The sequence below is a fragment of the Eulemur rufifrons genome, chromosome 7 (genome assembly GCF_041146395.1).
Source record: "Eulemur rufifrons isolate Redbay chromosome 7, OSU_ERuf_1, whole genome shotgun sequence".
NCBI classification, from domain to species: domain Eukaryota; kingdom Metazoa; phylum Chordata; class Mammalia; order Primates; family Lemuridae; genus Eulemur; species Eulemur rufifrons.
The window spans coordinates 42781956-43792455 of NC_090989.1; the positions used below are offsets into that span (position 1 = coordinate 42781956).

The window sequence follows — 1010500 nt, forward strand, 5'->3', positions numbered from 1 at the left end:
AGAGAGGTGGGAGAAAGGTTCCTGGGTGACGTAAGCCTATCAGCAGATCACAGTACTAGTGCAACCAAGGAGATCCTTATTGTGGTTTTTAGGAGAGAAAAAATCCCTTCCTCTTCTGATGAAGCCACTGGAATAGACATCTGTTACATGGACAATAGGATGGAGCCTGGAGTGTCTCTTGTTGATCCCAGGAAAAAAACTTGACTGAAAATGGAACCAAATCAAAGAGAAAAGAACCGAGAACTGGAGAGAGAGAAACTGAGCCCTGGTCATATCTCCTGAGTCTGAATGAAGCCTTACCTGAAGTCAGAGGTCTCTCTCAACTTTTAAGTAACCTGAGTCAAAAATCTGAGTCTTGTTTTCTGTACCTTGACACATAAAGCCCAGTAACTGATAAAATGAATATAAGTAAAGAAGCAACTTAGATTATTTCTTGAATAATTAAGTAAACTTTCGGTAGTCATTTTTAGATATTTAACATATCATGTAAGATCTTTACCTCTAGGATCTGTGTGGGAATTCCTGCATTTGCTATTTAGTGGTCGATACTGGGAAAATAAAGTGATATCAGTGTGCCTCAATTCCCCCATGTATATCATAAGAAGAACAGTACCTACTGCACAGGAAGGGGTTAAATGAGATATTAAGTATAAAGTACCAGTAGGGCCCAGCACATAGTATAATCGATAAATGTTAGCTCTTATTATTTTTATTATTTATAATTAATTAGAAAATTTTGATCTCCGATATATATTAGAATCTTTTAATTGCACATCTATACAACATGAGACTAAGATATTTCTTTTATCCATTCTGTAAAAAATGCTAAAATAGATGTTAATCCAAATATCCCAAAATCTTAACTACAAAAATTCAGTGAACCTCCAAAGAAATTTAATACAGTAAAGTTTTCCTGACCTTGACTGCTGTATCATCAATAATACAGTGATATGCTAGTAAGAATTGGAAGAAATGGTAAACTTTACATGGAAGTCTTAATACAAGGACAAAATGAACTTCTAAGTGTCCTCAGTTATGCTGTACATAGTATTGACTTATATATTAAGTCATGGCAGTTTAGGATATGTTTCAGTTTCAAACAACCCCAAAATTTCACTGGCTAAAATAACCAAAAGCTAGATTCTTGAATTTTTAACAAGTTTTTACTGGCCTAGAAGCACTCTAAGTGAACTGGATTCTATAAGATGACTCAAAAAATTAGTTTGTTTTGATTTCATAACTCCAGCATCCTGAGGCCAACACACTAGAGTGAGGAAAGAGAAAAATTGGAGAAGTGTCACTTCTGCTTTTTTTCTGTTGCCCATAACTAGGCACACAATCCTATCTAATAGTATAAGATACTTAGGCAATACTGCCTCCCATATGCCATGGAAAGAAAAGAGAACGGAATGATTTCAAGCATCAGTGACACCTATCATAAGTTAAAAAAGGCAAAGGAAATTGTTTATAATATCAAATGATAATGCAATGTTTTATACATTAAAATAGTCTTATAATTATTTCCTTAGCCACTTAAAATTATATATTAAGCATGACTGAAATAAATATAAATAAATAATACTGTATATGAAAATATCATAATTTGCCATGAAAGAGATGTGAACTTAACTATATAGACTATAAATAGTATTGCTTAGAAATTTGCTGAGGTTTTCCCCCTTAAAGCTTTTTGATTAAATTTTCCTTAATTGTTTTATAGTCTCACAATTCTATGTCTTACTTACAGAAATAGATTTCCTTCAAAATCGCCAAGCTTGATAAAATTTACTTAATTTTCTATTAGAAGATCTCTGCGAACGCATCAACACTACAGATTAAAACAATTAATTCTAAGACATAGTAAAGATGCTTGCTTTACAGCATAACTGAAAAATCTCAATAAGAAATATTAGACCAGGCTAGCAGAAGAAGCCCTTGACTCCTTGGCATATAAGTCTTTATGAGACAACTAGTAACTACTCTGACTGTTGATCTCAAATGTGCACTTGGCAACAAACACTACTGAATAGGTATTTCTTCTGACCACAGTTCAAATGTGTAGTTTGTCCGGGAGTAGTAGATTAGAAGACCAAAGACTCTTAGCTAGATATTTCCACTTCAATTTCATATCCATTGTTTATTCAGCATCTTTAAAAAATCATTCAAGTGCCAAAGTGATTTGGGGACTGAGTTACTAGAAAACTTCTTTAACTTCAATTTTAAGCAATATATTTAAAATTTACTTATGAATTTATATATTCAATAATAACGCACTAACATATGCTATTTCATAATAGTTACATCTATAGTGTTATTTCAATTCAAGAAATAATAATTACACTAGAATAATGTCTTTAATTTTCAACACCCAAAGAAAAAATATTCTTATTATCACAAGTTTCTGGAAGAGACAATTAGGACACGATTATTTTCCTTTTCATTTCTTGTTTAGAAAACACAATGAATACATGATCTAAACTTATCAGTAATCAAAGGTAAGACAGGGTCAGTGTTCAACCATAAAATAATCTCACTTCATCAGTTCATCATATAACGCCACAACTAGATTAACTACTTTGGGTTAAGAACTAATGCAAAAATGTGAACATAGACTCTATATAGTTATCGTTACTTTGACATGACAGGAAGGTATTTAATACAGTGTGTATATACATATATATGCACATATACATATATACACAAACACACATATGTGTATGTGTATGTGTATGTGTGTGTGTGTGTGTATTCTGTATTCTTATATTGAAATAAATACTTTAAATTTTCCAGAAAAATAGTGGCTGGAGTTTGACATGAATGAGTAATCTTCCTTCTCAATTTCCTCTGTTACATAAGATAACAGCCAGAGAAGGAAAGCTAATAAAACAGGAAGCCTTTTAGAAAAATGGTGACAAATAACAGAAAAATGAACATTTAAACAGTTTTTAATGAAAATATCAGTATAGGCAAATATGTGGAAGTAATAGAACTTTCATGTATTGCTGGTGAGAGTCTGGATTCTTTTAACTATTATGGAAAATTGTCAGCATCTCCTAAAGCCGAAAATGTGCCTATCCTTTGACGAGGTAGTTACATGCTCAAGTATACACCAAAAGAAATGCATACATATGTTCACCGAAAAACTGTCGTAGTATGTTCATAGCATTACTATAAATAATAGTTTCCAATGATAACTACCTAAATGCTTATTAGTAGAAAAAATGCATGAATAAATCTTGGTATATTCACACAATAGAATTCAGCATATCAATAAGAATAAACAAGCTATGACTATACATGACAATATTGATGCATCACATGAAATATTTAACTACAGAATTCAGACGAAAAAGTCACATATTCTAGTCATAGAAAATTCAAAAATGGCAAAACTAATCTATAGTTTTAGACTGCAGGACAGTGGCTCCCTTGGAGGTTACTGATTCACTGGAAAGGAACGTAAAAGCAGCTTCTGAGGTGATGGTACTGTTTCTTGATCAAGGTTTGAGTTATGCAAATTTATTTAGATTGTGAAAATTCAGTATCTATTTTTTCAAAAATTATTTTTTAAACTCCTTAGCATTTTCTCAGCTTTTTTCTCCTCTGTGCTGACTTACAAAACTATGTGTGATGCAAAGAGAACCTCCACTTATTCCAGATCATTCCTCTCAAATATGAATCCAAAAGGAAAGTAAACTTCTCATTCTATGAATGTTTTGTGCCTAAACAGACTGTACTCAGCTTGGTGACCATTCTTTGAGCCACCTGAATAGAATGTGCTGATGAGTATGTTTTCAGTCACATACTCTCACATGAAAGTTGGTATGGGGTCATTTTCTTTCAGATCACACAGATTAAAAAGTGGGGAAGAAAATTTTTGGTTTAAAAATAGCAAGCAAACAAAAAATACATGGTTTCTTACAAGAAATAGTGTAAATGGATGCTATGCACTGGAGGTCAAGATACGTCTCAAACAATATAGAGCAGATTTGGTTTGACCTTGAGAGCTAAATCCAACACCGTTATTCTGCACTTCTCTGATACGAGAGAACCAATGGAGAATTTTGAGGGTACTAAGGGAAAGTTTCCGTTTGCCTTGCTGTCATGACTGAGATGCTTAATAAACCTGGAGAACCATTAATGTATCTGTCTTGGTGGTCTGAGTGGCACCCAGTTCCTGTGGTGGCTCATTTCTATGTTAGCAGGGAATAATCTGGCTTGCGATGTCGTTGTGTTTCAAAGCATGAACAAGCAAAGAAAACTAACAGAACTCAAAAACCAAGGAGAGAACAGCCATTTCACAAGTAGTGAAACTGATGAAAATGTCAGATAAGCTAGATAAACAAAATAATATGCTATGCCAAGGACATCAAATATAAAACAATTTGTAGAACAAAAACAAGTAAAAAATTTCAACTTAAATTTTTCAATAGTTGAACTAATAAAAATAATTATCCTTGAAAGTTAAATTGGCCAGGAAGATCCACTGAAAGAAACAAAACAAGTAGAATCAACATAAATTGTGGCAATCACTACTGAAAAGATGAATTATTGAGAGCAGAGACAGAGGATTTTCATGTGTATAAAAGGAGATCTTGAAATAAAATAAAGGAAGTGATAGAGGAGAGGTAATATTTAAACAAATAGAGAAAATTTCTTTTATTTGAAGAAACTTGTGCGCCTGAAGATTGAAAAGATTCCCTGAGTCCCAGAAAGGATTAATAAAAAAGGTCATTTACTTAGATATATCCTGGTGAAATTTTTGAATTCCAACAGTAAATACAAAGTCTTATAAGCTTCTAAAAGAGGAAGTAACTTTCTAATGAAAGAGAATCGACTAATATCTGACTTATTTATAATATTAAAACTTAGATATTAATGAAATATTATCTACTGAGACAAGAGGAGATAGATTCAAATTACTATTCACCCATCAGAGAAAAGGGATGACATTTACAGATATATATGGGTTCAGAGAATATATCAGCCATGTGTTCTGAGGAAAATCATGAAAATAAAATAACCAAATGACAATTAAATCAGAAAATCAGACCTAAGATATTATAAAAGATGAGAATCATACTGGGAAAATAGTGGTAATGTCTCTTGCAATTTATATAATTGACTCTAAATGGATAATGTTATTATGATCAAAAAATTACAATAGTGCTTTAAAATAAGATTTCTTAAAATAAATGAGACAAACTGAAGGAAAACTTCAAAATAGATTTCAATAAAATCTAGGACCTTGAAGTTATTAGAAATAGAAAAGGAGTAAAAGCACATTTCATTTTTCTTCCTCAGTAGTAGAAATTCAATTTAATTCATAGCAACAATGCACCCAAACAAAACACATTTACTGCTCTGCCTTGCAGTTGAAAGAGCCCCGTGACCACATGCTAAGCAATAGATGTGTGTAGAGGTTCTGTGTGTGATTGCTGGAAGGCTACTGAAATGGCTGCTGACCAGACTCGGAGGTTTGCCTATTTTGCCTTCTCTCTTTCTCCTCAGTGATGCCTAGAACATCAATTTAATGGTTGGAAGTCTATGAGACAAAGCACTAAGATAAATGGAAAAAAAGAGAAGTTAAACCAAAAGTAAAAAGAAAAAATTAATAAAAGTAAATGCTGAAAATAATTAAATAGAACATAGGATAAGTAAAATATACAAATAATTTTCTTTTTAAAAACATCAGTATATTAAATAACACAAATGTAGAGTGATTAAAAGAGAAAAATAAATAAAAATACACATGCACACAAATGCAAACATACAGGTGTGTCTATGCCTATAGAAGGAAAATGAAGATATTGCCAAAAATATGTAATAGGAACTTATACAAATTTTGAGAGACTAATATCTATCATTCTTAAGAAAATAATAAAATAATAATATAAATGTAGGCCATATGGCTTATTTATAGGCAAAATACAAATTATCAAAACTGTCCAAGAAGTAGAAATCTTAAATATAAGATAGAAAATAATATATGAGTTATTAAAGGTTTAAAGGTAAAATCAATGTATTATTTTACAATTGAGTTTTATTGCAGTACTTTAGGTGATTTTTTAAAGGAAATATCTTATATATGTTTACAAAATAATGTTGAACTGTAAAGCATTCAAAATATGAAATATTACGTAACTATGAAATGAAATGATTTAGATTTTCACTGAAGTAGAATTTACATGATGTATTATTATGTGCAAAAAGCAGTTTATGGCATTATTTTAGGGAAGTAATTAATTTATTTCATTTGCTTCATAATATAAAATAATACTCTACTTAATAGAAATATTGGATTTTTATAGCATTGAATTCAGAAGATTGACAAGCGCTCCAGGGAAAAAAATAGAGGCATCAAGGAACCACACTTAAGAGGCTATTGGATCTGTTTTCTATTGCTGTAATGACAAAGTACTATAAAGTTATTGTCTTAAAATAACACAAATTTTTTGTTTGCAGCTCTGGAGATCACAAGTTTAAAATCAGAGCTATATTTCTTCTAGAGCTTTCCAGCTATTTCTTTGCCCTTTCCAGCTTCTAGGGGACCCCTGCATACCGTGGCTTGTAGCCCCCTTCCTTCATCTTGAAAGTGCATCACTTTAACCTCTGGTTCTGCCATCATACTTTGATCCTCCTGTCTCCCTCTTATAACCCTTGCGATTACATTGGGTTCACCCAAATAATCCAGAATAATCTTCACATCTCAAGATCCTTACCTTAGTCACAGTTGCAAAGTACCTCCTGCCATGTAAGCTCACACATTGAAATGATCCTGACATTAGGATGGAGACATCTTTGGAGGTCCACTGTTTAGCCTACCACAGTTATCAACCACCATGTTCCATTAATACTCTATTATCTATTGGCCTAAAATTATTAATAAATCTATTAATATTTTTCCTACTAAACTGTATATATGATTATTATATACTCAAGTTACAAATGAAGTCAGTATAGAAAGTTGGGGCAATGTTTTCAGCTCTCAGAGAAAAACAGCAATAATAAAAGATTTATCTAATAGTAACTTAAAAATTAACATACTTATACAATTTTTTAAAATGAGAAAAAAGTAATTCAACATATTTTCTGAATAATTGCGTATAATAAAAGAAAAAATTAGCAAAGTGTGGCAAGTGTAAATTAAATATAAAATCTCCATTCTTCATTGAAATTATGTATAACACTGAAAGCCACATTTAATCGTGTTGATTAAATGTCTCAGGATAATTTGATTGAATATATTATAGATCATATAACTTTAAATGTTCCTAAGACTTTTCATTTTAAAGAAAAGAAAAGATTTAATCTTTACTTAACACATCACATGAAATTTATAATTATAATCGTTTTTTAGAATTACATTAATGGCTGAACAAATAAATATTTTCATCATGAAATTTAAAATCATAAAGTGTGATAAAATCTTAGGTTAACTAAGAAATGTTTTAATCAAACAAAAGATAAATATTCTTGACAAGTACTTTGCTGTTGATTATTCTGCTATTGCTCTTTCCTGTAAATATAGTACCTAGAATTTCAGAGTTTTGTTATTGGAAAGAGATTGGCAGTTATTTAAGTAAATTACTTTACAAATTAGCAGAATGAAGCATAGAAGAATTCAGTGATTTATTCAAGGTCATACCACTAATTAATGTAAAAGAATATCTCTAATTATAATATAGAACTCATATAATACAGACTTTTAAAAATATATTATAAAAACCCATTGTAACACATTAGCATTACTATGTCTTTCAGGTGTTTGTTTATAGTGTTATTTTATTCTATGTTGTTTCTCCAAGAGATTTTGCCCTTATATAGTAGTTAATTTATATCATGAAAAATGCTAAAGTGACAACCTGATCTAACCATCTCTGATTTCAAAAACATCTGTTTACTTATATGCTAAGTAATATTAAATTTTACAATAGCCACTTTAATTTCATAGAAAATTAATTATACATGGCAAAATATTTAAACAATATATATATATATATCCCCCAAATGGTTCAAAGTGTAAGACATCAATGTTGTTAAAAATTGTGTTTGCTTTGAAAACACCTTGTATTTAGAAAACTATTATTCATGAGAAAACATGTATTTCTATATGAATCATATCACATATATTTTATGTATTAATTCTTTACACTTAACAAAATTCCTTATTTCATACATTAAGAAGTTGTTTCATTGATTTGTTATATATGTTTGCTATGGCAGAATAAAAATGCAAATTTTTCAAATAACAAATATGTTTTGAAGTAATTCAAAACCAACTGGAAGATAATTGCTATAAATAATTATGTCCTCATAATGGGTACCTTTAGCTTTATATTTATATTCTTGGAGAATGTCAAAATATATATGTGCTATATGTATAACTGAAAGATAGACTTGATGGTTAATTTTAAATAAAACAATGTAAAATTTATTATGATACTTTTGTGCAAACTTTAAAGCATTCGGGTCATTAAAAAAATTCAATCTTTCATAAAGATGTTATCTACCAAATTTGAATGGTTCCACATTTGTGTTATTTTATTGCCTGCACTGTTTGATATTGTCAAAAAAGCCTGAAACATTAAAGAGAGCTTTTAGAAGAAATCAATTACATATAAATGTACAATTATGATTAAATTTGTCAGTAAAATAACTAAATTAGTCTGTGTTATAAGGAGAGAACATAGTTTTTTCTTGGTCATATGATTCATAAGTTCTAGAAAATATATTCTTGAATTAATTTTTTTCTAATATTTATTTTTTCTATATATTTATTTCTATAAAATTTTCTATATATTCTAGAAAATATATTCTTGCATTAATTTTTCCCCTGAAATTTGAATCTTTGTTTTTCTTGAGCCTCCTCTTTTAAGCCTAGATGAGCATATCACTTTTCATAACAAAGAAGCTTCTACAAAATTTTAGAAACCAGGTATTACATAATTAATTATGTAATACCTTACTATTGAGTATTAAAATTGGAGTTATATATGCTGAAACCCTACCCATAAGATATAATAACCAATTAATAAAACCAATTTGTGAGGAAAAAGAAAAAGGAAGAGAAGAGGGGAGTGTTATGTTTGTGTCACCCAAAATTTAATTGAAGCCCTAATTCTCACAGTGATGGCATTTGGAAGTGGGGCCTTTCAGAGGTCATTAGGTTTATATGAGGTTGTGAGGGCGGAGCCTCTATGATAAGACTTGTGCTCTTATAAGAAGAGGAAGAAACCAGAGCGCCCATGCTCTCTCTCTGCCATATAGGACACAGTAATAAAGCAGCCGTCTACAAACCAGCTAAAGGTCCCTCACCAGACAACGAATCTACCAGCACCTTGATCTTAGATTTTCCAGTCTCCAGAACTGTGAGAAATAAATGTTTGTTGTTTAAGCCAACCAGTCTATGGTATTTTGTTATAGCAGTCCAAGCAGACTAAAACAGAACAGGAAAGGAGACTTGCGAAGGGAGGAGGAAGAAGAGAAATAGGAAGGAGGTCCTGGTGAAATTTACGGATAGATTGTAGGTTGAGGTAAGTTGATTAAGTGGTATTTATGCTTTTCAAGTAATGGTATCAGCATTGTGTCAAGAAAGCCAAATCAGTATCTATCAAATTATCTGTACATAATATAATGCTTTTTAGCAGATCATAATGATTATATAATTTTAAATATATTTTTTATTCATTTATAATTTAGTACAAACTGTTGACGACTCACATTCCTCAGATATAATGTGTAATAAGATGAATGAACAATTGATATAGCAACATATTGCTGTCAATGCGAAAATGCATACGTTGGAATATATTTGTCAAAAGTCTGTCCCTAAGATAAATTCTGATGTAATCGTAATTCTTATAAACACTCTTTTGATCTGAGGAGTGACTCTTTTCCTGCCTTCTAGCCCTCTCCTTGCCTCAGAAATTCCACTGTTAATCAATGACTACTGATTATTGTGCTCACAAAAGCTATAAGTATTTTTACCTCTAAAATGAGGTTAATAATGGTCACCATTTCATGGTGGGAAGTTTAAGGATTAAATATTAATAAGTCTTGTATATAAGACACTTAGCATGATATCTGACACTAAGTAAGGACTTCTTATGAGATAGATATTTTATATTTAATCTATTTCTCTATTCAATGCCTAAGAATAGATTTAGCTATCTGTGTATTTTCTAAGATTACTGGATATTTGAAATTTCATTAGTCAGTACAATGAAGTGAAAATTATAATCAATCAAAACAATGGACAAACATATGTAAACCTATAGATAGATGATTGATGGACATTGATATACAGTTGTGCTTTTTTCAAATGGACTATTCTGTGTCTTTTAAACATTAGACACGCCCTATCAAACACAGAAATAGCATAAGCAGCTCAGTCAGCATTTGTCAACAAAATATAACTCCTATAAATTTTTAATAAATTGTTTGCTTTATTGTCCTATTTCAACCTTTTAAGTGAACATTTTTTATTTCCCTGTAGTAAAATTTTATAATGAACTGAATATAAGACAGGCATGTACATATAGGAAATTCCTTTACACGTAACTTGTTGAGTTTAAGTATTAAAAAGGGATTCTTATGTTCAAATCCATTTTCTAAGGGAATCCTCTGAAATTCAAGTATATTTCTATAAGTCTGTTATGTTAACCTCTCATAAGAATACCCTCCAAAACTACAATGTTTGCATAATTTTAATCGTTGGCATCGAGTTTCTTCCAGAATGTAACATAAACTGACTTTAACTAGTTTTCTCAGATTCCAAACAATTCAATATATTGAAATTGTAACATCAATTTATCTTATAGTGTTCTAAATCCTAAAAGACAAACCCAATTTCCAAAAGTTTTTAATTTAGTGTCACTGTAAGTACTGGGGGAAAATCATATTATAGAAGTTTCATAGCTGGTCAATTTGTTTTAACAATATTTTTGTAAATTTTAGAATAGTTTTAGATTTACAGAAAAGTTGTAAAAGCAGTACAGAGAGTGCCCATATATATCTTATTCCAGATTTTCTCTATTATTAACATCTTGTATTTGTGTGGTACATTTACCACAATTAAGAAAACAACATTGATACATAATTATAAACTAAAGTCTATATATTATTTAGATGTCCTTAGATTTTACCTAATGTCTTTTTTCTACTCCAGGATCCCATGCAGGGTGCCACACTACATTTAGTTATCTTGTCTCTTCAGGCTGTCTTCTCTGTAACAATTTATATTTAATATTTTAAACAGATATTTCAACAGTCTTTTTAAAAATGTCACCCTTTACTCCTTCTGCTTGGACTATCAGACTTTATAGTAGTAGATATACTTTAATGTTCTTAGGAATACTGATGTATCCCACTGAATATTGATCTTGTCTTTGAAGATTAAATGTATTAAATCTCAAATTTATTCTGTACCAGAGTATTATTCACACAAACACTTGTGCCATTGAGAAGTAACTGATCTTCTTATCTTTTAATTCAGATTAGTTCAGATAGTATGTATGCAAATAATTTCTCTTGCAAATTTTACTGTCTATGCCAAAGAAATAATATAGAATCTATTTCTAGATTCTATAAATATAAATATAAATATAAATACAACATCTTGTTATAATACACTGGGACTTGTATTGGAATCCTAGTAAGAGTAAACATATAATGTCATCCTATTGAATCTGTTTCAGTTCCTAGTACTGAAAACTGAGGATTGAAAACATTTATTTTTATTAAAGACCATTCAAGAATTTGCTCTTCATTGAATTTATTCTACAGGGCAGATATCAGGAAGACAGCTTAAATTAGGATGAACTGCATAAAAATTTACCAAGAAAATATATTTGCGAACATTTGCATCAATAGAAACACAGAAATCTGTTAAAATTCATTTTATATATAACTTTCTAATAATAAAATTTCTAACAAAGAAGATCTCTAATAGCTGAAAGAGTTGAGGAAGTACTCAAAACTGTCTAAATTATACTTTTAATTGAGATGATATACTGAAAATTTTAGCCTAAAAGTTTGATAGAAAAATATAATCAGAGATTCCTATGAAACATGATTATACACAAGAAGGTCCAACATCTAGAGGGGAAAAACATAAACAATCAGAATACATCCACAGTAAAATCAAACTGTTAGACAGAGAGAATCGTTTGAGCAAAAATGTAACAATAATTCTTAAGGACTATCAAGTGAATGCACATGCTTAAAAATTCAAATTTTTTTTAAAAGATAGTTTTAATTGTTGAAATCATTCTAACTTTCTGTAACAGATATTCTCTGTTATTTTAAACACCATTTTATCATTACCTTAATTACAAACTACTATAGCTCTAATTCCAAAACCAAATTAAAATAATGTAGAAATAAAACTACTATTCTCATTGAGTATAGATAAAATATGCCAAGTAAAATATTAGCAAATTAAATACAGTAATTTATCAAAAGAATATTCTAAAATTCCCACATCATCATGGCCAGGTGTGGTGGCTCGCATCTGTAATCCCAGCACTTTCGAAGGCCAAGAGAGAAGGATTGCTCGAGGCTAGGAGTTCAAGAACAGCCTAGGCAATATAGGGAAACCCCACCACCACAATCTCTACAAAAATAAAAATAATTAGCTATGCATGGAGATGTGCATGCCTGTGGTCCTAGCTACTTGGGAGGCTGAAGCAGGAGGATCATTTGAGTCCAGGAGTATGAGAGTCTGCAGTGAACCATGATCAGGCCACCGCACTCTAACCTGGACAACAGAGTGAGATCCTGACTCAAAACAAACAAACAAAAAAATAAATAAAAGGAAAATAAGGAAGGTAAGAACAACAATAAAAATCCCCTCAGTCAGTTGCCATATTAGTAGCAGCCAACACCTTTGGAATATTTGTCTTTTATTTTTGTAATTTCTCAAATTGGATATCTTATCTCCATTTAGAAAGGAGAATTGATCTACCAGCCTTCCTTGCTGCCACCTGTAGGAGTCTGTGATTCATAAAAAAAGAGGTCACCACAGAAAGTGCATTTTTCTGGGGGAGAAGAGGAACAAGATCACACATTCTAGAATCTAAAGTATTTGAAGTCCTGGCAAAAAGTTCCTTTGTTCAGTGTCATCAGAACATCGTTCATTTTCTTCCATGTCTTTGCCTAGCTGAATTAGACTTGCACCTGTCACCAGAATGTTGATGAGATTTGTGCATTTTTTCGTTTGAAAAGCTCTGAACTCTACAGGAGATTACTGAATTGCTTATATACTACAGTAAATTTATTTTCTGCTTAAACTATTTTAAGTGGTTCTGCAAGGTAGAATCTTGATGGACACGAGCAGTTTATAACAGTAATTCAAGTATCTTAAAATTGCATGCAATTTATCAGTAGATGTATTTCATCAACAAATTAAGAGAGACAAAACATACAATTACATCAATAATGTCAAAATGACACCTGACTATACTGATAATATGTGCAATAGAAACATAAGCAAGATAGAAATAGACTTTTTTAACAAAAAGTTAATGATAATCCAGTCCAAGGATTATCTCTATTATTTAGATATAGATTATTATATATATATATAAACCCAGCAGTACACAGGGATATATGTGTAATGATACATACATATATATGTATATATATGTGTGTATATATGTATAAGCATTTTCATAGTAACAAAAATTGTAAACAAAATGAATGTGCCTCAATAAAAGAATGGCTAAATAAATGAAGACATACCTCAGACATTAACCATTATCAAGCCATTAAAAAGAACGATGATTCCAATTGATTTAAAATAATTCCATCATGTGTTACTGAGTCAAAATAGAAAGATTAAAGTGTGTAATGTAATCTTAGCTTTTAAAAAATCAAAACATGGCCAAAATATTTCATGTATATGTATATGATATATATAGATATAAACATATATGTATAATGCTACATAAGTCAAAAGAAGAAAAGAAAATAACAAAAAGTTGGTTCCCAGCATAGGTTAGAGCCTGGTCATGGCACAGGGATATGACGGGTGCAGATTGTGGCTGGAGTAAGTGGTAGATGTCAAGGGAGGTAAAGTTTTTAAAAAGGAAAAAAAAAAGAAGAAATAGAGGTACTGATGACTCAAAAACAAAAGAAAGATAACGAAACATAAAGTAGCATGCATGATATGATTCCTTTTATGTAATTTGCATGCATACAAATCTTAGATTGAAAGTACAAGATATAGTTTCTTCATAGCATAAACATCTGGGGTACATATAAGAAATTTCTTTAAAAGTAGAGATTATGTGCCTTTGGAGAATGGGACATGCTAAGGGAGCATGACCAGAGAATTGATATTTGTTTTTACCATTATTTTTATTGTTAGCCTTTAGTGTTATTTGATGTTTTAAACCAGATACATCTATTGCTTTCAGAAAATTAATTAATATAAAATAAAGTTTAAAAGGAAAATCAAATGATCATCATGTGGAACTCATGTTTTATTTTAATGCTCCTTCTCAATATACCTGGTAAAGTAAATATATCTGACTACATAAAAACATAACAGAAAAAGAAATTATCAAAAACATTAAGTTCATGATAGTAAAGCTATTTTAATTTTGGCCTTTTTACTGCATTTAAAAAATAAGCATGCACACACACACGCATACACAATTTTTTTTTTTTGTAGAAAATACATACATAAGCCTCACTGTTTTTGCACTTCAAAATATTTTCCAACCAAATTACACTTTTTGCATCATTTCTGTCTATTTTTAACAATTTATGCTTTATCATTCAGCTATCTCAAATGCCCTATCATTTTCTCCTTTAATGTTCCTAGCTCTCTCAAACACATAATTAATTACTTTTTTCTTTAAGCTCCCATAGAAAATTACTTACACCTACATTCAGAACTCAAAACAGCAGTTTGGTCTTTATTTCTTTGCCAAACACTTTCTCTTTGTCCCTGTGGTTTCACTCTCCAAACTTACTTTGATTTCTGTTCTGAAAGCTGACTTTCAATCCATGAGCTCCCCAATGGGGCATGCTGGCAGCACAGGAGAGAAAAGGAAGAGAAGTGAGGTGTTTATCTTCCTAGCTCCCTCCACTTGAAGTCATCTTAGGCTGGCTGTATTCCTTGACCAAATTCCACTACTGCTCTCCAGACAGTCCCCTCCACAAGACTCTACCCTTTCTGTAATAGCTTCCTCACTCTTTACTAGAGTCCTGGATTACTCACCCTCAAGTTTCCCTATTTTAGGCCCACTACTTTGTAATAAGTAGCTTTGTGAATTAAATATCAATTTATCGTAATTGGAGTGTGTCATCTCTTTCTTCTTGATCTACCAAGTGACATACTTATGTAGGAAATTGTCATTTTTTTGAATTATACAGACCAAGTCTGGTGCATCTCATCATCTTTGTATCTAGGGCAGAGTTCCTTCAATGTAGTATATGTTTAATAAATATGTAATCAATTGCATTGAATATCACCTTGATATTAAAGTGTTACGTGGAATGCCATGTATTAAATGTAATCTGAAGAGAATAATTGATTTTGTCTTCATTTAAGCAACTGTGAAAATATGTGAAGGGTTTATTTGACAATACAGTGACACCAAAAAAAAAAAAAGAATAAGCCAGAGCTACCTAAGACACTATAAGAAATCCTCTTTTTAGCAATATAATATAAACTCTTAAAGGATTATTTCTCAAAGCATTATTTTTCCAGTTGTTTGGAGGTATAATTGACAAATAAAAATTATATGTAATTAAGGTGTAAATGTGATGTTTTAGTATACATACACATTGTGAAATGATTACCACTAGCAAGATAATTAACACATCTATCACCTCATGTAGTTAAGTCTGTGTGTGTGTGTGTGTGTGTGTGTGTATGTGTGTGTGCAGCCAAAAAATTTAAAAACTATTCTGTTAGCAAACAGCAAGTACATATTATTTTTAACGATAGTCACCATACCATTCATAAGGTCTCTAGAACTTATTCACTTACCACTGAAAGTTTGTGTTCTTTGAATAACATCTCCCAATTTCCACCACCACCACCTCAACTCCTGGCAACTACCCTTCTACACTTTGTTTCTGTGAATTTTAGTTTTTTAGATTCTACAGATAAGTGAAATCATAACATATCTGTCCTTCTGTGTCTGGCTTATTTCACTTAGCATAATATCCTATGGATTCATTCATGTTGTCCCAAATGGCAGGATTTTCTTCTTTTTTAAGGGTAAATAGTATTCCATTGTGTATATATACCACATTTTCTTTATCCATTCTTTTTTTTTAAAATTTCAGAATATTACAGGGGTACATATGTTTTGGTTACATGAATTACTTTTATACAGTCCCACCAACAGTTTAAATCAAAGTTATAAGTGTGCCCATTACACATATAATGTGTATTGTACCCATTAGGTGTGAATTTACCCTTTCCTTCCTTCCGCCTTCCACCTGCCCAATCCCCGTTGAATGTTACTTCCATAAGTGCACGAAAGTATTGATCAGTTAGCTCAAATTTAATAGTAAGTACATGTGGTGTTTGTTTTTCCATTCTTGGGGTACTTCACTTAGAATAATGGTCTCCAGTTCCATCCAGGTTTTTACAAAAAGTATTAGTTCATCATTTTTCATGGATGAATAGTACTCCATGGTATATATATACACCACATTTATTAATCCACTCATATACTGATGGGTATGTGAGTTGATTCCATATCTTTGTAAGTGTGAATTTTGTTGCAATAAACATTTGAGTGCAAGTGTCTTTTTGATAAAAATGACATTTTTTCCTTTGGGTAAATATTCAATAGTGAGATTCATAGATGAAATTATAGGGCTACTTTTAATTCTTTGAGGTATCTCCATACTACTTTCTATAGAGGTTGTACTAGTTTGCAGTCCCACCAACAGTGCATAAGTGTTCCTTTCTCTCCACATCCATCTCTGTGTACCCATGCCAGCATCTATTGAGACTTTTTGATAAAAGTCATTCTCACTGGAGATAAGTGATATCTCATTGTGGTTTTGATTTGCATTTACCTGATGACTAGAGATATTGAGCATTTTTTCATGTTTGTTGGCCATTAGTCTATCTTCCTCTGAAAAGTTTCTGTTCATGTCCTTTGCCCACTTTTTGATAGGTTTGTTTGATTTTTTTCTTGCTGATTTGCTCAAGTTCTTTGTAGATTCTGGTTATCAGCCCTTTATTGAATGTATAGTATGCAAGTATTTTCTCCCATTCTGTAGGTTGTCTATTCGTTCTGTTGATTGTGTCATTGCCTATGCAAAAGCTTTTTAATTTAATCAGGTTCTATTTATTAGTTTTTGTGGTTGCTATGATTTGTTTTGGGTTCTTCTTTATAAATTCTTTATCTGGGCCAATATCTATAAGAGTTTTTCCTAGATTTTCTTCTAGAATTCTTATAGTTTCATGCCTTAGGTTTAAGTCTGTTATCCATTGTGAGTTAATTGTTGTGAACGGTGAGAGGTGCAGATCCTATTTCAGTCTTCTAAATGTGGCTGGCCAATTTTCCCAGCACCATTTATTGAATAGGGATTCTTTTCCCCAGTGTATGTTTTTGTCTGCTTTGTCAAAGATCATATGACAATATGAGGATGGTTATATATCTAGGTTCTCTGTTCTGATCCAGTGGTCTATATCTCTGTTCTTGTGCCAGTACAATGCTATTTGGTTACTATAGCCTTGTAGTTTAGTTTGGAGTCTGATGCCTCCCCATTTGTTCTTTTTGCTTAAGTTTTCTTTGGCTATACTGGTTTTTCTTTTTTTTCTGGTTCCATATGAGCATAAAATTATTTTTTCTAGATCTGCAGAAAATGACATTGATATTTTAATGGGAGTTATATTTAATCTGCAAATCACTTTAGGTAGTATAGAGAATTTAACAATGTTGATTCTGCCAATCTATGAGCATAACATGTTTTTCCATTTGTTTACATCCTCTGTAATTTCCTTCCTCAGTGTTTTTAGCTCTCCCTGTAGAAGTGTTTCACCTCCTTGGTTAATTCTATTCCTAGTTATTTTCTTTTCTTTGTTGCCATTGTGAATGGTATTCAATCTTCAATTTGATTCTCAGCTTGACTGTTGTTGGTATATAGGAATGCTACTGATTTGTATGCGTTGATTTTGTAACCTGAGACTTTGCTAAATTTATTTATTAATTCCAAGTGTCTCTTGTCATAATCTTTGGGGTTTTCTAGATATAAGATCATATCAGCAGCAAAGAGCAATAGTTGACCTCCACTTTCACCATTTGTATACACTTAATTTTATTCTCTTGCCTGATTGCTCTGGCTAGGACTTCCAGCACTATGTTGAGTAGAAATGATGACAATGGGCAAACTTGTCTGGCTCCAGTTCTAAGTGGGAATGCTCTCATTTTTTTTTTTCCCATTCAGTATGATGTTGGCTTTGGGTTTGTTGTATATGGCTTTTATAATTTTGAGGTATGCTCCATCTATGCTCATTTTATTAAGACTTCTTATCATAAAAGGGTGCTGAATTTTGGCAAATTCTTTTTCTGTTTCTATTGAGAGGATCATATGGTGTTTGCTTTTGCTTCTATTTATGTGGTCACTTACACTTGTAGATTTGTATATGTTGAACCATTCTTGCATCCCTGGGATAAAGCCCAACTGGTTATGGTGGATTATTATTATTATTACTTTCATGTGCAGCTGAAGTCAGTTTCCTATGATTTTATTGAAAGTTTTTGCATCTATATTCCTAAGGGATATTGCTCTATAGTTTTCTTTTTTTTTGTTGTGTCCTTTCCTGGCTTTGGTACCAAGATGATATTGGCTATGTAGACTAAGTTGGGGAGAATTCCTTCCTTTTCCATTCATCGATAGATACTTAGGATGATTCCATGCCTTACTTACTATGAATAATGATTCAGTAAACATGGGAGTACAGTTATCTCTTCAACATACTGATTTCATATCATTTGGATGGATACTCAGTGGTGGGATTGTTGAATCATACGGTACTTCTATTTTTAATTTTTGAGGTGCCACCATACTGTTTTCCATAATGGTTGTATTAGTTTACATTCCCACCAGCAATGTATAGGGGTTACTTTTTCTCCACATCCTTGCCAACGCTTGTTATTTTTCATTGTTTTGATAATAGCCATCCTAACAGGTGTGAGCTGATATCTCATTGTGGTTATAACTTGCATTTCTCTGATGACTAGTGATGTTGAGCATCTTTTCATGTATCTGTTGGACATTAGTCTTCTTTGGAAAATTTTTATTCATACCATTTGCCCAATATTTTTTTCAAGTTATTTTGTATTTTGCCATTGAGTTATATGAATTCCTAATACATTTTCATTATCTCCTTATGAGATAAATTATTCCCAAATATTTTCTCTCATTTCATAGGCTGCTTTTCATCTTGTTGATTATTTGCTTTATTGTGCAAAATCTTTTTAATTTCACGTAGTCCCACTTGTTTATTTTTGTTTTTGTTGTCTGTGCTTTTGGTGTCATATCCAAAATATCATTATTTTAATTGCTTAATACTAAGTAAAAAATATACTCCTTAATCAATTCAAAATATCAATTATTGTGAAATGAAGTCTATAAAATAAAATGAATCAATACAGAAAAATAGTTTTATTTTGCATACAATGTTGAAGTTCAAAATCAAGAAATCATGATCTGGTATTTTCACTTTAATAAATTGTCCTAGAATATTTCCTACTGATGCTTCTGAAAGACACTTCTGATAATACAAGTCCCTCTAGTGGCATCTGATGTGAACATTGTAATATAAATAAAAGATTATTTTTCTTGGTGCTTAGAAGACATATTAAACCATTTTAAAATTTATTAATAAAATTGACAAATAGCAATTATTCATTTGTTGTAATATTAGTTATTTCATCAGTTATTCATTTGTTGCAATATTGATTTTCTCTAATATGTAATGTATTTATTCTTTGTGTTAAATTTATTTTATGATTGGTAAATAAAAAGATTACATTTTCCAACTTGAAAGAGATCGTTTTATGGAGGGGGCAGGTATTTTTTGAGCACCTAATCTATGCTATGTGCTTTAACTGTTAATCCATAGAAAGTAATAAAACTCTTTAAGTCATACATCTAGTGACAGAGCAAAGGATTCATGTACAGATTTGTCTAAGCCACTTTTTACTCCACATTTCACTTAAAATAAAATAGTTTGAAAATGAGGAGAAAGACTGACATATAACCAGAAAAAATTGACAGCTAATTCTAAACCGACAAGTAGAAGGGCAATACTAAGTTGTAAAAAGGTAAATCGGTCAAAAAGAGGTTTCTAAATCTCTGGAATATTGATGTAATTAAACTGGCTCTCATTCACTCTCACATTTTCCTTTTTAACCAAATAACGTCTTACTGAAATGTAAATTAATAAGTAGCTTGTTTCATTTTTAAATGAAATTTTAGATTTGACCATTTAGCTTACTCTAATCATAATATTATTCACCCTCTGATTTTAGTTGAAATGATGGGAGGGATATCTCATAACCCATGTAAAGATTGAAAATAAAATATAGATAATGTTTTTAAAAGGACATTTCTTACCATAATTTTTTTAATTTTTTCTTTTATTTCAGCATATTACAGGCTACAAATGTTTAGGTTGCATATATTGCCCTTTTCCCACCAGAGTCAGAGCTTCAAGTGTGTCCATCTCCCAGATGATGTGCACTGCACCCATTAAGTGTGTATATACCCATCCCCTCTGCCCCCCTCCTATTTGCCCGACACCCGATGAATGTTATTACTATATGTGCACTTAAGTGTTGATCAGTTAATACCAATTTGATGGTGAGTACATGTGGTGCTTGTTTTTCCATTCTTGGGATACTTCACTTAGTAGAATGGGTTCCAGCTCTATCCAGGAAAATACAAAAGGTGCTAGATCACCATTGTTTTTTGTGGCTGAGTAGAACTCCATGGTGTATATATATGCATATATATATATATATATATATACCACATTTTATTAATCCACTCATGGATTGATGGGCACTTGGGTTGTTTCCACATCTTTGCAATTGTGAACTGTGCTGATATAAACATTCAAGTGCAGATGTCTTTTCTATACAATGTCTTTTGTTCTTTTGGGTAGATGCCCAGTAATGTGATTGCTGGATCAAATGGTAATTCTACTTGTATCCCTTTGAGGTATCTCCATATTGCTTTCCACAGATGTTGTACTAGTTTGCAGTCCCACGAACAGTGTATGAGTGCTCCTATCTCTCTGCATCCACACCAACTTTTATTGTTTTGGGAATTTTTGATAAAGACCATACTCACTGGACATAAGTGATCTATCTTTCTTTCTTCCTTTCTTCCTTCCTTCCTTTTTTTTTTTTCTTTTTTTTTTTTTTGACAGAGTCTCACTCTGTTGCTCAGGCTAGAGTGCCATGGTGTCAGCCTAGCTTACAGCAACCTCAGACTCCTGGGCTCAAGCAGTCCTCCTGTCTCAGCCTCCCCAGTAGCTGCGACTACAGGCATGTGCAACCACGCCCGACTAATTTTTTCTATACATATATTTTAGTTGTCCATATAATTTCTTTCTATTTTAGTAGAGACGAGGTCTCACTCTTGCTCAGACTGGTCTGGAACTCCTGAGCTCAAACAATCCATCCGCCTCGGCCTCCCAGAATGCTAGGATTACAGGCGTGAGCCACCTTGCCTGGGCCATAGGTGATATTTCATTGTGGTTTTGATTTGCATTTCCCTGATGTTTAGAGATATTGAGCATTTTTTTCATATATTTGTTAGCCATTATCCTATCTTCTTTTGAAAAATTTCTGTTCATGTCCTTTGCCCAATTTTTGATAGGATTGTTTGAGTTTTTCTTGTTGATTTTCCTGAGTTCTATATAGATTTTAGTTATCAGCCCTTTATCAGATGTGTAACATGTGAATATTTTCTCCAATTCTGTAGGCTGCCTGTTTGCTCTCATGATAGTTACCTTGGCTGTGCAGAAGCTTTTTAATTTGATCAGGTCCCATTTATTTATTTTCTGGGTTTTTCTTGGTATTAGTGGGGTCTTAGTAATAAATTCTTTACCTAGGCCAATGTCAAGGATAGGTTTTCTTCTAAGAATATTTATGTTCTCAGGTCTTGCATTTAAGTCTTTAAGCCATCTTTAGCTAATTAATTTACAAGATGAGAGTTAGGGATCCAGATTTATTCTTTTGCATGAGGCTATACAATTTTGTCATACCATATTTTGAATAGGGCATTCTTTCTGCAGCATATGCTTTTGTCTTTTTGTCAAAGATCAGTTGGTTGTAGGTTTTTGGCTTTATTTTTAGATTCTTTCTTCTATTCTATTGGTCTATAGGTCTACTTTTATACTAGTACCATGATGTTTTGGTTACTACTGCTTTGTAGTATAATTTGAAGGCAGGTAATGTAATGCTTCCAGATTGCATCTGTTTGCTTAGAATTGCCTTGGCTATTCAGGATTTTTTGTGGTTCCATATGAATTTTAGGGTGTTTTTCTAACTCTTTGGAAAATTATGTTGGTATTTTGATAGCAATTGCATTGAATCTGTAGATTACTTTGGGAAGTATAGACATTTTAACAGTATTGATTCTTCCAATCCATGAGCATGAAATGCTTTTCCATTTGCTGGTATCATCTACAATTTCTTTCATCAGTGCTTTGTAGTTGTCCTTGTATAGGTTGTATCTTGTTCTGGTTCTTAGGGGGAATATTTTCAACTTTACCCCATTAAGAATAATGCTGGTTTTGAGTTTTCATATATGGCTTTTATTATTTTGAGATATGTTCCTTTGTGCCTAGTTTAAGGGTTTTTATAATGAAAGGGTGCTAGATTTTATTTAATGCTTTTTCTGCATCTATTATATGGTTTTTGTATTTAATTCTGTTTATTTGGTGAATCACATTTACTGATTTGCATATGTTTGTTGAACTATCTCTGCATCCCTAGAATGAAACCCACTTTATCCTGGTGAATTACTTTTTTTATGAGCTGTTGGATTTGGATTGCTAATATTATATTCAGGATTTTTGTATCTATGTTCATGAAGTTTTCTTTTTTAGCTTTCTTTTTTTGTTGTGTCTTTTCTTGGCTTTGTTATCAGAATATTGGCTTTGTAGAATGAGTTAGGTAGGATTCCCTACCTCTTAATGGTATGGAACAGTTTTAGTAGGATGGGTGCCAGTTATTCATTGTAGGTCTAGTATAATCCAGCTTTGAGTCCATCTGGTCCTGGGCTTTTTTGTTGTTGTTAGGAGATGTTTTATTGCTGATTCTATCTCTCTACTCATTATTGTTCTGTTGAGAATTTCTATTTCTTTCTGATTCAAACTTGTAAGATTGTGTTTTTCCAAAATTTTATTCATTTTCTCCAGTTTTTCTAGTTTGTGTGCATAGAGGTGTTCATAGCAGTCTCTGATGATTTATATTTCTGCAGTATCAGGTATAATGCCTTCGTTTTAATTTCTGATTGAGCTTATTTGAATCTTCTCTCTTCTTGTTTTGGGGTAATCCACCTCATGGTTTATCAATTTTGTTTATCTTTCTTTAGAACCAATTTTTCTTTCATTAATTCTTTGTATTGTTTTTTTTGTTTGTTTGTTTCAATTTTATTTATTTCTGCTATGATCTTTGTTATTTCTTGTCTTCTGCTAAATTTGGGATTGGTTTGTTCTTGTTTTTCTAATTCCCTGAGGTGTGATGTTAGGTTTTTAATTTGTGATCTTTCTGTATTTTTGATGTATGCATTTAGTGCTATTAACTTCCTTGTTAGCACTTCTTTTTCTGTTATCTCAGAAATTTTGGTAGCTTTTGTCGCCATCGTCATTCAATTCAATTTTTTTTTATTTCCATCTTTATTTCCTTGGTGACCCAAAGATGGTTCAGTAGCAGGTTTTTAAATTTCCATGGAACTGTGTAATTTTCAAAGTTCCTCTTGGAATTGATTTCATTTTATACCACCGTGGTATGAGAATCCCTTAGAATGTGTCAGAAATATCAGAGGGGGAATGATAAGCTTCTAAAGGCAAATAGGGTCCTGAAAAAAGCCTCATTCTGTGCGTAACTCCCTGGACTTAGTAATACAGTTTACAGGATTGAAAATATCAAACCCCTACGGATGGTTTGAGTTACAAGAATGAAGGATACCTGTATCCAGGGCCACTGCTGCCATATGTCACTTTCCTGTTTATTAGAAAAGGTGCCTCTTCTGGGAGTATGAAGATTCATATCTTAGGGAAAACACAATGCCTTTCTGTAAAATGGAAAGTACCTTTTCCCCTGTAGCAGAGAGAAGGGCTTGGCAAGTAGACTGCCCTAGATATATTTCAGTCTCTGTCTACCCTCTTGGCTGGGCACCTTTCGGTAGTGTGAAAGCTACACAAAGCTATAAAGCTGTAGTCTCACTGGAGATCAAGACATACTGGAAGGACCTAGAAGCAACAGATATGTTTTCTTAGACATTTTCATAGAATTTTGCATGTCCCAGAGTGGACTGGAGTAACTGAATGAGTTCCGTGTACCCAGGAGTAACATGGACAAAGCTTAAAGTTTTATAATACAGAATTAGCTGAAACCAGAATGGGTAGACAGCTGAGAAAAACCCAAGATGAAGCATGTCTACTCAGAAGCTTGTGTGAATGGACAACACTGAAATCAGATGTCCCTAACACCAAAACAGAGTTTAAATATCTCTAACACCACCTCTAGCATCACCGACAATAATAAAATCTCTTTACAAACAGTGACATAACCCTGGAGAAGGGAATTCGGACATTTCTGAAATAACGAGATGATATTTCTGACAAAATAAAAACCTGAAATCAAAATTAAGAAATGTTATACTTTTGCACCTGAGTTTATAGAATAAAATGTGAATTTGCTAACTTAGGATAACAGATATCATAGCCACCTTTAATAACCAGGCCCTGAGAATTCTAGAGCCTCTTGGAGATGATTCTGCTTAATTTACATTTGTATTACCCAACAAAGGAAGATCTGAACTATGAAATACAGCTGAGCAAAATATTTGAGACTATTTTACATAGTTCTGCAAGGATAAATGAGATAGCACTAGTCTCAACTTGGACAAACATTGGGAAAAAATACTAAATAACTTAATAGATCTTAATTTAATCCTGAACATTTTGAACTTTATTGACAATTTAATCATTCAGATTTCACAATTTGCAGGATCATTCTGTTCAACTTTCACTTGATTACCCAGATAATCAAGTGAATGCTTACTTTTGTCTATGAAAGTTGAAGAACTAACATTGATAGGAATCACTTTCCTAACTCAGGTTTATTTATACACCTTCTCCCTAATGCAGCCCAGTTTGTTGTTGATCCTCACCTACCCTCATCCCAATCTTACCATTCATGAAACATCACCATCTGTGTGGTATCCAATTAACTCTTTTCAAGTGTACTATGAAGACTCTATACTTGCCTCCACTAGAGGAATAAAAATTCTAAAGTATTATCCTTATGAGTTAATCCTGCCTTACCTCAGCAATAATAAGAAATCATTGGGGACCACACAACCTAAAGATTCAAAAGGAAAATATTGCATTTCATGATTCTGTGGAGTTTATTTTTTTACTAAACTTATCAACACTTAAGTTCCTTTCCTGGAACACAGAATATTGATGAATGCAGAATAAAAAACCTGAGCTTTTACGCTTCTATTTATGCTTTTGCAAGCTCTGTCTATAATAACTGATGCTTTATATTATGAACTTATCTATATGTAAGATTTAATAATTTATTTATATGTAACCTTCAGCAATTAGGGCCAAGTATAAAAGTAGCTATACTAATTTCAGTTATTATTAAAAGCTATATTCAGAAATATTTGGCTTAAATAACAAAAGCATATCTTCCCAAGCATTAAGAAACTTGCTGACAAATCTTCCTGGTGACATATTCTATACCCATTATCTATAAGAGAGTTGTTTACCTCACTAATGAGCACAGAGAGCCAGCAGATGTCTAGAACCAATTTGGCAGATTCTAAACTTTATATCCATACTCCAAGAATCCATTAGCTGAAAATAATTTTTAGAAACTTAAATGTCATAATTCTGCCAATACTTGATCTATAGAAAATCTAGAATTGGAAGATCATATTGCTATACAATATTTCTTCCCAAGAAGCAGCTTAAAATTAATTAAGCACTATCTGAAATAGTCACATAGCATCGTTGATATCACAGTTAAAAATGTTTAAATTTTGCCAACATTCTTAAACTTGAAATATAAAATATTTCATCTGTATATCAGCTCTTTCAGTGACTAGGGATGGGAGAGGCAGAGAGGAAAGGTTGCACCTCATAGCTTTGTAGGTCTTCTTATGTCTTCTGCAGAAGCCATAGTTTCTCAAAGCTGTGGAAAATTGATGATGTCAACTGTTAATTTTCTACTTCTGATCCAAACTTATCCAAGCATTTGTTTAAGTGCTTAGGAAGCTTTTAAACTATATTCTGGGAAAAAAAAATTCTGCTTCAAGAAGTTTTTTGATCCAACCTGATAAAGAATAAAACAGGCCTCCATTTTAAAGAGAATACATTTCAAGTTTTTTTTTTTTTTATTTCAGCATATTACAGGGGTACAAATGTTTAGGTTACATATATTGCCTTTGCCCCACCTGAGTCAGAGCTTCAAGTGTGTCCAACCCCCAGACTGTGTGCATTGCACACATTAGGTGTGTCTATACCCACCCTCTCCTCCCCCTTCACCTGCCTGACACCTGATGAATGTTATTACTATATGTGCACTAAAGTGTTGATCATTTAATACTAGTTTAATGGTGAGTACATCTGGTGCTTGTTTTTCCATTCTTGGGATACTTCACTAAGCAGAATGGGCTCCAGCTGCATCCAGGATAATATAAGAGGTGCTAGATTACCATTGTTTTTTGTGGCTGAGTAGAACTCCATGGTATGTATACACCGCATAGTATTAATTCACTTATGTATCGATGGGCACTTGGTTTGTTTCCACATCTTTGCAATTGTGAATTGTGCTTCCATAAACATTCGAGTCCAGGTGTCTTTTTTATACAATGTCCTTTTTTCCTTTGGTTTCAAAATCCTAAATTGCCATGGAAAATATTAACTCTACCACTTAAGTATTTAATTTTGAATCATAGTCATAATCAAAAATATAAAATATGGTACTGCAATTACTAGTGTCAATTATTATGTTGGACCTAACAACTGGTAGTTCTCAGAAACTCACATGAAATATTCATTTCTGGGAAAATGCTCTTGAAGGGACAATTTTTTTCTTCTTTATATTGTGCTAAAATCTTTATACAAATATTAAATTAGGCCAACACAAAGTTGCTTACCTGATTGTATTGTCAGAATTATACAGACACATTTTTCCTAAATTATAATTTAACTATATGGCTTTGTTATCATTCATGTAATGATATTAGAAATACTCATTTGAAAAGTGATTCTGTACCTTTTTATTTTACAAAAAAAATAATTACCGAGAGCCTATTGAATGCCCCATACACTGTGTAGGGTCTAGGAATAAAAGATTAAATAAGACATGGTCAATTACTCCTAGAAGTTTCAGTTTATAAGACAAACGGACATATAAATTACAAAAATATGTAAACATACAAGTCAGTATGTTCATGATGGTGGAATGCCTGTGGTGCTAGGGGAATACAAAGAAGGTTCACTTTTAATACTGCAACTGAATACAGTTTTAATTATGTTACCTAATTATCTCTTACATGTACCTGGGAATCATGTTTATTTCACCTAGAAGTCAATGAATTGAAGTTTATTTCCGTAGAGAAGTTTTATGCTTTCCTTTATTGTATCATAAGAATTAGACAGCCTAAAGTTATTTTCCTTTTTATTCTGACTTAAGTTCATTGCAGTAAGTAACTCATACTAAGTGCTTGATACATTTTTATATCTTCTCCAAATTAGTTTCTGATGTTTACCTTGTAATTGCCTTGTTTTACACGTTTTTGAATTGTGTAATTTTAAAGCAGCAAGGGCTAGGAAGATAATCTCTTTTAATCCCCTAAAGTTTCAGAGGGATTAATTTAGGCCTCTAGATTGTAAGTGATCTGACCAAGATTACAAATCCAGTTTCTTACAGAATTTAGATGAGAAACTAGGTCATTTGAATCCCAATACTCTGATTTACTTCAGTCATCTTTCTAAAACATGAAATCAAAAGAGATGTTGACAAATTAGAAAAAGAGGAAAGGAGGAAGAGAAGAAAAGAAAGGGAAGGAGGAAATGAAAGTAGGAAATAAGGAAGGGTTTAAAATGCAGTTTTTCTACAATTTTGACGTAAAATTGTAAAGAATGCAATGGTAAAACCATCACATTAAAGGGAAAATATAATTCTTTTGGCAATTTTGGGGGGATAAATAAACATAGCCCAAAATGGAAATAAAATGTTTGAAATGCAAAAGAATATATATCTTTCTTCAGGGTCATTGGCAATAGGTATGTTTTAAGTTTAAACATGGACAACTTTATCAGTCCAAACACTTGAAAAATAATGAGAGTAAGTCTTGCCTTTTTTGTTATGTTTCCTAAAATAGATTGGTGTATTAAGACCCAAATGCTAACATAATAGCTTAAGCCTATACACTACCAGCCCTACTAATATCTAGCTCAGTATGGGTTCTTAATTCATGAGAAGAAACAATTTATTAATGAATATAATTTTAATTTCTTCCTAAAATATGTATAAACTAAAAAACATATGTTTGTGTGTTTATGTCTGTGATTTGTAAAGTTAGGAAAGCAGCAGAATGAACTTAAAATTGATGAGTGTTACAGTTGCTATGTATGTCTTATTTGTTTTAACAAAAAAGACTGTCTCAATTTTATATCAGTCAATGTTTGGAAGAAAAATCACGTTTTGGATAACAAACAATGCTCATTGAGAATTGTTCCAGTTTTCTAATGCTACATAACAAATTACCAAAAAAGTGGTGGTGGCTTTAAACAATGATTTATTATTATCTTTCAATTTGTTGAAATAACAGTTTCAATTTATTACCACCTATGATTTTATGGGAGGAGTGGGCTCCACTGGGCAATTTGTTCTCAGGGTACCTCATGCAGTTGGGGCTGGAATCTTCTAACAGATTAATTGACTGATCAACCTACATGATCAACCAATATGGCTCACTTACTTAGCTGGCAGGTGATGCTGTTAGTTTGGAGATTAGCTGGCAATGTCAACCAGCACACCTAAAATGCCCTCCCCTTGTAGCTTGGCCTTTGTATAGCATGATGGTCATGTTCCAAGACACAGAATCCTAAGCATTTCAGGAGGCTTAGGCAGAAACTAAAAGACTTCTTAGGCTTTGATGTCCTGGAATATCACTTCCACTGTGTTCTAATAGGTTAATCAAGTACCAAGGTGGTCTAGATTTAAGGGGGTGAGGAATTAAACTCAACTTTGCCATGTAAGGAAGAGCATGTGTATTCTAGAAGGAAGTGATTGACAATGGTCATCTTTGGATATAATAAAGATTCTACCATTATTCTTCTACCATTATTCTCACACAGATGAAAACTCATACCACAGCTGTATGGGTATGGGCTGAAGGGGAAACATCAAACCAAAACATCCCCAAATAAGTAATTTTAGATCTTTTCAAGTGTGTAAATAAAATTATGATTTACATGTACCTCCACTCACAAGTTTCTCTCTATAGAACCCAGTAGATACGAGCTTACCCTTTATATTTTGAAAATAAATTATTACATGCTGATTTTCTGTTGAAATCCTTGCCTCGCTGTCTCCTTCCTGGTTAAGTAATGCCTTATAGGATAATAGTAGCTTATTCTAGGTAGTAACTGGTTCACATGTATTCAAGATATAACTGTATGCTAGAGTTAATAGGAAATATAGGAAATATGGAATGAACCTTGGTAAGTCCCCAAGACACTGCAATTGAGGTTATTTGGCCTACACACTGCTGTTCAGAATTACAGATATGCAAGTCTTCTTTACTTTAAAGAAGCTTAATATTGTTTTTTTTTATACAATACCAATGAAAGAGACATCAATTAATCATTACGTTTTTTCTTTGTCATTATATTTTTATTAACTACCTTGTCAGTTTTACTATTGACCAGTTATTGTCAATGAAAACAAGATTGCCAAGATACTTAGTGAAGATAAAATTTTCATGCAATAATGCTATATTAAGCATATATTCCATATACAGATATTAAAAATAGATAAACATCTATTTTTGCATATATGATTTTGTCTATCATATTCTGCTAAGTTTATTGAAATGCTTTATCTTGTATAAAGCTAGAAATAACATGAAGAATAATTGTGTTGTTTTATCCATCATATTTCACACAGCTCCCAAGCAAGCAGTAATACCCTCAGTCATATTAGTACTTCCTTTGCCTAGCTATCTGGAAGATCTGTTGACCATATTAACAATTTTATCCTCCAAATATTGAGGCAAAATCACAATATCTTATGGTTGGAATTATTTTAGTCCAAGGGTCTTATCAGTTATTGTTAAGAACAGCATAAGTCTCTCTACAGGAAAACATTTTTTTAATAAGGTATCCTATTAAAATTTTCCTTCAGGAGTATTTTCAATATGCTTACTGTGTGATGCCTACAAATATTCTCACTAGTTCATGCTAATATCTTCTTTCTTGCTAGATATCAACAAATTTATCTACCCTTAAAATGAAAATTATCATTGCAATGGTAATTTGTTTATAGGACTGTTTAGTTAATATTCTATGTCATTATTTTGTTGATATAAAATTAGTAGAGTTTTTGTTATTTACTATTAAATTGAAAGCATTCCCACAAAGCCAAATGACCCTCTTCAGCAGTTAGAAAGTTTCATATTGCAAACCAGTGAATCCCCAGAAATTGATGACTTTTAGATTGCTTTAAATATGTTTCTAATATTTCTATTGTTGTCAAAGTTACCACTTGAGGAATACTGTTCCAGTTTTTCAATCAGGTAAAGTCAGACTTGTGTATCTGTAATTTTGAACGGCAGTGTGTAGGTCGAATAACCCCAACTAAAGTATCTCAGGGACTTATCAAAGTCCATTCCATATTTCCTATATCAACACTAGTATAAAGTGATATCTTGAATACATGCAAACCAGTTACCACCTAGAATAAGTTACTGTTATCCTATAAGGCATTACCTAATCTTGAAAGAGACAGTGAGGCAAGGATTTTCAACAGAAAATCACCAAGATGATAGCAGAAATCCCATTTTTGAAAATGAAATTATAATGACTTGAAACAAAAATCTTTGACAAACCTGGTGCTCAGTATTCAATAGCAGTCTAACTCTGGGTATTCCTTTGTCAGGGATTTGAGGTCAGCTGAGAATGCATGTTTTCTCTCCTTGCTAGTAGCAAAGAATAAAAGTGTGTAATTTAACAGCAGCATCAGAATCAGGCCATAAGCTGAATAGAAATATGGACATATTTCTGGAAGACTGATAGACTAGACCAGAGCAAAGTAAGCCACATATAACACTGGTGGGTTAAATATATGACTCGTGAGATGTCATCTAAACAAAAATTTGTTTTGATTTCCTCCTAAGCCCTTAAATTTTTTTCATTGAAGAAGGAAATAGTCCCCATAACTGGATATATTATTTGGCATATCCCATGAGTGTTCTCTTTTAGATCATAGACACACACTTAACCTAATAATCATAGACTCAATTTAGAATAAAAAATTCCCATCAAATGCTAATTAAACACTAACTAATTCAAAAATTTGAGTTTGTAAAAAATATCTTGCCTCCTCCAACTCTACTTCCACATTAAACCCTGAAAACCCTTAAAGAGCTACTTGGTCTTAGGTTCAGGCATGCAGTGGATCTCTAGTCTCTCTTCATCCTCAAGACTTTCCACTCTGGCTGTGGTATAGTCCATCAGGAGAGAAAGGAAATTTAGGAGATAAGAAAATTTTTACTTAGATTGGTGATTTCTCCCTTTCTGGTTCTGGCAAGGGTTTAATAATGAGCTTCTACTTTCTTATGAGCTGATATTGTCAATTTTCAGAGATTTTCACCTCTAGCAATATTTCTCATGCAGTTATTAATATTTCCTTTGAACTAAGAAGATGCATCTCTATTTCAAATGGATCTTTATAACTCATTCCACATTCCCTACAGAATGGTGTTTACTTCTGTTTTGTATCACTGGGGTTCCTTGGTCCATTGTTGTCCCTATGAGACTGAACTTGAGATGACTTGATGGAATATTCTCTCATGTTTTTCACTCATTACTTGTTCGACAAATTAAGGTTCAGGCACTTCTCATTGCAGCCTTTTCTATATTATTTTCACAGACTATTGGGTCATTAATTGAAATGTCCAATTTCATAAGTGTAGTTTATTATATCTCAAACAATAAGCACTACAGTTAATTACAGTATGTGCCTGAACTATCAACACAATTTTGCCATCGTAATGATAGCTGTTTTTGCCAGCAGCAATGAAGCCTGAAAGTGGTGAAGAAATTGTGAAAGGTGTTTTCAACAACTTATTGAGAATTGAATATTTTTCCTTGCAGAAAGTGGGGCAAAACTTGGAAGAAGTGGTAGTCAGTTGGTGCAAGTTCTGGTGAATACAGTGGATGACAGAAAGTTTCCAAGTCCAACTGCTGAAGTTTGAGCAGCATTGTCTGTGTGACATGGTAGAGCATTGTCTTGCACGAGGATTAGCCTGTCTATATTCACCAATCTTGGCTGCTTAATTGCAAGTATCCTCATCATTTCATCCAATTGGTTGCAGTAGACATCCACTATAATCAATTGACCAAGTTTCATGAAGCTGTAGTAGGTAATACCAGTGCTGTACCACCAAACAGACAGCATTGGCTTTTTTTGGTGAATATTTGGTTTTGGACTATGTTTCAGCATTTCATCTTTATCCAACCCTTGTGCAGAATGCTTGCAAATGTCAAAAAGAATCCATTTTTCATCACACATAACAATATGGTGTAGAAATGGTTCACCTTTATGTCGTGACAGCAAAGGAAGGCAAGCTTCCAGACAATTTCTCTTCTGACCCTAATTTAACTCATGCAGAACCCATTTATCCAGCTTCTTTACCTTGCTGATTTGTTTCAAATGGTCCAGTATCATTGGAATAGTAACGTCAAACCTTGCTGCTAATTCACACATAGGTTGAGATGGATTCGCTTCCACTACAGCTATCAGCTCATCATTATCCACTTTGGTCTCAGGGCACCCGTGTGGCTCATTTTCAAGATTAAAATCACCAGAATGGAACTTCTCAAACCATTGACGTACTGTGTGTTCATTAGCCACATCCTTCCCAAATGCTTCATTGATATTTTGAGCTGTCTGTGCTGCACTGGTTCCATGATAGAGCTCGTATTTGAAAGTAACACAAATTTTTGACTGATCCGTGGTTTCACAAAAATTGCTCTAAAAAATATGAAAGACAATTACAAGCCAAAATATGCATTTGCAAGACTGAGGATGTACCTTCACAATAAAAATAAAACAAGAAGTGTAAAAGTGAAATGTCAGAGATATCAACTGTCAAACTTAACACTTATCACTTAAGTGTTAATACTTAAGAAAATCCGACATTTTCAGGCATGATAGATTATATTTTCCATAGTAGCCATAAAAAGATCTTCCATCACGTAAACTCTTCTTACAATGTGATGTTCATATTTCTCCCATTGAGATGTGGGCCCTATATTCTCCAGGGAAACCCACATCGCATGGAGGACCTAGTGTGGAAGTACTGATTGATAGTCCCAGCTTAGGTTCCAGCCAGCATCAGCCTGAGGCATGGGAGTGAAGTCACCTTGAGTCATCCCCAGCCTTTCAGTCTTCAGAGCTGAAGCCCTTGATACTGTATAACAGAGACAAACCCTGTTGTTTTATGGTACTACGTTACAGGCAATTTAAAAAACACATGAATCAATAATGATAAATATAATTATTCAGAAAGCATTTGTTGTCAGCCAACAATCAGGTTAAATAGAAGGAGTATGAGCAAATGCTGAGGCTCTTACTACCTGTGTGATTTGGGGTAATTTATTCTCCAAACCTCAGATTTTCAGATGTTTGTCATTGCTACTGCCATTGTTCTATTGCAAGCCATCGATGAAATAATGTTGTCTAAAATGGCATGGCTTCACTCACTTTCATTTTTCATATCATAAAAAAATTCCTTTTTATTTTATTTTTTCTACAGGAAAATACAGATAAAACTGGATTATCAGATTAACTGTGTATTTGAAAGGAGTGATGGTGCACAAAGGAAATATTTAGAGGCAGGGGAAAAATAAATAGATCAGCTTAAATTATTTTGTATTTTTACCTTGAATCTACAATTCAGGGAATTATTCTCTTACTCCTGTCCTAGTAGCACATCAGGACTCTTTCTTTAAGAAAAGCATTGCCTTCCCCCATTGCTATATAATATTAAAATAGTATTAAAATGTCTTGCAAAACATAACAACAGCAGCACCTCATTTCAACACTTCAAAATTCTGCATTGATGCCATTATTTATATATGTTGATAATGTTGAATAATGTTCTGAAAATCATGAAACCTACAAAAATCCTATTTGGCTTATAACATTTGCATCATTGCCCTCACATAGCAATGCCTGTCTTTATTAGTTATTTTGGTATCCTTTTACCTAATTCTCTTAATAAGGACATCTATGTATAAACAAACCCGAAATCCTTTACAGTCAAGTAACTAGTGGAAAATTTGAAATGCGATATGCATTTGAATGCATGATATAGTTTAAACCACCTTACCGTATATATTTGGGAGGGGGTAGGTTAAGATGTCTGAAATAAATGTACTAAAACTATAATAATAATCATGCTAGAGTAGTATAAAAAGGTGTTATTTTTCTTTTCAACTTTTCACATATTCTATGATAATGTTATGTTACTGTTAAAATTTAAAAGGGTAACTTAAATAGAAAAATCTGCTCTAAATTTACAACAAAGAATACTGACATGTTAATTATTTATGTTTTTTTCATAATCATGTTATCATTTTCATAATGGCAAGAGGGTAAAATACTCATAGGTGTTTTATACTTGAGATTTTTCTATTTTTAAAGCTTCTCAGCCACATATAGTACATTTGTGAAGTAGTCTTTACATTCGCACACAGAAGGTTGGTATTCTCTCTGATGACATATACCCTTGCCTGCATTACAAAGAGAAGAGAGAGCACTCTTTAAAATGTATTATAAGAATCACTGTTTTGCCTCTTATTAGCATATAATCTGTATGCTTGGCTTAATCACTTATAAAATGGGTACAGTAAGAATACTTACCTCATAGGAGGACTGTGAATATTCAATGAGCTAGCATATACAATGCATGTAGAACAGTGTGAGATGCATGATAAGCACTTAATACATTTTAACCCTAGAATGTAATTTCTATGTGAATAAGTTGTAACACTCTTTGTCTGTTTTATTCATCACTTTATTCAGTGCCTTGAAAAGAGGCTCCATATGGAACACAAATATAATAGCTGAATAAGTATGAGCTAGTAGCTTTGGGAGACAGGTGCCATTTAAGAAAAAGATTTTTTAAAAGAGAGAAAGAATATTCTGTAAGAGTCACAAATGTGTAAATGTTGGGCAATGTGAAAACAGAATGGGGTCATTTGGGAACTTAGTCACACTGGGAAGGAGAGTCACTGAAAATATTCCATGATCTAAGCTTAATTTCATGGAATTAGGTAAAATTTATATAAATGAATACACAGATACACACAAACTATATACGTTCATACTTGTGTATATTTGGGTGAACATTAAGGGATACAGGCGAGACAGCATAGTGATGAAAAGCATAGCTTCTGGAGCCAGACTGCCTGGGCTCACAGCCATCCTTGCTTTACCACTTACTGGCTGGGTGACTGTGGGAAAGTTCTGTGCTTTGGCTTTCCAATCTACAAAATAAGGATAATAATAACAACTACTTCAGAGTGTTGTTTTGAGGATTTATTGAATTGATATTTATAATTATTGTCTGAGATTAATATTTGTACTTGGAACCGTGTAAATACTATGTAATTATTTGCTAAATAATATAAAAAATAACATTTCTTTTATATTTCAAGATTTATTTAGGAGATGAAAACAATTTTATTATGTTTAATTTTTTTTTACTTTGGTGTTTATGACAAATGAAAGCTATAGAAGGATACCATCAAATGACAAACTTAAGTACAAAATAAATGAAACAGTGGTAAACAGGTTGTCTGGCTTTCATGTATTTTTAATTTTTTTTAATTTTTATATTTTTAAAATCTATGGACATGGAAAAAGATTCCTAATAATATTTTTACATGTAAATCAAAACGTCAAAAAGGGGAAAAATGAAACAAAACAAAAACAAAGAGAAACACTAGCATCCAAATAGAAAAATTGTACTGCCTTTTTGACAAATCTCTGAGGAAGTGTATTAATTTTGGAACCTTCACTACTGTTATTAAGTCTCTTATGTCACTATAGTGTTGTGGGACACGGGACGGTGTAGCAGACATATTGATGGGGGCTCCTAGTATTTAAAATTGTAGCATGAAAAATTAGGCACATTAGACAAGTAATTCTATTTATAATTGAAATAATTCTTAAAGATATTATGAGTTTCTACTCATATAGTAGTATCAGAGTGACTACTTTTAATGACTTCTGAATAACTCAATGTAATATGCAACAGGCACATCAAATCAGGCTAGCTTTGAGGACAGTGTAAAGACATGTAGGAACAGAGTTAGTGTTCAAAGTGAGCTTCATTTTTGTTCATGATAAACAAGACTGTGCTAAGCATGACAGTGCTTGACAAAACTTCTATATTAAGAATGAGCTGTTTTTACAGAAGGTCACACTGTGTGCATCCTTGATGTTTACACAGTTTTCAAATCCCTTTGTTGTTTTTCCTCATTATCAATGTGGAGTTATTGAAAAGTGATGATGTGCTATCCAATGCAGTAGCCATTGCCAAATATGACTCTTTAAATTTATTAAAATGAACTAAGCCAGGTACAGTGGCTCATGCCTGTAATCTTAGCTACTTGGGAGGCTGAGGCAGGAGGATTGCTTGAGGCCAGGAGTTTGAGACCAGCCTGGGTAACACTGTGAGAACCCATGTCTGAAAACAATAAAAAAAAAAAAAAAATACCTGGGCATAGTGGCACCTGTCTGTAGTCCCAGTGCCCTAGGAGACTGAAGCAGGAGAATTGCTTGAGTCCAGGAATTTGAGGCTGCAATGAGCTATGGTTGTGCCACTGTACTCCAGCTTGGGCAAGAGAGCAAGATCCTGTCTCTAAAAATAAATGAATAAATAAATAAATAAATAAATAAACTATAAATTCAGCTCCTCAGTCCCACTAGGTACATTCAAACTCTCAAAAGCCACAAACAGCTAGTGGCCACTATATCAGACAGAACCTATATAGAATGTCTCTAACACTGCAGAAAGTTCTATTAGGTAGTGTTATAAGTAGCATTTATTTTAGATAACTAATATGAAACCTTAATTGTTTTGAAAATTGCACATATTTTCACATTTTCAATAAGAGCTTTCTTATTTTTTCCCATTGGATAAAAACATTCAAAAACTAAGCATAGTTATACTTCTATTCCATATGTATTTCAAATTATGATACAAAATAAGTCAGGAACAATTAAATGTAGAATAGTCTCTATAAATTAGTACCAATTTAAGCAACAATGTTTTCATTTTCCTGTTGTATTCAATAATATAGAAAATTTTATTTTTACCTATGAAAATAGCAAAGATATCACAAATTCCAAATATTATGAACTTCAGTATATTTCTAATACTATGGATCATGAATGGAATTTAACACTGAAATACAAAGAGAGTCTCACATGGGCTTTCTAGTGCAGTTTAGTTCCCCAAGTAGTCAAATGACCATTTTCATAGCAATTCAGCACAGATCAGCATATATGCAACATATATTCTTCAAATAGAATAACTTATAAAATTATGTTGATCCAAATATTAGCCATAGAAATACTTAATTATCTTTAACAAAAGAGGAGCAATTAACTACTTTTTTCATAGTTGAAATATGTAGTATTAAATTATTCTTTATGAAAAAATTAATAAAAATAACAAATTTGACCAAAAGTTTAAATATAATTATTAAAAACATCATTATTTAGTAAATACTTTTTGTAGATAGATGTAAAAGAGACATTATTTGCTCTTTGAAGACTTTTCAACGTCCTTGAAAAGATTGAAGAAAGATATATATATATATATATATATGTATATAAAGAAAAGAAGATGAAGAATCATATGCTATTAATACTTGTCAAATGATTGGAATAGGTGAGTTCCATAGAAATTTTAGTCATCTAATAATCATAAAATTATTTTAAAAATATTTATATTCCATGAAAACATTTGAATAGTCGTGGCAAAAGAAACACACTATAATTAAAATGATATAGAACTCCTTATATACAAGGAAAATATTGGGCATATTAAGTTTTTATTGGGTTGCCATAGCTCACATGGAATATAATAAAGTGTCTCTCAAGACTTGTGCTTTTATTTTTTTAAGTTTAATACAAGACAGAAATATAGACATTCAAAATACAAACATAGTACCTGATTGCAAACTAAACTATAATAAAATATTACAAAACATTTTTATAAGCAAACTTTACCCAGAAAGTCCAGCTTAAAAAATGCGTTAAGAAATCACTTCTTATCATCTGACACTTTTAATCTAGCCCAGTTTGATTGTAGTAAAAGAGCATGTTTTGTATTACTGATATCAAAATAACTAAAATGTTTAGCTGATAATTGTTATTCATATGGATAATATTTTAATGGATTAAACATTTAAGAATTTGACATACCCAAAATTCTTGTATAATATAACTCATCATTGCATTTTCCTGAAGCAGGGCATAAAGTGTTTTAATGCAGGCAAAATACAAGACAAAATACAAGGTATATTTTGACAATATTTCTATTTTGAATACTTGAATAAAAATTAATAATATTCATGTGATATTTGTTATGATGGGCATAATCAGACATATTTTAATACATAAAGATTTTTAAAGGTAATTTTGCTTCTATCAACAATTGTTGCCTGTTTAATATTTAGAATATGCTCTTTAATGATATTTATTATAATTCAATGAAAACGAAGTTGTTTTGACACAGCTGGTCATTCAGGGCATAAAAGGTAAACTAATATGTTATTAGTAAAATTGAAATAAATTTAAATATGTCATTTTAAAAATCCTCTACATAATTTAAATATAATTAATGCTACACAGACTATTAAGTCAATTTCAATAAAAATACAAGTTACTTGAATCTACTTGAATTATTTGGCCATTGTGCATAACCTTTAATATTGCTTGTAATGTTAGTAAAAGTTTATGTACTAGTCTTCAGAGGATGAATGAATCCATACTGAATATGTTCAACTCAAGCAAAAGCAGTTTCTCAAGTAATTGTAGAAATCCATGTCTTAGAGCTATGGTATGATTCCTATTCTCTCATGTAACTATAAGAATTTGGAACTCTATTACAGGATCACAAAGAATGATTTTTACTGGAATAATCTGCATATGTATGCCATGAAATATAATAAAAACTTCTGAACAGTACCTCAGAATCTTTGTGCTTTCCCTATAGGGGTCAGCACAAATGCATGTGAAAATCTTGGTAAATGACTACTGAATTAGAAAAGTATTAGAGAGAATGTTTTCATTGAAAGACACACACACAGAGATACATGATATAAATATGATAGGTATATGATACATATACACATATTTTTCTTTTACTATAACATACAACAAAATAAAATGTAGTTATCATAGGAGAATCAACCATACTACATATTATGCAACTTCAAGTTGCATTTTTCTTCTGTAAAGTTTTTAACACATTCACTGCCATGTGAATTGTATTTAATTTACACATAAGGCCCTGAGGCCTCATGAAGCATATGTAACTCACATGTCTCATCTTGGGAGCTGCAAGAACTATTTTTCAAGTTGCATATAACTCACGCACAGAAAACAATAAAAAATAACAAATGTTTGATAAATTAGAGAGGATTGTTTTGTTTTTGAGGTTTTTATTCTATTTTCATAATAAAACACTGTGGCCCCAAGGAAAAAAATTTGTTTCTAGTGTGGCAATGTGTTAAAATTTAATATGCTAACAACAAAGTAAATTACCTAGCACTTGTTTTGAATGTCCTCTTTCAGAAAAATATTAATTGCCTCCTAATATTAAAGTAGAAAGTTTGAAGCAACAATGTGTATGTTTTCTCTTAATTACATATTTTCTAAAAGCAAGGATCCTCAAATTAACTATATTAGATTTTGAAGATTTTTTTTTTTTTTACTTTAGCTGTTTGTATGCTAAAACATATTCAATACAATCTTTTAATTAATTTCTTTTTTAAAGTTGATGGCATGGCAATAATATTTATCGTCTGCAGTATGTCTTTACATTTTATACTAACAAAAAAGATTTGTGCATTTGGGCCTTTTCAAAGTACCAATCTAATCTTTTAAGACCTGATGCTCTGACATATTTGAGAATCAACATTCTTTTTATTTATGTTTCTTCTATCTTGACCTTAGAGAATGCAAATTGCTGCTGTAAATGGATTAATTTACTCTTCTACCAGAATAATATACTTAAAACTTTCTCAAGCCTTGAAACATGCTGAGTATTAAATATTATAATCCTCCTCTTTTTTTTTCTCAAAGGAATTAATTGCAGGCTAAGTCTCTCCTCTTTCCATCATTTTAAAAAGTAAATGGTATTTGTGAATACTGTTATTTCTACTATAAATAAAACCAGACTAGTTTTTGATGTCATACATCCTTTATTTAACAAAAAATTTAATCATTTCTTACCTGAATCCAGACCATATATATCATGAAAAACAATGATCTGAGAGATCAAAAGATTTGTGAACAATGTAGTTCTGAAAAATGAAACATGAATGGTTTTCTGAATATGGGTATGATTCAAACAGACAAGCACAGATAAATCTACATGAATATTGCATCTGGTTCATTGAGTAGCTTATAATTTTGAAACTGTCACATGTCAGCAAATATATCAACATGGCTAGAAAATAAAAAAGGAACTACATTTCTGTTAAGTGCAATTGCTTCTAGCTCACATAAGATAACCATGACTATATTTTAAATAAAACACTAGCTTTATAAAACAAGTTAGTTTTACTCATACAAAGTAGTTTACTGTTAACTATTCCCTGAGTGAAGAGAATTGAACACACAAAAGGAGCTAAATAAAATATTTTAGAAATAATTTGCATATATACATTTTATGTGTGTATATATACATATATTTAACACAGAAATGGTCAAATGGTTATGGTAATTCCTTTTAAAATCATGTTTTGAAATTAATAATAATGTAAAACTCATGGAATCTTGCTATAGTCAAAGGTCATGATAATTTCATTTTTTTAAGATGAGTTTTTACTTAAGAGGTCATTATCTCTTGGACATGCAATAGACAATATCTAAATATATCTAAATATGTGAAGAGTGTTTTAATACTGAGAAAAATTGTAATTATTTTTTCTTAAAAAAATCAGAATACAATTATGAATTATCTGACCAAGTTAGAAAAATATATTAGGATATTATGTCAAGCTTGACTATGGCTTATTTAAGCAAACAAAACTTGTGAATTATACGTGAATTTTACTTGGGCGGGGTAAAGATTCGGGTTAATCAAGCTGCTATTGTTACTTTGATGTAACACTTTATGTTTCATACATTGTGCCATGATTTGTAACTAAGTGTGAGTCCTAGAAACGGGCCTTAGCTTTTCTTTATTCCTTTTTTTCTTTTTTTTGCCTTCTTTTCTTCCTTCCTGCCTCTTTTCCATTAGAACCATTCTCTTTAGTCTAAATACAACTGAAGATTCTTGGTGTTCTATATTTATAATATATCCCCTAAAATGTAACATTCAAGCAAAACATCAGAACTTGATTTTAAACTTTAATTTTAAAATATTCTTATGCTACGGATTATTTTGAAATAACTTCCTTTTGGTGATGTTCCATTAAATAAATCTACTTGCAAGTCTAGCTAATTTAAAAAATAAAACTCTAGAAATATATTCACATAGTTTACATTTCTAAGAAAATTGTATCATACATTCCTTATTTACCTGTAAGTAATATAGTTTAGGCATTTATAAAGAATGCCTTCTTCAATAGAATTTTTCTTTCAGTGAGTTGTTAATGAAACCATAGAATTATTCGCTGTAAGTCAGTACATAAAAATGATAATTTAATTACAAAAAGGTCATAGAAATATATTTTGACAGTATATAAAAAGAAAGATATTATTTTGAATCTTTATATTTTACAACTGAGTTTTGTAAACTGTAAACTGAGTTTGCAAATGCTCATGGAGGCAGTCAATATTAGTGAGAGTGGTAAAATGAGTAGCAAAGTCAGATTTTGCTCTTTTAAGTACCGATATATAAACTCCACACAGTTATCTTTCTGTAAGTGGTTTTCAAATTGGCGTGGACACCTTTAAGAGAAGCAGTGTATGAATCTGTAATGAGTGTGAAAGTACAGTCACCAATCGGAAACCTCACATTCCCGAAATCACTTGCAGTTCACATTTTTCTCCACGCAGCAGAATTGTAAATGTGGGGCATCTCCTGCTCTCCTCTTTCCTTCCAATTGACTGTAAGGTATTAAGTAAACCCTTCAACTGTGGCACATGACACAAACATTGCAGCGCTGAAACGCATCGAATGGGAGGCTCCTTTCACTTTCAGAACTCTGTAAGCGTCAAACGCTGACTCTCTGCTGCTTCATCTATTGCTCTCCCAATCCCTGCCACGGTGCCATTCCCCTCCTGTGCCTCTGCCCACATGGAAAATATCGTCTACTCTCTCTCTCTCTCTCTCTCTCTCTCTCTTTTTTTTTTTTTTAAATACGGCGACTTTCTCTTCTCGGTCCACTTTTCTCCGTTGCCATCAACATTTCTTCAAAACATTCGGATGAGTTTTGAAGTGGGTTTTTCACCCTCATTCGACTGTGAGAGTCCAGGTCCCTTCAAGAAAGAAAATGATGTTGAGAATAATAACGAATATGGTATTACAGAAATCCCGACCCCAGCGATAAGGTTTCCTTGACGCGCCCTTAACAAACGCTTAAGTTTAGACCGAGAGCATCGCTCCTTCCTTTGGACTCCTGTCTGATGACCCATCTCCACCTGCTAGCAGTGGAGGAATTTTTGTTGTCGACTAACCCCCTCTAGCGCCGAACTGGCAGCATCCGAGCTTGGCTGCCAGGCCGAGGGAGCGCAGGGCTTCACCGAGCTCTGCAGCGCTCCGGGCTCTGTCCCTGCCCTCTGCACCCGCCGAGGCCGCGGGACGAGGTCGTGGGGACCGCGGACGCCGAGACCCCTTCACCTGGCCCCGGGGCGGGGGCCGTGGAGTCCCACCAAGTAGCCAGCACCGCGTCTTCCGACAGACCCGAGCGCTGGGAGGGAGTGGGTGCCGCGAGGGGGCGGCTCGCGCGGGGAGAGCCGTCCGCCCACAGCGAGCGCACTCGGCACTGCTTTGGATGTGGCCACGCGCCACTCGACCCTTCGACTGCTTGCAGCTCGCGGCCCGACGCCACCACGCCGCGGGCGCTCGGGGTCCACAGAATCCCAGCGCCACGGCTGTGACAATGCTCGTGACCTCCACCGCGAAGTCACCGCCACATGGCGACGCGAAGACCTCGGCGAACCCGGGTGCCGGGCACCCGCCGGTTTCTAGCCTGATATGACTCCCCTCTGCTGCTTGCTCCCTCCCTTCGCTTTCCTGAGACTCAAAGCAGCGGAGACGGCCACAAAGCTGAGGCGCTCGCCTTGGTGGGCAAGTTTGGGCGACCCGCGCTGTGGATCGGTCGGGCTGACCGCCGCCGCCAAGCTCTCCCCGGGACGGGAGCGCTGTGCCCAGCACTCACCCCCTGCAGCGGCGGATATGTGGATAAGTACGGGGGAGGCGGAGTCAGGAGCTGACCTCTCTTAAAACAGTCGGCGCTGGTACCGTGGCATGGGGGCTAAGCGCTTGGGGGACTAAGCGTGGCCTCAGAGATGCCGGGAAAGCGGCTGTCACCGCCGGGGCGCGGCTCAGACGCGGCCGAACTGGAGGTGTCCGCGGTGCGAGCCCCTGCCAACGCCACTCAGGCAAGGGGCTGAGGGCTCAGTCCGCGGCTCTCTCGGACCACTCGCAGCCCCACGGAGCCGCCTCATTTGCTCAGCTCTCCTCGAACCGGCCGGAGGAAAGTTCCCGTGACCCCCACGCCTCTCCACAGCTGCTGCGCCTTCCCTGATTTTGGCTCTGCAAGTGCCCACTTCAGTCCGGAGAGGCGCTCGGGCCGTCCGAACTATCCGCCCCACCTGGCCGTCCCTCCCCGCCCCCCGATCCCAGCCGTGAGGCGCTCTCCCCCGCCCCTTGGTCCCCTCCCCCAAACCACAGCCCGAGCTCGCTCCTGCGCGCGCGCTCTCTCGGGCCCAAGTGAATAGTCCTCGCGCGAGCGGGACACTGTGGTGGATGCAATTCCGCTCGCCTCCAGCCTCCAGGAGCTCCCCGGCACCGCAGGCAGCGTCTTCCTCCGAAGCAGCTGCACTTGCACCTGGGCAGCCTGGACCCTCGTGCCCTGCCCCCGGGACCTCACGCGGGGGGCGCCCCGGGACACCCCCTGCGGGCCGGGTGGAGGAGGAAGAGGAGGAGGAAGAAGACGTGGGCAAGGACCTCCACTCTATCCATAACACCTACCTGCACTGCTGCCACTTATCTTTAAGGAGGAGGAGAAGAGAGCCAGGGAGAGCCATGGGGGGCTGCGAAGTCCGGGAATTTCTTTTGCAATTTGGTTTCTTCTTGCCTCTGCTGACAGCTTGGCCAGGCGACTGCAGTCACGTCTCCAACAACCAAGGTAAGGGACGGGCCGGAGAAGCGGGAGGGGCAGGGAGGTGGAGGGTGCTTTGAGAACCAGAGGCACTGGTCGCCTCCTGCAGGGAACTTCCCCTTGGGGTCAGCTTCTCCCAGGCTTGCTACATGAGGGGGTAGAGGGTGTCCCCTCCCCAGAAAGCCTTGTCTACACCTCCCAGGGCTGGCCACCCCAGGAGCTACCATAGCCAAGATCCTTTTTGCTTCCAAATGTCTTTAAAGGATTGCGTGAGCATCAGCAGTACTTGGGTCTCACCGCTGGCGGCCGTGGGACCGCTCCCCGCTGCGCTGTCTCCACTGGAGGTTAGGCACTGTGGCACAGACTTAATGGAGACTTCTGGCTCTTGGCGGTCGCTCATACCAGGGTAACGTGTGGATTCTTCCACATGCCTTCTTGAAAGGCAGATTGCTCCCGGTGTACCCTGTGACCAATTATCAGCCTTTCGCCTCTAGTAGCTCTATGCCACCCTCGCCCAGCCTCAGCTCTTGTACTCCGTCTATCATCCAAGCCACTGGCTGTAGACTTGTTCTAAATTATTCCTAGACCAGATGCCCACAGATCTGCGTTGTGGTTTCTCTTTCTTGCAGGCAATGAGTAGATAAGCATTAAGGGTAAATTTCCAAGTTGTGAATATCATACTCAAAAAGTCAAGTCACTGACAGATTTCTTGGAGGACTTTGTTTCCGTGGATAAAGTGGTAGAGGGAAAGTGAATAGTGTGTGAAAGGTGCTGGACAGCACTTAGAGTATCTGAGCATTTTCTTTCCTTCTAGTCAAACAATTTTTATTAAACATATCTGATTGAATTTCTGCTATGAGTAAAGATCTACAAAAATATCACCTTCATATTCTAAATACACTTAGACTGAACATCGAACAACCATAAAAGTTTTCCAGCATGTACCTGGCTTGATGCTGATACTGGCACTGTGAGGACCACCAATATGTCACCTGTTATCGCACACTGTTTTAAAGACTTCAGATATAAAACAGTGTGGTCAATTACAGTTACCATTTAACATATAAGGAATATGTTCCAGGGTCTCAGAATAATTTGCAGCTATAAAAATGGAGGTCACATGGCTTGAAAGTGTGCACTTTTTGTGTGAGGGAGAAGGTTAAGAGAAGGCAAGTAAACAAGATAGCCTTTTTTTTGTCATAAACGTATGACCATTTTTTTAGAAATGTAAGTATTCAGAATCAATATTCAGTTCTCATGTATACAGTTGTTACTATTGGCATGTTTTCCTAATTATTGCTATTTTTTTTTTTTTTTTGCCTGACAGAGTGCAATCACAAATGGATAGGTGATTTTGGTAACCAGCTATAACCCTCATGACTTTGAAGATATGTCATCTAATAAGTGCTAGTTATAGTGCCACACTCTGTTGTGGTGGTGTATCCCTTCACACCACATCCCTCATTTGTTTTCAAGGACTATTAATATTAAATATCAAAGAAGTAGTTACTTTATCTCTTTGAAAATAGAAGATTGTTAAAAAATATGTAATTATTTACTTGACCTTTTTTATTTTAGAGAGAGAAAATAATTTTTAATAATTGGAAAGTCAGACATTTATACTGTACTTTATATTAGTACTTAGGTATACTAAAGAAGTTTACTAGAAGTTTACAACAGTTATTCAATAATTTTCCTAAAACAACATTTATTTAAGTACCTGTGATACATCAGTGACCACCCTAGGCCCTGGAGATAGTAACATACATAAAACACATATCTGAATCTCAGAATGACTATAGTACCATTCTACCAAAACTTGTCCTGTTAAAGTATGACCTTTCAGATAATCACATTAAATTTAAGTGCATAGTGTTCTTTAGTAACCTCTTGTGGTAATTTTATTTGCTTACCTAATGACTTCCTCATACTATTTAAAGAGGTTTTACTTAAAATATATGCCAACCATATGTAATTTGTTTTTATTAATTAGCTTAACTTAGTGAATAAGTATTACCTAGTTTTCCTATCAGTTAAATAGGAGCATTATAGATTGTCTACTAAAACTCTTATTTTGAATTTGTATTAATACATTAAAAATATAGGCTGTGCATAAAAATACACTTGGGTAGGATAGTAGGTAAAGGTTAAATTGGATAAAATTTGGCATAGTTCTTCAAAAGAAGATTATAGACAAAGTGTGATCAGACTTTTTCATCAGACACAAATGATTATTTATAAAATGCTTTTTACTGCCTAAAATCGTAGTGATCACAAATTTTTCCTGATAAAATTGAGATAACTTCCAAATACTGAAATCATCACACTAATGGATAATAAATGCCAACCTTCTAAATGTTACTCTAATGAACATTTTAGAGATTTTTTAAAATTTTTAGTTTCATAAATAGATTACATAAAAATAGCTTATCAGTTTTTAAACATGGGACATTATAGAATTACCATATGTATACAATATGGAAAAATTAATGTAAAATATAAATTTGATTTTCATACACATAAAATAAATATTGGTAATATTATTTATGTTTAGTTTAGAGAACTTTATTTTCCTAGTAATTTTTTCACTTTAAGGACTAATGGAATTAATGTTTTATTTTTGAAATGTTATTTTATAGAGGGTAAAATTCCATTTTTATATAACTTTCCTTCTTGATTAGGAACATTTACAAAGTAAAATTTTAATGTTATGTATCTATTTTTACCAAATTTTATAAAATACTTTATGTCTGAAAAGAATGGATTCACTCTCCTCACACCTCCCCCCAATCCAACTGCCTGTTTTCTGTATGTAGGCAAGGTAAAATGATGACAATGACAAAAAAGTGAAGTACTTCAGTATTTGAACATGCTACTAAGAGTAACTTGCATATAGAGAGAATCTCTTCTCTGATCTTTTAACTGGCTGTGAAGCTGTGCACTATAAAGGCAAAATAAATCAATTTGACTCTCTCTTCCTATTACACAAACCTCCTTGAATTGATCAGACAGTAAAGGTGCTTCCTAGATCACTTTATCTGATTAAGTAAGTGAAAACATGAATTGTGTTCAAGTCTTGCTCATATTCCATAAATTTGCCCTATATTGAAAACCACAGTATTAATTGGGTGTTGATAATTTTTATTTAAAACACTATTTTATCTCCTCATGATATATAACTTTTCATTTCTGTGCCATACACATAGATGAATATATTAATAAAACACCATCTTGCTTCATGTATAAGTTAACCATACAATGTATATTAATTACAGTGGCTAGTAGCCACCAGGGGTCCAATTATTCAAATATTACAGCAGATAGTACTTTATAGCCTAAATGAGTTGATGCATCTCTCAGGGTGTGGCTCATTTAAAAAAAAATAATGCGATAGCATACTCAACTAATTAAGGTAAAATACTGTATGGGTACACGAGTAGTCAACTTATTTTACTACCAATACTGTGTGAATCAATTTCCTACCCATGTAATTCACTGACATATAAAATACACAAGCAAAACAATAGTGTTGGTTTCACTGAATTTATTAATTTGAGTGAATTGACTGCAAAATCCACTGAATTGTAGGTAAATACAAGTAAACATATCTAAGCAGAAAAATAATTGCTTAACCAAATTCCTGGCCCCAAATTAGTTGAACTTCTGTGAGTATTGTTCAAAAACTGTAAGATTGAATATTATTCTCATATTTATAGAAATGGAAAAATTGGGATTTTTATAAGAATATCTAAGAATGAACTTTACTGAAAATATTAAAAATTCTGTTAAATTAGGAAAATTGGATTATTTACAGAGAATATTTCTGAAAGACTCTTCAATTAGATATAATTAGTTTTCAGGGATAAACTATTCATAGTTGTAAAAATGTAAGAGATTGTTATCACATGCCTTCTTATTAGACATAAGTATAAATACAACTTAGAATATAATTTTATTGTACATTTATAAGATGAAATAAGTCATTGTATAATTAGTCATAATGATTATCACCCAAAGTAGAAAGATAAAATATCATTTTTATGCAGATCCAGTAGTGACTATTTACATGTTGTTTGTTCTGGGTTTGGGATAAGACTATATCTAAAAACTTTTTCTTGCACAAAAATTATACAATGTTCATTAAGGATCTCTTATTCAATCCAGAAGTAACTTAGAAGAATATAGTAAAAGCTAATATAGTGTATGTGAATAAAACACTTTTATGTGAATTCTCTAAGAGGAAAAATATATATTCAATAGTACAAGAGAAATTAATCATTAAATTACATATTTTTACTTTTGTGTTACTTTTATATTACAAGTAAATGTTAGAAAAATATTGGAGTTGAAAGCCTTTCATTTTGTTTCTTCACTAATCATTCCTAGTGTAAACTACTTACGTACAAAAGGCATCATAGATTTCCTGTATTTTCCTCTACCAGACCTCTTTCTGTATCATACGATCTCAATGTCCACCGCCCCCCCCACAAACACAAATATTTCTGACTATATTCTCCATTTGTCCCAAATGGTTAAAGAATAGATCCTACTTTACACTGTACCTCAACCAAATGCAAACAGTAGTGGAAATGAAGATTTTGTACCCTTGACTCAACATTTTTTGGAGATTAATATATATAGTTAAGTGATTAAAATAGGTTGACTTTGTACATTGTCAATCATGTAATCAAACTAAACTCATACAGAAGGATTAAATTGCTTATACATTTACATCTTTCTATTCAACTTACAATTTCGTCATACTGGCATTATTTCTTTAAAAAAAGTGAAAATATATTACTTCTGCTCTTGCCTCATTTTATTGAGTATTGTTTTCTAGAATCTAAAATTTAGATGATGAATAAAAAAGATAAGGCAGGCATGTTCTATGCCCTCATGGAATTTGGGTATGGAAAAAAAACAATAAAGATTTTAGGAATTCTATGGAGGAAGGAAAAATGCTCTGAGAGAGAGAACAATAAGAGAGACATGCTGTTTTAGATGGGACAGTTGGAAAGGCTTGTCTGTGGAGAGGACATTTAAGCCTCATTCTCAGGGATAAAAAAGAGCTGATTTTACAGAGTGGGAGGAAGTGCATTATAGGCATTGGGAACTGCCTGAGCAATGGTCTTGAAGAGAAAGGAGCTTGGCACATTTGAAAAACTGAGTTCAGTGTGACTGGAACAGAACTTACTGAGCAAGGAGGTCAGTTGCAGAAAGGGAGATCTGAAAGATTGTCAGAAACCAGATTCTACAGAGTAGAAAATGATCAATGGTTAAGGAGCTCAGTTTTTATATTATTTCAGGTAAAACATGAAGCTATTGGGAGATTTTGACCAACTGAGTAAAATGAACCAATTTACATTTTAGGAGTACTATGGCTAGTGAGCAAAAAGCCAATTGAAAGATGGCAAGAGTAGAGTTTGTTGCAGTTGTCCAGGAGAAGGGTTATGGTGGCTTGTCCTAGAGTGGTGGCAGTGGAGATGGAGAGAAGATAGATTTGAAATATATTTTGGAGGTAGAATTAATGAAACCATCTTGTGCTTACAGAGAAATAAATGAAAAAACCCTAAATGAATTTTCTATTATTCCCCCTTAAAATGATCTTGATATATAAATACTGATAATTGACAAGGGAGCGGGGGATGGTGTATAGCAAAAATATATAACAAGGGGGAGAGGCCCATTTCCCACTTTATTCAGTTCAAACTGACTAGATTTAAAACAATCTTGATAGGACAATTTTGCTATTTCTAAGCATTGGACATAATGTAAACTCATATTGGATCAACAAATAAAGCTTGGTGCATTTCTGATATAACTTTCCATATTTAGTTATTTTTGTCATAGTGATGATGACACAAGTAGGTAGGAAAATCCTCACAAGGCCAGATACTCAGCCAAACAGAGCCTAGTTTTTATCTAGTGGAGAGCAATATTTGAGGGTTTGGCATATGTACCAGTTTTATTCATCTCTGTTAGGATCAAACTACTGTTATTGAAAATCAAAATTCTAAGTGAAACTGGATAAAAAATAGATATGTTTTCATATATTTGCCATTATGCTTCTCTTCTCTCTGTATTTTGTTTAAATGAACAAAAACAAACCTTCAGCAAGACCTAGAAAATGAAATTTTAGGAAATATGATATTCTTGAAGACAGAATAAATTATATTATTGAGGACACGGATAAGGGAAGAAACTTACTCTTTTCACTAAACAACAGTAAATTTCATGCAAATTAAAATTTTCTCTGACCAGTTAATTACCCATTATTTTAGTTGCTTTTTAATAATATATGAAAATAATTGTTAAATATAGATAAGCATAAAAATTTCTACCTTAAACAACACTCCTCTATTCTTAGTATACATTTACAAAATTCATATTCTGGAGACACTTCATTTAAACATTCCTAAATATGTTTAAATATATACTCAAATGTGGTAAATCTTACATTCTAAATCTTAGTGCTTTAGAATGTTCTGCAAAATACTATTTTTATAGTTATTCCCTTTCAATAAACAATATGACTTATGGGATATACAGTTTCAGTTTTCAATTGTAAATATTCTAAAACTATATGATTCATTTTTTAAACAGATAGCAATTAAAGGCCTGCTATATATGTTAGGCAGTGTACTTGCCATATATAAAGTTCAAGGAGAACTTTCCCTCCAAGAACATAAGATCCTGTGAAGAGTTTCCAGTCTGTTTCCAGATCTGGCAGGAAAATTTGTTTTTCTCAAAACTGAATTTATAATCAAGTAGAAAAGCTTTAAAAACATATTTGTTATATAATAATATATACCAATATTAATTAACCCTCATAATATAAACTATGTATCATTTATTTGGAAATAGTATCTCTTATTTAATTTTATCTCTATGTTAAGAAAATAAGTCACTCAGCAACCACGTATTAAATACCAGGCATTATACTAGGTATTGATGCTACATGAAGACTGTTATACAGGGTGTCTGCCCTCTAGGATCTCAGTTTGCTCTGTTGAAATTGCAAACTTTTAAGTAATTGATATTTACTTTTCATTTACTTACTTGATTTTTATAAGATAAAGAATTTTACGGTAAATGAGATTTCATGGGAGAAAGGAAAGGGAGTGAAGAATTGCTATCCATATTTTTATATGTTTTATTTGTAAATTGCTTCACAAGAATCTTCTAATGTTAATTTTATGGATCAGTAAATGTTCTATCTAATTACACAAAAGGAAATGCATAAATATGCATTTTACAAACATTCATGTGTACAAAAAAATAAATATTTTGCACAATTAATAGATTTCCACGGACTGACATGTGAGTTGAGCTTTTATTCAAAGTATATTAGACTGGACTATTTTGTTGTGTTTATTTTTGTAGGTTAATTATTAAAAACTACATTTCATGTTGAAGATGTTAAGTTTCCAATTTCAAATAGCAGCAACTGTATGTTTTAACTGAGCTTTGAGAAAATAATTGGGATGAAAATGTGAGTTTTCAAGTCCATGTCCTGAAAAATGTATTCAGCTGCTTTTCCAGGACACTGCTGAGTCCTCCAGATTTTGGCCTATTTGGTGACCTGTACTTGGTTGATATAATTGAAAACTCATTGCTCTTACTCCTGTTTTATTTCATAACTTCAGGTATAAAAGTCATACTTTCTGATCGTAGGAAATATGAGATGACATTGCCTTAGAAAATGGATGTCAAGGAGATAAAAATACATAATCTATTATTTTGCTCTTATAAGGTTAGGTGTATTTGTGGATATCTGGACCTAATATAAAGTGAGCACTATACATAAATGTTTGTATATATAATTTATTATGTGAATTTACTAATAACAGTAGAGTATGTGTTCTTTCATGTGACTGTACTATATCATGGTACTTGTATTTTGTGGTGCATGAGCATTGCAAAGGGAAACACATTCTTAGATAATACACAAAGTATAACGTCTAGAATAATAAAAAGCATTTGCTTTTAATATAAAAATACCCATGATTTAAAAAAATAAATAGAAATTTACCTACCTATGATAATTATAATTAGGTGTATTTTCAGCAAGTTAATAAAGAGAAATATTTTGTGTACTAGGAAATAAAAAGGCATTGTGTTAATGTGTATTCCACTTAAGAATTATCTAAGAATAGTTGAAATGATTGCCACCAAATTTGAGTTGAATTATGTCTTAATGGCACCTTAATTTTTACTTTTATAGAGAGACATATTGCTCTTTATATTGCTATGACTCTTTAATTTATTATTGCTAAATGTAACTGAAATTAAATGTGTAATTAGAAATTTAATTATATGGAGACAATAAATAAGTTATTCCAAGAATTTATATCTCACACAACTGAAATTGATTTTTAAATATAATGCAGTAGCTAAATATATATAAACATATCAAAGATTAAAGAAAAATAAAGGTAGAAAAAAAGCTGAATCATGGTATTATTTTTAAAATGAGCCTGCTAATTAAGGATGATTCCTGGTTATATATGTTCAACAACAGTCTATGTCCCTTGATCTCTGCAAGTATAGAAGTGTTCATTGATGACAAACAATCATAGCTAAAACTTTCTTTTAAACATTGAAAATTCTTTCCACCTTTCCTCTGGAGTTAAAGTATACTAAAATAATATTTATCTTGTGAATGCAAGTGAAAATAACTAGTAGTTGACGTTAAGTGTGATGAGAAATAGCTGAGTGAACAGATTCCATTGCACAAAATCATAAGATGTGTATCAATTTTTTAAATAAAATGAAATCTATGTATTGGTCTACTTGTTAGCAATCAGCATAAAGCCTCAACAACAACAACAACAACAACAACAACAACAAAACAAAGACTAGAATACCCAGGAAATTTTAGAATACTAAAACATTTAATAAAGAAATTTCACTGTCACCTTTTTATTTATTTATTTTTTTTTTCAATTTTTCTCAAGAACCTTTATTTATGTTGGTTTTTGTTGGTCTGTTTCCAAGGACCCTGAGTAAAATCTTTCTTTATTTTGTTATATTATTTCATTGTAACTCAAGGCAGCAACTTAAGATTTTGGCCAAAGTTATATTGTGGATGTGCATTTGGAAATAGTCATATTCACCTTTTTATTTTATATGATCAATTTAATGAGGGAATGGTCAGAAAGAGATCTTAATTTTTATCTAGAAGGAAACAGAAAACTTTAAAAGTGCATGCTGTTGGTATAACATCTTGCTTAACATGGTTTAAAAATAAGTACATATTAACATGTTCCAATTTTATTGTTACTTTTATGATGCTATATCACAGCAAAAAGGTACTTACAGTACAATACTTATTGTCTTATAGTCTTATAGTATAATAACTTCACTTTATAGATTAGAAAGATGTAGTTCACCCAAGTTATTAAAATAACAGTCTGCTAGTTTGTTTAATAAAAATTACACATGTGTGAATCTTTATACTATTCACTAGTTTATGGCCAGAAATCTATTTATGGATGCAATATTTTTTAGATTTTTCAAGAACCTTATTAACCAGAAATGTGGAATTAATATTTAAGAACATAAACTTTTGCACCCCCACAATATGCTGAAACAAAAAAATAAATAAAATGTAAAAAAAAAGAATCTATTTTAAAGCCTAGTATTCTAAAGTTTTAATAGGTTTATTAAAGCTAAGTTATATATTTTTTTTTCTAAAAATGCTACAAAGCCTTAAAATCAGATAAAATGTTTGACGTGTTTGCATTATAAGTTCCTCAAATACGTCTTCATTGCAATATATCTATAGTTACCTTTGGGAGTTTTGTTTGTTCAGTTTTACTTTATTCCTCAGGTATAAAATCTTCAGTTTTTAATCTCTATGCTTTGCTCATAAATATTTTTCTAGAATTCTCAAACTAGTTATACAATAAGTATATATTCATCCAAATTTTAAATTAAATATTTTGATACCTACTATTAATATGTTTCTTCACTGTGCTAGGCACAGAAAGTACAAAGACAAGCTACTGCCCCAAGTTCTGAGAGCTTAAGGTTTAGCTAATGAACCTCTTTTTATGTCACTAAATAATTAAAACAATAATGAGTAATATATATCAAAATATTATGTATTTATCTGCTCTGTAGATGAGTTTCCAATTATGAATTATTGTTTACAGAGATGAAAAGTACTGTTTTTCAGGATCTAGGAATTAATGTATGGAGATACTAAGAATATATACTCATTCAATATATTGTTCATAATCTTATGTTAGCTATGACTTTGTTTGACTCCTGGAAATGAAATAAGATCTGCCACACGCTGCCGAAGGACAATGTTATAAAATTGAGGAGGTGTGCCTGAAATTGCACTATAATATAGAAAATATAAAATGAAGGGAAATAATATAAATTTTACAAACAAATAAGCTTGATAACTTGAAAAGCTTGAGTTACACTTGGGAAATGAATTGAAATTTATCAGAATTTATAATCATGATTATATGAAAATAGTAAGAATTATGATCAGTGACTCCTAGAGACCAGCAACTTTGAATTAGTTTTTCTGCATTTAAAGATTAAAACTCATTCTGCATATAAAGATAAAAATAAATATCCAAGCAAATGATATTTTACATTAAGCATAGAACTTGTGTTATTACTTTGCTTTTTCAATAAAAATTTTATCTTACTCTTTAAAAATATTACATTTAATGATAGGATACCTTTAAAAACAATACAAATCTAAATTTTAATAGATTCTTTGTGGCTTTATCTGTTGATTGTTTTACCTTTAGATGAATATAAAATTGACAATACTTGTATGGTTTATATTATATGCTATTTAAAATGTTTCTTCAATGCCTGGGGTTACTTACCATCTCTTATGTTAAATTCTTGTTTTATTGTAATTTTTCCCTTTCCTAACTATATTAAATATTTGTTTTTAGCAGTGTTTCAGAACTTTGGAATTTCTGTTATTCTTTAATATTTATCTTTAGAAATTAGTTAAATTACTGTTTGGTAGAGCCTGTATTTTTGTATTTGAGAAGCACATAGAGGTAGAAATTGCTGCCAGAACTTGGTATTTTTAAACAGAGAAAAATCAATAGCAGATTACCCATGATTAGCTGTTGACATTTAGATTTGTACATTCAGAATGTCAAAAAGCAGTGAAAGCCATCAATGTAGTTTCTATATTATAATAATACTCCTATTTTAAATCCAGCATTTTATGACCCTCCCCCATATAAATAATATAGTTTGGGAAATAATTTCCAAAATAATTATAGATCTTGATAAAACTGGTATATTTTAAATAATTAGTTCAAAAAAATTATAAATCTGCTGACAAAGCTGATAGATAATTCGTCACTTTGCTTGCATCTTGTTTTGTTATGATGACACCTAAGTGCAGGCATTATTTCTAAATTATGAAAATACATATTTTCATAAGGTTATATTAATATATTTCCTCCTTTAATCATTATTCAATACCATGAATATGGGTATTTATTGCTATGTCATAAAAGTTATTTTAATTCTATGCCAGGGTATATACATCATAAGTCTTTAAAGTATTTTGTGATAGTAGATTATTTACTTAGGCTGTCAGAATCTGATGTAAACTAGACATTATGGAATTGGAGATATTTTCAGAGTTTTCATACCTTAATTCTAAAAGGTTATATTTTATATATACCCCACAACACACACACAACACTCACTGTGATATGGATCCCATTGTCCGAATGCACCACTAGCTGGGTTGGAGGTTCTGCTTTTCATATTGCACCAGAATCCAGGAGACTTGAATGGTACATGTAAAACTAAGAAAAAAACACTGATTTTATATTTAATATATTTGTCGATGATCTATTTATTGTCCAAGCCCAAGATTATACTGTTTAGTGTAGTTGCTCTCAACTTCTGATTTAAAATGTAAACTTGTATGCAAAGATAGGGAATATTTTATACGAGTTTGCTATTTTTCATTTATCTCTGTTAGCTGTTCTTAATTTGGAATGATCACAGTTTATGCTTTTGTTAGGTCTAAGTTCTTTATATGCTACTTATGTATGTCATGTTATTATCTAAGTTGTCTTTAAATTATGTTTATTATAGTTTCAAAACTAAGATGGGCTTCAGCCCTCAATTTTTTTCATTCATCACTATTTCCCTTTTGAGATTTGCTTCTGAAGATTCATGCACACTTTGATCAATAGGCAACTGTGAAATAAAATACTTGTTTTCCAATCACTGTATACGTACTTTGTATACTAGTGATAAACTCCATGATAAAAGGTCACTTATGGAATTTACTTTTCTTTTTTTTTTTTGAGACAGAGTTTCACTCTGTTGCCCAGGCTAGAGTGCCATGGCATCAGCCTAGCTCGCGGCAACCTCAAACTCCTGGGCTCAAGAGATCCTCCTGCCTCAGCCTCCCGAGTAGCTGGGACTACAGGCATGTGCCACCATGCCCAACTAATTTTTTCTATATATTTTTATTTGTACAGCTAATTTCTTTCTATTTTTAGTAGAGACGGGGGGTCTCACTCTTGCTCAGGGCTGGTCTCGAACTCCTGAGCTCACAGAATCCGCCCGCCTTGGCTTCCCAGAGTGCTAGGATTATAGGCGTGAGCCACCATGCCCAGCCTGGAATTTACTCTTAAGTGAGAATATTTGCCTTCCAATTTAAACTTAAATTAACCCAAATCCACTTATCTAATATCTGTATGCACAAGAATGGCTGCCACCTGTTTAGTTTTAGGTGGAAGAGAGGGGGAGAGAAAGGCTCCGGTCTAGGAGGGGCATTTATTACACTGAATGAGGCTGACCCCAAAGCAGGTGCATCTGGCTTTACTGCAGGTGTGAAATGATCATGAAGCCCCAAACACATAACAGAGATGTCTCCTTAGATGTCTTCTAATATTGTCCATATCTAAGAAATTTCTCCTTGAGTGGAAAAAGCTAGAAAGTAGTTGAAAGAGGGCTGACAATTTGAGTAAGAACTTAGGATGACTCTTCATGTGGAAAGGAAGGAAGTTTCCTTTACCATCTTGCATTCCTCAACACTTAATATTTTTGGAGTAGTTTACAATTTTATGGAGTGATGTGTATTTATCAGTTAATCTTCTGAGTTATTGAAAATATGGAGAGAACCTTTTCCCATCCTATTTAACTGTATTTTCTATATAAGTGGTGGATGTGGTGGCTTCAGGTTAATATATCATGCCTCAGAGGATGCCCTGATGGCAAACATTTCTTTTGAAGATATAAAGTGTTCTAGAAAGCAATTAAGCAGAATGTTGAAAAATGTTCATAACTTGAATCCATTAATTCCACTTTTATGAATTTAAATTCAAGAGAAATGACAAGGAAAAGACAGGCGAAGATTTATATACAAGGATTTTCATCTCAGCCTTATTTATAAAACTGAAGAATTGAAATCAAAGTAAATGCCTCAAAATAGGAAAATATTACCAAGATAACTTCCTTTATTAGAAAAAATTTCTTAAATGAGCGAATGTGCATCAACAGGGGTCCCAAATTCCTCCATATGAGAAGTGGATAAATTTGTTTTGCTACTAAGAGAGAACATGAGAGAGGTGACGGAGATCAAGGAAATATGGCTGGGAAGAGGAACAGTCTGATGGGGTTTCAGGGACTACTTTAGAGTGGCCATGAAGACAATTTAAAATGAGGATTATTGTTCTTACTGTTCCATTTGAGGTTGTTTTTGTGTACAGGATGTTAACTCCTCCCCTCCCCCCACCATTTTCACTTTGAAAATTTCATCAGTCTGTTATACTCTGGAAAAATAAGAACCTAAAAAATAGGAAAAAAATCTCTGAGGAAAAAAGATCGATTGATCATATCCCCCAGCCCCAAAGAAAAAGAAAAGAAAGAAAGGAAAAAATTTCTGAAGCTATCAGAGCTCAGCTAAGTGGGGTTCTACAAAAACTCTTTCCTCTTCTTGTACATAGACTGTTCAGAACAGCAGCTGGATCAGGAATTCTTTTCCCACCTCATCCTAAAATGAATTCCTAATTTTGTCAGAGGAAATAACATGGATCTACTAACATGACAGCATTCCCACAGAAAATTTACAGAGGGTAAAGAAATTTAAAAAAAAGAAAGAAAACTACCTATGTGTCTACTATGTATGCTAATTCTCTTATTAGGAAACCCAGATCAAATGTATCAAAGGTGGATTTTAGGGATAATAAAGAAAAGTAGTAACCTTAATAATATGGAATCCTGTTTCATATGCTTCAAGCACACTAGCTTCACCTTTATTTTTATGAATCCATAGATTGGCTTGTCCACCTGTCCTTTGCTCCTGGAAATGAGCCCTGAAATCAGAGATTTAACCATTTCCAGTCAAAGTGAAAATGGGAGCGTACTTTAGCAAAAGTGAAGAAGTTAGGCTTTGTCTGTCTCCATCTCCATTTTCCTGAATTATCCACACTGTCCTATTCCCCATCACCTCCATGGCTTCATCATACTGAGTTTCCTAAAACATTTTGCAGTGACTGTCACCAATCCTAGGCTGTCCTTGCTGCCTGATATGCAACCTAGAGCTGACTTTACATCCTTTCTGATTTTTAGTAAGCAGAGGATTTTGATCACATGCTCTCACTGACAAATGAGTTTCTGTTTTTGAACGTCTACACCTCCAGATCTAGAGAAATTGTAAAAAAAAAAAAAAAAGTGTGTGCATACACACACACACACACACACACACACATAGTGTATAGATAACTTATATAGTGACTTATACAAACTAGTTGGGCTCACTAGGGACAGGAAATAGATCCCTACATAATCCCATAAACAAAGCTCCAGACTCAGATTATATTTATTGGCTGTGTTTCAAAGGTTGGAAGCTGTTTCAGCCCAACTCTATAATGGTTGTTGAAGAGAGCACACTGTGGAAGGCAAAACAAGCACCTCACAATTTATCTTGGGCTGATAAGGGTCATCTTTTTATCAAGAATACTTTTGCTTAAAAGTTATAGAAGTTTTTTTTTTTTTTTTTAATTTGACAAGAGTGGAGGATGATCATTGGTTTTATATTTAGAAACTTATAAAGGGAAAAAAATAACCCCAGGTAGTACAGAGGGAAAGAAATACAACTAAATACAACCGTCTCATTTTGCAGATGAAGACACTGATGCATAGAGAGTAGGTTCTTGCTATAGGGGTCACATAAGCAGAAGCAAGTCAGGATTTGAACTCCAGGCAGTTTAGTTCCTGTCAAAAATCTGTGATCTAGCCACAATATGATGCTGCTTTCCAATAAAACTATATCAGAAATAGCTGCATTAGGAGCAGTGTGTGTTCTTCATAAGTACTCAGAAGAAAAGAGGTGTGGTTATTTGCTTGCCCTCCTGTTCTTGGGATTTACTGATAATTTTAAAACATTTTGGTATTCAACAATTAATGAGTGTTTCTTCTTTACGAATATAGCAACCAAAGGCAGTATAAGAGCTATTTTCTTTACCTCAAGTGAAGATAGATACAGCATTTGCTCCCTGTTGTCACTTTGTTCTTTTCAACATTCTGATTTGAAGATTGAAATCCTATATTAAATGTTTATGAGTATCTTGTACAAGAAATGGGAATATATTTGAAAGAAATATTGTATGTGAAATTTGAGTTCTTATATTTTGTTCACAATTTCAACAGTGGCTTACAATAGTTCTTATAAATTTTCAGGCACTTATACTCTGACCCAGTATTAAAATATTATCCGTCTATAAACACATGTGGGAACATGTACACGCTGAAACATTGCTATTCTGTAAACTTAAGTTCCTTTTTTCACTAGGGTGCAGTGGTTCACATAATTCTAAGTATTTCATTTTAGTGCTATAATGAAAAGAACTATATGTTTAAAATATGTGTACGTTTTTACTTTTTCTGCTATAATTCAGGTCATATTACATTAAGCATTCCAAATATAACTTCCTTGAGAGTGTAGTTATTAGAATATAAATTCTAATTTAGGTTCAAAACAAATGGATAGCATAAGGGCTTTCTGATTACAGAGGACATTTCTCTGAAAATCTCGAACATGTTTTACATTCATCAATCTTTCCTATTAATGCACATATAAAAATGTACCACTAATTGATGGAGAATTGACATACTAGACAAAAAAGAACACATGAAAAAATGCTCAACCTCTCTAATTATCAGGGAAATGCAAATCAAAACCACAATGAGATATCACCTAACTCCAGTGAGAATGGCTGTTTCAAAAAGTCTCAAAGCAACAGATGCTGGCAAGGGTGCGGAGAGAAAGATACACTCATATACTGTTCATGGGACTGCAAACTAGTGTAACCTGTATGGAAAGTAGTATGGAGATATCTCAAAGAATTAAAATTAGACTTAACATTTTATCAACCAATCCCACTACTAGGTATTTACCCAAAAGGAAAGAAGACATTTTATTAAAAAGACACTTGCACTCAAATGTGTATAGCAGCACAATTCACAATCTTAAAGATGTGGAAATGACCCAAATGCCTATCAATACATGAGTGGATTAATAAAATGTGGTATATGTATACCATGGAGCACTACTCGGCCATAAAAAAAAAAAAAATGGTGATCTAGTATCTGCTGTAACAACCTGGATGGAACTGGAGACCATTCTTCTTAGCTAAATATCACAAGAATGGGAAAACAAACACCATATGTACTCAATACTAAATTGGAACTAATGGATCAACACTTAAGTGTACAATACAGAAGTAAAATTCAAGTTAAGTAAGTGGGAGGGGGGAGGAAGGGATGGGTAAATTCACACCTAATGGGTACAATACATACTAACCGGGTGAAAGGCATACTTACAACTTTGACTCAAACTGTACAAAAGCAAATTATGTAACCAAAACATATGTACCCCCGTAAAATTCTGAAAGAGAAAAAGACCAAATGCTTTTCAACTGTGTATATTAATTTAATTCTACCACTTTATCTTTTTTATTCTTTCTCTGAGGTAAGTAAGTAGCATAAATTACTGTATTTATTTTACTAATGGAATTTATGTGGATGTTAAGTTACTTGGCAAAGCTGATAGGGCAAATTAGTAACCACAAAGGAAAAAAAAAAAAAAAAAACAGGTCTCAAGCCTGTTAGATCTGTGTGTTTTCTAAATGGGAACAAGAATTTCAAGCAACTCCTAGAATATTAAAATTCAAAGATACTAAATTTAAATATTATTTCTTTTTAATAATGTCTTGACAATATTTAAAAACACTGAACTTACATCCCTTATAAATAATGGTAATCTGTTTTAAAAGAATAGCACAATTATTTGGAAAAATATCTTAGGTGGGAGGGGTAAATGGAGGGATTATGGTCAAAGAATATACAGTGACAGTTATATAGGAGGAATAAGTTCAAGAGATCTGTTTTACAGTGTGGTGACTGTACTTAATGATGATATATTGGATTCTTGAAAAATGCAAAGAGAGTGGATGTTAAATGTTCTCACAACAAAAATGATATGAAAGATAATACATTTGTTAATTAGCTACAAATAAGCATTCCACAATTTATCTATACTTTACAAAATTGTGTTGTATGTGATAAATATATATAATTTTATCTGCCAATTTTTTAAGAAAAAAATTGCTTTTCCTGGATTATATATATTTCTTGCATATTTTTAAAATCAAAAGTTAATACTTATGACTTTAAGTAATATTGTCCTTTACTCTCATTTTATTTATATATATTATTTTCTGTGGCTATAAGACCATTTACTATGAGCTTTTGCTTCATTTATTGCCTGTTTACTAATTTGTCCTAATACGTTTAAACTGTGTGTTAAGCACTGGATAAGTCATCTTGATTAATGAGTAGTAATGAAAATTTAAGTACCTAACGAGAAGCCACACAGTTTGAGTCATCATCCCCTGACCCCTCCTTCATGTGGGCTACTTTTGATGTTCTTCCAATCTGGAGCTAGCAGAGCAACTATCAGTGCTTAGTGTCTATAAGAATTGCTGCAGAACTTGTCCAAAGGAAGGATTCCTGAGACCCACTCCAGTGAGTTGGATTTAGTGTGTCTGATGTAGTATATAGGATTGTTCATTTTTAATAAGCATCTCTACATGATTTAGATGTAGATGGTTTGAGAAACTTTGACCTGGACATCCCTATCTGAATCTATTGAAATTCTTTGCAAGCAACAGGAAATGAAGCTAGCTAACATAAGCAGAAAAGAAATTTATTGATAAGATATGGGATAACCCACAGAATCAAAGAGTGTCCTAAAGAATCAACTTTAGAAAAGGACAGCAACCAGGACAGTATCTGAGATTTAGGCATTAGGATTAACCATTAGCCTCACTGAACTGAATTGATTTAAGCCATTTGCTTCCTGTCATTGTATTATTCAGCTGAAAAATCTCAATGCTACAAGAGGAAATATGATTGTCCTCAATTTGGTCATAAGCTCCTGCATCATAGAAAGAGTAGGGTTTCTTGATTGACAGCCTTACCATGCCAAATGAATGCTACATGAAGCAAGTAATTCCTTTAAAATGCTGTCACTAAAACAAGTGAAATAGATAATGGATGGCTAAAACCCAGCATATATCTAATCACTAATCATGTAATATTAACATCCAAATATTAATAATTTCTTCTAGCACTTTGACCTTCTCTTAAAAACTCAACTAAGAAGTGAATATGACTTTGTCTATTAAGATTCTATAGAGTTTCCCAGTTTAGCCCAGAAGAGTTAGGTGTCATTTTGCTACTACCCTTAATAGAGTATTAACAATATAGGAGGCATATTGTAATAGAATCATGAAGCCAAACTCCTCACATATATTTGTTTTTCCCCAAGTACAATTCTGACATCCCTTGTCATGATAATACTCTTATTCTACATTATAGAAGATAAGGAAACATGTAGGTTACTTCAACTTCTAACCTTTCTTTTGCAAGAAATTTGACTTTTAGTAAATGGTTTATGCTATGTCCAAATTTCAGTTCATTCAAAATTTTGTACAGTATTCAGGTCATTACCATTTACCTGGTTAATAGGAGAAAATTTGTGCCACAAAATATTATTCCCAGTGTTGATCCAGCTTCCCTAGACAATTATTATGCTTTAAAAAATAAATTGATTCCTAAACTACAGAACAAAATTGATATACCTCAAAGCTTAATATTTTTAAAATAACAAGTAACTGACATTTTAAGGGACTTGGATTGTAAGAGTTCAAATATTTCATCTAAGGAATAATTAAAGGAAAGATTACTTCTCTTTAAGCTACTCCAGAAATAGCTGCCCACATGCAGTAGTGTACTCTTTGTTGGGTACCATTCTAATTAATTTAATGTATTCAATTATGTAATCCTTACAACAACCCTTTAAAGTGAATGTTATTATTATATTCATTTTATACATGAGGAAATTAGGAAACAAAATAAGTAACTTAAATGTTATTAGTTACAGTTTTATGGGTTGAATTATGTCTTCCTCAAATTCATATGTTGAAGTCTTAACTCCCAATAACTCAGATTGTGACCTTATTGCAAATAGTGTTTTGCAGACATACTTAGTTAAGATGAGGCCATAGTGTTTTAGGGCAGGCCTCTAATCCATATGACTAGTATGCTTATAAGAGGTGAAATTTGTACACAGACATGCACACAAAGGGAACAACCTATGACAATGAAGACAGGCATTGAGGTTATGCATCTACAAGCATGACAAACAACCAGCAAACCACCAGAAGCTAGGAAAGAGGCATGAAACAGATTCTTTCTCATAGCCTTCAGAAGAAATCAACTCTGCAAACACCTCAATCTTAGACTTCTAGCCTCTAGGACTATAAGAATATATTTCTGTTCTAAACCACCCAGTTATGATACTTTCTTATGGCAGCCCTAGCAAACCAACATACAGAGTTAGGATTTATATTTAGGCATTATGGCTCCATAGCTTGCATTCTTAAGAAACATACTATGTTGTCTGTCTAAAGGTAAGAGAATTTTGTAAATACATCATTTCTTAGGATGTGAAAGAGATCTAGCCTAATAAAGCTAAACCAAACTAAGAGATCTAATAACATGGAGCTTGAGACCTCTTTGCAAGTGTATTGTATGAGAAAGGAGTCTAAGGTATTGCTTTCCTTCAACACTGTCTGACTTAACAACAGCAACAAAAGAAAGAGAATAACTATGATTAAATATGGTTGAAAAAAATCATAATCTAAGAATTTATTATGATGCCATATACATTAATCTGAGATTATTTAAATGCCAAAAAAAGTGCCTCCCTTAATAAATTTCTGGAGGAAGATAGAAAATCTTAAGGAAGAGCTCTGTAGCCTTGTTTGGGTGATGACTGTTTACACACACCTCAGTTTACAGAGAACATAATATTTGAATACTAGTGCATTAAACAGGAAAAAAAGTGGAAGAAATATATGGTTCTCCTTACACAGAGACTATAATGGAGAATCTGCATGGCCTTCTCCCCATAGCTGGGAATAAAGGAAAAGTCATGTATAACTTGGATTTTTCTATTCAAAAATGAATGAAAGGCAAAAACAAGAAAGGACAGTTAGAATAAATAGGAAGTATTTAGAAGTTGTGTTGATACCACAGCTCTGAAATATTAGAAGCAATAATGAAAAGCTCAAGATGTCAAAGTTTTTCTGAATTGCCAAGGATAGACAGGTAAAACCCTAGAATCTCTGATTTTTCTTTTTCCTTCCCACTTTAAGAAGTGACTAAAAATGACTTAAGGGAAGTTTTCTGCTTGGATTCAATAAAGGAAGTAGTCATTCATAGAGCAGAGATAGCTTACTGTTAAAGTATGGTCATTCGGTGATTGATTTGTATCTCCTTGTATTTCTTCAATTTTTTACTACATTCAGAGTTGCATAATCAAATAGGCCTAGGGCTGAATCCCAGTCCTATGCCTTATTAAGAATGAATTTCTTAGATATGGCTTAGTATCTTGGCTTTGCTTTAATTGTCTATAAAATAGTGAAAGTGACACTATTCATTTTTGTTTTGGAGATTTATAGATAGGATATATGAAGGGGCATCTGGTCACACAACAACAATTACAACAATGTCATAGCTAAACCTTAATCAAGTTATTACTATATTTTAAGCAGTTTAGGCCATTATTTCATTCAGTTCCCACATCTGAACTAAGAAATAGGTCATGTTATTTCTATTCGGTAACAATTCATAAACTAAGGCACAGAGAGTTTGAGTAATTTGCTCAAGGTCACAGGCCAGTAAGTTACTTATAGATTTGGAAATACAACTTAGATCCCTACCTTTAAAATTTACTAACACGACCAACATTTATTAAATATGTTACTATAGTGGGAATAAAAATAGGAATAAACTTAGTCTTAGGCCTCCATGAATTTGCTGTCTAATAGGAAGGGACAGTCAAATGGGTAGAGGCAACTGTTGTAGCTGTGGTGATAAAAGTATGTAGAGGGTATCAAAAGCTTCAAAGCAAGGGGTGGTCATGTCTACTTTCAAATATCAAGAAAGACTTTGTATAATAAGTGATGCTTAGATGAGGGTTGAAACATGAGTTGCTATTCATCAGGTGACTAGTGGTTACAGATCATTCCAGACAAAAGAAGTATCATATATAAGGGCATGGAGAACACACATGATAATATTAGGGGGCAGTGACTGGTAAATAGTTGGGACTAGGTGGAGACTGTGAGGAGGAGGGCATCAGGAGATGAAGGAAGAGACATAGATGGGGTGAGGGTATGAAGTGCCTTGAATGCTATGCTAAGTGGTTTGTGCTTCATCCTGAGAAGCCAGAGGTTCTCAATTTTAGCTGACCATTGAAATCATTTTGGGGACTTTTGAAAAAATACGATATTTGTGTCCAACCCAGATATATCCTTGTAAACATGACTTGCAGTAAGTTTTGAACACCTTTCTTCTGACCCTTAAGACTCTGTTTAACATGCAGTAGGCCTCAGTAACTATTGGTTGATGGATTTTAGTAGTTAGATTTTTGTTAGCTGTTAGAGTCACCTCAGAATTATTTTTAGTTATTTCAGTCAATGATGTGAAAGGAAAATTCTTTTTATTATTGAAATGTTATATTTTGATGAGGATGTACTAGATTTTAAAAATATCACAGTGATATGCTGATATATTTATTAATGATTTAGTTAGTCAAAGGATGCATTATTTGATGAGCAGCACATTCATGAATTCCTCTAACATGCCCACTGTGTTAGCCTTCATATAAGGCACACTGATGATTGCCTTCTTCCATGATCTTGAAGCTGACAGTCTAGCTATTTCCCTATTTCAACTTCTGATATATTAATAGAATGACTGTATTACTTGTTTTTGTTTTTGTGATGATGCTACATACAGATTTAAGTCTTTCATTAATACTTCAAAGACAGAACAGAATGAAATTAATCTCAAAACATTATCTGGAATAATTTAACAAAGACTTAAAATTATGTGCTTCTAGGGTTAGTAAAACAAAAAAGAAAAAAAAAAGAAGACAAAGACAAACTGAAAGGTAGACTAATTGGCCTAGAGCACAAATTGTGTGCTGACCATATGTGGACCTCATGGCAAACTACTTTCATTTGTATATTATAACATTATCACTTTACCTCTATAGTCTCCAAATATATTTATATATTATTTGGGAGATGTGTTTTATTCTTTATAATACAGAAAAATAAAGTGGGAAAAAGTTTGTATTTTTATTAGAAAGTTTGTGAGTCACAGTTTTATATTCAATTTTAAAATTTTAACATAAAATATAATGAATAATATATGTTCACTTTCAAGTAGTAATTTTTTTTAACATTTGACTTTTTTATACTCTTAATATGAAATGATTGCAATGACTGATGTTTTGCTTTTCTAAAGTAATGCAATACTTTCTTTGTATTTTGTAAACATTTGTACCCCCATAATATGCTGAAATAAAAAAATTTAAAAATAAAAATAAAAATGGAATTTATTTATGCATTGATTGATTTGACTAATTTGGTGTACAAACTAGGAATTTAGAGATAGATGGAAAGCCAGAGATGATTAGCAAAACTCTGTAACTTTGATTTGAATGAAATGAGACCAAAAAATATTAAATTATCCATAGTCACATAATAGTTATTGGTAAAATGAATATTAGAATCTCTACAAGGCACTAAATTATATGATTTTACTTACATGAATGTTATACTTCCATATAAGATATAAAATGAATTTTCATTGACATCAATGAAATCAATTTATTTTGTCAATAACTGCTAAATGACCATGGACAAATAATTTAATAGTTTTTTTGTTTAATTTCCTTAACAAGTATGGTGGAATAAACCTTGTTATTTCTAAATGGAGATGCACAATGAACTTTGACAAGAAAAGTTATACAAAAAATATTGCCAAGAATTCTATGGTATTAAGGGGAAATAGGCATTGGTGATGATTATTTCTTACACTAGTTGTATAAAATCCATCTTATGTTCTATTTGATAAAGGTAAATTATATAGGAAGAGACTCTGAAATATACTCGAGACTATTTTTTTTTTAATTTGATTTGTGTAAATGTATGAGATACCAGTGTAGTAATTTTTTACATGGGCATATTGCATAGCGGTAAAGTCAGGCCTTTTAGGGTATCCATCACCCAAAGTACATACATTGCACATATTAAGTAATTTCTCTTCATCTACCCCACTTCCACTCCCTCACCCTGCTGAGTCTCCATTGTCTGTCATTCCACACTCTCTGTCCATGTGTACACATTATTTAGTTCCCACTTACAAATGAGAACACGTAGTATTTGTCTTTGCATCTCCGAGTTGTTTCACTGAAGGTAATGGCCTGCAATTCTATCCATGTTGCTGCAAAATACATGATTTCATTTTTTCATGGATGAATAGTATTATGTTGTATATATATAATACATTATCCAGCCATCCATAATGGACATTTAGGTTGATTCCATGTCTTTGCATTGTGAATTGTGCTGCAATAAACACACAAGTGCAGATATCCTTTTAGTATAAAGGTTTAATTTCCTTTGGGTAGATAGCCAGTGGTGGGATTGCTGTATCAAATGGTAGCTGTATTTTTAGTTTTTTGAGATATCTCCACACTATTTTCCATAGAGGTTGTACTAATTTACATTTCCACCAATAGTGTGTAAATGTTCCCTTTTCTTCACGTTCTTACCAACATCTGATTTTTGTCTTTTTATTAATAATAGTAGCCATTCTGACTGGTATAAGATGAAATCTCCTTGTGGGTTTTAATTTTCATTTCTCTGGTGATTTGTGACATTGAAGATTATTTCTTGTTTCTTGGCCATTTGTATGTCTTCATTTGAGAAATATCAATTGGTGTCCTTGGTCCATTTTTAATGGGATTATTTGGGGGTTTTTGTTGTTGTTAAATTGAGTTCCTTGTAAATTCTGGTATTAGTCTCCTGTTGCATGCATAATTTGCAAATATTTTCTCCCATTCTGAAGGTTATCTCTTCACTCTGTTGATTTTTTCTTTTGCTGTCCTAACATTTTTTGGTTTAATTAAGTCCCATTTGTCTATTTTTGTTTCTGTTACCTATGCTTTTGAAGGCTTAGTCATAAATTCTTTGCCTAGACCAATGTCTAGAAGAATTTTTCCTAGGTTTTCTTCTGTAATATTTACAGTTTCTGGTCTTACATTTAATTCTTTAACCCATCTTGAGTTGATTTTTTTTATAATATATGGTAAGAGATATAGGTCTGGTTTCATTCTTCTGCATATGGCAATCCAATTTTCCCAGCATCATTTATAAAAAAGAGTTTCATTTTCAATATAAGAAGAAACTCTGAAATATAGAGACTGTATTTTTTAAAAAATAACTTTGTGTTTACATGAACTATGCCACACTTCACAAGTAGCTTTTATCTCTATGAATTTTTTTCATAAATAATATGGTCTTATACTCTCTTCTCTCATTTCCTCTAATCATAAAATCACTTTTCTCAGCATCATACAGGAGCATGAGTAACTATCAGGCAAAATCATTTAGGCCATTAATATTTAACTGAAATTTTGCTAATTTATTGACGTCATTGGAAACATATGAAGACGCTTAAATAAATATTAATGATAGCTTTTTTCATAGATTGGCACCAAACAGACTAATTAGGTCGGACACTGGTCTTTTTGTGGCTCTGGGAAAATATTTTAAACTCTTTGAGTCACAGTTTTCTTCTTGGTAAAGTGCTGATAATCTTTGAATGTTCTCTTTTACATGGTGGTTGTAGCAATGGAATATTGTTTGTCAAAATGTTTTGAAAATTGTGAAGTGCTACACAATTATATTATTTCATTTACTGTTTTACAGCAATGTTGGAACATCTTTAAGCATTGCCGATCAAGTCACTTAATCATTCATTCCACATTTACTGAACAAACATTAATTGAATTCCAGAAACTGTGATTCATATTGGCATTAAACAGATGAGCCATCCTGTCTCCCTCTTGAATCACAAAGGAGAAAAAGAATAGGGAAAGGAAGGGCAGGTGAGCCAGTTGTAGTCAGGTGTCACTGTGATTATGGTTGTGCACACTTTAGCCCAGCTGCAGCCTTTGACAGTGTGCCTTAGTCTGTGCTGCCAAGATAAATAGTCTTGTCCTGGGTTATCAAAATGAAATAGAGGAATAAGGGGAAAGGAACTCTACTATTCTGAATGGATTACATACACTTAAAACTCTTTTCAACTCTGTGAAGTAGATACCATTATTGTGTCCCTTTTTATAAATGAGAAAAGTGAGGCACACAGAGATTAAGCAACTTACCCAAGACCACTCAGATAGTGAGACCAGAAAGAGAAGGCAGCAAGGCATGAAGGCATTTAAAGTGAGACATAAGATGGGGAGGCCAAGAGGAATTCATTGATACAAATGTCAGGATATGAAGGTGACTTTTCATATTGGCTATTGTACAGCAAATAGAAGTGTGCCCTGTATCTTCAAGTTATATTCTGGAAACAGATGGAAATGGCTTTTCTAATTAAAAATCTCATATTTCATGAGCACAGAGTAGAGAAATATATAAACTAGTTATAATTCAGTGTGGTAATTGCTCTGTAGTAGTAATATGTGCAGGATTTCCTGGAGGATGAGGAAATGTGATGAGACTTACTCTGTTTGGAAGAGTCAACAAAATCTTTCCACAAGAGATAATGCTTGTACAATCTTGAATAACATTGTTCATAATGAGGAAGAGTCAGCAACAAAGGGCTTTTCCAAAAGATGGAAAAGGCCATTCAAAGACGTAGAGTGAAAGAGCTTGGCATGTCTGTGAAAGTGCAACTAATTTAATAGAGTTATCATTTGGGGTGCCAGGACGGATTGGAGATAGGGGAGCATTTGTAAAATAAGGCCATCCTGAACTGTTTTTCAGGTCAGCATGTTTTAATATAAGAATATTTTACTTTTGGGCCCCTTTCACTATGATTCTTCAATACCTTTATATAATACCTGATTTAATCACTTTGGTTTAATATGACAATGATGGGTAAAGGCATTTTGATTATTACATTATTAAGAAGTATAATAAAATTAATTGAAAAGGAAATAAAAATACAAGGCAATATTTCATCTTTTTATTTGAGAATTAATATATACTTTCAGATTATTAAAAGTATAATAACCCTCATAATATCCAGAAATAAAAAAATAAAAAAGTATAATGATATTTCTATAATTCAAATGCATATTTTAATATGTCAATTAAAATGCATCTACTTAACATGGCATAAAAACCTCTTAATATTTTGATATTTGAAACGCATCAAATTTACATTGAAATTCCCAGTGGTTCATTTTTATAGTGTTCATCTAGTTCTAAATAGTGAAACAAGAAGTTACATTGAAGTTTCTAATACTCATCTGTGAATAACACATTTTGTGTGTTGAGACTGCCTCCCAAATAAATGAATAATTAGTTACATATGTACAGTCTTTACTATATTTTATCTTTTTAATGTAACTCTACATCAATATTTGTCATCCTTTCTCCTTTGATGAATGGTCATTTATGGGTAGATAGTTAATACAATCTCACTGAAAATGAACAATTTCCCCTAGCTAGAGGTTCTCTACTATGAGAGAGACTGGTTGGGTGTTCATTGTATCTCCACTGACAATTAGTTTGTACCCCTATGGTTTCCATTTTAAAGGGACATATTTTGAATATATTTATGTATTGACTTAAAAACTATCAATTGGAAATCCAAAATTAAAAGTTTGTATTTGTGCATTTAAAACTTAATGTCCTCTAGGGACTTAAGGATTTTAGAAGATTTTGGTTGGGAACTGTTGTTTTAATTGAGAAAGCCATTCATAGATTTTAAGAAATAAGTATATAGCAAAATAATATTTTAAAATGCTTTCCCTGGAAATGAGGAACACATTATGTAGGGTAGAGTCAGAAGTGTCAGTTAAACAATAGTTGCAATAGACTAGGCATGAGGAAAAAAAAATTTCTCAGAAACTTTGTAAGGTTTATTAAGATTTGGTAGATTGTTCCTAATTGTTGGGTAGGTCATTGATGTTGTGGGCACTTACTAGACATTTGTTTGCACAATAATAAAGCTATTGGCATGTTTTAGAGGGAGGAGGAGGAGGATTAAGTAATCCAATTTCTTTTAAAAAGTAAGCATTCTAGACCCATAATGAACAGTGGTTGGAGGGGGCAAGAGTTGATAATGGGATACCAGTTAGGACACTATTGTCATTGTTCAGGAAGAAATTACAATGTTTCAGACTAGATGAATGGGAATGTGTATTGAAAGAGTGGATGGATTTCAGAGAATCTTGCATAGGACGTTAAGTACTCCAGTTCAGAGGTCATGTGTGAAATTTAGCTCATAACTCATTGACTAGAGCTAATCATATGTCTGGGCCCCCAAACCAGGATACAAGAAGTACAGTCACACCACGTTCCTGGAAGTTGGATATCTGTATATATTTAGCTGGGAACAATAGTGATTTCCTCAGTCTGCCCTTCTGGTAACCAGTTACCCAAGTTATTCTTGTCAAAATACACATTTCACCTCTTGGAGGTGGGTAGAGATATCTATTATATCTCTACTCTTGGTCTATTCAGAATTATTCCTTTTTCTCTTCACTCTTGATTTCTATGAGGTCAAGGGAGACTTCACAAAGGTGCTATTGTTTTCATCTTTATTATGTCAGCAAGTGTGCCAGTGGTCCAAACCACTCTCACAGATAATTTAAAATACTTTTGTTATTCTGGACCTTGGGCTCATTGTTGTGAGCAAGAGTGATGGCAACAAAGTTTTAGAGATCTGAGTGGAAGTGATGGTAAAGGGAAGTCTAGGGGCATGGATTGCTTGCTGGCTGACTACTGCCTGTTTATGAGATAGTGGTGTGATTTATCTTCCTAACTCGGACTTGATCCAATCTTATGGGTGAAGGTGCAATACTTGAGTGGGCAGGAAGAATACAAAATCAAAGCAAAGAAGATACTGAAATCTGAATTTAGTAGAGCCATTAGAGACTATGGAGAGGAAAGACATGGAGATGTACTTCCCTTGGCCTCACTATGACAATCAAGTGAGTAGACTAAACTGAATTAAAAAAAAAAAAAATCAATTCATTTTTGTTTTGAAGTTGCAAGGAAACCTATCAGAGGTTTAAAAGTAAAAACAAAAATTATGGTAGTAATTAATATTTTTGTACAATATATCTGCCTCTCTAATTTCCAAATACGTGTTAGGATTGAATTTCCTAGCTGTCTTTGTGATCGGGTGAGGCCATGTGACTAGTCTATCCAATGAATTTAGATCAGAAGTAATGCATCTATTACATTAAGGGCCAGCGTGACACTTTCTAGAGAATCATTTTCCATCTTCCATGGCAACTAGCAATGATCAGGTTGGTGGTTCCTCATGTATCTTTGGTTTCTAAGTCACTACCTGTCATAGTGCAAATATAATTTGAGTGAGAAATCAAGATCCATTGTTTTAGCCTTATTGAACATTGGTCATTTTTTTCTACAACATACCTAGCCTATTTTGATGCATACTCAACAATAGTATATATTTGAAAATACTTCATCTTTCTAAAATGTTGGGTAAAAGTATTTCTAAAATGTTTGGTAAAAGTTAGTATCACAGTGCATTAATTTGCATATCTTTATGAGGAAGGTTTAGTATGAGATGCTGGCAGCACTGCCATGAGAACACTGAAGCTGCTGTTCTTGCCACTACTGTTGAAATTAATTCTGTCTGTGCTTCTTACCATCACTCACTCCAGATTAAAAGTCCTGGGCTAGAATGTCCTATTGAGTACTCTTATATCATGTGCCTGTGTTATAGCTGCCAAGAAGGCAGGAAAAGAAATATTTACCCTCCTTCAGATTCTCTGGTGAGAGGCAGGCTCCCATCTATCTTCAGATTTCTTCCCAAAAGGAAGATATGATTCAGCCAAGAGCACTACTCCAGGTCGGAGGTCGTAAGCATGAAAATGTCATCTCTGAAAATCTTAATCAAAGCTTGACTGAACCAAAGTGCTATCAGTCTCCTAAAAGAAAATGGAGAACCTCATCCCAGACTACAACATGAATTAATGAGGTTTACACTTACAAGAACAAAGAATGCGTCTGCTAAACTGGTGTTTAGCTGTCCTTCCCCTGAACTTTTAAATTATGTAATTGGCGTGGGAGGATAAGCATTAGAGTTGACAAGAGAAAAAAAAAAAAAAAGTGATACTGCTCTCCAAAAGATTTATCTGAGAGGTTAAGTTCCTGCAAAGTATCACTTCCCTCCACAACCTCTAATTGTTTCTTTAGCATTACATTTTAACTCTAATCTTACAAACAGGCTTATATTAAATTTAGATTAAAATACAGATACACCTAAAATTTCAACTTTATGCTAACATTCTCCCAGTAATTAATCCACTGCATATGGTGAGGGATGTTAAGACCTTTAAGGACTTGTTATACCATAACTGGTTTTACTTTGCCTCTTAGAAAATCTTTAATTTTATCAAGACCTATCTTCCTAATGTATCCACTTTCAATATAAGTGGAGAAAATCCCCCAGAAAATAAAATAAGGAGCATCACTTTGTCCAGATCTGACAGCTTAAATGTCTATTTATTTAACACCTTGTGTTGAGGATGTTCTGGTTTGTATATATGACTTTTTACTCTTGACATATATTTTTAAAATCGATGTCACCTTTTCTCCCAGCTGCAGTTTTCAACTCAGTGTCTTTAAAATTTGGTGCAGTCAGAAAATTTAAAGTGGTATTCTACTAGAATTCCAATTAATAAAAAAAAAAAAAAGACACAAATGCTTTCACTATAGCAGAATTCATACTTAGCTTCTACTAAGTATCTCTCTTTATGTGTAGGATTTCCTTTGTGCAAGTTGATAAATGTCATCTGTTGTTTTCAGCTTGTCAGAGTGAAGCTTTTAGTTTCCAGGGTTATTACTGCTCTTACATATTTGGGGTTTGTTTTTTGTTTTATTTTGTTTGTGTGTGTGTGTGTGTGTTCGTTTCTTTTTTTTTGTTTTGTTTTTTTTTTACCAGTATATGTTTTGTTTTGTTTTGGTGTCCTCACCATGTTTTCTTTTATTTTAATTTTTTTTATTTTTAATTATTATGGGTACCTCAGGCATTTAACATTTCTTTGTGTTAGGAACATCCCAATTGTACTCTTTTAGTTATTTTAAAATACCCTAACTTACTGTTGATTGTAGTCACACTCTTATACGATTAAATATTGTTCATTCTGTCTAACTATCTAACTATATTTTTGCACCCATTAATGAACCCTACTTTACCCCCTCTCCTCATCACCCTTCTAAGCCTCTGGTAACCATCATTCTACTCTTTTTTTTTTTTTTTTATATTTGTTAATGAAAATATAGTGTGGAGAGGTTGAATTGGACAGAATATTCTTGATCAAGCTGTTACCATTGCTTTATTAACCAGAGAGCATTTTTTTTTTTCCTCAGTCTTTCAAGAATAAGGATTCAGTGCTTGGTTTTCCATTTTGGACATTAATGTAAATAATTTGGGACTTGATAGCTGAGAGAGTGTGTAAATACATGAATATTTGTATGATATATGTTGTTTGAAACACGTTTGTTCAAATAACACTCAAATTATAGATTGGGAATTATTGTAGGGCTCTTTCTTAAAGAAAGTCAGATTTAGTTTAGGTTAGCTAGGAAGAGGATACTTGTCAATTCTGTGAGATAATTTTGTCATTGAAGTGGCAGTGAACAGGTACTGATAGTGATAATGAAGTTGGGTATTAGTGTGCAGAACTCATGAACTTCTTTTTCTTAGCAAGAAAAATTCGGCTGTAAGACTTCAGAATAAAGGGATAGTATGGGAGTGAGGAGCAAGGAATGTTGGTAAGTACGATTATTACTTGAATTGGCAGCAGCCAAAATAGGCTAACTTTAGAGCATGTGGATTATTGCTGTGAATATACCCTGGAATAGCGTTTGTTTATGTGACAACTTAAAAAAGTATATTTTAACAATAACAATAGTTAATAATAAGAAATTTTCTTTTTTAATTGCCTACTTCTCTAACTTGTACTTTTCAATATTGAAATAAAAAACAGTATTACTCTATGTACTTTATTTTAATGTTTATATTTGTATAAAATGTAAAAAATGTGTTGGTTTCATACAATTCTTTCCCACTAAATTCTTCTTTTTGTGCACCTAGGCCCATTTAAGTCCCACATGTAGATACAGTTCCCATCCAGGCTGGAGGATAGGAGTAGCTTTGACTTAAGGGAAACGTTTCTTGGGTCTTTTCTTTAAAACTGCCACTAACAGCCACAGTTCACCAGTGATTCTGGTGTTAGGTTAATCTTGCATATTTATTTATATCTTTATGCTTCTCTGCCTTTTTTTTAAAGACCAAATCCTAGAGATTTCCTTAAGCTTTGTGCCTGAGTATTTAACTTGTATCTATAATATAAACGTGAACCCCAATCACCTACCCTGTTGAAGTTATCGTTTACTTCAAGTTCCAGTGTTCGTGTTCTGCCCTGGAAGTGGCTAGTTAAACTTACCCTGACTGGCCCTGTGACTAGTTACAAAAATATATGTCATGCATTATTCCTTTGCCCTTCTATGTTAGTTCTATTTATAATGGATCTAACCTCTGGACATATGCTACTCTTTTACTAGTCATGCTCTAACATTCGCCGCTTTTATCTCCCAAAGATAAAGGTCTTGCCGTATGTAGTTTATGTTATGGAGATGTCAAATATGATGATATATTTAGGAGATTATACAAATTGAGTTTACCGAGATATATTCAAAATGTGTCTAGAAGAAGATGTGTATATTTGGAAAATAATTTTCTCTTAGAATGTTTAAAATTATTTTAAGTATATATTAATTCTGAGTAATCCAAAGTATCTTTAAATAAAGCATGAATTATTCCTATACTAAAAATCAAATTTGCTATCCTAGGTTTGTTCACTTTTTTAAGGTTAAATGTATGGAATATCTGAATTATGATTAGCTAGTTTAGAGTTGTGGAATGATTTTTATCAGAGAACAGTAAAATTCTGATAAATTTAACAATGTCAGGTCATCTGATGAGGTCTAAGTAAAAACAAATACTTTCTGTAATCAGTTATGGGATAACCTGATGATAACTCCAACATAACTTGACCTATGAAAGAGTAAGAAACACATTTAAGATATATACTTGGAGGGGAGAGAGAGTATGAGGGATCAACACAGGTAGTGAGTGATAAGGAGGGAATACCTGCTGAAATAAAAAATCAACCAAGGTGATCCTAGCAGGCATAATTACATTCTAAAGGAAGCTGATCCCCAATTCATACAGACTATGTGAGCCCAAATAATTAAGTGATATATAAACCATAAATTAATTTAGGACAAGTTTGAACATGTGTAAATAAAAGAAATAAGATATTCATTCCATGGATGTATTCATTCCATGAAGGTGTATTTATTTGTCATGGTAACTACTGTCTTCCCAGCACAGATGTTAGTACAAAGACAAAATAAATATTTTTGGATTTGTGAGTGGTATTTTTTTAAAGAGGAAAGAATGACTTTAAGAAAGTAGTTTTATTATCAAAGAAGATAATTAATTTCCAGATTTTAATGGATTTATCCTCTTTAGATAGTATAATTAAGTGGCAGCATGTAAAAAATGTAAGTTACATTTCTCCAAGTATAATAAGTCTGTAGGAATTCAAGGTAGAGGCTTAAAGGGGACATTAATTTGGTGAACAATTCTGTTAGGGTTAGTCTCACGCTGTGCCCAATTAACTTTTATTCAGCAGCGTGGCTCATGTGCTGTAAGGCAAAGACTTATGTCTGGCAAGAAATTCAAAAAAGTCCTCACATCTGTAACTTTGATGCTGCCTCTCTGCTGATGTCAGTCCAAATGTCTTGGTTGGTGATTATTCTCCATAAATTACTGAAGGGTTTTTGTCTTTTTATCTTACTTTGTTCTGCCCATCTTCCCGACAGTTGTCAATGAATTCTAATGATAGATTTCTAATCTTTACATGCAATGAAAACTAATACATTAATTATATCTTCATCTTATCAAGTACTCTTTGATTTGAGTTACTAGAAAAGAAGACCTAGCACATTTCTGTATATCCTTAATAAATCATAGGTGAAGGGCTTTGTTGTTGTTAAGGGTACGGGTCTACTGGATACATTGAATTCCGTAGCATCTATTCCCCCCCCGATTCAGAACTGGCTATAATTTATAGTTACAGATCCAGGATATATTGTGAAATCTAGCACTGGTTAGCTAATCATGTCATAGTAGTGAAGAATGTATTAGAACATCTGTTAATATTTAAAATGTGAGTGATGAAGGTATAAGATTCCCCGTAATATTTGAGAATAAAATTATAGAGATAAAAAGTTATAGATTTATAAATACTTGATAAATACAAAAAACACAAAGCTTACATCTGTTAAGCAGTGTTTTTCAAACTGTGTGTCATGAACTAATGGGTTAGTAAATAAATATAAAAATAAAACAAAAGAGAGTGGAAAATATAAAATTATACTAAAAGCAAGTGTTGTTTTGTCAATCTTTGCTTCATTTCTGTATATACTGGTCCCTAATGTAAACTATATTTTGATTCTACGTAGCCAACAAGGTTGAAAGTGAGTGACCCATAGCAATGAGTCTCAAAATGTAGTGCACCTAAGAATTTCCTGAGGGGCTTGTTTATGAATGAATGAATGAATGAATGAAAAGATAGGAAAGACACAGACTGCGTGTCTCCACCCTATGAGATTCTGACCCAATAAGACTGAGGGAAGACCCAGGTATGTGCTTTATTAACAGACATCTCAGATGACTGTAATACAAGTGGTCTTTATATCACATTTTGAAAATCAATACTCTTGTGAAAATACAGGAAAGAGACTGTGAACCTACAACTTCCTTCTCTGGAGGTAAAATAAATTATTTTCTATTCTAATTGTTATATTAAGCCAAACATATTTGGAAAAAGGAGATAAAATTAGATCAGTAAATAATTTCATACATTTAAATGTGGAAGTGATACACAATTGCTCCTTTAGTAGTTTAAGAAATTAATTAAGCTTAACCCATCCAGCTAGACTTCCCACTTGGTTCAACCAAAAAATAGACTTAGAATAAACTAAGCGAGGACTATTTATTGGGTGTTGTATACCAAGAAAGAAACTATAGAAGTAGCTCCAATCACCCATTACCCCATCCCATATCACTGATTGCCAGGTGGTTATTATTCCTTACTATAACTGTAGCTGGGAAGGAAAATAATCCTAATGATGGTTCTTAGACCATGCCCAGAATACTCCTGGGGCTCACATCTAGTTCTTTGACTTATAGATATGGAGGTGCCCCTGGGAGTATGTTGGGTTCTATGTCTCATCTGTATTGTAACAATTGTAACAGTCTTTCTTCCTTGATCCTGGTGCAGTGCTATTAGTGTGGACCCCAGCCTTGGCCATAAGAACATGCTGACTGGTATCTTTCAGAGGCCTTGTTTATTTCTCATTTTTCTCCCAAATCCAGTGAGTTAAGGTCTATTTATTTTTTTGCCTCAACTGTTTTATTGTGTATAAGAAAACACTGTTTGCTATTGCTTATAAGTCAAATATATAATCCTAACCAGGTTTCATTCATGAATAATAAATGATATCTAAATCTTAGTAAAATGTTAAAACATAGATTGATACATTAATGTTTTTTCTCTTCCAAAATGGTAAGATGACACAAAGAGAACTCTAAGAATCCTCTACAATCAAGCCACGTTTTAATATTTTTCATTGTCGTTATGCAAAATAGAGTAATACTTCTCTTAAGAAGAAAGAAGCATACTCTTACAGAATTGATTAGACATCCTATGCTTAAATAAAGATATATAAGTATAAATTATAATTCATGAGATGAGGAACATTTAAACAAAAGATTCGAGGATTATAATCTTTGAGAATTATACAAGAAGTTATTTTTGCTAAATAGGGAATAAATACGTGAAACAATAACATATTTTGGACACCTGGGAACTGTGAAATCTCATACAAAGCCAAAATTCAATTTCCCCCCAAAGGATATTCAATAAATTTATTGCCAGTCATTCACAATTTGATTTGGTCAGATAATCTAGGTAGGGGTGGGTAGTATAAAACAGGTCATGTTTATTCATTCATTACACATTATTAATTGCTTACTTGATAGTTATTGTACAAAAACCAATGTTAAGAAGATAGAAAATTTCACTGGGGCATGTGTTATAGTGCTCACAGTTTTCTTGGACAGTCCCTTGGACTACTATTAGCAGTAGGCAGAAAATGCATTCATTCCTTCCAGATGGGCTTGCTGTTAAAGAAGAATCACTTTTCTAAATAGTGTTATGTTTGTATGTGTATCGCTACACATTCATATTTATACATATATTTCATTAAATTCATGTTACAAGTCAGATTTTACTATTAGTTTTTATGTTTTTCCCCTAATAAAATTAAATTCATGTATTAAAATGCTAAAGAAGTGATAATGCTAGATTTAAGTTTTCAATCATTTTTAGTATTTCTACTTTAATAAATATTTGGTCATATCCAAAATTTATTTCTAATAAAACCTATGAAAATATGTTAAAGACTGTGAAAATTATTAGTTACCAAATCAATTGTTATAAAAATATTTGAACCTTCATACTTTAAAAGTTTTATTTGAAAATTTGATTGACATACTTTGCCATGCTATATAATACTAAATGATTTTTTAAAAATGTGTAAAAATTCCTTGAAATAGAGTAAATTTGCTATGTTTATATATATATATATATATTTTTTGCTTTTTATTCCAGCCATTCTTTCATTCTTTTTTTTTTCCTTTTTTTAATTTCTGCATATTATGGGGGTACAAAAGTTTAGGTTACGTATATTGCCCTTGCCCCCCCACCCCCCCAAGTTAGAGCTTCAAGCATGTCACTGATCATCACCTAAGAGCACATTTATGTTTATATTCTTAATGAATAATGATGTACTTCATGCCAGACTAGATTTCAGTCGTTGTGCTTATTCTTAGGTCTTCTGAATAGCTTTATGTTTATATTTCTTATAAAATATTGTAAGGTTAATAATCTAGTTTAAACACATATGAAAACATTAGGGTCTAGTCATTTTTGAGTGACATAGCTGTAAATTCTCCTTTTTGGTCTATATAACACACAGTAACTGCTTTTCCCAGAACAATTTGAAAAAAAATGGAAATTTCCTAGGGGGAAATATATGCTTATCAAAAGCCAAAGCTGTCTTCTTGAGAAGCCTTCAAAGCTGAAGTAAAGAAGACATGAAGTTTAACTTCCCAGCAGGCTTAATTCAGAAATTGCTTACCCAATACAAATGTCCAGAGCCTTCTGTCATAAGATTTGTTCATTACCTCAGACCAGTTGAGCAGATTTAGGTGTGAAATATTATAAAATTCAAAAGTAATAGCTTAAAAAGTGCCTGCTTAAATATTTTATTGTTCAATAGAAATGTGGATGACTCTGGGTAGGTATTTATTCATTTCACACTGTGGCAAATTAGGCAAAAAAAATGTGACTCCTTATAAAATCAACTTAATTTAAAATCAAATTTTGTGCTACTTTATTTCTAAAATTCTAAATAAATGCTTAGATAATTATTTTGTTGGTTTTATGTCAGGGAAAGATCCACATAAAATCATATAAACATTTAAGTCTTGCTGTGTTAATTTTTTATAGTTGCTTATTAGAATCCTTCAAATAGGAACCAAGAGAGTACAGGATCCCTCTAAAATCTCAAGTCTTAGAAATTACTTTCTCCCTTTCATTCTTCTAGCACTGTTAGCACTATAAGCTGCTGTATTTCCCTTACTTTTACATTTTCCTATTCTCTTGTCGTTTATGAGATCAAAGAGGTCTTAGGCAAAGTGATTGGGTAGTTGGGCTTTAAAGCAAGAACAGCTGCCTGGTGTTAAATTCAAACATTTGTGGCTCTTAGTAGCTGTACTTCCTGACCTGTTTGTTGTTGTTGTTGTTGTTTTCCAAATGGCTACATTTGACTTTTATTGCTGTATTTCTGTACTTGTTGTATTAGGGCCCAAAGGAGAAGGATTCATTTTCTCATAATATCTTATCTTATCTTTTCTTTTCTTTTCTTTTCCTTTTATATTTCAATAGATTTAGGGAGTACAAGTGGTTTTCTGTTACATGAATGAATTGAAGTAAGAACATGTGGTATTAGTTTTTTCATTCTTGAATTACCTTATTTAGGATAATGACCTCAGTTCCATCCAAGTTGCTACAAAAGACATTATTTCATTTTTAAATGGATAAGTAATATTCCATGGTATATGTGTGTGTGTACACACACACCACATTTTCTTTATCCACTCATCATTTTATGGACACTTAGATTGATTCCATATGTTTGCAATCATGAAATGTACTGTGGTAAACATATGAGTGCAGGAATCTTTCTGATACAATGACTTCTTTTCCTTTGGTTAGTGGTGGTATTGCTGGATCAAATGGTAAGTCTACTTTTAGTTCTTTGAGAAAACTTCATACTGTTTACCATAGAGGTTGTACAAATTTACATACCCACCAGTGTACAAGCATTCCCTTTTCACCACATCCATGCCAACATCTATTGTTTTTTGACTTTTTAATAATGACCACTCTGACAGGTGTAAGATGGTATCACATTGTGGTTTTAATTTGCATATCCCTGATGATTGGTGATGTTGAACACTTTTTCATGTTTAATTCAATATTAACTTTGAATATAAATGGCCTGAATGCTCCACTTGGAAGATGCAGACTGGCATAATTGATAAACAAACACAACCCAAATATCTCCCACCTTCCAGAGACCCATTTGACTCATAAAGATTCTTATAGACTCAAGTTACAGGGGTGGGAAAAAATATTCCATGTAAATGGAAACCAAAAGTGAGCAGTAGTAACTATTCTTATATCAGGTAAATAGACTTTAAATCAACAATAGTAAAAAAAACAAACAACAAAAAACAAACAAAAAAAACAGTCATTATATAATGATAAAGGGGTCAATCCAACATGAAGATATGGCAATCATAAATATATATGCACCTAACATTGCTGTCCCAAATTCATAAAATAAATACTACTAGACTTAGGAAAAGGGATAGACCACAATACAATAATAGTTGGGGACTGCAACACTCCACTGACAGCACTGGACATATCATCAAGACAGAATATTGCAAAGAAACACTGAACTTAAACTAGACTCTAGAACATATGGACCTAACAGACATTTACAGACCATTCTACCTCAAAACTGCAGAATATACATTCTTCTGATTAATACATTGGACATTTTCCAAGATACCCTATCCTAGGCCACAGAACAATTCCCCATAGATTTTAAAAAGTCAAAATCATATCAAGCGTATTTTCAGACCATAGCAGAATAAAACTAGAAATTAGTTTCAGGAAGAACTTTCAAAACTATACAAATTACGTAGAAATTAAATAGCCAGCTCCTGAATGATTTCTGAGTAAATTATGAAATCAAGATGAAAATTAAACTTCTTTCAAAATGAATGATAATAGTGACACAAATCATCCTGATATTTCTTTACCTCTTCAGGACTTTGGTTTCTTAACTTGTGTGTGTGAGGCGGGTATTAGTAGGACCCTTATTTATTTTGAAATAAATAATTAATGAGAATATAGAACATGCTTAGTGCGAAGTGCTTGACACACAGAAATCATTCAATAATTGTCAGCTAAAATTATTGTGTTACAATACAGTATTTTAAAACAAGACTTTTAAATGTAGCTGAAATTTGAAGGTCAAGAACAATATATAGGGACCAATACCTTCAAATCATAAAGTGAAGCTCATAATTAAAAGTTTGTAAATACATATTTTTCCAGCATTACAGATTTCTGGTTTCAACTATTTTTAAGTGACTGAATTTGGAGAGATTGGGAGGAATTGTGCTTTGGGTGGGAAAGGGCTGCTTTAGTGCAGAGGTTACTAATGGGGTGACTCAAAGGTTGATCTGTGTTCACTTCGATTTAGGGCACATGAGGATGCTGGGGAAGTCTGTGACTAGGTGGCCTGATACAGAAGAGCAGAGGCAGAAGCAGCACTATACCAGGAGGGAGCTCCATAATTAGTGTGTAGGAGTCAGAGGTGTACATTCCATCTCCTATATGGAATTAAGGAAGAAACTGTCCTGGAACCCTTTAGTAAGGATAGTGCCTCACATTCTCAAATGGCTTCCTGGTAGGTTTATGTGATCTAGGAGCTGAGGAGGAAGTTGAAAATAACCAATTGGAAGAGGCACATATGGCCTCTTCCATGTGTGGACCTTTCCATGTGGACCTTTCCATGTGGACCATGTGAGAGTCAGCTTTGATTAGCTCCAATCTCAGAAGACACCAAAGCCAGATCAAGACTGAACCTATCATGAAAAATTGTACCACTATCTATTTAATCACTCACCCCATTGACTTGAACTTGGTGAATCAGAAATGGCATCCAGTGAGTGGCAGATTATGAGGAGAATCTAAAGTCATACCCTTTCATACTGAAAGCTCACAGGCTATAAGCAAAAGCAAATTGATGGAGGAAAAAAGTACAGAGTTATATGAGTTTTGATTTTTTGTTATTTTCTTGAATTAAATATTCTAAATTTTTGTATTATAATAGGATATTATTATGACTAAAAAGTTGTGGTAAATTAATGCTACTGCCTGAGATGTCACTGGACTATGGGGTAAAACTAGCTTACAGAGAATTTTTGAAGAAAGGGACAGAAAAATAAAGTTAAATAAAAATATAATAAAATAAAATAAATGAATATATAAAACAAAATAATATGAAAATCCAACTCTTTCAATAAAAATAGCCACTTAATATAATCAAATATGCCCTTAATAGCTATGTGACATAGTTACAGTAGATATATACTATATCTTGCTGCCATCTAGAAGCATGAATGCTAGGTAAGAATATGGAATTGTTATGGCATAGTGGGAAAAGAAATATACATTAGTACAGAGGTAGGAATTTTAATCTGGTGCTAATAGTAGTGATCTTTATTAAGTCTCCTGATTTTTCTGGGCCCCCTATTCCTTAAATGTAATGTGAAGTTATTTTGTATATTTCTGAAAGTAACAGTACAGATCTGATTAAAAATGATAAAGATAATGATTAACAAATGTGAAGATAATATGAACATATATATGCTTAGTTTCCAATGAGAAGTAAAAATTGACTTAGATGCATTAAGTTTGTTTAGAGAAGAAACACTTCGCTATGGCCTTGGTCAGTTAGGAGAATTTTTTTTTTGCCAAGGCTACCATCATTTTTCACCTGGACTCTGATAATAGTCTTCTGATAGGTCATTGTGCTAGGTCTCAGAAAAAAGTTGATGAACAAGATGACTTAAGTCCCTAAACTTACAAAACTTAGTCTTCTCAGGGAGATAAATGAATAGAGAGTTACAATAAAGTCATGCCTTTTGGTGATGGAACATGCATTAGTTTAAGTAAGTCCATTAAACATTTCACTTCCTTACCATTAGGTGAAGGATATCAGAAGATGCTTCTAACAGGATCTGTCATGTAAACTAAGCCAGAAGGTGAGGAGGTAGTTTTGAAGTCGAGAGACTGCTAGCTTGTGGGAAAGCCCAAAGAGTTTGTGCTTTTGAGAACTTGAAATAAATTCAGTTAAGGGAAGGAGCACTGAGTTTGAGGGATGGAATGGTGAGAAACAAAAGGCTTGAACAATGAATGTCAAGATCCTACAGAGACCTAGCAGCATAATGTTGATCACTTGAGAGTTGTTCAGAATAGTTGTTGGATTTAGGTAATACTGGAGAAAATACCATCTTCAAGAGGAACGTAAGTAAAGAAAGTTTTAATGAATAAACACACACTTACAAATTATGTTTTGTTTTATAAATTGACCGGATGTTTTAGTTTAATCATTAATGGTGATATGGTAAGAGCATTTCATTGTAATGTGTAATATTCTGGAGTTGCTTTGGAGCAACTGGAGTATTAATTTTCCATGGAAAAAATGGAAATGCCAGTTCTTCTTAACATGAGTCCAGTACTCTTATACATCAAGACAGTGTTCACTGAAGTTTAATCTTCTGGATAGGATGAAGTCAAAATTGTCTCTTTAAGTACCTCAGATGCACAACTTTGGATCAGTTTACTAAATGTTATCAGTTCCTTTATTTTTCAGGATTTTACATAGTACGGTATATTACTTAGTTTTTGAATTATCTTGCTCACCACCCCCAAATTACTTCCTAATGCAAAATGATTTGCTGCCCATCAGCCTGTTGCCCTCTACTTTATACTTTGAGTGCCTAGTGCAATTCTTAGGTTTACAGAGTACTTTATAGATCTGGACAGAGGTGATGAGCAGGAGGCAGATAACTGCATCTATTGGTGTTTCTCGTATCAGTAGCTTCTTTATCTGGGATTGGAGCTATAGAGAGCACTATTCAATGAATAGGCTTTTCTTACGGTTGCTTTATGGAATTCCTTGGAGTCCCAAAACTATGTTAAGATAATGCCATGCATTTCTCTGTAAATATAATAAGATGACTGGATATCATTGCCCTTATAATTGAGGGTACACCAGGTAATTGGCATTGACTCCATGGTCAGAGTAATCTACGTCTTGATGATTTTTGTCATTTTGGATCTCTTATTCAGAAAAGAGAGGATTCTTTCTCCAGTAGTAATGTAAAATCTTGGTTCCATAGAGGCTTCCATACTTCCCTGTATTCATAATTTGCTCCTCTAAGGCACAAAGGCATATCATCAAAATTTATAACTATTTCCCCAGAGCAATAATAGTTGTGGAGATTTTTCAATATTTTGTTTTATTTTCTGATGTTTCAATATATCTAGTGTTTAATAAAAGAAACTTACTGGAAAGTTTGAATTTATGTGAAAACTCAACCAAATAGGACCCCTGTAAAAGGTATTATACTGGCTACTTCAAGATGAAAGTGTCACATCAGTAGGATTCCTATATTTAACTTCAAAGATATCGTAAGCACTTCTATAGCTCTTTTTAAATGCTTTTTAAATGTTGTTTGATGTTTTTTGTCCTTAGCCATCCTCCAACCTCAGTGCTCCTAATGCATTGGCTATTTTCTGTGTCAGGAACACTACCTGATTTGTTTTATTCTGAATAGATAGTTCCTCTTGTTCATAAGGTTTTTTTTATCTTATATTTGAAATAATATTGAATGTATTCTTTCAGATTAGTTTTATACATACACACACTTCCCTAATGAGTTCCTGTTGAAATTCATATTGCTTACGTTGTTGAAGCTCCTGAATAATTATGATTTCCTTTCAATAGTTATTTTTTCTTTCCTTTTTTTCTCCCCATGTGATCAGAATTTCAAGATCATTATCATTGCTTTGTTAGTGCTTTAACTCAGATCTAGTATTGTCCTTTGACACAATCTGATACAAAAGTACAAAGTTATTATTTATTGCTTTTAGAATACTGGATTTATAAAATCACAGGTCCTTTGCTATTCCCTCTCCAATGTACTCTTCTCAATATTTTGCAGCTACTGAAAGTATACTGTATTTTTTTGTGTGTGTGTGTATTTTCAGTTATTAATTTTTATCCACATTTTGAGCCATTTACTAACTGGAGACTGTATGTATCTAGTTATTCTAAATTCTTCACCTGTTCATTTTTATTTTGCTATTCAATTTCTATTCAATTATTTAATATTTTAAAGGACTTCATTTTTAAGAGCAGTTTTAGGTTTGCAGCAAAATTGAGATGTTATTATTCACTTTTAAAATAATCATGAAAAAGAGTTTAGGTGTTAAAATATACAGTTTTGGCCTTCAAGGAATTTAGAGTCTATGGGAGAATAGTTACACAAGAGATACATATATTGTGGTAAAATAAAGTAAGACTACTGTTAGTGAAATATATACAAATTTCAATGAGGCATAATAATAAGAGCATCTACATCTTTTGGAGATAAATTAGGGAAGTTTTCATAAGTCAATTTAGACTAAGCCATAAATGGTGACTAGGAGTCTGCTTGAGGGACCAATAGGGCAAGAGTATTGCAAGAAAAAAGGAATAGCATGAGTCAAAATGTGGAGAGGTGAGAGTATAAGTAAGTTTGAAGAGTGCCAGTATATCAGAGTAATGTAGGTTAGGGAAGGTGTGTTGCAGAAGAAGAAGAAGTTGGACAGGGAGCTGGGGCCAAGCCAGGAAATAGCCTGCATGCAATGGAGAGGAATTTGGGGTATACCTTGTAAGGCAACAGTTTCCAAACGATGTTCTCTTGAACACTTTGCCATAGAATGTTAGTAAAAATTCGATGCAAAGGAGGATTAGTGTCAAAAAAGTGAGGGGATCTTATGTGCATATATAGTAGTAACATTCATTGGGTGTCAGGCAGATGGGAGGGGGGAGGAGGGGCTAGGTATATGCACACATAATGGGTGTGATACACACTGTCTGGGGGATGGACATGCTTGAAGCTCTGACTCAGGTGGGGCAAAGGCAATATATAACCTAAACGTTTGTACCCCCATAATATGCTGAAATAAAAAAATAATTAAAAATTGAGGGGAATGCCAAGTTAAATTAATTAAATGATTTTTTATTTCATGTCTTCTCCAATTCTTTATAAATCACATCATAAATCTAAAAGGTATTTATAGCGTACTTCAACTCTATCTAATCATGACTTTTTTAGAGGTTTTCCATGAGTTTGAAATCTAAATTAAATTCATAGCACTTCTCAGAATATTAATATGTATTCATATATTTATTTTTTCACATGAGATTATAATCACCCTGAAGGCAGGGTCGATGTTTATTTTGATTCAAATTTATACTCAGAACCTGATAGAATGTTACATATATACATTTACATATAAATGAAGAAATAAGTGCACATTGTAGCAAATATTTTGGGAGCATATTGTAAGTGATAAGGAGGAATTTGAAGTAAGACTGAGGAATTTTGAACAGAGAATGTAGAAATCAAATTTTTATTTAGGTGGACCACTGAGGCTGCATTGAGTTTGACAAGAGACCCTAATACAGTTTAGAGATGGAGTGGGTAGAGGACAGAAAACCATAGATTTGAAGGTGATTTAGAAAGTTTGCTATATTCTTTCTCTATTGCTACTGTTACAAATTACCACTAATATTGCAGCTTCACCAACGCAAATTTATTCTTACTGTTTTGTTGGTTAGAAGTATGGTATGGGTCTCCCTAGGCTAAAATCAAGGTGTTAGTGGGGCTGTGCTCCATTCTTCTGGAGGCTCTAGGGGAGAACCCATTTCTTTACCCTTTCCAGGGTCTGGAGATTGTCTGTGTTCCTTGGCTCATAGCTGCATTCCTCTGTCTTCAAGCCAGCAGTGTTGAGTCTCTCTATGCCTTTCTTCTGGACTCACATCTTCCTCTGATTCTCTGGCTCTCTCCTCTACTTTTAAGGACCCTTGTTTTTACATGGGCAACATATAATTTAATCTCCCTATTTTAATGTCAGCTGATTGGCAACCGTAATTCCATCTGCAACTTTAATTTTCTTTTGCTATGTATAATAATTTAGCATATGCATAGGTTCCTGGGGTTAGGACACAGGCAACTTGGGTCGGGAAGCATTACTCTGACTACAACAACCAGTTTGCAAACTAATAGATTTATTGTGAATGGTGAGGGATGAGTCAAAGATGGGATGCAGGTTCATAATTTGTATACTTGGGTAAACACTAGGTGCCAGTTACTGAAATAGAGAAATCAGAAAGTGGTACTCATTTCATGGGAAAACGATGGGCTCTGATGTTAACATATTGAGGGACCTCTGAATAGTGTCTGAAGCATAACAGAGAGATATTTATGCTGGGGATACTGTTTTAGAGGTTGACAGCATTGAAATAATAGTGGAAATCCCAAAACTGATAAATTTTCTCTGAAAAGTAAGAAGACACAGAATATAAAGAACAGATTCCTAAAGAATTTGTAATTATGCATTATTCAAAATATGGCAGTTTTAGAGTATATGATAAAATATAAACCATTGAGGTAGAAGAAAACTATTAAGTTACTCGGGAGTTATTTTCATCAATAAATCAATGGTTTTAAATTTTTAAAACTCTTCTCGGTCAGTAAAAATAAGAACTGTAGCATATTTACATCTTTAAAGGGCAACTGAAGATAGAAGCAACCTGGCCACCTAATTGTGGACTTCATGCTTAAAAGTTTAAATTCTTCCAGAAGTCATAGAGTATGGTCAGCAAATGTCATTCTCTGTCCTTCTTTTAAAAGGCGAAAGATTTATATGATCTGAAGAGAAACCAGAGTATCTGTCCTTATTTTAAAACAAAATAAATCCATAGAATTAGGATTTTGCTCACATGTAAGAATCTTTTCTTGAAAAACAAAAAAAGCACGTACTACTTTGTAAATGAAGCAAGTCTACAGACAGAACCAATTTTCTTTGCAAAAAATCAAAATTAGGTCTTCCAAAATTTAGCCAATAAAAGATAGGCTATAACTATGGGAACTGTAACATGTTTCATACATAATGTTTGAAATGCCAAAGTTGTAGTTGGCAATACTTATATTTGAAAAACAGTTTCCTTAAGTAGAAAAATTTTGCAATGTTTCTTTAGCACTATTCAAAGTAGAGAGCTTTGAAATGGGTGGATAAAATCCTTTATTAAATAAAAATAGATCTAGAAGATTTTTTAAAAGTAAAACAAGGTCACACTTTTCCAGTAATTTAATACTCTCCAAAAAATCTTTGATCTATAATTTGGTCTTTTGAATGGTTTTACCTGAAGAGAAGCAGATTCCCTGGAGAGACAAATCATCAGTGAATAAATCATCCTTCTCATTTATAAATGAGTCTTCTGTATGCCTGATTAGCAAGAATCAGTCTCCCAAAATATGATCACACCTCCTTGGAAAGATTAAAATTAAGCTTCTCAGCCATAAAAGCTGAGGACAAAATTTGGATCCTGATGACTTCAACAGAAGAGTTCTAAACATTATACATTTCTTGCCCTAATCTCTGTCTTGGATAATCAATAAGTTAAGAAAATTGATCAATGTCTCATGAAAACCTACATCTGGCTACTTATGCTTAATTATACTTGGAAAACCCATGTTACATGAAATATTTTTCATTTGCCTAAATGTTAAAATGTCATTATAATTTCTTTTGCATTTACTTTATTGCACAATGTTCTGATGATAAACAATTTGACAGTAGTACTTAATGACTTGCCTCTTCCCTATGGAGTAATGATAATACTTTTTTTTTTATGCCTACCATAAAGCTTCCATCTGTCATTCTTTTCTCTATAATGAAGCCATGCTGCTTTTGGCATGGGTCACATTTGTAAATGTTTCATTTATGAACCATTTCTCCTCCTGACTTCTCTGTAGTACAGAAATATGCTGAAAAAGATCAGCTGTCTTACAGTTCATGTGCCTCTAAACTTGGCATCACATTTGCTCTGACATTTCCTCAGTAGTTTCCAGTAGGAAGTTGTCCTACATAATTCTCATGATTTTATTTATCAAATAATTGTGCTGAAAGCTGTTTAATGTGTAAATGATATGACAACTGGTTGTCTTAATATTTTATTTAAGTCTTCACATTTTTCCAGCCCATTTCTCTCATTATAGACTATCCTGTTCTACAGGCAGTACTACTTAACAAACTACAGCAATCCAATTTAGCTACTCAGAAGACAAAAACATTCTTTAGGTAGTTAAGGATGTTGAAATTAGGGTAAAAAATTAGAAAATTTCATTTTTATTTAAATTATTCTTTTGTAGCATCTCCCAAGAATGTGTATTATTGTAGGAATAGATAATGAATTTTCATGATCCAGTAACCATGTTTAATGTGCAATTGTCTGTGAAATCTGAGTGTTCATGTATAGAGTTTAGTTAGTTGCTTATAGAAGAGTCTTCAATAGTGTCAGTTCAGCTCTACCTTTTTTAGAGACTAAAGATACTAGAGAATGGATACTATTTCTGGAATCAGCTGGAAAAAGAGAATGGGGGACTATACAATAAAATGTCATTGTCCTCCGATCTCTCTGGAAGATTCCTTGATTGGGTCAGTTAACAAGAGAAACTAGATGAGCAGGGTGGCTCACACCTTTAATCCCAGCACTTTGGGAGGCCAAGGAAGAAGGATTGCTTGAGGCCAGGAGTTGGAGAACAGTCTGAGCAACAAAGTGAGACCCCATCTCTACAAAAAATAAAAAATATTAATAAATAAAATAATTACCTGGATGTGGTGGCATGCACCTGTAGTCCCAGGTACTCGGAAGGCTGAAGCAGAAGGATAACTTGAGTGTAGGAGTTTCACGCTGCATTGAGCTACGGTTGTGCTACTTCTAGCTTGGGTGACAGAGAAAGACCCTGTCTCTAAATAAACAAAACAAAACAAGAGAAACTTAGAGGTTGAAGAAGTGGCAATCATGACCCATGACACAACAAGCAAACTTTTGCCTGTTACTCTTACTTTTACATACTAAGTCATGCTACGCTAGTAGCATGGCTAACGAGATCACAGTCGATTGAGAGCCAGGTTAGGGTGGATTCTAAGCTTAGAGAATTACTTGGTTTAGGGCAGCACAACTTCCAACAATTGGAAGAATAAGAATTATGACTTGGCCAAGATTTCACAAGCAAACAATACTAAAGCAAATAATAGAACCCAGGAAGGAAATAGGAGAAGATATAATATAAACAGTAGGGAATTTCTTGGTACATGCTATAAGTTGGAGTTTTAGGAATTCCTATTCAATATATTTTTATTAAAAAAATTCTTTTGTGTTGTGACTTTTGGTGTGTCATGAAACAGTCCCAAGTCATTGTCACCTAAAAAGTGCTATAATCAACTAAATTTTAATTTGGATAAATAAATAGCACAGAAGGAAAAAATGGAAATGAGTACTCATAAATACATTTGTGTGCTATTTTAGTTAAATTGTTTTCTTCGTATGATGGATGCTTTCAGCCAAACATCAGATAACGGGGTAATTTGAACACTGTGCATAGTTCGAGATGAGGACAAATGCACAGGGTCTGGACTGAGAGTGGACAGCCTCAGGGCAGTCCATGCTGAAGTGGTTGGGGCTGAGATAGAAAGAAGATTCCAAAAGATACAGATGTGTGTCTTCTCACAACCCATTCTGTGCTCAAAACAAATGTTTATGGGTCTATTTTAATTTTATTTTTCCTAGAGACCACTTTTCCCCTTCATCACATCTCAGAGAGATCATATGTAAATAGTTCTTGACCTTCCTCATCACAAACTAAGCATAATGCCATTTATATACATTCCATCCCATACCTGACTTCCTACTTATTCTGTATTGTTTTTTCAATAGTTGGGTATGAATGCTTTCTCCCAAGACATGAGCTTCTTGTCCATGTTACCTTTCATTGACCCAATTCATTCATTCATTTATTCAATGGATACAGACAAACACACATACACACGCGTTTCTTTCCTTGTAAATCCCATACTCTGTTGGCAGAATTAATTTTTAAGTTAAAGTAATATTGTTAGTTGTGTATCTTGATTTTGGTGTAATTTTAATGGACAAAAGAATTCTGCCCTTTCAAAGTTGTTTAATATATTTTTGTTTCAAAATTATGAATTTTGAAATTAATTTTTTAATTAAATTAAAATTTAATACAAATTAAAAATTTTACCTGGTAATTTCTTATTTCTTTATCTTCTTTCCTTCCTTTCTTTTTTTCTTCCTTTTTCGAGACAGGGTCTCCCTTTCTTGCCTGGGCGATTGCCCTGGCCTCATCAGAGCTCCCTGTAACCTCAAACTCCCGTACTCACTCAATCCTCCTGCCTCAGCTTCCAGAGTAGCTGAGACTATAGGCATGTGCCAACATGCTCAGCTGATACTTTTCATTTTTTAATAGAGACGGGGTCTCACTATTGCCTAGCCTGTTCTCAAGCTCCTGGCCTCAAGCAGTCTTGGTCTCCCAAAGTGTAGGATTACAGGCGTGAACCATCATGCCTGGCCTAGTAATTTATTTCTCGTGGAAAAAGCTTGGATTAGAAAAATATTTACTTCTAATAATATTTAATTCATTTTTTAAAATCCCCCACTATATTTAAAACACTCTTTTTCTCTGGAAAAATTCAGCACACATTTCTTATACTTGGGATTATTTTGGAGAGTATTCTACAGGTAGAAAATGTTGGTTCCTGGAATGCATTTATACAGTCTAGTTTTTGGCACCTCTATAGAAAATGAGAAAAGTAGTCCAATTACTGACAGTTTTGATGGTGATTTTGATGATGTGATACTGGATGTCTGCCCTTTTAGAATAGTAATTTAATTCTGCACAGTCTACTAAATAACTGTAGTCTTTCATTGTCTGCACCTTCTAAATAAGGGCATTTTAATCTGTTCTGCTATTTATATTTTGAATAAACTATGGCATGTGGGTTGAAAAAATCCTCAGTGGAACTGATAACATGACAACTGGTACTCCTTGAAAGTAGACATCTTAGAAAGTCTTATGGACTTTCTGTATTCTACAGTGCCCAATGTAGAGTCTTAAATATAACAGAAATTCAATAAATGTTGAAATAACACAAAATGTATTACGCAAAATCAAGTAACATTTCTTCACTCCACATGCCCTAGTGAGTGATCTTAAATTATTTTCATTATGTCCATGCAAATGTAATGCAGAGTAAAAACACTGCCAGAAAACAAAAAAACAAATTCCTTCAATTTCCAAGAAAAAAAAAAAAGATTTATTTATATAAATTTTTTCTTTGAGTCAAGTAAAAGTTATTTTTTTTTCCTTTTTGATACAAGCCACTATTGTTTCTTTTTAAAGTAAGAGTTTCAGTAGTTTTCTTAGATCTGTCTTCCATTACATAGAAATGGTTTTGCATTGAGATGGTCAGTATACTGTCTTTCAAGTAAGTTGTCCTAATTCCTTTTACCAGGGCTATAAAACCAATGATTTAAGTGTATTTCAAACCTTAGGTTTCATAGTATTCTTCCAAAAAATTGGAAAGTTCAAAAGCTCATGAAAGACAAGTGGGAAATATAAGAAAGAATAGAATCAGAAAGGCAAAGAGTCTTTGATGCTATGTAAGCAATGGGGAGCATGTTCAATGGTTTGGGCTAAATGGGCATTTCTGTGTGAGAGATGAGAAACTCACAACATTGATTAGATATATCATAAACCTAGAAAATCTAAGACTATAGCCAAATAGTGTCTTCTACCTATTTAATCATTGCATCATTAAAATAAATGCAAATAATAGAGGTCCTAAATGAAACTACCTAATTTATATGTAGATCAAAGTGCTAAAGAGGTCCAAATAGAGGAATCATGTATTGCTATTAATTAGGTACACATGAAATCTCCTTTTCTTTTACTATTTTTAACCATGTAGATAACTGAACAATTTGATGGAAAAGCACATCTCCTGAGGGAACTCATTTATAAGTCTTAATGACCTTGCTCAGGAGCAAAGGAGTGAACCTGTAGTTTATTGACCTTGTGTTAGATAAAATCCACACCTGGGCTCTCCTTTGGTCTCTGTGGTAAGTGCTGGTAATGACAGGTTTTAGGAATGATTATAAGGCTGGAGCAAATAAAGCGCTTTCTAACAGGATGAAAATTTAGAGGTTCTTGGACAGAACAAAATAAGAAGTTGTGAAAGTCAATAAGAAAAGATTACTATTCATATTTTAAGCAACTATTAACTACTCATTTTTTGGATAAGTTTTTTAGTGGTGGTTCTTACACTGTAACTTGCTTTCTCAATAATAGCAAGCTCATTAACTTGATTTATCCTCAAAGTAAGTGAATTAGGTAAAATATTATATAGCTTTGATTATTTGCCCTTTTATTCTGTTTAAGGTAATAGTGAGGAAAAAGAACTTCTAATTTTTATAGCTTATTTTTGCATCAGAACTAAAATGGAGTCATCTGTTTTCTGGAAGGGATGGAGACAAATTTGAATATGTTTTCTGAAAAAATATATTTTCTAGTAGAGCAAAAAGCAGAAGGGTATAAATTCAAAAGTGCTAGACTTTATTTTATTCTGTTCCTCTTTGGAAGGTGTTACCTTAAAAAATAACCAGTATGCAGAGGGACAAACCAAGGGTAAACATTATAATCCTATGTTTATTTAAAGCAATCTATGTTAGATTCTTTGGGAATTAAATATTGATTCCAAGTCAATGTGAGAGTAGATAACCATAGTATACAGATCTTGAAGTAAAAAGCTTTGATTTTTACCAACCTAAAATAAGCAATTATGTCAAAACTGGATTAGTTAATTTGATAACCTAAATATAAGTTTAATGCATTTAAACAGTCTTACATTCAAATGGACTACTTATAAAATTGAACATATAAGGGTTCATGTTTGTTTATATGTATCTATAATTTGAAGTATTCTCTGATTGTATCTGGTTATGCTGTCAGAACTATTTCTTTTGTTTATTTACTTGTTTTTATTAAAGCGATGGGAGGTGGAAGGGTGTGTTACAATTAGTAGAATGTTGGACTACCATAAACCCCCACCACTGTTGTTACAGTGACTTAACTTAATTTTCCTTGCTGAGCCTTAAAGGCTCTAAATTGAATGATTCTACAAAGAATGCTTTGCTTTTTTTTCATGACGTTTTTTAGAAAAAGTTTCCAAACATGTATTTATGATTGTCTTAACTTTTATAAATATTGATAAATCTTTGTATTCAATTCACATACCATTAACTGAATTTTTACAGCAAAATTATCCTAAAAGAATAGCTAATTTCTTCGTAGGTTAATTTACCTCCTCCTTGTTTAATTTTTTTCAAAATGTTATATAAAAAAACTCATCTTTTTATTATTCAGTTTGAATAAAGATGATTTTATATTTTATTCTATAAATCAATATGCTAATTGTTTTAAAACTGATATCCCTTGGGTTTATTAAAAGTAATGTAGTTAAAAACTTGATGAATTATTTAAAGACGAGGAATTTAATATTGAGCTTTTTGATCTTATGTACTCATTACTTTCATATTTAATCCAATACTATCAAATTTGTCTCTGTTCTTTGATTTTTCTTTTAAAACACAATGAAATTTTCTTATAATTTCCCAAAGAATGAATAAAGCAAACATTGATAAAAGATATTTTCAGATAGAAATATAATGTGCTGAAAATATTTTCCTAAATGTTAACAGGGAAATTGTATGTAGTTTTACAACTATATTCTATGCATTATATTGCTTATGAAACAAAATACATATTTTCAAACTTTATTTTGATACTACCAGCCTACTATTTATTTTTAGTTTTATTCAATTTCTCATTTGTTATATAATTATATTCTAATTTGTATTTTTACATAAATAGTTGTTAATCTTGATATTTAAAATATTGCTGTAAAATTAAAATAAAAAATTATTGACTTTTTACTGAAATTTTGTCATATAATGTTTTTTTTTTTTTTTTTCCTTCTGGGTTTACAGTGTTTTTGCACTCCTGTAGAGAGACTAGATAACTTTTGTTTAAAGCCAGCAGGAGGAGCTCTCACCTTGCTGGGTTCAGTGTAATTAGTGTGCCTGAAAAACCTGAATTTGTGGGGGATTTGAATGTGAAAAACATGATAAAATTAAAACATGGACTACATGTAATGGTATTAAAAATATCAAAAAATATAAATTTTATTTTAATATCAAAGTATCATTCACCTATCTGAAATGCAAATTTTAATTTTTATTGTTTTTAAGCATTTTTTAGATATATGATTGCATTTTACTAAAAATAAAGGAATTAGGTAAATTTTCTTTCTGGAAGCTCCTAAGAAACAAACAAACAAAAATTTCCTAAGCATTTACACTGTTGTAGGTACATACATATTTTCCTTTTTTACTTGTTTTGAAGTGAATATATTAATACTTCACAGTTTACCATTATGTCAATACCGAGAACAAGGCAGCCCAATATGTTTTAGAAAGAATAATAATTATATAAAGTAATCAACTGGTCATAATTTCTATATCAAATTTATGAAAATTTAATTTCTGTTGATAGACTTCAATACATATTAGGGATTTTTGAACATTCTACTCCAATAAACCCCTTGATTTAAATATGATGATTTATAGGCAATACTGTTTAATTTTCTGTAGAAATCTTTGATGAGAAAATTAGAACCAAGCCTATGAATATTTAAAAATTGTCAAAGGAAATATTGATGTTTCTCTACATCTACAAAAATAAAAAAATGAAAGCAAATAATGAAGTTTTGTATTTAATCTTACAAAGGTAGGAATAAAAGCAATACTTTTTTAAAGGAGCGCATTTGAGAATAAGTCTCCTTGGTTGGAATACAAATCTATCACTTTGTGATCTCAAGGAAAATTGCCTAACCTCTCTGATCCTCAGTTTTACTCATCTCTAAATACAGTAATAAAAAAATGAAACATGGGGTTAATATCCAAAAAATATAAGGAACTCCGACAACTCAATAGCAGAAAACACTAATAACCCGCTTAAAAAATGGGCCAAAGAATTAAATAGACTTTTCTCCAAAGAAGACATACAAATGACCAACAAGTATATGAAAAAATACTCAATATCACTAATCATCAAGGAAATGCAAATCAAACCACAATGCGACCTAGCACACATCTGTTAGGATGGCTGTTGTCAAATTGATGAAAGAAAACAAGTATCAGCAAGGATTTGGAGAAAAGGGAACCATTATACATTGTTGCTGGAAATGTCAATTGGTATAGTCAGTACTGAAAACAGTATGGTGATTCCTCAAAAAATTACAAAACAGAATTACCATATGAATCAGAAATCCCACTTATATATCAAAAGAACTGAAATCAGGATCTCAAAGAGATATCGACTCTTCCATGTTCACTGCAGCATTATTTACAATAGCCAAGATTGGGAACAGCTTAAATGTTCATTGACAGTGAATGAATGAAGAAATTATGATATATACATACAATGCAGTTATTTTATTCAGCCTTTAAAAAGAAGAAAATTCTACCACATGCAACAACATAGATAGACCTAAAGGACATCATGCTAACTGAAATAAGCCAGTCTCAGAAGGAAATACTGCATGGATCCATTTATATGAAGTATCTATAATGGACTCATAGAAGCAGAGTAGAATGGTGGTTGTGAGGGGCTGCAGGAAAGAAGAAATGATGAGTAGTTGTTCAATGGGTATAAATTTTCCATCATACAAGATGAGTAGGTCTAGAGATCTGCTATGCAGCATAGTGCCTACAGTTAGCATATTTTGTGAACTTAAAAAAATTTAAGTGGGTGAATCTCATGTTACATGTTATTACTAGTACAGGAAAGTGGTGCCCAATGCTGGGATCTACTTCAAGTACAGTGGTCCTTGGCTTCAGGTGAGAAAGAATTCAAGAGCAAGCTGACAGTGTAAAGTGAAAGCAAGTTATATTTAGGGAATATAGACCTATTCCACAGAGTAGAGGCTAGTTCTCCCTGCTGAGGAGAGCAGGACCTCTGGTGGTGGTGGTGGTGTTTTTTTTTTTTTTTTTCTTTTAATTTTTTTATTTAAGCACTGGCTTAATCATAGGCTAAGCAGAGGAGGAATATTCATGTTATTTTTTAGAAAGGGGCAGTGATTTCCTAAAACTAAGATCCTTCCCCTTTCTTTATTTTATAAAGAACTGCCATGGTGTCCATGGGAGTTTCTTTTGGCATGCTAGTATATTATAACAAGTTGCAACGTCAAGCAGCAGCTAATTTCTTTGCCATCTTGGTTCCCGCTGGTCTTAACTTGTTCTGGTGATTTTGATCAGGCTGGTTAAGGGCTTTTGATTCTATGTTAAGCAGTGTCTGTGGTTCTCTATCTTACTGCCGCATACCTACAAAAATAGCCCCCCACAACAAAAATCAAACCAAACAATGACAACAAAAATAACAAGGGGCAGGAGGAAATTTTTCAGGTAGTGAATACATTTGTTATCTTGATTGTGGTGATATTTTCATGGGTGTCTGTGTATGTTCAACCTCATAAAATTACATGCATTAAATATGTGCAGCTGTGTATCAATTATACTTTAATAAAAATGTTAAAAAGAGAGAATAGGGTCATCAACAATTGAAAATGTTCACTGTACTCTATAGATAGCAGTAACATAAAAGGGAATTTAGATCCTTTTCTAAATGGAAGAAAATTATAGTTCTTTATGTTGTTGATCAGATCATTGAAGAATGGTGATTAAAAATTAAAGATCTATTTAAAATAGGGAAAATAAATCATTGTAGGACAATTTGGAGATGACTAGAAGAGAGTACATATAAAATCCTTATTACAGTGACTATGAATTAGTATCATTATTTTCCCAGTCTGCTAGGGAAATAATAAAGTATTTAAAAATATAAATGTGCTAGATGAGTATAATTAAATTTTGAGTACCCAAAAGTGTAGATACTGATATTATGTATATCTGAATTCTTTTGAATAATATATCCTACAAATAAAAATAACTTTTTTTGATACTAAGATAAGCTTTATGGTTTTCAATCTTTAATATATTCATCTTTTTCTCTAATACGTGAAATTATTTTTGTTACACTGAATGATACACCCAGATGTCACTGTGGGTGTATTGCAATTTTACTATATATTCTATTACTTCTGTTACTTCCTGTTTTATTAGAGTTGTATGTTAATATGGAGTAAATTAAACTATAAAAAAGACTTTTTAAAAGCTCTATCCCTGTATGTCTCCTTTCTTTTTTATTTATTTATTTATTTTTTTTGTGATTTTAGCAACTATGGGAAAGCCTTAGCTAAATATATTCATTAGGCATGGCAAATAGTATAGCCTAATTCAGTCATTCCTTCTTCATTTATTAACTGGAGTATTTCAATAAAAAGAATGTTCTTTCATTAACTATTTCACTATTCAGAAGTCATTCATATAGAAAAAGCAAAATAAATGTTTTATTTTCAGTTTATTTGCCAGTTTTAAAAACAATGCTTCTGCAAAATTCTATGTAATTAGCAATAGGCATATCTTATGATGAATGTATAGATTCAAGCATATTTCAATCCCTTCCAGTCATTAACCTTGTGTATATCAGATTATCCATGTTTTGCCAGTGGAAGCCTCTGCAAGTTGGTTCCCAGTTCTTTTAACATATCTCTAGTAAACATTATATCATTCCTATTTTCTGGTATAAGGTCTAGGAAACACCACCAATGGAGTCATCTTACTTATTATAAAAATAAAAATAAATGGAACCTGAATCTAATCAAGCCACTAGATATATCTAACAGTTTAAAGAAAATACAGGGAATGGAGGAGCATGTTTAATATCTCATTATCAGTTAGGAAAATCTAGAATGTAGTACAAAACAACTTATGTTTTCAGTAAATCTGTTTCAGATAGTGAAAAAAGATACCTGGTTAGTCATTAAGCAAAGTGTATACTAAAACAATGAGGTACTGTTGCACACCTGCCTAGAGTGCCTTTATTTATTTATTTATTTTTTTTTCAATTTGTATTTTTTTTTTTATTTCATCTTATTGTTATGGGGGATACAGAATTGCAGGTTACATACGTTGTCCATGTACCGCCTTTCCCCCCAAGTCAGAGCTCCAAGCGTGTCTGTTCCCCAGATAGTGCGCGTTGCACCCATCATGTAGGCATATATCCCTCCCTTCCCCAACCCCCTTCCCGAGTCAGCACCTTCAAGCATTACCATTCCCCAAACGGTGCGCAATGCACTCATTGTGTAGGCATACCCCCATCTCCTCCCCCACCCCCCACCTCAGTCTGATATCCGATTGGTGTCGTTCCCAGATGTGTATTTAGGTGATGTTCAGGGAAACCAATTTTCTAGTGAGTACATGTGATGCTTGTTTTTCCATTCTTGGGATACTTCACTTAATATAATGGGTTCCAACTCTCTCCAGGAGAACCATAGAGATGTCATATCTTCATTATTTCTTATAGCTGAGTAATACTCCATGGTATACATATACCACAGCTTACTAATACAAACACTGAGAAAAGAAAAAGCAGAACTTGCAAATAGATGGAAAAATATACCATGCTCGTGGATCGGAAGAATCAACATTGTTAAAATGTCTATACTACCCAAAGTGATCTACAGATTCAATGCAATCCCTATTAAATTGCCAACATCATTCTTCACAGACGTAGAGAAAATAATTATACACTTTGTATGGAACCAGAGAAGACCCTGTATAGCAAAAGCAATTTTAAGCAACAAAAACAAAATGGGAGGTATTAATTTGCCAGACCTCAAACTATACTACAAGGCCATGGTTCTTAAAACAGCCTGGTACTGGCACGAGTACAGGGACACAGACCAGTGGAACACAACAGAAAATCCAAATATAGAACCATCCTCATATAGTCACCTAATTTTTGACAAAGCAGGAAAGAATATACTATGGGGACAAGAATCCCTATTCAATAAATGGTGCTGGGAGAATTGGTTAGCCACTTGTAGAAGACTGAAACAGGACCCACAGCTTTCACCTTTCACAAAAATCAAATCACGGTGGATAACAGACTTAAACCTTAGGCGTGATACAATCAGAATTCTAGAAGAAAATGTGGGAAAGACTCTTACAGACATTGGCCTAGGCAAAGAATTTATGAAGAAGACCCCCAAGGCAATCACAGCAGCAACAAAAATAAATGAATGGGACATGATTAAATTAAAAAGCTTCTGCACAGCCAAAGAAACAGTCATGAGAATAAACAGACCACCTACAGAATGGGAAAAAATTTTTGCATACTACACATCAGATAAAGGACTGATAACAGAAATCTATTTAGAACTCAGGAAAATCAGCAAGAAAAAAGCAAGCAACCCTATCAAAAAGTGGGCAAATAACATGAATAGAAACTTCTCAAAAGAAGATATAAGAATGGCTAACAAACATATGAAAAAATGCTCAACATCCCTAATCATCAGAGAAATGCAAATCAAAACCACAATGAGATATCACTTAACCCCAGTGAGAATGGTCTTTATCAAAAAAACCCAAAACAACACATGTTGGTGTGGATGTGGAGAGACAGGAACACTCATACACTGCTGATGGGACTGCAAACTAGTGCAACCCCTGTGGAAAGCATTATGGAGGTATCTTAAACAGATTCAAGTAGACCTTCCATTCGATCCAGCAATCCCATTATTGGGCATATACCCAAAGGAAAAAAGATCATTCTATAACAAAGACATATGTACCCGAATGTTTATAGCAGCACAATTCACAATAGCAAAGATGTGGAAACAACCCAAATGCCCACCAATACATGATTGGATTAGAGTGCCTTTAAAAAACTGGACGGGCCGGGTGTGGTGGCTCACGCCTGTAATCCTAGCACTATGGGAGGCCGAGGTGGGCGGATCGCTTGAGCTCAGGAGTTCGAGACCAGCCTGAGCAAGAGCGAGACCCCATGTCTACTAAAAATACAAAGAAATTATATGGACAGCTAAAAAATATATATAGAAAAAAATTAGCCAGGCATGGTGGTGCATGCCTGTAGTCCCAACTACTTGGCAGGCTGAGACAGGAGGATCCTTTGAGCTCAGGAGTGTGAGGTTGCTGTGAGCTAGGCTGACGCCATGGCACTCACTCTAGCCTGGGTAACAAAGTGAGACTCTGTCTCAAAAAAAAAAAAAAAAAAAAAAAAAAAAACTGGACAATACTAAGTCCTGGTATGTGGAGAAGGGGAAAACCATACATTCTGCTATTGGGAATGTAAAATTTCACAACCATTTTGGAATTTATTTTGATAGTTTCTTAAAAAAAATAAACTTTTTCCATAAAACCCAGTAATCCTCATTCTAGCTATTTACCCTGGAGATAGAAAAGCATAGGTTCATATAAAATGTATACGTGAAAGTTTATAGTGGTTTTATATATAATATTCTTAACTGTAAATAGCCCACATGTACATCAACTAGGGAATTTCATACAGTGGAATACTTTTAAGTAATAAAAAGGAACTGACTGTTGAAACATGCATTAACATAGATGGATCTCAAATCCATTATGCTAAGTGAAATAAACCAGGCTAAAAAACGCTTACATGCTATTTGGTTTTATTCATTTAACATTCAGAACAAGACAAAACTATAGAGACAGGAATCAGATTAGTGGCTGCCAAAGGATGGAGTAGGAAAGGGATTTCCTATGAAGGTTCACAAGAAATTTTTTGGTGTGATGAAACTATTCTGTAGCTTGATTGTAGCCATGGTTACATGAATGTAGGGGCTATCATAATTTGTAGGAATGTACATTTAAAAGTGGTGAATGTTGTAAGTAAAACATACTTCAATAAGTCTAACTGAAAAAAAGTTAAGGAATATTTGGATTAAAAAAACACATAAAGAGGAATGCCAACTCACTGTGACGTACAGGATTTATTTAGGTCTTGGTTTACTGTTAAAATAAGTTGAGCCTAATAATGAATATTGCACACTGGATATTTGATGGCATTAGGAATTATTGTTTATATTAAGAAATTAATATATTTTAGTTATATTAAAAGAGTTTTTATTTTAGAAATACATGCCTAAGTTTCCACTGATGAAATGATTACTGGAATTTATCTCAAAGAAATCTTGCAGTGGGGGAGTAGGTAAAAAATTGTGGATGACACAAGATTGGCCATAAATTGGTAATTATTGAAGCTGACTGATGAGTACCTGAGGGTCCATTATACTATTTTCTCTAGTTTTAAAAATATTTTTGAGAATTTTCCACAATAATAATTAATTAAAAATTATAGCTTAGTTTTACAAATGTATGTTTAGTTGATAGATTTTAACAATACTAAAAGAATATTCTGCAGTAAGTAAAATTTATCTGAGAAATTTAAGGATAGTTTCATATTTAAAAACATAACAATAAAATTTTTCACCATGACTCAACTAAGAAAACCCATAGAATCCTTAGAATACACACTAAACAGCAGATGGCAAATAACATACTCATAACGACATTTTTTAAAGCTACAAATAAAAAAATCTACTTCCTTTACAAAGTGCAAAACCAAAACTAATGACGAGGGTACCAAAACATTGTTTCTGAGTGTGGTCCATGGACTACTGGCATCTGGGGAGGTAATTGTTAAAAGTGAAGAATTGCTGAATCATGACCACTATATATTTACTGGCTATAAACACTGCACAATATCTCCTCAGTTGATTTCCGTCTGTCTTCTGTCATCATTTCTATCATCTCACTTCCCCAAAATAACCCCTACTCCTAGTCCCCACCCCAGCGACTGAGAACTGATTTAGTTATATCTCAGTGATTTTATAAAAAGTATTCTAAAAGAAAAAAAGTATTTATGTCTCATCTCATGATTGAAGTCCTTCTTATCCTAGCCTAGCTCAGATTCCATCTGTGAAATTGTGAAATCTCAAATTGTGAGGTTCTTCCAGACCTGCCCTCCCGACTTTAGCCAACTTAATTGCTAGGGTGTTGTATAGTCTTCTATTTTGTAATTTAACAGAATATATTACTTGTTTACTTGTATGTCTTTTTGACTGGATTATGAATAACTTTTCTTCAGGGAAAAAGACAAATGGTTTATATTTTTGTCTTTGCATCCCTTATCAGTAAGTATACTACATAGAATTTATAATAATAATGTAGTCTGTGCTTTAAAGATAGTAGGTTTATTCAAAATTATTTTTGTTTTCATACTTTGCTGATTATATATAGGTCCAAATTATTGATAATAACACAAAAAGAAAATATACAAGCCTGCTTTAATATAGTTTTTTCTTTTTTTAATGTGGTGTTAAAAGACTACATGTGAGAGTTTAGGAAAAAAGCAAAGGTAGTTACTTCATCACTTTTAAAAATCTGCTATTGAAAATGACTTTGGTAATTATGTTATTCAATCATTTGTTTCATTTGGCATTGTTAAATACAAATCTATGTATTTAAAGATTACCTTGGGCCGGGCGCGGTGGCTCACGCCTGTAATCCTAGCACTCTGGGAGGCCGAGGTGGGCGGATCGTTTGAGCTCAGGAGTTCGAGACCAGCCTGAGCAAGAGCGAGACCCCACCTCTACTAAAAATAGAAAGAAATTATATGGACAGCTAAAAATATATATATATAAAAAAAAAAAAATTAGCCGGGCATGGTGGCGCATGCCTGTAGTCCCAGCTACTCGGGAGGCTGAGACAGGAGGATCGCTTGAGCTCAGGAGTTTGAGGTTGCTGTGAGCTAGGCTGACGCCACGGCACTCACTCTAGCCTGGGCAACAGAGTGAGACTCTGTCTCAAAAAAAAAAAAAAAAAAAAAAAAAAAAAGATTACCTTGTAACTACTCTATGGATTTTATCAATGCTTAGTATTATTATATGTTAATATTTAATATATAAATAATTTTAAAAGTAGATAATGAAACTACTTAAACGTAGTTCAGTATATAATAGTAAGAGTATTTGACAGTAATGATTTAAATAACTTTAATATATTTTTGCATTAGTTGAGAAATTCATGAAAGTTTTTTTATGTGTTTAATTTCAGTTGTGTTGCTTGATACAACAACTGTGCTGGGAGAGCTAGGATGGAAAACATATCCATTAAATGGGGTAAGTTTAAATATCTTTTTAATATTGTCTTTGTTAGGTTTTTAGGGTCTCATAATAATTTAGGAACACTGGATTTTTTAGTCTATTTATTATAAAGTTTGGTATATGAATTAAATCCTATAGAACAAATTAAAATACAATTAGAACTGGTAATCAGTGGGGGAATATGTAAGCATCCTGGCTTTCTTCTCAATTAGCAATTGTTTTTTAATGCTGTGTTTACACATAGTAACATTAGCATACCTCCCATATATTTTATTTTAGAAAGAAATTAATATGTGTAAGTTCATATATGTTGTGTATGTGAAACTTGATGGGCTCATTGAGTATTTGTGCACAAACATGATGTTAGAGTATCATAACATCAGTGGATTTTACAAATATTAATTTGGTTTTAATAGAAAATATGTTTTCTAAAGCATTATGTGTTTTTTGAACTTGGCAAAAAGATACATTGTGATTAAGTTTTTGTTAGCTGGAAGTAGTTGTATTTGGAGGCTTTTAAGGATGTGTAATTTACAAAATATAGTTTTTCAGGTACCAACATTTAACTATGATTGTACTTGACTTTTTATATGTTTGATATCTTTTATATCATTTTCACATTGCACTGTATTTCTACTTCTTGTTTTCTTATTAAGCTGAAATAACAAAGGTGGTTTGTGAAGAGTTTTACTTAGATTTTTGTCTGTTTAAACAAAATATTCAATAATAGAGGCAGTCAAATGTTTTCAAATACACTGAGTTAGCTTTTCTAAAGAAATTTTATTTTTCTAATTCCTAACATTCTTGATATTTTTACATTGCTTCTTTTATTATATCTTCAAATTTAAATCTGAAAGAATTTGATCCAAACATATTTTATTCTTTTAGAATCTGTCACATATTAGTGTTTGAATTTGACATTTTATATTAACAGTTATTCATTAAACATGTATTTTCTGACTAAAATATTCTATGAAGAATTAAAACATCCTTTCTTTGTGTAACAGGCTATTTATTTCTTTGGATGTTTTTGCTTTATACTCTGATCTTATTTTTCTGAAAGTTTCATTTTATTCTACTTGAGCTCTCATCAAACTGCTTCTGAGATATATATCTTAAACTAGAATTATACTTTTATTTCATTATCTTATTTCTGTTAAAATGAATAAACATCTGTATTTGTTGAGTATTTTATGTAAGTCATGTTTATCATGTTACTTTTAAGAAAGGAATGAAAATTTTTCTAGAATACATTTCCTACATATGTGTGTGTGTAATCTTGTAAATGATAAAATGTATACATCACATAAATAAGTTTTAAAGCAAACAGACAACTTAGATTTTTTTCAATTATAATGAAGGGAATAGATTGGTAATGATGGAGCTTCACTTAATGCTATTTATAGGCTAAAATAAGTAAGGGACTAGGCAGTAAGGATGAAGAATTTTGAAAAAAAGGCTACTAGAATGAAAATAATCTAGACATCAATATAGGTTAAATAATTTGTGATCTATGGGAACCGTTAATCAATTTATAAGTTTTAAATCAGCATTTATATTCATAGTTTACAACTGTAATTATATCTATGTGAAATTGTATAAAGTTTTTGAGTCATGCCAATTTGAATGACCATTTTAGCAATTACCTTTTTACAGACATTAATTCAGTCAGTTTTACAAATATGTCATGGGTAAAAAAATGTAGATTATGTGTAGTTGGGAATATATGATATAAAGTATATCTGGTATGTTTATAAATAATGTCTTTCCTAGGAATAACTCTTTCATTGAAAACTATCTTTTTCTAGCCAGACACAGTGGCAAGTGTCTGCAGTCCAGGCTACTTAAGAGGCTGAGGCAGGAGGATTGCTTGAGGCCAGGTGTTTTAGGCTGCATTGAGCTATGACCATGCCTATAAATTGCCACTGCACTCTAGCCTGGGCAGCACAGAGAGTCCCCTTCTCTAAGAAAAAAAAAAAAAAAAGTATTTCTATAAAGAATTGAACTAAGATATTTTTGAAATCCTATAAGTGCTACATAAAACATAACAAATTTAACCAATGATTCCATAATTTTTTTTTTTTTTTTTACTTAAAAATAGTCATTCCATCAGTGATGTCATGCTGATGTATGTAGTTACAGGATTAGGCAGTCACCGTGCGCCTGTGAACATACGCAAAAGAGGTCATTTGAGTAGGAAGTAAGCATCCTTTGTTAGTGGTTATGGAAAAAGAATGAATAAATGAGCAAATGACTTTTTTGGTTTATAGAAATTAAAACAGAATATATTAATTTTCTGAAACGTTTGTCAATTCATTTATGTCAACATTTAAAATATACTTTATTTTCTTTTAGGTACTGTCCTGAATTTAATTTAATAAACTTCTATTTTAAGCTCCTCTGTGCCAAGTACCCTGTTAGTGTGCTTAAGACAGATTTTTCTACCCTCAAGGAGTCTTGCAGGACAGAGATAATTTTACACAATCATTAGACCAAAGAGAGTGTTTTCAGGTAGTTTTGAGAAATGTTTTATGAAAGAATAATTTAAAAAAGATTAATTCTGGTCAGAGAAAATTGGGAGTAAGAAGTAACATATTAACTCTTTTTTTTAAAACTTGGATTGAAACACATATGGGCTAGAAAAAAATGTACAAGGTACCTTCTAGGTGAAGGGAATGGCTTGAGAAAAGACAAAAAAAAATATTAAATGTATGCATTAAGTTTTAGACATTTTGAGAATCATTTGAAGTGTTGGGATGCAGTGGAAATAATTATTTGGCTGAAGTGGAGGCATGCAGTGGGAAATAAGACTTTAATCATAGGCTAAGCCATATCGTGAAAGACTTATGATTTGACTAAGTTGATATAGATAGTGCTTATCTCAGCCCCAGTAAGTTGTTTTAAAAACTCATTTTAATGTATACATGATGGATCAGATCTTTGTTACGTAGCTGTACTGGACTTAGATATAGGTACTCTAGTATTCGTATCAAATATCTTTTCTACAGTGGAGTACCCTTTAATCAAAAATTAGGACAAAATTAAATGTTAGGAGAAAAAAGCACTATTGAATATTAGGTTGCATTTTACTTTGATAATCACAAATAGAGATTGGAAAACTTTGTCTTTCTCAGATGTCAAATATTGGTTTTGAATATCATATATATATTATTGTGTGTGCTGTGGCTTAGATGATCATTAGGGCTTGAGTAATGCAGTCTAATACAAGATATGTGACCATATCTATCAAACATAGTGAATTAGTATGAGGACATTTAGGATGAGGCCCATCCACATTCATGAGGGTGGGCATATCATCTTTACTCAGTCTGCTGATTCAAATGCATTTAATCTCCTCCAGATACATCCTTACAAACACATCCAGAAATAATGTTTTACCAGCTATCTGAGCATTCCTTAGTCCACTCATGTTGACACATAAAATTCATATTCACAGTTTGGAAAATAGGAATACATGTCATGAATGTCTAAATAAAAGTCATGTGTACCTAATAACTATATTTTATTAATAAAAGAGGCATAGATTACAATTAAGCTGTGTAGAAAGATACTTTATTCCCTAAATTAGAGCCCATGTTTTCCTAATATTGTTCCAAAGATGAAAAATCAAAGATTGGATCTATTATGATAGAGAATACCTACTAATGCATAATTCCTATTTTTATATTATTTTTATATTTCATGTAGTAAGAATTAGTTTATCATAAGACTTCAGTATTACATTTTGATTCATTTTATAATACATTTAAATTATCCAAAACTACCAAGTACGTGTTTGAGTTCTTTCTAAAAATATAAACCTTGGTGATAATTTTTGCACTAGGGAATGGACACAACTGAAGCTCAGACTCGGGGGGATGGGGAGGCATGGGCAATGTATATAGCCTGATCTTTTGTACCCCCTTAATGAGCTGAAAAACAAACAAACAAACAAAAAAAAAAGATGGATTTAGTTACTGTTTTCAAAATTGGCATCTATATTATTTTTCTTCTTAAAATCTTCACAACATAGTAGTAGTGTTCTAAATATCCAGCATGTTAATTTCAATTATGTTTTTTCATATTTCAATAAATATATTAGGTTTTGTGAATTAATCAATTAATGATCTAAATGGGTATTTCCTTAATATCAATGTTATAAGACATTTTATAGCTGTGAGATCTTAATCCCCCTTTGCCCAAAGGGAAGAGCATACTGGTAGTACCCATCTCATTAGATTATTGGAAAAATAAAATCATTTAATATATGTAAAGAACTTAAAAATGTCTGGTTCATAATAAACATTTTATAAATGTTATTATTGTTAAAAGTACTGCAGTAACCGTAAATATTTTAAAGTCATGAAAAATCTAAAAATGTCTATATAGACTTCTTTTTACAGAATCACATTTTTATCACGTATCAAATATTTTTTTCTTATGAACCAAAACCAAAATATTACATTTTGTACCTTTATCAAACAAATAAAATGAAAGTATAAATTGAGTGTTTTGTCATTTAAATACAAATATAATATAAGTATAAACTTATATATATAATCTTTCACTGCACACTGTCAATGTGAAAAATACTGTTCTGAGTAGTGGAGGTAGTGGCTGGGGGTATGTGGTCAATACAAAGATATATGAAGCCTTCTACAGTAGTTATGATCTTTGACTGTGAACAGTGAATTCAGCCTTGCTTGATACATATAGCATATGTTTTGATTACATATAACTAAGTTAGCCTCACAACCAAGAATTGCCAAAGCAAATATTGAGGGTAATAACAGATAAATGCATTGACCTTAGATGTGACTCAAGTGTGCAACAGCAGATGAAAAGCTTCTACATTAGAATTACTCAGAAGAATCTGGAGGCCAGTTTTCTCAGCTTAATGTGTTCCCTGACAGCACTTCTCTAGAAAAGAGTAAACCTGGTTACTAATGTAGAAGGGACAGATAAATGAGACAGAATACTTTAAAATACATAATATTTTAAAAGAGCGACCTGTAAATCAACAGCCTCCTACACAAAGACCCATGTGATAGCTGAGTCTATTTGAAGAAGATCATGTTAAGTACCCTAGCTTTCTCTTCTATTTATTTGCAGCTGAAGGAATACAGTCTGCTAACCCAGCCTTTGTTTCTTGAGACCACTCCTTTCAGCAGCTTGTCCCCATTAAAGCAACTGTCAGTAGAGGTGAGCTCATAATTACCTGGAGAACTCCTGTGGATCCTGTGGGCCAGCAGAAAGGAACACAGGGCAATCTAGGATAGAAGGCCTCCTGTGTTCACGGAGGGCGACTTTTGATGTTGCCTTCTCCTGCGCGCTCTCTTTCTTTATTTAGATCCAAGTTTCTGATGTATTTCATTTTCCTTCTCTCTGAAGAATTGCTTTTAACATTTCTTGTAAGGCAAGTCACCTGGCAACAAATTCCTTTAATTTTTGTTTGTCTGAGAAAGTCTTTATTTATCCTTTACTTTTGAAGGATAATTTCACAGGGTACAGAATTCTAGGTTGGTGGTTTCTCAACACTTTAAATATTTCTGTGTATTCTTTTTTGGCTTGCATGGTTTTCTGAGGAGAAGTTGGATGTAATTCTTATCTTGCTCCTCTGTAGGTAAGGTGATTTATCTCTCTGGCTTTCAAGATTTTTTCTTCATATTAGATTTTTTTTTTTTTTTTTTTTTTGCATGAGAACATTTTCAGAAGTTTGAATACAGTATGCCTAGGTGATGTTTTTGTGACATTTACCCTGCTTGGTGTTCTTTGAGATTCTAAGATCTGTGGTTTGGAGTCAGATGTTAATTTGGAGGAAATTCTCAGTCATTATTACTTTAAATATTGCTTCTGTTCTGATCTCATTTTTTCTTCTGATATTCCTGTTACACATATGCTATACCTTTTGTAATTTTCTCACAGTTCTCGGATATTCTTTTCTGGGTTTTTTTTTTTTTTGTTTTTTTTTTTTTGTCTTTTTTTCTCTTTGCCTTTTAGTTTTGGAAGTTTCTATTTTTATATCATAAAATTCAGAGATTCTTTCCTTACCTGTGTCTACTTTACTAATGGGCTCCTCAAAGGCAGTCTTCATTTATGTTACAGAGTTTTTCATCTGTAGTGTTTCTTAGAATTTCCATCTCTGCTTGTATTATCCATATGTTCCTACATGTGGTCTACTTTTTCTATTAAAGCCCTTAGCATTCTAGGCATAATTCATTTTTTTTTTAAATTTGTGTTCTGATAATTCCTACATCCCTGCCATATCTGACTCTGGTTTTGATGCTTGCTCAGTCTCTTCAAGTGTGTTTTTTGCCTTTTAGTATGTCCTGTAATTTCTTGTTGAAAGTGGACATGCTATATTGGGTAAAAGGGACTTCAGTAAATAGCTCTTTAGTCCTATAGTGGTAAGCTGTGGGGGAGGGAAAACTTTCTATTGTCCTATGATTAGGTCTCAGTCTTTTGGTGAACTTGTGACCCTGGACTGTGAACTTCACCAGTGCTTCTCAGCACTCACTGCTTAGGTGGGACAGGATGGTTAGAGGGGCTTGACTTTGGCATTTCTCCTCTCCACATAGAAGGCTAAAGATAGAGTTGGGTATTCTCTTCCCACGGGTCAGTTAGGCTCTGATAAAACCCCGACGATCGGGCTGTCATAAAATAGTTTCTCCTGATAGCAGGCCATGTTAAGAAAAACAGAGGACTTTGGATTATTTCACAGTGGCTCATTTTCCCTTCCCTCGGTCAGAAGCATGAGGAGATTTTCTCTGATACTCACTATGGAGACATAGTAGAGCTACTGGAGATAAAATTTCCAAAAGTGTGGAGACTCTCTCTGACTGCATTGCCTTGGAGTTTTTAACTCTGAGTTGTTCTTGGTGAGCCTCGGGAATTGTCAATTATAGTTTAGGCTTTCCTACCCTGAAAGGTTTCCACGGTTTTACTTCATGGGTTTCTGTTTCCTTAAGTTATGATTCTCCTTGTCCACAAGTCAGTCTCTCCAATTTTGCAGGCTGTGTTACTGTGTCCTCATTTCTCCAACTGGGAAGAGGTGTTGGTTTTTCAGTTTGTTCAGCTTTTTACTTGTTATAGTGAGGCTACTTCTAAACTCCTTACGTGCTGGACTGGGCAAAATATTATCTTTTCAACAGATACTACATATTAATTATATATATTACATATTATTACATATATTTTTACGGATACTATATAGTTAGATGAAGCATTTGCTCAAGTGGTTTCACAAATAATGATTTCACTTAATTTTCCCTAATTTCTTTTCCTTGCATGGAACTGTCTGAAAGTTTCACTGTCCTTATTTCAATCACTATTAGGAGCATTTGGCTTCATTTTCAAGCCCATTTAATCTAAAAAGTAAATCAAGCTTTTATGTGTTTGTTTGCATGACATTATTACTATTCTTCCTTACAAATCAATAAGGAAGACTTCAGTGCTTTCCTGTGGTGTGCACGTCGAGCAGTAGACCGTGGAACTCCCAGGAGCTCTTAGAAATTTAGTTCCACGTATCTTGACTTCACAGGAAGAACCATGTAAATTTCTGCCCCACATAGCCAAATTATTAATGTGTCATGGGTCTCCCATAAGAAGTGCACTTAAGCATTTTACATATTTTATTGTTTAATCTTAATAATATCTATGGGAAATAAATATTGTTAGCACCATATTTATAGATGAAAAAAATGAGCCAGAGAAAAGTTTGAGAACCTATGCAAGTTTGTGGTGACGTTAACTTAAGGAAGCGGTAGTAAAGCTAGGGTCAGCTCAATTACAAAGCCAGAACTGTTGGCCATTACAGTGTAGCTATAACCATGGATTAATTTTTGACATTGTAATTAATGCTGTGGAGAGTGTAAACCTATAAGGCTGATCAAGAGCATGCTTAATCTAGTTACAGAGTTGGTAGAAAGACATGGATTTTGTGTTAAAAGATAAATAGTTATTGAAAAGTACTCAAAATATTAATTCATCTTTGAGGACAGAAGGATATTCCAAAGCTAAGGATGGTTAATCATTCACAGATGTTTAGTTAGTGTCATAAGAATATATGGCCCATATTTAGATTGTTTTAATATTTTGTTTGCTTAGAAAGGAACTAAAGAAATATTCCTGTAATGTGTCTCTATTATATTTATTTCTTTGTACCTCATATATAATAATTTACTGTGTCTTTGTGCATGTATATTATTGACTATAGGATAATTTAGCATAAAATATGGACTAGTCCCAGTCCAAAAAATCATATAGAAATAGCTGTGTCAGAAATATTAGACTGCTTGTCATTCTCAAACTGTCTTCCAAGTATATTGTCCAAACAAGAAGCTTACTGTTAGTGTCACAATGCCTTCAACCATACCTTATTGTGACAAAGGTGGACATGTAATCTAAAGACACCCAATTCATTGGCTAACCAGCTACCTGTCACCTCTCTCATATGGATTTCCGTAACTGGCTAAATTCATCCGACTCCTCTTTTAGAAATTAAGGATTTCTAATTCAAGAGCCCAGGGGAAATAACGACCAGAAACTTCTGCCACAAAGATACATTGTAAGATACATGTAGAAGGGTTAGAGTAGAGGGGCTGTGATAAACCAAATTCATGTGCAAGTATAAGTTCTAGGAAAGCAGGAGAAACAGCAGTTAAAGGAAACCCATTCAGTAGTAAGAGGAGAACATAGCAGATGCAGAGAAAAAGCAACGAGAAAAGGAAAGAGTTGGGTAGTCAGCACCTCAGATGCTGGCAGGTGGTTGCTGAATCTCCAGATATAGTTCTTAGGTATTCTTAGAGTGAATTTCTTTTACTTAGGCTGCCAGATTGTACACACAGATTGTAAACATAACAACAACAATAATAATAACAAAGAGAAGGCAGTGAAACACTGATACTCTTTTGAAGCAGAAAAGAAAGCAGGAAAGGCCATGGAAGGTAAAATTTCACTGAGGAGAACACAGGAACATGAATCATCCAGAGCTGCTGGGTTTGGCTTTCTTTTATTAACTCATGCATTTGTAAATGACCTGGGTTTGGCTTTCTTTTATCAACTCATGCATTTGTAAATGACATCCCCTGCATGCAGGCAATGCAGAGAAACAGGTGAATGAATACACATAGTTTATTATAGTGTTCACAATTTTTAAAATATTTAATACCTTAGCACTTGTGTTGTGTGTCACTTCTCTGCTATCTCAGAATATTCCTTTCTGTATAGCAACCTCTGCAAAGAAAATACATTGCTGCCTAATTTTTCACTAGTTGAAGGAAGATGTATTGGATAATGATGAAATTAATTCTATGGTAAGGAAAAGAAGTAACAGAAAAACAGGTAACAATGACTTAGGAAATCAGATGTGAAGTGTTACTGATATCTGTGAATATGTAATTAGCTTTATATTTTCTGGGCAGCTGGAAAGTATGTATGGAATTCATTTTTCCAGTATGCCTACTGTTCTTTAATGAATAGTCTTGATGATGTCTTCTGGTAAACATTTTTTTTTTTTCAAAGGTACAGGCTTTAAGCCAGATTTCCTTCATGTATATAAATAATATTTTCTTTTTTCTGTTTATTTTTTACATAGTTACTTACAAAGCTTTAAATTCCAGTCTCCTACTTCCAAGAGAAGTTTCCAGTTTCTTTTAAAATGAATTCCCATATTGTAAAAAATAAATTAGGATTCTGGTTTTATCAGCAAGTTCTAATTGTCTTAATTAGAGTCATTACAAATATTTATAAACTGTCTAATTTATGAATAAAAAGTATACTCTAAATCCAAAGCAAGCATGTATGAATTCTAAATTCTCTTAGAAAACCCTAGGAGATTATTAGTAAGTTTCTTAACAACTAGTTGAAATGTTAGACTAGATATTTTTATAAATTTGATTGCTATTTTAAGTGATCAATTTATTCTTATGTTCCGCAACCGACTACCAAATCCTGTTGGTTTTACAACTCTGAAAGCTCCTTCAAATTAGTCTATCACCACTTGCATCTATTATTCTATCATCCAGTTTGACTTCTCATCATTTCCTCTCCAAATTGGCATGGTTGTGTCCCAAATTGTTCATCTGCTTTGGGACTTTCCTTAAGCCCTCCCCCAACCTTTCCAATCCACTCCTCATCCTGTTGCCAGAAGGGATCTTCTAATCATATCCATGTCCCTAACCTATTAATGACCCCCACCCATAATTTAACAAGCAGCTGCATCTCTGTCTTCATCTTCTGATATTCCCTGACCTTCAGTCACCTCTACCTTCCATTTTATTCAAAAGATATGTATTTGGTAGTTTTTTGATGTAGCTTGCTTGCTCTTGTATCTGGATATAGGACCTTGCTATTGTGTATCTGAATAGTTCTCTTTTATCTCTTTTTATTCCAACCCCCACCTTCTCTATCTAGCTTTCTCATATTGGTCTCTTAAGACTCAGAAGATTTTCTACCATTTCTAGAAGAATTGTACTGCTGACGGTTGAATTAGAAAACCCCTTTTCTGGGACAGCAGAAATTCAGTGTATATCATAGCATTATCTCACAATATTTAAATGCCTGTCTCTTACTCATTGTGAACTGTTGGAGTAATGGATTGTGTGTTTTATTGCTTTGTCAGTTAGACAGCGTAGTGATTGGCATAAGAGAGATGCTCAATAAAAGTTGATTGAATAGCTAAATAGATGTATAAGTAACAAATTATTTTAGATAAGATATTGGTTAAAGGCTATATTTGGCAACTCTAATTGGAGCTAGAATAATTTGGTATTAACTTTGGGTAGATTCAGCTGTGAAAAAATTACATGGTTGTGAAAATTGAATCGTGTTCTTATTCATCATTGGTCATGAGTACAGGTAGAAAGTTTAAAGTATGCTCTTATTTTTGTAGTTTAGACAATCCAATTCATTTTTTTATTATCAATTTTCTCAGTAAAATAGCAGTTTAAAGGTGGCAGGGAAAGATATTTTACCTACAGAGTAAAAAGACTATAAAAAATCTTAAAGCTATTTAAGCGACGCCTATCAAGACATAATAATACACTTCCAAAGAATTAATGACTGGTTTAGAACAGTTGATGATCTGAATCACATCTGGGAAATATTAACCCCAGATGGTTATTAATCCTGCACCTTGTTATTAAGATAAGAATAAAAAGTAGAACATATGGATTTTTAATGGATGATAGATGGACTGCAAATTCTAGAGAATTTATACTAACCAGTCAAGCTTTCAAAAAGCATAGGTCAGCTTTAAATGTTAAATAGATTTTTGTAATCTGTATTCCATGCAATTAGTATTTTGAACTAATGTACCATAGTAAGCAATATAGGTTCTGAAAATGGTTTGACTTTGTTTTATTTTAGCAGAACAAAACCTGTTGTGCTAACAAATATAATGCTTAACTTAGTCTGCATCTCCCCCATAATTAAGTAGCAATGTATACAAAAATATTTCAATGAAATTAAAGAAGTCTTTCAAATTAAAGAATGAAACTAGAATTTGTGTGCATATTTTCCTCACATGTCATGCATCCTGCAGACTATGTTTGGGAAGGAAAATTAAATTTGTGTTGTTGGTCTTGATAGCTCAATTTAATAATGTTATTAATATAAACAAATTATATCCTTACATTAAATGCAATGCTTTCTGGTACACCTTAGAATTTCTTTTATGGTTATCAGTGAAAATTGGCATATATTTCTTACAGTAAAGAATTATGGACAGCCAACATATTAGAGATAATTGTTATTCTTTCTATTGATAAATATTATACTAGTTGTTTGGATGACCATAAGTCCAGGTTTGCTTGGAACTTCCCTGGTTTATTTTTGTTGTCCTAAAATAATTATTGATTGTGCCATATTTATTTTGAAAAATGTCCTTATTTGGATAATAAATTATATTATCTCTCTGATATTAGTTTGGGTCATATCAACTGTTATTACAAATAAATCCCAAGTGTATAAAAATCTAAACACAAAATAAAACTATTCCCATTTTTGTAATAGATTAAAGTGAGTATTTCCACTTGGCAGGAGCTCCTCTTCCTCCTCTCAGTAGAGAGGGTAACTTTCCTTCTAAAAAGTTTAGAAATGCCACACAGTACTTCTATTCATACTTCGTTGGCTATAAACCATTCATATTGCTATACTTAAAGACAGGGGAGGCTAGGAAATGTGAGCTAGCCTGGAAAGGAGAGGAAATGGATTTTAGTTGAATTCATTAAATTACTAGATATTATCCACTATCCATTCTCTTTTTTCTTCTGTCATTAACAGAACTTTGATTTTGAGGCAGTGGTGTGACCAACTAAAAAATATCCCTATAGTTTATATCCTATTTTGTGGCCAGTTGTGACCAAAAGACTATGTGTGAACTGATGAGAGATAAATGAAGGTCATTTGTGGAATTTACAGGAAGGCTGCTTAAAACGAGCTCTCTCAACTGAAGAGTAAACCCTTTTACCTGATACATTGCTTTCTGGAATGCAAATATGGTATCTGGAGCTCCAGAAGCTATCTTGAACCTTAAGGTAAATTTGAGGATGAAATCACTTTAGGATAATATAGTTCCGTATTGTACAACCATTAAAATTATATTTATGCTATAAATTTCAATAATTTGAGAATGTTACCCTAAATGATGTTAAATGAGATAAAGAGCAAAAAATTTCTAATGTTTATTAAAAATATTTATGCTACAAACATGAAAGAAAATAAAGCCACTCATTAAGAGTTTTTTTTTTCCTATAGGTCATGAAAATATACATGATTTGTTTTTTGTTAATATGTTCTCTTTTTTCAAAGTTGTTTAAAGTATGTATATATTTCTTTTGTTATAAAAATAAACATTTACTAAATGCATATTTTGTTTATGTTCAAATATATATTTTATTAAATTGTAATTACTGTGTAAATTTAAAATGATGTAGGTGTGGCTCAGTGTGGATAAATATTTTCCCAATAATCAAAAATTAGAAGTGCTAACAGATAATGACTTCACAGCACCTTTGAAATTTACAGTTAATATATAACATTGACATATATTAGATACATGTAGAAAAACACCTTAAAAATCAATCACATGTTTAAATTAGAAAGAGGAAGAATAAGCAGAATCAATAGATAACTAAGAGATGTTATTTATAACTGATATAAGAAATCCCAAAGAAGGAAAGCCTGTTTCAATTCAAATGGTAGAAATTGTGATTTATAGAAAAAAAGAATTGTCCATGTTTATGAGTTCCTAATTTGTTCTTTCATTCATTTATCCATCCTGCCATCCATCCATCCAGTCCATCCCATCCATCCAGCAACTATTCGTCCAAAGCTGATATTCTTGATGTTAAGACTGAAATAAGTAGCAAAGGCATGCTACTTAAACCCAGTAGTGAGAGAAAGACATTAATCAAATAGGTAAGTGTAAAATAGCAAACATAAACATAAGTTTTGTAAAAGAGAGATGCCACTGGGGTTTAAAATAAGGTATTTAATCTAATCAAGAAAATAGAAAAAAAAACGGGGTTCTCTAAATGACTGTATAGAAGGGAGACAAAGGAAAACTAGGTACTAAGAAGAGAAAAGATGGAAAGAAAATATTTCTTAGGAAGTGGGAACAGAATTTGCAGGGAACATTACAAGAAATGTATGAAGGCTCATATAACTGTAAATAAGAGAGAGAGAGAAAGAGAGAAAGGGAGAGAGAAAGAGAGAGAAATGTTTCAAGCAAGAAGAGATAGAAGGTGAAAGAGAAAGTAGGCATATTAACAAGCAAAACCTTATTGAATTCAGGAATAATAGTGGTAAAGCTTCATCCCAGGGACTGGTAATTTAATAGACTAATTTCAATGCAGTTATAATGTGCATATGACAACTAGAAGCTATCATGAGCTAATGTCATTGAATATTATCACATATTCCCCACCTATGATATATCCATCTAGATATATAAGTTTATAACATTCCAATAATGTTTATTTTCTTACAAACTATTATTTATGTGATGGTTTCCAATGGCTTTTTAAGATTTAAAATCTCTAAGTACCCAATTGTAATCCTTTACCAGAGAGAAGGAATAAAATTTGAATGGTGAAAAACATATAAAGTGAATATTCACAAATATTGTCTACCTTTTTACTAGTTTATCCTCAGCATTTAACTTTAATTGGAAGCATAGAATAGTCAGTAAATGTTCGTTGAAGTGAAAAACTGAATATGCTGATTAATTATTTTGAATATTAGTATTACTGTAGAAAAATATATTTCAAAAAAGTTCACAGAGCACTTAAAATATTATTATCATTATGCTTAGCTTAATTGACATATTATCTATCAAGTTTAAGACTTTGTAGGATTATATTTTCATTTCACTGGAAATCTGAAAAACAGGTAAAAGCAGATAAAACTTCAGTGGAAAAATATGAATGTTGCTATATTTCTTTATTTCATTAAAGATCCATTTCCAACATTTTGCCTTGCTTATAAAAGTAATTCAAATAAAAATCAATGAAAATAATGCAGGATACAAGGTCAATATATAAATTCAATTTTACTTCTATATACTGCCAACAAACAAACAAAAATAAAACATTTTCAATAGCATCAAAAAAACCGAAATGCAAATACCACATGATCTCTTACTCATATGTGGAATCTAAAGCAATTGATCTTATGGAAGTAGAAAGTAAATTAGTGGTGACCAAAGTCTGGGCAGGGTAGAGGGCAGGGAATGATAAGGAGAGATTGTTTAATGGGTACAAAATTATAATTAGGAGGAAAAAGTTCCAATGTTTGATTGCATAGTAGGGTGACTATGTTAACAATATTGTATTATATATTTCAAAATAGCTACAAGTGAAGATTTTTAAATGTTCTCACCACAAAGAAATGATAAATGTGTGAGGTGATGGATATGTTAAATACCCTGATTTGTTTATTATGCAACATAACTACCTCATAAATATGTAAAATTATTATGTGTCAATCAAAAACAAAATAAAAGCACACAAATACTTTGAAATAAAGTATCAAAATCTAAGAAAAGATGTGCAAGAATTCCACATTGAAAACTATAAATAGTCTTTAAAGAAAATGAAGACATAAAAATGGAAAGATGTGCATGTTCACAGATTGGAAGAATCACTATTATATACAATACAAATTTTTCAAAATGCCCTATAGATTCAATGAATACTACCCAAAGAAATGTGTCAGCTAGTTTGTTTTGGCTTTTTGTCCTTTTTAAAAAATTGAACTGAAATTGATGTAACATAAATTAATCATTTTAAAACGAACAATTCAATGTCATTTAGTACATTTGCAATATTGCAGGAAAGGAAGGCAATGACTGCCTCCATCTAGTTCTAAAATGTTTTCATCACCCCAAAAGAAAACCCCATACCGATTAAGCAGTTGCTCCCCATTCTCCCTTTCTCCCTAACCTTTGGCAAAGCCTAATCTACTTTCTGCCTCTATGGATTCACTTATTGTGTATATTTGATATAAATGGAATTATACAATGTGTGACATTTTATGTCTGTTTTCTTTGGTTTAGCATGATGTTTTTTGAATTTCGTTTATGTTGTAGCAAGTATCAGTACTTTGTTCCTTTTTAGGGTTGAATACTATTCCATTGTATGTATTAATATATGCCACAGCTTGACTATCCATTCATCCATTAATGAACATTTGGGCTATTTGCACCTTTTGGTTACTGTTGATTGTGATGTTTATAAGCATACATGTAACTATATTTGTTTGAGTACCTGTTTTAATTGTTTTGGGTATATACTTAGGAGGGGAGTTGCTTGGTCCTATCCAAATTCTATATTCTACTTTTTGTGAAACCATAAAACTGTTTTCCATAGTGGCTGAGCCATTTTATATTTTCACCAGCAATGTACCAAGAGTTCTAACTCTTTCACATCCTCACCAATGCTTGTTATCTTCCATTTGGTTACTTGTTTTGTGTGTATGTACCAATTGGAAAGCCAATTCTAAAATTTTATACAATTTCGAAGACTAGACAAGGAAATTTGAAAGAATACCAATACTGAGACATTTATAGGACAAAATATCAAAACATATTATAATGCTATAGTAATTAACACAGTGTGATATTGGTGCAAAGATAGGCAAATTGACTAGTGGGAAAGACTAGAATATTTAAAAACAGGCCCACCATGTATTAGGTGACTTGATACACAAGAAGGTGAGAAAAATATTTTTTAATAGATGGTTCTGGAGTCAATAGGATATCCACATGGAAAAAAATATATATCTTGACCTTTTACACCATACACAGATATCAATGCCAAATGAATAGGAGTTCTAAATGTGAAAGATAAATTATAAAGCTTTTAAAAGAAATCTTCATGAATTTTGAATAGGCAGATATTTATTAACAGAACCCAAAAAAAGAAAAAAACATAAAAAAATAAATTGAACTATATTAACTATATTTACTATTAAACTATATTAGTATTGAAGACTTTTTATTGAAAGAAACTATTAAGAATGGTGAAAGACAGCTTACAGATTGGAAGAAGATATTTGCAATACAGTTGTCTGGAAAAGGATTTGTATTCAAAATGTAAAAAGAAATCCTACAAAATAACAAGAAGACAGATGATTAAAAAAATGGACAAAAAGATTTGACTGGGTATTAGAGAAAGGAAGACAGCCAATAGTCAATGGACATATGAAAGGGGCTTAATTCTTTACAATTTATCAAAAAATAAAATTTGATATATAGAAGGATTGATATATGATTTTAAAAAGTACAGCAGAATGTTAATTATAATATCTATGGGCTGGATTTGAGACTGTTCATTGTAAATTTAAACTACCAGTGAGTGTGAAAATTGGTATAATTACTTTGGAAAACTGGCAATATCTATTAAATTGTAACACACATATTCCTTGCCACCTTGCAATCCTTCCTCTAGATATATGCACAAGAGAATTGCATACGCATGTTTACAAAGAGACATAGATACATGTGCCAATCAACAGTAAAATAGGTAAATAGTGGTCTAGGCACAAAAAGGAATACTGTAAAGCAAAGAAATTGAAAAAAGTATGTCTTTATGCAGTATTATGCACTCTCACAAATATATTGTTGAACAAAAGAAACCGAAACCAAGGAGTGCATACTGTGTGATTCCATGCATGTAAAATTTAAACAGGCAAAGGCAGTCAGGATATTGGTGACTGGAGGGAGCCAGAAGTAGGGCTGCTAAGATGCTGGTCATATGCTGTTTTTGATGTGGATGACAACCACATGGGTGTATTCGATTTGAGAAAAATCCATTGATCTGTCTAATTAGCTATACACTTTGTTCTGTACCCGGGGAGAGACTCCCTTTTTTATTGTGTTCTGTGGTCTCTAATTCTGCTCTTGAGAAACTTTTTTCTTATCTATAACCACAACTGAAGTGGGCCTTAGAGGGAGAATTATTCTTTGAGATCCACAGGTTTCATAGCCTATTGACACAGTTTTGGAGGCCCACAGATTGCTTTAGAGTTGAGAAGACTTGCTCCTTGCAGATGTATCATTTATTTGGAAGTAAAATTTTCTTTAAAATCTTAGTAGGCTTTGGTAAGTTTCATGTTTGACTAAGAAACTATAGCCAATAACCTCATATAGACAGATGACACACGTAGTATGGGGAGTATGCACACACATACCCCTATGCTTTGGCCCGAAGGTGACACATCACTTCTTATTGTGCATTGACCATGTGCACATGACACTGACATAATTGGGGGTCAGATATGGAGGGAAATTCCTACAATAATTGGCAAGCATTATTGTCTGGGTAACAACTGCTCAAATCTCAGAATCTTCTTTTAATTTTAGAATTCATGTAGTTTTCTTGGTTGTTTTTTTATCTTCAAGAAAATTCATAAATATTATCCTTCCATGTATTCCATTGTCTTACTACTCCATGAGATAAATGTTGAAAACTTTCAATCTATTCCCTGTATTTATTAACAGGTTTTTGGTAATTTTTAATTGTTTCTTTCCTTGCAAGTAAATCAGGATAAATTACATAATATATTTTAATGTATATTCCAATTTATTTCTTTTTCCTTTTCTTTTTTCTTTTTTTTTTTGGGGGGGGGGGACAGAATCTCACTCTATTGCCCTGGGTAGAGTGCAGTGGAGTCATCAGCACTCACTGTAACCTCAAACTCCTGGGCTCAAGGGATCTTCTTTCCTCAGCCTCCCGAGTAGCTGGGACTACAGGTGCACACGCCTGGCTAAGTTTTCTATTTTTTTGTACAGATGGGGTCTCACTCTTGCTCAGGCTGGTCTTGAACTCCTGGCCTCACGCAATCCTTCCACCTCGGCCTCCCAGAGTGCAAGGATTACAGGCATGAGCCACCTCGCCCAGCCTATTCCAATTTATTAATCACTTTTTGTCCAGTCTAGTATTTAGCATGGCCTGATTTTATTTCAAGCAATGTGCATGTGCTATATAGTCTATAATTTTTACATATCACATTTATATATTTATGTGGCATGTGTGTGTGTATACGCACACGCACACACCATCACATGCCATATTACAGTGTTTCAGTTATGTTGGACCACATATGTGATGCTGGTCCCATAAAATTATAATGAAGCTGAAATTCCTATCACCTAGTGACTTTGTAACCATCATAATGTCATAGTGTCGTGCATTACTCACATGTTTGTGGTGGTATGAACAAATGTCATATAAAAAGTGTAGCAAATATAAATATACAGTGCATAATACTTGATAATGGTAATAAATGACTATATTGCTGGTTTATATATTTATTATACTATACTTTTAATCATTATTTTAGAGTGTACTCCTACTTATTTTTTAAAAAGTTTACTATCAAACAGTATGCCATGTTATGCCTGCAGTAGCCCCATGCCTTTCATGTTTATGGCACCTTTTGATTCCATTATTTTCTCTTATGTTGATTTAATTTTGTATGGTTTCGGTCATCATGGCCCCTAAGCATAAAATGTCCATGGCTAGTATTGTCAATCAGAGACCATATGGAATCATTGACCCAGAAACAAAATTAAAAGCAATTAAGGACTAGAAATGTGGAAAAGCAGTAATAGTTATGGGTCATCAGCCAGGCATGTCCCATTCCACCATAGCCCATGATCTTGGAGAATAAGAACAAAGTGGCAGAAGATAATAAAGGATCTGTTTCATTGAAGGCAATGAGACTAACAAAAATTTCAGGCCTATACTAGACACTAAAGAAACTTCTAATGACCTGGATTGAAGACTAGACACAGCAGTGTATCCCCCTCAACACCATGACAATCACGACCAAAGCAGAAAGTTTGTTTGTGATGTTGAAAGAAAAGGCTGGATCCTACTACAATGTTGAATTTATGGCTCTCTGGGTGGTTTAAATAATTCAAGAATCATTATTCATCTCATAATCTGAAAGTTAGTGGTGAGTCTGTGAGCACTGATGTGAAGGCAGCTGAAAAATTTTTGGAAGCTATAGATAAGCAGATTGTGGAAGAAAATTACTTGCCAGAGCAAACCTTCAATATGGATGAAACCTCCCTCTTCTGGAAACAGATTCCTGAAAGGATTTTCATCCATAATGAGGCCAAGTCAATGCCAGGTTTCAAGGCTTTTAAGGACAGAATAACAGCCTTGCTTGGGGCAGTCTTGCAGGCTACAAATTGAATTCATTTGTGACCTGGCACAGGGTCTTCAAGTATAATAAGCACACACTGCCAGTGTACTACAGGAGCAATAAGAAGTCATGGATGACTCAGCTCCTCTCCCAAGATGCCCTCCTGAATTGTCATGCCAGTGAAATGGAGAGGTACTGTTCGGAGAGTAAAATACCTTTTAAGATTTTCCTTATTGTTGATGGTGTTCCCACACATCCTCCTTTTATTGGTGGTGATCCTCATCCCAGTGTCAATGGGGTGTTTCTCCCTTCACATACCACCTCTTTGAGCCAACCCAATGGATCAAGGAGTGCTAACAGTTTTCAGGCTTATTACCTTAAAAGGAACTTTTCCCAGGCTATTGCTGCAACTGAGGAAGACACTGAGAAAACACTGATGCAATTCTGGAAGAATTACAACATCTATGACTGTGTCAGAAACCCTGCGTGGGCTTGAGGTGATGTCACCAAGGAGTGTATGGATGGCATCTGGAAGAAGACACTCAAGTGATTTGCCCATGATTTCAAAGGATCTTCCAAGGATGACGCAAAAATCAACAAGGCTGTGGTTTAGATGGCAAACAACTTTAACCTAGGTGTGGATGAGGATGCTATTGAGGAGCTCCTAGAGGTGGTTTCTGAGGAATTGACTAATAAGGAGTTATTGGAACTGGAACAAGAATGCATAGCTGAATAAGAGGCAAGAAGAAAAGAAACTAAAGGAGAAGAAAAGGAACTCCCAGTGAAATTCATATGGAGGAGTTTGGCAGGAGCTTTTGCAGACCTCAATAAGCTCCTTAAAAATTTAAAAACATGGACCCCAACACGATGCATTATCTGCTTACAAGCAAGTTTATAATTAAAAACAGAAACAAACCAAGTAAACCATAATGGACATATTTCTGAATACAGTGACACTTTCTCAAGAGAAGCCTCAGACAGGTCCTCAAGAAAGTATTCCAGAAGAAGACATTGTTATTTAGGAGATTACAACCCCATACATGTTTTTGTCCCTGAAGATCTTCCAGTAGCACAAGATCTGGAGTGAAAGACAGTGATATTGATGATCCTGACCCAGTGCGGGCCTTGTTTCTTAGTTTTTAACAAAAATTTTAAAAAGTAAAAATAGAAAAAGATTATATTAATAAAATAAAGATATGAAGAAAGAAAATATTTTTGTATCTATGCCATGTGTTTGTGTTTCAAGCTAAGTGTTATCACAAGAATCAAAAATTTAAAAAAATTAAAAAGTTTATAAAGTAAAAATGTTACAGTAAGTTAAGATTAATTTATTAAAGACAAAAAATTATTTTATAAATTTAGTGTAGCCTAAATGTACAGTATTTATAAAATCTACAGTAGTGTAATGTCCTAGGCCTTCACATTCACCCACAACTCACTCACTGACTTACTCAGAGCATCTTCCAGTCCTGCAAGCTCCATTCATGGTAAGTGCCCTCTATAGGTGTATCATTTCTTATCTTTTATACTGTATTTTGACTGTACCTTTTCTATGTTTAGATATGTTTAGATACAAAAATACTTACCATTGTGTTACAATTGCCTATGGGATTCAGTACAGTAACATGTTGTACAGTTTTGTAGCCTAGGAGCAATAGGCTATGCCATGTAGCCTAGGTGTGTAGTAGTCTAGACCGTCTAGGTTTGTGTGAGTACACTGTGATGTACACATAACAATGGAATCGCTTAACAATGTATTTCTCAGAATGTATCGCCATTGTTAAGCAATGCATGACTATATATGTAAATTTCTAATATGTCTGGTTGCTTCTTTTTGCTATCCTCTCCTTTTTGCTTCGTTTCTCTCGTCCCTCTCACCTTTATTTTTATTATTTTTATAAAGTAGGTTTTATATAATTAACAACTAAAATATACTTATTAATCTTTTCAGACTATCTTGGGAAATTATTTTTCATCCATGCTTACTTTATGTTTCATTTATTGATTTTATTTGCTCCCTTCTCTAACTTTAAACTTATTCAACATATTTTATTCCTTGTTACCAAACTAAATCTGCAGATTGCTCAGCACACATGTTTGTTTGCTTATTGTTAATTTCAAGTGTTGAGGCAGAATATGAAATGGTGTAAAAAATCTAACTAAAAGTAGTAAGCCTGGCCCCTGTCGTCAGTCTCACATGAATAATGTTTAGTTCTTTGCCTGCTGGAGGAGTTAAAGCTTCCAGCCACGAGCCTTGGTCTTGCTTTCAGACCAAGGTCTCAGTAGGCCTGTGACATCAAGTCTCCCCATTGCTTGCATTTGGGTTACTTTTCTTCTAAGGAATTCTTATTTTGTTTTTATCCTTGCTATGTTATTTTGATTTTTGAGTTTTACATTTTATCATTTTTCTGCTTTTTTTTTTTAATTTCAGAATATTATGGGAGTGTAAATGTTTTAGTTACATAAATTGCTTTTGTACTGTTTGAGTCAAAGTGTGTCTATGCCCCAGATAGTGTGCATTATACCTGTTAGGTGTGAATTTGCCTATCCCCTCCTTTCTCCTCCCACCTGCTTGATTTCCAGTGAATGTTATTTCCATATGTGCACATAAGTGTTGATCAATTAGCTCCAATTTAATGGTGAGTACATTTGATGTTTGTTTTAGGAAGGAATTATGACATCAGTTTTGGGAAATTAAGCATAACAAAAATTAAGACTCTTACCTGTTGAATAGAGGGTCTTTTGTATACCTGTTTATTTTTGTAAATTTTTCATTTAGCTCTTCAGTTTGAACAGTGCAATCTATTTCAATTTTTTAAAACCAGCCCATTTGTAAAAAAGCATTCAAGATTATACTTTTATAAAATTGTGTGAACAATATTGTACCCTTAGTCATTAAAAAACTACCAGAAAATTAAAATAGCTATTTTCTCAAATATCATTATTGTACTTTAGGAAAAAAATGATTATGAAAAGATGGTTCAGTTTTATTGTAATAAAAATAGTGTGATATTTAGAAATATATTTTATTGTCATTCTCTGCTAAGGTCTCTCCAAATGCCAATACACTGTCAATAAAGTTTTTGTACAAGCATCCACTGGTATTCACTGCCAATTACCTATCATATTTCGTGAGTTTTATACCAATCTTTAGGTAAACACACACACACACACACACACACACACACACACACAGTTTATCAAGGTTCTTGATGCCATGTAGTGATCTTGCTGTGTTTATTAGCAGACCAAATTTCTTCTTAGGGAAGCTATTACTCATTGTCTTACTCACTTTCAGGTAGATCTTGGTAAATGCTAGGACCTGACCACACTGGGTAAAGGCAGAAGGCAAGCTAACCTTTGCTTTTATCTCTTTGGGTTTACACTTAGGAAGCAGAGATGATATATTCAATCATTAATGTATCTTTGTGTATTATCATTCTTAGGCTAGCTCTTCTGTTCAGAGACTTACTCTGTTCAGTAATACAGTCTGCATCCAGTGTCCTCAATATATGCTCTTCTGTAATTTGTTCCTTCTGTATAATACTAAATGTGTCATTTGTCCCTGAGCAGATGTTAACAAATATAAACAGAAGCTCTAATGCAGCTATGTATATAGAGAAAACAGCAAAATAAAGGATGTAAGCTGCTAATTTAAAATTAAAGTAACAATTCAGTGACTTTATGTAAAATGTTTTCCAAATGGTTTCCAAAATTAATAAATATTTGTGAGTATGTTGATTGACAATGAGAATGATGTAACAGAAGTCTTCGCAGGATAGCTTGGCATCTCAGGATATATGAAATTGGTAATTTCTCCCTTTGCCTATGGAAAGTGTACTATGAGGGAATGAACTCATCCTCATCGGTGAACTAGCTAATGCTACCATTTAGTGCCAGACAGTTATCAAGGTGAAACATCTTATCCTTCAATGAATATTTTTTTAACTCTAAAGCCTTAAGATTTTAAAACCTAAAAATGAATAAAAAGGAAAATATTGATTTTGTAATGTTTTACATTACTTGGGTTTTATGAAATCAATGTTGCAGTTATCTATTTTAAAGTAAATATAGCTCAAGAAGGAAAACATCTATTGAAACTAGATGCATCTAATAGTGCATACTTTAACACTTAACTGGTACAATGTCTAGAAACAAGGAAATACAGCATTTATATATGTTATATGTTTTATCTTTTAGTATTCATTATCCAAACTATTTTAAAAATATTAAAGTAATAAACTCAGCCTACATAATTATTTTGAATATTTGCAGTGTGATGTAAATATTTTTATGTGGAACCATGCTAAGGATAATAAATAGTTTTATATTGAGGTGAGAAAGACATAGCTAATAGAAGAAATCTGTCTTAGCATAAACAATAGATGAGAATAGTTTTATGAGCTCAGCAATAATTTCCTGCTTTCATTTCCTTGTTCGAACTACCACTTATCTCATTTGGGATCAAAATTATCACTCAAAAATTTGAAAGATTCTTTTATTCCAAGTGTTTTCCCATTCACAAATTACTTAAATAAAATGTGCAGCCAATGAATCTGTATGTACACATGTAAGAAATGTAATCTGTAGATAATTTCAGTAACCCATTATGACTAATTAAAACTATAATCTAATCAGGAATTATATATTTCATATACACTATGTTATGTATTAGTTTCCCACAACTGCTGTGACAAATGACCACAAACTAGTTGGCTTAAAACAATAGGAATTTTGCTGCACAGTTTTGGAGGCCAGTCATCTGAAATAAGGTATTGGCAAAACCATGCCACCTCTGAAGGCTTAGGAAAGGATCCTCCCTTGTGCCTTCCAAGCATCTCGTATTTCTCCGTAATCCTTGGGATCCTTGGTGTATAGCTGCATCTCTTTGCCCCCGTCTTCACACATCCATCTCCCTTCTGTGTGTGTCTGTGTCTTCACACAGCCTTCTTATAAGGACACCAGTCATTGGAATCAGAGCTTACCCTACCTCATCGTGATATTAATATTAATAATTATATCTACTAAGAATTTATTTCAAAATAGGCCATATTTGCCAGTTGTAGGGAAACCTGAAATTTTGGGGAACACCATTCAACCTAGTATACATCGTTAATTTTCATAATGATATAAAATTTAGGCTCTTTTAAGGGAGAGCAATGTGACAACCAAATACATAGGCTGATTTAATATGAAGTCAGTACTTCAGTGTCCATCTCTTTGTTCAGTGTTAACACCTGACATTCTGAGTAAACTTATTCTCATCAAGGAGTACTTGGTATAAACAGGACATTGAATCCTGCTAGATTTATCAATCTACTGATCTTTTTGTAAGTAATTTAAATAATTGCATTTCTCACATGCCTCAACAAAGTAAAAAAGCAATGATGAGATATAACTTCTCTCAGTCCCAGTTAAAGTTTCACAGTCATTGAACTAACAAGGAGGAAGGTATTAATGCAGTGAGATGACTATGCATATTGCTGTTGTCTGTTTTGCAAAATCCCATAGAGGAGAAAAACTACATATGTAATTTGGAGGAAAATGTAAAAGCTACTGTCTGTTTAATTTAAAATTCACATGTAATGAATTAAATATTATTCTTGCATTCATGTCTTTTTTTTAATCCCAGTTGTTTGTATTACTGCAAATGAAATTAAATGATACTGAAAATCATCAGAATATTACTGAAAATATTCTGAAACCTGTGGGTATGGAGGGCTGATTGGAAAATGGGAAAGGATGCAGAAGGTGCTTCTGAGGCACGGAGACTGGCTATGACAGCAAGCGTGGAAAGAGATGTTGGACTTTGGAAATTCTTTATTATCTATGGAGTGTTACTGAATAAGAAACTTTACCTGGAGTGTTTTTGCCACAGAAATGGGTTCTGGCATGTGCCAATGCGATTAAGTACCCTATTCATCTCTGTCAGTCATGGCCCTTCGAAGACTGATTTCAAAGAATTGCTTGTTATGAAAGGGAGGACATGAGGAAACATTTGAAAGAACAAATGATTAATGGCATCATTACTGAGTCCTGTAGCTATTATGCAAAACCTACAGTGTTTGCATGAAAAAAATGGAAACAACTGGAATATCCATGGATTGCCTCATTCTGAAACTTTGACCCAAAATGCATTAACATAACAGGCCACAGGTTGAAGATAAACTTGATTTTCTGGCTAGAGAGAAAGTGGCGATCTATCAGATACAATGTACGCTACTGTGGTGATGGGCACACAAAAAGCCCTGACTTCAGAATTATACAGTTTATGCATGTGAAAAAAAAAAAAGAAACCTTGCACCCATTTATATTTTGAAATAAAAAATGAAATACTATCATATTAAAAATAGTGATCAGTATTCTAGTTATATATTTGGCTGGGAGTGGTAAGAACTAATATCATTTCTGTTGCCATAAATTATGAAATATGGAGGCAATATGTTAATAGAGATGGAAACTTATGAAGAATAAGACCTTCAGTAATACTAGATACTAGATTATTAAATATGAAGTGTCCAATTTCCTTAAGTACTAAGTTTGACAGTTAATATCTCTGACATTTCACTTTGATACTTCTTGTTTTATTTTTATTGTGAAGGTACACCCTCTGTTTTGCAAACTCAGGGGTTCAGCTTATGATTATCTTTCCAACTTTTTTAAAGAACAATTTTAGTGAAATCATGGATAAGTCAAAAATTCATGTTCTTTTCATATATGAGTTCTGTTATTGAACCAGTGCAGCGTAGAAAGCTCAAAATATCAACAAACTACAATGAAATATCACTTAACTCCATTGAGCCACTGAGCCACTGAGAATGGCTTTTAATCAAAAAGTCCCAAAACAACAAATGCTGGTGTGGATGTGAAGAGATAAAAGCACTCATACACTCTTGATGGGACTGCAAACTAGTACAACCTCTATGGAAAGGAGTATGGAGATACCTCAAAGAACTAAAAGTAGAACTAACATTTGATACAGTAATCCCACTACTGAGTATTTACCCAAGGGGGAAAAAAAAGACATTCTATAAAAAAGACATCTGCACTCGAATGTTTATAGCAGCACAATTCACAATTGCAAAGATGTGGAAACAACCCAAGTTCCCGTCAATACATGAGTGGATCAATAAAATATAGTATATGTATATCATGGAGTATTACTCAGCCATTAAAAAAATGGTGAACTAATATCTCTTGTATTAACCTGTGTGGAACTGGAGACCATTCTTTGAAGTGTCACAAGAATGGAAACACAAACACCACATGTACTCACCATTAAATTGGAGCTAATTGATCAACACTTATGTGCACATATGGAAATAACATTCACTGGAAATCAAGCAGGTGGGAGGAGATAGGAGGGGATGGGCAAATTCATATCTAATGAGTTTAATGCACACTGGGGGATGAACACACTTGTAACTTCGACTGAAACAGTACAAAAGCAATTTATGTCACCAAAACATTTGTACCCCCATGATTTTCTGAAATTAAAAAAAAAAAGATTAAAGTAACATACATAAATGAATAACCAACTGTTTGGGAAGGATGTGGCTAATGAATGCACAGTACACTGATGGTTTGAGAAGTTCTGTTCTCCTGATTTTATCTTGAAAATGAGTCATGTGGGCACCTTGAGACCAAGGTGGACAATGAGCTGAAAACTAGTGGAAGTGAATCCATCTCAACCTATACATAAATAAGCAGCAAGATTTGGTGTTACTATTCCAACAATGCTGGACCATTTGAAAACAATCAGCAAAGTAAAGAAGCTGGATATATGGCTTCCACATAAATTAAATGAACGTCAGAAGAAAAATCATCTTGCAACTTGCCTTTCATTGCTGTCATAAAGGTGAACCATTTCTACATCGTATTGTGATGTGTGATGAAAAATGGATTCTTTTTGACAATTTCAAGCATTTGACACAATGGTTGAATAAAGATGAAGTGCTGAAATACAGTGCAAAACAGAATATTCATCAATAAAATCTAATAGTGTCTATTTGGTGGTCCAGCGCTGGTATTATCCACTACAACTTCATGAAACCTAGTCAATTAATTACAGCAGATGTCTACTGCAACCAGTTGGATGAAATGATGAGAATGCTTATGATTAAGCAGCTGAGATTGGTTAATAGAGACAGACTAATCCTCTTGGAAGACAACGCTAAACCACATGTTGCACAAACAATGCTGCTCAAACTACAGCAGCTAGACTTGGAAACTCTCTATCATCTACCATATTTATCAGACCTTGCACCAACGGACTACCACTTCTTCCAGGCTTTGGACCACTTCTTGCAAGGAAAATATTCAATTCTCAAGCTCTGGAAAACGCCTTTCAGGATTTCATCGCCACGCGCTCTCCAGGCTTCTTTGCTGCTGGCATAAACAAGCTACTGTTAAGATGGCAAAACTGTATTGATAGTTTAGGCACTTACTTTGATTAATTGCATTGCTTCTTGTTTGAGATATAATAAACCACAGTTTTGATTTGAAATTGGACATTTCATATGTAATGACCTAAATAGTTTTTGTCAATTCATGGGACTCCCAGCAGCCAGGAGATTCTGATACTCTCTGCCATGAGTACCTTAAATTAATCCAAGGATAGACATGTGGCTAGCAGCAGGTCCACCCATTTGAGCATACTAATAAGGAAATAGAACATATATTGGCTGTCAAAAATAGGGAAAAATATAGGCAGATTTGTATATGTAGGCTCAGGAGGATAGCCATGATGTCTATGTGGCTAACTGAAAAAAATGTATTTTAGGACTGTGTGTATAATATGACCTTATTTTTCTAAAAACAATACTTATAAAAATTATTGGCACTATATTTGTATGCATAATATACATACAATCATAGAAAAGTATTTGGTGTCTTCTAATTGGTTATACTATGTTAATCTGATTACTTTGGGGATTCAGAATTGGATTGAGGGGACTCTGGGAAAGATGACATTTATTTTTTTAGTTTATAGATTTCAAAATGTAATAGAATTATGGATGATATTTACATTCATTCTTATGCTTTTATAATAAACAAGGAAAATGTTTCAACCTCTAAAAAGGGATATAATCATTAAAATCTTGGTTGTCATAACAGGCAGAATAAGAATAAAACCACATAACTTATACTCACAATGAAGGAACAAGTCTTCTGTGTTGCTGAATGGATGAAAATGATGTCTTGGTCCTTAGGTAAAAAATGAGAGAAGGGTGTGTTACAAAATTCTTATTGCCAAGGAAAACAAGGAAGATCCCAGTTTCATTTTCTTAGTGAGATCCTAAAAGTGTAGTTACGGTTTTTAAGACTTTTCAGGTCACCACTAATCTTTTTTTAACAAGTCATAGAAATGGTGGTATTAGAAACTATTTGTATATGATTGATGTGCATGAATGTATCTATTCTGCCAAATAGCTACTAAATATGTAGGATATGTAAAACTAAAAAAAAAAAGTTAAATATTGTCCTGGAAAATATTTTTTAATTATTGTACTTCCAAATAAAGTGTAGGGACTTAAAGATATCACTCTGGCTTACTACAGAAGGTGAGGATAATTATGCCAATGTCACAAAATTTACTGCTAATTTAATATGTCAGCATATTACAAATTAGGAAGATAGTACAAAGGTGTGACAAGGCCATGGAAAGTATTATACTAGGGTGGTAGAGACTGTTTAGCATTCTTTAACATCATTGCTGCCTTGTAAAGAGTGAGCATACTTGCTGTGGAGTAGATATTTGGCCAAAAGTTATTTTTAAAGCAGTCTACCAGTCTTAACTATCCAAGACAACAAAAACCTCCCTAGTTTATTCAAAGAGAGGGAATTTAAAACACGAAATTTATTCCAAAGTACTAGAAGGATGGAGGAATAAAAGGGGAAGTGAATATATTAATACATAAAGATTAGTTACTGTAGGAAACTACTATTACCGCTTGGGCTAGAGGGGCAAAAGGAAATTTATCACCCAGAGCCCCATGACGGAGTGCTGTCTCTGTTCCTTCGGCTGTTGAAACTACTGAGGCTCCATTTTTCAGCAAGACTGAAGCTGCTAGACTTATCTAGGCTATTGCTGGGAGTCCACGTCTCAGTTGCTGCTGCTGGAGCCAGAGCCAGTGAGCACTCTGCTGCCGAGGCTGCTGTGCTAGCCTTGCCTCTGCTGCCAGTGCCAGAAGCAGAAGAGGAGGGAAAAAATGTCTTTTCTCATTTCTCACCAGTGTCTCTTATTGACAGGATTTAACTGGAAGTCAGGTAGCTTTGGATTCTGCAAAATTCCAGCTACTAATTGTATTCATTTATTCAGCAAGCGTATATTGAGTATCTATGATGTGCCAAATATATATTTAAGCCTTGGGGACTCAAAAGTGAACAGAACAGAGAAAGCTTCTGCCTTCATGGTGCTCACATTTTAGCAGAGAGAGAAAGAAAATAATTACATGTATGAATTATTATAAAATAGTATGATGATAAGGACTAAGGATAAATAAATAAATAAGGTAGTGAGATAAGAGTGGCTGATAGTGAAATGGCACTGGAGTTGGGGGAGATCTCACTGACAAAGTAATGTTTGAGGAAAACTGTAAAGAAATTGGATGGTGAGCCACCGATCTGGATATCTGTGGAAGAGTGTTCTTGGGAGAGGTGTCACCTAGTGCAAAGCACTTCAAGCCGGATGATTTGCAAGCATGAGGAAAAAGACAAGAGTCAGCATGGCTGGAGCAGAGGGAGCGAGGGCAAGAGTGGTGTGGTTGAGGACAAAGAGGTGCCAGTCGCCTGCTCTGGGAACTAATTTGAATTTATGATGGATGATTTAGCTCACAGATAGTGTTGATAAGTATTTTTTTCTTGGAAAATCACTCTGAAAATGTGTAATTTTTATTATAAATAAAATGAAATATGGGGTAGTTGATGCCGATTTAAATATCAGAAGTATTGTTATTTTTATGGGACAATTGAATAGTTTTAATGCTTTCAAAATATCCATTAAGTTTTTCCCAAAAACTTAGCATCATAACTTCTGAGTATTTTAATAACCTTTCTTACAAGGAAATAGTTAAGAAGATGCTTTGTAATAAATATTTTATTGAGGTTCATTTTATTAAAGTTAATTTATTTTAGTATCAGATTGTCTTTCTTACATTAAATTTATGTAAATTAAAATAATTTCTAATGGCATATTATAATTTCTTGATGAGGAAAGAAATTTGAAGAGGTTTTTTTTTTTTTTTGGTGAAAGAGCTCTTTACAGTTTGATTTTTCAAAGATAAACAAATGATACAGTTTAGTTTTATCACCGAAGCACATAGTCTTAAAATATAATTTATAAAAAGTTATGTATACCATGGAATATTACTCAGCTATTAGAAATAATGGCGATATGGCATCTCTTTGGTTCTCCTGAAGAGAGTTGGAACCCATTCTATTAAGTGAAGTATCCCAAGAATGGAAAAATAAGCACCACATGTACTCACCAGCAAACTGGTTTCCCTGAGTGCACATTTGGGAATAACGCCAATTGGGTATCGGACAGAGGTGGGGGCTGGGGGGAAGGGATGGGTGTATACCTACTTGATGAGTACGATGCTCACGGCCTGGGGAATGGACATGCTTGAAGTTCTGACTGGGGGGGATGGGGTGAGGGGGAGGGGATGGGTGCATACCTACATGATGAGTGCGACGTGCACTGTCTAGGGAATGGACACACTTGAAGCTCAGACTCCGGGGGATGGGGAGGCCTGGGCAATATACATAACCTGAACTTTTGTACCCCCATAATGAGCTGAAAAAAAAAAAAAAGTGAAAAACTGCCCTGTGGCCATTTGGATACATATTTGTAGTACATACTTTTTAGAACAAATAGCTTTCAACTCACTTTGCATATACCAGTAAGTATATAACTTGAAGTAAATTCAGATTATAGCCAGATAAGAACAAGTTTCTCTAGCAAATTGGGAGATTTATGCCAAGTGTAAAATCAGAAGAATTGGTGTGTATGATGATACATATGCCATAGGAAACCAAATCTACACTGATCCCTCATCACAGGCATTGACTATTTGAGTCAAATGGAGCAAGTACTGTGGTTTATGAGTACATTAAAACTTAAGCATGCTTAAGATAAGTCATCTAAAGACATACATTAAAAATAGATTGAGGCCGGGCGCGGTGGCTCACGCCTGTAATCCTAGCACTCTGGGAGGCCGAGGTGGGCGGATCGTTTGAGCTCAGGAGTTCGAGACCAGCCTGAGCAAGAGCGAGACCCCATCTCTACTAAAAATAGAAAGAAATTATATGGACAGCTAAAAATATATATATAGAAAAAATTAGCCGGGCATGGTGGTGCATGCCTGTAGTCCCAGCTACTCGGGAGGCTGAGACAGGAGGATCGCTTGAGCTCAGGAGTTTGAGGTTGCTGTGAGCTAGGCTAATGCCACGGCACTCACTCTAGCCTGGGCAACAGAGTGAGACTCTGTCTCAAAAAAAAAAAATAAATAAAAAAAAAAATAGATTGAAATTTGAATTTTCAAAGAGAATTTCAATGTATTGCATTAGTAACAATTAACCTATTTGATTCAGATATTCTGTGGACCACTCTTTGAAAAACCCTGTTCAGAAGATATAGCAGATATTTGTAGATTGTCAGAATTCTAGCAGTGATGATACTTCTAAATTTGATGTACAGGATGGTGATATGCATGAAGCTTCTGGCACATAAGAAAATTAGCTAAAAACATATACAGCTATTATTTAACCATAATTATTAAAAATGAAATTTGAAAATGTTTTAAAATTAGCTTCCAAAGAAGTTAAAACTATGTTTTACTGGTCAAATTAAAATTATAAACAGACAACACTGACAAAGGACCTTGAATTAGTGTCCTTGTTCATGCTGATTGCCATTGTATATATTATAAAGCAAATACATTCCAGAAAACATACAACCAAAAATATTAGTCATGTATTCTTCCCAGGCATTAGAATCTTGCTAAGGGAATGCAAAAAGTACATGTGACATGTGCTTTAAGATGTTAATTGCTTAGTTATTTAAAATTTCAATGAAAAATGGCTTTAGAATTCAAAGCACATTCTTCAGTGAACATATTTATGATACTGCAAATAGAGTTTCACTAAATTATAGATGTTTTGTGTGTGACTTGGGTCTATGAAAAACTCCAAGTTCTTAAGATCTTTTCTCTTCTATGAAATATAGTCTTATGTCATAGCAATATTTTGTTTTAAAATTCTTCAAAAATTATTTTAAATAGAATATAAAATGTTCTTCCTTTGTTTTACTTTTTTTTGCTTATAATTTTAATGTTCAGAATTATTAGGCTGAGCATGCAGTTTCTCACTCCATGGCACTTGGGTTAGTCAGCATCCTGAATTCATCCAATTATGTGTAGAAATACAGGTTTAAAAAATCATGTGGGATATTATTATATCTTTCTGCAAAGGAAATAAATATAAAATTAAGTTAAAGATTATCAGGGTTATCTAAACAAAACTAAGTATTTAATAATATGGAGCACTGGATTCTAGAATGGTAAATGTACCTGCACTAAAATATCTCAGCTGTTTTGTCACTTGTAGAAAAATTTGTAACTTGTAGAAAAAGCTTGAAACTTGCAAAGACTAATAATTATTTTCATCAGGTTTTTATTAGTATCTTAGGGATTGACAAGAGTGATGATCTCCACAGATATTAGAGAAGAGAAATTGGTGTTAATTTACCATAGGTGAATATTTTAAATATTCTGACAGCTTATAGGCTGTCAGAGCTATGAATTTTATCATTAGATTACCTACACATTGCAGAATCTCATAATTTAAGATATTTAATTGGAATAACTTTGTAAGTACATATCTAAACAATGTAGGAATGTGTATGTGCACTGGCGCATGTGTACTCATCATATATAAGGATTTGTGTTTCCAAGCTCATAATTATGGAAACAACCTTTTCTCCAAAAATTATCTTACATCTTACTAAATCTGAATACAATAGGTCTACTGAGATCATATTGAGAAATCAGTGAAAACCTGAGTGAATTTACAAAAAAATATCATTTTTTTCTACTTTTCCTTTTTTGAAAAACTGAGTGATCCATATTCTATTATCAAGAAATTGATAAGCATATTGCAAGAGAGAGGTGGGAGACAAGATAAGTTCCATTCTCCCTACTCTCTCTCTGTCTCTCTCTTTGTTTTTACTTGTCTTTCTGCAGATCCTGCAGTCTCAGATTTCCACTCTGTTCTGAGACCAACACTGTATATGAAGTGGGTCAAGTGTCAGACATCTTTGGTAAGTTTTACCTAAGCCCAGGCTTTTGTCTTCCCTGGTTCTGTTTCTTTATTCTCAGAACCCTATTCCTCATACTCTAACATGTTCTAACACAATACATCAAGACCCTCTTGTCTCACTTATTTACCCATTGAGCATCTTGAACACTCTTTCAACAAGGGAACTCATTTTATTAAAGCTATTTCAACTCAGACATCCTGGCATGCCATATGCCTTTGCACCTTTGTCTTTGCACCTTTGTCCACAATTTCTAGCCACATAATTTGTTATTTGTCTTAATTATCTATGTTTCTCATTGTGGTCCATGAGACTACATAGCAGCAGCAGAATCCCACAGTGAGTGGCTTAGGACAAGCATGGAATAAGAGGCAAAGAGTTTTCAAGATCACTTTTTGTTCTAGAAAGTTAAGAGTAGAGTTTGGAAATGAAATGGAGAATTTTGGTCACAACTAGAGAGGAGAAACCAGAACATGCAGAGGAATGGAGGTATGAGAAAGGATACAAGGTTTTGCGAGCATAAGATTATTAGATGTAGCTTTGCAAAACACTGATTTCCACATAAATGGATCTCTGGAATTTGGGAGGGAGTGGTAAATAGTGAAGGAGAAGGGAATTGAGTATTAAGGAAATACTAATGGACAAAAGTAGGCCCCCTAAATTGACTTTTATAAAAGGTGACTTTTATCACTTGTCCCGCTCTCGTGATGAAATATATAGAAGAACATAATGAATGGATCTACAATTTTGTTTACAAAATCTTTCAATACTAGGTTGACTGATTTTTTTATTCTTTTCTGTTAATTTTTTTTCTTATTGGCATTTGGGAATGGCAGTATTCATCCATAAGATTTTAAACCAACTATACAATGCATGCACGTTTGTAATAAAAATAAGAGTATGTATCTGTGGTTTCACTTACTGAGTTTATTTATATTTTACCTCTTTCCAAAAGAATATGAGTCAACTGTTTATAACACTCTACTTTCTGTGTATATTTATTTATAACTTTGAAACTAAAGATGGAATAACTTGAAGATATTCCAATATTACATCTTATGAAGAAGCTCACAGTGCCTTTTATGTTGAAGTTGCTTAACATATAAATGAGTGAATGAAGCCAAAAGACATGATAAATCTAAATGAACTGATTAACTCAAAAGCTATATTATATGAATAACTGGAACATTTGGCCTGGCACCTGATCTTTTTTAATACACAACTCTTGTTGGAAATTATGAATGTTGGCTCCACTGCTGAATTTATGCTTGACCTTGAACAAGGTTCTGTGTGTCTCTGGGCACACATTTCTTCAATCATACAAGTGGGAGTTGGCCTAGATATAATCTAAGCTTCCATCTTTCCATTTGGTGGTGTGACTAGTCCATTTATGCTTAGATAATCCCATTAACTTGTTAATTACTGAGAGTACCCAGTCCCTCTGTGGATAACTATGAGTGCCAGTAAAATCTTTCTTATCTTGAGCTAAAAATATTTCTGAGTTTGCATTGTTTATAAGTGTGTTAGGTGTGCCCTTGGCATGTTCATGGAAATTATTGATGCAAGTACTATACAGGACCAAACAGGACCCTATGTTATTGTTATATACATTTAACAACAAAATAATCCACCTAATTGTTCAGGCAATAAACCTGAGAGTCAGCCTTGATCCCTTTCTACTATCAAAATATAGCTTTAATCTGACCACTTCCTAATATTTTAACCACTACTGTCTTAGCCCTGGCCTCGCAATAGCCTGATATTTGGTCTCTCTTCTTTCTAATTCTTGCCCTATAATCCTCACAGTAGCCAAGTGATCCTTTAAAATTAGATCATATCACTGTTTTGCTCAATATCTGCAATAGCTTTCCTTAACTGTTAGATCAAAATCCAAAGGAGGTACTATTGTCCTGGTAGTGACCAGGCCCAGTCTACCTCTGTAGCTTCATCATCTGTGACTCTCCTCTTCCCTCTGCTCCATACTGGCTTTCTTTCTATTCCTTGAACTTGCCTTTAAACTTGTTCTTTTCTCTGTCTGAGATGTTCCTTGCTAAAGTTTCCACATGATGTCTTTTCACATCTTTCAACCCTTCGCTTAAATGTCAGGTCCTCGGAAAAGGCTTTACCAAGCCTAAAATGATTTTCCCAATTCATCATTCTCTATCCCCTTATCCTCCATTCTTTTCTTGCTGGCACTAGTTAATTGTTGATTTTCCAATAACAATGTAAGCTCCATGAAGTCTATCTTGTTTAATATAATAGTCATCAACATTTTCCCCCTAAATCCAGCTTGAGTTTCATATAGAGTCTGTCTGAATGTAGAATTTCTGGCCCATAGTTAAGACCACAATAATTATTCCCAACTGAAAGAACATTGTTTTGCTCTTTTTAAAAATGTATTTATTTATTTAGAGATAGGGTCTTGTCCTGTCACACAGGCTGAAGTGCAGTGGCACAATCAGAGCTCACTGGAGCCTTGAACACCCTCAGTGTATCCTCCTGCTTTGGCCTCCTGAATAGCTAGGACTGCAGGCATACACCACTATGCCATTATTTTTCTCTTAAATAATATTTTTATTACATTTATGATATTTTGTGCCTCTGAATGCCTTATCAATTATTTTACTTTATATTTGCTTAAAATATGTTGGTAACATTTTGACTTTTATATGAAAATTAAGCTGGATTTAGTGCAAAATGTTGCTGGCTATTAAAATATTAGCTTTATAAACATTCAACACATATAGTTGGAAATTATTTAGCTACAGTTTTACAAGTTTTCTATTAAAATCTAATGAGTATGTATTATAAACATAAAAATTATCAGGAATGAGTTAGATATTTTATTGAAAACACATATTTTATGATCATAGGTCAGAAAGTCAATGCTATTTCTAGTCATTCAAATTATTATTTTGTATCAGAAACACTAATGCCCCAACTTAATATTTTTCAAGATAATCTCATTTTAATGGAATAATATTTTTTTAATGTAGAAGGCTTTAACTTCTTAAGAACATGTATTTAATAGAAAAGCATAGATATATATAGTAAAATATAAAAAGTGCAACCAACTTTAAAATAGCAGTTAGCTTTGAGCATGTCCATGGAATAGAGCAAGGGATGTGACCTTTAGTGATATTTGTAAAAATTTATTTTTTCAAAGTAAAAAATATGAAATTAATAAAATCAAAGTTTAACATTTGTTCAAACATGGTTTTGGGCAAACTCTTGTCTTTCCCATATTATTACTTATAACTTTTGATATCTTTTAAATATTTTTAATAAACACTGAAAAATTAAAAATAAAATTGATGATACTTTGTCATTTACTAGGCTATATATTATAACCTGGTAATGGCTGGCTCTATGTGTAATTTGAATAAGTTTGCTAATAATGCTAGAACATTTTATAAAAACTTTAAAAAGTATTTTAATCTACCTATTTTAATATATATATTTAAATGCTCTTTATACATTTTTTATATTATCTTTCTAAAATCATTTTTTCTGTTACCTTTTATTACCTTTTCTCTATTGAATATAGGATGCCTCATTTTAGATGCTTAAGAACTAGAAAACATAAAAAATCTGAAATGGAACGTAGCCATCTTAAATTCAATTTTGGATAAAGATGGAGCATAAATAAATGAAATATGCTTAAAAAGAAAAAAATATGATTCACCTCCCAAGGGTTTCTGTTTGTTTTAACTCTACCACTACTGTCAGATGCATCAATCTTCTCTCTCTTTTTTAAGGTCTTTATTTCTAACCCCATTCAGTCAGTCATTAAATATATATGATATAACCCTGGTTAGACCAAAGTATGATCTAAAATTTGGTTGCCCCAATAGAGAGTGCTGTCATGTTGAAGTGAATAAAATAGGATGAACATTTTGAGTATGTCAGGAAACATGTACCAATCAATAGTAAAACTAATAGGCATACCATCATGAAATTTATACCCTAGCAGGAGATATTGAAAAGTAAACAGAAATTTCCAATATTGCGAGATAAATGAAGTGATATGAAAAATACTGGAACTATGAAATAACAGAGGAGATACCTATCCCAACCACAGAATTTGAGAAGACTTTCTTTAGAGAAGCAGCATCTAATTGGAGATCTGAGGGAAGTGGATGATTTAGTTAGGCAAAAATTGAAAAGACAAAGGTTTTTGTAGACATATTCATGAGCCTTTAAGCAAGAGAGAAAGCACAGTGTCTTAAAGAAAGGAAACATTGTTTAATATGCTAGTAGCTTGATTTTTGACGGAAGGATAAGCAATGTAAGGTGCAATTAGAGAGGAGTTTTGAAAAGCCTTGCATATGCTCCAGTAAAGAATGTGGATTTTGTTCTTAGGGAGTGACATAATCTAATTCGTATTTAAGAAAGATCACTGTGGCTTCAGTCCCTGCTCCATCTTACCATGTATCGTTCACTTTAAAATTTTTATCAGGAGACAATTCTCTAACTTTCCAAACCTGCTCATATCTGCCTTATTTATGCTCATCTTGAAGTTTTTACTTTGCCTTCAGAATGCATGATATAATTATAATCAAACAATAAATTATGATAGTAGATGCTCAATATCTTATTCTTCCTCCTGCATCATAATATCCAAAATAGTAAGGTCAAACTGTCTGGTTTATTGCTATATCTTCAGTGTCTGTCTCAGTGACTTCTATATAGTAGCTGCTCAATAAGTATGTAATGAATAAATAATTTATAGGGATCTAAGTACCACAGATAAAACAGTTTTCAAAATGAACTAATAATTTAGCTAAAAATTTTCAAAAATCACTATCGATTTTAACCTCTTTCTCATTCTTTTCTCCCTGAATGCATTTAATAAATGTTTATTGAGGGCCTACCTGTGCCAAGTATTGTAATAGAAACTGAGGAAAATAAGTGATGTTGTGTGTGAATAATGAATGCAATGCGCACTGTCTGGGAATGGACACGCTTGAAGCTCTGACTTGGGGGGATGGGCAGTACATAGGCAATATATATAACCTGAACTTTTGTACCCCCATAATAAGCTGAAATAAAAAAAATGTTTAAAAATTAATGGCCATAGCTCAAGCAAGGTGTTTAATGGAGACATAATTAACAATATCAAATATGCAGCTAATTATATGTATTTCTTCCTCTTATTGAAACTGTTTTAAAAAAGTTTTCATTTTTTATGGATCCCCTCTACTATAGTTACATGTCAACTTTCAAACGATTTTTTTTTTTTTTTTTGAGACAGAATCTCTCTCTGTCACCCTGGATATTGTGCAGTGACATCATTGTAGCTCACTGCAACCTCAAACTCCTGACCTCAAGAGATCCTCCCACCTCAGCCTTCCAGACTGCTAGGATTACAGGCATGAGCCACCATGCCCGGGCTCAAATGATTTTTTATTCCAGGACAGAAAGAATTACATAAACAGGGTTTCTTTTAAAGTATAATGACAGAATTGCTATTTGTAATTTGTTAACAAAGATAAAGACTATCAGAAGATTAATGAATTGGACATAACTATCTTTTTTCTGTTCTTAAAGATCTACTTAATTTTCTTGATCAATGATAAGTAGGTTCTTCTCTATTTAGGAAATGTTACCTCATATAAAAATAATTTTTTTTAGGTAGAAAATGAATATGATTTTAGACAATGATTAGTAATTATTTGGTTTTTAAAAATGCCATTCCATTTATGAATAACACCAACAAGTGTACTTATAAAGTACCTACATTCAAATGGAAGTCTATTTAGAATTTTGGTTTTCAAGAAGACAAAATTAATTTTAGCTCTTAAAGTTATGCTTTGTGCTTAGTAGGGAACAGGAGCCCCAGAGAACCCGGCTTAGTTAAATTTCATGCAGTGTATTAACACACTACTTCATGATCTTTAGTGGAGCTAAGTGACAATGTGGTAGAGTTTAGAAGAGAAACTCCTATCAAAAGAAATAATGCATTAATCAGAAAGAAAAGAAAGTTGAGAGAATCTTCTTTTATTTATTTATTTTTTTGCCAGGGAAATGTGAAGATTTATCATAATCTAAAGTTATCTAGTTTGGTTTTTTCCACACTTTATTACTGAAACAGAAATTAAAAGCGTGTTAAAGAAAACGATCTATGTTCTTTTGTTAGATTAAGAGAAAATTGTGAGGTAAAAATAATCAAATTTCATTTTAGCAGAATTACATAAGCAGAATAGTTATTAAAATATGAAAACAGTGATAAAACCTTTAGATGGGTAAGGTAATTAACCTTTTTTGTCATTAGCATTTACATATTAAATACAAGCACCATGATTGAATCTACTAGTTTATTAAAAATTATGGGCACACCAAGGCATGGACTTCTTAAAAGCTAAAAGCAGTGTGACAAAAGGAGTTACATCATTTTTAAAGGAAAATAAGGGAAAAGGAAGTCAAAATAAATGGCAACTAACAGTTAAAATTTAAGACAAGGAGAATGTCACAAATAATCACATATTTATTTCTTCATTCTTGAAGTTGTGCATTTCTTTATTCGTGTGTATTAATTATTTGTATTTTAATTTTAATGACAGGTTTCATTTCTGTGTGTGGTACATGAAGTAATTTAGGCTATTTATGTAAAGAAAACCATTGTTTCCTAGTGGAAGTTATGAAATTACTGGCATCATGCAGAGGAATAATTTCAGATTGCTATTATTTGGTTTGAGTGGGAGCTGATGAGCAGAATAAATTCAAGAAATGTCTATTGTTTACCTGCTATTCTACCAACATTTTCAAATTTAATTCTCACAAAAATTCTATCATTTATTTTTATTCTCATTTTATAGATAAGGAAACTGAAGCTCATGAAGTATGATAAAATATCTTCCATAACACCAGTATCTCTCTTTTAGGGAGTCAGGATTTATATAAAAATATGTCTCATTCTGATACATCTTTTTCCCTCAGTATATATTGAGTGTTGTAGACCTCCCACATCAAGCTGATAATGATAGCAATTGCAAAATTAATAGTAATAATTTTAGTGATAACACATTTATTGTGTTCACTATGTTCCAAACATCATCCCCAGGACTTTATATACATTAATTATTTTTTAGTTTGAAAAAGACCCCTATGAAATATGCTCTTTTGTCCCACTTTTATGTCTGAGAAAAAAAAAATTTCTTAGAAATAGGATTAGCCACTATTCTATTGTGTCTGCATAGGTTTCTATGATTCTAGAGATGCAAAATGGTGAGATGTAGGTCTTTAATAAATTAAAATATTAAAGATACTTTCTATTTCAATGTGGTTTTAAATATGTCATCCTTTTAATAATTTATTATTTAAAATGCCATTAATCAAGTCCTAAATTAGTTATGAAGTATTCAAGTCCTAAAGAGAGAGAAGATGGAGAATAGACCTACCCACATTAAGGACGGGTAAAGAATCATATGGAAATATTTGAGCTTCCTAGTGCTGGGGACACCTAAAAGGAGTAATTAAATTTACTTTTTGATTTAGGATGTTGGGACAGAATCTTTGAAAAGCTATCAACATTGTAAACAGATGTCTAACTGTAGATAGAGAGAGATGGTGATTTTGATCTGTGTAAGGGAGAAAGAAATATTAATAATAGCTAACTGACAATTCTCATAATTGTAAATATAGGGAGTAATTGGAATCTTCTTTCAGGAGTAGTTGGCCTCTCCTTTTTTGGGAACTTCTTTACTACTTTATTACTTTACTACTTTTTTGTAGCATCTTTACTACATATTTTGTAACATCATTACTACATAGTGATATTGTTGGTATTAGTTGATAGGTTAGTAAAAGTCCTGATGTACTTACTTAACATTTGAGAAAAAAAATGCATGTAATAGTGGTCAAGGGACCCATAGTAAAAACAAGGTGTCACAAGGAAAAGGACAGAAGAGATAGGAACCCCAGTGTGGAGTGAGTAATGAATAGCTTGAAAGAGCTGTCCCCAGAGGGTAGGAAGTAAGTTGGCGGGAATAGCAAAGAATGCATAGAAAGTTGCTTATTTGACTAAATGACTTCTTATCACCTGAAGAAAATATTATATTTTAGGTATTTAGAACAGGGAGTCAGTGAACTCAGAATACTGGGCAATCAGGAAATACAAGAAGCCCACCCAAATGGCAAGACCCAATTTGAATAACTTGATACAATTTTCAAAATGAGAAATCAGTACATTTTATTCATTGATTTGTAGAGTCTAATGCCTAGTAATCTACAAAAGCGTAAGAGATTTAGTATTAGTGAATCACTACACTGCCTTCAATATATTTTAATTTTATAATCACAGCTAAAGAACTATCTTTCCTACAGATCTCCTTAAATTCTCGTACATAGTATCTTATAATGATTTTTTTTTTTGCTGTAGATACAATATTGTTTACATTGCAACCCAGTATACACATACATAAAAATTTATTTTTAAAAATATCATTAAAACAACACTTTTTCTTACTATTTCATATTTTACATTTTTCTAGTATATTTCCCCTCCCGGCACCCCACCTTGGCAGTCATGACCACTAAATGCAACTCAGTCATGGTTGAGATTTGCATTGCTTGGATATTGGAGCACAAAAAATTTATAATTTATATTAATAGATAATTATACTAAATTTACACATATGCTATAGGATAAAATAGATTTTGGAGAAAAATAGCAATTAATGGCATACTGTATAAAAATGCATTTTAAATTTACATATTAAATATTCACAGTCTGATGTTATTAAAACATTGAAAAGTATAATTTTACATCTTTGGTTTTAAGATTTAAAGAGTTGTGTTACAATAAATTAAGAGAAGTTGTACTATCATTGATAATTAATATAAAATGCATTGATTTATGGCTAAAATTTCTTCATATTGTAGAGTTTCTTGACCATTCAGTGACAGAAGGCAATGTGTAAGGCAGCAAGGACATAGGAGTAGGAAATGCATTAAAAATCATACACAGTGGTTCTATGCTTTGTCATCTTGCTTTTTAAGGCCTATTGAAATTGGGTTTCAAGAGTATTTAATTTAAAGTAATTTATAGTTGGCTTTAATGTTTTAGAGGAAATAAATATGCATTTCATGGTCTGAACATGGGCTTGACATGTGTATAAAACATAGAGGAAGGTATGCTGATTTCTAAAAAATCAGATGGTCAAAGGATGTGCAAGAAACTCTTTTCAAATGGATTTTGCTACAGAACATTTTGTACAGGCTCTCATAAAGAAGGTTAATGTTTGAATTTATAAAGCAAATGACCAGAAAATCTTATGCAATTTCAGTTCTAACCTACTAGGAAAAAATGTTTATAGCTATAAACCTTTTAAATTAATTACTATATCACTGAGACTATAATAATTTATGCACTGTATAGCACCGAAAGTAGAAAGTTCATTATTTTGAAACCTTAAAAATCATAACTATTTTATAGAGTTAAATGTAAGTTGCCTTGATTTTCTGAACTGGTGCTTTCAGAATTATTTGTCATTTTCAGAGATATTTTACCTCAGTGCATGCTACCAGTCTTTATTATAATTATATAATCACTTAGTAATATTTATTATTTGTTTTCCAAAAAAAAGTTCAGATTTTAAGTTGTATATTAGGGATAACCAAAAAATAATTGTACTGATTTGGAAGCATAACATATGACTTTTGATTCATTACTGTATTTCACATTCTTATGTACTTAGGTTACTGACTAATAAAACGATTTTTTGGGGGGGAGCGGGAGGTCTTTAAGTTATAACACTATATAATGAATTTGATGTGTTCCTGAATTAATTTTCAAAGTAAATCCAAATATATAAATGAGAAAGTATTACTTTTATAAAATATCTCTGTCACAATTTCTCAATATAAGGCAAATTTTGTAGTTAACATAAAGCCAAATTTAAGTTACTCCTTATTCACCCTACTGTGTTATTCATAAATAAAATATGGGCAACAATAGAATGTAGCCATTTTTAATACATTTATAATTGAAAAATAGTCCACTGTTTTCTAAATTGAAGGATATATTGTATTTTTTTACATTAGTATTAACAGTAAATAATTGTTTCACCCATTAGAATATTACTTTGCAAACAAGGGAAAATATGAAGTATCATAAACTTCAAAATTAAAGAATCTTTTCAGAAATGACAAAAGGACATAGATTCAAGTTTGAGACCAGGATTAAATTTATACATCTGTACATAAAATATAAAATAAAAAAGTTTTAGAAAGAATTCAATTAAAGTTTGTGGCAGGATAATAGATTCCATGGAAACTCATAGAAGTATATTAATATAATCTATGAAGGAATGTTGTCTCTTACTTTAAAATGACTCATTTAGTTACTTCATTTAATTTAGCTTTAGGGAAGTTTTTTCACATTTATGTCTATTTCAATAAGAGAAACCATCTTTATTCAGTCTACTGAGGCAGAGATTATAATTGACTATTAATTTTTAGGTATTGGATACTATTTAAAATTTCATAGATATAGAAATCTATGCTTTTAGCCAAAGTAGAAATTTGTGTCCATCTCTAATAATACTTTTCTTAATATTTCTTCATTTGACAGATCACTTTGCTGCAAGCTTTTTGCCCTAATAAGTACAGTTTGGATATTTTTTCATTATTTTCCATTCTGTTTGGTTCAATTATTATCCTACTTTATAGAAGAAGAAAAGGAGTGCATAAAAGTCACACTACATTTTTGAGAGTATATCTGAAATTTATGAAATTTTCCTTTGCTACGAGTTATTCAAATATCATTGAAAAATAATTTTTAAGTAGTATACAACCTAAAACCATAATGCCTCTAGGACACAGAAACAACAGAAAACATGACTTTGGTGTAGGCAAAGACTAAGAGACTAGTCAAAATACTTGCATTATGAATAAGGAAACGGGAGAAAGCAACAGAAGTCAATTTTATGTTTTCATCTAATCATAAGTGTTTGGTGGAAGAAAATATTAAAAACATTTAGTAAAACTGTTTTGTGATTATATGAATTTTCTTTGTTAATGACATCTCTTTCTAGAACACAGATGTTTGAATTTAAACTTTAAAATTAAATCAAATTAATTGATAGAAATTTGAATGATTGATGGACAGAGTACAAAGAATTTAAGGGTATAATTTTCATCTTCTATTAGAAAAATCCTATTTCATTACAGTACAATGAAGAAAATGAAAACATGCATTCATTTATTCAATTCACAATATATTTACTGAATGTCTATTTAGTACCAGATACCTACTCTTGGTCTTAAAAGCTAGTGTCAAACTTCTCTTGTTCAATTAACTTCCATTGACAAAAACAAACCAACCAGCTAATTTGTTTACATTTAGATAAATATCCTTGTATTGATATGTAGATCTTTCTTTTGCAATTCAATTACCTGTATTTTGGAAACTTTTGAGGACTTTCTATATGGTGGTGTTAATGATTGTGTGTGTGTTTGTGAGTGTGTCTGTAACACATTAGATTTTAGTATGTATATAAATTTTAGGGTATATGTGTGTATCTGTATATTTGTGTGTTTTGGGGGAGATGTTCTCCCTTTTATTTAAATAAAGAGCTCCATAAAATAGCTTGAACTTAAATAAAATTTCTTGTTCTTTGCCATGAAAATTTAAATAATTATAATTCACAGACATCATAGAAGAGAAATAATTTATTCCAGTTTTTTAATATAAGAATATATTTTAATGAGATATGGATATGATCTCAACATTTATTCCAGTTTTGAATTTTGAGACATTATTTGATATAGCCTTTAAGTGGAACAAAATTTTACTTAAACCATATATTATGGTTTACCAAAGGACAGTAATCTCAAGTCATCTTTGCCAAAATTCTTTAAGGACATTAACTCACTGTATAAGAAAAGAAAGTTGATTCTCATACAGATATCCAATATCACTGTTGTTTTTTAGATCAATTATGTTATATTTTAAGACTAAGGATTTTATGTATATAATTTGATCTAGAAAAACATTTATGTCATCACTGTAAAATGCATCCATGTGACAAAAGACTACTTGTACCCCCTAAATCTATTGAAATAGAAGGAAGGAAGGAAGGAAGGAAGGAAGGAAGGAAGAAGGAAGGGAGGGAGTGAGAGAAAACAAAAGAAACAGAAAAGAAAAGAAAAGATACCATTTAGCAAATATATATTACAAAAACTCACTGATAGCAGTGTTTGATGTGATTTTTAATATACCACATCCTTAAGCTGAAAATTTATAATTAAAGGGAATAATTAAACATTTATTCTCATATTCCAGTAGAAGCCCTATTTCTGGGTAACCAGATGATTCCAGTTGATGAGGGACAGATTTTTATTACAGAAAAATACATCCTACTAAATACAGAAGTAATGATAGAATTAGAAACCACCATTTTTCAAAATTTAATTGAATAATTAATACAGCAAAGATTGTCAAGGAATGGTAAAATCACCAGGTGAAATATTATAGGAAAAGTACTATTCAGGTTATAAAAATAGAGACATAACTAAATGTGAGATGAAGACCTTGATTGGACATGTAGGTAAATTTGAAATAGGCTACCTTTTTAGATAACATTAAAGAATGCATGTCAATTTTATTATATATGGAAATGGTATTATGGTTATATAGGAAATTATATTTTTCAAAGAGGCTGACTATATTTTGTAGAATTAATACATTATGATGTCTAAAATTTACTTTGAAAATACTACAAATGATGAAAATATAGCATGATATTTGTAAGTATTAAATCTAAATGCAATTCATTCACATTTATAGCTTTCTGTATCTTTTACATTTGGGGGGAAAATGTTTCAAAATAAAACATGTTTAACAAATATTATAGAATAGAATGAACTTCTGTTATCCAGCCTACCTTTTGCATTTAATTACTTTATCAAAAAAAACTTTTTTTAGTATTGAACATATACTCACATTACTTAAACCATGCAAATTAGAAATAAGGAAAAAGATGAATATTCAATAGAATTAATCTGCAGGATTTAGAAGGAATTAAATTGCCTCAGTATATATTTTCCCTACTGATATATTTAATTATTATATTTCCAAGTTTCAAAAGTTGCAGACCTTTTTTTACCCATCATTAATTTTTTTAGCTAAAGATGTTTACAAAAATGTTAGTTTTAAGTATTTTCATATTTTAGAATACAGACTTTACCACAGGCAAATATCTAAAGAACAAATAATGTAGTTTTTAGAATTGGTCTAACTCTACTTTGATTTCCAAAGTTATGCAAATGAAATTATTTATAACAGAATACTCTTGTAATTGTACGGTTTTATTAACACCTTGTAAGAAGTGAGAAAGTAGGAAAGATCTCCTATCAAGTTGCAAATTATTATGAAAGTACAAGACAGTATAAAACATTGAAAGCATCTTGGATCAGAAAAATTTAGTAATGAAATTTATAAGTTTATGACTATAAATGTCAAATTGATATTGGAAGAAAGTTTAATACATGAAACAACTAATTGTGAATTGAGGAATCAGAGAAGATAGAGAGTACGGATATATAATTTGTTTGGGGTATCATAAATAACACTGTAATGATTATCTTGCTATGTAACGGGAAGTGACCATACCATAGTTGTCATCATTTGTAAGAAATGGCTTTACTACTACAGTATTTTATGACAATTTTTTTTAACAATTTATGAAAAGGGCTCTAAAGCAATTTAAGGCAATGTAGTCACTGAATAGTACAGAATAAATAAGTTTAAGACTTGTTACAACAAAAATAATGCTATTTACCAATATTTTATTAATATCTGAAGGTTATGGCATTTTTATTTTTTACATATCACACCTCAAAATACATAAACATATATACACACACAAATACAACCTTGTCTGGCACTTTGGTTTTACTGAAACAGCTGAATTTATGCAAGTAATTTTTTTCAAGGAAAGAATTTTTACAAAATATGTTTGTAGTCAGCCACAAGAACTGCATAAAATAATTTAAAATATCTATTTTAATAAGCCTTAAAATTAAATTTTCTTTATATCCAAATAATCTACTGATTATAAAGCTCTCGGTACATATAACTACTAGAAGTAAGTTACTTGAGGGCTGAGATTTTTAGGTGCTTTGCTCACAAGGATACCAGGTGTACTAAAATTACGTGGCAAGTAATAAGCATGAAATTAATATACTTCTATTTAGCGCCATATAAGAATCTATTTCACCACAGCCAGTAATTTTTCTTTAATAGTGTGAAAACCTACAATAAGATTGTTTGAAATAATGCAAATATGGATATTACACATTTGGGGAGTAGTTTCCATTTTATGCAGCAATGCCCATTTTGTAAATTTGTCAATGATGCAACCCCACATTTTACTAAATTTGTTTTTTGAAACTCACCATATAGCATTAATATTGCTTTTATTATATTAGACAATTTAATAGGCTAAAAATGTTTTGATTTGCAATCTTTTACTTTCTAGTTGGAATTGACTACTGTATTTCTTTTTTGTAAATTGTCTGATCATGCCATTTACTAGTTCTCAGAACTTCTCCATCACCCTTACTTTTAAGATGTTTTCCATGTATGTTTTTGAACTTCAGTATTTTATATGATTTTAATCTTTAGCTAAGTATTTCATCCTGTTATAAAGATTCCATATCTTCATCCTACTCTGCCACACTAAGAAAAAAATAATGCAGTATCTACAAGTCATTTCAAAAGAGAAATGGCATATACCAGCAGTGATGCTTTGAAAGTATATTTATAAAATGTACAAAAAGAAAGGAAACTGAAGCCACAACATTAGCATTATTTGGCCAATTATAATATTTACACTTTTCTGTAAGTATTTTAAGGTTATTACATTTTTAATTTGATGCTTTATACTGAACTCAAATCCCTGATATTATCCAGTATTCCATACTCTTATTAATTAAGAACAAACCACTCTTCCAATAACTTTACCACTTTTGTAACCATTTATAAAATCATTCTTGTATTAGTTTTTAGTTTGGTTTCATAACAGGTCACATCTGTAATTAAAATCTCCCAAGTAACAATTTATAAAGAACCAATATTTTTGTTTTTGTTTTTTGTTTTCACCCTGATTTGAATTCACTGAGCTTCCTAAATATGTGCATTTCTCTCTGATGAAATTTAGAAAATTTTGGTCATGTTTTTAAACAATATTTATGCTCCTCTCTTTCTGGAATTCCAAATACATGTATGCAAGACATCTTCATTTTGGTCCTCAGTTCATTGATGTTCTTTTCTTTTTTTCTCAACATTTTTTTTTTCCTCTGTATATGTCAATGTGTATAATTTTTATTAACCTGTGTTTCAGATTCACTGATCCTTTTTTCTTCTTTGCCCAATATGTTTTCAATTTTAACTGACAGATTTTTTTATTTCAGATATTGAATTCTTCTGTTCCATAATTTGCTCTTGATTCCATTGTTTGTTTTGTTGTGTTTTGTAGTTTTTCATATCTCTCCTGATAAATCTCAATATCTTCATTCATTTTAGTCATCTTTGCTTATGGATCTCTTAAGAAATTTATCATTGCTTTTTTAAGTCCTCTCCATTACCACATCTAGTTTGTGTATTTGTTTCAATTAACAGATTATTTTTCTCTTTATAATGGGACACATTTTCCTGTTTCTTCACGTTTAGTTAATTTCTATTGTACACTGGACATTATGGATGATATGTAGAGAGACTCTGGATATGTCCATTTTCTTCTAAAAACTTTTGATTTGTCTTCTAGCAGGCCGTTAATTTGTTCACAGATCACCTTGATTTTTTGAAGCCTTGTGTTTAGGCTTTGTTAGGATGATTTCAGTCTATTTTGATTTTTACTGGGTTGTGGAGACAAATCCTTATTCAGGAGATAAGGCTTTTGTTCTGAAGACATAGGTGTTTTGTTATATCTATGGAAAACCAGAGAGTGTAAACTTTGCAAAAAGCCTGTTGGATTGGATGGGACTTAAAATGCAAACCCTCAGGTCCCTTAGGAATTGGGGTGCTAAAATCTCTACTAAGCTCCTTCAGACTTTCAGCTGTTTTCTTTGGGCTGCTTTTAGTATCACTCAGCACAAAGGCAGTTTAAGAGGTCAGGTAATGTTTAAGGATATGCAGCTTTTGGACTCACACTTCTGTGGCTCCCCCTCCACAACCCCACCCTTCACCCCAATTTGCAGGTGCTCTAGAAGCCAAAAAGTCCAACCTCTGATTCCTCAACAGAATCAATAAAACTGCAGCTTTCTGCTTGAGTCTTTTAACCTCCTCCTGCCACTACCCTCCCTCACATGAAGAGAAGACAGAGGCATGCCTTCCGGGGAGGGTGGGGGGGGTGTCTCAAATATGAAACTTGTCATTCAAGGGTGTCCCCTTTACGTTCTGCCTCCCTTAGGCCTCTTTCAAGTACTTTCATTCTCCCCTACATCCAGAATTTATTCTTATTAGCAGAAGTCTTAGCCCAATCTAAGCTATTCTACCCTTATCAGAAACTGAAAATATCCCAGTGTAGTTTTTTTCCACAGTCTTTTAAATTAACTAACATCTAATCATTTAACATCATTTAAAATCATAGAGCTGTGAAGTTTGTGTTTTAAGATTTATTTTCTGACTCTTTGAGACTGTTTTTGGGGTGCCCCCCTTCTCCCAAGTTGCCATCGTTACTTTCAGCTTCTACCAATATCATATGTAGATGTTTTTATTTATATATTTACTCTAATTTCTTCTTTTTTAGCCAGTTCTGAATACCTTGAATATCATGACATAAAACCAAATGAAATTTAATGTTAGAATAATTTTTTACTTTATTTTTAGGTTGGAAAAGCAGTTAGTTTGTCAGGAGTGAATTGGAGTTATCACTCTAGGGTGGAACGACTAGAGTAGGAAATTCCCAGGGTTGAAGGGGAATTGCTGCACTCTGTCAGCAGACTCCTAATGCGGACTAGAACAGGTGATGGATTTGTGTGTTTTCATTCCCAAGAGTTAAGGACTTAGCTTTTTTTCTACCTCCTGAAGCATCCCTTGCCAATGCCCTTATTAAGCCAAGAATAAATACAGAGAATTGGATGTGGAAATTTACTGAGAGGCTTGCAGTATTTGCAGTGGCAGCTGCTATGCACTGAATGATTGTGCCCTTCCAAATATATACCTTAAAGTCTAATTCCCACTGTGATGGTAATTGAAGGTGGGGCCTTTGGGAAATAATTAAATAATGAGAGTGGAGCCCTCATGATAGGATTAGTGCTGATATACAAAGAGAGGTTACTTCCTCTCTTTCTGCTCTTGGCCCTGTAAGGATTCTATGAGAAGATGGCCATCAGCAAAACAAGAATAGTACCCTCACCAGACACTGGATCTGCTAGCACCTTGGTCTTGGACTTCCCAGTCTTCAGAACTGTGAGAAGTAAATGTTTATTGTTTAAGCCACCCAGTCTGTGGTATTCTGTTAAGGTGGCCTGAAGTAAGATAGCAACTCAACAGAAAAATCTTCCTATTTTTCTACCATAATCCTCTCTCATTGTCACATATTACATATTTAACTATAGGCCACTCTTATCTAAAATGTACACTGGACAGAGGGAGAGAGAGACATATCCCATGACATACTTTACCAAAATTGGGGGCATATAGCCCATCATACCTGGTAGGTGTTTGTCTTAGTCCATTTGGGTTGCTATTGTTACCAAAACTTTGGCACTTGTCCTTGGCCGCATCAGAAGGAGAATAACTGGTTGGAGGAGAAGGAAAGAGAAGTTTATTAATTGTCAACAAATGAAAAGGATGGAGACTCATGTCTCAAATGCCATCATCCTAACAATAAGCAGAAATACAGAGCTTTTAAAGGGTGGGGTCTCAGCTTCAGGCAATTGCTATTCAACTACTGTTGATGATCCTGACTGTCCCATCTTCATCCCATCTTCCTGAAGACAATCATGTGACCTCCACCCAGGACTTCCCTCTGCCAGGTTGGGCTGAGTCATCCATCTCCTATAGCACACAGAGCAAAAGACATTACCCTATGCTTCCCAATCACTGGTCTGAGGCAGAGATGCAGGTTTTCATTCTCAAAAAGGAATGGAGGATGTTTTTAAAGAGACAGAAAATATTTTTGCCATTTTTTTCAGGCCATTCCCTCTGTTACACTATAACAAAGTACCATAGACTGGATGGCTTATAAACAGCAGACAATTATTTCTCACAGTTCTGGAGGCTGGAAGTCTGAGATCAGGGTGCCAACACAGTCGGTTCTGGACAGGGCACTCTTCTGTGTTGCAGACTGCCCATTTCTTGCTGTATCCTCACATGGGAGAAAGGGCAAAAGAAAGCTCTCTGAGGTCACTTCATAAGGGCACTGTCACATTGGGGATTAGGATTTCAACATGTTAATTTGTGTAATAGGGGAGAAACACACAAACATTCAGTCCTTTGTAGTATTCCTAAGTTAAAATGGTAAAGACTGAAATAATTTTGAATTATAAAAATAAACAATCCAACACAAATACATACACAATTTTTAAATTTGATTGTCATAGATTTTCCAAAATTTATTCCATCAGGGAATCCTCTTTGGTTACTGTAATTTTCTCATCTACCTGCCCTTTTGTTCTGTATGCCACTGTCAAATTCAGGTTGGTTTCAGTCCTTGCATGTGACCTTACCAGTGGTCTTTCATTGATCCTCTATTGCCTTCCACTCTCATTGGAAAATTTAAAATATTTTAATGTCAGTTAGTTGTGTTAATCCTCATTTGGGTCAACAGTATGGTATTCATGAGCTTGCTATCATTCTCTTGTTTCATTCATTTGTTCATATTAACACTTGAGGATCCAATATTCATAGAAAGTTCCACCTTTCTTCCTTAAAACTGCAGCTCATACTCTCTCACTTATATCCTGAATTAAATTTCCTTAAACAATTTGATATTTAAAATTTAAATATTTACTACTATCGGTTAGTACATATATGCATAAAGTATAATTATTTGACATAATCTTCTAAAGAGAAAATAATATGCTAATATGTCATTATTCTCCTGTTACAAAACCATAGTCTGTTCATACTGCTGTAAAAAAAAAAAAATACCATAGAGTGGATAGTTTATAAACAACAGAAACTTGTTTCTTACAGTTCTGGAGGCTGAGAAAGTCCATGATCAAGGTTCTGGCATATTCATTATCTAGTGAGAGCCTACTTCCTAGTTCATACATAGCCTTTTTGTTTGTTTGTTTGTTTTGTTTTTTGCTATGTCTTCACATGGTTGAAAGGGGAAGGAAGTTTCCAGAGTATCTTTTATAAGAGCACTAATTATATTCATTAGGGGTCCACTTTCATGACTCAGTCACCTCTCAAAGACCCCATCTGCAAATATCACATTGGAGACTGGTTTTAGACATGTGACATTTGGAGGGATATCGGGGGTTCATGACATCCCCGATAAAGATAGTGTCCCCTGGAAGAATGTGCTGCAAGAGATGAAAGAAACAGAAACACAGACACAGAAATAGTATTTAAAACAGCGGGGAAATCAGGGGACCACCAGCACTCTTTGTGCCAGGTGGCAATGTCTGAAACCCAGCATTTGCTTTTTATTCTCTTTGCCATGTTGCAAAATACAATGATCTCATGCGAAAAAATCATGGGATACAATGATCAAAGGTCTCAGGGATCCCCCCAAAATCACAAGGTGTCCTAGATAATTTCCTTCTGCTTTCTAGAAGGGAAAAACATATAATTCTTCAGTAGGTACAATACTTTTGATCAAGGTAAACTAACTAATTTTACCCCAAGCTCAAGCTATGTACATGGATATCAATCTTCTAACTTCAGTAGCTGTGACCATTTTGATCGAGGAACAAAGAAACTACATGCTTTCCATTGGGAGACTGGTTTTACATTAACTGAGGCATTGTGGTGAGAAAGAGAGAGAAGGAACTTGGCCCAGTGTTCTAACAATGGAAGCCTGAAGACCTTTCTCCCAGGCTGACATATGACAATCTACCTCTACAGCCATGAGAAGTTTTCATGTCAGGCTATTCCGAGGCTTTTCAGGCATGAGACCCCTTAGGCTCTGTGGTTGGAGCATGCTTTGCTGTATTCCCAGATCGCTGATATATGTCCCCCAACTAGGCAATTAACATCCGCCTTTATTTCAGGCTTTTGGTCAGGCAATTTCTTCTCCTCCTTTCCTCTCACAGCCTCAGACATAGCATCCGTAAGTCCCAGTGGTCTGAATCCCATGAGAGGGACACAGACATTCAGTCCATTGCAGCACCTGCAGCTTGTAGAACCTATATTTAATGACTGACTCATGGAAAATGAAATTTTCATTAATTTCACCTGTGGAATATGCTGGGCTTTTCTGTTCTATCTCCGAAAATGTTTTTCATGTACTGTACTTTTGTTCAACAGCAATTTTTTTTTTATGTTTTTCTTTGTTTTCTTCCACAATTTGCTTTTTTCAGTTTTTTGAATTTGGCTTGCTTGTGTAAAGTGACAACCTGTTGGCCAGAAATCTGTGAGAACCTATTTAAAAATCAAAATAATGTTACTGTTTTTCTGTGTTTTAACTTTGGTATCTTCAGTGTTTAATACTGAATCCTTTATGAACTCTCATTTTTGTAGATAAGTTGGAAAGCTTCCATGTACTTATGTTGCAATTGATCTTTAAGACATCCCAACTTCTATTTGTGGACTTTTTGTCACAGAGAGCTATCTCTGACCACACTTTCAATTGAACAGGTTTTCTGATCATTCAGTGTTAAATAATTTCCTTCAAATGCCTGCAGGATCATGTTGGTGAACACCTTCACCTTAGAAGTTTCTGTTGTTAAGTCATAAGTTTTTTTCTCCCACAATATTGTTTATGCTAAAATAAGCTGTTAATAGTTTCTCTTTTAAAATGTGAAATACATTTTCCTGTTTTAATGAGTTTTATTCACAGGGGAAAAATATGCTTATATTTAAGCCAGAAAGAAGGTTGTTTATGAATAGAATACTTCACTTTGACTGACTACATTATTTTGATTTTAACTCAAGTGTCCTGCGAGGCCAGTGTCAATTTCTATCAGATTTTTTTCTTGTTATTTTAATCTTCATTTCTGTTTTTAAAGTTTATTATTTATGATATTTTTTCTTATTCTGCCGTTATTGTTAAAGAAATAATTTAACACATTTGGTATTTCTAATTTTAGTTGTAAATTACCACTTCCATAAGTAATTTTTCAGAACTAATTTTTTCTGAATACCTTATTATTTTATTAACCATGACTTTGAAATAATGAGATATAGAGTTCTAGAATGATAAGACAAAATGTATCAAGTAGAAGTATATATTTTTACTGGTTCTCTGTTTTGTTAAACAAATTATTAAGTAGTTAAGTTTTACCCTGTGTAGTATAGCTATGTCATAGTCATATGATAAGTGGGTACAAGAATATTTTTACAAATATAAATTACTTTATATTGTTTATGTTACTTTACAATGTTTTCAAGTATTTGTGAAGTTTACTTAAAATTATAAATTAAGAAGGGGCAATTAGGAAGACTAATGAAACTGAAATATTAATAAATTAAATACCATAAAATAATCACATAACTCAAATGTCCTTTTTCTAAAGGACTATCAATTCTAAATATAAAAACATAGGTTAGAAAAAAAGTACTTTAAATATGATAGCTTTAAGGCCGGGTGTTGTGGCTCACGCCTATTATCCTAGCACTCTGAGATGACGAGGCGGGTGGATTGTTTGAGCTCAGGAGTTTGCGACCAGCCTGAGCAACAGCGAGACCTCGTCTCTACTAAAAAATAGAAATTATATGGACAACTAAAAATATATAGAAAAAATTAGCCAGGCATGGTGGCACATGCCTGTAGTAGTCCCAGCTACTCAGGAGGCTGAGGCAGTAGGATTGCTTGAGCCCAGGAGTTTGAGGTTGCTGTGAGCTAGGCTGATGCCACGGCACTCTAGCCAGGGTGACGGAGCAAGACTCTGCCTAAAAAAAAAAAAAAAAAGATAACTTTAAATATTTTCTTTGCTTCCAGCATTATAAAATTTAGTCTTCGTTATTTGTTTTTAATACACTAACAACATAAAGACATAGAGAAGTGATACTATTTACAATTTGTATTCACTTTCAATCATAATGTAAGGATCCAAATGGTATTGGTTGTCTAATGTTTACTCAACTCTTCTACAAGTTTAAATGATCTGTTAACACTAAGAGCATTTAGATTAATGGTTACTGTTTTAGCAACCTCTCTTCTTTAAATACTTATTACTATATTCGTTTTCACTAAGCCTGAAGAAAATACTCAGATTAACAAAATTTTATGTATTTTAGAAAGAATTTTTAAGTAAATTATCAATAATTTACCCAACAGATAGTCAATACTGGAGGAAAATCAAATAAAATATATATTTTATTTTGCAAAAATATATTTGATTTATTTGTAATTAATTATGAATAAACAAATTATTTGAACAAATTAAGAATGGTATATAGTTCCAGGATACAATATTATATTTTCATTCAAGATTAAAAACATTAATTCTTGATATTTGAATTTTGGTTAAACATTTACATATATATGTAACTATTATGTAAATATATGTATATATAACATATATATTCTATGTATTATAAATGGAAATAATTTTTATTAGGCAATTCATTTTATATATTCTAGATTGTACAAAAATATAATTTAAATATTTTTGAAAATATGACCTATAAAGATGGCATATCAAAATCCCCAGGTTGTCCTGAAGCATCATATCTCATTTTGCATAAAAGATAACATCCTAAATTGTTGACCTTTCCTTAGAAATTGTATATGGTGTATGTGTAGTTAGAACTACACATCTAAGGATGTTTCTGATCTAATTCACAAATGTGTATTTCCAGATATATCCTAATTTGATTTAATACAATATAATTATATTTAACTTGATGATATTATTAATTTGACATGAGAGGACTCATTAGTGAAAATGAATATTTAATGTCATACCATATAGCACCTACACTATGCAAAGTTGCTAAAACAGTATGCAAAAAACCTCCTAAGGAAAATTTGATATAGCTTTCCTATGCTTTTCCAGACCTATTTTCAACACTGCTAAAAGGGGGGAAAATTCAAGAAGGCACTGAAGAGACCACCTCACCAGACCCTGATGTTACTTCTCCTCTGGATGTACATGCTGCAGCTCCATAGGAGCCAGGTTGGAAAAGTTTCTAGGAAAACGACATATTCATTTGTAACATATATTTTTAAGTAGAAAGATTCTTTTTCTATGGCAATTTGTCTTTTTAGGCCCCAGAGTTAAGTACATTAAAAAGTCTACATTTTAGTCCACATTTTGAACTTAACATTTATTTCTTGTTTTTTAAAACTACCAATGACAAACATTTGGCTGTTCAGAAATATATTTGAAATGTAATGGTTTTAAAGCATGAAAATTAGCTAATTTAAAGAAGTCATATATCTGTTTTATATAAACAAAAAAGAATATTAACTGTTATGAATCCATTATGATTATGAAGTTAAATTATAAAAATTTATATCAAAATTTTAAAGCTCTTTTGTGTATACTATATAAATGGTAATAGGTAACTTCTATAATTCTTTTTCTCTATACCTCAATCTCAAAGAAATTTATAATATTGCTTTTGATTTTAAGTGAAAGTCTAACAGTAATAAGTATTCATATGTTCATTTCCTAACCCTGGGAGGACTCTGGAGATACAGACAAGGGGATTACCAAATTGACCTTGAAAGGGCATTTTTTTCTAAGACTAATCTCAAAACCTAAATTTCACAGTCACCCTATTGTGAAATAGAGTGACCACCAGAACTTATTAATATTAATCCTAACTGTAACTTTGTACCCATTAGCCTATCTCTCACTATCATCCCTGGTTCCCAGCCTCTGATATTCACTATTCTACTTTCTACTTCTATAAAATCAACTTCTTTAGATTCCACATATGAGTGAGATCATGAATATTTGTCTTTCTGTGCCTGGCTTATTTCACTAAACATAATGTCCTCCAGGTTCATCCATGTTGCTGCAAATAACAGGATTTCATTCTTTTTATGGCTGAATAATATTCCATTGTGTATATGTATCACATTTTCTTTATCCATTTATCTATTACCTATTGTATAGTATATTTCAAAATAGCTAGAAGAGAGGATTTTGAATGTTCTCAATGCAAAGAAATGATAAATGTATGAAGTGATGAATATGCTAAATACTCTAACTTGATTTTTACATGATGTATATGTGTATCAAAACATCACACTGTACCCTATAAATATGTACAGTTATGTGTCAAATAAAACAAAAGAAACAAAAGCACAAAATTAAAAAAAAACTAAATTTCAGATTTTGTATATTTTTGAAAATGTTCTAAATCTCTATTCAGAATATTGAAATGCATTGTGATGAAGAGGGGTAATAGCCATTCTATATAGAGGTTGCACATAATGATTACAAATATACATAATGTATTTTAAAACATAAACATAAACAGTTAAAACATAAACAGTTAAGACTTTTTAAAGATATAATTGCCTAGAAATAATCAGAATTTATAAACATGAAGAATTGAAAAATAATTTAAACTTTGATTAGGAACATAATTTGAAAACTAATAAATGAAGTTAATTTATAAATACAAGATCCAAGAAAAGCAATAGGTAGTACTTGAGGCATGCGAAATTCTACAATAATAGATACACAAAAAGTAAGAATTATCTTTGTGTGTATATAAGAACTAGTTATAAAATATATATCTATACCTCTAGTTAATGAAAGTGTGGTATTTCTAAACTTTAGGACATTTCTAATTGTTTATAATTCATTCAGTCATTTTTAACAGAAAAAATATAAAGTAGTCTATACTTGGTTTATAGCCTTTGTCACATTGTCATTCTATTACAATTATTGTTTCAAGCGGGTATTTTTATTGTTCTTTCCTTACCATTAAATTGTAAACTCCTTGAGAGAAGTGATCATACCTCAATACATGATTGACATTTCTGTCTCCATGATGCCTGATTAGTTGATTTTTAAATGTTAATTACTTACTAAAGTTTGTAAATAGAGCAAAATATACAAAGTTAGATAAAAATAAATACTTGGCCAAAAAGTGTGGTTTAACTTGTTTGAAAATAGGCCATTGTTTCATAACAATTTATGTTTATTAATTCAAAGGAATTTATGAGTCCATCTTCCTGGAAACTATGAAGCAACTTCAGAATATGTGGCTATTCTATTTTCTTAATGGCCTGAGACAATGCTGCCGTGGGCAGACCTAGAATAGCGGTCAAAATTGCATTTTAAATTTTTGATAACTTTTTATGTTGCATTGAAAAAAACGCTCAGTGACTACATGATAAGTGCAATGCGCACTGTCTGGGGAACGGTCATGCCTAGAGCTTTGACTTGGGGAGACAGGTGGTACATGGGCAACATATGTAACCTGAACTTTTGTATCCCCCATAATAAGCTGAAATAAAGGAAAAAAAAAAAAGAAAAAGAAAAGAAAAAACGCTCAGTGAGCCTGAACTGTCCAGTTATCAGAATTATTTAAACATAAAGTAAATAATAATGTAAGGTTCTTTGGTTTTTATAATGAATACATCTTTGACAAATTTAGCTGCTGTAGAGTATGGTATGGATTAGCAAAATTGAAAAGAAACAAGGCAGAAATATTTAAGGAAAATGAACCAATGAACAAAATTTTCTAATAGGTTGTAACAGAATGAAACCAACATCATTAACCTGTTAATCAGTAAATAGTTTGAATTAATGAATTAAACATATTTTTTTCATTTAAGAACTGGCCATAAATAGATCCACTTTATAGTTAGTGGCATGTGGAAATAAGCAATAGTACCCAAAGAACCTATAAATAAAGGTTTTCTTTTTTTCCTCCCAATGAATAAAGCAAATCTCCAGACAGGTTATAAAAAAGGATTATAGTTCCTTAGCAACAGTCTGAGGGATAAGAGATAATTTAGTTCAACCCTCTCTCATTTTGTCTCATAATAGAGGCTATATCTGTATCTATTTGTTTATTATGTATGTATATGCTTGTGTGTGTGTGTGTGTATATATATTTATATGCACACAGATAAATGTGGAAATATGTGCATAGATAAATACCCATATATATGTCTATACACACATAAGGGTTTTAAAAAATTATAAGTGAAAAGCTAGCAGACTATGTTATGCTGGGCAAGAAATTGTAAAAATTATCTATGAAATGAAATTAAAGGAGATAACAAAGGAAGCATATTTATCATTGAAATATAAGAAAGATAAAATCATGCAATGTATTATATATATTATCTGATATCAATAGTGTTATTCTAATACATCATCGATTGTATTATATCTATCAGCCTATAAATATGCTATATTTATCCCTTTCCAGACACCATACATTTCTCTGTAAAGTTTCTGGAAAAAGTATTTATATGTTGTCTCTATTACCTCTTTATGAAAGAGCTGTCTGTACTCACCATCTTCTCACAAAACCACTCCAATTAGACTTTTGTCTAATTGCTTCACTAAAACAACTCAACTCAAGATTACCTGTAACGCTCACACTGTCAAGTTAAGAAGTCAATTTTTAACCTTTCTCTTACTTGGTTTATCAACAGCCCTTATCAAACATTATAACTATCACTTTTTTGAAACAGTTGGATCACTTGGCTTCTATACATCACTTTATTTTATTTCACCTCTTATGTTTTCCATTTCCTAGGCTGCTTTCTCTTCAAGGGATCAGAACTTTGACTCATACTATTAAGTACTATTAATATATACGATTTATATGGTCTTACTCAGTTTCAAGGCTTTAAATGTTAATGAATCCTGAATTTCCAGCCTGACTTCTCTTCTGAATTCAGACTTGTACATCCAGAGCTATACCTATTCAGCTTGGATGTCTATCAGGCATCTTATCCAATATATAAAACTGAACCCCTTATCCACCCTCTTATAAATCATTCTATAGATTTTACTGTCCTGTAAAAGGGAAATTTCAGCATTCCAGTTACTATAGAGAATAAATTGGAGTTATATGTGAAGTTATATTTTTCTCAAATGGCATAATCAATGGAACAACAAATCTCTGTGACTTTACCTGAAAAATATATACAGAATTTGATTGCCTTTTACCACCATTATTGCAAGCACTATGGTCCATGATACCATCAACTTTTCCCTGGATTAATAAAATAGCCTCCTAAGTGGATTTTCTGATTCCATATTCACCACTGTGCCCAACAGTCCATTTTCCTGTATAGACCTGTGCTGTCCAATATGGCACCCCAGAGCTGATGGGTTCCCTGAAATGAAGTAGTCTTCACTCCTCCTGTATTGTCTCAGCTGCACAGCCAGGCAAATTTAATGATCAGCTAACTAGTATATGACCAAGGCTCTAATAAAGGTTATATAAGCCATATATTGGAGTTATGATAGGTTCTCAGCTTATTCAAATATGCAGCATATATTACTAACCCTAAAAAATATAATCATGGACCTGGGTTACTTTGGTAAGATCACTTAACAATTCCATATTTAGTTTCCTAATCTGTAAAATAACTAAAATATTACCTACTTTTATAGAGTTTTTCTGAGAGTTAAGAAAAACAATAAGTTTAAAACATTTAGTGTAGCATATTGTTGTAATTATAGATTTATATATGTAAATGAAGAACATATAAATCTATAATTATAAATAAAATTAGTAGATTAAAGTCAACAAATATATCTTAAAGGCTATAGAAAAGTAAAAGAGAACAAATATGTGACTTTCAAAATCATTATAGTTCTGGTACACAGGAAATATTATCAGATCCCAAAATATATGTGAAGAAGAGGAAGTATGGCAATACTATGTGAAATCAGCATGTTCTCAGTAAAATTCATCATGGATATTTTTTTTCCTTTTTTAAAATAGACTTTATCTTTTAGAACAGTTTTAGGTTCACAGCAATATGGAACAGAAGGTGCAGAGATTTCCCATATACCCTCCCACATGCACAGCCTCCCCGGTTTCAACATTCTGCATCAGAGTGGTACATTTGCTACAACTGATGAACCTACATTGACACATCATTATCACTTAGTCTGGTAGTTTACATTAGGGTCACTCTTGTTGTTGTACAGTCTATGGGTTTGGACAAATTGAAGATGCCACATGTCCACCATTATTCTATCATCCAGAATATTTTTATTGCAGTGAAAATTCTCTGTGCTCTTCCTATTCATCCCTTACCCCTGCTAATCCTTGGCAACCACAAATCTTTATACTGTACCATAGATTTCCCTTTTCCAGAATGCCATATAGTTAGAACCACAGTATGTGACGTTTTAAGATTGGCTTCTTTCACTTAGTTATGTGCCTCCATGTTTTGTTTTTTTTTTTTTTTTCTGGCATAATCACTCATTTCTTTTTAGCATTGAAAATATTCCATTGTCTGAATGTACCTGGGATTTTTTAATTGGAAACATGTACATGTTTTGAATATTTTCTCCAACCATTTTCAAATAAATATGAGGGTGACAAAAATTGTCTTTCTATTTACAGTCTGACAAAGTTTATCTTTGTATGACTCTTAAAATAGATATACTCATTGAAAAGTTGGACTGTTTTATGGATTATTTTCATATACACTTGGTTTTGTGTATCCTACAAGTCATCAAAGAGACTTTCTATTATTGCTAATCAACTACCACATAAAGTTCTTTGTGACTACTCAAAGTACATTATGTGACAGTTCATGTCTGATCTTGGTGTAATTTTGGCTATTTTAAAATATATTTCAAGATTTAAGGATCAGTTCATTGTTTTAGCTGTAAGAAGATACAATAACAAATCTTATTGATATTACTTTGTTTCTATGAAAGTTAAGAGAAAAATATTAGATATTCTTTTGTGTCAGTCTGTTTCAAGAAAAAAAGTCAAGTATTTAAAATCTAATTCCATTTTGATAAAAAATAAATGAACACTTATTTTATTGTGCTATAATATAAATTTATAATGGGAGGAAAGTCTTAACATTTGATTAGTGATACTGTCTTGGTCTTCAGAGATGCTTTCTTGTACCACAAATTCAAGAAATTTATAGCAGATAAATGAAAATCTGTCCAGGTTACTATTTATTGAGCTAAACTATTTATATACCTAATTGTTGAGGTTGTTTACTAATTAAGTATTGATGCACCAGAGAAATGGAGCAGTGTATAATAGATTTAGGGGGCCCAGAGAAAATGGCTTTCCTTAACTGAGGTTATCTTCAACCACCCTCCTCAACCATTTCCTCCTCTAATTGTGTGCATTCTAAGTTTTGAGTGAGTGAGACATTTGGAAGCCATGCCTTGGAGTCTTCTATGCTGTCGACTATCGCCATTTAGGGTATTTAGCTGTGGGCCCTATATCCTTTGTCATAATGCTAAATAAACTTAGTGTTACATGAATCCTATTGTCTGTTGCACTTGATTGTGGGGATACACCTACTGCTGCTGTTTTGTAGGTGTATCTCAGGTCCAAGATAAACGAGAATCTGGTAAAGTTACTGATTGATAAATAGAGGAAGAATTGTAGGTACTTTTTTACTTCTTTTGAATTTAATTCTAATACTGAATTTAACTGAAATTATTAAAACAAAAATGATGATACAAAACAAAAGTAGTTACTGGTAGTAAAAGGTATGCAGTGTATAGAAAGACAGTATAATGCAGCTGTTGAGAAGATGGGCTACGGATTCAAAACTCTACTCCATTATTTATTAGCTGTGTGATTTGGGGTACATAATCTAACCACTCTATGCCTCACTTTCTTTATTTGTAAAGTTAGGAGAATAATAATGACTTCATGGGATTTTTTGAGAATTAAAAGGTGCATATAATACAGTTATATAGTGTTATCTATTAGTACTTAAAATTGAACCTCTATAATTAATAGGGATTATAAGCAAAAATATAGTTTTAAAATAAGTAACAATTTCAAATGATTGAAAAATATTAAAGAGAAGGAAAGAGGTATGTGGGAAATTTATTTTATTCATGAAATATTTGACTAAATGCAAATAAAATTTTAAATCATATTTATGTTCTTTCTCTAACTGGTATTTAAATGTCATTGTTTTCACCTTTCTCCTCAACTTTTCTTCTGCTTAAACTTACTTACTCTGGGACATCTCATATACAGTTACTCTGATCTTAGAAGTGTAGATATTTATAAAATATTTCCTACAGTCCAGAACTTTATCTGAGGACCATCACCATCATGTTAATTGTCCCCACAAATTCAGCAGTTGTAGCATTAAACCCTTTTGTATCACTCATTTCCCTTAAGATTTCTTCTTTCCATGCAATGTCTTCTAACTAACAAAGTTCTACTCAAGGAGACTTCAGTTTTAAAACATTCAGTGACTTATTTCAAGTTACTGTGTTTAGCAGACATTAAAGGTTCCTGGAAACCTGGTGTGTGGCTACATTTCCAGCATCGTTTCCCTTCTTTCGCCCTTAGCCTAATGTTCTAACCACAATGCCCATCTTAACATCCTGTGGGGATAATTTCTCATGTGCTTCTCTATACCTATTAGAGATTCTCTCATTTTCTAGTTCTTGGTTTGGCCAAAACTACTCATGCCTTAGTTCAAATACTGATGCCATGGCTTCAGTACTGTGAAGCCTAGGACACCTTAGGCTGAGTTAGTCCCTGCTGACCCTGGGCCACCATAGCACCCCGTGCACAATACTGGTGTAACCTTCCTTGCCCTTGATGTGATGAGGTGTACTGACTCATGGCCCCATTCCTCATGAGGTTGCAACTCTGTGAAGTCAGGACTGTGACTTTTTCTCAGCTGTAATATATTAGTTTATGGAAAAATGACTATGGTAATTGGTTTTAAAATTGAAACAACTGAAAAATGGAAGTTGAAGAGAAACAAATCATCATTATTCATGGGATGTAATCTTCCAAAGATACTTTTACTCTTAGTAACTAATTATTTTTCAACTCCCAGGCCTCCTGATTCTATAAAATTATTTTTGGGCCGGGCGCGGTGGCTCACGCCTGTAATCCTAGCACTCTGGGAGGCCGAGGTGGGTGGATCGTTTGAGCTCAGGAGTTCGAGACCAGCCTGAGCAAGAGCGAGACCCCACCTCTACTAAAAATAGAAAGAAATTATATGGACAGCTAAAAATATATATAGAAAAAATTAGCCGGGCATGGTGGCGCATGCCTGTAGTCCCAGCTACTCGGGAGGCTGAGACAGGAGGATCGCTTGAGTTCAGGAGTTTGAGGTTGCTGTGAGCTAGGCTGATGCCACGGCACTCACTCTAGCCTGGGCAACAGAGTGAGACTCTGTCTCAAAAAAAAAAAAAAAATAAAATAAAATAAAATTATTTTTGGAGTATTACTGTTTCAGTGTATGTGTCCAAGTTCAATTTTATCAACTTTTCATTACCATATATACATATACATATATATATATATATATATATGTATTGCTATATACACATCATAGTTCCCATTCTCTGTATTCATGTGTTAATTTTCTACTAGTATCTAGTATGCCTAGCTAGATCTGCAATATTAAACATTGAAATATTTTCTACTGGAATTAGTGATTTAAGAAAGGTGGTAATAGCTAATTATAATTTTCTTCTAATTTAGCACAGCTTTTTCTTTTATTCTTTTAGTATTCCTTGTTTATGGAATATATTTTAGTGTTGACTTCTTTGCTTTTTATTTTTACTTAGTGTAGGACTGATATTCAGTATTGGTATTGGCATTATGATAGTGAAAAAAATTATTGTTCCTTGTTTCACTGTTTTAAATCCATTTGCAAGAAAAAATAATTGAGAAATTCTCTAGAAGAAGGCAAGTTTTCTTCAGCATGGTCAATAATGGCTGACAACAAGATACCAGTTCCATGACCTCTACTTTTTTTATCTAGCATTACTTTTTACCTATTACTTTATTTAATTCCTTGTTCTGACATACTATATCTCCTACTTGTGATATAAAGAAATCAAAATATATCTTTGTTAATTTTGTTTTACTTTTTGTATTTTAATGAAAATTAAGTTATTTGATAAATCTATAGCATTTACAAAGTACTAGTTATTAACTGCTCATTTATTAATGCCTCCTAGTAAAAAGGCACATAATTCATTTCTGGGAAGTTTCAAGTATTTAAGAGACAATCCTTGACATCAAGATACTTATCATACATATCCTATTTAGAATAAAATTCTATAAATCTTCGTTATAATCATCATCATTATAAGTCTTATTTACATTATATTTGATTTTATGATTTACCAAATATATTCACTTTGGAGATATAACATCCTCATAACAACCCCGTGAAGCTATATTATGTGTTTGATTGTAGTGATATAGAGCTAAAGGTCAGATATTAGTAAGTTTAAACAACTAATTTAAATTTATTCAAATGAGTATGTTAAAGCCAAGGATTAAATCAATTTTTGGTTGAAATTTCCAAGTCATATCATATACCATCTCCTTCATTTATAAAAACAGAAAACTGCAGACTATAAAGTATATTCATAAATGCAAAATGAGTATATTTCATATGTTTATAGCAATTGAGAGAAAGCTATCTCCATGACTTGGGGAAGTCATAAAAAGTAGGATGGTATCTAGGAAGGAAGAATGATAGGAGTCAAAGAGAAGAGTTGATTTACTGTTTCTCAGTAACCTAGGAAATGATGGTATACTTGGTTTGAGCTAAAAACAGGGATGGTGGGTAGGCCTAATCCTGACGGTACAGTCAAGGTTCTTGGAAAATGTAATCCTTTCTCAGCATCCAGGCTGGGTACACACTCCCTTGTTCTACGCTGTACCAGGGAGAGACTGTCATTATTAAGCATTCCTCACTACACCCATCCAGACAAGAAAGTGAGCTAGCTGTGGTCTGAAACTTCTGTTGAATTGCCTGATAGCACTGTGTGACACAGTGCCTAGCACAGAGTAGATATGTTTTTTTAAACTTAATTTCTGATATGGTTTGGATGTGGTTTTACCCCACCAAAACTCATGTTGAAATTTAATTGCCAATGTAATGGTATGTTGAGGTGATGTGGCCTTTGAGATGTGTTTTGTTCATGGAGGCTCCACCCTCACAAAGGAATTAATACAGTTCTCATTGGACTGAGTTAGTTCTCATGGGACTGAGTTAGTTAGTTCTTGTGAGAGGAAGTTGTTAGAAAGGGGTCCGTCCCTCTTCATTGCTCTTTCATGTGCACTTGCTTGACCTTCCTGCATGACTCAGTATGAAAGCTATCACCAGACTCCCAAGCCTCTGTAACTGTGAGCTAAATAAACTTTGGTACTTATAAATTACCCCGTCTCAGATATTCTGTTGTAGCAATAGAAAACAAACTATTATCCAGCGTCAAGAACAGTATTTGAATTCAGGATTTTATAGATTTTCCATAGCCTGTGTTTTTCCAGCATACTATGATTCTAAGTTAGGTTTCCCATGCTTCTTAGTATATCAATCAAATATTCTATTTTTTTAACAAATGAAAAATTGCATAAGGTAATTTAATTTAGTATTTATATTATTAAACATAAAGATTACAAGTTTACATTTCTAACTCTGAAATCACTGTTGGGATGTTATATTTGGAAATCCATTTAACATTTATATATATTATTGAAAATGACAAGTCAATTGCCAGAATTATATTTACTTCTAATTTTAAAATTGACATGCGTATTATCACCTCTACTTTTTCCACTGAGAGACTTTTAAAACTGCTTTAAAAATTACACAAATAATACATGCCAGCAATAAAATACTCAAATAATACCAAAGTCCATGAAGTAAAATGTGGAACTTTCTGGCTCTTTCCTTTCATAGAAGGAGAAACTTGGTATCTATGATCCCAGACCTTTTTTAAAGTAAAAATGGCCAATTCTACATATTTTTCTGCTGTTAAAATTTGGTATTTATCTTGCTATAGCTTTTTTAAAAATAAAAATGGACTAATCCCACACATTTTCTTACTATTTCTTTTATCTCACCTGACAATATATAATGGGCAGCCTTCAGAATATCACATTTGACATTCCCTCTTTCTCTTACACCTCATATTCAAACCGTTAGCAAATCCTGTTAGATCAACCTTAAAATATATCTCCAGTAATTACCTATACTGCTGTTCTTCTAATCTATGCTCTATCTCCTTTCACCTGTACTATTTAAGTAGCATCTTAGCTTGTATCCCTTCTTCACTTGCCTCAAGACAGAAACCAGAATGACCCACTTAAAATATAAGCCAGACCTTGTTATTCCTCATGACAAAACCCAACAGTGGCTTGAAATCTGATTAAAAGTCAAAGTCTTCTCAAAAGTCTGTCAGACCCTTAGTGATCTTACCTCCCCAACGATCTCTTTGAACTCATTTCTTACTGTTCCCAACCTTGCACACTGAGCTTTTGTCACACTGGCCTCTTGCTGTTCTCAGGTAAGCTGTTCTTGCTTCCAGCTTGTGTCCTTTGATCTCACTATTTCCTCTTTCTTTAATGCTCTCAATTCAGATTTTTTCTTGACTTCCCCCTCAGTAAGGTTTAAGATATCACCACATCAGAGAAGTGCTCCCTAATTGTCTCATATAAAAGAACACCTCCCTCATTCACTCACAGCTTCTTTACCTTACTTCACTATATTTTTTTCTATAGCACTTTCACCACTGATATTTCATAAGAATATTTTTTATTTATTTTCTTCCTAAATAAGCTATCACCAAATAAAAATTATGTGAAAGCAGAAATTTTTCTTATATTTTCCATGATATGCAACCTACATCTTAAACACTATCTGACACATAACCAATTCTGATATTTATTTATCAAATGAAATATTGATGATTGGACTGACTATTGAGCTGTTAACATCTATGCTATATTTTAAAATATGGATAAACCATAATTTACCAATTCACCTATTGTAGATACTCATTTGTTTCAAATTTTTTACTATTAGAAATACTACTCAGTGAATATTCTTGTGATGTGTTTCTGTAGAACATATTTTTAATAATAGAAATACTGTATCAAAGAGTATAAAAATTTTAAATTTTATATGTCCTAAAAAGGTGCCCTTCAGAAAGACAGACCATATATATCTTTACAGTACTGAGTGTTTTTATCCATGGGCATGTTGTATCTCTTACATTTATTCAGGTTTCCATGTATTTTAATATGAATTTTATTTGTATATGTGAATAGACTTGATATTCATTTATGCTGTTTATGGCTTTTAAATGTCTATACAAGGAATATATATGGTATTCAATAATGCATAGCTTCCAAGGAAGATGAAGGGAACAGTTTTTGGCATGTGAATAATTTCCACTAAACTTGTAGAAGTTAAGTTTGTTTCTCTTCAATACTTATACCACTACTCCTAGTGTTTCCTTAATTCAGTTTTGGTAAATTTAAACATTAATGGAAACAAGGAATATATACTCTTTAAAAAAATACTGGGTTTATGCATTTACAGAAGCAGCCCAGAATTAAAAATTAAGGGTCAGGGTTGGTACTTTTTATTGAATAATCTTTATTTTAACTTTCACAGATGGAATTCAATGTTTTAAAAGTATATATAATGAACAAAAACTCATTATCTATGTCAGTAAGTCTAATATTTTCCACTTTCTCACACATTATGCTAATGAGTTTTCAGATGAATGCATTTTAATTAAAAACAGTTGTCAGTTGAAAGAAATTACTCAAAAGTAGGAGCAAATACAAACTGTGGTTTGTGTGATATGAAAAATGCTTTGAAGAAATCAGCTGAGAAATCATTTGTTGGTAGCTCTGAGGGATAAAATGTTTAAAATGCATCCTTTCTTGTGGTTATGTGAATTTATATGCAGTATGAAATGGAGTAAACATGTGCCTTGCATTCCTGAGCAAATGCTTCAGCAGGTCAGTGTCAAAAGGTGGCTAAACTGGAGTGTTCCATAGTGTAAAATGAACATGAGAAGAAATTTTAGAGCATCATTCAATAAGTAAGAATCTCTTCAAAGTTATCTTCCTAAGCCTTCTGAAGAAGCAACAATCCATGCACATAGAGAGGCAGCTTAGAGATTGGTAATTAGAAGAAACTCCCTTCACATTCTCCTCTCTTCTGGAAGGTTATTGAGAAATCACTAGTAAGGGCCACATAGGTGATATTAACTAAAAACTATCCTGATGAGTGAATTAGAAAGGTTAAATGCACCCAGACACTATGACCATTGAACTGACTAAGCTACTGCTAACCCCGTGGAATTCAAATGGAAACAAATAACACACCCTAAAGCTGGAATACTACAGTCAAGTTTTCAAGGTTCTAGGAGGAAAACTGGTGGACTCAGTGGCATTTTCATTATTTCTAATTAAAGGTTATAACTTTGGAATAAAAATAAGATATGGGAAGTAAACAGCATATTACAGAGCTTAAAATTCCAGAAAGACTCCAGTCAAGCTAGAAGAGACACTTTACAAAGACCTGGATACATTTATTTGGCAGGAGAATTATCCCTTTGATCAGGAAGGCATTAAAATAAAATTTAATAAAAAGAGAGAAAAAGTTTTCCAGATACACAACCCTCAGTACAGGAGAGAAAAAAGATACAGAAAATCTGAATCACAATAATGAAAAATATAAAAATTGGATGAAGTAAAATACTTGTGGACTTAACTGTAAGTATATAGAACAGAGCAAGAATAATGTGCTGAATGATTTGGAAGCTTTTAAAAATAAATGAATGTTAATAAGGAGGCATTGAAGGGGATTTAGATAGCAGTAAGGCAATAGCATTGGTAGATCAAAACGTAAGATCCAGAAGGAAGAAAAATCTGAAGATGCAGAGTACTGGAAAAATAAAAAAAGAGAAAATAATAAGTGTTGACAATGTTGAATGGCTAAAGATACTACCATATTAGACAAAGAGGTTCTAAATTTGATTTTAAAAATCTGAACCAAATAAAGTTACAAAATGAGGCCTCTATCATCTGGAAACCTTTTTTATGTATGCAGAAATATACTTCACTTACTTTTCATAAAACTTTCCTATTTCACAATGTAGAGAATCTGTAACTGGGATTGTATCAGAGACTCAAAGAATCTTTTTTTTTTTTTTTTTTTTTTGTTGAGACAGAGTCTCACTTTGTTGCCCAGGCTAGAGTGAGTGCCGTGGCGTCAGCTTAGCTCACAGCAACCTCAGACTCCTCGGCTTAAGCGATCCTACTGCCTCAGCCTCCCGAGTAGCTGGGACTACAGGCATGCGCCACTATGCCCGGCTAATTTTTTCTATATAGATTTTTAGTTGTCCATATAATGTCTTTCTATTTTTAGTAGAGACGGGGTCTCGCTCAGGCTGGTCTCGAACTCCTGACCTTGAGCAATCCACCCGCCTCGGCCTCCCAGAGTGCTAGGATTACAGGCGTGAGCCACCGCGCCCGGCCTACTCAAAGAATCTTGTAACTGAAAAGTATAACAGAAGTTATTAAATTTCAGTCAGCTGTTTATTCCTGTCAACATAGCCCTGATTGGTGTTGAGAAAATAATGGTATCCTTGGTAGTAGATAACCAAGTCACCATGGAATTCTCAGTAATTAAGAAAAGAAGCGGGCAAGGAAAAGTAATAATTTAGTTCTGTTAATTATTTAACCTGAGCAGAGAGGTAACCTAATGACCCGAATGCATGAGAGCCCCCCATCAACAGAGCTATTAAACCACAAAATATAGAGAAAATGTAGTGAAGCTGTACCTCATAACGACTATCTCTAGAGTATCCCTGAAGTCTCAGCTGTGGGAATGCTCTATATTTTCCAATATGAGATTCTTTCTCCATGCTCTACTGTTATATTTCCTTTAAGATTTTGACTTTCAGTGCTGCCATTTGCTAGTTCTCTGGCTTTGGGGTGTACAACTCAATTTCTGTAACAGTCTCTTTTTTTTTTTATTTCAGCATATTACAGGGCTACAAATGTTTAGGTCACATATATTGCCTTGGCTCCACCTGAGTCAGAGCTTCAAGTATGTCCATCCCCCAGACGGTGTGCACCGTACCCATTAGGTGTTAATAAACCTATCCCCTCCCCCCCATCTGCCCGACACCTGATGAATGTTACTACTATATGTGTACTTAAGTGTTGATCAGTTAATACCAATTTGATGGTGCGTACATGTGGTGCTTGTTTTTCCATTCTTGTGATACTTCACTTAGAAGAATGGGCTCCAGCTCTACCCAGGGTAATACAAGAGGTGCTAGATAATAAATGTGACATATGTATAACATGGAGTTCTACTCAGCCACAAAAAACATAACAGCCTCTTTATATGTCAAAGTGTGGATAATAATATTACCTACTTCAAAGGATTTCTGTAAAGACTAAGTGTTATATTGCATATAAAATCTTTAGTGCAGTGGGTGTCTTCATTCAATAAATACTATTAATATTGCTGACAGTAATATTTATTAAATGATTTTCATTTTATTGCACTGGCTATTTGCATGACATTCTTAATGTTCATTTGAGGGAGAGATGGATAGTAGTGAACCATTACCATGAAGTACTCATTTGTTGGTTATTTCTATTACAGAAATTCAGTCTTCATATTCGTGAGACTTCCTCAATAATTATCTTATATTTTAAAGGTCACTTTTGTTCCACTGCGATTATTAAATCAATTATGAGGGTGCAAGAGTGGGATCGGTTGGGTAGCAATTAGAGTAATGCCAGTAAGAGGTGGTGATAGTTTGAACTAAGTTATTAGCAACACAGAGAAAAATTTACTTATGTTGGATATGTTCAGGAAGGTAAGTTAATATGATCGGTTGTTGAATATGTCAGATATGAAGGGAAAACATAAATGAAGGATGATTCCTCGACTTTTGCCTTGGCTATCTGTACATTCACCAAGATGAGTAAGACTGGCAGAGGAGCGGAAGGGTAGAGGGTAGAATCAAGAATACTATTTCAACTGTGTTTGGGGGATGCCTATTAGGAATATAAATACATACGTCAAAAAGGGTGCTGTTTTGAGTTTGGAGTTGAATGCAGGGGTCAGGGCTCTAGATGTATGTAAGTTACTGAGAGAATGTAGGCATAAAAAATGTTAAGAACAATTTATAGTTTTAGTTGCTCTCAGTAATCTATTCTTTCATAATCTAAATTTCCACTTAGCTCTCTTCATTTTTATAATCCCACTATATAACACATTTTCAGATTTATTTTCAGATGCCAACTAGTCCTCCCACTCATAACCCATTTCCCATCTCAAGTTTCTTAATTCACATTTCTAAAATGGAATATCTGATTGACTGATTAGTTATTTGTCTTTTTGTGGTCTAGTTGGCGAACTACTTATATATTCTGTATCCAACTTAATGGTTCCTGACCATTATGTTCGGGGCCTACCTCCCTTCACAGACATAGATGAATTTCTGCCAGGTTGGGAGCAATTATTTTCAATATATAATGCATATTAGATATTGTGCTATAAGTTTTGCCTGTGTTATCTCATTAAATGATTGGAATTATCTATGAAAATAAGTACTATTATTTTTATTTTATTGACTAAAAATTGGTTAAAATAAATCTTCCAGCTCACATAGTTTGTAAATTATGGAGTTAGGATTTGAAAACAAGCCTACATAGGTCCAAAGTCTAAATTTAAGAAGGATTATGAGGATTAAGCCCTGAGTTTCTTGTATCTGTGTTTACTTCCATAAGGACAAACTTCATGTGCTGTTAGGCAGAAAAAAGTCAATATACAACCACTTGAGAATAGGAGTGCATATCCTAACAGTATTTGAGTTGTGGAATTCATCCTCTCCTGGGACTAAGTTTACCTCTTCTTTTCCTAAGGTGCTATGGAATCAGTCATTTCTTCCTTTATACTTAAGATTGCTCAACTTTCAGCTGGACAATCTTAAATGATACAGACATGATGCACAAGAGGGAAAGGGATGAATATTATTATTTAACATATTTATTGATAAGATGTTATTAATAAAGATACAATTCATGTAGTATAAAATTCACCCTTTTAAAGTATACAATTCAATGAGTTTAGTATAGTCACAGAGTTGTGCAACCATCAACACAAAATTTAGAGCATTTACATCACCCCAAAGAAACTCTGCACCCATTAACAGTCACTCCTTTCTCCTACTCTGAGCCCTAGGCAAACACTAATTTACTTCCTGTTTTTATAGATTTGCCCATTCTTGGCATTTTTTATAAATGGAATCATACAATATATGTGGTCTTTTGTGGCTGGGTTTTTCCACCTAACATAATGTTTTCAAGATTCCTTCATGTTGCAGTGTGATTCCTTTTTATTCCTTTAGCATTCCTTTTTATTGCCAAACACTATTCAAGTTTATGGATATACCACATTTTATTTATTCATTCATTAGTTGATGGACATTTAGGTTTTTTTTTTTTCACTTTGGTCTAGTATGAATAATGCTGCTGTGAACTTTAATGTACAGATTTTTGTGTGAAAGTATGTCTTAAATTCTCTTGAGTATATGCCTAGGAATGGAGTGCTGGATCATTTGGTAGCTTCATGTTTAACATTTTGAAAAATTTCCAAACTATTTTTTATATGGCTATGCCACTTTACATTCTGGCTAGCAATGTGTGAGGGTTCCAATTACTCTGTTATTTTGTTTATAGGCATCGTAGGGGATGTGGAGTGGTTTCATATTTTGGTTTTGATTTGTGTTTCCCTAATGGCTGATAATATTGAGAGATTTTCATAAGCTTATTGGCCATTTATCTCTTTTCTGTGGAGAAATGTCTATTCAAATCCGTTGCCCATTTTTTAATTGGGTTATTTGTCTCTTTGTGGTCTAGTTGGCAGAATACTTATATATTCTGGATCCAATTCTCTTATCAATTATAGGATTTTCAAATAGTTTCTCCCATTCTCTGTGTTGTTATTTTCTTCATGATATCATTTGAAGCACAAAAGTTTTTATTTTGAAGTATAATTAATCTATTTTTTGTAGCTTGTTCTTTTTGATGTCATATCTAAGAAACCATTGACTAATCCAAAGTGACAAAGATTCACTCCTATATTTTCTTTTAAGATGTTTATAGTTTTAGTATTTACATTTGTCCATGAATCATTTTGCATTGATTTTTGTGTGTGGTGTAAGAAAATGGTCTCATTTCATTCTTTTGCCTGTGGATATCCAATTGTTCTGAATGTTTTTTCTCAGTAATAAATACTTATGAAACAGAAAAATAAACAATGCCAAAAACAAACAAAAACACTGCTGCTTGAGGAGATTAGGGAAGCTTATTTAATATGTAGAATTTGAGAGTTTCCTGAAGTATAAATAGAATTTGGATGAGTAGAGAGAAATATCAGGGCAAGAGAATTATAGGTATAGGTGGAAATGAGAAAGTAGCAAAAAAGTTAAAATAACTGTTTCATTTTGGCTATATACCTTGCAGAAAACCTGGAACCTGACCATAAACAGACCCTGAGAAAATGACACAAGTACAAGTAATATGTTTGGGAACTGCCTCAGAGTTCACCACCTACCAGGGTGGGTAACTCACAGGAATTGTGAAGCAATTCTCCAGAATCCTTTGGTGAAGGACTATTTTGAAGTGTGTGTTTATTCCTCTAGGGGACTTGGCATGCTCTTTAGTTGATGAGTAGTGTAGAAAGTGGTCTAATGATTTTTAATTTCAGAGCCAACAGCTTTTGATGTCATCTGTTCTTGAAATTCTCCCAGTTTGTAGGTCCCACAGCATCCTTATTCGCTTCCCGTCTATTTCATTTCTGGGAACATAATGATTTGTTAGCTAGCGTCATAGATCCCTATGCATTCAAACTCGTCTACGCATTTTGACACTTATGGCAATTATATCCACTTTCCCTCTTACAGGTTAAGTGTTGCCACATGGCCTCCACTATTCTAAAATCACATTATTCCTATTGAAACTAGGGAACCAGTTTCATAAGCAGACCCTAACCTCAACCTTCAAATATGCTCTACGAAGGACAACTGAGTTTTCAAGATGGGGTTGTTCTCATCAGCACATTTCTCTTTTGCTTTAGGGAAGAGTTTGTCTTTAGGGACATCACAAGAACATAGTTTGTGGATTCTCTAGTGTTATTTAATAAATCCATTCTAACAGACTCACCTCTTTGAATCTTTTGACCACTGCATCAGACTTTGTACAGGCATTTTTACCTCTTTTTCTAAATCATTATTTTCCCACTGTACTTGCAAGAAGATCCCAGTAGCATAACATGACTAATTCCAGCTGCCATTAAATTCTGAGCTCATAGTTGAACTCATATCAGTCAACTCCCTCTTATTAAGCCTTATATTTTTTTCCATTTTTTGTCCAATAGTCTCAAGATTCCTTCCCAAGCATGGTTTCACAGTTCTTGCCTGTAATATTAGCCAGACTCTGCAGTTCTTTTGTTAAAATAATCTCTTCCCTTCCAATGAAGGGAAAATACTTTTGTAGTTAGGTTACATTGAGAATTGACTGTAGTGGTTGGCCTATAAGTCTTAACAAGGGAGGGAAGGGAGAGCTTGAAGAGGACAGAATTCATCTTGTAAGACTCTGCCTGAAGTGAGGTCTCTAATATCCCCCAGGTAAAGGGAGGCTGCTGCCCTTTAGCAAGAGTAAGTGAGCCACCATTGCCGGTCCACAGGCTTTAGGGAAACCTGGGATTCAAGTTCTCAAATATATTCATCCATCTGTTTCCATTCTATAACTTAGAACCTTCCCTAGCCATCCTTACCTTAATGTAAGAGATAACAATGAGACTGTGAATTCATCCTTATCTGTAGTTTGGTTCCTTGCACAGTCAGGTTTTGATCTTGGTTTGCATACCCATTTGCCTTTTGGCTGCAGGAGACTAGGAGCTCTAGAAATACTATTATAAATACCTAGTGCTTCACATCATGCCCTGAGTTGGAGGTAGGCTGAATTGAGTGTCGTTTTTCTGCCTTTAGTGCATTGATGACACTTAATAGTAACTACTCTCCTTATAATTACCTTTGCTAATAAAGAGCAACTCTCTCCAATCATAGATAACATAAACATAAACCAGTACAACCTTTCTACCTGTATGGTATCCTAGTTTGCCACATGTAACAATGTTAGCAATTGAGGCACTCCAGAATGCCAAGGGTTATCACTATTTCACTTACCACCAGCAGTGGAGTTCTTGTTGCCATTTAGCCGGTGAGTAATATAGGCATTGGGGTACTTGCTTCCTAGAATCATTTTCATACCACGTGTCTTTCATTACAGTCCCCCCATAAACTGATGCTGAGATAAGAATTTGGGTGCAGGTAGTTTATTTGGGAGATGCAGGGAGCATGGGTTGGGGAGGGGAAGTGATACATAAACAGGATGGCAGCAGTAAAGGGTGGTCTAGTAAGCTACTTAATACCATAGATAAGTGAAACTTAATCCTACCAGGATATTTGGGGAACTGGTATAAAATGCATGTCTCATACACTAAATTTCATGAGGTTATTTGTTGAGGGCTTTACCTCTAGGGGTATTAATTCCTCATTAATTCCTCAGCACATCTGGTATGTACACAGAGAAGCCTTCTGTACTTTTGAAGAATTTTTTAAAAAGTAGCCTTCACATAAAGAGTTTATGTTAGAGCATCCTGAAAGTTTGAAGGAAAGGGGCAAAGCCCCAGAGAAGTGAATTTAAAGTTAATTGATGTTACACCATGGAGAGTATTCAGTGCCATTCAAGGAAGTGTGTAGACCTGATTTTCTCTAAAGCAAGAATTTAGCATGATAAGAATTATGCTTTAGCTCTTGGCCGGGCGCGGTGGCTCACGCCTGTAATCCTAGCACTCTGGGAGGCCGAGGTGGGCGGATCGTTTGAGCTCAGGAGTTCGAGACCAGCCTGAGCAAGAGCGAGACCCCATCTCTACTAAAAATAGAAAGAAATTATATGGACAGCTAAAAATATATATAGAAAAAATTAGCCAGGCATGGTGGTGCATGCCTGTAGTCCCAACTACTCGGGAGGCTGAGACAGGAGGATCCCTTGAGCCCAGGAGTTTGAGGTTGCTGTGAGCTAGGCTGACGCCACGGCACTCACTCTAGCCTGGGCAACAAAGTGAGACTCTGTCTCAAAAAAAAAAAAAAAAAAAAAAAAAAGAATTATGCTTTAGGAAAGTTACAGTGAAGTAGTATATAGAATAGATTGAAGAATAGAGACTGAATTAGGGAATATAATGGAGAGGGATAATAATGGTGACCTTCATTCTATTTCCAGTTCTGCTCCCAGTCCTAAATACTAAAACAACTTTTGGAATGTTTCACTAGGTAACATTCTGAGTCCACTCCAGCAATAGAATTTCAGATAAAGAAAGAGATTCCATCCTCAGAAGAATTAGTAACTTAAAATGCAGGTGAATATTCTCAAGGTTACTTCTCTCCGTTAGACTGTAAAGAGTCACAGAAAATTTTCATCCTCCCCTTTAAAGTTAAATATGTTGTTTTAGGTGAAACAAATTAGCCTCATTCAGGCAGAAACAGCCTTATGCGGAGAGAGGCAACATTGTCCTTGATGGCATTTTCTAATTTACTGTACTTGTTCATTCACCTCTGTGTGCCCTTTGAATCCTATTTAGTAATTCATCATTCTCCATAGTGGTTTGCCAAAGACAAATGTATAGAAAATTAGATGAGTAAGAGAAAAACAAATGAAAAAGGAGGAAGCACTGAGAAGCACTTTTCTGAATAATCTGAATAAACAGAAGAGTTTTCATATATTGAGCACCAATCTAGTAATAGCTGCATTAATTAGTGATTTCCATATAAAACACCAATAGGAAAATTTAAATCAGGCTAACTCAGGTCTCCATCTCCCCATGCACAAACTTTAATGCTCTCCAAATTCTTGGCCACAACCAATTCTTTCAGTGACTTGTACTCAAAAACCCTCTTCTTTCCAACTTTCTCATGTGGAGGACTTTGTTACTGGGTCAACTGTGAGTAGGCTTTCTTTTTCATTTAACATTTTGGAGGAATTCTCTACCAATATTGATATTTTGTTGCAACAAAATCCAGTGAAAAGACTTCTGTTGGGTGTGGTAGTTTGCCACACATGCTTCAGTCTTTCTTTTTCTACAGTGGAGACAACTTGAGTTCCTTTCCAAAAAAGTCACCATCTATCGTGAACAGAGTTCTTTCTGTTGTCTACTGCTCCTTAAACAAAAGTAAACAGATATGCCAAAACACAAAGTAGTGGGAAAAATACTATGGTTTAAGCTGTAATCTCTGCTACATATATAAAGTGTATAACATCTATGTTAATCAGTATTTATAAAACACTAGCTTTGGGTAAAATAATAGCATCATATCCCCAAGAGATTGCAAAGCTACTCCCCAATTTGCCCAGATTACAAAGAAGCTCACTCTTTTCAGATCCCCAAACCTCTACGATGGTTTATTCACGTATAGGAAGCAAGATCCAGTTAGTCTTACCACTTTCTGGAAAAGAGGTGGCCCCTGATGCTGGAAAACCCAATCATGGCTGCCTCTTAACGTTGATTGCTTAGTTCAATGCCACGTTATCATGCGTGGGATATGCAAGTCTTTTCTTGGCTTTATTAATTTAAGACTATTTTCTACTCACATTCCTCTTCTTTTCCCATAAACAATTTTTTTATTAATTAGCACATGTTCTTAGTCAATGTGAATTGTTTTGTAAATATGTTATTTTTACTTCTATAAATGAATTTACAATAGTTCTCATTTTTATCCTTGCTATTTTTTTTTTTTATCATCCTTGCATTTTAAAATCTGTTTTTGTTGCTAGGAGTGCATTTACTCTTTTAGCACTAAGTAATGCACATGTTTTGCTGTTTGGTTCTACTACATTTTATATTATTTTTTAAAAAGTATTTTAATTATTCTGGGTACCTAATAATTATATATATTTACAGGGTACATGTGATGTTTTGATACAAGCATACAATGTGGAGTAATCAAATAAGGGTAATTGGGGTATCCATCACCTCAAGTGTTTATCATTTCTTTGTGTTAGGAACATTCCAATTACATTTTTTAGTTATTTTAAAGTATACTCTAACTTTTTGTTGATTATAATCACTGTTGTGAAATCAAATATTGTTCATTCTATCTATTTTTGGACCCATTAATCATCTTCACTTATTCCCCCCCCCCACTATCCTTCTCTGATAACCACCATTCTACTCTCTGTCTCTAGATCATTTGTTTTAATATTTAGCTCCCACATATGAATGAGAACATGCAAGTTTTGTCTTTCTGTGCTTGGCTTATTTCACTTAATGCAATGTGGCCCAGCTCTATTCATGTTGTTCCAAATGATAGAATTTTATTTTTAAGGCTATATAACATCCCATTGTGTATATGTACCATAATTTCTTTATCCATTCATCGATTGATGGATGCTTGGGTTGATTCCAAATCATGGCTATTGTGAATAGTGCTGCAACAAACATAGGACTGCAGATATCTTTTTGAGATACTGAATTCCCTTCTTTTGGATATATGAGGGTTGTCCACAAAATATCTAGCCATGTAACCACACTCATTATATTAACAATGGCTGGATACTTTCCGGATAGCCCTCATATACTTAGCAATGGGATTGGTGGATCATATGGTAGTTCTATTTTTGCTTTACTGAAGAACCTTCATACTTTCTCCCCCATGGTGGTTGCGCTAATTTACATTCCTTCCAACAGAGTGGAGGTTTCCCCTTTCTCCACATCCTCACCAGCATTCATTATTGCCTTTTTGATAAAAGCCATTTTAACAGGGATGAGGTGATATCTCATTGTTTTTATTTGCATTTTGCTTATGACTAATGATGTTGAGCATTTTTTTCATATATCTGTTGGCCATTTGTATGTCTTCTTTTGAGAAATGTCTATTCAGATCATTTGCTCATTTTTTAAATCAGATTATTTGATTTTTTTCCAATTATGTTATTGGAGCTTCTTATATATTCTAGTAATAAATCCCTTGTCAGATGGGTAGTTTACAAATATTTTCTTCCATTCTGTGGGTTGTCTCTATACTTTGATGGTTGTTTCCTTTGCTGTGTAGAAATTTTTTAGCTTAATGTGATCCCATTTGTCCAATTATGTTTTGGTTGACTGTGTTTTGGGGGTGTTACTCAAGAAGTCCTTGCCCAAAGTCCTGAAGTGTTTTCCCAGTGTTTTATTTCAGTAGTCTCATAGTCTCAGGTCTTAGACTTAATTCTTCAATCCATTTTGATTTTATTTTTGTAGATACCAAAAGATAAGGGTCTAGTTTAATTCCTCTGCGTATAGATATCCAGTGTTCTTGGGACCATTTATTGAAAAGACTGTCCTTTCTCCACTGTATGTTCTTGGCAACTGTTTCAAAGACAAGTTCACTATAGATGTCTAGATTCATTTCTGTGTTCTCTAGTCTTTTCCATTGGCCTATGTATCTGTTTTTATGTCAGCACCATACTGTTTTGGTTACTGCAGATCTGTAGTATAATTTGAAATCTGGAAATGTGATTCCTCCAGTTTTGTTCTTTTGCTCAGCATGGCTCTGGCTATTCTGGGTCTTTTGTGGTTCCATATTAAGTTTAAGATTATTTTTTCTATTTCTGTGAAGGATGTCTTTGGTATTTTGGTGGGGATTGCATTGAATCTGTAGGTTGCTTTGGGAAGTATAGACATTTTAACAATATTGATTCTTCCAATCCATGAGCATGGAATATATTTTTTGGTATCCTCTTCAAATTCTTCATCAATATTTTATAGTTTTTATTATAGAGATCTATTATTTCTTTGGTTAAGTTTATTCAAAACTATTCTATTCTATTTGTAGCTATTGTAAATGGGATTACTTTCTTGGTTTCTTTTTCATTTTGTTTACTCTTGGCATATAGAAAAGTTACTGGTTTTGTATGTTGATCTTGTATCCTGCATCTTCACTGAATTTATTTATTAGTTCTGTTAGTGATTTTCTTTGGAGTCTTTAGATTTCTCTAGATATAAGATTATATTGTCTGCAAACAAGTATAATTTGACTTCCTCCTTTTCAATTTGGATGCCCTTTATTTTTTTTGTCTTATTTGATTGCTCTACCTGGAACTTCCAGTAGGATGTTGAATACCAGTGGTGATAGTGGGCATCTTTGTCTTGTTCCACATCTTAGAAGAAAGACTTTCAATTTTTCTCCATTCAGTATGATACTAGCTGTGGGTCTGTCATATATGGCTTTTATCTTGTTGAGATGAGTTCCTTCTATACCTTTTCTTGGAGACTTTTTATCATGAAAGGATTTTGAATTTTATTGAATGCTTTTTCAGCATCAATTGATGCTGATGGATTTGTCCTTCATTCTGTTGGTATGATGTATCAAACTGATTGATTTACATATATTAAATCATCCTTGCATCCCTGGGATGAATTCCACTTGATTATGTTGAATAATCTTTTTAATGTATTGTTGAATTCAGTTTGCTAGTATTTTGTTGAGGGTGTTTGCATCTATGTTTATCACAGATATTGGCCTATATTTTTCTTGGTGGTGGTTGTGTCTTTGTCTGGTATTGGATTCAGGGTATTATAGGCCTCATAGGATGAGTTTGGGAGTATCACTTCCTATTTGATTTTTTTGAGTCATTTAAGTCGGATTGGTGTTAATTTTCTTTGAATTCTTGGTAGAATATAGCAATAAAGCAATTGGGTCCTGGTCTTGTCTTTGATAGGAGACTTTTTATTTCTGCTTTTATCTTGTTACTTCTTATTGGTTTATTCAGGTTTTGGATTTCTTCCTGGTTCAATTTTGGTAAGTTGTGTGCGTCTAGGAATTTATTCATTTCTTCTAGGTTTTCCAATTTATTGGCATATAGTTGCTCATAATGGCCTCTAATGATCTTTTGAATTTCTACTGTATCAGTTGTAATGTCTCCTTTTTAGTCTCTAGTTTTATTTCTTTGCATCTTCTCACTTTTTTTTTTTTTTCAGTCTGGCTAAAGGTAGGTCAATTTTGTTTGCCTTTTCAAAGAAACAACTTTTCTTTTCATTGATCTTTTAGGTCTTTGGTTTCAATTTCATTTATTTGTGCTTTAGTCTTCATTATTTTCTGCTAGTAATTTTGAGGTTTGGTTTGCTCTTGTTTTGTAGTTCTTTGAGATGCATTGTTCAGTTGTTTATTTGAAGCTTTTCTACTTTTTTAAATCTAGGCACTTACTGCTGTAAACTTTCTTCTTATTACTACTTTTGCTATATCTCATAGGTTTTGATATGTTGTGTTTTCCTTTTGTTTTGAGAAATTTTTTAATTTCCTTCTTAATCTATTCATTAACCTACTGATCATTCAGGAGCATATTGCTCAATTTCAATGTGTTTGTATAATTTCCAATATTCCTCTTGCTATAGATTACTAGTTTTATTCTATTGTGATCAGAGAAAATACTTGATATGATTACAAATTGTTTGAGTTTGTTAAGGCTTTTTTTGTGATCTACCATAAGGACTATCCTTGAGAATGATCCATGAACTGAGTAGAAGAATGTGTATTCTGCAGCTATTGAATGAAACATTCTGTAAATATTTCTTATGACCATTTGGTCTATAGTGCAGATTAAGTCCAATGGTTTTTTGTTGGTCTTCTGTCTGGATGTCCATCTAATGCTGAAAGTGGAGTGTTGAGGTCTCCAACAATTAGAGTATTGGAATCGATCTTTCTCTTTAGCACTGGTAATATTTGCTTTATACATTTGAGTGTTACAATGTTGGATACATATGTTTTTAGAATTGTTATATCCTCTTGCTGAATTGACCCCTTTGCCATTATATAATGATCTTTTTTTGTCCCCTTTTTACAGTTTTTGTCTCACAATCTATTTTCTCTGATAGAAGGATAGGTACTCCTGATCTTGTTTGGTTTCCATTTGCATGGAATATTGTTTTCCATCCCTGTATTTTCAATATATGTGTCTTTATAGGTGAAGTTAGTTTCTTATAGATAAGATATAGTTGGGTCTTGCATTTTTATTCATTCAGTTACTCTATGTCTTTGGAGAGTTCAGTCTCTTGCCATCGAATGTTATTATTAAAAGATAAGGACTTACTACTGCCATACTGTTATTTGATTTCTGTTTTTATTTTGTGATCCTTCCTTCCTGACATCTTTTGTGTAAAAGTGATTTTCTCAGGTAGAATGTTTCAATTTTTGCTTTTTATTTTTTGTGAACCTGTTGTAGGTTTTCTGACTTCAGGTTATCATGAGGTTTGCAAAAAATATTTTATAACCAATTATTTTGGCCATATGAGAACTCTGCTTACAAATGAACAAAGAGAAGTTTAGCAGAAATTCTACACTTTAACTGCATCGTCCCTCCCCATTTTCAACTTTTTGTTGTTTACATCTATATTTTTTATACTGTTTATCTCTCAAAAATTGTTGTCATTATTTTTGATAGGTGTGTCTTTTAGTTTTCCTACTCAATATATAAATGGTTTATATGCTGTGATTACAGCAATAGAGTATTCTGTATTTGTGTTCTACCATTCCCAGCAAGTTGTGTACCTTCAGATGATTTCTTATTGTTCATTAACATCCTTTTCTTGCATACTGAAGAACTCCTTTTAGTATTTCTTATAGGACAGGTCTGGTTTTGATGAAATCCCTCAGCTTTTGTTTGTCTGGTAAGGTTTTTGTTTTTCCTACATGTTTGAAGGACATTTTTGCAAGATATAACATTCCAGACTTAAGGTCCTTTTTCTACAGCTCTTTTAATATGTCATGCCACTTTGTCCTGGCCTGTAAAGTTTCCACTGAGGAGTCTGCTGCCAGACATATTGGAGCTATTTTGGAGTTATTCGACATATTGGAGTTATTTTTTTTTCTTGCTTCCCCTATCACTTTTTCTTTATCTGTGAATGTTGGGAGCTTGATTATTATATGCCTTGAGGTAGTTTTGTTTGGGTTAAATTTGTTTGGTGTCTGTGACTTTCTTGTTGCTGAATATTGATATGTCTCTCTAGGTTTGGAAAGTTCTCTGTTATTATTTTTTTTGATAAAACTTCTGCCCCAATGTCTCTCTCTACCTCCTCCTTAAGACCAATACATCTTAGATTTTTGTGTTTGAGGCTGTTTTCTAGATCTTGTAGGCATGCTTCATTCTTTTTTGTTCTTTTTACTCTTTTTCCTTCCAACCATGTATTTTCAAATAGCCTATATTCAGGCTTACTAATTCTGTCTTTAGCTTGATCATTTCTGCTGTTGAGAGACTCTGATACATTTCTCAGTTTGTCAGTTGAACTCTTCAGCTCTAGAATTTATGTTTTATTTTATTTTGTTATGTCAATCTCTTTGTTAAATTTCTCTGATGGGCTTCTGAATTCCTTCTCTGTGTTATCTTGAAGTTCATTGAGCTTATTCAGTACAGCTCTTTTGAATTGTTTATCTGAAAGGTCACATATCTCCATCACTTAGGATTGATCACTAGTACCTTATTTAGTTCATTTGATGAGGTCATGTTTTCCTGGATCTTCTTGATGCATATGGATGTTCGTCAATGGCTAGACATTGAAGAGCTAGGTATTTATTTTAATCTTGCAGTCTGGGTTTGTTTGAACCAGTCCTCTTTGAGTAGGCTTTCAGATATGCAAAGAAAATTGATTGTCGTGATCTAAATTTTTGGTCACTACAGTCATATCAGTACTGGGGGTGTTCAAAACCCAGTAATGCCATAACTCTTCCAGAATCCTGTTGGTACTGCCTTGGTGGACTTGGGTAAAATATGGTAGAATTCCTTGGATTATCAGGCAAAGTCTCTCACTTGCGTCCTTCACTTTCTGTGCTGGGCCGTAGGAGTTGACGTGGGCACTCCCTTGTGGCCACCACAGATGGGACTACAGCACGTCACACCTGAAGCCAGCTTAGTCTCACCCAAAGCCCATGGAGACTATTGCCTGGCTACCTCTGATGTTTATTCAAAGTGCAGGGGCTCTTTAATCAGCAGATGGTGAATTCTGCCAGGCCTGGGCCTTTCCCTTCAGGGCAGCAGGTTGCTTTCTGGCCCAGGGTGGGTCTAGAAATGCCATCAAGAAGCTAAGGCCTGAAATCAGGTGCTTCAAGAGTCTGCCTGGTACTTTATTCTCTCTGGCTCTACCTACCCAAGTTGCAAAACAAAGTTCTCTGAACTCTTCCCTTTCCTTTCTCTAAGTGGAAGCAGATTCTACGTGAGCTGTACTATCTGTAGTTGGGGGAGGGCTGACACAGACACCAGCTTGGCTGTCACCGTTGGTGTCTCATTGGCTCATGTGCACTCCAAGTCCACTGGCTCTGTGCCAGCACAACTGCAGGAATTGCCCAACGACTGTAGCCTTTGTGGCCTGACTGCATTATGAGTTTATTCCAGGTTCCAGGCTACATTTTATCTGCTGATGGTGGGGCTAGCTGGAACTTGGGTTTGGGGGCAGAGGATTTTCCCTCTGGCCAAGTTGGTCTAAATGATCCCTCCGTGGGTACTGGCAGAATTCTGCCTTGTCCTATGGTCCTCTGTGATAGGGTGGCCCTGTGTTCCAATGCAAAGTCCCACAATAACTTCACTCTTCCTCCCCTGGGCACACAGATTACCTCTCTCTACTGGGAGCTCTGCCAGTGCACTGTTGGGGGATAGTGGGGGGTGGCACAGGTAATGATAGATTTTCTTTTTGCCCTCTTCAGTGCCCCTTTCCTGGATATAATGTTAAAACCAGATACTGTTATTACTCACCTGATTTTTGGTTCTTCTGTAGGTGCGTCCTTGCATGGTGTTGAATTTGGTGTTCGTGTGGAGTGATGATTCCTGGAGATTTTTTTTTTGCCTATCTTGCTCTGCTCCGCCTCTCCACTATGTTTTATTTATCCCTAATGATACCTCCAATTTTTAGTTACCACAAAATATGCTGTGTTCACTGTACCAATATATTTTCAGTTATTCTAAATATTTCTTCTAATATTGCCAAATATTTTTCTGGAGTATATGTATGTGCAGGGGTGTATATGCATACTTATGTGCCAGCAGATTGTCCTCTGTAATAGCTGCAAGAGTGTACTCTCTCATCAACACTATATGAAGTTTCTTATTAACTACATACCTGAAAATACTTGAAAAGAGAGCTTTTCCATTTTTGCTCATCTAATGTGTTTAAAATGTTATTCCAATGTTGTTTCAGTTTCCTTAAGTTTTAATTAGTTTGTGAATCTTTTCATATACTTGTTTTGTCTTCTTCTGAAAAATGTTTTTGTAGCCTTTGGGCATTTTTTAAAAATTGAGGTAGGTATGCTTTTATTATTGATGTGCAAAATTTTTTTATGTGGTCTAGATATTTTTCCCCTATCCATTTGCAGTATTAACACTGCAAATGACATATCCCAATTTGCCAACTATCAATTTTGTCTATAGTGTCCTTTGCTGAGTAGAAATCCTTAGTTTTGTATTATCAAATTTACCAATTTTTTATTTATATTTTTAATTCAGATTTTTATATAAGAAGTTTTATCAAGCCCCAGATCATAGGTATTTTTTGTACCATATATTAACTTTATAGTTTCACCTTTCACATTTAGATCACTGTCCTTTGGGAATCAACCCAAAGGACAGTTTTATTTTGTTTTTTTCATATAGTGAACTAGTTTTCTACTGAACATCTCAATCAATTGAAATATGATTTTGTATATACCCTTTATATGATATTTACTTCTTATACAAACATGGTCTTTGAGCTCTGTGTTGTGTTTCATGATTCACTTCCCTATTATTGTGGTAATACACATTTTACTATGGAATTACAGTATATTATAATGTCAGTAGGGTAATTCATCATTCTAGGATCTTTTTTTTTTTTTTAATGACTTAGGTATTCTTGAAATGGTATCCTTTTCTATAAATGTCAGGATAAGTTCACTGAATTTCTTTAAAATATTGAACTGGTATTTTGATTAGAATTGAAAGTATAGATAAATGTGAGGGAAATTGATATTCTTATAGTATTAAAGTACCCTGTCAGTGACACAGATTACAGTAATCCATTCAAGAGCATCAGATGTTCTTCCGTGTATTTGCACGTCTTGGGAGACCCTTACAGGGAACCAGCTGGCAAAGCAGAAACATGGAAATGTGGGTTCATAGGGCTCAGTCCTGGCACCACAAAGCAGAGTACAGAAAAATGCCTCTGAAGTTGAGACAATGACTTAAAGATAGCTAAATGAGAATTAACTATTCCTTAAGTGTTTGGTTGAATTCATTTAAGTTCCTCTGGCTCAAGATTCGGGGTGTTTACCTATCCGTTCCCAAGTTAGCTTTAGCCACATTTTTATTGTTGTTGCTACTACTTTTTATAGAGGAGAGATTTGTTAACTTCTTTGTAGCATGTGAGATTGTTAGTAACATTCATTGAGTGTAGGGCAGGTGGGAGGGGGAGGAGGGGATTGGTATACTCACACCTAATGGGTGCAGTGTGCACCGCCTGGAGGATGGACACACTTGAAGCTCTGACTCAGGCGGGGCAAAGGCAATGTATTGTAACCTAAGCATTGGATGCTGAAATAAAAAAATTAAAAATTAAAAAACAAGAATTATATGGATTTCCTATAATTAATTCGGGAGACTCTAGTTTTCTGTGTGTGGAATCTGTATTTTTTATGAATTTCATACTTACACATGGAATATCCATTCTTTTCCTTATATAAGCATAAAAATTATGGAAAATTTATAAATCATGGAGAAGAAGGAAAATTCACTGATATCCCTTCTTTGAATATAATCACTGTTGTTTCAGGTTTCAAAGAGATCTTTCTCAGCCTGGTGTGCTTCTATACTTTGTGAATACACACACAAACATATGTTATATAACATTTAGGTTACATAAAACATAATAATAGAATACACAATTTTAGGTAATATATAACAATGTATTACATTATATATAAGGAATTATTTTTTCAAAATTGAGGTTATAGTTTACCTACTGTCTCATAAGTCAATTTTTTCAATTAATAGCATATGATGAATACTTTTCTAAGCCATTGAATGTCTTCTTCGAAATGAATTTTACTGACTAAATGGCATTCAGTAATTTTACTATGCCATAACTATTTTTCTAACTTTTTATCTCATAATAAAATTCTGGATGAAGAATTAGTACATCAATGTCTTAAATACCTTCTTAGAATTCTTGAATTGCCAAACTTTTCATGAATGCTGCCAGTTATCATGTACCAAACTGTTCTAGGAATTCCTTTTACTCCTAACTATTTTGGATTATTTTCTTTATGTGTTATCATTATTAGCAACATTCAATTGAGTAACAGATGTGTTTGTGTGTGTGTGTGTGTGTGTGTTTTAATTATTGGAAGATCATTTGTTTGTCAAGCATTTTGATGGGTTTTTGTGTTCAAGTTTAGAAACAGGAGACAAAGTGATGCTGAATAATCTGAATAGTAAAGATAAATTTGATGTTCTTAAAGAAAGCCTGGAAGGAGAGTGGATTCACAGCTAACGTGGGTTGCAGTTGGAATTTGTTAATTACAAAATATTTTACAAATGGATATTTAACAGTTATTGTTTGATAACTGACATGTACGTGTTGTTGCCTGTTATGAGCTATTATTTACCTTCTATTTATGTGTTGTTTACTATCTTTCTTCTCCCTTTATGACTCATTATTGTGTAATTTGTTCTATACTATGCAGTATTCTACCTTCTAAGGTGTATATATTTATTTTTTTCTATTAACTTATAAACTTGCATTTAGCTTAAATTATTGTTCTAAATATTAACTATTTTAAGTATATATTAGATCCTTTAGTATATGTTAGAGATAATACTGACTTTGAATGTAATCTTCTTGACTGTAGAAACCATATGTTTTTAATTATTTGTAGCATTTAGCTTAATTCCATGTCCTTTTAACTTTTAAATACTCAGGAAATGTGCATTGCTTTGCTTATTGGATTTAGCTGCAAACTTTAAATTGGATTTAAATTGTAAAGTTTCACAGAGAAAACTGTAATATCAGCAAATACACACACATACATATTTTCTATGCATTTTGAGAATGCCTTCATGTAAAAGGTATTTAATACTCATTGATAAACCCTCAGGTTTTTATATCTCTTAAGAATATTGGATTATCAGGAGATATGATAATTAACGTACATTCATTTTTGTCTGTTGCAGAGAACCTATGTACAAAATTACCTAAGTGCATTGGTTCCATATAATGTATTTCAAACCTGAAAGATTTATGTTCCCAACATGACCTTAACACTCTGTGTGATGCATCATAAGGTTCTTTATTACTATGCTTGCAGCAATTCTAGTTTATTATTCTATGGAATATGATGTGCAATATTTGGGGATAGTTTATTTCCTTAAAGTTTGCTAAGTGAATGGTTATTAAGCATTGTTATTTAGTTAGCTTCAAATATTTTTTTTTCCTTTTTATTCCCTAAGAAAAGATAAATGAAACTTTTTCTAAAGGTTATTTGAAATAACAGCATAAGTTTATTGTACTGTGTTTACCTTATTGCACAGTAATAATTGTGTCAGATTCTATGTAAATGCATACAGTGCTTTTAAACAGTTTTATCAAAACAATATAGTACATCTAAATTACACTCCAGGTAATTAATAATTTGTGAGATTAAGAATAGTGTGTAGGTGTAACCTAGTAGTTTAAAACTTCCATTCTAACTTCTACTAATTTGATATTCTAACATAATTTTTTAACAATTGGAAATCAGTACCGCAGAGTTATTTTAAGAGAATAGTGCTTATGGTATTACAATTTTCCTGTTACATATACACTTACCTGCTGTGTTCAAGAATCATTAAATACAAATATGTCACACAAAATTAATTATTGTAGAATAGTATAATTTATTTTAGTCAGACTTTCATATATGGCACATATAATTTCTGTCTTTAAGTCAATTAATGCAGACAGATCTCACTTTGAAACCATGAGGTGGCTGATGATCATAGATACAGTTTCATCTGTAGGATTCTGATGTCAAGAAAGCTTTGACCTACCAGGAACGATTCCCATGGAACTGAAGTCCTAAATAAAGTTATAATTTTAATTGAATTATGAAAGTCTATTTTGAAAACTCAGGTAAAAATATATATTATTATAAAGTGTTAAGGCAATATTAATGGTTCAGAATATAACCTAGTAAGATATGTACCGAATTATAGTCCTACCCTGAAAGATTCTCTGTAAATTTATTTTACACATTGCATGTCTATAGTAAGAAATCACTTTTCCATATTTCTTCAGGAAGATTGTGCTCCTGCCCACACCAACACTCCACCCAACCTTTTCTTGTCATAGCCATCAATAACTTCTTTGTTAACAAATCTAGTATACATTGAGCTGCCTTTATTTTACTGAACCTTTCATCAGCATTAAATATGCTTAAATATTTTCTTCTTCATTAATCATTTTCTTCTATAACGTATACAGAACATCATACTCTCGGCAGTTTCATTTCTCAATGTGTATTAGCATGTACAGTTTGAGTATTCTTTTATTCCATACTTGATGTTTAAAAGAATTACCAATTTATATAGTTTACTATACTTAAATATTATACCTTTCAGTTAAAATAGAATGTTAATCAGAGTCAAGGCTATAGATGTTAATAATTACAGCAAAGGTAGATGATCTGAAGGGATCTGTACATCGTCCTTTTTTTATTAAAGTCCTTCTGTATTCAGTGCCTTCTAAGCAGACTGAATATTATATCACCTGCTCAATTCACTCTCTTTCCTGATACAGACACATATTCTTAATATCACTTTCCTCTCCTGATCCTTCCCCATCTTGAAAACACACACACACACACACACACACACACACAGGCACACACACAGTACCTCTTATTTCTAAACCTGAGTTCTCAGCCTAACTTAAAATCTTGTGCACTAACATAATGCTCAGTGAGTCATCTGATGTTTTCAGGCTTTAGCTATCATCTGATATATCTATGTTCATCTAAGTCATTTTGATATCTCTAAAATAAGGTGACTAGGAGATTGCTGTAAGTTTATGTATTTTCAATAATGTGTGATATTTAGAATCCTGACCTAAGCAGTAGTAGGTCTTCCATTAGTGGAAGCATTCAGAATTGTTTTAGTGAGAATTTAAGCCTTTTATTATTCATTTGTATATTCAATAAATATTAAGAACCTACTGTGATTCTAGTATTGTATCCCCCTGGTATGGGAGATACAGTGATGAACAAGGAATGTCCTTGCCTCATAGAGCTTGCATTCTACCTAAATTTATTTAGGTAGCCTTCATATGGGCCAACATAACTTTTCAGACAATTTTAGTGTTGATTCTTCTGTTTTCTTTGTAAACTCAGGTGAGTCAGTTCCTTCCTTTAAATCAGTTTCCTCATCCCTAAAACTAGGATAAGATGCTTCATTCTCTCTACCATACAAGAATCAAATTATATGTGATTTGTGAGATTTTCTATGCTTCCTATATTGGGCATGTCCTACAGAACCTAGTATAGTATTCAGGGATTGTTGAACATAGAACAGGATAAATAAGATGAATATTGGCCATCTCTTTATTGTAGAAATCCTATAAATATGCAAAGATAATAATTTGCAACATCTTACTCATTGGTTAAGTAAAAATCTCAACTTTTTATAATATCAGTTAAGGCCATTGGATGTACAAAAGATGGACTCCAAGAATTTTTAAGCTTCATGAATATATGACAGTGTTTTAATGGGATAATCATTGCTTATTATTGGAAATTATCCATATTGCTATATTTTGGTCCTGTTAATAGAACAAATCTACCAAAGTAAAAATTTAATTGTAAAATTTACTTAGTCTCAGCAGTCATCTTCGAGATATACCCTTGAATTCTTACCTTTTTTATTAAATATCTTTGTAGTGCTAATAAAAAAGTTATACATTTGCCCAAAGTGAAATAGAAATGTATCTGCACATGATGCATTTCGCTTCTTGTTTTATGCTCCAAAACTAGTTATTTAAATGCAGAGCCTTCACTTTTCTGCTGCAAAAACAGACTTATGTTATTAACTACATGCCTAGCAGCAGAATTCAGGGCACTAATTTCCTAAGTTTATGTCATTATATTGACTCAAAGTGAATATTTAAGTGGTTCTGGGGAAAATACCTTATTAGAATAAGAAGGCCCCTTTTACATTGATACAAAATGTTAGATGTGTATGTTTTAAAAATTAAGCCACTAAAGAATTGCATAATGAGATGCCTGTGTACTATTCAACAACTTTAGTTTATTTCATTTATGCAAGATAAGATGAAGAGTGTTTGGAACAAATCAGATATGTGCCATTTTTCCAAATGAAGCTTCCCTTCATTCTTAACCATTCTACTTTCTCATTCTTAGAATAAAGTTGATTTTCTTCCCTTTCCTGGATCCCTTTCCCATTTAAATTTAGTTTATCTGGGGGAATAATTTGTTATAGTATCTGACTAAGGAATTACAGATTTATCATGATTCTATCGTTTCTTTGTTTTATTTTAACCTATCTTTAAATTGCCTTTTGGGAAAAGGCATGAACAATAATATGCTATCTCATTACTGTATTAACGAAACATCTACCAATATATTGTTAGCATTTGGTCTTTTGGATTCTATATTTTTAAAATGGTCATTTGTTGTATTCTATTTCCTTTGCATATTCCCCCTTTATGTATTTATCATAACCACATTTTGAAGAAAAATATTTTCCCCAAATATTTCTTCCCCTTTTAGCTTATAATTGGATTTGCTACAAATGGAGGCTGAAATAAATTTAGGATGATAATTTTAATATTATAGTACAGTGTATTTCAGCATGTGATTTTAAAAAAATCAACAGATAAAGGGGAAGAGAGGAAAGAGATTCTATATACATATAAATAAGTACTTATTTATTTTAGAAGCACAGGTAAAATTAAAGACCAAAATACTTTCATTCAGCTGTTGATTTCTTCAGTGTTATTAGAATGCTTCTTTTTTAATTATCTGCTATCAGCATAATATTTAACATTGGGTTTTACTGAATTTTCTTCTCCTTTTTTTTTTTTTTTTAATATAATCAGACCCACCCTGTAGCTGTTTAGGGTCCTAAGGTATCCAGAGTGTGATATTTCCCCTTCCCTTTCTCTCTGAAGATACAGAGGGGAGCATGTTAGTCTGAGGATAATTGTTCTTTTCTTTTGCTACGTCCTTTGGGTAAGTTATCAGGACTTATCACTGTCTTTGAAAATACAATTAGCTTTTCAGCGGTCTATTCTATGTTGAGAAACAAACTGCTTTTATTTTAAAATTTCGGAGTTTATTTTTGAAATAAAACTTTATATTCTTGTTGAATTTTGAAGATTTTCAGAGGGAGGAAGGTATAAATTTGATAAATTTTCCTTAGAACATTTGATATATGTGTCAATTTACCAGCATATTATCTGAATATTCTTTGCCTAGAAAGGCTATTTGATTGCATTATTTGGTTGTCTAAGAAAAGAAAGCAATCTGATTCTTCAATGACTGCTAGCTGTTTAAGAATTAATTTCCTTATTCTAACTTTCTATGCCCAAAAGGAATTCAGCTTTTTGGCCTAGTTTATTTAGCTTGATATGGAAACAAACATTCTTGTGTGGATGAAGATGAGTTTTTAGAAAACCTTTAGGCATAAATTGATTAAGTACTACTCATAGCTCTTTATACTTCCTATCACTTCTAACAAATATTCACATTAAATGGGACTGTCCAAAAGGTCTTCAATAGAGAAATATTCTTAAGTGCTATAAAGCTGTATGCACATATTTTTGGTAACTTTAGCCTTGCATCATGTATATCCAGTGGGTAAAATTCCTTACTTCTATTAAAAACAGATATACATATAACTTATTCTTCAGTTGTGAAATAGTTAGATACACAAAAACCTGGTAAGCGTTGACATTACAGAGTAAAAATAATCGGACTTGTCATTATTTGTGTTCTAAGGTTGATCGATTCAGTCAGCTTCTTGCTTTTACTTAATAGGCACTGAACTGAAATATCTCAATTCTTTCCTCTCATGTTTTTTTGTTATTTTAATTTATGACTTAAAATACCAATATATAAAACAATTCACCAATATATAATGTAGAAAACAGCTCAGTAAAGCAAAAATTGAACCCTACATGCTTCTGCAGAATAGAATATCTTGCAAACTATATCTGTTCTTATGTCCTGGATAAGTAGAACAGAGAGTTTCTTTTGTCTTATGGTCATTTTTTTTTTTTTCCTTTTGGATCGAAGAGTGGCTGTGTGTGGTAGTTTTGCCACTGAGAGTCTCTTGTTAAATGAAAACTTTCAGCTAAGCAAGAATTAGTTATCCTTCAAAGGGTAGTCAAGAGGAATGTCTCATGACCCATATGGCTATTTATTCTGAGGCGTACATGTTATATGATATGATAAAGTCAGTGTGGCCACAGGAAAAAAAATGAGAATGAGGCTTGGAAAGAAATTTATAATACTTGCAAAGTCCTAGAGAAGGAGATCAGTACATGCCATGCAGGGTCACAGGAGAAGCAGCAGGTTTTGGTCAGGTAGCAGAAGACAGGAGTGAGGAGAAAGTTTAGTCCAGAGCCCTTTTTGAGGTTTCTGCAGGAAAGGTAAGGCAAGGAGAGCAAACACTTTAGGATTGGGTAATTTGAATAATTCCTGTGGGATTTAGGCTTCTAAGTGCCTGATACGTGGCCTAGGATGATTTAGGGCAGGAAAAATAATGTGAATGACTTGGTGTGTGAGAGACAGATAAAGGAGGTGGCTGCAGCTATAGACTTGGGAGTGGTTGGCTTTCATACAAAAGATATGTGCCAGGCTCGGCCCTTTGCTGTCTAAGATTTGTATAGCCCTGGGAGGGGCAGTCTCCCACACTGCCCCTATTTTCTCAGAAAGATTTTTAAAGATCTCCAAACATCATAGAATACAGAAAATAAAGATAGGAGATCTGGTTCTAGTTATGGTCCATGCAGCGCTGGGCAGTTACTTTAATTTGTAGGCATTGAATTCCTTATTGATATCATGAAAATGAAAATATCTGTCTTGGTTTAGTGGACTGATGAGAACAAAATAAGTTAATATTTGTGAGAAAGCTTTGAGAAATGTAAATTCAGTATACAAATAGTTGCATCAGGGATCATTACATCCCAGGAAACCTTGTAGCATGTGAAAGAAAGAATCCCTTGGAGTACAACTGATTCACACTTCACTAAAACTTCTTAGTGAGCAGGACACTGCATTGCAAAACTTTTCCATCTATCACTTTGTAATACATCTGTCTACTCCTTGATCCCAAAAAGCGGTTCACAAAATGACTATAAGACAGAAGCAGTTCTCTGTTCTACTGATATAAGTCATAAAAACAGAAATAATTTTCAAGATGTTCTCTGCAAAAACATGTATGATTTGCTTTACTTTATTGAGCTCTTTTCTACATTATGTATTGGTGAATTAGTATGTATTGGTATTTTATTTTAAGCCCTACATAAAAAAAATATTTTTTAAAAAAGCAAACCATGATATTGAGGAGTTGGAATATTTTGGGTTCAGTACCTATTATGTAAAAGCAAACAGCTGACAAAAGTGACCAATATAATAGCAGAATTAATGACAGTTTTGATAATATCTTACCCTGTAATTTCTACGTTTACCAGGTTTATGTACCTCTAAATATTTCACAGCTGGAGAGCAAGTTATATGTTTATTTTAAGTAGAAATAGGAACTTCAAGTGTGACAGAGGTAAAGTTGCTTAAAATTGTATGCATATAGCTGAGTGTTTTTTTCTGGGGGGCGGTGGACAGGGTGGGGACAGAGTTTCTCTGTTGCCTGAGCTAGAGTATAGTGGTGTGCTCATAGCTCACTGAAACCTCAAACTCCTGGGCTCAGGGGATGCTCATGGCTCAGCCTCCTGAGTAGCTAGGCCTACCTGTGCCACCATGGCCAAATAATTTTTAAAGTGTTTGTAGAGATAAAGTCTCATTATGTTGCCCAGGCTGGTCTCAAATCCTTGCCTCAAGCCATCGTCCCACCTCAGCCTCCCAAAGTGTTAGGGTTACAGGCGTGAGCCACTGCGCCTGGCTCTAGCTTATTTCTTATACATTAATTTCTATTCACTTTTCTTCTTCTACCTCATTGAATCTTACAGTTCTATAAAGTTCAAGTCAAGTGCCTCGTTCTTGACTGAGCCTTCCAAACCACTCCAATTATGAGTGTTATTGTCCTTTGATCACTTACTATATGTGTTATATACTGTTTAATTGTTACTTACACTCAAACCTGTACTATCAATTATGTTTATCATAATTTAGTAACTTAAGAGTATTAATGTAAGTGCAATGAGACAAAACTCTATATTCTTTTCCTTCATTTTCTTTATGGAACTTAACACATAATATAAATTTGCTAAATATTATTGTTTGCTTTTTAACACATGATGTATAATTGACAAATTATGAGGTAAAAAGTTGTTTGAAGTAAATGTTCACATTAACCACCTAATAGAAAGTTTTAAACTCTCTTTGATATTAAAGAATATTTAAAGTATCTTACATTCAAAGTGAAATTATTTTTAATCATTACCATCTTTAGATTAAGGAAGGGAAGACCTAGCTCTTTGCCTGGAGCTTTAGATGGTCTTGCCCATATACTCTTCTGGCCACACTTCTCTTCATAAAACTATGAACTTGAGAGATGAGAAAATATGTCACTTAGAATTTATGCTTTCTTTCTATATTATAACATAGACATTCAAGACCCCCCATATTCCTTGCTCAAATGGTTTCAAGTCTACCTTCAGGAGCATCGTGGCTTCTTATTGGATCCATCCCCAATGGGTCTATTGTGCTCTGATGTGCTGAGCCTATGTTGAATGGAAGACCAAAGTTGGCAGCTTTTTGTAACAAGGGAAAGATACAGTTTATACATGAGGGCTGAGATGCTCATACACGTACATATGTGAAACTCCTCATAGTATGAAATAGAGGTAGAGTCAGGGAAGGTAATAGAATTGGGATTGAGTAAGGCTAGGGGCTGGCTCTCTATGAACCACCAAATGCTGCCGTGGAATACTAAGGAGTCCAAGTATTTTAAAAATGAACCTGGCCTTTCAGAACGTTATAAAAGTATCTTTACAAAGTAGGCAAATAAAATATATTTAAGGTTTGATCTCATTTGAAGAATGATTTATCATTTTAAAATATTTAGGCAAATAGTATGGGAGCCCCCATGCTCACATTCTTGCCTTGGGCCTATAGATGTTTAGTGTCCCTATTTATTTTAATACTTGAAAATTATAACTAAAGGTTGTATATACATAAAGACAAATATAACTACTGGTGACCCTTGTACAATGCGAGAGTTGGGGGAGCAACCCCTTTTGTAGTTGAAAATCCACGTATAACTTTTGACTACCCACAAATGTAACTATTAATACTAATAGCCTACAGTTAACCACTAGCCTTACTGATAACAGTCACTTAATACCTATTTTGTATGTTGTATGTATTACATAGTATTCTTGTAAAACAATATGCTAGAGAAAAGAAAATGTGATTAAGAATACAATAAGGAAGAGAAAATATATTTATTTATTAAGTGGAAGTGGATTACCATAAAGGTCCTCACCATAATTGCCTTCATGTTGAGAAAGCTGAGGAGGAGCAGGGAGAGGAGGAGTTGGTCTTGCTATCTCAGGGATAGCAGAGGTAGAAGAAAATCTGCATGTAAGCGGATCTGCACAATTCAAACTTGTGTTGTTCAAAGGTAAACTATGTATATAAATGCAATATTTCTAAAAGAAACATTATGTCTAAAATGTATTATAATTTCTATATCTACTGGTTATATTTTATAGTAAATTTCATGGCCTTTTAAATCAATTATATTCTTGAATTTATATTCTTATTTTAAGCATTTAGATTCAATTTTACATACCTAATATAAATGAATTTCTATATTCCTTGATAAGATGAAATTTACCAGTTGATCTGTTCTGACTGGGTACCTGAGTCTAATTTTGATGTCCCTTTTTTTAAAAGAAGAGAGAAGAACAAACACTATTGTTCATCAAACGTCACAAATTTGACATAGAAAATGATTCATTATTTTAAGTATCCTTATGCATTGTCTTTGAGAAGAATCACATTTCACATTATGTGTGTGTATTTAGGTATTTCCTTATTTCTTGGTTTAGCTCGGTCCTGTCAGTGAATATATATTACATTTTTTTTTTTACTCCTGACCTTTCTCTACACCTAAACATCCCCAACCCAAAATATTTTTAAATAAAGAAAGGTATAATTTCATAAATGATTTTTTCCAAACAAGATGCAATTTTTCACATTTTAGTTAAATTAATCTCATATTTTAGAAGAAAATGTTTGATGAGCACAGCAAATACTTTAATTGACATACAGAGATATAGTTTGAAGATATTAAAATGTAATTACTCTAATTTATTGGGAATATAGTTCTATAGTCCCATATGGTATAGGAGGGGATGTAATATAGACAATAATAATTACATATTTGCATTACCTGAAAAACAAAATCAAGTCTGATTTGAAATTTATCCAGCATTAGAATAATCAGTAGATGAGTACTTTCAAGGCTCTCCCGTAAGTAAAATGCTTAGGATTTTACATATTGACTTTAACAGTTCCAAGATTTTATTATATTTCTTATTATTTAATATTGTCCTTGTTCACAGTTATATTCAGAATGATTAGTTGGCAGTCTAAATGAGCTATGAGAGCTCTGGTTTGCCTTTAAATTTAAATTTGAGAGTAATGTGAGACCCATTATGCATTAGGATGAAAGATATTTAGATGGGCAATTTCATATATGTTTCCATGAAATTACTGAATTGCCCCTGTTAAACGATGAGTGTATTTTGTAAAATTATATCCACAGTTCAAAAGAATTCATTGTTCTTTTTATGGGAAATGGTTTCTGAATTTCAGGCAAGCAACTTACAAATAAAATTTTTAGTTAGAAATTGTGGTTAAGTTTGTTTCATGGATAATATAAATTATTTGTAGAAATTTACATTAGATAATTAAAAGTCCTTAGTGGCATAATAGTCCTGTATAGTGAAGAAAGTAGTCATTCTGTTAGAAGCTATACTAATTGAAATTCAACCAGCTTTGATTAAGTAACTCTCTACAGCCAATTAAAATGAGAAAGTGCAAGCAGAATGTGTTAAATAATCTTATTATAAATCATTGAAGTACGATATCAAGAAATAGAATACTTATTCACTATAGCAAACCATTTATCATTTCCAGTATACTCTAATAGAAATGATAAACTATGATAACTAATATATTTTCCCCAAATGGCTATAAGATTACTAGAATGTTTTTTTCATTTACTGAAAATTCTCAGATATAACTATACAAATTAAATATAATTAAAACCTAAATTTACAATATAGAATTATGCAATAATAAATATATAAATACTGATGATACCAACTAATTTCAATGCACTCAAATATTTATTAAATTTCTAAAAAAAGGATAAAGTCTTTCTGTGAAATTAAGTGGCAAAATGCTTTGTATATAAACATGCAGAGGTGAAGATAATCCAATAATGTAGCTCAGAGGAAATGCCAACATGCTTAAAATGCTGATAAATACTTTTTTCTTGAGCCCTCTCTGACCCTCTGTCCTTATTACCTAGTGTGCTTCAAATGCCCATTCACACTGTTCCTAACATATACCTGTGCACTCCTGCCTCAGGTATTGTACTTACTGTGTCCTCTTTGCAAGGTTCACTCTCTCATCTCTAAAACATTGCTTAAAGGTCACCATCTCAGTCAGGCCTTTTTAGCCACACTATTTAAAATTGTAACCCTCCTCTCCATCTACCTGGCTTATTTTCCCCATTATACTTTCTACCATATTATTCAGTTTAATCATTTATACTTATATTGTCTCTCCTCACATACGGCAGGGAGTTTTTGTTCAGCTAGTTAACTGCTGTATTCTCAGTATTCAGAATAGTGCCTGGTAAATATTTCCTGAATAATTCTAAAGCCTTCCTATGTCTATTTCCCATCAAAATAGCCATATAAATATTTAATTGAATATTGGTAAACATACTCAATTTCTGGCAAATTATACATGAGGAAAGATGGGAAAACCGAAGTGCATTTGTCATGGGTCTAGTTCTTTTATTCAAATAATGGATGCTATTTAATGTTATATATGGTGTGCCAGGAACTATTTTAAATGCTTTACATATATTTAACTTATTTATGCCTTACAGCAACCCTGTACTATTAACTTCCTTTTACAATTGAGAAAACTGGAGATTAAAAAAAAAAAAATTCCCTTGGTCATGCAGTTAGTATGGAGGAAAGAAAGACGGGCCAGCTGATTCCAGAACCCACTCTTAACCAAAGGCTCCTGGTTAAAGCGTTCCTGCATTGTTGCTTTGAAGAGCTTCATTTGTATCATTTTTAATCAATTTTCTTTCACTAAAAGAAAAAATTGGAAAGTAATCGTTTCTATTTAACCACTGTGGTTTTATAATTTAATTACTTTTTTTTTTTTTTTTTTTTTTTCCCTTCTTGCAGTGGGATGCCATCACGGAAATGGATGAACACAATAGGCCCATTCATACATACCAGGTATGTAATGTAATGGAACCAAACCAAAACAACTGGCTTCGGACAAACTGGATCTCCCGTGATGCAGCTCAGAAAATTTATGTGGAAATGAAGTTCACACTGAGGGACTGTAACAGCATCCCATGGGTCTTGGGGACTTGCAAAGAAACGTTTAATCTGTATTATATGGAATCAGATGAATCCCATGGAATTAAATTCAAGCCAAGCCAATATACAAAGATCGACACAATTGCTGCTGATGAGAGTTTTACCCAGATGGATTTGGGTGATCGCATCCTCAAACTCAACACTGAAATCCGTGAGGTGGGACCTATAGAAAGAAAAGGATTTTACCTGGCTTTTCAAGACATTGGGGCATGCATTGCCCTGGTTTCAGTCAGAGTTTTCTACAAAAAGTGCCCCTTCACTGTTCGGAACTTGGCCATGTTTCCTGATACCATCCCAAGGGTTGATTCTTCCTCTCTGGTTGAAGTACGGGGCTCTTGTGTGAAGAGTGCGGAAGAGCGTGACACTCCTAAACTGTATTGTGGAGCCGATGGAGATTGGCTGGTCCCTCTTGGAAGGTGCATCTGCAGTACAGGATATGAAGAAGTTGAAGGTTCTTGCCATGGTAAGAAATTAACATTTAATAGTCTATCTTTTATTTAAATGATGATTTTTAGAAAGTGAATATGTTATACATTTATTTTAAAATAATAAATATTTGAATGCTATTCCTGACAATTATGCAAAAAATGGATTCATATTAACTATAAGAAAATTGCTGATTTTTTTCCTCTTAGGAAAGGTATATGAAATTGTACCATATTGCTTTCAGTAAAGTAGTTAAATAATATGAATTTCTGTATTCACCTAATTTTTATAAAGGAAAGCAACATAAATGGCAGCAAAAAAAAAAAAAGCACTGGGGATTCAAAATGGGGATTTGTATGATCTTTATGCTTTGGTTGTTTGTAGAAACTATGACATTTAAAGACAATTTAAAAATAATTCTTTCTTTCATATTGAATTGCAATAATTGAATAGTTCTTAAATGAAATTCAGAGCAAGACCTGTCTCAAAAACAATAACTGGAATTATATTTACATAAATGAGGAATTCATATATGTTTTATTTCAAAAAACTATAGGCTAGTTTATATGAGTGTTAAATGTTTCATGGTTGAATATCGACCTTACCAATTTATCCTTTGCCATTACTATCTTTTGCTAATATTCAGTGCAATTTCCCACCCTATAACATGTTAGCTTTTTATACTAATAGCAGTATTTATAGAAGATCTAATTATCAGTAAATATTAACATGATACAGTGTTAGTTAACAACTCTACCTTTCACATTGTTGTAATAATGAAATACCCATAATTTTCAAGAGGGCACATTTTTCTCTTTTTATTTGATTAATTTGGTGAGGACTTATTAATCTAATAAATATGTACACTTAAATATTTTATATAACCCTGATTAATAGCATCTATTAAATTATATTTCCATTAAGGATCCATAATCAAAATGTAAATGTAGAAATACAGTTATTTCTTGGTAAATAGTATCATACTAGAGATATTTCCCTCTAAATGATAACTTATTTGTAAGGTTTTTTCAATAGCACTATATTGAATATATTGACTTCTTTATCAATGTTGTATTCACATTCATTAAAAAGTATCATAATAAAAGGAACTGAATAAGAATTTCTCAAAAGAAGACATACAAATGGCCAACAGGTATATGAAAAAATGCTCTACGTCATTAGTCATCAGAGAAATGCAAATCAAAACTATAATGAAATATCATCTCAACCCAGTTAAAATGGATTTTATCAGATAGGCAATAATGAAAGCTAGACAGGATGTGGAGAAAGAGGAGCATTTAGTGCAACCACTATAGAGAACAGTATGGAAGTTGCTCAAAAAACTAAAAATAGAACTACCATATGACCAAGCAATCTTATTGCTAGGTATGTATCCAAAGGAAGGGAATTCAGTATATTGAAAAGATATCTGTACTCCCATACTTATTGCAGCACTATTCGCAATAGCCAAGGTTTCAATCACCACAAGTGTCCATGAACAGATGAATGGATAAATAAATTGTGGTGCATATCATAATTGACTCTCATATAGCTATAAAAAAGAAAAATCCTGCTACTGGCAACAACATGGATGGAACTGGAAAACATTTCATTAAGTGAAATAAGCCAAGCACAGAAAGACAAAACTTGCATATTCTCTTTCATACATGGGAGCTAAATATTAAAAATCATTAATCTCCTGGAGACGGAGAGTAGAATGATGGTTACCATAGGATGGGAAGGGAAGTGGGGAGGGGGGATAAAGTGGGAATGGTTAATGGATGCAAAAATATAGTTAGATAGAATGAGTAACATTGGATAGAACAACAAAGTGATTATAATCAACAATTATTTAGAATATACTTTAAATAACTAAAAGAATGGAATTGGAACTTCTTAACACAAAGAAATGATAAATGCCTGAGATGATGAATACCCCAATTACCCTGATTTGATTAATTCACATTATATGCCTGTTTTAAAACATCACATGTATCATATAAAGATATACAATTATTATATATCCATAATAATTAAAGATTTAAAATGAAATAAAATAAAATAAAGGATCAGAATATATAAATAAGAAAAAAATACTTGTATGCATATAAGAGTCATGGGTAATATACGTGAATTTTTAAAGGCTTTATCTATTTGTAAAGCACTTGGGTTCTTGACCCTTCAAAAGTTCACTAGAGCCTCCAGTGATGATTATGTTTGGTAAATGAAGAATATTAATATTTTCATGAGAAGTCTATCATATATATTTTATAAAGTATGAATTAGCTTTCCTCTAATATTTCATTACTAAAGCAGATTCATTCAAATTTATCAATATAGATTGAATCTAAAATTTTTATTCACCTACAAAGATATATAATGGAGCAAAAATAAATTATAAATGATCCTGGAGAATCTAAAAAGACATTACATTGAAAAATAAACTGAAGAAAAATTCATACTTATGAATAATTATTCAGTGAAGTTGGAAAGACAGTAAGAGCTGAGGATAAAATATATTACGCATAGTAAACATGTAGTTTTAGCAAGTTTTAAATTAGGTAGAAGATAGCTATTGGTAAAAATAATAAAAGGTTTAAACATATTTAAAGAATAATTTAATAATCTAAGGATTTATGTGTTTAGCTGTTTTTAAATGTTTGTATTTTTTTATGGCATTGAACACAGGCTTAAAGTGACCAGCCATGATGGCCAGATGTTTTTTTTTAACTTAATATATTTACTGTGTGGCATTTTATTCTTATTTCTATGTGTTAGAATTTCTTCAATTGTTTGGCAAAGAAACTTTTGGGCAAATAATAAACAGCATCAGTTTATCTAGAGCTTCTGATAGTTTTTATGGCTTGCTATCTTTGTTATTTTTTATTGCAGAAACTCGAGGGAGTAGGCACAGTATAAATGTTCATCATTTTGTAACAGATGGCAGAAATTGGAAGTATTAAATTTGAATTTTGTAGCTATGACTTACTAACGTTTAAATCAGTTTTCTTATCCATAAAGTAGTGGTTATAATCAACTAAAGATAAAATACATGTAAAAACGATTAAAAACAAACATATTTGCCTGATTCTAATTGAATACAATAAATTGCTATTTACAAGCAGAAGGTAAGTCAGAGTGGATGTGGAGACCTCATTTTAAAAGATAAGTATCGTACTCTCCCACCGGTCTCCATTTTAGAGTATTTACATGTGTGTTTTTGATGCTTCATATTGCCCCTTTATAAATCCTCTGACAATAATTTTATCATTGCTTCTATTGACATCTTGTCCTATTTCCTAACCTCAGCAAATTCTGCCTTCTGTTTTTATGTCTTTTGAGGAATCCTTGTATTTTTAATATCTCTTGCTCTTTTCATATTTTATCTAGCTTCTTGGCACCCCTTTCTTCTAACTTTACATGTGATGGAATTTCATTCATCCTTTAAGGTCTAACACAAATGTCATATATCTGAGTCTTCACAAAGTTAAGCCTTCTCTCCTCTGTGCTACAATTTGTGCTAATTATGTACGTGTCTGTTTCACCAGGGCTGTTAGATAAAACAGGTGTATTTAAAAATCACATCTGTAATAAAGGATAAGAAATGTATTGATGAGTAATCACAAGACACTGAATAGTTAAAGGTACAACCTATTAGTACTTCTGTGAAATGCTCTGTTTCTTCTCATTTCTGTGAAATCAGAAAGTTTCCTCCTGGAAGGGTTGCAATATTTTAGATCTGAAAGACCCTAGAAAATACTTCCATCATTTAATGAATCAGGACACTATATTACCAAGAACAAAATGTAATTCCCTGGGGCCACACAATAGTAACTAATATCAGATTGAGAACTCAAGCCCAGATATTTCTCAATCTGGCCTTTTTGTGTTTCCCTCCCTCCTAGCTTCTATTCTCCCTTTCCTCACTCCATCCCTTTCTTCTCTCTCTCTCTCTCTCTCTCTTGCGTTTCCTCATTCCAGGCATCCCTGCCCTTTGATGCTTTAACTCTTCTTGCCTGCCAAACCTAAAGCACAGGTGCCCTAAATTACTCATTATTAATTAGGCTGTTTTTGCCCTGTGTTTATTTTGGGAAATCTGTTTATGGGCACTAATAGAAGATTTACACATCCTTTCTGAAATTCAGGCTGTGGAGGATGATGGAAAAATATATAGATTTATCTGTAACTTTGGTTTTAAAGATGAGACACAGGAACAATTACAGTGAGGCTTAAAGGATTTTCATAGTTTGCTTGAATGAGTTTGAAAATTCTTGGTCTGCTATGCAACCAAGACTCAATAAGCTGATTTAAAATAGAATTAATCCGTATCTATTTGTGCTATCCATATCTAATGAATGATGTATATTTACTTTCATTTAAATAATGTATTATTTATCATAACAGCTATACTACCAAATGTTTGAATTTGTTATTCTTTTCTGCATAATATTGTTATGGTATACCAAGATCCAAATTCTTGTTGCACAAAAGAGAGAACCACACTTTTATTCTTGTGATATCAATCAGGCTAGAATGAAGAGAAACATTATATTAAGCGTGTATGCTAAAAATCTAAAAGCAAACAAATAAGATTACTATATTATACATAATAAGTGATACTTTAGTCTTGTCTCAAATCTCTCAAATCTCAACTTATTTTACATAACTATTTTAGTTTTATTTCATACGTTCGTAATTAAAGCTGTCATATTGGGCATGTTAATGTTACAAATTTAATTTTTTAATTGTTTTAATTCTACCTAATGTCAGTTTTCCTAAAGGTTAAAATTTAAAAATAATGTTGATTTGTAAAGTACCAATTTACATCAAATAGTCTTTGACTTTATATATCTAAAACTGTTTTAACACTATGGAAGAAATAATTAACATGCAAAATTGAATGCAATTTTTGTTCAGTCGTGTGAGTTCTGAAGTGACATGAATCCCTAATAAGCTCCTCTTGAACATTAATTTAGGATGAATCTCATTAAGGTAGTGGTACTTGTACTTGGAGATATAAGTTTGAGTTTAGAATTTTATACCTGCCGAGAATACATCATACTGCAAGGATGCCCTCTTTAAGCCTATAAATATCACATGATATAATTTAACAAATTAATATCTGCCTATGAAAATTAAAGTTCTTACAGATTGAGAATTTTTTAAAACCTATCTTCTTTCTAGAGATATAGTTTTATTTATTTATTTTTTTTTTTTCTCTAGTACTGTATTAAAATTCAGGAGAAAAGGATAATGGCAATTCTCGGACCATTGCATTATTGTTCACATAGGTGAATGGGATATACAGGGCCTTTAGTGACATTGCTATTGATTTGATCTCCTGAAGAGTGTTGTTATTAAGGCTTCATGGCACAGTTCTCTGCTACAGTTCAGATACATTTATGTTCTGTGTTTATGATCTTCTGTCTAATCATGTTATCAGAGATGACTGTGGAAGCAGAGAGCATAAAGAAATTTGAGATACCAGGATTTTCTGGCATTAAATAAGGGGGTCTGAGGCTATGATGAAAAGCTGAAAGGTAAGATTGGGATCAGAAAAAAAGGGCAGACTTACTGGCCCGGGTAGTATTTTCACTTTCTAAAGGTTCTCACACACTAAATATAAACTCTTACAATATAACCTTCAATTCCAAACAAAGATGCTTTTTCATGAAGCAATTCCAGACTTTCTTCTGTCTTTAGAAGAATAAGAAATCAAGAAGCATGAAGGAGTCTAAAAATAGAAGATATTATTTCCAAAAATAAACAGCAAAGTCGAATAGTTACAAGCATATCTTAGGCATATTGTCAGTTTGATTTTAGACTACTGCAATGCAGTGAATATTCCAATAAAGCAAGTAACACAATTTTTTTTTGGTTTCCAAGTACATATAAAGGTATGTTTATACTATATTATAGTCTGTCAGTGTGCAATTGCATTATTTCTAAAAGTAATGTTCATAGCTTAATTAAAATACTTTATTACAAAAAGAATGCTAACAATCATCTGAAAGTCATAATATTTTTGCTGTGGAGAGTCTTGCCTTGATGTTGATGGCTATTGACAGATCAGGGTGGTGGTTGCTGAAGACTGAGGTGGATGTGACAATTTCCTAAAATAAGACAGTTGTGAAGTTTGCTGTGTCAATTGATTTTTCCATTCAGGAAAGATTTCTCTGTAGCATGCAATGTTCTTTGCTAACATTTACCCACATAGAACTTCCAAATTGGAGTCAATCCTCTCAAACTCTGCCATTGCTTTATCAATTATGTTGATGAAATATTCTAAATGTTTTGTTGTCATTTCAACAATGTTCATAGCATCTGTACCAGGTGTAGATTTCATCTCAAGAAGCCACTTTTTTGTTCATTCATAGGAAGTGACTCTTTATACATTCAGGTTAGCATAAGATTGCGGAAGTTCAGTCACATCTTCAGGCTACACTTCTAATTCTAGTTCTCTTGCTGTTTCCACCACATCTGTAGTTACTTCCTTCACTGAAGTCTTGAATCACACAAAGATATCCACCAGGGCTGGAATCATCTTCTTCCTAACTTTTGTTAATGTTGATATTTTGACCTTTTCCCATGAATCATGAATGTTATTTATGGCATCATGTACAGTGAATTCTTTCCAGAAGGTTTTCAATTTACTTTGCCTAGATCCATCGGAAGAATCACTATCTATGGCAGCCTTACAAAATATATTTCTTAAATAATGACAGTTTAAAGTCAAAATGACTCCTTGATCCATGAACTGCAGAACTGATATTGTGTTAGTAGGCATAAAAACATCTTTAATCTCATTATACATCTTCATCAGAGCTCTTGAGTGACACGGTGCATTGTCAATGAGTAGTATTATTTTAAAAGGCATCTTTTTTTCTTAGCAGTTTTTCTCAATAGTGGACTTAAAATATTCAGTAAACCATGTTGGAAACAGATGTACTGTCATCCAGGCTTTGTTCTATTTATAGATCACATTCTAGATCAGATTCTATTTATATTAGATTCAATATAATTCTTAAGTGCTTTAGGCTTTCTGAAATAGTAAATAAGCATTTGCTTCAATTTAAGTCACTAGCTGCATTAGCCCTTAAAAGACAGTGAACCTGTCTTTGAAACTTTGAAGCCAGGCATCGACTTATCTTCTCTAGTTATAAAAGTCCTAGGTGGAATCTTCTTCCAATATAATGCTGTTTTATATACAATGAAAATCTGTTGTGTAGTATAGCCACCTTCCTCAACTATCTTAACTATAATTTCTGGATAACTTGCTGCAGCTTCTACATTAGTATTTGCTGTTTCACCTTGTACTTTCATGTTATGGAGATGGCTTTTTCCTTAAACCTTATGAACCAACCTCTGCTAGCTTCAAACTTTTCCTCTGTAGCTTCCTCACCTCTCTCAGCCTTCATAGAATTGAAGAGAGTTAGGCCCATGCTTTGGATTAGGCTTAGGTTTAAGAGATATTGTGGCTGATTTGATCTTCTGTCCAGACCACTAAAACTTTCTTCATACCAGCAATAAGGATTTTTTTGCTTTCTTATTCACTCGTTCACTGGAATAGCCTTTTTAATTTTCTCCAAGAACTTTTCCTTTGCATTCACAGTTTGGCTATTTGGCACAAGAAGCTTAGCTTTTTGCCTATCCCAGTTTTCATCTCTAAGTTTAATCGTTTCTAGCTTTTGATTTACGGTGAGAGATGTGAATCTCTTCTGTTGACTTGAGCATTTAGAGGCCACTGTAGGCTTATTAATTGGCCTGATTTCAATGTTGTTGTGTCTCAGGGAATAGGAAGACCCAAGGAGAGGGAGACAGCAGGGAGAATGGCCAGTGAGTGAAGTAGTCTGAACACAAACAACACTTACCAAATAAATAAGTTTGCCAAGTTATTTGGGTGTGGTTAGTGGTGGCCCAAAAAATTACAATAGTAACATCAAAGATCACTGATCACAGATCATCATAATATATGTAATAATAATAAAAAAAAGTATAAAATATTGCTAGAATTGCCAACATTACCAAAATGTAATACAGAGACATAAAATGAGCATATGCTATTGGAAAAATGATACCGATAGACTTGTTCAATGCAGGGTTGCCACAGAGCTTCCATTTGTAAAAAAAATGCAGTATCTGCAAAGTGCAATTAAAACAGAGTACAATAAAACAAGTTATGACTACATTTTAGTTTGTTCTTTGTCACATTTTTAAAAATAGGTTAAAATATAAACTGACTTGCCATTGTAATTTTTAATAAATTATTTAACATATTTAATATCAATTTTAGTCTCTATTTCATTTTCTGTTGGATTGAAAGCTATAAATAATATTCGTATAGGGGCTTTAACACATATACTTCTACAAGGGGGTAAATTTATTCAGTACTCCTGTTTTCTTTCCAAACATGATACATCATGCCACCCACTGAAATTGCCATTTTTCTTGTGAATATTGCCTACAGTTTTAGTTCTGTCTTTTAAATAAACAAAATCAATAGGTTTATAAAGGCAATATTTAGATACACCAAGACATATTAACAGTTTTTATAGTTGGCATTTTTTTCTATCATTATCTCCTTTTTGTTGGGTTCCAATATTCTTTTTGCTGAAGTATGTCCCTTGGTGGTTCTTTTGGTAAGTTTCTATGAATGGTTAACCTTTTTATTTAATGGATGCCTAAAATATCTTTAGTTTGCCATCCTTCTGAATGATTATTTGATTATAGAATACTAGGTGACTATTATTTTTCCTCAACATTCTGAAAATATCATTTCCATGTCTATGAGAATCTATTACTGTGAATGACCTACTGAGAGTCTAAGTGTTATTTGGGTGATTATGTATAGGTCCCATATTTTTGGTTTTCACTTACATTATGTCATATGGTGAGAAAAGATTTCTGCTTTTTATTCTGTTTTTTTTAACCAGACAGAGGATATTATTTTCTTTTATTCCATATTTCTAGAATTTTATTAGATGTTTTTTGGAGACTTATAATGTATCCTATGTTTGAAATGATTTTTTGAATACTTCACCCTCAGCACTAATTTTCAGGTTTGAATTTTCACTTTGACTCTGCCTAGTTAAGAGTTTTTATCTCACCTACTTAGTCTTACCTAGTATTTTTATCTTACCTAGTTTTAGTTATTAATTTTTTCATTCTTTTTATTGTTTCATTTCTGCCTACTTTGTCTCATAATCTCTTTTTCTCTTTTATGGATGTTATTTTATTCTTTATAGATTTTAAAAGTCCTGTTCAAATTGACTTGGTTCTAAATTAATTGCCTGATTTTTTTACTGCATCGGCAATGTTTCTAACCTTATGTGTCTATCATGTACTTTTGAAGTGTAACTGGTAGGCTAAGTTTTGTGGGAATTTAATATTTTGTTGTTTGTTTTCTGGTTTTTTTTTTTTGTTGTTGTTGTTGTTGTCATTGTCTGTTTGTTTAATTTAGAGATTTTGTAGTTACACCAACCCAGTTCCCTCAGGCCTTAAATAGAGAAAAACTTAAGGAGCCTGATAAATTTCCCAAAGAATTCATATTAGTATTTCTCATTGACAGGTAGTTCCATTTTATACAGTGATTCAGGGATCTAGACTTCTCATATATAGTAAAGCAGTCATCTCTTAGAGCATTGCAGTTGTCTGTGTCCAGCTCAGAAATTGGAGGAGGCCCATGTTCTGCTTAATAATCTCACAGTTAATATTTGTAGAGATTCATATTACTTCCTATCACATACTAATAGTGACAATAGTTATATAGCCACGCCTAGCTGCAAATAGGGGTAGGATGCTGTTAAATGTTTTTCCTGGCTCAGTAGTTACTTTCTAGCAACAGTTCTCTACCATGGAAGAGGAAACTCATTTTTTTTCTAGATATTTATTCTTCTTGCAACAATCTGCAATAAATTCACAAAATGTACACTTCATCCTCTATATGTCTGATAACGCATGGTTTTCTCCATCAGGCTCAGATATGTCATGTTGTCATCTGGTGACCCACAAATTAAATGGCAAGCCATCAACTCCTAACACAAAATATACAATGGTAGAAATGAATAGAATTATCCCATTAAAAAAAGGGTAAAAATTGAAAACACACCGCTGTGATGCTCCATAGCAGTAGTAGAACCTTTTTGGGGAGGCATTGTGAAGATCCCCAACACATAGAGACACTGATCAAGTGGTGTTCTTTTATCTGTTGTTCTAAATGCCCCCTGGCTCCATCATATGTGAGCTTCTTTTATCATCCATGACCATTTCTCATGTAGTTATTGGTAGCTGGCAAGCTTTCATAGCCTGTTTCATGCTCATCCATTTAGAGGATTCAAGGATTATTTTGTAACTACAGGCTCTTCTAAGTAAGACTTGTGATTTGTTGGCAGTGAGGTTTCCTAAAAATCATAGTAGTTTTTTTTTGTTTATTTGTCAATACTACATGCCACAAACTACATACAAAGTTCACTCCCAAAGTTCTTTCTTTGACATAGTTTTCAAGGTATATTTTATTTATTTTTTTATTTCAAAGTATTACAAGAGTACAAATATTTCTGGTTACATGAATCACTTTTGTAATGAGTCATGGTTATGTGTGCCCATTACTCAGATAATATTCATTGTACCCATTAAGTAGTTTATCGCCAATCCCCTCCTCTCCACCCTGCTTGATTTCTGTTGAGTTTTACCTTCCTCTATGCACATATGTGCTCATCAGTCAGTTCCAATTTAATAGTCAGTACATGTGGTGTTTATTTTTCCATTCTTTCGGTAACCCAGTTAGGATAATGGTCTCCAGTTCCATCCTTACTGTTGTGAAAGACATTAAGTCATCCTTCTTCATGGCTGAGTAGTACCCCATGGTATACATATACCACATTTTGTTAACAAATTGATGGGTGCTTGAGTTGATTCCACATCTTTGAAATTGTGAATTGTGCTGCAATAAACATTCAAGTGTAGGTGTCTTTTTGATAAAATGACTTCTTTTCCTTCAGGTAAATACCCAGTAGTGGGATTGGTAGATCAAATTGTAGGTCTACTTTTAGTTCTTTGAGGAATCTCCATACTGTTTTCCATAGATGTTGGACTAATTTGCAGTGCCACCAATAATATAGAAGCATTCCTTTCTGCATCCATCCCAGTATCTATTATTTTTTCACTTTTTAATTAGAGCCGTTCTAACTGAGGTAAAGTGATATCTCATTTTGGTTTTGATTTACATTTCCCTGATGATTAGTGATGTTGAGCATTTTTTCATATATCTATTGGCCATTTGTCTGTCTTCTTTTGAAAGCTTATATTCATTTCTTTTGTTCACTTTTTGATGGGATTGGTTTTTTTTCTTGCTGATTTGCTAGAGTTCTTTGTAGATTCTGGTTATTAGCTCTTTATTGGAGGTATTTCATGTGAATATTTTCTCCCATTCTGTTAGGTTGTCTATTTGCTCTGTTGATTATTTTCTTAGCTGTGCAGAAGCTTTTTAAAATAGGCAAGTCCCTTTTATTTATTTTTGTTGTTGCTTTAATTGCTTTTGGAGTCTTCCTCATAAGGCCGTTGCCTTGGCTGATATCTAGAAATTTTTTCCAACATTTTCTTCAAGTATTCTTATGGTTTAATGCTGTACATTTAAGTCTTTTATCCCAGGGAGGCAAGGATGGTTTAACATACGTAAATTGATAAATGTTTTTCACCATACAAATAGAAACAAAAACAAAGATCATATGATCATCTCAATATATGCAGAAAAATCATTCCACACAATTCAGCACCCTTTCATGATAAAAACACTCAAAACACTAGGCATAGAAGGAACATATCTCAAAATTATAAAAGCCATAGATGACAAACCCACAGCCAACAACATTCTAAATGGGGAAAAGCTGAAAGCACTCCCACTAAGAACTGGAAGAAGATAAGCATGCCCATTGTCACCACTTCTATTCAACATAGTGCTGGAAGTCCTAGCCAGAGCAATCAGGCAAGAGAAAGAAATTAAGGGTATTCAAATCAGGAAAGAGGAGGTCAAACTATGGTTTCTGCTCATGATATAATCTTAAACCTAGAAAACCCCAAAGATTCCACCAAGAGACTCCTGGAATTGATATATAAATTCAGCAAAGTCTCAGGGTACAAAATGAATGTACACAAATGAGTAGCCTTCCTATATACCAATAATAGTCAAGCTGAGAATCAAATCAAAAGCTCAATATCATTTATAATAGCTACAAAGAAATAAAATGCCTAGGAATATACTTAACCAAGGAGATGAAAGATCTCTACAAAGAGAACTATGAAACACTGAGGAAAGAAATCTCAGATGATACAAACAAATGGAAAAATATATCTTGCTCATGGATTGGTAGAATCAATATTGTTAAAATGTCAATACTAACTAAAGTGATTTACAGATTCAATGAAATCTGCATCAAAATACCAACATCATATTTCACAGATCTAGAAAAAAATAAGTCTACAATTCATTTGGAACTAGAGGACAGCACAAATAGCCAAAGGAATCTTAAGCAAAAGAACAAATCTAGAGGCATCACATTAGCAGACTTTATACTACAAGGCTATAGTAACAAAAACAGTATGGTATGCCAAAAAGAAAAAGAAAAATAGATACACAGACCAATGGAACAGAACAGAACACTCAGATATGAAACCATCCACATACAGCCAACTGATCTTTTACAAAACAGACAAAAAATATACACTGGGGAAAAGAATCCCTATTCAGTAAATGGTTCTGGGAGAACTGGATAGCAATATGCAGAGGAGTGAAATAGGATCCATATCTCTCGCCACACAAAAATTAGTTGAAGTGTGTTTTATTTATTAATTTATCTACTTTGTATCTCTCTCTTAATTTAATGGCAGTTAAGCGGAGGTCATCTTAAACAATAAGGTTGGGTAGACCTTAGATGGGATGAGTCTGTTTATTTAACTAGGATGTCTTAATCTATATTTTGGTGCTTAAGATGTTTTTTCCTAGTTTTGTCTCTGTCTGACAGGAAATTAATCATCTTTTCTTATCCTTAAAGGACTTTTCTCATCCTGCAAGATTCCACACTTTCTTATTCCTTTTCCTTTCAGCTTTCAACCTACCTAATTGTTGCCTGAGCTCATCTGTTTCTGAAATAATTTGCTAAATGTATCAAGTAGTAGTCAACACGAGTCATACCTCTTGCTCTGCCTTCCAACTTATCGCAGATCAAAGTTTTACCAAGAGTATCAGTATTGTATAATATACATTTCCATCTGTCCAAAGCTTCCTATTATAGTTTACATGTCACTTGCCCTATGACTCCTTAGCTAATTCCACTTATTTTAGTTTTTTCTTATGGGTATGTCCCAATTGAAGGGTATATATGCCCATATGTATACATGTGTACATATGTATGTATTTATGGTTGTACCCTTTAATTGAACGTATAATACATGTATATGTTTATGTTTGAGTTAGAGTATTATTTAAAAGTTAAAGTAACAAAGAAAATTTCAAATTCCACAGCCTTAAAATATAAAAGTACATTTTTCATTCACATTGCCATCCAAGGTATTGCTGGTTGTTGATGGCTTTCCTTCACACACCAAATAATAGAACTATGCATTTTCCATTTGTAACTTTATTATTACTATGGATTTGTCATACTCTGTAGCCAATGAGTGAAAGAAGAAAGAACATGTAAAGTACAAACTGCCTCTAAAATGTCTTGGCATAGAAGTGATATGTAAGTTTTACCCACAGTTTCCATACTTGTAAAAATTATGTAATCAATAAAGGTATTTAGTGTAAGCTTTAATATTAAGCTATGTTAAGTACAGATAATCAGGATTTTTCTTTTTTCATCAACTAATAGTAAGCTAAGAGATATATAAACGTTCTATAAAACCAGATGTAGAGTGCGATGCACACTGTCTAGGGGATGGACACACTTGAAGCTCTGACTTGGGGCGGGGGGGTGGGGTAAGGGCACTATAAGTAACCTAAACTTTTGTACCCCCATAATATGCTGAAATAAAAAAATTAAAAAAAATAATTTTTAAGATTACTATATAAAAAAAGATGTAAACTGAACTAAGTATACCAAATGAAACATTAAAAGTTATTTTTTATGAATTAAAACTTTATTCTCTATAGTAATAAATAGAGTTTACTTATTTTTAAGAAGATGTGATTATTTCCATATAGAATCTACAAATAACAACAGGGAACATTTGTGGTAGACCTTCCACTGTGATATTGTGTAGCACATTGAATGTATAATGGCAAAGAAAGGGATCCCTCTTTTCATTTTATAAAACATATTGTATGATAGTAAAATATTATATATAATAAATGTGGACATAATACATATTAAAGTTATATCCCAAGTATTGTAACAACTATAAGTAGTAAAACTATGATATATCTTAAATGTAGGGACTAACTTCATGTTTTAAGTTCTTTCACTGTATATCCAAAGCTAGCATCACTACAGAGGTGTGATTGACTGTGTATCCTCCATATGAACAAAAATTTAATAATTTGTAATTTTAGAATATTCACATATCTAAGCTCCAAGGAAGTATATTTAAAAGGATAAAATTTAATTTTCTAGAAATATGCTGTCAAAATAAAAACCAAAGGAAAAACTAGATATAGAATAAAAGTTGGATGGGACAAGATTGAAGAATTGGACATCTGATATACATACACTTAAAATGTTTATTTTGTTTTAAAAAATCTTGTTATCCCTTGTGATAAAAGCATTCTTGATTAAATAAAATCATAGTAACATAGTAACTATGATTTCTTGGGGAGTGGAAATAAATTCAGATGTACATTATGGTGATATTTGGGGACATTCATAATATTTTTGAGTTGTCTGAAACACTGACTTCTTATAAAATTTAAGAAATTACTGTTGTTTTCAGTTATACATGCTGCCATTTTAGGAAGTAATTATTTTTAACTTGATTTTTTTCCCTATTAGTATATAATAGTATGCAATAGAAAATGTTAGTTATAAATAGTTCCCCATCATGATTCTGTATAAAAAATAAATTCTAATTACTAGTTACTATTTTCAATCCGAGCTTACTATAAACTGTTTGTTCTTAAAATACATCTCAATAAATAAAGAATATAGTATTACTGGAATGGTAGTCTCAGTTTTACAGGGAACTATGGAATAGTGATAAATTTAAAGGGATGGAGATTTCCAGTTGCCAGTACTCTGTACAAGAACTATCACCATATAAAGAAGCACACAGTACCAGCAATTGATGGAAACTGTGGGACCATAAAAACAAACTCTGCTTTATCTTCAACAGCAGACAAAAAAAAGCATGATTTATTTCCATTACTTGACAGTATCAAAAGTGACTGCTATAAAAAGGCATGAAAACCTCTTGAAAGATGCAAACACTGTCTTGTTGGACAGAGATAAACAACCATTGTCTTGGATAGAATTCCTTAAATAGGATCACAGTATTTTTGGTCTTTTTTCTTAAAATAACTAATATCCTAATTTCTTTGTTTTATATCTATTGTTGTTTTACAGTTAACTAGTATTCAGCATAGGGTATTTTTTACCCTACCACAGTTAAAGAGCCTATATTCTTTATCTCTAGGTTGACTAATTATTTTTAATAAATTTAAATGTAAAAACACCTCAAAGAACTAAAAGTAGAACTAACATTTGATCCAGCAATCCCACTACTGGGTATCTACCCAAAGGAAAAAAATTCATTCTTTAAAAAAGACATCTGAACTTGAGTGTTTATAGCAGCACAATTCACAACTGCAAAGATGTGGAAGCAACCCAAATGCCCATCGACACATGAGTGGATTAATAAATTGTGGTATATGTGTATTATGTACTACTCAGCCGTAAAAAAAAATGATGAACTACTATTGTATTATTCTGGATAGAGCTGGAACCTATTCTTCTAAGTGACATATAACAAGAATGGAAAAACAAACACCACATGTACTCACCATTAAATTGGTACCAGTTGATCAACAACTAATGTGTACGTATGGGAAGAATATTCACTGGGTGCCAGGCAGGTGGGAGGGGGGAAGAGGGGATGGGTAAATCCATACCTAACAGATGTGGTGCACACTGTCTGGGGGATGGGCACACTTGTCGGGGAGTGGAAAGGCAATTTATATAACCAAAGCGTTTGTACCCCCATAATACTCTGAAATAAATAATACTTTTTTAAAAAATTGTATTAATTTGTAAACCTTTGAAAAGGCAAAGATTCTCTATTAATTTAGTAATTGAGTTATGACCAAGAGCATGCTCTTCTTAAATCTAATTGTATATGTGTGTATTTACATGTAATTACAGATTGCTAATGTGAACTAATTTACCATGCATGTGAAATACTAATGTAATTTTCAAAATTACCCTATCAAATAAATAGCATACATTACTTAAGTAAATATTTTTATTCATGATGGTTTTTAAATTTTTTCAGATGTTCTCTTTCTTCTATTGAGATGGCCATAAAATTTTCATATTTACCTATTGAAGAGATATGTTATTATGTTTTCTTAGATGATCCATCATTAGTTTAATAAAATAATTTGGTTTTGATGAATTATTACTTTAATGTTGAATTATATGTGTTTTCTTAACTTTGTTAAAATTGAGATGAGGTTATTCTATCTAATGAAATTAATTATAAATTTGTTTTAAGTGATATAAAGAATTACTAGATATATATATTGTGTTCTTGGATAAGATGTTTAAATATTTGGAAGATATAAATGTTAATTTAGAATTGTAAACAAATCACACTCAAACTTCTTATTGTTTTTACCACTTTGAACTCAGCAAAAATAATTCTAAATTATATACAAAATAAGATCTGGAATGAAATGTAGAAGACTATTTAAAAAGAACAATATAATTAAAATAGTCATAGCAGATAATAAAATGTATTCAAGGGAAAATATTTAAAATGTATAGTATTAACTTCTAAGGAGAAATATTTATCAATGGTACCAAGTAAAAATATTAAAAATAGACTAAATTGCATAAACTGTGATAAAATAGAAATCAGTGATTAATGGGTAGAAAGGTAGATTATTTAATTCACTCGTTCTCATTTTAATGGGATTGAGATTGGTAACAGGAAGCAATTATGATTTTGATGAGGGCCAGAACTGTCTGTCACCTCTTACTGAGTCCCAGAGAAATCACCTTCAAAATGAAGGCAGCTCTCTTTGTAATGTGGGAAATAGGCATCTATTGTACCTCATCGCAGAGATCTATTTGGGACCAAAGGAAGTCCACAGAGAATTTCTTGTTGCAGAAAAATGAAGCCTTAGACAAAGTTATAACAAAAGATGCTGACTTGTACCATACAAATGAGGATTTTAATGGAAGTTTACAACTATTATGTAGCAGTAATTTTTGAAGAATAAAAGCAAAGGTGAAAGAAATATTACTAAAGTATTATAGTATTAAATTTACTGTGCCACAATTTGTTTTTATTTTTTTGTTTCTTTCCTTAAGAAGGCATCATCTAGGTGTTAAATATGGGTTCTGGTCAACCAAATAAAAATCCTAGATTATTTATAATATCATGTAATAATTTATAGCAGGAATTGGCAGACCACAGCCTGCTTGCCAAACCCAGCTGTTTTTATAAATAAAGATTTTGGAATACAGCCGTGTTTATTCATTTTCATATTGTCTGTGGCTGCTTTCAAGCTACAACAACAGAGCTGAGTAGTCGTGTCAGAGACCATATGGCCACAAAGCCGAAAGTATTTACTATCCTGACCTTTGCAGATAATGTTTGCAGAACTCCCTGATCTACAGGCAAATTAATGTGTATATGAGAAATATAAAGTTGTCAAACTTGCTATTTTTAGCCAGTTAGTGTGTAGCATTTTCACAATTACACATAGAATAAAACCTTTACTGGAAATATTTTCCTCAAAAGTTAGCCATCTTTTTATTCAGTCATTTATTCAAAGCATCTGTGCTAAGGAATATAATTTTGAAAGCATCCAATTAAGGATTTCATATTGATCTATCTTGGGAACCAGAATTAGGTTTTTCTTAAAAGGCAGAAATATCTGAGAGAAAAGATTATATTAGTAAAAAACGTAGAGGTGTGTAAGTTTACTTTGTGTGCATTTTCCTTAGGGATTGTTATTAATACTTCGGTGCTGGCTATTGATTTGGGAGACCACCTTTCTGGAGGACTCTCTTTGGTACTAGCTAATTCTCATTCTGCAACATCTATCCCAACACTGAAAATGTATTTGTTAAAAAATTGGTGAGTTAAATATATACAATTTTTTTTGTCAAATATTCCCCAGTAAACAGCATTGATGCACGATATAAAATAGGGTTCGTCATGGTAACTATTCTTTTACATGTTATGATTTATCAATAAATCACTTGAAATTAAAAAAAATTGATGAGTTAAACAGTTTATGTTTGTGTATATATGTGTGCGTAAAAGAATGCACAGAACCAAATATATAAAATTCAGATTATTATTTACTTAGAAATTACAAGAAAACATACTTTATGTGACTAAATAAATTCAATTCTCAGTGAGTTCCCATTTTTTTCTCCCTACGTTTTGATTAGGTTGAACTTTCAGCAATGCCAGATACGTGTTTATTAAGATCTGATGTAGGCTTAACAAACATTTATTGCATATCTATCACATCCTGGGAAACTATGAATTGCTGATAATTACTACTGTCCATGTCAAACAATACACAAGACCTTGCCACACAATACTATTTAAGTAATTGTGCTGTTGCTTTCATGAAGGGACATACAGCCACATGGAAGTCACAATTTTTTTTTATTTCAGCATATTATGGGGGTACAAAAATGTAGGTTATGTATATTGCCCTTGCCCCCCCCACCTCCCCGAGTCAGAACTTCAAGTGTGTCCATTCCCCAGATAGTGCGCATCACGCTCACCATGTAGGTATACACCCATCCCCTCCCCCGCCCCACATCTGCCCCACACCTGATTAGTGTTATTCCCAAATGTGTACTTAGGTGATGATCAGGGAAACCAATTTGATGGTAAGTACATGTGGTGCTTATTTTTCCATTCTTGGGATACTGCACCCAAATGTTTATAGCAGCACAATTCACAATTGCAAAGATGTGGAAACAACCCAAGTGCCCATCAATTCATGAGTGGATTAGTAAAATGTGGTATATGTATACCATGGAGTATTACTCAGCTATAAGAAATAATGGTGATATAGAATCTCTTGTGTTCTCCTGGATAGAGTTGGAAGTCATAATTTTTTATATTTTGTTTGTAATGTTATAAAATATGTTTAAAATGGGCATTCTTTGAAATTCTCCCCACATTGTTGATAATCTTGAACAAGAATCCTTTTACAAATGTATTTCTAAAATTAGTAACATATTGTACCTGCTTAAGGTGTAATTATCTTTGTTTTCAACAAAATGATAATTTCATTTAAATTATAATGCGTGTTATGTGTCATGCTCTATGTATGCATAAGAGTTTTGTTTTGGTTATTTGTTTTGTTTTTGGTATGGATCCTCAGTAGTGCCCCATTACAAATTCATTAATAGTGTGTTTTGTCATTTACTTTTCTTTATGCTTCTTTCTCTCTGCTTTCTCCCACCCACCCTGCCCAATCTCACTTATTTTTTTTCCCTTAAAGAAATCATTTTAAGCTGTATGGTTAATATTTTATTATAATGCTTATTTATATTTGTAGTTTTTTTTATGTTGTGTACTTGATTAAACTTTCCTGTAAATTGTGATATTTTCCTGTTCTTATACCTGTTGCATTTTAAGATAGGTACATAAGTAAGTAGGTAGATGGATAGATATTCAAGCTATTCATTCTAATTTATCACAACTAATGATGTGAAAAACATCATTTGATATTTAATCTTAATAATTTTCAATATTTCACTATGAGCATTATTATATTCCTCCTAAGGAGTGTATGTCTACCTAATGTTGTTAACCATTTGAATAGAGTCTTGCTCTTCAAACAGAAGAGCTCCTTCCTTCCTTCCTCCTTCCTTCCCTGTTCCCTCCTACCTTCCTTCCTTTTCCTCCTTTTTCTATATATTCTTGAATAAATATGAAAAAATGTGACTGGAGGAAGTGGAGAAAATAATAGTTTAATACTTCTCTTCTTCCATTAAAGTTACTTTTTTGATGTATGCCTGGCATTTTTAAAAAGGGACTGTGATCTTTGAAACATAGATGTTAGTGATACATACATAAATTTATACCTGTACGTTAAATTGAAAACATACCATGTAATAATTCTATACCTACTAATGAAACATTGAGGAGTCCAGCATTGTAGTTGGAATGTCTCTTTAAATGAATATTATTTCAAAGGGATGAAGATCAAAGTATTTATGAATTTGCAAAGGATATAGCAATGTTTTTTGAGATTATTTTCCAGAATGTTATAACAATACATGTTTATTTATTTACTGTCTGGTGTCCAAGGAGTAGTAGTATTTCTTGAAAAAATACTTAATTTTGCTGTGACAGCTTGACTGTTTTACCAGATGGTCAGCATATCAAAGTTTGTCTTTTATATATTCATAAGCAAGATGAAAGTGTTAATTTTAATTAAAATGATGCCATCAGTAGATCTAATGAACACTCCAGGGAAAAGTAAATTAAACTGAAGATTATTGACAAAAGTTTTATGATTGGAGAAGAAAATAATTACCAAATCATTGGCTTCTGTTGGTCAACATTTTACTCCCATTTCATAAAAAATTATGATTTAAAATTAGAAATAAAGATATATGTTGAAAAAAGAAAGTAAACTTCTATGTCAAGGATATAGAAGAAAAGTTACTAGTTGATGAAACCTTACTCTTTAAGAAAGGAAAGGAAAATATTTATTACACTGGAAAAATCAGTGCAAGGTTAACAACTTAAAATTATTTTTTCCAGCTCTATCATCACTAAACAGGCCCTACAAACAGCTGTGAAATTTTCCCCCAGAAACACTACATACATTTGTATTCTTTTCCAAAAAGATCCAGGAGGGCTTGGGTTATAGCTAATTCCATTTCTTACTACAGGAAAGTTATCAAGATCTGTCTGGACCACGTTGTCAATGCCAAAATGAAGCTATATGCTTTTAGCATAAAAGAGGAAGTGTTTGGAGGGCAAAAAATAAATAAAAGCCACTAAATTGTTCCCATCTCCAATTTTAATGTTAAAAAGAATACATATGTATGCTTAATTAAAATAAGATGTGTTTGTGAAAGGTATGAACTCATAACCAAAAAGGGTAAGTTAAAATATAGTAGTGCGGATTGGAAGGGGCTCAGGAGAGGAGTGGATGCTCTTGAGCAGGATGGCTCTGGAGAGTGTGACCCTGCATCCAGGAGGTGGAGCTCACCATCTGAATGAATATGTCTAAAGTGGCTCCCTATTTCAGTCTTCTACAAGTGGCTAACCAATTCTCCCAGCACCATTTATTGAATAGGGATTCTTGTCCCCATAGTATATTCTTTCCTGCTTTGTCAAAAATTAGGTTGACTATATGAGGACGGTTCTATATTTGGATTTTCTGTTGTGTTCCACTGGTCTGTGTCCCTGAACTTGTGCCAATACCAGGCTGTTTTAAGAATCACGGCCTTGTAGTATAGTTTGAGGTCTGGCAAATTAATACCTCCCATTTTGTTTTTGTTGCTTAAAATTGCTTTTGCTATACGGGGTCTTCTCTGGTTCCATACAAAGTGTATAATTATTTTCTCTACGTCTGTGAAGAATGATGTTGGTAATTTAATAGGGATTGCATTGAATCTGTAGATCACTTTGGGTAGTATAGACATTTTAACAATGTTGATTCTTCCAATCCACAAGCATGGTATATTTTTCCATCTATTTGCAAGTTCTGCTATTTCTTTTCTCAGTGTTTCATAGTTTTCCTTATAGAGGTCCTTTACCTCTTTAGTTAGGTATATACCTAGATATTTTATTTTCTTTGTTGCTATTTTGAAGGGTATTGAGTCTTTAATTTGGTTTTCCAATTGACTGTTATTGGCATATATAAATGCCTCTGATTTGTGTATATTAATCTTGTAGCCTAAGACTTTGCTATATTCATTAATCAAGTCCAGGAGTCTCATGGTTGAATCCTGGGGGTTTTCCAGATATAGCATCATATCATCAGCAAAAAGTGAGAGTTTGATCTCTTCCTTCCCTATTTGGACTCCCTTGATTTTGCTGTCTTGCCTGATAGCTCTCGCAAGGACTTCCAATACTATGTTGAAAAGTAATGGGGACAGTGGGCAGCCCTGTCTGGTTCCAGTTCTAAGTGGGAGTGCTTTCAATTTTTCCCCATTCAGAATGATGTTGGCTGTGGGTTTGTCATATATGGCTCATACCATTTTGAGGTAGGTTCCATCAATGCCTATTTTGTTAAGTGTTTAGAAGGCTGAAACAGGACCCACAGCTTTCACCTCTCACAAAAATCAAATCATGGTGGATAACAGACTTAAACCTTAGGCGTGATACAATCAGAATTCTAGAAGAAAATGCAGGAAAGACTCTTACAGACATTGGCCTAGCCAAAGAATTTATGAAGAAGACCCCCAAGGCAATCACAGCAGCAACAAAAATTAATGAATGGGACATGATTAGATTAAAAAGCTTCTGCACAGCCAAAGAAACAGTCACGAGAATAAACAGACCACCTACAGAATGGGAAAAAATTTTTGCATACTACACATCAGATAAAGGACTGATAACAAGAATCTATTTAGAACTCAGGAAAATCAGCAAGAAAAAATCAAACAACCCTATCAAAAAGTGGGCAAATGACATGAATAGAAACTTCTCGAAAGAAGATATAAGAATGGCTAACAAACATATGAAAAAATGCTCTACATCCCTAATCATCAGAGAAATGCAAATCAAAACCACAATGAGATATCACTTAACCCCAGTGAGAATGGCCTTTATCAAAAAAACCCAAAACAACACATGTTGGCGTGGTTGTGGAGAGACAGGAACACTCATACACTGCTGGTGGGACTGCAAACTAGTGCAACCCCTGTGGAAAGCATTATGGAGGTATCTTAAACAGATTCAAGTAGACCTGCCATTCGATCCAGCAATCCCATTATTGGGCATATACCCAAAGGAAAAAAGGTCATTCTGTAACAAAGACACATGTACCCGAATGTTTATAGCAGCACAATTCACAATAGCAAAGATGTGGAAACAACCCAAATGCCCATCAATACATGATTGGATTAGTAAGCTGTGGTATATGTATACCATGGAATATTACTCAGCTATAAGGAATAATGAAGATACGACATCTCTATGGTTCTCCTGGAGAGAGTTGGAACCCATTACATTAAGTGAAGTATCCCAAGAATGGAAAATCAAGCATCACATGTACTCACCAGAAAATTGGTTTCCCTGATCATCACCTAAATACACATCTGGGAAGGACACCAATCGGATATCAGACTGAGGTGGGGGGTGGGGGAGGGGATGGGGGTATGCCTACACAATGAGTGCATTGCGCACCGTTTGGAGAATGGTAACCCTTGAAGGTGCTGACTCGGGAAGGGGGAGGTGGGGAAGGGAGGGATATATACCTACATGATGGGTGCAACGCGCACTATCTGGGAACAGACACGCCTGGAGCTCTGACTTGGGGGGAAAGGCGGTACATGGGCAACGTATGTAACCTGCAATTCTGTATCCCCCATAACAATAAGATGAAATAAAAAAATAAATAAATAAATAAAGTGGCTCCCATGTCCCTGAGAGCATTACTGAGCTCACTTGGCTCACAGAAAAGGGTGTTTTTTTTTTTCAGCTCATTATGGGGGTACAAAAGTTCAGGTTGTATATATTTCCCATGCCCCCCTGTCCCCCCGAGTCTGAGCTTCAAGCGTGAAGTTCTGACTGGGGCAGATGGGGGTGGGGGGAAGGGGATGGGTGCATACCTACATGATGAGTGCGATGCGCACTGTCTAGGGAATAGACATGCTTGAAGGGTGATTTTTTTTTTTTTAATTACAAAGAGAAAAACTTTACTTATAGGTGAAGCTCTCTGGGAAGTAAAATTTTTTAATTAAGGGAAAACATTTAAGAATATTCAACACTTCTACATTTCATTTCAGAATGGCTTCAATTATTGTCTTTCCTTGGGATACTTGCATTATTTGGCTAACTTGCAGTTTGTTCATTCTTCCATTTTTCATTTTTCCCAGAGAAAAAGCAGCAGTTTGATTAATCTTGAAGTACAAAAGGAAAATCACAAAGTGGTAAATGAAATAAACATTGGAGATGTGTGTCTTAACTAGAACAGCTTATTGTAGTTGTTGGCATTCTACGATGTTTCCTGCCTGTGATGAATCACATAATAAACAAATGAATTGACAGGAGGTAATAAGGGTCCACTCATACTGAAGAAGACAGTATGGCAGTACTCAATTAGAATTAAATTCAAGTGTGTGTTGTAAAATCTTAGATCATTTTCCCATTTTTTGCATATAGAAAATTTTTGAAATGATGGTCTTAATTATTGCTGGTGAATAATTATTTCTACCATGTTTTATTCTTACTACACTACTGTTTGTATTTGATACTATGTATATTCAAATAGTCAATTATATAGAAATTAAATAGTACATGCATCTCATTATGGCTTTAAACAATTTATATACCTTCCAACAACAAAATTAACATTTCTGATTTTAATTGAAAAAAATCTGTGTTTTTGGCAGTAATTTCAAAGATTTTTCTCTGAATATCAGTATTTTCAACAGAATCTATACATTCTTCTCCATTCTCTGTTAAAAATATTATTTTTCAGATCTCTTTTGTTTTGATAACTTGAAATAATTTTTCCTCTTTGGCTATCCATAATCCATTCTTTATATTAGATCATTAAACATGAAATGTCCAATTTCAAATCAAAATTGTAGTTTTTTATATGTCAAGCAAAAAACAGTGCAGTTAATCAAAGTATGTGCCTAAATTATTGACACAGTTTTGACATCTTAATGGTAGCTTGTTTATGCCAGCAGTAAAGAAGCCTGTTGAGCCAGTGGTGATGAAATTGCAAAAGGCATTTTCCAAGTCCAGCTGCTGTAGTTTTATCAGTGTTGTTTGTGCAACATGTGGTCCAGCGCTTTCTTGCAAGAGGACTGGCCTGTCTCTATTGACCAAATTCAGTGGCTCAATCACAAGCATCCTCATCATTTCATCCAAATGGTTGCAGTAGACATCCACTGAATCAACTAACCAGGTTTCATGAAGCTGTAGTGGATATTACCAGCGCTGGACCACCACACAGACAGCATTAGTTCTTTTTGATGAATATTCTGTTTGGGACTGTGTTTCAGCACTTCATCTTTATCCAACCATTGTGCTGAACACTTGCAATTTTCAGAAATAATACATTTTTCATCGCATGTAATGATATGATTTAGAAATGGTTCACCTTTATGTTGTAACAGCAATGAAAATCAAGCTTTGAGACAATTTCTCTTCTGACACTCATTTAATTCATATGAAACACAGCTTCTTTACTTTGCCCATTTGTTTCAAATGGTCCAATATTGTTGGAATAGTAATGTCAAACCTTGCTACTAATTCGCACATAGGTTGAGATGCATTTGCGTCCACTATAGCTTTCAGCTCATCATTATCTACCTTGGTCTCAGGTTGCCCACGTGGCTTATTTTAAAGATTAAAGTCCCCAGAACAGAACCTCTCAAACCACTGACGTACTGTGTGTTCATTAGCCAAACACTTCATTGATATTTCAAGCGGTCTGCACTGCATTTGTTCCACAATGGAACTCATATTTGAAAATAACATGAATTTTTAACTTATCCATGGTTTCACAAAAATTGCTCTAAAAAAAATGTGAAAGATAATCACAAGCTAAACTATGCGTTTTCAAGACTGAGGGTGTACCTTCACAATAAAAGTAAAACAAGAAATGTCAAAGTGAAATGTCAGAGGTATCAACTGTCAAACCTAGTACTTAAGGAAATTGGACATTTCATACTCAATAACCTAACAGATGAATAAGAAAAATATATTGCCTTCAAGAATTTCCTCACAAAGATAAACTTTTTACTTTATAGAGGTCATTGCCTAATTAATGTGAATGCCCTGATTTCAGGAAAAAAGTAAAGTAGATATTAAAAGTTCTAACAAGGAATGATTATTTCCATTCTAAAATTTATGTATTTTGGGCCGGGTGTGGTGGCTCACGCCTGTAATCAATCCTAGCACTCTGGGAGGCTGAGGCAGGTGGATCGTTTGAGCTCAGGAGTTTGAGACCAGCCTGAGCAAGAGCGAGACCTCATCTCTACTAAAAATAGAAAGAAATTATATGGACAGCTAAAAATATATATAGAAAAAATTAGCCAGGCATGGTGGTGCATGCCTGTAGTCCCAACTACTCGGGAGGCTGAGACAGGAGGATCCCTTGAGCTCAGGAGTTTGAGGTTGCTGTGAGCTAGGCTGACGCCAGGGCACTCATTCTAGCCTGGGCAACAAAGCCAGACTCTGTCTCAAAAAAAAAAAAAGAGTGAGACCCCGTCTCTACTAAAAATAGAAAGAAATTATATGGACAGCTAAAATACATATAGAAAAATTAGCCGGGCATGGTGGCACATGCCTGTAGTTCCAGCTACATGGGAGGCTGAGGCAGAAGAATCGCTTGAGCCCAGGAGTTTGAGGTTGCTGTGAGCTGGGCTGACGCCACGGCACTCTAGCCCCAGCAAAAGAGTGAGACTCTGTCTCAAAAACAAAAAAAAACAAAAACAAATAAAATTTATGTATTTTGAAATAAAATGTGCAAAATTTGATTAAAAATAGAGACAAATCTAATGTCTTATTTATTAACAGCTCTATTAAGTATAATGACATAAAATAAATTGTAATGTATGCAATTTGATAAGTTTTGACAGATGTCTAAGCTGTGAACCCATCATTACAATGAAGATAATGAGTATATCTATCATCCCCAAATATTTTTTCATGCTCTCTTGTAATTCTTCTCTCTTGCCTCTCCCTGCAGCCAATCACTATGTCTCTATGCATTTGTCTATTCACATTGATTAACATTTTCTGGAATTTTATACTATGGTCATTTTACAGTATGCATTCTTTTGTCTGGATTGTTTAATTCAGCATAATAATTTTGACAGTTACCCATATACTTGAATGTATCAATAGGTCATTACTTTTTATTGCTAGGTAGTAGAACATTGTTTGATATACCACTAGTCATTTATCCATTTGTTTGTTGATAGGCATTTTGATTTTTACAAAGAAAGTTGCTAAAAACATTTGTGCACAACTCTTCAACTGGACATTTGCTTTTATTTCTCTCAGGTAAATTTCTGGGAATGAAATATCTGGGTCATGTGATGGATGTGTACTTATTTTTTTTAAGGCCAACTATTTTCCAAAAGAGTTATTCTATTGTATATTCCCACCAACAATGTATGAAAATTTCATTGTTTCCACATCATAGCCAACACTTCAGGTGATCAGTGTTTTTAATTTTAGATATTCTACAGGTGTGTAGTGGTATCTCTTTGTGGTTTTAATTTTAATTCCCCCAGTGATTAACGACATTGAACATCTTTTCATGTGCTTATTTGTCATATTTGATAAAGTTTGTTTTTAAATCTTTTGCCCATTTCTCTTGGGTTGTTTACATATCTTTGAGTTTGTATGTTCTTTATACATTCTCAAAACAAGTCCTTTATCAAATATACGATTTGAACCTATTTTCCCTCATTCTGTGTCATGTCTTTTCCTTCTCTTGACAACATCTTTCAAAGAACAGAAGTTCGTAATTTTGATGAAGGCTATTTTATTCTTTTTTCCTTTGTTGCTCTTTTTTCTGGAGGTGGTGGGTTTTTGCTGCTGTTTTTGTCATTGTTATTGTTTACCTAATTCAAAAATCACAAAGTTTTTCTTCTATATTTTATTCTAGAAATTTTATAATTTTAGGTATTATATTTAGGTCTAGGATTCCAGCATGTATTTTTTCATGTACTGGTAGGTTTGGTTATTAATTTATTTTGTTGTTGTTGTTCATTATGAATATCCAGTTGTTACAGCACTATTAGTTAATAAGGCTTTCTTTTCTCCACTATCTTTGCACATTTGTAAGAAATAAATTGAGCATATATGTATGAGTATCTTTAGACTCTATTCCATTGATCTATTTTTATATCCAAACACCAGTATCTTGTTCATTATTTCTTCAATTATATTTTTGTATTCCCATATCTTTTGGGGCCTCCATTTACATGCAATTTTGACTGCTTAAAGTTGGTCCACAGTTAATTAATGCTCTAATAAGTTTTTTCCTGGTATTGAAACAAGACCTTTCTAATCCTTTGGAGTGGTTCTTTTCTTAGCCTTGGGTAATTTTCTCACACGTGTGTACTAATCATCACTTGACCAAGTACTTAAGGGGGCATTCTGCAGATCTTTCAAAGTTTTGTCTTTTTTCATGACTCTCCTCGTAAGTAATCTGTCTCCTACAGCCTTGTGCTTTCTTAGCTTCCCCAGACTCCCAGCTGTGTTTCCTCAACTCAGGAAGACTGTCAGTCTCCACCTGGTTTCCCTCTCCTTGTGTTGCACCCTGGATACTTCCTCTAGGCACAGCTTGGAGCAATAATAAGGCTGACATTATTTTATTTTTTACTCTCAGGGTTCATATATTTTGTCCTTTTATAATTGCTTCAGCAGGGAGTATAAATTTATTCTGTTATACACTGTTGTCAAAAGAAGTCCTGATAGATTTAATTTCTACAGATTTTTTAATATACTAGAGAGCATTATATACACATGATGTATATGTGTATATAATATATGTGTATGTAGATATGTACGTACTTATTATATTTTTGTTTTTCCTTAAAAATATGTGTCTATCATGATCAGTTATACACTTGTTTTAATCTATGTAATTAGAGATGAGTGAATACATTTGTGATATCAAAATACAGGATGTGATATTTGAATAAAGGTGGGATCATTTGAATTATTGGCCCCAGTTCTTTTTCCCTCTTTCTATTCATGCTCTTTCCCTTATAACTTTGCAGTTCTTTTCAATAAAGGGTGAGTGTTTTTCCAGACTCTTTGACTTTTGCCTCAGCTATATGATTTGTTTGGACCAGTGCAATGAGAGTCTAAGTTACAGTGTGCCAGTTCTGAGCCTATGCTTTAAGTGGCCTAGCTGGCTTTTATTTGTTCTCTTGAACCTTTGTCAACACAATGAGAAGGCCCTCCCTAGTATTTGCTAAAACAGACTGAGTCCTACACTGAAAAGAGGAGCCAAGCCTAGCAAGATCCACATGCTGAAGCAGTAGCCCTGCTATGTCCATGTTAGATCAGATGAACTCAGCAAACCCTCAGAATAAATGCTAGGAGATTATATATATATATATATATATATATATATGATATATATGTGTATATATATAATATATATGTGTGTGTGTATATATATATATATATAGAGAGAGAGAGAGAGATTGATAGATATGGCTGGATCCACTGACGGTAATAAGATATGAATAATGCATGCAGGCAGTTCACAGATCAGGTCATTATATTAAAATAACAGGACAACATGTCATATACCCCTGGCCAAGCTAGAAAAATCATTTCTAGGGCAGTACGGTTTACAAAAAAAAAAAAAAAAGAAAAATTACTAAAATGGGCCTGCAGATGACCTAAGTCTCTTGGAGCATAGATAAATGGTCAAGAAAATGCAGACAGGGAGATACATCTATAACAATCGATGCTAACAAGGATAGAAAGTTAAGAATTATATTATTATGATCAGAAATAGGATTATCATGTGAGAAATGCTATTTTCCAGGCTCATGGAGCACAAGCTCTGAGCATTGCCCAGCAGAGATTTCACAGAAGAGATTCACATTGATCTAGTACAGTAACTTCTCCTAGCCCTGTGGATAAAGAGCTACATTCTGAAGGAGATCTGGTAAAAGTATTAAAACCGAACTTTAGGGTTTATTTTTTTAATTGTCTTTATATAATTTGAATATAATCCCCATAAGAGTCTATGCTTATTGTTGACAAAGGCTTTCTTGATTTTAATGAATCACAATTTATGAAAACCTTCAGCATAGATATCTAAAGCTTGCAGTCTCTATGTCACTACTAGAATGAAGAGATTTGCTGCCAGAGTGAGTGAACAGGTAACTGACACTTCTTTCTCTTCAGTTCATCTGCAAGTTCTATAGACCCTACCTTCAAAACGTACAGCAAATCTATTCCCTTCTCGTGACCACTGTTACCCTCAAAGATCAAACTTGGACTCAATAGCCTAACAGTTTCACGTTTGAACTCCAATGATCCATTCTCCAAAGAGCAGCTAATCTTGTCTTTTATCTTCCTTTGGCTTCATGTTATCTTTAAAATAGTATCCAAACTCATGGTTCTGGCTTATTAGCACTCCTCTCCTTCTACAGTCTAGCTCTTGCCTGTCTCTACACCTTCATCTCCATCTGCCTCACTGCCTGTGATTGTACACACTCTTAAATCACTCAGTGTTTACAACTCTCTAAGCTTCTTCCTTCCTTAGCGCCTTTGCATTTGTTGGTTCCTCTGGCTTAATTGTCACCCCTTCTATATGAGTCTGCTAGGGCTGCTACAGAATGATTGACTTCAACAACAGAAATTTATTTTCTCATGGCCCTGCAGGCTGGAAGTCAAAGATCAGAGTGACAGTGGGGTTTGTTTCTGGTGAGGACTCTCTTCCTTGCTTGCAGTGGGCCACCTTCTCATGGTGTCCTCACATGGTGTTTCCTGTGGGGTCTGGCACTCATGGTATCTCTTTTTCTTCTTGTAAGGTCAGCAGTCTTATTGGATTAGAGCCCCACCCTTATGACCTTATTTAATCTTAATCGTTTTAAAAACCCTGTCTCCAAATACAGTCACATTGCGGGGTAGAGTTTGAACATTTGCATTTTGGGGACACAATTCAGTTTATAACACCTTGCCTTCTCCCCTGCCACTCAGGTCATCATATGGCTGATGTCTTTGCATCATTTAGTTCTTATTTCCAATATAATTTCTTCAGAGAATTCTTCCTCAACTATTGTTTATTCCCATTGTAACATAACTCTACAGGACCTAGGGCGTATCTAACTGTGTTCACACAACACTGAAATCACCATACCCAGAATTGTGCTTGGCACATACAATAAAGCATTGAAAAAACATTTGTTGAATGAATCCATTCTTTCAATACACTGGCTTATGGGCATAACTATTCTGAATGTGCCACATATAGTAACAATAAGTTTCATGTACTATTTCTCAAAGGTAGACACCTGAGCTTTATGATCCATGATGTTTCCGGAAAAAGAACACAATAATGATACACTAAGTATATCACTGAAAAGAGCAACTGGTTTCTTGAGGAGTCACAACATGCAATTATTTAAATTGTTGATCATACTTTTTCCAGTAATTGCCCCCAGCTATGTTATAATGAAACATCTCCCCTTATTTTCTCAATAGGTGGCATTTTCCTTGACTCTTGCTTGGACAAATGCCATAACTTTTCAGCTACTTGGGTTATTAGTTTATTCCATTACTTATTCATTTTAAAACATCAATCTCAAGTTCCACTAAAAGTTTTTTTCTGCTTTTACCATCTGTGATGACAGCTCTTGTAACTTTGAGAGCACTGGGTGGTGGATGGCTTCCAGACACCTCTTCTCTCTCCAATGCCTAGATGCCAACACTGTTATATGACAAGAGTGGGCAAATGTCTTCTCATCTGACTCCATGAGATTGTCATCTTTTTTTTGTTGGTTGTTGCTACTTCTCAGGCTGATACTGACTCCAAATATCCTGTGTGTGGCTGGCCTCTCAATGCTTGTACTTCCAGGAGGTATTTTTGTGCTTCCCTTTTGAAAACTATGTAATAAGTGTCCCATTGCCTGGATCACTGAAGAGGCAGGCAAAGATTCAGCTACACTTTCATCTCTTTATTCTTCATTAAAACCTAACAAAGTCTGCTGCTAAGGTACCTTTTCCTTGTGGTTACCTGCTTGAGTATGTATTAGCGGGTCTGCTTAAACCCAGCAGCCTTCTTTACAGCCATCTCAGCCAAGGGTAGTCCATAGCCTTGCTTCATCAAACAATAAATACAAGGCTGGGTTACTCACTAGAGTTCCTTTGCTCAACACCTTTTCCTCTTCATTGCTCATTGTTTTCATGCCTGGACAGCAGTAAAATATCTGTGGATCCAATGGCTCATTAACTTTTTAGAAGAAAAAATAGATATGATTTAATAAGTTGGAGAAGAATTTTAGCTAACCCCAAATTCATGAGGGATTCTTTTGACAAAACCTCACTTCACATTACCCCAAAGGCCATTCTCTCTCATTGCTAAATTTGCTATGTTGGCTGGGGGCATTAAAACATTCCTTAAGTTAGCTGCCCCCAACTGTGAAACTTTGTGAATTAAAAGTATAAGTTCCTAGAAATTATTAAATTCAACCTCAGCTTTTGTTGAAATTTCTAGGTTATGGGAAGATTCCCATTCAACATTCGGTTAAGGTAGAATTTTATAACATAACTACATTACAGTACATATTTTGCCTAAAATGGGGTTTTTATATAAAAGGACATTTTACTTCTTTTTCTTTTCTGTTTTTATTTTACTAATAGTCAAGTTATTCATTCATACTCTCAAGTGTTGTGAGATTAAATTGTCAAGCATTTCACACTTTTCACAACTGCTTAAATTTATAATTGTTTTGAATATTTTTAAAATGTTTTAATTTACACTTCAATTTTGTTTTGCCTTTACATCTATTTTTTTCAAGTTAGAATTTCTTTCCCATGAGAGATTCTGCCTAACCAGAACCATATTTGGATTTCAAGCACTTTATTCTAACTTATTTTCATCTTTATCATTTGCCCTCTAAAACTTGTTTTCATGTTCTGATTTTACTACTATATATACTTAGTGAAAGGTTAGCTATAAGCAAACAAGACTAAAAATTATTGTCATGGAAAATACATTTTCAACTTTATATTATATAACCCTTGGAAGTAAAACTTAGTGTTTTTTTTTAATATTTGACAATGTTTCTTTTAAAATTATTTTGTTTATATTCATTTAGATAAAAATCCTCCAGTAGGGAAATAAGTAATTTTCTCTGCCGAAGAGTTATAAAATTCAATCATGCATAAAGGCAAATATCACCCTGAGTAAAGGATCATCTGTAAGATTAGCAGAATGAATCTATTGCAACATTTACACTTCATACCCTGAAATTGATTTTTATGCATTTTAATGGAGGCAATATTTTGCATGTGAGTACATTACATAGGAAAGTAAAATGTCAAAGCTTAGCCCTCTCAGCATGCACAATCTCTGTCTTTGTCTGTCTGTCTTTGTCTCTGCCTCTTCCTTTTCCTTAGAGGAATTCTTATGAGACGATCTAGTGGTCAGTTCATTTCTTATAAACAACAATTTATATATTAAAGTCCTAATACAAATAAATATACCTTATGTTCCCATCTGCTATTCTCATTCCATTGAAATCTAGCATAGGAAGAAAGCCATAGATTGAAGATCAGCCTAATTTTTCAAATACATACTGTTTTTCTTTCAAATGACAAAATAAACAAATATTTCCCATATGTTTAAATTCTTACTCATTTGAATCCACTAGTGCCAAAATAAAGTATTGATCCCAAGTCATGGGAAGGGGTGGTAACATATAATTAGTAAGCCTTCATTGTAGTTTGATGTGATTTCATATAAAGAACATTGTCCTTTTTTGACTGTCAACTGTAAGCATTATGAATAAATCAATTTTTAAGCTTTAGAATTAGCACACATCTCCTGACATATTTTATATCTAATTGATCTGAAAGAAATTCTAAAAATAGTTAAACATTTTAGATTCTCAAACATGAAGAGTTTAAACAAAGCACAGACACAGGGATATTTGTTTCTTGCTTTTTTCTTTGGGAAGCTAAAACATAGAATCTAAAACAGAAGAAAATATGGTCCACATTTTAAAAATCAAGAAATCAAGAAATCAAGAATTATGTTTACTTAATTCATTTAACTTACATTTTCTATGATCCAGGTGTTTCATTCTAAGATACTGCATTGAATAAGACACAGTCTACCCACATAGAGGTAGCATTTGCAAAGCTGCTCCCTTATTGCTTCCTGGGCATTTTTTTCTTCTCATATTAGTGTTAGATTATTTTAAGTAACTCTTCATTCTTATTTATTTTATTTGAAAAATTATCTAAAAACTAAACAAAAACAAAATGCTATTTAGTAACAAGCTTTCTGTTTTCAGTAATCACTACAAAATGGAAATAGTTTTTATATGACAATAAACTCATGTAAAGAGTTAATTATGATCTTATTGACAATGCTGCCTCTATAGGTGTAATTTTAAGAGTGGGTAATGTAGTTTAGTGATGAGGTACACAGACTCTGGAGCCAGATTGGCTGAGTTCAAAGCTCAGTTCTGCCACTCACAGAGGAAACTGTTCAACAATTGCAGTACAGGGGAGATAGCAGTACCTATGCCATGAGGTTTTTGTGAGGATTAAATGAGATGATATACATAGAGGATTTAACATAGCACCTTTGACCTTATAAGCACTCATCTTTATTAAGCAATGTTTAGAAAAAACATTTTGAATAAGAAATACTTTAAGATTCCACTAGGGACGAGAGAGAGAGAGAGAGACAAAGAGAGAGAGATTGAGTAAATTGGGATTAATGGAAAAGTTTATAAAATGAAAAAGGCCTTTACAATAGTTTGAAACTGGCTAGAAAAACTTTATTTCCATTTCTTACAAGAGAATGTGTTGATACTTCCTGAAGACTGCTGGTCCCAGTTGAATTTAGCTAATTTTAGTCTGCTAAGAATTGGCATGAATAAACATTAACAGGTTAATGAATCCTCTGTCTCAAAATAAGTGAATCCAGTTGCTTGTTCAATGTACCAAAACCCAACCTTCTACGAATGGTCTCAGTTCCACTTAGAACTGTGAGGAAATAATTTCTGTCTCAGAGGTATACTGCCTTTAGAGAAAGTCTATTTTTATTAACATCCTTCTGTGGCCATAACTACTATTATGTGGTTGCAGTAAAATATCTTGCTGATGACACATTTCTGTTTTTAATAGTTCTTAAGGATGATGTGCAATCTGGATACAAATTTCTTATCCTCCAAACTCACTCCTAATTCCCATATCCTGAGCCCCAATGTGCAATTATGTATCAGAATTCCCTTTAGAACTTTCAATGGCCAATTTTCTTGTGTGTTACTATCATTTTAAACATGCTTAGCATCACTTAAGGATCTTGATATTTTATTTTGTTATTCCAAAAGTAGAAAATATAAGAATATGGGAGGGAAAAAATACAATAAAAGAATATGGAGGGCAGGATTAACAATGCTTGATTGGTCCGTGGAAAAGAGATTGAAGGAACTGGTTTAGTTCATACAGAGAGAAGAAAAATGAAAACTGATTTAGTAACTAGCTACATAGAGGAAAGAAATAAATTACAGCTTTTATCTGCTGGGTGAATTCGTAAAACTTATTTAACCACTTTAAATAACAGTGTCCTTATTTTCAAGATGAACATAATACTTTTGCCTTATGACTGTTGGGAGGATTAAATGAGACAATAATAGATTAAATATTGAGTATAGTGACTGGTAATGATAAAAGTGTCTTCCTTCCTTTTGTCCTTTTTAATGGGTAGTGTGATCACTATGTATATCAAAATAGGAAATTACAGTGTGATTACTTAAAACATTCAGGAAGATTATCTGTGTTACAGTCATTAGCTGTGGAATATCCTCTCTCTTGTCTCTCTCTCTCTCTCTCTCTCTATAAGAAAAGAAACACTAAGTTGATTTTTTTCTGAAACAATAACAATGTTCTTCACAATTAAGTGTTATTTGTAAAAGAGATTAAAAAGTCATGATGATTTTTCAGTTTATTAAAAAATTATGTGCTGTTTATAGATGTTATGTGATTTTAAGTTCCTGAGAAGATGCTGTAACTAATAACAGTATAAATTAAACATGATTTCTCTTATAAGTTAACACAACTGATTAATAAGATTTATATTTTTATGAATCATAAATATAAACTTTTTGTCATTTTATAATTTTAATTTTTGAACTGATTAATTCTTTTTCTTTAAGTATGAGCATGTATCTAAGTTTTTTTTTCTTTTAATTATTGGATATAATAGATTCAAGCATTCAAAAATAAGAAATAAATGAAATATTGCAATTTTAAAAGTAAAACCAAAACAAAAGTTAGAACATTGATTTGGTTCTAATATATTACTTGACATTATACTTCTTGCAAAGTAACAACAAATCTCTAATATACATGGAATATCCTACTTCACTTTTTGACTGAATATAGAGAGAAAAATTAGTAAATATTTATCTTGCTAAAATATTCTTATCCAGATATAAATGTGATAGAATATAAATGTGAGCAAAATATCTAAATTCCATTTTTATTCCCACTTCTAATTTAAGATTTAGTTACTATAAGTAAAAATATTTATTATATAATAATTGCAAACCTTTTATAATTATTAACATATATTACATATGATTGTAAAATTTTAATACCCATGTGTTGTTTTAAATAATGATAATAAGCGCACCACATGTACTCACCAGCAAATTGGTTTCCCTGATCATCACCTAAGTGCACATTTGGGACTAACACCAATTGGGTATTGGACTGAGGTGGGAGATGGAGGGAGGGGATGGGTGTATACCTACATTATGAGTGCAATGCTGCGCATTGTCTGGGAAATGGACACGCTTGAAGCTCAGACTTGGGGGGATGAGGGGGCATGGGCAATATATATAACCTGAACTTTTGTACCCCCATAATAAGCTGAAATTAAAAAAAAAAAGAAAAAAAGATTTTTTTTAATTGCAAGAAATACTGATAGTAATTATCAAAAGTCATTATGCTGAATGAAAGAAGCTAGAAAAGAATATATACTGAAGCACAAAAAATACATACTGAATGACATATAAATTTTCCAAAAATGTAACTTATTCTATTCCGACAGAAAGCAGACTGATCATTAACTGGAGCAGGATGTGTGTGGAGGGATGAATTGCAAAAGGGCAAAGAAACTTATAGGGATGATGGTAATATTTTGTAACTCTGTTGTGGTGGTTTCATCAAAATTCATCAAATTTTACAGTCATCTAATTGACTGCAGTTTACTTTCATAAATCATATCTCATTAAAGTTTACTTAAAGAATAAAACAAAAACAATAGTTTCACCTCATTAGTTTTGAAGTAAATAAATATAAGAGAATATGTAGGCACTATTTTTATTAACCAATGGATTAAAAAATAAAAACTAAAACAAACCAAATATCAATAATAATGGTATCATTTAAATCTAGTATGATGATGGTGGCGGTATCAATTTGTCAGGCTTTTGGATCAGCAATTTGGTAGTGCATTTCAAGGGTTATCAAAATATCCCTATGCTTTGACATAACAATTTTACTACCATGAAATTGTCAATGGAATAATCTAGAAGAATAAGTGATAAACAGAAAGACTTCTTTTTCAGAGTGAGTTGTTTACTAGTATTGAATGTTAGTCCAAATATTTAGCTGTGTAATAAATATTTCTTTCTGTGCCTCAAATCAATCTACATCTATTCTTGGAGTACCCTTCTGCTGAGAAGGTAGGAATTTAACATGAGTCATTATTAGACAATTGTGTCAAGCTACCAGAACCTAACTCAATACTTATAAATCAGGGAAACCACTCAAATCATCTACCATTGGTCCGTACTGGATAACACCAGAACCTGTACCATTTTGAGGTCTGCTGATCTCTGAGCAAGTCCATCCTTGTAGAGGATGAGGCACCCTGTACCTAGAAGCTAGCCTATTTGGTGCTCCAAGTAGCCATTCCTTTGATGTCTTGCTAGTATCCGGAGTTAGAGCCATGGAGCAGGGTTTCTATCCCCACAACTTCTGTAACCCCTGCCAGTCTTCTAACATTTTTTCCTCCCTCTCCTTGCCTACTAAAGCTTTCATAACCACCCTTCCCATTCCAGAACATCTAGCACAATCTTTTCAATTAGTTTAGCTACTCTTAGAACTTGGGTGTGGAGATGTGTGTGGTGCCTAATTATTACCTCATAAATTACCCTGATAAATTTATTTTAGTGAGGAATTATAAGTTCAAGGAATGAATTAGAAAAGTATCCACTGGACAAAATATTATGGCTAAGCTAAAATTTAAAGAATAGAAGCAGAATACAAAATTATCTTAACTATAAATATAATGACATAAGACTTATGTACATTATTGGTTATGATGAGAGAAGTTATGGGAGTTTTTCCATCTTTCTTTTTAAACCTTGCAGTTGCTGTTGTGTATATGTGTGTCTGTGATTTATTAAGAAAAGGACATGTGCAATATTAACATAATAAAGTATGATGTGACCAATTCAAATCCAAAGAGTTAGAGAATACTGATTGACTGTAGTTATGAGATAATGTTTATTATAAAAGTTATTTAAAGTAGGGTGGACTGGGAAACTTTGAATAAAAGTTAAGAGATTCTTAGGAATATAGCAGTATCTCAACCAGGAATATGGAAAATACTGAGCAAGGAGTTGTATGAGGAGGCTGCTGGACATGCTGTACTCTCAGAAAGTTTGCCATGAGGTGGCTTAGGGGATAAAAATTTAACCTTTCCTATGTGCACTAATTTATTGAAGTTGCATTTTTAATCACAGTGATTGTAGTTAAAATGTTCTAAGTGTGCACTGATGTTAATAAGATCATTCTAATTTAAAAAAAAAACTTAGGCCGGGCGCGGTGGCTCACGCCTGTAATCCTAGCACTCTGGGAGGCCGAGGTGGGCGGATCGTTTGAGCTCAGGAGTTCGAGACCAGCCTGAGCAAGAGCGAGACCCCATCTCTACTAAAAATAGAAAGAAATTATATGGACAGCTAAAAATATATATATAGAAAAAATTAGCCGGGCATGGTGGTGCATGCCTGTAGTCCCAGCTACTCGGGAGGCTGAGACAGGAGGATCGCTTGAGCTCAGGAGTTTGAGGTTGCTGTGAGCTAGGCTAACGCCACGGCACTCACTCTAGCCTGGGCAACAGAGTGAGACTCTGTCTCAAAAAAAAAAAAAAAAAAAAAAAATTAAAAAAAAAACTTAAAGATAATAATGTAGACAAAATTTAACCTAGGAAAATTTTCAACATTAGTGGTGTAGGTGAGAAGGTGGTCAGTCACCACAATAAGCTATAAAGTAACACTCTGAATTCATTACCACATATATATATCATAGATCCTTTAAGAAAATTCTAGAAGAGATTTTCAAAACAAATTTTTTAAAGATCACTGGTAAGAAAACAAACAAATAAAAACATTCTGGTTTTAACCATAAAAAGTGGTAATCTTATGATGGTGCTTAGCTGAACAAGACTATCAGAATGCTGGACATACTCTGTAGAAAATTGCACATATGCTTAACCTAATAACTAGAAAAGATGGTGAGTAATGTCACCTCATATAAAAACAAAACATCTTCTTAAAATGAAAGACAAATAAAAAACTTAATGTTCATTATGGAAATGGCATTGGGGTTTAATAAGACCGTGTATTTATAAAGAACCCCAAGTTAAACCTGCATAGTTCTAAGAATGTAAAAGAACAATACTATTATGCCTAGTCATCCACAAAATTATAATATATATTTTGTTAAGTAATTAAATTTTGATATTAAAAAAGATACATCTGTTGTGGTTTTATAAAACAAATAACATTTTCTAAGAATTATTCTTAACAACAACAACAAAAGCTACTCCCATTTTGGATTTCAAAAGGTTTACTTTAGTTGCCTATGTAATTTATTTTTTAAAACTTATTGCTGACCATGATATGCCCCTCTATGTGACATAATATTAATAAGATGATATTTGAAATCTACAGGCTAATTCCTCTACATTGGCACTTTAGGAACAAAGCGTTTTTTGACAAGTTTTAATTTGAGAATTCTTTTCTTGACATAATCAAATTGCTCTGATTAAAATGAAAATATAACTTTTAAATTATAATTTCATGTTTCTATGAAATAAATCATATGATCATAATGATGAGTTTTGTATTTCCTGACTTCTAAGGAGTTTTTATGTGAACAGATCTAAGCAAACTAAACTCTATTTCTGTTCTTTGGGCAGAGTTTTATAGTATTTATAATTATCAGTGCCATGTCTGAACATTATCACGACCTCAATATTTTCATTTCTTATAGCTTAATATATAAAAGTATTTTTGTCCTTGAAAGCAACATTTAATATAATGTGAGCAGTTCATCTAATTTTCTAAAAAGAAGTTCAGTTTCTATTAGACTCTCTTTCTATTTCTGTATCAGCAAATGTGTTATTTTAAAGGCATTATCCCTTGCTTGAAGTCACCTCCAGCAATAAATTGTTTTTTAAACGTTTAGAATTCAGTTGTGTCTGAGCAAATGGTTTTTGGCTTTTCCTTTACCTGATTGCTTAACATCGTTCAGGTTGACCTATTATTTTTAGTACATTGCCTATACCAGTTGCTTTCAAAGTAGCACAAGCAGTCTGCTAAAATGAATATGTACACACATACACAGTACAGATTTTAGGTTCCAAATTGAATTGTTTATTGAACTACAATATATAAAACAGTTAGATGGAGAGGTCCTCTTGTACTTCCTTTTGAACTTCTCTGGGACCTCAGAGCAACTCATGTTCCTCAAATCACAGTTTGAAACAGTCCTTGACCATTGTACAGTTTGAGGCATAAAATTTGTTTTGAAAGAAATAAAATTATAGCCATATTGTTACATGCAGTATTCTCAGAATATATTAATAATTTCAGATTTCTAGGAGCAATTTAAAAGTAGATGTAAACTCTACTTTCTTTTTAGTACCCTTTTTTTTTAAATTTTAAAATATTAAGAGAATACAAATGTTTTTGTTCCGTGGATACCTTTTATAATGCTTAAGTCAGGGCTTTTGGTGTGCTTATCACCGAATAGTGTTCATTGTATTGGATACGGGGAAGGGGAGATAGGTAAAAACACCCTGTTTCTTATTTTGCTCTGAATTAAGATTTAGAGTTTCTATAAGAATCCAGTTAGATATAACTGAAATCCTGTTAGAAGCAAGTGCAATAATTCTTTTATAGGATAATTATTATAGGTCAAAAACACCTCAGTTTTCCCCAAAAGAAGTAAATACATGAGCACTCCAGCAATTTCTACTGTTATCCTGGCTTATCCCCCTCAGATCACATTTTCCCTGTCTTTTTTCTTGTGTTATGGCAAGCAGCTTACCTTTTCAGGAGTTCAGCTTCCTTACCAGAATGCTTTCTCTTTTGTGTAGAATGCACTGATGAGAAGCAAGCTCTGGTGATGTATAACTTTTGTAGGTACTGGGACTTTTCACATAGTGCTCTTGTATCATCCTTTATTTCTTAGTATCTCCACAAATGTGTTTTGAAACACTGATATGCCCCTTCTAGTATTGTAAATACTACTTGTTCCTTTTGTGTTTGGTATTTGATCTCATGTATCTAAAAATCTTATAATAACAGTTCTCAAGATTCCATTTAAAAAAGGGAATACATTTAAAGGAATGGATCATGCCTTAATAAAAAAAAATCTTCTCTATTTATGGTTCTCTTTTGGGAATTTAAACCTTCAAATTATAGGATTTATATGACATATTCCATTTAAAAAATTTTTTTCTTTATATTTTCAACTTTTTATCTGTAAAGATTGATGTTTCTTCATTTGTTGTCAGAGATCTCCACTTTTAGAATTATATTGGCTTAATAATTTATTTCGTTACATTAGTCACTTGATAATGTATCTGAATTATTCCTTGTTATAACAAAATATATGATAATACTTTGATTTAGTCCTTCTTGTATTTCATTAAGTAGGGTGCATGTTTAAAGTAAAATTTATATGTATAAGGTAGTAAAGAGTTAAAAATAAGTGGCAGCTGGTTGCTACCTTTTGATCCTGACATTTTGTTGCAGCTAGGGGACACTTTGAAGTAAGAGCTATTAGGTAGTAAGTCCTTGCAATATAATTGGACACTGAGCAAATTGAAGTCTCAAAGTCAGCTCTTGTAACCTTTATGCTACTAAGTTCAATAAAAATGTAGAAGACAATGAAGAAGAAAGATGACTCAGAAAAGAGAAGGAGAACTGACCAATTCAAAACATAATCTATCAACCTGTTGTTTGGAACATAGTATTAACTACAGTGTTAAGGATTAGTAGTTAAAATAAATGAGAACCACACCTGCTAATTATAATAATGATAATAATTATAATGCCACTTATTACAAATGTATAAATTTATCAGCACTTAAGTCTTGATGTCCATTTGGAATTCTTAACTGTTATTGCCTTTATTTTAAATAATTTTGAGATATTATCCATTTGGGTCTTCAGTCTCAAATATGGAAAGATACATTAAAATATATTCATCATAAAAGACTGATTATTATACAGTGGGAATTCTGATAAGTGTTTTGAATTAATATCCTAAATATAGATCATACTTCCTAACATAAAACAACTTCATTATGTCTGAGATTTTATATAAAAATAGGTTTTACAGAAACAAACAAAAGATAATAGATCTTTATTAAGGTGTGCAAAACATTTTCAATTTATCATGGCCTTTGCTCTCAAGGATAGAAAAGCTTATTATGAATTCTTCATGTTATGGGAACTTGAATTCCTTGGAGTGTTTTCTATATTATTATTTCAACTCTCTTTTACTGATCAAACCCAAATTGATTTTAACATAACTGTAATGATCCAAGTATTCATATTCTCCTTGGAGATGATTCCTGAAACAAAATAATTTAATTCTTTGGCTATGTCAAATCCTTCAGAGTTAATTCATTTTATAATTAGTAACATCAAAGAAGTGATGTAGTTTTAACCATTTGCTCTTCCTGCTTACTTTTATTTTATGTGTGCCCATGGATTAAACATTTTATATATCAATGGTAAATATATTGTTAACTTATGTTTAGAATTTAATGCTAATACTTTTAAAGGGAATGTAACATCAAAGGACCGTTTGCTCTAGAATTATAATAACCTTTACCCTTACGCAGGTAAGTTTTCACTTTTCCTTCCTCTTTTAATTACTTCTTGTTTCTATTTTTACTTGTTTGTAAAAACTTGAGATGTATTATCATATTGTTGTTAGTGTTTTTTTTTTTTTTTTCTTTTCTTTCCTATGTCCTAAGAATCCTAGGCAAAAGCATTCTAATCAATGATCCCACCACTACTGGGCTGACTTTCTCACTGTTCCTGTGCATACCTGCAGTATTACCTGCACACCTTTTTTAGAGCATGTATCCCATGTTTTTATATAGAATTGCCATTTGACCATTAACTCCTTGAAATCAGATACCTTGCCTGGTGTTTGCCAATCCTTGTCTCTCAGATTTAATGCCTTGGGTTTCCAAATGGAACTGAGAATTTTAAGTTTTGGGGCATTATTCCTGGAATCCAAGACTACTGTTTTGTAATAGTGTACGTGTAATGGCTTAATGTGAATTGTCATTTAGGAGAATTTTTCCCTGTTATAACTCAGATACAAACCTCCTAGGAAAGGGTGACCTTTCTAAGACTACTTGCTCCCAAACCCACATATTTACATCTGACTCTATTTCAGTACTGATGTTTGCCTTTCTATTCACTGAATGAGTTGGTACTTTATACTCAGAGAGACAAACTTTAAAAGCTTTGGGCCTATAGATAAGTTATAGTCATCCAGGGCATAATATCAAAGGTCTAAATCCCTTTCTTGAGTTAGTGTATCTTTTATCCCACTCTCCCTGAATTCTTGAAATTTTGCACCACCTCACTCCTGCCATTGAAGAGGACCATGCCTGGTTGCTAATGTTCATTAGACGTTTCCAAATCTCAGAACTCTCTATAGAGCTGGAATATCAATGTTAGGTGCTTGCCTCCCTGTAGATCTATCCTTGGTTCCAATTATTAGAGAACTCCCTGCTTTCAAGCAGGCGAGGTTACTCAGCAGGAAGGGCTGTGGACTTTTTGAATCTCAGACCAGGCTATGAGCAGAAAAGCATAGACTTAGCTACATCCTAATCAATGCAATAAGATCAGACATACTGCCCATGTACAAACAGATCAAACTAAAATCTTGACAACTCCCTTACCACTCACATTCTTTGCAGCAGGCAGTCTAGCGCTTGGTGTGATGACTTAGCCTAGCAATGTAGCTCCCTGCCAGCTTGATCTCAGCAGGTGAGCCCTTGGAGCAGAAGGTAACTAGCAGAAAGGTAGCTGTAATAGCAGAGTGGCAAAGTGAAGCAACTCTCTTATTGCAACCACTGACTCATGTAAGTACTGCTCTGATCTTGTATTTCATCTTTTTTTTTGTTTAATGCTAACCTTTTCTTCCCCCCAGGAAAGGCAGTCTGGACTTTTATTCTTTGTTTTTGAAATTCCTAAATATGTGGAATTGACCCAATGGTCTTACCTTCTGTAATTCATGAATCAGTGATAAGATAGCTTAGATCTCAGTCCCAATGTAGAACCCGAGAGAGGATGTAATATCTCAGCACTAGCTCTACAGACAGGCCAACTCTACCTTAGCAGGGATGTCCAGTCAACTGTGTATACCTAAACCAAACCTTCCTGTTCTTTGGAACTTTGTTAAGCCATATGTCCCATAAGACTACCTTAATCCTCTCAGCAGGAATGTAATAGACATTTATAAAACATAAGTGAGGCACTCTATGTATCAGGAACCATAGAAGACCTTTCCAAGAATAGGGACATTTTCCATGTTGATATTCTTCAGCAAATACTTAGATCACTAACTGATCTTGGAACAAACTGCAGAAGCTATTATGTGATGCTCCTTTTCAAAACGTGCTCCACAGCTGATCACTTCACTTCCACTCTCCCACAGTGGGTGAGCTGATTACTCTTTAGTTAAGAGTCTTTTGCTTGTCTGACTCCTCAATGACCATCGATTTTTCTAATATCAGTCAAGATAAGAAGCATCTAATATTTAGCAGGTATAAAAATCAAAATCTTTAGTATAAGGTCTATAGAGATATCTTGGCATATAGGAAAGATAGATCTGTTTAGCACACTGGGATCAACATGCCTGTGTTTGTTGCTAAAGGTGATTGACCCAAAGGGCTGCCCCAGGCCCTGCCCAAAAGCTCTGATGGCTAAAGGGATCAGTATCCATACTGGTTGGGAATTTCAGGTTTATATGTAACACTAAGTTCCTTCAGTGCATTCATGGTTCTTCACAGGCTATTTTCCTACATCATCTCTCCGTTATTGTCCTATGCACCCTACGCTTCAACCATGTATATTCTCCATGTAGTCAGTATAGTTTTATGCTCCGTACATTTGCTAATGTTGCTCTCCACACCTGCAATACCTACCTGATCAGCCTCTGTACATCGCAAAGTCCTTTTTATCCTTTACAATTCACCAAATATTCATAACCTATCTTTGCAGATTTAGTCACTCCTTCTATATTTCTTTAGCATTTTGTTAATACCACAATTTAAAAATGTTTCATGTTGAATGTAATTATGTATTCATTAATCAAACACTCTAAGCAAGAATGTGAAATTAATTTTTGATTAATCGACAGGTATATGCCAAGTATGGTGCTTTTACATACATGATTGCATTTATCCCTTTAAGTTGTGTAAGGTAGGAAGTCTCAAAACGATTTTTGCATAAGAAAACTGATAGAATCATCCTACAACTTTCCTAAGGTGAAACATGTATTTCTATCAACCTCTCAGAGTTTACCAGCCATCTCCTTCTCATTAGTCCCATTCTTAAGCTTAGCATGACGATGCCTGTTAGAATGTTTAACAAATAAAAGAAGGAAAGAACAAAAGAATGAAAGGTGATAGGGAGGAAGGAAGAAATAAATGAAAGAATGAAGAAAAAAGAAAGAAAAGGATCGATCAGCCAAATAAACTACATGCTAGGAAAAAAAAATCTCTGGATTTATATGTGGTATACAAACTTAAGCAGATTTTGACTGTCAGATAATTGTTATACTATACCTTAGAATTTAGAGATACAATAAATGAAATAAAAAAGTGGGGAAAACTACAAAAATTTTAGTTGCCCCAACTTTTTTAAAAATTTAAGTATATGTGTTAAAGTAAACACCAAGAAATTTGATTTTTGGTGTTTTTTTTTTCCAGTATATTACAGGGGTACCAATGTTTAGGTTATGGATATTCCCTTTACTCCACCCAAGTTAGAGCTTCAATTATGTCCATGCCCCAGATGGTGTGCACCACACCCATTAGGTGTATATATACCCATCCTCTGCTCCCCCTTAGTCGGCCTTTAGAAAGTCTTAAGGAAACTTTTTTTCATATAAATTTATAGAAGAAACCTTTATTGTGAAGGATTATATCCATTTGAATAAATAAAAATTTAAATATGTAGTTATTGGTATATTTTCATATCTAATATTCTATGAATCACTTATTCTGTGGTTAAATATAGATGCAAACATTTTAACAAACTATGCCATTTTTAAGACTTCAAGTGATATCTACAGTGATATCTAAAACATTATGTAGTGAAAATAAAATTCATTAATATACAGTTTAAAAAAATAGGCTCCCTTTCCCAAATGTACCACTTAAAAAAAAAAAGATATATGATACTGGTATTTTGTACCATGGTAGAGTTCAATCAAGATTATTTCTCTGACAGATGACTACATGCAAAGCTAATTGAAATATGATTAAGAAGGGTTGGAATGTCACAAAATGATAAATTACCATAAACAGCAGAAAGCAAAAATCATATAGTCAACATTTATCTGACATAGTCTTTTTATGAGGGGTACAAAGCACTAAACTGCTTTATCCATTTCATTTTTCTTTGACTTTTTTGATTTTTCTTCTTCTCAATAAAAAGAAAGCTAGACAAATGCTCAAAAGAAATTATCATAAGTAACACAAAAATAGATATATGTAGTGTGAAATTCTAAAACTTCTAATTACATTGTTTTCTGATTAAAGGAATACATAAGCTATATAGAAATTTTATAAAATAAAGAATAGCAAAAATAATATTACCCATAGCCCTATTACACAAAAACAACATGCTTTGTCTATACAATTTTGTAACAGTTGTAATTTTTAAATGAGCACGTGTTTGTCAGAAATCCATATGTCTGACCACTCCCCTTCTTAAAATGGTGGGTACAGATATAAATATGCGGATACTTGTGATGGTGGGAGTATTTGGACATTCTCTTGATAGATTTCATTTTCACAATACAAGAAGAAGCATAATAAACAGCTGACAGTTTCAGGAGGTGGAGATTTTGGAGTTCTGAAAATGACTATCAAACAAATATCTAGGATTCTGGAAATGAATGTTCTAGGAAAGTATAGTATGATTTTTAGGAAACAAAATCTCTTAAGACAGAGGACATTTCTTATGCAAATTCCTCTACTGATTAGAAAATAAGAGCGACTCTCCCTAACTTATAACCTTAATACCAAATCTACACAAGGGGAGTATAAAAAAAAAGAAATCAAACCATTTTCACATTTGAATGAAGACATCATAATCCTAAAGAAAATAGAAGCCTGAGTATGACAGTATGTAAAAAGTAATGCAGCATGACCTGGTTGGTTTTATCCCAGGGATTGAAGGATATTTTGACATAAGATCTTTTAATGTAATTCAACACCTTATGGGATTAAAGGAGAAATATGATCATCTCAATAGATGAAGGAAAATCCTTTGATAAATTCTAACACCTATTCATGATAAAGACTGTTGGCAAAGTAGAAATAGAATAGAAAGGATATATTCCAAAAACATACTTTATGGTAAAAATTTAGATGAATTGAGGGGTGTGACAAGAGGCTCACTAATAGTACTGCCTTGTTCAACGTTTTGGTCACGGCCCTCATTCTACAGGGTGTCCCAAGTCACCATATATAGGGAAAATGGGAAATTATAATTTTCTCCTGTAAAGATAGAAAAAATTTAAGGATGAAAAGGAAATGAAATTTTTATTATTTAGAGATATAATTATCTGTATGGAAAATTCAAGATAATAATTGAGCAATAAACTATACAAATCAATAAGCTCAGCAGTTCACCGAAAATAATCAATTTACAAAAGCCAGTAGTATTTCTATCTACCATCCAAAAACAATCAGAAATTATAATTGAAAAGATGTTCCCATTTATAATATCATCTAAAAGTATAAGGGTCGTAGGGGGAAAAAAATCAAACAAGTCCTGCAAAAATATTAGAAAATAATTACACCTTTATTAAAGGTCAAAAAATAAAACCTAAGTAAATTGCCATTTGTATAGATTAGAAGATTCAATACTCAAAATATGTAAGTGCATAACATTAATGTTTATAAAATGATTTACAATTTGTCTAAATGAGTAGCTCACTTCAAAATTTTTATTTATAGTGTGTTTTGCTTGTTCTTGTTTAGGAAATCCACATGTACCCCATCATCATAGATATTCTATTCTTTTAAATGTTTTTACATATTTTATTTTTATATTAGGTTTTTTCCTACTTGCATTTGATTTTATTTATGTTATAATGATAGGGTGCATATGGATTTCTTAAATAAGAACCATCAAGACAAAATATAAAGAGAAATATTGAACACAATGATTAATATCTAAAGTTTTGAAAGATATAAGAAACTAGAAAAAAAAAAGGTGAAAATACTATCCACAATCTGATTTAAGGGATTTGAAACCCATATCATGTGCCTGAAATCTTGAGAGAGGAAAACTTTGTACAGATTGTTTACAAAAAATTAAATCTGCAGTGCAATATGCTTGAAATCTAACTAATATTTTTTAAATGGTAGGATGGGTTATAAAATTCAGTTGGAAAGAAAGAAGCAGTGACCATTGGGAGCATAAGTTCACTAAAAAAAATATCAAAGTAACTTAATTTTCCTTCTGAAGTAAATTACTGGAAAAATGCTGTAGTTGATGTCAATTTCAGCAAGACATTTGACAAACATTCACAATGGAATTATTGACAAGTGAAGTTTCAAAATTGTTCAATAATGGATCAATGAAGTTGATAAATATATACAACATATTTTTATTAAAATCAAGAAGACTTCAAATATGGAGCATATAAATAATTCCATAAAACAACATACTGACTGCCTAATATGAAGATTTATTTTGACATTTTAGGTAAAGTGCTTGTAAAGTAATAGGAAAACTATGACAAGCAAATCTAATTATTCTATCACTGAATCTGTTGAGTAAATTATTTTTGGCTGGGAGACTAATTCACTAAGGATGTAATAATTGAGTAGTGGCTTTATGGAAGGCAGGGTAGGGTTTAATAAGCAAGGACTAGAGTGAGAACTGTTTCAATACACTGCATATGAGTTAAGACATCAAAGTGAGAAATTGGGAAACATTCACAAATGGCTTGAATGTGACTCCTAGGTTTCAAATTAAAAATATTTTGAATGTCATGTTATGGAGTTTGGGCTTTATTTGTTAAACAATGCCATCAAACATCATTGTACATGAAAATTATTCTCACAGCAGGATGTAGGATGTATTTGATCAGTGAGAGATCTCATGAAAAAGACAATAATTCCAGCAAAATGTAATATCATTCTGACCTGTGACACTAGTGATGGATGGAATTGATGTGAGAAAAACTATAGGGGTCAAGTCACTAGGACTCTGATATTTGTATACAGGGAAATCATTTATTTGACAGATATTCATTGACTGGAAAATGATAGAGATGGAACAGTGAATAAAACTGCAAAACCCCCTGCTTTTGAAGAGCTTATTTATAGTGGGGAGGAGAGACAGGTAATTAACAAAAATCACAAGTACAACATATAATAAATTAGAAAATAGAAGATACAGAAAGACATGAAACAGTGAAGAGGGAATAAAAAATATGAGTGGAGGGGAGCGTGCAACTTTATATAATGTGATCAAAAAAGGGCTTACTCTGAAGGTGATATTTGAAGACATGAAGGAGGTGAGGGAGTCAGCCCTGGGGTATCTTGGAAATGGTTATTCCTGGTAGAAGGAATGGCGAAAACAAAAGCCCTGAGGCAGAAGAATTGGAAGAATATGGGATTTGAGTGAGTGAGAGATGAAGTCAGAGAAGTGCTGGAGAGTCACTTCCCAGATAAGACTAGTGTAAGGGTTTTGACTTTTCTTCCTAGGAGATGAGACATTGGACAGCTTTGAAGAGAGAGGTGTCATGATCTGACTTGCAAGTTAACAAAATCACTCTGGCTACTACTGTGTTAAAAATAGATTAAAGGAAGCAAAGTGGAAGCAAGGAGACTGGTTAGGAGTTTACTAGAATAAACAGTTGGGAACAGTGAAACATTATCCTGGCAATTTAAATTGGAGTGAGTATGACTGTTAATTTGTTGAATCCCTGAGATAAATTAGGAAGAATAACAGACTTGCAGTAAAAATTACAATGATGATGTTGGGTCATGTTGAATTTTAGGTGCAAATATAGTTTTCAAGTGTATTTAGTAATTTGGATTTATGTCATCTCCACCCAGAGCATATTGGCCATATGCAAATTACTTGGAAAATGTGTGCCATAGTCCATTTTTGTATTGCGATAAAAGATTAGCTGAGACTGGGCAATTCATAAAGAAAAAAGTTTATTTCTCCCAGGATACTGGTGGCTGGAAATTTTAAGACAGGACATCTGGTGAGGGCCACATGCTGCTTCCACTCATGGCAGAAGGTGAAGGGGAATGAGCACATGCAGAGATCACAGGGTGAGGGAGGAAGCAAGAGAGAGTGAGGGGGAGGTGACAGATTGTTTTAAACAACCAGCTCTTATGGGAACTAATTGAATGAGAACTCATCCACCCCTGGGAAAAGGTATTAATCTATTAATGAGAGATCCATCCCTATGACCCAGACACCTCCCATTAGGCCCTGTCTCCAACACTGGAGATCAAATTTCATCCTGAGGTTTAAAAGGGACAAAGATCCAAATCCTAGCTATTTGCTTAGTGAAAAAACATTGAAATTTCAAAGAAATTGAAAGAGTGTCAGGAGTAAGAAAAAAAAAAACAACTGTCTTTAAATCTTCCTGGTCCAAATGAGACCAGGAAGAGAGACTATGGATACAAAAGCAAATATTGTACCCAAGGAAGCTTGACTAGGGAGAAGATTTGGAGCAAAAAGTGAGAAGCAGACGTGCTGAAAGTAATTCATCTACCAATTAACAGACAGACTCCATGGCTTTTTATAGACTCTTGGGTGATGTGACTCTTGGGCTGGGATATGTGTCAGAAGGTTAAAAGGCACAACCAGTGGTAAGCCTAGAAGTATGAAAGTATGACTATGAAAGCTACAATTTCAGTTGGGAAGGATATGCTTCCCTAAAGTGGATTGTATTGCTTTGAGAAGCATTAAAAATTACTAGTTACCTAAAATGGAGTTCAGGTCATCAGAAATAAATTTTTAAGTAGAGTTTCAAGCAGGGATAAGGAAATACATAGAATTAATTATCTCTATATTATTCTCCAATTCCAAAATATATGCCTGTGAGACTGCTACTCCTTAAATTGAGCACAAGGATGGCTTGGGATAGCCACTGCCTTTTATGATTCTCTCTTTACTTATTTGTTTATCTTAAGTTCTCATTGACTTACACAGGAAATCTAAAAGATTACTGCTCATTTGTTGAGTATTTCCCATTTGGAAAATTTTTACCACAAAAGCATCAATGTTCTATACTTCAACCTGATCTTTTAGGAATAAAGTAGACATGAAAATGTGACTCTCAGCATAACCTTGGAATTCACTCAATAAATTAATTACTAATATAGAACTTGAGTTTACTTGGCCCTGTTATGAAGAATCCTTTTGAATGAGGCTTCTATTGATTGAAAATATGAATGTTGTCAGAAAGAATGAGCTTATCCAGGAAACATGTCCGATGATAATATTTCAGACAGGCTTGTCAGGATCCTCAGAGAATTGTGAAAATTGAGAATGGGAATACCTACTGGAGGCAATCTGTGAGAGAATTAATAAGCTATGTATCACTCATTTGTTTATCACTAAGTAGCCTTAATAGTTTTATTTCTGTTGACAAAATATCTTAAAAACAACCACTGGGACATGTGGAGTTTGGAAAGTGTCACTAGAGAACTGCTTTTTTTTTTTTTTTTTCCTCCAAGAAATTGAACAAAGAAATGTTATTAAATCTCCTCTGTAAAAAGCTATAGTATGTATATTTATGTGTGGCCTGGGGTTTTTGGTGCTTAAGACCTGGCCCTACCTTCCAGGAAATTGCTATCTTGTAGTGATGGTAAAAATGTACAGAATATTTGCAGCGCAAGGCTTTAAATGCTATGTGTCATATGAGTGATGTACAATGTTATGCAAAGTCTTATATATATGTCACCTATGTCAGAATAACCTGGAATACTTTTATTAAAAATATCCCTTGACCTTATTCAATCCAGAGCCATAGAACCAAAAAACTCTCTGAGTGGAATTTAGGAATCTGTATTTTTAAAATTCATTTGATATTAGATATGACACCTCAAAGATATGTAATAAGTACTACAGTAGTTCTCAGAAGACAGATCACTTCCAGTTAATTCATCGTTCTCAGTCTTATCTTCACACTAGAATTAGTTGGAAAGCTTTACTGATTTTTAGGTCTCACTCTTAGAGATTGTGATATAATTGTTTCAGATTGCAGCCTGGGCATTGAGATTATTCACAGCCAACATAGTAGAGGGTATTTTCCAAATGTTATAGTCTGTTTATATGACCATATATGGTATCATACATCTAACACTCCATCCACTAGCCATATTGTGAACTATTTACAGACTCCAAAATGATGATGATGATTATGATAATTAAAATAATAGTAATATTCAATGTTTATTTTGTTATTATATGCCAAGTATAAATTTGTTTATCCTCATGAAAACCCTATGAGATAAATGCTATTATTTTTCCATTTTACAGATGAGGAACAGAGTTAAAGTAACTTGATTAAGTACACATTATTATATGACAAAATTTGGATTTGAACCCAAGCAGTCTGGCTCTAGAATATACCCTTCTACACTATGTCACATTCATATATGCTATATATCCCCCATCCCTCCCTCATGTCATCGAATGGTGTCATATATGTTTACAATGCCTTAAAATGCCTTCCTATAACCTCTGGCATAGTAATTTTTTACCCATTTTCAGTTCACAGTTCAAATATCACCTCCCTACAGGAAGTTTTCCCTACCTCCCTACTCTAAGAAGTGATGCTTCTGTTACAGTAGCTGTTAATGACTTTTAATTTTTTTCTTTGTCCACATTGGTGTCTGAGGTCCTTGAAGGCTGAGACTGTGTTATTTATATTTTTGTAGCTACCTTCATAATGTCTGGAACATAGTAGCCACTCAATATTTGTTGACTAAGTGAATAATTAAATGGAGGAATGCATCACTGAATGTAAGGGAAAGCAAAGATGTGTTTGGTCTTTTAAATAAATTAAGTTAATTGAATTTGTTGATTAAGAGGTAAAGCCAAAAATGTGTCAGGAGCCGTTACAAAGCTGCTTCAATTCCTGAGTGGTATTTAGATTTTATTTGAAGAATAGCAGGGGATTATAGAGGATTTTAAATAAGGAAATCACATAATACATTCTGTTTCCACCAATTGGACTTAGTAAACCTAGGGACGCTACCTAGGAAATCTTATAAGCAAGTCTTAACATCCCAAACCATCCTGTCTACAAAGCCATCTCTAACCAGGGCGGTTGACCTTCATCTAACCAAGGACTCGCTGTGAACTGTGGTGGAGCATGGAAATAAAGAAAATGTGAGGGATGAAGGAGTGGTGCTAGGCTTCCTTCCAAGAAGTGAGGTAGATGGGAAATGAGTTGCAAGTGCAGCAGCCAAGAACATAGGGGACATGCTGTAAGGGAAATAAGAGTAATTCAGAATAGAAGCCAGGAAAACTGCCTCTGCAGTGCATGGTAAGGAGGAGGTCCTGCAGCATTAAAGGAACCAGAATTCCTGGTAACAATAAAAACAGTGTTTTCTGAAGATGAACCTTCTAGCAGTGTACAAGATTGTATAGAACAAGTGTTGACAAACTGGAGAGCTAAGAAAGATTTATACATGCTTAAAAGGTTGAGAAAGATATTTCATGATATGTGAAAATTATACAAAGTTCAAATTTAAGTGATAATACATATGATTTTATTGGAACACATTCATGCTTATTCATTTAAGAATTGCTTATGGCTCTTTTGATTGTGCTTCAATGGCAGAGATGAGAATTACAGCAGGGACACATATGCCCTGCAAAGCTTGAAGTATTATCTGGCCCTTTACAGAAGTTTGACAAAACTGGAAAAGTTCAAGGCATAGGGATTAATTAGTAGCCTTACAGAGGGTATTACAATAGCCTCAGAATGAAGTGATAAAGATATTTTATCATGGAGCCTTTTTAAATTGAATCTGTGATAGTTAAGGTCATTTCAGGGAATAAATGGCCAGGAGTATAGAGAACAAGGAAGGGTGAAGTGTTAGAGTAAGGGTAGAGGTTCTGTACAGAGTGGACATGTGGATAGGTCTAGTCTCGGGAAGGACTAGTAAGCCAAATTTGAGCAGGACCCTGGGATCAAAAGTGGTGAATGGGAATATGTGCTGGAATTAAGGTGGAGCAGTGGGTTAGCCAGAGTTGGCAAGACTTAAAGGAGAGGATAGAAATTAGTTTCTCGAACCCATTAGGCACTTAATAAATAATTACTAAATTGACTAGACTAGAACTGACAGAGGAATCAAGCAATGTAGAAATCGGGATTGACTATAAAGAAGGTACCAAGAACCCAGAATGGTGACGCATAAGTGGACACATCCCAAGCAGCTTGGGTTCAGGGAGTAGCCCCAGTGAGTCTTACCATGAGCCACTATTTCTTATAAAAGTTGGATTTATAAGATACTCAGTGCACTTTCACATGTATTATTTGATTTAGACTTCTTTCACTAATTTGATAATGTAGGTTAGGAAGACATTATTCCTTTCATTTTACATTTATCAGAATGGGGGATCATGAATATCTATTCAGAGGCAAAGTTACCATGTAGCCAACAAAGCTTAAGACTCAGGTTCCTTTTCATGGGTCCTTTTCAAGGAGCCTATATCTTTATCTTAAAGTGAGCCCCAAATTATTTAATCTCAGAACCTCAATCTTCCATTGTGTTTCACCTAACCTAGATGTGAGTTAGAACTTCAAATTCTATGTCCCTTCTATTATTATACCACTGTCCACTGTCTGTCCTTTGTATCTTTCATCATTAGGTGGTAACCAATTCCTGTGGTGCTTATCCTACAAATGAGATGACAAAATTCTAAGCAACCAGCAGATGGAAAAAGCATGTAGATGGGGAAAAATCAGCAGTTTGTGACAATTATTTAACAAACAAAAACAGATTAGGAAACCTGAATCCCTAAAAAGAGACACTGAAAGACTTACAAATTTAATACTTCCTTAGAATGATCTGTTACATGAATGGCTAAAACTAGATTTCCACGTTCCCTTTGGTATTCACAACACATGATCATTATGAGGCTACTGAAAATAAATATTGGTCATTAGAGAAAAGAATATGGAGTTGTAACTTGCAAAGAAGGGGCATTCTTATTCTTATTTTACTTTCATTTATGTTTCCTTTTAAAACACTTGAATAAATACATCCTTATGGAATGTTATAAAATATGATAAATGGTCATTAAACTTAAGTAACTGCTTAAATGAGGAGAGAAATAAATGTTCACTTTGTAAGTAGTTATATCATTACACAAAAAAATGAGAGTAAAATGTTTGCATTTTATTTTAAAAAACATCTTGAATGTAACAATAATCAACAGTGGAGAAATATTTCTTCTAATTATTACTACAGAAAAGTTTTCTCAGAAAAATAAAATCCTTTTCTAATTTTTATCTGATACTTATTACTTTATTTAGCCTATTTTACATGACAGTTATATATTTGTGTATGTATTTAACATTTCTAGATTTCACTGTAACTAAGTAGTTCTTGTGGATAATTTTTCTTTTATTTATAAGTCTTTCCAAAGATAATGGTACCTTTACTTCTTCCCACTGCTCTCTCCACCATTTTTCACTTTGGTTACTTTAAAAAAAAATTCTCCCTTTGGGAAATAATGAGGATGATTTTGCATAGCTATCTTTTTAAAAAATTGAGTCTAAATTGCATAGACTTACTTGATTCAAAGTACTTGAGTAGGAACTAAACCAACACATTTAATTTGTTTTCCTCCTACGAAATATTGCAGACTAACACTTAAAAAGTACTAAATCAGAAATATATTCTAGGGCAACCTGAATCAGAATAACCTATGTTGCTTATTAAATATGAAAGTTCCTGTACCCTAGCCAAAACCTATTGAACCTGAACCTCTGAATATGTAGACCAGGAATATGTATTTTTATTAAACTTCCCAAACTGATTTTATGCACATTAAAGTTTGAGGAAAAAAAGCTTATATATAACCTACTTCATATAAGTCCTAGGAGTGTTGCAAATGTATTATGATATAGTTGTGAAGAATAAAAGAATATCTTTCATCCAAAAAGGGTACTTGGGAAATCTTAGCTTAAAAACCTCTATTAATTAAGATTCATGAGTAGAAATGGTTTGTTTATAGAAGGACTTTTGCCTGGGTCGTTAATTTTTAGAAAGGTTTATGATCTTTCAGGAATTAGATTCATCTGGAAATACACAAGGGTTTGCTGACTGACACTAAAATGAACAGCTGAGTGCTTGACTGTAGTAAGAGACATTAAGAAAACAGAATGGTTGTTAGATAAAATGTAATGTTGGGGAAAAACTGTCCTCCAGGCATCTATTTTCTTATAATATACTTGAAAATGATTTTTCTAAGAAAAAATCATATGCGCAGAATATGATAATATTAAATAGCATTCTCATATTTTTCCTTTAGCACACTTTTGATTTCTTTATTTTTAAATAAAAATAATATATTTTCTGAGGATGACAATAATGAAAAGTTTAATGCCTAAAAAATATACTAGAGGGCAAGAATAGGGCACTGTAGAAAACTCGGTTTTGCGTTTTTAACTTAGGAAGGTTTTGATCTGATATAAAATATGATTTTTTTTATTTCAGAATATTACGTGGGTACAAACATTTTAGTTACATGTACCGCTTGAGTCAAAGTTATAAGTGTACCCATCACACAGATAATGTGCATTGTACCGGTTAGGTATTATTTCACCCATCCTTTCCCCTCCCCTCCCATCTTCTTGATTTCCACTGAGTTTTACTTATGTTTATGCACATGAATGCTGATCTGTTAGTTCAAATTTAAAAAGGAGTACATGAGGTGTTTGTTTTTCCTTTCTTGTGATACTTCACATAGGATAATGATCTCTAGTCTTTCCAGATTGTTGCAAAAGATATTAATTCATTTTTATGGCTAAGTAGTACTCCACAGTATACATGTACCATATTTTATTAATACACTGATGAATTGATGGGCACTTGCGTTGATTCCACATCTTTGCGATTATGAATTGTGCTGCAATAAACATTTGAGTGCAGATCTCTTTTTGATAAAATGATTTTTTTTTCCTTTGTATAAATACCCAGTGTGGGACTGCTGGATCAAATGATAGGTATACTTTTATTTCTTTGAGGAATCTCCAAACTATTTTCCAGAGGGGTTATGCTAGTTTGCATTCTCACCAACGGTGTATAAGTGTTCCTTTCTCTCTGCATCCACATCAGCATCTATTGTTTTGGGACTTCTTGATGAAAACCATTCTGACTGGGGTAAGGTGTCATCTCATTGTGGTTTTGATTTGCATTTCCCCAACAATTAGTGATCTTGAGTGTTTTTTGTATGTTTATTGGCCATTAGTCTATCTTCTTTGGAAAAGCTTCTGTTCATGTCTTTTGCCCACAATTTAATGGGGTTGTTTGAATTTTTTCTTGCTGATTTGCTTGAGTTCTTTGTAGATTCTAGTTATTAGCCCTTTATTGGATACATAGCATGAAAATATTTTCTCCCATTCTGTAGGGTGTCTGTTTGCTCTGTTGATTGTTTCCTTGGCTGTGCTTAATTGTGTTTAATTTAATCAAGTCCCATTTATTAATTTTGATTGTTGCTGTGATTGGCTTTGAGGTCTTCTTCATAAATTCTTTGTGTAGGCCAATATCTAGAAGAGTTTTTCCAACATTTTCTTCTAGAATTCTTATGGTTTCATGTCTTAGGTTTAAGTCTGTTATGCATCTTGAATTAATTTGTGTGAGTGGTGAGAGATACAAATCCTGTTTCAATCTTCTCAGGTGGCTATCCAATTTTCCCAGCACTATTTATTGAATATGGATTCTTTTCCCTAGTATATATTGTTTTCTGTTTTGTCAAAGATCAGATGGAGATATATGGATAATTTTATATTTGGGTTTTCTGTTCTGTTCCATTGGTCTATTTTTGTGCCAGTACCATTCTGTTTTGGTTACTATAGCCTTGTAGTTTAGCTTAAAATCTGGTAAAGTGATGCTTCCAGATTTGTTCTTTTTGTTTAAGATTGCTTTGGCTATTTGGGCTTTTTTCTGGTTCCAAATGAAGCATAGAATTATTTTTTCTAGATCTGTGAAAAATGACATGGATATTTTGATGGAGCTTGCATTGAATCTGGAAATCAGTTTGGGCAGTATGCACATTTTAACAATGTTGAATCTACTAATCCATGAGCATGTTATGTTTTTCCATTTGTTTATGTCATCTGCAGTTTACTTCCTCTCTGATTCATAGTTCATTTTGTAGAGATCTTTTACGTCCTTCGTTCAGTATCTTCCTAGGTATTTCATTTTCTTTGTAGCTATTGTGAAAGCTATTGAGTCTTTGGTTTGGTTCTCAGCTTGACTGTTGTTGGTGTATAGAAATGCTATTAAAATATTCCATAGCATCAAGAAGGAAAAGGAATCCTCCCAATTCTTTCTATGAAACCAGTATCACCTGGATACCAATGTCAGAAAAGGACATAACAATAACAACAAAACTATAGACGAATATCCTTGATGAATATAGATGGAAAAATTCTCAGTAAAATTCTAGGAAACCTAATTCAACAGCACATCAATAAAATAATCCATCATGACCAAGTGGGCTTTATTCTGGAGACACAAAGATGGCCACATACATAAATCTGTAAATGTCATTCAACACATAAACAGAAGCAAAAACAAAGATCATATGATCATCTCAATAGATGCAGAAAGAGTATTTGACAAAATTCAGCTCTTATTTGTGATAAAAACTCTTAACAAAATAGGCATAGATGGAATATATCTCAAGATTATAAAAATCATATAGGACAAACTCACAGCCAACATCATGCTGAATGGAGAAAAGTTGAAAGCATTCCCACTCAGAACTGGAGCTAGACAAGGATGCCCACTGCTACCACTTATATTCAGCATAGTGCTGGAAGTTCTAGCCAGAGCAAGCAGGCAAGAGAAGAAAATTAAGAGTATCCAAATGGGGAAAGAGGTGGTCAAACTATCATTCTTTGCTGGTGATATGATCTTAAATCTAGAAAACACCAAAGATTCTTCCAGGAGACTCCTGAAATTGATAAATTCAGCACAGTCTCAGGTTACAAAATCAACAAAATATATTTTAATTTGCAAATTTATTTAATTTCCTGTGCAACTTAAAACATATTCTATGCTCACATATTCTATACTTATGATTTGCCTAGTACTATTAACACTTTCTTCTGCAAAAGACATTTAATAGTACTGTAATGCTAATACCATCCTTTTAGTGCCTTTATTGTTTAGAGAAAATCAAGATCAATCCTTCATACAGAATATTAGGAAATGGTATTCATCTCATGATGACTGACAGTTTCACTGGAATAGACAATGCAGTATCCTAAACCTACCTTAAGATTATTTTGACTACTATATAAGTGTGTCTTAAATAGTCACAATTTACACCTCTTATGATATTATACTTATTAATAATGTCCTCTTCCCTCTCATGTGTCCTGGTTTAGATAACAAATTATATGTTCACCATAAATTTGACATTCGTATGTATTAATGCTTGTAAGTAGAAGGCCCGTTTAAGCATTTGCACAAACTTCTTTTATCACCATTCTGTGATCGGTAGCAGAATCACTGTCACAAAAGATGAGAGGAACAGGTCTTGCACTTTGACTTCCTCCCTCAGTTTGGAGATGTTTGTGCTCTCAAGTCTCATTACTTCTTGTTAACTCTTGGTCTCTTTTCTAGCACCCAGAAGTGGAAACTATCTAAATAGATCTGTTCTTCTGGAGTCTTGGTAATAGAAGTATTTCTTGCATCTGGACTCAGCCATCACAAAACCCTGTATCAATAGTGTGGATGAATGTAAAATGGTGAGAGTATTTTAGCATCATGGTTGATATCTTAGCCTTTGGAGTTAATCAGGCCTAAGTTTGCAACCCAGCATCCTCATTTGACCTTCCAGTTTTCCATAAAATGGGAATTTTAAAAGTTTTTTCTTCTTTTTCTCATAGTTCTATTGTGAAGTATGATTTAGGTAAAATATTTATTACAGTGTGTTACACCTATCACCTCTCCTTTTGACTGCTACTACCATGACCAGAACTGCTGCTACCAATACTCTTACTACTGCTAGATAAATGATACATACACGTCTAATAGGAAAATTTGAAGAAATATTCTAAAGGGTAAAAGGGATATATGTGATTCTTATTCCTATCTTTTTCCTTGTTCAAAGATAGATTCAGAAAGCTGTATAATCCATTCTTGCATTCGATCAACAAATACATACTGGTATGGGCTAGAAACAATACAAAGCAAAACAATAGTGGCCTACGTATAATTTTACTTTAAATTAGATGCCAAGGATATTTCATCACAAGTAACTTTAACTATCCTGCCACCTACTTTCCCCATATACATCAATATTTAAAATCAATAACTTGGACACCTAAACCTATCCCATGCTGCCTAATAGAGAAGCTATTATTAGGAAAAGTTCCTTATATCATTTATATATTTCTGGGCTCTTCCAGATTTGCTCATGCAGCTGCATACAGCAAGCAGGTTGCCTGGGGACTGGGCCCAGCTGAGGAGGCTGGGATAACTGGGTCTCCTCTCCATGTGATCTTTCTTCCTCAAGGAGGCTTTACATGGTTGATGGTAACATTTTAAAAGAGCAAGCCCCACTTGAAAAGACATTCAAGACTCTGTTCGGGTCACATTTGATTATGTCACAGTAATTAAAGCAAAACACATTACCAACCCCAGCGTCATTGTGTGAGGGGAATACACAGGGTAAAAGTATGAAGAGAGATGATTTATTGAGAGTCATTGGTAGAGGCACTTACCACAACTATTATAGTCACAGTAATTTTTTTTTTTATTTTATAGAAGGGATATACTCCTAATATGCATACAAGAGTAGGATACTTTGACCACTGTCTATAGCTGAGCTAGATATTAATTCTCTCTTCTGCTTCAGGCATGAAAGAACTTCCTGTCTCTATTTCTTAGAATGGAGGAGAGAATTGAACACTCTTATAATGAAGCCTTAATTTAGAACCTGATCCTTTATCATTGGTAAGCACTAAAGTTTCTGTCTCTGTACAAGATGAATTATCTAGTTTTACTCTGTTCTTGAGCTTATTATGTGTTGCACTCTCATTTTTTCCCAAACAATGATATTGACTTTTCTATGGATTTCCTATTTTAATTTAAACAATATTTTTACCATATTTTAGTTGTGAAACATGAACATAATTTATAGTATTCAAATGCATTACAGAGAAAATAGGCGAGTAATTTAAGTCTTTCTAAAATTGAATAATCTGCATTTGTCCTTAAAAACATTACCACACATGTCTACATATACAAAGGTATACATGTTTTTATTTTTTTTTGAATGTAGGCCTATGATATCACTTTATTTTTTTTATTTTTTTATTTTTTGACTTTTTTTTTTCTTTTTATTTTTTTATTTTTATTTTTTTTTAATTTAATTTTACAGAATCAAAGAGTCTAACAGTATATCTTGTTAGATACAGTATGTCCTCATAATGTATACATTATTTCTTGTACAATGATATGAAATAATATGGGAAATATTCATGATAAATTATTAAGTGAACAGTGCAAGTTAAAAACATTAGTTTCATATTTTTTTCCCCACCCCCCCCTTTCCCGAGTCAGCACCTTCAAGTGTTACCACTCCCCAAACGGTGCGCAATGCACTCATTGTGTAGGCATACCCCCATCCCCTCCCCCACCCCCCACCTCAGTCTGATGTCCAATTGGTGTCGTTTCCAGATTTGTATTTAGGTGATGATCAAGGAAACCAATTTTCTGGTGAGTACATGTGATGCTTGTTTTTCCATTCTTGGGATACTTCACTTAATATAATGGGTTCCAACTCTCTCCAGGAGAACCATAGAGATGTCGTATCTTCATAATTCCTTATAGCTGAGTAGTATTCCATGGTATACATATACCACAGTTTACTAATCCAATCATGTATTGATGGGCATTTGGGTTGTATACATGTTTATATATGGTATATATGGAGATATATACACACACACATATATATAAAACTCAAATGTGCTTTTTTATGTGGCTCTAGTATAATCTGATTAAGAGTAGAAAATTTTTGCCAAGTCCTTTTATTATTTTCAATATAGGTATTCAAATAATCAAGAAATAAGCTTTAATCATTAGCTTAACTTCTCTTATATAAATTGCCTAACAAATCACAGTTAACTTCTTCTTCATCATTTTTAGCCTTCAACTGGACTTTCAAAATTTATTTAAAGATCTGTGAATCAATGCTACTGATTTGAAGAATGATCTAATAGAGGAAGCTTGATCAAGTCTCCTTAGTGATTTATCTTATGTCAGTAAGATTGTTTTATATTTTGTTATAAAAAATGATTTATCAAAAACACAAAAGGCTCAGAATAAGGCTGGAGGGAAAATGTCTTTCTGATCTCAACTGAAAGCTAACCTCAAGAACCTGGGTTTTTCATTTCATAACTAGGGCAGTTGAGGGGGGATTATCTCTGCCTAGGCAGTGGAGTCTTTAGATCAAATGCTAAGAAAAAGAGATAAGGCAAATGATAAGCCTTAAGTAAAATATACAAAAGCAACGCAAATGGAGAATAGGAAAACTATTGTTTTTTATGGCTGTAGGATCAAAGAGAGAGAGACCCCAGAAGAAAGGAAGGCAAATACGCACCTCTCCATATCTGATTATCAGAGTTATTGAACCAGATATCTGAGAATCAAATTTTTCCTCTCAAATAATTTTCTTTATAATAATAGCCTATGAAAAATAAAACCAGCCGTCTCAAAAGAAAACACATTTCTTTCTCTTGCATTCTAAATGCTTTGGTTGGAAAGTAAACTTAATACCCCTTGGGGCAATCCTGTCTCTTGAGGGAAGATAATCATTTTAAGATTTGTTAAGTGTAGCACACACTCCAACTCCTGCAAGATGTTTGACTAGTATAGGGTTTTATGTTTTATTTTAGTGTGTAATTATTTCAGCTATATTCTCACGCAAATTATTTCAGCTATATTCTCATCAAGAGTATTGTTATATGGAGACACAGGAAAATCTCACTTTTTTCCTATTCATTTCTGAGAACTATGAAACCAATTAGATCATCATAAATCAGCTCATATTTTTGCTCAATTTTATTGTTGAAAGTTCTATTCCTAATCAAGAATTTAGAACCAGATTCATTATACATGTAATTAAAAATAATTTACAAAAGAATTAGATTTCAATAAATATTAATAATTATTGAAATTCATTTCTCAAGTAACATGAAATAGACAAATGTATTGAGTATATTCATAGTAAAGGAAGAGCTTATATTTATTGAATACTTCGTCTGTTTAAAACATTAACTCTGATACTTTCATGTATCACTTAATCCTCTCTTTGATGCTATCCTCTTATTATAGATAAGAAAACAGAAGTTAAATAACCAATATGGTATAGATAGTAACATTTGTATTAATGATATTAAATACCTTATTATATTCTGTGGCTATAATTTAAGGAACCTAAAGTATTAGAGAATATATAGAGAGAACATAAAGTAATTGCATCATTTCATCAAATGAGCATATATATTATAATAAAAACTTATCTGTACTCAATTGTGCTCTCTCTCTAGAATTTTTTAAAAAAAAGCTATTTCATGTCTGATTTGGATGACCCAGATACCTGAAAAAAAGTCCAATACATTTCCTCTTTCATTCACAGATTTTCTTTTAACAAACAAAGAATTACACATTCAAAATGATTAGTTAATTAATACCCTGCATTATTAAAGAAAGTCAGATTAACACCCAGCCCGAGAATCTGGCTAATAAACCCAAGAATAGAAATCCTGAAGTAGAGAAACAGATAATGGTGGATTGGGTCGATTAGAGATTTCAACACAGTGAAGCCTTACAGAATCTTGGCAATAGACATTAAGAAACTAGATTAAGAAGAAATAGCTAAAGGTTTTTTTATAGGACCCAAACATCAACAAATGAGGTGACAGGAATCGGATGTGGTATGTAGATTCCATGACAGGTAGAGGTGGAACTGGCCGTGGACCAGAATTGGATGTGGAAAAAGAAGTTTCCTTTGCATCTCAGGACTAAGGTTAGAATGTAGTTATAACAGAGATGCATAGTGGAAAAATAGGCCACATTAAACTGGTGAGCTAGGTGAAGGTATCACTGTTACGGTAAATGTCCATATCCAAATGTACAAAAAACTGAGGTATATATTATACTCTGGGCCCAGACTTGTCTTCCTCTGGTTCTTTATCTTAAAGGTACCTTGATTAGCTTAAGTAGTTGGAAGTAAGGTGAAGCTCTGTATTTCTTGAATGCTGATAGTATTGGAAATCATGCCCAGAAAACAATGTATGTTTGATTTAAGATGGATGTTTAATTTAACACTACCACTATATGTTTATAGTAAGGGGGGATGGGGAAAGAAACCCAGGAGAAAGCATAGGGAGATGAGAAGGTAAAAACAAAACAAAACAAAACAAAAAGCAAAAAACTGGGCTTTGGATACGCCATCTCTGGAAGTCACTTAAACAATACTGCCCTTGAGGGAGACAAGATTAAGCAGGGGATAGGAAAGAAAAGAGTGATCATTCACTCATTCAGTCATTCTTGTATTTGACAACCATTTCAGTGCATACTATAATATGTACTATGTACTGTTCGGGGTGCTGCAAATATAGACATGAAAAGGTACGCTATCTACCCTTCAGAGGCTCCCAATTAGTTGGGGAAGTAGATAAGCAAAAGTGAAAATTATATGTAGGTATAGTAAGAAACATGACAGAAATAATCATAGGACGAATGGGAGAAGAAAGGAAGTTCAGCCTTTTAGTCTTTGGGTAGTGGAAAGGAGAAAGGAGGTGAAGATTTCTAGTGAATTTATGGCTTGGTTGTGTCCTGAAGTCTGAACACGAATTGCACACATGTGTAATGGAAGATGGGTATGCTAGGAAGACAGAGTGACACATACAACAGCCTATGGTTGTAATGTAGCCTAGTATGTTTAGGAATTGAAAGTATCATATTGATGATGTATCAGTCAGAATCTAACAAGAAGGCAGAAACCACATAACGAATTGGCGAAGAAAAGTTTAAGATAAAAAATTATTGACTACAACAGGATTTGAATGAGGCAAGATTGGCTAGTAAGAAGTAAAGAGAACTATAAAGCATAAAGGAATAGCAGCTGCTGTGGGCTGAGATAGAGCTCCTAGAAGATCCCCCCCTACAAACTTCCTGCACCCCCAGGGCTGAGATCCAGACATTGCTGAAGAGGGCACAGCTGTGATCACTGTGTGGCAGCGTCTCTGCGGTGCTGAGCCAATGGAACTTGCTGTAAATTAGCCCTCTGGAACTTGCCAGAAATTGGGCCACTCATATGCCAAGGAAAACTCTTCACAGACAGATGTCTCCCCAAAGGCTACAAAATTTCCTGGAAGAGTATGGGGAAAGATGGTCACTGCAATATAGGAACAAGGTGCTGGAAAAGCTCTGTATGTTACAAGAATCAATGCTAGAATAGCCACCTGTGCTGCAGGAACCAGATGCTGGACAAGGAACTCGCCAGCACTGTGGGAACCAAATACTGGAGCAGGTACTAGCCAAGCTGCATACTTTGCAGCCCATGAGCGCCATACCCGAAGGAACCCTTCCTCCTCCGATGTCTTTCCAGCGCCCTCTTCTGACAAGGCTTAAATAACATCAGCTGGTATTGAATGGCCCACCTCTGTTTTCGCAGAACAAGTAATGAAGAATGAATTCGGAGTTGAGGGACAATAAATTGATAACTAGCACAATGGTTTACAGAGTGCTGGGAGGTATTACAAATAGCATACGGGAGAGAAACCAAGATCAGATGGTTATGGACACATGGGAAGGGAAAGTGGAAAAATTGTCTTCCATGGAATTTAGGAGCCCAGGCCCGCAGAGCAGGAGGTAAGTGGCAGGCCAGTGAGCTTTATCTGTATTTACAAGCGCTGTGCTCCACATTGCTCTTTATCACCGCCTTAGCTGCACCCCCACCCCCACCCCTACCCCCGTCCATGGAAAAATTGAAAAATTGTCTTCCATGAAACCAGTTCCTGATGCCAAAAAGGTTGGAGACCGCTGCATAATGTATGAAAAGAACCTTGGCTCTGGATCCAGCACCTTATAAACATAGGTATCTAAACCAGGCATGGTGGCTGACACCTGTGATCCCAGCTACAGGGGAGGCTCAGACAGGAGGATCACTTGAGGCCAGGAGTGCGAGACCAGACTGGGCAATGTAGGGAAAACCCATCTCCACAATAATAGTTATAGTAATAATAATAATAGTAATAAATTAGCTGCATGGTGGCAAACCTGTAGTGCCAGCCAGTCAGGAGGCTCAGGTGACAGGGTCACTTTAGCCCAGAAGAGGCTTCAATGAGGCATGATGGTACCTTGCCTGAGTGTCAGAGCGAGATCTTGTCTCTAAAAAAAAAATAGGGGCTAACCTTGTGCATATATTCTGAGACTGTAGAGAAAAATCCAAGGAAGAAAACTTGTAGAATAAACTCTTCATAAAGTTAACTCTGTTTTTCTTTAACTGTCAATTCATATGTAATCCTCAAATTCTTAGAACCATGTGTGGCAATATGAATATCAGATTTCTTATGATTTAAGCTAAATAGTCCAAATAAAATGAGCAACAATTAAAAGTGTTCCCCTGTAAAATTTTCAGAGAAGCTCACTCTAACCCAATAGTCCTAGAAATATTACTTTCTTACAAAATGCTCTCAAAAGCCAACTTCCTTTTCTTCCTAATATTTATCTCAATTTGTAATTACATATTAATGCACAGTGCTTGATTATGCCCATATCCCCCACTAAAATGCAAGCTTCAAGAGAACAGAGACTATTTTTGGTCTCTGTTATTTTCTGAATACCTCTCCAAGCCTGGCACGTAGTAGAATGTCAATAATAAATGTTTCTTGAAGGAATAGCTGAACAAGTTATTTTAGATTTTCTAAGATGATCATGATAGCCCAGAAAAAAATTGTCTATTCTTATTAGTGCCATTCAGGAGTAATGACATTTTCATTAATCTTATTTAAGTCACAAGTGCTTCTGCTACCAACAAGTAATGCTGGTCAACGGTTTTTCTATTTACATTTTAAAATTACATATGAGACTCCCCGTCTCCTTTTTCTCAGAATTGCTGTAATCTTAGCCTCTGGAGGAAGCTCTGTCACAGCACAGATCCCTTTATCCAGCATTTGTTTCACCATGATTGCTGCTTCAGGATTCTTCCTGCACTGACTGTCCTCGTCCCAGAAAGCAAATAAGTGAGCAGAAGAAAAAGCTTGATTAAATTCTCAATTTTTTTCATGGTTGTTTACTACTCTAACCTATTCAAAATGTATATACTCACAATTTAGGTGAAGTATATTTGGGTTTTGAAAAATTTGCTGCCAATAGAAAGTATGTATCTGGTATGAAAATTAATACCCTGTGCTGTGACTGTCAAAATTCTTTGAACTAATGGGCCTTTACAGGGAGTGCATTATTCACAATAGTTTAAAATATGCAAACAATGCACAAGGAGATTCATAAAGCTATAAAATTATTCTAAGCTAGAACAAAATTTCCCTGATCTTTAAAGGGATTTAGCCATTAATTTTTAAATGGTGAACATAGTTGACATTTCAAATTGAATTGTTACTGAAGTAATCACATTGAATCTCTTGGTTAAATTTTCAAAGTACAGCCCATGAAATATGCATGTTACCAAATCAAGGAAAAGAGACTTTCTTTAGAATACATGAATTTTATTTAGATAAAAAATCAGATGCCTTCTATTTAAAAATATAATCATCTCTTAATAGGAAGATGCACTTACTCTGCTAAGAAAATTCAAGTGTGTGGAACTCAGGAGGTTTATGCAATGTTTATTCTATAATTCAACTTATTGTGTATCTATTGTTTGTGAGGAAGGTAATTTAAAAACTTTTAAGACTTGATTTCCGACATCAAAGGAAACTCTAACACTGGAAAAATATACTATTTCAAGGCAGTGTTATATATCACAAATGTTTCCTATAGTCAAATTTTCTAAAGTGTGGTGTGGGTTTCTCACATTAAATGTGTTTATTTGCTACATGAGCCAATATTTTATAATATTAATTCATTTTTAATTTTATATGACTGCCTTCTAATTTATTCAGAGAATATGATACCCTTTATATTTTACAAACTATAAATCGTAGTTTGTAAAAGTAACTTGATTTTTTAAAGCATCACATGTAAATAATAATACATACGGGACACAGATATTTATAATTATAAAATAATTGTCTAATGACTAATGATTGAGAAACAACTCTAACAACTGCTTTTAATCCAAGTACTAGTGCTGCCTTTTGATATTAATGTTACCTTTATGTCAGAAATTTCAGAAGCTCATTGTAGTTAGTTGTCCAATAAATATTTGTTGAATGGATGAATAAATGAATGGATAATATGTATTCTTAGATACATTATAGTTCTAATAAATAAAATCAAAGAGGGGATACACCTACTGCATTTATTTTTCTAGTTAATTCTTTGTAATTTGTTTCTAATTAAGAGTGTTTCTTCAACTACCATAGGCCCCATGGAGTATTTGACAATGCCTGTTTTTCCAGGAACTTCTACACATATTCTACCATAGGATCTCCTCTACAGAACCTACACAGAAGATGATATAACATTCGTAAAGCAATCCCCAAAGTGAAAATTTTTATGACGAAAACTAGATATAGGGATTGCTCAACATATGAATTGAATGTACTTTTTGTATATTTGAGTTTCAAAAAGTCACTTATACTGTTGACTTCAGTTGTAAAATAGGCCATATGTCCTGGGGTTTCTAGGTTTTAGGAACTTTAGGGAAGAGAAAGTCTTCATAAACTATTTCCAGGCACGTCCTACAGAACACATACTAGTGTTCTCTAAATGGAATGAGTTTCTGTTGAGAAGACCCAAGAGAAGGAGAGGTTTATCTTATCAAAAAAGATGCCTGTGGCTACTACCTTTTCCTACATTTTGTAGCAATCTGCCTCATTGAGGTCTTAGCATAGTAAATATCCAGTCAGCTATTTAGGGATTATAGAGATTTCAGGGTATAGATTAGTTAAAAGCATGTGTTTTTATTTTGTGTTTTACTGAAGCTAATTCAAAAGTCAAGTTTTTACATGTCTGAGTTCTAAATGTTTTCCCAAGTATATACAAATGAGAGCAATAGCAGACAGGACTTACCCAGGTAAGTTGAAAAAGAAAAGAATCATCATGATAATGTAGTTGTTCTGAAAAAGCAGACAGAATATAGGGACAGACACCTACTTTAACAAATTTAATAAGTCAAGAGGGAAATTTGCTTTTATTTCTTGTACTAAAATCTCTCATGATGGTGTTTTAGGTAATAAGGTTCTCCAGACTGAAGATTTTTTTTCTCTTTATGGTATATCTTTCATTTTGGAATCCTTTTCCTTTTTTCCTCAGTTATTTTCAGTAAATAATGGTAAATTTCAAAAGCATGTATTATTGAGTTTATGTTATCTGCCAGTGTCTGTTTGGCTTAGGCAACAATCTAAATAGGATACTTTACTTCGTAAATTTACGTTATGTAATCTCCTGAATATTAAATTTGTTAAATATTTATTATGTTTACCATGCACTAGATAATACTGTGTTGCATCAGGAATACAAAGACGAATAAGACACAATCTATGGTATACGGAGCTTTATATTCAAGATGCAAAAAGTAGTATCTCCCACATTTTAATTGTGAAGTGAGAGATATAAAGGTTGTATTATAATTGAAAAATGAAAGCTGGACATTGGGAGCTGATGCTGAAAAGAGAAGTCTTTAGTCAAAATATAAAGTTTGAAGTGAGTAGAAACTAGGTAATTGTTGAAGGAATGATTCATACTGAAATTCTCCAGGAAAAATATGTATGTATACAGAAGAAAAGCAATAGTGGGAGAGAAAAGGGAGCCTAAAAGAGAATGTAAGGGAACCTAAGCCAAGCGGCATAAGCAAATCAAGAGATGATCGCATGTAGTAGCATTACATACAAGAGCAGAAATTTCCAAGAAGCAGAGAAGTAAAGTAGAATGAAGACTAAAAATAAGACATTGACAATTTAGAACAGTTAAATTAATCATGAAATAACCATTTCTATAACAAGAAGAATGGGTTGTAGGAAAGAAAAAGGCTTATTACTGAAATGTGTCAGGAAGAGAGAGATAAGTGGCACTAGCTCAATAAAGAGTTGGGAATAAATGATGTTTTGGATTATTGTTTGTTAAATGGTGGAAAAAGAGTACTCAAGTATTTTTATGAGAGGATGGGAAAAAGAAAAGAAATTGAAAACACTGAAAGAAAAAGATAGAACAAGGAACAAGAAAAGGTTGGGACAGAATCCAGAATGTAAGTATAGGTGTTCAGTGTGAAAGGAAATTTGAGCACCTCTTTCTCTGAGATAGAAAGAGGCTTTGAAAGCATGATCTCATGGATAACTTTGGAGGTAAAGAGAAGGTAAGAGAGTCCTGTGACATGGCAGAGAGTAGGGCTATGATAATAAAGGCTTATATAATATGAAGCTAAAGATTTGAAATACAGCTGTAAGAACAGAAAAGTCAGCAAGCTAGAGATGAGTAACGCCTTTACCAGAAGCACTTAGAAGACAAGTATATACATTCTCACTATTAATAGTTTGCATTAAAAAGAAATACTCCTTGCCTAAAAGTAAAAAAGTCCGAGTTTTCAGGAGCACACACACACGCACACACACGTATATGTATTGCATTAGATCTAATGTTTGTATTCTCCCCTGACCCCTGCAATTGATGTGTTGAAATCTAATCTCCAGTGTGATGGGGTTAGGAAGTGGGGACTTGGGAGGTAATTAGGTCATGAGGGTGGAAAACTCAGGATGAGATTAGTGCCCTTATGAAAGGATGAGAGCTCTCTCACCCTCTTTTCAGCATGTGTGGACATAAAGAAGAAATCCACACAGTCTGTAACCTGGAAAAGGACCCTCACCAGAACCTGACCATACTGACACCCTGATCTCAGACTTTCAGCCTCCAGAAATGTGAGAACTAAATCTCTGTTGTTTATAAGCCACCCAGGCTATGGTAATTTGTTAGAGCAGCCCAAACTGACAAAGACACGCACACAGACACACATTCACACACGCACATTTACAGTTGACCCTTGACTAATGCTGAGGTTAGGGGCACTGACCCCTGTACAGTTGAAAATCCACATATACCTTTTCACTCCACCAAAATGTAACTACTAATAGCCCACCAGAAACCTTACTGATAACGTAAGCGGTCAATTACCACGAATGTTGTATGTAGTATGTATTATATACTGTATTCTTACAGTAAAGTAAGCTAGAGAAAAGAAGTGTTATTAAGAATTTCATAAGAGAAGTATTTACTAGACTTTAAGTGGAAATACGTCACCATAAAGGTCTTCATCCTCCGTGTCTTCACACTGAGTTGGCTGAGGAGGAGGAGGGAGAAGAGAGGTTGTTCTTGTTGTCTCCGGGGTGGCAGGGGTGGAAGAAAATCTGCATATAAGTGTACTTGCATAGTTCAAACTCCTGTTGTTCAAGTATCAACTGTATTCTTTACTGAAACTCAAAGGCAGGTGGCTCCAAGCAATTAATTCCATTGGTCATGAAGAGTCAGAAAAAGTGAGAAACCTTTTAAAGTTAGGAGAAATTTTCATCTAGAAATTTTACCACCTTACTTTGGAAAGGAGTTCTAACTCCTCATTAGGAAATAATTCCATTCAAAGATTTCTCTTTTCAGCATCTATTTGGCAGTCTAATGATGTGGCATATAAAGCTCTAAACACAATAAAGTGTTTGTGGCAAAATAAACATATATTTTGAATTAAATACAATATCAAAAGCATGTTTTTAAAAATATACTTTTTCTTGGTGATTCCTAGAATGAGTTTGAACATATAAAGCAGTTACTAACAGTACTTTATTGTTATTAAATATTATAATTCAATATGTAACTAAACAAAAGGAAGATGAAAAAAAGAAGGTGCATACTAAAAATACATTATCTGTGTGTAATAGGAACAATGAGTTTTTAAGGAGTGAGGCCAGCTCTTGCTTCTCTAACATCCTTTTACTTTTTCATGCTGTGTGGTCTTGCTTTTCCTGGAATACTCTGCCATAGATGAAGCATGATTGACTCTGTTGTCATTCTTATCTCAGATCACATGTCAGGAAAACCTTCCTTGAGTCTTTGATCTAAAAGCTTTTCTCCCACCTGACTACTCAGTTATTCTATAGTATCTCTTGGTTTTCTTCAGAGCTTTTATCATTAACCAAGATTACCTTTGTCATCTATTTTTGTTTTATTTGTTGTCCATTACTGTTTATGTCTCTAACATATAATTCTACAAGGGTAGGTACTGAGTACCTCAAACATAGCACTGAATTCTTGCCTTGAGTCCTGAGGAAAAAAAAATAAATAAAAAAAAAAAGGTATCAAACATAGCACTAAATAAATATTTCTTGATTAGTGAATGAGCAAAATAAAACAACATATATATTCTGTATTTTATAGTTAGCAATTTACTTGGCTAAATGCATTAAAACATTTAGCATTTTCCTAATACAGGGAATTGGGAGGCCATAAGGTCTACTAACAGCACTTGTATTCTCTGAACCGGAGGACCTTAACAGTGACATCTTGTTAGACTGGTTTGTCCACATCAGCTGCAAGGCATATTACAAGCACTGTAGTTCTAATAATAAATTATTGAGGCTTATGAATAATTTTTAAACAAAATATTGTAGAACCAACATTATCTCTGTAATGTCACTTATGTATTCCTGTGTGGGAGAAGAAGAGGCATTATACATAATCAGAACAGTGTCACTGACTGTTTCTCAAGGAATATTAATACAGGAATGATTTGGAATTATGTAGTGTTTCTACCATACATTTTTTTCATTTTGCAAATAACTTGTATACATCCATGGGAATGTTTTGTGCATGCTAGGAGTTTCTAGCATGTGTGCTAGATACGTGTGCAATGTGGAAAATAGTTTGAGTGCTATTGTTCAAAGTTACCTTTGTTTGTAGAAAAACAGATGTTCTGGGTAGGCTGAATAACCTAAGTTATAGTTTTGTTGAGGGGAGAGAAGATGATCAATGTGTCTTTGTGTCCACAGTGCCTTGTCAGTGCCTGATATAATGAATATGATCTCAAAATTGTCTGTCAAATAATCAAATTAATTAATGAAGCAAATAAATGGTATAATTTAACTGGCATAACAAAGCCCTCTGTAATATTTGCCATGAATTGATATAATTAACTTTGGTATTCTAGACTTTTGCAGGGTGATTATGGTGGTTATTTTCCCCAAAACACCCCATCAACAATTTAGGCATCTCCCACCATAAAAATAGGACTAAATATAGGACTAAATCTTCTATTTGTCAGTAATTCTCAAAAGGTGGGGAGAATTTCCTGAGCCATTGCTGTGGTTTTTAACAACGTAGGCCATTCTTTCAAAACTTCACATATCTACCACTACTCCAGCTTGCTACATTTTGCACCTCCTACCATTCTTTACTCCTACAATAAAAATAATTGAAATAAATTGTGTTATTTATAGGAGTGTGTTTTTTACCTCCAGTATTTAGAGACTTATGGATTCAATTGTGTCCCCTATAAAAATGTGGAAGTCCTAATCCCTAGTACCTATGAACATGAACCTTTATTTGGAAATAGGTATCTTTGCAGATAATCAAGTTAAGATGAGGTCATTAATGTAGGCCCTAATCCAATACAATTGGTGTCCTTATAAAAAAGGGAAATTTGGGCACATACATAGACACACATAGAGGGTAGACAATATGAAGACACAGGAAGAACACCAACTATAACCCAAGGAACTAGGAGGGAGGAATGGAACAGATTCTTCCTCAAAGCCCTCACAGAAGGAATCAACCCTGTGAACACCTTGATTTTGGACTTCTAGTTTCCAGAACTGTAAGTCCATAAATTTCTGTTGTATAAACAACCTAGCTGTGGTGTTTTTTATGGTAGACCTAGGAAACTAACACAGGGGCAGAAACTAGTAGAGAATCATAGGTAATAAGTAATTAGAACAATTTAAACATGTTCAGTTGGTTAATAAGGCTTTAAATACAAAGGGTAACTTCATTAATGATTACAGTAATTTGCAAATCACTTATTTTTATATAAATCACTATAGAAAATGTTGAAAAGGATTCCAGGAAGCAGAATTTGCCCATTATCAGTGGTAACTTTTCATCTGAATATCAACTGTTATCAAGCCCTTCTTAATCTAACCTTAGATTTTCTCATTGGGATGGTAGTCAGCATTTAAATTAACTATGAATTTTGTCTAAGCTTCAGGAGCCTACTGAGGGATGTGTTTTGCTCAGAGCATGTGGGCCTTCCACTCCAGGCCTCAGATTAACTTTGACATCAAAAGTTCTATAACTGCTTGCTTGCTTGTGGTATAGCAAAGTGCCCTCTTATATTAATCTTGTCTTCTGTTATCCTTTCTATGACTAGAGATAGCTTTCTCATTTACCTATGGGACTCCACACCACATGTGACTTAGATTTGCAGTCAAAATGAGAACCTATAGATGTCTGATATGTACATCTGGTATATGAGATTGCTTTTTTTTTTCATTTAATCAAGCAGAGCAGGGAATCCTTGGCATCCAAATTGTATATCTTTCATCAAGTTATTCCTTCACCCTACTCATTGTTTCTTTTGATAAATGACATATGAAATGAAAAGGATTTCCTTATTAAGCAATGTTATAACCTCTCCCCTAATTTTCCATAATCTGAATACATACATTCTAAGGCAAAGGAGCCAAGAGAGACAGTATCCTCTTCTTACTCTTGAAAGGAAACTTCAGAGATTTTGTCACATAATGAATTTTGTTTAATTACATTTACAGAGATGATCTTATTGTGTTAGAAATATGTTACTTAGACTGCATGGGGAGAGCCAAGTCTAATAATGTTTGTTAATATCATGGCAATCAGTTAAACTCTTTAAAAGTGAATTTTAAAAAATATCAGTAAAAGATCCTGAAAGAAATTTTAAAAAGCTTCTGCACAGCTAAGGAAACAATCAACAAAGCAAATGGACAATGTACAGAATGGGAAAAACATTCATAAGGTACACATCCGATAAAGGGCTAATAACCAGAATTTACAAAAAACTCAAGCAAATCAGCAAGAAAAAGACAAACGACCCTATTAAAAACTGGGCAAAAGACATGAGCAGATGCTTCTAAAAAGAAGAAAGACAGATGGCCAAGAAACATATAAAAAAAAAAAAGTTCAACATCATTAATCATCAGGGAAATGCAAATCAAACCACCATGAACTATCACCTTATCCCAGTAAGAATGGTCTTTATTAAAAAGTCTAAAAACAAGACATGCTGGTGTGCTTGTAGAGAGAAAGGAACGCCTATACAGTGTTGGTAGGGCTGCAAACTAGTACAATCTCTACAGAAAAAAGTATAGAGATTCCTCAAGGAACTAAAAGTAGACCTAGCATTTGGTCCAGCAATTCAACTATGGGGTATTTACCCAAAGAAAAGGAAGTCATTTTATCAAAAAGACACCTGCACTTGAATGTTTATTGTAGCACAATTCACAATTGCAAAGATGTGGAATCAACCCAAGTGTCCATCAATACATGAGTGGATTAATAAAATGTGATATATGTATACCATGGAGTACTACTCAGTCATAAAAAAGTGAATTAATACTTTTTGCAACAATCTGGATGGAACTGGAGACCATTCTCCTAAGTGAAGTATCACAAGAATGGAAAAACAAACACCACATGTACTCACTATTAAATTGGAACTAACCAATGAGCACACAAGTGCACAGAGAGAAGTGAAACTCAGTGGAAAGCAACCAGGGGAAGGTGGGGAGAAAGGAGGCGAATACACCAACCTAATGGGTACTATGAACACTATTTGGGTTATGGGCACACCTATAGCCATGACTCAAGCATTACAAAAATGATCCATGTAACCTAAATCATTTGTACCCACTTAATATTTTGAGATAAAAAATAATTTTAAAACAAATGAAAATGGAAGCAAGACATACAAAAACTCGTGGGAGTCAGCAAAAGCAGTGCTAAGAGAGATATAGCATTAAATAACTATGTAAAAAAAGTAGAAAAATAACAATTTAACAACCTAACCTCAAGAAACTAGGAAAACGAAGAACAAACCGAACCCAAAGTTTAGCAGAAGAAAAGAAATAGCAAAGATCAGAGCAGAACTAAATGAAATGACGTCAAAAAAAAAAAATGCAAAAGATCAACAAAATGAGGGAAAAAGTTGGTTTTTCAAAAAGATAAATAAAATTGATAAACTAACCAGCTAAATTTATAGACAAGTACTGCATGCACATGGACATAGAGTGTGGAATGATAGACAATGGGGACTTGGAAGGTTCAGGAAGTTTGCAGGGGGGTGGATGATGAGAAATTACTTACTGGGTACAATATATATTATTCCAGTAATGGATACCCAAAAAGCCCTGACTTACCTCTATGCAATCTATCTGGGTAAAAAAATTACATTTGTACTTCATAATTTTATACAAATAACGTAAGTAAATAAATAAGCAAAAGGTAAATGTAGATGCTTTCTTAAAATAAGAAATAAAAATGTTTCGTTAGGTCCAGTGAAACTTCCAAGTACTGTTTAATAAATGGAAAAGGAACAGCTTTATGTATTCTCATACATGTCTCCATAATGAACTAGAGCAGGGGAGGCGAACCTACGGCCTTAGGGCTACATGTTGATCTTCTAGGTCCTTAAGTGCATCTTTTTGACTGAATCCAAATTGCACAGAACAAATCATTTTATTTTTATTAATATATTTCATTCATCTTTTGTATTTTTTATTTTTAAAATAAACATATTTAAAATACCAAAGAATAAAATGAGTTTCAATGAAATGATCTTCCCATACTGACTAGCAAACTTAGAACATGAGTCAGCCATAAGGACTAAATTGACAGCTGATACACTCATGATTTAGTTCTAACTTCCTCCACCTCATTGGCACCACTACTGCACAAGGCTGGTTGATGAGAGTTTATGGGAGACAAGTATGCCAGTTTGTTACCAGCTTTTGAAAATGGTGCACTGTGTTTCTGTTTAAAGTGGAATTTGTGAGTAGCTGCACAGCTTGACAGCATTTTTTAGTTCTGTCTGCTTAACAGCCCATCTTGTCAAAGAAGACCAAGAGAATGCTAAAGGAAGAAAACATTTTTTTAATGAGGGTTGGGAATTGCAATATTATCTTATTTCTGCTAAAGAGTAGATTATTTGCCTGCTTTGTGATCCGGCAATATCAACATTAAAGAAATTCAATGCTCATCAGCATTATAACACTCATTAGGACCACAAATATTTTAAATTAGAGGGAGAGGTGTAAAAGGTTATATTGCAGAAATGAAAAGATGAAAAGCAGAAGCAAAGATGATTCTTTCAAGCAGCAATAAGACCTGGAAATAATGCCACTAAAGCAACTTATAAAGTAGCTTATATACTCAGGAAAAAAGGGAAGCCATTCAGTGATGTAGAAATTGTGAAAGAATGTATTGTCAAAGTTGTAGGATGCTTAGACCCTGAAAATAATGTTTCAAACTATTAACAAAAAGAACTGTCTCTTTCAAGGAGAACCATAACTGTTTGGCAGCATGAATTAGCCTTCAACTTAGCAGAACAACTTCATGCAATACTTCAAAAGGAAAATAGTATTCAATCGTGTGAGGTGAATAAACACGACTGACTCAGTGCAGGGACACTTTGCAATAGGTTATAAGTATTTTTAACTATATTCGTGCAAATGCAACACAACGTCCTCACTTTCCTAATACTAAGGTTGAATGATAAGATATTCAGTGTGGATTTGCCATGTCATTCTAACGTGTGTTTGCTGTCACAGGGATAGGTGTTTGCCAAAATTTTGTCTCTGTGAGAACAGATAGTTAAACTTTATGAAGAACAGTATCAGCAATGTGAATTATTGAAAGAAGATTTCTGTAGGAATGCAGCATTTCTGTGTGATATCATGTCAAATCAAAATGACTTGAATATTTCTTTGCAAGGTAAAACTAAATCTATATGTGATATGTGGCAAAAAAATCTAAGCATTTCTATAAAAGCTATCTTTTTCAAAATACTTCTTCCAAAGGAAATTTCAGATGAACATTTTCCCCAGTTAGAAAAGGTCATTGATGAGCATGATAATATATGTTAATCATTTGAAGAATAACACAGCTATTATAGACCTATTAATTGGAGAATACAATGAAAGGTTCACTAATTTTGAGAATCATGACATCACACTCAAATTAGTATTTCAGCCTCACCTAGTTGACATCAAGAAAGCACCTAAAGAACTACAGATGGAATTGATTGAGCTGTCAGTAGAGGACATTTTAAAGTCATTGTTTGATGCCAATAAAGATCCAATTGAAATATCGAAAATTGTAGTAGAATACCCACACCTTTGGCAACATGCCTGAAAAATGTTCCTGCTTTTCAACCACTTATTGCAGTGAATCTACATTCTCCTACCTAACCCTTAAGGTCACAAATGACTGATACCCATCTAGAGGATCAACTGAAACTGTGGACCTCCACGTTGCCACCAAATGTTGAAATGCTTCCCAATAAAAAGTAAACACAGCAGTCATTAAAAGGTTACTTAACTTTAAAATTAAATAGTTTTCATTTTTAAAATTAAGTACATAATAGTTAGATATTTACAAAATAATGTACATTTTTAAGTATATCTATTTGAAGTTTCTTGAATGTGGCTTTATACGATTAGAGCTAAATTCACATGGCCTTCCCACATGAAAAACTTCCCCACCCAAAACGAAAGAGTAAAACTGACACCTTTGAGAATGTTCTCAATGTGCCACATTATCAAAACTTATTATATGATGTAGAATAGTGGCTGCTTTTCTGTGGTTGTAGGAAAAAAAACGGAACTTTTTTCTCCATTTTCTGCTATTTATTTCACCAGTAATTAGGAGTACCTGCGGCTTTACACAAAACTCTGGAATATTATTAGTTAGTAGAGAGAGGGGAGATGAAAGCAATTCTGAGAGGCTAAAATTATACAGAATAGAATAGATTAGAGTGAAGGAGAATTTTAACAGATGGAGTATGACATATAAGATGTTCCACATCTATATTGTTTTTGCCTATTTGAATTTTTTACTCATTTAAAAAAGATAATATTCATATTGATAAGTATGCTAGGAAAACTGGGTAATTAAATGTCACATGTTCTAATGCTTTTTCCAGTTTTTATTTTAACTTTGATTTTTTGTGCTCACAATTTTACTCCTGCAATCATTTGATTTATTAAGGGTCTTCTAAAGGCAGTAATGATGTTCTCAGCTTCTAGAAAAATCTGTGACACTCTAACTTACATTTTCCTAAAGTAAATACTAAAATTTTTTCAGCATAATATTTATCATTATAAAAAACATACTTTACATTACACCATGCATAGTGAATAGTAAATGATATTTCTCCTTTTTTTTACTTTTATTATTATATAATCAGTAAATTAATTACAGGGATATGTCATTTTATCATGCTCACTTTGTTGTGCTTTGAAGATAACTGTGTTTTTTACAAATTGAAGATTTGTGGCAACCCTGCTACAAGCAAGTGGATTGGCTCCATTGTTTTCAAAAGTGTGTGCTCACTTCATTTAATTCTCATAGTATTTCAAGCTTTTTTGTTATTATTATATCTGTTATGGTGATCTGTGATCAGTGGCTTTCGATATTACTATTCTAATTGTTTTGCGCACCATGAGCTGCACCAGACAGTGACCTTAATCAGTAAATATGTGTGTTCTGATTGCTCCACCTCCTGGCTGGTTGCCCATCGCTCTCCGTGGGCCTCCCTATTCCCTGAGACACAGCAATACAGAAATTAGGCCAAAATAGTAACATTAACAGGGGTTTGGAACAAGTTGATTTCAACCCTCAAGGAGGACTTTGAGGCGTTCAAGACTTCAGTGGAGGAAGTAACTGCAGATATGGTCAAAATAGCAAAATGACTAGAATTAGAAGTGGAGTCTGAAGATGTGACTAAATTACTACAATGTCAAACTTGAATGGGTGAGGGGAGTTGCTTCTTATAGGTCAGCAAGAAAGTAGTTTCTTGAGATGGAATCTACTCCTGATGTAAATGATGGGAACGTTGTTGAAATGACAACAAAAGATTTAGAATATTACATCAACTTAGTTAATAAAGCATTGGCATGATTTCAGAGAATTGACTCTAATTTTTGAATAAGTTCTATTTGGGTAAAATAGTATCAAATAAAATCTCATGTAAGAGTAATCTGTTTTGAAAGGAAGAGTCAATGGATGTGGCAACCTTCACTGTTGTTTTACTTTAGGAAATTGCCACAGCCACCCCAAACTTCAGCACCCTCCACCCTGATTCATCAGCAGTTATTAACATCAAGGCAAGACTCTCCACCTTTTTTCACAGTACAGTATTTTTAAATTAAGGCATATACATGGTATTTTTTGACAAATGCTGTTGCACACTTAATAGATTACAGTGTAGTGGAAACATAGCATTCATGTGCACTGGGAAACCAAAAAAAAAAAAAATGTTGTGACTCACTTTATTGCAATATTAACTTTTTGCAGTAGTTTGGCACTGAACTAACAATATCTCTGTGGTGTGCCTGTAATGTACCAGTATTTATTATATGTCACATTTTAAAGGATAATACAGTGTTCCAATGAATATCTATTTTTACATTGCAATTAATGAAATAATGTTACATTCCCAGACCTGGTTGGAAAATGGGTAGCAAAATTCTATGGTACTGGAAATGATATATTTTAAATCAAGCTGCTTCAGCTCAGTTTGGGTGTGCAGGGGATGGAGTTAATGGCAGGATACAGAAGTTATTGCATATATTGATGTTTTGTTTGTAATGAAGCTATTTTCCAAACAAAATTCATCTCAGAAATAAGTAGTTTTCCTCATCTAAAGCAGAGAACTCTCCAAAACTGCTTATATTACACAATTAGCATTTTCTGTAACTATTTTTGCAAGAGGCATTTGGAAAAGAGTATTCAAAGAGCATGTATAATGAACCTAAACTCAGGAGTGCATAAAAATGTGCAATAGTAAAAGAATAGAAATTACTGGACATAAAGAAATAGAGTTGATGACTTCACAAATTGAACTACAAAAATACAGCTCACACTGAGAAATGAATGTTCTCCTACACTGTCAATTTAAGAATATTTAGTGCTTATACATAAAGCATGGATGTTTATGACACATATGATATTTTACTTCTGTGTTGTTATCTGTTTGAAATTTTGCTCATTTAAAAATAACATTGCATTCATATTGATATGAATGTTAAGAGAACTGAATAATTAGACTTCACTTGTTCCATTTTTTTGGAATATATAGGCTTAATTAGAGCCTTGGTGACAAAGCACATAGATATATGCTTATTTACTTTCATAGTTATAGTATAACTATATTTCAAAGCATATAAGGTGTGAAACAGAAAATATATAGGTTTGAAACAGACTTAAAAATAATGACCTACTGTTTTATAAAAACTAAAAATACTTTGGTGCAGTTTTGTGCCTACGGTTCACATTAAAGGTGGAGATATTTTGCTGTAGTTTAGTTTTGCTTTTCTCAATAAAATGCCACTACCATGTATAGAAAGAAAGATTTCTGTCAAATTGGCACTAAAAAGAAGATAAAAGAAGCAAAATGCAGAATATTCTTTTCTAATCAGGAGTTTAAAGACATATTAATGCAGAATGAATAGATCTATTGAAATTAGGCACAAACTGATGAAAAATTTAAAATATATTCCAAAATTCATTGGAAAAATTAAAAATAAATTATAATTTAACAGATTAAGGCCTAAAGATTTTAACATGTAATGGATTTATATAAATTAAAATTATTATAAAATATAATTATAAATTATTATAAAATATAAATATAAAAATATAAATATAAATTAAAAATATAATTATAAATTATTATAAAATAACACTACCCTCCCAATAAAAGATTAAACAAAGGACAAAAACAAGGAGTTCAAAGAAACATAAAGAAAATACAAACAGCTAATATGTATAATAAAAATGTTCAAAATCATTATAATCAAATAAAAGAGAATACTCAATAGGATAGCTTTATCTGCCTATTAAACTAAAATATATTTTACAAATTATTATACATTCTTTTCTGGCTAGGATAGATTGAAACTGACACATATATACTCTTCCAGTGTGAGTATATATTGAAACAGAAATAACCATTTCAGGACAGAATTTGCCAGTTTAGTAAGAGAACTTCAATTTCCATACAATTTAACCATATGATTGTACTTCTATTCTGTGAATATATGCAATCGTAAAAATATAATTTATGTTTACTATATTATTTAAAAAGAAAAAAGCAAAAATCTAGTCTAAAATATGAGATTGTTTATAAACATTGTACTTAATATAATTATCATAACAATAATTATATTTTCATGCATCCATTAAATAATAATTTTATAACAGAAAATGCAGATAACATTTTGATAGAAGAAAATTTAGGGAAAAAAATTTATGTATCAACTTAAAATGATTTAAAAATATGCACCAAAATTCTGAAAGAAAATTTATCAAAATATTAAGTGCTTATTTTTGTGTTTTGGAAAGTTGTAATTATTTTGCAGTTACAAAAGGGCATATTTTTATTTAAATATCTTTGTCTTCCTTTGTTTCTTTAATTTATTTTTATTTATTTATTTATTTTTTTTTTGAGACAGAGTCTCACTCTGTTGCCCAGGCTAGAATGCTGTGGCATCAGCCTAGCTCACAGCAACCTCAAACTCCTGGGCTTAAGCAATCTTACTGCCTCAGCCTCCCGAGTAGCTGGGACTACAGGAATGTGCCACCATGCCCGGCTAATTTTTTCTGTATATATTTTTAGTTGGCCAGATAATTTCTTTCTATTTTTGGTAGAGATGGGGTCTCACTCTTGCTCAGGCTGTTCTCGAACTCCTGACCTCGAGCGATCCACCCGCCTCAGCCTCCCAGAGTGTTAGGATTACAGGTGTGAGCCACCGTGCCTGGCCTGTTTCTTTAATTTTTAATTGACAAAAATTGCATATATTTATCATATACATCACGATGTTTTCAAATATCTATACATTGTGGAATGGAATAATCGAGCTAATTAACCTATGTATTACCTCATGTTTATCATTTTTTATAAGAAAACTTAAAATCTCTCAGCAATTATGATTTATTTCACATTTTATATAGTCTACTTCCAATTTTAAAAATGAGCATATATTACTTTTAATACTAGAAAAATACAAAACTATTACTAAAACTATGAATCTGATATGAGATTCACACATGAAAGAAGCAGAATATGCTATATAGCCTATATTATTTATTTCATTTGATTTTTATATTATGGTTAATCATATAGTTTTTAAAATAAATATCTAATACTAAGATGAAAATACTCCTTAAATGTAAATCATTTATCACTTAGAAAATTGTTTAGAATATCAGTTTTTCAGCTATGCTTAAATTTTCCTCTGGTTTTATTTATCCATGTCTCATTGTTCATAGGGTATTACCCATGCATAGTCCCTTTAAACCTTTCATTTAGAAAACTTGTATTCAATTTCAGGGCAATGAATTTGTTGCCTTTCATAGTCAGCGTTATACAATGTATCCATGTGACAAAAACATTTGTACTCCCTTAATATTTTGAAATAAAAATTCTACCATTTATGCTATTATTTTTCATTTTTTTCTTTTTGAGACAAGGTCTCACTCTGTCACCCAGGCTGGAGTGCAGTGGTACAACCATAGCTCACTGTAACTTCGAACTCCTGGGCTCAAGCAGTTGTCCCACCTCTGCCTCCTGAATAGCTGGGACTACAAGGATATACTACCACACCTGCCTAATGTAAAAAAAAAAAAATTTTTCGGTGATGGGGATCTCACTATGTTGCCCAGGCTGGTCTCAAACTCCTGGCCTCATGTAATCCTCCCACCTCAGTCTTCCAAAGTGCTGGGATTATGGGCATGAGCCTCTGTGCCCAACCAACTTTGTTCACAATTTGCCAGTCATGCACAAGAATAGGTGATTATGCATGTGACACCTATAATATAAAAATACCCATGAACATTTACTCTCATCTCTGGCCTGTGGCACAATTACTACTGCATGTTTGTTTATTTTTCTTTTATTATTCAAAACTGCTACTAACTACTATTAAATGCATTCAGCGTTGACCAACTTTTTTCATAATTTTTGAAGTGTGATAAATGTTAAAGTGTACAGACTCCTATAACAGTATATTGAGAACAGTCTGGCAAAATTTAATAGCTTTCAATACTTTGCATAGCCTCACTTTTCTCATGTTACAAATATTTGAATTATAAAATGCTTTGGCTTTATAGTATATAATAAAATATCTTTAAATCCCTAGGTTTATCTGTTCTAAATTAATATTTCATCTATAACTCAGATCTGCCAAGAGAGTAAATCACTTAACCCCATAAATTAATTTGCCATAATATTTAACAATTATCTTGCATTTAATCTCCTCCAAGTTATTTCAACAAGTATTTTTTATTAAGATAGATGCTGCCTCAGTTCATTTTCCCTACCATTGCCATTTATTTTTTTGAAACGTGTTTCTACTTCCATTTATCTGTTTCTGCCTGGTCATTCCTAATTTATATCTTCATCCTGAATATTTTACAATACCATTCCTTAGTGTGACAATGATCTCATGGCTGATTTCAGTATCCCCTTTTTTCCTTAGAATGAAGACTACTTACTTTTAATAATTGAAGATTATTGACCAGTTATTAGTATTGAGTCTCTTTGGAATTTGCTTCCTGAGCAGTTCTTTTACATATCATATGCTATTTGTACTCATTATTTACACTACTTCTGCAAAACTTCTGATATATAGTATCCAAGATTTATTCTGAGCTCCTTACCTTTCTAGTTCTACCTACCTCTTTCTCTATAGTCTTTTTATCAAACTACATTTATGTTCATGATTTCCAGGTCTTCATTATATTTCTACTCTTGTTTATTCTACCCAAATCTATACTTCTTTTATTCAATATAACTACAAATTAATTTTAGCACCACTTTTAATATTTCTTCAAATATAAATTTCCAGCATTTCACTTTGAGAAATTTATTAAACAAATATACACAAATTTTCAAACATATATACATGAAGATAATCACTGAATAATCATTTGTAATAATTAAATAATGAACAAAATCTAAATATTCAATAATGGAAAAATAGATAAATTAGGTTATTGTATGTATACACATCAAATTCTGTTCAGCCAATAAAAAGAATAAGGTAAATTTGAGATAGAAAGCTGTCCATGACATAAAGCAAAATGAAAAAAAGAGTAACATAACAAACAGTGTAACACATAAGAAACTATTTTTTTTTTTTTTTGAGACAGAGTCTCGCTTTGTTGCCCGGGCTAGAGTGAGTGCCGTGGCGTCAGCGTAGCTCACAGCAACCTCAAACTCCTGGACTTTAAGCGATCCTACTGCCTCAGCCTCCCGAGTAGCTGGGACTACAGGCAAGCGCCACCATGCCCGGCTAATTTTTTGTATACATATATATATTTTAGTTGTCCATATAATTTCTTTCTATTTTTAGTAGAGACGGGGTCTCACTCTTGCTCAGGCTGGTCTCGAACTCCTGACCTTGAGCGATCCACCCGCCTCGGCCTCCCAGAGTGCTAGGATTACAGGCGTGAGCCACCGCGCCCGTCCTAAGAAACTATTTTTATTTAAAATAGAAATCCTGTTCCATTGAACTATGTGTCTACTTTTATACCAATACCATGCTGTTTTAGTTGACATAGCCTTGTAGTATAATTCGAAGTCAGGTAAAGTGATGTCTCTGGATTTGTTCTTTTTAATTAAGATTCCTGTGGCTAGTTAGGCTTTTTAAAAATTTACTCCATATGAAATTTAGGATTTTTTTTTCTAATTCTGTGAAAAATGCCATTGGTATCTTGATGGGAATTGCATTGAATCTGTAGATCACTTTAGGCAGTATGGACATTGTTAACAGTATTAATTCTTCCAATCCATGAGCCTGGGATGTCTTTCCATTTGTTTGTGTCATCTATGACTTCTTTCATCAGTGTTTTATACTTTTCCTTGTAGAGATCTTTCACCTCTTGAGTTAAATATATCTCTAGATACTTTATTTTTCTTTTGCAACTATTTTAAATGCTATTGAGTTTTTGATTTGGTTCTCAGCTTGGCAGTTATTAGTGTATAGAAATGCTACTGATCTGTGTATGTTGATTTTACAACCTAACACTTTACTGAATTCATTTGTCAATTCTAGGAGTCTTTCAGAGGAATTTTTAGGGTTTTCTGGACATTAGATCATATCATCAGCAAACCAGGATAGTTTGACCCCCTCTTTTCCAATTTGGATGCCTTTTCTTTTTTCTTTCTTTTATCAGATTGCTCTGGCTAGGACTTAAGTACTATTAATATTTTGAAAGGAAATAGTGAAAGTAGGCATCTTTGTCTTGTTCCAGTTCTTAGGGGGAATGCTTTCAACTTTTCCCCATTCAGTATGTTGTTGACTGTGGGTTTGTCATATATGGGTTTTATTATTTTGAGGTATGTTCTTTCTATGCCTAGTTTGTTATGGGTTTTTACCATGAAGGGATGCTGGATTTTATTTATTTATTTATTTTTTTGCATCAGTTGAAATGATTGTATGCTTTTTGTTTTTAATATGTTTATGTGGTGAATCACATTTATTGATTTGTGTATGTTGAACCATCCTTGCAGCCCTAGGATGAAACTCACTTGATCCTAGTGAATTAATTTTTGGATGTGCTCTTGGATTCAGTTTGCTAGTATTTTGTTGAGGATTTTTGCATTTATGTTCATGAGGAATATTGGTCTATACTTTTGTTGTTTTGTTGTTGTTGCTGAATCCTTTTCTGGCTTTGATATTAGGGTGACTCTGGCTTCATAGAATGAGTTAGGAAATAGGCCCTCCTTCTTGATATTATAGAGCAATTTCAGTAGGATAGGTATCAGTTCTTGGTATGTAATTTTTGTTTTATTATTTTTGTGTAATGACTTTTTTTTTTCCTTTAGGTAGGTGCCCTAGAAGAGGGATTGCTGGATCGAATAATAGATCTATATCAAAAGACACATACAGTTGCATGTTTATTGCAGCACTATTCACAATAGCAAAGATATGGAATCAACCTAAGTGTCCATAAACAAATGAGTAAATAAAGAAAATTCAGTGTATATATATGTGTATATGCATGTGTGCTTGTGTGTGTGTGTGCATATGTGAGTGTGTATGTATGACATGGACTAATAGCCATAAGAAATGAAATAATGTCTTTTGTAGCAACTTGGGCAGAACAGGAGGCCATTATTCCAAGTGAAATATCTCAGAAATGGGAAAAATCTGCATGTACTCACTTGTAAGTGAGAGCTAAATGATGGATATACATGATTATACAAAGTGGCACAATGGACATCAGAAACTAAGAAGGGGGGAGATTGGGATGGGAATGAGGAATCAAAAATTACCTACAGTGTTACTATTTGAGTGATGAGTATACTAAAAGCCCTGACTTCATCACTACACAATTCACCCATGTAACAAAAAAAAAACCACCTGTACTTCCTCAATCTATTGAAATAAAAATATAGAAATTCTATGTATATGTTATATATTTGTGGGTAGGTATAAATGCATATAAGATTGCATGGCAGATGCATGTCAAACTATTAAAATTTTTCTTCAAGGGTTTAGATAGGAGCAGTACTTTTTATTTCTTACAGGTGTGTGTGTGAGTGTGTGTGCACATGTGTGTATGTGTATGTGTGTGTGTGTATACATCGAGAGAGAGAGAGGAGACCCCTTTTATACTGAGAACAAATCTACAGTATCCCTAAGGAAACAGTTTTATACTACTTTTCATACATTGCAAAATTTCACAGCATGAGAATGCTATTTATCATGTACAAGTCATCAATTACTAAATTTGTTTTTATTTACAACAAAAGTGTCAGAGCCAAATATTCTTGACTTTGTCCAATCTATCATATAGTCCTTATACAACATTCAGACACAAGCATACACACATGTACACACACATACACACACACATCTACTACCCTAGAGTAACACACACTCCTCCCTCTAACTTTTCTTTAGTATAATACTAGAAATGCTATTCTATGGAGAGTTCTCTACCTTTTGCATCCTACTCGAAGTCTGCTTCTCACTGGGTCAAATGCAACAGAGACAGAACTTTAAATTTATTCAGACAATATCCAGTATTGTGTGCATTTACCATTCCTGCTGTCTGGCATTCCTCTCAATATCTGTTTGCCAGTCATTTTCTTTTTCTAAATCCAACTCATTCCGCATCCAATCAAAAAAGCTTCCCAACTAATCCCACTTAGTTCCAATTATGTGATTTGTGTTTCATTGCCCTTGTTCATACATATTTAAGAGTGTTCTTTTTATATGTATTTAATAATTTTTCCAAGTTCTCTTGTCCTTTTTTTAATTGTGAATTCTTTCAGTCTCATTTAAAGACACATTTTCTTAATGTATCAATATAATTGCTATATTTATAGACAATATTATAGAATTTTTAAAAAAATCTTTGTTAATTCATAAATACTCTAGAGAATGGATTTTGTATAGTAGTTGCCAATAACCCTATAGTATTTGGTATGATTTTGTATGCTCAGTGGTAGCAGTGATCACAGGATAAATGTGATTCTCACATCATTATTGGATACAATAAATGCAGAAATAGCATATATCCTACTTCTTTGGTTCTCATTATTTTAAAACTTTAGTTATCTAAACATTCCAACAACTATTTATGAGTCTAAAGGTAATATTTTTATAAACTCTTAGAATTCATGGTTTGACTAATTAAAAAGAAATACTTTTAGCACTGGCAAGCTCTATGTATAGTTCCAGTTTATTATGAAAATATTTTAAGATCACAAACATGATTACTTCAAAATATTCTACTTTGAAATGACTTCCAATAACGATTTGTACCTGGCTCCTGTACGTAACTTAATATGAGCAAGTAAATTAAGATTTTATAAAGAATGTTTTTGTTTTTATTTTTTTTACTGGAAGGTAATTTACACAAGTTATATATATGTCTTAATATGAAAGCTTAATTCCATCTTTAAATATCATTTCATGCATCCAGTCATAGGAAATATATGTTCTCTTCTTGCCAACTCTACCTATTTCTTTTAGAAAATCATGGTTTGAATAATGAGGTTGAAGAACTTTGACAAAATTAGTTATAAAATTTATATCAAACTTAAAGTAATGCTGCTATAAACAAAGTGACAGGAGATGGCCAACATGTTCATGTGCAGTGATTCTCTTATGCGATGGCTGGATGTGACCTTAAGCAAGTTACTTTGGGGGTCCTGAAGAATAAAGTGCTCTGTGATAAATGCTTTATATGAGTTAAACACCACAGTAGCTTGTTTACAACCTATTATAGTACATTTCACAGATTTACATTTTATTTATTGACCTTAAGAATTTTACCCAAAATAATTTCCTATAAATACTCAGAAGAAATAGAGTAATAGTATGAGTTAAATGTTACTGTATAATTGGATTTGTTGTGCCTGTTTCATTTACACTTTACTATTTATTTTAGTCCTCAGAAACAAAATTGAGCTATGATGTGATTTTTACTTCTCAATATTTTTCATCTCTTTTGCAGTTAGCTAACTGGAGTATATTTTTTCAATCTCTATAAAGTAAATTGAGAAGTCCTCTCTTTGAAATTGATGTGATAAAGTGGACAATTCACATTTGGGAGCTATTTATTTATGTGATGTCACAAATTAATATTATTTTAACTTCCTCTAAGAATTATTGGATTAATACAACATCATTATGTAAAAGTAATCTTAAAGTCTTGAACTATAATATTGTCTTCTTCATGTGAAATTTAAATATTTTCAGTCACAAAGGCCTCATCTTCAGTATTTACATTCAATTATAGTTTAGATCTGTACTGAGCAAATATTCAAGTCATAGTTTACCTGCATTGTACATATTAAAAAATAATTTTGAAATTCATTGATTTTAAAATATTTGGAATTTTAAAGCAACACAAATATTAATTATCTTATATATAGTATATCAAGTTTTTAATACGTCGTAATTTCAAAATTATCATTGTCCCACTATCTACAGTGATTCACTTAGAAAACAGAAAAGGTGTTAAGTTACACGGTTTACCAGGAAACACAAATATAAATATACACACATACACTTAGACATACCTATATGCATACATGTTAACAGTTATTTTTTACCATTCATTGGTTATACTTTAACATTTTGAGCACCCTAAATGTTTAAAAATATACTTAAATAACAATCATTGATTTAATTTTTACCAGAGGGAAAAATAAAAAATATTCTGTACATGGGGAATTTATTATTCTTATGAATAAATTTTAATGAAGTATTAATTTACATATCTAAAGAATATGCTAGTCTATAATTTATAACTTTTTGAAAAGTTTCAATTTTTGCTCATCATTGAATTATATATTATTAAAACTAAGTTGAGTAATTAAATAGCATGCAATTATTATTATAGGAATAGAATTCATTGCTTTAGGATCCCTGAAAACATGTTGAATACAGTCAGATAAAAACACACTTACATTTTGTTTTCCTGGGGATGTATCACAAGGCAGCCTTGCCTTCAGTCTAGACACTACTTCTGTCAGACAGCAGTTACACTGCTTTTGTTTAAGAAGGACTAACCTTTGGGAAGAAAAAGATCTTGATGGCCTAGAAGATCAAGGACTGTACTGGCCCTAGGTGAGCTGGGTTCCTAGAAATTAAGGCCAGTTGGGGGGGAGCTTCTGTGCATAGTCTCCTCTGTTCTATCGTACTGCAACAGCCCTGGAGGACCTTGACGGGAATGTTGTGTCCTGACTGCTGATGGGGGTATATGTCTGAAGACTGAACCTCAAGTTCAGTAGCTTAGAAAGAGCAGCAAAAGTCCCACTGGCTAAATTTAGCACGAGAGAGTGGGCATGGTGATCAAACCAAAGAGACTTGGATGATGAGAATCTTAGTTGAAAGGAAAGCTGATCTCTTTTCCCAAGATTTCTGTACTGTGTAGAAGCCAGAGGCACTTTTTGCTCTTAACAAAAAGGAAAGGGTCCCCTAAGTAGGCAGGTGGGTGTTCAGAACCATATTTAATTGACTTAGAAAATGGAAAATGAAGAGGTGCAAGTTATTTTTCACCTGAGTAATGTGGAGCACATTTATATCCACTGCAGGGGTCTGTATATTAAAGTGGAATGTGTTAACTGCTTCCTCAGTTAGAGCTTCTCAAATGACAGTAGTGAGTAATTACTTTCCTCTGTCCATTCTTCAGACAGAAGAGAAGTTTTAACTGGCAAGATATCAGGGACTCTTATAATGAAGTTTCCTTATTTAACGTAATCATTATTGGCACAGCTCTCGTTTATTGAATGTTGATCACTACAAAGCAATTTAAAAATATCTGTGGTTTTATCTCCCATTAAAACATATTTCAGGCCGGGCACGGTGGCTCACGCCTGTAATCCCAGCACTCTGGAAGGCTGAGGCAGGAAGATCGCTTGAGCTCAGGAGTTAGAGACCAGCCTAAGCAAGAGCAAGATACCATCTCTACTAAAAATAGAAAAAATTATCTGGGCAATTAAATATAGGAAAAAAAAATAGCCAGATATGGTGGTGTGTGCCTGTAGTCCCAGCTATTCAGGAGGCTGAGGCAGGAGGATTTCTTGAGCCTGGGAGTTTGAGGTTGCTGTGAGCTAGGCTGACGCCCGGGCAACAAAACAAGACTTTGTCTCAAAAAAAAAAATTCCAATTGAGGAATATGTTCACTTCCTAAGGTCACAGAATTTGTAAGTAGAAGTCCAAGGATTTGGATTTAAATCTTATATGACTCAGAAGTCCATACTGGAATTTCAGTCACTATAAGTTGATGGCCAATTGATCTCATCAGCTGTTTTGGCAAGTACTGAGCAAGGATTATCCATGTGAGATCAGTCCGTGTTCCTGAGACTCATTCTTTGTCTATTCTTAAATACCTAGAGCTGCTCTGTCCCCCAAGTCTGTCAGTTCTCTGGAGAAGCATGCTGGAATTCCAGCTGTACAGCCGGCATGTGTTTCATGCTTCGTTTCTCTCAGTCTTGTTTCTGACCTGTGCAGACACAGATTTCCTGAAACATAATTTGACGTTTCCATCTCCTCTGCCTCTACGTTACTTCCAGCATCTTTGGTTTTTCCTGCTCTTCTAGGTTATTCTCCACTTTAGATCTCGATGCCTGTTTGGGAGGGGCTGGCTTTCCCCTCTCCATTTGTGCTTTGATTATCACCTTCTACCATTTCCTCCCCATGTCTGGGTCCCTGAACTCCCCCAAATGGTATACATTAGCTCACTCCACCAGTGCTTGGTCTGTTTTACTGCCCAACGTTCCCTATGGAGAGGGTCCTAGCTAAAAGCAACGTGTAGGTATGACACTTCAGGCACTAAGGAAGTTTGAGGAAAGGGTTGCTGGTGTTTAGCACAGCATCTTTCCAAGGGCAACATTTCGTATGTTTTATAACCTATAAGGCACAAACCTTAGATACTGGCCTTAGGACAGGAGTGAGTCTTACCCACCTTCTCTATACCAAGGTTATTTGCCAGGTCTTGGAGAATAGAGGATAAAGAAAACCCAGGATAGAGACCAGTGTGACAGAGTGGTCACCCAGAAAGTTTGGATACTGGATATTTACCAATTGATAGAGAAGTATTTCATATTTTAACAATCTGTGAGCCTGTACAAGGGAGAACTGATTAAATACAAGGTCCAATTCTTATGTCTAAAAAACAAACAAAAAATTAAGAAATTATTATGAAAAAATAGTTTAAAATATCAAAACTGTTGATAAGATGCTAAATATTACATAAACTTTTCACATTTCACATTTATAAGCATTGATAAATATCATTTAATTTGTAATAATTAAAAAGGTTCCTGAATCAACTGTCTATGGTCTTATTTTTCTTTGATCCTATTTATCCTGTGATGTTTCTTATGATGGAATGTCAACAATCTAAAACTCATACAACATAGCTTTCTCCCTCATGTTCCCTCCACAATATGGAGAATTCCAGATTCTCAGAAGTATGCCATTTTCCATTTCCAGACATTGTTTTCAAATGGAGCTGTCTAAACAAATTGATATCAAAATGATCTAGACCTGCTCTTCTCTGGATCTGAGTATCAGTAGCTTCAAACCCTGTAATGGGCAAATAATAATAAAGTCTTATGTCACCATTCACATGGCTCCACAGCTGGACCAGCTTCCATCCTAGAAATCCCTAGAAGTAGAAAAGTGACTTCTCCAGAGTGTTGGGCAAACCTATCAAACAATAGCAATTCATAAGTTTTATGACCTATGTAGCTTCAAAAACATGGAAAACTGATGCGATGCTGGCTTAATTGAACACACACAGGGAGATTATTTTCTGCACTTCCTGAGTAAGGAACAGAGCAATGAAAGTTATACTGAAATTTTGTCTATGTATTTAATTGCTGAGTAGTACACTGCAATTGATAGTGTAAGTACTAATTATTTTTAATGTAATTATATTTAATTATTGTAATTGCTATTCATATCTTGTGTCCTAATAGAGAGACATCAAGAGCCCTTTTCACAAAATTATTATATTCTCTTAATGCTAGAAAATAGAATAGGGAATTTACCTTAATTTAGTTGTAACAAGCTATTTGCTACTTCATGTATTTCAAAATTGAGTAAGTTACTTATTCTTTTATCTTTTTGGTTAGTTTTTTTTGACAAGGATATATTATAAAAATGCTGTGAAACCCTTTGAAAGTAAAAAAAAAAATGGTATGGATTCCTTGTATGTGAATTATGGCTTTGTATCTTTTATACATTTACTTGTAGATCACATGATAAATTCATATCTTTTTTTCTCCTGTTGGTCATTATAGTATAAAGAATAGGATAGTTAGACATTGTGATTTTTTATTTTGCTCTCAATTTTATAATGTGTGGCAATATATTCAGCACAATAATTGTGTAAATTACAGTATATATAAGATTTGAAAATTAAAGAAATGGAAGGAAAAAGGCAGTCTACAATAGCTAAAAAAAACAAATTCTGATTTATTGCCTCCTATGACCTGAGTTTAATATGTTTACATTTCACAAGGGAAATACCTATTTACCATGTTATCTTTTGTGTGGTACATATAAAGCTGAAATATTATGTTTCTGCTTGGGTAATGGAGTCATTACCTCAGTTTTAAACATTGTGTACCTGAAATTGGGAATCATAATGGACTCATTGGCTAAACAAAATTACCACAAATAAAAACAATTTCTAGAAACTTAGAGACTCTAGATTTACTTTTCAAAATGCATTTTAGATAGTATGGGGAATAAAACTCAGGGAAATTAGAAAGCTCATAATTTTAGAACCAAGAAAAATATAAAAATATATGTTGCAGAGAGTAAGAGTTAGATGTTGTAACACCTGCCTGTACCCACTAATAATTATAATATCCAACATATACAGTGTATTTAGCAGGTGCAACCATTTGCCAAATTTTTATGTGTATTGTTATGTTTAATTTTCAAAAAGCCTTGTGATTAAGATAGTACTCTTCTCCCCATTTTACTGGGTCAGCTGCCACAAACTAACACTGTTTCAAGAAAATTGGGTTATGTGATCTCCCATCCTGATCAATTTTCAGTTAAATGTTTTACAAAACAGGTTTTCCTTTGATATTTCCTACAAAATGTGGAAAATTTTATAGTCTCAGAAGTCTTTGCCACTTTCCTCTCTGTACATTAGTGCCAAAGAGAGTTCCTAAAACTAATTGAAAGAAATGATATTAAGAACTATTGTACTATAGATCAGAGTATCAATAACCAAAAAGCCAAACATTTGTGGAAGTTTATATACACTAGATCACTGTTTTTAGGAAGAGCACACTCAGGGCAAATGTTGTGCTAAGTATCTGAGCAAATTAGACTATATGGCATAACCATTTATGTATATATTTGTATGTATATATTTGTATATACATATATTTATATGTATATATTTATAAATACAAATATTTGTATATATACATGTTTACATACATATTTGTGTTTGTTGCATAGGAAGTTCGTATAGAGGTTTTAAAGCATAGACTCTGTATGTAACAGAAAAAGTTGAATGCAGAGGCCATCATTTAATAGCTTCATGGCCTTGGGAAATATATTCAGTCTCTCTAACCTTCAGTTTTCCATTCTGTAAAATTAGGCTAATGTCTATGTTAAAGGATTGTTGTGGAGCTTAAAGGAGAAGAATGGCCACATTCTACTTTGTGTGGACCCACTATATACTCCTTGAATGTTAACTATTTATTATTTTATGAATATTTCAGTTGTATAGGCTGTATATTTTTGTTCAGTCTAGTTGTGTTTCATTCTGGCTTGTGGTACTTTAAGAAAAAGAATTGTGAACCTGTAAAAACTAGAAATGTCCAGTCTCCATGTCTATATCTTTTGAGCTGGTGGTGTGGTATGTGCCCTGAACGTCTGCTTCTTAGTGGGGAATGGGAGGGTGGGAGAAGGCCCACTTGATTCTCATGGTTGAGAACCACAGTGATAGGAAATTTGGTGTTCCCGAATATTCTCAATTAATTTATTTTGAATTATAATTTATTTTTGGTTAACAAAGTTTTTTTTTTTTTTTTAATTTAACATATATCGTCATCACCACATGTAACTAAATAAACAAAAGATAGAACTTTTTTCCAGGAAAAGCATAGCTTTGATTTTACAAATCCTTACCACTTTTATTCTTTCTTTAACAGTTTTTGTGTAAACCCATATCTTATTCTTTGCCTATCATTGTGCTAATCAATGGGGTTATCATAGTGAATGTTGGAGTGAGAGTAATGACAGGAGAGATTATCAACAAAATATTAATAATCAAATAGAGATCATAATTTTAGCTCCATCAATATATAGATTTACACTCCCTAACCTCCACATTCTTGGATTCTATAGATTGTCTCGGAGGACTATGGTTTAGGCCTGAGTAAAAATGAGGTGTTTGAGTCTTTTCTTGAATACAGATTATGAAGTCTATTTATGTCACTGGAAGACAACAATATATGTACAAAGTTGGCTTACTCAACTCAGTATATCTATTGTTCTTATAAGTATCATCATCATCATCATCGTCATCATTTGATGAGTTACTATTAATAACATTTTCTTCTTAGGATACATAAAAAGCTGGTTACTAATGTTACTGGTGCTCTATTCAACTCGAAATGTGACTCCTTGATGGAAGAAGCTAAATTATGATATTGAGCAGCTCTACTGAGACCTGTTAGGTACATATGGAGAACATATAAGGGCCAACATGAGTCTTAAAATAAGACAAACTTAGGATTTTTTTTTCCTTTTATAACAGAACAATGTGTTAGTTATTGAGTTTATTTTCTGTTTCACCACTTATTGGTTATATGTTAGAGTTAGATGATGGAAAAAAATCTCAAATATATTTCAGGTTTAATGAATAGAAATGCAAAGCAGCTATCCTCTAGAAAAGAATTCAGGGGCTTAGGTCCCTGCCATGTCTAGCTCCAGCCTTCTGTATGGCCTCAAATTCTTCCTCATCCAGTTGGTAGATAAAGTAAGAGAACATGGAGAAGGCCCATTAGCTTATTAAACATTTTGGCCTGGAAGAGATACAATCACCACTATTTATTGGTGAGAACTAGTCACCAAACCTACCTGTATAAAAACAAGGGCTGAAAAATATGTAATTGGAATATTCACAGTTGATTTTTAAAATTTTAATATATTTTTGGTCAACCAGGTTTTTTTAATTAACATATCACTATTAACACATGTAACTAAACAAAGGATAGAACTTTTTCCCTGGAAAAGTGTAGCTTTGATTTTACAAATCTTTAGTATCTTTACTCTTTCTTTAATTTAATAATGTGTATTAGCCTCTTATGGTCTTATTCTGTGCCTGTGCAGCTGCTTCCCTACTGCAACTTTACATGTGAAAAACAGTACAAATTTTTGGTGGATATCTAGCCATCATGCCAAGCTAACTGATTTGAAAAATTAATTTCTATAATTCTGATTTATGATTGAAAAAGGGAATAATACCCTTGAAATATAAGTAATGAAGATTAACTGAGATAATGTACCAAATATTTGACATAGGGTCTAGCACAATATGAATTCTCCATATATGGTCCGTGTTACTGTCATCATGTGCTCTGTGCTCCATATAGCTGAAATGATCACTTTCTCCTCTTTTTCTTTATAGTGATGTAACATTTCTATTGCATTCATCCTGAATGCTGATTAAATCTTATCATTTCATAAATTGCAAGTATTTGTTTATGCCCTTATTTTATGAGCATTCTTTTTTACAGCAGTAGTGATACCAAATGCTTCTTTTCTTGTATCTAGGGCCTCTGTCAGGGAAAAGCAGCCTACTTTTCTGAGATTGAAAATGGTTCTTTTGGTCAGTTACTATACAGCTTCAGACACAAGACACATAGAACAAAGGGGTTCCCTCTGAGAATGCCTAAGTCACAGCCAGATCACCCTCCAGGTTGCTGACTCTTGCAGCATTAGAAAACGTGTCTGTGTCCAACATGATATAAGGAGTCCACTACGTGAGATGTAGAATCAAACTGATTTGGTCTTTCAATACATCTTCTTTTATTCTGTGTTCTATAATATATACTTACTGTTAATGTGTGTTATATTGATTAAGTTATATTTAGTTTCATATTTGTAAACTACATAGCAGTTTTTGTTTATATATGGAAATTCTGAAATGCTAAGAAAATCATCAAATAGTTTCTGTTGTTATAACCCTGGCAATAAATATTTCCAAAACGTTAGAGAAAAAAGAGTGATTTGAACAGAATTGAATATTCTGATCACAATGCCAAGAGTAAACAGTAACTTTTAATCACTTTTCATTCTCATTATAGCTCCTGTCATAACAACTATTTTCTCAGTTTTTAAACGGAAGAACAAGCAAGCAACAATTTAACGTCAGTTGTCATTGTTTCTTAAAGATTGCGTTGTCACATTAGTTTAACTTCAAATCAAAGTTTAGAAATATTAGTGTTAGGCAGCTATTTGTCTCAAGTTATTAACATTTCTCAGTTATTAAAATCTGGTTATTTCTTCGAGGTTTCAGTGATTGAAATATAAGCAAGAAACACAGGAAAATGTCAAGTGTATCTCATTCTGATTAGTATTGCAATTGTAAAGTTCTTGTAGTCTTGCTACATAAACTATTATCTTAGCTTTCATGTTTTAAAAGGCTTCAGCATTTTTATTGGGAAAATATTCAGGGAAACAATATTGTGGGAGATAGTAAACAAAAAGAGGAAAAGTAAGGTGTTGAAATTTTAAGAATAAAGGAATTTAGCCCCTAGAAATAAATGTGATGTAATGAAAAGGGTAGAGGACTTTGGGTAAGAAAACCCGATTTCTAGGTCTGACTCCTCCTATCAGGTGTGTGAGATCTTGAATAAGATAATCTATAATCTGGAAGTCTTGGTTATCTTATCTTTAAAATGGGGAATGATCTCCATCCTCTATGATTAGTATAAGATATACAAATTAAATAAGAGAAAAAGGCTGTCATTAAAACCAAGAAATACCTAGAAAAGTAGCACTCTTTGTCTTTTTTAAAATTTTTATTTTGGAATATTACAGGAGTACAAACATTTTGATTACATGTTATGCTTTTGTGCTGTTTTAGTCAAGGTTATAAGTGTGCCCATCACCAAGGTAGGTGCATCGTACCTGTTATGTGTAAATTTACCAGTGCCCTCCCTCCCTCCTCCTACCTACTTGATTTCTGTTGAGTTTTAACTACCATATATGTACATGGGTGTTGATCAATTAGTTCCTATTTAATAGTGAGTATATTTGGGGTTTGTTTTCCAATTCTTGCAATACTATGCATAGAAGAATCATTTCTAGTTCCATCCAGGTTGTTACAAAAGGTATTAGTGCACCTTTTTAATGGCTGTGTAGTACTCCATAGTATACATATACTACGTTTTATTAATCCACTCATATATTGATGGGTACTTGGGTTGATTCCACATCTTTGTGACTGTGAATTATGCCACAGTAAACATTCAAGTGCACGTGTCTTTTTGATAAAATGACTTTTTACTTCTATAGAAAGCAAGATGTTGCTTATAGTTATATTCCTCTCCTCTTCCTTTCAAAATTATGTGGTACAGGCTGATAATGTTTACCATTATTGGACCTCCCCTTATTTCAATGACATCCCTCATTTTTAGCTGACCTTATGGCTACTTAAAATAATGACAATATTTCCTGTCCTCCTTTTCAGCTATATGTGGCCATGTGACTAAGTTCTGGACAATAGTATGTGAAGGAAAGTGATGTATGTGACTTCTGGGTTATATCCTCAGAGCAGTGGTTCTCAAACTTAAGTATACATTGTCATCATCTGAGGAGCTTATTAAAAAACAAATCACTGGGTCCTATCTCAGAATTTCAGATTTAGTAAATCTAAAAAGAAGCTTGAGAATTTGCATTTCTAACAAAATGGTGATGCTGCTGGTCCAGGGACCACGCTTTGAGAACCTCTGCCTCTTGTGCTTTTCTTCCACCCTAACACTCTGAATAGGAATGTGATGGCTCATGATGCATCTGGAACCATGAACTCGAGGGTCCAAAACTAGGGATGGTAGACAAGACACAGAGGACTGAGGATCTAATGTGAAATTCATTGTATAGCAATTAAGACATTTTGAGATGGTGGCCATGGGTTTTGATTCAATAATGCTGTTATTTCTAACTTTGGTTTAACAAAGTGATTTTATATGTATTTGTAAAATGTATATGTGTGTGTGGTATGTGTGTATCTCTCTCTCTCTCTCTCTCTCTCTCTCTATATATATATATATATGTCCTGTAGTTGAGCACTGAATTTTTCATAGAAAAGCTATATTTAGAGTAGTTTAAAAGTCTTATCATATAAGTATATATTTTAAATCTACGAACATTTCATAGCAGTACATAAACATGTTCAAGGGTAATGATTAATAATGAGATTTACTGACCTCATAAGTATTGAGAGTGCTTGGCCTTCAACCTCATGCCTTATGATTTTTCTAAACCAGTGAATATAACTCAGAAGGAAAATATAACCTGTCATGGATTATGCCGACCTGGGCATTTAAATTCTCTGTGAGACATGCAAGAATAAAGTCAGTATATTCAGGTCCTATTTTTTACTGAAAGCTAAAATCATTGCTAAATTCTGCCCTCTTTTACATTATTCTTACATTTTCTTAAGCTTTGGATAATCAGGAGTGGTTTTAGTAATAAAAATGTCAATTTTAATCAAACATTGAGAACTAAAGTTTAGTACTTAATATAATATAAGGGATATAGGATAAACTTTTGTTTTTGTATTCCAATGTAGATCTATATTGTGAAAAACCCACAAGTCAAATAATTTGTATCACCTGTTAACAACTTTCTAAGTTATAAGTAACTCATGGTTAAATATCCATATCTCCTAATGTTGCCTCCATTGGATTTTCCTGAAAATATGTAAGGTCATCAATAATTATTTAAATAAAGATGCCAATTCCGATAGAAAAATCAAATTTTGTGTCATTTCACTAATGTTTCTCATTGAAACAGTGTTCTTACACTCTGATATTATGAGAAGGAGAAAATACAGTTTAAGAAGCTAAAAGTTTTTTTAAATGTAAGTATTGGATATTTAAAGTTATATATGTATTTTATAAAGAATATTAGATGATTTATTGAAATAACATAAAATAAATCATTAATAAAAGAGAAATGAAGTATGTAAAAGGAAAAATGCAAAGAAATATTTTTTTTAATACTCTAAAAAATAATTTAAATAACTGAGCCCTCAATATTGACATCTATACTAAATTTGTTTCCTGCCAGTCAATGCAAGCAGATAGCTCAGATATATCTAGTTACATAATATATTGTTACATTTTTTGGAAGGAAGGAGATATTCTAACTCATAAAAAATTGAATTAAAAGCATTGATTTTACAAAACAGGAAAAATGTATTGTGAATGTTAAAATGTTAGTTGTAGCTAAATAACCATCTTAATGAAAATAAATCATATTGTTTCTTCTTTTTACAATGAAATCATCGTGTAACACTTTTAATATAAAGCTTTATATATTAGTTATTTGATTAAAATTCATATCTTCACTGCCAGATTAGAAGACCCTAAGTACTGAAATGTACCCCATATCTTATGTAATATGTCATATCTCAGACCTGTCTATAATAGACAAAATAAACTTTTTTAGCAATTGATGAATCAACAAAATTTAATGCTAAGAAATGCTTCCTGGTATTTTAATGACACAGCAGATAAATCAGAAGAATGTACGTAGCTAATACATCCAAAAAGAGAATTCAAACTAGGCAGCGGTTATTAAATCACATTTGTGGATGAGAATAATAATGTGAATGTGAATAATACCATTAACAATGCCACATTTCTGCTCCTGTCAAATTAAAATTTTCAAAAAACAGGATAAAATAAATCTTAAGCTTAGAAATTTGAATTGAGAAAACCAAAGTTATGAGATAAGGGACATTAACACCACTCACAAAGTACTCACAATATCCCAGGTACCCTTCTTGTGCTTGGTATATTGAAACTAAGATAGTTCTCACAACTTTTTAAGGTGGTGTCGTTAATGCCCTCGTTTTGTGAATAAGAACAATGCAGCACAGGGAGACCAAGGTTCCATAGCTAGCAATTGCTGGACCTAGGGATTGGACCAAGTCTGATTCCAAGGTACATGCTCTAATCAGGCCATTATCCCAGACCTGTGAAACATCTAAATGATTCACTTTGTTTTTTATATCTGATTAGTTTGATTTTCTTGAATATTTTTCATTTCTAGGACTGTTGGAAATAATAAACTTAAATTGCTGATTTAACTTTTGATTTGTAGGATTACATAACTGTCCCTGCTTTATTTTACATAACCTTTCTTATTTTTTAGATCTGGATAGTCAACACAATTTATGGAAGAAGCGCAATTTATGCAAAATATAGAACAATAAATTAAAACGGAGGGGGTCTGAGTAGATTTTTAATGTGAATTACTCATTTTCATGTGGCTTAGATTTATAATATGTTTGGGTTTATTATGTGAAATATCTTTGCCTAAGTTATGATGAAAAAGTGGTTGGACCTCTAAGACTGTTTCTAATACCCTAGTGACAAAAAAGTCAGTAGTAAATGGAGTAAGATAATACTTTGTTGTAAATTTACCAACAAAAGGGAGTATCTGGCACAACTTGCAGTCTACACCATAGTTTATAACAGTACAAACCCACTATGTCTATCAGGAAAAAAGAGATATAATTGCTATGTTGTTTCTGTCCACCATTGATGAATGTGTTTGCTGCTGTTTGATGATTCCTAACAAATTGGTGGCTTCTACTGTCAGCATTGCTATCAGAGTGCAGTTCCATTATAGTTTCATTAACATAATGATAAAATTAACATTAAGAAAACACTTTCCATAAGAATTTATGAGATTATGTGCAATTAAGCATGTAACAAAATATGGACAGAAAAGTCACAGAATGCTGTGTAATAATAAAAATATTTTAAAAATATATTTGTAGAAGTAGTCAGTGACCTGAGACTTTAGACTGTTGATTACTGGCTTGTTGATATGTTAATGTGAAGTAATTATTCCAGTGAATTGAAGCTGAAAGTCAGCATGTATATTCATTAATTTACTTTAAGCTTCCTTATTGTTAATCACAGATGGGGTATATATTTTCAGCACACTGATCCACAATTTTCCCATCATGCTTTGCCAACCATAAAATCTATACATTTTTGCCTGTCAACTTTCTAATTTCTAATTAGGAAGTGCTTTTTTGACCATTTAAAATCCTAAATACTTGATTGTCTTTAAAATTAAGAACTAATTTTTTTTGTTAGAAATCTGCTTAATATTGCATATAATTTGTGTTTTGATATTCACAAATATTTTCACTATTTCTTTCTATAAACATGTTCATTTGTTAAAAGATTAGATATTTCCTAATAAGTATCTCTTAGTAATTGATAGCATGTTGTAGCCAGAATAATACTATATGTTCATCAAACCCTCCCTTTTTTTCTTCTTAATGATGCCTTAATGAAATTCTCCAGCTTATCTTGTAGCTGGGTGGGATTATGTGACTCAGTTCTGGCCACTGTAATGTCGATTAAAACAGTATATGCCACTTCCAGGCCTGGCCCATTAAAAGGCCTTCCATATTACCTGTCAAACTTTCTCCCATCATTCTTCTCACACCCTGATGATGAAAATCCAGTGGAGGACTCCAAAGCCCCTATAATACGGAGGAGCATGAGGTGGAAGTAGCTTTGATCCTTGAATGAGCATATGGAACAGAGTCCCACTGCTGACTGCACTGGATTATGAAGTGAGTGAGAAATACACTTGTAGCGTATTTAACCAATGAGATTTTGGGGGTCTTTGTTATAGCCATTGGTCTACCTTGACTAATATATCTGAGATTAGCAAGAGATTGGAAGTTGGAAAAAATTAAGAACAAAGGAGTGTCCCCACAGTGTATGTGCGTATTTTTGTAGGTGGCAAGTTAAAAGTGACCATATGTTGCCATAGTTGCCATGAGGACACTATTATATTGGCGAAAGCATCTATACTATGAATAGCGTAAGAACCAGCAAATCAAAGTTAATAAATAGAAGCTGTTTTTTCATTTGAAAATTTAATCTCATGCCTCCAATCATAATAGCATAAAGGATGGAAACAGTCATCTATAGATCAAAGCACACAATAAATGAAGATGATATGTAATAGCACAATGGAGCTTAACACTTTCTACACAGTTTTGATAAACATGAGTAAAAAAAAAGATCTTTTTTTATGGGATACTATAAGTTTGTTTTTTATTATCATCTAGACAAATTAACACAGAGAGATGATAACAACAATCATTTTTTGAGTGCTTCCCAGATGCAAGGTATTCTGGAATCCTTTTATATACGTTATCCTATGTGATGCTTACAAACTGATTTTAGAGATGTTAAACAAAGTTAGAGAGGCTAGTTAACTTGCCCAGATCACATAGCTCTTAAGTAATAAGGCTGAGATTCACTCCAAGGCCCTATTCCAAAGGCAGCACATAGTTCATTGTGCTATGGCAGAGAGTGGAGCTATAAGTAGTAACCAGGAAGGACAACTGAAATAACCAAAGGCACAGCCTCCAAATATTTTATCTTTATTTCAAAAAATTGAAATGAATTTTCAATTACTCTGAACGTCCTCAAAGTTATGTGCCAAGTATTACTTATTGTTTTCCATTATTAATTTTTTAGGCTGAAATGTCCATATATTTTAGACATCATTATTATAATTATTTCTCCACATTCTGTCCTAATACTCTCTTCCCCCTAAATACTGTTTTGAAGAAAATTGTGAGATTTTAAAATAGTCTGAAATGGAAATGAGATAAATGGTTAAAACATCATCTCTATTGTAGACTAACATAAAGGTCATCATTAAATATAGTCTATAATATTTGTTTGATAATGAAGTTTAATGTCTGTGAATGTAAAACCATTTTATAGTATACTATGATTCAAATTTTCAACTAATTGGGGGTACATTTTCTCTGATTTTTAATTCCTTACTGCGGTGGGTAAATTATCATACCTATATTTTTGATCAATTCAAGCTTCGACAGTCAATTTTGAAAATAAAAATTATTTAAATATAGGCACAGAGAAAATGAATACAATACCCAGAAATTAATGAATTAATTAGAACATATTAGAACCTATTCTAACCATTTTATTTTACAAAGGAAGATTCAGAGACATTGAGTGGCTTTTTTAAAATGTCACCGTGAATGAACATAGAGTCAAATGCAAAATCTGGTTCTCGTGTCACTGTGATACATCGCGCTTTCTCTCCAATTTGTTGTTTGTGGGTATATGTGGTCCCTGATTACCTTTTGAGTGACTTTATTTGATTTCCAGATAAGTTACAAAAGATATTTGATTGGATGTATTATATTGTTGTTAGTGTGTGAACCCAAAGTGAGCCTTTAAATGACCATTTGGAGTTCCTATTTATCTCTGATTCATTTAAGCACATTTTTATATCCAGCCTCCTTCCCAGAGGTCAATGTCAGAAACACCCCTGAGCATTGAGAAACTACTTCTCAAAGGTGCAGCTTTACTTTTAGGTTTCTATTTAGTAAAATCTAAGTAAGTATTTAATTGTTTTCAAATTGTGTATTATCAAACTTTTAAATTCTTCTCAATAATGTTCCTTGATATTTATAGAATAAATTTATGGTTTCATAAACAGATGAAAGTGGTTAGCAAAAATTTATCTTCCTGAGTTTATGATAAAAGATTGATTAAATATCTTACTCTCATCTTAATTTTATTTTTGTTGGAATGTAGCTCTTCAGTCAGATCTGCATTCAGCTACAGCTCTGCCGGTTGCTGTCTTGAGTATTCTTTGACATAAAATTAGCTACCCTAAATCTCAGTTTTTTTCCTGATTGATGAGGCAATATTATCTCCCGATTAGAACTCTCCACCTCTCTGTTTGGCCTATCAACTTGCTTGATCAATAAAATATGCCAGAAGTGATAACCGGGACTTCTATAGCTAGGTCAGTGGAAGCCCTGCCCCTTTTACCTGGTCATCTGGGGACTCTGGACTCTCTCTGAGGACACTAAGCCACCATATAAGAAGCCTCATACCCTGTGAGCTTCATGCTGGAAGGCCACATGTAAGTAATTCTGTTACTAGTCCCAGATGAGCCCTTTCTTCCAGCCATCTGCACCAAGACACCAGACATGTGAGTAAAGCAATCTAGGGTTCGCTAGCCACCCTATCCATATCAGACAAATACCAAAGAGTGACCTCAGTCAATGTTCTATGGACCAAAGCTTAGCTTAGCTGAATCCTAACCAAATTCCTAACCCGTGGAACTGTGAGATATGATAAAATGATTGTTATATGTAGCCACTGAGTCTGGGAGGGGACGACTTATTTAATAACATTCAGGTTAAAAAAAAAATTCTAGGGCCCACTATATTGTAGATTTAATAGAGAGCTATAGAAAGGATACAGACATCCAATTATGTATATGTATGATTACTATAAACTTATATCTACATGGCTATTTAGTGCCACGTACCTGTGAGCCCAAATCCTTTATCTTTTACTCATGACATTAAGAATAAAAAGATAAATAGTGTATTATCCATTTTGTTTTTCTTTTCAGAAACATTAATATGGCTCCCCAAAACCAGCATTTAATTTAAACGTAGATTTAAAAAACAAATAAATCTTTGCCTCAAATAGATGTGGAGATGTTTTCAGACATTAATGGAAATATTAATTTGTTTAGTCCTCATAATTGTTATTGTTGTCATGATGCTAAATGGCTCAGTACAGTGACGAGCTACTAAGCTGCCTCAGTTTATCCAATATTACTGAGAAACTACGCCAGATTGAGCAAACTCAAAGTAATTCAGCCTTTTTTTCTGTTCCTTCCAAGTAATCTGAATTTCTCCTAATCCCAATTCCAGGTTCATTTGCACATCCTTAAGAGAATATTGCAAATTTTATTGTAATATCTCCAAAAACAATAGTGAGCAAACCTTGTATATGGCCAATAAACTTCATTGGCCATATTTTTTCTCTTTCTTTTTTTTTTTTGAGACAGAGTCTCACTCTGTTGCCCAGGCTAGAGTGAGTGCCGTGGCATCAGCCTAGCTCACAGCAACCTCAAACTCCTGGGCTTAAGTGATCCTACTGCCTCAGCCTCCCGAGTAGCTGGGACTACAGGCATGCGCCACCATGCCCGGCTAATTTTTTGTATATATATATTTTAGTTGTCCATATAATTTCTTTCTATTTTTAGTAGAGACGGGGTCTCACTCTTGCTCAGGCTGGTCTTGAACTCCTGACCTCGAGCGATCCACCCGCCTCGGCCTCCCAGAGTGCTAGGATTACAGGCGTGAGCCACCGCGCCCGGCCTCTTTCTTATCTTTAAGGTCAAATCTGCTTGCTTCCTTCGTACCCCATAGCCTATACAAAAAACACAAAGGACAGCTAACATAATGTGTGTTCCATGTTTTCTTAAAAGTTAATGAACAGTATTAAACTATAAAGTATTTCATTTTGATATCCGAAAACCTATTTGACCGCCACTGTGAATGTATTTATTCAGTTAGCACCAAAACTGCCTTTAATTATGCAGCTCTTATTTGCCATTTTTAATATTTTTGGAATTATTTTGATTTTATTTTTAGCTCAATTGTGTCAGCTGATGATTGGTTTTAAGGACACCAATATTAAGTAAAGCTTTCTAGGCTATTGTGTTAAGAGTTGATGCTCAGAAGAGAGAATTCCACCATTCCCATTAGAAAATGTTTTATGGGGAAGTGATTTTTATCTTGGACACCTTCAAAGGTTTCTCAAGGGGGAAAAAGAAATGCAATTTATAAATTTTGTGATATTTCATTGTCAGAGTAATTTTAATAAATGAGTTTAAGAGATTTACTGATGTCAGTAACTTAAACTTGGATCAAGACTTTGCCCAGTTTAGGTCATGGAAAACCTTTATGAATACAAATAAGAATGAACTCATACTCCCTGCCTTTTGATATAACAACCTATTGGAGTTACCAAATGCCTGAACATTCCTACAGAAGCCCAAGTCACCAGAAATTATGGGTTTTCAATGGACCGTAAAAACTAAAGATCTTGGGGTTCTGAGAGATTCTTCATGGAAAATGACAAGCTTTTTTCAATGTTAAATTTTTTCAGTAACAGACTTAACCAAGGAAAGGCAAGTCTCTAGGTATGAGCATCTCATTCATACCTCAGCTTCCATTTGGATAGCTGCCTTGGAAAGAATTAGTTGGAGTGTTTGCCTGGTTCTGTTTGCAGCTCTCTCAGATCATGTAGTTAGGAACTCTCTCTGTCCCTCCTGCTGCCTCCTTTCATAGTCAACATTTTATTTTCCTTCCTTTAACCTACCTGGGTTCCTGACATAAGGCATCTTTTCTTATGAGTCCATGCCTTGCACTAGTGTCCTACTGGTGGCAGCTATATCTTATGTGACCATTGCTACAGCCAGAGGCTAGCCTGGATTCTTGTACCACTTTCTACCCCCAATCTGTATGCCAGGCTCCTCTCAGCATTTGGGATGGAAAACATTTAATACTGAAATTGACTAAACATTTTCTTATTTTGCTGTATAATTTTGTCAGCTGTAAAATATAAGTGCTACCTCCACAAATGCTTCCCCTAAGTAAAATATCCAGGTATCTGCACGTTTGCCTGTTCTGTATCTCCTTTGCAATCTGTCAGTAGATTCATTTTGCCAAAACAAGACATTACTTTGCTATTCAAAAGGTTTTTCTTTCTCTCTCTCTCTCTATCTCACACACACACACACACACACACACACACAGACACACACACTCATGAGATTAGCTATGAAAAGGGCAGCATTAACTAAAGTAAGGAAAAGGTGAAGTTTTCAGGAAATAGAGATCATGTGATAGCCACTTAAAGTTTCATTCACACCTCACAAGTTACACCAGGGAAATTCTAGGCAGAATACATAAGAAAATAAAAATCATATCACAAAACAACTAAAAGAAATCAAGGAAAAACTTTATTTTTCAATAAGTTCATATTGTAAAAGGTTTACTGACAAAATAATACCTAGAAGATATAAAACAAAAGATAAACTTGACGACATGAGAAATTTTAAAAAATTAAAAGTAAAACCATTATAAGCAAAGGTAATAAGAAATCTGGGAAAATACAAAACAACATATGTTGGCGTGGATGTGGAGAGACAGGAACACTCATACACTGCTGGCGGGACTGCAAACTAGTGCAACCCCTGTGGAAAGCATTATGGAGGTATCTTAAACAGATTCAAGTAGACCTGCCATTCGATCCAGCAATCCCATTATTGGGCATATACCCAAAGGAAAAAAGGTCATTCTGTAACAAAGACACATGTACCCGAATGTTTATAGCAGCATAATTCACAATAGCAAAGATGTGGAAACAACCCAAATGCCCATCAATACATGATTGGATTAGTAAGCTGTGGTATATGTATACCATGGAATATTACTCAGCTATAAGAAATAATGAAGATACGACATCTCTATGGTTCTCCTGGAGAGAGTTGGAACCCATTATATTAAGTGAAGTATCCCAAGAATGGAAAAACAAGCATCACATGTACTCACCAGAAAATTGGTTTCCCTGATCATCACCTAAATACACATCTGGGAAGGACACCAATCGGATATCAGACTTAGGTGGGAGGTGGGGGAGGGGATGGGTGTATGCCTACACAATGAGTGCATTGTGCACCCTTTGGGGAATGGTAACACTTGAAGGTGCTGACTCAGGAAGGGGGGGTGGGGAAGGGAGGGATATATACCTACATGATGGGTGCAACGCGCACTATCTGGGGAACAGACACGTCTGGAGCTCTGACTTGGGGGGAAAGGCAGTACATGGGCAACGTATGTAACCTGCAATTCTGTATCCCCCATAACAATAAGATGAAATAAAAAAAAAAAAAAGAAATCTGGGAAAATATATGAAGTACATTCCATAAGCAAAAGACCTATTTCCCAAATACACAGTTCATATCACAATAAAAAACCATCAGAACTGAATAGAAAAATAAGATGAAACTATGAACAGATAACTCATGAGACATGAAACACAATTGACTATTAAAGACAGAAAGTAATACTCAAAAAATATTTATTATCAAATAAATATATAAAAAGTCTATATTCAAATATTAAAAGGTCTTGCCTATTTTATTTATTTTATTTTTTTTAATTTCAGCATATTACAGAGGTAAAAATGTTTCGGTTACATATATTGCCTTTGCCTCACCCTATTCAGAGCTTCAAGCATGTCCAACCCCCAAACAGTGTGCACTGCACCCATTAGGTGTGAATATACCCACCTCCTCCTCTCTCCCACCTGCCCGACACCTAGTGAATGTTACTACTATATGTGCACATAAGTATTGATCAGTTAATACCAATTTTGTGGTGAGTACATGTGGTGCTTGTTTTTCTATTCTTGTGATACTTCACTCGGTAGAATGGGCTCCAGCTCTATCCAGGAAAATACAAGAGGTATTAGATCACCATTGTATTGTGTGGCTGATTAGAACTCCATGGTATACATATACCACATGGGCATCTACCCAAAAGAAAAAAAGGCATTCTATAAAAAAGACATCTGCACTTGAATGTTTATAGCAGCACAATTCACAATTGCAAAAATGTCTTGCCCATTATTTTGACAGAAAGCAAAGTGTTAACATACTGAGTTTTCAAGAATGTGGAGAAACTGGTACATTCCCACATTATTAGTGGAGGTATAAAGTTTTATAATTTTAGTAAGAGCTATTCAGAAATATATTTTGAAATAAGGAATATTTATATATACAATTCTACTCTCAGATGTTATTCTTTTTTTTTTTTTTTTTTTTTGAGACAGAGTCTCGCTCTGTTGCCCGGGCTAGAGTGAGTGCCATGGCGTCAGCCTAGCTCACAGCAACCTCAAACTCCTGGGCTTAAGCGATCCTCCTGCCTCAGCCTCCCGAGTAGCTAGGACTACAGGCATACACCACCATGCCCAGATAAATTTTTCTATATATATTTTTAGTTGTCCATATAATTTCTTTCTATTTTTAGTAGAGACGTGGTCTCGCTCTTGCTCAGGCTGGTCTCGAACTCCTGAGCTCCAGCAATCCGCCTGCCTCAGCCTCCCAGAGTGCTAGGATTACAGGCGTGAGCCATCGTGCCCGGCCTCAGATGTTATTCTTTATATTTACTCACACAGCTGTGAAATAATGCATATATAAGGTTATAAATTACAGCACTGCTTATACCAACCAAATATTGTAAAATAAAACTATATTTCTATCAAATTAGTGCATCCATAGAACAAATAAAGCATAAATAAAAAAGAAAGATTATGTACATGATGTGGAACAATCTTTAAGATATATATAAAAATGCTGTAAGCATACTAATGTATAGACTATTCTACAATTTCTAAAGAAAAAGAATGAAAAGCATCTATAAGTATATGCTTTTATAACCATAAAGAATCTCCACAAGGACTTGTCAACATCATTTGGCCCTTGGAAGAGCAGCATAAATGAGAGGGGGGAATTTCAATATAGATTCTTTCTTTCCTTTTGAATTTTGAATCATATGAATTTATTTCTTGTTTCAAAAACAACTTAAGAAATAATTTCATTCTCAAAATATTAAATGTACAGTTACTGTAAGATGCAGCATTTCCTCTCCTAGGTATCTCCACAAGAGAAATTAAAAATATATCCATGCACAAATTTATATATAAATGTTTATAGCAGCATTATCTATAATAGCCAAAAACAACTGAAATGCTCACTGACTGTTGCATGGATTTAAAAAAATGTAGCATGTCCACACAACGGCATATGATTCAGCAATGAAAGGTAATGAAGGACTGAGATTAATAAAAATGCGGTTGAGCCTCAAAAATAAAATCTGCTAAGTGACAGGAGCCTGTCATAAAAGACTACATATTATATGATCCCATTTATATGGAATTTAGGGCTAGGGGGAGAAGAAAAAGGGGAATGATTGCTAATGGATACAAAGTTTCTTTTGGGGATAATGATAATGTTCTAAAATTAGATTATGGAGATGGTTCCACAACCCTCTAAATATACTGAAAACTATGGGTCATTGAATTGCACAATCAAGTGAACTTTATGGTATGTGAATTATATCTCAAAGCTGTTCAAAATGAGTAAATGTAAAACTTCAATATTGTTTACAGGATAAAGACATTTGTTCATTCAAAAACTGTTTTAGGACAGAGTCTGTGCCAAGCACCGTGTTAGTGACTTAGGATAAACAATAACTGAGACATCACATCTGTCCTAGAAGGGATAACTGCCAAAAGAGGGAGAAAAGCAGGTGCACACATAATATAAAGGTACATTAAAAGTTCCATAACAAAAGAACATACACAATACTTGGAAGCACAGAATAAGTAAAACTTCCTGGAAACGCTGGAGAAGGCTTTATAAAAGGAGGTAACATTTGAACTTTCCTGAAAGTATTAGAATTTTTCCAGGTATCAAGCAAATGGTGAGGGAATTTAATGTAAGATCATGAAGGCTTGAAAGTCTAAAAACATAATGGCCTCTTGGAATTTCAGTGTAAATAGAGGCCTGGGGAGAGTGATGGCAGTAGGGCCTCTGTGGTAGATGGGAGCCAGGTTGTGAAGGGCCTGAGCACTTTGTTGAGATGGAAAAGCTTCATTTGGTGTGAAATAGGGTATTATGGGAATCACCTGGTTTTTTGTTTTGTTTTGTTTTTTAAGCAATTTCTTTCAGGCAGTGTGAAGAAGAAATTAGAAAGAAGTGAGATTAAAAGGTATGGGGACCATAGAAGAAGCTATTCTATTATGATCTGAGGAAACAACAGGATCTGATCAAGATAATGCAAAAGGGATGCAGCAGTTAGATTTGGATGACATTTCAACAGTAGAAAAAGACTTGATAATTCACCAAAAGTGTGTAGAGGGAAAAGAATGGCAATTCAAGTGTCTGGATCAAAGCGTTCCAGTTTGAAGAGGTGATAATGGTGGGGTTACCGAAGAAAATGAGTATAGAAAATTCACCGTCCTTTTTTTTGGTTGGATTTTTTTTTTTTTTTAATTTTTAATTTTTTTATTTCAGCATATTACGGGGGTACAAATGTTTCTAATTATCAGGGAAATGCCAATCAAAACCACAATGAGATATCACTTATCTCCAGTGAGAATGGCCTTTATCAAAATGTCTCAAAATAATAAACGTTGGCGTGGATGCAGAGAGATAGGAACACTCCTACACTGCTGGTGGGACTGCAATTCACCATTCTTGTATCTTCACGATACCAGATGTTTTGACCATTCTAGGTACTCCAAGTTTTAATAAATGGATGACTGAATAAAGGCATTACCATACTAAATAAAGGCTCCTACCATACTACTTTGCAGGTTTCTGTGTATATAATATTATAATTTTATGTAAGTGAATGTTGATAATTAAATGGCTTTTTCATTGAGTAGTATTTTATATTCGGGGAAATCTGCCTGAATATCCAAGAAGTAAAGAGTAATGAGAAGAGCTGCTTTCACAGTTTCTTCTGGTCTCAATCTAGTTTTCTACTCAGGGTCTCTGCTTCTATTCCTACTCTCTTCCATAACCAAGTCATCCTGGATGTCAGTGTCCGTTTATACATCTGTTATGCACTTCTTTTCACATCTTTCTTCAAGACCATGTGTTGTTTTCCTATCGTTTACTGAATTGAAACTTCTCCACTTTTATTCATAAGCTGGCTCGTTTTTCTCTTTCCATTTCCCATAAGGATAGCTGTTTGTAACTGACTGACCCTCGTGCCTATTGCATATACAAACTGTTCCAACCCTTGTTTGTGCGTTTGGGGCCATGTTACTATTCTGGAATGCACATCTCTAATCTTATTCAGAGTCCATTTCATGTTTATGTCTTCCACTAGGAGATGGATTAGGAAGGCTGAATTTCTAAGAGACTAAATATAGCACATACCACATGATTTATCATTTAGTGAATACTATCTTTTGTTGTTACTTATTGTTTTTCTCTATTTTATTTCCTCAAATAGATTGTAAGTTCTTTTAGCCTAAGGCTATTTCCAGTTGCTAGTAGGTCATCACTTTTAAAGTGAAATTATGTGTTGTATATTTTAAACATTTTATTTTAAAGCTTATATTCTTGGGTTTTCAAATAAAACTACATGATACTTTTCTAAGTGCCAGAACTGTTATTGTACATAAGAGACCTAAGTTTCGCCTCATTCAAAACATAGCAGGATACCTTTTCTTGTCTCGGAAACCTTTATAATTCTAGCTGGTACTTCCCATATCATGCAGTGCAAACGTAGGTAAATTGCATGGTAGGTAAAAGCTGCCATGGTGTTACCCACCACAGGAAGTAGTAGAAAGGGAGTGTTAGTGGAAAGTTAGTGGAGAGCTCAGTAGGAAAAGGAACACATGAAAACAATATGCTGGTTATTATCAATAGTTAAAATCAACTGGATGGCAAGTGTTCCCATTTAAAATCAATCAATGGATGCCAAAATAGCTTAGTCAGCATGAACCATTGATATTTGCAGATTTTATTCATTCCAACTCTGGTATAGAATTGGGCAGGGAATGATACTGAATAGGCTTCAGGAAATGGCACAACCTTTATCTCATTTATAGACCTTATATCCCTGTTGCTTTGAAATATATCACACTACCAGGAGAAAAGATAGTAAATAGCAAAAGAACACAATTTTTAACTCAAAATACACGTGCAATTCCTCATTATATGACATTATAGAGTCATGAGATCCAAGAGTTGAGGGGAGTGTATTTCAATGACCTGCTCACTCCATTATAATTCTGGCAGAAGTTACTGCTTAAGAGGATACGGGCAGAGAATTCATCAACCTATAAGGTAGCCTATCCCATTTTTAATGGCTTTTTTCCTAGGGAACAAAATAAACTTTAACAAGCTAGAAAATTTCTGGTGCTTCCATCAGCCTCTTTGGGACTTTGACCTCATCTCCAAATACTCCCAGTCATTCTTGTAAATCTTCAGAAATTAACATGAATATGTTCTGAGGACTCTTTTTTGCAGCTACAATGTTACAGTCAACATTCTCCTTTCTTGCTCTGGCGTCCCATATTGGCATCCAAAGCTATGGTGGACATCAAATGTAGGAGCATTTGATGGCACTTACAACACTCCAGAGACTGAGTAGAGGGCAACCAGAGTGACAGATGACAGGAAACACTCATAACCACCTCTTTGTTCTATTTGCAACATTTCTTTGTAATTGTTGATTTATTGCAAGGCTTTTCACAGTAAGGTATAAGATGCTTGAGAGCAAAAATCATGATTTATTTTATTTGGATTGCAAATATTTGTTGAAAGAATGAGCAAATTTAAGCATCCATCCACAGCCAAAATTTCCAATATTGACTTTTATTTGGATGAGATCTTTTCTTGGAGAAAGCTGTCTCATCAAACATATAAGTGGACATCTTACAGTCTAGCTTTTTATGGACATGTGCAACTCAAGTTTAGGGTGAAGACTATTTAGGCATAAGGTGGAATACATTAGATTTATAAGTTAGTTTTGGTATGAAATGAAACTATCTCCCATGGGCCTACTTCAGCCTAGTGAAACTAAACAAAATAAAACTCCTCCCCTTGCAGGGAAAGGAGAGTGGTGTTAGGGCTTCAAACATACAGCTTCATGAACACTTTCAAGTTAAATTTTAAAGAGACTTGGAAAAATAGCTGTCAATAACTCCATTACTTGGAGAAAAAAAGTAAAGATGCTAAGAGCTGCTACTTTTTTAGCTTTTATAAAGTACAGAGTTGTTTTCATGCTGGGAGCAGGAAGCTAGGAGCAAAATCTCGGGAAGCAGAGATCTTGGAGAGGGAGATGTCAAGAAGATGTGAAGCATTCATTTATGCATTAGCTGCAGAATATTTATTGACTAAGGGCAAGGCACCATGACAGATGCTGACAGCAGTAAACTGGATGGACAAATGCTCCTGACCCTAAGAAGATGTGGTCTAATAGAGGACAGGCAAAAAGTTACAATTACTCAAATTATCAATGATAATTGTGATAAGTACAGAAGTTATCATATGCTAACCTAACAATTTCAACCCAAATAATCATTAGGACTGGAGGGGCTGGGGTATAGGAGAGGTATCATGTCAAGAAACATTTTAGATCAATAGAAAATGGAATTCTAGGAGATATTAAGGAACACTGAAATGTTCTTTCCTACATTTCTTACCACTTGAGACTAAATTAACTTTTTTTAATCTTCAGCTGTATGGTTAAGATACTTTGCATATTCATTTCATTTTAACACCATTCTGTGAAAAAGATGAAATTATTATCATTCACAGGGATAAAGTGATTAAAATATTTGTAGGTGAGCGTGGATGATGGGCACAAGTAACTTAAATATGGTAATAGTAGTACCTCCCTGATATTCATTTACCATTTACACAACACTTTTAGGAGAAATTTCAGACACCAGCCCATAGTCATACAGCTAAATGGCAGTCAGGAATCAGACTCAACTCTGCATTGTTTTGTGGTTTCTTTGTGTTGGGTTTCTATGTTCTCTTATATTTCATTGAGCTTCCTTATAATCCGTATTTGGCATCCTTCATCTGTCATTTTAATCTTTTCATTTTGGTTGATATCCATTGGTAAGGAGTTACTGTTTTCTTTTGGGTGTGTCTTTTCACTCTGATATTTCATGTTTCCAGAGTTCCTTCACTGATTCCTTCTCATCTGAACTCTCAGTTGAGACCTGGAGGTGCTAGGTCCAGCTTATGGGCCTGTCTCTGGGTCTCCGAAGATCGATCCCTGAGCATGCCAGGGAGAAGAGTGCTGGTCCTGAGTTGCCTATGGGGTGTTCAGCAGGTTTAATGTACCTCGAAGGTTACCCCTGACCTGCAGTCTTTACCTCTTCCCAGCAGTGTGTAGTGAGTTAAGTCCCCCAGCTTACTCTTGGTGATGGTGGGTAGTACTTGTGAGTGTGAATCAGCCACACCCTGTTTGCTTGAGTTGTAAGATGCTACGAGGAGCCATGTCGCTGTTCTCCCTGCCATTGGTTGATGGTTGTGTGATAAAGCCGGCTGCAGAGATGTTCTTTTGTGTCCGTGGTAGACTCTGGTCACCCAAGTGGAGTGCAATTCTGTTGTGTCTGCTTCACTTTCCTTTTAAAAATTATTTTTTTGTTGTTGAGTCACATTGTCCTAGATTTCAATTATTATCATTGTTGTTGTAATTTGGAAACTCAGAAATGTTAGATCACTAATGTAAACCCTTTGTCTTAAAGAGGAAATTGGAATTCAGAGAGATAATATGACTTGTTCAGAATCTTACTGAGATTAGAACCAAGTTGTCAAAATTTGGAAGAAGTACTATAGATTATATGATTATTACATATATTCAAGCAAATGATTTGTATCCTAGTGAAAAGGCAATTTTTTTTCTGGAAATTTTATTATTAGAGGCCCTTAGGAAAAGGTTTGGAGAGATCTTTACGTATGAAAATGATACCACCTAGTGAGCATCTGCAATACTTAATGAAAACTCCCCCAAACTCAGGGATTAAAGCCTCTGATTTATTCACCTAAAGTTTTTCATCATGTATAAACTTATAGGTTATTTTCAGTAGCAAAAATGATTCATTTACAAATGTGGAATTTTATGTGAAAAAATAGGTTTTATTTATGGATTTCTTTTTTGCATATTATAAAATATATCTGTTGAATTGAGTTTTTAAGATCTATTATTATAATGTTCATTTGTTGTGAGTGAATTTTTTTAAATTGTATTTGACATTGTACCTAGTTAAGTACTTGTTTTCAGCTTTTAGCATAATAAGCAATATGTGCTATCATAGCTTCAATTTTCCTGCCAAGCAGAGAGTGACAGCTGTGTGGCAATATGTAATACATATTTTCATCTACAGATAAATTGGAAGGAAGGAAAAACAGCTTCTGGGTGGGCAGGTCACCATCATTTAAATGAATCGTTAAAATTATATTTTTCCCTAGAAACAAAAATGTAATTGCTTTTCTGATTAGATGCACACTGGAAGGCTTTATTTATATTATTGTAACATATTTTCTCTCAACTTACAACTTTCCAAAGATTCTTTGGATTTTTTTTTTTTTCATTTTTCTTACTCTTCTCCATTCAAGCAATGTGCACTTATTTCTTAGTAGAGCTTCGTGAAGGACTTTGTTCAGTACATAGCATTGTCCAAGAGACCTTGATCTTCCGCATTCATCTTACTGGCAATGAGGGAATCGAAGCTCTACATAGACTGCCACTTAAGGAAGGTTCTCATGCTCATCTTGATAGAGGAGAGATTACCGCTCCAGGCTTGGTATTTAAATGTGCTATAGTTTTACTCAATTTCAAAGGGAAATAAATATCATTTATCTATTACTTTTTTCATTTTATAATTTTATATTTTACTGCTAATTGTAATACATTTGCCCATCTCCAAGATGGCATAAGAGTGCCTTAAATATATTTCCAAATTATGTTTCAGTGTTGCTGCATAAAGCTTAAAACTCTCTCACCAATATTTTATCTAGAAATATATGGCTTATAAAGATGTGGTATTCATATGATGATTTGCATGAATAGCAAACAAAGAGGAAATTTTAATCTCTAGCTTTTCCTGCTTTCAATTTGCTTGCATGTAAGTGATAATTTGGTATTTTATGTGCTGGCATGTCTTTATTCTGAAACTTCCAAAAGGTTATCATGGGTAATAATATGCGAAAGCTGTCACTTACTAAAACAGCACAACTATTCATGAGTTCTTTGATACTCTGAGTAAATTTAATTCCACTTTGGACTTCAATGATGTCATTTACAATTAAAAGACTATTAGAGAAATAATTTTATTATCTCTGGGTGATCATTACTACAGTATTTAGGCCTATCAAACTAATCACATATTTAAGGGCATTAGAGAGGGGGGAAAAAAAGCTAAGTACTTACTATATTTTCAGAGTTTATTTAGGATTTGAGAATTTTATTGGTTCAGAGTTGATAATAGTTTCTGTTGTCCCCTAAGACAACAAGTTAACTTTCTACATGAAGTTTAATTAGCATAGTCTAACTTTCTGGCTGCAGCAATATACTACGAGTGCTTTCGTTCTATGCTAATATGATGATTTAATAAACATTTTGGACCATCTTTTCCCCAAGTAATATTTCATAGGTCTTTGTTTAGAGGATTCAGATATGGATCTGTATCTCTTTTGTATGTGCTTCTTAATGTATGCCCCTTTAAGATTTTTTCTTCCTTTTGAAGTTTGCACCAAACAATACCACTAATACCGCTAATACCACTGTCTCCCCCAAATCATTACCCTTACCAGTAGCTGATAGAACAGTCTCTAAATTTTCTTAATAACCCAGCATGGGAATCCTTGTTTTCCTCTCTATCAAGTTATATTTGTGAACCCTAAGAATGCAACACCCAGGTGGTTTTTTCTAGCTTACTGCTGTCCATTCTTAAGCTACTTTTATTTATTGGTTACCACAACAGCTATCAATTGGAGTCTCCACTGCCTCTGTTTCCCTCAGGTTCAGCCATGTCCTATAGATAATAATTGTCCATAATGGTCATATTTCTAAGTTATTGCCTTCTGAAAATTACCTGTATGACCATTGTTTTGATTTGAGTTACCCTGTCTTAGGTCAGATTCCCTGGGAAATAGACCCTGAAGCACACTTTGCATTCAAGCCACTTACAGGGGAGTCCTCTGGTGAACAGCATCTATGAGGGAGTGAGGACCATGCACCTGGGCAGAGAAGTCAAATTGAGATGCAGGTGCAAAAAAGGCTTCACCCAACCCCACAGATTGCTGTGAAGCTAAAATGGCCATTCAAACACATCTCTCATTGAATCAGTGGGATCCACTTGGTCCCCCTCATCGACAAGTTATGGATGTGAGCTACAGGCTCCACTGGTGGAAGAGCCACCTCTCTGGTCAAGAGCCAGTCTAGGGAGAAATACCGAACTGTGCTTCAGTATCATCCAATACTTATACAGCTGAGGCAACGAAGGCCTCTGCCTCCGAAGGGGGAGCTGTGTGGCGTACCAAAGAATCCACAAAACCATGTCCTCCTTGCTTTTTTTTTTTCCTTTTTCCACCTGAAAGTAATATTTTTTTCTCTCTCTCTTTCTCTCACTCTCTGTATTTCTTTGTCTTCCCTCCTCACAGAGGATATATTCATTGTATTTGTTACTGTCATGCACACAGAAAGTTAACTCTTTTTAAAAATGCCTAGTAGAAAGAATGTCCTATAGACTTTTCCTCATAATTCAGCTATAAAGAAAAGAAAAACAAAAACAGTATTTTATGCATAGATAGAGCCATGAGAGATATAATTTGGAATTTAATCACTATTTCATCTACCGATTATTTCTGAACATTGTCTGCACTGGGATATTGCAGAAATATTACCATCTTTGCTTGGGTTATCTTGGGACAGATGGCCAGCTCCTGATCACCATGAGGAGGTGATTACCACCTCTCTCATAGCATCTGCTGCTATTATGCTATTCATTCAGAATATGAAAGTAAAAATTAGATGTAGCAAAAGTAGAAGCAAAAGAGGAACTTCTTGATGAGCAAGGCCTCTTCATCTCCATGCCTCATCAGACCCTTTTAGGAGAGCTTGCAACATCAAATACTTCTAATAATGACTAAACTTCATTTATACAAAAATAAATCTGAAAATTTTAATGCAAATCTTCTAGTAACAACAAATGATGATTTTATAATTTGGAACAGACAATTTCTTATATGTAAAGATTTTTAACTTCACTAGCAAATATGACTGAATTCACTATAGTTTTGTTAGAGTTCATTAACTTATAGAATTAGAGGTACTTGATTAATGTCTCTTTCCATTGTTACACTGCCACAAAATCATATCACATAGAAGAACATCTGCTTAGCTCATCATCAGTGCTCTTATATCATTTCACAACTTCAGAATTTTATTTTGATTGCCTACATTTGCTATAAATTTATTTCCAATTAATTGTCTCTTCCTTCAGTAAATATAAATAAATAATAATCATTAGGATGCTATAGTTTCCCCTCTAGGATATATATAACATTCTTACTTAGAACTCCATAGCTTATCATAATTTCCTTCATTGATTAAGGTCATATTAAAAGAAAAAATGTCTTTCTTATCTGTGAGTTCATTCATTCATTCAGAAACATTTTGGAGCTGCTGTTGTGTACATGAGGGATACAAAGATTAATAAGTTGCATTTTTTTCTCTCAAAATTCTCACAAGTATATGGCAGATATATATAAGCTAGTCTAATACAATTGGAAAATGTTCTCTGGAACTGTGAGCAGTGCTGTTGGGAACAGTGAAAACAGAACTAATTACTACTTTTATTATTTCAAAATATTACGGGGGGTACAAATGTTTTTGGTTAATGTATCAATTTTATTATGCTTGAGTCCAGATTATAAGTGTGCCCATCATCCATATAGTGTTCATTGTACCTGTTAGGTAGGTTTTTGCCCATCCCCTCCTCACCATATCCCTTCCCCCTGTTTGATTTCCACTAAGTTTTACTTCCCTCTGTGCACATGGGTTCTAACCCATGTGCCCATCAATTCATGAGTGGATTATCAGACAAATTCTTAACAGAGGATTTAATGAAGGAGTCATATTTGAGCTTATGAGCCTGATTTCTGATCATCACTGTGAGCATGCATGAAAAAGACTTCCAATATAGCTGGAAAATAGGGTATATGGTGGGTAGCAGAACTTGATAAGGACAAAAATTAAATTCAGACATCAGAGGGCCTTAAAATAATTTTTCCCTATATTTAATGGATAGATATTTAAGAATTTTTGTTTGTTTTGTTTTTGTTTTTGAGAAAGACAGTGACTTAAACCTCTTTATTTCAGAAAGGAAGTTTTGGTCATATTACAGAGAACAGATTATCATCAGGAGACTAAACAGGAGGCAATATAAATAATCAAAGGATGAAAGTGTTAAACTAAGAATGAAGGCAAGAGAAACTATGAGAGATAATTACGACGAGGTAAATGGAAAAAATATAGGAGAGGAGAAGTGGGGAATTATTGGAGTCAATGGTGATGAAGTAACTAATATAAACTATGCAGGAGAAGGAACTGAGAATGACTGGAAACATTAATGCACTTTAAAAATGTTGTCACCTTCAACATGACTTTGACACAACTAGATATGTTTGTTCTATATAAAGTTGGAAATTTGCAGCTGTAACTCAGCATTATAAGTATCAAGGCTTCAGCTGCAGTCATTGAATTTGATGAAAATGCCCAGAGAGGTAGGGAAGAAGAGAATAGAGAGAAGAGTTGAAGATTCATTGTATCATGTTTTTCCTGGGTGCGTGTCCCTTTAAGTATCTATAGTCATTGCCTACCTTCATTTAACATTATGCTCAAAGTAATTTTTTTTTCCATATTGTTAAAGAATGAAAGGCCTTCTGGGATGTTGGAGTTAAGTATATTTGGGGGGGCACAAATAACATATTTGATAAGTTATTGAAACATTCCGATGTCTTGCAAAAGGTACTTTTGAACAGAATCACCATTCTATTGTCTGACTGCCTAAAAGCAAATCATAGTACTTATGGTCTAGTTTCAAAGATGATAATTATATAAAGAGTTTTTGAGTTTGGGCCAAAAGGCAAACACAAGATGAATCAGCATTAGAACTTTTCTTCTTAATTTCCTTTAATACTTAAGAAGGATTTTTCTACAGCGAGAGCATATAGTGACAAAGGAAGAAAAAATCTAGGAGGCAGATTGTTTGCATGTATCCACTTTAAAACGATGACTAATATTAAATATTGTATTTTCAATTAGAAAATCATGCTCTTATTTTACTCCCTAACGCTTTATTGAGGTATAATTCACAAATTTTAAAAAATGTATATTTGTGTAATATATGTTTTGATATATATATACACATTATTAAATGATTACCACAATCAAGATAATTAACATATCTGTCACCTCACATAGTTATATTTGTGTGAGTGTGGCACAGATAAGATCTCTCTTAGCAATTTTCAAGAATACAATACAGTGTTATCAGTTATGGTCACCATGCTGTACAGTAGATCTCCACAACTTATTCATGCTAACTGAAACTTTGTACCCTTTGTCTAACATCCCCCCATTCTCCCTCTGGCCTCATGCCACTGGCAATCACCATTCTACTCTCTGCTTCTATTAATTTTACTTTTTTATATTTCATATATAAGTGAGATCATGCAGATTTTGTCTTTCTGTGCCTGGCTTATTTTACTTAGCATAATGTTCTCCAAGTTCATTCATGTTGTTGCAAATGACAGGATTCCCTTCTTTTTTTTTTTTCAGGCTGAATGGTCCTCCATTGTGTATATTTGTTACGTTTTCTTCATATGTTCATCAGCTGATGAACACTTAGGTTGATTCCATATCTTGACTATTGTGAATAGTGCTACAATGAATGTGGGACTGTAGATACTTCTTCAAAATACTGATTTCATTTCCTTTGGATATATTTAGAAATGGGATTATTAGATCATATGGTAGCTTTATTTTAATTTTTTGAGGAATCTTTGTACTGTTTTCCATAATAGCTATACAAATGTACATTCCTTCCAACAGTGTACAAGAATTCCCTTTTCTCCACATCCTTGCCAACATTTATCTTTTGCCTTTTTGTTAATAGTCATCCTAACAAGTGTGAAGTGATATCACTGTGATTTTAATTGTGTTTTCCTGATGATTAGAGATATTGAGATTAGGATCCAGTTTCATTCTTCTACATGTGGACATCCAGTTTTCCCAGTACCATTTATTAAAAACACTGTCTTTTCTCCATTTTGTGTTTTTGGCTCCTCTGCAAAGATCAATTGACCATAAATGAATGGATTTATTTCTGGCCTCTCTGTTCTGTTCCATTGGTCTATAGGTAGGTTTTTATGCCAATACCATGCTGCTTTGATTACTTTAGCTTCAAATCAATGTTGTGAGCATGAGTATGTTTGTTTGCAACTGACTATACATCTAAATCTCACAAGATTCCTTACACTAGAAATTAATATGGCCATAGAAAGAAACCAAGTATTAGAGGTATGGTGCAGCATAATTAGTCTTAAAAAGTAAATCAAAATGTATTCCTTACATATGGTAGTTACTTTGTATAAAAAGAACTCTGTATTATTTATTATTATACTCAGCTCCTTTAGTGTTTGACATAGGATAGGAGTACAATGCATATCTATTTAAAAATTTCCATTGATAGGAGAATTACATTTTTTAAACTTCATTTTGATCTTCAAATACTATATCAAGTAATTAGGCTACTAAGAGCTCAAATTCATTAATTTGAATAAAATCATCAAATGACTATGCCAAATTAAGAATTAATTTTAATTTACTGTGACCAGAGCAATTTTATACACAAAGGATTATTTCAAAGTCTTCTGGTTCTTTGGAACCTATTTCAGAGTACCTGTCAACTTCTAATTCAGAATGCTGGACACTCAGTGTGTATATTCCTAAGAAATGCACTGAAACATCGCTTGCCTTCTCTCATACTTATGCTCTCTGGTTCAGTTCTGAAACACTTTCAATTATAAATATTCTAGAATAAGAATTTCTTTTAGTTGAAAAATACCCTAAAAGCTACCTGGTCCAATCAACTACCTAATGTGTACAGTACATTTGGCAAATGTTCATTTAACCTATGCTTAAACCTTCCAGACACTGTTAATTCCCTGTCTTTTGAAGTATCCTACTATAAAGATTTTATCTAACATAAATCTTCTTTTGTCTAGTCTTAACACATTAGTTCCTTTCTTTGGAAAGTGGTTTCCAGTTTCCTCACCATATATTCATTTCAATTTGAGTACCTGCTAGGATCCTTCTGTTTTACACTTAAAACACATATGTTTTAGAATCATACAAATGTGGCTTAAAATCCTGTTGCCAGGCAATAGGACCCATGATTTTGGGAAAATTGCTTAACTTCCCTAACATTCAATTTGCTCATCTGTAAAATAGTCCTAGCAACAAATATAGAGGTTGTTGTGAAAATTAAATTAAAATGTGTCTAAATTATTCCATAGAATACCCTAGTAGTTTAATACATTTTCATTTCCTTATTTGACTTCCCATGTTTACTAGCAGATCAATACTATCTCTCCTCAGTTACTCTAGATGTTACTAAGTATTACAATGCTCGTTGGCAATCTCACTGTGCTATTTATTCACAAGGCCTTAGCAAGAAAAAATTAAGTCATTTTTATACTAGAAATCCCAGTCTTCATATCAATACTATACATTCATTTGGCCCCAGTTTGTTAAGCCATCCTTTGGAAATTTATTCATTCACCCAAATTTGTCTTCTGTCCAATTTGATAATCACTCCCTCGGAATCTGTGATAAAACACTGAAAGTAGGAGGGAAACAGACCCAGGCCAGGATATTATGAAACTATGCACTAACCCATTACCATGCACCTCTCATTCATATGCCCACATCCAGTCTATCTTACTTTACTAGGATCTAAAAGACATTTCTGTAGCTACATGTTGCCTACAAAGATATTACGAGGGAAAACTGAACAAATGCCATGATAAAATACATAGAGTGATTCTACCTGGTGATGCCTCTGGGTGCAGGTCAGTCAGGGTCATCAACTAGTGAGACAGGTGGCAGTGACATCATGAAGACCAGGAGCAATAAAAAAAAGCTGACCCCAGACCAAAGTTTTAATGAAGTATCAAAAGTCAAAGCCAGAGAAATTTAGAGCACTGACTAAAAGAGCAGAGCTAAAATTCAAGGACACATCTAGTAGCTGCCAAAAAAAAAAAAAAAAAAAAAATGGAATGGAAGAAGATTGAGAGAGGAAAACAGGAGAATTCTGAATGATCATTATAAATGGAGAGAAATGGAAGTATTTTTGCTTTGCCTCTGAAAATGGAGTTAGCTGAACTTATGAAAAGGTCAGAAAGGAACTTATGTACAGTTACCTATTTTTTAATTTTTTATCTTACTTTTAAGGGGGGCAGGGGAGTGTCTAATATGTCAAATGGTTTATGGTAAACCCATGTTGGATGCTTGTGGTTTTTTTTTTTTTTTTCCCCCTTCTCCTGCAGAAACTGTTAAACATTCATTTATAGTATGTAATTTCATTCAGGATCGATTTGAAATCAGTTTAAAAAATTGACTCCTTTCTCCCCTTTTGAATGCTGAGACTCATTTCCTCACTTCCATGTTGCGACCTTGTTCCCAATCCCATTATTTCTTAAAAATAATTGATAAAACCACATGCAATTCTTGTAACACTAGGATGTGTCAGAAAACTTGAACTAAAGTAGAACAGTTAGATGTCTTCTCATGATCCGTTTCCCATTTGGAGTTCAAATTCCTTTTTTTGTCTATGTATCTGATATCTCTCTTTGAATCAGAATTTTTTCTTTCTACTACTGATGGGAAAAATATGAATTTAGGTGCTTAACTTTGTTTGCATTTCATAAAAATTAAGGCTTTGATGAAGTAATATCCTATTTTTAGTTATAAATTGCATGATTTAAAAGTAAAACATAACATGGTTCTATTTTTTTCCTAAAAACAGTAATTCTTCTTAGAAACTGGATACAGGTAAGTTTTATAAAAGTCAATATGCAAATGTTACATGTTTTTACAAAAAAGTTTATACAACTTTGTGTAGATTCTTGTACTGAACAATAACCTACATTTCCATGATTAAGGAAGTATAGAATCTTAAAAATTAAAAACTTTCCTGGTAATTTAGAAAGACTAGTTGATAATGAATGGACTCAAATCTGCTAACATGAGAAATAGGTTTAAACATGAAATGTCTTGGTTAAAAAAAAAAAAAAAACATGGTTCCTTAAAAAAGTTTTATTAATTGCCATGTATATGTTTTAAAAAATGCCTGGGTTTCACTGGAATTTTGTCTCATAGCTTATTTTTAAGATGATCAAAAAATTTCAAAATGTGTTTAAATAACATTATTTTCTAGATCATAACACCTTGACCTTGTTTTTTGGTGGGATGTGTGAATACAATGATTAATTGTTTTTCCCCCTACAAACCAAGCAAATAGAACTTTTAGTACTCACACTATATTAAAAAGTAAGTATAAACATATCATATTAGGTTGGCCCAAAATAATGTTATAGTGTAAATAAAAGTAAACACTGATTTCTAAATAACATTTAATATGTGAAAGATAGAATTAATCTAATATTGAGATGATAAATACCTCTTAATCTTTATTACTTTGAAATTGTATAATTGACAAAACAGGTTCAGAAATGTTATATCCTACCAGGACTGCACAGCTCTTGGGAGGGAAGGGAGTTAAACCAAAGTCCATATTCTTTTCAGTATAATAACCTGCTTCAAATAGAAGATACATTGCTTTCCCTCTTCCCATTGTCTCCTAAAGTGCAAAGCCTGGTGCTATCACCCAACCTCACAATATTCTAAGGAAGCAGTTTCCAGTTATTTGGAAATGTTAATCCCTCAGAGAATCTGATTAAAAACCATGTGTCCTTGCTCCAGAAAAATATAGAAATGCACATTCATGAGCTGGATTTAAGTGTTGGCCAGCTGGGCAGTCTGAGGTGCTAGTCTAAGAGTAGCACTAAAATACCACTAGAATATTTGAGACAAGGAAGACTGTCTGACAGGAATTTTTCATAGTGATACTCTTGTATGTAGCTGGATGTTTTATTTTGATAAGATTCTTGGGGAGAGAGAGGTGAACTCAAAGATTAGGACCACCTCTAACTCACATGACACTCTAAGGCACATCCTTGCTTCCGGGTGGACCCTGTTGGGCAGCATCAGAATGCAAATACAAATGGGTCTTACAGCCCAGTTATCCCCTTGGCTGTGTGCCTTTGTTACCATATCACAGAGATAGTGCTCAAAGGCACAAGATGTAAGGAGATGTAACTGCTTTCCCAAGAGGTTGGATTCAGTTAACAGCAAGGTTATTGCAAGGATCATGGTAGTGTAGGGCTACAATCCAGGACAGAAGATAAAGGATGAGTGTTACTGCTAGTGCCCCATTTCTTTACTTTCCCTAAAGAAAAGTGAACTACTCCAGCTCTAAAACAAATGCTGAACAGATATATTGAGCATATATTGAAGAATACCAAATCACCGACCTACTCTACTTTTCAAACTGTCTGCGATGCTTAGGTGTTTTGATCTGCCTCTGCATACAGATTAAACATTTTCTATACATTTTCAGGGATTTTATAACCACTTGATGGTTATAGATGTTACCACATATTTTTTCATTAATTATTCAATGAAAATATAGTATGCTATAAACGAAAACTATTTCCAGATACAACCTTAATAACAAGTACAGTAGAATAATTTGCATATTTGATAATATTAGATTTAGGTTATAATCTAAAATTTACTATAATATCATGAAGTTATAATATGTCTTTAAAAAAATAAAGAATAGAAACTTCACTTTAGTACTTTTTCATTTGAACTATTCTGAACTGCTTCTCTTATGTCACCAAGTGTTGTGCTTAATGGAGAAATCAGCTTGAATTTTGTGCCTATATACTTTAACAATATCATCTCACTGACACATAGTCTAAAACAAAACGCCTATGGTTTTCAATTGAATTTACACATATTTTTTAGAAATCAGAGTGTTTTAATGTATTTTAGAATCACCTGCTGTTATACATCATGTTGATTTGGTAAGCATGGAAATCAATTGATTTTATGTGTTCCAATTTTCCACTGAGTGGTTAATCCTTTTATAAACCAAAATGTATTTTAGTGGGAAGAAAGAAAACACTACAAGTATCTTTAGGCTGATAAAATTCTCCTGGCATTAGAGAAATTGGGTAATTCATTATGAGCTTGTACACATTTCATTGCTGAACACCTACAAATGATAAAAAACTGAAAGATTTTAAGAGAGTGTATCATCCAGATAATGTGTTTTTGGCACCAAGAGCCTTAAAAGCCACTTATGAACAGTGTTAATTGTATGAAATTCTTTATATACAAGCCCGTGAAAGTGAAAAATCCATAATCTAACTGTATGGTTAAAATATAAATATATATATGTATAAAATATGATATATTGATAAAGCAAATCCTGCTATTTTATGAAAAATAAAATGGATGATGTTACTTGATGTTGTAGAGTTTGAAAAAATACGTATAACACTACCTTGTTTATATTTTTATATAAAAAGCATTGTCATTATGTATATGCAGATTGCTTCCCAGAATATTCTTGTTTTGTCTGATTTAGAAATAGCTATAAGCTATGCTACTTTTACTTGTTATCAAAAGGGATACTAATATATGCAATTTTCATTTAGTCATTTATCCAACAGTAAATGCCAATCACCAATTAGGTACAAATCCACAAATCCACAAATCCAACTATTTGTGATAGTTTTAAAATGTAAGATAATAGCACGTAGCGATACCATTAGTTGTGCTAATACTTGAGTTGCATTCAAACACTCCTCTCTTTAAAAATTAAGTAATGCATTATAAAAATGTACATGTGCTTCTATATGTTTCCACAGTTAATTATTTGTGTATATGATAGCCTAGCTTTTCATCTTTTTTCTTTCTTTGTATACTAGTACTCCAAGTAAGGAGTTCAGTCAGCCGTAAGCAGCATTTTAGTTTTGGCTGTGTAATACTTGGGATTTATCGCCATCAGCACTTTCCCTTCTCTTAAACTTAGCAACACATGAGATATTGGCCAAGCAAATAAAATACTACTTTGGAACATAGAAATTAGGGACATAGAAACCCATGGTAAGGTAGTCGTGAATCATGAAAATGTTAAACCATGTAGAGATGAGGCTGGAATAGCTGTTTTCAGACATGTGCATAATGGTTAAGTCAACAGAGTAGTCTTCAGAGAGAATCAAAAGGATAGATTGAACATATACAGAGTACGGACCAATAGACCATTTGTGGTATAGAAGAATGGTGTACAGAGTACAAAACCAATTGCTAAATTTGGGGGAAATTTTGCACTTGGGTTTACTCTAAGTGGTAGTTTGAAATCGGCCATAGTGGTACATTTACACCATAGAACTCGGCAAACACTCCACACCAGGCCTCCCCTGTCCCTGAGAGCTGGTTGTCATCCATTTAGCAGCACACACTGCCAGAGAAAAAGAAGGTGGGAGAAAGAGATGAAGAAAGAGAGATCTCCTGAGTAGTTCTTAGATCTTTGACAGTGTCCCCGTTTCCAGCTATAAATTCTTAAGAACCAGCAATGCTTTATTTCTATGGAATGCTTTCATAGCCTTCTAATTAACCAACCACATTTAAGTTATACTCAATTTTCTTAGTTCTCACCAAAAAATTCACTAATTGCTGTAATTCTAATCAATATAATTGGAAGATAAGGAAACTGAGGGTGGAAATTTATTCTATTCATGCGAAATGTCTTATATGCACATGTGCAGGTCTCTCTGTTTTTTTATTGATTCCTGTAGTTTAGATTCAGTCCCAACTAACACTGAATGCCAACCATATTGACACCATGGGGAGACCCTTTTTCCATATGCATTTTGATGTTAATCTGATCATCACCAAGAGGAAATTTAGAGAGAGAGGAATACAGACAATAAATGCAGTGTCTTAAAAGATATGTGAGTGTTATATTAAGGATTCTGTGTTTTTAAGGACAGAGCTGTGGACAGTTTCAGTCATCACAGGCAGAAGGAGAAGCTGGCTTTGGCTTTGATTGATTAGAGAATCATCCTGTTTAAAAAAAAAAAGAGAGAGAGAGAGAAAGAGAAAAGAAAGAAAATGTTAACCTGGATTATCTTTCTGGATCTTTCCTAGTCTTGTTTTTCACACTATTTCCTCTAATATCTTTTAGAGTAAGGTTAATAAATATCTTGTCACAAATTACCTAAAATAGACTGGCTGTTGTACGTTATTTTGAAGGAAGGCAACCACTCTTCTTATACTTGTACCATCTCTACCCCAGCTGAGCTTCTGCATACAGATAAAATGTAAAATTCAGTGATTCTGAGACAATCCCACTGATCTTGGCAAGATGTATGCAGAAATGTGTGCTTAACTCTAGGAGTTACTAAAACTCAGTAGCTGCTGGAGGGCTTGCTTCAAACTGTCTTTAGTAGCCTCAGAAATTTGAAGGTTAGGTATCAAATGCCAGCAAGGGGTAAGAGCACTTCCAGATCTATCTTTTGACTTGCTGGAAGCATCCTTACTTAAATACAGTAACTGACCTACTTTTTAAAGGGTTTGTAAATCTTAATTGGGAGTAGCTTGACCCCCCCAAGTGCCAAAGGAAGGATTTTACCTCATTAGAAGTCCAGCAGTGTTACTCAGAGAAATGCAGTATATCATAAAGGAGTCTTGCAAATGGACATGGCTTTGGCTTATCAGATTGAAAGACAAAAGAAACCAATGCCCTGCTTGTTTTGTGTTTATTTAGAAAATGCCACCAGAAGAGACCATTATTTTCCTCTATGAACTAAGAGTCTAATGATATTTTAGGGCAAGCATTAACCTTTAGCTGAGAAAGTATTTATATTGGATATATATTGAAACATGCTTCTATTGATGGCTTCAGGCATATACAGAATATAGATGGATTTTTATAGATAAAGCTCACCCAATTCAATGAGTCTATTTTTCTTTTCAGTTACACTAACATGAAGTTGAAATACTGTACTACTATATAAATAAGTAGAAATATTTCTAGAAAATTTAAGATCACATCTGTTATCACTGTATATATTTGTGCGTCTTCATTGGGTCTTCATTGAGAGGAAATGTGGAGCTGTATGATTTGTATTCTGGCTTGTGAGTAAGAATTTAAAGCAGGTTACTTTTTGGTATCTTAATTTTTCTAAATTTAGAATAGGTCCTAGATTATTCTCTCTTCTCAAAAGAAATAGAAAAATGACTGTAAAATTATCATAATCATGTGGATAAATATATAAATGATTAAAGTGAAATAAATATTTTTAGGCAATAGTACTTAAATATGTGTTTGAGTTTTAATTATAGACTGTTGACCAAATAGCTCAGAAGATAGTCTCTCTCTCTCTTTCTCTCTCTCCTCGCTTCACTGAATTTCAAACCCAGTTATAAATGCTTTCAAATTGTTTTAGAGTATTTATTTCAGTGGCAATAATGACATAATTAAATGTCATTGATGTGGTTCATCTTTGTAGAAGACTGAGAAATGGCTTCAATCAGAGGCACACATCCCAGTGTGCTTTGGTTTAGTGAATAGATTACAAAATGAGACTTATCCATGATCAAATGGCAAGAGGCTAGCATCCTAAGGCTGCGATTACAAGACAAAAGCCTATCTTCATGCAGATGTGGGATTCTCTATTACTTTAGAAGACAGCTTTTTTAGCCTTCATAGTATTTCTGGGCTCTTAAACATTTCAAAAGGCACTACAGTTTCTTTCCTTGACCCAGGCTTGAGACTTATTGATTTAGAACTGGTGGCCACAAAAACAGATTATTACTCCCACTTGATTCTAATGGCCATGGAATTGTAGTCCTCTTGTCTCAGAATCCACAACACAGCACTGACGGCTTGGAGCACAGCCCAGGAAAGCTAACTCCAGGTGTGAGGCTTCAGCCCGCATTCCCAGAGTGCAGAAGAAAACAGTAATTTTCCCACTCTGAACAGCTGTTTTAGTCTGAAAAGCAAAATAAAATATAAATTTATCCAAGATTACTTTACTTTTGGCATTAGGACAAATGACAATACACCACCACAAGACTACCTCCAAATAATTACATAAAGTGGCATAGTAAGAAATTATTACTGTATCACTACTAAACAGCTTCCTCCTAGGAATTTAGATATGCCACACCAAAAAATGACAAATTACTTCCCCATTATACTCAACTGCAACTAGGTTCTTATGGATGTTAGTTACATTTTTTCTGCTTTATACTAAGAAGCAATGGAAATCCAAAGCCTTCACCTTTGTCAAAACATATATTTGATGTAATACAGGATATCTAAATTAAATCCATCAGAACCAAAACTACCTTATATATTCAGTTCTGCTGATGTTTAAGTGATCAATATTAATTTAGTGAAAATCACTTCAGTAAGAACATAAAGAAGAGGATGGGCCAAAAGGAGGAACAGTAGAAGCAACAAAACACTTAGATCTAATTGAGAAACAAAAAAATAAAACCAAAAGAAAAGAACTGCAGAGGTGGAGAAATATTTTTTCTTCACCATCCTAGGTTCATGGCTAAGGCCCCTAAAACAAACAAACAAAATAAAACATTAACAAGAGAAAGGTATATAACTGTATTTCATAAGTTTTACACAGAAGTCTTCTTAAGGAAATGAAGCCCCCCCTCCAAAAAAAAAAAACAAAAAACAGTTAAACTTGTGTATTTTTATGCTAAGTTTGCTGACGGGTAAATAGACATGGAGAAATATAACTGGACAAAGGGGGAATGATATTATGGTAATAAACTGGGGGAACTTAGCAAGGCCTATTTGTGTTGTGTCCTTGTGTCTTTAGACATAAGGATGTTCCTTTCCTCTAGGTATAGGGAAGGCACCTTTCAATTGAAGGTCTTATGATCTGTTTCAGGGGGTGATCACGAAATCCTAAGTTTTGTGACCTACTTCATGGATAAAGGGCTGGGAGAAGATAAAAGTGACCTTTCTGCTTCTGCTGTTTTCTTAAATTCATTTAGCTTAAAATTGTCCATTTGCCAAGATGCCATATTTGAAGGTAGCACATCCTGAATCCCATCAGGATCATTCTGTAATGATCTTGGTGAAACGGTTATAAAATTCTACAAATCGATCTGCCTCTATGCTAATATGTTGGGTAATAATGCTTGATAGCTAACTTGTTGGGTGTGCAAACTTTCTAAACTCCAGACACTGAAAAAAATGTACATTTTTAGATATTTTTACATTTTCCTTTCTTCTACTACCTGAGTTTTTACACCCTCATTGGAATCACCCGGCTATAATCATTCAGAAATAATTTCCTTTATGTGTAAAAGTACAGTGGTAAAATCTGTGTTAATTAAGTGCTGTACTCTTTAAAAACAAAATTTTTCTGACACTTGTTAAAAAGGTAAGGCGGACTTTATCAGGATTATGGTAACAGGTGTAGGGATACTGCAATGGGGTTTTGCAGTAGGGGAGAGAGACGGCTTGGCTCTAAATATAACAAAGAAATGTAGGAATTTATAGCCAAGGAGCAGGGTTGGGGGCTGGTAGATGGAAAATTACCAGTCAGGTAGGATAATCCCTGCTAAACTGACCTAATAGGATTCATGCTATGAATCCTAGGTCAGGGTGATCAGATATTTCCTGAGAGACAAAAAGAAATAAATGATTTGTCAGATATTGAGACTGATCAGATATCAAAGGTGGGGGATTCTGGCTAAATTGATTTAGTAGAATTTTTGCTAAAACCGGGCTCTTGAGAACATGCTCAAAGATGGGGCTCTGGGTGGACTCAGAGGAGCCTACCTAGAGTTATATCAAGGAGATAGTCCTTGTCAGGACAAACCAAAATGGAGTTTCTGGGTCTCTCATGATCCAAATAAATATTATCTGTCCATATGAATTTTGTTCATTAAATTATTTCTCTATTTCTTTGGTGGTGATGATGGAAGTACATGGAAACTATCACTCATTTCCTAACCAACCTTTGTTATTTTCTGTCTTGGGTTATGCATATGTCTGCAGTATTCTGTGTACCCTTCCTACATCTTAACATCTCGGGTTTATTCTATTTTTCTTCATTTGTTCTCTAGTTACCATCTGTCAAATTGGATTTCACAGTTCTTGTACATATGGGTAGTTAAATCCAATTTGCTGTTATTGTAAATTGGTTTGGTCATAATTCAGACATAACCCTATTTTTATAGAATAATTTTAACTTCTTGTGTTATTAACGTCTATGTTCTATTTCATTATACAAGTATTTCCAATTGACTCACATTTAATGACTATCTTTAGTGCTATTTTTTGTCAACTTTCTGTACCAGTTAAAACATACCTATTACGTTAAACAGACTTTATAGCCTGAATTACAAAATTTTTATTCATATATATCCTAATTTATATGTTTCCTAGCCTATTGATATATCTTTCCAGTTTGACAAATTCTTTAGCCATTCTCATGCCAATATGCACATTAACTCATCTGACATTAGGGGAAAATGAAGGAATGTTGACGTGAATAATGCTGACTATGTAAAACTTCTACTAAAACTATGTCTAGTCTAGGCTACGTGTACTTTCCTAGATCTATTAAAAGTGAAAAGTATTTTATTTATTTTCCCTTGATTTCCCCTTGTTATAGCCAAACTATGTTTTTTTCCCTTGTGATAAGAGCTAAATTTGTTTCTGGGAGGATATGTTAAAGTAAAAGTTACTGTAGTTATAATTATTATAACCATCCATACATCACTTAATTTAAACAAAATGATCTTTAATCATTCAATAGTTAATTCTTCTATCATTCCATGGGGAAAAGTCAATAGTGCAGTTGATTTACACATATAAAACCCTCACACTACAATGTAGATTAAAATTGCCATAGCAAAGAAGAAAAAACTAGTATTTAGAAAAGGAGTGTTATGTAAATTAATTCCCAAATGTGTGCTTTGCTTAATTTTTAGATATGTATGGTATAAAATACACAAAAGTCTCTATTATATGAATGTATATAGTGGTATGTATGGAGACTTTAGAAATATAAATGAAAGTACTAATATATACCTAGGTTCATATAGAAATGAATTATTTGCTAGGTTGTAGATGATAGAAGATAAAAAGCAGACAGAAAGATAACATAAGCTTGTTGATATCCTCAAAGGACTGTAAAAAATAGAAATAGATCAAGGTATCCTTAGAATATTTCTTATTCATAATAATTATTAAATTGAACTATAGCGATGCAAATGTAAAATAATTGTAATATTAAGTTTTTCCTGCCAAATTCCTTAGAAAATAATGATCAAATAAAGATGAACTATTGGAACAATCTCAATTTTTATTATAATTATTTCTTGCATAATATTTGTCACAGAAATGTAATCACTTAATTTCTCCAAGAGATGACAATTTTGTGCACATGACCTTATTTACAAAAGGAAAGCTACAATTACCCAACTATAGTTGGGCATGGTGGTGCATACCTGCAGTCCCAGCTACTTGAGAGGCTGAGTCAGGAGGATTGCTTGAGCCCAGGAGTTTGAGGCTATAGTGATCTATGATCTCATCACTGAATTCCAGCCTGGGCAATAGAGTGAGACCCCATCTCTTAAACAAACAACAAACAAATAAATTAAAATGATTCAACCAAATGCCTTATGTATTATCTAGGAAACCTGCCAGGATATTTACAGAAAATAGGTAAAATCAGAAAAGTTCCCACTTAGGGCATCTGGAGTAATTAATATTCTGTTATTGCTAATAATAATAAGCAAGAAAGATTCTGCCTCGATCAAAGTGTGTGGCTGTCTGCTTGTACATTGGTGTACAAACCATGTGTTAGCAAATCATCCAGAGCTGGCAAACAACCTCTGGTCTTTTCAATCATAATCCAAGTCACCTTCCATGTTTAAAAAAACCTGGTATATCTTCTACCAAGGATTAAAGAAAAAAAAGATTAGACAAATTTAAAATGTATAAAACCTGTAAGTTATAATAATACTAGAATAATGTGATATTACCCACGTGTGAAACATCTGTGAATACCATTGTGCTAGTCAAAGAAGTTCGCCCTCAAATTAGTTTGATAATAATGAAAACAAATATATATGTATGTATTAAAATTAGTTATAGAGTTCAGAACCTTTGTTTTACAGAGCATTCCTCCATTTTGAAATCAAGGCATATATTTATTATTTCATAAAGCAAGTATTTAATGAGCATTTGACAGATATCAGGGCCTGTTTTAGGGTCTTGAAGTACATATACAATGCTTCCCAAGAGAGGTACTCAAGATTGATTAAAGTGCTCCATGTCAAGTGCTGTCTTTAAAGTTCTTTTCATATTGTGATTATTTGATTTGGGGGAATCTCAAGTTAGGGGAAGTGAAAAAAGTATTAAATCATTATTTTTTTTTCTTAACATCTTACTCTACCCCTGTATTAAGTAATTCTGTTGGTAAGGTAGATGGTTCCTTATGTGATATTTAAAAAGTTATTGACATTATCTTCTTGCTTAAAACTATTTTTCACAACCTTATTTCCCTGCCTGAAATGACATAATGAAAAAATATCCTCTAAAATCACCACACCTTGCAGCGCTTAACACATTAAGCTATTATCAGTTTTATTCCACAATCCCTAAAATGTCAGTTTATCAAATTACTTTAACCAAGTGAGAATACAAATCTGAGCAAAGGGACAACTATAGAGTATTGAACATGTCCTGGAGAGTGTGGGTCTGAGTGGAACACTACAGAGAAGCAGATAAGTGGACACCCGAAGTAGATTTACAAGCATTATCAAAGTATACTTTCACGTAGGGATAAACTTGCTACTAAATTCAATAAATATATATTAATAAGATAGAGAAAATTTTATTTTCCCTTGAGGATATTATACTCTAGCCACTCAAGGTTAATAGTTTTCTCTCCTGTTACAGCATTACGGGATTATAAAATGTCTCATATACAATTTTAAAATAGAATGTTAGGTGAATTGATAAATAGTGATAGAATGGGGAATAGAGGATAACCAGCATTCTTAAAGGCTTCCAGTGATTGGCAAAGGTTGAGATTTCTCTGAAAAGACAGTGTACATGGGTGGTAGATGCATGACAACCTGTGGGAGTAAGTAGCCAGATGCATGTGACTGAAATAAAGAAGTGGATAAAGTAGGAAAGTGATTTATTTTGGGCCTGGAATACTAGATTAAGCCATGTATATTTTATGTAGTCAGTGTTTGACAAACAAAGTTGCTCAAAGCCTAAGCAGCAAGTTTCTTTCAGATATGTAAAGCATTTAAAAAGCATTTGAAAGAATAAATTGATATAAAGGAGTTTTGACTAGATTTTTCAAATGTAATTTGTGCACATATGGTTTGTCTTATATTTTACTAGAAAAATAATTATCAGATTCTTCATTAAATATTTATTAGAAAAAAGACAGTTGACAAAAACATATATTATACCATGGAATATTACTCAGCTATTAGAAATAATGGTGATATGGCATCCCTTTGGTTCTCCTGGAGAGAGCTGGAACCCATTCTATTAAGTGAAGTATCCCAAGAATGGAAAAATAAGCAACACATGTACTCACCAGCAAACTGGTTTCCCTGAGTGCACATTTGGGAATAACACCAATTGGGTATCGGACAGAGGTGGGAGCTGGGGGGAAGGGATGGGTGTATACCTACTTGATGAGTGTGATGCGCACTGCCTGGGGAATGGACACGCTTGAAGTTCTGACTGGGGGGATGGGGGTGGGGGGAGGGGATGGGTTCATACCTACATGATGAATGCGATGTGCACTGTCTAGAGAATGGACACAATTGAAGCTCAGACTTGCGGGGATGGGGAGGCATGGGCAATATATATAGCCTGAACTTTTGTACCCCCATAATGAGCTGAAAAAAAATAAAATAAAATAATAAATAAATAAATAAAATAAATAAACAAACATATATTATAGAATGGCTCTGAAGACTAAAAGGGCTTACTTTCAAGTGTTTGGAGATGAAGTTACAATTATGAAATATCCCTATGTCTAATGCTAATATGCAAACATAAAATCACAATGTGTTTTGTAAAATATGTCTGAATATACAGAATAGGAAATCGTAAATTACCTTTCTGATGTTTTGATGTTTTCTATTCATGGAATAGCACAATGGTGTTCCCTTTTGGAACTTGCATTACAATTTTAATGTTAATAATTAATATTTTAACAGTACAAAAGTGATGAGACTATTGTATGAACACCTATACCGCTTAAGAGATCAAAGAAGCCAAAAATGTCTTCTTCAATAATGAGTTTAATTTGTTCCCAAGAGACAATTCTAAATTTTATCCTTTAAAGCATATCAACATAACTCAAGCTGATTGATTGCATAGTAGATTAATGCTACAAGAGTATGATATATAAAATTCTATTAGCAGCTCAGAGAGTGATTTTAGAAAAGTAACATTATATTTAAACTAAGAAAAATTGGTTTTGCCTTCGTTTTCATGAACTTAAAAAGAACCTACCTAAATATAACATGCAGAAAATGACTACAAAGTCAGATATCAGTTAAAAACAAATGAAGAGTAATTTGATGTAAGGTTTATAATTCACATGCACTAAATTTAGTATCCAAATGATATTCTTCCACTTGATAAATATATGAAAACAGTGACTCTTTCAATACTCTTTCTGAAACTATGTATTTAGACTTTCTTTGATATTTTTACAGATAGAAGTGTTTCTGAAATTTTAATAAGACAGATTAGTGGTTCTTAGCTCTAGATAAATGTTAAATCATATAGGGAGCCTTTATAAAGTACTGATATCTATGCTCCACACTCAAGAGATTGTACAGTAACTGATTTCATGAGTGTTTTTGGCACTGAAATATGTGCAAATCTGCCCATGTGATTCTTGAATGCAGTTAGAGTTGAGAACAATTAAGATAAATCATGTATCACCTTTCTCATATTTTGAGATATGAGAAAGTATTTTCAAAATGTTAATATTGGATGTTATTTCAAAGCCTTTAACCAAGTAAAATAATCTATTATGCTTATGTTTTATGATTAAAAACTAAAGAATTACTAAATCTTGTTAGAAGAAATCATTGTATTATAAGAAAAATGTATATTTATTATGAAAAAATTTAAATGTCAAATTAATTGATTTTGCATATATTTGGTTTAAAAAATCAAGAAGTAGAATAAAACCAGAATAAATGAAGATAGAAATTTCAAATACTAGCACTGAATAAATTATTATGAATTTAGAAATGTATATCCTGAAGAGTTTTCAGGATAACTGAGCACATGAATCAAACATTTGTATTTATATTTTATAAAATGCCAATTTAAAATGTTTAACCAGACATTTAAGAAAAAAAAAATGTTGACTGACATTGTGTTTACTGACTTTCTCAAGTTCTTATTTTATAGGATTGTATTTGAGATAAAAACAAATATGTCAGTCTTTATGGCTTTTAACTATCTTACTGAACTACAAATGACTAATTCATTTTAATATCATATGGACTAAGTTTAGTTGGTCCCAAAATATATTTTTGAGCTGTATCCAAAAAAGAATAGAAATAAGAAAAAAAATGTTGATTTTGTTTTTATACTTCATAAGAAATTAGGCGTAAAATAAGTTTTTTTTTTTTTAATTTCTTTTCCTAAAGTCATAGAGAGTGCAAAGAGATGAAAGGGAGGAAAGATTTTCTCTCTATCCTCCTAGGTTCAAAAACTGGCTTTATGAAATAAACTGAAGGCAGGCAGATTAACAGGAGAAAAGGCGTACAAATTTATTAATTGTTACTGTGTGCACAGGGGCATCACAGGAAAAAAGTGAATACCAAAAAGTGGTAAGATTTGAGAACTTACATCAATCTTAATAGGGGAAGTGGAGGGGAACACGGACCACTTAGAAAAGAGTGGCTTTTTAGGAAAGAGTGATTTTTAGGAAAAATGAATGAGCTCTTAGAAGAGCAGATGGGAGATATGATAGTTTGTGACAAAGTTTGTCTGGGTGTGGTATGGACTTCTCGTCTCTTCTCCTGTGCTAACAGTCAATCTTTTCCAGTTAATGAAACTCTTAGGCCAGGGAGGGAATTTATGACAACTGAGTTCCTTTCTAAGCATCTGTCTCTAGGAAGATAAGGAAATTCAGAAAAAGCCTCTCCCTGCATTTGCTGTTTTTCAAGTGCCTTCAGCTCAAAATAATCAATATACCAAAGTGGCCTATTAGGGTGGCATATTTTGGTTTCCTGCAGAGGTGATACACAGATGGCACATAAAAACTTGGAAATGCACACATTTAAGTTGTTTGGCTATATACCCAACAACTAGGTGGATAAGAATATACATGGTGGCACAAAGCTTACTTTTAAAGTTAGAATACCAGCGTTCAAGACTTGACTTTTTCAGCTATAAGATGCATGAACTTGAGAAAAATCACTTCATCTCTGCAAGCCTGTAAATTTCCGATCCAGTTAAACTTTCTAATCCTAGAGCCCCCAGATTTACTGACTGAGTCCAAGTACTCAGCCTCTGTTGTTTCTCTTTGAACTATCTTCATCTGAAAAACTGAAAAACTATTTCCACTTCAAAAAATTTTATTGACCCACAAATAAGATGTTGTTTTGAAAGTAGAAACTAACTAGCAAAAATATGTTGGAGAAAGTACCCCCAAACTTCAATTTTTACTATTCATTCTTAAAATAATCAGTAAACATTTTAAGAGTCTGTTAGAGTCATGTCTCTTAAACTTTAAAGGTTATTCAGTTCACTCTGGAGTTGTGTTAAAAATGAGTTCTAAATAGATTCTAGTTAAAAATGATTTTTTTAAAGGGTGGGAATAGGCATTGCATTGTAAATACATGTGCTATAGTAAGCTATGTGAGTACTCAGGGAAGTAATGAAAACAAAAGGTTTTTTTTTTTTTTTTTTGAGGAGGACTACATAATTGTTTGAGATAATTATGCTTAGCTACAAGGATCAGTAAAAGGGTGATGCCAGTCCAAGGCTGAGCAGGCAGTTGTTGGGCAAATATCCTGGCACAAGTATTTTTTTGCGTATGTAAGGTTGTAATGGCCTTTGTGCAAGGTTGTGGATTTTTCAGTCTTTTGTCATAGTTCTGTTCTTGTTATCAGACATTTGTGCATGAGAACTCTCCCTTCATGCCCTACTCTGGCTTGTTTGACAGGGTTTTTAACAAAAGTGACTCCATTTTGATTGTGACAACTTCCACAGAACTTCCTATTTTTGTCAGCAGGGTTGGTATAAGTGTTCTCATTTTTGCTTTTATTTAAACTTCTCTGATCAACAAAGAGTTCAAATATCTTCTCCTTTTTGGAATTGTTTTTTCTCATATTTTCTATTAATATACTTTCCACATTTAAAAATTATTTACATGTAAACACTTTAAAATCATGTGAACAAATAAGGCTTATAACAAACAGAAACCAGTTCCTATGCACTCCATGTCATTTTTTACCATACTCCTCAGAGGCAATTAGCTTCTCTTTTTTAGCTATTTTTTTTTCATTTTTTTATCTGCACATATCTAAAGGAAATGCACACACTGCAATCTCAACTTTAGACATTATATATTATGGTAGATTAATATTTTTAGCTAACTTCCTTTCCCCTCCTCAAATGTTGCTGAATCTTTATTTAATATTTCAGTTGATATAACACAGTAAATATTGTTCTCTGCTGGGCCATATAACATACAAGAAAATATTTTTTTTTCTTCCACAATTATTTTATTCTAGAACTAATAATCCTTCCGTGGTTTGGGTTTTTTTTTTTTTTTTAGCGTGCTTAATTTTCTTTACAACATAATAAGTTTCCTCGTATGTCCTATAAAATTTTTCATGTGGCAAATCACCTCATATTTTATTTCCTTCTTTTTCCGCCTTGCAAACTTTTTTTCTGTGGATCTCATCTTATTTTTGGTTCTGTATTTGTTTTATTGTCTGCTACACAGTTTTTTGTCCTAAGATTGCGAGAGCTGTCAGGCAAGAGAGCAGAATCAAGGGAGTCCAAATAGGGAAAGAAGAGATCAAACTCTCATTTTTTGCTCATGATATGATGTTATATCTGGAAAACCCCCAGGATTCAACCATGAGACTCCTGGAATTGATTAACGAATATAGCAAAGTCTCAGGCTACAAAATCAATATACACAAATCAGAGGCATTTATATATGCCAATAACAGTCAATCAGAGAACCAAATTATAGACTCACTACCCTTCAAAATAGCAACAAAGAAAATAAAATATCTAGGAATATATCTAACTAAAGAGGTAAAGGACCTCTATAAGGAAAACTATGAAACACTGAGAAAAGAAATAGCAGAACTTGCAAATAGGTGGAAAAATATACCATGCTCGTGGATTGGAAGAATCAACATTGTTAAAATGTCTATACTACCCAAAGTGATCTACAGATTCAATGCAATCCCTATTAAACTACCAACATCATTCTTCACAGACGTAGAGAAAATAATTATACACTTTGTATGGAATCAGAGAAGACCCCGTATAGCAAAAGCAATTTTAAGCAATAAAAACAAAATGGGAGGTATTAATTTGCCAGACTTTCTTTTGCTCATTTTTGAATTTCCTTTGCCTGTTCTTCTGCTGAATCCCCTGTTTCCAGACCTCTTATTGTCATTTTCCTCTATTAATGCTTTTCTATTCATGGACTGTATCTTCTCAGAGCTGCTTGAGCTCTTGAAAAAAAGGGTGTGGAACATACATGTTTAGAGTCTGTGCATATCTGTAAATGTCTGTCTATATGTAGAATTCTGTACTGAATATGGAGTAAAAAAATCCCTTTATCCTTATATTAAGTTTACTTTTTCCTTAAATTTTATTTTACATTGAAAATATATTAACTTTACACAGTAAATAAAATTAAACAACATTGACAGATGCACAGTGAAATATAACTCTCTCTTCCACTCTAAATTTTTAACATGAGGGAACTTTAATTTTTCTCCATGTTTTTTCCCAACTTTATGTCACAATCAATACTTTCTATATATTGTGTACTTTCAGATTTGATTTTCTCCTTGATCCAAATGGACTTTATTTTTCTGCTTTTTAAGCAAAAATGTTTTTTTTTAAATATCGAAAATGTTTCTTTAGACTTCCTGGTTGCCTATTTTCCTTGATATAGGTTTTTCTTATCTATTTTTATTTCTCCTGATTTTCATAGTTTTAAACTTAAAATAGCTTATTTAGCTTTAGGAAATGACAACAGTAAAGAAAATATTATAATGCACTGTACTAGCATTCTATTTCATGGTTACATTACCACTTATTTATATTTTTACAATTTTTAATCAATTGCCATTGGAAGAACTTGGCGATTCCTAGTCTTGGAACTCTTCTGCAAAAGTCTTTCATTTCGTGTCAAACCACATTTATTGAAAGATTCTTTTTTTTTTCTTTCTTTCTTTTTTTCTTTTTTTTTATTTCAGCTTATTATGGGGATACAAAAGTTCAGGTTACATACGTTGCCCATGTACCGCCTATCCCCCCGGAGTCAGAGCTCCGAGCGTGCCCATTCCCCAGACAGTGCGCATTGCACTCATCATGTAGGTATACACCCATCCCCTCCTCCCAGCCCGCCTCCCGAAGTTAGCACCTTCAAGCGTGACCATTCCCCAGATGGTGCGCAAAGCACTCATCATGTAGGCATACACCCATCCCTTCCCCCCACCCCCCACCTCAGTCTGATATCCAATTGGTATCATTCCCAAATGTGCATTTAGGACACTGCTGGTAGGATTCATTTTTAAATGTGAAGATTGTTTGTTATTAGCTGAAATAAATCCAGAAGAGTGATTTTGTATTTTTACAAAGCAATGTTTTGGGTACAAACTCTAGTTTAAAAGAGAATAGCAAAATGCATTATATAAAGAGTTGAGCACTTTCCAACAATTTCAGGAAAGTGTTGGTTATACAATTTTAGTTAAAAACATAATCTAGCATTCATTTTTCTACATGAATTTATGTTTCTTAAAGATTTTTCAATTGGGTCATTCTCATATATTAGTAAATTCATCCTAAAATGATAGTGACATACTGCCATATTTTTATTTGAAACTAAATATTTAGTATATTCTTTGATTGCTCCTTTCAAATTATGCAATATAGACATCCGGTGGGAAATTATTTTAGAATAATGTGCTTATTTTAACTGGCCTCTCCGAAGCTTTGGCACTGTTGATCTTTCTCTTCTTTTTAAATCTCTGTCCTTGAATATTGAAATCTGCATCTTGGCTTCTTTGGTTTTACTCTCTCCTTGCTTGCCATTCTTTCTTAGTATACTTTGCTCTGTAATCTACCTCCACCCATTAACTAAATGTGGATGTTTTCTGAGCGTTCCAACAACAGCCTTTTTTCTCATTCTCTATACTGCTGGAGGGTATCATCTACTTTTATTATTTCCAATACCATCTATATGATAATGTTTCCCAAATTGTATCCCCAGCCATTTCTCTCTTTAATTCTATTTCCAATAATCATCAACCTATTTGGCATCTCTATGTTATTTCCTCAAACTCAGGCATCTCAAACCCAAATTGTTCCAAACTGAAAGATTTCCATTCTTCTCACCGTCACTCCTTGCATCTGTATTCCCTATCTTAGGCAACTCACACCACTAGCCACCCTATGAACTAAGCAGAAATTCAAAGGTGATACCTCCTCTCTTCTTATTTTCTTATTTTCCACATTCAATTTTATGCATGCCTGTAGATTCTTCCTATCTTTAAAAACTCTTCTCTATCCTTATTTCATAATCTTATTATTTTGGATTGATTATACTATCAGTTTTCTAATTATTCCCTGCTTTTAATTCCTTTCACTTCCAGTTCAGTCTGCACACCACTGCCAGAATACTCTTCCTAGAAAATTCAGAGAAGTTTAATAAAGGAATGAAAAGAAAAAAAAAAAATTGCAATGTGCAGAGTGATATAAGTTTCTGTTTTAATTTAAAAAATCAATAAATTAAAAATGCAAATCTTGTTTGTCATGCTCTTACTTAGAATCAATAGGGGAAAGTAATCCTCTCTTAACTTCCCATCTTCATTTCATTAAAATCCAAAAGACATTGGCAAAGTATGCCGGCATCATCTGCTTCAACCACACAAAAACATTTGCTTCCTTTGCCTAAACCCTTTGCCTAAACCCTTTGCCTCACCTCTTCCCCTGGTGAAACATAACTCATTCTACAAAATTTACCTTGGATGTTACCACTTCTGCCTGAGCAGATATGGTTTACATAGCTTTCTTGACAGAGAAAAATGCAGGTACTATTTATAAAGGAAACAACGTATATTTAAGCACATCCAACTTTTTACAGTCATGAATATCTGCCTTTATAGGTCTTAATATCTACGCTTGTCTAGATGTTAACCTCCCACACAGTCCCCCACGCTCTCTGTGATAATTTTAGGTTTACTTGACTTTTTCCCTTTCTTGACTATGTCTTTCCTGAGGAAACTCCATCTTTTATTTCTATATTCCCTCTACAGAGCACAATGCCAGTCACAAAGTGACATTACTTACTGATTTAATGAATGAATTTCATCCTGATTACATTTCTTGTTATAAAGCTGTTTAGCTAGTAAAGAAAATTTTATCAAGTCTTTTTGGAAGTACAATTTCCTTCATTTTCCTTCCTTCAGTAAAGAAATATGATGTTTTGTTTATTTACTTGAGTGATTAGCTATGCAACAATTATACATAGGCAAAACTGGAGAAATACTGATCAAATTGATAGAATTAAAATCAACTGTGGGCTGGGATAGCGGCTCATGCTTATAATCCCAGGACTTTAGGAGATGGAGGCTAGAGGATTGTTCGAGTCCACAAGTTTGAGACCATCCTGCGCCACATAGCGAGAATTTCTCTGTATAAAAAAATTAAAAATTTAGCCTCTCATGGTGGCGTGTGCCTGTAGTCCCAGCTACTCAGGAGGCTCAGGCAGGAGGATCACTTGAGTCTAAGAATTCAAAAGTTATAGTGAGTTATGATCACATCACTACACTATAGTCCGGGCAACAGAGTAAGATCCTAGCTCAAAAACAAACAGACAGAAAAAAAAAAAAACAAGCAATTGTGCAAGCCCACACTGGGGAACATATTTTACAGCATTCTGCAGGATATCTGGCTGATATTCCCCAAGACTGTCAAGGCCATAAAAATCAGGGAAAAATTGAAACACTGTCACAGACTAGGGGTGACATGACAATTAAATGCATCATGGTACCCTGGGTTCAATACTGGAAAAGGATCTGGAAAACTGGTAAAATCCAAATAAAGTTTGAAATTTAGTTAGTGGTAATGTGATAATGCTCATTTCTTAGTTTGTACTGTGGCAAAGTAAGACGTTAACAATATGGGATACTGGGTGAGGGGTATCTAAGAACTCTTTACTATTTTTGTAACCTTTATGGATATCTAAAATTATTCCAAAGTAAAAAGATTATTTATAAAAATGAAATTATTACTTAATAAATGATTTCATTGTTAATACAGCACAACATAGAGATTTTTTTAAAGTGTTTGTACTCAGAGACACTTTCAATAAAAGCATATTTCAAATTTTAAAAATGCACATTTTTTGAAAAATTTGATGGAAAGTCAGAATAATTGCTAAAAATGCAAATTTCCTTTTAGTATATGCTACTTGCTATAATATTGATTTTAAATCGATATAATCTGAATGCTTTCATGATCACACAGTACTGTGTTAAGGATCTATTCTATGTCAAAATTTGAAGAGGGTATTTTTTAAATGATTTTGCCAAAAATTTACATAAAACAGACCTTAAAATTAGCAGAAATTTACACCAACTTTTGTCTCTGGACAAAAATATTATGGACCATTTTCAATTTTTATATTTTAAAAATCCCTCATAGCAAAATATGTTTTAGCAATTGATCTTTTTTATCTATTACAAAAATGAAACATTCCATTTTCTGATATCAGGGGACATATTTGAGGAGTGGGCAAGCATACATTTGTTTTTCCCTTTTATTAATACTTGGCTGGAGGGCAAATGTCAATGTAGCCACTTTCATTTTTTACCCCTCTTGCTGAAAGCTCCTGTAGGGAAATTCTGCACATGGGTTTCTTTGATGATTCTTTTCAATTTTATCTCCTGCTGTGACTTTGACAGTCAGACTGGCAGTAGGAAACAAATAAAAGAAGGCAGCTTAAAGAAATGTTATAGCTTCATGCTGTGAATTTAGAAGATGACGGGGATTTTTTGGCTTGCTTCCTCTGGCCCATGACTAAAAGAACTGTCACCAGGTTACAGTGCTAAGGGGAAGTAATGAGAACATATTTTCACATGCAGATACCTAGAGGACTTTGATGCACATGGCCCGCCCAAGTCAGTCTGAAACTAAAAATTGCTGTGACTGGATCCAAAACCACATGGCTAAGAAAGAAGTTTGGCAATCTTCTGTGTACAGTTTCACACAGTCGGCATATAATAAGCATTTATTAATAATAATGACGTTGCCTTTCACATCATTGCAGCAAGAATCTATCATCTGTCAGTTTGTCTGTTTCCACTGTAGCTAATGTATTCTTAAAAAGAAAAGATGAAATCAATATGGTAGATTTGACCTTGTCATCTTTTTGTAGAAAGGTTTCTCCAACTCTTTGTTAGGCAGCAAGGGATAAGATTTCCACTAATAAGTATCCTTGGGGCTATGCAGTAAGTCATATTATTTCTAATTGGGAACCTCAAAAACTGTCTGTGAAAAAACTTCAAAATGTGAAATCCTGTAAGTTTATAGCAAATTTTAAGAAATATGTTACAGTAAAATCACTTAGAATAGGCAAGAGGAACAATCATTAGCCTCTGATGGTTATAAAAATGATCAAATTTGTTATCATTTTAAGTATCAATTTATATTTAAGTAAGATATGCTCAATTTTTAAAGACTTCTGTAATAATGATATGTATTTTAAGATTAATATGCTTCTTTCAACTAATGCTTAGTCAAGTTTATTAATTTTTAAAAATAAGAGTTTAAAATGTATTTGGAAAACAGATTTTAGAATTTCATCAAATTACATAGCCACACATTCTTATATATTTAAATATATATTATAAAAAATAAAATGGAATGTTGTACTTTACATATTATGATATGCAAATCAAAATTTTGAAATTATAAAAATGTAAAATATATTCCACAAAAAGATGAAATATCTCCTGAATATATACATACATATATATATATATATATATATATTTAGATTTAGGACCTGTGCAAGTTAAAGGGAAAACAGTCTACACAAGACCATGCTTACTTCTGAAACTACTTGCAAGTTAGAGATTCCTAAAACCACTTTCAAGTTCACAGGTTCACTAGAAGGATTCACAGAACTCTCTGAAAGCTGTTGTACTCATGATCACAGTTTATTACAGCTAATGGATACAGATTAAAATCAGAAAAGAGAAGAAACGTCTAGGGGAGTGTTATGAACTGAATGCTTGTGTCCCCCAAATAATCGTAAGTTGAAATCCTAACCCTCAATGTTATTTGGATGATATTAGGATGTGTAGCCTTTGGGAGATAATTAGGTCATAAGGGTGGACCCCTCATAAATGGAATTAGAGCCCTTATAAAATAGACCCCAGAGAGCTCTCTTGCTTCCTTTCCACCATGTGAGCGTACAATCTGGAGACCAGGAAGAGTGCCTTCACCAGACACCAAATATGCTGGCACCTCGATACTGGACTTCCCAGCATCCAGATTTGTAAGAAATAAATGTTTTTTAAACCACCCAATCTGTGGTATTCTGTTACAGCAGCCTGAGCTTACTAAGACAAGTAGAGTCCAATAGGGTTCTAAACGTGGAGCTTACACTTGTCTTCTCCCCATGGAGTCAAGACAGCATTTCTTTCCCAGCACTGAACATTTGGCAGTACACACAGAGTATTGCCAGCCAAGAAAACTCACTGAAGTTTCAATGTCTAGAGTTTCTACTGGGCTCCGTCACACAGGCAAGATTGATTTCTCATGTGACTGATTTCAGTCTCGAACACTTCCAGATGTATTGTTGACCCAAAGCCCACCCTGAATCACTTTGTTGATGTGGCTTAGAGCCCTCATCCTAAATCACATTCTAACTATCTGGCTGACCTAAGGCCACCAAATGAAGAGACTCCTAATCAGGCATGTATTACAAGGTTTAGAGATTACCTCCCAGAAGCCAAGGGCGAAGGCCAGATCTTATTTTGGGTATGGTTAAATTCTTTACTATACAGTGCCTAATGAATGTGTGGCCAAGTTTCTTCTTTCTTAATTTTATAAAAGGTCAGTTATTTTTCAAATTATCTATAAAGTAGGGAGAAGAGCTATTAATATATTCACAGCTAAGAATAAAACACGTCTGATATTTTAGTTTATCCATAGAATGAATTCATCATTTTTCTTACTGCATGTTTTTAATTATAGTTTATAGAGTTTATATATATGTATATTTTATACATATATAATATATATATGTGTAAAGGAGACTTTGTGAGAATGATAGAAACTCTTCTTAGATTTTAAGTTCTAGAACTTTAACTTACTGACTTCTGTGAATTTAACTCCTGTCTTTGAGAAAAATCCAGAAGTGTTAAATTCTGACTTATAATTGTCAACATGTGCCTCCTAGGTTATGATAAACTTTGATATAGATGCAATAACATAATTATTCTTTCTATGGCTTTGAGAAAAGGTAATATAACAAAAAACAGTCTCCTGCTCTAGTTAAAATTTTGATCTGTAAACTAAAAGCACAAAAATATAACATGAACGCAGTGATTATTTGAATGGAATTTTCACTCCCACCTCCTAATTCAGGGCCTCACTATTGGAAAACAATTCTGTACTGGTGTCTTGTATTGCCTCACATCTTATAAACTACTTTTTGGAGGGCTGTCTTTTCCAAGATGTTTGTATATCTAACAGCCTTGGACAAAAGACATAGTGTCTTCTCCTGGAGCAAAGGGTAGATGTGTTTACTATTCAGTAAAATAAAGTTAATATCTTACTCTGGGGCAAAGTTTAGGCAACTTTACCACCTATTATAAAAGATTCTGGTTCCACAAGTTCAGGGTTCCTCTCCTGTAATGCAGCCCACTAAAGCATGTTTGTCACTTCTCTTTGTGGAAATTAGAACTTGGGGAACCAGCACAGGTGCTGATACTTTGGTTGCCTCTAGAGCTGCAAGTAATAAAGTCTTTTGTCTCTAATTCTGGGGTTGGGGGTCTTGTGTCTTCTGAAAGCATCCATCAGACTACAATATGCTAATATTCAAGCTTGAAACTAGGATAAAGCTCAGCCCCTTCACAGTTCTTAATGCTCATCTCATCTTCCCTCAGTCATTGAAAATATTTCCTTTCAGTCACTCCTCTAAATTCCAACCTCCTCTTTAATTCATCATAATATGCTACTCTCTGGTTATTCTTTCTAATGTCCACCTCTAACCCAAATCTCACAGTTACCCATTTTTTTACTGATGAATGTTTAAACTTTAACTCACTAATTCACTCACTTTTCAGATTTTTAAAAGTATTCGCTACCTACTTTTTAGGCACTTGAGATGAACAATGGAGAAGCCAGTCATAGAACGAGCCCCAGTAAGCTTAAGGACAATTGAAGTGCTTTAAGCAGGAACTCCCCAGTATTGGCTTTAAGTACCTTCCTTGTCTTATTTTACACTATTCCCCTAAGAACTTGTGCTCCAGAAACTTGGATTGAGTCTCCACATAGGCTCAATGATTTTCCACCTATGCCTTTGCTTATTGCTATTCCTAAAATACTGTGTTTTGGGATCTCCACTTATTAAAAACCAGCTTATTCTTTATAGCCCTATTTTAATCATAAATTTTTTTATAAATTTTTACCATTTAACATCACTTTGAAGTGATCTTTTAATTTGTCTCCTTTCATATGACACTTATATTATAATCATAAAATACATTTATCTTATATCAGATGATGGTTACTTAGGAAATATAAAATATCCTGCATATCTTTTATGTCTTACAGTGAAAACAGTAAATACAGATGTGAGAAGTGCCAAAGCCTCACAAGCCAATCCAAAGTTTTTCTTTAACTGTCATTATCTGCTAACCCAATGCAACTGATAGATTATCTTTCTTCCTTCAGACCTGACCATTTGAGCATCAGCACACACAATCCACATAAGGTTGCTGGTCTGAGTTTAACACTGTCTGGTCCTTAGTGGCCCCATTTTAATAACTAGGTAAACATTGTAATTATATTTTGTGCCTTACTGAGAAGCTTCAGAGATCCTGATAAATAGAAAGTAACATGAAACCTAAGTCTAGACAATCAGATTATCATTTCCTGATAATTTTATGCTCAAAATGAAATACATATTTTATTTCCACTTTGATTAATATAATAAATATAACTGGTACAATTATTAAAATTACTATAATTTATGTTGATAATAACCTATAATTTATATTATATCAATCAGTGCTAAGTTTGCATGATACAGTGACTAATACTTTATATTATATAATCATATTTAGTATTTTATTAATAAATTACATTTATTGAGTGTCCATTCTATGTCAAGCATTGTGTTAAATGTTTTATATACTCACAGTAACTCCAAGGGGTAGTACTATTATTATTTCCATGTGTAATGTGGGAAGAGAAATTAGAGTCCAGAGATGTTAACTAACTTTCCTGGGGACATAAATAACCTTGAAGATTAATGACTGTAATGATTGACAAACAGGATGTCAAGAATTGGGATTTATTTTGAGATTATGCTCCTTTACAAAGGATGTATTTTACAAAGTATAATCCCTGACAAGAGAAGCAGAGAAGATTTATACTAACAAGTTGTTTAGGGTTGATTCTCCCAAGGATTTTAGAATCAGGGAATGAAAATAATAGTAGAGTTTACATTAGCAGGTAGAGATAAAATTTATTACTATAACGGCTCTGTCCCTTTAGCATTTTATAATAAAAATTATTTATGTGAAAAAGTTGATTGCAGTAAAACCATTTCCCCAAATTATAAACTAATAGTATTCTTGAAAAATGATATATATCAAATATTTTATATGAGTAATTGTGAATACCTGAACAGAGAGGAAAAAATATTACAGAACTAACACTGAAATATATAGATGAGCAAAACTAAAATATTATCATCTATGGTTTTGATTAAAGAAAGATTACATACGTTAAATAGTATGTAAAATTAGACTTTTCATGTTGCTCTGACCAATGATTTAACATTTACTTAATATTTGTTATCTTTTGCTTCAGTTTGGATGCACAACTAAAGGATTCTTAAAGCTAACAGTGGGGATAGCTTTAATGATTACTTCTTTTCTGCATATATAATGACTGCAGACATGCCCATTTCTGTCCCTCTGAAATAAGAGGGCAATAGGAAGGAAGGCCAACTCAAAACCTTTTTCTCCTCAGGTGAGACAAAGACAGGGCAATTCTAGGACTGAGATTTAAAACCATTTTTGGGCAGCATTTTCTCTAACACTTCCTATCAATTCCCTTCTGTTGTAACATCATCTGCTTTGTATTTCATGATGCTGCCAAGATGCTTTGATGGTGACTTTAGAGACTGTACTAGTAAAATGAGTCTTTATTACCTAATGGTCATTCTAAGAATCTAAATAGGCAAGGGTATCAAAGAGGCTCCTCTGTTATATACCTTGTAAAACTTTAAACTAATGAACTCTAGCATAAAAAATGAAAGATTGAGTTTAATTAATATATTGTATAGCTATAACCCTGATGATTTGATAGCTCTTTTAAATATCTGCTGTGTACACTCTTCTCCATAAAAAATGCTTATAATTTCTGATAAGATCAGAATCAACATGTAGCTTTTATGTATCATAGTTTTTCTTCAAAGTGCTTGGCAGCCATTAAATAACTGATTGGAAATATAATTCTGGACAATCAAATTATGATTACATAAATAGTTTAACCAAAAACTAAACTAAACCATTCCTTCCATTTCACTCAATGTGATGAAATTACTCCTTGTCATCATCATTCAACCTTGTATTTTGAAAATGGTTATTAATATAAAAGAAAAGTGGTGTCTTTGAGAAGTTTTCTGAACATAACATCAATCCCTTTTTAAAAGATTGTAAAATACATGTTTTACATAAGTAACCTAGATAGGACCAAACTTTCAAACATAATTGGTATTTGATTAATGTTTGTTGAATACAAATCTCAGTAATAGAATTCAAAGGGGTAATAAGCATAGTTACCTAAATCATTCTTTTCTTTAAAGCTACTGGGAAGAATTTATATCTAATAAAATGCTAGTGGTGTTTATTTATACCTAACCTTTGACTAATTGTGCCATGTAGAATTTTATTACATTATATGAACTCTTTCAACTATGAGAACAACTCTGGTCCTGGAAGTCGTACTGCATATGATCAAACTTAACTCTCTACTTCTGGCCACATCAGAAATTCCAGTATGGTCAGTTATAATGAACAATGATGGTCCCTAGAAATGTTTGCAAACTTAACCTAGTGAATTTTAATATGGTGTCTCAGAGAGTTATACTATTGCTTTTTCTTCTAATAGAACTCACAAAATTAATTTAAACACAATAAAAAATTATATAAACCCTTGACTTAAGTTCATTCACCTCAGTTATCATAGATGTAAAAATCCAAAAATGTAATTGGAGTATTTTAGTGTGAAAAAATTTAAAGTATAAAGCCTCTATTCTCCTACAAAACCTTTGCTTATTTGTTTTCAGAAAAAACAACATGTATTTTGAGCAGGGGATTTTTTTTTTCATTTTGATATCCATTATTTCATTAAAATGATCAAGCTGTCATTAAAATTTAATATGCCAATATATCATAAAAATTATTCAAGCTTTAATGGAAACTATCAGGACACTGATACATCTAAATTATCACAAATTGGGAAGATAGGTTTAGACTTTTTCCCTAAACAATAATGAATGAATTTTTATTTTTATTTTCTTCCTCTGTGTCTATTTCTGTGCAACCTTTAAAATTTCTTTTCTTATCTTTAATTGGCAAATAACTATATATATTTTGGGGTACAATGTGATATCTTGATATAGATACAATATGGAATGATTTAATCAAGCTAATTAACATATTCACCACCTCTCATACTTATTTGTTTTATGATCCAAATATTACAAATCTACTTTCTCAGCACTTTTGACATATACATTATATTATTAACTGTAGTCACCATGCTGTACAAGGGATCTTAAAAATGTATTCCCCTATCTAACTGAAACTTTATATCCTTTGTCCAACATCTCTCCCTTCACCCCCACCTTTAAAATTTCTCATTGCTTGTATAGTAAACCTACACTTATAGTGACATATTGACTACTATTATGCATCTGTTTAATCAAACTTTATGAACATTTAACCTCATTCTATTTCTTTGAAAAGGCTGGCTACACCTTCAAGGACAATGCCTACTGGGCACCCTCAAGACTGTCAGTTCAAAAGACAATACTGAAATCACACTGGTTAAAATATCAGCTATCTGAATTAGTTCAGGCAATTGAACTGAAATATATGTTCACATTGTTAGACCACATACATCTGAGTACATAAATTAGATGGTTATACAAAGAAATCAACCTAGCTCTCTATATAATCTAAATGAAATAAAGAATATATTGTATCTCACTGTTCTATATGTTTTCTAGGGACTTTCAACACTTTGGAGCTTTTATATTATGGTTATTTTATAATAGCTAAAAGAAAATTATAAGATTAAATTTTTATTATCTTAAAAGTAGACTATGTAGACATTAAGTAAAGATCCTCCTAAAATGCCAGGAAAGATAGTATTGAGGAAAGAAAAGAAAATTGCAACTTCTAATGTTAATTTTGCATTTAAAATAATAAATTAGGTTCTCTTTTTTGTTATAGTGGATGAACTTTAAATCAAAACCTAAAAAGACCTCGATTCTATTCCTCTGCGGCAGCTGTACAGAATCTTCCAAATGTCATTCAATTTATTTGATACCCATTTTGCTCATCAAAAAATGGGCACAAGGATTAGGGTGCCATTATTCTGTAAACCTCATACTGTAATACAAATGTGAAGGTATTTTATTAGCTCTGTAAAAAAACAGGAGGATGATCTTCCAAAATTAAAATAATACTGCTCAGAGTCAAGGGGGTGTTCATGTTAAGAATGGATTGATTAAACAATCTTTTAATCAAATGTGAGTTTGATCCAGAATCTGACCAGAATGCTGGAAGAAAAGGGGACCAGATGGGTAAATAGCCACATATGAAATGGATTCCATAATGAAGAATAATTCTTAGAATTTTAGATACAAGTGAAAATTCTTAACAACATTTTCCCCCCATGTAATTTAATGAAACTAATGTTAAGCAGATTAGTATGAACATTATATATTATCTGTAATAATTTACCTTGACTAACAGAGCTATTGATCCCAATTTAAAACAACCCTGATTAATGTGAGGTTAAAGTGTTAGAGTATCAGAGATATAATGAAATAAAATGTTAATAAAATTTATTAGCAAATGTATGTCATAGCTGAAACTACATTTATGTACTTATGGCGTAAGCAAATTTGCTTCCATGTAGTTTTTAGTTACTCTGGCATTAACATAAATGCTGTATGTTTGATATTTTAAGTTAGGTGATAGAGAAAAGGTCATCCACACTTCTTACAATTTAAGAACATTGCTTGTTTTACTCTTACCTCTTTTTAATGTCAGTTTAATACTTTTCTGTTTGAGGAAGGGACTAAGTAGGGCCATTTCAATGTAGGTATCTCAGTGTTTAAAAATTCAGCCCTATTCTCATGCACTTTTGAAATGTAGTTTTTTTGATTAAAGGTGAAGAACTTGTATTAAATGAAAAAATAGTAATTGAATTAAAGACAAAACTAGCTATGCATGTAATATTTAGCATGTCAACTTCTGGGGTTATAACCATCCTTGCTTAAGAAGTACAATTTCATATTGAGGGAATGTAGAGCTTATCTTTAAAGTATAAAAGGTAATATCTCTATTGTACTGGATTTGAATGCCTCAGCATCCATGATGTAATGTTACAATTTGTAGAGAAAGTATTAAGTTTTAGAGTGTTCATTAAGTCCTTTAATCTTAGTGTAACTTTATGTTGTCACAAACACATCACCATGAAGATTAGGAATTTTGTTTTATTGTCACCATGAACATTAGTCTTTGTAAAATAAAATACGTTCTTACTAAAGTTTCCAAATGTAAGAAAATTTTAAATTCTATTGCTTGCAGATATTATCTATTTTAAGCATTATGGGTAGAGAATGTATTTCCAGAGGTTATTTCTGTGATTATTGTTTGTGTTTTTTTCCCTTTGGTATAATTTCCCAAAAGAGTCAATGTACACCTCAAATAACTTTACTATTGAACAGTACACATAAATATCAGGCTATGTATTTTAACTCCTCAGTTTCCTAAATTCACATTTAATATATCTTCTGTAGAGAGAGTGAATATAAGGAATTGGCTCATGTGATTATGGAGGCTGGGAAGTTTGAGAATCTGCAGTGAGCAAGCTGAAGACCCAACATAACTGATAGTATAAATTCCAGTCTGAAAGCTGGCAGTCTTGAGACCCAAGAAGAGCTGAAGTTTTGGTCTGAGTCTAAAGGCAGACAAAGGCCAATGTCCCAGCTCAATCAGTAAGGTAGGAGGAATTCCCTCTTACTTAGCCTTTTTGTTCTATCCAAGTCTTTAATTGACTGGATAAGCTCCACCCAGATTAAAGAAAGGGATCTGCTTTACTCAGTCTACTGAGTGTTAATCTCACTTCAGGTGTTAATCTCATCCAGAGACACCCTCACAAACACCTCCAGACTAGTGTTTGGCCAAATGTCCGGGCATTCCATGGCTCAGTCAAGTTGACACGGAAAATTAACCATCACAAATCTACTCCTTGTCAACTTGGTGCCCATTTGCATCTCCTTAAACCATACATAATCTCCAAATAAAGACAATAACATGGTCATAATTCCTCCTAACCTGATACAACTATCCTGTGTGCAACAAAATGTACTAACATTTTAGAAGAGGAGATAAAGTCCTGGAGTGATGTTTACTCTTCTCCTTGATATCTTGTAGCTTACATACTATGAAATAAAGTAAATATATCTTATGTTACATGATAAGGGAGTACAAGAGGGAAGAAACCAAAAATATTTGTTTTATCTATCTATTAATATTTAAACACGCACACACAAATTAAAAAAAAATGAGGGAATTCTCATGACAAGTACAGTTCTCATTTCTGTAACTAATCACATGGCCATAACTGTTATTTATAAATAACTTCTTTTACCTATTCTGCATTCCTTTTGCGTCATCAAGCACCTCATCTGGTCATAGCTATTTTCCATAGTGGAGTGAATCAATTTTTCATTCCTGAAGGGCTTCAGTCATCTTTAGTCCTACCTGGATTCTGTTGATGTTATTTTTCAATGATTTCTTAGTAACAGGGCATGGTAATACTAAGAGACACCCTAGGGGATCTCCTCTATTCCAAACATACCCTTCCTTACCTCCACTGTGCGGTGGTAGTGCAATTTTCCTTCGGTAGTCAGGATCAATTGCCCCAGGACAGTATTTTCCTTCTTTGCCTATTGACTCAAAGGCATTAGGAGCACAAAGAGGTCAGGTGGCAGTCTTAACTTCCAGTTCAATGGGATCATTATTGAACATAGCAGTGGAGTATTCCTGCCCTTGAACCTCAAGGCAAGTAGAACATAAGTATAAGGTTGCAGGAACAGGAAGCAAAAATTTCCCTAGCAGGTCACCGGTAAATTATCATGCTACATCCATTTCCACTGCTTGATTCCTAGGCCCATGAATTCTGGCTACTAGAGAAACAGTACTATATATTGAATGCTGATTCAAAACATATAGAGACTTCTGGAAAACCTTACTCAGCCCTGCAAGGTATTGTGACCTAGCTGGCACTGTAACTGAGTCTTCAAAATACCATTCCCCTGCTCTACCAAGCTGGCTGCTTCTGAATATTGGGGAACATGATAAGACCAATGAATTTCAGGAGTATGCAGCCATTGCAACACTTCCTTTGCTATAAGTTGAGTTCCTTGGATAGAAGCAATGTTGTGTGGAATACTATGATGGTGGATGAGCATTCTGTTAATCCACATATGGTAGTTTTGGCAGAAGCTTTGCCTGTTGGGAAGGCCAATTTGTATCCAGAGCAAGTCTCTCTTTCTGTAAGAACAAAATGCTGCCCCTTTCTTAAAGGAAGTGATCCAATGTAATCAACCTGCCACCGAGTAGCTGGCTTATCATCCTGGAAAGTGGCACCATATCAGGGATTCAATGTTGACCTCAGTTGCTGGCAGATTGAAAACTCAGAGGTGACCATAGGCAGCTATGCTTTGGTAAATAGAATTCCGTGTTGCTGAGCCCATGTATAACCACCATCTCTGCCATCATGGCCACTTTGATCATGAGCCCAGTGGGTGATGACAGGGGTGGTTGGGAATAGAGGCTGGCTGGTATCTACAGAGCAGGTCATTCTATCCACTTGATTATTAAAATCCTCCTCTGCTTAGGTCATAGTTTGATGTGCATTCACCCGGGACACATTTTTTACCCACTCAGAAAGGCCTCTTCCCCAAATTTCCTTGTCACCAGTTTTCCAATCATGTTTCTTCCAAGTCTCTAACCTTTCACCCATCACTGGCCATAGCCCATGAGTTAGTATAGACTTGCAAATTTGGCCTTTTTCCTTCCAAGTGAACATCTGGGCTCACTGTTCAGAGCTCTGACCACTGAGAGAATTTTTCTTCACCACTGTCTCTGAGGGATGTCTCAGAAAGGAGCTATAGTTTTACAGCTGACCACTTTTGGGTGGTGCCTCAATATCATACAGAACCATCTATAAATCAGGCCCTAGGCTTTTCTCCCTCTTTCAACTAAATATGGGGAATTTCTCTCCCCATGAAGCCTTAGGTACAGACTAGGATAGAGAAGACCATGTAGCAGGCATGGATATTGTGCATATTTTGGGCCACTTCTTTATAGAAGCTACTTCCACCTTCAGGGCCTGCCTGGGCCCCATAACATATATGCCAGATGAAATCAAACTGCTTTTGGTGGGCGTTATTGATAGTGATTTTTGAAAAAGCATTTGCCAGATCAATAGCTACATATCACACACAAACAAAATGAAGCCACATTGGTACAGCAGCTACAATTGGAATCACCACCTGGTTAAGCTTATGATAATCTACTGTCATCCTCTAGGATCCATTCTTTCTTCTGCTCATGCCAAATAGGCAAGTTAATTGCACATGTGATGGAAATCACCACCTCTGCATACTTCAAAGCCTTGATGATGGCACTAATTGCTGCAATCCCTTCAGGAATGCACTATTGCTTTTGGTTTACTGTTTTCTTAGGTAGAGCTAGTTCTAGTGGCTTCCACTTGGCTTTTCCCATAATAGATCTCATGCAACAGGCCAGAGAACTAATGTGGGAATCTACCATGGACTTAGTATATGTGTCCCAATTATGCATTTGTGAACTGGGGAAATAACCAAAGAGTGGGATCATGGACATTATGAGCCAACTGTGAGACAAACCTGAGCCAAAACTCTATGATTTCCATAAGCCCCTACTCTTACTGATAGCACACAATGGCATTTGGGGTCTTTTGGAATTAATGTCAGTTCAAACCCAGTCTCCATTAGTCCCTGAAAAATCTGATTATTTCTTTTTCCCCAGTGCACTGTTACCATGGTTAAAGGCTCTAGGTTCCTTTTGAGAAGGCTGGGAAAATGATTCAGTATAAATTTTGGCACTGTTCCAGGGTCCATCCTCAACGATACCTAGACTCCTCTCATTCAAGGGGTTCTGATTTTGTAAACTGGCTCAAGTCTGGGAATTGATTGAGAGAGCATGACTCCCTGTTTTTATGATTCAGGTTAGACTTTTGATCCCTTGACCTAGAACTTTTCTGCCTATGTAGATCAATAAAGAATTTATGAGGCTCTTTATCTATTTTACTTCTAGGGACACCCTGATAACCTAACCAATGCCATAGTTCTGCCTAATTCAGACTATTTTGACTGCTGCTTCAACTCTGTTGTGCATTATACCACCTTCCTTTGGTGTATGACTACTGTTACTCAGCCTCTACCACCTGGGGGTCAATTACTACCATTTCAGTTTCCCAATTCAGTAGTCACAGTTCCCACTGTAAGGTCTGGCCTACAGGAAAGAGCAATCACGGAGGTTTTCAAGGATGCTGGGACTCCTCTTCAAAATTTAGTTCTCAAAGTCATCATGAAAGGTATGTTTTGGGACCCTCCTAGAGTGGGTCCTACTTAAATGATATTAAGACCTATTTCTATGACAGATCTACTCTAAAATTTTAATATCCTTATATTTTTTAATCCCTTTCTGTATGTTAAACAAAGTCAGGTCTGGCTTCTCTAACTCACTCATCTTTTAATCTATGCTTCAGCCAACTAAGCAAACAGAAGATCTTCTAACTCACCAAGCTACAACATGAAATGTAGAATCTCTGCTTGTTGAGCTCATATCAATAAGTTCAGCCTGACCCAACTTTTTATTCCTTCCACCATTATACCATACTTTCAATATCCATTCCCACATGTATTTCCAGGATTTTTGTCTGTATAAATTTCAAAAACTTAAGTAGTTCTTTTAGAATATAGCACACCTCCTTATGGATCATAATTTGTACCGTACTTTTAGGGGCCTGCTGGGACTTGAGTCTAGTTGTAGGTCTGGAACTGAAGAGGGGTGGTGTGTGTGGGTCCTGAGGATACTCAGCATCGCCTTGCAAGGCAGCTGCCTCAGAGGAAACCCTTACAGTTTTCTCAGGCAATACAAGGCTGATCTCTTCAGATAGGGATGGGAAGGCTACTCCAGTGGAGCGGAGGCCTCTTCCACTGGCAAAAGAGACTCATCAGAATTTAGGAACTCATGTCCCTGGCTGCATCAGGTTCTTCCCACATTCCCAATTTACACAATCCCATTCCTTCCCAATCAATGACCTTACTTTAACAGTAGACACCATGCAAAGCTGGGAGTTCACTTGAGTTGTAAATCAGCCAGTTGCAGGATGAGATCTTGCATTGGATTTTAGCAATTTCAATTCTGTGGCTACTGGATATAAGAATATCCTTGAGGGTACACTCAGAATTCTTTAAGTAATTTATGCAGGTTCTTGAGCTGGGAATTCCAATCCCTGAACTTTTCTTTCTCCACTGTGTCCAGTGGCAATAGGAATAACCAGCCAATCTCATTACATGTGTTAGTTTGACAAAAAATATCCAAAAATATATGCATCACTCAAATTCTTGCTTCTTCTAAATGACTGATTAGGAGTATCTAGTGGTGATGTTTTCCATGTCTCTGTTGCCAGATCATGCCATGGACTCTCTGTGCTCCCTGTACTATTGGAATAGTGTCATTGGCATTGTTAAGTCTAATCAGATCATTTTTCTGTGCCTGCATGTACCTACAGAAGGCTATTTTGGACATAAATTCAGGCATTAAAAGGTTCAAATAAATGGTAACTCTTATGTATCTCATTTTATTTCTTATGTGTTTTATGTAGACTGTTAGATTTCTGAAAGTTTAAACTGCTTTTTTTATGTCACTTTTTTTCTTTTCCTGTGCTACTAGTATTATTGTTTCCTTTATAATTACAAAAACAAGTACAGGCTTGGTTTAAATACTATTTGAAATTGACAATTGGAAATACTGAGTATTTGATGTTATTCAAAGATATATTATGTTCAGATGGCATATATGGTTCCCTGCAGGCAAATGGTATTTTGGGAAACAGTCTTTTCTTCATGGTTAAGTAATAAAGTCTTCCCTTACTTTCTCTCCTTTCACAAATTCATTGTTGGATTTTATCAGTTCTGCTTTCATGACACCATTCACATCTCTTTACTCCTACTACCACCATCCTATTGGAGGGCCTGATTCACTCTTTCAGGAACTGTGTCTAATGGACCTTTTTTCTTCAGTCACTTCTGTCTCCAACACATTCTGGGGCCAGTTTAATCCTGTAAGAATAGAATGCTTATTAACAATCTTTATTTCTCACCATGACCAACTAAGTTGAATGTGAATTTCACAGCTTAGTATATAAGACCCTCCAAACCATGATCTCAGCCCACCATCTCAGGCATGTTTGTTCCTACTGTCCTGCATATGCAGACGTAGAGCAAAAGTGGCCATTTTATTGTTAATTGAATTGCGTCTCTCTTTTTGTGTTTGCATCCCTTTGCTTGTGCTGTTATCCCTGGCTGCACCTCTTTTACTCCTTTCCTGTAATCTTTTCCTTAAAGTTATTAATACCATCTATGCACCAAGATCTCCTCAAATCTCTCCTGACGCCCCAACAAAGTACAACCTTCCTCTTCTCTTAAATTTCACCAGAGTTTGACTAAATTCCACTGCAGGGATTTATAGTTTATTGCAATATTCTCAATGTCAAATAATACCTATTTCTGATGGTGATAAATTATTACCAACAGTATATCTTCTGCAGTATATACATATTGGCTTACACTTACAAGGTATATAATAAGCATTTCTTTAATTAATTGATAAAAGTATTCAGTGAGTTGAAGATTGCATTAAGATTGTGGGGCAGTGGCAATCAGAGCAAATATATCTACAATGTCTGGCTCTAAGGAGGAATAGAGAATGTCTGAGTCTGGTAATGAGCAGAAAAGAGTCAGGGCATAATAAGCAGAGATGAGTCTGGACTGAAGTGAGAAAGACTAGGGGTGATTGTTATTGCCTGGGATCATTATGCCTCTGCTAGTTAAGTTTTCTGCAGAAGGGAATGAATATTTTACTAGTACCAATGAGCACCATTGTGCAGGAAAAATTATCTAGAAATTAAAAGGTAAAGAGCTTCATATTGGAAATTGAAATGGTATTATCTTTTGGTAATTAATGATTTCTTTGAAATTGTATTTTTAAGTATTCAATACAAATTCCAATGAGTCTTCTCTATACAAAGAAGGTTCGCAATGCAGTTAGACAAATACAGAATTTTTGTTTCAACTTAAAAGACAAGTACATGACTAGATTTCTGTGTACATATGAAAATATGAGGAATTATCTCATATTTTCGTATGGAATAGGCTTGCCTCCTAAGGGACTTCTATATTTTTTTTTAATATTGAATTTGGGTGATTGTTTTATTGTGAAAGTAATTACCCTCCCAAAGGGAGTTTTAAATTTAATGGAACAGACATTTGATAATACCATCTGTTGTTATTATGTGCAAATATATAAGTGCTGTTATGAAGGACATTACATATGGTTCTTAGTCCTGCATATGTACATACTCTAAACAATTAGTTTTCCATAAAAAAACTTTATAGTTTTAAAAAATACCTGATAATAATTAGCAAAACATCCACGCCTTCACCCTTTATAGCCAGGATAGAAAAGCTGAAAGCATGTCCTTTTTTTTAAGTAAAATGACAAACATGTTGATATTGGTTTCTATCATAGGGGGTGAGGGGATGCTGCCTGTGATCATATTAATATATATGCTGAGTAAATGCTTTATCAAGGTTGAAAAGTGAAATTAGAATGGAAATTAAAACTGTTCTCTCATGATTAAAAGGTCCATATTTATTCAGATTTAGCAGATATTTTAGAGTCATTGTTTTTAATGAATTTTTGGAATGTAGAATTAGAATGCAGTGCCACGGCTGCCATGCACAGTTGTTCAGTGTGTGGACTGCATAACTCCAAAAGTCCCACCTTCCTCAGGAAGGGTCAGGTAATTCTGCAGTAGCAAATGACCCCCAAATCAGAGCAGATTATCATAACAACATTTTGTCTCTTTCTCATGTTGTATGAACACTGCTATGATCCTCTACTGCATGTCACCTTCATGCCAGGTCCTAGGTTGAAGAAATATCTTCTGTTAAGAATTTCTAGTCAGAATGAAAGAAGAAAAAGGAAACAGTGAAACATACTCAGGTTCCTAAAGCTTCCACCAAAAATAACAGAAAATTCCATTTATATTAATATTTATTGGATAAAGTAATTCAAATGACCACACTTCACTGAGGTATGGATATGTAATCTTCCCACAAGATGGGATTTTGGCAAATAATAATACAATCTACCAGAGACACCATTCATATGCAGTAAGATATAAATGACACCATCCACGTATGAAAAATGCTGTTGTCTTGGGTAATATCTTTTCAGTTTATTTATATTAAAGCAATACAATATATTCTGTGTTTGATTGAATTAAAAGAAAGAAAGATTCAGACAGTGGAAAGAGATAGTTTTGATAAGAAATCAAAAGCATAGATCCCTTATTTTAATACTTCTGAGGATCATTTGTCTTTTCATATACCACCATCCTAAAAGTAAAATACAAAGTGAAAGAAATACACAGATGGTGGCCAATCAACTTCCCTCTACCTCAGAATTTCTATTTGGTGCTAGCCTCCTTATAATGAAGTTTCAGTGTTTTCTGTTTCGCTTAGATTCTGAATTTTTATGTTTGGAGTCTCCATAAATATTTATTTTATTTTAGTTTTTTTTTTCTCTACTATATGTTGAAGTGTGGATATTCAGATTTTTAAACTTTTATTTAAAATAATCCTTATACAAATTAACTAGAGAATTGACTTAGACATGTCATTAATTTTGAAATTCAAAACTCTGGGCATTAATAACAAAGTTAACCAGCTGCTAATGCTCTGTGCTTTAAGATATAAGGTGTCATAAATGATTACTTCTGTTGTTTTTAATATTATCAGAGTTTAAAGAATAATATTCAATGAGATTCCCTGCATGAACAGCCTAATTTATCCAAGTCATATTAGTATATAATCTATATAAAATCAATAGTATTTATTAATGATTAATTCTAATGGACAATAAGTTTAGACAATTATATTTTGAGGCCCTAAGCTCCTTAAAGGAAATAGATAGCTCACCATTTTTATTATTACTTCCATAGTATCAATTTTAATGCTATGAAATTTTAATTACTTATTTTAATACTACATAAATTAAGATTCTAGACTTTCTCTTCTTGATTTCATAATTAGCAATATTTAAATAATATTTGGAGGTTTTAATATAATTCAATTTTGTATGGCTTTAGTAAAGAGAATCCACTTTAGATTTTTTCTTACAGTAAATAAATTCTATTCCTTTCATCTTTTTCACATGATGGCATACATCCTAAAAATAATTAATTGTATTTATAGTTTTGCTAACATAATTAGAAATATCATTTGTTATAAAGTCATTATAAAATAATCATTACATTCTTTTTACTGTGATTCAAAATACCATGTTTGTAAATTCTGAAAGCCACTTTTTAATTCTCACCAAAGATTCTAATTCTGCTGTTCTTTATTCCATATCACTTAATGCTCTTTCTTTTCTAATGTATGTAGAGTGGCATTTTATATTGGTGTAGGCTTATACCATAGCAACATTTATGTGCCAAATTTCAGACTGTCTTATCATCTTTCAAAATGTCCAACACAGTCACTTTCTTCTTCAGCATTGAAATAAGTTGTTGTTTCTTCATTTGAGCTCCAGATAAAGTTGTCTTCTTGTGTTTAGTGGCAAATACACCACTAGTTAAGTGTTTAGCTCGGTAAAATGCACACATCTTCAAGCATTCAAATTACATTCAGTGTGGAATCACATGTGCTGAGGCTAGATGTATCAGACATGTGGTAGTATGGTTAAGACATAGGATACAATAGCAGATTCTCTTCTATTTCCTGCCAATATAGAATACTCACATTTTATTCAGTACTATGGCTATCTGAATTACCTTTAGTGTTTAAATCATTCAACTCTTCTCTTTCCTCTCCCCTTACTGCTCTCTCTCCTTTTTCCACTTCCTTTCCCCATCTAGTTGAAATGTTATTAGTATCTTGTATGTATAATGTGGTTCCAATTTATGCTTCTTCAGAAGCTTATTAAAACCTCTACTTTATGTACTCATTCCCTGACACATGGTTCCATTTCATTTGCAGATGTAAAGAATCAAACTATGTAAGTTCATGGATAGATATTTGTACACTACCGCTTCATAAAATGCAGCCCTTAATACATTAATTCTCTTCTTATCTTCCCCCTTTGTCTCATTTACCTTATCTTGGTGTTTCCCTTGAATAAATGAATTCACTTTCCCCTACTAAAAATAAAATTTGTAAAGATTGTAACCCTATATGTATTTGTGATACCTAATGAAGATTTCATATGCCATTCGGAATGTGGGTGTGAACCAGGAGGCTATAAAAGAACCAAAGTAGAACAAGACACTTAGTGATGGGAAGAATAAGTCAGGAGCTCTAAATGGAAGCAGATTAAGGAGGGAGACTGAGATTTTATTATTTATAGATGAAAGCCATGAGCAAGTAAAAATTGTTTTTAATGTAACTTCATTTTTGCACATAATTGAATCAAGAGTCCATGTTATATAGGCTGAAATGCAACTGTTCTGAAGTTTCTTTTAATACATCAGGTGCAATCTGCAGGAATGAGTCCTTGATGAGGGTATAATGATGGATAAAGTTGATAACTTAAAAGGCTTATTATGAAAAGAGAATAGGACAAATTGGACCAGGTCTGACAGCAGGTGAGAGAAACAAACTCCAAGGAGTTACACATATGCACTCTGCATATTGCTGGTTGAGAGGCCTGAAAGCCCCCCTTTTTCTTCTTTCCTGAGAATACAGATGCTCTTTGACTTACAATGGTGCTACATCTCAACTGAAAATATCATAAATCAAAAGTGCATTTTTGTATACTGAATGTATATATATCATCATAGTCAAAACATTGTAAGTAGAATCATCATAAATAATGAAACTTCTGTAATGCAAAAAAAGAGTCACAAACTCACTTTTAAGTGTAGAAACTAACCAGGAAAAAAATTTTCTTAGTTAGAAAAAAGAGAGATAACTAAAACAAAAGTGGTTAGTACCTGCTACAGATTCATGACTGATGAGTGGCATTGATTTCAATGGTATGGAAACAAAAAATGTTGAACATTGTTTGTTGAATGAATGAGTAAAAGACATTAAGTACAGACATTTATTCTAAAAGCATAGAAAGAGATTACTATAGAATGAAAGGTGAGAGAAGATAATGCTTAATTTCTTTTTTTCAGTCAGGGAAGACATAAATAGGAAGATGTAGGAGAGTAATATCAGTGGGGCGACGCTAGGTGAGAGAAAGATGGTCAGGAATCCAGTAACAAATATTTATAAGAAACAAGAAATAATGAACATAGAAATAATAGGAATGGAGATGATGACAAACATGTAAGATTCATTACAAAGATAGAACCAATGATTCTTAGAAATGGTCTGATATGGTGTCTGGGTGAGTTTGGTGCCATACTTGGCTCCAAAATCCAACTGTGAGTTATTGGGAGAATGGTAATGCTATTACCAGAATTACAGCAAACTAGAGTATGAACAGATTTAGCTAGACAGGGAGTAGTTAATGAGGAGAGAGAAATTGATTCATTCAATTCAAGACATAATGAGTTTAAATACATATCAAGTAAGATGTCCAAAAGGTAATTTGAAATTAAGCTATGTAATTTGTAAGAGACTAAAACCAGGAAAATCACCAAGAGCCAAACTAGAGTAGAGAGAATATAAGGACATCAAGAAACCTTGAGAAACTATAGATTACAATTATGGAGGGATTACTGAAGAAGAACAAAAAGACTACACTATCATACAAGTCAAAATGGAAATATCAAGAAGGAAGTGCTTCAACAGTGCTGCCATGAGGTTCAAGAAATATGATATATGCAGGAGTTGTAACTACATCTTAGCTATTTTATATCTCTTGTGGAGATATAGCTATTTCTAAAACCTCTCACTGGTACTTATAGAGGAAAAATGAAATGCTGAGACACAACTTTAAGCAAATGAAAACCAGTCATACAGTTAGACACAATGCCAAATTGGTTTTCTTTGGACTGCATTAGTTCATTTTTAAGTGTTGCTTCTGATCCATGAATATGTATCTGAAGGTTTGTGTGCATCTGCTTTGATCATAACATTTTAAAAGTGTCATATCCCAAAATAAAGGAAATGCTCTAAAACTTAGAGACGTACATACTGTTATATTCTATGAGTATCTCAACTGGCTTGCTTTGAATAATACCATCATGAATCTACTTTTCTATTGCGCAAATGACCAGTTACATAGCACAACCAAACTGTTGTAGTTTCAAGGAATCAAGAATATTTACATTTTTATTGAGCAAACAGAATACTATTCATGGCTTTGACCTTGGGTTACTGATGATCTGAAAGCTGATTCATGGTGAACAACAACAAAATTATTTCATTAACTTATAGATTTCTATAAGATGTGATTTTATGCTTTAGTTTGACTTGCTATCTTTTGTCATTTTCTATTATCTCACATGCCATATGTGAGATAAATATATTAAACATGTTTCAAGATGTCTTCGAGGTTTTGGCTGGATCTAGGCTTAAATTTGGACAAGTTTAAATAACCTAATGGTAAGAAATGTAAATGTAAAATGTCATAAAGTACTTTTGAAATGTATTAAAATTTAAATGTCAGAAATGGCATGCTGGCATATTTTGGAAATATGATTTACATTACATTTTTAAAAATATTATTTTAAAACCTTTAAATAAATATAAGCTAAAGAACTGGTGGAAATACCTGCTCATATAAAAAATTTCCCAAAGTCAGACAAATGTGGAAAAATATCAAAAATTTTATGCATTATGTATGTCATAAGTCCATCATGGTCAGTAAATAATGAGGCCTGGACTGTAGTGAACAAAAGATTGGATTTGTAACCAGACCATTCAGATTTTAGTTCTAAAATCCACCCAGAAGGTAGCAGAGTTGTAAGATATGTGGAAAACTACACTGAGTAACTATTGTATGGGGAAACAGAACATTGACTAGAGTCTCAATTCTGCAAGTATTCCCAGCAAGTTTCCTTTTGTGCTTACATTTGTGAAATAATCAGTCTACTTCTCTTTCAGATAAGTATAATCTATAATTCATACAGGAGTTAAAAATAAAGATTCATTAATTTAAATGTGTAGATTTGTAATTATTAACTATCCTGCCAAAGTCACATATGACACATTTAAGTGCAAACATGTAATGTGTAGATATTTTCTAAGTCTTTCCTTATTTATTTATCTACTCCTTTATTGATTTCCTTATTCACTGACACTCCCTAGTATGCAAAGTAAATCATGCAAGTGCCATGAACAATAATTAATGTTTTGGTTTGAAGAGTTTGTTCTAGACGGTATCAGATAGCAGAAGTTTGTGTGTGTGTGTGTGTGTGTGTGTGTGTGTGTGTGTGTGGATAGATAGATAGATAGATAGATATAATTTTAAACCAGGATAAGTTAAATTCCATAAATTTGAAGTTATCTAAAATAGCCTACTTATAATCGTTAGAATATTTGGCAAATTGATTTTGACACTGAGCTCAGCAGGGCACTCACACTGGTTAATGACCTTTTTTAAAAAGGCAAATGCAAAAAGCTAGGTTTATAGCCCGGACACCAGTTCTGTTTAAGGCAACATGAAGCTTTTTCTAGAGTGTCACCTCTTTTTGCATGGCTCCAATGCACAATGGATACCCCAGTGGTCATCACTGTGCCTTTTAACCTTGACCTCTGACATTACATTCATACATAAGCAGACAGTTGGCACAGCTGTAAATAAGTAAGATCCTATCTCCTTTAAATTGAAACTTGTAATGAAGTCGTGTAACTGCCAAAGTTTGTGGAAGACGAATCATGCTGGTGGCTACACCCCAGAGAAAAGGTGTGGTGTACTATACATGTCCCCAGGAGTTGTCCTGGTGCCTGCCCTTCTGGAAGATGTTTAGTATATCTCAGTGGTTTTCAAAAAAACTACACCCCACATTTACATTTTGTCAGTTTGGCTTCTTTCCTACATCTAAAATGACATTAATATATTTTTCTAATTTATTTTCATAAAATAATTTTAAAATTCCTGAAACAAATAATTTTCCCACTAAAATTTCCTCAGAATATTGACTTTTCCCCCAAATTTATTATTATGATTATATTACTTTATGTAATTATTATATTCATCAAAATAAATGTTATTATTAATAAATAATATTATACTTATAGACTTACTTATCTAAAGGGGAACAATATTGAAAAGTTTAAGAAATACAAAGAACTGTCAATTTTATAATGATGGTCTTTACAGATTGGTTCTTACCAACTGGCTCTTCAGAAGCCATAAATTTTTAATTGTTAGTATATCATAGTTTCGCTTCTGGGACATAAGCAGTATTTTGCCTTTATGGAGGATTAATGAAGGTGACAGAACTGATCTTAGTCTTGTGGGAATCATTGAGAAATCTGTCCAGTTTCAACTATCCCTAATGATTTTGTGCAGAAGAAAGTGGCTCCGAGAAGTCTACTTCAGAAGCAAGTAGACTTAGCAAGACACCCTTAAGAGCATTGATGTTTTCTTTACTGATATTTCAAAAACATGTCTTCCCACATAGTTTAATAAGAGACAAGACAGTAGACTTAATTTATTCCATTTTAAATAAGAAAACTGGAAATATGTGAATGGTAAACATAAGGCCATAGCCTGTGTTTTACTGAAAAGTTGGTGGATGCCTGGGACTTTAAAGCCAGAAGAAATAAAGACAAAAATTTATAATAAAAATTTTTAAACATGGACAATTTCTCTTTTGTTTTCTATGGAAGAAGAAAACGCTGTTTTTTTCTTCATTTGGGTTTTATATTGTTTTCAAGGTTATTTGAAAATGCTTTCCATTTTTAAATAAAAATGGTAGTATTCATCTTACTTGTTTAGCTTAATTCATTTAATAACATTTTACAGTTAAAATTCACAAAGGTCTTTCACATATGTATCTCTTGAATTTTTATGTGGCCTAAGTAGTAAATATGTTATGGCCATTTTCAGAGGAGAAGGTATAATCACACAAAGTCAATGTAATTTTCCCAATGTCATCACACTGTCTGTCTCAAGTCTAAATTAAAAATTAAGTACAATTCCATTCATTGGAAAAATGTTATCACTGGAAATGAAATAAATACACATTAAAGCAATGATATACAATTTCAAATTACAAATTATTAAGTAATGTGAAAATGTTAATACTCAGGAATAATAAGTGGCAGGAAAATATTTCGTTTCATAAAAAGCTATTAGACCTTTCTGCTAGCAATTTAGCAATATGTAAAATAAATTAATTGCTTATTAGTACTCAACAGTCCCATTAGGAATTTATACTAAGAAAATCATCCTAATGAGCATTAGCTATTTTCCAACAAAATAATTCATCTTTTTGTTAAAAATCATAAAAAAATGGAGGAGATTGGCTAATTAAATTACTATATATCATATTTTTTATTTTTTTATTTTTTTTTGAGACGGGGTCTCACTGTGCTCAGGCTGGTGTCAAATACCTAAGCTACAGCTATCCTCCCGTCTCGGCCTCCCAGGAAGCTAGGACTATAGGCGTGAGCCACCACGCCTGGCCTGTCATATATTTTAAATACTATAAAACCATTAAAATGATTATATAGAAATTTACTTAAGACATAGAAATATATTTATATTTTATTAAATAAAAATGATTTATAGTAGAATATACATATATACATGTATGTTCACAAAAGTATTATATATATACAGAAAAATAAAATATATACTATAATGTTAGTAGATGTTATATTAGTCTGATTAAGGATAATTTTTGCCTATCTTTACTATCTACATTTTTTGCAGTGAACATGAAACTCACTTGTTATTACAGCCATAAAATTTATTTTAATCTTTTCACTTATGTATTAAATGTAGATTTTTTTATTTACTATTTTCATTTGATTGCTGTGAAGAGTGATGAGTTTATGACCATAGAGCTTTTCTGAATACCTAGAACTGGAGTAAATGTCTTAGTAATTAATATGACTTTATTGATGATTAGAGAGCATTGTAATAGATTGGACAAAAATGAAATTTCACTAAATTATGCTATTATACAGCTGTACTTTTGGCCTGACTATATTTTGTGACTTAGAATAGTGTCATAACTCTAAATTAAAGCCTCTTAGCTAGACATTTTCAGACTTATTTATATTCTTTACTAATTCATCTAAAAACAGGTTATTTTAGATAGGGTTTTACTTTGTCAATATCTTTTGTCTTCTTTAATTAAATTAAAAGTAATGGCCTCACCTTATAATCTTAAAGATGTTAGTCATTATTGACAGTGTTGATTTTGTGTGTGTGTGCTGTGTGGGTGCACACATAGACAGACATATGTACTTTCCTGGCCATAACTTCAGGTAAAATCTTGTCACGTCAGCATTGTAAATTTGTTCAGACTCCAAACCTTCCTTTTTCATTAAATTAACCAATCGATGTCTAAGGCGATCAATGGATTCTGCAGCAGCTGACATGCCTTCAGTAGCTGTTCAGTAACAGGAGTTCCTCAGTTCTATGTTACAGTTTAAATTGAATCAGTTGGTCTCACAATAATATAATGGCACATTATTTAACTGGAAACTTAAAAATCATCATTTAAACAGCTAATATATATATATATAGTTTTATAGATAGAATTATAAAAAATATATACCTGAAATAATTTTGTATATAATTATTTTGGAATAGAATTATGTTTTTGCCATGGTATTTTTCAAAGTACCAAAGCAACTAATACAATGTAGTATGTTTCAGAAGTAAAGTATTTTCTTTGATTCTTAAATCCTGCATTCTGGCTGTAACTCCCCTATCTGTTTCCATGGCTCATGGTTTCATCCTCTGGGAGATTCTTCCTTCCCCAAGATTCTCCTTAGCCATATCTGAAAGTGTGTGTTTGAAAATATGCCTTTCTCAAGAGCTCAAGCAGCCCTCTTAGCCTGCTTCCTAGCTATGGAGTTTGGAGTCCAAAGGTTATTTTTAAGTTTTTAATTCATCTATTTTAGACTGGTACCTTTCATAGCAGTACAGCTCACAACAAGAACTTAGTTGTCTTTTTATTTGTTAAACTCTAATCTGTTCCATGTACTGGTATCTAAACTCATTACTGGAGTTGAGCTATGTCTCTCTCAACTGCCAAAATCTTGACCTTATAAGGCTTCTTGCAAGAACCATGCCTTTAGTCTTTTCCCTGAGCATTTTGTCCAATGAAACAGATTTATTGGGTGCCAAATTAATCAATCCAGAGGTTTTAACAAAGTTTGTGGTAGCCCACACCTGGGCAGCCTTTGCTACTCAAAACATTTCTCAGATGGATGGAGATGAAAAACGGGTGGCTTTCTCCACCCTACAAGCTATATATCTGGGGATCACTATATGCACTTTTATCCCTCTTTGCAAAACAGCCACTTTTTGTGAGCTTGTGACTTTTTGAAACTTTGTCAAATACAACCAATAGCATTCAAAACATATTAGTATCTTTCTGTGTTCCAATGTTTTCACCTAAAACTACAAGCTACTCTGGTGTATTACCAATTTATTGAATTTTTCATTACTGGCCACAATATGAGTTGCCATCTTTCCAGCCCTAAGACTATTACCTTGCCGGGCCTAGGAGACAATACCACATATTTAGTGTTTTTTCTTATGGCAACACCATATTTTCATAACCAATTTCTTTAATGTCTTTTGTCTTAACTAGGTTAAAATCTCAGTGGTAGCTTATAACAACCAAATATGATTTCTTGTTTACATTATGGTAGTTGTGGGCTGAGCCCTATGGCTCTTCTACATTTTGTAAATACAAGATGAAGGATCAGTTCTTTTCTGGGACATGTTGTTCTGAGGCAAAGGAAAAAGAAAAATGATGATATGATGTGATGGCTCTTGAAGAATCTACTTAGAAATGCTGTGCATAATTTCTGTCCCCATTACATTGGTAAGATGCAGGATCAAACCTAATGTCAATGGGTAGGTAGGGATGGGGAGAGGCAATACGCTTATAGTTTGGGCAGTAAATGATTATAAATAATTATGCAATCTTTCACACTCTTCCTAAATATAAAGGGAATGCAAATTAAAACAAGAGATTTCATTTGACACATATCTGATTGACAAATATCCAAAATATGCCAAATATGTTTGAAGATGTGAGAAAAGAAGAACTTTCATTCACTGTTGTTGAAAAATCACTTTAGGATAACATTTGGTAACATCTAGTAAAGTTGTGTATAGTTTATGATCCAGAAATTCCGTATTTTTCCAGGAAAATTTTCCCACATGTATACCTCATGGCATGTACAATGGGGTTCATCACAGCATTAATTTACAAGCAAATAGTTTTCAGCAGCTTAAATGAACAGCAATACAGAAATGGATAAATTATGATATTTTCATATAATGGAATGTTAAATGTCAGTTGCAATGAATAAGCTATATCAACATATATCAGCATGTATAACTCAAAATTATTGTGGAAAACAATTTCAAAAATATATGTAAAGTATACATTAAATTTTAAAATACACAGAAGCATACTATATTATTTATTATATGCTTTTATATAGCGAAATTTGTAAGAACATGGACAAGAAAGAAACAAAGCAACCCAGGAAAAAGAGGCAGCAAAATAAAGAAGAGGAAATGGAGTAGAGAGGAAAGCTTAAATAACATCCTTAATATTTTATTTGCTATAGAAAGAAATAAATATGGCAAACTCTTATCATGGAGAAATGTTTCCATTTATTACATCTGGTGTGTCACACTTGTCATATATTTGAAATATTTCTTAAATAAAAACTAAATAATGAGAACAATTTATATCAAATATGATAAATTTATACTGTGAGTTTAATCTATATTATGAAAATGAAAAACATGTCAAATGTATGTTAAGTAAAAAAAAGTTGGAGAAAACATATGTAAGGAGTTATATTAATAGTTGAAAGAATTCAATATAAAACTATATATTTCCATATGTTATAAACATATGTTGATAATTGCATAGGAAAAAAGATCTGGAAGAACAGATAGTTAACAGTGGCTGCTGAAGATGAGCAGATTGAGATTAAGAAAAGAAGCGAGTGACATTTCCTTTAGTTAAATTATCTGAATTTTTAAAACATGATTTATTATATATTATTATATACTTTTATAGATTATATTAATTACTTTTATAATAAAAATGACAAGAATTGATTATTGACAGCCCAGTAATGGTAGCAGTTATCTGCCACTATGAGCTTATTACATTTTATTTTGCTGAGGGTGATGCTGGAAACTGTTCTACAAGGTTTCTATAAAGTCTGGAAATGTGAATATAATATCATCAAGAACAACTTGTCTCTGTAAAAAAATCAATGATATCTATATTTGCATACTTTATTAAAACTTTATGGTATGAGATGTGTCAAGATCACCAATATCAAAAATGCTCTTTAAATACATATTTAAAATTGTTTAAGGAATATATGCTGGAAAACATGATCATTCTTGGAGAACACAGAAGCATGCAGGTCCTAGAAAAGTTAGGTCAGGTAAAGGTTGTCTGAAATAATATTAGTTATATTATTAATATAATTAATATAATATAATAGAATTAATAATATTAATATTGTTGCTTATGGAAGACAGTGAACAGCAAGATTAAAAACATGCCATTTCTACTGTCAATTTTTTAGTCATTTTCTCCAAACAAAATTATAATGCTTTTTAATGTTTTGGGCATTTCCATGTCATGATTTAGGCTTGAAATGGGTCAAGTGAAGTAGAGTAGAATTCTATTAGAATAGAACAGAATGTAGCCTCAAAAATTTTCTGTGTCTCCTCCCACTTTTCACCACGTAGTCCTTTAATTGTAGACTTTCTGGGCTTCCACTTTGGAGATTGGACGTTATTAGCTTTCTTTTTTTTTTTTTTTTTTTTTAATTTCATCTTATTGTTATGGGGGATACAGAATTGCAGGTTACATACGTTGCCCATGTACCTCCTTTCTCCCCAAGTCAGAGCTCCAGGCGTGTCTGTTCCCCAGATAGTGCGCGTTGCACCCATCATGTAGGTATATATCCCTCCCTTCCCCACCCCCCCCTTCCCGAGTCAGCACCTTCAAGCGTTACCATTCCCCAAAGGGTGCGCAATGCACTCATTGGTAGGCATACACCCTTCCCCTCCCCCACCCCCCATTAGCTTTTGATCCAAGGGAAGCCTAGAACTATTCTAGGGGCACTTTTCTCCATTTCAAATTTTGGGTCATTGTGTGGCCTCTACTTCATTCAGAAACTGTAGCTTTTACCAAATAAACCATTTCCACTTTTATAATACAAAAAATAACCTACATATTTATATATTTTTTTAAAGGCCTAGAGATTATCCCAAAACTTCATGTGCTATCCTAAGAGTTCAGGGTTTCATGCGCTAGCAGAGGTCCCTTCACTGTTGGTGACAGTGTATATGAGGTGGATGGGGATCTGAGTATCCCTGAATGGCAATACCAGAATCCTTCCTAACCTGACCAAGCACCAGCTATAAGCCAGGGACACCTGGGAGAGGCAGTGGGCAGGGTCGACAGAGACTGCCCCTGAGAGTTTGGGAAATCTATATATCTGCAGGAGCTAAGCGAGGACATATTACACTTCTGAGAGGAACAGTATACAACAACAAACCTACACTTGTAGTAATCCTATCACGTCCCATATCACTGTTACCAGTTCAGAACTCCCCGGCCTGACTTCCAATTGCCAGCACATTTACCTGCCTGTATCTTTATGTTTTGCATGAAGACTGTCTTTCAGCTGGATTCTAGTTTGTAGACAATTAAGTCCCTCAAGAGCAGCCGTAAATGAACGACTGATGAAAAATTGGCGTAAAAACACCCCGACTACCTTACCCCTCACGTGGAGATAATTGTGAGGTGCAAACTGCTTTTGCTCTCATAGCTTCCCCAGCTGTTGTAAACTCCAGTCACCCATACTGGTCACTGGTGTCACAACATCCCCTTTATGTGCTGCCTTCATTTTCTCATCTCATTTTCCCTCACACCCCGTCAGGCCCCTTTACTCTCCAGATAAACATCTTACACTGTCTTCTTGTTTGAGTCAATATCTGGAGGAACTCAAGATTACATAGTTGCCTATTTTTATAATTTTATTTATTATTTATTAATTGACAAATAAGGATTATATATATTTGTGATGTATAGCATATTTTGATATATATACATTGTGGAATGGCTGAATAAAGCTAATTAACATCCAGTATCTCACTTATTTTTTTGTTATGGGAACACCTAAAATCTACTCACTTAGCAATTTTAAAGTATATAATATATTGCTATTAACTTTTTGTGTCCTTAGACATTTCCGATACCCCTCCCCACCAGCCTCTGTTAACCATTTTACTTGTTGCCTTCTTTATTCTAAGTCAGCTTCTTAAAATAGTTTGTAAAGGATTTAAACTGCATTCCGAAGTGAGGCAAGGGCATTCTTCAGTTAAAAGGCACCTTTAAGGTATCCTAGCATCTGGCAACATTGCTGGAGCTGTAAGGACTCCTGCAAAGAAAGGTTTATGACTGAATCCCCGTGGTGCTGTCATTTATATCACACATACCTTTGATTCTGGATTCAGGTAAGCTCCTAGTTCTCACATGCTTGCTATTCTAACTTCCTGCTTCTGAATTTCCAGCCCAATATCTACAAAAGCCTCTCTCCCTGGCTCTGCTTGTGTTGAGTCTGCACAGGATATGGCGTAAATAGCACTCTTATTGCTCAGCAACTTGTACAAGGACCTCTGGGGATAAAGTGTGACAAGTGAGCTCTTTGCTTTTGGCCCCTTTAATCCATGAGATTGTCATCTGGCCAAGGGAAGTTTACATGGTAATAAAAACCAAAGTTAGTAGAATGAAGATTCTCTTACCGTTTCTTTCCTTTGCCTAATTGTGTTCTTAAAAAAAACAAAGCCTTTATCGCTAACACATCCGATAAAGGACTGATAACTAGAATCTATTTAGAACTCAGGAAAATCAGCAAGAAAAAATCAAACAACCCTATCAAAAAGTGGGCAAAGGACATGAACAGAAATTTTTCAAAAAAAGACAGAAGAATGGCCAACAAACATATGAAAAAACGCTCAACATCCCTAATCATCAGGGAAATGTAAATCAAAACCACAATGAGATATCACTTAACTCCAGTGAGAATGGCCCTTATCAAAAGGAGAGAGACAGGAACACTCATACACTGCTGGTGGGACTGCAAACTAGTGCAACCTCTGTGGAAAGCAATATGGAGATACCTTAAACAGATACAAGTAGACCTACCATTTGATCCAGCAATCGCATTATCGGGCATGTACCCCAAAAAACAAAAGACATTCTATAACAAAGATATCTGCACCCGAATGTTTATAGCAGCACAATTCACAATTGCGAGGATGTGGAAACAACCCAAGTACCCATCAATACATGAGTGTATTAATAAAATGTGGTATAGGTATACCATGGAGTACTACTCAGCTATAAGAAACAATGGTGATATAGTACCTCTTGTATTTTCCTGGAAAGAGTTGGAACCCATTCTACTAAGTGAAGTCTCCCAAGAATGGAAAAATAAGCACCACATGTACTCACCATCACATTGGTTTCACTGATCATCACCTAAAAGCACATTTAGGAATAACATTGATCAGGTATTGGGCAGATGTGGGTGGGGGAGGGGATGGGTGTATACATACATAATGAGTGTGATGCACGCTGTCTAGGGGATGGGGGGGCAAGGGCAATATATGTAACCTAAACTTTTGTACCCCCACAATATGCTGAAATAAGAATTTAAAAAAAAAAAGAAAAAAAAAACAATAATTTATTATATTTCAGAATAGCTAGAAGTTTTCAAAAGTTCCCAACATAAAGCAATGATAAATGTTTCAGGTGAATCATGTCCCAGTTACCCAGATTTGATCATTATATGTTATATGCTTGTATCAAAATATAACATGTACTCCATGAATATGTACAATTATGTATCAATAAAACATTAAAAAAACAAAGCCATTTACAATGAAAAGTCATTAAAGCAAAGACTCAACATTGAATGTGATACTCTTTAAATAAGAGTGAAATCAAAATTGAGGAAACAAATTCATTGTCACTGACTTGAAAGTTGGTATTTTTATATACATAATTGTCTTCTACTTGAATGGTGACTGATTCAGAAGAGCCTGGCATCTATTCAGCTTGCTGTTGTGGCTTGATGTCTCCTTAGTTGCCCAAGTAAGTATAGGGATCTTGTTTCCCGAATGAGTTTGGTTAATTGCAGCTGACCAGTGTGCACTGGCCAAGCAGTACACCCAGATCCCTGAGGGCACTGGTGTTATTCACACAGGCATATATGAAATAAGGAAAAAGTCAGAGATAGAAAGTTCTAGTTCCTCTCCAGGTTTAGCCAGTAGCAATATCTTGTCTGAAGAGAATAATATACTAAGTAGTATACTATTAGTAGTATACTAATTTAATACGAATGTTATTAAATTGGTGATGAACCACAGCTAGAATTCATGGATGCTTTTTCATAGAATGGGGCATGGGGAAAGGGAATTAGTCTAGGCAATTTCCTGGGTATTATTTTTCTTAATTTCATTCATAAATGTAGGATTGGCCTTACAAGAAACATGCATATAATGTAGTGATACTTCTTATCCTTGGCTGTATATTAGAATAACCCAGGCAGCCTTGGAAAACTACTCCCTGTCTCTTCCAGAGATTCTGGTTTAATTGCATGGGAAATAACCAGGGCATCCGTAGTTTCCAAAGTTCCTAGTGATTCTAATCTGTCCCTGAGGATTAGAACCATACATTTCCTGATGGATAGAGCATTATAATTAAAACAGTAGAATACAAGTTCTAGTCCTGGCTTTGCCATCTTGGGCAGTATTAACCTCTGTGGAAATATATTATTTCTTCAATGAAACACAGTTATTGTTGCAACCAAGCTCTCAAATTATTTCTTCTCCAAGAACCTGGAATTCTAATTATCTCCTTCCAGAAAGAAATTAATGTCAAATTTTAGACATTAATATATGGTTTAAAATGTGAGAAATATAAATATTAATCTGATATTGTCTCTGACCTCTAAGAATTCATTAGCTAGTGTGAGAGGCTGAGAAAGACCACGAATTAACTTTATTTTTTTTTATTTCAAGATATTATGAGGATACAAACGAATTAACTTTAATACAGAGTTTCTTTGATACAAGTAAATCATGGAAAACAATGGCAGCCACCACTTGCCTTTTAAAAAGAAAAATTTTAACCTTATGAAGAAACTATGACTTGAGCTCGACCTCAAATAGGGGTGTTCTAGGTTAAAGAGCAGCATTTGCAAAAGTTCTGGAAAGTGCAGAGCATATTTGGGGAACAAGTAGTTTAGGTTGGCCACATTGATTGATACAAGAGATGAGAAGTTATGAAGGCTTCCAGGACCAGATTGTGAAGGGTCTTAAACACTAAGTGCTGATTCAGGTATAAAAGGAATATTAAAAGTTTGACAGTGATTTCAAAGTGCCTTGCATTTCACATTTTGAGAAATATTTGCCAGTTTCCCTCCAGGCTGCTTCCTGGGACAGTGATACAGGAAGGCTATAATTGGAAAAACCAGGAATCAAACTCAAGTCTGAACATAGAATCCATGAAGTCTTTCTTAACCATCACAACATACTGCCTCAGGTCTTTCATGTGTATTGTAATGAGAAAAATCCTTTCTACCTTATAAATTTTCTGTGATTAATTGTATGAGATTGTGCATGTATGATGTTTCACTGCATGCTCAATCCATATTAAGTTCTCAGTAAATTATATATTTCTGTCCTATTGTGCTCTCAATCTGGCAGCCTGTGTGCCTGTGTTCCCTCCAGCAATGCAAGCATGCAGACTCAGCAATTCTACCTGCACTGCTTAGTTAAACCCTGATTGACAGTCTCCATTACCTAGATTCTTAGTATAATTTCTCATTCTTCTCATTCAATTTAATTCAGTAGTTACTGAAAGCTCACTAGTGCTCAGCAGACCATGTAGAAGGCCCTGTGTTAGGTATAAGAGAATGCAAAGATGAATATGGCATACTCTTTGCATTCCAGAAGCCTGCAATCCAATAGTGGAAATAGTTGTATTCATAAATATCTAATATGAGGCAGTGTGGACATAGCTTTGACTGCCTGCTGGAGGCAGAGAAAGGGCAGAGGTGAAAATCTGATAGTTCTTTGCAGTTTAGTTTTTAATTAGGCCTAAGCATAGTGGCTGGTTTAAGTTATAAACATTTGCCAAAAAGTCTAAGGTACTTTGATTCAGAAATTACACATGAATTATAATCAAACTGCATCTTAGAAAATAGAGGAAAACATGTCTAATTGCTCAGTTTGTAAATTTTATCTGTCTTTCAATAACCACACAAAACAAAAACTGATTTATCAGTTGGACAATTATACTGCATTTTAACATGAGTATGTACAACATATTGAACTATATTTTATGGAATTCAGTAAATGAAAGTTTTATTACTTCCAATAAATCATCAAACAGTAACCCTTGCCAGTTTCTCTAAAGTTTCTTAACTCAGATCATTGCAGTTTTTACTTACTAAACACATCTATAAAAATGAAAATTTGTCTTGAGTATTCTTTTCATTAAGCATTATTTCTGTTTATTTCCTCAATTTGAAATAATTTGTTAAAGATTTTGGTTCTTTTTCATAGTATGGTCAAAATAGGAAAATTGAAAGTTACCAGAAGCCTAAAATTTTTAAAAAGTTTTTGCTAAAATTCTTGAATTCTTAATTGGCATACTTTTATCCTCTGTACAATTATGCAAGTCCCTGACTTACACTAGCTTATCTCCTAGAGAAAAATGAAACATATAACCATTATTTATTTATTATAGAATAATGAACATGTCTACAAAATATTATTATTGATTATGAAACACCCAGAAGCCAAATATTAAGTTCTTTTTAGTCATTTAATAGCTTTTATTTTCAAGTTAAAGGAACAGAATTATACTATGTTTACGTAACACCAAGATATTATAGTCAAACTGCTTGCATCTTTCATCACACTGCACTACCTCAGTGTTCTCATCTGTAAGGTAATAATATATACTGAGTAAAGCTAAATCTGGCTTCCATCCTTAATTAAGAAAGTGCTGTTATATGCAGCAAGATATATAACAAATGCCTTGCATTTCCCAATGCCCAGTGAAGACATAAATTCCTCACTGCCTGAATATTAATACTGGCACACAGGCACATAAGGACCAGAATCTTCATCACCAACTCATAATTTTTGATTGCTCATCGTTGGGAAGGTACTTTAACTAGGCACTCTAATGGGTACATACATAAGCAAACATGCTGATGATGTTGCTTTTACATCTGAGGATTCCATATGAGCAAAAGAAGCCTTAAGGAGATGACAAAGTAATGGAGAGGACAGCATTATATGAACTAAGGAAAATTACTGAACGTCAACAGACATAACTGAGTATTGGCCCTCAGATAGAAATCTCTATATATACTCTTCATACGAGAAACTTTTTTATGATACACAGAAAATAGGCTCTCTTTCTGTGAACAAAGATCATATTTACAACAGAACTGAGAGGGAACGGCTGAAATTGTTTGATAGCACTGAAAGAAATTCAAGGTCCAAGCTCTGGTAAAAATATCCTGAGGGTATTTTGAAGAAAGAATATTAAGATTACTAGACATCTACCCAAAGGAACAAAAGACATTCTATAAAAAAGACATCTGCACTAGAATGTTTGTAACAGCACAATTCACAATTTCAAAGATGTGGAAACAACCCAAGCCATCAATACATAAGTGGATTAATATAATGTGTTATATGTATACCATGGAGCTCTACTCAGCCACAGAAAAACAATGGTGATCTAGCACCTCTTGTATTCTCCTGGATGGAGCTGGAACCCATTCTACTAAGTGAAGTATCACAGGAATGGAAAAACAAGCATCACATGTACTCACCATCAAATTGGTATTAATTGATCAACACTTACGTGCACATATAGTAGTAACATTCATTGGGTGTCCGGCAGGTGGGAGAGGGGAGGAGGGGATGGGTATATTCACAACTAGTGGGTGCGGTGCGCACCATCTGGGGGGTGGACACACTTGAAGCTCTGACTCGGCTGGCACAAAGACAATATATGTAACTTAACCTAAACATTTGTACCCCTGCAATTAAAAAAAATGTAAAAAAAAAAAATTACAAACAACCACTCACACACACAAAAAAAAAAGACATATGACTTCTCTAGTAAATAGTGATGAAAATTTACTAATTATTGAGCTAGAAGATTATTGAACTTATGTTGACCATAAGAGTGATATTCACTCATTCAACAAATACTTATTGATCAAACTCCTATTGCAAAATACTGTTCTAGGTACTAGGGATAAGTCATAAACAAGAAAGATATTTCCTGCTTTCAAAAATAGCAATAAATGTAAACTAAATGAACAAAATCAAATTGTAGTAATATGCAGAAAATAAGAACATGTGATGTGATAGAGAGAGAGTGACTGGCCCATTATATTAAGTGAAGTATCCCAAGAATGGAAAACAAGCATCACATGTACTCACCAGAAAATTGGTTTCCCTGATCATCACCTAAATACACATCTGGGAAGGACACCAATCGGATATCAGACTGAGGTGGGGGGTGGGGGAGGGGATGGGTGTATGCCTACCAATGAGTGCATTGCGCACCCTTTGGGGAATGATAACACTTGAAGGTGCTGACTCGGGAAGGGGGGGTGGGGAGGGGAGGGATATATACCTACATGATGGGTGAAACGCTCACTGTCTGGGGAACAGACACGCCTGGAGCTTTGACTTGGGGGGACAGGCGGTACATGGGCAACGTATGCAACCTGAAATTCTTTTTTTTTTTTTTTTTTTTTTTTGTTGAGACAGAGTCTCGCTTTGTTGCCCAGGCTAGAGTGAGTGCTGTGGCGTCAGCTTAGCTCACAGCAACCTCAGACTCCTCGGCTTAAGCGATCCTACTGCCTCAGCCTCCCGAGTAGCTGGGACTACAGGCATGCGCCACTATGCCCAGCTAATTTTTTCTATATAGATTTTTTTTTAGTTGTCCATATAGTGTCTTTCTATTTTTAGTAGAGACGGGGTCTCCCTCTTGCTCAGGCTGGTCTCGAACTCCTGACCTTGAGCGATCCACCCGCCTCGGCCTCCCAGAGTGCTAGGATTACAGGCGTGAGCCACCGCGCCCGGCCTACAACCTGAAATTCTGTATCCCCCATAATAATAAGATGAAATAAAAAAAAAAAAAGAAAGGAAAAAAATAAAATAAAATAAAAATAAAATCAGTGCTAAGGCACAAATACGTTTGGGATAATCCAGAAGGAAAAAAACTGCCAGTCACTGGCACATGATGGGTGTGAAGGAAAAGAGTTGGAGAGGTAGGCAGAGGCTAGATTGTACAGAACTGCCCATAGGCCATGTAAGGAATTTGGGTTTTATTCTAAATATAATGCTAGCAATTAGAGACTTAAGCAGTAAAGGTGCTTTACTCTAGAGTCTTTGCCCCTAAATGCTCATGTATATATTTAATAGTTCGTTCTGACTGTAGTATTAGAACTCTGTGTTAAGGTGGTGGAGACAAAGGTAGAAAGAGTAATTGGAATAATTCAAGCAAGAAATGATGGTAAGGTAGAGTTGGGTATTAGCAGTAGAGATACTGTCAACGGGAAAGATTTAACGTCTATTTTGGAGTTAGAGCCACAGGAACTCATGTGGGTATTTGCCTGCTGGAGACAGTAGACCACATAAGACTTTTGCTGTTAATATAGATTATCTGTAAGGGTGGAGGAGTTGCCAGAAAACAAAATATTATACCCAGTTTTGAACAAAATCATAGTGTCTCTGTGGCAAAAATACTTTGGGTAGTTGTGATTATGATATTTCAAGGAGAAGAAAGGACATCAGAGAAAGATCCAGAAAAAGATAATAAACTGCTTAAGGACTAGAGATTTGTGAAATGATTGTGGTGGGGGAGGGGTGGAAAGCAAGGTCCAGGGAGTCAGGAGACTTGAGTTCTAAATCCAGCTCAGCTACTTATCCAAGGTGTAATTTTGAGGAATGAACTTCATTTTTCTAAAATTCTGTGTCCTCATTTGTAAAACAGGAGTGATATGGAAGAAGATTATATCTATAGTCACTAATAGATTAAAATTTTCATAACTCCTATTTTTTGCCTTGGAGAAATTATGGCTGAGAAATACATTATAAAATATTATAGAATTATGTTTTCTAACTGACTTTTTTATTGAACACAGAATATTTTAAACTTAGAAAAGCCTACAATTTTGAAAAGAGTAAATTTTATCCATTTCAAAGGCAATGCTCTTTTATTTAAGGAATAGTAACATTATGAAATATTTGCCTTGGGTATTGATGTACTTATCCATTCTCCAATTAGCAATTGATTTCCTATGCTCCAAAAATATAAAGATCTTTACATGGTTAGATAAAATTATGTAAAAGTGAATCATTACGTGGCCCTTACCACATACTGTAAGTGCTTTAGAAGTGTTAGTAAATTCTCAGGATGCACCTACAAGATAAGTGCTATTTTACACCCATTTCACAAATGAGAAAATGAGACACAGAGAAATTAAATAACTAGCTTGCCTAAGTTCACAGAGTTAATAAGTGGATGGGCCAATATTTGAATCCAGGGTATCTGGCTCTACAGTCTCTGCCCCTAAATGCTGTGTTATATCTGAGATTGATAAAAGACAAACTTTATGAGAATTTAGTATAGAGAAGCACTTCCTAGATTTCCATGATAAATTATTCTTCATGATCATGAGGAAAAGAACAGACACTCAAGTCCATAGAAAGGAATTATGGAAAATAAAAAAAAATTATAGCTCAATGACTTTTTATGCATTCAGCAGAGTTGATTGAATAAACAGCATACAATACAGATTTGCTGACTGAATCCACACTAGACTAGGTTTTAAGGGGATACACTTAAACAGGCATTTTGTCTACTAATCTTTAAGATCAGTTGATTAAAGTGGTTTAAAAGATATGATCTTCCTAAAGTATAAAGGGAGAAGGGGCAAAATGTTTGTTGGATATGTTTTAGAACTATCTACCAGGTTTATATTTTTTCTTAAAATTACACATAAAAATTGGGCATTATGAGTTTGTGACTGTTGTAAATCTTGGACTTCAGTTCACCAATTAGCTGACCACAAAATTATATTTACTTGTTTCAAAAAAGCACCTTTATTCTGTTGAGTTGGAAAGGCTTCTTTCTTCTGGATTCCCTTTATTGAACAAAGCAAGCCTAGCCCATTGTTTTTGTTTTCCTTTTGTTTGATTTTCTATGAGGGAATATAAAAGTTAAAAATATTGAGTATGAATTTCTTAATGAAATCAGACATCACAAAACTTAAAACATAAATTTGTTGAATCCTAAATTGCCTTTTCTGGATTACATAAGATAGAATATGTTTATTGAATATAGCATTATACTATACATTTTAAATTCTATTTGTTGGAAACAGCAATTCGTTTATGACATACAATTGACCCTTAAACAACACAGATTTGAACAGTGCAGTTCCACTTATTTTTCCCAACCAAACTAAGAATGAAAATCCAGTATTCACAGGATGGAAACCCCATGTATATGGAGGGTTGATTTTTGTATTCATAGGTTCTTCGGGGTTGCCTCCAGATTTTCATGTATGCAGGGGTCCTGGAATGAGTCCCCCACATATATGGGGGGGACTGTACATGATTGGAATATTTGGTGAGCCATTACAGCTATTTTCCTAGCTATTTTGGGTACAGGAGAGTTTCTTTCTTGGCATTGTGGGATGTTTTGGACTTATTGACCTTAGGGAGTTGCATATAGTGAGCTAGACACCATGCTAAATGCATTACATAAATTATATTATGCACCACCGCAACAGGTATATACTATTCTCATATCCATTTTACAGAAGAGTCAATTCAGACTTTCAGGGGTTAATTAACTTACCTAAGGCAATATGTTTCAACCAACAGGACTTCATTTAAGATTTCTATATCAAAAGCCCCAATCTTATCCCAAAAAAACATGGTTAACATCTTTAAGAATATATTTATATATAAATATATTTAATAGTTAAGTCTAAACTTCACTTAAAATTTGTCTTGTGCTTTTCTCTCAGTCTCATGAAACACTATTTTAAAAACCCTTTTCTTTACAATGCCAGTTTTTTCTGGTCTCACCTCCATCACTCTTGCTTAATTGATATGTTTCTTGTCTGGATCAATGCCTTGGTCTCCTGCTTGGTCTCCTTGTTTCTTGTCTCACATCTCTTTAGCAAATTTCGTACACTATCAGCAGAGTTCACTTGAAATAAACCTTTTCTCCCTAGTTTAAAAGCTTCTGTCTTCTTTAGAATAAATATGAAATTCTTTAGACTGTCTTAAAAGACTCTTGCTAAAGAATACCCCCATTAACTACTTTATATTGTCCTTTTTTCCACTAGCCACCCTTCATTTTATACAACTTTATTTCCTCTTTGTATATAGAATTTGTGATACTTATTTTCATTTCCACATCCTTTTTACTCATTCTTCGGATTCTAACTTTCTGTAGAAAAGTTCCCATTAAAGTACCCCATCTTGAGGCAAAAAAGCTGATTTGAGCTACTCCACCCGATATTAATGTGTTTTTGTTGAAACTCCAAGCGTTTATCATCTATACCACTTAGGAGTTATGTAATATCATTGTATCTAATGTTATCTGATAAGCTGAGATTTTTACTCCTTATTTCTTCAGAGGCTAGGTCTTAAAGAAACTGTACCCCCTACTTCTCTATTATATGCTGAATGAGTAATAACTACAATTCATTATGGGTTTACCAAAGTTATTCCACTTGAGAATAATCAAAGATGATTGTACTTGAAAATGTAGTATTAGCTAAACAGTTCTTGCAAAAGGACTGTTATTTTTATATTAATGCTTCAGTTTGTAAAGGTGCAAGAAATGAAAATTATATATGCATTCAAATTAAAATATGTAATCAAACATGAGAGCTGAATATATTCATCAATATGGCAGTTTGAGACAAAAGTTCTAAAATTGCAGGCTTCAACATAAAAGTGTGCATTACAATTTACAAATAACTTTCAAAATAGTCAGAATTTGAATATGATATTTCTTTGATAATGGATATAGTAAAATGTTATGTTAATTCCACATGTCTTTTTCAAGTGTTCTTATCTCCTTGAAGCTGTATCAGAATGTAATTTAGCAATATTGATTGAATATAAAAACTTTGGTTTTATAAGCCAAAGAATACAAAGACCACTTATTTAGTTATTCATTTAGCAAATATTTATTAAACACCCAATATGTGCTAAGCATTGTCTTAGAGGATGAATAAACACCTAATATGTACTAAGGACTATTTTAGAAGATGAAATTTTAGTACAAAAATAGTTGCTTTTCACAAGTGCTCATATTCTGGTGTTGAGATGGTCAAAAAATCCAACCACTGTGAAACAATCAAATACCTGTGTAATGGAGGGATGTGAAATATGCAGTTAGAACAGAGGAGAGACAAAAAAAATTATGTATGCTGATAATGCAATTGCTTTGGTCCAATAACTTATTTTACTTTAGTGACTAGAGTATGTCTCAACTTAAGGAAATATGATATAAAAATATATGAAATAGATCAACTAGAGAGTTTGGAGTTGCATAAAAGATCCTGCTAAGAATTCCTCTACTATGTTTAAAAAATATTTATATATGCATGGACATATGTAAAAAAGATTTACACAAAATTTGTATGTATACAGCTTCTGATTAATAGGATGGATTTATAGCTCTGTAATAGAAAAACTGTCATTATGGTTTCAGGTTTTCCAATAGAAACACTTATTATAATTTCATGAAATGCTATAACTGGTTTTACAGAAGAACTCATGCTTGCTATGATAATTGGATTATTCAAGCACCAGCTTACAGATGATCTGCCTAAGTACAAAATAGTCATTGGGAAATTCAAGCTTGGACCAATAGCATTACTATATGGAATGGCTCTATATGTGTGCAACTAGATATGAGCCAAATCAAGAAACCAAATGCTGATCAGACACATCACATCTGTAAAACCTGCATGTCCTAGTTTCTGCTGATTACACAGCCGTATAGATTTGTTGCGAGCAATGCATTGAAAGTTCTGAATCCTGAGTGTCTGCTGTTGCTGCATACAGCATTTCACCCTTGGATGTGGCCTTGTGATCCATGAGACTCTGTCATAGTCAAACCATGCTGAATCAATATAGATACTCGTACTGGATGGAAGATGCTGTTCCAGTTTACTTGGATTCAATATTTATGCAACATTCCAATGAAATGTACAGCAAGATTTTGGTAAACTATTTTAAAATGTTAATAGAAAGGTGGTAAATGAAATACTATTATTTAGGTACACCCATTAGTTGGTATTCAACATAAAAACCCTAATTGCAATAATGAACACACAATAAAACTGAAAACATCATTATGAAATTCAAGCACTAGAGTTTTACTGTCAAATAGAGGGCTATTTATGGAAGAAATACATTGGAATCACCCATTAACTTTTAAACAATGATACAAGTAATCATTTTGAGCTTGTATGATAAATATGAGCATATATTATCTGAATACATACTCCTGGAGAAGATGGATTAGATAAAAAAAATTTTGAAATTTTAAGTCATATTGTATCATATTATTTTTTATAATTTTTAAGAAAAACAGTGAGTATTTTGAACATCTGCTTTGCTAGGTTTTATTCTATAATATTCTCACATAATTTTGCCTAATAAATATATTGATTAAATATGTATAAAAGCAATCATACACTTATATTTGGGCCCCTGCTCTGTCTGCAGTATTGTTCTAGTACAATGGTCTATACTGTAATATTAAGTAATTTACAGTGGAATTGAGAAAACATGTCTTTATATGAAATAAGAAATAACAGGTATCAAAATGTGGGATGCGTATGATAATTGCAATGGCAGAATGGTAGGTTACAGAAAAAGACATAGATGTAGTAAGTATTGCCATGAATTTCTTCATATGTTAATCATACACAAACATACACACACCCCTATATATGTATATACATGTCTATATGCATGTTTTTGTATATGCATATATTTTTATATAATGACAACATACAGTACCAAAGTTTGGGCTTAAGAATCAGAGACTGACTTGCTTATATATCATCTCTGTAAACTTGAGGAACTATTATAGCCTTCATTTCCTCATCTGTGAAATGAGGATATTAATGCCCACATCACTGGGTTTTTGTAAGACTTAAATATAATAAATATGTAAAACACCAATTTGTAATTAACAATAAATTGTGATTATTATAATGATGACCAACATGCTTGATAACTTTCCATAAAAACATATGCTTTCCTTGCTCAGTAAAAATTTTATAGTTATAATTTAATAATTTTTACATTGGTTTCTATACTATCCAGCTACAGAAATGCCACAAATACATGACAGTGGGATATTCACAATTGTCAGATTGTAGAACAGATTGTAAATTCATTGCTAAGCCAGCAGAAGATATGGTTGTCAAAGTTTCCTAAGAGGCAGAGTATATGATACTTTAAGCAGTGATGAATGAGTTTGGTCAAAATGTTCAAATAATGTGTACAATCCATTTAATGATAATTGTATTCTTCTATTCTCAGTTGAAAGATAAAATAAGTCTTACTTTTTTCATAAAACAATTTTATGAAATATAAGTTGTGGAATACAGTTTTATAATTTTAATGGTCTGAATAAAACTATATTAGTTTTGCCTGTTACAAAAAAAGAACATAATTAAGAGAATATAATACCATTAGATAAAACCATATCGTCAATTAAATACCACCAAAGAGTGTTTTTATTATAACAGTTATTTATAATCCAAATACTATCATCAATTTTTCTTTAAAACTGTTGTTCACTCCATCACTGCCCTATATTGCAAAATGAGCATAGTGATCCAAATATAAAGGGTAACTAATATATTTTGAGAAGTCAGAGTATAGATTAGAACAGACCCAAGCCTTAACTTTTGGCTCTTACCTATGACCTTGAGCAAATGTTCCAGTTACCCAGTATTACACAAGAAACCAGGCTGCAATTTAGTGACTTAAAACAACACCAATCATTTATTTTGCTCATAAGTCTGTAATTTGAGCAAGGCTGGCAAGGACAGCTCAGCTCTTCCCCATGCAGCATCAGCTGAGGTGGCCGGACTGGGAGCTGGAGAATTCACATTCCAGATAGCTCCCTCCCCTGTCTGGCCAATTGGTGCTGGTTGTCAACTGGGAGCTCCTCCAGAGCTGTGAGCCAAGCGCCTAAGTTCTTCTCCACATGGTCCTCTCCATGGCTGCTTGGCCTTGCTCCTGGCACAGTGGGTAGTTTCTAAAAGTAACCATCTTAAAGAAGCAGACAGAATCTCTATCACCTTTTATGACCTAGCCTTGGAAGTCACCTCAACTATAGTCACAAGCATACTGGGTTCGAAAGGAGGGAACATAGACCTAACGTTTTTGTGGAAACAGTGTCTATGAGATATTGTCAGAATAACATATGGTTTGGAAGATACTGGTGGGGCCATTTTTTGGAAAACACAATCTGCCACAGCACGCTACTTAATATCACTTAGCTTCAGTTCCCTCATCTAAATAATAAAATGCTAGACACCCTTTTGATTAGTTGACACATGTTACATTTATTAAACCCTCACAACAGCCCCTGAATTAGGTGCTACCTTTTATTCCCATTGTCTCCATCATTCCTGGTTTGCAGATGGCTGTCTTCTCCTTGGATCCTCACATGTAAAAGAGCAGAGAGGAGAGCTGAGTCTGTTCAATCTCTTACAGGCCCTAATCCCATTCATGAAGGCTCCATCCTCATGGCCTAATCACCCCCTAAAGTCCCTACCTTCAAATACCATCACACTGGGGATTTAGGCTTCAACAATCAAATTTTGGGGCAACACATACACTCAGTCTATAGCACAGATTTACAGATGAGAAACTGATGCACAGAAAAATAAGTTAGCTGACAAGTTGTATGCAAAGTGCTTAGCAAAACACCTAGTTCATTCTGAATGCTCAATAATTATAAACGGCTTTACTGGAGCTATTATTTCTAATACACCTTAGAGTGAAACACTGGGTGTTTTCTCTTTGAATGTATTTTTCTTTATTCATAAAAGTAAATTCATTTTGGTTTTTGTAGTATGCAAGGAAGGGATAATGAAAGAAAAGTTAGAAACTTTCATAATTGGATATTTAGAAAAAAATAGTGAAATAGGAATACAAATCTCTGCTTTGAGGATAAAAAGCTAAACAGTACCTCATTTCATGGTATTTAGGAATAAGGTGATAAATATATTTACCAAGTACAGTTTTTATTAATAAAAGTAGTGCTAAATATGAAGAAAGTAGTATTAATGTATGCTTAAGTATGGTTACCAAAATAAACCTGGGAAGATAAAATTAAATAAAAATCACATTAGGGCCAGGCATGGTAGCTCACACCTGTAATCCTAGCACTCTGAGAGGCCAAGGCGGGAGGATCACTTGAGCTCAGGAATTTGAGCCAGCCTGAGCAAGAGTGAGGACCCTGTCTCTACAAAAAAAGAAAAAAAAAATCACATGAGAAGAATGTTGGAACACTTAAAGAGTGATCTGTATTTATAGAAACAATATGGTTAGCATTTTATTGTGCCAGTATTATTACCATATTATATTCAAAATGATAATTAAAAAATAAAAATTGGGCCTAATCCTAAAAACTCTTGAAATAAACCTTGGTCTCCATACCTTATCTTAACTTGCAGAATAGAAATCTATACCTTATTCTCACACTAGAAACAGCTTTAGAATTTTAACGTTGCTTGTCACCAGCCTCAGACTATGAAAGTGTTTATGATTTTATTTTCCAAATAATGTCCCATTATTGACATTTGTCCATCTCTTGAATGAATGTACTTTCTTCAGATTATCTTTAAAATACAAATTATGAATCTATAAATGAGAAAAGATGGTGAAAGATAAAACTAATTTAATACATTCACTATATGCTTATTAATGGCAACTTACCTGGGTTTGCCAGTGTGTGTGTGTGTGTGTGTGTGTGTGTATAGTGTGTATGTATATATATGAGAGGTCTTCCAAAAGTTTATGGAAAATGCATATTATGAAAAAAAACTATACATGTATTTCAAAATTGCTTTGCACCTAAATAAATTTGTACTAACTTGTTAACATGTCAGGACAGGATCTAGTTTGTGACACTAAGAAAGATATCAGTTGGAAAAGAGCCTTTATTGGGGCAATATGAATTTCTAAAATTGAAGCAAGAACAAACATCAAATTTATGGGAAATCTTGGGTGGAAAAATGGTGGAATCATTGGAGCTTTATGAAAAGTTTATAGGGACAGTACTCCAAAGAAATTAGCAGTTTACATTAGCTTTCTTTCTGTAAGTCCTAAGAACAATACCATCTGCTTATGATTGACAGTGTTTTGAGAAAGTTAGCCAAAAGTTTAGCAGAAAACTATCCAACAAAACTTCACCAAAATCTCTCTTTACCACAACAATTCTCCTGCTCATTCTTCTCATCAAAGAAGGGCAATTTTGTGGGAAATCATTAGGTATCCACCTTACAGTTCTGACACGGCTCCTTCTGACATCTTTTTGTTTCCTAAACTTTAAAAAAATAATCTATAAAGAGTGCCCATTTTTCTTTAGTTAATAATGTAAAAAAGACTGCATCGATACAGTTAAATTCCTAGAACCCTCTGTTTTTAGGAATGGATTAAATAGGTGAAATTATCACTTACAAAACTGTCTTGAATTTAAAGAAGCTTATGTTAAGAAACAAAGTTTATATTTTTTATTTTTATCTTTTAATTCTGTTTTTCCACAAACCTTTTGAAGTGTATCTGTGTGTGTGTGTGTATCCCTGTTTTTTATTAGTAGGTTCTTCTGAAGAAACAAAATCTCTCTCCTGTGTGCTTATTTACTGGTAAGGTATAGGGTTATTTTTCTTATCTTTTTTATTTTTAAATTCCTTAATCTTCTCTGCCTTCTCTAATTACATGACAACAAAATTTACTGCACAACAGAATCTAGGAGAACAATGCCTTTGCCAATTTCTTAAATTTCTTTTATGAATTCTATTATCTTGAGAAATAATGCAGATCACATATTTTACTGATAAGTCATTCAGGTTTATCTAAACTTACAGACTATTGAACACCAATGAGGGAGAAACAGTCAATTATATTAATATCAGTTCCTATCACACAAGATGAAATTTAATATTTCATCAAATGGTGAGAACTGCACAGCATGATATGCCGACTAGGATTTCTCATGATTCTTTGTCTTCCAGTTCTCTGATAATAAGAAAAAGCCTAAAAAACATGGCTAGCAATATATAGCCTAACCAATGTTTAAAATAAAGTGTGTATAGAACAGGGTATTCATTTGTTGATTTTTGTTTTAGCAGAGATATACTTTGTGTGTGTGTGTGTGTGTCTGTGTCTGTGTGACTTAAAGTACTCTTCCACTGTATTTCAGTCAATACTTCAATATGCTGATTTCAGTTTTCCGGGGATGATGAAATTTCAAACATCTATAAGAAAAATTATAACATATATACTTCATTAGTATGAGCAATATTTCCATCACTATACTCATATGGAGTGTGCCTTTAATACTTTTCTCTTTAATGTTTTTCTGTAAAAATTTACTTTGACTTTTATATGTATGATATCTGTCACTGTTATTTTAAACAATCACTTATGTTTCCTCAAATTATAAACATATTTTTGAAATATAAAACTGTATGTTTTAATTTAGATCATTTACCATATAATTTTGTGAGAATATTTATGTGTTATATTTTATAGATCTACCATTTCTAAATCACATTGTCTATATTCTTCTAGCATTCTTACTACTTTTATCAGTGGGTACTTGGCAACAGAAAATCTAGAAATAATTTCACTAGTCTTTCATGAATAAGAATTTGTTTGTAATTCAATGATTTCCAACTGATTATATGTGCTCTACTTTTATGATCAGAAATTTAGGAAGGTGTGAGCTTTGTGTTAAACAGTTGATTAAACATGTAAGTTTATCTTCAATTCCCTATGAACACTTCACTAATAAGAGTAAGGGTATATAAAGATGGAAAACAATTATTTTCTTGACTATATATACATATTTTAAGTTGGAATTGTTGACTATGTTATCATATATTGTCTTGTAGTTATGATACATTATACTGTGTGAAGATTAAACATAGTAATTAAATACTTTTTAAAGTATACTTTTAAAGAATATTTTAATTATGAAAATGTCAGGTGGGTTAATTATACATTATTTATATACTCTGAATTTCCACAGTTTTAGAAAAATATTTTGATGGTTAAGTCTTTGACTTGATTAACCATGTAGTATTAATTTACCAGCAAATTTGAGAAGAGACTTTATATTCATGTACCACCACTTCCTATTGATATTGATATTAAATAACCAACTTCTTAATAGTAATTTTACCTTACAGAATTGATAAATTTTCTTCTCATGAATTACTAAATCATTTATAAAAATATTTTAGGATCAAACATAAACTATAAAAAATACATTTATAGAATGCACAAAAGAAAATTTAGCCACTAAGAAAGGTATTTAAGACACCAGCACCAAACTGGGATTTCCTCCTTCAGTACTCAGAAGGACTGAGAGAGAAGTAGAATGTAAATGCATTTTGAACACTATGATTCAATTATTTAATGTCTCCCCAGAACTACACAAAATCATCTCCCTTATTGCCAATTATAGACATCCCCACACTTAGGAAAGCACTGATACTTTGTGTGTGCACGCGTGTGTGTGCATATATATGCTTGAGGTATGCCTTTAAAAATTAATGACATCAGTTAAAATATAAAGTCATAGTTGTGTTACTAACTCTGAATTACTAATTTCATTTATTAATGTTGATATATATTGACTTCTCTGTGTATGTGTGACACTGAACTCTGAGATCAAAAGTGTGCATAAATTAAAATATATTGTACATGTAAAAATAAAAGAACTATAGCAATAATAACCTAAAAAATTGTTTTTCCCCTTTTTTTACAGCTTGCAGACCAGGATTCTATAAAGCATTTGCTGGGAACACAAAGTGTTCTAAATGCCCTCCACACAGTTTAACTTACATGGAAGCAACTTCTGTCTGTCAGTGTGAAAAGGGTTACTTCCGAGCCGAAAAAGACCCACCTTCCATGGCATGTACCAGTAAGTCTGTACATTTTAGATTTGGAAACTCAATGCCCAACCCTTTGGTCTCTTTGTTCTAAATTTTAAAAATAAGTAAATGTACAAAATCCTGTATCATCAATACCATTTGCCTTTGATAACAGTCAAGGGAAAACCTTCTCCCTCTTGTCAGCATAGTTTCTTTTCAACTGCTTGTAAAGAATATGTTTACTCTTCAAAATTCATATTGATTCATGATATACAAATAGCAGCAATGGTTTGAGGCCCTACATATTCCCTGTAACTATAATCTGTCCTTAGGAAGTTAAAGCAGCTTAAAGATACATGAGAAATTATGAACAAAACTTCTGTTCTTTGCTGCAACCCTTGACCACTTTAAGGTACATCAATTTAGGACTATAAAGTTAATGTGCAAGGGAGATTCCAGAGGAAACTGGAAAAAAAAAAAAAGTCATTGTGTTATTGTTATGCAGAAAAGTTTGAGTTTCCTTGACATTTATTTTTAAAGGAAAGGTATTTTTGAGTTTTTCCACATTTCCCTTCTTGCTATCTCTCTGATTTTTTATTTGGAAGCAATAGAATATTAAATCTAAATGTGAAGGTCATTTTAATGCATCACTGAGAATTTTAAATTATTTGTATTCTTCTATTATTAAAATATTATAAAATATCTGTACATTTAAAAAACAAAAGTGAATATATTAATACATTGCTAAGCTATGCAAAAGTAAAATGTCACCTTGTTAGATATAGAAGTAAGATAATCATAGTGAAAATTTGCATTTCTTGGCAATGAATTGGTACCAAAATGTTGCTTCTTTCATGTAATTCCATAGAAACAAAAATAAATTGAGAATTATGTAATGTCACATATTCCTTAGAAACAATGATGGAGATGTCCCATTTTTTTTTAACTTACCTGATGTAGTTCATAGATTTTTCTACATTTCTACAGACTTTATTATAAAATATTTTTATAGAACACATTTAATAAAAATAAAACACATTCATTAGTAGATGTAATTTTTGCTTTCAGATTGTAAATGCTAAGTGACTACATTCTTCAGAAAATTACAGTCTGGGAAATTACTACTTGAGCTTTGGTTTTTTGTTTTGTTTTGTTTTGTTTTTACCGAGAACATATAAATAGGAAAAGGAAAATTGTAAGTTCTCATTTGACTGTGGAAATAGTTTTAACAGAAAAACTTTGTTATTACTATACATATATAATACTTCTGGTATTATTACTGTTTATTATTTTATTATATTGTGGACAAAATACAAGGCAGATGGTAGTATTTCAAATGGTTGCAGTCCTACCAGGCAAGTGTCTCTCAAAACCTACATAGAAACTGAATGGAGCTTCTTAAGTGAATGATAGAGGAGAATCTCCTCTTTTTATTTTCTTAAGAGGCCATAAATAGGCAATTGATAAATTGAAGTAATAAATTGGTTCCCATAAATATAACCCTTTAGTGAAGTAGTACAGTGGGTAGTTGGGATGGCTTAGAGTTCTTTGGAGTTAGAAACAAGTTAAGGACATAAATATGGGATGCAACACGATCTATAAGCATGGTAATCTAGTCAGTCATTGTTGAATCAGATATGTATATTTTTCAATTTATCATTTTATGTTACTTGAATTTGCTTTCCTTTTTATTTCCTTTTTTAATGGGTGACATTATAAATTACAATTTTAAAATGCTGGCCTATTTTGGCTATACTAAGTAGAAGCAGAGAAAGATTTAATTCTGTTATGTTTGGGGAGAGCTTTAGACAGGAAAGAACATGCCATTGTTGCTGTAGGGTAGGAAAAAAAATATTTCTCTCTACCCTTCACAGTTTTTAGTTGGGATAGTCTCCTGTAACTAAAACAGATTAACAAGAGAAATGAAAACAAGTTTATTAACATGTATGTCTCACATATATGTGGGAGATATGCAGGGAATGACTAAATCTCAAAGTGGTGGCTTTGAGTTCCGGCTTAAACACGGCCTTCAACTGAAACAAGAAGGAAGGATGTTGAGGGCAATAATGGGAGGGGACCAGGACAGTACATTTAACAAGGACAAGTTTTGTTAGGCAAATTTAAGTCAATGCCTTCTTCATGGGTAAGAGTTTCCAGTGATTTAGTCATTTTTCTCTTCTTGAGAAGAGAGGGAGAAACACTTAAAATGGAGATTTTTTTTTCCTGCAGATGTAAGTTTTCCTTAGAAAAGGGCAACTTCTACTCTGTTTTCAAAGCTTCTCCTGTGCTTGCAGTTTCTCAAAATAATCAGCTCAAAATAATCCTGATGCCAAAGGGGCATATTTTGAACTAGCATATTCTGGTCTCCTAGAGTCATATTTTGGAGTGGCATATTCTGATCTCCAACAGTTTATTTTGGGGTGGCATATTTTGGTCTCCTACATTGTCATCAGGGATCATGACAATGATTTTCTTTTTCTTTCTCTTTGAGAACCCCCAAAGAAAAGTGAAATGTGGCGTTTTAGTCAGGTTTCCCTAGTCCAGCCACAGGAAGCTCCTCTTTCAAGCCTTCTCTCTGCTACTTCCTAAGGGATTATTTGCCTTGTTTCAAACAAGACTCAGCATGGTGCACTAGGAAGTGCACCATTTTTTAGAACCAGATTATCTGAGAGAGAATCTTGGTGTCATAGGGACAAAGGGAAATCTCCTCTTCCACCTTTTCTGTAGGTTACTGAAATGAACCGACAATAGACAGATTAATAGGAGAAAAAGGCATACAAACTTGTTAATCTGCATAAGCATGGGAACCATATAAAATATGAGACTCAAAGAAGGCCCATATGGTTGAGGCTTATCTACCCTCTTCATAGAAGAAAGGGAAATGAGGGGTGGGAGTTAGGCAATTGTGAGGGATAATAAATTATTTGGGGGGAAATGAATGAGCCCAAATAGCAATGGCCTGGGACAAAGTTTCTCTGGGCTCTGAGGAAGATGGCAGGAAGGTGAAGGGTAGAACATCACTATAAAAAATAATTGTCATCTTAGGCAGATAAAGTCTCCCAGGTAATCCCTTGGAACTGCCCATAGAAGCATAGATGAAAAGTCAGTCTGGGCATGATGATGGCTTTATTTGCTTCTCCAGTGGTTAATCTTTCCTGATTATTTGTTGTGTTGATGTCACAAAAAGGAAGAAGCTCAGGCAAAATAAATTTAAGTAGAGAGTTTATTTGGGCCAAGATTGAGGATTGCAACTCAGGAGCATAGATTCAAGTTGCCCTGAATATACACTGCAATGAACAGCAGTTTCAAGTGCATATTTAAATGCAAAAAGACAGGGCAAGGAGTGGTCTAACACAAAGTTGTTTGTCAGGAATTCTCACTGGTTTAAAGAAATAACATTGACTAGTGATTGGCTATATATTGTTAAGCTATAGGGAGTGGGTTATAGTTTCTGGTTTGGCATTATTAGGTTACTTTCTACCTATTTGTGGCAATAGGAAGCTGTTTCAAGAGATTAATACATAGCTAAAAGGGGGAGAGGAGTAGGACATGACTGCTGTCTCATTTTTTTTTAATTTAATTTTTTGTTTTAAATTATGTTGCTATCTCATTTTATTCCTCAGATGAACGTTCTTATCTTTCCCCTTTTCCCACTTTTGATCAAAGATCTTTCTTCTTGAAAGCATTGATAATCAAAATTTGAGTGTCAAGATGTCCCTCATCACCAAGAAGGTTCATTCCCCAATAGTCCTGTCAAAGTCATTGATCTGTGGCTCCTGTTGCTTGTTTAATCATACCTAATCTTCGGAGTATCAAGAATTTAGTTTTCTCAGAAGAAGTAAATCAATGAGAGTTACATAGTGGAAATACAATGCACGCAAGTTTTATAACTAAAAAGAAAATTTGTATGCCAGAAAGAAAGAAAGTAAGAAAGAAAAAAAATCCTGTCCAGAGGGACTCACATGTCTGTCTCCTGCCCAGTCCTTTCTCCTGAACTCCACCTACTGGCTGTAGTCTCCACTGGGACCTTGGGAGTTTCACAGATACTCTACAATTATTGTTTACTTCACAGGGAAAACACATGGCTGTATATGAATTCCCTTACCTTCCTACTACAAAATCTGTAAACCTGTCTATATCTATGTAACCATTTTCCTTCCTACAAAATGACAGAAGGCTGTCCCTTTCCAACCAAAGCCTATCCCTCCACGTTTTTTGGAATCTGTTTTCCCTAAACAATTATTTCATTTCTCTATTAGTTTAGTCCCATGTAATTAATTCTTGTTCTACTTGATGTTGGGTTAGCAATCTTCATGAATACATCAGGTTGTTTTTTTTTTTTTTTTTTTAAATTAGAACCCTGGAAGTTTTATGTTTCTATTCAAATGGCATCATCATCACAGTTATCAGAAACCTATATTCAAGACTACTTTTAAAGTCCTTTCCATAAATTTCCTTAAAGAAGCAGCAAATTTTAGACATAACTGACTATAAACCTTTTTTTGAGAAGAATCAAAGTAAAACAGTAATTGTGTATAGATTACAAAATTTTAGAATAGCCATGGTTAAAGACACAATTATCTAGGAAATTTAGTTATTTCTGTGACATATAACGATTTAACATAATAACCATACTTATGACTGATAACATATACTAAGACATATCAGAATTTTAGGAATCTCATATAATTTTGGAACACATATTAATAACACATTTACACAAATATAACCCAAAGAAAGTTAAACACCATTTCATATTTTACAATGCTTCATGTATGATTTTAACATACCAAATAAACCTAATATATCTCTCTTGGACTTCCAGGGATCCTAATATCCAAGTAGTTACTTTGGAGTCAAAAAGACTGAACTTAGAGTTGGAAATTTTGATTTTGGAAAATTTGTCAAATATCAAAGGTTTAAAACACTTGCTCAAAACAGCATCACAGGTCACTGTAAAACAATAATGATTAATTTCACCAAAGTGATAATTCAAATATTTTAAAAAACAAAAACCTTTACTCTTTGATAGAGACTCAGTTTCTCAAACCATCGTAAGACCTAATAAAGAAACCATTAGGCAAACAAAATATCTATCTCCTCTCTCCTCTCTTTATTTTTGATTGTTATTTTTTGCAGTTTACTCAGAAGCTAAACAAAAATCTTTTATTATCTAATATTAACACTACATGAAAATCTTCAAAAGCGAAAACCAAATTCTACCTTTGCATGAGTGTATTTTTAATGCTGATGCTAATTTTAATAAAATCTTACAAACAAATCCATTCACTCTTAATCAGTTTTGAGTACAGGTAAGATTTCCATAAACATTTTATAACTTTTTACTATTCTTTTTCTATTTCCTTTCGTTTTCTTTCACCAACTTTCTATATCCGTTCAGTTTTATCTATCATTGTTTTTATTCCTTCAGTTTAAAACAATCATTAAAACCTCTAAACTAGGCAAAATTACTTTCCTTTTAACAAAAACTACATTCCCATGTCCTTGTGTAGCCTTTCTTATCAAATACACATCCTACTTTCCTTAGACACTGTTACAGCCCAACCAGGTTCAGTGCCCACTGCTCAAGAAGAAGCCAGGCAGCGTTTACAGCAAAGCGTTTTATATTGCAGGCACCATGCAAGCAGATGGGAGGTATTTCTCAAATCCATCTCCCCAAAAATTTGGGGAGAGAGGGTTTTTAAACATAGTTTGGCAGGCAAAATTCTAGGCAATGGGGTCTGCTAGTTGGCTGTGTTCATGACAGAACCACAGAGGGGTAGAAATTGCCTTCTTTGCTGAGTGAGTAGGTTCTTGGGTGGAGGTGGCAATACCAGTTGAGTCAGTTCCTTGCTCTGGGCCACTGGTCTGCGTAGGTCAGCTGTTCCACCGGAACGTAGGGCTTTGGAAATAACTCAAAAACTAGCCTGCCTTTCACAAAGGTGATGTTATCTATGGGGAAAGTTAAGAATCTTTATGACCATCAGCTATGTGACTCCTGAGTAGCAATTATAGGAAAGTAAACTGGGGGACAGCAGCTGATTATTATCATTATTTGTAGCAATGCCTGTGCCTTTGCAAAGTTGAGGCCCTTACCACAGCTTTTGCCCTGCACCCCTTTATTAATTTGTAAAGGACAGTTTTAACACTTTGCATATAGAATTGTTTCTTTCATTTCTAGTAGTTTTAATTGCATACATTAATTACAATAACTATTACTAACCCTTATCTTTAGTGAAAAACCTAGAAAGTAAGCAATTTTAATTATGTGCCACAGGCAGTGTCCACGACAAAGGACAGAGCTGTGAAGACAATGCCTGGAGAATCTAATCTCTCCCAGCATGGCCAAGAGACACAGCTGGGCTAGGGAGGATAGGATCCAAGTGTTGTCCCTATGCATTACCATGGTCACCTGTCTAGACTTCGGAATGTAAAGGCTTAAAACTAAAAAAAAGAGCTCGTAGTAAGATGTGCGTAAGGCTTTGGAGGAGCACAGCAGTCAGCACTTACAGCTTTAACTCACAGACAAATTAAGCAAGTTTAAAAAAAGTACTGCAGAAGCAACAGTTTTATGACCTTAAAACATCTAGCAGAGAAAGTATGAACCTTCCTTACCAATGGACCCATGCAAAAATGTCTACATTAAATTTTGAAGATGTTTATATTTTATTTTAGCAATAATTTTTAAACTATCTTTATTTAGCAAAGATGACTAAAGTCACATGAACTTGAAAAGCATTTAGACTTAATTTATGAGTACTCATTTATTTATAACTCAATATTATACTCTCGTAGATAGTGTACAGACAGATATACATGTACACATAAAGATACAGACAGATAGACTTTATAGTTTTAATTTTAGCCATAAGACCAGTAAAACTCACCAGTTTAAAAGTATAGCTGTATTCAAACTATGACTTTGTAAATGGAACAAATGAAAGGTTATTTCTCCCACATGGCCCAATCCTTCACTGAGTTTTAGAGAAAGAAGGGTAACAATTTATATCTCCAAGTTCAGACAGAGAAAATTTAAGCTTTTTCAAGAAGGAGTTTGGGGGTGTCAGAAAAAGACTGAAAATGGATGTCTAGGTTACACAAAATTGTAGGAATTTACCATAGAATTGTGTAAGAAGACCAATTCTATTAGATGTTAATTTCATCTGTTTTCCTAGTGGACCACAGAACAGGGGCAACAAAGCATTTGCAGTTTTTAGGGATTAATAACTTAAATATGTAGAAGTCAGGTGCAGTTGGAAGGCAGAGCATTTAGACCTTTACAGATCCAAGGATTCCACTTTTACATTGAATCCTGGGTCTCCAAAAAGAGGAAAAATGTGTGCAATGTTTTCACAGTGCACTTCACTGCAAAGACATTTTTCTAAATGTTTCAACCACACATTTATTTCAGTACACAAAGAAATGAGTAGCCCCCTGTAGTGGTAACCATTTTCTGTAAACAACTGCCCTTAGCCACCTCCAAAACTGCAGCTCTCACCAGTCAACACACATACCGAGGTCAAGTTCTCTCTCACTGTACAAAGTAATCTTTGGTACCCCAAAAACCAAAGAGAGTAGAGTTTTAGACCTGCAAGGAATCTGTCCATTATTTTTTAGACTATGTAGGAAGACAGAGGACCCCCAAAAAGGATCAGTAGTGCCTTTTTCTATGTTTCTTAAGGTGTCTGAGTCATTAGATGTCCTCCCATAGATCCTCTTATGTGGTACGAAAGACAGCAAAGAGGAAGAACGGAGAGAAGTAAATGGGAGAACAATTCGTAAGAAAGAAAGCAGACAGAGGGACCAAGCAATTTCACTTAGATTAAGTAGCTTTTAGTTTAGTCTCTGTTTTCCAACTGGACAGCTCTGGTTTATATCAGCTTTTATATAAGCTATATATAGCTTGAATGTCTCCTTTTAATTAAACTGACTTCTGACTATAGAGCTCTTTAAAAAAAAAATCCTTTTAAATCTCTTATTATTGTATTTTAACTGGGATGGACAGCTGACATGTCTGGCTTTTGAATCTTTTTTTTAACCAAAGATACCCTCTTAAGTGACAAAGCAATATTCTAAAAAGTCAAAAGTCATGCAAATATCAAACCAAAAGGAACTGGTTGCCTGACCAGGAAAGGCACTGAATCCTAACCAACAGACCATGGGTAGATTGCTTTTATTTCTTTGGGTTTTTGTTTTTCTTGCGGCGGGGGGCGGGGTGGGGGTGGGGCGCGGCGGAATCCAAAGCAAGCAGTTTGAGCATTTAAAGGATTTTAACTTATTTCAGATGCCATCTCAGCTGTAATGCTGCTTAGCTAATTTCCTGGATGTTAGTATTTCTACATCAGTGTCAGTCATTAGTCCTGGTTTAGAAAAAAATTTGTTGGATCTGCACATCTATAATCTCAGTAGTTTTATTTTTATTCATTTTCCCATTTTTAGACTATTAGTCTTTAATTGCCTGTTTTATTGCTCTAATCAATTTGTCAGCTAAGCAACAAAGGTGTATTTTGGAAACCCATCTTGTTCATTGTGTGGTCTTTTTAATCGAGCAAAGAATGGTTTGAGAATCAAGCAGCCCCCAGAAACAGAAGGAATTCATAGTAACTCTGGGACAGCCACAATAGGAATTTCAGGGAGGGAGTCCAAGACCTGGAGAATTTCCCCAGGTGGTGGGGATGATATCTTTTGTTTATCTCCTGAATGAAAGCGATTTTCTCAGAATTTCTTTTAGAAGCTTTTTAGGTGCCATTGGGAATAAATCTCCTATTTAGTTTGTTTGGTTCTAAAACCAACTTTTTAAATTGTGCATGCAAATAAATTATTTTAGATATTTCAAAAGATCCCCATTTTCTTTTGGTCTTTATTGCTTATGACCATCCTGGGTTAGGCGGATCCACTTTCCTAGATAACTATAGGAAGGTGCCCCATACGTTGGGCAGATGGGAGGGGGGAGGAGAGGATGGGTATATACATACATAATGAGTAAGATGCGCGCCATTCGGTGGGATGGACTCGCTTGAAGCTCTGACTAGGGGAGGGGGGCGGCAAGGGCAATACATGTAACCTCAACATTTGTACTCCCACAATATGCTGAAAGAAAGAAAGAAAGAAAGAAAGAAAGAAAGAAAGAAAGAAAGAAAGAAAGAAAGAAGGTGCCCCATAAGTGTTGTACATAATATCAACTGGTATTTAACTAATAAGAGTTGGTCAGAAATGAAATATCAAGCCTAAATTTCAAAAATAGGAGAGCAGCTGCAGTACAATTAACGCATGCTACGTAAAACAAGACCACCGGTACCTAATTACCTAATTGCTAATTTTTTAACCTCCCCTGTGGGGAGGGGCAGAGAAACTTTGACCTGAACCACCACCCTGAGACAGAGGCGGAAAAAAGACTCTGAAGAGCTCTTTACCTGAATCTCCTGTCCAAAGGCAGGGAGACCTGAGACAGGATGTTTGTGCAGGTGCTCAGCATGGCTTTCAGAGAGAAACGTGGGGTAGTCACAGGGAATCACCCTGAATCTTAAGGACTACACCAGGTATGTCGACCTAAAAGGAAGGGGCTGTGACAAAATTAATGTAATTAGGTTGTTTGTTCGGGCCAAGCTTGAGGATTGCACCTCAGGGACATAGATTCAACTTGCCCTCAATGTACACTCCAATTAGCAGCAGTTACAAGTAGATTTTTAAAGGCAAAACAAAAAACAAACAAAAATACTGGGAGTGGCCAGATAAAAAGTTGTTTGTCAGAAATTCTTGCTGATTTATAGAAGTAACATTGATTAGCGATCGGCTATACCTTGTTAAACTATAGGGTGTGGGTTTTAGTCTCTGATGCGGCATTATTAGGTTACTTTATACCTACTTGTGACAATAGCAAGCAGTTTCAAGAAATGAATACATAGCTCAAAGGCGGGGGTGGGGGGACGGGCTGCGGATAGGACATGATTGCTGTCTCATTTTAATGTCTCTCTGGGCCTAATAATTTGAAAGGGCTCATATTTCTCAGATGAAAATTCCTTTCTTTCCTCAGTTGAGATTCCTAAGGAAGGAAGACAATTGCATTTCTTCTGGAGGAATTTTCCTTAAATAAATGAGGGAACTGCAGAGAAAGCCCTACTGGTGCCTGGGGAAAGAAAGGAGTCAGGGCAGGGGAAGGTCAGAGGGAGATTTAGATTCTGAGTCTTATTTCTGAAGCCTTTCAATTTCCTTTAATTCAAAACACTCAGCGTGCCAAAAAACTATACTTGGGGGTATCATTTTCTGAGTCCCAACAGTCCTTACTGGGTATGTAATGTTGGGCTAATTATTTAACCTTTCTTAACCTCAGTTGCACCATCTTTATTGATAATAGTAATACATATCTCATACTGTTACCACACTGATCAAATAAGTTAATATTTTTAAATTGCTAAAAATAATAGCACCTATGTAGGTGCTACATAAATGTTTGTTATTATAAAGAAATTTGTTCTCTTATAATTCATTTGAGAGTTTCTATTAAGTTAAAATTCAGACTATTACATATTGTATGTTGATATTATTATACTAAGCTCCCACATTCTATCATTTGTATTCCTACAGAAAGAAAAGAAAAATGTACTGATTTTTTAAGACCTTTTTACAAAAGATATTAAGTCCTGTGCTTCTTAGCCTATCTGATACCAGTGAAGTTTTCTGAATTATACTGACTAGTACTGAGTGACCATAGCAGATATTATAATACATGCACCTTAAGTAAGCAACGACCATAAACTCCCAAGCATCATGGCTTCTAAAACTTAAAAGATTAGATTCTTGGGAAGAAAATCAGGAAAATGACAAGTTAGGAGGTTGTTGAACAATTAGACTCAAGAGGATATAGAACTTTTGAGGCCAAGACTCCAATAAGCAGTCAACTTTTCCTGTTTTTCATTAACTAAAAGCAATAGCAAAATTTTAATAGATATAAATTCCCTTAACTCCTAGATCCTGTATTTCTATGAATTTACTATTCTTTATTCTCTTTATTCTAATAGTGTATTATTTAAGTGTTGGGATTTGGATTAGGTAAACACTCATTCTTACCACTGGGTGTTTTTGTCAGTTTTAGCACTCAAAACAATGCTTTTAGAGAAACTTCTAGGGATTTAAAAAGAAGCTTTTTTTTGTATCAGGGTAAAGAAACAAAGTAAATAGGATTTTGAGTGTATGATAAAACCATTTTGAATATGTGCTAAAAATATGAAAAACTAAAATTTTGGAATTGGCTAACCAAAACATATGGCCAATAAGTGGCCTCATAGGGAAAGATTCCATAGATAGGTATAGTATGTGATCATATAAATGATTTCATTTTAAGGACCCTAAGAAGCCCTGTTTCTTAGTGCCCTCCTCAACACACTTAAATTTTTTTGGAGTAATTTCATCATTAAGAGTTTTCTAATTCCTTTGTGTTTGTAGAGATGAATGTCTTTTAATTTTATAACCCTAAGACACACATGATTTATTGACAAATATTTTTAGGTGTTTCAAATAGCTACAGTCTTAAAAAAAAATGATGTCTCATATTCAAAGCTATTCCCTCTGATTGTAGGGAATGATCTGATCCTTTGATCTTCTGCTGAGCCTGGTGATTATTTCCTCTTTTGACTTTTTTTTTTTCCAGCTTATTATGGGGGTACAAAAGTTCAGGTTACATACATTGCCCATGTACCGCCTATCCACCTCCCCCAAGTCAGAGCTCTAAACGCGATTCTACTAACTCCTTCCTTAGAATATATAATGTATTAATATATTCATACATTTATCATAAATGTTCTCGGTCCAATTTTTCTCTCCTCTAAAACAAATACTTTGGAAAAACAGTCTTTAACGGCTGTGGCTACTTTTCCATTTTAAATTGCTTTTTACTCTATTGTGTTCAGATGTTCCTGTTCACTCTACTGCAGCTAGATTTTTTTCAAGTAAACTGTATAAGAAAAATTCACCAGTGATCGTCACTGCCATTTTGTGTTAGAAACATTTTTGTCCTGTCATCCATGACATTTATCTCTGTTGATCACTTTTTATTGAAATCTAAATTAAAATAATCTTTATTTTAATCTTAGACATCGTAGTCTCTCCTTCACCTTCATAATTTCATGACCACTTTTTAAAAAAATCTCTATTGATGGTTTCTCTTTTTTTGATCACCTGTTAAATGTTAACTTTCCTCATGTTCCTTTCTTTGCATTCATGTCTTTTCATATGTTCTCATTCTCTCCCATAGTTTCAAATATCACCTTTAGACAGATGATACCTATATTTTTATCTATGTCCCAGTCTTCTCTCTTGAGGTCCAAAGTCTTCTAACCAACTGATCATGGGATCTGACAAACTGTGGAAACCTACCTGCATGTTTGATTTTATTTTATATCTTTCTGTCCTTGATTACTAAATTCCTAGACTTCAAAGATGATCAGCTTGTTCTCATGATCAGTGCCAGCAGTTTCCTCTACTTGAAATGCCCTCCCTTTTAGGTCGTCCTTTTCAGGTTTTCTTTTTTTAATGCAGCATCAAATATCAGTTCTTAAAACAGGCATTTCCTGACCACCTATTCAAAAATAGGATCCCTCCAAGCAACTCTTTCTTATGCCATTGTGTTTTATTTTTTATGGATTATATCACTCTTTAAAAATACCTGATTTATCAGTACAATTCTTTGTTATTGTCATTCTACCCACATTAGACCACAAGGGCCATGAGATCATGGATTCTTTTTCTAAACTGCATCCTCATCACTCATAGTGGCACCTGGCATATAGTAGACACCAAATATTTGATGAATTAATGAACTAATAATTCCAAGCTCAGCCTGCAAAAGCCAATTTTACTGCTTTCTATCTCAGCCTGCTCATCCACCCTAGTTTTTGTTTCCTTACTCTGACAAATACTTATCTACCTACGCATCAAAGCCAGAAAGGTTATAATCATAACCCCTGCCCCAGTCCCAGCATGTCCTCTCAGCTCTACTTTTTGGAATTTCTTCCATCCATTTTTTCATGTCAATTCCTGGCCTTATCCTTTTAGTTAAGGCTATCAGCTCCCCTATGGGTTAATTTAATAATCTCCTGGCAAGTCTGGTTCCTTTAATCTTCTATCCCTCCCAAATGCCTTTGAAACTATCAAATATTATTTCTAAAAAAAACAAAAATAAAAAAATCTTTGATCATATTCTCACTTCTGCTTATAGCCTTTCAAATCTCAATTCTTCTTTGCCAAAACTGTAAGTCAATCTAAGGACATCCAAGGTCCGAGTTGGCCTGTCTCTCCCTCACCAAATTTAACCATATCAGGATCTCTCAAAAAGTCCTAATACAGAGTTATACCAGCAACATAGTTGCAGGTTAGGGCCTTTTTTTTTTTTTTTTTTTTTTATTCATTGTGTCCCTTTCTATGAACTGCAAAATATATAAAATAAATTAGGAATAAGAAATTTAAAATGAAATGCTGAATGTTTTCTCTAATATCTTAATCTATTTCGTAACCTCTTAACTTTATTTCTCAGGTGACTCATTAATGTAGGTTCCTATATTTTAAAGAATGAGCTGTGGAGAACTCTCCTCCATAGTATCAGGTCTTGATCCATTAGAGAAGCCTCTGGGAACAGTTCAGAGCACAAGAGACTCTGTGGCCTGCCAAAAAGTCTGTTATCAAAATAACTAAGGCTTTTCCAGAACAAAAGGGAAAAATACTGAGGTTGGAGCAACAAAGTAGGCAAATAAGAATTACTAAAAAAGTACTTGTCAAGCAGAGAAGACAGAGTGTGAGCGAATGGAGAAGAATGAAGTAAGAGTCTAATATGTGGATGAGGTCAGAAAAAATAAAATGCCATGGTCTTAGCAGTTTTATGTTGATGTTTCTCATGCATTTAAATCAATGGGAGCATTGTTTGCTAAAGCTACTGAACAGGTGCTAGAAGATTAACACGTTTAACAAGCATTTATGTTACCTACACAGAAAAGTTCACACATAAAATGTAAATCATATATATGGGTAATTCCAATGCATATCCTTAAGGATTTTTTGTTTTGATCATCTAAATATGCAATCAAATATCTTGTTTCTAATAACACTTTCTTGCAAATTTATTCTTAATACAGGGCAAATATCATGTCTTTGTATTTGATATACAGTGACAGTGATTGGGAAGAAAGTGTAAAACTTGAATTTACTTTTGCTCTAAGGCTAACATTGTAAAGCGTCGCTTCTTTATTGCTGGAATAATTGGCCACTTGAGAAAATCACTATTCTCTCTTATTCTGAGTAGACTAAATCGTGATTGAAGTGCAGCAGGAGAGGTATTCTTTCCTTTATTCAGCTGTTCTAGCCAGGTCTCCGCTCCTGGGTGTGTACAGGATGCTCACAATCCAAATGCCACTGTTGTGCGTGTTATCGCTTCTTTTTTTCCCCATCTTTTTATTTTTTTCCTCTCTCTTTCTTAAATGTAGAATGTAGAAAACCATTCTGGCTCCTTGGTTTTCCATCTCACAATTGAAATTCAAAAGGACAACTGATTGGTTAGATGACTCATTTTTGGCACAATGTAGCATCTACAATTTTGCAAAGGCTAGAAAGAAAGAAGTTGCAGAAATGGATTTTTTTCTTTACCCTCAGCAGGCTGTGTTATATATTAGACTTGTTATTGAAAATAACTGTAAATATTCACTCAGTATATACCAATGCTCTATTTTTGAAATTAAAATGACCCTTACATACTGAACAGACATCTGTATGTGATGAATCCCAGTTTCCCCAATATAGATTACTGATATATCACTTCAGTTTCGTGGAGTTTCCTAAACACAAATACTTTAATTTTTATTTCAGCAGAGGTTCTTTTACTGAAAAACATGGGAGAGGTTTCTCTATAGGAAGAAATATTAAGTGGTCACTTTGCTAATGTTGGAGAATGGTTACCACCTCTTGCCTGTGTGAATCTATTCCGGGCCTCTACAGTTGGAACTCAAAGAGATCGCCCCACTCAGTATCATCTACCTGTACACAACAGACCATTTACCAAGAAAGCATCCATAATTATTCCTACAATGTTATTCATTTTGAGGAAAGTTTATTAATTTGCTTGAATCTACTCATTCATTGTTTTGTTTTTCCCTCTTGAATTATGACAGTGCTTACCCTCTTCATATTTTTCATATCCATTTCAAAGGGGTGTTTGTTTAAAAGTAATTGATTCAAACAGAAAATGCTATATGCAGATGAGCATGATTATTTTTTCATGGTATGAGGAAAACTGGATAGTGTTTAACTCAAATATCTAAGACCAGCTGGTCATTATTTATATTTTAGGGTACGTTGTTATCATGCATGTGGTTTTACCTGGTTGCTCTTTTTCTGCACAGGTGTAACACATTTCTATAATCCTTATAGTTATACTGTGGGTTTATATTGAGAGCTTTTTCCCCCTGCATTGATAAAGATAGTTGATAACTATTGTTGTGGAACTTTCCCAAGCTAAAATTATGCTCATGTTCTATAACATAGAATTTGGAGATACAAATTTTTTTTTCAACTTTTTAACTATCTGTGGAACTGTATTTTGAGAAACTTTATTTCCTCCTAGTGGATAGAGAGATGGTAGCTGCCCATTCTGCTATGGTTCTTTATTAATTAATCACAGTTTATATAGTATAAGTATTCCTTTCCACTTCAAATGATTTTCATGTCATATGGGTAACGACAGGCTCTTACAAAGGTTATAACTTTGAACCTTCTGCTTTCCAATATATAGTTAAAAATTTGTACTATGTGAAATATAATTCTTAGAGAATTCCACAAAAGCCTGCATTCTGTTCAATTCTTAATTAAAACACGTGTTGCCTTTGGATCAAGCTAGACAAGCATAGAATTGTGCACATGAACACAAATACTTCAGTGTAATATGTACATTATTTGTTAAGCATTGGTCAGCTCTTCTATAAAATGGGGTTATAAATAACTACCCTACAGGGTGATTGTGAAGATTGAATGAAATAAATTATGTGAAATACTACGTACACTCCTTAGAGTTAGCTGTATCTTTTAAATACATGCCTACGAGGTATAAAATTGTGATCAATTCTGCCAGAAAATAGCATGAAATTGTAGCAAATTGGAACTTGAAGGATGGGTAGGAATTTTCCACAGAGTGAAAAGAGTTTAATTAGGAACAGCATTTGGCAAGGCATTGAGATGCAGCAAAAGGGAGCAAAAAGAGGCTGGCTGGGGGTGGTGGCTCATGCCTGTAATCCTAGCACTCTGGGAAGCTGAGGTGGAAGGATTGTTTGAGACCAGCCTGAGCAAGAGTGAGACCCATCTCTACACAAAAAAAGAAAAATTAGCCTGGCATGGTGGTATGTACTACTAGGGAGGCTGAGGCAGGAGAATCGCTTGAGCAAAGGAGTTTGAAGTTGCAGCAAGCTATGATGCCATTGCACTCTAGCCCAAGCAACAGAGCGGGACTCTGTCTCTCAAAAAAAAAAAAAAAAAAGCAAAAGGCTAAAGGATGGACCAGGCCCTAGTTATGAAGTCACTTCTAGACAAAGCTGAGAAGTTTAGGTTTTATTCTGGAAATGAATGCTATTTTGCCCATTATATTTCTTTTTTTTAAATGTTTTCTGTAACTATGAATTTTAGGAATAAAAGAAAATCTAAAAAAAAGTAAATCCTGATTCACGGTACTATGAAAACATTAATAACAAATTTTAATTTTAGACATCAATTTAGTTACTGAAAGTGGATGCAAGAATATTAAAGATAATGAGAAGCAATCCATTTTGCTATGTGGAATGCATAGGATTTGAAGTGTACATGCTGCTGAATTTTGACCAGCATTTACTTTTAACACTTAAGTTTCCATTGCTCTTCTGGACAAAAATTATTTAATTCCTCTAAGATAGCATTATTTAAAGGATTATTGCCTTTTGTAAGAAGGCAGTAATCACTGATTTGTATGTTTAAAGGTGTGTATTTGACAATACTTTGAAAGCAAAGAACTATGCAAAATACAGCTGACCCTTGAACAACACAGGAGTTGGGGGAACCCACCCCCCAGGTGTAATTGAAAATATACATATATAAATAACTACTAATAGCTTACTGTTGACCAGAAGCCTTATCGATCACATAAACAGTTGATTAACACATATTTCACATAATATTCTTACAATTAAGTCAGCTAGAGAAAAGAAAATGTTATTAAGAAAATCATAAAGATGAGAAAATATGTTTACTATTCATTAAGTGGAAATGGATTGTTTTTAAGATGTTCATCCTCCTCATCTTTATGTTGAGCACACTGAAGAAGAGGAGGAAGAGGAGTGGTTGGTGTTGCTCTTTTGAGGGTGACAGAGGCACAGGAAGTGGAAGGGGGTGAGAGGGAAGGCAGGAGAGGCAGGCACAACAGGTGTAACTTTCACTGAAGAATTTCCTGGTTGAGTGGACCCACTCAGTTCAAACTTGCATTGTTCACGGTCAACTGTATTTTTTAAATATTTATTTAACAGGCTTTATAAGCTGAATACAAGGTAATAGAACTTTTAAAAATCTAAACATAAAAAGACTAGGTGTTATTCTATCACTAATGAACTTCATGACCTTAAGTTAATTATGGTACTTTCCTGAACCTAATGTTTTACTGAATAGTTTGATATGTTCTCTTTCTGTGTTGAGGTTGGGGCCCCAGTTTTGTGATTGTCAACCATTTCCAAATAGAAAATATTTAATGTACAAAACTTACAGCCAGAGCAAGAAGTGGTTTAAAGAAATAGAATACAAAATTCTGTTTACAAAAGCCTTATTAAATACATTTTAAAAGATTATATAAGAAGGACATTATATTGACAATATGGATATAGATAAAAGTTGAAATTAATATTGAAGATGCCAAGGATGAAATGAATTTTAGAGTTTTAAATTATTTCTATATGTAGATCAGACAACTTATATTTTTAGTATAATATTAATGCCTAGTGATGTACTTTATCATTTACACTTATGTATTTATCTTTCTATAGTAAATTCTAAAATCTTGTCTGCAAAGCATTTACCTAAACATCTCTACATGGTTCAGTGCGTTCTTCTAAATGTTCTCTTTGACACAGATTAACATAGAACAATTTTTCTTTCATTTGTGAACTCATAGATATGAATGAATTTGCTTTGCATTAGGACACTGTACTACTATATTCCTGGTAGTCATTAAGTTAGTCCTTTATGTTACTTTGTGCCCATGTGTACCCATCTATTAGTTCTCACTTATTAGTAACTTAAGAATTGATAAAATATAGCTTAATAGGAAATAGTCTTTCATGATTTGATATCTTCAGACATTTAGATTAAATTTTCATTGTTCTTAAGGCTAAAAAATACATCTGCAAAACACAGCTATACAGTTAATAGCTGAATAGTCAGTCACTCTTCAGTCAATATGAAAAATTCCTGCTTATGAGTTAAGATACTTCTGTAATATAATAAAACAAATCTACACCAATTGATGCAGTAACTGAAGTGTGTATGTCCCTTTAGCTCGCTCTACTTATGTGTCAGCCTTTATTTAAGGGTGCTCCACTGAACACTAGTATTCCTCCAGATGCTTCTTGTAAAATAAAATCCTGTGAACAAAGTTTTGGGAAATGTTGGATTCAACAAAGTGAAGCAAATAGTGTACTTTTGTTTCAACATCAGTCTGCCAGAAGAGTCTTATTTGAGCGCTAAACCAATTTTTGTGCAACATCAAATGAGGCTAGAGATATTGCACAGGACATATTTTGAGAAAAACTGTTATGTTTAAAAATAATTTAGGTAAAATCTTAAAATGAATTAAAACAAAAATCATAGCATACTTGACCTCTGTTACTCTGAGGGGAAGATTGGGGCCTGCAGGGCCAGACGCTTTTCTGGAAAGAGAAGAGAGCATTGCACAAGTTTTTCATAAGTTTCACTGGTAGAACACTATCCCTTTATTTTTTAAATGTATAAAGGGTAAATCCAAATGGAAGCCAAAAAAATGTTTTCTAATGGAAACACTAGTAAAAAATGTAAAAAAACTAGTAGAAACAAAATTGTAGTTTTAATGTAAGTTTTATTATATTATGGACTTGAAAAACAACTGGTTGCAAATCAGAATAATTGCCCTTTTCTTATGACGTCAGTTTGGAGGATGAGCAGTAGTGGAGATTGCTGTTCTTCTATGTGAATTACTTGTTTCCTTTAAAGAAAAAAAAAATAAACATAAGGAAATCCCTAACAGTTTTCAATACAGATGTCTCCAAAAGTGTTATTGCTGCCAAGTTATTTTTTCATTGTGTCACATAATCTTTGTATAATTTATAAATGATAACAAAGCAATCAGGCCACATTCATAAAAGCCCAGTGACACATAATTTAGTTGAATCTGAGGATTAGAATTAATTGTCTCTCTTTGTTCCAAGTTCTAAATCTTAGTAAATGATTCACTGCATGTCATTACAGCTTAATATTTGCATGAAATCACAGTTTAGCTGGCATAATTTAACAGCAATTAAAAAGCTATTTAATCGTCATGCAAATTGGTATGAGGACCCTTGAGTAAGAAAGGTGTCGGCCTTTTTGTTTTTTGTTTTTTTTTTTTTAAGTATCTCCAGGCAGATAGTTATATACTTGTAGACACCCATAACACATAATTGATAACATTCTTCCTAGTCATGGAAATAAAAGTGAATAATAATTCATGTTTTCCATTATAAATAAAAGACCAACAATATGAATATGTCATTCTGCAGGAAGACATTATTATGATAATAATAATTAATCTTTACCTCTCAGGCATATGTATACGTTGGAGGCAAAAAGCTACATTTTTCCCTGGGCTCTAGTTTATAATCTCCTCCATATTTTTCTTTCTGGAGGCAGATACTTCTTTAAACCCTCTGGAACATGAAATGGCATAAAGCAAGGTACCCAGCAACCTTTCAGAAAAATTACACATGGCATTTCTAGGTCTAGCTTTGGGTGCTACTCGTATAAGTAGTTGAGGTTCTTACCCTGCAGGTTGCTGACATCAGGATCTGGCAAAAAGATGAAAGAAAATAACACTTCCTGAATCTCAAACCCAATATAGTCATGTAGATTTATGACTAATATTATGCCACTCCAGCACGGTATAACAGATTTCACTGCTGTGTCCCTCGTGCTCATTCAGACCGTTCACCCCAATGCAGCCAGACTGCTCTTTTTAAAACACATCACATCCATAAATAAAATCTGTCAGTTTCTTCCTGTTGTACATAGAAAAATATCCAGATGCATTCCAATGAGCCCACCAGTACTGCATTATCCAGCCTCTTCCTGTTCCTTAAAGCTCACTTCCTGCATTCTCCTTCTGCAGTCTGGCCACAGTGATTTTCTGATAGTTCCATGACTATGTCAAGATCTTTCCTGAGTAAAGAACTACACAGTTTCTACCCGTGATATTCTTCCCACACCTCTGCACATTCTCCTCTCCACCCCATGAGGCCTTCTCATAATGTTATCTAAAAAAGAATAGTCCCAGTAGTTCTTATTTTAGCTCTTGTCCTTTAATTTTTATAATTGTACTTATTATAATTTGAATTTTACTCATCTTTTTACAATATGTTTACCCATTCAGTAAAATGTAAATAACAAGAAAGCAAGAATAATGTCTACCTTGTTTACCACTGTAAACCCAAGACCTAACCACAGTATCTGCCACATAAGTAGTCACCAAACAAAATATTTATTTAATGAATGGATGATTATAGCTTGAAATCCAAAAGGAGCCTATATCAAAACTTTAATTTCTTTCTAGGAGAGCATGCTGAAAAGAAATTCCTTCCCACTCTCTAAGCAAATTTCCTTGGTAACAGAAATTTAGAGAATTGGTTTAAATTTCTTAAAATGAAGCCTTCTAAAATATGGCAGGAGTGTTGTTTCACCAGTCATGTATATAATGAATTATGTTTCAAAGTATCTATCATAAGAATAGTTTCTCAAAGAATATGAATTCTGTGGTATTTCACATATAGCACTTAGCCCAGTGCCTGGCACCTAGTAGACCTTCAGATAACGTTTGCTCAATGAAGTTTATGGAACTGAGAGTAAAAGGACTCAGATAAATGTAAAGGATTATTGACATACTTTTAAGAAAAGGCTGGATTAATTAAAGGCTATTAAGTACTCTATGCAGTATGATCTGTTATGGAAAAATAGAAAGAAGATACTCACCCACTCCTTGGCACTGACTTGGTTTATGCAGTCTTGATGACAAATAAGAAGATTGTGTGAATCTCTTTTAGGGACACAGTTACTTTTAAGCACACAGTTATGTTTAGTAGGTTTTTTGTTGCCTCCAATTTCCATTTATTTTCTCCTTTTTCCAAATAGTCTGCCTACCCTAAATTTAGGGTCATTTATTCTCAACCTTTGGGGAAAAGATCCTTAGTGATTTTCAACAGTAATGAATAGGGATGTTATCTATACATCAATATAGTATTAAGACTGAAACAATGAACACAACGTGTTTTTTATAAGTATGTTGCTATTTTTTTTTTAAATTTTGAGGATGATGATCTAATTAACAGGATGTAATCAAAGCCATGACATAACTTAAGATAATTTTTGTTAAGTATTTTTCAGTCAACACATTTAAAAAGCATAATTACCATATATTTTGGAGATGTGCTTATTTTTGATATTAAATATTAGAATTCATATACCAAAAAGTTAGAATATTATTAATAGATCATCCACACCCTTAAAGACTCCTTCCTTACTAGACTTAATCAGATATTTTTAACTATATGTTTTTTATAGTTCCCATTAGGAAAAAAGATCAAACCAATATAAAAGAACAATAAGTATTTATTGATGAAGTTTTCGAATTAGTGTAATTCATTGTCCTATACATGTACATTTGTTTTTTAATTGTTTTTTCTCTAGGGCCACCTTCAGCTCCTAGGAATGTGGTTTTTAACATCAATGAAACAGCCCTTATTTTGGAATGGAGCCCACCAAGTGACACAGGAGGGAGAAAAGATCTCACATACAGTGTAATCTGTAAGAAATGTGGCTTAGACACCAGCCAGTGTGAGGACTGTGGTGGAGGACTCCGCTTCATCCCAAGACATACTGGCCTGATCAATAATTCTGTGATAGTGCTTGACTTTGTGTCTCACGTGAATTACACCTTTGAAATAGAAGCCATGAATGGAGTTTCTGAGTTGAGTTTTTCTCCCAAGCCGTTCACAGCTATCACAGTGACCACGGATCAAGATGGTAAGTTTCACTGCTATTCTCTCAACATAGCCTCATAATTCCTTTTGATGCATAATATTCCCAATGGGCCTATATTCACAAGTGCAATGCAATTGTATGCCATACACTAAAGAGGTAATTTTCTGGTGGTAGTTCTTGTTCTTTCTCTAGATGCAGAAAGATATTTTTGATATTACTTCTTAGCAGTATGGTTAATAAGATGAAATGCTTCCTTCTAACATGTATTTGTTTTTGATATAATCATATACTAATGTATCTTAATAAGTAAATCCATATTACTTACAAATGGAAATCAGAAACCAATAACATTTTGCCTAATGAATTGAATTTCAATTGTCCCACTTATGCTGCCATCCCTTTTCCATGTCAAATAAAGCCAACAATAAGAATTTATTTCAATTATAATTCATGTCTATCTTGTAAAAGCATTCTAGCCACCATATTTAACCATGATCCACTCTAAAAAGAAATAGTCAGACAAATCTAGGAATGTGTTCAAATGCTATTGTCTATGTGCAGTTTGTGAAAAGTAGTTAAACTATCTATAAAAATCTGATGATTTCATTTAAATGTTCTCTTTATAACACTAAAGATTTTTACTACAATATAGTCAGGCACGAACATGCCTATGATTTTTACAAGTATATCCTCTCTTTAATTCCACCATAATATAATTATACTGCAGAACATGAAATGGGAAAAGCTTCAGAGATGTAAAAAACTCCTTTGAGAGGCATTCATAAATTATATGGGTACACAAGTGATTGCCTTATAGCAGAAAGTATTGTAAATGAACATTTATATATGAGGCAAATTTATAAAGATAAAACTATTCTTATATACTGCATTAGTTTTCTAGGGCAGCCATAACAAATACAACAGACACTTATTTTCTCATAGTTGTGCCAGCTAGATATCCAAGATAAAATTGTTGATAGGGTTAATTTAATTCTGAGACCTGTCTCCTTGGCTTGTAGATGTCCATCTTATCCCATGTCTTTACATGGTCTTTCCCTTTGTGTCTCATCCCCTCTTCTTACAAGGATGCTAATCATATGGCATTAAGGACCCATTCATATGACCTCATTTTACCTTAATTACTCTTTAAAGACCTATCTAAATGCAGTCACATTCTGAAGTACTGGGGGTTATGACTTTAATATATAAATTTGCAGGAACACAATTCAGCCCATAATATACCCTACGGCAGCATATGGTGACATTTAAAATACAATATGTTGAATGTGCTGGAATACTAGGCAGCAATAAAAAGGAACAAATTGTTGAAACACACAACTTGAGTGAATCTCAAAGGCACTATGCTGAGTGAAAAAAATCAATCTCAAAAGGTTGCATACAATATAATTCCACTCATATAACATTCTTGATTTAACATAATTTTAGATATGGAGAAAAGATTAGTGGTCACCAGTGGTAAGGGATTAGGGAGAGGACAATTTGGCTATGAAGGGGTAAAAGGAGAAACCCTTGTGGTGGTGTTCAGCATATATTTTATTGTGGTGGTATTTATAGGAAGCTATGTGATAAATCGGATAGAGCTTTGTGTGTGTGCGCACACATACACATATATATACAAACACTGTGGATTTGACCAATGTCAGTTTCCTGGTTTTCTTGTTGAACTATAGTTATACAAATATTTAACATTGGAGGAGTCTGGGTAAAGGATGTACAGAACCTCCTTGTATATTTTCTTTTGAAAATTTCCATAAACCTATAATTATTTCAAAATGCAAAGTTAAAAAACATTATTAAACCTATGAAATGTGCAGGAAGAAAACTTTAATATTCTACAATATATATGAAATGGATGTGAATATTTTATTCAAAATATTATACATAAATTTACTTTGCTAGTAATCTTCAGAAATGCTTCTAATAAATAAAGAAAAGGCACATAGTATTATACAATTACAGTCTTTGTATTTACTATGTAATTTTCCCCTTCACTCAGAAAATAGCTCCACACCATAGAATTTGCTTTATGGTTGTTTAAAATGGAATTCCTATTTCCTCTTTTTTCTTTTCCTATTTCCTGTAGTAGCAACAAAATTTTGTCAAATGTGTCTTCAACATAAAGCAGATTAGGGACTCTGTTCCTCTCTGCTTCAGCAGATTATTTCTAAGGTTTTCATTGCTACCACCTGATCAAAAATACAACCCAGTACAACTATTCTTAACTATAGGACAAAAATAACTTAATTTGGGGAAAAATATATCACCTTAAATAAAATATATATAAATATGTTTACATAATTTCATATAGCAGTCTTTCATTCTACAATTATAAAGACAGTACATTTAGTCTGTCTACTTATCAGAAAGACAGAATATAAGTTGTTTTTACTTTTAAAATGAGGTAATATATTAAAATCATTTTGCTATATGGGGAATAAAAAGCATATTACATGTAAAAGAAGATATAGTATCCATATATTGATACTATACATTTTGGAAGGATAGTATCAGTAAGAAATCCTCTCCAATAAATTTAACTTTGTTGAATATTAAGAAATTATTTAGTTTGACTATGTTTTAGATATAAATAGTTACAAAGAATCAAATTATATTTATTTGGCAGTACATAAAGGTCCTAAACTATTATGACATATACTTAATAAAATCTTATGATCAGCCTTATATATAAGCAACTACTTTCATGCCATAATTTTGAGAGATACCAAAATGGCCCTCTCTCCTTGTGCATGAAATTCTAAAGTTAGAGAATCACATTTGTGAAAATGCAATTATTCCGGGCAAGGGTAACATTATAAATAATTCAATCTGTGGATGTATCCGTTATTCTTTCCATATCTGAAAGAGTCAGAATCTGGTGTTGAATTGAAAAGGAATTTATAGAAACTGGATATTCCAGAACCAGATTTCAAGTAACACCATTTTGTGCCAGCCTTAAATAAGATAATTTTATTGCTGCAAATAGAGGAAGGGATTTCCCATCACTCCAACTGAAGTATCTTTGGGAATTCTTTTTCAAGTGACTTAGGGGGAATATTTCAAAGTTACCTGATAACACACCTTCATTGGACTAAGTGATCACATTAAAATGCTTTGCCTTCTTATCTATAGGTTATACATCATTGTTTTTATACTAAAAGAGAAAAGTGATGTATTACTTATAAACTTTAAATTTATTCAACATATATTTTAGTGTACACGTTGAGTACCATAGTGAGTGAGCCCTCATGAACCTTAAAGTCCAATGGGGAGGCAGAAAATAAACAACTAACTTCACAAATATGTAATTGGTATTGTTGTAAGACCTTCCAAGGAGAAGCTTAGGGTACTCTGACAACCTGTATTCTCCAAATCTAGAGGATAAAGGGATTTCTTCCTGAGGAAGCAGCATTTAAATTTTATTCTAAGGGATAAGTAGAATGTGATTTGGCAAAATGAGGCTGGGAGAAAGGAAAGAATTTTGAGCAGAAGGAACCAAGCAAAGGTTGAGCAATTGAGGGATTAGAGGCTGATGATATATAAGACGGTATATGGCAGAAGTACAGCAGGATTTGGGAAAGAATCTGAAACGTTCATCTAAATTTTGGAAAAATGAGGGGTGTCTGCAAATAGCTGAAACAAGTTGGGGGAATCAGCCACTTGTCAGAAGATTCTGGTGCCTTACCAGAAACACAAATAGGGAAAAGAAAGCCAGCAGAATAATAACATTGCTCATGAGTTCATAGTTATGAGTGTGGAAAAATTATTAGAGACCAAAAATATAAATGTATTAATTATGTTTTTACTACTCTATATATGTGTAGTGTGGAACATGAAGATTAGAGAAGTTTTGCATTGGTTTAGCTTTTCTTTCATGTAGTTGACTATATATGTTTTTTTCACATATTTAAAAAATATTAGCTGGGCACGGTGGCTTACCTCTGTAATCTTAGCACTCTGGAAGGCCAAGGCGGGAGCATAGCTTGAGCTCAGGAGTTGGAGATCAGCCTGAGCAAGAGTGAGACCCTGTCTCTGCCGGGAGTGGTGGCACTTGCCTGTAGTCCCAGCTACTCAGGATGCTGAGGCAGGAGGATCACTTGAGCCCAGGAATTGGTGGTTGCTGTAAGCTAGGCTGATGCCATGGCATTCACCCGGGTAACAGAGTGAGACTCTGTCTCAAAAACAAAGCAAAACAAACAAAAAAGATGTTAAGGAAACCACATTAAACAACCCTGCCTTAATTGTTTGCTCCCTGTTTACAAATAACAAATGTAAAAAAATTTTTCCAAATCACTTAGAACCACTTAGATGTAGTTAGGGAGAAACATTCCTTGATTATTCTGATTCTGGTTGATAAATAAGATTATAGAGTTAAGACTATGACTCTCATAATTAGGAATCTTTGCAATAAATCTTAATTAACTGACTTCTATAATTCCTAAGAGCTATATTTGCAACCTTCTGTTTTCATAGTTAATTTAAATGCTCTTCAAAGGTGTTTAATTTAGAGAGCAAACAAGAAAGCAACACCTAGAAAATATTTGATTTTAATCTTTAGTGTATTATAGGAAAACTAAGGTGCGTAGTTCAGTAAAAAGTAATTATTTAGGTCTTAGACAGTAAAGGAAAATGTTAATCATGGATAGTCAACCTGAAACAAATTGTGTTTGTAGATATCCTGACATGCGTAAAAACCTTTAGGGACCATGTTCAAAGTGAAAGACATGCTAAATTACAAACCAATTCTGCTGATATTTGCTAAAGGGTCTATAAAGCAATTGTCAGAAGTGAGCTGTCCGATTCATTGACTTCTTAAAATATAGATTTAACACCCCAATCTCTGCCCTTCAGTGACTATTCTGTATAGCTCTGCCTTAGGCTCACATTTTGATTGCAGATTTAATATATTTGCTCTGGCAGCAATAATTAATTAAACCAACATTGAAAATATATTTAAATCAACAAAAGTCACTATATATCTCTAAACTTGAGATGTCTATTTGATTTACATTCATGGCATTGTGGAAATACAGTCTATTTCAAATGCCAACTTTTTGCATGCTGCTGGAGTAGGTAATTATTGTCTGTAAACATTTGTCTTTATATCTTCATTTTAATGTATTTTATCTCTGGGTATCTCTTACAGTCCTCACTGTGTTTCCAATTTTTTTTTTTTTATTTCAGAATATTACAGGGGTACAAATGATTTGGTTATATGGATTGTTTTTACACTGCTTGAGTCAAAGTTATAAGTTTGCCCATCATGCAGACAATATACATTATGCCATTAGGTATGATTTCACACATTCCCTCCTCCCCACTCCTACCTGCTTGATTTCTTGATTTCAGGAGTTTTACTTCCATCTGTACACATGAGTGTTGGTTGGTTAGTTCCAATTCAATAGTGAGTACATGTGATGTTTGTTTTTCCATTCTTCCGATACTCAGGAGAATGGTCTCCAGTTCCATCCAGATTGTCACAAAAGGTATTAATTCATTTTTTATGGATGAGTAGTACTCCAAATCTCTGCACATAAACTCAAAAACATTGAGGAAATGGACAAATTCCTGGAAACACACAACCTCCTGAGGCTCAATCTGGAAGCAATAGAACTCCTGAACCAGACCAATAATGAGCAATGAAATTGAAGCAGCAATGAAAAATCTTCCAACAAAAAAATGTCCCAGACCAGATGGTTTCACAGCTGAATTTTATCAGACCTACAAAGAAGAATTGGCATTCATACTGCAGAAATTATTTCATAACATCAAGAAGGAAGGAATCCTCCCCGACTCGTTCTATGAAGCCAGTATCACCTTGGTACCAAAACCAGACAAGGACACACCAAAAAAAGAAAACTATAGACCAATATCCATTATGAATATAGGTGTAAAAATTCTCAATAAAATTCTAGCAAACCAAATCCAACAGCACATCAAAAAAAAAAAACAATAATAATAATGATAATCCACCACAACCAAGTGGGCTTCATTCCAGGGATGCAAGGATGGTTCAATATATGTAAATCCATAAATGTGATTCACCACATAAACACAAATGTTGACAGCAAATATTTCTTCTAAAACTTGGGTAACTCTATTCAAAGTTTAAAAAATCAGTATAAAAGTTTTAAATGCTTACTAAAAATATACCAAATACAAGCCAGGGGCATAATATTTTGTTTTGTTTTTAGAAACAGGCAACAACTATGTTTTAAATAAGAGAGATGCTATACTATTTGTATTTTTCATATTTCTTACACATAAGCAAATTGCATAGTCAAGAGGTACAGATATATTAAAGTATAAAATTTTCCTTTCTCCCCTCAATAGCACATTGAATGTTTTATTTATGGAAGATAATTGAGATGTCAATCCGGTAATCATTACTTTAAGGTCTAGCCAAATATTAAATTATAGAGTCTGGATGATTGTAAACTTTTTTTTTTATTTCTAAGAAACATCAAATTACTTCCAAGTCTAGTGTCTTTTGTGGTATGCATCTTTTGAGTAATTGAATGATATAGAAAAAGGGCCTTGGACCTTAGAAATTAGTTCCCCAAGAGTTGGTCAATGTCTCGGCTCCCAGTCAGTAGGTATAAAATTGAACAACTGTTCCCAGAAGGTTATGTATAATACTACCATGTTACTATCTCAGTGGACCATAATCATATATTTTTTAATAATTTGCCTTCCCAACAACGTATGTAAGCTTCTTGAGGGCAAACATGATGTGTTATGTGATTAAGAATATCCTCAACTTATGTTACCTGTAACAATAAATGACTGTTGACTGCACTAATAGAAACTGGAGATGATAGGAATCAACCTTTCATTCACTCATTTAATTCATTCAAAAATATTTATTATTTACCAGGAACTATTCTATATGTTAAAGATATAGCAATAAAAGAGATAAACCATCAACTAATTAACAGTGGCCTGCTTTCATAGACATTATATTTTAGTGCCAAGGAGTGATATGTCCATGAAGAAGAACTAAGTAGAATGAATAGGGATTTGAGAGCAAATGAAAGAGGAATTTTTATGCAAGGAAACCAAAACACCTTTCTCAATATACATGACACTTGAGGAGATCGTGAATTGAAGAGAAAATCCTATGACTATATAAAAAAAGACTATTTCAGGCATAAAAAGGGCAAAGCTTTAAATTCAAGAAGGAATATGTCAGGAAAGTAACAAGAAATTATTATTACATATGTATTCTTTAACATATACTAAATTTCATGGTCAGTAAATCTTCTGGTGCTATACCTACAGAATATTCAACAAAAGGTTTTAGTCAACAGTAAACCATCCTTTAATAGAAATCTTGTTTTTTTCCTCCATGATCATACATTGCTAGAGAAATGTGTTTAATCCTAAACCTGATTTTAAGCAATTGGCTTTTATAGTGATCAGCTGTTTACTCGGAGGCATGCTCATCTGCACATTTTGCAGGAAAGATGACTTTGTATTTTCTTAAGTATAAAATAATAAGACCTTGTTGCTGTTTTGATGCCTCTACTACTACATTAACAATTTTAATGCAATTTGTACAAATTGAAAAAAATATTAGTAGAGGTTATTTATATAATACTTTAAATCCTGTAAAAATAAAGCAGGTTAGCAGATTTCCTACTGAATTGAAGATAAGTGTGTATAGTCATACTCCATATAATCTATAAATATCCTCTAATATAAGGCTCTACCTTATGGTTAGACAAATGCCTCAAAAACTAGCCTATTTTTGATACAGTTCTTTATTTTGAAAATGGAGCCAATTTTGCCTACAACATAAATTGATTTGAATAACTGATTTCATCTGTGGTTACTATTAAAGAATGGGTTTTTATTATTTTTTAATTGTTTTCTAAAAGCCTCTTTGCAGTAAATATATACAAGGATTGAAAACACATTAATGTGTAAGAATAAAACAAGTTTTTTCAAGGTTGACAGATTATTCTGATCATTAAGAATGTAATATTCATACTTAAAAATACTTCAGTTATAAAGATTGAAAAACTAATTTCTGACCTTTTAATCAGACTAAAATGCCATATAACATCTTTATATTAAGTAATGTTTTTTCTTTGATATATTCCTCAACACTCTTCTATTTGGTTTGGATTCTAAAACAGTCAATTTCACCTGCATAATTTGTGATGTCCAGTAAAAAATAAAAATGCAGGACCCTATGTTCAAAAAGCAGAAAAGAAGGGACATAAAATGTGCTAAAATATAGTGCTCCTTCCTCCAGTGATTTCTTTCTCTCAACTTGTCATGGTGCTTTTTATTTGCCATTTAATGTTCTAAGTAAAGAAAAAGTAAAATTTCAAATTATTAGCATAAACTCTACCATTTATCTTTATATTGCTCTACACCAGTTTTAAATGCTTTGTATTTATAACAATGAAATCATAAAAAGTATACAATTTTTTTTCTGTAGTTGCCTTCACCCCAACTTCCTCCTTCCAAGGGTGTCTCAAGGAAGCCAGACTCAGAAAGGCTGGAAAGAAAAAGACAGGATCTCCTCCCCTCAGACGCTGAGTCTGCCCAAGTAGCACTCCCTCTGCACTGGGGATACTTGAGCAGGACAATGAAGACTCTACCAAGTTCCTGGGGAGACAGACAGGCAGAAACACACATACACCCCTAGATGCTCAAAACTGTCCCAGGTTCCCAGGGAGACAGACACACGTATACACACACCCCAAGATGTTCCAGTGTCAGGAGACCCATCCTAGCTCCTTCCCATGATGTGCAGATCTCCCACTGGGGATAGGAGGCAACCCAGAAATGTGGTCCTCCCTCCAGTGAGGTCAATACATTCACCCAACCCAAGTGGATTGTGGCAGCAATCATGAGGTAGGGGTTGAGACTGGAAGTCTGCATGGCTGAGAGGGGGGGAATGTGCCAGGGAGAACCTGTCCTGTGGGTATAGTGAGGTGATGGCAGCTAGACCTTGACTAGAGCCTAGGCTTCCAGCACCCAGCATGTGCTGCACTGTCCCCTTAGTCTTCACTTACAAAACATGAGTGCAAAGATAAAAATTAAGAATCTGAAGATGCCATTAGTGAGCATTAAACCCTAAGCGGGTTGAGGGAGCTGTGCAATACACAAATCACACACTCATGAAGCCAGCCCTGAAAACATTTTTCAAACTAATAATGTCGTTGGTTTTCTAATTTACCTCTATAATTCGACAAACCAATGTAGTCAGTGACTGTGACACACCAAGTACTGTGCTATATGTCATGTAGTGATAAGAAAGGTACATGTTTGAGTGTTTGAAAGCCAGTGCCTGCTGTGGCGCAGCTAACAGTCTTTCATTCTCTACGATATGGAAGTGAGAGCTTCCCTAAGTTAAAAAAAAAAAAAAAAACAGAAAGAAAAAAAAACTAAATTAAATATATCTGATTCAATATACATTTTAAGAACGGAGTGCCTGAAATGTTACTTAGTACACAAGCCCTTAAAATATGTATAAAGTTATAAATGATTAAATAGTGATATGACAGGCAGTGAATGTTGACATTTCACTTATCTATTTTTATGAAAGAAAGTCGAGTTGTTTGACCACACATTTATTCTGTTAGGCAGCAAGAAAAGCTTTTAGTAATGAAAAATTAAAAACAAAAAATTGAAAGATAGTTCCATTATTTGCCTAATGCTATTCTAATTATTTTAACATACTAATAGACCTGAGGGTAGATTTCAGTCATTGATACCTTTGTGCTCTGCTATATATTGTTATTTTTTGTCACTTTTCAAGATGTGTCCTAAATAGAAAAGTATTTTCTTCAAAATAATTATGATATAACTCATTTAAATTATTTGTATTCATCATTTTAAACTATGGTTCAGCTTACATGTTTGTTAATCATTCATTAAAGCAAGTAAATAATATTCTAAGGATGATAAATATATCTATAATATGTAAATATAAATGTGCTTGCTGTTCTCTTTCATTTGGTCTTTATAAAACTTATTTTAATCTTCTGCTCAATTACTAAATCTCTAAAATGTGCATTACTTTTTACTTTATAATGCTCATGTGAATGAATACCCCCCTAATTTTAACTTCGTATTTCGAGACTTCTTTATATAAATAGTGGATGATTGGCTATTGTCTATGAGTTTAGATTGCATTTGGACCTGTTTCTTTAGTAGTTATGCCCTATTTCAGAATTTGGTATTTTTAAGTTTTTTATTTGTCATAAACATGTTGATCAGTTATAGATAGGAATTACACATTCAGATTCCTAGAAATTGGGAGGAGGTTTCTCATTCTATTTTTATGAGATTAAATATTTAATGTGCTGAGCAGTTGTGAATATTTAAAATGTTCAACTGCTGTCTTTACCTTTTCTACAATATGTGAGATACTCGTATTAAGAGGTGAACAACTGAATGCTGTTTGAAATGCAACTTAATTATGTATTTAAATTTAAACTATAACTGATGTGCCGAATTATTTCTTGAAATACATTATTTTCTAACATCTGAATTTTATTTACCTAATTGTTGCCAATGCTCATATTAGCTTTACACTTATCAGGTGATAATTTTTATATGCTTGAAAGAACCTTAAGAGAATGCAGAGTTCAGCTACCAGTCATCAGGCAGGATGCACATAAACATTCTAAAACATGTTATTTTTATCCTATTTCAGAGATCTATAAGAAAGATTATCTAATCCTCTTGTATCTTTTAACTGACTCTTTTAGGTTGGCCTTCTGTATATTTCACCTAAAATCTTCCAATTGCCAGTAGAAATGTTTGCCTACCATCTGGGAGATGGACATGCTTGAAGCTCTGACTCAGGTGGGGCAAAGGCAACATATGCAATCTAAACATTTGTGCCCTCGCAATATGCTGAAATAAAAAAAATTAAAAATTAAAAAAGAAAAAATTTGTACTTCAGGAGATGGAAGGTCACCATTCTTTGCATCATCTCACTTTGTAGACAGCAAGACCATCAATAGAACATTCCAGTTAGATCATGCCTACTTATTTGCAGTTCGCAAGTTTATCATCCTCATCCCAGCTTCTTCCACTCATCTCCAATTCTGTATTTCTAGTAGACTGGAGAAGTGTTATGTATGAATAGTCACAAATGTTAAAAGGGCCACAGAGTAGTGAAACTATATCAAACAAAGAATTTTTCAGGAGTACACCTTGGATGCATTTTTTTGCAAGATACTCTGAGAGACTCTTAGTTATTCCCCCAAATGAGTGATATGGAAATGTTAGGCTTGAAAGGAAAAGACTCTCTAAAAGAAGAATGAGATTTAAAAAATTAGAGTGCTGTTTTCAAAATTTGAGTGCTTCCACAGGTCATTCTGGCAACAGTCATGGTGCCTCCAGGGCATTCCAGGCAAGGAGAAAAAGAAACCCACTATCTTAAATAGTGCGCAGGTCCTGGTGATGAACAAACAGTGAGTTTCAATTCTCTCTTATAGCTCAAACCCTTAACATTTGCAGCTCAGATCCTTGAAACAGGGAAGTATTTATTTAAAAATTTATTATTTTAGAATCCATAAAATTTAATCTTGAGATATTACAGGGTGCTATAAATTCTTTTTTATAACTAAGCTGGTTCTAATGCAGACATGCTAAAAACATATAACACATTTTTAAATACTCAGTAGTTTGAATGTAGCATAAATTAAAGGGATTAATTATTTGCTTATGTCAAATTTTGACAAAATACAGTGAGAATAAAGTCTTATTGGTTTATGTTAAAATCTCATTAAACATTATTGCCTTAATACTGATTTAATGAAATTATAAATATTGGTTATTGGTAAATGTCATGCCATATAATTTATCAATACTTTAAAAGTAAATATTAGATATAGTCAACTTATGAAAAAATAATTTCTTTGCTAGAAATAAAATGTTAAAAATGTTAATATTATATAATTTTTGTTATCCATTTTCTAAATAAAAGAAGAATCCACAGTGATGGATGAAATGCAAAAAGTAACTAAATTATGTAGGTTTTCTGAGAGACCTGATACGTCTTGACATACCCTCTTGCTTCATTTATGAAGAATTGGATAAAGTTTTAATTACTCATCAAGGCAGAGATCCTCTTGTACTAAACTGGAATTGAATTTCATTCTCTAAACTTTTCATATGCATGTCCCAAATTATTTTATTTCTTATTTATTTATTTTATGCATATTACAGTGGAACAAATGTTTAGGTTACATATATTACCTTTGCCTCACCGGAAGCAGCTTCAAGCATGTCCATTCCCCAGACGGTGCACACCACACTCATTAGGTGTGAATATACCCATCCTCTTCTCCCCTCTTTCATCTGCCTGACACTTGATGAATGTTACTACTATTTGTGCACTTCAGTGTTGATCAGTTAATACCAATTTCATGGTGAATACATGTGGTGCTTCTTTTACCATTCTTGTGATACTTCACTTAGTAGAATGGGTTCCAGCTCTATCCAGGAAGATACAAGAGGTGCTAGATCACCATTGTTTTTTTGTGGCTGAGTAGAACTCCATGGTATATATGTACCACATTTTATTAATCTACTCATGGATTGATGGGCACTTGGGTAGTTGCAATTGTGAATTGTGAAAGATGTGAAACATCTTTGCAATTGTGAATTGTGCTGCTATAAACATTCTAGTGCAGATGTCTTTTTTATAGAATGTCTTTTGTTCCTTTGGGTAGATGCCCAGTAATGGGATTGCTGGGTCAAATGATAGTTCTACTTGTATCTCTTTGAGGTATCCATATTACTTTTTATAGAGGTTGTACTAATTTGCAGTCCTACCAGCTTTGTATGAGTGTTCCTATCTCTCTGCATCCACACCAACATTTATTGTTTTGGGACTTTCTGATAAAGGCCATTCTTATTGGAGATACTTTATATCTCATTGTCATTTTAATTTGCATTTCCCTGATGATTAGAGATGTTGAGCATTTTTTCATATCTTTGAAGGTCATTAGTCTGTCTTTTTTTGAAAAGTTTCAGTTCATGTCCTTTGCCCACTTTTTGATAGGGTTGTTTGATTTTTTCTTGCTGATTTTCCTGAGTTCTATATAGATTCTAGTTATCAGCCCTTTATTGGATGTGTAGTATGCAAACATTTTCTCCCATTCTGTTGGTTGTCTGTTTGCTCTCGTGATAGTTTCCTTGGCTGTGTAGAAGTTTTTTTTTAATTTTATTAGGTCCCATTTATTTATTTTTGTTGTTGCTGTGATTGCCTTTGGGGTCGTCTTCATAAATTCTTTGCTGAGGCCAATGTCTATAGGAGTTTTTCCAACATTTTCTTCTTGAATTCTTATAATTTCATGCCTTAAATTTAAGTCTGTTATCCACCATGAGTTGATTTTTGTGAGAGGTGCAGATCCTGTTTTGGTCTTCTACATGTAGCTATCCAGTTTTCCCAGCACCATTTATTGAATAAGGATTCTTTTCCCCCGTGTATGTTTTTGTCTGCTTTGTCAAAGATTAGATGAGTATATGAGGATGGTTTTATATCTAGGTTCTCAGTTCTGTTCCATTGGTCTATGTCTCTGTTTCTGTTCCAGTACCATGCTGTTTTAGTTACTGTAGCCTTGTAGTATAGCTTGAAGTCTGATAAATTAATGCCTCCCAATTTGTTCTTTTTGCATAAGATTGCTTTTGCTATATGGAGTCTTCTCTGATTCCATCTCTATTAATTTGAATGTCATTCTGTATTTTCCATTTTTTTTTTCTTTTCCCTCTGGTGGCTCATGGTCCCCCACTCCCCACTCTAGTGGAAAGAATGAATTCATACACCTGCCTTTGTGTGAGTTTTAAACAATTAAGGCTTGTCAAGGTGTCAGAAGCACCATAGGCACAGTGTGAGAAGAGTTATACTGTATTTTACATAAATTCGGCCAACAGGGACTTGATTTCAGGAAAACTGTAGTATCATTTTAGAGTCAAAAAGTGCTAAAATCTTTGTTGCCTGTTTGTTAAACAACTAAGAAGAATAAATATGTTTGGGATTTAAAACAACCAAATACTCAGAATCTTCACTGTCTAAACTTAACCCAGATATGCCAAACAGATGGTATTGCTGTACTGGATTTGGCATAAGAAGTCCTTTTTTGGCCAGGTGTGGTGGGTCATGCCTGTAATCCTAGCACTCTGGGAGGTTGAGGCGGGAGGATTGCCTGAGCTCAGGAGTTCGAGACCAGACTGAGCAAGAGCGAGACCCTGTCTCTACAAAAAAAAAAAAAAAAAAAAAATAGAAAAAATTAGCCAGGCAACTAAAAGTGGAAAACAAAAAAAAATTGGCTGAGCATGGTAGTACATGCCTGTAGTTTCAGCTACTCAAGAGGCTGAGGCAGGAGGAGCACAGGAATTTGAGGTTAGTGTGAGGTGGACTGACACCACAGCACTCTACCCAGGGTGACAGTGAAGACTCTTCAAATTTTCATTTTTCAATAACATTGCTTTTCTCATTATTTCATGTTCTCTATATAAAAGTTTTCTTTTTCATAATACTTTCCAAACTTTCAGTGTGTTGTGTTTGTATATTGAAAATGTCAACTGTTGGTGGGATAATGAAAGTGTTATAGAAATACAAAATATAGTGTTGCTTCATTTGGATATGGTTGTTTTTAACATGTTTTCTCATCCAAGAATGTCCCCTTAAAACACGAGAAGTATATTTAGTCAAAATCAACTAATGAATAATTAGCTCATATTTCAGGAATTAGTTTTTCCAAGGATAGCATAAAAATAGTTTGTGATCAAAGGAACAGAAGAGATAGCCTTGAAAGAAGTTCTAAATACTCAAAGAGATTTGATATGGGATAAAGACTATATCTCTAACCACAGGGAATAGTATTCATCATTGAATATAAAATTTGTTGAGGGAAAATTATTATTTAAAATGTTTGAAGTTAGATTGCTAACTAAAAAAAATACCCTAAAACAAATTCCAAAGGATTAAACAGATAAATGGTAAAAATAAAATCTTAAGAAAAGATAAATATAGGTGAATATATAAATAACGAACAGAGAAATACAAAAAATTACAAAGCATAAGACAGATGGGGTTAATAGATATTTCATACAACAAAGGCCAGTATAAGCAAAATCAAAATAAATGGTAAGCAGGGAAAAATATTTGTAATTAATAGACCATGGTAAAAAAGTGGCAAAAGACAAAGGCAATCAATTCTCTGAAGAAATTGCAATTGCCTAATATGTGTTTAAAAAAAAAAAAAAAACTTTTGCCGCGAATCAAAGGAAATGAAAATTAAACAGTAATGTTGGTAATATTCTTGTAATTGAATTAGACATGTTGATATTTTTTTGGTAGATGGTAATGCTTATGTCTGCTTGGTGTATGATTTAGTCAAAGTTCTCATACCACTACAGGAGTAACTGCAAAATTACATGGCAGTGTGTATCCAGCACCTTAAAATTATTATACCCTTGAAACCCACTACTGTTAATATATGTCATCAATATATAGGAAAAATAATACAGGTAGAAAAACTATCTCTGTGCATAAACATGCATTATTTATAATAGGGAAAGGTATAAATATCCTAAATGGCAACAATAAATAAAAAGTAAAAGACACTAAATCTGTAAGATGGAATAACAAGATTAATGAATGAGAATAATTTTTACACTGTTGTGTTAAGTATAGCAGGGTTACCATCACCCCAGTTATACACCATCACCCCAGTTATGTGACAATTGATGTGTGTGTATATATATATATAGTTATGAGAAAATGAATAGCAAAATTGTGAAATATTGGCAGTGTTTTCCTTTGTGTGGTGTGTCTATGATTATTTCTCTAAAGTGATTTGCAGAGTCCTTCATGATCTGACCCTGCTTATCCTTCTATAGCTCTTTATATTTACCCTATCATAGTATTTACTATACTGTGCAAATCAATTACATGCCAATCTTAACTATTGAATTGTAAATAAATATTTATATCCCCATATCCTACCATAGCTCCTGTCACATAAAATCTATGCACTAAATATTTATTAGCTATAAATTAGTGAATTCGATGTGTGGGTATATATGCATATACTACCACACCCATCCCCCACCCCCCCACACACAGAATTTCTACAACACTTAAAGTGGAATCTTTTAAAGTTTTAATGCCATGATAGTTTTACCCCTTGGTTGTAAAGTGCTCACTAAGAACATTAACAAGAAGCATTCTGTTTTTAGATTTATCATCCTGAAACAGATCTACAGAAGGCATTGTGTTCTGTTGTGTAAACCTAAGCATGAATGCCCTGAAAATATACAGGAGGGACTATTGTCTTTTTGGTTTCATGGATCTCTAGGGCCCCAAATTTCACATCCTGTGTATATAGTTTAGTCTGCTATTTACGATCTGCATACTCATGGATTTATAACTCATAATGCCACTATTTTTTCTGTTGGAATACCCAGTAGTTTATTCATTTATAAAGCCAGGAAACAGCTGGTCAGAAACTGATCAACTTTGAGTTCTAGTCCCCAAACTGCTACTATCCAGTTGTGTGAATTCAGTCAAGTCATTTAATCTCTCTGGACTTTAGATGCTTTACCTACAAAATTAGTGTATTGTATTAGATAATATGATGAGCATTCTAGTAGTCAATAACTGTGTATAATATTTTCATATTTAAAATCAGCCTTCTACATAATTCGAAACACTTGATCTAATAAAAATAGTACAGTTTATATGTAAATATGCAAAATTTTTTCTACACCTCCAATAAAAGAATACCACTCCTAAAATCTTATTTTAACTTTTCATGCATATAGCTCCTGCCAGAGGCCTTACACTGTAATATTTTGAGGTATTCTTGAAAGTTTGCCGTGGTGACTTCAAGTTGTACAATTGTTTATAGAAAGTGAAGTGTCTTAGTAATATTTCCTCCCATGTTCAAGTCCATATCCTTTGACTGTCAGTGAGAAGAAATAAATATCCTTATGGTTTTTGAAACATAAAAAATGTATTACATTAAAAACTTGACTGTGTAAATAGAAACAATTGTAATTCTTTAGGCATAACAATAGAATGTCTTCTTTCTTTTTTGTTTTTCACACTCCACTCTCACTTTCAACCTTACCAATTTTTGTTCTCATTTGCTTTTATCATAAATTTATTTCCCAAGATTATGCCTAAGTAACTTTCTTCACAGTCACTTGTGTGTGTTCTTTATTCCATCATTTAATTCCATGATGCAATACTTTCTAAATATAACTTGGTTTTCAATAGTAGACTGTAATCTTTATGAGGGCTGGATTTTCTCAGTGTATTTTATTATTTGGTTCATTCTATCCCTGAATCCTTGAACAGTATTACATAAAAAGGAGATGCTCAGTAAATATTTAATTAACAAATGATTGAACAAACATGTATTAAGCCATAATGCATGAATAATCCATACCATCACATATACAGGTAAGAAACGAAAAGATAGTATGGTCTACTCAAAAACCTTACTTACTCTAATTAGGAAGCCAAGATTAGCAGACCAAAAAATGCTAGGAAAGAAGGAAAGGAAGTATATTTTAAGATATGTATTAACTTATAAAATAGAGATTATAAACGCTTTAGGTAAAAGGAGAAAAACTTACTGGAGCTGGAATACTTTCTGGAGGATCTTTACCCTAAGGGAAGAATAGCATTTGGATTGGCCTCATAAAGAGTGTAAGGTAACCCTTGGGATTATGAAGCCATGCAGGAGAAATAAATTTTCACAATTTGTTTCTGTCAGGATTGTAGAAAGCCAAATTCTTCATGTCTGCTTCTGAACAAGCCTTCACTGAGTTAAGATTTACATCACAGTCAGTCTTTGATAAGAAAGTTATAGGATCGTGCTCATTCAATTTAAAAGACAATTTTGCATGCAGAATTATAGACTAGGTCTTAGTAGTCTGCTTCCTCAAATATGAGCAATGCTGGATAAAGAGTTTGGAATTATCAAAGATGAGATTTGCCAGAGGGAGAAGCTTACTTTGGGGCGTTCTTTTAAGGAAGGCTTAGCAAAAAATAGTTTCCACCTGGGAGCAAATTTACATGGCACTGTTACAAGATGCACAGTTTTGATAGTGATTTATAAACAGCCATTAGAGTGGAATACTGGTTGTCTTCCCACAGCAATATCTCTGTGCACTAAGCAATTTTTGGTCAAGCCCCTAGGATTTAACTGCAGGGCATCTGGTTTTAAAACTGTTTTTTCATCGATCTGAGCTGTTGAGTTCTTAACTGTAGCTTATTTTCACTTTGATTTTGAAATCCATAAATGCCAGTCACAGCGTTTAGGAAGTAAAATCATTGGCACAGGAATTTAAATGAAGAGTGATAAATCAAGGCTGCCAGTGGCTACTGCCTCAGCCAGATGCAGACACCACAACCGCAGTTTTTAATAGCCTTGCATGCCTAATTTCAAATTAAGTGTGGCAAATTAAGCAGGAAGTTAATTACTATCTTGAAACAAATAGTCTGATGTTGATTGGAAAGGGCATCATAAAGCTGTGTTTTACCTTACCAGGATACCCAGAGGAAATATTAGAAAATAGAGATGTACAAGTAACGATTAGTTCAGACAAAAGAAGGGGGGCACATTTATTATTCATCTGGTTGGATGAGTCCAGGTATATGCAAATGGACTTCATCTAAGAATAGCTTTGTTAGTCTAAAAACCAAGGAAGTGTGTTGACAGACGCAGCAGAATCTTGGTATCTACACAACAGATGAAGGAGGAGGAGGCTCAGATACACACATCTCTACCACTGCTGACCAGATACTAGACTGCGGGCCAACTCTTCTCATGACAGACGCGCTAAAATGGCTAATTGCACTTTAAGTTAATGTGACCTTAAAAACCTAGAGAAGACATAAATCACATAACTCTTAACTAATCTCTCATTTATTTTTCTATACCTACACTCCATGGCCCCTATTGTCTGTAGACATTTATTGGATAACAGCTTCTTCTTTAAGTGACTTCCTACTTGAACTAATGATTTTTAATGGTGTTGAAAAAGGAAGTATTTCAAGAAAGAACTTGTTCTTTGGATTTCAAATGAATCTTAAGAAATATGTAGTTCAACCTTCATTTAATGGGATAAAGTTACAAAGCGTGTAATGTGTCAGACACTGTTCCAAGTTGTTTATATTAAATCATAAAACCAACTCAATGAGATGTTACTATCGACATTTTCCAGATGAGGAAACTGAGATAAAGAGAGACTAAGTAAAATATCAGTATCACCCAGTTAAGATATGGACAAGCTAGAATTTGGTCATTCCAGGCAGTCTGGGTCCAAAGGAGTGAGCTCTTAACCATTAGGACAACCTTTTGAGACCTGGGCCTAGTGAGAGCAGCCATTCTAAGCCACAAAACCCTCATTATGAATACTTTGTCGTAAGTTATTCATCCCAGTCTTGTTGCTTTTTTACCTATTGTAAACCAGAAACATACTTTCATCAAAAAAATAAAGATTAAACAAAAAGATTAAAATAGCTTTTAGCAGACTCTGTAAAAAATATGGTTGGCCACCACAGCAAGTTTATTGACCACAGGTGGCTTCTGAGCTGTCATTGGAGGGCATGAGCTTTGCAGCCTCTCACCACAATGTCTTGCCTAAACTGGAAGTGGCTGTAAATCAAAGGAAGATGTTGAAACTCTAAATTATCCTTGTCTCCTTATAATAAAAAAAAAAAATATGTATTCTTAGTTCTTTCATTTTATTTGATCTTGGTCCTAAAACAAGTATTTTTGCTATTTATTAATCCTCATATGTTTATAATATGACCCATTTTATAAATTTTAGGGAAAAAGCAATAATATTAAAAGTTATATTTAATAAAATAAGACTTCAAATTTAGAATACATATATTCCCTGGTAAACCTCTAAACATACATATATTGTGTCAATTACAAAAGAAATGTATTTGATATAGTCCTGCCCACTCTGTCCAGCCATGCTTGGGGTTTTTGCTGTTGCCCAAAGACTCCAGACACATTCCTACAGCATGGCCTCTGTTTGTTTTTCTGTTACCTCCTCAGGTCTTTGTTCAAATAGTACTAGGTCAAAGAAACATTACCTGGCCATTTATTTAAAATTATAATTTTTCATATCTATCACTCCTAACTCGTTCATATCATTATTTCCCCACTTACTCAAATGTTTATTTTTTGCCTCCCACCTGCCTTAATAAGAGCTCCATGTGTGCAAGGACTTCTGTTATGTTTATTTGCTATATTCCCAGGGCCTACAACAGAACCTGGCTCATGCTAGGCATACCTAGTAGTACAACAAGTAGGTACTTGCTGAGTGTATGAATGGATGAATAGTTGAATAAGTAAATATTCTTTATGACTCATAGTTGCATGAAAATAATTTATTAATTTCTAATTAGGTGGTGTAAATATATCTATAATTTAGAATTGATATAAAATTCTATAGTAAAACTAGCTATAAATGTCAAACATTCCTTTTGATCTTTTAATCCTAGTCAATTATTAAAATATAATAGTATGTATAATTGGCATTTTGTTTAAAAGGTGAAGTTAACTGTTAAGCAAAATCAATTGGTATTTATAAATGACCATACTTCCATATCTACACCATAAACTGGTTTATAGATGTGTTGCCAGGGAACACAAAAATATTTTAAAGAAGTGTTTAAATGTATTGTTACAGCCAATCTACGTAATTTTCACTTTCTAACCAGAAATAAATCAAATTCATTGTTGTACTCTCAGGGCCTAATATAGTGACTGGCACCTAGGAGGCATTCATAAATATTTGTTGAATAAAGGAATACATGATTAAATAAAGGAATGTACCCTTAAGTTAAATTTTTGTGATTTTTAAATAAAATGTCTTCTAATTAAAGAGGAGATATAGATACAGACACACACACACACACACGCACTACCCGAAGCAAATAAGGTTTGCAAATAAATGCACTCACAGTACAGCTACTTTACTTATAATAACTTAAAATTATATAAAGATAAAAAGCATTTTATACTTAGAAAATAATTTCAATAAGAAATTTAATAGTTTAAGTGTATTCATATATCTGTAAAAGATATAGGAATATTTTTTTAAGTCACAGGATTTTATATCAAAGCTATTTTCTAAGTTATACTATCTTTTGCTATAATTGTAACAGACCAAGTAAACGAAGAAAAATCACAAGGTAAGACGTGAGATGTTAGGAGAGTGTAATGTGATGGATAGAAAGGGACTAAAGATCTGCAGCTCCTTGTTCTCATTCTGATTCTGTCCACAAATTTGAGTGAAATTAGAACATCATTGTAGTTTTCTGTACCAAAGGTATTTCATGACATAAACAGGACAGTTCCAGTATTTATTTCAAATTCTAAAAAGTGAAGATTTTATGAAGATGCCAGATCTCTTTTTGTGTCCCCCTAGAACCTAACTCTTTACTGTAATGAGCCAGGTAGTAAATATTTTCAGCTGTGCAGGCCATGTAGTCTCTGTCAGACTACTCGACTCTTTTCTTATAGCATGAAAGTAGCCCTAGAGACAATATATAAATGAGTGAGCATGACTGTGTTCCAATAAAACCTTATTTACAAAAGCAGGCATTGGCTGGATTTGGCCCGTGGGCTGTAGTTTACGAACCCCTCCACTCTAGATGCTAGAACCTTATATCTTAGGTAAAGTAAAGGGATGTTTTGATTAATATGCCCGTAACTTAAAATCTGAAGAAAGGAAGAGGAAAGATTCTCCAAAGACCTCCGATGGTTTTCTTATTTAGAAACAGATATTTTGAAATAGACAGCTGGTAATATTTTTAAAAAATATTAAAGGGACATGAAGGACATTTAAGGTTTTTAGCATTCATAAAATACCATGAGACATTGTTCTTCTTAAGTAACTAATGTGATAATGGACGTATGATCAATTTTTATGTAAATGAATACACATAATTAAAATATTGTGACTTAAATTTTAATATGACCTAAACAAAATCCTCTCAACTATCGGGGGAAAGGTCTTTACTTTATCATATTTGATCAGTTACCCTTATCTCAGACTCCATTCGAAGATGAGCAATACAAAACTGAATTAAATTTAATGCATACAAGTAAAATGCTAACATTTCCAGTTAACAGGAATTATTTTCAAATGATCATTACTTACAGAGGTTCCCATGTTTAAAAAAAATAAAGCTAGGCTTTTGTGGAAATTTTACTAACACTAACAAGTACAACTTATTTCAGTTCTGTACCTTTCAGTTTATTTGATTGTTACTTTAAAAAATTTGTAAATACAAAATAAAAGCTGTTGGCAAAAGCCTGGGTACACTGGTAAAATATTAGAGAACAGTAATATTATATCGATTTGAACCATTGAGATATAAAATACTGAACCAACCTTATCCATATAACATTTTTCTGAACCCTGTCTTGGTAAACTGGATAAGCCCTTGGGAAACTAGTTAAGGATGAGCTAAAAATGTGGTACAAATATACCAAAAACAGTAAAAATTAAGAATTTGATATTTTGCTTTTATTTTGTAAAAGATGGGCCTGTGAATGAGTATTTCTCCAGAGAATTCCATGACATGATAAAGTCATTTATGTGTAAGGTCAGTTTATACTCTACTCTCAATTAGAAATAAATAGGAATAAAGAAGTGATGTCATGAAATAGAATCAGAGATGGAACTATTGAGATCTGTAGTATTTTATAACCACAGCGTTTTATTTTAATGTTAAAATATGAGTTTGATCTACTTTTTAAGTGAAAATTAGTTGACTACATTTTTATTTGCATGTTCAAATTGTGAATATGGTTTTCTATACTTGTGAATATTTTATTGATTTGAAAGAGTAATTGAATAACAAACTATTTCACAAACCAATTTAAACAAATGTAATATATTTTTTCTCTTATTTCTCTTACTATTTTTTTTTTCTATTGGGCTCCATATTGGTAGGAAATCTCTTAACGTTTTATTTGAACACAGATGCATTGGTCCTCTTTGGTCAGAGATAGTCTTACACCCACTAGAGAACTATAATCCAATTTACGATCTGCTTTCATAATGCTTGTCAGAGCCCAGCCCCTATTAGAAGAGTTTAAGATCAATAGAAAGGAAGGCAGGAAATAAAATAAAAATATTATTCACCACATCTTTCCTGAGAGTACCATATGTGTCATTTAATAGACCTTCAAATAAATGTTGGTTGACAATGAGTGATTACGTAAATGAGAAAAAACTTATGTTTGTATTTACTCTCTCTTTCCATTTTATGTTTTAAATTTGAAGTTTACGTACTTTGGCCTCAGACATTTTGTTTTCATTTTCCTCTCCTAACCCAAATGAAAGAAAAAGTCTAAAAATCATGAAATATATGGACACAGTGGGGTAGGATTAAATTTAGGGAATTCTAGGCCCAAGAAAGATTTATGTAACTATTCTCCCTTTACTGATTTAACTAGAACAAATATTCCATTCTTCTCTTTGTTTTATGAGCAATAGAGAGATTTCTATGGAATTATGTCTAAAAATGCTAAGAATAAAGATAAGTACCTTTTTACCAGTTAGCAATGCTGAAAGTAACAGAAAATCTAATTAAGAGTTCCTTAAATAAAAAAGATTTATTTTTCTCATATAGCAAGAATAGACGTAGGATCTTGCCAGAGAGGGTTGAACAATTCAGAGATAATTCAGGGATTCAGAATCTTTCTGTATTTCTGCTTCATCATACAAAGTGTTGGCTCCCTTTCACCTGATTGCAAAGATGCCAGCTGCACCTCCAGACAACAGAGAAAAGGATGTTTTCCAGGCCAAGAAAATGATGTACAGAAAAATGGCAATAATATCCCCTCTGTCCCTTTTCATTGGGGGAAACTCTTATCAAATAATAACCAGAAAACGTCTGCTTAGATTCTATTGGTCAAAATTTGGCCCCATAGCTATCCCTAGCCTCAAGGCAGGCTGGAAAATCAAGTTTGGGGCATTTCAATCCCTATAGGATAAAAGGTCAACAGAGAACATGTGAAAATGGAAATTTAATAAGCTAACTTATATTGTCTGTCACGATAATCTTTAACAAGTTTGTTAATCAAACTATTTAATAGAAAGATTCTGAGAAAATTTAACAATATGAATTTTTAAATGAGTAATAAAACAGTATGTAGAACATAATTCTATTTCTGGGGTTAGAGAAGGCAGCGAGGAGGCTAAATAGCAAAAGTTTAGGAGAGGTCATTTTTGGGATGTGGAATGATAGTTGTTTTTTTTTATTTCTAAAATATTTTATAAGATTGTATTTCATTAAAAGAATAAAGAATGGATTTTCTAGAAAAAGCTAAAAATGTTAGGTTTTTTTTAGTATTTTAATGTTTATTAAGTAAATAGTTCTATGTCACAAAATGCTGGAGATTTATTAAGCAATACTCCATAATCAGAACAATGTACCACCAAATAGTATAAATAAGAATAGGGTAAGGTGGCCTACTTCAAAGATAATACTCTAGTTGGGAGATATTTATATTTTTTATTTGTAACACAGTTGATTTAAATCCTAACTGAGGAAATCATATATTATTGGGCCTAGTGGTAAGAAAACTTTTTCAAATTTTCAAAGATAAGGAATGAGCAATTTGAATTTGCTTTGTTTTTAGATAGAAAGTCCAGGAATTTACATCTCCATCACACTAGGCAATCATTTTTATTCTACTTTAGCCTTGTAACTGTTCCTGTCATTCCCTCTACATAATCGCGTTTTAAAGTAAGCTCCATGGGATGAAAAGCTCACTATATATGTATATATATATATCTCTCTCCATATTGATTAAATGCTTAAAAGTTCACATGAAACATTAAATAATTTTAGAAAAACCTGACAGCAGTTTTTATCTTATGTAGAGGTGCTAAAATTTTAGTAATCCATATAGCAATAGAAAAATTTCAAAAGCAAAGATTAGATATTACACACACAAAAAGTGATTTTTATATACCTAAAATAAGATTTAAAGGGCAAAATTTTTTGCAACAAGCATGAGAATGGGTATATTTTTCTATAAATATAAATCAGTCTATAAATCTAAATCATGAAAAGCACTAAAATCACAATCATTAATGGATCAAAACATTAAACATCTTTAAAAAGAAGAAATAAAAGTTACTTATACATTATTAAAACAATTGCTTTCATTTTTAAGCAAAGAAATGCAAAAAAATTTTTTCTATGAAATTCACTAGTGATTCAAAAATGCATAATATTTGATACTGGTAAAGTTATTGCAAGATAAAACTCTCATAGACTGTGGATAGGAATTTCAATATGTCTAAACTTTTTGAAATGAATATTAACATTTATTAGGACACTAAAATATTTATACTCTTTGACTCAGTAATTTTACTTCTGACCCAAAAATTACAAAAATGTTGAAACATAAATTAAAAACATAAATGTAATAAAATGCTTTAATAAGTTATGAACACTGATATAAATTATATTTCTATTAAAAATTTTTAAAGAATGGTGCAATTCTCATAATACAATGATCATTTTTTTTAAAAACTACACAACTCTGCATAAGCTCTATGTTTAGAGGAAGACATATTCATAGAAAGAATAATGTGAATATATTTGAAACGGTGTGGAATTCATATGCAGGAAGAGAAAGATTTCTCACACAGTGATTAGGATATACAGAAGTAAAGTGTGTTTATTTCTCTGAGAAAGAAAGTAAGAGAAAGAGAGAAGGAGGCAGTGGCAACAGAATACAAAGGAAGCAGTGAAAATGCCGGGACATTGAGGGAAAGTTGCTTGATGCTATTGAAGAGTAAAAATGGCATATTTTTCTCTGTTTCAGCAGACTGATAACAGAAGGGGCAGCAAAGCAGTTGCAGGTGCTCGCTCTTTCTTTCTTTCTTTCTTTCTTTCTTTCTTTTTTTTTTTACCCCCCTCTGTGAGGCTGGGTTATCTCAGTCGCTGAAATCTGTTTTTTTTTTGGCAGGAACTGAGGCAGAGAGGTGGAGCAAGAAGCTCCATTGAGGGCTCTTCAAGGCTGAGAAACATCTCTTAGAGATAACAAGTTAGGCCACAGGTGTTTTAACTAATACAATCAGGTTAGTTGTAAGTTTTTTCTTCAAAGGGACAATTATGTGCTGTGAGTTTATTTCTCTGTTTATTCTTCCTCTGTTAAACAGGTTATTATTGAGGCCACCTTTCAATATTGATCATAATATTAATGATAGTTTCTCTTGTATTGTACTATCGAGTGATTTTTATTTATATTTTCTCTATTTTTTTTCTAAAAAGTAGTTATTTTTATAATTAAGAAAATAAAATTGAACATTTGAGTTTCTAACAAGTTGCTTGTGTTGTGGGAGGACATTTCTTGAAGCAGCTAGGGCCAGTTCTGTCCAAATAAATGGTTGTAAAGAAATTACAACTCAGAACAGCATTCCTTTCCCTACCCAAAGATCTACGGACCCTGAGAAAGTCGCCACTTCCCACCCCCAATCAGTTTTCAGATTTCAGTTACACATAAATCAGTTGTCAGAAAATATTTACAAGCTACATATTGCAGAGGATTGTTGATTATTTCAAGCATTTTTTGTTTCTTCGTCTGTTCTCTCACTGTCATCTTCATTTTTCCCCTTGCTCTTTAAGTTGTTTACTTTTATCCTCCCCTTTTTCACACTTGTCTGTTACTCCAAGAATCCATTTCTTGATCTCCCCCCTAGCTCTAAGTATCTGCCCCCATCTCTCACAATTTCTGTGCAATGTTTTTCAAACTTTAATATGCATATGAATGACCTGGACATCTTGTTAAAATGCGCATTGTGATTGCCTACACCAGGTGTAGGGCCAGAGCATCTTCATTTCTAACAAAATCCCAGGTGTTGCTGATGCTACTACACTTTGAGTAGCAAAGCTCCACAGCAATGTTTGTCAACCACAGCTGCACATTAGAACTACCTGGGTAGCTTTAAAAATTAGCACAGATGCCTGGGTTTCTACCCCAGAGAGTCTGATGTAACACAACTGGAATATGTCTGAGCATCAGGATTTTCTTAAATTTCCTGTAACATTGCACCATGGCCTATGCTTATTTGCATACACAGCATTCTCTTCCACCAAAGTCCAAGTTTGTTAAGGGTAGAAACAATATATTTTGTATCATTGTATCCTTCACAATCCTGTTGGATGAATGAAACAAAGTATACAACAAAGAAATGGTAGATCTTTATTCATGTAGTTGAAATAATGTAAGAAATTAAACAATGGGTGTTAATAAATTTAGCTAACAAGTGATGATAATGTAATTTTGAATTTTCCTTTTAGTAATTGTCTTTCATAAATTAAAATACTCAGCTACTAAAGCTTGTAGATCTTTAAATTCATTACTAATTTCACAATCTAGTATTACATGTACATAGAATATGCTTTATAAATCTTCCATATCTTGAGTTTTGGTTGCCTAGGCATTGTCAATAGAAGTGCAATTTTCAGAAAAGTTTAAAAATAATGATCACATTTAAAAGCATCAGTATTTAGGTTGATATCACAGAGAAAGCAAAAAATACTGCCAAAAATAATTTTTAATATAATGCAAATGTTTTGCAAAAATCTTTATTTCTACTGACTCCCCTACAAATGCTAACACACTGTTTTGACTTTTCAAGTTTTAGAATGCATAAAAGGAACCAAGAATATGTTGGTAAAGTATCTCTTTTAGGGTACTACTTTCATCATTTTTTCCCTATGGGTTAAGAAGTCTTTTTATATTTCATAGACCTCTTTCTGTGCTTAACGCATGTTAGCAGTCTTGTCAAAAATTAATGATATATGTAATCTTGGCTCACTATAAGGTATATTATTGCATTTGTAATTTTTCATGCTAGAAGAGAATATGCTTCTTCTTACTAAGCAGGTCAGATTTGCCTTAGACAACATAATTCTCTAAACAACTCCATTCTGCCTTTTTGACAGATAAGTATTCAAAGCTTCATAGCACAACTGAATTAGGCCATCTTACCGCAGCCAAAACAAATCAGAAATGCATCAAGACTGACCACTTTTATTCAGTTTACCTAACCATTTAAACTCAGTAGCAGGGTTGCCCAGTTTAGAGCATCTTCTTGGTATTTTCCAATATAGTAACTATAAAAGATGTCTCCAGTGCAAACTCAAAATATTTTTTATTCTTTTTTAACTTCTTCACTCTTAGACACGATATGCAATCTTATGAACATGTACAGTAAATATCATTCCACAACAGATAGCCTGTAGGTCAATCTCTGATTCCCAGAGTAAAAAAGTAGTCTATGGCTAATGGTTTGATTTGCCCAAACTCTACGGGTATCTAATTAAAGGAACCATTGATGATTCAAAAGAACTATTATATATAGCCTTTCCAGAACATAGCTCATATTTGGGGATCCAGGTACTCATTAACTTCCTCACCTGTAACAATTAGAGGGTAATGGCTGGATAATGAGTGATCAAGGGACTGAATTGACCAATATAATTTGTATCCAAACTAAGACATTTCTGAAATGAAAGTGGAAGCTATAATTATGCCTGTACGCCAGGCATTAACCTGGATTGTCCAGATATAAATAGTTTCATGAAAAAAAAAAAAATAGTTTCATGTACTGGTGAAATGGATGAGCTTATGGATTGACACATTTATGAATATGCAACCATACTCACCAAATCTTTGAGTCTTCTCCTTACTTTACTGAAATAAATAAATTTTACTAAATAGTCAATACTGCCCCTTTTGTGTGCCTCTGTCTTTAACTTCTTTTAAAGATTTTTAAAGTTAAAAAGTCCTCCAGAGTTTGTCTTATAATTTTGACAGTTTTTAAATTTTTATACAATTTAAATTAAGCCAATTAATTAATTCATATATATTTTCAGTTTTTCCTAAGTAGCAGAAATCAATATCCAATTTATTTTTTTATTGTACACAAGGTGTACAACATTATATATGTGGTAAATGATTACTAAAGTTTAAACAAATTTCTATATCCCCTTCCATAGTTGCCATGTGTGTGTGAAAAGTACCTTCAATCTACTCTTTCAGGAAATTTTCACTATATGATTGTAGTCCACATGCTGTACATTAGATATTCAGACATATTCATCCCACCTAACTACAAAGTTCTACCCTTTGACCTAATTCTCCTCGTTTCCTCCCTCTCTCCACTCTTAGTAACCATTATTTTATTCTGTTTATATTTATTTGACTTTTTTAAAAATAAGATTCCATGTATAAAATCACACAGCACTTTCCCTTAGGTGTCTGCTTTATTTCATTTAGCATAATGTCCTCCAGATGCATCCATGTCCCAAATGGCAGCGTTGTCTTCTTTTTTAAGGCTACAATATATTCCAGTGTACATGTGTGTTTGGAGAGAGAGAGAGAGAGAGAGAGAGATAGTCATGCAGGGATATATTCTGAGAAATGCCGTGTTAGGCAATGTCGCGCCGCAGTTGCCAGCAAGTACGACACGACCAGTTGGAGTTCTTCCAGCAGTAGTTTAATGAGGCATCTACAACAGTTACATGGCGAGAGACCTCGAACAGGAAATGCAAGCTGCTTTTATAGCCCCGGATAGGTGTGTCCCACAAGCGTGTCCCACAGGGATAGGTGGAGGGCCTGACTACGCATGTCCTGGGCGGGTACACTAGGAGGCCTAGACCGCTCCCCACAGCTCCCCCTTTTGTTTTTGCCTCATGGTGAACGGAAGCCCCAGTCCAGATCTAGGGTCACAGTTCACCAAGGGGCGTATGGTCACCACTCTTCAGTGCAATGAGCGAGAGCTCATGAAGGTGCAAGGGCTGACCACAAAACAGGGGTCGCGCGCCCTTCCCGGTGCAATGGGGACAAGCCCTCGGGGTGCAAGGGCCACGCCATGCTGTCAAGGGGAAAAGCGGTAGTTGCCGTCCGTATGTAACATGCTTATCCACACTCCAGGAGGAGAGCCCTCATGAAGGGCAGCAAAGGCTTGAGCCATGACCACTCGATCCCTTTGTTGCTGCCAACGGACACGCATGAGCATCCAGAACACGAGGCCAAAAGCAAGACATCCCAGCAGGCCCAGGGATCCAAGACCTGTCCATTCCCGAACCCCGTGTAGAAGCGACAAAAAGGTGGGGAGGAGGCCATCAGTAAGCATAGGATCTAACCGGGTAGAATTAATATGGGTGATTTCTAGTTGTAACTGAGTGGCTGGCTTGGAGAAATTGGCAGACCGAGAGCCCTGTAACAGCCGAGAAAGCTCTTTAGAGAGATTGGCCGCCTGGGAAAGGTTAGAATATGGGATCGAAGTAATACACAATCCCGGCAGTCGTCGCTCGCAACCAAGCTGGGCGAGCTGTACCAAACTGTCCACCTGTTCTTGAACCAAGTCCACACGTTGATTTAGGAGCATAATCCCTCCCGCCAGGTGTGAGTTGATAGAGCTTTGTGTGTCCAAGGCAGTTGCTACCGTTGCTGACAGGTTATTTAGGACCTGTGCCGTTTGTACGGCGCCCGCCGCCGTGATCGAAGCGGCGGTAAGGGCCGCAGCGGAGGCCGCTGCAATAGCAAAGACAAGAGCTGTCACGCCAAAGTCCCTACGATGTCGAAAGAGAACCAACGAATCCGGTGCGTCAACCAGCCAGGGGACGTACCGGGGCATGCGTGCAACCACGGCCATCCTGTGTTCTGAGGCATTCCAGCAACGTGTATACGTGCAGTTTACGGTTGAGCAGTTAAGGGTGGCCGTATGGTTTTCCAGGCGGGCCACAATCCAGATGAATGGAGGCCAGAGACAAACAGGCGTGGGACCGAAGGTCACGTTGGAAAACTGAGCGCCTGACGCAGCGGTCTCAAATGTTCACAGTTTTGTGTAACGCAGGCCACATCCCTGTCACAAAAGTCCCATTAGCAAAGGTCCCGTTGCGGGGACGCAGCCGGTCCACCCAAGCACCCGTCTGGTTGGCAAGAAGTATACAGGACAGGTTGCCGTTAGTCGGGATAATGGTAGTAAAGCACAAGGACCCAGCAAGGATATAGGATTCATTGCCGGGAACCGCTCCAGACTCGTTGGACCACGGGAGGTAGGGAAGTCCTAGGGAAGCATTGGTAATAAAGAACCAGGGGAATATCTGCGAATCATGAGACACCGGCAGGGGTCTCGGGAATACAGGCAGGATGGCCCAACGACGTTTCGCCCTGGACAGCACTCCCAGGGCGAGGAGGGTCATGGTCAGGGAAAGCAGAATCCGCCACAACAGCATCGTCGTCAGGAGCCGGCGAGGAAGCAGCAGGATGACTGAGGCGTCGCGTGAGGCGTGTCGGAACCCAGATAGGGTCCTGGGCGTCCTGTGGAAAAACACAAACAGCTCCCCTGGATCTGCTGAGAATCAGATCCGGTCCTTTCCATTGATTACAAAGCACATCTTTCCACATCACCCGCTCGGAAAGGGGGGGGGGCCAGGATCCACATGGCGATCTGCCGCCGAGCGACCACGGTCATCCAGCAGCAAAAAATTTAAAGTATATAGAGTAAGAGATAGGGCAGATTTGGGAGACCTACCACCGCCCAAAGCCCCAGCCTCCCCCTTTTGTTTTTGTAAGTAGACTTTGATTGTGCCATGGGCGCGTTCTACAATGCCCTGGGCCTGGGGGTTATAGGGCAAGCCAGTGCGATGGGTAACGCCGAGACGGCGGCAAAATTGTTGAAAGGCCCGGGAAGTATAGGCCGGGCCGTTATCAGTCTTAAGGACCTCAGGCTTGCCCCAGGCAGCCCATGCTTCTAGACAGTGCGTGACGACATGACAGGCGCGCTCTCCAGCTAAAGGAGTGGCGTGGATAACCCCAGAACAGGTGTCTACGGACACATGAACATAAGACAACTTACCAAACATGGGAATGTGAGTGACGTCCATCTGCCACACCTGGAGAGGCCGAAGGCCCCGCGGGTTGACGCCCACGGAAGGTTGTGAGCGGAAAGGTGCACAGTCCGCACACTGGAGGACCACTTCCCGCGCAGAGGCGCGGGGGAGACCAAATTTAAGGCGTAAAGTACAAGCTGGGACATGGTACAACGAATGGAAGTTGCGGGCACTTTCCAAAGGAGAAGCAAGCCAACATAATTTCGTGGCCCGATCCGCCAGGGCATTGCCGGCAGCCATAGGTCCAGGCAAGAGCGAGTGGGCCCGAATATGAGTGATAAAGAACCTCGCACTGCGCGAGTGGATGGCTGACCGGACAGCACAGAATAAAGAGAATACCGTGCTCCGTGGGTTCAAGGCGTGAGACACCTCCAACAACCGAACAGCCTGAACGACATAGACAGAATCAGAGACAATGTTGAGTGGTCCTGGGAAAGTATGGAGGACCAACTCAACGATGGCACATTCCACATGCTGAGGGGAAGAGTAAGGAAAAGAAGCGGTGAAGGCCTGGCCATTGACAACATAACTACCCGTACTATTAGAGGACCCATCAGTATAAACTGTAGTAGCATTGGGAAGAGGGTCAGAAGACGTGACACGGGGGAAGATAATCTGATGTCGCAGAGCAAACTGAAGAAGAGGGTGCTTGGGGAAATGATTGTCTATAACACCAGAAAAAGAGCATCGAAGGACTGCCCAACTGTCTACCGAGGCACAGAGAATCTGTACTTGAGCTCTAGTATAGGGGCAATGGAGAACAGAAGGATGGGCCCCAAAATGAGTTAAGGAGAGTTTAAGCGCAGACAACGCGAGATCAGCAACCGCGGTAGGATAGTGCTCAATGGCCCGTCGCGGAGAGGTATGCGCGTGAATCCAGAGCAGAGGGCCCTCCTGCCAAAGAACTGCAGTAGGTGTCTCCAAAGAGGGCAAAAGGCAAAGAGAAAAAGGCTGATCAGGCTGACTTTTCTCCGAACCCGGTCGGACATGAAAGATGTACCTCCCCCGCCATCAACTGGTGGGGGAGGGGCGGAGGCATACGGAGGCGGGCGATAACGCTCCGCCTCATACGCCGCCGCCGCCTCCTCCTCCTCCAAGTCCGCCTTATCGGCCGGAGAAAGCTCCGCCTCCCTCTCGCGAGACGAGGAAGAAGAGCGGGACAAAGAAGAGGAAGAAGAAGAAGAAGAAGAAGACAGACGGAGGGCGGCCATTTTACAAGCCACGTCCTCCCTAGATAACGGGCCGGGCAACAGGCGTCCCCGTCGCCTTCCTGAGCGCCCTCCCTTGCGGGCGGCTCCCCGCTTTTCTTCCGACCGGGTTCTCGAACGCCCCGGCCGGTCCGGACCACCCTTATCCCTTTCTGACATACTATCTTGATAGTCACTCAGAGCCTGCTGCCCCTGCTGCACTTGAATACTACAAGGAGAGTCCTCTAGGCAGGTGCGCACCAATGCCCAAATAGGAAGGACGCACTCTCGAAGGAGCCCAGTAGCATGGGCACAGCGAAGGTCCTTCTCTAATTTATCCCAGCTCGGAATGGTGAAAGAGCCCGAGTGGAGAAACCATGGTGCCACACGATCTACTTCCTGCATAAAATGCCGTAAGACACGCTCGGGGATTTTCAACTCTCGTGCAGCCAAAAGCTCCTGTAGAGCACGGAGCAGCTGGGCGCTCGGGGAATTTCCCATAGTGAAGCACGATCAAAGGTGGGGGTCCAACTCTACCTCTACTATTGCGGTTCTGAACTCACCTCTAATGAGGTCGTCTCCGCCTGGTGCGAGAGTTCCCGGGTTTCGGCACCACTTGTCGCGCCGCAGTTGCCAGCAAGTACGACACGACCAGTTGGAGTTCTTCCAGCAGTAGTTTAATGAGGCACCTACAACAGTTACATGGCGAGAGACCTCGAACAGGAAATGCAAGCTGCTTTTATAGCCCCGGATAGGTGTGTCCCACAAGCGTGTCCCACAGGGATAGGTGGAGGGCCTGACTATGCATGTCCTGGGCGGATACACTAGGAGGCCTAGACCGCTCCCCACAAGGCAATGTTGTCATTTTGTGAACATTGTACCATATACTTAAACCTATAGGATATACCTTTACTACATACCCAGGCTATGTGGTGTAGCCTTTTGTTCCCAGGCTACAAAGATGAACAGCATGTTACCATACTCAATACTGTAGACAGTTGTAACACAATGGCAAGTACTGTATATCTAACTATATCTAAACATAGAAAAGGTACACTAGAAACACAGTATTAAAGATAAAACAGTCCACCTATATAGAGCACTTACTATGAATGTAGCTTGCAGGACTGAAGTTGCTCTGGGTGAGCCCGTGAGTGAGTGGTGAGTGAATGTGAAGAACTAGAATATTACTGTATACTATTTGAGACTGTAGTAACTCTTTTACTTAATCCATACTAAATTTATTTTTTTACAAAAAGTAATTACAGTCTGATACCCAATTGGTGTTATTCCCAAATGTGCACTTAGGTGATGATCAGGGAAACCAATTTGCTGGTGAGTACATGTGGTGCTTATTTTTCCAGTCTTGGGATACTTCACTTAATAAAATGGGTTCCAACTCTCTCCAGGAGAACAAAAGAGATTCTATATCACCCTTACTTCTTACAGCTGAGTAATATTCCATGGTATACATGAGGTGGGGGGTGGGGAGAGGGGATGGGTGTATACCTACATGATGAGTGCTTTGCGCACCATCTGGGGAATGGACACGCTTGAATGTTCTGACTCGGGGGGATGGGGGTGGGGGAAGGGGATGGGGGCATACCTACATGATGAGCGCGATGCGCAATGTCTGGGAAATGTTCTGACTCGGGGGGATGGGTGGGACATGGGCAATATATATAACCTGAACTTTTGTACCCCCATAATAAGCTGAAATAAATAATAATAATAAGTTATTACACTATGACAGCTATGATGTCACTAGATGAAAGGAATTCTTGAGCTCCATGATAATGTTATGGGACCACTGCTGCGCATGAGGTACATCTTTGACCAAAACATCATTATGCAGCACATAACTATACTACAATTTCTATCTATGTATTGATGGATACTTAGGTTGTTTCCATATCCTGGCTATTAATGGTCACTTCTTAAAGGATGATCGTTATGTATGCCTTTCATTTCCTCTCTTATTTTGATTTCTTAAGTCTTTTTAAAGCAAATACAGAGAAAATTAAAATCAGAGTTTAGATCTAATGGCTGATAGTTTCATTTAGCCTATTAAATATTATGAGTTTATTTGTATGAAAAAAATAACACTACTTTGAATTTAGGAGGAGTAATTTTCTGCTGCAAAAATAGACATAAAAGTGTGTCCAAGACAAATGCTGATCTTTTAATTGATAATAAATTTTATATAGGCAATTGTTTTATTTCTAAAAAAAGGATTCCTGAAAATGTTTTTTTAAAGTTTATAAGTTGAACTTGGCCTTATAAATTACAAGCCCTTTTATTTCCATAATGGCATGGTATATTCTGTTGGTGACCCTGCTTGCTGCACCAAACTGTCAAGCCGAACAAGGTCATCAGTTCCCAAGAGAACTCAAGCTATATGGAGGATGGCAGAGATTATCACTATGCCAACCACCACCAACAGAAGTCCATACAATTCTGCCCCATGCGTCTTGATATCACAGTCACTGAGAAAAACACAACACAGTCAAGCACTGGATGAAGCTATACTTTACTCATACAGAAGAGAGTGACAGGGCAAGAACAGCTCCAATAGTGGGTATAGATTCCCCATAGCCAGTGGGTTCCTCTAGGCAGCTGATGCAGGGCTACTGGCCTGTATGCACCCCCCTGTGGCAGCCAAAGGACCTTGACTTCTCTTCCTCCCCTTAAAGAGGATGAAATATTTAAAGTTGAGGGTGTTCCTGAGAGAGAGTCATTGACAGAGATGCTTAAGCAGAGCAAAGAAACATAAGTATGAAATAGGGAAAGATGTTTCCACAGAAGGCAATAAGCCTAGCCCAAGTTGTATGGGCTCTTTATCTCTTGGTAAAGAGTGTTCCAGGCCCAACACCCATTCTTATAGAGATGCAAAGAGGTAAAAGACTACACAAATGAGACAGCTTTCCCCAACAGTTATAATCTATACTACATTTACATAACCTCTCACTGGATCTTTTTTTAGGCAAATTAAAATGTTTCTTAAATTGTCAGGTTACAAAATGAAAACATAACAAATCACTAAGAAAAGAGCCAGAACATCCATTGCTGGTTTTGCTTTACCTCCAATATGGTCTAGAGATATTTGTTTGGAAAGAAAAATATGTTATTTTTTAATATATTGACATTTTACTATATGAGCACTTATTAATAGTGTTCTTATTCTGAATGTTAGAAAAAGAAATAAATAACAACTATCCTACCCACACACACCTTAACCACCTAACAAAAGTGTACTATTTTATAAAAAGAAATGTCACTCTAACAAGTGTGACTAACTTGTGGCTGTATTAAAAATTTAAAAATAAGTCATTGTAAGCATCTTTTGAGTGCTGTCAAATTGCTCAAGTGCAGAAAATAGGGAACCTATAGAACAAGCAGTTCAGAACAGGGAAGTGCAAATTAAAATAAGGCAAAGTGAAATTAAGCAAAGTGAAAATGCACTTTACAAGAAGGTCCAAATCTAGTTACACAATATATAATAAGCAGGAAGCCAAGCAGAGAATCAAAGATAACTGGTTATGATCAAGGTGGATTCAAGGGTGGAAGAAGATAGAAAAGATTAAATTTTTAATGTTGATTTTTACTGAAGACATGAGTGACATTTTCACTTCCAAATTTTCTTTAGAAGAAAGGTCAAATGTTAGATCAAACACTATCTAATTCATAGATGTTTTTAATCCTATTTAAGAGTAGAAGTCACTACAAACAACTATATGCTCCAAAGCATTTTGAAATAATTTAAGGATGAAATTATAAAAAAGTTGGTCTACCTATGAGAAAATAGCTTAACTGGACTTCCTTATCTATAAAATAAGGGCTGGTAATATTATCTTCCTTGCAGGATTGTTGTAAAGATTAAATGCAGTTACGTAAATTTCTTACAGTAGTTTCTGGCATGTTGTAAGTGCTCAAATAACATTATTGTTGTTGATGTTTAGCAAAGCAAGAAAATCTTGAGTTATCTGTGTGTATATACATACACACACACATATATATGTATACACATAGGATAAGCAAGCAAACAAATGTTGAAACACAGTAAACATAAGACCGATAACCACATTCTAGCCTTTACTCTGCCATCTAGATAACCTTTCCCAAGGCACTTCATTTTTCTGAGCTTTTTTTGCTTGTCATTTATGAAATCAAGAGATTGAACAAGATTTTTTTCTCTGGTCTCTTCTACCACACCTATGATTTTTAGGACCTCATGCATCAATAATCTGAACATTTTTATAGAGTTAAGGACAATCATATATAAATGTTCCTAAACTATTTTATTTATATTTTCCTTATGTACATCTTTATAATGTTCTGAATTCTGTACATTGTGCAAACATGAGGGCAAGTTCCAAGACAAAAAAATAAAACTAAAAACTCTCAAAGGTAGAGTGTTGAGTTAGATCTCTATCAATTTTTGATGTGTAACCACGAGCATTTTAAACATATTCCACAAGACAAGCAATTTGACTTTCTCATTTCAAACAATAAACCTGACAGGTGAGACAGTTCATTTTTGGCAATTGCTCCTTTGAATAATAGAGACATTTTGTCTTTTATCAATACTTCAGTTACTTGGGAAATTCTATACTATTTCAAAATTAAGTAAACCCCTTTATCATGGTCGTTTGTAAAGAGGGCGAGAGGTTAGGTGTTACCAGATGACACTAGAGAGAAGTTATAAAAAAGGAGAAGAAGAATTTTGTTTATAGTTTATAAAGATACAGTATAAATTGCAATCATGAATTCAAAATGAGTCTGTATTTGTGTGTGTTGTAAGATCACTTCTTTATTAGAATTATCCACATAAATGCAGTGAACTTATAACTTCTCTGGGGAAAAAGGAAGCACATATGCCAAAGAGAAGGATGGATCTTATTTTAATTTGTATTTTAATTTGCATTCATTTTATTTTTATTTTAATTTGCATTTCTCCTTCTATGAGTAAATTTAGACATTTTCCCCTACTGCTAAGGGAGAGCAAACTGTAAATCTCCTAATCAAGGCTGTCTCTTCCCCCAGTGAGTCTCTCACTGCACTTCCAATCATTTTTACTCCAAACTATAGAAAATTACAAAGAATACCCAAAAAGAAGCCTGAAGTGATTAAATTTATGAAGCACATGAAATAAATTGAGGTTGTAATAATAACAGTATTATCATTATCATCATCATTACTATGTGTTATATTTATTCAGCGCTTTCTATGGACAAGGTTCCTATGCTAAGGGGTTACACATATTAACACACATAATTCTCACAACACGCCTGGGTGTAGTAACAGTTGTTTTCCTTATTTCATAAGTGAATAAATTGAACTACAAGGGAGTTTTTAATCATTCAAGGTTTATACATTTAAATTAGGTTTGAAATTTTTGCAATCATTGTATATTATTTTCAATAAAAAAATAAATTATTAATAATAAATCTGAAAAACTTGGAAAATTTCACCAAACTTTTTTATAATGTGGCACATATAATAACTGCTCAGTTTGTGGCTAAGATTTTCAAGACAGTATGTGATTCTATATTCCTTCCCATATTCTGTGACTGTCAAGGAATGTTTATGTATGTAGCAGTTCAATAATTGAACACATTCCCCATTAAAATTACATTTCTTACAATATTTACAGTATCCATGTAGGCTTGCTTTCTTATCAATCCTTTTACAATAGGTTATATTAAAAGACTGACAGTGTCAGCAAATACTCAGCAAGTCAGTCATTATATAAACAAATGATACTACTGAAAGATTAATACTTTAATAACAAATAAACTAAGATATACTGCCACAATCAAATGCTTTGTTAAATATTTTCTTCATTATTCTCTATTGACTCTACATTAGTCTCTATTATTGAGTTGGAATATGAATTTTCAAACTAACGGCCAACAACATTAACAAAAAAATAGCATACAGGTAGGTGATTCTACATTATGTTAAAAAAAAAAAATGACACATTCAGTCTGGGTGTGGTAGCTTCTGTCTGCAAACTCAGTGCTTTGGGAAGCTTAGGTGGTAGGATTGCTTGAGTCCAGGAGTTCTAGACCAGTCTGGGAAAGATAGCAAGACCCTGTTTTTACAAAAAAAAATGTTAAAAATAGCCAGGCATGGTGGTGCACACCTGTAGTCCCAGCCACCCAGGAGGCTGAGACAGGAGGATCTCGTGAGCCTAAGAGCTTGTTGTTGCAGTGAGTGTTGATGGCCACTACACTCTAGACTGGGCAACAGAGTAAGACCTTGTCTCCAAAAAGAAAACAAAAATGACAAGTTAAAATGAATTTTGAAAATATTTTAGTCCTGTTTTGTAGTCTGATATTTGAAATATAAAATGTTATCTTGTGTATATTAATAGGGCTAAATATCTCCTAAATTATGACAAATATTCAGTAATATAATTACATCAATTTATATTTTAAATTTTCTTTTTTTTGGAATTTTGTTGTGTGATATACTTACAAAGAAAATGATAGAATCTAGTTTTCTAAAATAGACTATAGAAATAGTGATAATGTTAAACATGGTTAAGCAATCTATACTTTATATATTAAAAATAATAAAATTACTATTAAGAAATGACAAGTGGATACATTATTCATGATAATTAAAATGTTACAGAGAGCAAGTTTTTAAAATGGCAGAGCAGCATCATGTCTCAATCCAAATAGTCAACTAGAGACACAAACTAAAGCAAATTTACCTGTCTCTAATTTAGAAATATAATAAATTCCATGATCTCATAATCCTATTTTTCTAATCTTGAAAATACAAGTTCTTTCATTTTTGTTTCTTTTCATTTTTTATCCATTGCTTAACTCAATTAATAGCATTTAATAAACAGTACATGTTTGAATAAATAAATCTCTATATCAAAATGTATATCCTTACAATTTTTAAAGAAACTTAAATGTTTACTCTTTGTAACATTATACACCTACTTTGAGGAAAAGTAGAGTCAATACTTCTTTCCAAAACATGTATTTAATCTTTATGGTTTTACTATTTTTTAAAATCTGTGCTTTGCTCTTTACTTTTGAATCAAAAGTCACTGGAAGTTTCATTTTAAAGTTAGTATCTTTTTTTCCCTTTTTTGCAAAGAGAGACAGGCTTGTTAGTTTAAGAACAGTAATCTCTCATTTCTCTTCTAATCTTTCATCTTATTCTTAGAACATCTTCTCTCTTTAAATATTTACATTTACTTTTCTTTCTTGACCCATGAGTCCTGTTTTGTGTCTCCATTCCCATTTCTTTTGTTTATAAATTTTAATTGTATGCTCTAGTTACTACCACTATTCCTCTGTTGAATCAGCTTTTATAAAAACAATATCTCCAAATGTGTGAGTGCTGATTTCATACACTAAGGGGACACTCATTTCTGAAGTGTTAGTTCAGCATTATGGCATAGAAGTGCTGAATAACATGATGTGAAAAATAGTGGACTATCCCAGATTTCACCCTATTGCTGTAATAGTGATTCATTGCAGTTGCTATTAAGTTGGGAGAAAAAGATCTCTAAGGGCATTTGGTTCTCTTCTCAATGAATAAAAATATATTAAATCTTTAATTTGTATACTAGTGCAATAGTATACCTTATAGTGTACTATTGTAGTATAAATTTAGTTTTATCTATGGTGAATAGTAAATTATTAAAAATGGAACACTTTAGTTCTAGAAAGAGCTATACATTAATTTTATAATATCTTTTAAAATTTTCTTGATTTATGTGCTTAGCATTTTAATGGTATTAGGACTAGCAGTTTTGGGGAATTTTTGATTGTGTATATGTCAAAAACTTGTCCAACCTATGGGATAGTGACGTCTGAGAAGCCACTGCTGGTAGTCATATATCTGGCCATATAGATAAAATCTAAAACACAGCCACTCTTCATCATTTAAATACAAACTTAAGAGCCATTGATGATTGTTAAATATTCCTATTTTATTAAACATCATTTAATTATACAAAAGCATGAATATAATTAATGTGTAAGATTTATTGGGTATACAAGATATTTTGTGTGACGTTTGTGAATTTTTGTCATTATTAATAGTTAATATAAATGTAAATCTTTAAATGCTCATTATGTACCTATGAAACAGCTAACTCATTGATAAGACCAGGTAAAATAGAAAATCAGATACAGTTAGATTTTAATCATCATACTTAAGTATAATATTTCCAAAACATTAAATCAAATACTTAAAAATAGCCTTTAAGAAGAACCTAAGATTTATAATAATGTAACATGAAGTCATGAGATAGATTGCAACCTTAATTCATAAATGAAATAATATAATAAACTATCAAAATTAAGAAAATCATCAGGAAAAATCTGCAGGAGTGTGAGATAAGCTTCTCCAAATAAAAATACAAAAATTTTTCTTACAGGGTAACAAATAACTCATGTAAGTAACCCTGTGTCATTCGTCTTCCAAAATATAACCACTATACAGTATGTCATTTATGTTATGTTCCAAAACATACCCATGATGAAAATTGAAAAAATACTTAAAAAATCCATCTTTTCTACATAATGTTTGTGGTCATTTTCTAATCAGCAATAGTATTAACAACTGTTTTTTTTTTTCTTTCTACTAAAGTTGGCTTTTGTTTTACTTTTTTATGATTTTTGATAGATTTTCATTTTTTATTAAATAACATAATATTTGTACATATTTATGGGGTACATTTAATATTTTTTACATGCGTAGAATGTGCAATGATGAAGTCAGGGTGTTTAGGGTATCCATCACTTCAATTATCTATCATTCTAATGCTGAAAACATTTCAAATCCTCTCTTCTAGCTATTTTGAGATATACAATAAACTGTTGTTTATTATAGTCACCCTACACTGCTATTGAATATTAGAACTTACTTCTTCTATGTAATTGATTGTTTATATCCATTAACCAAACTCTATCTCCTCTTCCATACACACACCCTTTCCAGCCTCTACTATTATGCTACTCTCTACTTCCATAAAATCAACCTTTTTAGTTCCCATAGATGAGTGATAACATGCAATATTTGTCTTACAACTTATTTTATTTAACATAATGACCTCCAATTTCATCAATGTTACTGCAAATGAGGGATTTCATCCTTTTTATGCCCTAATAGTATTCCATAATGCATACTTACCACATTTTCTCGTATGTTAGATTTATTTTTAGTTTTTTGGAGGGAAATTTCCATATTGTTTTCAATAATAGCTGTACTAATTTATATTCCCACCAAAAGTGTTTTTATTCTCTCTTCTCTGAATCGTCCTCAGCATTTGTTAGCTTTGATCTTTTTATTGATAGCCATTCTAACTCAGGCAAGATAATATTTAATATCACATTGAACTTTTGATTTGCATTTCCCTGAAGAATAAAGATATTGAGTCTTTTTTTCATATATCTGTTGGCCATTTGTGTGTCTTCTTTTGAGAAAAGTCTGTCCCTATCCGTTGATACTTTTTAATAGGATTATGTTTTTTGCTGTTGAGTTGTTTAAACTCTTTATATATTGTGGATATTAGTCTCTTGTTAGATGAATAGTTTGCAAGTATTCAACCATTCAACTGGTTGTCTCTTTGTTCTGTTGATTGTTTCCTTTGCTGTGCAGAAGCTTTTTAGTTTAATATAGTCCTATTTGTCTATTATTGCTTTTATTGCCTGTGCTATTGGAGTCTTAACCATAAAATCTTTACCTAGACTAATGTTCTGAATTGCACCCCTTATGTTGTTGTCTTCCAATAGTTCTATAGTTTTGGGTCTTATGTATGTCTTTAATAAATCTTGAGTTGATTGGTGAGAGAGAGAGGAGGCTAGTTTCATTCTGCATGTGGATATCCAGTTTTCCCAGCACCATTTATTGAACAGGGATTCTTTCCAACATATGTTCTTGGCATATTAGTTGAAAATCAGTTGGCTGTAAATATGTGGATTTATTTCTGGCTTCTATATTGTGTTCCATTGGTCTATGTGTGTTCTGTTGTTTTTTACACCAATACCATCAGTTTTGGTTACTACAACCCTGTAATATCTTGTGAAGTCAGGTAGTGTGATGCCTCCAGCTTTGTTCTTTTTCCTCAGGACTGCTTTGGCTATTCAGGCTTTTTTTGGTTCCATACAAATTTTACAATTGTTTTATCTATTTCTGTGAAAATTATCATTGGTATTTTGATAGGGTTGAATTGAATCTATAGATTGCTTTGGGTTATGTGATCATTATAACAGTATTAATTCTTCCAATCTATAAACATGAGATGTGTTTTCATTTTTGTCCTCTTCAATTTTTTCATCAGTGTTTTTTAGTTTTATTTATAGAGGTCTTTTACCTCTTTGGTTAAATTTTTTTTAATATTTTATTTTCTTTTTGTATCTAGTGCAAATGGTATTGCTTTCTTAATTTCTTTTTCTACTAGTTCTTTATTGGTGTGTAGACATACTAATAATTTTGTATCCTGAAAATTTACCAAATTTGTTTCTCAGATATAAGAGTTTTTTGGTGGAGTCTTTAGGTTTTTCTAGATTTAAAATTATATCATATGCAAAGAGGGAAATTTTGACTTCCTCTTTTCCAAATTGGATGTATTTTATTTTTTCCTCTGGCCTTATTGCTCTAGTTATGATTTCTAGTACTATGTTGAATAGAAGTAGTGAAAATGGGCACCTTGTCTTCTTTTAGTTCCTAGATGAAAGGTTTTCAGCTCTTCCCCATTCAGTGTGATGTTAGCTGTGGGTATGTCATATGTGGCCTTTATTATGTTGAGATATGTTTTTTCTATATCTAGTTTGTTGAGAGGTTATTAAGTATGAAATGTCCAATTTCCTTAAGTACTAAGTATGACAGTTGCTATCTCTGACATTTCACTTGGACACTTCTTGTTTTATTTTTATTGTGAAGCTATATCTTCAGTTTTTCAAATGCACAGTTACACTTGTGATGATTTTTCAAAAACATTTTTAGAGCAATTTTTGTAAAACCATGTATAAGTCAAAAATTTGTGTTATTTTCGAATATGAGTTCCATCATAGAACTAATGTAGCACAGTACATCGATAGTTTGAAAAGTTCCATTCTGGCGATTTTAATCTTGGAAATTAGCCACATGGTTGACCTGAGACCAAAGTGGATAATAATGAGCTGAAAGCTATAGTGGAAACAAATCCATCTCACCCTATGCATGAATTAGCAGCAAGGTTTGACATTACTATTCCAACAATATTGGACCATTTGAAACAAATCAGCAAGGTGAAGAAGCTGGATAGATGAGTTCTGTATGAATTAAATGAATGTCAGAAGAGAAGTCGTCTTGAAGCTTGACTTTCATTGCTGTTACAACATAAAGGTGAACCATTTCCACACGGTACTGTGACACGTGATGAAAAATGGATTCTTTTTGACAATCACAAGCGTTCAGAACAATGGTTGGATAAAGATGTAGTGTTGAAACACAGTCTAAAACTGAATATTCATCAAGAAAAGCTAATGGTGTCTGGTCATCTAGTGCTGGTATTATCCACTACAGCTTCGTGAAACCTGGTTAATTGATCACAGTGGATGTCTACTGCAACCAATTGGATGAAATAATGAGGATGCTTGTGATTAAGCAGAGGAGACTGGTCAACAGAGATAGGCCAATCCCCTTGCAAGACAACGCCCAACCACATGTCACACAAACAATGCTTCTCAAACTATAGAAGCTGGATTAGGAAACTCTCTGTCATCCACCATATTGAGCAGCCCTTGCACCAACTGACTACCACTTCTTCTAGGAGTTGTACCACCTCTTGCAAGGAAAAATACTCAATTTTCAGCAAGTTGTGGAAAACACCTTTTGCAATTTCATTGTCACTTGCTCTCCAGGCTTCTTTGCTGTTGGCATAAACAAACTACCATTAAGATGGCAAAACTGTGTTGATAGTTCAGGTGCATACTTTGACTAATTGCACAGCTTCTTGTTTTGAGATATAATGAACTACACTTCTGATTCAAAATGGGGCATTTCATATTTAATGACCTATTATTTATCATGAAAGATGTTGAATTTTATCAAATGCTTTTTTCTGCTTCTATTGAAATGATGGCATCGTTTCTGTCCTTCATTCTGTTGATATGATGTAACACATTTATTGATTTGTGTATGGTGAACCATGCTTGCACCACTAAGATAAATCCTACTTGATCACAGTGTATTATTTTTTGATGCACTGGTGGATTCAGATCGCTAGTGTTTTTTTGAGGATTTTACTGCATTCATCAGGGATATCAGCCTGATGTTTTTGTTGGTGGTAATAGCAGTGTCGTCTGGTTTTGGTATCAGGGTAATGCTGGCCTCTTAGAATAAAGTAGAAATCATTGCTTTCTCTTTGGATTTTTGGAGTAGTTTGAGGAGAATTGGTGTTAGTTATTTTTGTACGTTTGAAAGAATTTGACAGTGAAGCCTGCTAGTCCTGAGCTCTTCTTTGTTGGGATAGTTTTTATTATTGATATAATCTTGTTACTCATTACTGCTGTGTTTAGTTTTCTATTTCTTCCTGATTTAATATTGATAGCTTGTTTGTGTCCAGAAATTTATCCATTTCCTGCAGTTTTTCTAGTTTGTTAGTGTATACTTGTTCATAATGGCTGTTGGTAATCTTTTTTATTTCTGTGGTTTCAGCTGTACTGTCTCCTTGTATATTTCTGATTTTGTTTATTAGGCTCTGCTTTCTTTTCTATTAATACTTGTTTAATCTAACTAGCAGTTTTTCAATTTTGTTTTTCTTTTCATAAAACCAATTGTTTTTTGATCCTTTGTTTTGCTTGTTTAGTCTTATTTTGTTTAGTTTTGCTCTGATATTTATTATTTATGCTACTAATTTTGGATTTGGTTTGTTCTTGCTTTTCTAGTGCATTGTTTAATTGTATATTTGAAATATTTCTACTTTTTTGATGTAGGCATTTATTGCTATAAAATTGCCTCTTAGCTTTGTGTATCTCTCTGCTGTATCCCATAGGTTTGGTAATTGTAGTTCCATTTCCATTTATTTCAAGAAATTTATTTAATTCTTAATTTCTTCATTAACTCAACAGCGTGTTGTTTAATTTTCATCTATTTGTATAGGTTTCAAGTTTTCTTTTATTATTTCATTGTGGTTTAGTTTTATTTCATTGTGGTCTAAAAAGAAACTTAATATGATTTTGATTTTTTAAAATTTGTTGAGGCTTTTTTTGTTGCCTGACATATTTTCTATCCTGGAGAATGATCCATGTGATTATGAGAAGAATGTGTATTCTATAGCCATTGGATGAAATATTCTGTATATATTCATTAGGTCCACTTGATCATTGTTGTGTTGTTGTTAATTTTCATTCCAGGTGATCTCTCTAATGCTGACAGTGAGATGTTGAAATCCTGAATTATTATTGTAGTGGAGTCTCTCCTTTTAGATCTAATATTTGTTTTATGTATCCACATGCTCCAATGTTGAGTGCGTATATTTAGAATTGTTATATCCTTTTACTGAATTTATTTCTTTATAATTATATAAAGATCTTTGTCTCTTTATGCTCTTTTTGACTTGGATTCTGTTGTATCTGATATGACTATTATGATCACTTGGTTTCTGTTTGCATAGAATTTCTTTCTTCATTCCTCTACTTTCAATCTATATGTGTCTTTACAAGTTAAGTGAATTTCTTGTAGGAAGCATATAGTTGGGTCACTTTCTTTATACCAATTCAGCCAATCTATATTTTTAAGTGGAAGATTTAATCCATTGACATTCAGTCTATTCCTGTTATTTTGTTAATTGCTTTATCATTGTTTTGTATATCCTTTGTTCCTTTCTTTCTCTATCAATGTTTAACATTACATTTTTGTAGTTTTCTTTCATAGTAACATTTGAGTCCTTTCTCATCCTCATTTCTGTGTTTGTTCTACCAATGAGTTTTATACTTATATGTGCTTTTATGATGGTAGCTATCATATTTTCCTTCCTTGTGTGGGACTCCCTTAAGTATTTCTTGTAGGATCAGGTTGGTGTTGATGAATTTTCTCAGATTTTGCTTATCTGAAAAGACTTTATTTCTCCTTCATGTATGAAGGATAACTTTGCTGGGTATAGCATTCTTGGTCGCCATTTTTTTCTTTCAGTGTTTTAAATATGTTAATATCATATCATCTCTTGCCCTGTAAGGTTTCTGCTGAGAAATCTTTTATAAGTCTGATGAGGATTCCTTTATATATGATTAGATGCTTTTCTCTTGTTCTTTTTAGAAATCTCTTTTTGTGTTCAACATTTGACAGTTTGACTATAATGTGTGATGGAGAATACCTTTTTGGGTTATATTTATTTGGCAGCCTCTGAGCTTCCTGTATCTAACTTCCTGTATCTAGACTCCTACTAGATATGCGAATTTTAAGCTATTATTTTGTTAAATAGATTTTTCTGTTACTGTAATCTTTTCTTTACCTTCTAAAACACCCAAAATTCAGATATTTTGCAGCTTTACAATATCCCATATGTTGTTACATTAGGCTCTGTTCATTCTTTTTTGTTTTTATTTATTAATTTATTGCCTGATAGGACTTTTTCAAAAAACCTGTATTCAAGTTCTAAAATTCATTCTTCTGCTTGATCTAGTCTATTGCTGCTGAAGCTCTCAAATGTATATCTAGTTTCATTCATTGAATTCTTCACTTCCAGGATTTCATTATTTTTAATGATTTCTATCTCTTTAATAAATTTGTCATTCATATGCTGAATTTTTTGTATCATTTATCTGTGTTGTTTATATCTCACTGAGCTTATCTAATATTATTTTGAATTCTTTTTCTGTCATTTTATAAATTTTTTATTGGAATATATTGGTGGAGAATTACTGTGTTCCTTTGGAGGTGTCATATTTCCTTGCTTTTCTATGTTTCTTGTTTCCTTATGTTGATATCTGCACATCTGGTATAACAGTCACTTCTTTCAGTTTTTTGCATTGACTTTCCTACGGAAAGACTTTTTATCAAAGATGTATCTGTGGTGTTACTTGTGTAGGGACTTTAGCTTTGATTCTGGCTGTGTGCTATGGTGTACTCGCTGTATTATTTCTTAAAATATAAACAACATCAGTGATGTTTATGATTTCTTCAGTGGCTTAGATTGCAGTTTTTAGTGGAGGCTGTGGTTAAATTTTGCTTTGGATGGGGACATCAGGTGGGCCAGTCCTCTGGCCTCAGTGGTGCCAGCAGTGGCCCAAGTGTGCCTGTCCTTGAGCTCCTGAGCCTTGTATGTGGGCACCAGTATTAGCAGGTCCAAGTTGGCCACTTCTTGGGCCTCTAGGAAGCTTGCTTCAGTGCTGGCAATGGCATTGGTGGGCTAGGCAAGCTGATGGGTCCTTGGGCCTCTGAGCAGTATGCCGGGCATCAGTGATGGCAGTAGGTGTAACATAACAACCTTCAGGCTCCCAAGTAGCTTGTGCTAATGTTAATGGTGTTCTGCAGTGGGCTAGGCAGGATAGGGTACAGATCCCCAGGTGGCACATGTGGGTGGGTGCCAGCTCTGCTGGTAGTGGCAAGCTGGGTGGGCCCATACTCAGGCCCTGAGGAGGAGTACATGGATGCCAGCAGTATTAGACGGAGGGAGGGGGGATCCCCAAGCCCCAAGCCCCTAGGCAGTGTACTCAGGCATTTGGGTAGGGCAATGCCAGACCAGGTAGGCCTGTCCTCAGGTCCCCTATGGTACACATGGTCACAAGTTGTGGAGGGCACAGCAGGGTGATTTCCAGGCCCCCAGCAGAGTTCTTGGATGATAGGGACAGCTGCAGCAGTGGGGAAAGCTAGTCCTCAGGGCACATAAAATTCTGTGGCCTTGATGCTAGGCATAGAGGATTGGCTTTCAGTGACAGCAGCAATAGCCAGGCAGGTTTCAGGCTCTAGGGAGCACATGCTTTAGCTCCCTTTGTCCTGGGGGCAGCCTCTCTGGTGTGATGTCCCACCCATTCTCTGGGGTGCAGGACATTATCTGTGCTAGAGTGCTGGGGATCTTGACACTATGCTGGGTCCACCCAGAGTCATACTGGTGCAGCCTCTGGGTAGACACAAGGGGATGTCACTAGGGTTCCAGAGATGTGAGAATGTAAGCGCTGTTGAGCCCCAGGGCAAGATGCAGTCTGATAGGGGCTGAGCTCTCAAAAGTTCTAAGCTTCAGCTGCTTGGAACTCAAGGGGAGGGAGTGTGGGACCCAGTGTGAGTTCCCTCTCTGGAGCAATGCCATCATGTGGTCTCTAGGCAGCTTTCTTTGCTAGTCTCAGAGCCTGTGAGGATAGAAGGCTCTCCCATGGCTAGAGTTTCAGGAGTCCACGGTAGGAATTTAGACTGCTGAGAACTCTCACTTACTATGCACACACTGGGGTGTCCTTCTAGGCTCCCAGCCAATCTTGACTGAGCCAGCTGCCTTGATTCCCTCTCCTTTTGTGCCTAGTGTTTCTTGTCGCTTCTCTGTTAAATTCCATTGTTCTCTCTTAGGTGCTCTATTTCAAGTGTGATTATCTACTTGCTATTTTGATTGTTCTTTGTGTAGGAAGCAAGTGAAGCCTTTTCTCCTGATTTTCACTTTGATGTCAATTTTTAAGTGAATATTTTCTATAGCTCTAAATTTAAATAATAGAAATGCTATTTTAATTATTGTAATTGTATAAAATAAATGGAGTTGATAGGCCTTTACAACAGTCCACATGATACTATTTAATGTGAAGGTAACTAGAGAATGTAGCCAACAGCAAAGTCCATGTGTTAAGATGGATTAAACACTGTACACAGCATAAATATATCTTGCCGTGAAAACAGCATGTTGAAGTCTTTATATTTCTTACATCCTTTTTGACACCTTAATAAATGATGAATTATTTTAAAGAAGTTGTAAACACAATTATATTTTATTCCTTTTCTTAATCCCTTGACAGATTTTGTATAAAAAATAATGCCAAATTCACTTTATCCAAGGGTTTATTGTTTTAGCAAAGCATTATATTTCCATTCCTGTCATCGTCTCCTGGATTTGTCCTAGTAAAGGGAATTTCAAACCTAGATATGGGCTTTGATCAAGTTTTGTGGCTGATTTTCATAAGAAATGATAGGGTTAAGACTTTTACAAATTAACTGTAGTGTGACTATGATTGTACTTTTTCCTGAGCACACACAAGTATTAGATAACAGTTATCACTATGCCAAAGGAATCACAGCATTTTGTTTCATTTTTAGATGACTGTCTCTAGGATATGGGGAGAACTTAGTAAATAATTAATTACTGTGCAAGACTACTACCTCACTTGACAATTTCTCTTAAAAATGAACTATTGGTTCTCTCCTTAAATAGTTTTCTCAACCTTAGCACATATCTAAACTATCTATAATGTGATAGAATTCATGATTTAATCTTACTTACCAAATATATAAAACAGAAGCAAATTTTCTGTTAATCATAGAAAAAATAAAGATTATTTACTTATTTATTCAGTTTATTGTTTAGTAATAAATGTAACCATTATTCACAATAATGTACACATTTCTTTTGAAATACTTTTGGATTGATTTGCTTCTAAGCAATTACAATCTTCATCAAATCTCTGTAAATACAAATGTAACCACTGAAATGTTTTTTTCCTGAATGTCAGGAAAGAAAATAACCATTTGTCTACTCCTAATAAATATATAGAATCTGATTAAGAATTTGAAATTCTAACTTTAACACAGTCTTCCTTTTTAGCTTTGAAAAATCACTGCATTTTTGTACTACTTTTTCTGATCTTGAAGTGATTATGTTTATTTCTTTGAAATGCATTTTTTAAGTGTTGCCAGTTGATCCTATAAAATTTTTCTCAATGCTTACAAAATAGAATGTTTCTTTGAACAAAAATTCTATGGAATCTGGCTTTCTTCTTCTTCAGATAGGAATTTGTGATATAGTCTACTAAACTTCAATTTCTCTTAAAATCCTCATAACTCCCTTTAGATAGTTTTCATTATTGGTCAGGATGTGTGTGTGTGTGTTGCATTGTGTTTTAGACTTCATAGTTTTCCTATTCAAGGAATATGTAGCCATATTCAAGCATATCTTTTAATTATTTATAAGCTATTCATTTAAAAACTCAGGTAAGAATAAAAAAACTGACTTAGACTGGAGACAGATACTCCAAGGATTGACAGGCATCACTTTGCCTAAAACCAGCACAAAGGATATTATATATGAGAAACTTTGTTTTCTTTTAAGTTGGAAAGATCTTTTCATATTACAAGCTTCCCAGAAGGCCTGAAGCAGCCATTTGAGAAGAGTAGATGAGCATTTAGCTTATGTTTATTTATTTTTATCTAAAAGGAAGTTTTAATAGCACTGAGTGTCCATCAACATTAGAGCCATTATAAAAAGTGATGTAGAATTTATTTGTATGATTTGATAATTTGCTACAAACTGTGTGTATGATTTTATATCCTTTCCAGTTAAAAAGGAAATTTATTTCAGGGAATTTTCTTCTCTTCTTAATAAACTGGTGTATCATATATAGATTCCTTGAAACCCAGAATATAAATTATCATTTAACTTTTCTAAGGTTGTGCCTACACTAGAAAAGAAAGCTTTTATTCAACATATTTCATAAGAAACACGTGGCCTTTAGGGAATAGCATGGTCGAACTGAACCTAGTCAATAATAGATTGCATACCCTTGCTTAATTTATTAGCCACCTGTTTCATTCTTACAGCATAATAGAATAATTAGGATTCCATCACCATATGTGAAATATTTTGTACTCTGAATGTTCATAGGAATATTTCAAATCAGATAAAACCTCAAGAGTTGAAATTAGGGATTAACAAACCTTCAAGTAAGTTTTAAGATTAGATATAAATTCCACTTTTGATATTTTCCTTTATTATTCTGTTTACCATAATAACTTTTTATTACAAAAATCCAAAATAGATAAAGGAAAACCATGCTAAGATTTGGTTGGTTTAACCTTGGATTGATTTAACAACAATATAAAAACAGTTACCTACTTGAAGCAGTCAGGTGTGGTGGCTCACACTTGTAATCCTCACACTCTGGGAGGCTGAAGCAGGAGGATTGTTTGAGCTCAGGAGTTCGAGACCAGCCTGAGCAAGAGTGAGACCCATTTCTATTAAAAATAGAAAAATTAGCAGGACGTAGCATGGTGTGTGCCTATAATCTCAGCTACTTGGGAGACTAAGGCAGGAGGATGGCTTGAGCCCAAGAGTTTGAGGTTGCAGTGAGCTATGATGACTCCACTGCACTCTAGCTGGGACAACAGAGCAAGACTCTGTCTCAAAAAAAAAAAAAAAAAAAAAAAAACAAAATACCTGAAGCTTCACTTTATCTGCTTCAATTAAAAACCACTTAAATCCAATGATAATTGTAACTTGAATTAAGACAAAACATCTCTCAATATCCAGATTAAAGGACAGTGTCTTTGATAGACATTACTCCTGACTTTTGTGTAAGACAGTGCTCACATCCCACCCCAATCACTTAAACAAAGCACACTCATAATCCACATATTAATAACTGCTTTCATTTCCCCTCCACAAAACATGAACACACTTTCACATACATACATAGTAGGCAGTGGATCAATCTTGGTAAATTATGGACATGTTTGTGATGATATGTCACAGAAGTGGGATGTGTGTCTAGAGCTTTTGATACCTCGTTTTGCAGTTCTGGATACCAGGATACCTCTAAGTCTCATCTCTGAGTCAGAACTCTTCAATGAGGTTAGGTGCACCCTGGAGTGAATTTGGATTAGCCTGGCCTACCAAAGGGACAGGGTTCAGAGCAAGAATGCCACTATACTGAAAACTGGTTTAGAATCGAGAGCTGCATGCCAGCAGGCTTGAAGCATGACCTCGTACTTTCAAGCCATGACAAAAGGAAATTTTAAAAAAGGAAAAAAAGATAGTAGTTTCATCTCTGTAAATTTACCCTGGCATTTTGGATTTGCCTCATGAGATTCTCAGTAAGATTGCATCCTGTTAGAAGCCTGAAATGATATGCTATCTCTCATCAAGCCCCACTGAAAACACAGTGCTTCTTACAGCAGGTGACCTCCAGCCACCCTGAATCGATGTCTACGAGTTAAACTATCTGTCCAGCATTTGAGATCCTAGTTTCCAGCTTCTGTTGGTCCAAATAGTAATCCTGGGAATAGCTTTCAGTCCTGGCAATGACGACTTATATGTCTTCTCCCATTACTTTGAGATTATAAGATCTTGGCAGGGTATTTAAAAAAAGAAAATGAGAAATGCTGCATAGGAAGCACATTTTAACTTTATTTTCTATTTTCTCTATTTATCCCACAATCCAGAATGTTCTTCCCTGCTATTTGTCAAATACCAACTTGTCTTCTAGAATTTAGGGGAAGGATCACCATACATTCAGCATGCTGACAAACTAGATTTAATTATTGCCTCTTGATTCTTGATTGTTTAATATTAATTTATTTAACAACACATACCCATCACTATGCGTTAGACAATATTCAAATTGATTTGCAAATATAGACTCATTTATCACAAAAATACTGTGAAATACTTATTTTTCCCGTATTAGTGAGAAGGAAACCAAGGCAGAAAAAGAATAAATAGCTTGTCTATCATGCTTAAACAGCTTGTAAGTGTTGAAACCAAGTTTCAAACCCAGGCAGTCAGGCTCCAGAGACTATGCTGTTAGCCATTTTAATCAGTTGTCATATCATGCTGTACTTTGACAGTTTGTTCACATCTTTCTCCCTGCTAATTATGACATGATCAACAAATATTAATTAAATAAGTAAAAGCTCTTACATGAATTTCTTTGTTTAGCTTACCGAATAGTTTGTTTTAAAACAGTGGCCAAAAAAATGCTACATTTTGATTAATGGTTAATTTATAATTATGCTATGAATCTGATACTTTTCCTGTAATATTTATAGATTACTCACCCATGTATTGAGTGACTGAGCAACCTGGTAACTTGTTTTAAATCATATTTGAAGCCATATCACCTAGCAGAAAAATGGCAGAGGAATCATAACAAATGCTTGTGGTAGAAATGAATATCTAGTAACTTGCATATGTACAGTACTCTTTTACTACCAACTTTAATTTCCATTTGCCAGTTAATGATTTTTATAAGAGAATTGTTGACTAAATTTCTTGCTTTCAAGTTCATATTGAAATTTGATGCAGTTTTTCAACTCACATGCATCAAGCTTCTGCCAAGTTAAAGTCATATTTCCTTTCTTTCTAGCATTTTAGAATAAAGGCTATTGATAATTTGGGGCTATTTTTATCAAACACATGTACAATTTAATGATCCTCTTTGCAAAAAGATAATTTAGTATGATGTTTTTTCTTTTATTTGTAAATTTATTTTGTTTCTGCAAAACCATTCTTAAAGCAGTAAGAATCAACAGCTCTTGTCATAATAAAATTTTAAAAAATAAAGCGTAACACTTGTTCCTAAACCACTGTATATTATTTTTTCCACAGAAATTTCCCTAAGCCCTGATACCTTTACATAGAGACTTTCTTAAGCAATGATATTTTTAACCACAGGCAATTCTTTTTAGTTACTGTCAAAAGTGACAGCTACCTTTAAGTGGTATATATTGTCTTTGCATAGGAAAGCATCATATCTAGTGACTTATGACATTAATTATAGGTACCAACATTTTAAAAATAAAGTGTCAGAAATGGAATCACAATGCTTGCCTCTTCAATATTTCTGGTTAGTAGACAGTTTGATCTTTGCCAGGAAAATTAAAGACTCAGTCAGCAAGTTCTTTGCCTTTTTTTATTTCTCAGAGAATATGTTACCTTTTCCATTTAAGAGAAAAAGGTAATTCCCAATATGTGATGTTTTAAAATTTTCTATACTCAATGGAAATGTGGCTCATTTTGACATAAAATATACTATGGACTCAGAAAAAGTAAGCATTCACCTAATAAGCTTTTTACTAGCTATATACCCAATTTTTATAGTTGGCTTTTCTAGGAAATAATTACATAAGGCAAAAAGTTATGATTTTATGTGATAAAAATAATGACTTCCATATAACTTAATGTTGAAGTAAATGGAATCTTCACTCAAGTAATGAAACCAAGAGCCGGAAAGAGAAGAAATATTTAATTATTAATTAAATTACCTATAGAACACTAAAGAAAACTCTTTTCTGATTTTAAAAGATAATAGGTAACTTTAAGGAAGTAGAATTACTTCATAATGAAACGCTTATAAAATATTAATATAATTCAAAAGATTCTGGTATTGGAAAGCTAAATATTATAAATATAATTTATTGTGAATTAATTTACAGTTTTAATGTAATCCTAATCCAGATCCAAAGGGAATATTATTTTAAATATAAAAAAAATTGTGAAATCTCTCTGGAATAATATAAGGGCAAAAAGGGCTAAAAAAGTTTTGAAAAGGCAATGGTCTAAAAACTCACTATTTCAGATACCAAGAAATATAATAAAATAGGGAAATTCAAACAAGGTGTTAAATAGTATATTAATCAAAGCTTTCCAGAAAGACAGAACCAACAGAAGATATGGGGATAGGGTGGGGGGAAATAAAAGGGGATTTATTAGGGAAATTGGTTCACATAATTATGAAGGCTGAGAAGTCCCATGACAGGCTGTCTGCAAGCTAAAGAGACCCTGGAATGCTGGTGGCATGGCTCAGTCCAAATCTGAAAGCCTCAGAACCAGAGAAGTTGATGGTGTAAAGCTCAGTCTGAGGCTGAAGACGTGAGAACCAGTGGGAGTGCTGATGTAAGTCCTAATGTCCAAAGGCTAGAGGTCCTGGAGTTCTGATGTCCAAGGGAAGGAGAAGAGCATCCTAGCTCCAGAAGAGAGAGAGAACCAGACCCTTAATCTGTGGGATGGTACCTGCTCACACTGAAGGCAGATCTTCCTCACTCAGCCCGCTGACTCATTGGCCAATCTTCTCAGGAAATACCCTCATAGACATACCCAGAAATAATAGTTCAATAGTTCTCTACATATTCTTTAATCCAGTCAAGTTGATACCTAAAATTATCTATCACAAATCCACCCCTTGTCAACTTGGCATCCATATGTATCTCTTTAAATCATACTTAACCTCCAAATAAAGACTAATAGCAACATAATAGTTCTGCCTAACATGATACAGCCATCCTGCATACAAATGAACACGCACTAATCCCTTCCCCAGGAGAAGCAGATAAAGTCCTTGGGTGATGTTTACTCTTATCATAATATTCCATAATTAAATAGTATGATATAAAATCAACAATACTTAAATACTGATATAAAGTTAATAAATCTTATGTTACATAATAAAGTAAGGAAAGAGATGAAGACACAGATATTTGCTTAACATATGTGTATATATAATATATACACAAACATATTCTTAAAATAGAGAGGAAAGACTCGTGAAAATTCCAGCCTCATTTCTGTAACTGGTCATGTGGTTGTTGTTGGTATTTATAACTACCCTCTTCTACCACTCATTTTGTATTTCCTTTGCCTTCAGCAAGCACCTCAGCTGGTCACAGTTCTTTAACTGGTGGAATGAACCAAACTTTTATTCCCGAAGGGTCTGGGCCCTACATAGTCTTGCCTGGATTGGATTTTTATAGTCTCTCATTGGCCTTAATCACAGGGCATGGTAACACTAAGAGATGCTCTGTGGGATCTCCTGCATTTCAGAGATATTCTTTCTTACCTTCATTGTGGAGTAATAGTCCAGTTTCCCCATGGCTGGATCAATCACTCCAGCCAACAGAGTTTTTTAGTCTGTTGACTCAGAGGCATAAGGAGCCTGAAGTGGAAGTCTTAATTTCCATTTGAGTGGAATCATTGAAGATGGAATCATTCTTCCTTCGGAACTAAGACCTCTAGGCCTGCAGCACATAAAGTCAAGGGAACAGGAAGCAAATATTTTACTACTAGGTCAGTAGGGGTAATGGTGAGTAGTGTCACTCACATTTCTACCGCTTGATTCCTGGAACTGAGAATCCTGGCTACTGGAGAAACAGAACCATATATTGGATGCTGATTCAGAGCAAATGGCCTTCAGTAGAACCTTGCCTCAGCCCTTCAAAATATTGTCACCTAGGAGACACTGTAACTGTGATTTCAAAAGGCCATTTCACAGTTTTATCAAGCCAGCTACTTAAGGATGATAGGAGACATGGTAAAACTAGTGAATTCCATGAGCATGACCCCATTGCCACACTTCTTTGGCTATGAAATGAGTTCCTTTTTCAGAAGCAACACTGCGTAGAATACCATGATGGCAGATAAGGCATTCTTTCACTTCATGGATGTTATTAATAATTTTGGCAGAAACATTAAGTTCAGAGAAGGCAAATCCATATTTAGAGTAAGTGTTTAATCCAGTAAGAACAAAATGCTGCCCCTTCCATGATGGAAGCAGTCCAATGTAAGCTGACACTAGGTTGCTGGGTAATCACCCCAGGTAATAGTGTTGGTCTCTGCCACTGGCAGATTAAGCATTCAGTGGTGGCTGTAGCCAGGTTGGCCTTGGTGAGTGGGAGACCAGGTTGCTGAGCCCATTCATAACCTCTATCCTGCCACCATGGCCATTTTATTCATGAGCCCATTAGGCAATGACAGGAGTGGCTGGGGAAGGAGCCTGACTGGTTTCCACAGGACAAGGCATGCTATCCATTTAATTATTAAAATCCTCCTCTGCTGAGGTCACCCTTTGGTGTGTATTCACGTGGGACACAAATATCTTCACATCCATTGTCAACTAAGAGAAGTATCCACATACCTCCTCCCAGATTTCTTTTTCACCAATTTTCCAATCTTGTTCCATCCATGTTATATCTGGCCAAACCATTGGCTACAGCCTATGATTCACTACATAATTGCAAGTCTGGCCATTTCTCCTTCCAAGCAAAGTGCATAATCAGGTGCACTGCCCAAAACTCTGCCCATTGAGAAGATTTTTCTTCACCATTGTCCTTAAGGGATGTCCTGGAAAAGGGCTAAAGTTCTGCAGCTATCCACTTTCAAGTAGTGCCTGTATATCATGAAGAAACATTTGCAAACCAGGCTCTACTGTTCCTCTATAAACTAATCATAGGTTACTCCCCATGAGGCAGTAGGTGTAGGCTGAGAGACAGAAGACAGTGTAGACAGAATAGGAACCATGGGCATTTGGGCCACTTTTTCATGCAACTTTCTTATGCCTTCAGGACCTGCTTGGGCCCAACCAGTTATATAGCACTTCTATTTGATGATGGAGTGCTACAGTGCATGCCCACCTTTATGGCTTTGTGGGTCAGATAACACCCAGTTAACAATAGGCAGCTCAGGTTGCATGGTAATTTGGTGGCCCATGTGCCAGGTTAAGAGCCATCTCTTAAAAGGAGAGTAATTATTTGTGGATAATGACAGGGATTTGTTCCAAAATCCTAAGGGCCTCTGCAGCAGTTCATTTATAGGGGCCTGCCAAAAGCTCCAAACAGCATCTCTATCTTCCACTGACATCTCAAGTATCATTGGAGCTGCTGGATTGTATGGCCTAAGTATAATAGCATAGCAGCTTGCACAGCAGCCTGGACCCACTGCAGGGCCTTTTTCTATCGTGGGCCCCCTCAAAATTAGCAGCTTTTTGGATCACTCGGTAGATGGGCCAGAATAATGCACCAAAATGGGAAACATGTCGCCTCCAAAATCACCCAAAGTGACTGTTGCCTGCTACCTCTGATGTTTATTCAAAACCCAAAGGCTCTTTAGTCAGCAGGTGGTGAATCGTGCCAAGACTGGGTCCTTCCCTACAGAGCAGCATGTTTTCTTCTGCCCCAGGGTGGTTCCAGAAATGCCATCCAGGAACTAAGGCCTAGAATCAAGCACTTTAGGAGTCTGGTTTGTACTTTATTTTACTGTGATTGAGCTGATACCAAAGTTGCAAAACAAAGTCCCCTGAGCAATTTCCTTTCCTTGCCCCAAGTGGAACAAGACTCCCTGAACCACATTTCCTGTAGTCAAGAGAGGGGTGACTGGTTTGGCTGCCTCCACCGCCGGTATTTCACTGGGTCACATGCACCCCAAGTCCACTGACGCTGAGCTAGCACAGCTGCAGAAATTGCCCAACAACTGCAGCCTTTGTAGCCTGAGTGCCTTATGAATTTATTCCAAGCCCTCGGCTGTTTTTGTCAGCAGGTGATACAGCCAGCCAGAACTTGGATTTCAGGTCTGAGGATTTCCCTCTGGCCTGGGCTGATGTAAATGCTCCCTCTGTTGGCACCAGCAGAATTCTACCCTGTGCCATGTTCCCTGTGCCAGGGCAGCACTGAGTTTCAATGTAAAGCCCCACAATAGATCCCTTAACTCTCCCTCCCCCGGGCATACAGATTCTTTCTCCACTGGATGTGTTGGCTTGGCACTGCTGGGAAATTGGGGAGAGGTGGCAGAGGCGATGCAAGATTGTATTTTCTGCCCTTTTCATTACCTCTTTCCTTGATATAAGGTTAAAACCAGGTAGTATGATCGCTCACCTGAATTTTGGTTCTTTTGAAGATGCTTGCTTGTGTGGATAGTTGTTGAAGTTGTTGTTCATGGGGAGGAACCATTGCTGGGTTTCTATTCGGCCATCTTGCTCCACCCCATCTCAGCTAACCAGTGTGATGTCTTGTGAAAGGCAAAGGTGATCAAGATTCCTGTGAACTAAATTGACATAGGGCTGCAGAACTGATATGCTTCTGAGGTAGGGCAGTGAAGGTGTACTGGTGGCCTTGACAGCTTAGAGCAAACTCTTCTGGAAGGCTTTATGGACAGGTGTGGAGAAAAGGCATTTGCCAGATCAATAGCTACATATTAGGTACCAGTACATGTGTTAATTTGCTCAAGCAATGAAATCACATCTAGTACTGCAGCTGAAATTGAGGTCACCACTTGGATAAGCTTATGATTATTCACTATCACTCTCCAGGATCCATCTATCTTATGCACAGGCCAAATAGGTGAGTTGAATGGAAATGTGGTAGGAATCACCACCCCTGCATCTTTCAAGTTCTTGATGGTGGCACTAATTTCTGCATTTCCTCCAGGGTTGTGATATTGTTTCTGATATACTATTTTCCTAGCTGGAGACAGTTCTAGTTGCTTTCACTTGATCTTTCCCATCGTAGTAGCCTTTACTCCACAGGATAGGGAACCAGTGTGGAGATTCTTCCAGCTGCTAAGTATGTCTACTCCAATTATGCTTTCTGGAACTGGGGAAATGACTAGAAGAAGGTTCAGGGACCCACTGGACCCACTGTGAGTTAGACATGGGCTAACACTTCATTAACCATCTGACTTCCATGAGCCCTTACTCTCACTGGACAGCCATAGTGATGTATGAGATATCCTGGAATCAATGTCAGCTCAGATGTCCAGTAGTCCCCAAAAGTTTGATTATTTCTTTATTCTCCATGCACACTCTGGTAAAAGGCTGTAGGTTCCTTTAGGAAAGGATGGGATAAAAAGTAACAGTATAAATTTTCAGTAGTGTATCAGGATCCTTCCTGAAGAGGACCCAGCCTCCCCTTTAATAAACTGACTCAAGTCTAAGAATTGGTTAAGGGGGCATGGTTCTCTGTTTCTATGACTCAAGTTAGACTTTTGTGCACTTGACCTGAAAGTTTTCTGCTTATGCAGATCAAGTAAGAATTCAATAAGCTTCCTATTTATTTCATTTCTAGAAACACCATGACTAGCCAGTGCCATAGATCTGCAAGAGGCAGACTATTCTGATCATTGCTCTCCCTCTTATCCATTATGGTAACTACACCCACCTTGCCTTTGATAATTGAGTGCTGCCACTGGGCCCCTGCTACCCTGGGATCCAACTGTTTCCATTGCATGTAAGTTTTCTGATTAACTACAGTTCCCGCTGTAAGGTTCAATCTACAAACAGGAGTAATCACAGAATTCTTCAGGGATGCTGGGGCTCCCATCACAAATCTGTTTCTCAAAGTATTGGTGAAAGGTATGTCTTCTAGACCCTCCAAGTGTGGATGAGTGGGTTTTAAGTGACAAGTCCACTTTAACATTCCAATTGCCCTAAGCCTTTGAATCTTTTTCTTCATGTTAAACTAAGGAAGTCAGGCATCTCCATTCATGGTGGGCCATTGTTAACAACTTATTAACAATTCTGAGATAATCATGTAAGATTTTTACCTCATAATTTTGCATAAACAAAATGCAACTAGATTACTGTTGGTTAATTTCATGTGTCAATTTGACTAGTCTATGATGCTCAGTTGTTTGGTCAAACACCAGTCTAGATATTGCTGTGAAAGTAGTTTTGTTTGAGATTTTTTTTTTGGAGGGGTAGTATTTTTTGGATGTGATAAACATTTAAATAAGTAGCCTTTAAGTGAAGTAGATTTCCATCCATAATATGGGTAGGCCTCTTGCAACCAGTTGAAAGTCTTAGGAGCAAAGACTAAAGTTTCCCAAGGTTAAGGACTGCAGCTTAGAAAGCCTGCCTGAGTTTCCAGCCTGATGCCCTTGGGAAATTGCACTCTAGAGTGCAACATCGACTCTTTCCTGTATTTCCAGCCTGTGTCCTACAGATTTTTGGACTTGCCAGCCCCACGATCATGTGAATTGATTCCTTAAAATGTGTCTCTCTGTCTTCTCCGTCTCCCCCTTGTTCTCCTCCTCTTTCCCCCCTCCCTTTCCCACTTCCTCTCCCTCTCCTCTTCTTCCTCTCCTCTCTCTTTCTCTCTCTCCCCCTCCCCCCCAGCAGAGATAATCTCCTATTAGTTCTATTTCTCTGGAGAACCCTAATATAATTACATTTATATGTATATATGTATGTCAAGTTATAGAAAATAGATTAAATACTTATTAAACTTCTTGAGTAGGTAAACTTTCTATGATTCCATAAAACAGAAATAGATAGAGGTAACCATATAAAAATTTAAAACTTCCATGAATAAAATATTAAATTAAAATAAAATAATTATTTGGGCAATATATAGATTCTGATAACTTTATCATATAAGAACTCAAATATTTAAATCAGACAATTTCTAAATAAAACCAGTTTGAAAATGGAAAAAAGTATATTAACAGGTTATTTAATAGAAATGTGTAAAAAAGCAAGGAAATACCCCTAGAAATAATCATACATGCAAATAAAAATGACTACAAGTATACCTAGCATCTAGCAAATTGGAAAACATAGATATACAAAGTTTTATACATATATACATATATTTATATCTTTATATGTTCATATAGATATGTGTGTCTAATGCTGGTAAATGTCAGTCAAAATATGCACTGTCATACATACTTTGTGAAAGTAAAAATTGGTATAAACCCTGTTATTTGGTAATATTCATTGAAAGCTATAAAATGTTCAAGTTTTTGAACAACCATACCTATTAGCTTATCTTTAAAAAATAATTGCTCAAAGTGCCTCCAACACCATTACTAATAACAGAGTACAAAAAGAATATTTTTATTGATTCCAGGTCACTCCTACAGTTTTAGTGAGATGAAATAGAGATGAAATTTTGTAATTACCTGGTTACCTGGACAGGCTCTCCCCAGTTAGTTGTAACTTTGTGGCATCTTCATTTATAGAAATTTATAACAACTTTTCAGAAAAACTAAGATTCTTAAACAACAGTATAATTTTGAAGTGGAATGATTCTTGCTCAGCCAAACTCATGCAACTCTAAAGAAATAAGGATGTCAATGTGCTCATTATATACATGTATTAACTATTAATTTATTACAGAATTAATGTACTACTATCACTGACTATTAACTTATTAGTGACTATTATTAATTTACACTAAAAGAGATCATACTCAGTACATGGGAAGATGCCTTGGCATTCACTGAATCAGAGTTCAGCAATTGTTGCTGCCATCAACCCACAAACCTATGTATACACTCAAAAATTAAACATGAAAAGTAAACTGTTTCTCTTGCAGCCACCTTGTTTGTGCCTGTCTTCTCCAGAAGTGTGAAGGACATTGACAAATCTGTACCTATTGAATAACTGTCTTTTGTGAACTTCTGTTCTGACCTATGTTGTTCTTCACTCAAAAATCAAAAATTTAAGGAAAAAAATTCTATTTGTCTCCATAGATGGTGAAAAGACATTTGGTGAAATTTACAATCTATTCAGAATTAGGATTTTTAATATACCATAAACAATGAGAAAATTCAGTAAAGCGACTGGGTACAAAACTAATATATAGAAATTAATAGCGTTTACATTTACAAACAACAATCAGGTGATATAATAAGGGAGAAGAGCCCATTTACAATAGCAAAAGCATATGGTAGATAGATAAGTATAAATTACCAATGAATAAATTTAAAAAAGATTATGAAATATCTATATTAAGAACAATTTTAAATCCCCCTTAAGAACACAGAAGAAAACTTGAACAAATGGAGAGATGTACACGCTTTTTCAATGAATATTCAGTGTCAGAAAGTTATCTATTCTCTCCATGGTAATGTAAAAAATTGCCACAATGCTAATAAAATTACCATTAGGTAATTATATTCTATCAAAGTTTCTATGGAAAAAATGAGAATTTCCAGGAACAAAATCTTTAAAAGAAAAGTAATAAGGAAAGGCTATCCATATTTGATGTTAAAACATATCTTTAAGTCTTATTAATTGTAGGAACACAAAGAAATATAAAAATCACAAGAATAATAAATCAAAAATAAGACTAATATATCTGAGATTTTAGTGTATGCTGAAGGCGGCCTTTCAAATTGATGGGTAAAAGATGGATAATTTCCTATATCATGGTAACTGCGGAACCACCTGAAAAAAATAATAAATTTGGATCCATGTGTCACATCTTTTCTCAGAAAAAATTACTAATTGGTGAAAGTTTAAAAATTTAATAAAATAAAATTATAAAATTACTAGAAGTAATCAAGAAATAAATATTTTAAACCTTACACCGAGGAGTGCCTTTTCTTACTGTGACACAAAATTAAAACCCACGAAAGGAAAGATTAATAAATTTCAAAAATTTTTGCATGGCAAAAACCAATACAAGCAAAGTTTAAAGGCAAAGATAAATGCAAATATATGTGACATAGATATAAGGAAACATATAGATATATAGTGATATATATGAGTCTCATAAAGCAGCTAAAATTCCTTTAAAATCTTAAAAGATTTTAAGAATCAATAAGGCAAATAAACAGACATTCATGCATTGCTGATGTCAGTGTGAATTGATACAACTTTATAGACGGAGGACATTTGACTCTCTCTTTCTTTACACACCCCCACACCCCCATCCATATACCTTTGACTTAGCAGTTCCACTTTCAGGAATTTATTTAAGATATACTCACAGATGTTTGAAATATAAGATTCCAAGATTATTCAAACAGCATTGTTTATAATAACAAAGATCGGAAACAATCTGCAAGCCTATGAATGTCTGAATAAATTATGACACAGATAGACAATAGGGTACTATATGAGTGTAAATAAAAATGAGGAGGCTCTTGATACTGAATTGGAAAGATATCCGTGATATATTATTTAATGAAAAATTATGAAACAATATTTAGAGTATCCGATACTACTGTGTATATGTACAAAGACTGATAAGGAGATTCGTAGTATTTCTCATATTTGTGTGTGTGTATGTGTGTAGGAAGAACACATACAAAGAGACACTCAGACACATTTACACAAAATGAGAACATTGTCTGAAGAAAGGAAACGATGTCACCAGCTTCTGCCAAGGCCCATCCATATCCCATTGGTGTGCATTTGTTTGTTTGTTTTAAAGTCTCTGCTATCTGTTTAAATTGCCTGGGAATTCTCCACCTGAGGGTTTTTTTCCTGCAGGCCTACCCTTAAGGTAAGCTAAAAGTGCTAGGGCACTCACACTCTGGGAGTGGACCTCAGCAAGGAGAAACGGAAGTTAGAATATAATCATCTCCAGCTACCTCTTCAGAGGGAAGAAATTTGTTCTACCCCTTCTCCTGGGGACTCCAGTAACCTCACCAGTGTAGTGCTCTCTAACACACCGTGTGCTCTCTCATCTTTCCATGTCCTTTCCCTGTGCCTGTAAGGATCCCTCCCAGTAAACCACACACACCAGAGTCCTTCTCTAGGTGTGTACTTCTCAGGAAACCCAACTTACAGTGCTGGGTGACTGGGAAACAGGCAAGAGGAAAGGTTTTCACAGTATGCTCTCATTTTCTTTTCATGTTGAATGTACTACTGCTGTAAAATATACTTAAGATATTGGATGCTAGGAATTGAAGAAACTACTTTTGACTGGAATTTGAGTATCTCCCCAAGCATGGCTATCAATTATGTAAAACATTTTTTGAAGTAAGTTATTTCCACAAATGACTCATTTCACATTTTTCACATTCTAATTGTACAGGAGGCTATCCTCAAGTTTTGAGGTCAATTTTGCTGTTACCTCATGCAGTGACTTAATTTCCCTCACTATGTTTTGTAAATAAAATCTTGACGACAGTTGCCAGATATGTCACATCAAAATGAGCTTTGAAATATGAAATATGAAATATGAATTGGTTCTAAGGGCAGAGTCCATCTAATTAACTCTTTCCCAGTACACTCCTTTGTATTTTATTTTAGAAAAAGCTGTTTATATCCAAGTATTTGATGACCTCTGGCTTCAGCACACCTTTTCACTATCAGTTTGGCTGCTGTTTTCCTCAGCCTTGCCCACTCTTTCTAGAGATGAGACCAGTTTAAACCGCAGGGTGTTCACAAGGTCTTAGCTCTTGAAATTCTATACAGTAGAGCTGGAGTCAGATGCCCTGGATTCAAATTCTAACCTCACCTTCAATAAGTGGCCTGTAAAATGAGTGTGCACACACTTGTAAGCTGAATGTGCCCAGAGGGTTGTTATAATGATTGATTATGATGAAGACAATGCTGATAAGAATGTGTTATTGGGCTATTTTTATCATAGGTGCTGTACATGTCAGATCCCCATCAGAATATAATGCATAAATTTACCCATGCTTAGCTGTCACACCAGCTCTGACAGAACTGAGATACATGTTTTAGTTGTTATTTTGGGATGCCAGGAAATTCTACTTTTTTCTTTACCTTTCCCTTCTTTTTATTTTTTCTTTAAAGGTGATATCTACTCTTAGGGTCAGATTTATGGTACTTTTCTGTCACAAAAGGTGAATCTCCATCTCTTCAAGGAATTCTTTTTTTCATGTGAAAATATATCCTCTGTGTCTTTCACGTAAAAGAAAAATACATCACATTCTTGCTATTAAAGAGCATGCTTGGATTTTATATCTGTAAAATTCTAATTATTCTAATCTATATTTCAACCTATCTCTCTCCACCAAGCTCCAAACCCAAATATTCAACTGCACGGGTTAATCTATATTTATTACGGACAACATAAACTCAGTGTATCCAAAATATGACTCACTGTAGTGTCCTCTCTTTTCTTCTCTTACACCATTTTTTCTCTTTTGATATCTCTTTTCTTGGGTTGCTTTCATTACTATTAATATATACAAAACCAGAAACCTGGGATCCACCTTTAATTGTTTATATTCATTCTTGCTACCAACAACCATTCGTCTCTAGCTCTTGATAGTTTTACAAATTATATATTTAAAAATCTGTCCCTGCCTTCTCCCTTTCTAATGCCACTCATTTCTTTAATTCAAGCCATGATAATTTATCATCTGTATGATTATGGTAATCAACTGTAATCCCTTGTCCATTCTTATTTTCTTCAAACTCATCCCTCCCCAAACTGCCTCAGAGAAATTATAACCTGTAACTATGTTCTTTATAATCTCTCAGTAGAAACCTACCACCTATAAAAGAAATACTTGGTATAGCAAGCAAGGTTCTCTAAAACCTCACCTTTATACCTCTGTAGTCAAATCCTACTTACTGTTCTTCCCTCTCTTCTACTTTGCAAACTAGTAATATTGAGTAAATTTGTAGTCACTTCAAACACTATGCTGTTACTATTTCACGTATCTGTTTTCTTTGTGCAGAATCCCTTTTGCCATCTTATCCCTCTGTTAACTCCTAAATCATCTTTCAAAATCCAACTCAAGCTTGACTTCTGTGGTATCTTCATTGATCTACACAGAAAAATAAAATGACCTACACAGAAAAATGAAATGAACACTCCCTCTCTGTAGTCTGCTGTATTATATGTACAGAATTTATTTCACTGTTTTGTAATAGTTAGTTTGAATGTCTAACTCACCTACTACAATTTTAATAATTTTAGATAGCTATTATTCATCATTTAGGTGCAAAAATCTAGCCTAGATCATGGCACATCATATGCATACAATGGATGATTCTTAATCTAAACTGAACTGAACACAGTAGTTTGACTATTTCAGTCCCATGAGACCAGAGAGAACTTTCAGAGAAAGAGAAATTTGTGATTTATTTCAAGGTATGTCAGTTTAAGTCAGTGTGCAAAAGTGTATCTCTCACTTATCCTCTTGAAGCTTTGATTTTGTTATTTGGTATGGGGGAATTAAAAACAAAACCACTGCATAATGACTCTTAATGGAATAATAAAAATAAACTCTGTAAAATAATTTAAAGAGGCTTATTCTGTAGCAAAATGAGCGACTATGGCCCAGTGAACACAGTCTCAAGAGGTCCTGAGAAAAATGTGCCCAAGGTAGCTGGGTTATAGTTTGATTTTATACATTTTAGGAAGATAGGAATTGCAGGTAAAATCATAAATCAATACATGGAAAGTATTCATTGATTTGGTCTGAAAAAGCAGGACATCTTGAAGCTGGAGCTTGCAGGTTATAGATGGATTCAGAGATTCTTTGATGTATAATACTTGGTTAAAGAAATAAAGATTTGTCTAAAGGCTTGGAATCAGTATAAAGGTTGACTTGAATTAAGATAAGGGAGTCTGCTGTTTGTCATGTGATGTCACACCAGAGTCAGGTTGGAAAGTAAGCCTCATTATGCTGGGTTAATTTAAAAACCGTTTAATGAGATTTAATAGTTCATAAGGTTTGACTTAACTTTTACCTTTCGTGGTCTTAGGTTCTCTTTGAAATTTAGTATCTTATTACCACAAAGAGTCTGTTTTGTCACTCTTACGATTTCTATTTTAACATTAATGCTGGGTGTTTAAACTCCAAAAGTGGGGGACGATAAGGAGGGGTGTCCAACCTCCATTCCCTTGATGGCTGGGAACTCAGTTTTAAGGTTCTTCTTGGGTTCCCTTAGATAAGAAAGGGTCTGCTCAGTTGGCAGGGGGCTTAGAATTTTATTTTTAGTTTATAAAACAAAGCCAATATGTCCCTGAATAGTTGATATGTAGATTTGATCTTTAGTATATTTTATTTTTTTGTATACTTTTTATAAGTTCAGTTCAGAAATTATGAAGGAAATGAGGTGTAAAATTTGAGTTGATATATAAAATTTATTGTAAAACCATTTTAACATTATAACATAAACACAGAGTCTGACTATTTTTTGTCATATAGACACATAATAACATTTAAAGTTTTTATTTTTACCCAACACTATTATAAGTTATTGGAAAGAACACTGGGCAATTTGCTGTTTACTTGTCCATAAGAACTTTGGCAAGGCACTTTTAGTTTCCCAATCTGTATGATTGGTGAATATTATACAAGAATTTTTTAAAGATTCAAATTTATTAAGAGACATTAAAATAATTTGATAACTCCAAACTAAATACAAAATATGTCATAGTAAGTATTGTGTTTATATATAAATGAGAAAGCACAAAACTCTAATATTAAGATTTTTCTTTTGGTTTTTTTTAAGAGACCAGGTCTCACTCTGTCACCCAGGCTGGAATGCAGTGGTGTGATTATATTAATAGCTCACTGTAACCTCAAATTCCTGGGTTTAAGTGATCCTCCTGCCTCAGTCTCCTGAGTAGCTAGAACTACAGGTGTGCACCACGACACCCGGTTAATTTTTTATTTTTTTTTTTACTATTTGTATAGACAGGGTTTCGCTATTGTTGCCCAGGCTGGTCGTGAACTCCTGGTCTCAAGGGATTCTCCCACCTCAGCCTCCCAGAGTGCTTGGGTTACAGCTGTGAGCCACCATGCCCAAGCTAAAATTACTTTTTATACTTAAAAAATACAGTTTATAACAGAAATTGAATATGTAAGTCATCTTTATACTGAAAATAGGTTCTGAATTAATTTAAGAATTGCTAGTTTATTGTTAACATATTGAAGAACTTCCTATGTCTTTAATTGTCTTTTTTTTATTTCTTTACTCCCAGAGCTACTTCACTAATTAGAAGATACATTTTATTATAATTTCAATAATACTCTGTGTAATACTCAGGAAAAGGTATAATCAGCAAACACATTTTGATGGAATGAGACCCTGGGGGAAATGTCTAATAAAATTTATGATGAGCAAACAAAATGCTTCTAGTAACCACCTTTGTAATTTAAAAACAATAAAAAAATAAAAAGATGAGCATTTTTATTAAAAGTCATTGATTTAACTGTTTATGGTAACCACCGTAAGTCGTTGAACTATCAAATATCTTCACAATACACTTTTGAAAACCATTATTTATTGTGAAGATTCATTAATAAATCTTGAGAAAATAGATTGATTATGTAACTTTTTGGTCACAAGACTTCAGTGGATCTTTCTTGCAGGATAAAGCCAAACTCCTGAACTACACTCCCCCTCCCCCCTTTCAGAACTCTCTCCCTCCTTAACCTTTTAGATACTATATTGGTTAGAAGTGTTAGTGTTGCAAATGTGTTTACTCAATAAAAGGAATACTTTCTCACAGGAGGTTTGCGAGCAGGCAATGTGTTGTGAAGCCAGTTAAGAAATGCGTATCAACTTGAAAAAAAAAAAAAAGCTCTCTCAATCTGGAAAAGGTAAGCCACAACAGACCACTAAGAACCACTAAAAAGTTTGAGAAAGAGGCTGAGATGAAAATGAACTTTGTGAAATATACCTTAAGTCTTGAATAACCTGCAAGCTCGATGAAAACATGGTCAATTTCTTCCTGTGGGAATTTGGGAATAGCATGCACAATTTGATAATCATTATTGTCCTCCAAATTGGTTCTCAATTATAAATAGGATTGCAGGCGCAAAAGAGTCTGATCACACTTGTGTGTTACTGCTAGTGTTGGTAGTAAATTTGAAGTTAGTGTCTCAAGGGAGAGGAATAGCATTGGCATACCCTTCCAGTTTACACATCCTAAATCCTTAATGATGCTAATCTTCAGCAGATGAAGTTTTGATGAATTCTTTTCCAACTAGATTATAACTTAATGTTTTGACCTCCAAAGTGTCTATGAAATGTTTTGAATATAGGAATCATTCCATCAATATTTATTAACTATTTGTTTCTCCTTGAAAGAGCTTAAGTAGTGACTCTGTTAATCTCTCTCTAAGATCCATGTGTATGGCCAAATGACCATTACAAAAATCTATGTTTTATAGATTGAGCTGTTTCAGGATTAGATATCAGTATGTGCTCAACTATCCTTTTCCCCCTGGGGGCAGCTTGGTCAACCTGATGAGTAATACAGAAGGAAAGAGAAGTGGTATTGGGGACCATGAAACTAGCTGCCCTCCCACCTCTGGTGAGTTGGATTCCTTTGCAAGCCTGAATGCTGAAGTCTAAAAACTTGAAAAATATTTTCTCAAGTTCTCTTCTCTGTGATGAAACATGGAAATATTAACAGCATATGGTCTCTATTTCTTGAAGACAGGAATTCTAGCAACCATAAAACCTTTCTCTGGGATAAAGGGGTTAAAAGCGAATGAATCTAATCAAAATTTCATATGTATCTTTGATGTACTGTAATTATTCTGTTATATTCTGTCTCCAAGGTTGCCTGTGTTCCTCAAACTCTGATGATTGTGTCTGGTTGCCTTTATCTTTCTGAAGACTTGATCATATACATAATACAACCCCGTGTACTATGAATCTTGTGGATGATTCCTTCACCAAAAAAAAAAGAAAGAAAAAGAAATTCATACTTGTTCTGGATCAATGCTTTGTATTTTTGTGTACAGATACCAAGTTGCTCCAGCACCATTCACAAAAAGACCTTCCTTTCCCTTTTTGAGTTGCATTTGTAAATTCAATGAAATTTAAAACTGCAAATGACTAGATTATATTTGGAATCTATTCAGCTCCATTGATTTATTTATGAAATCTTCATTTCATACATTATATTTTTACTTCTAACATTTCATTTTAGTCTCTCTCTGTTTCTCTCTTTGTGTTTCCATCTATGTTCCCATTTTCTTTCAAATTTTTAAACATGTTTATCGCAGCTCTTTCTACGATTTTCCCTAAAAACTTTAATGTCTAGAGCATTTATAGTTTGTTTCTGTTGAGTTTTTTTCTCTTGATTATGGGACACATTGTCCTACTTTCCATATCTTGCCCTTTTTAATCACATGTCAAACATTGTGTTTCACATTTATGATGCTCGAGTGGACTATTCTTTTTTTCCTGTTTGGCAGTTAGTGTGTGGGACTAACTCGTTTATCTTTTTAGTAATTAAACTGAATAGGTCATAAGTTTTGAAGTGGGATCTAGCTTTTTCTCAACAGGATTTTGACATTTAAACACTCCAAAACTAGGAAAACTCCCTCTTTGTTCTCTAGTTCTGTTCTTGGTTTCTTATATTGCCACTTACTCAGCAAAAAGTTCCATAGGAGGAATTGACAAGTAAGAAAGAAGTTCTAACTTGGTTTATAAGGTTTTCCCTATCTTCTGATGTTTGGCACACACAGGGAAAAAAAGGCTCTCCCTAATTCTTATCTGCCACGTCAGCTCATATGTGGCTGTTAAAAATTGCCTGTTTTCTCCATTGTCTAAATGAAGTTTCTCTCTTCATGGGAGGATTATATTTCTCTGCTGACCATGCAAATAAGACAAGTGCCTAGAGATGAAAATGGTCTCTTGTTTCTACTCACCTCATGAGGACTTGTCTTGTTTTGGAATTTAGTTTATTTTGGACTTCTTTGTGCCCTATGTAACTTCAGTGACCTTATATACAAATATTAAAAATATGATTTTTGTTGTTTATATTGTGTTTTCTCATTGTTACAGTGAAAGTGCTGGTCTTTTATGACTTTGTGTATGTTACTAGAAGTGGAAGATCTATAATGTGCTTTCAAAACATGATTTAATGTGGTTCAGAGTAGCATTGCTTCTCCTTTTATTTTCAAAATGTCTTGTACTTTACATGAATGCTCCTTATTGTTTTCCAAGCCATTGTCTACATTGTGATTTCAAGTTCTTCTATTTTAATACCTATAATTACCAATTCCAGGTTTCTAGTTGAATGCAATGCCTTGCTAATCATTCTATTCTGCTGCTGATTGGTGTGGCTTATTTTCAGAATTTTCTACATATAAATTAAAATAAATGAACAACAAAAATGTTATGCACACATAGTTTCAAAAACTTCTCTCCCTTTATACTTTTAATATTCATCTTTATAATATTCCTGTAGCCTGTATGGTAGACAATGGAAACTCATGACAATGTATATTTTTGTATGATATCATTCCTTTTGACATCCTGTAATTTTGTTTCCTCTAATACTCAGTCACTTAAATGCAAAGAAACAATAAAATTATAGTGACTGACCTTATTCTATAGTATCATTTTTACATTAAAAAATTTTTATTTATTTACTTTTAATTGACAAATAATAACTGTGTATAGGTATGGGGTTAAATGTAATGTTTATACATTAGAGAAAGATTCAGTCTAGCTAATTAACATTTCTGTCACCTCACCAGCAGATCATTTTTGGTGGAGAGAATATTAAAAATCTATTCCTTTAGCAATTTTGAAATATACAGTGCATTATTACTAATTGTGGTCACCATGCAACATAATAGATCACTAAAACTATTTCTTCAGTCTAAATGAAACTTTCTACTCTTTGATCAACATCTATCCTTTCTCCATCCTTCCCCCTCCCCTCTCTTCCAGCCTCTGGTAATCACCTTTCTACTCTCTGTTTCTATGAGATCAACATTTTTTAGATTTCACATATAAGGGAAATCATACATTATTTGTCTTTCTCTGTCTGGCTTATCTCACTTAGCATAATGTCCTCTAGTTCCAATTCTTTTCTTTTGTAAGGCTGTATTCCACTGTTTATATATATCACATTTCTTTAATCATTCCTCTGTTGATGGACACTTAGGTTTCCATATCTTGGGTACTGTGAATAATGATGAAATGAACATGTGAGTGCAGATATCTCTTTGTCATACTGATTTCATTTCCTTTGGATATATATCCAGAGTGGGATTGCTGGATTATATAATTATAATTAGAATAGATATTATATATTCTATTTTTAGGTTTTTGAGGACACTCCATAGTATTTTCCAAAATGGCTATACTAATTTACATTCCTACCAACAGTGTACAAGTGTTCCCTTTTCTCCACATCCTCATCAACATTTGTTATCTTTTGTCTTTTTTATAAAAGCCATTCTAACAGGTATGAAGCAATATCTCATTGTGGTCTTAATTTTCATTTCTCTGGTGATTAGAGACATTGAACATTTTTTCGTGTATCTGTTGGCCATTTATGTCTTCTTTTGAGAATTGTCTGTTCAGATCATTTGCCCAATTTTTAATTGTGAGTAATTTTTTTTCTTACCATTGAGTTGTTTAATTCCCTATATATTTTGGCTTTAGATATGGTTTACAAATATTTTCTTCCAATCAATGAGTTGTCTCTTCAATCTATTCATTGTTTTCTTTGCTGTGCAGAAGCTTTTTAGCTTGATGAAATTCATTTGTCTATTTTTGCTTTTGTTGCTTGTGCTTTTGGAATCCTATCAAATCATTTCCCAGACCAATGACATGGAGCTATCCCCCTATGTTTTCTTCTAGTAGCTTTGGATTGAGGTCTTATATTTAAGACTTTTTTTCTGTTCTGATTTTTATACAAGGTGTGAAATAAAGGTCCAATTTAATTCTTCTGTATGCAGATACTCAGTTTGCCAACATCATTTATTGAAGAGACTGCCCTTTCCCCATTGTGTGTTTTTGGCACCTCTGTTAAAAATTAGTTGACCATAAATTTGACATTTATTTTTGGACTTTGTATCCTTTCCTATTGGTTGATGCTTAATTTTTATGCCAGTACCAGGCTGTTTTGATTACAATAACTTTATAATATATTTTGAAATGAGAGAGTACAATGCCTCCAGCTTGATTATTTTTGCTTAAGATTGCTTGGCTATTCAAGTTCTTTTCTGGTTCCATATGAATTTTAAGATTCTATTTTTATCTAATCAGTAGCGTTGCATAAAAGGTAAGGAATATTAGAATTCAGCAATTGAAAACAACTGTTAGTGGATCTTGACTCACTAGAAACTATGCTAAAGATAACAGCTAATGGCTTATGTTTTTTCAGCTGTGGGTCTTTAATTCATACTGAATTGTACTTCTTAGTTCAGTATCCAAAAGATGAATAGTTAATACCACTGATATGCACTGAAAATCTTCATACTGAATCACAAGCTCAAATATGAAACAGGTAATCATAACTTATTTTGTATACTAGAATAAATTCTAAAGTGCTTGTTAAAAGTTGAAGGGAAAAAAGAAATTAAGTAGAAGGAATAAATGAAGTAGACATTAGGTAGGTAAAAGTTGCAAAGAAGATAGAAGTTAAGTCGAAGATGGTCAAAATTATATGAAGAAAGGTTGATGGAAAAAGTTTAGAACCCTAATCCAAACTTATTGGAACATAATAGCAACCAATATCACACACACAAAGTCTTAAAATCACTATCAGCACTGCATCTTTTCTAGGCAAAGCCATGTCATTGGATGCACAGAGCAAAATAGATACAAAGCATCCTACAATGACTAAAAGCACCACTTCAAAATTTATAGTGTGTGCAACTTCTTGTTACACACCTACCATGGTAGAAATAGATAAACCATTGTGGATCAAGCTGGTTGCATTCTTCCTAGGAAGAAAAAGTTCTCTCTGCAGTAGATTGCAAATATAAGGATTAACTGTAATTCCAATAGTCTTTTACCAGTGTTGTGAATGAAATCCTATAGATTCAGATTTTTATTAAACAATATATGTTGCCATCTAAGAAACTGACACCAACATATAGCAAACCACTATATCCTTTACACTTCATTTTTTGTAGGTCATTGAAATAAGGGTCACATAAAATAAAGTTTATGTAAACCAGATAAGGAACAGAAAAGAATATACAACTGTATGCCTGATGAATTTAATTGCTTGGCATATAGTCATGTCATAATCACATAAAATACAACTACATACTTAAATTTCTTGCCCCTAAAAAATGGGATACTTTTAAATATCTTCACTAGTCTCAGGAAAAGAAGTATGAACTGTCAGTGTGATTCCCTGTCATAAATTTGTCTGTGAAGAGAAAGGATGATAGACAAAGGGAAGAATTAGAATCAATGTTAAACATAGGGGATATGTTACTTAGAGATCATATACTGAACTTTCACTTGCACATAGCATTTCTTAAAAGTGGCTTTCCCTGGGGGATGAGGGGAACATTAGTGAAAATTTATTATTTGTATAAAGTCATATGCACAAAGTGATTTAAAGTATACAAAAGTGTTAGTAGATATTACATCATTTAATCCTTTAACAACCCTATGAAATGTTTGTTATTCCCATTTTACAGAAAACAAAGTTTTACACACCAGAAAGTGCCAGAGCCAGTATTTAATTCAGGTCTTCTTATTTTACATACTATGTTCTTTCCACCATCATTTCCATCTTTCTGTAAGGCTGTGTACAATTTCAAAACAAACTATAATTGTAATGCTATTTCATGAAGTTGTATTTCATTAAACTCAAACCAATTAGAACTGAGTCTACTTAAAAATGCTTACGGAATTCCTTTGCTTAAATATATAGCTAATAGGTTGTATATAATTAATGATTCTCAAATATCATTTAGAATCCTTAGATTATTGAGTCATATTAAATTATTTAAAATAATATAATATTACAGTGATTAAGTTCTGTCAAATGCATTTCCCTCCAGATATGGGAAAATATTAAGCTGTCTTCCTGGCTAGCTATTTCACTTAGACCAAAACAGACAGATCAAAAATTACACAATAATTGGGTCAAAATCATTATAGGTTTGCTGAATTAAAAAAATAATATTGGCAACTGACAACTTTCATTTCCAACATTAAAGTCGTAAGATGAAAACACCCTTTGATCAGATATAATCTTATGCACTGCATTGCGCCCCACTCCTCATCCCCAGCAAACACCAAACAAGAAGAAATAAATAATAAATAGTGTTCCAGCCACAAGGGAAAAACCTTACAAGTAAGACATCTTTTTAGGGATTGCTGCATTTTCTAAAGTGTTGTATGTTATTTATTCTGATGATCCCCTTGAGAGTATATTGTTACAATCCATATCCTGCCACTAGAAAACATATTTATGATTCAGATATCAATATACATAGATTTTGGAATGATGTAGTAAATTTATGTTATTTATCTTTAGATTCAGATTTATTTTCCTACATTAGAACTATTCACATTTTTTTAGTTTAAATACCAACTCTACTATGAAATCAACTTTACTTCTAATTTTGTTTCACAAGTAGTATATTGAGAATTGGAGAAAGATAAGAGAAATGGGAACTTTACAAATGGTTTGGGAGGTTGTCAGCAAGCTTTAATTAAATTAAAAATGTTTATAATCTAAACAGATTCTTACTGGCTTCCAAAAGACAAGAACAGCACAGGTGTTGTTATTTAGCTGGGTGATCCTGGAAAATTGGGGTAAACTTCTCCTCACTCAATTGTTTCATCTATAAAATGAAAGAGATTAGTAGAGAAACTCTAAAAAGACTATATTCACCTACATACTAACTCTTTGACTCATTAATATACTTCTAGTTCTATGTAATACCAATTTATAATACTTAACACATATGTATGTTGTAAGCTTGAATAGTGATTATTGTTGCCCTCTCGGGACAGACAAAAGAAATTGTGATGAGGAAAAGACCACTGTTTGACTGTCATTCCTGTTATGGTTTTCTGTAGGAAGGATTTATCTTCCCAAATAAGATCAACAAAATACCTGATGTCAATGGTTAGAACTAAAGGAGATGACCAGTTTTGTAGCACTCTCCCCTACTCAGTTCTTCTAAAAGTTCAAGTACAAAAAATACTTCATAACTATGAGCCAATTCTCTTTTGCCCTCATGTGTAACCCAACCACAGAGATACGTTAATAAATTTCAAAAGGATGTATTTACTCTTAATTCCATAGCAAATTCTATTTTAATACTCTGTTTAATTTTCATGGTAATCATGATAACAGAGTAACAAAATATCTCCTGGAAGTTATCTTATAATTTTATTATTTGTTTCCCATTTACTTTTCTGAGATACACCCCTCAGATTGAACTAATACTAGATTATTTACAGAGTCATAACTTTGGGCTCCTTTTGTCACTCATTATTATAGATGGAGAGTTTTTTAAATAATTTGTGCTCCCATGAAACTAAACTGTATAGTGATCCTAGCTATTCCTAATGCACAGTCTGACATTCATCTAAAACATTCTTCAGGACAAATAGAAATAGGCGGTGGTTGTAGGAGATGAAATAATTAGTCATAGAAATTGCTGGGTCTGCAATGGTTTCTCGAGCTGCATGGTGCTGGGAATTACCAGTGCACAAGGAGGAGAGTACAAGGCCACACAGAATCTGAAGGAGCGACACACATAGAAGCAGGAGAACTATTGGTTATAATGAGAATTAAGTGAAAAGAGAACCAGGGAGATTATGTTTGGTTTGCCAGTGGAGACTTAAATTGAAGATTTGTAGAAAGTTGTTCTGAAAATTACCCCTTTTTGCATGAAAGGACCCAAGAGCCAGAGTACTGGGTTTCAGTATATGGATACATAATTGAGAGTTTAGAATCATCGTAGCTGAGATCTATTTGAGGGAAATACATACATCTATAGGGGGATCATAAGTTTCAACTGAAACAAAATAATGTCATCATGGAGCATTATAATGTTAAAGTCCAGAATAGTTTTAAAACTCAAAATGTAAAGATGACAACTATGGGAGGACACGGATACTGAATTGTAAGGATCCTAAAAACCATTTTTTTAATTCAGCCTATTACGGGGTACAAATGTTTAGGTTACATATATTGCCTTTGCCCCACCTGAGTCAGAGCTTCAAGCGTGTCCATCCCCTAGAGAGTGCGCACCACACCCATTAGGTGTGCATATATTCATCCCCTTCTCCCCCCTCCCATCTGCCCAACACCTGATGAATGTTACTACTATATGTGCACTTAAGTGTTGATCAATTAAAACCAGTTTGTTGGTAAGTACATGTGGTGCTTATTTTTCCATTCTTGGGATATTTCACTTAGTAGAATGAGTTCGAGCTCTATCCAGGAAAATACAAGAGGGGATATATCACCATTATTTCTTATAGCTGAATAGTACTACATGGCATATATATATATATATATACACACACACACACATATATGCCACATTTTATTAATCCATTCATGTATTGATGGACACTAAAAATCTAACCATAAGGTATTATTATTCCATTTCATTGATGAAGACATTTAGGCTTAGACCATTCAAAGGACTTACTTATAATCAGTTATCAGTTCAGAGGCAAAGATCCAACTATATAACTGAGATCTCCTAATTTTAATTCACTTAAAAATAAGATATTTTCTTAATGTCTCAGTTCTAGTTGGAACTTATACTCTGGTACCAATCCTTCCAACCTTGTGTTTCTTTTCACACTTGGTATTTTTGAACAAATAGATTTAATCATTGTCATCACTTCCTGACTATAGTCTGGCTTCTTCTAGGCAACTGAACCTCTTCTTGTTAAGGTCTTCTGTTACTATTATTTTGCTAGTGTAGTAGACATTTTTCAATTCCTATCTTATTTCACCATACTGCATGAAACAACAAACCAACCTGGTAAAATATATGGATAGCAAAGTCTGGATTTGTCACATCCTCCTCAACTCCTTGGGCGCACTTAGTGTTTCTTAATTAGATTGATGGGCAAGGACATGAGCTGTCAGTAGTATTAATATTATATAAATATTATAATCAACAGATGATTTGAAAGTTATCCAACAAAATTTAACTGTAGTCATTTGATAAAATATCACAGTTTTGGTAACTTGAGTGGTTTCTTTCAAGTGAACAAAATATTGAGATTCCTTCTATTTATTAAGCTGTTTATGTAAGTTACATTAAAAAATGAGCAATTTTCCAATAATAGAGTTTGTTTCTCTAGAATAAGATGTAGAAAAGGGAAGTGACTTGAGGAAGTTATATAATTTCAAACTTGACAAAACTAACTGATTCAAGGTTGGTGTTAATCTGTTCTTTTATAGTTAATATTCTGAAAGAACTTCTCTTACAATACCACTTGTACTTTTATTATTAGAGACAGTTCCTTATGTAGAATTTATCCACCCTTTTACTTCAGTTTAAAACCATTCGTCTAGCTGTGTCCTCTGTGAGAAAGAAGAATTGATCTTAATTCTTTCTTCACAATAAAACTTAAGTTAAAAAGCAATTTTAAATTTAAATAACATATTTTATATTATAAAATTTATAAATAACTTCTAATTTTTATTATTTAGTCACTTCAGTATTCTAGACCTTTTCAGCATTTTCCTTACTTTCAAATGTGGAATCAAAAAATTGTATATATGACTTCACTATTTAAAAAACAGAAACAAGTTTTATTTTGCATATAAAGACTACATTCTTTTCTTAATACTATTTCAATGTTCTGAGTCTAAAGAAAAAAAGTACATTTTAATATGTGAAATTAATGAGACAATTAAAACTTTTAAATAGAAAATACAAAGTATGACTCCACTAGTTATATCATGACTTTAAGGGGTAGCTTTGGAATTCAGATAAGCAACTAATTAATTGAAAATGCCTAATGACTATGGGACATCAACCCTTTTTCACAAAATCTCATTTTTAAAGCTCTCTCTAAAATCAAGAATAAAAGATCTGCTTAGTTCTCACCTCACCCTCTTTCCTTATTTATTTCTTCTCAATTTTCAACATTTTGCTTCAACCTTAACATGGGTCTGTAGTCTTAACCACACGCCCTCAGTATTTATTACTCTCAGTAAATAAAAGGTTATCTTGTGTAAGCCAGAGAACACAAAAATAGTTAGTATAACACAATATATTTCATAAGTAAACTAGTTTTCCAGACTAACTAAGACTGGGATATTTTTAAAGATGTCAATCTTCCATGATTTTCTTGCTATGCTATGAACAGATGCAGTTTAAGTAGTAAAAAAGTTATACTTGTATTTGTCTTTCCTTACTTTGTGGTAAAGCTTTAAGTTATTTTTATAAAATAAAAGGCTAATCATGAATAAATGCAATGTGGAGTCTGAAATATACTAAACTACCAATCTTCTGGCAAATCAATTCTGTATGCTCTGGAGTGGAGTAAAGGTTTGAATCTTTTCCTTAAGAGAGGCAATGAGCAAAATAATAGTTGTAGAGAAACATCGCCTCCTTCTCTCTTTTCACAGAAACATAAAAGGGCTCCTCATCCAAATCTTATGTTCCTTTTCAACTGCATAGGCCTTCAAAGACATATGTTTGTAGGAGGTTTGGAAGAGGATCCAGCACAATCTGTGATTCTGCTGAGGTACAGCAGAAAACTGGGAGAGAGAGACAGAGAGAGAGAGAGAGAGAGAGATGACACTCCTTTGGACCAAAGGGATGCTTCTCTTTTTCTGAGCTTAAAAACCTGACATATTTTTGACCTTGAAGAGGCAGCTTATTTACCACATCATCCTGTGTTCTGGGGGGGTGGGGGGGGAGTATGAATTTAATTACATCCTTGTCAAGAGGTAATTCCATTTCAAAAATTAATTTTCAGTGCTTTAGAGCTATTGCACATTAAAAAATATTGTCACACAGAAAACATGGGTAACCTGTCACAAACATTATGAAACTATTGACCTTACATAGCTTCATCTGCACAACTATTGATTTTTTTCTGCCTTTATTTTGACATTTCATATGATTTCATCTAAGATTCATCACTGTGGACATGTCTGGTTTAAGGGTATGCTTTTATTGTTTGGGGAGAGCAATCTTAAAAATAGTTTACTACTTATCTATTAGAGGCAGTAGGCTGGATTCATCAATGCTGAAATGATTCGGCTTAGAGTTATCATGCTTATTTTCCCAGAGGTTTCCAGATTGCTCTTTTTTCCCCCAGAAGTAAATTGGGTTGTCACTTTGGGTTTTAGATGTCAATGATTCCTTACCTGGGCTATAAAACACTAACCCCATGCATAATTTTAATTTAAGAACTTTCTGAGCTATGAGTGATGTAATTAACTTGGCAGTTTCCGTTAGTTGAGAAGGTGATGGGGATGCTACCAGTTACTCAGGACATAGTCAGAAATCAATATTTTAATGCAATTTCATCATTTAAATGTTGTGTCTTGTCCAAATTTTCAAACTAGAGTCTTCTGTACCCCCACTGCAATGGGGTACAAATGGAGTTTTAAAGACCCCAAATAGGGTCTGTGACCAAAATATCATCTGAAAATATGTCTCTCTTTGCTTAATGTTTTAAAATGACATTTGCAGTGTGTTAAAAAAATAAACCTAGGACTTCACAATTGAACAGTGAATAATTTATGTGTGAATAGATTGACTTTTATTAGTGTAAAAATTGGAAGGAGAATCAGTAAATTATTTGTGTTACTGTAGACAAGTTCCAAACCAGCCAACAGCATATAAAAATCATATTTCTAGGCAGGATGGGCTACATAATTTTCAAAGCTCAGTGCAAAATGAAAATGTGAAGTCCTATGTTCAAAAATTATTCAAAAAGTCAAGATGACAGCGAACATGAAGGAGAAGGCCCTTCTAAGCATGAGGCCCTGTGTGACTACACAGGTTGGATGTCCATGAAGCTGGCCCTGTTTGCAGGTGCTATGAAAACCTAACTTTCTAATTTCACTTGCTAATGAGAAAGAATTGAGCCTTTTTCACTACTGTTTCTTCTTTCTAAAAAAGTAACTTCAAACTGAGATAATCCATACACAGGTTAACCAAAATACCACATAGGTAACTAAAATTTTAAAAAATTAAATGCTAAACTCTGCAAAATATCATTTACCTTGACTATTTGTTTTTTAAGCCTCTGAATTAGGAAATATTTTAAATTTTATATTACAAGCTAAAGTAAAAATGAAAAGCAGTGAATTCCACTTAATCATTCTTATGCTAACATTTCCTGTTTATGGAAGGCAAACCCAGAAGCTTCAAGTCTCTCTCCATCTGTCAGCAGATTTGCAGAGAAAAGTACTGTTAATGAAAATGGCAGTACACACAAGGTGACCTTTAGAAGTTACCCACTATTCTCAAAATGACACTGCTTTCCATGGCAAATAAGGAACTATGATCTGGGTTTCATGTTCTCCAGCACTAGCTATCAAAGCAACGATAATTGATTTAAAAGGAAAGAAAGCATTATAATATGATTTATATCTCATTTATTAATGAAACATTTTTCTATTGGCTGGAAAAAATGTTCCTAGAAGAGATGCCATGCTATAAAATATATTCAGAGATTTATTCCGTATGATTCTTGAATTGTAAATATTTGCAATGATTTAAAACCAAGTCACTATACTTAAAGGCATTTACATTTTTAGTGACATGAATCTGTTTCCTTAAATTGAATGGAAAAACTAAGATTGTTTTTTAAAGTCTTTAATGTTTTAATTATGGTATTTGATTCAGTGAAGAACAATCCCCCTAATGAGAGCTGGCCTGAATAATGACATTGCCTAGTGTATTATTTAATCATATTTTTCCTTCAGTTCTGGCATTTGCTACTTTCACTTACACATTCAAAGCAGATGCTCTTATGCTAGCATGTGTATTAATGTTAATTGAAGTAATTCAGGTGGATGACAAAGAAAATTAGACCCCTTAGCGTATCATCTTCCCTTGTAGTTTAAAAAAAACTTTTCAAGAACTGTGTATATAAATTTGAACAAAATACTCTACTCCACATGCCACTATAAATTTTCTAAGCATTTGATCCTGCTACTGAGAATGTCTCTGGCAGGGTATATATTTCATAAAAAGAGTTCAAATAATGAACTCTTTTTTTAGAGGAAATTCTGTAAAAATTCTGAAATGTAATTGTGACTGTTAAATTATAGAAATATTTTAATAAGTTCATTAATTTTATTCCAAATAATTTTATTCTTACAAAAGAGGGTAATACAAGATAGGAAAAATGAGTATGCATATGAGAAGAATATATATGCATATATACGTGGACAAAACTTATTAACAAACCAATATGAGTTAAGTTTGGAATAAAGCAGATATACTTGAGAATGAGGGATAGAAGAATATTGGGGGAAAATAATCTCATTAGTTAATGTGTCAAATGGTCATGTTTAAATAAATCAGTATCAAGCTCTGTTTCTAAGTCATGGAACTTTAAAAAGAAAAACATACTCTGCCCATGAAACCTGTGAAATATTTAAAATTTTTTGTACTCTATGGAAGACAAACATCCAGAAATGTCTTCCAAAGCATGCATTTAATTCTGTATTCAAATGTCCACTTTAAAAATAACTTCAAGAGGTCTGATAAGATTGTAAAATATAAATGGTTGCTATTAACTTTAAGCAGAATAAAACTGGAAAGAAAATAAAATCTTTCAGTGGTACCAGAGGGAGGAAAAAAAAACAGTTTGAAAGCACAGGAGAAATTATAGATAGTAATATTTTAGTGGAAATATAAAAAACTGAAATAGAACTGAGGAACAGTATAGCAACTGAAAATTACTACTAAAGCAGATTAAATAAGATACTGATGGAAATGTAAATCTGAATTTGACTCTAATTTACTTAATCTATGAACTGAAGCAATATCTTTTTTTAATGTTTTTTATTTCAAAATGTTAAGGGGGTACAAATGTTTTTGATTACATGGATTGCTTTTATAATGTTTGCATCATAGCTATAAGTGTGCCCATCACCGAAATAGGGTTCATTGTGCCCCTTAGGTAGGCTTTTGTCCATCCCATCCTCCTCCTCTCACCTACTTGATTTCCACTGAGTTTTTCTTTTGTGCACATGTGCTCACTAGTTAGTTCCAATTTAATAGCGAGTACATGTGGTGTTTGTTTTTCCATTCTTTAGTTACTTCAGTTAGGATAGTGGTGTCCAGTTCTATCCAGATTGTTGCAAAAGGCATTAAATCATTGTTTTATTGGCGAGTAATGCTCCTGCAATATACATATACCACATTTTTTTTTTGTTTCAGCTTATTATGGGGGTACAAAAGTTCAGGTTACATATGTTGCCCATGTACCGCCTGTCCCCCCGAGTCAGAGCTCCAAGCGTACCCATTCCCCAGACAGTGCGCAACGCACTCATCATGTAGGCATACACCCATCCCCTCCCCCCACCCCCCACCTCAGTCTGATATCCAATTGGTATCATTCCCAAATGTGAATTTAGGTGATGATCAGGGAAACCAATTTTCTGGTGAGTACATGTGATGCTTGTTTTTCCATTCTTGGGATACTTCACTTAATAAAATGGGTTCCAACTCTTTCCAGGAGAACCAAAGAGATGTCGTATCACTATTATTTCTTATAGCTGAGTAACACTCCATGGTATACATATACCATAATTTACTAATCCAATCATGAATTCATGGGCATTTGGGTTGTTTCTGCATCTTTGCAATTGTGAATTGTGCTGCTATAAACATTCTGGTACAGGTGTCTTTGTCATAGAATGACTTTTGTTCCTTTGGGTAGATGCCCAATAATGGGATTGTTGGATCGAATGGTAGGTCTATTTGAATCTGTTTAAGATATCTCCATAATGCTTTCTACAGGGGTTGCACTAGTTTGCAGTCCCACCAGCAGTGTATGAGTGTTCCTGTCTCTCCGTATCCATGCCAACATGTGTTGTTTCATATACCACATTTTGTTAATCCACTCATGAATTGATGGGCACTTAGGTTGATTCCACATCTTTGCAACTGTAAATTGTGTTGCAATAAACATTTAACTGTAGTTGTCTTTTTGATAAAATGACTTATTTTCCTTTGGGTAAATACTCAGTAGTGGGATTGCTTGATCCAATGGTAGTTTGACTTTTAGTTCTTTGAGGCATCTCCATACTGTTTTCTATAGTGGTTGTACTAATTTGCAGTCCCACCGATAGTGTGTAATCATTCCTTTCTCTTTTCACCCAAGCCAGCATCTATTGTTTTGGGACTTTTTAATAAAAGCTATTCTGACAAGAGTAAGGTGATATCTCATTGTGGTTTTAATTTATATTTAAATGACTAGTGATGTTGAGCATCTTTTCTATGTTTATTGGCCCTTTGTCTATCTTCTTTTGAAAATCTTCTGTTCATGTCCTTACCCACTTTTTGATGGGGTTGTTTGGTTTTTCTTGCTGATTTGTTGAGTTCTTTGTAGACTCTGTTTTTAGCTCTTTATTGGCTATACAGCGTGTGAATATTTTCTCCCATTCTGTAGGCTGTCTCTTTGCTCTGTTGATTATGTCCTTAGCTATGCAGAAGCTTTCTAATTTAATCAAGTCTCATTTATTTATTTTTGTCATTGCTGTGATTGCCATTGGAGTCTTAGTCATAAATTCTTTGCCTGGGCTGATATCTAGAAGAGTTTTGTCTACATTCTCTTTAGAATTCTTATGGTTTCATGCCTTACTTTTATTGTTTTTTTATCTTTTTTTTTATTTCAGCTTATTGGGGGGGTACAAAAGTTCGGGTTACATACGTTGCCCATGTACCGCCTATCCTCCCAAGTCAGAGCTCCAGGCGTGTCCATTCCCCAGACAGTGCGCAACGCACTCATCATGTAGGCATATACCCATCCCCTCCCCCCACCTCCCACCTCAGTCTGATATCCGATTGGTATCATTCCCAGATGTGAATTTAGGTGATGATCAGGGAAACCAATTTTCTGGTGAGTACATGTGATGCTTGTTTTTTCATTCTTGGGATACTTCACTTAATATAATGGGTTCCAACTCTCTCCAGGAGAACCATAGAGATGTCGTATCACTGTTATTTCTTATAGCTGAGTAATACCCCATGGTATACATATACCATAATTTACTAATCCAATCATGAATTGATGGGCATTTGGGTTTTTTCCACATCTTTGTGATTGTGAATTGTGCTGCTATAAACATTCTGGTACAGGTGTCTTTGTCATAGAATGACTTATGTTCTTTTGGGTAGATGCCCAATAATGGAATTGCTGGATCGAATGGTAGGTCTATTTGAATCTGTTTAAGGTATCTCCATAATGCTTTCCACAGGGGTTGCACTAGTTTGCAGTCCCACCAGCAGTGTATGAGTGTTCCTGTCTCTCCACATCCACGTCAACATGTGTTGTTTTGGGACTTTTTAATAAAGGCCATTCTCACTGGGATTAAGTGATATCTCATTGTGGTTTTGATTTGCATTTCTCTGATGATTAGGGATGGTGAGCATTTTTTCATATGTTTGTTAGCCATTCTTATATTTTCTTTTGAAAAAATTCTATTCATGTCATTTGCCCACTTCTTGATAGGGTTGTTAGATTTTTTTCTTGCTGATTTTCCTGAGTTCTAAATAGATTCTTGTTATCAGTCCTTTATCTGATGTGTAGTATGTGAAATTTTTTTTCCCATTCTGTAGGTTGTCTGTTTATTCTCGTGACTGTTTCTTTGGCTGTGCAGAAGCTTTTTAATTTAATCAGGTCTCATTCATTCATTTTTGTTGATGCTGTGGTTGCCTTAGGGGTCTTCTTCATAAATTTTTTGCCTAGGCCAATGTCTGTAAGAGTCTTTCCTACATTTTCTTCTAGAATTCTAATCGTTTCACACCTAAAGTTTAAGTCTGTTATCCACCGTGATTTGATTTTTGTGAGAGGTGAAAGCTGTGGGTCCTGTTTCAGTCTTCTACATGTGGCTATCCAATAAAAACCATATGATCCTCTCAATAGATTCAGAAAAAACATTTGACAAAATTCAACGCCCTTTTATGATAAGAATGCTTAACAAAATAGGCATAGATGGAACCTACCTAAAAATGATACAAGCCATATATGACAAAACCACAGCCAACATCATACTGAATGGGGAAAAATTGAAAGCATTCCCACTTAGAACTGGAACCAGACAAGGCTGCCCACTGTCCCCATTACTTTTCAACATAGTATTGGAAGTCCTTGCGAGAGCTATCAGGCAAGAGAGCAGAATCAAGGGAGTCCAAATAGGGAAAGAAGAGATCAAACTCTCACTCTTTGCTGATGATATGATGTTATATCTGGAAAACCCCAAGGATTCAACCAAGAGACTCCTGGAATTGATTAACGAATACAGCAAAGTCTTAGGTTACAAAATCAATATACACAAGTCAGAGGTATTCATATATGCCAATAACATTCAATCGGAGAACCATATTAAAGACTCAATACCCTTCAAAATAGCAACAAAGAAAATAAAATATCTAGGAATATATTTAACTAAGGAGGTAAAGGACCTCTATAGGGAAAACTATGAAACACTGAGAAAGGAAATAGCAGAACTTGTAAATAGGTGGAAACCATACCATGCTCGTGGATCGGAAGAATCAACATTGTTAAAATGTCTATACTTCGCAAAGTAATCTACAGATTCAATGCAATCCCTATTAAATTACCAACATCATTTTTCACAGATATAGAGAAAATAATTATACACTTTGTATGGAATCAGAGAAGACCCCGTATAGCAAAAGCAATTTTAAGCAACAAAAACAAAATGGGAGGTATAAATTTGCCAGACTTCAAACTATACTACAAGGCTGTGGTTCTTAAAACAGCCTGGTACTGGCACAAGTGCAGGGACACAGACCAGTGGAACAGAACAGAAAATCCAAATATAAAATCATCCTAATGTAGACACCTAATCTTTGACAAAGCAGACAAAAACATACTCTGGGGACAAGAATCCCTATACAATAAATCATGCCTTACTTTTAATTATTTTATCCATCTTGAGTTGACTTTTGTGAGTGATAAGAGATATGTATCCTGTTTCATTCTGCATGTGACTATCCAGTTTTCCCAACACCATTTATTGAATAGGGCTTCCTTTCCCCAGTGAATATTGTCTGCTTTGCCGAAGGCTGGTTTGCTGTATGTAATATTCTCTTTAGATTAAAAAAGGAAAATGCAGGTTCAGTTGATGGACCAACTCTTCATAGCAAGCTGAAAGCTTAAGGAGTTCCAAAGAATTTTTAATCCAGTTCCACTGCATACTTCCAAACTATTTTTTTTCCACTATGTCCCCTCATAGATCCTTCCCTTTTCCTTTTATTGTGGGTGCTCATGTAAGTTGCAATCTTCACAGATATTAACTTTAAAGATATTCTGAATGAAAAACTCAAACGCCATCTCCAATTCCAAGACTTTCCTGAAGCTTCCAGAGCAAAGAGATCTTCCTTTCTCTGAATATCTGTGGTCAATTTTCACCCTTCAGAGATATATTTTTCTTTCTTCTAACTTGTTTCTTTATGTATATCTTTTTTCTTTGCTACATGAGTCCACGTTGTCTAAAGGGAAAATATATGATGAATTTATACTAATGTGTAAATTTTTTATGCATACACAATCAGTAAACATTTAATAGATAAATTAAATATAAATGAATTAGTTTAACATTCCAGCATTTTCTAATGTGAGCTACCCCATTCTAAATGGTATTCATCATGGTTAAGCACACTACTCTAGAGTCAGGCTGTCTGGTTCTAATCCCAGACTTTTATGCTCACTGTTATGTGATCTCAAGCAGAGACCTCACTTAATATCTATGCCTCAATTTCTTCATCTGTAAAATGGGCATTAATAATATAGGGAATAATGTAGGCTAAGTCATTCTACTAGGTTTCTAGGGCTGCTATAACAAAGTACCATCAACTGGGTGGCTTAAACAACAGAAATTTATTTTTCTTCAGTTCCAGAGGTTGGAAGTCCAAGATTGAGGTGTGGGAGGGTTCGGTTTCCTTTGAGGCTCTGCCTTGGCTTGCAGATGGCTGCATTTTCCTGTGTCCCCTACATGGTCTCTCTTCAGTGTGTGCACATCAGTGGTGTTTCTCTGTGTATAGAAATTTCCTCTCCTTATAAGGTAATATAAGTGATCAAGCAAGGAGAAAAAAGACTTAATAAGGAAAATAATCTGACCAGGATGTGAAAATCACCCCATCTGCAAAGATTTAACTGCCCACAGCCCATTCTTGAGGAAAATTAAATTAAGGATACTCCCTTAGAAACCACTTAGAACTTAAGGAGCTTAAACTTTCACAACTTGAGGCAGAAATGTGTGCTCTTTACAGAAGTTTCAGCTTTTTAGTCTTCAGTCAAGCAAACAGTATTGGTAGAAATTGGAAGTACATATGAAACAGTGAAAACTTTTCCCACAGCAAAGGAGAAAATAATTTTAAACAAAATGTTGAACTGCTAGAATAGTGGAAGAAAGCACTGGAAATCAGATGCAATTTCTAAGAAATATGATTTGCCCCATTGCAGATCCTCTGAAATGAAATGTGAGAAATGTCTTAATTTGCATTAAAACTGCCTTAACCTATCCACTGATGCTCCTTAGCACAATGTTGTATGGCAAAGCTTTATGAATTCAAAAAGGAGCTTCTGTCAATGATTTCCCTGCTATAGAATAGCTTCGTAGTAGCAAGTGTAGAGTTCAGTCTTCCAAATACTGCAAACAAATCTCTTGCCAATGAAGCTATCAGTCTTTGTTTTATGAGGAAGGTTGAGACTGGAAAACTTGTCACGTTTAAATTCAGCTAGATTTTGAATGTGCTAGGAAAGTTTATTTGTAAAAGTAATAAGCAATAAATTATATTATAAAATATAAAAACAATTTATAATCCAACTAACCATCCTCTATTTTATATATTTACTAACTGTATGCTTGTATGTTAAGTTTTCTTAAGTGCAATTCTTATTTTTAATTGATATTTTTATGGAAATGATTGTAGATTCACATGAAATAATAATATAAAAATACAGAGAGATCCCTTGTATACTTTGTCCACTTTTCCACTCAATGGTAACATTTTGCAGAATTATAGTATAATATCACAACCAGGATATTGGCATTGATATGTCCAATACCAATTTTATTCAGCCTTCCCCACTTTTACTTGTCCTCATTTGTGTGTGTTTGTGTGTGTATGTGTGTGTGTGTGTTAAGCTCTATAAAATTTTATCCTGTGTATGTTTGTGTATAAAAGTACTGAACAGTACCAACACTATAAGGGTCCCTTTTGTTATCCTTTTATAATCACATTCACCTCTATACGTCCCCTTTCTTCTTTCCCCAAACACTGGAAAATATTAATCTCTTTTCCATTTCTAAAATTTTATAGTGTTAAATGTATTATGTAAATAGAATCATACAGTATATAACATTTTGGGATGTGCTTTTTTCACCATTTTGGCATGAATTTCCTGGAGATTCATCCAAGTTGTATCAGTACTACATTCTTTTTTATTGCTGAGTAGTATTACATGGTATACAAGTACCCTGTTTGTTAAACCGTTTATCTGTTGAAGAATATCTTGGCCAATTCCATTTTTTAGATATTAAAAATGGTTATGTACATTTATGTACAGGTTTTTGCATGCACATAAGTTTTCATTTCTCTGGGATAAAGGCCAAGAGAAGACCTGCTGGCCCTATGGAAATTACATGTCTAGGTATACAAAAGCTGTCAAACTGATTTCCAGAGTATCTGTACAATTTTACATTCCACAAGCAAAATATGAATGATTCAATTTTGCTGCATCCTTGTGAACATTTGGTACCATGACTCATTTTTATTTTGGCTATCATATTTGGTACGTAGCTATATATATTTGTGTTTTTAATTTTCATTCTCCTGATGGCCATTGATGTTGGACATAATTTCATGAACCAATTTGCCATCCATGTGTCTATTCGGTAAAATCTCTTTTCATAATTTTCTAATTGATTATTTGTTTATTATACTGTTGAATTTTGAGAGTTCTTTGTGTATTCTAAATGCTACTCCTTTGTTAGATATATGGTTTGCAGATATTTTTTGCAAGTTTGTAACTTCTCTGTTCATCCTCACTACATAGGCTTTCACAGAGGAAAAGTTTTAATTTTGTTGACATCTGAATTATCAATTTTGCCTTTTGATATAGTGTCTTGGTCTCAAGTCTAAGAATTCATTGCTGAAACCTAGATCCTAAAGTTTTGCTCATGCTTTTTTCTAAACCTTTTGCAGTTTTATATACTGCATTTAAGTAAATTTATATGTTCATTAAGTCTGTAATTCATTTTGAGTTGATATTAGTTTACACTGAGGTTCGTTTTTTTGACTATGGATACCGACTTGTTTCAGCATTATTTGTCAAAAAGGCTACATACTCCATTCAATTGCGTTTGAACTTTTGTCAAAAATCACTTGGGCACATTTGTGTGCATCTATTTCTGGATTAGCCATTCTGTTTCATTGATTTATATGTCTATACTTCCTTCAATACCATACTATCCTGATTATTTTACATGCCTTAATATCAGATAGGTCATTCCCTCTGCTTTATTCTCTTTTGTGAAGATTGTTTTGGCTATTTTAGGGTCTGTGCTATTCTGTGTGAATTTTAAAGTGAATTTGTTTATGTCTGTAAAACACCTTGCTGGGATTTCAAAAGGAATTGCACTCATCCTATAAGTCAAGTTAGGGAAAATTGACATCTTTACCATGTTGAGTCTTCTTGCCAAAGAACAGAGTGTATCTCTCCATATATTTAGGTATTCTTTGATTTCTGTTATCAACTCTTTATAATTTTCAGCACACAGATCCTGTACGTGTATTGTTGAGTATATATGTATGTATTTGATTTTATTTTTAACAATTATAAATGATATTGAGTTTCTAATTTTGGCTTCCACATGTCTATTCTTAGTATATAAATATTCAATTAATTTTTATGCGTTGATCTTGTATCCTGCAAGCTTGATGAACTCAGTTATTTTTTATAAGAGTTCTTTTTGGTTTCTGTGTTTTGTATATTCCTTGAAGGTTTTTATGCAGATAATCATGCCATCTGCAACCATAAGAATTTTATTTCTTCCTTTCCACTATGTATGTCTTTAACTGCTTATTGCAGTGATTAGAACTTCCAGTACTATATGGAGTAAGAATGGTAGAGTAGACATCCTTGCTTTGTTCCTGATCAAGTTGAGTTGATTTTCCTTTATTCCTAAATTAGTGAGTATTTTCTCATGAGTGGGCATTGGACTTTGTCAAATGGTCTTTCTGTGTCAATTGATATAATCATTATTTTTATTCTTTAGCTTGTCATTATAGTGGATTACATTGATTTCTGAATGCTGAACCAATTTTACATACATGCGATAAATCCCAATTGGTCATGGTGTGTAATTTTTTATGCATTGATGAATTGATTTTTTAATATTTGGTTAAAGATGTTTGCATTTAAGTTTATAAGAAATATTAGTCTTATTGATTTTTTTTGATGTATACTTTCTTTTTTTTTTTTTTTTATTATATATCCCTCCCTTCCCCACCACCCCCTTCCCGAGTCAGCACCTTCAAGTGTTACCACTCCCCAAACGGTGCGCAATGCACTCATTGTGTAGTACTTGGATGGGAGTCTTATTGATTTTTTAAAACTCCACTGGAATAGTTTTTGTATTAGGGTAGGTAATACCAAAAAATTAGTTGAGAAGTGTTCTCTCTTGTTAAAGAAGACATTTTCTGGAAGAGGTTGGGTAAACTTGTTCCTAGTTCTTTATTTTTTGAATTTTTAAACATTTTTTATATTATTGTTTTATTTCAAAGTGGTACAGGTTCCAAATAATTTTGGTTACATGGATTGCTTTTATAATGCTTGAGTCATGGTTATGACAGTACCCCTCTCCCAGATACAGTTCATTATACCCATTAGGTAGGTTTTTGCCCAACAGTTCATCCCCCCTCACCCTGGGTTGATTTCTATGGAGGTTTACTTACCTCTATGCCTATGTGTGCTCATTGGTTAGCGACAATTTAGTATTGAGTACATGTGGTTTTTGTTCTTCCATTCTTCAGATACTTTACCTGGCATAATGGTCTCCAGCCCCATCCAAACTGATGCAAAAGGCATTAAGTCATCATTCTTTATGGCTGAGTAGTATTCCATGGTATACATATACCACATTTTTTTAATCTACTCATGAATGGATGGGCATTTGGGTTCATTCCACATCTTTGCAATTGTGAATTGTGCTGCAATAGACATTTGAGTGCAGGTGTCTTTTTGATAAAATGACTTTTTTTTCTTTGGGTAAATACTCAGTAGTGGGATTGCTAGATCGAATGATAGGTTGACTTTTATTTCTTTGAAGAATCTCCATACTGTTTTCCATAGAGGTTGTACTAATTTGCAGTCCCACCAATAGTGTCGAAGCATTCCTTCTTCACTGCATCTGTGCCAAGCATCTATTGTTTTTGGACTTTTTAATAAAAGGCATTCTGACTGGGATATGGCTTTAAATTGCATTTCCCTGATGATGAGTGATACTGAATATTTTTTCATAATTATTGGCCATTTGTCTGTCTTCTTTTGAAAAGCTTCTGTTCATGTCTTTTGTTCACTTTTTAATGGGATTGGTTGATTTGTTTCTTGCTGATTTGCTTGAGTTCTTTGTAGATTCTGGTTATTAGTCCTTTATTGAGTGTATACTTTGGGAATATTTTCTCCTGTAGATTGTCTCTTTGATCTGTTCATTATTTCCTTAGCTGTGCAGAAGCTTTCTAATTAAATCAAGCTCCATTTATTTTTGTTGTTGCTCTGATTACCATTGGGGTCTTCTTCATAAATTCTTTGCCTAGACCAATATCTGAAGAATTTTCCAACATCTTCTAGAATTCTTATGGTTTCATGTCTTACATTTAAGTCCTTTATCCATCTTGAATTTAATTTTTATAATGGTGAGAGATATGGAACCTGTTTTATTCTTCTGCATGTGGTTATCCAGTTTTCCTAGAACATTTATTGAATAGGCTTCTTTTCCCCGGTGTATGTTTTTGTCCACTTTGTCAAAGATCGTTTGGTGATATGTGGATGGTTTTATGTCTGGGTTTTCTGTTCTGTTCCATTGGCCTATGTCTCTATTTTTGTGCCAATACAATGCTGAGTTAGATACTATAGACTTGTAGTGTGATTTGATGTCTGGTAATATAATGTCTCCAGATTTTTTTCCTTTTGCTTAAGATTGCTTTCATTATTCAGGCTCTTTTCTGGTTCCACACAAAGAATAGAATTATCTTTTTCTAAATTTGTGAAATATGAATTTGGTATTTTGATGAGAATTGCATGGAATCTGTAAATTACTCTGGGTAGTATGGATATTTTCACACCATTGATTCTAATGATCCATGAGCATGATGTGTTTTTCTACTTGTTTGTATCATGTGCAATTTCTTTCCTCAGTGTTTCATAGTTCTCTTTGTAGAGATCATTCACCTCCTTGTTTAAGTATATTCATATGTATTTTATTTTCTTTGTAGCAATTGTGAATGGTAATGAGTCTTTGATTTGACTCTCAGCTTGACTATTATTGGTGTATAGAAATGCTGCTGATATATGTTATTGATTTTGTGACCTGAGACTTTGCTAAAATTATTTATCAATTCCAGGAGTCTCTTGGTAGAATCTTGAGGTTTTCTAGGTATAAGATCTTATTGCCTATAAAAAGTGATAGTTTTAACTCCTATTTCCCTATTTGGATACACTTAATTTCTTTTTCTAGACATAATTCTCTAGCTAGGACTTCCAGGACTGTGTTGAATAGAACTGGTGACAGTGGGCATCCTTGTCTCATTCCAATTCTTAGTGGGAATGTTTTCAACATTTCTTCATTCAGTATGATGGTAGCTGTGGGTTTGTATTATATGGCTTTTATAATGTTTAGATATGTTCTTTCTATGCCTGGTTTATTGAGAGTTTTTATCATGAAAGGGTGTTGAATTTTGTCAAATGATTTCTCTGCGTCTTTTGAGATGATCATATGATCTTTGTTTTTGCATCTGTTTATGTGGGGAATCACATTCATTGATTTACGTATGTTAAACCATTCTTGCATCCCTGGGATGAAGCCCACTTGGTCATGGTGGCTTATCTTTTTAATAATCAGTTAAATTTGATTTGCTCATATTTTATTGAGGATTTTTATATCTATATTTAAAATAGATACTGGTCTGTAGTTTTCTGTTTTTGTTTTTCCCTTTCCTGGCATTGGTGTCAAGGAAATGGTCTTCATGGACTGTATTGGAGAGGATTCCCTCTTTCTCTATGTTATGGAATAATTTCTGTAGAATAGATACCAACTCTTCTTTGTATGTCTGGTAATATTTAGCTGTGAATCCATTTGGTCCAGGGATTTCTTTGCTTGGGAGGATTTTTATTGCTGCTTCAATATTATTGCTCATTATTGGTCTGTTGAGGATTTCTCTTTATTCCTGACTGGGTCTTGGGAGGTTGTGTGTTTCCAGAAATTCATCCATTTCCTCCACTTTTTGACGTTGTGTGTATAGAGATTTTCATAGTATTCACAGGGGATATTTTGTGTTTTGGTGGTATCAATTATACTGTCTCTTTTTTCATTGCTCATTGAGCATATTTGATGCCTTTTTCTTCCATTTTATTTTTCTTTTATTTTTCTTCTATTTATAGTTAATCTAGCAAGAGGTCTATCAACTTTGTTTATCTTTTCAAAGAACCAACTTTTTGTTTCATTGATCTTCTGTATAATTTTCTTGATTTTGATTTAATTTAGTTCTGCTCTGACCTCAGCTGTTTCTTTTCTCCTGCTGGCTTTGGCCTTGATTTGCTCTTCCTTTTCTAGTTTCTTGAGAATGTGTCATTGGATTGTTAATTTGTAATCTTCTGTCTTTTTGTTATAGGATTTTAAGGCTATTAATTTTCCCCTTAGGACTGCTTTTGCTGTATCCCATAGATTTTGATAGATTGTGTCCTCCTTTTCATTAAGTTTGAGGAATCTTTTAATTTCCTTCTTAATTTCATCATTAAATCAGTAATCGTTCAAGAATAGGTTGTTTAATTTCCATGAATTTTTGTAGAATTGAGTGTTTCTCTTGAAGTTAATTTCTAGCTTTATTCTCCTCTGGTCTGAGAAGATACATGGGACGATTTTAATTTTTAATTTGTTGAGCCATGTTTTGTGGCCTAAAATATGATCAATCTTGGAGAATGTTCTACATACTGATGAGTAAAATGTTTATTTGGTAGTTTTTTGATAAAATGTCCTGTAAATGTCTGTTAGGCCCAATTGTTCCATTCTCCCTTTAAGTCCAGTGTTTATTTAATTATTTTCTGCTTGAATGTACTGTCCAATTCTGGCAGTGATATGTTCAAGTCCCTGGCAATCATAATGTTGCTGTTTATCTCTCTACTTAGGTCTAGTAGGGTTTGCTTTATGAATCTGGGTGCTCATGTATTAGGTGCATCAGCATTTAGGATTATTATGTCTTCTTGTTGAATTGCTCCCTTTATCATTATATAATAATCATCTTTGTATTTCATTATTCTTATTGATTTAAAGTCAATTTTATCTGATATTTGAATGGCTATATCTGCTTTCTTTTGGTTTCTATTTGCATGGATTTTTTTTTCCCCATCCTTTGATTGAGTCTGTAAGGGTCTTTGTGGGTTATATATGTTTCCTGGAGACAGCAGATACTTGACTCATACTTTTTTAGCCAGCCAGCCAGCCTATGTCTCTTGAGTGAGGAATTCAAACCATTTACATTGATTGACAGAATTTATATGTGAGATGCTATTATATTTATCCTGTTTGTTATACCTTATTTCTTTGTTTTTACCTCTTGTATTATTGTTTTACTTGAGCTCTGAGCGTTAGCTTTTGGGTAGTTTTACACTGGAATATGACCATTGTTTTGTCCATGTGTAATGCAATTCTGTATTATACCTAGTTCTTTAAATATTTAGTGCAATTCCCCAGTGAAACCATTTGGACCTAGACATTTCCTTTTACAGAGCTTTTTAATTATGAATTCAACCTCTTCAACAGTTAAATGGCTATTAAGATGGCTACTTCATCTTGGTTAAGATTCGGTAATTTGTGGTTTTTGAAGAATTGATCCATTTCTTCTAAGTTGTTGAATTTATGCTTTTATCACTTAGATGATTTCTCTATTGTTTTTCTATTTTCTATTGTTTTTCTCTTATTGATTTCTAATTTGATTCCATTATGGTTAGAGAATGAATTCTATATGATGTAAATTCTTTTAAATTTATTGAGGTTTGTTTTATGGCCATTGATATAGTCAATCTTTGCATTAATATATGATCTGTGGGAGTGTATTAGTCAATTAAAGCTTCTATAACAAAATATCATACACTGAGTGGCTTAAATAACAGACATTTATTTCTCAGACTTCTGGAGGCTAAGAATTTTATGATCAAGATGCCAGCATACTTAGCCCTTGATGAGTGACCAAAGGTATTGCATGTATAGCAAATCACTAACTTTTCTCTGTAACCTCAAGTGGCAGAGAGAAAAGTAGAGAGTGAGAAGATAAAAAGAGAAAGAAATCTCTCTGTGGTCTCTCTTCTAATAAGACCACTAATCACATCATGAGGACCTGACACTCATGATCTAATTACCCCATCTAAAATACTATCACATGGGGGGATAGGGTTTCAGTATATGAATTTTAAGGAGGCAAAATTCAGCTCTAAGCATTTCACACCTAGCCCTCCAAAATTCGTGTGCTTCTTATGTTCAAAATACAAACATTCCATCCCAACAGCCCCAAAAGTCTTAAGTCATTCTGGCATCAATTTTAAAGTCTAAGTCCAAAGTCTCATCTAAATATCATCTAAATCACAGATGGGTGACACTAAAGGTAAAATTCATCCTGAGGTAAAATTCCTCTCCAACTATAAACCTTTAACATCAGACATTTTATGTGTTTCCAAAATACTATAGTGAGTTAGGCATAGGATAGAAATTCCCATTACAAAAGGAAGAAATAGGAAAGAAGGAAGTGGTATGGGTCCCAAGGATGTCTAAGACCTAGCACAGAAAATTCCATTAGGCCTTAAGGATCTAGGTTAGTACTTTCTAATTTGATGCTCTGCTGTCGGTAATCTCTGAGATGGCAACAGCTCTGTCATGGCTTAGTGGAGCAGCCCTGTCCCTTTGGCTCAATGGGCCTGATCCACACCCTAGATCTCTGCATGGGTAACAGTCCTACCTTTTGAAAACTGAGGTGGAAGCAACCCTTCTCCCACTCCCCACAGGTCTGTGCACTTTGGGGGCCTATGTTGTAAGTGCCAGATCTGATGATCTCAGAATTGCTTTTGTAATCCTTCTTCCCTTTTCTTGAAAGATAGTGCATATTGGTTTGAAGCCAAATAACTCCATGGTCCATCTTGTAGAACCCAAGAAGTCTGACAGCCTGCCTTCATTCTATCTCATTTTCCCTATCTCTTTCAGCCCAAACTGGCTGTATCATTGTTGGTATAATGGCATCTCTATTCTAGGCTGCTGTTGAAATGGCTGATTGAGTTCATGAGTTGCATCCATGAGCTTTTTATGGAGTGGATACTAAACACACTCTTTCTGTTCTTTTTAGAACAAGTTTTCTCATTATTTTGCAATATGGATAGATAAAAATTTTCCAAATCTTTAAATTATGGTACCATTTTTGCTAGCATTTTGTCTTCATTTATCCATCTCCCATTGCATTTTACTATAAGCAGGGAAGAGGAACCAAGACACATCTTCAACAATGTGATTAGAAATCTTTGCTGAATACATAATTTCATCCCTTCTAAATTTTACCTTCCACAAAACAGTACAGTATGAACAATTCAGCCAAGCTCTTTGCTACTTTATAAGAAGGATTGTCTTTCCTGTAGTTTCCAATGTTGTGTTCCTCATTTCTATCTGAAATGTCACCAGAATGGCCTTTATCATCCATATTTCTACTGTGTTGCCACAAAAATTCAGGTGTTGCTAATGTCACGGTATTAAGAGGCAGAGCCCTTAAGAAATGATTAGGCCTTGAGGGCTCTTCCTCATGAATGGGATTAAGGTCCTTATTAAAGAGGCTTCCTACAATGTTTAGCTAGCTTTCTTTCCTGCTCTTCTGTCATGTGAGGATGCTTCAAGAAGGTCCTTACCAGACACTAAAAATGCTGGCACCTTGATCTTGGACTTCTCAGCATTCAGAACTGTGAGAAAATAAGTTTCTGTTCTTTATAAATTACTCAGTCTCAGGTATTTTGTTGCAGCAGTACTAATGGAATAATACAGAAATTGGTACCTGGGGAGTGGGATGTTGCTATAACAAATACCTAAAAATGTAAAAGCATCTTTGCAACTGGATGATGGATAGAGGCTAGAACAGTTCTAAAGTGAATGCTGGAAAAAGCTTGTATTGCTGTGAAGAGAGGATTAAGTTAGATTATGGCAAGGGATCGGAAAAAAAGAAGAGCTGTAGAGTAAACCTTATTGTTCTTAGAGATTACTTAAGTGTTCATGGTAGCAAAGACTATTCTGATGAAGTCTTAGACAGAAATGAAGAATATATTTTTGGAAACTGGAGTAAAGGCTATCATTATTACAAAGTGGCAAAGAAGTTGCCTGAATTATCTCCATGTTTGTGTCCTAAGACTTTGTGAAAGGCAGAATTTAAGAGAGATAAAATAGGATATTTGGAGAAGAAATCTGTAAGCATCAAAGTGTTCAGGGTTTACATGGCTTCCCTTAATTGCTTATAGTAAAAGACAAGAAGAGGTGCAGGATCACCGTTGTTTTTTGTGGCTGAGTGGAACTCCATGGTATACATAAGCCACATTTTATTAATCCACTCATGTATTGATGGGCACCTGGATTATCCTGAATAGAGCTGGAGCCCATTCTACTAAGTATCACAAGAATGGAAAAACAAGCACCACATGTAGTCACCATCAAATTGGTGTGAACTGATGAACACTTGGGTGCACATGTAGTGATAACATTCATCAGGTGTTGGGTAGATGGTAAGGGGAAGGATAAGGGGTATATACACACCTAATGGGTGCAGTGCTCACTGTCTGGGGGGTGGACACATTTGAAGCTCTGCCTTGGGTGGGACAAAGGCAATATATGTAACCTAAACATTTGTACCCCATAATATGCTTAAATAAAAAGAAATTTAAAAAAAGAAAAGAAGAGAAAAATTTGAAGATATAATTTATAATTAAAAGGAAAGCAGAATGTAAAGATTTGGAAAATTCTCAGCCTGTCCATGTAAAGAATAAAAGATTGTATTTATAGAGAAATCCGAGGATGTGGCCAACCATTAGTATGGACTAGTACAGATAGAAGACTACCAGGTGCTGTTCATCAAGACAATGGTAGATGGTTCCCAAACCATCAGAGATCTTCAAGGCTGTCATGCCCTTCATAGGCCTAGAGTACCAAGGTCTTGAGGTAGAACCTTTTCAGGGAGGATCTCAGGGTACCCAGGGACCTCAGGGCACACTGCCCAGGGCCACCTCAAGTATTTGCTTCCTGAATTCTAATGCAGATCTGCCCCTCATATCCAAGACCTGTAGATCTACAAGCATGCAATGCCAAACTGGCAGAACTGTAGGCACCTAACTCCAACCCATGAGAGCTGAAGGGTGGACTACACTTAGCAAAGCCATGGGAATGGTGTCCTTTGGAGCCTTGGAGACTCAACCTGCATGCCTGCATATCTAGAAGGCATGACATGGATTCAAAAAGATTATTCTCTGGCTTTAAAATATAATGTATTTTGCCTTGTTGGCTTTTGGAATTACTTGGGACCTATTATGTCTTTCTTTTTTCCTAATTCTCCCTTTTGAAATAAAAATGTTTGTCCTGTGCTTGTCCCACTATTGTATTTTGGAAGAACATAAATTGTTTGATTTCGCAGGCTCATCACTGGGGAAAATTTGCCTCAGGATGAATCATACCTTGATTCTGATTCATGTGATGTTTAGATGAGACTTTGGACATAGACTTTAAAGCTGATGCTGGAACAAGTTAAGACTTTGGGTGCTGTTGAGATGGAATTAATATATTTTAGTTGTGAGAAATATGTGACTTTTCAGGGGCCAGAGGCAAAAATGCTATGGTTTGGATGTATCCCCTCCAAAATTCAGGTGTTGCCAAGGTGATGGTATTAAGAGCCTGGGCCTTTAAGAGGTGATTAAGCCATGAGGTCATCTCCCTCATGAATGAGATTAAAGTCCTTATAAAATAGGCTTCATTCAGTGTTTGGCTAGCTTGCTCTCCTACTCTTCTGCCATGTGAGGACATAGCATCCATCCCTCTTGCCTTTCTGCTTTCTGCCATGTGAGGATGCTGCAAGAAGGCCCTTACCACACATCAAATCCTGTCACCTTGATCTTGGACTTCTCAGCCCCCAGAACTATGAGAAATAAATTTCTGTTCTTTACAAATGACCAAGTCTCAGTTATTTCGCTATAGCAGCACAAATGAACTAAGACTTTTACCAATAATTTATTCATGGGTATTAATATAGTCTCTAAGAAGATAGGAGTTTTCTCTAAAGCTCTCCCCTTTTCTTTCTGAGCCCTCATCAGAATTATCTGTCCCTTCATGGCATTATTTTTTTCTAGCATGTACCTAAAAATTCTTCCAGCCTCTACCCACCATCCACTTCCAAAGCTGCTTTGATATATTTAGTTATTTGTTAACAGCAACACTCACTTTCTAGTACCAATTACTGTCTTAGTCAGCTCAGACTGCTATATCAAAATACCATAGACTGGGGGGCTCAAGTGATAAACATTTATTTCTCACAGTTCTGGAGGCTGGGAAGTCCAAGATTAAGGTGCTGGTGGATTCCAGTTTTGGTGAGGGTCCTCTTCCTAGTTTTTAGATAGCTGCTTTTTTCCTCCATTCTCATGTTCTAGAGAGAAACAGAGGGAATAAAAAAAAAAAAAGGCATTCTGATGTCTTCTTACAAAGGCACTAATTATATCATGAGTCATCCTCATGACCTCATCTAAAGTAGGTACTTCCCAAAGGCTCCATCTCCAAATATCATCACACTAGCTACAACAAATTTTAGAGGGATACAATTCTGTCCATAGCAGGGTGCTTGAATAAAGAGTATTCTGCTGTCATTGGGTAGCATGGTCTCTATATGTCTCCGAGTTTGTTTTAATTATTGATTTCTATGAAACAAAGTAGCAAAGGCAATAAAGAAATGCATCTCAGGTTTTATCCATGTTGGATTTTAGTCCTATATTTAACATAGGACTTATAAATACATCCATACATATATATATGATTCTAACAGCTAATGTATTCCCTCTATGGGGGGATTTGTGATTTTTTCTGTCTAGTCTTTCTGAAATGCTTACAAAAGTTTTATTTTCATAAAACTAAAGAGCAAGAGAGAGATTCAAGTATCATAATTCTATTGCATTTTTACAAATCTTGTTGAAGAGAGCTGAATATCTCAAAGATCTCTTACCACATGACCTACATGGAATAATATCATATTATAGGCAGAAAAACTAATGCACAAAAGATAATCATGTTCCTCATTGTCACACATTCAAAAGGGAAGGTTCACATATTTATCTAAGGTCTAAAAAATAGGTTGGTGCTTTTTCTAGCTAGGATGCAACTATATCAAACAATTATTATAATAGAAAACCAGACTATGTGATGAATAAAAGTAGTAAAAAAAGACATTTAACAAAATTTATCATTACACAATGTTCTCTCCAAATCTCATGTAATACTTTAAAAATGCTAGAATATCTTAACATTTAAAAAAAACTTTTGTAAAACACAGTGAGAGAGACCCATACCATGCATGAGTTTCGAATCATAGATTGATTTTACTGGCATCACAGAGGACGAAATGAGTAAATTATAATGCTTTACTTTTACCAGCAGGTGATATACCTGATTTCTGACTTATTATAAAGCAAATTGGCAACTTCTTCAAAGTCACTGCTCATTTCAGAGGAAGATTTTTCAAATAGTAAATTACATGTTTAAAGACCTAAGTGACCTTAACAATTCTTTTCATTAGTCCCAGACACTCATTATTTTGAGGAGTGCAAAACTTTAATTGGCCTGACCCATTTACTAAGTCATTCTATGCCACTTCTTGATCATTCTCAACTTTTCCCTTGCTCCCCATTTCACTGGGCTAAAGAATGAAAAGAAATAAAGTGAATTATACTTTTACCAGGTCAGGGTTTATCCAGGATATATTTTCAAGAAGCACAACACACAAGATATATGACAAAAAAGATTTATTGCCACAAACATTTCATTGGCATTCATTCAACATTTATGCTATAAACTTTTTTAAGGTATGCTGGAAAAGGGTAAAACTAACTCTCAGGAATGCCACCTATCTACTAATCTCGAACTATAATTACAAAAATGAGTCTCTCAGGTTGGAAAGCTCTATCATCTAATAGCATGAGAACCACAATGTTCAGAAAGATGAGTTTTATTAAAATTAAATTGAAGGGTTTAGTTGATAAACTTAATATGAATATCATTGTAATCATATGTATAACATGAGAATTTATGAAGTCATTCTTAGTCCTTTTAAGAGTACCTGATTTCTGATGTGTAAATGTATTCCGTTTGGGATAGCTTAACCATCTAAGAACTATGGGGACTTGATAATGAACTGGATAAGGTAGCAGAGGAGAATTAGAATAAGAAAAGGGATCAAAAATGACTTACAGATATTTGACTTAAGCCACTCAATGAGTGGATGGTATAAGCATTTACTAAGCTAGGGAATACTGACACAGGAACTGTTTTACTTGGCTATGTTAAATTTGAGGTAACTTTCAGATTTCTAAGTGAATATATCAAATAGGCATTTATAATTATGAGTTTTGAGCTCAAAGGAAAGACCAGAACTAGGGAAATATAAGGAAATATCATAAAATAGTTGTTTTTCTCACAATCACACGAGTAAAACCTTTTAGTCTTTGAAAGTATATCCTCTAGGATCCTCTACCCACATCTCTGCCATATGGTATAATACAGTTTTATATGTCTACCTAAGACTAGATCTTACGCCAGTCACAACCAAACTTGGGTCGTCATAGTCACAGTGTCTGATCACAGTGGGTTGCTATGAAAGTTGGATGAAGCCATGCAGTATATTTCCTCTGTCACAGGCCTGATTAATGCACATTGTGACAAAAATGAACCCCTTGGCATCTGTAGGGTCCCTAAAACACATCCTTACCCCAACCTGTCTCTGAGCATCTAGCCACATCACATGACTACATATTTGTTGATTTTGTATTATGCATCCTTAGAAGTCTTGCTTGGACTTTAAACATGTTCAGCTATGGTCTTGGTCTGAAAACACTTCTATTTCAGCTCAAATGAATCATCCTCTAAATCTCAGAAACAAATATGCTGCCAGCCCCATAATAGCTGACTCCAAGTATCACCACAGTCTACAAATTCCAGAAGATTTGCAAACACACATTATATCAAATACTTGAAATTTTGTTCAGTTTGCAAATTTATCATATCACTTAGGAAACTGTGGTTTGAAGTCAGAGTGTTAGTCACATTATTCAGCCCATGAGGTCTACTATAGTTATTATTCTTTTGGTTGGAAGTGATAGAAATGCAAAAACTGGTGGGGAAGACTTAATGAAAGGGCACTGCGTGAGACATTTCACATAATCAAAAGGCTTGAAAGGCTTGCTACAGTAACCAAGTTATCTCCAAGCACCTCAGGGACTGGAACCAGGAACTCAGCTACCACCATGATTTTCTCTCAGATTCTGTCTCTCTCATCTTCCCCACCCATTCTCTGCTACTACAAAGGCTCTTTCCAATATATGGAAATATGGCTATGTACTGATCAAGTATTAAATCACCTCTGCTTGATTATCTCAGAGAAGGGAGAGGGATGACCTATCACCATCTCCAGTGATTGATTGATCTGTGATTGTCCTGGCTTGGGTAACCTATCCAGTCCTAGACAAATCACTTAGTCAAGAGAATGGAAATGAGAAGTCCTACCAGAATCACAAGGAGTGTGGGGGAAGCTAGAGTGTGCTATTGTATGAAAAATGAGAACAGGTGTGCTGGACAGATATAAACAACAGATACACATCTATGGTTCTAGTATGCTTCATGGCTGAATCTGTACAAGGTCTAGCACTTAGATCATGAAAAATTGTATATGCCTGGTGTTCACTCTGATCCCTCAGGATTCTATCTTTTCATTACTCCTTCCTATTTTTCTCTTCCTATTTTCATTCTGGAGAGAAGAAAATTAATAGTATCTGAGCTTCCCCTCTATCATGTAATGTTTTACGATGGCGATAGATTGAATCATTTTACAACATGGGCTTTGGAGTCAGACTAATCCAGATTTATATCCTGACTTTTCCACTTACCACCTTGATGACCTCAGGTAAGTTACCTGGGTCTTTGTAAAACAGGATGCCAATCTCTACTTTAGGATAATTACTAGGATTAAAAGATATAAGAAGGGCTTTTCATAGGATTTAGGACAAAATCAAACCTGTATTGCTATAAGCCTAGGCCACAGAATAGTAGAATAAACAACACATACTGCAGAGGCAAATATCAGTTTACAGCGGCTCCTGGGCACCCCACAGCTCATGACTCTGCCTGGCCAGAAGCAGCCCACATCCTGAAATGAGTGACAAGGACGGTGATGACACAGAAGGGCATACAGCAGAATGGAGCTCTGGTAACTTAGATCCCATTGAGCTTTTTAAGAACCAAACCTCCTTCCTGCCAAGGAAAGTCACAAGCTGGGCCAGAGCCAGCTGGCTTGTCACAGGGTTTGGGATCTGTGTGAAATAATGATAACCCAAATATTTTTTTCCAAATGAAATTTTAAAATAGATAAATTTATCAGATGGATATTTATGGTCTATTAAGGACAAGTGCTACAAAAGATAAGGCTCTTATTCCAAACAATGTAGCATGAAGGATTTAGGCTAAACATTGAGAGTTTTCCAACAGTAAATATTCTTATTCAGGCATTTCCTGACCAAAGACCTTTGTATAAATAGAAGTCTCTGTGGTTTTTGTACTCTCACACCCACCATGGTTGAAATAATCACTGCCACCATCACTGGAGCTCCCTCAGTCAGGAGTTAAGCAGGTAGGAATCCAACTGAGAGGTGGCAGGCTGGGCAGGTGGGGAGACAGAAGTTTGACTTATGCCAGAGTGGAGTAAAATCATCAAGGACCCAGATTCTAATTCTCCAGCTAATATTCTCAGCCTGTTGGCTTTTACCCCCAGTCTTTTTCCTTCGTGAACTCAAGATAACCACAGAAGCTACAGTCGTCACATTTTCACCAGCCATGTCCAGAGCCTAGGAGGAGAAGGTGGGTGTTTCCCTCACCTACTAGTCTTCTTGGGTTACCATAACAAAACACCACAGCCTGGGCAGCTTAAACAGCAGATGTTTAGTTTCTCATGGTTCTAAAGGCTAGACGTTCACACTCAAGGTGCCAGAAATTCAGTTTCTGGTGACCCTTCTCTTCTTCATGTGTAGACAACCACCTTCTTGCTGTGTTGTCACGTGGCCTTTCCTCTATCATCCTGGAGAGAGAGCAAGTCCAGATGTCTCTTCTTTTTCTTATAAAGACACCTGCCCTATTGGATTAGGGCCTCACTCTTATGACCTCATTAACCTTCATTACCTCCTCATGGGCCCTATCTCCAAATACAGTCACATTGGGGGTTAGGGTTTCTGTACGTGAGTTAGCACGGGGAACACAATTCAGCCCCTACCACCTTATTCATATCCCTTTTAAAGTGTAAGAAAAATCTTTATCAGAAGCCCCACCCAAATTCTCCTCCATGAAGCCATTCACAGCAAGGGAAATAAAATTACAATGGCTGTTTTTTGTTGTTGGAGATAGAGTGGGCCCAGGCTCCCCCTTAAGCACATGAACATCCAAAGTGTGAATGAAAGCTGCCTTTGTTAGCAAGGAAGGAGGAGAAAATGCCTGTGGTAACCGACAGCATTAGCCACAGTGGCTCTCATAAAAAACAACTTGGAACTTTAAGACATTCTGTGCATTTAAAAGTAAAGTGAGAGAAGAGACAAAGAAAAAAGAACTGAGTCGACAGCAGAAGACCCTTGTCATGCCATAGTGTTGTGCTTGTTCTTTCAGAAAAAAATATTAATATTTTCTCCTTCACTATCTGATTTTAACATATATTATGTTTAATATCTATTAAACATTAAATTATATATAATGTTTTGTAGTTTTATCTTTATATATAATTTAATGCTTTTACATGTAATCAAAAGCTTTGACTTGCTTTAATGATACAATAATTAAAGATTGATTTTTAAAAGAGGTATATTGTCTTTCTCAGAGTCTCTTCCTGTGTTCCATGCCTTCATGTATTTATATTAACACAACAAAAGCCATTTCTCTGCATATATTACTGAGAAAGAACTTCACTGACAGAGATGTGCATTTGAGAAGAGGATGAGACAATAGACAATTGTGAACAATATGACATTATAGGACAAAAAATGTAGACATACATAAAATTAGATCTGACTACATCAAAGATTTTAATATTCCAAGGTTTCTGGACTTGGAGAAAGGAATAGTAGAATATAGAGAGAAATAGAGAAAGGTAAATGTGATGCTTTCAAAAATTTGCCTAAAATCATTATTCGGCAAAGAACACAAGTATTTTTTCTTCCTTATACTTTCTTTTTTTTTTTTTTTTTTTTTTTATTCATGATAAATTATTAAGTGAACAGTGCAAGTTAAAAACAATAGTTTCATATTTTTCCCCACCCCCCCTTCCCCGAGTCAGCACCTTCAAGTGTTACCACTCCCCAAACAATGCGCAATGCACTCATTGTGTAGGCATACCCCCATCCCCTCCCCCACCCCCCACCTCAGTCTGATGTCCAATTGGTGTCGTTCCCAGATTTGTATTTAGGTGATGATCAGGGAAACCAATTTTCTGGTGAGTACATGTGATGCTTGTTTTTCCATTCTTGGGATACTTCACTTAATATAATGGGTTCCAACTCTCTCCAGGAGAACCATAGAGATGTCGTATCTTCATCATTCCTTATAGCTGAGTAATATTCCATGGTATACATATACCACAGCTTACTAATCCAATCATGTATTGATAGGCATTTGGGTTGTTTCCACATCTTTGCTATTGTGAATTGTGCTGCTATAAACATTCGGGTACATGTGTCTTTGTTACAGAATGACCTTTTTTCCTTTGGGTATATGCCCAGTAATGGGATTGCTGGGTCAAATGGCAGGTCTACTTGAATCTGTTTAAGATACCTCCATAATGCTTTCCACAGGGGTTGCACTAGTTTGCAGTCCCACCAGCAGTGTATTAGTGTTCCTGTCTCTCCGCACCCACGCCAACATGTGTTGTTTTGGGTTTTTTTGATAAAGGCCATTCTCACTGGGGTTAAGTGATATCTCATTGTGGTTTTGATTTGCATTTCCCTGATGATTAGAGATGTTGAACACTTTTTCATATGTTTGTTAGCCATTTTTATATCTTCTTTGGAAAAATTTCTATTCATGTCCTTTGCCCACTTTTTGATAGGGTTGCTTGATTTTTTCTTGCTGATTTTCCTGAGTTCTAAATAGATTCTTGTTATCAGTCCTTTATCTGATGTGTAGTATGCAAAAATTTTTTCCCATTCTGTAGGTGGTCTGTTTATTCTCGTGACGGTTTCTTTGGCTGTGCAGAAGCTTTTTAATTTAATCAGGTCCCATTCATTTATTTTTGTTGCTGCTGTGATTGCCTTGGGGGTCTTCTTCATAAATTCTTTGCCTAGGCCAATCTCTGTAAGAGTCTTTCCTACATTTTCTTCTAGAATTCTGATTGTATCACGCCTAAGGTTTAAGTCTGTTATCCACCGTGATTTGATTTTTGTGAGAGGTGAAAGCTGTGGGTCCTGTTTCAGTCTTCTACAAGTGGCTAACCAATTCTCCCAGCACCATTTGTTGAATAGGGATTCTGGTCCCCAGGGTATATTCTTTCCCGCTTTGTCAAAAATTAGGTGACTATATGAGGATGGTTCTATATTTGGATTTTCTGTTGTGTTCCACTGGTCTGTGTCCCTGCACTTGTGCCAATACCAGGCTGTTTTAAGAACCACGGCCTTGTAGTATTGTTTGAGGTCTGGCAAATTAATACCTGCCATTTTTTTTTTGTTGCTTAAAATTGCTTTTGCTATACGGGGTCTTCTTTGATTCCATACAAAGTGTATAATTATTTTCTCTATGTCTGTAAAGAATGATGTTGGTAATTTAATAGGGATTGCATTGAATCTGTAGATCACTTTGGGTAGTATAGACATTTTAACAATGTTGATTCTTCCGATCCACGAGCATGGTATATTTTTCCATCTGTTTGCAAGTTCTGCTATTTCTTTTCTCAGTGTTTCATAGTTTTCCTTATAGAGGTCCTTTACCTCTTTAGTTAGATATATACCTAGATATTTTATTTTCTTTGTTGCTATTTTGAAGGGTATTGAGTCTTTAATTTGGTTTTCCGATTGACTGTTATTGGCATATATAAATGCCTCTGATTTGTGTATATTAATTTTGTAGCCTGAGACTTTGCTGTATTCGTTAATCAATTCCAGGAGTCTCTTGGTTGAATCCTTGGGATTTTCCAGATATAACATCATATCCTCAGCAAAAAGTGAGAGTTTGATCTCTTCCTTCCCTATTTGGACTCCCTTGATTCTGCTCTCTTGCCTGATAGCTCTCGCAAGGACTTCCAATACTATGTTGAAAAGTAATGGAGACAATGGGCAGCCCTGTCTGGTTCCAGTTCTAAGTGGGAGTGCTTTCAGTTTTTCCCCATTCAGTATGATGTTGGCTGTGGGTTTGTCATATATGGCTTGTATCATTTTTAGGTAGGTTCCATCAATGCCTATTTTGTTAAGCATTTTTATCATAAAAGGGTGTTGAATTTTGTCAAATGCTTTTTCTGCATCTAATGAGAGTATCATATGATTTTTGTTTTTGCTTCTATTTATGTGGTGAATTACATTTATAGATTTACGTATGTTGAACCACCCCTGCATCTCGGGGATGAAGCCCACTTGGTCGTGGTGGATTACTTTTTTGATAAGTACTTGGATTCTATTTGCTAGTATTTTATTGAAAATTTTTGCATCTATATTCATGAGGGAAATTGGTCTGTAGTTCTCTATTTTTGTTGTGTCCTTTCCAGGTTTTGGTATTAATGTTATATTGGCTTGGTAGAACGTGTTGGGGAGAACTCCATCCTTCTCAATATTGGAGAATAGTTTATGTAGGATGGGCACCAGTTCTTCTTTGTATGTATGGTAAAATTCAGGTGTGAACCCATCTGGACCAGGGCTTTTCTTTTTGGGAAGGTTTTTTATTGCTGTTTCGATTTCAGTTCTTGATATTGGTCTGTTCAGGTACTCTATTTCTTCCTGGTTGAGCCTGGGAAGACTATGTGTTTCTAAAAATTTGTCCATTTCCTCCACGTTCTCCAGTTTGTGTGCATAAAGATTTTTGTAGAATTCATAGATGATATCTTGTATCTCTGTAGCATCGGTTGTGATTTCTCCTTTCATGTTCCTAATGGAGGTTATTAGAGATTTTACTTTTGTGCTCTTGGTTAGTCTAGCCAGAGGTGTGTCTATTTTGTTTATCTTTTCAAAGAACCAACTTTTTGTTTTATTAATTTCCCTTATAGTTTCTTTGTTGTCCTTTTCATTTAGTTCTGATTTGATCTTAGTAATTTCTCGCCTTCTGCTGGGTTTGGGATCGTTCTATTCTTCTTTCTCCAGCTCTTTGAGTCTATTCGTTAGGTTGTCTATTTGCATGTTTTCTGCCTTTTTGATATAGGCATTTATGGATATGAATTTTCCTCTCAGGACTGCTTTAGCTGCATCCCATAGATTTTGATAAGTTGTATCTCCATTGTCATTTAATTCAAAGAAATTTTTGATTTCCATCTTGATTTCTTCTTTTATAGAATAATTATTCAGGAGAAGGTTATTTAGCTTCCATGACTTTGAGTAAGAGTGAGGATTTCTGTTTGTGTTCATTGTTACTTTTATTCCACTGTGATCTGAGAAGATGCATGGTATAATTTCTATTTTTTTGAATTTTTGAAGACATGATTTATGTTCTAGGACATGGTCAATCTTAGAGAATGTCTCGTGAGCTGATGAGAAGAATGTATATTCTGTGGACTTTGGGTAGAATGTCCTATAGATGTCAGCCATGCCCATTTGTTCTAGCATTCTATTTAGGTCCATTATGTCTTTGTTTATTTTCTGTTTAGAGGATCTGTCCTGTACTGTCAGTGGGGTGTTAAAGTCTCCAGCTATTACAGTATTGTTATCTATCATTTGGTTGAGATCTAGTAGGGTTTGCTTTATGAAGCTAGGTGCACCTAGGTTGGGTGCATATATATTGAGTATAGTCATGGCTTCTTGTTGAATTGTGCCCTTGACCAGTATGTAGTAGCCATCTTTGTCTTTTATTATTTTTGTTGGTTTGAAAGCTAAGTTATTGGAAATTAAGATTGCCACACCAGCTTTCTTTTCATTACCGTTTGCTTGAAATACCGATTTCCAGCCTTTTACTTTCAGTCTAAATGCATCTTTGCTCGTTAGGTGGGTTTCTTGAAGACAGCAGATACTTGGCTTGTGTTTTTTTATCCATTGGGACAGTCTATGTCTCTTGAGCGGGGAATTCAAGCCATTCACATTTATTGAGAAAACTGATAAGTGAGACGGTTTTTTGTTCAGCTTGTTGGGTAGAATTTCATTGCGATGTTTTCTCTCCTGAGCCATTGTGGTATCTGGAATTTCATCTTTAGCTCTTGAGTAGTTTTACATTCGTGGATCTTTCTTGTGCTGATCCATGTGTAACTCTCTTTTGAGTACTTCTTGTAGGGCTGGTCTTGTCTTGGTGAATTCCCTCAACCTTTGTTTATCTGAGAATGTCTTGATTTCTCCTTCGTATAGAAAACTTAGCTTAGCTGGGTACAAGATTCTAGGCTGGGCATTATTCTGTTTCAGAAGCGTGAAAATGGGGCCCCAACCTCTTCTTGCTTGTAAGGTTTCAGCTGAGAAATCTGGCGTAATTCTGATGGGTTTTCCTTTGTAAGTTACCTGTTTCTTTCTCCTTACAGCTCGGAGAAGGGACTCTTTAGTGGATATTTTGGTCAGCCTGATGACTACATGGCGTGGTGTTTTCCTATTTGCTATGAATCTCCCAGGGGTCCTTTGAGCTTCTTGAATCTGTATGTCTAGAGTATTGGCAAGGCCTGGAAAATTTTCCTCGATTATGTCTTCAAATAGCTTGTCCAACCCTTGCTTATTATCTTCTTCACCCTCAGGAATGCCAATAACTCTCAAGTTAGGTTTCTTCACATAATCCCACATTTCTTGAAGACTCAGATCATTTCTCTTACTTTTTCGATCTATCTCTGTGACTGACTTATTTAGTTGGAAGGAGTTATCTTCAATTTCTGAGATTCTTTCCTCTGTTTGATCTACCCTGCTCTTGAGACTTTCCACAGTGTTTTGTAGCTCTCTGAGTGAATTCTTCACTTCTAGGAGTTCAGTTTGGTTTTTCTTCAATATTTCAATTTCTTTAATGAATTTTTCCTCCAAATCCTGTATTTTTTTGTGTGTTTTCCTTGTGTTGTTTATCCATTGATTCTTGTATATTATTCAGCTTGTTTATAATCCATAATTGGAATTCTTCCTGTGACATGTTGGTGTTTTGAGTCTGGTTTGTGTCAAATGGTTGGGAGCTGGTATTTCTCTTTGGGGATGAGCTTTCCATTTGATTCTTTGTGCTCTCCGTGTTTTTTCGCTGGGCCCTTCCCATCTAGATTTATCGTTGGATCTTTACTTATAGATTTAGTCTGGTTAACAGGACTCTTTGTGCTCTATTCTTAGGCTGTGAAACAGTCTAGGTATGTTGCTTCTTTTGGCAAGAGGGGGAGACTGTTGTGTATTGTTTAGAGATTTTTCTGTTTCCGTCGGGGGACTGCTTCCGATGGGTCCAATCCTAGAGGATTGGAGTGATCCAAGACCGCTTTGGTGAGTTAGGACACTGTGTTGTGGTCTTTCAGAAGGCAGGCAGGGTCCACACTAATAGTAGACCGAAATTCTCTTTGTTTGTTTGTTTCCCTTTGGTTCTTTCTCTATAGGGGAGGTTTCTGACTCTATCTGCAGGCAAGATACTAGCTATGGGGAGAGGATGGTGACCTCGCTTGCTCAGCGCCTCAGTTGCTGTAGCTCCCACGGGCAAAAGTCTATCTTGGTCCAATGACCCCAGGGATCAGGTTCCACACTCTCGCTTCTGGATAAGTATTCAGTGTTTACACTTCCGCGGGGATCCTATATAAGGTCCGTGGACCAGGGGAGAGGGCCGTCCAGGGAGCCTTTTGGTACCCTATTGCTCCGCAGTGACTTGGCTGTGGGCCCTAGAATGGCGATTGCGTGCCCGCAGATCTCCGGCCCTGGGGGTGACTGCTCAGGATCCAGTATGTACCAGAGCCAGGGACCTGGCCCGTTCCGAAGCTCACCGTGGGTCCCCAGTTAGAAGGAGAAAAGAGAGGAGAAAGAGAAGGAAAAAAAAAAAGAAAAGAAAAAAGAAAAGGAAAGAAAGAAAAGAAAGAGGAGAAAACAAAAGAGAAAGGAAAAAAAAAGAAGAAAAAGAAAGAAAGAAAAAGAGAAAAAAAGAAAAAAAAAAAAAAAGAAAAACGCAAAAAACCAAACCAAAAAACACCAAAAACGTCAACAAAAATGAACAAAAACAAACTACATAGCACCTCACCACACCGCAAGGCAGAAAGATACACAAATCTGAAGTATATAATTCAGCGACTCAATGTTTTTTTGTTTGTTTGTTTGTTTTACGCCTTAGCACAGCTCCGCCCCTTCACTTCCGCTCGGCTGGGACCGGAGCGGCCATTAGATGTTTTTGTTTTTACGCCTTAGCACAGCTCCGCCCCTTCACGCCCGCCCTGCTGGGTCCCGGGCGGTTTCGCAGTGGATTTCAAGATGGCGTCTGCGCGCCCGCACAGCTCCGAGGGTGGTGGGGGTCCAACCTCCGCCCTCAAAAAGGCGCGGCAGCCAGAGGCCCAGAGGGCAAAGGTGCCCGCCGGCGCTGTCCGGCTCGTGAGCTGCCGGAAAAAAAAAGAAAAAGAAAAGAAAAGGAAAAAAAAAAAAAACAAACACAAACAAACAAAACCCAGAAGAAATTTACCAAGAATAAAATATACAGTTCGGCGAGCCTATTCTTCTTGTTCGTGGGCTTTTTTTTTTTTTTTTTTTGCCTTAGCGCAGCTCTGCCACTTCACCCCGAGCACGGCCCCGGCATATCCCGCACTCCTGGCGTTGGTTCAGAGACCAGCGGAGGGCGCCGGGCAGAGAGAGCCGCTCGGCACTTTATGGCTCCCGAGCGGTTTCGCCCTCGCTTTCAAGATGGCGCCTGCAGAGCTCCGGGGCTGGAGGAGACCGGCTCCCCGGTAGGCAGAGACCACCACTGCCCAGGGGCTGGCCAGCAAGGACGCGCACTGGGGGTCACCGGCTGGAGAACCGCCGAAAAAAGCAGCACGGGCAGAAAGAGCCGCTGGGCACTTTTTGGCTCCCGAGCCGTTTCGCCCTCGCTTTCAAGATGGCGCCTGCCGAGCTCCGGGGCTGGAGGGGACCGGCTCCCCGGCAGGCAGAGACCGCCACTGCCCAGGGGCTGGCCAGCAAGGACACGCACCGGGGGTGACCGGCTGGAGAACTGCCGAAAAAGGCAGCACGGGGTACGACGCTATTTGCTGTCCGGGAGTCTTTTGTGTTTTTCCGCCCTGGTGCAAATCCGTCCCTCCTCACCAAGCGCTGTCTCAGCTGAGATCCCCCAGGTTCTAAGGTAATTTCGCAAAAAAGCCTCCTGTCTGCAATGCTCCACGTATCCCTCAGTGATTCTGCGCTGGCCTGGGTCAGGGCTCTATTCAATTGGGAGCGGAGGGCAAGCCGCTTTCCCGAGAGGCTGCACCCACCCCGGCTGGGGGCGGGTGTATCCGACCCGCGCTCCGCTGGCTAGTGTCTGTCCCGCGTTCCTAATATTCGTTCACCTCAGACCTCACTCGCTCTGTTTGTCCCACGCTGATTCTCTGTGGATTCACACCGCTGTTCCTGTGTGGGAGCGGTCCTCTAGCGTTGTGGCAGGTCCGGATCGATGCCTTCCTTCCCGGGAGCGCATATTCAGGCCGTCACCACCACTCCGCCATCTTTGATCTCCCCCCTCTTCCTTATACTTTCTAATTCACATAGCTCTGTGTTCACAGAATCAGAACTCAGAGCAAATGTGACTTACATGTGCTTTTATTTTTAAATAAATTTTATCTCTGATCACAATTTTTAAATAAAATATTGAGGTATAATTTACATACAGCAAAATTCACCCTTTTTAACTGTACAGTTTGGTAAGTTTTGAGAAATGTATGGAGCTGTGTAACCATCACCATAATCAAGATGCAGAACAGTGCCACAACTCGAACAAGTTTCTTCATGCCCTTTTGCAGGCAACCGCATACCTCTAAACACAATCCTGGAATCAGTGATTTCATTTCTGCCTATGTAGTTGTACCTTTTCCAGGTCATACAAATTGAATCATAAAGTGTGTAGCCTCTTTGATCTGACTACAATACCTTTGAGATTTGCTATGGACTGAATGTCTGTGTCCCCACAAAGTTCATATGTTAAGCCCTAACTCTCAATTTGATGGTATTTGGAGATGGGGCCTTTGGAAGGTAATTAGGTGATGAAGTGGAGCCTGCATGAATGGGATAAGTGCCCTTATAATAAGAGAGGTACAAGAGGGCTTGCTTCCTCTCTCTTTTTCTGCTCTATCCCACGTGAAAATACAATGAGAAGACAACTGTCTGCAAACCAGAAGGAGGGCTCTAATTAGTCCCCAGATCTGTGGGCACTGTAATCTCAGACTTCCAACCTCCAGAATTGTGAGAAAGAAATATTTGTTATTTATGCCATCTAGTCTATGGTATTTTTTTATAGTAGCCTGAGATGATTAAGACAGTAATTGGTATGAAGAAGTAGATTTCTGCCATAACAAATGCCTAAAAATATGGAGCAGCTTTGGAAGTGGGTGATGGGTAGAGGCTGGAAGAGTTTTGAGTTACATGCTAGCAAAAGCCAATATTCCTATGAAGGGAATTTTTAAAGCAATTCTGGTGAGGGCTCAGGAAAAAAATGAAACAAGCTACAGAGAAAGCTTCTGTCTTCTTAGAGAATACAGATAAAAATCATGTACAGAATGTTGATTGAAATGTTGTTGGAAAAGGCCATTTTGATGAGATCTCAGACAGAAATAATCAATATGTTATTTAAAATTTGGTGAAAGGCAATCCGTGTTATAAAGTGTCAAAGAACTTGGGTGAGTTGTGTTTGTGTTCTAGTGTTCTGTGGAAGGTAGAACTTGTGAAGGATGAAATTAGATATTTAGTTGAGGGGACATCTAATTAAAGTGTCAAAGGAGCACCTTGGTTTCTCCTGATTGCGTATAATAAAATCCAAGAAGGAAGAAAAGAATTCAAGATGGAATTGTTAGGCAAAAAGAAACTTAGATTTAAAGATTTGGAAGATTCTCAGCATGTCCATATGACAAAAAATGAGAAAGTATCTTTGGAGGAGAACACTAAGGGTATGGGGGACCAACCTTTGGTAAGGAGATAAGTGTGGGAGTGAACTGTAGACCTAATCAGCCATCCTACAAGAATCTAGGGGTACAGATGAGATTATGATATAAACAATGCTAGATGGGACTAAAAGAAACAGAAAATGGGATGGAATAAAGAAAGATTGTGAATGTATGCTATCTTTCAAGGAAAGGAAAGAAGGACTCCAAAGGTGATTCAGAGATCATCAGGGCCACCACCTAGGTACCAAGAGGGGAGACATCCTCCATCAGAAGCCATGAGGTTGGCGCCACCCAGTAGAGACCTGGGCCCAGCAGAGTTATAGCCTGGACAAGACCACCACAAAATTGCCCTACTGAGCAAACGGAATGACATTGGCATGCCACTCCAGTGGGCCCAGAAGGCAGAGAAGTGAGCCAAAGAGGATTATTCTAGAGCTTTAAGATTTCTTGGGGTTTGATTTGCTAGGTTTTGGACTTGCTTGGAGCCCATTATCATTTCCTTCTCTCTTATTTTTCCTTTATGGAATGGCAATGTCTATGCTATGTCTGTTCCACTATTATATTTCAGAATCACACTACCTGTTTTGTTTCACAGGCTCACAGCTGGAAGGGAATTTTATGTCAGGATGAATTGTACCTTGAGTCTTACCCATGTGTGATTTAGATGATACTGAGATGAGACTTTGGACTTTAGACTTTAGAACTGATTCTGGAATGAGTTAAGACTTGTGACACTGTTGGGATGGAATGTTTGTATTTTATATGTGAGAAATGCATGAATTATGGAGGGGCTAGGGTTGGAGTGCTATGGACTGAAGAGTGTCCCACCAAAATTTTGAGGCCAGTGTTATAGTTTTGAGAGGTGGGACCTTTCATAGGTAATTAGATTAGGAAAATGGAGCTCTCATAATGGCTTTAGTGACCTTATAAGAAAAGACAATGGAGAGCTTGCTTCCCCTCCCTCCCTCCATATCTCTCTCTCTCTCTCTCTCTCTCTCTTTCTCTCCTCTCTACCATGTGAGTATACAAAGAGAAGACAGCCATATGCGAACCAGGAAGAGTGTCCTTAATGGACACCAGATCTACCAATGCCTTGATCTCTGACTTCTAGCCTCCAGAACTATGAGAAATAAAGGGAAGGGAGAGAGGGAGGAAGAAAGGAAGGATGGAAGGAAAAAGGATTGGATTTTTGTATTAATATTACAGCCAAATGGTAAGTTTGGAGTAAATGTTAGAAGCCTGAGCAAGAATGTAAATTGTGCATTTTTTACTCCATGGAAGTCAAATAGAAGAGCGGGGGAAAGTAAGCAGGGAAGCCCAATGAGAAAAAAAAAAAAAATAGTTGGAACCAACATGTGTGCTATTAGTAAAATATTTCACATGTACATAAAATCAAGAATATGTCAAAATAAAGTGAGGCAAGTAAAGGTATGTACTGAATGTAATTGGCATAAATTTTGACACTGTGGCACTTAGAATACTGCTTAGAATATGTTTTTTTTTTTTTATTTCATCTTATTATTACGGGGGATACAGAATTTCAGGTTACATACGTTGCCCATGTACCGCCTGTCCCCCCAAGTCAAAGCTCCAGGCGTGTCCGTTCCCCAGACAGTGCGTGTTGCACCCATCATGTAGGTATATATTTGGAGGTCAAAACAAACTGTTTAAAAACTGACATCATGGGTCAAGGAATCATCATAAAGAAATTAAGATGCAGGCCAGGAGTAGGGAGAAGCAAGAGTGGCTCCATGCTGACATGAGGTACTTTTGTAAGAATCTTTTATTCATGAGTTATATCTTCTCTTGTGCCTTCATAAAATGCCTGACACATAAAAGGACTCCATGAATGAATGAATGAGAGTCTGATGACAATTTGAGTCTTCTAGTTGGGTTCAAGTAGACTGAGGGGATTCTACACCATTCATCAATAGTGTATTGATGTTAAATATGCTGAAGTATGGATAGTTGATATTGACTAGATAATATTTCAATGTGTCTGTGAATATATCAAGTTAATAATTTTTAAAAGTAAATATTGGACATCTATTTTGTGATTAGCACTATATCCTAAATTCTAAATATATGTGTACATTTTATATATAAAACACATTTTTGTATATGTAATATATATATTATATACAAAAACACATGGTGTAGCCTTTACCCACAAAGTATTTATAATTTAATTGAGATAAAAGTATAAGCATTATCACATCTGATGAATCCAGGATATAGCTGCTTTGAATCTTGAGTAACTGAAAGAAAAATGAAAGTAATGCCTCTCAAATTATCAATAGATTTTATTGATGTCCCAGTACCCACTGGCATTATGATGGCAGGTCATAATCTTTCTCAAGACTATCTTGAATAAATTGTCACAAAGATTGTATTGATTAAATCCTGCTCCTTAATGTAATAATCTTCTATCAGTTCTACCCCTCCTTTCATTATCAAAATCTATATTGCATTGTGGATAACTAGCAAGACTTTTGATATTTTTTCTTTTTTTTTTTTTTTTTCAGAGAATGGGGTCTCCTAACTTGTTCTTTTACTTTGCATATTCAGTTCATCAACCAATCAATAGTAATCTCCTTAAAGTTTCTGTGTTGTTCTTTTCAAAGTCTGCAACCATATGTTAAAAATTCTCGGATACACAGTTTTTATATAGCAGGCTGGGAAAGATAAAGTCTCTTTCAACAGAGTCATTATCATTGAAGAAGACAATTAAATACAGAAAGTTGTATTCTAAAACATTTAGCCAAGAAACCAAAGGAAAAAGGAAGCTAATTACACAAAATTGCTGAAGAAGAATGTATTCACACAATAATTCTGAGAAAGGTAATGCAGTATTTGAAACTGACTACAGTGTACCAACAGACATGAATTTCAAGCTATTTCTTCTAATTTCTCATCTGAGAAAAAAAAATGTTTGGACGGGGAAAGTGTTGTGGTTAAATCAGTCGAGAGAATAAATACTAGATCAGTAATTCTTAGAAGCTATTAGTCATTACCTTTGACCACCTGCAGTGGTTTATCAACTTCCTTACTGAAATTTTATGAGCTTTTCTGAAGTATTTTTTTCAGTTGAAAAGATTCTTTTCATAAACTTTAGCAATTTCAAAAACGAATTTCTATGGCAAGTACTTTTTTTACATTTAAGAATTAAGTTAAAACTTGACTCTTTTTAAGGGCCATAGATCAAAACAAGATACCTTTTATTAAAGAAGCATAAAGTCACAAATATTCCACAGTTAATTTACTCTACATAGCTTTATGTGATTTTTCTAAAATTTTACAGCACCAGCAAAACTGCTGTCCTTTATTTAACATACTGATAGATATTCAAATCTAATTTTTTGACAATCCTATTTTTGTGTTTGCATAGGAAATAAAATTATTTTAGATTCATGCTTTTTATGCTAATATTAAAGGGTAAATGGTATGAAAATTATAACAGGGAATAACATAACGTGATTTTTTATGAAGAATATAATGCCATAAGCCAAATATGTTTCTAAGATTCTACATGTATCCTTAAAAATGTAAATCTCATAATACAGATGACTCTGATATTGTATTGCCAATTTAATTGATAATGATATCCATATACTGACTCTTGGATGACTCCTTAATTTTATAAATGATTTTTTCTTGTCTAATTTAAGAGTTTAAGACAAAGTTAATGTGCTAACATACTAAAACTTGCCAGAAATAAATCAGATCTTTATAGATTTAATCTTACTTTCTACCAAGTTATTTATAAACAGGGCTGATTCCACATATAAAATGAAGTAGACTTTTTTATTATGGAGTAACTTTTTCAGGTCACTTGAGAATTGTTACTATACTTGAAAAGGTAATTTATCATTATCATATTCAAAAAGAATTTATTAAGCAACTAATTGTGTGTAATTTGGCTAAGTGAGCACAAAGTTACCAAATGAAATTTACTAAGTTGCATAAATACAGGAAACTAAAAAAGTTAGATAAAATATTAAGTACATTAATGTTAGTAATGATTTTCACCATGAATTGATCAAAGATATATCCACTAAGTTTGTCATAAGGTAGGTCATAGAGCAGGAGAGTCTGGGAGCACACGTAGTTGGTATGGGACTCAGATGAGTAATCATAGGTGTTTTTTCTTCCATGGTAAAGGGAGTCATATTTATGGAAGTGATGGAGTAGACTTGGCAGTCCTTTTCAGGTTTAGTTAGAATGCTAATATAATTTTACCAAGTGGACAATTATCAGAAATAATTAAAATACCTTAACAAATTAATTCAGCATTTTAGTTGTTTTTCGTGGTTCTTTCCTCACAATGGTCCTTTTATACCACCTATGAAAATAGTTTATATATTCTAATTTTTATTTAGTACTTATCAGAACATTAAAGCATGTTTCCCATCACTGCTTCATGTATCCTTAAAATTTATCTTGGTATAAATTTCCATGTATTATTAAAATCCCTCTTCAATTTATTTTATATCAAAATTCCATTTTACTCTTATAAAGGTTTTTAATAAAAGTGAGAAACGTTGCCTTTAGACTTATGTTTGATCAGGATTTTAGTTTTGAAAAGCATTCAAATTCCATTATATGAAAGGAAAAAAAAAATCAAAGTTCAGGCTTTTGGTTAGAACTAACTTCAAGTATGTGAGTAATGCTTTGACAATTATAATCACCAGGTACACTTATGTTTCTCTTCAGGTTAATCAACAACCCCCATGCATGCCATTGCCAGCAACAATATTTATTGAGGCATACACATAGAGCATTTTGCAACACAATAGCAAGTCAAAGTGATATATAATATCTTCCACTAGGTATTTAAAGTTTTATATATGCATTTCCTATGTGGTTTCAGAGTTGTACAAAAATAAAGGAAGGAGTCATAGAGAGAAAGCATACAAATTGTGGCAGACATAATTACTTGCTGACCACAAGCATCCTTTTAGGTCTTACCATCATAAACCTAATTTTATTCAGGCAGCAATGTGCCAAGCCCCAAAGAAAAGTATCATTTTTGCCCAAATTAAATCTTTCCATGAGACTTTAGAAGCAGTAAAGTCTTCATTGAGCAAGACTTTCTGAACATAGCATCATATTTACTATTCTTGGCCCCCACAACTCAAATTGAACACTATATCCCAAGCATTATGACAATTAAAAAAAAATGTTCCTAAAAATTTCTGAATATCTTTTAAGGAGCAGTACCACTCTTAGATAAGAAACAATAGTCTAAATTAATAACAGTAATCCTGTCCTCCTTTGCCAGTTTTTGGTCCAAGAGGAGCCATATGACCTAGTTGTCATAATTGATGTGCCAGGGTAATTCTTTTAAGTTGCTTCTGGAAAATATTTTAGTTCTAGAAGAAAATACATAAGCATTTGAGTAAGAACCTTGTCATGCCTTTTTTCAGCCTTCCAGCTTTGGATATGTTGAGAAAGGATGGGATATCTGAAATGTTAGCCCTGGTCTTATAACTCTGAAGTAAAAAGTTTGACGATAAAAAGCCTTCGCAGTGAGAATGAGGGAGTAGGATAAAATTCCCTAGGCCCCAGAAGACATTGTTGAACTGTTGAAACATGCTAGAAAGATATGTAAAGGTATTTATTGTTTAAGGTTTAAATTAACAAGGTAATTAGTTACTGCAGACTAACACCATATGGAAAAATTTAAAAGACCCATCCAATGCATTTGTTGTGCTGAATATTTTCTTACAGCCTTCACTTTAGGTCATTTGATAGATAGAGTGGCCCTACGATGCCTATTGTGGTAAGGCCACAATAAAAGAGTAAATTAAAATGATTTTAATGTTTCATGAAAATAATACTTTTGTATACACCAGGTTTACCTTAAAGGACACTCTAGAGGACACCTCAGCACATATCTAGTACAGTCCTCGTCATTTGTTTCATTTTTTGTATAACAGCTTCTTCATATGGTACAGCATTAGCCTAAACACTTCCATGATATAGAGCTTAACAACTTCCAAGGCATCCCATTTTGTTTTTGGACAGCTTTCATCAGTAGAAAATGTGCCTCATATCCATTCCAAATCAGGCTCCCTGTCGTTTCTCCTGCGTTGTTTCTGTGTCTGAAGTCCTAATGGAAAAAAAAAAAAATCTAATCTCTCTTATCTTGTTAACAGGTTCTAATTAGGCAAGGTTAACAATAGGAAGACAAAGATAACCTGTGGGATGAAAGTGAAATATGAAATGTCAAGGAATTCCAACCTGGCAAAAATAGTCCTTGCTAAAGGACCTTGTACATTTCTTGCTAAACCTATTTGGTCTTCAACTCGCCATCATTCTTTGCCCTTTTGGTATAATTAAACCTGCTATCCTCAAGCTCTAAAAATGAACAACATACCACATATGTTCATAGCTATTTTACTAGGGACCAAAAAAGTGGCAGACGTCCATCCTTCTGTTCATGCCAAAGTGCAATTTGTCGATTGAAAGATGTTAGTTGATACAGTGGGAATGGGCTGGAAAAACTCATTTGGCATGCCAACAGAGCTCTTATACAATGATTTCAAATTTTAAAAATAGTCTGTGGCCAACTTTCAACTCAGAGGTGACTTGGATTAGGCTATTCAATTCTATAAAACAGTGACTAAACACGTCATCAAACCCTAAATCCTAGCAATGTGCATTTAGTTTTCAACTAAAAAGGATTCTATTGTTTTTGTTATGCTTTCTTTTGTTTTTTACAGGAGAAAATTATTAGCAATTCCAGAGGGATGTATTTTAACTCTTGTTGCTTTGGGGAAGAAAGATTGAGTCCTTAAGTTTTATCATATTCAATTTTTTGAAAGATACACAGTAAGGGAAATTATTAATAAAAACAAATTTATACAAATCATTTCTTCCCTTCCTGAAATGACTCATAGTTTTCAATGACCACCAGAGACAACCTACTCTGATGAATTTAAAATTAAAACTAGAAGTAGATCTTTAACTTGAAGTAATAAAAGTAGCTATTTTAGAATTAGAAAATAACTCTTAATCTCTAGAAGAAAATTATATATGACACAAGTTGACTTAATTTTCCTGAAAAGAATGTTAAGCTATAAACGATAGAAGAAAACTTTTTCTTTGTTCATAATATCTGGAAATCAGGGTTTTGGTGAGGGGAAGATGGGAGTAAGTATTAACCATTACCAATATAGTGTAATTGTATGTCTATTATTAGTTTATCAGTACAATTAAAGACAGATCATCACATGAAAGAAATATTTAGTAATAAACATGACCTCCATTATTACTGGAACTATGTATATAGCATGGATCATAAAAACAAGATTGACAATAAGAAACCACATAAACCAGTACAAAAGTCTATAATTTTATTCTAGACTTAATGAAGACAATGATCAGGATGGAGTGGATAGACTTAATAGTAGATTGGAAATGACAGAAGAGTCAGTGAACTTGAAAATAGATCAATAGGCATTATTCCAATATGAAGAACAAAGAGAAGAAAATATAATTTTAAAAATGATTGGTGCTTCAGGACCCACGGGACAATATCACAAGTATATTGAAGTCTCAGGAGATCAGAGAGAGGATGAAACAGAAAATGAGTGAAGAAATAAAGTTAAAGAAACTTCCCCAAATTTGGTGAAAAATGTAAATGTATAGATTCAAGATGGCCCACAAACCCCAAGAATAATAAATACAAAGAAAGCCAATGTCTAAATTTAAATACATACATACATATATACATACTTACATGGAAAGTCTTGAAAGCAGCCAGACAAAATAATTGATATGTTGGACCGTGAAACAAATTCAAAGGGGATTAAATTACTGTGGCAGATACTCTCTGACTAAAATGGAATTAAGTTAGAAAGCAATAGCAATGCAATATACTAAAACCAATCTGTGGAAATTAGACAACATACTTTACAAAAAAGAAATAGCAAAAGAATTGTAAACTACTTGGAAATTAATAATACTTAAAAAACAATAAACAAAAATTTGTGAGATATAACCAAAGCATTGTTTAGAGGGAAATGTGGAGTTTTAAATGCTTATGTTATAAAATAAGAAATGTCTAAATCATAACTTAAACTTCAACTAGAGAAAAGAAAATCAAAGTAGACAAAAAGAAGGAACAATAAAGATAAGAGTGGAAGTCAATTAAGTAGAAAACATACAATACAGAAAATTAACATAGCCAAAGCTGGTTCTTTGAGAAGGTCAACAAGTTTATACACACCTAATGAAGATAGCAAGAGAGCAAAAGTGAGAAAGAGAGAACACAAGTTACCAATATCGTGAATGAAAGCAGTATTATCATTGTGGATCTTAATTGTTATATAACAATAAGAAAATTATGAGCAACTTTATGCCAACAAAATTCAACAACATTGATTAAACAGAGTAATATGTGAGAACTTAAGTAGTAACAAGGGACTGAATATGCAATATCAAAGAATGAGGGCAAAGCAGGTTTTTGAATGACCAGGTGCAGAAAACACAGAAAATAGGAGGAAAAAAATTTCACCAGCTAAAATTAGAGCATAATACAAACTGAAATGTTATTAGATATTTTCTGCTTGTAGGCAGATTAATTTTTAATTCTTGCTGCTAGAAGCTACAAGTATAAACAGAAAAGGTGGAGCTGTCTTGAATGAAACCCTCTTGGAAAGTAGAAAGTTCCTGTCACTCACAAATAGATGACTGTCCGTTAGTTAAATAGAAATCTTGATTATAGGATCCTAATCTGATTTAAGAGAAACTCCATTGAGTGAAAAATGAAAATGAAAAACTACCAGAAACAAAACTTTCTCAAAATACCAGATAATAAAAGAATATTTTATTTGCTATTAAAAAGCTACCTAAATCATATTCCATTACCTATAATGACCTATTTCTGACTATAAGAGTTGTTACTTCATATAATTTTCTTATTGGTCCCCCCCAAAAAAAAACATAGCAATGTTTGAATATGAAATGATGATACTGTTAATAGTGATATGTACAATTGTATTTGTGTTAGATGGTTTGAGATGCTTTTTCAGGCCACAATAGTCCATTTTCAATGTACTAAAACTAGTTTCATAAAATTTTCCATCTCAACTTGTCTTACATTAGAGTTGTATTTCAATTTTTGCGATTTTTAAATTTTTTTTTAATTCCAGCATATTATGAGGGTACAAATGTTTAGGTTATGTATAGTGCCTTTGAGATTTTAAGTGGGAAAATTTCTTAAGTGAAAAAAATTCTAAAATTTAAGAGCTTTACAATGATCAACTTTAGACACATAGTGTTAAAGAATAATACAGGAAATATTTATTTTCTCAATGTTTTATTGTAAAATATTCATAACATAAAATTTACCATCTTAACCATATTTAAGTGTACAGTTCAATGGTGGTAAATGCATTTATAATGTTGTACAACCATTACCACCATTCATTTCCTTAAGTCTACTTAACTTGTAAAACTGAAATTCTATACCCATTAAGCAATAACTCCTCATTGCCTCCTACTCCAGCCCTCTGGCAGCCACTCTTCTACTTTCTGTCTCAATTCTGACAACTCTAAGAACCTCACTGAAGTGATCATTCAGTATTTGTCTTTTTGTCACTGGCTTATTTCACTTAGAATAATGTCCTTGAGGTTTATCTGTGTTGTAGCAGATGCCACAATGACCTTCCTTTTCCATTATCTTAGTCCATTTTTGCTGTGATAACAAAATACCACAGAGTAATTTATAAATAATAGAAATTTATTTCTTACAGTTCTGGAGACTGGAAAGTTCAATATAACATACAAAATATGTGTTAATCACTGTTTACTGTATTCTTACAGTAAACTAGAAAAAGAAAATGTTATTAAGAAAATCATAAGGAAGATAAAATATATTTAGTATTCATGAAGGAGAACTGGATCATCATAAAATTCTTTACCCTCATCAACTTCTCATTGACTAGGTTGAAGAGGAGGAGGAAAAGGAGGGATTGATCTTGTTGTCTCAGGGTTGGCAGAGGCAGAAGAGGAGGAGGAGGTAGAAAAAGAGACAGGAGAGTCAGGTACACTGTGTAACTTTTATTTTTAAAAATCTGCATATTAGTAGACCTGAGCAGTTCAAACCCATGTCGTTCAAGGGTCAACTGTATTTCTGTCCTTTTCTATTTTTTTTTTCTATTTACCTTATAACTTTTTGTCCCTCAGTTCCTACATAACTGTCTTTTTCTGTGTTTATTTTATTTTTTGTAGTGAAATCGTTCAACTCTTTTCTCATTTCCTTGTTTGTATATTCTATAGCTGTTTTCATTGTGGTTATCATGGGGATTACCTCTAACATCCTAAAGTTATAACATTTTCATTTGAATTTATACCAGCCTAACTTCAATAACATAAAAATCTCTGCTCCAATACAGATCTATCTCCACCCCCTTTTAGTTATTGTCACAAAATTATGTCTTCATACACTGTATGCCCCAAAACATACAGTAGTCATTCTTTTAAATGTATTAGCTTTTTAAAGTATATAAAACAAAGTATGGAGTTACAAACCAAAGTTATGAGAATACCAGCTTTTAGAGTAATGATTGTTTTCTTTAGTGTACTGGTTTCTTAAATCATGTAGAAAACAAAACATGAACTTACAAACTATTGTACAATAATATTAGCTTTTAGAATTGGACATGTATTTACCTTTATTGAATTTTCTTTTTAATATGACTTCTAGTTACTGTGTAATCTCCATTCATTTTACCCTGCAGGACTCATTTGAGCATTTCTTGCAGAGCAAGTGTTAGTAGTAATGAACTTCCTCAAGTTTCTTTATCTGGGAATATCTTAATTTCTCCTTCACTTTGAAGGACAGTTTTATTATATAAGGAATTTTTGGATGACAGTTTTTTTTTTTCTTTTTGGACTTTGAATATTACTGTCTCATTGCCTTCTAACCTCCAAAGTTTCTGATGAGAAATCTGTTGATGATCTTATTGAGGATAACTTTAATGTGTGTCTCTTTGAGTTTATCTTGTCTGGAGCATGTTGAGCTTCTTGGATGATTATATTTGTGTCTTCCATTAAATTTGGAGGATTGTCAGCCTTTATTTCTTCAAATAATCTCACTTCCCCTTTCTCTGTCTCTTCTTCTTCTGAGATTTCCACAGTCCATATATTGGTCAGCTTGACGGTGTCTCACAATTCCCTAGGCTCTGTTCACTTTTCTTCAACCTTTTTTCTGTTCCTCAGACTTGACAATTTCCATTCTCCTATCCTCAAGTTTACAGATTCTTTCTTCATTCTCAAATCTGCTCTTGAATCCCTATAGCCAGTTCTTTAATTCAGTTGTTGTACTTTTCAGCTACACATTTATTTTTGGTTTCTCTTTAGGTTTTCCTGTCTCTTTATTGATATTTCCAATTTGTTCATAAATTGTTTTCCTAACTTTCTCTAATCTTTCTTTAGTTCTTTTAGTGTCTTTAGATAGCTGTTGTAAAGTCTTTAACAGATGTGCCATCAGATCTTTTTCAGGGAGCATTTTTGCTGATTTTTTTTCTTTTGAATGGATCATATTTTACTATTTCTTTGCATGCCTTGTGATTTTGTTGTTGAAAATCGGATATTTGAATCTAATTATTGTGTTAACTCTGGAAATAAGATTCTCCCCCTTCACCATGGTTTGTTGTTTTTGTTATTATTTTTTGGTTTTGGTTTTTTGAGTGCTGTAGGCTTGATCAGCCTGGAGTGTAAACTTGAGGCTTTCTCAAGTCTCTTCTGAACCTATGCATTTGTCTCAGTATGTGTGATCACTTTCTAATTTCCCTTTATATAAAGTAGCTTTTGAATGTCTTAGTCCTTAAATGTCAGGCTCTCAAAAGGAGAAAAGGAGAAACTTGAAGAGGAAAAAATGGTACCAAACCCCCTTAAATCTCCTTGAAGTCATTTCAGCCAGTGGGGGCCTGTTTGTCTGAACCTCTATGATCCAAAGCAGCAATTAGCAATCAGAGCCCAGATCCCTGATATTTGGAGTACACAGTCTTTTTTGCCCAGCCTGGCTCCCACAAGCTGTGTGCAAGGCTGCTCTAGAAACAAGCGCACAGCTGCCTGCTGCAGGGCCAGGGGTGGGGAATGGTTAGCTGCTACTGTGCTAAGATCTGAAATTGACTGAAATTAACTGCAATTTATCATCCAAACCTCCCCCTGAATGTTGCAAGCCTTCAATAGACTCCAGAGTTCCAAAATAGTTACATCAGCCAGATTTTGCCAGTGTTAAGTATTGCCTAGATGGGGAGACAGATTTCTGGTGCTCTCTACTTCACCACCTTTCCAGAATCCTCTGTATATTGATTTTTGGTATCTTTTTACAGATTTAATGAAAACAGAGTTTTAATATGAATTTTAAAATTTCTTCAAATATTGTCAATGAACTTGGTCACACATTTTGTAGCATTTCATTACTTTTCATATTTTGTGTGGTCAGAATAGTTTTCTACTTTTTTTTTCTGTTTTGAATGAGGTCATAAGAAAGGATGAGGTCATATGTCTTTGTTTTTCACATTGTGAATTTAATAAGAGTATGACCATATGAATTTTGCTCTATTTGCATTATTTAACTTAAACTGCATTTGGTTAATAGAATTTGAGAAAATAAAATATATTTAAAAGATAATGTATGTAACTCTGAATGAAATCAAAGGAATCATCTATTTAGGACATAATGTCAGTATATTTTTTGGTATAAAGAGAAAAGTAATTAAGTAAGCAAACAAAAACATGTATTTTTCTTGTCAATCTTTGCTATCTCCCCTTATCCATTCCCTAATTACTCAGCTAGTGTCCATGCTAAAGTGCTTCTACACATGCTTATGTTGGCCCTATTAGCTCACTGAGGCTCACTGCGCAATGTGTCTCTGTAGGAGACATTATTCATCTCTCTTCCATCAATAAGATGTGCCCTTTTGAGTTGTTTTCCCAGTACTGTAATTGTGATGCACCTTACTGAATTTTCCATCCAATGGGGAGTAGGGATTACTTTGTTTTTATGCATCTAGTGGGAGTCTCATTCTTTTCTGTGTAAACAGCACAAAAATTTCATAGGTGTGTATCATTTGTGGCACAAACTGTGCAACCTGCCTCATTAATATGTACACCTAAAGTTGCTGTAACTATCAGTAAGAAACTATGTTAATAAATAGCTTTGCTTTTTTTCACCTGCTAGGCTCTAATAGCATCCCCAAAGTAATCTTGGTCTAACAGCTTGAGTCTTTTGAAAAAAACGATCAAGTGATCAATTCTTTTTAACACTAAGGGGTAAACTTCAGTGCTGTGCAGGATGCCAGGTGCAGGAACAGTTGCCATGAATAGCAACAGAAATTTAATATAAATCATGCAATTTAGCTTATGTCTTAAGCTGTTTTCTGTTGCTTATAACAAAATACCTGAAACTCGGTAATTTACAAATAAAATAATTTATTTCTTACAGTTAAGGAGGCTAAGTCCCAGGTCAAGAGGCCACATTTTGTGAGGGCTTTCTTGCTGGTGGGGACTCTGCAAACTCTCAAGGCAGTGCAGAGCATCACACAGTGAGGGGACTGAGCATGCTAGCTCAGGTGTCTCTTTCTCTTCTTATAGTCGTCCCACCCCATGATAATCCATTAATCCATTAATTCATCAATCCATGAATGTGTTAATCCATTCATGAGAGCAATCACCTCTTAAAGGACCCACCTCTCAATACTGCCACATTGGGAATTAAATTTAAACATGAGTTTGGGAGGGGACAAATGTCCAAACCATAGCAGCTTGGGTGCATACTAAAAGACTTTTCTTTTTTTTTTTTTTTGTCATTACATCATATCTGAAAGAAATGAGGCAGTGAACCTAAAGCAAATCAGGAAGTTGAACTAAAAATATGTTTTTTTTCATTCAGAAAATATTTCTTAAACATCTCAGATGTGCTAAGCTATGCTAGGCACTGAAGATAAAGCAATAAATAAGGTTGACAAGGTCATTACCATCATGGAATGGTCATTTTGGTAAAGGAGAGAAACAACTGCTGACATAACTAATCATTTAAGTACAAATTGATAAGAAATAAGATACAGTGGAGTATTTCAATATGCAACAAGAGCAAATAACTTGAAGATTTAGATATGTTTCTCATTTTCACAGAAATTAATGGGTCTGAATAACTTTCCATTGGGTTTGATAGAGATTAATGTATATCATTTTGTTATTTAGCATTGCCAATTGATGTATCTATGAGCATGCCCACATGCATTTATAAAAGAATTCTTTTAAGTCATATATCTATAATAAAATCACAATACATTATAACTCAAAAGTCTTTGTTATTAGACATAAAACGCTTTGCATGCAATATTTAGAATTAAATTTCAGAAAATGAGAAATTAAGGTTTTCATAATATCTATCATTTCACATTTATTACTTTTTAATGCACTTTAGGCCAAATAGTAATTTAAGAATATAATTTGTATATAATGTTTATGGGCGAAAAAGATTTCATTTTTATGATTTCAGATTTTTTTCTTTAATTTTGGAACCTTAATATAATGTGTTAATCTTATTTAGGTATGCTTTGCTTTATGCTACTTTCTGGAAAGTACAGCAACAAGAACCCTGTGGCTTAATTGAATCTATAGTCAAGTAGTCACACATTAATTAACTTGAAGGGAATTCTATTGAAATATGCAAACTACCAAGTAAAGGTGTCAGTTTCATTTTTTATTTTAATCAGATGGTCTAATCTGTTATGGTGCTTGTGGTCCTAGTTAGTAAAGTAGAGGGATGTGTGAAAGTTCATTAAGATTGATTTAATACTTCTGAAAAAAGAACAAAGCCTATGTTTGAAATAGAAGTAATTTAGTTATTTATTTATAGAATTAAAGGAGAATTCACTGTGGTTATACTTTGTAGATTTTTCTTTGTGTGTGAGTGTAATTTATTTAGTATAGGAGGTAATTTGGAGGTGTTAATCTTTAAGGTTAAAACTCAGCAGACAACAATTCTTAAACATCAGATGCAAGATGATTTAATAGAAGATATCAAACGTGATAAATATGCCACATTGCCCCTCATTATATATCAGGAAAATCTCAGGTGCTACAAAGACAAAAGTAAATTATTTCTACAGGTTATCCAAGCTTTTTTTTTTTTTTTTTTTTTTTTGCTAAAATCATAACTAAGGTTTTAGCATGAAATTGAAGTGTTAGTTTATAGGATAGCCATTGGCCTGGGAATGAGGATACCAGGATTATACATCTCACAAATTCCCTCCAGTGTATCTATCTCATTATAAAATAATGGATAGGTTAATAATTAACCTCAAGTCTATTTTAGCATGAAATTTTATAATCTACAGCAGCATACTAACTTGTTTTTTCATTTCTGATTTTTATACATTTTACTGTTTAAAAACTACATTAGCTATGGAAAACACTATGGGGGTCCTTCAAAAAATTAAAAGCAGAATTACCATATGATCCAGTAACTCCACTTCTAGATAAATACTCAGAAGAACTGAAAGCAAGGACTTGAACACGTTTGTACACCAATGTGCATAGCAGCGTTATTCACAAGTAGTCAAAAGGAGGAAGCAACCCAAGTTTTCATCAATGAACGAATGATTGGGTAAACAAAGTGTGGTATATGCATACAAGGAAATATTATTCAGCCTTATAAAGGAAGGGAGTTCTGACAAATGCTACAACATGACTGAACTTTTGAGGACATTATGCTAAGTAAAATAAGCCAGTCACGAAAGGATAAATAATGTATGATTCTACTTATATGAGGTACGTAGAGTAGTAAAATTTATAAAGATAGAAAGTAGAATAGTATTAATAGTTGCCAGAGGCTGGGAGAGGAGAAAACGAATTTTTGTTTAATGGATACAAAATTTTAGTTTTGGAAGATGAAAAAAGTTTGGGAGACGGATGACAGTGATGGTTGCACAGCAATATGAATGAACTTAATGCCACTGAAGTAAGAGTATGCTTTAAAATTGGTTAAAATGGTAAATTTATTTCATGTATATTTTACCATGGTAATAAAAGAGTCCTGAATTAGAAACTTTTGAGAAAAATTGTGAGAACACAGAGAAAGCCAGAATGGAGTCTAATACCCAGTAATTATTCTTTGAGGGCATTGTACTCTGATAGACCCTGTAGGTGTAATCGAAACCGATTTGTTTAAGTTTTAGTTTTTTTCTTTTACAGTTGAAATAAACAAGAATTTCGTCCATACTCTGCTATTATAAGTATTTCAGGAGACATCAAAAAAGGCAGGGTGAACTTGAGGTATAGGTAAGAAAAGGGCAGAGGACTATTTTTTATATGATAAGGTTTCTTAGAATTGTGTCACAACTAGCAAATTTTCAAGGAAATAATCTAACCATAATGATTAAAATCACGTTGTAACAGAATATGTAAAAGATTTATAATATGAAAACATAATTTATTTCCATGCAACTCTGAAGCCTTGAATTTAAATGAATATTTTTTTATCATTAATAACAATTTAATTTTACAGAATCAAAGAGTCTAACAGTATATCTTGTTAGATACAGTATGTCCTCATAATGTATACATTATTTCTTGTACAATGATATGAAATAATATGGGAAATATTCATGATAAATTATTAAGTGAACAATGCAAGTTAAAAACAACAGTTTCATATTTTTTTCCCCACCCCCCCTTTCCCGAGTCAGCACCTTCAAGTGTTACCACTCCCCAAACGGTGCGCAATGCACTCATTGTGTAGGCATACCCCCATCCCCTCCCCCACCCCCCACCTCAGTCTGATGTCCAATTGGTGTCGTTTTAAATGAATATTAACACAGAAACTATAAGTATTAGCCCTTAGCAGAATCAAAAGGCACTGATTCCTTAAAATAAAGTTCCTTTTAAATAATGTATAATTTATTTTGAAATTTGTTTGGAAAATATATACAACTGTTATGTACTGATAATAATTAAAAATTTAAAATTAAAAAATTGTAAATGGGCCTGATCGTTTTGGAAATCACTTCAAACAATTAATGAAGTGTAACTTAAGATTTAAATTTGGCATGTCCATCCTAAACTATTTTTAGCAACTTGTCCATTGCAAGAAAATACCCTCTATCAGATTGATGTAGGCTTTAAACAGGAGAGTTTAGATGTTTAGGTTTCAAAATACTTCATTGAATACAAAGACATAGGGAGAATTAACATGCTAACAAAAAAACATTATTAATTATTTGGTAACTGGAGAGACTTTACTAAAGCTTTGATATACAGAATGCATTCATGGAAAATTAAAGCTGTAGATTACTTATTTGATAATGATTCAAAAAGAAATGACTTAAATTTTATGTTAAAAATCATAATCACAATCATATTTAGAACTGCTACAATACAATATTGAGTTTACTTAGAGACATTTTAAAGACATTCCTTTACATGGAATAAAGATATCCCAAAGCAATTGAAGGCTCAGCAGTAGATGAGTTTCAGGCTCTATAATGTTCTATTTTATTTCTTCTAAACACTACCCTATTGACATCATTAGCAAAATATTTAAAATACTATGATGGAAAAAAAACATGATGACATATTAATAGATTATATTTCCTACTCCTCTATTTGCAGTAGTGAACACAAGGTCCATCATATAGTCCTATAGTTTTTATATAAAGAATCCATGGCTGAATTTAAATAAAAAATAACTTTCGATTTTCGTACTTCAGTGAGAGGTTTTGTTTTGTTTTTCAATAATTATGTCTTATAAGATAAAAAAGAATCTTACCCTTCATGTGGAGTAAGATTCATTCACTCGATAGAGATAAACTCTTAATTGCTACAATATGGATTTTAAATTTACTGTTACACCATCAAAATTTCTCCTTCACCATAGTTATGGAAACATACTCAAAATTAATCAGACTATCTGTACATTGTCTGAAAAAATTGAGTATGGCATTATTTTGGCTTATATTGAAAGACCACATTGACTGAAGGCCATTCTAACTATTTGTGATTCATTGATCCTCTGCATTTCCATCTAAATCTAGGTATTCCCATTTTCCTGGTCTTTTTAGTGTTCTGGGCAGTTTTCTTGTAAAAATGATAAGTTAGGTGGACCACTTTTATTAGTTAATTAATTCAACGTATATTTATTCAGCACCTACTATGCATCAGGCAGCATCCATGGTGTTGACATCAAGCCACTGAGTAAATCCAGTAGGCAACAGTTTAAAATTCTCCAGTTATGGAACATTTGAAGAGGTGAAGCTGTCTTTTAAAATTAAGAATTAGATTGGATCATTTAGATAACTAATGAAGATGCACTGTGGTCATATGCCCACATGTGGAAATGCTATATCTGAGTGGGTTTATTGTTAATAGAGTAATTAACATTAGACTGGAATTATAGCTAACCACCATGGTATACACCATTAGTTTTTTGTGACTACCCTATGAAAAGAAAGGAAATACTGAATGAGGATATGCAATAATCAGAGGTGATAGCAAAGCCAACAAAAAGTGTTCGGAAAAACATAACAAAACAATAGACCATGATTATTCAATTATGTAAAATATGAAAGCACTAGATTGTAAGGCAGAAAACGTGGGTATATGCTACCTCTTACCACTGTTTGAAAACGACAAGGCCTTAAATCCCTCAAATTCATTGAATTTCACTTCTGTCCCTGTGAAAGGAAAATAAGAAGAGCTGGCATTTACTGAGCACTTCCCATATGCCAGGAACTATTCTCAGTGCTTAAATGTATTGATTCATTGAATTACCACAACACCATAGGAGATATTCCCATCCCCTTCTTACAGATGAAGAAATGGTAGTAAATAAATTAGGAAATTATCCAAAGCTACATAGCTGATAAGTGGAGACTCTGAGATTTGAACCCAGTAAATCTTACTCCAGAACCCATGTTCTTAACTTGTAAGTGCTTTTGTGAGCATACATATGAGATAATAGAAATGAAAGAGCTTTGTACTCTATTATGTTACGCATACTAAAATAGAGTAATATAGTATTATCATTAATGTGTGAATGATTAACACTACTCTCCCTGTTTTATTGCGTACTCATTTTTAAAGTAAATAGAGAATAAGTTGACTCCCCAGATCAGATGCTCCAACCCAGCCCACTACGTGACTGTACTGTATTGAGCTGTGAGGATAGCGAGGTCCCAGTACCTCTTTCCCGGCTCCCTTCCTGGATGGTGGTTTCTGGCTGGCTGTGTCCCTGGGGGGCAGGTCACTGCTCTTTTCCAGGCAGCTTCCCTCTTTGACTCTTCTTTTTGTTTTCTGGTGAACTGTTCATTGCATTACTTTAGGCCCAAAGGTGGTAACAGTTGTTTTGGGGGTTTGTTTTTGTATTGTTTTTTGTATTATTTCTTTTTGTTTCTATCACACTTATCCCTGTGGTTCCCCTATGACTTGTCCACACCTTTGTAAGCAGTCCCTTTTATAAACCCTTCCTAAATTATTCCAATTTGCATATACTGTTTATTTCCTATTGGTAACCTAATTAGTATGGTATACTTGCTCTTAGGAAGCATTTTGGGAGGTTTCAAGTAACATTGTCAGGATAATACAACTAATGAGAGCATCTATGCTGAAAAGAATAATAATTAAATATTCCAGTGAAGTTTGCCTCCACTTTAGACATAATATCTTAAAAAATCAATACATTAAAATACAGAAGGCCACAAATAAAAAGTAATATAGTGTGCATAAACACAGCCTGACTATATTTTTCTAATTTTCTACTTTCTTATGTAACATACTTTCACACTTCTTAAATAATTCATATATACTTTCACAAGCTCAAGGTTCTGACTTCAAAGCTCAAAATTTACATGTTTTTTGTTTGACAACATTACCATATGTTGGTAAACACTGAACCCATCTGGAATATTTCAAGCCTTTCCCTAATAATATTATAAAGAATCAAATGCCAGAAACTACCTGTTTTTCTGAGACAAATACCAGTTAATCTCAGTATGAAAACATTTTAATTTCTATGGTCTTCATTATATTTTATTATTTGAAAAATGAAAATAGACTAGTATATACACTGACATTAAAATGAGAAACTATATCATTTTTATTTCTACTAAAATATAGTGCATGAATAATTTTGAAACATATTTTGTTCTTTATAAATATACATCATTAATATAGCAAAAGAAGTCAGCAATACTTCATGTATAAATTTACTGAATTTGAAAATATAAATGCCTATGCAAAGATAAATAGCACTTTTGTTTTCATGAGCCATATTGCGTAACTAATGGTTTCCTTTTTTATCTTGTAAACCATACATACTAGTCAAAGCTAATGAAATATATTTATTGGGTTTATATTTGCTACGTTTTTATTTATTGAAGAATTCAGCCTGTTTCAGTGGTGATATGTCTTCAGAATGAATGAATTAATAAAATGAAATATAAAAGCCTTTTCAAAATTACAACTTCATCTACCAGTTAACCTCTTTAAAAATCTCTAGAGAGGCATACAATAAAGCATTCATTCATGCATTCTTTCTACTTATATGCATTAGGTGCTTATTATATGCTAGGCACAATCCCAGTTGCTTGTGATAATGGTCAACGTTATACTCAAGTGGGAGGAAAACACGATAAACAAGTAACTAAATGAATAAATATTTACTCATTGTGATTATAGGAGAAATAACCTGGTTGCTATGACAGATCAGTTAGCCTATTTTAGACATAGAGATCACAGAAAGTCTCTTTAAAGAGTTGATATTTAAGCCCATATCTGAAGGTTAAGAAAAAAAAAAACAGCCAAAACAAGAAAAAGCATAGGCAATAGCCTTGAGCTGGGAAAAGAGTTTTCCATATCTCAACAGAGGACAGTTGTATCCAGATTATAGTGAATGATGAAGCCAAGTGTCATAATATAATGATGGAATTTGGGGCTCATAGGAGCCGGAGTATTCAGGTAATAAATGTGGATTATATTTTAAGTTCATTGTGGAAGACACTGAAAGTTTTTAAACAGGAGATGACATTAACTCAATTCCCTCTTTAAAAAAATGAGGCTGGCAGTTTTGTGAAGGGGTCAAGTGTGAAAGGAAAAAACACAGTTAGAAAAGTGCCTGGGACTGGTGTGGTGGCAATGGAGATGAAGAAAAGTAGATGGAGTCGGATATATTCTGAAAGTAGACCTGACAGGATTTGCTGACAATGGTTTGGATATGTAGGATTAAAGAAAATGGAGGAATCGTGCTTGACTCCCAAGTTTTCAGCTTTAGCAACTGGGTAAATGTTGATTCCAGTTACTGGCATGGACAAGACTATGGAAGCATCAGCTTCTTGCCTTAATTATGGTATGGTTCTCATCTTGGCTTCCATTCCTTGCTCCTTTGACTTCCTTCTGTTATGTGATCCATGAGTTTTACTGATTGATACAGTAAAACATTTCATGACTGTATTGTAATTTATCTGGCTTTTTAATAACATTTATATACTGATAATTGATGTGTTCTTCCTATATTTTATAAGTTGCGAACAATATCTAGACCTACAGTTCCAATTGTTTTATCAAATTTTGGAGTATATTACTTTTATTTTCAGGTTGCTACTATATAACAACAATATACCAGGTGGAAAAAAGTAGAATTTTTCAATCTTTTATACTTTCCATGAAACTGGTAGCTTTGAGAAAGCAGGGATTATATAACATTTTAGTCCCCATAGTGCCTAATAGAATAAGAAACAAGTTTTTATGGATTTGGAATTTAAAGCAAAGCATTAGTGTGATCCTTTTACTACCCACCCCCTCAACCCCGGCCATTCCTTCACCTTTCGCCCTGTTTTTAGCCATATGGCATTTGGAGTTGGTATGATAGCAAACTCAACCCAAATTGAGGTTTGGCCTTATAATTTGCTACTTGTGATAACTGGTGCATTAACAGAGGCTTTAGTGGTTCCATTTATGAAGATGATTTGATTCTGCCAAGGAAAATACAATTTTCCTGAAAATCAGCACAAGAAGAAATATTAATAATTATTTCTACAGTCATTCATTAATCCATCTAGCACATAAGAATGCTGGCTATATGCCAACCATAGAAATACAAATACAAATAAAATTTCTGACCCCAAACAACTCATAGTGTAATACAGAAAAATTATAGGCCCAACCTATCTCTCTGCTATTTTTTTCCTGCCACTCTTATAAACAGAACTACATTATGAATGCATCCAGCAAGTTAGCTGTACTTTATAATTTATACACCATGTAAGGTCAAAGTATATACAGAAGTGAATTTCAGGGTTCTTGTTACACAATATTTGTTAAATGCTAACTAATAGCACAGTATTAGATAAAATACTATCGAATCTAAAGGACAGGAGGAAAACATATAGTGGCTATTCTATATTAAAGGCTTTTATATTATTGACTTTAACATGTCACACAGCATGATTAAAGAACATTTCTAGCACTTTCTCTGTACTAAACATTGTGTTATGTGAATTATAAATGTTACTTGATTTATATATTTGAAGCAGTATTATATTGCTACATTTACAATCACCATTTTTCAGAGGATAATCTGAAGTTCAAAGAGTTTGAATAAGATCAAGAGTTTGCGCAAGATCATGAGCTAATGAGAGTTGGAGGTGGGATGTAGGGCAAGCAAGTCTAGCTCCAGTCCATTATTAGTCTTTTGATTTATTTCCTCCCTTGGGTACTGGAGAATTCTAATTCCTTTTATTAAATATTTCTGTGATCATACTAAGGAGTGGGGAATGAAGAGCCTGGTTCTGTCTGTAGCTTAATTTTGCCATAGTTAAATATGTTTAATCCATGCAAAAATTATATTTATTTATTCATCCCACATTCATTTGAGGGATCCATAGGTCCTAAAGCCTTTTCATTATAAATACCAAACCCCTCAGAGCATTTTAGCTAATATTAATATGTTTTATGTTATAGGCATAGTAAGTGCAAGCTTTATGTTAATTTCTAAATCCATGTCTTAAAAGTAAGCATATAGAACAAGATGGAGGGAAAGCAAACTCTCATATATTCTGGAGGAACATGTCAATTAGTACAATCACTTTGGAGATCAAGTTTGTATAATAATGTGTACATCCTTCCTGTAATCCGGCAGTTCTATTTTCAGATTCATACTTTAAACAAATCCTCACATATGCCCAGTGAGATGTTGTCAGATACTCAATGCAGCACTGGTTCTAATAGCAATAATTCGAAATGAACCTACATGTTTAAAGGGTTAAGTAAATAATTTTTTGGTACAATCATACAATAAAATATTTTATATAGCTATTAAAATGAATGAACCAGATGTGCATGCATTAACATAAGATGAATTTGGAAATTTATAAAATGTAACACTGAACTAAAGACATAATATACATAATATAATTCATTTTCAGTAACATTTAAAAATCCTACAAACAATCCTATGCTACATAACATATAATACAATATGTATTATATGTTATATATCATATATAGCATATATTATGCATTGTTCCATTGATATAAACACTGATTGTAAACATATGCAAACATTAATAAAAAGATACATACCAACTCCTGATAAATGGTTACTTCATGGTAAAATAAAAGCAAGAGAATTTGATTAAGGATGTTGCAAAAAGTACCCTTTTATCTGGAAAGGTTTTTTTTAGCTACACAAAATCAGATGCAAACTACATCTTTCAAATGTTCCCACTTGTTAAAAGTAGGTGGTGATATATGGATGTCCATTACATTGTTGCACTTTTTTGTTTACTGTATGAAATTTCATAACAAATAGAAGGCTTTTACTTGAATTTTCTTCTTTGAAACATTTTATGATTTATATTATAAAACAGATTTGCCTCTATTTCTGTTAGTAATTTCTGTTTATGAAATGCAATTTTGGAGTGAAAAGTATATTCACAATTCCTACTTAAAATTTGTCTTTTAGGTGAAGTGAATATAATAAAATTAGGTACATTTTGGATAAGATTTAGTTTTTCATTTCTATCATCTTTGTAATTTTAAAAATGTATCGTGTCTATGATCTCCCATTTCTGAAATTTAGCCTTATAATGGCAGCTTAGGCATAAAATATCACTCTCAGCAACAGTCTGTGGGAATAAACTGGTGACATTCCTCTTTTCTGATGAGTCAAGTGGTTGAAAATGTATAAGTTCCCAGTCACTATGATCACATAGATTCCTTTGCTAATAAGGAATGTAAGTCATTTTAAAAGAAAAGGTAATATTAGGGTATTATTCCACAGGTCATTTACTTTTGAAGTCAGAAAATTGATATAAGAATGGCTTGTTATTTGAATTCATCAGCCATAAAGTCAGTAACTATTCAGCCTTTTAGGAAGTAGTATCAGTAATAAGAAATACTGCTTTTGCAATATTACAATGTGATTTGAAAGAGAGAGGTGATCATTTTTAAAGAAAATATCATTTGATTCTGAACTTGTCTTTTATTGCTATCTTGCTTTATATCACTAAGACTTCATATATTGTAGTAAGTTTAAAAAGCCATGAGCTATCTCATTCTATTCTTTTGTGCAACACAAACTTTTTCTCATCTTCAAAAAATTCCTTTAGTTTGATATGTAAAATTGTTGAAAATAATTTATATCAAGTATTTGCTGGATATATAATTCTTAAAACAAAAGAAAATTCTTGGTTTCACTGTTAGATCCATGACTTTTGTTTTTTACTAGAGGCAAAAGTTTTCAAAGCTTTTTCAGAGACCAAAATATATATTCCAATTTTATTTTCCTTTACTTAAGAAAGTAATAGCTATTTGAACTCCTGCTTTTCTCAATACTTCCTATATTCTAGGATCATTATATATTTTAAATATTAAAAAGAAATAAAGTACTAAAGCATAAGGCAATGTTCCAAATCTCATATACCTCTCCAGTCTTATTTCTAAATTAATTCCCTCTTTCAGCTTCCGGTATCCACAAGTACTATCCTAATTCTCCTAGTTACTCAGACTCAGAACCTTTACCCTTCTTCTATCTTTAACACATTCACCCTTTTACCTACTAATCATGAATCAGTTACCAAATTAACCATCCTGGTTGGTATCTGTTATTACCTCTCTTTCCTAGGCCCCCACGGCCTAAAGCCTGGATTACTGCAGTAGTCTTCTAGATATTCTCCATGGTGCCATTTTCTCCTCATCTTGGCAAGCCAACTTACACATTACTACTTTTCTTGAAATTTTCACTACTGGATTTAAATATTTACCTTGTTCTTTAAAGACATATGCAACCTCTGGTTGGCTTTCAAGACTGCATGGTCTTGATCAACAGTTCTTATTCACTTAATGCTTTTATAAGACAAATATTTATTGAAAACCTACCATGCATTAGGCCTATTCAGGTACTGGTACACAACATTGAACATGACAAATGTGGTTATTATTGTATGACCTTCTTTACTCTCTAGTTTTCCTATTTCTCCACAAAGTAAAGATTCTCATTTTCAAATACAAAACTTGCCAACTCATGAAGTTTAGAAAACATAGACTATACTTTCTGTGTATACTTGGTCATCCTGTTACATAGGGCTCTACTTTTCTCCTTGCATAATAAAAGGAAGTGTATTTTTTTTTATTTCAGTTTATTATGGGGGTACAAAAGTTCAGGTTATATATCTTGTCCATGCCCCCCCATCCCCCTGAGTCTGAGCTTCAAGCATGTCTATTCCCCAGACAGTGCACATTGCACTCATCATGAAGGTATACATATATCCCCTCCCCCACCCCATCCCCCCAAGTCAGAACTTCAAGCGTGTCCATTCCACAGACAGTGTGCATCGCACTCATCATGTAGGTATACACCCATCCCCTCCCCCCACTCCCCACCTCTGTCCGATACCCAATTGGTGTTATTCCCAAATGTGCACTTAGGTGATGATCCGGGAAACCAATTTGCTGGTGAGTACATGTGTTGCTTATTTTTTCATTCTTGGGATACTTCAGTTAATAGAATGGGTTCCAACTCTATCCAGGAGAACCAAAGAGATGCCATATCACCGTTATTTCTTATAGCTGAGTAATACTCCATGGTATACATATACCACAGTTTAATAATCCATTCACGAATTGGTGGGCATTTGGGTTGTTTCCACAGCTTTGCAATTGTGAATTGTGCTGCTATAAACATTCGGGTGCAGATGTCTTTTTTATAGAATGACTTTTATTCTTCTGGGTAGATGCTCAATATTGGGATTGCTGGATAGAATGGTAGGCCTACTTGTATCTGTTTAAGGTATCTCCATATTGCTTTCCACAAGGGTTGCACTAGTTTACAGTCCCACCAGCAGTGTATAAGTGTTCCTGTATCTCTGCATCCACACCAACATGTATTGTTTTGGGACTTTTTGATAAAGGCCATTCTCACTGGAGTTGAGTGATATCTCATTGTGGTTCTGATTTGCATTTCCCTGATGATTAGAGATGTTGAACATTTTTTCATATGTTTGTTAGCCATTCTTATATCTTCTTTTGAAAACTTTCTATTCATGTCTTTTGCCCACTTTTTGATAGGGTTGTTCGATTTTTTCTTACTGATTTTCCTGAGTTCTAAATAGATTCTTGTTGTCAGTCCTTTATCTGATGTGTAGTATGCGAAAATTTTCTCCCATTTTATAGGTTGTCTGTTTACTCTAGTGACTGTTTCTTTGGCTGTGCAGAAGCTTTTTAATTTGATCAGGTCCCATTTATTTATTTTTGTTGTTGTTGTGATTGACTTAGGGGTCTTCATAAATTCTTTGCCTAGGCCAATGTCTGTAAGAGTCTTTCCTACATTTTCTTCTAGAATTCTAATAGTTTCCAACCTAAGGTTTAAGTCTGTTATCCACCGTAATTTGATTTTTGTGAGAGGTGAAAGCTGTGGGTCCTGTTTTAGTCTTCTACATGTGGCTATCCAGTTTTCCCAGCACCATTTATTAAATAAGGAATCTTTTCCCCAGAGTATGTTTTTGTCTGCCTTGTCAAAGATTAGATGGCTATATGAGGATGGTTTTAGATTTGGATTTTCTGTTCTGTTCCACTGGTCTGTATCCCTACACTTGTGCCAATACCAAGCAGTTTTAAGAACCACAGCCTTGTAGTATAGTTTGAAGTCTGGCAAATTAATACCTCCAATTTTGTATTTATTACTTAAAATTGCTTTTGCTATACGAGGTCTTCTCTGATTCCATACAAAGTGTAAAATTATTTTCTCTATATCTGTGAAAAATGATGTTGGCAATTTAATAGGGATTGCATTGAATCTGTAGATCACTTTGGGAAGTATAGACATTTGAACAATGTTGATTCTTCCGATCCACGAGCATGGTATGGTTTTCCACCTATTTACATGCTCTGTGATTCCCTTCCTCAGTGTTCTGTAGTTCTCCCTATAGAGATCCTTTACCTCTTTAGTTAAATATATTCCTAGGTATTTTATTTTGTTTGTTGCTATTTTGAAGGGTATTGAGTCCTTAATTTGGTTCTCCGTTTGGCTGTTATTGGCATATATGAATGCCTCTGATTTGTGTGTATTCATTTTATAACCTGAGATTTTACTGAATTCATTGATCAATTCCAGGAGTTTCTTGGTTGAATCCTTGGGATCTTCCAGATATAACATCATATCATCAGCAAAGAGTGAGAGTTTGATCTCTTCTTTCCCTATTTGGACTCCCTTGATTCTGCTCTCTTGCCTGATAGCTCTCGCAAGGTCTTCCAATACTGTGTTGAAAAGTAATAGGGATGGTGGGCAGCCTTGTCTGGTTCCAGTTCTAAGTGGGAATGCTTTCAATTTTTCCCCATTCAGAATGATGTTGGCTGTGGTTTTGTCATATATGGCTTGTATCATTTTTCGGTAGGTCCCGTCTATGCCAATTTTTTAAGCATTCTTATCATAAAAGGGTGTTGAATTTTGTCAAATGCTTTTTCTGCATCTATTGAGAGTATCATATGGTCTTTATTTTTGCTTCTATTTCTATTTATGTGGTGAATTACATTTATAGATTTGCATATGTTAAACCATCCCTGCATCTCTGGGATGAAGCCCACTTGGTCGTGATGGATTATTTTTTTGATAAGCACTTGGATTCGATTTGCTAGGATTTTATTGAGAATTTTTGCATCTATATTCATAAGAGATATTGGTCTGTAGTTTTCTTTTTTTTTTTTTTTTTTGTTGCATCCCTTCCTGGTTTTGGAATCAATGTTATGTTGGCTTGGTAAAACGTGTTGGGGAGAATTCCATCCTTCTCGATATTGGAGAATAGTTTATGTAGGATGGGCACCAGTTCTTCTTTGTAGGTGTGGTAAAATTCAGGTGTGAACCCATCTGGACCAGGGCTTTTCTTATTGGGAAGGTTTTTTATTGCTGTTTCAATTTCAGATCTAGATATTGGTCTATTCAGGAATTCTATTTCTTCCTGGTTGAGCCTGAGAAGGCTATGCGTTTCTAAAAATTTGTCCATTTCCTCCACATATTCCAGTTTGTGTGCATAAAGATTTTTGTAGAATTCATAGATGATATCATGTATCTCTGTGGCATCAGTCGTGATTTCTCCTTTCATGTTCCTGATGGAGGTTATTAGAGATTTTTCTTTTCTGCTCTTGGTTAGTCTAGCCAGAGGTGTGTCTATTTTGTTTATCTTTTCAAAGAACCAACTTTTTGTTTTATTAATCTCCCTGATGGTTTTTTTTTTTGTTGTCCTTTTCATTTAGTTCTGATTTCACCTTAATAATTTCTTGCCTTCAGCTGGGTTTGGGGTCAGTCTGTTCTTCTTTCTCCAGCTCTTTGAGTCTATTCATTGGGTTGTCTATTTGTAAGTTTTCTGTCTTTTTGATATAGGCATTTATGGAAATGAATTTTCCTCTCAGGACTGCTTTAGCTTTGTCCCACAGATTTTGATAAGTTGTGTCTCCTTTGTCATTTAATTCAAAGAATCTTTGATTTCTTCATTTATGAAATAATCATTCAGGAGAAGGTTGTTTAACTTCCATGACTTTGAGTAGGAATGAGAATTTCTGTTAGGGTTAATTTCTACCTTTATTCCGCTGTGATCTGAGAAGATGCATGGTATAATTTCTATTTTTTTAAATTTTTTAAGACGTGCTTTATGTCCTAGGGTATGGTCAATCTTAGAGAATGTCCCGTGAGCTGATGAGAAGAATGTATATTCAGTGGATTTTGGGTAGAATGTCCTGTAGATGTCAGCATTCTATTTAAGTCCATTATTTCTTTGTTTATTTTCTGTTTGGAGGATCTGTCCTGTACTGTCAGTGGGGTATTAAAGTCTCCAACTATTACAGTATTATCTATCATTTGGTTCAGATCAAGTAGGGTTTGCTTTATGAATCTGGGTGCACCTAAGTTGGGTGCATATATATTAAGTACAGTTATGTCTTCTTGTTGAACTGTGCCTTTCACTAGTATATAGTAACCATCTTTGTCTTTTATTACTTTTGTTGGTTTAAAAACTAAGTTATTGGAAATTAAAACTGCCACACCAGCTTTCTTTTGGCTACCATTTGCTTGAAATATTGATTTCCACCCTTTTATTTTCAGTCTAAATGCATCTTTTGCAGGTTAGGTGAGTTTCCTGAAGACAGCAGATACTTGGTTTGTGTTTTTTTAATCCATTGGGCCAGTCTATGTCTCTTGAGTGGGGAATTCAAGCCATTCACATTTATTGAGAGAACTGATAAGTGGGACAGATTTCTGTTCATCTTGTTGGGTAGAACTTCATTGCTATGTTTTCTCTCTTGAGCCATTGTGGTAACTGGGATTTGATCTTTAGCTCTTGAGTAGTTTTACATTTGTGGATCTTTCTTGTGCTGGACTGTGTGTAACTCTCTTTTGAGTACTTCTTGGAGGGCTGGTCTTGTCTTGGTGAATTCCCTCAGTCCTTGTTTATCTGAGAATGTCTTAATTTCTCCTTCGTATAGAAAACTTAGCTTAGCTGGGTACAAGATTCTAGGCTGGGTATTATTCTGTTTCAGAAGAGTGAGAATGGGACCCCAATCTCTTCTTGCTTGTAAGGTTTCAGTTGAGAAGTCTGGCATAATTCTAACGGGCTTTCCTTTGTATGTTACTTGTTTCTTTCTCCTTACAGCTCGAAGAATGGTCTCTTTAGCGGATAGTTTGGTCAGTCTGATGACTACGTGGTGTGGTGTTCTCCTATTTGCTATGAATTTCCCAGGGGTCCTTTGAGCTTCTTGAACCTGTATATCTAGAGTTTTGGCAAGGCCTGAGAAATTTTCCTCAATTATGTCTTCAAATAGCTTATCCAACCCTTGCTTATTGTCTGCTTCACTCTCAGGATTGCCAGTAACTCTCACGTTAGGCTTCTTCACATAATCCCACATTTCTTGTAGACTCTGATCTTTTCTCTTATTTCTTTGCTCTATCTCTGTGACTGACTTATTTAATTGGAAGGAGTTATCTTCGATCTCTGAGATTCTTTCTTCTGTTTGATCTACCCTGCTTTTGAGACTTTCCACTGTGTTTTGTAGCTCCCTGAATAAATTCTTCATTTCCAGGAGTTCAGTTTGGTTTTTCTTCAATGTTTTGATTTCTTTAGTGAATTTTTCTTCCAAATCCTGGATTTTTTTTTTTGTGGTTTCTTTGTGTTGGTTATCCATTTTTTTCTTGTATATTATTCAGCTTGCTTGTAATCCATAATTGAAATTCTTCCTGTGACATGTTGCTATTTTGAATCTGGTTTGTGTCAATTGGTAGAGAGCTGGTATTCCTTTTGGGGGGCAAGATTTCTGTTTGATTCTTTATACTCCCCGTGTTCTTTCACTGAGCCCTTCCCATCTGGATCAATCGTTAGATCTCTCCTTACAGCTTTAGTCTGAATAGCAGTATGCCTTATACTCTGTTATTTGGCTGTGAAGTAATCTAGGTTTGTTGCTTCCTTTGTCACTAGTAGGAGCCTGTTGTGTATTGTTTAGAGTTTTTCTACCTCAGTTGGGGGGGCTGCTCCTGATGGGTCCAGCCCCAGAGGATTGATTTGACCTAAGACCAGATTGACAAGTCACTGTGTTGTGGACTTTTAGTTAGCAGCCAGGATTCACACTAGTTGCAGGCAAAAAGTCTCTCTCTCTCTCTTTTGTTTTTATTTTGTCTCTTCCTCTAGAGAGGTGGTTTCTGCCTCTTTCCGCAGGAAAGACAGTGGCTAGGGGGAAAGGGCTGTTCCCTCGCTCACCCAGTGCCCCAGCTGCTGCAGCTCCCATGGGCAAAGGTCTGCCCTACCCCTGTGTCTCCAAGGTCCAGGTTCCACACTCATGACTGGGGAAGCAGTCAGTGTTCACACAAGGGCAGGGGTCCTAGAGAGGGTCCATGGACTAGGGAAGGCAGCCGTCCAGGGAGCCACCGAGCACCCTATGGCTCCGCAGTGGCCAGGATGTGGACCCCAAGATGGTGACTGCCCACCCGCAGATTACTGGCGCTGGGGGTGAATGTTCAGGGTCAGGTAGGCACCAGAGCCGGGGGCCTGGCAAGCCCCCTCCCGGCGCAGAACTCCTGAAGTACAAGCTGTTTCCCGTTAATATCTCCTGTCCACAGAGTTCATACAAAGCCAGAGCTCTTAGTGTGGGTCCATGGACTAGGGGAGGGAGCCGCCTGGCACCCTACAGATCCACAGCGCCTAGGCTGTGGACCCCAAGATGGCGACTGCCCGCCCACAGATTGCCAGTCTCCTCTCCTCTCCACAGAGCCCCACGTCTCCCGCGGCGATTCTGCACCAAAGTCAGGACGGTCCCTAATTGAGTGGGTGTGGAGGTCAGTGGGGAAACAAGCCGCTTTCCTGTGGGGCTGAACCCACCTCACTTGCTAGTGAGGCGGATATAGCCATCCCGCACTCCGCTCTCTGTTGTCCCTCCTGCACTCTCCAGATTTTTGTGATCTTATTTCCCGTTCACCTCAGTCTTTTCTTGCTCTCTGTGTCCCACACTGATTCTCTGCGGATTCACACCGCCGTTCTTGCGGGGGAGCAATCCTCTAGCGTTGTGGCAGGCCGAGATCCATGCCTTCCTCTCCAGGGACACAAATCCAGGAGGTCACCTCCACTCCACCATCACAGGATCTCCAGGAAGGGTATTTTTTAAAATATAGCTGAGGTAATCATTAAACTATTCTCTCCCACTTCTGTTGTGTCTGATGTAAGATTAGCCTCTTCCACATCAGCGAGAAAATACCAGTGAGAAGAATTTAGTGAATTCCATAATTATTAGTATGTTAAACTATAAAACTAAATTGCAGCTTTACCACGTTTTCTTTCCATTAACTCCTGGGTCAGGGTGAGATGGGGGAAGGGATTGAGGTGGCAAAAGCTATCGAGCATAATTTATTCTGTTATACTGTTTAAAGCGACATTTTCTTCTTGTTTTTATTTCTTTATACCACAGGCAAATTAATCATTTTTTCTAACTTTAAAGAAGAAAATTAAGGACATATTTATGAAAAAATATGGTAAGCACATCTTATAGATATATATATATCTTAACTTAATTTCCTGAGAAAATTTTAGTATCATGTTAATAAATAAAACTGTTTTAAATATTTGAACCTTTACTATAGATATAAAATTAATGCTTGAAATATTAATAATTGAATACTACTCAGCAGCTAAAAGGAATAAATAACTAATACATGCACCAATATGGAGGAATCCCAATTTAGTATGCTGAAAGAAAAGAAAAAAACCCATATAAAAAAAGGAATATGTACTGCACGATTCATTTATATAAAATTCTAAAAAATACAAACTAACCTATAATAAAAGAAAACATTTCCGGTGACAGTGGTGAAGGAGAAAAAGATTGCAAATGGGATAAGAGTAATCTTTTTCAGGGAATAAAAATGTCCTGTATCTTGTTTATAGTGATGGTTTCACAGGTGATGAAAACATGTATCAAAACTCATCAAATTGTACAATTTAAATATATACAGTTTATCATATATAAGTTTTACTTCAGTAAGGTAAAAGGAAAAATATTAAATTTTAATAATTTACCCTAATAGTAATGGAAAGAGATTCTAAGATAAATGTGATTCAGATTTTTCCCTCCAAGGTACTAATTTTATTAAAACTAAAGTATAGAATTATTTTGAAAAGACAAATAGAACTATATTTGGAAGTATTCAAAATGAAATAAGCAGGCTTCTGATTGGAAGATCATCTGGCTAATAGAACTTGTTGACTGTGTGCTCTAATTTCCCATTAAAATATCTATAAAGCAGATATAAAAACAAAATAAGGAAAGAAAACACACAGGAATGAAGTAATTTAGGGCTAACAGTATGTTGGCAGAAACTGAAACATTCTCTAAATCTCTAAAGCAGAAAAAACAAGATCGAATAATCTTATTAGTTTATTTGTCTGAAAGTAAAGAGAGCTTTTAGGCTTTCCCACTGTCTTATTTTGATTCAGAATTGCAAGGTCTAAAGCAGAATGCTGGATAGTCATTTTTGCACTTATGGATGTTGCTTTATTGAGACAGAAAAACTTCTACCCACGTCATTACTTTCTGCATTCATCAAGGGATTTACAGTCTACAGAAAATCAGGAAGTAAAGAGAATAATCCCAAGAAATGATGAATTATGCTGGAGGTGATGTAGGGTAGACAAGAACATAAGTAATAGTATTTCATGATTCTATGATACAGAGTCCATATTTTCAGACTGCCAAATACTCAGACCATGGGAATAGGAGAATATTTAGTAGAACTACACCTGATAAAAACTGTTGAGAACCTGAAAATCCAGGCACATCCACCTGTATCATAGCTCTGGATCTAAGTAAATCAAAGTAGGATCCACAGGGGAAAAAAGTGAAACAAATATGATCCTCCTGCATTGTATGTTGCCAAAGCTTGGAGAGAATTCATTCATTCAAAAGATAGTTAACAAAAACAAAAGCCATCATGTGACCAATTAAAAATACTTCAGATCTAGGGAGAAGGATGTAATATAGATGATTATCAAGCAGTTCAGACCTATGAAAATCTTTTTTCCTATAGAAACTGGAAATGAATATTAGAAAAATATTTAAGATTTTCAAAAGGTTGTGCTTTGATCTCAGAGGGACAAAAGCATAAAGTGAAAAAAAACTGGATATAAAATGAGAGGTAGATGATCTAATTAGAGACAGCAGAAAAACAATGCTTGATCAAAGATAATAAAAGTTGGCATGAGAGGAAATAACATGCAGAAATGAAAAATCAAACTAATAATGTGACAGACAAATTCACCAAGTTCATCCAGAATTAAAGCAGTGAGACATAATTTCATGTGAGAATGGAGAACAATTCTAGTACATTGGTGCTCCTTAGGAAGAATCTAGGAGTAGAGAAGAAGCTGTAATTGAAAACCAACCTAAACTCATCATCCTGAACTTTAATATCTGATCTGTCTGAAGAATTAAAAGATCTTCTGCATTCATATTTGCCTAGATATGATCTGAAAGCATGTTTTCTTTAGTACATATATATTCAACACAAGGATTTAAAAATATATCTTGTAGGTTTTGTGATAAAAAAGTTATTAAAGAAAAGATAGTCAGATTTATACTCAACTAGAATAAACTCTAGAAGGTGCTGACTGTATTTAGAGTTCTTTAACTTCTAGAAATCACTGACTACATTAAGAAAGGCATAAAATACACACATTTACCTGTGTGCATAAAATTGTGCACATAAAATGAGATTCATCGTTTGCCTAAAGCAAACCCACGAATCTACTTAGGCTTCAAGTACACCAGGTATTGAGGGGGTAAATGGTGTGATACAAGACTTTCATGCCCAAACAAGTTGCATTTCTTGTGTGAAGAAAATGGAAACAGTCTGAGATATGCAATGAATACCCATTTACTCTTAAAAAAAAAAAAATGCTTTCTGACACATTTCAGGTATGAGGTAAATCAAATTTAAAAACTCAAATAGGCTAATCATAGAATATTTTAAATGTATAACTCATCTAAGAAAATAATTTCAATTGATTTATGTAGCAAAATAGTTATCTTAACAATATTGTAACAGTGAAAAAAACTTTAATTTCCTTTTTGGATATGTTAATCTGTCTGAAATAGCCAATCATTAAAACATCTGCTTTATAACTTATCACAATTTCAAAGGTTACCACATATAATGTATTAGTTTTATTTTAGCATAGTTTTATTTTATTCATGATTGTAAAGGCAACTTTCTATTCACATCGATGCTTTTTCTCTTCAATCTAGTAAATTGTCCTTTCATGACTATGACATTTTCTTCCTGACCTTTATTATTAATTTTAGACTATATTGGATTTAACATGGTATAGGACTTCCATTAATTTTCAAAATGTTTCAATCTTGTAATACAAATATTTTAGTTGACTTATATTTACCAAATAAAAACAAAAAAGTAAATTTTAATAGCAATATACTTGAGAACATTTGAGCTAAAAGAAATATGTAAGATAAAAATTTTTTAAAATACATTCTTACATAAAGTTTCTGAAAATATTAATTAGCATAATAAAGAGAATAATAACCTGTTTATTTATTATTGATGCCTATTATTTCCCAAGCATTGAGCTAGTCACTTTATACAGATTCTATCACTAAATTTCCCTTAATAACCTTATTAGGTAGACATCATAAGTATTCTCAGTTTATAGAAGAGAAAATGAGGTATAGAAAAAGTAGGTGAATTGCCAAGAGTTAAGCTGCTGAGCCAGAATTCAAAGTCAAGAAAATCTAATTCCAGATTAGATTTTTTGAAATCCTATATTATATATGCTATTAAGTATGAGATGTCACACTTATGGAAAAATCAATTTATCCTGCTTTCACTTTATTCCTCTGTCTTCTCCACAAGAACCATCAGGTAAATACTCAAAATAATTTTTTGATTTTCAGCAAGTGAGAACACTAGCAGGTTTAGAGGTTTTGCTGATGTATATATCATATGCAAATGCAACATTTTGTGAAGACTTAGAAATGTTAGAAAAATTCTGGAATATCAAATAAACATGCCTAATTAAATTAAAGAAACTTTAGTAGGTTATGAGCTGTGGTTATTTTTTGGTTGACCACCTTATGATCCCTTCATCATACAGGGCCCAGGAGACTGCTTAGCACTTAACCTAAATATTGGAAGCATTTAATGGAGAAATCATTCTGTTCTCATTCAGATAAAGAGAATTAAGTTATTCATTGTTTTATCTTTATTTTTCATATATCCTCTCAGATTTATATTAGAACCAAGATAATATTTATTTAAAAATTAAAGAATGCAGAATTTGATTTTATATACTATAAATGCCTATAATGTTAACTATTTAGAAATGTATGTTTTAGATGAACTATTGTATGGATACTGAGCATGTTTTAAATGAAAGTCTGATACATATACAATATTAGCAAAAGTTTTAAATTACAGTAACTGATTTTGACATCCCCAATAAATGCCAAGAAACATAGCTTTTACAGCAGGTTCATGGAAATGTTCAGATAAAATATTTATGTAATCTCTGCTAAAAAGAAAAGCCTCTTATGGTCTTGTTTGACAGAGGATGACCTTTGCTTCAATAAGTTCCCATCTTTGCTGTATCTTAGTGTTTATATACCCTGCTTAGATGAATAAAACATAGCATTTTGTTCTTTGTGTTTGTGAGTATATGTGATAATTAATTGAAAGGAAGACTTTGAAGTTTTAAAATAAAGTAAATGGGTTAAAAAAAAGGCATTAAGGAATCTTTGAAGATCAATTTCCCAGCAGGATATTTGTCAAAGCAATTAGGATCCACCCTGACTTGGGCATACCCAGTAGTGCTCAATTGATGTGCTCTTTCAAATAACTAAAGCATTTTTAACTTTAGTGATCTGCACTAGTCAGACAGTCAGCTACCTCATGGTTCATACAGAAATGGATCAACAATTGTTATATAAAAAAAAAATACTATGAGAATAATATAAGTAAAATATAATCAGTTTTTAATATCATAAAATCAAAACAAACAGGGAAACATGAATTGGATGATTTTCAACCAAATGTATAATATAAACACAATCTAGTTTCAATTTTACTACATGTGCTTTTACCTTTAGTCCTTGTATTCCTTGAGAAGAGACATAATACTGATTTATATACATAATACTGATGTATATTCAGAAAATAGTAATAATTAAGATAAACAGGAAGTCATCTACTCATGTCCTGAGGATCTAAAAGTGTGCTAGGATGACCATCAATTCAACCACACCCTTTTAGCAAATAAGTATCATCTAGTCTGAAGGAAAGGGCCACATTAATTTTTCAGGTCCTAGGATATCATCAGTGCATTTAATCAGTAATTTACTAAACAGGTAGGGGTTTATTCTGTAGTATTGAAAGATTAATGAGGACCTCAATATGTTGATAAAGAGAATGCATTGTAGACTCATTAATATTTTTATAATGGCATATTTAAAGTCATATGAAATTTGATTTTAATAGGGACACTGACATTGTATGTCCTTGAACAAGGAACAATTGTACCCCTGTTGTGGGAATTATGTCTGTCTTCTGCCAAAACTCTCTGACATATATTGATACTTCTAGAAACATTGGAAGAAAGGCATTGACCATATTTGATTAACAAGTATCTACGAAATTATAACAAGTAAAATGCTAAATTCACATTGTTGACACTGTTCATTGAAAACACATGCACTGAAAATTAGATTCTAGCATATTGGCATGATTTGTTGCCTAGTATTTTCAATTAATCAAGTACCAATGGATGGCATGAAATTTTTATGTATGTTCAGTAATGTGCAATTAACATGATCTGGAGAATTCCAAGAAAGTATATTAGTGTGAATAAAGGTTTAAATTTCCTGGACTTATCTTCTAGGTTAGTATTCCCCAAAGTATTTCTATAGAGTATTAGTCCTATGATATGCTTTTTAAAAAGTGGTCCCTTGGTCAATTAAGTAAAGGGAATGTGCACTCTATATTACTGTACTCACCACGGACAAAGTGGAGTAGCACATTAGAAGCTCTGATAATTTCCTCAATAAGAAAACATTTGGCTTTTTTTCAATCTAGGTTTCCAAAATGTATTTAACTGTAGAATCCTTTACTTATGCAGTGTTTATTAAAATTCTAAACATATAATTTTCTGGAAAATGATTCCCAAGGTAGCAAATGCATTTACCAGAGATACTCAAGTTTGAAAAATATCTTTTGGGAAATATGTGGCAAAACTTTCTCATACATGGAGAAATGTGGCTTTTTAGTGTATGGAACATGTAAGTTTTTCCTGGATTTGTAATGTTGACCATTCCAAAATCGTCTATAAGATTAAATGACCATTTAAAGTGTTTATTCAATGTTGTCTTTTGTCTACAACAATAATAATGGCTGACTTTTTTGAGTGCTTGCAGTGTGTCAGTCTTAATTTTAAGTGCTTTAAATGAAGTGACACACTTTTAAAATGAAATAATATATTTATTCCTCACAGACTGAATGGTAGAGATTATTATTTCCATTTCTTAGAAGAAGAGATTGAGGAAACAGAGAGGTTACATAAATTAATCACAGTTACATGCCTAGTTAGTAGCAGAGCTGGGATTCAAACCCAAGTAGCCTGGTTCCAAGGCTCACATGCTTAAACACAGCACTGTGCTGCCATTTATCAGGAAAGCCTGCGCTCTCTCCCGATACCCTGCCCATCCCTACTCATCTGTAGCTTTAACCTCTCAGTGGTTACTAGCATATCTGGATGAGGAGGAGATCTAGTCTTGCTGCAAAAGTTTAAAAGGCTTTACAGTCCTTCTGACACATGTCCACAACATATCAGTAGTCGATACTAACTCTTGAGTTGGACACAACAGAATAAACTTTTCAAAAGTTAAACTAAGATTTTTTTCCCAAAGTAGTATTCCAACGTTCTGAAAGTTTATGAATATGGTAGCAGTAATAGTTTTCCATTTTATATAACATGAAATAAAAGAAACAAGTCATACTATTTCCCTTCATTTGAATATTCACAATGACTTTGCTTAACCCAAAATTTTTAGTCCTTATTTGAAGATAAAATATCTTCTTCATGGCAAATCTATCAACATCTTCAAGAACAATGTTGAAACCACTCTAAGTCTGACAAATACTGTACTGTGATATGAGCAGCAATATGCTGATAAGTGTTTAAAAACTGGCTCTCTAGAGCAAAAATAAATACATATCTTTTTTAAAAGGCCTGATTTGCAATGTTTATCAATTTGTAGTATAAATAACTTCATCATGGCTGATTTCAAGCTACCAAACTTAACACAGAGTAAAGACGGGCACATTAGTTTCTGGCAAGCTGATGAGAACTGGCTTTAACTCATCATGTGTTTCTCAGTGTTCTCAAAATCTAGTAATACTTATATAAGCATAAAAATCAACACCTCTTTATGTGGAGCCATTTTATATAAGAAGTAAAAAGAGATTTTTTTTAGGAATTATATTCAAGGGTTTTATCTGAGTGTCTTTACTCTATGTGGATATTTGATATAAGCATTGAAAAGTCACATTTGATCCAAGTCACTTCCAACATAGTATGAAGCCACAGACCTTTTTTGAAAATTCCAACATTAGATGCATATCAAAATTACCTATATCCTAATAATTCTAGCTATAACTATTTAAACATACTTTTATCATAAAGACATTATAAGAGAGTCTATAATAAAAGGATATAGTATGAAGGTAGGGAAAAACCACACAGAAACTAATCACATGAAAAGAAAATAGGTGAGAAATTTAGACCCAGGTTTATTTCAAAGATCCACTATCTATATATCTCTGCTCCCTAAATTGTTGTCCTATGGAGTTCTCTCTAATCTCTCCAAATATCTCTTTATCTGGATGTAACTTATACATTACCTAAAATGGTACATTGACACGTGCAACCATTTCAGTCAGTCTCTCTCATGAAAACTTCAGAGCCAACAAAACCATGTACAATTATGCTACTAGCAATGCAGCCATGCCCACTGAAGTGGAACTGTTGGGAAGGAAAAACTTTCCCTCTCAACTATTAGTCCAGTGATTTGGGGTCTGCAAATGAAACTGACAACGCACAAATTAGCATTAAGAAAAGATAGATTTTTATTCACATATGTGAGCAGGAGTTCACAGAAAAATATGACTCAGAAGTGGTTAGAATTTGTGGCTTATATAATGTCTTCACAAGGGAAAGGGAGGAGAGAACTACCCTTATGAGAAAACAAATGATTTTTAAGAAAGATAAATGGGTCATTAGGAGAATAGTTGGGAGATGTGAGAGTTTTTGACAATGCCAGTTCCAATGATTTCTTACCCTCGTACTGACTACTTCTGTCTAGTGATAAGAGTTAGTCTCCCATGGCTGCTGAATTCCTGGGGAGAGGATTTATGATAGTTGAATTCTTTGGAGAGGCTCTGCTTTTAGGCAAATAAGGGAAATTTGGGGGGCAAAAAAAAAAAAACTCTTCACAGAGGTATATTTCAGAGCCCTTCAAACCTCAGCTGGGGAAATTGTGGTATATATACACAATGGAATATTATATAGCCACAAAAAGAATGACATCCTGCCATGTGCAATAGCATGTATAGAACTTGAGAACATTATGTTAAGTGAAATAAGTGAAACACAGAAAGACAAATATCACATGTTCTCACTCGTGTGGGGCTAAATATTAAAAACAATTGATCTCATGGAGACAGAGAGTAGAATGATGGTTACTAGAGGTTGGGAAGGGTATCAGGGAGAGGGGAATAAAGTGGGGCTGGTTAATGGGTACAAAACTGTAGTTACATAGTTAGATAAAATAAAGAATGTTTGATAGGACAGCAAAGTGACAATAATCAACAATAAAGTTAGGGTATACTTTAAAATAACTGAAAGAGTATAATTGGAATGTTTCTAACACAAAGAAATGATAAATGCCTGAGGTGATGGATATCCCAGTTACTCTGATTTGATTAATTCACATCATATGCCTGTATCAAAACATTACATGAACTCTATAGAAATATACCATTATTATGTGCCCAAAATAATTAAAAAAAGAAAAACTGAACTGGACAATGACGTACATAATGTGTAGAGGGCAGTACAGAAACCTAAAATGCAGGGAGATAGGGACTGAATGAGGAAACTTATCTGAACAAATATACTCAGGTTTTTCTAAAGCACAGCTTTAGGCCAAAACATCATTGTAGGTATCTGGGAAACAAAATGTCCAGCAAACAGAGGTCTTTTCTTAGTCAATACATGAGAACAATTATGAGCCTGATAGGCCACTTGTCTTTAAGCAAGGGTTTGGCTTCCTAAGAAGCAGATAAAGGCAACTATAAGGCTACAAATACAAATAAAAGAGAAATTTATACAAATTAGTGTATAAATAGGAAAAAAAGTGGCCATTGATTGAAATTGATCTCTTAATTCAAAGCAGAAGATCCTAAGAATTACAGTAATTCTAAAATTATTAAGGATAGCAGTACATACCTGCGGAATGATGCTCAAAATACATAAAAACTTGATGGCGTCAGCATTAGCCAGATGGAAGAGTGCCACCTGCACACTGTTGACATGGCCATGGCATTGTGAGCCAATTAAATGTCAGTATCGTACACATCAGATATTTCTGTTTCCTTGTTTTCCAACCACTTCTCTTACACCTGATCTAATGTAATCTGAATACTCAGATTTTTATGTGGCTGAATTCCAAATTTTTTAATTAATATTACGTTTTATGTATTTTTCATATATACAGTACAAATAATTTATTATGTGAATTCTGAGAAAACAAATATTTCTTGGTCACATAAACAAACCTTGCAAATGTGTAGAATAAAAAGCTTAAAATTGATTTTTATGCATGTTTTGCCCTAGACATATAATTTAGAAAAAAAAATAAGATTATATAGCACGGTAGGTTGCATTTTAAATTAAGTATAAAATTTTGGCAAAAAATTAGAATGTGATTCATTATGAATAATAATAATTAGAACATATTTAACTTTTTAAATTCTTTGGAATCCTATGAACTTCTGCAATAAATATGGAGCCATGCCATTGTTAACAAAGGAATCACAAAAATCAGGGGTAAAAATGTGACGTATGCCCTGAATGCCTTCGAAACTACTGTGAGAACATGAAGTAGAAATTATGAGCTAGCAGCCAATATGAGAAAACACAAGTTTCTTCTCTGCATGTATTCAATGATTTGTAAACAACAATTACTAACTAGAGAAAATGAGAAGAAAACACAGGGCTCAGCCAGGTGTTACTTTACCTCAGTGATTTACTCTGCTATTTGATCAGTGATGAGAACAAAATCACCCATACCCTCAGGAAGCCATGCATGTTTCAAGGCAGCTGTGGGAGCACCTGGCTACTCGTCCCACACAAAGACTACCTCTGTCAAGAGAGAATCAAGATCTATTCCTCTGAGCTTGAACCAGGAACAACGACAATGAATCTGCTGTTGAATTTCATTATTTCTTTAATGAGAGAACAAAAGCAGTTTCACATTCCAATTTCTGGTAAATTGGCAGGAATACCAGTATCTTCCTGAATCAATGTGACAGGATCATTCAACATTCCTTTGAGTGGCCAGCAGTATAAGCACTTTCTCACTTTCTGTACCTTCTAGAATATACATATGTACACACATTATATATATATGTACACATACACGCATAGACATATACATATATATGCACATATGCACAAATATACATACTGTACTGTGAAAATAGCTTTCACTCCCAAAAGCAATAGAGATAAAAATAATTTGCAGGTTTTAAAATAATTTACATCTAGGTTATACAGAAAATGTTATATAGAATCTTAGGGTAAGTTGCTATACCCTATAAAATCTATGGAATCCAGCAGAAGTTTACCAATTGTTAATAAAATTTTACTGATAAATTGGTATTAAACTGTGGCTTGTAAAAGTGCTATTACAGTTTATGGGATGGAGGACGTGTGAGGATGATAAGAATGGGTTTAGAATTAGTGGAAAGGGAGCATTTTCAACTAATAATCAAATAAATTAGAATATTTTTGCCTTTGTTTTTCAATCCAAATACTTTTTGAAATGAAACTGTTAAGTATTGAAAATTCAAGAAATCCAAGATGGATTTTAATATTATACAATTGAATCACAGCATAATACATTTCAAAATTTTAACAGCAGTTTATATTCAAAACTCTCATCACTTTGAAATAACCTTTCCTTATTTTCTGGCATTACTACTACTATTATATATTATTATTATTTCCTTACATTAGTTCTAATTTTATAAAATGGTGGTCATATCATGGAGTATATAAATTAATTGGACAGTACTCACATCGTGTCCTAGAGGGTTTACAGAACAAAACCGCAGAAGCCAGGGCAATTGTCTGACATGCCCTGAAACAAATTTTAAACACTTTGAATAAAAGACAAATTCAAATGAAAGCTACCTAATGTGTTTTGTGGCACTATACTAGGTTCTAGGGAAGGTTCAGAGCTTTAAATGTACCACAATTGCTCGAGTACTATTTGATTTGTAAGTGCTACATTTAAAAGTTTGGAGTCTGCTCTTTACATGTTATGTGACTGTGGGTAATTTTTTTTCCAGTTTGATTTTGTTTCCTAATTAAAATGAGAGTAACTGTACCTACAAAGCTACAATGTACATTAGGTGACTTATATGCGAAAGAGCACAGGAAGTTAAAAAGTTCAGTACAATCTATTTGTGTGCATTCTGTAAGGAAGAAGAGTGAGAGCTTCAGATAAAGGCAGTCAATTGCTAGATGTCATGAGGAATAGACAGTGATGTTCTAGGAATTCAGACATAAAAATCCATTCCATCTGAAGTGATCAAAGAATTCTTAAGCTAGTCTTGTGTTTATCTTAAGGAAAAATGTAATTGCTGCTATTTTATTTCCTATTATGAATAAAAGTCTTTAAACTCTCTTGTAAATCGCCCAAGGTTATCCATGGGTTGTTTCACAGCCCCAAAATATGATTGAAATTTTGTTGTCTGTTTATGCACCTTAGGGGTACAACAAAAAAAGGAATTGTTTTCCATTCTTGAGATGTCCAGTAAGCAAATCCATAACACAAGTCTAATTTTCATAAAGCTTCTTGATTTTAAATACTTTTGAAGCCAGTGGCCTTTCAGCTAGCTTTCACTGCAATTTTGTGTCATCATGTAAATTGAAGAATAAGCCACATGTATTTCTTTATGGTTATAGCTTATAAATATATTCATGCTTAGGCTTAATTTTTTGAAAAGTATTTACATTTTGAATTATATTTTGGAAACAATATTCAGAATATAACGTGAGCTAAGGCTAGGTTTAGTTAGGCTCTTTGCAATAAAATCATATTCCTTTTAAAGTACTTTCAAAAATCATGGATAATTGTTACTATAATGTAAAAATCAGAACTTACTGGGAAATTTCAAGATTTTTTTTCTTTTTTGCTCTTATATCTAGTTTTACTAGGCTAACATGTGAAATCTTTATTAGCAGTGTGGAGCTAATCCATTCACACTTGTACATTAAAAAAAACCCCACATGTATGATTTGGAAGTATTTGCTATTTACAAAAAAAAAATGGAATCATGACATACATGTTATTTTGTAGCTTTTTTTTGTCACCTCATTTATCACACTTATTTGCCCATGCCTCTGTGTGTGTGTGTATGTATCATTTTTTAAATGTATGGATTTCTTTACACTTCTAAATTTTAAAAAAAAGTAATAAAATTTATATGTAAAATGTTATCCACTCATTATACCAGAATATTTTAAAGATTTATCTTTCTGCAAGCTTCATCACTTAGCTGCTTCCTTTCCACAATATTAGTTAAGATTTTATTCATTTACGTATTAATAGACTTCCTGATCATTTGAATAGAATTTTTCCCTTTTTGGTAGTGTTTAAATTAGCTCATACCTAAAACATGATGCAAACTTTTTTTTTTTTTTTTTTTGAGACAGAGTCTCGCTCTGTTGCCCGGGCTAGAGTGAGTTCTGTGGCGTCAGCCTAGCTCACACCAACCTCAAACTCCTGGGCTTAAGCGATCCTCCTGCCTCAGCCTCCCAAGTAGCTAGGACTACAGGCATGCGCCACCATGCCCGGCTAATTTTTTCTATATATATTTTTAGTTGTCCATATAATTTCTTTCTATTTTTAGCAGAGACGGGGTCTCACTCTTGCTCAGGCTGGTCTCGAACTCCTGACCTTGAGCAATCCACCCGCCTCGGCCTCCCAGAGTGCTCGGATTACAGGCGTGAGCCACCATGCCCGGCCGATGCAACCTTTTTGTTGAACAATCAACTGAGGTCCAGAAGTTTCAAACCATGTTCAAATATAACAGATATTTATAAATTCAAAATCTACATAATTTTGATATATAATTTACATGATTAAGCAGTTCAAATGATAGTACTTTGACCTAGAAGAATTACTAGACAAGAATGTTCTTGATTTTAATATAATGGAATATTATAAATAAGGAATTTATTTATAGTTAAGGTCAAATTCTTGAATTTTCTATGACCAAGCCAACTTTCTAAGATTTGGGGAAATAGCCTATGTTAAATTCCTAGAAAATACTGGTACAACATATATTCCTTTTACTAAAACATAACAAGTAAGGTCAGAAGGATCTTAGATTGGTCTAATTTGAGGATATATTTTTTTCTCATATTTCAAAGAAATTGCATTTTATAGCATCTGTCATGCTTTTCAGAACAGCTTTCAAATGCCTCTGGAATTAAATAGTCAATAGATGGGTACAGTGTAAATTACTGAAAACAACAGCCTAAAGACAAACTTAACAGTGAGCATATTAAATCAGCTAGTCATAAGAACAATAAAAGAGAAGTTTAAAAGGCACAGATTATGCTTTAAAGAACTTTAAAGATAACTCATCAGGTTTTAGTATGATTAAGTGCTGACATTGCTGTGCCATTTTTGACTCATCATTAATACAATGTTTTTTCACTGTGGCCTCCCCAGGCAGTGAGAGTTTTCACATATTTTCACTAGTGTTTTTTCAAGCTCTTATCCAGCATCATATTGGCATGGCAGGAAGTAGGAAGAGTGAGCAAGCATTATGTTACTAGATATTAACATATCCGTGGCAAAGACTCTTAAGATTTAAAGATAAAGGCTTTTTAAAACAATCAGACCACTATTAACTCTGAAGAAAAATGGACAAAAAAAATTAATCTTATATTACCTATAATTGAAGGTGATATAATTAGAGAGAGGAAAATATCTCCCTTTCCTGATAAGGTAGAGAGAAGAGAAACCTGACAGATTATAGATTAAATAAAGAAAATCTGTAGGTCCAGAGTACCCAATAGTATTTTCTAAGGAAACAGATTGAATACTTTTTAAAAAGTAATCAAATATAAAATGAGTTAGGTTGTTAAATAGATATCTTTTTATCACTGATTTAGAAACCTATTAAGACTTACCCACTTTCCCTAATTGAACCACAAACATCCAAAATTAAGGTCTTAAAGATTTATCAATTTAACCATTTTAAATTTCCTATTGCTACTGTAACAAATTACCACAATTTAGTGTCTCAAAACAGCATATATTTATTATTTTACAGTTCTGTCAGAAATCAGATATCAGAAATCCAAAATGAGTCATACAAGGCTAAAATCAAGACGTAGGAGGTCCCGTTCCTGCCGTGGAGAATCCATCGGTTCCTTCTTCTAGCTTCTACAGGCTACCAGCCTTGGGTGATGGTCCTTTATTTTGTAGACAAATCTTCTGCTTCTCTCCCTCTAAATTTTATTTTGTTTGAATTGACACTTAATAATTTTACATGGTTAGGGGGTTCAGTATGATATTTTGATACATGTAGTCATTGTCTAATGATCAAATCAAGGTACTCAGCACATCCCGTTACCTCAAACATTTTTCATTTCTGTGTGGTTAGAACATTCAAAATCCTCTCTTCTAGCTAATTTGAAATATACAATACATTAGTTTTAAATAAGTCATCCTACTGTGCAGCGAAACACCAGAAGTTGTATGTCCTATCTAACTGTGACTGTATCAATGAGTGCATTTGCAAACCTCACCCCATCCTCCCTTTACCCTGCTTTGTCCAGCCTCTGGTAACCACTATCTGTTCTCTACTTTTGAGAGATCAGCTTTTTTAGATTTCACATATGAGTGAGATCATGTGGTATTTGTCCTTCTGTGCTTGACCTATATCATTTAACATAATGTTGTCTTGGTTTATCCATGTTGTCACAAATGACAGGATTATGGGGTTTTTTTGTTTGTTTGTTTGTTTTCTTTTGGCTGACTAGTATGCTGTTGTGTATATAGATCACATTATCCATTTATCTGTGATGAACACTTAGGTTGATTCCATATCTTGGCTATTGTGAATAGTGCTACAATAAACGTGGAGGTGCAGGTATCTCTAAGACAGATTGATTTCATTGCCTTTGGATATATACCCAGTATTGGGACTGTTAGAAATAAATCCAAGAATTTACAGCCAACTGATTTTCTCCAGATGCACCAACAACACACATTGAGGGAAGGACAGTCTCTTCAATAAATTGTTCTGGGAAAACTGGATCATGCCGAAGAATGAAACTAGATTCCTGTCTCTCACCACTTACAAAAATCAACTCAAAATGGATTAAAGACTCAAATGTAAGACCTGAAACTATGAAACTACCAGAAGAAACATAAAGAAAATGCTACATGACATTGGTCTAGGCAAGGATTTTTTTGGATAAGAACAAAAAAGCACAGGCAACAAAACAAAACTAAACAAGTGGGATTATATGAAACTAAAAAGCTTCTGCACATCAAAGGAAACAATCAACAGAGTGAAGGGACAACTTGCAGAATGGGAAAAAATATTCATAAACAATACATGCAACAGGGATTAATATACAGACTCAGGAACTCAACTCAATGGCAAAAAAACAAATAATCCAATTTAAAAGTGATCAAAAGTTTTAAATAGACAAGTCTCAAAAGAGAACATATAAGTGGACAACTGATATATGAAAAAATGCTCAACATCATTAATCATCAAGGAAATGCAAATCAAAACCATAATAAGATATCATCTCACCTTAGAATGGCTAATATCAAAAAGACAAAAAATAGCAAATACTGATGGAGGATGTGGAAAAGGAGGAACAATTATACACTATTGGCGAGAATATAAATTAGTACAACCATTATGGAACACAGTATGGAGAGTCCTCAAAAAGTTAAAAATAAAATTGCCGTATATGTCTCTTATCAAAACACTTGCGATTACACTGGGCACGCTTGGATAATCCAGGCTCATTGTCCATCTCAAAGTCCTTAACTTAATCAAAACTTCAAAGTTCCTTTGCCATAAAAGAACATTTACAGATTTGGGGAATTAAAATGTGATATTTCTGTATAATTATTCAGGTTACCACAACTGTCACATGGTTTAACATACTAAAATATTATTTCAGATTTAGAAAAAAGAAAGAAACAAGAAAGTACATAAAGTATCAACTCTGCTGCATATAAGTCTCGTGGGTATTTAAAACTCGTAACTAGGGTTCAGCCAAATGTGGAAAGTAGATAACAATAAATATTACCATTAAACTCTGATTACAAGGAAAAACACATAAAAATAAAAGCACATGATGCAGATATTCTTAGGCTATATTATGATATCTAAAGCACAAAATTTCCAAAACAAGATATAGGTCAGAAATATTTAAAACTATGCTCTTGGATTTCAAAAAAATATTAACATGATAAGCATGTATTACATCTATAAAATTGCACAAGTAAAATTATGGTATTTGTTATATTGTCTCTTTCCTGGGCATACATAGGAAGAAACACTATTATGTGTTCTTACTTTGCAATTATACCCGTTGGTTCATTGGCAAAAAGAAAGGGAAAAAAGGTCATATGGTCTTAAAATTTTGGTCTTATTTGTACTTTCTAATCTATATTTTTGTATTATAGTATTGTTCTTTATTTACATCTCATTTCTCTTAAACCACACACACACACACACACACACACACACACACAAAACATAAACACGTGCCTTTCCTGAAAGAAGCACAGAGAAGAAAAGAAAAGAGTAAAGAAAGATGGCAAAAAGCACAAAAACAATAAATGAAGAAAAAAGAAAGGAAGGAAGAGGGATAGGATGAAGAAAGAAAGAAGAGAAAAAAAAGAGAGAGAAGAAAGAGGATGAGAGATGAAGGAAGGCAGAAGAGTTTATTTCATTTATGCTAAAGGTCAGAACTAGGATCTACATGGAAATTATAAAATGTCAATGATTCCATGTGTGTGTGAACTTTTTCACAACTACAGATTTTCAAAAAGGAACGGATAGTCTTGTGAATTAGTGTATTCAATATAACTGCTGAAGCAAGCAGTAAATAATCAACTATCAGGGATATGTTGAAGGATTTTCTACACTGCTGAAAAAGTGTATTAAATGGTTTGTAAGCTCTATCCTAATATCAAGATTTTATTACGTAGCATCCACTATTAAGATTTTCATTGTCACAAACACGTGTGTAGCAGTGTCTCTCTCCCTCTCTCATTCTCACAGAAGCATGCATACATACATATACCACAAGCATGTATACATGTACACATCCCAATAAACATTAATATGCCTAGTATGCTCCTCAGATGAGTAAAATTACCAATATTTAGTACAGCTTTAGAAAAATACACAATCTCATAACCCATATAATAAATCTTGATTAAAGTTTTAAAGACATATATCTAATAATTCATAGTGTGAATTTGAATAGTATTAAAAATAAAAACATGTTCAAAAGCAACAAGGATATTTATGACATCATTCCTTCTAGTTCTGAGCCTAGATTTTAATTTTGTACATATTAAAACACTAAATTGGAGTCAATTTTGAGAGGCAGGGCAGCAAAAACATTAATTTTCCAACTCTTTCTTTACACTTTGAGTTAAAATTGAAATTCACCTTCCCAACCCCTCATTAAATGATTGATCAACACCTCTGCACTTTAGCTTCCTCACCTTTAAAATGGAGACAATCTCCATTCTATAGATTTGTGAAGTTGGAATAAGATAATATATTTAATAAAAATTAAACCTTAATTGGGAACAAAATAGTTAAGTACAATAATTTACAATTTCTTCTGGTATCTCCACATTGGCATAAGAAAATGTAATTGTGAATAAGATCTCTTTTGCTAACTAATTCCCCTATATATTTTTTTCAAATTTTTGTTATACAGTGATTCAGAAAATGTAGCAATCAGAAATGTTTGTATTTAAAACCATATTCAAGAATGTAGTAATCTAGTCAACAATCATTTTTTGAAGGTCAAAGCTAAGATTTTGAAGGCTTAAGAAAGGATATGTATCAGAAATACAATTATACTGAAAACTCTACTGAATACATAATTCTTACTTAGGAAAATGCAGCCCAAGTCTTCAAGGTGTTCCATCAGTCTCTGATTTTATAAACTCCATAAGATATTATTTCCCTGCTTATTTCTTTCCTTCCCTGACTTTTTAACATCAGAAATACAAAATCAATAGTTGCCCTTCTGTCCTAATATCGTTTTTCTCATGTGGGAAATAAATGTATATGCTATATTTTCTACTTTATATTCATTGGTACTACAGTGTTATAACAATAGGTCAGGTTCAGATAAACAAACTTGGGTTATTAAGAAAACAAATTCATAAACGTATTCAAAACAAATTCTTAAATTTTCATATATTGAAGCCTCATTTTAAAATGAAATTTTATATACTTTTGACTTCTGTGAAAACAGAAAATACAACATTTGGGGGTATATATGGATGTAAAAACCTTTGATTTATTAACTATCTAAAAAGTGTGCCTAATGTATATTTATTCAGTTCTTTTCAAAAGCAATATGCTAATATTTACTATGGCTTATAAAATCCAAATTATATAAAGCAATTTTCTCAATAAAAAATTTAACAAAACCAAAAATTGTACATGAAATGTGACAACTCTAATTGAATAATATTGGAAACTTCAACTTCTAACATTAGAAGAATGACCTGATAAAATATCAGCATATTTGGATATTTTAAATTAATAATTACATAGACTATATCAAAATATAGAATGGTTTTAGAATGTATTGGTCAAAATAAATGGAATTATTTGAAATTGTGTATATTTTACAACTATGTCAAATATAGATTTTAAAATATGAAAGGAGTGTGCAAAAGTGAAGAGGCTTTAGGGTGTAGCATAGTTATTGGACCCTGAAGTCCGTGTTTAAGTGAAAAATCTAGGTAGAGAAGAGATTTTTTTTTATTTCTGTTTTATAGAACTATAGTATAGGACTCATAAAATTTAGGTGATGTACCTGTACAATTAATTGACCACTAGAGAATTAGAAATAGAAAAATAGTACCTATATTTTTATCAGTAGTCATTCTATTATGTTGTTGCTTTAATTGAATTTCTTATAAATTTTGCAAGGATTATATTGCTGACCTGAGTGCTCAATAATTATGAGGCAAAATGTACTACACCGGTAATATTACTTTATGACATTGTACATTAAACTGAAAATTAACCATAAGATTGTATACATGAAAAGGACATTTTCAAAAATTATAATGGATTGATATGCTTAAATCAACTTCTAATTTGTGTGACTCACTTTAAATTTATAATTTATCCACAAAGCACCATTTAATACATTATTACACTATAATTCAAAAACATTAACACAGTTTCCAACATGGATATATTTATTAATGTTAGTTTATTAATAGTATGGTTCAGTTGAAATAGTGAATTATCTGAGTACTTTTTCTTTTTAGCATTAATTGTTAAAATTTAATTTATGAAGTTGATTTGGTTAAAACTTTATGTAATTATATTTAAATATCCTTCATTTGTTATGGCAAACATAGTACATATGGCTGCTATATAAGAATATATTCCACAAACTGATATTTTATTTTGAATCACTAAATTATATGCTGCTGTTACCCAAGCATAGTTTCTCTGTCTAATGTAATAGTGAGCATGAATTCATTCAAAACACACTCTCTTCCACCCATGTTATTCCCTGTCAACATGAAAGCGAGGTATTTTTACCTAAAGCTTATTGGTTCTTTATTTATATACTTATTATTTTAATTGACACATAATACTTGTACGTATTATGGAGTACAGTGTGATATTTTAATGCATGTATGTACTGTGTGTTAATCAACTCAGGGTAAATACCATATCCATCACCTCAAATATTTATCATTTTTTTTGTGTGTTGAAAACATTCAAAATCCTCTCTTCTACCTATTTGAAAATATAAAATAGATTATTGTTGAATACACATAACAATAGTTACCCTACATGCTATAGAACACTAGAACTTATTTTTCCTATCCAGGTATAATTTTGTATCCACTAACCAACCTCTCCCAATGCCCCCTTCCCTTCCCCCTCTGGCAACCACTATTCTACTTTCTACTTCTATGAGTTCAACTTTCTTAGCTTCCATGCATGAGTGAGAACATACAATATTTATCTTTTTGTGCCTGGCTTATTTCACTTAACATAATATCCTCGAGGCTTATCAGTGTTACAACAAATGACAGAATTTCATTCTTTTTTAAGACTATTGTGAATAGTGTTGCAATAAACATGGAAGTGCACATATTTGATACAATTATTTCCTTTCCTCTGGATATGTATCCAGTAGTGGTATTACTCGTTCATATGGTAGTTCTATTTTTAGATTTTTGAGGAACCTCCATACTGTTTTTCATAACATCTGTACTAATTTACATTCTTCCCAAAAGTTTCTCTGCATTCTCACAAGCCTTTGTTATTTTTTGTCTCCTTGATAATAGCCACTCTAACTGGGGTGAGATGACATATCATTGTGGCTTTGATTTTCATTTTCCTGATAATTAGTGAGGTTGAGCATTTTTTCATATACCTGTTGGCTGTTGTATGTGTTCTTTTCAGAAATGTCTAGTCAGATCCTTTGTACATTTGTAACTGATTTTTTTATTGTTGAATGAGTTTTTAATATATATTAGATATCAATTCCTTGTTAGATGAATACTTTGTAAATATTTTCTACCATTCTTCAGGATGTCTCTTTACTCTGTTGATTTTTTCCTTTGCTGTGCAGAAGCCTTTAGTTTGATATCATCCCATTTGTCTAGTTTTGCTTTGCTTTTGTTGCCTATGCTTTTGAGGTCTTATCCATAAAATCTTTGCACAGACCAATGTCCTGAAGCATTTCCCCAATATTTTCTTTTAGTAGTTTCATAGTTTTGTGTTCTACATTTAAATTTTTAACCCATTTTGAGTTGATTTTCATATTCAGTGAGAGATAGGGGTCTAACCTCATTCTTCTGCACATGGATATCCAGTTTTCCCTGCACCATTTTTTTTGAAGAGATTGTCCTTTCCCCAATGTATATTTTTAGCAATTTGTAGATGTGAATTGGCTGTAATTTGGTGGATTTATTACTGAGTTCTGTATTCTGTTCCATTGGTCTATATCTCATATACCATGTTGTTTTGTTACTATAGCTTTGGGCCATGTGTTGAAGTCAGGTAGTGTGATGCCTCCAGCTTTGTTCTTTTTGCTCAGGACTGCTTTCACTATTTGGTGTCTTCTATGTTTTCATTTGAATTTTTGGATTGTTTTCTTCCCCTTTCTGGGAAGAATGTCATTGTAATTTTGAGAGGGATTGTGTTAAATATATAGATTCCTTTGGATAGTATGGTCATTTTAACAATATTGTTTCAACCCATGAACATGAGATGTCTTTCCATTTACTTGTGTCCTCTTCAATTATTAATACTTCAGAAGTTGTTTTATAGTTTTCCTTACAGAGCTCTTTCACCCCTTTGTTTAACTTTATTCCTATGTATTTTATTTATTTTTATGGCTATTATAAATGGGATTGATTGCCTGATTTCTTTTTTATATAGTTTGTTTATGGTATATAGGAATGCTACTGATTTTTATATGTTGAAGTTTTGTCTTATATCTTACTCAATTTGTTTATCATTTCCAAGAATTTTTTTTTTTTTTTTTTTTTTTTGTAGTCCTAGGGTTTGTCTATATATAAGGCCATGTCATATGCACACAGGGCCAATTTGACTTCCTACTTTACAATTTGGATGCATTTTATTTCATTCTGTTGCCTAATTGCTCTGGCTAGGACTTCTAGTTATATGCTGAATAAAGCAGTCCCCCTAAGAACTGAAACTAGACAAGGGTGCCCACTGTCATCATTTCAATTCAACATAGTACTAGAAGTCCTAACTAGAGCAATCAAACAAGAGAAAGAAAGAAAGAGTATCCAAATGGGAAAGAGGAGGTCAAACTATCATTTTTTTGCTGACAATATGATCCTGTATCTAGAAAATTACAAAGATTACATCAAGAGACTCCAGGAATTGATAAATAAATTCAGGAAAGTCTCAGGTTATAAAATCAATGTACACAAATCAGTAGCATTTCTATATACCAATAACAGTCAAGCTGAGAGTCATATCGAAGACTCAGTACCATCTACAATAGCTACAAAGAAAATAAAATACCTAGGACTACATTTAACCAGGAGGTGAAAGATCTCTACAAGGAGAACTACAAAAGGGAATGAATTTGCAGATAACACAAACAAATGGAAAATCATATCATCCTTGTGGATCAGTAAAATCAACATTGTTAAAATGTCCATACTGCCCAAAGTGATTTACGGATTCAATGTAATCCCCACCAAAATATCAATGTCATATTTCACAGATCTAGAAAAAAATAATTCTATGCTTCATTTGGAACCATAAAAGATCCTAAATAGCCAAAGCAATCTTAACAAAAGAACAAATCTGGAGGCATCCCATTACCAGACTTCAAACTATACTACAAGGCTGTAGTAACCCAATAGCATGGTATTAGTACAAAAATAGAGACATAGACTGATGGAATGGAACAGAGAAACAAGATGTAAAATCATCTACCTACAACCAACTTATCTTTGACAAAGCAGATAACAGTATCCACTGGGGAAAACAAGCCCCATTCAATAAATAGTGCTGGGAAAATTGGATAGGCACATGCAGAAAGGACATGCAGAAGAATGAAACAGAACCCCTATCTCTCACCACTTACAAAAAATAATTTAAGATGGATAAAAGACTTAAATGTGTAAGGCATGAAGCCATAAAAATTCTAGAAGAAATGTAAGAAAAATTCTTCTAGATAATGGCCTAGACAAAGAATTTATGACTAAGACCCTAAAGGCAATTACAGCAACAACAAAAACAAATAAATGGGACTTCATTAAAATAAAAAGCATCAACACAACTATGGCAATAATCAACACAGCAAATAATCTACATAACGGAAGAAAACATTTGCAAAGTATACATCCAAGAAAGGGCTAATATGCAGAATCTACTAAGAATTCAAACAAATCAGCAAGAAAAACCAAACCACCTATTAAAAAGTGGGCAAAAGACATGAACAGAAGCTTTTCAAAAGAAAGTAAACAAATGGTCAACAAACATGAGAAAATGGTCAGTGTTACTAATCATCAGAGAAATGTGAATTAATACCAGAATGAGATACCACCTTGCCACTGGTAGAATAGCTTGAACCCTTATACATTGTTGGTGGGACTGCCAATTAGTGCAATCACTATGGAAAATAGTGTGGAGAATCCTCAAAGAACTAAAAGTAAACCTACCATTCCATCCAGCAATCCCATTACTGGGTATCTACCCAAAGGAAAAGAAGTCACTCTATCAATAAGACACTTGCACTTGATTGTTTATTGCAGCACAATTCATGGTTGCAAGGATGTGGAATCAACCCTGGTGCCTGACAGTTCATGAGTGAATTAACAAAACATGGTGTATATAGTGTATATATATCCAATACCCTCCCATCCCCTAAGAGTAACTGTTGTAATTATTTTTTATTCTTAGGTTTATCCTTACATTGTTATTATCCATTTCTCTTCAGTTTACTTTTTTCACTTAAAAACATACCCTTAAGTAATTTCATTGTAGTATTTATAGATAGCCATAAGTCCTACACAACTTCGTAATTCTCCAGTGGATGTAGCATAGTCTTTCAACCAATCCCTTATTGATGGACATTTAGATTGTTATAATCTTTACAATAAAGGTCAGTGAATAGTCTTATAAATACATCACTTTGAGTTTGTGCAGTGGGTCTCTGGAAGAGATTCCAAAAGGCAAAGTATAAATGAATACATAATTTGCCTTAAATTGTTGGTTTCTATTCATAAGAGTTGTACCATTTTGCATGTTCACCAACAATGTATTAAAGTGTTTTTTGTTGTTGTTGCTGTTGTTTTGAGACAGAGTCTCACTCTACAGCTCTGGCTAGAGTGCAGTGGCATCATTGTAGCTCATTGCAACCTCAAACTCCTGGACTCAAGTGATCCTCCTGCCTCAGCCTCCCAAGTAGTTGGAACTACAGGCACATGCCACCACTCCCAGCTAATGTTTATATTTTTTGTAGAGATGGGGAGTTGCTCTTGCTCAGGCTGGCCCGAAGCATTTTTTATTCCCACAGCCTACCCAACAGAGTAGATTGCCAAATTTTGGGCTTTTTTTGCCAATCTGGTAGATGAGAAATGGTATCTCAGTATAGTTTAATTTGGATTTCTTTTTTATCTGTGAGTTTTAACTTCTATTTCAAACACTATTGTTTTTAAAAATTAGAATACTTGAAAACTATTTTATGAAAGGTACAAAGAAAATCTCTGAGGTATACATTTTAGTTAAATATGGGAAGTTTAACACAAGGTTTATCAGGATTGTGTTAAAATAATGTTATATAGGAAAATAAGATAGACATGATTCTGAAAATAACTTCAACATTTAAATATTTCAATTTTATTAAAATGTCACAGAAACCGTGCAGAAGAAGTAATCCTCATATTGATAAGCATTAATTTATTGTAATTACAAAGTTCTTGATATAAACTTTTATAAAGTACAAAGATGTCTTGAGAAAGAAAGGATTATAAATTATCTTGTAATTTCAGAATGTGGCCATTTTTTTTCTGTAGGAAATTAAGAATTGATAAAATACAGGAGCCAAGTATATTGTACTTCATATCATAGTTTATGACCAAAGCCAGTTTGAAGAAAACTGTCTTCCTCTAATAAGACCAAAGATGATGAGTTCTGGTCTTTACTCTTGGAATATTTGAGTATTTCCTATTTTCCCTAATAGTGTTTCTAAATATTTTAATACCTTATTTGGATTTAATTGCACAGATCCTAGGGCTATCTTAATCTGACATCAACAATTTGTGTCCTCTTCAACAAAAATAATGTTTCCTTGGAAGAGAAAATATTAAAGGATTCTGAAAAATGATTCCTGCCAATTAATTCTTAGTTATTTTCTTTCCTTTCAGCACCGTCCCTGATAGGTATGGTAAGGAAGGACTGGGCATCCCAAAATAGCATTGCCCTATCATGGCAAGCACCTGCTTTTTCCAATGGAGCCATTCTGGACTACGAGATCAAGTACTATGAGAAAGTAGGTCTTACTTGGTGCTTCCTAAAAAACTACATATATTCATATATATGTATATATTGAGCATGTTGTTATACTATGTTATTTTATTTTAAAACCTGTTCTTCTTTGGCCTAATCTCACAGCTACTGTTCTTTGAAACCTCTCCAAATTACTATTGTGTTTATAATTTCTTAATTAATTTATCTTGTTTTATGTCAGATTAAACTAGAAGATGCAAGATGTTCATCTGTGTCATGATCCACTCTAGGGGGTTTTATAATACAATAAGAAGTAATAATTCCTTTAACTTATAGTTGGTTGCCAAGGCATTGTTTCTAAAATTCAGTTGGGAAGAAATTTTGATATTGAATTATTATAACCTAAAGCAAGTTTGATTAGCCCATATCCTTTGCCAATGAGTTTAAAGTTACAGTACACTATAATTTGAAAAGTATGATTTAAAGGATAAATGGATTTAAGGGATAGCTTATGAATTAAACATTTTCTTTAATAATATATTCAGGTCAGCTATTTTATAAGAATCTAACAAGAAAAATTAAGTTGATACAGCAACTGTTAACCCTCATTTCTGTTTTTATCTTTTAAAATTGTTCTCAATTATTATATTTCCTTAAATTATATACTTTCTTACATTTATCGTATTATGTTCTTTCTTTATGCTTTTTACCCCCATTCCTCACCATTATGATATATTCTTGGCAACAATATCACAGTAGACCATATAGTCAATTCTGATATCCTACTTCTAGAATATTGACAAAAGGGAGCAACAAATTTAAAAAATTAAATGTAAAAATCGTATGTAATTTCCAGTGGTATACTACAATAAGAAAGAACATCTTGGAATTCTGTAACTTAATTTTACTAGAAACAAAGGATAATCATATGCCCCTGTAATCTTAGCACTTTGGGAGGCTGAGGCAGGAGGATCACTTGAGTCCAGGAGTTTTAGGTTGCAGTGAGCTATGATGACACCACTGCACTCTACCCAGGGAAACAGAGTGAGACTCTGTCTCAAAAATAAAAACAAACAGGGAACATTATAAAGAAATTTAGGTTTCCTCTGAAGAAATATAAGGCAAGAGGAGAAACAGAACCCTAATGTCTTAGTTTATTTTGTGCTGCTAAATAGAACACCATACACTGGATTGTTTTTAATAAACAGAAAACTATTGCTTCGTGGTCCTGGAGGTTGGGAAGTCCAAGATAGAAGTACCAGCATTTAATGAGGAATGTCTAGATTTGTCATCCCATGGCTGAAGGGGAAAGAAAGAGTGAGAGAGAGGCACAAGGGGGCCAAACTCATCCTTTTATAACAAACCCACTCTTATAATAACAAAACCACTTCCATGATAAAAGTATCAATCCATTCATGAGGACAATGTCCTCATGGACTAATTACATTTTAAAGGTTCCACCTGTTAATACTATTGCAGTGTCAATTAAATTTCAACATGAGCTTAAGAGGGTACAAACATTCAAACTATAACACCTGCCTTTCTTTATTCTACCGCTTCTCAGTAAATATAGGTTTGATAAAGGGAAAAGCAACTTAGTAGCATAGCTGTATCCATTTGGGGCACTGTAGTAATTTTAGCATTGTGTAGTCAATGAAAACTGTCATTATCATTAACTGACATGGATAAATCCATGGCCTAAGAAAGGAGAAATTTACTGAGTATAAATTGGATTACAGATTCTGCAAATTAGCCTGGCTAGTATGTGCTCAGAAATCCATTGAGCTGGTCTTTCAAATGTTACAACCTGTAGCATGCTGTCAAAAAAATTATATGTTTTCAGTCTACTAGTTTAAATAGATATCTGGCACACAAAATTTACAATTATTTAAAAAGCAATGCACACAAATATGCAAGCAACTTTTCAGAATCAAAATATTTCTATGTGTCTTATAAAGGTTATATTTAACATAAAGAAAAATTACTATCTCTTTTTATAGTCATTTATACCTTGAATGTTTCATGTTGAAAATAATTTGCAATATTTTCAAGTAAGGACAAATCATACAGATTCAATAAAGAGGGAACTGTGGTCATCCAATCAAATTTGTAGAAATCAATAAGATCTAAATAATAGTAATTAACATAATATTCATGTTTATTCTTAGATGTGCAACATTTGGCATTAATATATAAATTCTATTCTAACGATGGAATAGATAATGTTATGAAGGAGTTTATTTTGTAAGAAAATGGCAATAATCCAGTGGTAATGGACTAAACAGGGAGGTGGAAGCCAAGGATTTCTAATTCATGTTCTGACTCTGACTCTCATTATGCTTGTGGCCAAGAAAAAGTTAATTAATCTCCCTATGTCTTAGACTTCATATTTATAAAGTGAAAATAAAGATATCAACTCTCTTGGTTGCAAAGATTAATTATAAATAGACCTAAAGATGAAAAGCACTAAATCAGTATTAAAAATCATTTAAGCAAGCATTGGGGAAATATTTGGCAAATAATCCAACACAGAATCAGAAAATAATAGCATGGGAATTACGTATAAACTAAATAATTATCCTTTCACACATAGATACACAATGTATAGGCAATCAAAGATGTTAGAATATCAAAACCTTTCAGAGAGAACATAAAATGATTGACAACATTAAAATTTGTTCCTACTATGTCTTCAAATTCTAGGTATATATTTTACATATCTATAGCTATGAAATGGTTTCTCATTCCAAGCAAAAAAAAATTATAATAACTTATAACTAGGGCAACTTTCAATGAAGCTCAGTTAAAAGTGCTAATTTCTTTATTTATTAGAGATCTAAATATTATTCAGTAAGAAAAGAAAGATACAAAGAATTATATATACATGTGATCCCATTTTGAGGAGACAAATACTCCCTCCTGTGTGTTGTAGGGGAGAAGGCATAATTTCTTTTCTTTCTGTTTTTAAATTCTTAGTTGAGACACACAACTGAAACAAAAGTCAGATTAACAACAACAAAAAGTAGTTCACTGATGTGTGCCATGCCCATCACAAGGGAGGGGCCTCAGTTGAAAAGTATTTCTCTCTCAAGGCAGAAGCATAGGGGCCTTACTTAAAAAGTATTTTATTGTATAGGGCATCCTTTCCCCAGTGTATGTTTTTGTCTTCTTGTCAAAAATCAGCTGGTTGTAGCTATACAGTTTTATTGTTGGGTTCTCTATTCTTTTCATTGGTCTATGTTTCTACTAGAAAAAAAAAAGTATTTTAACAAAGAGCTATAAATCCTATATAGTGACAAGGCAAAGAAGAGAGTTTCTTCAGACTTCCAAAGGTGGGAAAACGTGGGAAAGTAAATTTATAAGAATGGTGAATTCTGCCCCTATATTGTCTGGTGCCCACTGATGTCCCTAAGCTCTGTTTCTGGGCTGATAAGCTGCTATTATAAAGGAGCCCATCTTTAGGTGGGAAAGGCAGAGAATAAGGGTAGAGTATGCCCTTGCATTTTAACCATTTTTTTTTTTAGCTCAATAACCTCCCATAATTTAGAGAGAAATATTTTGGTTTCCTTCAGTGTATATTTTTGTATGATTATGTAAGCTTAGAGAAATACAGAACAGAATAGGATGCACACCAGGCTGTTTCAAGTGTTGCCTGTGTGGGAGGGTGGAGGCAGAGATGCTTGGGCAGAGGCAGGGAAGAGAGAGGGAGGTAGCAAATGCAGATAAATATTCATATGGCTGGATGGGTCCTAAATAGCATTAGTATTTGTCTGCCCAAAAAGCAGACCCCGAGACAAGTATGTTTTGTACAAGTGATTAAGTAAGAAAGCTCCTAGGACAACTGGTAAGAGAATGGGATCAGCAAGACTGTGAAGGAAGGTGCCAGTCAAAGTTGGTGTGACCAAGGGAAGCTCTGGATTCTAACTTATATCTCAGAGTTCATTTTATGGAGACAAAGAAGCTGGACTTCCCTACTTGGCTACAGGTATTACTGGAAGTGCATGTATGTCATGCAGAAAAAAATCTTAGGCACTTCTGGTTCTCTGTACATAGCCCTAGCAGCCCAAGTTTAGGTCTCTTAAAGAAAGTCAGTCATGGGTACAGCTGTAAAAACAAAACACACAGAAGCTGGAGGATGGGAACAGGAACAGGTAAAAGTATTAATAATTCGAGCTAATCTGCTGAAGCATCAACTATTAACTAAGATAGCTAAATGATTGAAAAACTACTGGAGAATTAATCTTTGGCTCATGGTAATATTCATATTCTCTTCAGTCTTTAATATCAGTGCCATGGCATTTAAACCTTGCATTTCCTTTTAATCAAAGTTACTGTGTATTGCTATACTCATAATTAATCCACAAAGATCAATATTTACACAATTCTCTGAGGAATTTATGCTGTTTTTCTGAGGTTCTCATTGTTTTAAGTGCATTATTCTGTAAATCAGGAAAAAAGTTAAGCTGCTCGGAATGTGAGGTGTCTATATGTATCTGAGGTTAAACAACATGCTATTGTTACCAGTGACCTTTTCTCAGAGAATGTGATACATTGGGAAAAAATCACTGGTCTGAGTTTTGAAAGATTTGAGTTTGACTCAGACCTTAGTTTTCTTAGTTCTGTTTTCTCATCTGTAAAATAAGGATCTGGAAAGGTTATCTCTTACAGTCCTACCTACTTTCAAATGGTAATATGTTTGTTTTTATACTGTTATGTAGATATATTATTCCATTATTATTCATCCATCACACAACTGTAGTTTTTCCTTTAAGCCTAGTAAAATTAAATACACACACATTTTAAAGAATACTTCACCACAGCCATCAGTATTCTTCATATCATAATTATATATAAAAAATTAAGACCCTGTTATTGTTATTTATGGAGGACGGATGTCTCTGAGTCTGCTGTGTGTGCATAACAGTGGTATTTAGGAAAGGAGACATATTGCTCTGCTGGTTATAATTAGTAAAATATTCCCTATTCAGTTAATTATACTCCCCAATTTTTAGTTACTTTTATTTTTTCATACTCAAATGGCCTTTCATTTTCCTTTACCTCAAATGAATACAGTTCAAATATGAAAAGACACTTTAATAAGGACAGTCACATATAAATTATTTTTAAAAAGTTCTATTTTATTATTTAATTAACCAACAATTTTTTTTTCTCCATAAACAGAGCCTACTACTCTTAGAACCAGGGAACTAAGACGTCATCTGCTCCCAACTTCCCAGTCTTCACTCCCAAAGTGATACCAACCCTCTTGCACACACAAGATACCAAATATCCCATTGAACAGCAAACCTACCGTTCGTCTCATGTATTTTTTTTTTTTTTTTGCTGCTATAATAGAATACCTGAGGCGGGGTAATATATAAAGAACAGCAATGTATTTCTCATGGTTCTGGAGGCTGGGAAGATGCAAGGTGCCAGCAGGTTTGGTGTATGGTGAGGGCCCCATCTCTGCTTCCAGCGTGGTGCCTTGAACCCTGCATTCTCCACAGTGGGAAATGCTGTTCCTCAGGGGCATAATGGGGGGAGGGTATGGAGTGGGCAAGAGGGGGCTGAACTCGCCCTTTTGTAACAGCACCAATCCCACCCATGAGGGTATATCCTTCACGACTTCATCACCTCTTAAGGGCCCCACCTCTTACTACTGTTATCATGTTAATAGCAATTAATTTCAACATGAGTTTTGGAGGGGAAAAATATTCAAACCATAGCTCCCTTCCCTTATCTCTATTCACTTTCTCCTTTCCCTTTTTTGTTCACATTCTTAACTTTTCTTCTCTTCCCCTCTTTCACCCTGTCTTCCCTCCTCTTCCTTCTTTTCCTGTTCTTCTTTCTCTTGCTTCTTTATTCTCTTATTATTTTGTTAGTCTGGCTGGGCTATTACAATAAAAAACCATAAATTATGTGGCTTCTAAACACAGAAATTTATTTCTCATAAGTTCTGGAAACTGGGAAGTCAAAGATCAAGGTCCTGCAGATTCAGTGTCTGGCGAGGGCGGTTCCCTGGCGCAGAGGCAGCTGTCCTCCCACTGTGTGTTCACGTGGCTGAAAGGCCAGGGAGCTCCCCGCTCATGGCCTGATCACCTCCCAAAGACTCCACCTCCTGATACCATCACCTGGGACGTTGTTACTATATTTTAACATATGAATTTTGGGAGGACATGAAGACTCGGACTGTAGCGATTATTTTTATCAAAATTATTCTTGATTAGGGTTATTTATGTTTGTATAGGACTCTCCACTGGTTTGAGTCCCTGAAAAAAGGAGATTATTTCAAACCTCAATCTGTACCTAACATAGCTATTTCCTTTCAATCACATACTAGCTGAATTAGTAAAATTCTCTTTATTCAGAACTCATTCTCAGGAAATTGAGAAGTCATCTAGCTAGTGTAAAAATACCTGTAACAACTTAAAAAAAAAAAAAAAAAAGCAATGCTTGAGGACTTTCTATTTCTACCTGTTTGTAAGAAAGACTCATACACAGATGTCCACCAGCAGAGAGAACATTCTGTTAATAACTAGAATGTAAGCTCATGAGGGCAGATTTCCTTTGTTCACTTTTATATTCCAGTGCTCACAAAGGCACATAGCTAATAATTCATAGACACAAATTGTTGACCAATTATATGCCGGGTTATCTTTTAAATGTTTTGCATGGACTAAGCAATTTAATCCTAATAAGAACCCTTTGAGGAAAATACTATGACTCTTCCCATTTTACAGATGAGGAAACTAAGGCACACATAGACTAAGTAAGTCTACCAAAATCACACAGCCAGTGCGTGGTTACCTTGTAACACAGTGGATTTCTCAGAAGTCGGTGCTTTCTGCTGATGCTGATTTTCTAGGTTCCCTGAGGCCAAACACTCCATTACTCTCTGATGCCATTTTGCATCTGTAAAATGGCAGGAATAAAACATACCTATCTCACCAGGGTGCTGTATAGCTCCACTAATTATCAACTGGTAGCTCATTTTGCAAACATGAATCCCCCATAACAGTTCATTATTCTTATACCCAGTATTTAAAGACACGGCGACTCGTAAAATCTTTTCCTCAAAGTGCTCTAGTTAATTTTTATCACAGTCAGCACTTTTTAGATGGTTTTTAAGAAAAGTCATCATGAGAAAGGAAACATTTCTTATATCCAGATGGTCAATAATTATTTATATAAAATACTGAATTAATAAAACTTGCCAATGTTTCACCTAGTTCACAGATTATAGAAAAAAGCTATCTGTGAGCTTTAATTAAAATATATAATTTCATGCCACTGACAACAGTGTACTATTAAAAATGTGAAGAGATTTGTGAAAAGCTTTTCATTATGGGAAATATTTTTATTACTCAGGGATGATTTAAAGTAGCATCTTTTGAGAGAAAGCTAGTCTTTGTGTCTTTTCTGAAAGTCACATACTCTTCAATATCATGTTTTACGTGACATATCTCTTTCTTCCTCCTTTCCTCTCTCATTCTACTTCCTCAAGACAGTTTTTCCACAGTTAATAATTCAATAATTATCCCTCATTTTTCTATATATAATCAGTAAATATGATTTTTTGTGCAAAAATATATGAAGCAATTATTGTAGCAATAATCAACATAAGAAAAAAATCCTTCCTTCTTACACAACATACATTCCTCATTTTCTTTTGTTGTATTTCCTTCACTTAGGTGTTTGTTCAAGGGAGGAAAAGAATTTTCTCTTTACTTCTGGGAATGCTATTCTTACCTACATCCATAATTTAGGTACAGAAACATATCTCCTTTGTTCTCTGCATCCTCCTTCCCCTATGACCATCTAACTGGTATGTTTTTGTAAATCTTAATGCAAACTTGCATATAAACCTACATGTGATTGTTATACAAGGAACTAAGAAACATGTGATTGAGGAAAGTGCACATGGATAGCCTGAATCATGTGGGGCTCTTACTGAAAATGGATTATGATACAGTTGATTGGGCTGAGCTGATGAATTGTGGGGATGGGGTAAGATGAGATTTTGCATTTCTAACAAAGGTCCAAGGTCCATGCTTTGAGTTGTGAGTCTCTAGAGGCCCTGCTTCTCTTTCACCTCATTTAATCAAGTGTGGATAAAGGGAAAAATAATCACAACCCTCTAAACATACACATGCACTTATATTACTGTATCTTTATAATTGGCTATGACTTCTGTAGATGTTGCATGATTTGCACACTATCTAAACCAAAAATATTAACTTGAAGCAAAATGCAGTAAATAAAGGACCAAGTCAGTGTCAGATAGAATTCAGTGTTTCTAATGAAATCAGCAAATTCCTGAGCTGGTAAAGAAAGTTTTTGTGTTTGTCTTTTTTTTCTCCCCCCCATAATTCCTTTTTGTTGTAATGTCCACCACAGAGAAATTGGATATGAGAATTTTGTACTAATTAAAACAACATTACCTAAAAGAAAATGGACATCAAGGGAATTTACTGATAAAAACACTCATTATAAAGATTTCATACCTAATTTCCATGTTGTTCAGCAAACATCACACTCTGTGGCAGCCTGTCTGGTTTAGTGAGCCCAGAGATTCCCTCAGTGCCTGGAGCAGAGATTCTCCTAGTAGCAAGCCTGGGACTGGTGCCAGTACTGCATCAACAGCAGCATCTGTATGTTATGAACACATCAAATGGAAAGAAATTAAAAATATATTTACACTATGACACAGAGTCTGCACATATCTACTAACTACCTTTAAAGTGTCTCATGTTTTATAAATTTATACTATCTTTGGTTTGGTGTGAAGAATGGATTTGTTCAAAATTATAGAAGCTGTATTTAGTATGTTAAAGATTTGGTATATCCAAGAAAGGTGGGAGGGAGTTGGTAAAACTAAGTGCTCTGAATGAACTTCATTCAGACTTTTGAATATATTGTAAGGGAAAAGAAATATCTGTTCCATTCTAGTCTCATGGCTAGGTCCCTATAAAGAAACAAGATTAGCAAGAGAAAAGCATATGGGTTTATTTAATATAAGTTTTGCATGACATGGAAGCCTTCAGATATGAAAACCCAGATAAACAGGGAAACCTATATATTTTTATGATTAGGTTTGATGAAGAGTGAACAGTCCTGCAGAAAAGTATGATTAGACAAAGGAGTTATGATCTAATGGTAATAAACTGGAGGAACTTAGTAAGACCCTTTTGTTCAGATTCTTTTCTGTGTCTTTGGAGATAAAGATGTTCCTTTCCTCTGTGTCTTTGGAGATAAAGATGAGGGTCTTTTGACCTGCTTCAGCTGAAAGAGTGAAAGTCAAAGAGTGATCTTCCTGCTCTTCTCTTTTCTCAAATTCCAAGGTGCCATATTTTGGGGTAGCGTGTCCTGAATCCTATCAGTATCTAATGTTATAGACTGAAGTAAAGGTTATAAACATAGTGAGTATCAAAAGTTTATGTTCTGGTTTCCAAGAACAATAGAACAATAACCTCTCCACTACTGTTCAGAGGGCTTGGGATTCTTTTGGTGGTATGTAGTCACCAGCATCGGGGTCCTAGCTCTCTTCTTGTGTACAGCTAGGCTGGGCTGCACATTAATCACACTTCTGCTAACTTTCCCTCTTTCAGTCGGCTCTAAATTCCACATTTTAATCCAATTTTACATCCTACAGTTATAATCAGTTGCTTCCATATTCCTATTAATATATTTCTTAAATTGCTTCCTCATCCCTTCCCTGAATTCCATGTCTTTATCACTTTTTTGATGAGGTTAGAATAAATAAGTTGTTTTCCCATTCTGAAATTCCATGATTGAATAAGCTTATTATTTTATCGTGTCTTGCTTTGCTTGTGAGGTGATAGGAAATAACCAAGTAAGACCAATGAAGGAATGAAAGATTTGATGTTTTCAATGAAAATGTGAAATATAAAATGTACGTTTTTTAAATTACAGAGAAGTACATACAAGACATAATGAAAGAGCAATTGTTTCCTTAATCTGGAAATCTACATATTTTGCCACCAAGTTTTGCATTTCTAAAAAAAGAAAAAATACAAAGCTATTTAAAAATGATTAATTACTCACATAAAAAACTTTCACCTCCTCTTAAAGAATCCTTATTATTTAAAAGGAAGAAAATAATGCAATGTGGCATACAGGTTGGGAGTATAGAGGTTATTACCTACAATGATAGATTATCAGATCACAGTGCCCTTTTAAGTAAGCAGGGGGTGGTGGGAGACAAATACTAGGAACTATTCAAAGTAAAGTATTTTGACTAATGCCCACCAAGAATCAGAGTAGCCTTGGAATATACAAAATTAGTATTTTTCTGTTATTTTCTTTCAGAAAATTCCTTCAGGGATGTAACAAGGACACAAATTCAAACTTCCTCCAAATTTCTGATCTAGCTTGGTGAAAATCAAACAAATGAAAATCCCATAAACAGAAACCATTTTTTTAAAATGTAACATTGCCTTGAATTCCAATTACAGTCAGCCTTCAAAGAATCAGTGGAAAATGTAAATACAATGTTGCTACTTTTGAGCAGCTAACTTTCTATCCTAATATTTTAAAAGACCAAACACTGCTATATAATACCCGAAGATAAATCTTCAGATTTTCTACTACAAATTTTAAGATAAGAGCTGCCAGCTAGGTCATGTTATCTAACCTTTAGCAAGTTTTCCCTTGCTTACTGGCTTTACCAAAGTGTTGACTGAGTCATATTCCCTGGAAATAAGTGCAAGATTTGCTCATTGCAAATGCAGTAAAAAATACAACGATATTTTTATCTATTCCTTAAATAATTTTCTTTTGGGGCTACAAGTGCAAACATAATTACCAATTCATAAATGTGTATTTTCTTTTCTGATATAAAATTGCTACTCTCTTTAATCTGGCATTAATAAGAAAATCTATAATTTGAACAAAGATACATTTATTTCTTCTGAGGATTTTGAAACCTATAATTGTATGAAAAATTGTGAAGTTTATTTTCAGAGATTTCCTAAAGAAGATGAGGTGACTTTTTACGGAGTTGTATTGTTTGGCTTCATTTTTCTTCAGGGATTTATTAGAAAATCCTAATACAGGAAATATAGACCATATAGAAAGGGTAAGGCAGAGTAACAAGTTTTCTTGATAGCCTATCAGATTTTTAATTGGGTTTCTCCCTAGATATATTCCACTCAAATAAGTGCTTCTGTGAAAGGTATGTGTGTGTGTGTGTGTGTATGTGTGTGTGTAAACTGTGCATTTTAAGTACAAAATTTATAGCTTTCAAAATATTAAAATATCATAAATAAAATGCAATCTTTTAATAAAAATTCCCCTAAGAAACATGTGAGCTACTCTGTGCCTCTTGTATCTAACTTGATTTGCAGATTTTTACTGCCAGAGAGGAAGTCTAACATCCAAGATTTGTAGTGTACTCAGAATTAGGAAACATGCCCTGTTAGACTGAGGAAACCTTTATTTACTGCAAGGCCAAGATCTGATTTTGTTGAATAACTTAGAAATCAAATAAAAAATGAGTTGGAAGCTAAAATGTTTCCACCTTTATCATTCTTGAAACTACTTTTCTGGTCTTGAACAGAACAAAAGGTAGCGAACAAAATCTTGGTGTTAATACCTTAATTAGATTATGAAAAAAACAGATAATAGTAATATTTACTGATTGTACTTCACCTATATTAACTCATTTAAGACAAGTTAATTACCTGCTAGCTAACTGAGAAACACCTATCTACTTAATGATTACCAGTTAAATTTTAACTAGCAAATTAATAAACTAACAAAAATAGATTTGGATATTGATAGAACCTTAAAAATGACTAGACTATTGATTATCTCATTTTCTTATGTTTCTAATTTAATTTTCGGTGGCTCTTTAACAAATTCACATCAATATTTATGAAATAAAGTATCTGACACATAAGAACAAAAATGTACTACAAAATTATAAACCAGTTGAAATAAAACAACTGGATAGTTCTGTTATCAACTTTGTCTATAACTAGTTGCAGACTTTACACAAGCCCTTAAACTTCTCTTTGCTTCAATTTCTGCCAACAAACTCCTTTTCAACTCTTTGAGAATCAAAGGAAGTAATTATCTATCTAGTCATAGTGGATTTTGACAGACCTAGGCTTGGGTTCAGAATCTAGGCTTTAACACACTAATTGGTTGTGTGACCATAGGCAAGTAGTCATATTTTCCTAAGCCTAAATTTCCTCATCTGTTAGAAGAGAAATGATCATAACTACATAAGCTATTATGATGAAAAAATTAAATGAGACTTTTGAATGTAAGTCATTTCACTTAACTTCCTGGAGAAAGTAAGCATTGAATGCATGTAATCTGCTAAAATCGGTATTAGTATCAATATCAGTACCATTTGGGGTTTTTATCATGGTTCCAGTCCTCATACAGAAGGTCCTTTAAATTTTGTCACTGAAATAAAATACCATCTTACCAAAGCTGCACCGAATTATTGCTGTTCTATAGATGATATAGTAATATGTTAAATAGATGTAAAGACAATAATATGTAAACTGCAGAGCAGAACCAGTTTCTACATTTAAAATTACCATCCGTATCACTATTAACCAATTGATTGATAATATTATTTTAACTAAAGTTTTAGTATAAGCACGTGATAACATTTTATTTTAGAAATCATGTAATTTATTTCTCAAAATATAAATTTACATCTTTTATAAACTGTAAAACATTTGATACTTAAGAAACAGAAAAATATTCTTACAAAATTAGATATATTAATAAATGTACAAAGTATGGCTGTAAACATGGAAAAAATAGTTTCTTTATTGTATTTTCCAAGGATGTATTAGATATATTGATTATAACACAAAATATATTTTGCTTTGATTCAGAATTCTTACTCTTCTAGTTAAGATAAGTGTGTCACACATGAGAACAGTTCATGAAGTGTGATCTTCTCCTTATCTCGGCAGATTTTATTATTTCCTTATTCTCTAGTCAGTATAAATTCATATCTGCCTTCATGGTTTTCTTTTCTTCTTCCTCTTTCTTCATACTCCTTAATGGCCAAAGGAGATTATGCAGAGGAGATATGACAGGCAAACATTGTCTTTCTCTCATTTACCATCTTTTCAATAGTGTCTTTGCTCTCTAAATGTGAATCATTCATGAAAATAGAGATATATAGATAAATAGTCAATATGTGATAATTAAAGATTTCATTTATAAAAGAGATTCCTAAACTGAGAGTCTTCTTAGAATTATAGAATTTAACAATAGAAATGGTCACTAGAGCTAATTTAATATAACTCTCTGATTACACATATGTATTACACATATATATCTCATATATTATATATAATATATATTTATATATAAATATATGTTAGATCCAGAATAATTGTGGCTTATGTGATACTGGTCAAGACCATAGTTCAGGTGTCCTGGATGCAAAGCTTTTGCTCTTTTAATGTTCTATATTGTCTCTTGTTAGAAAGCACCACCAGTTGGGAGATGTGATTCACAGGCTACTCTTACAGGAAAAGATACTGAATGAACTTCATTTTCAGATCAACTGTATTAATTTTTTATTGCTGTATAACAAATTACCCCAAAACTTAGCAGCTTAAAACAATTAATATGTATCATCTCACTAGGTTTCTGAGGATCAAAAATCCACGAGTAGCTTAGCCAGGTAGTTTTGACTCAAGGTCGCACGTGGGGCTGCAGTCAACCTGCTGTGGGATGCAGTCAGCTGAAGGTCCAACTGAGGCCAGGGAATCGTTTTTTTAAGCTCACTGGCTTGACTATTGGTAAGAAGCTTCATTGATTTGTCATGTGAGCCTGATCACATCTGAAAGAAAGTGCACATTCAAGAGCAAAGTTATTGTGTCTTTTATGATCTAATCCTAGAAGTTACCATCACTTGTGTCATATTCTATTGGTCACACAGACCAACCCTGGGATAATATGAAAGGGGACTGACTGCATACAGGTGTGAATACCAAAAGGTGGGGATTATCAGAGTCAATCTTGAGGCTGACCACCACATCGAGCTGCTGGCAGAATCTGTGGTGATTCAGTTTGCCTTCAACAGAAAATTATCTGGGATGAAATGCTGTGTATCTGTTCTGAAATGTCCATGTTTTAAGAAATACTCTAGACAGTTCATGAATATGGCCATTTCATTTTTTAGAATTTCCCTGGAAGATTAGACTATGCTATCCAAAATTTAATATATTAACTTTAACTTCATATGGATAACAAATCTCTATTTTTCCCCAAATCACTGAGTCATATCATTTAAATAGCCAATATAGGATCTTTCTGTATGAAATAAAGGTAAAATAAACAACCTATCTAAATTTGCAAGTTAGTAACCCTATGCTAATTATAAAGGTTAAATATAGGAAAACTTGTACTTTTGGCCTCACATTCAGCTCTAAGGATTTATGTTGCTTTGACTCTTGTAAGACTTTAATAATTTTTGATAGTTAAAGTAGACCAGATCCATGAGAGCAAAATTTCCCAGTTTCACACAAGGATAAAACCACGTTTGTAAACAACAAAAGTCTTCTTTCCCTATGTAATTATTCATAAATATCAAAGATATATAGAAAAGTTGCTAATATTGTACAGATAATGAAAAACTCAATATTTAAAAGAGATTCCTAAATCATTCCTATATGAACCAATATAGTACCTTCTTAGGTAATTAAAAAATAAAATATTTTAAGTCTCCTGTGTGTAAAAAATATATATATTTAATTTTTTTCTGAATCAATATTATAGTATCAAAAACAATAAGTGCTGTGTCACACAGTTGTATAAGGAGTCATGGGAAGATAAATAGATCAACTCAATCAACTCATAGTATGGAAAAATTAGCCAAAAAAGTAGCATGAATGTGTGTGTGTGTGTGTGAGAGAGAGAGAGAGAGAGAAAGAGAGAGAGAGATTGATTTAAATCCTCAATATACATCCTAGCCCAACTTTTTTATATAATGGTAGAATTAATGTTCGGTTTTGAAATAGAAAATTAAATCAAGAAAGGCCATGTCCCAGGAAATTTCTATATGGATTTGTATTATCTAATATATTCAAATAAATACCTTAATAAAGGCATGGCTAATGCTGAGGCATTTCCCTGCCTCAGCCAATTCTCTGAACTCTGGGATATTGGTCTCATCTTTTCTAATTGCCAATCAGTACATCTCCTTAAAAAGAAATTTCTTTTAGAAAATGCCTTTTCTAATTTAGATAGATACTTAACATCTTCAAGAAATGCATCAGACCTTCAAAATTTAGGAAAAAGAAAATAATTACTACAAAAGTGCTCTGGGAGTTAAACTATTACAGCAAAACTCTTTCAGCTTATTCCCGCATAGTAAGCGATGTGTAGTAAGCTGCTTCATTTCCTGGCTCTGCTATTATTATCCTCATTCCTCAAGGGTAGATTTAAGTGTCTTAGATTCTCAAATGAGGGAGAAAAAACCTAAGTCTGTATTCTGCTTCAAACAAGTAGAAATAATTATGAGCCTTCTTTGACCAGATATAATTTTTGCCTTGGAGGGTAAAGCAAAGCCCCTTGCAACAGCCATTATTAATGACACTGATATAATTACTATTTGAAAAGAGGAAATCTGCCCAGAAAAATCAATTATAAACCACCAAATGTTCCTTGGACTTTTCAGAGAGGTTCTATGCCGATTGTCCCTCATGACCTCTCCATTAAGAGACTGGTTGGCTATACTCCTAATGGTTGCCTTCAATTATTTAGAGGGGATTTCTGAGCTTTTGTATTTCATATTAAAATGGCCTGGAGAGCATTTCCTGATTGTCTTTCTTGCAGAAGAGAAGGGTCACTCTGGGGAAAACAGACTAATCTAGGTGGCTTTGCTCTAAAAAGGTAACTCAGAGTCCTCTTCCATTAGTGCCATTTGTCATGCAAACATTCTCATAAAATGAAGCAAACAGTTGTGATGACATTGGTTTCAGTGAAAAATTACAGAAAAAATAATAGTTAAAAAGTCATGAGAAGTAGTTTTCTGTAATCTAAGGCAAGCTTGGCTTGGGCATCTGCATTTATCAACTCCTTTGTTTTTAACTTATCACATTCTATCTACTTAACATTATTCTTCTCTTAAGATTTGTCAATGAGTGTCCTATTATAATCATCTAATATTCATTAGTCTCCAGATGTGAGTGGTGTTTTATAATTCTGTCTTATCTATTCCTTTGACACCTTGAAGCTGGTAAAATTTTCTAAATGAAGATATAGCTGAAGGCAAAATTTGAAATGAAGCAAAATTTTATCAAATGTTAGAAAATGTCCCAGGCAAGATACTTGTTGAGTGAGTTTATAAATTGGTGCAAGGGCCAAAACAAACTTAAACTGGTCCTGTGTAATAGTTACCAACTTGACTATATATATCCTTTGATTTAAATATTCTACCAGTTTTTGACAGTCTATAGACAGGAAGGATTTTTCTTGCTTTTATCAAAAGAACTTGTTAGGGAATTTGTCTTTGAACTGAATTGAAATCTAGGACTTGCAGGAAATTCATTTAAGGAATTTATTTGAAGCAGACCACAAAATGGACATTTCAAATCACATTCATGTACCATGTCTGATTTCTATCTCTTTGATAAAGTAAATGATCAGAAAAAAAGCATCAGTAACATACCATCTAAGCTCCTTGAAAAAAATTACCCCTATGAACTGAAATTCAAGAATATGCCTATATTCTGTGTTCAAAAACATTGGTTGAAGTTACTGTTTGCTGATTTATTCAATAGTCTTTTAAGAAGCACTTCAATTTTCCTACTTGAGTTTTGCTTGTGGAAAATTTAATTTTCAAATTTTGGAGTTACAGTTTGTTGTCCAAAAAAAAAAAAAAAGTTTCTTAATTTCACCTAATTGCCAGAAATTTCTGAACCATTTTTTTTTTGCCAGAAAGTATTCTAGTTTATAGAATACAGAAATCTAAAATATCCACTTCTTTCTTATTACAAATAACACTTCATCTTGTATTAACATTTTGTTTTAATATAGAAATAATAAAGAAGAAAGACAGGAAAGGGAAGAGTGAAGAAACTAAAATGTGTTAAATAGCCACATGTGCCAGTTCGTAAGCTACACATTTTTGCTACCTGTCCGACAGCAGATCCAGAATTATTTTCGTCACACCATGAGGTCCTCTGATAATTAAATCCAAGGTTCTTTTGCAATCTAAAGTTATATTAGAATTTAGAGTTAAGGCCTGGCACAGTGGCTCACACCTGTAATCCTAGCACTCTGGGAGGCCGAGGAGGGAGGATTGCTGGAGGTCACGAGTTGGAGACCAGCCTGAGCAAAAGCAAGACCCGTCTCTACTAAAAATATAAAGAAGTTAGCCAAACAACTAAAAATAGAAAAAATTAGCCGGGCATGGTGATGCATGCTTGTAGTCCCAGCTACTCGGGAGGCTGAGGCAGAAGGATCGCTTAAACCCTGGAGTTTGAGGTTGCTGTGAGCTAGGCTAAAGCCACAGCACTCTAGCCTGGGCAACAGAGCAAGCGAGACTCTGTCTCCAAAAAAAAAAAAGAAAGAAAGAAAGAAAAAACAATTTAGAGTTCAATGAATTGCTATAATAAAATTTTGTGGATAAAACTTTAAATAATTAAAGGGATGAAACATTTTCATTTTTGGCTTAGGTACAAACCCATGATGGAGAGGTATTTAATATTAACAACTATGGCAAAATAAGAGGATAGAAGATTCCAGGCAAAGGGAATACAAGTGTGAAAACCCAAGACAAGGAACCTGGCAAGCTGAGGGAAAGAGAAAGTATACTGTGGCTTGAGTATAGTAAGGAAAGAAGAAATAAGGCTGAAACAGAAGGCAGAGAAAAGCCAAGTATACCATTTTTTTCCTTCACAAATTCAACAAATATTTATTATACATCTTCATGTGTACTGTTTTAGCACTACAGATTCATGTTAAGGATGATATAAACATTTTAAATAGGACTTTATTAAATTTGCTTAAATATTCTTAAGATATAATTAACATTGAAAATTTCTTGCCTTTCATGATTAAAGAATATATGTCTTTCATTGGTGCCATTTTAGCTTTCAATTATTTCTACCCAATCTATCACTCAGAAAACTAATCAATATTATACCTCCCACGTACTTATTTCCCTTTTTCAAATGCTTACATCAAGAAAGGCATTTATAAATTCTTTCTTTAAAATCTTCACAATCATAAACTAGTATATTTGATTCATAAATTTTATTTCCAAAAATATTTAGTTTGGAATGACTCCAAAACAAAATATGACATTATTTCAAATGTTAAAACATTCCAGGGAATGTACATCCGTAATCAAATATATATCTTAAAACAATTATAGTCTGCATATGTTTTTCATATAATTTTCTTCTATTTTAAACATATATGACATTTGCTAAGTAAAGAATATTTTGCCGGGACAAAAGAGAATTGCAAGTTACTAAAGACCTTTATCTGGGTTGTGAGTTCTCCTGGGTTCATATCTAATATATCTCTGTAGCCTTAGCAACTAGCATTTTGCCTAACACAATGTAATCATTCAATAAAAATTGAGAAATAGTGATTCCACAAACAAATTATTTGTTACTCCTGAACTTCCACTTTCTTTTCCCTATGTGTTTTCTTAATTGACAAAAAAGGTACTGTGTCACATAGTCTTGTTAGAAAGCGACTTATTTCCTTCTATTATAGAATAATGCCAGACTAGATATTTCAAAAGACTCTTCATTTGCAAAATAACTAGATATGGATAAGATATACTCTTGGCCGGGCGCGGTGGCTCACGCCTGTAATCCTAGCACTCTGGGAGGCCGAGGTGGGCGGATCGTTTGAGCTCAGGAGTTCGAGACCAGCCTGAGCAAGAGCGAGACCCCATCTCTACTAAAAATAGAAAGAAATTATATGGACAGCTAAAAATATATATATAGAAAAAATTAGCCGGGCATGGTGGTGCATGCCTGTAGTCCCAGCTACTCGGGAGGCTGAGACAGGAGGATCGCTTGAGCTCAGGAGTTTGAGGTTGCTGTGAGCTAGGCTGACGCCACGGCACTCACTCTAGCCTGGGCAACAGAGTGAGACTCTGTCTCAAAAAAAAATAAATAAATAAAAAAAAAAAAAAAAAAAAAAAAAAAAGATATACTTTTGATGAAAATTTTGTTCTCATAAAAGTTAAGGGAGAATTTCAAAGATTTATCATTCCTGATCAAAAATATGTATATATCTGAGCTTGGAGAAGAAACACAGCTGCTAGTCTGGTGTGATGGGCTTCTTTAAGAGCAGATGTCTCAGTGCCCTGAGAGCACTGCTGTCAGGATCAGCATGGTTGGTCACCTGCTGGGAAGGGGAACTGATCCTGGGACTCCTGTGCTGAGCCAAGATGCTCAAGAAGAGCTAAAGTGGCACCATTTTTGCAGTATCCCTGGCTTCTCACAGACATAGAAGTAAATCCTCTCTAGAGGAAAGCTTTCAAAAGCTAGGACTCAAAGATACAGCAGATTATGAGCAGGCAATAATAGCACAATGAAAGACCACCAAGAATAGGGAAAAAAAAAAATCATGAGTAAATCAGCAGAAACACTCAGCAACAGCTTTAGAATCCCAAGGACTGCATACATTAAAGAATCATACATAGAACAACTATGTTTGGAAAGCTTAAGAAATAACAAATCCAATCATTGAAAGAAAGAAACAAAAATAGGAAAATTAGGAAGAAATAGAACTTCTAAAAAGAAAAATATAACAACTTTAAGAAAAAAACCATTAAATAAACAGTAATACATTCTATATGTATATATATTAAAATTTATCAGTTATGTACTAATAAAATCATACTGGTAATCACTACTAAAAAGAGACATTTAGTAAACTTGAAGATGTATTTGAAAATATCACCCAGAATTCAGCACAAGGAGACAAGCAAAAGGAAAATGTGAAGGAGATAACTTCCTTGACATAATTAAAATCAAGAAAATATTCTTCTTAGGAAATATTATACTAATTCTCCTAAAAACAGGAACTACATAAAAATTGACCATTATAATTGTTTCTACTAATATTAGGAGATCTAGCCATTTCAATAAGAGTAAGATAACATACAAACATATGTAAAAGGAAAACTCAGATTATACCAGAGTATATGACTCTATACATAGAAATTCTCCCCAAATCTACATGTACATTTAAATAATAAGATTATAGCAAAGTGGCCAACTATAAAAATTTAGTTGCATTCCTACACACCAGCAGCAACAGAAAACACAATTTTCAAATACATTACATTTATAATAGCAACTTAATCTGTAATGTATTTGAGAATAAATCTAAATTATTTTTTAATACATGCAAAACAATTTATAAAACTTTATAGAAAGAAATTAAAACACTCATAGAGTCCACATTCATATATAAAAAGAGATTATCATAGAAAAGTCAGCATTCCCCCCAAATGACATATAGACTTAATGCAATTCTAATAAAAATTCCAGTGGATCTTTCTGTAGACATTGACAAACTGATTCTAAAATTGTTAGGGAGAAGCAAAAAAGGGGTCACGAATAACCAAGATACTTTTGATAAAAATAAGTCGAGGTTACATGCCCTGACAAATATAAAGAATTATCCTAAGTATATCATTAAAGCTGAGTGATATTGCTGCAGCATGGGACAACTTGACTAATGTATCATAGCAGAAAGCCCAGAAGCAGACTCACACATAAACAGACCCGAAACATAAGACACAAGTAGTATTGCAGATCATTAGGAGATGTATGCCCTATTCACTGCATGGTGCAGGGTAATCTATACTGGAAGAAAAAAAGAAAAAGAAACTGGATCCCTACTTCATATCATTTATCAAAATTAAGACCAAGTGTTCTAAGGGCATAAATGTAATGGTGATGGGAAGAAGTTCAAAATTTTTAGAAGGTAAATATGGAATAATCTCTTCTCACATTGTAAGGAAAAGATTTCATAAATGAAATGCAAGTTCTTATTTTAAAAGAAAAATTGGTAATTTTAATTAAATTCATTTTAAGAACCTTTTTTCAAAAGATCTATTAAGATTATAAAAAGACAAGACAGAAACTGGGAGAAGATATTTACCATGTATACAACTAACAAAGGATTAATATTCAAAATACATAAATCCTATAAAACAATACAAAAAAGAACAAATCAATAGAAAACCTGTATCAGACCTATATATCAACCTATAAAAGAAAAGATGCTCAACTTCATTAGTAATAAGGAAATTGCCAATTAAAACCACAATGAGAAAATTTTATACACACTAGATTGGCAAGAATGAGAAATCTGACATTTATAAAAATTGAGGTGCTGTGAAGCAGTTGGAACTCTTACATTGATATACTGGGTGAAAATTGCTAAATGATTGTGGAAAATAATTTTATAAATTTATACATTTTCATATCCAGTGACTCAGCAATTTTGTTATATATATATATATATATGTGTGTGTGTATATATGCCCCCCAAATCTTGCATGTGTGATCAAGACAGTGTCCTAAAATGTTCAAGGAAGCATTGTTCAAATAGAAAAAAATCCAAATTTTCATTATCAGGAAAATGAGTAAATTATAATATAGTAAAATATGAGTAGTGCTATTAATGAAATGAACAATAGATAATACCCCAAAAATGATAAATCTTAGAAACATAATGTAATTCCAGAAGACTATATACAGTATAACAATATTTGTAGAAAGCTCAAATACACACAAAACTAAACAATGTATTATTTATGCACCCCATACAGATGTGATGACTCTTATTTTTTAAGCAAGGATATGATAAACACAAAATTCAGGCTAGCAAATACCTTTGTGAAAGAAGTAGGGGATTGAGTATGGAAGGAACACAGAAAAAAATCCACATTAATGGTACCATTAACCATTACAATATTAATGTACAATATTGTTCATGCTATCTTAGAATATATATTAACTTAATATATTTTAAACTAATATTTCCCAAAATATATACTGTAGTGCTAGTTTCAGTAAATGTTTTACCACCATAGGGTTGCATGGTCAAATCAATTTAGAAAATGTAACATATATTTTCATCTCTGGAATTTCACAAATCACATGGGCATATTAAATGCTCAGAGAAAACCTGTAGCCAAGGAACTTATATAACTTTATTTAACCTAGTGCTTTTCAAATGTATTTGATCTCAGTGACAGCCATGAAAGTACTGTCCCTTTAAGAGAGAATATGTTGCAAGGAGAGTCTCCACCTAGAAGCCCTATTTCCCCTGAGACCCAGGTACTTAGAACCAGGCCTGTCTTGCTGAATACAGAACTCTTCTAAGGGGCAGTCTCCTCCTGGAGATCCTGAATACCTGGTCAAGACTTTCTCCCAGGGGGACTACCTTCTGAGGCATTTTCTACCCAAGCCTGCTTCCTCACCTCTCTTTTCACTGGCCTCAGACCTGCATTGTGGTCTGAGAGCACTTCTTGTCTCCTCTTTATCCCTCACCTCTTTGACTTGCACAGGTGTTTCCCACCTTAAATATCTTCTTTCAACATTGTTTTGGAGTGTGATCCTCAGAAGATCTAAACTTACACAACTAGGAAGCTTTTTTTTTCTTGGCTATAACGACACATATTCCTTGAAAATAATGTTTCATGCCAACTCTTTGGGAAATGTTTTAAGCCAAAGTTTGTTGCTGGCAAGTGAGGAGATTATAAAAACATAAGTGTGTGTTTTAGCTCATTCATACTTTTATAATAGGAAAATATCATTTTAAAATTATGCATGAATCTTTTTTTCCTCTGAATCTTTTGTTCTTTATTTTCAGAATAATGGTTATGGAAAATTAATCCTCAGTGCCAAAGTAAATCACTCTAGTATTTTTTTTACTAAATAACATTGCCATTCTGATGTGTGGTTTGTTAATTTCACTGAAGTATGAATTTGAAACAAGGGCTCTAAGGGAGAAAAAAATGTAAAAGTAAATATGTTTTGTTTTATTTTTATTAATTTTTAAATATATATTGTTTTATATCTAAATCAAATTAAAAGAATTAATTACAGCATTCTTATTCAAACTGATGGAAAAATTGACAAAGTACATATATCTCATTGGGCATTACAAAATATTCTATGCCTCACAAATAACCTATAACCAGAAACATTTTTGACACCCTCATTCTTTGTAAATTTAAAAGAACATTTTAAATGATTTTAAGAAGTGGGTGACTATGGAAGAAAATATTAATACTTCCAACAAAATAATAAGACCAAAGTCTTTCTAACTTGGAATCAAATACCTACAGGTGACTTCATGGGAGTCCAATCACAAATACTTTTTCCAAGATGAGCAATTAAAATGTCACGTAATATATCTTAGGAAATCATTTATCCTTCATTCATTGAAATAGGCTTAATAAACTTTTAGATGGCAGACCCCTGTGCTAGATATTATAGATTTTGTTGGAATAAGCCTCAAGTCCTGCAAATTGCAAAAAATCTAAATTAGATTCATTTTCAAGCACTTATCATGACTAGAACATATTTAGCTTCAAGATTATAATTTTTATTAACCATAGTTAGATAATTCTTTTGGATGAGCATCTTCAAATCAAGAAGACAAAATTCATTATTTTAATTAGATGAAATTTAAATGAACCACTCATCATGAAGCATTCATACTGGATACTTTTTAGAATATATTTGTCTTAATGCTTCCAAAATGTCCTTTCTCAGTACTCTTGTAAGAGAGGCTGAGTTAACAACCTATTATTATGTACTCCTTACTGAGCTGTTAATAGCTTTACAATCTTTCAAAGAGTACACCTGCTGCTCATAAAAACATTTATGTTGCTACAGAATTTGGCTGTGTTTTAATATCATGTATTTGCAGTGACCTTGTAGAATCCATACTGATCAAATATTTCTAGGGGAAAAAACAAGAATAAAAAACTTCTGTCCAATTACTTGAATATATCAATGAAAAATTAGAAAATAATTTATTATAAGAGTTCTAATATTTGAAAAGTTGTTTCTCTCTCTTTAGCTTTCTTGATAATTTTTTACACTATTTGGGTTTGTTTACATTTTTATCCTTGAAATTTTGTTCTCTCAGTTTATATGTGTTGAAAAAGACAGGGTTATATTCATATATATATATATATACTTTAATTAGAAACTGAGGACTGAAATTCTATTAGAAATATCAACATTTCTATAGAATGAAAAAAGTAAAAAATGAAATTAATTTAGATCTTTTTCAAACTTTTAATAATAGAAAATTATAAGTTTATAATGAGAAAAATGTAAAATTTTAGCTGAGGAAGTATTCTGAAGTTCTTCATGGTTGAATGTAATATAAATTAATTGTTTTTGGCTAAATTTCAGTTGGCAAAGGCAAATTGCTCCCAAAACCTGTGTTTGATCCTTCCATTTCACACAAGGACATTTAAACAAGGTAATCAGTACCATCATTATTTCCATATGTCCCTTGATTCTTGTTATTTCATGGATGAACACAGCAAGTGGATGGATGAAATCTTTCTGTCCTATCTAATTTAGTTGTGCCTAAATGTGTATAGCTATTATAACTTCTGGTATCCACAACTCCTTGGTAATTTTCCTCCTATTTAGTGAATTATCCATCATAACCTTCTTATTTTAGTGTATCTAACAACTTTATACTTTGAAAAGACCACCATATGGTGCTTCTGAAGACTTAGTTCAATTTTGGGTTAGCACATGAGGTTTTTTACTGCTGTCCAACTTCAGTATGGCAGATAGATAGAGGTACCTGCCAGATATGTAGTCCCCCTTAGCTTCTGAAACAGACAATATTCAAGGATTATTCCAAATCACTATGCTTTACTCTTAAATCTCAGAATGGTGCCGTTGTACAAATGAGGGCTACATTAACAACTAGTCAACTGGTCATTTGCACAGGTACAAGTAACTGACTTGAGATCCAAGTAACTGGCTCTAAAGGAGAGTCTGCCATCTGAAGATATCTTGAGACATTGGTGTTACTCCCACATGTAGATCTCAACTGCCCACTTAATCGCTAATGGTCCCAGACCCCTGGGTATTTGGCTGATTTATCCTACTAATTTTCTTGACATGGAATTAAAAGAAGAAAGTTTCTGTGGTTCTTGAAGATTAATTTACCAAGTAACCAACACAATTCCCTCAACTAACTCAAAATACAGTTCACTATTAAAATAGTATGCCTCCAAGTGACAAATGTTTCCACCAACAACATGGGCACCTATTTAATTACATAACAGCAACAATGAAAATCATTCTATCTCACATTTGAGGACAATGCTCAAACTTAATATCACTTCATATGCATTATTATTTGATCCATCACAATATTGTGAGGTAAATGGAACCAAGGTTTCATGATCATTTTTGGACTAAGTATGCTATGCTATGGCTCAGTAATAAGAGGACATGCTGAAGTTCACCTGTCTTTTGAGTCATAGAAAGACAGCCCTGTTTTTCCAAATTCCAATCTAGTGTTTTAAATAGTAAAGTAACAATTTGTCAATAAATATAAGATTCTATAGAAAACAATACCAGAATTAGAAATCTCAGTTTAAAGCATTGAGAGTTCATAGTCTTTCATCTATAGCATAAGATGTCCTCTAAATTCAGTATGAAGGAAAAACATAATTTCATTGTTGTGTTGGAAGAAATCACAGTCTTGTTCTTCCTAATGAGCCTTTTGCCTTCTCCGTTAAAAAAAAGTGATATATGTGTGTTTGAAGCTCACTTGTGGTACTTGAGGACTGAAAATTCCATGAAATAGTAGCAAAATATAATCTATTTAAATCTTAAATTCATGTGTTAGACTAGGTACTTTCGATTTCAGAGGTTCTTATACTATGATTTGGATTGTGGTTTATTTCTGTACATACAGTCTGTATTAATTATTTTCTTTACATCTCTGTTTCTCAATATGTTTATAAAACAGTGAATATAAAACATATATAATATGTAAATTTCTTAGTAATACTTAGCTCTATTGCAATATTTCATGTTGGAAGCTATATAAATAAATAGCAGGATAGAATAGCTAGACTTCCTGTGTTCAGATCCAGGCTCTCCCACTAACTGATTGAATGACCTTGGGCAACTTACCTGAGGTGCTACAGTGGCACCTCATTCTCCTCATTGAAAATACCTACTTCGTAGAGCAACTTTGAGGATTTTCTGAGTTTTGAGAGTGCTTAATGCCTACAACATAGTATACGGTAAGAGAGTGTTAACATTTAAAAAATTAACCACATTATGTTCTGTTTATACTTTCAGCTGATTTGTTTTGAATAATTTAATCTGTCATTTCAGGCTAAAAGGTCATAATCCTTCTAAAGAACCAGATAATTGAGATATTTAAGTTGATTAAGTTTTGTGTGTTAAGACAAAATAGCATCAGCCAATGTAGTAACAAAAAAATAGGATCAGTGAATTCCATATTAGAATTGGGGCCTAGAAATCTTGATTCATGTTTACTTGGTCCAGTTATCTATTACTGCATAACAAACTACCCCAAAATGTAGCTTAAAAATTATAATTTATAAATACTATATGTTATGAATCTATGAGTCAGGTATATAAACAGGACACAGCAGGAGCAGCTCATCTCTGCTCCACATCTAGGACTTCAGCTGGGATGATAAAATACTGCCCGGGAGCTGGAACACCTGCAGATTGACTAGACATCCTTTGTCACTCTCTCTCTCCTCCCTCCCTCCCTCCCTCTGTCCTCCTTCCCTTCCCTTGTCCCTTGTCCTCTCTCTCTAAGGCTCTTCCTCCACTTAACTCTCTTGGGCTGCCACATAGCTTAGCAGTCTCAGACTAGTCATACTTCTTACAGTGCAATATAGAGTTCCAAGACAAAAGTGGAAACTGCCAGTTTTCTTTGAGACTGGGCCAGGAACTGACAACGCATCATTTTTGCCCTGCTTTATTGGTCAGATCAGTCACAGACTAGCCTGGATTCAATGAAAGGAACACAGACACAACATTTCAATGAGAAGAGTGTAACAGAATTTGTAACCGTCTTTATTTTGCTATACTACTTGATTTTAGGCCTTCATAACATTATATTATTTGCTTTGCTTCCCATTTGTACTAATTTAAAAATAAACATTTCTCAGCACTGGATCAAAGAAAATGTATTAAGTTTGAATATGATATTCTAAACTTTCAAAGTATATTTAAAGAATGGTATTTGGACATATCGGGGAGTTAAAAATAGTTAATTCATAAAAGTAAATCAAAAGGAAAAAGAAAAAAAAAATGGTGAAAAGAAAAGAAAACTTCCACAAAGGAGTTTTTTTTTTTTCAGTTCTTTGAATCTGAATCTGGACTGCACATTGGGTTGTGACAATGTATTTATAACAGATAGGATATAATTATGCAGATCGAATTATCCAAACTTGAAAATAGGAGATTCCTGCATGTCTAAGGAAAAAGCATTCATTACTAGCACCCCCAACCCTCAAATATATACTACATGAAATATATTATAATATGGGCAACATTTGTGACCTCTGCAGAATAGAGACCTCTTCACTGTAGCAGTATTTTTCCCTAAATTAACTTAGTGCTTCATTATAGGTAATTTTCTTTCCAATTTGATTTCAAAGCCAGTTTATGTGTATAAGTAAATAAATATGTTCACCATTTCATAATAATCCAGATTAAAATAATATTTCTGAAAAATGGCCTTACCTTGAATTCCTCCACTTGCATTTAAAACTATCTGCAGTAATTTACATGTTTAAATATTTCTGTGATTTTAAACACCCACACTGGAACTAGGAACACCTTTTGTCTTGGAGATGTGTCCTGCAGGAAGCTGTCAATTACTGCAATGTATGTATTAGTATTATATTACTTATATTCTCTCAGTGATATTAGGTTCCCAGTTATAGTATCTTGATATACCTATATTTTACTTTATTTTATTAAAAATCTTGATGTACTTCTTGATTCACATTTGATATCCTGTGAGGAAAATTCAAAATCAATCAATGAGTTAGATTACTGTCTGAAAATACTGGGTTATTTAGAGTACAGTAGGAAACTTTTCAAGTCAAGACAGTATTACTTATAAAGAAGGTTTAAAATCTCTCATTTGGGGAGGAGAGACTGTTTCTTGAAACAAATTTTGCTTTGTAGCTTTGTAGATCAGTTTTAATAGATATCTTAGTTTTAGTTTTGAACAAAACAAATGTATCTGTCATCAGATCACAATTAAGACTCATCAAACAAATGTAAAAATATTAAGAGTTTCACCATGGTGACAAAATATATTTAAGTGGCAAAGATAAAAATGAAAAATCTTCAAAAACTGTTTCCTTCCCTATTCTAAATGAGAGTAACGAATTCTCATGCATGCATATTTAAGTGAATTTCTGCTTCCTGTTCAGTGCAAGAAGCAGCCTTTTTAACACTATGTTTTGAAGCTGATTTGGATGAATATAAAACTTTACCTATATTCATAAACAGTGCTGTTTTTCAGTGGAGACATTTCTATAAAATATTTTCTCATATTCTACTGATATTCTCACTCTAGTGAAATTCTACCCATCTTATCTTCCTTATTTACTTTAATCCTGTTAGAAAATCTAGCAACCAAGGGACAGTTTAGGAGGCCAATACAACTGCATTTACTCTCTGGTAACTTTATTTTCAAAGATTTTTCTCTGCTGTCTTTCATTTATCTTAGCTATCCTATAATCTAGTTAGCACTATGGTAAAAATATTTAACTACTCTATATTTTTAAATACTTTTTATTTTGTATAATTAACGTATATATGATGTTATAGGATACATATAGATAGTAAAAAGGTTATTATAGCAAAGCAAATTAAAATATCCATCATCTAAATTTTTTTATTTAAAAAATATATTACCAATACCGTCATTGTTTTTTAATCCACATCCTGCAATTAGATATAATTAATCAAAGGACTGTACACGTTATCTTTCTAGTCTATGCCACTTCATTCTGCCATATCATGATGATTTAATCTTGAAAATGTTCAGTTTGACATTTGGAATGCCATTTATATTTGAGGAAATCAACATATGTGTATTAGTGTTTACAAAGATACTTAGTACAGTTTTTTTCCTCCAGTAGCATTTGTTGCTAACATATGTTAATTTTTTTATAATAAAGTTGTTTTTATCTAACATTTATGTGGATATTTTACTACTCGGCCCAAACTACCGTATCAGTAGGAATTTATAAAATCTTCTAAAAATTCTTAGTTTAAACTAATCCTCAAATATTATGATGATGAATATGATTTTTCTTTTCCAGTTTCCCCCCTTAAGATAAAATCATTTTATCTATCATCAATACTATAATAAATATTAGGTCTTTAAATGTTTTATTCTCTATGTTTCCTATGTTTTCTACCTGTATATTAATATTTTTATCACCAAATTTACACATGATTTTAAAATTCTAGTAAATTAACTAAAACTTTAAGAATACATGACAAATTTAAACTTGTAGTTTGACTATGATATACTTTTAAGACATATCATTAAAGAATTTTGGAATGAAAGCACTTTCTTCAGGTACCAGTATCAAACTTTAAACATTTAATTTTTACTTGAACACCATTATAAATATTTATAGAGTGGTAGACAACAGGAGAAAATCTATATCCCATCTATATGAAGGTAGGTACAGGAAGACAGATGGGAAAGCTAAAACTGAATAAATATTAAGAATATGTATTGAAAGATATTTCAACACATCCCTTAGTTTTTTTTAAGCGTACAATTTTGTCAAATATTTTTAGCAAGTATAATCTTGGATGTTCTCCACAATGTTCCTAAGAACACAGCACACTATATTGACATAATATTATTGCATTTTGATTATGGAAGTACTATAAGCATGCAAAAACAATTTTTCTCATCTCTTATTTGAATTGTCATTGATTTATGCAAACAAATTTTAAGTTGCTGTAATAATATTTAAGAATTTAAGAGCTAAACTTATGGAGCAATTCATTAAATTTTTATTCAATAATTTGGATAATATATAATGAGACCCTTCAGTATGTGTTAATATGTATTTATGTAATCAATATATATTATATATCATATTTTTTTTTTTTTTTGAGACAAAGTCTCACTCTGTCGCCTGGGCTAGAGTGCAGGGGGCCATCATAGCTCACTGCAACTTCCAACTCCTGGGCTCAAGCGATCCTCCTGCCCCAGCCTCCCGAGTAGCTGAGATAATATATATTTGTATTCCTACAGTATTAAGCAGTCAGAATACAAAGGTTAACAGGCAGCAAACACATACAAAATTTTTAAAAAGGCTTCTCACAGCATCTGCAGGATTACCGTAAGGCACAAACCTATCATTGCCCTGGATTAAATGCACCACCTATTGATAATTGCTCCTAAAAGAAAGAAAAAATGCTATTTTACACATCTGCTGAAGCCTGTGAAAAGGTTTTACACATTATTTTGCTTTATCCATACAACAAGCCTGACTCTTTGATATAGGTGTAACTTCCCAATTTTCGTAGATGAACTGACTACAAGTAGGACTCTATTAGTCTCATTCTAGCATCAGTATTTTCTGAAGGTCACACTATAATAATTAGGCCATGTCCCCTAACAGTAAATTTAACCACTATTTCAAGCAGTTAATTATCTTCATATCAATTATCTGTTTTGTGAAAATCAGTTATGAATGTTTAATTCCAGATCAATATTCCTCTATCATCAGGTATACCTCTGTGCCATCTTCTACTATTACTCAACATTTAATGTTCAGGAATGCATTTAATTTTCATTTTATGTGAAACAAGGTACAAATTGGAAGGAATATATGAAAAAAAGTCATGAATGCATTTCAAAGTGATTTGGGGTTATCTCCTATTTTGGATTACTGGGGATAATCAAGAGTTGATTGTAGTAAATTATAGTCATGGAATACTAAATGATTCTTTTCCAGAGTGCAGTCAGAAAGTAATTGTGTACTTTGAATAACTACCTCTACATATTTTTTACATATGTATATTTTGTAATTTTGTCATAGCAGTGGCTAATTTTTACCCTAAGGAAAACATTTCAGAGCATTCTACCCTCTAACTTAGACCACTCAACCTTTGATCTTCTTAATCCTTTCTCTCCTCAAATTAGGAACTTTTTCTTCTACATTTTAATGAATGTGAGAAAAGAAAGCAACTCTCTTTGTTGCCAGCAACAGAACTTAATTGTGACTTCTACTGAAGGATATCAAAATGCAGAATCTAAGAGCAGGGTGGAACATGCAAGCCTCAGAAAGGCAGGAACCTGGAAAGCTGAGGTTTCTCAATTTCAATGTAGTTTTTCTCTTTGTATCTCCTCATCATTCTAGCTTGCTCTTGTTTCTGGAGCAGTTGGCCAGCCCCATCTCCTGGTACTGGTGGGGTGTATTTAGATCTGGTCAGAGGAGATTCAGTGTGAGGTAGAAGCTATTCCAACGTGTGCCCCTATGTTGGAGCTGCAGGTTTAGTAGTCCAGTTCCCAGTGATATGTGACCAGAGCTGCACCAGATGCACCCTATATTAACTGGTTAGTATTATTGCTTTGCAGGTATCAATCAATAGACATTTACCAAACACTGACTATGCATCCAACACTCCTTTGTTTCATTTTGTTCTGTTTTGTTTTGTTATCTGAGGAGAATATAGACCACATTTTTTAATAAAATTTCAGTCTTCTTGAGGTTATATACTGACATACATTAAAATAAGTGGAGGAAGGGACCAGATGTTATAAAAGTAAGTCTTAATGAGGGTTAGAATCAAAGAACGTAGAAATTATTTTTTTTAAGATGTCTAGATTTTCTTACTGCACATGCCTTTATAATATTAAAGTACCATTCTTATACATCTTTGAACAATTTTAATCTGTCTAAAACATAAGGCAAATTTGATAAATATGCAGTCATACCTGAAGGTTATAAAATATCTCACAGGCACTGACTAATGGAGAATTTTCTAGGGTGTGATTTCCTCAACGAAGATAGCATATTGCTCCTAAAATTCCAAAAGTTCTCCCATTATTTTCAGATACTTACAAAGCATTTACATGTATTGACCATACATTAGAACAAAAAATTCAATAAATTCCCCATAGCAGAAAACATTCTTTGCAAATGATGTAAAAAAATCAAACAACTTTAAGAAAATAAATTCCCACATCCTACCCCAAAATTCATTTGAAAAATTTAAATATTATTCATTTGAAAAAATTAAGTATTATTAATATATAATATAGTAAAGCATAATAGACTTAAATTATAATATAATATATTAAAGCATAATAGACTTAAATTATAAACTATTTAAAAATTAAAGACATTAAGATACACATATATCCAAAACTTTGGAATATGACCAATGCAGTAAAACAAAGTCGATGGAATGAACAAGTGAAAAATAAAAAATTAATGAAATAGAATCAAGTATATTTGATTTAAAAAAATTAAAAAGCCAATGTTTTTAAAAGACTGAACAAATAAACAAGTTTGGCTAGGACTAAGATGAGAAAAATGTATTTTTATGGAAGATATGTTTAGTAATAGGGCAAGACTAGATGTAAATTTATATCAATAAATATAAAACAAATTTAAGTTTTTTTCTGATAATTACTAAAAATAGGAAGGTCTGAATGTAGGATAAAAAATAATTTTAAAAGCTATTCAAATATTTACCACCAGAATGTTCCATTTCAATTAAGTTTTCAAGGAACAGGTAATTCCCATGTTGTATCAATTATAGCAGAACATTAAAAAAAGGAAAGTTTCATAATATATTCTCTAAATATAGTATAACCAAATTATATAACCAAATATTTAAAATAGAAAAGAAGGAAAAAAACTATAGACCAAAATCACCTATAAATATGTTTTAAAATTCTAGCTGAAATATTATCAAATTTGAATCCAAAATTATCATAAAAATTATAATATATTATGAATAAGTGTTAACAGGTAGGATTTATCTTAGAAATGCAAGAATAGTTCTTGATAAGTATGTGTTTCATTAAGGTAAAAAACATAATTGATTTGGAAGCAGATAGATTGTTTTATAATATCCAGAATCTGTTTCACATTTTAAAAACAAAATACAAACAAAACTACAGTGTAAGAGAAAAAATTCTCAGCTGGACATCTACCAAAAACCTAATTTAGACATAACTGTACTTAACAATAGCAGAATTAGAAGCTGTTCCATTAAAGAAAAAAAAAAATAATAAACTCCCTGCTTTTACCCTGCTTTTACTGCTATTCTGCAATATTCTACTAACAATCTTAGTATTGTAATAAGACAAGAAAAATGAGTAAGAGATTCTCTTTTTAATTCCTACAGTAAATTGTCATTGATGTAGCCATATAGGTCTTGCACACTTTCTTGTCATATACTTAGGTGTTATAAGATTTCTGTTGTTATAAGACAAGGAATATTTAAAATATAACTTTAATTGGTCATTGCTAATGTATAGGAAAACTCCTGATAGTTGTATGTTGGCTACCTAACTGATTTCTCTGGATTAGTTCTATTTTTTTCAATTCTCTTAGAAGTTCTAAGTAAACATTCCTAATTATTAATAGCAGAGAGAAAAACAATAATTTATTACAGTTCAATCTTTAGGAGAGAAATTTTTTATATATAAAAAAAATCTTGTTTTTAAATTTCAGTAAGATAATTAAATTATGCTTTAGAGAGAACCTTTTCTGTATACTTTATGGTTTGGCTAGGGTAGAATAAGATTCTCCTTCTCTAAAGAGTTCTGAAAAAGGAGTAGGTTAACACTTAGAATTAATCAAGGCAACTGATACAAGAATGAAAAAGGATGATTTTTTAGGACTATAAGCTCTTTTATGATTATGTCTACTTTACATAAGTGCTAAAATTTCAGTTCCTGGGCTTACACAACTCATTCTTGTATTCTATTTTGTAAATCTTGAAACTGGAGTGCACTCAGACTTGAGAACTCTCCAGGGATTGATTCATTCTCATTAAATCCAAAAAGAGACCGAAAAGCTACCCAGAATGTTCACGTCTTAGTTTTAGGGAAGCCTGCCCTTTCCAGGAACAAGTATATTTATGTCTGCTTCTACACTTGAAAATCTACAATAGTAATCAGAAGATTGCAACATCAAAGCAGAGATATGAAAACTCGTAATGAATCTTTCAGCCGTGGTATGATGAGTAGCTTCCCCCAAAGACTCATTCTTGTACTGACCAGTAAAATAAAGTCAAGCATATTCCAGTATTTCTGCCTTTTGGAACGTAATTATAAAACACTGACCAAGTCTAGCATACAAGCTTTCCTTTTCCTAGAGTTGTATGAAATATCTTCCTTTCATTCAAGTAAAATACTTTCAGATTTGCCAATACCATAGTTTAGGCAATAAGATTCTTTTGGTAATCTTTCCAATTTCGTTTCTAGGCCATGCAATTCTTGATTTGTCTAGGAAAAATATCCTCCTTCAGATAATGAATCATGTTCTAAATGTGATTTCAGTTTATTTTTGAAAGGATTGTTGTGGAGACATCTCCACAGTTTGATGAATGTGTGAGTGTGACAAAGGCAAGATGAGGAAGATGGATATAGAAATGGAGAGAGAGAAGAGATAAAAAATGACTTAGATGACTCCTAGGAAAACCATTAATATCCATTTTTAATATTATTTTGTTTTCTCAAACAATCTATAGCTTCAGTCTCCAAGCCAGCAGAACAAAAGTCTTACTATTGCCTTAACTGGGACATTGCTAAAAAGAAAAAAAATACAATGGTTTTGATAGTAGAGTGCTCAATATTAATAGCACTTTAATTTATTCCTGATAGTTTTAACTTGATATGACTTGAAGTGAATCAGATACCTCCATACATCAAAAAGTCTAAAAGAATTTCCTAGACTTTATTAACAAATTCTGTTCCCATGCCTGAACAAGAATACTATATATTTCATGTAAATTGGGTAAGTTATAAGCCTCCTATATTACCTATAATCTGTCAATATGTCATTATATCAAAATAAAATAAAAAACAAAGGCAGCATGCATGAATGTGTTAACCTTAAAATAATTTTATCTTGGAAATACCTAGTTAATACATTTTGATGTTCAGAAATGTTTCTGCCAATTGAGGAACTATTTATATAAAGTATTCTAATTGTCAATCAATAATTCATTACTACATGGCTCATAGTCTATGTTAAATTTAAAGTTAATTATAGTGGCTAGATAGCCAGGGACATAAAGTGTGGACAAAATTACTTTGGCCCAAAGTCCAATCTATAGGCATATTGGCTCTAGATATATTTGCTTAAATAGGGTATAGTGAAAAAAGCATAACTTGAGTGGAAGTCACTGACCAGCTGTCTCACTCGTTTTGGTAATTTACTTATTCCTTCTGGACCAGTTTCACCATAAATGGGAATAAAAATATTATCAGTTCTTCACAAGATTATTATGAGGATTACTTAAAGAATGTGTGTGAAAACACCTTGCAAATTATAAAGCATGACGTTAATCATGGTTGTTATGATGTTATATCCTCAAATCAACATGTCTGTTGAAGAAAAGTTTACAACATAATTTTTGTCATATATAAATTCAATTAATTTAAAATTTAAAAATGAAATGAAGAGGTGACATCTTTTAGAAATCCCATTGGACCCAAAGACTTTAAGAGAAAGGAAACCATCTAAAAGATGACCACCACTATGCTAGGCTATTTAATTCACTCCCATTAGTGGGAATGGTAAATCCAAGAGAGGGCAGTGAGAAATGTGAGAATCATTCACAGCAGAAGAGGAGAGACCTGCATTTCTGACATAAAAATAATTATAGAAATTTAATTTCTAGGTAGAACTTTGTTGATTATGTAAGATGTAACTACTAGAGTGCCCTAGAACCTTACACATAGAGAGAATTCAATGAATGTCTGTGGAATGAATGAATTTTCCATAGGAGTAAATCAAAACCGTGACGATAACTTACCAAGGTATATATTAGAAACAGAGTTAGACTCAAGCCCAAGACAGGAGAATTCCAACCCAGAATTCCCTCCACCTGCCCTCCATTGATATACGGCCTGTCACTTCTGATTGTGGGACTGATCATCTGAACCTGTTTCTTTTCACTAAGTTATAGTTTTCAGATCAAATGCTAAAGGGGCCAGACTCTAGCAAGAATGGCCCTTCTAGTTACCGTGAAAAGTTGACACCTATAGAAATAAAGCTAAATTCAGTATTTCAGGTAATTGAAAGATTCAGTGTAAGAATAAGATTGGATTCCAGAAAAGCCTTGATTCTCAGTAACTGGGAAGGAGCAGTGACTGAGTGTAAACAACAGGATCTTCCCATGGGAAAAGAACCATGAGAAAAGGTCAATCTCTCCAGAGTAGAATACACGCACACCTGTTTGACAATGCCCTATGTTCACCATTTGGTTCTGAACTATTTTTTAATGTGGGTATAAATATATAAAACAGAAATTGCATATATATTTTTATTTTAGAAATGACATACATTACCAATATATTAAAGTTCATTGTTACTATATGTTTTTACTACAATTGGTGCTATTTTCTGTACTCATCTAAGGAGAGGTAGTGGAATAAGCTGTTTCACTTCCAGCCAGAAAGCATTAGTGCACAGGACAGCCAGTGCTGTCAGCCAAACAGCATCCACTGTACTCTCCACAGTTCAGTGTGCTTGGCAACCAATGGGGTTACACCTTCGGAGGTTCACTTTATGCCATTTATTTACTGCCTAACAACATGTCTTAATCCATGAAAATGTACAAGTAATAATCCTGGATCTGCAACAAAAAATTTAAAAAATTTTTTTTTTTGGAAATTAGTAAGTACTTAACACTGGTTGATAATATATCACACACCCTATTCAAACATGTTCAGAATTCAGCCTGCCAGGACAAATAAAAAATCTAGATGGGTCGGTGGCAAAGCATGGTCTCTACCTGGTGATAGCTACTTTGAATTGGAGTTGATGTGTCAACAGAAAGGTGATTTGCCAAAGTTCCAGGACAATAGTAGCCTATGTTTATCACGAATAAAAGCTAAATTGGTTTCCCAAGAGCTTAGAAACACCAGGAGGAGAGAGAGATGCTATGTACTGTGAGAGGAACTCTCCTAACTGCTTCTTTCCGAGCCTTCTTCCTCATCATGCTAGTGTCAAGACAAAAGACAAGATAGCATCTGTCACCCTGGTGGTGAGTGATTCAGGATAAAGAACCATTTAAGCACCCTTCCTAGGGCTTGAGAATTTTTATCTCAGGGATGTAGCTACAGATACACTTTTATACATAACAACAAAAATGCTAAAAGCTGCCTGCAAAAGGCATCCTTTACTCTCTGTAAACTTTAGTGAGTAGGTAATTACTATTTAGCTATGTTTTGGTGAAGCAAGCAACAGACATAATGTATAATTACTATGGGACCATTCTAAGAGTAAGCTTTTGAATTGTATCTTCTCTCTTTGGGGATAATGGGATAAGACTAAATTCCTTTTTTTTTTTTTTTCCTCATTGCTGTAAAATTTTTCTCTCAGTCATCATTTCATATTTTGAAACATCACTCAAAATGCACCATAACTCCTAAGTTGCAAAAATTCTGTGAAAATTGGAATAGCCTCCTCTTGTACATGAAAATGAAAACTCCAAATGCTCTGCAAATTTCTACCAGAAACAGTATCGCTTTTCTATAGTCTACAAACTTTTTTTTCTCCACATCATAGGTTTTAACCTTCTTAATTATAAAGGCCTTGGTATAAGCAAGCTCCTGCTTTTAACCCCTAGCAGACAATTATAGCCATCAATGATTTATAAACTTTATTTCCTTAGATTTTATGCTAGGTGGATAAATATTTAGTTACTTTCAAATCTCAAAATCACCTAGAGATAAATATAAACTGCATTTATTCTGGTTTGTCTTTATAATTTAAAATGTTGCTGTTAACTCATTTTGTTCTTTGTACTTTATATTTAATAAAGATTTATTATTTGGGGTATAATGGCAAATTTATTCAGCTAGACACAGAATAACCATATAGCATATAAGGTTCTGATAAATGAGACCATAAAGTTTAAAAATAATCTATAAGATAAAAACTTTTTTTTTTTTTTTGCAAAAGTAGCTTAAGGGAAATAATTTTCATAGTTGTAAATATTAAAGTGTCAGCAGCAAATAAATTAAATTTGGCACATTCTTCATATGTGTATATTTTTATAACTTGGTTTGTTAGTCTGGAAGTTCTCCTAAACAAAAACAAAATCTTGATGGGAATATTATAGTTAGAATTTAAGCATCAAATGGGTGATTCAATTAGTGACCTTGAAAGTCACTTCTATTCCTGAGAGTCTCCATCTTTAGATTTATGATGAGAATAACGGAAATTAACTTGAGGACTTGTTGACCTAGCGTGACCTGTGAATTTTTTTCACACAAATATAATTTTTTTCAAATACTCTATTAAAATACCTTTGTAAAAGTATAGGGTAATAATTCCATACAAAAACAGAATTAAGTTGGTTTTTTTTTTTTTTTTTTTTTTGAGACAGAGTCTCACTTTGTTGTCCAGGCTAGAGTGAGTGCCGTGGCGTCAGCCTAGCTCACAGCAACCTCAAACTCCTGGGCTCAAGCGATCCTCCTGCCTCAGCCTCCCGAGTAGCTGGGACTACAGGCATGCGCCACTATGCCCGGCTAATTTTTCTATATATATATTTTTAGTTGTCCATATAATTTCTTTCTATTTTTAGTAGAGACGGGGTCTCGCTCTTGCTCAGGCTGGTCTCGAACTCCTGACCTTGAGCGATCCACCCGCCTCGGCCTCCCAGAGTGCTAGGATTACAGGCGTGAGCCACCGCGCCCGGCCCAGAATTAAGTTTAATTTGACCCCACCACCAGCATATTGTGGACAATGTCTTACATGGACAGGTATTAATAAAATGAACTATTCTGTTCTGAGGTAATGGGCAAAAGCTCCTGACTGATTAGATCATTCAGAATACCCTGGCAAGTTCATTTCTCACTAGTAAAGTGAGGTAGTTGGCAGTTGACTCAGGAGACTGAGAACCAAGCCTCCAGCCCTGCCTCTGATTCCTCAGGTGTGGTTAAGTCTTTCATACCTATGTCCTCAGTGCTCCGTCATGGGCAGATTATTTTTAAATCCACCTCACAATCACTGTGTAACTAGTACATGTTTAAAAATAAGCTATAGTAGCTGGGGGGGAGGGGAAGGGAGGGGGAGTCAATTTTCCCTCAAGGGGAAAATTTCATCATTTTATTTCTTAAAGTTGACTCACATTCAGTTTTTACTACTTGCGAATCACTGAGTTATAGAACAAAGCAATTGATTTGGGGATAAAAGATTTCAAACTTTAAAAACAATTAATTTATTTTTCCTTTCACCCACAGGTCTACCCACGGATAGCGCCGGCATTTTGGCACTACCTGCGGGTAGAAGTGAGTAGCGGGTACTTGAATTCTCCCACCTTTGCACTTTGCACTCTGCTGGTGTGGTCTGACCTGACGTGCCCATTTTGCTCAAGATGCAGATACCATTCTGTGTAAACGTGTTCTCACGCCACCACCATCTCTTAGACTTGGATCAGAGATCTAAATCACCAAAAATACAAGTGCAGTTTACATAAGATTAATCATCTTTCTTGATAAATTTCCAAATCAGGACCATATCATATGCATCATAATGACAAACGATTAAATGCTAAATTATGGAAACCATGCTTCTACCTCTTTGCAGTCAATACTTTCGATATTCAGAGCATAATTTCTCAGTTTAATTTTGGAATGTCTCTAGGAAACGGTAGAGTGACTCTGCTTCATTTCCTTTCTCCTTTTCTTCTGTCCGCCAGGAGCATGAGCAGCTCACCTATTCCTCTACGAGGTCCAAGGCCCCCAGTGTCATCATCACAGGTCTCAAGCCAGCCACCAAGTACATATTTCATATCCGAGTGAGGACTGCAACAGGATACAGTGGCTACAGTCAGAAATTTGAATTTGAAACAGGAGATGAAAGTAAGTTTCACACAAGGATATAAAGTAAGCTGTTAAGTTAATGCCATTCCAATTTGACCTGCTGTTTTAAAACCAGGTGTCCCATTCTTAAAATGGGATTCTGATCATATAAATACTCATACAGTCATTTCAGTTAATGTTTTGGTGCTATCATTAAATACTTTCATGAAATGCCTTGCAGATCACAATTGTAATGTGGCCCAAATATATCCCTTTATGCAGAATCCATCGCTGTCTCTATTACACAGAGGCTCAATAGATGGTGTTAACCTACTTGTTTGCCAGTCCTGGCATTGTGATACTAATGAAAACTTTGGAAGAGAATAAAGCCATGAATGAACGATTTTAGCAGTCAGTTCAAAGTTATGCAGCTTTGGCTTTTCATCTCAGATCAATAAAAACAGTGGTCAGGAGACAAACTACACTGAAATGCACATTATAAGTTAAATATAGATGCATAGGCTTAATCAGAAACCCACATTAATTCCATAGCCTCAACATGCTGAAAACCAAAATGGGAGATAAATAGAATCAGGTGTTCTAATGTTATGCAACAAAGGCTTTGAAATCTTTTACTAATTCTAAACCCAGTTCTACCACTGAATTCTTTTTGGCTTTCAGAAATCCATGTTACTGGTATTTTTGTAAAGATAATAGAGGTTGCTTTTTCTGTACACCTTTATGAAAAAATATCCAAATACATCATTATAAAAATCTCTTTCCATCATTGCTGAAATACTATGTTAATATAATAATTCAAGAGTAGCAAATTTATTACAGTAATTCCTTAGAGATGACGTAATAATGGACTAGTAACGTGGGAGACTCTATGTTGAGCAGTTTACACACATGAGCTCATTTAATTCTGACAAGATTATGCCTCTTTTTAGAAACTTAAGTAGCTTTACCAAAATCTGGTAACTAGTGAGTAAAGGTACAAGATTAGAACCCTGGAACCATCTGACAGTGGCAGCAGAAGATGGTGAACTCTATGTTCTGAATTACTGATTTATTAAGTCCGTGAACGTGGCTTGGATCAGACCCTTGAAGAGACAAAATGTCTGAGAAGAATCTGCAAAATATGTTTGTTTAACCTGGAGTTTGAGTACATAGAATGGCTCCTGAGTCAATTTATAGCCTAAAGGGAAATCATTCAAAGGATCATTTTTTAAAAAATCTGGTTAGCTTTAAATTACATTTTCCAAGCATGCTGTTTATACCCAAAAGAGAACTTCAGTGAATAATGCCAAAGTAGGATATGGGTAGGTTGACTATAAATTTAGGAATATTATGATATGCATCTCAGTTGAAGGCATCAGTCTTTTTCTCTTTATACCCCCCTGGTTCATGTTTAAATTTTTAGAGCTTTTGTTTCTCAAGTGCTACTTGAAATATCATAACGTCAATTTCATTATTAAGTTCTCTTTTGTATATTCTGTTTAATTAACTAATTTTATAGTACATTCATGTAGATGGGGTGTGGGTTGGGGAGGAGTGATTAGACACTCTCTCATTTGATGGTCTGGTTCAAATTTTTTAAAGTAAGCAAAATGAAAATAGTTCATAATCCAATTCTCTTTAGCCATATTTTACTTTGCTCAACTTCTAGTTTGCTAACAACCAACAAGATAATAATATAAGATATGAAATAATTCCTTTTCAAAATCATAATGTTCTTAACTGATCCCTGGTGCTGTACAAGCATAGTGACATCTGAAGAATAATCGTGATGACACCTCTTGCACTTCCAGACTAGTGCTTGTTTTATTTTTTCCCCCCAGCATCAGAATATGCTAGTGGAAACTGGCTAACAATTGTAAAGATTACTAATTAAGACTGCTCTCACTATAAAATGAGTCTATTTGAACTACAGTGACTAGTTTCTTCTCTCCCTAAGTTTATAGATCAACCTTATTACATATGTATATATGGAGATAAAAAAAATAGATAGATAGAATTGATAAATATGTAGATAAATGTATATTCACTCATATATAGTTACAAAATACTTTCCTTTTGTATTGTAGTGCTCAAATTCCATGTGTCCTCTAATTTCTTGCTGGACTAAGTGTACAGGTAAATCATATGCCCACTAGCAGCATTTATTGAGTGCCTATTGTGTACTGGCCTTTCTATTAGGTACTGTCCTTGATTGCCCTTCCCTTTTTAGAATAGATTTAACAAAATTACAATAAACTACACAATGAGTAGTTGAGAAAGTAAAAATATAAAAATAATCCATGTGGATTTTCATAAAAGATAGCTGGGAGATAAGTGTTAGAAGCTAATGAGAACCTTCTCAAAAATAAAATAAAATTTATATTACACCTCAAAGTGTTAACTCTACACACATATCCACACACACGTAACCAAGTATAGTTTTTGTTTTGTTTTCTTTTTTGCTCATATGGCTGAAACGCAAATTTTAACTACATCAAATTTGTTATTATTTCTGTGCTTATTTTCTGGACTTTTCAATGGAGAAAAAGATGAGATTAAAAAACAGTATGCATCATTAATAATATTATCCATACCTTATAAACTGCTTGAAAAAAATGTTTTTGATACATTTTCAACAATAATCAGTTAAAATTACACTTATATTTTTTTAAAAAGTAATAAAATAAAGATAAGGAAATCAAACATTCATTTGCATTTAAAACACCACCAAAACTTATCTAATATTCAAATGCATTTTAGAATAACAAAAAATAGTTTTATATGTTCATTTTTAAAACCAAAATAAAATATATTCTGCTAGATTGTAGGCAGCTTGCACCTTTGCTTAAATACTGGAAAATAGTTCCTGAACTGTCAAAAGAGAGCAGAATCCATTGCTTAAAGCCAATTTTTGAAAGAAAATTAGAATTTTACATATAATAATTAACAATTTACCTCTTCTTTTGCCTTAGTAATTAGCTAAATGACCCAGGAAAATTAATACATTGCCAATATATATAAGCAATGCACTCCTTTTCCCTGAAAAGATTAATTATAGCTAAAATTTTAACAACATGTAAATTTAAGCTTTCACCTGTTGGCTACATAAATCAGTTTTGTAGCACAAAAGCCACATCTGTCAGGATTTCTAAATGTATTATTTATCAGAAGTAGTAGTAATTGTCTAAATTTATATTACATACAATAATCATACAAAAATTGTCATGAATATTAACAAACCAAACTATAAATTATTAAATTATAGTGGGTATTTCAAAACAAAATCTTATGTCTTACACATCTATACAAAGAGTGGTATGTAGAAACAAATTAATGAATTTAATCAATTATTTTCAAACCATCCATAAGATATAGCTATTTTAGCATGGTTTGATATTTAAGTAATGTGATTCATTTTAACAATTTACAGGTGGGAAATGATCCTGAAAATTAAGGTGCAAGATTGCCTCTCTAGTTCCTTCTTCCCTAATGAATTCTTTATGTCCCCATTTGACTTATTTTTTTATTCTCCACTTTGTACACTTAAAAATCCTAAATTGGTGGGCATTTTTATAGAATAAAATATTAATTTCTCAACAAATATTGAAGCCTCCATCTAAATCTAATAAAAATTGACATTGTTTCTATCAATTTCCCTCAAGTTAACATATACTATAAGAAAATGAGATTATGTGAATGCTTCATACACAAAATGATCTGTATCCTCATCATATCTAAGGTGGTTCTGTGAATTCCAACTGGAATATTCAGAAAATGATCACATTACAAATGGTGGTTCTATCTCACATGCTACTCTGCCTGATGTGTTCTTGATCAGTTCAGCAAGAAATCATTACTCTTTCCTACAACTTTCTAAATATTTTATTGTTCAAGGGCTGAATGTTTTACAAAGTTATAAACTCTTTGAGCTCAAGAACTATAGCCTATATATCTTTGTGTCTTATAAAATGTCTTGCACATAGTTATATTCAAACAAAGAAAATACAATATTCAAAAAGCTAACATATGAAAGAATAGTATATTGCCCACTAATACAAAAAGAAAGGATCAAATAATTTTATTTGCCACAGATAAGTGATATTGCTTGCTTTATTTTGGATAACAAGCTGTAAGTGGCTTGAGTTATGTAGAAACATAATATATGCAATTTTAATTGCAAATTAACTGCTAATTCTAAAATCGGGGGGCATTTTAAGGTAAAGCAAAATGATGTATGGGTTAACACATTTTAATCCTTAAACTCCTTTTTTAAAAACCTCTATTATGTTTGATCTAGTCCATTGGTTGAAACACAATCTGTACTACTTCAATTACTTAGGATGAAATTAGCTACATCATTATTAACACCAGGCAGAAATTTTGGAATGATTATTAATGGTGGCACGTGAAGCAGAAAGAGGACCAGCTGACCCTGCTAGGGTAATAAAAAAGTTAATTAATCAAGCAGGAGGCAGATTTCATATTTATGAGTCTACCCAGAAGAGGACAAATTCCAGTATATAAGACTTTAATTTAAAATAATCTCCAATCAATAGCACACTTTCATTGTTGGCAGCCATAGCTATCTAAATGCAAACATCAGTGGGAAAGAAGAATTTTCTAGTAGTTAGGTTGTCTGAATATAAAGTAGCCTGTCCTATGACGTAAAGAAGGCCCGTCATAATAAGAATTTGTGCTAAAGGTAGCTGGGTACTTGTTCAGCATGCCAGAAAGGAAATCCTGCTTTGTTTAGGAGGTTGAGATAAATGTTTAATGTAATTTCCAACACTGAGATTTTATAACAACATAATATTTGTTAAGTTCTAATTATGTTCCAAAACTATTCTGTTCCTCCTGGCTACTAAAACATGTATAGCCTTTGAAGTATCGTGCCCATTTTGCAGATTAGGAAACCAAAGCACAAAGAAGTATGGTAATTTACCAGTACTTTTCCACAAGTAGTATGTGTTAGAATGGAGGATATTATGGCATTAGGCCCTTTACATACTAATATTCAGAACCAAGACTGAATTTCCTTTCTACTCATTCAGTATTTTCACTTTTCTTGTTCACCTTTGTCATTACTTCTAATTTTCTACATGATTATTTTTTATTCTTCACTGTTCCTTAATTATATTTCTCCTTAGAATAATGTGTTTTGAATATAGACAGATTTTTCAGAAGACTATACTTATTTATGAATCACCATGGATCAAGTTCAGAGAGCTATGCACTGTTTTAATGCAGATTTCTGTATGAATGCACACATAATAGATCACATATAACACTCCAAAGGGGCAAAATAATGCAGTTATTATCATTTACTTAAATTAACAAGATCTTGATGAATAATAACTACTTGCACAGGAAATGGAAATTTTCCTTTAAGAGGGACAGCATTGACAAAAAGATACTTTGTTTCAATTTTGCCTAGATCAAATAAGGATTTTAAATGATGGGAACCAGGCTTATGTACCATGAGACAGATTGAAGGCCTTAATATGAAAAATATTAAAGATCATAACTTTGCTAAATGGGCTAGAAAGAAAATCATTAACTATTAACAGGTGCTTAAAAGTTGTAAAATGTGCACATTAAAATGCAATGTTAAAATTTGGCCGGTATCTAAAAGAGAAGTAACAAACAGCAGTGAATCTATTTCTTAATACAGAAGGTAGGTTTATTTTAAGCCAATAACATATGGCAACATATATAAAAATATTATTTCTCTGTTATAGAAACCATCATTCCTTGACTGGAAGTTTTTTGGGGATCAGGGATCATTTATTTTCCTCTCCTTTTTTTTTCCTCCTGTGAGAGAGAGAGAGAGAGAGAGAGAGAATGTGTACACAGTGTAGATTTACTTTCTTAGCAAATTTCAAGTAGAAAATACAGTATTATTAACTATAGTCACCATGATGTACATTAGATTCTGAGAACTTATGCATCTTATAACTGAAGGCTTGTACTTTTTGACCAATATTTCCACATTTCTTTTTCATTTTTATACCTCTTATGTTGCTTTGCATGCACCTGACAAATAGAAAGCATTCAATGAATATCAAATGAATTAATATTATAAGTAAATACTCAATGAACATACATCTGTTATAGCAAACAAATTACATGTATTTTATTATTCTACCCATATATTTTCAGTGCCTTTTATTTGTTTAGCTTGTACATGTATTAATAGCAGGCAGTATGCTGAATGCTGGGGATACAAAGAAAATAATATATGGTCTCTGTCTTCAGGAAGCTCACCACTAAACCACACTAGAAACTTACTACTAGAATTCATTATTTATGCCATTCTCGAAGTCTGATTTTAATTTGTCTTGATTCGAGATGGTTTTTTTTCTATCATCCATCATATAAATTGCCTGAATTTTTCTGTCAAGCTTTTTGACTTTACAACCTTGAATTCTTCAAGAAAGCAAAAATGTTCCTTACACATTTCAAATTACTCTAATTTTAGTGAAAAATATATTCCCTATGTAATACTTAAAGATTTAGAGCCATTCTTTAGACTATACAAATCAGCTTTATCGACTTGTATTTTGAAGTGTTTTTTTTAATGTCATATTTTAATTGTTAGAGATGCATCAGGGGCAAAGTGAAAAAAAAATAATTTCTTATTATAGCCATACAAACGGCTATCCAGAACAGCTGGCATGATTCTTAAGTGTGGTTGACCCTTCACTCTCATCTCTCGCATGATCATGTACTAAGCTCAAAAAGGGAATAGGAGTATTGTGTTGTTCAGTAGGTACTTACAGAATGGTGTTTTAAAGCATTAGGGGAGTTCTAGCTAGCCATAGGGTGCCATAGCAATGATACATAAATGTTCTTATTAATGCAAAGAAAGGGTAGAAACACATGATGCTGGATGGAGTTATCCTTTGGGAAGTCACATACTGGAAGGATGACCCAGCACAGGGCTTTGGTTCTTTTTATAATTTGATTTCCCACTTAAATTCTATCCATGTGATAATTCATCATTTTTCAGAGCTGAAAAAATCTGAGAATTGAATGGAAGGGTTCTCAAAATGTCCAAGTCAGGTTAAAAATATTTTATATAAAATATATAAATATTAAATATTTTATGCCTATGTCAAAACATGAAGACATAGTTTGAAAAGTCTAAATTTGCACAGTGCTACTGTGCAATAAAAATTATTTTAAATAATCTTACATAGTATTTTTTAAATTTGTATTAACCCCATGCAAGACATCTGTTTTTGCTTTACCTCACCATGAAGTCACAATACTGAATGGACAGGTGTTTATAAAAATTAACCCAGCCAGCTTTACGAAGTCCTGTGTGAAGAATTAAGCAGCAGCTTAAGTGTTCACGTTACACTTTACTTTTTCAGGGGAAATAGTAGTTCAGTGAATTTAAATTGAATAACGAGAATTCTTGGCAAAATCACAGGATTTTTAAGATTTAAAAGATTTAGCTGTATGTGCACAAACCCAAACATGAAATGTACAAGCATATTACTGTACTATAAAGATAGGCAAAGTAGCAGAGTATGGCAACCTTTCTTCCAGATATAAAATAGTTGATTCACAATAAACTGAATTTCATATTCTCTTATGCTTTTGGAAAGCTGAGCATTCATTTAAAGATGCTCTTGCACTATTGTTTTTTGTTAAATTAGTATCTTATATTTGCTAGATACATAACCAGAAACCAGACTAAATAATTTTGTCAACAATTTCAGCAAGTTTGTCAATAATAAACATTGTAATATTTCTTACTGCAATTAGCACATATATGTGTACATACATATGTATATATATACAGACACATAATACATATATTCTGCATTCATACACACTTCCTATTCCCATTTTGAGGTAAAAGAATGAAATTAGCAATATTTTAGATACTTTTTGCATAAGTTATCCTTAGAAGTAAAAATAATTTATTTTAAAATTTAATATAGTTTGTTTCTAAATTTAATTTAATGAAAGAGAAAGTATAGGGCACTTAAGAGAAGCAGTAAAAGCTAAAGCAACAGAAGAAATTTAAATTGTTTAACTTAATCATTCATCCCTTCACTTTATCAAAACATACTCATGGATGGGCCAGATACAGAAATAGGCACTGGGTATTCAAAGATGAAAAGGGCAACTAGTTTCCTGCTTTCACAAAATCCTGTGAGAGGTTCAGAAAATTAAACAAGATTCCAATATACGGTACTGTGTGGGCACAAGGAGATAAATACAAACAAACTTGTGTCAAGAAAAGTTTCTGAAAAGAATAAATGTCTTCAAGGAGACTTTAAGTAAAACTTGGCTATGAAAGTGGCTGGGGGTAAGGTGAGGGTGGAGGGCAGGGTGAGAGGATTGGGGAGCTTTTGTTCTCTCCTGGACAGAGAGAATAGTTTGTGTGCAGGAGTAGAGATCAAAGAAAGCACAGAGCTTTCTAGTAAGTGGAAGAATGTCAATATGGCTAGAAGTGTGGTTTTCAAAGTGGGGGCCCTGTGCCACTAGAAATGCAGATTTTCAGAACTCACAGTAGACCTACTAAATCAGAAACTCTGGAGATGGGACCCAGCATTCTGTTGTGACAAGCCCTGTGGCTGATTCTGCCACCTGCTCTAGTTAGAGAATTACATCATCAGAGAGTACAAGATTGGACTAAACACTAGTGGGGGTGATGACCTTGGTACAAGAAATACTAGACATGAGGCTAGTGAGGACCATGCGAGGCCACCCTTATCTTGCTACTGAAGGTAAAATTTCCTGGGTTTTTATTTTCCTTCCAGCTCTCTGTAGTTTTGGAGACAAGCAAGCCAGTCAGAGCAAGCTTCCCACAACCGACTTGCCTAGAACCATTGCGAACACATCTAATTATTTCCTCACTTTCTTTTTATCCACACTAAAAATAAAACCTTCCAAATATCTTTTTCATTGACACTTCTATAGCTGTCATAACTTCCAGATTCCCTAGAGACTGTTTTAGCCTTAAGAATTCACCTACCAAAGATGCTGGAACATTGGGAATTATCAATTTAAATTCTAAAGCTGGCTTGCTCTCTGCCAGCGTGAAAGCCCACATATCTCTCCTTGACAGTTCATATTTGGTCTTGGACTTTCAAGATACAGTGAATTACGACCTGTTCACCGGAGCCTCCTGGGAAAACTGGAGTTAAGCCATTCCATGTCAAACTTCAAAGAAAATTGGTCAGTTGCAGAAATCCTGGAAATTAAGTTACCTGGAAAATTTCATGAATTTCATAGCATAGAGGTAAAGGATGTATGTTAGCGAAGCAAAGTTAGACATCAAGACTAATATGCCACACAAAGGTGCCACTGGCTTCTCTCAGGCTAGGTTATATGGTTGTATGTTCTAACTGATGAAGGCAAAATGCTACATTCAGTTAGGCAACACAGGACTTGGTCTCTTGGCTCATGAGGATTCTCTTTAGACTTTAATTGCTCATCAATAAAATAAAGGGAATGTGTTAGGTTATCTTCGCTTTCTCCTAATGAAGTAATTAAGGAGTTGGGCCAGACCAGCCTGGATCCAAATTCTGCCACTCCCCAGGTATTAGGGCCTAAGGAAGGTAATGTAGTCAATTTAAGCTTTGGCTTCCTCATGGGAAAACTAGAGATCTGTGTATTTACTTATACAGTCATTCATTCAACAAATATTTGTGAGAACCTACTCTGTACTAAGTGCCGTTCTACATGCTTGGAATATAGCAGAAATAGACAAAAATCCCTGCTTTCCTGGAGCTTAGGTTCTAGAGAGAGAAGAAAAATAATAAACAATAAACAAAATATTTAGTAATAGTATATCAAGTGGTACAGAGCTGTGGTATGTTGCCTAGATCCCGACTTCAGGACCCAGCTAGTGGGAGTTCTGCCTGCTAAAGGCTCATGGCTGAAGTCTCATAGCTGCTGACCTTGCCCCTGGCCAAAGGAAGCCTCATGCCCTAGGGTCATGTCCTTCTCCATGGGCAGTCAGAATCCAAGACTGGTGAAGATAAGGTATAAAGGCTTTGCTTCAATTCTGGACAAATCTGAAAGGCTATCCCAGCTGCAAAACTCCCTGAGGTCTGCTGAGGTCTTTGCAGCTTCCACCTGACAGCTCAGCGGCTGCATCCTGCCTTCCGCACTCCCCCACGTGTTCATGCTGAGCTCACTCCCAGTAAACTTGCTGCACACAAAGCTCCACTGCAGAATCTGTGCCCCAGTAGAACCACCTAAGACAGATGATGAGATGTCCTCTGGAGAAGAGTAAAGCTGAGAAGGAGGATAGGGAGTGTCTGCCTCCTACTGTGAGAAAAGTACTCAGTGCAGTATCTGACACACAGAATCATGGAGAGCCTTACCTGGCTTGGGCTTAAAGAAAAGGAAGCGGAAAGAAGAAGGAAAAGTTTTATGATAGCAACCGATTCATGGATTTCAATCTGGCAGGTATTTGATAGGTAAATAAACAGTTAAAGTATATTACCAAAGAAGAATTTTGTATAAAAGCTCAAGTTTTATACTTACTTAAACTTGGATTTAAATCTTGACTCTAATACTTCCTAAATATCTGACTTTGAGCCAGTCAGTTATCCACTTTGTTCCTCCGTTTCCACATATGGTAAATGGGGGTGACAATACCACCTACTTTCTAGTGTCCTTATGAGTATGCAGTGATTCAATGCTTGCAGAGTACTTAGCAGAGTAGCCAGAACTCATGTGGTCAGAGCGGAATAGATACTGATTACTAATGCTGATATCATTGCTGTTAATTCCCAACCTTAAAATTCTAATCTATCAACTTCAAAACAGTATTTAAAAAAAAAAAAATACCATCCCTTATCTTCTTGCATATAGACAGCCTACAATAACAATCAAGTAATTTGTTTTATTCTTCTCTTTGACATTTTATTTTTCATATGCATTAACTTATCCCTAAGTCTGGTTGGCTAGTCTTGGGGTTACATTTTGCTTAATTTACATAGGTGACACAAAAGGGTAAGTGGAATTCCCCAAGATGCATTGACCTTCCAGGGCTTAAGCACTTGAAAATTTCAGCCAAGGAAACTCCACATTTGAACTTCTAAGATGCCAGAACTTCTTAGCCAGCACAGTGGACAAGTTAGGAAGCTTCCGTCAGGCCTATTCTGGTCAAATCACCTTGTGGACTCAGAACCACTTTCTCTCCTATTTCTATAGTAATCAAATTATTTAAAAGTTGGGCTACTTGTCTTTTAAATACTTAAAACATTAAATGTCTCAGTGCAAACAGACAACACAGGATAGTGATTAGAAGCTCAGACTTTGGAACTAGACTATCTCTGTATGTTCTGGTTCTGTCATTTCTAATTACTTGACCATGTGTGAGTTAATGAACCTCTCTGTGCCTCAGTTTCTCTACCTGTGAGATGGAGATGATAATGCCATCTAATATGATTGTTGTAAAAGACTAAATAGGTTAACACATATCAAGTGTTTAGAACTGTGGATCACATATAAGCTTTCAAAGTGTTTGTTACTACAATATTCGTAATTACTACCCTTCTTCTGAGGGAAACTCCTTTACTGAGTCCAGTGTGATTTTTTGGACCACCCTGTGCTGTGAAACAGAGGCCACCCATCTCCAAAAAAAAAAAAAGAAAAGAAAGGAAAGGAAAGGAAACGAAACGAAACGAATGTAATTCTGGCAAAAGATCTCCCTTGGGGCACCCTCTTTGAAATCCTCTTCAGTTTTCAAGTAGCAACGAAAAGACTTATGGACCCATAGCTACCTACCCCACTATAAATTTTTAAAAATTAAATAAGTAGCCATCTAACTGATTTCCTTCCCCAGAAATAAGCAATCCAAAGAAAAGCTAACTTAGTCGTTTATTGAAAACTGTATTTTGGCTCAGAATAAGCATTATTTATGCTATTACTTTTTTATTTCAAAATATTAAGGAGGCACAGATCTTTTTTTTTTGATACATGGCTTGAATCAGGGCTATAAATGTGCCCATCACCTGAATCATGTTCATTATGTCCTTTAGGTGGGTTTTTGCCCTTCCTCTCCTTCCCCCTTCCCCCTGCTTGATTGCCAATGACTTTTACTTTCCTCTGTGTACTTGTTTGTCCAGCAGTTAGTTCCAATTTATTAGAGAGTGCATATGGCGTTTGTTTTTCCATTCTTGAGATACTTCACTTAGGATAATGGTCTCCAGTTCCTTCCAAATTGCCACAAAAGGCATTAATTCGCCCTTTTTTATGGCTGAGTAGTACTCCTTGTTATACATATACCACATTTTGTTAATCTACTCATGAATTGATGGATACTTGGGTTGAGTCCTCATTTATGCAGTTGTGAATTGTGCTGCAATAAACATTTGAGTGCAGATGTGTTTTTGATAAAATGGTTTCTTTTCCTTTGGGTTCATACTTAGTAGTGGGATTTTTGGATCAAATGGTAGGTCTACGTTTCAGCTCTTTGAGAAATCTCCATACTGTTTTCCATAGAGGTAATACTAACTTGCAGTCCTACAAATTGTTCCTTTCTCTCTGCATCCATGCCAGCATCTATTGTTTTTGGACTTTTTAATAAAAGTCATTCTAACAGGAGTGAGGTAATATCTCATTGTAGTTTAATTTGCATTTTCCTGATGATTCGTGTTGTTGAGCATTTTTCATATGTGTTGGACATTTGTCTATCTGCTTTTGAAAAATTCATGTCTTTTACACATCCGATAAAGGGCTAATAACTAGAAGCTATTACTTTTTGAATATAAGCACAAAATATCTTGTTTGCATCAAATTATTGGATAAATGCAGTTTTGAGAATATTTGAACTTTTATAAAATCACATTTTTATCATGCATAATGACTGAAAAAAAGGCTATTCCAAATTAATCCAAGTTGTCTGGCAGACAGAGCACCAAGTGGGAACATATCAAAAAGACTTGGGGCTTTCTAATTATCTGTAGCACATTCTTCTTTTTTCTGTCATGTTCTGTACTGTAGCTCAGAATGCCTTTTGAGTCCTTCTATATCATTGACAGCTAATTCCTGTTTAAAAGAATACTCCCAAACATATATAACTAATGTAAGTCATTAATGTCACTCAATAGGGATAAGAGAGAATTACAAGGATAGTCAAATTTTATGTTCTAGGGGTAAAAAAGCTTAATGTTTTAAGCAGCAAGTAGCATGACTTTCCTCATATATATGATAACATCTAAATTGCCCTGAATTTTTATAAGGATATATTCTCTGAAAGCTTGATGAACTAAACAAAGAAATGTTGATTTTTATTTGCATTTCCCTTTTTTCTAAGAACATTTGAGGCAATTTAAAATACATAAACAAAATGTTTAATAAATTAGAACTAGAAATTAAAAATTGGGTCTATAAAAACAAAAAGGAACAAAGTCTCATTTTGATAATTATTACTAGAGATGCACATGTGTGCACCTTCTCTGCCTCTGAAATTTCCGGTAGCAACCAGAGAATAGAAAAGTTATCACACATTCAATACTGTAGGAAAGATATACAGAGGGTGTTGAGGATAATGGCCTCAAGCAGAGTTTCTTCCACAAATGTGGAAGTTGTTTGTTTATTTTCATATGATATTTTCTGACCACAACCTTTGATAAAACCAAGGTAATGTTTCACTGATTGATGGTGATTTTTCCATGGTGAGAGTAAAGGGAAAGAGAAAGTAAGGTTACTTAATTCATTACAAACACACAGATTTTAAAAGAGAAACTATACCTAGGAAGTGAATGAAAACAATCACCCTTCAAATTACTTTTCTAGATATTTTGTCTCTTAGGAACTTGAAACTAGAATACTTTAATAGAACCATTTGATTGCAGGCATCACATACCCCACAAGCTAGGTTAAGCAAAGAGGGATACAAGAGTGTTCCTGATCAGGCTTCAGAAAAGATTTAAACAAGAAACTGGAAAACTCTCAAAGACAAAGACAGCCAGTCTTGATCAACATAGCCACTCATCTCTGTTTTGCTCTCTAAAGATTAGTTTTATCTGCATCTATGTCCCTTTAGGAAAAGATGTCTCTGGCTTATAAATCACATTTCTCTTAGTTTCAACCATGCACAAAAGCTCTCAAACTGACTGTGAACCCTAATCCCAGATTCTGGAAGGTGAAATGAGGTACGTACAGTTTGGGTCAGGTCTCCATCCCCAATATGACTCATATGACTGGCTACCAGAGCAAGAGAGAATAATCTTCCAAGGCCCTACATTGTAGAGTGGAGGCAATTTTCAAAGACAAGGCTGAACAGATACCCCTGAGGATGTTTACTAAGAATTTTGACATTAGTCTTTAATGAGGGTTTAGAATGTGAATTTCCTACTTTCATATCAATAGATGATACAAATGGCATAAAAATAAGGAGAAGAAATATAGAAATCTTTCTGCTACAAAAATCGAGAAGCCCAACCGGTATTTTTGCCAAGGTAAAAATAAAACCTCTCTACATTTGCACTGAAATGGGCTGCAGCAAAGCACAGATTGTCCTTAGGAAGCAGATTTGAATCTGCTGCCATCACTAGACAAACTCTAGATTGAGAGCCCAGAGTCCCACACCACAGGATACCATGAAAAAAGATGATTCTGGCCTGGACATTTTTCAAAGCAGGTGTTCCAAGTCATCAAAAAGAAACCTGAGGAGTAATGCTTCCATGGAAAAAGTTATATTGAACTGCATAGCTCTGCAGCATGCTTTCCTGGATAAGCTATGGAAAAAATATGCTTGTACAAAATGGAAATAGCTTGTCTCGTTGTGTAGAGTTTTGATCAATTGCCTTTTGTCTGCCAAAGAAAATGATTTTCGTTTTGATAAAGTTAACGCTGCTCAATTCATTCTGGCAGCAGAAGGATAGAAGAATTATTTGTATCCTGAAATCAATTCTAGTTGTTAGAAATTAAACCCATATCATCAGCATCTCGGAATAGGCTTATCTTTCTATCCATCATGATGGCAAATACCCATTTTGTCTAAAATCAGTACTGTCTTGTGAAGATATTAGTTTAAAAGTGAACAAATAAAACACAATACTGTTTTACGTTACATGACAAGGTGAACAGGTATGTCAGGAAATTTCTCCCCTTAAGTTCAGTTTTAGAGGGGTATTTACTCCCACATTTGCTGATCATGATACTGAACCTCATTTTTGTGTTAACTCGATTTCCCATGCAATGAAATCAAAATTTAGTGGGAGATCAATATGCATAGGCAAAAAATCTTATATTCTTGAAAATAATAGTAGTAAGTTGAAGGAATATGCTATTCCTAAAACCTCACACATGTGGCTTATGGAGAAGCATGACCTAAATAATTGAGAAGATCAGAGAAAATTGGTGGAGCCACAGTTTTGTGGGACCATAGGATTGGATCTTTTTTTAAATAGAATAGGTTCCCTTTGAATTTCTGCAGAATTGATTCTGATGATTGGTTAGAGGTTGTTTGAGGTAAGTAGTTTTGTGTTTTTAAGAACAGGCTTCAAACAACTAGTACAACCTTTACGGAGAGTAGTCTGGAGATACAGCAAAGAACTAAAAGTAGAACTACCATTTGCTCCAGCAATCCCACTACTGGGTATCTACCCAAAGGAAAAAAAGACATTCTATAAAAAAGACACTTGTACTCAAATGTTTATTGCAGCACAATTCATAATCTCAAAGATATGGAATCAACCCAAGGGCCTATCAATACACAAGTGGATTAATAAAATGTGGTATATGTATACCATGGAGTACTACTCAGCCATAAAAAAAAAAAATGGCAAGCCTTTTGTAACAACCTGGATGGAACTGGAGACCATTATCCTAAGGGAAGTATCACAAGAATGGAAAAGCAAACACCACATGTACTAACTATTAAATTGAAACTAATCGATCAACACTAATGTGCACATATGTTGATAAAACTCAACGGAAATCAGGCAAGTGGGAGGGGGTGGAGGGGATGGGTAAATTCATACCTAATGGGTCCAATGCACACTATATGGGTGATGGGCACACTTATAACTTTGACTCAAACTGTACAAAAGTAATTCATGTAACCAAAACATTTGTACCCCCATAAGATTCTTGGAAAAAAAAAAAAAGAATATAGACCCTCCCACTGGTGGGAGAGTGGAGGGGGCAAATGAGGGCGGAGAGGGCTGGAGCGCCCAGTGAGCCTGCTAAATGGGGCTGGTTATAAAGTGTCTTAGTGCATAAGAGATTATGAATAAAAAGTAATAGATGTGACTTGGATATGAAAACAATAGGCACATCTCATGACGTAGAAAGGGAAGCCATTCTTTTATTCTTTGAAGTGTGCCTTGTTAGGACTAACAATGCATGCCATCCATGTCAAGGTAAAAAACAAAACAAAACAAAAACCAATGATCCGGAAGCTTTCCTTAGAACTGACTCATTTTAAAGGGATGATCAACTGAGTTTTGGTGCAAAGCAGTAGCAGGTCCCTGTTAGATGCCTATGCCCTAAATTACTTAAGGGGATATACTTGGGTCCATAAAGCTAAGAGAAATTGGTCCCCTGGCATCGATGGTTACATGCGCTTGCATAAACACTTCTACTGAAGCCAAATAAGGGATAACTGTAGCTTCAAATCTGTATTATTAACAACTGTGAAAATTAAGTGAAAGCTTTCCGCAGGAATTTATTTAGCTCCAGTATTTTGGTGGTATTGAATTTATAATTAGATAAGTTTAAATTGGACAGATTCTCCCACATTGTGATTTCGACACATTGTCATGCTAAACTTGCCAGAAATGTCTGCTCATTTGTTTTTATTCTTTTTCTTTGTTTGTTGTTACATTCATGCAATTTTTATTAAATCAATGCATGGGATCCATTAAATATAGGACAGACAGGACTGATTTCCCTCCTTGAAGCTGTCAGTCTATTTAAGAAAAAGAAATCAGAATCTCTCCTGGGATAACATTTGATATTCATTGTATAGCAAAAGGTTACTTTAGAAATGTGAAAACAATCCCACTCTATTTCACCTTACCCTTCCAATCCTATCCATCCAGTTATGGGCCAGACTCAGAAAGATGTGTTTAGCATCAAAATAAAAAGAAAATTGTAAAGTTAGAAAACGTCCAGCTCAAGCAGTATAATAAACAATGAAAACTAGTATCTAGTTTGTAAATATAAACACCTGTTTACCCACCCTCCTCCATATTAGAATATATATGCAATCAAATTATTTTCTCTTGGCTTATTGTATTAAATAAGACTCTCAAATTCAAATGACAAAAGCCCAACTGACTAAATGAAGAGTGAGACTTTATTACCTCATGCAAAGGAAAAGCCAAGGGAGTGGTGTGAGATTCAGGCCAAATGCAGGCTCTCCAACAATGTCACCAGTAATTTTTCGGTCTAAGTTCTGTTTTCTTGTCTGTTGGATTTATCTCTAGGCAGTCTTCTTCTATATTTGTAAGAGTTTATATCTCCAGTAAAAATTGCAACTTTGAGTAAATTTACATCTGTATCCACTCTATTCCCGAACCTGAGTATTAATAATAACGTGAGAAAAACACAAGCATGCTAACTGGTGTCAGTGTAAATTTTCATAATCTATTTCTTGCCTATCTCTCCAACTTCCTCTTCTGCATTTTGGTCTATGTCTCAGACGTCTTGAAGTGCATATAAACAATTCCTGAAGATGTGCTATTTTGCATCTCCATACTATTTGTAATATTTCTTCAAACTAGAATGTCCCAATATCTACTCACCAGCTTGGTGACTTGCCAGTTTCTTCTAATCATTTCATATTTAGCTTAAGAAACATTCTCCTTGATAAGCCTTCGTTTACTTCTTCCTGTCAAAGTTACCACTCTCCCATCTTCTCTTATGACCCTCAAAATACCTGCATTTTAGCAACAGTGTTTCTAAATTACAATTAAGATTTACACATCTATCTCCCTCACTAAAGAGAGACTTCAATGAGTACAAGAAACCATGCTTTAGCTTTCTTCATCTCCCCAAGCTCTATTTCACAGTTTCACACATTATTAATATTGGATATTTTGTTGTTATTGAATGAATAATGAGTCAGTGAAAGAGAATTTCCTCAAGAAAGTTTCTAGAGCTTCTTCTAAATAAACTAATGTGTGCTTTTTAATCAAGATTACATTCTTTAGTTATTTTTATGAAAAATAAGTTCTAAATAAATCTTTGAGTTTATAAGCCGTATGAAATTTGTCATTCCTAATGGCTATGCATTTAATTACAAAGCTCTTTACCTCAAACCACAATAACTGTTATTTTAAGAGGCCATAACCTCAGTGCATAGATATGCTTACCAAGATGCAAATTCCCACTATTAATATTATGGTACACAGTGAATAGTATTTGAAATTGAACATCACTGTATCCAGGTCAGTGATCCAGGGAATTTGTGAAATTTGTAAGGAAATCCTATCCTACATCAGACCTAAAATAATTAAAAACCTGTATGTATGAAGATACAAGTATTTGAATTGCAAAATAGGTTCTCAAAGACCTATCTCAACTGCCAGTAAGAGTAGGAAAAATAGACAATTATAAATTAAATCTTTGACATTTAGAATGTTGACAATAGTTCCAGGTGTTTAGATGCCTCAATTGCTTTTTTCATTCTTTGAAATTTGTCACATGAAGCTTATCTGTGGCAAGGCATATTAACCATTCATTAACGAGCACAAGAATCTCTTATAAAAAAAAAAAAGACAAAGTGTTTCATCATGTTGCACTACCTGCCTCTGCTTCTGCCTCTCCATCAAGTTGTACCAGACTCACATTTTCCAATTATCCCCATGTCATTTGGCATTTTTATCTGACAAGTAAATTGAGGTCATCAAGAAGAGTGAATCTGGAAATCTTTGGTGTCTCGATGTAGCCACAGTTTGATGTACTGAATTGCATTGTTTCTGGAGAAGTGGCAGAGCAGTAGAAGAATCACTTTCTGAAAAAAGTATACTCCCTGCTAAGGGTCTCTGCTTCAACAGAAATGATTCATAAGATCTCTTTACATTAAGCTCTCTTTTATTTCTAATCTCAGAAGTATTTTTCCTCTTGGTAGATGGCAACATACATTAAATGAGTGTAAAAGAAAGACATTAAGATGATACCATTTTGATACCTCTTCCTTTAAATATTTAGTTTATTCAAAGCCTAGGCAGGAATATTTAGGGGGTGAAATTTACTCATTATTTTCTATTAATTTATCTCTGAACATACTAAATTCCAAAATTCAATGTATTACATAAGGGAAAATTTCTGAAACTAAAACATGACATGTTGAAGCATTAATATTGCCACACAAATTAAATTTAAAAAGTATTTTTTAGCCAGGAACATTTTATCCTTATATCTAGAATGTGTTCTTTATCACTTCTTCATGAACACTGGACATTTATTAATACTTTTGCTGTGTCAGGCATTATTCTAATCCCTCGTAATATAGAAAATTGAAAGATATTATTCTGCCCTGCCCTCAGGAAGCTTATAGTGTAGTTGAGATGTGCCAAAAAACTTTCAGAAAATGAATCAATTTTGATAGTTAAACTTTTCAACCAGGGGTTTGTTCTTAAAAGTATTATTATTTTTATAACATTTAAATACTTCGGATCAAATATGTTTCTAATCATGCATCTACAAACTCATGGTCTTTTAAATAAAATATCTTAGACTTATCTCAGTATTTTTAAATTGACCTTGGTGATCACATGAATATGTTGAATTATAACATAGTATTTGGTGCTCCTTGAATTTTGTAGGGCTGATAGATCCTAAACTCCTGCCTCCTGACAAGTGCACATTTTGGAATCTTATGTCAGATTTTCAGTTTCCCCATCTCTTCTGTCAGTCCAACCAGCAGTGTGCATTTCTATTCAACTCTCTCTCTTTAGGTAGCCTGCCACCACCACCTGATTTCCAATCTATTGCTACTGTACTGTTGTGTGAACTTGGAAATCAATAAATATGTCCTAAGTAAAAGTGTGAGGCCTCAAAGCTCTTTTATGGAGTAAACTATGCATTCTTAAACTCAGCCTGTGAGCATCAGTAAGCTGTCTCTTCAGAGCATCTTTTCTTTTTCTTTTTTCTTTTTTTCTTTTTTTTTTTTTTGCCTTGCTTGCTGCTGCTCAAGTGCATTCCACATAATTAAGGCTGCCATCTAGCTGATTTCAAATAAATGTGATAAGATGTGTACCTGAACTAAGAAAATAGCAGTGGGAATTGGAGAGAATGAGGGAGAATCTTAGAAATACTTAAAAGGTAGAAATGACAGGATTGATCACCTGGAAGGCAAAGGAAAGAATTGTGTAAGGGCTGAGTCCCAGGTTTCATGCCTGGACAGCTCTCAGAATGGTGTAACCACTGGAAAGGGATGATTTTACCCTTTAGGCAATGGGTAAGATTCTGAATATTTTAAAATAGTATTTTGAAGAATAAATATCTGACCCCATAATGCGGGAGGCTTGGGAAGAGACACTGTGGAAATGCAACCTAATAAAGTCTAGTCCTGTGGGGCTGAAGTCTGACAGTAGGCTGTGCAAGTGGGAATTAAGACATGCTAAAAAGTTTGACTCTGGATTTGGAGTTGTAAGGAAAGGCAAAATCAAGTATGACCCCATGCTCTCAAGTTCATGTGGCTAAAATAATAACTACCATCTCCAAAGTCACAAGATTATGTTCATTTAGGAGAAACATTTTCTCCGTTTTCATTTGTGTTTCATACTCATGCCTACAAGAGCATGCAGTGTTGAGAGTATACAAATTAATCTCCATTATGTATTGCTAGGTCTTCATAAAGTTTTCTATGTATGACTGAAGAGGAGAATTTTCCTGTATTTGTTGTCAGTATACCTTAAAATTAATTTACTGAGTGTTGTAAGTCCATTACTTTGTTGAGATTTGTGCTGCACTTAAAAAAAATCATTTTAGTGAAATGATGACGACAATTTATTTCACTGGGCAGCATTTTTGAGAAATGCTTTATTCAAAAATCATGTAACCGCTGTCTTCAATAACATTAAAAAGATATTCATAACACAAAAGAGTTAACTTTAAAAAGCTATTCCACAGAAAATGACACAGAATACAAATAACAGATTTACTTTGAAATGTAAATATAAACTAGAATAATCTTGATTACAGGGAGACAAAATTATATGCCTCCATAGAAGAAAATTCTTTGGTTAAAAATAGCAAAATTGCTTTTCTCTCACACTTTCTTAAAGACATGAAATCTATTTCTTAAGTATTTGGATTCCAAGAAGTTCATTTTTTTCTCTTTAGATAGAAACGACTAAAGCAAACATCACTTAATAATGTTATCCCAACTTAGGCCAAGCACTGGCGAGGTGCTTAGTCCTTGCTCAGTAACAATTTCAAAATTCTTTTTAGGTAATTGCTTCTTCTTAAGGAAGTGTACTTCTTTTCAAAGCATAGAATGAAATATTTCATTTTACTATACTTATCTTTTTCTAAGAATACAACTTCATTCCATTAAGCAAAGGAACAGCTAGTCACAAATAAATTTCATTTCTTACCATTGATTTCATATGGTTCTTTTTAAGAAAGAGTTTGCTCTTAATGGATGCTACTTACATAAATAAACTATGGGTATATTTTCTACTACAAAGTAATGAGTAATAAGCTTCTCCTAAAGATTAAAAAATGAATAGGATAGTACTACAGCTAAGTTTTCATAATAGAAAAATTTGTATTAATAGTTATACTGAATTGTTATGGCTCATGTTTGGTAGATAATTTCATGGTTTGCTTATTTGTTTGTGTAAGTGTCCATTTAAATGAATTCAATTAGTGAGGCCTCTAACCAGGAAACATCTCTTTCTCTTCGTCCTCCTTCTTCTTCCAATACATTATATTTTCCAAACTTCCTGAGCGCTGACTCACTGCCAGGGCCTGCTTATTCTCCTCCAACACCTTACAGTCTCCCTCATGTTACAATAATTATTCTTATAATTTTTTGTTCAGTGTCTGTCTACCCTACGGAACTATAAATCCATCAGCATAGTAACCGTGTCTGTTTTGTTCATCATTGTATCCCGTGTCTACCTCAAGTGCCTGGCACATAATAGTTGTTCAATAAATACTTGTTGAATGAACTAACAAATTCTTAATCTTAGATTTATATTTCTGAGCTTAACTTCTCAACCTGGTAAAGTTCTAGAAGTCTGAATTTTCTAGTAGCGCCTACCTTCCAGGAAAGTGTTGTCTTCAGAATAATTGGATTCTTCTGATTAAATAAGTATCATGATTAAATTAGTGTTAGTATTCTCTTCACATATATTGTATAGCGACACTCAGGGTAAATCTTCCTCACATATCAAAGGGAGGGTGGTAATGGGTATTATTCCTCACCTTTCTTTATGAGAATCATCCAATGCAGATGATTGTTCAGTCCATTCATTCAAAGGAATATTTATTTAGCTATTACCCACTATATCAAGCCCCGTGAGTTGGATACTGTATAATTTCCTTGAACTGTTGTCAAAAATTGCCACAAACTAGGTGGCTTAAGACAACAGATCACAGTTCTGGAGACCAAAAGCATGCTCCCTCCAAAGGCTCTAGGGAAGACTCCTTCCTTGCCTCTTCCAGCGTCTGGTGTCTCCTTGTGGCTGTATAACTCTAGTCTCTGCATCTCTCTTCACATGACTTTCTCCTCTTTGTCTTCTCCTCTTCTGTCTCTTATAAGGACATTGGTCATTGGATTTGGGACCACCTTGTCAATCCAGGATGATTAAGATCCTTAATTGCTCCTGCAACTTTTTTTTTGTTTGTTTTTTTGTTTTGAGGTTCTGGAGAGGAAATATCACCATTTAACCTACTACAGATGCCATGATGAATAAAGTTCCTGCCCTCATGGAACTTGCAGTCCAATAGAAAAGACAGATTACAAAAAAGTAATTTCAGTAAAATATGATAGTTTTATTGGTAGAAGTAGTTTAAAGGTATATGGGAACATCTGTCTGGGAACCCAACCAAATAAAAGCTTCCCAAATGATGTGATGTTCACAAAGGAGGAGTAATTAGGAATTGGCCAGAGATTAAGAGTTTGGCTCATTCAGAGAAATGGAGGACATTGAGTATAGTTAGAGAAGGATGAGATGAATCTGAAGGCCTATAGTACAGACCCTTGTTAACAAAGTTAAGGGCTTCAGAGTTTGTTCTGAGAGGAAGTCACAGCTCAGTGATGAACCAACACTGATATGATAAAAGGCAGAAATTATTGCTATCAGGACCAAGAGCTGCAGTACAGGTCCTGAGTGTTCTTACTTTCATATGGCACACCTTGTTCTTTCCAATATTAGATTGTAGCCTTAATGGTTAACACAGTGTCATGGTAAAATTACTCTAAAATATTGTGACAAGAATATTTAATTCAAGATTCTCCTTTTACAGTTATGAAATCAAAGTCAAGCAGAGTTATGATCATTCTAGGATAACTGAAAGAGCTGAGTTTAGTTGATTCTCCTGTTGGTAAGAAATGGTGGTTTAAAATACTCGTGATAGCATGAGCTTGGAGATAGGTAAATCAGATTTGGATTGCCACTTCCTTTGTACAAGATGCATAACCTTAGGAAAGTAATATCATCACTTAAACTAGGAATAATAATAGTACCTACCTGTCAAGACCATTGTGAAGATAAATTTGATAATGAATTTGAAGCTCTAAGCATAGTTTACTATAAAATAAATGATGACTGTTGATGAAGATGATATTGATGATGATTTGTAATCATTTCAGCCTCATCATTATCTATAGCATTTTATTTCCAGTATAATAGTGTGTTTCACTAAAACCTCTTATTTTCAAATGATATATATTTTATTCTCCACAGAAGAGTGTTTAGGATTCCTAGAATAAAGGTTTAAGAAACAATTACACAGGAATATGCATTTTTCAAAGTATCACAAGTTAATATTCAGTTATCCGATTAACATTTTAGTTAAAGTTCACAAATATGTAATCAAATATGTAAATGTGCAAAAGGGGACATATTAGTAAAACTTAGTTTACTCAGTAATTATTTATTTTTTTCTTTTTATTTTATTTTATTTTATTTTATTTTTTTTTGAGACAGAGTCTCACTTTGTTGCCCAGGCTGGAGTGAGTGTCGTGGCGTCAGCCTAGCTCACAGCAACCTCAAACTCCTGAGCTCAAGGGATCCTCCTGTCTCAGCCTCCCGAGTAGCTGGGACTACAGGCATGCACCACCATGCCTGGCTAATTTTTTCTGTATATATTTTTAGCTGTCCATATAATTTCTTTCTATTTTTAGTAGAGATGGGGTCTCACTCTTGCTCAGGCTGGTCTCGAACTCCTGAGTTCAAACGATCCGCCCACCTCGGCCTCCCAGAGTGCTAGGATTACAGGCGTGAGCCATCGCGCCTGGCCTACTCAGTAATTATTTAAGTCAAGCAACACTTTTTCAAACAACACTTTTCTATAACAAAGTAATCTGATTTTCAAAAGACACCCAATTACATAATCTTCTCCTGCATCTGCACTTTGAATACATAGTTTCAAATACATTACTCGGTGCCTAACTACTGTGAAAATATATGCTCCAGATTCAAAACTCTTGAACTACATTATATATTTCACAAATGGAAGAGTCTCACTAAGTAAATAATGTTTTTTTTTAAATGCCATCTTTTTTATCTTCAAAAAGTTACTGTTGTTTCCTAGAACTTCTATTTCTTGAAATTTGTTATTTAATAATTTTCAATGAGAAAATGTAACATTTTAGAGCACAACATTAATTCCCATGATGTCAGTGCTATTTTGAAGATTAGGAAATTCAGTGAAGACCTAATAAAAAAGCTTTAATACATTATTTATTGGATAAGATGCAACTGTTTAACTTGTCTCTACACAGATTATGAGCTAAAACTTAACATTGTAGTAGATTGTCTGAAAATCTTATGATTAAATCACAGTGGCTAAAACCTAATTCTAAGGTTTTATAAATTTCTTTTACTGAAAACTGAACATTAAGTGACTGTTGTTTTTATTTATATTTACATTTCTTTAAAAGTCTCTTAAATGCTATAACTGGTTTCTTACTGACATGACAATAGCATTTAAGGTTCAGACATTCTCTAGTAGATTTGTCATTTTTATGAGAATGTGTTACTCTTGGTATAAATTTGCTCACAATATACTACATACTTAATTTCCAGAAAAAGATCTACTTCTATGGAAGCCTTAAAGTACGCGAGTTTAATAGGTTATTGTGGTAGAGAATTATGCAGTTTGCTTTTCAATTATATACTTTGATTCAATTTGCTTTCTATAACTGATGAGATTAGTCATGAGAGTAGTCAACATTAAAACAAGTTTTATTCAAGTTAAGGAATATTAAGGGCCTGATTGATTTAATATTTTACAATAATGATAATTAACTGAATGATTACTGTGAGTTATAGTATAGGAAGGAAAATGAAAAAAGTCTAGAAGCCTGAATTCTGGTCATAGTTCTATGTGAGTTTAGGCAAGTTCTTTAATTTCTCTGTGCTTCAGTTTTATTACCTCTATTATTAAGCAATTGCCCATCCCACCCAATAAAAATTATATCTGATTAAAGCTTTAGTAATACAGAAAATTGTAAGTGCTAATGAATTAATTGAACTAATATATTTTAAAAGATTGCTGGGAGATCAGTAAAACATGCAGCCCATCTGGATTTCAGGTACAGTTTTGTCCATGAAGAAGTAATGTGTTGTTACCATGTATTATCTGATCTTTTCTTCAAAAAAGAAAGCTTTAAAATATAATTTTTCCAATTACTACTAAGCAAATACTATGTATATCCTGTGCTGTAGTAGAGGTAGGAATGTATAACATGAATGTTTGAATTAAGCTCTGTGAAATATAAGGAAGGAAGTTTATTCTTAAAAGAAATTATACAGTAGTCTCTCCACTTTGTGTAAACAGATATCAAAACAGTCGATAAAGCCTGGTCAATTGGCAAAAGTGTTTAAGAAGAAATAAAATTAGCCATCATATGAAACAAAATCCTTTAGGTTGTTTGCTGTTTTCGCTTTGCAACACATACTCAATCTTAAAATGCAGGGTGCTAAGAATCCATCTACCTTATTGATATTGTTATAAGGAATAGGAAAGGTTTATGTTGTGGGTTATGACCTCAATATTCCTCATTTGTTAAGCTTATTTAATTTGGGTTTGAATCTTATATGTCAAATACTGAAATAAAGGCCAAAAACATTGGCTTGTTTGGTATCTATTACTATATTTTCAAGTATCTATTATATTAAGTTGTAAAATAATTTTGATAGTGCAATGTCACCCAGGGAAATTTTAATATTGTATCTGTGTTTCAGCTTCTGACATGGCCGCAGAACAAGGGCAGATTCTTGTGATAGCCACCGCAGCCGTCGGGGGATTCACTCTCCTTGTCATCCTCACTCTGTTCTTCTTAATCACTGGGAGGTAACTCAACCATAGCAGATCATTTCCAAGATTTGTGAATAGCCACTCCTATACACTGTGTATTCAAATGCGTTTAAATGTAACAAAGCACACCTGAGATAGAGAGGGATCCTGGCAGATTCTGCTCCGACAGCAAAATTTATATGGCAACATAACCACCATCACTAGTTCTCTGTATCAACAGGTCTCTGAATATGGAATCATCTCAAACTTTGATAAAAGCAGTCTGAAAGCCGTGAATGATAAATTTGTACTCAGTGAGTTACCTCAGACTTTTTCCTTTACTGTAGTCAAATTATACCATGAAAGAAATTTTTCATGGAAAAAATAATTCTATATAGTAACACAATAATTTATATAAAAAATCTTTATAAACCTAGAGTTATGGAAATGTGATATTTTATCAATTTAATATTGAAACTATCTATATTAGAATTATATTGTTTTTATAAATTCAGTACTTCTCCACTTCAGAGTAATATGGATGAATATTTAAAGTAATGATAAATTTACCACACCAAAAGACCTAGATTTGAATCCTGACTAGCTGGTCTAACCATGTTGCCATCTTAGCTTTCTATTTTTATACACAGATTTGGTATGACCATATATTAAAACCATTTATTGATTTTTAATATATGGATGATTACTATAAGCTGGGTACTGACAATACAGAGATGCAAATGAAGATAAAATATATGAAATTATTTAAAAGAATTAGTTTTATTTCTTAATCCTTGATCTTTGGCCAAGACTTTTGTCAGTTATCACAAATATCTTCAGATCATTCCTACAAAGAGAAAAAATATTCCTTCTAGATATGAATAGGGGCACAAAAGAATACCTCAGAGTTTTCTTGATAATATAAAACAAATGTTTAATGCAAAATATTGGTGCTGTGATTTACACCTGCAGTAAGAATTCCATCCAAAAAATACAGATTTATGTTGACTACAGCTAAAATCAACCTACCAGGAACAGAAAACCCTGATAATCTGATAAAAAGCAGAAATAATAAATAGCTAACTTCAGGGGCAGTAGCTGGATAAACTAAAAGCACCCTTTGTTTTATGTGTTTTAAAACTCTGCTTAGAGACCAATATTTTATTAAAATTCATTTTAAAATCATAGGGTATTTGTATACATGAAAAATTATACAATTTTGACAGCAGACTAAAAGTTATGGATTAATAAGTTGACAAGTTGGTAGCACGTATCAAGTGTGGGTGCCTGATAAAGTACAACTGGCTGTCTGTTAAGAGTGTATCAAATTTAGTTATAACAAACTTACTTCTTTTTTTTTTTGTTAAAAAATATTTAAACTTTATTTATTTTTTCTTTTCTAAATGAATTTTTAAAAATTTATAACATTACCCAACTCTTAAGGCTGTTGTAAAGATTAGCTGCCTTATTATGTGTGCAATGTTGAAAATAGTGCTTGACACATATTAACTGTTAGCAGTCATTAGCTCTGTTATCATTATGGAAATTCCACCGTTCCCTTTGTTCTCTAGTTGTCAGACCATAATAGCTACCATTTAATGGATGCCTACTGTATGCCATGCATTTTACCCCAAATTAATATTTCACTTAAAACTCCCATTAACTCGGAAGTAGCTACTATTGATCTTAATTTATAGATGGGAAACTTAATGTTTACAAATTCAATAATTCACCCAATTTTATCTCTAGTAAACCCACAGCTAAAATTCAGACTACACTTTTCCTACTAAACCATACAACCCCATGGGCAGAGATCACTATGGAAAACTGGGATTGAACTGCTTATTTCTCTAGCTCTTTTTCCTGAAGGATTGGTTCTTTCAGTACAGTTTTTTCTCTCCTTTGGAACAGAAGATGACACTGAGCTAGAGACCTACTATAACTTGTGGGGAATGGGAAGCATATACAGAGTCAATTCAAGACACGTTTCTAATATTTTCTCCCTTTCTCCAGCTGGTCTATAGAGAAGACAAGTTTGCAGCCCTTGGCAAACGGAGAAAAAGTATTTGAGTATTATATTTTCCAAAGCCAATGGTTTTCAGAAGAATCTCTATTTATAGGTGTAGCATGCCACATTTACAAAACATTATTAATAAACTCAATTCATTCCAAAGTATTAAGAAATCAGGAGAGAACTGGACAAGTGTGATTCATAAGGAACAGAGATGAATGAACTACGATGAAGAGGCATCTTTGCTTGCAGGGCCTAAACTCACCTCCTTGACCAATGTGCCCTTCCTCAGTTCCCCCCATATCTTTCTCAAAGCAATCCAAGTGTGATAAAAGTCGGTTTTTAACAATAATCAGCTGTCTTATTGAAGGGGCAGCTGTGTTTGTTTCCATTGCTTTAGCATTTAAATATTTATATGTATGTATATAAACACACACATACATGATTCCTTTTTTTTTTTTTAATTTCATCTTATTATGGGGGATACAGAATTTCAGGTTACATACGTTGCCCATGTACCGCCTGTCCCCCCAAGTCAAAGCTCCAGGCGTGTCCGTTCCCCAGATAGTGCGCGTTGCACCCATCATGTAGGTATATATCCCTCCCCTCCCCACCCCCCCTTCCCGAGACAGCACCTTCAAGCGTGACCATTCCCCAAAGGGTGCGCAATGCACTCATTGTGTAGGCATACCCCCATCCCCTCCCCCCACCCCCCACCTCAGTCTGATATCCGATTGGTATCGTTCCCAGACGTGTATTTAGGTGATGTTCAGGGAAACCAATTTTCTGGTGAGTACATGTGATGCTTGTTTTTCCATTCTTGGGATACATCACTTAATATAATGGGTTCCAACTCTCTCCAGGAGAACCATAGAGATGTCGTATCTTCATTATTTCTTATAGCTGAGTAATATTCCATGGTAAACATATACCACAGCTTACTAATCCAATCATATATTGATGGGCATTTGGGTTGTTTCCACATCTTTGCAATTGTGAATTGTGCTGCTATAAACATTTGGGTACAGGTGTCTTTGTCATAGAATGACTTATATTCCTTTGGGTAGATGCCCAATAATGGGATTGCTGGATCGAATGGTAGGTCTACTTGAATCTGTTTAAGGTATCTCCATAATGCTTTCCACAGGGGTTGCACTAGTTTACAGTCCCACCAGCAGTGTATGAGTGTTCCTGTCTCTCCACATCCACGCCCACATGTGTTGTTTAGGGATTTTTTGATAAAGGCCATTCTCACTGGAGTTAAGTAATATCTCATTGTGGTTTTGATTTGCATTTCCCTGATGATTAGGGATGTTGAGCATTTTTTCATATGTTTGTTAGCCATTCTTATATCCTCTTTTGAGAAATTTTATTCCTGTCATTTGCCCACTTTTTGATAGGGTTGTTTGATTTTTTCTTGCTGATTTTCCTGAGTTTTAAATAGATTCTTGTTATCAGTCCTTTATCTGATGTGTAGTATGCAAAAATTTTTTCCCATTCTGTAGGTGGTCTGTTTATTCTCGTGACTGTTTCTTTGGCTGTGCAGAAACTTTTTAATGTAATCAGGTCCCATTCATTTATTTTTGTTGCTGCTGTGATTGCCTTAGGGGTCTTCCTCATAAATTCTTTGCCTAGGCCAATGTCTGTAAGAGTCTTTCCTACATTTTCTTCTAGAATTCTGATTGTATCACGCCTAAGGTTTAAGTCTGTTATCCACCGTGATTTGATTTTTGTGAGAGGTGAAAGCTGTGGGTCCTGTTTCAGTCTTCTACATGTGGCTAACCAATTTTTCCAGCACCATTTATTGAATAGGGATTCTTGTCCCCAGAGTATTTTCTTGCCTGCTTTGTCAAAAATTAGGTGTCTATATAAGGATGGTTTTATATTTGGATTTTCTGTTGTGTTCCACTGGTCTGTGTCCCTGCACTTGTGCCAGTACCAGGCTGTTTTAAGAACCACAGCCTTGTAGTATAGTTTGAAGTCTGGCAAACAAACTTACTTCTACAGAGCTTATCAAGAAACAAAGAAATATGAATATTCTAACATTGTTGAGTTAACATGGTGACTTCTTTATGAAATTAAATGTAAAGGGGTCACTTTACCCCTAAATTAATTTACCCCTTAAAATTTTCGTCTATAACAGGCATAGTAATGCTCTTCAAATTAATAAATGGCTAAGGGTCTCTTATTTCGGGAGGGTGATTAGCTGATAGAGTAATGCTAGCTACCATGCTAAGAAAACAAAGAAAAGACCTGAAAGAATGCAAGAAATAATGATAATTCTATACTAATAAAAGTACTAGCTTGGAAACACCATGTTGCCACCGCCAGATACTGCTGCCCGGCATTCTTCTATGACTTTCTCCCTTTACCCCTAGAGCTAGCCTCTGACTGCTCTTTTCATCATCACAGCTTTGATACAACCCATTTTTTATAGTTAGATAGAAACATTTTTTATAGTTGGATAGAAAAAAAATTGAAGTCTCCAAACCAATTAACCATTAGGCTGAAGACAAAATGTTCAAGACTGTAGTCTACAAATACCAAACATGGCCTACAGAAACCTTAATCACTAGCAAGGGTGAACTGGTTCTATTAATAAAAACAGACAAACAAAAACCCTACATCCTGGTGGTTCTAAGTTTGCTTGCTGAAAAAAGGGCAAAATTCTAATCCTATCTATGACTCCTTTGCAAGAAGAAGGATTAGATGGGGGAAGAAGGAAGGAAGGGAGGGATAGGAGAAGGGACAGGAGAGAGGAAAAGAAGAGGGAGAACAAAGAGAGGAGAGAAAAAAGAGAGACAAAAAACGAGAGAGAAAGAGAAAAAAAACTTTTAGTGAGGGTTAATGGTGTATGTCTGAAAAAGAAAGAAAAAAAAATAAAAGCATTTGGTTGCATGTAAAGTCACAATGACAATTTGGTTAGCTTAAAAAAAATGAAAATTGCCAATACTCTGTGCATTGTTACATTTTTAGCAAATCATATTAGGAAAATAAGTAAAAGAATAAACCCCACTGTATATTAATTGATCTCTGTAACATAAATGCTGCCTGTGCATTGTGAATTTGGAGGCTCTTATATTTTGATAATACTCTAGTTATCATGGAGTTACACACAATTTAAAGACAATGGGCTTTGGAACCCAGAAAGATTATTCAATTGATAAATACAATGGGGTCCTATAAGGAGATCTTAACTCCAAAGACACAAATTATATCATGTTAACTAGACTGTTAAAATTTAGATATGGCAGATGGGGGGAGGGGATGGGTGTATGTCTACATGATGAGTGCGTTGCGCACCGTCTGGGGAATGGGCACGCTTGGAGCTCTGACTCGGGGGGATAGGCGGTACATGCGCAACGTATATAACCTGAACTTTTGTTAAGCTGAAATAAAAAAATAAAAAAATAAAAAAAATTTAGATATAATGGTTAATTTTGATTCAGAAAGTTTTTTGTTTTTCATTTTGAGAGTTCCTTTAAAGACGTTTGGAATACTCTTTTAAATGTGATTTTATTTAACAGCAGTCTCATGTGTATCCCCAATTTTCAAAGAAAACAAACAAAAAAAATCTCTGCTCATCATGGAAGTTGATTTTGATTTTAAATGACATTTTATTTAATAGTGCCTCAATATATTACAAAATTGAACAAAGTTTCATTGATATGTATCTTGTAGAACATAGGCAAAGGCCTTATTTTCTCATAGAGTATTTCAGTAAACAGTGATTCTAATAACATATATGTGTAGAAAAGCATTTCATTAAGATATCAGAAAATGTTGTCTTAACATGTAAATATGAAAAACTGAAAAGGAAACATTTCAATCTTTGCAGTCTAAGTGTGGCCTAATAAACTTGAGAGATGACCCCAAAGATCTTTAATTGGGATAATAGAAAGAGCAGAGCAGAAAATACCACTTAACAAGGGATTTAATGATAAACAAAAAAAACTGTACTAAATTATTTTCAGCCTTCAATTTCCATTTTAGCAATTTATATGACATCAGAAACTGCTTTAACATTCTATGTACTGGAGAGAACAATTTCAATTACATGAGATAAAAAAAAAAATTTGAATTACCTCTTAAACACTTTGGTAGGGAAACTGTAAGACATTTCTGAATAAATACTCAACTTGCCATGGAATGTGACACCAAATTCATGTTGAAAGATTAGATTGTGTACCACAAATGTATTTTGTTTAACTATAGGAAATTAGAAATTTGATGAACCATCAAATCATATAATGAGGAATTTATTTGTGTTGAAGAACTCAAGGGATCAAGGTTGTCCAGAGAAGGAACAGAATAGGCCTCTATAAAATTTAAATATTAAAAAAGAAAAGTGCTAAACCATCATGCTGTTTAGCACTGAAAATGGAAAACATCTAAATTTCTCAGATTCTGACTCAAACGTTTTTTTTTTATTTTGACTTTTAATGCTTTTTACCAACTCTAGCTCTTAGAAGTCATATAAGAAAGGAAGTGATGGGTATAGCTGATTGTAAAATATTTTCTAAAATTTCTATCTTTTGGGTCAATCTACTTGACAGTATTTTATGCTTATCTGGGGCTAATTTTGAGGTGCAGCCTTCTATGGAGTATTTTCACATGCTAAAGAGATATTCTTTTTTTTTTCCTTTAAGAAAGAGAATTTTATTATTCTGAGTAAGATATTCTTAAAAGTAATGTTTATGACAAGAACTTTGTTCGTAGATGATATTTATTTTAATTGATTTAGGTTCTTATCCAACATAATTCTCAAAACAAGTTTCTGTTTACCTTTTCCAAAAGATGTCAATGGTACATAAAGGCCAAAATGAAGTCCGAAGAGAAGAGAAGAAACCAGTTACAGAATGGGCATCGTAAGTAGTGCAGTGACTCCCTTTTATTATTTTATATTGTTCCAGCACTTCAAGAGTTCATTTTAAGCTTTATCTATTGAGTTGAGAAAGAAAGAAAAAATCTCTTTCAACCTTTCAAGCATTGAGGCCTTTCATCTGGTTTCTAGGTTTATTGGTGGAAATTGCACCTGCTTCTCTGTAAATGATATTTCCTTTTTCCTAATACTCAACACACCAGACTAAATTTGCTAAAAATATGAATGATTATGTCTAGTTATTTACCACTAACAATGGTTCCAGAACATGAGTTTGTTTTATTTAGTGGAGCATTAGATATAGACATATTCAGGAATCTTTATTCCTTTTTGTAGGGACTGTCATTCAAACATAAATCAATTTAAAATTCATTAACACTAAAAAAGAATATCAGCTCTTTAACTCTTAGAATATGTATGAAATCCTTGGACTGACTACAAGGTTATATTCATTGGAGGGATCTCTTCCTAAGCAACCTATTCTTGCCACTACAGTTTGTTTGATAATTGGCATCCTGTCCTCCCCAACACCCACCTCCACCTTCACCTCCAAACTGCAAACTGCAAACTGCTCTGTCAAGACAGTTTTTCTGTCTTGAAACACTGCATTAACAAGAAAGGGATGTTCTCTAATTAGAGATCTAATAGAGATAATATGTAAAAGGTATAAGGGACTTTTCAATCTATATTCACTCTCTAAGAAAGGGAAAGGATTTAAGTGTGGAAATTATAAATGAGTAGGATGATTTAGGGCTATTTCTAAGGCTCATATGGTTTCTCAAAAAGTGGCCTAAGGATCTTCTGCATTAGAACGTTCCACCCTTACTCCCCAAGGTTCTGACTGAGAATGTCCAGAGTAGGACCAAGATTTAAGCAATTTTAGTAAGCTCTCATATCTTGTACAATAATTTTGAGACTGGCACAGCTGAGAGAGCCGATAGTTGGCAACACTGTAAACAGATTGCAGGAAGCTAGATCCAGACACCTGGGCCAATGACTTATGCTGGGCAACCTTAAGATTCACAGCAGGGCATTTAGTACTGAGATGCAGAGGGAAAGGGTGCTCCTGAGGTATTTATTATCTGTTTTCCAAATAGCAGTTTAGCATAAACTAAACCAGATGGGCACAGCAAGAAGCAATGAAAATAACCCAAGACAGCTAAAGAGGTAGAAGAAAAATAAACTGATGTTTAAGAAGACAGGAATACATTAAATAAGTAACCAGATATTCAAAATTGGAATTGTTTGGTTGATTTTCTCCCCGTGGTGCACATATTATGTTTACAAGAAAAAAGTGATATTAACTAATCCATTTTTTCTAAAGAAATACGTACCACCTAAAATAATTGAATGGCTTAATTATTAAAACCATTTATGAGTTAATACATTATGCTTGTTATCTGTGCCTAAAGTAATGTTATCAGCATGACCACAGATCTGATTAGATAACTACTAATCATCTAGTAATAGCTATTAGATTTGAGTTTCTAGGACTCAATCAAAAATCACAAATCCTGCTAAGTTATAAATATATCATATGGAATATAAAATTGAGGTACAGACTATATGTTCTACTTTCTCCCAACCTAAACTGTGTGAAGTCAAGGGAAGTATAGCATTTCAAAATCAGTGTCAGGTCTAGGTGTGCCTAGAAATAAGCTTTTCTGGGGCTATTTTGAGAAATTCTAATTTACTCATGGGTACATATGCAGCACTAAGAATATAGTAGATAAAATGTATAAATGAAGGCAATGGCATAGAAGAACTAATGAATCAAATTAGTGTTGATAATGGGCATTTCATCACTCCTCTAAACTTAATTATCTTTCATTTGTTTGCTTTTGAGATTTTCTTGCAAAAGCATGTTCCTAAGGAGATCCAAACAACAGTTAACTCTTAGTATTATTAACATATGGCTTTCAAAATCTAAAAAGCAATAAAATTAAATATCATTTACTCTGCCACAAATTTCACATTGGCCTTTTAATCTCTACTGATTCGTATTTAGTAAAGGCTTCTTGTATGTTTATTACCCATAAAAACATACCTAAAGTATTTAGAAAGATGTAGAAGAAATGATCTCTTGTCTTCCAAAGCCTGGAAATCTATGATGGAAAACAGAAATCAATCAGCCTGGCGAGGTGGCTTGCACCTGTAGTCCCAGCTACTGAGGAGGCTGAGGCAGGAGGATTCCTTGAACCCAGAAGTTTGAGGCCAGCCTGGGCAACATAGTGAGACCCTCGTCTCTCAATAAAAAAATCATAAAGAGATAAATGAACAAAACAGAGGGATACTCACAGGCAGAGGCAATCTGTGACATCTTCAGATACTCACAAATTCACAAATGAACACACAAGTACACATTCATGTTTTCTAGCCATTCCTACTCATCATTGTAACTGTATTCTATTAGCACTTCATCCCCACCAAGGAAAGAGCAGCAGCTGCAGAACCAGTGACCATATTTGGGCCTTTGATTTCCATCATTCTCACCAGGAAAAACAAGCCATTTGTTTTTTTCAGGACTATGTGCAGTTGGGCCATGGAAGCAACTACAAGAACACAGAAAACGGCCATTATCTCAAGTGGTTCTTCTTGTCACTGTCGAGGGTTTCTGGAAAAGGGAGAGACCACAGGAATGCGGCATGAATTCAGGGAACCTAGTGCCTTAGAATACAGAGGGTCCAGGAAGGATTCTATGGGGCTTGCTTGCTTTGCATGGAAGCTTATGTCTCATTTTCCTCATATCCTGAACCAGATCAGATGTGAAATGTATTGGTCTTTTAGTGGATGAGTGAGCTGGTTAAACTTTTTACAGAAATATTAAAAAAAAAAAATGTGTTTTCTGGAACCTGTCAGCTCACTCTCTCTATGAAACCATCAGGTCATGTTCCATTAAAAGCAAGTGAAATTATTTATTTTATTTTAATTTTTTAGAGACAGGGTCTTATTCCGTGGCCCAGGCTGGAGTGCAATGGCATGATCATAGCTCACTGCAACCTCGAACTCCTGGGCTTAAGTGATCCTCTTGCCTCAGCCTCCCAAGTAGTTAAAACTACAGGCATATACCACCATGAGTCTCACTGTGTTGCCCAGGCTGGTCTCAAACACCTGGCCTCAAGTGATCCTCCTTCCTCAGCCTCTCAGAGTACTGAAATTACAGGCATGAGGCACTGTGCCTGGCCAGAAACAAAATTTTGATCGCATGTAGTCAAAGTTTTAATGGGGACAGAGGGTGGGACAGGAAGAAAAGAAAGAATTTAAGGAATTAATAAGACTGATCAGTATGTCACTTTCCACTTTAAATATTCACAAGATATATGACTACTAACATACTCTTAAACTAAATCAATTATGCTTTTTTGTTGCAGTACGCTTCCCAGGAATTAAAACTTACATTGATCCAGATACATACGAAGACCCATCCCTAGCAGTCCATGAATTTGCCAAGGAGATTGATCCCTCAAGAATTCGCATTGAGAGAGTCATTGGGGCAGGTAAATGTAAAATCTACAATTTTGAACATACGATTCCTTAGTGGCTTTGTAACTGGTTTATCAGCACACTATTTTAAATCTAAGCAGTTTTAGTCATTGAAAAATTTTAAGAAATGAAAAGTAAAATTATCTTATATTTGTCATGTTATTTTTTATAAAGCGTATAAGTGCATGCATTGTTTACAATGGGAAAATTCGCAAAAGCTAAACATTCTATCGTCTTTTCTTCATAATGGAGATAAATTACTATGAAACTAGAGAGCTTCGGGAATTTATTTTGAAAATGAAGTTTCAGGAATTTGTCATAAGGTTATTATAGATTTACTCAAGCCCCAAAATCTGTAGACATATACTATAATTAGTATTCATAATGATGACCTTGAGGCTCTGCAAGACCCAGACAACTTCTGAGAATCACTAGAAATAAAATTTGGTTCAACATAGTTTTATGTCATTTTAATGCAAATTAATAATTCTCCCTGTGTAGAATTTTTTAGTGCTCAGAATACTATTATTCAACTATTCTGAATAAATAGAAATTTGTAAATCAGCCCACAAGAATTTATGCTGACCACTACTTAGGACAGAGCCTAAGCTGATGTTAAAAAGACACTCCAGAATACAGATTTATTCCTCTTTCAAATGCTTGACCCAAGGTGAATAGTCAATGGTGGCAGAGGAACTCTCAGTCAGGAGGTCTCACAAGGATCTGAGTTCTTTATACTCTTTGCTCTGCCTTCCCCTAGCATGTCATCCTCCTCTAGATGATCAAAGCTGGGTCACCAGCACGTCTGCCTTCCCTGCCTATGAGAAGGAAAAAGAAAGAGTTCAGTCTTTTTGGCTTTATCTTTAAGACAATAACCTGGAAATTCCCAGCACATCTGTTTACATGTCAATGGTCCAAATAAAATCACATGGACACGTGTAAATGCAAGAGAGTTTGGAAATATAATTGCTGACAGGGCAGCCATGTATGTAGCTAAAAAGATTTGAGGAGGGTGTTTTCCTAAAATAGAGAAGAGAGAGTAGATCCTGAAGGGGAATGTAGGTTTTAGACAGTGAATATCTGTGTAATCCTTTCCAGAGAGCAGAAGAGACCCAAGCATGGCCATTCCAGCCAGGTGTCATATTTTTACAAAGACCAAAAGAAAACAGCTGATGAAGTTTTGTCTCTTTTATAACTCTTTTTCCCCAGAACAGGCTACATAATTTTCAGGATCTAGTATAAATTGAAAATGCAGAGTCCCTTATTGAAAAAAAATTGTTAAGAATAGAGTGACAGTAGAGAACTAAACCACCTGCAGGACCCCTCTAAACTCTAAGCTCTAAGTGACCTCACAAGTCTCATGTCCTTGAAGCTAACTCTGTTTCCCAGGTACTAGAACTAGAACTACCTCAAGAATCCCAGAGACATTGGTAAAGAGTTCTTCCTGATTCCACTCCGTCCCCTATGCACAATGGATCCTCTCATCTCTTGCATGACCAAGTCTCCCTCTGAAAGCTCACGCACAGTCCTTGCACTGTCAGCCAAAGAGGCTGCCTTATCAGAAAGATTAAGGACCTGGAATGAAAGCAGATTCTCTATCCCCTACTGGCGACAAAGATCATATCAACAGGCATAATTGAAAAGAGTGACTGCATTATATTCATTTAGTTTTAGAATTTGTTTTCTTAAGTCAACAGAGGAATACAAAAGAAAGGAGGTCAAATAATTTCCATAGCACACCATATTTGGCTTTCTTCTGACCCCCCCGAGAAAAAATCTGTTTATACTCTATTGTCCCATACTCACATAAATACAGTAGAAGCATTTTCTGTTGTAGCACTTTGTGCATAAATTAAAATGCCATTGTCTGAAATCATAATGTTGAGAGAGAAAATCAAGTATCTGAAGTATGAACTATATAAATAAACTTTTTAAGTTTTGGGATGTTTGTAACCAAAATGTATTTTTTTCTCTAAAAAAAGTATAATGCATACCTCAAAAGCAAAAAATAAGTACAAAGAGACTATTTTAATATCATTTTCCACCTGCTATTTCTGAACTCTAATGAAAGTTATAATGGAATTTCTCTCATTTGACAAAGACAGAATATATGAACCATATAGTCAGTCCTATTCATTGGTGTCTCTTTTTTAATCTTTATTCACTTTTGACTATTTCAACTTTCAGACAATATGCTAAGAGTCATTTTACTATCCATCTCCACAAAAATCATGAAAATAAAAGTGCTTTGTGAGACAAAGCTGTTGTAACATAACTTTCCTCTCTGTGCCCCGGCCAGTACAGCTCTATTGATTAACTCCTTTAGGTCATCGTCTTAGTCTGTTTTATGCTACTGTAGTAGAATACCACACACTGGGTGATTTATAATAACCATAAAATTATTTGACTCAAGGTTCTGGAGGCTGGAAGTCCAAGATGGAGGGCATCTGGCGAGGGCCTTCTTGTTGCTGTCATAACATGGTAGAGGGCATCACATGAAGAAAGGGGGCCAAGCTCCCCCTTTTATAACAAACTCCCTGCATTAATCTTTCATGAGAGCAGATCTCTAATTACCTCTTAAAGGTCCCACCTCTCAGCACTGTTGTGTTAAAGATTTAACTCCCAACACATGAACTTTGGGAGTTCAAACCATAGCAGCCATGTTTCTAAAATTGTATTTGTATGTGGAACAAATTGGTGGTGAATATATAGATGTTTCCCACAGCAGCAGTATGGAAAAAGCATCACTGAATCGAATAGAAGAAAAATCATTAGTTAAGTAACTTTATGACATACTTGCGCAACTATTTACTTGCTCAACTTTTAACCATAAATACTTTCCTTAGGTTGTCATGTAGCCTTTATTTTTTGTTCCCCATGTATTGATTCTTCCTTCTCAAATTCCATTTCCTCATCATCTGTGTGCATTAGATAGTCCTCTTAAAAATGTCAATTACATGACTTAAATGCTGGAGAGAGGGAAAGTAGGGTAGGGAAAATGAGAGAGGTCAGATCTCAGGTCATAACAATAGCCAAGTGAGAGATATTCAGGCAGGACTCAGGCATTGGCAGTAGGAATAGCAAAAAAAAAAAAAAAATACATAAATTCACAATTCATTGCTGAGTAAAAATCTACAAGACCACCATACATGCAAAGAAACAGTTAAGAATGCTTTCCAGGTTTCTATTTGGGAGACCACAATATATAATCATTAAATATTTCTTAAGTGAGTTATTAAAAAAGAATGTAAAAACAGTCACATTAATATTTTCAGAAGGAAAAGAGCATGATATTATACCTGACCCAGGACATTTATTTGCACATTCACCGAACAGTGTTTATTAGATGGCTAATATTTACTTATGAAAGGTAATGTGCTACTTAGTTTTTCACATTAAGTCACTGTGCTCATCAGAGATACATGTATTCAGCCTGCCTTCCACGATCTTTGTCCTGAGATTTTCAATTTTTTAACCATCCAAATACTATGTGACTAAACCTTAAACTTTTAATTTATCTGTATATGTATTCTTAACATTTCCTATCTTTTCCCATAAATTTCACTGTTTTTTATGAGTTTTTTAGGGCTTTTTTTTTGTATATCACTATTCTGTTTAATAGTGGCAGCTTATCTTTGTTCATCAATACAGGCCTGAATTTCCATGAAAATGCACATTTCCATTTAAATGAAGTGAGCAGCTCTGTTGCATAGGAGACTATCAAGATAATCTATCTGCTTGGACTTCTTTGCATCATAAAATGAAATACTGTGGGAAAAAAACTTTAAAACAGAAATTCCTAGACTACAAGTGCCAAGTCAGATTAGGGTAGAATCATTATTTTATTCATACCTTGCAAGATAATGAGAAAGCCGGTAAACTAAATTTTAATCATGGTCTGGAAAAGGTCATCAAAAGGCTATCCCTTTTTCAGGGCAGTACTGAACCTAAACCACTGGAAGAAAAACTTACTTAGCAGAGTATCTATAATTATGAAACATTATTTTATTGAAAAAAATCACAATTGTGTCTCTAAGCCCATGGGACACCCTTCTTACATTTGACCTTCCCTCTTCCCTAGTCTCAGTGGAAATACATAATATCTTCCTGTCATTCATATTCTATCCCTTTATCTATACAAAACTCATTATTGCATCCACTATCAGCCTTCTTTTCTGTGGGCTTAGTGTCACCATATTCTTTCTCTTCCTAGTATAGTCCAGGAAGTTAACTGTTGGTTTCCCAGCAATCATCTACAGGTAAAAGAAGAAAGTCAAAAGGATGACAAAACATATATAAAAAGTGATTGTCAGCACAATGATTTATTTGTTTTGGTTAAGATTTTCCTTTTGTTATTGCCATCATTTGAGGTCACATTTGCCTTTGCCGAAGTACGAGGCATGATGTTTAGTTCATGTGCCTCTCCGATTCCCCTGTCTCTCCCAACCTGACCAGCCTCTTCTTTCACTCTAGAATCTATTATTTTTTATTTATCTTAAAGAAGCTTTCTTATCCCTTTATTATTTTTGTTCCTTTTTACAGTTGTACTATACATTCTTGTAACATAATAATGAGAAATGTAGGAAGAATTCTAGATGTGGTTTCACAATTCTCTTTTTATAGAAAGAAACTTGTATTTATGGCCCATTTCCTCTCTATTTAGATGAGATGACCTTCTCAGATGTAGGTTTTGTTCTTGTCCATCAATTTAAAATATTTATGGTAGAGGTCAGATTAATCATCTTTTGTATTCTTGAAAACTCTTTTGCATAACCAATAGACTAAAAATAAGATGAGCAACAGATTCTGGCAAGGCCTCTGTGCCTTTTACTTTATAAATCAAATGATATAGTCAAAAGATCAACTTTACCCTTTCTCCATGCACATTATGATATGAATAGAAAAGACACAGACTGAACCAAGACAGACCCAGGTTTGAGTTATAGCTTTGCTGCTAACTACTCTGTGAACTTTAGCAACTTGATAATCTTTCAGAAATTTGGTTTTCTCATCTATAAAATGAATTCATTAAAAATATAAATTTTACAGGATTAAAGGAAGGATCAGAGGTGACACATATTTAGAACCTGTCATACAGTAGACTCTCAATGAAAGTAAAAAGTGACAATTGGATTGGAAATGAATGCATTTTTTATATTCAATTTTGATTGCTGAGATGAATGACACTCATTAATCAACTCTCAAAATACTTTGTGACTAAAATATCTAGCAATGAAGAATTCAACAGTCAATGCCTTAGGTAACTGGCATAATATATATGATTTTGAGAGTTAGTTGAAAATTAGTAATTAAAATGAAATGTCATTCCTGCTGATACATTGAGTTATACCCATATCAATAAATTCTTTTCTTTTTAATTAAAGAAACTCAAAATTCATTCTTTCCTATATCATGTAAGATTATATTTATTATATGTATGTTTATTTTGCTATAAATTTAACAATCCATAAGAATAAATAAGTTTAGCAAAGGAAAATTTATTTCAATGTCTTTTTTTCACTTTTTAAAAAATTCAGTTTTAATTTTTAATTAAATAATGATTATATATATTTATGGGGTACAATATGAGTTTATATATATACATTGTATTATAGAATGATTAAATCAAGGTAATGGACATATCCATCACTTCACATACTTACCATTTCTTTGTGGTGAGCAGGTTTAAAATCCACTCTTTGGGCAATTTTGAAATATATAATACATTATTGTTAACAACAGTCACTATGCTGTGCAGTTGGTCACTAAATTTATTCCTCCTGTCTAACTGAGACTTTGTACCCTTTGACCAGCATCTCTCCCCTTTCTTCTTCCACCTTATCCTGCCAGCCTCTGGGAACCACCATTCTACTCCACTCTTATAAGCTCGACTATTTTAGATTCCACATAAAAGTGACATTATCCATTCATTTATTTTTGTGGGTTTATTCCATTTCTTTTTTTAAATTTTATTATTTTTAATAATTATAGGCATATGGTAGTTATATATATTTATAGGGTACATATGTTTTTTATTAATACAGGCATACAATCTGTATTAATCAAATGAAGGTATCCATCACCTTGAGCATTTATCATTTCTTTGTGTTAGGAGCATTCCAATTCCACTTTTGGTTATTTAAAAATATATGCTAATTTACTGTTGATTATAGTCACTCTGTTGTGCTATCAAATATTGTTATTTCTGTCTAACTATAATTTTGTATCCATTAATTATCCCCACTTTATTCCCCTTGCCCCTCCCCTCTACCCTTCCCAGGCTCTATTAACCATTATTCTACTACTGTCTGTCTCCATGAGAACAATTATCCTTCATGCTGTTGATACAATGTATCGTATTGATTGATTTGCATATACTGAACCATCTTTGGGTCCCTGGAATGAATCCCACTTGATCATGATGAATAATCTTTTTAATGTGTTGTTGAATACAGTTTGGTAGTATTTTGATGAGGATTTTTGCATCTGTGTTCATGAGAGATATTGGTGTGTAGTTTTCTTTTTTTGATATGTCTTTATCTGGTTTGGCATCAGGATGATACAGGCCTTGTAGAATGAGTTTGGGAGTATTCCTTCTTCCTTGATTTTTTGGAATAGTTTAAATAGGTTTGGTATTAGTTCTTTGAATGCTTGGTAGAATTCAGCAGTGAAGCTACATCCTGGGCCTTTCTTTGATGGAAGACTTCTTATTACTGGTTTTATCTCATTACTTGTTATTGGTTTATTTAGGTTTTGGATTTTCTTCCTCATTCAACCTTAGAAGGTTGTATGTGTCTAGGAATTTATCCATTTCTTCTAGGTTTTCCAATTTATTGGCATATGGCTGCTCATAGTATTCTCTAATGGTCCTTTGAATTTCTTCAGTATCAGTTATAATGTTTCCTTTTTCAACTTTAATTTTATTCATTTGGATCTTCTTTTTTTCTTAGTCTGGTTCTTTTCAAAAAACCAACTTTTTGTTCCATTCATGTTTTATATCTTTCTTGTTTCAATTTCATTTATTTCTATTCTCATCTTTATTATTTCTTCTACTAATCTGAGGTTTGGTTTGCTTTTATTTTTGTAGTTAAGATTCATCGTCAGGTTGTTTATTTGAAGTTCCTCTACGTTTTAGATGTAAGTACTTATTGCTATAAACTTTCCTCTTCTTAGTGCTTTTACCGTATCCCATAGGTTTTATTATGTTGTGTTTTCATTTTCATTTGTTTCCAGAATTTTTTTTATTTCCTTCTTAATCTCTTCATTGACCCACTGGTCATTCAGGAGCATATTGTTTAATGTTCATGTGTTGGTAGAGTTTCCAGTGTTTCTCATGTTATCAATTTCTAGTTTTTATTCCATTGTGGTCATAGAAAATACTTGGTATGATTTTAATTTTTTTAAGACATGTTTTGTGGCCTAACATATAGTCTATTATTGAGAATGATCCATGAGCTGAGGAGAAGACTGTGTATTCTACAGCTGTTGGGTGAAACATTCTGTCACTATCTCTTAGGTCCATGTGGTCTATACTGTGGATTAAGTCCAATGTCTTTTTGTTGATTTTCTGTATGGATTATTGTCCAATGCTGAAAATTGGGGTATTGAGTTCTCCAGTGAATATTGTATTGGAGTCTATCTCTCTTTGTAGTTCCAATATTTACTTTATATGTCTGGGTGCTCTAGTGTGGGGTGCATATATATCTAGAATTGTTATGTCCTCTTGCTGAATTGACCCCTTTTCATTATGTAACAAACTTCTTTGTCTCTTTTCACCGTTTTTTTTTTCCTTGAATTCTGTTTTATCTGAAACAAAGATACCCCTGCCCTTTTTTTTGTTTGTTTCCATTTGCATGGAATATCTTTTTCCATCTCTTTATTTTCAGTCTATGTATGTTTCAGTCTATCTGTGCCTTTATAGGTGAAGTGGGTTTCTTGGAGACAAGATACAGTTGGATCCTTTTTTTTTTTTTTTTTTTTTTGGGTTTGTTTGTTAATACAGACAGCCCTATATGTCTTTTAATTGAGAGTTTAGTCCATTTACATTCAATGTTGTTTTTGATAGGTTAGGACTTACTACTGCCATGTTGTTACTTAATTTCTGGTTGTTTGTGGTCCTCTTTTTCTTTCTTCCTTTTTTCCTGTCTTCCTTTGTATAAAAATGATTTTCGCTAGTAGTGTATTTTAATTTATTGCTTCTTATTTTTTGTGTATCTGTTTCAGGTTTTTTGATTTTAGGTTACCATGAGGCTTGCAAAAAACATTTGTTAACCAATTATTTTAAACACATGACAACTTAACTCTTCCTACAAACAAGCAAGCAAAGAGAAATCTAATAGAGATTCTATGCTTTAACTCCATCCCTCCCACACACACTTTTTGATTGTTGTTGTTTCAATTTATACCTGTTTATACTATCTCTTTCTCAAAAAGTATTGTAATTATTACTTTTGATAGATTTGACTGTAAGTCTTCCTGCTCAAGATGGGAATGGTTTATACATCACAATTACAGGAATAGGTTATTCTGTATTTGTGTACTTACTGGTACCAGTGAATTTTATACCTTCATTTGATTTCTTATTGTTCATTAACTTCCTTTTCTTTCATATTAAAGAATTACTTTTAGCATTTCTTATAGGACAGGGCTGGTATTGACAAAATCTCTCAGCTTTTGTTTGTCTGGGGAAGTCTTTATTTCTTCTTCATGTCTGAAGGATATTTTGCAGGATATAATATTCTGGGATTAAAGTTCTTTTCCTTAAGCACTTTGAATATGTCATGCCATTCTCTCTTACTCTGCAAGGTTTCCACTGAGAAGTCTGTTGCCAGATGTATTGGTGTCTGTTTATATGTTTTTGTTTTTGTTTTTTTTCCATGCTTTCTTTAGGACCTTTTCTTTATCTGTGACCTTTGGGAGCTTGATTATCAACTGCTTTGTATAGTCTTGTTTGAGTTAAATTTGCTTGATGATCTAGGACCTTCTTGTACCTGAATATTGATCTCTTTCTCTAGGTTTGGAAAGTTCTCTGTTATTATTTCCTTAAACAAACTTTATACCCCAATCTCTCCCTCCTCCTCCTTTTTTATGCCAGTAACTCTTAGATTTACCCTTTTAAGGCTATATTCTAGATCTTGTATGTTTGCTTCATTCTTTTTTGTTCTTTTTTTTCTTCTGATTGTGTATTTTCAAAATAGCTTATCTTCAAGCTCACTCATTCTTTCTTCTTTTTGGTCAATTCTGTTCTTGAGAGACTCCGATGCATTTTTCAATTTGTCAGTTAAATTTTCAGCTCTAGAATTTCTGTTTGATTTTTTTTTATTGCTTCAATCTCTTTGTTAAATTTTTCTGAGAGCCTTCTGAATTCTTTCGCTGTGTTGGCTTGAAATTCATAGAGCTTCTTCAGAACAGCTATTTTCAATTCTTTGTCTTAAAGGTCGTATATCACCATTGCTCTAGGATTGGTCAGAACTTATTTAGTTCTTTTTGTAAGGTCATATTTTCCTGGATGTTCTTGATGCTTGTGAATGTTTGTTGATGTCTGGCTATTTTTTAAAGAGTTAGGTATTTATTCTAATCTTTATAGTCTGGGCTTGTTTGAACTTGTCCTTCTTGAGAAGGCTTACTATATATCAAAAGGAATTGAGTTTTGTTATCTAAGTCTTTGTCCACAGCAGTCCTATCAGTACTGGGCTGCCCCAAACCCAGTAATGCTATGACTTTTGCAGACTCCTGGTGGTACCACCTTGGTGGACTTGGGTAAAATATGGGAGAATTTCCTGAATTTCCAGACTAAGTCTCTCATTGTCTTCCCTCACTCTCTGTGCTGGGCTGCTAGAGTTGGGGGAGGAGTGATGTGGGCTCTCCCTCAAGGCCACTGCAGCTGGGACTCTGCCAGGTCACACCTAAAGCCAGCCCAGTCTCACCCAAAGTCCATGGTCACTGCTGCCTGGCTACCTCTGATATTAATTCAAGGTCCAAGGGATATTTAGTCAGCAGGTGGTGAGTTCTGCCAGGTCTAGGTCCTTCCCATCAGGGCAGCGGGTTTCCTTCTGGCCCATAGTTGGTCAAGAGATGCTGTCCAGGAACTAAGGCCTGAAATCAGGGGCTTCATCAGTCTGCTTGGTACTTCATTTTACTGTGGCTCAGCACCCAAGTTGCAAAACAAAGTCCTCTGAAGTCATCCTTTTCCATTCCTTAGGTAACAGAAGACTGTCCCTGTGCTCCACTGCTTGGAGTTGGGAGAGGGGTGATATACACTGGCTTTCCCACTGCCACTCATGTCTCACTAGGCCATGTGCATCCCAAGTCCATTGGCTCCAAGCCAGCACAGGCATAGAAATTGCCCAATGCCTGCAGTCTTTGTGGCCTGACTGTCTTATGAATTTATTCCAAACCCCAGGCTGTTTTTTTGTCAGCTGATGGTAGACCTACCTGGAACTCATGTTTCTACCACTGGAGCAGAGGATTTCCCTTAGCTGGGTTGGTCTAAATGCTTCCTCCATGGGTGCTGGTGGAATTCGGCCGTGTGCTGTGTTCTCCTGTGCCAGGGCAGCCCTGAGTTCTGATGCAAAGACCCATAATCATTTCACTTTCACTCCCTTAGGCACACAGATTCCTTCTCCACTAGGCATGCTGGTGTGACACTGCTGAGGGATTGGGGAGGGGTGGCATAGGCGATGCTAGGCTTTCTTTTCTGTCCTCTTCAGTGCCTTTTTCCTTGGTATAATGTTAAAACCAGGTACTGTGATTACTCCCCTAATTTTTGGTTCTCAGGAAGGTAGGTGCTCGCTTGCATGGATAACTATTGAATTTGGTGTTCACAGGGAGGGAGAATTGCTAGAGGTTTCTATTCAGCCTTCTTGCTCTGCTCCCTCTCTATTTCAGTTTCTTAATGGAAAACTATTCTAAAGTAGTCTGTCAATTTATTCCTGGTACATCTAAGAAATTAGCAGATTTACTATCAAGAACAGGACTATATATCAATTTAATAGACTTTAATTTTCATTAATTTTATGAATGATTACTTATATTTCAACACTTTATATCTTATTTGGTAGCAATTTATTACACATTTGCCATCCTACATATGATTCCCCAATGTTGCAAGTTAATTCATCATAGTAATAATTTGATCAATATGTGTTTAATAAATAAGTAAATGGGTAAATATAATAAATGAATGGCTAAAAGGATACTGAATTATTGAATTATTCTAAGTAATTATTTTAAATGACTGTCTATCTGGTTATCAACAAAAATCCTAATGAAGTGTGGGTTAAAGTAGGACGCAAAATAATATAACATTAAATGTATAATATACACAAAATAAAAAATAAGACAGAAGAACAAATTTATAGAGGACATTTGTGAATTATAGTTGTTGCATGACTTTCTATTAATAAATTTAACTGACATATTATACCAAAATCATAAGATTTATTATATGCCTTTGTATTTACATAGCAAAATACAGAATTATAATGAAAATATTACATTGACATTTTATTTTGATTTGAGTTTATATAATAGGGGATGAAATTTTGAAGAATTTTTTATACCTTACAAAGAAGTTATTAATTTTTCAAACTTGTTCTTTGTTTGTTTTTTTCCTTCTAATGTGTGTATTGCTAAAATATTTGGTGAAATGAAGGAAACTTGACCTCTGTTTTCAAAAGAGTACTTCAAGGATATAGATATATCTTATTATGTAGAAAGAAAAGAGAATGATATTCTCTTAAGGTTGAGAACCATTAAAGGAAGAAGATCTACACATCAACAGCAACAATTGTTACCCCTTATATTACTATAGTATATTAAATATCTCTCACTGCATAGCAAATTACCCTAATACTTAAAACAAGAACATTTACTATCTCACAGTGTCAGTGAGTCAGGATTCAGGCGTGGCTTAGCTCCTGCAGGCTTGTTCATAAGGTTGCAATCAAGATGTCAGCTGGGACTGTGGTCTCACCTAAGGCTCAGCTGAGCAAGGATCCACTTCCAAACTCATTCATATGGCTGCTGTCAAAATACAGTACTTTGAGGACTATTGGGCAGAATCCCTTAATTCCTCGCTGGCTGTTGGCTGGAGAACACTTTCAGATTCTTGCCGTATGGGCTTCTCCAACATGGCAGCTTGCTTCATCAAAGCCAACCAGAGAGTCTGCTAGCAAAACAGAAGTCACGATGTTTTGTAACTTAACCATGGAAGTGACATCACATCACCTTTGCTATATTCTAGTGGCTATAAGTGTGATACTAGGCCCAGCCCACACGAAAGGGAGGGGATCACACAAGGACATGAATGCCAGGGTGCAGGGGTTATTACAGGCCATCTTAGAAGTCTGCCTACCACATATAATATTGATTTGTCATGTTTCAGACTCTCAGATGGTCCTACTTAACCAGCATCCACAGAGGTCCTGTGATATGTCCTGTGATTTGTCCCCTCCAGTCTGATTTGCATCATGGGTTTTAAATACCATCGGATCCTCAAGTAGTTTATTCTGGCAGCGCTCTTATGAGACACATAGTGGAAGCAGGCTGGTAGCTGGAGCCAGATACAGTCAGGGGGTCAGATGACCAACTGACCAGATGGGTCTCTGTTGGGAGACCATTGTTAGATTTTGGGAGATCCCTCTCCCTTTCTTATAACTATATTGAGTCCAGGTCACTTACCAGCTATTTCTTTCATAAAAGGAGTTTAAGTTATTCTAAGAATATAAGGGTAAGCTTTTTTTAATGTTTATGAGAGTTGTATCTGTGCTGAGGTGGCCATGTCTCTAGGGTAACCAGAGTTTTTAGGTCTCATTGTCATAGACACCCAGTAATCCCCAGACCTACTGCATCATGCTTCCAAATGACACATAGCGTTGGCCCGGCAAGGTGATTGAGTGGGTAAACCTTATGACTATCATTAAGCTTATACTCATAACATGTCTCTTATAGTATACTACATGCTTCTAAACCTGAAGATCATTTGGAGTTTTAAGCTTAATATGAATATATTAAAGATGGCAGGCTCTTATTCAGAACACAATTTGGAGAATAAGTTTAGATACAAATTAAATACAGTCCTGAATATATCTCTTACAAAAAAGAGAAAGGTTGTTTATGCTTTAAGATTATTTCATTATGCCATACACTCAATAAGGCTGCCTGAAGGACCATGTGCATCCTACATTGGTGAACAGTAAAATGTGAATTAAAGCCATAAATTTGATTGTAGGATTTGCTTATGTCATCCTATAGTTCGTCTGGCACAAGGTAATTAGCTGATTGTTTCCATAGCTATACTTGTGTTCTCAATCTAATTGTCTATGTATTTAACTAATGACTTTTGTCTTTATAGCCTGTTTAAGTTATCTATTGCTATGTAACAAATCATCCCCAAATTGAATGGCTTCAAATCACAAGTGTTTAATTTACCCATAATTCTGTGGGTCAACAGTTTGTGCCAGATTCAGCCGGGGCTGGGGGCATTTTCTGCTAATCTTGCCTGGGGTCATTCCAGTAACTGCCATCATCAGGTGGCATGACTAGAGAGTGCTGGATGTCAGGTGGTTGGTCTAGAGGGTCTCAGCATAGATAACTCTACTTCATATGACCTCTCCTCCACCAAAAGAGTAGACACGGCAGTCTCAAGGCAGTGTTCCAAGCAGATTAGAGCAAGAGTAAAGAGGCCTTGGCTCTGAAGTCCCACATCACAATTCTGACCTATTAAGCTGGTCAAAGCAAGTCACAAAGCTAGCCCAGATTTAAAGAAGTGGACAAATAGATTTTACTTCTTGATGAGAAGAACAGCAAAGTCACATTGCTAAGGTGCATACATATAGGTCAGGGAGGAATTTGTGGCCATTTTTTACAATCTACCACATAGCTGATATATTTTTTTAAAAGTGAATCATTTTTCAAACCTAATATAGAGAACACATTATGAATTTGTTTGCTATTTTATCTCTAAGACCATTTTACTCTGTACTTGTAACAAATGATATTAGTGTTTTCCTTATTTAGCAACTACTAGGTAATAAGCCTTTTGTTAGGTACTAAGGCTGACAAAATTGAGCAATAAGGCAGCTTAGGCTCAAAAGGAAAACTAAGAAAATTGTAATGTATAAAGCAGAAAGGAGATAGAAATGACAAGATAGAAGAAGGATCATAAGTGAACAAAATATACATATAAATTACTATTAATATTCAAAGAATCTAGAGATCACTGCAGACTAGGAGATCAGATTGTGTTAGGGAGATTGCATTAGCCATTCAAACTTTCTCTTGAAGGTAAGGAATGTGAAGATGCAGAAAAGGCAATTTAGAAAGGGGAAGAACATTAGAAGTGGTAGAATAAGAGGTATGGAGATTGCAAAGAGGAATATTGGACATTTTCAAGATATTTTAAAGTTTGATGACATTGACTCTTTATTGTATCTAATTTTTCTTCAAAACCTAGGCTTCTCCTTTTCTTGATGCAAATGTAACTCTAGTTCTGCTTCATGGCTATTAGTGACTTATGAGGTTTAAAGTAATTAAAGAAAAGAGGAAAGATAGTTTGCTTTTATTGAGCAAATGAAAAGAAAAAGGAAAAATATGGATCTGCATGCATGTGTGCACCCATATGTATATGCATATGTATTAGTATGTATGTATATACATAAACATGTATGTGTACATGTATGTATGTGTATGTTAGTCAGCTCAGGCAGCCATAACAAAATACCATGGATTAGGTGGTTAAACAACACAAATTTATTTTTTCACAGTTCTGGAGACTGCGGTCTGAGATGCGGGTGCCAGCATAGTCAGGTTTTGATTGAGGGCTTTCTCCTACTCACAGACGGCCACCTTCTCACTGTGTCCTCACATGCCAGAGAGAGAGAGAAAGAGAGAGAGAGATCTTCCTCTTCTTATAAGGCCACAGACTTATCAGATTCGAGACCCACCCTAATAACCTCAGTTAACTTTAATTGCCTCCTAAAAACTACATCTACAGATAAAGTTGCATTGGGAGTTAGGGCTTCCGCATATGAATTTTGATGGATCATAATTCAATCCATTTGGGAGAAGAGAAAGTGAGATGGTATCTGATGTGAAATTTATTCACTGTTATCTGCGTACCTTCATTGGCAAACTTTGAATGAAAATTGGAAATTCATAAAGGGAATCCCTGCTAGGTTTGTCTTACTGGGAGGGATCTGGACTTAGAGCTGAGTTTAGGCCAAGAGCTAAATAAGGATCTCATGGTTACCAGTGTGTCCAGAGTGTGGTAGAGCCACAGGGGAAGAGAGAGAGCAACAGGTCCCTCGGAGTAGAATCTATAAAGATGGTACATTTTCAGTTACTTTTCATGTAATGTACTGATGTGATTGCTGTTAACACTACAATGAAGATATAAATTTAGTATCAAAGCGAAGATCAAGCTGTCCAATGTGCAATTGAAGCCTCCATTCTGGATCAGGTTATCTTTTTAGAAGGTGCATCCAACAGTTGTTAGAACCTTTACTTAAAATCAGTATTTGACATTTTATCACAACCTTTATTAACATCAGTGCATATTGTATGTCAGTCACTCCCTGATTACAATGGAGAAGTGCATTAATCTTATCAGGAAACAATATTTATATCATAGATAGAAAGGATTTCTTTCCAAAGGTTTTTATCCCCGTCTCTGTAACCAGTTAATCCATCTATGATTAGAAATCTTACAACTTTTCCTCACAATGAATAGCACTTCCTGACCTAAGTTTTGTCTTTTCATGATCTTGTCCGTAGAATTTAGAGTTCGTTTTATATTTGTCCTTCAAACTTCTTGTCCACTCAGGGTAGTGGACAAGTGGAAAGTTCAGTCTAAATTATGAGAAGAGGCACTAGCCAATTTACCTCTCTGAGCTTTACTTTTCCTATCTGTGAAATAGAAATAAAATGTCTTTTCTCCTTCATGATTATTGTGAGAAGCAAATGAGATAACGTATATTCTGACTGACCATCCAGTCTTTAACAGAACACCACCAGTGAAAGTGTTCACTCCCTCACCAGACCACCCATTCCCTTGGGAACAGTTCCAATAAATCAAGGATATTTGGGAATAAATTGTGCTTTCTTATATAATCTTCTAGTACTACCCACTGGTTACTTGTTCTGCAGAATTGGACTTATACAAAGTAAACCTAGCCTTTCTTCCACCCTACACCACGACCCTTCAAATATTGAAGACAGCATGTGAACCTCATAAATCTTTTTTCCAGCCTAAATTGTCTACATCTTTCAACCACTTCCATCTGACATGATTTCAGGGTACTTCATCATTCTGGTCACCTTCCTGTGAAGAACTAGAGTTTTTCTCTAAGTCTTTTCAGAATTATCCCAATATTCCAAACATTTTCTAATCAACAAAAAAAAACACAGGGGTAGCACCTTTCCTGCTGTGCCTCAATTTATGCAGCCTGAGTTTGCATTTGCTTTTTTTTTTTTTCATTTTCTTTTTTATTTTTTGTTTGTTTTTCAGCTCATTATGGGGGTACAAAAGATCAGGCTATATACATTGCCCATGCCTCCCCATCCCCCCGAGTCTGAGCTTCAAGTGTGTCCATTCCCTAGACAGTGCACATCACACTCATCATGTAGGTGTGCATCCATCCCCTCCCCCCACCCCATCCCCCCCAGTCAGAACTTCAAGCGTGTCCATTCCCCAGGATGTGCACATCGCACTCATCAAGTAGGTATACACACCCATTCCTTTCCCCCCAGCCCCGACCTCTGTCTGATACCCAATTGGTGTTATTCCCAAATGTGCACTTAGGTGATGATCAGGGAAACCAGTTTGCTGGTGAGTACATGTGGTGCTTATTTTTCCATTCTTGGGATACTTCACTTAATAGAATGAGTTCCAGCTCTCTCCAGGAGAACCCGAGAGATGCCATATCACCATTATTTCTAATAGCTGAGTAATATTCCATGGTATACATATACCACATTTTGCTAATCCATTCATGAATCGATGGGCATTTGGGTTGTTTCCACATCTTTGCGATTGTGAATTGTGCTGCTATAAACATTCGGGTGCAGGTGTCTTTTTTATAGAATGACTTTTGTTCTTCTGGCTAGATGCCCAATAATGGGATTACTGGATCGAATGGTAGGTCTACTTGAGTCTGTTTAAGGTATCTCCATATTGCTTTCCACAGGGGCTGCACTAGTTTACAGTCCCACCAGCAGTGTATGAGTGTACCTATCTCTCCACACCCACGCCAACGTGTATAGTTTTGGGACTTTTTGATAAAGGCCATCCTCACTGGAGTTAAGTGATATCTCATTGTGGTTTTGATTTGCATTTCCCTGATGTTAGAGACGTTGAGCACTTTTTCATATGTTTGTTAGCCATTTTTATATCTTCTTTTGAAAAATTTCTATTCATGTCCTTTGCCCACTTTTTGATAGGGTTGTTCCATGTTTTCTTACTGATTTTCCTGAGTTCTAAATAGATTCTTGTTATCAGTCCTTTATCTGATGTGTAGTATGCGAAAATTTTTTCCCATTCTGTAGGTTGTCTGTTTATTCTTGTGACTGTTTCTTTGGCTGTGCAGAAGCTTTTTAATTTGATCGGGTCCCATTTATTTATTTTTGTTGTTGCTGTGATTGCCTTAGGGGTCTTCTTCATAAATTCTTTGCCTAGGCCGATGTCTGTAAGAGTCTTTCCTACGTTTTCTTCTAGAATTCTAATAGTTTCTGACCTAAGGTTTAAATCTGTTAACCACCATGATTTGATTTTTGTGAGAGGTGAGAGCTGTGTGTCCTGTTTTAATCTTCTACATCTGGATATCAGTTTTCCCAGCACCATTTATTAAATAAGAAATCTTTTCCCCAGAGTATGTTTTTGTCTGCTTTGTCAAAGATTAGATGGCTATATGAGGATGGTTTTAGATTTGGATTTTCTGTTCTGTTCCACTGGTCTGTGTCTCTGCACTTGTGCCAGTACCAGGCTGTTTTAAGAACCACAGCCTTGTAGTATAGTTTGAAGTCTGGCAAATTAATACCTCCCATTTTGTTTTTGTTGTTTAAGATTGCTTTTGCTAAATGGGGTCTTCTCTGGTTCCATACAAAGCGTAAAATTATTTTTTCTATGTCTGTGAAAAAAGATGTTGGTAATTTAATAGGGATTGCATTGAATCTATAGATAACTTTGGGCAATATAGACAGTTTAACAATGTTGATTCTACCGATTCATGAGCATGGTAAGGTTTTCCACCTATTTACATGTTCTGCGATTTCCTTCCTCAGTGTTTCATAGTTCTCCCTACAGAGGTCCTTTACCTCCTTAGTTAAATATATTCCTAGGTATTTTATTTTCTTTGTTGCTATTTTGAAGGGTATTGAGTCCTTAATTTCGTTCTCCATTTGACTATTATTGGCATATATGAATGCCTCTGATTTGTGTGTATTGATTTTGTATCCTGAGACTTTACTGAATTCATTGATCAATTCCAGGAGTTTCTTGGTTGAAACCTTGGGGTTTTCTAGATATAACATCATATCATCAGCAAAGAGTGATCTTAGGACATAAAGCATGTCTTAAAAAATTTAAAAATATAGAAATTATACCATGCATCTTCTCAGATCACAGTGGAATAAAAGTAACAATGAACCCTAACAGAAATCCTCATTTCTACTCAAAGTCATGGAAACTAAATAACCTTCTCCTGAACAATCATTTTATAAATGAAAAAATCAAGTTGGAAATCAAAAGATTCTTTGAATTAAACGACAAAGGAGATACATCTTATCAAAATCTGTGGGACACAGCTAAAGCAGTCCTGAGAGGAAAATTTATTTTCATAAATGCCTATACCAAAAAGACAGAAAACTTACAAATAGACAATCTAATGAATAGACTCAAAGAGCTGGAGAAGGAAGAACAGACCGACCCTAAACCCAGCAGAAGGAGAGAAATTATTAAGATTAAATCAGAACTAAATGAAAAGGACAACAATAAAACCATAAGGGAGATTAATAAAACAAAAATTTGGTTCTTTGAAAAAATAAACAAAATTGACACACCTCTGGCTAGACTAACCAAGAGCAGAAAAGCAAAATCTCTTATAACCTCCATCAGGAACACGAAAGGAGAAATCACGACTGATGCCACAGAGATAAATGATATCATCTATGAATTCTACAAAAATCTTTATGCACACAAATTAGAAAACCTGGAGGAAATGGACAAATTCTTAGAAACACACAGCCTTCCCAGGCTCATCCAGGAAGAAATAGAATTCCTAAATAGACCGATATCTAGATCTGAAATCGAAACAGCAATAAAAAACCTTCCCAAAAAGAAAAGCCCTGGACCAGATGGGTTCACACCTGAATTCTACCATACCTGCAAAGAAGAACTGGTGCCCATCCTACATAAACTATTCTCCAATATAGAGAAGGATGGGATTCTCCCCAACACTTTTTACCAAGCCAACATAATCCTGATACCAAAACCAGGAAAGGATGCAACTAAAACAGAGAACTATAGACCAATTTCTCTTATGAATATAGATGCAAAAATTCTCAATAAAATTCTAGCAAATCAAATCCAAGTGCTTATCAAAAAAATAATCCATCACGACCAAGTCGGCTTTATCCCAGAGATGCAGAGATGGTTTAACATACACAAATCTATAAATGTAATTCACCACATAAATAGAAGCAAAAATAAAGATCATATGATCCTCTCAATAGATGCAGAAAAAGCATTTGACAAAATTCAACACCTTTTTATGATAAGAACACTTAACAAAATAGGCATAGACGGGGCCTATCTAAAAATGATACAAGCCATATACGACAAACCCACAGCCAACATCATACTGAATGGGGAAAAACTGAAAGCACTCCCACTTCGAACTGGAACCAGACAAGGCTGCCCACTGTCCCCATTACTTTTCAACATAGTATTGGAAGTCCTTGCAAGAGCTATCAGGCAAGAGAGCAGAATCAAGGGAGTCCAAATAGGGACAGAAGAGATGCATTTGCTTTTTGAACAGCTGCCACACTGTTGGGAGAGGAAGCACTTACTACCAGCTTAACCCCAGTGATCTTGTTCAGAGGAGTTGCTGTTAAGCCAGGCCTTTTCCTATACTTGGCCAATTGACATTATTACATTGAGTGCAATACTACATTTGTATAAGTGAATTAATAAAATGTGGTGTATGTATACCATGGAGCTCTACTCAGCCACGAAAAACAATGATGTATTATCCTGGATAGAGCTGGAACCCATTCTACTAAGTGAAGTATCCCAAGAATGGAAAAACAATCACCATATGTACCCACCATCAAATTGGTATGAACTTATGTGCACATTTAGTAGTAACATTCATCAGGTGTGGGGCAGGTGGGAGCGGGGAGGAGAGGATGAGTATACACACACCTAATGGGGTAAGACACACACTGTCTGGGGAATAGACGTGCTTGAAGCTCTGACTTGGCTGGGGCAAAGGCAATATATGTAACCTGAACATTTTTACCCTCATAATATGCCAAAATAAATAAATAAACAAACAAACTTTAAAAAAAATAAAATGTTCATAGATTGGAAAAAAAATGACATTTGTATATGCTTACACTGTATATCCGTGTAAATCATATATATTCTCTATATAAACCTATTATATATTTTTCATATTCCCACTCATAAATATTTCTGTTACATTTCCTTGTGTTTCTATAAGTAAAATTTCCTAACCTATTCATGTTCTTTTCCATCTTAATTAGATCAGCCAGTACAATTATTGTCCTTCCCGGTAACATCCATGATTTGTTCTGCCTTGCAAGTTAGCTGTGTCCTCATCATAACAACTCAGAACTCTCTGTGCTGCAATTATTTAGTTAGTCTAATTTTCTTGTTCATTGGGATAATTGTGTTTGCATTGTTGGAATTCTATATTTTATAGATGCCTATCCTGCACTCTTTATAGAATCTCTGATCATAAGTTATACCCAAACCATGCACAATTTTTTAACTGTCACTGCAAAGTTTAACACCTACAATTACGCCCAGTGCTTTCTTCCTAGGCTGTTATGTATCTTAAAATGAAAACGGTCAGTTTTTCCCCAAGTTCCCATTCCTTACAGTTCATCAGCCTTTATTCAAAGCTAAGTCCAAGTAACAGCTCTGTTGACTTTTTGAAAGATGGGAAAAGGAAGAAAGGTATGAATTTATGATCTTTTGTATCTTCTCATTTATTTCTTTACTGGTAGAGCAAATAAATTCACAGGATAGGAAAGTGTGTTCTGAAAGGATTGTTTGAGACTTGAAGCACATGGACTTTCTGTGTGTTCTAATGCAGTTCCTTATTTAGATGGAAACCTCTGATATTCTGTTTCTGCCAAAATGTTTCCCTAAGGCTCCCTCCTTGCTTCAACCTATCAAAAAAGATATTCTTTCTTTGATATTAATAGGAGGCAAGAGTTATTAAATGTTCACATGCTTAGGTGAGATTTACATGTTATCATCTCTTCTAGTCTTTGCAACCCTACAAATCACAAACTCCCATATGTCCATTTTCTAGATAAGGATACTAAGACTTAGATTAAATTATTTCATCAAAATGAATGAGCTTATAAATAGTAAAGCCAGTTTTAACCGCACAGTAGTCTTATTTCAGAGCTCATGCTCTTTTAACTACAACTTCATTACAAGTAACCTTTTACATTTGGGAATCTATACTTCCTTTGTAAGAATATCTTCTCCTGGAACTTTTAAAGTTGCTACTTTATAAACTGTCCTTTATTACACAGTCTCTACCTATCTTGAGTGAATTCATCTGTGTTCCTTGCTTTCATTCCAGCCATCTATCAATCTGTCTGCAGTCACTTCCCAACTCCATGACGTAAACCTGTGTTCCAGTTGCTGATCGGAATCTCTGTGATTTGTAGGGGGAAAGGGAATTACCACTACCTAACTCTAAGTGCACTGATGCACTGAAAAACCAAGTGCCTCAGCAGGAGCAGTGTTAATGTGGATATTGATTATTGTCATGAAATCATTCTTTAGCGTAAGAATACAAATTTCCCTTATTTGAAGCATGATTCACATGCTTTCAGGTGGCATGTCAATCCATCAGCAAACCCTGCCAGTTCTGCCTTCAGAATATGTCCTAGAATCCAACCACCTTTGACCACTTCACAAGTACTACCCTGGCCAACCCACCAGCATCTTTCCTGGCCTCACTCCTTCGACTGCTCTGTGGCACGTTCACCTCACATGGACCTCTGGAATTGGAAGATTCATTTGAAATGTAAACTAGATTGTGTCCCTCTCTGCTCTATACTGCCAATAATGTTTCATTCCATTTGGAAGAAAAGCCTGATCTCCTCCTCAGTTACCTCTTGTATGCTGCCTCCCACAGCCTCCCCTTCACTCACTGCTCTGGCAACAGTGGTGTCCTTGCTCTTCCTCAATGTACTGTGTGCACTCCTGTCTCGAGACCTCTGCACTTGGTACCCATGTAACTGGGAAGCTCTTAGCCCCAGTAATACCATGGCTCCTTCCTCACTCCCTCACTTCCTCCAACCTCTGTGATAATGTGAATTTATCAGAGAGGACTTTCAAGTCCTTCATAAAGTAGTAACCCTCTTTCCAAATGCCTCTTCTCCCTTACCTGCTTTTACTCCATAGCAGTTATTAGCAACTGACATATCTGTGTGTTTTGTTTTTTCTACTGTCAGTCTTCTGTCTCTTTTTTGCTACTATATCCTCAGCCCTTTAAATAGTACTTGGCATGTGGTAGGGACTATATAAATGTTAATGAATGGATACAGAATTTACAATGTATAAGTATTTATTTATCTGTTACATGACTTGATTCTCAAAAGGGTTATATCCTGGTGTAGGGTTGAGGTGAGGGGGACAAGATTCCGCTTATATATTCTGAGGGTTGTGTATTGTGATGAAGGTTTGATATGGGTGCATTAGCTTCTCAGAGAAAAGGCGTACAAATTAAATTTGATTTTAGAATTAGATAGATTGCAATTAAAATGATCACTCTAATGTCAGTGTGGAGGAAAGATTTAGATAAGCAGTGCTTGATAGCAGAGAAACCAGTAAGAATGTACGGATTCATGAGAGCAAGGCACACAGAACCAGTCTCAGGTTTTTGACTAGAAAGATGGAAGTAAAGAACATAGGAATATCTGGGAGAGGATTTAACATGTTGAGATCATATGGAAGAATCAAATGGCTCTCAAGACAAGAATGAAAACCTGGGCTATTTTCTTATTGTTTGATGAAAATCACTATGCTCTTGATATATTAAGTAACACTTCTTTGCCCCATTATCTATAATTCCTATGAAGACAAGAAGTGAACTTAGACATTAGAAGAGATCAGTAGTAATGTAGAGCCCTGCCTTGTGGAAGGCAAATCCATAAGTCACAATGCCCCATTTGTAAATGTGCATGACAGGGAGAGCAAAAGTGAAATCTGCCCAAGAGCAGGCAGGGATGTCTTGCTTGCTGGAGTTATAAGTAAAGTCCAGAAGGCTTTGCTCAGCTCACTGCTGGATAGTGGGCCCCGTTATTTCAGAAGCCATTATAATGACTAAGGAGAGAAAAATGAAGAGGTAGGAAAGAGAGTTAAATTTCATTTTTTAAAAAGTAAATTTGAAAAAACAATAAATGTGGGTGTTATATTTGATGTATGAACCTGTTAGGGTTCACTTGTTGGTTGATGGAACAAATGTCTATAGTATTGGAGAACAGTGGCACCTTTTCCCTTTACTCTATGAAGTTTAACAGCATCTACAAAAGAAGTAGTCAAAAGGATTGAAGGTTGACAGATGTTCATTACAATTACAGAGATGTTTTAGTCCATTTTTTAAAAAAAAAGAACTTTAAGTTTTAAATCAAAATGATTTGCACATATCTAAAAAAAAATAGAGAAAAATAGAGGGGCTTGTAATGAAAAGTACAAGGATACCACTCCTTCCCTTAACTTTCCATCCAACCTCAATTCTTGTGTATCTGTGGCAAGGATTTTTAACTGATTCTGTTTTTTAATTCTGACGATTATTTCCATATCTATTTAACCTTAGACATTATTTATTGACTTCCTATTATCACAGGTAGACATTTAGCATCCTGATAACATTCACATCTCACCTCCACTCAATATAGCTGTTACCTTTGTAACTGATGATACATTTATTACTTGAATATAATATTTGTCTCTATATCTTGTTGCCACAAATATAAGCACTATTTTTATACTTATGGTAGTTTCTTACCTATAGTCAAAATGCAAAATGTACAAACAGCTTATTTTCAAATTGTTATACCATCATGTGTTGCTTAATAGCAGGGATGTGCTCTGAGATGTGTATTGTTAGGTGATTTCATTGTTGTGTGAACATCATAGAGTGTACTTAAACCTAGAGGTTATAGCCTATTACACACCTAAGCTAGATGGTATTTGCTTCTAGGCTACAAACCTGTACAGCATATTACTGTACTGAATACTGTAGGCAATTGTAGTACAATGGTAAGTATCTGTATATCTAAAAGTAGAAAAGATACAATAAAAACATACTACAGAAAATAAGAAATGATACACCTTATGATGAATGGAGTTTGCAGGACAGGAAGTTGTGCTGGCTCAGTCTGTGAGTGAGTGGCAAGTGAATGTGAAGGCCTAAGACATTACTGTACACTACTGTAGACTTTATAGTACACTCAGGCTACACTAAATTTATTTTAAAAATAATTTTCTTTCTTCAGCAATAAATTAACCTGAGTTTACTGTAACTTTTTACTTTATAAACGTTTTAATTATTTTTAACTATTTGAGTGTTTTGTAATAACACTTAGCTTAAAATACAAACACATTGTACAGCTGTACAAAAATATTTTCTTTCTTATATCCTTATTCTACAAGCTTTCTCTGTTTTTAAATTTGTAAACTTTTTTTTTTTTTTTTTTTTTTACTTTTTAAACATTTTCGGTAAAAACTAAGAAACAAACATACACAATAGCTTAGGCCTACACAGGGTTAAGATCATCAGTATCACTGTCCATCACCTCCACACCTTCTCCAACTTCTCCCTCCTTCTCCCAGAGGCAATAACATGCATAGAGCTGCCATCTTCTCTGATAACTATGCCTTCTTCTGGAATACCTCCTGAACCACCTGCCTGGGGCTATTTTACTGTTAACCTTTTTTTTTTTATTATTTCAGCTTATGATGGGGGTACAAAAGTTCAGGTTACATATGTTGCCCATGTACCGCCTATCCCCCCAAATCAGAGCTCCAGGCATGTCCATTCCCCAGACAGTGCGCATTGCACTCATCATGTAGGTATACACCCATCCCCTCCTCCCACCCTCCACCTCAGTCTGATATACGATTTGTATCATTCCCAAATGTGCATTTAGGTGATGATCAGGGAAACCAATTTTCTGGTGAGTATATGTGATGCTTGTTTTTCCATTCTTGGGATACTTCACTTAATAGAATGGGTTCCAACTCTCTCTAGGAGAACCAAAGAGATGTCATATCACTGTTATTTCTAATAGCTGAGTAATACTCCATGGTATACATATACCACAATTTACTAATCCAATCATGAATTGATGGCCATTTGGGTTGTTTCCACATCTTTGCAATTGTGAATTGTGCTGCTATAAACATTTGGGTACAGGTGTCTTTGTCGTAGAATGACTTATGTTCCTTTGGGTAGATGCCCAATAATGGGATTGCTGGATCGAATGGTAGGTCTATTTGAATCTGTTTAAGGTATCTCCATAATGCTTTCCACAGGGGTTGCACTAGTTTGCAGTCCTACCAGCAGTGTATGAGTGTTCCTGTCTCTCCACATCCACGCCAACATGTGTTGTTTTGGGACTTTTTGATAAAGGCCATTCTCTCTGGGGTTAAGTGATATCTCATTGTGGTTTTGATTTGCATTTCCCTGATGATTAGGAATGTTGTATGGAATCAGAGAAGACCCCGCATAGCAAAAGCAATTTAAGCAATAAAAACAAAATGGGAGGTATTAATTTGCCAGACTTCAAACTATACTACAAGGCTGTGGTTCTTAAAACTGCCTGGTATTGGCACAAGTGCAAGGACACAGATCAGTGGAACAGAACAGAAGATCCAAATATAAAACCATCCTTATATAGCCATCTAATCTTTGACAAAGCAGACAAAAACATACTCTGGGGACAAGAATCCCTATTCAATAAATGATGCTGGGAAAATTGGATAGCCACATGTAGAAGACTGAAACAGGACCCACAGCTTTCACCTCTCGCAAAAATCAAATCACGGTGAATAACAGACTTAAACCTTAGGTGTGAAACGATTGATTAGAATTCTAGAAGAAAATGTAGGAAAGACTCTTACAGACATTGGCCTAGGCAAAGAATTTATGAAGAAGACCCCTAAGGCAACCACAGCAACAACAAAAATAAATGAATGGGACCTGATCAAATTAAAAAGCTTCTGCACAGCCAAAGAAACAGTCATGAGAATAAACAGACCACCTACAGAATGGGAAAAGATTTTAGCATACTACACATCATATAAAAGACTGATAACAAGAATCTATTTAAAACTCAGGAAAATCAGCAAGAAAAAATCAAACAACCCTATCAAGAAGTGGGCAAATGACATGAATAGAAATTTTTCAAAAGAAGATATAAGAATGGCTAACAAACATATGAAAAAAAATATTTTTTAAATAACTAGAAGTACACTCCAAAATGAGGATAAAAAGTAGAGCATAATAAATATATAGACCAATAAATAGTCATTTATTAAGATTATTCAGTATTATGTACCATACATAATTGTATGTGCTATACTTTCATACGACTGACACAGTAGGTTTGTTTACAACAGCATCACCACAGACACGTGAGTAATGCATTATACTATGACTGCAATGTTACAAAGGCTACACTGTCACTAGGTAATAGGAATTTTTCAGCTCCATTATCTTGTGGGAACACTATTGTATATGGGGTCTGCTGTTGACCGAAATATTGTTATGCAACATGTGACTGTACTCATGTTTGTAAAATCTTTTGGCCCATTCTGCTAAGATTTCTAATATGGACGCCTGTGGTAGTCAGATACCATTTTTTGCTCAGCTGGAAAAATAAAGGAAGATTTAGACTTTCTGAACCTGACTGCTGAATTTTATGTAGGTCCTTTTTAATGATGTTATTTTAACCTGAGTAGGTTTGCTCTTCTGATGTCCTATTGGTAATGCTGCTGGAAATTTATGGCTGAACTTCTCTGGAGCAGGCAAATTATGGCATAGACCAAACTGGCTGTTTTATGGGAACACTGCCATACACATTTATTTACTTATTGTCTATGGCTGCTCTTGTGCTATGACTGCAGAATTGAGTACTTGTATCAGACAGAATTGTCCACAAGTCTAAATTATCTACTATCAGGCCCTTCACAGAAAAAGTTTGCCAAGCCCTACTCCAGACTGCTCTAGACTAGAGCATCATTCAGTGTATCCAGACTCTGCTAGTAATTGCACTCCTAAAGCCTCTCTCCTTCTGCTTACATTCAGACTAATGCATGGGTCTCATCGTTTCTCCTTGTCACTTAACTAAGTTGGAACCATTGTTTTCTGTATACAATAATAGTCTTCTCTCTTAATTTACCATCTTCATTTTGCCAGTTCTCAATTGGCTTCCTAAATAAAAGTGGAAAGTTTGCAGAGGAATTATGTCTTCTGGATTCTTTTATATGTGAAAATTTCTTTTCAATAAATACAATAAATAATTAGTCTGGGAATAGAACTTCACGTTAAAAATATTTGTTCCTCTGAATTTTAAAGGTACTGCTCTACTGTTTAGGTGTCAGTACTGCTGCTGACAAGTTCTGTGCCAGGAAGATCCTACCTTGTAATGATATATTAATGCGTTGTGCATATAGAGGCTTTTTCAATCTGGAGATGTTAGTTCTTTGAAAATCTTTAATATTATTTCTTGGCTAATTTCCTTGCCTGTGTCTTTTTATTCTCTCTGGAATTTCTGTCAGTCATGTATAGAACCCCTGGATTGAGCTTTTGCTTTCCTAAGAATTAAGCTCATATATTTTGTGTTTGGGTTTGTTCATTGCTGGTGCAAATTTGTTCTATTTTCTAGCAGACTTCCTCAACTATATTTATAAATATTTCAAGACATGACTTGAGTTCATTTTTTTCTGCTATCATTTTAATTTTCAGGTATCTCTCTAATTTTATGAATATTTCTTTCTTGTTTTCAGCATCCGGATTTTTCTTTTCCTTCACTTTTTTTAAATTTCAGAATATTAGAGGAGTATAAATCTTTTGGTTACATGGATTGCTTTTGTACTGCTTGAGTCAAAGTTGTAAGTGTGCCCATCACCCAGATAATGTACATTGTACCTGTTAGGTATGACTTCACCGATCCCTTCTCCCCCCCACCCACCTGCATGATTTCCATTGAATTTTACTTCCATCTGTGCATCTGAGTGCTGATCACTTAGTTCCAATTTAATAGAGAGTACATGTGGGGTTTGTTTTTCCATTTTTGCCATATTTCACTTAGGATGATGGTCTCCAGTTCCACCCAGCTTGTTGCAAAAGGTATTAATTCATTTTTTATGGCTGAGTAGTACCATGGTGTATATATACCATATTTTATTAACCCACTCATGAATTGATGGGCACTTAGATTGATGCCACATCTTTGCAATTGTGAATTTTGCTGCAATAAACATTCGAGCACAAGTGTCTTTTTTATAAAATGACTTTTTTCCTTTGGGTAAATACCCAGTGTGGGATTGTTTGATCAAATGGTAGGACCACTTTTATTTCTTTGAGGAATCTTCATAATGTTTTCCACAGAGATTGCACTAGTTTGCATTCCCACCACCAGTGTATAAGTGTTCCTTCCTCTCTGCATCCACACCAGCATCTATTTTAGGACTTTTTGATAAAAGCCATTCTCAGTGGGGTTAGGTGATATCACATTGTGGTTCTGATTAGCATTTTTCTGATGATTAATGATGTTGAGTATTTTTTCATATGTTTATACGGCATTAGTCTATCTTCTTTGAAAAGTTTTTGTTCATGTCTTTTGCCCACTTTTTTAAATCATTTTATTTCATTTTAGTTTTTTATTTCAGGATATTATGAGGGTACAAGCATTTTGGTTACATTTTATATCTTTGCCTCACCCAAGTGAAGATTAGAAGTATGCCCTTCCCCTCTACAATGCCCACCGCATCCATTAGTTGTGAGTTTACCCCGCCCCAACCCCCTAATCCCTGGAGAAAATTTTTACTGTTTGAGCACCATAGTGTTGATCAGTTAGTGCCAATTTGATGGCGAGTACATGTGGAGCCTATTCTTCTGATCTTGTGATACCTCACTTCAGATAATAGGCTCAAGCTCTATCCAGGAAAATAGAAGAGGTGCTAGATCACTGTCATTTCTTATAATTGAGTAATATTCCATTGTATACATATACCGAATTTTAATAATCCACTCATGAATTGATGGGCACTTGGGTTGTTTCCACATCCTTGTAATAGTGAATTGTGCTGCCATGAACATTTGGGTGCAGATGTCTTTATTATAAAATGTCTTTTGCTCTTTTGGGTAGATGCCTAATAGTGCTATTGTTGGATCGAATGGTATTTCTATTTTTAGCCGTTTGAGGTATCTCCAAATTCTTTTCCACAGAGGTTGCACTAATTTCAGTCCCACCAGCAGTGTAAGAGTGTTCCCATCTCTCCACATCCTCGCCAGCATTTGTTGTTTTGGGATTTTTTGATAGAGGCCAATCTCACTGAGGTTAGGTGATATCTCATTGAGGTTTTGATTTGCATATCTCTAATGATTAGAGATGTTGAGCATTTTTTAATATATTTGCTGGCCATTATTCTGTCTTCTTTTGAAAAGTTTCTGTTCATTTCCTTTGCCCATTTATTGATGGGGTTGTTTGATTTTTTCTTATTGATTTTTTTAAGTTCTAGATAGATTCTCGGATATGTAGAGAGCACATATTTTCTCCCATTCTGTAGGCTGTCTATTCACTCTAATGATAGTTTCCTTGGCTGTGCAAAAGCTTTTTAATTTTATCAGATCCCATTTATTTAATTTTGTTGCTGCTGTAATTATTATTTCAACTCTTTTGCCCACTTTTTAATGGAGTTGATTTTTTTCTTGCTTATTTGCTTGAGTCCTTTGTAGATTCTGGTTATTAGCCCTTTATGGGATGTATGGCACGTGAATATTTTCTCCCATTTTGTAGGTTGTCTATTTACTGTGTTTTCTGGATTCTTTTATATGTGAAAATGTCTTTTTAATAAATACAATAAATAGTTTGGGCATAGAAGTTCATTTCCTCAGCTGTGCAGAAGCTTTTTAATTTAATCAAGTCCCATTTATTTATTTTTATTGTTGCTGTGATTGCCCTTGGGGTCTTCTTCATAAATTCTTTGCCTAGGCTGATATCTGGAAGAGATTTTCAAAATTTTCTTCTAAAATTCTTATGGTTTCATGTCTTAGATTTAAGTCTGTTATTTATCTTGAATTAATTTTTGTGAGTGGTGAGAGATATGGATCCTGTTTCAATCTTCTACATGTGGCTATACAATAGGCATAGAGGAAACATACTTCAAAATATATAACAAACCCACACCCAACATCACACTGAATGGGGAAAAGTTGAAAGTATTCCCACTCAGAACTGGAACAAGACAAGGATGCCCACTGTCACCACTTCTATTCAACATAGTGCTAGAAGTCCTAACCAGAGCAATCAGGCAAGAGAAGGAAATTAAGGGTATCCAAATGGGGAAAGAGGAGGTCAAACTATTACTCTTTGCTGATGATATGATCTTATGCCTTGAAAACCCCAAAGATTCCACCAGAAGGCTCTTGGAATTGATAAATAAATTCAGCAAGGTCTCAGGCTACAAAATCAATGTACAGAAATCAGTAGCATCCCTATACGCCAACAACAGTCAAACTGAGAATCAAATCAAATTCTCAATACCTTTCATGAAAGCTACAAAGAAAATACTTAGGAATATATTTAACCAAGGAGGTGAAAGGTCTCTACGGAGAACTATGAATCACTGAGGAAGGAATTTGCAGAGGCTGTAAAGAAATGGAAAAACATATCATGTTCATGGATCGGCAGAATCAACATTGTTAAAATGTCCATACTACCCAAAGCGATTTACAGATTCAATGCAGTCCATATCAAAATACCAATGCCATTTTTCGTGGATCTAGAAAAAATAATTCTATGCTTCGTTTGGAACCAGAAAAGAGCCCGGATAACCAACCATAAGCAAAAGGAGCAAATCTGGAGGTATCACTTTACCAGATTTAAGCTACACTACAAGTATACAGTAACCAAAATAGCATGGTACTAGCATAAAAATAGAAACATAAACCAATGAAACAAAAAAGAGAACCCAGATATAAAACCATCCACATATTGCCATCTGATCTCTGACAAAGTGTACAGCAATATACACTGGGGAAAAGAATCTCTATTTAATAAATGGTGCTGGGAAAATATTTCTTTTTTGTTTTCTGGAGATGAGGTGTCATTCTGTTGCCCATGTTGGAGTGCAATGGCATAATCATGGCTCACTGTAGCCTCCAACTCCTGAGTTCAAGTGATCCTCTCATCTCAGCCTCCCTAGTAGCTGGGACTACAGGTGCTAACCATTATGCCCCAGCTCTGCTGATTTTTTTTTTTTTTTACTTTTTAAGGGACAGGTTATCACTATGTTTCCCAGGGTAGTCACAAACTCCTAACCTCAGATCTTTATTGATACATGAAATACCTTGTAACACACCATTGCTGTTTCTGATAATTTCCTCCCTTGATTATTGTTAGATTGTTTAATTATTCTTGCCTGTCTTTTTAGTATTGAAGACCCTTCTCACATATCTGGCAATCCTTGGCTTTCTGTTCATATTTATACATGAGGCTCTGATTGGAAGGTCTGTGTGAGAATCCGGGCATGTCTACTGTGGGCCTCGCTTTGGGTGGTAAGGGAACTGTTTTATTAGAGATCTCCAATGCCAGTATGTGTTTTTTCTTTTGCATGGCCATATTCATTTGTTTTTTTTTTCTAAAAATAGACTCTTTTGACATTCTGTGGAAATTAGTGGTCAACTCTTCCTTGTAAAACTTTCAAACCACACCCTTGCCCTGTCTGGGGCCCATGTTTCTCTCCTGCCCTTTGCCATAAAAGGTTCATCTAAACCAGGAGTCTGTCTATGTTTCCTCCATGTGAATTGCTCTCTTGTCAACAAAATCAACCTCTTGTGTTCCTTTTTATGCCCTGCTACACCCATCAATGCTCCGCTGTCATTTTAATTACTACAAAAGTTTGCTGGACTCTCATTCAGTAGAGTCCTGTCTCTTGTCCTCTTTGTCCTTGAGGGTTTATACTTAGTGTTTTCCTTTTCTATTGTTAGAGGGGCCTCAGAGAAGGAAAGGAGATAAAAACATTTGCTTTGCCATCTTAACCAGAAACCAGGCTGGCTATGTTTTCATTGGTCTACAAAATGAGATAAACACTGGAGAGCCCTCAAAAATAAGTATACTCTTCTAATATATACTGATTTCTTCACTTTTCCCTTCTTTTTTAGCCTTAAGCCCATTCCATGTCATTTTCTTTTACAACATGAAACAAGATTACTATAATGTATTTTCTGAGATAAACTTTAAATATTTAACATTAAAAATAGATTAGTACTCCATGTTATTCAAAATACTTTGTTTAAAGAACATGTTATGCTTACTTTTGATTAAATTAAACATAAAAGCAAATGATGGATAGAGAAATAGACTGATCTGTTTTTATCTAAAGAACAGTTGTGGATTTTTTACTGAGTCTTGTTCTTTCCAAATCAAAAAGAAACATAACATCCATGACACGTGACAGGCAGCTTTCATTTATTCCACTAGCATGAACATGAACACCATCAGATTTTCCTTTATTTGTGATTTTCTGTGCAGTGAAATCCAAAGCAATTGCCCAGCCTTCCATTATTTACAAAAGAAAAAAAGAAAAAGAAACATCAACAAGAACAAATATTTAGTATCTTTCTCTGCTCTCCTTGCAGCCCTATATGCCTGCCACAAAAAGCTTTTAAAAGTTTCTGAAAAATCTATAGTTTATTAATGTCAATTTCAAAGACATATATTTATTTATATTATTACAAATGCATTTCCCTTTACGTCTGTCTTCCATTGACCTACCTTTTAAATTCTATACTTTTTCCTTTAACTCTTGAATGACAGAATACAATGTATTTAAGCTTAAAAAGTACTTGAAATTTTGTAATAATTTTACAAATGTCATTCATTTCTTGAGCTATGACTCTACTAAACAGGACTAGGTGTTATTTTTGTGTTTTACCGGATACTCTTGCAGAGCTCAAGTAGAATAGCAGACTTGATGCCGTTATATTCCCTTTCAGACATGATAAGTGGTGCTGTCTAATTTTTGGTGGCTGCTGCTATCCATGTCTTTGAGGATGCAGAAAATATATTGACTTTGAAGTTGTAAGTACCATCCCAAAAGTATGAATTTTTAAAAATCTAAGGATCTGCTTCAGAAGTATGTTCCTAGAATGCCAGACTGATGAAATTATAATTTTCTAGTTCCATATTTCATGTACTATTTCATATCCTTGAAAACTGTAGTATTATCATACTGATAAGAGCAGTAATTCACCTCAACCATGAGAGTGGTAGTAGACATCATGAAAAAGAGTGTGTTTGTCTCCTATTGAGGTTCCAAAATGATGGATATCTTCTGGACATCCTTGAATTAATTAATTCTATTACTATAAGTGGCTCATGTAAACAAACTGGAAGATTTTAGTATTTTGAATAATTAATTCACTGAGTTTTTATATAAAAAACATGCTCCAAAGTTCAAAACCACTTTAAAAAATATCTGGTACTAAACAGTTGGAATGCTCTTATGCCTGGAAGCTAACATCTAATGGCAAAATTTTAGTATGTGGTGATGAATTGGAGAACTATCTGGGAGAAAGATCTCATTTTCATGTTCAAACATTAAGATGAGTTGCTACTTTTGTCACCATTGTCTTATATTAGAGTTTTAAAGTTTGATGGCATTAATGACTGTCCAAATTCTCATATTATGTTAGATTAAGAATAAACTTTAAAATATCTCTTTTAGAAAATACTTGTTAGAAAATTCAAAAACTTTCATTACTTTCATTATTTATATTAGTATTTATAGATATTGTAAAATCTTCCTTATTTATTACTTTTTTCCCCACAATTATTGGAAGACTTTAATTTGATATGTACGTGAAAATTTCAGCTCTCCAGAATGTTGGGAAATGGAGTTAATCTTTTAACCAAGTTTTTTCAATATTTTACCCAATTTTTTTCTAAAATCCATTATTCACCTGTCATGAACTATTAAAACATTAGAAGATTAATTTTTCCTAACATATCAACTAAAAAATTATAATATAAAAAGTTAGAATGAAGAGACAATCTTATTTATAGGCCAAATAACTGAAATACAATCTCATTTTGGTATATATCCTTCTAATCTATTCCCTAAGCATAAGGTTTATATTTTCTTTTCCTAAAGTGTTAATCACACTGTATAATATTTTTATGTATATATGTAAGGATCTTTTATATTCACTTACTGATATAGCATATATAGCTTTCATATTATTACATACAACTTATTTTAACAAATTCCTTTTAAAAAAAATGAAATTAGTCCCAATTTTTTCTAGTATTTTTATAAGCCTGCTTTTATTATTGAATGGCATATGAATCATAATAGAGCAACATTTTTGTAATTTAAAATTTGTTAAAATTTCAATTATAGTAATTGAACAAATAAGCACTTACATTATTCTTGTAGAAACAAAGCCAAAAGAAGTGATGAAATAATTTTTTTTAATGATATAGGCAACCTAACAAAAATGGCCAGCACATGTTTCATTAATCCTAAGATACATTTTTTTATTCATTTCTCATTCATTTTAACATCACTGAATTTGGAATTCTTCTTATAATTGACAGGATTTATAGTTTAACTGGCAGCATTTCCTTCCTAGATGTATACGTAATATAATAATAGTTGCAACCTAGGACTTGGTAAAAAAAAAATATTTTTAATAAAATAATGAAACATAAACTTTTTAAAAATGTATGATAAATGTCTTATGAGAGACAAACTGAATGAAATTTTACCTAAAATAATAAGGTTTATATTAGTGAAAATATAGTTTTAACATGCAAAAAAACTTTTTCATGTTTATTATTCTATTAGAACATCTGCCTGTTATGATACCTGAAGAATAAATAAAATCACATTAAAATGTCTATAATTCTGAATCATGGTTTAATTTTCAAAGGTGTAGTGGTTTTGAATATTTTCTTTAGTTTAAGATAAAATGATCTAATAATACAGTTTTATTTATAAGTGTCTAGTATATTAAAGCTATGCAAAGTTTTTATTGCTGTTAAAGCCTTATATAGTATCATTTTTAATAGTAATGCAGAATTACTCATTGGCTTTTTTAATCAAAATAATTATCTGTGTATTTTTGGAAAGATGCTTTTTCTTCCATTTTTAAAAGCATAATTTTGACCACTGCAGTTGATAATCCACTAGCTTCTTAGTCATGGTTGTCTAAACACAAGCCCTCCACTGCGAATACTGATCATTTTTACTGCCTGACTGAATTCCAAAATGTCTTATTTGTGCTAATGCAGAAATTCCCACATACTGGGGTAAATGGTATTCTCTCATGGTTGCCTTCTCAAGTAACTCTTGAAAATGTTTAGTGCATACTTTCATATAGAGAGTTAAATACTGATTCAGGTTTCTATCTTAGGACATCTTTCCAATCAAGCATTCAGTAACATTAGTTACCCACAGTGTTCACTACGATAGACACTAGATAATTAAAAACAAGACAAAATTCCTGTCCTCAAAAATTTCACAGTGTATGCTGGTAGGAATATAAATTAGTACAGCTATTAAGAACAATGGTATGCAGATTCCTCAAAAAATTAAAAATAGAACTAGCATATGACCCAACAATCCCACTACTGGGTATATATTCCAAGGAAATGAAATCAATATGTTGAAAAGATATCTGCACTTCCGTATTTATTGCAGCAGCACTATACACAAGAGCTGAAATATGGAATCAACTGAAGTGTCCATCAAGGATGAATGGCTAAAGAAAATGTGGTATACCTATACAATCGAATACTATTTGGCCATAAAAAAAAAAATCCTGTCATTTGCAACAACATAAATGAACTAGAGGACATTATGCTAAGTGAACCAAGACAAGCACAGGACAAATGACTCATGATCTCACTCCTATGTGGAACAGTTGATACCATAGCAGAAGAGAGTAGAATGGTGGTTACCAGAGGCTGAGGAGCAACAGGGTCTGGGGAGAGATGGTCAATGAGTACAAAGTTACAGTTAGACAGGAAGAATAAGTTCTGGTTCTCTATTGCACAGTAGGGTGGCTATTGTATATTTCAAAATAGCTAGAAGAAAGGATTTTGAATGTTCTCACCACAACTATATGACAAGTGTTTGAAAAAGTAGATATGCTAATTACCATGATTTGATCATTACACAATGTGTATGTGTGTGTTTATATGCGTATATATATATATCTCAAAACATCACACTGTACCCCATAAATATATACAATTATGTTTCAATTAAAAGCAAAATAAAACAAAAAATTTTCACTTTCTACTGAGAGATATAAATGAAAAGAAAATTACAATTAATGAGAGAAATGCTATTAAGAGAAGAATGCAAAAGGGAACATTAGAGAGTATTGAGAAATTGTGCTTAAAAGAAGGGTATTGTTTAGCTTAAAATGGAAACTAATATTTGAGAATTTACTCTATGCTAAGCCCTGTGCTAAGTACCATTCATGATTACCACAAATGAGTGGCTTTTAAAAAAACATGATGTATTATTTCACATTTTTGTATATTTTTTTATTTCAGTGTATTACTGGGGTACAAATGTTTAGGTCACATATATTGCCTGTGCCCCACCCAAGTCGGAGCTTTAAGTGTGTCCATCCCCCAGACGATGTGCACTGCACCCATTAGGTGTGAACATACCCATACCCTCCTCCCCACCCACCTGCGCGACACCTAGTGAAAGTTACTGCCATATGTGCATATACGTGTTGATCAATTAATATCAATTTGATTGTGAGTACATGTGCTGCTTGTTTTTCCATTCTTGTGATAGTTCACTTAGTAGAATGGGCTCCAGCTCTGTCCATGATAATACAAGAGGTACTAGATCACCGTTATTTTTTGTGGCTCAATAGTACTCCGTGGGGTACATATACTGCATTTTATTAATCCACTCATGAATTGATGGGCACTTGGGTTGATTCCACATCTTTGCAGTTGTGACTTGTGCTGCTATAAACATTGTAGTGCAGATGTCTTTTTTATAGAATGTCTTTTTTTCCTTTTGGTTTATGCCCAGTAATAGCATTGCTGGATCCAATGGTTGTTATAGTTTTAGCTCTTTGAGATATCTCCATATTACTTTCCATAGAGGTTGTACTGGTTTGCAGTCCCACCAGCACTGTATGAATGTTCCTATCTCTCCCCATCCATGCCAACATGTGTTATTTTGGTACTTCTTGATAAAAGCCATTCTCACTGGAGTTAAGTGATATCTCATTATGGTTTTGATTTGCATTTCCCTGATGATTAGAGATGTTGAGCATTTTTTCCTATGTTTGTTGGCCATTCTTCTGTTTTCTTTTGAAAAGTTGCTGTTTGTGTTCTTTGCCCACTTTTTAATGGGTTTGTTTGATTTTTTTCTTGTTGATTTTCTTAAGTTCTATATAGATTCTAGTTATCAACTCTTTTTTTTTTTTTTATAATACTTTTTATTTTTTTTTTTTATTTTTTTTTTTATTTAATTTTACAGAATCAAAGAGTCTAACAGTATATCTTGTTAGATACAGTATGTCCTCATAATGTATACATTATTTCTTGTACAATGATATGAAATAATATGGGAAATATTCATGATAAATTATTAAGTGAACAGTGCAAGTTAAAAACAATAGTTTAATATTTTTTTCCCCACCCCACCTTTCCCGAGTCAGCACCTTCAAGTGTTACCACTCCCCAAACGGTGCACAATGCACTCATTGTGTAGGCATACCCCCATCCCCTCCCCCACCCCCCACCTCAGTCTGATGTCCGATTGGTGTCGTTTCCAGATTTGTATTTAGGTGATGATCAAGGAAACCAATTTTCTGGTGAGTACATGTGATGCTTGTTTTTCCATTCTTGGGATACTTCACTTAATATAATGGGTTCCAACTCTCTCCAGGAGAACCATAGAGATGTCGTATCTTCATCATTCCTTATAGCTGAGTAGTATTCCATGGTATACATATACCACAGTTTACTAATCCAATCATGTATTGATGGGCATTTGGGTTGTTTCCACATCTTTGCTATTGTGAATTGTGCTGCTATAAACATTTGGGTACACGTGCCTTTGTTACAGAATGACCTTTTTTCCTTTGGGTATATGCCCAGTAATGGGATTGCTGGGTCAAATGGCAGGTCTACTTGAATCTGTTTAAGATACCTCCATAATGCTTTCCACAGAGGTTGCACTAGTTTGCAGTCCCACCAGCAGTGTATTAGTGTTCCTGTCTCTCCACACCCACGCCAACATGTGTTGTTTTGGGTTTTTTTGATAAAGGCCATTCTCACTGGGGTTAAGTGATATCTCATTGTGGTTTTGATTTGCATTTCCCTGATGATTAGAGATGTTGAACACTTTTTCATATGTTTGTTAGCCATTTTTATATCTTCTTTTGAAAAATTTCTATTCATGTCCTTTGCCCACTTTTTGATAGGGTTGCTTGATTTTTTCTTGCTGATTTTCCTGAGTTCTAAATAGATTCTTGTTATCAGTCCTTTATCTGATGTGTAGTATGCAAAAATTTTTTCCCATTCTGTAGGTGGTCTGTTTATTCTCTGGACTGTTTCTTTGGCTGTGCAGAAGCTTTTTAATTTAATCATGTCCCATTCATTTATTTTTGTTGCTGCTGTGATTGCCTTGGGGGTCTTCTTCATAAATTCTTTGCCTAGGCCAATGTCTGTAAGAGTCTTTCCTACATTTTCTTCTAGAATTCTGATTGTATCACGCCTAAGGTTGAAGTCTGTTATCCACCGTGATTTGATTTTTGTGAGAGGTGAAAGCTGTGGGTCCTGTTTCAGTCTTCTACAAGTGGCTAACCAATTCTCCCAGCACCATTTGTTGAACAGGGATTCTTGTCCCCAGAGTATATTCTTTCCCGCTTTGTCGAAAATTAGGTGACTATATGAGGATGGTTCTATATATGGATTTTCTGTTGTGTTCCACTGGTCTGTGTCCCTGCACTTGTGCCAATACCAGGCTGTTTTAAGAACCACGGCCTTGTAGTATAGTTTGAGGTCTGGCAAATTAATACCTCCCATTTTGTTTTTGTTGCTTAAAATTGCTTTTGCTATACGGGGTCTTCTTTGATTCCATACAAAGTGTATAATTATTTTCTCTATGTCTGTAAAGAATGATGTTGGTAATTTAATAGGGATTGCATTGAATCTGTAGATCACTTTGGGTAGTATAGACATTTTAACAATGTTGATTCTTCCGATCCACGAGCATGGTATATTTTTCCATCTATTTGCAAGTTCTGCTATTTCTTTTCTCAGTGTTTCATAGTTTTCCTTATAGAGGTCCTTTACCTCTTTAGTTAGATATATACCTAGATATTTTATTTTCTTTGTTGCTATTTTGAAGGGTATTGAGTCTTTAATTTGGTTTTCCGATTGACTGTTATTGGCATATATAAATGCCTCTGATTTGTGTATATTAATTTTGTAGCCTGAGACTTTGCTGTATTCGTTAATCAATTCCAGGAGTCTCTTGGTTGAATCCTGGGGGTTTTCCAGATATAACATCATATCATCAGCAAAAAGTGAGAGTTTGATCTCTTCCTTTCCTATTTGGACTCCCTTGATTCTGCTCTCTTGCCTGATAGCTCTCGCAAGGACTTCCAATACTATGTTGAAAAGTAATGGAGACAATGGGCAGCCCTGTCTGGTTCCAGTTCTAAGTGGGAGTGCTTTCAGTTTTTCCCCATTCAGTATGATGTTGGCTGTGGGTTTGTCATATATGGCTTGTATCATTTTTAGGTAGGTTCCATCAATGCCTATTTTGTTAAGCGTTTTTATCATAAAAGGGTGTTGAATTTTGTCAAATGCTTTTTCTGCATCTAATGAGAGTATCATATGGTTTTTGTTTTTGCTTCTATTTATGTGGTGAATTACATTTATAGATTTACGTATGTTGAACCACCCCTGCATCTCGGGGATGAAGCCCACTTGGTCGTGGTGGATTACTTTTTTGATAAGTACTTGGATTCGATTTGCTAGTATTTTATTGAAAATTTTTGCATCTATATTCATGAGGGAAATTGGTCTGTAGTTCTCTATTTTTGTTGTGTCCTTTCCAGGTTTTGGTATTAATGTTATATTGGCTTGGTAGAACGTGTTAGGGAGAACTCCATCCTTCTCAATATTGGAGAATAGTTTATGTAGGATGGGCACCAGTTCTTCTTTGTATGTATGGTAAAATTCAGGTGTGAACCCATCTGGACCAGGGCTTTTCTTTTTGGGAAGGTTTTTTATTGCTGTTTCGATTTCAGTTCTTGATATTGGTCTGTTCAGGTACTCTATTTCTTCCTGGTTGAGCCTGGGAAGACTATGTGTTTCTAAAAATTTGTCCATTTCCTCCACGTTCTCCAGTTTGTGTGCATAAAGATTTTTGTAGAATTCATAGATGATATCTTGTATCTCTGTAGCATCGGTTGTGATTTCTCCTTTCATGTTCCTAATGGAGGTTATTAGAGATTTTACTTTTGTGCTCTTGGTTAGTCTAGCCAGAGGTGTGTCTATTTTGTTTATCTTTTCAAAGAACCAACTTTTTGTTTTATTAATTTCCCTTATAGTTTCTTTGTTGTCCTTTTCATTTAGTTCTGATTTGATCTTAGTAATTTCTCGCCTTCTGCTGGGTTTGGGATCGTTCTGTTCTTCTTTCTCCAGTTCTTTGAGTCTATTCGTTAGGTTGTCTATTTGCATGTTTTCTGTCTTTTTGATATAGGCATTTGTGGATATGAATTTTCCTCTCAGGACTGCTTTAGCTGCATCCCATAGATTTTGATAAGTTGTATCTCCATTGTCATTTAATTCAAAGAAATTTTTGATTTCCATCTTGATTTCTTCTTTTATAGAATAATTATTCAGGAGAAGGTTATTTAGCTTCCATGACTTTGAGTAAGAGTGAGGGTTTCTGTTTGTGATCATTGTTACTTTTATTCCGCTGTGATCTGAGACGATGCATGGTATAATTTCTATTTTTTTGAATTTTTGAAGACATGATTTATGTCCTAGGACATGGTCAATCTTAGAGAATGTCCCGTGAGCTGATGAGAAGAATGTATATTCTGTGGACTTTGGGTAGAATGTCCTATAGATGTCAGCCATGCCCATTTGTTCTAGCATTCTATTGAGGTCCATTATGTCTTTGTTTATTTTCTGTTTAGAGGATCTGTCCTGTACTGTCAGTGGGGTGTTAAAGTCTCCAGCTATTACAGTATTGTTATCTATCATTTGGTTGAGATCTAGTAGGGTTTGCTTTATGAATCTAGGTGCACCTAGGTTGGGTGCATATATATTGAGTATAGTCATGGCTTCTTGATGAATTGTGCCTTTAATCAGTATGTAGTAGCCATCTTTGTCTTTTATTATTTTTGTTGGTTTGAAAGCTAAGTTATTGGAAATTAAGATTGCCACACCAGCTTTCTTTTGGTTACCATTTGCTTGAAATATCGATTTCCATCCTTTTATTTTCAGTCTAAATGCATCTTTGCAGGTTAGGTGAGTTTCTTGAAGACAGCAGATACTTGGATTGTATTTTTTTATCCATTGGGCCAGTCTATGTCTCTTGAGCGGGGAGTTCAAGCCATTCACATTTATTGAGAAAACTGATAGGTGAGACAGTTTTTTGTTCAGCTTGTTGGGTAGAGCTTCATTGTGATGTTTTCTTTCCTGGGCCATTGTGGTATCTGGAATTTCATCTTTAGCTCTTGAGTAGTTTTACATTCGTGGATCTTTCTTGTGCTGATCCGTGTATAATTCTCTTTTGAGTACTTCTTGGAGGGCTGGTCTTGTCTTGGTGAATTCCCTCAACCTTTGTTTATCTGAGAATGTCTTGATTTCTCCTTCGTATAGAAAACTTAGCTTAGCTGGGTACAAGATTCTAGGCTGGGCATTATTCTGTTTCAGAAGCGTGAAAATGGGGCCCCAACCTCTTCTTGCTTGTAAGGTTTCAGCTGAGAAATCTGGCGTAATTCTGATGTGTTTTCCTTTGTAAGTTACTTGTTTCTTTCTCCTTACAGCTCGGAGAAGGGACTCTTTAGTGGATATTTTGGTCAGCCTGATGACTACGTGGCGTGGTGTTTTCCTATTTGCTATGAATCTCCCAGGGGTCCTTTGAGCTTCTTGAATCTGTATGTCTAGAGTATTGGCAAGGCCTGGAAAATTTTCCTCGATTATGTCTTCAAATAGCTTGTCCAACCCTTGCTTGTTATCTTCTTCACCCTCAGGAATGCCAATAACTCTCAAGTTAGGTTTCTTCACATAATCCCATATTTCTTGAAGACTCAGATCATTTCTCTTACTTTTTCGATCTATCTCTGTGACTGACTTATTTAGTTGGAAGGAGTTATCTTCAATTTCTGAGATTCTTTCCTCTGTTTGATCTACCCTGCTCTTGAGACCTTCCACAGTGTTTTGTAGCTCTCTGAGTGAATTCTTCACTTCTAGGAGTTCAGTTTGGTTTTTCTTCAATATTTCAATTTCTTTAGTGAATTTTTCCTCCAAATCCTGTATTTTTTTTGTGTTTTCCTTGTGTTGTTTATCCATTGATTTTTGTATATTATTCAGCTTGTTTATAATCCATAATTGGAATTCTTCCTGTGACATGTTGGTGTTTTGAGTCTGGTTTGTGTCAAATGGTTGGGAGCTGGTATTTCTCTTTGGGGATGAGCTTTCCATTTGATTCTTTTTGCTCTCCGTGTTTTTTCGCTGGGCCCTTCCCATCTAGATTTGTCGTTGGATCTTTACGTATAGGTTTAGTCTGGTTAACAGGACTCTTTGTGCTCTATTCTTAGGCTGTGAAACAGTCTAGGTATGTTGCTTCTTTTGGCAAGAGGGGGAGACTGTTGTGTATTGTTCAGAGATTTTTCTGTTTCCGTTGGGGGACTGCTTCCGATGGGTCCAATCCTAGAGGATTGGAGTGATCCAGGACCGCTTTGGTGAGTTAGGACACTGTGTTGTGGTCTTTCAGAAGGCAGGCAGGGTCCACACTAATAGTAGACCGAAATTCTCTTTGTTTGTTTGTTTGTTTGTTTCCCTTTGGTTCTTCCTCTATAGGGGAGTTTTCTGATTCTATCTGTCGGCAAGATACTAGCTATGGGGAGAGGACGGTGACTTTGCTTGCTCAGCGCCCCAGTTACTGTAGCTCCCACGGGCAAAAGTCTGTCTTGGCCCAATGTCCCCAGGGATCAGGTTCCACACTCTCGCTTCTGGAGAAGTATTCAGTGTTTACACTTGGGCAGGGATCCTATATAAGGTCCGTGGACCAGGGGAGAGGGCCGTCCAGGGAGCCTCTTGGTACCCTATTGCTCCGCAGTGACTTGGCTGTGGGCCCTAGAGTGGCAATTGCGTGCCCGCAGATCTCCGGCCCTGGGGCTGACTACTCAGGATCCGGTATGTACCAGAGCCAGGGACCTGGCCCGTTCCGAAGCTCACCGTGGGTCCCCAGTTAGAAGGCGAAAAGAGAGGAGAAAGAGAAGAGAAAGAAAAAAAAGAAAAAAGAAAAGGAAAGAAAGAAAAGAAAGAGGAGAAAACGAAAGAGAAAAGAAAAAAAAAGAAGAAAAAGGAAGAAAGAAAAAGAAAAAAAAAAAAAAAGAAAGAAAGAAAAGAAACGCAAAAAGCCAAACCAAAAAACACCAAAAACACCAACAAAAATGAAGAAAAACAAACTACATAGCACTTCACCACACCGCAAGGCAGAAAGATACACAAATCTGAAGTATATAATTCAGCGACTCAATGTTTTTTTGTTTGTTTGTTTGTTTTACGCCTTAGCACAGCTCTGCCCCTTCACTTCCGCTCGGCTGGGTCCGGAGCGGCCATTAGATGTTTTTGTTTTTACGCCTTAGCACAGCTCCGCCCCTTCACGCCCGCCCGGCTGGGTCCCGGGCGGTTTCGCAGTGGATTTCAAGATGACGTCTGCGCGCCCGCACAGCTCCGAGGGTGGTGGGGATCCAACCTCCGCGCTCAAAAAGGCGCGGCAGCCAGAGGCCCAGAGGGCAAAGGTGCCCGCCGAGGCTGTCCGCCGCCGGAAAAAAAAAAGAAAAAGAAAAGAAAAGGAAAGAAAAAAAAGAAAAAACTCAAAAAAAAAACAAAAACAAACACAAACACAAACAAACAAAACCCAGAAGAAATTTACCAAGAATAAAATATACAGTTCGGCGAGCCTATTCTTCTTGTTCGTGTTTGTTTGTTTGTTTTTTTTTTTTTTTTTTTGCCTTAGCGCAGCTCTGCCCCTTCACCCCGAGCGCGGCCCCGGCATATCCCGTACTCCTAGCGTTGGTTCAGAGACCAGCGGAGGGCGCCGGGCAGAGAGAGCCGCTCGGTACTTTATGGCTCCCGAGCGGTTTCGCCCTCGCTTTCAAGATGGCGCCTGCAGAGCTCCGGGGCTGGAGGAGACCGGCTCCTCGGCAGGCAGAGACCACCACTGCCCGGGGGCTGGCGAGCAAGAACGCGCACCAGGGGGTCACCGGCTGGAGAACCGCCGAAAAAGGCAGCACGGGCAGAAAGAGCCGCTGGGCACTTTTTGGCTCCCCAGCGGTTTTGCCTTCGCTTTCAAGATGGCGCCTGCCTAGCTCCGGGGCCGGAGGGGGCCGGCTCCCCGGCAGGCGGAGACCGCCACTGCCCAGGGGCTGGCGAGCAAGGACACGCACCGGGGGGTCACCGGCTGGAGAACCGCCGAAAAAGGCAGCACGGGCAGAAAGAGCCGCTGGGCACTTTTTGGCTCCCCAGCGGTTTTGCCTTCGCTTTCAAGATGGCGCCTGCCTAGCTCCGGGGCCGGAGGGGGCCGGCTCCCCGGCAGGCGGAGACCGCCACTGCCCAGGGGCTGGCCAGCAAGGACACGCACCGGGGGTGACCGGCTGGAGAACTGCCGAAAAAGGCAGCACGGGGTACAACGCTATTTGCTGTCCGGGAGTCTTTTGTGTTTTTCTGTCCTGGGGCAGATCCGTCCCTCCTCGCCAAGCGCTGTCTCAGCTGAGATCCCCCAGGTTCTAAGGTAATTTCTCAAAAAAAGCCTCCTGTCTCCAATGCGCCACGTATCCCTCAGTGATTCTGCGCTGGCCTGGGTCAGGGCTCTGTTCAATTGGGAGCGGAGGGCTAGCCGCTTTCCCGAGAGGCTGCACCCACCCCGGCTGGGGGCGGGTGTATCCGACCCGCGCTCCGCTGGCTAGTGTCTGTCCCGCGTTCCCAATTTTCGTTCACCTCAGACCTCACTCGCTCTGTTTGTCCCACGCTGATTCTCCGTGGATTCACACCGCTGTTCCTGTGTGGGAGCGGTCTTCTAGCGTTGTGGCAGGTCCGGATCGATGCCTTCCTTCCCAGGAGCGCAGATTCAGGCCGTCACCACCACTCCGCCATCTTTGATCTCTCTATCCATATAATACTTTTAAACATTTTTTACAAACTAATGAATATAATGAGATTAGCTGTTTGCTCCTGATGTCACTGAGTCAGCACAATGAGGAAGATGACTCTGCTCTAGTTATCAACTCTTTATCAGATGTGTAGCATGTGAATATTTTCTCCCATTCTGTAGGTTGTCTATTTGCTCTCATGATACATTTTTTGAAGTCAGAAGTCCAAAATCAGTTTCACTGACTAAAGTCAGGGTTTTGGAGGACTGATATCTTTTTTTTTTTTCTTTTCTTTTTTTTAATTTCAGTTTATTATGGGGGTACAAAAGTTCAGGTTATATATATTGCCCATGTACCACCCATCCCCCCGAGTCAGAGCTTCAAGCGTGTCCATTCCCCAGACAGTGTGCATTGCACTCATCATGTAGTTATATCCCCATCCCCTCCCCCCACTCCCCATCCACCCGAGTCAGAACATTCAAGCGTGACCATTCCCAAGATGGTGCGCTACGCACTCATCATGTAGGTATACACCCATGACGAGGACTGATATTGTTTGAGGGATTTAGGAAAGAATCTATTTCCTTCCCTTTTCCAGCCTCTAAAGATGACCTGCATTCCTTGGCTTATTGTCCCTTCATCTTCAAAGTCAACAATATGCATCTTCAAATCTCTTACTGACTCTTACCTCTGTTTCCATCATCCCATCTCCTCCTCTGACTGTCTTTCTTGTCTCCCTCTTATAAGTACCCTGGAGATTACACTGAGCCTACCTGGATAATCCAGGATAATCTCCACATCTCAAGATCATTAACTTAATGCATCTTTAAAGTCCTTTTAGCTAAATATGGTAACATATTCATAAATTTTGTGGATTAGAATGTGGACATCTTTGGAGATCCATTATTCAACAAACCACAACTACTAAATGAATTAAGAGATAAAGAGAAGTGGGTTTTAGGAGATGCTATGGACTGAATTGTATCCCTTCAAAATTCATATGTTGAAGCTCTAATATCCAATTTGACTATATTTGGAGATAAGGCATTTAAGAGGTAATTAAGATTAAATGAGATCATGGGATTATAAGATGAGGAAGACAGAGATCTCTTTCTCTCCACACACACACACACACACCTAGGAAAGGCCCTGTGACACAGTGAGGAGGCAGCTGCCCACAAGCGAGGAAGAGAGCCCTTACCAGGAACCAAATTGGCCAGTATCTTGATCTTGAAGACTTCCAAAAACCTTCAGAACTGTGAGAAAATAAAGTTCTGTTGTTTGAACTATCCAGTCTGTGATATTTCGTTTTGGCAGCCTGAGCAGACTAATACAGGAGATTAACCTTAGGAGACTTTCAGGTGCTTATAGAAGTATAGAATTCAAGAAAGAAGGCTGAGCTACAGATGGAGATTTGGGACTTAATAGCCTAAAGGCAGCAGTTGGTGGTGGTGAAAGATATTAATCTGAGATACTACATATACTAAAAAGAGAATATAGCTGAGAACAGAACCTTACACTTCTAGTAACATTACTATCCAATTCTCCAAATGTGCCAGACTAAAGGAGGAGAACTGGCGGATGGTGGAATTGGTTCTAGGTTTCAATTGCAGGAGGTATGTGGCTGAAGCGTAGTGGAGCGGGTGGTAACAATAACAGAAGCTGGCAGAGGCAGTCCTAGGTGTTTTACGTACCTTTACTGCCTATAACTCTACAAAACAGATAGTCACGTTTTATAGATAAAGGAAACTGAGACTCAAAGACATTGAGTAATTTTCCCTGGGTCACAAAGACTATTTTGTTTGATTTGATTTCTAACAGGATTTTTCTAGTGGCAGAATGGAAAATCAATTTTGATAGCTCATCAGGCAGAGCTAGTTTTGAAATGCAAATAGTTTTTATTCTAAAGAAGAACTTTTTCAATATACCTTGAGGCAAGAAAGCAGGTGGCATGAGAGGCCATCTGGTAGAGGCTAATACACTGGATCAAAAAGGTGTTCTAAGGGTAAAGGTATCAAGGAGCTTGGAAAGTCAAAAATACTATGATTAATAGTATTCAGTAAGTAATGTCCTAGACTTTATGATTTAAGGGTAGAGAAAATTTTAATCTCCTTGAGGGCAGTGCTATATTTGGGAACATGTTCTATAGCAAAAAAGAATAAAAACTTGCCCAAAAAGAAAAAAGCACTATCTCATGTTTAGAATATGGTATGAAAAGAAAATTGATAATGTGTTACTTAACTTACTAAAGAAATGTTTAACCGTTGTTGGATAAGAATATTTAAAAATTCATTTTCAGGTCTTAAAGCAATCCTGTTTCCTGGCCTAGACTTTGCAGACCTAGCAATGAAGGAGTAGCGTATTTAATATATTCTCTATGGTATCAGTATAATTTTAAAAGACTCATTGGTTACATGGAACTTTTCTAAGACTCAGCTTTACACATTAATCTATTATCTCTCAAGAAGTGAATAGGTGGTAGGTACTTAACCCACCCACATACTAATGCAGGAAAATGTAAAGTGACTTCATCTAATGCCATAAAAGAAATTAATGGTGAAGCCAGAAATAGAAGTCCTAACTTCTAAGATCCTGTCCTGCTGCATGTCTTAGTCCCTTCCTCCTATTAAATAAGCTTTGTTTAGTATGAGAAGTCTTGCATTGTGTTGAACCTTTCTATGACATTGAATCAGAAGCATTGAAATATCAATTCAACTGGTGTTTGAATATAAGTTTTCTTTAAAATGGTGCTCTCTTTCATATGTAGAAAGTGTTCTGTGTATCAGGAAGAAATCAGATAGAATTAATCATAAGAATACTGGTAGTTCATCCTTGATTGACAGGCAGTGAATACAGTTAGGTAGGTGACTCTCCTGATAACATTAATAATAATGGAATTTACCTTAAGACCACAAGAGACTAACATGTCTCTCTAGAACTGAATTAAAAATCTAATGTTATATGTTTTTCCTCTATGCCTCATCTTTTTTAATTCCTTCTTTATATGATACTTAAAAATATTTTTCCTATTAACTTTACACAATAGGAAAATGAATTCTGTGCAGTTAAGTTTTTAAAAAAAAAAAAAAAAAACAGACAAAACTAAAGACAGAAATATTGAGGCATTCCCAAACCCTACACACACACATACACACAAAAGCAAAAGATACTATGTAAATTTTAAAAATGTTAAAATATTAGAAAATTCTTTGACTTCTACCTCTACTCTAAAATATCCCAACTTTAGGTCTAGAGTAATTTTTTCCCCTCATTCAATTATTTCATTCATACAACAAATATTAAAGAAGTATTTATTATTGACCAAGCACGCAGTGGATACAAAAGAAAATAGAGATAATCAAGGCCCATGCCTTCATGACTTACAAGAGTTTTGACAGGGTGACATCAGGAGAAGTGTTGAAATGAGAAGACAGCTAAGAAATCAATAAGCATGTTAAAAATGGGTTTTAATGATCATTTCAAATAGTTAAAAGTGCTATGCAGTAAGTATGGTAATACTCTCAAGCCAGAGTCCACCATGAACACACTATAGTTTAACAAGTTGAGTTTATTGCTCATTTAAGCAGGAGAAAACACACACTGTGGCGAACTATAGTGTGTGTCAGTAGGGGGATGTTAGAAAGAACTAATTATAGGATTGGGGCTTTGGGTGGGTGATTTGAGAGATGGTCTAAGGAAGCAAGAATATGTTCTAGATTGGATGCTACTAGAGAGCAAAGGCAATTTTAGTACTGGGTCTCCTTTTTGTAAATTTTATTTTTAATTGACAAATAATTATTATATATATTTATGGGGTACAATGTGATATTTTGTTATATGTTTACATTGTAGAATGATTAAATCAAGCTAATTTAAAAATCCATCACCTCATATACTTATCTTGTTTTTGTGGTGAAATATTTAAAATCAGAGTATTTAAGCAATTTTTATATATGCAATGCATTATTATTTATTACAGTCACCATTCTATGCAATAGATAACTAAAGCTTATTCCTCTTGTCTAACTGAAACTTTGTACTCTGTCATCAATATCTTCCCTTTCCCCATCCACTACCCTCCCCTAGCATCTGGTAACCACCATTCTTCTCTCTACTTCTATTAGTTCAACTATTTAAATTCCATATAAGAAATCATACGGTGTTTGTCTTTCTGTCCCTGGCTCATTTCATTTGCATAATGTCCTCCAGTTCCATCATGTTGCACAAATGACAGATTCTCCTTCTTTTTTAAGGAGGAATAGTATTCCATTGTGTATATATACACCGCACTTTCTTCATCCAATAATGTACACCTATGTTGCTTCCTCACCTTAGCTATTGTGAATAATGGTGCAGTGAACGTGGGAGTGCAGATATCTCTTCAGCATACTGATTTCAGTTCCTTTGTATATATACCCAGAAGTGAGAGTGATGGATCATATAGTAATTATATTTTTAGTTTTCTGGAAAACCTTCATATAGGTTTCCATAATAGCTGTATTAATTTACATTCCCACCAACAATGCACAAGATTTCTCTTTTCTCCACACTCTTGCTAACACTTATCTTTCATCTTTTTGATAGTAGCCATTCTATCAGGTGTGAGGTGATATCTCTGTGTGGTTTTAATTTGCGTTTTCCTCACAATTAGTGATGATGAGCATTTTTTCATATATCCATTTACCATTTGTATGTCTTCTTTTGAGGAATGTCTATTCAGATTCTTTGCCCATTTTTAAACTGTGTTGTTTACCTCGCTATTGAGTTGTTTCAGTTCCTTATATATTTTGGATACCAGCTCCTTATCAGGTGTATGGTTTACAAATATTTTCTCCCAGTCCGTGGGTTGTCTCTTCACTCTGTTAATTGTTTTCTTTTTTGTGCAGAACCTTTTTAATTTGATGCAATCCCATGTATTTATTTTTGCTTTTGTTGCCTATGCTTTTGGGGTCATATGCAAGAAATCTTTGCTCAGAGGCATGTCAGGGAGCATTTCCCCTAGTAGTATATTAATGGATCTAAGCTATAGGGAGGGGAGACTAGAATGAGAATAAAGCTATAATTGGTCTAAAAAAAGTAGCACTCATTTTAGCCAAGAGATAGGGGATGTTTGGTATTCTGGAGTGGCACAATGACCCTGCCTTTGTCTGGACTTAGACAAAAATTATGAAGTGTCTCTACTCTGCATCATTTTATCATAGCCTCAAAGTAGACTTGTCTGAGGTTGGTATTATATCCAATAGGGGAATAAAATAATCTAGATCTGAGAGCCAGGCCAGCTTCCAAATATCAGAGGCTGCTATTTTTTTTTTTTTTTCTTTTACAGTTAAAAGGACCTATTGGTGGTGGGTGGCTAAATTAGATGGGTTAGTCAAGGACAGTTTCCTGAAGGTGGGACATCAAATCTCAGCCTTCACTGCTAATAAGGAGCCATCCACATAGAGAAGGACTGAGGAGGGTGAAGACAGGGGAAGAAGATAGACAACTTGAGGAAATCATTCTTGTCAGAGGGAAACAGCAAGTATGAGCAAAGAAACATTTCACCATACCTGAAAGATATGATAAAAGATCATCAGGAGTATGGCTCTTTGCTTCAGTGACTCTCAAAGGATTGGAGGTGGGGGACTACAAGAATCTCAGAATGTGGGAAGTGAAATTTTAGAAAGCCGTCAAGTGATCCTGATATAAGGGTCCTCTAAAATAGACTATCCTTCACTGACTCTCCCCTCCCCTCCCCTCCCAGTTTTAGTTCAACTATATGGGCCTTATGTGGAAAATCCAATACTAATTGATATTTTAATATTACTCAGTATATTATACAACAAAATTGCTTGTCCAGAAATGTTTTACCAACATTCAGGGAGAGAGATAGGGTTGTTAGCTAGTGAATGGGCTGTCAGCGGCAGAAGATCAATTACCCTAAATATGACTTTCTTTGCTCTCTTGAAACTAGACTAGACTGTAGTGATTTTTCCAGACTATCTAACATATATCATATTTGAGCAAAGTCTCCATTTTAATTCAGTAGTGAAGGATTTCTAGGGTATGGTTTTATTGTTCCATCCACCCGTCCATATCCAGTTCATGTGTTTGAACTCCATGCAATTGTTGGTTTGAAGACACCATTGTTACCAATTGGGAATTTAGCACACTCACACAAGAAAATATTAATGATGATAAACAGTTCAGACAGGAGAGAATAGTGTTACAAGGATGGACTCTGGAGCCATACAACTTCGGTTCAAATGACAGACAACTCTTTTGCTTTCTAGTTGTGTCACTATAGATAAGTTACTTAGATCACGTACCTCAGTGTCCTTGTCTGTAAAGTCAGGTAATTACCAGTACCTACCTCAAAGATTTTTTGTGAAGAATAAAATATATATTAAGTTCTTAGACCTGGCACATGATAAGCACTATCTTTGTAAGTCTGAGCTTTGCGTTAATTATCACAACTGTGTTTTGGAAAAGAAAAAACAAAGTAGTTAATATCCTATAGCCAAGGAGTTAATTATATATTAATACTAACCAGTATAACACTAACCAGTGTATATAAATGTTCACAGATCTCACTGAGGGATAATTTCTCTTACTTATAGTTATATATGGGCCTCCACTCTTGCTACCAGGGCAATCACATAATGAATCAGTCTCAAGCAATATCTGAAATTATTTATTAATTTAAAATATTTCCTCCTGTCTGCCTGATATGTATGATACACCTAGGCCTACTGTGGATAAGAGTTTTAATACATTGTGTGATTGAGATTTTTGAAATTTTCCTAAAGAATGCACTAGGAGTCTCAGATCTTTAATTGAAGCACCCATATTTAGTGTCACTGAAATAAGTGTGATAACAGCTTGATCATGCAAAGCTTGACATGAAGAAAACACCTGCCTGGTGTTAATAAGACACATGAATTTCAGACAACAGAAAACCAAAGAAAATTACCATGATGTCTGTCTTGATAAAAATCCAACAGAGTTCTCATTCATTTAATTATATTCAAAAGTTTATTTGAATTCCTATGAAATGTGAACAGAAAAATCACATGGATTATGGGTGCATTGCAGGTGAGAGGTTTTTAAATATTGCTGAACTTTTATAAATACTAGCAGATGCATTAAGACAAAATAAAAGAAAAAAGAAGAAAAATGATTTATTGTTCTGGATATTCATTAGAACAAGTTAGAATGATCTGAGAATAAATTTCAAGTAGTTTAATAGACCTGGATACATCGGACATTAGTTTAAACACATATACACACCTTTTCTCTCAAGGTTCGGGTCTCAACAGAAAAATATTGAAAGTTTCTATCAATTGGTATATTTTATATACAAGAGAAAATCTTGAAAAAATCAAAAGTATTACAAGAAGAACTGAAAATAGATAGAAATAAGAATATCTATCCTCCAAGGAATTGACAGCATCATTAAGTATAAAGGATTATTTTTATCTTTGATGGATGCCAAATTTATGCAAAATTTGTAAAACCCCAATATCATATGCACTGAATTTCCTAGGAACCACAGTCTAGTCAGTGGTTTCTGTTTGCTTGTTTCTTTGCTTAACAAATAGACAACAAACTCTCTTGTTAGACTGCTTTCTGTGTCTAATGTACATGTGTACACATAATTTTTAGAAAGCAAAGTTTTACCTTATTTCCTTCCTCGTTATTTTTTTAACCTTAAAAAAATCTTAGTATCTACACCAAAAGGTAGTTAATATGCATGTATAGTCAGCATTTAGTTGACTGTGATAAGTTGTTCAAATAAAACATGGATAATTAAAATCTATTGCACTTCAGAAATTTAATATGATCTTCTACACTTAAACTTATATTACATACAATTGACAGAGCTGCTAACAGACCAATTGAAGATATTTTAATTTTTATTTCTTTCATCCTTCTAAACATTTAGATAACTTAAAGTACTTTATGAATAGTACTTTACAGTTTATAAGCACTTTCACATATAGTCACTTTTGATTTTCCTAGTATCCTTACAGGAAAAGGATGTTATAGAATTATTAAAGGTTTTATTTTTCTCACTTTATAGATCAGTAAATTGGGGATAAAACATCATAAATACAGGTAATCAGCCCTAGAAAAATTAAGAGTCTGGAATTTCAAGTTTTGTTGAATTTATTGCATTGCATGGAGAAAGACTATGACTTCTACTCCACAATAATCCCTCCTATCTCCTTGCTTCCTTGTGTTTCATTTATGTTTATCTAAATTCTCCTACTAGATAATAAGCTCCTGAGCCCAGAGACCAAGTTTTATACTTCTTTGAAACTCACAACACTCTAGCACTGGATATGTATATTGTAAATGCTTGATTAATATTTGGTTATTATTTAATCAACTTAATAGAGACATCCATGTGGCTTGTAATTTAGCTTGTGTAATCACTTATTATAGTTGAGTTTGGTGTGGATTTTTCAATATGTTCATACACCAATTGACCCTAACATTGATTTCTAATTATCAATAAAACCCAGGCATATGACCTACAGGATCAAATTAACTACATGTGCGTAATCGATTCCCTGAATAGAGCAAGCATTTGGCCTATATATCAGAATTGAGAACAGGAATAGGAAACACTACACGGTGATTGCTTTTCTATGGAATTACATTAGCATTACTCATTCTGCTAGTCATGATTTCTCAGCAGATCAGGAATATCCATCAATGCTAATGCCTGTGATACAGTGTGTGAAAATGCATTCCATTATTATATATGCTACGGATCAAGCATATTATCTTTACAAACTTAAATTTTAAGAAAGAGATTTTATAGGAAAATAACACACATGAAGGTCATTTTGTTAAACAAAAAAGGATGTCACTGTATGGCAATTTGACTCTTCTTAAATATAAGTATTCCGTTTAAACAAATAATTGCTTTTGTTTATATTTTAAGGTGAATTTGGAGAAGTCTGCAGTGGCCGTTTGAAGACACCAGGGAAAAGAGAGATCCCAGTTGCCATTAAAACTTTGAAAGGTGGCCATATGGATCGGCAAAGAAGAGATTTTCTAAGAGAAGCTAGTATCATGGGTCAGTTTGACCACCCAAATATCATTCGCCTAGAAGGCGTTGTCACAAAAAGTAAGTTACTGATTATCTTTATTACCTCTTTCAGATATCTATCTCAGTTCCTTTAAGAAAAAGAAAAGACTTAATAATAATATCACAGTCATTAAGGGAATAACTTAGTGTGGATATCATCTTCTGATATCACCCCTCAGAGTCTTGTCCCTCAGTTTTGACATTATCAGAGTTTGCATTGGTCACCAGACAGCTTTGAAATGATATCACCTGTAAATCATTGTTAATTTACTTTAATGAATCAAGAGTAAAGTGTTACATATATTTTTCTAAATATAAATACTAACAGAGGAAAACAGTCTCAATATTTTGGGTTATTAAGGTAAAATATTTCTACTTTAGAAATAAATTTCTTATACAAATAGAATGCTTTGTCTGGAGTAAAACTTTTAAATGGAAAGTTCCATATGAATCCCATCTACATAAATGGCAATAGAAATAAATTATTATAATTTATATAAAACAAAGAAAAGGATTATAATTTCTGAAGTAAGAACTCTGCTTTCACAGAAATAATGGGATAAAGGTTATTCCTTTGAAAGGAAATTTCTAAAAAAATCCAGAATTAGTCATAAACTCTAAGAAATGATTGCTACATATTCACTTTTACTTGTATAATGATAGGGCATAAAATGTAACAGTATTTCTCCTTCTTTTGTTCACTAATGAATTATGACATAAAACCCAATAGAGAATAGCATTAAAAATTTCATAAAAATAACTTAAATCTTTGAGAGAGGCTTTTTTCTTTCATAAAACTAAAATTTATTTTAAAACTACATAAAATTGAAATTTTATGTCTTATTTGGAAGCAGGAAAGTGTAAAAACTTACTAAAAACGTGTAATTGACTCTGTGTCAGAAACTCCTAAGTCCTCAAAAGGCACTGGCCAACATGCTGCCCAAGGGGAACAGATTATTGACAACATTATAGTTTGGAGGACAGAAACAGGGCTTCTGATAACAAGTGTTATGGTGAACTGTTCCTTTAGTGGCCTTAATGGGCCCTTTCAGTATTCATGCCCTTGCATAATTCTCTCCCACACTGACTCTGGGCCTTTCCATGTGACTAACCTTGGCCAATGGGACATTAGCAAGACTGACGCACGTGATGGCATCTTACATGTTTGCGCACTGGAGCTTGTTCTGTTGCAACATTCCTTTCTGGAAACCAGCCTCTATGCTGAGTGAAGGCAATTCACATGATGAGGCTACATGTAGTACCGCAAAGAAGAGAATTGAGGTGCTCCAGTCAACAGCCCCCTCTGAGCTCCCAGAAGACAGTAAACACTCAGTGCCAGTCCTGTGAGTGTGAACCCTCTCAGATGTTACAACCTCGCGCCCAACTCTACCACCACACCATCATATAGCTGCAGCTGTGGTTGACATTTTGTGGAGCAAAGGAACCACCCACCTCAGTCCTATCAACCCAAAAATCATAAGATATAATGAAATGTTTGCTGTTTTAAGTTTTGGATGTTTTTTTACAGAGCAATAGATGACCAATAGCTGAACCTCAGTTAGAATTCTGCTCCTACAACTTAAGACTTATTATGCAGTTATGGTTAAATTAATCAACATCTCTATACTTATTTATACATCTGTATCATGGAACCAAAATAACCCTTACAGGAACACTGTAAGAATTAAATTTGTAAACGTATAATGCATTTAGCATCCTTTGTATCTCATAGTAAGCCAGGTTAAAATGGTATTGATCATTGGAACTATGTGTGCCAAGCACTTTACACATGTGTTACCATTTCATCCTCACAGCAACTCTTATGAATATCATTATTCACATTTCAGAGATGAAAACTGAGGCCCAGACAGACTCATTAACCCACATAAGAGCCTCTAACCCACAGTATGTGGCATGAATGGTGTTCAGACTGAAGTCTGTCCCACTCTAAAACTCATGTTGTTTTTTTCTTTTTGTGTGTTTTTTTTTTTTTGCTTTTGCTATATCACAGTCAGTAAAAGTTTTACACATTAATTATCTCATGTGAATTAAATAACATGAAATAAAAACCTGAATTAAATAATATAATACTACTTTTCAAAATAGGAAAAAATATTTGACTAGAGTAAAATAAATTATCCCTAAAATGTCAAATTTGGAAAGAGCCATGTATGCCACAGTACCTAGTAAAGATTATAATCCAAAAGAGAGAAACAGAGAGAAGAAATAGCATATTATTAATATTTATTTCTTTTATATTTTCTCACCTCCTTGTCATTGATTTAGCATGAACATTTCAAGTTATTCTTTCTGTTTTCTATCTCTCTGGTAGGCAAAAGATAATTTGAAAGTTAGGTTAGCAGAGCATTTTAAATAACAATTTAAGTATGATGTTGAGGTCCTCTGATATGTGTTTATGCACAAAATATCTGGAAAAAAGTGTCCAAAAATACATTCAAAGGTTGAAAAGTATAAGATCTCTATTTTCTTCCTTCAATAAATCAAATTATGTGTCTTTTTATATAATCCTATGTGTTTTATTCACATATTATCTCTCATATATCTATACACACACATACATTAAAGTATATGAAAGGGAAAAATATATATATATACCTATGAAGCAGTAGAAATCATTTACCCTAAATCAACTGAATAGGTTTAATATGATATTCTGTGGCACTTGTCTGCCAGTTTGAAATAGTTCATTTCACATAAGCATCCAAACAACCAACATAGTGATTGCTTTATAACTTTAACAATCTCATCTAAAAATGACATTAGTGACCTATACTTAGCTAAATTTTTATGATCTACAAGTCAAGGTCCTTGTTCCATATTTAAAAAAAAAAAAAGAAAGAGACACTTGTGTGAAGAAGCTATGCTGCTGTAGCATCTAAGGGAACATAGTGGCACCATTTCTTCCCTAACAGACTTTGTATCCAAGAAGAGCCCTGAGTTCACTCCTCTGTATTCATGAGCATCTTATCAGGAGATAATAATGACAGCTGATCCTTCCACTCCAGCCCCACTGCCAACATGAGGTTATCATCAGTTTGTCATTATATGCACTGGCCTTTCCCTCTTTCAATCAGAAAAGTTGTGTCTTACTTAAAAAGGGTGGAGGGGAGGAGGGAAGAAATGAAAAACCAAGAGTCTAAAGGCACAAAGTCTCATAGCTGCTCTAGTTGGAGTTGTAAACAGAGAACAAGTTGAATTTAGGTAATCCCAATCTGTGAGAGTAAAAAGGCATCCACAGCAGGCTTTTGTCCAGCCAGCTTCTTTGAGACCCTTTGTGGGTTTTGAGGTCTACAATGTCTGCACTTAGGTTACTTAGAGCCAGATTTAATATCATGCGGCTTTGTCTTTACTACAGGTATGTGGAACTGTAACCAAATATATTGCTCTTTAAAAAGTAACTTTCTCTTGTTAATTGCAAAATAAAATTCTATAAACAAAACCCATATATATATGTTAATTTTATTGCAGAAGTTTGGAAATTATAAATATTAGCATTTAATTTAAGTTTGAGTCTGTATTGGACAAATAATCACTATGCTTTTCAAATAATTTGAAATTCACTTTTATTTGCCTATTTATTTTGATGGTTTGATTTTTTTTTTTTTTAAAGTAAAATGACTAAACTTGTGCAATGGTAGCATGGAAATTATCTGAGGTGTCTTGTATGATTGTACTTAGCCAGGGTGGACATAAATTATAAAACTAAAGATGGAAGTGCAAGGAAGTATAAGTTCATGCTGCCTGCTTCTAAGAGAACCTTCATTCTTCATAACTACGTAACATTACAATGCCACTGCTTCATAAGGGGTTTAAATTCTGTGGGGGAGGACACCAGAATTATTAGCATTCATTTTCATCTAAGATCTTTATTCTCTAAGTTTTGGGTCCTATTGAAACATTTCAGTATACAAAAATACTGCACTGTTAATACCCAAGAGAAAAGCCATTATCATGTGTATGCTGGCCATCATGATCAGTGTGGTACAATTTTTTAAAATAAAATACCATGCCCTTCAAAAAAAAAAGAAAGAAAGAAAGAAAATCAAATTCCATTTCTATTATAAGAAAATTGAGAAAGGATACATTCAGTGTGCTGTTGAGTGGCAAACAGCATTTTAGCATTAACTTGTAAGAGCATGCCCCATATAAGGGCAATGTGATGCTGCCAAGGTGGGGTGGTGGAGTTGGAGAAAGAGATAATCCCCGCAAAGATAAGTGGACATATTTATACTGTTATCATCTTGATTCAATTGCTATGGGATTGTTAGGAGAAGGCAATAAATGAAGGAATGCCTCATTCCCATAAATACGTGGTAATTTTTTTTCCAAGATTGCCCTTAAGTAGCTAAGAGATAGCTAGCAATTAATGCTCCCTAAGGAGCACCTTATTGCATAAAAGGTAATACAGATGAAGATAAAGATGCAATAGAGGCTTTTGAGGGAATGTTTGCAGAGTATCCTGGGGTTCTGAGAAATAAATGCCTAGACTCTGAATTGAAAGTAATACAAATTACAGATCAAAATCTTCATCAGATCCTTTATAAATTTTTAATATGCATACTTTTTATCTTATATATGTTTTATCTCTCAGAGATATGTATTATAAAGTTATGGGAAAAACTTTTTCTCTCTTTCATATTTGGATATATAACTGCTTTTATTTTAAACTTGAAAGTTAAATGATTAAAAGCTGTATCCTACAAAAAGTATATCTGATAAAGGTTGAACCTATTTATTTGATATACATCACAATTTCATTAACCTGTTAAGATACAACTGATATTAAAAGAGATTAATTGACCTATAACCATGTGCTTAGCACATACTTTTCCTACAAAAAGCAAATAGAAGCCATCAGTTAGAGGACAGACTTGTAACCATTAGTAGCATGGACAGTAGCAATTTGTAACATGTAAGGTATATACCAATGTCTCATATATATGCTTATATGTAACCAACAGAGAAAGAGCTACTTTTTATAAAAAGACAGAATTGTGGTTTAGTGGTGAAGAAATACAGTTCAGTAACCACACTTCAGAAGACTGGGCCCTGCAGTTTGAATTCTTGATGACAGAAGAATCAAAAAGAAAGAAAATGAATTGCCTATCTTCAAACTTAGTGAACAAGAACTAAATTTAGATATATTAACCGTGTTTCAAATAAATCACAAATCAAGCAAAGAGTAATAGAAGCCAAACAAGAAAGCAAACAAATTTGCAAACATAATTTTCTTTCATTATAGAACATTCCTTAAACATTCCATGAGACAATAGCGAAGCTATAGCAAAAAAGTTCTGGCCTGTTCAAGTCCTCTTTAAGTGCTCAATAATATTATGAGTTCCTTCCAGAAAGTCTTGGTGGGTCTGCATAGAATCTAAATAAGAAAGTACATTCAAGCCAGTCAAATACATTAGTGCATGCACAAGACCTGCCTCTCTCATCCCAGAATTGTATTGTTTGCCAAGTAATAGACATTCTTCAAGATACTGCATTACTGTTGCCACTGAAATGATATGTGCTCTCCACTTCATTACATTTGTGCAAGTCACATAACTTCTTTACACCTCATTTTTTTCCTTTGCACAAAAGATTGAAAAGTGCAGGTTAGACTAAAAAAAAACTAAAGGTCACATCCAGCCCTAATATTTTGTGATTACATTCCTTTGCCAAAAGAAGAGTTGTGAGACATTGGTGAGGAAATTTGTGCCAGTGATAATTTATCACCCCATCTCCAACTTCATTACAACTTTAGGTTCATATTGATGATCCAAGAAGAAGATAGAGAAGTTCATGAAGAAACAAACAAACAAACAAAAAAATGCTTTCAATAAAGTTTTCAACTTACAATCTGTAAAGTAGAAAAGTTATAGGTAAAATTTCCCTGTAAGCAAAATCAAGGTTTGGATATATGCAATCTACATTTTACGGAGTAAAATATTCTATAAATATGATTCTAGTAATAGACATTAGATTTTTTTTTCTGGGATTCAGCTCCTCTGCTAGCTAAGGTAGATTAAGAGTTTTTTTTTATTAGTTTGTTTTTATATTTTTCAAGAAACACTTACTGAGCACCAGAAGGTATCAGGCACTATTGCTGATTAAAACCTAGTGATATAGAAAAGGTCTCAGTGCTCTTGAGAAGCTCATTTGTTGGTGACAGTCCACTGGGAGCAATACATAAGTAGGCCGTTATATCCCAATATAGTGTGGCACATCTGTTTTAGACACAATTATTCATTAATTTATTCATTCAGAAAATATTTACTTAGTGCCCATTTTTCTAGTCACTACCAGCATAGTAGTGAAAGAGACAGAACTATCTACTGGAGAAGACAAAAAGAAATCTAAACATATAAGTATAATTTTAGGTCAAGAGCAAAAACTGGAATGCAGGGAGGGAGCAAACCATGGCTAGGTGTGGTGGGACAGTATTCCAGGCAGAGGAAACAACTAGTTCTAAACCCTTGGTCTAAGAAAGAATTTGACATGTTGGGGAGCAGGAAAAAGACTAGAGCAAAGTATTAACCATGTGGATTACACGATGAAAGGAAAAACTCCAGGAAAAATAGTAGGGAGTCTAGTGTAGTAATACAAGTGAAAAATAATGAGAAAATAGATTAAATAAGACAAGATAAAAAGAAAGGAATAGATTCAAGACCTATTTTTTTTTTTTTTTTTTTTTTGAGACAGAGTCTTGCTTTGTTGCCCTGGCTAGAGTGCCGTGGCGTCAGCCTAGCTCACAGCAACCTCAAACTCCTGGGCTTAAGCGATCCTTCTGCCTCAGCCTCCCAAGTAGCTAGGGCTACAGGCATGCGCCGCCATGCCCGGCTAATTTTTTCTATATATATTTTAGTTGTCCATATAGTTTCTTTCTATTTTTAGTAGAGATGGGGTCTCGCTCTTGCTCAGGCTGGTCTCGAACTCCTGACCTTGAGCGATCCACCTGCCTCGGCCTCCCAGAGTGCTAGGATTACAGGCGTGAGCCACCGCGCCCGGCCTAGATTCAAGACCTATTTTCAAGGTCTTGAATTTTGGAAATAATTAAGAGACTTCAGTGACTGCTTGATTGTATAGGAGGAATGAGAGAGAGGAGATAGTTTCAAATGACTTCCAAGTTAATGGTTTTTGTAACTAAGAAGGTAGAGAGAAAATTCTGAAGAAATAACAGATGTAGAGGGAAAATAATGAATTTTGATTTGGACGTGTTAAGTTTGAGGTACCTGGGACATTTAATTAAAGACTTCCAGAAGGCTTCTAGAGCTTGTGTGAGAGTCTGGGCTGCAGGTGCAAATTAAGGAGTACTCGACAGGTGGATTATGGTTGGTCATTAAAGCCATAGGGAGAAAGAGATTACCAAGAAGTTTGAGGAGACGCAGCATTAACAAGCTGAATGAAGAAGAGAATTTTATGAAACAGATGGAGGAGCAACATGAAAGAGGAAGGACAGTTTTCTAAAAATGAGAGATGTCAATAGAATAAAATGAGCTGGGAAGCCGAGTAAGATACTGATTGGGAAGCATCCATTGGATAGAGCAATGAGGAGGGCACAGTCCATATAGCATACTGTAAGGGTGGAGGCCAGATTGCAACGGATACAGAGTAAGTCATGTGCACGGTACAGACTGATAGTTTTAAAAATGCAAATTATATTGTATTGACTTTTTACTTAAACTCCAAATGTTTAGCATTCTTTCAATTATTCATTCATTCAAGTAATATTTATTATGTGCCTAGCTGCTATGTCCAGGCCCCTTTCTAAGCATTAGATGTTCAGCAGTGAATACGAGAGCCATAAAGTTCCTGCCCTCCTCGGTCATGTCCCTGGGTCTGGCTCCTTTGGTTGCATTCTTCACCATTCTTCTTGAATCCTAGATTGCATTCAAGCTAAATGACAAAGGTGTTTCCAACTTGCTCTCATTTCTCTCATGTTTCTCTTCGTTTTCTAAATCCTCAAGGAGCTAGAAAAAAATGTACCAAGCTGATCCTAAATGGGTACAGAAGCAAGTAACTGTGATATGAAAGAGGTGTGGTATCTGGAAGCTCAGCTTCCTCTGGAATTACCGGTCTTTGTTTTTTGGGTTTTTTAAAAATTTTTCAGTGATGTAAGAGGCAAGATCATTTGCTGAGGTGGTAGATAGAGGGCTGAAGGGTTGTTGAATGTTTGAAGTAGCTCCTGAGCAAAGTGTGACAGAAATGGAGCAGGAAAGGTTAGAAAGATTATGAGCATCACTGAGAGCTCAGGAACCTGGAGATCGTGACAGCACCTGCAGCCCCAGAGAACATTGTTATCAGTGAGGGAAGGAGTGGTAGGATGGAAGTGGGAGGAGATGCAACCCAAGGGAAAAGAAAAAGATGGGAAGCAGCAGAAAGAGAGGAAATGGTGATTTTTCTATACTTTATCTTTTCTCCTACCACCCTTAATATTACTTTTTGCTGTTGCTGAAAACAGTGATGAATTATTCCTGCACAATTTCTAGAGTCTCAATGGATTCTCAGGACATTCACTATGAAGTAGTTGCCATTTGGAATTATAATGTGTAAATACTGATAAACAAAAAATGAACCAAGTGTGACTGTAACAAATAGTAACAAGATGACACAGCCTGGTGGCCCTGTGTATCACACTCTGCTTAAGCAGCACTGGGGCTAATTGGGATCACCGGCTGATTTTCTCTCTTCCAAAGTGTACTTCCCTCCTCAGAAGAGAGAATAAACTCTTCCGTACGCAGGAGGAATTTATTTTTGTCCCTCCAGTTTAACTACATGGGGTTTTCTCAAGGTCATTCATTCTAATAACCTCCCTAGAATTCCCTCTACCCTGCTCTCTCCTCTGGTTGTGTCTGCCCCTAAACCATCCTGCTAATTATTGGGTAGACTGTAATAAGTAGTAACAGCTTAAAAAAAACAAAAAACTAGTAACAAGTTTCTCAGTGTGAAGGTAACACTGTAAACTGTAAGAGCTAAAAGAGAAAAGGGAATGTAACTACAATTTTATTCATACATGCTGTTTCCTTTTGATACCTCTAAATAAAATTGAATAAAGCCATTTTAAGGGAGGAATCTGTTCATTTTCAGAAATTAAAAACTCTTCCCAAATCATTAATGATATGATTTGTTCTGGGTAAAGAGTGTGCTAAATCCAAATTTGAGGAGGGCTATATAGATAAACCCATATTAACAAGCATGAATTTGAATCTATGAATTCAGCAAAATAAGAACTAATTTGCCACACTGCAGGATAAGGCAATCAACCATTTCTGAGAAACCTTCACCAAGTTTATAATGGTTTTATGTAGGGCTGGTCAAAGACCAGTAAAATCCTTAATCACTGAAAATTATTATGGGTCCCCTCATTATGCCATTCCTAATAAAAAAATTATTGATGAAATTAATGAATGGAAATCTAGCAAGGCCTTCATTTAATCCCATGATGAATATTTTAATGCTTGTTTTGTTGTTGCTGCTGTTGTTGGAATATGTTACCATGACTTTTCTTAAATTTTCATTTTTATATAATTTCAGACTTACAGAAAAAGTTGTGAAAATAATATAGTTCCCATATGACCTTCATTTAGTTTTCCCTAATTTTTGTATTTTACATAACCATAAGACTATTATCAAAACCAAGAAATAAACATTAGTACAGTAGTATTTACTAAACTATAGACTTTCACTAAGGTTTTATCAGGTTTTCCACTAATGTCGTTTTTTTTCTATTCCACAATGCATTTAGTTATCACATCTCCTTAGTATCTTCCAAACCGTGACAATTCTTCAGTCTTGCCTTGTCTTCCATGACCTTGACATTTTTCAAGTAGTCTAATCAGTTATTTTATAGAATGTTCCTCACTTTGGTTGTGTCTATTGTTGTCTCATGATTAGATTGTGGTTATATATTTTTGGCAGGAACATCACAGAAATTATGTATGCCCCTCAGTGCATCTTATCAGGGGTTACATGATGCCCTCCTGCCTTATTCCTGAGTATAACATGGATCATTTGGTTAAGGGTGTATACTTTTTCCTCCTTTTAAAATAATAAACATTTAAGGGAGAGATAATTTAGACTATGCAATTATCCTGCTTCTCCTCAAATTTTTGCCCCAAAATTTTATCATCCATAAGTAGATCTCGCCTGTGACAATTATTTCTGTTGTATTCTAATGTTGATTTTTATATTTTTCTCTTTCCTTCTGTATTTACTAATTGGAATTCTTCTTTAAAGAAGTACTATATTTCAGAATGTTCCATAAATGGAATTTTGCAATCTGTAGCCTTTTGTGTCTGGCTTCATTCACTTAGTGGAATGCCCTTGAGATCCATCCATATATGTTGTTGTTGAGCAGTATTCCTTAGTGTGCATGCACTATAGTTTGTTTTTTGCATTCTGTGGTTGGAGGACATTGGGGATGTTTCCAGTTTTGCTGATTATTAATAAAACTGCTATGAGCATTCATGTACAGGTTTGTATGTAGACATACACAGTTGTGTGCCACATAACTATTCTTAGGTCAAATACAGGCGTCATATAGAGTGGTGGTCCCATAAAATTGTAATGCAGCTGAAAAATTCCTGTCACCCAGTATTATCATTGACATCCAATGTCATTAGTGCAATGCATTACTGGCGTGTTTTTGGTGACGCTGGTGTAAACAAACCTGTGCTGCCAGTCATATAAACATATTGCACATATAGTTATGTATAGTGTATAATTCTTGATAATGATAATAAAAGACTGTTATTAGTTATGTATTTACTACTCTACACTTTTTATCATTATTTTAGAGTCTACTTCTATTCACTAAACAAAAAGTTTACTGTAAAACTGTGTGTGGCATTATTCCAGCAGCAGCCTCATACATCTCATGTTTACCTCATCCCTTGATTGCATCATTTTCTCTTGTGCTAGATTTAATCTTGTGTTGTTTGCCATGGCCCCTAAGTGTACAAAATTTACTGCTAATGTTGCCAGTAAAATGCATGTTGAGTGATTTACCTGAAAATGAAATTAAAAGCAATTAAGGACTAGGAAGTTGGAAAATCAGTGACAGTTATTGCTTACCAGGCAGGCACGTCCCATTCCACCATAGCTATGATCTTAAAGAGCAAGAACAAAGTGGCAGAAACTGATAAAGGATCTGCTTTATTGAAGGCAATGAGATTAACAGAAATTGGAGAAGGGCCTGTATCAGACATGGAGAAACTTCTGATGTTCAATTTACTGTTAGCTCTGGTGGCTTTAAACAATTCCAGAACCGTTATTCATTACATAATGTGAAAGTGAGTGGTAGTACATTTTAAATATGTAAGTGCTGAGGTGAAGGCAGCTGAAGAATTTTTAGACACTCTAGATAATCTCATTGTGGAGGAAAATTATTTGCCAGAGCAAATCTTCAATATGGATGAAACCTCCCTGTTCCAGAAACAGATGCCTGAAAAGACTTTTATCCATAGGTGGCCAAATCAATGCCACATTTCAAGGCTTTTAAGGACAGGATAACAGTCTTGTTTGAGGACAATGTTGTAGGCTACAAATCGAAGCCCTTTGGGATCTGGCACAGTGAGAACCCCAGGGCCTTTGAGCACATCAATTAGCACAGACTGCTGGTGTACCACAGGAGCAATAAGAAGTCATGGATGACTCAGCCCCTCTTCCCAAATGCCCTCCTAAATTGCTATGCCAGAAAAATGGAGAAGTACTGTTTGGAGAATGACATACCTTTCAAGATTTTGCTTACTGTTGGCAATGCTCCCACACATCCTCCTTTTATTGATGATCTTTATCCCAGTATCAAAGTGGTGTTCCTTCCTCTAAATGCCACCTCTTTGATACAACCAGGATCAAGGAGTTATAGCAGCTGTTAAGGCCTAGGACCTGAGGAGGACCTTTCCCAGGCTATTGCTGCAACTGAGGAAGACACCAAGAAGATCCTGCTGCAATTCTGGAAGGATGATAACATCTATGTCTGCATCAAGAAGCTTGCTTGGTATATGGGATCATTGCCCTCATAAAAAGGATACCAGACAGCTTCCCTGCTCTTCTGCCACTTGAGGACTCAGTAAGAAGACAGCCATCTATGAAGAACCAGTCCTTCACTAGACACTGAATCTGGAAGCAGCTTGATCTTGGGCTTCTCAGCCTCTAGTAATGTAAGAAATAAATTTCTGTTGTTTATTAAAAAAGAAAAAAAAAGAAAAAATAACCTTCCTTGGGCTTGAAGTGATGTCACTAAGGAGCATATGGATATCATCTGGAAGAAAACACTCAGGAGGTTTGTCCATGACTTCAAAGGATTTGCCAAGGATGAGGAAGTACTAAAGATCAATAAAGCTGTGATTGAGATTGCAAACAACTTTAACCTGGGTGTGGTGAGTATAACATTGAAGAGCTCCTAGGGGTGGTTCCTGAGGGATTAAATAATGAGGAGTTACTGCAACTGGAACAAGAATGCATAGCTGACCAAGAGGCAAAAGAAAAGGAAAGTTCAGAGGAAAAAAGGAAGAAGAACCTCCAAGAAAATGCACAGTGAAGTTTTTAGTAGAAGGTTTTTGCAGACCTCAACAAGCTCCTTAAAAAGTTTAAAAACATGGATCCCAATACTGAAAGGTTTTCATTAATAGAGAAGAATGTTCATGGTGCATTATCTGCTTATAAGCAAATATATGATGAAAAAAGGAAACAAACCAAGCAAATCACCATGGACATATTTCTGAAAATATGAAGAAGAGCCTCAGTAGGTCCTTCAGTTAGTGTTATAGAAGGCATTGTTACCACGGGAGATGACAGCTCCATGCATGTCACTGCCCCGAGACATTCCAGTGGGACAAGATGTAGAGGTGGAAGACAGTGATACTGATGATCCTGACTCTGTGTAGGCCTAGACTAATGTGTGTGTTTGTGTCTTAGTTTTTAACAAAAAGTTTAAAAAGTTAAAAAATTTAAAAATAGAAGAAAGTTCATAGAATAAGGGTTTAAAGAAAGAAAATATTTTTGTACAGCTGTACAGTGTGTTTGCATTTTAAATTAAATGTTATTCCAGAGCCAAAAAGCTAAAATATTTAAAAATTATAAAGTGAAAAAGTTATAGTAAGTTTATGTTAATTTATTATTGGAGAAAATAAATATACTTTTTTATAAATTTAGTGTAGCCTGGGTATACATTGTTTATAAAGTCTACAGTAGGGTACAATGATGTCCTAGGCCTTCAGATTCACTCACCACTCACTCACTGCCTCAGGCAGAGCAGCTTCCTGTCCTGTAAGCTTCATTCATGGAAAGTATCCTATACAGGTATGCCACTGTTATCTTTTATACCATATTTTTACTGTATTTTTGTATGTTTAGATATGTTTATGTACACAAATACTTACTGTTGTGTTATAACTGCCTACAGTATTCAGTAGAATAACACGCTGTACAGGCTTGTAACCTAGGAGCAATAAGCTATACACCAACTAGCCTAGGTATGTAGTAGGCTGTACCATCTAGGTTTATATAAGTATACTCTATGATGTTTGCACAATGACAAAATCACCTAACAACACAATTTCTCATAACATATCCCATCGTTAAGCAACGCATGACTGTATTTACATTTATCTTGTGTAAATACCTAGAAATAAATTACTGGGTCATAAAGTTTATAAGAAAATGACAAACTGTTTTCCAAACAAGATGTTACCTTTTGCATTCCCACTAGTAATTATGATATTTGCAGTTGCTCTGCATCATTGACAACATATGGTATTGCCATTTTTTTAAAAAAAATTGCCATTCTAGTGAATATAAAAGTGGTATATTAATGTCATTTTAATTTGCATTTTTTCTAATAACTAATGACTTTGAGTATCTTTTTATGTGTTTACTTTTTATCCATATATCTTTTTTGATGAAGTGTGTCTTCAGGTTATTGCCCATATTTTAAATTGTGTTGTTTCTTAATATTGAGTTTTTAAAGATTTTAAAAATGTTTTCTGAATACAGCCCTTTGTCAGGAATGTGAATTGTCGATCTTTTTTCAGTTTTTACCTTGTCTTTTCATTCTCTAAAAAATGCCTTTTGCAGAGTAGGGTTTTTTTTTTTAATTTTAACAAAATTTAATTTATGATTTTTTGAATGGATTGTGCTTCAGGTGTGGTATATATAGAAATTTGTTACTTAAACCAAGATTTTTCTCTTCGACTGCACTATAGAACTTTTATAGTTTTATACTATCTATACAGTTCTATGGTCCATTTTGAGTAAATTTTTGTGTAAGGTATGAGGAATGGGTCAAGATTCATTTTTTTGCATATGGACTATATCAGTACTATTTGTTGGATCAAAATTTTTTTGTGATATAATATGTTTTTTTCCTCATTTTAAAGTTCCTTTCTTTCTTTAAAATCCTTTGATGGGTTTCTTTCACCCACAAGACAAAATCCAAGCTCCTGAATATAAAAATTCAATATTCTGGATAATTGATTGGCCCCTGCTCACAACATAGCTTTAGTTTAATCTCTTGCCTTCTCTACTTTCTAGTTTATCTCCTATTAGCAGTGAATCATTAGTAGTTACCCCAAATACCCCATGCAGTTTCTTACTCCAAAGATTTGATCATAATTGACAGTCCTGGAAAACTCTCTCTCGCCCTGCTAATCCTTAAAGCCAGCAAACATGAAACATGCTTTCTTAGTCTCTTTGCTGCATTAGATATCCACATTGCACTTAACATGGTTGACTACAATTACCATTTATATGCATGACCCAAAAGTCTGCTGTTTTCTTAGCCCTTAGGTCTTCAGCAGCTTTTTCAAAGAGCCCTCAGATTTTTTTGGCATCTACACTGCCTTCCTACCCTGTTGTGGGCCCCCTCGCTTACACACCGCCTCCCACAGCGCTTTTAGAGGCTGCGCCCAACTCACCCATTCATTAGTAGAACAAAGTTATGTCATTTATGAGTTTATGTGGGCCCCACAATTTTACCTGGCTCTCTGCTGCGTAGAGAGAATAATAGATAGGCTTTCTCCATCTACTTGGTGCTTCAGTTTGTCACTTCGATATCAAAGCTGGTCTCATGTACTCAGAGCAGCCAAAATCTCTCTGGAACAGTTTCATTTGGTTTATGATGAGCCTGGTAATAAAGCCCTAAACACAGTGTGCTGGCCATCCATTTTCTCAACTTGATCTTAACATTTTTTCTATTCTCCCTTACTATCCCCTTAATCTCCCCCTCCCCTAACCTCTAACATATGCCTGTGATATACGTTTTAAATGTATTTGCTTTTGAATAGAGAGGAAAATCCTGTGTTATATTAAGATAGGGGTTTGGGGAAGCCATGATCTATTGAGGACAGACTTTATTTGTCATGGCTCCTAGCATATTGCTAAGCACACATTAAACAATAAGTACATTTGAATGAAGGAAAATGGCAAGAAAAGGGAAAGGAAGGAAAGAAGAGGGGAAGAGTGAAAAGAAGGGAAATAAGAAAGAACACAAAGAAGGAACCTAATTTTCTAAGGACTTCAAGCCCAATTCTAAATTTTAACACTCTGTAATACCAATCGCGTTTGAATGAAATTGGCAGCTTTTCTCATAATTGTGCTTCTCTGTACTGTTGCAGTTTCTCCAACCTCTGAACAGTAAGCACATTTTAGGTGTGTTTCTATTCTGAACTTTTAACTATCTCTACGTTACAATTATTTAAGAACATGTCTTTTTCTACTATGGACCAGAATCAACTTGAAAGTAAGACCATAAATAATTGATCTTTATATTCCCCCACATTTCCTAGTCTATATCTTATATGTTATAGCACTAGGTCCCAGCTTTGGAATGAATACAGAAATACAGTACAAAATTGTGTTTTTAGGCTTGAGAAATAAAAGTAGACACACCTTAGTTCACTCATGATTGAGATAAAGCAACAGAATGATGTGAATTTATTGATATTTTTATTAGGTTATATCCATCACAGTGGATATATTTTTTTCATTTTCCACCCATCAAAAATGTCTACCAAACACATCACTGATTCTTTTTCTCCTTTTCATTCAGATGCAATGGCTATTTCAGAATTCTTAGCCCTGAAAATAATGCATTGACCTTTCCCCTAAACATTAGTAAGCATAATTCTTTTGAAATAGGTTCAGTTTTCATTTGGCATAGCCATATATTGTATGAAACATGCTATCGTATTTGGAATGGCCATCCATAAATACAACAAACTATCACACCTCTGTAACTTTATTACTCTTTCATATACCTAATGGCTGAAATATTCCATTACACTGAAATGATAGTACACAAAAATGCCTTGCCTTAGATACAGTTTCTTTGATTTAATTATTTATTTAATCTACATTAGATCTCATTGCAAGAAATTCCAGGATATTCCCTAAGGAAGACAGGTCTGGAAAGGAAGGACAAGGATGCTGGAAGGACTGGAGCAAAGAGAAATCACCTTAAAGAGAAGTAGAATCAAGGGGCAGCCTCCTGAGGTTTCTCAGTTTGTTCCAAAAAAAAAAAAAAAAAAAATGGAGAAATTAGTTATTTCCCTAAAAGGGGATTTATAATTAATATAATTATTTCTTAAGTGTTAGCTAAATAAATTTGCTAAAACAAAAACAAAAGCTTTCCTCATGTCAACTCTAATGTTCCAAATTATTCTGCTTAAGTGAAACAATGTTCCTAGGTCATTGAGCTGATTGATAACAGACTCAGAAAATATTTCACCCAAACTACCTCCAAGTGGAAAATTTGGAAGACTATGGTTATCAAATGATGAAAGTTTTAATTTTACAAAGTGTAAACTTAAAATTACTGTTCTTATAAGATGGGACAAATGCAACTGTACGTATAACTGAAATAATGCTTCTGGTTCTTTGATATATTTCCCAGATTTTTGCTAGAGGAAAATTCTTAATTGCTAAGGCAGCTTACCCTTCAGTCTGATTACAGGGACCTACTCTTTATACTAATTAAGAAATTGAGAACTGGCCAGGAAAGTTAAAAAAAAAAAAAAAAAAACCTCTGGTGGGAAAGCTGGTATGAATGGAGCAAGCCCCTTGCTAAATCAAATTTGAATCCCTTCAATGGCTTATGAAGAACCTAGTTGTAAATTTAATAGAATAAGCAGTTTTTGTTTGTTTTACAAATATCTTCCTTATAGTAGGGAAAACCTTTCTTTTAAAAAATATTATTCATAGAAATTATGATGAAAGCCACACTACAATTTAGAATCTTGCTAAGTCAATCACAGAAAGACAAAAAACAAACCTACTTCAAATTCAGGGTGATGGTTATACCAAAAGCCCAGACATCACCACTGTGCAAGTGGGCAGTGGCAGGGCAGCTCACTGGGCTGCAGTGGCCAGACAGCCCACAGCTGACGGGGCTAGGGAGATGCATGATGCCTCGCCAGCAAGTAAAGGTGGCTGGGGCTCTCCCTTCACCCAGGTTCCAACTGTGGCAGCAGCTGTGGTGCTACTCAGGTGGCAGTTGCAGCACTATCTAGACGGCAAGATGGTAGTGGGATATGCTGAAGGCCCAGGGGATCCCTTGGAGATAGCTGGTAGGGGGTGTTTGGGGGATGCATGGCACCCAGTCCCAGTTCGCATGAAAGCATCCACCCTCCCTGCTCCCTTCCTGACATGGCAGGGTTAATAGGGACGCAGCTATAGTGGAGCCAACCCTCTGAGACTGGGCATTCTGGGGCTGAGAGTGACCCAGGATCAGAGGCCAGCGAGGCTCCACTGTTCCCACTCTCTGGTGCAATGCTCCTGCATAGTCTCCAATTTGCCCTGTGATCAGTTCAGAAGCCTGCAGTGGTGGGGGAGCCTCCTCCAGGTCTCAGTGTCCACTGGGGAGTGTGGTACCCCAGGGATCTTTCCCCTGACCCTTTCCACGTGTGGTCACTTCCCTCAGGTACCTTCTGGTTTGTCTGAGCATACCATCCCACCTCTCTTTCCTTCACTTTGGATGTCTCCAGTCACTTCTCTGTTGATTTACAATGCTCTCTCCCAGACAGTCCTTCTGTAGGTGAATTTCTACCTGCATCTTTCGATCTTCTCCTTAAGAGCACTGATTGCGGGCTGCTTCTAGTCCACCATCTTGGCCCTCCTTTCATGCCCCTTAAATTTTTATCAAAAAAAATAAATTGCTAACCTCAGTGGGTAGCATTAGAGGTAGGTATTACAGTAAATATTAGTTGGGTTTTTTGTTGTTGTTGTTATTTGTATGAATTTATGGGGTACAGGTGTGATTTTGTTACATGGACAAATTATATAGGGTGAAGTCAGGGCTGTTAGGGCATCTATTACTCAAGTAATGTACATTGGACCCATTCAGTAATTTCTTGTTATCCCTCCCCCTGTCGCCATCTCACCTTTCTGAGTCTCCATTTTCTATCATTCCACACTCTCTGTCCACGTCCATGTGTGCATGTTATTCAGCTCCTGATTATAAGTATTTATCTTTCTGTGTCTGGGTTGTTTCACTTAAGATAATAGCCTCTAATTCTATCCATGTCACTATAAAAGCTATGATTTCATTCTTTTATATGATTGAGTAGTATTTTATTGTGCATATATACCACATTTTCTTTATCCAATCATTTATTTTGGATACTTAGGTTGATTCCATATCTTTGCTATCTTAAATGGTGCTGCTATAAACATATGAAAGCAAGTATCTTTGTGATAAGATTTATTTTCCTTTGGGTAAATACCAGGCAGTGGGATTGCTAGATTGAATGGTAGTTCTATTTTTAGTTCTTTGATAAATCTCCATACTGTTTTCCATAGAGGTTGTACTAATTTACGTTCCCACCAACAGTATAAAAGAGTTCTCTTTTCTCCACATCCTGCCAATATCTGTTATTTTTGAGTTTTTAATAATAGCTATTCTGACTGATGTAAGATGATATCACGTGGTGATTTTTATTTGTATTTCTCTGATGATTAGTGATGTTAAGCATTTTTTTTCATATACCTGCTTGTCATTTGTATGTCTTCTTTTGAAAATGTCTATTCATGCACTTTTCTCAATTTTTAATGATATTATTTGGAGGTTTTTTGTTGAGTCGTTGCAGTTCTTTGTAAATTTTTGATATTAGTCCCCTGTTGTATACATAGTTTGTGAATATTTTCTCCCATTCTGCATGTTGTCTGTTTACTCTGTTGATTATTTCTTTTGTGGTGAAGAAACTCTTTAACTTAGTTAAGTCTCATTTGTCTATTTTTGTTATTATTGTCCATGCTTTCAAGGTCTTAGTCATGAATTCTTTGCCTAGACCAATGTCCAGAAGAGTTTTTCCTAGATTTTCTTATAGTATTTTTATAGTTTCAGGTCTTAAGTCTTTAATTCATCTTTTGTTCATTTTTGTATATAGTGAGAAATAGGGGTTCAGTTTCTGGGGTCCATTCTTCTGCATATGACAATCCAATTTTCCTAGCACCCTTTATTAAAAAGGATGTCCTTTCCTGAGGGTATGTTCTTGTGGACTTTGTCAAAGGTCAGTTGACTGTAAATATGTGGATTTATTTCTAGGTTCTTTATTCTGTTCCATTGATCTATATGTTTATTTTTACTCCAGTACCATGCTGTTTTGGTTACTATAGCCTTGTGATTTAATTTGAAGTCAGGTAAGGTGATGCCTTCAGCTTTGTTCTAGGTTTGCACTTTCTAAATTTTGTCCATAAAGCACCTCTTCACTGATGCAGAAATAATAAAATAATATTATCTAGTAATATTATATATTTTGGATATTAAAACCTACACCCAGGCCGGGCGTGGTGGCTCACGCCTGTAATCCTAGCACTCTGGGAGGCCGAGGTGGGCGGATCGTTTGAGCTCAGGAGTTCGAGACCAGCCTGAGCAAGAGCGAGACCCCATCTCTACTAAAAATAGAAAGAAATTACATGGACAGCTAAAAATATATATAGAAAAAATTAGCCAGGCATGGTGGTGCATGCCTGTAGTCCCAGCTACTCGGGAGGCTGAGACAGGAGGATCGCTTGAGCTCAGGAGTTTGAGGTTGCTGTGAGCTAGGCTGAAGCCACGGCACTCACTCTAGCCTGGGCAACAGAGTGAGGCTCTGTCTCAAAAAAAAAAAAAAGAAAAAAGAAAAAAACCTACACCCTCTTGTGTTTTTTAATGTCTCATAACATTTTTTTTTCTTCTCTGAATTGTGTCCTACAAAAGCATTACTCACAATGGTCAGGTTAGATACACTTAAATTAACAATTTGGAGAACATGTTAATGTCTATTTTGTGACTCTCTAGTACTTTGAATTAAAGAAATCTCTCCTGAACTAAAGAAAGAACCTCAATTGCTCATCCTGCTTTCTTTCTTGCCCCCACCACAACCCATTCTTCATTCTCAGCTCCAGGGTGTTCTTGGTACAAAATTTTTGCAAATTACTTAGGAAAAACAATAACAACAAAAATCCAGTTTTTACTTTAGACTACAAGATTATCTGGACCCTTCTTACTTCTCAGATGTGTTCTTCTCCCTCTCTCCCCTTCTAATCTGCTATGCCTGAGACCAGCTGTGTGGCTTGAACACACCAATATCTCTGCTGCCTTGGGGCTTTCACATGTTTTCCTTGACTGCCTTGACCTTCCCACATAGCCTCACAAGGTGGCCTTCTGAAAACCTTGAAAACTTTACCTAAATAAAAAGTGGCCTTCCTCCCCACTCTCAGATACTCTTTATCCTATATCTTTGCTCTGTTTTCTTCCAGTGTATGTATAACTTTATAAAATCACATGGGCTTCACTCCTGGAATGTGCTCAGAAGATCCTACACCATAAGAAGTTCTGGCATATACAGAAGTAGGCCCTCAATACTAAGTGGCTGTAAAAGTGAATGAATCACTTTTTTTTCTTTTTCTTGCTTTTTAAAAATACTAATAAATTTAGGGGGTACAAATTGAATTATGTTACATGTACCTATTGTATGGTGGTGGAGTCTGGCCTTTTGCTGTACCCATCATCTAAGTAGTGTATATTGTACCCCACAGGTATTTTTTTCATCCCTCCCCTCTTACTCCTGTGAGTCTCCAATGTCCATTATATCATTCTGTGTGTCCTTGTGTAGCCCTAGTTTAGCTCCCACTTATAAGTGAAAATATGCAACATTTATTTTTCTGTCCCTGAGTTACTTCACTTAGGATAATGGCCTCCAGTTCCACCCAAGTTGCTTCAAAAGACATTATTTCATTCTTTCTTATTATTGAGTAGTACTCCTTGATGTGTGTGTATGTGTGTGTATAAAAACCACATTTTCTTCACTTATCATTTGATGGGCACTTAAGTTGATTCTATATCTTTGTGATTGTAAATTGTGCAGTGATAAACATACACAATGCAGGTATCTTTTTGATATAATGATTTCTTTTTATGCAACAACATGATTAAAACAATTCAATACTAGAATTTCTGGAATTTTGAGTTTCATTCATGCCTTTATTTTGGCACATTTCCAAGTATAGATTATTTAAAGCAAATAAATTGTTCAGTTTAAAATTAGAAATAAAATGTAGACCAAAGGAGAACTATGTGTTTTGTAAAATATTTTATAGTATGTCAAATTGGATATACTAGGATTCCTACCTCTTTATAATTATTTATAAACCAGGCATATAATCAACCTAAATACTCTGGAGTTGGGATTATGTAGTAAATAATGGAATTATCAAATACTGCATATGTTGAAAATTCTATAGAGAAGTCTTTCCAGTTTAGATGGATTAGCCTGTGTAAAAATTAGTTAATAAAATGAACCTTAAGGAAAGCTTAAAGCAGAACATTTTATTTAGGTAAGCTAATTTTACAAAGTGTGGTTATTAGGAAGAAAAATTTTTTTTAATATAAATGGATTCTCAAAATAACAAACTTGTCATCAACTTTGTATTTTTTTTTAGTTCAATAAAATTATTTTCTAAATCAAGTTTATTACCTGAGAAAGAACACACAAAAAATATGATAGTGTTTATCTTTGGGTTACAGTGTTGTAATTTTTTTTTTCATTTTCATCTTTGTGTTATATCATCCATGTTTTCTATAATAAACAAGTGTTGGTATTTTTTTCCTAAGCTATGATGAAATATTTCCTTATATTGAATTTAACAATTATATGACATTGTCATTTTTATAGGTTAAAAATGGTTGAATATAGGAGATTTCATATGGTTCTACCTATGAATTAGATCTCATTACTAAGAAATTCAATTTGCAGGTGAATTGGCTAACTTACAAATGGAATGTGTTATGTGTATGCATAATATTTTTGTTAGAACAGTTTATTAAAACACATGAGATGTGTAGTATGCAAAAATTTTTTCCCATTCTGTAGGTGGTCTGTTTATTCTCTGGACTGTTTCTTTGGCTGTGCAGAAGCGTTTTAATTTAATCATGTCCCATTCATTTATTTTTGTTGCTGCTGTGATTGCCTTGGGGGTCTTCTTCATAAATTCTTTGCCTAGGCCAATGTCTGTAAGAGTCTTTCCTACATTTTCTTCTAGAATTCTGATTGTATCACGCCTAAGGTTGAAGTCTGTTATCCACCGTGATTTGATTTTTGTGAGAGGTGAAAGCTGTGGGTCCTGTTTCAGTCTTCTACAAGTGGCTAACCAATTCTCCCAGCACCATTTGTTGAATAGGGATTCTTGTCCCCAGAGTATATTCTTTCCCGCTTTGTCGAAAATTAGGTGACTATATGAGGATGGTTCTATATTTGGATTTTCTGTTGTGTTCCACTGGTCTGTGTCCCTGCACTTGTGCCAATACCAGGCTGTTTTAAGAACCACGGCCTTGTAGTATAGTTTGAGGTCTGGCAAATTAATACCTCCCATTTTGTTTTTGTTGCTTAAAATTGCTTTTGCTATACGGGGTCTTCTTTGATTCCATACAAAGTGTATGATTATTTTCTCTATGTCTGTAAAGAATGATGTTGGTAATTTAATAGGGATTGCATTGAATCTGTAGATCACTTTGGGTAGTATAGACATTTTAACAATGTTGATTCTTCCGATCCACGAGCATGGTATATTTTTCCATCTATTTGCAAGTTCTGCTATTTCTTTTCTCAGTGTTTCATAGTTTTCCTTATAGAGGTCCTTTACCTCTTTAGTTAGATATATACCTAGATATTTTATTTTCTTTGTTGCTATTTTGAAGGGTATTGAGTCTTTAATTTGGTTTTCCGATTGACTGTTATTGGCATATATAAATGCCTCTGATTTGTGTATATTAATTTTGTAGCCTGAGACTTTGCTGTATTCGTTAATCAATTCCAGGAGTCTCTTGGTTGAATCCTGGGGGTTTTCCAGATATAACATCATGATAAAAAGAATCTATTTAGAACTCAGGAAAATCAGCAAGAAAAAATCAAGTAACCCTATCAAAAAGTGGGCAAAGGACATGAATAGAAATTTTTCAAAAGAAGATATAAAAATGGCTAACAAACATATGAAAAAGTGTTCAACATCTCTAATCATCAGGGAAATGCAAATCAAAACCACAATGAGATATCACTTAACCCCAGTGAGAATGGCCTTTATCAAAAAAACCCAAAACAACACATGTTGGCGTGGGTGTGGAGAGACAGGAACACTAATACACTGCTGGTGGGACTGCAAACTAGTGCAACCTCTGTGGAAAGCATTATGGAGGTATCTTAAACAGATTCAAGTAGACCTGCCATTTGACCCAGCAATCCCATTACTGGGCATATACCCAAAGGAAAAAAGGTCATTCTGTAACAAAGGCACGTGTACCCAAATGTTTATAGCAGCACAATTCACAATAGCAAAGATGTGGAAACAACCCAAATGCCCATCAATACATGATTGGATTAGTAAACTGTGGTATATGTATACCATGGAATACTACTCAGCTATAAGGAATGATGAAGATACAACATCTCTATGGTTCTCCTGGAGAGAGTTGGAACCCATTATATTAAGTGAAGTATCCCAAGAATGGAAAAACAAGCATCACATGTACTCACCACAAAATTGGTTTCCTTGATCATCACCTAAATACAAATCTGGAAACGACACCAATTGGACATCAGACTGAGGTGGGGGGTGGGGGAGGGGATGGGGGTATGCCTACACAATGAGTGTATTGCGCACCGTTTGGGGAGTGGTAACACTTGAAGGTGCTGACTCGGGAAAGGGGGGATGGGGAAAAAACAAACAAACAAACAAACACATGAGAGAAACATCATGTCAAATAAAATAACAAATTAATCAGTGGCATAAATCCAACATATACTAACATACTAATTTATGGGAAAATTAAAGTATTTGAAGTTTCATATAACTGAAAAGTCTAAAAGTAATCCAAGGACAGCTAAATCCAGGGGCTTAAATAAAACTGAAACCACAAAACAGAAAATGGTGGCGCAGAGAGAGAGAGAGAGAGAAGGGGATGAAAGAAGGGGGGAAGGGAGGCAAAGAGGGAAGGGAAGGGGAAGGGAAAGAAGATAGGGAACAAGAGGGAAGAAAGAAGGGAGGAAGGAAGAAAGGGGCCTCTACTGTTCTCTGCATGCTCTCCTTGGCTTATTTTTCAGGCAGGTTCTTTCCATTTATTGGGGAAGATGGTTCTCCGCAGATCTAGTGACTAAAGTGTCCCTAGTTAGGTCACATGCCCATCTGGTGTAATCATTGTGTCCAGGTGGATGGGAAGCTCTGACCAGACTGTGTCACATACCACCCTCCATTGAACAAGAGTCTGTCAAAAATAGATTGGAATCAGTAAGGGACATTTCCAAAAAGAAGACAGCAAAGTAATTGATGTTTACTATATGGATTTCAAAAAAAAAAATAAATAAATAAAACTCTAGAAAAGTAATTTATTTGGTTTTGATAGTTACAGTAGTAATTCTTTCCATGTTTGTATGTATAATCTATATATAACAATAATATATGCTATTAGCTTTGTAGCATGATTCATAAAATAACTAAGAGAATAGAAAGAAAGTCAATATTCTCGGAAAACAATTACATTATTAGCAGCAACAACTTTGTGTAACCATGGTTGAGTTGTTCATTAACTATAAATTATGTTTTCTTTCAATAGCTGCCTATAAAAGGAGCTAAGAAAATAGATGGATTTTTTTATTTTCTTATATTTGAATGCAACCAAAATTATAAGAAGTAAAACCGAATCATAAACCTTCCATTAAAAAGTTATCTGTTAAATGTAAAATGTGATTATCTTTCTACGATCCAGTCCCATCCCCATAACCCCTAGAGTTAACCCCTGTTAATCTAGATAGGCTTCCCAAATTTTCTATAAATGTATATAGACACATCTATATCTTTACTTTTCTATATATTGTTTCATGAACAAAAATGGAATACTGTTGTGCAAGTTAGTTTGTTTAAATCTCCAAACAAAACAAAACAAAACAAAACACTTTGAGAGTTGTGCTGAGAATAGATGGAATGGAGGCTGGGAAATGTAGTCCTTATCCTTGTGGTCATGTTCTCTGTATTAATCATACCATTTTATTTTCTATCTTCTGATGTTTTGACATCTGGGTCTAGCTGATCTTGGACAGAACACCTCTCCCAGGACTGGATAGACCAATGCCTAGAGATAGTAAAGGCCCCACCTGCAAATGTGTCTTTCATATGTAGACCATGTAGTGAAGCCCACACTCCCCCAATGCCCTCCTTTACTGAGCTCTCACATGCCAAGCTGTTATTGCCCTGTCCAAATCACCCCAGGGCCAGGTATAGGACAACTATGGGCAGCCCTTACACCCTGAAGCCCACTGAATTATTCTAGCTATCCAGTCCTAAACTCACTTAGCCTGATTACCCTGCCTCGCCATTCCTTTCTTGAAAAAAAAAAAAAAAACACAAGAAAGATTTTTGTCCAAGTTTCCCGCTCACTCCCTCTGTCTCCTGATCTACCCTGGTGCTTCCTTGGGTGGCCCTGCATGGTGTCCTGTGCCTCTTGTTTCTAGGGATCTGTGAGTATAAAAACTTCTTTCTTCATAACCATTATTTTCAGGTCTGTATGTCTTACTATACTTGATCAAAGCAAATCCAGGGTATATTCTAAAACATTACCAGATAATGGTGATGGTTACACAACTTTGTGAATATACTAAGAATCACAGAATTAAAAATGCTTTAAAAGAGTGAATTTTATGATATGTGAATATATATCTCAATTAAAAATTATATTAAAATAATGGGTACTGTTATAGTATAAAAATGTAATAATGGATATTGTGGGTTGATAGTCTCTGCTAAGACAGTATCATTTTCCAAATTAGTATAATATTCATTTTTGTGTCTGCTCTATATTAAATAGGTGTATTTTATTCAACCTTTCACTTTGTTATAAACTATGCTATAATTTACATCCAGATCATGATTTTATTATCATAGGATAGATTCCTAAAAGTGTAATTCTTGAGTCAAAGAGTATATGATTTTCTTTTAAAATACTAGGAAATTACTTTCCAAAATACTGTACCAATTTAGAAATCTGTTAAAATAATAAAAAATATCCATTGATTTTACTTAGCTTTACCTGCTACCTATCTTTTTAATTATTACCAATCTGATTGGATTTTAAAGCATCCCATGATTGTTTTAGTTTGTATATTCTTGACTGTGTGATATTTAACGCTGTTTTATAAGTTTATTAGCCATATTTATCTCTTTTTCATTTGACAGTTGCCTGTTCATGTTCATAATTCTTTATTAACTTGGGATAAATAACTCATTATTAACCAGGGGCATTAATGTTATCCTATTAGCTCTGGCTGGAAATGTATAACTTTATCTTATATGTGTAAGAATATGTCTTTTTTACATTAATGCTGACTAGCTTGCAGTGTTTCCTTGAGAGCTGAAAACCCACTTTTTTCTCCACTTCAGGGTAATTTTTTTTTTCCAGTTATTCCTTTGAAAATTACTTCTCAATTTTTTTTTCATTCTTGCTAGAACTGACAGAATATGCAAAATATGCAGAATATGCAGAATATCCTGAATCTATCCTTTTTATATTTCATATCTTCACTCAAGATCTTCCATTCTCCTGTGATTTTAAGAGAATCTATAAGTTTTAAAATGAGTATTGAGTTTTCCGTAGTGTCCTTGTCTTTTTAAATTTCTTTAGGTCATTTTCCTTTTTCTTTAATAACATCTTAGCATATCCCCTTAATAATTCTCATCACACATTTTTAATGACTCATATATTTCCTCAGCTATATCTACCTTAGGTGAGCCATCTGCTCTGGTGGTTCATCTCGGCCTGCTTTGTTCAACTCCACCTAACTGTTCTTTGAGGATTCAAGTTGAAAAGTTTCCTAAGCACAGGTGCAGGACAAGTACATTTGGCAATCAATTAAATATTAATTAGACATTTTTTTCTAGTGTAGAGCTTACCTACTAAAACCTAGGAGGGGGTGGAGGAAGAGAGGCCACTTTGTTCCCAGGATTCTGGCTTTCCCATATCCACAGGCAGCTGGCCACAGTGCAACTTCCTCTTTTGTGGTAAGACCATACACTCAGCTTTTGGGTTTGTTAAGACAGTCTCAGGATTGCCATCTTCCCCTCAGGTTCTGCCAGAGAAGTGAGTCTTCTACCAGGCCACTGGCTATCTTCCATTCAGTCAACGAGCAAATATTAGATATCATTAATTGTTTCTCCCTCATGTTTGCTTGCTTCTTGTATCTCCCAATGCCATGAGTGTTTTGTCTTTTGTTCTTTTTCTCCCCTTCCCTATGCTTTCTGCTATACTTCCACCCTCTACATATATATCTATGTGTAAGTATATATATGTATAAGGCAATATTATAGAAAAAAATAGAAGTAAAACAATACTTTATACGTCTTTGGTAAAATATGTCTAAGTCTTTAAATTCAAGGGCTTTTAGGAAGCAGTACAAGGTTTCAATATATATAAGCAATATACATGTAGTATTTGATACATGTGAAATAAAAATAAGTATCATGGTCTTTTTTTGCCTGTACTTACAAAGACTATCCAAAATTAGAATGTGAATATCTTTGTTATATTGAACATTTTCTATACATACTAATGATGAAGCAAAATATAATAACTTTTATACTTTAAAATATTTGTTTTACAGAATTGTTTAATATAGTACTTATTGATAAATTGTAGAAATCAGCAGTAAACTAACCAATATACATGAGATATGCACACAGTTAATTTAGGAATAAAATATGTGTAATCTTCTTAAAAATATTGGAAATAACAGAATTTATCTTCAATTAATGCATGGCATACATAAGGATGAATAGTAGACTTTGGAGATTTCAGAGTAAACAGTATAATGCTGACAAAAGGTATTTTTCCAGAACAGGTAAAAGAAAAACAAATTGCCAGTATTACCAATATTTCACAATACATATAACCAGTGTTACAGAATGCACACAGCCATTAATAAGGGCAAGATAAAAACTTGAATTAACTTCACTTTACTCCTATAATTCCATTGAAATGATAGTGACAATGCACATAAGACAATAAATATGAATTAGTATTGAGAATAGCAGGAGAGAACTCTGGAGATTTTGATGAATACGTACAAATAGGAAGTAGATGGGTTTGAATAGATAGATGAACGAGAAAGACAGAGCATATAGCTCAAAAATCCATAAGAAAAACTATTAGGAGCCATTCTTCTATTTACAAAGAAATTCTGAATCAGCAGATATTGTGGAGCTGGGAAGGCACTCGGAGTGACTAATTGAAGGAATTTCTACCAAACCTTTGTTGGCCACCCTAATTACTTCCTTCCCACACATCAGAGTCACTGAAAGTGGTGGCATATACCCCTGGGCTAAGAGGGGAAGTAGGATTTCCAAAGACATAAATAAAACAAGATACATGAAGAGCAAAACAGAGTTAATGTGGGTACTGCCACCCAAAAGTAAGTCTTCCTCATTTTTTCATGAGATCAGGCATGGGTAGACTTTCCAGCTCATCATTCATTAGCACACACTAAAGTTAAAACTGCCATTCCACAGCTCTTAGTCAGCTCTCTCATTCAGGGAAATGGAGAAGAATGGACAACCAAGTTTACCAGATTATGATAAAAACAGACAAAAATGAGAAGCAACAAGAGGTGAAAACACAACTAATGACCATAAAAATTATTCAAGAAACATAAGAAAATGTCTTTTGTTTTAAAGTCCATTTGATGTTCTCAAAGAGAGGGGGACAATATCACAACCACAAAACAAGAACAAGCTGCCATTAACAGAAAAGAAAAATTCAAGCCAAACTATATCCCATGAGGGTCAAAAATCAAAAACAAGGAAGAATTGTTTAGACATGCAAAGAAATAATAAACCCTCCATTTCTGAAACCCATATTGAAATAAAAGAAGAACTCATGAGATAAGAAAGACTTGGATTTTTTTTAAAGTGGTATATGAGCACAAAATAAAAATGGAGGATAGCGATGCAAAATGCTTTGAGAACAATTGGTTTAAATGAGAAGTGTAGTCTTAGGGCTTCAAAATAATGTCTTTAAATATAAGAATGGTATGAATTTTGTTCAACAGATACTATGATTGTGAAGTATATACACATCTAATGGGTGTGGTGCACACCGTCTGGGGGATGGACATGCTTGAAGCTCTGACTCAGGTGAAGCAAAACCAATATATGTAACCAAAACATTTGTACCCCAGTAATATGCTGAAATAAAAAAAGAAAGAAAGAAAGAAAGAAAGAAAGAAAGAAAGAAAGAAAGAAACTAGAGCATCTAAAGGTAGCTACTAGGCACATGTCCTTATTGACATTTGAATTTACATTAATTAAATGAATAAAATTTATAATTTGGTTTCTCAGTCACACTAGCCACATTTCCAGTGCTCAGTAGCCACATATGGCTAGTGACTACTGTATTGGACAACACAGACATAGAACTTTTCAGCATTGCTGAAAAGCCTAGTGATCTTGGTGATATGGTGAGCATATTTCTTTCATTCATTATTCAATAAATATCCATTGAATAGCTTCGTTTTGAAGAATAGGACAAGCTAAGAATATAGAATCCATAACGAGTCAGCAAAGTCCTGGTCCTTAAAGGTCTTAGAGTCTAACAGACAGATAGACAATAAACAAATACAGGAGTATCTCATTTTTTGTTTTGTTTGTTTTGTTTTGTTTAAAGAGGTTTATTCTGAAGTGACTATAAGTGACCAAAGACTGGGGAAATGTATCTCAAGAGGTTCTGAGAAAATGCACCTAAGTTAGCCCGGTTACAGTTTGGTTTCTTAAACTGTAGGGATACAGGAATTGCAGGTAAAATCATAAATCTGTATGTGGAAGATATACATTGGTTTGGCCCCAAAATTTGGGACATCTCCAAGCTGGGGCTTACAGATTATAGGTGGGTTCAAAGATTCTTTGGCTGAGTAGTACTCCATGGTGTGTGCATGTGTGTGTGTGTTTATACGTATATACACACACACACATACACCCCTCACATTTTCTTTGTCCACTCATGAACTGATAGGAACTTAGGTTGACTCCATATCTTCACAATTGTAAATTGTGCTATGATAAACATTCAAGTGCAGGTGTCTTTTTGATATAATGACTTCTTTTCCTTTGGGTAGAGAGATACGTAACAGTGGGATTTGTTGGATCAAATGGTAGGTCTACATTTATTTCTTTGAGGAATCTCCATACTGTTTTCCATAGAGGTTGTGCTAATTTGTAGTCCCACCAATAATGTCTCAGTGTTCCTTTCTTTCTGCATCCATGCCAGCATCTATTGTTTTTAGACTTTTTAATAATGGCCATTCTGACAGAGATAAAATGGTATCTAATTGTGGTTTTAATTTTCATTTTCCTGATGATTAGTGATGTTGAACATTTTTTTCATATGTTTTTTGGCCATTTGTCTAACTTCTTTTGAAAAACTTTGTTCATGTCTTTTGCTCAGTTTTTAATGGGGTTATTGGATTATGACTTGTTGATTTATTTGAGTTCTATGTAGGTCCTGAATGTTAGCCTGTTATTGGAAATATAGTTTGCAAATATTTTCTTCCATTCTGTAGGTTGCCAGTGTGCTCTGTTGATTATTTCCTTTGCTATGTAGAAGCTTTTTAATTTAAGTAAGTCCCATTTATTTATTTTTGTTATTGTAGAATTTGCCTTTGGGGTCTTAGTTATAAATTCTTTGCCTAGGCCAATGTCTAGAAAGTTTTTCCTACTTTTTATTCTAGGACTTTTAGGGCTTCATGCCTTGCATTTAAGCCTTTTATCCATCTTGAATTAATCTTTGTATATGGTGAGATATTGGGGTCTTGTTTGAGTCTTCGTGTGGCTATCCAATTTTCCCAGCACTATTTGATGAATAGGGCTTCTTTTCCCCAATGTATGTTATCTTCTTTCTCAAAAATCAGTTGGTTATAAATAGATGGCTTTATTTTGGGGTTCTCTGTTCTGTTCCATTTGTCTATATCTCTGCTTTTATACCAGTACCATGCTGTTTTGGTTACTATAGCTTTGTAGGATGATTTGAAGTTAGGTAATGTGATGCCTCTAGATTTCTTCTTTTTGCTCAAGATTGCTTTGGCTATTCAGGATGTTACTGGGTTCCAGATGAAGCTTAGAATTATTTTTCTAGATCTGTGAAATACAAAGTTGGTATTTTGAAAGGGATTGCATTGAATCTTTATATTACTTTGGGCAGTATGGACATTTTAACAAGGCTAATTCTACCAATCCATGAGCATGGAATGTTTTTTCATATCTTTGTGGCATCTATAATTTCTTTCATCAGTGTTTTGTAGTTCTCTTTGTAGAGATCTTCCACCTCTTTGATTAAGTATGTTCTTAGGTAGTTCATTTTCTTGGTAGCTATTCTGAATGTTATTGAATCCTTGATTTGACTCAGGTTTACTGTTATTGGTATATAGAAATGCTACCAATTTGTGTACTTTGATTTTGTAGTCTGAGACTTTGCTGAATTTATTTATCAATTCTAGAAGTCTTTTGGTGGAGTATTTAGGCTTTGTAGATACAGTATCATATTGCTGGCAAATAGGGCTAGTTTGACCTCCTCTTTTCTGGTATGGATATACCCTGGCTGGGGCAATGCTGGGGTGGTTGCTTTCTTTCTTTCTCTCTCTTGCTTGATTGCTCTGGCTAGGACTTCTGGTATTATGTTGAATTGAGTTGGTGACAGTGGGCACCCTTGTCTTGTTCTAGTTCTTCGGGGGAATATTTTTAACTTTTTCCCATTCAATATGATGTTGGTCATGAGTTTGTCATATATTGCTTTTATAATTTTGAGGTATATTCCTTATATATCTAGAGTTTGAGAGGTCTTATCATGAAAGGGTGCTGGATTTTATCAAATGCTTCTACTGTGTCTATTTAGAGATCCATAAGGTCTTTATTTTTGCTGCTGTTTATGAGGTCTGAGAATTTTATTTCTAATTTTATTCCACTGTGGTCTGAGAAGACAGATGATATGATTTTGAATTTTCTAACTTTGCCAAGACTTGTTTTGTGGCCTAAGATATGATCAACCTTACAAAATGTCCCATGTGCTGGTGATAGGAATGCACATCCGGTAGTTTTGGGGTAGAATATTGTGTAAATTCTTATTTTTTCTATCTCTTTAGTGACTTTTTCATTTTTTTCATTGATATCCTGAAATAGATTTTTGGCTTCTTTGTGTTAGTTTTCAACTTTCTCTTCAGTGCCATTCATCTTATTTGTCATCCATATTCTGAATTACATTTCTCACATTTTGACAATTTCCTTTTGGATAGATCTGTTGCTGTAGATCTACTGTGATCCCTTTGGGGGTGTCAAATTAACTTTGTTTTTATTGTTGCCAGGTTTTTTCTTCTCATCCGAAACCTCTTCTCTCAGTTCAAGGCACACAGGTTTGCAGCGCAGCTATTATCCTTTGCTGGGAACTCTTCTACTTAGTGAGAAGATGGAGAGGTCCCTATATGGTGCTTTTGTGACCTTTTCTGGAAGATTGATTAGGCAGGAGAAGGGAGATGCACTGAGAGCTGTATTGCAGCTGTTATGTGTTGTCCCATTCCCCTGTGATTGTCACAGTCCAAACCAGTGTTGTATTATCTCCATGTGGACTGGTGGTTTATTTTCTAGGCTGCTGTTAGGAGCTCATGCAGGAGGCTGGGAGACCCTCTCTCCACAGAAGCTGGTGCTACTGGAGATTGCTCTGCCTGGATCTTCCTGTAGTGGTAACAGTGGCAGCTGGGCAAGGCTATCTAGGCAGCAGCCAGCTGTGGGTGTTAGGGCTGTAGGTGTTTACTCCACCCAGCTCCAGGCATAATGGTGGCTCACAGCTAGGAGGTACTTGGTGGAACGCTGGACCAAAGGGTGGTTTCCTCCAGGTGGAGGGTATGAGCCTCAGGGGTGGGGTTACAGAGCCCAGAGGCAGCAGCACAGGAGCCTCAGGAACTAGGCCACCAGGGCCTGGGCTGGGGGACCTGGTGACAGTGGCACTGGAGCCTCAGGGACAAGGGCTCAGGGCTGGGCCTCCAGCAGCCGGGGATCTCCCCTGCCCAGGACCCACAGAGGCAGTCACCGTGGGACTTCTCAGGTGGTGTCTGTTCTCCTCAATTCCCCTGTGAAGAGGAGGGGTGCTCTGCTCCCAGTCACAGACAAATGAGAGCATCCACTCTCCCTGCTCCCTCCCCAGCCTGGCTGGGGCAATGCTGGGGTGGTTGCAGCAAGGCCAAGCCCTATGTATACAAGTGCCCTGGACCCGAGAGCTCACACTCTTGTCACCTGTAATGACCCAGGAACTGACATCACTGGGTTCCTGCTGTGTCTGCTCTCTGGTGCAATGTCACTGCACAGATTCCAAGCAGCTCCCTGATCAGTCCAAGGTCTGCAGCACTGGTTGGGACCACCTCACAGCTCAGGTAACAGTGTCCACAGGGGAGTGTAGAGCCCCAGTGTTTTTTTCTCTTGTCCTTCCCCACATGTGGATGCCTCCCCCAGGTACCTTCCAATCTTGCCAAATGGATTACCCTGTCACATTCTCCTCACTTTGATTGTCCCCTTTCATTTCTCTGATGTGTCACAATGTTCTCTCTCCAAGAAGGCCCATTCGTAGGTAGGCATCCACCTGCAACTTTAGTTCTCTCCTTTAGATTGGTGCACAGGGGCTGCTTCTTACCCACCATCTTGCCAGGCCAACCATACCTTATTTTTATTGTGCAGTGCTTTACTGCTTTTCAAAGGTATTGCATGTTTTACAAATTGAATGTTTATAGTAACCTTGCAATAAGCAAGTCTATCAGTACCATTTTTCCAACAACATGTTTTCACTTCATGTCTCTGTGTCACATTTTGGCAATTCTTTCAATAATTCAAACATTTGCATTATTGCTATATCTGTCATAATGATCTGTGATCAGTGATCTTTGATGTTACTATTCTAGTTGTTTTGGGGTGTCTCTAACAACACTGATATAAGACAGCAAACTTAACTGATAAATATTATGTATGCTCTGACTGCTCGACCTACCAGCTTTTCCCTCATCTTCCTCTCCTCAGGCTTTGTCATTTCCAAAGAAACAATAATATTGAAATTAGGCCAATTAATAAGCCTACAATGGTCTCTAAGTGTTTAAGTGAAAGGAAGAGTCACTCATCTCTTACTTCAAATCAAAGCTAGAAATGATTAAGCTTAGTGAAGAAAGCATGTTGAAAGCTGAGATAGGCTGAAAGTTAGGGCATTTATGCCAAATTAGCCAAGTTGTGAATGCAAAGGAAATATTTTTGAAGTAAATTAAAAGTGCTACTTCAGTGAACACATGAATGATAAGAAAATGAAATAACCTTACTGCTGATATGGAGAAAATTTGAGTGGTCTGGATAAATCAAACCAGCCACAGCATTCCCTTTAGCCAAAGCCTAATCCAGAGCAAGGCCCTAACTCTCTTCAAGCCATAGAGGACAAGTTAATGCCTGGCTTCAAAGCTTCAAAGAGCAGGCAGGCTCTCTTGTTAGGGGCTACTGCAGCTGGTAACTTTTAAGTTGAAGCCAATGCTCATTTACAATTCTGAAAATCCTAGGGCCCTTAAGAATTATGCTAAATCTACTCTGCCTGTGCTCTATAAATGGAACAACAAAGCCTGGATGACAGCACATCTGTTTACAACATGGTTTGCTGAATATTTTAAGCCCGCTGTTGGGACCTAGCACTCAGAAAAAAAGAATTCCTTTCAAAATGTTACTGCTTATTAACACTTGGTCACCCAAGAGCTCTGATGGAGATTAATGTTGTTGTCATACCTGCTAATACAACATTCATTCTGCAACCCACAGATCAAGGAGGAATTTTGACCTTGAATCTTATTAAAGAACTACATTTCATAAGGCTATAGCTGCTATAGGCAGTGATTCCACCAATGGATCTGGGAAAAGTCAATTGAAAACCTTCTGAAAAGGATTCATTATTCTAGATGTCGTTAAGTATGTTTGTGATTTGTGGGCGGAGGACAAAACATCAACATTAATAGGAGTTTGGAAGAAACTGATTCTAGTCCTCATGGATGACTTTGAGGGGTTCAAGACTTCCGTGGAGGAGGTAACTGCAGATGTGGTGGAAATAGCAAGAGAACTATAATTCAAGGTGGAGCCTGAAGACGGCTGAATTGTTGCAATCTCAGGATAAAACTTTAACAAATGAGGAGTTGTTTCTTATAGATCACAAAGGAAGGGGTTTCTTAAGATGGAATCTATTCCTGGTGAAGATGCTGTGGACATTGTTTAAATGATAACAAAGGATTTAGGATATTACATAAACTTAGTTGATAAAGCAGCAGCAAGGTTTGAAAGAATTGACTCAAATTTTGAGTGAAGTTCTACTGTGGGTAAAATGCTATCAAATAGCATCATAAGTTACAGAGAAATCTTCCATGAAAAGAAGAGTAAGTCAATGAACTAAACTTTATTTTTGTCTGTTTTAAGAAATTGTCATAGCCACCCCAACCTTCAACAACCACCACCCTGATCAGTCAGCAGCCATCAACATCAAGGCAAGCCCCTCCACCAGCAAAAAGATTACAACTCACTGAAGGCTCAGGTGATTGTTAGCATTTCTTAGCAATAAAGTATTTTTATGTGCATTTGGTATGTGCATTTTTTAGACATAATGCTATTGCACACTTAATAGACTACAATATAATGTAAATACAACTTTTATATGTGTGGGGAAACCAAAAATTTCATAAGACTTGTTTTATTGCAATATTTGCTTCATTGTGGTGATCTGGAACTGACCCCACAATATCTCTGAGGTATGCCTGTAATGCATAATATGATATAATGGGTTGACAGCTGCCAAAAGGAAAAATAAAAACAGTATTAAGGTATGGAGGGGTTGAGGACAGGAGACTATTTAAAGCTGGGCACGAGGAAAGGCTTCTCTGAGAATGTGAAGTTTGAGGGACATACGGTAAAAAGAAGTCCCATGAAAATCTGTTGGGAGCATATTCCATATAGAGAGAAAATCAAGTAGAAGGTCCCTGAGGTGGAAAAACCTTGAATGTTCCACAGAACTTAAAGCAGGCTATTGTGGCAGAAACAGTGAACAAGGAACATAGCAGGAAAAAAGGTCAGAGAAGTAAGAAGAAGGCAGATCATATAGGAACATACAAGCAAGAGTCAGGATGCAAATTTTTTTCTAGGGATGATGGCTAATTTTTGAGTGAGATGTGACATCAAATTTACATATTCAAACCCATCACTTTAGCTAGTTTTTATGACAAATTATATGAGTGCAAAAAGAGAAGTGAACTTTTTCTTTGAAAACTTCAGAAAAAGTAAATATATTTGCCAGAAAGTTCCTAGCCCAAATATGAAGCAAACTAAATCCATCTTATGAATGGAGTATAAGAATTACACATTATTTCACCTTGAGATCTGAAATATTCTCCTTCAATGGGCAGTTTTATGAATAGAATTGTACTTCCTTCTCTGTGAATTAATCACAATAGTGAGTTTTGCAGAGAATAATTTTATGTAAACTATCTATTATGAATACTGTTCATTGGTATCAAATGTTTCGGACAAATAAAAAAATACCAGTAAAACATGTTACTTATAATTATAATATTATAATCCCTAGAAGAACAAATCAGAAATTTATAAAAAATGGTTACCTCTGAGGAGCAAGAGGGTTACATCGGATAGTAGACCTTTTTGTTGTTTAATACCATTCTGAAGAATTTGCATTTGTAACTATGTGCTTATTTTATAATTTATTATATAAGACTTTTAAACATAAAATATTATATAATATTACTGATATTATATTATAAACAATTACACTTATCTTGTTCCTTACTATAAACTTAAATTTATTGTCAATATTACATATTTTGGATGCTGAGTAAAAGGGCTGACTTTTAAAGAAACAACAAATAGACAAAAATTGCAAGTCACAGTGTGTATTAAAAACCATGATACACACAGGTCATGACAAAAGTTGCTATCCAACATTTTCATTTCCCAAGAGGTAAACAATTCATACATAATGGATTATGTACATGGAAAAAAAAGGAAGAAAACTGTAACATTTTGTTGGATTTGATCAATATAGAGATTTGCTATTAAATGTGTAAAGATCTCTGAGGATAATGATAAATTGGAAAAAGTCGGCAGCTATTATACCCTTTCAGACCAATTGCTAGATAATCAAAGGTTATAAGAGAATGAAAGCTTAGGCATGTTTCAAGTAAATGTCTGGCATACACAGCACGTTAAGGGGAGAAAAAACTTAAAAATATAAGATTCCATTTCCAATGTCAGAAAAAGGAGCAGAAAATGAAGGATAGATGTGACACTCACCAGCATAGAGTTGATAATCATAATATTCAATCCATACACTAGGGAGAAAGTCATTTACCAGGAAGTAATAAAGGTGAGAAATGAGTCTATGAAATTTCCTGCCAAAATTCATAAAAAATAAGAGAATTTATTTTCACAAGTACATGAAGAAATGAACAAACATCAAAAGGAATCTGACCAGTCGAGAACAGCACCTTGAAGGCCCCTACATTAACCAGATGCCATGATTTATAAAGCACATGCTATAAATACTTTAAAAAATTAGCCCAAAGGAAAAAATTCAGCAATTGTGCATTACAGATTATGATTATAATCTATGATTACAATTTTTGAAGAGAGAGAAATCTACATTTCAATAACTATGATTTACAAATTCTTAAGAGAAACCTTTAAAATTCTGCTTTCTAAATAATTATAACTGTGACAAGTCATAGTTAATGAGTGCTAATGGTAACTGCATATCAGAATGCACCTTGAATAGATTAGATAATAGTGTAATAAAATATCAAAATTTACAAATCGGAAATATAAATATATATTATTACAAGTTTAGTAATATTTTTTAAATCTCAAGTTCTTGCCACTGATAGACCTCACACAGAAAGAAAGAATTTTTGCAGAATTTACCAAATAAATACTGGAAGAGTATCTTAGTACTAAACCTATCTAGTCAAACTCCTTCAACTTGAATAGAAACCTGAGACTCTAAAGCAGTGGTCCCCAACCTTTTTGGTGCCAGGGACTGGTTTCATGGATGACAATTTTTCCACTGACAGGGTAGGGGGTTGGCTCAGGGATGGGATGGTGAGTGATGGGGAGCACCTGTAAATACAGATGAAGTTTTGCTCACCTCCACCTGCTCATCTCCTGGCACAGCTTGGTTCCTAGCAGTACACAGACTAGTACCAGTCTCTGGTCTGGGGGCTGGGGACTGCAGCTGTAAAGAACGATTCCGATAAAAAATCATATACATCTTACTAAAACTAGGATTATATCAATAGCATTGAGTTGGAATCCCATCTTGGAAAATAATGACTTGAAGTCAATTTTATATATTGATTATCTGGGTTAATTTACAAAATGTATTTGTCAGGACTCTTTCAATGAGAAATGACAGAAACCCAAGTCATACTCTCTTAATTCAAAGAGAATCTATTGGCTCTTGTAACTATCAGTAGAAATCCAGGGTCATTTAGCTGCAGGTATGACTGGATCTAGGATTTTAGAAAAGACTCAGGTGCTTTCAGTCTCTTGGCTCTGCTTTCCTCTATAATGGCTTTCCTCTTAGGTGAGCTGTTACTGTATGGAAGCCCTCTGTATCTCGAGGCTAACCACTTACCCACTTCAATTTCAGTGAATATTAGCCTTTGTTTCTTAATAGTTGGGAAAAAATAAAGTCCTGGAATTGAGCCTCAGTGCCCTGAAGTATCATAGATCCACCTTTAGAACTCAACAGGGATGGAGAGGTAGATTTAAACTACATCTGTACCAAGTAGAAACCACATGAACTGAGAGAAGGGAAAGGGTGGTTTTTCAGGAAAATCAATGTATCTTCTAAGACCACAGAAAAATGAATTGCAGACAAGCAAAAGCAGATGTCTACTATATTTGATTGGATTCATTTTTTATTCTACAAATGATATAACATCTGGCACACTTAGTATTGTATTGTTGTAGAAAGAGCATTGGGAATAGAAGCAAGATCTAATTTTATGACCTTAAGTAAGTTTCCAAGCCTTTCTGAGTCTACTTTCTTCGTATGTAAAGCATTTTAAAAATACATTCATGGCCGGGCGCGGTGGCTCACGCCTGTAATCCTAGCACTCTGGGAGGCCGAGGCGGGTGGATTGCTCAAGGTCAGGAGTTCGAGACCAGCCTGAGCGAGACCCCGTCTCTACTAAAAATGGAAAGACATTATATGGACAACTAAAGATCTATATAGAAAAAATTAGCCGGGCATAGTGGCGCATGCCTGTAGTCCCAGCTACTCGGGAGGCTGAGGCAGTAGGATCGCTTAAGCCGAGGAGTCTGAGGTTGCTGTGAGCTAAGCTGACGCCAGGGCACTCACTCTAGCCTGGGCAACAAAGTGAGACTCTGTCTCAACAAAAAAAAAAAAAAAAAAAAAAAAAAAAAAAAAATACATTCATCATTGCACTCCTATGAATGATTTGATGAAGAAAAAAGAGCTTGGTAAATAAATGCTCATATTCCAAAAATAAATCTAAGCCTGTCGTAGTGTACAACTTTGGGGGACATCATTCACACAGAATACAATAGAAGAAATCCAGAAATGTCATCTATAAAATGAAGCTAACAATACAGAGTATTTTGAAAGTGTTCATCATAATGTTGGCTACTGTTATGGATTGAACTGTGTCCCCCTCAAAGTTATGTTAATGTCCACCCCTCCCTTAGTACCACAGATGTGACCTTTTTGGAAATAGGATGGTTGTAGTTGTAGTTAGTTAAATTAAGATGAGGTCCTAATTGAGTAAGGTAGACCCTTATTCTAATATGACTGGTGTCCTTACAAGAAGAGATGAGAGACACATATGGGGGAGAGCACCAAGAGACACACAGGGAAAAGATGGCCACATGAAGATGGAGGCAGGTATTGGAGTGATAACTCACAAGCCAAGGAACACCAAGGACTGTCTGCCACCACCAGGAGCTGAGAGAGGCATGGGACAGATTCTCCATCAGAGCCCTCAGGAGGAATCAACACTGCTGACACTTGGAATTCAGTCTTCTAGCCTTTAGAACTGTGAGAGAATACATTTCTGACATTTTAAGTCATGTAGTTCATGGCACTTTGTTAGAACAGCCCTAGAAAACTAACATGGCCACATTGAAGTCAGTCATAGTTAAATTTGAAAGTATTATGTACATTCAAAGTGTTTTAGTTTTTCTAAAATAGAGTATTATGTATTTTAAACCTATGGATACTTTTAAAACTAAGAATATTCAAAAATCATTGGATTAATTTTGGACATCTCCTTGTATCTCTTTATAGCACTTGCCACTTTTAAATTTTTTTTTTATTTCAGCATATTACAGGAGTACAAATGTTTAGGTTACATGTATTAACTTTGCCCCACTTAAGTCAGAAATTCAAGCATGTCCATCCCCTAGACGGTGCTCACCACACTCATTAGGTGTGAATATACCCATCCTTTCCTCCCACCTCCCACCTGCCCAACACCTGATGAATGTGCACTTAAGTATTGATCAGTTAATCTCAATTTGATGGTGAGAACATGTGGTGCTTGTTTTTCCATTCTTGTGATAGTTCCCTTAGTAGAATCGGCTCCAGCCCTATCCAGGATAACATAAGAGGTGCTATATCACTATTGTTTTTTGTGGCTGAGTAGAACTTCATGGTCTACATATACCATATTTTATTAATCCACTCATGTATTGATAGGCACTTGCATCATTTCTACATCTTTGCAGTTGTGAATTGTGCTGCTATAAACATTCTAGTACAGATGTCTTTTTTATAGAATGTCTTTTTTTCCTTTAGGTAGATGCCCAGTAGTGGAATTGCTGGATCAAATGGTAGTTCTACTTTTAACTCTTTGAGGTATCTCCATATTACTTTCCACAGAGGTTGTACCAGTTTGCAGTTCCACCAGCAGTGTATGAGTGTTCCTGTCTCTCTTCATTCACACCAACGTTTATTGATTTGAGACTTTTTGATAAAGGCCATTCTCACTGTGAGAGGGGATAAGTGATATCTCACTGTGGTTTTGATTTGCGTTTCCCTGATGATTAGAGATGTTGAGCATTTTTTCATATGTTTCTTGGTCATTAGTCTATCTTTTGAAAAGTTTCTGTTCATGTCCTTTGCTCACTTTTTAACGGGGTTGTTTGATTTTTTTCTTGCTGATTTTCCTGAGTTCTAAATAGATTCTAGTTATCATCCCTTTATCAGATGTGTAGCATGTGAATATTTTCTTCCATTCTGTAGGTTGTGTGTTTGCTCTCATGATAGTTTCTTTGGCTGTGCAGAAGCTGTTGAATTTGATCAGGTCCCATCAATTAACTTTTGTTGTTGCTGTGATTGCCTTTGGAGTCTTCTTCATAAATTCATTGCCTAGGCCAATGTTCATAAGAGTTTTTCCAACACTTTCTTCTATAATTCTTATTGTTCATACCTTAGGTGTAAGTCTGTTAGGCACTGTGAGCTGAGTTTTGTGAAAGGCGAGAGGTTCGGATCCTGTTTCAGTCTTGTACATGTGGCTACCTAATTTTCCCAGCACCATTTATTGAATAAGGATTCTTTTCCCCAGTATATGTTTTTGTCTGCTCTATCAAAAATTTGATGGCTACATGAAGATGGTTTTACATCTGGGTTCTCAGTTCTGTTCCATTGGTCTGTATCTCTATTCTTGTGCCAGTATCATGTTGTTTTAGTTACTATAGCCTTGTAGTTATCTTATTTGATACCCTTCTCTCCCAGCTCTTCGCCTATCCCTCTGATTAGCTATTTTCTGTCTTTATCATGTCCTCTTCCTCTACCCTTCAGTATTGATGGAACCCAGCATTCAGCTAGCAGTTAGTTCTCTTTTTACTTCAGGCATCAATGACCATTCTAGGAATACCAAATTCATATTCACAGCCAACAGTCCTCTCCTGAACTCTCAACTGTACAATGGCTGGTTATACTTCGCCATCTAGATATCAAACGCGCAGCTCAAACTGAGCATGTCCAAAACAGAAGTCATGATCTTTCCCCCAAATATGCTTCTCTCCTATCATAAATCCAGGAGTTACCACAGATCATCCCTTTCCCTTACTCTTCGTGTCTAAATCAGAACCAAGCTTCCTGCTTCTACTTCTTCATTCTCATATCTATCTCCCCCTTTCCATCTCCATTACTAACTCTTTGTATTCTTTTATGGGATAGTCAGTCAGGCACAGCCACAAGATGAGACACAGACAAACAAAGTTTATTACATTCAGAAGTCCTGAAGACGGAGGCACAGCAATCCACCTAGGGCCTCCTAGGAAATACACCAGGGTGTCCAGGAGGCAGAAGATAGGAGCAGGGGAAGGTTTAGGCCAGAGCCCTTATTGGGGTTTCTGTAGGAAAGGCAAGGCAGGGTAGTGAACAATTTAGGTTTGGCTAGTTTGAATTTTGGTGGGCCCTGGGCTATAAGGGTGGTCCCTAGTTGCCTGGCACCTGGCCCTATAATGCTTAAGCAGAGCAATATTGCCTTCTGGGGTGTATGGGCCAGGTGGAGGAGATTGGGCTCTGAGCTGGTTAGTTTATATATCAGAAGCTTGCTCAAGGCTGAGTCCTTTGCTATTTCTGAAAATTGGCTAGACCCTGGAGGGTCAGTCTCTCAATGACCCGAAAGATTTTTAGGATGTCAAAACATCAAAATATACAGAAAATTTAAAAACATTTATAATATACTAACTAGTTAAATCTCTCATTATTTCCTTTCATGAATCGCAGAGAATCACATAATTTGCATCCCTGGCTCCATTTTTGCTATCCTCCAATTCATCCTATGCATTGCTGTAGAAGTGATCTGTATAAAATGCAAAACAGATAACATTACTCTCCTGCTTAAAAATCTTCAAAGTTTCCCACAGATTGATGGAAAGAGTCCAAGTTCTTTGGCAGAGTATTCAAGGCCCCCATTGATCTGGCACTTGCTTCCTCTCTAGAATCATTTGTGCTAATTGCTGTGCATGCTTCAGCTCTAATTCAGCCACTTAAAACTCAGAGAGCACCATGCTCTTCAGAGCATCTCCTTGTGCCTGAATTGCCCTTCTCCTCTTTCTCAATGTTGAATACTTACGTTTTTTAAGTTCAAATAAAGACTTTTCTCTTCCATGTAGAATCATGACTTTCTTTTTTTTCCTCACTGTACTTTACTCACATATGTACTGTTAAAGAAAAACAAATTATTCATGACACTTGTTAAAAATGGTAAGGCAGACTTTATTCAAGGAAGGCCATGGTAATAGATATAAGAACCCCTGCAACATGGGTCTCTCACTGGGGGAGAGAGATTCGACTCAACTGTAAGGACAAGTGGGGATTTATAACCAAGGGCCAGGGTGAGGATCAGTGGATGGGAACTATTACACTTAGAGTAAACATCAAGGCCAAGGGGTTTCTGGCTAAAGTGACTTGCTAGGATTGTTGCTGAAGACAGGCCAATGTGATAAGGAATCCAGGATGATCTGATGCAAAAGGTGGGGGATTTTTCTAAACTGACTTTGCAAGATTCTTGCTCAAACTGGATTCTATAAGAACAGAGAGGGAAGGCCAAGTTCAGGCCTAGTCAGAAAGGACTCAGGAGCCTGACTAAAGTGTTTGTCAGAGGATGAGGTCTTTGTCACTACCATAGCACCTAAAACGCTGTGTTACCCTCATTATTTTAAAGAAATTTGTCTTCCAAAGCACTTTATGAAGGCAGGGATTCTCCACGGTGCATCTCAATATATGACACATTATAAGTGCTCAATAAAGGTCTGCTGAATTAATGAATAACAAAAAAGTAAAGTAATAAATGAACAAATGCAAGAGTCAATAGTGAATGAGTCCAACAGTCCCCCAGTGAAGTATTTCACCTGAAAGTAAATAAATGCTTGAAACGTATTCATTGGAAGTGGTTAAAGGACAGACTCTACAGTCAGGTTGCTTGGATTCCCTGCTTGGTCATTTATTTAGGTGACTTTGGACAATTTACTTCTCTGCAAAAATTAGGATGTAATAGTTCCTTCTTTACTGGGTTGTTAGGAAAACTAACCAAATGTATATTTATATTATGAAGAGTCTATTATGAAGATGAAATGAGAATGTAATAATTGCTATATGTATTTTGTTTAAAAATATCTTCAATGACAAAAGATTAGAGGTAAGACTTCTGCTTTAATTGGAGGGAATCTTTATTCCTTCTGTCTCTATATATTGAAAACTCTGAGGTTAAATTATGAACTGAATTTCTGTAGCTCCTGGTACTTCAGTTTCCAGTATACCCACATAAAAATACACATATTTATTGAAAATAACAAAGTTCTTTTTATCCTAGTGCATGTTGGCCAAATGCTTGCTGCAGTCAGTTTTTACTCCATGGCTTTTCTCTCCGTGTACTAGGATGTAGGACTCATGAGGGGTATGTAAGTCACTGTGGCTTTTGCTGACTCAAACCCTGTTGAATTCTATGTGGAAAAAAAAATGTCTCATGCAAATCCACTGGCACTATTGCCAGGTTGTACTGCTAATTTTTAATTTTATTGTACTACCATTATTTTATTTTTATCCCACCCAGTTGCCACTGGAGATTTTATGGTTTATCTAAATAGGTCCATTATAAGTAGAATAAAAATAAAATAAGTTTGTGGTAAGAATACAAATATAAGGAATTAATAGATATAAGTGGCCAGGAAAACTTTATAGAGAAAAAGAGGCATGAATTGAAAGTTAAAGGACTCCTGGAAGTTGTACTGTTAAAAGGACAGTATGGAAGGCATTCTAAACAGAGGAAACTGTCAGAAAAGGCCCAAGGGCAGGAACATTCCTTTATTTTGGAGATGGCCAACACCTCAATCTGCCTTAAGCATTAGGTTTATATGGGAAGGAACCAGGATATAAATTGGAAAGCTGTGATGGAAAACCTTAAATGCCAAACCATTATATCTTAACTCTACCTAAAATGTAATAGGAAGTTGTGAAGATTTTTAAGATGACAATTCTGCCTGAAGCGGGCGGTGTGCAGAATTACTTGGACAAACTAAAGGTTAAATTCAGGCCAGACTTCCAGGAAATAATCTCCTTCCATCAGCAACTGTAGAGTCTAGACGCACAGAATGTGGCAGCAAAGAAGTCATCTTCAGATTCTGTTAAGAGTGAAAGGGTTAGCAAGACAAAGGTCAGAATAAGATAGTGCACAGTTATAGCCAGGGAAAAGGAGAATTTGTAACTGGAAGCCTAAATACAGGGTGGATTCTGGAATGAACAAAATTGGGCACATGGTTGTGTTATCACATATACACATATCACCTGTGTCACAGCAGGGCGGTGTCATTTGGGACAGCAATCTCACTTGTTAAAAAATATTGCTGCCAGGGTGGCCCAGGCACTCAATAAAACTTAATCAGGAAAGAGTGGAAGCAGAGGGACCAATTAGCAGACTCTGGCAGTAGTCAAAATTAAGGGTACTAAGGGCCAGAGGTGGGGTGGTAGAAATGAGATTATAGGGGTTGACACGAAGAAGATTCAAGAGAAAAACACTCCTTTAAAAAAAAGTTTTAAAGTTAAAAATGCTTTCATTTGAAGCAATTGCATATGTCAGGCAATTTCTCCAAAATGTAAGTGCTAATTGATAGATTCTGAAGCTGACTCGCAAGCTAAATTCTTGTCCCTTTAGAAAAGTCATTCTCTCAGTGACCTGGCTGCTGCGTTATCATCTCAAATGCCATTTTTTCTTATTATTTCATTACATTGTAACCTTCAAAGGACAAAATTACGTGTAAGTCATAAATCTTATTTCCCTAAAGCCAAAAGAAAGTCTGCCTCCAAACTCATAATGAAAACTCTTTCCTCTATTTCATAACCACAAAACAGACACGCATTAGATCCAAATTTTTCTGTTACTCTGACTCACCATGAATTTGCTGTTAAATAGCTTTTAATTGAGATCAAACATTAAGAACCTAAAATGAAGTGAATTCTCAGTTCAGAAAAGACTAATTGCCCAGCCTCGCAGCATTTATAAACATCAAGGTCAGTGTGAAATATAGAAGGTCAATGAAACTTTCTGGCAAAGGAGCTCTGGACTCAGAACTACCATTGCAATGTATAGCACACCAGCAGCTTTCCAGTATGCTTCTGCTGCCACTTTCCGTTCATTAAAACCATAAGGTTATTTTGATCCAGTTTTACTTTTTTCCCTCAGTCAGCATTTTATGTATATATGCAAGCTATCCACTTTATTTTGGCAATTTATCTAAAGTAGAAGTTTTCTTGGACCAAAAACCTATATTCTGATTAATGCCTGTGTCACCTTAAACACTAATCTCTTAGTTGATCCTTTTTCCTATTTTCTGAATTTGTTTTATGCTGATATATTTTAATATGTTTATTGAGTTATGAAGCACTCTCAGTAATATGAGACCTTGGCCAAGTAATGGAGTGTGAGCATAGTAAATGATACTCCACATGGTTCTTGGCCTTCTGGTTCCCAGATTTTAGGTCTCAGAAAAGTATACAAGTGTGACATATTTTTATTTTTGGATTCCTCTGTGCTGTTGTATAGCTGGTTCAGAAGAGATCAACTTTCCTTAGGTGATTTCCTTCTTGTTTGCCCATTGTTGTATGCCTACTATGTGACAGATAATATGTTAAACCTTTTCTGTATGTAGTTTCTTTAATCTTCATTAAAACTGCAGAGCTCATTATTATTTTTCCCATTTCACAAGTAAGGAAATTTAATTCAGAAATGTTAAGTAATCTGTTCAATATCACACAACTAGTAGGTGGCAAAGTCATGAGGTGAATTCATGTTTGTCTCACTCCAAAACTGATGCCCTTTAAGGCTGAATTTTTTACTTTCTGCCCATGTCTTCATAACAAAATCCATATAAATCATATTGTACTACTATCTGTATGACAGTGCTGAATTAAGTGTAAGGCAAGAAAACAGTCAAGTCTCTCAGTAAAGAATAATACTAAACTCTTACTGAAGCTTTTTAGTAACAACTATGTGTATATTGAATTCTATGCCCCCCAATGACTTGATTTGGTAATTGTTGGATTATTTAAAGGATAGTGTTAATGAGTTTCTCAATCTGTTTCTTATTTGTATACAAGGAATTCATTATGCTTGACTAGGGCCAAAACAACAAAAGGAACTTAAAAGAATAACTATAAAACAATGTACCTTTAGATTATATTAAGTAGAGTAAGGCTTTAATCCAGGTCAACTGAAAAATACCTATAGATTTTGGTTGGCCACAAGTTTAATTACAGATAGTGGTATGATATAGCTATTAGAATAAAGCTAACTGTATTTTAGATTGTATTAATATGAAAAGAGAACCTTTTTATTTTTTAAATTAAAGAGTCGTTTTATAGTCTACTCTGGGAAGTCCACATGTGATGTACAGTGATGAGTTCCAAATGATAATTTTAAGGGTAACATTAACAAAGTATAGTTTTTCTCAAAGTAAAGTAACCAGGATAATGAGATATTTAAAATGAGAGTCTGCTAGATGAAGATACATTTAACCCACAGTCAAGAATTTAGATAGAAAATGGAAGGAAAGAGACTAGATCTGTCTAGTTATCATTTGTGTTGCCATATTCAACTTCAGAGGGCAAAATTAAGACCAATGAATGGAAGATGAATGTTTCATGAAGACAAATTTTGTGCTGATTTAACATTAATTAGGAAATTCCAACAATGAAATGGCATAGTCTCCCAGAGATGAAAATAGAATAGTTCAAGGATGTCCAGGCTCTTCCTAATTTCATGATCTCTCACTTGAATGATAGTCATGATATTTTTTTTTCATTCTATCTATTAACATATTATGTAATGTGGACCAAGTCTCTTTTACCCTCTCTCTTTATTTAAGCAACTCAGAAGAAAGCATTTATTTAATTGAGAAAAATTGTGGATTCCTCTTGGAGAAATCCAAATTTCATTATCAAACAGAGAAATAGTTTTAATAATCTATGCTAAAGGCTGAATTTACAGAGTCATTCAGTCAGCAAACACATATTGAGCAGTGAATAGAATCCTAATACAAATGAGGCTCAGTCTCTACTCCCAAGGAGTACAGGCCTCTAATAGTACTGAGAGGTAAAGCTCTACCATGAGTATGGTAATATGTGATAGATGAATGAGTGAGGCTCAGGGCAGGCATATTGGCTCTGTATAAATAAAAAAGAGAATACAAGGAAGTTTCTTAGTAGATGTAACAGTTAAGCAGAGTCTTGAAGGATTAATAAAAGTTAGCTGGATGGTCATTCAGAGTGGAATAATTGACATTGGAAACGCTAAACATGATGAGTGGTGAGGGATGAAAAATTACCTCTTGGGCACAATGTACACTATTCAGGTGATGAGTACACTAAAAGCCCATGCTTTACCACTATACGATATATCCATGTAACAAAATTGCACTTGCATCCCCTAAACCTATTGAAATTTTTATTAAAAAGTCATTTAAATAAAACAGACGAACATGAAACTAAACAAAAAGTTAGCTGGATTAGAAAGGCAAGGAAAGGGTATATTATTAATAGAAAAAAGCACATAGAAAGAAGCTACAAAGATGTGAAACAGGTTTAAAAGGGTTACAGAGCTATAAATATTTTCTTATTGTAGGAGTATTGTAGGAGCAAAAGTTGTATGAAGCCAGTTTTGGGAGGTGTGACCATAGAGATTGGCAAGTGAAAAAGCAAGTGATAACGATAAAGCCCAAGATAGAGAAAAACTGTAATAGTTATTAAAGAAAAGATTAATACGCAAATTATAAAATAAATTCTTACAAATCATTTTTAAAAGACCCCCTTATATAAAAATGAGTCACCAATATAAACAGCTAATTTTCATATAAAAATTTTTATTTTTATAAAAATAAATACAATGATAAATAAAATATATTCAGTTTCTCTAATAGCCAGTAATATGGAAATAAAATCAAAATTAAATCATTTTTAACCTATCTGATTAGTAAAAATTGAAGAGACTTCTCATTGACTATTTGGAAGTTTCCATTATATTTTTAAATGTCCATGTTGTTTAACTCAAGAACTCCATATCTGTGTAACTATTCTATATATATATATGCATATTCAAATATGCAATAACCTAAATACTCATCAGGAAGGAAACAAATTATTTTATATTTGTCCTAGTGAACATTATGATACAGTTGAAAAGAAGGTAGATTAACATCATGAAGAGTTTCCAAAACACATTATCAAGTTTAAACACTAAAAAGCAAGTACTTACCATAAAAGGGTGCTGAATTTCCTCAAGTGCTTTTTCTCTGTCTATTGAGAGGATCATATGATCTTTGTTTTTGCTTGTTTATGCAGTGAATCACATTTATATATTTGTGTATGTTGAACCATCCTTGCATCTCTAGGATGAAGCCAATTTGATCATGGAGGATTTTTTTTTTTTTTTTGATGTGCAGCTGAATTCAGTTTGCTAGGATTGTATTGAGAAGTTTTGCATCTATATTCATAAGGAATATTGATCTGTAGCTTTCTTTTTTTGTTGTGTCCTTTTCTGGCTTTGATATCATGGTGATACTGGCTCTGTAATGATTATAGCAGCACAATTCACAATTACAAAGATGTGGAAACAACCCAAGTGCCCACTGGTACATGAGTGGGTTAATAAAATGTGGTATGTGCATATGTATATATACACACATGTATCATGAAGTATTATTCAGCTATAAAAATAAACGGTGAACTAATGCCTTTTGTAACAACCTGGATGGAACTGGAGATCATCCTCTTAAGTGAAGTATCATAAGAATGAAAAAACAAGAACAAACTGGGAGGTATCAGTCTACCATACTTCAAGCTGTACTACAAGGCTATAGTAACTAAAACAGCATGGTACTAGCACAAGAACAGAGATATAGACCTTTGGAACAGGACTGAGAATCCAGAGATGAAACCATCAGCATATGGTAATCTAATCTTGGACAAAACAGACAAAAATATACACTGAGGAAAAGAATCTCTTTTCAACAAATGGTGCTGGGAAAACTGGATGGCTACACGCAGAAGATTGAAACTGGATCCCCACCTCTCACCTCTTACAAAAATCAATTCAAGATGGATAACAGACTTAAACCTAAGGCATTAAATCTTAAGAATTCTAGAAGAAGATGTTGAGAAGACCCTTTCAGACATCGGCCTAAGCAAAGAATTTTTGCAGAAGACCCCCAAAGCAATCACTGCAGCAACAAAAGTAAATAAATGGGACCTGATCAAATTAAAAAGCTTTTGTACAGCCAAGGAAACTATCATTTGAGTGAACAGATAGCCAACAGAATGGGACAAAATATTTGCTCTCTACACATCCGATAAAGGGCTGATAACAAGAATCTATCTTTAGAACTTAAAAAAATCACCAAGAAAAAAATCAAACAACTCCATCAGTAAATGGGCAAAGGACATGAACAGAAACTTTTCAAAAGGAGACAGAATAATGGCCAGCAAACATATTTTTAAAAAAGCTCAACATCTGCAATTATTAGAGAAATGCAAATCAAAACCACTATCATAGGTATGTATGTATAGGAAAATATGTAGTATCTATAGGTTCAGTTCTATCTGTGGTTTCAGGCACGCACTGGAGGTCTTCAAACACCACACCCCCAGTGGATAAGGGGGGACTACTGTATCAAATATTAGAAGAGTTGAACTGTGCTATTAACATGCTATTAAGTCCTATACACACAATAAGCATGTACACATTTCTGTCAAGTGTAGATGAAGCATTTACAAAAATTGATCATGTAACCATTTATAAACAAATCTAAGCAAATGTCAAAGAATCATAGTACTGATCACATTTTCTGAGTATGATGAAATTATTTTTTATTGTGAACATTTGAATTAGAAATTTGAAAGATAGATGGAAAATTCCTCATATATCTGGAAATTTTAAAAACTGTGTCCATTCTGCTAAGTGAAATATCGCAAGATGGAAAAACAAGCACCACATGTACTCACCATCAAATTGGTATTAACTGATCAACACTTATGCGCACATATAGTAGTAACATTTATCGGCATCAGGCAGGTGGGAAGGGGGAGGAGAAGATGGGTATATTCACACCTAATGGGCGTGGTGTGCACTGTCTGGGGGTGGACACGTTTGAAGCTCTGACTCGGTGGAAGGCAAAGGCAATATATGTAACCTAAACATTTGTACCCCTGCAATATGCTGAAATAAAACAAAGAAAATAAATAAATAATATAGACAGGGGAAATGAAAAAAAAAAAAAAAACACAATGAGATATCACCTAACACCAGTGATATTGGCCTCTATCAAAAAATCCCAAAACAACAAATGCTGGCGAGGATGTGGAGAGATGGGAACACTCTTACACTGCTGGTGTGACTGCAGATTGGTGCAACCTCTGTGGAAAAGAATTTGGAGCTACCTCAAAGAGCTAAAAATAGAAATACCATTCGATCCAGCAATAGCACTATTAGGCATCTACCTAAAAGAGCAAAAGAAATTCTATAATAAAGACATCTGCATCCGAATGTTTATAGCAGCACAAGTCACTATTGCAAGGATGTGGAAAAAACCCAAGTGCCTGTCAGTTCATGAGTGGATTATTAAAATTTGGTATATGTATACAATGGAATATTACTCAATTATAAGAAATGACGGTGATCTATCACCTCTTATATTTTCCTGGATAGAGCTTGAGCCCATCTTCTGAAGTGAGGTATCACAAAATGGAAGAATAGGCTCCACATGTACTCAGCATCATATTGGCACTAACTGGTCAATACTATCGTGCTCACACAGTAGTAATAGTCTTCAGGGATTAAGGAGTTGGGGCTGGGTAAATTCACAACTAATGGACGTGGTGAGCATTGTAGGGGGAAAAAGCCACTCCTCAAATCATGGTTTGGATGTGACAAAGTCATAACATGTAACCAAAATGTTTGTACCCCCATAATATCCTGAAATAAATAAATTTCTTAAAAAATTTTTAAAAAAATGGAAAAACGAAAACCACATGAACTCACTACTAAATTGGAACTAATAGATCAACACTCATGTGCACATATGGTGGTAAAATTCAATGGAATCAAGCAGGTGAGGGGCGGGGAGGGGATGGGTGAATTCACACCTAACAGGTACAATGCACACTATCTGGGTGATGGACACAGTTATAACTTTGACTCAATCTGTATGAAAGCAATTCATGTAACCAAAACATTTATACCTCCGTAATATTCTGAAATTTTCAAAACAAGCAAGTGCAATATATATATAGTGTAATCTCATTTTTTTGTAAAACTCACAAAACTATTAATTTTCATATCTATGTATGTAAGCAAGCATGCCATCCAAAAACATCTGAGAGAGTTCACATCAAAATGACAACAGTAGGGGGATGGGATCATATGAATAATAAAAGGGAATTTTAAATTTTATAATTTGTTTAAATGTTAATAAGAATAGTTTGTGTATTTCAGTGTTATATAAATTGTAAGCATTATTCTTAGATCTCTGGGGAGCCTTTGAAACATTTTAGCAGGGAAATCACATGGGCACATTTGCACTTTAGGAATATATTTCTGGCAGTTGAATATAAGAGAGACTGGGGAAAATTAAACTGGAGACAAGTTAGTCAAAAAAAAGTGATGGCAATAATCCACAGTCAACAGTAAGGATGCACTTAAGACTGTGTAATTGTAGCAAAGATGGAAAGAAGAGGGTGACTAAGAAATATATGTATTTACTGCATGGAATCTACAGGACACCCCCCTTGAGATCAGAAGGTAGCTGTGAAGGAAGAGTCTAAATGAGCTTCAAGGTTCCAACTTAGCAACTGACTGAACAGTTAAGTCCATTCATCGAGATAAGGAATGTGGAGGATGAGGGGGAGACGACAGGGAGTGGACTATAGGAAGTGTGATTCCTAGACCCTTGTTATCCTGAGGAATTTAGGGGTTTCAGTAAGAGAACCATCAAAGATTTTCTGTTGGCCGGGCGCGGTGGCTCACGCCTGTAATCCTAGCACTCTGGGAGGCCGAGGCGGGTGGATCGCTCAAGGTCAGGAGTTCGAGACCAGCCTGAGTGAGACCCCGTCTCTACTAAAAATAGAAAGACATTATATGGACAACTAAAAATCTATATAGAAAAAATTAGCCGGGCATGGTGGCGCATGCCTGTAGTCCCAGCTACTCGGGAGGCTGAGGCAGTAGGATCGCTTAAGCCGAGGAGTCTGAGGTTGCTGTGAGCTAAGCTGACGCCACGGCACTCACTCTAGCCTGGGCAACAAAGTGAGACTCTGTCTCAACAAAAAAAAAAAAAAAAAAAGATTTTCTGTCAAATCTTTTTTTCAAGAAAAAAGTACTCATTCTCTATAGAGGGAGTTGATGGGAAATGAGTTCCACCTAAATATACTATAAAGCTTCAATAAATGTCTAGATTCCACAAGAAGTTGGTCAGTAGATTTTTTGTCCTTGAGTAATCCAAGGAGCAGCTACATTTACATGACATGAGTATATTATCACTGTGAGAGAAGGGCTATCATTTTTATCCACTAAAGAGTTGTACCCCTGCCACCTTCCTTCCATCCCATGCACCAAGCAGCCTGACCAGCTCACACTCAATTGGAAGTCTCAAAACTTTATGGAATATCTTCTGTCAGAATGCCCTAGGTGCACACTAATATATAAGTCTTGACAAGCTTGCATTTTGGGGGTCAGCAATATTTTTTGTCCTTAAGTTGATCTCAAGGTTATAGAACTTAAGTGGAAGAAGGATTCAATTCAGGCAGGCCACTTATTTGTCTAAGTTCAAAGCATACCATCTTTATTTAATCTATAGACTTTGTTTTACTGTTGAAAGATGGAAATTAAACCTCATTCGTGTATAAAACTGTGACATTAAAATTAGATTAGAAATGCCCCATGGAATGTTTGCATTTATTAATCAGAATTCATCTTTGTCAAAAGTAAAAAGTTTATATTAAATCATGGTAGAATATATAAGATAAAAAAGATTTACTCAGTCATTCATCAGTTTTTAAGTATTTAGAATACAATGAGCAAGGTTACAAAATATTGGCCTTTGTGGAAATTACATTCTTTTGGAAATAGCAAAAGAACAGGCTAATGTGGAAGCACATCTCAAGGGCACTTATGTTGGTAGAAGGATGGCAAGACTGAGAGGACTGGTACTTTTTTTCTGTATTCTTTTAAAACTTAATATTTGATTGAAAGCAAAATTGCAAAAATAGAATTGGAAGTTGTGGAACTGGAAAATAAAATTGCAAAGAAAGAAAAGGAATTTTGAGCAAGACTTATCCAAAGCAAACAAATACAAATGTGTACAGAGAAAAACAGAGACAGATGTTTCTTACAGCAAAACTTTATTCACAATTAAAGATGGAATTTTCTTTTAATAGTGAAGGAAGATAAGCTATTGATTTCTGAGACTTTTTATTTCCTTTCTCATTCTCTTTCTCTTCCATTCATTGAGCATCTAAGCATCAGGCATTGAGCTAAGCTGTGGATACACATTTGTGAATAAAAACTTTCCCATCTTGTTAAAACTGACAAAAAAAAAAAAATGTTACCAATGTGTATATTCTTTCCTGTTCCCTTTAGGAAGTCAGAGTCAATGACTCTCCAGGATCCATGACCCATTAAAGCAATGTTCTTGGCTGAGGTGCCAGGGCACCTCATAATATTACCAATTAAGAATTGTATCTCTAGCTATTCACTTCTAATAATAGAGAAAGCAAAACAAAAATTGCAAACACTTTCTTTAAAAAAGTAAATTAAGCCATTATATCTAAATATCACTCTTAATCCTGTTTTTCCCTGTATGTTCTCTTTAGTGGAGGAGAAAGAGGTAGAGTAATATCTGGGGCTTTGGTAGTTACGTTACAATGTGATTTCACTTCTCATTCATTTTGTGATGCAATGACAGATTGAGAACAATCCAGGCAGATGAGTGGCATCTGGGTTGGTGGATAGACTTTGAAATAATTGCCCAGATAGAGGAAAAAGAATAGTCTAGAACATCCAAAGTGACATCCTTGAAGACTGTTTCAAAATCTAAGCATGAGATAAAGTCATCAGAGGATATTGACACAGTTAATTTGGGGACCAAGATGTTAAAACAGGACAAATCAAACTATTAATTTAGGGTCAGATTCTGGAGTGGGTGACAGAAAATCCCAAATAACAGTGGATTAAAAATATAAAGATTATTTCTTTCACACAGAAGCAACATCCAGAGGTAAGCAGTGTACAGGTAGGATTTCTTCCTGACCCTCAAAGACCCAGGTTCCTTCAGCATATTGGACAGTTATCTTCAGCACACTGCACAAGATGGTTGCTTAAACTGCATGCTTCCAGGAGGAGGAAGAGGCACGTGTGATCGTATTTACTCCTTTTAGGGATACTTCCTGAAGTTTGCAACCACTGCTTCCACTTACATTCGTTGATCACATAGCCTCATCTGACGCATAAGAGAGTTGGAAAAATTTGGTCTTTATTCTGGCCAGCCATGTGCCAGCTTAAAATTGGGAGTTCTGAAATTAAGTAAAAGAAAACAGATATTGAAGGGCCACTGTCAGTCTCTGCCACCATGACGTCAGATCATGACTAGAGGTATAGGACTTTCCTTGGTCATTAAGTATGAACTGAGGCTATTCCTTTTGTGGGATGCCTGATATGTGCTTTGGGGGTTGATTTAGTCTTCTTAAGAGGTTTTTTCAGACTGGATATTTTCAGATAGTAGAGATTATTCTTAATTTTTTTTCCACTAGATATACACTATAAATCAAAGAACAAATGTCAGGGAAATAAAGCTTTTGTTTCACTCAACTGAACCTTTGTAAACAAGTCATAGGTTTGTTCATTGTATAAGAATGTGTTAAAAGTTTGGTCAATCAATACTTTTAAACATACTAACATATACACTCCTCTTTATGCAGCCATTTTTCTTTGGTCTATCTATATATGTTGTTAGCCCAAAAATCTATCTCCCCTTCATTGTTTATTTCTTGACAAGCCTATTCCACTATCCAGTATTTATCTTTGCCAGCAATTCTCTTCTATAAATACAGTTTGCTAGATTATAGCTAAATCCATACTTAAACACAAACTCTCTGGGACTCTCTCCAAACCCAGAGTTTGTGATTACAGGTAAGCGATGATATTGTCACTTGCTTTTGCCTCTCCTGAAAATACTTTATCTCCTTAGGTCACTGTCACTCAGTGCTGCAAAGATGCGATTTGAAAGCAAATTTAAATGGGGCTTCCTAATTAGGCTACTCCCTTTTTTATTTTCCCAACCCTGTACCCAGGTTATTGCCAAGCTATATGCACTCAATTAAAGAACATTCAATTTGAAATTGGTATGCCTTTAAGTATGACTGAGCAACTCTCAACGATTGAGTTTGATCCAAATGCTCATTCAGCTGAGGTGAATTAAGTCTTTTAGGGCACCAGCAAGCGTACCCTTTAGTAAATTACTTCATGCTGCACACTAAATTTGCCTCGCATGGGTGAACAGCTTCCTTCCAGGGAGTAGTTTCATCTCCCCAGTTCTCAACTGGCCCAACCTTACTGATGCCATGCGGTGATTCATATGACACAATATTTTCCCATGGTCTCAGACAATAAGACTACACAGTGATCTGCTCCACTTCAGAATATATATACCAGTATATAAAAGATAAATGAGAGAGCCCATTTTGTTTGGGTTTTATATAAGTCAAATATAAACAAAAGTGCATCACTATTCTCTGAACTCTGAAACTGTAAAATTCAGTGATAAATTCACCATCATATAGTAAAATGATCTGGCTCCTTAAAAGTATCAATAAAAAAGCATCTTTTTCTTCAACTATTAACACAACAATATGCACATAAAATGAGCCTATTTAAATAGCAATAAAGTTGAATGTAACACTTTGAAAGCAGTAAGTTTTTATTTTTCACTTGCAAATATAAATGTTCTTTTAATTTTAACTCAGTCCTGTTCTTCTCTTAGATATTAAAACTTCAGACATTTATCGGTTCCTTTTGAAAACTAACATCCAGGGCATAAAATAGTTTTTGTGGTGCCATAATTTGTTCAATAATGCTTTGAAAGTGGCTAGGTGCCCAAAGAGTCCATGCAGAAATAAAATGCACTCAAACTGCTTCCAAATGGTTTCCTCTCCACATATATCATGTCAGAAGCTGCTATTTTTCTCACACTGTCACCGTATTCCGAAGCTATAATCATTCACCACCCTTGGTGGAACATTTTAGCAAACTACCCAAATTTACATCCAAACCAATGTTTAAAATGTAATAAAAAGCATGTGTGTTAAGTGAACCAGTAATCTAATGACACAAGAGTCTGAAATTGTCTTGGAACTAGCTCTGAAGAATACACTAATAGGGGCATTTTCAACAATGAACCACACCTGCTTCCTCCTTTTTCCTCACTTTTTCTTTTTATAAAGAAATCTCCTTCAACAATATTATCATGGAACAGGATGTACTTGGATCCTCATTTTGAACTCAGTCTAATAGGCTTTCAGGGATGGCCTAATGGTAACAGAGTTGGAAATGGTGGCACAGCAAGAGGCTAGAGGATGGTGAATGGAGATATTACTCCAGGCAGTCTTGACATGCCCCGTTAATGTGGTTGAAGGGTAATAAGATCAGGCATCTTTGTGTCTATTTCCATTTTCTCGCTATTATCAGGAAAGAGTGTTACCTCGGATCAGATGTGAAAGTTAAATGAATATCAGCCTCAATGTCATCAAGCTTATAAAAGGAATAGCCTTGATAAAAATTAAAAGACACATTAAACTGTATAATCCCTGACTCTTTTCAATCCCATTTTACCGTTATAATCTTATTTGAAAATAGAGCCCAGCACACTATTATTACTTTGCCTCAAGGCCATAGTTGACATGGCATTGGCTGACTTACATCTAGGAGAGTTAGGCCTGCAGAGAATGAATGCTGAGTCGATCTCTCCCTTCCACCCCACACCAGAACAGCATCTCTAGCTCAGTGCCTCTCTTTTCTCTCATGCTCACATAAGCAGTCCCAATTGCTTTGCCCTCAAGATCTTCTCTCACTCTGTCCTTTAAATATATACTAAGAGGGCACATATGCAAAACTAAGAGAAATGCAGGAAAGTATATGTGTGGAAGCCCTATGTCTGGCTATTTGTATCCTTCGGTGTCTGGGAATGAAAGAACATATGAGCTACTGAGAGTGGTTTTACCTGTCATCACATTTGTAGGACTCTAATGATATTTTTTTTTTTTTTTTTTTTTGAGACAGAGTCTCACTTTGTTGCCCAGGCTAGAGTGAGTGCCGTGGCGTCAGCCTAGCTCACAGCAACCTCAAACTCCTGGGCTCAAGCGATCCTCCTGCCTCAGCCTCCCGAGTAGCTGGGACTACAGGCATGCGCCACTATGCCCGGCTAATTTTTCTATATATATATTTTTAGTTGTCCATATAATTTCTTTCTATTTTTAGTAGAGACGGGGTCTCGCTCTTGCTCAGGCTGGTCTCGAACTCCTGACCTTGAGCAATCCACCCGCCTCGGCCTCCCAGAGTGCTAGGATTACAGGCGTGAGCCACCACGCCCGGCCTCTAATGATATTTTTATTAACTTCCTAAACCAGTTGCATGAATTTTATCATTTCATCTGTAGAAGTTGTTATCATTGACAACTTCAATAATACTGTCAAAAATAAGAAAAGCATGAGTATGCTTTATAATTCCCATTTTCAAAAGTTACCTTCACAATTGACCCCTATATGTAACATACCATGACAAGTTCCATTGCAAATGGAAAAATGAAAAGCTTCTAAAATAAAGACCTCTGCACTAAATATTTATAGCACCACAATTCACAATTGCAAAGATGTGGAAACAATCCAAGTGCCCATCAATACATGAGTGGATTAATAAAATGTGGTATATGTATATGTACATGTATACCATGGAATCATACTCAACTACAAAAAACAATGGTGAACTAGCACCTCTTATATTATTATCCTGGATAGAGAGTGAGCCCATCCTTCGAAGTGAGATATCACAAAGATGGGAAAACATGCACCACATGTACTCACCATCAAATTGGTACTGACTGATCAACACTAAGGTGCTCACGTGGTAGTAATACTCACTGGATGCCAGTCAGGTGGGGTGGGGGAGGGAGGGTAAACCCACAACTAATGGAAGGGGAGCACACTATGGGGGGGCAGAGCATAACTGTCACCCTGGCTTGGTTACATGTAACCAAAATGTTTGTACCCCCATAATAGCCTGAATTTTAAAAAAAAGGAAAGCTTCTTCAAAGAATTTATAGTAAGATATGTCATGAACAGAAATAACTATACTACAATGATTACAAGGAAAAAGCTATTAATAACAGCATTGTAAGTGAAAGAGAGCCAGGAGCCAAGAAAGGTGGGTAGTAAAGTCTTACTTCGGTGACTGTTTTATGCCAGGCATTTTGTAAACAGTATCTTGTATAATTGTGCTGGTAACATTCCAAATGTTACCATTGTTATGGAATGTTACCATTCCAAATGTGCTCTCACATTCCAAAATGAGAACCACGGCTCAGGGCGTTTAAGTGATTTGCATGAGGTCATGTACCAAGCTCTGTCACAGCAAAGTTTGAAACTGTATCCGTCTTGCTCCAACACCTGTGCTCTTCCCAATTGCAGCTTTGCTGCCTCCTGAGGGAGGACAGATAAGGACAGTGGCAAAATGGAAAGCCTCTTAGAAGAGGTGGCATTTGAGCAGTGTATTTAGAATGAGTCCTACCAAGATGGAGTATTCTCACATTGTGCCTTAAGGAGTGAACAACAGGTTCAAATAACAGTGAATCTTCTAGTGTGTTTGCAATAAGTGTGAAGGATTTTGAAGCCATTCTTTTGTCTTGGGTTTGTACTCAGCAGTAAGGAGATTTTGAAATTGTTTAACTGAGGAGTGACATAATCTAAATTGGAAGGCCTCAGGGAGGTGTCCACTGCAGTGTTTATACCATGCATGGCTGCAAGGAGGGGTGTGGAAGGAAATCCCACATGCTTACTTCAGGGAGAAGGTGGCTACCTGCAAAAGTGGACATATCTTTGCCACTGACACACTACTGTCATTACCATGGTGATACACACCTCACACATTTGTCATATCAGAGGCGATGCAAAGTCATTTAGGGACTTGCTTAGTGTCATTTTCTGTCGGCTGCTCTTAATTATTTTCGAGACTAATTGTCTTTCCTGGTTATTTTCAAGACCAATCAAATGGTAATTAAATAGTAACATGGTAATTACTAAACCAAATTATCCTGCTATCTCATTCTCGCTAAATAAATTCCAAATGGGTACCATTCTGACCTGAAAAAGCTAACAACACTTTGAAATGCATTTAGATATCATAGCCTTAAGTGAAAAATATTTGGTATGCATTAACACATTTGTTTGTAGATAACGCTGCCAAGGGTGTTATCATTACATCTGTGAGTGAAACTAAATCCAGAACATTCTCTTTCAAACTTTGTCTATGAGAGAGAAACAATGCCATGTATGTGACAGCAGGATACATACTAGCAAGGAATGGCCAGTCTTGTCTATGGGCCACTTTGGAAAATTACAAAGAAGCAGATGCAGCCTGCCTCATGACCTCTTTATCTGATGTGCTAAAGGCACAGACCTCACTTTAATAATGTGACAGATATACCCACAGTTCATAAATATTAAATACATAGCACACTTTGGCTACAGAGCTAAATAGATCTGGCTCTCATACATGTTGATAAATGCCGCTTAACAACTCCTTAGCTGACTCCTTGGCACCTGAGGTGTAAAAGCATTTTTTAAAGAACGTGTGGTTTAAAAGTATGGCTTCAAAAAGAAACAGCTGTAAGAATCTCTCAACCAAAGCAGCCTGTGTGGTGACTCAGTTGGAAGGACATGCTTTTCAAGTTCAGTTCACCCTTTCATCTCTTCGTAGATAAAAGAACTTTAGAATTTTAGAATTTTTAGAATTTTAGTCTGTTCCTGGTTCCTGAACACTAGCTCTTTATAAGTATTTAAAGTGGAAAATCATCAGTCTCATTGAACATTAATAATTACATACATTCTTGAGGATAGTCATATTATTAGAGTATACATGATTTTGAAAGCTCTGACATTGAAAAAAACTCAGTCTCTTATTGTACAAAGTCAAACTACCTTTTAACTATTCATATAAAGACAATTTTAATTCACTTCAATAAATATTACCTTGAGCTTCTAATATATGCAAGCTCTGTGACTGGGCGTGTCAATGAGACATGCATGCGTGACTCATCCTTATTCTTAAGGGTTCACAGCCCAACGTGTAAGCCAGAAGTCACCAGCTGGCAGCCCGCATGCTGAAGTCATCCAAGAGATATGCTTTATTTGATTTCAACCGTGTTTCTTAAAACATTGGAATTCATTGTCTTTAGTCAGAGCTTTCAACCTTCAGTACAACTGAATGCCTTTGTCACCAATATGATATACTTATTTATTGTACCTGACTGGCTCCTAAAGGCATTTGAGTTTGGTACCATGAAATTATAAACAAATAAATATTGTATGCATGATAGTGTTTTACCTCTATTATAATACCTAAGGCTGTATGGAGGCACAGAGGAGAGAAGAGCGAGTGAGTTCTCCACAGGTATGTCAAGCATGTTTTGATAAAGTGATTGATACCTGCCAAACCAGGCGGAGGGAATATAATAGAGGTATGGAGACATGAAATGGCAGGTCAAGTTTAGGAAATCAAGGAAGAAAAGGAGAAGGATGAAAAATATTTATCCCCCATGTATTGAACACTTACTGTTGGTCACCAATACACATTTCCCATATAATTCACAATATACCAGTATGTTCATTGTTAGCTCCCTTCTTCAAATGGAGGAAACTGAGTATCAGAGAAGGTAAATAACTTACTCCAGATTAATCAGTTAGTGAATGGTAGCATCAGAATTCAAGGTTCTGCCTGGCCTCAAACCGAGGCATTTTTACTATTAAACCTGCTGGGTATATCAGTAGATTACAAATTTATTCAGGACACTTTTTTAGTAATTACCATTCCGAGTCCCACTGAATATAAACATAGGTAAAGCTACCAGACATAACACCCACATCTGGAGAAAAATTAGCTTCTTTCAATGTAGCCAATGGAATAAAACTTATATAAACAAACTTTTAGAGCTTAAAGAAAACTTAGGAAAGTTCTAGTACAAGTTGATCATTTTACGGTAAGAAAAGGCAGGCATTTAAAATATTTGCTTTTAAATAGTCAAAGAACTTCTATTTTAAATATGAATTTGAATGTACTTTTCAATGAGTGTCTTATTCTTAATTAGCTTTGAAATATTTTAATTCTACTTAATGATATAGCTTTAAAAAAATAATTTATAGCAACTATAATTTTATCCTACACATTCTACAAGTTTTAAATGTTTAAAAATAACTCAGGGAAAGCTGAAAATTTCTTTTTAACAGCCCTGAAGAAATAAATACCTCATAAAAATCTAGCCATGAAACTGCCCTTTTTGCTTCAATATTTTTATTGTGACCTATTGAACAACAGGATGAGAAATCTATAAAACTCATATTTCAGTGACCTGAAGCAGTAAAAAAAAAAAAAAAGGTAAAAACAAAACAGTGATGGTCACATGATCTTTAATTGTATTTGGTGCTGAACAATCTGGATTGAGGTTAGCTAGCGCAAGTAAAGAGGAAAATACTAATTTAATTGTAGGGGTATGTTTACTTATAAGAATTTAGAAAATGGGAAAAATTCTGTGATTGCATTTTTGACTTAGCTTAGTTAGCATTATTTACTGATAATAATAGCGTCATGTCAAAAACTATTTGATTTCCTATTTTTTGTATTAAAAATGTGTGTCAGAAAAAACAAGGTTCATCAATAAATATTTACAGAATAAATAAGTCAATGAATGGATAAAAGATAAAGGAATGAGTTATGCATGAATAGTTATTTTTCACTTCTAAGCCTAATTGAAAATTAGCTCCCTTCTAGCCATAGGAAGTTGTTATTCGCCTAGGAAGCAATTGAGCAAGCAGAGTACTTCCTTTTGATCCTAGCCAGAAATTTGCCTAAGGAGCAATTTGTCACTTTTCATTTGATCATTTATGTATCCACTTATTCAACTTCATTTCTTGAAACCCAAATCTGTGCATCCTCTGATCACATCAGAGACAAACATAGTGAACTCCCAGCTGACCCACCTCACGCACCACAATGAGGCAGCAATCATTTCTTTTATTTATTTATTTTTTTTGTTTGTTTGTTTTATTTCAGCATATTGTGGGGGTACAAAAGTTTAGGTTACATATATTACCCTTGACCTCCCCTCCCCCCCAAATCACAGCTTCAAGGGTGTCCATCCTCTAGATGGTGCACATTGCACTCATTATGTATGTATACACCCATCCCCTCCCCCCCCAACATCTGCCCGACACCAATTAATGTTATTCCTAAATGTGCTCTTAGGTGATGATCAGTGAAACCAATTTGATATGAGTACATGTGGTGCTTATTTTTCCATTCTTGGGATACTTCACTTAGTAGAATGGGTTCCAGCTCTATCCAGGAAAATACAAGAGGTGCTATATCACCATTGTTTCTTATAGCTGAGTTGTACTCCATGGTATACATATATCACATTTGATTAATCCATTCATGGATTGATGGGCACTTGGATTGTTTCCACATCTTTGCAATTGTGAATTGTGCTGCTATAAACATTCAAGTGCAGATGTCTTTTTTATAGAATGTCTTTTGTTCTTTTGGGTAGATGCCCAATAATGGGATTGCTGGATCAAATGGTAAGTCTACTTGTATCTGTTTAAGGTATCTCTATATTGCTTTCCACAGAGGTTGTACTAGTTTGCAGTCCCACCAGCAGTGTATGAGTGTTCCTGTCTCTCAGCATTCACACCAACATTTATTGTTTTGGAACTTTTTGATAAAGGCCATTCTCACTGGAGATAAGTGATATCTCATTGTGGTTTTGATTTGCATTTCCCTGATGATTAGAGATGTTGAGTATTTTTTCATATGTTTGTTGACCATACTTCTGTCTTCTTTTGAAAAATTTCTATTCATGTCCTTTGCCCACTTTTTAATAGGGTTGTTTGATTTTTTCTTGCTGATTTTCCTGAGTTCTAAATAGGTTCTAGATATCAGCCCTTTATGGGATGTGTAGCTTGCGAAAATTTTTTCCCATTCTGTAGGTTGTCTGTTAGCTCTCGTGACAGTTTCTTTGGCTGTGCAGAAGCTTTTTAATTTAATCAGGTCCCAGGTGGAAAACCATACCATGCTCGTGGATCAGAAGAATCAACATTGTTAAAATGTCTATACTATCCAAAGTGATCTACAGATTCAATGCAGTCCCTATTAAATTACCAACATCATTTTTCACAGACGTAGAAAAAATAATTTTATGCTTTGTATGGAATCAGAGAAGACCACATATAGCAAAGCAATCTTAAGCAAAAAGGACAAAATGGGAGGCATCAATTTACCAGACTTCAAACTATACTACAAGGCTATAGTAACCAATGTAGCATGGTACTGGCATAAGAATAGAGACAAGACCAGTGGAACAGAACTGAGAACCCAGATATAAAACCATCCTTGTATAGCCATCTAATCTTTGACAAAGCAGACAAAAGCATATACTGGGGAAAAGATTCCTTATTCAATAAAGGGTGCTGGGAAAACTGGATAGCCACATGCAGAAGACTGAAACAAGACCCACACCTTTCACCTCTCACAAAAATCAAATCACGGTGGATATCAGACTTAAACCTAAGGTGTGAAACTATTAGAATTCTAGAAGAAAATGTGGGAAAAACTCTTCTAGACATTGGCCTAGGCAAAGAATTTATGAAGAAGACCCCAAAGGCAATCATAGCAACAACAGTAATCCTTTCTTTACCGCAGTAGGCAGAGCAGCTTAGTCCTTCCTAGACTGCATGTTATCAGTTAAAGAGATCCAAAATAAAAGTCTCCATGGAGTAAAAGATGCATTCTTCCAATACTTTCCATGAAATGTGTCTTCATACTGTTGCTCGTCTTCCTCACTGGTGATGTACACTTACGCATATTGAGTCTACGGCCTCATCCATCATCACATAAAACTAAGAAGCATTTGCTCATAACAGGTTTATGGTTTTCTTCTTTACTTCTCTTAGAGGAGAACATATATAATGCTATAAATTATTGTAACTAGAAAAAGAAGAGAAAAGCCTGTAGGAGAGAAAACACGAGTTAACACAAGTAGAGGGAAACACACAGTCTGGTAAAACAAGGACAAGTGAAATGAGATAGGAGATAGATAAAGATGTAGAGAATCTTTGATGATTCACAAGTGAGCCTTCCTCAGGGAAAGCAGCTCTTGGCATGGCATTTGTTTTAACACACTATGTTATCTTTGCACCTTGAAGTTACTGTTACCATAGCACAGAAGTGCCATCGTTAATCCAAGACACTGTTATGGAGTGGCTACTACATGCTAGTTACAAAAATCAATACTAGTTGCCCAAGTTTGAAGAAAGGATCTTCCCTCTGAATGCATACAAACTATTCTCAGCTCTCTAAATTTTTAGTCATGTTCCTATCAGTAAACATTTTTAAGCCAAAAATCGCCACTGAATGGATATTTATAAGTTATATATGTGTGTAATTTTAATATATTTGTATGTTTATTATAAAATATATAAAATATAAAGGATGAAATGAAAATATTTTAAAATATTAACTTTATATGTTAATGGTACAAAATTTAACAATTAAGATTCTAATTGTTAATAAAGTTTATTTCAATACTTGATTTCACATAATAATCACACTACACACAGCCACAACATACATAAAATGCTATGTATTTATGGCCAGGTTTGTAATGATATGAATGAAATCTGTATTTTTAATAATGTTCTCAGTGATTTTTTGTGGCTCCCTCTTTTTAGATATTATTATATCATCCTTGCTTTTCATAGTGTAGTTGATAAAGAACTCATTTTAAGAGTTGAAGAGATTTTCTATATTCTATTTGCTCACTTGGGCCTTTATTATATATTTTCTAATGTATATCCAAGGTTGAGAACCACCCTGTAAGGAGCAGCATGGTCTTCTAAGATCATTGTCTTAGAACAAGTAAAATCAAAGTCCTATCCAAATTGTTCAAGCCCTTGAAGTCAATTATTTACTTCATCCATACTTTGGTATTTTTCTCACTGTTTTATTGCTTTAACAAGTAATCTCCAAAATTCTCACACCACACACCTCTAACAATAAAAATGTTTTAGCAACTTTTACAGGGGCTATTATCAGCGTATTTCATTTATAATTTATTTATATGAATTAGTATGGTATTATATATGTTTCAAAAGATACACAAACATAGAAATTACTAAAGGATAAGATAAAGCATAAATAGACATAGAATTCCTAGTAGTTTCTTTCTACTGCCTATTTCCCATGCACTCTGCTGGTACACCCCAGGCCTCCTATTTTGGAAAACACTGGTATGAAGTAAACTCACCATAGAGGAGGACAAAACATAATAACAAGCAAGTTAATCTTCCTATACCACCTCAAATATGGGTGCATGTTCATGTATTTGAATTTTCCAATTCAAAATTGTTTGTCTTTAATTAAGCCAATGTGCCCATTGTCTACACATTATGAATATTTGCAAAAATGCCACTTAATGAAAATAATTTGAAGGAGCCATATCTCAAAAGTTCATATTATAGGGATATTATTCTTATTATTAATATTAAACTTTTTGGCATCAAAATTAAATTATTGATTCATAATCTTCAAAGAAGGGATTTCATCTATTAGGGGTTTGTGTATGTATGGGAAGATCTGCATTAGAAAATTTCATCAATTTTTATCTTGATTTTTATCTTGATTTTTATCTTCCACCTAAAAATTTCTTCTTTAAAAACATTAGGACTGTTAAATAATAATATTGGCTTATATTTATGATCATTTCCTTTCATTTAATCCCCACAAATATCTTCATGAGGTAAGGTCAGTTATATTATTCATTTTATAGATGAGAAAATTAAAGGACAAAGAGTTTAAGATCATTGTTGGTTTATTTTCTTTCACACAAATTCTTAATGATACCTAATTTACCATGTTAAGTTATTTCAGGAAATTACTACAGTATCAAATTAGAAATGGCATTTTGTTTCATAGAGCGTTAAGTATTAAATATCTTTTATTATGATTATTTGAAAACTGGTTACTGTGTAGGCCAGTTTACTTTCAGATAATCTGAGCAATCAAAATGCTCCACTAATTGAGCAAGCCAGATGACAGAATCCAGGCCATGGCCACATTACCCTCTTTTTTCACATTGTGTCCCATTATATGACCTATTATCTAGCAACTTTTTTATAATTCTTTACTCTCATAGTATTTCTCAGTGCATGCTACTAGTATTTGGAGAAAGAATTCTCATTTTTTCAGGGAGTATATCACTTTGCAATGCCTTGCGCCTTCCCTCACTAAACCCTGAAATGCCTTTCCCAGTCACAATTTGGGGCTCTCCCTAAGTAGGAAGGTACCACCTTGAGAACCACCTTGAGAACCACTGCACTAGGGAGAGATTCAAGATCATTCACAAACTGGAAACTCACGTATTCAAGTTTTAGAAAAGTGTGCGGGAAGTGACACATTTTAAATCTTGAACTTGTAATGGCTAGAGAAATACTCTCATTACATGTAAAATCTAATTTACATTAACAAATACTCTACTGAATGTACCTAAAAATAAAATACTTAACTGGAGACAGTGGCTCACACCTATAATCCTAGCACTCTGGGGAGGCCAAGGTGAGAGGATTGCTGGAAGTCAGGAGTTCAAGACCAGCCTGAGCAAGAACAAAACCCCATCTCTACCAAAAATAGACAAAATTAGTCAAGCATGGTGGCATGTACCTATAGTCCCAGCTACTTGGGAGGCTGAGGCAGGAGGATCACTCAAGATCACTGAGCCCAGGAGTTTGAAGTTGCTGTGAGCTATGATGATGCCACTGCACTCTAGCCTGGGCAACAGAGCGGGTAACAGAGACTGTCTCAAAAAAAAAAAAAAAAAAAAGGAAACTGACATTTCTCCTGCTACAGATTTTATATATTGTATATATTCTTCAGCAATAATATAATTTATTAATAAATTCCATAATTCATTTTTAAAAAATATAAACCAGTCAGAGAGAATCAGCAACTTGAACAATTGGACAAACCAAAACAAAATTATTTCATGTAAAATCCCAAAACTTGATTTCTTATGGATAAGAAATAAGGGAATTATAATGAAGAATTTCAGTTTTTTCTGATTGAATTGTGAAAACTTAGAGCTGTAATATTTCATGCAATCTCTATTGACATGACTGATCTTAAGGAGAAAAATGATAAAGCATTATTATCACATAATATGATACCTCAGCCGAATATGTATTCATGTTCCACGGTCTTTCTGGGTTTTGTTTTTTGTTTTTTTGTTTTTTCAGCTATAAAAAGTGAAAATTCTTTAAGGAAGAGATGCCACAATAGATGAAAGACGTTTTTACCCATGGTAAAAGAAACATAACAAAGCCATTATGAATGATGCAGGAAGTTTAGAAAAATGAAAGCTGCTATTAAATATGACAGGCTGTCACAACAATAAAAACAGTAATCAATGTAATCATAGCAATAAAATAATATTTGTACTTAGTTTCTTTCAAAGTTAAAATAATGGGCATCTTTCTAAGTTTACAGTTTTGAATAATGGCAAAAATAACAAAAACTCGGACAAAAATCTCCAAATGTGTAGCATATTAACATTATTTAGAGTCACTACTCTACATGTTTTTGTTTTGCTTCAAATTTCCTTTAAGATAATTTCATTTATATCCTTTTTTCTTTGCTATGTGTGACCGTTATTCTTTTTCTTTATGATCTGATATTCTTGAACCGAGTTTCCTATTACTTGGCTTCAATAAATCCCTAATCAGCTAAAATTGCATTATTTTAGCTTTTCACAGCATATAATAAAATCTGCATTTCTTGTAATTATTTTCCCTATTGTAGCAATATCATTTATTTTGTAACTTTAAATAAGAATGCCATATAAATATATGATATAATTACCTCCACCTGGTATTCAGTGAAACACCTTCATTATGAAGGTTTACTCAGACAATGATGAAACATTGCAATGTGGAAAATTCCTCTTGTGGGAAACATTGCACACAAGCGTATATTAACTTTGTGTTCAATGACAAACATTTCATGCAATCACAAAGGAGAAATTAGTTTCACTGTTCCTTGAAAGTTACCTCAGAGCACTTTCTGGCCTACCACTTGGCACTTTTGCCAAATCTCTTAATGTTTAAGGGACTCCAGCTCTGCCTAACAGGACCATTTTCCTAAGGCCCCATAAAATCAACAACAAAACTAGTATATCCACCATATGTGATTTTCTTTCTATGCTTTCTTTACTCCAATGCACAATGTATGGGCCTCACCCATTAAAATACACATTGTAACCTTGCTCTTTCATAAAAACATTCCAGAAAATCTAAAAGGGATACCAGCTTTTCTTTACTAATAATGTTTTCCATAGAAGCAAGATATATACAATATACAGGGTCCCTTTAATTCTGACCCAAGTTCAAAGAAGCTTCAAATTTTATCTTATTTTTGGTGGAAAATGTGTGTCAAGAAACAGAATGACGTCTCTTCACAAACATAAGACTTGCTAAATCTCGCTGTGGGAGGAAAGACCGCAGGACTGCACATGTGAAGCTGCTCTGCTTGATGGGAGTTCAGAGGGCTTGAATGACGGTTTCTTACAACCATCACTGTAACCTGCTTTCAGAGAGCTATTGTGATTTCACCTTTGGCCATATCAGTTGCCCGTGCTGCCTATTCACTGATATTGCATGTCTATTAAATTTTCTTCTGAGTGATGTTTAATATCTCTCTAGTCATTAAGACACCAAAGTGTGACGTTAATATTCCAAAGTGCAGGGTATCTAACTCACATTCAGAGAACAGTAATCTCCCGGATAAGAATTGGTTCATTATTTATTTTTATTCTATAGTGGGAAGAGTTCATCCTGGTAGTCTACCACCACGTGACACCACTCCCCCTCTGTTTAGTCTGTAAAATGAAAGATTTTGACTAGATGATCTCTGGGGTGTTTCCTAGCTCTGACCTTTTATTCTATGATTCATTATATAATTTCATGGATAAATTTCCAAGCAGTTTACTTTTTTTGTAGCTTCATAATATCCTTCTTAAAAATGAAAAAGCATATGGTTCTACCTTTGCAAACTCTCATGTCTTGTCCATACTAGAAAAGTGTAACAAATTAATAATTGTGTACATTGATTTTCTTATCCCTGTTTCAAAAACATGTAATTACTGTATGGTATAAAAGTTTTCCTTATTTTAGGCATTAGTATTGATGCATCTAAAGTAAAGCAGTGCTCCTTTTGATGCAGCCTAGATCTCAGGTCTCATCTTGGCTATTTCCTGCATTCCTATAACTCAGGAGGGCATGAATTCTCCAAATAAACATCAATGACTGGTGTTTATATTCATTTAGTCATTCCATAGCAAGACTTTATGTTCTAAATATAGGTTTAAAATTTTCATTTTATAATAGCATCCTGATGCTTCTAAACCCTTTTTAATTGTAACTAGTTAAGAGTAGCTTTCTTTTTAAGAAAGGAGGTTGATTTTACAAATGTATGAGTAAATGTATCCCATCCCTTTAATTTTATAGTTTTCTTGTAAGGTTTGATGTCTTTGTTAATTTTAGGTTTTATTCCAAGTAAATGATCAACAACTTTTCCATAAAGAAGACTTTGATTAATGCCAATTTTTATCTCTTAAAAGGATCCTTCCCGGCCATTGGGGTGGAGGCGTTTTGCCCCAGCTTCCTGAGGGCGGGGTTTTTAAATAGCATCCAGGCCCCGCATCCAGTGCCAGGGGGAGGATCTCTGCCCCCCAGGATTCCTGCTGGTAGGTATTTCAGGTGAAGTTTTCTGCCACCATATACACCAGTAGGACTATGCTCAAAACTGATAGCCCCACAATACAAAAATGAATACTTCTGAAGTATATTCTTAAAAAGGAATGCAAATGACTTTTTAAATGCAGGAACCACATTTGTGAAATCTAATGCGTGAAAATAGCATAAAGAAAGTGGAATAAGGATCTGGACTCTGAGCACCCAATTAACAAAGTGCTGCCTCTTCTGAGAAAATGTTTATTTGAGAACTACAGCTTCAGATCCCAATTCGTAACTCAAGAATAAAATAAAGATGAATTTAAGCCACTTTGCCACTTGGAATTGACCAGAAAAGAGAATTAAAAACTAAGTGTTCTTGACAGAAAGAGTAATTCCATATTTGGGTGAGTTTATAGAGATTTAATTAAAGTACCATTTTACTAAAGAAAAATGAAGAAAAAAACCACAAAGTAGCAAATTTGGAAAAAAATTTTGAGAAAGAAAATTAATGTGTCGTTCTCCCTAAAAATATCAATCTGACCAAAGCTGTATCTTACCAATGAGAGAAACAAAATATAGAATATTGAGCATTTTAAAATGTAATTTCAAAGTGCACTAAAACATTGTGTGGATTATCCATGGCATGAGTGTAATCACAAATTGTTTCTTCCCTGTCATTTAGTAAAATATCCAGCTGCCTTGTTCCATTGTACCTGAAGGATGCAAGCTCACTTTATATTTTATGTGTCTTAGCAAAATTGAATTAGAATATTGATTCTTAGAGTTTTTAATCATAATTCTTCTAGTTTTATCATAATTAATGCTACAAATTATGATAATTACATTAATGTATTCAAGAGGGCTGGCTCAGCCCACAGTGTAATGGGAACATTTGAATAGACTGGAAAATCTAATAAAAACAAGTTCCCAATAGGTATATTTCTTGCTTTATACCCAAAAATCCTAAAATCATTATATACTATCTTTTTTGTGCCATTCAATTACCTTTGTCTACCTAATTAAAATATATAAAAAGTAACAATAAATATGTTTTTATGTCACTTAGTTTCATCACTGGATAATTTATTGATATGGTTGGAGACTTTGTGGCCAACAATGCCATTGATAGACTAGAAACCATTCTTTTATTTAGATGAACTAAAAGATTAGCAATTTTAATTTTAATGGGTCTTATGCCAAACTTTTTTCTCCTTAGAAATAGAAATGCTATTAATTGCACAGGATTTGTTGTTGTTGTTGTTGTTGTTGTTCCAAAGGACTGGGGAAAAAATCCACAAAAGCTGAGCTCTCAGAGTTAACTAAAAATATAAAAATGTAGCTTTCATATATGTGATATCTCAGTGACTGAAATTGAAAAGATAAACAGATTATTTATAGTTTAATGGCTTAACCCTTAACTCTTAATGACAAATCTTGGTGAATTTAGATATGTTTGGCAGAAATGACATTATGAAGTTCATGAAGTTTAGAAGTGACTCAAATAATTCAGCATCACGGAAAAAGAAAAAAAAAAAAACATGTCATTTAGCCACTGAGAATGATAGAAGCAAGATGATCTTTCTACAACACAAATAACAGAAACAACTTTCCAGAGAGGGATCTAAAAGAACATTCTAGCATTCTATTCTTCTAGGCTTTAAGCCAAATTTGCCTCCAGCTCTCATAGGAGAGAAAAATCAGTTCAGTTTTCATGACTTACATACAAATCAGGTATAACAAAATTGCTTCATAAAAAATTTATAGATCTAAACTCGTCCTGTTCCCTCAAACTGAAATTAACTCAACTCACTTTTCCTGGCTTATGTCATTTTGATAAGTCATCCCTGTATACTTTGTGTGATACTTCTCAGTAATGACTGCTATGATTTCAAAGATAATTTTAATCCTCTCCCATTCAACTATAGCTTATTTCCCAAGAATTTCCTTTATACTTTTGTGCAAAGAGGAATGCAACAGTAATCATGAGAGGTTTTTATTGTTTCATTAAAAAAAAATAATTCTAAAGTATGTCTTTGCCATCTAATAGCTGAACTGATACTCTCCAGGTTTAGGACATCAATTTGAGGGCAAGAAGCAGTTCCTTTCATGGCTCATACCATGACACTTTAAATAGTTGGCTGAAGGTTGATGATCACTGGGTAGCAATTAATTTTGCTTTCTACCAATTGATTATATGTCATAGTACTTTGAGAGTCTTGTGTAAGACATTTTCTATGTCATTCAAGGAATTACAAAACCTGTTCTAGTGAGAGTATTATTAATTTTGTTTCCAGTTACATATAATCAAATTTAAATGAGATACATGACTATGTATTGTATAAAATAGTTTTATGCTTTATAACATGCTATGTTATCAAAGAGCAATATTTCTACAGTACTTAATGTTATACTGCCATAATAAGAGAATCATTGAATCATACGACCCAGAAAGCAGACAAACTTGTAGTCGGTATTTATGCAACAATTGTCAACTGTTTTTAAGTTTTCATTTCTAGAAAAGCTATAGTAAATAGTAAAAGGTTATTATTCCTAGTTTCAGATAGGTAAAAACACCAGGAAATGTTAGCTGAAAGTTGACCAGCAATTATAGTAATATACTTAATGAAATATCTTTTGTAGTCACCTGATGAAGTAAGAAATCACCAGAGAAAAGAGTGGAGGAGAAGAGAGGGAGGGAGAAAAGCGGAGAGTAGGGAAGAGAAGAGGAAGTGGAAGGAGAGGAGATATTAGAATGATATAACTCTAAAATTATATTTTTTAAAGCAAAGTCCTACCCCACTGTGTTTCTATTTAAATCAAATTCTACCTCCTTGAAAACAATGAGTGTCCCCCTTTTAAGTGGATTATCAGACATATAATCTAAAATGATAAGCTTGCTCTCTTTGCTCCATCTAATCATTTCTTTGACTTATTTCTGTGGTCAAACAGTATCTGAAAGTAGTTCAGAACATTTTTATATGCCATGGAGTATTGATTATACATAGTCTTACACTGGTGGCTCACCTTATGATAGACTCTACTTCTACCCATATCCTTTATATTTTTGGCAGTTTCATCTGTTTACCATATACAAATGAAAGCAGAATAATAAAAGCATTGAAAAAATAAAATTATGCTTAATAGTGATGAAGTAATATACAGAAATTTCATTGATTCAGTTTTCTCCGTCATTTTCTCAGTAATATCTGACATCATATGATATCTTACGTTTACATAAGATCCAACCATTACAGTATGTCTTAAAAACTAGACTTACTGGGCTGGGCACAGTGGCTCATGCCTGTAATCCTAGCACTGTGGGAGGCTGGGGCAGGAAGATTGCTCAAAGTCACAAGTTCAAGACCAGCCTGAGCAAGAGTAAGACCCCTGTCTCTACTAACAATAGAAAGAAATTAGCTGGACAGCTAAAAATATATAGAAAAAATTAGCTGGGCATGGTGGCTCAAGCCTGTAGTCCCAGCTACTGGGTAGGCTGAGGCAGAAGGATTGCTAAAGCCCAGGAGTTTGAGGTTGCTGTGACCTAGGCTAACGCCACGGCACTCTAGCCCAGGCAACAGAGCAAGACTCTGTCTCCAAAAAATAAGTAAGTAAATAAATAAATAAATAAAAACTAGACCTACTTATAAAACATAAAGGCATATTTATTATCTGCAAATTAGTTAGAAAATAATATCTTAGGATTGAGTATGATCAGATCAACAAAATTTTAGCTTACATTTTTGTGTGAGTTTTCTGTTGTGGGAGATTTGATAATATTTTTCACTAATGAAGTAATTCTTATATACAGATTAGATCCTAGACCAAACTCAAATGCATGCCTTAAACTAACAAGCTTTGTCAATTATAGTGGAAGTCTGTAAAAGAGAGAACATAGGAAATAGGTAGCCTCTGGGATTTAGAAATAGATAAAATCTGCAAAAATTCAGTGTTGAAGATTTCCCTAATACCTCCCTTGTGGTTAATCTTGAAATCTCTTTAGTTGTCCAGGATTGTCCCTCTGAAGCACAATCTCAATTTGCCTGCCTGTGCTTTAAATACCATGCTATATATATAACACCTCCTGACATTTTTACCCAAGCTTCTCCTCATTGTATGACTTGTATTAGATTCAAAGGAAATGGCAAAAATGTAGTAAGACTCTCTCTCTGCTACTCTGAATCAAACAACAGGAGAAATATAAACACATAAGGATTCGAAAACCAGATTTACAATTCCTGAGTATATAATTAATAATAATGTTTAATATTATTCATTTATTTGTCCTTTGGAAAGAGATTCATATCCTCACTACCATCCCCTGACTAGCCATGTCAGGAAATGAATTCACAGTCTAGTTTCCTGTAAACCAGTGACATATCTAAACTATACCATTTCTATAACAAAGGATGTGCAGTCTTGAGCCAATATTAAAATGTCTTCACAGTCCATTAACAATGATTGTCAATATTTTCCTTTCCATATTTCATGTGAAATCCTATCTGATATGGAGTCAGGGAAAATATTGCATGCATTGTTACCAGTTAAAAAAATGTTTTTATTAAGAAAACATATGGTTTGGATGTTATAAATGAGCCAGAAATGATAAATAAGGTTGAAGCTGCAGAAAATCTAGGATCTGGTGAATATAATATTATCAGGTTTTGATGCATATAGAGAACTGTAGAAAAGCAAATATATAAGACCAGGTGGCAGACTTTGAAGGAATATACAATGAATTAAGGTAAGTTGGCACAGATTCAATGTTCCAAGGGAAATCAACAGTGGAAAAGTATATACATTTTAAATACAAGCAAACTGCAGTTCAGAAAAATCAAAGTACGCCATTTCATTTCTTCATATTTTCAGGCATTCTAAAAATCAGTAACTTTGTTTTAGATCCACAATTTTAAATTTCAAAATTAATCACTTGTGACAAAAAATTTCTATTGGCTATAGTTCTTCCAAAAATAGTGATTCTTGCCTATTTTTCTGTAGCATGTATAACAATTGCCTTATTTTGTCTTTAACAAAATATTGATGTAATAAGCCTACATAACATAAGATACAGTGGTTTACTCTTGAAGTAAGAGATCTTCAGGGGGACACAAAATCTTCTTTAATTTAAGGGTATATATTTTAGACATTTCTTCAGTTGAGAATGTTGCCAATTACCCTATATGAGGTATGTGTGAGAGTGAGTGTGTGGATCTACTTAAACCAAAAGCTAATTATGAAGGGAAATAAAAACTAGATTAAATGTGCAAAGTTAAACCTTAAATAAATCATTCAAAATGTAAACTATAATCAGAAGAAAATCCTTTATCTGGAATAGTAATTCCTACTTTCTTTATTCTTTGCCATTTACATGATTTCAATCCCCAATACAGGCCTTACTGAATACCCATCAGCACAGTTCTCCCTGGAGAACGAACGCTCCTCCCCTAAAGTTTGTTCAGCCGCAGACTTCAGTAGGCAACCCTGCAGAACAGCAACTACTAAAAAACTAGGCAGGGGAATCTTAGGCAGGTCTGGGCAGGAGACCAAGATTATTGCTATTTCAGGAATGAGAGAGGCTTGAGAACATAGGGTCACTGTTAGAATAACAAATAGAACACGCTCAGCCAACTGAAGCACAAGGAAGGTGAGATGCATGATTGTGGTTCTAGTTATACAACTCAAAACAACCCCTTTAAAATATTTGCAATGATGCTAGTGCTAGGTTAGAGGGTGATTTTTAAGCAGCTGTTTAGGATATATTTTATAATGAGTACAAAAAGGGCTAAACAGATAATGTCAAGGTTGCATTCATTCGGCTCACTTTATTGTTTAAGGTGGGTTCCAAAGAGCATGTATATCATCCTTTGGCTTCTTGGCTTACTTGAGGAGGGATACGTAAAAGGTTAGAAAATAATTTAAAACTTTTAAGGAAGGCAAGTTCAAGATGTCACTTGGAATAAGAAAAGTTAGGATGGGAGCATATACAAAATTGAAGGTATAATTTAAACCTTCAAATAACATTCGGTTTATAAAAACTTTAATCCATTACAGAGTCTATGCGTTTAAAGATTCCTATGCACAGATGATCCTGATATTGTGGTACAGGTCATGGACTCAGATTTATTATGGATTTTACTTTGTTTCTTGGCCCAAAATAAGACTCTTTGTTATAAAGGACCAGTGATTCTTTAACCGCCCTCCCCAACCCTGACTTTGAAAATCAGATGAAGGCTATAGACTCTCTTCTCCATGAAAATGGACATTTGATCCTATATATAAATGTTTACATACAATTTCAGGAGGTCTCTGGACACCCTGAAGTTCATACATGAGGAACCCTTTGTTCTTAAGAAGTCAATGTCTGTATATAAAGTTATACTTAACTGACATGGATGAGTACCTTCATCTTTATGTTAGACTGACAGTACATTAAAAAAAAAAAAAAAAAAACACAGAGCTGCAGGATGCATTTGATATCAGGCTCTAGAGTATTTACAAAGAGAATTTCTATTTTTTTCCTACCAGAAAGACATGAAAAATCTTTAAAGAGCCTTTAAATAGTTTCCAGGGTTTTTTTTACTAGTTCTTTTTTACTTCTTTATTTTCAGAATCTTTAAATAGTTTTAGCCTTTGGCCTTAACCACACCATCTTTTTAGCATAAATGTTTCTTTTATCTTAATATAATTTGAATAAGTTTGCGTCTTAAAAATGTGGATATTATATATATGTGGCTACTTAAATTCTCTGTTTAGAGAACATATCCACTCCCTAGAGATCATCATGTTTTATTATTACAGATTGTGCCATTTGTTTTGGCCCTATTCAAAGAAACTATCAACATTTTTGATCCCCAAGATTCATTTTCTTCACACACACACAAAGAAAAAATTCTGAAAAAACTTTTACAGCTTGCTAAATTACCTGAGTCTTCATATAAATCAGTATTTAATATTTGTATTGATTGAGGTGGTTTTGTTAGTGTCTTTTCACCTTAATTGGACACGTGATAAAAAACTAAGCTGCTCAGATGTCTCTTCCTCTCCAGAGAACCACGTAAATCCCTTCAGAGGGGCATACATGCCCTCATGGGCTGCTGCCCACTTGAGAACACAAGTAACATGGAGACAGACCAGCCCTGATATGAAACACGTCTCAGCTCCATTCTTTTGCTTTGTAGGACAACGCCCCAATATAGGAAAGCTGCCCTATATTGGCTTTTCATAATTCAATTCACAGAGGTCTTGCAGAGAGTGTATTTAACAAAATTAAACTTTTTAAAAAATTAAACATCTTGTACGAGTTGCAGAATAGATTTAAAAATAAATAGTAATTTGCCTGGAGGAAAAAGAGGAAAGTAGTCAGTGATTTAATTATATCATATGTATGATTCATTTAACAAATGTTTTCTCCATTATAATTAAAATCTCTCCATAAATAACCTATGTAGTTAGGATACATTAAATATATCCTGTCTAGAGGTTTGTTTTATTTTTAAATGTTCTGGTAATTTTCTTTTGATAGTGAATGATACAGAAGACCAGAAAGGTAAATATTTGAACACTTACGTAACCAAAAGACACTTTTGAAGCCAGAAGCAAAGCATAGCATTTGAAATACTGCTGGAAAATATGGTGCTTTCTACCAAAATCTTAGAGACTCTGTTAAAATATTCAGGATGTAACAGTATCCCCAATGTCTTCTTCATAGGTTTTGCAAAAACATATTACATTGCTGTTCTTAAATGTTCTCACAAATGCCTCTTACAATTGAAAGTTCAGCTGCTAAGGCTCGTCCTTATAAACCTTCTATGGGAATATAAGGATAATTTAAAATAAATTAATTTGTAAAGGAATCTTAAGATGATTATCACAAACTGATGTTTGGAAGATGGGGAAAGCAACATCTAAAGGTTTTTCCAGCCAATTTCCTTAGTACGCACTTCCTGTTTATATCAAATGTTTTAGGGTTTTGCTGGCCTTTAAAATCCTAGAACTTCTTGACAAAACATCCTTGGGAATGATACAATGTCTAGTTCGTAATGCCTTTCTAGGAGACACAGAGATTTAGAGTAATGCTTTAAGTTCTCCAAGTTACTAATGGAGAGCCAAGTATTATTTGGGGATATAATAAAATGGTCAAGCATTCAAATTCTGTAGTGAGATTACCTGGCTTCAATCCCTGGCTCTGCAATGTGTCTATTGTGTGTCCTTGGGCAAGTTGCTTAAACTCTCAGTGCATCAGTAATCCTATCTACTAAATCGAGCTAATAATTACACTCACCACAGGGTTGATATGAGGATTAAATAAGTTAACACATGCAAAGCTCCTAGAACAGTGCCTGGCACATTGAAGAACTTATAAAAAGTTGTTATTATTACATACATGCTGATTTAAATTTAGTATCGATTTTAACATCTGCACAAAAGGTATTCACAAAAAGAAATCAAGAACTAAAGCAGCATACAATTATTTATTTGACATGCAGTTTAATTTAGTTTTGAACTTAGATATTATACAATATTTCAAGGCATGCGAATGCTTCCTTTTGTTTATTGCTACCTAATAGTAATTATACTATTGGTTATTGCATAATCAATTATTTCTTTCATAATAGTTGGAAAACAAAAAGTGACAAATAATTTCAAAACATGTTTTTAATTTCATTATCATTATTACTTTTCCAAACATGGATATAATACAAAATCAAGAAAACCATTCTTAAAAACTTGTGCTATAAACATTTTGCAATTTGGTTGGTGTCTTACGTTGAGAACACAGTCCAGCATCAGGCATCTTTGGCAGTAACTGTCACGGTCAACATGATACTTTTAGATAAGGAGAAATCTTTTTACCCATATCGTATTTTCTAGTAGAAAGAAGGACATTACTGAATATTACTAAAGTTAATTGATGCAGATGTCATGCTTCTGCTCCCTGGGGCTGGCAGGAAAATTGTTTCTTTTCTTTAGCTTCACACCTTTTATTTACTCTAAAACAAATCTAAATTAAGGAATGCTCCTGTCTTCATAGTTGTAGACCACCTCTCCTAGTTTCTGTTCAGCTGTTTTATCACTAAAGTATTTTATTCTTCAGCATTTCTCCTAGGGCATTTGGATCACCATGAAAGTTTAAAAAATAAAAGAAAGGAATTAAGAGAAAAAAAATGGAACAAAATAAACATAGTGATTACATAAACTCAGGATTTTCAAATAGCTCTAAGGTTAAAACCATCAATTCCAGATTAACCATAAAACATGTTACAGGTACAAATCTGTAAATAGAGAACAGAAGACACAACATAGCTGGTTAGATGGAAATAAGAACCTGCTTTTGACTAAAGTGTTTTTTAAGAAACTATGTATTATAGTATGTTATTTAAAGTAGGAAAATGCTCATTTGGATTATTTTACTTTAGCATAGGAGAAACCGTCTTATTCATTAAAACGACTTCAAACCTGTCAATTTCAGGCAAATCGGATCTTAATGGATCTTTGAGACCATCAAGAGAGCTCTGAAATATACTGACCTAATCATTTTCAGCAATGAACTTTCTTATCTCAGCAAACCACTTGTTGGTTTAGGATTCAACATCTACTCAGTAAGGCAACATATATCCATTCATTCATTCAGCTGTTATTGGTTGATTCAGTATTTAGTGTTAGGTTCTAGTCTTGTGTTTAAATACATTATCTTTTTTAATCTCCCCTCCACCCTATGGAGGAGGTTATAATAATATACTATATATAACAAATAATAATATAAAAATATACAAATGAAGAATTTGTAATATATAAATGAGAAGAATGCAATGTACAAATGAGGAAACAAAGACAGTGAGATAGACGACCAATGAATTATGAAAGGCCACTTGTCCAAAGTAGAAAAAACTCTTCACTATCAGGTATCTGATTCTGATCCCATAGCTTGTCCCTTTGTACCTTGTGCCAACCATTCCAGTTTGCCTGGGACAGAAGAATTTCAACGTTAAAACTAGAAATGTAGTTTATCGTATCAAACATATCATTAGCAATCATTTAAACTTTCATTATACTTTGTCATAGAAGGTAAAAGACTTTTCATATCAATACCAAACTGCAATAAAATATAAAAATGATCCACTTTTTTTTTTATTATTTCTTGTACAATGATATGAAATAATATGGGAAATATTCATGATAAATTATTAAGTGAACAATGCAAGTTAAAAACAACAGTTTCATATTTTTTTCCCCACCCCCCCTTTCCCGAGTCAGCACCTTCAAGTGTTACCACTCCCCAAACGGTGTGCAATGCACTCATTGTGTAGGCATACCCCCACCCCCTCCCCCACCCCCCACCTCAGTCTGATGTCCAATTGTTGTCGTTCCCAGATTTGTATTTAGGTGATGTTCAGGGAAACCAATTTTCTGGTGAGTACATGTGATGCTTGTTAAAAATGATCCACTTTTTATAAACTTTTTTGCTACATGATGGACAAATATAAGAAGGAAGCAGATAATTGTGCACAAAAGAGAAGGAAAGTCGATGGACACCAATACTTTTGAGTGACAACTGTTGTGCTAATTGTACATTTTTCTCATTTAATTCTTTCAAAAATTTTATGTGGTATATAATATTATCCTCATTTTATAGATGTAAAAACTGAGACTCAAAACTAAAACAACTTGTCCAAGATAATGCAATTAATAGGTAGCAGAGCTGAAATATGAATTTTGTTCTTTCTTCAAAACCATAATTTTTATGATCCAAGTAATTTAGGATTAAAAAGTTATTGATTTGACATTCTGTTACTTTAGTAAATCTTTTCTAGGTCTAGAATTATTAGAGAACATCCTTATGTGTGTGTTCCTTCTGGCATTCAACTCAAAAAATAAAATAGAGCACCTACTCTGTGTCTAGGTCTGTGCTCAGATAGTGAACTAACAGAGAAAAATTCAGAACAAGTCCTGACCTCAAAACTACTATAGAATTGAGGTAGACATGTTATTAACATCCATACCATAGCATCAGTGTTATATAATTGTTTGCTTAAGATGTGAAGGGAGGAGAAAGTAAATAAATAATAAAGACTTCATAAGAGGGAAAGTGATTCATGGGAAAATTTATTTTGAATAAATGGTATTTACAATGCTTTCTTTTTTTAAGCATATGATTTTTACCAAGTGGAAGTTATGAGAAGGCAGTCTTTCAAAGAAGAGAGGAAGATACAAGTTATACTCAGGGAATTATGAGTCACCTAGAGAATTTGAAAAACAGGAGGTAGGGGAATAGGGAAGGTAAAAGATGACACTAGAAAAGAAGGTAGAGTAGAGATTGTAACGGACCTTAATAACTAAGCAGATTAGACTTTAATCCTGCAGAAAACAATGCTATAAGTAACAGTCTTTAAGTGAGGAAATGAAAAATTAGTGCTTAAAGTAATTGAATGTCTACTTCTATTGCCCTTTCCACCTACACCCCATGAGAGGAAGGATCTTGTATTGATTGAGGGTGTGTCTCTAGAACCCGGAAGAGTACTTGCTATGTTGTAGGCATCTTAAATAATTATTTGATCTATCACTGAATGTTCAAAAATAATGGTTGTATTGGGCCCTGATAGGCTGCATAGAGAAATCCAGCAATCAAAGACAAATATATAAGCATACTTTCTTTAAGATGCACCATAAACTGTTTTCTTTCCTTGAATGGAAGAGTTTGACAGAGAAACACATTTGAAGCAAATACTGAGAGTGTGTTATTAGAACGTGTTTCTTTCTCCATTGGTTCATATTACACGGATTTACACATACAGCTATAAAAGGCAAATATAAAAAAAATAATGGTTGTGCAAGAGTTAGTCTTGGAAGGCATACAAAAATAGGAGTAAGTAAACCAGTAAAAGATTGTTGCAATAGAATATGTCAAGCAAGAGTAAACAAAGACAGAATGTGTGAAGTGACAATAGATTTTATATAGAATCAACAGAACTTAATCTGTGGACTAAAAAGGGTTCAATAAAATGAGAAGTCCAATATTACAGTAGGGTTTCGAAGCTGGGTAACTAGATGGATGGTGATGTTTTAACCAAAAAAAAAAGTTGTAAGAGGAAAAGAAAGTTCAGGGAGAGTGTTAAAAGTTTGGATTCCAACTCACTGAGAATGAAATTTGTTTGGAACATGATCTGATAATCACAAGGCAATACTTTAAGAGGAGAATAATTCTTTAATTTTAGTACTTACGTGAATAAAAACAATGATTTAACATAACTGTGTTCTAATTTGTATCATCCACATATTATGAATGCCTTAGCGGGATAAGAATATTGCATTTATTATCAAATCCATTTGAGATTATAATTATAATCAACTATCTCTACAGCAGAAACAGGGAGGGTAGAAATAGATTAAATAACCGGTTCAAAGATTCCTGAATTGCATCTAGGGGGAAAAAATACTCTATCAATCCAACTTATCACTAAAAATTGTATTACCTGGTAGACAAAATATAGACATGATAGAATGTTAAATAAACTAGAATGATTGAAATCTGTAATACAGTTTTGAGGTTGTTGAGATTCATTTCAAATCTTGATTTTATTGACTGCACATTAGAAATTGCCAAACTAATAGAAAATACTACATCCAGCATAAACTCATTATTTATATGAAAATGTTAAATCTCTGCAATTCTCTTTTTTCACAAATATTCTCTGAGGCAAAAAAAAAATAAAAAGACTATATCACTGGCAAAATATTTTTCCAAGATTTCTATGCTACATTTAAGGAATGCTTTTCTTTTGTTTTATTTAGCAACATGAGAAGAGTATTGTCTTATGATCATATAGTTTCTCCACACTACCTTTATCAAAATCATCATAAGTATATATTTTTCAAATAATTCCCAATAGTCCCTAAAAGTCTCAATGAGAGAAAATAATTGTTCTTGTTTATAACAGAAAAGGATGATGAGGGATTTTGCAATTCATTGTCTGCAGAATATAAATAAGTGATTTCTTAGAGGTTCCTCATTCTAACGCAGTTTAAAATATTCATAACCATTTCTGGGCTATTTATGAAGGAAAACCTAAGAAATTCATTTTGTGTGTCATGCAGAAGTACCTTTGAAAATCCCTTGAATCAAACCAATAAGACTTCTAAGAACAATCTGGGGATTTTGAGAATTGGCTAACATTCAAGAAGCCTGGTTTTTCCATTGACTTTAATAAAATTCAAATACTAAGATGATTCTGTGCCATGAGGCACTGGAGTAACTGGCTAATGTTATACAAAAGGAAATAAGTTGTAATATTTTGAAATAAATTACTTCCAAATATATTTTCCAAGACCAATAATGTAATCTGCAATTTTTATGTGTTGAAAAATAATATCACAGTTACTAATAGACTTCTCACACCTAAAACAAATCTAAAGAATAGCATCCTAATTTTCATAATTTTCCTTATACTTATCTGTTTTCTTGATTATAACATATAATAATGAACTGTACAGTTGCTTATAATCTTCACAGTATAACTAACTTCCCTATAGACAACCACTAGGAAACAAATTACAGGTTAGATGCCAGCGTCAGTAGTCTAAAAAACAGCTCCTTAGTTCAATTAACAGCTGCTCTCAACTGATGCTACTGCACAAAATACAAAAAATGAAGAGCTCAAATGTGAAACTTCTAATTCACAAGAAGTCAGGGGAGTCTTCATTTGATTCTTTATTATTCTTAATGAGAAAATGAGACTTGTCACGGATGAATTTTAAGACTGCCTAAAGTATCTCCTGAAGAGTTATAGATAGAACTAATTTCAAAGTACTTTGTATTCACATAGATCAGAATGTTGCTGAAATACTTTAGTGTTACTTCTTAGGAATTGTAAAATCAACATGAAGAATTAACTTATTTTTATAAAGCATCTACTATGTTTAGCTCTATGGGAAGTGACCTTGAGAAACTCAGTGAATGGGGATACAAAGCATTTATGGAAAGATAAGAAAGAAAAACAACTTAATATATAACTAGGCACAGCATTTCATAGTGCACACAATGAGTGTGACAGAAATGCAGCTATAAGAAAAATATCACCTTGAGAGATTTTCAAGGAAGAGAAGCAGTGTATAAATTCTGGGGATTGGGTGGCAGGTGTGGTGAGATTAGAGGGAGATGCAAATTGAGAGATAATCCGGGAAGGTGAATACCAAAAGTAAAGGCAAAAGGATATAATATTGGACAAGTATAAGCAATGACAACAGATAGAGCAGAGGATGCTAAGGCTAGTTAGGAAAGATGAAGTCCATCTCTGGAGAGAATTGGCTAATAAGATGAGACTTTATAAGAGCTCTTATTTATATATCTTGCCTGAGAGTCACCTATAGTATAAAGCTTAATATCTAAAGCTCTGAGACAGACTGCCTGAAACTGCCACTTACTAGCTATTTGACTTTGGATAAGTAGTTTAATTTTCTATCCCTCAATTTCCTTATCTGTGTAATAGGAACAATAATGGTATGTATGCTTATAAGCCCTTTTTATTTTATAAGACTGGCGTTCTTAAGGGGAGGATAAATTTTTTAAAAAAAAACAAAGGTTTTCTCCTGGCAGCAATGGACAAAACAGATTAAAAAGGTGTGAAATTTCAGGCAGGGGAAGAAATCAGGCATCATTTTAATCACTCAGCTTTTCCCCTTAACATTCATAATCCATTATCATTCAAACTGGAATATTGGTCTCAGGATTTTTATATTTAAGTACAAAAATGACCTTTATTTTCCCCACCTTTCTACGTGTTTGCATCAGTCTCCTATCTCCACGCTCTCTGAAACCAATGGCCAAATAAGAAATTTAATGATGATCTTTCAGGTTTAAAACCTGAATCTTCTAGATCCCTGCCCATAGGAGTGCTGACAGTTCATTTGACCTTAATAATTGCTGATAAAGTTCTTTATTCATATTTGGGTAAAATTAATGACTTTGAGGAACATTATAGGATATACATTAATATTCACTACAAATGGAAAACTTTGAGTTCTAATTTTATGCATGATAAATTGGGGCTTTATTACTACATTTAACCTTTAACACATCTTTCTTTAAAATATAGATTCAAATGTGAAATCTAGTATTTGCATACATTGTACCAATTTGTGATGGTCACCCTTTCTAACCCACAATGCTTTAAGTTCATAAAAGGGACCTGAATTACAATGAGATCTAATATTTCTATTATTCATACACACAATTTCTTTCCAGATCTTCTTTATATTTGTAAGGAAAACTATGCAGAGTGCAGATTGAATTGCTAAAAATTCCAATGAGAAGTGAGAAATATAGATATAAATGTAAATATGTCATACATACTTATTTCAGGTGAATATCATTTCCCCTTTATCTGAAATGAGTTTATATTTTAAAGTTGGGAAATTGTGCAGAAAAAACACATTCTCTTCTTTGAAATAAATCAAAGTTATTTATGTCAAATATTCTACCTAATAGAGGAATATTGGGAACTATAACAATTGATATGATAAAAGAGAAATAAATAATGTTCAGTTTCTGATCTTAGCTTCTGTACTAGACTATAAAATCAGACTGACTTATCTTTTATGTACTGCCTTCATTGCTCTGTTGATCAAATCTATGTCCAATAAAGACATGATCAGGAGCTATTATAATACAAATCCTACCAACTTTGTAGCATTCATCAATCTAAAATTTTCTGCTTAAATCCTTTAAAATAAGACTATAACTGATGGTTTATAATTTCTTAAAGAGAATTTATAAATTCTTCCTTCATGCTTTGCCTTAGAAATATTTCAGAATTGCCCACTCTAATATAAGTCAGCCCAAACTGCTGTACGGCCTTGAAAGTTGTACAACTGCAAAAGTAGCTACAGTAACTGCTTAAACTCTGACTTCAGCTTGTTGATTTGTCTTTTAAGGAATAACTAGAGGACAAAAAGAACATAATCTAAACAAGTGATTGCAGGGCTTTACAAAAAGAAATGCTTAATTTCTTTATAATTTATATTGTAATTCTTGTCCCTTTTGTGAACTCAAAAGAAAATGCTATAAAGAAATAGAGAAATGTCTATGTATAATATGAGTACTTTTATAGAAGCAGGTTGGAAAATGAAATTCCTATTAATAAAAGACAAATAATTTAGCTGCCACAGCTGGATATCTCCTAACTGCAGCACATATTTCTGTAATTGCTCTAATCCTTGTGTGTTTTCTTGCTCTTTTGCAGGCAGACCAGTAATGATTGTGGTAGAATATATGGAGAATGGATCCCTAGACTCCTTTTTGCGGGTGAGGTGTTCTTTTCTGATGGCATTTAAATAAGCTATTCTAAGTTCTATATTTAAATCATTTATCATAAATTAATTTTTGCATAATGTTATTCATGAATTTTATGTGAAGAATAGCAGCGTTTTCTCTAGGGTACATTTCCCTGATACTGTGATACATTAGAGTGTTACTAAGGGGTGAGGATGTACACTTAATAATATAATTGATTTTACCTATAAATTCACTTGACATATATACACACGTGTGTATGTGTGTGTGTGTGTATATATATATATACACATTGCAAATGATGCTATCATGAAGAGAGATTAAATAAAAATCAGTTGCCTCACACAGCCATTCATTTTGCTTTGTCGTACTTAACTCTTCAATATATTTCATGCACTATCTATAATGCTAAACTCCATAAATTTGATATATATTTACCAACAATGACTCAAGTTCATTTCACAAATATGTTTCTATCAACTTTGTCCCTCTTGAGTTCGTTTGGCTGACTATTAAGAAAATAAAAGGAGAAAGAAAAAAACTGCTTTAGCAGAGATTTGTTTTAGAATGCAAATTTAAAAAGCATTCTGTCTACAGTAAATTATCCTTAAAAGTGTAGTGTATACAGAAAACAATTTGTTTTATATAGTGGTACAAAATAACAAAGCTGAGAAGGCACCAGGAGCTATATTTCAAAGTGTATATGTAATATGTTTAAGATGTTAAAAGCTATCCTGTACTATGAAAATATTCACTGGTAGTGAAAAAAGTGAAATCTAAAAATAATCACTACAGTAAATATTTTTCATCCCCAGTGGAGGTCACATATTTGCATTTCATTGTATTCATATATGTACATATTTATATATATGTATATGCATATACACATACATATATATCTATGTTTATATACAAAGAGAAAAGAGAGAAAAAGACATAACCATTTTTCTTCCTTACAAAATGGCTGGACTTTGCCATTTGGAATCTGTTATATTAATTTTCTTCTTTATTTTCATGTAAAAATAAAACATTCTTTCTTCACTTCATTTTTTGCCCCACGTTATTCGAACAAGTTCCATTTGCATCTCACCTTTCTCTCTTGATTTCATTTTCATTTATTTTTCTTGATTCTGTGCCCTCTTCTTCCAACTTCTCTCAATGTTAGCAGTGATGATATATTTACACTGTGACTGAACTTGATGTCCAAATTCAATACCAGAAGCTGAATTCAGCAGAATCGTCAGGTTATTATAGAGCAATTCGACTCGTGCAATGTGTATTCTCAACCAAGTGTGATCTTTAAGACAAAATGAAATTCAAAGGTATTTGGAGACATGAACTGTTTGTTCTTTTCTGTAGCCATTCCCAGAATGTGTTATTTTATAGCTTGCATTCATTTCATCTGTTCCAAATTATTTTAGAATAATGTATCAGGAACACCTACAGTACTTGAAATGCACATATACTTATATCTTTTCATTATGTTTATTCCAAAACTCATTTTTATCAGATGTATATCAAAATGATTCATTATCTAATGATGTTTGGGATAGGTTGGTTTTCTTTTCCTTTTTTTGTTTTTTTATCTTTTTGGTATCAGTGATATCCTAGAGCAGAATATAATGGCAAATAATGTAGCAGATATTCAATCTAAATTGCTGCACCAAATTGGATCAAATGACTTCCACAAGCAAATTAGGTGAGAAATGTTAGTTTTTCACCTAATTTATAAACTCTATTATGCTGAATCATTAATCAGTTAAAATATGTTATAAAGAAACCATAATATGTTATAAATATAAGGTTTACTTATGCACATCCTACTATATGTTTACAAGTGTTGTATTTTTTATGATTTGAATTTTAAAAGCTAGAATTTTTTAGCTCTTATTATTTACCATGTAGGTGAGACCTTATCAGAGAGTCTAGGAAAAAATGTAAATGTTCAGTTGATGGTGACTGCCATTACTACCATTGGAACCTGAGCACTTAGCTAATCCTGACTGCCACTTATGGGCTGCGTGTCCTTGGGCACGTAACCAAGTTTTCCGTGCCTCTGTTTACTCATATAAAATACAGATATGAACAGCACCTACCTCACCTCATAAAATTTTTATAAAGATTGATTAGATTATTATAAAGCTTATAGGATAATGCATGACACATTGTAAGTGGCAGAGTGAGGATTCAAACTCAAGTTTCTGTGACTCAAAAAGCCATGTTCTCATACACTATGCATTATTTTTATTAAATTGCTTACTACTTTTCCTTATGAATTCACTACTATCTCTCCATGTGTTCTGTGTCACCTCTGAACAGAGTTTCTAAAAATAATATGATTATAATGAAAAAAATCAAATGAATGGAAAAAATAGGGTCAATACTTTTGTATTACGCCCCCTTTAATATTCTTACACTTCTGTGTAATCTTAGCCCTTGTATCCCAGAAAATCAAAGTGCTTTAGAAACTTTATGTCAATGGCAGACACTCAACTCCTCATAGCAAGCATAAATAAAATATATGAATATATACATCCCATAAATTCTTAAAAGCAAAGTCATTGTCAAACAATGCTTTATAATTTGATAGTCACAGCTTCCATAAGCACAGGAAAAAAGAAGTGGCTAAATGCACTGTATAGTAGAGGAGTCATCCATGGATCATTAATAGCATTGTGTGCTCACTGGAGGCAGAAAAGATTTCCCTTTGGTCGCCCACACCATTTGAAAAGCACTTTAATCTGCTATTTTATTATGAAGGAGTGGTAGCACAACTAAGTACAAAATTACAATCTAGTGCCAATGCTGGTGGCTGGCTGGCTGTGATATTGTACCAGATTTGTAAATCTCATGTTTTTGGGATCCTTGTGGACATTGTTCCAGATAGATATGGCAGTGGGAAGGTGTGCAGTCTTGTGTATATGTGTGTGCACATACATGTGTGTAGAGGAGAGGTGTGTGCGCCACTGTGTGCGCTTTTAATTTTAAAGTTAAATACATTCTGATTTAGCAATCAAATCATCAGCCATCCTGCCCAGAAGGCATAACATCAACAACATTCAGATTTTTCAGGTTTTCCAAGAAAATACATTAGTGTGCATTAATGTATTGACCATCATTCTTATACAGTCTTTCTGCAACTACACATACGGGTTTCATAAACACACTTTTTGACACTTACCTGGAAACTACCTGCCTCTAAATCTTAGAACCTCCATTTTTATAACAATATTAACTAGAAATCCAATTAAAAATAGTTATAAAATACTTTAAAACTTTGAGATGTTACATGTCAACCAAAAAAACAAATATTGCTTTATTTTGTAACATTTGTTGAATGTGAATTTGTTTAGCATTTACAAAATTTAGTTATACCAAAATATAATACCACTGACTTCAGTTAAAGATGATGTACTGTGTTCACACTGCAGCCTTCTACTCAAACCTCAAATTCTTTGTCACGTGAGAAAATGTACCTAAATTTTTTACAAAGTACAATCACGTGGGCAAACAAGAAGTGGTGTCATTCTTAAACCAAAAATCTAAGAGAAATTAACAGAGACAAAAAGCAAGCAGGACTGAATTGAGTAAGGAAAACATAGCTCAAAATATGGTCAGGGAAGTATGGTTGGGAGCAAGAGTAAAAGGTGGTACTACCAGGTAAAATAAAGACACAAAGGAGAAACAAGATACACTGGTAGTTGGGAGGAAGTGATGGCTTTCACTTTGGTCATGTTACATTTGAGATGTCTGTGGAACATCCAGTGAAAATATCCAGACAGAAATTGGCAATATAAATCTGAATCTCACTGGGAAAGTCTTGACTAAAGTAAAAGATCTGGGAGTTGGTAGCATAAAGGCAGTTATTAAACCCAAACCATGATATTTCCTAGGAAGAACTTTTCTAGGAAGAAAAAAAGAAAAAAGGTTGGAACTCTGGGCCATACCAACCTGAGGGGCAGTGTGGGTGTAGTCTTCAAAGGTAACTAAGCACAAGTGGTCAAAGAGAAACAAGAAGGGAGAGAAGAACATGGAGTCCCAAAACCCAAGGAAATAGAGCATTTCAGGCAGAAGCCCATAAGCCATTGTATTAAATGCAGCAGAGAAATTCTGAAAGGCAGAGACTGAAAAGCATGTATGGCATTTAGCATGTAAGAAGTCCTCAGTGATCTCAACAAGAACACTTTTAACTGGTCCAGGCAGATACCAGATTGCAGAGGGCAAGAATGAAAGTGGAAGACTGATAGGAAGTAGTAGGTGGAGATGATTTCTTTCAGAAAAAGTAGGTGAGATGTCAAGGCAAGAAATAATTCAGCTGCTAGTAGACAAAAAAAAAAAAAAAAAAGAAAGAAAAAAGAAGAAGAAGAGGAGGAGGAGGAGGAGGAGGAAAGAAAGAAAGAAAGAAAGAAAGGGTTTTCCAAAGAATAAGCACCACATGTACTCGCCATCAAACTGGCACTGACTGATCAACACTAAGGTGCTCACACAGTAGTAATATTCGCTGGGGGTTGGGGGGATGGTGGCGAGGTAAACTCACAACTAATGGACATGGTGAGCATTGTATGGGTGAGGGGCACACCTCCAATCCTGGCTTGGGTGAGGCAAAGTCATGACATGTAACCAAAATGTTTGTACCCCCATGATATGCTGAAATTAAAAAAAAGCATTTTCCAATTTTTATTGTGATAAAATATACATAAAATTTACTATCTTAACATTTTTAGATGTACAGTTCGATGGTATTAAGTACATTCATATTATTGTACAACCATCACTACCATCTATCACCAGAATTCTTTTCAATAAAACTGAAGCTCTATACCCATTAAATAATAATTCCCCATTCCTCTCTTCCCCCAGCCTCTGGCAACCACCACCACCATTCTACTTTCTGTCTCTATGATTTTGACAACTCTAAGTTCCTCATATAAGTGAAATCATACAGTATTAGTCTTTTTATGATTGGCTTATTTCATTTAGCATCAATATCCTCAAAGTTTAGTCATGTTGAAGTGTATGTCAGTATCTCCTTCTTGTTAAGTTTGAATAATATTCTATTGTAGGCATATGCCCCAGTTTGCTTATTCATTCATTCATTCATACCTGGGTCACATGCATCTTTTAGCTTTTGGTTACTATGAACATGGGTGTACAAATATGTCTTCAAAACTGTGCTTTCAATTTGTTGAGTATATATACAAAAGTGAAATTGCTGGATCATATTGTAATTCTACTTTTAACTCTTTAGAGAACTACCATAATGTTTTTCAGTGGTCATAACATTTTGTATTCCCATCAACAGAGTACAAGGATTTCAATTACTCCACATCCTCATTAATACATTATTTTCTGGTGTTTTTGTTTGTTTGTATTTGTTTATTTCTATATTAGCCATCTTGCTGAATTTTAGAGAGTACCTTATTGAAGTTTTAACTTGCATTTCCCTATTGATTAGTGATGTTGAGCATATTTTCATGTGCTTATTGGCCATTTGTACACCTGTTTTATAGAATTATCTATTCAAGTCCTTTGACTATTTATGAATAAGGTTGCTTGATATTTTGTTGTTGAGTTTTAGAAATTCTCTATACAGTCTAGATTTTAATCCCTTAGCAGATATATGATTTGCAAATATTTTCTTCCATTCTTTGAATTGCCTTTTGACTTTGCTGATAGTGTCTTTTAATGCAGAAAACATTTTAATTTTCATGAGATCCAGTTTGTCAGTTTTTTCTTTTGTTGCCTGTATCTCTGGTGTCATATCCAAGAAATCATTGCCAAATCAAATGCCATGAAGCTTTTGTTCTATGTTTTCCTCTAAGAGTTTTATATTATAGTTTTAGGGCTGACATTTAGGTTGTTGACCCATTTTGAGTTAATTTTTGTATATGGTTTTAGATTCTTTTGCATGGTGATGTCCAGGTTTCCTAGTATCATTTGTTAAAAATACTGCCCTTTGCCAATTGAATAATTTACCACCCTTATCAAAAATCATTTGACCAGTGTCTTAGTCCTTTCCTGCTGCTATAACAAAATACCACAGACTGAGTAATTTATAAATAATAGAAATATATTTCTCACAGTTCTAGAGGCTGAGAAGTCCAAGATCAAGGGTAGAAGTATCTATTCAGTATCTGCTAATGACTTACTCTCTGCTTCCAAGATGACCTCTTGTTCCTGCATCCTCACAAAGTGAAAGGGACAAAAGCTGTGTCCTCATATGGTGGAAGAGCAAAAGAGCAAAAAGGGACTAAGGCATTTCCTTCAACTTCTTTTATAAGAGCTCTAACCCCCTTCATGAGAAGCAGAGTTCTCATGACTTAATCACTTCCCAAAGTCCCCACCTCCTAATGCTTTCACATTAGATTCCAACCTGTGAATTTTGGAGGGACACATACATTCAAACCATAGCAACCATGCATGCAAAAGCTTATTTCTGGGTCCTCTAATCTATTCCATTGGTCAATATGTCTGTCTTTATGCCAGTACCACACTAGTAGCTTTAAACTAAGTTTTGAAATCAGGAGGTTTGAGTCCTCCAACTTTGTGCTTCTTTATTAATATTGTTTTGGCTATTTAAAGTCCCTTGAAATAACATGTAAATTTTAGAGTGGATTTTTCTATTTCTGAAAAAAAAAAAAAGTTGTTGGAATTTTGATAGAGATTATATTGAATTTATAGACCTTTTTGTGTAGTATTGACATAATAACAATGTTAAGTCTTCCAGCTTATGAATATGGATATCTTTTCATTTGTATATATCTTCTTTAATTTCTTTCAGTTATGTTTTGTAGTTTTCATTATACTAGTCTTTCACCTCTTTGGTTTCCTTTTGATACTATTAAAAAATGTAACTTTTCTTAGTTACTGTTTTAGGTTGTTCATTGTTATTGTACAGAAATACAATTTGTTTTGTGGTTGACATTGTATCCAGCTACTTTGCTGAATTCATTTATTAGTTCTAACATTTTTTTCATGAAATTTTTAGAGTTTTCTACACATAAGATAGTATCATCTGTGGACAGAGATAATTTTACTTTTTCCTCTCCAGTTTGGATACCTTTTCTTTCTTTTTCTTGCCTAATTGCTCTGGCTAGAACTTCCAGTACTATATTGAATAAAAATGGTGAAAGTGGTATCTTTGCCTTGTTCCTGATCTTAGAGAAAAAGATTTCACTCTTTCACTGTTGAAAATGATATTCACTGTGAGTTTTCTATATATAGCTTTTATTATGTCAAAGTAGTTTTTTTCTAGTCCTAGTTAGTTGAGTGTTTGTATCATAAAAGGGTGTTGAATTTTTTCAAATGCATTTGCTGTATCAGTCAAGATGATCATGTGTTTTGTTTTTCCATTCATTCTGCTAATATGCTGTGTTAAATTGATTAATTTTCATATTTGAGCCATTCTTGCAGTCCATGAATAAATTCCATTTGGTCCTGGTGTATAATCCTTTTAATATGCTGCTGAATTCAGTTTGCTAGTATTTTGTTGAGGACTTTTTTCATCAATATTTATAAGAGACATTGGTCTATAGTTTCCTTTGGTTGCAGTGTCTTTGTCTAGGTTTAGTATTGGAGCAATCCTGAGCTCATGAAATGAATCAAAGTATTCCTTCTCTTTAATTTTTTGGAAAAGTTTCAGAAGGATTGTTGTTACTTCTTTAAATGTTTGGTAGACTTCACCAATGAAGCCATCAAGTCCAGGGCTTTTATACACAATCAGGGAAAATGTGTGTTCTGTTGTCACATAGACTGTGCATGTCTGTTAACCTCATTGATTTGTTGTGTTGTTCAAGTCCTCTGTTTTTTTCACTTATCTCCTTTCTAGTTATTCCATCCATTTTTGAGAGTGGGATTTTAAATTCTCCAACTATTATTGCAGAACTATGTATTCTGTCTATTTCTTCCTTCAATTCTGTCAGTTTTTGCTTCATATATTTTGTTGGTCTATTATTAGTTTTGTGAATGTTCATAATTGTTGTATCATAAAATCAAGGGGGTTTAAATAGAAAAAAATTTAGGCAATGTATACAATGAAGGAGATAAAGAAGAGGAAATAAAGAAAATAAATTGTTAAAAAAAAATATCTCAGGAGATTGAAAGGTATAAAATCAAGGACCCTGGTGGAGGATTGACTTTGGATGGAAGAAGCCTCCACATCTTCCAAGATTAAAGGGACTGTGTGTTGTGGATCTAGATAAGTTTGTGAGGAACAAGCATGAATTGAAGGAAATGGTACCTGATGCTGTTACATTTCTACACAAAGTAGAAGTAGAGTTTATGTGGAACTTCGAGGACAAACCTCCATATTGAGGTGAATGTTTGGAATAATTGCCGAAGTTAAAAAGAAGAGTAGCTGATTCATTAAAATGCCGGACCATAAACAACAGGCTCTATACAAACACTCAACTCCCCAAATATAAGAGTGGAGATAATAGAGGCTATGGTCTATATAGCAGGTACAGTATTTGTCAAAAGTTCCCCCAGCTGAGTCTAATATGCAGACAAGTTGGAAAATCACTGAAATGTGGCCTTGTAGGCCATTATAATGACTTTGCCTTTTCTCTGGGTAATACAGGTATCCGTTGTAGGGTCAGGAACAGAGGCACAAGGTGATGATCTAACTACTGTATTTTAAAAGGATCACTCTGGTTGCTATATTGAGAAAAGACTGCAGTGAGGCACAAATGGATGCAGGGAAATTAGGAGTCTTTTGCAATAATAATCCAGGCAAGAGATGATGATGGCTTAGACAAAGATAGTTGTAGTGGGGTTGAATGGGAAATGGCCACATTCTGTAATGCATTTTGAAAATAGACCCAATAGGATTTGCTCACAGATTGGATAAAGTATGTAAAAGAGAAGATTCAAGGGCAACTGTAATGCACAAAAAAAGGTCAGTAATAGGCAATAATTTCTTCCTAAGGTTACTGTGATTATTATGGTATTACATGGCTAATAGACATAAAACCCCTAGAACAGTGTTTAGTGCGTAGTGAGATATCACTGATGTCATCTATTCTTATTATACTATATATCAGTAGATGTCACTAAGAATTTTTAAAGTGTCTGTTACTTCCTGGTCTATTGTTTCAGGTGGCTAAAAATAGTTTTAATTTTTACCATTTAAAAAAATCTAGATATAACTCAGGAATATGAGTATTTAAATAATACATATAAGTGCATATCAGCATTTCAAAAGAAATGTGAGCCATTTGAAGAGTTTCCTTGAGCAAATGCAAAGCAAATATTAATTTAAAAAATTAAAGGGATCTTTTAAATATTTATGTACTCAAATTATAAATCTGGTAAAGATGGCATTTTACCTTATGGTAGCCTATTTATTAATAATAAGAGCGTATTTTATTAGCACACTTTTCTTGTAAATTGTGTGTGCATGATCATATTTTTGCTCGGGTGGCATAAGAGTGAAATTAATCTACATCACTTTTATTTTCTTTTTGACAGTGAAAAAAATAAAATTGCATTCACCCACCAATAAATATTTTTAAAACAAAAACATAATTGAATCACATCTTAATTATATTTTTAACAAAAAATATATGAAACTTTATGCAGAATAATACTATTTACTGCACCTGTGTAAACTTAATGCTAAATACTATTGTGAAAATAATGTGACACTAAACATCCAAATATTTGAAAGCATGGTATGCTTAGAGCCAAATATATGGATAGCTGAACATTTATTTTTAGATTACGAGTAGAGCAACAACATCCAATAGCCTAAATTGATCTCTTTAAACATCTTAGTACTCTAATGTGAAGTGTCATTTTTATTACCTAGTATCATGAAACAGTATTTTATAATTCTCCTTAATTCCCCTGTTGCATATAGAACTTCAGGTTTATTTTTTAATTGTATATAATTTATAATTATCCTGATATATAGAGAAATTTTGGGCATTTTTCCTGAACTCATCTATAGTCACTCCTATCCCCACGTTTGGACTATACAGGACATTTTGAATTTACAGAACTGAATATTAAATCCAAAACTCATGGTTCTCAACCATGCATGAAAACCAGAATCATCATCCTAGAAAGATTTTACAAGATACATATGCAGACACAAGCAGATATATTCTGCAAATCTTCCCTGGGTAATTCTGATACGCTATAATGATGCTTTATCAAGATGATGGCACTCTGTGACAACCTGCCCCAAATGCCAGCCAAAACAACTTTAAATTTTCTTGACTTTATATAAATGCAGCACACAGTAGCTAGTATAGATTTGCCTTCGTACAAACCTAAGCAAAAAGTTAACCAAAAAAAAAAAAAAAAAAAAAAACAAATTCAGTAGTAAGCCTTAGAAGCTAAAGTTATATTATATTCAGATTCTTTTTAAGCTCTTAAAATGTAATTCTGAAATCCAACTGCCATGTTTCACAAATCCATATCTACTTGTTTTCTTCTTAAATTTTTTAAGTATCTTAGAAATGGTATTTTTAGTTTTCTTACAATTGAAATTTCTGATTCTACTCTTGGTGGCCTCTCTCTTCCATAACTAAAAACACAACTCTTCTTAGCTTAAGTTCCAAATCCATGATGACCACAAGAGAAAGAGCTTTAAATAATTTATTGGTTATTATTATAAGATTTTCAACTGGGGAAACCACAAGAACCAAGACGATTTTCAGTAAAAAGGAGATATTGACTCTTATTTATTCAATGGCTATTTTAAAACAAGAGTGATTTGGTCTTTTCAAACCTATAAATAACCCTAGCCATGTCTTTTTCAAATTCAAGAGCATTTTAAAAAGTCATAGCCTGGTCAACTTTTTGATGTAGAAATACATAAAAACTGAATTTTAACTTTAAACTTAAGTTATAGAAGTAATCCTCTAAGGAATGTTTTCTGAAAAGCCACTTATAAATCAATTGTTCAGAACTCAGAATGCATTTTCCTGTAAATATTTCTTTTAAAAATATTGCTTAAGTCCCCAGGTAGACCCACAAAAGCCTCTTTTACCATAGACTACAGCTATAAGATGAACTTCCAAAAGGGAAGAGGGCCAGGAGTTTCCCTCAAAAATGGGATAAGTGTGTTTCCTTCCCCTCTACATAACTTGCCCTGGGCAAAATTTTTTTAAAGACTGCTTTTCTATGTCATCTACCTCTTTCTTCATGTCCTCAAATATTCAGCTTTTATTGTTAGAAATCCCATATGGTAGCACATCTTTCCCATCCCCTCCTTCCCCTAGGCTAGGCCTTTTTTCACCTTTTAAATTCACCTGTAACCTGGACCCTCACCCCATCCTAATCTAAGCTCCCATCCTCTCATTGGCATAGGTCTTAGCTGGAGGTAAAGTTAGAGTAATTCATGCTAGTATGTGACTTACAAATAATATTCTAATTCTTCCAGATGATTTTGCATCTTTTACATACATATGTAAACCTACATAGAATTTTAAGAGCAGAATTTCAGGTAGGAAAACAAAAAGATGTGGAAACATGCAGACAGAGTGGGTGAGGATATTTTTAGACCAAGTAACAATCAGGAATCCAGAGGCTGGCTCCTCTCTGCTGTTGTGGCTCTTCATAGATGCTCGTCCTCTGTCTCTTATGAATCCCTTGTGTTTCTGACGTCTGGTTTTCTCAAAATGGCCTCTAGCAACACAAAAACAGGGAGACAAGAGACTTACAGTGTCTACTGTTTGTCTACCTCAGTCTTTTATAAATCATTTAGTAAGGTACATTTCCTGTATAGCCATTTTATAAAATGGTTAAGTCAAAGGTATGGAAGTAATACTTTTACAAGTCTTCAGCTAAGCCTTCTAATTTTGTCATTCTGTTTTGACATTCCATTTCCTACAACTTACAGTTAGTGAGCCAAAAAGTCTTTTGATATACATATGACCAAACTTTACTTTTGAGCTTAAACTTTCATTATCCGATAGTATTTATTGTATCAGGTTTGTGAGGAATCTGCAAAAGAAAATTTATTTATTATAGGTAACTAAGGTACTGCATTGTGATTTTGATCCTCTGTAAATTTTTGTTGAATGAGTGATGTGCAATTTTTATTAATTCTACTCAAGAATAGCAGCTTATCATCTACTGGGTATAGTATTGTTTATCACTCATATTTAACGTTTTTAGGATACAGAATCACTAGAATTATCTGCTTTATATAAAGAGTCTTTCACATTTTTCAGCAAGAAAGTTTGAGGACAGTGATTTATATTATGGTCCACAGATCTTTGATAGTCTCTAAGGCTATCTGGTTGGTGGGTCAACACCACTGATTTTCCAGTGAAGATCTAGAAAAAAATATAGAAGAAATATGTATAAGGTATTTAGCTCCCTTTTCCTTACTCTGCAGCAAAAATATAAGAATTTTGTAGTCATAATCAAAGAGTCTTCCTCTCAAAAGTAGAGATGGCTACAAGTGTAGTCAATACTTTGATACTTCTTCTTCACTCATGATCTTCACGAAGAATTTGCTATAGCAAATATAACTTTTCATGAGAAATACTTTAAGAAAAATATCTTACTACATACTAAATTTTGAAGAGCTTCACTCCTTTAGGAAAAAAATAAGTAAATTTGGTTCAGTTCCATCCAGTGAATATCTATTGAATAGCTACTGTGTGGCAGGCATGGTGCTAGGCCCTGGGATTACAAAGATGAACAAAACAAGGTATGCTCATTCCCCTAGATGAGGTTGTGTTCAAGCCAATGGGAGAGACAAACATATACATATACATACATGGTTTTAGCCAACGTTGATGTAGATAGTGTGCTTCGAGAGCAATAGAGAAAGAAATTTGGTCCAACTTGGCTTTGCCTATAAAATAGATCTCTGACCTGGTTCGAGCACCCCGTATCTCTATCCTATATTACTCTAATAGTTTCCAAAACGATCTTTCCTCTTCTATTCTCCATCTGCTAACCAGAGTATATCATTCCCCATTTAAAATTCTTCTCTAACTTCTCATTGTAGTTTGTATAGATTTCAAGCTCTTTATAATGGCTCCAGGGCCCTTCCTGATTTTGCTTCTGCCTAGCTTTCTAGTATCCCCAATACTCTGTCTCTCATTCAACAAGTTCCATGCTCATTGGTCTTCATTTCTTAAGCATGCCAAACTCTTCCTAACTTAAGCCATTTGTACATGCTGAGAGCTATTCTCAGGCTCCACAAAGTCATTCTCTTTTATATTACTCCATTTTATTTATTTTATAGTTCATCATTATTTAAGGTTATTTCATTTACTTTTTACCTATTTATTTTCTATTTCTCTATCTCCAATTAAATATAGGTACAACTGAAGGAGGCATCTTTCTGTTTTGCTTCCCATGTTGACCACTAGCAACTAGAGCAATATGTGGTCCATAGTAGATACTTGATGAGTGTGGTTTCAAAGAATGAACTTGGCAATTCATCAAGGACTTCCTAGGAGAGATAATACTTGTCATGAAAAACTCAGGTGACAAAAGACTAGAATGACATTCTTGGAAAAGGGAACTGCATAAGCAATGTACATTAGATGTAAAATGACATGTTATGGGGTGAAATGAACACAAAAAATTAGCAGAATAAGGATACGAGACTAAAGATATGAGCAAGGGTCAGGTCTTTGTATTCATGTTGAAGACACTGCATTTTATTCTGTCATTGAAGATCACTGAAGGGTTTTAAGCAAATCACAGTGTGAGATTTATGTTTTCATAGTATCTGAATATATATATATTTTTAAAAATCTCATTAGACAGTAATATGATGGTTTCAGGATAACATGGCTCTCAAATCCTACATTTGTCCTAAGCTTAGTCTAGCTACTTGTGCTCAGCCTAAGGTGAATGGACCACTGAGAGGCTTAAAGTGTCTATGGGATGCAACTCATGAGGCAATGCCTTGAAAACCACTGTGAAGAGTCCCTGTTACTGCAGAGACAATGTGACATGTGGTGACTGCTCAGATAGGGTGGATGCTGTGCTCTAGGTCTGAAAGAGGGTCTGATGGAGGTCTGCAGCTTTCAGAAATAGCGGGCATTATTATGTATAGCTTTCAGAAATCCCTTCCTTCCAATCAGGCTCACACTTTCTGTCAGTGAGGGGATAAACTCCATGTTTCTCAGCAATCAGGTTGAGAGAGCAAAGAGAAGGATGAAGACGAACTGAATTCTAGCTACTAAGCTCTGAGATGCAGTGTGTAAATATGCCACATTCACTCATTTTCATTTGGATCTGTCTTCCTGGGGAAAAAAAAACATGTGTCATAAAAAAAATTCATCGTTTCTTTTTGATTAATCTTCAGTAGGAAGCCCAAAGATTAAATCTCAGTGCTCTCACATTTTTCTCCTCCCCTCATAAACAATTCAATTCAACTTGAATTAATATTTATTGAGCTATGACACAATGCATGGCAATATGGTGGATGCTGTAATAGAAATGCAACGTAAAAGAGATAAAACCCATGTCCAAGCTTAAGGAAAGAAAACAATATGTTTTATACAAGACAATAGGAATAATATAGCAATAGCAACCAGTGCACTACACGACAGTATCAAAGGTTATTTAATTCAGTCACCATTTATTAGCCATCCAATGTATTCAAGGAAACTAATATGTAAACCAAACTTGAGGAGGCTATATTGACAAGAATGAGAAAAAAGGAATATAGATTTTGTTTGAAGAAGAGAGTTGCATCGTTTGTAGAGAAATAGATTTGTGCCACTTTATGTATGAATAAATATGGCTGTTCCTCTTGCCAGACATAAATGAATGAATCCTCATCTGTTGGTTTATCTTCAGCGTTCTTATTTATTTTTGGTTTATTGGTCTCAGAGGTCTTTAGATCTTGCTTTATTATGCCAAATTATGTTGCCCAAACTAACCCAGACTGAGGTCAAATTTTATCCAGTTCTTTTTCCAGCAACTCCTAACTAAGAATACAGGCTCTGGAATTAGATTGCCTAGATTCAAATCCTGACTCTACCACTTACTAGGTTATTAAATCTCTTTGTCCTTTAGTTTGACCACTTATGAGATGGAGATAATGACTACACTGACATAACATCATAAATGAGAGACCTGTAAAGAGCTTAGCCTGTCACTGGTTTGTATTGTTTAATGTATTTTAGCTATTTTTCTCTATAATCATGTGGCAGAAATTAAGAAATGCATTCCCAAAAGAATATATAACTATTTTTGGAGCTTTTCTTTCATAAAGCTTATGTTTTATATGCAGAAGATGGATGGATGAATGGATAGATGGATGGATGGATGATGGATAGATAGGTAGGTAGGTAGGTAGATGATTGATAGGGAGAGATAGATTTTCACAGGCTGGGTTCCCTGGGAAACACGATAGGAAAAGGAGAGTTTCATGCAGGAATTTTATTGGGAGAGTTCTCAAGATCAACTCCCTTATTCTCACAGATTCTAGAGTTTTGGGGGCTGATAGCTCTAAGCTGAGTCTTCAGGAAAAACCGTTGGCTGGAGAAAGCCACCTCACCCAAGGCCGTGACCCCTTTACAGGGGCAGCCTGAATCCAATGATTGATTGATGTGAGAGTAGAAGGGCCCAGTCCTTTTTCCTCAATTTGGGCCAACTCCAAAGGGTTATCTCAGCTACAGACTATCCATCCCATGGGATGGATGAAGGCCTTTGTAGTGAATGCACTGCACTTGAACTTCTCCTGCTGCCTAATCCTGCTTTCTTCTCTTCCTGACAGGTATCGTTCCTGAGAGTGTATAATCAAAGATCAATGTTTAATAAAATTAATAAGTTTTACTGCTTCACCATCATGTGGCAGAGAAGAATATGAGGATACTAGTACAGTTTGGTTTGATGCTACTACCCTGATTCCTATATCTGTTAAGCCTCCTGAAGTTTTACCCATCAGATTTTTATACAATTAGTACAAATATCAACCTGGTGAAAAAAGGCAGATACACATCTTAGTGCTATTATGAAAATAATTTTGACTCCATGGACCCCTGAAAAAGTCTTGGCCAAGTGAATTAGAAATAAATATACTACACTGTATAGTCCAATGGCAGAATATGGAGAAAGATTCTTTTCAGACATCAAAATCTCATTTTTTAGATTCTTTTCATACATAAGAATCTCATTTTTTTAATGATAGCACTTGTTGATATTAGAACCCTGATTACCATGTGGTTAATATGAAAGCAATTAATCCAAGTATCTTCAAATGTTGATGACAAAAATATCCAAAATAATTAATTAAAAATAACTTGCATAATATCCCAAAAGTAGAAGTAACCCAAATATCCATCAACTAATTGATGAATGTAAATAAAAGGAATAGAAACTTATGCAGCAATAAAAAGACTAAGATACTGATACATGCTACAATATGGGCAAACCTTAAAAACATCATACTAAGTGAAAGAATACAATCACGAAAGACCATATATTATATGATTCCATTTAAGAGATATACAAAATAGGAGAATCTATAGAGATAGAAAATAGATTAGTGGTGGCTTAGGATGGTGGGGGGATTGGGGAGCAGTGGGGAGTGACTGCTAGTGAGTATGGAGTTTCTTCTGTGAGTGATGAAAGTTCTAAAATTGATTTTGGTGATGGCTTTACAATTCTGTGAATACTCTAAAAACAATTGAATTGTATACTTTAAAAAGATGAATTTATGGTATATTAATTATATCTCAATAAAGCTGTTAAAAAGTAATTTGGTGCTTTGTGCTACCCTCAGAATAGATAGAAAATTAAATTTCAACCTAGTCTTAAGTAACTACTTCTCTTTATATATATAGGAGCTTATGTTGACAATTAATCTTTCAGGAAAGTGAGAGGAGAATTTTTTGACTCATGTTAACATTATAAAAACTGCATATAATAATAATGACAAGGATTTGTTAAATAATAACTGTTACTAAAATAAGTCAGAATCTGTGCCGTATATTTTATGTGTGCTTCTCCCTACAATTCTGAATTAGATGATTCTATTCCCATCTTGCGTATAAGGAAACTGAGGCACTCTTTAGTTTTCAGGGGGCCCATTAACGCTTCCTACTACTTAGAAATTCTGCTTGACTAGAACTTATGATACAAGGCAACTTTATTTTTGTATAGGTAAAAGAGAAACATTTTTAAATTTAGTGTAATTCATCCTAGGCCAAAAGAATTTATGTTTTCAATTCTACTCAAAGGTTGTGAGATTCCTAATAGAGGAGAGGTAGGTGAGTACATGATAGAAGATGTAGACTTCATCTAATAGCATACTGTCTAAAAAGATGGATTAGAAACATAAAGAGCTAATAACACCAAAGATTTTCTTTGCTAGGTTATCTTTTACACATTAATTATACAGAAGAGCTTGCTTAAATGGATACTCTTACTGTAAGAGTGCTTATTTTAGGAGAGTATCCTTTTCCTTACTCTGCACTTAAGTTAGGAGATATTATCACAGAGCTATCAGGGAGATAAGTTGATATAGTAAAAGAAAGTTTATTTCATTTGTAGTATAAGCTTATTCATTTACCTGAACAATGAATCATCATTGTATAGGAGACTATGTCACTATGACAGATACGGTCAGATCATCCCTGTGATTGAGTTTTGCTGTGGTTTGCAATCAGATGTGTGTTCATGAAAACTGCTTTAACTTGGAAAAATTTTAAGATACTCTTACTTGTGCTTCTCCTATACAGCAAAAGCTAATATACCCTATGGTCTCATATAGATATTCATTTTTAAAATCATTCATAAATAAATTTTGCCTGATATATACAAACAACTTGAGAATTTTTCTATAACTCCATTAAAGTCAACAATAACTAAATAGAACAATAAACATTATTTTCAAACTTAAGAATTTTTATTTTCATTTTTTTCTAATTTAAGGGATACTATTTGTATCTGGTCTCATTGGTGCATACATTTTGGACAGATGACAATTAGATTATTTTTTCTCTTTTTTAAAAAAACAAACATTATTTTAAAACCAAGGTGGAGGGAACAAGATGGGATTTACTACTATATACCAATATCGTGCCTTGCTCATTATTCATATTATTTAATTTAATATGCCCTAACCAAAAGCTAAAATAGTCTCATTTTCAGTCAGTTGCCACCAGCTTCTTTTGTATTTTCCCTATATAATAATTAAAAAAAAAGGAAAAATCTAGTTATTTTCTGTTTGCTTGTGTTTTTTCTTTCTCTTGCAGTTTCTTTAAACTTTTGCTTGTGCCATCATGTTTTCTTTCCCCTGAGTGACCTGGCCTGACTCCCATTTTTCACAGTGTCTCTAGTTACCACACAGGTTCCATCAATCCTAGGTTTTGCTGCCCTTCTGCCCGCCTGTACGGCTGGTTCAAAGCTCACAACTATGGAAAGTAGATTCTTTTTTCTTGGTAGCCTTCGCTCTTACTTCATTTGACTTTAGTTCCTTCCTATTACTTGAAGTTTTTGACATCATTTTTTCTGGCAGTTAATTTGGTTGCCTCCCTTCTGTCCTTTGTTCAGTTCTCCTTCATCATTTCCAGCTAGATTTTCCCTTCCCTTTGTACGTCAAATTCTTACATTTCTTTATGAACATAGTAAATGGTCATCAAACTTAATGCTTGTCTTCATTGGAGCCAGCAAATTAAATTTTAGGATCTTATTTAATACATACATGTACACACTGCATTAGAATAAATCAAATTAAACGACGGTGACTCTCTTGCAGAAACACGACGGCCACTTCACAGTCATCCAGTTGGTCGGCATGCTCCGCGGCATCGCGTCGGGCATGAAGTATCTTTCTGACATGGGTTACGTGCATCGGGACCTGGCGGCTCGGAATATATTGGTCAATAGCAACTTAGTATGCAAAGTTTCTGATTTTGGTCTCTCTCGAGTGCTGGAAGACGATCCAGAAGCTGCTTATACAACAACTGTAAGTTATATGCCCTTTCCCAATATAATTTGTTTACTTTTATTGTTTTTAATGTTATTAGAGTAATTCTGTTTTCATTTTCCCAGTGTTCTGCTTTCATTTATCATTTTGCTAATTTTACATCATTATTTAATTGGGAAGTATTTGCCTTATCTGAGTCCCTAGTTAAAAAAAATTTAAAACTTATATTTGACTGTTTTCTTTCTTTCATGTACTGGGACTTTAATATCACACTTGAGGTACATCTCATGACTGCCCTCACAACAAATTTGTCTTTGCCTGAAGAATTGTTGTTGCTTCAATAATTATTTCTGTTATATAGAGTTCAATAGACAAATAGTGCAATCCATTACTAACTCAGTGAGGAACCAGTGATTATGAAATGATTTGTTTTTCAAATGTTATGGAATGATCTGATCATACCTTAAAATGAACAGCATAGGTTTCTCTGGAGATATGTAAGTATACTCTATACCTTTTTCTAAATGATACTTGAGGAAAATGTGAGCAGGAATAAAAGTTTAAAACTTTAGAACAAAACTATCGTCTGTCAATTACATGATCTCAATTCATCACGTGAATAGTTTAAATATTTCTGAATGCTCTAAGCCAATTCATTTCATTGATCTCTTTGGTTATTGTTTTGAGAAATTCAATCTCAAAGTCTCTGTAGAGTTATCTTAAAACTATTATTTGTAAAATTATGTTCTGTTATTTTTTAAACAAAGTCTTACTATTGATTTATTTGACAATAGTTTCAATGAAAAAATAAGTCAGTAAAACTATTCAAGATGTTTTTATTCTGTTCCTTTTCTAACCTTACATATTATTTTGAAAGATGCAGCTCCATTATTTAGTTCCTTTTTATTTCATTTTCTATGAGATTTTCTGAAAATTTGCTGTATTCAATTACTCCAGAATAGATGAAGGTTTAATATTATGAATAGAATATTTTATGCCCTTACTCTATTTCCTTTGTAGAAATGCTCTATATTAATTCATCAATGATTTTTTCACAGTTTCTTCAATGAAGAAATATAGTTCTAAGGAAAATAATTTAATCTCTCATTGTCCATTAATAAAGTAGCAGTATCTATTGATCTTTTAATTTGACCAAGAAAACTTCATAAAAAGTCTATCAATTCTGAAAATAATTTGTTCATTTTAGAAAAAGCATTTTAACGCCATCTTTAATTGAAAAATATCATAACTATTTTTATTTTTGTCAAGGTCTTTATGTTCCTCTCTTTTATTTTTATAAATGTATAACTTAAAACAACTTTTGGAGTTATAGAACAATGCATATAAAATTTTTCTATTAAACATATTATTTCCAACAGTGGAGAATAGTGTTTAAAATTATTTTATATACTATAAATTATAACATTTATAAAAATTGCAACAAATACAATCTGCTAAAAGACTAAAATAGGAAATAACTACTAGACTCCTTGGCTGTAAGCCTATATAGATACACTTGAAATCCCTTATAAAATAATATTTTAACTGCCTTTTAAAATGGGAAGCTAGCAATCAAATTTAAGATAGTAATAAAATTGGCAGGTAACTTAAATTATTTTATATATATATATATATGTTTGTCAGATCAAATTTGACATCTAGACTCTAGGCATTTTCTGTCTTATATCATTATAGAGACTAAGAGGCCTAAAACAGGGCTATTTTAAATTTAGATCAGACTACAGGATTAAACAGCAAATTAGGTAACCAGAATATTAACACTCCAAAAAGTACCTGTGAAAAGCTACAGATTATATCTTGATTAAGAAATAAGTCTCTGAATTTAAGAGGTATCAATTAAATGGCACATAATGTAATCAAGTTATATTTTTTTAAAGTCTCAGAACTACCTTACTGATCTGAGGATTGACTTTATAATGAACATGGACATTCAAGACTTAAAATAGCAAAGTTCTTGCCTTCAAAGATGTTATGCTTTGACAGGGTAGACAAACTAATGCTTCCTTGCAATTGAGTGCATTAAGCAATGTCATTGAGGTTGGAAGAAGGCTTCACAAAAAGACAAAATGTGAGCCAGGTCTTAGAAGATTTCATTAGGCAGACAGTTGGAGGAAAGGTAGTCCAGACAGAGGAAAAAGAAAGAGAAAAGACATGGAAATGCAGAGAAGTAAATGGGCATCTTAATGGGAGTGTGGGGCCAAGAACAGTGGAGGGCCCAAGTTTCTTAGAAGTAATTGTGAAGGTACCTGAGTGGTACTCCAAGAAATTTGAGGGTTTTTTTAAATTTTCTTTAATAGCAACTGAAGACAGATATTGACTTATTTAAATAGGGGAATAACAAAAATAGAAGTATGTCTTAGAACAGCTGTCCCCGATCTTTTTGGCAACAGAGACTAGTTTGATGGAAAACAATTTTTCTACGGACGGTGGGTGGGGAGATATGAGAGTGTGGTTTGCGATGATTCAAGCACATTACATTTATTGAGCAGTCAAACCTCTCTGCTAGTGATAATCTGTATTTGCAGCCACTCCGAGCGCTACCATCACTGCCTCAGCTCCACCTCAGATCATCAGGCAATAGATTCTCATAAGAAGCATGCAACATAGATCCCTGGCATGCACAGTTTACGGTAGGGTTCACACTTCTATGAGAATCTAATGCTGCCACTGATCTGACAGGAGGCAGAGCTTATGTGGTGATATGGGAAATGGCTGTATATTCAGATGAAGCTTCACTGGCTAGCCTGTTGCTCACCTCCTGCTCTGTGGCCTGGTTCCTAACAGCCCACAGATTGGTACCAGTCCACAGCCTGGGGTTGGAGACTGCAGTGTTACAAGATGTTATTGATAATAATGTGAAGAAAGGAAGGAAGTATTGAAGGACAGGAAGACTTGGTAACAGGGATAGCAGTTAGGCATTATTGCTGTAGATTGGAAAGGCCACTTGGATTTAACTAGGCAGTGGTGGCTGGCATAAAGAGGAGGGGAAAGAATTAAAAATCACTGTGAACATATAGTTTATAATGTTTGATAACTAATTAGCTACAAATTGTAAGGAAGAAGGAGAATTTAAAGATGACACTAATATTTTTAGATTAAACAACTGGTTGAATGGAGATGCCATTAATCAAGACAGAGAATCCCTGTTAGAGATGGCCTGGCTAATGGCATTAGATAAAGCAAAACTATAACCAAAGTTCACAGATACTCTATCTCAGAGTCATCAAGATATGCTGAATGAGCATCAGCATGCCATTGACAATTTGTAGAAAACTTTTAGAGCTTTATATGAATGTACTCAGCCCCCAAATACTCTTTGTATTTCCTGGTAAAAGGGATGATATAGTTAGAAAACTTTACTGCCTAATGAAGCTATACCTCAACTCAAGCATACTCTGTATAATAAAATACATGGAAATAATGATCATTTACATGAAAATGATTCTTTGTTTTATAAAAGTATCTACATGAAAATAACTTTAAAGAGCAAGCTCCCTTGACATGTCTTTAAAAATATGACACAATTTTTAGAAGTTGTATCTATATGCAACTATCTTGGAACACATCTTATACCTTAGATGATTTTGATTTTGCTCTTGCTATGTGAATATAATTGCTGTTTCCTTGTTATTTGTAAATGTTTTTAAATTATGCATCAGCAAGGGTTTGGAGGAAAGAGAGCCTGTGAGGGTTTAAGAACAAGAAGACATCGTGGATAAAGGTTGAGTTTTTTGGCATACTTTTTTTTTTTTTGTAATCTTCAAAGGAAAAAAAATCTTTAGAACAGTGTGCTACATGGAAGCTATCCCTTTCTAATCAAAATAGGGGCAGAATAGATAGACATTTTTTGTTACGATGACTTTGCCAATTTAGGGAGCCACATATCACAACCAACAGCAATCAGAGCCGGTTAAAGAAGATAGGCTGGAAAGATAGAGTGAACAGAGTGAGCCCAGCACTGTCAATGGTACTGGACTGGCCCACATGTGCAGATAAGGAGAATGGCCATGAGAACCAGAGTGGCCAGACCAGAACAGATGTAACGAGAGAGATTACCCTCCAACAATGAGTGAGTCCTTTAAAGCCCTATTCAAAAGTCATGTACATGTAATATATGGCAGTGTTATCTACATTATAAAAAGCACTAAAGAGAAGGATGAGATTTACAACTAAATATAAGTAGAAATTCTAATATTTCTTCCTACAATTTGAGTGTTTTGTGTGCCCTGCTCTAGGGCTAAGACATATTCATTCATTGTGTACTTGACATAGTTTATTACAGAGGTGCCATATTTCAGGCCCTATTCTTTGGAGGGCCAATTGTGAAGCAGTTTCACTAGTTACCAATCCCAAGAGAAGATTTTCACTCTGTAGAGAATAGCAAAGATCAAAAGATCATCACTATGCTAAGCAGGAGTCCATACACTTATGCCCGCTGCATCTTGAGCCACTGTGTAGGTCCACCATGCATCAGTTACCTATTTGTCTGAATCCAGTAAGTCAGAATACACTCACACAAGTTATTTGAAGTAGGTTTGTTACTTACAGATAGTCCACAAGGGACAGAAGTCTTGGGTCCATTGTGAGTGCATCTCCCAAGGCTCAAGAAAGCTGCCCAGGGTGGATGAGTCTTGATGCACATGCCCTACTTTTCACCACAGCTGAGGGACTCTGCAAGACAGCCCAACCTGGGTTATATACCTGAGAGGCCACAGGACACACTGGACAAAGCTTTGGAGAACATCCTGCTTCCGGGGAGAGAGGAACAAAGCTTGGGCCATTCTGGGCAGTTCTACTCCCTAATTCAAGATGTGACATTCCTGAGAATGGACAGGAACAAAATCCAGGCATTTTAGACAGTTCCGCCCTATATAAGGGTATTACATTCCCAACATATTCTACAGTTCCTCTTGATAATTACAAGCAAGAAAGGGAGGAGAACTGAGTCTGTCCAAGACCACACAAAGAACTGTCCTGCGCCAATAACCAAAAATAACTAGGTTGTTGAGAAGAGATAAATGGCTACACAGGGACAGAACTAAGAATAACCAAATACAGCATATGATAAGACTCGCATATGTGCAAACACCAAGGGTGAACAATGCAGCATGACAGGGAACAACAGTAAGACAAGATTTTTCTGGTAAAGCATTTAAGCCCTGTGCTAACGTACATCAAGCCTTTGCAAAGAGAACTTAAGAGCTGGTAATGACATGAAAACCAAGAAATATACATTGTGGGTCAAAAATAGAAGGAAAAAAATAGGATCTAGATGAGAACTGAGGCCTTGCTTTTACAAGCTTACCAAGCACTTAGGAGAGACTGGTAAGTGATTATGACCCACATTTAGCAATGCATATATAATTAGTGTTATTTGGCTAAATTAATCTGCATAAAAGTTACTGACAGGATTGTTTTCATTGAATTACATGCTCTTCTGTCTGCTTATAATTCAGGTCCTAAGAAATCACTTCCTTTTCTTAACTGACACACATTCATGTGGACAACTGTTTTATAACCAGTTCCAGAGGAGGGACTGACTCTTTCATTTATACATTGCTAGGCAACCCAGTCTTAAACTTACATTGAAAATGCTAAGCCTTTTTGGTCTCAATTATGGAAATGAGATCCTGTTTACCTAAAAAGAATATTAAAAGATATATTATGGCTCACACTCATCTGTTTTAAGAGATAAGTTTTATTTAAAATATAATGGCAGTTAATGTTCAGATTTTTTAAAAATCATTATGAGTAAATTCTATCTTATATTTTAAAGATCAAAGCAAAATAGAAGAATCATTTTATTGCAATACCTGTTAAAAATTTTGTGAAGCCTTGATTTTAATTTTGAATTACATTCATTTTGTGTTATCCATGGCAAATTTTTTTTTTTCTTTGACAGCAGCAATTGCACATAAGTATTTTCTTTGTTGAAATACAGAGCCTCATTACTGACAACACATAATCTGCATAATTACAGTTCTGTTAACATCTTAATTCTATTTACTTTGCATTCATAGGACCTCTTCCAAGCTCCAACACTTAACCTCCCCTGTTCCACATAAAATATGAAAAAAGTCAAATCCCCTACCAGTCTAAGAAGGCATGGCCTATACCCAACATGGAGATAATTACAACAAATAATGAAGCAGCATTAAGGGGACATACTTAATGCATAAAACTAGGGGGAGATCTTCTTTTGCTTAATTAAAGCATTTATGAATTAGAGTGATTTTCCTGAAATGAACTTTTAAATCTTGAGACATATCCAGTTTCAAGAATATTTTTTAATACAAGTCAGATAAAAATTATTCTAGATCCTTTACTATTCTCTCTTTAAGTGTTTTAACACAAGTAATTGAGATTTGCCTGAAGATCATGTTTAACCTTTTAGGAAAACATACTCAGAATTTTCACTTGTTTTGTCTCTTTTAAATTAATGGCATAAAAAGTTATGCAATGAGAAAAAAAGTTTAACTCCTTTAACTAAAATTATACAATAATCAATACACTGAATAAAAGGACTTACACTGAGAAATGTTTCTGATTTCTTCGATGTTGAAGAATAAAACTTTATCCTTTGAAATCTTACCATGGGATTCTCTGTTGATCAAGTCATTGGTGTGGCTGGTATTGTGCTAAGATACAACATGCAATAAAATGTATATCTTACTCTAAGTCTACTCTAGTTCAACCAGGGCCAAGCTAAAGAATGACTTTAATTTTTGTTTGAGGCTTAGCCAAGCTAAAAATGGAGGGGGGGTTGACAGCTTTGGGTGCAAAGGCAGGCCCTTAGGAAGAAGACCATGAAACCTGCTAGTGTGCAAAAAGCTGCACAGCATAAATAGAATATAAGGACAGGCTCCTGTATAGAATTTGCTGAAAAATTCAAGTAAAGTAAATGGCAGTTTCTTTTAGGCAAACCTAAATTCAGCAGCATGAGTGTAAAGAAAAGAAGTGAGAAAAATAGCAATGTTATCAGAATGCTATAATGTGAAGATTTAAATAACTTCTTGTTCAGTAAAAGAGATCATGAATAAATAAACTTTGAAAGAGTAAAAAACAATAAAATCTAGGCTGGATGAACCAAATTCATCATAAAGAAAGGAGCTATGCCATTTAGGGAAAACAACAGAATGACTTTTCACCAGAAAAAAAAAGTTCTCACTGGACAGATAGTATGATCATAGTCAATCAAAATCAGTCAAATATGTAGATCATTATAATTAGATGAAGAGGAAGAAATCAATGGGCCAGTACTAGAATTTCCTAAATTTAAAGGGAAAAAAAGTACTCTTGAACAAGCAAGTTTTGATAGATTAATTCATGAAAAGTCTGACAGTTTTTATTTACCTTTTTCAATATAAACATTTTGCAAAAGAAATTCTAATGATTTTATGTATAAAAGGTATATTCTCAGAGTTAGTGGTCTCCACACCTTAAGTCTGTATGTCAGAAAGCAATATCCACAGCAGTGGAGATGAAAGAGCAACAAAGCTTAACAAACCAGAGAAAACGTGTGCTAAATGCAGAGTCTTCTCTAATAACTGTTCCAGGAATGAACACCGTATATACCAGCTGGAATCACAGGCTGAGAGACCCAAAATCCTAATGGTACTTGTCTGGGATGGTGGTATCAAAGGGCACTAAATGTCTATGAACTATATTACTTGGGTGAATTGAAAACAGCAGATCTTAAGCATAAGATGGAAATGGAAATCAATAAACACCAAAGGAAATTACTATCTACAGAATTATTTCCTGAAAAGCCCTCATCTCTGAAGCTTGGGAAACAATGGTTTCCCAATTACAGAGCTCTTTGTAGCAAAGCACCCAGAAAAGATTAACATACACAGGAAAAAATGACTGATAAAAAGCTCCATCAGAATTTGTGAAAATAGAGGGGTCCATCTGGCTCAGTCATACATACTATTAAGAAGTCAAGCCAAGCTTTGAAACAGCCTCTATCTTTTATTTGTACAAAGCCTGTACAAAAAGAAAGAAAGAAACCCTTCTTAAGTGTAATCCTTTTGTCTCTCCAATATGTATTTTTTTACAAAAGACCTTAGACCTCAGAAGGCATTATTTAATATAAGAGAACCCTGAAAAACTCTTTCTTTTCAGCACTCAAGATCTGGCAGATGACTTACAAGTAGTTGTTTTGTTTTGTTTCTGTCTAAGGTAATATTCCCTTTATATTTATGGAGAGCAAGAGATTTATCTTTTACGTTTTTGAAAGGTTTCCAACAGCTACAATAATACACTAACTACTTAATGGATGCTTAATTAATTACTGGTAATAAAACCAATAAGAAACAGGTAGAAAGAAAGTGATTGCAACTATAAGTACATTGTCTTCAGTGAAATTACATTTATTTCTTCTCTGATATCACTGATAATCACAACTCACCAAATAAAACAATCTTTAATATATTTTAAAGAGGTGAAAATTTTTCAATAGAAAGTAACAAATGTAGGAAATGTTAAAGCATTTACCACCATGGGTTAGGCTATTCACAAGCAGAGGAGAAAATTCACAAGCACAGGGGAAAATCTCTGAAAGCATTCTACCAAATGCTTTGAGCACAAAAAGATGCCTACAGCCTAGATAAAATCCAAGAAGGATGATTAATAAAATCATATATTTTAATACCTACAAACATCTGAAATGCATCCACTACTTTTAACTTAAATGCTGATCAATGAGAAATAATCAAATGCCAGTCACAGTTCTCAAGATGTTCGGCATACACACCCTGATGATTAACCAAGAATCACAGGAAATACCAAGAGCTATTTGTTTTTGTGTTAGCAACATCCAACACTGTTCAATTCAGAGTTACTCTCCCTGCTCCCAGTGATTTTAGAATAAACCCAGACTAAATTTACTTACTGGGAAAGATCAATCAGCAGATTTCTAGCAAGCAGAGAGTACAATGTCATTGGCTCATCTTGCTTGTGCAGAAAAAGACAAAATAAGACAATGTATGCAAACCTGCTGACTTTAGACCTAGAATTTCAAAGGTACCAACAAAGGAAATAAAGCAATTACTAATGTTTAATTACTAATTTCATCTCTAATGTCAAAAGGATGCTATATTCCTGTGACAAAAAAACTGGAAAGAAAAGTATAAGCAGTACTAGATAAATCACGTGTTTGAAACCTTCATAAGAACACTCATTACTGGCAGTATAAAGAGCTTCACAGCAATGGCAAATAAATTGAAAAATATTATCAGTTATTTATGCTGTTTGGGGCAGACAGACCCTTTTAGCTGCCTATCCACCCTCTCTTGTCATCTCTTTCTTGCTAATGAACTCTTGGAATTTGGATGTTTGTAATGAGTTCAGATCCAAGACATAAATAATGATTTATACATCAGTTATATTTATACCATTGTCTTTTGACACTTAAGTTTTACGCTTTGGTCACTTAATATAAGGGAAATCAAAAGAGAAACTTATGGGAAATTTTCTACTTGAAGTCTACCAGAAATAGGCTTGAGTGAAGAGCTTTCTAGTACTGTTTTTTTCACTTTCTTTATTGCCTTGAATATGGTCTTGGAAGGACATAAGGCTTGGAGCTGTGACAGCCCTCTTGCAGTTATGAACAATAAGCCTAAGGAAGCAAATTCAATGCTGCGGATGGCCAAGTAGAAGGACCAAAAGAGGCTGGCTCCCTGATGAAATTGTTGAGCTTCTTCATCAATACAGAAATCACTTACTCCTGTTTTTTATTTATAATTTCATTTAATGTCTCATTTGCTTAAGCCCCTGAGGGTTGGACATTATGACTCTGTAACTTGTATCTGAAGATATTCTGATACAGTAATCAACAAATAGGAAAATTTCCATATTAATAAATAATATATAGAGAAAAATAACAAAATGAAGAGTTTAAGTATCACCACAATCATACAAACTGACTACATTATCTAAGGAAACTATAAATATAATTAGCTTGAAGACCCAATAATCATAATTTACTCATTTAAAATGTATTTTGATATTATTAATAAATTGGGCAATGAAGACAAAAGTGCTTAGAGTCTCAACAAAATAAAAAATAGACAAGTGAGATTGCATCAAACTAAAATCTTCTGAACAACAAAGGAAACAATCAACAAAATAAAAAGGTAACCTGCAGAATAGGAAAAATATTTACAAATCATATATCCGATAAGGAGTTAATATCCAAAATATATAAAGAACTCATACAGTTCAATAGCAAAAATACAAATAATTGTAAGATCATTTAAAAATAAGCAAAGAACCTGAATATACATTTCTCAAAAGAAGACATACAAATGGCCAATAAATGTAAGAAAAGGCACTCAACATCAGTAATCATCAGGGAAATGCAAGTAAAACTACAATAAGATATCACCTCACACCTGTTAGAATTGCTGTTTTCAAAAAACCAAAAGATAACAAGTATTGGTAAGGATATAAGGAAAAGTGAACCCTTGCACACTGTATGTGGTAATATAAATTGGTACAGCTATTATGGAAAACAGTATGAAGATTTCTCAAAAAATTAAAAGCAGAGCTACCATATGATCTAGCAAGTCCACTTCTAGGTATATAACCAAAGGAAATGAAATTAGCATCTCAAAGAGATGTCTATACTCCTATGTTTACTACAGCATTATTTACAATAGCCAAGATACAGAAACAAAATAAACGTCAATGAATACATGCATAAAGAACATGTGGAATATTATCAAGCCTTTAAAAAGAAGAAATCCTGCAATTATTGACAACATGTATGAACCTGGAAGACATTATGCTAAGTGAAATCATCCAGACTCAGAAAGACAAACACTATACGATCTCATTTATATGTGGAATCTAAAATAGTCAATCTCACAGAAGCAGAGTGTGAAATGGTAGTCGCCAGGGGCTGAGGGGAAAGGAGAATGGGAAGATGTTAGTTAAAGGATGCAAAGTGTCAGTGAGGACAAATATGTTCTATAGATCTAATGCACAGCATAGTGACCATTGTTAACAATACTGTATTGTATACTTGAAATTTGCTAAGAAAGTGGATCATAAGTGCTCTCACCAGAAATTTTTAAAAAAAAAGTAACTATGTGAAGTGATGGATATGTTAATTAGTTTGATTGTGGTGATCATTTCACAATATATATCAAAACATCAAGTTGTACAATTTAAATATATATAATTTTTATTCTTCAATTATATCTCAGTAAAGCTGAAAAATGCTAGAGTCTGGGGAGAAGAGAGACATTAAATTATCATACTATTGAATATTTAATTTTACCATGAGATTTTGTATAACATATGTGTATTGGTGCCTACTTGTGTCAGACACTGTTCTGGTCATTGAAGATATTTCGGTAAACAAGCTTTTTTCGTGCACTTTACAGTCTTGAGTACGGCAAAAATAAAGATAATTTTAAAAAGAAAAAAAGATATTCTCAGTGAGATAAATACTGGACATATATAACAAAAAATAAAAAAAACAGAAATGAGTCACTACCTTGGAAGGCATGGCCAGGAGATACTTCTTTGTTAAAGTGGTATTTGAAATGAGACCTGAAAATTACAAGGGTACCAGCCAAGAAAAGATCTGAAGTCAGAATGTTCTAAGATGAGGGAAAAACAAATATAGCTCATAAGGTGAGAACAAGCTTGGCATATTTTGGAACTAGGAATGAGGCCAAGATGGTAGACACACTGAGAAGCAGGGGAGAGTGGTAAGGAAATAAGGACAGAGGGCTCAGATCCTATAGGAATTCAAAGGTTGTGGAAAAGAGTAGAAATTATGTTCTGTGTATAAGGGAGGCCATTGGATGATTTTAATCAGAAGATGATATAACAGGATTTGTGTTTTTAAGAGCTCACTTTGGCTGATATGTTGAGAATGATTTGCAGAGGGACAGGAAGAGAGCAAAGAGATCCATTTGCACCACCCTAGACAGGAAATGATGGTGCTTGGTATAGGCTGGTAATGGAAAAAATGGAGAGTGGTGGAGAGACTTGGGATATCTTGTGCCTGGAAATTATACACATACACATACACACACACACACACACACACACATATAATGTTTTGTTTTTAAAGATAAGGAAATTGAGGCCCAAAGAAATTGAGGGATATACACAAGTCACGTGGTTACTCCACAGGAAACTATGTATTTCCCACTGCAAATTCTCTTCTATCATATGCAAAGTCCTTCCATCTCTCACCTCTGAGACCCTTGCAGAAGGCAGTGAACAGCAGTAGTTGAAAGTCTTTGAAGGCTGAGAAACAAAGAGAAAGATCTTTTAGTCTTTTGCCATATATATTACAAATGTAAACCTATCTCAGAATTTTTTTAATTTTGTTTTTCAAATTTTTAAAGTTATTCTACAATGAATATTTTACTTCTATGTTAAGGGAAAGAAAACAATATATGTTATAAAAAATAAAGAAGGAAATAGTTCCTGACAGACTTCCAATATATCCTTCTGATCGGTATGTTTAAAATTTCTTCTCCCTTGTAGTAGTCAGTAGTTTGATTGTTTTAGTGAGACTTATTTAATCAAAAGCATGGCTGGAGGTCATTTCACTGGGCAACATTTATTTGTAAATGAAAGATAAAGATACTAAGGAAATGAACATTACTATTACTGATTTTTTAAAATGGAATCCTGGGCAGTATTCCAAGAAACTTCAGATTCTTCCAGAGTTTCAAATTCAATACCTATTCCTCATTGTCACCACAGGGCCTACTATTAAGCTCCACAATCATCAACTTTTCCAGGACTATAAATTATCATTAGGAGATCCAAACTAGAGAAAGCACAGAATTTCAGAGTGTGCATTTTAGAGATAAAATACTGAATTCCAAGCATTATAGAAATTTATCAGTATCCTTATTAAGAAATAAAGACCTTTTTTCCCCATTTACTGTATTTTCCCACCTGGCTATCCCTTGGTTGGTTTGGGTGAGCTATTTACTGATCATGTTTTCATAGGTCAAATATTTGCAGGCATGGTTCGTTACAGGAAAGCAAAAGAAAACCACTGATAAAATGACTGAAAAGAGCTATTCCCCAGTCTCTCCTTTGGGCCTCTTTCTCTCTGCAAGGAACAGCTCTGAATGTATCCATGATCCATCAATATTTTCATACATTCAGATCGTGCCTTGTTTGCATTAACATAAATGCACAAAGTTTTACCATACCTGGTTTTGTTTCTTTAAACCTGCAATAAGAACAGGATATTATCATAAAGCATGTACATTATTCAGATGTTTAACCATGCTCTTAATCATTGTGTAGTATGTGTCAGAAATAGGCAGCTGCTAAATGAATTATATATAATGTTTTCTAGAATACTCTTGCCTGTATATATTGCATAATTTAGATCCTAACATATTCTGGTCCTTAATTCTCTTCTTTTTATAGAAATTGAATCATTACCTGGTTCTTTTTAGTGGTTCAAAAGTTTGTTTTCCATACATGCTATAAAAGTAAAATTCTTTAATGGAAGGCAACATTTTAAATTTAAATGTTATAGCATATATTTTTCTAAAGACTCAGGTTTTTCACTGGAAAGTTTTCTGGCTGTGCTTTTAGTTATGGTGAAGATACATTTGCTTTTAAAAATAATTTCCACTAAAAGAAAAACAGAAATTCAATAGAACTGAGTTGCATTCTCATATAAAGTAGCAACTAACAAAGAAGTCAAGGAGTAAACTATTTTACACCGTTGTCTGCACCCCATCCTCTCTAGGTTTCATAATTGAGGCATTTCAGTAGCCCAATATGGACGTGGAGTCATTAAGTAATGAATAAAACACTGTAGAAATAATACGGTAGAGAAATAGTGGGTTTTAAACTTGGAGCTCTGATTTTAATCTCATTTTGGCCCCCATTCAGTGAACAAACATGGGTCACTGATTTAAAATCGTTGTGCCTCAATTTCCACATCTTAAATAGAATTAATAAATCTTGTTGCTCTGTACAGGAATATTATAAGAACCAACAAGATAATAATTTAAAGTATGAATCCTAGCCACTATTGAGACTAACAGTATACGAATCACCTAAGACACTTATTTAAGATGAAGAGTTAGAGTTTTAGCCCCAAAGATTCATTTTCATTCAGTAGGTCTGAGGGAAGAATAGCAAGATATGATCTGGAAATCTGGGTTTTTAATAAACATGCAGTTGATTGTGGAACAGGTTATCTCAGGGCTCCATCTTGATTAACTGCTCTAATACAATTTAGACACATGTGCAATTGTTTCCTCCTGCAGCCTTACACATCGTTAGATAAGACAAAAGTCACAAGCAGGTAAAAGATTTGTCAATACAGTGGGAAAGGGGATGGGAAGGAGGAGATGGGAGTGGATTATGGGAAGCTAGAGCTGTTCTACTTACACTAATAAGAACATACTGCACAGGCCGGGCGCGGTGGCTCACGCCTGTAATCCTAGCACTCTGGGAGGCCGAGGCGGGTGGATCGCTCGAGGTCAGGAGTTCGAGACCAGCCTGAGCAAGAGCGAGACCCCGTCTCTACTAAAAATAGAAAGAAATTATATGGACAACTAAAATATATATATACAAAAAATTAGCCGGGCATGGTGGCGCATGCCTGTAGTCCCAGCTACTCGGGAGGCTGAGGCAGTAGGATCGCTTAAGCCCAGGAGTTTGAGGTTGCTGTGAGCTAGACTGACGCCACGGCACTCACTCTAGCCCGGGCAACAAAGCGAGACTCTGTCTCAAAAAAAAAAAAAAAAAAAAAAAAGAACATACTGCACAATAAAAATTAATAACTTCCCTGACATTATTCTTGGTGTTATGCTATACTATCTAGCCCATGTATTTTTTTTTCAGTTTCGAATAGAAGATAGTTTTTAGTGTAAAACGTACTTCATAATGAAGAGTGAAGTTGTTAGCCCTGATGTTTCCTTCTTGTTACCTTTGATGGATTCAGTATTTTCTACTTTGCTACCTTCTTTTTGCAGTTTCTTCTTCTTAAGATACCTGTGATAATCATTTTTCTCCAGTATTGACTGATGTAAAAATGTATGTCCCTTCCTGGGAACTTATGGAAGGCCTATAAAATTTTGTGAAAATGCTTTAAGCTATTATATAACTATAACCTGTGACCAAAACATGAAAACTTTTCTCAGACAGCAAAGTTATTCAGTTGCCCCAGGTGCTGAATTTTATATCACAGTCTTAAAACAATTACATATTTTCAAATCATGTCATTGAACGTTTAATATCTCTAAAGTTGCTGGAGTTTTAAGGTACTTGGAAATGATTAGATTTTATTTGAACTCCATATACCTTATGGGAAATAGAAGAAACTGCTGGAATTGCAGTTTCCAGAGTTTTGATCAAGAATATCCCTCTGGTTCTAAAGTGAAATTCATTCTCCACATTAGAAACTACAGTAGTCAGATGATCACTTTAGAAAAACTGTACAAACTGAGGGGGAAAAAAGACATAAAAGCATGATAAAACAAGATCTTCGTAAAATCATCATCAAACCATGCTACCAAAGGCTCATGGTGCATTTATTAATATATAGGTGTGCCCTCTTGTGGTGAATGCATGGGACATAGGACATTTGGAAAGGTTTCTGAAAATCAAAGAGCAATTTTGTTTTTCTTAGTTTAATTGTCTGAGAAGATACACATTTTAAAGAATCATGATAAATGAAAATTTTACTTACATGATATGTTTATTAAAACTTAGTAACCCTGAACTATTTACCCAGAGAGGAAGGAGCAGAGGAAACTGTCTCCTAATATTTAGCTGAGAATTTTCCCAGATTTAACTTGGAATTCCAATAATGGACTTTAAATTGATTCATTCAGTGTTTTCATCTACAAAACTTAAGCTATAATTAGAAACATAATCCCAGTGAAAAGATCAAATGTAAAATGAGAAAAAGGAATTGTTAAAATCAGTGAAAGAAGCATGTGTTTAGAACAAATCAGATGGAAGAAAGAAAGGAGTAGAGAGAAACATGGAAAAGAAAATGAAACATGGAAAAGATAATAAAACATGCAGGCTTTTCAGTGACATTTTAAAATGCCAGTGCTAAATTTTCTTGCATATGAGTGAAACTAATAGTTGTGAGAACATTGGAGAGACCATGAAAATGTCCCACAGAGCAACAGGGCAACCATGATTTCAGAGAGAGATGTGAGGCAGTGAGAGCGTCTACAGATTTAGCCTCAGTAGATTACACCAAATTGTCCTATACTTTATAATCTAATTGATACACATAGGGAAAAAGTACAGATCTATAAAAAAACCAACAACTTGATTAAACCCTAACTAATAAAGAGAGAAACAGTAAAAGATTCAATCTGAAGAGAATATTAAAATATAAACCATACCACAGTGAATTTTCTCTTTATACTGGGAAAGTTACTAGAAGTGATAATAGCAATTTTGTTATTGCAGGCACCACTTTGAAAAATAAGTGGTATTTATTTTATGGATTTATTTTCTCAAATTTATGGATACGTTTTCAAATTAATTTACTTATTAGATGAGAGAATAGTTATATGTTAATGAATTTTGAATAAAATAATTCTCAGTTATTTTCCTGCATTTCCACAGACTTTAGACTATACTGAGTTTAGAACACATTTGTGGAAGTAAGAGTCTCCCAATCCTACCACCACCATTACAATTTGTCTAAGTATTGGAAATGGCCCAGAAAAATATAAGGCATCTTAGCACCTTGGAAGATCATACAGGAAACTACTTGTAGATGGTCATTTTTCTTTTCTGGAAACAGGAATATAAGACAATCTCAAGAATAGATCAGCATATTTTCTGTGATATTTTAAATTCTGTTTCTTCCTAAATATTCCTATGGGGGCTTTTTTATTCCTACTCTTGAATATCCATAAAACATTGACAGGAAGAATATTATAATAACAATCATATATAAGATCATTCATTATACTCCCTTTGGTATTTTGTGCTGTCCTCCTGATTTTTTTTAATATCACTATATATGCATTTTTGCTAGCTTTCTAGCTTTTAATTTGTGAGGCTAATCTAGGTCACATTTCTACCAATATCATTTCTAATAAGAGTTTTTAAAAACTCATCATGTCCTGCTACTCCCTAGATTGTAGCCATCCTTCCATTCACATTGGCAGGAAATGCAGTGCAGATGCATCTGAACTTTCTAATTTGAAAGGTGTTGGGACCAGATTGTAAAGTCCCTTGTCCCTTGCTCTATGCTGCTTGAATTTAGCTTGCCTGAAACAATGCAAGACAGAAGAGAGGAGAAGTGAGGTAGGCCACAATTTACAAGAGATAGACAAACAAGAATGAGAAAAACAAGAATGAGAAAACAAAAATGAGATATGAATGTGGCACATTGTGATAGAAATAGGCTCCATTAAAACAGCATTCTGGAAGTTTGCCTGATGTGCCTGCCTTGCGTCCAGAATTAGCTATCATACCAGAGTGGGTCTGCCAGTATAGGTAATGACAGATGACAATATCTGCAGAGTATTCTTTTTTTTTTTTTTTAATTACATTATGGGAGTACAAGAGTTTAGGTTACGTATATTGCCCTCCCCGCCCCCCCCCCCGCCCCCCGCCATCAGAGCTTCAAACGTGTCCATCCCCCAGACAGTGCGCATCGCACTCATTATGTAGGTATACACCCATCCTGGATTCATTGGAATGACAAGGGGATTATTTAAAATAGCCTAAATTTATGTTATGAAATAAATGTATTAAATTAACCACAGATCTATTCAACATATAAAAAATGACATGTTAATATTAAATCCCAATTTCTTCTAAGTAAAAATTGTATAAGACAGTAGTTCTATTTTGGTCTAATCTGAATTCTTCCCATTTTCAATGTGTTTTTTCTATATCTTGTCATTTTTATCAGTATATTTGCTCAAAGTACACTTTTGGTACAGTATTTTTCACTGTATTTCTAAAGTGAATTACTTCCTATAATAAAGTAGAAAATATTAGTTCCCTGCTACTTTTATAAATCCAGAAATAACAACTCTTTATGTGGTGCCATGGCACCTCCAAGTCTCTTTCTGCATCCTCTTATTATACACTGCATTTTTCATATAAATGGAAAATATCAAGAAGGAGGTTTTTTTGTATAACATTATCGAAACAATTTCAGAGCAAAAAGAATTGTAGCTAAGACTGGGCTCCCTAATGATGGTCAGCTTACTTGGAGGTGTCTCAAGTTCCCACGTTCATCTTAAGATGTTAACATGGTTCAAGAGTTCCTCCTCTGCAGGCTTTGAACACTCAAGAAACTTTATAGAACGTTAGAGTTTATATTGGGTGCGGCACTATTAATGAGACACTTCATAGTTAATAAAATTTTGGTTTTCAAGATGTAAATTCTATAATTTTTAAGTGGAATAATCAGGTTTTGCATATATTGGGACTAAAACAACCTGTTAGAAATTACATTATCCTAGCTGACTTTTTAAAAACTTAAAACTGAAAGAGTTGTAAAATTGTGCCTTGAAAGGAGATCAATTTGTGTTTTCAGTGGTGGCGGTTGTACGTTAGTTGGTTATTCTTAAACTGAGCCATTAAAGTGAAAATTCTAGTACTTAAGTAAAAGAATCCTACAACTAAATTTGTGGTGAGGTTTGCTTTCATTTCAGGGGTCCTCCTTAAGCATTACTTCCCAATCACAGCCTTCTGAATTTCTCTTTGGGCTTACACAAACATACCTAAGTTTGAGGGTTACACGTTTGAATTTTCTCTCATGGGTGTCCTTGTATACAAAGTGTATGATCTGCGTATACAAATTCAACACTGCTCTGAGACTGCTCCTCAGCAAATTTGTGAAAAATACTTTGCTCTCTTGTTTGAAAAACTGTCCTTCTCCCCGTGTATGCCATGAGTCAAAAGCATTGTGTGTGTATGATTTAGGCCACTAGCCTATCTCATAGGCTTCCCTCTAGGTTCTGGAAATCATCTGTAGCTCAAATAAGAGATAAAGGTCTTTCTAGCAGTATCATAGCATCTCAAAACTAAGAGCTAAGAAAAGGGAGAAGGAAGGAGGAAAAAATACCAAGCCTCTTTTGCATTGAGCTTAGGCAATCAGCCTGTCCCTTTTATCTCCTGATTCTCACCTTAAAAATTTTTAATAAACACTAATTTAATGCATGACAAGAAAAGATAATAAAGGTAAAACACATATTTTAAAACATTAAATAAAACAACCAAGGATTAAGTAAGGTGTAAACTGGAATATTAAAAAGGGCTTGGAAGCACCCTGAAAAAGGGATTCTTCTTTGGTGAGAGTTTCTTAGCAGGCCAGGTTGCAGGCCCTGTCCCAAAGTGTAGTAAGGAGCCCTCACCCAGAGCATTCAGACCTAGGGCAGCAAAACCAGCTGCCCTCTGTGAGTGCACATCCTGGCACGTCTCCCAGCTCAGTTCATCTCTGACAGTCCAGAACTATCAGTCTTCTGTCCTTCATCTGATTTCCCTTAGAGAAAAATATTATGGGAGATATATTATATCTTAAATCTCAAAATGAAGTGCATTTTTAGGAAATGTTTAAAAACGCTTATTTTTATGACATCTCCTTAGCATCTACTGTTAAAAACTAGAATAAATGTTCACTTGAACTAAATGTCCACCAACAAGAAAATAGGTAAATACAGTGTGAGTGTCCATGTGATAGGGCATGTAGCGGATATGACAGTATGCTGCCTCTAGTTCTTCATCTCCCTTTACCATTCTATTAATGTATTCACAGGCTTCCAATATGCATTACTCCAACAGCCCGCACCCAGGGCCTTGTCAGAAGGCTGTTCTAAAGGCTGCTGGCACCCACTTCTTCTACAGACAAAAGAAGCTAGGAAGCAACTTGGAATTTGCATCCAGGGAGAGGGACAGTCTTTGACCAATGATGAGCAGGGATATGGGGTATATAGACTCTGGCCCTCTTGCCTGTGGACAACTGTGAGAGGCAATACAAAAGGAATATGTGAGGATGATAAACACCAAGTTCAGAGTAGGGAGTACCATACAGTTGGAGTCAGGGGAAGGAATGAGACTTGAAAAAGGAACCCCTGGGGCTTCAACTGTATTAGAAATATTGTATTTTTGAAGAAAAGTGGTAGATACATAGATGATCATCATAGTAGTTGTTTATGTGACTTTCATGTGTTTGAAATATTTTAAGAGGAAATTTTTAGAAAGACTGATAAGGTAACAACTATATGATTTTCATTCGAATTTGAGACATATATTAGCATATTAAAATGTTAAAAAGATCCTGCTTCCTCATATTTGCCCTTTATAGAAAGCACATCTACCCAAACCCAGAGCCAAAAGAATGGAAGTCCTTAAAACAAAATTCTATAACTACCTGTTCCTCCATTTTTCCCACTGACCCCACTTTCCCTAGCTTTATCCAGCTCATCAACACACACACTCTTCCAGATGGTCTTCCCTCACTTGTCTTCCCAGCCTGGATAGCACGGTCCACCATTTGAAGAATGTACATTAATGCCTTGAATCATCCATTCCATTCCCGTCATCCTTGTCAAAAATCAGCCCTGAGTAACACATGCTTCCCCTTTTACCTGATTCTGTTTCCAGACTCCTAAATGTTGCTGTTCATGTGACAAAACTTTTCCAATAGAATTCTCTACAAACTTCTACAATAGAACTGTTTGTAAGCACTTTGAGGACAGAGATTGTGTTTTTATTGTTATTTCTATCTGTTATTAGTTTGCTAGGGCTGCCATAACAAAGTTATACTGGGGTTGCCACCCACAAACTTGGTGGCTTAATCAACAGAATTTATTGTCTCAGCATTCTGAGGCTAAAAGTCTGAGATCAAGGACTCTACAGGCTTGGTTTCTTATGAGGGTTGTGAGGGATAATCTATTCTCTGCCTCTCTCCTAGCTTCAGGTGGTTTATTGGCAATCTTTGATGTTCCTCGGCTTGTAGAAGCATAACCCCTATCTCTGCCTTCATGCTAACATAACATTCTCCTCTATGCATGTCTCTGTGTCCAAATTTCCCCTTTGCATAAGGATATCAGCTATATTGGATAAGGGACCACCCTACTCCATTGTGATCTCATTTTAACTAATTACATCAACGATGACTGTATTTTTAAGTAAGGTGATATTCTGAGGCACTGATGGTTAAGGACTTCAGCCTAAGAAATTGGGAGAACAGAATTCAGCCAATAACAATCCCTTGTGTCTGAGATCAGAATCAATAAGAGGCTGCCTTTCCTTGATTTAAAAACAACCCTATGGAGAAGAAGCTTTGGCTTTTTATTCAATAAATATTTCTCAAACTTAACTGCAAAGAATTGAAGGCATTGTCATTTCTCTTTCAACTTTAGCCTTTTATTTCTGTTAGTGTCCTGTTGTCATATGCAGTATTCCATGCTGTTTGTCTTTTAAGTATTCTTTCACTTACCTCTTTCTATTAAACTAGAGAGCATTATTTTCCACACAATGTGCCTTGGAACACTACCATATTAGTTTCCTTAATGGGTTCTTCTGACTTACAAATGCTGGGTTTATTTTGGCTTCCATATGAAGTTTGATTGCATGCATTCATAATTGAGTTTCCCTTTTGATTTATTAATCAGAACCATCGCATTTCAAGATGATAATTAGCTGGCAAGTTGTGGCAAACATATACAAAGTTATTTATAGATAATCTCTTACTTTTTTTCTGCATGTTAACATTGTCTAATAAATCATACAACTGTAAAAGTGACAGAATACCAGACTAAATCTCTAACTTTTATTGAAAGTGTGACATTTTAGAGTAAGATTCCTAAACATTCACAATGTCTATGGTTTAATTAATCTGCTGCTCCACGATGTGACAGTGTAATACTTTGAAATGACCTCACAGATATTTTTACTATTCAACATGGGAGGGTGTTTAGTTACATGTTCTGAATTTATTTTATACAGTATCACCTCAGGAAAGATGTTGCTATAAATATGTAGATACAACATTTCCATTTTTCCATTTACAGTTTCATTTATACTGTAGAAAAACAAATTATCATGCAACACATTTGAACATTTTTATGTCTAAGTGCCTGTATATAAATAAATGTGAAAAGTATTAACTGATATAAATTCTTTTCTAGGCAGATATGCTGAAAGCATCTTATTATATCAAAATATTTAAGCAGAGAAAATTGAAGAACATACAACTAGAGCTTTCTGATTAGTTTTAAATCTATTTTTTTAAGAAACAGCAACTAGTTGGAGTGAGGGAAGGGGAGAATTGAGGCAATCAAAATAAGAGAAAAAGTACCTTTGCAGAGAACTGCCTAGGCAACCTCTTAAATAACATGGAAAGCATGGCCCATTGGAATGTGCCTTGGATCAGTGTCTGAAAGGTCAAAATTCTACCTCCATTTCTCATATTTGCTTTTTTTCATGGATCAAATCAGAGAGGTGAGTAACCCAGAAGAAGCTGCCTGCTTTTGGAAACTACTTCTGCTCAAGCCTCTGTTGACCCTTTTCATATTTTCTTGGGACCAGATGAGCAGAACAGTGAATGCTCCTGCCTTACTGAGAGAACAATAAATAAACTGTAAGTTGCTTTATCAATTTTTCTCACAAAAAAAAAAAAATCACCAGGAAAAGGGTCACCAAATTTCTCTTCTAACTGAAGTGTTTTTTTTTTTTTTTTTGGTTTGTTTGTTTTGTGGGGTTTTTTTGGGTTTTTTTTTTTTTTTTTTGGCATTTGTGTTGGGAATGTTCTATGCAAGTTAGGTCATGACAACTCACAAAAGGTCTTTTTGGTAGATAGTTGTAGCCACCAAAATACTTGAGGTGGCTGAGAGTTAGCAACTGCCCTCACAATCTTGCTTCAAGGTAAAATAAGAGCAAGTTAAACCAATTCTGCCTCATATATTGACATTTCTTAAACAAATAATAACAAATAAATATTAACAAACAGGTATAATACCTTTATGTGATTTGTTCTATAAACTCAATGAAGTCCCAAATCTTCATTCTTATAGGGGAAACTCAAGCATCTTACCTGATGAAAGCAATTCGAAGAAGCCTAAACAACATCCCAGGTCCAAGATCCTTATTGTCCAGGCAGTCAGGAATCCACAGACTCACTGCTTGAACCATTAGGGATTATTTCAGGATTAGAATCCATCCCTCAGGTGACAGGCTAGCCATAGGCCTCTCTACATTCCCATATCCTCTCTCAAATAGTTTAGCCAGTCCACATATCTTCAGTGCCTCTGATTGCACCAATGAGGGCCCCCTTCTAATACCCATTATGCTGATTAAGATTCCACTAATTAAACCAATGAAATTTCTTTCCTGACATTCATTGTTCTAATCATTAAAGCTTCTGGTCTTGATCCAGTATAAATATCCAAATCAGTTGTGTCAGCCCCCTGTGGCGTCTAGGCTTCCTTTTAAAATGCTATTGAGCCATCCCTGAGCTGTGAGATCCCAGTAGGAGCAACTAATCCCACCTAAAGTAAAACTTACACTAGCTATAGACCCTGCAGTAACTTTCAGTAAATTACAGACATCAGAGCATTAGAGCAAATCTTTAAAATACTAAGATCTTTTATAGCATCCATCATTCTATCATAAATCCTTTGCTTTTTCTTTTTAGTTTTTTTTTTATTTTTTATTTTTATTTCAGCTTATTATGGGGGTACAAAAGTTCAGGTTATATATATTGCCCATGCCCACCCATTCCCCCGAGTCTGAGCTTCAAGCGTGTCCATTCCCCAGACAGTGCACATCGCACTCGTCATGTTTTTTAATCCATGTTATCCTTTATGCTAACATGCATTCCCTTTTGGCTGCTTCTCTTTTTCATTTTGTAAGTTCAGTGTATCTCTGATTACTTCTCTTGTGCCTCCCAGGAAATAAGCTTTTCCTGTCACTATCTAGAGTGATATTTTCTCCAAGAGTAGTTTCTAGACCACCTGCTCAGGAATAATCTTGAGTACATTGTTAAAAATGCAGATTCTAGAGGAACACCTCTGAGGTTGACCTGGAAATCTGCAATTTTAACAGACACCCCCCCACTTCATGATTTTTGTGCACACTGAAGTTTGAAAACACATTCTATGTTGTTTGTTCTAATCAAGTAATAAGAAATCTGTTAAACCAAATCTGTGTGCAGTTTGGTTTTATTTGGCATTTTTACTTGCTACATCTACTTTTCAGCACATTGTGGAACCTTCATAAATATTCAATAACTGTAAAGCAAACTTTCAATTATTCAAATGTGAATTAACCAGCTGATGGATTATCCAAGCCCTCAGCTGCTTCTTCTGCCTTTTCCTTAATGCATTTGGCTATTTCTCTGGAGGACAAATCACTCATCTTTTGCAACTTGTTAGTAAGTTTGATGAAAGGCCCAGTTCCTAGACATATTGAAATGTGGTCGATGGATTTTCTGTGCAATATAGTATACATCCTACCTAAAAGAATTATCCCTTCTATAGATAATAAAGAGTTAGCTATAATATCCACCAACCAAGCAAACACAGAAAAGACTTTATATGACCTTACCTGTTTTCTGAAAAATAAAATACTTCATAATTAGCTTTACAAGTTACATAAGTAACTTGCATATTGCTAGTCACATAAACACCATAAATACAACTAGATTATTGAATAAGCAAACATGGGATATAAAAATTGCTTCCCTTAGGGATTTGAAAATACCATTGACTGGTATCTTTGCCTGAAGTTGGAAAGAAATTCAACAAAAAGAGACAAAGGCAACCCTTTCTTCTCAGTTATATCCACAAATATAGAAGTAGAAAACAGAATATTTGACCATCTTTAGCCCCAGGTCAAAAACCCAGGTAAAAAATTACTTATCTACTTTGCTATTTTTTCCATCTTTCATGCCATCTTTCTTTCCACAGGGTTTTCTGAGGTATCCGTGTTGATTATATGCACATCAAGTTTTAGGACCATTCTTACAAAATGGCAGCCTCTTATATAGCTGACAGTCTGGTCATGTAACATACAGGGCCCAGATCACTCACTTTCAAGTAATTTATGGACAAGGCATAAAGATTCATAATGCCTTCAAACAGGAAAAAAAAAAAAAACCCTCTGATTTAAAAGATAGCTAATATCTTACTGATTTTTTTTTTTTTTGACACATGACATACCACTTCACTGTAGTCTGTTCACTATCCAGAGAGGTTCTTTGTAAATCATCACCACCACCACCACTATACACTTTCTTTAAAACAGGTATTATGATAGCATCTCTAATTTTTTCACTAGACTGCTGCTATTCATCTGTTCAGGATCCCTAAGGCTTCTACAAAGGAGAATTTTACTCATCAGATCTGGGATCTGTGGGATGACTAAGGACCTCTAAGAACACCTATGTTTAAATTTTCATAGAGGATCTTCTAGAGAATCCCTATTAGGAATAGCTTCTTTCCAAATCCTTGTTGACTCCTGTGTGGTATCAACTCAGTTACTGACCATACATTTTTAGTACTATCTCCCGGAGTTTCAGTTTTCCCATCGGTTAAATTGTAACTGATACCCTTCATCTCATTGGTGTGGTTCATTCTAAACTTGGCCTGTCTATATCACAAATAGCTTCCTGTGAGCAGAACTTTGGCTGAGATCATGAGATTTTGGATTTGACAAATTCACCAATAGCCACTAGCCACTTACTCTATTTGATCATATGGCTTCTCTCTCTCTCAATTCTATCATCACAGAAAGGCTGGGGCAAGTTGTGGTCAGGGGAGAGAAAGAATAATGACAAATGAGAAGACATATGGCCTTCTATAATATTTTCATAAGAAAAGAGCAGTTGAAATAAATTCTTATCCAATCACTGTAATACTTTTTAATCAAGCCTAGCTTGATCTTTTGTTTGATTGCAGAGTAGCATATGAGAGCTGTGTGTTAGAAAATATGGGTTTGTGAGAGCATATTCAATTGGATTATGCAAATGGAATAGTCCTTGTTAGAAGTCAAACATAATATGCTTAATTCACACATTGCTTTATTATTCATTAATGTCAAATCTCCTTGTTGTAATCTTGGTATTGTTTGCCTGGAAGATGGTACTTTAAAACACCTTTGGCTTTGGATAGACTCAGGCCAAAATGATTTAATACTTAAAAAAAAAAAAAAGTGTTCTATGTAAGCAAGAATTGTCAAGAAACTGCTGTAAGAGTCTTGGGGCAAAAGATGAAATTCCAGCATAGATTTTCAATGTCAAAAAGGAAAAAAAGTAGAAACAGAAGCTATGATTCTGATCATTTTCTATCCAAAAGGTTTAACCTCCTTCCCTGTGTACACTGCAAAGCTGTTTAGATTCTCATTCCAGTCTGACACCTTTGACTGCCCCACTGTGGCTGCTCAGAACTTGATTTAGGATATACCATGCACTATTGGATTATGCAGTCCACCACTGTTCCTGAAAGGATGAATACTTGGTGCTTTCTAAATGAAAAATGAAAAAGTTTCAAAAAATCTAGTTAAATCCCAATTAAATTTAGATCCAATATTGTATTGTTCTTTCCTTGGCCAAAGGGACTAAATTATCTAATAAGTCTTTTTCAATTCCAATTTCAAGATCTGGTCTTACCTATTAAATCACCCAAAGTGCTTTTACAGGTCTACCAAATAATATTCCAACATCCAATTGTAAAGGATGGTACTTTCTGCTGCATATTTCATTTCTTGCCTTCATGACGATAAACCCATGCTTCTCTCTCTTTCGTTGCCTCTCTGAACAGTGTTTTGCTCTGACCAGTCCTTTTTCCAAACTGTTCTTCTTCTGCAAATTAGGTGTGGTTTTGTTGGCTTTTAACATCAGGGATTTATTTATTATAATTCTTTTTACTTGTGCGGGGCAGAAGGGGAGGCGAGTTAGGGAAACTCTGGGTGGAAGAGGATAATTGCACTATTAATGAAACAACAGTGAAGGTCACGTGGAGGCGAAAGAGCCAAATCTGTGAAGAAGGGTCGAAGTATATGGCTGTATTTCTACCCTACTTTAGTTCTAAAAGAAAGACAGAAATAAACGAAGGAGAAAGAAGGAAAAGAAAAAAGAAAGAGGGAAGGAGGGAGGGAGAGGAAAAATATCTTTAAACCTGTTGGAATGAGCCCTTCTTAAATCCTAGTGAGATGGATTTTATTGTTACCATTTTGCATAAGTGACTACTCTCAAGGTCATGTGAGAGCAGAAATTTATTCCTTGCTCTAAAAAACTAAACTATATATTTTTCTTTAAAATTGATCTCACTGAAATGGGTTTTTCAAATCAAAAACCTCAGCTTTGATGCGTTAGCATTCCAAAGTGAAAATGATCTCAGTAGTGAGAAGAAAATGGAAACCTTACCAGGTAAAACTTCTCCATACCTCGTAGTGGAAGGGTGTAGAACTGAGCTCCGCAAAGCACAGTCCTGTACATCTGACCATATACAAAGTCCCTGGGAAGGCTGGCAATTAACAGAACCCTATGGAGAAGTCTCTTTTTAAATGAAGAAACCTCTTTAAAGAATAACTATCCTCACATCACTTTCTCACCACCAGTTTCTACTTCTTTTCTTTAAAGTTGAATGTATTTGGTTTGCAAAAGTTCATTTCTGAGGTATTATCTCCATAACATCAATGTGAAAAAGCTTAAAGAAGGGAGACAAAGACAAGAAGTGGGAGACAGAGAAGGAAGAGGAAGAGCCAATAGGTGTTACCCAAGAAGGGAAGTGGCATGAATACTCCACCAAATTCTAGACAGAAGACAGAGGAAGAGAGGAGATAAAATCATTGCTTTGAGTGGATAACGTCCCCATTCAGTTCTCACTGAGGGAAGATGAGCTGAATTCACAGTTAGTGGAATATGAACCTCCTTTGTGATTATCCAGCAAAGTGTGGGGTTGTCTTGCCAGCAGTGTAACCTAATGTGATGGAAGATGCCCCAAGGATCAGTTGAGGCTATTAACCCCACTCAGAGTCATATATAAGAATAGGTTTGCTACAACTCGAGGACTTCCAATAAAATTTCCCAAAAAAATAGTCCCCTGAATCAGGGTGAACCTTATTCCAAGGATCACTATTAACTGGGCCCTTTGGCCAAGTCCATCTTTGTCAGAACCTATTTTTTCAGACTTAATGTACTTCTGAGGGCATTGAGGAGCAAGGGGCTCATGCCCCAGCATGGCAGGCCGAGGCCATATTAGCCAGCTTTAGCCTGACATTTATTTGAATGTTCTAACAAAAACTGCCTCTTGCTTCCTGCAATAATTTTTAAATTATAACTTTGCCTACTATTAGCAAGAATATATTTCGTCTTTGATTTGGATGATATAACTTATGTAGTAGTATGGTATAAAGGGTTTTCTAGAAAAGTATTTTTAAAATATTCCAAAGGAAAAAAGATGCATCCTATAAGATAGAGCTATACTTAAAATGATGTGTGTGCAGAGCAACAGAAAGAAACCTAAAAGCTAAGCACAACACTAAACCAAGAAAAATGAAAATCTAAATGATTAGGTAGTGATTCATTGCCCTAGAAATAGTGTCTATGTGAATGGTTATGGAAGCATATTAACAATACCATGTTTTTTTCTAAGTACCTGGAACTGCATTCTAACCACCTGCATATATTGTCTTAATTCTAATACCCACCTAAGGATTTTAATAAGGCTACATTGATCTATACCTGCTCCTAACACAGGCAACAACAGTTGCAATGCACTTATTTTAAGCAATTCAGTTTTATCTATGTGAACATACAGAATATTTGGGTACTTCTTGCTATACAAAATAATTTTCCTATTTAGGCAACAAAACAATTTACCTAGTTGTTTTATTAATTAATTATACCTATATTCTGCATTTTCAACCTAAAGGAGATGAAAACAGATTTTCTTTAGGCAAGACTAGACTCTGCTGGTTTCTGCCAATGTTGTAGCCCTTGTGACTTAGAGGAATCAGGAAAATTCAATTACTGAGTTTGAATCAAGTCTTTGAAAAGTACAGTACAATGGCTTCTGCTTATTGCAACCACTTTAGGAAATGGTTATTTGAGGCTAATAACTGACTGATTCAATTAAAAGGAGACAGGAAAACCATTTGCTGAAGTAGGCGCTGTGTTTGTTATTCACTGCTATCATCTAAAGCACATCTCTGAAACCACAACCTTGTAAGCCAGTGGTTCTACATCTTTTTCTATCCGGGTCTATTTCAAGGCTGTGGCACAAATGGCCATTTTTCACTCACTTCATCAGGAGTTCTCAGCCAGGAGGTGGGACGTGCATCAGAATTTGAGGTAAGGTTATGTGAGCAGTTAGAACCCCTGAAAGATTCTAAAATGTCAACATACACCGCCATATGGGGACTTTTAATCTCAATCAGATAAAAATAACATCTCTGGGTTTATGCTTTGCAGGAGACAAACTAAGAAATAACAGTACATTGTTATTCTTTTAATCCCCAACAAAAACTGCAGAAAGCAATTAGAGATCTGATTCAATTTTTGTTTTACAGTTAAACAAAACATGCAAGCCTTGAATGGGAAGTTTAAAGAGCATCAAAGACCAAATAGAAGGGGCCCTCCCAAAGAATCTACATAGCACAATTCTTGTTTTGAACCCTAGAAGACCAAAACCTAGGTCATAGATCACCTAGGTCATCAGCATAACTTTAAAATTGCTTTTATAATAGATGGGGCAATAACCTAATCTGGAACATTTGTTCTCTATAAACTCTGTGTATTTATATACCTTATAAGAACAAAACTAATTTTTCCATCAGATTTTTTCATTGAACTTCAGGAAACCTTATAGATAAATTGAATCTTACATTAAAAATAGACTTTTGCTAAAATGGATGTCAGCCTAGAGTCTTTTAACTTAAATGGTAAAAGAATGACTGCCTTCTCCAACTTCTAAAATGTACGCAGAGTTAAAAAACATGGACACGATTAAAAGTGATCTGATTCTGGGTGTATTCTTAAGGTAGCAGCAACAGCATTCCTATTGCATTGGGTGGAAGAAAAGGTAAAGACATGAAAGAAAATTCCAGGGCTTCCTGGGCAATTTAAAAGGGAAAAAAAAAAAACCACTTAATTTTGGATATGTTAAGTTTGATGTGCCAAGTGGAGATGTTGAGCAGAAAGGTTGGAGTTCGAGGAAGAGGTCCACACCAAAGATACAGATTTGAGAATCACTAGCATATCAGTGGTATTCAAAGCCATGAGACTATGTGAGATTGCCAAGAGAATGAGAAGAGTACTGGGCTCTCTGACCTGAGAGGTTGAGAAGATGAACAGGAGTAAGCAGAGAGGTAGAAAAAGAACCCAAAATGAGTGGTGCCCTGGTATCCAAGTGAAGGAAATATTCTAAGGAAGAAGTCATTCAAACAAGATGGGGATGGAGAACCGATCATTTGATTTCATAACAGGAAAGTCATTGGTATCTTTGAAAGCATAGATTTGGTAAAGTGATAGAGGCAAAGGTTTAATTGGAATGGATTTAAGGGAAAATGAGAGTAGACACCTCAAAGCCAGGAAGTATAAATAACTTTTGAGAAGTTTTGCTATCAAAAGAAACAGAAAGATGGGGCACTAGTTAGAAGGAAAAATGATGTCAATAAAACTTTTTTAAAGGTGTTTGTGTGCTCAAGGAAGGGAAAAATAGATGATGTAGGAAAGAAAGAGCAGTCTTCCTGAAATTATATCCTTGAGTAGACAAGAGGGAATAGAATGTAGTGCACAACTGGAATGATTGGCTTTAGATTGGAGTGTGAACTGTTCATGTCTAGTACTAGAAAGAAAACAGAGTACATAAGGGTCCAGATATAATCATATCTTTTTTTCAAAGGTCTTTTCAGAAAGATTTTATTTTCTCCATTATGTTGGAAATGTAATCAGCTAAAATTGAAGATGAGGGAGGAGGTGTTAGTAATTTAAGAAGAAAGGACAAGATATGGAATAGTCACCTAGAAGAGTAGGAAAATAAATTATAAGGTTTTGCTGTCCAGTGTGGCATCTACTAGCCATATGTATCTGTTGAACACTTTGAAATGTGACTTGTGCAAATGAGGAACTGAATTTGAAATTTAATTTAATTTTAATTAATTTTAATTTTGATTTAGAAGTTGATACTCATTTTTAGTTTTTTGAAAACTTTAGAAATGTTTGTAAAAGCTTGAATATATAACTCTGTGGTTTTAATAGCAAATTTCATGAAGTCTAAATACAGATCAAGCATTTTTGATGAAAATTTAGTATCCAAATTGAGAAATAGTATAAGTATCCTCCTGCCTCGGCCTCCCAGAGTTCTAGGATTTTAGGCCTGAGCCACTGTGCCCTGCCCACATTATATTTCTTTTTTTTTTTTTTTTAATTTCAGCATATTATGGGAGTATAAAATTTAGGTTATGTATATTGCCCATGCCCACCCCTACCCCCCCACCCCCAGTCAGAGCTTCAAGCGTGTCCATCCCCTAGACAGTGCGCATCGCACTCATTATGTGTGTATACACCCATCCCCTCCCCGCCCCAGATCTGCCCGACACCCGATTAATGTTATTCCTGAATGTGCTCTTAGGTGATGATCAGTGAAACCAATTTGATGGTGAGTACATGTGGTGCTTATTTTTCCATTCTTACTCCCACATTATATTTCTTTTGGAAAGTGTGAGCTAAGGGAAATGAAATATGATTTCTGGGCAGTCTTTAAGGTTCACTTGAGGATAATGGTCATGAATTTAAAGTGAAACTAGCCATCAGAATGTATGATTTTCTCTAACCATGGTCAATGGCATTTGTGGATTAGGTGTGGAGTAGGCAGACAATTGGATTAACCAGAGTTGGGCTTCTGCCAAATGAATACAACAAAGCAAAAGAGGGTCAAGGGAGTTAAAAGTGCTTTCAAGGGAATTATTAAAATGATTGATTATGAAATTTAAGCTAAGTGGCAAAATAAGGACATGAAGGGGTTAAGTAGAATGAAAACCAGTAGGATCCATGGATTCCTGGACTTGGAGGAGTTGAAGGATTATTGGTGACAAACTACCAACGAAATGAGAAAGAAAGATAAAATGTGGTTGTTAGAGAATGAGCTGCTTGACATTGAGATTAAGGAAGCGATGCAGTTTGGTAATGACAAGGTCTAGAGTATGACCATTGAAGTGAATGGCTGATATGAGGTGGAAAGGAAGAGGAATTAAAAGAACTATAGTTAAAAAGGAAATTTATTTACATGTATAATAAAACCAATAAGAATTAAGACAGGAGTAGTACTGGAGAGAGGGACTGTGATTCAGAAGCAAAAGTCTTCAAGAAGAGGGGATGACTTGAGATGTTGATAGATGACTGCAACAAAGAGGGCTGTCCAGTGACTTGAGGTCCAAAGTTGGTTGTGTTAAGGTAGAATGAGGAAAATACCTCTCCCAGCCCAACATGTATGGCCTGTAGGACTAAAGAAAACAGCCATGACATGAAAATTATACAGAGGAAGATTTGCTCTCAAGGAAAACTTAGTTTTTGGTTAACAATAAGATGGATGACATATAAAAGAAAAGATTGACTATGGGCCATGAAATCCAGAGGGCACAGTGGAAGGCTCTCAGAGTTGAAGTGAAGAAGGCAGAAGATGAGAGCTGATCCAGGAGACTGGAGTTTCCTATGGTGAATGAAAGAGCCGGCATAAGAGGCCCATGAGATTGGTCCTGCTGTTCTTAAGGCAAGGATATGGATATTGGAGGCATCTGGAGCCCTTCCTCACTCCTGCTGTGGAGGCAAAGAAGCCTAAAAAGGTGATTTATTTGTAACTTTACTAGCATCTTTACCTGAAAGCTTAGAATGTAAACTCAGAGAGGTATTAATAAAATCTTCCACATGAGTGTGTTTTTGTCCATTTCTCTCAGAGCTCTAATAGTTTTGCTTTATATATTTTGATGTTGGCTATTTGATATACAAAATTTTATGACCATTATATTTATTATTTTGGATATGAATAATACAAACCCTGATTTTACTTTTGATTGTCCTGAAATATTTTTATACATTTTTGTATATTTAAGTTTAATGGATCATGTTGTTTTAGATATATGTCTTACAAATAACATATAATTAGGTGACTGTGCATAAGACTCAATCTAAGAGTCTCTATCTTTTAGTAAATATTTTAATCCATTCTTCACTTATTGTGATAACTTATACATTTAGCGTTACTTCTGAGATCTTACTTTTCCAAATTATCTTTTTTATGGTTTTAGTTTTATTATGTTAATCAAAATAGCTGCTTGTATATTATCAGTGTTTTAAAATTGTGCGTTGCAACTTTTTCTACTATTGATTTCCTTTAAATTGTTTTAAAAACAAATTTTGTATCCCTGCCAACTGTGAGGCAGATTGGAATCTGCCTAGTTTTTACTTCTCTTTTCCCACAATTTCCAAGATTTTAGCAAATAATTTGGAATCTATTCAATCCCTTTCCTCAGTTCAGTGAGAATTTGGAATGTGGAGGGCTTAGTCACACATAGTCAAGTAGTTTCCCTGAACTGGAAGATAATCATAGAACTCTGTGAGTAGCATATAAAGTGTGTTGGTTCCCCAAAGTACCCAAACCAATAAATCTCTGTTTCTAATATGTGAAGTGCATTCTGTGGTACTGGTGGGCACAAAAGCAAGGTTGCAGGAAGCTGTTTAAAAGTAATTTTAAGTATCTCGTACCTGATTAATGTACTGTAATATGGCACATGCTTAATGAAAGAATCATTAACTGGAATATAATTAGATGTTTAATTCAGTCCCTAGTCAATCATTTGCTTTTAAATACACCTAAGAGTAAATAATTTCAGCTATTTTGGTTTTTACCTTCATCTTGTCCTGAATGTGAATAGATGGGAATCTTGTACGTACATAGCAAAACCAGACTCTCAATATGCCAAAGCATTTTTCCCTGACAATGCTTCCCTGAGACACCCCAAAAAGAGTTCTGTATTTAAGTTAATTTGAGTTCAGTATTTCTCTCCTAGAGATTCACCGAGGTACATTAGCTTATTAAAAGGTCTCAGAAAACCCAACATTGAGACACTTGTTTAACCCTTTGTGACCCAAAGTTATTTACCTGTGCAATCTTTTGCTTTCACTTTATTTTCAGTGGAACATCTTTTGGGAAATGCTGCTACATGGATTTCTGTTGTGAAATGGTGAGAGGAGTCAATTTCACTTCTTTCGAGTTACACTTGATTACAGGGTTCCCAAAGTACTTCCTGTGTCGTTGATGTCTTAGAGAGTTTTTTAATGAAAATCTCTGCCATTTTGACTTTCAGCTTTCCCTTCCTACTTCCCAGGTCCACAAACAATTCAAATATAAACCCAATGGTAGGAATGGACCAAGATATTAGAGCCATAGGTATTTATACTCAGAATTACCACTTTTCTCTGATATGTAAAGATTTGGAAACATGTCAGGCCCGTAATTCTCCCTCCCTTATCCCTAACTATGCTCTCTCTGAGAGAGTGCCCATGTGGAAACAGGCCGGCCCACAAGTGTACCACCAGCCATGGTTGATATTCCCTTGGATCTCTCTACATGTATGTATCTGTCTCCAGTTAGACTCTCAGTTCTTTGAAGGCGGCATCTAATGCCATATTTATTCTTATTTATCTACTATTTGCAATATAGACATTCAAGTATTGCTGAATGAATGAATCACATTTCAATAAATGTGAAAAGTGAAAAATAGTTGGCTTTCCCCACTTCTCAGTGATTTCAGATTTAGACATTTGACCTAAGACATGCCTTTGACTATATTATCATGGTTCATTTACATATCAGTATCCATTTGTCTAGGACCAAACTGATGGCAGAGATTATATTCACCATGCCCAGCCCAGCTTGTGGCACAAATATTTTTAAATGAATAAATGAAGAAAAAAATGAACCTTGGGACTTAGAATTTCTCTCTTTGCCATTCAAATATTTGGCACACCAAAATATTTTAAATGAAAGGGAATATGAAATTAAAAGTGTTTTTTAAAAAAAGTGAACAAGTAAAAAGTCTTTTTACTTTTATGAGTTTTACTTTTGTAATGAATATCTATTAAACACTTTTTATAACTTCTCTACCATACATAAATGTAAGAAAATACACAATATTAACATGAGGGTTAACAAAAGGCAAGTAAGTAAAGACAAAAATGATAAGACATTAGATTCATAGATCAATAAGAAAAAAGCAAATGACCAAATAGAAAAAAATGGGAAGAGGAAGAGGAATTCACAGAAGAGGAAATACAAATGACAGTAAATATATGAAAAGCTGTTCAACCTCACTAGTAATCAGAAAAATGCCAGCTAAAACAAGATTGTGTTTTCAACCATCGAACCGGCAGAAATTAAAAGGATTTATAATATCCAGAGCTGGCATGGATAAATGAAAATAAGCACTTTTATACACTGTTGATGGGAATATAAATCGATAAACCTATTTTGAAGAATAGTTGACGGTATCTCAAATTTTTAATTTGCAACTTTTAGACAACTAGGACTCTCTTCTAGGAAAAATACTTTCATATGAGAACAAAGACATATATAAGATATTGATAGCAGCATTGTTAATGATAGAGAAAAATTATAAACAAATTAAAATCCTCCAACATAGGAATTTTAAATTATTATATAGTCATACCATAGAATATTATACAGCCATTAAAAATAATGCAAACTTCAATGGGTTGACTTAGAAAGATCTCCAAAACATATTATTAAATAAAGAAATTAAAAGCATATTAGAAACTAAAAATTTGAGCATAATAACATTTATATAAATTTGTGTATGTTTATTGAATGAACAAACTTGTGACTTGGAAAGGCTCTTTAAGCTACAGAAGTATTTGCTTCATTAATCTGTTTTGAACAAAATGCTACGTTACAAATGAAGAAATGCTACATTAAAAATGTGGTATTATATATGCTGAAACAGAGTTGGTATGATACTCACCAAACTCAACAGTTGCTACTGATTGAGAGGAGGACAAAGGGGTACTAACATGTTTTACTCTACCTAGTTCTGTATAATCTGAATCAGTTGCAACAAAAATGTACAAATATGTAATTTAAGCAGCCAGATTTTTCCTTAGGAATGGATAGCACATCAAAATAAGTAATTAAAATTAATTAAGTTTATTCCTTTTCCGTTTTACATAGTCTGTGGCTCTTACCACCTGGTAGGCTATGAGGCAGTAGCCAACTCTCGGATGGAACTCTGATCCATTCATGGAAAGTGAAGGATATAATGAAAACCATCATGGCTTTAAACAGCTTGAAGAGGAGTGGAGATGATGGTGACATTACTCAACTCTGATCCCTCAGTAGATTATTTTCTAGAGCACACTTGGAAGCTAAAAATAAAATGATTTAAGAGAAATAAACAATTTCTAGGGATTAATAAGGATATCTGCAAGTATTAGTATTGATTGACAACACACCTGAAACATTCCTGTTTTTTCAATTTACCTTTCCACCTATTGTCATAAAGAACAGACAGTATCTCTACTGCCATGCAGTTTTACAATGCTGAGCAAGTAACGTCTCGATTTCCTCCATAGACTATAACTGCTCACTGCTGATCTTGAAAATCCTTTTGCAGAAGTAATGATCTCCCTATTAAATTGTGGTTGAATCATTCGTGCTCAATAGAGGGTGCATTAGTATTTCAAGCAATACATTTTCCAGTAGCGTGAACACTAACGCAGAAGCCCACTGTGCACAGTACACATGTCACATGGCTATTTTTCCAGTGAAGGACATTGAAAAACTATCTAAGAGCTTATTTTCCTCTTGATCTGTCATCTGTGTACTCTATGGACAGCTTGTCTGTCACTGTTCAATTGTTTGAAACAAAATGCATTCTCCTATATTGGACTGTAAGAATTGATAAACACAGAGATGACCCACCTATTCACAGCTGAAAAGCAACAAATGTCAGCAACTTGCTGTAACCTGACTACATCTTAATAACAAGCACCACTGACAACAAAAAGCTTCCCTTCTATTTTGAGTGCATTCTCATAGGGTTTATAGAAATTTTAATAGTGCTTTCTCAGATACCATTTTTCTTGGTTGTATCTACATTTGTCAGTCAGAAACCTTTACAAAAATTTGTTTCTCCTTTAAGAAAAAAGAAGTCTTAGAATACTTTTGAATTATAATTTTAATTAAGCTAAATTCTACTAATTTGAGGTAACTCAGACTTTATTGGCAGCATGCTCTTGTGAATATGTACCATTTTAATTGCATTAAGGTGATATTTTTAGTTTCCTGACCATTGTATAAAAAAAGAGCTGTCTTTTCGGTAGTTGTCTGCCTCATATCATACACATTCTCATATATATATTATATATATATATTTTATATATATGTATATATACAGCAACACTCATTTAAAAAAAGATAGCTTCTGGTAATAACTGTTAATTGGGAAAAATTATAGAAAATAAACAGCATAATAACCCCCAATACATTAGTGCAGATGTAGTAACTATAAAATGGATAATCAAATCACCCTCTGAGGTATTCAGTTGCTTTTCATACTTGGAACAGAATTCAAGTAATGGAAAATGAAACTTCACAATTTTACAGAGAGGAGAATGGTTGGCAAAAATAAGCTTGTCATGGTTTAATTTGAGGTTTTCTAGCTTATTAAAAATTTTCTTTTTGAATTCTAAATTCCCTGAAGCATTGTCAGTTCAGGGGCCAGGTAGCTTGAAGGTTAATTAATTCAGCTACTCAGCAACCCCACAAAAGGCCCCTTTACTTCTTTCCCTGTTTCTCCTCTGCCCGTCTGTATTCAGTTTAGCTCTCTTTCTGGTTGCAAGATGACTATTGCAGTTCTAGTCATGCCACCCAGACCTAATATTTCCAGAGGAAGAGGAATTGTTCACTAAGCTGTCCCAGAAGCACCCCAGCTGATTTCTTCTCACATCGTGTTAGCTAATGATACCCATTCCTCAATCAATCACAGGCAAATAGAATGGGATTATCACAAATGGTTTTATGAACATGGCCAAATGGAATAGGGTGGATTACCCAGCATAAACTGGGTTCTGCTTGAAAAGAAGAAATAGTTTGGTGAATGTTTACTGGATAGACCTGAAACAGTATCCAGTATCTACCGCTCCTTGCATTTACTGCTTGTTATATACATATCCGCCTCCCTGTGAAAATATATGCTCACTGAAAATGGGTGCTAGTTCATACCCACATTTGTATGTGCTTAATTATTATTCATGCTCAGTACATGTTACACATTTAGCAAATATTTTCCAATTAATAAATGGATGAATGAATGAATGTTAGAATAATCATAAGAATAGAAGCAAATTTACAGCGAAGTTAACAAAGCTTAAGTTTTAAAGGCCTTAGGAAGGACCTAAGAAAAGCCTTAGAAATACATTCATGTGTGATAATATATTATTAAAAATTTTGCAAAAGTAAGATATTTTAACTGCAATTGGTTAAAATTGCTGACTCCCCTTTAAATGGCTTACCCTCTATCACATTTCTCTCAGTGTTGAAGTGACCATGAGCATTTTGGGAATTCAGTTATCAGAAAGTTGAGCTGAGGATACATTTATTTGGAGTTCAGTGGGATATATTCATTTGTTTCTCAGTCACTTTGTTGTGCAATAATGTTATTGCTAGCCACCTGGTATAGGAATGGTTTCCAGAAATCACTCTCTCTCTGCCCACCATGCTGATTCACTGCAAGGTGACACAAAGGTGCGGGGCCAGAAGTGTTGTGATTGAACGTGTCATACAGTGTATGCCCCAAAAGTATTAATAGTGAAGGAGAAACAAGGACTGAAAGGAAAGGAGCTGAAAACTAGTCTGTACAAAATCCTTTCTATCATCAGATATGTAAAATTGTAAGTAGAGGCTTCAGTTCTTATCAAGGTCCATCAAAACAGAAGATCTCTCCTGTCAAAAATATTTTTGATGATGCAGTGCATCCAATTTTAAAAGCTCCATGCCTTTTTTTTTCACTTTTAGTGGGTGTTGCATGAAACAGAATTTATCAGAATTCCTGTATTTGTAGGGCACAAATCTGTAGCAGTACTACAAATAGCAAGTTTGCCTTTAACAGCTAATATATTAAAGAAAACTGATCGGTTTTCCCCAATTTAGCAACCATCATAAAAATTTATGTGACATTACCCATAAAATGTTATAAAACTGACAGAAATTTTTCTACTAATAATAAAACCAAATTTTGACCAATGATTTCTTTATAGAAAATAATATCATAGTGTCATTGACTCTTAAAACCTTTGACTAGAAGTGACAACTATTATTTACACCTACGTTTTGTTGACCAAAGCAGGTCACATGGCCAGGCCTAACTTCAAAGAAGAAGGCAAAAACAATCCCTCTGTTTACTTAAACAGAGAAGAACAGGTATTTGTAAACAGTCAATGATGATTACTACAAGTACTGTTATCACTAGTTAAGGAAACTGAAGCATGGAGAAAGCTAAGTAACTAGCCAAGATTACACAAATAATAAAATGCAAATCTAAGATTCAAATCCAGGCTCAAATCCACATCTTAACCACTATGCTTCTACTTTCTTTGACATAAATTTTTTGGTACATCCCTGAGCCCTGGAATAGCAAATGGCATTACCTTAAGCGTTATATTCTTGCTGAGAAATCATGACAAGTAACACAAGCAAGATCCACATATCCTCTAGTTTAATGGGCAACACAGCTTAAACTCTCATTCATTATATTCATTCGACAAACCTTGCAAAGCACGTTCAGAAATTATAAATGAATGTAGGTATTCATTTATGATGTGTTGTCACATCGGTTTCATGGGGAAAGATAGGAAGAAACTCTCTAACACTGGCTGGAAGTAGGAATTATCTGATGACTAAAGGGTCATCTATTGGACATCTAACAGAATGACTCATTGCAAATGATCAATAGACTTCCTTCCCTTCCTTCCTTCCTTTTCAATCTCTTCCCGTACTTGTTTCCACCTTCTCTTTCACAAAAATTTATTGCATTCCTGGTGGATGGCAAGTATTAAGAATTGAAGAGAGAAATAGAAATAAGATCTATCCCCAAGGAACTCACAATCACAGCTGTAAATCAGACACATAAATGCAATGTAAGATTCAATGAGACACACTCAAAATCTTCTGAAATTCAAACTCTACATATATGCCTGATTTTATAGCACAGGACAAGACTGTAATTTGCCAAGATATGTTTATTACAGCCCTCAGCCTGTGAATTTATTTAACATCCTTTCTACTGCATAAGACCTTTTGGCTTCATTCACTGATATGTTTACAGCTGACATGCACTATCTTTCCTGGCTTTTGTGCCCACATTTGTTTGCACTGACACATGGTGCTATAGTTTTATGCCTAGATAAGATTTCAAGTGTTTTCACTGAAATCATTCAGAATTATAGTAAAGAGATGCATTTATAACCATCAGAGAACAGTGGATCTTGGAGTGTGTGTTCTTTGGCATCTGTTATTAAGTATCTGTCTACCTTCACGGGCTTTAACGTATAGATTGTTTACCTGTGGCACAGAAAGAAAAAAAATCTCCCATATTTTGTGGGGGAAATTCAGTGTCTGGCTCTCACAATTCTGAGAGTTGTTTACAGCCATCCGGTAGAAAGTCTTACTTGTACTTCACCTGCAGTGATTTGTGTGTCAGGCTCTTTGTCTCTTATGGTGCATGAAGAGGACAAATGAAAGTCCTTTCCCCTGCAATATCTTTCCTGCTCGTGAAAGTTACTTTAACAAACTTTAATTACTGGCATGATAGCCTATCTCCATTCTCAATGTCAAAGGTCTTATTTTGCTTTCTTTTCCAAGTACATCTTTTTCAAATGCTTTATATGTATTAGTCTGCCATGGATCTTTCACTAGGAAAAAAACAGTGAAAGATAACATTTGTGCTGTGTTCCACAACTGGTTAGGGTCTGTTTTATCTTGATCTGTGTCTTCAGTTTTCTCCGTAGAAGTACGAGTAGTTGTTAAAATATTATTGGACACTGTTGTATATAATGTTGCTATGATGTTGTATTCAAAAATTTTAGCATTTCTCAAGAAGTTCAAACTGGAAGCAAGCTTTTCTTATTCATTGTAAGTTGTCAGAGATTGTAATATAATGAAATGTAGTAAGTATAGTCCCTATTTCAGAACGAGACTCTGAGGAGTTATGAGGAAAGATCAAGAGTAAATTAAATTATTTTGTACTGTGTTTTCCTTTCTGGGCATGAGGTACACGTTTCCACATAGTTTCTTTTGCAGCAGATGCTATATAATTTTGTTGAAATTATTAATGTTTTTAGTATTATAGAAAGTTTGGGAAAACAAAGCAAACAAATAAGAAATAAAGAGTAATTTCTGTAATAATGTTGCATAACAGGCCACCACCCAGAAATCTCAGAGGCGACAATAATAAGCCTTTATTTCTCATGCATGAGTCTGCAGGTCAGCTGAGGCAGCTCTGCTTAAAATGTCAGTTAGGGTTAGGTTTACTCCACATTTCTCGTGCCTGGACCCAGGCTGAAGGAGCAGCAGTTCTCTGGAGCATTCCCTTCTCATGGTGCACGGTGCAGGGCAGAAATGCCAGAATGATTAGCCAAACAATGCAAGCACTGCAAAGACCTGGCTGGGTGTGACACATGTTCCTCACTCACATTGCATTGGCCAAGCAGGCCTCCTGTCGGGCTCAAAGTCACCGAGGCAGCGGAGTATGCTTCCCTCCCAGGGGACAATGGCTAGGTCAGGGAGGACCAAGTGACACAATCCACTGTAAGTATCAATTACGACTCTGTCTTCCCCGTATGGGAAATTTCTAATTGTGTCTTTCAATGAACTTCAAGAAAAGCCACCTTTATTTCTTGGAGTATATTTCTTCTGTTATTTGATAGGTAATTTTCTGCTTCTGTTTGTCTTTCGTGTCTTCAACTTAGATCAAGGAATACCATTAATATGTGTTTCTACCACCGTTTATTAAAATTGATATAAAACTACCTAGTAATATGATTCTTTTGAAATAGATGATCACTTTTTTAAAAAGTAACAAGTACTTGTACCCAATTTTTTTCTAAATGATATTTTAAATTTTTAAAAGACTAACTTGTATTTTGTCCCACTTCTACATATGGGAAAGAGGTAATGATTTAATTAAAAGAGTAAAGCCCCTTTCATTCATAAAAGAACCATGCCACCATCCTAAATGAAGATTTTTAAATGTTCTTTGTATTTTTAACTTTGTCATTGTTCATTGAGTAAACCAACTGTATAGATTATGCCAATATTTTAAATACTCAAAATAGTTTTTACCTTTATTTCTTCAAACTTCTCCTTCCTATGAACCTTAACATGCCTCATATTTGCTATAATATTTCATCAGTTGGTATAATCAAAGATTTTTAAATGTTTGATTTACTTTTACACACATTAAACTCATAACATCAGATATTATGTGAAGTAGGCACATTTTGCCAGATAATACCATCTGCAGATAATGGAAACTTATAAAGTCATATGAAAGTTCACAGAATAATAAGTAAACTTTGATGTTTGTATTCGAGATCAGCCACATGGTTTGTGTTCATTCAAACATCTGTGATATTCAGCTTATTTACAAGGCCCAGGAACTATGGGTCTGCCAACAATTTGTCCTTTCAGTGTAATAGAGTGTAATAATAACATGTATGTTCAAGTCCATCAAAATTGATAATGTGCTGAAAAAATGTGAAGTTTGATTTTGGGGGCTAGATGTATAACAATTAATTTTGTTTAGGAAGATAATTTTTTTGGTGGGGAGAGCTTACCAGGGTGCTGGGCAGGCATCTCCATGGATCTGATCCAGGGGAAAGTGATGCCTCGTTGGTCCCTCCTAGCTGCCCACTCTGGGCTGAGCAGCTGGGAACCTAAAACCTAGTTCCAGGAGCTGAGTGAGCCAACCTTTCTCATTGCTGCATTTAGTTTTCAACAACTTTATTAAGATATAATTTACATACCACAAAATTCATCTATTTAAAGTATACAATGATTTTTTGTATATTTACAATGATTATTTGTATATTTTGTATATGTACATCTATGACCATAATCTAATTTTAGAACATTTTCATCATCCCCTGTAAAAACCCCAAATCCATTAGCAGTCATTCCTTATACTCTTCCCACTCCCCTGCAGCCCAAGGCAACCACAAATCTACTTTCTATTTTTATGTATTTGCCAATTCTGGACAAATGAGATCATACAATTTGTGGTCCTTCGTGACTGGCTTCTTTCACTAAACATAATGTTTTCAAAGTTCATCTATGTTGTAGCATATATCAATACTTAATTCTTCTTTGCCTAGTAATATTGCCTAGTATTATTCCACTGTATTATTATGCCTTGCCTAGTAATATTCCACTGTATAAATATACCACATTTGTTTATCCGTTCATCAGTGAAGGACATGTGAGCTGTTTCCACGTTTTGGCTATTAAGGAGAATGTTGCTATGAACCCTACAAATTTTTGTGTGGACATTTTTTCATTTCTGTTGGTATACCTAGAAGTGAAATTGCTGGGTCATGGTATAGTTTAACAGATTAACTCCCTATTTAACTTTTTGAGAAGCTGCAAAGTTGTTTTCCAAAGTGGCTGCACTATCTTACCATATCAATAGTAATGAATTAGAGTTCTAATTACAATACATTCTTGCAAACACCTGTTAATGTCTTTTGACTATGACCATTTCTAATGGATGTGAAGTAAAATCTCACTATGATTTTGACTTGCATTTCCCTAATTAGTAATGATGTTTAGCATCTTTTTATGTTAGCCATTCATATATCTTCTTTGGAACAAACAAAACTCAGACCCTTTGCCTATTTTCTAAATTGAGCCATTTGTCTTTTTATAATTGAATTATAAGAGTCCTTTATATGTTTTAATACAAGTCTCTTTTCAGATAGCATATGATTTACAAATACTACCTCCCACTCTGTTGGTTGTTCTTATTACTTTCTTGGAGATTTCATTTGAAATACAGAATTTTTAATTAAGGGGACATGAACTTTATATTTTTCTTCTATCACTTATGCTTTTGTTGTTGTGTCTAAAAAATCATTGCTTAACCCAAGTTCACAAAGATATACTACTGTGTTTTCTTCTAATAGTTTTATAGTTTTAGCTCTTAAATTTAGATCTGTGGTCCCCATTTTGGACTAATTTTTGCATATGGTGTAAGGAGCCAAATTTCATTTTTTTGCATATGGATATTCAGTTGTCCCACATCATTTGTTGAAAAGACCATTTTCCCCCATTGAATTATCTTGGCCCATTTGCCTCAAATCAGTTGGCTATAAACATTTATTTGTGACCATTTATTTTGGGACTCTTTATCCTATTCCATTGACTTGTATGTTTATTCTTATGCTAGTACCATACTGTCTTTTTATTTAATTTTTTTATTTCAGCATATTACGGGGGTACAAATGTTTAGATCACATATATTGCCTTTGACCTGAGTTAGAGCTTCAAGCATGTCCATCCCCCAGACAATGCACACCACACCCATTAGGTGTGAATATACCCATCCCCTCCCCCACCATCTGCCTGACACCCGATAAGTGTTACTACTATATGTGTACTTAAGTGTTGATCAGTTAATACCAATTTGATGGTGAGTGAATGTGGTGCTTGTTTTTCCATTCTTGTGATACTTCACTTAGTAGAATGGGCTCCAGCTCTATCCAGGATAATACAAGAGGTGCTAGATCACCATTGTTTTTTTGTGGCTGAATAGAACTCCAGTACCATACTGTCTTGATTATTATGTCTTTGTAGTAAGTTTTAAAATCTAATAATCTGAACCCCCTATCTTTGTTGTACTTTTTAAAGATTGTTTTGGCTATTGTGGGCCCCTTGCATCTTGGTTTAATTTTTAAAGTCCAGATATAAAGTTTTTAGCCCATTTTTTTTGTTGTTGATATTTATTTTTGGCCTGAATTGCACATAGCCTAGTAAATGATCTCATAAAATGAACAATATGCATGTGGTTAGGAGAACGGTTATTGACTTTTATAAATATACATATATTCACATTCTAAAACATCTCTAAGCTTTAAATATTGTTGTTTAAGGAAAAGTATATATTTGAATTTTAAACTCTAATTACCCTAACAGTCAGTTCATATAGCAACTTATTTATCTCACTGCACGAAAATATCCAGCGAAGCAATAGTTGTAAATTGACATTGATGTGAATGTGATTAATTCTGGAAGGGCACAAACCACATGGCATCCCAAGCAGAAAAAAGGATAAAATCCACTTCTAGCCCCTTCTGAAATTCTTGCCTTGAACTTTTAACTGTAAAAACTTAAAGCAACCCTTAAAACTAGAGAAGAGCAGTCATAGAAAGGATTCACAGAACTAAGGGAATGGTTGCTGGTTTCAAAGCTTTGCCCAACAATCATAATCGTTTTTTGGATCTGAGTTTATTTTGGCACAGAGGTACTATGGAGAGGCTTCCTTAGTGGTCATGGCCCTAAGAAATTAATAAACTCACCTCTCTGTCCCCAAATCTAAATAATTTAGAATATAAAACATGGAATCCATTGTCAGTACCTCTTTCACTGCATGGGAAATGTTTTTTTATTTAGATTTTGTCCTACTGCCAAATTTGTTAAAGCAGATTGTTTTCATCTGTCTTTCCTTTTCCTGTTCTTAATAGTTATGCAAAATTTGACTGGCTGAATATAATTAACTCTCCTATTTTTATGTCTTTCTCAATGAAAGATTATGAAGAAGAACTTCTGGAATATTTAGTAAACCTTTCGCAAATAATCAGTCTTTGATCAGAATTTTTAAATAAGATGCTTGGAAGACATTTCAAAACCAAGGTTTTGTTTTTATTTATTTTTTCTGACCCAGGCCTTTTTGTGGTACACTTGCCAGAAATATCATAAATCTTAAAAAGGCCATCCTTGCCCTAATCCAATTGACCCTCCTGTGCTGAATCCCCAGCTAGCTCAGGAGTTCTATTGGACCTCACTGCCATTTTCTGAATAATTTAAGTGATTTACAGTGCCTTGTAAAAAGCACTGAAACATCTCTGTGTGTGACTTATTTGCTTTTGATTTACAGTGACATCTTTTCATAGTAGGGGAAAGTTGCTGAAAAACTTTCCTAACACATTATGCTTTCCATTCATACTCAGATGACTGTGGCTTAGTTATCAGTGACCTCAATTTTCTGCCCTGTTGTTTTTCAAATTAAAAAATACATATGGGCAGCTTCTTCACAAAGTCACACATTAAATAGCATTACCCATTAGATCATTATCCTGTGTGCACTCTGCCATTACCAATGGCTACCTGACCTTTAGAATGAAGGAGAGCATTATGAGCATCTACTGAGATATTAAAAGTTTTAATATGATTCACATTTCTTAGGGTCAGCTGGAATGTTTACACTGCAGCCAGGATGGTGACTCAGGGAATGACACGTGTGGTGGGTAAGGGGCCCTTGTCAAGGCTTCATGACGGTCTGATAATAAGAAAGAGAGCAAATGAGGAAAATGCCGTCTGGTGCAGTGAGATAGGCATTTGTAAAGAAGACGGAGCACGCGTGAAGTGCTCTGCCCTACACAGAGCATAAGCAGATGCAGAGGGCCTGCCTGTGTGGGTGCCTTGTCATTTAAATTAGGCAACCAGGGAAAATGCTGAGGAGCATCAACTGAACAAGGAGAGGCACATAAATTGTTGGTAGAGAAATTCAGACCTCTGGGATCAGCAGCATCATTATTTGTTTACATAAAACCATTTTCTAATCAGAAGCCTAGAATAAATAAATAAATAAAATAAATATTTAGTTTCTTTTAAGGGACAATTGTTTCTTCTATTTGGATAATTTAGCTAGGATGATTTCATGGACGTAATTATCAGCAAAATTGATTACATCAAAAACGTATGAACCTTGTATGTTTCACTTTTTTTTTTTTTTTAAGACAAGGTCTGGCTCTGTCACCCAGGCTGAGTGCAATGGCACAATCATAGCTCACTGAAGCCTCAAACTCCTGGGCTCCAGTGATCCTCCTGCCTCAGCATCCCAAGTAGCTGGGGCTATCGGTATGAACCACCATGCCCTTCTAATTTTTAAAACTTTTTTTGTAGCGATGGGGCTCGCTGTGTTGCCCAGGCTGGTCTCAAACTTCTGGCCTCAAGTGATCCTCCCACCTCAGCCTCCCAAAGTGCTGGGATTACAGGCAAGAGCTACTGCACCCGGCCATGTTTCGCTTTTGAACAAGGATTTTGTATGGAAGAAGAAATGATGTTGATAAGATTGTGTATAGTGGTTTAACACCATTGTTTTCTAGAGTCCATGTCTTAGAGCAAGTGTTTGAGCAAATTAAAAAGGCAAAATAAGGTAATATTTGCAAAATGTCTAGCAAAGTGCCTAGTAAAAAAACACTCAATAAATGTTAGCTATCATCATCATCATCATCATCATCATTGTTTTCGTCTAGCAGATGGCTATATTTGTGCTAGGTCAAGGTCACATTGATTTGCACAAAGCTCTTCATCTAAGGTAACAGAATTAAAGAACTCCTTTGTACCTAACATGTTACTCCCAAATTTGTCCCCTATTTTAACTATTTAAGTCACAATGGTCCACAATTAACTTTTATACCAAGCACAAACAGTTGTCAAAAAACCTAGTTTCTAGTACTACTCCACCACTCACTATAATACAGCAAGTCTTACTCTTTCTGGGCCACCGTTAGGATAGATAATATCTATGAGTCCCTTTCATATCCAATATTCTATGGGGTAGCTCAAGGAGCAAAATTGCAGGGAAAGTATTATAATATATTGCATTCACTTTTAATCTGTCCTTGGAATTCACCCCACCTCTTCCCCAAGCAAGCTCCACATCTTCTTTAAGAGTGTCAATTCATTGAGTAGTACTGCAGGCTGCAGAAACTCTCACTGTATAGTGTCAATGCTGTGGATATCAAATATTTACTAAGGATAAAAACCTGTTTTAACCTACTTGGAACTAAAATTGAACTTTTAGACACTATTCCATAACAGAAAGATACCTGTTGTTTTCAAACTCTCTTTTACTATTTGTAGTGCCTTTGACCTTCATGCAAATTCTATAGCATGCAGTCAAACTTTTTTTAACTGTTTATCCCTGGGCAGTACCATCTGATATGAGTAGTATTCCATCAAAATGAGTTTTTTTCCTGAGGAAGTCTTGCTGTAATATATCATCAGTGTGACAGCCAGTGTATTATACATTACAATAAAACATCCCCAGAGCAAAGGTACATGTGATGATGAATTATGCTAATATGTTATTGTCATTATGTTATCAGCACTCAGAGAGTGATTTAGTGAGATACATCATCAGTGAGAGATTATCTGATTTTGTATTACTCAAAAAATGACACCATTATGGAAAACCACAAGCAGATTCCGTTGATTAATAGGGTTGGTGATATTCTAGTGCCAGAACTCCTGTATTGTGGTATATTAAAATGTCCTTTGAAACTGAAAACAAGTTAAAGAAAGATGAGTCCACGAGGTGAGGTTGTAAAAGCGCTGTCAATTTAAATACTATTACTGTAGACAGAGTGTATAGTTAAATATAAACCAAAAGTCATCCTTTGTCCTTTATTCAAACATTTGACAGATATAGTTCTACTTAATTATCTCTAAGAAGCCTGAGTACTTCTTAGAAGAAGCTATCTATTGTAAGAGCACTGGTTATCCTATAAATCTACAGTCTACTGGTAACACTTTGTCATGATATATGCATTATGTCCCAAATCACTGAATTAACCAGACATATCACTAGACTTCATTGGTGAGTGACAGCTAATTTACTCAGAGTATAAACTGATGACTTCTGTTATAGCATCTTTTTTTTGCACAAAACCTTGTACACATTAGGCACAGAAAATATACTTGCTAAATTGAGTTAATTATTTTTCCTATAACTTTCTGTATTCAAAACCTCAGATATAACAAGTCTGACACCAAACTATATTAGGTTAAAACAGCCAGACACCATGGATTGCAAATAGAAAACAGCTTCATTTTTCTCAGTAGTGCTTATTCCATTATGATCTCATGAGCTAATATTTCTGCTTCTTCCCTGACGCTTTCTAACTAAGGTCTCTGACCCATTGATCATCAGAGGGTTTATGAGGAGGAGAATGGAGAGCAAGATAGATCTCATTTGATTGATGCTCTCTTAATCTGGCATTGATGCTCTCTAAGCTTCCTAAGTAATTAAAACTGACTTTTCTCTCATGGAATACTTTCATAGGTTCTTTGTGGACCGCCTTTCCATTCCTATACCTCTCTTTCCTAAGGGCTTCTTAATAGATTCCATGACTTTTGGAGCTTATGACTTAAGATTACCTCATTAGTCTCTGTTTTCCAGCTGTTCCCCTCTCTGTTGGCACCACCTTATCCTAGTAAGTGTCTTATACTTTTGAACAAAGTCCCTTTGGAAAAAAAAAAAAAAAAAGACCTAAGCTGGCCCCATCCCACAAGGCTCATATCTGACCCACAGGGAATATACTCCTTTGCCCTGATGTCATTGAAAGCACAGCTGTATCCTCCTTCAATAATTATAACAACTAAATTTTGCTGAGCATATACCATGGTCCAGGCATTGCTACATGTATTAACTTATTAAAATTTTCTAAAAGAGGAGGGCAGTATTATCCTCATTTTGCAGATGAAGAAACTGAGGCACAGAGAGATTGATTTACCCAGTGTTACAAGACCCAGTGTTGGGAGAGCCAAGCCTCAGCTGTTGGTGTTCATAGCTTCAGTGTGTATGTCTTAACTATGATACTTAATTGTGCATTTAGTATTAGCACTAAATACTAAATTTAGTTTTAGAACTACCTACTATTGTTCTCTCATTAGAACAGGTACCAACTAACCAGTGTCTCACCTTTAAGCTTTTCCAGGCGTGGATTCAAAACAAGTGCCTTGTATTTTCCCAAACTTCAGTGGTGAATGAAACTTCTCCCAGTGGTCTTATCAAGGCCTCTCACTAGATATAAGATGAGGGGTCCCACAACACTCCAGCTATGTTCTTCAAAAATAGTGATTCTCATCCCAGCCTCTTCCACCTCGGTGATCTGAGCAAGGGATCAAAAACCAATATATTTGTTCTTTTGTTTCTAAATCTCCTTTTCAATCATTTCAGACAGATTTACAACATAGGATACTTGCTAGGTATTATTTTTTTTTTTCTCCTTGGCCTTTTGGGGCTTCAACCAAAATTGAGACAGAAAAAGTCCTATTTTAACATCCTTTTACAAAAAATGAAGGACATTTTCTGTAACCTAAAAGGCAAGGATACAAGAGTGTATGGCTTCTAGGAACGAGTGATATGTCTCTTCGTCAGTAGTGAAAACCTCAAAAGATGGATGTGTGAAAGACCTCAAGAAATGTTTCAGGGTCATGAAAGGAGCTTTTACTGCAGCTGATTTATGTGTGCAATTTCAATAGGGCAGCCTGTGCTAGAGTGCTTCCAGGGATCCACTGGTTAGATCATGATGAAGTTGGCATCAACCTGTCAGGGCTCAATTTGGCTTGGAGGTGTGTTATCAATTTCCAGAGCACCTAATATACTCGACTGAATGGACAGGATGTGGAGCACTGTGGGTCCCAGCAATCATTTTATATCAATCTATCCCACAGGTGAGGGTGCCGCTGGCTCTCCTCCCCAAACTGCTTCCATCTAAAACCTCCCAAGAAAACCCCCAAAATAGGTTGACTGAGTATTCTCACTCCTTTTATATACTCTGGGCCTTAGTTTTATTGGCATGCTAAGTGAAGTAAGATATTAATGACTTTTAAGGATAAATGCAAAGCATTAAAAAATAGCCAATGTATGCTTGTTTTATTCATCTCCTTACTAATAAAGAATTAGACAATAGTCATTGTCTTAAGAAGAAAAAAATTAATGGCAAACTGCTTCCAATATAATACTTGACTTAAAGGTGTTTTTGCAAAACTGTAGTTTGCCACCTACAAATTCCTCTTCCTTGTGGGAAGCTTGTCTTTTACCTCTCAATGTTGAAAGAGGAAATTCTAGTGCTTAAGAAAGTGAAATAATAAATTTCAAGATAACACAATAGAGTTAATGTGTAAAGCTCTTAACATTTATGGAATAATTTATTCCTGATATTTTACTGGGTTTTGACAGAAGGACGACAGTATTATGGAATGGAAGAAGCACTAGTTTGAAGACAGAGGCCTGTATCTAAATCTTGGCTCTGGCACTTGCCAGCCATGTTCTCCTGGAAACTTTTCCTGCCCTTTCTGACCTTCATTTTATTTGTCTGAAAATGGTGACACCTCTTTTTATTCACCATAGTAAACTGAATACAGGATCTGTACCTTATCTGTCTTTGTGTCCATCGGTCGCAGCACAGTGCACAGCAATAAGTGCATCACGATGAGTAAATATGTCTGTGAGGAATTATTATCTTCCGTCTACAGATGAGCAGATGGAGGTTTAGAAAGTTTAAGTGAACTAATGTTACACAACCAGTAAGGAAAAGGCAATGGTCAGTTGTGAGAAAAGGATCAAATTCTGGAAATTCTGACATAGACAGAGTACAAAAAAGAAACATCAGTCACTATAAAAGAGAACACCCAGGTGTATATAGACAGATTTCAGATATATATATTTCAGGGTATTCTATTGTGAGAACTAGTTTATTCCCCTTAAGTCTCTGCAGATACTTATTCTTAGCAACAATTACTATGATGCATCCCCTCTTGGTGAAGATAAAGTATATAAAACAGGTATAATATTAATACGTTGTTTCCCATTTTGAAATAACAAAAATTTTTTCATCACTGTGTTCTATAAAGTGTTTAGCAAAGACAGAAATATGAAAAGAAATAATACTAATAATTACTCTTATGTGAGCTCAGTACCATTGTAAGCATTTCAGGTACATTCTCTTCTTTAATCCACACAACAAACTTATACTATCATTATCTTTACTTTATGGATGAGAAAATTGAGGTATAGAGAGTTAAAATCTGTCCTAAGACTCATAGCTCGTAAGTTGCAGTGCCAGGATTCAGATCTAAGCAGTGTGACTTGAGAGCCTAAGCTCTTGACCTCTGCACTTTTATGCACAGTATAGTAAGTAGAGAAATGTTGAACATAAAAACAGCAACTTGACATGCAGTTCCCAAGTCTAACACAGACATTAAAACTTAAAACTCAGCAAGAATACAAAGCCTGCAAGAATAAACTGTGCTTCTCAGAATGACCAAAAAATAGCCAGAAAACTTATGAAAATTAATTTCTTTTACTGCTATTCCCTTATGCCACGATTTTCTACAACACATGTTCAGATAAGCATTTAACTAAATATATTTTGTTTGAACTTGTTTTATGACTGGAATAAGTTCCCTGAATTTTCAAGGGATGACAGAAATATTGATTCTATGGCAACTGCCTTAGTGCAGGTTCCCTAGAAAACAGAGCCTCAGAAAAGGATTTAAAAGGATGATGCTTTATTTTGGAGGTATTTAATGCAAAACCAGGGCAGCTGGATGAAGGGAAAATGGAAGTGAGGCAAGGAAGAATGTGACACAACACTAAAATATATTACTGTGCTTCCTCCTTCTTCATGTGGACCACAAAAAGACACAACCACTGGGAGACGTGTCTACTAACCATGCAGAACTTGCTCCAAATGGGCAATATGGAGAAACCATGCTCTGAATTCATTTATGGGAAGAAGCAAGAAAGATGGAGATCCCTGTGCAACTCTTTTCTGTCTGTTTCCCCTTGACCAATGTTAGTCATATTGTGAATTAATTCTCTCCTTCTCCCAATGAGTGAGCTGGCACCTTCAATGACCATATGGGATGCCAGATTTCACATTCCCTGATGCAGTGTGTCCTTCAAGTCCAGAAGTGGTAGAAGTCACAAATTCTGGGCTGATGGGACCTGACTGGGTGGGGGCGGACCTGGCACTCCCAAGACAAGTGGTCCAAGAATCATGGTCCAACAGGCAGGTGAAGCTAATAAAAACTGACATATTCCTTAATAATTGTGTAACTTTTAGGAAATCAACCTCCTTAGCTGAGTTGAACAGAATATCTACAGTCAAGGCCACTAAGAAAGAAATATCTCCTTTAAGGCATAATAGCATCTAGAGAATGGGACATAAAGGAAAAAGAAATATGTACACTCTACACATGTATGTGTGTGTATATGTATATTTTATATATATATAATTTCCTTCAATGTCACAAAATATTCGGTCCTGCATATTATAATCAATCAAACCCAGTAGATTTTCAGAATGTAATTCCGAAAAGATGTGGTTCTTCAGAGCCAGTGTTCTATCAGTGGCAGACCAGGACAGGACAGCCCTGACACAGCAGGCTAAAGGGTGGAAAAGGCATTGGGAAGGAGTAGAACATGTGGCAACCCCACATGGACCACGTCACAGGCCAAAGGCCAGGAGGCAGGTAGATTGTGACAGGGGGTAAAGAGAAAGGTTTCCCTGTTGGTGGGAAGAGCATGCTATCCAGAGAATCTGGTAATGAGTTATAGTTCAGGAAGGCAAACAATTTTTGTACTAGACACAGTCTGGATTTTAGGGTCAAGAATTCCAGTATTGGTTTATTGTGATAAAACCTATAACCAGATAAACATAGGACAAGTATCCAGATATGAAAACTGGACAGGGATTGATCTCAAAGAGCCAAGCAGAAGCTAATAGACTGGGACACCCACACTGCTGATTCAGTGTTGAGTCTTACAGCTATACGGGCTCCCTGTATAGAGGTAAGAGTTGTTCCAAAGCCTAGGAAGGAGCTTAGTATTGGCTGAGTATTCTACCTTGGACAGATCAGAAGTCTATAAGGCAAGGAGTCAGATGAGAGGGCCAAACAAGTCACTTAATTACTAAGTTTCCTGAATGGAAGTACATTGATAGTTATATCTTTTCAGCAAAAATGTATTATGCACTTATTATATCTAATATTTAATAAATATTGTGGATTAGCAACAAATATAAAAATTCTATAATTTGTTGTATATTTTGATAGTCTCCTTTAATGTATTTCTTTTGATCATAGATTATCAATCACATATATAATTTCATTTTTAATAGTAAAATGTAAGATAGATACTGTTTGCCTTTGTCTAACAATGATATACCTACCTTCTTGACTGTTGTACAGTATAACTTTACTTGTAATTTGATGTTCATATTCACCTGTAATTCATTCCTTCTTCCCTTCCATCCCCCATCAAGTATAATGCAGTCAATTCCTTAAATCATAGGTGATAGGAATAATGTATAGAGATACTAAGCCATTTCCCCAAATTTATAAATTGAGTGACAAGTTAAAAATAATATCAGGCATCTAGATTCCAAATTTCAGTGTTCTCAAAGGTAGCCTCTCCTCACAACTGGCAAGAATATCCTGCTGTGACAATCTAACCCTTACACTCCAATTAAATATAAAAACAGTCCTGAATCTTTTTCACCCAGTTGTACTGTCAAGGCTGGTATAACTTGACTGTCATATAAAGCTCTTTAAATCAGGCTGCCAAGAAAAAATTATTGTAGTACGAATTTTAGCATTCAGAAATATTCACTCCCCTTTCACTTACATGGATTTTAAGGGTCAAAGCTATGCATTTTTATCAGATATTTTATTATCTTTCAACTTTGCAAAGATCGGTATGTTAGAATAGAAGAAAAATTTTTTCTCCTTTAATGCTGCCGTGATTTGGTATAAGGAAAATACTAATGAGGATTTTTATTACTTATTGAAAGTTCCCATTTGACAAAATGAGAAAGTTTTATGTAAGAGATGGATGCAATGTTTAAATTCCATAGTACTTTTGGAAACTAAGCATCTGGTCAAAATAGATGAGCATTTAGAAAAAGGATAAAAGTGTGGCATTTTGAATTTTCTTAGAAACATGATGCTTCCAAGAAGAGCTACAGCAAGTTTCAGCAAAAATTTAAAAACAACCGTGACTTATAAATCTAAGCACAGAGAGAAACTTTTAGAAGTAGGTTTTTTTCCATTTATTTTAAAGGTAATATTGTTCTTATTATAATGTCTAATAATGATGAATTTTTCTGTCATATACTGGTACAGCAAGCTAATCACTATTTCCCTTATTGTCATACCAATGTAACCACTGGTACTTTTAGGAGATGACATGCAGGTCATTCTGGCTTCAACCCCCACAGATTGATTGAATCACCTTTTTTTTTTGGCAGATTAGATTATAAACTCCATCATTTAACAGAATGAACTATAAAAATGTCTGGGACTTTCTCTTAAAACAAACAAACAAAGATCCTAAATAAAGAAACCCAAGTTTAATAGAGTTAACCTATCATCCCATTTTATCATCAACAACATGAGCACCTGCCGTACTAAATTTAAGGCAGCTCTTTCTCCTTAAATCATAAGAGTTAATCTTTCCTTTTTAAGAGATACTCGGGGAAGGGAGGGTGAGATCATTTTAGGGTTGGAGAAGGAGAAAGATTGACAGCACTGGCTGAAGTCAGGCAGAAAGCAGTCTGCCCTCGGGAAGCATTTCTAACAGCCACGCTAATGCACTACAACGCTGACATTGAACTTCCTCTGGATTCCAGAAAGAAGCCATTTGGGAAGAGCCTGTCGATAATGTAAAACTGGGCCAACGGATCTGGTTGTGTACTGCTTGCAAACGTCTACCCAAGACTAATTGGAGATGACTGAGCTCATGTTTCAAGTGAAAAATATGAGCATAGCCATCCTCAAATGAAAAAAACTTTCCTGCAAATAGGATGTTATTTTTTGAAACAGCATATTGGGTTTAACATCTCAGGTATTTTTCTACAAGTAGATATTTTTTTTTTCCTGAATTCTCAGGGCTCTGCTTGAAATTCAGTTTTGTTTACCAGACAGGTATGAGAACAAGTTGAAAGCTGTGAAAGATGTTTACTTAGAGCAATAATATGACAAACAGAACTGAATACAATAGCAACTTACACATCATCTGCTTTCTGGTCAACACTGGCTGTAAAATCACCAGTGAACTAAAAAAAAAAAAAAAAAAAAAAAGAAGAACCAAAAATCAGACTGAAATGTGTAGATGAAAACCACTATATCAAAAACACAATCAAATTATCTTGTTTGGTGCTTCAATAATGGATGAAGCTCATGGTAACCATAACTGCTGTTTTTGATTTCTTGAATTGATTCAGCAACTTGACCTTGGTCTACCCAACATTGAGCCATGTGAAGTCCTTTGCCCTGAGCAAATTTGTTGTCAGGGGGGGAAAATAAAAATTGGTCCTATAGAATTTCATAAATGAGAACACTGAAAAATAACCTGAGTGAAATTTCTTTCTTCTTATACCCAGTACACATCTATACGTGAGAAAGCAAAATGAAACAAAACAAAAACAAAAGTTGGACAATTGTCATTCTTTCCCTTTAGGAAAACTACTTAAACTAGAAATTTAGTATAGACTAAATTATACAAAAAACATGAATTCAATGGGAAAGGGTAGATTGTTTTGTTTTTTTTTTAAACATGGCATTATTAATTTTAAATATCTATAGGAAATCTTTCTAGTATAATTCACAAGTCCTTAGAGGATGTGATGATTAATTTTATGTATCAACTTGACTGGCCTAAAGGATGTTCAGATAGCTGGTAAAACATTATTTCTGAGTATGCCTGTGAGGGCATTTCTGGAAGAGATTAGCATTTGAATTGGTAGACTCAGTAAAGATCTGCCCTCACCAATGTGGGCGGGCATCATCCAATCCATTGAGGGCTTGGATAAAACCAAAAGGCAGAGGAAGGGTGAATCCCCTCTCTTCTGGAGCTGGGACATCCATCTTCCTCTGTCCTCAGATATCAGAGCTCCTCATTCTCAGGTCTTCAGACCCCAGGACCTACACCAGCCCTGGCCATCCCACCCTCCATTCTCAGGCCTTCTGACTCAGACTAGAAGTTACAATATGGGATCTCCTGGTTCTCAGGCCTTCAGACTCTGACTGAATTACACCACAGGCTTTCCTCGTTGTCCCTGTTACAGACAGCATATCATAGGACTACTCAGCTTCTGTAATTTTGTGATCCGTCCTCCATGATAAATCTCCTCTTATATGTCTGTATGTATCCTATTTCTCTTTCTATGGAGAACCCTTTCTAATACAGAATATGTACTCTAATATATAAATTTAAAGTATATGTAAATGTGCTTCTATATTATGTGATGGTCCTTGAAAACAAACTTTTCCAAAGTTAATTTTTTAAATATTCCCTCAACTTTGTTTACATGATTGATTTGGACTCTCTGTTTATATTATGTTAAGTAGAGTATATGTCATTCCATTTTTTCCTCTGTGATATGGAAAATATCTCATCAGAGGAACTGAAATCAATGTCTTTAATGTATAAAAATTTGGCATCATGTGTGACTATCACATATATTATGAAATAATGTTACTAACTTCTTAGAGATGGCAAAATTTTCCTGTCTATGCTTCCCTCTATTTTCCCTCTACTCCCCAGTCAGCAATGCACAGTGTAGCCAAAATGATCTAAAAAAAAAAATAACAAAACAAAAACCATGATTTTATCATCCCCTTGCTTAAAACCTCTCAATGGTTTTCCTTGGCTACAAGATGAGGTCCACATTCTCTCAATGCCTTGGGGAGCCCGTCATGATCCTTCCCCTGCTTATTTCTCTAGCCTCATCTCTTCCCACTCCCGTCTTGCATTCTGCTCTCCAATTGTGCTCAACTTCTCTCAGTACCTTTAAAACTGTTGTGTTCTCTCTTTTCTCTATCTGGACCAGTCTTCCCTCCCCCAAGTCCAATCCCCTCCTCTTCCACTCCTCTTTTATTCGCTTAACTATAGTCTTTCCTAAGGTCACAGCCTAGTCTTCATTTTCTCTTGGAAGCCTTCCCTTACTCTCCACTATCATGGTGCCTCTCACATTCCATGGCATCATTTAGTATGTGTCCCATACTAAATGATTTATTACCCATGAGATGATTAGCACCATTGTGATCTTATGCTATATCTCCAATGTTCATTTAACTAATATTAATTGAACATCTTTTATGTTCAGACTCATTTCTAAGCACTGAGAAAACATCAAAAAAAACAAGCAAACAAAGTCCCTGACTCAGTGAATCTATAGTGTGTGCACACAATGAATATTTGTCAGCAAAAGCAGAGTGAAAGAAATCAAGAAAAATAGAGAACAAAAGAAAAACAACAGATCAAGAACAAGAATATAGAGTAAAATAAAAAAGAGCCAGGGGACATTCAAGGTAAAAATGGAAAGGGCTCTTAGAAATCTGGATTGAACTTTTAAAAGACCTGACCCCATGACTAGATAAAACCTCTTTTATTTAAAACTGTCCTTTGCCATTGGCTTGTAATATCATTTGAAAATGATAGAAATTGTTTCTTGCTTCATTCTACTTGCAGCCAAGTACATCCAGATTTTGTCATGTTATGCCATTCATTCTCCAGTGATATCTTCCAGAGCCATCTGCTGTCCACAATGAACAAGGCTTCAGAACCGAAATGATATGCTTAAACCTGAGCAAAACAAGCTGGAAGCTTGTTTTAAAAGGCATTGCTTTTCTAAAATGTATTCACTGGTAAAAGTCTGCTATAAAACAGTGAATATATTATGCAAGTAAAATTAGACCTTTCAACCTGCTTGGTATGATGCATGATTGCACACCTTTATTGTAGGTGATTCTGCCAGATTTAAAGTGATTTTATTTTTTTATTAGACATTTAATGCAAAAGGTCAAAAGAAATATTTAGGATCCCTATTATCTTTTTATTTAAAAAAAAAAACAAACTTATACCATTTTTATCCCAAGATGCAGATTTTTAATCCACAACAAATTTAGGACAAAAACAAACAGAAAGAAAATCAAACCAAAATGTATATAATTCTGCATACAGAAATAGTAAAAGATGCAACCCAAATTGTAAGATTCAATTTTCTAGGAACCCATTTCAAGTGACAGTAACATTGTGAAATTCCATTGCCTGCTATTCTGAATGTCTAATCAAGCCTTCAGTGACAAGGCTATTGCTGATGTCTCCAACCTCACAGTAATCGGTTTCCTCCTTGAACTCTAAGCAGCAGTAATTTCAGACAACTTACAATTCAGTTCCTTGGACATAAAGTGCTGTTCCACCCCTTTGTTCCCTGCTCTGTGAATTCACTGTTTTCTCTGAAAGGAAGCCTGGCCTCTGTGTCTTACTAGTCAAACGTCTGTCTACTTTTCTTTTCACCTCTACCTAAAATATTACCTCTATTGTGAAGCCTTCTGCCTCATCCCACAGCCATCCCAAGGAATTGATCCATCCTTTTTTTGCTGCCAAATCAGTACAGACTTTTGTTAGACCCCTTACCCTCTGTGCTGCCATTATTTATTTACATCAGTGTCTCTCCTACTATAACACGATCTCACTGAGAACAAGGAGCATGTCTTCCTTGTGTCTTTAGCACCTGGCATGAGAGAGGTGTTCAAAGGCATTGTATGTAACCAAAATGTTTGTACCCCCATCATATTCTGAAATAAAAAAAAAATAAAAATAAAGCATACAAATAAAAAATACTATAAAATCCATAAAAACCTGTTAATGAATGAATGAATGCCACCAATGACCTTAAGCGCCTTTCTAGTGATGCCCTTTATAAACTGAAAATTTAGACTAAGAAATCCCCCTCTATTCTTTTCCTTGTCATTAACCAAGTTCATACTGATGACTGAGAAGGAATTAAAAAGTGAAATTTGAATTCCACTTATACAATATCATTCTGAGACGGTGCTTTTCATTTTACATCATTTGCCTAATTCATTCCATCCATTCATCCTCTCAGCAAATAATCATTAAATTCATATTATAATCATAGCACCCTGCTAAACACTGTAAAGTAGATTACAAAGAAGAATAAAAGACCCTTCACAATTTTTATAACCTTTCTGGAGAGACAGTACACCCGCATTTTAGGAAGCCAAATAGCAGTACATAGCAGGCATATGATGCTAAGTGCTAAGTGAGTGAGGCAGACAATGGGTGTCACAGGCAGGAATAATAGGAGTGATCACTTTGGTCATGAACAAACTAGGATCTGAAGGATTGACTGGCTTTAGAAAGGAGAAAAGCTGAGAAGATAGCATTTTGTGTTAGAAGAATGGAATGAACAAAAGTTTCTGTAAATTTTAGCAACTGTGAACCTAAGTATAAACTGTCCTCTATCTTTTAATCAGTTTACCCCAAATGTAAAACCTACTCAAAGCTGGACGTGGTGGCTCATGCCTGTAATCCTAGCGCTTTGGGAGGCTGAGACAGAAGGATCACTTGAGGCCAGGAGTTCAAGACCAGGCTGGTCAAAGTAGAGAGACCACCATCTCTCCAAAAAAAAAAAAAAAAACTTTTTGAAAACCTACTTAAAATACTAGCATTTTAATAACTATTTCAGCCAAAGTCTACCTTTAAAATAGACTGATTTTTATTAACCATTTTTGGGTCTTCCTAGCTCCAGGTACTTCTAAACTCTTTTTCAAGTTCTTCCCCACCTTTGGGTGTGGACCTCTCAGCCCTACGCGTCACACAGAGTAATGTTCCTCACTCTTTCAGAAGACTCTGCCTCTCTTCGGTTGAGAGTTCATCAGTCTGAGTGGCTGGTCTCAAACAGACTGCCACTAAAGATGTCATTCTGTCATCTTGTCTCTTCTTCTTGGCTTGTAGCCAGAGCTAGCCTTTCTGACAATGGTAATTTGAGGTCACTGTTTTACTCTGAACTGATGTATCACACCACTACATGCAACAGCTACAAAAGAAGACCTGACTCTCAGATATGTTCGCTGAAAGCACTGTGGATCTGTCAGGAAGAGTCTGATTTAATGCATAAAGTGCCTGTGGGCATAACAATGACGCAGGAAGCTACTAAGCTTTGCACTAACCCTTTCTCTCTGTGTTTCCTTAGACAGAGTGAAGATTATTCCTTCTATTTTAACTCACTGGAGTATTACATATAGAATATTAGACCTTCACAGAATATTAGACCTTCACATGAACAACAACATATCACTGACCAATCCTTTAATTTATAGAAAAAAACTTGCCCAAGATCACAGAACAAATTAGTAAAAAAAAAAAAAAAAAAAAAGGGATGAGAAGTCAAGTGTTCAGCTCCACAGTTGCTTTCTTTCTCCACATGGCATGCTGTTTCTCTAAAGCAGGCACCCCAGGACTTATGAGAGTCACCCCTGTGTATGCCTCAGAGTTCTATATATTTTTCTCCATCCTTTTCGAATATTTGTTTCAAACAGGGCTTGCAAATAATACTAGTATAAATATAGGAATGCAATTTTATGCAATTTATTTTCCTAATGACAGGATCTAAATTTTTCCTCAAATAAATATCATCCAACCATGGATGGAGATAGATAGTGTATTAGTCAGGGTTCTCCAGAAAGACAGAACCAGTAGGATATATATAGACATATGAAGGGACTTATTATGGGAATTTGCTCATGCAAATTATGGAGGCCGAAAAGTCCCACAATATGCCATCTGCAAGCTGGAGAACCAGGAAAGCTGATGGTGTAATTCAGTCTGAATCCAAAGGCCTGAGAAGGGGGTAGGAGGATGGGCAAGACTGGTGTAGGCCCCAAGGTTCAAAGGCCCAAGAACCTAGAGCTCTGATGTCAAAGGAAGGAGAAGATGGATGTCCCAGCTCCAGAAAAGAGAGAAAGTTCACCCTCTGTCCACCTCCCTCACAGCCACACCCAGAAATAATGTTTTATCAGCTGTCACATAGGCCTATAGGCCAGTCAAGTTGATGCATAAAATCAGCCATCACAGATGGTACATGTATTAATCGCTGTTTTTTTTATTAGTATTATTCTCACTGTACAACCTGAAAAGAAAACAAAGTACTCACTCTTTAGTGTTTCATATCAATTTGAGGCCACTAAATAAAAATGCTTTGTAAACTTTCAAATGTTATATACATGAAGAGTTATATTTTTGTTAAAGATTTAATGTATTAAATATATAAATTTAACAATTGTTAATGGCCTAAAACAATCCCTCACTCCTCTATATGATTTATCTGATACAAATTTTTTAAAACTATTACTTCTCTGCTAATTTCCACAGGTCTTTGCCATAAATATCATAGATGAGAAGCTTTAAAAAACTTTATTAAAATACAATGGGGAGGGAGGGTTGGGATAGCTAGTCTTCTCTAGAGCTGGATTAAAAAGAAAGAGAAAGAGAAAATAACTCGAGAGAGATGCTAGGGAAGAGTACTGCTGTCCAGAGAAGAGTGGGAATTGTATTTTGAGCTCTGTTATTATCAGCTATCCCCCTGGGACTTTACCATACAGGATATTTGCAAAGTCATAATCAGGGATAGGTTATTTTGAAAAAATTGGCTATACTGTCAGCAGTGTTTAAGTTACCTACACTCAGATACAATGACAATCCTCATAATGTATATATTTAATTCTCCCACATTACAGAAGCATTGTGTCCTACATTATCTACCTTAGAGGATGGAATAGAAAATCTAATTTAACAGATGTCCCCCAGCACAGTGTTATTCACTCAATGATGTAGCACCCACCTATGTTCTCGTTGAAAGAGAGCACTGAGGAATAGATGGCGATGAATTATTTTCAGGAGCAATTTGGGAGGAAGTGGGTGAAAAGGATCCTAATTCTTCAGGATTTGAATAGTATGATAAGTAGTGTTTTATTACAGGAACAAAAAAATTAGCATTCACTGAGCTGCTTATACATTTAGACAATGAATTAAAATGTAGTGTTGTTCCAAGCCTATAGCGTGAAGAGAGGAGAATGAGAAAGTTTTTCCGTAGTTAAGAATTTTTTAGCTGGCAGAAAACAAAGCTGGTGATTTAGCAATTCATGTTTATTTGAAATCATTTCTCATCTGCCCCTATTCTTTATGAAAGATGTGCTGTAAAATAAATTTCAAAAGTAGGTAATTATTTATTTCAAAATGAGAACGGGGGATTGGATTAGAGTTGGAGTGGGCAGAAGGAAGGACAGCAATGCCTACAGGGCCAGAAGGATAATGGATATGGGTCTAGAGCAACTGATAAAAGACGTGGTGAGAGGGTGGAGCAGAAGCTCTAGGGAGCCTACGCCCTGTCTGAAGACATTTAGATGCACTTAAAAAAAAAAAAAAAAAAAAAACAACTTAGCCTTGAAAAATCAAACTGCAGGCCTTTTTTAGCCCAAGGCCAAACAGTTGGTGAGCTCCGGGTTCATAAAATCTAAGACACTAAGACCTCAGTGAACACCCTCACGTAGGTCCTTGGCACAGACATTGAAAGCCTGCAACAGGGACAACCATCAGGAAGTCTTTGTCTTATATAACATTATAACAAAGGTTAGCTTCATATGTTTGTTACAGAAAACAATCTGTTTACCATAGATTTCTACAGTGTTTATCATCTTATAAAAATTGATACTTAAGAACCAGTGATATTTTCTAAATACTCTGCCAAAAGGGAGGTTTTTTTGCTAATAGTAAGAATGTCCTTAACCTGGCATTTGTGATTCCCATGACATTGATGCAAAATTGTGTGTGTGTGTACACACACTTGCACATGCATGTATGCATCTGCATGAATGTGTGACTTTGTCTACACATACGTTTTGGGAAGAGATGTTTCATAGCTTATTTAGTCTGCCATGACTTCACAAAGAAGAAAAACATTCCGGAAAATCAAGAAATCCAGAGATTATTATTGTATTATCGGGCAAGTCAAGCTGCATGCAGAAGTCTGGCCTGCCAACATTCAACTATAAAGGATGTTCTTTGATGGCAGAATTCTACTCGTGAAATATTAAGATGAATAAGATGTATCTTCAGTCTTGGAAGGGCACTGGCAGGACAATGGCAGGAGCTTAGTTAGGTATGGGACCCAACTCACTGGACCAAGACACACAGACTTCCTTGAGCTAGCAAGACAAGGTCTAAATTGCTAGAACTGGGTCGGAGCCTGTGTATCAGCAGAATTGACTTTGTGCCTCTGATCCCTAAAACCTTTGTTTGAGAAAAAGATCACCCCTGAGTGAAGGCACTGTAGGGAGGGGGTGGGTTCAGTGATGTCTGATGAGGGGACTGAGATGCTGATCTCTGCTGGAAGCCAAGCAGGTCCAAAGAAAAGACAAATTTTAAATATATAAATTAAGGAAACAACATTTGTTGAGTGTTTACCATGTGCTGGCAGGTAAGAGATGCTTCATGTCTACTATCTCATTAATCCACTTAATAAATGTTATCTAGAAGCCAAAATATGAGAAGTTTTTCCTTTGTAACTATAAATGAATTCATTTCACTGTTAGTCCTCAGTCTTCCTTCAAATAACCACAAATAGTATCCCCATATTTCAGCAAAGGATAAAACTTCAGAGTACCAAACTTGCGCTAGATTAGTACACCACAGTGAAGGAGGGGTGTACATGCCTCTCTGAGAGGAGCTGGGGATGTAGTTTTAAAAGGCATGCACAACATAATGTTGAACCATAATATTTTATTGATTTGGGAATACAAACTAGGAAAAGATGCTCAAGAAATAGATTTATTTCTCAAGATAAGTGATTCTCAGGGGAGAGAAGAATATCTCCCTAGTGAGGTTTGTCTGTATAACTAACGTATGTGAGATCTTTCTGTGATTTGCTCTGACTTCCTGGGACTCCACAGTGAATTAAGGCAGAAGGGCCCAGAACACTGACCCTTCCACCAATGCTCCTTAAGCAAGACCACCTCTGCCACAGATTATCCCATTGACAAGAATTCACAGTGTAAGGTAATCCTTCAGCAAGCACATTAATGCCTTCTTCATCTAATATGGAAGGCTCCGTATAGTAAATTTTTCAAACAACCAATGGTTACCCATTAAGAGTTAAAAAACAAAAAGCAGGGGAAAAGTCAATGTCTTGGTTCCATACCTTTCTAAGATGTATTATTCATTTTGTTGCCTTATTAAACAAACAGTGTTTAAGTTACTTTGCCTCTTGCTTACCACTCAGGGTATCACTGTGACCATCAATCATTGGCCTAGGATATAAGGAACCTCACAGTGTGCTTGTCTCTTTTCCTGTTGGCCATCAGGCAGTCGGCTCACATAGTCTAGGCACCAACTCATGTGGCCTATCTCCTTACAATTGAATGGGAGCTGAGGCACTGTGGGCAAATATCAAAACTCATTACAGTTTACTATCTTATGGCTATTAATACAAATCCTTTCATTTTTCAGATCTGAAATCTAGTTCTCCAAGGGTTAAGATTTCCCAAGGTCATATAATGAATTATGGTAGAGTTGCTCCTCATTTAGAATTTGCAGTTCATAAGCAAAAGTGTCGTTTAGTCAAAACTGCCCTTAGAAAATTCTTAAATTATTCTTTAAGCATACTATATATGTTTTATGTACCATAATTTTATACTCATTAAAGTTTGAGTACTACAGAGATAGATTGAGGACATAAGAAAAGGAAATTCTGCAAGCAGATTATTGTCTGTTCAAATCATTTACCTTTAAGATAACCATCAAATCCAGTGAATGAGAAATGGAGAGATATTTTTTAAGTGTCCTTGCTTCTCTATGGAATTTTTACTTTTGGTTTCAGTATTCAGCCTCTATAACCTTACAACATTTCAATTGATTGGTCCCTCCTCTGAAAATTAGAGGGTTAAGTTCTAAAGCTCAGATGTTAAATGCACCAATAATGCAACTCCTCTCTGGGGATATAGGGTATATGAGAATGTATAAGTATACAGTATTCTTGGTTCTGTCTTCAGCATTTTTTCAGCTACAGCCCACTGCCTCCTTATTATTAGGCAACAATCTCTGAATATGACTTGAAAAACAAAAAAGACTTACTAGTAGCCATTTCAGTAGCGATCTAGTTTGCTTACTTCCTGCTTCTCTTTTGTTCCCTAAGTGATTAAGCTTGCTCTGTAAGGGAGATATTAGTAAATGGAAAGGTTTTTGAGTTACATTCAGTCATTTTGATTAGCATCTTCGGTAATGTTTTTTCTCTCTCATAAACATATGGTAAAGCAACATGTAATGTTCCAATGATTGTGATTTCAAATCTAAAGTACTATTTGTTCATTCCTGAAACCTGAAACAAACATCTGGTGGTTAATGCTTTGAGGAAAAAAGTACCTTAGTGTATTACCTTTGTCTATGATTCGAGATCATGGGCAAAAACATGTAGATGAGATTAAGCCACAAAAGTTTCAGTTGGTTCATTCAATTTAAAAAAAAAAAAAAGAAAAGAACTAGCCTTTTACATTTCCTGTAATGTAGGGAATAGAGTCAATGCAATAGTCTTAAGGGCTTCTTCCTTTCTGCCTCATCTTGCAATTAGATATAAACTATATCCAGTATATATCCTCTCACTGGAAAAAGAAATTGCATGCTTCCTTATCTCTATCCCATATACGCTCAGAATTATTCCAGTTTGTGCATATTGGAATATGGTTCAGGTTCTTGTTATGCATTTTTGTTCATTAGAATTGTATTTACTATGTTAAACTTCTGTCTAATTTTTTCATATTTTAAGATTTATGCTAGCTCACACTTTCCATTACAGACAACTCTTGGAATATAATTTGAAATAAAGATGTCCTGTCCATTTTGCAGTGTTCATTTTAACAAAATACTTTGAAAAAAAAAATTTGTTTTTTTTATTGAGTAATGTATTAGTCTGCTAGGGTTTCCATAACAAAATACCACAGACTGGGTGGCTTAAACAACAGAAACTTATTTCTCACAGTTCTAGGGGCTAGAAGTCCAAGATCAATATGTTGCTGAATTTGGCTTCTCTAGAGGCTTCTCTCTTTAGCTTACAGATGACCATCTTCTTGAGAATGTCCTCAAATGGCCTTTTCTCTGTCCCTCCATGCCTCTGATGTCTCTTCATCTTCTTATAAGGACACCAGTCATTAGATTAGGGCTGTACCCTCATGACTTCATTTGATTCTCACTACCTTTTTAAAGACTCTATCTGGAAATATAGTTACATTGCGTGTTAGGGCTTCAAAATATGAATTTTAGGGTAACACAATTCAGTCCACAACAGGTGGTAATGCTATTAATCAATCAAATATTCTGTAATATCTTCCCCTTGAATAAAAAATAAAATTTTATGAAGGAAGGTGATAAAGTTATAATTTATACATAAATTTACATGTGACTCATTTATATGAGATATCATTTATAAGTGAATGAGTAAATGAACATAAAATAACCAATAACTCTGCTGTCTGACCTATCTTGATAGAACTCACAAAGATTTAGCAAAGGAACAGCCAGGAAAACTAGCAACTCACACTTTTGTACGTTGTTTGCCAGAAAAGGAAAGATTCAGAGTCAGATATGCCAGATGAGACTGCAGTTCTTACATCTATTCGGGGGTCAAATCTAGAGATTTGGTCTTTATTCTCTGGAAGTGTAGCTTGCATCTTTGAAACAAGCCGGAATCCTACTTAAGTGGCTTCAATATGCAGAGCCACAAGACTGAGGCACTTTAGCATAAACATACAAAAAAACAAAAGAAGCTGTAGTATTGGTGCACAAATACAAGTAGGGGTATCTGTACCCGCTTGTGAAGACCACACCAGTTTTTTTAGAACATGACATGTTCAGTTGAGTCATTTACAATGTTCCCATTTCTGAAATTTTTTCATGCTTTGGATTAGGGTTGCTAATAGAGACATAGAGTATCCAGTTAAATTTGAATTGCCCATAAGAATGACATTTTTTTAGTATAAACATGTCTTATTCAATATTTGGGACATACTTAGACCAAAAAAATCCTTCATGGGACACAGTCATACTAAAAAATTACTATTTATCTGAAATTCAAAGTTAACTGTAAATCCCACATTTTATCTCACAGCTCTACTTTGGGTTCAAGAGTGAATCATCTCCCCTTGCAACTCCCTACCCACCAACACCCTCTTAAGCTACTATCAACAACTGCATAAATTTAATTTCCTAGTCTTAACTTGGTGCTGCCTTTAACCTCTGCTCCAAGGCACGAAAACCTCAGGCTTCAGGCTCCCTCCCATTATGCTGCTTTGATACATGTTTACAGATACTCCGTGTTACCCAACTTTTCCCCCTATGGTGAAGTATCTGCATTTTTATATCAGTGCCCCATAATGCAGACATTAGGTGCCTAATAATGTGGAGAGAAATCTCTAATCCTTTAAATCTCTAAACCCTGGGCTCAGATTGCTCACCTGTAAAACCAGAGGACCAGAATCAAAGTGTTTTCCCCAAGGTTCCCTCTAACAATTCCATGCTATGAGTCTGAAATGAGAGTTCCGTTAATGCTCTCATTTGCCTTGTGAAACCTAAATTGTTTCCATTTCGGAGGAATTCTTTTCCTGTTCAGGTAAGTAGTGTTTCAGTTACTAAATAAGTAATATTTAGATTACTCAATTAATAGCTTCACCTTTAAAGACATTTAACCTAAGTTTCTCAAGGGCCAAGGAACGCACTTTTTAATTCTTTGCATTTCTACTCGCCCTAATATCAGACTTTGCGCACAGTGGGTGATCAGATGATGTGATCATGAAAATGCTGATAAATGTGGAACAATCCCATTGTGCTGGGCTCTGATTGTGGAAAATAATTTAGCGGTGAACTTAAGGCATCTCCGCGGTTTGAGCAGCAATCGGGGATCCGCTCCTTGTTCTCTTCCGCCATCTAGTGGCGATAGGATCGCTCTTCTCCGCTCAGCTCGCGGTTCCGAGCTGCAAAGATTTTAAAGATTGTAAATCAAATGGACGAATTGTTTTATTCTTGTCATTACAGTAAAAAGGGATTTATAGAGTGTTTCAACAGATAAAATGTGATAAATGTTAATAAAAGTTAAGTGTAACACAATGACAGGCTTTAATACTTGAACGTCATAGATTAAATTCATGCATTTTAATCTCTTTAATATATAAATATGTTAAATTGAACACTGAAGAACAAAAATATAAACTAGCTTAAAGTGTTTGTAAGAAAGATTATCCTTCTAAGGTGCTCTTGTATACTGTTAAAGAAGGTTTTTATTTAAAATAAATATAATCATAGCAGATGAAAAGGGAAAAAAGAGAACAGAAATAAATTCTGGAAAGCACTGAATGTTTCAATTCTGTATTTAACCACTTGTCTTCAATTAACTTAGAGCTTATTCTCATTATTATTTATAAATGCAATACAATGTTTAATGAGTGTTGAATGATATTTAGTTTTAATGTCCTATAATCTGGAACTTTCTTCAAATGGCATAATAGGCAGTTTAATTGTGTGAATCTAAAGTAAAAATAAATTTCTCTAATGAATGAAATAAAATATTTCTGAAGTGTGACTTATTTCCCATTAAAGCTGTTTTCACTGAATAACTATTAGAGAAAAAATATTTCTGACATTTTAACATTATTCTGGTTTTCTTTTGATTTTAATTTGAAATGCCAATGCTATTATGAAATATTTAGATCTTTCTAGCAAAGATATTTAATTGGAATACCATTTTGTTTTACAATACACTTGTGAGCCAGCTAAGATTTCTGCAATTTCTTTTCCAGGGTGGGAAAATTCCCATAAGGTGGACAGCCCCGGAAGCCATTGCCTACAGAAAATTCTCCTCAGCAAGTGATGCATGGAGCTATGGCATTGTCATGTGGGAGGTCATGTCCTATGGAGAGAGGCCTTACTGGGAAATGTCTAACCAAGATGTAAGTGCTACCAATGGTTAAACTACCATTTTGTGACTGTAAACTTAGCGCTAGCTTTGAGAGGGAAATATGCCTTTTGTCCTCACTCAGATTAGCCCTTATTTTCCTAAAAGTGCACAGGGTCTATGGCTGAGTTTTAAAAAGCTGAGTAACCTTTCACTCTGAGCTGTATTTGGTATCTTAAAAGTCAGCTGATGGGCTCTGCCATGTACATACCTGATCCACATCTTACATAGGGGATTTCCACACCTGTAATGTGGCATTACTGTGTTTATGCAACAGCCTTGACCTACAAGTAAAACAAAAGAAAGAGTAATGTTTACCTCTCACTTCTTTCTTAAGGCAATTCAATGCAGCACTGTAAAGAGCAAATTAATTTAGACTAGATATTATTTAGAGGAAAAAGAGTGCATGTTTTCAGGCAAATGTTCTCAATATGTGTCATCTAGTATGGTTCTTTTGAGATATATGACCCTTAGTGCATTATTTTTTGTTTATATTTTATCTATAAAAATTACCTTGGTGTTTGATACTATTATAGAACAGCATAGCTCATACATTTAACCCCTATGACCTATTCACAGTGGTAGAGACAGTAGAGAGAAGATGCAGGTATTCAGACAATGCAAATGAGTGTGCTGTCAAAGATAACATTATGTTTTAATTTCCCTCTTCCTTATTTTGGAATTCAGGCTATTTCTACCCACTTGCCTTTCTCAAAGTATTGATAGTTTCTGAGACAATGATAATGAGAAATCACCTATAATGTGATTCTGAATGTTTACAGGTGAAAACAAAGACGATGTAACTATAGATAATCCCTAACATACGGAGTATAATTATTACCACATCTCATTTCTTTTTGCCATTTAATCGCTGGAATAACTCCCCCACACCTCCATCCTTCACACCTTACTGCTTCATCCCAACTTCAAATTGTCCAGGTATCTTATTACTCAATCACAAAGAAAAGTTATCTTTTTCTAATGTTAGACATAGACAAGACTGGATTTTGGTTAGTTGGCCATGGCTATTGTTTCTTCCTATTATATAGTGTTGGTTTTGAAGCTAACTCCTGCTTAGTCCTGTGGTGTCTACTGACTCTGTAGAAAATGCCAGGTCCAGAAACCTACACAGCAGCAGGTTTAGGTTAAACACACTGCTCGGTCACAGCTCTCCAAAGCATAACATCAAAACACAGAGCCAGTGTGGCTGCGTCCTGCAGAACACCTGGCCTTAAGGACAAAGTGTGCCATAAGCAGCAACCTCTGCTCCACCTTCAACACTTAGACTTTTTGGATCAATGTCGTTTGGCTAGAGTCTGCTATTTATCAGAAAATTTTATTGGAAAGAACCCATTACTCTTCCCTGCCATTGGGCCTTGTTTGGGGCACTTTCTGACTGCCTTTCCAGCTCTTCCTAAAGTTCAATTCCAGAAGCAGAAATTTGTTCCTTCACTCCCAAAAGGAACTCATATTTTGAGTGGCTTTTTGTTTGTTTGTTTTTAACCAGTTATCTAAGGCAATAGAAGCCCTGGATTAGTCACCATAGTTCTTGTTCTACTCTAGACCCAAGATGCTGCTTGCCTGCTTGTCCTATTTTGACTCAACTAAAATAGGCCACTCAAGCAAATCTCCAGAATGAAAAGTCCTCCTCTAGATGAGTTACAGTCGTCACTGTGCAGAAGAGGCTGCACTTCAGTACTCTCCTTAATTAGCATCCTACTTCGTTCTTGTCTTAACCAATTCCCTGACAGACTTAAAATTTTTAAAAATTGTCGCAGAGGGCTTCAAACTTTACTAATGATATGCCTGTATCAGTAAGAAGTTCTTAAACATCTACAGATGACATATCTATATTTATTTGCACATCATATACAGTAGTACTAATATATTCATATCAAAATATTTATTGGGTGTATTTTCCATTCTAGGAAGTAGGGGTACATCAGAGAATGAATATTATACCTGGAATGGACCCATAACAATTATCTAGTCCAATCCATTTTTTTTTCACTATGAAACTGAGGCATAGAAAAGTGACATGATTTCCCTAAGATCACATAGCAAGTGATTTGTCAGTGCTCTTGGAATAATTCTGATAAACTTCTAGAATAAGTCATGGGCAAGGAGAAGAGAAGAGGGAATAATCGTGTCTTTCGTGGTGGTTTGGTTTACAGTCCATGTAGCTCCCTATGTAGGGCCAGTGGTTTCTTGCCCTCACAGAACTTACTTTCTAATGGAAGGGAGACAGACTATAAACAAAATAAATACATGAAAGACATATTATGTAACATAATAACCACTGCCATGGGCCGGGGACAGGGGGAAGCAAGACAGAAGGATAAGAAATGCTGGGAAGTTGATTTAAATGTATCATATATATTACAAAATACATTTGTGAAAGTCATCTTTTTATGGTCATAAAAGTCATAATTAGTCATTCTTATTAGACATTCAAAAATAGTCCTTCTTATAATAGGATGATGCACATAAATACAAAGAGAAGTTCCATGATTTTTCCTGCTCCTTTGATTGTCGTACTGCCAATTTAGTAACCACAGTCATGGTTATGTGGACTCTACTTCTACCATGAAAGTCCCAAAACTTTTCAGTTTCATCACTAATAAATGGACTGGGTTAGATGATTTTTTTAATGTCCCTCTTTCTAGTAACATGCTATGATTTTATAATCTCTGGAGAAATAGTTATCACAGTTTTCTCAGCAAAGGAATGCTTCAGATTGGTTTTCTGATGTTCAGGACTTTCCTGAATCTTTGTGAAGATGCCAAGAATTAGATGGGACTTCCACAGAGCAGATCAGGTACAGATGAAGATGCCTGGCCACAAGACAGACTTTTTAGGAGAACAGCTTCTGCAGGAAAAAGCCCAAATGTGTAGTTTTCATCATAGATCACCATGTAAATTGTTCTTAATTGTTGCCTACCATAGTCCAAACCCTGTTGTCAGCCCTTCCTCTCCTGGATCTGGATCAGTAGTTTACCCAGCCATTCTGGCCATGTATATTGATGATCAGTGTCCAAGATGACCATTTAGAGAGTGATTTTGTCTATTAAACTTCATTTGGCCACAGAGACTCTATCTGGAACCAGGAGAAGCTGATGCAGCCAGAAATAGACTCCCAACATTAAGCCCATTCTCATTTGTTCAGGATTGCCAATGCTCACAACACAAGAACTTGGTTGTTTTTCCAGGCCCAGATAGGGTTTTAAGCTGGTGTATTTTCACAGTCTTGGTGTGCATTACCAAAGAATATTCAAGCAAGAATCTGAGAAGAGGAAGGTAAAAGTGGGGAGGGAGTAGTCTAGGGGGGAAAAACAAACCTTGAGGTCCTCAGATCGATACAAGACTAGAGGAAAGTAGTAAAAGGTAAATCTTTTATTTATCTTGTGAGTATTTTTTTGCTGCTGCAGTAAAGACAGTTGAAATTCTGTTTAGCTTAACATATTGAAAGTCAGCATATCTGTGACAGATTCTGTAACCAGAATTCCTGTTTGGAAGCAGAAATAACTTAATCACAAATTTCCCAGCTGCTCTTTCCAAATACTGGCTATTCTGCCCTGCATTTTTCATGTATTTGGTCAAAATATGGTCTTATGTTTGATTTTTTTTTCTGAGCAAGGTCTATTTTAAATAAGGAAAGTAATGTCATAGACAATACAAATTCAACTATGTCTTGTTTGAATATTTTATATTTTTACTACATTTTGGTGAGTTTAACAAAGCTATGGGCACAGATCAAATGGAATGTTACCATGCTTTATGATTTTAAATGAGTTTAGAAAACTTAAAATAGTGTTTATAAAATAGCTTCTCCATTCTGCAGACTGTTGTGTATTTTATTACAATGAACAATTCTGAGTTTGCAGAGTCTGTGTCTGTGTTAGTGAATAATGAGTTTTGCAAAGGTCAGTGGTATTGTACATTAGGGAGAGGAAATGAGAAAAAACAGAGTGCACAGAGCTAGTTCATGAAAGTCCTAACAAAAAATAACAGGTGCCATCTGCTTAGCCGTTCAACAATTACTTATTAAACATGTGCCAGTCATTGGACCAAGTGTGCATGTGAAATGGGGATAGGGATGTAGGAAACCCAGTCCTCACTCTCAAAGAACTTACTATTAATATTTAGGTAAAGAGATGAAGTTCTGGCATTTGTAAGTCTTACTCCCACCCCCAAATAGAATGTACAGTCATTAAGGGTAGATGTTGTGCCTTCTGTCTTTTTTTTTTTTAAATAGAAACAACATTGTGTGAACACAACATAGTTATTTTTTAAAAAATATATATGCAAAGAAAGCATACAGATTCTATTTTTCAGGGTTCTTTTGATGATAAGTGACAGAAATCCAACTTGAACAAACTTAAGCAAAAATAAGGAAACTTCTTCATTATGAAACTAAGAATGTAGTTCAGCGTTTCTGGATCCAACGAGTCATGCAAGATTTTTAGTGTTTCTGTAGGTTCATTGAACTCATTCTCTCCTACTGCTAAGTTCTTCTTTGCTATCTTCTACTTATACTCTAGGCCTCAGCATTCCAGCTTAGTAACCCAACAGAATGAGACCTTTCTGTGAAAAGTCATATACCAATCCCAGAGAAGACCCTGGATGGCTCTGTTAGGGCCCTGACAAACCCTTAACCAAAACCATGGCAGGGAAATGGATACTATGATTGGTCCATCTAGGTTTATGTGCCATTCTGTTCATTCTGAGGTGGGTGGAGCATTGTAATTGGCAATTTCCCCATAATCACATGAACTAAGGAGGGAATTCCTCAAAGAAAAGCAGTTGTACCTCCAGAAGCTATATTATATTTTTCTTTTTCTTTTGGTATACATTGTTTTCAAGAGCATCTTTATTTATTGCATTATCAAATGGCACCAAAATATTGACATTGTACATCATTGTATTCTAATGAGGCAGCAGATTATATTAGAAAAAGCAGTAGAGCTTTAGAACAAACAGGGTCTCTCAACCTCAGTACTATTGCCATTTGGGGCCAGATAGTTCTTTTCTGAGGGGTGGAGGGTGAGTGTGTTCTATGCATCATAGGATATTAGCAGCATCTCCAGCCTCTATATACTAGACACCAGTAGCACCCTCCCAGTTATGACAACCAAAAATGTCCTCAGACATTGCCCAGTTGGAGATGAGGGTCGAAATCACAACCATTTAAGAGCCACTGCTATATAGCTAGAAAGATCTGGCTTCAAATCTTAGATATACAATTCACTGGCTAGAAAATCTTAGCCAAGTGGTTTAAGCTTTCTGAGATATTGTCCATACCGGGGTTCAAATTATCCAACTGCAGAATTTGAAAGAATTAGAGATAATGTATGTAAAATATCTGGTACATAGAAGGTGTTTAATTAATCAATGGAAATAATAGCTTGGATTTTCTGAGCTTATTATGAGCCAAGTATTTTAGATTGCTAGCTTATTTAGTTTTTAAGATAATTCTCTGATTTAACTATTATTACTTCCATTGCTAGGTAAAAGAACTGAGGCTGAAAAAGCATAAGTAACTTACCCCAGGTTACATAGTTAGTGGTGAAACCAAAGTTCAAGCCCCCTGCTTACTCCAAAGTGTATGCTTTTACCCACTAAGCTAAACTGTAGAAGTCTCATTTTCAAAGGAGTCTTCATACCACAAAAGTTGTACATAATGAAATCAAATCATCTCTAATTATGCATGCTACTTTAGCACAAGAGAAGTGTTTTCATTATTTCCTATTAGCAAAAGAATATGGATTGACTCATATTTGTTTGGAAATATAAATCTTTTCTGCAATATTTTTGTCTTAATATTAAAAATTTATAGAATGTACCATATCATTATTAAATTTCTTAAAAATATTTAAGGCAGTAGCTTAAAATCAAATTCTACTGATTGGCATATTTAGCCTATTACCAGAAACATTCCAGGTAAGGCAGGCCTTGAAGGTACATAGCTCCTTGCTATTTTCTAGCATATGAAGATTTCTTTCTTTTTTTATGAGGTATTTCAGGGTAATGTTTTATGTTATTTTCATCCAAGTTCAAAATAATTGTCATTCACTACATAATGGTAGTACATTGTAATGTTAGAGCTATACAAGCTTCAAAGATGACACCAAGGGCACTGCGGTTCTTCCTTCCAATACTTAGACATGGTGTAATGTGCTTAACAGAAGAAAATGGAAGCAAAACACGAACAGCAGGCAACATTAAATAACCAAATCCCCACAGAGCTAATATGTAGGGAAAAATCTAGCACTGCTTAAATGAGAGGCGACTTAGCTCAAGCTAATGATCTGAATGTAAGATTGGAGTCTTGGGTTTTGTTTTGTTTCTGTTTTGTTTCCCTGACATGATGCTGTTACAAAACAAAAATCACCTAGAAGCAGTTTGAAACCCAAATGCCTCCTGGGTATGGTATCATTTAGGCATATGCTACTGAACCAGTGTAGCTTCCCCGAAACAGAACAACTATCAGGGAGCATCTCATTGGAGGTTTACTGGGAAACATAATGCTGGCTCAATGTTTTTGTCATCTTTCCCCGCCCCCTTTACTTTTCAAAAGCTTTTATATAATAATGAGTTTTATTCTAGATTGCTTTCTGAAGCTTACCTGAGGGAAAAAAAAATGGAGTTTATCTTTAGAGTTTTATTTTTATAGGTGATGTGGTTGGAAACAACCTTTTGACTTTATCTGAATTGATTCCTTTTTTCAAAACTTGAGAAGGAAGAAAACAACCTTTTACTGTATTTCCTATTTGTCCTCATAATTCTATAACCTTTCTCAATTATGGGTCAGTACTTCAGCCAAGAATGTTGGATGTGTAGAATCCACTTACCTAGAAATGCAGTATGATTTTATGACTCAGAGAGTCCAGTCATTTCCAATTTTTGTCTCTGATTAGATTTTCCAAACTCTACTTTATTATGTAATGGTCCTTGCGTAATGATCTGTGTAAGATACAGTAAATTGCTAAAGGCTCATTCCTATTATTTCAACCTTCCATATTACAGAGGGAATTTTTGCATTTATTTGAATATATATTCTACCAAAGCAATTTTCAAAAAGTCCTTCCTCTTCTCAATTTTTAAGTAATTCCTACTCTCAGTACATAAGCTACAGCAAGATTTTAATTAAATACATACTAATTACACTAGCATGATGTATGTTGCCACAGAGGCAAGAGTAATTGGGAATATTATGAGATGTAATCAATCACTATCATAAATAATTCAAATAGTTAAGTTCCAAGTAGAGGAAACCAGTAACCAATATGGTACTATCACAGTGTAATTTTCAAAGGAAATATTTTTTTAACTATATAACCACAAAACTAGAAAATGTATATATGCCAGAAATGTTTTCATTAAAAGTTAATTATACTTTCAATTTCTATTTGGAAGAAATATATTTACTTTCTTTAGATCTTATGATTTTTATTCATTTTTACCACCTTTGGAGCATTTACACAGAGGGCATCTTTAAATCCCCTCTTCCTTTGTACTCCTAAACTGTGTTTCCATAGCTTTTAGATATTTTTAGTGTACCTGAGAAATGTACTATTTAGAGTTGTCCAATATCTTTCTAAAATCAAAATTATGCACCAGTGAAGACATCTTTTATTCCTGGAGAGTTCTTGGGAAATAGCCCTGTGTTTTAAGAACATTGGCTTCTTACAGAAAAAATGATTTCCAAAAGGCAGATTTGGGATTTGTCTTTATATTTGCAAAAAGTGTAATTTCTCGTAGGGAACTAGCCTAGTAAGAAATATCATGCTGCCCCACGTCTTCCTAGTTTTGGTTTACAAGAGCATACTCTGGTTGTACCTGGATTATTGTCTCCATAGAGAGGCCCATCTGAGCACTCAGATCTCTGTGGGAAACAATCCTTGCAATGAAGACCAAATCCTGTATTAAAGATACAGAAACTCCAGATCTGGAGATGCTGCTACCAAAGTTCCCATAGATTGTTTTTGGTTTCAATGACTCTAGAAACATAGCTTTTTGAGATGAAAGGTACTATTGCAAGCAGAATCGAGTCCTCTTTTCTTTACTGATGAAAAGACAGAGACTTGCCCAAAGGCAGTGCTTGTTAGTGACAGCTCAGGACTCAGATGCAGTTCAGCCAACTGTTTCACCAACGCTCTTTCCATGGCTTACAAACTGAAGCAGAATTATATAGAAGGTGTTAGTTATCTTATTCTCAAGAAGTGTGACTTTCAACTCTCAAGGATAAAGATTTTCTAAATGATAAATTGACAACCTTTTAACCTATGAGAGTCCTACACTTCATATTGTTCCCCAGATTGTGCACTAATTTAACAATATGAAAAGTGGTGACCTTCTAAGCGACAAGCACTCTCCATTTTATATAGGTCCTTGACATTCTATTGTGACTTCCAAAAATAGGTTTGAGAACTGTCTTAAGTGCAGGGTTTTTATCTTAAAGATAAAAAGGAAATCTTGACATTAAAAAGGAAATCTTAGACTAAACAACAAATTAGCCTTTGAAAAGTATTTTCTTTCTTTCATCACCCTAACCTCTTTTTTCTATTAATTGTTTTTCATTAGTACACTAAATTTCATTTGGGTCTTGATTGCTTTTAACTGAATTATAAATTCTGTATGTTGAAAAACATTGAATGAGAAAGCAAGTATAAGATTTTAAGTGTTATTTACTTATAACCACTTCTTTTTTCTTTCTTTCTTTCTTTTTTTTTTTTTTTTTTTTTTTGCCCCCATGTAGACAGAATCGTTATATTGCACACCAGGAAAATACATTACCAGTGTTTTCAGTGTTATTGTGTTATGTATATAAATATCCTAATCTATATAAGTAATCATTATCACAAAAAGTAAGTGTATACTGTGACCCTTTGCTTCACTATCCCCCTTTTTAGCTGAAATGATAGGTTTACCACAAAGTCATGAAGAATATTTAGAGGGAAGATCAAAATAAAATCACTTCACATTCCATTTACTAGTGTATTTGTCAGCCCTTGCTAAATTTTTGAGACAGTTTCTTTTAAAAGAACGTATGCATAACTAAATTCAATATGCTTCTTTTTGGAGATATTTAGCAGCCTTATAACCTAAAAAATGTGATACTCCGCACAGCCCAAGCAGTCCTTCCTCAATGGTATTGTTCAGAGATATCGCAGCATCTTCATATTGACTGTCTAATCCTTGTTTTCCTTAATAAAAGATGCACACTGCCTGCTTTGATTCAGAAACCGTCAACACAATTGGAAAACTCATCAGATTCAACAAGAGCAGAACAGCCTGCTTCGTGCCCCAACTGAGCTTTATGTTGATTCTAGGCTGGTAAAAATTGTGGTGTCAATGGCAAGGAACCGGTATAGTCTACTTAGAATAACCAGCCAGGTTGTAGATAATAGTTTCAGACAGAATCTAATTCCTTCTAACTCTGCATGGAAATTATCATTGCAGTCATCTTCATATTTTTTCACTTTATTTTAATTTTCTTCTTACAGTTTTAAATAAGGGTATAACCTTGTATAACTCTTCTCCCAAAGGATGACAGCCTACGAATATCATAAAACCAAACTGTTACAAAATTCTCTCTAGTTAATTATCACCCCTTCAAATTCTAAAGCAACAAATCTCAATTAGTCTTTTAGACAAAGCGCCCCATATACTGCTCCCTGTCAGTCCTTAATTAAAGAATCAGAAAATCAGAAAGTACCTATAAAGCAAAACTTTCCACAAAAGAAATGTTTATGAGGATAAAGGTTAATATGGGCTTTCTCAAGCTAATCCTAAAATACAGCTTTCATAAATCACGTATCTGACAAGTGGAGCCCTATTCTGTGACTTGACAAGACACTGTGCTAGATGCCAGGAATGTGTGGAAAAAAGAAACAGTTACTGCTCTGGAGGAGCTCAGTTCACCCAAGCTGAGAGACTGCAAATGTTTTGCACTGGCCAGAGCCAAGGGTAAAATGGGACTCAATCAGAGGTGAGGACCACCAAGAGTCAGGCTCATGGTGAGCCAGTGTAGAATTTCAAGTGTGGGAGGAACATGATCACAGTTCCACTTCGGTAGGATTGCTTCCATTGCATTGTTGGGGGTAACTGGAGGAGGAAAAAGGAGGCAAGGAGACCAGTTCGGAGGCCGTTCTAGTGATCAAAATGGGAAATAAATCATTTGGAGAGACGATAAAAAATGGAACAGATTTAAAATATGTGAAGGTGGTAGAATCAGTATGACTTAGGTTAATTTTCAGCAACAGGAAAGGCAGGGGCCCAAATGACTCCCTGACCACTGACTTTTTGTTGTTGTTGTTGAAACAGGGTCTTACTCTGTTGCCCAGGCTAGAGTGCAGTGGTGTCATCATAGCTCACTGCAACCTCAAACTCCTGGGCTCAAGTAAGTGATCCTCCTGCCTCAGCCTCCCAAGTAGCAGGGATTATGCCTGGATGATTTTTCTATTTTTGTAGAGATGAGGTCTTGCTGTTGATCTTGAACTCCTGGCCTCAAGCAGTCCTCCTGCCTCAGCCACTCAAAGTGCTGGGATTACAGGCACGAGCCACCATACCCGGTCTGACCACTAATTTGAGTCACTGGAAGAATCATGGCACCCCTTTGTAAAGGACAGAAATCCCAAAGGAGGAGCAGGATTAGTTTTGCATAAAGAAATCCAAGACACCTTTATGAAATGATATATCCTATAAGTGGTAAATATAGAAATCTGGAGAGAAAGCTGAGCTAGAACTGCAGATACGAAGTCATAGAATAGAGTATATGAGAGCACACAAAGAGGGCTCAAGATCTACTCCTGGGGGAATAAGTCAGGGACGTGGCTCAAGACTCAGGACAGATTTTCTCTACCTCTACTGCGATTCAGAGGCTACCATGATGATCTTATTAGTCTATTATCCAGGAAATTGTTTGCTATGTGATTTTTTTAATTTCAGAATATTACAGGGATACAAACATGTTGGTCATATGAATTGCTTTTGTACAGTTTGCATAGAAGTTATAAATATGCCCTCACCCAGATGGTATACATTGTACCCATTAGGTGTGAATTTACCTATCCACTCCTACCCCCACCTTGCTTGATTTCCATTGAGTTTTACTACCATATGTGCATGAGTGTTAATCAGTTAGTTCCAGTTTAATAGTACATGTGGTGTTTATTTTTCCATTCTTTCAGTACTTCATTTAGAAGACCTACAAAATGGGAGAAAATATTTGCATGCTCTACATCCGATAAAGGGCTACTAACCAAAATCTGCTATGTGATATTGATCCAATCCATTAATCAGTTTGAGCTTTGATTTTCTCACCTATAAAATGTGTATAATCATATTTGCACCATAAGGTATTTTGAGACCTAAATAAGGTAAACTGTGTTAAAAAACACCTGACCCAGAACTTGACACATAATAAGCCCTCAGAGGTATATATTTTCCTTGAATCTAAAACCAGAAAGCTCACAGAAAAATGAAACTCATCATCCACCCCAGCCCTCAAATTGCTTCTCCTCCTCTGTCCTCTCTCTTTACCAGCTGACCAACCCAAAAACCTAGAAGTTATGTTTGTCTCCACCCTCTACTGTCACATCTGATCTCAGCCCAGTCCTGTCAAGTCAGTCCAATTCTTGTATACCACGGCCATTGCCTCCACTAAGGCCATCCTGATTCCTGTCCTGGACCACTGTAAACCCCCTTCCTGGCCACCCTTGACTCCCCAATGCACTCTCCACAGTGCAGCAGAGTGAGCTCTTCTAAATGGAAAATCTAATATAATTTACTGACTAAAATCCTTTTCCCTTTGCATAAAGTCTAAGTTTATAGCATGCTAAGTCATTCATGACCTCAAGAAATACAATTTTACTTAACTTCCCAGCCTCAAATCTCACCATTCTTCTCTTTGAGGACTCTGTTCTAGCCACATAAATCTACTTTCATTCCAGATCACATCTCCTGTCTTCAACGCACCTATTTGACCCTGCTGCCTAACATGTCCTTTAAGATTCAACTCACCTCCTCTGAGGAGTCTTCCTGGGGTGGGTTAGGTACTCCTCCCACATGCTTCCATATCACCTTGTTCTATGTGGCACCTGTCATGTTTGTACTCCTTGGTCACTCTTGAACTAAATAATATGTTTGCTAAAGACGGAGATATATCCTACCCATTATCTTATCCCTTACACATAGAATGGTCAAAAGTTTGTTTAAAGTGATTAATATGTATCTGTTTGGATGAATAAACTAAAAAGTCCATTAGAAAGATATGTTTTAAGCAATTTTGTGAATTGCTTAAAAGATAGAAATTTCTTCTCTGGCTGCCTTTGAAGCCAGAATTTTCAGATGTGTGATCTTGGGCAAGTTAAACCCCTCTGTAATTAAGTTCTTTGTCTGTAAAATGGAGATAACAATTGTACCTACCTTTTAAAGTTATTGTGAGGATTAAAAGAATTAATACGTGTACAATCATTTAGAACTGGCATTTGAAAGTACCCAAGAGCTCTCAATCATTACCTGTTTTTATCATTGTCACTGTTGCTATTATTATTTTCCTATAAGATGGGTTCCTTTGTGTTTAGAACCTGCCATGAGCCAGGGCTCAAAACAAATTTCACAAGGTCGCAAGTTAAAGAATTTAGGAAATTTAAAAGCCAGACTTCAGCAAGAAGAAATGTCCTTTATGCCCTGAGCCTCCCACTGCCCACACAGAGAGGTAGGCTGGAACCAGACACTCTGCTGGACACATGATGGATAAAGGTTCCAGACGAGGAAACCCACCCCCTCACATTCTCTCTTACAGGACGAGCATGAGAGCAACCTTGTCAGGAAGGAATAAACAGCCTGCTTAATGCTAAGCACTCTAGATTTGGGTGCCAGCTGTTTACCAGAGTTGTCTGGGAAAGTCAGCTACCCAGCAGCTAAGGAGCCAATGGGAAATAGTAACCCCTCTGGACAGGAGGAGGAATTCACTGGTCTTATAGGAACCTGAGTTTGGGTCAAGTACCTACCTCTAAGAAAAGAGCAAGGGCCCAGTCTTACCTGACTCATTGTCCAGGCAAACCAAAGTGACATCATGAAATCATTTTTGGACACCGATGCTTGATGCACCGTGTTTTTAATTAATATTTCCTTCAAAGAGGACTTCCAATGCTCTCATGCTTGTACTTTACCTCTGTTTTGGTACCTTGAGACTCGAAGTTTTCTAAGAATCTGCTTCTCTATCAAGACAAATCCAAACATTTCTTTTAATAGCTTCTGTTTAGGTCAGTAATATTTATTAATGTGTCAGGCATGGTACTAAATGATGTGCAGACAAAATATGGAGGCATAATTCCTGCTTTCAAGTATGTATAGCCTTAGAGGAAAGGCAGATGAAAAAATTATAACACAATGTAATGGCTACAATAATAGAAATGTGCACAAGACTCAGTACCATTTAGAAATGACTCGGTTCAGTTTGACATTACATTTGTAAGCTATAAAATAAATGTTTTTTTTTATTTACCCAGAATATTAAATATAAAATCTAAATAAAAATATTGAATTCCCATTAGCAGATGCTATGACAAAAGGTAATATGGTATTCACTACTCAAATTGTGTTGGGTAAGATATAATTAGAGAAAAAGATTTTATATCATGAGAACTGAAAAGCATTTCTAGGAAATGGTCAGAGGGAAGTTTTGGAAGTTAAAAGGAACTTAGTTCAAATTCCAACCCTGCCGCTTACTGGCTATGTGAATTTTGGCAAGTTTCCTAACTTTTCTGAGTTTAAATTGTCTCATTTAAGAAATGAGGATAATAATGAGTACCACAATGAGTTATTTTAAGCAGTAAATGAAGAAAAATATGCAAAGCACCTAGCACGTGGTAGATATGCAATAAAGGCAGCTTTTTTTTTTTTTCTCAGAATATAACCTCACTTGTCACCTATTTTATTCCATGCATTTATAATTAGGTAACTGTGGCAAATTGACTATTGAGCATTCCAAGGGGCAGATTTCAAAGTTGTTTTATAATGGAATTCTATCCTACTTTTCTTAGTTAGGTGTCTAAGCTATCTGCAATAGTTTTGATGCATTGCAAGTGTTTTTACACATATCCTGTTAAAACATCCTGTTTTACTAAAATGTGCCAAAGAATAGTCTTAAAATTCAAGCCCAGCTGGTAGCAAGAGTAGTCAGAAAAGATCGGAGAAAAAATCCTGTTCAATAATAGAATATAAAATGAGTAGAGAAATCCTGGTATTCTGACAGGCTAAAGTATTCTGGTCACAAAGAGAATGATGAGATTATGAGAAATTCCCTATTACTAAAAAAGCTAAAACTTAGCAGTTAAGAGGTTCCTAAAGGCATATTATGGCTCCTTTTTTTGTTGTTTACAAACTGTCTCTAACATAAATTAATATTTTAGAGTCATGTCAAATAGTATCAATTAAAAAAGAAATTAATTTGCATTTTTACATTTCTGATTTTGGAAAGGGGCATGGCGGGGTAAGGTTAAATTTTGCCTGTCTTTAAATATTAGTCTGTTCTCAGAGGTTAGTTTTCCCACCTCAGAAATGTGGGGAATAAACCCTTTCCTTTATCTTTCTCTTAGAGATATTATAAGAATAAATGTTCAGGTGAATACTTTTGAATGTTTCATAAAAACCTAAGCTACGTAAATTCAGGGTCAATTTTATCACGTTGTTAGGAAATTCACAGGTAAGTTATGTATTCCACAGATGAATGTCCTACCTTATCTTGTATGTGATTTCCTAAATACCAAGAGAGATATTTATTGTTATCTCGTTTTTACTGTTAACTTTGGTTCTTACACAGATTCCTTTCCCTATGGCTCCACTGTCCCATACAGTAGCCATTAGCCACATGTGGCTATGGAAATTTAAATTTAAATTGATTGAAACTAACTAAAATTAAAAATTCTGTTTCTCGCCTACTAGCCACATTTCAAGTGCTCAGTAGCCATGTGCAACTATGTGCTACCATGTTGTACAAAGAGACCATTTCTTTCATCACAGAAGTTCTATTGGAGCACTCTGGCCCAGAAATAATCAGGCTGAATGCTCTTATTGCTCTGTGGCCTTAAACTAGCCATTAATAGTATTTCAAGGATTACGTGACCTTGGAAGTTATGGAAGAATGACTTTATAATCAGGTCAATGTCAGACTAAGGGAAAGCCAGAAGAGAAGAGGAATTAAATAAATAACAAAAAAAGGGATCCTGGTTAGAAAAAGAATACATATTGTCATTATAATAGAAGGATAAAAAAATGACTCAGGAAATCAGTGCTTCAGCAGAATTTTGCTTAAAACATTTGTTACATGTGGTTTGTACTAAATGCATCAATCTTATGCTGACTTTCTGATGTTCTAATTGGATTTTGAAATGTTCCAGCTAAATCACAGAAAAACAAAATCTTGAGATTGTAATGAAACTTAGCCTACTTTCTGTATACTGGAAGCATATGCTTAAAACGTATTTTCCTCTAAGGTGGGGTCAGCAGATGCAAATGGAGCTACTTGCAGTTTTTGTTCACAATGTTTGTATTTATCCTTATTTAGACCCCTTGTGCTCACAAGTGGTTTTCATACTTACTATTATTTTGGTTTCTACTGCTTGTCTAAAAAAGGAATTGTAACTTAGCATATATGTTATTGTCCCTCAAATAAGGGAATAATCTGTGTATGTTTGCATTTAGGTCATTCTGTCCATCGAAGAAGGGTACAGACTTCCAGCTCCCATGGGCTGTCCAGCGTCTCTACACCAACTAATGCTCCATTGCTGGCAGAAGGAGAGAAATCACAGACCAAAATTTACCGACATTGTCAGCTTCCTTGACAAACTCATCCGCAATCCTAGTGCCCTTCACACCCTGGTGGAGGACATCCTTGTGTAAGATGAATAATGTTGAGTTTTTTCTCTTGATAATCATAATTTCTTACAGACTATAGGACAAGAATAACAGGTAGAGAGGGAAAAATTTGCCTTGATAATTAATTGCCTAGTTGTCAACTTGGTATAAATCATATTTTTTTATCTGCTGAAAAGGCAAATTATTAATATTAAATAAAAAATTGATTTTTTATAAGAAAACACAGATTCCCCTTCCATTTTCTCTCTCTCTCTCTCTAAATACTGAATTACTTTGGTTATATCTTTTCCTATGTGGGTCTTTGAGATTTTTTTATAGCCTTTTTTTATTTACTGATCCTTTCCTACCTTTATAAGTAGAGTTTGTGTATATGTGCAGCCCTTTTAATTTTCTTGTCCATTCCATGTTCTGTCCCTGTATTTGAAATGGCAGGCAAGACAGGGGCAATTTGTGAATCAGCCAGGAGCAAGGATGTTCCCTGCTGATATGATCATACCCAGTTGTTGTTACTTTCCATTCTTTATACCAGAAAGAACAGATGACAAGACAAGAAAATGAAGCCACTCATGCACCATTTTGCAAAAGTCAGTAGAGCTGAGAAGGTCTACTCACCTCTCTGTGAAAAGCAATTATAAGAGGAGGAAAATTAGGAGGAAAAAAGACTATCATCTGTGTCTGAAAATATTACAATTTAAATATCAGAAAATCAAAGATACGTTTCTTCATTTAGGCCAAATAGGACCTAGAAATAACCAAAGCATTTCTGTAGCTCACTTTCCTGACTCAGGGGATAGTGAAGGAGCTTTATAGATGTTCAACTTCAGGTTACAGGTTCAAGTCAGTGCAGGTTTTTAGTGACAGTAAGGCTGATCTCTTCAAGGCCAAGGCTCACTTCACAGCACAGCACTTAAGAGTTCACCTCTAAATCACTAATTGGCAGCCTCAGTAAAGTGAAGCCAAGCATGAAATAGCTAGAGATTAAACTATTACTCTAGCCCATCTCCCCTAAAGCAGTCCAACACAGGAAGCAGTAAAGGGGAGGAAAGGCACTTTGGATTTTATCATGAAGGCAATGGACAGCCATTGAAGGATTTCAAGCAAGAGAATGGCATGATCACATTTGCATTTCTGAGAGATCACTCTAGGGATGATTTAGATGTGAGTACAAAACAAAGATCAAGACCGGAAATAGAGACAGTTATACAATTTCAGCAATCAAAGCTAGAAAAGAGTAGGGCTTGACTTCTGAAATGGGAATGAGCTTGGGGTCAGGAGATAAGAGAATGAATTTATTATTATTATCTCCTAATAATAAATAATAATATTTATTATTAGGAAAACCAAAGTATCTTAATCACTGATTGAATATGGAGGGAAGAGGATAAAAAAAATCAAAGACGTTTATCAAGTTTCTTTCTCATAAAACTGGTGAATGGTATTACCACTAAGAGACAGAGGAAGAGGGACAAGTTTTTGGAATAGAAATGAGACCATTTTGAGCATGCTGAGTTAGAAATGTCTGTGGAACATCTAGGCAGTTATATATTTATAGGTTGAACCTCAAGTGAAAAGATCTGGGCTAGATACGTAGATTTGAAAATCATCAGCATATAGATTGTAGCTGAAGTATTAAATGTAGTTAAGACAACCAGCAAAGAACATAAAGAATGCAAATAAATAGAGGAAAAGAATGCAACCCCTGGAACACCAAGATTTAAGGAATAAACTAAAAAAGAGTACCCAAAGGAGACTGAGAAAGAAGGACCAGACAGGTGATGAAGAAAACAGGGAAGGAACAGTATTACAAAAGCCAAGAGAAGAGAGTTTCAAGGAGTATAATGCCCATGGCTTTACAAAGCTTCAGTGAACTAAACTGTGAAGTGAGCATGTTGGATTTAGCAATGAGGTGTTCAGGTGTTCATGGGAAGCCTTTGCAAGAGCATTTTCGATGAACTTGTATGTGACATATTGCAAGAGGAGGAGTGACTATGAGGTCAGAGAGAGGAGCAATACATAGCACTAATTTTTTACATCAAGAACCCTGTATGATGAGAAAGAGAAGTAGTTAGAGGAAATGTTTCTTGCTTTTTGTTTTTGTATGTTTTATTAAAGTGACTTGGTTACGCTTTAACATTGAGGAGAAAGAACTATTAATAGTGGAAAGGGATCATGAAGTAAGTCTGCAATAATGAAAGAGGATATTGGCATCTATAAACTGAAATCATTTGATCTGGGCCTTTTGTGGTGGTGGTATAGGGTTCATAGACTCCACAGCCAGTGCCCATCACCAAAACTGTCTGACTCCTATGGCTATAGAAGCAGGCAGGTAAGAGGCTCCTTTTTGAAGAAAAGCAGGTAAAACAATTTTTTCTCTGCTTTTTCAAGATTGTGAATGATCATTGTATTTGGAAAATACTGATGAAGGATCTAAAATGAGAAAATGCTAACAAGTAAAAAGGATCCAGAGGTCACCTCAAAATGAAGGGTGTGTCTGGGTGCCAGAGGTTTATGATTTAGTGGGGTGCTCAGCAATCTAGCAGAACAGGCCAGAGAGCGGCAAGCTTCGTGAGAACACCACCACACGCAGGCCACGAGTTGGGTACTTTATATAAAGTTGGCAGCTTGATTCAATTCTAAAATCTAATCTCTGGGAGACCAAATGGAAGTTTTTGTGACTGATATGCTCTCCTTGTTTCTGACAAAGACATATGTGCTACAGCTTGTGCTATTAATATAGTTTTGCTTGAGAAACAAAAAGAACCAGGGTTCTAAGGTTATAATGCCTGAACCTTTATCAACATTCTTATTTTCACAGCAGCCTGAATGGGTTCCCTGGATATACCTCTTGACCCCCAATACCACCCATTCACCCTATCTCTGGTCCCAGAGAACTGAGGCTGTTTAGGGGAAAGAGATGTGGTAGATTAAAGCACAGCAATGTTAGCTAACAGATGCCTGGTTTGCTTTATGCTTATAAAACGGTGACACTGCAGCTCCATCTCCCAAGACCCAGAACCCAGCTGTCTGTCCCAGAGTGATGTTGGGTTAAGGAAACATGACACAGTGCAGAATTGCAATCTTTCCTCCCATATATCTCTCAAACCTGTAAAGGAGTCTAAGTGTGTAATCCACAGCAACTCTTGCTAAACTCTCCTACACACTCCTTTTCTCTAGTATCCCCAAGTTTCCAGGTTTCTCTCACGCTTCTATGCCGACATAACTCTCTCATCCACTAGGTCCCCGTGGTTTTTATTCCACTCCAATTGCTTTTTTCTCAAGAATTCACCTGAGAAGCTTTTATCCTTTGTCTTGACATAGTAGTAAGAGGGGAAGAAATTAAGATGCCAAAGGAGGATGAGGAAGGCTGTGACGCCCAAACCTTAATAATCTTATACTAGCATATTGGAAATTTCATAAACAGTACATCTGCAGTTTTTCCTCTCAAAAGTCAGAGTGCCTAATTGAAAAAGTGTTGGTCAGAGAAGGTATTCCTTATTTGGAGCAATAATTCTCACCTTCTTTTCCTGCTGACATTCTTGTGCCTGATGCACTCCTATGGGAATATTCAGAGCTCTGTGTAGTTCCCAACATGTTTGTTTTCTCTCCTACCTAAGAAAGTATATGGATATATTGTACAAGTGAAGCTGGCAACATTATAAATATAATCTTAAATTCGACTAATGGTAAAAAAAAATTCACAAAGGTACCATATTAATATAGGCCATCATCCATTCATAAATGCAAAGTTCAAACAACCCTCACATTCTTTCATTTTACAATGATGCCTTATCACCACCTTTTAAAGAATTATTTGTAACTGTCGTGGTGCACAGACCCTGGGAGAGAGGACCTAGCTTGAGGCCACAGTTGTGTGTAGAACAGCATCTGAAACAGTGTCTAGATATGCACTTTGAAACACCTTTTTCTCCCTCTCCCCCAACCCTCAGGATTGACTCTGTAGCTGCTCCCAGCCCCAAGTGGGTATACTCCCACACAGTCTAGAGTTACATCTGGGGTCCTATAGTTTAACAGCACAAAGTGGCTCAATGACCACACAGTGTGTCTTCACCCAGCCCTACCTCCCCCACCTCCACCCACATTGTTGTACACATTCACGCTCCATCCTCATCCCTCACCCTCATTCCTCCACACATTGAAGACTACTGAGGGTACCACATGGCAGTTAGCCAGCCAGTGCCCTTTGGGACAGAGCTGTAGTGTAATGGGAAAATAATGCTTTCTTCTAATCCCTGCTCTAGGTCTTTGTCACTGACAAAGAATTTTCAAGATTATGGGCTTCTTGACTGTCAGCTCAAAGGTGTCATCCAGGTATGGGCAGCAGTTGTCCAGATGGATGGAGCCAGTCTATGATAATCGATTGCATCAGAAATCATGTTTTGCTGCCCAGGCCAAGGCACCTTGTGAATGAATATTCTTACCACCCACTGGGCCAGAGTTAGGCATCTTATAGAATATTAACTCTTGATAACTGTAACCACCACCTTCTTTAGTACATATAAGTCTATCATAGAACTTTCTAACACTTGGCTTCTGGTAATATGTAAGTCATTAAGGTACAGAAAAGCTCATACTAATACCATAATTAAGAACCATAATAGAGAACGGTGTGGAATGTTCTAAGACTGAATGGTACTACTCTCCTCCATTCAATTAATAATTCACCAATAATGCTATCTTCTGAGTGCAATAACATGCAGCAATTTGATATAAAATTTTCCATTCATTTTGAAAAGATCTTGATTAATGCCATATAGGTAGTACATAATCAGCGCTTGTTAAATTGTTTATCTCTATTTACCAAGTCATGGATAACTTTTTTGTTTTAATTGTTGTTGCCAACAGTTTTAATGATTTTTTTATGACACAGAAATAAATGGCTGGCCAAAACTAGTGTTGTAATTGAGTAATAAGCAAAGTATTATAGAAGGAAGATAGAATATGAAAGATTGATTAGGAGATGTGAAACTTCTACCTGCCCATTATGACCTGCTGGCACAAGATAGTTATGATACTAATGTCAACACCAACACTAATACTAATACAAATTATAATATATATTATCAACAATAACTGTTACTGACATTTGTTAAGAGCCTACTATGTGCTAGCCATTGTACTAGGCACCTTTACTGGTTATCTCATTTAATCCTATTATTAGCCCAATCCCTCAGATAAGGATATGGAGACTCAAAAAGGATAATTCTCCCAAGAATACACAGCAAGTAATTAGCATATGAGGAACCTGAATAAAATCTACTGACTCTACCGCCCTTGTTCTTTCAAACACAGGATAGAATCACACAGAAGGGGAAGATGTTTCCCAATACAGCACCATTTCAGAAATATGATTATAAGAAAAGAGGGTACATTTTCACATTTCCAGATATATTTTCTCTGGGCTGATCAGACTTTATAGATGGAGGATATTAACATCCCAAAAAGAGAGGAGCACAGCCTGCTATTTTACGTTCCGCTGGGCAATTACAAGGATGTAGTGTATATGACCTCAGTCTTGGGAATAAGTAGCAAATACATAGTTCATCTATCACTCAAACATTCTCCCACAATGCCCAGACACTTGAAGAACATTATTCGAAAAAAGAAAGTAGTAACTGTAACAATATAGGGATTTGAGGAAAATATGGCAGTAACATAGTTCCAGAATTATATCCTCAGGCATTTCTATGTATTAAATTTTTCCAGTGTTGGCAAATACATGTTTTGTTTCTTTTCCTTGCTATGGCAGACATTACTAACCATCACAGCACTCTTTCCCACTGAGCCCACATGCTGCCTCGGTATACTTTTCATGACCACATTTTGACAACCACTGCCAATGAATTGCAGTTGGCATTTAATATGAAATCTATTTTCTGACCCTCGATTATTTTCTCACAGAAACAGGCTTTCCTTGAGATTCACTGATCTATTACTTTGGCTTTAGGAACCATGTGCTGGATACTCAGAATCATGGGAGATTTTTTTTAAAGTCTTATTCTTGTTCTGCATCTATCCCTCTTAATGTTCAAATACATCTATACTTTTAAGTTACTTTGAAAATTTGTCATTTTTCCATACCTTTTACCACTTATTAGCTTTATTATGAGAAATAAACAATCGTATCAATTAGGAAAAAAAACAACTGAAGACTTGATGAAAATAAAAGTCTGACAAAAAATAATTCATTTCTCCAATTTAATGCTGTGGAGAGTCAGACTGTTTTGAATAAATAGATCTTACCCACAAACATGAAATATCCATAGGATATATGGCATTTGGGATTTTATAGCATTTTGAGTAAAATTACACTTTAAAATTTTTTATTTAGCAAAATTCTTTTATTAATTTAACTTGCATTCAAATTGAATGTTAGTCTTAATTGTAAAGAGGGCAATGTTTCCTTTTTTATCTGATTAACTTCTTCCTTCAAAGGTCGGGTATATATATTATGGATTAACTAAATAGTTTGAAGTGTAGTCTCTGAGTAATGATATGAGAAACTCATGTAAAAGCAGTGATATTGAATAAGGTGAATGTGCTGTTGTGGTTCTAAGTCTGGTTATAATTGTATATGAGCCCTTAACTCAGTGCCACCTGACTCCACCTATAGCTGCCTCTTCCTCCACTCTGTGAACTATATAAAGAGAAAATAAAAAACTGTTTTCACAATACAAGGAATAAATTAAATAAACAGCATGTCCCTTAATAGATTGACCATTATATCAACAGGCACTTATTTTTCTAGTTTTTTTTAACTTACTGGAATTAAATGCAAACAGATTATTCATTAAGATTGGTCCATCTTGTCATGGACCAAACTTTTCTGCAGAGAATTTAATATTCAAGTCTAAAGTATCACTTATTTAATGAGTTACTCTAATGTTTTCAGCATTGTGCTAGGGCCTACAGAAAATAGAAAGATGTATAAGAGATGATTCCTGCCATCAGAGTTTTCACTTATGCTTTTAAAAAAATTCTCAGCCAGGCATGGTGGCTCATGCCTGTAATCCTAGCACTATGGGAGGCCAAGGTGGGCGGATCGTTCGAGCTCAGGAGTTCGAGACCAGCCTGAGCAAGAGCAAGACCCTGTCTCTACTAAAAATAGAAAGAAATTATATGGACAGCTAAAAATATATAGAGAAAAATTAGCCAGGCATGGTGGCACATGCCTGTAGTCCCAGCTACTCAGGAGGCTGAGGCAGGAGGATCACTTGAGCCTAGGAGTTTGAGGTTGCTGTAAGCTAGGCTGACACCACGGCACTCTAGCCCAGGCAACAGAGTGAGACTCTGTCAAAAAAAAAAAAAAATTTCTCTGTCTTATATGGATTTTTCCCCATTTTGAAAGCAATTCAACTGAAGCAAAAATATATATGGTTTAAAATTGCATAATCATGTATAATAAATGTTAGCAACGTAGGAGTCTAACTTTAGGGAATTACAAATTATTAAGCATCAACATATAGAATATTATATACTCATTTGATTATGAAGACTGTTGAAACATGAAAATATTAATATTTATAAATATTCAAAATAAAGACAATATGAAATAGAATAGACCCTCCTTGTACATTTCTGCTAACCATGTATAAATGTATGAGCTAGGAAAAAAAGTTATGTTAAGAATAGTAAGGATAGAAAAGCCTGTAAGTTAGTGAAAGTTTCATATTAAAACAGTACTCTACTTTGTAATATTGTTTCTCAAAATATAACCTTCCTTAAATCATTTTGATATATCTATTACTATTATATTTACATGATGAATATAAAACACAGAAAACTTTTGAGGATTAAAGTCTTCTTGCCTTTTAATGGCAGTATTGATGTATATTCATAACCTATCTAAGAACCTTCTAAGTTAAAAGGCTAGTACCATTGTAAACTCAAAGGGCTCATTAGAATAAAAACTTCTGGGCTCTATCAGAGCTATTCATTTTTTACATATTTAGATATATTAGGATTATATACTTATGGCACCTTAAACTGTAACATTACCTATTATGCCTATACTCCAGCCCTTTCTGTAATATAAATTGACCATAATTATACCTGAAATTTCCTGAGGCTAGCCCATTCTCATTTTTCTGAGGAAAAAAGTAGACCCTTGACCTTCTGTTCTACAATATGTACTTTTTAAATGTGAGCTGCAGGTTTTGCTGTAGACATTTCTCAGGTGGGCAGTACCCACTAATCACCAAATAGCAGAAATTTCTACATGCTCAGCAAATAGCAGACTAAATTTATCATTGTACATGTTTGATAAGAAAGGGCATTTATTGTTTATTAGGTAATATTCCAGAGAATTCATGTGAGGATGATGGTACCCAGCCCTCGAAGCCAGCAAATAGCAGCATTTTTCAACTTCGTTATTAGATAAGGTGGAAGAAAAGTTATTGCACAGCGGCTGTGAACAATGAGGGGACCCTGACCTTACTAAATCAACTGCCATTGCAGTCATATAGAGGCCAAAGAGTAAAAGAGGTGTGTAGGGAAAGGGAATTATAGTATTGAAACATTCTGGGAGCAAATAGTGGATGCTTTTCAACAGGGAAATAGGCCATTTAAGTCATATAGTATACAGAATGTCCTTCCATGACCTTTCTACACTAAGGACATAAAATTAGCAAATTGCATTTCCACTCACCAATTACATGAAATTGTGAAAGCTCAACAGTTATTCCAGTGTTATCTCAGGAAAGAGAAGTGGAAGTCATCTGACTATGTCTGTGCATCGAGAATGGCCTAAGACTATGACAGGAAAGTCATTTAAATAAATTCTTTTAATTTGTTCACTTTCAACAAACTACTTTGACAAGTAATTAAAGATATGAGAGCCACATTGTTTTGAAAGAGGACATTCAATTTTCTAACATGTGTGGTTTTATTTATGTTAATAAGCAACAAGGGTATCTTGGTCATTTTGATATTTAAACTTAGCAAAGTATAGCAGGCTTTCCCAAAGTGTATGCCATAGAAACCGGTCAAATAATTCAGGAAAATAATGCAGAAGCTATTTTGAATTATCTTACATATTTAAAATGCACATTAGAGTAGTGAATACTCTGAAAATTGCTACAATTAAAAAACTTCTTTGTTTGCCACAGAGACTTTTATTATTTTATTTTTACATATGAATTTTTATTTGATGATACTTATTAACATAAACACCTCTAGGAAACTTTGAAGAAATATAGCAACAATTCATGTATTTGGTGGTAGATGCTATGATAGCTTTTTGACCTTAAACATGACTAATCTTTGTTTCAGATCAAATTATTAATCATTCTGATATTAATTAAAGTGGAACAGCCCACAATCAAATAGCATTCCAATATGTAGTATGGGAGAAAAGAATGTGGCTTAGCAGCCTTCAAACAGGAAATGTAATAATAGAATTGAGTGGTGGTAAAAAGGACAGAAGTCACTATTGAGGGTAACTACACTCAATAGGGATTAAAGTGTAATCGTAAGATACATGCATTTAATTTATGCAAATTCCAATTACAGATAAAGAGCAAAAGCCCCTGGATTTCCCTGTCATCCCTGTGCACCCCTACCTCCACCTTCAACTAGACCTCAGTATAGGAAAAGGGAGGTCAATGTAGCAATCAAAGAAAAACCAAAGGAATGAATTCTAGGCTTTTAGCAGGAACTTTGTCCTGAATTCCAAGCGGCACCTTTGAGAGTCTTTGGGAGTTGTAACATACAACTTGTGCTCCTAAAAGACTCAGGTCCTTTTAAGGGCAATTTTGATTGTTAAGGATTTTAAATTTGCACGTTAAGCATTAACCTTAGAACCTAACTCCCATTCCCATATATTTACATGTATGCCCTTCTGCTTCACAGTAGAGGATTTCTTACTTCATATGGTTTAATTATGTGTGCTCATATATTACCAGTTTCTAGTTAAAGCCGAAATAGTTTAAATGTGAATGATAAACACATTATGATGAAATATTCCAAATATAAATATTAAAAACTATGGCTCTACTTTAGCCTCTATGGATTCTTTCATTCTTTAACTTTATAAATTTTTTAAAACAAAGTACATGAAAGTTGGACAAACTTCAATATTCTAATAAAAATAATTCAGTGATTCACTTCTAATAAAAATGCTTTTCAGTACTTAGTACTAATTTGACTCAAACACTAAATATCTTTTTAAAAGTTTGTTACTGCTTTACTAGTTAATATAAACTGTAGTTCTAAGAATTCTTAAGATGACGAATTTATTACCCTAGAGGGCTAATAACACATCTATTAATATAAATGCACTTTTACTATTTTTTAAAACATGCAAAATATTTTTAATATAAATTTTGCATATTTTTATAAGCAAAATAATACAACTTATTGTCAAGATGGCTTAAATACACAATTTGGGGTTATTTTTACTATAATTTCTAAGGTTAATTCCATTTTTATTCCCGCTGACTTTAGCTATTTTATATATATATATAACTATTTCCTATATATAGCATATAAATGTATGTATGTATGTATATAAGCACACACATATATATATATACCCTAGCCTTTGAAAGTAATACCCTTATATTATTTTTATATTAAAACTACAAAAATATTTCCGACTGGAATGATCTTTTACATCAGATCTTAGAAACAAAAATAAAGATTACTATATCACTGCCTTTAAGGCCCATCAATGGTGGATTCCTTTTCCTTGTTAACCCAACCTTACTTTGCTTTTGCTTTGTTTTGTGCCTTATTACTATCTATGCTTTGGGCTGCAGTACCCTATGCTTGTATGCATGAAAATCTTGTTCATGCAACTAAACTCTATAACAGCAGAAATTACTTTTTAACAAATACTAAATTCTTGTAGAATGTTTGAGAATAAATAAATGGAGACTTGACCAATGAATTCACCATAAAAAGGGGGAGAACTATCCTAGCAAATGCGGAAAAGGTAAAAGGACATAGAGTGGAAGGTCAGAAAGGGTAAGAGTGAATGGCCTCCCGCTATTTACTCTCCTTGTGGGGATAAGGGATAAGCTATTGTGTTTCAAAACACAATTTTATGCAAGAGAAAAAAGTGGAAAAGGAGATAGTACTATCTGAGTCTTCTCAAGATCTATCAAGTCTAAGACCCAGTAGGAGCAAAAAGCAGAAAAAGACAAAAGAAAGCAACAAATGTTTCACCAGATAAAACTGACTGATTTGATAAATAAAATTTTTTAAAAGTGACTGACTTGAATAAGATGAAAAATCAGAGATTTTTCTTATCCTCAGTGGAGGATAAGATTAGATGGAGGATTAGATGTTGAAGTCATTTTATAAAAAAAGACACCTGCACCGAATGTTTATCACAGCACGATTTACAATTGCAAAGATATGGAATCAACCTAAGCGCCCATCAATTCATGAATGGATAAAGAAAACGTGGTGTGTGTGTGTGTGTGTGTGTGTGTGTGTGCGCGCATGTATGTATCATGGAGTACTACTCAGCCATAAAGAGAAATGAAATAATGTCTTTTGCAGCAACTTGGATGAAACTAGAGACCATTAACCTAAGCGTAGTATCTCAGGAGTGGAAAAACAAACACCATGTGTATTCTCTAATATTTGGGAGCTAAACAGTGGACACATGGGCACTGACAGACGTAAAGGACAATGGAAACCAAGAAGTGGGGAAGGTGGGAGGGGTGTAAGGGACAAAAATTTACCTATTGGGTACAATGAACACTATTCTGGTGATGGGCACACTAAAAGCCTCAACTTAAATATTATTCACAGTATCCATGTAATAAAATCATTTGTACCTCCTTAATATTTTGAAATTTAAAAATAATCTCAATAGTAAAAATCTGTCACAAAAAAGAATCTTATAAAAGGGAAAGAAAATAGATAATTCTTGCTTTATCTGGCTTTTAAATGGTCTGTATGTTTTTGTTTTTGTTTTTTTTCTTCCTTATAGAATGCCAGAGTCTCCTGGTGAAGTTCCTGAATATCCTTTGTTTGTCACAGTTGGCGACTGGCTGGATTCTATAAAGATGGGGCAATATAAGAATAACTTCATGGCAGCAGGGTTTACAACTTTTGACCTAATTTCAAGAATGAGCATCGAGTAAGTAGTACTAGGTTTATTACTGTAATTTGATGCTCTGCTCAGGGGATTATAAATTTAAATGCTATATCAAGCACACCTTTTTTTAAGCTAGTATGTAATTTCCAAGTCTTTCCTCACCATTTCTATTGTTCTAGTGGAAGTTAGACATTACACATTTATCTATTATTTTTGAAGGAATATATTTATTTGAAATAGCTATTTAAAATATTTTAAGTGCTTTCTAAAATGCCTATTACTCTTGTCCACATCATAGACTTTATATCCATGTAGTTTTACCTTGGCAAATTATTTATTATTCACATATACTAATGTTGCATAATCAATTCCTATTACCTTCATCAAATTAATGCAATATTATCATGTCATTTCAGTGCTCCTTTTGCATATTATAATGGTCAACCAATTTCCACTGTCTCAAAGATTATCCTTTGCCTAGGTGCAATAAAAATGCTCAACATGTGCTTAAAAGACTGGATACTAAAATGATTATGTTGAGCTGTATTAAATTGCCATTGTTTGAAGATAGTAATGGCAATTTCTTACTGTTCAACATAATGGCATTTTTTTAGATCATTGAAAGACTATGAGAAATCAAATGGAGTTCACATATACCTTCTATCCTACATACTCACCATTTTGCTAATACTGTTGTAAATTTACATAATTATCTTAATTATACAGACTTTAGGCCTATGAAATTTCTTAATATTACATAGATACCTGGATATGAAGTTTTTCTTTGTATCATTAAATTTGAGATTAATTCAATGTTTCTACGGAGCCAGAGAGAAAAAATAACAAACTCTTGCTGTTCATTTATATCTCTGCTTAATAATTAAGCTACACAATTTTTGGCAAATGTGACATAGTGCATATTTAATATATCTAAATATTCATTTTCTCTCTTGCATTTACCCGATCTAAATATTCATATTCTCTCTCTCTATTTTCTGTTTCTCTCTCTTTCTCTTTCTCTTTCTCTCTCTCAGTGACATTAGAAGAATTGGAGTCATACTCATTGGACACCAGAGACGAATAGTCAGCAGCATACAGACTTTACGTTTACACATGATGCACATACAGGAGAAAGGATTTCACGTATGAAAGTACTACAAGCACCTGTGTTTTGTGCCTCAGCATTTCTAAAACGAAACATATCCTTTCTACTACCCTCTCTTATGATTCTCCAAACATCACTTCACAAACTGCAGTCTTCTGTTCAGACTATAGGCACACACCTTATGTTTATGCTTCCAACCTGGATTTTAAAATCATGCTACATCAGTCCTCTCTGAATAACCTGCAGATAAAATCCTGGCCCACTGCAGATTACCACTACATAATGGTAAATAACTCAGCATGGATGTGTAACTTTGTATAGAAGTATATGGGAAGTGTTCACGGACTTAACCTAGAGTAATTTATCCAGGTGTGGCTTCCTTAATGATGTATTTAGAGTGTGATGGTAAAAGAGAAAGAAATAGTTGAACTTTCTTTCATGTTTTGTGATCAAGTAGCTTCCAAATTGACATAAATGTTTGTTTTTTAGGTAATTACATTCAACTCTATGGGTTGTATTATTACTTTATTTTTTAATAGTTTAACTGGTGGTGCCTGATATTGTAGAATTATTTGCAGAAATGACCAGCGGTAACATGTAGTGAATTTTTGTCAGATGTGACTGTAGTAAGAAGGGAGTTATTAGGGAGGGATAGGGAGAGAAATACTGTGCTTTAAATCTTCTAAGCCTGGGTTTTTCAGTTTTTTAAATCAACTTTATAGCGTCCTACATATTTCATAGTAAGTGGTAGTTTAAAGGCTTTGCCCCTCTAATTTTTTACTAACTATAGTATATTTCTCTACTACCTTACGAAGAGCACCCCTGAAAAGACCAAGAGTGAATTCATTGACCTAATGACTTTTATAGAGGGAAGCTTGGTATAAACCCATGACTGTTCTCTTGGTTCATCTTCACAAGTTTGCAAAAGTAATTATCAAAGCACCGAGAAAATTAGTCATTCTCAGTAGAATTGTTTTGAATAATAAAAAAAGTTTATACCCTTAGATTTAATGTAAAATGATTAATTAATTTAATTGAAACAGAATTTTATGGTATCTCTACGGTGGCCCAAGAAAATAAACACATCTAGTGGATTGTCATTGGTACATTTTGCAAGGTGAATAATTCTTATCTTTTGTTTGCCAAAATAAGTTATAGGAACATGCTGAGCTCTTTTCCAATCCTTCTAAGAAATTAGTGTCAACCTGGGCCCATAATATAGTTTCATAAAATGTGGACACAGCTATGGTGTGTTGTCACAATCTTCTCAGAGGCTGCAAAAAATATATTTTTCAGTGAATTAAGCTGAGTCAGCTTAACAAAATAATGCTTGCTGATGTACAAATTCAATTATAAAATCAGCTGCTCCCTGTAAAACTAAAAAAATGACTACTGTGCTAGGTGGAAGAGTAAGGAGAATGTATTAAAGGGGAAAAAAAAAAAAAACAGCAAGTTGTCTAAAGATGCTAATTTAATAAATCAGCTTTTGTTGGATCTCAGAGATAAAGGTGCCCTATCCACATTCTCAGATTCCTACCTAAATTACATTTTTTGGTGATAGTAGTGTTCTTTCAGTTAAAGGAGTCTCACTTTTTCTTTTTTCCTTATTTTTAGATGTTGTTGGTCGTCCCATTATACTAGATCCCACTGCATATTTTCTTTTGCTGACTTATCTCCTGGTTTTTGCCTACCACAGCTTCTTAATTTTTCTTATTTCAAAAAAATGTATAGAGCTAAAAGGAAGAATCTGTAGAGTATTTCTTACAGTATACTAAAAAACTAAAAAGTGGGAAATCCATCACTTTTGAAGTAACTGTGTCAGAAATAGCTAGCAACATTTTTCAGCCATCAGTCTGCATGGTGGTGCATCACTCATAGACTATCTGCAGTTTGCTTGATACATTTACACAAATCTGGATACATTTAGAGGAAATATAAAATTTCCATATTACCTATCTTCAAATATATATTAAATAAGAACAGATGTAAAGCAGATTAAATTTATTAATCATATATATTTATTTTTATAATATAAAAAAGGTATTTAGAAAAATAAGGAATAGAATAAAATGGTCCTCCAGAGGACTCTGTCAGCAACATCTGTATACCATGATGAAACAAATTCTATTAAAGTAGTTAAACTTCTATTGGGTGGGCATTCAGTGTTTGCAAGATTAAAGTTCTCTGGTAAGAATTTTTTTCTTAAAAAAGCCTATTCTGTATCTGGTTAATGTGTTCTTCTTTTTTTCTCTTCTCTAACATCTTCTTATGGTGTTATAAAACTACCTTTTCACTTTGTCTCTCATCCCATAGCTCCTTCAAAATTTCTTTAAATTATATTTCTGATTTTCAGAATCATAAGCATAATAATCTAAAGTATAATTTTGAACCTCATAATGGTCACAGCAAGCTTGAAATATGTATGCAAGATTAAACAGAAACATTAAAATATAAGGATATTTATTTCTTTACTGCCTACCAATCCTGGACCCTGTGATCCCAGGGGTATTATAATATCTAGGAATATTAACAGTTAAAATGCCAAATTTATTTGGAAATTTTACATAAAACATTTGAGATTTACTGGTGGCCATATTTAGTAATTAAACCATTTAATATGCAAAAGCATAAAACTTAATTATAAAAAGAAAATAAGTAATTTCCATAAATCACAAGTCTTTAAGAGTTATCTTTGATAACTAAAACATACATATATGTTCAAGTACCTGCTTTATTTTAAATTTCTTAATCTATATACTATTGAGGGTTTTTCTTTAAAATCAGACAGTTAAAGAAACCATTTTTACTTTATTTTCTAGATAGTCAATTTCTAGTCTATAATGAACTCAATATCTATAGTATAATGCATATTTGGAAAAATATAAAAAACAATGTACAATCAAGGAGAGAGATGAGGTATTTAAATCATCAAACTAAAAAAAGTAATCAGAAATTGCAAAACTCTTGGCTTAACAAGAAGCAAGAATTTCAGTACTTTTGCACTGAGTTATGACTATTGTTAATTAAATTTTGCACGCTGTAATTTAAAAAAAAAGACATCTTCTTTCACTCTGCATTACTTTATAAAATCTATCCAACTATTACCTGAATAAAATTACCATCCAGCTACAGCTTTATGGCCTATCTCAGACCATGAATGGAAAACATATCCAAATCCAGTCCTTGAAAAGCAAAATTTTTATAAAAGGTCTTCTGAAGAGATGGTGAAGAATGAATTATATAATGTATCACCCAAAAAATCTGTTTTTATATATTTCCCTACCACATTTCTACTCTGCAAGGCATCAGTCAAATCTCTCATCTCAAAATTTTCACCAGTGCTAGATCTCTTTTTTCTATTCCTTTATTAAATATTCCAAATTTTCTTTCTCAGCCCTGTTTTTCTCTCTTTAATTCCCCCATCCTTTTTTTTCCTTTCTCAGCTTCTATTAGTATCACTCCACTTATTTCTTATGCTCTGTCAGCGTAAGAAAGGTAGCATAGCAAATCTAAAAGGATTTTATAGATCTCCTTATAAAATTCTGGCTGGGAGGGGTAGCAAAAATTATACTTTAATATTTTGGATCCTATAGCATAAATGAGAGCACTTGCTCTCACAAAGGGTATGGGTTCTGGGTTTTCCTTAACTGGAAACTAAGTACTTTGGAAAGTAATTTTGAAATGGAGGATGATGATCCTTTTCTATAGCTTTAGCTAAGGAAATTTATTATATATTTAAAAGAAATTAGTATTTTAAGAATCAAAAACTGTTATTATGAACTCACGCTTGGTATTTATGTCTTTATATAGCAAAAAGATTAGAAGCAGATGTATCATCACCTTCTTTTAGTATCATCACCTTAACTTTTCCAAGCTCATATTCCATGAAATAAAAGAGACTCATATTACTTCACATTCAATCCGAAAATATTTAAATTATTTTTATATGAAGATTCTGAAAGTTAGAGGAGTACCCTGGGTAAAATTGAGGGTAGTCTTCCATCAAGACACCAGGCACTAACGACATCTTACTTTTGGTTTTCATGATTAACACTTTCAACAATTTTTCAATTTTTATAATGTTCATCAAAGGCAGTGTAAACTTTATTTAGTTCAGTTTAACAAATACCTATGTAGCATCTCCTATTATGGTATGCATAAAATTTTTATCACAAAAATAAGTTTCCCTCTACTGTCCTAGCCTTTCTAACTTACAATTTTGACGTTTATTTGATGTTTGCTATGGTTACCATGTTACTTAGGGTCAGCTCTTTCCATAGAATATAAATAAATAGATAGACAGACAGACAGACAGACAGTTAGGAACTTGTTCAGTGTGAATTGGATTTGCAATTCCCTACAGAAAGAAATATTTTGGACCTCAAATTCTCATAGAATTTTTCCCAAATATCCCATACTCTGGCTTCTCTAAGACAGTTTTTTTTTTTTTTTTTTAAATTTCAAAATATTAAGTGGGTACAAGTGTTTTTGTTACATGGATGAATGTATAATGCTGAAGTCAGGGCTTTTAGTGTGCCCATCACCAGGATAGTATACCTGAATGTTTATCACAGAACAATTCACAATTGAAAAGATATGAATTAACCTAAATGCCCATCAATTGATGAGTGTATTAAAAAAAAAAATGTGCTGTGTATATACCAAGGAGTACTAGTCAGCCATAAAAAAAGCTGAAATAATGTCTTTTGTAGCAACTTGGATGGAACTGGAGACCATCATCCTGAGTGAAGTATCTCAGGAACAGAAAAACACCATGTTCTCACTAATAAGTGGGAGCTAAGTGATGGGCACACATGGACACAAAGTGGTGTCACGGACAGCTTCTCTTGTTACAGTTGATCCTCATTAGGAGTCACAGATTTTTTTTTTTTTTTTTTTTTTTTTTGTCCAGTGGCAAACCTTTCAATTCATATGTGGACTTACAACCTCAAAGGTACCTCCAATTAAAAAACATTAGCCCTTTTCCAAAAATAATTCTGGAGTAATCTCTTGACTAAGCTAATTCACTGGTTCTAGTAAATGTAATAGTAAGTATAAAATGAAACAGTTGTATAAAATCCTTTCAAACTCCATTCATTTAACAAGGGAACTAGATGATTACTCATGACCATATCTGACATATTACTAAGGGAAATAATAGAAAAGAAAAATCTTATATTGCATAAGTAAATACCCCATCTCTCTCTTACTGGTCTCTTAAAAAAACAAGTATTAGGCAGGTGTTTTAAAGATGTCTTAGGATAAATATTAAATTTTTTTGTTATAAAGAGATGTCACGTAATATAAAAATATATGTTTTCCAGGAAAAAGATAAAAAAATCCAGAAGAATACACAGATCATCAAAATTTAGTTTTAACTAATCCTCTTTTTCTGACTAATAATTAGATTCATGTTAATAATGAATTTATACAAAATTCTTAAAAAACAATATATATACATATCTTAAAAGAAAGGCTCAGTTCTCTGCTTTTAATTTGAAAGTGTTTTTGTTTGGTTGGCATTTGCCATTTTGAGATTTTAAGATACATTTTAAAGTTTATGTTTAGCTTTAAACTTTAAAGTTTATATTTAGTTTAATCAGTATTGATTCAATATTACTGTATTTAAAAATGAAACAACAATGAAAACTTTTTAGTTACTAAGGGAGGCAAAGCAGTACTAAATGAATAAACTTCACCTTTTAAAAACGAATCTGTACAATGTACACTACTTTGGTGACGAGTACACTGAAAGCCCTGATTTATGCATTATACAATTCATCCATGTAACAAAAAACACTTGTACCCCCTAAATCTATTGAAATAAAAAAAGGCAAATCTGTCAACTACAAAGTTTGTGTATCTCTTAGTGACATCAAGTCACCTATATTCTATTTTTTCACTTTCCCAGGGAAAGCAAAGTTTCCTTTTCAACAAAACAAAGGAAGGTTCTTGCTTGAATTTCCATACTGGTTAATCATAGTACCAAATCTCTACATCATTAAGAGAGTTTTTGATTTGTTTCATTATAGAGAAAATCTCAGAGAAGATTCCCACTACCTTTAGATATAATTAATTCATCCTTAAGAATGATAAAGGCATTAAAAAAATTACCAGACATATGAGGATAAAAGATAGCTCAGCTCTTAAGTGTAATATAAAGATGTGGTTTCTACTTTTGATGAGAAAATAAAGTACAAATCAACAACACAATTTTCCAGGAGTTGTAAATTATAAAAGTATTGAAATTAGTGAAAATCTTCTCTGAAGTAAAACTCTGTTCTTATCTGTATTTCTCCACTATTTGTAACCTCTAACTCTCTTTCATTAGTCATAATAAACTCACTTTTGGTAACATAATACATTATCAACTCAAATATAAATCAGAACAACTGAGATAGAGTGTTCTACAAAATAATAAAGGGAGGAAAATCTTACTTCAGGATTCCTATTTAGTTAGCATGTCTCCATCTTATTATCCCTTATTGAAGTGAAAACTATCTTTATCCCAAAATAATACATTATCACTAAGAAAACTCCAAGGACATAAGAATCACCATTTTTCATATCTCTGATTCAAATTTTATATTTAGGCATTAGGAACTGAAGATAGATAAATTTGTTTTCATGTGTTAACTACAAGCTTACGTGACAAGCAATATTGATGTGAACATTTTTATACCAGTTTTTCCACATTTATAGATCATCATCCTTAGAGCAGTCTTAATTTGCCTTTGTTCTAGAAAGACCCCATATCATTAATTTTTTGAAATCATGATAGATGAGTGAATAATGCTCATTCATAAAGATGAGTAAATAATACACTTTTAAGATTTTTACCTAATTTGAAATGTCCTCTTCCACTGCTTTTATAATTAAAGGTCTCTCTACATTTGGTAATTTGTTGAATGAACTGTATACATTTAGATAAAATTGCTTTTGTTAAATTTTCACTTAAACACATCTTCATTAACTTAATCAGAAAAGTCAGAATATTATTAATTCTATTAATTCATTTTTCATACAAAGTGGTAACTATTGCTCTTTTTAGAATTCTCATCTACCCAGTAATATCATTATTAAAGTCATAATGAAGTTTTTCTTTAACTGTGCATGCTTTATTTATTTCCATATGCTATTTTTGTCTTTAAAATAAATCTGCGTAAAACTGTGGTCTTTAGAAGCTCTATAACAAAATCAGCGGCCACTCATTTGCTAAAAAACTTATATCTTAATGAGCTATTTTTTCTGTCAATGTGATTGATGTGAGCATTGTTAAATTTAACTTGTTTAAATATCCATTGATATATTATCTAGAGCTATTATTGCAATATCCTCAAAGTATCTTTAAGACAATGCTGAATATCATGGATAATATTAAAATAAATAATGATTGGGGCTTTTTAAAATTTCTGCACTGCATGGAAAATAAGGTTTAATGTGTATATATGTTTGTCATTGAAGTTTTCAATTTACTTTAATGTGCTCTTTCTTTCCATGCTGAATATATGTCTTCAAAGAAAATTGTATTAATATATTCATACTATGCAAAAATCTCATTTTCTTCTTACCAAAAAATGGAGCTTGGATATAATTTTAGTCCTTTACGAGTAAAAAAAATCAAATTGTAAAATGGGAGTATTTTGGGGGGAGTAGGGTACAACACCTGAGCAGTCCTAACACATATGAATATGAGTGATACTTGATTTTAATGATTACTGTGTGTGCTTGATTTCTGATACATTATTAATCATTTTATTAATCACATTCCATCTTGGATTGTGACATTGAAAACTTGAATATATACAGGGTTTAAATACCTTTGGGATATTTTTTATGATCTATACTTAGTTTTAATTTTGTGTACAGTAAAAACTTTGACAGCTTAATTTTGAATTTTGAAGGAATAATTGTCAACTAACAGTCTATGTTTCCTAAAATGTTAGTTATGTTATACCTGCTATAGTAGCCTCATTTTTGAAGAATCAGAACGAGAGCATGAATGCAGAACATGGCAACAGACTAAGTTCCATTAAACTTAAGGAAAAGACCAAAAGGTAATATAGTATAAAGAGGAGATTGTATTAAAATTGTTACTTACCTCATTTAAAAAAACTGTTAGAAAAGAATGAATAAAAATTGTCATGTTACTCTTACTGCTAATTTTGAAACTATTAATAAATGCATTTTGAGGATGGGAATCTCAATAAGTCCACTAATAGTTGTTAAAAATATATATGGATATATATAATAAAATTAGAAAGAAATCTTATCAAAAAATCAAAAATAGGAAAAGTTTATTTTTAAAAATTTCATTAATAGACCAAGTGATCACAATTCTTAACATTTCCATTCTATTATTTTGATTTCTAAGACATATATAATCAAAGAATTTGCCAAAATAATCCAAACAATAATACATTGAATATTGAACTGTCATTGTACTTTAAACATATTAATAAATTATCCAGTTGGTAATTAAGGGTTTTTTTCCTATTATTAAATGTAAAAATAGTATATATGATATAGAAAAAAATTGATTTGAAAGCATTCTCTTTTAGCATCAATTTATACTTTTAAGCAGTTATACTAATTTTATACATTTTCTCAAATGTTTAAAAAATATGGTATTTACATGTTAATTCTATGTGATATATTTTGACCTCTAAATGCTTATATTCTTTCAAGGAGATTGCCTTCTCATTCCAGTTGTTTTAAGTATTTAAAAAAGAGCCACTTTATATTTTATATTTCCATTCAGTCTCATAATGCTTGTAACTTTCCAGTTCTCAAAGAGTGAAACCAAATGTCATAACATAGTGGCTAGAAGTTATTCTTCTTTTAAATAATATTGGTTAGATAGGCCATAAATTTTTCTAGAGAAAACCAACTCTCTTTCTTTCTCATGAATGGAAACACAAAAAGAAAATTCTCCATTGAACTTTGTGAATTAGAAATAATAAATATATTTTTTATAGTTAGTTTTAACTGCTTACTGTTTATTCAGATTTTATTAATAAAATTTCACCAAATCGGAAGCCTCAAACAAGAGTGAGAAGCCACTCCATTTTTATATAATCTGTTTATTTTCTTCAGAGTTTCCAAAAATTTTTTTTAGAAAACAAAATTCCCTTTCCCACCCTGCAACCTTGATAGCTCTAACATTAAATGCAATAGTTACATATTTATAGTTTAATATAAACAACAAAATTTAGTCAAAGCTCAGTGTTAACTTCTTTACACTATATAACAAATATAACAACAAAAATTAAAGGCAGTCATATCTGTTTACTGGTCCAAAATTGTATATTCCTAAATTTTAAAATAAGTACATATACCTATGTACTTATTTACTTTAAAAATATATTTATCTATAAATCCATTAATTCATTCAACTAATATTTATTGAACAATACCATGGACTAGTGTCCTATTCCAAGAACAGAGGATGCATGGTGACCAAGACAAACAAACTCCCTGTCTTATGAAATTGACCTCCTAGTAGTAAAGACACACAACAAAGAAATAATGATATGTTGTGATGATAATTAGTAATGTTACATAGCATGACTGTGGCTCCTTTATATTAAGAGGCAAAAGAAATCTTCTCTAAGGACATGGCACTTAAACTGATATCTGAAAATCATGAAGGAAGCAGTCATGAGAAGATTCAGGGGAAGAGCATGCCAAGCAGTAGCAACAGTTAAGGTATGGGAATTTGGAGTGTTTGAGAATAGAGAGAATAGTGTTCTTGGTACACAGTAGATGAGGCAAAGAGAGGCAAAAAGGAGATGGGGTGAAAGAGCATGTGTGAGGCTACTGGAGTAATTCAAGCAAAAAAGTGGCTTTTGTTAGAGTAGAAGTGGTAAAAATAGAGAGAAATGGATGGATTTTGTACCTATTTGAAGACAGGACTTGCTAATGGACTGGGGATAAGGGATGAAGAAGAGAAAAAATTGAAGATAAATTCTACATTTGGGGAATAAGCAACTGAATTGATAGTGGTGAAGGAGAAGCACGTTTGGAGGGAAAAATTCAAGAGTTTGGTTTTAGCAACATTATGTCTGAGATGTCTGTTAGTATGCAAATGGAGATATCAAGTAGACAGCTGCATATGAGAGTTACACGGAGAAATCAGGGATAGAGATCAAGATTTGGAAGTCATCAAAATATACATGGTATTTAATAAAGTTTTGAAATCACCTAGGAAAAGACTATTGAGAGGTAGGCCCAAGATTGAGCTCCCAGGCACTTCAATGTTTAGAAGTTAGAATTAGAATCCAGCAGAGGAAATTGAGGAGTATAAAGTAACGTGGAGAAAAAAGAAATGCAGTCGGTCACCAGGATTAAATGCTTTTGAAAAGTCAAGTTTAGAACAAAGAAATGGCCATTGAATTTGGCAACATGGCCGTTATTAACGACTTTGGCAAGGGCAGTCTTTATGAAATAGTGAAGTCAAAGCCTAACTAAAGTGGATTAAGAAGAGATGTAAGGAAATAAGGTGGAGTAGGTATCTATAAACAACTTTTGAAGCTCTGACTCGGGGGGATGGGGGGGACATGGGCAATATATATAACCTGAACTTTTGTACCCCCATAATAAGTTGAAATAAATAATATAAAAAAAAAAAACAGAAAAAAACCCCAACTTTTTCAACAAGTTTTGTTGTAAATCAGGAAAGAGAAATAGGACAGTAACTAGAGGGAGAAATGGGGTCAAGAGAGTTTGTTTTTGTTTTCAGATAAAAGATGTTAGAGAGTATTATATACTAATGAGAACGATTTGGCAGACAAGTGAAAATTGACTATGCAAGAAAAAGCATCATTATATCAATGGCCTTGAGAGATAGAGGGTTAGGATTCAGATCCTAAGTAGGGAAGTTCTTTTTTGATAGGAGCATGGACATAGAACTCCAATAAGAGGGAAGGCAGAGTGTGTAATATGCAGATAGGTTGGTAGATTTACGATAAAAAGGTAAGGATGTCATTGTGTGTAGTTTTACCAAAAATAAGATAAAAGTTGATATGGGGGTTGGGGAGTATAGGTTGGAGGTGAGATGTGTGAGTAGTTGGAGAGTGGGAAAATGAACATATATGTACATTTATACATGTATATATACATACACACATAGTGGGAATTTGTGTGTAATACATAATAGGAGGAAATCTATTGTAGAAAACATTTTAAAGGCATCTTTACTAAATACTTTTGAGACCTGAAACTTTGAATTCTGTATTTTCCATAATGTAGAGATTAAGTGAGGACTTCTCAATGCCACAGATACTTCTAATGTTTATTTATTTTTATCTATTACAGGTTAAAAGACAAAAACATTTTTGTTATAATTCAAAGCCTATGAAAATTAAAATTAGTTTAATCCTGAAACATGTATATTGTGTACTCAGCCTGTTAGTTTTCTCAAACAGTCTTTTGGAGGGTATTGAGATCCCATCTGAATTAAAAAAAAAAAAAAAGAGATAAACAGAAACTAATCTTTTAGTAAATTTTTTTTTTCATATGAAAAACATCAATACCTTTTGTCACTTAGGGAAAACACATGGGCAACATGGTTGTTTTACTCATTGTGCCCTTCCCTATCCTATAGGAAGGATGTGATCTTTTAATTGTGCTTGGTGCATTATTTCTGGAGATATATATGTATTTCTTGGATATATATATATATCTCCAAGTTATATGTAATTCAATGTGTTGGAATTTAAAGCTGCATATTTATTCTTTGGATCTGATGTGAAATTAGATTGTGAATAATGGAATAAGGTTGCACTCCATTTTTTTGCTGTTCTAGCATAGCCAAAAATATAAAGATATATGTGTAAATATAAATATGCATTTGATTAAACACTTTAAATATTTAAATGGCCACATCAAATTTTAAATGGTAGATGATCTCAATAATTTCAGTGCACCCAAAACAATTGCTATAAAAATCTTTGTAGCACAAGCCCTAAAGTTCATTAATTGAATACTAAATAGCACATTTGTATAAAATACCTAGATAACATCTGTCCAGGTTGAGACATTTAATCCCTTGTAGAGATATATTTGACTAATAAAAAACTGTAGCTGAAAATATTTTTCCTTCCTATAAGTATAAATGATTTTTTAAAAGTACCTTTGTAACTTGTCATAACCTTATTTATTAATTAAGGATTTAGCACTGTAACCACCTATTCTTACAAAAGGGGGGAAAGATCTGTTTGTGAGAATAACGAAGTGCAGCACTGTATTATTTTTTCTCTTTGGTATTATATCACCATTTAGAGCTTCAATTTATGCCTTCCACTCAGGTTCCTTACACAGCTGTGTTCTTTTTTCTGGTTATAATCACAATATGGTAGAGGGATGAGCACAGTAAAAGGGTGTTAACAATTGAACTACGATCCTACCTATTATCTACTTTACTATAACAGTGAAGTAGTAGAGATTTATTTGAAGGTGGTATTGTTTTCATCTTACAAAAATCTACTATATTATGATGTTTCATGTAAACTTACATGTTCTGGCATGCTTACAAGTTAATAGTGTTATAGAATGCTCAGCTCTCAACATGAGGGTTTGTTTGTGGTGAATTGCACAACATATGTCATCTATTTGCTGAAAGAATATGGTGTTTAGCAAAACTACCTGCTGAGCAACATAATAAGATTTTTGTACAAAGTACAAATTACTAACTATTGTATTTTATTTTTCTATGATTTCCTAAGAGGCATTATCAGGGTCTTATAGATGGAACAAGCCTGTTTATTAAAATATCTATTAGCAAATAAAAGTTATAGTCCCAGTGGTTGAATTTGTGAATTTTTTGTATTGTTTTATTGATGTATATTTAATGTAATTTTTTTTGGTCTACTAAATCTAGATGCTCTTTAGATAATTTAGTAATTCTGGATGCAAAATTATAGTTGTATTGTTCAAAATAATGTCATTAAGGTCTCACTATAAATTCACATAAATCACTATAAATAAATGATACATATTTTTGCAGTGATTTTATATGGGCAAAATATTTTGTGAGAACTGAATGAATTAAATTGTTCACTGCAGAAGTAATACTGTACACAAATTGCAGATAAAAAAAGACACACATAACATTAAACTGTTTAAACACAGCTTTAGACCATCAATGTTTATTCTAAAAACTTCCAATAAGTTATAAAGGATTTTCTATACTCTTGTAAATGTTACTGGTAAGAAAATACATTAAAAGTTCTGGGAATTAATCAGAATAGTTCTATATTCATTGTTTATCTCACTCTCATCTTTTTTATAATTTTCCCACTATAGTTCCAAAAGCCAATATGAAATTAAAATTGGCAAGAAAGTACTTAAAACTCTCTTCTCTTCTACAGGTATCTTTGGGAGCCTTAAGAAGACCACATAACATTTTTAAAGCCTATTATTCTCATAATAAAATGAAGAGAGTCAAACTAACTTCTTAAATCAAGTGGAACAATTGTATGCTAAGCCTCTGAGTGTACTCTTTAGAGCACTTTCAGTTGGCAAAGCACCAAAACACAAGATTCAATCATGTGAAGTATTTGGTTTTTTTTTTTCTTAAAGTTGACATTTTCAGGACATTTTCTAGATTACTGAGTAGATTTCATGACCACTATTTCATCTCTAATAATAATAATAAGCCATCACATCAATTATACTTATCTAAGATAAATATTTACTTATTTTGTTTTTTAAAGAATTATCTATCTGCCTAAGTTTACTGAGAACTTGGATGCTCAAAGTGCCCATTATATTTTCAGTTTTCACCAAATGGTTTATACTACGCAAAAACACAAGAACTCAAACTAGGGGCAGAAAATATCAACTCCAAACAGGAAAAATTAAGTCTGTCCATGAAAGTTTTGTGGAACATAAGATCTTCACTTATCTCTAGGAAAAAAAAATGTTATACTCTGGCCATAAGCAAATTAGCTTCCATTTCTTATCTAAGTGAGTTACAACACCTAGGCACACAGAAAAATGATCAACACTTCCCTGTCAATGCATTCAGGGTAGAATTCAGAGTCAGAAATTAAAGAACAATCCTATTTAGGGATTAGGTCAATCTTGTTCATATAATAAAAATTTGGGGACAAAAGAAGACAGGAAATTATTTATTAAACACCTACTATGTGCCAAACATTTATATTTGTTACCTCTTTAATGCTAAAAACCACCAGATGAGATAAACAGTATCTTTTTGAAGGCCAGGAAGCTGAAACATAGAGAAAGGTTAACTGGCCTAAGACCACAAAGAAAGAATATATTTTCATATTTTATTATTATGATGATTTTTTTTTTTTTTTTTAGAGACTAGATCTCGCTCTGTCACCGGGGCTGGAGTACAGAGCATACTCATAGTTTAGCACAGCCTGGAACTCCTGAGATCAAAAGATCATCCTGCCTCAACCTCCTGACTAGGTGGGACTCTCCCCGAAACCACCACATACTTTATTTTTACAAGGACATTTGTATGTCAATACTTTTGCATATGCATCCATAGAATAATTATCCTAGAATAACACTTTTTTAATTGTAAAAATAACATAACCACATTTGGAAACTTGGAGAAGTGAAAAAGAAAGCACTCCATAATTGTATAAGTACAACCCTCCCTACCACCACCATTACTTTACAAAAATTCCTTGTATGTAGCATTCAGTCTCTTTTTTCACCCTGCTAGTCCATTTAAAAGGCCAAATTAACTGACAGGCCAAATTGACAGGCCAAAGCACAGGTAGGGTAGTAAACATAACACTAGCTGGTTGGAAATTTTCTTTAAAAAATCCTATACCCAGGGATAACAAGGGAAATGAAGAGATGAAAATTCCTCTTTAAGGAACGTTTAAGTCATGAAAGCCGTTCTTCAGCAGGGGAGGCTGGTGGGGCTGGGCAGATTAAAAGGTTAACAAAAGATTTCTAGATCTTTAAAACGACTGCATCTATAGTCTGCCCGTTGGAAAACGTAGTAATAAAAATGTGGGGAACCGTGTATGTTTAAATATTTTAAACTTGAGGATCATTCGTTACTATGACTATAAAATCCAAGCGCAATTTAAGAAGGTGGCTAACTTTAAGTACTATTTAGGCCTTTCCTGACCATCTGCCGATTTGATTCTGGAGACTGTAATCTACTCACAGGAGATTATGCCTGCTGGAAATCTCTTCAGGAGACCAGAGAGCTAAGAAGCAGGTTTACAAGAAAACTACCTTTGTTGAGTAATGCCTTTGATTTTTTAACACCAATTTCTCTCCTCTCCCTTCCTACATTAATTGCTTTGCTTCTCCAGGACTCAGGGTCAGAAGCCTATCAGAACCCGCAGGAGAGTCGGTGCGATGGGCAGCGGGGCAACTGCCGTGCACATCTTGCCCCAGTCGGGGTAGCTGCGTCTTGCAGTCATTGCCACCGCGCTGCGCCGCTGCCCGGGAACTACTCTCTAGGCGCCACACTAAGCGGAGCCCCGGGGATCCGTAGCAGTCTCGCGGAGGACCAAACGCTTCCCAGGAGGCTGTGCGAGCGCCTACAACTCCCATCATGCTTCACCGGGAACTGCAAGGCTCCTTGAAGAAAATCGGCAGCTCCCTCGCCACCTGTGCTTACATCTCCTTTAATTAATGGTTCATCGGCATGCCTCTGGCCTTTTTCGGGAGCTCTATCGATTCCAGGAGCTAGAACACAGAAGCTGATCCGCTAAGACCGCCCGGGGAGGCGTGGCTTCAGGACCGGAAGAAGCTCCCGTTGCCAAGGGAACGTCGCCTGCCCAGGCGCCTGCTCAGCCACTGATGCTCCGGCTGATGCAGACGCTGCCAGTTCTCCCAACTTGTGGAGGCGTCTGTGCTCAGTACCAGGGATCCTTCGCGTGGAGGCATAGAGAAGAAGGCTGAGGGACTTCCGCACCAGATTTCCATCCCAGAGACCAAAACGAGTGAGTGCGTCCGTTCCTGTTTCTCACCAGTTCCTGGGCTCGCGGGACTAACCTCAAAAGCCAGGTATCTCCCCATCCCCGGTTTTTGTAGCCAGTGGCCACTCCCCCACCCCCGCCCCGTCGGTTTTAGAGTTCCTCTTTGCCCTTTCCCACGTTTTTCGCTCCAAGCAGGTAGTCGTTGCTAATGTGTGTGTGAGAGGTTAAAAAGAAGTGTGCTTATGCGGTAATAGGGGCCCTAGAAAACAAATTGAACTGGTTTGGGCGAATTTTTGTTTGGTTGGTTGATTTTAACATTGTTCAATTTGGTCCTTTTTACTTGGTGTGTGGAAAGTATAATTGAAATTTCATCATCAAAACCGAAAGCTAAATAAGAATGTTTATTTGGGGTACTAAGAGTATGCAGCAATTCAATCAACAAATATATTTAAGGTATACAAAGTACCAGTAATGGTGTTTTCTCTGCCCGACCACTATGTCTCTCTACAGCTTACCTTCTAACCTATTAACTGTGGATGACATCCTAATTCTTCTGGACTTTTCTGGCAACATGTAATCCTTCAGAAAGCAATTTTTTCAGAGAACAGTCGAGAGAATTTGGCTGTGTGCATAGAGAGGGGAACAGTAAGATAAGAAACTGGAAAGGTAGACTGGAGCCAGATTGTGAACAACCTTAAAAGCTATGCATGGAACTCTGAACTTTATTTTGAAAGCCAGTAGTTCTGAATACTGCCTGTCCATCAGAAACACTGTGTAGCTTTTAAAACTATGGATACCCTGATCTTATTCTCAAAAATTCTGTCTCAACAGTTGATTCCGGAGTGCAGCCAGGGTTGAGAATCATGGCTACGGGAGTAGGAAGCTACAGAAAAAAATTGTATCTCCCACTGTGCACTTAAGACAGGATAAATAAATGTTGAGTGTCTAGATTTTTCTTTTAGTTCCTTTACATATGCATGCAGAAAGTAGACTTATAAAAGGGAAATTATAATTACTGAAAAGATAGAAGTATATATGGCTTTATAATATTTATAAAGCAATCAGTAAATAGGATTATATGGTTTAGAAAAACTGACTTCTCTTGTAAATAGTATGTCCCAAAATATTTCAGTAACAAATATCAGGTGTTTGATGATCCCTGGAAAAGGGATAGAAAGTCACAATACAAGATACTATGAAAAATAAATATTCACCAAGCTCTAGACAACCAGTGCTTTTTAGTATATTCCCAGAGGGGAAAGATGTGAGAAGTGGCCATATTTCTAAAAAATGACCTCAGAATTGCATGAAAATATAAAATAAGCTGTAAGCATTTTTATCGTTATGTTTAGTTTAATAAATAAAGTAATAGCAAATTAACTTTGAATTAAGATGATCTATGTGAATTGTTTCACATCAGAAGGTAAATTTAAAATAAATTCTGCAAATGCTGCTACATAAGCTGAAATTGAAAAAAATGGATTGAGTGAGATTTGAATCCCTAATACCAGAAGAAAATTAGATTCAAGTGGCACAAATGGAAGTAACTGAGACCAAACCCATCCCTTGAGGAAGACAAATGTGGCTCTGTTATACACCCACTTTTGGGTATGGCACTGCACTGTTTGTTTTCTACACATCATTGAAACTCAGTTTTAAAATTTCTACCCATAATGATCTCCCACGGGGCCTAAGCAAAATGTCAACTATGCAACCTCCTTTCAGTTGCAGTTGTCTTTAAAGTCTCTTCTTGGCTAAATTGCTGCAGTGTCACATACTTCAAGGCATGCCCTTGCCTGGGATCATATGGAATGATGAATACTTAAGGAACTGTAATATGACAGGCCTATGGAATTTTAGATGGAGATGAGAATAAATCAGTTTGATGAGATGAATATTTAGAGAACTTTGAAAATGAATGTTCAGAAAGTAATGGGGAATATTTGATACACCGTTATAATGTGACAGTTCCTGCAACAGTTGGGGACTGGCAAAAAGGATAACTGTCCTCCTACCATATAGTAATGTTTTGGGGGATGACAGACCTAAAGCAAATTCCTTTGAAAAGTTTAGAAAACCTGAAGTATAAATTTAACAGTAACTTAGATGAATATAAACAGCCTTAAAGTTATCAAATAGCAAGCAATATGTCCACAGCAGTTTTATTTGAATTCAAAATACTCATATCATTGGATTGCTGGTAAAGTCTTTTAAAAAGTTTACATTAGAAAGAATTTTTTTCCTAAGAACTGATAGAGCTGAACAAACAAAATGGACACTTTGGGGACAAGTTAGCAAAGAAACTTTTGTGGTATTAGAGAAAACTAAATTAAAATTTAAGATCAGTGTTTACTTTCTTATTGTATACTAGTATGATAAGGTTCTTTTACATTAACACTTACAAAAAAACAGTAGGATGTTCCAGATAAGTTACATTTAAGAGAACAGATATTTAATAGGTTCAATAAATTTATGTGTATATATACATCACATTCTTCCCAAATGAATTTGTGGTGATTTACAAAGATATACGTAAGGGCTAAGGGGAAATACGGGTAAGAATATCAGGATTCTTTGCTTCTACTGATAGAAAACTGTACCCAAACTTAAAGTAACCAAGCAAGCAAGCAAAAGCTGTGAATTAATTATGACTTCATATTATTGCAAACTATTAACAGTGGGGCTGGCTTTGGGTAAAGATTTAGCTCAAAAGCTGTAGCTAAAATCTCAGTTTTTCTCTGCTCTCGGGTCTGCCTTCTGCTTTCTGAGCTTCAAGCATCAGACTCTACATGAACTCCATTGCCCATACATTGTTCCAGATTTTCTAGAAAGGCTGCAGCCTAATTAATAGATACTTTCAAGAATCACAATTAGCAAGACTGCCAGATGTCTTTAAGGTGACACTTTCTTCTTCAATATTGTAAATTACAATGAGAAATGTAGTTATTTCAAAGACATTATTCTGTGTTACCAGGTGTTATAAGCTGCAAATCTGCTATCAGTTAAGGCTCCTTTCTGGTAATCAGCTTATATTCTGTTTACTAAGTGCAAAGCTACATCGACATAGTTTTCACACTATCATTATATGCTTTTAAATTATTAAATTTTTTTATACACATGCCAATATTTTCTATACTTAAAGTACCTTTGATAATAAATATTTTTTTCTTACTTGCAGCTGGTTTGTAAATATTTGAATCACATTATGGGATTGCTAGACAAACTTTCAGGCTTGCTCGGCCTAAAGAAGAAGGAGGTTCATGTTTTGTGCCTTGGGCTGGATAATAGTGGCAAAACAACGATCATTAACAAACTTAAGCCTTCAAATGTAAGTATCTTTGTTAAATGCTTTATATATTTTCTGCCACTAAAAAAGTTAATATGCACAATTATTTTGTTCCACATTATGACTTCATAGTCATGTTATGAAATTCTGTTAACCTTGCAGTAACTTTTAAGTATCAGTCAGCCATAATTTGCATTTTTTTTTTTTTTTTGCAATATATAGGTAAATCTTGGTTATTAAACTGGAATATGCTTTTTCAAATGTCTTTTTTTCCTCAAAGATCTTCACAGATTTGCTGAGTTTACTTTTAGGTTGCATTGCCTTCTTTTTAGTTCCTTCTACAGGAGAAGCAAAACAGAGAAAGAAATCATTTTTATAGGTTCTATGGATAATGAGACAATTTTTCCCAAAAGTGTGGTATGCATATTAGTAATAGTAAGCAAGATAATTTTAAGCAATAATTATATGAACATACTATTTTAGTAACAGAAATATATAAAGCCAGCACATTCAAAACATTATATGTAAGTTATAGATAGATTCTGCTACATATAAAGAAAACCCACCTAACAGTGCTTTCCTAATTTCTGGTACCACTTCCTGGGCCTTATTCTTAGGCAGCTATCCTGTCTTATTAGAAAATTTGACCTCCAGGTCCTGAGAACAAAGTAATTTGCTTTGCCTTTTTTTTCTTTTGAAGATAATAGCCAAGGGGCCACTTGCAGTGGGCCTTCTTAAAAGGTTCCCAAATCTCTGTTACTCAGGTATAGATACTACGTTTGCTTCCTTCCTACTCTGACCCCAAGAAGAATCTCTTGTGAGCTTGTATCCACTACTGGAACATTATTTTTAATGAATTAAATGAATTAATTATAGAAATCTACAATGCTCTGATAGGAAAAGCCTATTTCATATAAAGTACACATCTCATTTTATTGTAAAGTTTTCCCATTTCGGGGGGTGAATAAAATCAATTTTTAGGTAAGTAGCTATTTCCTACACCCAAACTAGTTTTTAATATTAAGCTATCCTAATGTTTATTTACTATTGAAGTACTGAGGTTGCTGGCATTTTCTGAACTGAATAGGGAAAAAGGGAGGATATTTTAACCTGATCACTCTTTTCAAGAATCTAGTCTTAGCTGTCATTTTCTTAAAGACATACTCTGTATACCTTTCTTTTAAAATTTCAGTCTTTCCCCCATTTCCCAGCACTCATGCTCTCATCACATCATCCATTTTTATATTCTTTTTTTATTGATACATAATGGTTGTACATATTTATGAGGTACATGTGGTATTTTTATGCATGCATACACTGTATAATAATCAAATCAGGGTAATTTGGGTATCCATCACCTCAAACAGTTATCTCTTCTTTATGCTGGCAATATTTGAATTATTCTCTTCCAGCTATTTTGAAATATACAGTAGATTATTGTTAACTATAGCCACGCTACTGATCTGTTAAATACTAGGTCTTATTTCTTCTATCAGACTGTTTATTTTACCCATTAATCAACCTCTCTTCATCTCCCTTACCCCTCTTCACTTCCCAGCCACTGGTAAGCACTAATCTACCCACTGTCTCCGAGAGATCCACATTTTTATATCTTATATGTGAGTGAGAACATGTGATATTTGTCTTTTTTTACCTGGCTTATTTCACTTGACATAATGACCTCCAGTTGCTGCAAATGACAGGATTTCATGGTGTCTTATGGCTGAATAATATTCAATTGTATGTATATATATTTTCTTTATTCATTCATCCATTGATGGTCATTTAGTTTCATTCCATATCTTGGCTATTGTGAATGGTGCTACATTAAACATGAGATACAGAAATCTCTTTCTTTTTTTTTTTTTTATATGTATACTCAGCAGTGGGATTGTTGGATCATATGGTAGTTGTTCTTAGATGTTTGAGGAACCTCCATACTCTTTTCCATAGCGGCTATACTAATTTACATTCTCACCAACAGTGTATGAGGGTTTCTCTTTCTCCATATCCTCACAGTGTTTGTTATTTTTTGTCTTTTTGATAAAAGCCATTCTAACTGAAGTGAGATGATATCTCATTATCATCTTGATTTTCATTTTTCTGATGATTAATGATGTTCACCATTTTTTCCTATACCTGTTGGGTGTTTGTATGTCTTCTGAGAAATGTCTGTTCATATCTTTTTCAACATTTTTAAATTGAATTATTTGGTTTTTTTGCTATTGAGTTCTGTTATGTATTCTGGTTATGAATCCCTTGTTGGGTGGATAGTTTGTAAATATTTTCTCCCATTCTTTAGGTTGTGTCTTCACTTTGTTGATTGCTTCTTTTGCTGTATAGAAGCTTTTTAGCTTGATATAGTCCCATTTGTCTATTTTGGCTTTTGTTGCTTATGTTTTTATGGTCTTACCCAAAAAATCTTTGCCCAGAGTCCCCAGACCAATGTCCCGAATCATTTCTCATATGTTTTCTTCTAGTAGTTTCATAGATGTGGGCCACAGATTTAAGTCTATAATCTATTTTGATTTTATTTTTGTATATGGTAAGAGATAGGAATCTAGTTTCATTCTTCTGCGTATGGTTATCCAGTTTTCCCAGCACCATTTATTCAAGAGACTCTCCTTTTCCCAATGTATGTTCTTGACACCTTTGTTGCAAATGAGTTGGCTGCGAGGATGTAGATTTATATCTGCGTTCTCTGTATTGGTCTATGTATCTATTTTTATGCCAGAACAATGCTGTTTTGGTTAATATGGCTTTGTAGTATAATATATTTTGAAGTCAGGGAGTGCGATACCTCTAGCTATGTTCCTTTTTCTCAGGATAGCTTTGGCTATTTGGAGTCTTTTGTGGTTCCAAAATGAATTTTAGGACTGTTTTTCTATTTCTGTGAAGAATGTCTTTGGTATTTTGGTAGGGATTGCATTGAATCTGTAAACCGCTTTATATAATATAAACATTTTAACAATATTCTTTTGATGTGTGAGTGTGGAATGGCTATCAATTTTGTGTGTGTGTTCTCTTCAATTTCTTTCATCAATGCTTTATAGTGTTTTATTGTAGATACCTTTGACTTTAGTGAAATTTATTTCTAGGTATTTTAAAATTTTTTAGCTATTGTAAATAGGATTGCTTTCTTGATTTATTTTCACTGTTATATATAAATACTACTGATTTTATTAATAGTATGTTAATTTTGTATCCCCCAACCTTACTGAATTAATTTATCAGTTCTAACAGTTTTTTGGTGAAGTCTTTAGGTTTTTCTAAATATAAGATCATGTCATCTGCAAACAAGGCTAATTTGACTTCTTCCTTTCCAATTTTGATGGGTTTTATTTCTTCTGCCTAATTGCTCAGGCTAGAACAACATATGTACTATGTTGAATAAAAGTAGTGAAAGTGGGCATCCTTGTCTCGTTCCAGATCTTAGAGGAAAGACTTTCAGTTTTTTCCTTTCATTATATTAGTTGTGGTTTTGTCATAAATGGCCTTTATTGTTTTGAGATATGTTCCTTCTAACCCAGTTTATTTAAGAGTTTTTATCGTAAAACGATGTTGAATGTTTTGAATGCTTTTTCAGCATCTATTGAAATGATTATGTGGTTTTTCTCCTTCATTCTGTTAGTGTGATGTATCACATTTATTGATTTGCATATGTTGAACTATCCTTGACTCCCTGGGATAAATCCCACATGAACATGGTGAATGATCTTTTTCATGTGTTGTTGTATTCGGTTTCTTAGTATTTTCTTGAGAATTTTTACATCTATGTTCATCAGGGATATTGGCCTATAGTTTTCTTTTTTTATTGTGTACTTGTCTGGTTTGGGTATCAGGGTAATGCTGGCCTCGTAGAATGAGTTTGGAAGTATTCCTTCCTCTTCAGTTTTTTGGAATAGTTTGTGTAGAATTGGTATTAGTTCTTTAAATGTTTGGTATAATTCAGAAGTGAAGCCATCAGGTCCTGGGATTATCTTTGATAAAAGACTTTTTATTACTCTTTTGATTTTATTACTCATCATTGGTCTGCTCTGTTCAGGTGTTTTATTTCATCATGGTTCAATCTTGGTAGGTTGTGTATGTCCGGTAATTTATCCATTTCTTCTATGTTTTTCCATTTATTGGTATGTAGTTGTTCGTAATAGTTTCTAATAATGTTTTGTATTTATGTGGTACCAGTCTCCTTTTTTGTTTCTGCTTTTATTTATTTGGGTCTTCTTTCTTTTTTTCCCGGTTAGTTTAGCTAATAGTTTGTCAATTTTGTTTATCTTTTCAAACATTGATCATTGATTTTCAATTCATTGATCTTTTATATTTATTTTTTAGTCTCAATTTCATTTATTTGTGCTTTGACCTTTATTTTCTCCTTTTTCCCTACTAATTTTGGATTTGATTTACTCTTGCTCTGCTCATTCCTTGAGATGTATCATTAGGCTGTTTATTTCAAATCTGCCTGCTTTTTTTCCACCTATATAATTTTTTATTTCAGAATATTATGGGGGTACAAACACTTTGGTTACATAAATTGCCTTTTCACCGCCCAAGTCAGAGCTTCAAGGGTGCCCATCCCCCAGACAGTGCTCAGTAAACCCCTTAGGTGTGAATTTACCCAACCCCCACTTCTCCCTCCCACCTGCCTGACACCAGATGAATGTTACTTCCATATGTGCATATACATTTTAATCAATTAGTACCAATTTTTTGATGTAGGAGTTTATTGTTATAAACTTTCTTCTTGGTACTTCTTTTGCTGTATCCCATAGATTTGGTTATGTTGTGTTTTCATTTTTTTAAGAAATTTTCAAATTTCCATCTTAATTTCTACATTGACCCATTCATCATTCAGGAGCATGTTGTTTAACTTCCATGTATTTGTATAGTTTCCAAAGTTCGTCTTGTTATTGATTTCTGATTTTATTCCATTATTGTCAGAAAAGGTACTTGATATGATTTTGACCACTTTGAATTTGTTGCAAAATATTTTGTGGCCTAACACACGGTCTATTACGCAGAATGTTCCATAGGCTAAGAATAATGTGTATTTTACAGTTTTGGGATGATATGTCCTGTAAATATCTGTTAGGTTTGTTTGGTTTAAAGTACAGTTTAGGCCGGGCGCGGTAGCTCACGCCTGTAATCCTAGCACTCTGGGAGGCCGAGGTGGGCGGATCGTTTGAGCTCAGGAGTTCGAGACCAGCCTGAGCAAGAGCGAGACCCCACCTCTACTAAAAATAGAAAGAAATTATATGGACAGCTAAAAATATATATAGAAAAAATTAGCCGGGCATGGTGGCGCATGCCTGTAGTCCCAGCTACTCGGGAGGCTGAGACAGGAGGATCGCTTGAGCTCAGGAGTTTGAGGTTGCTGTGAGCTCGGCTGACGCCACGGCACTCACTCTAGCCTGGGCAATAGAGTGAGACTCTGTCTCAAAAAAAAAAAAAAAAAAAAAAAAAAAAAAAAAAAAAAAAAAAAAAAAAGAAATAATAAGGGTCTGACCAAGTTAGTGAGATAAGACAATAAAGCTTAGAGAATTATTATATATGGAATGTAAGAAAGGAGGAGTCAAGAATACCTTTGAAGCATCTGTATCAGAAATTGGATGGATTTTTATTTAAACAGAGGAACATGTTTGATGGTGGCAGTGCTAGGAGGCATTTGATGAGTTAAGTTGTCAAAATAACCCATTTTAATTGCCTATGGGACTTTTCAAAAGGTCTTCTGCTGTACTCCAATCCCCTCTTTCAGTCTCTTCCTTGCACAAAATTCCCTACCCTGGCTTTCAAGCCTCTACCTCTCTTACCTCAACATACCATTCTTTCGCTTACTCAATAAACTGTAGACATTCAGGCTTTCTACTTTTCCTGAGTGACAAGTTCCTTCCTGCCTTAGGATCATTGCACTAACTGATTCCTCTGACTGGAAGATTCTTTGCCAAGAACTTGTCATAGCTTTTCCCCTTCCTGTCATTCACTCCGGGGTCAGATGTCACCTTCTCAGAAAAGCCTTTCCTGAGCACCCTCTTCCATGCCACCATTCCCACCCCTTCCTGCCCTGCTGCCTCCCACCCCTAATTACCTTTATTTGCATTTATCACTGTCCAAAATTGTCTTCATTTTTTACTTTTTTTTTATTGTTCTTTACTTCCTCTAGCTTATAAAATCTATAAGAGCAGGGACCATCTAGACATGAGGGCAGTCTTGAACATATATAAACTCAATAAGTATGTGTTGAAAGATTAGAAAGTCCTGCATGTGAACTAGAGGTGACTTATTAAACCACTTAAAACATGTTAAGTCCTTGGTAACTTGCAGCAAGCCACAAAATGTTAATTAAGACATACAGCTTATGCAGATTCATAATTAGTAAACCTTAAACCTCTGTAAGGAATTTATACACAGTGGTCCTATTGAAAAAATGATAATTTTGTTTAATCCTGTCATGTCCTTAGTGGCAGATTTTAGAAATGGAAAATCCAAAACTTTTTATTTAACTTGAGGAAAAATTCAACTCTGATAATTGCAAATTCTGAACTTTGTCTTTTCTCTTAAAGGCTCAATCTCAAGATATAGTTCCAACAATAGGATTCAGCATAGAGAAATTCAAATCATCCAGGTAATTTACTTTATCCCTGTAACTAAGGAGTTGTGGGTGAAAAATAACAATATTAGATCTATTTGATCATTCCTCCTACTCTTAGAAAAAGTAAATTGTTGTTTCAGAAGCCTGTAGGTATTAACATTTGTACTACTACCTCTGGTTTATTTTTCAGAATTCAGAGTTAGGCAAACTCTGATCATCTCACTAGCAAAGAAAACATCTTTTTATGTTATTTATTTAAAATCATATTTATATTAAAGAATTCATTTTATGGACTTTTTTTACTTAAAAATTGGCCCACATTGAATATTATATATCAAGGGTGATTTCCTCTACGGAAAACAATTTAAAAGTTTAAGTAAAAGTTGTACTTTAAGTTTCATAGCTTATAATGTAGTCATGCTTTGCACTTTTTTTTTTTTTTTGTAGTTTATCTTTTACAGTGTTTGATATGTCAGGTCAAGGAAGATACAGAAATCTCTGGGAACATTATTATAAGTAAGTACGTTGTGAATGTTGCTTAACTAGATGGTTATATTTTATTAACAGTAATGATTAGAAATTCAAATGATATAGCTGAGTTGTATGTGTTTATTTTTCATATAATTTATGTATATTTTCTAAGTAAAAAAATATATAATCATATTTCACATGTTTCTCAAATGCTTCAGGTAGGTCTTTCATGACCTTAGGCTTTTGTGTGTAGTGTTCTCTCTGTTTTTAATGCCATGTTCTATCCTATTTGTCTTCAGTTTGAGCTTAACATATTCATGCTTTAACAACCAGTTCAAAAGTTACCTCCTCTGAAGTTTCACTGTTTTGCCAAGTTATTCTGTCCCCAGTGTTCACAGTACTTTGTCCATTTGCATCTCTGTAATCATATTTATGTCTTGAAATCATATACCATAACTCTTTCCTCTTTAATGAGAGTGAATTCCTCAAGGGAAGGGATTATTTCTTATTCAGATTATTTCTAATATAATGCTTAACATATAGGTCAGTAAATATTATTGACTAAATTGAATTAAAAATAACAATATTGTCTAACAATTGATCCTTTTGTTCTATGAGCAATTTTAAACAAGATATTTTTCAGCAAATGCGAATCAAGTGTTCACTGTGGGTTCTGCATTCTCGGGTTCAACCAATTGATCGGAAATATTTGGAAAAAAAAGAAATTCCACTAAATTTCAAAAAGCAAAACTTGAATTTGTCATGCACTAAGTACTACGTTGAATCCATGAGATTGAAATGATGTATAGGCATTATATTAGGTATTATAAGTAATCTAGAGATGATTTAAGTATATGGAAGGATATGCATAGGTTAGATGTAAATACTACACCATTTTATATAAAGGACTTGAACATCTGCAGATTTTGATATTCTAGGGGCGTCCTGGAATCAATCTCCCACTGATACTGATGGACAACTGTACTTCAGATTAACAGCTGCCAAGTTACTGGGACCCAAATGTATTATACCTTCTCAAGATTTGCATTAGTATTAAAATGAATGTGTTAACTTCTAATATTGGTAGGACTCCTTCATTTAGGAGCAATGTAACTCACCTTCAAAGTCTGAAACTTAAAAACAACATCTCTTGACTAAACTCCCTTTGTCATGAATTTCCTGTCTTGAAATTGTATGTGAGGACTGCCTGATTAGATTTAGATTTTGGTTGATTAACTCTTCCTGCTAATGTGAGAACAAGTATGAGATATGAACCAATGGAGATTTATTCAAGATATTCTTTTTAATGAGTAATTTAATAAATTGAAGGCCTATTTAAATCATATAGATTCAGAGTACTTCTGAGGTTGAGAGAAAGGAGAGTACTTCAGCTATGCTTGGAAAAAGAAAATTGGCAAGTTTGTGGTATTTTATGTAAAATTCTCTGAAGAAAAGTGGGATTTTTTTTTTTTCTTTTTTAGTTTTCAGTACAGGATTTTTAAATTCTTCCTCTAATTGATAAATAATTTCTTTTTTAAAAATATATTTACTTTAGCTATATTTAAAAAATACATTTATTTTAATTGCAATGAACAAAAATACCTAGAAAATAGTACTTCAAAAAAGGAAACTTTTTTTTCCTGATTTTAACTCCTTTTTCTTTAAAATCTTTTTGGAAAAAATCTATGAATTTTGAAATATTGTGATTAAATTGTAGATTGAGTCGAATGTTTATGGCAGCACCATTCACAATTGCAAAGATGTGGAAACAACCCAAGTGCCTATCAATACATGAGTGGATTAGTAAAATATGGTGTGTATGTCACACACACACCATGGAGTACTACTCAGCCATGAAAAAATGGTGAACTAATACCTTTTGTATTAACCTGTATGGAAGTGGAGACCATTCCTCTAAGTGAAATATCACAAGAATGGGAAAACAAATACCACATGTACTCACCATTAAATTGGAACTAATCAACCAACCTTATATACACATATGGAAATAACATTCATCAGAAATCAAGCAGGAGGGAGAGGGGAGGAGGGGATGGGTAAATTCACACCTAATGGGTACAGTGCACACTCTCTGTGGGAGATGGGCACACTTATAAAAGCACACTTAAAGTGTGCTTTTTTTGTACACAAAAGCAATTTATGTACAATTGCTTTTGTACATAAATGGTACAAAAGCAATTTATGTAACCAAAACATTTGTACCCCTGTAATATTGTGAAATAAAATAAAAATAAATTAATTAATTTTAAAAAATGTGGATTGATGACAAATGTGATTACTACTGAGAAGTGTACAATAATTTAAATTTATTTCTTCTATCTCTATATTTTTCTAATTATGAAAAAACAAATACATTTTAATCTATTAAACGGAAAAAGGGTTAAAAGATTATTAAAGTCTTCAAAGTGAGCCACTCCTTTGAGTCTGAATGTAATGTCTTCTTCAAAGTAATTTATAAATATCTGTTAAAATGAAAAATGTTCATACTCTCCAGCAACCATTTTTACTTTTAGAAAAGTATCCTAAAGCTAGGACTAGTGGCCAAAGGTATACATAGAAGGATGTGTGTTAGCATTGCTTATAATTATATTTTTTCATATCAATTATGTAAAGAAAAATATTATTCTTAATATGAATATGTACTTAGTATATAGTGTTAGTGGAATATCCACCAAACCATTAATAGCATTTGTTTTTGGGACAGCAAGATTACAACGAAAGTTTACTTTTTAATGTATATGATTCTATCATGTTAAATATTGTATACTTTTTGCATTTTATTCTTACAATATAGGAAAGTAATAAAGTATAAAATATAAGGGGTGTACATTTTTTTAAATTTGGAAAATACGGAAAAGAATATTTAAAAATTCACATAAAACTAGTAAATTCATCATTAAGCTTTTTGATATGTTCTTTTTTGAAATAAATAATTACATAAAGAGAAAGCAATCATCTAAATTATGTACCATGTGTAATTTTGTATCCTGCTTTTTTCAGTTAACATTCTATGATATGGGTGAATCAGGAAAAACATACAATGAATATAACTCTAACAGCTGTCCAATATTTTTTCATATAGTCATGCCAAAATTTGTTTACTTGTTTCTCTACTTTTGCCTTCTTCAATTTTGGAAGATTATAAACAATCCTTCAATTAACATCTTGTTGTATAAATCTTAGCCATAGTTCACAATTCCTTACAATGAATTCCAGAAACAAAATCACTGGCTCAAAGTGACTTTTAAAGCTCTTGCTAGATATTTCTGATTGTCCCAGTTTCTACATCCACTACTAATAATCTAATAATAATATGACCATGATAATCTATTTGCATTGTCATTTTTTAAATGATAGCAAGTGGTATATAAAAAGTTTTATTTTTATATTCATTTGATTTATTTGATTACTAGTGACATTCAACTTTAAAATTTTAATTTATGACTGAAATAAGTGATTCACAAAAAATATATAGATGTCCAATTAATATATGAAAATATATTAAACCTCACTAGCAATTAATGAACTACAAAGCAAGATAATATGCTCTTAGAATGGCAAAGATTGAAAAGAATTATAATAGCCATTGCTGGCAAGGGAGTGGGAAAAATACTGATAGTCATATAAATTCATACAGCAATGCTGGAGGTCAGTTTGCCAATGTTTATCTAAAACTTTATGTATGTAGTTGTAGAAATTTTACTCCAAAGAAAGAAATCTTCAAGCATGAAGGACTTTTAGAATAAATGTACATAGGAGGATGTTTACCCTAAAGTTTTTTACAATAATGAGAATTGGAAATAATCTAATAGTCCAACAACAGAGGTTTGACACAAGTTTCGATGATACGTTCATGCAACGGAATACTTTATAACCATTAAAAGAAAGGTGCGGAAAAATCAGTGATTTTTGAAGTGCTAATATGATCCATTAAATCCTTAAGTGAATCCTTAAATCAGTTCACTGGCTATCAGCTTAAAAAAAAAAAAAAAAACGAAATAGAATAAAATAAAAGCTATTTTTAAGTATCGTTTCAGAAAGACTTTTATTTCACGTATATTTATGCATACTTGTGTATCTAGTGCATCTAAATGTAAAATGTCTTTCTCACTATGGTTCATGGTAAAAAATATTTGAGAAACACTCTAGAGGTCTAGAGTTTCTTATAAAAGTAGTTCAAACAATACTGTAAAAATAAATCAAGAAAATTTACATATATATCACAAAGGCAAGGTAAAAAACAGCCGGATTCCATTTTAAATACAGATGTAGATATTCACATGTAATAGACACAGAGAAGTATCAATTGATTTATACCAAAATATTAATAATGACTGTATCTGTGTAATAGGGTTATGGTTTTTTAAGTCATTTTTCATCTTTTAATTTTTAAATGAAAATTTTATAAATATGAAATAGCATTAAATTTACCATATTATGGAAATGAAAAATATACATTGAAATAAATTAGTTATCCATGAAATACAACTAATGGTTAATATATTAATCAGTCATATAAACTATAATAATAAAAAATCAAAATCTCTGATAAATGGACATAGGATATGAAGAGATATTACATAGGTTAGGAAATGCAAATGGATAACAAACATAGAAAAATTTATAAGTGTAGCTTTAATTTTTCTCTTTCTTTATATTATGCAGAGAAGGTCAAGCCATTATTTTTGTCATTGATAGTAGTGATAGATTAAGAATGGTTGTGGCCAAAGAAGAACTTGATACTCTTCTGAATCATCCAGGTATGTGTGTGTGTCTTCCAGTCTACGTTATCTGTGGTTTGGGGTCCTTTTGTGTGTGATATTGTTTTCTTTGGTATCAGCAAAAAGTACTTCTTACATTATATAAACATCTTTTATTTAAAATTTTGAATTTCAAAACATTAGTTATATAGAATTTATAATATATTTACCTACATCATATTTTTAAAATTTTAAAGCTTTTTGCAGTGTTCTTGAGGTCTCCAACTTTTATTTTCTCAAAAATAAATATGCCCCTTTTTTTCTGATTACAGAAATATGTGACAATAGCAAAAAAAAATCAGATGGAAAAAGAATAAAGAAGAAAATTAAAATCTGTGTTTCAACAACCATTAAAATTATTTTGGTTTCTATATTTTCATGCATTTTTCTGTGTGTATCATTATGTGTGTATGTGTGTGTGTGTGTGTGTGTGTGTCTATCTTCCAAGATAAAAGTATATTGGTGTTTTTTCTTTTATAGTTTTTTTAACATACCATACCATACACAAATGCACACATGCATACACACAGCCCCCCAAAATATCCACAGGGGTCAGGGCTTTGGGAGACGGTTATTGTTATTTACCAAAATGGGATTATATTCTTTACACTCTTTTGCATCTTCCTATTCTCAATTAGCACTTCATGATGGAAATATTTCGAAGACAAATTGTATACAATTATGTAATTGTTCTTTTTAATGATGCCTAATGTGGTGTACTATGAGCATACCATAGTTTATTCGGTCATATACCTTTTCATGGATATTCTTCCCCTGCCCCTTCCCCCACCGCTATAGACAATGCTCTAGTAAGTATTGTGGAACTTTACATTTCTAGCCTTACTCAAGTCAAAACAATTAAGTAGTATTTGTGCTAGGACTTTTTAAAAAAAATAGTGGTTTAAAAGATTTGTGAGTTTGTTAGAAATGGAATGGAAATAGTGTGGAGCATTCTAACAGTTCTTTTTTTTTTTTTTTTTTTTTTTTTTTTGAGACAGAGTCTCGCTCTGTTGCCCGGGCTAGAGTGAGTGCCGTGGCGTCAGTCTAGCTCACAGCAACCTCAGACTCCTGGGCTTAAGCGATCCTAGTGCCTCAGCCTCCCGAGTAGCTGGGACTACAGGCATGCGCCACCATGCCCGGCTAATTTTTTGTATATATATATTTTAGTTGGCCAGATAATTTCTTTCTATTTTTAGTAGAGACGGGGTCTCACTCTTGCTCAGGCTGGTCTCGAACTCCTGACCTCGAGCGATCCACCCGCCTCGGCCTCCCAGAGTGCTAGGATTACAGGCGTGAGCCACCGCGCCCGGCCCATTCTAACAGTTCTTACACTTAACCACAGTATGTTTTGTATTTTTATTGGAGAATCTCAAGCTATTCAAATTTTTGGAAAAAACTTACACAGCCTATACTTTTTATGTGACTTTTTCACTTTAAAACTTAATCAATTTTGTATCTGAGTTGATAATGCATTTTTGATTATGCAGTCCCTTTGTGTTAATCTTTCCACTTTTCCCCCAAAAAGTGTTGGAATGTTGACCAATAAAATGAAATAGTTCCTACAAAAATCTGTTTCAAAAACAATCAGAACATTGGCTTCCTCAGATGAAGCCTTGTCTGTGTATCTTTATGTATTAATTCTTTTATGTTATGGGATACATTCGCAAGGGAAGAATTTCTGAGCTGAAGTATATATGAACTTTTTTAAAAAAATGCAAGATGATACAAAGTTTTTGAATAGCAAAAGGTACCATATGCAGTCAAAGACAGATGAATATATTGCAACACATATCATAGCTACAGGGCTATTTCTGTACTACTTGTGTTCCTACAAATTGATATGAAAGTAAAAGCTTAATAGAAAATGGGGAAAAGATATGGCAAAATAGGTCAACAAAAAAGTAAATTTAAACATTTTTTGAATATATGGAAAGAATATTCTTGGCCTTTCTCAAAAAAAATGCAAGTACATACATTACGATTACGCTTCTTACCCATCGTATGAAAATATCAAAAGGTTTGATAGCACTCTTTTGGCTAGGGGATTGAAAACACTCATTCTTATACATTGTTGTTGAAATGTAAATTGATGCAGTTTTTCACTATCTATCAAAATAACAGTTTAAATATCCTTTGACCCAGCAATTCCACTTCTCAAATTTATCATAAAGATATACTGACCTATGTGCAAAATTACCTGTGTACACATTTATTCATTACAGTATTGTTTGTAATTGTAAAGATAGCAAATATATCTCAGTTGAGTACTGGTTAAATTATGGTACATAGTAGTAAAAGAAGGAATATTTCATAACTTAAAATAATGAAGCAGCTACTCTATATGTACTAATATGGGACCATCTCCAAGATAGGTAATTAAGTGAAAAAATAAACGTATCATGAGATTGGTCTGCTGCTCTTTGTATGAAAATAATATATAACAATTGTGTTTGCAAGTATAAAAAATATTTCTACAAAGATGCCAAGACATTGATGTTATGGGTTGTCTTTTCTACAGAGGGAAATTGGATGGCCTGGGACAAAAGTAGGAGGGAAATTCTTGTACTGTATACCATTTTGGGTCTTCTGTGTTTTGAACTATTTCAATGTATTATCTATTCAAAACAATGCAAATTGTTTCCAAAATTGTAACAAGGTAAAAATATCTTGTTAAAATATCTAGCTTGTTACTTGTAATACTGTGACTAAAAGCTAAAATTAGGATACAGCTTCTCTTCTACTTGAAGTTTGCCTCCTTTCTGTTCACATTGAAAAGGAAACAAACAAAATATTTGACCCTTTTGTGTAGGTGCTTCTTTGTGTTGAGCTCCCGACTCCCACCCTACTCTTCTTTGGTTTAAAGTTCCTAAACAGAGGGCAGAAGGATGGTCTTAGGAAGAAATATTTTTAAAATTTTCTTTTCTTTCTTTCTTTTTTTTGCTCAGATACATGCCTGACAGGATGTGTCTTTAAATGTTTATGTATGTGTGATATAGAAAGGCGTGATTGGAAAATAATTTCATGGATTTCAGTTTTAAAGATTTGGGGCAAAGTGACTCAAAAAGCTGGAAGTGTGATGATAGTCTTGTTTTCTCTTTTAGATATTAAACATCGTCGAATTCCAATCCTATTCTTTGCAAACAAAATGGATCTTAGAGATGCAGTGACATCTGTAAAAGTGTCTCAATTGCTGTGTTTAGAGAACATCAAAGATAAACCATGGCACATTTGGTAAAGTTTTATGTTTACTTTGTATGTTATCTTTTTGAAAAATCTCGAAGCTTCAGGGTTTTCTTCTGACCTCAGGTAGAATATAAGCTAAGAATTTTGTTTTATACAGCTGTGGTGTTACAGATATTCATGAATAGATTACCGTTAAAACCTTTTCAAATATTTTTGGGGATAGAAAAATATAAACACCTCTTATAATGGAATAACTTAAAAGCTCACTTACTCACCCATTATACCTACACTGATTTCCTTATGCACATGGAATCAGCCAAGCACAATTCTACCCTGGGGCATTGTGTACTTGTGTCCCCCTACTTGTCTGAATCATTTTCTAAAATAATTTTCCTGGCTTGCTGTTATACTTCAGGAGAGTCACTATTACTATGTGACTTCTTTTCTTCTTCTTCTTTTTTTTTCATTCACTTCAGTAACCCCTATAATAGTGATTGTACCTGGTATATAATAGGTACACAACATTTGTTAAAAAGAATAAATAGAAATGGAAATTTTTATTTTATTTAGACATACTAATAAGGTTGAGCTCTTAAATAAATGGTCTCTGAAGTTATTATGCATTGTTTATTTGGAAAACAGTCTCTTACTAATATATTTAACTTCAATATGCCTTTCTCCCAACATATTCCAACAAGGATAGGCAGAGATTACATATTATATAGTCTAGCACTACCTTTTTAATCTCCCTTCTACCCACCTACCCACCTACCTCTCCCTGTTGCAAGAAGTCCTTTCCTTGCCAGAGTTTTCCCCTTTTTAAAAGAAAGTATATAAATATGCGGAAAGGTTGGACATAGAAGCAGAAAAATCCACTGCCTCTAGAAGGGAAACTAGAATATGAAGCAAGGAGGTAATGACACTCAGAAAAGAACTTTAAGAGCTAGTTTTGGTGCTGAAACAGTAATAGCACACAGCATGAGAAAGCCCTGGAAACTCTGTAGTACTCAAGGTTTCCAGCACCTCTCCCCAAGAGCAAAACACTTCATATCTCAAGAAGTAAAACCTTCCTTACTTTGCTATCAGAGGAAAAGTAAGTGTTTAAGAAGTTATTCTCGAGTTGGAATTTGAGGTCCTGTGGTATTTAATGGATAAGGAAAGGTGGGATTTTGAATAGAGAAACATTTTGAGATAGAAGCTTTGTATTTCTCTAAGTCATACCTCAATTGATTACCTCTGAAGTAGAATAATTTTTGTATTGTATTAAGTATTGTGACTACTTTGATAGAAAGTGCATGTTCAAAAACAGTCTAATTGTTAAAAGAGTCTCTTTCTACTTAAAATAATTAGCAGTTGAATTTTAAAAGATCTATTTATTCCATTGTGACATCTCAATATTTCTCTGTGAAAGAAAAAGTAATGTCCTGGTACTATAAGGATGTGGAATGTTATATTGCCAGTTTTTATATTTTCTGTATAACTTGTAGAAGAATGCCAAGTATTTCTTTTTATGTTGTCTATAATTTTGACTTCTCCTTAATTCACACTGGACATCTCTTGTTCACATTAGAGTTTCATTTGTTAGGTTTGTTATTTTAGGGAATATTTTTTAAAGCGTATATAAAATTGAAAATTTATATACCCTTCTTTTCCCGTTTTAGATATAAAGGTCAGTGATAGAGAGAAAATATTGCCTGTCCCTTGCCTTAGGTACAAGTAAATTTAATAGGCAATAAAAAAAAAAAAGATCATAGAAAAGTATAGTCCGGTAAATTAAAGAAAAATTTTGTGATTTATGTTTGACTCTTGTACCAAACATAGAGTCAACTCTGATTTTCAAGGTCTGATTGTATTATTCTTCATGCATGTTTTTTGGCTTAGTCTCTGGCATAATATATATGTGTTTAATTTTTTTCTATCTTGAGGGGGAGACAGATAATGAGTAAATAAGTGTATAAAATATCAGCTAAGAGGATGAAGAAAAATAAAGTGTGAGAATAAGAGTTGTTCTGTCTCTAAGACCTAATTGAAGTCACGGAACAATTCATGTGAAGCTTTGAAGGAATAGTTTCCCAGATAGACCAGCAAGAAAAAGGCTCTTGGATGAGAATGTATCTGGTATGTTCCAGGAACAGCAAGAAGTCCAGGCTGGCTAGAGCAGAGCCATCTAGGAGAAAATTGTAGGAGATGAGGCCACTGAGAAATAACCAGGGACTATTTCACAGAAGACTTTGTAGAACAGAGTGAAGACTTAGACTTTTATTCTTATGATTTGAGAGGAAAGGTAACATGCAAACATTTGGGACTTTTTAGGAGAAGATGCAGGGTTTTTAGTAGGGTAGTGATACCTCCACCAGAAGGGAAGGATTTCTTTATTGTATTACTTGTTTGGAACTTTAGGTATGTGTAATACCATAACCTTTCTTGATTTAAGTATTTCAGTTACTGATGTGTTTTGCTATTACTATGGATAATCAATAGTTTGCTTTGAATAATTGTGTATCTCATGCTGTTTGTTTCTGTCTTCCTATTTTAAAATAATTCCAAGATATGTCATATTCTTAGTCTCATAAGTAATTTTTTAGAAGTGATTTCTGTTTGGATTAGTTTCAGATTTTAAAGTCATGGTTCACCACACTAAAGGAAGCCCAATTATTCAGAAAATCTAATTTTTTGGAGGTATATATATATATATATATATATCGCTATTATACAGTCATTATATTTTGAAAAGAAATGACTGGATCAGCAACATGTTATGAGAAACTACCAGTCTGCATTTTTGAAAAAGATTATTTGGTGCTCTAAAAGTCCTCTGACTTTTATTATTTTAATTTTTATACTTTATTATGATTATATATAAAATGTCACCATAAGGCTTTAAGTGTATTAAAGAATGGAAAGACAATGGAAGAGATCCCATTTTAGGTGTTTTATATATAGACCTCAAATATTTAATTTTCACAATAACTGTATTAGGTCAATGGTAATATTTCCTCATTTCACAGGTGCTAAAACTGAAGACAGAAGAAGATCCCTGCAGCTAGTAAATATAAAACGATGATTCAAATCTACTGAGTTTTTGTTTTATTTTCCCAGCTTACCAAAGCTATAATTATGGGATTATACCCTTTAGATATCAAATTCCATTTTAAATAAAGTGTCTCTATCCTATGGCTATGTACTATAACCTAAGTCAAGCATTTCTTGTTTATTTTTTTTTTAAGTCAAGCATTTCTAATAAATAAATGCTATTGAACCATTGGGGCTGGGCAAAGTAGAATAGTAGACTCTATAAAACTTTTCCACTACTGTTTTGTTAATGTCAGTCTATTTATAACTATTTCTAGGATAATAACTTTTTAGTGATATACTTTTCAAAATATCTATAAAAATTATAAATAATTTCCTATCTTGCTTCTGAACACTCACAGACTTTTATTTTTTATTTATATTACATATCAATGGTTAACTAGTTTTGCTCAGATATGTGTTACTATAATATATTAATTTTTCATATAGGAAAATTATAATCCTTTATTCTTGAGTTTTATGCTATAATGAAATGGATATATTTCTTATGGATTTTATTGCAGTGCTAGTGATGCCATAAAAGGAGAAGGATTGCAAGAAGGTGTAGACTGGCTTCAAGGTACATCACAAAATATTATGTAACTTCAGCCTTTGTTTCCTTTCCATTCATATTTTTATCTCTTTTTTTAATTTTATTTTTATCATATCATTGCCTTTTTCCTCTTGTTTCCATTTATTTCTGCTGTCAGAAAAAACAATACAGTAAGTATTCAATACCTTGCTCCATTTATTTCTACCACATTTTTTTCTAATGGATTTACTTATATAAAGTGTTTGCATCTTTACAGTCAGTATATATAACAAATCTAGAAAAAATTTTAATTTATGGCAACAAATTTCTGTCAGATCTAGTAATAGAAGCACCTTTACGTTTTGGGACAAGTGTCAGACCTTACTGTCAATAGCTAAAATATGAATTACATGTATCTTTTAAGAATCATGCTGTACTCCATATGTAACTCCATTTATACATAGCATGTATACACAACTTTTAACACTTACAGTTAGTATTATAAATACTACTTTATTGACATTTTGTATATTTTCAGTTCTTGTGTTATTCATCAAAATAGTTGTCATAGGTTGGTACAGGCTTACTATATCAGGGAATAAATTAAGATATATCATTTTCCCTAAGGTTACATTGTCTACTGGCCATAGGAATGGCATAAAGCACACAGAGCAATAGACAGATGGATGTGAATGAAACCAAGTTCTGTAGGTCTTTATTGCGGGATTCTGATGGCTAGGTCAAAAATTTCCAATGTGAGCATAACAACTGAACATCATCCTATTGGGAATCTCTCTGCCCTGAGCAAGGGTGAATAAGAAGACATTATAAATTCTAGTTGTAATCTTGTGGTTATAAATTCTTCTATACTAACCTTCTGATGCCAGTTATGTGGGAATTTTTTTCCTCTTCTGAATATTGGGAACAACAGCAGGATGTAGCACATATCAGGGTGAATCTAAGAGAAGCCTGTTTGCCCCTGCATAAAAAGACATAATATTTCTTTGTTTTAAAGTACTAAATAAACATTTCATAAATAGTTGTGTTATTAGTAAAATATTGTGTGTTAGTTAACTGCAGAGACTACTGTATTTCACTCTTCTTTGTATTTATGTAGTTGTCATGACATTTACTACTAACCTGCAAGGAACATTCTAATCATCTTTTACAATTAAGTAAAACTTAATTGAGAACCTCTAGTACTTTTAAGAGGAACCAGTGGGATTTTTCTGTGAACCCACTGACTGAGTTTCTTAGACTGTGGTAGAGAAGTGGTAAAGGTTATGGCATGGATTCCCACCAGAAACAGATTATAGAGCAGATACCAGAAGCATATTTTCAGCCTGGAATTCTTTTACAAAGTGCTTACCCTTGATCACAGTGAAGATATAGCATGGATGGAAACCCTACTATCACTCATGATAAAGTAATTCAAAGCACAGTACTTACTGAACATAGGTTGATGGACTTAGGGGTTTTAAACTGTAGCTCTCACATCCTTCCCCCCACCCTGCACCCCAGTTTTATTTTGTCTGTAGCAATCAGACCACTAGGTGTCAGTAACGATCTAACATCAGAGTACTAATTGCCAACTCTGGTCTTGCTACCTAATTTTTTGTTTCTTCGACTTTTCTGATCCATTATCCATCTTACCTCCCAAGTCTTTGTAAAGAAGGCACATTGTTGGAAATAATTTTGTGTCCTTGTGTTGTCATATTACTTTATGTACCCTTTACAACAGTCCTCTGGAAGGTAAGTAGTATTGTACATAGAACAGGATGTACATAGAACAATCCCTGTTGTACATAGACATGGACTAGTAGTAAAAAGCCCAGCACATTTATTTCACTACTTATTAATTAACCTCTCTACCTATTAGCTAATATATCTTATTATCTTGTGAAGATCTGTAAAATTAGAAGACAAAATGTCATAAATTGTTTTACAGATTAAATTAGATACTGTATGAGTTAAAGTACCTAGCATAAGAAAATACTCAATAAATGTTAAGTTTACCCTTTTACCTAACAACTTTATTTAACAGAGGAGGAATGTAAATACATAGATCAAAAAATCTATCAGTTTGCTTTCAAATAGAGGATGTTTTATTCATATTTCCAATGTAATAATTTACATTTTCATGTTTCCACCTGTCTCTCAATTTGCAAAGAGATAAAAACCTATTTTGCAAAATAAGTAGTAATAAATATAGGAGACTAGTTTGTGTTAGCCAAAGGCATTTATGTAAATCTGTGAAAGAGGTTCCGAACTTACAGCTCTTCATTTTGCTTCCAGAATTCTGAAATTTCCTAGCATGATAAACAAGAAGGTCTTTGGTTCATTTTGTGCCAAATTAATCTTATTATTTTAAGTTTAAGGTTGGAAACTTTTTGGTGAAATATTAAATGACACATTTAATGAGATGATTCTTTTCTCTTTTGGAAAGAGTCTCAATAATTACATATATACAATAATTACAACTCAAAGACAAAAACCCTTGAGTAAACTATTAAGTATTTTTTAAGTCACCAAACAATATATGGAAACTATTGCAGAACTATAAATTTTCTAGCTCTGAAACTTTCAAATGAGGTATTTTTTTTAAAGAAATCTTCCCAAATAACTAATGAAGCTTATTCATTTTATCACTCAAATCTGCATGGAAAAGGTTAATAATGCTTCCAGATGTTGATGTTAGACTTTTATAAACTATGTGCATGAGGATTCCAATGAAAGATAGAGGATTGAACTTACACACTTAATTTCATCCCCTCCCCAGCTCTCACTAACAATAAAGGGACTTTTTAAAAAGACATTAACCTACATGAGGAAAAAGAATGGAAATGGTGAAAATGGCAACCAAATTTTGAAAACTGGATATCCAATGAATATTGAATGACTTAACAGACCTGAGAAAGCTGAGTTCTCAGCAGGGGAAAGCTGGAAAGCAGCCTAATTTACATTGCAGATCCTTGCAAAGGCTCAGAATTGGTGGACATTAAAAATAAGGATGAGGGCATAGCTGAAGAGAGAAGAACATAGTTGAACATCCTTCCCCGAAAGAAGATTGAAGGTTTGTTCTTTGCAACGAGTCAAAGAGAGTGTCTCTGGACTGGAAAACCTTAGGTATACAACCCTCTTTTGCCTTCTCCTACTTCTCCCAGAAACACTGGCAGTAGGCAAGAGATAGGAAGAGTCATCTTTTAGGAATCAGACTAGCCTAGGAAAAAATAAAACTAAAGGTATTAATATCAGAGATTCCCAAGGAAATGGCTTAGCCAGACACACTAGAATGAAGACCACATTTGACAAGCTTCATACAGATTTCTGAATTCCAATCAGCTTTTTAGTGTTCACTCATATGAGCAGATGGAAAAGGGTCACCAGGCATTTGAGAATGAAAACATTATGAAAAATATAGAAATGTAAACAAACAAACAAGAAAAGCGACTCAGAAGAAGTAGAATTTATGTAGGGGCATTTCATAAAACTATTAGTATCTTGAAAGAGATAAGAGAAGATATTTCTTGAATAAGACCACAGTACAGCTTGAAACAAAAATGAAAAAGTTAGTTTTTGGAAAATAAGAATAGAATAATAGAATTGAAAAATTCAATAAAAAAGAAGATGAAATAGAGACAGTCTTCCAGAAAGTAGAGCAAAAAGACAAAGAATAAACATTGGAAAGAGAAGAAAGTGAGAGGCTATGTTCAGGAGGCCCAATATCCAAACAATAAGAAATTCAGAAAGAGAGAACAGAGAAAATAGAGGGTAGCAAATTATCAAACAGTGTTTTCCAGAACTGAATGATCAGTTTTCAGTTGAAAAGCCTCTCAAGAGCTCAATGAAGTGGATAAAAATACTCCCACCCCAACATGTGTCATTATTAAAATTCAGCACTACAAACAGGACATTCTGCAAGCTTCCTGAGAAATGAAAAACTCAATAAAAAAGAGAAAAAAGTAACAGATTTTATGTAAAGGATGTGGAAGCAGAATAACATCAGATTTCTCAACAGCAACAATTTGGAAGCTGTAAGATAATTGAGCAATGCCTGAAAAAGCCCAAGAAAGAAATAGTGGAATTATATTCTCAGGCAATATCAGATAGGCAATTGTGACAGTAGGATACAGACATCTTCAACTCTGTAATGTCTCAAAAATTACTTCTTATGCCTTTTACTAAAGTAGCCACTGAGAAAAGTACTCCTTAAAATCAAGGAAATAAAGAAGAGAAAAATAAGGGCTCATGAAACAGGAAAACTGACACAAGAGAGTGGGGGAAGGAATCCCCAGGATATTAAAATGGAGATCCTAGAATGATAATGAAAATAGATGTCCTAAGAAAACAACTGGTCTAAGACAGAGAGTTTTGTAAGTGTCTAGGGGAGAGTTCTTCAAAAAGATGAAATTGATGGACTTTTTAAATGTGCTTCTTTATGATAAAGGTTTAAACTGTGAGAGTAGTATGATTGCATTAGTGTTTAAATATATTTTTAAAAAAACTAAACAGATGAGTTGGATGGGGTGGCTAGACAATTATTAACTCCAGGGGGAACAAAAAGTAGTAGAGGAAAGGAAATGTAACCATCTGTCTCAGCTGTGAATAGCACTTACATAGTTATCATATTGATAATGACTAAATTACTATGTTAGGAGAATAGGAGTATTAGAAGTATTGTGAGGATTTCATAGGAGCAGTGTGGGAATGTGAGAGATCTGAAGCCTCATATTGCATTGAAGGAACTGATATTTCAAGAAGTATTAATAATAAAAGTATATTATTTAAAGATACACAAGTATTCACCTAAAATAGAGTTGAAAGTAGTTGCCTCTGCAAAGGGAAGAAGAAGAGATGAAGCAAAGTACTTATATTTTTCATAGGAACCTTGTAGAACTCGTTGACTCTTTAAGTGCATGTACAACTTTGATAAAAATAAAATCTACAATACAAATTGTGCTTTTAAAAAAGCAGGTGTAGCTGGGCATGGTGATGCATGCCTATAGTCCCAGCTACTCAGGAGGCTAAACTAGGAGGATCACTTGAGGCCAGGAATTAAAGTCCAGCCTGGGCAACATAGGGAGACCCCATCTCTAAAAAAAATAAATAAAAAATAAAAATTTTAAAAAGCAGGTATATGCATAAGCTTCTACCATGTTGTATAGATTTGTCTTAGATTACTTTAGAAAATAGATTTTACCCTACACAGACTGATAATTTTTGTTTGTTTTTGTTATCAGATCAGATCCAGGCTGTGAAGACATGAAAAGATAACATTTGGAAACCCCAGCAATTTTCAATTCAAGGAATGTATCTAAGGCAAATTGAATACTTTACATTTTTTTAAAGATATCTATGTATCTAAGAATACTTTGTAATCTTCTGCTTGCATTTTTGGACTCTGAGCTTTTTAAGAAAATAGGACTTCAGGTATGCTAATCTGGCCATTAATTATTTGAAAACTAAGTCCTCCCACAAAAGGGCTCCCTAGAATTATCAACTTCTTAGTAAAGCTCTGCATCTGATTAGAATGTTTAAAAGTCAAAGTTATAAGCCATCTCAGTATCCCATCATGATTTATGATATCTTTAATATGTTTTATTTTTTAAATTGTCTTTTTTAAAATTTAGTTTATGGTATGACTTTGCAGTATGAATTGTGCTTGTGAAAAAGAACTTTGAATATCTATAAGGTACCATGGGTAATTAATATATATTAAATTTTTACTATGTGTCACTATCAATAAAACAAAATGTACTAACTAGTGTGCTTTTCTTTATGCTGAAAAAAACAATGCTGTGTTAATATGATATTTGGTGTTTTACATAGTCCTGGGCAATGGTGATTATATTATTTTGTTTTATAGATTAGGAAACTGAGGCCTTAAAATTTTAGGTTATATAATTTGCTAGAGGTCACAGAGCTATTAATATTAATAATAAATGGTGGTACTGGGATTCAGAGCCAAGCAATCTGTTTACTATGGATGATTCAAGAGACAAGAGTATGATGTATGTTAGAAATACAGATGTATTTGTCAGAAGAGTAACTAAAGTGATTGCAAAGGCTCTTACTGGGGAAGGAAACTAGAGGCGTGGTTGTGGGAAGGTCAGAGACAGAGACTCCTGAAGTTTTTTCTTTGTTTTTATTTTTATTTTAAGGCTATTAACACTATTCAAATTTTAAACTCTGGACATAAATAACTTTGATAAAAATAATTCTTAAAACTATTTTGATAACTAAGATAATTAGTATTCTACAAAGTATAGTAACTCATACCTATGCAAATATTTAGAAGAAATAGAAGAAGTACTGACTTTTCCCTTTGTTTCCATGATCACCAAGATCTAGTTTATAGTCTAACAGCCATTCCTACTCATATTTCCATGTAAAGATTATATAAATGCAAGTTTGGCAACACTGTAGTCACAGGATCCATTGCATTTGTGTTTAGCATATTATACAATTAAAATGCATTTTATTAAAGCTGAAGCAAGTATTTTTTCATATTTAGAATCACTATGTTATAAAGTTTAGTTCATTAAGTACTACATTTGAATATAACATGTATAACACGTATAAAATGTTCAAACTTATCATATGTTTTGCATTTAAATATTTGTATGTGGCTCTACTCAGTCTGTGCTTTATAAATCACAAAAGGGCTGAGTTTTATATATTTGTTTTTCATTTTTAGGTCATTTGCTAAAAATTATGAATTGTCTCCTGATTGCTTAGGATTTTTTTTCTTTGTAATTTTTTATACCACGTTGTGATTTGCATAAATATATGCAGTTACTCTTGAGAATACTTGTCTTAGTTCAGGCTTCTATAATAAATTTCCATAGACTGGGTGACTTATAAACAACAGAAATTTATTTCTCACAGTTCTGGAGGCTGGAAGTCTGAGATCAGAGTGCCAGCACGGTTGAGTTCTGGTAAGAGCCCTCTTCTGGGTTGCAAACTGCTGTTTTCTAGTTGTATCATCTCATGACAGAGGACAAGGGAATTCTCTGGAGTCACTTTTATTATATAAGAGCACTAATCCCATAACATTTTCACATGGCTCTGCCCTTGTGACCTAATTAACTCCCAAAGACCCCACTTCCTACTATCACATAGTGGTTAAGATTTCAATATATGAATTTTGGGAGAACACAAACATTCAGTCCATTGCGATACATAAGGCAAATTCTTCTTGCTTATAACTATTATATATTAACTGTGCATATTCTCTGCTTTCTGATTATTCCTTTATTTCTTTGTTTAAAAAATGACTAATACTAAAAGTTTATCTAAATGAATGGGTTTGTATATTTCTGTGACTAGAAAGAAACACTACAATGTTTGAGAAAAGATTATTGACTTTAACTGAATGTTTCAGGTTGCTCAGTTATTACATTTTCATAGTGAATCTTTCTCAGTGTGGATGTTCTTGCTTGGGTTTGCAAGGTAAAGTACTGCCTCAGAACCATTACTGACCTTCCCATCACTCAGTTTTAGTGCCACATTTAGAAGCTTTAGCAACACACCATGTTACACTTATCTGGTGATTTAGAATAAACTAGGAAAGACAAAGTAAATCTTTCTCCAAGTTTCAAATCACCGAGGAATGCTCAGAGTCATCCAGGAATAGTAGGTATTTTGAAAATAAAATTTTGTTAAAAATATAGTAGTAGTAATGAACATTTTATAGCTTTTACTCTCTGCCCACACTTTGTAAACAATTTACATATATTAATTCATTTAATTGTAATAACAAACCTATGAGATTGTGAACTAAAAATAAAATCCTAAGCTCCCGCTGACTGAACGGAGCCCTATTGGCCAAGGGGACCCCAGAGAAACCTTCAAACTGAGTTCACAGCCATGATGGAATGGCCATCAGGTTTTATTTCCTTAAGGGCCAGACCAGCATTCTTTCCTAATAAAAGGCCATCAACCATAAAGTGCTTTTAACAGTCTACTGAACATGTGCAAAGTAGGTTTTTGTGTCCTTGTTTCACCTTTTTGACAGAGGGCAGCCATTTTTAAACATGGACCTAATAAAAGAACAAAAACCCCATTGCGCAGGCACATAGTTCTCTTTGCATAAATATTCATGACTCCTTCTATAGCTTGTTAAATATGTATATTTAGCCACCCAACTCGGTATAAAATCCTGTTCCCTTTGTTCCTCCCTTGAACACCTATATCTGGCTTGTGACTGGGAGCCATTTCCCAACCTGACACAATGGACACTGCGAGCTGCAAACCCTTTATGAGAAATAAGTCTCTTTTTCCAAAATATAAACCTCATTATTTTTTTTCGGTTAACAAGATAAATGCTGTTATTATGTCTAGTATAAAGGTCAGAGGTTAGCAAACTGCTAGCCTGTTTTTGTACTGTCCTTGAACTAATAATGATTTTATATTTTTAAAGAATGATTAAAAAAAGAAAAAGGAATAGGAGCAATAGAGACTGATTTTAGTCTCATAAAGCCTAAAATATTTACTGTCTGGGCCTTTTACATGAAAAGTTTGCTGACCCCTGTAATAGATGATGAAAATGAGGCAATAGAGGTTAAGTAACTTGCCTAAGGTCATAATGCAAATACATGGAAGAACCTGGATTTTGGGTTTGGGAGACCTGGCTCCAGAATCTGTGTTCTTACCCTCTATTTGGCTTCTCAAAAAAGCTAAAGATTATTCTAAAATAAAATAAAACAATTTGAAATTACTTCCTTAAATAATTTTATTAAAGATGAAAATTTAGACGCAAATTGCTGAAAAGTGATGCTCCTTAAAATTCTTTTTCCCAGTGAGGTTGATATGTATAAGTCCTGGCCTTCTGAAGGCTTTTCTTCTTTTATTTAAATGGATGGCAAGAGATGATGTAGATGATGAAACATCAAACGTTAATTTATTTTAATTTTGAAATGTTAAGGGGATAAAAATGTTTTTGTTACATGGATACCTTGTATTATAATGCTTAAGTCAGGGTTTTTGGTGTGTCCGTCACCAGAATGGGTTCATTGTACCCAATAGGTAAGGTACATCTTCCCTTCCACCCTCCCCCTTTCTTGATTTCCTATGACTTTTACATCTCTTTGTGCCCATCAGTTAGCTCCTAGTTATTAGAGAGTATATGTGGTGTTTGTTTTTCCATTCCTGAGATTCTTCACTTGGAATAATCTCCAATTCCGTCCAACTTGTTGCAAGAGACAATATTTGATTACATTTTATAACTGAGTGTAGTACTCCATGGTGTATACATACACATTTTCTTAATCCACTCATGAATTGATAGACACGTAGGTTGATTCCACTTCTTTGCAACTATGAATTGTGCTGCAATAAACATTCAAGTGGAGGTGTCTTTTTGATAAAATGACTTCTTTTCCTTTGGGTGGATACCCAGTAGTGGGATTGCTTGGTGGAATGGTAAGACTACATTTATTTCTTTGAGGAATCTCCATACTGTTTTCCATAGAAGTTGTACTAATTTGCAGTCCCATCAACACTGTATAAGCATTTCTTTCTGTCTGTATCCATGCCAGTATCTATTGTTTTTTGACTTTTTAATAATGGCCTTTCTGACAGGGGTAAGGTGATGGTTTATTGTGGTTTTAATTTGCATTTCCCTGATTAGTGATGTTAAGCCTTTATTCATATGTTTGTTGGCCATTTGTCTATCTTCTTTTGAAAAACTTCTAGCCATGTTTTTACCCACTTTTTTATGGGGTGGCTTGTTCTTTTCTTGCTGATTTGTTTGAGTTCTTTGTAGATTCTGGATATTAGTCCTTTGTCAGATGTATAGTTCGTGAATATTTTTCTCCCATTCTGTAGGTTGTCTGTATACTCTGTTGATTATTTCTTTTGCTGTGTAGAAGCCTTTTAATTTAATCAAGTCCCATTTATTTTTGTTGTGTTGTATTTGCCTTTGGGGTCTTAGTCATAAATTCTTTGCCTAGACCAATGTCTAGAAGAACTTTTCCTACATATTTTTCAACATATAATCACACAGACATATTATACGCAAGCATCTGGCTTGGACTTCCAGATTTCCCCATGATTTTTACCAATATTTTAAAATAAATGATAACTCGGTATTGATAGGCTTGAAATGTATATGGTAGAATATAGTGAAGGAAGCCAAAACACTGCACCCCAAAATATACTTCTTTAACATACTTTGAGATGACTATTCAGAGGCCCTGCCAACAGAAGTTGTCTTGCAAAGCTGTCTTTTGTGGGGGAGATTTGCATCTGGAAAAAATTTGTGTAGATGCTGCCAAGCTTTCTCTGAGGCCCTGCCTTGTCTAGATATAGGAAAGATAAACTGAGAGTATGGCACCTTGAAAGGTCTGAAAGAAGCCTTTACCATCTATTTTCTCTAATGGCTGCTACCTTTGAGGTTTCATCTACATAACAAGACCACCTTTGCTAGCCAAGCATCCTCTTCTTTCTCTATCTTGCCCCCATAACCTCATTTACCACCATAACTTGTTTTTGGCCATGCCACAAGCCTGCATTCTTTTTGTAACCTCTAGATGGTATAAAAGCTTCAACTATCGGCCATTTTTTTGAGTTTTTGTATTTCAGAGTGACTGCCATGCATACATGTGCATGTAATAAAATTTGTATGCCTTTTATTCCTATTAATCTATTATCAGTTTGTTTCATAGATTCAAATTATTGGACATTCAGGGGAAAAATTTTAAACTTTCTTATAGTAGAAACATTCAAAATTCAATTTGTGTATATTTGCTTTTTTAAGTTATGTGACCACATGTGACAACCACAGATAAAAATATTTACTTAATTACAAATATTTCACAGTTATGCCTCAGTGTTCTAAATTTTTGTCATTTTCCTGGAGAAATAACATATCCATAAAGGACTTGGGTGAGTATCTCTTTTATTCTGTCTTGACAAAGTTTATAAATCTTTCCAAATATTTTATGAAATACCATAATATCTTAGTAAAATATTATTAAAATAGATTTATGTTTTCTCCAGTTAAATTTAATTTAATCATTTAATATTCAAGCTGTGTCTTCTCAGGCTCAGTGTAGTGTGTGTTTGTGTGTGTGTGTCAGGATGCACCTTTCCGAGGTTATAGGAAGCTCACACTTCACTTCCTTCAGTTATCTCTTCCCTGGAATTTTCTTGGGCAGCTTTATAGATGTGTCCTGAAAGTATGTTATTTTTACCAGGTTTTAGGTATTTTTAAATTTTGTTTATTTTTGTAAATCTTAAAAAGGTACATCAGTTCGTATCTCTTGCCATTTATGGGAACTTTAATACCTATTTAATACAGTTTTTAATGCATTTTAGGTGCTAAATGATTATAGTTTTGAATACTTTCCACTAATTTGGTGAGTTTATAGTTTCATAAAATATTACTTACCTCTTTTCTCATTGTAAACCTCCCCCCATAGTGTGAATAATTTCATTTCATATATACATAGCAGAACAAGACTTTTTTAAAAACAAAAAGATTTCCAAAACCCTTTATCAACATGTATCTTGTTAATGTTAAAATCTGTCTTTTCTTATATGAAATATATCTAACATTGGACTATTTTTGAAATGATATTAGTATATTTGCTGCTGAAAAGGAAATGTTAGTCTCTCTACATAAAGGCAAGGGGCAATATTTTTCTGCTAACTAGATCTTCAGATACAATAAGCAGAGATATTCAGTAATGATCATAGAGCTTGTCTGTGTGAGGAATGGCTATAAACTTACATAAAAGCACAACGATGTTTAGTAAGCTTATATTTATATTCCTTTTAATCTAACATTGAAATTACTAGCACCTTGGCTTGTCACAGTGGCTCACACCTGTAATCCTAGCACTCTGGGAGGCTGAGGCAGGAGGATCGCTTGAGGTCAGGAGTTCGAGACCACCCTGACCAAGAATGAGACCCTGTCTCTACTAAAAATAGAAAAAAATTAGCCCCGCATGGCTGTGCATGCCTGTAGACCCAGCTACTTGGGAGGCTGAGGCAGGAGGATCACTTGAGCCCAAAAGTTTGAGGTTGCTGTGAGCTAGGCTAAGGCCTCAGCACTCTAGTGGCACTCTAGCCTAGGCGACAGGGCAAGACTCTGTCTCAAAGGGAAAAAAAAAAAAGGAAAGAAAGAAAGAAATTACTAACACCTCAAAGAAGACCTTACCTAGGTTTAAATATTACATAGTATTCTGTATTTAACTTCATTACAACCTTATTTTTATTAGATTTATTTAAATATCTGTCTTCAATCTTATGTATTCTACCTCCCAGAAACAAATTGAGAAGGGGTATCTACATCAGGTCTCTATATAACAGAATGAAACTTTGTAATGCCAAGAGTGTCTTATTCTAAGTAAATTTTGATATTCAGTTAATTCATGGTTTTATTGTTTCATCCTTTTTTTCCTTTAGCCGTATTTCAATTTGTTCTTCAAAGGGGCTAAATTAATATTAATGTATAGGCATATATTAAGGTAGTACTCTAATAAACTGCAATCAGAAAAATAATTTAATATTGTAACTCCCTAATTACAGGCATACCTCCTTTGTTACACTTCTCAGATATTGTGTTTTCTTTACAAATTGATTTGTGGCAACCCTGCATCAAGCAAGTCTATCAGCGCCATTTCTCAACACCATGGGCTCACTTCATGTGTTTCTGTCACATTTTGGTAGTTCTTGCAATTATTTCAAACTTTTTTGTTATTATGTCTTACGATAATCTGTCATCAATGATCTTGAATGTTACCATTGTATTTATTTTGGGGCACCACAAACTGTGCCTATATAGGGAACTTGGCCAGTTATGGTGGTTCACACCTGTAATCCCGGCATTTGGGGAAGCTGAGGTGGGAGGATTGCTTGAGGCCAGAAGTTTGAGACCAGCCTGGGTAAGATGGCAAGACCCCATCTCTACAGAGAATTTTTTTTTAATTAGCCAGGTATGATGGCACATGCCTATAGTCCCAGTTACTCAGGAGGCTAAAGCAGGAGTATCACTTGAGCCCAGTAGTTCAAGGTTGCAGTGAACTATGATCATGCCACTGCATTCCAGCCTGGGTGACAGAGTGAGACCTTGTCTCTAGAAATTTAAAAAAAATTTTTTTTTAAAGATAAAAAACTTAACAAATGTGTTTTGACTCGTCCACCAATCAGCCATTCCTCTCTTTCTCTCCATCTCCTTGGGTCTCCCTATACCCTAAGACACAATATTGAAATTAGAACAATTATTACCCCTATAATGACCCCTAAGTTTCAAGTGAAAAGAAGAGTTGTACATCTCTCACTTTAAATCACAAGCTAGAAATGAATAAGCTTAATGAAGAAGGCATGTTGAAAGCCAAGGTAGGTAATGTATGCCCATGGAATCAGAATGTGGAAAGATGGACAATGAAGACTCAGAGGGGCGGGAGTGGGCTGGGAGAGGGGTGGATGTTGGGAAGTTGCTTGGTGGGTACGTGTGTGATGTATACACCAAAGGCCCTGACCACAATGCAATATATCAATGTAGCAAAATTGTAGTACCACATGAATATATATAAATAAAAAGTAAATGGGGATAAAAAGAAAGAAAGCCAAGGTATGTCAAAAGCTAGGCCTCTTGTACCAGTTAACCAAGTTGTGAATGCAAAAGGGAAACTTGAAGGAAATTAAAAGTGTTACCCCAATGAACACACAAATGGTAAAAAAGCAAAACAACCTTATTGCTGATATGGAGAAAGTTTTAGTGGTCAGGATAGAAGGACAAACCAGCCTTAACATTTCCTTAAGCAAAAGACTAATCGAGAACAAGACTCTAACTCTCTTCAGTTCTGTGAAGGCTGAGAGAGGTAAGGAACCTGAAGAAGAAAAGTTGGAAGCCAGCAAAAGTTGATTCCTGAGATTTGAGGAAAGAATCCATCTTCATAACATAAAAATACAAGGTGAAGCAGCAAGTGCTGATATTGAAGTTGCAGCTAGTGATCCAGAAGATCTAGCTAAGATAACTGATGAAGGTGGCTATCCTAAATAACAGATTTTAATGTAGATGAAACAGCCTTCTATTGAAAGAAGATGTCATCTAGAACTTTCATAGCTGGAGAGAAGTCAATGCCTGGCTTCAGAGCTTCAAAGGACAAGCTAACTCTCTTGTTAGGGGCTAAGGCCCTTGATGACTTTGAGGTGAAGCCAATGCTGATTCCAAATATCCTAGAGCCCTTAAGAATTTTGATAAATCTACTCTGCCTGCGCTCTATAAATGGAACAACAAAGCCTGGATGACAGCACATATGTTTACACATGGTTTCCTATTTTAAGCCCACTGTTGAGACCTACTGCTCAGAAAAAAGATTCCTTTCAAAATAGTACTACTGTCCAGGCATGGTGGCTCACATCTGTAATCCTAGCACTTTGGAGGTGAAGGTGGGAGGATCACTTGAGGCCAGGAGTTTGAGACCAGCTTGAGCAACATAGCAAGACCCTGTCTCTACAAAAAAAAAACCCACAAAATTAGTTGGGTGGGGTGACATGCACCTGTAGTCCCATCTATACAGGAGGCTGAGGCAGGAGCATCACTTGAGCCCAGGAGTTTAAGGTTGCAGTGAGCTCTGATGATGCTACTGCACTGTAGCCCAGGCAAGAGAGCAAGACTCTGTCTCAAAACACAAAAAGTGTACATTTATGTAATCAGAGTCCTAGAAGAAGAAGAGAAAAAGTATAGTGCATAAAAATATTTGAAGTAACAATATCTAAAAATTTTCGCAATTTGTTGAAAGGCATAGCCTACAGATTTCAGAAGCTCAGCTTGAAAGATGCCAGAGAACATGACACACATGTATGCATTGTGAAATGATTACCACAATAAAGCTAACATATCCATCACCTCACCTTTTTGTTGTGGTGGTGGTGAGAATACTCACAATCAACTCTCTTATCAAATTTCAAGTATATAATACATTATTATTAATTATAGTCCCCATGCTGTACATTAGGTCCCCAGAATGTACTCCTTTTGTAAATGAAAGTTTGTACCCTTTCACCAACAGTTTCCCTTTACCCCGACCCCCTAGTCCCTGGTAACTACCATTCAACTCTCTGTTACTACGAGTTCAACTTTTTTAGATTCCACATATAAATGAGATCACGCGGTATTTATCTTTCTGTGTCTGCCTTATTTTACTTAGCATAATGTCCTTCAGGTTCATCCATTTTGTCACAAATGACAGTATTTCTTTTTTCTTTCCATTATGTATATACACTATTTCTTATCTTTGTTTTTTTTTTAAATTTCAGAATATTATGGGGGTACAAACACTTGGGTTACATAAATTGCCTTTCCACCGCCGAAGTCAGAGGTACAAGCATGATGCAGCACACACCACAATCGTTAGGTGTGGGTTTACTCATCCCCTCCTCCCCTCTCACCTGCCAGACGCCCAATAATGTTTCCTCCATATGTGCACATAAATTTTGATCAATTAGTACCAATTTAATGGTGAGTACATGTGATGTTTGTTTTTCCATTCTTGTGATACTTCACTTAGAAGAATGGGCTCCAGCTCCATTCAGGATAATACAAGAGGTAGTTCATCATATTTTATGGATGAGTAGTACTCCATGTTATACATATACCACATTTTATTAATCCACTCATGTATTAATGGGCACATGGGTTGTTGCCACATCTTTGAAATTATGAATTGTGCTGCTATAAAGAAGTGCAGATGTCTTTTTGACAGAATGTCTTTTTTTCTTTGGGTAGATGCCCAGTAGTGGGATTGCTGGATCAAATGATAGTTCTACTTTTAGTTCTTTAAGGTATTTCCATACTACTTTCCATAGAGGTTGTACTAGTTTGTAGTTCCACCAGCAGTGTATGAGTGTTCCTATCTCTCTGCATCCAGGCCAATATTGTTGTTTTGGGACTTTTGGATAAAAGCCATTCTCACTGGAGGTAAGTGATATCTTATTTGGTTTTGATTTGTATTTTCCTGATGATTAGAGATGTTGAGCTTTTTTTTTTTTTTACATTTTTTGGCCATTTAGTCTATCTTCTTTTGAAAAATTTCTGTTCATGTCCTTTGCCCACTTTTTAATGGGGTTGTTTGATATTTTCTTACTGATTTTCCTGAGTTCTATATAGATTCTAGTTAGTCCTTTATTGGATGGATAGCATGCAAATATTTTCTCCCATTCTGTAGGTTGTCTATTCACTTTGATGGTAGTTTCCTTGGCTGTGCTGAAGCTTTTTAACTTGATCAGGTCCCATTTATTTATATTTATTGTTGCTGTGATTGCTTTTGGGGTCTTCTTCATAAATTCTTTGCCTAGGTTAATAACTATGAGAGTTTTACCAACAATTTCTTCTAAAATTCTTATGGTTTCTTGCCTTAGGTTTAAGGCTGTTATCCATAGTGAGTTGATTTTTGTGAGCGGTGAGAGGTGTGGATCCTGTTTTAACCTTGTACATGTGGCTATCCAATTTTCCTAGCACCATTTATTGAATAGGGATTCTTTTCCCCAGTGTTATGTTTTTGTCTGCTTTGTCAAAGATCAGGTGGATATATGAGGATGGTTTTATATCTGGGTTCTCAGTCCTGTTACATTGGTTTGTGTCTCTGTTCTTGTGCCAGTACCATGCTGTTTTGATTACAATAGCCTTGTAGTTTGGGTCTTACCTTAAAATGATAAATGCCATATATGACAAACCCAGCCAACATCATACTGAATGGGGAAAAATTAAAAACATTCCCACTTAGAACTGGAACCAGACAAGTGATTTTATTTCCTTTGGATATATGCCCAGAAGGGAAATTTCTGGATCATAGGGTAGTTCTATTTTTAATTTTTTGAGGAACCTCCTTACCGTTCCTCATAATGACCATACCATTCCTCACATAATGACCATACCATTTTACATTCCCACCAACAGTATATGAGAGTTCTCTTTATTCTACATCCTTGCCAACATTTATCCTTTGACTTTTTGATAATAGCCATCCTAAGAGTTGAGAGATGCCATTTTATTTGTATTTGCCTGATGATTAGTAATGTTAAGGTTTTTTTTTTTTTTTTTTTTTTTTTTTGATATAGCTGTTGGCCATTTGTATATCTTCTTTGAAATGTCTGTTTAGGTCCTTTGACCATTTTTTAATTGTGCTATTTTTTATACTAAGTTGTATGAGTTCTTTATGTATTTTGGATATTAACTTCTTATAAGATATATGATTTGCAAATATTCTCTCCCATTCCATAGATTGCCATTCATTTTTCTTGATTGTTTCCTTTGCTGTGCAGAAACATTTTAGGTTGATATAGTCCCATTTTTGCTTTTGTTGCCTGTGTTTGTTGTCAAATGCAAAAAATTGCCCAGACCAATGTCAAAGAGCTTCTCCCCTTTGTTTTCCTCTAGAAGTTTTATCATGTTAGGTCCCATGTTTAATTATTTAATTCATTTCAAGTTGATTCTTGTGTATGGTGTAAGATAAGGATCCAGTTTCATTCTTTTGTATACGGATATTCTGTTTTCCCAACACAACTTATTAAAGATACTATCTTTCCTCATTGTGTATTCTTGGCACTTTTGTTGAAAATTAGTTGACCATATATGTGTTAGGTTTATTTCTGAGCTTTTTATTTTGTTCCATTTGTCTATGTGCCTGTTTTAAATCCAGTACCATGCTGTTTTGATTACTATAGCTTTGTAATGTAATTTGAAATCAGGAAGTAAATGCCTCTAGCTTTGTTCTTCTTGCCAAGATTTCTTTAACTATTTGTGGTCTTTTGTGGTTGTGTACAAATTTTAGGATTTTTTTCTATTTCTGTTAAAAATACCATTGGAAATTTGAAAGATGTTGCATTAGCCTGAGGGTAGGCCACAGTCATAGCACGGGGACTAAAATCTGACGGTGAACCTGCTATGTGTCTGTCTTGAAGAAGAAAAGGACAGTGCATGGGGCAAGCGAAGCCACTGGAGGGTGAAGGGAGGAGGATATGTACAGGTGAAATCCAAAGAACGGGAACCTAAAACTCTTAAGTATAAATATTTCCAATTCTCTGGCTGAGCCCCAAACCATGCACAAATAGGGCAGACTCAAATGAGTTTTCAGCTAAGGCTAAAAGAATGAACTAAGATTTCAGTGATGTCTACTATGTGCACAGTCTTTAATATTCATAAAATACATGTGAATGTTTAAGCAAAAAGCACAACATATTCTTGTGGGGTTTATAATGTATATAGATGTAATATAAATGACATATGACAACTATGATTAAAGGATAGAGGAGGTGATAAAAGACCTAAATAATTGCAAATTTTCTGTTTGAGTTTAACCAATGTATTTTCCTTATAAAACAAAAGTGGCAACACTCTTTGGAGTTATATAATAGAATCTACAATCTCCACAGCTTAATAATAAAATACCCAAGATATAATCTAAAAATACTTGACATGTGAAGAACCAGAACCCATTTTCAAGGGAAAAGATAATTAATGGAGGCTAAATTGAGATGATTAGAATGGAATGATCAAATGAGGACTGTAAAGCAGCTATCAGAAGTCTGATCAATGAGGTAAAGGAAAATATGCTTATAATAAATGTGAAGATAGAAATTTTCAGCAGAAAAATAGAAAATATAAAAATAACCAGAATGAAATTATAGAACTGGAAAATATAATACTTGACATTTTAAATTACAGGTATAATAGAATGAAAATGACAGAGAAAAGATGTAGTGAGTTTGGAGCTAGATAAGTAGAAATTTTCCTATCTGGAGAAAAGAGAGAGAGAAATATTGAAAAAAAAAAAAAAAAGAACAGAGCCACAGGATCCTGTGGGATAATATAAAAAGGTTTTTTTTAAAATCTATATTTGGGGTCCCACAGGGAGAAAAAAGAAAGAATACAGCAGAATAAATTTCTGAAGAAATAATGGCTGAAAACTTTCCAGATTGAATGAAAGGCATAATTTACAGATTTAAAAAGCTCAGGAAACCCCAAACAGAGGAAATATAAAACAAATAAATGTAATACAAACAAATATATAAATGTAGATATATTAATACTAAAGTAAATTGTTGAAAATCAAAGAAAATAACAAGAACATCTAGAGGAAATAAAAACTGTGTATACAGAGTAACAGTGATAAAAACTCTTGTGGATTTTTTATCAGAAACTACCCATGCCAGATACAGTAGTATAAAATAATAAAAAAAACCTGAAAGAAAATGTAAAAATCTTGAAAGAAGAAATTAAAGTTAATCCAGAATTCTAAGATAAAAAACTATGAAAAAATTATGCAGGCTGAATGGAAATGACACCAAATAGAAAATCTCATTTTCAAAAAGCAATAAAATGATAAATAACTGAGTAAATATAAAAGACTTTTTTCTTTAATATTCATAAAACATATGTGAATATTTAAGTAAAAAGTACAACATATTCTTATGGGGTTCATAATGTAGATGTAATATAAATGACATATAACAACTATGATAAAAAGGATGGGGAAGGTGATAAAAGACCACTACATTTTATAAGAAGTGATAGAATATTAACTCTAATAGACAGTGTAAATTAAAGATGTATATTATAATTCCTAGAGCAACTATAAAAAATATGTAAGAGGTATATTAAAAAAATAAATTAAAATAGAATTTAAGAAATATTTAAATAATCCACATAATGAAAGGGGGAACAAAGAAACAAAATACAGAAGGGACAAATAGCCCTTAATACCATTACATCAATGATTAGAATTAATGTAATTAAATTAAATTCTAGAATTAAAGGCAGAAATAATCAGAATGGATTTAAACAAATGACTCTGCTTTCTACAAGAGATGCCTTTCATATATAAAAGATACATGTATGTTGTAAGTAAATGTATAGAAAAAGGCCTATGATGGAAGCAATAAGTGTAAGGAGGTTTGAGTGGCTAAATTAATATAAGGTAAAATAGACTTCAAGACAAAGAGGATTAACAGAAATAAAGAATGACTTTTTATTATGATTCATCAAGGAGTCACATATGTGTATGCACCCAATAACAAAGTTTCAGAATACATAAAGCAAAAACTGACAGATGAAGGAAGAGACAGACAATTCCACAATTGTGGTAGGATATTTTACACCTTTTTCTTGGCAATTGATAAAATAACTGGACAAAAACTCAGTAGACACAGATGGATATGAATCAAAATAGTCAACAAAATTGACCCTACTCATATTTATAGAATACTTCTCCCAACAATGGCAAATTCTTTCCCAGGGTAAGACAGACAATCCAATTTTTAGAAATGGAAAGCAAGTTATATAACAGGAGAAAATATCCAAAAAACATACATCTGATAAAGAACTTATGTAATATATAAAGACACTTACATATCAATAAAAAGAAGCCAACAATAAGAAATGAGCAAAACACAAATAAATGTGGAAAGAATGATGGAATAAGAAAAATCACCATAATAATAATAATTAATTCAGTCTAGAAACATCACTGGATGCTGAAAATAATGATGAAATGTTGTCAAGAAATGGGATATTTACATACCTTCAAGCTACCTCTCCAGAAAATACTTATTAATTACAGAGAGAAAAAAAGGAACTTTACAATGGAGAAAGCTTGCAGACATCACCTTAGTCAAGTGATCCAAGTTAACAGCATCCATAAGGGGACAAATCAAAATCATGTACCACCTGACACAATGAGAATATAGCATTACTTTTGTGATATTTTTGCCAAAAATGAATAGCCTGAATCTATCCATAAGAAAACACCAAATGTACTCAAATATTGGGATATCCTGCTTTCCAAAGAATGTGGCCTATAATGTTCAAAAGTGTTACGGTCATGAAAGCCAAGGAAAGACTGAGGAATTTTTACAGAATAAAAGGAGACTAAAGTGATATGACAGCTAAATGTGATACACGATTCTGGACTACATCAACTTTGTTGTAAGGGACATTAATGAGACAATTGGCAAAATTTAAATGGGGTCTGAGGATAAAATGGTGGAACACATGAACATTAATTTCTTGATTTTTGAGAGTTGTATTGCAGTTAGCATTTTAGGAGAATGGTCATGTTTGTACGAGTTACACATCAAAGTATTCAGGTATGTTGGAACATCTTTTTTTTTTTAATTTCAGCATATTATAGGGGTACAAAAGTTTAGGTTACGTATATTGCTGTTGCCCACCCCACCCGCCGCCAAATCAGAGCTTCAAGCCTGTCCATCCCCTAGACGCTGCACATCACACTCATTATGTATGTGTACACCCAACCCCTCCCTCCCCCACATCTGCCCAACACCCAATTAATGTTATTCCTAAATGTGCTCTTAAGTGATGATCAGTGAAACCAATTTGACAGTGAGTACATGTGGTGCTTATTTTTCCATTCCTGGGATACTTCACTTAGTAGAATGGGTTCCAGCTCTATCCAGGAAAATACAAGAAGTGCTATATCACCATTGTTTCTTATAGCTGAGTAATACTCCATGGTATACATATACCATATTTTATTAATCCACTCATGTATTGATGGGCACTTGGGTTGCAATATGGAGATACCTTAAACAGATACAAGTAGACCTACCATTTGATCCAGCAATCTCATTATTGGGCATCTACCCACAAGAACAAAAGACAGTCTATAAAAAAGACATCTGCACTCAAATGTTTATGGAACATCATTTTGACAACATACTTTCAAATGGTTCAGAGAATAAAAGCGGTTCTTTGTTCTATTCTTGTAATTTTTCAATAAGTTTGACATAATTTCAAAATAAAAATTTAGAAAAAAATAATTTTATATGAAATAGTAATATACAGCAAATGGCATTTTATATATTAAAGAACTAGAATAGAATGCAGTAGATGAGTAATTTATTTTCAAAAAGAATGTCTGAAACAGTAATACTCATTATAAAAATCAAATGCCTAAATATGTTGATCATTGTAGCCAATATGGGAAATGTGAATATACTTATATGAATTACAAAATTCTTAAAATTTGTGGATATAATATTAGAAAATACAGTATTATTACCAATTAAAAAAAGAACAGTTTAACCACTAATCATAAAGATGGACTAGGTGACTTTCTGGATTTTGCAATAGTAATACTATCAACTTGACAACTTTTAGAGTGAGTTCCAGACCATAACCGTGAGAAGGCAATTCATGTAAGAATGCCAAACAACTGTCAAACTGTTTGATTCTTGTATATGCTTGATTTTAGTCTTAAATTAGATATTTGGTTATTAGTAAGACTTCTCCTGCCTGATTTACTGGTCTAACCTGTCTCAGGCAGTAATTGGCAGCTGTAAACTCAAATTACGTGGGCCGTATTAGGATCAGTGCAGCAGTTTCTCTGCCTGTGTATTTCTCATACCTTATCACTGTCATTTAGTTTTTAATTATGCAATTATTTTAAAGGAGGTCACGAGAATGTAGCAAAGAGTTCACTTAAAGGTAGTTTCACATTAACATTCCAAAGCCCTTGTAGGTCCTTGTGTTATACATAGTGTTTGATGATTCACAATGCAGTAGCACTATTTACTGTCATATTTCCTCACAAAATCAGACAGCAAGCAAATATTAATTATGTGTGTATGGTTGGCCTAGTATTGTGTGCACTCCTATTGGTCCTTGATATTGCGTTTTGACTAGTGTGACATTCCTAATATAAATCTGTTTCAATAGATTTAAAATCTGGTAAATAGTGGTTTAACTGGATTCCAGTTGGGAGTTTTCCATTCATGCTTCCACAGCTGTGATTTGTGAAATCTATCCCAGACCCAGGCACAGTTTCCCAAGTCATATAGTTAGGCACCTTCTCCTCCCCATTCTCATGTACAGGCATATTTCTAAGATATGGGTGCAGCTCCAGGCGACTGCAATAAAATGAATGTATCAATAGTAATAAATTGAGCCACATGGATTTTTTGATTTCCCAGTGCATACAAAAATTATATCTACACCATACTGTAGTCTATTAAATGTGCAATAGCATTATTTCTTTAAGAAAAAGTACATATTTTCATTTAAAAATACCTTATTGCTAAAAAGTGTTAATGATCATCTAAGGCTTCAGCCAGTTATAATCATTTTGCTAGGGGAAGGTCTTGCCTTCATGTTGATGGCTGCTGACCAGGGTGCTAAAGATAGGGGTTGCTGTGGCAATTTCTTAAAATAAGACAAAAATGAAATTTGCTACATCAGTTGACTCTTCCTTTCACTGCTGTTTGATAGCATTTTAACCACAGTAGAATTTCTTTCAAAATATGGGGTCAATTTTCCCAAACTCTGCTGCTGCTTTATCAACTAAATTTAAATAATATTCTTAATCTTTTGATGTCATTTCAACAGTGTTCACAGCATCTTCAACAAGAGTAGCTTCCATCTCAAGTAACCACTTTGTATTGCTCACTCATGAGAAATAGCTCTTAATCCATTTAAGTTTTATCATGAGATTGCAACCATTTAGTCACTTCTTCAGGCTCTGCTTTTAATTGTAGTTCTCTTACTATTTCTACCACAACTGCAGTTACTTCCTCCGCTGATGTCTTGACCACCTCAAAGTCATCCCATGAGGATTGGAATCCACTTATTCCAAATTCCTGTTAATGTTGATATTTTGACCTTTCCACATGAATCAAAATTTTTTCAATGGCATCTAGAATGGCAGACGCTTTCCAGAGGTTTTCGATTGAGTTTACCTGGATCCCATCAGAGGAATCACTACCTGTTGCAGCTGTAGCCTTAAAAAATGTATTTCTTAAATAATAAGACTTGAAAGTTGAAATTAGTCATTGATCCATGGGCTGCAGAATGGATGTTGTGTTAGCAGGCATGAAAACAACATTAATCTCCTTGTACATCAACATCCGTGCTTCAACTTAAAGTTACCAGCTGCATTAGCCTCTAACAACAGTTAGCCTGTGCTTTGAGGTTTTGAAGCCAGGCATTGACTTCTCTCAAGTTATAAAAGTCTTAGATGGCATCTTTTTCCAGTATAGGGCTGGTTAATCCACATTGAAAATATGCTGTTTAGTGTAGCCACTTTGATCAATGATCTTAGCTAGATCTTCTGGCTCACTTCCTGCAGCTTCTACATCAGCACTTGCTGCTTCACCTTGAACTATTATATTATGGAGATATCTTCTTTCCTTAAACCTATGAACTAACCTAAAATTTAGCTTCCGATTAAGCTAACTAGGCTAGCTTCCAACTTTTCTTCTGCAGCTTCCTCACTTCTCTCAGCCTTCATAAAAGTGAAGAGAGTTAGGATCTTGCTCTGGATTTAGGGTTTGGGAATGTTGTAGCTGTTTTGATGTTCTACCCAGACCACTAAAACTTTCTCCATATCAGCAATAAGGCTGTTTAACTTTCTTATCATTCATGTGTTTGCTAAAGTAGCACTTTTAATTTCCTTCAAGAATTTTTCCTTTGCATTCACAACTTGGCTGTTTGGCATAAGACGCCTAGCTTTCAGCCTATTTTGGCTTTTGACATACCTTCTTCATTAAGCTTAATCATTTCTAGCTTTCGATTTAAAGTGAGAGACGTGCAACTCTTCCTTTCACTTGAACACTTAGAGGCCATTGTAGGGTTATTAATTGGCCTAATTTCAAAATGTTGTGTCTCAGGGAATAGGGAGGCCTGAGAAGAAGGAGAGAGATGGGGAAATTGCTGATCAGAGGAGCAATCAGAATACACACAACATTTATTAAGTTCGCTATCATATAGGTGCGGTTCATGGTGCCCCAAAACAATTACAACAGTAATATCGAAGATTACTGATCACACATCACCATAGTAGATATAATAATAATGAAAAAGTTTGAAATATTGTGAGAATTACCAAAATGTGACACAGACAGGATGTCAACACATGCTTTTAGAAAAATGATGCCAATAGACTTGCTCAATACAGGGTTGCCACAAACCTTTAATTTGTATTAATAAAAAGTGCAGTATCTGCAAAGCACAATAAAGTGAAGTGAAATGAGAGGAGGTATAACAGTACATATTTCCCATGGCTCATATTTATCACACTGTCTTGGAATTCTGCAACTGTTGCTTAGTTGTATGTTTCCTGCTCTGAGATTGAGCTTCTTGAGGGTAAATCACAGTCTGTATTTCAGTTCTGAAACTCATTGCCTGAAAGAATTGAATAAATGTTTATTGAATGGGTGGATGGTATAAAATAACTTTCCAGACAGGATACTGGCATTTTTGTTGTTGTTGCTTTGTTTTTAGTATACATATATATATATATATATTCCTACCACCACCTTCCCCAATCAAGTTTTAAGCAGCTAACACCAGAGGATGAATACCAAGTCAATGATCTTTAGGTTTGATCTAGATCTTTATTTAAGAAGTTTTCATTTTCTTGATTTTCTGAAATGTGGAGTTATTTATAGACTTTTCTGAAATGTACAATGATTAATAAGCTTTTAGTCAATATTTTTTATTTATTTATTTTATTTTATTTATTTCTCTACCTTCCTGACCTACTAAGGAAGAGTTTTGCCAGTGGCTATTTGTTAAATTTTATTTAAAGATACATCTTGTTCTAAACTAGATTGTATTTTATTCAAATTACAGAGAGCAAATGTAGCCATAGAATATAGATAGGTGGTAGGAAGAACTAGAATGAAAATGGCAGAACTCAAGTGAATACATTTGTTTCCATTTCCCTCTGGCTGCATTATGGCTAACCCTTTTATAGAGACAGGTATTATACTATGATGTGGTCAGCTACTTCATTTGATGATGTACATAATTGATCATTTGAAGTGGAGTTCCTGTTGAACCAGACAGAAGTGGAATCATCATTCTAATTTTTTGAGTTATTTAAAATTAATACCAACTGTGAGGTTTATAAAAAACAATTTGTTCATTTAATTGTGTTCTAGACTTGATAATTCAAAGCAGCATGTCAATACATTTACATGTATGAAAAGCAAACCAAATGACCTATATGGAAATGACTACTTAGAGGTGCTTATTTAGGGTATCGAATAAAATAAAAATAAAAGCGAAGATAGAGAACTTAGAAAAAATGAAAACTTAAGAATGATTATTAATATGAAATCAATTGAAAAACATCTTTTTACTCTAATATTTGAGTCAAAATATTTCTATTGAAAGTTTATGAAAAATATTCCTTTTGCTTATTGTCTTTTGCTAAACAGAGTGCTTCTGCAGTATCTAATCAAATCCCATCATAACGGGATCTTGGATAGAATTACTGTCCTCTGGGAGTCAAGTACCCAATATCTTTTCCAGTAATTTTCAAAGTGAGAAATAATTGTCAAAATGTGTCCAAGTACATTATATAATACTTATTACATCTTTTCATGTTAATTAAAAAAAAAGACATATATTAAAAACACACTCATACATTTCAGTATCCCCAGCCTCATTCATGAAATTTCCAGAGGGCAAAAGGGCAAAAATTTCCAGTATGGGGAAAAACTAATAGAACCTAACTTCTTATCCTCCATTTGACCTGTTTTCATACGTAACTCCTCTTTTTCCTTTACCAATGAAAAGTTGACTAGCAGAAGTGGGAAGGAATTCAATTGGTAGGATAGACTAATGAAAATATTTGATGTCTGGTGCTTTTTTTCATTATTTGCAAAGCCAGTTAAATTATACAAATTTTTCAAAATGAAAGTGGGGTCATTGAGAAATATACTTGCCACATGTCTAAAAAAAATCAAAAATTATATAATCTACCATAACACTTGGTAACATATAAGCTCCATATGAATGTATTGTTATTACATTTAGCCATATTTTAAAATGAAAATTTCAGAAAGTTTGTTAATGATATTATTTCAGAATGGAGTCAGATTTCCATAGATAAGTATATCAAGTTTATATTCACCATTATATTCATTACTTCATCACTGCAGATTATAATCAAAGTGATTCTATTCTATGGAAAGAAAACTCATATAAGGGAAATAATGTTAATCTCAATTTTAGATTATGTAAAGTCCCCATGTGAAAACAGTGGTTCATCTTATATGACAGCATGTAGCAATTCCAGCTGCTTTCTCTCCCTAATCAAAACATTTGCTCACAATAGCAGCTGCCTCTATGCTTTGTTTTTAAACAATTTGCAACAAATCAAACTGGGGACAAAGCGTCCATAGTAAGGGAGCTCAGGCTTCTGAGACATGTATGTTATAAAACATCAAAATAAAAAAAAGGAAGCCAATTCACAAGCATTTTTTTTATTTTTTACTGTAAGGCTTTGTTTCATGAAGCCCTAAGAAACAAAATTTATAATAAACACTAAGATAGTACAGTCCAAAAATAACTGTTCTTTATAGACTAGATTCATTTAAAATTGTATATTAGACATGCATAATACAGTTCATAGTCTATGTACTCAGATGAAGTATTTTGGCAAAATAGAATAGAGGCTGAATTTCTCATGTAATAGTAAATTATAATTTTGAACCATGATCTATGTTATGCTTATGAAGCTACAGGAATAAAAGTTAATATTCTACATATGTCTTTATATTTCAGATAGCATTTGACTTAGATAAAGAACACATCAAACTGAATTGGTGAGAACAACTACTTCAGAATACATTTTATAATATGTGTTTGCCAAAAACATCCTCCTTCTATGTGTATAGTTTTAAGAGTGCAACATTTAAATACTAGCAAATTTTGCACTGTTTGAAAAAGTACTTATTTAATTTTTAATGTTAATGTTATATCTTTGTAAAGAACTTATTTCTCTTTGTAGCGTCATATCAAAGGGAGAAAAGTGTAAATGTAATTTAGGTCAGACTAACATATCTTACTTAATTTAACCATTAAAGATGTATATTTGAAAGATCTCAATCTCCACATGTTCTACAAATAAAACCAGAAAAACAGTACAATAAAACATCATGCATCTCATAGAGGTTGGAATAACCAATTACTTAAAAATTTACCATCTGTTCTCATTGAAGCAACAAGACAGGCATTTATTTCCCTGTGTTATAAACCATGATAATCAGAAAGTAACAGAAATAAATACTAACATCATTTTTTCCCTTTCTTATTTGCTGTGGTGGTTCTTAGTGAAAACTTGAGTGTACACACAAAAGAAAGGGGAGGATATTCCCCCACCCCATCTCCTAATTGAGTGCCTATATTCAGTAATAGCTTTTTGCTGCCCTAGGCAGCATGACATTGCCTCATTTGGCCACGCAGAGCTATTATTCTAGGAGGCAGCTCGTGAAGTGCCCCAATCCATCTGCTTGCTTTTTCACGGGCTGGTGCTTTCCTTGATGTTGACAGCTGTCTTAATATTCCTGGGCCACCTGCCACACAGTAAATACTCTGCTCTAAGATATATACAGAAGTTTATCCCGCTGGTGGACTTTTCAGTACAAAAAAGCTTAGACTTTCTAAACTCCTCTTGCATCCTAGTTTAAATGCTTCAAGGATCAGCACTTTCAGGTTATTCTCATACTTTTGTGGAATATATACTTATGCTTAGGGAATGGCAATTCAGTTACAGTGTGATGAACCTCAGGTTTTCTCATTTATCACATAATTTATGAATTACAGTCTTTTTGTGGAAGTCAGGTGGTCTCAAGAGGCAGAGAAGAGAACGTATTGACAGTTATCTCCTCTAGTGAGCCTTCTAGGAGCCCTCTAGACTAAGTTGGGGACCTACATTGCCCCATAGAAAGATTCCCTCGTCTTACCTTATTTGCTCATCTGTTTCCCCCATTAAGCTTGCTTGAGGGCAAGCACTTGGTTCTTATCCATCACTGTATCTCTATCTGTAGGAATGAGCAGATAACTGACACATAGTGGGCACTTGAGGACAGATCCAGATTTTGTAGAATCTGAAGTTTTTATAATTTGGGGGGACCCTCTCTAAAGAAAAAGGATCTAACAATAGGAATAAAAATTAGATTAAAATGAATACATATAGAAAAATAAATTATGCAAATTACCTATTTTTGAAGATTTACTAATACTATAAACATAACAGTCTAGAAAGACAATGTATTTTTTATTATCAGCCTGGATCACCTTCATAATTTCTTTCTTATATTGTTGGTAACATTCTCTTTGACAGTCTTTCATATGATTTTCTAATATCATTTTTTCTATGCAAAATAATGAAAAGATAATTCAATCTTTCCTCTAGTTTAGTTGGTCTTTATTATTGATAGAAAGGCTGTGTAAACATGCAATGCTGCACACACACACACACACACACACACACACACTTACTGTTTGTGGTACTGTTACAGGTTTGTTCCCGATGAATAGGAATTCTGATAAATTCCATTTTATATTGTTTACATCAAAAAGAAAGAAATGTTTGGTGCATTTACAGTTATAAAAAATCATATACACTGTATTATTGAACATATCACTGTTATGAGAGAAATTATATGAATCAGAGGCAATTATTCTTCTTGCAACTTTGATGCCTAGAATAATTTTCCATGTGCCACCTGCTGCTGCTGTACATTTCAAATCTTGTTTCACCTCTACTACTTACATATTTTCAGTGTTAGGAGCCATAGGACATGTTCGTGTCTTAAAATCTCTGGCCCTGCATCTTGGGTATAATGCTTGGTGAGTTGCACAATAGACAAATTGGAATTTAAGCAATAACATGACCATACTGTGGAGATACCGAAAACCACATAAATATATCCCACAATCCAAACTAAATGTATTAGTATTCCCAACTTCAGTTCTCCAGCAGATTCCCAAATGTTCCCAACAACTCTAGCACCAACTAATTGTAGAAGTGTAATTGAGGAAAAATCCAAGTGGAAAGAGATTGTGGTCTTAATCAACTTAATCATGTTAAAATATTTGTGTGTAAATTCTGTAAAACACACGATCATGGATTACTTTGCTGAGTTCACACTGGAAGAGACTGCCAGTGAGGAGCCCTGAAATGTGAGCTTCATCAGTGTCATAGCAAATGTGCGTCTACTGTAGGCACTCACTAAATGTCCAGGAAATAACTGGATGAATGAATGAGGACAACAGTGTTAAATTAGTATCTCTAAGATCCATACAACTCTAAAATTTGACATTTTCATAGTTTTCCCAATGCAATATTTGGACTTAGTATTTAGAAATTTCTTAATAGGAATTCA

The 1010500-nt window shown here is 34.2% G+C and overlaps 2 protein-coding genes across 4 annotated transcripts; both read left to right on the top strand.

Moving 5' to 3' along the window:
- Positions 1-44691: 44691 nt before the first annotated feature.
- Positions 44692-929377, top strand: EPHA6 (EPH receptor A6). Its single transcript, XM_069471955.1, has 15 exons — positions 44692-45073; positions 107245-107309; positions 209013-209676; positions 407771-407926; positions 429834-430169; positions 604834-604958; positions 644884-645046; positions 671344-671452; positions 678204-678274; positions 681660-681785; positions 736591-736780; positions 824663-824720; positions 843397-843606; positions 913314-913463; positions 929180-929377. The coding sequence occupies exons 1-15, from the start codon at positions 44692-44694 to the stop codon at positions 929375-929377; spliced, it is 3003 nt and encodes a 1000-aa protein (XP_069328056.1).
- Positions 929378-958306: 28929 nt separating this feature from the next.
- ARL6 (ARF like GTPase 6) lies at positions 958307-985788 on the top strand. 3 transcript variants are annotated; one of them, XM_069472471.1, is made up of 9 exons: positions 958307-958533; positions 961624-961773; positions 968289-968350; positions 968765-968833; positions 973475-973569; positions 976671-976800; positions 980349-980404; positions 980535-980547; positions 985597-985788. In XM_069472471.1, the coding sequence occupies exons 2-9, from the start codon at positions 961651-961653 to the stop codon at positions 985628-985630; spliced, it is 582 nt and encodes a 193-aa protein (XP_069328572.1). In that variant the 5' UTR covers positions 958307-958533; positions 961624-961650; the 3' UTR covers positions 985631-985788. The 3 variants fall into 3 exon arrangements, with proteins under 3 accessions (XP_069328572.1, XP_069328574.1, XP_069328575.1); XM_069472473.1 differs by lacking the exon at positions 980535-980547; XM_069472474.1 differs by lacking the exons at positions 980349-980404; positions 980535-980547.
- Positions 985789-1010500: the final 24712 nt, after the last annotated feature.

What these genes read in the sequence shown, in the direction of transcription:
- EPHA6 (XM_069471955.1), top strand. Translation starts at nt 44,692, where the DNA reads ATGCAATTCCGCTCGCCTCCAGCCTCCAGGAGCTCCCCGGCACCGCAG. An exon ending in AGTGACCACGGATCAAGATG is followed by an intron (nt 430,170 to 604,833) that starts GTAAGTTTCACT and finishes CTTTCCTTTCAG; the next exon opens with CACCGTCCCTGATAGGTATG. An exon ending in AGATCAAGTACTATGAGAAA is followed by an intron (nt 604,959 to 644,883) that starts GTAGGTCTTACT and finishes TCTGTCCGCCAG; the next exon opens with GAGCATGAGCAGCTCACCTA.
- ARL6 (XM_069472471.1), top strand. Translation starts at nt 961,651, where the DNA reads ATGGGATTGCTAGACAAACTTTCAGGCTTGCTCGGCCTAAAGAAGAAG. An exon ending in ACAAACTTAAGCCTTCAAAT is followed by an intron (nt 961,774 to 968,288) that starts GTAAGTATCTTT and finishes TTTCTCTTAAAG; the next exon opens with GCTCAATCTCAAGATATAGT. An exon ending in GAGAAATTCAAATCATCCAG is followed by an intron (nt 968,351 to 968,764) that starts GTAATTTACTTT and finishes TTTTTTTTGTAG; the next exon opens with TTTATCTTTTACAGTGTTTG.